The sequence below is a fragment of the Peromyscus eremicus genome, chromosome 14, assembly GCF_949786415.1.
Source record: "Peromyscus eremicus chromosome 14, PerEre_H2_v1, whole genome shotgun sequence".
NCBI lineage: Eukaryota > Metazoa > Chordata > Mammalia > Rodentia > Cricetidae > Peromyscus > Peromyscus eremicus.
In genome coordinates, this window is record NC_081430.1 from 11556169 (window position 1) to 12709601 (window position 1153433).

At 39.3% G+C, this 1153433-nt stretch overlaps 2 protein-coding genes across 7 annotated transcripts; one reads left to right on the top strand and one right to left on the bottom strand.

Annotated features, from left to right (window-relative positions):
- The first annotated feature begins 70922 nt into the window (after positions 1-70922).
- On the top strand, positions 70923-929200 carry Immp2l (inner mitochondrial membrane peptidase subunit 2). 6 transcript variants are annotated; one of them, XM_059279989.1, is made up of 7 exons: positions 70923-71024; positions 71444-71520; positions 118875-119011; positions 150776-150879; positions 638005-638070; positions 713656-713758; positions 928922-929200. In XM_059279989.1, exons 3-7 carry the CDS (start codon positions 118877-118879, stop codon positions 929039-929041), a joined length of 528 nt encoding a protein of 175 aa, XP_059135972.1. In that variant the 5' UTR covers positions 70923-71024; positions 71444-71520; positions 118875-118876; the 3' UTR covers positions 929042-929200. The 6 variants fall into 6 exon arrangements, with proteins under 6 accessions (XP_059135972.1, XP_059135967.1, XP_059135969.1 ...); XM_059279984.1 differs by having other exon boundaries at positions 70985-71024; positions 71444-71516; XM_059279988.1 differs by lacking the exon at positions 70923-71024 and adding an exon at positions 71230-71346.
- Positions 467019-469687, bottom strand: Lrrn3 (leucine rich repeat neuronal 3). Its single transcript, XM_059279983.1, has one exon. It carries the CDS (start codon positions 469580-469582, stop codon positions 467456-467458), a length of 2127 nt encoding a protein of 708 aa, XP_059135966.1. The 5' UTR covers positions 469583-469687; the 3' UTR covers positions 467019-467455.
- Positions 929201-1153433: the final 224233 nt, after the last annotated feature.

Sequence of the window (1153433 nt, forward strand, 5' to 3'; positions counted from 1 at the left end):
ACACACACACACACACACACACACACACACACACACACACACACACGATAATAATAACTTTTAAAAAATTTAAAGAAAATAGGGCTGGAAATGGTGGTGCATACCTGTAGTCCCAGCACTGTGGTGGTATTGTGTTCCCCAAAATATTGTGTACCCTAATAAATTTATCTGGGGTCAGAGAACAGACAACCACTAGATACAGAGGCTAGAAAATGGTGGCACTCACGCCTTTAATCCTAACATTCCAGAGACAGAAATCCCTCTGGATCTCTGTGAGTTCAAGGCCACATTGGAAACAGCCAGGCATGGTGACTCACGCTTTTAATCCCAGAAAGCAGCCTTTAATCCCAGGGAGTGGTGGTAGAAAGCAGAAAGGTATATAAGGCGGGAGGACCAGAAACTAGAAGCATTCGGCTGGTTAAGTAAGGATTTGGCTGGTTAAGCTTTCAGGCTTCTAGCAGCACAGTTCAGCTGAGAGCCATTGGGGTGAGGACACAGAGGCTTCCAGTCTGAGGAAACAAGACCAGCTGAGAAGTTGGCCAGGTGAGGTTAGCTGTGGCTTGTTCTGTCTCTCTGATCTTCCAGATTTTATTAATAAGAATTTTTAAGATTCATGCTACACAGCACTCAGGAGACAGAGAGAGGCAGATCTCTGAGTTCAAGGCCAGCCTGGTCTACTGGCTGAGTTCCAGGACAGCCAGGGCTAAACAGAGAAACCCTGTCTTGAAAAAAAAAATAGAAAAGAAAAGAAAAAGAAACAAAACAAAACAAATAAGCATGTGGTGCAGGCCTGGGAAGTGGAATGAAGACGATTAGGGGTTCCAAAGCAGCTGTGGCTCCTTCTCCAGCGTGAGGCCAGCCTGAGCCAGGAGGTCCGATCTCAGGATAGAGACAGATTGATAGACAGAGATAGATAGATAGATGGATGGATGGATGGATGGATGGATGGATGGATGGACGGACAGACAGACAGACAGATAGATAGATAGATAGATGATAGACAGATGGATGGACGGGTGGATGGATGGATGGACGGACGGACGGATGGATGGACAGACGGACGGATGGATGGATAGAGATAGATGGATGGATGGATGGATGAATGGATGGACGGACAGACGGACGGGTGGATGGACGGATGGATGGATGGATGGACGGACGGATAGACGGATGGACGGACGGATGGACAGACGGATGGACGGAAGGACGGACGGATGGATGGATGGATGGACGGACAGACGGACGGACGGATGGATGGATGGATGGATGGGCAGATGGACGGATGGACGGACAGACAGACAGACAAACAGGGGAAAAAGATATCAGGCTTTGCCATTACTGTAAATACTCCACATTGTATGAACAGTTGCTTTTCAGTCTATGCCTTGCCCTGAGAGATTCCATTTTGAGGATGGAGGATGGCTGCATTTGGGTGGATGCATGAAGGGCATCCTGAAAAATAAAGGGCAGGTTGATAAACAACTTAATCTCTAAAAGTAGATCTGGACTATGTAGGAGGACATGGATGTATTAAAATAAACTTAGGAAAACCTGGCCCCACAACTTACTGGACACATCAGACTGAGGAAAGAGTGCATCTCTCTCTCATCTGGACACATAAAGAGGAGGACACTCAACATTGTGACAGTGACAGTGCCACCAATTTGTCACCTGACCTTTGGTTTGTTTATCAAGGAACTGACATGCTGAGATTTTCTAACTAGCCCAGGGACTTCAGCTCGGTTTGGTCCCTGATGTTGACACAGCCTCTTTGATTTGCCAACTGTACATCTGCCTGTCTGTTCATCCGGACCTACCACGAATCCACCTGCTGTTCATTTGCCCCTGTAGCCCCCACCACACCTTGCTTCTCCGGCTCAGCTCTGGCCCTCCACCACACCTTGCTTCTCCGGCTCAGCTCTGGCCCTCCACCACACCTTGCTTCTCCGGCTCAGCTCTGGCCCTCCACCACACCTTGCTTCTCCGGCTCAGCTCTGGCCCTCCACCACACCTTGCTTCTCCGGCTCAGCTCTGGCCCTCCACCACACCTTGCTTCTCCGGCTCAGCTCTGGCCCTCCACCACACCTTGCTTCTCCGGCTCAGCTCAGGCCCTCCACCACACCTTGCTTCTCCGGCTCAGCTCTGGCCCTCCACCACACCTTGCTTTTCCGGCTCAGCTCTGGCCCTCCACCACACCTTGCTTCTCCGGCTCAGCTCTGGCCCTCCACCACACCTTGCTTCTCCAGCTCAGCTCTGGCCCTGCAGCCTAACTCCACAGCAGTAACAGCCGTCTCCATCAAACCTCCAGCTTGAGCTCATTGTCTTCTTTCTGGACCATTTTTATCCCTAGCAACTCCTGTCTTTCAGGTCTCTGAAACATCTTGCTCACTGCTGACCCTCCTGAACCCTTGGCAACCATTCTATAACCTATGTCTGTACATGTTTAGATAGATGTACTTCTGGTGTGTAATGTGTCATTTGAGTATTAATATTAGTAATGATATAGTAATGATTAGAAAAAAAAGAACCTGTGTTTTCACTGGCTAAGACTATCAAAGAAAGCGGAATTGCTTAATAAGGAAATGCTGCTAGTAAAATGATAACCCCTTGTGAATTCATTTTCAATAAGTTCTGACATTATGGAAAACCACAAAGTGTTCATCTGTGTTTCTGACACAGAATGCTCACAACACAGAGAAAAATATACACAATAAAGCAGAATGGGAAAAATATTTGTAATTCCTACATCTGATTAGAAACTTGTATCTAGAATATAGAAAATCTTACAATCCAATTATAAAGATAGAATATAGCTTTGAAAGTTATTCAAAAAAGATACAGAAACAGTCAATAGACACACTGAAAAATATTTGACATCATTAGTTAGGATGATTTATAATAAAAAAAAAACATGGAGCAATCGAAAACATCACACTCTGATGAGGAGAATACAAAAACAGTGCAGCCCCTTCGGTAAGAAGTCTGCACGGAAATGTAGAACTGCTGTGAAAATATTAAGCAGAAATTTACCACATAACCTAGATTTTGTTTCTTAGGATGTACCTAAGAGAAATGAAAAAATACTCATGAAAACTTGTTAAACAGGCTTGGCAGTGGCGGTACATCTCTTTAATCCCAGCACTCAGGAGGCAGAGGCAGGCAGAGCTCTGTGAGTTCAAGGCCAGGCTGGTCTACAAAGCGAGTTCCAAGACAGCCAGTGCTGTTACACAGAGAAACCCTGTCTCAAAAAACCAAAACAGATAGATAGATAGATAGATAGATAGATAGATAGATAGATAGATAGATCTATCAATCGATAGATAGATAGATAGATAGATAGATAGATAGATAGATAGGAAATTTGTAAATAAATTTATATCACAGCAGTATCCATAGTAGCTAAAAGGTGAAAACAAAATAAATATATATAACTGATAAAGAAATAAAATGTGTTCTTTGCACACAACTGAGTAATAATTGACAATAACAAAGAATGAAGTACTGATATGTAGTACAACATGGAAACCCCAAATGTTATGTGCTTAGGAAGAGAAGTCAATAACTAAAGATCACAAATGAAAACATTCCATTTATAGGAGATGGAATGTTGGCAAATCTGACTTAAATGATTGCTAATGGATACAGTATTTCATTATCAGATGATGAGTATGTCCCCAAATCGAAGGCAGTGATAGCTATCAGTGTGAGTGTCCTATGACCCATACTTGGGGGCCAGCAAGATGGCTCAGTGGTTAAGAACACTTGTTATTGCCGAGGTTTGTTCCCATCACCCACTTCAGTCCCAGGGGATCCCACTTCCTCTTCTCACCTCCATATGCACTAGGCATACAATCAGTACACAGACATATGCAGGCAGAACACTCATACATATAAAATAAATGAAGCTAATTTTTTAAATTAAGAAACAAGAACCACTGATTGTATACCTTAAATGGCTAAGTTTCCTGGCATGGTGTGTGAATTATATCTCAATAAATGAACATAAAATGACTGAACTCATAACTGAGGACAGGATACTACTGTCTGATATCAGCCAGAGGAGAGCTACGCTGGATCACTAGGAATGAGTCATGAGCAAGGGAGAACTTCCTGCAGAGACTTCAGTCTCTCAAACACACCCCACACAGAGAAGACTAGGCACCTCTTCTGACTTGGCAACTCCTTCTCTCCATCTCATCAACAATTGCATATCCAACAAACCCCTTTCTAGCAGCTTTCTTTTTACAAGAGGAAAGACCAGCTCTAACTTTGTAGGTGCCTCTGGGAAATCTCAATGGCAGTTTTAGTTTTTCAGGTCTCAGTAACCTTGAAGAGCACAAAGGGATTTGGAGACCAAAATTATTTCCAATTTTCCTCAAAAAACAGAAATACACAGCTGTATTTCTCTAAAACTATGGCTCCTAAATATAGTACAAGCACAGTATTCATTAGAACTTTTAAGCTAACTTGCATTTCACAGAGAAAACTGCAGTGTGCGTAACTGTGCCCTGGCACTCATCGGCATTTTGCCGTGTGCTAGAAGAACTGGTAAGTACACGTACCCAGCTTTCCTCAGCTGCCACATCACTCATCCACCCTTCTCAGAGAGGCAGAAAAGAGCATATTCATTGCAGACCCACAGTGCCTCGCAAAAATGAGGGCGTAAGAATCTGATGTAGTATGAAGATGAGTAATCAGGAAGGCTGGAAGGATGGCTCAGCGGTTAAGAGCACGGGCTACTCGTGCGGAGGACCTGGGTTTAGTTCCAAGCACCCACGTGGCAGCTCACAACCATCCGGAACTCCAGCTCCAGAGACAACATATCAGATGGTGCACATACATTCACGCAGGCAAAACACTCATATACAGAAGGCTTTTTTATTAAAATGATTAGTAATCAGTATTTCTGCACTGTTTAGCTAATAAATGCCCATTAATTAAATCAATTTAGTACCAGTTCAAGGTTTTATTTTATTTTCTAAAATGATTGCTTGATTCAGAACCTTGTTTTATTTAAATGTGTTTTCATTATGCAATACAACCCTTTAGAAACAATTATGCACAGGATATCAATAAGCTTCTTCAAAACTTTTCAACTTAAAAACCAACAGCCAAAGATTCTAAATTCCAATACTATTAAAGGTTTCTTATTTGCTAAAATTTTAACTGAATTCTATGATTTTGATCATTTTAGTTTGAGACAGATCTCACTATGCAGCCCAGGCGAGTCTTGAATTCAAAGTCCTCTCTGCTTCCTGAGTTCTGAGATCACAGACGTGTACCACCAGGACCAGCCTTGGTTCTTGCCAAGTTTTTCATTTATTTATTTTCCTATGTGTGGTGTGAGTACATGCATGTATATGGGTACATATGTGTACACATGTATGTGGAGGCAGAAGATGATGTGTGGCGTCTTCCTCAACCGTTCTCCACTCCATTTGCTGAAGAAGGGTCTCTCACTAGACCTAGGGCTTGCTGAGTCAGCTAGTCTGGCAAGCTGGCTTCTCTGGGCAGAATCTGTGTGTCTGCTTCTCAGAGCATGGGATCACAGAGAGGCCACCGTGCTTGCCTGGCTTTTATGTTGGCACCAGGGATGTGAATTCCAGTCCTCACGCTCGTGTGTGAGGACTTTATCCACTGAGCCATCTCCTGAACCTGATTCTTAAACACTTCTAAACTGGTTTTCGCAAAAGCTCAAAACGGAAAATAAGACAAATTTAAAGACTGGTGTACAAGATTCTCCACCACTTCTCACCTGGCTCTGTAAACTATTAATTCATTGACAGTGGGCATCAAATAATCAGGTTCTAAAACCAAATTACAAACCACTGTTTTCCAACAAGGAAAAATGGTTTAGCTGTAAACAAACCAGAATCCAAAACAAAACAAACATGAAATAAGAATGGTGTGTGTGTGTGTGTGTGTAGTCAGAATGAAGAAAATAAAGAAGGAGCCAAGTTTAGTGGACACTTTGGCTTTGATTCTGTGAACTAAGAAAAAATTCCCTTGCATTCAAATTGCCAATGCAATGCACTATCTGTCACTGAAGATTGCCTGGCTCTGCTGGGTGAATCTGTTGGGTATTTTCGTGGGACCTCTGGTACATCAAGTGGATAAAACACAACTCTCATAAAAAAAAAGTGGTCTTGTGTCAAAATGTTTATTTTATGCATTCATATAATTGTATTAACAGAAAAGTCAAAAAGGCACAAATTTATCCATAAAAAAGGAACTGAACTGCAAAGTTATGTTTTCCACAGTGGGTGAGAAGTCAGTTCAATCTGTTAGATAAGAGATTTTACATGTTTATTGTCAACAAATACCAGAGGCAGATAGTAGCTAAAGCACAAACAGCAATTTTTATTCAGGAGCTATTACCATAGAGGGGGAAAAGACCTCAATATGGAATTTAATTCTATCCCAAATACAAGGAAAGATGGGGAGTTATACCCAATAGTCAGAGTCGGGTTCGGAGAAGGGAAAATTAGTTAGAGAAAACAGGAAGACTAGGGCATGCTTTTAAGACCCACTAGAAGAGTTCTCTGAAGGCAGACCAGGGTGACTGGCTCTGTGGGGCCAGAGGAAAAAAATTTGAAGAGCTATTGAAGATGATCAGATATAAAGTGTTGGATTGTTGCTAAACTGACTTAGCAGAATTCTTACTAAAATGGCCTTATGGGGGCCAAGTATAGCAACTGAGAGTAGGGCCCTTTCAAAGAGCAGAATTAGGAGCCTGATTCATATCAATGTACACAAGATGTAAAGGTTATGAAAGACTAGAATCTAATAGCCCATTGCACTCAAGAAAGTGCATGCAGGCATGGTGGAACACAGCTTTAATCCCATGGGAGGAAGAAGCAGCCTCTGTGAGTCCAAACTAGCCTAGTCTATCTACATAATGAGTTCTAGGACAGCCAGGCCTGTGAAGAGAGACCCTGTATAGAAAAGCAAGACAAAAGACTCAGTGCTGCTGTAGATAAGTGCACAAGATTGGCTCAAGACTGGCCCATCAACATTTCACCACAGATTCAGGGAAGCCCGTGAGGCCCATCCCACTTCCTGGGGAACCATTGGCAATGAACAATCGTTGGGGAACGGATGCCATTTTCTTCAGTGCTGTAGTCACTGATAAGCGGCCCTTGCTCCAGTAAATAACCTCCCACCCCTGCTAAGGCAAGAAACTCTAATTAAACTCAGTGGATCACACTAAAAGGAAGAGGAAGGCTTGTCAAGAAGTAGAGTTCTATCTGGAGAGAAAGGGAATAAGGGAAGGGAATGGAGACGGAAACAGCTAAAATTCATTATATAAATGCATGCAATGGTCAAACAATAAAGTATAGTATATATGTGTGTGTGCGTGTATATTTGGTTTTTAAAATATTTGTTTTTGGTTTTTTATGTATATGAGTGTTTTGTCTACATGTATATACATGTACAATGTGTATGTCTGGTTGCCCATAGAGGATAAAAGATGATGTCAAAACGCCTGGAACTGGAACAAGACTTGGCTATAAGCTGCCATGTGGGCGCTGGGAACTGAACCTCTGCAAGAACAGCAAGTGCTCTTAGCTACTGAGCCATCTTTCTGGACCTTAGAGTATATCTTTGAGAGAGAGAGAGAGAGAGAGAGAGAGAGAGAGAGAGAGAGAGAGAGAGAGGGGAGGAAGGGAGAGAGGGAGGAAGGGGCTATAGCTAAGGGGCAACTAAAGTTACAGGAAATAGTGGAAGGGACCAAAGGCCATTTTAATTCACTCTTTCAATAACTAACTGATTCACTTAGCTTAGCAATCACACATGGAATATTTTCTCCATGTCAGGAATTATGCTTTAAGTAAATGCAGTTTCAACTTTTAAGAATTTTGTACTTATCTTGAGCAGTAACCACTCATAGATATCAGGGAGAATGCTGGTATGCAGAAAGTGCCTTAAAGCCTTGATGTGGGAGAAGAAGTCACATAAAACACCCAACTTCAGCCCTTGATTGTAGACAAATTGCTAAATGGTCTTATTAAATAAAAAACCCTGGAGCCAGATATCTGGGTTAAAACCTGAGAGATCAGAGGAATAGGAAAAGCCACAGGCCAACCTTACCTTACTGACCCTCAGCTTCTAAAGAGACCTACTTCCTGTATACCCACGCCTATATGCCTCTCTGTTCTGCTATCTCATTTGCTCTCTCTGTCCAGCTACATCACTTCCTTTTCCTGCCCAGCTCTGTCACTTCCTGTCTGTCTGTACAGACCTCCAGATCTCTATGGTTAACTAGTGTTGGAATTTAAGGCATGTGCCACCATGCCTGGCTCTGTTCCCAGTGTGGCTTTGAACTCACAGAGATCCAGACAGATCCCTGCCTCCAGAATGCTAGGATTAAAGGTGTGTGCTACCATTTCCTGACTTTCTGACTTCTATGTTTACTATAGTGGCTGGCTTTTTCCTCTGATCATCAGATAAACTTTATTAGGGGACACAGATAAAATATCACCACATTTTATTGCTAGCAAGGACAGGGATGCTTCTTGAAAGTATTTCAGGCACTGAGCAGTAAACAGATGGGTTGAAAGGTACGGGAATGAGTATTATTTTGGAAATGTCAAGTCTTCTCTGTGGTTGGGTCATACAACATGAGAAGTGATGGCAAGAGATAAGGAGGGCTGTAGCACTGATGGGAATGCTGATTAGTCTACCACTGTGGAAAACAGTATGGAAGTTCCCTGAAAACGGACCTGTCGTATGATCTAACAACGCCAGTACTACACACATACTGGGAAGGAATCAAAGTCCTTGTAGAATAGAGACACTTGCAAACCCATGTTTATCACACTCCTAGTCATAATCACCAATACACAGAATTAGTTTAAGTGCCAATCAGCAGATGAATGGATAAATAAAATGTGGTGTGTGTGTGTGTGTGTGTGTGTGTGTGTATCAGAGTACTATTTAGCCATGGTGACCATGGATATTAGCTGTAAAGGATAATCATGTTACAATCCACAGACTCAGAGAGGCTAAGTAAGAAGGAAAGCTCAGGGGGAACACATGAATCTCCCTGGCCTTCAGGGGAAATAGAATAGATATCACAAGTGGACTGGGGTCAGATGGGGATGGGAGCAGGAGGGATCAGGTGAGGGGAGGATGGAAGGAGAGAGTACTGAGAGAGATGATTGGAATTGGGGTTCATTTCAACTAACGTGGGCTCATGGAGACTCCCAAAGACTGAATCAACAACCAGGGAGTCTGAATGGGTCTGACCTATGCCCGCTGCGTATATGTTATGGTTGTGTAGCTTGGTCTTCTTGTGGAACTCCTAATAGTGGGAGCAGGGGCTGTCTCTGACTATGTTGCCTGCTGTGGGGACTGTTTTCCTCCTACTGGGTTACCTTGTCCAGCCTTAATATGATGGGAGGTGCCCACTGTCTTATTGCAGCCTGATGTGCCATGTTTGTTTGATTCCCCTGCGAGGCTTGCTCTTTTCTGAAGGGAAATGGAGGAAAAGTGAATCTGGGGAAGAGGGGAGGTCAGGGGGAGGGACTGGGAGGAAAAGGGGGGGAAGAGAAACTGAGGTTGGGATGTAATATATGAGAAAAGAATAACATAAAAAGAAAAAAATGAAATCATGTCATTGCAGGAAAAGGCTGGAAGTGGAAATTATTGTTTTTGTTTTTGTTTTTTATTTAAATGTGTGTGTGTTCTTTTTTCCATTTTACAAACCAACCACAGTTCTCCCTCCCTCCCCTCCGCCTCCTACTCACCCTCCACCTTCTCCCCTCACCATCCCCATCCCCCACCCCATCCACTCCTCAGAGAGGGTAAGGCCTCCCATCGGAAGTCAACAAAGTCTGGCATATCAAGTTGAGGCAGGACCAAGCCCTGTATCAAGGCTGAGCAAGGTATCCCTCCACAGGGAATGGGCTCCAAAAAGCCAGTTCATGCACTAGGGATAAATCCTGGTCCCACTACTAGTGGCCCCACATACTGCCCAAGCCACACAACTGTCACCCACATTCAGATGGAAATCATCATTAACTGAAATAAGCCAGATGCAAAAAAACCAAACCAAACCAACCAAACAAACCAACCAATGTGGTGGGTGGCTGTGTGAGCCGTGCCCTGAAGCACCATCCCTAGTGAGGCTGCTGCAGCTGCTTCACCTGCCTATGACCTCGAGGTACCTGGCCCTGGGGCGTGGCCACCGGGAACCCTTAAGACTTGGGATGCACTTACACCCCCCTCTTGGATACCTCGTGGTTTTGGATGCTGAGATCTTGGACCAAGCCATTCAGCGTGGGACATAGCTCAGCTTTCCCGGACCCTACAATAAATCTCCTGTGGTTGTGAGTTTACCCCAAAATAAATTCCTTTTATCATTAAATAGACTCCGTGGATTAATCCCATTATACAAACAAACAAAAAAACCCCAAATGTCATATATTTTCTCTCACATCTAAAATCTTTTTTAAAAAATGTAAGAGGGGGATCCTAGGGAAGATGCGGTGTTAGAATTCTGCCCTCACTCCTGCTACATGACTGCACAGGTGCAGTTCAGGAGTTAAGCAAAAGGGCTTGCGTCTTACATCATCAATGTGCACTGGCGACTATGTGCATGCGTGCGGCTGCGTGGTGTAGCTCCATACTGGGAGCCCTAAAAAGCCGGACACAGACCCCCCCCCTTTCTGCTCCCCCCCATCTTTCTCTCTGCCCTCCGCACGTGCTCCTTCCCAGGCCTGGTTCTCTTGTACCCCACCCCCCTCTTCCTCCTAATAACGCTCTCTGTAATGAGGCAGCTGTGGCCGTGGCTGGTAACTTTTCCACGTGGTAACCAATGCCACCACCAGCACCATTTATCTTTCGTGGGGTCCAGGGGAAATGGTGATGGCAACTGGACAACTATGATCAAAATCTGTCACATGTGTATGTGAATTGCCACAACGAAACCCATTGTTTTATACTAACAAAAATAAGGAGGATGGAGAAAGTGGGGTCAACCACAGATGAGCCCGTGATGTCTGCCACCACTTCTGTGCTTAGCAGCAGAGTCCAGAAACTTGTAAGAGGAGTTTGTGGAACATGAAGTTCAACTTACCATCTGGCTCTCATCTCCTTTAAAACATTAAAAACTTGTGTATTAGTCTGTTTTGTCTCTTTTTCTCTAATTATTTATTCTGCAAACTGTATTCATAAGAATTCATGCATATGTTTCTGGGCAGCCCAGTGCAAATTTTCAACATTGAACTAATTGTGAAGATGACTCAAGAGCGCCACCCAGACAACTGAGTAGATGGCAATTCTTAGCATCTCTCCAGGGCAGAGAGACCTCACAAGGGAATGGGACTGTTTGATTTACACAGGGAAAGCTGCTGCTAACCCCACTGGTTGAGAATAAGACCACTACCACATTTTTTTGAGCCAAATTTGAAGCAAGCTTTAATTAAATACTGGCCAAGGTGATGGACTCTGGCCAGGGCCATTCTGGGATTCCCAGAAAATGGAGAGTTATATTTTGCAGAGGGTTTTAAAGACAAATCCATAAGAATATGTATTTCCCATTAGGTCCAATCAGGAGCAAGCTTATATCCTGACATACTTCCTGCCTGTGTACCTTTCTGTCTACAGTCAATCAGGGGCAAGCATACCTCCTGATGAATTTCCTGCCTGCATACCTCCCACCTACATGTGATCAAGCATCTCTATTGCAATTTGGTCAAACAAACTTGTTTACAGGAGCAAAAACATGTGGCTTGTTACCTTACATGAACAACAGCCTTCAGCATTTTGGGAACTATCTGTCTTTGGGCAAGGAGTTTACAGTATAGAGGTATTTTTGTTTTATGGCTCTCTTAGGCACAGTAGTTAAACTTAAAACATAACTTTAGCTCTCACAATGCCAGACCTGCATAACACAAAGATCTGAATAGTCTGCATAACTTTTTAGGACCTTGAATTTGAAAAGCTCAGAGTAAGCAGAAGTTTGGGTGTTGAATTTAATGATAAGACTTTTGTTGGATTCCTGGTTTCCTATCTTTGAACACAGTGCAGTCCTTGTGGGGAAATGCACTGGGTATTTTTTATTTTTTTTTCTAACTAATATTAGCAAATTTGTTGTTGTTGTTTGTTTGGGGGTTTTTGAGACAGAGTCTCACAATACAGCCTCAGCTGGCCTGTAATTCATAGAGATCTGCCTTTTAGCAGGTTCTTAAGAGTCCCTATTCTTTTTTTTTTTTTTTGTTTTTTTTTGTTTTTCGAGACAGGGTTTCTCTGTGTAGCTTTGCGCCTTTCCTGGAACTCACTTGGTAGCCCAGGCTGGCTTCGAACTCACAGAGATCCGCCTGGCTCTGCCTCCCGAGTGCTGGGATTAAAGGTGTGCGCCACCACCGCCCGGCGAGTCCCTATTCTTAAATGAGCTTGTTTTGAATTGTAGACTACAGGATTCAGTGGAGGTCAAACACCAACCCTGTAGTAGGTATTTCCTGCACTTCTCTTCAGTCTCACAAGCTGCCAATCAGTCCCCCTTACTGTAAACACTTCCAGACACTTGAAGACTATAGCAAAGAAGCAAATCGTGTTTCTGTCCATATTTTGGGTAGCATGTCCAGACTTCCTCAGCAGACACTGACCGGAGTATAAACGTGGATAGCATTTCCATAAAAAGAATCTTCTCCGGCTCTTATTGCCAAACCTGGGTGGGGGATGGGGGTGGGGGGGTGGAGATGGCACGGCCTGAGAACATCATGTGAAAAAAAAATCAAAAGTGTATTTCAGTTCTTGATGAAATTATCCAGCATTCTGGGAAAAGTCGATTTGCATAACAGTTGGCGGCTCACCTCCCCGTGTTAAACCTGTCTTCCCTACCCTGGCTTTGTGGATCTGTTAATCAGGTTTCCTGTCTTTTCTAGAAGGCAGCCTAATTGCTGATGTCCTGCAGAAACCCCTCACCGAGAAAGGGATTTAATTTGTTACTTAATCCCATGTTTTTATGGAGTCTGGTCAAACATCATCACTCACCTCAGCATTTTGTCAGCCTCATCACTGTTCCTTTTTAGAATTCCTCCTTTGATTTGATCTGACTTCTGTTTCTCTAATGCTTCTTTTATAACTTTGGTTTTATTTGTTTACTTTTCTGACCCAGAATGCCCTTTTCTGCCAGAGAAAAAAATCTCATCATCACTATAAGAAGTATTGATTACTAGCCCGCAGGGTACATGTCACTGTTCCTGGTGCTTTGGGAGTTGGCCAGGTTCCATTAACTTTCCTCCCTGACACAGTCAAAGTGCAGCCCAGTGACAGCGAAAGCCCACTCTGTCATTCCTTGCATCTGGAGACCATGGAAACGGGTGTTCCGAAGGATAGACCACTAGAATGATTCTCCCAAACCAGGTGATTTAATCATGAGGGTATTCAAGCCTCTGTACAGCATCCTGACCTTCCACCTTGTTTCTCGCCAGCGTAGCTTTCTCTGCCATCTCTCCTTCCCCCCTTTTGCCCCCCATCAGCCCTTTCCACAGTAGCAGAATGAGTGTAAGCAATGGACTATTATTTGACATCCTTCTTTTTATGAAATCGAATTTCTTTTGATAAATGTCAGAAGGGGACACACATTCTTCAGTCAAATGAGCTGAGCCTGGAGCAGATCTGTCACTGCTCCCGCACCAGCCAGCCTTTCTGGTTCTGACAAATACAGGATGTCCTGAGCTTGTCTGTCCTTGGCGACCTTAAGGAAACAGAAAGGTGATCCCATCCTCTCTGACTGCAGCACCGTGAACTGTCGCAGATGGCACGTTAGAAATGATTAAAATGGATACATACTTTCCCTGGGATCCTGTCCTTTTTGGGCAAATATACAGAAGGATGGTAGGACAAAAGCAGGGTTGTGTGTTGTGTTTATGCTACACACAGAGGTTTTCATTTTAGTTTTGAAACTTTTCTCACAAGATTTAATTTTCATTGTGTGTATAAGTGTGGGTGCATGTGCCCAAGGAGTCCAGAAGGTATTGGACCTCTTGGAACTAGAGTTACAGGCAGTTTTGAACTGCCTGATGAGGTTCTATGAGTCAAACTCAGATCCTCGGTAACAGCAGTGCACACTTTTAAGCACTGAGCCATGTCTCCAGCCCTAGTTTGAAACGTAATGCTATGAAACTCTATAAAGCTTTGTGGTATCCCAATACAGATATTGATTTCAAATTAGTCAAGTCTTCAACATTGACTCTTCAGTGATACGAATTGTATACAAGAAAAATTCATCTGAAATAACCTTGTTCCATGATGAATGGGCCCATCTCTCCCTAAGGACATATTACTATTAGTTTTTCCCATGTCACAGTTGCCCTAAAAAGCAGGAAATCAAAGTCAGAACAGAAGGTGTGCAGTTAGAATTGCTCCCTCGATACCATAGAAACAGAAGGCCCCAGGAGCAGAGGTGTTAACTTATGCTCGAGTATTTAGCCCCAGGAATGACAGGGAGCCATTCTTCCTGGGTTTGCCTGAAAATCTATTGTTACTACGTCTTGGCTTTCTTTAACTTTGAACCAGAAATTTCAGTGGTAGGTACATGAGAAAAACTTCAGCTGAACTTTAGCAAGTAAAATAGATCACTCATCAACTTATTCCTTTAACAGATTGTTACTAGTCTCTAGTGTATACTGTAGCTGAAGTTTTCCTGTGTCCTATGCAGTCCGTAGCCACTCAAACCCAAGAAAATACACAGAGGCTTATATTGATTAAAACTGCTCAGCCATTAGCTCAGGCTTACTACTGACTAGCTCTTACAAACAGCCCATTTTGTTAATCTATATGTCACCACATTTTCTGTGGCTTTACCTGTGTGCCATCACATCACAGTGGGCTGGCATCTCCTGACTCAGCCTTCCTCTTCTAGAACTCTCCTTGTCTGCTTTTCCCCGCCTATACTTCCTGCCTGGCTACTGGCCAATCAGCGTTTTATTAAACCAACGTACAAAAGCATTATTCCACAGCAGTATACAGGTCTGTGTAAAGCACGTGGTGGAGGAGAACTCAATGGACAAGGCTCTTGCTCTAATATGATTCATTTGCCACAAACAAGTAATTTTTTTTTTTTTTTTTTTTGAGACAGAGTCTTTCTGTAGTCCTGGCTGTTTAGGAACTCATTATGAAGACCAGGAAGACCTCAAAATCACAGAAATCTACCTGCTTCTGCCTTATGAGTGCTGGGATTAAAGGTGTGTGTTTTGAGGGTAGAACCCACATGAGTGAGATTAGTGCCTTTATAACAGGAGGCACCAGAGAGACAAAAATCCCTGCATGCAAAGATATAGCAAGAGGGAGGCTGCCTCGAATAAGCTGGATAACACTGCCTCTGCTGCCATTGTGACCTTGGATACTTTACCGTCTTCAGAGCTATGAGAAATAGATGTTTGTTGTCTTAGCCACCCATATAATATTATTCTGACTTGACTAAGACAAGAGGATTATTATATTCTACATTATGATAAAGGAACAAAGTCACGGTCACAGACAGGTTCTCCAATTTACCTATGGTCACAAAGCTCATAAAAAGTATAGCTGGGATTTCTCCAGGGCATCCTAGCACTAGAGTCTGTACTCTTAATCACTATTGTTACTGCAATGCATCAGACAGCCGTCATATAAATTAATTAACCGCTGACTGTCATGCTAGATGGCTGATATGAAAATAACATTAAGGACCTCACAATTTGGAGGGGGAGACCAAAGGATAATGACAATGCAGTGGGATAAATGTGAGACCAAGATGAACAAATTATATTAGGAGCACCAAGAAAACAGCAACACTGTACTTTGGGCTTATTGTTTTCTTATTAAAACCAAACACTAATAGAGACAGTAATCCACAGTGCAGTTTAGAAAGTGTTACTAAATTTGCTACTGAGGCAAATGGGAAATCAAAGTGCTGCTAATGACTCTTTCCAAACTTAGTCTCTGGACATTCATTGGCCCTTGTAGACTAACTTCATTAGCCCTCAATGATGTTAACTTTTCTTCTATTATTTCCAAATGGGCATAGAACCTTGGTTTTGTAAAGGAAATGAATGTGTTGAATTTGTTGACTAAACCTATAATTAAACTCTGTTATTAGTTATTGATGAAATCTGCTGCCCCCTCCCTTTGATGTCTTTATTCTTCCTTCCATTTCTCAATTCTAAATTCTTTATCCACATTCCTGCTTAGCACCCCCAACCTCATGTCTCACAGTCAACACATTCAACCCATTGTGTCAATATCAAGGGAAGATGTAATACCATCAAGAGTACAGCAGCTGACATCCCCATAATAAATGACAGGTTAACAAGAAAAAAGCATAACAGGTGTATGTAACAGCACAGAAACCTTATGAAGCTATAAAGGCCCAGGGAAAGCTGGTTAATGTTTAGGTTTATTGAAGAATGGTCAGCTGTGTAGAAATGTGTTCGGACAAATGTATGGTCAAATGGAAAGAGCCATTGGAGAATCCAGAATGCCTATCTTTTTAAAGTCTGTCTGGCCTCTCTGTGTAGCTCTAACACTTCCTCCTGGATATGGGAAGAACCACAAATTAGACCAGGCACACGGGGATTGTGATAGAAATAGAGGTAGTTATTAAATAATAGACAGGCATTCCCGCCAGGCAGTGGTGGCACATGCCTTTAATCCCAGCACTTGAGAGGCAGATGGGTCTCTGTGAGTTCGAGGCCAGCCTGACAGTTCCAGGACAGGCTCCAAAGCTACACAAAAAAATTTTGTCTTGAAAAAAACAAAAAAACAAACAAAAGAAAAAGAAAAAGAAAGAAAGAAAGAAAGAAAGAAAGAAAGAAAGAAAGAAAGAAAGAAAGAAAGAAAGAAAGAAAAGAAAAGGCATTCCCAAGAATGGTAACGGGCCAGAGAACTGGGACAGGACTGCCTCTAAAGAACCATCGGGTGTTGGGGGCAGAGGTAGTGGGGCAGCATCTTGACCTTTTAAGGTCATTTATGTAGCATTGACCTTCTCAGATGAAGCATCTACCTCTGGTGGTAGGGGTTGCCAGCCTTCCTCTGGTAAGCAGCTTCTTTTGTATGTTAATTGCTCTCTTCTGCCACACCAGCATGGAAAAAGGAACAGTAAAGGAAGTCATGGGCCAGTGAGATGGCTCAGAGAGTAAATGTGCCTATGCCAAGCCTGGTGAGCTGACTTCAATCCTCCAAACCCAACTGGTAGAAGGAGAGAACTGACTCCTACAAATTGTCCTTTGACTTCCATCTGCATGACACTTGAGAGCTTGTGTGCACACATACAAACACACAGTGAATAAAAATGTAGTGAAAAAAGAAAAAGAGAAATACACCTTAGAAGAGCCATGTTCATTCCTGTTCCCACGGGAGGCTCCTTCCTTGGGTTTTTAGCTAATTCCTTGGTTTGTGGTAAAATGTCCTCAATCTCTACCTCCATGTGGACATAGCCTTTTATCCCTATGTCTGTCTCTTATAGCAAAGACACTTTCCTTACCCAAACTCCAACTGGGCTTCTCTGAGCTTTTTTCAGAGCTAGGCTTCACACTTGGTCTATAAAGACACCAGGGGACTTTCAGCACAGATGACTTTATGCCCTCTTCCCTCTCCTCCACCTTTTTTAAAAGTCTGAATGAACACCAGCTGAGTCTCAGCAACTCCATGTGTCATGATGACTTCAGTCTCTTTTCCTGTCTTGAGAGTGAACGACTGTTAAAAGAATACTCTGTTTCAGCTGACACCTGAGAACGGGGCCCTATAATCCCAGTCTGTGTTGGAGGGTAGGAGGCTACCTTTGACTAGGGCCAGTTAGAAAGCTCAGATGAACCAATCCTACCAACTCATTCTCTACTGTAGCTGGATGTTTCTTGGTCCCATCTGACCCCACGGTCCCACAGCTGCTTATAAAATAATCACTCAGAGGCTTATATTAATTACAAACTATATGGTCTATGGTTCAAGCTTTTTGTTAGCTAGCTCTTTCATTTTAAATTAACCCATTCCTATCAATCTATATGTTGCCACGTGGCCGTGGCATTATTGGTCTGCTGGCATCTTGCTCCTTTGGCAGCGGGCTTTCATCTCTCCCGACTCCTCCCTTCTTCTCTCTGTATCTCTGCTTGGATTTCCTGTCTGGCTGTAAGCTTTCTTGCTATAGCCCCAAACAGCTTTTATTATTATCCAATGGGAGCCACACATATTCACAGCATACAGAAAGACATCCCACAGAAAACTAGTTCTGGGTTTGTTCATGTTTGACACTTGTAAGGACACTCCTTGGGTTAGGATTCATCCTAATTCAATATGACTTCATCCTATAGCCTGCATGTCTGGAAAGAATGAGGCTATCAAAAGAGACACTTGCATCCCTCACTCTGACAACCTGGACTATCAAAACAAGACACCTCAAGAATTAGAATTTCCCCTAAGAATTTCATGATGGGATAACAAAAAAGCGGAAGCTTGGTACTAGCCAGAGGGGGAACTTGCCTCCCAGTAAGAAAGAGTAAATAATTTTCACACAGCACTGACAACTTGTCAGACTATCTTGCAGGAGACATTGGAGGTAGGCAATAGGAGTGGAGCCACAGCATGAAAGGGGTTGCTGAACTCTGCATCTCTCACCTTCTCTTCGACATTACGCTCAGGTTAGGGCACTGAACATGGAGTTGGAGGGATTGCTAGATCTCTTTGTTCCTCTTTCTAATCTACTGTGGTCACAGTGAATCAATCTGCTTTTCAGTATAATTGGTTTATTTAATTGGCTTATTAAGGATGGGTGGCCAAACGTAGCTTATTGAAGATGCCACAGCCCAGGCTCTGATACTTAGTAACTGATAACAATCATAATCTTAATTTATCTAGATACAGTTTTCCTTTTCTACTACATGAACTCAATCCATTTGTTCCATTTCAAAAGGGACACTACTTGCCAATGAAACAAGCTGAAACTTAATTGTGCCCCCCATCAAATCTTTCTTGTCAAAAACAGGCAGTAGGGCTAGAGAGTGTACCTCTGAGATAGAGCCTGCGTTTAGAATGCACAAGATCCTGGGTTTAACCACCAGCACTCAAAACAAAACACAAACAGGAGACACCTATTTAGGTGGAAATGTGTTTGTTTTTAGGATGTCAGCAGATATGTTTTTACCACAGCACCGTTGTCCACAACAATGCAATTGACTATCTGCATGTCAGAATATTTCCAATTTGCTGTTGACCTCAGTTCTTCCACCAAGGTACTGATGGACACTGTTATAGTGAGGGTGGGGGGGCATGTACAAGTGTGTAGGAGCACTTGCCTGTGTGTGCACATGTGAGGCCAGAGGTCAATGATGAGTGCCTACTTTTTATCATTTTTCACCATGTGCTTTTTTTTTCTTCTTTTAGACAAGGTCTCTCATTGAACCTGGAGCTCACAGTTTTATCTAAACTTGCTATCCAGCAAGTCTCTAGGATCAGCCTGGATCAGCCTTCCTTCCCCACAATGCTTTGGTTACAGATGTGCCACTGTGCCCAGCTCTTACCTGTGTGTTGGGGATCCAAACCCAAGTCTCCATTCTTATTGGATGAGCACTTTACTCATGGAGCCATTGCCCCAGCCTGGACCCTGTTTTAATATTCTGGACATCCAGTTTTAGATCACAGAGGCTGACCCTCTAGAAGGGATCAGCCACATCTTGTATCTTATATCTCCAAATGTAGATGTAACCGTCTTATTGAATAAGAAACACAGAGCCAATACAGAGATGAAAGCCAAGAGGTCAGAGCGATAGCTAAGAGCTAAAAACCTTACCCTTCACTGTCACTGTTGTCCTACCTCTCTGAAAGAGAACTACTTCCTGTGTGTTTGTGCTTTTTATTGACTTTCTATTCTGCCTTCTCATTGGTTGTAAACCCAACCACATGACCTCCTCGTCACTGCCTGTCTGTACAGACCTCCAGGTCTTCTATGGTTGGTACTGAGATTAAAGGTGTGTGTCTCCATGCTGGCTGTATCCTTGAACACACAGAGATCCACCTATCTCTGCCTCCCAAGAGCTGGGATTAAAAGGCATGCGCCACAAACACCAGGTTCTGCTATGGCTTGCTAATAGCTCTGACCCTCAGGCAACTTTATTAACATACAAATAAAATCACATTTCAGTACAAATAAAATATCACCATATTTCCTCTTTTCTATTTTAATAAAAAGAAAAAAGGAAAAAGGTTATAACTAACATGAGAAAAACTATATACAAAAGTACAATAACTATATATAATATATACAAGTAATAAATACCTAAACAATGTCTAGTCCATTTGTATTTAACAAATTCCGAAAAAATAATTCCATTATCTATCCTATTTTGGTAAGTCCAAAATGTACCTAATTCACTTTCTATCCCAATTAATCTTCAACTATAACTAACTAACCTTCAACTATAATTAAATAATCTCCAACTCCCTCAGAGACCTAAGAAGGAAATAATATTACCTAATAAAAAATAAAAACAGGAAGTGCATGCAAGCAACTTCCAAAAAATTTATGAGTTGACAGAAACAGCCAGCTGCCTGGACAGTCACCTGAGGTTTCTCTGCAGTGTTGGGGCATCATCTTCAGTCTATAGGCTTAGCGTATCTGACAGACTCATTTGTGAAGTAGGATGTACACAAGGTCAACAGTTCGACCTCCCATTGGGTGAGAGCAGTCCATGTACCAGAAACACCTGAATTCCACTAGTGTCATGTCATGATTCAGGATTTTAAATTCTGGAAATTGTTGATGGTTTTTGAATTCAGCTGTCCATTCTTCTTGGCTATGTGTGTGTGTGGCTTCATCTCAGCATCCTGTTCTTCTCCACATCCCTCTATTAAATGTCAGTCTACTATTGAGAGGTGTGAGTTTAGTTACTCTTCAAGAATAACTGTTTCAGCTGTCATTCCACTGCACATCAGAAGCCATCAGCCCACTGCCTGTTCAGCTGCCTTCGAAGAAAAGGGCACTGTACCTTTTCTGGATTGCGAAGGCCACTTTAGAGATGGTGCCATATTGTCCTGGCCTTAGAAGATGCCTTTTGATAAAGCCATAACCACACTTGTTTTGGCAAGAATCAGTAGTCCTTTGTTTTGTGTCCTGTCTGTCCATTTTGTCCTGTTGTCAGCAGTTGATTCGAGAATACTTTGTTGTCTGTCCAGTGGCTAACTTCTGCCACAATGAAAATTAACTCCATATGCAGTTTCTTCAATGCCCATATTCTCTCTGAAGTAGATTGGTACTGCCAGGAACCAACATGTCTCATAGTCATAACAAAAAGAAAAATTTTCTAAGTTATTAAAACATTTTAAATGCCATATTCTGTAGATCTCTGAAGGGTTTGAAGATGACCTGTCTATCTAAAATATATCTGCTCAATCTTGAAAACATACCTAATATGACTACAAGTTCTATTATAATGTCTAACCACTAACTTTCATTTCTTTATATCCTAATAGTTGGTAATAATAACCTTCAAGGATCAGAAAATCGCATTACATTGTTAAATGAATGGTATAAGTACAATTAGAATATACATATAGCATTTTCTAACAATATCAATTTCAATATATATAATTTGTATATAATATAAAACAATCCAATCCAATGTAAAGTATTTAAAACTAGTAATTGTCTTTTTCTTTTTCTTTCTTTTTTTTTTAAACAAGAATCTTAAATCTAATCTCATTTGCTTAGCCCTTTTCCTAACCCTTGACAACAACTTGTAACCAACCCCCCTAAACAATGAAAATTATCCCAGACCCAAAACCCATTAAAAGACCAAAAAACCACCCGCCCCACACCACCTCTTTGGGAATGTGGGCGTCGTATTCTTAAAATTGCTTCCTGCTGGGTACGGGCAAAGGTATCTTTATCCTGAAAAGAAAAATTTTAGGTTAATTGTCAAATTCTAGGAAAGGTAACTATATCCTTTGTTATCCAGTCTGTGTATAATGCCAAAGTTCAGGGTTTATCTCAAGTCCTTATTCAAATAGTCTTTGAGACTGGATCATCTCAGCTAGCCCTCTCAAAATTGCTCTGAGCACTTGTAGTCCAAAGCTGATCTGTAGATGATGTTTGTCAGCTTAGTGATATTATTATTGTCCACGTCAGTTGATGTTAGGCCTGGCCGTGATTTCCTGCAGAAAACTGATAAGAGACTCGAACACAAAGACATATATATGCAGCTAATTGAAGCCTTTTTTTTCCCTAGAATTAGTTAGTACTCTATATGACCATTCATATCTTAACAAAGTTTAAAATGTATATATATATTAATCTTGTAAATTTTGATATAAAATTCATACTTTAAGAAAAGTTTAAAGAATCAGAATAGAATCAAAAAGTTGAGATTAGTAATAGAATAGTCCCTTAATTAACTTGGTTTTTCTCCTGCCCCATAGCAGAAGATGGCTCTTTTCTTCTGGCATGATACAGGGAGTTTGCATTTTCCTTTTAACAACATGCTTGAGTTTAAAGAAGGAGAGAGCCATTCTCCAACTCCAAAGTCAGCGTAAAATTTTAATTGAACTGGGACTACAAGAAGACCAATAGTGTTAAATTTCTTTTGAGAAGAGCAGAAACAAACATTTAGGAAGACTTATGAAATTTTTAGATGATATACTCATAGGCCATTTCACTCTGTTTCCTGGGATAGATGATTTATCCCTTTTCTTCAGTTGTCCAGTGTTCTTCAGATTCCTTAGCCTTCATTCTCCTAAAGGACAAAAACAAAAACCTTTCCCCAAGACTAATTTTGGGGATGTTCCTTTTTGGCAAGGTATTATCTGATTAAATGAAAAGGCATGTGTCACTGGTATAAGTTAGTTTAAATTGGATGCTCATGCTGGTTGATGAACTATCACCTCCTCTAATTAAGAGGTCTCTCTTGTTCAAATTGAACCTTTATCATTTTTTATGGTACCCACAGCTTATCTTCTCCTGTAGAAACAAAAGCAAAACCTCGTCCCCAACGTAACACATATCCTGGTTTCCATTATGAGGTCCAGCACATCCTTAAAGTATATATGCTGATTTAATTCTGTAGTTTTTTTCTATTATCCAATGTCTCTCTGCAGCTGTTGTTCCTTTCTCATTGGCATTGAGAAAATTCAAAGTTAATAGAGCATTATGCAGTCTATTTCTGGGTTTTTTTGTTACCCCTTTCTGTTTATTTAGCATATCCTTTAGAGTTCTCTTTGATCTTTCTATAACTGCTTGATTATGTGGTATGCCTGTAATATGCTTTATATTGTAATAAGAAAAAACTGTTTCATTTTAACAGAGACATATGCTGGAGCATTGTCAGTTTTAATTTGTGCAGGTATACCCATGATGGCCATAATTTCTAGTAAATGAGTGATTACAGAATCAGCTTTTAATTTTTTATTTGGTTTATTTGGTAAAAATATCCATTTCAATATAATATCTTCCCTCTGCATTATTATTCCTGTAGGAGAATGACTAGAAGGTAAAATAACCAAAATGCAATCCAGCTTTGGATCAATACAATCCACATGCCCTTCATGTACTTTCTTTTCTACCAAGGCCAATTCTTTCTCAGCTTCAGGTGATAATTCTCTTGGACTATTTAAGTCCTTGTCACCTTCTAAGGTTTTGAACAAATTATGCAGTTCATCATTTTTTACCCCAACAATAGCTCGTAGATGAGAAATGTCTCCAAATAATCTTTGAAAGTCATTAAGAGTCTGTAGTCGCCGGGCGGTGGTGGCGCACGCCTTTAATCCCAGCACTCGGGAGGCAGAACCAGGCGGATCTCTGTGAGTTCGAGGCCAGCCTGGGCTACCAAGTGAGTCCCAGGAAAGGCGCAAAGCTACACAGAGAAACCCTGTCTCAAAAAACCAAAAAAAAAAAAAAAAAAAAAAAAAAGAGTCTGTAGTCTATCTCTCCTAATTTGCACCTTTTGGGGTCTAATTTTTTGTAGTTCTATTTTATATCCTAAATAATTAATAGACTCTCCTCTTTGTATCTTTTCAGGAGCAATTTGTAATCCCCAGTAAGGCAAAATTTTCTTTACTTCTTCAAACATTCTTTCTAAAGTATCTGCATTTGAGTCAGCTAGTAAAATATCATCCATATAATGATAAATTATAGATTTAGGAAATTTTTTACATATCACTTCCAATGGCTGTTGTACAAAATATTGGCACAGAGTTGGGCTATTCAACATTCCCTGTGGGAGGACCCTCCATTGAAATCTTTTAACCGGTTGAGAATTATTATAAGTAGGCACTGTGAAAGCAAATCTTTCTCTGTCTTTTTCTTGTAAGGGTATTGAAAAGAAACAGTCTTTTAAATCAATAACTATGAGAGGCCATCCTTTTGGTAACAGAGTAGGCAAAGGAATTCCAGATTGTAGAGAGCCCATTGGCTGAATTACTTTGTTAATTGCTCTAAGGTCTGTTACCATTCTCCAGATTTCTTTTTAATAACAAATACAGGAGAATTCCAAGGGCTGATTGATTCCTCAATATGCTGAGCATTTAACTGTTCTTCTACCAGCTCTTCTAAAGCCTGGAGTTTCTCTGTTGTTAAAGGCCATTGCTGAACCCATACAGGCTTGTCTGTTAACCATTTTAAAGGTAGAGCTGTTGGTGTCTTTGGAAGATCATCAGTTGTTGTGCCCTGTTCTGTGTAATATGGATGACTGGTGACCACTCATTAGAATAATATCTTCTAATATTTCTCTCAGCAACATGTGCTAGTTTATGATTTGTTTCTGAGATTGGAGGGATGTTTATCTGAGTATTCCATTGTTGCAACATATAGAACCTTCTCTAAGTTGCTTAACTCCTAGCATGTACCAGCACCATGGTAGGACAGGATAATAGAATTAGCTTCCTACATTAAGGCCTTATATCTTATCTATTCCTTCCCCTAATACTGTAAACTCAGCGCTCCACTCTAAACTCAGAGACCTTTCTTGTTTAAGCTCAGAGATACTTCACCTCTAACATCTATAAAAGTAAGAAACTTCCTTTCTTCTTTGAGTTGCTGTTGGATCTCCGATTCCAGCTTCCCCAGCTCTGAGTGGCCAGAATTAATAAAGAAGTGGATTACCTGAAATATATCTCAGCTCCTTTCAATAGTGAACAAACACTTCCCTTCCTCATTTAACAGACAGGAGGTTTGAAAGAACGATCTTCAATCCATTGCAATCATTATCCAATTAGTTACTGCAGCAAGCTCTATTGATTACCCACTGAATGGCCAGTGTCTACGTATTACTTGATAATAATTGTTTTCCCAGGACAATGTGAATCGCCTCCGGAGCTGTGGGTCATGGTGAGTCTAAGGTAATGGAAATGTTACTGATCGTCAGAGCTGGGGCTGGGTGTCTCTAGGTTCAGTTCCAAAGAACTGAAGGTAAGGGCTCACCCAGGTTTGCAAAGGTAACCAGGTAGCTTTAGTTGGGGACAGTGGTAGTACAAATCAGAGAGGGACACCCTGTTAAGGCTGTCAGAGGGCCACATGACTGTGAATACTCAAGGACTTCAGTAATGGTTTGGGGCTCCCTTTTATGGTGTTTGAGAGAAAGAGAAATTTGTAGTGTAGCATAGGAAAATTCTCAATTGTAATGAATAGATTATACTATGCCATTTTTTCTACTGTGCATATCCTTTCCCATAATGCATTTGATTTTGTTCATATGCATGTCCAATTATACATTATCATATAGGTAAATCTCTCTAAAAGTTTACTTGAGGATATAGTTTTGTCCTACTGTAACCCAAACCAGTTTAGGCCTGATCAACACTTCTATTCTTCATACCCAGGTACCCTTGAGTAGAAACTGTCTGCTGGGCTGGAGAGATGGCTCAGTGGTTAAGAGCTCCGACTGCTCTTCCAGAGGTCCTGAGTTCTATTCTCAGCAACCACATGGTGGCTCACAACCATCTGTAACGAGATCTGGTGCCCTCTTCTGGCCTGCAGTCATACATGCAGGCAGAATACTGTATTCATAATAAATAAATAAATCTTTAATAAAAAAAAAAGAAACTGTCTGCCTTTCATTGTTACTAAGGATGGAGAATAATCTACACTATTTCTCAGAATTGGAGTACAGTACATGTAGCAGCAGGTGGATGTTTGAGGGGGTTCTGAGGTCGCTAGGTGCATTATTTGATAAAGAGTTCATAGAACTTGCAGGTAAAGGTGTTAAGCTGCCAAATGCATATTATAAAAGGGAGGTGTGCATAACCCAATCCAAATGGATTCTCAACATTCCCTAAGCTTGCACATCTTAGAGACACTTCTTGTGCCCTCTTTATCAGCCTCTACTGCTGTAAAGGACTGCCATGTGACCCAGTTCTGGCCAATTATATCTAAAACAGGCTCTGGAGGAGGTCATTCACCTGTAAGAGAGAAAAGCCCAGAGAACTGAGAAATATTGCGGCTGATAAAGGTAAGCTTTTGAGCAAACAGGCGCCCGGAGCATCTGTATGTTAAGGTCCTTTCAGCAGAAATTCTCCTTCATACATCCAAACGCTTCTCTGATCGATCCCCTCACCAAGTTCCGTTACCTTTTCCTTCTTTGAAAAGCGTTTCCTATTTATGGCTTCTGTTCTGTTCGATCAAGTATCCATCATTTCTCACTAGACAATTAAAACATTCTAATTAGCCTCCCTGCTTCATTCTGGCCCCATCTATTCCCCGCGGGCCCACCGGAGTAATTGTTCTGAAACACAGTTCATGCCCTCTGCTCAACAGCTTTCCTCAGCTCCCAATTACTTCGAGAAGAAAGTCTAAACTTGTTAGTACTAATGAGCTGGCCTCAATCTATTTTTTCTGGTCTCATTTACTTTTACGTCCCTCATGTATTCTATACTTTGCACCACAAAATTATGAAATGGGAGAAAAGAGAGTTCTTGGGTATGGTGGAGGCTTCCTAGACGCAGGTGCGCATGCTTCTCACAGCTAAGGTGCCCGGTAAATCAAGAGCCACAGCTACCCCAAGCTAGTACCGTAGTGTCCTTTGGCTCAAAACTTGAAGAATGAGTTTCATAAACAGAAGAAGGGTAAATTTAGACTAGAGTTGGGCAAAGATAGCCATCATTGGAAGAATATGTTTACAAAGCATTTTAATTATAGAATTATATATGAGCATGCAAAAGAAAGACAAAAGACAAGGCAGATCCCAGAAAATGGGATTTTCAGTTTGCTAGACTAGGGTCATTTTTATAGGATTTATGGAAAGACTGCAGTGAGATATGGTGCAATAAGCTGGTCATCTCATTAAGCCCATCCATGAAGTGCCCAGGGGCGTCTCAGTTTTGGTAAAATCCTCAGCTGTAGCTTCCAGGCAGTGGGGCTCATTTCGGTTGAGTAAGAGGAGAAGACAGATAAGAAATCAGAGTAGGAACCAAACTAACTTCTGACATTTCTGGCCTCCAGTCAGGACAGAACCAAGGCTACATCTCGCTTCTGGACAAGAACCAAGATGCACCCCTGACCTGCGGATGCAGATCCCATCCCCCTCCCCTGTTTTCATCAACTACATCTCTGTTGCCTGTTCCTCTGTACTTTCCCATCTCAGCATCTCTGATCAGTCTGAAATTTTGTGGTAACCCTGTTTATCTCCAGGAAGCTTGACCCTGTGTGACCTCTGCCAGGAAGGCTTTTGCAAGTACCCAGGAGGCATTAATGGAATGGAAAAAAGAAACAAAAAAGAAAGGAAAGGACATGACTGCCCCCAGGTATGGCGGAGGAGAAGGTTTGTTGTGGATACATGGGGGATCATAGCCAGAGGCAGAGACTTCTGGGAGAGTCCAGGGTGGACCTAACCAGATTGAGCTGGGCCGTGTGGGGAAAAGGGGATCAGGTTCAGCGGCCAAGAGGGCAAAGGCGCAAAAAGGGCAGGTAACCAAAATGTCTGGATTACATGGGTGGAAGGGCAGCCCAGCCCCGGGCTGGAGAGTTCGGGGTAGAGGGCGGGTATGCCAGCCACAAGCTGTAACAGGTAGAGACTGTGAGATGCTGGGAGAACCTGGAGGTCAGGTCCGCTTTGATATGTTAAATAGGCTCCTAAGCCATTTGTCCTGGGTTTAAAACTTAACATTAACCTTGAACTTTCATATACAGAAAAAAAGCTGACTAAAATATATGCATATATATGTGTATAGGACATTGAAATATTCGAATGCATTTTATTCTTTTTTTAAAAATATTTATTTATTTATTTATTTATTTATTTATTTATAGAAGAGGGCAGCAGATATCATTACAGATGGTAGTGAGCCACTATGTGGTTGCTGGGAATTGAACTCAGGTACTCAGGAAGAAGCAGCCAGTGCTCTTAACCTCTGAGCCATCTCTCCAGCCCGTATTTTATTCTTACACATATGAATATTGTTTTCCTAATGAAAAAAAAAACTTATACCAATATTAAAATTGTGCTCTGGATTGTTCTTGTACTTAATTGTGAAGTTGTGCAAAAGGAGAGTGTGTAGAAAATACAGGAACATATTGTTGAAGGTCTAATACTGGAGGAAATGAGATCTATTTAAAATTACATAATAGTTCCTGGCGGTGATAGCACATGCCTTTAATCCCAGCACTTGGGAGGCAGAGGCAGGAGGATCTCTGTGAGTTCGAGGCCAGCCTGGGCTACAGAGTGAGTTCTAGGAAAGGCACAAAGCTACACAGAGAAACCAAAACAACAACAACAACAACCAAAACAAAAATTACATAATAGGATTGGGAAAACGGCTCAGCAGTTAAGAGCACTGGCTTCTCATCCAGGAGGCCACGTTGCATTCCCAGCATTCACGTGGTGGTTTAAACCGTCTGTAACTTCATTCCAGAGGATCTGACACTCTCTTCTAGCTTCCACAGTCACCAGATACACATTTAGCCAAAACACTCATATGCATTAAAAAAAAAAAAAAAAGAGAGAGAGAACAAGAACAATCAGCTTCAAGGTGCTTATGGTAGGATGTACCTGTGGCCTCAGCCTGAAGTCAGGCTAAGGGAGGCGGGTAACTTGGGTCAGGGAAATGAAAAGGGGGAAAGAAAGAAAGTCATCGGGGAGGTGGGGGGGGGCACAGTTACCTGAATGAAAATGGGCACAGTAAAGAGACCAAAATTGCCACTCTGTGGGTGAAAAGGGAAAAGGTTATTCCAAACTGCCACGGCTGTCACTGGGAAAGCAAGGAGAAATGACGGAAAAGATGTAGGAGAAGGGGGCTTGGCAGTTGGGGTGGGGCTCCTCTTGCCAGAGATAGGGAGAATGACCCCCCTCTTTTTTTTTTTTTTTTTTTTTTAAGCAAATAGGAACTTCCTTCAAGCCCCCAAGGGAGTGATAGCTTTTGTCTAAATGTCCGACCTTGGGAAAAGGAATTTCTGGAGGAACCAGACATTAACCAAAGACAAAAAAATATCATGGTCTTTAAAAGTACTGATTGGGTACAATTTGATAAGAATTCTTTTATCAAGAAAACAAGAGAGCCTGGCAGAGGCGAGGCCAGACAAGTCTCCTGAGGGAGTTCCAGGAATGCCAGGACCACACAAAGAAACCCTATCTCAAAAAACAACAACAACAACAAAAAAAGCAGAAAAAAAAAAAAAAACGAAAGAAAAAAAAAGAGGCCAGGCGGTGGTGGCACACGCCTTTAATCCCAGCACTCGGGAGGCAGAGGCAGGCGGATCTCTGTGAGTTCCAGGCCAGCCTGGGCTACAGAGTGAGTTCCAGGAAAGGAGCAAAGCTACACAGAGAAACCCTGTCTTAAAATAATAAATAAATAAATAAATAAATAAATAAATAAATAAATAAATAAATAAATAAAATTAGAAAAGAGCGTTTAGACATCGTGCATCACAAGGTCAACATCACAGTTTTCTGAATTATCTCCATTAACAAGTGTTTTGTTTCAGAATATTAAATGCTATCTAAGAAGACAAAGAAGTGAAAATTGGGGCTGGAGAGATGGCTCAGAGGTTAAGAGCACTGCTTGTTCTTCCAGAGGTCCTGAGTTCAATTCCCAGCAACCCATGATGGCTCACAACCATCTGTAATGAAGTCTGATGCCTTCTTCTGGAGTGCAGGCATGCAGAAAGAATACTGTATACATAGCAAATGACTAAATATTTAAAAAATGCCCTCACTGACTCTTCCTTATGATTTAAAAAAAACAAAACTGTAAATTGAGAGGGAAAAACAAACTACTTTCAAAATTGCTTCTTTTGTCCTTATTTGCTTAATTTACATTACTTTAAATTTTAAAAATGTTTAAGAAGTCATGTACGTATTCTAGAACAGTCTGTGATAAAATAAACCGTAATTACAGCTTACATAGTATGCTTAGCCTGTATAAAGAGAATCCCCCGCATAGCTTGTAGGTCTGAGCACAACTTCTGTGGGCACAGTACAAAGGCAGATGTTAATTAATTGGGCTCCAGGAGAACAAAGAATTCTTGATCAAATAAGCTTAGGAATGTCACTTACTAAATCCTGTTGTGGAGATCCAAAATGCACATTAGCATATTACAAACCATGAAAAGTCCCACAGTTTAAAAAAAATCCATTTATCTTTGTTCAAAGATAAAACATGCATTTCCTTGTAATGAGGAAGAATTTCTTTCCCCTGGCACACCTATTAACAACTTCTTCCCAACAAAAGAAAATAAAATCATATAAAAATTAAATGATTTTCCTTTTATCTCCCATTAGAAAGGACTAAATGAAGGATTTGGGGAAAGTTGCCTTATTATTTTGAATTTTCTGCCTTGCTTGCTTTTGAGTTCAGTAGGAAATTTTTCAAAAATGCAATTAACTAATTGATCTAATGAGAGAATTTTATTTCATTATTTATTTATTTTGGATTTTTAGACAGGGTTTCTTTGTGTAGCCCTGGCTGTCCTGGAACTAGCTCTTTAGGCTAGGCTGGCCCCAAACTCACGGAGATCCACCTGCCTCTGCCTCCCAAGTGCTGGCAGGTGAGGAGAGCATTTTAAGATGAGAGCCAACTTAAAGTCTCTATATCTGAGAAGGAACTTCACCTTCTATTGAACTCCCAACCAATTTTAAAATTGTAGTAAAATACATGTGGCATTTTAAATTGTGTAAGTGTGGGAGGTAGAGATACCCCATACATTCATATGGTTGTACAATATTCTTTTCCCACTTTTAGAGCTTTTCGTTACCAAAACAAAACCACTGGGTCCGCTCAGTATGTTGTACCCATTTTGAGAAACCCCCAGGGACCACCAAGGAGCCGGTTTCAGATGCAAGCACACAAGGGTCCTTTTATTATCAGGTTCAACCTGGACCACCACATGGCAGATGGAGGGAAATGTGGACGGCCACGAGCCCAGGTGTAGAGAGTTTTTATAGGGAAAAACTGTAAGCCAGAAATTGCATACTTTTGCAATTTGGGATTGGGTAGAAGGGATATGGGGCAAGGTGATTTTGTGAAACTATTGGTCTAGACTTTGGGCGGGAAACCGCATTTGAAACCATTGGGTTATTTTTTTGGCAAGGAACCACAACTTGCTGAACAGGATTATCTGGACAGCTCAGCAGGATTATCTGGATATCTCCAAGGGCCATAAACCACAGACAGAATGTCTGCAGGAGCATACTGCCCTGTATCTGTTCGAGTTGTCACGGCACATTCCTGAGGTCCTTCCAGGAACTGAGGAGAGCAGGTGGTCTAAGATGGTGGCCCTACCCTAAGGTGGGGTCTGTATTGCCTTCACAGTAACTCCCCTTGAAGCCTTTTCTTTTTGGGCTCTATGAACTTGGGAGTTTGATGTATCTTATATAAGTAGAAACATATGATGGTTATCATTTTTTCTGCCTTGTTCCATTTTGCATACTATTTTTAAAAGTTCTTTTCTTTGGTTAGGATATGTCAGAACTGTATGATTCTATTTTTTGAATTTACTTTTAGATGTATTCATTTTACCTTTACAAATATAAATGTCTAACTTGCCTGCATGTATGTACACAGTGTGCATGCCTGTTGGAGGCCCTGGAGCTAGGGCTATGGACGTCTGTGAGCCACCATATGTGTGCTGGTAATTGAACCTGGGTCCTCTGCAAGAGCAAGTGCTCCTAAGTGCTGAGACATCTCGCCAGCCCAGACTAAGACCTGTTTTTTATTTCATTTATTCATTTATTTATTTATTTATTTATTTATTTATTTATTTATTTATTTATTTATTTTTTGAGACAGGGTCTCACAATGTAGCCTCTGCTGGCCTGGAACTCACAGAAACCCACTTGCCTCTGCTTCCCCAGTTCTGAGATTAAAGGCGTGTGCCACCACACTCAGAAGAACTACATTATTTTCAAAGGACTAAGAATGAAGCAAGCCAATAGCAGGAGGTCCTTGAGAATCATGGAAGTTTTCTCTTCCCAGTAGCTGGGCAGTTAGGGTGCAAGATGCTCTTGGTCACACAAACCTTCTACTGAATTAGTGGTTCCAGGTTCTTGTTTCTTGTGAATCTGAAGGACAAATTTCATGAACCACAGGCTGTGTGAGCTTTTATACAAGAAATTATTCTAGGTTCATAGGTGGGACCTTAAGTGATGCTACTGAACAGCCAGAGTGGGTCCCAGAGATGTGCTATCACCAAGGATCCACATGAGTGGGTTAATAAGGTGTTTTTAAGTTGAAATATGAAGGGGTGGACCAGTCAGACTAGTTGGTCCACCCATGAGGTGCCCAGTTTCCATCACATCCTCCTGTAGGGTTGCACTCACAGGCAATGGTGCTCTTTTGAGCTACGTAAAAAGGAGAAGAAAGATAATCAGGAACCAGGGCAGGAACCTGAGCCTCTTTTCTAGCCTCCAGCCAGGGCAGGGCTAAGGACATTTCTTACTTCTAGCCAGAGGAAAGAAACAAAGTACACGTCTCCAAACTGCCTGACTAGTCTCCATTCTCATCAATAATAGTGTTTTCACTGTATACACACACACACACACACACACACACACACACACACCTGCGCGCGCGCACGCACCCACACATCACATTTTGTTTATTCCATTTTGTTTATTTTGTTGCTATACATATAAGTTGTTTCTACTTTTTGGCTGTTATGAGAAGTAATTTTTCCTTACACATACCAGTGATTAAAACAGCCTGACTCCATTTTAGGATTGAAAGCTGTTTTATAGTAAAGACAAACTAGATTAATTCCTGTCTATGATTAAATCTGTTTCTCAAGAGTTGGGCTATCCCCCACCTGTAACCGAAACTACAAATGATTCTGTTCTGCCTGTTGCAGGAAACGGCAACCATGCCTTTGTTTCTAAAGGTCATTATGAACCTTTGTTGCTATGACCATCTTGTTATACTGCCTTGCTATGTTTTGACCACCTCGAAGCCATGTTTTCATTTCAGGAGGTTATTATGACCAGCTTGTCATGCTTCTGTAACCCTGCCTTTGCCTGCCAAATCCCCCATTTTGGAACCCTCTACTCTGAGCTATAAAAACCCTTATCTTACCACGTCCCATTGAACATGATTTTTCGAACCTCATCTTTAGGGAGAGACAGCCCTTGTATATGAATAAAAATGCTTGCTCTAATTAATTGCTTGCTTTAATTAATTTGGCCCTGATGATTTGGGTCAGGGATCTTTCTCCTAGAATCTGTGGGATTAATACCAGGTTCATGGCTGAGGCTATTACAACAAATGACAGATTAACAAGATTAACAGGGTCAGTGGTATGTGCCTGTAGTTCCTGATATCTAAGTGAAACTCTCATGAATTCTGAGGTCAATTGAACTGCATAGTGAGGACCAGTCCAACCAGGGTTACATGATGAAGGAAAACAGATAAACAACAGAGTAAAGAAAGCACACACATAATACTGAAATAGCAGATAGTTCCCCTTAGGCAGTAAGGACAGCCCATGGTGGATCATGAGCTAGTCATGTAGCATGTGACCCTCACAGCTGGGGTCCCTGAACCCTGGCTGGGGGCAGGAAGGATTGAGAAAGGACAAACACAGACAATGAAGCTGAGTTCGGGTGGGGTTCTATTAGCACTACTACCAACCTGGCCCCTCGGGGTGTTCATTAAGGACAGCACAGGAGGGGTTAGCTGGTCTGGGTAGGAGGTCTCTGCAGGCAGCAGTCTCAGGCTGTGACCATCTGGGAAGAGGAAGCATGTTTGCTGGTTTCCATCAATTGTTCACAAACACTCCATTTGGACTCTGGAGGAGAGTTTTACCATTTCTCTTGAGTCTGGCTCAACTGGGTAATGGCTTTGCCAAATTCCCATGGGTCCTCAAGATGGCCATTCCCATGTGAAAATACACATTTACTAAAGACTTCACTCACTCAGGGCTGCCTCCACTTCTTAATCACTCCTAAATGGGTTAGTAACTCTCTGATTAGGACAAGGGAATGTGGATAACACATGTGGAGTCTTGACTGGCTTGTGTTTAAAGATTATTGAGAAAATAATTAGACTAAGACCATAAAAAAGGGGGACAGGGAGAGAGGAAAAATTGAACATCAGTTTCTATAGTAACGTGAATGAGTGCAATTATTATTTCTCTATTTCCTCATGTTGATGAGACTATCACAGTAAATAAAGTAGAAGAGGTAACAAGAAAGTTGATTAATTCCAATAAAGACTGCCTCTACTTCTATCCAGTTCCTGCCATGAGATCCACAAAAGCCAACCGGGTCAAGACATCATGGTGGTATTCCTCCACTGGAGCCTCTCTTACTCTAGGGAGTTCTTTTCTGACTTTTCCTTAACAAATCGGTGTTTTCTCTGCTTATTCATTTATCATGTTGCCTTTTTCTTCTTGGGCACGAGACAAAGAACTTGGAAACCATTAGCTTAGGGTGGTGTGGCTGGCTGTTGATTGTCCAAGAGGATCTTAGCACCCTGAGTTAAGCTCACCACAAATACAGAAAGACTCAGTTGCTCTCAGAAAACCCATATCAATGTCTATTTTAGGTGCAATCACAAGTAGATGAAGACTCCAAAGAAAGAGGTTAAATTTGTGGGGTTTGATGCCAGATTTGGTCAAGAAGTGGATAGTAGCAGAGCAATGGGGTTAGATAAATGGGTCTAAGGATAGTTCTGTATACACACCTCCCCCAACATTTATAATGAAATGGAAAAAAGACTTATTTGAAGTCATGTTTTCAGTTATTTCAGCTGATGGCCCTTGCTTGACTCCATTGACTCTGGGCCTGTGGTAAGGCAAAACACATGGCAACAGGAGTGTGTGGCAGAGCATTGGTGGAAGTATTAAGGCCAATCCACGTAGTTAAAAGGGAGGTTTACTTTGCGGGGTAACTTACAAGTAAAGGGATAGTTTACAGGGTCCAGGAAAGGTGCAGTGCAGTCCAGGGGTGTTCTCTGGAGAACTGTGCTCAATCTACCTCCAGCATCCAGGATCCAGGAATCAAGAGAACCAGCACATCCAGATCTCGGGTCTTAAGGGCTCCTGTCTCGGCCCCACCTTGTAGGTGTGACAGTTACTGGAAGCCTGAATGGGGGTAGTACTTCCAGGTCAGAGCTGGAACAGCTACCCACTACAGCAGAGGCCATCTCATGACGGTTACATGGACTGGAATGAGGAGAAAGAAGATGATGAGGAGGAACAAGAAGAAAGGGGGCCACCACAACTGTGAACCAAGCATAACCTTCAAAGACATAACCCCAGTGGCCCATTTCTTCCGGTTAGACCCCACCTTCATCATTACCAAAATAGCACCGCCATCTGGGGAACCAAAGAGTGAATGCATGCACTTGTGAGTAGTACTCCATAGTAAAATCATAACATGTCCTGAATTTGGTTCATAGTAGCTGTGATTATATATGCAAAACCTGCACAAGTTCAAACAGTCAAAATTCCAGTTTTGATGCAGGACAGGCTCCCAATGTTACACCCCTATCAGAGGAACTCTTGGCACTTGATGTCTGCTGAAGGAAGAAGAGTCACTCTTCTTTAGGGATACTGCTGTTGATAGGATGTCCATGCCCCTGTGGTTGGTCATACACCCATATGAATATGGGTAGCACTAATTAGACTTAGGGTTTATTGATAACAATTTTAAAATGACATAAAGAAGGGTGGAGGCACTCGAGAGACTATGAGGGAGGGAGGTAGTAGTAGATGCATATGATAAATATACATTGTATAAATGAATGAAACTTTCAAAGAATAAAAATATTTAAAAATAGAAGGTTAAAAAAAGAGTTCATGGCTCTTTCTAATTTTCACATTGTGCTTTCTCAAAGAGGTACACAGGGCATTTATGAAAGACAAAATAATGAAATCCAAAGCACAGATAAGGATTCTTTGTCAATTATAAAGCAATCAGGACTAACCTATGCAAAAACAAGGTACATGTAAAGACTGACAGGTGTCCATTACAGACAGCAACCTAATCCTAACTGGATCTTTCTGCAGTCTGAATTTGGCTGCTCTAGATATGACTTCTCGTGATTATTGCTAATGTTTTCATCCAAATCAGTTCTTCAACATTTCTCATTCATTATCTAAGCAGTCTTGAATTTTTCCAATAGTTGTTTTTCTTAACTACACCAGGGTCCTTTAAGTTTCCAATTAAGGACTTGCATTCCCGTCAGCTACAGTTGGTCAGACCCATGTAGAACTCTGGTTTTCACCCGTCCACCCCAACAAACAGGAAGAGCAAGACGTCAGATACCTCAATTACTATGTTTGCACTGATATGCAGCATCTTTCCTAAGGTAGTATAGGTTATTTATTTCAGAATTATTTGTATCTAATAATAATTAGCATAATTAATGTACTGATGTATTGTATAATAAGTATCAGAAATAGCTGTGTATTTTACCAATCATTGTTGGCTTATTATTTTGTCTCTAGAATTAATTTTAATTTGTGGATTAACAAGTTGTTTATTCATTTTTTTTTTTTTTTTTTTGAGACAAGGTCTCACTATGTAGTTCTGGCTGTCGTGGAACTCACAATGTAGATCAGGTTGGGCTTGAACTCACAGACATCCTCCTCCCTCTGCATTGCAAGTGTTGGGATGAATGGTATGCACCACCATGCCAGAATGTGGATTAATAATTCATGAAGTTAGCTTTGGTGGCTCACAACTTTAATCCCAGCACTCAGGAGGCAGAGGAAGGTGGATCTCTATGAGTTCAAGGCCAAGCTGTTCTACAGAGTTACTTCTAGTCCAGCTGTGGCTATGCAGAGAAACCCTACCTCAAAACAATCAAACAAATAAAAAACATGAAGCATCCAATAATTTATGAGGAAGCCTAAAGTTATGAATAATAAGATCCATATAAGTACATTATAATCTCAATAATTTGCTGTTCTATTAAATTTAAAAATCAATTTAGAAAAAGAGAAGGCAGAATTCAGTTAAGTATCCTGGTTCTTAGAAAATAATCAGCTACTCAACTCAATTTTACTACTTATTTAAAGTTTCTAAATATGTCCTAAACATAGGCTAGTATAACATCAGACCAAGGAATGAACTACTAATAAAACTCATAGTTAATTTAAAATTTAGGATATATTGATTAAGGATTTTCATAACATAAAAAGAAATTGAGTGATTTGAGGTTTGTCTTTTTTCATTGCTCTGTTCTATTTCTGTAGGGGAGATAATCTTTGAGATTTAAAAAAACCATAAAGCTAAAGCAAAATAATAATTTAGATCATCAACCCTAGATAAATAGGAGTTATTCAGATTTCACTTGTATATAACACAGATTAAAAAATTCAAAGTAGAGGATGGAGAGATGGTCAGCTAAGAGCACTCGCAGGTCTAGGGACCCATGTTTGGTTGTCAGCGCCATATCAGGCAGCTCACAATTATCTGTAGCTCCAGCTCCAGGGAACCCAACACCTTCTTTCCTCCATGGGCACCCCCACACATACGGCATCATCATACTGAGAAACACACACACACACACACGCACACAGACATACACACACAGACACACACAGACACACACAGACACACACACACACAGACACACAGACACACACGCACACACACAGACACACACACACACAGACACACACACACACACACACACACACACACGCACACACACACACAGAAGTTGATTGGGTATGTACCTCATCATAAAGCACAGGCTCAGCATATGATTGGCTCTCCGTTCCATCCCTAGCCGTTATCATCCCAAAAGAAACCACAAAATAAATAGCATGTGGTACACCAATATAATCCCAAAGCATGAGTAACCAAAATGAAATAAGATTTTAAATAGACCAAAAACTCCTAGACTCTTGAAGACAACTATAGTTCCACAAAGTTTTTACCCAACTTCCATTATGACAGCATGGAACAAAGCATTAGGAGTTAAGGTTTAAATTCTTAAGAATATTTGTTTCAGTGACATATAAAAACATCAAGCAGTTCTTTTTTTTTTCTTTCCGGAGCTGAGGACCAAACCCAGGGCCTTGTGCTTGCTAGGCAAGCGCTCTACCACTGAGCTAAATCCCCAGCCCCCAAGCAGTTCTTTTTAAGTTAATTGAAAACTCATTGCAGTGTAGTCTATATTGTTTTGTTTTGTTTTTTCTTTTTCTTCCTGGTAATAAGCAAGACAATATCTATCCTTCTGAAACAGCCTGTGAACTGTAAAAGAACTATAAAATAATGAGAAAGATGATCGATAATCATGCTTGACTTCTTAAGACAGCATCTGTGTGGTAAATGAACACTCAGCCAAGCAGCAGTGATGAGAATGGATATGTTTTACTTTCTATTTCACGGTCGAGAAGAACCTGTGATTCCAAACAAGAGAAGCAACAGGTTCAGTATACATCATGGAATTAAAGTGTTAAGCTTCAAACCCAGGAGCCTATTTAACATCTCAAAGCAGACCTGGCCTCCAGGTTCTCCCAGAATCTCTCAGTCTCTACCTATGACTGGGTATGGCTGGCACACCTGCCCTCTATCCCAAACTCTCCACCCCAGGGCCTGGACTGCCCTCCCCACAGAGGCTCTCCCCTGTATAATCAGAACATTTTGGTTGCCTGCCCTTTTTGTAGCTTTGCCCTCTTGGCTGGTGCACCTGGTCCTTTTCTCTCCTTTCTCCCCACCACCCCCTTCTACCCACATGACCTAGCCCAGTCTGGTCAGGTCCACTCTGGACTCTCAGATGTCTCTACCTCTGGCTATACTCCTCCACATGCCTGTGATAATCATTCTCCTCCACCATACCTGGGAACAGTTATGGTCCTTTCTTTTTTATTTCTTTTTTCATTCATCTGGTGCCTAGTGGCGTAAATAAGTTCCACCCCAAAGAACTCCATCGCTCAGGAACAAGCTGCGCATCTGATTCTCCTAAGACTGTATGGATCACTCGATTCTGCTGGCTTTTGTCACCCACCGAACTTGATCCTAGAGTCCACTTCTTCAGCCACTTCTTCCCCCCACCTGACCGAACCATCCATCTCTCCTCACCTATTCAGTAAGTGTCCTCTCTCTGTGCTATGCCCTTTTGAGGCACCCACCACGTGGGCATCTCCCTGCTACAACTTCCAGAGCCCCACCATGTGGGCAACTCTATTACTAAGACACTTGCACCCCTCTAGCTGTTTCTTGCCTCTCCCGTTCTGAGTAAGTATCACTAGGGAGCTCCCTGATTTGTTTATTTTTCTGTCCCGAATGAGATCCCTGAATCAACAATCCAGGTAGAATCATCATTGTGGCAGCTCACCATCTTTTAGCAGACTTCTGAGATCACTGTTAGGAAAGTTTATCATTCATTGTAGAAAATTTAAACATATTAAATAACATACGGTGTAAATTTTAGGGAGGTTAAAGGATCATGATCTATAGAATACAAACAGGATATCCAGGCTTAATTCCTAAATATCTATTTAAACTCAATCCTGAAATTACATAGGAAGCTACATGGAACCTAAGGTTAGAATTGGTTATTCATACTTATAATATGAATAGCAAAACAGAAAGTATAAATTTTGAGATAATATTTATACCTAATTTTTTTTCAAAGAGTCACAGTAAATTCAAGGGGAATTGTGGTGATATATTGTGTACCCTAATAAACTTATCTGGGGATCAGAGGACAGAGCCAGTCACCAAATTAGACACAGAGGTCAGGCAGTGGTAGCACATGCTTTTAATCTTAGCATTCGGGAGGCAGAGATCCATCAAAGCGACACTGGGAACAGAGCCAGGTGTGGTGGCACATGCCTTTAATTCCAGCACTTGAGATCTCATGTCTTTGCTTGGGAAGGACACACGCTTTTGATCCCAGGAAGTAACATGGCAGGGCACAGAAAGGTATATAAGGCGTGAGGAAACAGGAAGTTGCTCTCTTGAGGCTGAGGATTTCATAGGGCTAAGAACTGGTGGCTTGCTGCTCTGCCTCTCTGATCTTTGAGGTTTTACCCCCATATCTGGCTCTGGGTTTTTGTTTTTTATTAATAAGACTGTTTAGCAATTTGTGTTACAGGGAAGGAGATTAGTGACAATATAATAGTCCCTGGATTTTGGTTTTCTTCTGTCCCATACCAGGAGGCTCTTCTGATATGAGACAGAAACATTGAACTTTCTTTTAAAAACATGCTTGGGTTTAGAGAAGGAAAGAGCCACCCTCCAACGCCAAAGCTAGCTTTCGTTTTTAATTGAGTCAGGACTACATAAAAACCACTTGTTTAACATGACTGTAGAGATCAACAAAAACAAACATTTTGAAAGGTTTATGAAATTTTGTCCTGTTGAAAGTATATTATACCATTAGGCCAGTTTACTCCTTTTCTTGGTAAACTTTTTTTCTGGATAGTTCTCCCTTCTTCTTTAGATGCTTATTTGCCCAAAGGTCTTTAAATTCCTCAAGATGGATGTTTTTATTTTCCTGGAAAGACAAAAACAGACCTTAATTTGGTGGGTTCTTCCTTTTGACAGGTTGAATCACCATATCGGTTAATGAACTATCACCTCTTCTCATCAAGAGGGCTCTCCTGTTTGAATTGAAGCTTTATTAATTTTGATGATATCCATAGCTTTTCCTCTGTAGAAACAAAAGCAAAACCTCTTCTCCAACATAACATATATTCCGGTTTCCATTCTAAGGTCAACACATCTTTAAAATGTACTGGCTGATTTAATTCAGTGGATTTTTCTATTATCCAATGTCTCTCTGCAGCTGTTGTTGCCTTTTCATTAGCATTTAGAAAATCTAAAGACAATAAAGCATTGTGTAATCTATCTCTAGGGGTCATTATTACTCCTTTCAGTTTATTAAGCATTTCTCTTAAAGTGCAATTGGATCTTTGTATAACTGCTTCACCTGCGGGATTGTGTGCTATACCTGCAATATGCTTTATGTCATAATATGCAAAAAACTGGGAAATTGCTTCATTTTACTAGAGACATATGCTGGAACATTGTCCGTCTTAATTTGTACAGGTATTCCCATGACGGCCATAACTTCTAATAGATGTGTAATTACAGAATCAGCCTTTTCAGAATTCAAAGCAGTTGCCCATTCAAATCTTGAATAGGTATCTATGGTATGATGTACATATTTTAATTTTCCGAACTCTGCAAAATGAAACACATCCATTTGCCAAATTTCATTTCTTTAAATACCCTTTGGGTTAATCCCTGCAGGTAGTGGAGTTTGGTTAATCAAAGAACAAGTGGGACATTTCCTTATAATTTCCTTGGTTTGTAGCCAAGGCATAGAAAATTCCTTTTTCAAATCTTTGCTATTAATATAGTGTTTCTTATGAAATTCTGTGGATTCCAGCCCATTTCCTACTAATAACTGATCAATTTAAACATTACCTTGTACTAAAGGGCCTAGCAGACCCATATGGGATCTGATATGTGTTTTATACATATGGGATGATTCCTATTTCTGACTATTTCCTATAATTGGTTAAATAACAATGTTGATTCTGAATCATCAGGGATAAGTTCAGTGGTTTCAATATGTAAAACAGCTCTTTCTGCATATTGAGTCAGTGGTTATATTAAGAGGTTCTGTAAAGTCCATTAATATAATGCGAATAGCATATAATTCTGACTTTTGAACAGAATCATAAGGGCTTTGAGCCACTGTACTTAATTTTCCTGATTTATAACCTACTTGATTTATTTGCATCAGTATAGAATGCAGGGGCTTCAGATATTGGTGTTCCCTGTACAATGTGAGTAAGGACACAATTGGATTTATTTATTAATTGAAGTCTCTTGCTTTTGGGATATTGGTTATTAGTCTCTCCAAAAAAACTTATTTCAAGCTCTTTACCAGTGTTCACTTTCTGTCCATAACAAGAAAATTTTAGCATTAGTAAAAGGCCAATTTCTGTTGGGTCCATTCATGTCAATTGATGAAGTTTCAATTTTCCTTTTTATTTTTATTTATTTTTTTTCTTCTGGTTTTTCAAGACAGGGTTTCTCTGTGTAGCTTTGCGCCTTTCCTGGAACTAGCTTCGTAGACCAGGCTGGCCTCGAACTCACAGAGATCCACCTGGCTCTGACTCCCAAGTGCTGGGATTAAAGGCATGCGCCACTACCGCCTGGCTCAATTTTCTTTTTTAAATCAATTCTGAAACCTTTTCTACATAGGTCTTCAATTTTTTTCCCTCTCTGTGGCAAAATATCTGTTCCATAATGTTATCTTCTCTCTGCATAAGAATTCTAGTAGGAGCCAGACAGTGGTGGCGCATGCTTTTAATCCCAGTACTCAGGATGCAGAGGCAGGCAGATCTCTGTGAGTTTGAGGCCAGCCTGGTCTACAGAGTGAGATCCAGGACAGGCTTCAAAGCTACACAGAGAAGCCATGTCTCAAAAAAAAAATGGATTCCAGTAGGAGAATGGGTAGAAGGTAGAATACCTAGGATACACTCAAGCTCTGGATCTAAGCGATCCACATGTGCAACCTGTAATTTTTTTTTCTACTAGAGCCAATTTTTTTTGGCTTCAGCTATTCTTCTTGGAATATTTAAGTCCTTGTTACCTTGTAAGGGTTGAAATAAATTACTTAGTTCTTGAGTTGTTAATCCAATTGTGGGCCATAGCCAGTTAATGTCTCCCAGTAATTTTTGAAAGACATTTAGAGTCTGCAATTGATCTCTCCTGATTTGTACCTTTTGTGATTGAATTTTTTGTAAACCAATTTTATATCCTAGATAGTTAATAGAATCTCCTCTTCTTATTTTTTCAGGAGCAATTTGTAATCTCTAGTAAGGCAATATTTTCTTTACTTCCTCAAACATTTCTTCTAATTTATCTATGTTTAGATGAGGTAGTAAGATATCATTCATGTAATGATAAATTATGGATCGAGGAAATTGTTTATGAATTATTTCTAATGGCTGTTGTACAAAATACAACAGAGTGGGTGCAGAGTGGGGCTGTCTAACATCCCTTGTGGGAGACCTTTCCACTGATACCTCTTAATGGGCTGAGAATTATAAGTAGGCACCATAAAGGCAAAATTTTCTCTATCCTGTTCTTGTAAAGGTATAGTAACGAAGTAGTTCTTTAAGTCAATCACTACAATAGACCATCCTTTAGGTAATAGACAGGGCAGGGGAATTCCAGGTTATAGAAGGCCCATCAGCTGAATTTATTTATGGCTCTCAAACCTGTTAACATTCTCCATTTTCCAAATTTCTTTTTAATGAAAAATATAGGAGAATTCCAAGGACTGGTCAATTCTTCAATAGGTTGAGCATTTAGCTGCTCCTGTGCCATGTGTTCTAATACCTGTAATTTTTCTGATGTCAAAGGACATTGTTCTACCCAGACAGGATTATCAATTAGCCATTTTATAGTCAGGGCTGTTGGTGCTTTTGAGAGATTACCAGCTGTTGGATCCTGTTTATGTATAACTTGAACAGTCTGTGATTACTCTAGATAATACCTTTTGATATTTCTCCCTGAAGCATTCTCTATTTTATGGTTTGTTTCTGAGATTGGAGGAATATTGATCTGTGTTTTCCACTGTTGTAATAAATCACATTCCCATAAGATAATTGCTATATTAGACACATATGATTTTAATTTTCCTTTCTCTCTTTCAAGCTCTAAGCATTCGACCCATCTTGCACTTTGTTTCATTTGAGATAAAATTCAAATCCCTAGAAGCTGAACATTTACCTTTTGAAGAGGCCAATTTGGATGCCAAGATTTTGGCACAATTATAGTTACATCTGCCTCTGTGTCTAGGAGACCCTCAACTTTGATGCCATTTATGTGTGTTGTTAACATTGGTCTTTGTTCACTTGTTGAAGTTTGCCAAAATATTTGTTGTACAGCTTTTCCTGAAATTTTTCTTTTGGCTTCTAAAGTTGTCCTATCATCCAGAGTAGTATTGGTTTTTTACAATAGATATTAAGTTCCTTAATTGCTCTGTGGAGGAGTTCCCCTCCATGGTGACAGGGAATGATTGAATCAAATTTGACATGGGGGCCTGTGAGAAGCCACCCAAGGTGTTTCCCAATGGTAAGGGTTACCTTGTCTACCCCTTGTTGATCTGCATTCATTGGTCCAATGGCAGCCTTTGCTATATCTTCTGCATAATCCAGAAGATTGGGGCCTTGTGTTCAGATTATCTTTAGAAAACATTGTTTCTAGGAACACTCTGCCTACAATTCCTTTTTAGTTGACTTTGTTTACCACAATTAAAACTTTTGACATTTTTACTTTTTCTCAAGTCTTTGGAAATCATCTCTCCTACCCAAGCATTACCATGGTTATGAAATTCAATATTGATTACGTGTTAGATCCATTCTTCTATGGGTGCTGATCATATCTTTAAAGGCTCGATTACCATTTTGCATTATGAATTAGCATTTTCCAAAGCCAAAGACTCAATTAATATTCATCTAAATTCTGGATCTGATAGTGTTCTATTTACAGCTGAAGTCAATCTTTGCAAAATTCAGTGAAGGCTTCTTTTGGGCCTTATATAACTTTAGTAAATGGCACAGTCCTCTTTCTGATTTTTGAATCTTGTCCTAAGTGCTGCAAGTCTCAAGAATATGTAATTAAGATTCAGCTGTATGTAATAAAGTTATACCTAGGAAGATCAAGGAATCATTCTAAAGGGAAGCCACATATCAGGGAATATTTGGTGTTATTGGGCTTTTATTATTCAGCTGTTTTTTACTATGAATTTCTTGTGTTCATAATTTCCCCAAGAACAGTATATATGGACTGTTCGATGGGCATATATGCTCAAAGTATTTGGATAAGGTCACATAGGCAAGGCTTTCTGCCTCCAGGCTCCCTGCTCCCTTTTTAGCATTTGAACTAGATATCTGCATTTTGCAAATATCCCCTTTAGCTACATCCAAGGATAGGGCCAGCTCCAAAAAAAGCATCCAAGGACAAGCAACCTGGCCGGACTGCCTGGTAAGCACCTAAGGCCTCTGATTTAAGGTAAAATAGCCTTCTAGAGACACAGCCTGTCTCCTAGACCAAGCACCTGTCTCCTAGATGCATAGCTTTGCTTCTTGTGCAAATCAAGCTCAGACCTGCCTTCTTCTGACAGGTGAAATGAGATCCCAGAGTGAAAAAAGTTTTCTTGCATAACCAGGTGCAGTAAAGTCTGAGAAAGAGTTCCTGACTCTGGGTTAGCGGCAGAGTCATGTGGCCAGAGAAGAAGGAACAAGGCAGAGCTTTTGTAGATAGTAGGGATTGGGTCAGGTCAGGAGAGGAGGAAAGGAAGAAATGAGCATGGATGGAGAAATGGAGGATGAAGATGAGATTGACAGCAGAAGAGCTTAGTTAGGGCTATGAGAGGACAGAAAAAGGAAGGACAGAGAGGAACCGAGTGTCATAACAAAACTGAAGCTGGGTACATAGAATCTTGTCTTAGAGAAAACAGATGAATTAAAGAGCATGGTGTACATAGATTCTTTTCCCTCAGATACCCCCACACACCCTGGCTGTAGCATCTTCCCCAGGACTCTGGGAGGAATCTTCTCAGGGCAGGCCCCTGGGAAAATTCTGATACCCAAGCATTCAAGGATGCTGTATGGCATAGGACAAGGTGTGATAATCAAATGTAGCCTGACTTTCCACATCAGCATAATGGCCCTCACCAAGGATTTGATCTATGGAAATCTGATAACCTCTAACCCTATTTTGCTGTTTGAGGGTCTTAGCTTCTTCTCTCAACCAACTATGCCACTGTAACTGAGGACCATCTTCCAATAGTGCTGTAACTAAACCTTTCCAGTCTTTTGGAGTAATTTTTTTTCAAGGGGACCATGAATTCCACATCTGCCTCACAAAAGGTGAAAGCATACCATATGAAACTATTGCTTCCTCAAATCTTAAATCTAACATTTCCATAGAATCTTATTTAACTTCTGTATCACCTTGGAGATACCTGTCATCTGGTGGTCTTTCTTGAATGGTAATTGGATAAATTAAGTTTTTTTTTAAATAACCTTGGGCCACTCCTCTATAATTTCATAATGTAATGGTGAGGTTGGCTCTCCTCTGAATTCTTCTGCCTGTGTCTGAATGTTTTTATTATTGGTTTTAATAAAATTTTCTAAGGCTTGTAATTTATCAGTAGTGATGTTTTCTAAGGCTTGTATATTTTGAATAGTAAGACTTTCTAAGGTTTGCATATTACCAGTCACCTTTTTATTCTCTTCATCAGTAAATATTTCTAAAGCCTTTATCTTGTCAGTCAAAATTATATTATTCTTCTTAGTAATTATTTGTAAGGCTTGCATATTATCAGTAATAGCCTATTCTAAGGCTTGTATCTTTTGGATAGTAAGTTTTTCTAAATTTTATATATCATCAGTAGTAGACTTTCCTAAGGCTAGCATCTTATCAATCAAGTTCTCACATTTGGCATAGTTATCAAACCATTTTTAAGATAAAATATGAATTATCAGACTGAAAATAATTTTGACTGACATTGTATTGATCCCAGCTAAGTTGTCTATCCCCTCAGTTGTTTTTTCTGGCATCCTGTCCATAGTAGCAACGAGCAGGGTCTGAATTCCCTGCATTGTGATATTCCCAATCATTGACCAGGGAATATTGCAGAAAGTCCACAGATAACTGACAGAGGAATTATTTATTAAGGAATTATATTGAGGAGAACAACTCATTAACACAGGATAAGGCAAATCCGTTGCAGAGTCCTGGAAGGCTAAGAGCTGGTCCCATGCTCCTTCTCACAACCTGAGTCAGTCTCTACCATCCAAGAACATGAGATAGTGAAGGCGGCCCATGTACATGCTTCTCAGGTCTTAAGATAGCCAAGACGCTATGCCCTAGAGGGTGATACCCAAGGCTTTTGTCTAAATAAGAAAGTTCTAAACCTAATACAAAACTATATACAATAAGAATGATTATCAAGTATTGTCCAGGAGAAGGAAAAGTTAATAACATGAACAAAAATGGAAATACAACCAACAAGAATAATATCAAGTAAGAAACACATGTTAAATGTCCAGAAATGTCCAGACTATAGGTAAATGGCAAATTACAGAGATTACACCAATACTTGTCCTATCATGTAACCAATATATTCTTAGCTAGGATATGAGAGGATTGTAACTATAACTATCTAGTCTTCAACCCTATCAAAGACCTGAGAAGGAAAATAAGATTGCCTGAGTAAACCAGAAGTGTAAGAGAGCAACTTCCAAAAATTGCAAGAAATGACAGAGACAGCCAGCAGCCTGGACAGTCACCCAAAGTTTTTCTACAATGTTAGGGCATCTATTTTTTTGTCTATAGGCCTAGAATATCTGACAGACTATTTCCAGAAGCAGGAATTTTGAAAGACCGTCTTACCCTGTCTTGGCAAGTTTCAACAGTCACTTATCCTTAGTCCTGCTCATCCAGATTGGACAGTATGCTTACTGTCAGCAGTTCTTTGCCCAATAGGTTTTTTTTTTTTCCAAGAAGAAGACTAACTCCATACAGAGTGTCCTCAATGCCCAACATCCTCTTGGGAGTTGGTGCTAACAGGGGCAATTATGTCTCTCATCAACAGAATTCTAAGTTATTAGAAGATTTAAATGCCATATTCTCTAGGTCTATGAAGTGTTTGAAGATTACTTATCCATCCAACATATATTTCTGTATATCTAGAAAACCTAACTAACATGACCATAGATACGACAAGCATGGGAAACTATTTATCTGCAAATCTTATCAACCTAAGTACTTTAAAGACTAAGGCTTCACATTATAAGAGTAAACAATCTGTAAACAGATGTACAGTATAAGGACAATGACCTCAAATTGGTGACAATATACAAAATATCTTAATCAGAGGTAGAAATGTATAGTGCAATATGACAACAATATCCTTAATATGTATCAATATAAAAATATCCTAAACAGAGGAAGAACATACATATAGTATGACAAATATAATTTTACATTTTTCAATATACAAAATATTTCAAACAGGAGTAGGAACATATGTACAATATGACAAATACAGTTTTGTATTTGTATCAGTATACAAATTATCTTAAGCAGAAATAGGAAAATAATTTTACATTTGTCTCAATATACAAGAATTCATACCAATACAAATTATCTGAAGCTGATAGTTACTGATTTAGTTTACAAGTAGATACAATAATCTACCCTATTATCCTATCCTATCCTATCTATTTATCCTATTCCCTTTTTTCTTTTCCAAAAGAGAATCCTGAGTCTAAACTTTATTGTTCCACCTCCAACCCTATTACAATTTGAAACTCACCCCTAACAGATGACAATTATCCATAACCCTAAGAAAACAAAACCTTTTGGAAGAGGGGACATTGTTTTCTTAAAATTGTTTCCTGCTGTCTAGGGGGAGATGGTATCTCTGTGGGATCTTGTAAGAAAGCTAAAACAGTGGTTAGGTCTCATAAGGGCTAGATGTAACATTAGTAGCCAGTATCAGAGTAATGTTTATCTGAAGTTCTGTCTAGTAGTGTAATATAAGGGACTATTTCATCTTGGAACTGTCCTGAAGAGTTAGCAGTCTAAAGGTGATCATTCAGTGGTGTTTTTCAGCTCAATGGCATCATTATGGACTGGGTAGAGTTATTGTGGGGCCCCACCTTCCTTCTGGAGACTTCAGAGATTGTTATTGGAAAGATTTAATTTTTTTACTGTGGAAAACTTGAACATTATTAATACCAAAATGGAAAGTTTGTATTTTAAGATGATATGATATGTAAAGAAGGGTTCTAAGGAATCAAGAATAAGCATGGAGAATATAGAATCTTGACAAAAATAGTCCCGAGATTATTGGCTTTCTTCTGTCCCACACCAGTTGACTCTTCTTATATGAGACAGAGTCTCTAAATTTTTTCTTTTAGCAACATGCTTTGGTTTAGAGAACTAGAGCACCACATCCCAACTCTAAAGCCAGCTTGATTTACGATTGAGTTGAACCATAACTTTTCTGGAAGTAAAGAGATATTGATGTTAGGCAGTGAGATATTACCCTGTAGAGTATATTGATACCAATAGGTTCAATATTCTTTGCTTGTAAATTTTTTCTATATAGCCTTCCTTTCTGCTTTAGACATCTAGGTATCCAAGGCCTTTTGACTTCTTGATGATGGGCATTTCTATTTTCCTATAAAGACAAAAGCGGAACCCTGCTCTAACCCTTGTTTGTTGAGTTTTTCTTACACCTTGTAGAATTGTCACATCAGTAGATGAGCTATCACTTCTCCTCATCAAGGGGTTTCTCCTGTTCGAATTGAATTTTTATTAATTTTGTTGGTATCCATAGCTTTTTTTCTCCTGCAGAAACAAAAGCAAAATCCCTTCACCAACATAGCACATATCCTGGTTTCCATTCTGAGGTCAACACATCTTTGAAGTGAACAGGTTGATTTAGCTCAGGAGTTTTTTCTGTTATCCCATGTTTCTCTGTAGCTGTTGGTCCTTTCTCATCAGCATTAAGAAAGTTCAAGGTCAAAAAAGCACTATGTAATCTATATCTAGGCATCATTATTACCCCTTTCTGTTTATTTAGCATATCTTTTAAAGTTTGATTAGATTTTTCCATAACTGCCTGTCCTGTAGGATTGTGTGGTATACCTGTAATATGCTTTATATTGTAATAAGCAAAAAACTGTTTCATTTTATTTGAGATATATGCTGGAGCATTTTCAGTTTTAATTTGTATAGGTACTCCCATGATGGCCATAACTTCTAATAGATGTGTAATTACAGAATCAACCTTTTCAGAACTCAAAGCAGTTGCCCCTTGAAATCCTGAGTAGGTATCAATGGTATGATGTACATATTTTAATTTTCCAAATTCTTCAAAATGAAACACATCCATTTCCAAATTTTTTTCTTTGTATGCCCATAGGATTACTTCCTGTTGGTAATGGAGTTTGGTTATGTAAGGAACAAATAGGACATCCTTTTACAATTTCCTTGGCTTGTTGCCAAGTGATGGGAAAGTCCTTTTTCAAACCTTTGCTATTTACATGGTGCTTCCTATGAAATTCTGAGGCCTCCAGCACATTTCCTATTAATAACTGATCAATATCATCATTACTTTGTGCTAGACGACCTGGCAGACCCATATGGAATCTGATGTGTGTTATGTATATAGGATGTTCCCTATTTCTGATGATTTCCTGTAATTGTATGAAGAGCAAAGTTAATTCTGTATTGTCAGGAATAAATTCAGCAGTTTCAATATGTAAAACAACTCTTTCTGCATATTGAGAATCAGTAACTGTATTTAAAGGTAATGTGAAGTCCATTAGTACCATAAGAATGGCATACAATTCTGACTTTTGTGCAGAATTGTAAGAGCTTTGAACCACTTTACATAAATCTCCTGATTAATATCCTGCCTTTCCTGATTTATTTGCATCAGTGTAGAATGTGGGAACTCCAGAGATTTTTTTTTTTTCGTACAATGTGAGGAAGGACTCATTCAGTTCTCTTTATGAATTCGATTCTCATGCTTTTGGGATAACAGTTGTTAATCTCTCCCGAAAAATTACTGCAAGTACTTTGTTTATATTCATTATCTTTCCATAAAGAGTAAATTTTCTCATTAGTTAAAGTTACTACAATTTCTGTTGGGTCCATTCCTGTCAATTGACAAAGTCTTAATTTTCCGTTTAAAATCCAATCAGAAATCATTTCCACATATGTCTTTAATTTCTTATTCAGTTTATGTGGTAGAAATATTGATTCCAATATAATATCTTCCCTCTGCATCAAAATCCCTGTAGGAGATAGCCTAGAGGGTAATATGACCAGAATGCAATTAAGTTCCCGAGTCACATGATCCACATGTGCCTCTCATATTTTCTTTTCTACTAAAACCAATTCCTTCTAAGCTTCAGCTGATAATTCTCTTGGACTATTTAAGTCCTTGCCCCTTCTAGGGTACTGGCCAAATGTACTAGTTCATCTTTAGGATTCCTAATAGTGGTCTGTAAGTTGAAAATGTTTCAATGTAACTTTGAAATGTAACTTTGAAAATCATTAAGCAACCATTTCTCAGTCATTTGCAACCAATCTCTCCTGATTTGAATCTTTTGGGGTCTCATTTTTTGTAGAACTATCTTATATCCTAAGTAATTAATGGAATCTCCTCTTTGTATTTTTCAGGAGTAATTTGTAATCTCCAGCAAGGCCAAACTTTTTTTTACTTCTTTGAACATGCTTTCTAAAATATCTATCTTTGAATCGGCTAATAAGATATCATCCATATAATGGTAAATTATAGATTGTGGAAATTATATACAAATTATTTCCAATTGTTTTTGCTTGAAATATTGGCACAGGGTGGGGCTATTTAATATTTCATGGGAAAACCTTCCATTGATATCTCTTGACCAGCTGAGAATTACTATAAGTAGGTTTTGTGAAGGCAAATTTTTCTCTAACATTTTCTTATAGAGGTATAGTAAAGTAACAGTCTTTTAAGACAATAACTATAATAGTTCATTCTTTAGGTAATAGAGAGGGCAAGGGCATCCCATTCTGTAGAGAGCCCATAGACTGAATTACCTTTCAACCAAAATCATTTTTGGGTCCCTGAGCTTTAATTATGACTCAAAGGCATGAGTCTATTGCCTTTTTCTGCAATGTGGATTTTAGTACAGATTAAAAACAGTGGTAATGCTAAGAAATCTAAAACATTTTTGCAAACTTAAAAACAACAACAACAACAAAACCCCCAACAACTTTAGATCCATCTCTCACAGGACAAACAGACTCCAGGTAAGTACTGATAATCAACAGCCTGTTCTCCCACCTGCCTATTTCTGAGGGCGGAATATCTCTCCCCCTTTTCCTGGTCTTGGGACTCCCCTCCTCCAACTATCAGGACCATGGGCATAAAAGTTTTAAATCTATCCCTAAGAAAAAATTTTGCCTAAACTCCTTAACTTTATTTTCTGTCCCTAATATATATATATATATATATATATATATATATATATATATATATATGTTCCAGCAGATATCCAATCAATGAGAGTCTGCAACTGCTGCCTGTGTGTCCCTAGCCCAGATGGTCTTGCAGAGCCTGGACAACAAGTGAAACAGTTTGATCTTCCCACACTTGGCCAACATTCTAGGTTTTTGACTCCCCAACAACAATGTCCCAATGTCAGAAGTAGTCATAGAAGATTATGTCGTCCCTTATCATTTATTTAATATCAACAAAAGGCCTGGGATATTGATTTTAAAACCTGGGACAAATGGCTGAGGTGCCTATTTAACGTATTAAACCAGACTTGGCTGCCAGGTCCTCCCAGCACCATCTCCCAGTCCCTACTTGTTACAGGGTATGGCTGGCATGCTCTGACCTCTATCCTGAACTCTCCAGTCCAGGGCTGCCCTTCCCCCAGAGGCTCTTTCTTATATACTCCAGATGTCTTTGCCTCTGGCTATGCTCCCCCACATATCTATAATAAACTTTCTCTTCTACCATACCTGGCACCAGTCATGTTTCATTCCTTTTTATTTCTCTTTTTACTCATAAAGAGTGTTAGAACTGAGAGGAAACTTGATGTATTGGTCAGCTATTGCTATATAACAAACCACTCCAAAACTCAGTGGCTTAAAACAAGTATTTATTTTCCCTCAAATGTGTATATTAGCTGGGGATTGGCAGATATCATCTGGACTGTGCTTGAGTGATTCTGATATGTGTGATCCTCATTGTTCCTGAGCAACAAGTAAAATAATAATGGTATTTTTAAGTTGCTGAAGACTTACTATATGCCAGACTATGCTGACTACAAGGCAGATACTATCACTATCTCAGATCTACAAAGGAAGAAACCAAACTTTTCCCAGTTTATTAACTCACTGCAGTATGAGCCTGCACACATAAACACAGGTCTGCACCGCACTGTTGCCTGAGAAGTCAGGGTTTCCTGTTGTGAATGTTTTGTTTAGGGTTTGGTTTCTATGGCTGTGAAGAAACACCATGACCATGGCAACTCTTATAAAGAAAAACATTTAATTGTGGCTGGCTTATACTTCAGAGGTTTAGTCCATTGTCATCATGGCATGGTATGGTATAGCGGCACACAGGCAGACACGGAGCTGGTGAAGGAGCGGAGAGTTCTAAATCTTGACCTTGGGCAACAGGAAGTGGTCTGTCTCACTGGGCGTGGCTTGAGCAAAGGAGACCTCAAAGCCCACCTCCACAGTGACACATTTCCTCCAACAAGACCACAACTCATAATAGTTCCATTTCCTTTGTGGGCCGTTTTCTTTCAAACTGCCACACTCCTCAAAAGATATGAAAGACTTAGATTCACAATTCAGAAACGGAAGTGCTGTAGAATGATTTTGGATAACAATCTCAAGCCACTTTCCTACTGTCTCCACTTCAAAATAATTGACAGAATCTCAAAAACCAGATCAAAGCTGGACATGGTGGTTCAGGTGTATGAGCTCAGCCCTTGTGGGCCAGAGGACTAGGGAAGGAAGATCACAAGTTCTAGGCCAGCTTGGGATACATGGCAAGATTCTACCATTCTCCCAAAATAAATCAGGTCAGGATTCAAGGTTCAAATGTGGGTGAGAAAGAAGAGGGTAGGAGATTATGGGGTTATGGGGATATGCTCAGTGTACAAAATATGCTTCTATGAAAATTTCTTTGTGTAACACAATGCTATGTACAGTGACTATATACACTGAAAATTAATAATAAAAAACAAAAGCATTCAGAATTCCTAAAAGAGAAAGACCAACCATAGGATTTTTGGGGGGAGTTGGGGGACTGGAGGGAGAAATTCCCAAAACCAGACACATGCCAAATGCTCTACACTAGGCTACCATAGTCCCAGCACAAGAAATTTTATCAGAGGCCCTTTGTGCTCATGATTAGACATTATTCACACTGACTATCAAACATTAGGAAACCCCTAAAGTAAGACTCATCAAAGGGCAAGCATGGTTGCTCTACTTCACTGTCATACACATGAGTGACCTCTATCTTTGATACACGGCATGATTTAAAATACTGTAGATTGATTACAATTTTGCCTTTTGTCGTTGGTATACAGAGTCAGGAATTCTCTGTTATTTCATAAGGGTATAATAAAGTGGCAGAGAGCCAACAGTGAATGGAAGCACCCTTGGTTCACATCAACACTTCTAGAATTGAAGTAATGCCAAAGAGAGAGGGAGACAGTTGCTTCACAACATTTGGTTGCAGCAATATTGGGATGGAGTTCAGCTCTCAGCTCTCTGCTGAGCCTCCTTGGTATCAGGAGAGGGAGGTAATAGTGACTCTGGGTGCCAACTGACCTGGTTCATATCACCTCATTCTGTCTCACTGATGCTCAGTAGACATAGAGACCCAACTACCTAGTGAGTCCTGCCAACTCAGGGATGCGGGTAAGTAGAGGCTGACGAGACTTGAGTGGCGGGCCTGCAATGGTTAATCTTGATTGTCAGTTTGACACACCTGGGAAGATGGAACCTCTCCATCAGATTGGCCAGTCGGCACATCTACGGGACATGTCTGGATCAATGAATCACATGGAAGGCCCTGCCTCACCGTAGGAGATACCACCTGCGAAGGTGGGCCTGAGTTATGTAAGAAAGCAAGTTGAACAAATCATAGAGAGTGAGCCAATAAGCAGCATCCTCTGTGTGTGCTTTAGTTCCTGCCTCCAGTGACTGCCTTGATCGTTTGCCCTGACTTTCCTCAGTGATAGATTACAACCTGGAGATGGAAGATGAACCTTTTCCTCCCTGAGCTGCTTTTAGCCATGCTGTTTATCACAGCAACAGAGAAGTGAGCTATGATGGTATCCTTGTAAGCTTGTTGATGGTTGGTGGGAGTGGAGACTAAGCTCCTACTGGGTTCCCCTGACCCTGGCTCAGATAAGAAGGTAAGAGAGTAAATAAGAATGGCCCCCATAGGCTCCTATGTTCGAGTGCAATTACTTGAAAGAATTAAATGGATTAAAAGGATTGGCCTTGTGGAGGAAGTATGTCACTAAGGGTGGGCTTTGAAGTTTTAATAACCCATGCCAAGTGCAGAGTCTCTTTCTCCTAGCCTATGGATCAGGAGGAAGCTCTCAGTTACTGCTCCTGTGTCTGCCTGCCTGTCTCCATGAATCCCGCCAAGATGATAATAGACTAACTTTCTGAAAGTGTAAACAACCCTCTAATTAAATGTTTTCTTTTATAAGAATTGCTTTGGTCGTGGTGTCTCCTCATAGCAATAGAGCTGTGGCCAAGACAGAGAGGAATTAAACCACACTGGAAATGAGTACTGCAATCCACCTACTTTTCTGTCTCTTTGCAGGGAAAGCAGTGGGGGGTGATCAGAGCAAGAACTAAATCAGCTACTCCCTGGTGAGCCAATACACCTCTGCGGGAAATCAGAATGCCTTCTTCATGTGAGGCAGTAGAACATTGGCCTCCTGCCCATCCTTGTTGAAATTTGGACAGTTACATGTCATTGTATTTAGCATTGTATAAATATATTTACAGAAAGACTTCTGAAATATTTAGTGTAATTCATCAAAAAAGTGTTCACCACTTATTATTATAGTCTCTCATCATTGCTGAAAAACAAGTAACTCCCACAAAAATACCAAACTCCCAAATCAAACAAACAAACATATGATTTGATAATTCCTGTATTTTTTACCTGAAGGTATCTTATCTTATTTTTATCTTATTCTGAAGATATCTTTCAGACATTTAAATACAGTATAAAATGTGAATGCTGGAACTAATTTGTCTAGTAATGCTTTATCAATAGAGCCTTAAAAACTATTAGTAATAACTAATATTGCTAACTTGACATGACCCAGAATTACTTAGGAAACAAACATTTGGGCATTAGCTAACTGAAGTGGGAACATTGCCCTGACTATAGGGCAGGAGGGGTCTTAGACTGAATAAAAATAAGAAAATGAGTTGAACACCCAAATTCATCTGTCTCAGTTTTCTAACTCTGGACAGATTGTGACCAGCTGTCCCCATGCCTCCTCCACCATAATTCACTATAACCTCAAACTGTGAGCCAGAGTAAACCCTTCTTAAAGTTGTTGTTACCGGATGTTTTTCAGAGCAAGAACAATGCAATTAATACAATGATTAAGCCTTAGTCAAGTCCTTTCTAGCTCGTATGTCCAACTTTACTTGATCATTGGAGATTCAGTAACACAAAGGAATCATGGGTTATGCTTAAACAGAGTGCTAATGTTCCATTTAGAGGAGAGAGGGCTTGGATGTGAATTGAATAGCTGTCTTGATAAACTTTAAGAACTGCCTTGAGTAAGAGACTGTATTTTATTCTGTGTGACTCAAAAATCATCCAAGAAGGAAGAAAAATATTCAAACTATATAAGTCAGATGGAGCATACCTTTAGTCCAGTATTCAGGAGGCAACGGTGGGTGGCTCTCTGTAAGTTTGAAGCCATCCTGGTTTAAAAAAGATGGAGTTTCAGGGGTGAAAATTTTGATTATGAAGTATATGTACACACACACACACACACACACACACACACACACACACACACACACACACGCTGAATGCAAGGCTATAGATGAGTCATCTATATCAACTATATCAACTGCCCTCTATCCGTGGTTCACTTCACAGAAGAGAGAGACAGAAAGAATGTAAGAGGAAGCAGATGGGGAGGAGAGCTGTGAAATGTTGATGTGCAGGTTTTGTGTTACAGTCTTTTTGGTATGTATTTAAAAATGGCATTGCTGGATCATGTAGTTAATCCTATCTTTAATAATTTGAATGACCATTATATTGCTTTACATCATTTCACAATGGTTCCAATTCCTCTACATCCTCATCAACAGTTATTATTTTTCTTTTAAAAACATTAATAGTCCTCCTGGTGTATATGAAGTGTTAGCTGTTGTGGTTTAGGTTTACCTTTTATGTGCTTATTATCCTTGGTTATATTTTCTTTGTCGATTTTAAAATATCACCATATTAGTCAGAGTTTTCTAGAGTCACAGAACTTATGGAATATATGTATATATTCCATAATACATAAATATATTATATAGTCCCTATAGATAGAATTTATTGGAACAACTTACAGGCTGCAATCCAACCAATCCAACAATGGCTAGCTGTTGGAAGGTCCAAGAATCTAGCAGCTGCTCAGTCCACAAGGTTGAGTGACACCACTGGTCTTCAGTATGTGCTGGAATCCTAAGAAGTAGCTCCAATGACAGGGAAGGAATGGACGTGCTAGCAAGGTGAGGGCGAGCAGGCAAAGAGCAAAAGCTTCCTTCTTCCATTGTCCTTATACAGGCTTCCAGCAGAAGGTGTGGCACAGATTAAAGGTGAGCCTTCCCACCTCAAGATCTGGATTAAAGGTATGTGTCTTCCTACCTCAAAGGTCCGGACTAGAAGTGGATTCACCCACTTCAAACCAAGCAGAAAACCTCTCACAGGTGTGCCCTCCAGTTCTGGATTGTAGTTCATTACAGATATAGTTTAGTTGACAACCAAGAATAGTCAGTGCACTCGCTAACACTGATCATGTGTGTATAAGCTTAGGAAAATATTTTCTTTAGACTGTTAGCAAACATCTGAACATACAGAATGTCATTAGTTACACAATTCACTGTAGATGTAACCAACCATCTTATTAAATAAGAAACACAGAGCCGATTCAGAGAAGAAAGCCAAGAGGTCAGAACTAAGAGCCTTACCCTTCCTGCTTCAGCTATCCTGCTTCAGCCAAGAGAGCTCTCCGAAAAAGGGGCCTACTTCCTGTGTGTATGCCTTTTTATAGTCTAGCTGTTCTGCCTTCTCATTGGTTGTAAACCTAAACACGTGACTGCCTTGTCATTGCCTGTATGTACCGCCCTCCAGGTCCTTAAAGGCGTGTGCCACCACCGCCATGCACTTGCTATGGCTCTAAAACTTTACCCCCAGGCAACTTTATTTATTAACATACAATTAAAATCACATTTCAGTACAAGTAAAATACCACCACAATTCACTCTTTTTTTTTTTTTTGGTTTTTTGAGACAGGGTTTTTCAGTGTAGTTTTGGTGCCTGTCTTGGATCTCACTCTGTAGACCAGGCTGGCCTTGAACTTGCAGAGATCTGCCTGGCTCCGCCTCCCAAGTGCTGGGATTAAAGGTGTATGCCACTGCTGCCTGGCACACAATTAACTCTTACATACAATTTTTAGCAGATTAATAAAAAAAATGTGGAAAGAATTTGTGTATTCACACCTCCCTCCCTAGTTTCCATTTGGTCTTGTGTAGATTGATTAATAGCCTTTGTTGAAAAATTTGACAATGAAGAATCTAAGAAAATAATTTGATGATTTTTTTTCTGGATTTTTCTTTTTGGTAAAGATTCTCATATAATGGAATCTGAGTTCTACTTTAGGACCTGGATGGACACACACTGATCTGTCCCCCAAATTAGAACATTACATGCTATTGTCTTCTTCCTTAAGCATTAATCCAGCTGACAAACCACCCCTTGGGAAAACTGACTTGCCTGAAGGCATGCTAAGGAGATGAGAGGAACAATTATTCCCTTAATATTAAATGACATTATGTACTTCCACATCCTGGAAGCCCCTCCCTCTGAAGTGTTTTACAAATCTTTTTATTTTATTTTATTATTTATTGTTTGATTACATATACAGTATTCTGCCTGTATGTGTCCTTGCAGGCCAGAAGAGGGCAGCAGATCTCATTACAAATGGTTGGCTGGGAATTGAACTCAGAACCTTTGGAAGAGCAGTCAGCGCTCTTAACCTCTGAGCCATCTCTCCAGCCCTGTTTTACAGATCTTTTCTGCTGATCTTGTCACTTTTCTGAGTTTTAACACAAAAACTTAACATTTCCTTTTCCTTCTCTTTACTCCTTTCCACATGATTTTATGTCTTCCGTGACAAACATTTATATTCAATTTATTAGACATGTTTATTCGTGTTGGATGTTAGGACATAGCTATAGAACCTGTCTTAGTTAGGGTTTCTATTGCTGTGAAAAGACACCAGCAACTCTTATAAAGACAACATTTAATTGAGGTGGCTCGATTACAGTTCAGAGGTTCAGTCCATTATCATCACGATGGGGAGCAGGTCGGCATGCAGACAGACACAGTGCTGGTACATCTTGATCAGAAGGCAACAGGAAATGGTCTGAGACACTGGGCAATATTCTGCGCTTAGGAAACCTCAAAGCCTGCCCTCACAGTGACACACTTCCTCTAACAAGGCCACACTCACTCCAACAAAGCCACATCTCTCCTAATAGTGCCACTTCCTTTGGGGGGCATTTTCTTTCAAACCATTACAGAACCCAATCTGGTCAGTGTACCTGAATCTGGATATGGCCTTCTGCTTTGCTCTCATGCTTTCTCAGATATAGTCTATAGTTTGTGGCAGGCAATTATATCTAAACTGGTCTATCCTGAGAAAACTCTGGGAAAAGGCTGCTATGTTAATATTTAGTACGTGATTACGGACATTTATTTACATGTTTCTCTCTCTCTCTCTCTTTGTTTATTTTATTTTATTTTTGTTGTTGTTGTTGTTTCTCTGTCTAACAGTCCTGGCTGTCCTGGAACTAGCTTTGTTGACCAGGCTGGCCTCAAACTCACAGAGATCTGCCTGCCTCTGCCTCCCAAGTGCTGGGATTAAGGGTATGTACCATCATCATCTGGATTTTTGCTTCGTTTTTTGTTAGTTATTGTTGTTGTTTGTTTGTTTGTTTGTTTTGTTATTTATGTGCTTTCCTGAACTCAAACAACCTTCCTTGGATGATTGATTCCTTTGTTTCATTCATGTCTAAAAGCACACTGAAACTAAAGTAAGGTTGGTTGTCCACAGCATTAGACTATGGTCCGCCCCATTCTTTCAGGTCCTCAGATCCCAGGTCCAGCAGACAAGATCTGCATAGGTCGGTAAAAGTCAATAATTACCTGAGCTACATCCAATGCTTATTGTTTGTAATTTTTAATTAACATATTAATTGTGCATATTTATGGTATGTGGTATATTTTAATGCCTACACAGATACAGTGTAATGACTGTGCATAAATTATTCTAGAGGAAATCATGATCAAGCATAGTGATTACTCCAGTCAAAGGAGATTAAATGAATAAATTAATAGATGTATTCACTAAATCTGGAAGTCACTGACTGATTAAAATGTGATATATAACTAAGAAGTGCTGAGAGTGGGAAAAATAGTCTTCTCCAGGGAAGAGCACACCAACTACTTACCTAATAACAAATGGTCAGCCCTGAAAACATACACATACAAGAAAGAGTATAGGGTCTGAGCAGGTTGCACACACACATACACACACACACACACACACACACACACACACACACGCACGCACGCACGCACGCACGCACGCGCACGCAATTAAAGAAAAATAAGGCCATGAACTTGAAAGAAAGCGAGGATCAAGAGGGATATGTGGGAGGGCTTGGAGGGTGGACAGGGAAGAGGGAAATGGTGACTTTATATATAATCTGAAAAATAAAAAGTATATTAAAATATGACATGGTAAGAATTAATAAATCCCTTTAGCAGGGCAGTGGTTGCCCACACTTTTAATCCCATCACTCAGGAGGCAGAGGCAAGCAGATCTCTGTAAATTCAAGGTCAGCCTTGTCTACAGAGTGAGCTCCAGGACAGCCAGAGCTACACTGAGAAACCTTGTTTCGAAAAACCAAAACAAATAAATCAATAAGTCTCAGTCATTTTGTGAGACTCTCTTCCTCCCCGGCTGCTCCCTGTGTTTTTCTCCACGTTGTCTTTCATTGTGGGACGAATATTGACAAGAGGCACTCCGGAAGAAGGCAGGATCCACTCCGGCAGCATACATCGTGTTTCTCTTTTACTGATTAGTTCTTCTCTCCCTTTCCTCCACATTATTGTTTCCTGAGACTAGATGACTCTCCCGGAAATAAACATGTAGCCTGCACACCTGTCTCAGGCTCTGTTTTCTAGGAAATGGGGGCTAAAACAGACATTTGTTTGGTAATGTTCATTAAACATTTCTAACATACAAATTCAGGGGAAGGACAAAGAATTCCCACATCATAATTATCCACTGTCACAGTCTCGACACATTGTCCCTTTTCTTCTCTTTCCTTTTTCTCTTCCCCTTGAAGAATTTTCAAGAAATACTAGAGAATATGTCCTTTAACCTCAACATATTTCAGAATTTCTCTCCAAAAATGATAGTCATATATATATATATATATATATATATATATATATATATATATAAATGAAAAGCCATTTTTATAGCTAATGAAATTTCCCTAATTCTTTGGCACAGTCTAACACTGTCCATAGTCAAATATCCATGATTGTCACCTAAGTCTTTCTAAGTTGTGGTGTTTGAGCTCAGGTTTGAATTAGAAGCCTCTACTGACTCCTTCCTCCTTCTTGTCCTGGTGCTAACATTGAGCATTGAGGAGCTCAGGCCTCTGGTCGTGCCCCGTGTTCTAGCTGGACTCATTTTGTCTTTGAAAGGTTATGCTACTTGGTCCTCTAGCCTCCTTGTTTCCCGTCAGCCTGGGATGGGAAGTCAGTTTTAAGTCTTAATTAGATTCTGCTTTCATTCTCCTTTTTGTTTTGGCAAGAACACTCTATTGGTGTTTGGAATACTTCATATGGCATTAGATCAGGAAAGACAATCCTGGAATCCCACTTATCCCAATGCTTAGACTGTGACTGATGACTGTATATAAAGTCCCTCATCGACCATTTACCTGATACTTTTACACTTTCATGACAGTTTCCTAAGCCGTTATTATGTTACATGCAGATTGCTAGATGGTGGCTTCCCAGTTGTATTATTCCTTTTATATTCAGTATAGTTGGGGCCCAGCATTGGGGTCCAGCCCCAACCTATCAAAGGGTCCCTTGAAATGGGGAGTGAGGAATTGAGAAATGATAGATAGAAATATAGGCGTAGAAAAAGAGACACAGGATAGCTTCGGGAGGGCCCTGGGTCAATGCCCAGCAGCCCCAAATTTATTCATGAGGGGAATTTTATATATCAGCAAGGGGAGGAGCAAAATACCTCCCCCTTTCAAGGTTGTGTTATAAAGTACCAACAAGTGTAGACCCTTCAAATCACCTGGTAATCACACCTTTGGCCAAATCATCCTATTACACAGCCCTGCTGGGCAAAGCAAGCTCAGACTTTCTGACCTTGACTAAGGGTCTCTCTGGGGAGTCTCTCTGGCCCTCCACACTCTATAAGAACAACTTTCCCTGAACAACTAATGGTCTCCAGAAATTCAAGTCCGTTGTAAGTCCCAGCTCTTAGGCTCCAACCAAAGCTTGTAGGAGTTTGTACCCAGTAATCAATCCTTCCCCTCTCCTTCTTTTACACCTTATTCCTCTCCCTTCATCCAGTTCTGCCTTTCCTCTTTGGAGCATCATTTTTAAATGAATTTTACTATATTTGGTTTCAAATAACTGCATTCATTTTCCTTTTTTATGTTTAAATTTTTGTATCTTTGGCTGAAGGAACTAAGTTTCTGTGTTCTTTACGCTTGCTCTTGTGAACAGAGCCTGTGTTTGTGATATGATGTCCCCTGCTTACACTGTATACATCTTGTGTTAGACTTGAAATGAGATTTTCCTTTTCCCAGCCATGGCTTCTATTATTTGAAACTAGCTTTAAAAGAAAAGTCCGAATGGATGGTTTATAAGATGTTATTCATAGTATAACAAAAGTTTATAAATCTGTTTTTTCCAGAGTAATGTTAGAAACATTAGTAACATTAGAAAAAAGTTAATTTGGGTAATAAACAAAACTCTCATTTCTGATTTTAATTAATTATTTTTTTTCACTTTTTTTTACATCCTGCAGTTTCTTCTCCTTCCTCTTTCCTGTTCTCTCCCCTTTATGTATTTATTTTACATAAGTGTTCTAGCTGCATGTATGCCTTTATGCCAGAAGAGGGCACCAGATCTCATTACAGATGGCTATGAACCACCGTGTGGTTGCTGGGAATTGAACTCAGGACCTCTGGAAGAGCAGCCAGTGCTCTTAAACGCTGAGTCATCTCTCCAGCCCCTGATTTTAATTTTAAGCTCATTTTTATATATTTATGGAAATGCACACCATTGATCTTGTCTAAAGTTTGGTTAATAACTATATACCACTATTTCATTTTTTTAGATGATATAATTAAAATTAGAAAATTTCAAATTTTGAAATAAAGAATATAAATTAAAATCTTGAGTGTTTTCATATTAGTTCACACAAGCATATCAATTTCATCAGAGCTGCTACAGTAAAAGCTCTGAGAAACTTATAGAAATGTGATTGGATATGAGCCTAGAAGTTTCTGCTGTATCTTGGAGTTGGTGAAGGACTATAATCTCAGATGTTAGCAAACTATTGTGTGTTTTCACAAGACATTCAAAAAATGGAATGCAATATGGTATTTGGAAAAATTCTCAATGGAGGTCTGAGGAACTAAGAGTAACTGATAAAACCACTGATGCCTTCACCTTCTCTCCCAACAAAGATGTAGGGGTGTGTGTGTGTGTGTGTGTGTGTGTGTGTGTGTGTGTGTGTATGTCTGTCTGTGTGTGTGTATCTGTATGTGTGAGAGAGAGACAGAGACAGAGAGAGACACACACACACAGTTGGGGGTTGGCAGCAAAGGTATAGGCAACAGTGGTCTTATGGTGGCTGGCTCAGTGGCTAAGAGTATGTTCTGCTTTTGGAGAAGAGCACCCATGTCTGGTAGTCCTTAACCACTTGTAACTGGGCCCATTGGTTCAATAATGATATGGCTGTTACATTTTGCCTGTCAGATTGGCATTGTTGGACACTGTGTGTGTGAGGGTGTTTCAGTGTTCATGAGAGCGGTGCCCACGGAGGTCAGTAGAGAGAGCCAGATAACCCAGAACTAGAATTACCCAAAGACAAAGGCTACTGTCAACCTTAAACCAGGAAGAATCTCCTTGGAGCGAATGAAGGTGAATACAGAGACTCATGGCTGTACAAGAAGCAAATTAAGGACAGTTGAGGGATGAGCCCTAAACAAACACACACACTACACACTTAAGTCTGAGAGGTCATCACAGAAGAGGAGGTAGAAAGACTCTAAGAGAGAGAGAGAGAAGGGCTGCAAAACGCCGTCTTCAAAGCCCGGCCTGGACATAACAACCGTGAACTCACAGCAGCTGTGCCCGCTGTGGCCCATGGAAGTTGGACACTCCTAATAGTCTGTCTGCTATGAAAGGGGAAGGGACTCGGAGGACCCTACCACTTCTCACTGAGCTATTGTCCACTAACAGATTCTATAACATATTCCAGGAGACAGAGATGCACAGTATTCAATTTCATAGTGGCTGGTGAGCTTACCAGTCTCTGAAGGTCTGTTCCAAAATGGCCCCAGTTAAACTTGGTGAGACAGACACTACACAAAACAAACACTAGCAAGTATAAGAAGATGTAAATAAGGGGGAGGGGAGTAACCAGAGTGCATTATATACATATATGAGTGTCAAGGAATAAAATTCATTAATTAAAAAAAGATTTTGAGAACAAAACCTTTGAGAACAGTTATTCTTTATTATTTTACAGTATTTGCTTACCAATGGCCAATGTGTATAGATAAGAATGTGTATTGTGTGTGTACATACATGTGGTGATATTTTATCTGTGTCCTCCAGTAAAGTTTGAGGATCAGAGGAAAAAGCCAGACACTATAGTAAACATAGAAGTCAGGCAATGGTAGCACATGCCTTTAATCCTGTCACTTGGGAGGCAGGGATCCATCTGGATCTCTGTGAGTTCAAGGCCACACTAGGAACAGAGGCAGGCATGGTGGTACATAACTTTAATTCCAACACTAGTTAACCATAAAGGTCTAGAAGTCTGTATAGACAGACAGGAAGTGACAGAGCTGGACAGGAAGACGAAATGGCATAGCTGGGCAGAGAGAGGAAATAAGATGGCAGAACAGAAAGGCATCTAGGCATGGTATATAGGAAGTAGGTCTCTTTGGTGGAGGATCTCCAAGTGGTAAGAACATGGCTGGCTTCTTTCTGCTTTTCTGATCTCTCAGCTTTTCACTCCAATATCTGGCTCCAGTTTTTTATTAATAAGACCATTTAGCAATTCATCATCATCATCTATCTATCTATCTATATGTATATTTAGATATTCATATAAGTTTATTATTTTTTTTAAATATCTACAGAACTAAAAAGATTTTATACTAAGAATGGTTAAATAGTACAAGTTTGCATATCCAGAGAATACTAAAAAAATTTCTACTAAAAACTTAACTTGTCTTCTGAATGGCAAGTCCAACATTTGACAATTCAGGGTGAAGGAGGCTGGAGTGGTAAAAATCCAGAACAAGTTTCTCACAAAAGAAATGACTTAAAAATTTCACACTTCCTTTCCACACAGGACCCAAATTCAGAGTGTGATTCCCAATTAATCTTTTCAGCTGTGGTTTTCGTTGTTCTTTTTTTGTCTACATGTTCATTATCTTTTCATGGTGATTCATGTTCATCATTTCTTCTTCTTCTTCTTCTTTTTTTTTTTTTTTTTTTGGTTTTTTGAGACAGGATTTCTCTGTGTACCCCTGGCTGTCCTGGAACTCACTCTGTAGATCAGGATGGCCTCGAACTCACAGAGGTCCGTTTGCCTCTGCCCCCCCCCCCACGCTCTCCCCGCCTCCCCAGTGCTGGGATTAAAGGTGTGCGCCACCACTGCCTAACCCATCATTTCTTCATGGGGACTGAAGTCTTCTGCTGTGTGCTATGTCTTCAGCATCTTCTGGTTCCTCTTGCAGTTCTTCAGGCTCAGTGTTTAAATCATTCCTTCTGTTCTATCCCCATTTGCTTTGGTGTGTGAGAGAAGATAGCCTGGCTGAATGGTTGACATTTCAAACAAAACTCCAGTACGATCCAAGGCTGTTACGCCATATTCATTTTCCTTAATTTGTAGAAGCATGTCTCTGATCAGTGTGGAATTAATTTCAAATGCTTTCTCTGGCTGGCAAAATAATTGTACCGATGTCCTGGACTGTTTGGTGTATTTTGCTTTCATGTTCTGTCCATGTTGCTAGACCATCCCCCATGTTGGCCACAATAGCACAGGGACACCTCACAGCCTTTCAGTCTTGTTCTCAATTTAAGGGCCTTATCTCTCATCCACCTGAGTATTGGCTCAAATTACTTCTCAGTGTCTTCATGACTTCCCTTGGTTGTCTCACTTTCCTCACACTTCACTCCTTCTTCTGCAATACTCTAGAACCTTTCATATCAAACCCAGAAAAAGCAATGTGAATCCATGGATCTATGTGAGGCAAATAATTTCATAGCCTGTTCCAGAAGCCACTCAACAAGCAGAGATTTGGCCTCTTTTCTTCTGAACTAGGCCATGAAGTAGATATCATTTTCCTGTCATTCTTTCTCCATTTTTGTCTATATTTCTAATGCTAGCTGAACGATTTGGAATTGAAACAAGAAGTTTACAAGCTGTGAGCTCTTTATTCATACTAAACTGGATGTTGGTGCCAAATTCTTTCCAAAAATGAACATGGTATGTCTTATTGGCAATCTCCTTGATCGTGTCCAGAATTTGATGGGCAAACTTCTTCCTAGCAACCTTAAGCAGTTTATGTTGCTGAAGAGTCTTACAGAAAACATTCAAGAGGACATCATCCAAGTCCTCAGGCACATCATGGAAGCGGTCTGTGATGAATACTCAGTGATTATACAGCTTAATGCCATTGCTTTTCTTGGTTTTTTATTCCTCAAATAATCTATATAGTACAGGCATGGGTACAAGTAAAATTGATTTAAAGGTTAACTACTCCTTGGCAGTAAAGTAGATACAAGCCATGGGGTCATCACTTTCCTTTGAAAATGATTTGCATCAAGCTTTGTGTTCATTTTCTTCTACTTCTTTCCATGGTCTCTGTCATATTGCTTGATACCATTCATAAATTCCAAATCTGTAATTCATTGTCAACTTGATAGATTTTAGAATCACTAGGGAAATGCACCTTGGGGTGTGTGTATGTGGTTGTTTCCAGAAGGACTTAACTGGAAAGAACCACTTGGAATGTGGCTGGTGTCATTCCATGGGCTGGTGACACAATATGACCATCCACTTCCTGTCCTGCTTCCATGCCGTCCCCTCCATGGTGGACGATTCCCTCTAACTGTGGCTGAGAACAAACTCTCCCTTCTTCAGTAGCCTTTGAAGGTGTGTTTGATCACGGAAGGAAGGAGAGTAACTAATACACAACCCTACACAATGGTTTTCAGTTTTCTTACTTTGTTTTTTTTCTTCTGCCTCTAGTGCAGTGGTTCTCAACCTGTGGGTCAAGACCCCTTGGGGGATTGAATGACCCTTTCTCAGGGGTCATCTAAGACCATCGGAAAACACAGATTTTACATTATGACTCATAACAGTAGCAAAATTAGAGTCATGAAGTTACAATGGAAATAATTTTGTGCTCCGGGGTCACCACAACATGAGGTATTAAAGGGTCGCAGCATTAGGAAGGTTGAGAACCACTATTCTAGTGCAACTTCATCTTTATTTGAGACTTCTTTCACAGGCTTGTCAACAGGTTGAGTTTTGCTGTTGTATACATAAACACAAAGCTGATCTGCGGAGAATGCTGTCTAAAGTGATTTTTAACTGCATCCAGTTCAGGGTAACACAATGCTCCTCTTTTTTAAACCATGGCCAATTGTTCCCTGTCCTAGGGCGTTTCATCTTGGGTCGGCAATTACAGAAAACTCACTGAGTCCAGTTCTGGAAATGTGCTGGCTATTGTTCTGTTTTAGTTGTCATTTACTTTGGGTACTATTTGCCTTCTTGAAGTAGACATACACAAAGTTGGCCAATCAATTTAGAAGATGACCCATCATCTTCCTGAGTCACTGTCAATTTGTTTAAAAACTTGTGGATCTCAAATTTGAGACTGGATTTCTCTGTGTGATGTGTGTAGTTCTATCCTGGTCATACTAATGTTTTTAAACAATTCTTCTTTGGTCATTCTTATACCAGTGTCTGTAGGTTTTTCTTCTACTTTCACTTAATTTTGACTATTAGTGCTTCATTTCCAGAAAGTGAATTTTCATTATTTAATGATATTAGCCTTATCTTTGGTAAAGCGTCTTCTCTAAGCATTGGAAATCAGTTCTCTTTGGGAAAAAAATCTATTTCATACCATGATTTGATGGTAACTTTCATCATTGACTTCAGGCACACTTTAGATTTCTTTACTTTTTTTTTTTTTTTTTTTTGACAGGGTTTCTTTGTGTATTTCTGGATGTCCCAGAACTTGCTTGGTAGCATGCTGGTCTTGAATTCAGAGATCTGCCTGCCTCCACCTCTCTGGTGCTAGGATTAAAGGCATGCACCACCATGGCTCTACTTTCCAGATTTCTAAATTCTGTTACTGTGATATATTTAATCCATACAAGTAGATGTCTTCTCTCTCTACTAGTTTTTAAAAATCTGTCCTTGAGCCTTTTTTGGACTTACTTAGGTCTCCTCTGTTGTACCATCAGGACATTAACTTCATGGTCTGTTCTGACCTACAAAGATCAGCATGGTTCAGCACAAGGTGAATCCTAATCCTAACCCTAACCCTTCATGGCACATGGACAATAAGTCCAGATCTTCTGGTCTCAGGAACCATCCCTGAGTCTCCATTTCCTGGCCTCATTCCTCATATGACTACCCACCATACCCTAAGCAGGTGAAACCTCTTTACCCCTGCTTCCACCCACAGAATATATAAGCCTAATTACTTCTGGCTCACTTTGATTCAATAGCCTGTTGAATATTAAATATGATGTGTAACCATAATGTAAATTTGTATCTTAGTTAGAAATGTATGGTTCAGTTTTCTTGATGGCATTGATACCAAATATTTGAGTTTCAAATGTAATTACTTTGAAGAATAAAAGATGTTCAGAGACTTTATTTTAGCTTCTTTTCAAAAATATAATTTTATTTTTAAAAAGCAGTTTTAGGTAGAGAGCAAAACTGAACAGAATGGACAGAATCCCCACATATTGCAGAGCACCCACATATTCCCTCATGCACGTTACAGAGTACTGGTTAAAACTGATGAACGTACATTGCATATCATTATCACCCAAAGTCAGAGATTAGGGCTCACTATTTCTGTTGTACATCTGTGGGTCTAACAAATGTATAATGACATATATTATAATACAGTATCATACAGAATAGTATCAATGTCCTAAAAGTACTCTTGGCTCTGACTTCAGATTTTTGCCATTTCCAGAATGACTTACAGTTGAGAAAAATAGGGGGTATAAGCTTTTGTAGACTTATTTACCTTCCAGTACAAGCCCTCACCACCTGTCTTTGTTTATCTGTGTTAATTCCATCCCATCCCATAGGGTCCGCACTGCACCAACCTTTCGTTTAATTTGGAGTTTCTCTACTATTAGGGCCTAATCCAATTTGTAAATAGGCTCTGTCATCAGAAGTGGCCCCCAAGATATGCTCTTGAAATTAAGTCATGACTGGCTGGATCAAACTTACCTTGCAGTAATTATTTCAGCTATTGTTAAGAATAACTGCACCTACATCCTATCCAGGACAGTAACCTTGTTCTCTTTGGTAGACTTTTGTAATTCTCAGTCAGCCCATTGAAGTCCTCTCTCCTCTCTCTCTCTCTCTCCCCCCTTCCTCTCCCCCCCTCCTCTCTCTCTCTCTTTGGTTTTTCTAGAACAGCTTTCTCGGTTTAGCCCTGGCTCTCCTGGAACACGCCCTGTAAACCAGGCTGGCCTCGAACTCAGAGATCTGCCTACCTCTGCCTCCTGAGTGCTGGAATTAGAGACATGTGCCACCACCGCCTGGCTCTATTTAAGTCTCTTACATTCTCCCATCTTTAGAATTAATTTTGAATGCTGAGTGTCAGGGCACTATGCACTACCTATACTTAAGAATGATAGTTCAGCATCATCTAGAAGGATAAAGCTAGAAGATAAAGGTACAATTGGGGAGGAGTAAAAAAAGAGAACCAATTTTGTTGTCTGTTTAGTTTTCTGTTACACTGTTTTTGTAGGTTGTAATAACACAGTAAAGATTTTGTACAATTAGCGATCAAAAGCTTAAGTATAAACAAACCCCGTAGTTTCTCTAAAAAAAAAAAAAAAAGAAGAAAGAAATTGTTCTGGATTTCTCTTTTGGCTTGCTAGAGGAGGCAAAATGGAAGTTTCCGGTGGTTTGCTGCTTTTTCTTGCCCTTTTAGCCATGAACACGACGCCGGGCTTAGACTTAAAGCTCCTAACACTGTAACAGCCAGCGGGCTGGCTCAACCCTGCAGCCGATCTGTTGTAAACCAACTCCTGGCTCCGGGTCAACAGCCAGCCGCGTTCCGGGGGCGGGATTTCCGTAGGGGGCGGAGCCTCCCGCTGCCGCCTAGCTGCGGGTGGGGGTCTGGGCGAGCCGCGGGGGTGGGCGGAGCGAGCCGCGCGGGCTGGGCGGGGCGTGCCGCCGCGGAGGGCGGGGCGTGCCGCAGGGACTTCCCCTGGGCTGAGCTGCGCAGCGGGTGCGCGGGGAATGGGGTGGCGGGTCGGGGCGGCGAGGCGTGCGGGTGGGCTTGGGTAGACCCCTCGGTGTTCCGGGCGGGGTTCTCTTATCCCGGGGTCGGCCTCGGACAGGGGGCGTTGCTGGGAGGCGGGGAGCCGCTCGGCCGCTACTCGTGCGGCCGTGGCGAGCATGCGTGCGTGCGCGTGTTCCAGCGAGGCCGCGCGGCTGTCCTCTCCGGCTCCTGCCCTTCTTTCTCTCTCAGTTAGGGAACCCGAGCCCCGATCGGGGCAACTAGGCGACCTCTCCTCGCTGGTCAGGGGTGCCCGCAGAGCGGCCGGGAGGTAGCGCTGCTCCTGGAGTAGTGGGCAGCTGGTGGGAGCTGCTCAGGCTCGAGCCACGGGATTTTAAAGGACCTGTCTCTGTCGTTTTTACTTTTAGGATTTTGGCCAAATTGGGCGAGGGTACAATATTACCACTTACCCCTTCTCACCGAGGAAGAGCGGGAGAAAGGGTAAGTAAGTATCGCTTAGGGGCGGAAGGAGCCAAGACTATTCTTCGAGAGGGGAAACTCTGCCCCTGGGAACCTGGGTCCAAATTCCACTTGTTATCAGAAACTGGAGACCCACCTTCAAAGGTCACTGGCCCCAAGCCCAAGCCTTCCTTTAGGTTTCTGAAGTCTGTGTAGTCAGCTGGAAGTTTAAACAGCTTTTTAAGTCACCTGACAGAAAACTCATTTCCTTTCAGAACCTCTTTAACCTGGCACATTGATGCTCCAGTCCCTCTCTGGCCCCTTGTCTTGAGGTAGCATTCACCAGTAGGGTTTTAGGTAATCGAGTCTTTGCTTGGTAATTACCCCTCCAGGAATCTTTACATTTTAAAATCTGCCAACCGGGGGAAGAAGCACACAGGACCCCATAAAGGCAATAGCAATTTCATATACTTGAAATTCTTCTGTGATCTTTCAGAATTATAGAAGAAAGAATTCGTTCTCCAGCAGTCTATGCTTTTCTGAAAAGTTATGTTGAAGTCCTAGGAAGTTTACTGAGATTTTCAGTGTCATCTCTTTCCATTGGTTCTTCCCTGAGACCTCTATTCTTTCTCCAATACACTTCTTCCCTAGTCTCTATGTGGTGATATAGCTTCTCTCAGGTTGGGAACCCCCCAGCATTAAATATGTCACTGTTAACATTTACCTAAAATTCAGGTTAGCTGTAGTAAACCACGTGTGTGTATACTTAAGAAAGCTAGACTTACCCTTAGTGGCCATCCTGGCACAGGCCATGTATGAACCTGGCTTCCTTGTGAAGCTGTGGAGGTTCACACAATTCATGAAAAACTAGGACATGGTTGTTTATTAATGAGGGGCTCTACTTATGATGTCCTTTCACCCCGTGTTGAATGAACGCTGATCAAAATGGGGTCTGGAGAGCTGGTGGTGATGGCTCTCATCTTTGGTCCCAACGGAGACAGCCTGGTTTATATAGGGAGTTCTAGGCCAGCCAGGGACACACAGTGAGACCTGGTCTCAAAGATACAACAAACGAAATCCCATAAACAAACAAAACAGGATGTGGAGAATGAGACTGGGAGATGGCCTTTTTTGGGGGGCTGGGCCTCTCTCAGGTGTCTGTGGAAGTTTTGAATAATTATGTGTAAATGTGCAAGAACTTCCCTCTGCTGCCGACTCAGTGGCTTCCGGCTCTGCAGTGTTGTGTGACAACAGTGCTCTATCATTCCACTTTTCCAGTAGAGTCAGAAGTAAACTCTCAGGGGTGACTAGCCACGGAGATTTGTTTTCCATAATGCATAGTGTTCTAGTCATTTTCCGGTGCAGTGGATGCATTGTTGGGGCACAATGACTGGATGAGAGTAATGCTTTGAGTTGTTCTCCAAGAAGGCTTAATTTTAGAAACAGGGCGACAGCTAAGGGTGATGGACTTAGGAGAGTAGTACTGAAACACACCTGCCACGGGGTTCTGTACATTTAACCCATTTCTTTGTTGGCCTGAGAATAGGTTAAGGTCAAAATTAAGTTACTTAACGTTAACTCTTATAGGAGTATGAAAGAAAAACTGGAGTCTAATATAAATCTACCTCAGATGTTTTTTTTTAATATTTTGGTATTTACCTTTCCAAGGTTTTGTACCATGTATTAAGTTCACAGCTACATGTTAATTAGGCATACAGCTGAGGCATTTATCTGTATTCAACATATACAATGTCATGTACATATTATATGTTACCATTACTTGGTGCAACTGTAATTTTTTTTCCTTTTCTCCTATTCTTTTGGCTGTTTGCCACTAGTCCAGGCACTCCCTAAAATCCTCGTGTAGAAGAGTCATCCATTATATAGTCTTTTGTGTTTCTGAGGTGATGGAGGTCAAACCCAGGCCCCTGCCCTGCTCAGCCAGTTACTCTACCACACAGCCTCCGCCCAGCCTCCACACTTTCTCACTGTGTATCTCAGGCTGGTCTTGAACTGGAAATCTTCCTGTTTCAGGCTCCTGAGTGCTGGGATTCCAGGAGCGTGCCACCATGCCCGGCATTGTTTCTGTAATCTTCGATGCAGCCTTGAATCCGAGTCTTTGTTTTCTTTGCTCTGTCACTGGGAGTGGTTACAGCTTCCCTGCTGCTGGATTTGATGCTCTCTAAATAGAACCGTGCAGACCTAGAAATGAAGACTGGACGAAGCAGAGCCTGGCATGCATGTGCTCACTGTCCCGTGTCGCCATCCGATCGCCCAACATTTTCTTTCTTTTTTTTTTAAATTTATTTTTATTTTGTGTGCATTGGTGTTTTGCCTGCATGTGTGTCTTATGCAGGTTTTGGATCCCCTGGAATTACAGACAGACGTGAGCTGCAACCTGGGTGCTGGGAACTGAACCCAGGTCCTCTGGAAGAGCAGCCATTACTCTTAACTGCTGAGCCAACTTTCCAGCCCTACCTATCATTTGCTTATGATCTTCCTTTGCACAGTGCCAGGCAGCCTAGAACCCGTTTTCCCACAAGTGCTAAGTCTGATTTATGCATTTTCATAATGCAGATGACATGTATCTCCTGCACCCGATCCCAGAGTTTCTGAAACAAAGACCCTCATGTGGCTTGATTTTCCTTTATCAGATCATTCTACAGTCCTGCCCAAGGAGTGTCAGCTTGAGAACAAGAGAAAGGGTTTCTATCATGTGTGTAAAAGAGCTCTGACACCATTCCCAAAGTGAGACAGGCAGGCTACCACATTTATCTGAGTGCTCAAAGTTAGGATTTCTATTTCAGAAATATCTTTGGTTTATAAGCATTATAATAAAAATGCTGATGCTTCGTGTCCAAACTGTCATGATTTTGCCAAGTTGTGAGTCTGATATACAGCTAAGCTGTGCATTTAGTGTATCTAATACTGTGTTTGTAGCTGAGAAAGACAAGTCCACAGACATCTGACTTCACACCAGACATCTGGTTTCGCTTTGCTGAGGAGTACACTCTGTCAGTAGATTATAGGCATATCAGCTGTACTGCTTTATTCTGTGGTATTTCTATTATGAGCACTGGTCTCCAGGGCCCAGTGTGATGTTTTATTTAAATGACAGCACCTGGTCACAGAAGCACATTTCCCACGGGTGTTCTTACAAGGTAACAAGAGGAAGTAGTTCCTATTCTTGGCGAGTTTTTACACTAAGTTTTTGTAGAAGGAAAATTGTCTTAAAAGCAAAACCTCAGTCTAGAACCTGTTGAGCTGAGTGTCCTGGTTCATGTCTATTCAAGAACCTAAGCACTAAGGAGGCACAGACAGGCTAATTTTGAGTTCTAGGCTAGCCTTGTCTAAATAAGATCTTTTTTTTTTTTTTAATTTAAAAAAAGGAACCTGATATGTTTTTAAAAGTGATTTTCCTTTCCCCCACCCTCTCTCTCTCTCTTTCTCTTTCTTTCTTTTTTGAGATAGGCTTTCTTAAGTTTCCCTGGCTGTTCTGGAACTTGCTCTGTAGATCAAGCTGGCCTGGAACTCAGGAATCCACCTGCTTCTAGCTTCTGAGTTAAAAAGTCCATTTTCAGGTCTGTTTTCTTTCATGTTAACAAACGAACTTACAGAAAAAGAAGAACCAGTAACATTTGGTTTTCCAGGTTACATACAGTACTTTCAAAGCCTTTTAAACCATCACATGCTGTTAGAGATGTTGTGTGCTCCCAGAGGTTTTAAACTTTTCCACTTACATTCCCTTTTGTCTAACAAATTTTTAAACAACTCTTGGCATATAGGGTATGTAAAGTAGGTATATAGATCAAACATGTACTTACAATAAGTCATGAAGCAATTCATTTAAAAATAGTTGTTTGATATATGAATGCCTTCACCATTTATTACAGTAGAGAAATTTGCATGGTAATGAAATAGATGTTCTCATTTATTTGCATACAGAATTAAATCTTGCCTGGAGACTAGATACTTCAGGACTTAGAACATCTTCAGCATTTTTCACAGAGGGTATATATTCTGATGTTATAATCATCAGTTCCAAGAATGTTGATTCATATAAATATGTAGTAAAAAAAAAATGACAGAAATGTGCTTAGGACCACCTCAGAAACTGTTGGACATTCTATTCCAACCCCAAGCCAACATTTCTTTCAGTTTAATTACTTTGGATGGAATTCAAGTCAGCAACTCAAACAGTAATTTTTGAAATCAACTGTTCTAGACCTGGGCATGGAGGATATCCTGGTCTCATGGAGCTCTAAGATAGTCAGGGCTAGGGATACACAGACATACCCTGTCTTGAAAAACAACAACAACAACAACAACAAAACCCAACAACAAAAAAAAGCTGTAATGTTTCTGTAAGAGCAGACCCCTTTGCATGTAAAGGAAAACCACTGGCGTTTCTAACGTACAGTTGTTTCAGATGGAAGCTGAGGTGTTTGAGCAGCATTCTGTGTCACATGGTGTGGCAGCATGTGTGGTGTGAAGTGAAGTCTCATGGCACCGCATTGACCAGCACTTCAAGAGACTCCCTCAGCTCGTTTTGCATCAGATTCTGAATTAACCTTTGGTTATTAGGCACTCAGAAACCTTTTACTGCTGCCAAGGTTTCGTATTTGTTTTTATTTTTTTCTGTGAGCTGTCCTGTCCCATGGTGTTTTATCCCTCAACTCTCTCTCTATATATATATAACTCTGGGGTTGTAATTCCTGTTTAAAAGGCTAGTCTAACTGAAATGCATAGTAGTATTTTGCAGAAGATTGTATTCTGATAATTCAGCGTGGCTGAAACATATCCTCTTTCACATGGATGTTGAGGGTCATTGATAAATGCTGGAGGCCTGTCCTTTTGGATTTGAGAGTGGGCTGTGTGATCTTGGGGACAGTTCCTCATCTGAAAGATGGGGTGTTACAGTTGCTGTGAGATTCAGTGATTGTAGAGTGACCGCCAGAAAATAGGTTGTTGGTCAATAGTAGCTTCATTTTTCTTCCCGGTCTTGATTCCTCTCCCTGCTTACATCCAGATTAACCTGAGAGCTGGGACTTGCAGCCCCAGTAAGAGGAGCTTCCCATAGGGTCTGGATTTGGTAGTGGGAGCTGAGACAGGGTATGCAGAATATCGACAGAGGGGAGCAATGGAGAGCTGATAGAGGAAGGAACCACTCTTTTGCTCAGTCCAAGGGCACAGCTTAATGAGATGGTTTGATTTTTAGGGGGTGGGTGGGAGTCACAGAAAGAGCCATGTTTTTGCGAGCCTCTTTTGTGATTGGTTTTATTGGGACCTTTTTTGGGGGGGGTGGGGCAGGGGTGTCTCACTATGTAGTTCTAGCTATAATAGAACTCACTCTGTAGACCAGACTGGCCTTGAACTCACAGAGATCTACCTGCCTCTTCCTCTTAAGTGCTGGGATAAAAGGCATGTGCCACCATGCCCAGCTATATTGGAAATTCTTAGATCCTTATTTCCTGTTTATTTAAATAATAAGGTTTTTTTTGTTACATTGGTAATATTTGAATAACCATATTTTTCTATTTCTTTATAATTAAATGGAATTAGAAATGGCTGCATATACTTAGGCTTTTAAGTTCAATTGATTTTCTTACAGCTTTGTTGACCTATTATCATTTATGCCTTTCCCTACTTCTTTCCTTTAGTTACATGCTATACATGTCAGATTAGTGCCTGCTAATGGAAAGATGAGAAATAGACACTTTATCCAAGGAGCTTATAGGATAGTAAGACCCTGGGTATCTATGTACAGTTCAGATAGTATGCTGTTTGTTATAACAGAGCTTGGGCATGTACAGAGGGACCCAACAAGAGCTCTGTGTCCTTGACTAGAATGACAAGGAGTGGTTTCAGTAGTGGCTGTCTTAGGGCTCAGACTTGAAAACTGAAACAAGTCTGGTATGGTGGCGCACACCTTTAATCCCAGCACTCTGGAAGCAGAGGCAGGTAGATCTCTGAGTTTGAGGCCAGCCTGGTCTATAGAATGAGTTCCAGGACAGTTAGGACTATGTAGAGAGACCTTGTCTCAAACAGATAGCTACCCCTTTCTCCTCCCGCCTCAAAGGAAAGAAAGCTGAGGCAGCATGATGGGGACAAAGAGCATTCATTACCAGAAGCAACAGCATGGGTGGTTATGTGGTCATAGAATGGCCTGGGAGCTCTGTGTTGGTCAGCCATGGTAGTAAATGAAGGGCAAGGGCAGATGTGAAGACAGATGAGACTAGTTAATTTCAGGTTTTGTGTCCACATCTACTGTTGAGTCACTGAAGAATTGTGAATTCCACACAAGGTCACCATGAAAGCAGCATGCTAAGAGTTGGAGGCTGGGATTGGGAAGACTGGGCCAGTGGGAAATAGTAGTCTGGATAGAGAAGCGAGAATGTTTACAACAATACTTGGGAGGCAGGAGACTTGCCTGGCATTTGTGATTGAATGTAGAAGGAATGGGAAGGACCATGAGATATGGAATGCTCCCTAGGTTTGTGGTTAGAGAGGGGAAGAGAAGAGGGGCAGGAATGAATGAAGAGTTAGACTTTAGAGTGTGGTGGTTAAAGGGCTTGTGGGCATATCACATCACCGGGGAGCTGATGATGCTTGGAAGGTAATGTAGATAGAGGATCCTGGACTATCAGGAGACCAAGGAGGCCAGGGAAAGCTTTTTGAATTCTTACCGTGTGGAGAGTAGTTGAAGGCACAGGAAAGGATAAAAGTGTTCAGAGGAAATATACAGCTATAGAAGAAAAAAGTAGTTGAATATAATAAGCCTTAGAGAGTGCTGAAACTAAAGATAAGCCAATCAAGATGCAAGGATGCTAATAAGTGGCCAGAGAGGTCAAAAGACCTGTTCCATTTTACTCATTGAGTAAAAGCTCCCAGTACAATACAATACAATACAATACAATACAATACAATACAATACAATACAATACAATACAACAATACAATACAGTTATTGACTGCAGCTCTTAGGCTGAACATTGGATGTCTAGACTTGTTTATGTTAGTTATTTGCTGCCTTTTACTCTTTGACATCCCCTCCCCATTCATGTCCTGCTCCTCTGTTAACATTGCTTTGTTTCTCTCTGGATTTTGATGATTCCACATGCAAATGAGATCATGCATTAAGGAATAATTCTTTCCTGTTTCTGGCTTATTTCACTTAACCCAGATTCAACCATATTATGACAAATGACAGGAGTTTCATTTTCTGTTTTTGAGACAGGGTCTTGCCATGTAGCCTAAGCTTTAAAGTCGTGATCCTTTTGCCTCAGCCTCACAAGTGCTGGGGTTATAGGTGTATTCTATTTAGTATCCCTCTCTCTCCTTCTCTTTTAAAAAACACAGAGTAGTATAATATTTCATTGTATATTTATACCACACTTACTTTATCCCTTTCCATGTTAGCAAATGTTTCTGTATGTTCGCACCTGTTAGATAAGGGACAGTGTTGGCCAACGTGTGGAAAAAGGGGAGCATTGGACAGCCATTTTTGAAACAACATGAGGTTCTGAAGAGTTAAAACAGAAGGAATTTGAAACCAGCAGTCCTTCAGGGTATGCAACCAAAGAAAGGAAATCACCATCATGTAAGGATGCTGGCTGCACTACCCGAGAGTTCTCCAGGGCTTCTCAAGAATGAGACCCGATGCTTTGTTTTTAGAGAGAGAGTTAGTGTTATGCCAAGAGGAGAGAGCCCGTGGAGAGCAAGGGCTGAAGCACAGTAGCCCGCATGCATTCTGGGCATCATGCATTCTGGGCATCATGCTTTCTTGTGAATGCAGACCAGCTTGTGTCTTTGTTTGCCTTCTTCCCTGGCTTATAGAGAACACCTGATTCTTCATCTTCTTTCTCCTCTTCCTCTTCTGTCTCTTTCTCCTTCTCCTCCTCCCTTCTTCCTTCTCTTCCCTCTTCACTCTTCCTCCTCCTGTCTTCACCTTCTTTTTCCCCTTCCCTTCCTTCTCGTCCTCTGCTTGTACCTCCATGATAGGAAGTTGGGCTTCATGAGCTATGGCATATGTAAAAGTGGGATGCGCCGGGCGGTGGTGGCACACGCCTTTAATCCCAGCACTTGGGATTTCTGTGAGTTCGAGGCCAGCCTGGTCTACAAAGCTAGTTCCAGGAAAGGCACAAAGCTACACAGAGAAACCCTGTCTTGAAAAACCGAAAAAAAAAAAAAAAGTGGGATGCTTTAGTGTTCTTTTTTTGATTGAATATTATTCATTCATTATAACAAGTTAAAAGTAGTAATCAAAATTTTATGTCTTGTGTTATTTGAACTCCATAATTTGCTCATTAAGAACATTTTAAGAAATCTACCTTAAATACTGTTTTAGTTAGGGTTGCTATTGTTGTGATGAAACACCATCACAAAAGAAACCTGGGGATTAAAGGGTTTATTCAGCTTACATAGCACTGTTCATCATTGAAGGAAGTCAGGACAGGAACTCAAACGGCAGGATCATGGAGGTAGGAGCCGGTGCAGAGGCCATGGAGGGGTGCTGCTTACTGGCTTGCTCCACATGGCTTGCTTAGTCTGTTTTCTTATAGAACCCAGGACTACTAGCCAGCAGTGGTACCACCCACAATGAGCTGGACCCTCTCCCATCAATCACTAAGAAAATGCTTTATAGGCTGGTCCACAGCCTGATCTCATGAAGGCATTTTCTCAATCAGTGTTTCTTCCTCTCTGATGTCTGTATTTTGTATGGAGTTGTCATAAATTAGCCAGCACAAATACCAAACATTGTTTATCTTTCATGTAGACATTGTTGGTGAATTTATCCTTTTCATTTATGACTATTCCATACTAAGCATTCAGTACATTAAACTATTAGTTTATATTATATAAAACTATTATATATATATAAACTATTAGTTTATATTAGACTTGACCCCTCCATCTGACTCCCACTCCTGTTGTCTCCTCCTCTTCCCTACATGTCCCTTTCTCACATTCATATCTTTACTGATTTTAACACAGTCTACTGCATAGAGATGCTTCTCTGATTAAGGATGAGAGTAGCAGCTAGGTGTGGGGTATCCAAGTAGCACTTGGGAATCAAAGTCATGTAGGCGGAAGTTTCTCTCCTGCCTGTCTGTTCCCAAATACTTGGCAGCCGCTACTTAAATAATTGACTCCAGGGCTTAATATTACTTATAAATGCTCAGCCAGTAGCTCAGGTTTATTACTGACTAACTCTTACACTTAAATTAACCCATTATTCTTATCTATGTTTAATCACATGGCTTGGTACCTTTTCTCAATATGGCATTCTCATCTTGCTTCCTCTGCATCTGGCTGGTGATCTGACTCCACCCTTCTCCTTTCTAGAATTCTTAGTTTGGTCACCCCACTTACACTTCCAGCCTGGCTACTGGCTAATCAGTGTTTTATTAAACCAATTCGAGTGACAAATCTTTGCAGTGTACAAGAGAATTATTCCACAGCAGAGGTAGATGCATCTCTGAGTTTGATGCCAATCTGTTTTACAGAGTGAGTTCTAGGACAGTCAGGGCTACACAGAGAAACCATGTCTTGAAAAAGCAAACAAACAAAGTGAGAATAGAATTTGTATATGGGTATAAATATAAGTATTTAGGAAGTAGTTTGGTCCCATCTCAATTTAACTAACAACAATAGTGAGTTTCCCTCTAGGCCTGTGACCTCCCCAGCCTTGGGTTTTGGACCAGGTTTATAGTATCAGACATGTAGTCCCCCCTGTGGATTGGGCTTCAGTGTTAGTCCAAGAATGGTTGGTTACCCCCATTGCAAATTGTGCCACTACTGCACCAATCTTACCTGTAGGTTGATATTGTACTTCATAGGCTCGTAGCTGGGAAAGGCCATTGATGCGCTGTCTTTCCTAGCCGCCCACACAGCACCTTCTGGTCCTGTGAAAGCTTGCTAGTAGGGAAGAAGGTTCTAGCTTAGTTCCAGTTTGTGTTCTCTGTAGATGATGCATTTGATTTCTATTGCTTTGTAACAGTAAGAAACTAGCTGGAAACAGTAGTCATGTTTTTGTCATAGTTGTTGTAAGGCACTAATTTAGGGGTTCTCTCTCAGTGTCTCATAGAATTTCTGTGTCTCATGGAATTGCTGTCAGATACCAGCTAAAATTATTGGAGCGTGGCTGAGCCTAAAACAGTCATTTCCAGGGTGACCTGCTCATATGGGCTCATATGGCTGTCCAGTTAGTTTTGGCAAGTTCCATGGGGTTGTCCTCATGTCATGGGAGCCAGCTTCCTCCAGAGCAAGAGCCAAGATACCACTATGGAAAGGGTAGCTCTTTTTATTGCTGATTCATCATTTTTAGATACTCTGTTGGTCTCATAGACTAGCTGTGCTTCAGCATGAAAGGGAAACTACATATGGGAATGAGACAAGGCTTGTTGGAGATCATCTTGTGGGGTTCGGCTGTATGAGAGGTTAACAGCCTTAACCTGGCATAGGATTGCATTGAGGCTCAGGTAAGAGTTTATGTGAGAGTCTTTTGTAAATCATTAAAATAGCATGTGAATGCGACAGAGTGATACTGATCCCTTGGACCACTAAAGTGTAGGCTGAATGGAAGTTACAGTATTTTGCTTTGTGTCATGTTCATTTTACAACTCCTTTGCCTGGTAGGACTTTTCCTTCCTTCCTCTTCTTCTGCCTCCTCTTGCTCCTCTTCCAACCCATTTCTCCTCCTCCAATTATTTTATATCCTGTCATTATCTTCTATATTATTTTATGGTCAAGAGATTCCTCCCTTTAACGATAAATTAAGAACAAAAAGATTTTAAGCAATTTTTTCTTGTCTGTTGGGTGTGAAAATGATATATTGAATTGGAGAAAACCAGAAGTGACAGTGGTGGCAGCAGGGACCTATTGGTCACTGAGTTTTAACCTAAAATTTATCCTATATAATATGTCTCCTTGAAGACTCTTGGTGTCTTACTTTTTGTGCCTCCCATTTAGCATTTTCTCTCCCTCTCTCTCTTTTTTTAGACTATATTTTTTTTTTAGACCAACAACATTTCTCAAAAACTAAATTTACAGACAAGGTTTCTTGTAGCTCTGGTGGCCTTGAATCTACTTTCAATGCTCATGCCTCTACCTCTCCGTTGCTGGGCTTCTATGGTGCTGAGGATTCAGGCTTTGAGGCAAACATTCTTCCATCTGAGCCACATCTCCAGTTCCGTAGACTGGAGACTCTTTAAGGTGGGGAAACCTTAATCTCTTTCAATGTTTAACCCAGTGCTTTGGACTTCCTTTATTTCTAAGCAATATTCACTGAACAACTGTAGAATGCTGCTCTATGCAACTTCACTGAAATTTCAGATAAAGAGGGGTGTGTTTTGCTCAGCTGGAAGTGATGGTGGTTGTCTTAATTACAGTTTCTGTTGCCGTGAAGACACACCATGACCAAGGCAATTCTTACAAAGGAAACTATTTAATTGAGGTGGCAGCTCACAGTTCTGAAGTTTAGTGCATTATGATCATGGTGGGAAGCATGGTGTCTGGGAGAATGGCGGCTTGCAGACAGACATGGTGCCAGCTACATCTTGATAAGAAGGCAACAGGAAGTGAACTCAGACACTGGGTGGTATCTTGAGCATAGGAAACCTCAAAGCCTGCCCCTTTTGTGACACACTTCCTTCAACAAGGCCATACCTATGCCAACAAGCCACACCTCCTAATAGTTCCCTCCCTATGAGCTTATGGGGGCTGATACATTCATATTACCACAGTGGTGGTGATTACATTCATATTACCACAGTGGTGGTGGCTTCAGCCGGGTTCACTGTCAAGCTTGTCTTTCATAGGTCCCTGAATTGTCAATGGAGTCTTTACCTCTCTTGAGTAACTCAGAGGTTTAGGCTGCATAGCCTAACCTCCTCACTGATCCAATCAAGTAAACAAACAAGCAAACCCACGTACAACAACAGTCAACCAGCAAATCCATGTACCCCAACAGTGATTCTTATGTGACTTTAAGAATCTCGGCTCCTGTGCTCATATTGAAATCATGGCATAGCTTGATGTTTTCAACATAGAATACCCAGATGATAAAAATATACAACTTTCTTCCATTGAATAAATCATAAAAAAGTTAATTTTTGCAATTTTCTCCCAATTTTTTTTTTCTGAAATAGGTCTTTGCAGTGGCATTTTGACACCAATATCTTTCTTTTGAAAACTGTAACAGTTATGGTCACCTTCGGAAAAATAGTTTTATTTTGTAGCTTGAGGACACATTGTAAAGACAGTCACCCTTGAGATGCAGTTTGTCACTGTGTACAGCAAAGATGTCTTTCCAAAGATGGAAGTGTTTGTAATGCTATCACATTTATATTTTAGGATAATTTTACTCTGTGTTTTTTCTACCTTGTACAGCAACAAACAAATTCAAAGCCATTTGGGATTCTTTCTCTGTTCTACTCTGGCAGATTTTCTTGATTTCCTGCCCTAGGAATCCTTTTCTTCCTTAGCCATATCCAACCTGTCTTCAGCATCGCTATGCTCAGCCTCTTCCCTGTCTTTGGAGGGTGAGCAGGCTAGAGGTGCCACTTAGACATGAAGGAACACTGGGCGTATGCAGAGGGGTTCCTCTGAAGGGTAGAGTAGGTGGCCAGGGTTGTCCATCCTTTACCAAATGGTAGTAGAGGGCCAGAGAAGGGAAAATAAGTTAAAAGAAAAAGAGTGGCACCGTTGCTCTTTTTTAAAAAAAATATGTTATTTTCTGCGTATGGGTATTTTGCCTACATGTATGTCTTTGGACCATGTGCATGTCTGGTACCCTTGGAACTGGAGTTATGGATGGTTGTGAGCCACCATGAGGTACTGGGAACTGAACGTTGGTCTTTTATGAGAGTGAGAAATATCCTTAACTGCTGAGCCATCTTTCCAGTTCATGCTTTAGTTTTTTAAGAAACATTTTATTTTTTTCAGAGTTGTCTCAGGTTCACAGACAAATTGATAGAAGGTGAAGAATTTTCCCTCTCTTCCATATACCCAGCCTACTCCACTATTAACAAGGCCCTCTGGAGTAGTGTGGGGGACAGCTGATGAACCCAATTACACTTTAGTATCACCCAGACTACATTGTTTAAGATGCGTTCTGTGGGCTTAGACCAATATGACACCTATCTGTCGCCATAACACCCTGTGCCCTAAAACCTCTGGTCATTTGAACATCTTCATAGTTTTTCACTTTCAAGAACATCAGAGTTGGAATCCTACAATGGGCAGCCCGTCCACTTTACTTTTGAGCTTGTTTGGTGTGGCAGATTGTTTATGGAACATCTTGATGTTTTCTAAGGAGCATATTTGTTTAATAGATGCTTTAATAAGAGTTTGATTACTGTCAAACTCAAACAGTGAATGATTATTTAGTTTTTTCTTTTAAATAATTTAGCATTGTTGTTCCATTAGGGCAATTTGAAGCACCTTACAATTTAAAACTTTTAAAACATTCATTTTGTGTGTGTTTGTGAGTGCCTGTGTGCACCCACGTGTACACATGCATTACCCATCTTACCCACTCAAAGTTTTAACTGACTGAAATTTAAATACAACCTTTTGTGATCTCACTGAAGGAGGGGACCTCATCGTGTATTAACTTCTTTTCTGATTTCTAGGACACCCAGAGGTTTACATCTTTATTTTATCCAGTTTTGGTATTATTTTACACATTATATGTGTATCTCACATTGATATGTGGAAGATAAAGGATAATTTGTAGTAATCATTTTTTTCCTTCTACTGTGTGTGGGTCCTGGGGCTCAAACTGAAGTCATCAGGTGGCAGAAAGTACCTTTACTCAATGAACCATCTTGCTGGCCCAAATGTTTTCTTCTTAATAAGTCCATTCCTCCTGTGTAAGAGAAGTCCTGTATCTCAACAGTACTGTGGGTTATTTGAGGTCTCTGATATATATATACACACACATATGTATATATATATATATATATATATATATATATAAAAGTCTGATGTTAATACTGTAAACATTCTTTAAATAAAATTTTAAAATAAAACTTAAAAACAGGCATTAAATGTATTTTTGTTATATTTTTATTGTAGTGCTCAGGACCCAGAATGTGGATTGGGTAACGGAATTTCCTCAGGCTTTGCCATCCATAGTGGAAACATGAACAAGACACTGTTTCTCTCTGAACTTCCCTTTCCTTCTGGGAACGTGGAGACAGCACACACACAGGGATTATGATAAAGAGCCACTGGAACTCTGTCGGGCTTTTAATTCTTTATAAGGAAATCTGAGGAGTTGGGGCTGGAGAGATGGCTCAGTGGTTAAGAGCAGAGCAGAGGACCTGTATCCAGCATCTGCATGGTGGCTTACAACTGTCACTCCATTTCCGGGGTACTGACACCCTCGTCTGGCCTCTGTGGGCACCAGGAATGCACATGGTGCTCATCTACACATCTAGGCAGAACACATATATATAAAATGAAAATAGATCTTTAAAGAAAAATGTGATGACTTATTTGGTTAACGAGTCATAGTTGGTTATTTTAAGTTAACTTTAGAAATATTTTCTTGGGGCTGGAGAGATGGGTTAGTGTTTAAGAGCACTGGCTACTCTTCCAGAGGTCCTGGGTTAAATTCCCAGCATCCTCATGGTGGCTCAAAACCATCTATAACTGTAGTCCCATGGGATACGATGCCTTTTTCTGGTGTGTAGACATATATGTAGACAAAAGACCCATACACATAGAATAAATACATCCTTTTTTTTTAGAAAATTTTTCTTTAGTTTTATAGATTTGGTTGTATGTGAGAAGAAAAAATGAATGTATTTATTCTTGGGTATGTCTCACTGATTAAACCTGCTTGTGTCTCCTTGTGAAAGGCTTTGGGATGTTTGCCTGTGTGCTTGGCTCCTCATCAGATTTATTACCCACTTGTCAGCTTGAGATGTTAGCTTTCCTTTCAAGAACATGAAATATATTGCTGCATTCTGTATGGACTCAGAGACACATCATTTTCTGTTTATGGAAGGAAAAGGCTAGCTCCCAGAGTCCCTGTGACCAGTCTCCATGTGGTTGAAGTCAGCAGGGCAGAGTCAAGCGAGAGAGGGTCTGGGAAAGGGAGGAAAAACAGCCCTGTGAAGTTGAAATCCACAGGCAGGAAACAGTAAGTACAGTTGTAGTTTCAATCCAAATGGTCCTCTGCTTTAAGATGTTTAGGCTGGTCAGTTACAGCATGTATTAAGTTAGACAAAACTTTATTCTTTCCATCTGAGAAGGCGCGGCAGTTCCAGCTAAGTGTAAATACCGTCTCTTCTCAGTCCCATTGGCATTTTCATTATATTGACTCTCAGCTTGTGTATGTCTAGTAATTTGAAGTTTTTTTTTTTTCTATTACTTTGAAAATACAGCATAGGTTCAAAGACAGTATGACGGAACTTCCTATGGTGGAAGGTGTCATAATGCTTCATTGCTAACCCTTAGGCTAGGTATTGGCAATCCAGAAGGAAGCGTCACCAGCACATAAGAAAGAATGCAAACAACTTCTAAAGGTGTTACCTGGCATCATGCTGAGGATGGGGAGAAGTCAATTTGATGAGTGTCTAGAGAAGCGCATGGTTGAACAACTTTTCACTTTTTGGACACATTTATTTGATACATTTTCCTTTGTAGCAGCCAAAGAAAGTCACTGTAGAGGAAGGAAGTAGGAGCTGAAAGAAATAATATTCCATCCCTGCAGTTGGGCACTCTGGCTAAGTTTGAAGAAAACTAGTGATGCTAATATTTTATGAAATCTTCATGGATGTTTAATACCAGAACTTAAGATAGTATAAAAAGTGATCTGATTCTTTTACATGAAATGGGGAAGTCAGAATAAAATTGTTAGGTGAATGATACCATTTGAAAGCTTATATATCATCTTGAATTTTGTTTGTTCGTTTGTTTGTTTTTACAATCTCACTGTGTAGCTCTGGCTGGCCAAGAACTTGATGTGCAAAGCAGGCTGACCTCAGACTCATAGAGATCCATCTGCTTCTGTCTCTGTCTCATCTTGGATTTTACAAGAATAAAAAATGAGAGTCAGCTATGATTTTATATTGTTAGTAGTCTTTAGGTCGATCTGTTTGTTTAAAATTGAATGGAGGTCTTGAGAGGTGACTTGGCAGTTAAGAGCACTGGCTGCTTTCCCAGAGGATCGGGGTTCAAATCTCTGCACCCACATGGTGGTCATAACCATCTCTAACTCCAGTTCCAGGGGATCAATCCAGTGCCTTTTCCTGGCCTCTGTGGCTACCAGACATGCATGTGGTACACAGAGATACATGCAGACAAAACGCTCGTACACATAAAATGAATAAAACAATAAAAATATTAAGTTGAATGGAAACTTATTATTTCATGCCCTGAGCTAAAGAAGTAGAAAAAGACATTGCCCTCTTCTACTGGTGTGCAGCACCTTGTTCTGTAGTGGTTTAAAATGATTCATTAGATAGGCAACAACAGATCTGATCCATGATTGGGTTTGAAGCCTGGACATTTGTGGGCTGCTTAAGCTCAGGACTGTGGTCAGTGACTTTCCTGAGTCCTTCCAACCAGCTCACCCCCTGCTGGCCGTGGTTCTGCTGCTTCCATTGGGCGGACTGAGCTCTTCCTCCTCCCTGACTTCTGACCTTTTCTCCTCTCACTTTAGTGTCCACATCCTGTACTTCAGCCAGACTAACTTAAAGGCAACATACTCTTGTTTACTCTGGTCTTTGTTTCACTTTTTAATCCGGAATCAAAACGTCTCAATTTTCATATACAGTCTAGGAGTTTAGAGATGTCTATCCATTCTCCTTGCCATGTGCTCCTGTAGCATAGAATATGTTGTATGTACTTAATTTTATAACTGGAATGTTGTATGGCCTCACTAGGTGGTGTTGAATCAAGGGTGATCTTGAGTGATAGGGAAGATGGCAGAGATACCAACTTAGCTTAACTTTTGGAAAAAAGAAGAAACATTCAAAATTGTTTGAACAAAGACACAGGGGAGTGCCTGATCAGGGAGTAAGCTTTCTGTTTGTGTTGAGAAGTTTTGAGAAATGGAGATAATGTAAATGTCAGCCAGTTGCTGGTAAATAATGCAGCCTTAGGAGACTATAAGCACTAGGGAAGGAGTAACTGAAGGACTTTTGGAGAATTTTTGACTAGAGACCCATGTGGCCAATAGTATTTTAGGATGATTAATCTGAAAAGTGTAAAGCATCAGGTGGAACATAGAGGGGCTGATGAAAGTGTACCATTTTAAGAAACTACTAGCAAAATAGGGATTATTTTCACTGTGGTGATTGGGTTAGAAAGTGATAGATGTTCAGAAACCAGTAAAGGAAATTAAAACTTAACGGTATAAAGATGCTGCATTGAGAAAGTGAGAAAGCCCAATTTTATAACCATATGAAAGTAACAAATCATTAGGAGAAAAGCCCAGTGATTATATAATTATATAATTGTTCAAAGGTGGGACAAATATAACAGCTTAAAATAAGAGAGCTTCAAACCACAATGTCAGACTACTTTTGGAAAGCTAATCTGCAAAGAAACAGATGTTGAGAATATATAGTATTTTTTCAAGGGTGTAGGGATATAGGCTATGCCATCACTGCTAATGACGCACATGAATTTGTGTTATTTTCTTAGTTGAAAAGTTAAGGAAACAAAACACATGTACTGTTTGGTTCCTGTGCTAGAATATATCCTATCTTCTGCTTATGTGAAATATTATATATTTGAGGATGTTCTTATTTAATTTTATTTGATGTATGTGGGTGTTTGGCTAGCATGTTTGTCTTGCACCACATGCATGCAGTGCTGGTGTGGGCCAGAAGAGGGCAGCAAGTCCTTTGGAACTACAGTTGCACATGGTTGTAAGCCACCATGAGGGTGCTGGGAACCAGACCTGGGTTCTCCGTAAGAGCACCCAGTGCTCTTAACTGCTGAGTCATCTTTTCTGTCCTATTAGTCTTAATATCAATTGGAAACATCTCCATGTTTAGGAAAGTTGGTCAATAAGCTATAGTAGATACAGTGGCATACACAATAATTGTTAAATCAAAGATTAGATTTTTTTTAAGTAAAAAAGATAATGTATAAAATGGATACCAGGTTACTATTTTGGAGAAGACTAAATTAAGAGTATTTTCTTGTATATGTCTAAGATATTTCTTTTTCTTTCTTTCCTTGTTTCTTCCTTTTCTTCTTTTGTTTTTTTGAGACAGGATTTCTCTGTGTAGCCCTGGCTGTCCTGGAAGTTGCTCTGTAGACTAGCCTTGCCCTCAGAGATCCTCCTGCCTCAGCCTCCTGAGTACTAGGATTAAAAGCATGTGCCACTACACCTGTCATTCTTAAGGGAATTATAAGAACATGGAAAACATCCGTGGGACCAAAAACTTGGTAACCAGAGAAGAGGGATGGGGTGAAGAGTTTCTTTTCCATCGTGCATCTCGATATTCTGAAGTTATCTCTGTGTTTGTCTTTCTTCAGTGTAGCAGAATAACCAGAGAAAACTTTAAAATGATGAAAGGTCTGGGCTCAAACTTTTAGAGGTTTTGGTTCGGATTGAATTGCTTTTAGGACTGAGGTGAGGCAGAATGTTGTGTAAGTGGGAGCCACATGGTAGAGGAGGATGCTTATGTGATACTTGGTAGGAGGTAAAGCAGAGCCCAAAGTAGTGGTGCACACCTTTGATCTCAGCGCTTGGGAGGCAGAGGCAGAGGCAGGTGGATCTCTGAGTTAAAGGGTAGCCTGGTCTACATAGAGAGTTCTAGGACAATCAGGGTTACATAATGAGACCTGTTTCCAACCAATCAACCAACCAGCCAGCCAGCCAGCCAACCAACCAACCAACCAACCAACCTACCAACCAACCAACCTACCAACCCATCCACTCCACAGAGAACAATGGTCTAGGGATACATATTCCCTTTAAAAGCATACCTACAGTGACCTACTTCCTCCAGCTGAGGCCCATCCTTTAAAGGTTGCAGTTTTCCTGAATGGCACCACATTTTGTGATCATTTGTTTAAAACGTGTGGGTGTGCATTGTGTGCTTTCTGGTGTCTGTACCTCTGGAGGACAGGGTTAACTCAGGTGTCTTCCTCTGTTACTTCACCTGATTTTTTTTTTTTTTTTGAGCAGGATGTGGCTCTCATCATTGGCAGACCTGGATCACAGCTGGGGATCCCCCTGGCTCTGATCCCCAGTACTGATTACTCACTTGCATCAACTTCCTTTTCTGTGGGTTCTGATCTTAGGCTCTCATGCTTGCACAGCCACTGAACCATCTCACCAGCTTTGGTGACCATGCTTTTAGCATCACGGTCCTTGGGAGGCAATTTCAGACCCAAAGTGTAACATTATTTAAAAAAAAAAGAAAGAGACATTTAACTCCAAATGTCTATCTGTGCTACATATAGCCAACTCTGAGAAAATTGGGGTGTAGGAAAATAAATTGTAAAAGAACCCAGGCTTACATATCTGATAAGATTAGTAGCCATAACGTATAAAAATTCAGTCAGCCTGGTTTATACATTGAGTTCCAGGGCGACTTTGAGACCCTGTCTCAAAGCAAAACAAACAAACAAAACAACCCAAAATATTTCTATAGTTCAACAACAAGAAAGCGCCTAAAAAATAGGAAAGGGACTTGCATAGATGTTTTTACAAAGAACATATGCAATTGCTCAGGAACCTCATGAGATGATAATAATATTATTGTCTGGTTGGTTGTTTTGGTCAACTTGATACATGCTGCAGTCATCTGAGGAGGGAGAACCTCAGCTGAGAAAACGCCCCTATTAGATTGGTGTGTAGGCGAGCCTGTGGGGGCGTTTCATGATTGAAGATTGATGTGGAAGGGTCCAGTCCATTGTGAGCTGTGTCGTCCCTAGGCAGGAGGTCCTGGGTTGTATGACAGCCAGCTATTGAGAGCATGCTAGTAAGCACTGTTCCACCATGGCTTCTTCGGTTCCTGCCTCCAGGGTCCTGCTTTGGTTACCCTCTGTGGAATGTGGCCTGGCATACAGAAATCAAATTAACATTTTCCTTTCCGAGTTGCTTTTTGGCTTGTAGTCTTAATCACATTAATAGAAACCAAACTAGGGCAGTTACTAATTGTTAGTGATTGAGATTATCTCTCACTCATGAGGATGACGACCCTGAGAGCTTGTTAGTGTTTGTGGACAGAGTTCCCAGTACTCATAGCTGTTTGTTTGGTTTTCTCTTAATATGGTAAAATATGCTGCCTACTTAGAGAGAGAGGGAGGGAGGGAGGAGAGAGAGGGAGGGAGGATTCTGAGGTCATTTGTGTTGTTCAATTTTTGTCTCCTGCTCGGAAAGGTTGTCTTAGGGTTTCTGTTGCTGTGATGAGACTCCTTGACCACAGCAACTCTTATAAAGGAGAACGACAAATTGGGATGGCTTACAGTTCAGTTTCAGTCCATTTTCATCATGATGGGACATGGCAGCATGTAGGCAGACATGGTGCTGGAAAAGTAGCTGAGAGTTTTACATCTTGCAGGCAACAGGAAGTGGTGTGAGACACTGGGTATGGCTAGTGCGTATATGAGACCTCAAAGCCATCCTCTACAGTGACATGCTTCTTCCAACAAAGCCACACTTCCTAATAGTGCCACTCTCTCTGGGGGCATTTTCTTTCAAACCACCACAAAGGGATAGTCTGATAAATCTTGCTTTGTTTTTGGCTAATCATCAGCTATTAGAAATACCTAATGCAGTCAAATGGGAAAGAAAGATACATTCTCAAGTATTGCTATCTGCTTATACAATAGAAAACTTAGAAATGTTGGTTTATTTGAAGTGGATTCAGTCTTGGCCAAAGTTTGACATCTATTAGCACTTTCTGCATTTATGAAATGTATGATTTAGATATGAAAATAAACTACACACACACACACACACACACACACACACACACACACACATACACTTGTGCAACTAAAGTCACCTGAGACAAGGGAATCTCAATAGAGGAATTGGGTCTCTGGCATGTCTATGGAACATTTTCTTGATTAATGATTGATATTGTTGGGCCCAGCCCACTGTGTAGAATGTCACCCAAGTGGTCTGGGGCAGGTCGAGGAAGCCATTGAGAACAAGCAAGGAGCAGCATCCATCCTTGGTTTCTGCCTCTTCTGCTTGAATTCCTGCACTGCATTCCCTCAGTGTTGGAGTGATCGAGACATGTAAGCCAAATAAATTCTTCCCTCTCCAAGATGGTTTTCATCAATGTTTCATCACGGCAGTAGGAAGCAAACTAGGACACACGTTCATAAAAATTTAACTTCATGGCAACATCATTGACAACTTAACTTTTTATTATCGTTTGGAGTATTTTTAAAAACTTACATTTATTTATTTCTGTGTGCACCCTGTGTGTCATGGCATGCATGGCATGCTTACGGAGCTCAGAGAACAACTCAGTGGTTTCTCCTCCCACCATGTCAGTTTTGGGGATCCAACTTAGGTCACCAGGCTTGGTGAGAAGTGCACTTATCTGCTGAGCTTTCTCATTAGCACATGTTTGGAGTGTTTTTAACTGAAGGTCTGACTGGTTAGAAAATTTGCTGTTTAGGGCTAGTGCCTTGAGATTAGGAGTGGTCTTAATTCCAGAGAGGGCAAGTTAGCACTTGGCTCCAACATACCCCTAAATGGTTACTTTGTTTATTTGGTGTGTATGTGTGTGTGTGTTGTTTTGTTGTTGTTGTTGTTATGTTTTTAGTTTCTTGCAGCCTAGGCAATCAAGTACTCTATCACCAGGTCATATGCCTAGGCTAACAATACAGATTTTTGTTCTCAAATTAATGTGATCAAGTTGAACATCAGTTTAAGCAGGACCCGCCAGTTGCAGTAGATGACAGGGTATTTGACATTGTATTTGAAAAGTAGAGCATATTAATGTAGTTTTGAATGTTTAGTAGGTAAAGTACTGCAGAAACAGAAGTAGTTTAAACTTAATTGCAGTTTGAATTTAAAAGGAGGGTTGATTTTCAAGTGCTTTGCTCTGTATTTGCTTTTATATTTGCTGAAAATATTGTACATGAAGATTATGCTTTGAACACTGTAAAATGTTTTTCCAGTATTAACAAAATGATTGCAGGAAATGTGGTACTTGAAAGGTCATGTTGATTTTCTGGCACTTATAATTTTATGTTTTGTATATATTGTTGAGTCTTTCAGGCTCTTACTTGAGTGCTTAAAGATCCAGGTAATAAATGGAAAAGGGAAATTGCAAAAGGGCACAGTGCTTTGGAGTGCACATGTTTTTTGGCCTTCTTTTGTTTCAGACTGAAATTTCAAATTCTAGAAGGTCATTGGGAAGGTGGAAAGGAAGGACAGCATGATTAGGGCCTTCTGCACTTCCCAAGTCCACAGACAACCCGAAGTCCATTCTTCTGTTAATTGATGTTACCTTTAGATTTCTGTGTTAATGCTCTCTCCCACCTGAGCACACTAGAACATTTATGTTTACAGAGTTGACTGTCTTTTCAGTTTCATCAATGACATGGAGGCATGTGGTGGTGAGAGTGGAGACTGACAGACTGACTGACAGGGAGTGGAGGTGACCGATGGAGGTATCTAGCTTAGCAGTGCTTAAACAGGCCACAGGCTGTTCATGGGTCCTGCCTTGGGTTGGTGCAATGTTTACATGAGATGCTTAGAATGACATGTATTTTGTTTTACTATAATACAATGGTAGAATATTTTAGTTATCACTAAATATTCTTTACTAATCTTAAATTTTTGTTACGATAAAGTAACAATAAAGTCTTACAATAAAGTCGTTATTTACAACTTTCTCTTTTCTTAATTAATTCTCAGTTAACTTTCTTTAGAGTCTGGGGATTTAGCCATAACTTTTGGAAAACTGATGTTGACTGATTTTGTTCACAACGAATCACTCACTATCTTTATTAAAAATGAAAACAACCCTCACTATATCAATTGTCACAATTCATGTGACTATTTATTATTTGTACTGATAATTTTTGGCCAATGAAAAATAATATTTTAAGTATTTCCTGGAGGATTCTGTTAGCTTCATCTAACTCTTTTTGTTTGTTTGTTTGATTTTTGTTTTTTGGAGTCAGGGTTTCTCTGTGTAGCCCTGGCTATTCTGGAACTTGCCCTGTAGACCAGGTTAGCCTTGAACTCAGAGATCTCCCAGCCTCTGCCTCCCAAGTACTGGGATTAAAGGTGTGTGTCACCACCACAGGATACATTTATTTTTAGACTCATACTCACATGTGTGAGTGTTTTGTTTGCATACTGTGTGTGCATCATTTGCATGCCTGGTGCCTGCATCAGACACTCTGGGACTGGAATTAACAGAAGATTATAGACCATCATGTGAGTGCTGGGAGTTGAACCAGGGTTCAACTGCTCTTTACCACTGAGCCATCTCTCCAGCCCCTGGCTTCATCTACCTGTTCTGACTATCATCTGTGATTTTATTATGACTGTTTTTGCTTGCTATGGAGAAGCAAAATAACTATTTTGAAATTAATAACTTACTCAGCTAGGAGAGGTCATTGGATGATTTTTTTTTCCCTCAGAACAAAGCTACATTATGTTCTGAACAACTTCCTTATTCAAAGTTGATAGATATTAATTTAAAATTATTCAGATTTATATATGGCTCCCATATTTATCTAGCTCATATATTCACTAAAACCCATCAAATTATTACTGGATTTTCTTTTTCTTTTCTTTTTCTTTTCTTTTCTTTTTTTTTTTGAGACAAGGTTTCTCTGTGTAGCTTTGCACCTTTCCTGGAACTCGCTCTGTAGATCAGGCTGGCCTCGAACTCACAGAGATCCGCCTGCCTCTGCCTCCCAAATGCTGGGATTAAAGGTGAGTGCCACCACCACCGCCTGGCCCTGGGTTTTCTTTCTAAGCCATTTATTGTAAGAGCCATTGTAAAAATAATATCATTTGCTGTGGATGAGACAATAAAAATAAGGTTCATACAAAATGGGGGAAGTCAGAGAATTATTCTTAGGGCTATCAGACTGTTAAGAGGAAAATAACCTTTTTGGTGACTAGTATGAAGTAAGTTAATAAATAAGTTTTATTTATTATTGGTGCTACTTTTTTGATAAATGGGATTGTATTTATCTTTGTTACTGAAACAGGAATGTAGCAGAAGCTTTGCCAAATGTGTACCTTGCTCCCACGGTATCAGACACTCGATGTGTGTTTTTACTAAATCATTATGGGTAATAAGTAAAGATCAGACCAAAAAATGTAGCAGTATCGTCATTAGAAGTGTATGGAACTTTTGGGTATGTTGACCTTGCAGGAGACATCAGAAGTGATGATTCTGGGACATAGAAAGAGGCGACTTAGCCCTGGGGGAGGCCTCTTCTTACCTGGGGGGTTACATCTGAGCAAAATAATGTTAATTGCCTACTCCTTGGCATAGCTGAGAATTATCTAAGTCTTGTTAGTTCTAATTCTGTGCTGATTGTGTGGAGAAGGAAAAGGCACAATCTAGGAGTCCTTCTTTAGACGTGACACATGCAAGCCTTACCGTTATCAGACAGGTTGTTGGCTTGCAACGTGACGTAATCTATTCATTCACTTTCTTCCATATTCTCCGGGCTGTCATTGAAAGGAATGTCTGCCATTTACGGCACAATCATACCAAGCTGGCTTTTTATCGATACTGTAAATGGGTAGTAATAAAAACCTTATCTACAATTAAATAAGCAGTCAAGATACATTTATAATTTTATTATAGAGCTTGAAAGTGCTTAGGAAAATTCTAAGAACGTTAGGATGTAGACAGTGGAGTGAGTTGCAGGGGTATGAGGGAGTGGATAGCCCTATAAAATGATAATTGACCACGCTGTTTGTCAGACACGGGTGTAGTTAGAGAGTGCCAGAGGAGCCGGAGAAGGAAGAGGGCAGTGCCAGTGAGAAGCCTCGTGAGATTTCCCAGAAGTGATGAAAATTAGGTTGGTGGCTCCTCGGCTCAGCAGATCTCATAATTATGTGTGTTCAGCTCCAGAGGTTTCAGATCCACCTAGCTGTTCCCTTGCAGAGCTCTGGCTTACTTGCAGGTGTTTGCATGCCTTCCGTTCCCCAGCACTGCTGTGCACAGGGTGGCAAAGGCCGCTGTGGGAGGGAATTCTTTTTTTTTTCTTGGTTTTTCAAGACAGGCTTTCTCTGTGTAGCTTTGTGCCTTTCCTGGATCTCGCTGTGTAGCCCAGACTGGTCGCGAACTCACAGAGATCCGCCTGCCTCTGCTTCCCAAGGGCTGGGATTAAAGGCGTGCGCCACCACCGCTAAATTCCCTCTCTGTCATTAGTCTTCAGTGCGTCCCCAGCACACTGATTCTCCCCATGGTTTTCCGAAGGTTGAAAGATGAAGCACTCCTGGTTTCACTTGCCTGTTCCCTTGGTGTTTCTTGATTGCCAAGTAGCTGAAACTTCCCACTGGATGTGAGTTTGGTGGACCTTTTTCCATGTAAGGTGATCTTTTTACTAAGTGAGATGGGCTATTTGTCTGCAAGATATAAAACAGTTTGCAGCTGGCATTTACAGTGGGCTATTTGGTTGCTCAATTAGATTATTTTGGCATTATATATTATGACTCATTAACTTGAAGATTTGTATATAAACAATGCCATTAAGTATAGTAAGATAAGTACATTTAGAAATAGCTGCATCAGAGCATAAATATATTCCTCAGAACCTAAGTTCTTTTCCCTTTGCTGGGATATTTCCACATCCTAATGGTATTTCTCATTTTATCACAAATACAGACCCATAAACCTGACAGAGATGAATTTAGTGTAATGAAGAAATATGGAAGACATTAGGACTTGAATTACACTTACAAACCTCCATCCACCCCATCCTTTGAAGGCAGGGGCTTTAACTTCCCTTTTTCCTTTTCCTAGTCTTATATATTGAATTTCTTACAAAGAAAATCTTTCTTAGGATTCCATTCTTTAAAAATAAAGAAGCTGACAGATAAAAGCAGAGTACCTGTGTTGCAGGCAGGCAGTGGGCTCCTGTATCTGGCTGTATCTACCTTGTTGTGCCCGTTCGCTTCAGCCCTTGCATGTCAGGGACTCCTTGGATACCTCAGAGTTCAGGTTACAAATCATTACCTTTTCTTCCCAGGTGTGGTGGTGTGTTCCCTTTATCCCAGCTTGCAGGAGGCCATGGCAGGAGGATCTTTGTGAATCTGAGACCAGCTTGGATTTCATAGTGAGTTTAAGGCTAGCCTGCGCCACATAATGGAAACCCTTCTAAAAACAAAATCAACCAAGGAAGGAAAGCTCAAACCAGGGCTTGGAGAGATGCCTCAGAGGTTAAGTAAGAGAGCTTCCGGTCCTAGTAAGAGAGCTTCTGGCTCTAATGGAGGACCTGAGTCCTGTTCCCAGACCTTGTGTCGGGGGTGGAGGGAGAGGACTCAACTGCCTGTAACTCCTGCCCCTCTTCTGGCCTCTGTGGGCACCCTCATAGTTGCACATATTCACAAAGGCAGACAGACAGAAACCATGTACACACAAACATAAAAATAAACATTTTAAAAATCAAACCAAAGTAAAAGGAAACATTAAGAAAAAACTTATGGAAAACTCAAGTAAGCTACATAACATGATCTTATCTCAAAAGGATACCCAAGCCAAAGCCCAAACAAAATGAAACCCCAAATACAAAAACAAAAACCTCCATCACTAAAGAAAATTAAACAAAGTACCTACTGGGACAACGCTGTTTTCCATGATGTATGTATAAGTCTATCGCATTCAAAATATGATTTTTTATAGTTTATATTGACAAGAAATTATGAAGTCAGCATAATAAAGTAATTAAAAAAGTAGTAGTAAATTAATTATAGGAAGTGTTTCTTTTCTTTTTTTTTTCCTGAGACAGAGTTTCTCTGTGTAGCCCTGGCTGTCTAGCAACTCATTCTGTAAATCAGGCTGACCTTGAACTACTCAGAGAACCACCTGCCTCTGCCTCCCGAGTGCTGGGATTAAAGGTGTGAGCCACACTGCCTGGCCATATAGGAAGTATTTCATTCCTTCAACAGAGTGCAGTAAACATCAGACATTTAAGGACAAAGAACTGAAGTATCACAGTGAATGGAGTCTTTGCTCTCACAGAGTGTGCAGATGGAAGATGAAGATGAGAAAATAAAATGTGACAAGTACCGTGCTGGAGGACTTACAGGCATTTGCAGGAGCACAGAGGAGGACATCTAACTCAGACTTACAGAATCAGACTGGAGTGAGTGCTGGGTCCACTGTCATCTGTGCTGACTTGCAGGATGCACAAGAGCCAAGATGGAGAAAACAAAGTGTTGAGTCTACAATGTGGTACTGAAAGAGCAGACGAGATGGGACCAGATCTGATCACTGGTAGCCTGAGCAGTTGGTCTTCATTCTATAGGAATAGGGAATTGAAGGATAGCAGTCAGGAGGTAGTCTGCAAGATTTGTGTCTTTTCAGGAGGCCACTGTGGCTCACTAGCATGTTGACAGCTGTTCGGATGATGTCGTCATTCTGTGAGTGACAAAGGACATAGAAGAGCCCAGAATAGGTGGAGTTTGTTTTCTGAGGGCATTTGATTGACAGTCTCCTTTATAAATTTGTTCTTCATTTTATTTTTATGGCCCTCTTACCTTATCACGAGGCTAGAATGTTTCAGAGGCACCGTGCCTAACATTGAGTATCTGTATGGCTAGCCAGACATGCCTTCTTCCAGCATGGTGTGATGGCTGGTGTCTGTCAGGCACCCATAGATGTTTATTGATGTGAAAGGAGGGGGTGCTGAGAAATGAGAGGCAGGTTGACTCATCTTCTACAAGTTCCCCCAACTTTTCCAGTATGATAGTGTACATTTTCATACAGTCTTCAAATTTATGGGCTTTCTGTTTTATTACTGGTCTTCAGTTCATTCCAGTTGGGTATGGAGAGGTACAGAGAATTAAAAACTAACTCAGCTCTACTGCTACTCTTTAGAAATTAGTGTAGAAGCAGGTGTTTCCGTCTTTTTCTCAGGACACTCATTTTGTTGGCTGCAGACTATGATATTCAAGGCCTATATTATTCCTTCATGTCCCCATGTTACATTCAATGGCTATTGAGGATAGGTAGTAAAGCCTGGGGGCTGTGTCTGAGACACACTCATTACTCCCCCCGACCCATCATGCTTCTTTGACTTCCCCATGTCCTTTTTATTCACAGTGAGCACTCTGGCTCCCAACTAATACTGTACTCATTACTTCTACACTGCAATGTGTGTAAAAGATTTTCAGAAGGATTTTCTTCATTGTGTGCATTTCTCTGCTCTGGAATCCTATCTGGAGAAGGTACTGTATTCCAGACTCAATTGGATCAGTCTTTCACTTCCACAGTTGCTGGCTGTTTATTCTCTTACTTGTTTAGGTTTGAAGTGTGTAAAGTGGCATTTCTTATATATGCATTGTGGATACTGAACTGTGTGATGTGAACTAATGTTAGTGAGAATGTTTTGCCCTGCATTTGGTAGTTTTTACTATAATTGCTCAATGAAGCTAAATGATGTGAAAGTCTCTTTTGTCTCTGGTCTCTCTCCCTTTCCATTATCTTTACTCAGAATAGTAGAAGAATATCTACTACTAATTTCTTAGGTGAATTCCTGAAAATCCCCAGTCCTTGAAAATCATGTTGTTTAAATTATAGGTCTCATAAGGAAAGTAGAGCTTGGACAGATAATTAGAAATGGGTAGAATTTTTATAAACAGACCTAACAAAACAGCAATAGGTTAAAAAGGAAAAACTAAGCAAAAGACAGCCCTGTTCCATAGATATCTGTCCTTAACATCACCTAAGTCTTGGCTTTAAACCCTGGTTGTATTGAGTTGTAGGTTGTAAAGCCATCCACTTTTACTACAGACCAATTTCATCCAACTCAGAAATCAGCTCCAGATTGAGGTTGGAGAGATGGCTCAGTGGTTAAGGGCACTCACTGCCTTGGTAGGCTCTTGCAAAGGACCTGAATTGGGTTCCCACACCCCTAGTAGACCACTCACAACCACCTATAACTGTAGCTCCAGGGGTATTTGACTGAAGCTTGTGTGAGTTTACACACACACACACACACACACACACACACACACACACACACACACACACACTGTGTGAGACAGACAGAATTCAAAATCATGAAAAATACATCATACATCTAAAAAAAATCTATCCCAGGCTGTCGCTGTATCAGTTTTACTTTATTTTGAGGACAGGGCTGAGTCTTTGCGTTTCTTTATTTGCATTGTCAGCTGTCTCAGTAGGTGAGTAGTAGAAAATCCTGGAGTCACTAAGAGACATTCCCTGTAATGAGAGGAAGCCTGTCCTGGATGCTATTCAGACCTTCATGTGCTGGGAGATTGTATTGAAACCAACTTGATTTCCATGTTGCTCCAACATTGTTTTCTTGAATATGAGTGAGTTTGCATGAAAGTAATATCTGTTGTAACAAAAAAATGTAATGTCAATTTGCTTTAGTATGTAAAATATTTATATACCCATTATTAGAAACCTAAGTAACATAGAAAATAGAAGGTAAAATTCTTTGCCTGAAAATTAATACTGTTAATGTGAGTCATTGTCTTCATTGATTATCTTTTAAAAAGATTCTCTTGATGTGTGTGTGTGTGTGTGTGTGTGTGTGTGTGTGTGTGTGTGTGTGTGTGCATGTTTGTCACATGTGCGGGAACTCGTAGGCCAGAAGAGGATGTCTGATCTCCTAGAGCTGGAGTTGTAGGTGGTTGTGAGCTGCCCTCTGGGAATTAAACTTGATCCTCTGAATGTGTAGCAAATGTTCTTAACTACTGAGCCATCTCTCTAACCCCTCAGGAACTCTTTTGATGATGAATATGTCTAAAATTTCTCATAAATGGGTTCATAGATGTCTTAGTTAAGATTTTATTGCTGTGAAGAGACATCATGACCACGGCAATTCTTATAAAGGAAACCATTTAATTGGGGCCAGCTTACAGTTCATAGGTTTAGTTAATTATCATGCATGTCAGGAAGCCTGGTGGCACACAGGCTGGAGAAGTAGCTGAGAGCTCTACATCCATATCTGCAGGCAGCAGGAGAGAGAGATTCTGGGCTTGGAGTGTGCTTTTTGAAACCTCAAAGCCCAGTGACACACTTCCTCCAAAAAGACCACACCTACTCCAACAAGGCCACACCTTCTAATAGTGCCACTACCTAGAAGCCTATGGGAACCATTTTCATTCAAACCACCACAGTAGACATGCATAGTTCCAACTTACTTTCAAAACAGCATGTTGAACATTTTAATACAACATCTTTTGGCATGATTTACTGCATACACACCATGACTTCTTTGTCATATTGTTGGATATCTAAACTTTAAGGTTTTTAATGTTGTAAATAATAATCTTTGATCTTACTTTTGCAACTCTAAAATTTCTCAATGTGAATTCTGAGCAGAAGTTTTGTTCTTGTAAGATTTTGGTACAAATTGCCATGTTTTGTTCAGTAACGGTTGTACCCTGTTATAGTACTAGGTAGGCCTGGGAGTCTAGTCCCCTTTACTGAGTAGTGACATTCTTTTATTTTTTTTTTTTTTTGTTAGTATGATAGGCTAAAAAAGGTGAGATTTTGTTTTTATTTGTCCTTATTTTGTTATTAACACGGTTCAAAATCTTTTTATTTTTACCAACTTCATATTTTGTCTCAGTGGAATGTTTTTTATATATGCCTCTCTTTAGTTGTGGGGGTTCCCACAAATGCCACAGTTGGCAGAGTAATGATTCACAGGAGCCATGTATTTATCACAGAAGGTCAATATCTACATTGAGTCTTTTTTCTTATTGTTTAAAAGAATTGTATAATTTAAAAATACTGACCTTCTGTTATTAATGTATGCTGCAGTTTCAGGCTAGAGAGACGACTCAGTGGATAAGAGCACACACATACTATCCTTGAAGACCCCAACTCATATTTTAAAGTTTTTCTTTTTCTTTTTATGTTTTCCAGTTTTTGTAAAATGTTCAGAAAGGACTCTTTTAACCCTTAAAGGGATTGTTTAATATTTTATTTATTAATGTTTCAGCTATCTGGAATTCATGTTCATATGTAGATTGAAATACCTACTTTTGATTCCTGCCCCTCCAAACTGTCATTAATCTGTAGATGAATTTCTAAATGGTCTTATTAAGTAAAAAACATGGAGCCAAATATAGGGGTGAAACCCTTGATCAGGGGAATAGGGAAAGACACCAGCCAACCTTACCTCATCAACTCTGCAGCTTCCAAATGTGAGCTACTTCCTGTCTACCCATGCCTTTATTGCCTTGCTGTTCTGACCTCTCATTGGCTGTCTTAGCCCAGCTACCTCACTTCCTCTTCCTACACAGCTCTGTCACTTTCTGTCTGTCTGTACAGACCTCCAAGTCTCTATGGTTGGTACTGGGATTAAAGGTGTGTGTCACCACGCTTGGCTCTGTTCCCTAGTGTGGTCTTGAACACACAGAGATCCTGCCTGCTAGGAGATTAAGAGCGTGTGCTGCCTGACTTCTTGTTTACTTAAAATGGCTGGCCTTTTCCTCTTGATCTCCAGGCAAGCTTTATTTATTAACATACAAATAAAATATCACCACATTAATCATTTGCTAACTTATTTTCTTAATTCTGGATTTGTTCTATGTTAGTTAAATCTGCCAACACAAATTGCCCCGAGTTTACTGGGTGAGAGTGTTTATTACCTCCTATAGTTTCTGTGGGTCAGAAAGTTAAGAGCAGCTGGGCTCCGCAGGTCTGGGTCAGGATCTCTTTTCAGCTTGAAGCTGTGGCCAAGGTATCATAGTCATCATGCCCACCTGGGGCATGGCTGCTCCCACAACCTGCTTGCTTAGTAGGTGCTGGCTGTTGGTGGGATGGAGGGAGGTCTCCGTTCCTCTTCGAAGGAAGATGGCCTGTAATAGGGCTTGCATATGAGGAATGAGCCAAAAGCAGGAGTGCCTGGAAGAAGCTGTCTTTTTCATGACTGGTGTCAGAATGCAGATCGAATTTGCATTTTTTTTTTTTTCTAGAAGAAAGCAGCGAAGTCTAATTCACTGTTAAGGGGAGGGTTATTAGGTTTCACCTTTTGAATAAGTTACCTGTTAAAGAACTCACAGACATTCAAAAGCAACCACAGCTTCTCTCTGTTTGTCTCTCTGTCTCTCTCTCCCTCTCTCTCTCTGTCTCTCTAACATACACACACTGTATTAATCACAAGTTTTATAATAGTGACTTTAAAAAATTATTTTATGTGTATGAGTGTTTTGCCTGCATGTGCTTGCCTGGTACCCATGGAGACAAGAAGTAGACATCAGATCCCCTGGAACTGGAGTTATGATGTTTATGAGCCACCATGTGGGTGCTGGGAATCGAACCTCGGTCCTCTGAAAGAACAGCCAGTGCTCTTAGAAGCTGAGGCATCTCTCCAGCCCCTATACTCCAGCCCCTTGTATTAAAAGTCTCACGTTACACTGGTAGACTGCCTCATGCTGTTACATTCTACTGTTTTCAAAGCCATTGTATCTCAGTGGTCAAGTATCTAAAAAATGTATGGAAAATAATATTGATAATCTGGTGATATGCTGTCTCCATCTGAGACTTTTTGGTATTACATAGTTGGGATGATTATGTTTCATCGTGGATGCTCTTTAAAGCATTCTTAAAAATTGTTTTACACTGTTTGATGCTTCAACAAGTAATTCTGAGTATTTTGATGGACAGATATATAGACATAATAACTTAAGGGCATTGCATGTTTAAAATTTTACAGGTTTTGAAAATAGTTTCTCAGGTATCTTGAACAGCATCTTCTACTATATGAGCAAGTATGCAACAAATCAGAAAGCGTTCGTGTGAGGAGCATCCCAGCCCCATATGCCCGGTACCCGTCAGAGGCTCAGCAATCATGTGGGGAGCAGTCTCACTAGCGACCCAGCCCCATATGCCCGGTACCCGTCAGAGGCTCATAATCCTTGGCCTCTCTGTGCAGCAGACACTGGAGTCTGGGTAGTGCTGTGTTCCATCTGCCTGGATTTCCAGGCTTCACCACGTGAGCGTCTTTGTACTGTGGTCTCTTGGCTGTATTTGTTTACCTGTTTATTTGACTTATCTTTCCACCTTGGCCTTTGTCTGTTCAGCAGGTGCCGCCTGTGTTCACAGGTGCGAGCATCCAGCACTCACGCTTTTAAGTTCACAGCACCTCAGCCATCCCGGTCATATAACAAAGGAGGGTTTTTGTTTTCATCATTATTATTATTATTTTGCTTTTGCCTTAAATTGCATAAATCTTTTCCTCTGGCTTGCATCCTTATCCAGTACTGAGCCTGGCCGCTGCTGCCTGAGCTCCCTGCAGACCTGCAGCTGCCGTAGACGGGCTGTGGGCACCTTTCCAATCTCCCCACTATGCTTTGGACAGGTTTTGTTTTTGACAGACTAATCAGAACCCTAATGGCCTTCCCTGCTGCAGGAGTTTGTGTTTCTAACTTTCATATTTCTCATTTTATGAAAAGTCCTGTCAGGCCCTGGGCTGGCATAACTTTGCTGACTTCATGACAGTTTTTCAGTCCCTCTTTTTTGGGGAAGCACTTCTTCTCATGTGTGTCTGTGGTCTGGGATTTGAGAAACCTTCCTACTCCACTCAAAAACCCCGACCAAACCCCCATCTAATCTCTTCTAAGAACTCGGATGATACATTATATTCACTTGGGGCCGTTTTAGTCAATAAAGCAAACAGCATTTTAGAAGCATCAAGAGTAGAGGTCAGTACAGGACTATGACGAGAACCTGGAGCCATGTTTTGTGTGTGTGGTGGCCATGTGCTCACTTGTGTATGCACAGGTGGGTATGCAGTTGGACATGTGTGTACCTGGGTGTGTAGGCCCATGGTTGACAATGGATGTCTTACTCATTTTCTCTTTACCTCGTGTGGGGTATTTTGATGACCCTGGGCTCATTGTCCCTGCCAGTCTGGGGAAACAGTTTGCTCCAGAGAGCCCTGCTCTGCTTCCTGCCCTTTGAGATCATGCAAAGGCTGCCATGCCCATTGGGCTTTTACATGGGGTCTTTGGATCTCAACTCTGGTCTTGCTATTTGCATGGCAGGACTTTACTTGCCATCTCCCCAGCCCAAGAGACACGATCTTAAAAAACAAAACAAAACACAAACAAGAAAGAAAGACTGTCCTCACTGTTGAGCCCTAATGAGCCCCTCGGACTACTGAGAAGTAGTATCCTAAGTTGGACGTTGACACATGTCCAAGAGGCCTGAATGAGAAGGAGCGTCAGAGTGTGGCCTCCTGTGGCAAGCCCGGCAGGACAGGAGAAAAGGCTCCCTTCCGAGATGTCATTCCTAGCCCGTGAGTCTCCTGTTTCTGCTGCTGTGTTCCCATTGGCTCCTTCTGCCTGATCTTGTTATTCTGTGTCTAACCTCTAGGTTCGGACTATTTTAGGTTTGTCTTATTTTCCCCTCACTTCTTTCATTTTAAAAATTACATTTATCTACCCATTGATTCGTGTGTGTGGAGGGCCATGTACCATATAGCACAGGAGATGAGGTCAGAGTACAATTTGTAGTCTCTCCTTCCGTGTGTGGGCTCCTGAGGATTGAGCCCAGGTCATCAGGATTGGCAGCCAGCTCTTCTGTCCGTGGAGCCATCTTGCTAGCCTTCTTTCTTAGTGTTTTGTTTTTAAAGTGGGATGAGGGAGTTTTTCCATTATAAACTTTATTTTCATAAAGCCCATTTTACATATGACCCAAATGATAAATAACGCAATCTTTTCTTAGGTTTTTTTATAAGTATTCCTAAACATCTAAAGTGATATTCTCTACTGATTAAAAAATATAGCTTTGTGACTAAATCTGTTTATAATGAAGTTAGTTCAAAATCCTCCAGTTGCTTTTTTCGGGCTGTGGGTAAATACCTGGCTGGTCCCACTTACTGTATTTAGGTTGCCACATTGTTGGGTTAAAATCCACATTGCCTTTCGCTTCTGTTAGCGACAGTGGTTGTACTTTCTGTACGAAATTAGAAAAAGATAGCACATTGTTGAAATTCAAGTTTGTGGGTTATTGAAATTTAAAGTTTACCAAGCTTCTCTTTGCTAATGGTTATCATTTAATTGGATTTTTTCATTCTCTGAAAAGCTACCCACAGCCCTGCTAATTTTTAAGATAAATTATTTTTTTTTCAGAATCTATAGCATTTTAGCTGCTGAAATTGGAGATGGAGCTTTTGTTATAAACATGTCAAATGATGTTTATAGGGAATCACAGGATAAGACTGGTTTGAGCCAGTTCTCAGAAGACCTAGTGAAGTCTTATAGATTTTGTTTTACATGGTTTCTAAAAGACCTGCCATCCACTGTTCTCACTACCTCAATTTTTCTTTGATAAATATGTTTTCTTGTCCAAAAGATTTACCAAACGTAATTTACTTTTATGTTATTTTTAACATTTTAATGAAAGAGTTAAAGATATAGAAGAGTTATAAAACTTGTACAATGATCACTCTGACTTCTGTGTTTATGCGTGTGGTTTATGTGTGTGTTGGTGCATGTGCATGTGTGTGGAGGCCAGAGATTGACCTTGGGCATCTTCCTTGACTGCTCCACTTTATTTCCTGAGACAAGGTTTTCACTGACCCTGCATTTCATTGTTTCAGCGACGCTGGCTGGCCAGGGACTCCAGGCATCTGCCAGTCCCTGCTGCCCCAGTCCTCGGGTTAGAGATACTCGCTGCTCTGTCTGGCTATGATAGGCATTCGTAAGGCAAGCACCTGTAGTCTAACTCCCTTATTCTTGTCAGCCTGCACATTATGTTTTTTACTTGGCACAGTTCTGGCCCTTATTTTCCCTTTCTTGCCTTTCTTTATGACAGTGATCTGATTTATTCTTATCTAATCTGGCCCAGGCATGCATTTCCATTTATCTATCATCTATCTATCTATCTATCTATCTATCTATCTATCTATCTATCTATCTATTGTTTTTGAGACAAGATCTTCCTTTTTAAGCCCACACTCTTGAACTTGTCATGTAGCTTAATTAGCTTTGAACTCATGGTAATCCTTCTGCTTCAGCCTCTCAGGTGCTAGGTTTGGAGGTATGTGCATCCTTCTCAGTATCTGTTTTTTAAAAGATTCTCAAAACACAGCAGTACTAAACACATATCTGGCACTTGCTAGTTCTTATCAGCTGGCCAATAATAAGTTCTTAACCTGTCCTATTTTGGAATGGGGAAGGTTCCAAAGAGAATGAAACTATCGCTATATTTGTCTCAGGTGGCTTTGACTGTCAATTTGATACAACCTAGGTCACTTGAAAAGGAAGTCTTAATAGAAGGCCTGGCCAGATCAGATTGGTCTGTGTACATGCCTGTGGTTGATTGCTTTGCTTCGTCACTGATGTAAGAAGGCCCGGACCAGTGTGTGAAGGGCTCCATTTCCTGGGCAGGTGCTCATAGCCCGTATAAGAAGCTAGCTAAGCATGACTCTGGGAGTGAGTTAGCAAAGGGTGTTCCTCCACTGTTTGGCTTCTGTTTCAAGTTCCCGCTTGAGTTCCTGCCCTGACTTCACTCAGTGATGGGACTGTAAATCGTAAGCTCGGAAGGTTTTATTGTAGCAACAGAATGAAGCTAGAATGGTCTTTATTAGGTCTTATAGCAACTAGAAGGTTTACTTCATGGGTTTTTTTTTTTTTTTTTTGTGTGTGTGTGTGTTTACTTTTTACTTAAAAATGGATACGAATAGTTATTCCCCTTCTACCCTTCTTTGAGACAGGGTCTCTCTGTGTAACCCTGGCTGTCCCAGAACTTGCTACCTAGACCAGGCTGGCCTCAAACAGAGATCCTCTGCCTCTGGAGTACTGGGATTAAAGGTGTGCACCACCACACCTGGCATGAATGCTTTTAATCTCCCCAAATCCCATGGATTTTCATCAGTAAAGGTAGTTGGATCAGTGAGATGATTCTTCTGAAGTCATGATCTGTCTTCATTTCTGTTTCTTGCGTTGTTGAGGGAGAGATGCTGGGCCTCCTGCTTGCTAGGCAAGTGTTCTCACCATGACATGTTTCCTGTTACAAATGAGCCATGGTCTGAACACCAGCACTTCCCTGCTCTCTGTTGATGCTGCTTCCACAGACACAGGCCGGGCAGGGCCTGCACGCCTCTAGACCCACAGAGGCAGGGTGGGACTTGCATGGTCACTGGCACTGGGGGCGGTGTGGCCAAGTTTAGGCTGCCCTTAGCCCAGACTCAGGAAGCCTTTATGCATTTCTACAGTCTAGTTGCTTCCTGGCAGTATTTTCCTTCTTTGCCCGTTATTTTAAAATATGGCTTTGAAAATAGTTTGCTTTAAACACCCCTGACTCAAATTGAGTATATCACATGTCTTAGATACATGTCAGTTTAACAGTAAATACTTACAATTTCCTGTATTAAAGATGCAATGTTAAGTCAAGATAAAGGACTCTTTACTCAGCCTCCCAAGGTTTACCTTCATTGAGTCTCTTTGCTAGAATGCAGCATGTTTTATAGCTAACTTTATCATACTTCTTTTTAATTTTTGACTGTTTTTCTTAACTGCTCATTTTTTCTTGACACTTTTATGCATTTTGAGAATTTTCAAGTGAAAAATGCTATGCCAGAAAAGGAAGGTATGGAATTGATACTGGGGTTTAAGTTCTAAAGATTACCAAGTATTTGTTTTATTGACTTATGTATGTTAATAAGAACATGTTGCATGTAGTGCTGTGTAGTTAAGCCGGGGCCTTGTGTGTGCTAACACACTGTGTCAGTGAGCTCTTTCCTAGGTCACTGTACCACAGGTTACCGCGTGTTATTGTCTGAATGTGGTGTAGGCATCCAAACACATGCAGACAAACAGTGCCTGCTGTGAGTGTAAGGGGGTGCACTGTTGGTGTTTGGTGGTGAGGATAAATTTCAGTAGTGTCATCTGTCACCTGTCACCCAGGATTGAATCCTGGTGGCTTTATGAGGAGAGGAAGACAGCTTTACACTCCCGGGTAGTTCTCAGTTGATGAGGTCTGCCCCTGGCTTCTGAGGATAGGACCTTTCTCTGTGAACTTCCGTGACTGATCCGAGCCTCGTGCAGCCAGCATCACTTGGTACGTTGGTGTCCAGCCTTCTTGCTCTCCACAGTTACCTTTCTGGACCTTCCCTCAGCCGTGGCCCGGTTAAACTGAGGCCCCTTGACCCGAAATACTCCCTTATACAAGGTCCCCGGAGTAACCCAGTTTTTAACTATGGAGTCTCTATTGCTGCTCTCCCAGCCATCTGGAGTGACAGAGTGGGATTTCTTTCCACCACTGTCCCCTCTATTAGAGGACTGTTTTACCAGAACCCTCGCTGGGTTTAAGGCTTGGGGTGGGTGTAGGTTTACTCTGAGGGGAGGACTGCCTGGCTCGCACCTGGTTTACTTTCTGCTTCACTTCCCTGCCCCTGGGAACCAAGCAGCCGAGCCTGGCTTCCTTTTTGGTGTAGCCTGTCCTTTCTCTGTATCTTTTACTTCTTTTATGTGTTCCTGAAGCTCTCTAGCTCTTTGGGAGATAGTCTATTTTTTTCTTACTCTGTCTCTTTCATTGGCTTACACAAAGTGAGCCTTTAGTCATCTTTCTTATGCAAATGTGGTAACCAGTATATATGATGGGTGTGTGTGTGTGTGTGTGTGTGTGTGTGTGTGTGTGTGTGTGTGTGGAGTGATTTGGGAATTGAATGGCAGATATTTCTGTATCCCTCCTATTATATGTCTGATATTGATAGTTGGATATTTCTTCCCTCCTCTTGACTTATAACTACAATCAGATTATCAGTTAGGTTGTGTATTAAGTGCTTATTGCTCCCCTCTTTCCATCAGACTTTCCACACAACTTTTATAGTGTTTATTATAGGGATGACTTCATAGCAATTTATTACCCCTGTTGCTAGGGACAAGTGAATGGTGACTTTGTACAGGCCGAAATGTTAGTAGACTCAAGAATTGTTTTAGATGAATTTATGCATGATCCAACCATAACAAATTGGTACGGAGGAGGAATTGATAGGGTGGGTGCTTATGTGGCTGAGGTCAGCATCACCTAGAAGCCTTTACTTACAGGTGCTCTATACCAGCTGTAAATACAATTTCACCTGAATCTGAAAGCTTATTTAAAATTATTCTCAGTTTAAGTACTTCAGCAATGAACCAGGTGTGCTTACTTCTTAAGCAATAATTTTCTCAGGAGCAAAGCTTTGAATTTCCGTCACTTGCATCCATTGCTAGTGGAATGAGATAGCTGAAAAACAATTTTCCTTTTTATGTGGCGTTATTTTAGTGCCATATTGTTATTGTTTAAAGGATGTATTTTGAGAGGAAGCTGGTACTAGGTACTCATTAATTTTGTAGTTTTCAGCATTTAAAATATGAACAAAAATCTAGAGATGTTATTGGAATGATTCTCTGGCAATGCATACAGATAAGGTAATGAAGGATAAATTTTGCCTGTCAATGCTATAGAACTTTAAATTTTGATTTGGAATGTATGGGAATGGATGGAGTTCGGAGTGAATGTGTTGTTGACAGGAGCATGGCCATGCCAGTGACCCTGGTGCCTGAGTTTCCAGTTGCTGCTGATGGTGTGTCTCTATCACAGTGTATTTCCTGCTGGACCCCAGCTTTTCTAAACAGGTATCTGTCATTTCTTCATTCTCTGTGCCCCCAGTGAGGTCAGTCCCTGAGCAGTGCAGGTCATGACAAGTGGCACCAGCATAGGGAACTTGACTATTCACATCGGTCATGTGAAGGAATGCTCCTATGAGAAGTGATGAGATAAAGGTAAGGGAGCGTATTCTGTGCCTCAGTTGTGAACCATGGGGCAGGCAGAATCTAGAGCTAGGAGTGTATGTTGGTGCTTTGGGACAGATTTTGAGGAGTCTTGGAGGTGGGGTGAGAACATTGCAGCTTCACTGGGTTTTAGACTCTATTTGGGGGACATGCCCTTGGTTTCCAGAGGAAGGGGCAGTGGGTTTGGCTGCTTAGGAAGAAATGGGAGAAGGATTGCAGATAGATGAATTGGCCAAGTGACCCAAATGTCTTCCTATTTTGGTTTGCAGGATCTTACTTGTGACTCCACAGATCCAAGGCTTTTCCTCACAAAAGGGCAGGCTCTGTCAGATCAGATCCAGGGGGAGTCCAGCCTCCAAGATCTTGTCTCTTAGGTTATGGAGGGACTGGCAGCCAATTACACTATCCTTTGCAAACTTACCAGCACACTGACGTCATTTCTTATGGGAATGGAGAGAACTGCCCTCTAAAGTGGTGCGGGGAACCATTGCTGCTAATATATGCCAGGGCTCTGAAGAGTTAGACCCAGACTTCAGGGCCCAGCTCTTCCAAGCAGTCCTGAGAGAGGCACGTGGCAGACAGAGGACCTTACTACTTTCCAGTTTTCCTTGTTTTTGAGTATGATGACCTGAGTAATGCTGGCCAGAAGTCCCCGTGTTTCATTTCTTCTCTTTCTGTTGGGTTCTGTAGATTACGCAGAGCTTCCAGTGGACTAGAAGTCAAGCTGCATGGGAGCATTTAAGAAAAAAAAGGGTGGGTGGGGGTTATGGAGAGCAGATGACATGCACACTGCCATGTACAGGACCCCAGAGCTTCAGACTCTTGGGAATGACAAAGGCTTCCTGGGTCAGTCTCAAGGAAATGGCGAGGCCTTCCTTTGCTTGGTCCTTGGGCAGATGTTGACAGTGTGTGCAGGAAGTGTCAACCAGAGCTTTCTCTCCCCAGATGTTTACTGCCTGACACTGCTCCCCCATAGAGATCTCCTAACAGCAAAGGTTAACTAAACCCACCCCCCCTTTTGGCTGTAGACAATAAACCAGCCTCTTTCAGATTCAGTTGTATAAAATTATTGCTGAGTTCTGGGCGGCTGCTCATGTGTCTGCATCAGTATGCATGACCCGTCCAGACCCAGCTTTTCCGGATGTCTGTGTCTGTGGGTCTGTCCTTTCTCATCCCTTGTTGCTCCAATCGGGTCAATCCCAAAGCCGTGCAGGTAGCACCAGGCACGCCCTACCATGGAAACGCAGTGTTCTTTTCTTCATTTGTATGTGGTTCCTTCCGTAAGAGCTGTAGTCATTTATCAGTATTTTATCATCGTGAGGTATATGTAAATCAGAGACGGTAGGGCTGTACTGGGCCTTCCTTCGGAGCCTCTGAAAACACTGACCTCTCACTTTGTTCACAAGGTGGCATTTGTTTTTTTCCTTCCTCTTTGGCTTGGAGCGGCACTTGGAGGCCCTCAGGTTGTCTTGCCTGCCACATGCTCTGGATAACCCTTAGATGAACAATTCTTGCTCTGACTTTATTGTGCAGAGGATCGTGGCAGTCCTCTGAGCAGCACCGTGAGCCAAAGATAGCCCTTCTTCCTTAAAACTTCTTCGGGAGTATTCTTTCACAGCAATAGGAGACCAACTAACACACGGTGCAAGTCATGTAAATGAGCCTTTAAAACCAGTAAGATCTGAAAGCAGCTCCAGCAAGAAGTGTTTTCAGAGAGATGGAGGTAATGAAATCTAAAGTTGAGGAAAATTCATCTCTTACATCTGAAGTTACCAATTCAATAAATATGCTAAGGCTGTCTGCCCAGCACTTGGGAGACAGAGGCAGGTGGATCTCTGTGGCTAGACTAGCCTGGTCTACATAGTGAATTCCAGGCTAGCTATGTGCTACACGGTGAAGCCCTGTCTTAAAAAAAAAAAAAAGAGAAAAACCAAAAAACAACCAACAAAAATTAAAGGGGCTGGAGAGATGGCCCAGCAGTTTAGAACACTGACTGCTCTTTGAGAGGACCAGGGTTTGGTTCCCAGCACCCACATGGTGGCTTACAACCATCTATAGCTCCAATTCCTGGGGATTCAATGCTTTCTTCTGACCTCATTAGGTAGCAGGCATACAAGTGGTACATATGCATGTGGGGTCTCCCTTTTCCTTCTGGTCCATTGGCCACTGGTCCAAGAGGAAGGAGGATGCAGAAGCTGCCAGCGGGGTTCAGACAGCTGTGAATACAACGGGAATAGCCTTCTGGGAGTGAGATTCAGTGAGACAGCTCAGCTTTATTTCAGGGTGAAGGGAATACATAGGATGGGGACAGTGGCTGGGGCATCACCTAATTTGCATTTGGCAGCATGGTCCTACCATACAGCAGGAGCACGACACCTAGTTATCATATGGACAGCAGTGGAGCATCTGTAGGGAACTGTGTCAAAGCCCTGCTTAAGATAAGTCAGGCATCTAGACTTAGGGACAGCTTCCAAATAAGGTCAGACAGAGAACAGGAAGCCCTGCTGTGGAAGGGAGTCAGTCCTCCATTTGGTACCAAGCTCAAGGAGCTGTCCTGACATGTGGCTGCACCCTTAGGCAGCAGAGCTCTCCAGCATGTACATACATGCAGGCAAAAACATTTTTAACGTAAAATTGAATCTTAAAGTGAAAATGCTAAAAATTAGTCTCTTGTTAAACCATTGGTGAAAAAGTATGTTGAAAAGTATGTTACCGCCGGGCGGTGGTGGCGCACGCCTTTAATCCCAGCACTCGGGAGGCAGAGCCAGGCGGATCTCTGTGAGTTCGAGGCCAGCCTGGGCTACCAAGTGAGTTCCAGAAAAAGGCGCAAAGCTACACAGAGAAACCCTGTCTCGAAAAACCAAAAAAAAAAAAAAAAAAAAAAAAAAAAAGAAAAGTATGTTACCTATGTTGTGGATGTGTATAAGGGAATTAGTAAATGTATTTGGATTATAGATGAAATATATCACAGAAAAGAAATTAATTTAATTAAGGGCTCACACTAAATGAGTGAAATGTGCCAAATGGGCTTCCGATTTCATTGATGCAGCAGTCGAAGCTGCTCATGGAAACATTCAGCATCCTGGGACAGACACCTGCCTTGGGTACCAGATGTAGGGACTCATACATAATTTTACTTAATATTACAGTTGGTGGATAAGTTAGAATGAAAATATGTTTTTTAAATTGCTTATTTTCTAAAGTTAGTCTGCAGTTACATTTATTTCCGTTTGATATAACGGATTACAGGTTGGGGTGAGTGTTAGGATTATGCAATATATATTGAAAGCCGTAAAAACTTTACTGGTCTTCATTTTTTACCATGCACACATCCATATCTACCACTGTCATTTCCAGTTATTACACAGGAACCAGTCCATGTAAGGTAGTTTCCCCTGCGTGGTATAGTGACGGTTCTCACAGGGAGTTCATTATTAAGAAGATATCCATCTATCAGTTAGATCCTTGAGTAGATGATAGAAAACACTTTATTTATACCTAACAGTTCATTTTTGTTCTGGAGCAGGCTTGCACTCTGTGACCCTGCCTAGGCTGGAACTCACCATGTAGACCAAATTGGCCTTGAACTCAGAAATCCTGCCTCTGCCTCCCAAGTGCTGTGATTAGAGGTGTGCATTACCATGGCCAGCTAGTGTTCTTTTTCTTTCTTTCTTTTTTTAAATTAAATATAACAGACTCTGGATAATGACTGTTTTGTGGTTTTTTAGCTGCTGCTTTCTTTGGTGTGTGTATTTGTATAAATGTGCATGTGTCTGAGGAATGCTGGGTTGGAAGCAGTGTTTCTTCATGTTGTATGTGGCCAGTGTTTGAAAGCTGTTTAGGTGGATAACTGGAGAATGTTTTGTTCTGTTACATTCTGAAAAACAGTGGGCTGTCAATCCACACGTCTCTCTAGTAATCTCACAAAGGAGTAATTCCTTCAAGATGAAATGAGGCAGTCTCCTAGACTTAACAAGTAGATCCATAAGTACATCAGTTTTTGTCATTCTTTATTCACAAGCTCCTCTTTCTTGCCTCAAGGTCGTGGATAAATTACATGGTTCAGGGACTGGAGAGAGATGGCTCCCTGGAAGAGCACCCACTGCTCCTGCAGAGGACCTGAGTTCAGTTCCCAGCTCTCATAGCAGGGGGCTCGCACCCACTGTAACTCCAGCTTCAGTGGTTTGGAGGCCTCTGGTCTCACAGGCACTTACGTGTGTGTGCATACCCTCTTCTCTCAATATACAACTAATTTAAAAATTAAATTAAATCTTCAAGTTTTCCTTTATATAGTTTACCAAAGAAAGTCCTGAGAAATAAGTATCTGGAAAGAGTTTGACTGTCACTTTTCTGGTTTTTAAATGTTCTTTATAAGTATATACTAATTAATATGTGATATTGGGCTTCATCGAGACATTCTCATGCGTGTGTATAATGCATTCACCCATTATCCTTTCTCGTCCCCATTTACTTTTTTGTAATGCTAATTTCACCTTTTCCTGCTTTCCCTTCTTTTTTGTCATCAAGAGTTCCTCAGGTCCTTTTTTCTTCTCATGTTAGTGTCATGGCCGACACCTGACATTAAACAGCTCAGGGGTGAAAAGTTTGCTCTGATTCCAGCTTCAGTGTGGGTCGATGGGTGGAGCAGCTCTTGTCATGGGGCAGAGGAAGCAGAGTGGAGAGAAAGGACAGGCATGAGACTGAACCTCAGCACCTGACAGAGTGACTTCTTTCTTCCACAGCCTCCTCCAGACAGCCCCAGTCATCTAAAACATGGTCCTGTGGGGTACGGTTTATATATACACCAGGATATTCCCAGGGTCCTCACTGTGGGGTACAGTTTATATATACACCAGGACATTCCCAGGGTCCTCACTGTGGGGTACAGTTTACACATACACCAGGACATTCCCAGGGTCCTCACTGTGGGGTACAGTTTATATATACACCAGGACATTCCCAGGGTCCTCACTGTGGGGTACAGTTTACACATACACCAGGACATTCCCAGGGTCCTCACTGTGGGGTACAGTTTACACATACACCAGGACACTCCCAGGATTCTCACTGTGGGGTACAGTTTACACATACACCAGGACATTCCCAGGATTCCCACTGTGGGGTACAGTTTACACATACACCAGGACATTCCCAGGGTTCTCACTGTGGGGTACAGTTTACACATACACCAGGACACTCCCAGGATTCTCACTGTGGGATACAGTTTACACATACACCAGGACACTCCCAGGATTCCCACTGTGGGGTACGGTTTACACATACACCAGGACGTTCTCAGGGTTCTCACTGTGGGGTACAGTTTACACATACACCAGGACCCTCTCAGGATTCTCACTGTGGGGTACAGTTTATATATATACCAGGACATTCTCAGGGTTCCCACTGTGTGGTACAGTTTACACATACACCAGGACACTCCCAGGGTCCTCACTGTGGGGTACAGTTTACACATACACCAGGACACTCCCAGGAATCTCACTGTGGGATACAGTTTACACATACACCAGGACACTTCTAGGTCTCACTAGTGTTTGCTTCTTGCCATATGTATGACATGAATATTGTCATAGCATTGGTGTGTGTGTGGCTTTTGGCAGCTTAAAAAAAAGAAGAAGAAGAAAAGAAGGAAAAGCCAAAATTAAGTCTTGGTCTGGGCCTTTCTTGCAGACACTTGGTCTGACTGCATTTCTCACCCCTTCTGGACCCACTCTCAGGAGAACCAGAAACCTTAACTTTCCTGGGAAGCAAGCTGATTTGTAGGTTTAGGGCTGAAGGAGCCTCACGATTCTATTAAAAAGAAAAACAATTCAAGAGTTCTCTGTGACACTCCCATCTTCTTCCTTTGCCCGTGCCTTCTGGTGGTGAGTTGTATCTGGATCTTGTGTAAATGCGATAGTGAGCCGGTGTGATAATCTTTCTTATGCAGGGGCGTTCGTTATTTGCACGACTGGTTCCGTTGGCCCAGCAGGATGGCATCTCTAGATCCTTCACTATTCTTTTTCATTGTATGAGACAGTGAGGGGGAATCTCCTGAACCCCAGGAAATCTGTTAATCACATGATTATAGGCCAGGGGATGTATGTCTGTGTATTGAGTTCTCATGCAGTAATTTCCACCCTGATCTATCATAGACTTCCTTGTTGTATTAGGACTCGTTTTCCAGTTTTAAAATGATAGAAAGTGGTGTATTTCCTGGGTGAAAATGGTGCGGGACAGGTAAGCTGCCGTCACGGTGTTGGGGCTTAGGCCTTTTGATTTTGGTACGTGGCAGTCTGACAGTTTTCTTTTATAGCTTGAGATGGCTATTTTTGTTTCTACTACTAACCAACTTTTGCAGAGCCAAATCTTGCTTCTCCAGGTCTTAAGCTGAGCCAGGAACCGCACAGGTTAAGTGAAGAGATAGGATTTTTTTTTTCAGTGCCCAGTGAATAGCAGGATCTGGGGGTCAGGTTCTGGGATCCATTCCCCCACCTCTAAGTCGTAGCAGTGAAAGAAGTGAGGGGTTAGGTGTTCCTGAAGGGGGCAGAATGTGTATACCTTCTCCAGGAGGGTTCCACTCCGGGAGTTCTGTTCCCCTTCCACCTGACCTTTGTTTGGCGGTTCCCAGGATGTCGTGAAAAGTGTAAACTGTCATGTGCTCTGGAAATATATCATAATTAGAGCATGACCGTATGAAGGTGAAGGGACAGCTCGCTAGAAAGATAGTAGGTAGCGGAGTCAGTTTGAACCGGCCTGGCTTTGCTGGGTCTGACATCTTGTTTTTCACAGACAATCCCCACTGCAACGTAATGTGAACCAGTTATCCTTAGTACATGGACTATCACAGGGGTGTGCATGGGTAAAGGTGTAGGAAAGGGTGTAATAAGTATATCAGGGAAACATTGCCATTACAGTGTTGCCCTTGTGTTCAGAGTGTGGGGAGAGAGGAAGGTGTACTGCTTTTGAGGGTACACCCTGGGAATTTGAAATACCCGAGGACGGCATTGACCACACCTAGTCACATGGTCACATCAGTAAGAGAGGCTCAGAAATTCCTTTTAGCTGGGTAACCACGTCTCTCTGAACTTCTGTTAGGGAAATAAGATTGTGTTTCTTTACTGTTAGAGCAGCAGAAAAGGATTTACTTTTGGAATGGTTATTTTTCTAACTTTTTCACTGACATTTCCAAGTAGACAAGCTGAAAAGATATAACCTGAGTTCATGCATTTCCCTTTGGGACCCAAGGCAGACTTACCTAATAGTTCTGGGTATGGATCTGAAATATGCTAGGAAACAGGGTTGTTCTTCTCTGGCTAAGTTTTCTTGTCTTTTGCGACATTGAGGATCCAACCCAGGGCCTTGTGGATGCTAAGCACACACTCTGTCACCTAGTCCCAGTACAACCAGTTCTTATTTTTTTCTCTGGTTTTGATGACTTTATCTGTTTTCTTCGGCTAATTTTCTACCTGTTGTCTTTGTGTCCCTAGGCATGGCACAGTCACAAGGCTGGCTGAGAAGGTACTTCAAGGCCCTGTGTAAAGGCTTTTTTGTGGCCGTGCCCGTGGCAGTCACTTTCTTGGACCGGGTTGCCTGCGTGGCCCGAGTGGAAGGATCGTCGATGCAGGTGAACACGAACTCGGCTGTATTCTGTGGAGCCCGCGCCTCACTGTTTCTCACGCACTGGAAATGGGGCTCTCCCTGTGTCTCTGTGCTGGAGCCTGAGAGGGTTGCAAAGCTGTTGAAACTAAACGTTCACCTTGCCAACTTTCCTTAAAAGGCTTCTCGTATACTAACTATTATAATCATAGTCGAGGGGAATAGAGTTAACAACCAAGGAGGTCTCTGGGTCTGTGTACTTTGGTTTTTCTGTGATTTATAAATAGAGACTTAAAGAAAATTTACTAAATGGCATCATTTTCTGTGACTGTGGCCCCATTTAAACATCTCTTTAAGACTAAGTTAGCCAGGCAGTAGTGGCTCACACCTTTAATCCCAGGCAGAGGCAGGTAGATCTCTGCGAGTTTGAGGCCAGCCTGGTCTAGAATGAGAGTTTCAGGACAGCCAGTGCTACACAGAGAAATTCTGTCTTGCGAAACAAAACAAAACAAAACAAAAACCCAAAAAAACAAATTAAATTATAGTACAGTTGCAGGACTTGTTTAGGTTAGATTCAGTGACTCAGTTAACGTATAGTTTCAGTTTGTAGGAAAGTCTATCTATGTAACTGATTCCAGGCATTCTAGTATGCTCCTTAAGAGAGTTGTTGATTAAAATGACATTTAAAAATTTATATTAATTATTATTAGTGTGTGTGTGTGTGTGTGTGTTCAGGTGTGTGCATGCCATGGCTATAGAGCTGTGGTGCATATGTAGAGGTCAGAAGATAATTCTATGGAGGATGAGTTCATTTGTGTTCCAGGGATTGAATTCTTGGAGCCAGGCTAGCTCAGCAAGCTTTTTTATCTGCTGAGTTATCTTGTTAGCCCACATTGATTAAGAATATTAAATGCAGTTTATAGTGGAAGAACTTTGGAGTGGAGACTTCCAAAAATCGTGTGCAGATAATTTTGTGGAGTAACTCAGAAGGTTTGTCGAGGAACTCGTGTTTAGAAGCTCACTTCATGGGAAGTTTTATGTAGCTGAGCATTTTGTACCAGGATTTTCTTGGTTGTTATCAGCATGTGTTAAGGTCATGCATTGTGCCAAATAGCTCTGTTTAGTAAATATATAAAGTGAATATATTGACTTTCAAGAGATTATAACCATGCAGAGTAATCCAGTTAGTTTCTTCCTTTTGTTTTACTTAGAGCTAGTTAAAACTCAAGTTTTAAGGAATAAGGATGAATGTACTTTATCATAATTATGGTGTTAAAAATCAGACCCCTTCATAAGTGTGGAAGTCAGTGAGATAAGGAAAACCAGCGGACTGGTAGGCTGTGGCCTCTGTGGGAAGCTAATGTTCAAGCTAGGTTGTATTTACATTTGCCTCTGCTTCTGTTGTTTGAGGGATCCTTAGACCCTCTTCTTGGTCAGATGATCTTGACCTCAAACCATCCATTTCTGGTTCCTTCCACAGCAGGACACCAGTCCAGTGTAAACTTGGTTATTAATTTGATGAAAGAAATATTTTAATGCATACAGCAACATACAAAGAATATGATTTATAGGTGTATATCTTTGTTTATAAATACAGTTTAAAACACTTAAGAAGGCTTGGTCTTTATTTTTTTAATCTCTTCAGTTTTCAATTCCTAGCAACCATGTAGTAGAGTTAATCCTCAGGGGGAAAGGTAGACTTGCTTTGTACAGCTTTTGAGTCAGATTTATCATTTCAGATTAAAGCTGGCTTCTCCACAGCCAACCAAATCCTTTTTGGAGCCCTAGGATCTTTTAGTAACAATCAGATTAATAATGATTTTCTCCAATGTCCTTAGTAGTCTTTTGCTACACAATTACCACTGTCTACAGAAGGAATTTTTTTTTGTAGAATACAAGACCTCTTTACTTTGGATCTAATGATATCTCAGGGAATTATGTGGCAATCACAGTATCCTAATCTTTATACTTTTAGCTCAACATGTTCCTACTGAAAACATGTAGTCATGGCTATGGTGGGGGCGCCAAAGGCATGCATTACAATATATGAAGTATGATTCTTGCTTACAAGACATTGTTTTGTGGAGAACAAAGTTTATCCCTAGAGAGGAAGACAAGGGAAAAAGTGTTAAGTCATGTCATTCCAGATGCAGTTCAGCCGACTGATATTAGTCTTACATAGATACACTTGAGTCTGCAGGTCCATGAGTAATTCCTGCATTATTCCCAGCTCTACTCATAGCAAGTCAAGTTTATCCCCTTGGATACAGGTTCTAGGAAAATAGCTTGAATTTTCCTAGGTCTACAAATTCATTGGAAGGTTTAGTATGCAGCCACAATAGGAACAGCAGCCTGGCACAGCTGTCATAGAGAACCGGGACCAGTGGCAAGCAGAGCTGTGTGCTCAGCCTTCTCTCTGATGTTGTGTTCTGCTTCTGGCTACATCTTTGCTTAGCTCTTTCACAGTAACTTTTTCTACCATCCATAGCAAGACACATGGGGTGCTGGCCACTCTCAGGCTTTAAAATGCTCCGTCTGCCACCACCTGAGAAACATCACTCTTCTTTGAAATTTCAGCTAGAAAATGCTGGGGGCAAGGGGAGACTGTGATTGACTCACGTTCCAACAAATGCTCTTACATATACATAGGCCAACTTGGGCCATCAGGGTGAGCGTTATGATTGATCTAGCTTTGGATAAGTGTACAGTCTCACCTGTGGCTAGACTGAGTGATCTGTGAGAGATTAAGAATGTGTGTGTGTGTGTGTGTGTGTATGTATTTTTTTTTTTTTTTTGACAGAATCTCTGTAGCCCTGGCTGGCCTGGAACTCACTATGTAGCTCATGCCTGCCTTTGTGTCCCAGATGCTGATATTAAAGACATGTACTACCACAGCTGATCAGAGCCCCTATTTAAGTCACATTATTTGTGAGGATTGAGAGTGAAGTACAGGTGACATTTCCTAGTGGACAGGATGCTGTTTTCAGGTGAAGTTAGAATGGATGTCTGTCTTGATAGCTTCTGTATTCCGGACTAACTCCAGTTAACAGTTAATTTAATTTACAGGTACATTAGATATCACTGAGTCAAACCTAAAATTGTTTAAGAGCAGAAATTTACACTGAATAAATTTGTTGACTGTATAGAAACTCTTTACTATGTTTGAAGACGTTATTGTTAGACACAGCTGTGATGGACTGAGCAGGTCTAGACCCTGGGGTTCAGCAGATTTGTCAAGATGGGAATAAACTTTACTTTTTTTTGCCTTTACTTTTCTCTAGTGATGGGGATCTCTGGCTTCTCAGCACATCCTACAGAAAACACTCTGGATTGTTTTGGTTGAGGTCTGAAGCTCTTATGTGGTAGATGGCTTTGGTTGGATCCCTGAAGAAGGGCTCTCTGGATCAGTGGTGAGGTGTTCTTGTGCTAAGACTGGAAACTATGAAAGGAGGACAGAGAAATAAGAGGCAGGAAAGAAAAACACAGCAAAGGAAGAAGAAAGCAAATGACAAAGATGTGGAGGTCAGCTGGGTGAGAGGGAATGATGGAGGAAATTAGAGATGTAGGGCCATGAGCATGGGTCAGGGCAGAGGATCTGTGACAGAGACTCAGGACAGAAATGTGCTACCCTCGAGACGGGTGAGTCTCAATGTGACCTCCCTTGGGATTATTCCTTTGGGGCTTAGTGCATGACACATCTCTGCTGCATGTTTGTGTGCATTGGTTCTGGGGAGGCTCACCTAACCACTGATTCTGCGTCGAAATGTTCATTGACAAATCCATGCCATTTGGAATTCATATGGAGGATATCACTGGTTTTAGAATCAGGTATAAGGTGCTGTGTGGTTTGAATGAAAATGGCTCCCATAGGCCCATAGACAGGGGAACTATTGGGAGGTGTGGCCTTGTTGGAGTAGGTGTGGTCTTGTTGGAGTAGGTGTGGCCTTGGTGGAGCAGGTGTGGCCTTGTTGGAGTAGGTGTGGCCTTATTGGAGTAGGTGTGGTCTTGTTGGAGTAGGTGTGGCCTTATTGGAGCAGGTGTGGCCTTATTGGAGTAGGTGTGGTCTTGTTGGAGTAGGTGTGGCCTTGTTGGAGTAGGTGTGGTCTTGTTGGAGTAGGTGTGGCCTTGTTGGAGTAGGTGTGGTCTTGTTGGAGTAGGTGTGGCCTTGGTGGAGCAGGTGTGGCCTTGTTGGAGTAGGTGTGGCCTTATTGGAGTAGGTGTGGTCTTGTTGGAGTAGGTGTGGTCTTGTTGGAGTAGGTGTGGCCTTATTGGAGTAGGTGTGGCCTTATTGGAGTAGGTGTGGCCTTATTGGAGTAGGTGTGGCCTTGGTGGAGCAGGTGTGGCCTTGTTGGAGCAGGTGTGGCCTTATTGGAGTAGGTGTGGTCTTGTTGGAGTAGGTGTGGCCTTGTTGGAGTAGGTGTGGCCTTGTTGGAGTAGGTGTGGTCTTGTTGGAGTAGGTGTGGCCTTGTTGGAGTAGGTGTGGTCTTGTTGGAGTAGGTGTGGCCTTGTTGGAGTAGGTGTGGCCTTGTTGGAGTAGGTGTGGCCTTGTTGGAGTAGGTGTGGCCTTGTTGGAGTAGGTGTGGCCTTGTTGGAGTAGGTGTGGTCTTGTTGGAGTAGGTGTGGCCTTGTTGGAGTAGGTGTGGCCTTGTTGGAGTAGGTGTGGTCTTGTTGGAGTAGGTGTGGCCTTGTTGGAGTAGGTGTGGCCTTGTTGGAGTAGGTGTGGCCTTGTTGGAGCAGGTGTGGCCTTGTTGGAGTAGGTGTGGTCTTGTTGGAGTAGGTGTGGCCTTGGTGGAGTAGGTGTGGTCTTGTTGGAGTAGGTGTGGCCTTGTTGGAGTAGGTGTGGCCTTGTTGGAGTAGGTGTGGCCTTGTTGGAGTAGGTGTGGTCTTGTTGGAGTGGGTGTGGTCTTGTTGGAGTAGGTGTGGCCTTGGTGGAGTAGGTGTGGCCTTGTTGGAGTAGGTGTGGTCTTGTTGGAGTAGGTGTGGTCTTGTTGGAGTAGGTGTGGCCTTGTTGGAGTAGGTGTGGTCTTGTTGGAGTGGGTGTGGTCTTGTTGGAGTAGGTGTGGCCTTGGTGGAGTAGGTGTGGCCTTGTTGGAGTAGGTGTGGCCTTGTTGGAGTAGGTGTGGCCTTGTTGGAGTGGGTGTGGCCTTGTTGGAGCAGGTGTGGCCTTATTGGAGTAGGTGTGGTCTTGTTGGAGTAGGTGTGGCCTTGTTGGAGTAGGTGTGGCCTTGTTGGAGCAGGTGTGGCCTTGTTGGAGCAGGTGTGGCCTTATTGGAGTAGGTGTGGTCTTGTTGGAGTAGGTGTGGCCTTGGTGGAGTAGGTGTGGCCTTGTTGGAGCAGGTGTGGCCTTGTTGGAGCAGGTGTGGCCTTATTGGAGTAGGTGTGGTCTTGTTGGAGTAGGTGTGGCCTTGTTGGAGTAGGTGTGGTCTTGTTGGAGTAGGTGTGGCCTTGTTGGAGTAGGTGTGGCCTTGTTGGAGCAGGTGTGGCCTTGTTGGAGCAGGTGTGGCCTTATTGGAGTAGGTGTGGTCTTGTTGGAGTAGGTGTGGCCTTGTTGGAGTAGGTGTGGTCTTGTTGGAGTAGGTGTGGCCTTGTTGGAGTAGGTGTGGCCTTGTTGGAGTAGGTGTGGCCTTGTTGGAGCAGGTGTGGCCTTGTTGGAGTGGGTGTGGCCTTGTTGGAGTAGGTGTGGCCTTGTTGGAGAAAGTGTGTCACTGGGGGTGGGCTTTGAGGTCTCAGATGCTCAAGCCAGGCCCAGTGTCTCACTGTCACTTCCTGCTGCCTGGGCATCTGGATGAAGAACTCTCAGCTGTTTCTCCAGGACCATGTCTGCTGGCATGCCTCCATTCTTCCTGCCATGATGAGAATGGACTAAATTTCTGAAGTGTAAGCCAGCCCCAGTTAAATGCTTTCTTTTATAAGAGTTACCATGGTCATGTTGCCTCTTCACAGCAATAGCAACTTAAATAAGACAGGTACTTTGTTGTTTTGTTTTGAAGAGGGCTTATTAATTAATCTCCAAATTTCATCATTTTATTTTATGCTCTGAAATACTTTAAGTATGATTTAGTGATATCTAATGACATTATATATAAAAGTGAGAGAGTTATAATGTTTAATCATTTGTATATTTTCAAATATATGATTAATTTCGTCTCAGGAAGTATTTTTGGATAGAGACAATATTGAAAAGCACTGGTAATGGTATTGGAATGCAGTCATTTGTCAAATAGCTTTTAAGTACAGAGCACTGTAATAGATACTATGTGTGATAATGAATCAGACACAGACTGCCTTTGAGTTGCTTTTACTTTAATAGCGGAAGTTCAAGACTTACTACTGCAGCATGATAGATACATCCACTGTAGAAGGTGTCCATCTGACAGATAGATATTTTGTTATTATTTAATATATTCAGAAATGAAAAGTTGTTGGATTTAGCACATCAGTTTGGAAATTTTAATTTGGATCCGAGAGGTATCTGAAAATCATGCCTTAAGCCCTTTTATTTACTTACTTTTATTTATTTAAAATTAATTTATTTTCTGTATTTGTGTGTGTGTGTCTGTGTGTGCATATATGTGTGTGTAGGAGCACATGTGCTACAGTGTACTTGTAGAGGCCCAAGGACAACTTAGTAGAGTTGGCTCTCTCCTTTCACCATGTGTGTCCTTGGGCTCAAAGTTAGGCTGTGAGGCTTAGAAGCGAGTGCTTTACCCAATGAGCCATCTTGCTGCCATGCTGGTTAGCTTTTAGTCAGCTTGATGTGTGCTACAGTCATCTGGGAAGAGGCAACCACAGACTGGCCTGTAGGCAAGTCTGTGGGGGCATTTTCTTGATTAATGATTGATGCGGAAGGTCCCCAGCCTACTGTGGGTAGCACCACCCTGGACATGTGGTCCTGTGTTATATAAGAAAGCAGGTTGAGTAAGCTAGTTAGCAGTCTCCCTCTATGTTCTCTGCTTTAGTTCTTGCCCCGATTTCCCTCCATGATGGAGTATGATTAGAAAGTATAAGGTAAAATAAGCCCTTTACCACTCAAGTTACTTTTGGTCATAGGTTTTTATCACAGAAACAGAGAAGTACAATAGGACACTGGTCTAAGCCATTTTATTTTTGGCTACTATATTTTAGTGTCAAGATGTCATTGACTTACCTAACATCCTTGACTCTCACTCATGGGTCTCTGAGTTAATGGTAGTCACTGTAGGGTGTGGGTTTGGTTCTGTCTGCCCCATGGTATAGTTGCTGTCTAGGTGATCTGCTCTTCTTATGGTTGCTAGCAAGACATGAAGGGATGTAGAAGAAATAATTTAGAAACCTTAAAAGCCATAGTACTTTGGTTTGTTTATCTATATTCTACTTCATATATATATACTGTGTGCATGCCTTTGCTCACAGGAGCCAGAAGAGGGCAAGGGATGCCCTGGAACCGGAGTTACAGACAGTTGTGAGCCACCATGTGGGTGTTTGGAAGTAAAGCTGGATCTTCTGGAAGATCAGCCAGTGCTCTTAACTGTTGATCCATCTCTCTACCCACCAGATCCTATTTTTTAAAGCCAGTCTCATTGCCAAGCCCAAAGTCAACTAGTAGAAGCAAATTTCTACCTTTCAGGGAAGCTAAGGAAGAAGGGGAGATTGTGATTTATGAAGTATCTCCTGCAGCCACTGGGACTCCACGTGTGTACATGATGGGTCTTAGAAGTCACTTAACAAGTTATTTTCCTTTGTGCTTACCAAGAAATGATCCTCATGTTTTTTGTTTTTGTTTTTGTTTTTGTTTGTTTTTATAGACCAAGATTGACAAATTTTTGAAAGGATGGAAACTGAAATATCTGATCTGTTTTGGATATCTTTAGTTTTCAGATACCTCAAGACCAATTGTATTGCCACCTTAGTGTGGCATGTCTTTAAGTCACTTTGTAACTTGTAGATGTTATTTAAGAAAACCCAAAGGCTGAAACATGAAATCTAACTAAAGAGACTTGTATTCTTACTCTTTTAGCTTTCTGGGATCGTGTTCTGGCAATACCAGATATTCACCCTGAGAAGTAAATTTTGATATAAGAACTCTTTATATCTTTCACAAACATTTATTGGCTGCAGTATAGTGGGAAAACTTGTTTTTAGGATTTCATCTTTGGGAAATAATTATTTACTTTTAAAACATCCCTCAGGAGTTCTCTTCTTAACATAGGTTTTTTAGTATTAATTTGCAACTCATCAACCATCTGAATAGAAGGATAAGGATTATCAAATGGAGAGAGTCTGGTTAGATGAAAGTAAGTCATATATGAAACTAAAAAATTTTAATGAAACAATGATTAGTTCAATTGAAAACAGCGTTCAGCTTATGACATTTTTTTTTTTTTTAAATATAGCTCTGTAGATACAGTCATTTGGATGAGACGTCCCCTTTGCAATGCTCAGCACATAATGATTGTGGGCACAAATGACTGGTTAATGATTATTCATGCTGACCTGTTATTCCCTGTAGTGCACATGAATCACTTCTGCGGCTTGTCGAAAGGTTACCTATGAAAGTAGATGCATTTTTTTTTTTCCGTACAGAAGCACCATATTACACAACATTAATTTAATTCAGGAAATGAAGACTGATATTGCATACAGTTGAAACTACAGAGGGAATTTATGTAGGTGGAATGCAACTATTCAAATTAGAATTTCAATGACTTACCAAGGCTTTTAGAGCCAAAGGGTGCCCTAGGAATAGTTTAATGACCTCACACCAAAGTTTGAGGTTTTATTTGAGTAAGAATGCCTGCAGCAGGGTCACCGGCTCTGGTAGAAGGTGCGTGCTTTCCACATTTAAAATGAAGATGTAAGGCTTGGTAAAGCAAGGGAGAGGAGTCATTTTGAGTAGTGTCATCTTGTGTGTGCTGCAATTGCCACATCATTTTTAAGTAGCAACCATTCCCTTTTCCTGTTTTGCATTGCCAGAGGCGAAAACACTTGGAATTATCATTGCATTCTGCCATTTTTCCAACTCCGACTTCAGAGAGATATATCTGCAAACCAGATTTCAGAATTAGGCGGTGTGAGGGAAAATAGAGTTTACTCAGCACCTAGGTCTTTAATCATCAATAATACCTGTTCATTGGTTTGAAATTGTCTTGACTTTTAGCTACCTGTGTACAAGCCTGAAGAAACCGGCTTGTAGTAAACCCTCCGGCTCCCACCTAGCTCTGTAGTCATTATCTTCTTTCCTGCTGAGTTGAAAATTGAAAATTCTGTCAGAAAAGCAAGCAAGGAGGACCTTCCTTTCTCTCAAATCCCTACTTAAAAAATTTTAAACATACAGAGGACTTGCTAAGACTCAGTAATCATTGTGGTTGTATTAATAACCGTGAATATGATATTCGGAGAGGCTGGATACAGACTCTGAAGGAATGAGATACACTGTGATTTACACGCCAGCGTTTCTGGTGGAATTTGGGCTTTAGACTTCCTGCTGAATTCGCACTTCTGAGCTGCTGGGAAACACCTGGCACAGTTCCTTCTGTGCAAACTCCACTCCTCTGTGCTCTGACATCCCCTCCCCCATGGCTCCTCTGTGCTCTGACATCCCCTTCCCCATGACTCCTCTGTGCTCTGACATCCCCACCCCCATGGCTCCTCTGTGCTCTGACATCCCCTTCCCCATGACTCCTCTGTGCTCTGACATCCCTTCCCCATGACTCCTCTGTGCTCTGACATCCCCTTCCCCATGACTCTGGGCTCTGACATCCCCACCCCATGACTCCTCTGGGCTCTGACATCCCCTTCCCTAGGTCAGCTGAAGCTGATAGCCAAGGAAGCCAGGATTTAATGTTCGAATATTTTATGGAGTTGGCTTGTGTGCTTTCTTCCCAAATTACTTTTAGCACAGAAATCTCACCTGAAGGTTTTCTCTTAGGATGTTACAGGGTTCTTTTTTTGTAGTTCTGTAACCTGTCATTAACAGAGAATTCAAATAGTTTGTATTGATAGCAACAGACATGTGATCCTGGAGAAGTTGGCTAACGATAACTCTGTAATGTTCCTTTGTGGATTTTCCCCCTCACTTTTTCCACGAGACAATAACAATGCTCCTGTGTTGTGCAGCTGGGGTTATGGCTTCTTAACACAAAGGTTATTACGCCTTTAGAAAACTTAACTAAACTGAGTATGACCGTACAAGGTTATAGTCCCAATACTAGGGAGGATAAGGCAGGAGGATTGAAACCCCTCCTATCTTGAAAAATGTATTAGAGTAATTAAAGATGTCCACACAATTGTAGTGGAGAAACTGCCATGCGCTCTACTCAGACACACAGTCTTTACTCTTTTGTTATTTGTATGTGTATATGTGTTTGTGTGCATATGTATACATATATATATATATATATATATATATATATATATATATGCACAACCATTGCTATTGCTCACGTTATTGAACCTTTTGACAGGTTGCATAAGTAATGTCCCTTTCACACTTAGTTCTTCTGTGCTAGAATGCTCACTCTTTAAGAAACTGACAAGTACCAAGTGTGCCCTGGTGGACAGTCTCTCCCCCTTAGAAAGTGATCTGCTGACTAGTTGTCTCATCTCCTTATCCTGCCTCACTGCTACATAGGGCTTCCTGAAGGACCAGCTTGGCCTACCTCATTGCTGAGCTCCGTGGATCCTCTAGAGCTGGAATGGGCTTAGTTTCACTTGATTAAGTGATGACTATCCAAATGACATCAGTTCTGCTTGTCATTCTTTTTCTGGGCCTTTAATAGAGCATAGACTCTGGACACAGGCTTCTCCACTGCCTCATCTTATATATGTGTAAACAACAACAATAACAACACCCGGGGATGTCACCGTGGTTTTATTTCCCAGGTCCTCAGAATCCAAGTCTCGAAGTCTGTCTGCTTCCCACCTGCATTCTTCCTGTATTTCTTTATTATGTGATTTATTCTAGAGAGAGCACTGGTTGAGTATCAATACTCTGTTTTGGCCTAAGGCTATAAATACTTCTACCTTCCCTAGCAGTCCTATGTGACTGTCTCATATCAGACATAATAAAAATGGATGTGCCTTGGTAGAGAACCCAGAGCCGTCATATGACTGAACTCTGGCCAATGAAAATTGACCGGGAATCAGGCTATGGCCTGTGAAAAATTTTGTGACATTGTGCTCTCTGGCGCTCTTTCAGTTTTCTGGCTGGCTACAGATGTTTATGTTCTGTTAGGAACTAAATGGTTAGTTGTGACCAAAAAAGGTTGTGCTTACATATCTGGACAAGAGGCAAGGCCCACACCCAGGGCCTCAGTGGAAGGACACCAGAGTGGTCAGAAGGCTGAAGACAGGAGCAAGGGGAAGGCATCCAAGCATGTGCTCCTGTGGAAAGACCAGCAAGAGCAGGTGAACAGGTTTGCACCAGCTAATCTGCAGTTTCGGAGAAGCGGTCTCTAGTTGCCTGCAAGGCCTGGTAGCGGGCCTCAGAGTGATTAAGGCACAGGGAACTGTCTTAAGCTCTACTGGCCTGGCCAGAAGAGGGGATAGCTTGGCTGAGCCTGCAGATCAAAGGCATGCTTTGGGCTTAGCTTTTGCTATCTGTAGTGCAGTAGTCCTGATGGGGCAGTCTTTCCTGCATGCGAAAACCTGCAGATACCTTCTCCCCGCCCTTCTGATCCATTTGGTGACTGGAGCTGCAGCTCCCAGCGACCTCCCAGTTTGTAGAAAGTTTCATACCACGGATCACACCAGTTCAGGAACGGATCACACCAGTTCAGGAATGGATCAACATTCGGGATCCAAAACAGAGTTCCTACGGAATGCTTAGAGCGTTCGTACTGTCACGGGCTAGAGAAATTTCGTGTGGGGTGGTTTTAGTCTAAATATCTGTTTGAATATACAGTGCAGCAGGCAAGCACATGCAGACTGTGGCCATAGGTGCTCCTGGATACATATGTTTCTGCAGGACTAGGGAATAAACTCACTGAGATTTGGGGGTTCTCTCCAAAAGTAGTTAGCCGAATTTGACTATATAACAGGACCAAATACCTTTTTTGCTTTTTGTCACAGTCCTTTTAAAACTAACCCCAACTTCCAGTTATCTGTCTTTCCCCCATGATTAGAAATTCTTTTCTGTTATCCTCTAGTTATTTCGTAGATTATTACTAACCGTACTTTGTAAGCTTCTCAAAGAAAGAGACTATTTTCTTCTCATCTACCCATTCACAGGGATACTGAATACATGCATATTAAATGTGTTCTTTGAAGCATTAAAGCGCTTGAATAATTAAACTACAGAAATATGCTAAATATTCATTAATCATTTTTTCTTAGACTTTGAGGGTGTTTCTTCACTATTCTGAAAACTTCTTTGCTCCACGATGAACTTGTCATGTTTTTTATGGCAGAAGTGTTCAGCCCTTTTTGCCCATGACTCATACTGAGTTCCATCTTCTTGTACTGTGCACACCTATGCATAACTGAAACAAAAGCTTCATGTAACAATGCTTAGAAGATAATTATCGTCATTATTGTGCAGTGCCCTCTGATATTTTCAGTTACGTGTGCAACCTCCTGAACTGATTCTATGACTCACTCATTGGGCATGACCTGTAGTTGAAAAATGCTGCTTTATGGCTGGAGGGAGGCCTGACAGGAGGAAGCAGCTCCAATTGAGCTGTAACTACGGGAGCGGATTATGTTTGCCTTTGATTATAGTATTTTAAGTGTGGACTTGTCACAGGGATTTAGGCAATGTGAAGGATCTGGAGGCCCATCATCTGTTCTTGGTTTAAACAATTCCTTTTGTAGTCAATGTTATCCTTGGGCCTTTTTCTGTTAACGTTACCTGACATATTTATTAACTATGACTCATGAGCCCCATCCCAGACCTGTGAAATTAGAATCATTTTCTGAGTGCTTTGGGATATGTATTGTGATTATTTTTGTAAATCTTAACATTTGAGAATTGGTTCCAAGTTTGGATGAATGCAGATTGTTAGAATTTTGCTAGACTCACCTTTATATGACGGGTTCTAAGTATTGTTGTTAACATTTGACTTCTTACTCTTGGACCTTCAAGGATATGTCTATTTTGACTTTCTTTCTCTTTAAAACAGTATTTTTAGATTTGTTTATTTTATTTTCTGTGTATGTATTTGCAGCAGAAGAGGGCACTGAATCACCTGGAACTGGACTGATGGTTACGAGCCACTGTGTGGATGCTGGGAACCGAACTTGAGTACTCTGCATGAGCTCTGAATCAATGAGCTCTTTCTCCAGCCCCCACACTATCTCTTGTTTATTACATATTTATGCCAATTTTTAGTGTGTTTTTATCTTTCATATACTTATGTCAGTTTATAAATATGTCCTCTGAAATTTTTCTCACTAGTTTAAGAACTTCATTTTTTTTCTTCTGTTTTATTTTTCACTTTATTTCTGTTTTTTATTTCACTGTTATTTATTTCACTGTTTTGTTTGTTCTTTCACTTTATTTCTTCAGTCCTGCTTTTCATTTTCTATTCACTTTCTTTCAAAAGTGAACATTTTATACTTTATATCATAGTTTTTTAACAGATATCTTTTATTTTTGACAGCAAATATTCTTTTCTTTGTTTAGAAAATAGATCATCTTTTCTGTAACGCCCTTCCTTTTTTGGTGGTGCTAGGATTGACCCTAGAGCTTCCCATATGCTAGACAAATGCTCCACCACTGAGCTGTATTCTCAGCTGTTTCTATAATAGTTGATGATGAGCAAGAAGCATGACCACAAGTGTCGTTGAGCGCTTGGCCCATTCCCTTAGCATGGGAGACATGTTGATTTTTACAGCAGTGGCTGATCCCATTTGATTAGAATAGTGCTTCTCCCTTCAACCCCACTAATTTTTACTGATGAGTGACTTGCTTTGACCAATGAGACATCAGCAGAGATTACTAAATGGAAGCCTGGTTACTGAGTATTCTGAACTGGAAACATGTAAGAACTCAGGCTGCCTTGCTGAAGGAGCATTGTTGAGATGCTGGCCAGCAAGCCTCAGGTGGAGCCTGATGTTTCCATGAGGCCAGTTTGGGCTGTCCACCTGTATTTGCCCTCAGATGGTCACATCCAAATGGGTGAGCTCAAGAGATGCCTGTAGAGGATCTCCCCACTAAGTGGGGCCCCAAATGCAGAATTGCCGACAGTGACTTTAACTATCCTTTTAGGACAGTTTTGCAGTGATCTGCTATAAAGCAATAGATCACTGAGCAAAATCCAGCTCTTACTAGTGAGATGCTGTTATAAGTAAATCCTCAGACAAGCAGCATTAGTTCTGGGACTCTGTGGCTTTTGGGGGTTGGAAAATGAAAGAATTTTGGGAAGAGTTTATCAAATGGCAGGCAACTGTTAATGGAACCCAGGAAGGTGTGGAAGGAGCTCTTATTAGAGACTGGAAGGCAGGTTCCCCTTGTTAGTGTTACGGAAACAACTTACATTGTCATCTTCAGGGACTTTGAAAAAGAAGACGTGTACACCTAACAAATTTACATATCGGGCCAAGAGGGCTTCTGGGAGGAGAGTTGAAACTGTCAGCTATTTTTCTGCATTTTTACCTAAGGTATGCAAAGGGAGAAATGGAATGAAAGGAAACGCAGGTGCCCAAGACTTTATGGGTTAGGAGATTAAACTCGGGTTCATTTCTAGTTTCTAAGCAGGCAAAAGTGTCTCAGAGTAAGAAAAGTTTTGGGGTAGATAGAACATCCAGACTAGAAAATGCTTCAAGATCTCCAAAGGAGTCGAGTGTTGCTTCGTAAACTCTTTTTATTTGATATGAGAGAGTCTAAGGCTCCTAAGACATTTGGGCCACTGATTCCTAGCCCTTCCAAAAGAGAGGTAAGTCTATTTTGAAAAATTATTAATATAGTTTTGGGGTGATTGATACAAAACTCAGTTAAGTTAATAGGAAATCAATGAAAGTTTTAAGGGATTTAAATTAACTTGTATTAAAAGGAACAATCAGTTTAAAAAGGGGCCTATGGATGTCCAACATAGTGTGACAGAAGCATTTCTTTTTAAAAAGGATCTGGTCTCCTAGCCAAAAGCCCAGGCATAGGCCAGGAGCTGTATACCATGGAGAGTTATCCAGGCAAGAGGAAAAGGCCCTAATGGAACATTCTTTGGATAGAGGCGTATGTTTGTATAGTGCTGGATTTTTGTGAACAAATGACTTCTCTGATTCTTGCATTGCCTTTGAAACCATTTGTGTTTTTATGTCTCAGTCTCAATTTCTAGATTAATGGAACCCAAGCCATACCCTGGAATCCTCACCTTTACTTTACTTTGTCCTGGTGCCTATTGCAGATGAACGGACTTTGCTTTTCTGTCAAAGACTGAGACTTGGGGATTCCTTGGGACTGTTGCATGCGAGGGCTACGATTCATCAGGGACAGAGAGCAGAGTGTTGTAGATTGTTAGGTTTCCATCCATCCCTTTTCCTTGGTACCCAAGCTCTGTGTAGTCTCTGCCACACTTTTTCTTGGCTTGGCCCGTTGATCTCCTTTATCAGGTAGATTAGCCAACGGGGCTTGTTGGCTGCCTGCACAGAGAAGCAGGTCCACCTGCAGCCATCTGAGTCACCCAGCCAGGCCAGCACAGATGAGATCGTGCAGTCGTGGGCCAATGATTTTCCTTTTGTGTTTTGGAGTGCTTTGTTTTGTAGCCATTAGATGAGTAATGCAAGGCCTGCAGTTCTTTTGTCCTTTTTCATCTGACGCAGTGCTTAACAATTTATTTTAATAAGCAGTTTGTTCCAGCACAGTTGAACCCCTTAGTTCTGATAGGTTGGCTCCATGTCGTTAGGGAACCACAACCCAAAATTTCTGTTGAAGGCTGGATTTAAAAAGGTTACTTTTATATAATGCAGCTTCAAATTCCACAAAAGGAAGTAAAGGGTTTAAAATCTGTTGTCTTCTCTTACATATTTCTTTCTTTTGACCCATACTTTCATTTTCTTTATTTTTCCATTGGTGCCTAGAGACACAAAGTTTCTAGAAAGCTATGAAATGTCTACCACTTTGCAGGTAGCCTTATGAATAGATTGTCACACCATTGTACACATTGGGGAACTGGCCGTTTTGGAGTGGTTGACTTCTGGCAGAGTCATCCACAGAGCCTTTCCAGGGGCTGGCGAGATAGATGACTCAGTGGGTAAGAGCACCAGTTGCTCTTCCAGAAGGCCGAGGTTTGATTCCCAGTATCCACATGTCACCTCTCAACATCTATAACTCTACTTCCAGGCAGTTCGACTCATGGCTTCCACAATAAGTACCGGGCATGCACATGGTGCACAGATAACACATGCAGGCAAAACACCCATGCACGTAAAAAAAAAAAAAAAGCCTTTCCAAAACTTTGTTATTTGAAATCATTCTTTTTTTTTGTTACTGCACACCTTACTGTGGACACTTATATTTTATGTCAAGGAGTATGAATGATAGAGAAAGTAGTTTCTTCTTGGCAAGAAGAATTGTCCATGGAAGAAAAAGCCTTTCGTTGTGTTTGGATTTTATTACACACAAAATATATCTTGTATGTGTAAAATATTTATTTATATAAATTTTACATTTCACTAATTTCACATAGTCTATTACTTGTCACAAGTTGAACTATAAACCAGAATATTTACCTTGAATTCTGTGATATTAGCTATGAAATAACACACACATATTTTAAAAACTAATGGATTATTATTATTATTTTTAAATTATATATACTTGTATGTTGGGGTTATGTGCACATGAGTGCAATTGCCCGAGGAGACTAGAGGCATTAGCTCTCCTTGGAACTGGAGTTACAGGCAGTTTTGAGCTGCCTGACCTGGGTGCTGGGTAACTTTCATCCTCAACAAGAACACTGACTTCTCTTAACCACTGAGCCATTTCTCCAGCCCCATTAGTAGAGTTTTATAGTTATTAAATCATGTACCAAGCCATAGTTGAATGCTTGCAGTCAAGTTGCAGGGATGAGTATCAAAGAGATATCTAAACAGTAAAAGATTTTTAAAAAGGAAAGCCACTCCCAAATAACCACTCAGAGACTTATTAATTATAAATGCTTGTCCGATAGATTAGGCTTGTCTCCAGCCAGCTCTTACAACTTAAATTAACCCATTTCTATTCATCTATGTGCTGTTCTGAGTCTTGTTTACCTTATCTATGAACTTCCCGTGTCTGGCTTGCAACTCCCCAGACTCTGCCCTTCTTCCCAGCATTCTCTCTGTCTTGAAAATCCTGGTTAGGTATCAGCCAATCAGCTTTTTAGTAACAATGAGAGCAACTCATTTTCACAGTGTACAGAAGGATTATTCCACAGTACATAAACTTTAGAAGTATATAACAAAAGAATACAAAATCCATTGGTTCACCCCTTAAAAACAATTCATTGTTGTTCTTCATAAAACATTGTGTATTGATTTGTGAAAACTCAGAAATGTAGGAAAACCACACACACCAAAAGTCTACCCTCCAGAAGTAGTTCTTTTGATTTGTTATTCTACCTAGTAACAGTTAAAAGCACTGATTGGTGATAATTTATATATGTTAGCTTACTATCTTCAGCTCTATGATGAGGGTATCATTTTACAGATGGAGACACAGGAACAGGTTGAGGCTGACGCTTCAGATTTCGAAACTTGCCTTTCCGAACTGTTGTCAAGTTTCCACTTGTCCGCACAGTCCTCTCTCCATCCCTTTGCTCTCTCTCTTCCACTGCCATCTCTACCTTTCCTTTCTCTTCTCTTCTACCCTCCCCTCAGGTCCCTATCCTTCTTTTTTCTAAGGTGGATCATACCAATTTGCTTTTTCAATCACAGTTTTACTTTTTATCTGCTGAATACTCCACTTTTCTGCAATGTGATTGCTAATTAGTTTTTTTGTATCCATATGCCACATAATTTAATCACTGTTAAATTATAGTTTAATCAGCTGGCAGGCAGCAGCATGTCTGTCTCCATGCTCCTTCTTCTGATCTATTGCTACAATATTAACAGAGGCCTAATGCTACGGTGTAATGCTTCCTCTTGCTACTTACCTCATTCCTTGTCACATAGGCTTGTTCCATTTCATATCATCATGGCAAAAACAGGAAGTGTAGTCATTGACACATTTTGAGATACAGCCTTCATATAACTTTTATTACATTCTGTTATTATAATTGTCCTGTTTTATTATGGTTAACCTTCATTGCCTGGTTTATAAATCAGGCTGTCATAAAGATGAATGTGTAGGGAAGATCTTATTGTGTGTGTAGAGAGAGGTAGTTTGGTATTATCCAGAGTTCCAGTGTCTCTGAGAGTCTTGGGATGAATTCCTTGTGGATAATGTGTACTACAATACTGAAGTTGGTATAGACTTTTACTCTAATAAATAATATATGATGAACACCTTTGATGCTTTTCTGGGGACAACTTGTTAAATATGATATTCCTAGGTCTAAGTATAAGATTAGGCTTTACACACATTTTCATATACTTTGCAAAAATTTTTATTCTTCTCTCTGTAGTAGAATATACAATTAAGATCAGGAGAAGGAAAAATTAGCAACTCAATATTTTTCTAAATTAAAATAATGCAAAGTAGGTCTACCTTTACTATGCATGTTTACTAGATTCTAATATTTTCTTTTAAAATAAATTTTTTACATTTATTTATTGGTGTGTGTGCATGTGCGTGTGCGTGCGTGTTTGTTTGTGTGTGTGTGTGTGTGTGTGTGTGTGTGTGTGTGTACTTACACCATGCAGGCATGTGGAGGTCAGAGGAGAACTTGCCAGCATTGGTTCCCTCCTTCCACCATGTGGATGCCAGTGATCACGCTCCGCTTGTCAGGCTTGGCAACAGGCGCCATTATGCATTGAGCCATCCTGATGTCCCTCCAATCCTATTAAAAGAAAAATTAAGAAATAACGATTAAAAATGAGTTATTTTAATGTGAATGAGAATTCATGTACTTTTGAAAGGAGGAAAATCATCTGTCTTTGTCAGCGTTCTCTTGCTGTTAAGAGACACCATGACCACGCCAACTCTTATAAAGGACTCTTACAATTGGGGCTTGCTTATGGTTTCTGAGGTTTAGTCCATCGTCATTATGATGTCAGGGAGCGTGACAGTACACAGAGAGGTCTATATCCATATCCACAGGCAGCAGGAAGAGAGAGAGAGACTCTGGACTTGGAATGGCTTTTTGAAACCTCAAAGCCCACCCCCAGTGGCACACTTCCTCCAACAAGCCCATGCCTCCTAATCCTTTCAAATGGTGCCATTCCATGGTGGCTAAGTATTCAAATCTATGAGAGCCTAATAAGGGCCAATCTTACTGATACCACCACATCAACACTCTGGTTTTTAGTGGAGAATGTTGAAGAGCCACAGGTGAATAAGTTAATAAGTGAAAGTGATTATAACAAAGTTCTCCCACCCTCCACCTGGGATGGAATATCATTATGTAGCCCTAACTGGCCTAGAACTCACCATGTAGACCAGACTGGACTTGAAACCACAGAGATCTGCTTGCCTCCTCCTTCTGAGTGTTGGGCTTAAAGACAAGTATCATTAAACCTAGCAGACAACAAATGTATTTTTATAAGACTCATAGGCCTCTTTCTGATCAAAATGATATTAGATATACATTTGAATCATTTCCTGAGCACAGTACCTGGAAACGCCCGCAATGGCTTGTTTTCTCAGGTGACGGAGTGAGTGAAAGACCGCCTGAATTGATTCCTGTTGTTTCCCAGACTCCGCAAAGGCAGCAGTTTTTCTGTAGCCCGTTCACCTTGTGTGGGAGCAGGGAGAGGTCGGGAGGCCTGTCTGCTCAGTGGGGAGTGACGAGTCAGGCATGAAGGACTTGGGCAGGAGCTTGTCTTCCCACCAGATGCTTCATTGGTGGTGGCTTTCAGAAGCTGGAGGATGTGTGAAGAGCCAGGACTTAATAAGTATACATTCCTTGTGATTGTTATTTGGATTTCTTCCTTTTTGTATTTCAGTGGAATGTATGTGTGACTTGAAGTTTATTTTTATTTTTTTATTTATTTATTTTTATCATTTTGCTGGGCTAAGAGCCATACCATAAAATGTTTGAATGTATTTGAAAAATATTTCTTTTAAGCATATGAATGTTTTACTTGCTGTCTGTGTGGATGTACCACCTGAGTGCAAGGCCCACAGAGGCTGGAAAGGGTGCCAGGTCTTCGGGAACTGGAGTTACAGGTAGTTGTGAGCTACCTCATGTGGACGCTGGGAACCGAACCCACATCCTTTGCAAGAGCAGTAAGTTCTCCTGACTACTGAGTCATCTCTCCAACCCTGAATCTACTTTTGAATTAGATGGCTAGTCACAGTAGGTGGTCAAGTGTTAAGGGGTATTAGTCATAAGTGTGTTTTATGTGAGAAGAATGCTTCATTTCTTTAGGTTTTGTTAAGATCTGGGTAAATTTATTGCTCATTTTCTTATATATACCCAGTCAGATGGATCTGAGAACTCTAAGAGCCATACGAATGATAGAGACCTCTGAGGAACAAGGGAATTTTTTCCAAAGGCTGCATCCAAACAAAATGATCCTATAAACAGAACATACATGTAAACGTTTTTATTACCACACATTACTTTTAAAGACAGTAGATTGTTTTGTGACATTCTATGTATATACCATGTACTTTGACCGTGCTAACCCCCTTCTTACCTGTATTTGTTACTGTTCTGTTGCTGTGATAGAACACCCTGACCAAGGAAACTTACAGAAGGAAGAGTTTATTTGGGCCTAGGGTTCCAGAGGGGAGAGTCCATCATGGTGGGGAGGCATGGCGGCAAGTGGCAGGCATGATGGCGGGAACAGGAAGCTAAACACGCACATCTGTAAATGTCAACACGAAGAGAGAGCGAATGAGCTACAAGTTGTGTGAGGCATTTCATCTGAAAGACCTACCCAGTGATAACTTCTGCTAGTAAGTCTGCACCGCCTACACCTCCCAAAACATCGCCTACAGCTGGCAGCCGAGTGTTCAAATGTGTGAGCCTGTGATACATTCTCATTCAAACCACTATATTGCCTTCCTTGCAGTCTCCTGCCTCCAACAGCTTCCTCTTTCTAAATACCAAATAGTATCTCTTCTAGAAGTTGGTCTTTTTAAAATTGTAGACCACCTAAGAGAAAGCTTGTGATATTTTCCTGAATTCTTTTACCAAACATGATACTCTCCATTCTCATCCATTTCCCTGCAAACAATTTCAGTCTTTCTTATTGTTATATAATGCTCAATTTTCTTCATCTGCTCATCTATTAATGGCCATTAGAAGATTACATATTTTGACTGTCTTCTTGATTAGTGCTATGACTAATGAGAATATGTAGGCATCTCTGTATGATGACTATGATTCTCTCAGGTATATAGCCAGGATTGATAGGGCTGGGTCATATAGGTGTGTGTGTGTGTGTGTGTGTGTGTGTGTGTGTGTGTGTGTGTGTATGTGTGTGTGTGTGTGTGTGTGTTACTTCCTTGCTACTTTTCATAGTAGCTGGACCAATTTACATTCCAACTAAGTATATAAAGTTTCCTTTTTCCTTTCATCCTCACCATTGCTATTTGAAAATAACAGTTTGACTGGAAGAAGATAAATCCAATTACAGTTTTGATAAGCATTTCTGTGATGGAGGAAGATGTCATTATTTACTTATTTATATGTTTGTTTATTTATTGGCCATTGTTCTTCATTTGAAGAACATTCAGTTCGTTTGCCCATTTATTGAATAGATTATTTATTACTTTTGTGTTTACTTTTTAGAATCATTTTTGTGTTCTGAATATTAATCTGCTGTTGTAAAAGAGCTGGCAAAATTTTTTTGTAAGCCATTTCTTTATACTGGTAATTATTTCACTTGCTGTACAGAGCTTTTTAATTTTTTGCAGTCTCCTTTGTCAATTCTTGCTATTATTTCCTGAGCTGCAAGAGTCCCATTTGGAACGTCAATTGCCTATCACTGAATCTTGGAGTGTATGTTACATGTAGCAGCTAACGTTACAGGTTTTACACTAAGATTTTGACCAGTTTGCACTCATTTTTGCCCAGAGTGAGAGGTAGGGTTCTAGTTTCTGTCTTCCACTTGTGGCTGTCACTTCCCTCAACATTACTCATTAAAAAATCCCTTTATTTTAAAAACAGTTATTTTGTTTAAATTCTATGTGTGTCTCTCTGTATGTGGGTGTATGTGCATGTGGGTGCACAGTGGGAGGCTTCAGATCCCCTGGAGCTGTAGTTAGACAGTGGGATCTGAGGAAGGACCTCTCGTTCTCTGCAAGAAAGGCTGAGCCATCCTTTCAGTCTCTCAAAGTTCCGTTTCCTTAACCTGTGTTAACTTCTGTTAACCTGTGTTCACAGAACCTTTGCCCAAAGTGAGTTTGTTTCTGTGTCCTCTGTGCTGTTTTATTGATGTGTGTGTGTGTGTGTGTGTGTGTGTGTGTGTGTGTGTGTGTGTGTGTCAGGGCCACACTGCTTGTTACTGCGGATGGATAGTTCACATTGAAATGAGGCATGATTCCGAGATCACTGCTTTCTGACGAGGATTACTTTGGCTGTTTGAGGTTCTTTGTTTGTTTGCTTGCTTGCTTCTTTCCATTTTGGGGGAGAATATCATTGGACTTTTGGTGGGAATTGTGTTGAATTTGTGGGTTACTTTTGGTAATGGGGACATTTTCACAGTGTTAATCCTGCCAGTCTGTGAGCACAGGAGACATTTCTATCTAGTGTCATTTTAAATTTCTCTCTTTTGTGTTTTACAGTTTTCATTCTTGAAGTTTTTCAGTTCCTTGCTTATGTTATTCTTTTGCTTTTTTTGTTTTGTTTTGCTTTTGTTTTTGTTTATTTGTTTTGGGTTTTTAATGGTTTCTCTGTGTAGCCCTGGAAGTCCTGAAACCTCTTCTGTAGACCAGGCCTGGAACTCACAGAGATCCGCCTGACTCTGCCTCCCAAATGCTGGGATTAAAGGTGTGTTCCATCACCACCTGGCATGGCTATGTTATTTTTTTGGTATTTATTTTAAATTTTACTTATTATGGTTGTGTGTACATATGTATGTGTGCATGTACTTATTGGTGTGCGTGTGCCATAGCTTTCATGTAGAGGTCAGAGGACAACGTTGGGAGTTAATCACTTCTTTCACTGTGGCTTTCTGGGTCTGACTTAGGTCACTAGGCCTCAAAGCAAGTGGCTTCACCTACAGAGCTCTTTCACCAGTCATACATGTACATGTGTGCTCACTTACCCTGGAGCTGCCTATACATTAATTTTAGCTGCATTTCTTACTTCCTGGTTAAAATTGCAGCCTTAAAAGTTTTAAGCAAATAGTAGTGTTTTAGTTCCTTCATTGCTGTATTTTTTACCTGATAGTTTTCCCTAATAATCTCCTTAAAATCATGATTCTCCAAGAATGTCTGAGGACTGCTGTTGGTTCCATACATGCTATTAGAAACTGTCTCCTTTAAATGTACAAAACCTAATATTTAAGCCTTGTGGACTGTAGACAGTTGGTGTGGGGGTAAGTTAATAGCTTCAATGTCAAGGAAGTTGCAGCCAGACTTTGTTGGTAGACAGTGGATTATAGCCTGGAATTTTTTTTTAAATATCAAAATATTATAAAAAAAAGTAGACTAGAATCAGTTACTGATGAATAGCTATTACAAGGCAGGAAATCTATCATGACTTAAATTCCATAGGGGAATTTTATTTTCATAAAATAAAACATATTTATACAAAGTAGTTACGACTTAAGCCTAGACATAAGCTGAGAGTTTAAGTTACTCTACTAATAATATTCATTTGTTGGAGGAATAAATGTCCTTCAACATAGTTTTTTTTTATCAGAAATAAGCATGAAATTCTAATTATTGTATTGTACTTCCTTAAAAAAATAGGTTCTGTGTATGCTAGCCTCAGCCTTCCTGATGGTAAGTGTGTACCACCATAACCACAGCCAACCAAATGTTAGATTTTTGGTGTATATACTTTTATGTATGTAAAATTAAAAAATGAAAACTTAAAAACTTAATGATTAGAATACTTTTTGACTAAGGAGTTATGAGCTATCCATACTTCTTAATTTTCATGTGTGTGTGTGTGTGTGTGTATGTGTGTTTGTAAGTGTACTTGTATGTGTGTGCCTGTGTTTGTGTAGGACCAACCTTGATGTTGGGAATCTTCTTTAATCACTCTTCTGACTGATTTCTTGAGGCAGGATCTCTCAGGTGAACCCAGAGTTCTGGGATAAGGCTGGTCTTCCTAGCTATCTTGCCCCAACTCTTCCCTGCCCCTCCCTCCAGGGGTTGGAATTACAGGGGCTCAGCACCATTCAACCTATGCATGGGTTCCGAGCATCACTCTGCTCCTCTTGTTCGTGCTGCCAACCCTTTAGCTGCTGGTCCTTCTTCCTGAGCCTGTGGATATTTTCATTCATATTTATCACTTAGTGCATCCTAAACATGTTTGGATTAATTTCAAATTGAACAAATAAGGCCCCAAATAAAAGGATGCTGACATTTTTCTGCTTAAACATAGTGAAGAGACATCCACCAACAATTTAGAGATGAGTTTTAAAATTATCTGCCATGAGACTTTGAATTTAGTCTTTAACATAAAAATGTGCAAAGTGATATGTAAGGCTTAGTTTTGTCTTGACTCTTGTGGAATGTGGTACTCGATTTTGCTTTATTCTGTTGTCAGCCCCATTATCATGTGATCTGTTGGCTACTACACTGTATCATGTGCTGTGTTAAGAAGGTTTTGTGGATTGCCTCTTTGTCATGCATCCCTCATTTTATATATGAAGAAATGAGGCTGAAAACAGTTGAATGATTTACTGGATATGGCTAGTATGGAAATGGAGCCAACAGTTCAAAAACAGCTTTCTCTGTTTAGTGCAAGGCCTACTCAGAAGACTGCTCCTGGTTATTCATTTCCTGGTGATATTAGACACTGACCTCAGGGTCTGGAATGTGTCAGGCATGTGCTCTTTGACTGGGCTATATGGTCCTTGCCACACCAAGTGTGGTCTTTAACCTTAGTGTTCAGGGTAGGACAGTGGGATGAAGTGAAAGTGAGGATGCAGGTTTATGAAGAGAAGATAGACAGACCAGGTCCTGGGGTCCTTCTGTAGTAATCCTAGTGATTACGTTACCTTTGCCCTGACTCCCGGGACTCTCCAGTGCTGGCAGGAATGTCGTAGACATACATATGAGATATGGATAGACACACCCATAATCTTGGAAGTTTTTTGCTGTTCTGTTTTGCTTTAAAAACTTTATTTGAAATTGTTAATAATTTTGAGATAGTTTCTAGAAATGTAGGATTTAAAATGTTATCAATATGACAAGAAAATGTAGATTGCCTTGTCAAATCAAATAATCAAAGTTTATGACTTCATTTAGATTTTCTTTTTATAACTTTTTTGATTAGGAATGATTGCTTGTTCTGTCTGAAGCACACAGCGCCATTCCCATGAGGAAAGCAAATGTAAAATTTCTAAGTAATAACATGGTTTACTAATTTTTGTAAAATAGTGTGAACCAATTTAGATATTCTTAACTTCCCATGTAAAATCGTCATTTTGAAGTTAGTGAATTACTATTTTTAAAAGTAGTTATTGAGAAGTCAGAAAGTCTTTCCTGGGTAATTTTTTTTTTTTCATTTGAGTATAAAAAACTTTATGGTTTTTTTTTTTTTTTATTAACACAATAGGAACAACTTTTCAATTCAGGAAAGGTATTCTTTTTTTTGTTTTGTTTTGTTTTGTTTTTTTTCGAGACAGGGTTTCTCTGTGTAGCTTTGCGCCTTTCTTAATGGTATCCTCTCCATCTGTGTTTATAAGTATTACTTCAGTTCCTAAGTGAACAGTATGGTTACTTTATTCTGTTATGGTTGCCATTATTCTACTGTGAGTAATAGCAAAGTGTGTTGAACTTTATTCCCAACGATGATATTGTCCAGCTTGATAAGACACAGAAATTTCTTACTCAGGCATCTAAAATGCTTTCGGTGAAGGAGATCTATACAATGTTGTGTACATAATGGGCATTGTTTGGGAACCATCTTGCTTAGCTATGTTTGAAGTTTTTTAATCTTTCTATTATAGTTATAACATTTCTTCATTACTCTTTTAAGGTTAAGTATATGAGGTTGCTAAGACATGAGAAACTTGTACCTGAGTCACACAATCATATCTGCATGAAGATAACTGTTAAATGCTATCATTGAAGTTTACCTAAATTGCTATGGGAGTACAGATGGGAGAATAATTAATTTAACCTTGAGGAGGAGAGGAATAGTGGGAAAGAGTTCCGTTGCTTCCTTTATAAGCTCAGGCAACATTGTCCTGGTGGTAGCCGCAGAGTCCACTGTTACACTGTGAGAGATTGAGTCGTCACTGTCTTCTGGGATTTTCTTTGTCCTCTACGTGTATGTGTTGTTTACACTGCCCTACTTTTTGTTTCTAACAATTAAGTTCAGAGAAATTGGGAAGGTGAGTGATTATGGAAGGGAAAGGAGGATTTAAATGTCCCCAAGCCTTAGGACATCAGGTTGTAATTTCTTAGGTTTTACAGGGAATTGTAGATATTTATTTTGTTGTTATCTTTTTTCCCCATTATACAGGAATGACTGACCCCAAGTTAGCCTTTCAAAGACATGTAGAATTTTACAAACGAGAAGAGGGATTCTGTGCAGAATGAACGTCCAATAATGGGTTCTCAAAGAGAGAGTTAGAAGGATCTTGCAATGTGTGGAAATAACATCAATGGATTACTGTTAACCAGAGAGAGGAAAGAGAAGTATATTTGGGGGCTGGAGCTGGTGGCGTAAGGTCTTGCTTTGGGCATATTAATTTAGGGAGACTATGAGAATTTCACTAATTATTAGTTCTTTTTACTAAAATTATTAATCATGCTCAAACTCCCCAAGAATAGAGAAGGAAAAAAAATCTGTTCCAGGATGTTTGTAGACTCTTTGGAAAAAAGATAAGGGAACACTTGTGCTGTATGTTTAAGTATCCTGTGATAGAGATCCTCAAAGGGTGTCCAGGACAGCTTGGGATATTTGGTTACTTGTTAATGAGGATGGGAATAAGGACAGCGGTTGGAAAGAAGGCCTGGGAAATGGTTTTGTGGCATCCAAGTTCTTTACCATTAGCCATATGTGAATCATCTAGAGTGGCAGGATAGTTGGAGAGGGCAAAACATTTCAAGCAGCAATAGATGTTTATACAACCCCTTCTAGTTTTGAAAAGTGGCCTCTTGTATGGTATTGTGTGAGAACTATTAAGGGTATGAGAGACTATAGAAATCAGTAGACCTTGAATTTTGTGCTGGAGTAAAGGAAGAGGGAGGCTGATAAAGATTTTCAGTAGAAGAGGACATGGTGGGGGAGATGTTCAGCTGCTAGTTGGAAATAAGCATTTTTTTTTCTTGGTGTTCTATTGCTGTGAAGAGACCCATGACCACCACAACTGGTTTAAAGGAAATCATTTATTTGGGGCTGACTTACAGTTTAGAGGTTTAGTCCATTGTCATGATGGTGGGAAGCATGGTGGCACACAGCAGACATGGTGCTAGAGAAGGAGCAGGAAGAGAGAGAGGGCCATTTAGCCTGGCTTGGGCATCTGAAACATCAAAGCCCACCCCCAGTGACATGCTTCCTCCAACAAGGCCACACCTTCTAATCCTTTCATAATCCTTTCAAATAGTGCCGTTGCCTGGTGACCAAGCATTCAAATCTGTGAACATATGGAGGTCATCCTTATTCAAACTACCATATGCTTAGAGCTCAAAAAAATGGTGCTGGTTTCGTGGTTTAAATTTAATTAGGGGCTTATAAATGCTGTTTGTTTGCAAAGACCAACAAGGAAAACAAAAATTATGTTATAGTTAGTGTGCTGAATGCTGTAGTATGATGCACTTTGGATTCAGCACGGAGGAGGAGAAAGTGACTTGAGTCTGCATTCAGCTCTCACAGCACATAGGTGGTATCTGTTGCTGAACATATCAGTGATGTTCCTGGCAAAGTCTCTCCCTGAACCCAGAGCTCACTGATTCTTGCTCTTCTAGCTAGGCTGTTTGCCTCAGAGCTCCCCTTCCTCTGGTTTGAAATGCAGAATTGTGGGTGGGTGCCACACCCACCCTGCTTTACCATCCATTGTGGAGCTCTGAACTCTTGTTTACAGAGCCAGTGCTTTATTCCCTGAGGCTTTTTCCTAGCTCTGAACTCTTAACCTATTGTAAGGACAAGTGCTCTTTTCCTTATCTCAGTGGCTCAGTGGAGCTCTTGAGATTTTTCCTACTGTGTAGACTCTGTTCTTGTTTAGGGGTTAGAGCAAAGAGGCAATTGGGAAAAGCATACATACAAACCCATAATTAAGATTGTCATGGAGAATATCAATAATAGAGGTTATTGAAATGATAACTATGGGCCAGGATCTGATACAAACACTTTATAGAATCACCTCAGCATGGTGATGCACACTTTTAATTCCTTCACACCCAGGAGGCAGAGGCAGGCAGATTCCAGGCCAGCCAGAGTTGCATAGTGAGAATGAAGGAAAGAAGAGAGTGATCTCACTAGATAAGAGTCTTTTAAAGCTCATCAGAATGACTGGCTGTCTTAGAGAACAATGCATGGTGAATGCTTAGCAGGTACTGATCACCACCATTGCTTATTAATTAGGGACTAGTTATTAATCACCATCATTTTACTAGCTTAGGAAGGCATGATGAAGTTTAGTAACTTGCTCACTATCTCATGGCTCGAAAGCAATGGCATCCTTTGGGGTTGGAGGTGAGATACTGGTTGGTGTAGTTGTATTGTGAGTTAAATGGTGACTGTGCTTGAAATGTGAAGATGTATTATATGTGAAAACTGTATGAGGAGACGAAAGAGAAGCACCATATAGCTTGGTGATTAGAAATAAAGAAATCACCAAACTCACAAGCTGATTGACTGCAGAAGCAGTAAATAGTTCAGAAGAACATAAGAAGAACATTGTGTTTGGTAGAGATGACAAGCTCTATTTTAGTCACCTTGTGATTTGATGTCATATAGTCAAGTGAGGTGACTAGCAAAGAATTCAAACCTAAGGAGGGTGGTTAGGAGTTACTCAAATGCAAATGATTGGTAGAGTCTCTGCTTGGAAGTGTTTGAAGTTTCCAGTGGTACTAAAGTGTGGTTTCTTCCCTCTACACAAACCTGGAGAGTTAAAAATAAAGTCATGCTAAAATCTCTGCATAAAATTACTACATCTTTGCCCACACATGCTTTAAAGGAAACCTAGTAGCAATTTTAGGAATCTGTTTTATATCTTTTTTGCATCTGTGTGGTATTTGTATATGCATACACATATGCTTATGGCATACGTGTATGTTTGTGTGTGTGTGTGTGTGGAGACCAGAGATGGACACTGCTATCTTCCTCAATTATTCTCCACCACTTTTTCTTTTTGAAAGCAGGTCTCACTGTATAGACCTGGCTGGCCTGACCTCATTATATAGATCAGCTTTAAATACAGAGATCCATCCGTGGTTGCCTTTCAAATGCTGGGATTAAAGTTCTATGGCACTGCACCTGGCCATTTATTTAAAGTGCCATTTTATTTTATTTCTAAACTTCCCCTCTGACTTCTAAAATTAGGTTTTTGAAAATGTTGTGTCATGGGGCCCTGCAAGCCTCAAGGCTGACAGGGAAACACTTGGCATGAGGTGAAGGATGAAACTTGGGTCAGCACCACTTTAGCAGGTGCTGGGTCGAAAACTTTCCGAGTCTGACCTTGCGGTTTATTTTTCTTACAGAGTAAACACAGTAAAACTTTGTAAAAAATGTCTCCATGCCACTGTTACCACAACAAAGCTTTAGGGATGGCTACATCTTAAACTCCCTTGCAAAACACACTTCTAGAGCAAAGCACCTGTGCCCTTCAGCCTTAAGGATGAGTTCTGTTGACTGCTAAACAGTCCTCAGGGCAAAAGCCTCAGGAGGAAGGATTTGTAATCAGTGTAAGAATAGATTCTATTGATGGAGGATGCAATCTGCCTGGGCCCTCTTTCATAAGGATGAGTCCTATTCACTGAGAGACAAAGCTCAGGATTAGGGCCTAAACAATACTCAGGGTTTAGGGGGATTCAGTTGAGTGGTAGCTCCATAGAATGGCAAAAAGATCACCAGGTTGTTAGACAACGCGCACTCCAGTCTTCCCGGTGAAAAGGCATCCTCTCCTTCCCTTGAAGGAGATAGGTCTGCATGTTTAACAGTTCTGGTTCCTCTCATGCTTTCTTGAAGCTATGCCTCCTACAGTTTTAGACAATGTATTTTTATTATAGTGACCCCTACCACGACGTCTTCTAGATCCTTCCCTTCCTCTCCACCCTCTCAACTTTGTGTCCTTTAAAAAAAATTATCTATCTATCAAGTCTAGTTTGGGCTGTTCACATACCTGCTCAAAGTAAAGCCAGACAATATTCCGTGGAGAGGGCAGATGGGCATTCAGCCTCATCCCCAGCTGAGGAACCATTGGCAGTCGATACCTGTTAAAGAGGGAGAGTTTTCTTTCAGAATGTGGCCCCTGGTAGGTCAACCACACTCCATGGATGGCTCTATATCTACCTCAGTTTTCTGAGGCTGGATCTCTCAGTAAACCTGGAGCTCACTGAATTGGCGGAGGTGGCTGGCCAGTGAGTCCCAGGGGTCTACTCCTTTACCTCCCAGGAGCTGGGGTTACAGCTGATGTAGCTGTGTCTTTTATGTGCGTGTTGGGGTTCTGAATTCTGGTCCTTTGGCATATGCAGCAAGCACTTTACTCAGGAGCCGTCTCCACAGCCCTCGATTCCAAGGAGCCTTAAAGAGTTTGTCACTGTTGTTTCTGGGCACGGCCACCTGGCCCTTCCTCTGTCCCCTTGCCCATGTCTCGGGTGTGTTTCCTCCGGCTGGCATCATCAGCCTTGCAGAGAAACCAACAGCCTCAGCTCCTGGGAAGCCGTTCTGTCATCACAGCCGTGCCGTGTCTCCTGTCAGTTTGCATCTCTAGTCAGAAACACTCTCTTTATCACCTTCATTCTTTGTTCCCCCATTCCATCTTGGACTTGTTATCCTTTGACTGTATTGTTGCCCCATCCAAATAGCATAGCTCATGGATGAGACTTTTGTGGCTAGGTGAACTCAGTGCTTCTCACTTATTGCTTCATCCATCCTCTGGCACAGCCAGTATTGTCTGAATTCTAGGAGGAAGGCCATTTACTCACCTCAGATTCAGACCAGGACCTTTGGTACATGCTCTTGGATAAAGAGGGATGGGAAGGGTGGAAATGTGTATTCTAGTGATTTTTCCATCTTTGTCCCTTCTACTCTTGGTGGTTCTTCATATGGGTGTCTTGCTGGTTGACATTAGATTATTTCCTCCTTTTCCACAGGGAATGATGATGTGGGTGTAGGTACCACCAGAATATTATCCTGGGAAACTTGAGTCCCTCTTTGCATGTGTTTTTATTCGTCATAAAACTTTTTTGTACCTCTTAGAGGTAGAAATAAGTATTGGTAATTTATTATTTATGTATTTACTCTGTTTCTTTTCAGAAAAAAATCCTAGTTAGCCTGTCTGAAAACTCATTTGTTCTTACTTCAGGATTGCAATTGCTTTGAAAGGTACAATAGTAGGATTTTTTTAAAAATTGAATTCTGCTCGAGCTATGAAGTACACTGCAGCATAAAGACTGCAAAAAATTCAGGTGATAGATGTATCTCTTTTTATTTTGTAGCCTTCCTTGAATCCCGGGGGAAGCCAGTCTTCAGATGTGGTGCTTTTGAACCACTGGAAAGTGAGGAACTTTGAAGTACAGCGTGGTGACATCGTGTCGTTGGTGTAAGTGATTCAGAAACTCACTGCATTTGTATTTGTGTTTATCTGGATTCAACTGATAGTCACTGCTGATGACATTCGGGCAATTATGAAATGAATGAGTGTGTCTTAAATATAATCCATATTGGCATATAGCAATGCTAGAAAGTTTTTTTATTTGATATATATCAGTTGAATGACATAACTAGTAAATTTTGTGTAATGAAATACTGAGTAGAAATTATACTTTTGATATTATTTTGCAATATTTTACAATTTTGCATCTTGGTAAGCAAAGTTCTGCGCTTTGTTTTACTACTTTCGGAAAGAAAACATTCTTAGCAAATGATAGTTATGTTGTGAAATTCAATGGCATTTGTGTATGTTGTGAAATTACCTGGAAAAAAAAAGTTTGAAAAACTAGTATTATTGGCTTTTGTCTGCATCAAAAGATGGCGCTGTTTCTCTGTAAAATATTGCAACTGGGTGGGAATGAAAATTGTATCCCAAGTGTTGGTTGTAAAGAAGGAATGTCGAAGTGTACATCACCGACTCAGTGACAGAGTGAACACCCTGCACGTGCTTGAGTGCTTCAGATTCTACATTTTTGTTTGTTTTACAAAATAAATCCACACCTAACAGACTGCAGCAGACCTTGCTTAATTTATTCTGGCTGCAGCTGTTTATAAAAACTGTTCTAGTATGATGCCCTGTTATGGAAGTCAGTGCATGGAGCAGCAATTGGTGTAGGAAAATTATTCTTGCTTATTTTCGTGACAGCAAAACCTATTGAGTGAGAAGCTTTCTGTTTCCCAGTTACTCCTTTTCCATGAGCTAGAATGTGATTTTTCATGTTGCATGATAATGTTAATAGGTAGAATAATCTAGTATCAACTTGCTCATCTTTACCTGTAGATGATTTTGCTGCTGGGCATAGATATTCTGTAAATGTGTCTCCTTCAAGGCTGCTCTTCCCAGGGTTCATTTGAAAACACATTCCCTACGTCTGGTAAATGGGTAACAAAGTACATTTGAGTGGAAGTTGATGGCAGGCAGCCAGGGATGGGATTGAAATGCATCTGAGGTTTCGAGTATTTTCTTTAATGTTAGTCTACACTTTGGAGTGTACTTTTGCTCTGTCATTCAGTACACTGTTTTTGCTGCCTCCTGATAAGCCTCTCCACGTGGAATAAGCCTATCATGTACACATTGTTCTTTTGCCTTTGGTCTGACAAGTTTACATCCTCACTTAGTTCTTGATGAAGAGGATACCCACCCCAAGAGAAAGAAGTCATGTAACAAGTGGACAGCTGTGTGTTTTTCTCCCCCTAGGAAAACATACTGACTATCTCTAAGCAGGCAAATTTGAATTCGTAATTGAAAACCGTGAGATGGCTCCTTGAAATTCAGGGTTGTGAGTCCATAAAAATACTTTGACATATTATGATTTATTTCTAAATGTAAACACAGCTCTTTTAGGTAATTGCTATAGTGATTGATAATTATTATACAAATTAATTTAAATGAACATTTATATTCAAATTGGGATTGTTAAATTAGCTACTGCAAGTGAAGTACTTTTTTTTGAGACAAGCCCTGGCTGCACTGGAACTCGCTTGTGGACCAGGCTGGCCTCGAACTCACAGAGATCCGCCTGCCTCTGCCTCCCAAGTGCTGGGATTAAAGGTGTGCGCCAACACGCCCAGCTGGTGAAGTGCATTTTTAATGAGTCAGTTATGTGCTGTATCTTTGTCATGTAGAAATGACATAACTTCATTTCATACGCTTCGTCACTAGCAGGCCTCATTTACGTAAAAGAATGCTTAGTGTTGGAATTATGTTATTGAACAACAAATAATTATTAAGCAATGCTGTTGTCTGTGTTTGAGAAAGAAACTGAGTTTGATAGTCAGTTCTTCAGCTTGAGGTTGTACTGTAAAAGCTATATTATATTATGGCATTTTCTGTCTGGTTTTATGAGCAAAGTGCTTTCTAGACATATGTCCTTATATTTTTGTACAATTTATAGACTGCGTCGTTTGAAAAGGTTGGTGTTGGTGTAATAAACTTTCACCTATATGTTTAATCCATGCCAAGCACATTGAATATTTGCTTCCTTACAAAAAGCACCACTATGGTTTTTAACATAGGCAGTAATTTTCACTGCTACATCAGAACTTGCTCTCTTTTCAAGAAATGTGTAATAAATATGGTAATGAATATTTACCTGTTTATTTTAAAAGGAATATAAAATGTACTTTGTCATTTTACTTATAAATTGTTGTTAACAGATTTCACTGATACAGAAATAATCTCTGGAGATAAAGAAGTTTATTTTATTTTAAAAAATCCTGAGACAGTCTTTCATGTATTCAGAATGTGTGGTGTATAACATTGGAACGCTACTACATTTGCATTTCTGGAGATTTGTTTTGTCTGTATGGATATGTGTGTGCATGTTCATTTGTGTGTGGATGTGATTGTATGCATGTGTGTGCCCATGTATGTGGAGGCCAGAGGTCAATGTTGGGTGTCTTCCTTAATTTTTCTGTTTCATTACCAAATATTTTAAAAATTATTATTGTTTTATATGTATAAGTGTTCTACTTGTATGTATGTGTGTTTACTGTGTGCAGTTTGTCAGAACTCCTGGAACTGGAATTACAGATAGTTATAAACCAGCATGTGAGTGCTGGCAACAACACTCAGGGCCTTTGCAAGAGCAGTAAGTGTTCTTAATCCTGAGCCATCTTTCTTCATTCGCCTTAGTTTTGAGACACTGACTTTCACTGAATCTCGGGATCTGTGATTCAGTGGCTAGGGACTGCCTAGCAAGCCTCGGTGATCCTTGCGCCTCCATGTCTGCAGTCCTGGGATCATGTGCATTCATCCCCATGCTCAGCTTTTATGTCTGCACTGGCAATTGAACTCAGACCTTCATGCTTGTGTGATGGGCACTCTACCAACTGCACCCTCTCTGAGGCCCCGGAAAATAGTTAGCTGCCAACTCAAGCTTAAACTGGCAGTGTTTATATAGCTTGAAAACTAGTGAGAACAATAACAATTCCTATAGTATAACTTAAAAGATGTAGAATTTCTAATAAATATAGTACAGTGAATGTGGGTTTATGTTTAAAGGCCAAAAGGTAAAGGTGTAGACTGCTGGTAGATAATAAGGAAAGGACACAGTATGAAAGATGTTAACTATTAGAAGTTGCATGTAGAGAAAGTTTGTAAATTTTGTACAAAATGTACTAATAGTATTCTTGTGTGTGTGTGTGTGTGTGTGTGTGTGTGTGTGTGTGTGAACAAAGAACAAGGTTAACTCTGTGATAACTGCTTCTCAGAGAAGGGTTGACTGTGTGACCTTGACTCCTGAGCTTGCTTGTACTTGGCCTTCTGTTGCTGTTATTAATGAGGAAAACGTTAATGATGTGGGGACACAAATCACATGTGAATAAATGTACCGTCTGCATCAGAATGAAATACTTTCTCCATTTTCCATGTCTGAGAGCCAATTCACATCACAGAGATAAATGATTTAGTAGAACAGACTGCCTTCTATTGCGTGAGGTTTTATTGAGAACTTGTTGACCAATGCTGTTTCTTAAAGCTTCAAAGGCAGGTCTAAGGAGGGAGCAAGTATGCACTGGAGTATGTCTCCTTACATCTCTTTGTCTTTTGCTTTCTTTTTCTTTTTGAATAGTTGGTCCTAGTGGAGTTATTGTTTAAGCATATTATTCAGTTATGCTAATTCAAGAGGAATATTTACTCAGTCACATGAAAGGCTAGGCACAGTATCATTTGCTGTCATTAAGTCCTTAGTATTACTGAATGTGTGTAGGTGGCACTGTACTCTCTTAATGGATTTGCAGACTAATAGTAGTGCTTAAGGTGGATTTTCTATACCTTGGAATTGACTTTTTATTAACCTGTGTGATGGCCTTACTGCAATAGGCTTAACATAAGAATCACAGTTTCTCAGAAAGAATATAGTACCTAGCAAGTCCAATGGGATAGAGATGCTTTACAATAAATCTTGAATAATCACATTTATGTTTAAATGTTTTATTCTGAAGTAACATTAGACCTAAAGAAAGCTTGTAAAATAGTATAGAGAGTTCTCTTCCACCTCTTCCACTTCATATAAAATCTTACAGTAGGGAATAACATTGATATTAATATTTTTATCTGTATACCTTAGTCATTACCAGCCTTTTAACTAATAATCTTTTAGATTTCCCTGGGCCAAAGTATCTTATATTTCATTTTATTTTTCATTTCTCTTTGGTCTTCTCTAGTCTGTGACAGTTCTTTGGTGACTTTTGTCTTTTATGAACTTAACACCTTTGACTAGTTATTTTTTTGGAATACTGCTCTACTATTAGAATTTTCAAGGCCGTTCTGCTTTTGAAAAGGGATGGGAGTTGCTGAGGAAGCCACAGCAGTGGTGACAGCTGAATGACATGGAGATTCAGGCAGAAGAGGCAGCATGGTCAGTGGGAAGAGGGTAAGAGGAGGGGAACTGATTAGAGGATCAGTTTTCTTAACAAGTCCTTTTGATATTTTTGGTCCTACAAGCTTGGATAGTGACTAAAAAGGGTCCATGGCTTCTAGAAATAAGCTAGATCTACAGCTGCTAGGGAACAAGGTGTGGGAGCTATGTAGTTTGGGAAAACGGCTGGAGGGTGTAGCAGAGGTGGACAGGAAGGAAGAAGGGCTGGGTTTCAGATTGTCTTAGTTGGGGTTTCTATTATTGTGAAGAGACATCATGACCATGGCAACTCTTATAAAGAAAAAAAAAATAGGGGAGTGGCTTATATTTTCAGAGGTTTAGTCCATTATCATTATGGAGCAACATGATGGCATGCAGGCAGATATGGTGTTGCAGAAGGAGCTGAGAGTCCTACATCTTGACCTGCAGTTAATAGGAAGTGGTCTGAGACACTGGGTGTAGCTTGAGCATAGGAAACCTCAAAGTCTACCTCGACAGTGACATACTTCCTCCAACAATGCCACACCTTCTAATAGTGCCACTCCCTATGAGCTTATGGGGGCCAATGACATTCCAACTACCACACAGATGTTGGTATAAAGTACTGTAGTAGAAGGTTGGTGTGAGGGACTTCTCAAATGCTACCGCACAGATGTTGGTGTAAAGTACTGTAGTAGAAGGTTGGTGTGAGGGACTTCTCACATGCTACCGCACAGATGTTGGTGTAAAGTACTGTAGTAGAAGGTTGGTGTGAGGGACTTCTCACATGCTACCGCACAGATGTTGGTGTAAAGTACTGTAGTAGAAGGTTGGTGTGAGGGACTTCTCACATGCTACCGCACAGATGTTGGTGTAAAGTACTGTAGTAGAAGGTTGGTGTGAGGGACTTCTCACATGCTACCGCACAGATGTTGGTGTAAAGTACTGTAGTAGAAGGATGGTGTGAGGGACTTCTCACATGCTACCGCACAGATGTTGGTGTAAAGTACTGTAGTAGAAGGTTGGTGTGAGGGACTTCTCACATGCTACCGCACAGATGTTGGTGTAAAGTACTGTAGTAGAAGGATGGTGTGAGGGACTTCTCACATGCTACCGCACAGATGTTGGTGTAAAGTACTGTAGTAGAAGGTTGGTGTGAGGGACTTCTCACATGCTACCATTAGTCTTCTCATCACTCTAGACATTGTGCTAAGTGCTTTGACTTTCATTTGGTTCTCATACCACTGTCGATAGGTAGTTGCTTTTAGCATTATGGAATTCAGAGCAAGCACATGGAAAGTGAAGAACAAAGTGAGATTTGACTCTGGTTTCACATGATATAGACATGTACTGTTTGATGTCTAGGTCCTTGTAGCATGGAATGTTCAGTGGCACTGCTGTCATTTGTGTAAATGATAACAGTTTGGGTACTTCTTGCCAAGTCAATGCATTTTTTATCCCATTTGTTTATTTTTCTTTTTAAATGTTGAGAATTTTAAATTTCCTCTGATATTCATTCTATTTCTATCTGGACAAAGCCAGGTTTAAACCTTTGCCATACAAGGTGTTTTCCCTGGAGTATATCTCAGGTGACTTCATATGGCACCTCAAAGTCTGAGGTGGAAGCCAGGAAGGTTAATGCTATATAGCAAAGGCTGGCTCCGCAATAGGTAAACCTCAGGCATTGGGGAGAATGTGGGGGTGATCAGGCCCAAAGATAAGCCATACAGTTTTAGTATTATCTGCTTATTATTTTCAGTCACTGAATTAAGCATTCTGTATTCATTTTATTGCATTAGTTTTGTTTCTCATTGCTGTGATAAAGGCCTGAAAAGGCAGCCTCAGGGAGGAAGGATTTAATGTGGCTCCAGATTTGTGAAGATTCCTTATGGAAGGGAAAATTGGCAGCTAGAACTTGGGATCAGGCAGTATGAGCGTTCTCATCTCTGATTTGAGTGGATCAGGAAGCAGAAAACAGACTAGAAATCAGGCTGGTCTGTACACCTCAAGGTCTGTCCCCTCCTTCTCAGGTCTTTGATGGGATCAAAGACTCAACAGTTACAGTTTACAATCTTCTATCTTATCTAGAACATATTAAGTATTAGATTCAGGTTCTTCAGGATAGGGCATCTTTTGGAATGATCTCTGTAACATGCCATCTACCCATACTCCAAACTCCTCTGGATTTTAGTATGTGTCTCTTGTTTGATATTGTTTGTGTTGGTAATAGTTCCATCTTGTCTAGGTCATTATCCCTACTACTCATGGACAATATTTGATAATCATTACTATTGTATATACTTTTGTATTAGGTTGGAACTTTATTATTTAGACAAAAGGGGGTGGTGTAGTGGGTAGCTGTGCCAGCTTTGACCTGGAAGTACTACCCCCATTGAGGCTTCCGGTAACTGTCACACCTATGAGACAGGGCCAAGACAGGAGCCCTGAAGACCTGAGACCCGGATGTGCTGGCTCTCTTGGTTCCTGGATCCTAGATGCTGGATGTAGACAGAGCAGAGTTCTCCAGAGAACACCACTGGACTGCACTACACCTTTCCCAGACCCTGTAACCTATCCCTTTACTTGTAAGTTACCCCACAAAATAAACCTCCCTTTTAACTACTTAGAGTTGCCTTAATACTTCCCCCAGTCACACTTCCCTTCTAGGTGTCACTTTCTGAAGTTTCCCCCAACAGCAGCCGCAGCCGAGGACCAGGTGTTCCAAAACAAGCTTGAGAGGAGCTGTTTCCCATTCAAACTATAACAGTCCTTGTTTGAAAAAACCACAAGAGGGTAATATTATTATGTTCAGTTTATAGACAAGAACACCGAGGTCTACAGGGCATAAGTTGTTTGCTTAAGGACAGAGTAAGTAAGTAGCAGGCCAACGGCTGGCGGTATGCTACACCAAAGCCATCCACTTAAGTATCATATTTAAGCATCATGAGGCCTCTGTGTGTGTGTTGTAATGGTGTAGCTGAGCAACTTACCAATTCTTGGCAAGGTCAGTAACACTGGTGTGCATACATATCTTTCTTCATTCCTATTTCTGAAGCAAAATTCCTATATGAGGATTCTTAAAATGTAGTCTCTTTATTAATAGGCCTGGGACTTTATTATGAGCTTAGAGTGTGGAAATAACCGCAGCAGCTGACGTGTGACGTGTTAAACATTGCCACTTTCTGACAGATGGCCAAGGTGGTGACGACATCTCCTGCAGTACGTATGAGCAATGTTACAGAGATTTGAGCCGGAGAAACAAATGAAATAGAGTAGAGCCTGTGGGGGAAGGAAAAAAAAGAGATAGGTTCTCATATTCTTATGTCTTAAGTTCTTGTAAATCTTTAAAGGTCCCTTGACCTACCAAGGGAAATTAATTGGAGCTTGCTAAAAAAGGAAAGTCGTACTTTTAAACAAATGCCCAGAGCAATGATAGGCCTGACTAATGACCTATAATTGTATTAAAAGCCAGTTGTTGGTTGAGCTTGGAAAATATAACTGCATACACTTATTGGTCTACCTGTTGGTGCTTGTTCTGAATTTATTCTTGTCGAAAACAAATATTTTTTTCTGAGTCTGAAGGTAATTTTGTCCACGCTGAAAGGCTACAGCTTGTAGAGCAGGACTATTAGGGTAAAGGGCCTAAGTTTCTAGCTTTTTATTGGTAATTGACAGTAAAATGCTGTGGAATGGAATCCAGTATCTCACTTGATTTTGAAGAGATTCAGTTCACGGCACTTTACATTACCCATAGTCATTTATTTTCATTACTAAGTGTATTTGCAAATGATAATTTTCTGGAAAAATAAAGTGAGGTGCAGCATTGTTGCTGTTATTTGGCATAGATTTAACTGATTTTTAAAAAAACTGTTCATGTGCATACAGAATTGCTGTCTGTAAAGTAAGCTTTAATAGCAATTTGTTTCCTTGAGCAGGATAAACTGCCTACACAATGCTTGTACAGTTAATTATGCAATAAAACACTTTCATAGTTCAGAGACAAATTATAGCTTCAAAATGTTTCAATGATCATAAATTTCAATTTTGAATTATAGAGATTTTATGGTAATATAACTATAGGAGCTATCCATAGCCTTTGTTCATCCCATTCTTTTAAATACTACATCTTAGGAGAGATGAATAGAAGTTGTCACAAAAGAAAGTTGTATAGGCAGCGTTCTAGGAGATACTGCATACTTACAACTGTTTCTGTTTGCATGGCAGAGTAGTACAGTTTGCAAGAATACTGTTACTTGATTTAAAAAGGAAAACAAGGGCTATGTGCAAGACAGCATTATGGAGGGTCTTCAAGTACACATGCAATGTTACATGTAAGGGGATGTTGAGGAATATTCTAAGAGAGAGAGAGAGAGAGAGAGAGAGAGAGAGAGAGAGAGAGAGAGAGAGAGAGAGAAAGAGAGCGCTCAAGAGAGAGTTGAGGCCAGAAGAGGGTGTTGGGTTTTTTGGAACTAGAGTTACAGGAGATTGTGAGCTGCCTGGTTTTGGTGCTGGGGACTGAATTCGGGCCTTCTTTAGGGTAGCAAGTGTTCTTAACTGCTCATCCATCTTTCCTGAATCTGGGGAGTAGTATTTTGAATTGGTTTAAGTAATAATGGGAACAGAATTAATTATGGTTTTCAAACAGTAAGTAGTGTAGATATCAAGCAGAAAATATAGCAGAATCGGAATAAACTGTGGTATAGGTATGCAAACTTATCCTGTGTACTTTGGAAGGCACTAGCAGGATATGTAGCCATAGCTAAAGGTAGGCCACTAAGATCAGGAAAGAACTGATTCCCACTTCTGGCTATATGATACTAGTATATTTCAAACTAAGTCCGTTTTTAGAAAAATGAGAAACCGCCTTGTAGGGTTGTTTAAAGGCATTTGAATATTCACAAAGCCCAGGTAAAGATCCAAGAGTGAAGGAAACACACGTCCAGGTGAGCCCCGTATTTGGTATCATTTCCCTTTGGTTCCCTCAGTTGGTAAGTATCATAGGCTATCAAGCTAGGAAGCTAAGAGTGATAGCCGAAGTAGTTAGATGCTGGCAACACTTTTTAAAAAATTTATTTATTCATTTTACATCCCATCCGCAGTTTCTCCTCCCTCCTCTCCTCCCAGTTCCTCCTCCCTATCCCCCCTCTGTTCTCACCCCCCAATCCGCTCCTCCTCCGTTTCTGTTCAGGAAAGGGCAGGTCTCCCGTGAATATCAACAAAACATGGGATATCAAGTTACAGTAAGACTAAGCACCTCCCCATGTATTAAGACTGGGCAAGAGGACCCATTAGGAGGAGTTGGGTCCCAAAAGCCAGTGAAAGAGTCCGAGACAACCCTTTCCCACTGTTAGGATTCCCACAAGAGGACCAAGCCACACAACTGTAACATATATGAGAGGGCCAAGGTCAGTCCCATGCAGGCTCCCTGGTTGTTGGTTCAGTCTCCATGAGCCCCTGTGAACTCAGGTTAGTTGATTCTTATGGTGATATTTTATTTGTACTGAAATGTGATTTTATTTGTATGTTAATAAATAAAGTTGCCTGGGGTCAGAGCTAATAGCAAGCCATAGCAGAAGCTGGGTGGTGGTGGTACACACCTTTAATCCCAGCACTTGGGAGGCAGAGCTAGGCGGATCTCTGTGTGTTCAAGGATACAGCCAGCATGGAGACACACGCCTTTAATCTCAATACCAACCATAGAAGACCTGGAGGTCTGTATAGACAGGCAGTGACGAGATCATGTGGTTGGGTTTACAACCAATGAGAAGGCAGAACAGAAAGTCTATAAAAAAGACAGACAGGAAGTAGCTCCCTTGCTGAAGAGGACAGCAGCAGCAGTGAAGGGTAAGGTTTTTAGCTCTTAGCTCTGATCTCTTGGGCTTTCATCTCTGCATTGGCTCTGTGTTTCTTATTTAACAAGACCGTTCAACTACAGATTCTGTGTGTTTTCTTGTGGTGTCCTTGACCCCTCTGGCTCCTACAATACTTTCTCTCCCTCTTCTGCTGGATTCCCCAAGTTCCACCTGATGTTTGGCTGTGGGTTTGCATCTGTTTCCATCAGTTGCTGGGTGAAGCCTCTCTGAAGACAACTGGGCTAGGCACCAATCTATGAGTATAGCAGAATATCATTAGGGATCATTACATTGACATTTTCCCCCCTCTGGCCTTTTTTGGTTCTCTCCTAGGTCTCTAGGTCATCCATCCTGTGGGACCCGGCACTCCAGGCAGTGTCAGGGGTGGACTTACTCTCCTGGTATGGGTTTTAGGCTAGACCAATCATTGGTTGGCCATTCCTTAATCTCTAGGCCACCCTTACCCAAGTACATCCCATAGGCAGGACAGATTGTAGGCTGAAGGTTATGTGACTGGGATGGTTTCTGGGAACAAGTTTTTGACAGTTTTATTATGCCAACAAATCATAAATTAGAGTTCAGAAAGGAAGTTGGAGGGGGCAGACAAAATAAGCCAAATTTTTGGTTGAATTTTAGCAGTTAGGGAAAACTAAGGAGACTTTTAAGTTATAAAAATTAAAATATAATCTCTGATGAATTTTAAGGTGATATGCCTTTATTTTAATTGTCATTGCCAGAAAAAGCAAATATTATGCAGTGTTTTTATATAGTTTTTTTTTTCAGTGCAATACCTGGCATTTAATATATTGTATATCAGAGCAGGACCCAGAACAAAAAAACAAAAACAAACCTGAACCAAAGAATAAGTGATGTAGATAACTGTGTAGCAGTCCATATAATTGTGATCAATACATTTAAAATGATGAAAGAATGAATTATTTTATAAGAAAATGCAAGGATTCTACAAATGGAAACGATTGCAAAGGCTTTTAGAATAATGGTTTGGTAGAAAGTTAGAGCCACGTGAGGCGAGACCTGGTGGAATGTGTACTAGGAGGTGTGTGTGTCGTGTGTGGAGTGGTGAAGGAAAGGACGCACAGTGAGTGCGTTAGCTACCGTGATAGTCAAGAAGCTGACCTCTTGCTGGTTGGAGTCCCAGAGGAAGAAGAGAGGAGGGTGGAAACAGCAATACGTGAATAGAGTAAAAAACTAAAGACAGACCCAATGCACAGATTACAGAAATTTTCATCAGGATACAGTAATTAACACCACATTTTTATGGTATATGTGAGTCACATGACTGAATAAAAAAAATCTCAAAAGGTAAAAGTGGCATATATGACTGAAACAAGCAAACAAAATAGCAGGTGGTTTACCTCATAGAAGGCAGGAAAGAATTTATGGCTGCTTGAAAGTAATAAAATAAAAAAGTCTTTCAAACAAAGTTTGAATATATTAGAAATATCCTTCACAGTGACAGAGAAGCACAAGTGTTAGGAATTTCAAGATGATAGCCTCAGAGCATTAAGACTCAGGGATGGTGGGGAGGATTTTTCTAGCCCCCCAGCCCTTTCCAACTCTGTCCCTTTTTAAAAAACCAAACCAAACCATAGAATCCGTTTTGTGCTGCCTTGTATACAGTCCTGGGTATGGGGCCATCCATTAGTGTGGGGTTGGCCCATTAGGGACCACACCATCAGTTTTTACAGTTTTTCTGTCTTGTAGTTATTACTATCTTTCTTGTCAACTTGAGATGCATTTCCCACCAGCAAATGCACTGTCCACTTGTTCTTACAAAAGAGTGGTGCTCCCCTACGTACTCTGTTCCAGGGGTCACACCTTGCGAATGTGGAGGGAATCTTAAATCTACATTTACACGTAGACTCATGTGATCCAAGGTCGGTAGTTACCCTCCTGTTTGCTTGTTCTAGGAAAAGGCTTTGTGTTTGCTGTGTGGAAGTGACAGTTGCTAGAAAATGTGCCTGTGGCTGATAAGAAACAGGGAGGGTTTAGAGCAAGAGACACCAAAGTTACAGAAAGCTTTGGAGCTCAGGAGAAAATATCTCTTTCCAAAAGTGGAGGAATATACCTTTAAGAAATGTTTATTTCCATTAATGAGAGGCTTCAGTGACCCGCATTATGGACTGTTCTCTTTTGCATAATGTAGTGACAGATTTACTCAAATTCAGAGGCTGCATTAGTATTTACGGATGGCACAGCTGTAGATTTCACTTTATTAAAACACATATGGATGTTAAAATTGCTGATGGAGAAGCTGGCTCAGTTTGGTTTGGCTATGGATATGCTAATTATAATTCAGCTTTCTGTGCTTTTAGAGGTCGTAAGTTGCATGGCAAAGATTTGTGTACTTGGCAGGCTGAAAAGTCACAACCATTCAGTAGGAAACAATTTAGTGTGACTCGTCTGTCTCCCATACATCTCACCATATAGTTAAATAAGAATCATTGAAACATTCCAGGTTTATTAAAAATTCATTATTCTATGAGAGGATCTTTAAAGAGCAGTCAGAACGTGAAGTGATAGGGAAGCTGTGGTCACAGAGGCAGCATGCTAACTGAGTTAAGGAAGGAAAGGACTCTTATTCACAGAATGGATCCAAATTTGGCCAAAAAGATTTGTAATAAATCAAGGAGAGAAATCAGTTAATAAAGAAAGAGGCCAATTATCAGCAAAGGAGGAGGGTGTTTTTAATGCTTCTAAATGGAAGGTTAAACTGCTTGGGTGAACTTCAGTTTAACAAAAAGGAGAAAAGCAATATGGATAATTAGGAAATAATAAGACCGTACTGGAACAAAGTCAGAAAACTTGCCTTAGGTGTTAGTGGAACATTGGCTAATGAACTCACCCTCCTGAAATTCTCTCTGAATATTCACTTTTGCTCTAGAAATGTGAAAGGTGATATTTCTTGCTTTTGAGGTCTCATTCTCTGGCATAATTTATCATATTGTAGTTTAAACTGGCAACTAATACTGAAATGGAGGAAAAGAATTGCCTGTGCCTGGGATTTCTTTGCTGCCAATCAGCTCTTAAATGGGAGTTCATTTTCCTGGCCTGTTTGGGTGTAGCGTCACTGCTCAGGGCTGTCAGCTTGATGGGTCCAGGAGACTGGAGCTCATCTACATGTATCAGTCATAATTAAAAACACTTAGGTTAAAAAAGTACGGCCAAAGAAAGATTTCATTCTTCCTTGTAGTTATTTGAATAATCCACATGTATATGGTTATTCCAGTACTAAAATCATGCCAATAGATTTTTGGCCATTTTTGCAGTTTGAACCTTATGTTCCTGTGAACTTTGAATTATGAGAGGGTTTTGGAAATTGTTTCCAGAATCAATATCAGATACTATTTTATATGACCTCTGTCCTAATGATGAGTTAGAAAGAAAATTGAATCCAGTAATTGAATCCAGAGATGATTCCAGATTTAAAGATGGTATGAGTAAGAATTTAGGCTTAGCTTATGCTATGTTAAGGAAAAGGTCATCTGATATATAAAGAAATATTTCCTCTAATTGTAACCTTTCCTCTGTCACTGATATTCTTATAATTAGCTTTACTTGTCTTTTGTTAGACATTATATCAAACGCAGTTCAGTGTTGTACATTAACATTTAAGGAAACATGAAAGTCTTTTTCAGAATGTTATCTGCTTTGCCACAGATTGACAAATAGGTAATAACTCAAGGGGTGGTCATCACTGTGCAGTCAGAAAGATTGGACCAGGTACCAAGAGATTAGGTTCTAGGCTCACTTGATTATGTGCTAATTAACTTGTCAATTAACATTGGCAGATCGATTTTCTTTTTATGGTACTGGGAGTTGAACCCAGGGCCTTACTCATACTATATAAGCACCGTAGGGCTGAACTATATCCCCAGCCCCAATGTTCACTGTTAGTGAGATAAAAGGATTGTGTCTGCTCACTTCCATAATATCTTTTAACTTGAAAGTATTTTTTCTCTACATTGATCATTTTTAGTTGTCACAGACACAAGTTAAATTTATTTTATGTTCTATCCCAGTTTATATATTATACTATATATAATACAGTATAATGGTTTATTGTGTTTAAAAATACTGACAGTTCTTCTAGCAAATATTTTCCATGTGCTTGTTTTATACACAGAGTTGGCCACTGTCGAAACAACAGTAAAGAAAATGGACATAGTGCATCTGTTCCTGGAACTTACTATTCTGCTGGAGTATGTTGAATAAGATAAAATTTAAAATAGACATTTTTTTGAACCTTGTCACAGATGTGTCCTGTAGGCATGTGAGTAGGGAAGTCTGATGTTCACTAGGTGAGATGTAGCACGAATTGTTAGAAGGGCTTATTAAATAAAAACAAACCCAGAGCCAGGTATTGGGGTGAACGCTGAAAGATCAGAGAAACAGAACAAGCCACAGCCAACCTCACCTTGCCAATTCCTCAGCTGATCTTGTTTCCTCAGACTGAAAGCCTCTGAGTCCTCACCCGAATGGATCTCAGCTGAACTGCTGCTAAAAGATAAAAGCTTAAAAAGTCTCTAGTTCCTGGTCCTCATGCCTTATATACCTTTCTGCTTCCTACTATCACTTCCTGGGATTAAAGGAGTGTGTCTTTCCCAAGCAAGACATGAGATCTCAAGTGCTGGGATTAAAGGCCTGTGCCACCACACCTCGCTCTGTTCTCAGTGTGGCCTTGACTTAACAGAGATCCAGATGGATCTCTGCCTCCTGAATGCTAGGATTAAAGGCGTGTGCTACCACTGCCTAACCCTATGTTTAATATAGTGGCTGTTCTGTTCTCTGACCCCCAGATAAGTTTATTGGGGTGCACAATATATCAACCACATGCTGCAGTGCCGTGCTGCAGTGTCTAGGGCTGGCTCCCAAGAGTGTGTCGTGCACCATTTCCCAATTCCACAGACAGTTGGATCACGGTTAATTTAAAATCAGCTGTGAAGGTAATAGTTATATGATGCAGATTAATAATGTGCAATCACTACAGACAACTTTCCCCCAATGCTAGTCAAGCCCTTTGTCTCAGAACTATGCTCCAGCTTCCCACCTCTTCAAGCTAACCTGGTTAATGGTGTAAAGTGCCTAATGTCAGGTGTCAGCTGAGTACCTGGCCTTGTCTCTAATCATGTGTGTTACGTAGTCAAGGCGCAGCAGAGCCTCACATATGAACTTAGCTGAAAAACTAGTGATGTAATACTGCAGTAAGTGAGTTACTGGAAGTAGAGGAGCTGAAAGGAAAGCAGGTGTGAGTTGAAACTGGATTTGAATGAGGGATAGTCCTTACTTCACCAGAGAAGAAGCAAGACAGACAGAGAAATGGCAAGTGTCCGAACTTGTGGCAAGAGTGAATAGTCGCATAGATAAAGTGGTGAATCGTTTTGTAGGTCTTGGACAGATATCAAAGCTTCTTGTCCTAAGCTTGTACCAGAGAAATCCAAACACAGTCAGAATCTTCACTGGGTGTAAAAATGAAATACTGTGATTGAATTCCTCAATTTCATCCCTTTGTGATGCAGAATTAATAATAACCCTTTCTAACAAATTATAGGCTTTATACCAAGTTAAAGGCCCATCAACTGTTACTTTTGGTAACTATGTCCTAGAACATTGGTATTGAATCTGCCATTCATGTGTGTGTATTTAATCACCGTTAACTGTCAGTTACCCTTAGCGTGAAATAGGCTGATGTGTCAACACCATGTCTCCCTCAGCCAGCACAGCAGGAACAATGGTTGTCTTTAGCTTCCTGCCACACTATTCTGTATGGACACAGTGCTGAGCATCTGCTCTGTGGTAAGCTGTGAAGGACAAATCCAAGTAGGGAAAGAGAAAACCCACCCCAAGCCCCAAGTGAAACTCAGCTCTAAGACTTACCTGACTCTATATTTCAGGAAAGTACCAACTGGGTAGGGGATAGGCTGCCCAGAGTCCCAGAGTGCAATGATTTTGGAATAGGTAAACACATTCCCTCAAATGATATGAAGGACCACAGAAAGCAAGGCAAAGGAAAAGGTACATCAAACCCTTTCAAAAGTGGTCACCCTGCACGTATCTGACTCCATTCCCTACTTGCTCAACCTCTTATCCATGTGAAGATGTAGGTATGGTGATAGACAGCTCAGAAGTGGAAAGCAGCATTACTATTTTTGCTATCAATACTGCCATTTTGGAATACCAATAATAGTTTTATTTATTAGAGAAAATAAAAGATATATATGCAGAGAGAAACGAAGATATCTGATCAGAAAACCTTTGTTCATTTTATCAGCACTGTACTTGGGAACAGTAGCTCTAGAAAAGAAATAACTCTCATGATTAGCTTATTAATCCACCTCACAGACTTTGGTTTGTACAAGCTAAGATAGTGTTTGTTGTTCAACTTAATAGGGGAAATTAGCAAGAAAAGAATTTAGTTCCTCATTTATTATTAATGGATCGATTAATTTATTTTTGAGACAGTGTCTCTCTCTAGCCCAGAATGGCCATGAACTGAAATCCCGGATACTTTTGTCGCAGCCTCCTGAAAGTTGCACCATCATACCTGACTTCCTTATTTACTTATTTGTGTTTTAGATAGCTATGCTTTTTTTTTTTTGGCTTTATTGTTGTTGTTGTTGTTGTTTTTTGAGATAGGGTTTCTCTGTGTAGCCTTGACTCTCCTGGAATTTAATCTGTAGATCAGGCTGGCCTTGAACTCATAAAGATCTGCCTGCCTCTGCCTCTGCCTTCCAAGTGCTGGAATTAAAGGCATACATCACCACCACCCAACTAGTTGTACTCTTTTAAGTGGAAAGAATAAGTAGATTTTTAGTAAGTTACAGTAGGTAGAAATTTTGGTTGCTTATTGTTATGGGTGGTCCTGATCTGTGGTTGATGTACATCATAATATTCCAGTGAGACTTTCAAAGCTTCTTTGGGTAGGGGAGGACTTTAAATCTTGCCAGACTTAGAAATACAGCATTTTATATATTGTAGCTTTACTTTCAACTTTGTAAATTTTATCTTTTCATAAATATCAATCTAATGAGCATTATTAGGTATTAGTTGTTACTGTCACATGGCAGATGGTAACAGAAGATGAGTAAATCATTTGAAGTTTTCCAGATAAAGTAGTCAAAATTTTTTTGTGTGTGCAATGGTTTAATGTATAGACTAATTCAAAATGGGCATTGTTTGACCGTGCCATGTAGGAGATGAATATATGGGATTTCATTGGCCCATTCTCTTAAGTTTATAAAATAAAATAAAATAAAATAAAATAAAATAAAATAAAATAAAATAAAATAAAATAAAATAAGATAGTAGGTTTCCTTAGCCACTTGCGTACATGTATACTGTGTACTTTGATCATTATATTCATCAGTACTACTTGAGTTTTGTTGCTATCTGCATCCCAGTTGTCTTGGAGGGTTTGGCTACAACATGTCTTTTCACTTTATTGTGGCACTGTAGTTTGGGTACCACAGTGATAATTCTTTCATTTGGCCTCATTCCTTATCCAAATCCTGCTTGGGGTTTCTGTTGGCTTCTGTCATCTTCTTGTATTTAATTGAAATCCTAGAATAGTGTCACATTTTTAACTCTAAACACCCCTTTAGTATTTTTCTCTTCTGTAAAAACCCACAAGACCTAAAATATTTGCAATGGTGTGATTTTAGGCTCCTTGATGGATACCGGAGGGAACTAGGTATCAAGTGTAGTTAGTACGGCCTGCAGAATTCCTTCTACATAGTAGTAAATGGAGCGTTCATATGACACCTGTAACTAGGTTAGCAAGCATGTGCCTTGTTTTTCTGCAAGTATTCCTTGTATGGATGTTTTAGTTCCTGGAAAGTCAGAATTGATAACCTCCTACTAACAATGAATGGTGTACTTGGTACTTTTTATACTTTGCTTTCTATACTTGGAAGCTAAGATAGAGAACGATCTCGGTTAAACTGTGCAGCTCAACTGACTTTAATGGGAAAACAGTAGATCCCTGATGGAAGCAAAGAGTCATCCCCGTAGCAGCTCTAGTTGAGGTGAGAAAGACTTACTTTGTTACCTGTTTCTTAATATTTTAACTTTCTCCTCTCTTGGTTTCTCTGGACCTGTATTATATTTCAACTGGAGAAGATGTCCTTTTTCAAAAATACTTTATTTAATATACGGAGAAATGGGGTTTACCATGTCATTTTCATCCATATGCATCACTGTACATTGTTCTTATTCTTCCCCAAACAAGCCCCCATTTTTTCCTCCCCCATGCTTCCTGTTTCCCCTTCTGCTCATGACCCATGTATACCATCAACCTGTCTCGTTTCCCCATTTCTGTCCTTTATGTCACCTTTTTTTCTCTTTCATCCTTCCCTCTTTATTTTCATTATATATTTATAATTTATTATATATTATTGCACTTATGTATTTAAATCTAAATTTTACATATAAGAGAAAAACATGCACTTTCGTCTTTCTGAATCTGGCTAGCTCTCTCTCTGTTTCTCTGTTTCATGTAGTCCCAGCTGGCCTCAAACCTAGAATTTATGTAGGTGAGGTAGGGATGACCTTGAACTCCTGGTTTTCCTGCCTCCTCCAAGGAGATGATGCTGGGCATGTAGCGCCACTTTGCCTGGTGCAAGCCTACATAGTTCTTTACAGTGCAGTGCTTTTCTCCAGCCATATCCTGCTGGTCATTTCATATACTTTAACTGGAAGCAGGCTTCCAGTTGACATCATCAAAGCAGAGGAGGATAAGTATTATTTGGAGTTTGTTACTTCTTGGAGACTTCTAAAAAGTACTAACTATGCTGAGAAGATGATTCTTGCTTATACTTCTTCAGTGTTTAAAATATAATTGCTTAGTTTGAATGAGAACAGTAGGTCATAGCAATGAGTAAACTATTCACAGAAATAATTTTGCATAAGTAATATTTGACCTAATCTCTGAAAGAAAACAAGGTAGCGACCGATCATCATTGTTAGTAGACTTACTGTCTCTGTGATTCCATTGTGAACTCTCATATACTTTTCTGTGTAGGCATCAGATATCATGGAACATTTATTGTGCTTAAATATGAGCAACAAATCAGTAAAGTCGCAGAAAAAGTAAAAACAAAACAAAACAAAACAAAAAAACCAAACCGTTCAACCACAGCAAAATATCCCTTTTAAAATGAATGTCCTTTATTGTAGAGCTGTATAGGTTTCTGAGACGTGTATACATCTTAGAATGGAAAGTTTGGAGGCCTAGTGTGTGTCTGGGATTGTTCCAACCACTTTACATATATTACCTAGGTTAATCTTCCCAATTACCCTGTGAGGTAAGGCTTATTATACAGGGAGGAAATGGAAGGACCTAGAGATTTTCCCAGCGGTAACTCCAAAGAGCAAGGGTGGGAAGGGCACAAACACCTCCTCCTCTGGGCTCCTGTACTCCACAGTTTAATCTGCCTGTCAGTCTGTCTTGTCCGGTTTCATGCTAATAAAATCCAAAGGCTTCTACTGCTTTTGTTGTTGTTTTATCTCACTATGTAACCCAGTCTGGGCTTGAACTTGCCACCCTCCTGACTCCAATACCCAAGTTCCACGTTTACAACCACCTTGTTTAGCTAGGACCTTCTATTGTTGTTCTACCCCTCTTACATTTTTAAACATTTATTTGTTTATTGTGTGTGTGTGCGCGCATGTGTGTGTGTGTGTGTGTGTGTGTGTGTGTGCATGAGAGAGAGAGAGAGAGCTTGTGTCATATCATACATGTAGAGTTCTGAAGACAATGTATGGAAGCCTATTCTCTTCTCCCATGTGAGTTCTGGGGCTTGAATTCATGTCATTAGGCTTGGTAGCAAGTGCCCTTACCTGGTGAGCTGTCTTGCTGTTCTTTACACAGAGATAAAAAGTCTCATCTCTAAGTCCTGTACTTTGTGGGATCCAGCATTTCTGATTTGTTAATTAATATTTGCTTATAGAATTATGTACATATAGTAAATACAGCTGTATCAGCAGTATGAACATTTAGTAAATACAGCTCCCCTCAGCTCTTTTCTTCTGCTATAAATCTTCTAAAGCTGAGGAGAGGTGAAGTAACTCTGTTGGGTTTATGCAGTCTAAGAAGGTGGCGTTGGAAGCGGGGCCAGCACTGTCCCAAGGCCACACACTGTCCTTCTGGGACTTTTCTAAATGGGTTTACAAATGTGGAGGAGCGTGAGACAGCCGGGGAGAGGGGAGGACGGGGCCTTGACCAGTGTCATTGCCAGCCTCAGTCTGAAGTGCCAGGCCTGAGAGTAAACTGCTTAATGTCATGATCAGCAAATCAAATAACATGCATTTTATTTTGAGATTTATCTTTGCATAAAATTTATGCATTTGGATGTTTATTTGAAAACTAGATTGTGTAAAATACATGTGTTTTAAAACATACATAAATGTGAAGATACCTTTAAAACTCACTTCTGTCAGTATCAGACCTTACTCTGTGGTGTGCATGCTCCCCCGCCTCAGCTTGCTTTCTTGCTCCCCCTCTACCCCTCACTCCCTCTTCTCTCCCTTTTCTGTGTATGTATTTATATGTGTGGTTTACATGAGTTATGGTGTGGTTTTCTTCCCCCTTTATCATTTTTATATATTTTGTATTTTCTATGTTAGCTAGCCATTAATTAGTTTTATAATGGAAAAAAGCACAATAAGATTGAATTTTGATAAATAATATAATATTTAGTATAATATTGTGCTACCTGACTCTGACATTTATGATAAAGCATGGCGATTATGGACAAGGAGAAATGATATCAAAGAAAGGTTTTGAAAGATATTTCCTCATTGAAAATTTTCAAATGATCACAATTTTTCTTCTCTTGCCATTTAAAGAGAGGGAAAATACTTATTTTTAAATATCCCACAATTACTTTTATTTTTAATAGAAACATAACAATAATTAAAAAATACTGCTTTTCCCCCTTAGTTTTTAAAGTGTTACTTAATTGGCTTTAAACTTGCTTCTTGTTTCTTTATTGAATTAAAAAATTACTTTAAAATTGGTTTGTGTGTGTGTATATGTGTGTGTGTTTTCTTTTAAAAAATCTTTTTTTCGGGCTGGAGAGATGGCTCAGTGGTTAAGAGCACCGACTGCTCTTTCAGAGATCCTGAGTTCAATTCCCAGCAACCACATGGTGGCTCACAACCACTTGTAATGAGATCTGGTGCCCTCTTCTGGCCTGCAGGGACACATGCAGGCAGAATACTGTATACCTAATAAATAAATCTTAAAAAAAAAAAAATCTTTTTTTCAAATCTTTTTAAAGTAATTTTTTTATTGTTTGAAATTAAATTATATCATTCCCCCTTCCTTTTCCTCTCTTATCCCCTTCCTTGCTCTCAAATTAATAACCATATCTATTTTATTATCCTAAATATATAAACATGACCTGCTCAGTTCATATAATGTTACTTTTTTTTCTTTTTCCAGACAGGGTTTCTCTGTGTAGCCCTGGTTGTCCTGGAAATAATGTTACTTATGTATTCGAATGTATGAGACTTCAGGGCTGACCACTTGTTTTGGATACCCAATTGGAAGGGCTCTTCTCTAGAGAAGTAGCCTTCTTTAGTTGCCTGTAATTTTTTATATTTGTTTATTCTTAGAGCCTCAGATAAGTGAGGCTTTTACCCCTCATCAAAGAAACTTGTCTTTGCAAGAGATGGAGATCATATAGAAAACCACAAGCAATCAAACTCCAGCGAACAGGAGACTGTGGTGCCTAGTCCCAACTGATGATACACCTGAACACGACTCCTGACGTAACGCTCAAGAGACATCACTGAAGAGGAGGCCGGAATGAGAGCCAGGGGACAAGGAAGTCTGTGTAGACTGTGCTTCCTAGAAATGACAGGGACGCTATACCCATGAAATCTCAGCACGTGGTTGCCCAAACAAGACCTGAACATGTCCTGTGTTCCTTTTACAGGATATCCTGGTGATCTTTTTCTACTCAGTTGAAAAGGACATATTAAACAAAAGAGACATTTTAGTATACGAAGTTGATGAACATACATAACAACATTAGCAATGCTTGTTGCTCGTTTTGGATGCTGTAACAGGGAAAGGGACGTGATACAAGAATTTCGACGTTGGCTAAGCCTCCTGGTTCACATTGCAGCAGCGCGTTCCTGTGGAAGGAGAGTCACGCCAAGCAATAACAAGCTGGGTAAAGGAACATTTCACAGCTTCAGCGGGTTGATTGGGTCAGCTGCTTGATGAAGTAAGCACTCAGTGGCTCACCAGCATCTACAACAGGCATGAAACAAGATCCTGTGCCACGGAGCCAACATTATGACGGCGCTGTTTGGGGAACTACCTTGTCAGCTGTAATCGGGACCCTTAGCAATGCAGACCTCTAGTTCATAATTCCACTTATGGACTGATAGCCTCAGGACACATTAGTTAACTATGAAAAAAGTGTATGTAATGAGTGCTGTTTTCATATGGTAAAAATCAGAAACCACTGTCCAGTAGAGAAATAGTATTTACTGTAGTTACTTGTAGAATAACACAAACTCATCTGTTAAATGGTGTAAAATAGGAAGCATAATTCTGGCCTAATGGCTGTAAAATGATAAAGGTTCCAGATAAGTTAGAATAATGTGGGGGAATTAGATGTTCCCAAAAATATACATTTATGTACAAGGAGATTAGGAAGAAATTGAAGATTTCAAGTTCTGAAAGGCTGTGTCATGAAAGTAGACATCTGCAGGCAGCTGGAAATGTAGGAGTGACCAGAGAGGAACGAGATAGAGGAAGCGTGTCCCAGAGGTGGCCGTGAGGGGAAGGAGGAGTGGATCTTGAAGACACTGGTGTGAACATTAGAGGTGGAAGAGCCAGGAATAGTTGCTGTTTGGGAAAATTGCTGAGCAAATTGTTTCTTTGAGGGGAAATAGAGCAGAGAAGCAAAGAATAAGAGAGTGGAGGATAGTTTTATTGCTAATTTAGGATATTTTCCTTTATGATTTAGGATACCTTAGTATCGAGTGGAAAATAGAAAGTTTGGCATGGATATTACTGAAGGAATAATAATAATCTTAAAAACTGGTTCTGTGCGATGACTCTGCAGGCACTTGCCACCAAGTCTGATATCCTGAGTTTGATCCCTGGAACCCTGGAACACGGTGGAAGGAGAGAATGGGCTTCTGCAAGCTGTTCTCCGGCCTCACATGTGCGCCATGGCACATGCATGTGTTCAAATACACACACAATACTTACATGTGAAAGTGGGCAGATCTTGATTATTGAAAAGCACTTTTAGTTAAAGATTTAAATTAAGTGGAAATAATTTGTGTATTTAATAGAAATGTATACAAACATTTGTTTTTATAAAGAAAGGATGTATACTAAAGAGTCAAAAGACCAATTTTATTTATTTACTTATTGACTAATTCATATCTTGGAGATTGAAAAATGATAAGCAATCTAAATGCTTTACAGGGTAAAGTGGCAAATTCATGTTTAAATCTTTTAGAAAAAAATATGCAGGCTGTATCGTTCCTTTTAGAAACTCAGTGATGTATACTCTGTGTCTCGAAGCAAGTGAAGGACCTGGTGACCATTTCTTATGTCTCACACAGTAGTTTGTATGTTTGCTTTAAGGGACAGATTAGTGCCATTGGGAGATTTCACGGGAACTCTGTGGAGAGAAGTAGGGCATCTGTAACGAGAACAGTGTGGTGCGGCTGTCTACAAAAGAAGTGTGTCACTGGCCAGCGCAACGTTCCAGTGCCTGCCTGCGTTCCCTCCAGGGGCTGTGGAGGAAGTGTGTCTGCACAGATCCTGTGGTCCTCACAGCCTTGTAGCTTGAAACTGGTAGAGCCAGTGTCCCTCATGAGACGCCACTGGGGTGCACTTGTACTTCTCTGATGTACTGATGCTCCTGGTTGACTCTAGTGTGAAGGCTTAGGTTTCTATCCACAGTTCCTTCTTTTTATTTCAATACATTATGAAAATAATTAAGCCGCAAAATTTAGTGGGCGATCTGACTGATGACCCTGCTAATTATTGAGAACAATAATGCGGAACAACAACAACGAAACCCCCAAACCTTAGAGATAAGGTACACTTACGTTGCTTTTTACAAGTGAGGGGTCTGTGAGAGAGGGAGATGAAGTTTCTTGCTCCCGCTAGAAGCTGGCTCACCCACTTTTTTCAGGCATTTCTGCTGTGCTGAATCTTACAGAACTACTGGCTCAAATGTGAATGTTACCTTCCTTTCAACAACTCACTCACTGTTGATATGATTTCAGCAACTCAGCAAGCACAGTGTCCAGGAAAAATACCACTTGGTAGGTTAGGAAGAGACGGGGATAGAGGAGCGTGGTCATGGGTGTCCCCTGTAAGGATTGTTATGACTCAGACTCATAGGTGTGGGATTCAGTTTTGACAATGTAACGTATTAATGATGTGACTTTTGACAAAGCTCTAAATACTGCAGGTTCAGTTTCTTCATGTATATTATAAAAATAATGATTGTTGCTTTACTTTTACCTCTTAGGCCACTTGTGAGAGTCCAGGCCAGTATGAGAGTCAAGTTCTAGTTCACCAGCATTTGCTGATAACACTGTATGCTTGCTAGTATTGAAGAGATCAGTGCTAAACAATGAAAACTTATGCAGCATATTATGAAAGGCCCCCGAATTAAGAATTACTATTTAGCCGGGCGGTGGTGGCGCACGCCTTTAATCCCAGCACTCGGGAGGCAGAGCCAGGCGGATCTCTGTGAGTTCGAGGCCAGCCTGGGCTACCGAGTGAGTTCCAGGAGAGGCGCAAAGCTACACAGAGAAACCCTGTCTCGAAAAACCAAAAAAAAAAAAAGAATTACTATTTAGCATTAAGTGTAATTTCTGTACTGATAAGATTTTTAGAATATTAGTTGTTTAATTTGAAAGGTCTCTAGTCCCCAAAGAGAGACTTCTGTGTCCTTTGAATTCTGAAGGCAAAAGGCCCTGTGGGAGCCTGGCTGAGATTGTTGTTCTAAAGAATCTAGGGTTGAGAAGAGGAAAGGAGTGCCAGCACCCCAGGAGCTGTGACCCCGCATGACCTTTGAGGTGCTGGATTCTCAGGTTCATTATTGTCCTTTAAGCTAGCACTGTTTTACTGGGTAGTCTTTCTTGTCTGAGAGACTAAGTTACCATTACTACTCTTGTAGAGGACAGATCAGATAGCCTGGGTTCAGTTGTCGTTTGCTGTCTTGAAGGATTATTTAGCTTTAAATTTTAGTGTTCTCTTTTAAGATTGATCACTTCCTATCAGTCTACAGTGTTAATTTTAGCTCCAGTGTGTACGGAAATGATGATGGCCAGTGATCAGTTTCCGATTATAAGCAAATTGACATTGTAGTCATGTGTATTTTTGTCATTTATAACAGTGTCGCCTTGTTAAGATTACAGATTGTTCTTTTTCAACAAGTCTCTAATTAGAAATAGAATACCTCTTCAATTTCTAAATTATTTGGCTCTGAGGATTGTATCCTGGGCTTTACATGGCCTAAAGTACTTGCTGAGCTGCTGAAATGGACCTCCAGGCCTCATGCGCTGGGTGTGCTGTAGTTTGTTACTGTTTTGCATGAATACATATAATTATATGTTGTGGAATATTATTTTAAGGTGTGTTACTTTTGTTTACATTGCATTTGTTTGACTCTGTGAAGCTGTGTTACTGTGCCTGTCTAAAACACCTGATGGTCTAATAAAGAGCTGAATGGCCAATAGCAAGGCAGGAGAAAGGATAGGCAGGGCTGGCAGGCAGAGAGAATAAATAGAAGGAGAAATCTGGGAGGAGAAAAAGGAAAGAGCGAGAGGAGGAGGAGGAGGACTCCAGGGGCTAGCCACCCAGCCACCCAGCCACCCAGCCACCCAGCCACCCAGCCACCCAGCCACCTAGCAGGCCATGGAGTGAGAGTAAGAGTAAGATTTACAGAAGTAAGAAAACTGGAAAAGCCCAGAGGTGAAAGGTAGATGAGATAAGTTAAGGAAAGCTGACCAGCAACAAGCCAAAATAAGGCTGGGCGTTCATAATTAAGAATAAGCCTCCATGTGTGATTTATTTGGGAGCTGGGTAGCGGGGGGCCCCCAAAGAAGAGCCAAAAAACAAAAATCAACCAACAGCAGTTATAAAGTCAACATTTTGAGTTATATGTGCATTTTAGGAACAACAGTAACTGCTAAGTCCTGTGGTTTAACAACTGGTATAAGTTGCATATAAGCCGGGCAGTGGTGGTGCACACCTTTAATCCCAGCACTCGGGAGGCAGAGGCAGGCAGATCTTTGTGAGTTCGAGGCCAGCCTGGGCTACAGCCTGGGCTACAGAGTGAGTTTCAGGAAAGGCACAAAGCTATACAGAGAAACCCTGTCTCGAAAAAAACCAAAAAAAAGAAGAAGTTGCATATACCTAAAAGATATGTTTATACCAGTGTATATACGGGTATAAGAGACCAGTGGGATATGTGATGATGATACACAAAAGGCTCAAGAAATATAAGTGATAAGGAAACATGGTGTTACTGTTTGATTGGCTGTTTTTTTTTTTTTGTTGTTGTTGTTTGTTTGTTTTCTTTTTGGTTTTCTGGTGGAATATAAACACCAGAAGTCTAGCACAGTGACAACCCTTTGGATTTGTTGAAGCATGCAACATATCTTACTTTGAGTAATTGAAATGGGATGACATAACATAGTGGGAGTGTTAGAAAATGTGTTCATGAAAGATGGCCATTATCTCAGAAGTCATTTTAAATTAGTTTTTGTGAAGGGGAAGTTACAAAGAGAGGTTAATCTTTGCCTTTATTCAAATGTAAAATGAACTAGTTTCAAAGCCAGTAGTTAGTTCATTAGTTAGCAAGGGATGGCTAAGGCAGCATGATCTCTTCAGAGTGGAATTGTGAGCACACAGAGATGAATACAGTCGTGCATGTTGTAATGCACTTGCAACAGATGCAGGGCCAATTAATAACACAATATCTACTCCATTCCACTTGGTAGAATTCTTTTGTATTTCTATAGGTATGCCTATTTGGTGTTTTTATATGTCTTAGAAATGAAGAATTGTAAAGATGGTGAGAGGTTCAGGCCCCGGTGGAGTCCCATAATCTGCCAGGTTGAAGCAATTAGGGCAAGATGTTCAAATCCTCTTTAAGTAACTATATGCAAGCGTTCTTATAGATTTTATTTTTTCATATTTTTCCTGAGAAATCTTAGAGTTTAGATTTGTCAACAGATTTTGAACAAACTCTATTTTCATTTTATCGGAAGAATTGCATTCGGAGATTCGGAGAGCCCCTCTGCCTCCTTCCTTATCATTCCAACTAGCTGTGTGTGTGTGGGTGTGTGTGTGTGTGTGTGTGTGTGTGTGTGTGTGTGTGTGTGTGTCTGGATTGTGTGCCATGTACCCTTGTGGATGTCAGAGGACAACTTTGCAGAGTGGCTTCTCCTTGCACTTTTATGTGGGTTCAGGGAACAAGCTCAGCTTGCCAGACTTTCACAGCAAGCACCCTGTACCCCCTAAGCTGTCTCACCTGCCCCCACTTAGCTGTTCTAGAGGGTTATTTGTTATGAGCCACACGTGGCTAGTAAATTACATTAAACCCAGATTATGGTTTTTGTAGGAAATGAAAAATCAAGAGCCCAGAAACATTTATTGATCACATAGAAAATTGAAGCTAACTAACAGATTTATCTCAAGAGTTGCCCTTAAAGCCAAGCCCGGTGGCACGTTCCTTTAACCCCAGCACTGAGGAGGCAGAGGCAGGTAGGTGTATGAGTCCAGCCTGATCTACAGAGTGAGTTTTAGGATGGCCAGGGAAGAACTAATTCTTAGCCTAATAGTACAAATTGAAAAAATATCCTTCCTTCCCTTCCTTTCTTCCTTCGTTTCTTCGTTCCTTCCTTCCTTCGTTCCTTCCTTCCTTCCTTCCTTCGTTCCTTCCTTCCTTCGTTCCTTCCTTCCTTCTTTCCTTCCTGTCTATCAATCATCTTATCTACCTACCTACCTACCTACCCATCATCTATGTGATCTATTTGGGCATAGCATGTGTGTAGAGGTCAGAGATGAATCTGTGGTAGTCAGTTCTCACCTTCTGTGATAGAGGTCCCAGGATTGAATTCAGGTCTTGAGGCTTGGAGTCAAGTGTCTTTACCCACTTAGCCTTCTCAGCTGGTCCCTGAAGTGTAAAGCAACATAAGTAACAGACCTCCTTGTGGTGTTAAGTATATTTGAATACAGGTCCTTGAATTTAGCACCTTTTATGCTTCCTTTAATTAGCTGGGAATGAAACATGTTCCTTTTAATATGGTTATGGGAAAGTGGAAAATAAACTGAATTTGAAGCATTTTCCCTAGTTTTATTTTTTATTTATTTATTTTTTTAACTAGGACTTTAGTGCTTTGAGGCCTTTCATTGAAATCTTTGGTTTGTTTTGATTTTGGACAGTGAGAGGGAAGGATGTGTTTCCTTCTTTTTTCTGCATGTAGACATAGTTTTCCCAGGGTCATTTATTAGAGACTTGTCATTTTTGCAGTGTGGCCTTGGCACCTTTGTGGAAATCAATTGTATAAATTGTATTTGGGCTCCATATTCTTCCATTAGTCAGTTTGTACCAGCACCATACAGTTTTGGTTATGGTAGCTTTGTGATTCATTTGAGGTAGTTTGATGTTTCCAGTTTTGTTCACTTTGCTCTAAATTGCTTTGAGTATTTGATAATACTTGCAATTCCATATGAATTTAGGTCAGTGGGAATGGGAATTTAGAATGCCATTATTGAAGAGAGTGTGGAGCCTATTGAAATGCTATAAATAGAACTGCCATCTGATTTACTAGTCTCATTGTTAGGTTTGTATAAAAACATAAAGTCAGTAGTTTGAAGAGACGTCTGTACCATTTCCAGTAGTCATGGTGGAGTTGGGTGAAGTGTTTGTTCTCAGATGAGTAGATGAAGTGTGGTGTTTATGATTCAATGTAGAGAGGACTATTCATTCTTAAAACAGTCCTGTCATTTGAACCAATGTGGGTGATTCTGGAGAGCATAAATGAAACAAATGGGGCACAGAGGTAAATGTCCTGCATCTCTTTCATATGAGTACTGAATAAATTCATCTCAAGGTGTGCAAGGTAGGATGCAGGTCACCAGAGGGAAGAGGGGTGAATGGGGAGATGGCAGTCAAGGAAGTTGTCATTATTGTTAGGGAATAAATATTAAAAAGGCAGAGGGACAGAGAGGAGGGAAGTGACTGTCACAGGTAAGAAATGGGGGAGGCAGGAGAGGAGTGAGGAAAGACTAGTAATGACTCTGGAGCTTGTGTTTCATGTGATGATATCTAAAATCGGCTGTGGTCACAGCCTTGTGATCATAGTAGTAGCTAATTACTGGAAGAGCTATTGGATTACACATGTCCAGTGTGTGCTTTGTATATGAGGATTGTTCTTCCATAAAGGGGTACAGAAAAGTAGAAAGCATACAGCCCTTGTCTTAGTCAGGGTTATTGTTGCTGTGATGAAACACCATGACTAAAGCAACTTGGTGGGAAAGGGTTTATATGGCTCACACTTCCACATCACTGTTCATCACTGAAGGAAGTCAGGACAGGACTTCAAACACAGCAGGAACCTGGAGGCAGGAGCTGATGCAGAGGTTACAAAGGGGTGCTGCATACTGGTTTGCTCCTCATGGCTATCTCAGCTTGCTTTCTTATAGAACCCAGGACTGCTCAGAGATGACACCACCCACAATGGGCTGGGCCCTCTCAAATCAGTCATTGATTAAGAAAGTGCCCTCCAGGGTTGCCTACAGCTCTATCTTATGGAGGCATTTTCTTAATTGAGGTTTCCTCCTCTCAGATGACTTTAGCTTGTGTCAAGTTGACGTAAAGCTAAGCCATCACGACTCTAGAAATGGTACTATAATAAGATATCTACCAGTTAAAATATATTCCATAATTAACTGTAAAATCTAGTGTCAAGCTGCACAGCTTCTGATCCAAATGTCTATTAAACTATGTAGAAGTACATTTAGTTGTATAGGTTTTGGGTCTGATTAATTTTGGTGTGGGTTGGTTTCATTTGTTTATAAGTTTTTAGTGATGAAATTATGAAATTATTAAAAACAAAACATTAAAATTGAGATTAAATGAATATTAATTTTCTTATTTCTGTGCTTTACCTATTTGAAAACAGAAACTTAGTTTTTCTTTAGATAGCTGAGAATAAAATGTCACTTGAGAATTTTATGATTCAAATCACCAGTGTTTATGCAGTTTCAATTCACTGTTATGAAACTGTCTCACAAGGTTTGGTGATGTGTGAAATACACAAATGTATGAAGTTCTTGCTATGCACTTAAATACATGGCTAGCACACTTCAGTAGATTCATAAATGTTTATGTGTTCTGTTTCTAGCATGCATTGTTGGAGGTGGCAGGGGAATCTTGTTGATCAGGAAAATCAGACATGATAATCTGTAGAAAATGAGAGACAGCCTCAGATGAACTCATGCACTAAACTGATAGGACTGGTGTTCATGTCAGGAGACTGTGTAGATGTGGTACAGTGGGAGAAGAAACACACTATACAAAGGGTTGTGTTGAGATTTTTGTGGCCATAAAAGAAGATTAACGTATAGATGCATAAAGCCATGCATGTATATATGACATACAGACAAAGTGAAACTGTTTAAGGAATAAAGGGGACTAATGGTAGGAGGAGGGATGAAAAGAGGGGGAGCATGGTAGAGGAGGAGAGATGAGAGTGAGATGGGGAGCATGGTAGAGGAGGAGGGATGAGAGTGAGGTGGGGGACATGGAGGAAGAGGAGGGATGAGAGTGAAGTGGGGAGCATGGAAGAGGAGGAGGGATGAGAGAGATGAGGAGCATGGTAGAGGAGGAGGGATGAGAGTGAGGTGGGGGACATGGAGGAGGAGGAGGGATGAGAGTGAGATGAGGACCATGGAGGAGGAGGAGGGATGAGAGTGAAGTGGGGAGCATGGTAGAGGAGGAGGGATGAGAGTGAGATGGGGGCATGGTAGAGGAGGAGGGATGAGAGTGAGATGGGGGCATGGTAGAGGAGGAGGGATGAGAGTGAGATGGAGGCATGGTAGAGGAGGAGGGATGAGAGTGAGATGGGGGCATGGTAGACATAGTTGATGTACAACATAAATCTTTTATGAAAACTTTAAAAATTTCAATTCAATTAAAAGAAATCTAGCTAAGAGTAATACACCATTAATACTTTAGTAAATGCTAGATGGATGGTGCATATGGTGGGCCCCACTATCCATGAGGATATGTTTGAAGACACCCAGTAGTGTTGAAACCCAGGATAGAACGGAACTCTGAGTGGATGCTTTTCCCATTGTAGCTAATTGTTTGCCACGTGCTGCACCTGGACGGTTTATGTGCTGAGGCGCATCAGCACAGCTAGTGTGCACCCTTCCTTTTATTACTCCACAAAGAGAAGCTTCATTAAAAAGAGCACTGCATGGCTTCCTTTTGGCAAATATGAAATGCCAGTGTCAACATCTTGTGTAGTGTGGTACTGTGACACTTGACCTGATAGACCAGGTGGCTTCCAAGTGTGTGACAGGTATACAGCACGGGTGCCCTGGACAGGAAGGTAGCATATGCAGTGTGGCTACACCAGCCACTGCAGCTACCCAGGACAAGATGATTCCCAAGAACGGTACATGATTTCAGTTTTTGTGGAATTTGAATGAGTAGTTTTCTGTGTGCTCCTCAGTTGACTGTAGGTAAGTGAAACCTTGGAAATGAAACTCAGATGGGGGAGGGGAATTGTAGCAGGGTCCTGTGCTGTTGTTCCCTTTGGGGGAAGGGGCCAAGTAGGCACAGAATCAATGACACAGACTCTGGGAGAATGTTGAAACAACAAGCTCAGTTTATTCAGGAAGAGGCAAGCCTTATTTACCCTCCACCCCCACCCTTGGGGAAGGTCTGATGAATATACATCTGCTGGTGTGACATGGCTGCCTCTCATTGGTCCAGGTCATCTCCAGATCATGTTTCAGCTATGTTGCTATGGCCTCTAGACAGACCCAGGTTGGCTTTCAGAAAGTGTCCTTTTACTGGTTTGGGTGGCTGGCCCTCAAACCTGTTAGGGATGAGTCATCCCACAGGGAACTGCTTTATGTCGTCTCTGATGTTATAGCAATGGACTCTTATTCATATTGATAACACAGAGCGGAGAAGAGTCTCATGCAAATGAAGTAAGAGACAGGAGAAGTTATTCAGATAGTGCTGCCTTGGTAGGGGAAATTGGGACAGGAAAGTGGGAGCTGATCATCCAGTGGGCTTCTGAGCATCTACTGTGTGTTCTAGTTCTTGTGATAGCCCATGAAGCTTACTTCTAGCAAGAAGAAGCAGATACTAGTCAGATATGCAAGTTCCATAATATGAGGAGGAGGTAAGTGCTGGTATGTGCGTGTGAGGGGTCAGGATATTGCTCAGGACTTGGTGAGGGATTGCTGTGTAAAATGGGGCAAAGATGGGGTGTTGAGTTGGAGCATCACAGCATCTTCCTGTGTAGGTTTCTTTCCTTTCTCTTAAAGTTTTGGAGAGCCTGAAGTTGGTTTTGCTGAGAGAGATCCTGGCAGAGGAATAGGAAGTGCGCAGACATGCTTTTTCAAGATTGAAATAAAATTCAGACATTTTTCCTGTGATGTTCCTTTCTTGTCCTTTTCTGTTCAGCAATGGAAAACAATAAAGCATGTTGTCGGAAACTAGGCAGCAAGTTATCAGTGTTCCAAGCCAGAGAAGATAGATTAGAAATAAATTCTACTTACCAACGAGTTGGGCTGCATTTGAGTCATATTCTCCTGAGGAATTTTATGGCAATTTTACATAACCCTGTCTTGCTTTGGGAATTCTATATTTTATCTATTTTTCAAAAGACTATATAAACAAAGCTACTTTGGCAAAAGTGTGCACATCTTGACAGCTTGTAAAATAATAGCTCCTGACTTTCAATTTCAAATATTCAGACTGTAATATAGATTACCTCACTAAACCTGATCTGTCTTATAGTTAGGTACATTTTACGGGTGGGTGCTGATAGGAACTTTAAAGACCTAAATCTTGATTTATGTATAAAGGTTGCCATTAACAGGTAAGATGAAAATGTTCCAGGTGTCGCTGAGTGCTAACAGGGTCCTCTGGAAGTAGTTCTCCCAGTAACCCTGCCCATTCGCAGCTAGAGCTACTTAAATCTGTGTGAAGACACCATTAGCTTCTGTTATCTAGACTTGTGTATCTTGTTTTGCAATCTGCTTATGCCTGCTTTATAATCATTCATTGTATTCATTTCTCTGCTTATGCTACTAATGCCATGTGCATACAAAATGTTTCTGTATTGACTGATACATATTTGGACATTTATTTTTATAGCATCTCAGTGATGGATTATGTAATGTCAGTTTGTGGTCCTTATTGGATAATGATTGAAAGGATTTCTTTTATTTTTAAGATTTATTTTTATTTATGTGTACATGTGTGTCAATGTGAGTGTATGCTGTGTGTGTGAGTACCAATGGAGACCCAAAGAGAGCATCAGATCCCTTGGAGCTGGAGTTATAGGCAATTTAACAAAGAAGGGCAAATTAAAACTGATTTAAAGCTGGGTATGGTGGTGCATGCTTTTAATCCCAGGACTCCTGGAGGCAGACGCAGGTGGATCTCTGTGAGTTCCAGGCAAGTGTGGTCTACATACTACATAGCAAGTTTCAGGATAGCCAGAGCTACATAAAAGAGAGATCCTGTCTCAAAACAAAACAAAACAGAAAAAAAAACCTTTAAAAAAAGATTTTAAAAATTAGCACTACTTAGAACAGCAATGCCAGACACTATCCTAATGACTTCCTAAGTGTTCAGTGTCTGTTTTGTGATAGTTAGACCCTTAGAGGTGGAAACTGTTGTCATCTCATTGAAAACAACAGACAGATTAAGTAATATCCCATCTTCCATTATAATAGTATGTAATAGGATATTTTATAGGACTAGCAAGGTAACTTGCTACTTTTAAGATAATCCAGGTAGATGATCTGCTGTCCCATCTTTCTGATCATGTGCATTTGTGTATGTACAAACACATAACCACGGGCTGGGCGGTCGTGGTACACGCCTTTAATCCCAGCACTTGGGAGGCAGAGGCAGGTGGATCTCTGTGAGTTTGAGGCCAGCCTGGTCTCCAAAGCGAGTTCCAGGAAAGGCGCAAAGCTACACAGAGAAACCCTGTCTTGAAAAACCAAAAAAAAAAAAACAAAACAAAACAAAAAAACCCCCACATAACCACACACATGTACATACTTACAGTGCATTAGCTGAGCTTCTACATAATGTATATCAACAGAATATTTTAAAACATAAGGGAATGTATGCTATAATTAGTAAGCAAAAACATAAATTTGAAATATTAATGACAGTAATAGCAATTATATTTCTCTGAAGCGATGAAGAGTATCAATTAAACATCCATTGAAACTTCTTTGTCTTTTAAAAAGCGATACTACAAAATGTGCACACACTGCATTCTTACAGTTCAGCTTTCCTATCTACAACGCAGTGGAGTTTTCTTCTCTTTATACTACAGAGAAACCAGATACCAGCCCCTCCACCCCCCACCTTCCCATCCCCCCTCCCCTCCCAACTCCCCCTCACCACACACACACCTCATTCCATTGTGGCTGAATAGAGACAATTGAACACACTCTCAGAATATTTACATTGATACTCACATTTAAAAATAGAAGGCAGAGCAGACAGTGGCGGTGCACACCTTTAATTCCAGCACTTGGGCGGCAGAGACAGGTGAATCTCAGTGAGTTCGAGGCCAGCCTGGTCTGCAAAGCAAGTTCCAGGACAGCCAGGACTATTTCACGGAGAAACCCTGTCTTGAAAAACAAAAAACCAAAAAACAAAACAAAACAAAACAAAAACAACAACAACAACAAAAAAAAAAACCCCCAAACAACAACAACAAAAGGCATAAGAAAGGGAGTAGCCATATGCAGTTTAGTGGAGCATCAGAACTTGACATTTTAGTAATTTTAACCTTTTCTAGGTTGTGTCAGAACATGTGTAAACCTGCCTGTATTTCCCTGGGATATTTTGAGCGGCATTCTGTTCCATGCAGCTTGGACTGGGAGAGAATATAAAACAGAACACTAATGTGTTCTCTGTCAAGATCTGTTCAAGAAGACTTGAGACATGTTTGTGCTCTGTGTGCCTGGCCATACTCAGCACTGCATGCTTGCCAGGTGTCTTAGGAACTCAGTTCCTTCTGAATCAGAGCGAGGTCATGGTTTGACCTCACCTACTGAGGGTCTTCCCCTCCCTGGATTGTCCTAAAAGTATGCTCCAAGCCATGGTAGTCTGAAAGCATTTTAATCTTAGCTGAAAAGGTGGGTCATCCAATGCTGGACAGTTTCCAGACATTGTGTTTCCAGTCCATTGCTAGGGCCCACAAGAATCTCCTCTCTGGGCTTCAATTTTCTTTTCTTTAAAATCAAGCAAGTGGATAAGAACACTTAAACCTTGTCTTTAAAGAAATAAAGCCAAACTGTCTCTTATGTATACTTCACTAACTGATTTAAGAGGTTTGTGCTATATGTGAAAAGTGAATGTATGTATGTATGTACATATGTATGACTCCTCAGTATAGCTAAAGCACACACGAAACCCAGGGTTTCTGGAAGGTTCTGAGGCCTCCAATCCCCCCCCCCATCCCTTTCAAACAGGGGATTTTGTTCTGTTCTGTTTATGTGATAATTATTCTGATGTCTGAGCCAGATTGCTCTGCTTTTTAGTTCACCAGATTTAACTTGTACAGCATCAGCTGACTGTATGGGAAATTTGAAGTTACAATCCTATCTATCTGTAATCTCAAGGACCTGATATAGGACCTTGGGAACTTATGTTAGTATTTATGTTTGTTACAGAAAGCACATGCTTTTTAAGCTGCCACCAGCCTTAGTTTCTACCAGATTGAATTTGTGTTGGTAGCTGGTGAGCATTTGAGATAGCACCACACAGATTTTTCAGGGAACATGTCCTCTCATTAGCAGGGACCATTACTGAAGGTTAGAGATACACCTTGTAGCTACTCTTGATCTGATGGGTGGTTTCAGGGTTATTTTCTGCAATATCCCAGCACTGATGAAAGTTTATATTGGGAGCAGAGGGTCACAGAAGAAGTAAATCCAATAGTAGAAAGTCCAGAGAATCAGTCAACTGCAAATGATGAAGTGGCTGGAATCCTATCTCTAAGCTACCCTCAGTGACTGAAACCGGTTTTGAAAAGGCGGACATCTGATAATAATGTTGGCTATGATTGTCTGTAGAGAAATACACCACGATTGTGGTTGCAGATGTGTGGAACATGGTCAGGGGGCTCCTAGGAAGGAATCCCCTTGCTGGGCCTGGTACACTTAATAGGCATTGATTTTGATGGTTCTGTGAAAAATAGTTGAGAGCCCATTACCTGCAGGGCGCCAGGATTTCACACAGCATTATCACCGTCGGTTTCCAGTATTCCTGAGCTTCCTTCAATGAGCTGTCAGGAGCGGGTGGGCATTTTTGAGATGTGAGAACCCTCATGGGGGAGAGAGTGCCTGGAAACAAGTCATTTGTGAGCTGCAGTAGAAGAAGAGGAAGGTAAAGCAGAAGGGAGGGATTAGTGATCCAGTACAGGGCGGACAATTAGCAAGGCATTAGGATTCGGGGTGGGGGTACACTGCTCGCTGATGCAGCGATACTGAGATACGGTGTGGGAACTTTGAACGTCTCTGTTCCTGGTCTAGGAACAGGAGGGCTGATTGCACTGCCTGGTGCCTCTTTGTATCCCTTCTCTTCCTTTGGCAAGTGATAGACTCCTGAGCCAGCAGTTCCTCTGGGAGCAGGGAGTACTTCTGACTTCTGTTTGTTGTCTTAGTGTCTGGCACAGAGTAGAGAATTAATGTTTGTTGAATTCAGTACATATCTCTGGAGGCCGGTATGTTTAAATTGCAGATACCTAGGGAGATAGAGGGACTGCCATTTCTATTCTAAGGGTGTAGGGTTGGAAGGGAAAGGGGGACTGCTGTTCAGCAGCTGACAGGTTGTTTTTTTTTTTTGACCAGACTTCCTAGAAGGAGAATGATTCATCTGAAGTTCCGTGCTTTGACCTCAGTACCCCCTGCCTGACTTTCAGCTTTGTTGGATAGGAAATAACAGTCTAAGAGAGAGGCTTTGCCTTCCCTTAGCGTGTCTTGTAACAGTACGGCTTTCTGTGAATAGAACAGTCACATGCAGAGGAGATTATTTATGTTGAATTCATTTCCAAGGGAACACTTGTAGCTTTAACTGCTGTTAAAGCTGGACCTTTTGTTCTCTGGAGGACTGCCAGACCTGCTAGAGACAGGTCACGTTTGCAAATGATGGAAGGGACTGCTCACGGCTGTGGCTGTTTCACCTCAGACCCCTTGGGTCTCCTCAGTCAGGGTTTCTGTTGCTGTGAAGAGACACCATGACCGCAGAAACCCTTATACAGGGAAACATTTAACTGGGGCTAGCTTACAATTTCAGAGGTTTTTAGTTCATTGTCATCATGGTGGGAAGCATGGCAGCATGCAGGCAGACATGGTGCTGGAGAAGGAGCTGAGGGTTCTCCATCTTGATCTGCAGGCAACAGGAAGTGAACTGCCAACAGGAAGTGTAGCTTGAGCATATATGAGACGACAAAGCCTGTCTCCACAGTGACACATTTCTTCCAACAGGGCCACACCTACTCTAACAAGGCCGCACCTCCTCATAGTGCCATTTCCTATGGGCCAAGCATGAGACTATGGAGGCCATACCTGTTCAAACCACCATACCTTGTTTGTGCAAAAAGGAAATAGCAAGTTATTTAAAAAGTAACTATAATTTTTAATGTGTAGGAAACCCTTTTTCTATGGTGTAAGCTTGGCTGAAGAGTGAAGTGTGTGGCAAAGTGAGGAAGTTTTGTGTAGAGAATAATTTTACAAGCAATTAGTTTACTTCTTTTTAAGTTAGTAACAAAACGTAGCCTGAGAATTACAGATTTGTATAAACCCAGACTTTGAAAAGAGAGGTGGGGGTGGGGGGAGAAGGCATGTTGGATGATATAGTATATTTTCATAAAAGTTTATAAATTAGGACTGTAGAGATAGCTCAGTGGTGAAGAGCATTTGGCAGTTCTTCCAGAGGATCCGGGTTTGATATCCAGTACCCACATCAAGGCTCACAGTCCAATTCCTTCTTCTGGCCCCCCTCGGCACCAGGCACACATGTGGTATACTGATGTACATGCAAATGAGACACCCATACATATGAATAAATAAATATTAAGAAAAGTTTATAAATTGCACTTTTATTTGTTCTAATACAGAGGAAAGAAAGAATAATGCTGTAGTCTTTGTTATTTTAAATTTCATCCCTGTGAATTGTGAATGTAAACCATTTAGCTTATCCATGGAACATATTGCAGCAGTAGAAGAAATATTAAGTGCTTTTCCTTACCTTATTGTTAATTCCCAATATTCTTATTTTTCCTATTACTCAATTTTTTTGCTGCCCCCAAATTAAAAATTAGGGCTTTAAATAAGACTTTATAATTTATAATAAGGTGAAGTTAGATGGGCAAGAAATGCAGTGTCTCCCCCGACAGTTCGTGGAGGTGGCCCCTGAGCAGCAAGGACACTGTCACCACTGTTGCCCAGGTGTGCCCAGCTTTGTGCATTGTTTCAGCTTCAACCTAAGCCTTTTTGATTCTGGTCTAATGTATTCCTTCTGGTCCTATGTTCACCCTTCTGCTCTGTATTGGTTTTTTTTTTTTTTTTGAATCTGCATTCCTCAAAGCGCAAGCTGATGTGTACAATAAAGAAGCTCATGAAGTTATTTTGCCACCATGATAAATGCTTGTGAAGAGCTCTGAGGGATCCCCAGGAAGGCATCATCTCTGAAATTCCATCACCTTTTGAAAGCAACATTTAGCTGTTGGAGTCTCAATTTAAGAAACACCGACAGTTACAGCTGGGTTGGAGTTCAATTAAGTGTGAATCTTTAAATCCTTCACTTAATTCTTCTTGTATTGCGGAGGGATGCACTTTCATTCTTTCATAAATATGAAATCAGGGATGACGCTGTTTTTTTCATTGCTTTTATTTCGTGGTGGGCAGGTATGATCCCGCTGCTCACATCAGGTGCCTTGACTGGCCTGCTGCTTGTTTGCAAGTGCTGGGCCGTTCCCTGCCTTTAAGTGGGAAGCTTGCAGGGTCAGTTTGCTGCCAATCAACAGCCGGCCTCCCGCCCTTCTCCCAGGCCTTGCTTTTCTGATGACAGGTGACAGACTGGTGATGGAGTTCATCAGAAGGAGTCAGTTCATCCTCTCAGGCTCCCAGAGAAGAGAATCACGTTGTGTGTGCTCTTTAGTAGAGAGGTCATTCTAGGTTTCTGCATCTTATTTTAAGATTTCTTGTGTTAATTAAGTCGGGCTATGCTATGAAGAAATACATGCAGATAAAACACCCATAAATAAATACATAAGTAAATAAATATTAAGAAAAGTTTATAAATTGTACTTTTATGTCCCCTAATCAGAAAGAAAGGAAGAATAACATTGTAGTCTTCGTTATTTTAAATTTCATCCCCGTGATTTGTAGACGTCAATCCAGGGGACATATTGCAGAAGTAGTGGAAATAATAAGTGCTTTTTCTTACCATATTATAATTCCCAATATTCTTATTTTCTGTATTACTCAATTTTTGCCCCCCCCCCCCCCCCCGCTAATTAAAATCAGGGTCTCTAACAAGATTTTATGATTTATAAGGTAAAATCAAAAGGTAAAACCACAGTTACTTGAGAACTTTTTTATATCTCTAATTATAGTGTTATTAAAAGTAAACTTTGAGGCCTGGCAGTGCCCACTTAGGTTATTAATTTCATCTCAAGTTTACATGAGTCTAGTCACACAGTGGGATTGTGAACCTGTTTAGGGCGGAGCTAAAAGCTTTGTGGTGAATCCAGTATCCAGAGTTCAGGTTGATTGTCTACCTTCTTGATATTATTAGCGTGGCTCTCCTGCTTTGAGAAGGCTATTATTCCTCCACCATGGGAATTAAGCATGGAAAACACTTCATAAACACTTTACAGTCGGTGCCTCCCTTATCCCTAGTTAGATGATAGCTAGAAGGTGTTTATCACCTCTTCGGAAATGAGTACATGAATGAATGTCTGCCTGCTCACATGTACAGCCTCTCCTCAGCCCATACAACATGTTTCTACTTGTGTTAACATGCATTCATTTCCCCGGAGTCCTCTGGGAGTCATGTATTCTTCCCATAAAGCTCAAGGAGGAAATAAAAAAGATTGTATGCTTCCTGAAAATATTGTATTCATCCATTAGTTTTAAGCATGTATTCATTCACCTGCTATGTATACATGAAGGCATGCATTTATCCATCTATCCATCTATGCTTAAAATTGTGTGTGTGTGCACGTGTGTATGTTTGTGTGTGGATGTATAATAATATATTTTAAAACATTTACAGATTTGACAGTGGATAGTCATGTTGCTTGGTTTACAGCTTGCAATGTCTTTCTTTGTACTTTTTATACTATTCTACTTCTAAACCAATACTGATTCTCAGGAAGGCAGAATGAGATTTTCTGGGGTGAATATAAAATTGTTAGGTAAATGGCCATCTCTTTAGAAAGGTACTCTATCAAAATACTTAAAAAAAAATTAAATGCAAATTGTATTCCTTTTACCAAAAGTTTTTCATTTCTTTTCATAGTGACAGATTTATTTTACATAATAAACATCTTATAAAGGTGTTTTAGGACTGTAGATATTCACCCAGGTATTTTTAGTCATTCATATTTTTTATATCAAATTGTTTTTTCTTTGTTTTTTAGTATTTTTAAAAATTACTCTAGAAACCTCTATTTCTTTTGACATTTTCAGTATTCATTTTCTATGGCCTCTGTCTTTATCAGATATGAAACAGAAAACCTACTTTGTTTCTGACAAGTAAGGCAGAATGACTCACTTGTGAAATAAGGTTCTAATTGCCCTACCATTTTCTCCATGATTGAAATACGAGATAAGGGAATGATAAAGAAAATTACTCTCATAGAATATTGCCAACAAATAAACAAAGGTGTCGTGAAGGGTCAGATATGCACAGTATGCTACAGGACTGAGCCTGTGGGGTATGTAGGTGTGCCTTGCTGCTTTACAGACTACATTTGATGGAAGAGCATGCCATGAAGACCAAAAGGCTAACGTCAGTATTAACAACACTCAGATTTTTAAATAGATTCCATTAGTATCTCTTTAAAACAAGGTGTGTCTATATCTAACATGTAACATGTTTCCTGGCAAGAAATGCCAGTGCTATGCTAGGTAATTATGAAACTGAGCCCAATGCTTCATATTTGCTCTTAGTGCACGCGAGAAGAGTTCCTTGTTTTTACTTCTTTTGAGATGTGGGGCTCCATTTATACTTAACAACAATGGTTAACGTTTTGTGTGATGCCAGCACAGCACGGGGATTCATAAGGTGGTAACAGTGAGTAACGTGTATCAGATATCCCGAATTTACAGACCTTGCTAGCACTCGGCGGCAGTGTTCCCTCCTGCTTGTGATTTATTCAGTTGAATGACTTAAACTACATGTCAAAATCAACTTCGAATTCTCACTTCTTTGTATCTTGATACAGCAATAAAGCTTTCTGCGGAGCAGTATCAGTCATGTGCGCTGAGAAATGAAATCAGGTGGTCTCTATCTTTTAAACAAGTTTTTATTTATGTGTATGTATGAGGGTCTGTGTGCCTGTATGCTGTGTGTGTGCATGCCTGTGGAGGCCAGTCCAGTAAAAAGTGTCAGGAATTGGAGTTACAGGAGAGTGTCAGCTGCTGGGTATGGGGACTGAGGCCAGATCTGGGGTCCCCAGAGATTACTCTTCCGTTGAGCCCTCTCTCCAACCCCAGTGTTGTGCTGTTTACCACTCTTGGTGGCGGTGTGAACCTGGGAGAACGGGGCCTAAGAATGAGGTGGACTGAAGGAAAGTCTCATGCTGTAGCCAACTTTATTCGGAGTGTCAACTTTATTCGGAGTGACAGGTTATACCCTGAAGGTTAAGGAAGGTCACCTGAGTAAAATTCTCGTGAGTTCAAGCTGTCTACAGTCAATCGCAAGGACAAACTGCACGTGGAAAAAGCCTGGTTTCCGTAGAGGCACATGAGTAACGACAGCTGAAGTCAACTCACTCCTGTCCACACACCTGGGAGAAGCACAAAAACACATTCCCAGAACAATTGTCTTTTCTGAGGAAACTGAGGTCACAAGAGTTGTGCCTTGTTTTCTCATAAGCACTTAGAAATCTTCTTGCATGACTCCATTCTTGGACTGTGTTCTGACATCGTGTCTTAGTGAGGGTGTCTATTGCTGTGAAGAGACACCATGGCCACGGCATCTTATAAAGAAAACATTTAATTGGATAGCTCGCTTATAGTTCAGAGATTCAATTCATTATCATCTTGGTGGGACATGATGGCATGAAGGCAGATGTTGTGATGGAGAAGGAGCTGAGAGTCTTACATCTTGCAGGCAATAGGAAGTGGTCTCATGGAATAGGAAGGTGTCACATGGAGGGAAGCTTGAGCAAAAGAGACCTCAAAGCTTACCCTCACAGTGACACACTTCCTCCAACAAGGCCACACCTACTTCAACAAGGCCACACCTCCTAATAGTGCCACTCCCTTTGAGGGCCATTTTCTTTCAAACCACCACACAGTTGTATGGCATTTTCCCCCCTGCTGGAAATCTTCAGTTACTTTTTGGTCAGATATTTGAGTACTATTTATGTTTTTAATATATTGCCAGTCTTGAGAAGTATCTGAATATTACTTTTCCTACCTCTCTGCCATCCCCATGTCTCTAAGAACAAAATATCTCATTCAATTTAGGGATTATGTGAAATTACCAGCAGAAATGGTTTGAAACAAATTTAAAACCTTTTTGAGTCTGAACCTCTGACTCAACACAATCACTGGGTATTTTTTTTAAGGATTATTTGAGGTGAAGGTCCAGCGATATTCCTATTCTTAGCTCCTAATAGAGAAATGATGGAAGGATTCTGAGGTCTTTGCTAGTGAACTTGGTGAAGAGTGGCATTCTAGATGAACAGTGAAGTAGGATACTTGGATTTGAAAAGAAGGTCATGGAAAACTATCTGGTCACCCAAGTGATCCGTAATACAATGGGACTGAGAAATAGGACTTCACAAATACTTTTAAACGCTGAGATGAGTTCTCTCACCTCTGCTCCCAGCCCAGACCAAAAGCACCTCTATGTGATTACATGGATACGCAATCCATGTAATCACGTGGGTACCTATTCATATCATCATTACAGTTTTTATAAAATGCCAAACACAGAGCACTGTTTATCTTTGTTTCATCTCATTTAGTCTATACAGTAAGAGGAAGGAATATGTAGCAATACCCACTGTACCCCTACTGTTCTATAGTTGTGAGAAAACAGCCCAGCCAGGGCAGCTTAGAGAAGGAGGAGCTTGTTTGGGCTGTGCTTCCAGATCATTAGGAGGATCGTAGTGGAGAAGTGTTGCATTGAGCAGCAGGCACGGAGGCTGGAACAGGAAGCTGAGGGCTCACCTTTTGAACTGTGGACACTGTTAGCAGAGAGAGCTAACACAAAATGGCACAAGTCTTTACACTCTCCAAGTCTGCCTCCAGTAACATACCTGTAACAAGACCACACCTCCTACACCTCACAAACAGTACTGTCAGTTGGGAACCAAGTGTTCATATGCCTGATAATTACGTTCCATTTAAACCAACACACCATGTTTTGCACATAAAAAGAAAGTTATGTTTCCATGAATTCACACACACTAGAAGTTTAAGAAGTTTAAGTTGTTTAGAAAGAAAAACTATTCCAAGGCAAAGGACCACCCACACTCTGAAAAGAGATATAAAACATTTGAAAGGTCTAAGAACTCAGTCAAGTAATTCTGACAATTCTTTGATGTATTTTCTATTGAGCTAAGGTGCCATGTAAACCCCTCCATTTTAGTTTACTGGCTAGCCTAGGTGACCTTCTAGTGCCTGAGGATTTACTCTTAGGTTGTTAAGACTTTGCAGTAAAGTTTCTCAAAGTACATTGGGCAAAACATATTAGAAAATGAAAACAAACCCCAAGAAGTAATAAAATCAAGCACAGATATATTTTTATTTATTTGCATGTACCCATGGTTCTGCAGCTAGTAGGAGATGTTTCTATTATAGTAGTGATAAAATTATAGCAGAATCTTCTAGCGGTATGTAATGTAACAAAAAGAGAGTTCTGATGAGCCTGAATTTATATCCATAAAGTAACCACCATAGAAACATGATACTTTGCCATAAATTCAGTTTTATACACCACAGACTTACTTACAGGATGCCCATAATTTACAATTCCCTTTCTGTTCCCTTTATCTCAGTTGGCCAAGTCTTACCCACTCTTTATCGTCCAGAAAGCACTCTGTGCTGTGGGATGTCTTTCTGTATGCTGTGAATATATGCTGTTCCAGTTGGTTGGTAAATAAAGCTGTTTTGGCCTATGGCAAGAAAGCTTACAGCCAGGCGGGAAATCCAAGTAGAGAGACTGAGAGCAGGGCAGAATGAGGGAGACACACAGCCGCTGCCCAGGGAGCAGCAAGATGCCAGCAGACTGGTAACACCACCGCTACGTGGCAAAACAGATTAATAGAAATGGGTTGTGGCAAAACATAGATTAATAGAAATGGGTTAATTTAAGATGGGAGAGCTAGCTAGCTAGCAAGAAGCCTGCCATAGGCCATACAGTTTGTAAATAATATTTAGCCTCTGAATTATTATTTTATAAGTGGCTGCAGGACCACAGGGCTTGATTGTACCAGAGAAACTTATCACTGCAGCTTTGCCTGGCAGTTTTCTCTGGCACTTAATGTATATAGCACAGTGCTACAGGGTTTCTCTGTGTAGCTTTAGAACCTGTCCTGGAACTCACTTTGTAGACCAGGCTGGCTTCGAACACACAGAGATCTGCCTGCCTCTGCCTCCTGAGTGCTGGGATTAAAGATGTGCACCACTACCACCTGGCTTTTTTTTTTTTAATAGCAGTTACAGACATGTGTTACATAGAAAGGTTTTGACAAGTTTTCCTGAAATGAAAGGGTAGATAAGTAAATTATATACATAATTAATTTTATAAGATTTTAACCAGTTTTAACTACTTGGATCAATATTTCTAAATACTTGCAATATTCAAGTAAGGAGTAGCCACAGTTATGATAAAAAGTCTTAGGGTTCCTTCAGTGGATGACTTCAAAGTTAAGGCGTTTCTTATAACTCCTTTTGGGAGATGTCTTTGACAAATTGAAAATATAATTTATTATCAAAATATAGTAAGTGCAGAATTGAAAGAATTTCACAGTAAATATCAGTTATACTTGACCAAACATTTTTCAATTTTATGTGTGACCATTCCATCTGAGCCTGTTATTTCCTTATATTATATGATAAAGTAGGCATCGGGCACTTCACCCTGAATGCCTGAATTGTGTATATTATTAACTAGAGTCCAGTAATGGCTCACAGGTGTTTTCTAGACATTTTTATACCGTGGTATGCAGAAACCTTAATGTAGCATTCTCCAGACTTGGTAGATGTGCCTGCACACTCTGAACTCTGTCTTCTCATGGAACAGTCCTGTTACCTCGGGAGTATTGTCCCATCCCTTCCTGATTGGCCTCTGCCTCCACGGCCCGTGTGAAATCACTGTTTTGATTTTTTCTTCTCTAGCTGTGCTTTGCCATGTCATTTTAAAGGAATCAGTGTGGAAATGTTTAAGTGAAAAACCAAAAGGCAGAGGATTAGTGTAGTTGTTTGTTTTCGTGGTGGTAGGGCTTGAACCAAGGGCATCATGCACGGGAGGCAGTTCTCTGCCACCGTGTTATCGCCTGCCCAGGGTTAGTGCATCAGATAAACAGCTGAAGTGACAGTCGGGAGACCCAAGAGTGCAACTGCTGAACAAAAGTCAAAGGGACTTCATGAAATAACCCCTGACATGGGTTTGGAGGGATGTCACATTTGGAGGGATGTCACATGTCGCTAGTGTTCCATTAAGCCCAGTAATTGCCTGTAATGGCATTAGATATATAAACCTGGAAGACACTTGATAAAAATTTCTGCCTAGTTGTTAGCAAAAGTCACTAAATTCTGTCATCCAAATAAATACAAGATTTTCAGAGGTCATAAACTCAAAATAGGGTGATTGTTTCTGATGTTTTACTTTATTGCTAGAATTGTCAAATATTTATTTTTAAATGACTTAGTATGAAATACTTATAGTGTGTAAGTAATTTTAACCAATGCAAATGAAGAAAAATGTTTTGGAATGTATGAAATTATCATGTATTCAGAGATTTTAATGCTGTGGGTAAATGGCATGAATACATGGTTATTGGACACAGGTATGCAGATACAGTGAATCCCACATGTCACTCAGGTCTTGTGATGCGTCATGTAAGATTTATGTTTTATATTTTGCATGATAGAGAAATAGATCCTCCTCATCTGAAATCTTGCCTGGGGTATAGTAGACACTGTCCCTTGCAACTTATTATATTAACTCCTCTAGTCTCTGGCCTGTTTTCTCTGTACACTGTAGTGGAGTGCTAGGAGATGGGTGTAATAGTCTCCAGTACCCACCGGCCATTGTTTTCCAAGTACTGTTCTCTCCTTGTTCCTCTCTTCCCTGCCAGGTAGAACAGGCATATCTTCTTTGTAACGTGTGCTAAAGCCTAGGAATCCTGTGATGCGTGGTAATTCAGCTTCTGCTGATGCTGTGTGGTGTCTGAACATTAGCTTCTACTGAGTCAGTACTTGCTTTTACATGTGAGCATCTTAGAGCTGGCAAGATGGCTCAGCAGGCAGAGGTGCTTGGTGCCCAGTATGATGACCTGAGTTCCATCCCTGCAACCCACATTGTGCAAGGCAAAGATCCTACACGTTGTCTCTGACTTCTACAGCATGCTGTGGCATGGACATCATGTGTTTGAACACACACACACACACACACACACACACACACACAAAGTGAATCTATGTAGTAGAAAAAATTTAAATGTGCACCATAGAATATGAAAAGGAGTTGTATAAATCAGGACACACTGGTGTATCTCATATACCAGATTATTCAATGTTAACTAAATATTAATCTATTGATTAATAACTAAACTGAAGTGCCTGAACTCATTGTTGTTCACTGCCCTAACCTATTAGAGGTCATTTCCTGTGTAGTTATGAGTACAGTTAACTATCCTTCAGTCTGAAGAATCTTTCACTTGTTCTGGATGTAGTAGCTCATGCCTGTATTCCCAAAACTCAGGAAGGTGAGGTAGGAGGATTGCTATAATTTCAAGACTAGCCTATATACATGGTGAGTTCATGGCCAGCCAAGCCTACTGAGTCAGACCCTGTATGGTAGTTTGAACATAATTGGCCCTCATAAGGTCATAGGGAGTGGATTTGTTGGAGTAGGTATGGCCTTGGTGGAGGAAGTGTGTCATTGTGTGGAGGTGGGCTTTGAGGTCTTATATATGCTCAGGCTATGCCCAGTGCCCCAGACCATTTCCTGTTTCCTGCTGGTGAAAACGTACAACTCTCAGCTCCGTCTCCAACATGATTTCTGCCCATGTCACACCAAAATGATAATGGACTAAACCTCTGAAAATGTAAGCTACCCCAATTAAGTGTTTTTCTCTTGTAAGAATTTCTATGGTCATGATGTCTTTTCACAGCAAGTGAAACCCTAACTAAGATACCCTGTCCTGGCCACACACCCCCCAAAAAAAATTCACTTGTCATTCAAATCCTGTAGGCCATTTTAAATTTGTTCCGTAAGAGCTGTTCCTGGCCCATGAGTTTTGGGAAATTTTATGTTTTCTCTCAATTTGCAAAGTAGTAGAGAAAAGTATACATGAGCCATGGATCTGGAAAGATTGTTTCTTCTCTGCATTTCATTAGCTGTGATTTTTGAAGGGCTATAAGTATTAGGTTTCCATTATTTATGAAGGCAGCCAAATTCCAGAAAGAATAAATGTAAATATACAAATGTGGTTATTCTAGGACAGCTTGCTTGGTGTGAATAGCACCTGAGTTCAGTCATCAGTACCACCGCCACCACCACCACCAAAACAATCCACCCCAGCCGCAAACCATGGTACCATTCAGACCATCTCTAACTGTGCAGTTAGTTACATTATGTACATTCTTGTTGTGCAGCCATAATTGCTGTTTACAAAACCTTTCATTTTCCTAAATGGAAATTTAGTGCCTGTTGAACAGTGACCATCAGCTGCCACTATTGCATTTTCTTTCCCTGTGAATTCTACAGTGGTTTTTGGATGAAGGTGGTAAGATAGCTTAGCTCCAATAGAACACAGGACTATTTTTCCTTTTGTCTTTGTCTTTAGTAACTATATTAGGACATAATCAAAGAAATGGAATATGCATATCCTAGGTCTAAAATTTGGTTCTTTAATTCATTCAGCATAATTTAATTTTGCATTAGTTGACTTTTTCCTTGACTGCCAGTGTATTGTTCATATATTGGGATAACATTCTTCTACGTTTGCAGGAGGCAGCAAGGGAAAGCATTTCAGAAGTGTGCCTAGGCAATTAAATAAATGTAATCCATTTGAAGTTTCAGCCATTTATGTGAAATTAGGCACTTCATTTGATTTCTACCTATGGCTTTCATAAATTTGATTTACAATTTATTTGACGTAATTTCAGGCTGAGAATATTCTTGCAATACAATAATGAGAAATTACGTTATTGAAGTGTGGTTTAATGAAGTGTAAAGGGTATGAAATGAAATATAAATAACAGGTAACTCGGAGAATATTTATATAAGTGACATTTAGCTACTGTATTTTTTTACATTTATGTTGTCTGTGAATTTTTATAACCCAGAAAGGTGGTTTTACAAAGGTTGATATCATTTAGAACATTCTCTACAATGTAACTAGATGACAGAATGTTTGGTTTATTTTCTCAAATAAACTGGTATTGTCAAGCCAGCCCTTTGCTCAATATTTTTATTGAAGGGAAAGCCTTCACAGTCTGAATAACCATCACTGTAACTCTATTAAGAGCTTCACTGATGTCAGTGGTACAAAGCGGAAAAGGCTCTTGGTGTAATCCAGTTACCAGAGCGACATTTGTGTTACTGTTGGTGAGACAGGGCTGCCGGGTGCTGAAGGAAGCAGAAGGCTTGTGTCTCACATCAGCCCTTCTGATGCTCCAACATTCAGTGCACATATAGTGCGAAGAAATGAAAATGCCAAGGTGACTAATTAATACATGCATATTTTAACCAAGGCACAATTTGCCAACCTGAGAAAAAAGATCACAGACTTGGAGCCTTGAAACTTAGACCATTTTAGGAGGAGTCTTGTGTAAGAAAACATTGCAAGGTCAAATTTAAGCATTAATTGTATTTAGAGTGAAGAGTGGGCTCACAACTGCTTTTAAACTTGAGTGTGTGATTACAAGATCATCACAATATTTAGAAATTGTATATTAAAGCTGCTGATGACAGTTTTAAGCTACTGTCTCCATCTATGGGATGTCTAGTGCTTGATTACTTCTACACGGATCAGTGCTTTTGTAAGAAAATTTCTACACACAGACTTACTTGAACGGTAGTCTTTCTTGTAGGTAAGTTGATAAAGTTTTGTTTTAATTGTTGATGACTGAAGGATGTGAAAGACACACCTTCACACAGGCATCCTCAGCACTGGTGAAACTGATTCAGATTTATGATCTATAAACACTGGGTTCTGAGAAGTTCTACATAAAAAAAAAAGAAAAGGAAAAACTGAAACAATATTATGGTGCACCTGTAATTGAATGTACATTTCCAACTATGGTCCTAATAAGTGAGGACTTGTGATTCAAAAGGCATCATCTGCTTGTACTAGTTCACGTTCCTCGGCTGGATTCCAAGATTAGCTTTCAGCAGCGTATAGTTCAAACTTTGTTTCTCAGAACTCACTGGATACTTAGCTCTAGTTGTCCTTGGGAGGTATTCATACGTCTGCAGGTGAGTTAGCCCAACGGAAAGACAGTGATTCCAGAGGGCATTTCAGTGCTGGGGCTGACTGCAGTTATTGACTATACTTGCAATGACCACCAACCTGTACTTACATCTAGGAAACTCAGATTCAGCATACCATCATTACCTGTCCTCTTCGATCGCTGACTCTCACCACCTCATGTGGCTTTGCTCTGTCGCCCAGAAGGGTCTGGACCTTCACCAGCTGGGTGAGGGAATGTAGGTGTGCTCAACCATACTTGGCTCCGGATTAACTTTTAAAAATCAAGTTACTGGCACTCTCCAATTTTTTCTGCCTTCTCCATTTCACGTTATCTCTTGTGCAGAGATGACTCACTCTCTAGAGTGTCCACCCTCAGGTTCTTGCTTAGATATCACCATGTTCTCCATTCAGGACACTTAGGGAAAAAAATCTCTTTCCTGTAAGAAGGAAAAATAACTTAATTAGCCAAGAGTAATTTCAGTTATAACAAACTCAAAGTCTGGAACCTTAGAACCCTAATTAGGCCTGTAAAATCCTTTCACCCTTGTCAAATGCTGTAACTTGATTCTGTGAGTGAAGTCTACTTTATCACCCTATGTCCTTTAAACTCTCCCAGAATATGTGCAATAGCTAATATCATGTAAGGACTTGCTATGCTCTGTTATTTATGTGATAATCACAAGGGAAATAGTCCAAATGTATTCAGTTGAAATATTTAAAAACATTTTCAGTTTATGGGGTTTGAATTTATGGATTTAGAACCTATAGGTATGAGGAACCAACTGTAATTGAATATATTTAATATCCGTTACTGGGTGTACTTCCTTTTTTTGGTATGTTGTTCCAGGGTTTGCAATATATAACAATAACCCATCATAATGTGCTTCTAAATGATACTGGGACATTTCACATATCATAATTTTCTTGTAATAATATATTTCCATTGTGTCACAACCATCCTTTGTACTCTACGGCCATACATTTTTTGTTTCTTAGCTTATTTGGTCCATGAACTTCCTTCCTTCCTTCCTTCCTTCCTTCCTTCCTTCCTTCCTTCCTTCCTTCCTTCCTCTCTCCCTCCCTCCCTTCCTTCCTTTATTTCTTTTCATATCCCTTTCCTTATAAAAACTCAGGATGTAATACAGGCAGTCATGAGGATCGATAGATTTGTTACCTTCTCCTAACCACCAGGCTTCCCTGCCTTTTGTCTTTGATTTGAAAAGCCTGTGTATATTTTGCTCGATTTTCTAGTATGGTATAGGATGGAAATGGCAATCCTTCAGAAGTTCAACATATTTATTTTTTTTCTGATTAAATTCATTGTAATGAATGTAATCACTCTAATACTCTAATTCTGAATGTTGAATTTTCATAAACGCCTTGAAGCAGGTATACTGTATGTTTTTATTTTCAGAGATTTCAAAAATTCTTTATATAGAGGCAGTGAGAGTATTTATTGTTATACAAACTCTTAAAAAATACCAATAAAAGCAGCTGAAGTTTTTTGAAGAGTTAAGATACCATTTAGATAATTTAATCTTTTTGTCTGTATGTTGGTACAACACGCAGTGTTGGAGAATGCAAACACACCATACATGCTGAAGTATGAGGATTATTTATAATTATATGCTACCTAGGGGGACCTAGTTAGTGTGCTTAGTGTATAGATCAGCAGTTTTAGCTATGGGCTGACGTTCCTATTGAGCCATAAGTTTCAATGCATTGCTCTCTAGGTTGGTCTGCCATACTCTAAGAGAGCTAAGAGCAGGGATCCAGTGTGTAACCAGGAATGGTTCTTCCGCTCTGCATGAATGTCTTAAATATACACATTATTAACTCATTTAACCAACACACAAAGATGTTGTTTAATTATAATGTGGAACAAAAATGAATTACAGACTTTCCTGAGTGCTAGAGGAAATACTTAGGGAAAATGTTCCATACAAAAGCAATTTAACTGGCAGAAGTTCGTCAGCACTTAGAAACATTTATTCTCAGTTATAAATGGCATATTCTCTGCACCATTTTTATTCTAGCTTTGCATCGATATATCATTTAGACAGAAGGTGCTGATGCAGGCTTTTCAGTCCTGGGCTGCAAAGGTATTGAAGGTGAATGTGATTTCAGTTACACATCCTCTTTCTGTACTGTCTGTGCCTTGTGTTTTATTAGATGTGTTAAAATACACTGTTGTGAAAGAGCACAGACTTGCCAATCACTTATACCTTTCAAAAATATCAGCTACATTGTAGCTGGTTCATTTATCCATTCTCTTGTCTAGACTTACCTCTAATTTGAGTGTTTTACTGGGAGATCCACAGAAGTTAGTGTCACCAAATTCCCTATTCATATCGGTTTATTGCCACATGAAATTTATTACTGAAACACCACATGAAAAAGATGAAATATACTGTCACCTCACCCCGATCCATTTTGCTCTTCAGTTACTGGAAGATGCAGGAACAATGATGTGCCTGCAGTTTGGTGACATGATGCTCTGGAAAAGCCTTCCTTATAGACAACATGTGGCTCAGTGTTTGTGTGTTATATGTTGATGTCTGCCTCTTGTAGAACACATAAAGTTGCAGATGCTGGAGTGATTGTCTCGTGTCTCCATGAACATCATCATTGGGTAGATCAGATCATGACCATTCTTTGCCTTTTTAAAGTAATCAACACAGGGTAGTTCCTGAATAGGACTTTTGTAGCAAACATTGTATTTATTGCTGTTTCAGTGGCCGATAGGTAAGCTCAGTGGTGTTGCAGGTTGGAGACTCATTGGCCAATGTTTATGTGCAACTTAGGGTGAACTTACTGTACTTGTACATATTTAACATAACCTCCTAATTTCTGGTAATGAAGGATAGATGGTATCTCTACCCATCTGGCAGTAGGATGATTTACTTTGAGTAGAAGGTAAAGGTACGACAATTAGGGTGTTCGTGCCAGAAACCCCATCCAACTACTGAGGGATCTGGATGCAGAGATCCATGGCTAGGCCCCGGGGGGAATCTCTGGGAGTCCAATTAGCGAGAATGAGGAGGGTTTATATGAGCGAGAATTGTTGAGACCAAGGTTGGATGAAGCACAGACAAATAGCCAAACAAATGGAAACACATGAACTATGAACCAATGGCTGAGGGGTCACCAACTGGATCAGGCCCTCTGAATGGGTGAGACAGTTGATTGGCTTGATCTGTTTGGGAGGTATCCAGGCAGTGGGACCGGGTCCTGTGCTCATTGCATGAGTCGGCTGTTTGAAACCTGGGGCCTATGCAGGATCGCTTGGTTCGGCCTGGGAGGAGGGGACTGGACCTACCTGGACTGAGTCTACCAGGTTGATCTCAGTCCGCGGGGGAGGCTTTGCCCTGGAGGAGATGGGAATGGGGGGTGGGCTGGGAGGAAGGTGAGGGGGGCGGGAGGGGGGAGAACAAGGGAATCCATGGCTGATATGTAGAACTGAATTGTATTGCAAAATAAAAATAATAATTAAAAAAAAAAGAAGGTAAAGGTACATGGTATATTTAGCTATGTGACTTGTGGGCATGCTATCTAACTTCCTATGCTTCCCTTCTTCTAGATCTGACACAGGCGTAAAATAGCTTTTGTTCCATCAGATTAGGGTGAAGATTAAATATGAATGCATATAAACACAATAATTCTTGACCCTCATTGAACCCTTCATGGCTGCTGGCTATCATCACATCACATCACATCACATCACATCACATCACATCACATCACATCACATCACAATGATTATTATGTGATAGCAAAGAGACACTTAGCTGATTACTTTTTCTTATTGGTGTGTTTTGTTTGTTTGTTTTTGTTTTTTGAGACAGGGTCTCTGTGTAGCTCAAGCTGTCTTGGAATTCGCTCTGTAGACCAGGATGGCCTAGAACTCAGAGATATACCTGCCTCTGCCTCACAAATGCCAGGATTAAAGGCATGTACCCCCTACCCCCATGCTCTCCATTTTTATTAATGTATAATTTACATTATAAAATACTCCAGCTGCCCCGATAATCCAGTCTTAGAGTACTTCCATGATCTCCATGGCTACCTAGACTTTCCTCTTGGTTGACCTCAGTCCCAGGCAACGACTAACCTACTGCTTCAATACATTTGTCCTTTCTAGATATTTTATTTAGAGCATTGTTCTCAACCTGTGGGTTGTGACCCTTTGAGGGGGGTCACATATCGGGGTCCCACATATCAGATAATTATACTAAGATTTATAACAGTAGCAAATTACAGTTATAAAGTAGCAGTTCAAATAATTTTATTTTAGGGGGTCACTCCAACACTAGGAACTGTATTAAAGGGTGCAGCATTAGGAAGGTTGAGAACCAGTGGTATAGAGAAATAGTAAATAAATCTATAAGCATATAGTAAATAGTTTTTTTGTGTTAGAATCATTTATTGAGACTTTTTTGAGGTTTAGCCAGTTTGTGTCTATGATTTGTTCCTTTTTATGGCTAGATAGTATTCCATCTTATAAAAGTACCTGCTTTTATTAATGCACATATTATTTGATACTTTTGTGTTTCAATTTCCATGTATTATGAATAGTAGTGATACCAATACTCTTACAAATTTTCCCTCAAGCATATATTTTTACTTCTCTTGGGTAGATGTGCAAATGCTGAGTTTTGTGATAAATTTATGTTTAACTTATGAGAAAACTGCCAAACTCTTTTCCAAGGCATTTTACATTCCTCCCTCAGTGTCTGATGGTTCTATTTTCCTGCATAAGGCATTTTTCCTTTCATTCTAACTATTCTCCTGTGTGTATGAGGTGGGCTGGTATGTGTGCTCCGTCCCCCTCCAATTTTCCCCCAAGCACACAATCTTACCCAAAGACTTACTGTTCTCTGGTGATACGCTGAGTCTAATATTTATTCACACTTGGGCTCAGAGTCTTGGCCCCCTTTCCTCAGTGGAACATTTTTGAATGTTATTCCCCTCTGCAGTTTCTTGTGTCTAATTCTCTTTCGTGTGCACTTGTTCTGGCTTCTTCTTCTCTTGGTCCCCTTCCCTCCTCCCCTTGGAGGTATTCTGAGAGCTCACCTCACGATGAATGCAACTCCATATCTCAGAGTCTGTTTCCCTGGATCGTACAGTAGCAGGATGTAGATTGGACATGAGTCGTCAATGTGGAAAGAGTGAGTGAGGAAGACTTCTAATTTGAAGTGATGCTTGGATAACATGAGCAAATAGACCAACTAGATACCTGAGGGAAGAGTCTTTCAGACATGAAGGTGAATGAAGAGGTGGGTTTGTGAAGGACTGTTTTAGAGGACAGGGAGGCACATGTGGAGACAGCAGAGTTGGTAATCTGGAGACAGGAGCAGGGTGATATGGCAGAGAGCCAGCCCTGCCAATCTCCGCCCTCATGCTAGTCAGGCTGCAGCAAAGACAGCATGGACACAGAGCAGACAGAGGGGTCCATAGGAAGCTTCCACAGTGGTGTGAGTGAGAAGTGGTGGAGCTTGAGTTTGGGAGCAGCAACCAGGCAGTGGCCGGGCCTCAATATAGATTTTGAAGATACTGATGTTTTTTTAATTGGTATAGAAACTGTGAATAAGTGATAAGTTGAGGAAGATTCTCAAGTTTTTGGCCAATGCAAATGAACAAAGGGAACTGTGTGTATTGAAACTCCAGTGGCATAATGGTGGGAGGGTGGGAGAAATTTAGATTTTTGTGTCTATTAGATCTTCAAGATTGGCTGTGGCTTGACAGGCTGGAACACAGTTAAGGGAGGGACTCAAGGAAAAAATTGGGGCATTGTTAGGCTGTGACTTGTCCTTGAAACCTTTGTTCTGAGAGAGCTCACCTAGGAGGTGGCATGCCCTTTCTGTGAAGGATCCGAAACACAATAGCCTTAAAATTGAGACTATGGTTTTGACCACCTGTTATGAATGGAGCTCTAGACAGTAATTAAGGGAACTGTATTCCAGGAGAAGATTGTTTACAAAAGCGTCTAGATTCTGGGCTGGCTTCGACCTGCATGAATAGTCTTTTGGCTTAGTGACTTTGGCAGTGCCTACAGAGAGAGGAGACTCAAATCCTAGCTAGGTCATAAGGTACATTCATACCTGGAGGTCAGGAATAGTGGGAGAATCCAGCCAGGACTCTGAGAAGAAGCTGTCAAGGTTTAATGTTTCTTTTCTGATAGCACTGTGACTAACAGATGCATAGCTGGGAGCTCAGGAGTGTGGACTGCTCCTCATTTGTCTTCTTCCTCACGTCGCCTGTGGTTTTTAGGGGCCTAATACTTAGTGTAAGGCTCCAGATGGGTAATATTCTAATCTTTTCCACACATAGAAATTCTCTGAAATGTAGTAACCACTCTCTATACTAAGTGACACTGTGTAAAATGCCCCCAACTCATTGGACATTTGAATGTGAAGTCATGATCTTTAGGTGGTGTTTCGAATGTGCTTTGCTGAGGAGTAGTCTGATTTGTGTCCTTCTGCTCAAATGATACACTTGGAGCTTTCTGTGTCTGAATATTTACATCTTCTTTCTGTTGCTGGTGTCTACATTCTTGGCACAATATAAAGGAAAGAGTTCAGAGAAAGCTTGATAGTGTCCATCTGTTAAGGCCTTTGAAATCCTCATGAAGGAATAGCATTGCACATTTTCTCAGTCATCTGTGCAGACACCACACATGAAACCAACTCAACCACTGTTGGTGAGAGGAATTGTACAGATTTCTACTGTCTTAGTGCAAACAGATGTCTGGTTAGATATTCCCACGGATCTTGATTATGTGTATTTCATTTGTGGAGTTGTTCTGGCAACCTATGGCTGGTTTAATGTTTATTTTCTTATATCATCATACCTAACATATGTGAGGTGAAGTAGGAATTAAGAAACTCATACACACACACATATATGTATGTATGTATGTATGTATATGTGTGTATATGTATATGTGTATGTGGTTGCTCTTTGGAGTTCAGACATCAGATTTGGTTCTGAAATTTTTGCATTGCCTACTGACAGACATTATGTATCAAGAACTCACATTATCATAGGTCACTGAATTAATTTAAGAAATACCAATTGACATCATTCCTTTAGGGAATTGTGGGCTGCTGTTTGAAATACCATCTTTGTCAAATGTGAAAATTTAGAATACATTTTATTTTTAGAGTATGGGGCTCTTCTGAATGAAGTGTTGTTCTTTTCCCAATTCCAGAGTTTTCAAATGGACCAAGGGTGGACTCTTTCCATCTCCTCAAAACAGCTAAGTGCTGTGCCTCCATTTACTATTGAGTGTGATTTCTAAATGGGAAGGGAGAGTTCAAAAAAGCATTTCAAACTTTGAAGAGGTGTGTTCAAAAGTCATTTGTTGTTTGTGAAAGAAGGTAGCCATAATTAGTATTCCTTATGTGCTATTGTATTTGAATGCATTTATAGTCTGTCAAATCTAATGTGTTTTAAATGAGATCATTAGGCAATAAAATTTTTCATTGTCACTACGGTAGTGGCTGTGCAAATCCTTTCTGCTACCAGGCTCTCAGTAATTCACCTGAACAGCCTTGACATCCCACTTCTCAATGGTGGCCAGTCAATGGGCTGCACTGAACTTGGCTCCTTGGTATCTTAGTTATCTTCACAGAACATTATACCTTTGTTCTCTAAAGTACTACAGCAAACACACTGAATCTAGAAGGCCATTGATTTTCTAACCAAGCAGATAAAGTGCTGTGAGCTAGGGCCGTGTAAGCATGTGGGTGTAGGTCTTTGAGATCAACTCCTTATGTTAGGCTCTTAGGAAACTAATTAGCAGATGTATTTGGTGTTCTTTCAAGTTTGCATTATAATAGCATGTAGGGTGAAAGCTGTAAGCCCTTCAAAAAATTTCAAACTGCCCTAGCTGATTTTACACAAATACTTTACATTTAAATGTAATGGCAATTCTCAATGCAAAATTCAAGCTAAGTCTTTTCCTAAATAGTCTAATTATTATAGGATGTCCCAAATAAACAGGCAAACCATCTGGCTTTAAAATTTGTAATCTGGTATGAAAACAGCTTATATGCCTTAAATAGTGGTGGATATGTTAGAAGTATAGTATTATATACATGTACGAATTTTACAAAGGAGAGAAGAAGGTTGACAGTCAAGTGATGGCTCAGTAAGGAAGGTAGTAGTGTGGACTTGGATGACCTGGAAGGACTTCTCAGAGGTCATGGTGCTTGGGTTAAGATGGAGAGTTTGGGATAGGAGCAGGAGGATTTGCTATTGGAGAACGGACATAAAAAGCACAGGTATACTTGTGGAACTGTGTGGTCATTGAGACTGAACTGGCTGTTCCTTCTGGGAAGGTAACAGGAAGTAAGTTGGGTGTGTAGATGCAGAATGTTGTAACGGAAGCCATCTTGTGCACTTTAAATTTGACTCTAAGTGGGAACTTAAGGTTTCTAAGGGAAGGGGTGCTTCCTTGTAGTCATGTGGATAAGCCTGAAGAGAGGAATAAGGGAACTTGGCCTCAGGGGCCACGTTGGTGTCTGAAGAGTTTCAGCACACCTTTCTTAATCTCATTTTGAACATGTGTGGTATGGAAAGGTGAACGAATGCATTGCTTTCTGAACTTGCTATTCTTGTTAAACCCTGAATGTGTGATGTGGAAAAGCTCCCAGAGAACCTTTTTTCACTAAGCTATTATTTGACATAATGGAATGATAGGGCCTCTATGTTGCTTCAGCTGTGACCTGTGATTTTCCTAATTCTACTGCTTGACATTGATTTGACCTTGTGACGAGCATCTAGTCCATGGTGTACCATGTGAGCAGCTTAACATGATGCCTTTTTCTCAGCTGTTTTGACCAGTACTTGCTGAATTTGGTGAAGAGCAAGCATTGACTCAACAACACACACATACAGCCTGTGTTTCCGGGAGCATGATGTGGGTAATGTCTAATATATTACTGGGACAGGATTCGGTCATTTTTCACTAATTAGTATAAGAAGTATAGTGAAATTTAGAAGATTATTTGTTGTAGCTTTAACCATTCTACTTATTTATATTTGAGTACAATAGTTTAATTCCTTTGTATAACAATAGAATTTGTTTTTTAAAAAACATTTTATTCAGTTTTGTATTTTTAGTTGAGCACAGATCTCTTTCTCACTAAGGTGTATGCTCATTAGAGGTAGAAAAGAAAATTAGTTTTAATTGCTTTTGCTTCCCCCAGAACACTTATTATAGGTTGACAGTCAGAAAATATTTGTTGAATAAAAATACCATCCTTAGCATTCATGCATAAACATTCACCAGCAAATAATTGTATTTTATTTTACAGACTTAATTTTCACTCATAACAAGAGATTATATTTAGAATAGGCTAAGTCTTTTAAGATTTCTCAACAAGATAATCTTTCTATGACATTAAATCCTGAGAAAAATAAAGGAAATGTTCACTCCAAAATGTTTTTAAAAATCATGTAAATATTTTGGACTCAGAATGTAGCTCAGTTTGTGATGTATGCATGAAGCCCTATGTTCAAAATAATCCTGCACCCCATAAATCCAGTGTGGTGTGAATTCATGAACTCCTAGCACTGAGGAGCTAGAGGCAGGAAGATCAGAAGTTCAAGGTCATTGGATGCATATAGTGAAAGGCCAGTCTCAGGAAAAAAGAGAAAGAAAGAAAAAAAAAATTATGCAAGCATTAAAAAAATAAGCTAAAAGAAAACGGGCAAAATAAATAAAAATGAACCATTCTCTCCAGAATGTCTGTGAGGAGGGTTTATCTATGTAACCTCACCTCCCTTCTCTCCTTCAAATGTGATGGAGAAACTACATTGTCTTTGTTGTTAATTATGGAAACTATGTAAGTAAAATTTAAAAGTAACGCTAAGAAACGTTATTAAAGAGACCTTGCGTTGTGGAGAAGAACTGCCGTCGTATCTAATGGTGTGTGTGGGGGAGCAGGGCAGGCTGGCAGTCCTCCTCAGCCTTGTCTCCACAGCCTGCTCTACCCACGTCACTGCCGTCTTCCGGCTGACCCTGCAGGCCGTCTCAATGCAGGTTTACCACTGTCTTAAGGATATTGTCGTTCAGACCAAAAAGACAGATGATTGGACACCTAGAAAGGCCCTAAGGAGAACAGCCAAGGACGTTTTTAAGGGACAGTGGGTTGTGTTAGAAGTTCCAAGGATCTGAGAGAGCCACAATGGTGGGAAGAGGATTATTATCAGGTAGAGGTACGGTGGCAAGGCTTGCTAGCTTGGTTTAGGGACAAAGGTTCTATCATATTAGAAGTCTGAGATTAAATGCTTTTAATAACTCATCCCCCTAAGAAACTACTCATTCTTAATTGGACACTGGGCCTAAAAAGATGAAGTAGCTTGTTCACTATTGAAATCATTACTGATTGGCAAACTTGAAAGAGATTAGAAGTTTTTAGTTATAGTTTTGGGCACATGCATGCAGGTGGAAGTTATACACAAATTCTCTGTCAGCCACGTGATGGGGACAAAATGGTATTTCCCATAGAGAGTTTACTCTTGAGACTTGTGATTCAGCAGGGAGGTGTAGCCTGTGTTTTTGTTGGCAACTGGAAACATGTTGGAGCAGTGGTTCTCAACCTTCCTAGTGCTACGACTCTTAATGCAGTTCCTCATGCTGTGGTGACCCCCAACCATAAAATTATTTTTGTTGCTACTTCATAACTGTAATTTTGCTATCATTATGAATTGTAATGTAAATATCTGTGTTTTCCAATGGTCTCAGGCAAGCCCTGTGGAAGGGTTATTTGACCCCCAAAGGGGTCGTGACCAACAGGTTGAGAACCATTGAATTAGAGTCATCTAGGAAGAGGAATATCAATTGAGAAAATGCCTAAATTATATTGCCTGTAGACAAATCTCGGGGGCATTTTCTTGATTATTATAAATGATGTGGTGGGGGTAGGGGGGACTCAGCCCACTGGGGCTGTGCCACCCTGCGCAGTTAGTCCTGGATATTACAAGAAAGCAGGATGGACAAGCCATAGGGAGCAAGTCAGCGAACAACACTCCTACATGGTCTCAGCTTCAGTTTGTGCCTCAAGGTTCCTGCCTTGGCACCCTTCATGATGGACTGTAACCTTTAAGCCAAATAAACCCCTTCTCCCCATGTTGCTTTTGGTCATGGTGTTTATCACAGCCATAGAAATAAATCCCAGATAAGGGGACTTACTGTCAAGTCAGAAAGTGAAATATAAGATGATAAGGTTAGTGACCACATATGTGAAGATGGCTTGGAAAGTACATGGGTGTCTATTCAGCTAACTGGGAGCCAGAGCCTTTGAGAGACTCCTGGGGTGAACTGACTTTAATGCTCAGCCTATGCTGTGTTGGCAAACAGGACACAGCACAGATATTTTAATGATAGTTTAAAATAGAACTTAGGCAACTTCAGCTTATGCTTTTAATTTGGAATGCCTTTCAAAAGGTAGAGGAATTGAGTCTATTCTTAGGCCAAACTTTATGATGTAGGATAGTCTATTGTTTCTATTTTCTTTAACATTTTAAAATTTTTATGTGTATTAGAGTTTGCCCCTATGCATGTATGTATATAACATGTGTGGCCAGTACCCACAGAGGCCAAAAAAAAAAAAAGTGTTGGATGCCTTGGAACTGGGGTTGCTGATGGCTGTGAGCCACCATGTGGGTGTTGGGCCTTGAATCTAGGTCCTTTCCAAGAGTACACAGTGCTCTTAACTGTTGGGCCATATCTCTAGTTCCTACTATTTTATGGTGCAAGAATGGAGGAGAATACTGATTCTGTATTCTGAAAGGCAGGTTAAAGGAGCTGATGTTAGATGCTCATGTGCTAGTACTTGATAATACTCTAGATTTAAAAATATAAACATGCTAAAATCATTAATAATATATTTAATCTGAATGTTTTTATTGTTTGAATTCAATGGATTAGAATCTTCTATTTGAAAAACATGAGCTTTCTCTATGTTTACTCCCATATATTTATGATATCCACCATGGATTTATATGCTGTCCATCTTGGATTTAGTAAACATTAAATACAAAACATGGAATCCATAAATATGTAGAAGAAAATGTAGATTTAAGTTGGTAGAAAAAGTACTTAGTGTCCATCTCTGCTAAGCTAACCAGATAAATGATGGTATAAGAAAATTATGAAATACTGGAGACAGGTGTGGTGGTGCATGCCTTTACTCTCAGCACTCCAGAGGCAGGGTTAGGCAGATCTCTGAGTTCAAGGCCAGCCTGGTCTATAGAGTGAGTTCCAAGACTGCCAGGGATACACAGACAAACACTGTCTCAAAACAAACAAACCAAAAAAAGGGAATACTTATATAGTCATTCAAAAACCCATTTCTTTGATGCCAACTTAAGGATATTAACAATTCTGTTATTAAATAAGCAATAATATCAGTAACTGAGGTAGAAAAAGCATTCAGAACAAAAGCAGAATAAGACCCTACCTTGAGTTACATTTATTTTTGAAAATTTGTTAGAGACATAATGATGGTAGTATTGACAAGGGCACCAATGAAAAAGCATTGCGTAGTCACCGTATGATACATTGGGCGCTAAATGTCAGCAGGGACAGCATTTTATCTGGGCACAGACTAACTTCCGATGGCCTTCTATAGGAAGTTACACAGTTACACTCTTGGCAATGGGAATGGTGAAACTGAGGATGTTAAAATTACAAGTAAGGCAAATATGAGTAAATCTCAGCGGTGTCCAGAGGAGGGGAACCGGAGAGAGGCGAATCTGTGTTCCTCAGGGAGGTGCTTCCCTGAGTTGTTGAAGGTACATTTCTCTTCCCAGCCTCATTTTGCAGATGAAGCAGAGCAGAAGGAGGAAATACAACTGAAAATTCATAATGATTTAAATCCTGCCTGTTGCATCGGGTAAACTAGAGGAGGGAGGAGTAAAGGGAAGGAGGAATGGGAGACGTCATTCACAAGAAGCAGTAGGAGGAGAGCCATTTCCGAGGCCGGGTCTCCAGTAACCAGTGATTACAGACAGATAAAGAAGCCATCGGAAAGGCAGAAAATAGGACAGAGATGGTAAAGCATTGGGTGTCACAGAAAGCCATTTAAGTCTTTGTGTTCAGAAAGTTCTTTGTATTCCTGGTGCAGAACTCATAAGGCTCTTGGAATTTTCAGATACTGGACCTAGTATCTTTTGTCCTGAGGCCACTCCCAGTGGGTGTTTAGAAAAGCTTCTGGAGGCCAGGCGGTGGTGGCGCACGCCTTTAATCCCAGCACTCGGGAGGCAGAGGCAGGCGGATCTCTGTGAGTTCAAGGCCAGCCTGGGCTACCACGTGAGTCCCAGGAAAGTCACAAAGCTACACAAAGAAACCCTGTCTCGAAAAACCAAAAAAAAGAAAGAAAGAAAAGCTTCTGGATAGGGCTGATTGCCAGGACACTTCCTCTTGACTGACAGTTTGGAACTTTGAGCTCCATCCTTCAACCCCTGGGGAAGGGTGAGGTGTAGGAAGGAGACTTGCCAATGATTTAATTAATTGTGTCTGTGTAAATGAAACCGCCACCAAACAGCCATAGGATTTGTGGAGTGTCACAGTTGGGAGGACACACATGTGCTATTGTTCCTGGAATCTGGGGGAGATCCTCTCCTGGGATCTTAATCTCATTAATAAAATAATTTAAGAATGGACTCAAACGAATGATCAAGGATAATTTGTAACAGTTTAAAGAAAAAAAAAAACCCTCTAAGGCAGGCAACCCCCAAATCTCACAGGTGCCCAGAGGAGGAGAATGGAAGAGAGAAGGGAAAAAGCCATGCCATTTGAGTTTCCCACATGGCCTTTAGATGGGACCCTTTGACAAAGAGCATGAAAGACCAGAGTACCAGAAAAGCAGATTTAGGTTTTGGCCATCCTAGGGATGGTCTCATTTTCTTTAGGGTTGATCCCTTAGCCTTGTCATTGACCCTGTCCAACTGGAATGTTAGGACTCCACTCAGGCTAGAGATTCTATTTTCTTTACTGGAAAGAGTTTCCCTTAATGGCCATTTACTGAAAGCATCAGTTTCAGGATGGTGTGGTTAAAGCATACAGTTACAGTAACAGAGACATGGTGCTCTCTGTGGGCACAAAACACTGTAGGTGACCATGGAGCTTAGGGAGGTAGGGAAAAGAACATATGTAGTAGAGACTGGCCTTTACAGGGTGATGCCCAGGGCCATCACCCTGAATCCTTCATTGTGTGGGAGACATTGTCAGAGTGGTACCCAGTGAGAGATCTTCCAGTGTCTACAACACCTTCAGTTCTTCCATTAATTTGCTTCCTAGAGATTCTTTATACCATTAAAATCTTTAATTTTTTGATGATTATATTGCTAACAAGAAAACAATGGGATAAATTGATAATTAAAAAAGATTCTATAATAGATAATAGGTTCCAAATAAAAAGTGCAGGATTGGCAAGTTTATGAGGTCAGCTTGTTATGTTCGTTGAATATATTTTAGTAGCAAGAGTATGACAAGCTGGGTGTTATTCTCTTTCTTTTAATTTGAGGCCAAAGTTAGTTTTACTCTTTATAGTTTTTTTCTGTGTGTCTGCATTTGTTTTTTTCCCTCATTTTAAAATGTTGTGCCAAAAACTATATACATAGAAATGGAAATCTAGCCCCGCTGTAGCCCTACAATCTCCTCTTGTTCTGTTGCTGAAGTCAGAAATGCACATTTACCAGATTATTATCTATTGCCATGGAGATTGTTTTGTTATATTTCAATTTCACTACAGGGACAAGCAGCAGGAACTAATGGACCATAAGAGGGAAATTTGTTGTTTAAATAATGATTATTCTTTATATTTGGCTACCATGCAAAGGGAAGAGTACAATCCCTCTGTCACACAGCATGAGAAGGTAAATGGATCAGAGTTAGATGTAGACCTCACCTGACAAAAACATGTGAGCATCCTGTGAGTCAGAAATAAAGTTACCTACTCAGGAGGGAAAACTGTGAACTATGTTTGTATTGGGCTCCAGTTGCTGTGTGCCAGGTTGAGTTTCCAAGAAGCAGATGCTGAGTTGTAAATTTGAGCCACACGTCACATGATCATGGGGAAAGGAAGGTCAGCGACAAGAGGCTGAGCAGAGGAGAAAGTTAAACTACAATGGGTGTCTGACAGAAGCCGAGCCCAGCAGGAGCCCTGGCTCTGGGGACAATGTGGCCTCCAGCGTTGTCTCAGATCAGCCTGCTCTGTCACGGGAGGCAGGATGTACCATGCCTGGCAAGTGTGGCAGACATTGGGGACTCCTGATTTCATGAGACTGGGCACCATCACACTCTGCATGTGGGCAGTGAGATGCCATTCCTTTCACAGGGATCTGGGTGCCATGTTGCTTCGTTTATATAGTGTCCTGGTTTGCTTTCCATTGATATGATAAAACACCGACCAAAAACAATTTGGGGAAGAAAAGGTTTCTTTCCTCTTAAAGTCACTATCTATCATCAGGGGACGCCAGCACAGTAGTTTAAGGCAGGAACCAGGGTGAGGAATTGAAGCAGAGACCATGGAGGGATGCTGCTCAGTGCCTTGCTGCCATGGCCTGCTCAGCCATCTTTCTTACCCTTCCTAGCCTGGGATGGGTTGGGCCCTCCTGCATCCATTAGCAATCAAGAAAATGCTCCATATATATGTCCACAGGCTAATCTGATGATATAATTCCTTAATTGATTTTTCCTCTTCCCAGATGTGTCAAGTTGACTACCAGATGTTTTCTGCAGCATCATCCTTATGTATTTTTTGTTCCCACTATATCTCACCATTAATTAGCCAACTATTTTAAGTATTAATAGTTTAAATTTTCAGACATACTGATACCCTTCAATATCCTTATTTTTGCAATTAAATAGGCTGTATTTTGGAATTAAACAGGCTGTATTTTGCTTTGAGCCACAAATGTGTTTCAGTTTTTTCCCCCCAAATCATATCAGACTATGGTTTTTCACAGGAAGTTAAGGATTTGCCAACTGTGGTGGATCATGCCTATAATCTTAGCACATGTGAGGCTGAGGCAGGATTTCTGTGAGCTTACCGTACTTCATGGACTGTATAGTGAATCCCAAGCCATCCTGGGCTGTAAAGTGAGAGACTTTGTCTTGAAGTCCAAAAAAAGGAAAGAGAAAAGATGCTGTGGGATGTTTTGCATGTTAAATGTGTTGCTCTGATTGGTTAATAAATAAAACACTGATTGGCCAGTAGCCAGGTAGGAAGTATAGGCGGGACAAGGAGAGAGGAGAATTCTGGGAAGTGGAAGGCTGATTCAGAGAGACGCTGCCAGCTGCCACCATGAGAAGATGTTAAGATACTGTTAAGCCATGAGCCACATGGCAACTTATAGATCAATAGAAATGTGTTAATTTAAGATATATGAACAGCTAGCTAGAAGCCTGCCACGGCCATACAGTTTGTAAGCAATATAAGTCTCTGTGTTTACTTGGTTGAGTCTGAGCGGCTGTGGGCCTGGCGGATGACAGAGATTTGTCCTGACTGTGGGCCAGGCAGGAAAACTCTAGCTACAAAAAGAGAAAAAGAAAAAGAAATTAAGGTTCTACTTAATAGTATATGACCACTTATGGCCAAACATTTCCTTCCTTATAGAACTTTACTTTGCAATTATTTTAATTTGTTAAACACATTGCGTGAATAATAAAAAACGGTCACTTCTTCAACTCAGCTTTCTATTATTATTTTATTATAGTTGCCTTATCATAGTCTCTCTTGATCCCCCTTCCTTGTTCTCTTTCCACAGTTTGCTTGCTCCCGAAAGGATTGCTTTAAAGACTTTTTTCTCCAGAGTAAGTGGCAGACACAATACCCTTAGATTTTCACTGTTTCCTAAAAACAAGGACCTTGTCTCATATCACTTCAATATAACGACAGAACAGGAAGCCCGTATGGATGCAGTACCCTCAGCTCCTCCTCAGATCCGATTCTTCACCCCACCGCTTTCACAGTGCTGTTCTTGGAAGGTCTAGAATCCAGACATTGGATTCAGTTGCCCAGGCGCTTCAGTCTGCTTCAGTCCAGAGCATTCTGGTCTCACCTTTAATGACGTAACAGTTATGAAGAGTACACCCCAGTTACTTCTCTAGTTTAGTTGATATGCTTTCCTCAAAAAAACACTTTTCTGTCATATGTTTTTGGCAGGATGGTCAAGGCAGTGGTGTCATGTTGTCAGTTTGCTAGGGAAGAGGGTATCTGGACGTATCTTTTTCTTGCTCTGGTCCTGGAACCACCAACCTGCATGGTCCTTTCTATGGAGAATGATGCTTAGAAACTGTATCTGGGCTCCAGGGATGCTCTGCTCTTGTTATCTTTACTTAGAGATGTTTTTGGTCAACAAACCTGGGCAATACAAAAATCCACATTTTCATTTACCTACTGAAAATATGTTTCCACTGATATATCTAATTCTATTCAGAAACAACAGGGCTACACACACACACACACACACACACACACACACACACACACACACACACCGCCACTTTTCTGACACAGTGTCTCACTATGTATCCCTGGCTGGCATGGAACTCTCTACATTATGTAGTGTGGACTGGATTGGCCTTGAACTCACAGAGATCAGCTTGCCTCTGCTAGGATTAAAGGTGTGTGCCACCCTGTCCTGGCTCCTGTCCTTTTACTTCTCCAGCACGGAAATCTCTGGCTCGGTCACCCTCGGTTCATGTTTGTTGTTGTTTTGTTGCTGTTGCTGTGTAGCTATGGGTGACCTGGAACTTCCAATCCTCCTGCCTCTACCTCCTGACTGGGAATATGGAGGCAGTTATGCAGTGCTGGGAAGTGAATCCAAGGCTTTGTACACCCTGCAAGTACTCTACCAACTGAGTTACAGTCCTAACCTTTTCCTTTAAAAAAAAGAATTGGAAGTATATTTTTTTCTCATATCATACATTCTGATTATGGTTTCCCCTCCCCCAAATCTTCCTAGGTCCTCTCCACTTCCCCACCCACACAAATCTACACCCTTTATTTCTTTCTCTCTCTCATTAGAAAACAAACAGGCATCTAAAACTACTACTACTAATAATAAAATAAAATAAAGCAAATCAGGATAGGTCAAAGCAAACAAATGGGGAAAAAACAAACAAACAAGAAAGAAAGAGAAGAGACAGAAAAAGCACAAGAAACACGTTCAGACGCCGAGACATGCACACTTGCACACACAGAAGTCCTATAAAAACAAAATCAGAAAGCGTAACGTACAAGCAAAATATCTATAAGGAAAAAAAATCCCAGACAAAGCGTTTTGAGACAAAAACAAACAAACAAAAAAGCAAACAAACCAAAAACTAAAACAGCAACAAAAACCTAAAACAAAACACAAAACCCTCCAAAAATACCATCACCTCCTAGGCAAGTAACATCATGCACAATATGGGCTGACTTAAGAAAAAAATCTTAGCCGGGCGGTGGTGGCGCATGCCTTTAATCCCAGCACTCAGGAGGCAGAGGCAGGCAGATCTGAGTTTGAGGCCAACCTGGTCTACAGTGCAAGTTACAGGACAGCCAGGGCTACACAGAGGAACCCTGTCTTAAAAAATCAGAAAACAAACAGAAAGAAAAAAAAAAACTTCCTGTGTGTATATGTGTATATTTATGCTGCTGTGTATGTGTGTGCGTGGGTGCACACTTGCCACAGTGAGCTTGTGATGGTCGGTGACAACCTTGCTGTTGGTCTTTGCTTCCTGCCTTGAGACAGGGTCTCGTGTTTATTGGCGAGCTGGCCCATGCCCTTCTGTGGATTCTCCTGTTTTTACTTCCCATCCTGCCATAGTAGCACCTTGGTGGCAGAAGTGAGCTGCCGAGCCCAACTTTTATGCGGGGTCTAGGAATGCAGGTCTTCACATAAGCATTTTATCCTCGGTGCCATCATCTCCCACCACCTGCTCTGCTAACCCTAGTCAACAGGCTGAATATTTGTCTTGCTCTTCCTGGAAACTCCAAATAACCCGTTAGTGCCAACCAATGAGAAGGACTGCAGGTATGCAATTAGTAAGGTTTCACCTCCTTCATTATTTTCCTTTCAATGTTAAGTATATATGAACCACTGAAGTGACTTGGCATATCAGCTAATGTCTGGTATGGGATTTTTCAATAAAGAAAATCTCAAGTTAAAATTGGGATTGTTTGATTGTTAGTTTTTAAAAAAATATTCCATATGCAAAAGGCAGAATTTTATTGTTTAGCATAAGATTCCTTTTGAAATATGATTACAACATCACAGTATGTCCTAGCAATTTCTGCCCTTAGCGATAGTAGCTGAATAATCATGTATATCATTAAAGCAATTTTTTTCCTTGCTTTCTTTTGTGTTTATTTCTTTGCAGCTTGCTAAGCAAGAGCTATTAGGATAAAACAATTTCTTTGCGGAGCCTTCTTTATTGGTTTGCAATAATGAGAACAGTTATTGTGTCCAATGGTTCTGTGCTTTGATTTTTGAGTAACAAAGTGTTCCTATTTTGTGATGATACCATGGGAAGCAGGTTTAAAAGCTGGCTTTAAAGGATCTGTGGCTCTGAGAGGTTATAATTTAGAATGGAGGCATGGTGGTCAGAGGAAATGAGCCGGAGTTAAAAGCCTTTCGATGCCGTTGCATCTGTAACCACCCTCAAAGCACTCTGCACTTTATGTCACAGGGAAGCCTCAAATCCCATGAGTAAATGCTATCTGCAGGAGCCTCGTCATTTCTGAAAACAGTTCTTTTATTCTCTGAGTGTTTGAACAAGAAATATAAATACTAGTATTTTCTCTCTTTGCAGGACGACCTGTAGGTATAGGGATTCGTTGGCTATATTAGAATAAATTCTGTAACATTAAAGCCAAATCAAATTGACAGTTAATGGGGTTGAGACAGAAACTTCTTGTGTTATTATGGTTAAACCTTTCTCTTTTTGTCTTCTTTTTTTGTGAAAATGGTTGGTTGTCAATACTTCTCTTTTTTTGTGGGGGACACGTTGTTTTATACCTAAGTTTCTTCTTGTCAGCTACAAGTCTGTGGTGTGCAGTGTTTGTCAATGGCTTTAAGGTAGAGGTTGGTTACACACACCCTCCAAAGGACTCGAGGAGCACACAGCATGTGGACAGAGTGATGCTGGCCTGGGCTGTGGTTAGTCAAGGGCAGGAAGTACCGTTCATGGTGTTCTTTTTACTCAAGTGTTTACATTTCTCCTGAATCTTTTTTGATTCTTTTTCATCTAATGCAATTTCATTTTTCCCTCCTGCCATCTCCTTGCCTTTCTGTTTGCCCTTTTCTTTCTTTCTTTTTTTAATTAATTAAAATTTTCATTTATTTTATATCCAAACCACCGTTCCCTCTCCCTCCTCTCCTCCTGCCTCCCATGGATGTCAACAAAGCATGGCATATCAAGTTGAGGGAGGACTAAACTCCTCCCTTTGTATTAAGGCTGAGCCCAAGGCAACCCAGTATGGGGAACAGGTTCCCAAAAGCCAGCTCAAATGTTAGGGACAGGCCCTGATCCCACTGCTAGGAGTCCCACACAGACGAAGCTACAGCTTTTTCTTATATACACATTCACTTGGAACACAAATACAAGAAATAAAATATTTAACAAACTTAGATCTAGCCCCTAAAGAGGATTGCAATGTATATAATTGATGTATTTACATGTGTATATATGTACGTATACACTGATGCATACCTACTCTATTTCAAATGGAAAATAACATAAATGAGGTGGTTGTCTTAATGCTCAGATGAATGAATGAATAAATACTGACTACAAGAAGAATTACATCAAGGCTTATGGTACAGTGTGTACAGTATTACTCAGAGAAGTCATTTATCCAGACAAAATATACCTGTTGTCTACATGTCTTACATCTTACGATGATGTAATCATATGGCGTGATTGATCAGTCATCTGTTTTTGTTTTGTTTTGTTTTGTTGTTTTGTTTCATGTGACCCTTCTGAACCTAGTCTTGCCTCTCACTGGTTTGGTAATTAATTGAAATGTGCAGGTATTTCACTAGAAAAGTCATGTTTTAGATGAAAGTGATTTTGTTATGGAACCAGGAATTTCGGTTTTCCCTCCTCTTAATCAGCTCTCACTATGGATCATTTTCTTCCTTGTGATAGCGTAGGCTCAGTAGAGTGAAATACATTTGATATGATAGAAACCATAATGAGTCACTAGGACATTTTCCTTTAGAAACAAGAATGAAGACTCTGGGGAGCTGGCTTAGTTCCTAGTGTATTTGATTGCAAAGGGGGGAGGCACTGGGCTCCATCCTCAGCACCAGGGATGTGGCCACAGGAGGGTCCTGGGGGATTGCTGGTCTGCCAGCCTGGCTTAATCAGCATGCTGTAGGTTCCAGTGACCTTGTCTAAAAAGACAAGGCGGATGTTTGTCTAAAGCTACAATGCCTGAGTTTGACCTCTGGGCTTAATAACTCCATTTGACATTTGACATTTTACTTACTATATTATTTATCTTACCTGAAAAAAAAGACTAAAAGCTCCAGGAGTGATAGAAAGCCCCCTGTACTGCTGGTGAGTTTCACACAGTAGGCATTTGTTCAGTGCTTGTTGATAAATGAAGGCTTTCAGAATTCACCTGACTTTCTGTGACTGTATTTCTTCCAGTGTGCAGTGGCAATATCCAGAAGTGCATTTTATCCTGTAAAGTACTTTATAATGTACTTTATCATCATTAATGTAGTTATGCATTCGTTAGCTATAATTCATATATTTTGTTTTTAAAAATTTATTTTTATTTTTTATTTTAAAAACTATAGGTAAATGTATGTGTCTGTGTGGATATGTACACCTACATGCCAGTACCTACAGAGGTCAGAGGTGATTAATCCCCCTGGCACTGGATTTCTAGGCACTTGTGATCCATCTGATATGGGTGTTGGGAATCAAACTTGGTTTATCTATAGGAACAGTGTGTGCTCTTAGCCGCTGAACCATCCTTCTAGCCCCACTGTCTGTATTTTTAAAGTTTATCCAGTTTTAAAGTACATGTGAAGTCATCTCTTTAGTATGAAGGGTACCCTCACCTGTTCAGCTGTCTCTAGCCTCAGTACCATATGTGCTTGATGGCTGCTTCTTACCTGCCCAGCATCTTCTCTGTTATGTGCTTAGAAGAGATTCCCAGTTTCTGGCCACTTGCTACATTCAGGAAGTTGTTTCCTGGGTTCTGGTCTGGACAGTCAAGTCAGTTCCAATTGTTTATCCATTACACAAAGGCCACTTGACTCATCTTCCTTTCTATTGAAAAAGGAGCAGTTCTGGTGAGTGCTACTTGGCTCCCTTGCTGTCCCAGAGAGGATCATGGGAGTTTTGGAGAAGTAAAATTGTGACAAGGAGCAGGGAGCAACCTTGGCAGGACACTGAAGCCTGGAAGTGCAACCTTATCTGATTTGCTAGAGGAGTCACAATTAAACAAATAATTATAATGGAGTAGTTAATAGAGGTGTAAATACTTCATGAAAGCATAGATGAGGCAGTGGCATGGAAATGTAATTGTCAGGAAAGACTTCTGTGAGAAGGTGACATAGAAACCCAGTCTTCACAGACTGGAGCATGTGAAAGTGGATGGAGGGAGGACTTAGGAACCTTAGGTGGAGAAAAGTAAAAATGAAGAAAGGCTGAAAACAGAGCATGTTGGTGTATGCTTGTAATCTTAGCACTCAGGAGACAGAAGGAGGAGCCTGGGTTCTAGGATAGCCTAGACTATACAGCATGACCCTGCGTCACCACACACACACACACACACACACACACACAGAGAGAGAGGGAGAAGGCTGATCTCCAAAACCTGTTAATTTCAGTTTGTTGTTATAGTTCTTTTTTTCTTTTTTGGTTTTTCGAGATAGGGTTTCTCTGTGTAGTTTTGTTGCCTGTCCTGGATCTTGCTCTGTAGACCATGCTGGCCTCGAACTCACAGAGATCTGCCTGCCTCTGCATTGAAGGTGCATCCTACCTCTACTTCCCAAGTGCCAGGATTACAGGTGTGCAGCACCACACATAGCTGGGATATCTTAAAATAGGGTTTGGTGTTTGAGTTTCCCACTTATTCTTCCTGCCTCATAGGTATATGGTTCTGGACTGCAGCTACTTATGAAAAGGTGGGAATGCCAGCATAGCAGTGCGTTGGCCCTTCATGGCTGGGGAGGTGCTCCATGGTGCTCAGCATCTGGCGTTTACTGTGGGGGACATTGCTGGGGGACATTGCACTAGCTGGTTGAGTTTAGTGACTTCACTGGGCTTCGAAGTTCAACAAGGCTCAGTGCTGCTCACTCCTGTAGGTTGTAGGGAGATAGTAGGATGACAGGGAACAGAGGAGGTGCTGATGGCCATTCTTCTGTGTGGTTGTTTTACCTTTAGTGGTGCTATTGGATCTTCCTCATACATGCTGGCGTGAGCCTTGGTGTGACTATAAATCTAGCCTCTCATTGACTCAAGTCTTTATAAGGATCTTCCCCCCATCACCCCCCCCCCCAGAGGTCCAGGTCTTGCCTATGTGTGCTAAACTCTTTAGTAACAGAAGTAGGAACTTCTTGGCTCCATGACAGCAGGGGCTCTTGCCAAGGCATGGGGCAATGTAGTGGTTGTGGAGCATGCAAGTGACTCTCATGTGCCCTCTGCTCCACTGTGCATAGGCAGACACTGTAGAGGATACAGGTGATCCCTTCACCACACTGAATCTATGATCTTAGCTTTTAGAACCTTTGGTATAAGAATCAATGAGATCATTGGAACTATGTATCCACAGTGATCTGGGTCTTCACCCCCTTCAGATCGTAGATGATCAGCCCCAGTCTTGACACTGTAGTTACAAATGTGAACCTAAGCTAATTCCTAGAATTAGGGAGAACAGCAGTGAGAACACCATCCCTGTGCACACTGATCCTGAGTTGGGAGATGTCTATTCTTTACTGGGCAAATCTCTTATAGCCCCAGCCTGAATGCCATCCCCAGAGACTTCCCTGACTTACTCAGCACATTTTCTCTGCTCCTGACTATAAGTGAGGGCACAGTTGGGACCACCGGACTGGACCATTCCCCCAGACTCAGCTGCTCCACTGGACTGGACCACTCCCTTGGACTATACAGCTTCATGGTTGTTTAACAAACAGTTCTGTATTTCTTTAGTAAATTTTAGTGTTCTATCTTATATACTAAATTTACATTAAAATGCTGACATGAGCTGTGCTGATTCTATGGATTACACAATTAGCCAACCACAGTTTGAGAAACACAGATGTGGACGGGCAGCAGTCTGACACATAAGTCTGTTACTGCACTGGTAAGGGAGCTCTAATTCTTTTTCTGTACATACACGTTTAGTGCACAGCCCATCGTGGATGATCGGCATAACGTCTGTTGAATGACTGTGTCTAGAATAGCTAAGAGTTGAGCTCAGTGTTTTAATCCTCCCAGTTAACCAACTACAACAGTTTGTGCAGTGTTACTACACTGTTTACTGCCTAAATACGAGCCCCTCGATAAAAACATGGCTTTCTTTCATCTCAGATCCATTTACATCCGAACAAGGAGTTCAGATTTATTCTTTCATTCTGACAACATGGCAGACAAACAGCCATGCGAAATATCTGTTATTTTCCACATAAAATCTAGTAGTTGGAGAAATAGATTCTGTTACTTTTGTGAAGGGAGCTGAAATTAAGTTTATACTATGAGGTTAGCAGTTTATGGTGATATGTTTGTTATTTTTTCATAACATGGTGGATTCACAGTGTATGTCAGAGATAAGCCAGATGGCTCATTTCTAGTCTACTTTATTGCTAATTAAAGAACTGATTTTTTTCTCTCTCAAACTCGAGTGTTTATATATTTATTGTCAAAATATTCAATAGCTGGACAAGCTAAGTTGGTTCAGGAAAGCCTAATTGGGCATTTTCCATCTTGCATAACTCTGATGCTTCTATTTAATCGAGCCTGGGGAATAGCCATTAGTAAAGGTATTGATTAGCAGTCTGCTGATTTTTAATAGCTATGTATTAACTCAAGAAGTTAAATTTTCAAGACAGTACAAATGTAAAAAGACTAACTCCGAGCTGTGACTCTAGCCTGTCCTTGGCACAGGGGTGTAGAGTTTTGCATTGCTCTCCTCTGATTCTGCCGTCAGCCTGGCTGAGGACGACTTCAAAACTACATTGCTCCTAGGTTGACAATTTGTTGTTATTTGGCTGGCTGGAGCATGCTGTAGGAGTCAACAGACACATATCTATTGTTGCAGATTAAAGATATTTAATATAATTTGATTCTCAGTATAGAAAGTGCTGCATACTGAGTGTTTAAAACTCTTGTGGCAGGGCATTAATACAACAAATAATAAATATACTTTTGGGTCAGTGTTAACAAAAGACAGTACTTTAAAGTACCTTCAAATTAGTTAGATGCTATAGTAAGTTAGTAGTTTAATAACTATTAATTTATACTGAAAAATACATTTTTTTCTTATTTTTATAACATATTAAGTTTAATCTTTAAGAATTTCATTTGAGTGTGCAATACATTTATTCTACTCTCAGTCCGCACCTCCTCTTGTCAACCTCCCTCACACTGATGACTTTGGAGACCCACTTAGTTTAGCCATGGCCATCCTTGTGACCCTGGGTTTGAAACTATCCTGTGGAGCCTGGTGGGTTCACCAATAGGTAGACGCCTGAAGAATGTGATTGTCTCTCCCTCAGAATCTAGCAGCAGCCAGTAGTTCAGTGGGAGAGGTAGGGCCCTGTAAACCTTTCCCTGACTCATAACTGGCTTTTGACAGGCCCAGTGCAGGTAGCAGCAGCTCTTAAAAGATCACAGTCACAAGGGCTGTGTCATACTCTGTAGACAGCATTTTGCAGCCGTTCAAAGAAGAACATTTGATCGTTCTGTTTTTTATCTTCTTGATTTTATTTAGATAATTTATAATGCTAAATGGCTGTAGAGGAGTGTTGCCTTTTGCATTACATGCATTTTATCATCCTTAAAATATTTTAATACATGATTATGATTAGTGTGTGAGGTGTGTGTGTGTAATCTGTGTGGGTGTGCATGCAACACACAGCGTGAATGGAGTTCAGAGAACAGCTTTTTGGGGTCAGTTTTCTCCTTACACCTTTACATCTAGCTCTTTACCTTTAAGTGGGTTGCAGTAATGGAACTAAGTTGCTTGGGTTTGAGGCAAGCACTTTATGTTATTAGCCATCTTGTCAGCCTCTGTGTGTGTGTGTGTGTGTGTGTGTGTGTGTGTGTGTGTGTGTGTGTGTGTGTGTGCGCGCGCGCGCGCGCGCACGCACAGGTATGCACCTGTGTATGCCTACAAATTGACACTGAGTATTCCTAGTGGATGGCTCTCTTTCTGTATTAAGGTAGGGTTCTTCCTGAAGTTCAGGCTGGTCTGGCCATCCAGCTTGAGTTGGGAATCCCTTATCTCTGGTTCTGAGTGCTGGGATCACTGGCATGCCACCATGCATGCCTGGCTTCCAAGTCTTTACACTTGGGCATCAAGAGCTTTACACACCAAGCCATCATCTCCCCTGCCTCACGGCATGTACATTTCCTAAATATTCATTTGTACCTAAATTTATGCTAATGTCATTCATATTAGGAAACATCTAAGTGAAGTCTCTGATTGATAAAGTTGCTTACAAAAGCTATTTCATTTAAAAACTCTATACTTGAACTGACTGGCTAGTTTTGTTAATCTAAAAACAAGTTCTTGTGTATTTGCTAAGCAAATGATTGGCATATATATTGAACTTTTTTTAAAATATAGAATTTGGCCGGGCGGTGGTGGCGCACGCCTTTAGTCCCAGCACTCGGGAGGCAGAGCCAGGCGGATCTCTGTGAGTTCGAGGCCAGCCTGGGCTACCAAGTGAGTTCCAGGAAAGGCGCAAAGCTACACAGAGAAACCCTATCTCGAAAAACCAAAATAAATAAATAAATAAATAAGTAAATAAAAAATAAAATAAAATATAGAATTTGGAATTGTGTACCATTTGATATATTTGTAATTTTCTGATCTTGAGGTTGGCAATGTTGCAATTTTTAATATTGTCATCATGAGTTGTGAAAATGACTTATATTTCCTCTTTCTTTTCTACATGAGTCCTTTCTCTTTTATTCATGTGATAAGGAATTTTTTGTTTTGTCTCAGTGAAATACCACAAATGGTTTTCTGAGGTGTAGCAATCAAATATAAGATATAATGTTACAAAATGTTATTTTATGATGTAAACAGCCTGACCTAGTTTGCAATTTAAAACTGGCTTGCATTTAAATACATCCCACATAACTATAATGTTTCATAATGGATATATAATCTGTGCACTCAAGGAAATTTCTTGAGTAGAGTATACTTTCTCACTGTCATTTGAAGCTCATATTCTCCATAGAAGTGGAGAATGGTGCTGGGTGTGGCTGCTGGTCTTTCTCATCTGCAACAGGAACTTTTACTGTAGGAGGATTCGGAGGAGCTTGTGGTGATATTTTCTAGGCACTGATGGTCTTCTCTTACTGTGTACAGATGTTGCATATCTTGTTCAGCTAATAAACAGATTGCATTCTACTGTCTCATTAGCATTTCAGTAAATGGATTTCAAAATGGTCTCATTAGCTTTCTGATAAATATCATTTTAATTAAATATCCATAAGTCTGGAAAGATCTATTGTAACAATGTAGTAATTATGACATAATTTATATTATTGTGGAACTGTGTACCTGTGTCTCACGCTGAATAACTGCAAATGAGAGTGTTCACTAACTTGCATTTGTAGAGATCACAGTCAATTGCTGCCTTGAATAAATTTGCATTCACTTTTATCACAGGGCTGAAACTGTTGATATTATACCATTTCATGTGGCAAAAACTTAATAAACACTGGCTTGATAGTTTTTTGTGCTAATGAACAAAAATTTGATTTGTTACTTACAGGACTTTTGTAGATTTCAATTTGTTAATGTGCTTGAATATTACTCAGTTTAGCTCTTCAATAAGGCATTAAAATAGGTATGAAATATAGAAACATTATTTAGGAGAGATACTTTAGAAACAGAAAGGGCTGATTTAAGAGGTCAGATTTACTGGTTATACCCATAACAGTGTGTTAGGTGACCATAATAAAAATACCTCATAGAATGTTTTTGAAGGTAAGTGTACTAATTAAGACTAAGTATTATTACTAATAAAATTCATTTTCTAAATAATATACACTTTTGGTTGAAGTCTTGTTATTAACTTAATATTGTGACCACCATAAAATGTTTACTGAGTAGACTGAAAATCTACCAAGTTGTAAACTTTTTCATTGGCATGCCTTGAATGACAGTATATAATTAGCAAACTGAAAAACATTATAATTGATATTTAATAAAATTAAATCTGCATGGATTCAAATGGTATACTTGTCATATATTTCTTCTTAGCTCTTGACATAAAATTATTTTATAATTGTTATCTGTTTTCTGATAAACTATATTATAAAGAAAAATTGATCACAGATATTTTCAGTTTCTTTACATCTGAAGCCATGTTAAAAAAAATTCAGCTACCAATTCCCTTCATTAATTGCCCACTTTATTTTAATGTTTTGTTGCTGTTTTTGAGACAGTGTCTTGATTTGTGGCCTAGACTAGTCTTACAGCACCATTTCTCTTGTTTTAGTCTGTGGAGTGCTAGAATTACAAGTTTCTGCCAACATGCCCGTATTTAACCCGATACATTTTTAGTGTATACTCCCTACTCCTCTCCTTTACATTTCAAAGAAAAATGGGTAAATGAAGCTTGGTTAAGTATTGGCGTTATTAAGGGAAGATGGTAAGGTAAGTTATGGTATATTAGTATTGTGGATAGACTTATAAAACACATGTGTAAGAGCATGACGTCATGTGTTGGAACCAACTGCTGGCTTTGCAGCTTCTGGAGAAAGGGTAGAACACCTTTCTAGAACAAATAGCAAATAGAGACTAAACAGACGTAGGGGAGTGCAGATTATTTGATTATGTCACAGAGGCAGAGACAGAGCTGAGAAAGTGGAATTCAGAATATGAAAATACAAACATTCATCAGAACAACTTTACAAGGTTTTAATTACCCCAAAAGGAACAACAGGTTCTTTAGCAGTGGCAACCAAACTATTATCACTCCTTGTTCCTAGCAACCTTTAATCTGTCTTCTAGACCTTTCCTTATAGGGCATTTCACACGAACGGAGTTATATCACATACACTCCTGTGCCTGGCTTATTTGGTCTAGCATAATGTTTTCAAGAGTCATCATGTTGTGCTATGTATCAGTGCTTTGTTCATTTCTATGCCTTAATAATCCATTGTATAAATATTCCATATTTTATAGACATTTAGTTTGTTTCTGTCTTTTGAATAAAATGGGTAAATGTTGCTAAACAATCATATACAAGTTTTCTTTGAGTGCCTGTTTCTGAGATGGGGAGGTGGCTCACTGGGCAGGAGCACTTGCGTACACATGAGCACCTGAGTTCACACCTCCACAGATGGAAACTGTTGGGCATAGCTGCATGTGCCCATGGCATTGTGAGGTAGAAACGAGTGGATCCTAAGAGCTCACTGGCCATCCAGCCAACCATAAACAGTGAACTTCCAGCTCAGGGAGCAACCTTGTCTTAAAGGCCTAAGTCAGAGAGCAATACAGGAAGGCACCCAATCTTGCACCTTTGGCCTCTACATGCATGTGTCTGTGTGTATGTACTACACATACATGCACGCACCAATACATTTATGCACACACTCATTTAGAGAACTGCCAATTTGATTTTCAAAGTGGCTGACGACTCTCCATGCTTGACAGTAGTGGGTAGAGTTTCCATTTCTCCACATTCTCATCAACACTATATTATCTAATTGTAGGCATCCTGATAGATGTGAAGTGGTGTCTCATATGTCATGTAAGATTGGGAGGCTGTTTTACCTTCATAATCAGTCATAAAAAGTCATGCCAAATTTGTCCACATATTCTTGCTGTTACTCTTCTTTTTTGAGTGTGTGTTCTCTAACAACAAGTTAGTTATTACTCATAGTTTCTCTGGGAGCTTATTATATTTACTGGAAAATTGAGACTTAGAGATAAGTGATTTGCTGATGGTCATTGAGTTTGTAAATGTTATGGGATTTGCATCCCAGTCGATTTGAGTCTACCCCTGGGGCTGTGTGCATGCCAGGCAAGTGCTCTATTACTGAGCTCTGTCCCCAGTTCTCTTTGAAGTTTTTGAGTCAGGGTCTCCATAAGCTGCTTAGGCTGGTCTTGAACCCACTCTGTGGCTTTGAATGTCTGATTCTCTGCTTCAGGCTCCTGAGCAGGCAGGATACTGATGAGCCACACTGTAATGCATCCCAAGTCATACATGTTGTTTCCAGTGTGCTTATTAGCCTTATTGCCTCTGTGGCTCTTTTCTTTTTACCTGTTAGTATAAGCTCATAGAAACAGGATGTTCACATTTCAAAGGGCCCTCATAATTCATTTGCATATCAGTGTGCACTCATTTATATATTACCGAGTGTAGGAAATCTGTTTACAAAGCTGTGCTTATGTTGCTGGGATTGTGTGTCATTTTCTACCTATAGGAGAACTGACTGGACTGTTTGAGAGAATGTATACTTTTAGGTTCATTCTAGATTTTCTGAAGAAACTTGCCAAGTACCTACCAGGCCTGGGAATCACAAGTTCCTGGATGCAGACATCTCCCTGTCTCAAAGGACTGCTATTACTATTTTTGGGTGTATTTCTTTAATCTGTTCCTCACACTGATGTCAAAATCACAGCTCTCATCATAAATGGAATAAGAAATATTTTATTCTTGGAACCATTTTGAGTTACATGGCCAAGGAACACAGATTTAGGTTGCCCCAAATTCTATGTTCCAGTGTGCTTCAGAAAATTCTAATAGTTTTGCAGAACAAAGAAAGTCATAAATCAAGGCAAATTTAAAATACTTTGATCAGTCATCAGAGAGATACAGCAAGATAGGGGGAGCTTTTCTATAGGCCTGACATGCTATCAGATGACGTTCTTAGCTTTGGATTGGTGGAAGCTAGTAGTTGCTAAATTAATAGATTCCAAACGTTTTAATCTATACTTACAAGATGTTGGCACCATGAAACTGGGAGAATGGGGCCTAAAAACAAGGCCAACTAAAGTCTCATTAAATAGCCAACTTTATTTAAAGTATCAGGCAGTTTATACTCAGAGGGTTAAGAAAAGTCACCTGAGTAAAGTATACAATCACAAGGACAAGCCACATGTGGCAAAAACATGTTTTTCTATAGAGGCCTATGAATAACAACAGCTGAAGTAAACTCTCTCCTATCCGCTTAAAACTGGGAGGAGCATGAAAACACATTCCAATAACAATTCTATGTTTTGAAGACACTGAGGTCACAAGATTCATTTCTTATTTTCTTAGAGATTTCTCATAAGTACTCAGAATTCTCAACACAGCTCCGTTTTTGGACTCTGTTCCAACACTGACACAAAGGTGGGCAAAGAATGGCTGTTCCAGAGCACTAGAATTAACCCAAGCTCAGGTAATTAGCTTCTAGGCCTGCAACATTAGTCTCTCCACAGTACTGAAATTCTAATAAGTTTCTGCAGACACAGCTTCTTTTCAGGAGTTTTTGTTCACACTCAGTACCCTGTATTGTTTGATGTGACTCGTTGATCTGTACAACGCTCAACAAGTCTATTTATTATGCTTGGCAAATATGGAACCAGTGTACCAATGGAGAAGACCTCAGTCACCGTTTCTGTCTTGGGGGTTCTTTTGAGTTAGTTATCCAGTATGGTTCTCTTTCTGAGAAGCTCCTAAATAGATGGGAACCAGCGGTCTCAAAGTGCATGATCTCTGCTTAGCAGTAGCCTGTATGCTGCTAGAAATTTTAAACATTCATTAGAAAGTGCTCAAGTCTTCTCGTTAGGTCAATATATCTGATGTGAAAGTGTCACCTAGTCTTAGTGGTAGTAGTTTTATCTGATTTCACTTAGGAAGCTTGTTGAGGTTTGTGAGGACTGTGACTCATACTGGGTGAACAGTGAGTGTCTCTCTACAAGCAGTCACCCCAACACTTACTTTTCTCACTTGGGTACCAAGCTGGCAAGGAAGAGTACTGTTCTGGTGAGCTTCATGCATTCAGGGCCTATTACCTTTGATACATGACCAAAGCTACTGTCCTTATGTCTCTACTTGTTTAACTTCCAAGAGCTGACTGTCTTTTGGCCCTAACTTGATAAGATTCATATAGATGTTTTTCTTACTTGAAAACTTGTGAACTATGCAAAGAGATGGTGGTAATGCTTCGCCAATGTGCTTGTCATAGGTAAGGGTCATAGCAGACAAGACTGGAAAAACTCCCTGGAGAACCCTTGAGTCCTGCCATTTCTTCTGATTTTGGATGTTTATGGCCCATAGTTTTTGGTCTTTCTAGAGTTATTTTTTTTTCTCCTCCTTTTGTCGGTCTCCAGGGATATCACTTTTTCCTTTCAAAGTGTTTTCTGTCATGGGCTTAGCCCCTGACCTTAACAGCTACAGAATGATCAATACTAGGAAAGGTAAATGGGTCAGATGTGAATTTATTACTGGAGTATTCACTTCATTTATGTAAATGCATTGTCAACAGGTTGCCTATTTGCATTGCTCAGTATTCATTCCTAGACACTTAGGACACTAAGTTGAGCATGTGAGCATTTTTAAAGCTCTGCCTTGTGCTTCCATAGGTCAGAGCAGCTTCTCATAAATAATTTGAAGTCTCTATGATGAAGATATGGCCTTTTTCATGACCCAATGGAGTCCTTACTGAAAACGAACATTGGAAGGGCCAGAGTAAGTCTAGTAATGAAAGAATTTAGCATTTCCTTATCTGGCCCCAACCCATTTTTACCATTTTTTTTCCATAAAGCAGAATTTGCTTATATTGATCAACTCCTAGAAGAGATTGACAATGTTAGTAACCACTGCAAAGCTCACAGCTAGTCTATGTCTTAATTTCTAACGAATAGTCCCCATTTTTAGAGCAGTTTTAGAGAAATTGGTGTCGAAAACACTGTACATTCCCATAAATGTCTCTCCTAGTTTTTATTGGAAATCAAGGGGAAAAGTGCTTTGTAACTTTGATTGGATCCAAAAGACTCTCTTCTAAAGCACAGCTATTCTTGTCATAAGTGAACTTCTTAACTTAAAAATGCATTTATTTAAATCCCTGCTCCACTTCTGAGTATTTGCCATTCATGCTCAGGGGGGCAGAGCAACTGGAATTTGTGAGCTGCTCCACTCAACAGAGGAAGAATTAATTTGGCATAAACTCTGGAAGCAAATCTTCATGCTTGCCTGTGTAATATTAGAATTCCTCTACCTCTAGCACTCTGCCCTTGAAGGCATTTTTCTATAGGTTTTGATCCCCTAAAACAAGCGTGTGTATGTCTCCGATCAGAATTTATAACCATCAGCAAAGCTTATAGCCACAACTGCTAAGATGAAGAGGCAGATTAAAATCTCACCTCTGGCAGCCTTATGAGCAGTAGCTCTGAGGGCTTGGAGTCACCAAGATGTAGGTGCCCTTTGCGTGGCCTCTACTCCACTTGCCTTAGTGGCAGTGATGGTTTGCTCTCTCTTACTAGTTGGACTCCCCATCTTACTGCTTGACATTTGCTGAGTGTGTTTAGGAACATTGCACCCAGTTCTCAAGACAACCAGAAATGACACCCGCTCTCCTTCCAGTGTGCCAGTCCAGCTGTCCACTGCCTTAACCTTCCCGACACTCTCCAAGTCCTTTTTGTTCAGTGGTCTTCTAAGAACTCCTGTGATCAGCACGTGATCTTTCTCTTGCTCTACTGTTCTCTGCACTTTTGCCACTTTTAAGTGTTTGGGGAAATTGCTTAACAGAAAGAAACCACAACAGAATCAATCAGTGCTTCTCACCTTCATCTAGGCGTACTATTCATCTTAGGTATGTAGATTTATGGATATTTGAAAAGCTATGATCCATGATCTATAGCATCTGAAATAGGAAAATGAAGTTGATTAGGGATTTATTGCTCACATTTTTTCCATCTTGTTTTGGTTGTGATAAATTTAATGTTTGTAACCATCCTTCCGATACTGTGATCTTCACACCCTGAGCAGACCAGGAGGGCATCAGATAGCTTTACAGCTTAAATTTCCTTCTGTGACCTCAGCCTGACTCTTAACCACTTCATTTTCTACATAGTAGAATTTGGTTAGTCTTTGATTCTTCGCTCATTTGGTAAGTTCTGACAAATGCACGCTGACATGTCCCACTGTAGTATCATGCAGCGCAGAGCCTTCTGTTAGTGATTGCTCATTTTCGCTATCTCTGTAGCCTTGCCCTTTCAAGAATATCACGTCACTGAGATCATGCAGAATATAGTCTTTTACTTAACATTTAAGATTCTTCCATGTCGTCTGTGGTTTGGTTGATATTTATTTTTATTACTGGACAATATTCCATTATATAGATGTACCACAGTTTATTTACTTACTGAAGAATATCTTAATTTCCAAGTTTTGGCAGTTATCAATAAATTGTTATAAACTTTACTATTCATTATTATCATTTTTTTGGATACAGGTTCTCATGTAGCCCAGGCTGGCTTCAAGCTTGCTTATGTAGCCAAGGATGACGGTCCTCCTGTCCCTGTCTCCTGAAAGCCAGGACTGCTGGGAAAAATCACCATGCCTGACTTTGTGTTCATGCTGCTGTATAGAAACAGTCTTTCAACTCCTGTTATTAGAAGGGGAATTCACAAGTTTTTAACACTTCAGGAAATTAGAATGCATGAATGTTTTGGAGCTTAAAGATAGTCTATATTATAGAGAGAAAACATATGCTCATTAAGATGAGTGTGGGGTGTGTGTGATTCTAAAAAATGCATTGTGAACTATTAAAAGCATTTTGTTAGTAATTAGTAGGCAATTATATTTAGAGATTTATTGACTTGAGAATACATGTTTATATTTTATATGAAAAATTTTTGTCATGTGTACAGAGGCCAAAATTGCTGTATTTAGAGCATGGTTCCAGAACTGATACACATATTTTTTGGTGATATCTGTATTTTTGAATAATTAATTTCACATGAGTCCAATGTGGGGTTACTGCCTCATCACAGAAGATGAGCACAAATCAGCCAATCAAGTACAGGAAAATTGTCTGCTCCCCTTCCCGCCCACCCCACCAACTAGATCTTGGATACGTTTCCATTGAAGAAATACATCCTGGGTGCCCTTCCTGTACAGGAGCACTTAAACACGTTCAATCACATTTAAACAAGACAGGAGTCTCTGCCCTTCGGAAGCATACATTTTAATGGAGGAAACAAATAAGTAGAATTATAGTATATTAGATATTTTAAGCAGTCATGGACAGAATACAGTTTTCAAGGTTCGGGATTCCTGGTATGTACGCCACTCAGTCTGGGTTCCTAGGTCTCTCTGAGGCTGATGAAAAGGGCATGGTGTTGTATGATAATATCATTGTGTCAGTCTGATGGTCTCACAGAAGGTAAACACAGTAAGAGTGTGAGTGTTGCTGTGTGTGTTGGGGTAGGCTCTGTGTGTGTGTGTATGTAGGCTCTCAATGATGTATATGTGGGGGTAGGCTCTCAGTGATGTGTGGGTGTGTGTAATTAGGCTCTCAGTGCTGTGTATGTAGGGGATGGGTAGGTTCTCAGTGGTGTATATGTGGGGGTGGGTGGGTAGACTCTCAGTGATGTGGGTGTGTGTGTGTGTGTGTGGGTAGGCTCCCAGTGGTGTGTGTGTGTGTGTGTGTGTGTGTGTGTGTGTGTGTGTGTGTGGTGGGATTAAGCTCTCAGTGGTCGCTCTTGTCACTGGTTATGTAGATCCTGGAAAGATTTGGTTCTCTCTGGAGCTCACTCCTTGATTTGTTTTGATAAAGACCTAGAAGTTACAGGATGTGCTGTCTCACTGAAAATTAGAAAGGAACAAGATCTTTGCTAGCAGATGTACGGAAAAGACCAGAATCAGGCCAGGGGAGGGGCAGCTTGCAGTACCTCCACCATGTCACTAGGTCACCACTTTCCTATCTCTCCTTATGCCTTCCCTGATGCATCTTCCTCCTATGGGCACTTGCTTTGTGGTTATGCAAGGACAGTGAGCAGCGTCCGCAGGGTGAGGAGTAGAGGATCGTGTGCTCTGTACCCACAGGATGACAGGAAAAGAGAAGCCCTTTCAGGGGATTCCAGTGTTTCTGCTTTAAAGGTAGACCTACTTAACACAAAACAGTTTTATTTCAAGGGTGTTGTTGTTGTGTCTTCTTTCTTGCTTAGTAGGTTGCCTGTAGTTTTCACTGTGTAGCTTGGACAGAAAACTGCAGTACTGACTATGTTTCCGTAGCCAAACTGGAATGCTGGAACTTTGGGAACCATTGACTAGGGTGATTACTCTCTTGCCCTAAATTGTGGCCCTTTGTGCCTATATTATGTGTTTCACAGCTTGTAGAGTACCAGTTATGGCTGACTAGGGGAATTTAAGGATGCTGCTTGCTGTTTATACATGCCAGTTTAAAAACAACGTTTGTGCCACAGGTCAAACGGCTCAGCATGTAAGGGCATTTCCCCCACAGGCCTGATGATTGAGTTTGGTCCTTGGAACCCAAGTAAAAATACAAGGAGAGTACCGACTCCACAGAGTTGACTTCTGGCCTCCACGCATGTCATTGGAACTCAAGTGTCCTCAAACACTGATGCACATGCACAATAAATAAATTTAAAAGGAAAGATGTTTGTGCAGTGTGGTTTGTTCTGTTTCTAAGCTGAAGTGACACATTCTACGACAGGAAACACCTTTACACCCTTCAGAATGGTAAATTTCTGGTATATGCCATATGAATTCACCAGTTATCACTTGGCTTAACTTTTGAATTCAGTCTTTGCTTGTGTTATTTCTATGGTGGTGCATGTCATAACATTCTATCCACTTCACTGAATGTACCTGCAGTTACCTAGGGCTTTTTTTTTCCATACCTTCACGATACATATCATGTTCAGTACTCTTTTGAATGATGCATTATGCAGCTGTTCGTAAGGTTTTGTTTTTGTTTTGAACATTGCACTTAAAAAGTAGCTTGAAAGAGATGATGTTTCATAATGCCAATTGAATAAAAAACCCACAGAGATCATAATTCTTAAATAGAGACTACTGTAAAATAGTCTAGCAAGATTGAAAGTGACCAGATATGGAAGTAGGCTATCTGAAAAAAATATGAGATTATAGGTTTTTATGTTAATATTTTATGATCAGGTGTTTTATTCATCATTAAATAAAACTTACCTGGTTATGTCTAAGTTCTCAAGAAAGTTTGGGATTTTAAATTAGGAGGCAAAGATGACTATCTTCTAATTGATTTTGAGGGAACCTCATTAATGTGTTGCCTTTTTATTAAGCTGCCAAGGCTCACTGATGAGTGTGGAGTTAGGGATCGGGATATTGAAAACAGCATTACCAATTCTGCGTCATCGTCTAGATTTCTCCCCATATGTCAGTAATCGTTTGGAAATTTACTAGTGTTACCCTAAAAGGAAAATGGTGTTTAAGCAAGCAGACAATAGAATATTGGAAAGTTTTTAACATAATATTCATTTTGTACTCTCCACACCGACAAGCCCTTTTTTTCTTTTTAAAATCTATTTTGTTCACTGATGTACGCCACATGCTTAGAGCAGCTCCTGAGCCTTGGCCTTTGCTTTATAAATACTGGCTAAACTAAATATAAACAGCCAACAAATGCATGGACATTTATAATTGAGTGTCAAATAGAGACACACATGAGAACCAGAGGGCGACTTAAGGAGCATACAGCATAACTCCATAACTCCCTTCAAAGACTGGGAAGCTAAGAGCCAGAAAGTCCGACTGTTGCTTAAGGTTATGACTAGTAGTGCCAGAAGTAAGACTAGATTCCAGGTTTCCCAGCAACTTACCCAGTTCCATGTGGCCACCAGGGCATTTGCCTGGAACTCGCATCTGGCTAACTATGAAGTCTATTAGCTATATGAACATTAGTCTTCATATTTAGATGCCATTATAAAGGTTTAATGTATCATCTTTTCTCTGTAGCATCTCCTCTGCTTCTAAACAAAACCAATTGCTTCCTTACCAGCCAGAATTTTCACACAATTCTTTTGAAGCATGTATCACATTATATTGAGTCAGTTTTCATGGCTGTGAGTGCTTAAGACCAGGGACCAATTCATATTATTCTTTGCTGTCTAAGAATTTAGCATAATGACTTTTGTGATAGATGGAGTTGACTGTGAATTTGAATTGGTTTGAGGGGGTAGTAACAAATAGTATATTCAAGCTTGGGTTTAGGAGATAGATAAAACTTTCATAAAAGGAGCAAAATCTCAGAGCCTTAAAATGTGATTAGTGCTTGATAAATGCTAATATTAAATAATCACCATTCTTGGAGATGTATTTAATGATGTTAGTCTTCCTGCTTTAAGTCACTTTTTGAGAATGGCTCTACTTTTTAATTTTTGAGGAGGTAATAGTAACACTTTTCTCTAGATGTCTTAGTTTCCATACTGAAATTCCTTTTGACCTATGCTGTGACCTCCTACTGCTTTTTCACTCTTACCAGTCCATGGCTAATGCTAATTTAATATCCTCTGGCAGACTCCGATACTAGTAATTTTAGATCTTGTAGGAAAGCTGAAACTCCAGTACTGTTATGAATGTATTTCTTAGTAAGTACACTAATCAATTTTATGCACATATAGCAAAACATGTCTATCAAATCACCAATAAATTTTTAGAAGGGATATTTTAACTCTTTTTAACTTGAAACTTTTACATAAAGCTAGCATTTTATGCATTTGAAAATGAGGGAAAACACATTTTGAAAGAATTTTGGGGTATTATAAAACATTAAAGCCTTTAGCAGGTGCATTGCTTTGCCTGTGGATCTTATAAATGAAATGATACTTACTGAGCAATAATATTTCAAACCAGTTTATCTCTTATGGCTAAATCTTGTGAGATATACAGTGTCTGCTTTAGGGAAACAGAGGCTTTATTTCTGTTCACTTGTTCATATTAGAATCTGTATTTGTATGTAAACCAGTGTGCTTAAAAATAAAGAACAGTGCTATTCCAACAGTCAGACATGTAATGAAGACTTGGGAAAGGTCTATATTATTGGTATTGTTCATTAAGGATCAATAGTGTCTCCTATAAAGCATAACATTGAATAAATTAAAAAAAAACACTTTGCCGTTAAAATGATTTCATCTTTTATTATGGAGAGAGATGGGGAGGGAGAGGGGAGAAGGAAAGGAAAGAGGGAGGGAGACAGAGACAGAGACAGAGAGAGACAGAGACAGAGACAGAGAGACAGAGAGACACCAGAGTAAATCCATGCTTTAGATTTTGAAGCCAGATGATAGGAAGGTTGGACAGGGCAAGATTCTAGGTCTTCACAATATTTCAGTTAGTATTTTTTCTAATATACCAAACCAAGTTAAAGAGTAGAAGGCACCACAATTGTGTAATCTTACTATCTTGCATCATTTTGTTTCTTTGAAAGACATGTTTCTCTGTTAAGCCCTGACTGATCTGGAACTCGCTATGTAGAGCAGGCTGGCTTTGAATCCACAGAGATCCACTGGCCTCTGCCTTCTTGAGGGCCAGGGTTAAAGGTGCACACAACCTCATCCAGCCCATATCTTTATCTTTCACTCCATACACTTATTGTTGTTGCTGCTGTTTTCAGCAAAGCAAAGATCAATTTAGAAGCAGGAAAGGGGTTTCTTGCACATACGTGGGATGAGAAATGTTTATAGGTTTGGAGAGAAACTACAGAGCTGTGCATAGTACAGGTGAGAACCAGCTAGCAGGAAGGTCTGGGTAGGCTGAACATGGTTTTGTGTGTGTGTGTGTGTGTGTGTGTGTGTGTGTGTGTGTGTGCGCGCGCGCACGCACAGTCCCAGACTGATCATATCTCTGCCATGTGCAGACCCTCCCAGATACCGTGTCCTAAGGAAATGTGTCTGCTGTATCGAGCTTTGGTCACATGCTCACTTTTTCACAACTATCAGAGAGTCAGCTCAGTGCTGTGGGATGATCTGTATGTCAAGTGTGTTGCTGATTGGTCAATAAATAAATAAATCACTGATTGGTCAATAAATAAATAAATCACTGATTGGCCAGTGGCCAGGCAGGAAGTATAGGTGGGACAAGGAGGAGAATAAAGCTGGGAAGTGGAAGGCTGAGTCAGACACTGCCAGCCACCATGATGACTAGCAGCATGTAAAGATTCCGGTAAGCCACGAGCCATGTGGCAAGATATAGATTTATAGAAATGGATTAGTTTAAGATATAAGAACAGTTAGCAAGAAGCCTGCCATGGCCATACAGTTTGTAAGCAATATAAGTCTCTGTGTTTACTTGGTTGGGTCTGAGTGGCTGTGGGACTGGCGGATGACAGAGATTTGTCCTGACTGTGGGCCAGGCAGGAAAACTCTAGCTACAGCTCAGGGCTTTCTGGAGTTCTGGAGGCAGCCTTCAAACTTCCTTGGTTCCCATAGTTGGAAACACGCGGTAGGTTCGTATTTCCGCCTAGAGGATGTAGTGAGAAAAACAATGAGAGTGGAACACTTGTGCAGTATGAGCTAGACAGTAAGGTGATATGGTTATCGGTCCACTTAGTCCAGCCAGCCAGGATCTTATCCTGGGGAAGTCCATTTTTATATGAAAATGGTCTTGTTTTCTACAGAGTTGTCCTGGTTAGTTTTTATTGTCAGGTGACACAACTCAGGATCACCTGGGCAGAGGAAACCTCAGCTGAGGAATTGCCTAGATCAGATTGGCCAGTGAGCATGTCTGTGGGGCATTGTCTTGATTATTAATTGACATAGCAAGGATGAGTCCACTGTGGACAGTATCATTCCTCAGCCAGTGGTCCTGGGCTGTGTAAAAAATGAAGCAAAACAAAAGCTATGTATGAGCTGTGCAGCAAGCCAGAGAGTGATCCAGTGAACGATGTTCATCCATGGTTGATGGACTGTGACCTGGAAGTATTACCTGAAATAAACCCTTTCCTTCCTGAGGCTGCCTTTGCTCAGAATGGTTCATCCCAGCAACAGGCTGGAACTAGGCAACAGTAAACCTGAGTTTTTAAAGTATGCATTATTTTGTATGTCTATCAGCTAGAAGACATTTTAACCTTTTTTCTCTTTTCCCTTGTCTCTGGTAGCATTTTAATAACTCGACAATACTCCATTCTTCATGAATGATCCAAGGAAAAAGGAACAGAGGCACAGGTGACTTCCCCTTTTGGATGGCTCTTTCCCCTTGCGTTTTTACAGCGAATGGGAACCATGGCTGTACTTGTTCCTCATCTAGTGCTCTAGAGGACTGGATTTCAAGCAGTGCCTGGGTTCAAACTCCTTTTCACTGAAAGAAGCGTTTTTGGTCAGATCTTCGGTTTAGAGGGCTATGGAAGCACAACAAAATATGGTGTTGACAAGCACAGAGTTGAGTAAGGTCTGGTGGTGTGAGCCCAGGGACAAGTTCTTTAACCTGTGGGTAGTTTTTTCCCCATCTGAGAAGAGGGGTAATAGTGGGATCAATGTCACAAGAGTGACTCTGAAGATTAAGACTGTTCGAATGATGCCTGAACTCTCACTGCATGCTTTTGTATTTCAAATAGAAGACTCTTCAGTTGAGAAAAATTAATATCAAATTGAGGAAAAAAGATGACAGATAAATGCTGAACAACCTGCTCTGAAAACAATATTGTGCATTTAGCTAACAGAATCGGAGTACATTGACAATTATCATTCCAAAAATTCTTCCTGGGCTATGTTCTGTTGTGCTTGCATTGTGAGAGCTTTTAAAATTGTTATAGTTTTGACACAGTTATGATAGCAATTTACAGAGCATTGCTTTGTTATTCTCTTTCCTAATGTAGTGTTTTTATACACTTTCCATAATATGCTCAACATATATGTCGTCACAGTGAAAACTGAAGGAGGAATGGCCATGAAGCAGAGAACCCTGTCAACAGCTCCCATCGTCTGGGTGTGCTTCCCTATCTGGTCCTCTGCTTCCCTCACAGGAGAGAGATTCCGTGCTTATCATCCTATTTTTTTTTTCTCGTAAATTTTCTACTTGGAAATAGTTTCAAATTGAGAGTTGTAAGGAATAGTACCCTGAAAACCAGGATTTATTTATTTATTTGGTGCTAACAGTTTGTTCCATTTATCATGTGAGCTTTCTCTTGCTTTTCTTCCCCTCTCCATATATATATATATATATATATATATATATATATATATATATATATATATATATGTAAACTGAGAGAATGGATATCTGATGAATAGACAGAATGGAGCTATGTAGGGAAACTATGCATACACACTTATGCTTTTCTCAGAATCTTTTGAGAGTAAGTTATAGATAATATTGCTTTCATGTTACTCTAAATATTCCAATGTAACTTCCTAAAAATGAGGAATATTTTTACATAACCAAAGTACAGTTTCCAACATCCGTAAATTCAGTGGTAATAAAATGCTGTTATCTAACTTAGCATTCTTGCTTGAATATTTTCAGTGCACTACTCACTATGTACTTTAGAAAGTTTGTTTTCTTTGTAGTGTGAGACCCTGTACAGCATGACGTGTTGTGTTTGGTCATGCTCTTTCCTTAGGCTCTCGTAGTCTTTAACCTCTAACAATTCTTAGTCCTTCTTTTTGATCTTCTGCAATGTCAGTATGTCTGAAAAATACAGTTTTTGCACACGCTTTCTCCCCCTCCCTTTAAGTTAGCCCCCTGCCATTACTGATCAATCTTGAGGAGACACTTGGAGATCACATGTTGCTCTAAGGAGAAGTCTCTCTGTTTTGTATTTATTAGGGATGCTGACCTGATGAGGCCTTTTTGTGAAGATGGTTGCACAAAGGTGAAGAGCTGCCAATGCCTCCCTCCTCCACACTCACCAGTTTGCCCTCAGTGTTCCACGCCCTTGGATATTTTCTTCTTATTTCTGTCTTTGAAATTGTTTGTTGATCCCCCCTTCCCACTGGTTTATAATTTTAAATGCTTCGGACAAGTATTAGTCTTTGAAATTTTCCTTATTTTTTGGAATAATAAACTATGTCGGTGCAGGCTGCTTGTGCACTTTATCTGCATAGGGATAGAATGAACCACTTTTCCAGAAGTCATGGTTCATTTTCAGAAAGGAATGGCTTTGAGAGCTGTATTGTGGGCTCTAAGTACTCTGTCCCTCAAAGTTGGTGATATTTTTCTTCTTTAAGCAAGTTTTTTAAGCTTACTTTACACACAATGATCGTTTCATTATAACATATAAATGTGTTTCGGTCATATTCACTTCCCCACTTCCTCTTCTGTCCCCTCTTCCTGTTACCCTCCTTCTTCATAAGTAGTCCATACTCCACTTCCGTCTCTTCTTTTGTTTGTGACCCTCTGAGTTTCCTTAGGGTTGTTTACAGGAACACGTGGAGTTTGTTTACTGGACCATGCGTCTGTTACCAAAGGCTATACCACTGAAGAAAATATCTCCCCGCCCCATACCAACCTTTATCTGCTTACATATCCTCAGGGAGGGATGCGGCCACATGAGCCCCTCCTACTGCTATGACAGGCCCAATCTTGTGGACATCTGAGGCAAGTAAATCACAGCTGCTGTGAGTTCAAGACTAAGTAGCCATATCTTGACTAAGAGTCAGCATTCTATACCATTAATGGTCACCCCCCACCCTAATCTCTCCTGTTCCCTAGTTCTTCAATTCCTTCTGCCTCTTCTTCCATATTGTTCCTGAGCCCTGGAGTAGGTGATATAGATAACTATCCCTTCTTTTCTTAGTGAGGATGCTGCCTTCATAACCTGTGATGCCACAGTTCTCTTCGCTTTGCTTAGAGCCTTTTGTACAATGATCACAGTACTCCTTGTATGAATGGCGGGCTGGGGACTGTGTGGTAGAAAGGGCCACAACTGCTCTAGTGCAGCATGAAATGAGCAGTTGCAAAGGATGGGTAGCCATGTCTGTCACAGGAAGATGAAGTCACATTACAACATGGCATTGTTGAGACATGGAAGAGTAAAAATATTTTTCTAAAGATGAAATAGTCAAGGTGGCAGATTGTGTGGCCGACCCTGGGCAGGTTCAGGTTGTCACTTATGTGTTCTGCATCCTTCATGCAGTCCTTGGAAGTAAGAAAACAAAGGGCTGTGCAAAGGCCACTGGGACATCAATTTTATACTGGGTTAAGTTTCAAAAGCTTAGCAGTGGAAAGGCCAAGACATTCTCACTTAAAATTTGTCTTACGTCTTAAGATTGCTTACTGATGTTTTAGAGTTCTAGTACAAGAAATTTTGTTATAGCAGATATGATTTTGATAAAAAACTAATTACAACAAAAAGCGGTGCTGCTATTCTTGTATGTCACTACATGCCTAATTCAGTACCACTTACTGGCACAATCCAGTAATTATTATTATTCTATTAATAAAAAAAATATGACTGAGGCAAATTATGTAGCTTGACCAAAACTACAAAAACATGCACTACATATACATACATACATACATATACTGTCTAGTTGAAAAATAAATTGAAGGGACTCTTACAAAGGAAAACATTTAATTGTGGCTGGCTTCCAGTTTCAGAGGTTTAGTCCATTATTGTCATGGAGGGAAGCATGGCGGCGTGCAGGTAGACATGGTGTTTGGAGAAGCAGCTGAGAGTTCCGCATCTTGATCCACAGGAAGAGACTGTGAGCTGCTTGGCCGACTTGATCTTCTGAGACCTCAAAGCCTGCCCCCAGCCTGCCTCCTCAAACAAGGCCACACCTCCCAATAGTGCCAGTGCCTATGAGCCTAGGTGGCCATTTTTATTCAACTACCACAGGATTTAATAACTTTTTTAGGAGTTTGTGAGCAAGAAAAGGGCCATTGCTCCATGACACTTTTCCTCAAGCCTAACTGTCATGTACTGCTTTGTAAAGTTGAGAAATGAAATGGAGCTGAGATTGTGCTTGTTGAGAGCTTGTTAGTGATGAATGTGGACCTCTAGGCTTCGGATGCCTGATCAGCTATACCTAAGTGACTCTGCTTTTATCAAAGATGAGTGGTCTAGACTATTGTCCCAGATGGACATGTCTCATTGAAGGCAACTCTAGCATTCCATGACAAAGAAAGGCATTTTTGGATCAACACAGGCATTTGAATAAGGAATGTTTTCTTTTTTAGGAGGTGGTAATTTCTACATAGCTGGGCAGCTATGATCTGAGTTAGGAAATTTTCTTAAGGAATTCTGTGCTTGATTCAGCAATGTGCAGTTACATGGCAAGCACAGCGAGAGAATGTGGTGTTCAGACTTCGCTGTACAATATCCTTCCCGATGATTGAATTAGCAAGTGTATATAATTACATAGAAATTACCCCACATAGTCCCAAGTAATTAAGTGGTGGAGAATGCTTGCAAAATACAACAGTTTCAGTTTGGATATGCTTGCTGTTGAGCGTGTCCCATTGGTAGTAGGGAGGATAATAGGGACCAGATGCCCACACAGTTAATAAGTTGTGAAAGTAGTATTTAAATCCATTTATTCAATACATTGTTCTTTCTACTACGGCAATTAGAAAGGCTGCCTAGTATTTTATGTGTATAGAAAACTGGTTCTGTTTAACTATAATTTATTATTTATTAAAGGAATTCTGGCACTGTTATAAGACTTTGCTATTATATATGTTTTAAAAATTTTAGTGTATGTGTGTGTGTGTGTGCACACACACACACGTCTGTGCCCATCTGTGAGTATGCATACAATAGTATGGAAATGGAGGTCAGAGGACAATGTGCTGAATTTTCATACAAATCAAAGACCTGGAAGAGCTTTTAGTGACTTTGCTTACCAATATTTACCAGGAGAAACATAAATTTAGTACATTTAAAATACTTCTATCATTTCAAATAACACTAATAGGTCATCTTATGTTAAGATTTTTTTAATGGAAAATGTTTCCCAAATAACTGTGTTAGTAATAAGGGAAGCACGGTTTTACATCTTTCTAAACTCTTTAAAGTCTGATGTAATAGGAACACCTGGATTCCCATGTCTGCCTTTGCCCTGTCAGTTGTTGTGTGGTGTTCTGCTTGGAGGATATGAAGACAATCTGTTCCTAAGGAGATGTGTGCCTGGGCCCTGGAGACGTCCCTGGAGCGCACCGTGGCCTTACCGCTACACTGTGAAGCCGATGCTCTGAAAGACTCACTGTCATTTTATCCATTTTTAGTCGGCTGAGGACACAAGAAGATGGGAGGGGAGCTTGTGGATGTGTTTTGTTTGACTATTTTGTACAGTTGGTATTAGAATCGTGTACTCTACTTTCTGGCTTTTGGGTATGTCATTACATTTCTTGAGAAGTTATAATTTGATTCTGAAAATATTAAAAGATGTTAATGGAGTATGTCAAAAGTTTCAACAGGAATGTGAACAAATACATTATTTATATTTAAAATCAGTAGAACAGAAATTAAAATATTTTATTAATCTAGTAGGTTTAACAGCACCAAATAATGCTAAGCCTCAAGGAAAGAACAGTTATTTCATAAGTCCTTAAAACCGTCAACATCTCTATCTTTGTTTCTTCCCCTCTCTACTTCCTTCCATTTATGTTTTATTTGCTTGCTCTTCTTTAACAGTTACCCCAAAAGTATCTGTTGGGCTCTTTAAAGACATATTTCTTTTAAATTTTTGTTGAAGTGTATAGATGTCTGCCAGTGCTCATGGAGGTCAAAAGAGGGTTTCGGATCTCCAGGAGCTTGGCTTACAGGTGGCTGCATGCTACCCAATGTGGGTGCTGAGTCCAGTAATCCTCCATAAGGACAGAAAGTGCTCTTTACCTCTGAGCCATGGCTGTAGCCCCTGGACCCGTATCAACTAAGGCAAGAACTAGCTTATGAAATGTAGCACAAATCTTAACAGGTCTTATTAATAAAAACAAACCCGGAGCCAGGTATTGGGGTGAATCCTGGAAGAGCAGAGAAGCAGAACAAGCCACAGCCACCTCACCTCGCCAATTCCTCAGCTGATCCTGTTTCCTCAGACTGGATGCCTCTCAGCTGAACTGTGCTGCTCAAAAGCCTAAAAGCTTAACCAGCCTCTAGTTCCTCATCCTTTCTGCCTCCTGCCATCACTTCCTGGGATTAAAGGCGTGATTCGCCATGCCTGGCTGTTTCCAGTGTGGCTTTAAACTCACAGAGATCCGGATGGATCTCTGCCTCCCAAGTGATAGGATGAAAGGTATGAGTGCCACCATTTTCTTGCCTCTATGTCTATCTAGTGGCTGTTCTGTTCTCTGACCCCAGATAAGTTTATTAGGGTGCACAATATTTTGGGGAACACAATATCACCAAAATGAAACAAAGATTTCAAAATGCACAAGCATTCAAGTGTAATATTTATTTTTTACTATATCCAAAGGACACATTTCTGTTGGGGGAGGAGGCCAGCTTATTGCAGAGGATGCCAGCCAAGAAATCTGCAACATTTAAGGAAGGCAGAGACTCCTTTCCTAGCTACCGGATCTAGGACCACCAGTCTACCATGGGTTACAATGATCTTGTGGATCCTGTGGTTCTAGCTGTTGACACCCATGAGTGTAGGAATTGGCTGTTGGGACCTGTGCAACAGAAAATCAAAATCCTCTTTGTTGGAAAGTTAGAGCAGTCAGGGAAACTGCAGCTGACCTCTGCCCCATTGTGTTAACTCTGCTCCCAAAGTTCTGTTGGTGTATCTGCCCGGTAAGAGCAAGTTCTTGTGCTAAGCCTTGCTGTCAAGGAGGCCAGGAAATGAATTTCCCAGCGTAGATGTTTCTAGCTATCTATGTGAGTATTCATTGAGAAATGCAGCTGACATGGACATGAGGAAGCCAGTCTGCACACAGGATAAAAGGACCAAAATGAAATCTAATAAATTGCTGGCAGCCATTATCTTTCGGTAATTATATCATAGCGCTGTCTTCTTTTACTCTCTTGATTTTTGATTTTGCCCTTATCAATCTTTCTCATTATAGAAATCACTTTATCTTTTCATCAATTCTATATACCTCTTTTGGTTTTTGTAAGAACATAAACTTGATAGAACTGGTCATATTTCTGCAGCCACTAGAAGACTCTATTTTTAGTGTACACACTATAGAAGTTTCATCTCTGTAGAGTTTTCTTGGGGATAAAGGTATCTAGTGACTTAGGTTAACTTTTCAGTATTAATACTGTGGGTGTGTTGAAGTATGTTCTCATTTCTGCTTTGCTGACAAGTGTGAGTGGTTTTGAGTTTCCAGCTTGTGATGAAGCTTGGTAGTTATAGAAACTAAAAGGTGCTTGTGTTATGAAGGAGACCAAAATAATTGGATGCTTCATGAGTGTTTCCCTGGGCAGATCAGAACTGGTTTCTTCTGTTCTATATATTGCTGCCTTTTGAAGATTGTATGTAGTATGGGATGCAAAAAGATCTTTTCATTAGCTCTTGGGGGTGACTTAGTAACTAGTGAAGTAAATAATTTATCTGCATCTGGTGGTTTCTGGGTTTTCAGGAGCAGGGATACAGGGCAGTAGGACACACAGCTGAAGCTGGTGTAGGTCATGAAACATGAGAGTTCAGGAAGGAAGCTGTATACAAACGTACTGGAAGTCCACAAGTGACAGTCTGCAGAGAGTGAGGACCCCAGAAGTATGGCAGCAGCAAGCTGTGTTTATGCACTCTGAAGCTAGAAGAGGAATAGTTGACAGCTAGTAAACACTGTATTCCACATCTGATGTAGCATGTTCAGAAATTTTAGGAGAGCCTGTTGTGAAAAGTGTGGGGTATTGTGGATTGCCGAAATCAATATATATGGAGTTGTTGAAGTGAGCATAGGGTAACAAGTGGTTACAGCAGTAATTCCAGAAGCTAGCTATTGCCTTTTGTTTTCTGTAGATGCTCTGTTTTGGGGAAGACAAGTGTGCTCCACAGGGCAAAATGTACCAGGAAGGGATGGACAATAGCATTTATATGTATGTATATTCATATGTATTAAGTATATGTATTTACATTCATCTTGATGACTTATGTTGCTTAAGGCTAAATATTTAGGCATTGCTTCTTATCTCATGAAATTGGTTTGATGGATTTAATTACATTGTTTAATAAAAATATTTAGGCATAATTCCTAGAGCTTGTGAATGCTCCAGGAAATGAATGAAGGATATCCAAGAGCAACATTTGGGAAGAACAAGTTAATTCAGTTGACACTATTCTGCTTGTAAAAGGACAGACCAGCCATGAAAAGGAATGCATTTAGGACTTTTAATGTGGCAATTAAACATGGTTAGGGGACTGTGTAAATTAGCATGTTTTTAACTGCATTTATGGTCATCTTAATCTGATATGGCTGACTTAATTTCATAGTCATTTGAGGATAGTTAATTCTACTTTATAGTTGCTTACCAGGAAATTATGCCTCATGCTGTGTGGTGAGGTTTTGTAAATGAATTTAAGGAAAATTGTTATTGTTGGAAAAAAATATCATTGTTTAAGCACCATCTAAAGTTGTTGCCTCTAAGGGATCATTGCTGTGTGGTATTTAAAAAAAGGTTTTAAAATGTCTTTTATATCTTGACAGTGTGGCTAAGGAGACACAGTTGTGTATATTTAACCAACCAACCAACAAACAAAAATCCAAACCATTCCTTGAAGTGTTTAGTGATTAATCCCTTGTCTAGAAGGCTTCATAGTTATGAAGTTAAGTTCTGTACCAGCTGATAATCTTCTTCTTGTACCTAAATAATACTTTTAAAACCTTATCCATAAAATACCTACAGGAATGTCTCTTTTCCTCCTTTTCATGTTTTCACCATATTTTATTCCAGCAAATCTAGAAAGTTTAATTTTTCTAATAAACAGCAGTGCTTTTTATTAGATATACGAGATAGATTTTTATTAGTTATATTTGATAACTTTTGAAAATTTCAACTCTATTCTAAAGAGGAGACATTCAGGGTTTGATATCAAATAAGGTATTATTTGAACAGGTTGCATGAATCAAGTTTACTGCACTGAAAAGAATCTGAATATTAGATACACTTTTTTTCTTCATTAAGATATTTTTGATCATTTTACATACCAACCACAGATCCCCCTCCCTTCCTTCCTCCTGCTCCCCCCAGCATTCCCCCCCAACCCACCTCCTGCCCCCTCCCTCCTCCAAAAAGGTAAGGCCTCCCATGGGGAGTCAGCAAAGCCTGGTACATTCAGTTGAGGCAGGTCCAAGCCCCTCCCCCTGCATCAAGGCTGTGTAAGGTGTCCCACCATAGGTAATGGGCTCCAAAAAAGCCAGGTCATGCACCAGGGATACATCCTGATCTTACTGCTAGGGGGCCCTTTGAGCAGACCAAGCTCCACAACTGTAGAGACACTTTTTTTGTGTTATAGTTCTCTAAGTGTTGTGTATGGGTACATGTTTAATTTCTTTAGCATATCTGATGAAGAACCTCATGAGCGTAATTGTTTTCTTTTGGAATTTGATTTCTGGTGATCATTATATACTCATGAAACCAAATATTTTCATACTATTTTCTAACAAAATTGACTTTTCATTCTCATATATATAATATATCATATATAATTATATACATAATTTATATGCATATAATTTAAAAATACCTGGGGAGAAAGTAAATTAAAGGCATCTAGTAGTAAAACTTAACTATTAATCTTTGAAATATGAAGCAAAATTAAAACAGACAATTTTTGTATATTCTTTTAAATTAAAAATGCCTTTGCGTAGGTTCAGCTTATTCTTCAGAAGAAAAATGAAAATGGATTATATTTAATATGTAGGTACAAGTTCAAACAAACCTATTGTGTGACTCTTCCTCATTCAGAACTGTCAACTGCCAGTAACTAACTCCCTCCCCTCCATTCTGGAATTGATTTTGTTCAGATTTCATGTAGGCAACCACAGCTACTGTGAGTTTGTGAATACAGTGGCCCTGTCACATCCAGAAGACATTGATTCATGACAGCCTTCCAAGCCTCTGACTTTTCAAATCTGACCCTTTTACAGGTGTTGGGTGGAGGGTGGAGGAGCATGATACAGACATCATGATAGCACATTTAGGGCCAGGTACTCCACCAGCCCTTACTCTCTGTATTCTGACCAGTTGTGAGTCTCTGCATTTGCCACCGTCCACAGCATCTTTCTTGGGAAGAAGGGAGATGGGGTGAGGGCCTGGGGGGAGATGGAGGAAGGGGAAATGGCAGTTTGGATGTACTATATGAGGGAAGAATAAATGAAAAAGAGAAAAAGTTTTTTTGTTTGTTTAAAGAAGCTTTGATAAAGGCTTGGTGTTGCCCTGAAGATAAGTATTTAGAAACTAGTTTGATACAATGACCATTTAGCAAAATTAGATTCTCCACTGGGGCCTATCACCTCTCCAGCTGCAGGTTCTTAGCCAGGTTGACAGTATAAGATGTTAGTTCCATCCTATGATGCAGGCCATAGGTCTCACCAGAAAGCAGTTTTTACCCCCATAACACTCGTACCACTATTACACCTATGGGTGTATCTTCCCAGAGCGATCATTTTGTAGACTACAATATTTCCTGGTGGTGATGATGGGCTATAAAGTGTAAGATGAGATGAGCCCTTTCCCCCAAGCTTGTTTTGGCCAAGACTGTATCACAGCAACTGTGGGAAAACAGTTGTTGCTGATCGTGATTGTGAGCACATTTCCAAATGTTCTTCATCCTTTCCAGGTCACTGTCTTCCTTCAGCAACATTTCTTTTCTTTGTAACCTTCCTCTTCTATTCTTTGTCCCTCAGCGAGTACAACCTATTGAATTACATGGGAATATTATTTATCATTAAATACTCAAATAGAATTAAAGTTTTCTTTTCTTTTCTTTTTTTTTTTTCTTTTTTTTTTTTTTTTGGTTTTTTGAGACAGGGTTTCTCTGTGTAGCTTTGCGCCTTTCCTGGGACTCACTTGGTAGCCCAGGCTGGCCTCGAACTCACAGAGATCCGCCTGGCTCTGCCTCCCGAGTGCTGGGACTAAAGGCGTGCGCCACCACCGCCCGGCCGGAATTAAAGTTTTCTGATTTCAGAGTTAAGAGGTATGTTGCTATTTGTTGTTGCTATTTATCTTAGGTGGAAATTATTTTTTAACTATTTTGGCCTTGGATAATAAATATTATTCAAGATAGTAATAGATTTGTTATATTTTATCAAATAAGGCAACTCTGTTATTTTGATATGTGTTTTCATATTTACCCTTTCATTCTGGAATACATTATTTTATCAGTAGGGACTATTTTAATTATTTGGCTTAGTGTATGTAGATTTTCTTTGAGATTCTCATGTACATCGTTATAAATGATACATTAATTTTGGGTATGAGGTAGTCTGCATTCTGTCTACACTAGCAGCTCTCAACACTGCAAGTCAGTGACTTCACCTGCACCGTCTTAACGTCTGATACACTGCCCCAGGAACCATGTCAGGAGCAGTATCTGCTATTCAGATGTTTTCAGAAGGAGTAGAAATGAGGGAGAAATATTCATATTTATAGGTGAAATCATTCTTCAAGGATAAATTCTGTAATTATATATGTTATATATCATGTATAAATTATGTAATACATTTAACTTTATAGATATGTATAGAATTGCAGGTGTTAAAATAATAGCATTTTTATATGTTAAATTGTATCTTTTAAGGCCTCTTTTGATTTTGCTTATTTTTTTTATGTTTGTGTGTGACTTTAATACCCAAGCCCCCTTTTCCAAGACACAAGGTTGAAGATTATAGGCGTTATAATATCCCTGAGGAGAAAGATAACACAATAAGGAAGAGTCATAGTCTTGTTTGGTGAGTTTCACACAGGCTGCTGCAGTCCTTTACTGAAGCGAGAGTTTGAGTCAAGGCTGGGTGAGATAAAAAAGGATTCCAGATGTTAACGTGAAGTTTGGAGGATAACAGTGTACGAATTTATTTATTTATTTTAAACAATAGATTGGAAAGAAATTAGATACCAAATGAGTTGATATTTTCCTAACTGTAAGTATTGCTTTGACTGGAGGCAATTAGAAGCAAGATTCAGTAGACATGATGGCCCCTTATCTGGTCTCCTTTTCCTCTGCAGACTGAGACCTGGTGGGTATGATGATAATCATTGTTTTAAGGTATAGATTTGAGCAGAGACATGTGCTTCACCAGTGAAAGCCAAACAGTCTTAGAACCATTGACTTCATTTGGGGCCTGCACCTGCATCAGAGGATGGAGGGTGACTGGTAGAGACTGGAATGTAGTTGGCAGCTGAAGGATATTGTGTGTAGTTTTCAAATTTTATGAGTGTCGTTTTCTTCACTGATAAAATTAGGATATTGTTGAATTTGTCACAGTAGACATAATGTGCACATGTCTGTTGTGGTTGACTTTCCATATGAAGTGCTTGGTAGAGGTGGATGACTGCATAGAAGAACAAGGAAGTTTTCGTTCTGTTACAGATGACACAAGGACATCTGTGGGAAATGGCATGCAGCTTGTTTATTTTTCCACCCTGTCTGAGGAAGCTCATGCAAGAATTATAAAACTGTTAAAAAGATCATTAGTTTTCTTTGTAGAGATAAAAAAAAATGGAATTTCTGTGTGTGCTAGTTACTTTTTGTCCTGTGACAAAAGACTGGAAGAAGGCAGTGTAAGGAAGGAAGTGTTCATTTGGCTCACAGTGTAACAGTACAGTCCGTCATGGGCAGTGTGGGGCCTGAGATCCCGCACCTGCACTGGCGTGAGTGGGAGGTAGCTGTGATACTGCACCTTCAGGCAGGGCCAGAGAGATGGAAGCTGCTGGTCCATTAGCTTTCTTCTTTTGGTCCAGGACTCTCGCTCTTGGGATGGTGCAGCCCACATTCAGGTTGGGTCTTCCATACCAGATAAGCATCTCTGGAAACACAGATTTTTCCATGGGTTTGTTTCTTAGGTGATTTTAAATGTAACACTTTGACAAGATTAACTATCACAGATAGAAAACATAATAAGCCTGCCTTTCCCCACAAGCTTTGAGCTAATCTAGTATTGTGTGTTTCCTGTGTGTCATGGCTTCTGAATTCTCTGTTTTACATACTTCTTTGTTAGTATGCTTGCCTACATCATTGCCATCTTTGTACTTTCTGCATAAGATTTTTAAAATAACAATTTGCATCCCTATCCTGGCAAGCATTACTGTTCTTGTTCATTTTCTGCTTCTGGTGTTTGTACCATGAGTCTAAAGTATGACTGATGGCCTGAATTCATGCTTTCACTGATGTATCTCAGCATTAAGGATATTCTTGTGGCCTTAATGGGACATAGGTTGATATCAAATGCTATTTTTAAAAAATGGTGCAGAAAAAGGAAATATAATATTCCCTGTCAAGTGCCATTGCGTTGAAGTAAAACTGATGTTTAAGTCAACAAATATTATTTCAATGAGAAGTTGTAATCCAATCAGATCCCATTTTATATTAATAAATCAACAAAGAAGTATTGAGGTTCTGTCTAGCAGCTGTCCTGACACATACAGGCAAAATATCTGAAGTGATAGACATTCAATACATAGTACAGCACATACGAAATTGAGATGGATGACGTGTCCGCTGTACTCATTTGGAATGCACGGCTTGAAGTTTAATGCAATAATGAGATAATTAGATCCAGTAGAAGGGGGGGGGGTGGCTTTTCTCTTTGCAGTCTGTGCTACTCTAGCCACAGCGTGCAGTTTTTCTCCTAACGCTCATTTGAATTATGCATGGGTCAATACGGCAAAGGTTTTTACCAAGATAAAAGTGGAACTTGGTGATTAACGGTTCTAGTTTCCACTTCTCTTCTTTAATCTGGAGTTGTCTACAGTGCAGTAAAGCCAGGGTGAGTGGCCACCTGTACTTGGCTTGGAACAGACCACAGATACCATTTCCCTGGTGTATCGCAGCAGCCGCGGTGAATTGAGGAAACATGTATTAATTTCTTGTTTTACATCAGAATCAATGGCAGCTTGTGGCTAAAAGTTCTAGGATTGTGATTTCCTCATCAATTCTGGTTATACCTTCCTCCCTTACAATGGCATAGTTGGCAGTCTAACCTAATATTAAATGTAATGATACACAATGCACAGTCCATTTTTCACATTATCCCAACAATTACAGTGTTCATTGTCCTCATCTAAGTTAATGGAAACTGTGTGAGGATACTAGGGTAGAGTGGACTCGGGCACAATTAAAAATAGATCAAAAGGATGACAACCCAAAGTCCTTGTGGTGACTGTGATTTCAGTATTTTGAATTATTTTGAGAAAAAAATGTATTAGAGCCTGCTTTTGTATAATGAAAATACTCCATTGAAAGGAAATAAAACTGTAAAATTTCAAACTGAGATTCAGCTAAAGCCTCTTTTTAATCAATAAGACTCTTCTGATAAAATCTACTATTGTTACTGTGATTAGTTTATGGAGGGTAATTGTGCAAGATTCACACAATTAGGAAACTTCTTTCACTCACTGTTACCCTATTGTTATACACTGAATGCCTCCCGTGTACCACTTGCCTCTTAGTGCAGGAGGATGACCCTCGCCTTGAAGACATTCATAGCCTTGAAATTGTTAACATAATAAATGAATAATTACAAAAGACCAGTTAGATTAATATGGATATACATGCACATTTAATGATCTGTAGTTTATTATAACACTATAGTAATTGTATTGGCTTGCCTATTAAGTAGATTATGGCATGGGATAAATGCTGTCTTGAGCTCACATGGTGGAGATGGGACTTGTGGTTTTGATGGGTAAAACACAGGGATTCTGACTTTTCTGTGTTAGAAAAGAGATATTCTTTTTGGTTTACATATCAAGGAGGCTGTGGGAAAAGAGGAGAGAGGAGGTTGAGGCAGAAGGCTGCCTTCAGGATAGTAGAGAGCCAGTAGGCCTGTGTTTTCCTCCATTGGTTGCAGTAGCTATATGGAGTTGGCTCTCTTTCCTCAAGCCTATCACTCCATCCTGCTTTCCTTACAGACCACCCTTCTTCTACAGTTAAATCCTGTTGCAGATGATAATATCTGATGTTTCAGCATCTACATAATTAGGGCTCTTAGGGTTCCATGAAAATCAAGAAATACTTGTGTACATGACTCAAGCTTAGAGGAACCCCTCCCTCAACATTAGCAGTTGAACTTTAAAGAGAAAGTCGTCTGAGTCTATTAATTAATAGCATTTGCAGATGTCTAGCTTGACACTCTAAACTGCTGGGACATTCATGAAAAATCTATGAAGGGTGGAAATTACATTTCATTCATTTTGATTACCCTCTCAATACCTAAGAGCAGCTGCCTAACACCAGTGCTCATTTATGTCAGGCGATTTATTGTTATTCATATTAGCGATGCATTTTATTTAATTTGTTGTTTCACCATCAATTGGGAGGAAAGTGGAACTGGAACCCTAATCCCGTGTTCTGATGCAGTGAATGCTCTGGAGGCACTTCTGCCCCCGTCACAGGCTGTCAGCTCACATATCCTTGTTTCCTCACGGAAAATGACTAAAATCTTCAGGAAACTGTGTGGAAGGAAACAGTCTCTGATATGTTGGACATGTATGCCTTAGTTTATAAAGTATTAAGCAGTACACATGGACTCAGTCTACTAAGGAAAAAAAAATAAATGCTCGAAAGAAGTTTTGATGAAGAAAATACTTTTTTGAAGTTCATTCTAGAAACTTCCTTAGGAGTTTGTGATATGCACACAGAAAGACAATAGAATACATTCTTTGCTTTTAGTTAACAAGATCCTTCAATGTCAATGTCAAGGAGGATGTAAATAGCAAAGATTCATTTTCTGTAAGTAGAACAGGGTAAGGCCTATAAGAAGTAGTTAGGTGTGTTACCTTGCCAGTTTCAGAAGACCGTCATGTCTTATATATTATATATATATATATATGTATATATATATATATATATATATATATATATATATATATATATATATATATATATGGGATACCACTATTGTTACTGAGGATTATTTATCTTTCAAAACTCATGGAAGAAAAAGATCTTAACTCATGGATAGAGTCATATTATCATTTGCTATTAGACATTTTTGTCATTTTCCTCTATTTAATATTAAAATGGAGATAGAAGAGCACTAGAGTACAGTTTAGCTGGATTAATAACTGGTTCATTCCTTTTAAGGAAGAAAAAAAAAAAAGAATCCTAACTCTGTTTAGTGAAAGGCTGAGAATTTAACATCGAGCAAAATGTGATCTAGTGGGAGAGGTTAATATATACATAATTTATGAGAAATAGTTCGATGAAATCATTTAACTACGTGTTGCCTGAGAGTTAAAATTTTACATAACAGAGGAAAGCAGGAAGGGGTAATATGGGTGGTGACATGCCTGTGGGGCCTTGGATTGATTAGAACCTTACTGTAGAAACAGCTTTGCTCTTTCTTCCCCCACAATGGTACCCAATCGTTTGCCCTCATCTTAAGCCCTGCTTCTTACTCACCTCTCTCTGCTGGCATCTTAACTTCGGATTCACAGGAGGAGAGACTTGGCAGAGGGTTCACAGGAGGAGAGACTTGGCAGAGGATTCACAGGAGTGGAGACTTGGGAGAGCATCTGCTTGGTTTCCTAATGTCCCCACCTTTGCGTCCATCCTCTCTTCTTTCCTGCCTCTGTAGGCCTGAGTGGTTCACTTCCTTGTGTCTGCTTGCAGAATTTTCTCCTTGTGCTGTTTGCTGTGGCCTCAGTCTCCCCCCGTTTCTCATCTGCTCTAGCTAGCTGTCCCCTACATGTATCCTAGGCAGAGGTTAGGGCAGAAACTTTGAAATCAAACAAACATAGGTTCAGTTTCTGATCCTGCAATGTGGAGATTGATTTTACCCAGGTAACACTTTAATCATTTTGACTCTTAACCCCTCACTGTTACCACATTTTCTTCTTCTCCCAGCCTGTCAAATAAGTCCATTTGGCCCCCATTCTGCCTAATTTCCTTCATCGCTATTCTTCTTTTCAAAGGCTAGACTAGTGGGGCGGTGGTGGCGCACGCCTTTAATCTCAGCACTTGGGAGACAGAGGCAGTGGATCTCTGAGTTCAAGGCCAGCCGGGTCTATGAGCAAGTTCCAAGATGGCCAGGGAAGAGAAGATGAGAGAGAGGGAGGGAGAGAAGATGAGAGAGAGGGAGGGAGAGAAGATGAGAGAGAGAGGGAGGGAGGGAAGATGAGTATCTTAAAGCAAATTAGCCAGCACTGGAGAGTGAGCACCAGGAAGTCCTGTCAGAAACCCACTCTGAGATAACCTGCTCCCATGATCACAGTGTGAGTGCATACGGACGACAGAGCCCAAGTGAACATTTCTTAAGGTTCCATTTCCCAACAGCTATGTCTTAGGACTCCACTTTCCGACACAGGGCCTTCCAGCTCATCACATTGAAAACCACTCATATCTCTTCCTTTTGGGTGGGGATTATTTTCATTGCTAATATTAGTGAGTATTTTGTATTTAGACCTTCTCTAATCCTGCATCTACACTTGACTTTGTCTACATCTCCATGGACTAGGTACTTTTGTGCCAATGTGATGGTTGGAGGAACTAAATTACGGTTTCACACACACATATTAAACTGGTGAAGCTGGAACACGAATCCTGGAATATGACCACAGCCACACTATGTTGTGGAGCCTGTTTTCCAGTGTCCTGTGACTGCCACTGTTTCAAATCCCGAGTGTCTGTGATTTTGAACACTCAGCAGATCCCCATGTGAAATTCCAGCGTTTGGCTTCCTCCTGTCAGACCACACCTCCTCCCAGCTGCATGTAGTTCTTGGAGATACTAGCGTATCCCTGAAGTTGAAGGTTTGAAGGCAGGTTCTTAAGAAGTGGTCATTTACGCCAAGGTGGAATGTTGGTGATGCAGTTGTTGGAGGTCATTCAGTAAGTAAACCCTTACAGAGGCAGGCTCCCGTGAATGAGCCAGTAAACTCACTGACCCGCCCGGCCGAGCTTGGAAGGAATCCTTAACTTTGGTCTGTTGTTTGTGCCGTATCTAGGATGAGCAGACATTTGTTCATGTCTCCTTAGGAAAAGTAACAAGCCTGCTACTGTCCTGCTGCTTGCACACCTGGACTGCACCACACCTCACAGCTCTGGATTTTAAACATTCCCTGTATCTGTACCCTCTTCTGTCCCTCACCGTTAACCTGAGAAGACCCATTGCTCATTTTGCTGTGGTGAGCTATATCACGCTATCAGGCTTCAGCATGGCTTTCTGAATATTCACATCTATTTTTTTCCATTTTCTTTTTTTTTTTTTTTTTGGTTTTTCTTTTTTTTTTATTTATTTATTTATTTATTTATTTATTTATTTATTTATTTATTTATTTATTTATTTTTCTATTATCAGTTTGATACAGTATAAATTCTTATCCTAATAGTGAAATGTTTCATTGAGGCTTGCCCAGTAATTGAGTAAAACCAAAACTTATTATAAGCCACAGTCATCCTAGGGTCCCCCCTGCTGTGTAGCCTCCCTGGTTCTGTGGGTTGCAGTCTGATTGTTCTTTGCTTTATATCTGGTATCCACTTATGAGTGAGTACATACCATGTTTGTCTTTCTGGATTTGGGTTACCTCACTCAGCATAATATTTTCTAGTTCCATCCATTTGTCTGCAAATTTCATGCTGTCATTGTTTTTCTCTGTTGAGTAGTACTCCATTGTGTATATGTACCACATTTTCGTTATCCATTCTTCAGTTGACAGGCATCTAGGTTGTTTCCAGGTTCTGGCTATTACAAACAGTGCTGCTATGAACATAATTGAGCATGTATCTTTGTGGTATGATTGAGCATTCCTTGGGTATATGCCCAAGAGTGGTATGGCTGGGTCTTGAGGTAGATTGATTCCCAATTTTCTGAGAATATTCACATCTATTTATAGAGGGATCTTTAAAAAATTTGCCTTGGCTTAAGTATAATTCTACTATTTGATAAAGCATTGTCCTCAAAAATCTAAGTTATACTTTCTATAGCTTTGGAAGGAAGGCTTTATTCTCAATCTTGTCTTCCTTAGTCTGCTTTTTCAGTTAAAAATTGTAGTTTATATGTTGATCATATAGATAGAATATACAGGTTCAGTTTATGTATTAAATACAGAGGTATGTAACAGCTGTTCAGTATCAATGCTGGGATTCTATCTCACTGTGGGCAGGTTGCCCCTGAAATCCTCCAGGACAGAGGTTAGACCACAGGCTTCTGAGTCAACATGGCTTTAGTTCCTCACCTTATTAGTACCAGTACAGCCTTCTGGTGATGATGTCTGCTCCATCATCCTCAGGTCTGATTTAGCAGGTGGTGCTAGGCATTGTTCCTCCATAGGAAGACATGCAGCTGTCTTGTGCATACATCCTTGTGTTTGGCTTTGTCCAAGTTAGTGAAGTGCAGCTATGTCTTTAGCAAAAGAAGAGCCATAATTGAAATGACAGAAAATGCCTTAGGGTACATAGTACAGGCAAATATGTTACAGGTATTTAATCTGGACAAGAAAACTGAGGCAGATATCTGTGAAGATCCAGTAAATGAATTTGATGTATTCTGCTAGTTTGAGAGAATGCTGTTTAATTTGGTCTAATGAAAAGAGGTAAAATTGCCCTCAATTTGGAGAATCCTTCAAATGTGCTGTTTTGCTGTAGGAGGCATTCTAGTGGAGACCTGCTGTGTACAGTCATGGTTTTCTGTTGGCATGTTAGTGCTTTTAATAGTTAGACCTGTGAACCACTAGCCCGAGCTACATCAGCTCATTTCCGCGGTGCCACCTCTGATGTTCTACAAGTCAACTTAATTTTTGCACGTTATTTTCTGTCACATTCCACCTGGGCCATTTACAGATCACAGTTTCTGTGGTAACTGATTCTGTGAATATGTTGCCATCCTGAAATAATCAGATACCATGCATTATTTCTCCCTCTGTAGTGCTTGCTGGCCTTTAGGAATCAACGTCCTGTAAACCCCGGGGGACGCTGTAATGTGCCTGCAACATGGGGCTTGTTGCAAACAGCTGCTGTTGCAGAGTGCCGCCCCGGAGCAGGTTGTGCCTCAGGTGACCAACATAAAAGGAGCCCGAGTGCACTGTGCTTCCTAAGGAAGCACATCTGGAACGCCTTGCCCGCAGAGCCCATCCACCGGGCCGTTTCCCTGACCTTAAATTAGTAACACTGCGCACCTCGAAATCTGAACCATTGTTAACAGCTGATTGGATCCTTAAACTGTGAGAACTAACTGTGTGATTAATTGTGAACGTTCCAATTTTTATGCTTGATGTTTTCCTTCAGGAAAATACTAGGGAAAAACCTATATGAAATATGAAATAAAAAGGATTAGCATTTACAGCTGTCTCCTGTACTCGCCAGTTTTACTTCCGTTCCACCCCTGAGGTCATTTCCAAAGTCCCCATACCCCCCTTTTTTTCTCGTGCTTTTGGATGGTGCTTTATTTTCACAACTTTGCAGATGTGTTCTCAGTTTTCAACATATTCAAGGACTTCATTTTCTCTTCCTCTATGCTCTTTTTTCTTTCCCCAGATAATTGGCTGTTTATGAACAGTTGTATCAATTTCTGATTAGCCTTTGATGTCTTTACCTATGAACAACTCTGTTGATGTTTCAGTTTGGTGAAGATAAACTGTAAGGAAATAAAGACCCTGTTAGTGTCCAATTAGTGCACACCTGTCACACCTCGGTTCCCCTTCCTTGCTCTGCCTCTTTCCAGCGCTGGTGACTTTAGTCTGTTCACTGTATTGCAACTTTGGAAAACACTGAAGAGCAAGAAGTAATGATCCGTGTGATACAGAGTTACAGGATGCAGACTGAGGGGTCATTTTAGGGATCGCATTCAGGGGATGCCACTTGGAAACTGAAGGAAGCTGCCCTACCAAAAGCCCAGGCAGGAACTGGCTGGGCAGCGATGAGCCAGAGGGGAAGTCTTGAGACAGGCTGGGGGACCTGGGAGCTTCACTAGGGCAAAGCGGAAGCGGGGAGCTGGCAGAGATTGGCAAGTCAGTGCTCATTAACAGGGTGGGTCTAAATAGAAGGACAGCCGAGTGGAACCTGTTGTCTGAGTCCTCGATGGAAAAAGGAATCGGATGAAGGCAGACATAGAAATTACAGACTCCAGAAGCAGAGAGGAAGTGAGTTACTGTGCACGGAGAGAAGGACAATCTGGAGAAGTAGTGGATTCCAATGTCTCTTTGGAGGGACCTGTGCAGACTTTTTAGCTGTGTTGGAGGTGGCGGGTGGGGGTGGGGGTGGGGGTAAAGGCCATGCCTGGTGGTTTGATTTGATCACCAAGGGTATATAGTTGTCCCACCTGATGAGGTGGTGAGGATTCACTCCTGTATAGAGGGGGAAGATGCACCTTAGAAAAGTTAAGTAACTTCTTCTAGGCCTGGTTCTCCTTTACTCTGCCCATTCAAGTAGCACGGATTGCATCAGACTCTAGTTGGATGTAGTTTGTTCCCAAGGATTCATGCCTTGGAAGCTTGGTCCTCACTGTGTCAGTGCACTGGAAGGTGAGACCTTCAAAGGGTAAAGCCTTGCAGGAGGTGCCATGGGTTGTTGGGACTACAGATTAGTTCTTGAGAGAGGAAGTTGTTCTAAGATTGACTCCAAGCAGCCAGGCGGTGGTGGCGCACGCCTTTAATCCCAGCACTCGGGAGGCAGAGCCAGGCGGATCTCTGTGAGTTCGAGGCCAGCCTGGTCTCCAAAGCGAGTTCCAGGAAAGGCGCAAAACTACACAGAGAAACCCTGTCTCGAAAAACCTAAAAAAAAAAAAAAAAAAAAAAAAAAAAAAGATTGACTCCAAGCTGGGCAGTGGTGGCGCACGCCTTTAATCCCAGCGTGCAGGAGGCAAAGGCAGGTGGATCTTGTGAGTTCGAGGGCAGCCTGGGCTACAGAATGAGTTCCAGGAAAGACTCCAAAGCTACACAGAGAAACCTTGTCTCAAACAACAACAACAACAACACCACAAACAAACAAACAAACAAGAGTGACTCCAGCCACTGCATTATTGCTGTCATGCTTCCAGGCTTGTGTTGTGATGTGTTTCTTCCATGCTCTCCCACCATTGCAATGACATCACCGTAATGTGCTGCAGTCAGGTGGTGCTGGTCCCATGCTGCTCAGACTGTGAGCTAAATAAGCCCCATTAGATGTAGTTATTTTGGATGCTAGAGATAGAAGTATTTCTTTATGGTGGTGAATAATTTCCACGGCAACTGACTATTGAAATACCCATGTTGCAAATGCACCTTTATTCATTGTTATGTCTTAGGGGATTTAGCAGTAATCAGGCTTGGATATCATTCACTCATTTATCTGACCGTATTGGGTTCACTAGATGTCACTTATTACAGAACACTGAGAATGAGCTCCATTGCTGATGTGAAGCAGAAAGGCCATTGCACAGTCCAGCCCAGCATGTGGTTGTAGCAGGGAAGGTACTGAGTGTTAGGGAGGTAGCAAGTGTTCTGAGCCAAGGTCCTGTGTTACCTGGATATGTAGGCCAAGAGGACTGAGAAGGGGCAGAAATGGTGCTTCAGGAAGAGCTGTTTGTTTTTCAGTGGGTTTCTGGGGTTCAGGCAGTTTTTATTCTAGAAGAGTGATAAAATACACTAATAATAAATCATGTCATTCTGGAGGTTTTGCCGTATTTTTCTATTTGAGAAAGTGAATATTTACTTACATAAAAATTCCAACATGCTTAAAAACACTGCAAAAATTGAAATAACTAAAGTGCAGACAGAATGCTTACTGGGGAGAAATCTAAAATTTTATCTGCTGTAAACTTATGTGTTTTGTCCTAGCACTGCAAAGCACTAGAAGATGGCATCGGAATTCAAAATTCAAATTTGTTACCAGAATAAGATTTCTATGACCTTTATCGTCTTTCTGTATGTGTGAAACAACAAATACTTTAAAATACATATTTTTAAAATATATTTCAAAACCCTCAGTTTCTAATCCCTATTCATAAAATAAATTTCTAGAAGGATCTTGTAAATCAAAGTTAGCCTGTTTTCACGATTATTTTCCACTTTACAGTCCAACCTCAAATCTCTCTTCTAAGACTTCAAAAATGGTTCTGGTTACCTAAAGCTCTTTCTTAAATACCAGGCTAATCCTTTTCTTCAAGGAGTCTGCCTTTTTGGTTCCAGCTCTATCCTTTGTGGTTTCAGGATATGCTTAAATATTTTATATGTTATCAAGATTTACTTATGAAGATTTATGTAGAAGTGTTAATCTTGGAAATAGTTCTACTTCTGAGCATAATGAAATAGCTATTTCAAATTATTTCCCCTTCTGTATTTATGTGTGTTCAGGTGGGCATGTTCAGACTGGTTGAACGTCTCATTTGTGGTGTGTGTGTGTGTGTGTGTGTGTGTGTGTGTGTTTGTATGCACTACACACTAAAGTTACATTTTCCATTCATCCTTCCCTCCAGGATGTTTACTGTATATTATTTATCCTCCTCCATAACTACAACAGTGTTCCTTACTTAGTAGACTCACAGTAAATACTTGTTATTTGAGTAAAAATGAATTAATATCTTCTTCTGGTGCTGGTCTTCAGGTGATAGCCTCCACTAGTAGGGTCTTTTAAAAGATGTCCTTAGAACATCTGAGACTTGTTGGCCACTACAGCTATCACTGGGACATGAGGTTATATAAGAGATCACATAACTAGCTGGAAGAGTCATCATCGGAAAGCAAGATGTTCGGAACTGTAATGTAGAATTTTCTTAGCAACACTTCATGTTTTAGGTGAAATTTTAAAATTTAAATTAACTTTGCAGGTAAAAACATATACAATCCCTGAGCTTACATCCAGCTTGATAAACTTTTCCAGAACTGTGTACCTATAGCCATCTCATTGATCAGGATGAAGGACATGGCTCCTGTATGTTCTCTTCCTGTTACTATATCATCCAGACGCTCCATCTCTCCATAGATTAGTTTTGCCTGCTTTTAGAATGTGTATAAATTGAATTATATAGTAAGTACTCTGTTGTGTCTGGTTTCTTTCATTCTCTATTATGTACTTGAGATTTATTCCTGCTGTGTATAGCTAATGTTACTATAATTGCTATGTATTGTTCTTTTCTATAGCTATTGCAGAGTTTTTATTTCTCATTGTTGATAGACATTTGGATTGTTGCTAGTTTTCACCACTACAAACAACACCCGAAGTTCCCTGTGCTTGTATGAACATTTTTCCTGTACAGGGCATTATAGGATCCAGGGCCTCTGTGTGTTTCTCTGTGGGAGATTCAGCTTGAGAGGTTTTTATGGGGTTGTGTCACACTGTATACTTTAGAATGTGCTTATTGTTGGGGATGTGATTTGGAGCAATTCATATGGGCCGAAATATACATTTAAAAACTAGAACCTAAACAACATACTTTTAAAACAAACTGGAACATCTTTTATGTCATTCTTTTCTTCCAGTTTTTTTCTTTTTGATATAAAAAGATTGATGGAAATTATATGATCTTGCAGCTGTTATACCATGGAGGAAAAGCTCTGTAACAGAGGGAAAAAATTTCAAGTGTTCATGCAAATTTAAATTACTCTAGTCCACTCTCTGTCTTGTGTATTTTACAAAACAGCTCCTCTTTTTCTTTTTCTTTTATTTATTTTTATTTTTTGAGACATGTTTTTATGTAACCAAGGATGACTTTAGAGTTCTGATCCTCCTGCCTCCCCGCCTGAGTTTTGGGACTGCAGTCCTTTTATGTGCTGTTGGGGATTGAAGCAAAACTTCTTTAGTGCATGCCAGGTAAGCATGTGACTAACTCAGCTACACTCCAGTCTAAAACATGTTACTCTTGAGTTCGGACAAAGAAAACTTTCAAATTTAAATTCGTTTGACATCCAGTATCTTTCTTTCTCTTGTCTTCCATTTCAAGAGTCTTTTGATTATGTCTAATACGTTACAGGCAGTAGACCTGTATCTATGGGATTCTGTGTACAGAATGGTAATTATTAATAATCTGGTAATATATCAGTAATCTGTACAGGATTGATACATCTTTGACAATCATAGTTGCCTGATAATCTCAATTGATCTTTTGAGGGTATATTCTGTCCTCCTCATGATATTGTGGTTTTTTTTAAAAAACCAGTTTTTTAGACAGGGTCTCACTCTGTAGCTCTGCTTGGTCTTAAACTCTCTATGTAGACAGGTTGGCCTCTGAGCCATAGAGAGGCACCTGCCACTTTCTCCCCAGTGCTTGGTTTAAGGGTGAATGCTACCATGATTTTTTTAATTTAAAATTTTTGTCTTTCATTTTACATACTAACCCCTATTCCACCTCCCTCCCCTTCTCCTGCTCTCCCCTACCTCCCCCCATCTCACCCCCATTCTCTCCTCATACAGGGGAAGGCCTCCATTGGGGAGTCATCACAGGTTGGCATACCAAGTTAGGGCAGGACCAAGCCCCTCCCCGCTGCATCAAGGCTGAGTAAGGCATCACCCCATAGGGAATGGGCTCTAAAAAGCCAGTTTGTGTACCCAGGATAAGTCCTGGTCCCATTGCCAGGGGACCCACAAACACATCAAGCCACGCAACTGTCACCCACATTCATAGGGCCTAGTATGGTCCCATGCTGGCTCCCCAGCTGTCAGTCCAGACAGAGTCCATGAGCTCCCACTAGCTTGGGTCAGCTGTCTCTGTGGTTTTTCCCATCACGATCCTGACCTCCCTTGCTCTTATTATCCTCTTCCTTCTCTTCAGCTGAACTCCAGGATCTTGGCCAAGTACTTGGCTGTGGGTCTCTTCATCTGCTTCCATCAGTCACTGGATGTAAGTTCTATGATGACAATTAGGGTAGTCATCAATCTGAGTGTAGGGGAAGGCCAGTTCAAGCACCCTCTCCACCTTTGCTATGAGTCTTAGCTGGGGACATCCTTGTGAGTTCCTGGGGTTTTCCCTAGCTGCAGATTTCTCCCCATCCCCTTAATGGCACACTCTGATTACCATGACTTTTTAAAAACAACAAGTATGCTGATTTATTGATATATTTTGAATGTTTTGTATATTTTGGAAAGTATTTTAGTGTATTGCAGAAGACCAATAATTCAGGTGTTTCCCTCAAACTTGTTGACTCTGCTTGTAAAGTAAGAGATTAGCTGAAGTGTGTGTCTGAGTGAGACTGAAGAATGACAGCCATTGTTTTCCATTTCCTTGTTCTATGCACAGTTCCTCTGAAGAGCTTCTGTCTGACTGAGAACAGGTCATAGTTGGTTCTCATCACTGTTTCTGCAGTGGTGATTGGGAAGGCCCTTCACTTGGGTTGTTTCTTAGTTTCTATGTCTCTTAGATGAGGTTGTGAGTCTAAGCTGCCCCCTGCAGCTAACATCTGGGTGTATTTCTCTATACTAATGGAGAGCTTGAATGAAGGCTTCATTTGCTAATAAGGGGAGACTCAGGTGGTCCTCTTTGTTTTTTTCTTATTCTGTGCAAGAGGAAGGAGGTACCACAGAAAGAGAATCCCCCCCCACCCCCGTTTTGAACTGCATTATTGGAGCCGAATGAACCAAGGGAGAGGGAGACTTGCTGAGTCATGGTGTTGACTTGGTGTTCTAAGCACTGTAATTCTGATGAATAGTGTCTCAGACACTTTTGTAAAATGATGCATTCTGACATCCAGTGACCCTTTAAACTAATATTTCTATTATATAATTCAGTTGCTTCTGTTTCCTGAAAGTAATCACATTAGTTTGTACTGAGGTAGATAATGATTTTGTTAGCAATTTCCTTTGTGGTAAGTGTTTTACAGTAATTTAGTTTGAAGGAAGAATCGTTTATACAAATAAAGCCCAGAGGAACTCACCTGTACTATGCTGGGATCAAAAATAAAAATGTAGCCATGACCTCTGGGATAATATTCTTGAGATTGAGAGCAAATAGCCACATTGGCTGAATTTATTTTGGGGAAAGCTTGTTGCCAACTGAAAATCTTTAAAGCACGCACCCACCGACCCTCACACCCCAACGCTGGTCCTTTCTTTTCCATTAATAGATGCACAACAACATATCAAGCCTGAATTTCTTTGTTCATAAAATAAGAACAGCAATCCTTCATAGAATATATAGTATTGATGAAACTATAACAAAAAAAATAGCTGTCGTGTTTAAGAGAATGATGCTAAATACAGATGAGTAGTTTTCCTCTTTTCCCATGTGGGCTGTGAGACCCTAAGATGATTTTTTAATTATTAAAGTAAATATAATTGATGAACTTTTACTGTTAAGTGCTTGTATCACAGATGATTGTTTGATTCATGATATATCCATTAATTCTTTTTACCCAAGTAATTGATGACTCATAATACCCAGCTCCGATTTATCTGTGGAACCAATTTACTGGACCCAGGAGGCTGATGGTGTAGATGGATGGTTAAACTGTAGTCTTCTGTAAATTTTTATCTAAAAGTGCTGACAGTCATGAAAAAAGGAGGGAGTAGATTTGACAAAAACTGCAGCATTTCTTCGTGCACCTTGCTTCTGGTCCTCTAGCAGACACAATGTGCGGCCATCACCACTTTTGCCCTAGCCCCAGCCGCTGAGCTCATCCTGGCCCCGTGGCACTCATCTTTGCCTCTGTCACCTGGTCACAGGACTTTCTCTTCTGTGTCACAGCTTGGGACTTGCCTGCTCTGTGAAGGGCTTCTGATGGCTTCTTCCTTTTTTCACCTTTTCTGTTCCACCTACTTCACACAGCACAAGCTGCCCTATAGTCTAATGCATCTTTCATAGGTCTTGAATCTCCAACTAGATTATGTAGCCATTATGATCTTTGCTAGCCCTGCATGTCTCCTGTGACTCCCATAGTGCCCTTTCCATGGCAGGATTGTAGTGAGGGAGCGCTGCACAATTTCTGAAGAGACCCTTTACAGAAGGCCCAACTGTTACTATTTAATGAGTGGGATGACCAGCCTTGAGAGCAGATTGTGCTGGCGATCTGCATTTGTCAACACCTTCACTTATTTGCTTGCTTTTGCGCAGTCAAGACTTGCTTTGTTAGTCTACTGAAACTTAACACACTGTGAGAGGATGTTTATCCAGAATTCTGAGAAAAAAAATTGAAGAACTCAGTTTCTGAGAAATTCACTAACTTGACTGATAAATAATGTGAACATAAATTCACTTTTGGTAACATTAATTGAATGGAATGGTATAATGATTAAAACAGGTGTGTTTGGTTTCATGGTGATGAAATAACTTTCCTTACCCAAGATAAGAGGACAAACAAGGTCTGTCATGTATGTGCTGGTATGAAAAAGGCATATCAGGAGTGCAGAAATTTGAAAATGTTGTTGAAATTGAATTGCCACTGTAGATAACTTCAGAAGATTCACTGTAAAAAGAATATTTGAATTGGGAGGTAATATTGAAGGATTCTCCTCAAAATCTGAAAAATACAGATGAGACTGATAAATGGATCTTATGTCCTTCTAAAAGTACCTAAAAGATTTCAATAACTTTTTATTGTCACTTACTTTAGAAATAAGTGGAAATTATACAAATATGTATGAATCCACTTATGATTGTACAAATATATGAATGTATTTATGATGTTAAAATTAAAACAAGAATTGTACATTTATTTTAAAACTGTATTGATCTTGGTTTTCTTTAAAACAATTACAGATCTTACTTTATAATCATTTGGCATGTATCATTTTAATTATTAATTTGTATCTAGCATTTTTCATTTACCTATTTATTATGTATCTGTCATCTGTCTACTACCTATCAATCATCTATATCTATATTCCATTACTGATATATGTATATATGGATATATCCAACTATTTCTGACAGCTATGTGTTAATAGCAATATATAATTTCTGATTTATTAGGAGGGATCAAATTGTTCTTCCTTTTTATACCTTTAATAAATTAACAGTACAGGTCACTATATCACAGGATATATTGGAGGACTCCTCATGTTGTTGATGTAGCTCTCCATTCTTTTCAGTCTCATTTAATCTCTTAAACCATTTTCTTTGTGATGCAAATTTATATTCTTTCCAGTTATTACTGATATAAGCAACATTTTAGTAAATATTCTTGAATGTATTTCTTTATAATCATGTATGAATAATCTTTAGATGTATGATATATAGGAAATTTTAATAGATAATGGTAATGTTCCTCTTTAATAAAGTATTAATTTATACTGATCAATATTATATGAGAATAGCACTGAGTATTATGAAGCTACTTAAATTTTGTGGGCTGGGGATATACAGCTCAGTAGTAGAGCACTTGACTAGCATGTAAATCCATAGGCTTGGTCATCAATAACATATACACCAACACACACACACACACACACACACACACACACACACACACACATACACACAAACAAAGGGGCGAGGAGAGAAGAAGTGAATAGATTTTGAAAATTACTAGTAACAATATATTGATTTTTTTTTTAATCTGTATTTAAAGGGTTTTTTGTGATGTTGGACATCCCCTTCTGATTTTGTTTTTTGTTTCATCTATGACTTGCATATTGATCACTGTACTTCGTGTGTGTGTGTGTGTGTGTGTGTGTGTGTGTGTGTGTGTGTGTGTGCGTGCGTGTGTGCGCACGTGCGCTCTGTTTTCATCTTTTGAGATAGGGTCTGGTTGTGCATCTATGGCCAAACTTGACCTTGCTTTGTGGACCAGGCTGGCCTTACCCGTGTAGTGATGTGTCTGCTCATACCTCCAGAGTGCTGGGATTGTAGGTTCGTGCCACCTGCTCAGCTCCACTTTTCCTACTCCTACTGTGAAATGTCTGTGGATTATTAGCCTTTCATCTGGTATTTGTGTTGTAAATATTTCTCTTGAGTTAATTACTGTAGGTTACTTTCCATAGTTCTTAGTGGGATCTTTTATTTTGTACTCTGGGTCCTCTCTCTTTTTGAATAGATTCTTAGGTCAGGGTTACAAGTCTTGATGTCACTCCATTTAATGTGTTTCCTGTGGGAAGTGTTTTTGTTTACTTTTAAAAACATCAGTTGTACATCTTTGCCTCTCTGTCATTTGAACCATTCTTTTCCTGGCCCTTTTTCTCTATTTCATTTTATTCACTTGGCTGATGGCTGTTGTTTTTCTAGTGTCATTTTCTATATTTCCTTTAATGTCTATTTTTTTTCTTAGAAATCATGTCCTCCAGTTTCTGTTTTTAATGTGATTTTGTACTTCTGTTACTTTTTAAAATCAAGTCTTGTCTTATTTATTCCTTTTCAATTTTTTTTTGTCATTTGGTTTATGGATATTTAGTTTAGTTTGGAATATTAATGTTTTGTTATAACTTCTATTTTTGGTGATTTAAAAATATTTATCAGCTCAATTTCTGGGCTTTCATTCTCATTTTACTGTTTACATTACTTTTTAATTTTAGTCATTTTTTTTCTCTAGCCAGGGTGGTTGTGACATTCCTAGTTCAAGGTGACCATATTCTTCTCATTGTATAAGCACAAGATGACGTTGGCCTCCTTATAGGGTAGCATAACTTTGCTCTTCCCTTACTGGATGACACAGCTTTTGAATAGTCATGTTCTTGTCACTTTTAAAGTTCTTTTTCTCCTACATGTTCTTAATGTCTTTCTTTCTTTATGTTTCTAATGTATGGTTTCTAAAGAAATTTCTCCTCCCATCCAAGTACTAACCAGGCATAATACAGCCCAGCTTTGGAAGTGGGGGTGGGTAAAAAGGAGGGGTTAGAGGGAAGAAAAGGAAGAAGGAAAATGAGGAAATTATATTTTAATTAAAAAAAATAAAAAAATTAAAGAATTTCTCCTCTTATTCTAAATTGTTTCCTTCCAAAGTGATGCTTTCTGTCTAGGCCTTTCCAGGTCCCTTCTCCGCTGCCAGTCTTAAGATTTGACTTCTTAATGTGTAGGGTCATGTATAGGGTCAAGCTACTCTTTCCGGACTCTGTTGTGGCATACTGTTACCTTCTTTCTTCAGAACTGTTTCTCTTCAGCTGCTCTTGGTCTCCTTGAAGGTGCTGATCGGTGTTTGTAAGGCGAGCGCTGGTTTGGATGTTGGTTGGAGTTTGGAAGCTCCTGTCTTGTAGTCATGTTGAGTCATTCTCTTCTGTTTTTATCTCCCAGATATTGGAAAGGTTTTGGATCTATATGTCAGCCATCAATTCGGAAGCCACAAGTCCACTCTATCAATGTGTACTTGTCAAATAACATGCTGCAGGAATGTAAATGTCTCCTATTTTGCTTATTAATGAAATTCAAATTCTAATAAATGTGACTGTACAGGGCAGCATCACAAAGAAGTTAGATGAGAAGATACCTCTCCATAGACTCGATAAGACACATTCTGAGCAGCTTGGAGAAGAAGGGCTTCTGAAATCTTACCAAGGCCTTAGTAATAGAAAATTCAAATAACTTTTGTTTCTCTGTTATTAATGGTTAGTGCCCTTGTGTGTGTTTTGGAGCTAAACAATAAAACAGTGTCTTCCTTTTAAGGATGGCGCATCCTTGGCCACTCTTATGTCTGGGACAGCTATGGATGACTAGGAAGTCAAAGGGCATGGTGAAGTTTCTTGTGGAGCTGTTATATTCGGGTGTGCTGTGGCAGTTACTCTGCTGTTTAATGTCAAGTAATTATCCACATCACTTCCCAAGATATACAGATGCAAGCTAACCTCTCTCTCTTGCCCTTCTGCATTATGAACTTCCCAGCCCTGGGCATGCACATTTACTGTGCGCGGTATCCAGTGGTTACCTTAAGATGCCCCACACCTGTCCTTTACAGAACTCAATCTGAGTCCTGCTTCCTAGGGGATTATTAATACAAAGCATCTACAATTCTTTTAGAAACTGTGGTCCCTAAAATAATTTCTGTACCAGTAAGGAGCCAAGAGGGACAGGTCCTGTCCTACTAGGGAAAACTACATAATCACATACTTGCATTTCTAATTATTATTCTGAGAGTCCCACTCTAGCTGTTGTGGATTTCACAATAGCATGTCATAATTGCACTAATATTGTTTAAATTATGTTTCCTGAATTATATCCATTTTGAAGCATCTTTAATATTCCTTTGTAACCTGCAGCTGAGTTGAAAGAACTCCAGTTGCATTTACGGTTTTCAAAATAACTTGTAAGAGCGTGTGGAGGGCTCCCTGAGAGATGGGTTTCAATGGCACTCCTAAATGAGCTACACAGATCCTGAGGAAAATTAGATTGTGGCACTTTCGTTTGTCTTTTATGACCTAGTGGCCGAGAGTGGCCTCTGGAGTTACCTTTTCCCTTTTGCAGCCTAATGACCAAAAGTCTGGAGAAATGTGGTTTATTAACCTGTGCCATATATTTGTTGTTTTATCACCCTCCCAAACCAGGTGATGAGCTGTGTAGATAAACCTCTTTTTGACAATGACACCAAAAATTCTTTGAAAAATTATGAACAACTTTTTCAAAGTCCAAAATTTCTAATGTTCTCCGTGTTTGGAATTCTCATTTGTTACCTCAAGCAAATAGTGGCTCTCTCTCCTCCTCTGCTCTCATTTGGCTGAACCATGCTGTGAGGATCCCATAAACATTCAAATTAATATGACACAGTGAGTTTGCTGTCTTGATTCTAACTTACCTCTGAGATCTGTTTAAAATATTTTTCATCTTCATTCAGAAGCCGCATGTGTGGGGGTTAGATTTTCCTGTGTTTATCTTGTTTGTTTACTCTTACGTTATATATTTGTGAAGTGCCAAATGCTGCAGAGATGTCCTAGTTTTCTAGAGTGTAATGAAGTAGAGGGATGGCTAGCCAGTCAGCCACTGTACCATTCAGGTGCAGCTGTACTGGAGATGTGCAGCAAGTGCGTGAGGTATCTTAGTGAAGGCATGGAAGTGATTTCCTCACAATGACACATTCTCACGCATCTTGAACATCTGTGTTGAGTGAAGACCCTTCCAAAGCCCTCAATTGGGGTAATATTGTATTTTTCATAAATTTTAAGAATTAATATTAGTCAGATTTCTTCTTTATATTAGTTGTGCTTGGATGATGACTCCTTAAAAACCATTCTCTATAAAATATTGAATGTACCAGCTCAGAATATGTTACACTGTATTTCATTGCACTGATGTCCATTTGTGCTGCATGCAGCAGATTGACCATATCTGTGACCAGTACTACAACTGAAGTGTCTGTGTGACAGCTCTAATTTTGCTAAATAATGAAGTGATACTTGGTGTATTACTGTGTAACTGTGGAGTGTTGAAAAAGAGCAAGTTTGCTGCTGATTTTCTCTTAAGACCCAGTCTCTTAATTCCTATGCATCACAGTGTAACTTAATATTGTTAAATACTACTTTATGGTGTTTTTCCTGAGCTATATAGTATAGATGTCTTCTGAATATTCATATTATTCCCTTTTATTTTCCAATAAGGAATTAAAGGAACTTTGGTAGCTGATGCAACACTGCTTGTCTACCTCTGTTTCACTGTATTTGGTGAATCATTGTTAGATGTTAGTTTACAGACATGGACCATTATTTTAAAATGTTGTGCAGCTGGTCATTGAATTCAGAGCCTATTGCTTCTTAGCTAGACACTTTCACACTGAGCCACTTCCTCAGCCCCATATGTGTCTGTCAACCTGCAGCCCACCACAAGCCCACATGTACCTGTGAATAGATATGAATGTAGCCCAATGCAGAATCATCAATGTACACAAAACATTTTTGTGTTTTGGATTTTTTTTTTTTTTTTGTATCTCTGTGTAGCCGTTAAGCATGAACTTTGTAGATGACTGCATTAAATCACAATGTCAAAAGGTTGGTCATGCCTGCCAGCAGGGAGGCACAGCATCCCCAATATTTTCAAAATGAATAAATTATTAAGAATAATGTTTTGAATGCTTGAAACAAGTTAAATTAGTATGTAATAGTTGAATACTCTAGGCATTATTTGTCTTTCTCATGTAAATATGAGTTGCATTTATGGGAAAAGAATACTTTAAAAGAAAGCAGAGGAATGCGTTCTAAAGAACAAAATAAAAATAGAAAATGGTGCTTTCAGCATTCACGGATCCCATGACCCTTTCTGAAGTCTTCCTCAGGGCTAGTCAATGGTCTATGAACCTGTGATTCCTCTTGTGCATTGCTACACTTACTCAGAAATGGCAACTATTCAAAAACCCAGAATGCCACGGGAGACAGTAGGTTTGGGAGACGTCATTTTCACAACATCCATAATAAGAACCCAAAAATTCCTTGTGTGGGGGACACATCAGTATAAAAAGGTCGAGTTTCAAGTAACTAAAATCATTGTGAATTCACCATCAGTGATGACCGTTTCGCCCATGAGAAAAGATGAAAAATTATAAATTTAAAAATTAAATATTATAAAATATAAATTATATCACTCACAATTCAGTTACAGGCTAAACTATATTATAATTTAAATTAAAATTCCAGTAGATTATTGCTGTAGTAAAGTTTCATGAGGGTTGAACCTGTCCAGTATAGAAATGCAGATGAATCAACTGTGAGATGCCATTTTGATCTACTGCATGGACAGTGCTAAGAAATAATATGTAATATGATCCCAAGCTCAATGAATAGCAGTCAGACTCATGCAGGCATATAAAATGCTTCAACATTTGATGAAGGTACGTAGTTAATATTAAGGTATATATCCTTTGATTTAGTATTTCTCCTGTAAGAAAATTTTAAAGGAGATATCAGACATCTATTTACATGAAATGTTATATTAGAGAATTGCTTAAAATGATAATCATTCAGTAAAATTCTGAACTGTAAGACACAATGGAATCACTAATGTATGTTGGCAGGTACATCTGGTTATCCAGTGTACAGTCAAATTTTCATGTGAAAAGCACATTCTGACATGGTAAAAAAAATCTGTGGTATAACACATACAGTAAATAGATTGGGTAATTATGTTTGGTCTTTCATTTTTTTCAGATCTTTATGTAAGAAAATTGAATTAAAATATACTAAAATGTTAACAATTAATACTCATAACTGTCAGATACCAGATTTTCCAGAAGTTTCCTCAATATATGGTTTTTTTTTTACATATTTTGAGATCTTCACTGTTAACCAACATAATTTTAAAAGTAAAAATTGAAAATTGTTTAAACACGCTATCATAGTTGGCTAACAAATACAAGTCTATGGAAACTATTATAACCTTAGGTAAGTTCCTTTTTGTTGACTCGCCTCTCATGGGTTTTGTGCTAGTAAAACAATATACTGTAACCACTGTATTTGCTATGGTATGGCTTGTGCAAAATCCATAAGCATAGCACAGTCATTTCAATGAACTAAAATTAATGAAATAACTCCCACACAGGCATGATTTGTATATTAATCTTAGCTAATGTTTTTATGGATGTGACAGACTTATTCTAGTCATGTAGGATTTAAACAAATAACAGACCAAAACCAACCTAATGCCAAGCAGTTGCTGCAGCCCATTCTGGGTGTGGAAAACCACAGAATGAGAAGTGACTGGTCTTTGGAGTTTTATTTCATCTTTTGTTGATAACACACACACACATAAATTGAAGATAGTTGGAAAGTTTATTTTTTGGCTTCTGAAAACGATTGTTTCTTCTTTTTAAACAAATGCATAATTACTGTTACATTTACGGAAATCACATATAAATAAGAATACACCTAGCATCAGATGAGTTCCATTATCGTGCTCTGCACATGGTTTCACAAGTGCTTAGAGGCTTTTCTCACATGTGTCTGCAGGGTTTACCTCTCTGTCTCTCTAGGGGACTTGTTTTATTTTAAGGGAACACTTAGGAAAAATTGCCTGTCATTGTTGAATTGGTTATTTGTTTTTAAAGGCATTTCCTCACTAGCTTTCTGGTTCACACAGCTCAGTTTTGTTACATGAACTTGTATTTCATCTATATGTTGAATTTGTTTACAAACAGTTTAAGTTCTCCTTCTTCCTATGTTTTGTTTTCTCTTTTCCTCCTTTCTCACTGTTTGGTTCCTTACTATTTTCCCTTGTAACTTCTCATCTGCTTTTGAGATTCATTTCCTTACATTGACATCGGTTAGTACTTTGTTTTGCTGAATGTTTTGCAGAACTGGGTTATTCATTTACTCTATTTTTTTTCCATTGATTTCTTTCTGTTTTTGTAGCCCCACTCCCTCTTTTTTTAAAAAAAAATTGGATGTTTAAGGCCTATTATTTCTTTTTTTATTTTTATTTTATTTCATTTTTGCAGTGTTTTTTTTTTTTTTTTTTTTTTTTGATACCTGTGTCTGTCCTGGAACATGAAGAGGTTTGTGGGACTGCCTTTTATTTATTAATATTTACAAAGATGTCAAGTGTGTACACTCCTAGTGGCTAATCATGTAGGACTAAACATATAGGAAACTATTATTTTACATTAATTTCTATATGCTGTGGAAATTATGAAAATACAAAATTGAAGGAATGTGCTTTAATTACTGTGATGACAAAGATCACATTATAGTTCAGATTAAGATGCATTGGTCATTTAGGTTATAAGATTTATAACTTGGGTTTTTTTTTTTTTTTTTTGGTTTTTCGAGACAGGGTTTCTCTGTGTAGCTATGTGCCTTTCCTGGGACTCACTTGGTAGCCCAGGCTGGCCTCGAACTCACAGAGATCCGCCTGGCTCTGCCTCCCGAGTGCTGGGATTAAAGGCGTGCGCCACCACCACCTGGCTAACTTGGGTTATTTTAATGTACATGACTTAGTCACAAAAGCAAGGATCAAAGTAAGCCAGCATTTCACACCGTTAAAAGGGCATGTTGAATGTTTCTGTACTAATCACTCTATAGTTCTGCACCTTTTAATTAAATTAAGAAGTAATTACATAGTTTATCCTCATTTTAAGCTCTGGAAAGTGAGCCTGTTAAGGAAGTACTGAAATTGAATCCCCATTTCAATGTCTACATTCAAGGATCTAGGGATATTGAGACTATGGACATGTTACAGTGTAACTCCAAAGCTTTGTATTAATGAATACAATTTTAATTTTCCATTTTAAGGGCTCCTTTTAAAAAAATTCACTCCTTGATATATTATAGACATCCAAGAATCTCAGCTTCAATGATCACTAATGCAGAAAGAAGGGTTTTTGTAATTTTTTTTTTGAGAATATCTGCATTTTACTTAGGAAAACAAATGCAGTATCTCACACGAAATTTCCCTTAGTATGCGTCCACTTCTTAGAAAACCAAGTGGATTGAAGATATTCCTTAAATTGTTGTCCTTTATTTAGTGAGCACAGCAGTGGCACTGTTGTGTTTGATGGCAGGGTTTGCATAAATCTTTTTCTGTTTCATGGAGGTGGTAATCTGCTGACACCTCACAATTGGGTGTTAGTGTAAACTCTCCTATGGTGATACTTTATTTGTGCTGAAATGTGATTTTATTTGTATGTTAATAAGGTTGCCTGGAGATCAGAGGTCATAGCCATTAAGTAGAAGTCTGGCAGTGATAGCATACACCCTTAATCCGATCACATGGCAGGCAGAGTCTCTGTGTGGTCAAAGACATACCCAAGCAAGGTGACCTGAACTTTTAATCCCAGTACCAACCATAGAGACCTGCAGGTCTGTATAGACAGGCAATGACGAGGAAGTCATGGGATTTGGTTTAGAGCCAATGAGAAGGCAGAACAGAAAGGCAATAAAAAGACAGGTCACATAGGACTCTTTCAGGGAAGGACGGCAGTGAGTGGTAAGCTGAAGGCTATTCGGTAGTGCTCTGATCTCTTTGGCTTTTAACTCTGTATTTGGCTCTGTGTTTCTTATTTACTAAGACCATTTAGAATTCCGTCTACACTCTTCCAGCTCAATCTGTGACTCTTTTGCATCAGGTAGAAAGGCCAGTGTGATTCTGCAGTAGATGTTGCTGCCGTCCAGAAGGTCCACAGACTTTCTGTACAAGTTTGTCTTAGTTACTGCTTCCTTGGGCTGACTTGGAAGGTACTTAGTTCATAGCTCATACACATTCTGTTGGCTTTTGTTGTCATCATGGAGCGTGGGTTTCTATACCCTTACACCTCCCTCTCTGCTCATCATTTGTTTATTCAGCAGACATTTGCTGGAGGTTGTATTTATTCAAACATCTGTGTTAAAAGATAAAAATATAAAAGGGATTGTTTCTAGATGTAAAGATTTTGTGGTCAGGGGGAGGGACAAAACCCCTCAACAACATGTTGTGGTATAGTATCCATTAGCATAGAATGCCTTAGAGATCAGAGATGGGCCACTGGCCACACTGGACGTCTGACAGTGTTCCTTTGAGATGACACCTGAATTCACCTCTGTAGGAGAAACAGTGATGGACCTGCTGCTGAGACTGTGGAAGGGAATAATTTCAAGTAAAAAAGGAAGGATACATTTTAGGACAATTGCTGTGTTCCAGAGCCTGACTATATGACTCCTGGGATCATAGGATGATGGAAATAACTTAGGGCTTAGCAAATGCTCAGGTCATTAGTTGTAGAAAAATGAAGAATCTGCTGATGTGGCAAGAGTTTGGACTGACTGTGACTGTGAGGAAGCATGGCTGACTCTTTAGGTTCTGAGCCAGGAGACAAGGGCATGCTGATGATACTTTGAAGGGAGAAGGAGCCATCACTCAGGTTCACTTTACAGAACCAGTTTTTGTCCTGAAGGACAGCTTGGCCCGTTGTTCTTTGTCACTCATCAGGGAGAGTCCTGATGTGATTCCTCACGTGATCTGTGGCTGATGATCTGTGATTTGTCTTCTTCCTTTAAATAATTGGCTTTCTAGGGTGGGTGGTCTGAAGATAAAGTCATGTGTTAGAATCCACTTTGCATTGACAAGTACAATGGATAGTTAACAGTGAGGGAAGGAGTTCCAGTGAGTTGTAGTGACGTTAAAAATACAAGAGAAAAATAGAAATAACTTTGCATTATCAGCTCCTATAGAATATAGCACCTGAAATCCTAGCCATTAATTACCCTTTAATAAGCTTTGGGTATTGCATTAAAATACACTCTGGAGTCTATTTTAGAGAGCATCCTGGTCTTCCTTTGATCTATTTATTTTTTTCCTTATATGCTGTCTTAGCATTCTAAGAAAATAAAATTTTTAAATTGCCAAATTGGAAATGAAACTTTCTCTTTCCTAGAATAGCACACATCCTTGTAGAGTATATTCTTTCTTACTGAAATAGATTTTTCTGCTTTTTTTTGTGGGATGAACATTTAAGTCTATGGGTTGATGAGTGAAGAGATTTTGGGGCTCCACATTTAATACCATTCTTTTCTGACTCAGCTTCTTTCACCTCCTACTCCAACCTGAGCCTTCGCACCAGAACGTGTGTTGCTTGGGTCTGCTCTGCTCTGAATTTCCCACTGCTCTGGAGTGAGCATTGCATCACATTTGGAGTAAATCACACAAGTCTGCAGTGTGCAGCACGTTAGTACCTGTCAGGGGTGAGAGTGCTTTTGAAGACTTTAGAGTCTTTAAGCTATAAAACATCAGTACTGCCCGATAGTCCTTTGGATGCTATGAGAGTGAGAAAAGAATGCATTCAGTGCTTTCTTGAGTATGACATGAATACGAAGGAGTCTTCAGAAAGTCTCCAAGTGTAAACAACCCTTTATTTTGTCTCACCACAGACACTGTTAACCCTTGCTTAGATTATCATAGTCTAAAACAGTCTGCTATTAAGCCGAATTGTGAGTTTCTGATTATCACGATGATGGGAGATACTTACTTTCTTCTTTGGTTATCTGTGGAAACAGACTGTAAGGTAATTGCAGTGAAAAGCCAGTCTGGGAATGGATGGCTTCTGGCTACTTACTGGGATGATCTTCAGGTTCCTAAAGACTGCTTTCTGTATGAATATGTAATCCAAATGCTACCAGAGTAGACAACTTACCCCAGAGTCAAGTTGAACTGTCAGTGTGCTCAAGCCTTGTGGTAACCTTTGCAAATGGTCTGGGCGTCCTTTTAGTCCCCACAGCAAGATGTCACTAGGCATTTTGGGGAACGGATGCCCTTTGTCTTGTAGATGGAATCAGGTATTTCAGGTACTTTGACATTTTAGCCTCCTTAAGAGGCTCTCTCCTGGAGTTTATGCTCTCTCTATACTCTAGCTCTTTGGATTTTGCCTGTTATGGAAAATATAATTGATATATGATTTCTACTTTTCTAATCCCCATGACTTGGATGAGTATAAGATTGCATTATGAGTGAATGCTTTGTTCTCTTAATACTTATTTAACATAATTTGTGTTTATTTAAAAAAAAAAGAAAAGTGAAGATTTCAAAAATATAACTGCCCACTTAACTATTTTCCTTGAAAGTAAGAGCAAAATTTGGGAATATGTAGAATTTATAATGATTCATTCAACTTTTTCTGGCATTTTTCCATGCTTGATTAGATTTACATTGATTTGAGGGAGGTAATAAAATATTAAATTTGCAAACTTCAAAAATATGATTACTCATGTGTAGAGTTTATTTAAGCATTTAAAGTTTTTCTTATGCAATTGAAGAACAAAACAAACACTCTAACCTAGTGAAATCAGTGACTGATAGGCTGTCCCCAGCATCTTTTTATCTATCTCCATACATTTTGATCATAATACAGAATTTTATTTTTTGAATGTGGATCCAGTGAAATATATTCCTGCCTTTAGAACATCTCTCTCAGAACTTGTTCATCCTATCATCCCTTTGTTGAGGAGTCTTTGATCAACCATCTAGAGATGACAGTGTGTGTTGGAACACATCCAACACTTTCTCTGTGTGTGTCCTGTGACTGTTAGTGTCACCCACCCACTTGAAATTCTGTTCCAACTTTCAGATGCTTTCCCATTCTTAAAGGATAGTATGTGCCTCACTCTTCCACTGTTTCCTGGGTACTGCTGATCATTGTACATTCCTGTGTTGTTATTACCTGTGATCTTCTTCCTTTTACTGGTTGAGAAAGAGATCTTTGTTCTAGAGCCTTGCAGGCTAATGGAGAATTCAGATAACTGCAAGTGATAGCATGAAAGTGTCAGTGAGAAGCTAAGGAACACCACCGACCCCACTACCTGTTGAGATCGTTATTTTATTTCTTGCCCTGTTCTTTCGACCTCTCTCTAGTTGCCCTATATTCTCGATCTCAATGCAAGAGTTTTCCTTTTTCAAACAGAATACTGATTATAGTTGAGGAGGGCCTCTTTCCTGTTTGGCTGTGCACTGTGGTAGTGTCACAAGTGATTGGCTTTATCATAACAAGGTCAGTGCGTTTCTAGGGAAGTCCACCTTAAAGGCAGTCCATTGATTCTTCATTTTGTACACGTGGTATTTGCCTTACACATTTAAGATATTTCTCTTAGTACATTTTAAGCAACTTTGCTGTGGGATGGTCTGTATGTCAAATTGCTCTGACTGGTCAATAAATAAAACCTGATTGGCCAGTGGCCAGGCAAGAAGTATAGGCGGAACAAGGAGGAGAGTAAAGCTGGGAAGTGGAAGGCTGAGTCAGAGACACTGCCAGCCGCCATGATGCCATGATGACAAACAGCATGTGAAGATGCCGGTAAGCCACGAGCCACGTGGCAAGGTATAGATTAATGGAAATGGATTAATTTAAGCTGTAAGAACAGTAAGCAAGAAGCCTGCCATGGCCATACAGTTTGTAACCAATATAAGTCTCTGTGTTTACTTGGTCGGGTCTGAGCGGCTGTGGGACTGGCAGGTGAGAGAGATTTGTCATGACTATGGGCCAGGCAGGAAAACTTTAGCTACACAACTTCTAGCTTTTCTAGTCAGTATGTGTTAATTTGATGTATTATGTGCAGAACTGAAATGATGAAGTCAATAGAATGTTAATAAGAAGGTAGACTTTTTGTGAAAAACATATTATGACAGAATAGGCAAATAGACACAAAAGGTATTCCAGATCATAATTAAAAGTATTTTTATTAGCTACCTTTTTCATTTATGGTTCATAGATCTCTATATTTTCTTTAGAGTCTGTAGAATAATTTTATTTCTTTAATCTTGGTAGATGTATGGCTGTTAAAGTGGACACTAGGAATATTAGTCCCAAACTGGGCTTACTCAACACACTGGTCACAGTCTGAGTGCCTCACATGGGGAAGTAGAAAAGAAGCCTTTCCTTAGACTGTGACTTTGGGACATGTGGAGATTGCTTAAGTGACTTTGCCTGGGGGTTGGGAGAGAAGACTTAGAGGTAGAAAGCACATAAAATCTTTTGTTTGTTTGTTTGTTTGTTTTTTTGCTTTAAAATAATTTTTAAAGTTAACTTACAAAGTAGTGGACTTCATTGTTGCATTTTAGTACATATTTGTCATTTTTTTTTTTTGTTTATTTGTTGTTACCAATCACCTTGTGATGGTTCCCTTCCTCCCTCAAATTAGTTTTTTTCTGCTTTCAGGTCACATTTATTCCATAACTCTCCCCAACATCTATTTTTTTTTTTTTTTTTTTTTTGCTTTCAAGCACATAAAATCTTGCAGAGGACCTTAGTTTGGTTCCCAGGATCCATATCAGGTGGCTCACAACCACCTGTAACTCTAGCTGTGGGGAATCCAAGCCCTTCTTTAGACCTCTGTGGGCCACTGCACTCATGTACACACACACACACACACACACACACACACACACACACACACAATTGAAAATAAAAAACAAAAAAAAAATCTCTTAAGAAGTTGCTGCATTCACACTGACCTTCCTCTCCTCAGGAAGATTCACTCTTTGTAAGCCTTCCTTCCTGTCAGTTATCTTCCTAAAAGACGGAGGCATTCCCATATGCAGCGTTTTATAGAAGCATTGCAGAATTGTGGTTATTACCTCCTACCTGATTATTAACCCACTGACTGTAGTCCAGCTGTATAAACATATTGTCACTGTCAAGCACCTCGCACGCTTTGTCATGTCTGATCCCTCTCTACATGCTCTTTTCTCACTGGCAGTACCTTTTCTTCCTATACCCTGGACAGTCCTTAATATCCCTGTAAGAGCCACCTTTTCCTGGCATCATCCCTGGTTCTTCAGTCACTGTGTTGTCTGTGCATGGAATGATTGTTCTTATATTGTAGTTTGTTTTTTCCCCCTGGAATTTATTTTCAACTAGAGTAAATTGATTTTGTGTATGTGACTCCAGCATATGACTCAATACCTTCTACATGGGCACAATATTCAAAGAATATTAACAATGCTATGATTAGGCAGACAATAGCATTTTTAGAGTTTCTGTGGTATTTGGTTTCCTTTACAACTCTTATTACACAATAGAATAAGAATTGTACTGCTTTAATAAGTGGTTAAGGATAAGTTACTATTCATCTTAGTATAAGCACTCCATTCTGTGCCCACTTGTGCCATCACTCAGTTCACTGCCTGTTCTTCTGTGTCCCCCATGGAGCTATAAACCATGATTCACTTAGGTCAGATGCCAGGGCTAGTCAGTTCTGTAAGTAATGAGGAAAACGTGGCAGAATGAAGGGTTAAAGGTAAAGAAGCATTAATTTCCCGTTATTGGATGGCATGCACGCCCGAGTAGAAGATAGATAAAGGTGACCATATGCAACCACATTCCAAGAGTATTGGTGATAGTTTCATGAAAGTCAGAAGCATTACTTCAGAGATTGGGCAGTGTTGGCTCTGTGACCAACAGTGATTGGCTGTGTGCCAGAGTAACATGGTAGTGCTCGGTCTTTGGTTGATTATCCAGTGTTTGTTCTCCTCCTAACTTCCTTCATAAATGTATAACCAGTTCCCTATATTTAATTGTCTGTTAGAAATATCTAGAGTCATTTTTAGTTTCCTGAGTAGCAGTGCCCAAGTTCTGTGGAACAGAACGTCAAACCTGAGAACTTTGGATTGTTCATCTGATTTGATTGGAATTGAACACTGTAGGATCCCACTGCCAGTGGGAAATGTCAAGGTGTGAGGGTGCAGCAGAGTGACTTTAATATATCTGACTGGAAAACCAGACTATGGTGTCTTAGTTAAGGTTCCTATTGCTGTGAAGAGACACCATGACCACATGGCAACTCTAATAAAGAAAACATTTAATTGGGGTGGCTCACTTACAGTTCAGAGATTTAGTCCATTGTCATCATGATGGGGAGCAGCAGTGTGCAGGCAGACATGATACTGAAGTAGTAGCTTGTAGCCACAAGTTTCTCCAGTCCTGCCCAGCCTGCAGTTGGGATGAATCTCCCCCACCTGCGTCCTGCAGCCGCTTGGTCCCAAGTAAACACACAGAGGCTTATATTACTTATAAACTGTATGGCCTATGGGTCAAGCTTCTTGCTAACTAGCTCTTATAACTTAACTCAACCCATTTCTATTAATCTATATATTGCCACCTGGCCATGTTGTTACTGGTCTGCGGGCATTTTGTTGCAGTGAGCTGGTGTCTCTTAACTCCTCCTTTCTCTTTCCTGTATCTCTCCTTGGACTTCCTGCCTGTCTCTAAGCTGCCTTGCCATAGGCCAAAACAGCTTATTTATCAACCAATGGGAACAACATATATTCACAGCATACAGAAAGATATCCCACAGCAGTAGCTGAGAGTCCTACATCTTGCAGGCAACAGGAAGTCAACTGAGTGTCACACTGAGCGAAGCTTAAGCAAAGGGGATCCCAAAGTCCACCCCCACAGGAACACACTTCCTCCAACAAGGCCATACCCACTCCAAAAAAGCCACACTTCCTAATAGTGCCATTCCCTATTGGGAGTCAATTACATTCAAACTACTACATATGGAAATCAAATGGAAGTTGTAATTGACTGCTGTGGTGAATGGTGTAGGAGTCTGGGATGTTTCGGCTGCTTTGGAGTTTATAAAGAAGAACAAGGAAGTAAGGGCTTTACTCTTGGTTCAAGGATGGTCTGAGAAACACAAAGCTTCCTGATGTCTGTGAAAGCTTGATGTGTTAGTGTTGTAGCATTGGCAGTGATGAACACAAGACCCAAAAGGAAAGTCTGAAAGTTACAGACTCAGAGTACAAGTTGAATTGACAGACCTATGACGGTCTTATATGAAAGTCAATAATTGAAGACTTATGACCACAAGAAAGGAAATGATTATGATAACATTCTGTGAGGTTCCAGCCCTGCTTTTCTCATTTGCAATTCACCAAATTCATTATTACACAACTAGCCCTCCTCCTCTCTTTTTACCATCTTGAAGACTCTGTTATGGCTTACAATTTTTTAAACTTACAAAGAAAATATCTTAAGTCTTTGTGAGCTAGGAGTTATATAGTGGCCTCTCCTGTGTTGCCTCAAAATATTTCCCTCTGCACTGGTGAAGGAGCAACTATATTCTTAAAAAATTCTGGGCTAGCTTATTCTGATTACCCTGGGTCTGGTGTTAGGTGTCAGTGCTGTATGATACTCGGATTCCACAGGAATGATGTAATCCTGGCAGTTGAATTGGCTTCATGTCCTCATATAACTATTGCAGACTTGGTGAGGAGTTACTGTGGAGGAGAGAAGAGCTGAGGAACAATTGGAGTGCTGTGATGTAGTATTGTAATCAGCCTAGTAGCTAGACAATCAATGAAGTGCAGCCCATGTAAGATTCAAAAACATTCTGTAAACAGAAGCTCGGTCACCACCCACCCCCTGACTCTAACAGAATGCTCTAGCCTTGCACTCAGTTTCAAGATCTCAGACCGTTTACAAACCTAGAACTCTTAGAAGAAGTGGGCGGGCTAAGAGCAGTTGGATCCATTTGAGGATAAACCACCACTGTTTCTCCAAATACATATCCAATACTGTCCTTCAGGTTGTCTCCCTGGGAACTCTGCTTACTATGTACATTGGAGAAAGAAGTTCTCTGTGTCCGAGAGGATGATGAGGCATGATCCTCAGTTGATACTAACGCCTGTAAGGATCCAAAACATTATTCTTTTTTTTTTTTTTTTAATTTTGCAATACAGTTCACTTCTACATATCAGCCACGGATTCTCTTGTTCTCCCCCCTCACGCCCCCCTCACCTTCCCCCCAGCCCACCCCCCATTCCCACCTCCTCCAGGGCAAAGTCTCCCCCGAGGACTGAGATCAACCTGGTAGATTCAGTCCAGGCAGGTCCAGTCCCCTCCTCCTAGGCCGAGCCAAGCGACCCTGCATAGGCCCCAGGTTTCAAACAGCCAACTCATGCCATGAGCACAGGACCCGGTCCCACTGCCTGGATGCCTCCCAAACAGATCAAGCCAATCAACTGTCTCACCCATTCAGAGGGCCTGATCCATTTGGGGACCCCTCAGCCATTGGTTCACAGTTCATGTGCCAAAACATTATTTTTGGTCAGAGGAAAACTTATGGTAACCAAATCTCTCCCCCCACTCCCACCTTCCTCTTAGGCTCTCTTCTCTGCCTTCTCTTCAGCCTTGCCTTTTAACTTGTTAGTCTTAATGTAGTTGTAGGGAGTCTGTGCATCCGATTTATTGCCATTGCTTCAGCTCTTGAATGCTTTTTGTTTTTTAAATTGTGACTAGACATCTGTTGGCAGGATTATGTAGGCTTTTTGAGCCACGTAATGAGAAGTATTATGATAGCAAATATCCAGTGGAAAGTTTTGGAACTGTTACAGGAGTTTAGAGATCCTTCTCTGAATCTTTGAGAAATTTGCCAGCAGATTTCTATCATTCATCTACTTGGATTATTGCAATAGATAAACAAACAAACCAACAAACAAATAAAGGACCTTGAAGGCAATTAAAAACCAATCAGATTGTGATTGTAGGTGCAGCTCTTCATGCAAATGCAGTCTTTATTGGAGCCTGTTATCCTGCCTCTGCTGTTAACTACTCAGCTACTGATCTCATAAATCCCTTTCACCTCTGTATCAGTGAGCCAAGATTGGAGGAGATGATTACATTCATTGTCCAAGAGAGCAGGATTCTCTTAGTGCTGTGAAATCTACTCCCTATCATATCCACTCTGCACCACTAGAATTTAATTAAAATAGTGAAGGATAAGGCAGTTCTTGTTTTTTCCACTGTCCCTAATAGGCTCTAGACCAAAGAAAGTTCCTAGAACTCTAATACCAGGTGGGCAAGGGAGGTCTTTAAAGCAATGCTTATTGATAGGTTCATTGTATCAGTTACTTTCCCGGTTGTTATGGAAAATAACCTGGCAGAGGCATATTGAGGGAGAAAAGACTCAATTTGGCCCACAGTTCAAGGTATAGTCCATCAAGGCAAGAAAGTCCTGGTGATGGGCAGGCTACATTGTGTCTGCAGTGCAGAAGAGAAAATGAGGGACACTTAGGCTCAACCTGCTTCCTCCTTTTTATGGGATCCGGGACCCAAGCGTAGACAATTGGGCTGCCATATTCAGGGGAGCCCACCCATGTAAGTTACCTCAGCAAGATAATCACTCACAGGTATGGCCAGAGGCTAACCTATCAAATAATCTCTCATTGGGATCCCTGGAGTCTTGTTTCCCAGGTGATTCCTGATCCTGTCAAGTTGACAGTCAATAAGAACCATCCCATTCATAATTTTCTTCCAAAGTTAAGAATAAAAGTCAAACAAACCCAAAACTGACACAAAAATTGTTTTATGTGCCAGTTTCTTATTTCCCAACTCTTTCTTTTACCTTATTTACTAGTTTAAAACTAGAGCTTTTCATTTTTTTCTGTGCACTGTACCCCTTTTGCAACCCAGTAAAAGCCTTTGATATAGTCTCATATTGTTTTTATTCTTTTTTTTCTTATAGGTTTTTTTAATTTAAATTTTTTTCATTTTACATACTGTCCCAAGTTCCCCCTCTCTCCCCTTCTTGTGCCCCTCCACCTCCTCCCATTCCACCCCCATCTACTCCTCAGAAAGGGTAAGGCCTCCCTTGGTTGGTCAACAAAGACGGGCATGCCAAGTTGAGGTAGGGCCTAGTTCTTCCCCTCTGCATCAAGGATGAGCAAGGTCTCATATTGTTTTTAGATGCACAGAATAAATACACAAGGTTATAAAGGTGTTTAAATAGAAATGGAGCTGAATATAGCATATACATGCAATAAGATATAGGATTTTGTGTAACAGGTACTGTAATTATGGAGATAGTGATAAATGTGTTAGTATTCATAACATTCACCATATCATTTGGTTATAGATCCTAATATTACTGTAATTTGCTACCTACCTTCTTATTAGAGGGAAATATAAAGTTTTATTTAATGTTAATGAAAATATACACGTGGTCTTTTCCAGATCCAAATATGCAGTCCAAGTCTCTAAAAATCTTTTTGTTGAACTTTATGATATAGAAAGAATTCATGAACCCCATTATAGAACCTGTACTCTCCATGAATTTCTATAATAAAATGACTTAATAAATGAGTATTTGTCTTCTTTTGAATATACTTGCTTAGCTATATTTTAACCATAAGCTTTTATTTACTGTGTGAAAAAAATGAAAACCTCTTACATAGTGAAAAAAGAGCCTGAGTCTACACAAAGAAGCATTAAGTCTTTGGTCAGTGAGATACTACATTGTAAATGAACTCTTCTACTCAGTACGTGCCATGTGGATCTTTTTGAGCAAAAAATATTTTGCACATAAAATTTTCTTCCATTTTATCAATTGGCCCAACCTCATTTACTCAGAATGCTTAACTAGACAGGACAAATAATTTGAAATTTTGATTACTTCTGGAAGACTGAGTTTTTGTAGTAATCCTCATTAGCTGGTGGGTGTAAATTCTTACCGTGGTATTTACAAATGTATTATTTGTTGTACATTTTCCAGCTGACTCAGAACTACAAACAATGCAAATAATTGTTATTTGACCATGACAGCTGTGTAATAATTTCTGTAGGTTTTCCCTTTTTATCTACAATCTCAAACCCAAATTATGGCAGTATTCTGAGCATTTGAACAATTACTGTGTTTACTGGATCATTTGCAGGTGGAGCTCTGTGCTTTAATCTACTAATCAGTAGTTAATTTAATGATGTTCTAGTTTATATTTAGCAGAATGAAACATAAGAAGTTCAGCTGAAAAATGATTCTTGTTCTAACCGCTATCTTCACACAGCTGTTTAAATACCATATTGTACTTGTCTTTCCCCCTTTCCCTGTTTAGGATGACACATGGTACTTGCGTAATCTCTGCTTATTTTAAGCTGGCATAGAAGAATGCTTCTCAGCAAATGGGAGACAGTTTGCAGAGCTGAAGGATATTCTCATGAGTTAGGCCAAGTGAAATCATCATTAAAGAAGACATCTTTGCTCTGCAATCTTCTTCTGAGAATTTTCCTATCATAATGATGCATTTCAAAGTTTCTGAAGTGGTGTTTACTCCATGTGATTTATTCTGTACGGTGACATCATTAAAGTAAGATTGGTTACGAAAGGTCTAGTATTTTATAGCCACTTTCAAGGGGCTCACTCTCTGTTTGTCTTAGTATTTGTCTTCCTAGAGCTTTGTTTTTTTACTTCTATTTCTCCTACTGATGCAGAGGCAGCTTCAAAACATGCTACCGAAAGACGAAGATTAAGTCATTTCTGGTAGCTCCTTTGCTTCTCTCCTGCCTACCACACTGACTGCTTTCGATGACTCTCAGCTTCTTCTAGCCAATATGGCTCTCTTCTTCTCTCTTTTTTTTTTGTATGAAATAGCATGCTGTCTTTATTTTAAGATTTTTTATTTGCCTTTATACATTGATTTAACTTTTATACGTTCATGAAATGTGGTTATCAGAGAGTAACATTGGTCATGGTTGATCCGTGACGTAGGGCACTATCATGTCTAGATAGTCACAGCTACTTTTCAGTGTGAGTCTCCTTTTCTATTGGCTGATTCAACAAAACCACCCATGGAGAATGAATAAAAAGGAGTCTGGGAAGGTGAGTGTGGACACTCAGGAAGCGCAAGAGACTGGAGGCTCCAGGGTTCTACTCTTCTGAAACAACAGCTTGGGTTGTTTCTTCCAATGTCCAATTATACTCTGTGTTTATTCTGGGTGTCTTAGTCTCAGACCTGATTTGTACTGTGCAGGCAGGAATATTGAAGGACCATCTTACGCTGCCTTGGCAGAATTCAATAGTCCAGAAAGGACAACATTCGTACTGTCAGCAGTCGAGGCAAGAGCAGTTCTTTGCCCAGTAGTATTGTTTATATTTGTCAGTAACTTAAGGTTAACAACATGAAATAATGTCTCACAAACCAGTAACAGTTATACTGATGGGTCTGTTTCCAAGGAAGTTACAGATGCAAATATCCATTTGTAAGAAGCAGTGACAAGTAAGGAAAGAAGGAAGACAGGTTGTATGAGGTTAGCAATCTAGTCATCTCAAGGAGCTAGCAACCACAAAGTAATTGTCATGAATTAATAAATAATATTGTATATGGGATTACTTTCCAATGATTGATTTAATTTTCATAGAAAGTTCAACTTGTTTATTGTTTCAAAACATATGTTAAAAGTTAACATTCTTGAGTTGTGAAATGTATTGATAATGTACTGCGTCCATTTTCTGTATATATGTATTCTATGCAATCCCAATAAAAGTCCCTATTTCATTTTTCACAGAAATAGAAAAAAAACTATCCTAAAATTCATATGGAAACACAAAAGACCCCAGATACTCAAAACAATCTGAACAAGAAAGACAGTGCTGGAGGGATTTCCATTCCAGACCACAAGATATATTACAGAGCCATAGTAATAAAAACAATATGGTGCTGGCAGAAAAACAGGCATGTGGACCAATGGAATAAAATAGAAGGCTCAAGCATGAGTACTCATAACTTGAGCCATTTAATATTTGACAAAGATAGGCCTTAGTCCTGAACAAAGAATTCTCAAAAGGAAAAAAAAATAGCTAAGAGATATAAAAAAAATTTGTTAGTCTTCCCCGGGAAATAGGGAAATGTAATGAAAAACAACTTCAAGATTTAATCTTACCCCAGTGAGAATGGCAAAGATCAACAGAACAACCAACAGCAAATGCTGTAGGGGATGCAGGGAAAAGGGAACCCTCATTCATTGTAAACTGGTACAGCCACTATGGGAACCAATTAGAGAATCTTCAAAAAGGTAAAAATAAATCTACCACGTGACCCAGCTATACTATCCCTTGGTTGAACAATCCTACTTCACAGATGCTTGTTCAGCCAATAGCTATGAAGTGGAAACAACCTAATTGTCCTTCAAATGATGAATGGATAATGAATATATGGTACACATACACCGTGGAATTATATGTGGCTATAAAGAAAAATGAAATCATTACATTTATGTAAATGAATGGACCTAGAAAAGATCATACTGAGTGAGGTAACCCAGACCCAAAGACAGATGTCATGTGTTCTTTCTCATCTGGGGCGCCTGGCTCCACATCCTTAGATGTGAATAGATAACCTGGAGTGACTGCAGCACCCAGGAAGTTGAAAATGAACTGTTGTGGGTGGAGAGTGGGGAAACAGTGGAGGGCGTAGCAGGTTACAGTTGATCTGAAGGGGAAATGGGGAAAAAAGGGACAGGGCTCTAATTAGGGAGGATACAAGGAAATAAATGTAGAAATTTTTGACTTAGTAAACACAAACACACACACACATCACACACACACACACACAGAGTCAAATCTGTCCTAGATTTAAAAAAAAAATTTCTTTGTTTTGAGTAATTTTAGGTTTACCAAAAAATATAGTAGAGGATGCAGAGATTTTGTACATTACCCCTATCCCTTAGAATCATACGCTGTGTCCCCTCAAAAGCATCACCTTCCACAGTGAAATACCAGAACTGATGAATCATACTGACATATCTTATTACACTGTGTCCATTGTTCATATCAGGGCTGACTCCTGGCCTTGTACATTCTGTAGGTTTGGACAAGTTAAGAATGACAGGAATCAATGCTATCACAGATTATCTACCATACAAACAATTTCTTTGTTCTTAAAACCTTTGACTTTGAAACAAAATTTTGGTTAAAAATTGTGTGCATATGGAAAATTTAGAAATATAGATGAGAATGAAAAAAGATGAAAGGATAATCCTTACATGTTTTCCATTTAAGTTTTTTATAATTAAAAAAAGATATCAAATTATCCCTACAAATTTGGGGTATCTTACTTGGTAGGTAAAGATGTATCATATGTTTGAAATTTATAATGACTCTGGTAGGTGTCTACTAGTATTTATCTTGCCACTTTTTTTCTGCCTCTTTTCTTATAATGTTGTTTCACCTCGTTCTCTGTCAATTTTTGGATAAAACACATGCATGGAGAGGACATCACTAATCCCTTGTCCAGGACAGTGACTGGGTATTTTTTTTTTTTTAATGAAGGACCCATTGGCTGGAGAACCAACCACTGACACCTGCCTCTTGACTTTGTTCTTGACTTTGGTTCTGAAAGCTGATGCTGGGACATTGTAACTTTTGTTGAGTCTTTCTTGCATGGACTAGCTAAAGAAACCATAACAGTAGACCATATCCCTGATGCATACATCTGACTTCTAATTTCCTGATTTGACATTGCAGCACACTAATCAGCCCACTGTGTGCCCTGTTGCACGCATGCTCTTCTATGCTTCCTTTCTCTGTCTCCCTCTCATTCTCTAACCTTCATAACCCCCGAGACTCTTTCAGAGCAAACCCAGTGTCTTCCATTTACATGGGGAATAATCTCTTTATGTTTGTCTGCGTGTTCTTTGAACTGAAATAGGCATCAGGATGTACTTTTCCCATGAAGTAGCTTTCAGACAGTCATGCTTTTAGAGTCTTAGTTTTTGAGTTTCCTTTGGAGGATATCAAGCAGACCATTCTTAAAGTCTATTTTTGCAAAAAACAAAAAGATATATTTAAACATTTTTGGTTCACACTTCTCCTCTAATTATACTTATAAAATTAATATAGAAATTTTCTTGATTTTGGACATTTATGGACAGATAATTCCTTTTCTGAAGATTTTTATCATTGTCCAGGTGTTACTTGCTTGTCATTTGAGACACAATATTTACATTTATTCTCTTGCTCCACTCCACCACCTTTAGCATAATTGTGCTTTGGAAGGAATCACTGCAAATACCATGGAGTTTACTCTCAGGAAAAGCCCTAGCTGCGTGCTGTGTTTGGACATTGATTTTTCCCTGCGTGGCATGAGAGGCAAGGCTAGTATTTTGGGAGAGCTTCACTTTCTTCCTAATATCTTCATCCTCTCATTAGTTTAATTCATGATAATAATCTGCACGCGCTTTGACTATTAAATCCTTTTAAGCAACCATGTTTCCCAAAGGCCATTCTCTGTTTTTGAATAATTAGTTTCTTCAATTCATTTTAGTGTATGAAGTTAATGGTATGTGGGAATTCATGTTCTTCCCAGTGCAATAACCTTTCCCTTAATGTATGAGATAAACTTTCATGTTTTTTTCTTTGCCTATAGAACTGGCTGTGAGAGTATCTAGTATATTCTCCTCTGTTCAGGCTCCAGCTCATTTGGGACTCGTGGTTTTAAATAATTGTTCCCTCAACTCTGGTTCTTTCATCGTGCTTTTTCTTTACTTCACAGAACATGGTGAAGTCTCCCCAGAAAGCGTGATGAAATCCCTAGTGTTCCCAGGAAAGGTGCTGAAGGAGGTCTTCGTGTGTCCTTTTTAAGAAGGTGCACAAAGAAGTTTATGAAGTTTGGTATTCATACACTTTCAAAACTAGGTTTGAAAAGTTACCTTTCTGTATTACCATTATTCCTGACCAATTGATCAGAATTTTGCTCAGAGATCATTGGACTCTGCTTTATGAGACAGCCTCACAAATATGAAGGGTGTCTCGGGGAATACAGCACAGGCTATCTTCATTCTGCATCAACATGGTCTTAGAAATCAAACTGAAGTCACTTTATAGAGATAGTAGAATAAATTTGAAATTAAATACTTGCGATCAGAGGCTTCCAGATTATTGATTGTATGTGAGTCATGAATTGTTTTCTGAGGTTGAGCTTCTTCATTGAAAACAGTGCACTCAAGAATGGGTTCTATGCTATCTATCAAGATATGAAGAGGCATTGCTCACATTATTTGGTTTCCTCCTTAAAGGGAGGTTGAGAAGACAACCTACTTTGTGTTTTGCTAATAGTTATTAGTTTATATGGATGAAACTACTTTTAGATGGCAAATACTGTTCTTTGAGGATTTACAGATCAAAACAAAAAAGTTGGAGAGGGGAAATGTACACTTAGAACTGGCCTTCGAGTTTGAAACATTTATGATCTGGATATCTGTGAATCTTCAAAGCCCCACATAAGTTTTATGTAAAGTTACTGCTTGCTTTTTAGTTTCAGTGATGGTGTAAATTAGACAGTGTAATGGTCTAGCTTGAGGCTAGTAAGGTATGCTTATGTTTGACCATTTATCATTTCTTGAATATTCTATTATGGAACTCAGGCCTTTGGAGACTAGTCTGAAGCTAGGGATGTTATAACCCCAGTAATTATCTTAGAAATGATTTGTATAAGAACACATCTTACGTGCTGTGTTGTGCCCTTCTGTCCTAGTAATATTTCCTTTTGAACAAGAACTTGAAGTAACCACATTGCATGCCATAAGAAATAAGATTTCTGCATAACTTCCGTAACTAGAGATACAAAAACAGAATGAGAGAGGAAAGGGAAGACGAAGGGAGGGAGGAGGGAGGGAAGGAGAAGGGAAGAAGAAGAGAGGAAGTGGGGGGGAGAGAGAAAATAAATATTTAATCTAGATTAGTAGTTTTATGTTATTTAATGTTTATGTGCCTTAATTTCTTCACTTTAAAATGGGGATATAATAGCTCATTTTAGAGTTGTTGCAAAGATTGACTTTCTCTCTTTCTCTCTCTCACTCTCTCTCTCTCTCTCTCTCTCTCTCTCTCTCTCTCTCTCTCTCACACACACACACACACACACACACACACACACACACAGTCACATTTGGTGGGTGTATCTTAGAGGAGTTGTATATTTATGTTGTAGATATTGATTATTTTTATTGTTGGCACAGTAGTTGCTACTCACAATAGACTTCATAAATAGGCCTTTAAAATTTATTTTGTGAATGTTGGTTCCACTTTGTGATGAGTACAGTTTTTGGTACTGAGTCTCTAGCAATAAACAAAATGGACAAGGAGCTTCTTCATATGGAACTTACATTTTTTTATTCTAGAGTTCCACGATACAACCCAAGAACAAGTAAATAGATGAGAACATGCATCTGTGACATACCCATGTGCCCTCTGCCATCCAGAACGCTGATATGGGCTGATATGATAAATTGGGTAGTCAAGGCCTTTTTTAAGGAGGTAAATTTGAGTTGAGAGCTAATGACTAGGGTTGAAGCTTGTCAGAATCCTGAACAACAAATTCCAGTGACGTTTCTGACGTGCTGAGAGAGTAAAAGGACTGATGTTGCTGTAAGGAGCAGACAGGCAAGAACTGGTTAAGGTACAGCCCGAGAGCCTGGCACAGGTCAGGTTCTTTGCGCTTTATGGGTCTCCACAAGGATTTGTGAAATATAATTAAAATAAAGTTATACTTATTTTATTTTATTTTATTTCATTCAACACAATATTTTTCTTTTTGGGGGAATTTCATACAATGAAGCCTGACCACACTTGTTGCTCATTCCTCCCGTCCATCCACCTACTCTGTGCCCTCCCCGCCACCAACGAAAACAAAAAAGAAAGGAAAAAAACAAGCCACCAAGTCTAATTTGTGTTGCCCGTATACTCACTGGAGCATGGTCAAATGTCCAATGGCCAGCCCCTTAAAGAAAACAAACCCCCCCAGATTACCCCCCCACCCCCACCACCCAGAAGCCATTAACTGTGAAGAGCTATACTTCAACATCTTTATCACAATTTTTAAGGACTCTATTCAATAACTTCATGTCTAGACTCTGTCTTTTTTGGTCGTGGTGGTGGGAGTTGGGAAAGGTTATCACAGAAGCCTTCAAAGTCTCTCATTCTAAATTATGAGTCTGCAGTCATCAATACCACTGCAGAAGAAGCTTCCCTGCCCATAGCAGCTGTTGGTAGAATGAATCATGAAGATCGACATGGTTTTTGGTGGTAGCATGGATCACAGACATCAACATGGTTTCCTGTGGCAGCACAGTTCGTGGACATGAACTCAGTTTATGGTGACAGCAGGGATCCAGAAGGCTTTCTAGGAAACTTAACCCAGAAAACAAACCATTGTTCACCTTGGTTGTCTTGGTGTTGTCTCCCAGCAGCCTGAGAGACTTGCTCCTTTGTCTGCCGAGGCCATGCGCCTATCTATACCTGTCACCGCCTCAGCATCTAGTTCTGCTTCTCTCTTCTGCTTGTGCTGCCTTCTGCAGCTCTTTCACCCTATGATATCATTTCCATGTGCCAGGGAGATCCTGGAGTGGTTTTAAATGGACTGGTGTGAGCTACACAAACAAACGAAACAAAACAAAAAACCCTCGTAAATTAAGGTCTGTATTATAACTGCAACAATCTTAAAAAATGGTAGACAGAAAGATATATTGATCAGTGACAGATACCCAGAACTAGTCCTCATATTTATAGTCAACTTAATTTCTAACAAAGGTAGAAAAACAGTTCAGCACAGGATGCATAGCCATTTCAACAGATGGAGCTATTAGACTTTATGGGCTAAATAATAACTTTGACCAAAGCCCCATAGCTTCTACAAATATCAGTTCAAATATACCATTGATTTAATTGCAACACCCACACACACCCACACCCCCACACCCCCCACACACACACACAAATATTCCAGAAAACAGCAGGATAAAGTCCGCAGGATGTAAACCTAGCAATGAGTTCTTAGGTTGGGACAAGTACTTGATCCACAGAAGGAATTCCTAACAATCTGGCTTAACTTGTGTGAGATAATCTTGTTTGGAGTTTGGAAAGAAAGCCTATGGATTGTGAGAGTGTCTTCAAAACACATGCAACAGCAAACTTACATCTAGAATATACAAACAACCTTCAAAACTGGAAAAATTGAAAAACCCAAACAACCCAGTTAAAGATGGGAAAAACTAAACTTTTCGTGTAACGAGGATGCACAGCTGGCATCATCACATGAAAACATGTTCAGCCTCATGAGTCCTCACAAGAAACCCAACATGCAGCAAGTTGTTAGTGGAGACCAGCAGAATGACTATGAAAATGACAATAAGCGCTGGTGACTTGTGAAGGAACTGGATTGCTCATACTACGCTGATGGGGTTGTACAGCTGCTTCTTACAAGTGTGAACATGCACCATATAACCCAGCAGCTGGACTCTTCATTAGTTATGCAGAGATACGAAAACTTATTCTCACAGGTGAACTTGTTCATGAGTTACTTTTCTCATTCTTGTGCTAAATGCCCTCCAGGAGAAACTGAAAAGGAATGGTTTATTTTGGTTCCCAGTTCAGAGGTCAATTCATCATGGCAGGGGAGACATGATGGCAGCAAGGTCACAACCCTGCCCGGAAGATCAGGAAGCAGAACCCTTGGGTCTTGAAGATACATTGTATGTCTTCAAGGATCACTTCTAGCAACCCGTTTATGTTTACAGTAGTGTGGCCTTATATCTTAAAGATTTCACAACTCCAAAATTGTATCACCCTCTAGGGACCAAGTGTTCCAACCTCTGAGCCATGGGGGACAGTTCCCATGGAAACCATAGCAAAGGCAAACTAGCGGTATTTGTGATGTTATTCAGTGGTGGAAAGACAAACTGACAGGTGGGCACTTTGTGGTTATCTAAGCAATGGAAGGAATAACACAAAATAAGTTGGCTGAGTCTCCAGGGAATGATCAAAATTGAAGAAAACCCCTCTATAAGGTCACATACTGAATGATTGCATCCACATACCATTTTTGAAATGACTGAATTCTGAAATGAGCAACGGTGATTGACAGGCAAGTTGATCAAGAAGAATGCATTGGGATGGGACAAGAAGGAGATGGTTGTCTACAAAAGGACACCAGTAGAAGCCTTTAACTATGTCTGCTTGTTTAAGTTGTGAGTTCACATTATAGTTTTATAAGATATCACCACAGTGAGAATTTGGATAGATGGAAGGCTCATAGAAGTCTATTATTTTCTACACTTCCATAGGAGAACTACAGTTATATCAAATTTTAAAACCTGAAAGGGAAACCCCTTTATGTTTTAGCTGATCCATGGAGACTGTGTGACCTTGAGCCCTAGCAATTGAATTTAACTGGTGGGCTCTCCGACTTGTTTTTAGAAATATAACACAATTGAGGATCTCTGCGAAGCTGCAAGTACATGCCTGTTGTTGTTCAGCTCAGGCTTTACTTACTCGTTTCAGGTTGTGATACTTGTCTGGCATTCTAGTCTGCACACTTCTGTAACCTGATCCTCAACTGAGAACCACTCAAGTGAGGGTGCCCTGAATCACTAGATGTCCTTAGGTTGGTTAGATTTTTTTCCTTTAAAAGTCAACTTTAGTTCTTAACCTGAGTGGATCCATTCAGGTTTCATATCAGACACCTGTTGAATGTTTTTACTGTCCTTATTTGTAGTGCCTACAGTTTTATCAGCAAGCCTCCAGTTTGCCTGAGTTCACACACTGTTGTTAGTCCTTCTGTTCCCTTTTATTTGGTGTGAGCTGTAGCACAGCAATAAAAGACTGTGTGTAATCAGAACATATGGCTTTAGAAAAAAATTGGGGGTCCTGGCAGCTGCTGGATTCTCTTAAACACACACACCCCAATATCTGATTTATTTGTGAAATTCCTCTTTTAATGCATGTTGCTTATCATCAGAAGTCACAGTGAACTGTGATTTTGTAAGTAAGTTTAATACTTTCATTTCTACAAGACGTAATTTCTTTAGGTGCAGAAGGTTACATGTCTTTTGCCTCTTGTTCAACTCTTTTGAGAAAACATTTTATGTCTATGTAATGTGTGCATGTGTGTATGTAGATGTACTCACCCCTGGATGTGTGTGTGAAGGTCCAAGGTCACTGTCAGGTGCCTCCACCTTTTTTTTTTTTTTTTTTTTTTGGAGACAGGGTCATTTACTGAACCTGGGGCTCCTCATTTGGGTTAGAATGGCCAGCCCACTTGTCTTTTGAGCCAGCACAGGGCTTATAGATGTATGCTGCCGAGTTTGGCTTTGTACATGGGTGCTTTGGTCTGGACTCCAGGCTTTATGCTTGCACAGAAACACTGTATCCACGGATCTATCCCCTCAGCACCCAGAGTTTTGGCTCTACTCTTAAAAGATTTCTTGTCCTTTTTATTTTATTTTTAATCATATGTATGTGTCTGTCTGTGGAAATGTTTGTATATGTGTGTCCACGTATGGTAATATGCATGTGAGTGTCAAGGCCCGTGGAGGCCAGAAGAAGCCGTTAGATCAGATCCCTAGGGACTGGAGTTATGGATGGCTACAAGCTACCTGATGTGGGGACTAGAAATCAAACTTAGGTCCTCTTCCAGAGCAGTGGTGTTCTTAACCATGTAGCAATCTCTCTAGTCCCCAGGCATGCTGATTTATTTATTTTTTAAAGAATTAAGTGGGTGTGCATGTGAGTGAGTATGTGTGTACATGTGTGTGTCTGAGTGTATGTATATCACTATGTGTGTACAGGCATGTGTGTGTGTGTGTGTGTGTGTGTGTGTGTATGAGTGTGAGTACATGTTTATTGCTGTGTGTGTGTGCAGGCGCCTTCGGATGTCAGAAGAGGGGTTAGAACCCCTGATACAGGAGTTGTGAGTGGTTGGGAGCTGCCTTTGGGTGCTGGAAACTGAACCCAAACCATCTGCAAGAGCAACACTTTTTCTTAACTGCTGAGCCACCTCTCTAGCCCTCCTCCCATACTCTAAAAGGTAATAATTTTTTGGCATATTTTTACTAATAAGTTTGTATTTGACTATGGAAATTTGGAATTCTTGCTTGACTTCCTACTGGCCATTTTAACTGGGTGTTTTCATTTTGAAGAATGTTTATTTTGTTTGCAGCCCACTAGCATCTCAGCATTCTGTGACAGTACAATTAGTAGCTTTTGAATGATCACTGCTTTGTAGCAGCCATTTGCCTGGCATATATTCTTGTAGCCTTTACTTTTGTGATGAGATATCTACAAAATAACATCTTATTAATGAACATAATGGAAACTCTAATATGTATTTGGTGTGCTTACATGTAGGTATGCATTCGATAAGCAGTGGCCTGATAGCTTCCATCCCTGTTTCTCATTATTCCTTACAGCCAGCGCTCTGCACCTATGTTTAAGACTTTCGTAATTCAAGACGAACAGTATGTGTGTGTGCTGCTTCTTAAAGAGTGTGACCCAGATGGTTTTGCTTTGTGACTAATGTACCTAGAAGTCTTTTGCTTATGGGAGATGCTCATCATTGTTCATGATCATCCTTGTGCGTTCACTCCTCATCCTCATCCTGCCATGATTCTCTCCTGTGTTCTATACAAAGTACTTCATTCGTGTTTCCACGGTATGGATCTTAGAAAAGGCATTCTCTTTGCTTGTTTTATTATATTTGCTTTCAAAACTTACAGGTATAATACTTTCCATTCTAGACACTATAAACAGCTTTTACCTTTTTGTGTGTGCTGGGAACTGATCTCATGGCCTTACCCACATTCAATGTATGACTACTGAGTTATGGTCTCTACTCTAATTATGCCTTTTTGATAATGTTACACCAGTGGGAGCTTATAGAATATAGCCATGCGATATCCATGAATGGCATTGTTTGGTAACAGTTGTTATTTTCTTTCTCATTGCTGAGTAGTATAGATGGAGAACACTTTAATAATAATAGTTTAATAATTCACCCATTGGAACACATTTTACTTATCGTTGATTATTAAACAAAGAGCCCAGTCGATGAATATCTATGTGAAGGATTTTGTCTGGAAGTAGGTTTCCATTTTTTTATTAGGATAAATAACCACCTGTGAGTGCTGAGTCACAATTATGCATTACATTTTCTATTAAGAAATTTTAAACTATTTTTTACAGTACTGCTGTGTTTTATATTACGTACTGAAGATGTATAAGTTATGTTATTTTTCCATGGTTACCACATTTGATATTGCCATTAGTTCTTATATCAGCTATTCTAATAATTGTTTTAAATTATCGAGGTTTGGCTTTAATTTACATTTTCTTAATGATGTTGAACATCTTTTAATGTGTTTATTTGACATATGTTTTCACTTTGGGTAAATGTATTTTGATGCCCAATATTCTGCATTCTCAGTCTTAGCGATGCTAGTGATACATACTCATATCTTACTGTGGCTTTACTGTGTGTTTCCCTGGTGAATTAGGATGTTGACCATCTTTTCAAGTGTTTATTGATTTTCTTTTGTGAAGTGTCTGTTCAGATGTTTTTAAATATCCATTATTAAGTTGATTTATTGGTGTTCTTATAGAGTTCTGTGGCTTATTATTTTGCATGCTGTTCTTTTGTGAGAGATATATATTGCAGATATTTTCTCCCATCTTATGGTTGATCCTTTTCTTTTTAAATAGGTATTTTAAAAGAGTAAAATTTTACATCTGAAATTTCAATTTGAATAGTTTTTCCTAGTATTGATAGTGTTTTTTGCTGTTTTTTTAAAAAATTAAATCCTTTCTAATAGATTCTTGCTTATTCATTGGTCCTGAGATCATCTTTCACTGGGTTTCATTGATGGAGGGTTTACACGTTTCTAAGATTGTTGGAGTTATTTTTTGCTCATATGGTCATATTTGACCATATGAGGTAATCACATGGACCTGGTGATTAGGAGGTCATTGCCTTGACAACGCTGATGAGATACTGCCTGAGCAAGAGTCTCTGGACGGCATGTGTGCATTAATCTCACAGCTTGCTCTCCATAATGATCATGCACATTACATTCTTAGTCCTGCTGGCAGAAAAATTCTATTTCATTTAGTCTGTCTTCATATCTTAAGACTAACGATATGGTTTTTTCTTCTATCTAAATGGCTGTTTCCTCTTATGTTGTTTTTAGCATTCATACTCATGGAAGTGTTATGACACTTTTTGAATCATTTTAATCTTTCATAGGACAGGAAGCCCTTATTTTTAACCTGTTTAAATTGTGTTCATTATGTGAGTACATGGGCTGAGCATGAAGGGCTTAGGGCTACACCAATATGTGATATGTGTTTCTATCTTGTTTAACTTTTTATTCTCTTCTTGATTCTTTTAGGCTTATTTTTCATGATCCTGAATTGATGATCTCTGAAAAGTGAGATATTAATACATGTGATTAAGTGCCTAATTGTGTGAAAATTATTATCTAATTTGGTTACAAATCTTGTGTAATACTCGGTGAAAATAAATTGGAAGAGATGATAGAGTTAAGTGGTAACTTCAGTATCTCATTACAGGTCACACCTTAAATGTTTCCTGTAAAGGACAAAGCTATCACATTATACATGTCCTATAAAATGCTGTAATATGCAGTTTGTAACCACATATTATTAAAAAAAAAGTGCATTGGACAGATGTTTCAAGTCATAAGGGCTTTGGAATATGCCTGTGAAATTTACATGAAGGATTCATAAGCAAAAATATTAGTCATTTACTCACTGGTTGAAAAGTCCATTGTGGGGTGTAACACTCATTTGGACTTACAAATACTAATCTAATCAGTGAGATACTGATCTGTAAAACAAAAGTTTTCTGGCTTTAGTTTCTTACTAAAGTCTTTGACTATCGATATTAGTTATTCTATTTATAGAAACCATGCAGAATATCTCACTGCCATGCTACCTGAAGAGCACTGTTTTGTGGTATCAGCAATTTAGTTTGCATCTGTCCTTAACTAGTTGGGTACAGGAAATACTGGGTAATCTTTGTGAACCATTAACAGGATCCTTCTGGTTTCTTTGCTGTGTTCCCTCCTGTTTCTCTGGTAGCTTAGCATTTAGAAGACATTATTATTTGTAAAGAAACAATTAGAGCGTAGATTTAAATGCTTATTTCAGCTTTATATTTAAGGGCAGATTGTTGTGCCTTACCTAAAAAATGTTCTGTTTAACAAAGTAAATTCCCACAGTGTTTATTTGATAGACAGTACTTTGTCATTAAAAAAAAAAAAAAAGGGCTGCTCATCTTGGCTTGCCCAGCACAGTTCACATATGTGTCTACAGTTCTGCTAATAGTTAATGATACAATCCCCTTTCATACCCAGAATGAACTAAACAGTATAGTAAGTCTCCTAAATGAGTACACTTTCAATAGTCCTGAGCTTTTGATCTGGCCCCGCCATGAGTTCAGCTGTATGGCCATGGGGAAGGGAAGCCACAGGCCTTGCTTAGAGTTACTTCATGTAGAAAGGGAAATACACAGGTAAGGGAAAGCTATGCCATCTCTGACTATTCTTGAAGGCGTTAATGTCTTGTTCCTCAGTACTTAGTTACTTTAGTGTAGCAGTGGCTTAGAACAACGGCTTTAGAAGAGTTTATTCTCTTACACTGTTTATGGTCTTATTCTGCTCTGTCAGGTCCTAGATAAGGAGTCACTGGTTGTGACCTATTGATTGCAGGACCACAGTTGGGTTAGTTGGAGATTTCTCTCACAGTCTAAACATTCCAGGATATCTGTTTTAGTTTGTCACTCAGAGCAGAACGTCCCTTCCCCCCTAAGCTTCAGTCTCTCCATCTTCTTCTAGTGAGCCTGTGTGAGGGTTTCAGGAACTCTTCCTGTGGCAAATGATGTGGGACAACTCAGCACTGCTCAGGGTTATGTACTCACACTGTAAACACAGCTCCTCTCCGCGGTGTTACCTAGACTATACCGAATGGAAAGTTGCTGTGGTTTGAAAATCAAATCCTTTAAAATCGGGGATAGAATTATGCTATTGTCAATCAGCAATTTTGAAGCATATTTATTGGTTTCTGTTGAATAGAGATGTTTCTATAGTTCTTTGAATGGTTAGTTTTTTCATTTTGTAGGAGAATTGATTTGCTCAACAAGAAGTCAAATGTTAAAGATGTCATTAGAGAAAATACACTTTTAATTTACTGCCTTGTTCAGCTTAGAATTCACTTAAATGCCTAAAAGAGAAAAAAACCATTTTACTATCACTGAAGTGTGTGGTCTCTTTTGAGTCTTTTATACTTTTCTTTGAAATACTCGAATAAAATTATTTTCACAGGAAATGAAAAGCGTTTCTATTTTGATTGTATTTGAGTAAACACGCTATTCTTTGTGAACTGAAATGTTAACTCTGTGCTAAATAATAGTCTCTTTTGGTGCAGTACTCAATCAATACCCGTGGGGAAGCACTGGCCTCTAGCTTCCTTGGCTTCTAGCATGCTTGTCGTGCTGTGGCTTCATAGATGTCCCCGCTCCTCCCTCAAGTGCAGCATCACGTGTCTTCTGTGTGTTGCCGTTGTCCTGTCAGAAAAGCTGCAGCTCTAAAGGTGTATGCTACACGTTCAGTCTTGTGCTATATTGTTATTCCGGGCAGTCTGTCCCCAGTCTTGAATTTATTCTATAGAGAATGTGCCTTCTCGGCCTTGTACCATACTGTGAAAGGCATTAAAAAATGACCAGAATGATTCTTTCATGAGCACACATCAAATTACGACAGAGCATGCATGTGTCACTTTGCCTCAGTCTTTCTAATGTTAACTGATTTAGATTCCCATGAGCACCCTGAGAAATAGGTATTATTTCCTCTGAATGTTCAGTATTTGCTAGAGTCCTGAAACTAGTCCATGGATGAATTAAAGTTAAACCCTCCAGTGTCTGACAGTATTTTTGACTCATCCTGAGAAGTTTGTGGAAGTGAGTTCTGAATACTGCTCTCGGGTTACAGTCCTTAGCCTGGTGTTTTACTTTTAAGTGTAACACCAAGTGTCCATGTCTTCAAGCTAAGATATGGAGCTTTAACTCTGCTAATCATAAAAAGATTACAAATCAAAAGTGACCATGGACGAACCCTTTGATGTAAACCGAACATAATTCAGTGGTGACATGCACAGGGTAATACACAGAAGGAAAAACAAATGGCAAAAATGTAAGAGCACAATATTAAGAAACTGCTGGGCAATGCCTTTTTTCCCCTCAAGCCCAAGTCACGGCTTTATTGTATAGAGTTTGGAGAGGATCCAGATGAATCCAGTAGAAATTATTAAAAGGTTTGAGAACTCTGTTCTGTGCTGGAAGTCTAAAGGACTGGGTTTATGTAGCCCAGAAAAGTGAAGTCTGAATAGGGACTTAATTACAGTTTTCAAATTCACTGAGCTCAGAGAGACAGGCCTATGTGTAGTGCCCAAGAGAACATCTTTTGACAGCATTGAGGAATATGGCTGTTTTCCTGGTGGTTGGCGAAATTTTTGTGAGTGATGATGGACAGCTGTTCTTTCTTCACGGCATAGAAGCAAGCAGGAAAGGCTTGCCCAGCCACAGGGGTGGTGGTGGGAGAGCTTTTCAGATAACATCGGAAGCTAGCAGGGGATTCCTTCGGTAGAGCTTTCTGTCAGCATTTCATTTTCCATTGACAAGTCATAAATGCGTGTGTGTGTGGGATTCAGTCTGATGTTTTGATATACGTTTGCAGTGTGGATTGATTAAACCTGGGCAACTAACAAATCCATTATGCTTGCATACGTGTGTGTGTGTGTGTGTGTGTGTGTGTGTGTGTGTGTGTGTGATAAGATTTTAAAAATCTAGTCTTTTAGTTGTTTTGACATACATAGTGCATTGTTTTCATGGTAACCATTGTGTACAATAGCTCACTCAGGCTTCTTCCTCTAATCTATGTTTTTTCACCCTTTGATTAGTTCTTTTTCCCTCCCCTACCTTCTTCTAGTCTCTGGTATCTATTATTCTGTTTTGTGTATGGACTTTCAAGCTTCAGACTGCATGCAGAATAGATATTAGACTGAACACAAGAAAACCATTTTTTTTTTATTTTTCAGATTAAAGATAAACACCTTGTAGATACCTTCATTCTAAACTGAAAACACCTGTTAAAAGTGAGGCTGGAAGGCTGGGTGGTGGTGACGCACACCTTTAATCCCAGCACTAGGGAGGCTAGAGGCAGGCGGATCTTTGTGAGTTCGAGGCTGGCCTGGTCTACAGAGCGAGATCCAGGAAAGGTGCAAAGCTACACAGAGAAACCCTGTCTCAAAAAAAAAAAAAAAAAAAAAAAAAAAAAGTGAGGCTGGATTGTAAGAGGCAGAGGATCTGGGGGTCTGCCGTGAGGCTGTGTCTCTGGTAACATCAAATCTCTACCCATGAAGTATCACCGACTGCCTGAACATAAACTGAACAAGGACAACACCAATAGATGAGTCAAAGTAGATGAGGGAAGACCATGAGGCCTCACCCCTACACAAAGAACTAAAGCAACAATGGAATTCTGAGAGTGAGAGAAATAATCTTCCCCAGGAGGAGCATAGCACACTTTATCCTGTATCAAATAGCCAGCCCTGAAAGCATACATACAATTATCTTATGCAGACTGAGCAGAACCTTCTATTTTTAGGAATATATATATATATATATATGTATATGTATACATATATATATATATCTCCATGTGTTTATATGTATGTATCCATATGTTTATATATATGTGCATGTAATATCAGTTAATTAAAAGAGAGTCCACAAATTTGAAAGAGAGCAAGGGTATATGGGAGGGTTTGGAGGGGAGAAAGGGATATAACTATATTGATCAAATTTTCCCAAAAGTAAGATGTAATTACCTCTCCCTTTGCCTCTTTTGAATCTACAGATAATATCCCTTTCTGCACTTGCAGGTCCTCTCTGTGTTTTGAGGGAGGGGTGCCTTCAAATTAAAGTGGCATTGATATGAATGCAGATAAGCCACTCCTGGAGATGCTGATGGGGGCTGAGTTTCATCTTTCTTTCCACCAATGTTTGATGAAATTCTGAGAGATGCCAGGAAAGATTTCTTTCCCTTTAAAGCTTATATTCTCATAGGTGAGATGGTTAAGAAATTACTTAATAGTAATAACTACAGTTGGGAAAAAGAAGCATAAAAAGCCGATTACATGGAGTTGCCAGTTCAACCAAAATAGATTTGCCAGAAAAGCCCCACATATCTGTGCCTCCTAGATATTTCTGAGTTGACCATTTGGGGATTCTACATCCTTGCTCCTTTGCTTGTCAGAATCTGGGGTGAGCAGCTTGGCACACACCATTTCCATAAGGTTGCTGATCTCTTATGTCAACAGAGCATGGGAGATTCAATTATTCTATTCAGTCATGTTCTCATAATCAGGAATTGTGGCTAGCATCACCACTGAAGACATTTAAGACATGCCTATACCCTAGAAGTTTGACTAGAATTTAACAAGTACATAAGGTGGTCTACTAACTGCCCTCTGTATATTCAGAGGAATCTTTGTCATTATTTTTCATCAGGCTATATATTGAGTGTTGCATAATGAGTGAGATTTGCAAAGGGCACTAGGCAATGGGGTGTAAATGATCAGCAGCCTCATTCTCAGAAAGACCACTTAATACACTTGATCCCTGATGGCAGGTCAATAGCATGACCTTTGTAAAGAAAAGCTCATTTTAAACAAAATTAAGAATGATGGGGAACTACTTGTCTGAGCATGAGTAGTGGTTGAACTGAGCCTTTGTTTCATTGTAGTGGCAGAGGAAGGGAAGAAAGACATTTGAGTGTATAATATAGCTGAGCGGTTCATGTGACTTGAGTGGAGTGGGACTTTGGGGCATTATTCCTGAGTACAGGGGTATTTAAAGAGATTTAACCGCACTGACAGGTATTATGTTCATTAATTAAATTCTAATACAAAGACCCTTTACATTTGTATAAATCCTGTAGCTTTACTAATATCAAGATTCTCTTAAGAATTTAGAACAATTAAATGCTAGGATGATGACAACCAAGGATAAGAGAAAGGTTTACTTTGAATTTTACGTGAAACCACTGGAAATTCCTTAGGTTCTTCCTGGGCCAACATAATATCTTGTAATTATTTCCTGAAATTTCCAGAATCAGTCTTGGAATTCCCATGTGCTTGAAACTATTGAAAGAATTTCTTGTACCTATCACTCTTGCCTTAAAGATTAATCTCTGCAGCAGGGCAGATGGCTCATCAGTAAAGAAAGCTACATGTTATGCAAGCATGCGTAATCGAATTTGAATTCCAGCATCTACATAAAAGCTAGACATGTCGCTTGTACCTGTAATCCCAGCATGGGAGGGCAAAGACTGGCAGATCCTGGACACTTGCTGACTAGCCAGCCTAGCTAGAATGACAAATGTCTGGCTCAGTGAGATGCCCCATCTCAAGGCAATAAAGCAGAGTGGCAGAAGATACCTGATATCTTCATGTGGCCTCTGTATGTGCAGGTACGGGTGCAGTGTACTGCCACTTGTGCACATGCATCGTGCATGCATGCTTGCACACACACACAAGCTCCATCATCATCACCATCAACGTCTCATCATAATGTCAACAGTAATAAGCTTTGTACTTTACTCCATCATTGGAGACCTTTTAAGATTTGCTATCTACTTGCAATTCCTGACTTATCCTTACTCTTAACAAATACTCATTCTCCCTTTTCCTCTTTGTTAATTTTTTTCCTGCTTAAAGTAGTATGTCTTTATTTCTACTTCCTGGGATAGAGCTATTGTGGTTGTTTGAATGAAAACGACTTACGTAGGCTCAGATGTTTGAATCGTTGGTCCCCAGTTGGTGGAACTGTTCAGGAAGGATTAGGAGCTGTGGCCTTGTTGGAGGAGGGATGTCACTGGGGGTGGGCTTTGAGGTTTCTGAAGCCCAAGGCATTCCTAGTTAGCACTCCCTGCCTCCTGTTTGTGGATGAGATATGAGGTTCATGCTTGTTTGCCTGCTGCCATGCTTCCTGCCATGATGATCTGGACTTACTCTCTGTAAGCAATTCCCCAATAAACTTTTCTCTTTAAGTTGCCATAGTAACTAAGTAACTAAGACAGCTGTAGTTGCATGGCTTCCTACCTGTAGCCCTTTATTAGTCACACCTCAGTGTCTTAGAAACAACAGGAACAGTCACCACAAAATCTATGGTAAATCATTACAAGAGAATTTTCATTGGACGCATAGAAATGTGAGGTAAGTGCTTTGTAACATTTGCTCTGAAATTTAATTTATTCTTAATGTCATTAAAATGAAGATTCTATTTGGTCAGAATTTGGATACATTTCACTGTCCATCTTTGAGGAGCAAGATAAATGCTGTGGACATTGTAGGCCCCAAGTTTTGTTTTGTTCACGAGCTTCTAGTAAGTGCTGTCCTTCATGCAGACACCAGCTTCCTGAGGTTGTACTGTCTACAGAGCTAGCTACATGGTGGCCTTTTGAAGGGAGGTTCTGCAGCCTTCTTTTGGGCTATTTATTGCTCGTTCTTTGTGATTAAGCTTACAGTCTGTACACTTGTAATAGTATGATCATCTAGTCCTACACCTGTACCTGCAAAGAAAAATATGTAGTTACTTTTTAAGTATGCACAAACAAAGTATATATAACACGTGAAAGCATACTTTTTTTTTTTTTATTTTTGGTTTTTCGAGACAGAGTTTCTCTGTGTAGCTTTGTGCCTTTCCTGGATCTTGCTCTGTAGACCAGGCTGGACTGGAACTCACAGAGATCTGCCTGTCTCTGCCTCCCAAGTGCTGGGATTAAAGGCGTGTGCCACCACCTCCTGGCCTAGAAAGCATTCTTTTGCAGTTTCCATGTAACAACACGAACAGCGTTCTTGTTCAGTTAGCTTTCAAAGTATGGTGTCCTCAATTAACAACAGAACATCTGCACTAGTGTTTTATCTGAAGACTACAATATCAAACTTTTAACCCTTTGTCCATAAAACATTTGACTATGATAATTGATGTTTGCTCGTTCTTATTGCTAAAAGATACACAATCTAATTATCCTTCCTTTTCGAAGTCAGGCATCTCATATAGCATGAATTGTTAGAAGGTCTTATTAATGAAAACCAACCCGGGGCCAGGTATTGGGGTGAATGCTGAAAGATCAGAGAAACAGAACAAGCCACAGTTTTCTCACCTTGCCGACTTCTCAGCTGATCCTGATTCCTCAAACTGGAAGCCTCTGAGTCCTCATCTGAATGGATCTCAGCTGAACTGCTGCTAAAAGATAAAAGCTTAAAAAACCTCTAATTTTTGGTCTTCACACCTTATATATCTTTCTGCTTCCAGCCATCATTTTCTGGGATTAAAGGTGTGTGTCTTTTCCAAGCAAAGACATGAGATCTCAAGTGCTGGGATTAAAGGTGTGTGTCACCACACCTGGCTCTGTTCCTGGAGTGGCCTTGAACTCACAGAGATCCAGATGGACCTCTGCCTCCCAAGTGATAGGATTAAAGGCGTGTGTGCCACCATTTTCTGGCCTCTATATCTAGGGGCTGTCCAGTTCTCTGACCCCAGATAAGTTTATTAGGGTGCACAATATATTGGGGAACACAATATCACCACAATCTCACTGGGATTTTTTGGTTTCCTTGAGAACTGCTTTTCCTGAGTTGGACTGTGAGGCTGTGTCGTTGTCTAAATTCAGACACTGTTAGTCAGTAGCCACTTTATTACTGCCCTCATCATAGTTGTGAAGGTAAGTGGACCATCCACGAATTATACAGTTTTTATGAGTACCCACAGCATAAAATTTCTAAAAGCCCCATAGTCTGGAAAAGTTGAAGAACTCCCAGTAATGTACACTGAGATTCTTTGGCTAATCTTACTCCCTATTTCTAAATTCACTTATATCTTAAGTTTTATGTGTTATCTTTGTCACATCTTTTTCTTCTTTTAAAATCAGTTTTTCCTCATGGGTGTCTCTTCACCTGTGTCTCTTCAATAGTTAGGTTTTTCAGTTATGCTGTATTTCTGTCAGCTATCAAAGCCCTTTGGGGATAACAGAAGGAATGCACACTAGCAACAATCCTGAATGTATGCTTTGCTGGAACCTTTTTCTTTGATTTTATCTTGTGGTGTTTGTTTCCTTACTCTACAGGTGCAAAGTCTTTCAGGTAGAGGTTGTGTCTTTTGTTTCTTTAAATTTTTTTAAATTCATTTTTATTTATGTGTATGTGTGTATGCCTGCTTGTTTGGATGCATGTCATGTGCATACATGCCTATTGAGGCCAGTAGAGGGACTGGGTCTCCTGAAATTGCCGTTACAGGTGGTTGTGCATGCTAAGAACCAGCATATGCTTTTATCTGCTTAGTCACTTCTGTAGCCTCATGTCCCCTGGTTTTCATTGTGCTGAACTACTAGACAGAGCATTTAATCCTCTTCATGAATATTTTGTGCTAAGTAAATTTGCATTTATAGAACCTTGATGTTCTGGATATGAAATGTGAGGAAAGTTAGTTCCCATTTTAGGAACTGGTTTTCAGTTTGGAGGGATGCAGCCCTGATATGCTAAGTTTACCAGTTAGTGTGGAAATCTTGGGCGGGAAAAGATGAACACTGGTTGGTGAGGTCTAGAGATGACACAGGAGAATCTTCTCCAGAGGATGAATGGAGTTTTATCAGGAGGACCCTGCTTTGCTGAGATTGAGTCTTTAAATGGAAAGTTGAACTGCATAAACAATTAGATAATTCTTGGCTGACCCCAAGTAATACTTCCCATTAATATTCAAGACTTCCCCTTTAAGCTAGTGCTTTTTAAATTTTTTTTAGATTATAAAACAGTAATAATAGTTACATTTCTTCTTTCTTCCCTCCAAGTCCTCCTCCTTTATATGTCTCCTTGCTCTGATTGCTACTATAAGGGAAGTTTTATTCCCCACTCCAAATTTTAGATAAGTCTTCGTAGTTCATGTTGATGTATTAATCTCTTCTCTTTATCTTCTGATCATTAAAAACTTTTCTCTGGACTGTCTCAAGTGTAGTTCCTGTTCTACCAAGGAAATTCTCCTAATAGTTTTGTGAATAATCATTTCCAGTTGTATGGTTTTTATTTTTATTTTCTTCACAGTTGCTCTATTTAGATGACCATATGACCTGAGATCAATCATTTTGTGTCATTGTACTCCATCCTATATCGTGATGACTTTCCCACCCCGTCTCTTTAGTTTCTCCTTACAATCCACATTTCCTGTCATAGGCTAAGTTTTCTTTCCCTGAAAGTACCTTATTGCCTGACACTGATTATGCAAATTCCTTCTCAGCGGCTCCCCAACTCCCCTACTGTGACAGCTCAGCAGAATCCCTGTAGTTTGTGACTAGAAACTCAAGGCCTCATTTCATGATGATTGCATGCATCAGTTTACATTTCTCTCTTTCCATTAAAACGGACTTCTAGAAGTCAAGGGACTGTAATTTATTAGACCCTTTCAGAGCCTGGTAGCCTTTATGTCTACATTTGTTTGTCCCACCATAAAGATGTATAGTTTTGCAATATATGAAAAGCCCCTTGGACTTTGAAAGTCTATCTACTGGTCACCTTAAATAATGTTAAGCAGAGACCTAATGGCTGTTTTTAAACACTTCCAGTCTTATATTGTTCTAATAAATCCTGTGTGAAACTTGAGCGGATTTTTCTCCACCCGTTCAAATGGGTTAGTCACATGATTTGTTCCTACAGAACCTATAGGTCTTTTTCTCTACTGCTTATGTCTATTTGACTTCAGTGGTTACAGAGTAAAAATAGAGTTTTGATTACTTTTGCATTTTGTTTATTTAGAACTTTGTCACATAAAATTGGGTATAAAATCACTTAATATCGTATCCCTTTCTTTTGTTACCCTATTATTTTGCAGGTCAGAAGAAATCCTCAGTACACCTGTGAGAATTTCCAGCAATCAAAAAAAAAAAAAAACAAAAAACCAAAAAACAAACAAACAAACAAAAAACAAAAACCAGGGAGTCTTTGAAAATTCTTGCATTGCTTTGATTCATTTTTAAAAATGGTTCCTTGATTCATTGCTATTAGACTTTTAGTATTCTACTGATTTTCACAAAAATAGGCAATGCCTAGGAATCCCATCTTGAGATTATTTTATGGAAATGGTTTCCCAATGTACTTTATAATTAGGCAAAAAAATTACTTTTGTTATTATGTTCTTTGGAAAGTATTGTTTGCATTTTGAAAAAATGTAAGGAGAACCTCTTGAGTCTGTATTTCTTTATCTTGTTGATTTTTGACTGTGGGAAACATGTTCAGGCAGTATGAACTGTGATAGCCTAGCCTTGGCTTAACTGCCTCAGTGATTGTGCTATACCTATCCAAACTGGTCTTGACTACTGCTTAACAGTCACATTGGTGGAGACAGCTCTGTTCTTACTCATTCTCATGGAACAGGGTAAGATTTTTCCTCTTTGTGTCTCCTCACCCCCAGCTCTGCAATTTCTAGAGGATTTTGTTTTGCATATTGTTTAACCTTTTCTCCATTAGTACTTCTCCATCCGTGCATGGCCATCCTTCCCGGCTTCGTGATTGCTGTTTGCGGTCCTTGTGGCCACTCAATGGCTCTGTATCTGCTGCCCTTGCTGTTGCCCTCAGTGCTCAACACCTTTCTTGTCTCTGGACATTTTCATCTCCCAGGGTGTTAGCCTGAACTCTATGGACCTTTCATCTCTCATCATGCTTGCTGTTCTTAAAGTCATCCTTCTTGCTCCGAGTTTCTTCAAATTGTTACATTTCCAAGACTCTTGAATTTTCATTTCTGTAGCAGGAGTCTTAAAAAGTTCTTATTAATAAAATCAAACCTGAGCCAGGTATTGGGGTGAACTGGAAGATCAGAGAACCAGAACAAGCCACAGCTACCTCACCTCACCGGATCCTCAGCTGATCTTGTTTCCTCAGACTGGAGGCCTCTGAGTCCTCATCCAGAATGGGTCTTAGCTGAACTGCTGCTCCAAAGCCTGAAAGCTTAACCAGCCAAATGCCTAACCAGCCAAATGCTTAACCAGCCAAAAGCTTCTAGTTTCTGGTCCTCACACCTTATATACCTTTCTGCCTTCTGCAATCACTCCCTGGGATTAAAGGCGTGAGTCACCATGTTTGGCTGTATCCTTGAACAGATGGATTTCTGCCTCTGGAGTGCTAGGATTAAAGGCGTGTGCTACCACTGCCTATCCTCTGTTTGATATTGTGGCTGTTCTCTTCTCTGACCCCAGATAAGTTTATTAGCGTGCACAATATTTTGGGGAACACAATACCACCACACGTTTCCTTTGCAGTCATCTTTTCACAGTACAGAGGGAGAACTTCACACTCCTATTCTCTCCCTCTCTTTATGCCTTTGATTCCTCAGCCTGTCCAGCACAGCACAGCTCCTGTAATAGTGCCTTCCTAGGAATCCCAGGCTTCTTCCTGTTGGATTGCCCTGGATTTGACTTTCCTGACTATATCCTTGATCTTTTTTTGTTTGCACCCTATCCAACCTTGCTTCAGAAAATTATGAAGGCAGGATATTTTCATATAGGAATTATATTTTAAAGACTTAATTGTGTGATCCTCTGCTTTACTGTGGTTTTATGGGTTTTTGGTTTTGTTTTTACTACTCTGTCTCACAATAGTTGTTATAGCTATTATGGACTGTTTATTATTGCAGAATAGACTTGATACCATCCTACTTTAGGAGGCTTCCTGTTTTTCATATAAGCAGGAAACACACAAAAGGACATGTGCCATTTAGTGTTTCAGAATACATGGTCTATGGTTTTCCCATAAGCAGTAGTAAGGTTTTCTGTTTCAGGTTAAATGTTCTTGTAGATGTCTACATAACTGTGTTTTTGAGTTATTGCAATGTTTCCTAGTACAGCTAAGATCAACTTTAATGTTCAGCACATTGTTTGTAGATTTGTAATGGTCTTAACATGAGGATGTGTTTTATTTTCCTGTACACAACAAAGATTCTGGTGTCTTCTTTGGGCTTCTGTGCTTTTGGCCTTCATTGCCCAAAACAACTACTACAGTTGTAGAAAATGCTTGATGGAGGCAGAGAAGATGTTATTGTCTCCTTTGGTGGCATTTAAGGACAAGGGAACAAGACTCCATTATACTTTGTTCAATTATGTTGACCATCTAGCAAGACTAACTGAATTTAAAGAATAAAAGAATAATTCTTTAGTTTATGGGCAAAATATGTCTAGAGGTTCTGCACTGCTTGTGTAAAACAGGAGTCAATTTCTGAGAGTGTGCACTATTGCCAGTGTTTGTACCAATAACTGAGGCTGGACTGTGAGAATTAAAGGCTAGTTTAGCTGATTGCAAGGCTCTAGTTAAGTACTTTAAGGAAAAAAATGATAAAATACTTGGCTATTGCTAAGATAGAATGTGATATAACAGTGTAAGGCTTATTTCTTGTCTTTGTATAACTTTAATAGTGCATGTGTCCTAGATAATATTCTTCCCATCATAACTGATATCCTAGCCCTAACATCTCTTTCTGGTGTCACATTCCTCTGCCACCATCCTACTACTGTGTGACGTTTGCTGTATCCATGAGAACTTGTTTGTTGTTCCAGAATGTGACATTCAGCTTAACAGTATCCAGGATCAGTGGGCTTCATCTTTATGTACTTCAATCTCCTTTTTCCTGACCATGATGTATAAATGCATATTAGTATTTTTGTGTGTATGCATGTCTGTTTGTATGCCCTGTGTTTGTGTGCACAAAGATGCCATAGGTCGATCTTTTGTCTTTCTCTATCACTTTCCACCTTTTTGTTGTTGTTTTTTGAGACAGGGTTTCTCTGGCTGTCCTGGAACTAGCTCTGTAGACCAGCTGGCCTTGAACTCACAGAGATCATCCTGTCTCTGCCTTCCAAGTGCTGGGATTAAAAGTGTATGCCACCACCACTGGCCTTCCACCTTATTTTTTTTGAGCTAGAGTCTCAAACTGAATTTGGAGCTAACTAATTCAGCATGACTAAGCTGGTCAATGAGTCTGGGGTACAGACATGAACCACTACACCTTGGTTTTACAGAGGTTCAAGGAATATGAACTTAGGTCCTCATGGCAAGTACTTTATTAACTGAGCCATCTTACCAATATATATTTATAGAGTAGAGTCATTAAGTCTCACTGTATGTGGCGCTTTCACTGCTCTAGAGAGTATTCTTGTGTTTCTAGATTTGGTGATTGTCTCTGTGCTCATTCAACTGCTGGATGCTTATGTTCTCACACTAATCACAATGTTTTAATCACAGTATTCTATAATGTCTTTCTAACCCATTGGTTATTTGGAAATGTGTTCATTTCTGCTATTTGTGAATTTCCCAAATCTTTCCTGTTATTGATGTTTAATTTCATTCCATTGTGGCAAGAGAACACGAGTTATATTACCTTTGTCTTGAATTTATTGAGGTTTGTTTTATAGCCCTGCATATGGTCTTTCCTGGAGGATGTTCATCATGTGCTGGGAAAATCCTTGTGTTTAGTTATTGCTGGATCAGTGTTTTCCAGGCATCTTTAGGTTAGTTGTTGGGTAGACTTGATCAAACCTGTTTCCCTGCTGGTCCCCTGTCCAGCTGTTTCCTCTTTCATGGGAAATGAAGGATTGAAATCACCGGTTTTTATTGCTGAATTTTAGCTATTTCTCCCTTTTACAGTGTTTGTTTAATATTTTTAGTGCTTCATTATTGACTTCACTATTGTGAAGTCACTATTATGACTTCATTATTGTGCTTCTGATTGTTATATTTTCTTGATGCTTTGGTCCTTGTATTTTTAAAGAAGTCTCTGTTTACCTTTGGGAGGTGGAAGTGGAGAGGAAAGACTTTGTTAAAATCCTGCAGACTGTTGCCTTTCATACAGGTTTTTATTGATTCTTTTGAATAGGTATGTCTACATTTTATTTTTGCCCACAGGAGTATTTCTTATATATATTCTTCTTAATAATATTTTCCATGGAGACCATAGCAGTTGGGGGGAGTGGGGGTCCCTCATGACGTCACTGCAGAAGTTAACCTGCCATGTTCTTTCTGTATAGTCTTTGTGAGTAAGTTCCTTTTCCCTGCTAGCCAATGACTCATAAATGTTCTGTGGCTGTGCTTTATTCATGGTGGTTTGCCCAATGTGTAACACGATGCTTGAATTACTGAAGGTCAGCAACTGTCACAGTTTCTATTTCAGACACAACTCTGAATACAATAATTCTTGGTGGTACACTTGAGGTACCTGGAAGTTCAAAACAACATTAAATACTGTATTACAGCTCATGGGCCTGGGAGATGTCTCAGGGGGTAAAGTGCTTGTTGTGTAAGCATGGGGACCTGATTTGCGACCCTCTCCTACTCCCACATGAAAGTCAGATGTGGTGGTGGATGTTTGTGACCCCAGCACTGGGTTGGAAGAGATGACAGCTTGTGAAGGTTTTCTGCCCTGCCCCCCAGCCTAGCCACTTGGCCAGCTCTAAGTTCAGTGAGACATCTGTGAAAGGTGTCTACATCTGGCCTCGATATGTGAAGACAAAGCTGAGTATACCTGTACACACAGGCATAATACACACACACACACACACACACACACACACACACACACACACACACAAACGAGAGAGAGAGAGAGAGAGAGAGAGAGAGAGAGAGAGAGAGAGAGAAGCAGACAGACACAGACACACACACAGAGAAACACAGTACTATAAAACATATATTGTTCGAGTTTAATTCATTACATGGCCACCTGTAAAACAACCAGTTGTCCTCTTGTCCCTACGGTCTCTTTGCAAGTCCTTGTTATTTTTAGAGGAGAGCTATTGACTGCTGTTTAGAAAACCACATGTGATTGAGTTTGGTTTGCTCCCCAATCGATGGGATTTTCTTTCGGTGCCTTGAAGCACAGTGCCACCATTTCTGTAATTAATTTTGATATACAGTCTGCCTGTGCACCTACTGAGTCCAGATTTCTTTTGGATGAACATGGCCACAATAACATATTTGCTTAGTTTTGGAAGAGCTAGCACTGGCTGTCATTTGGGTTCCATTGAGTATCACTTCTGTGAGGTTTACCAGCCTCCTGAGTGTCTGTGCTGCTTACCTAAGGAGTGTTTCTTCATGAATGGTTGCAACAAGAACTGTGCTATGAGAAGTATGATGTCTGAGCACCAAGTGCCATGGCATTTCTTCATGTAGCCAGAACTGTAAGGCTCTTTTGTCTTTATGTATTTAAAAATAGTTTTGTGACGTGGTTGTTTTATCTTCTTCAGGTTTTGAAACTTCCTTCCTTCTCTACTGTTCTTCCTCTGTCCGTTCTCCTCCAGCCACAGACACTCATGGCTAGTTTGTATTCACAGCCTCCTAATTTGCCTTTTGCCTTTTTAAAATAAAACTGTTTCTCAAATTTCTCAAAACACAATTCATCATGCTGTTTCCTTCATGGCTAGGCCTCACACTTCCTGAGTGTCTGCTGTGGGCCAATCCCTGTGTTAAGTGCTATGGTTCAGTGGAGGTTAGATTAGACAACGCCTTTGTCCTCTTGGACTGTGCGTTCTGTGTTGGACAGGTAGGTGAGAGGTCCATAAAGGAGAGCGCTGTGAAGATGGTGAGCATAAATGAGAAAGCATTGTGGAAAGTGCTATGGCAGGAATAAATGGTTGACACCTGAGGTAGGTGATGAGTGGAATCCTGTCTACGCAGATGTGCTTTGAGCAGAGATCTCAAAGATCGCTATAAGCTAAACATGGAGTCTGTGCAACATGAGGAACACATGCAGAGGTAACACCAATGAAAAGGCCCAGAGGCACAAGGCAGAGCTCAGAATGAGAAACAGAAGATAGGTCAGCAGATCAAGGGGGCAGTGAAGGATGAGTCTATAATAAGAGAGGACGTTGGAAAGGAAGCCAGATAGAAAACGTTTTGATAACTATAACAACAAGTTTCATTCTATCCCAAGATCATGGGATGTCATTAAACATGTGAAGGAGTGTGAAATGATTCGTTGTTAAGGTAACTCTTGACAAGTCTGTGTATAGAGATGTCAGTTTGAATAAGCGAGAGTAGATGTAGCAGGCTGCTAGGAATGGGGAATATATTGTCTGGCAGCTTTTTATAAGGATAGGGACACTAAAAGTGGACAAAAGTGGGTAGATTTGAGACATAATGTAGGTAGAGGCAACCAATTTGGTAAAATACTAAAATTGGAAATATTTGTTGATTTGATGCTTTATTATGGACACTGTCCTTTTTATTATATATATTGCCTGTCCCCTTTATATACATAATTATTTCCCCATGCAGTCCATAGGATACTTTGCTCTTAGGCAAGAGACAGTGTAATGTAGGAACTAATGGCCAGTTGCATCAGCTTTTCCTGAGATCAGATCCTGGGTCGGTTTTTACTATGTGATCTTAGTTCAGGTCCTTCTTGTGCCAGTTCCTTCAACTGCAAATGGAGATGGTATTTCTAACTCCGAGGTTTGTTAGTTATGACCTAGGATTAAGTGAACAAGTCAGGTAAAATGACAGGAGAATGAGCACCCCATCCCGACTGTTCAGTAGCTGATGGGCTTCTTCGTTTCTGCTGGTTACTGATGCAGAGGACCTCAGACGAGGTGTCCTCAAGTGATAGAAACTGAGTTCTTCCAAGTGTTGGATGCTGGACGCACAGCATCAGAGCATGCAATGGCGGTTGGCAGCTGGTGCCATTTGGCTTTCTGCTTTAGCTTTTCATGTCAACTCCATCTTTGTAGGTCCGTGTTCTTTGTCTTTGTGATAATTTCTCTTCTTCCTGTAAGGGTTTGTCTTTGGATTTAGGGGCTATCTTGATTCAGAGGCTCTGATTTCAATATCTTAACTTAATAACAAATGAAGTCATACATAAATTTCCAGGAGTTGGGAGCTGGCTCAATCTTTGTATGTGGATCTGGGACCAGAACTGGGCACTTAACTATAATGCCTACTATGTTTTCATGTGTCTAAGATGATGTTAACTAGTTCTAATTTTGTTTCCATTCTGAGGTTTTAAATTCTACCCAGTTTCAAAGTCTGGTTTACACATTAACATCTCTGGCCTCTGCTGTAATACAATTTATCGTCTATAAGTAAAATCAGATTCCACCCTCGTTTTGAGTGGCTGTGATTCTAAAAGCAGCACGGGGCCTTGCCCCCGACAGACTGCTTCTTGGCTTCAACTTCCATTGATTACTCAGGTAGTTCAAGTGCTTTTTCCCGTGTTTGATTTCTTAAGGATTAGGAAAAATATTTCATCCTCATAGAAATTTGTTTCAATGACTTGGAAACTGTTAGCAATGACTTTCTAAATCTCATAAGAACAGAAGTTATCTTGAAAGTTGGATGGGAGATAGACTTTTAGATCTGACTTCTGGGTTCAATTTAGACTTAGGTTTCGAGGAAATAGTTGTGACCACAAAAATAGGTTATTGGTATACCAAATAAGGAACAATGCATATGTATTGGAAAATGATAAGATGTTATGAATAAAAGATGACTTTATTAGGTTTTCTTTTTTCGTCTTCAGATTTCCACCTTAAAGATTACAGAGGCTTCTGTTGGAGATTTAATGCAAACATATAAATTGTGTGTTATTAGCAAACACCTACCTGAGGTGCATATATGTGAGCCTAGGGAGGTAGCTGGAACAATGTTTCCTGAAGCATTTACAAGTGGCATTCTCTGAATGGTGGCATTTCAAGTAGGTTTTTATTTGTAAAATAAGTTTCGGTTGAAACTTTTGTGATACAAATGTGTTAATTATAAAAACCAATGTCTGGGGCTGAGGAGAAATGACTTGTTAAGTGTGGCTAGAGCCTCCAGACTCACGGCAGCTGGCTGCACGGGCCATCTTATCTGTTCATCTATAGTTTCTCTGTGCCAAAAAGTATGAATGGAGAGAAGCACTGTATAATGTGTGTGCAATTGTGTGTTTGCATGTTTACTCATGTTCCATATTTGGTACACGGTGTGAGTAGGTAGGTGCAATGTGTGCTATATATGTTAACCATGTTACTTTGTGTATAATTCATGATATCATATAAACATAATCCACACACATACTCCTAATGAAGGAAGATCTCTCTGTTTTATTAAAATCAGAAGTTTATTCCATTTTTAAATATAATTACTTGTTTCCATTTATCAATCTCTCACAGCTGTTTTTGGAGTATAAAGTAATTAAAGAAAGTAACGTCATGATAAAAATGCCAGTAGGAACCAACAGTTGTAGCCCAAGCCCACCAGGAATCCTGTATAGGACAGAAACATCCTTGTAAAAAAATTTATTCCTGTTGGGAATGTTTGTGTTTGTTGGTAGAACTGTTTGCGTGAGTGCTTTTAGTGCTGCCATCCGCAGAGAAAGGAGCAGTTGGGCCAAGTCCTGTGTCATCGTCCCCTCCCCCTCCATTAGTGCCTAGCATTGTTACTCTTGGGCCCTGTGTCTCGGAGCCTCCATGGGACTCCCATGAACATGCGAAGTGCAACTGTATATTTTGTAAACAAGAACAGCTTTAGATAGGTTTGAAACTTACCAGCTTCATTTTGAGGCATCTCAAGATTAGAGTGTTAGTGGAAGTGGAGAGGCAGTTGGTCCTCCTCTTTGGGAATGCCAAGCAGAGCTGTAAATGATCAAGTGTGAATGCTTTATATCCTGATGGAATGCTGGTATCTTTTCATGTGGCACTCTGTTAATTCTCAGAATGCTTAGAGCAGTGGTCTCAACCTTCCTAATGCTGCGACCCTTTAATACAGTTCCTCATAGTATGATGGCCCCCAACATAAAATTATTTTCATTTTGCTACTTCACAACTGTAAGTTTGCTACTGTTATGAATTGTGTTGTAAATATCTGTGTTTTCTGATGGTCTTAGGTGACCCTGTGAAAGGATTGTTCAAATCCCCAAAGGGATTGTGACCCCCAGGTTGAGAGCTGCTGACTTAGCATATTACTCTTTCTGTTGGGAGTAACAAGGAAAGCCTTTCTATGTTCCCTACTCTTGGGACATGCACCTGTTTGCTTAAAGACTTGGTGTTGACTTCAGGGTTGCGACAGTTGTGCAGAAAACAACCATAGCAGAATACTTGAGAAACCTTCTCTCTTTTGAGAAATAACTGGTTTGGTGATTCCTGTCTGTTTGTTAATTGCAATAAAGTTGCTGTTGTAATTTAGAATGCTTGTTAAGAACAATCCACCAGTCCTCTGAGGGACAATAGATAACCTGCTATGTGTCTTGCTTAGGGAGCTGGTAATTATTTTACTGTAAATGAATCTAACAATAGCCTATTGGAAAAACCACAAGAGGGACAAGGCATTGAGGGAGGAGTGTTAAAGTCGAGGCTGTTCTTTATTGACTACATTCATCAGCCTAAATTACTGGCAATAAGGTTTTTAGAGAGGTTCAAGCAAAGTAAGATAATTAAAATTCTCTTCAGTTACTGTAAAAAATTCTTAGTATGAGTGCATCTTATTTAAGACTCATTTTAACCTTCCTTCTAATGAAAGTTTTAATGTTTTCTATTATGCAATGATGACTTTTTATTTTAAAAAAGCATGCTTATTAGAACAGAGGCTTGTGTATTTCTCCTGTAGGAATTGCTGAATATTGTCACTGATTTTACATTTAAAGATAGCTACTATATTGCGTTTTGACTTGCACTGAGTTTTTTTTTTTATTTCTGAGGAAAACAGATGTAAGTATGTCCCAGGTGTGAATAATAATTTGGGAGTGGTATTGACAGAGTAAATAAAGGAAAAGGTAAGGAAATACATTTTCTTGCTGGGAAGAATCTTTCAAGATTAGGTGTTGGTTGGGGAAACTAACTCTAAGCGTGTTGCTATTTTTCCAAAAAAATTTAGCACACCGGATAGCTCACTGGAAAATATACTTTGTTATAAACCAACCTACACCTCGCCCCTTGTCATCCTCCTGGCACACTGTCCCTTTAAGCCACTTCAGCTTAAGCCACACATGTTCACCAGTGCTGAGAGCGTGCCACACAGCTTTGTGGGTTTGCTAATGTCGTACCATCAGTACCAAATGCTCTTAACCCCAGCCTGTGCTGTCTGAAGCTCACCACCCTTTCACATCCGCTTCCTCACAAAGTACCCCGTCTTCAGCCTCTGAGCCCCCACAGCAGCGGACCTGCCCCTCCCAGTAGCTTCCAGATAAAACTTACAATGCTCTGTTAATGATGATCTGGCCCACATAGCGTAATGGGATTTTTCTGACCCTCTATCACTTCCTTTAGGCTTGTCTATCTGTATTACATGTAATTTTCTATATCTTCTCCCTGAAGCTGTGAGCTCATATTTAGACCCTTAGTATATAAAATAATGTTTCTCTTATTTTGACTTGTGTCTCTCTCCCTTAGCCCAAATTTCTACTACATGGATCATCATAGCTTGTGTTCTAACATTGCTGAGATATTTTTTCTTCACTGCAAAGCCTCTGCTATTCTGTGGTTATAGGTTTTATTCAAGGTGTTCCTTTTGCTTGTTCTTTCTATTCCAATTTAAGATATAATCTCTCAAGATCCCATTAGTGCCTCATCCAGCATCTCTATCAGTTAAATTATCTCCTATAGCATCTCAGGATCTACTTCTGTATTAACTTTTGAGGTGCTCCTTTAGAAGGACAATAGCAATTCTTATTTATTAGTGCATTCTCAAAATCTAGCATTTTGTTGTCACACAGTAGATTTTCTTGAATGAATGGATAGAAGAACAGAAACTAAGAATATTGATAAGCTCTATGAAGAGCAATAGGAAGACTCTTGAAGCACAATCAACACATACATTTTAGAGATTAGACATTTCACCTTCTTACCAGAGGAGTCTTTATGAGTGAGGGATGGTACAACAAGTCCTGTTGGAGGATATAATATGTAATATGACATATCACAGTATATTATACGAGCTATATCCTGTGTAAGTAACATTTCGGGATAGGACAGATGCTTGAGTAGAGTACGGCTACTTGCTGAGATTCAGATAGGAAGTTATTATTAGGAATGATATTAAAGGGCTTTTATCTTTGTTCAACTTTCATTCTTATTTTGTTGGAATTCAGAAATCTTGGGTTTTGTGGTAGGGTAGCACTGGGAATAAGTCTTCCTCTCCATCTCCTCCTCCACTCCCCTCTTCTCACCTTTCCTTGTCTCTTCTTTCTTTCTTCCTCTCTCTTCCCCCCTCCCTCATGTAAAAATTGATTAACACAGAAATTCTGGCTTTAAGAGATTTTTAAAAACTAAAATGGCATGCAGACACTTCAGCTGAGGTGCCTGGCAGATGTCATGGGGGGATTATAAAGCTGGAATATAAGTGAAATTGTCACAAAGCAACTGCACAGAAACATGACTACTACAAACAGTTAGTGCCTGACAATTGCCGAGTGAATTACAAGCTCACTTATTTAATTTTTTCTGCCAGGGGGCAGTATTGGTTGTGGTATGCGTGTTGTGGGTCCAAAGAGAAGGGCTATGTGACCTTATCAGAAGAAGTTCTTGCTGTCCTGTAGGACAAACCCAAGATGGACAATATGCTGATCTTGGCCAGTCTGTTTTCACTTTTATTCATTTCCAATCTCCAGTAATGCCCTGCATTTAAAAATTATTATTACTCAGTAGTATATATGTCAGCCAATCAGTGTTAGCTTGGTCTAACTGTATGTTCAGCACTGTGTAAAATGTTGCTGTTGAAATATGGTGAGCAAAACATATTGATTCTGTGAAGCTGAACTGATAAGGTAGATTCATAATAATCAGATAATTCTAAATGCTTTTCACTTTATTCATGGGGGCCATGGAGATCATCTTATGAAAATATAGAATCAGAGATTGAATTTATTCTGGGAAATTGCCACAACTTGCATGGGGTTAGGATTAATCTGACTGCCCGTGGGGGAATTAAGAAAGGACATACAGCAGAGCTGAGATCAGATGAGCCATGTTCTCTGACTGTGACATGGCAGCAGCAAACCCAGAAGTCACCAGGAACAAGGAGGAAGCAGGTTAGCTAATCTGAGTAGCAGATCTCAGGAGGAGGGTCTCAGGTGGTAGTCATTTGGGAGGAGGAAGAGGCAGCTGATAGTTTTCCCCTGCAATGGCCAGTCCTTCTTGACTCCCATACATGGGCCAGAGGAACGCTCTGCCATTTCCATGGATCTGAGCCACTGTGGTCATGCCAATAACACATATTCCCTCAGGACTTCATCTGCTTCCCAGAGAGAATACAGAAAATTTTGCTTTACTCATAATATCAAAGCTGTGAACCAAGGAATGGAGTTTATAGTGTAGGCAGAGAGTATATCAATATACCAACAGGAAAAATACTTGAATTGAGATTCCGTGAGATGTTGTGGAAAGCTAATATGGCCAGGTAGCAGAGAATACATACCCAAGATGACCCTACAAAGATTTTGTAGTAGCTTTACCTTGGAAGGAGTGAGAAGCAATGTTTAGGATTTTAGATCTTGTTCTCAAAGATACAGGAAGCAATTAGAAAGTTTAACATCACCATTTAAAAAAGCAGTTGATTGGTTTGCATTGTGAAAAATGGAGTCAGCAATGTCAGAATTAGAAATGGGATATTAATCTGGAAGGAGGCTATTGCTCTGGGCTCATCCTGAAGTAACTGCCTGCAACAATATGTGTTGGGGAGGAAGTGATTTTGATAGATTGGGAACATTTATAGGATAAAATAGACAAGTTTCGGCCAATTAGCTAGATATAGCCATAGAGAAGAGTCTTTTGTTGAAACTCCCATTTTTTCCCAGTCTGTGCCGTGACATAATGAAATCATGATTGAGCACGTGATCTCAAAGTTTTGAATGTAGGAGTGGCATAGTCGGAGCCTGAGGTCCTCGCTTATTGTATGGTCCCTCTCTTTGTCCCCCTTGAAGTCACTGGGCCTTGCTCTATCTGCTTTAGAAGCAATAAGAAGATGAGCAGGTGAGCAGATGCCTCCAAGGCACCAGGTCCAGAAAAAGGTAATAGTGTGTGGAAATGGGAAGTTTCCTCTTATCTTTTCCCTGGAGGTACAGTTTTCATTTCTGTTTTTTGTTGAAGTTGAAAATTTGAAAGCAGTAAGTTTTCCATTTTTCTTTTGTGCCTTCCCATTACTCCCGTCCTACCACGGAAACTTGGTACTGGAGGCCTGCCCCTGGCAAAGCGGCGGAACAGGGGTTTTTCTTAGACATCTGCTCCCTTGGTTTTGCAATTCCTCAGCACCCAAACACCCGATGCTCTTGAGTTCTTCTGGTTATTGACTCACTGTATCCTAACACCTTGCTTCTTTCAGAGATAATAGCTTTGTAAAAGAGAATGTCTGTGGGGGTGGGGGTGAAAGATTGGGTAGAATTTGACACATCATGGTGACAGGGAGTTGATGATTCTGAAAAAAAAAAAAAAAAACAACCCAGAGTTCTTGTCTAAATCAAAATTCAATACCAGAAAGCCCTGAAAACATGTACATACAAGTAATATTATACAGATTGAGCAGATTGTACTTATGTGTTTAAAAATATGTGTGTGCGCACGCACACACACACACACACACACACCAATTAAGGAAAAAGAGGCCATGAATTTGAGGACGAGTGGGAGATACATGGAGGATTTAGAGTGAGGAAAAGGAAAGAGGAAATGATGGAATATTATAATTTCAAAAAAGTTAAAAAGAGCAAATGTTTAAATGACCATTTCCTGCTCTTTTTATAATGATGGGTTATTGCTAATTTATGCCAACCCATATTCTTACATAAAGGCCCTTAAATACATAGGAATGAATGGGCCAATATTTACTTAACTCTTCTTTGAGAAAGATTCTTAATGTTTTAAAGAATGCACTGACACTTTTTATAGAATGGCTCATGAACTCATAGACATGTGGAAATGATCATGTTTTAGTGTTTTCAATTTGTGGTCTATCTTGGAATCATATTTTAATTAACGTAGTTACCAGCTTTGTGGATGATAAGGAATATTATCCCTGGAGAACAGACTATAGAAAAAATGTAATCTAAAAGCTTAAGAGAGAAAAAAATGCAGCTGATATGAAATCTGTTAAAGATTGGGTTAAAAAGGCAGACAAGGTTCAGAGTCTCCTGCTAAGAAGACGCCTAGTAAATCAGTGAGGGAATTGGAGCTTCTGGCCTCACAGGGCACAGAGTCACTGTTTCCTTTGAGGCCATGTTTATAATCACAGTAAGTGACCTCTGGAGACCAGTGCTTCTAGCGATGTAGCAGATGGCCAGATTCCTCCATGGCCCTGCAGTTCAGAAGCCATAATGCTGCCCAACTGTAGTGTGCATGTTAAATAATAACAAACTAGTCTTTGTTCAAATAATGACATTGAATATATCTCAGTAATTTTGTGTTTTATTTTATACTTGATAATTGTTTTTCTGTTGCCCTTTCAAAGTATCTAAATTTTCGCAGTTCAAAATCACTGTTTTTTTTTCCTTTCTTTCTTTTGTTCAGTACTTACAGAGCATTTAGTGAAACCTTCCATATTCTGATGGAGAATTTTTACTTAGAAGGATGACAGATTATCAGCTGAATATAGGCCCAATTTATATAGGTCCAACTGGAGTAAAGGCCTACCTATATAAATGTAGCATATTAACACTAACATGAGTCTTGGAGATAGGCAGAAAATGAATCTGTAATTGAGACCCTTAGACCAAACTCATTATCAAAAGCATCCAGATAACATGGTATTAAATCAGTTAAGGGTGGCTGGTGGGGAAATCGGCTCCTTGGATCATTGCCAAGCTAGGGCAGAGATTGATCAAGGACGTCTGAGCCTTGCTTCATCCTTTTCTTGATGAGGCTGTAACCTTGCTCATGCTGTTTGATTCCACAAATAAGAGAGCTGATGTTTGCAAATATTGCAACAAATGGTAGTTGTTCTTTCTAGGTACATGTTTCTGTTGCGTGGATATGAAGGGCAGAGTGTCATGATAGAAACTTGCTCAGTTTATAGACCTGAAAGAAAAACTCTATATTCTTGGCTAATTAAATTGAGGATTTAGTCTAATCCTGCAGTGATCATATGTAAGTTCAATTAAATGATGGCTTTTCAGATGAGCAGAATGCAGTCTATAGAAGAAAAATGGCTTGCCTCCACCGATAAAAGTCATTAAGGACAGACCTGGAGAGAGTGCTTTGACCTGCTAACCCTGCCTGTTGCTCATTTATAATAAATCTCCCTCTTCATGACTCCGAAAATGGATCCTTAACATTGTGATTTCTGATACCTCGCTTAGATTTCGATCATTTTGCTCACATTGGTGTATTGATGTACTTAAGAGATATTTAATGGCTAGCAATTAAAGAGGAAAACAAAACAGACTCAATTCTCTATCCTCAAGAACCTTGTTACAGTGAAGGAAGACTTTAAAAACAAGTCCAATTTTATGTATGTACGCATGTGTTTAATAAGAGGGTGTGATGGTAGCCAGTGCCGAGGAAACGAAAGAAAAAAAAAAAAGCACCGTGAAAAGAAGCATAGCTTTGCGTTCGTGAGAGAGCTGTTACAGTTTTTAAGGAAAGGTCTCCTGCACTGGTTCATGAACTGCTTGCCTGCTGAGAAAGGGTTTACCTTGTAATGCCACAAAACCTGTATGTCCGTTTCTGTTTCTTAGGTTAGCTATCGAGGCTGCACTGTCTCTCATTCCGACCACAGATACTCATGTCACACCAGTGTCCCCATGTTTTCACAGTTGGAGGGCATCTACTGGTTTAACATTCATCTGCCTGCCTCATCCCATACCGCTATGGACTCCTCAGTGCGGGCAGAGGTAGCCATCTCTGGGCCATTAACATTGTTCCTTTCTTTTTCCTCTTGGCCTTCACTCACTGTTTCCTGCTTTGGGGACTTTGTCTTAGGTCACATTCCTTCCATGACGTTTCTTTGGATTCATCTTTTCCCACCACTCCAACTAATCCTGTTAGCTCTTTCAAGATAGGAAGTGGCCTTTTAATTCCATTTTCTTTACAGAAGATTTCTTTTAGATTTTTAAAAAATGTGTATAAATGTTTTTCTTCCGTGTACATATGTGTACCAGATGCCTTTCTGGTCCCCCTGGAAGTCAGAAGAGGGCATTGGACAAACTGGAACTGGAGTTTCAGATGGTTGTGAGCTGCCCTGTGGGTGCTGGGAATGGAACCCAGGACCTGTGCAAGAGCAACCACCATCAAGGCATCTCAGCAAGCCCTTATTCCTCTTTTCACTGGACAGCTTCAGGCACAGTGCAGCTGTTCCAGAAGAGTTTGCTGAATCAAACTGAAGGACATTTATCAGATTCCACTGAGAGTCAAAGGTCTGAACCAAGAGTTGGGGTTTCAATTTGGGTTCAATAAACTACTCAGTGAAATGCAGCCAAGGCATAGGGAGAAAAGTACTTAACAGAGCGTATTTCAACCAGGAAGAGGCTTTCAGTAATACAGCCTACTCTGTGTTCAGAGACAGATGGAGAGGGAATACACTTGTTTAAATTTATATGTGGAGCCAGCTTCAGCTGAGCCATGTGGAAATGAATCTGCTTTAGAACTTTCCTGCTTAATATAAGCAGCGTTTACGAGCCTTGTCTGTCTCTTTAGGTTAGTTCAAAATTAGCCCAGCTCTCTGAACCTCACCCGCTTGATAATTGTTTCTAGTGATCTGTAAACAAGCTCGCCTTTAAACACTTAACCCTTCTGATTACATAGAAGGTTTGGATAAAAGGGATTTGAGAGTACTACCATCACTCTTTGGCTAATGCCTAACCATTCCACAATGCTGCCAATACCAAATCTCTGGGGGCCGTGGCCTTTTCTTGACCACATAGCCACATTTACCAACCTCATGAGCTGCTTCATTAAGAGTGCCCATGGTCTAGAGTCCAGCTGCTTCCACACCAGAGACCCCTATAGTAGGGTGGTGAGTAGCCTCCTCGCTTACCAGTTGAATTTTCCTGTGGTAAGTTCATCATCTGCACATCTCTGCAGCAGCCAGCACCCTGCTCCGGGGCTGTCTGATTAAGAATTCCATAATCAGCCGGGCGGTGGTGGCGCAGGCCTTTAATCCCAGCACTCAGGAGGCAGAGCCAGGCGGATCTCTGTGAGTTCAAGGCCAGCCTGGGCTACAGAGTGAGTTCCAGGAAAGGCACAAAGCTACACAGAGAAACCCTGTCTCGAAAAAAAAAAAAAAAAAAAAAAAAAAAAAAAGAATTCCATAATCAATTTAGAGCTACTGTTCGAACCAGCCTTGACTTCCTGGACTTCAGGTTGGCTCCTAGTGGCCAGAAAGCTTCCTGACCAGAAGGTGTTTTCTCCTGGGCAAGGTTTCTGAGGCACGTGTCCGTTCATCCCTGGCACAGCTGCTGTGGAGGAGCCTCTGGCTGTGAGGACCCTTTTCACACCAAAGCCGATACTTAGCTCCTTGCACGAGTCCTCCATTTTCTCCTGTTCCCTTCCTTTGATGCTCTGTGGCTCCCTGTTGTTTCGGCCCCTGACTTGCCTGCAGCATCCCTAGCCTAGCAGGCTGTCCAGACACTGACACCCTAAACGACTGGACCTGGAAGGAAAACTTTCCCCGTCGTTGTTTTCCCTTGAGTATGCTACAGCCCTTGGCTTCATACACTGCTGCCCCTACCTCACCCGTCAGGGTGCTCTTCCACGTTTAACTTTTCAAACTGAAGTATCTTTTAACTTTCCCCTTCTTCCCTTACCTGATCCTTCTATGGACTCCACTCTTCCCCCTCGCCCTCGGCCTTCTGGGAAAATCTCTCAGTTTCACGGTGTAGCCACATCATCCCTTTTCAGTCTTCTAACAATTGTTTTTCAAAAGTTTCTCCAGGAGTGCGTGACAGCGAACACAATCTACAACAGCCATCAAGTTAAAATCTCCTGCTGTATGAAGTCAGCCTAACCAGGCCCCCTTAGATCCTGAGGACAGCACTTAGCACCCCCTCCACCATCCCCCTAGCTAGAGAACATCACCAGAGAGACACTCTGAATCCTCCTATTTTGTTGTCTTCAGGGTTTGGAATAAAGAGTGAAAATATCAAATCCTTGCCTGAAAACTACCCCCATGCTCAAGAAAAACTTCCAATACAGACAGTCCATATATGAAACCGCAGAGGCAGGACTGAGGCCAGGAAATTATCCTCTGAACCCCAAATGCCCTTTCCCCTTCAAGCCCCACAAAACCTCAAACCCACTTCCTCAAAGAGACCATGGCCCTTCAGTTCTAATTAAAGGAACCATTCTGCTTCTGGATATACCTGTCTTTTATCTTCTATATCCATGTTGACTCAACCAATCTGGATCTAACCACTGACTCCTTTTTCCATACTCAATATGAATGTTCATTTTTATCAGCAATTACTACCTGTTTGGTATTAAATGTATCTGTAGACTGTAGTTATTTATCATTGCCTCCAGTCTTCAAACCTCTCATTATCATATGTCACTTATTGTTATTATTAGTAACCTGTTAACTAGTTTTTCTGCTTCAGTTCTTGGTACCCTGCAATATTTACTCAAGATTGTAGTGACAGTAACCAAGGCCCTCAGTGCCAAACCCTTCAGTAGTTCCCGGTTCTTTCAGAATGGAAATCAGTCCCTTGATGATAGCTTGATTGGTAGTGCCTTATTTGGCCCACACTTGCTTCTCTGAACTCATTTTACAGTGCTCCACCCACAGTGGGCTCTCCCTCTCTGAGCAAACACAGAGAACCAGACTGTCAAGTGGGAACCATAGGAAATCGAGATCTTATTCAGTATCAAGCTTTATTCAATAATGTCAAGGACACAATCAAAAAGCTTAAAGAAACGAGAGATTCAGGATTTCAAGGGTATCTCCCAAGTATTTTCCACACTGGGCAGGATCCTTTTGTCTCCGAATAAATGAAGTCTCGGAGAATCTTGTGATTATGTCACATCCCAGGAAGATTTCAGTTATGGGAGTCCTCCATTTTACCTGTGTGTGATATTCTCTAGGAAGGTATACCTCATAAATCTAGTGTTCAGTTTATTATGGGTAGTCTTGAGTTAAGGGCATCTGTCTCGGATATTTGAGAGATGGTTTGTTCTTCTTGGGTGAATATCATTAGTGTTCTTATTGAGAAGCTCTGAGGACAAGGGCTGTAGTTAGAGTTCACTGCTGTCTTTTCTGACCTCCCGCCTGCAGCTTCTTCTCCGTCATGCAGACGGTCTTGCTAGAGGACTTTTGTATTCATTCTTGCCTATTCCAGAAATGCTGAGGACTCAGGTCTTCTCCTCCCACTCCCTTCAGTGTTTATTTTAGATTTATTTATATATTTTATGGATGATTACTCTATCTACGTGTACACCTTTATTTCAGAAGAGGGCATCAGATCCCACTCTAGATGGTTGTGAGCCACCATGTGGTTGCTGGGAGTTGAACTCAGGACCTCTGGAAGAGCAGCCAGTGCTCTTAACCTCTGAGCCATCTCTCCAGCCCCACCTTCAGTCTTTATTAGCCTCGGCCTCCTGCCTTTCTTTGTAAACTTCCTTCTGTATGTAACTTTTAGCGTACTTATTTATCTTGTGAATAGTTTATGCTATTACATCGTGAATTCCATATTGGTGGAGATTTTTTTGTGCAGTGCTTAAAGCCTATTGCCTACAGTGGAAATTGGCTAGACTAGATTCTACTTTGAATTTGTTGAATGAATTCCTTTTTCTTCCTCCATACACAACCGCAATGATTGAGAGTCACAACAGTTAGTAGATACTGTCGTTATTTCCTAGCAGACTGTCTCTAATGCTCTTCCTAAAGGTCCTACCTAGTCATGTTTCTCTCTGCTTGAACATGTTCAGAGACTTTCCAGAGCCTTCAGAATCAAGTCCATATTTCTTTGTCAGACACTCAGAGCCCTCCCTCCCTGTCTCTCCTCTTTGCATTTTCTTTCTCACTTGGAGTTGTTTTTTTTTCCTTCCCATTCAAAATCTTAATGGATTTTCTTCTTGAATATTTGTGACTGAATTGACCTGTCTGAATCATCTAGGTAAGAAGTTTCTTAGTGATTTAGCCTAAAGCTAACAGATGATGTCTTACTCCTCCCCACCCCTTAGTCTAGATTAATGTTTGCCCATAGCAACCAGAAAATACCTCTGCTACATCATTTACATGTTATATAATAATTATACCTGAGTAAGTATGGTTTATTCGGCACACTCAAAGGTTCTGTTTTTTGAATTTTTCCCATTATTTTTTATTTTAACTGTGTGGGTATTTTGCTTGCATGTCTGTGCCTTGTCTGGGGAGACTACAGATCCCAGGTTTTGGATCACCTGGGAATGGAGTTACAGGTAGTATTGAGCCACCATTTAGATTCTGGGAATCAAGCCTAGGTTTTCTGCAAGAGCAGCTAATGCTCTTAACCACTGAGCCATCTATCTAGTCCTGGCTCTTTTTGGAGTTCTGGGGACGGGGTCTCACTAAGTAGCCTTTCTGGCTTGGAGCTTACTATGTAGAACTGGCAGCTGTCAAACTCCTAGAGATCTACTTGCTCTGCCTCTTCAGTTCTGGGATGAAATGTGTGTACTTCACTTCTGGCACTACAACTCCAAGCTTCTTGAGACTTACTCATTTTGTTTCTCTAATACAGTTGCTAATTAGTTCATTGTTATTCTCAAAATGTCTGAATGACTCCCTAAACTGATGAATACATATAGATGGGTGGTAGCTTTAAGTCAATTAGCTTGAATTCAGTTTTACAGGGCAAGGGTATCTCCTTAATCAGGTCTTATATTACTATAGAAAAAGTGGAACAATTAGGTCAGTGTTCCCATGGGATCCAGTCTAGAAGGAGGCCGTGTGAAGGATATGGGTAAATACTAGGGGATGTTCTTAAGTACATGGCCCTTGAAGGGCTAAACTTGGAGGAGGGGAAACTTGTTAGTCTCTGGCCCATCCTTAAAGGCTCTGGAGAAATGGGCCATAGTTACATCCTTGCTATGGCATTAACTAGGTCAACTTTAAGAAATGAATGGAAATATTTGTTACATTATACCAAGAGTTGCATGTTAACTGGGGGAGAAAGCATTTGCCACTGAGATTCACTACTTTTACCTTCCTGGAATTTTTATTATTGAGTCCAAATATCATGGTTTATAACTTTAAATGCCATAGTTCTTACTCTTTTGTATGTTTAATTGATGATCAGAATTAGATTAACATGAGTAACGTTTAAAACGATCTACTGATATATTAATTTAAATAATATGTTCCTTTGTTAAACCTGAGACCCTTGACATGGCAAAATAAAAAACCATTGTGTTCTCATACAATTTTCCCTTTGTGACTACAACATTATATTCAGTTACATGTTCCTTACATGTTTCATTTCTGTAATTTATTACATCTGTTTCAGTTGCATATTCTTTTAGAGAGAATAATCCTTTCTTTGTGTATTTATTTTATAGTGAAATAGCTAATTCTTTTACATTTTTAAAGTCACATTGTCTTTTATGTTTAAATATTTTGGGATGTACTTTTCAAAAATATTTCTTCACAATGCCTTATAGGTGCTACACAAGAATTTCAATTGTTTGTGTTATTCAGTTAATGTGATATCTGTAGATCAGATTCATAAATAAATGATTTACATTCTACCTGATTTTTCATTGGTCTAGCAAAGGGCCAGGATAGCTTTTTTCCAGTATTATAGAATTCAGATTACAGTTCAGCTAATTATTTTTCTAATTTAATTACCTGTTAATGACCACAAACCAAACATTGAAAATTAAATTTTAACATACTAAATTTTAAAATATAGACTTTGGCTAATTATCTTTCTAATTTAATTATCTGTTAGTGATCATAAACATTGAAAAAATGAACTTTATGTATTGAATTTTAAAATAGAGATTTTGAAACATGCTTTTCTTGCTGAAGTCCATTTGGAGTGAAAACTAACAAACACAAACTGTCGTATATGCCTGTGTGAACATAACTGAACAGAATGGGAGGTAACTAATGACTAGAGGCCTTCCTCCTGCCCTGTTAACATGTTATGCTACACCACGGATCTACTCATTTGTGCTATATCATCTCTGTCTTCTTAAATATGTCTGTTGGACTGTGTGGCCAGCCACCTTTGAAGGATGGCATGTTGGTTGATTTGTAATGTACTTCTATTATCTCTTCATTCAGAGTTGTGATGGAAACATAGAGGTACAACTCTTATTATTATTTTATTCATGTTTGAAGGATTTTTTTACTACCTTGCGTAGTTGTGAGCTTCAGTAATTACATGCCATCGTGCTAGGAAAACATGCGCTGCTTAATTATCAAACCACTCATTCTTGGGAAAAATGATTTTAAAGATGTATAGGCCACATATTCTGTGCCAGTGTAATCATTCACTGCATTGTTTAAGCAAATAAGCTAGTTTAAATAAGCTCCTAATGAGTTTTTAATTTATTGTGAAATGAATCAGTAGGGCAAAGAGAGGTTCAAAATATTAGAAGAATTTTCCTTGTATAATAATTGAAGAATCACTCGAGTAAAATCCCCACAGACTGGCTGTTGTTGGACGAAAGAATGCAATTATATTAAAAATTAATACTTCGTTGTAATATGAAACTAATGCTGCCTGCATTATTATGTGCCAAATTAGGTTGCTGTAAACAACAACAAAATGGGTGAGTGTGCAAGGGAAAGCAGTGAGTTATTCAAACTTGCAGCAGCGTGTTTAATGAGATGCAGCGACAGCAGAAAATGTTTAATTTAGTAACGGGCGACCTGAATCAATCTGTCCTGTGGAGTGATGGCTTTGGGCTGAGTTTCAGTTAATATGAAGTAACTGAGGAATCACACATGTTCACATGTGATATGGGCTGTTCATCATTTTCTCTTTTAGTAAGACAGCTTCTCCCTCTCTCTGGCATGACTGCTTTCAGCGAGAGTCTTTGTGAGTACTCTATGGAACGCTGCCAACCAAATTAAATCTTGGTTGGCCTTTTCCCTTACAGAAACAAGGATGTGCGCTCTGTTTGCTTCTAGGTGGGTTGTGCTGAGATCTTACTGTAACAAACAAACATTTTAATTGATCTCACGTTGGTATGTATCTGGGATACAATCGCAGGTTGTGTTTATCGTAGTAGCAGCTGATGATTCTCACCTGCAAGCTGCTGGGTTCACCTCATCTGCAGAATGAATCCTGCACTGAAGATCTACTAGGACAATTTTACCCAAGATTTAGGAACTGCTGTTTGCTATTGTGTTTGTGCTTCCTAGAGAGGGCACACAGACTGCCTTGAGAGTTCACATATTTTGAAAATTTCTTTCTCAGGCTGTGAATTTATGTACATGATATTGTGATGTGACAATTCCAGATAAAGAGTTGAATTATTGAAGAGACACCTGGAATTCCTTTAGGGACACTCTGTTGTATGTTTACTGGATGTTTAAAAGCAAAGCAAAACAACACAACACAAAACTCCTGAACTCTATTTTAAATAAGTTTTTACTCTAAGGAGCATGGTGCTATGGGAACAGTGGACATGTTGCAAATATCTCTGGTGAAAATGAGAAGTTACAGATATCTTTTTCAAAATGATATTGGTTATCTATACTGGTGGAATACAGTTCACTGCTTAATCTTCCTTCAATGGGATGTTTCCTTGATATAATCATTTGAAATTGGTTTCCAGGCTAAAATAGGGAAAGATAGCATGGTATATACTACAGTGCAGTGAAAATATGTTTTTAGAGTCCCACTGAATGTTAGGGTGTTCTTTTTTCACATAAGAATTTTACATATTATGAAAAATATGTGGTTTTTGAATATTAGACTCAGACATTTTCACATTGAGACTGGGGAGTTCACATATGCATCACTTACCAATATGGATGCTTACTCTGCTTGGAATAAAAGCAAATTGGAGTTTTCATCTACATATGTCATTTTATAACTGTGTATAGCCTGTTAAGTAAATATTTCTATATGAATAAACTTAATTAACATAGTACTTTAAAAGGAGAAAGAATAGATGGTTTTTAATGGGCCTGTTAGAGTAGTGTCTAAATAAAGCCATTAATTCTTCTGTTTCAGAAGAATTAAAAATAACCTCACATACCAGAGAGACCACATGCAGTGCTTGGTAGAAATCTCTCTGCTCCATTCTCATTCTGGACAGGTAAATTTTTCATAATAATTGTTTGAAGTGGGAGGCTGTAGAAGTGCTGTTTGTTGGAGATTTCTAAAATGTTGAAGAAAGCATAGACAGTGTTTCCAGAGGTACCCCTGGATAACTGTGACTTCAAGCGGTAGGGTGCAGATCAAGCCACTTTACAGGAGTTGTCACGTGGTGAGGAGCACCCTGCTTTGAAGGGTGTTCCCGTGGTTCCTTAAGGCCTTTGGTTTGAGTAGTAATTCTGAAGGACACCCTGTACTCCAGCCACTCCAGAAGTGGCCGTGTTCCCCACAGCTCACGGAAAGGTTTGCAGCATCTGGTTCCAATCCTTCCACACCTGTATCTGCATTCTGTATCTTCTAGGTCCTGGGTAGATCGCTATTTTCCTGGCCTTTATTTTCCTCACTTGAAAATTTTTACATAAAACTATTCACATGATTTTATTAGGGCAAAATGGCATGTATTTATCAATTCTGTGGATTATATACAATAATAAATTTGAATATGTAATATAATAGTGATTATATAATCAACAGAACTTTCATGTGTTATTATTATCATTGATGTTGTTGTTGGATGCTTCTCTGGAAAGAACCTTTTTTGTGAATCATTTGAGGTTGTGAAGTGTGGAGTCACAACCCCTCTTTATCTCCTGGGCTCTCTCTGCCTCCATCTTCTTTGTATTATGAGGTTTTCAAGTACCCTGTGTCAAGTTGAGCCTCAGTGGTGCCTGTGGCACATTTCAGAATGCATTGTGGCTTCATGTAAATTGTGGCATTTAATTTGTGGTTGTGTTTTATTATTTTGGTTTAGTTGTGGTATTTTCAGAGCTTTTTACAGAAGAGACATTAGTCCTCAGGCTTGGTGCCTCCTTTGAATGCTATGGAAAGGGACCCTGTAAAGCATGTGTTGCCGAAGGCAGTTCTTTGGGTTGTCAAAGTGCTGGAATTGCTGGGAGAGTTGATGCTTCACTAGTCTAGAAGAACTTGATATGTTAAACATAGACTGCTGATTTAGAATGGAGATTGGCGATCTGATGATCTGATGAAAAATGTATAAATTTCTGTATTCTAGTATTTTGTCTCAGTTTTCATGTATATTTGCTTTGCAAAATTTAGCTTTGATAAATTTTTTTGTTCAGAAGAAATATGTATATACACACATATAAATGTATTTATATATTATACATGTTTATAAATATATAGATAATTATATGTATTTTGTATATATAATTATATGTATAATTATCAATTATATGTAATTGATAGGCAGTTTTTTATTTGTTTGTTTGTTTTGGTTTTTTGAGACAGGGTTTCTCTTTGTAGTGTTGGTGCCTGTCCTGGATCTCACTCTGTAGACCAGGCTGACCTCGAACTCATAGAGATCCACTTGCCTCTGCCTCCCACATGCTAGGATTAAAGGCGTGTGCCACCACCGCCTGGCGATAGGCAGTTTTATGTAGCTTGTTTTTTTTTTACATTTTGCCTTTAGAATTTTAATATATAGAGAATGAACTGGGTCTTAGAAATTGTAACAGTCTACTGTAATTTTGAAAATGATTATTTTACACATTATTAATTAGTGAAATGTTCTATTTCAGAGGCATATCTCACCTATGTAACAACTTTCTGTTGTCCTTTCCTATGTACCACAGGGGAAGTTGATGGCTGAAAGTAAACATAATTTATTTTGTTAGCATACAGATTTGCAAAGTTTTTCCTGTGCAGAATTGCATACATTAAGAGTGCTAGGGTTGTTTTAGAACACTTAGCACCATCCATTTAAAAGAAACAAAAACAGAAACAGAGTACTGCGTAGCAGAACTGGTTCAACATACTGCCCAGGTAAGATTCATGAGGCTTTGTCATTTCTGAACCCCTTAGATGATAAGATTCGGTGGCATTGGGGTGGTGAGGGTGTGGGAGAAGATGGGTGTGTGGGTGTTGAGTAGCTCAAATCCGAGGCAATGTGTTACAATTTAAATGTCTTAATTAACTGTCGCTGCTCCTGCTGTGTGGGGTTAGATACTGTCAGCAGTTATTTGGTGAAACACTGAAGTGATTGCTTTCACTATAAAACATCCATGGATTTCACCCAAGACTTGTGAACTGTGCTGTTTTACAATGTTAGCTCAGGCTTGCTGCACAGATACCTTTGCTATGGCGCCATGCTAACGGGCTGAGCGATCATCCATGGCCTGCTCAGCTCATGACCACCCCACTGGGTCTTCACTTCATTACGTGGACAGCCTGGCTTTTGTAAGCATTTCTCTTCATGAAATTCTCTCACTACAAAGTTGTTTGTAACAGGTTTTTAGCGCCTTGGCACACACTTAGAAGTATTTTGTAATCCTTTGAGAACAAACTTTGACCCCAATTAGTTTCTAAAGTCTTTCTGAAACATAATTTAGAATCCCATGCCTAAAGCTCTTCTAAGGGATTCCTTACTCAGATGTTGGCTGTCTTCATGACCTTGGCCTGTCTGTCTCTCTTCATGGCAGTCTTTGTAGCCAACCGGAGTCACACCCAGCTTCTATTTTAGCCCATTTTCCCATGTTCTCTTGCCTGGAGAGCCCACCTTGTTCATTTGAGTTATAGGAACAATAGTTCTTTTTATCTTCATAAAAACTCTGAAACCTTTGTTAATATTCTTTATTATAACATGCCTCTTCTTTTCCCTGAAAATTTTGTACCTGTGATAAATTTGGGAACATTTATAGAAACAATTTTAGTAAAAACCATGAAAATTTAAAGAAAAATCTCATTACACCCTTTGACTTTCAGATCAGCCATTGCATACACACAGTAACAGAGTATTACTGTTATGAATATTGACGTTGTCAATCTTGGAGCCTAGTAGTCTCTAAAATGCAGTTTCCAACAAAACTTGTACATTTGTGGTAGGATAAGAACCCCATTTTCTAATGCTTGGATCCTAAAGGAAAAAAAAAATAAGTGCAAGCCTCTAAAACGACAGCAAAAGATATCTCTGAATAATTATCTGCATATTGTGCCAGTTTTACTAATCATAAATAGACTTTTCTTTTCACAGGTTCTCAAAAATAGAAATGAAATTTAAATCCTTGAAGCCCCACTTTAGTGCTGGCTTTGAGCCTAATAGGAGATGGGAGTTGCATGTTCACTGGAGACTTCTGGTCCTTTCCTCCCTTGTCTTCATTCCTACTTATTCCTAGTTCCTTTTCCCTCTCTGTAGCCATGTCCAGTAAAATTTCCCTTCTGAAATCATGAGTTACTTCAAATATGTGCCTGATGCTGCTCAGGGTGTTGATTATCTTCCATTATCATTTATGTTTGTGAAAATTATACTGCCTAGTTTCATTTCTTTTCATTGGTACATTTCTAATAACTAGCCTTAACCTACACAGAGTCATTTGCTTGGATGTGCACAGTATACGCTCATACCCACTGACGTATATATGGCCTGGTTTCCACTTGGAGGTTGCTGATGCCTTCCTTTCAAATATAACACTGGTCTGCACTTGCATAGTCCATATGGACAGTTTTTTAAAAGTATTTATTTATTTATTTGTTTATGAGTGCTCTGTCTGCATGTATGCCTGCATTACAGAAGATCCCTTTAGAGATGGTTGTGAGCCACCATGTGGTTGCTGAGAATTGAACTCAGGACCTCAGGAAGAACAGCTAGTGCTCTTAACCGCTGAGCCATCTGATTGGTTTTAAGAAGTAATGATTTGGAAGATTCTGGGAAACCTTTTCTTCCCCCTGGGTTTTCACAAATACACGAATATTTTAAGAGAGAGTTTACTAGGTAACCCTTCAGACAAGTTCTCTCTATTTGGGAATAAAATTCGCGGAGGAAGAGCTGATATAACAGTGTTGCATTTTTAGATGTAAGAAAGGAATATAGTAGAAATATGTCTTCTCGCCATTGGGTAGCTTTACATTCATACAAGCATTTTGTAAATACTCCGTGAAAGCAATAAGAAATCGGAACATGGAATCAAATCTTTCATTTCTTGAATGTGTGTTAGCTTTCCTGTCATGGAGATATGTAGCCCAGTACATAATGACTGTAAGGGTGTTGCTCAGATACCTAATCCAGGCAAAACTACAACTCCAGCAGCCTATGCATTTACAGGGCAGTGCATTCCTTACAGAATGGGCAATTATACTCATGGCTTTTCATTCCACAGGCATTGTAGAGAAGTAATTGCTAGTGATATAGAACATTTTTAGCCCAATAAATAATTCATAATTTAAAATATGATAAGTGCATGCTTAACGTTCAGATCAGTAACTGGTCATGGATGATCAAATGACCAATATACAGAGCACAGTTCTACATTTTAAAAAGTTTAGTGGTATCTTCAAACGACAATCATTGTTTTCTGGTTGAAAAGAATAAAGCATGTATTTGGGCCCCAAGAAAGTGTAGAAAAGGGATCTTTCTGTGACAGACAAATATGTTAAGGTCTACTTTTTGTTGCTAGAGACTACTTAGGAAATGTAACAAGTCAAGACATACTATTAACAGAGCACCAGGCAGTAACAATACTGTCAGGAGTTCTTGAAGTAGTAGAGGAATATTTATCAATTTACTCTAGTATTTTCTGGCTGTTAGAACATGTTCCCAGTTTTGGCTTCCCAAATTTTGTTCCATTTAGTAACGACATGGTGTGCAATTCATGTGGGCTTTGGTTGAGTTGGAGGACAACTTAGAGTAGCCATACAGGTTCCCAGAACTCTGTGGTGCAGGAGAAAAGCTCTCGGCAGGCTCATTTGTGTGGTGTGAATGACTCACTGGGAGAAATACAGCTGGTGACAGAAGTCCAGGGGTGTCTCAGGTTAATGAATTGTGCTTTGTTATCCTGGGGGGGATTTCCCCCTAGGGAAAGCTGCCTCCCCACTGTTCCCCTAACTGCAGCCCTGGCTGCTTGAAATATTGTTCCTTTTGTTTTCTCTCATGCTCTGGAGTTGGAGTGAGGAAAAGCAGATTCATTTATTGTTTAGTTGAATCAGAACGACTGCAATTCCACAAACAAATTGGACTTCAGTTAGGAGTGCTTTGTCATAAATAAACTTGGAAGGGATCGCTTCCTGCTCCCAGCTGATGTGCTTCACTGTGTTCAAATCAGCATCTAAAGGGGCTGATTTATTGCTGCACTCACTGATGACTGAGCACACACACACCTGGCCTTGCTCTGCTCTCTTGTTTCTGTCTCTGTTCCCCTAAAGCACGTTCAGCAAAAGTTTATGGCACAGGAAGCCAATATTCTATTTTCTGAATTATTCTTTTCATTTTCTCCTCCATTTAAAAAAATCAGCTCTATGATAGAAGCCTCTCAGTGAATAATTCTTCATGATCTGGAAAGAAAACCTATTTCATAGATTGGTTAAGGGCATTTTCCATGGTGGGGTCAGGTGAATCATCTTTTTCACATATAATGTTTGGGACGTTTTAAAATTTAACAACATGTTTTTGCTAGCGGCTGCAACTGTCTTAGCAATACCTGCAAATACTGCTTTTCAGTGACTGTAAAATGCGTTTTTCCTTTAAAGTGTGTTTACTTCATTTTGTTTCATATGGTTCAGTTTCATAAATCATCTAAAGACATAGAAAATCTGGTGTTTCCCTCCGTAGTAGGAAAGTATGTGCTTTTTACTTTATGAGTATTAACTACATAGTTGACACTCATGGTGCAGAAATAAAAATTAAACCACAAAGTACCTCTGGGTTGACCCTTGCCGCATAAGTGCAGGTTTCATAAGGAAGAACACTTTGTGTGGTGGGTTATTTAGTATCAATAAAAATATTTTGAGGCTTAACTTGTTTCTTGCCAAGTAGGTTAGATTGGTTTTATTTTTATTTTTATTTAAACAAGACAAAACAAAACAACAACAATAGTCATTCTCTCTCCGTAGCCCTGGCTGTCCTGGAACTTGCTCCACAGAACAGGCTCTCTGCAAACTCACAGAGATCCGCCTGCTTCTGCTTCCCGAGTGCTGGGAGCAAAGGTGTGCGCCACCACACCCAGCCTTGGTTTTCTTTTTTAAAGATTTTAATTTCTTTTTGGCAGAAATTTTGGCCATGATATGTATATTTAAATTGAGATAAATTTGTACCCCATTTTAGCTGTGAGATCTTAAAACTTTGAACTGTTAAAGGTACCCTCGACACACACAGCTTTACACGTGTAGCTATGTGTAGTGGCAAAGCAAAGTATGAAAAAAAAAATTAGTGCAACCCAGATGTAAAAACATGATTCCTGAGAGTGTGTCAAGGAACAGCGGTCCTGGCACTCTGTCTGTGTCCAACATGATCATTTACTTTTACTGCGTCACATTTTGAAGGCTTGCGGTATTTGTAATATCTGTCTTTTTTAAGAAATGTAGCCTGATTAGGTCTGTTGTCAAAGGTAATGCTAATAAACAGGGTATTGTGGCAGAGACTCAAGGGTTTGGAATGAGAATGATATTGTTTAATTTTTCTAACATTAGACCGTTATGCTTCAGGGAGAAATTTAGCAAAGGTAATTGGACAGATTACCAGTAAAAATTAGGTCAATAGCCCAGACCCATGAATACTTGCCTTTATAATAGACTTGACAGCAATACAAATCTGCTCAGAGAAAATGGAACTATCCCTGACATGAAATAATGGGTTGTCATATATAAAACACATGCTCCACGCTTTCCTTTTAATTACCATATGAGGACAAAATCAGTTCTTGCAGCTGGTCCGCTTTCAGTTTATTTGCCTTGACTAAATCTCACACCTAGGGGCTTTGAAGCATTACAGACAGCAGGTGTGAATATGTCACTAATAATTGACGGGTGTGTTTGTCCCCTAAAACCTAGCTGTGCTGTGTTCATCCGTAACCCTAGTAGCTACCTTCTTTTTCTTACGTGCAAATGCTTTCCGATCCATACTTAGAGTACACATTCGCACCCATTCACAAACTTAGCAAGTCCAGTTATTTAATTACTTTTCTAGAGTAGGTTTGGAAGGAATGATGAGGTTCAGTCACTTTAAGTGTAGTTGGCAAGCAGCGGTTCATTAAAGCCCAGCGTGACATTGATTTTTGACAGGAGGAAATGGAAACATGGCAGTAACTCTGTATCCTGAAGGAAACATTCTATAGTATCGATGAGCTGTGTTTCCCTAAAGCCTCTACCAAAACTTTATTTGAATTGCATTTTTTTGTATTAATCTCTGTATAGTATATACTCCTTGCTAAAACATGGATTATTGTTTAAAAAAAAAAGGTGGTAATTACAAATTATTACTTAGTAACTATCTCTCCCACTCATCCTTAGGACAAAGGTGTAATTTATTTCAGACATGGCCCTTCCTTTTAAAAAAAAAGCAGAAATGACAAACCATTACTTAATTACATTTTGTAGGAACACTTATGCTTACTCACTATGCAGATTAAATAGACTATCAAGACAAAATCAGTGGACTTGGCTCATTTCCCTCCCCCATTTTCTCTAGTGATTAAAGCTCTCATCTAACTTGCCAGATTGATAGGACTTGGCAGTAAACATGAGCTGTTAAGAAAATCTGGGGGAAGACTACATTTTCTGGACTTCAGAGATAACCATCAGAGATAGAGAAATGACAGAAAGAGCTGGCCTTGTTGACACTGTGCACTCTTCCTTTCTCTGTTCTACCATCAGCAAGTGGACCACACCCCAAGCCTGCTCTAACAGAGTATTAGCTTTGCATTCTATGTTTTTGTAAATATGACAAATTTGATTGAGGAAGTGTTTATAAATTTAGCATGCTTTATCTTGTCATTAAGAGTGAAAGGATTAGATTAAAAGGTATTGACTGTGGAAATCACGCTGAAAAGTGGTCTGGTTTTTAATTAACTCATCATACTTTGTTGAAATGAGTGTCTAGTTGGTTGAATTCCAGCTTTTAGAGTTGATCATTTTTACTCTTGCATGTAACATTTATGTAATGAAAATGAGCGAGAGATGTGAGTTCAGGCAGAATGTGTAGAATTTACTGACAGCTGTAGCTTGGAGAACAAATTGACCTGTCGATAATGTTGACCACAGTTGTAATTTGAACCAGTCATTAAGCAGTCTCATGGTACTAACTGGAAATTAGTCCACATTTATGCACAAGGAAGGTGATGTTACAATAGAAATAGCAGCACCATCAGACCGGGACAGAAACATTGGCAGGGCTGGTACTTCGAGTATAACAACAGCAGTGTGATTCATCATCTCCAGGTAGCTTGACCTCCTTTGCAATTTGACACCCTAGGAATGAAGTCTACAGTGATGGCAATCATGGGTAGCAAAATTGTTGTATTCTCTTTAATTTTCAGAATAACATTGAAATATAATTTGTCATTTTTGGTGTTGTTGTTGTTTTGTTTTGTTTTTGTTTTTGTTTGTTTTTTCCCTAGCTGTGAAAAATTACTATTCAGGACCTTTTTAAGGCCATGGGTGATTTCAACACTTGGCCTTCCCTTACCCTATTAGAATTATTTAAAATATTAAAAGTGCTTTACCTTTCTAAATTGGGTCGACCTTGAGTTTGGTTCATGCTTTAGAAGCCATTTCCACACATGGATATTTGACCTTCTCAGAGATCTTTGTCACTCTAAAGCCTTTCTCTGATGTCATTTGGGCAGGAGGAGTAATAAAATAGATTCTTATAATTCCTTCCCTTGACTCACCTGAAATCTGTCCCTCTTGTTTGATTTCTGTAGCCTCTCCTTCATGCTTTCTCTGTTTTCAGTCTGTTCCCTGCACTGTCTTGGCAGTTACTGAGCGCACGCCACAGGGAAGGCTTTGATATTTAACATTAAATCAGTGAGTCTTAACAACATATGTAGTGATTATTGCCTTCATTTACAGGTGGAATTAAACAATTGGCCTAATGCCAACAGAAGGAAACTAGTGGGGGCTAGACATGGTAACACTCACCTGAGGTCCCATGTAGCACTTGGGAGACTAGACATGGTAACACTCACCTGAGGTCCCATGTAGCACTTGGGAGACTAGACATGGTAACACTCACCTGAGGTCCCATCTAGCACTTGGGAGACTAGACAAGAGAATGGTGCTTTCGCTGCTGTCTTGAGTTACACAGTGAGTCACCATCTCAAAATGAAAAGAGAGAGGGGGGGTGAGAAAGCAAAAAGGAATAACGTAACGGGATAAGAAGAGCAACGGAGATAAAACTGGTGGAGTAGGGGTGCCAGCCCTATTGGTTTTGTAGCCTGAAGCCTCCTGGGCTCCGCCAGCTGGGACTGGTTCTGCTTCTACGGTATCTCTATGGAAAGGCTGTTTTCTGATTCCTCGGAAAGCCAGCCACCCTCTCACTCAGCCATATCACCCCATTAGTGACGTTAGGGCAACCTGGAGGTTGTGGCCTGGCATTGTTGAAGACAGGACTTCATGTTAGATAATAGAGACTAGTCCGACTTGGGAGTCTGTCATCTCCACAAGAGTTCTCTCTCTAGATGAATAATATCAACCTTAATAAGGTGCAAACCTCAGTGCCAGGTACTATGCTAGCTGCCTTGCATGTATTCTCTCATTAATCTTTACTACACCTCCTTTGATAGGTATGGTTATCACTATGTGAGGATTAGGAAGCAGAAGTTTGGGCAGATGAATAATGGCTAGAGCTGTGATATAATTTCAAGGTTATTTTAGTTCAGAATTCATGAGGCAAGATGACTGCTTATATTTTACTATTGTCAGAGTAAGGCCTGTGAATCTTAACTAGAAAATTGGAGTAAGTGAACCTGCTGAATCATGAGGGAAATAATTCTGAATAGAAAGAAACGTTAGTTCAAGCATGTTAGTATATACCTACGTTCTTGGCACTTTCCAAGTTAGGCAAGAGGGAGCAACCTGGGCTATGGATTAAAACCTCATCTCAAAACAATTAAAGACATAAAAGCCTTATGACTTTATAATTTATAATTTCTGACCAAAATTTTAAAATAAGACACGCCGGGCGGTGGTGGCGCACGCCTTTAATCCCAGCACTCGGGAGGCAGAGCCAGGCGGATCTCTGTGAGTTTGAGGCCAGCCTGGGCTACTAAGTGAGTTCCAGGAAAGGCGCAAAGCTACACAGAGAAACCCTGTCTCGAAAAACCAAAAAAAAAAAAATAAAAAATAAAAAATAAAAAAAAATAAAATAAGACACAATTCATGAAATATAAGATCTTGTTAATGGTTTATATATTTTACATTTTGAAAAATTATCTAATTTTGTAACTTTTTCAGCTTCCCTAAGTAGCTATTAAACCTATGAAAACAAGGTGGTTACAAAAAAGAGCTTTTTAAAGGAAACCAGTTATATAACAGTCACATGTCTCATTTAGTGGAAGTTAAGATCCGGAGTAAAGGTGCTGTGTCAGTGAGTCATGGCATGCAGCAGGGGCAAAGTCTTCTTGGGAGCTGGAATGAGAAATGAGAAACATATGTGCTGTTATGAAATAGTTCTATAGTATACCAAATGGAATTAATTATTCAGCTTAGAAGGTTCATGGTTGCAGTATTTCCTAGTTCTGTTGATAAAGTATCCTTTCCAATTTCATTACCAACAAGATAAGAAATTGTGAGCTACCTGTAAGGTTTATTTACTCATCATTTAGCATTTATTATGTGGGTACTACGTGGCTGACATTTATTCTTACAGGCAAAAAATATTCATTCCGTAAGTTGGATATTTAGTTTCATTTGGTGAATTATCTCCTCTTCCCCTTGGTCTGTTTTAAATTATTATTTGTTCTCAGCTGCAGTTACTCAGTTCTTGTTTCTGTGCCTTAAGAGGGGCATTTAATAGTATTAGAATAATTCTTCTCTTCCTGGTTGAGTCAACTGGAAATTAAGTAATGTGATACATTGATGAAGGGTGACTGTTAGACCCTGGGTGCCAGGTGGTACACAAAAGTGACCCGTTAAGAGTAGAAACACATGATCAGCTTGATCATCATGCTATCTCATTTCCCTGAAAGATTTTACAGATTTCAGACAGGTAAGAGAATGCAGGTAAATCTGCCGGTCCCCCAAGATCAACAGGAATGAATTGGGAATCTCAGGATTCTGGATAGTTAGGGTTGTAGGGCAGAATGCAGGAGGGACAGATGTAAAGATCTACAGAGATCTGAAGATGGTCCCGAAAAGCCTTCAACTGAGTACTAATTTACGTGTAAGAAAAATGCAGGAGGCTGGGGGACAAATCATGCAAAACTACCACAGAGAAAACCCCTCAGTTTTCACAGACTCAGCTGTGCTCCACGTGAAGCCCGAGTGTGCTCAGAGCAGCACAAGAATATCCAGGTCCCAAGGAGGTGAGCAACGTAAGGTTGAGAATCCAATGAAAATGACTTGGCATAAAAAGACACAGCTAGCTGGGTGGTGGTGACGCATGCCTTTAATCCCGGCACTCGGGAGACAGAGCCAGGCAGATCTCTGTGAGTTCGAGGCCAGTCTGGGCTACAGAGTGAGTTCCAGGAAAGGAGCAAAGCTACACAGAGAAACTCTGTCTCGAAAAACAAAACAAAACAAAACAACAACAACAAAAAGACACAGCAAAGCACTTCTCAAAACAAGGAGAAAATAATCAACAAAATACTTAAAAATGAAATATTAAATGATATCTCATCTGTGAGTCCATTTCAAGTGCCTCAAAAGATGTGTCATTAGAGTCTCTGAAGAGAGGAGGTGAAAGGGAGGAGTGAAGATAAAAATATTTTGATTAGGAGCAGGCAGAGGTTTGTTTGTTTGTTTTGTTTTTTGTCATGGTACTACTGTATAATGCTCCTATAATGCCATCAATTCCACATTATTTATTATTACTTGTGGTGTGGACAGTTAAATAATATGATGGCTAATCTTGATTGCCAGCTTTATGGGCTGGAGAAGTACCCAGCAGAGTAGTGTAGTAAACGTCTGGGTATGTCTGCAAGAATGTTCTCAGAGAGAATTCAATTGAAGGGTAACAAATGCTCTGACTGTGGGTATACCAGCCTGTGGGATAGGAGCCTGGATGGGATAAAGAGGGGAAAAATTTTTAATTTATACTCAATAAATACAAAGTGGCCAAAGCCCAGGAAGGTTGTATTATTTGTTAAAGATAAAGCATATTCAGAATTTTAGTAGCTATTATTTGAGAAATTTCATCTAATACTGATTTCAGGAGAATTGTCTCCTGTTACCAAGCTCATGATATAAATGCTGATACTCAGAAAGATTAAAATGCTATTCTGACATTAATCAAAGAAATATAACCTGTAAATCTCAAGTTTTCAATCTCATGTTTCATAATGCAGTGCTTTCTAATCTCCAAATAAAATTTTTGGTGATTTTTTTCTCTCTTTTTTTTTTTATCTGGATAAGCTGTTTAGGTTATGGTTATCTTTTAAATTTTATATAACTCTCAAGATTGCCTCTGTAAAGGGATTTCTATAGAACTGGTCAAATACCATTGACTGAACAGAACTACTTCCTCAAGTTAAGATTTTAAGTATCAGACACTGTTTTGAATCTAATGTTGCCTGAAAGGATTTTGTAGGTTATCTGATTCATAAAACAAAACAAAACAAAAAATGGTGTTTTAAGAAGAAAAATATCAGACTAACAAACTAACTTTGTAAAGGTTATATTGTCATTATATGTCATGTTATTCTGTCAAGGAATTATCTTAAAAGGTGTAGTCTACATTTGTTGGATAAATGTCTGTTCATCTGGGGTCAATGTTTTCAAAGGAAACAGAGAAATGAAAGGAGAAATATTGTTGTCAGGCAGTCTGCTGTGTGATGCAGCCATCGGGCAGTCTGAAAAGGCAGGATTGCAGTGTGTCCTGTGACGGTATCTGAGCATCAAGACGTTAGCCTGAGAAACTGTGGTTGTCAGGAATTCCAGGCACAGCCCACACTGAGTACTCAACTGTGAGCACACTTATAGAGTATATGAATTAGAACCAGCAGGCAGGTGAGTACATCCTAGTAGAGCTATTGTGTGGAGTTTTTAATTTTTTTTTTTCTGTAAGAAATGTACTTTTTCATTTTTGAGTGTCATTCTGAAATCTTGTTCAGAACGGAAGAGGCTTTGAAGACAATGAGTAGGAGAAGTAGCTAATAGAGTCTCTTACTATTTACTATTTTTTTTTTCTTTTTGTTCCAAAGTTTGAAACTTACAGCTCGAAAAGGGGTCACAAACGAAAGAACTGTGTTGTTTTGGGCTGGTGTATACTTCAGAGTCAGAACTGCTGGGTTCAGGACCAGCCTTTCCAGTCCTTCTCTGTGTCACACTACTTCCACATGTGGGCTGTAGTGGGTAGCTGTTCACGCTTTGACCTGGACGAAGTACCCCCAGTGAGGCTTCCGGTGACTTTTTTTCCCTCTCCTCCTTCAGCAAATCTCGGGCGAGCCCCCCTCCCCAAATAAAGAGAGAGAGAGAGAGAGAGAGAGAGAGAGAGAGAGAGAGAGAGAGAGAGAGAGAGAAAGAGAGAGAGATCCACCTGGCTCTGTCTACCGAGTGCTGGGATTAAAGGCATGTGCCACCTCTGATCCCAGGACTGCAGTAGAATTTACTGAAGGAGGCAGAGGCAGTTAGTTACTGGAAGCCTCACTGGGGTTAGTACTTCAAGGTCAAAGTTGGAACAACTACCCAGTACAGTGGGCTCATTGTGGACTTTAACTCCTGAGGTCATAAATAACCAGTTTTCTTTTTATAATTCCTCTCCTAAATAATCAATGCAGTGAACTATTCCTTAACAACATGTAAGTTTCTGTGGAATTCAATGGCTGTTTTATTGGTTCTTGCTAAGAATTACTTATAATGATAAGTTTTGATTGCACACATTTTTCATTTCTCCTAGGTATGTGCTGGTAAAAATTTTATATGCAGACTTTTCTCTAAAGTTCCTTAGAACATAATTTATGTTAAATTGTCATTTGTTATTTGTGTTGCCTGTACTTAAAATAGTGAACAAAATACTTGAAGTATTGAATGTCTTCATCCATTCTGTATTTATTGATATTCTTTCCATTACATGTGATATTGAGTCTTTGTATGTATGAAAGTAATTTTGTTTAGTATGGTTTTTATTTTTGAGGCTCTTGCTTTGCGTTTTTCGTTTGGAATTGTCCTGAGATTTAGATTGACTTTCCTGGGTAGATTTAGACTAACTTCTCAGCACACCGAAATTTGGCCATATTCCTTATTGAAAAAAGCATTGTGCTTGGCTGTTGTGTGGTATCCCTTTAGAAACCTCAAAAAGGGTCTTTGGTTATTTTTGAAGGACCGACACTTACAGACCATTTTTATGATGAACGCAGTGCATGTTTATTCCTGCTCTCCATTTCACCTTATTTTACAATAGCTACTGTGCAACCATTCATTCATTCATTCATTCATTCATTCAACTAGTCAATGAACATTTACTAAGTTTGGCATCTGTGTGTTGCTCTGGGCAGTTAAATGGGCATGGAAGTTTCCTCATGGGACCTACCCTGTGTTGAGAGAGGCGGATTAGACACATAAACACAGTGAATTGACTAGTGGAATGAGAGTAAGGAGCAATGTGTGACCAGGGAGGCTGTTGCCTACTTTCAAATGAATAAGCAGAGCCCTTGCTGGGGAAGAAACATTCAGCCAGCTCAGGAGGAAAATTAGGTTGCATTTTTCTTCATAGATGTTTGCTAGACAACCTGTATAAATACTCACATGAGGGAAAGATCTGAGATTTTTACAAAGACTCAAAAAAGACCAATAATTAAGAGTAAAGGCTACCTTTGAGCACGTGCCCCACCTGGTAACTTCTGTGCCACAGAAAGAATGAATTGGTGTTCAGTGATGACTCTGAATTAATGATAGTAGTAGGAAAAAACATATGTAGAGTGTTAAAATAGTGTACCTTAGCCATTTGGGAAGTAGAGACAGACAGACAGACCAAGAAATTTTACTGGCAATGGGACATTGGAACAGTTCTTGATTTCAGTATTAGGAATATCCTCCTTTATACATACATACATATGCACACATAATTAGCTGTTGTTCTTTAAATAAAGCTCATCCTGTTGATTAAAGTGTTTGAGAAAATCACTATCAAAGCCAATATTTCTTTACCAAAGTCTCTGAAGCAGAGCAGGGTAGAAGGTCATTGTCCACTGTTCCTTTATTGACCCATCTTGGGCAATAGGAAACCCAGTCAATTTGATATTAGACTTGCTAAAGTGAAAGTAAATTTTTTGCATATTGATTGTTATTTGTGCACAAATATTATTGCCTCAGGTGGTGGGAATATGGTGATCCTTGAACTAATATGACCTAAACATTTAATCTAATTTATCTTCTGGGATCACACATGCATTAACACACTTGTGATTTGCTCAAGTCCTATTGTATGTCAACATCTCAAACTTTAGCCTATGTTACTATAACAAATTCTAACCATATTTCTTTCTTAATCTAACTTCTATGAAATTCTGCATTGTGGCCTGACCATTGACTTGAGAATGTTTTAGCTCCCAAGTGTCTTTCTTTCCTCATTTTTGTGATAACATACTCCAACAAAAGTAACTCAAGGAAGAAAGCACCTGTTTGAGAAGACATGGCACACAAGAAAGGCATCATGCCAGGAACCAGAAGCTGGGTGGTCCCACTTTGTATACATTCCAAGTCCACGATGGACAGAGGTGTGGTCACAAGAAAGGCATCATTCCAGGAACCAGAAGCTGGGTGGTCCCACTTTGTATACACTCTAAGTCCACGATGGACAGAGGTGTGGTCACAAGAAAGGCATCATGCCAGGAACCAGAAGCTGGGTGGTCCCACTTTGTATACACTCTAAGTTCATGATGGACAGAGGTGTGGTCATGTTATAAAGCTTCAAAGTCGCCCCCTGGTGTCTCACATCTGCCAGTCTGCCCCCCTCCCCCCACTAAGGTTGTATAAACTCCCCAAACAGTGCTGCCAGAAACATATCAAGTGTTCTGGTACAGGGGCCGGTGGGAGACATTTCATATTCAAATTACAGCATCAAGACATCTTGAGGTTTGCACCAGCATGCTATCTTTCCGCCAGTTTTATCCACTTGTTTGTTAAATAACGTGGCCAGGGAGCCTCCTTCTGTCATATTTATTTTGTGTGTCCCACGGCCCGATGACAGCAAGTGGACCCTCGGGAGTGTTACTGTTACTCTTGGTTCTCAGTGTGTGATTTGACATAGCTGAAGGCCTAATTGTGCCCCTCTCTCTCTAGTCACCTTCCTCAAAAACATATCTTCTTTATTTACACGCAAGTTTCTCTTCAACAGTAAGGCTGTGTTAATGCTGCATCTATCAGAGGACCTCATATTCTTCCCTGTGCAGAGTCCTCTGGAACTATTGCCCACTTACTGTTGACAGTTTGGTTTATTTTCCTTTTCCTGTATGTTGATCATTTCTTCTCTCTCCTCCTGTCCTTCTGCTGCCTTACCTTTGTTTTAGCTTCTTGTCATCCTGGCAGACTCTCTGAATAATTAGGATACATGGAAGCAATGTTTACTTTGGCTCATGGTTGTTGCTTGTTTCTGTTGGGCCTGGGACAACATGCTACATAATGATGGGAACATGTGGTAAAGGAAGCTGCTAATCTCATGATGAACAGGAATCAAGAGAGGAGAGTGCTGGGGTGTCAATAATCCCTTCATGGACAAGCCCCCAACATCCTAACATCCTTTCTCTAGACCTCACTTTATAATGGATTGTAATTCCAATGGTGGCATAGGCTGAGGACTAATCCTTGAGCATGTGAGCCTTCCAGGGACTTGAAAGATCTAAACTACAGTACTAATCTCCCTCTGTCCTGGGGCTTAGCTATTTCATTATCTTCAATAAAGCAGGTCTTATGCCCTCTGCTTACTTTACATGTACTCCATAGTTCTTAGCCCAAGTATTTAATTTTCACAGATTTTTTTTTCTTGATCTTCCTTTTTTAGTTACCTTAGTCAGACAGTTTCCTTTGCTAGTGCTGCCTTTATTTAGATGGTATCTTAGTTTGTCACGGCACATTTGTTAGTTTTAGTGTTTAATTATGGTTTCTTAGTCTTATGCCAATTCGATGACACCGGAAGTTCTAAGATACCAGCTATCAGAGCATCGCATTGTCTACAGAGCAGGGCGCAAGGCCTGGCCCCTGCATGGCACGCAGTCAACACGTGCCGAAACACCCTGTTGAGTGGGTGTGATGCCACTGCAGCCTAAATTTCCTGTAAGACACAGCTTGCCTTTTCCTCTATTTGTTTTCAAGATACAATCTATACTCTGTACAATATATACTATGTACAGTCTGTAAGTATTAAAGCATGCTGGGTTTATGCAACTCCTTCATGATTATGTTAGCACAGTTATCAGAAGTTCGATAAAATAAAGGTAAAAAGGTATTTAATGTTACTGCTTGTCCTTCTTTGTTTCTTCCTACTTAGCTCTCCTTAGTCCTTACATTCCTATGTGGTGTGGCTATGGAAGACCCGACAGCAGTAGATCTGATACCAGATCTCAACAGGTACTTGAGAAGTGAAGACGTGAATTATTCAAAGGACAGGGCGTTGTCCTTCATGTTAATGAAGTAGGCTGAGGAGACGGTCCAGTGATAAAGGATGCTGAGCACCAGTGGCCCCTTTTCATGATGATCATAAAATCCCTAGGCAGACATTTTCTGTTCTATGTTATCATAACAAATAAAGACTCTGTCACCTCAGCAGCTCATTATTGTTTGTTTCCTATTTGGTGAGTTCCAAAGAGATCTTGTGGGTATACCTGGAAATTTATTAAAGCTTACAAATCCCCATTGTTCCATAAATCTGAAAACAAACCATATATAAGTCTATACTGCACTATGCAGGGCCTGTTTGGGGTTATAGCAAAAGCTGAGAGAATGTAGCACAGAGAGTTTTACCAAAGCTTATACAGCTTTCAGTTCTTTACACTGGAGCTTTTACCAAGTAGGGATCCAAGGTAATTTTTCCCACCTATGTAGGAAAAGTTTAAACTGTTTTTCATGAGTAAAAAAATACTTTGAATTGAATTTCATCACAATTTACATTTCTCATAACTTCTATTTTACTCAGAAAACAAAAAAACTTTACTATATTCATTTTGGGGGGTCAACTCCCAATAAAATGGGCAGATGAACCACCCATTGACTGGAAGGTGGGAGATGATGATGATGATGATGTGTGTAGGGGGTGGAGAGAGGCACGGAGTGAGTTATTGTGGTACCTTTTGGAACTGATGAAGCAATCCAGTATTTATTTCTCTGTCTGAAGCCATGGCAGATGTTGACCAAAAGAAAAACGGCTACCTTGACAATTAGATTGTGATTTTCATCCACAGATCTAATAAAATTATAACTCCTTTGTATTATTACTTATTATTGTATACGTCTGTCTTGTGGTGTAGAAGATTTTTCTTTTCACTAACCACAATAGGAGCTGGAGAGATGGCTGAGCAACTAAGAGTACTTATTGTTCCTGCAGGGGACCTAGGCTGGATTCCAATAGGAGTCAACTAGGTCACAACTGCCTCTAACCCCAGTTCCAGGGGAGCACCCTCCTCTGACCAGGCACTGTACACATGTGGTGCATAGACAAGCAGGCAGGCACCTACACACATGCACATATAATAAATATAAATCATAATAGTTCCTTTCAAAAGGAAATTTAGTGTTTTTTTTCAGTCATTGCATTTCCCCTTAATTATTTTAACTTGATTATTAAAATACTTGAAAATAAATAAAACATCACACACCAAACTTAATCAAATCCAGTCTATATAACTCAGTGAACATCTATACTGTTAGAATGGGAATTCAGAATAAAAGCTTTGACGATTCACATTGAATATTGCATTTTCAGGATCAAATGTTTCATCTACTTATCCACCACCCAACAAACAGAATTCCATGAAGAATTAGAACTAGAAAAGCAGGTAGCCTTATATTCCCTCATAACTCATGTTCATTACCACGTCTGACCTTCCTCATCCCATTGCATTAGACTTCCTTGTTCTCTTTATTAGTGTTGTACTGTACCCACATGTGCATTTGTTTACATGTATGCATGTGTTATTGTCTAGATTCTACATGTGAGAGAGAACTTGCCATTATTTCTTTCTGCTTGCCCGGATTTCCTTTTGTATTATACATCCTAGGTTCATCCTGCTAATTTTAATCTTACTTTTCTTTACCCATTGTGGAAATTAGTTTGTAGCTTTCTCAAAAAATTGAAGGTAGAACTACCACAAGACCCAGCTGTTTCATTCCTGCTCATGGACTCAGAGGACTCCATACCCCGTCATAGATAGATACATCTGCAGCCACATATTCATTTCTGCTTTATTCACTATAGCAAGGAATTGGAATCAATGTAGTTGTCCATGAGCAGATAAATCAAAAATAACAATTTGATATACGTATAAAATGGAATACTACTCGCTCTAAGGGAAATTTAGTATTTTTCATCAATAGATATAGGAAAATATGATAGGAAATGCTTAAGAATTACTAGTACAATTAAAGTATGTTTGCTATCAATATTAAGAAAAATTGCCGGGGCTGGAGAGATGGCTCAGAGGTTAAGAGCACTGACTGCTCTTCCAGAGGTCCTGAGTTCAATTCCCAGCAACCACATGGTGGCTCACAACCATCTGTAATGAGATCAGGCGCCCTCTTCTGTGTACATAATAAATAAATAAATCTTTAAAAAAAAAAAAAAGAAAAATTGCCTTGTAATAAAATTTACTGAATGGAACTAAAATTTTTTAGTGTTTGTGTGTTTCCAGCAAGTCAGATATATTTTATAAAACTGAATACTGTTAGCATTTGGTGATTTCTGTTTATGTGTGTTTTTGTGTATATGAGTTCATGGGTGTGAAAGTGTGAACGTGTGTGTGTGCATGCATGTGCACAGGCACTGAGGCCATGGGTCAACCTCAGTTGTTGCTCCTTAGGACCATCAATCATGTGTTTTGAGATCTCTCACTGGGATCTTGAACTTGCCATTTGAGCTGTTGCACCTGGGCCCGGGCACTGGTTGCTGCCTTTCTCTGCTCCACACCATTAATGGGATCACAGATAATGAGCACTTGCCACAATGCCTTCTTTCTTTACCGGGATGCTGGGGATCACATTCAGGTCCTCATTACTGCATGGAAACATGCAATTGACTGGCAATATATCCATCCCTGGCTTGCTTTTTCTGCAGTATGATTTTTTAGTTCATTTTGAAAGACATAAATTATCTTATTATTTACTTTTACATATACTCATTTTTTTTTTATAACATTGTCATTTACTGAGCTGGCTGATGTTTGTTCTCTCAGAAGAACAGATAGTATATTTAATTGCTATACTTCTTTTGTAAGTAATTATAAAACACTTAAGAATTTTAGGTAATTTCGGGGGTATAAATGTCTTTTTTAACAAAGGAAAAAACCCCAAATGCAACCAATTCCTCCAGTATGGGCTCAGATGTTAGGGATAGATAACTATGAACTTCAGATTGCTCCACATCCTCTTACCGTATGCATGCGAAGGATCTGACATGAGGGACTCTGGGTTTTGGCCACCTGAGCCCAAGGACTACTATGTCCTTATCTGGGTTCTTGCTGAGATCCAAGTATTTTCTACCTTGCAAGAGTAATTTCAAATTTGAATAACTTCTGAGTTTTAGCACTTTTGGGAGTAATAAACAAAACCGTTTTTTTTTGTGTGTGTGTGTGTGTGTTTGGCTTGTTTTCATAACCTACCTTTTTCCCAGAATAAATGGCTATAAGTGGCCTTGTCACATTAGCCACTCCTGCTATGTATGTGTATCCAAGTACACATGCTAAGTACATTCAACTGCACATAAACAGCCTGTCATGTCTGTGGCTTTTATTTTTAGGTTGGTGTTGTGGAAGATAGGAATTTCTTATGAATTTAAAGGAGGAGAATTATTGTGTGTTCCAGAAAGTTTTTTCCCCAACGTAAAGATAAAAATATTTCAACAGCAGACACTCTTAATGAGGGGATTCCTGCCTTGTCTTACTGAAGGTTGTCCTGACATCATTTTTGATAGATTTCTTTGGCCTTGGGCTAAGTTTGAGTGGAAATAGTTCAGAAATCTCTGTATCTTGTTGAAATCAAAGCATGTCATGTTAGCTCTCCAAAAAAATACAACTAATGAGGCAACATATTAATAATAGAAAATGTTCAGCTACCATCCCAATGTGTTGATTTATTTGAGATGTTATAAATACCACATTTGATTAAAGTTAAATGTGTAACATTTTTGGTAGATGGTAGAATTCTCTTTTCAAAAATATTTTATTGACACATCTTTAAATACAGAAAGAATGTTGTATTTGGTAAGCATGCCTTTGACATGTGTGATGCACATTAACTTCTTATTGCTTGCGTGAGCTGTTGGAAGTGGTGTGTCCCTGACTTATAGAGAATACAAGAGCAGCTTTATTAAGTGTTTCTACTTCAGTTTTCTTTATAGGCAAGGACTTTTTGTAGACACATGTGTGCCTTGAGATTCTGTTTTAGCATCACCCTCTGGGACTGGCAGAGGCAGTTTTAGGGGGATATGGTTTCCTACAGAACTGGTTTCTGTGACTACTGTTTTCCTCTTGGGTTCTATAAAAGTAACTGGCACTTACAATCTCAGCCTAATGGGAAACAGGAACACTGTAATGTACTCTTGCTTCTTTGCTTAGTGAGGTTTTTTGTGGGGGTAGGGGGGAGGATCATCTATTGACTGGAGAAAGAAGTTTGTTGTCTCTTTACTTTAAGAGTGATTTGGGGGAGCCAAAGAAACAAAAAGTGAAAGGAGATGAAATATGTAGTGGGTGATTGGAATGGCTGCTGCTGAAACAAGCAGCAGTATGTGGCCTTACCTATGCTTGGGATGGAGTCTGCGGCCTTACCTATGCTTGGGATGGGGTCTGCGGCCTTACCTATGCTAGGGATGGGGTCTGCGGCCTTACCTATGCTAGGGATGGGGTCTGCGGCCTTACCTATGCTAGGGATGGGGTCTGCGGCCTTACCTATGCTAGGGATGGGGTCTGCGGCCTTACCTATGCTAGGGATGGGGTCTGCGGCCTTACCTATGTTAGGGATGGGGTCTGCGGCCTTACCTATGCTAGGGATGGGGTCTGCGGCCTTACCTATGCTAGGGATGGGGTCTGCGGACTTACCTATGCTAGGGATGGGGTCTGCGGCCTTACCTATGCTTGGGATGGGGTCTGCGGCCACTGAGTGACAGTTGTTCATCTCTTTCCATTCCTTTCTCTCCCACCTTAGTGTATTCTTTGTGTTTATTCTTCCTCTCTCACAGATCTTTTCCTCTATCTAATTCCCTTGTGTTTCTACCAGGCATAGCAATCCATCCAACACCACCATTCTCTACCAACATTCTAGTCTTTTCTTCTCTGCTGATTCTTTTCTTGAACCGTGCATTCTCTACATTGCTCTCTTTATTCTGTCTCATCATGCTGTTCCTCTATTATTTCCATTTCCTTCTAGCTTGTTTTCCAGAAGAATGTTATAGTTGTTGAGAACTGAACTATGTACTCCTGGATAATGACTTCCTTGAAAAATGAACCAAAGTTCAAAATTCACAACCCAAATTTTGCTGTTTATGTTGATACTGACACAGTTAAAATTTCTTGCCTAATAACTTCCTAATTAGTTCTAACTATGTTATTAGAAGATAAAATTGTCTATCATGCTCCCCTTATGATGGTCAAATAGATCCTCCTTTACTAGTCAAAGAGCATAGTGAGGACACAGTTGAGTGATCTTTCGTGAGCTGTTGTGCTTAGACGAGGATCTCTTTACAAATTAACTTCTTAAGCAGGGGAGATTGCTGTCAGGTTCCCATAGAGCAAGAAAGCACTGGGAAAGAGGAGAGTGTATGTTTATGCAAAATCCTTTCATGGATAGCCCTTGTCGAAATGGGAACTGGGGAGTGTGAAGAATATATAGTTACCAGAATTAACTGAGTTATTAATTGATGTGAAGTTTATATTTTCCTTTCTCTGCCTCCACTCTGTTCTCTGTTTTGATTGTCAAACTACATTGGTCCAAAAGTGAAAAAATATTTGAATAATGAATATATTAATTTTTGTTATCGTAAGTTAAAATAGTGCTTGTTAAAGATCGCATGCCACGTAGGTCTGAAATCACACTGATGGCCTTTTTAAAAAAAAAAATCAATTTTGTTGCTTTAAAATTCTTTGGTATGTCATGGACTTTGAATTTTTCCTAATATATAATATAATATAATATAATATAATATAATATAATATAATATAATATAATATCAGCTACAGGTCATTTAGAAAATATTGATCTATTGAGTTATATGGATTGTGAAAACCTTAACACCATTACCATTTGTGTATGTATGCACATGATGGGTCCAGTTAAAAGTACATATGCTGAAGGCTTAGTTCTCATCTTTTGGCACTAAGGAGAGGTGACCATATCATGAGCACAGTACTGTCATCAGTGGATTAGTAACTAAATGTACTGTTATGGGGGTCATTAGCTATGTGACATTGAAGGTTATATTGTTCCGGATCATCCCTCCCCCTTCCTGCATGACCATCATGGGCTATGCAATACTGCTCCGCCACATGCTTTCTGCCATGATATTTTGCAGACGTGGGGCCCTAAAACTATAGAGTTAATCCAGCCACACGTAGGCTGAAACCTCAGAAACCGTATGTCAAATCATAACTTGTTTATCACAGGTGATTTGTAATAGTGATGCAAAGCTCAGTTTCCCCCTTGATCTCTTCATCAGCAAGCATTAGCAAGTCCCATTTTCAACATGCTCATTGACCTGGTGAGGAGTCATTGCGTTAGGAAGCTTTTATAGTGTTGTACATAAGTTTTCCTTACGGTTGTCCTGGTGACAGATGCTTGTCAAATTTCTAATTTTTGTGACAAACATTAGTGCCATTGTGATGAGGAATGGCTTCCTTTAAGCAATAGTCGCATTTTGTTCATTTTTGCAGAAGTATCTGTCTCAAACCCAGTTGGAACCAATCATTTGCTGGTGTCCCTTCAACAGAACGATGTTTTCTGAGAAATGTATCTGCTTATCATGAAAGTAGGCACACAGTTGCCTTTCCCTAAAACAAGGAGGCTTCCTGAGCATCTGCTGCTCTAGGTAAGAGCTCCACTTGTCCTGTAGCGAGACCCTGAGGAGGTGAAAGCAGTGTTTTTGTTCCTGTGTATTCCCCTGCTTTAATGAAGTCCATAGCATGAAGAGCACGGTGACTTCCATTCGGTGCAGAGGTCTTAGGTGCTGAGACCCTAGCGCTCTTCGTTACAGCAGGTCTTCAGCACCTGTGCAAATACTAACACACAGAAAAAGCAGACAGTGGATGTCTCGGTGTCACTGTGAAGGTAACCTGCCCTCACGGGTTCCTCCAAGTCCTCAGGTGCCCTAGGGTCCACTGAGCATGCTGTTAGCCCCAAAGGAAAGCAGTAACCCCCTACTTGGCCCCACCTTGCCCCCCTTTCAGCTAGTGCCATGGTAATTTTTCTGCATAAAACTGCAGTCACCCTTCTCTTTAGTTCATGAGCAATTTTGGAAGAGAATACTCCAAATACCTTGCTTCAACTTTCTCAGCTCCCATGTTTAGCAGAATTCCCTTCTGAAATGTCCTTATCTGTTTTTAGTTTTCCATGGAAAGCCTTCCATGATAGATACACACAGTCTTCCAAGCCTACTAAATTAATTTTCCCTAATCAAACTTTTTTTTTTTAGAGAATTTTGAGTTCCTCATTTTACTAGTATGTTTTTCAGTTTACAAGATCAGAATCTTGCCTGCTAGTTATCTGTGCATGCCCACGTGTGCCCTCTGAGGCCATACCAGTCCTCTGAGGTGGCAGTCCAATGCCATTATCTCTACATGAGTAAATGCAGGTTGAGAGGGGAAGCTGGTTACAGGCCATAGCGGGTGAGTGAGTGACAGATGGAGCCGACATGCTCTGTTATCCCTTCCAGGATCCTCCACCAGCGGCACTCTTCCTTTCTACCAACTTAAAAGGAAGCCCATACTTTTCTCCACCTTCTATGGAGCAGGTTTCTGTTATGATTACCCTACACAGCTGTACTGAGCAGCGATGAGGAAGCAGCCACTCAGTAGAGGTGGGGCCTCGGCAAAGGTCTGACATTGCCCGGGATCCCGTTATGATCATGAAGGTTAATACATTTTTTTTTTTTTTACCTAAGTTAATGTCAGCCAACCCAGGTATGAAATTTTAGCTGCAAGGAGAATTGCAGGAAACAATTTAAATAAGCCTTACAGCCAATATAAGGCAAAACAGTGCAGGGAAGGCAGATTTGCTGGGTAATTAAGCATGTGAGGATGGAGAGTTGACTGACTAATCTATAATCATATGCTGGGATTAATAACACAAGAGGCCGAAACACATGGAGTCAGTTAATGGAAAGGGGGTTTAGAGGGTTGACAATATCAAGGAATGTTTGCATATTGTGAAAATTAATTAAACATTGATGTTTTCTGTCATCATAGTCCTTTATGCTCAAGAGGGTTAAGCTGAGTTTCCCAGTGTTCATTTAATTAGACTTTAAAAAATATTTTCTTTGAATTTTAGAAATATTTTAAACTCTGAAAGCTATATTGAAAAATCACAAATATGCATGCAGCCATTTAGCTTCGTCATATTTGAACATCTTGCTGTCTGCTTCTTTTTGTAAAGTAATGAAATAAGACAAAGATAATTAAAGTTCCCTGCAAACCCTTTCCTAAGGCTGTGCCTGTCATGTGAGGAGTTAATTATTACTCTTAATTTACTGTCCAGTAGTGCACAATGCGTGCTTTTATATTTTGAACATCAACTTGTATTGATATATAGCACACTTATATTTTATTACATTATAAAATTCAGTATTATTTTATGAGTGATTTCAGCATTGCGTTTTCAGTTTTCCATGTTAACACAACTCTGATCTTGATGTACTGTGTATATTGTGCATTGATAAGTGCGCTATGATTCATGTATGCATCTTACTACTGATGGCTGTGAGGTTTCTTCCAGTTATTGCTGTAAGGAATGATGTCACCCCGGTCCATGTGCCTGTACTTTCTAGTCCACATGAGCAGCAGTTTCTCTGGGATGTGCACAACAGGTGGCTTCCTTTACTAAGTAGCACCAACATGTTTTTGAAAATGCTTTCACTGTTTGATGCACATTCCAAAGTATGTGTCAGCTTCATGCCACCTCAGCAAACTTGGTGGTGTTGGGTTGTCAGTTTTCATCCACCCAAGTATCTTATCCAGGATCTGTCTTGGTTTTCTTAGCTCTCTGATACTATAGAGGCAGAAGAGCTTTTTACGTACTTAGTACTGTTTTTACTCTGTGAAATTTCTGTCTTGTGTTTTTCTTTTTGGTTGTTAAGCTTAAAAACTTTTTGACTTGTATGTGACATTTGGGTAATGATCATCTGATAGCTGTTGTTTGGAAACTAACTTATCTGTGACTTATCTTACTTTTGCTCATGTGTTTTATCCTAAGAAAGTCATTTCAGTATAGCAGTGTCTTGCTTGTTTAGGCTCGTTAGATATGCAATAGTTTTTATTGATACAAAGATTTTTCAATTGGAGAAAGCTATATTTTTCTACTTTTAGCTTTGATATTTAAGTCTAGTGCATCTGATTTACATGGCACAAAGGGAAAAGTTGGAGGTGCTAAGCTGTAGAGCAGTGTGAAGAGCACGCTTTCCACGAATGTTAAATAGGAATTTAGTTCCACTCCCGTTTACCTACCTCTGTTTCTTTTGTGTCCATGTTAATGCAGATCATTTTCTCTTGGGTCTGACTTGTTAGTCTAGCTGTCAGCCTCTGCTCTACCGCCATATTGCTTTAATAATGATAGTTTCGATGATGAATAGGACAAGATTTCATGTGCTGCACGTTGTGCTATAAAAACTAGCTGGGCCATTCTACGGTTCTTACCCTTCATATCAGTTTCAGAGTTAGATTTTCAACTTAGTGAAAACCTCCTTTTTTTTCACAGTTTTTTTATGTTGCGGGAATTTTGATTGCACTGTGACACTCCGAGACTGTGAAGTAAAGTTTACCTGGAATCAGAGGGTGGAGCTAGTGACTAGCTGACTGGAATTGGCATAGAGAAGCCAGCAATTTGGATCAAGAAGACCCACGGGAAGGAAAGGGTGGGGAGTTGAGTTTGAAGCTTTTGCTTTTGGGATGAGTTAAGAGGCATGTCTCTTGCTGGGTCCTGCACCAAAAAGCAAGGTCAGCTGGTTGTTTCTTGGCCTCTCTGATCTAGCAGGTTTCTACCCCACATCTGACTTCTGAGTATTTCTTGGTAAGTAGAATATTAGAGACTTAGTTTAAACTGACATATTGTTGCCACTGGGGCCACGGTGGCCAGAAGAGGCACTGACCTCAGGCCATTAATAATCAGATGATAATTAAAATATCAGTAGATTCATGTACAGCCACTAAGCTTACAGGAAAACATCAATTTTATATTGATGTAGTCCCTCAAATTTGCTATCTCTATAATCTGTTTTTCTATTTGTGAACATAGCATAACTATATAGCTGATGTTTTATAATTTTTCTCATAATGTGATTACGTACATATTCTTCAGCACCATATTTTTTGTTGTATCTGTTGTGTATAGATTCTTTAAAAAAATTGAATTGTTACTTGCAAAAATTATTTGTGATTGTCATTGACTGATCTTGAAACCTGTTACCTTTCGAAGTCTTTCCCCTAACATTTTGCTATAGATTAGAATTTTCCTGTTGGTCTGTCGTAACATCTGCAGATAAGAGTAATTCTTTCAAAATCATACCTTTGATATTATTTAATAGCCTTATGGTATTTGACCATAATCTTCAGTGTAATGTGGCTTGAAGCAGTGGAATAGATTTATTTCTTTATCTCCAGGGGCACCATGACTAAAGTTTTAGTCTCTTTTGTTATTTGCTTCGGTTCTGGACAAATATTCTATGATGTATTGGTGTTGGTTAAACTTTGGGTCCACTTGATTGGCCCAGATACCTGATCAAACATTCTTTTTATGTGTGTCAATGATGCTGTTCCTGGATGAGGTGCACATTCAGGATGATAAGTTTAGTAATGAAATGGCCCATCCCAATGTGAGTAGACATGAACCAGTCTGTGAAGGCCTGAAAACAGGCAAAAGTAGAGGAAGACTCATGTCCTACGCCATGGAACTAGAGTAGAACCATCAGCCTTCTCCTCTCAGGACCCTCCTAGACCTCAGGCTTCAGAGTCAGGCTGGCATCCCCACCACAGCCTCATTCCCTCTTCTTCAGCTGGCTTATACACATTGTGGAATTTACCCTCAAATTTGTTCTAAATCCCTACTCCAGTGTTTTTAATCGAAACAATAACCAAAGCAAGATTTTATTTTCATTTTGTATAAGTTGTAATACATATAAAATAAATTATAAATAGAAGCTTACTTACTTAAAACATTAAAAGGAATTTCCTTTGTAGGTCTGTTTTGTTTTAGCATGATAGATAGACATGTGGTGATAGGACTAATTGGGAAGCCATCATAGATAAGTACAAAGAATCTTTAGTAGAAGCCAAAGACCCATCATATTCTGGACACCATAGTCTAGTAGTTGGATTTCAGATTTACTTTATGGAACAACTTCTTTTAGGCATTTATTGGCTTGTGAGAAGATACTTGAAAGTGGTATTTCCACCAGTTATCAGCCTCTCATTCCTGTAGGATAACTTAGCTACTTAATATTTACACTTCGTTTAGCTCCATGAAAGATTTGATAGAGCTTTTCAAATTACATGCACATCATATAAATAGGTTAAAATGTTAAAATATAATTAAGTTTTTGTTATAAGCAGCAAAATTATTGGTGATACTTAATTATTACAGTTGAGCATAATTCAAGTGAACACTGGCTGGTTTTTAATCATAGAATATTGATAGCTAAGCTAAATTATAAACATGTTATATTACAACTGATTTCATTATTTTATAAGAGAAGACAGCTTATTAAATCTTAATAGAATATATAAGACTAGAGTGACTTCCATAATTTACAGTCTATAATAATTCATGATAACACCTTGGTTAATTTTAGTGTTGACTCTATCTAAAATCCATGGAGTGGCAAAAATAATAGTTCAAACAACTTATGATATGTAGGGCATTTATATGAAATTTAGAGAGGGTCCTGGGCCCTGCTTCCAGGCATTGTAGTTTATTAGCCATTAGATACCGTAGGTGGTCTTGGGAATGGACCCTTAAGAAAGAACTTGTGATTTTACTGTGTTTGGGACAGTATTTCAGGTTAAAGTTTTTCATTTGTCTGACATTTCAAAGTAGAGGAAATTAGAAAATTTCATATAAAATAGTTTGTGATGATTCATAGCTGAACAACTTAGTTCCGTCATAATATATATCAGTAGTTGATTTAGGAAGTCAGCAACGTGACCTTTTCCTCTCTTGCCGAATACCCCTTATTTCCTTAAGTATCCTCATGCTCTCCCCCCCACCCCCACCTCTAGTTTTAGTAGCTCAAAATCAATGTCGTTAATTTGTATAGATAGTTTAGGTTGTAGAAGCATTCTTGTTTAATTTTTTTAACCAGAACTCTGGGATTTAAAACATTATCATTATTTTTTATTAGTTGAGACAGAGTTTCAGTTTCCAAGATATATTATACTTTAACAATAATTGAGTTTAGCTGGTGCCCAGATTTCAGAATCATTCACAGCAAAGCAATTTTCATTGTGGTCGTTGCTACCTCAGTGAGCAACTTTGACATACATCACATTGACTTAGCAACTAGTCAGTCTGAAATAGTTCATCAGAAACAACTGTTATTCAAATCTCCTAAGTCTTGCCCGAGGTTAATAGAAGATCTTCAGGAAGTAGAGATCATGTTGGGTTAATGAAAATATCATGGCTCTAGCTTGAGTTGATCATTTAGTACATTACTATGATTTCTTTTTTTTTTTTTTTTGGTTTTTCGAGACAGGGTTTCTTTGTGCAGCTTTGCGCCTTTTCCTGGAACTCACTTGGTAGCCCAGGCTGGCCTCGAACTCACAGAGATCCACCTGGCTCTGCCTCCCGAGTGCTGGGATTAAAGGCGTGCGCCACCACCGCCCGGCTTACTATGATTTCTTTTATGATCATACAGTGAACATTAAAAAAATTCTCTGTAGTCTGTTGGTTTAGTTCTTTCTAACATTGTAGTGAAAGAACTGATGAAACATAAAAACATGTTGCAAGTTTGTACCTCCATCTTAATTAAGTACAGTAAATCAATAATCTGGTCACACAGGTGCAGGCGTTTTTGATTTGCACCCCATTCTGGAGGGAGATGTTTATTTTCGTAAGAAAAGTGGCATTCATAAGGACTGAAAAGCTTGTAAACATGTGCACAGAAGCTGGCCGGACCTGTAAAGCACTGTGTTCCCAGCCTGGCTGCTCTCTCTTCAGGAAAACTGAAGGGGAACAATGTCGAGTGCTCAGCTTGGAACAGGTGTTGCTATTGTGACGCTGTTTATGAGGATCATAGTCACTGGATTCAGCATTACACATGGAGAGCAAGGCATAAAGAGAAAAATTTCTTAAAATTACACTTAGGATTCAAATTCAATGCCCCATAAAGTTCTTTGAGGTATGTTATGTGTTAAAGCACACAGATAACATTCTGTAGCTCATTATTTCAAACAGAAAGTGAAGAACCACTAACTCCTGCTGCTGTTAAACATTCTAAGGCCCTCTGCCAGAAAGATACTGACGACCTCCATTCAGTTCAAAGCAGACCTAACTTTGCAAAACCATTATATTCAATTTTCCATTAAAACTACAATGTCAAAGACATATAGGGAAGGCCATCGCTAATAGCTTTTCTTCCCTATGTTAGACTTTCATTTGTAAAGATTATTCTTTAGCTTTGCAGTGTGCGTATACTGAGATCCATTTTTTGTTGCTGTTGTTAATAACAGGAGAAACCACTAACGGGATAGGCTGATGTGGTGGTGACTGATGGCAGGGTCCTGAAGATGGCTAGTTGTAGGCCCCACTGTTTCCTCTCCACCCCTCTCCTCACTCTGCACTCGCTCTCTAGAGTTGTGTGGCTGGTGCCTGTTGGATGGAAGGTCTTGCTGTGTTCTACCTGGAGAGCTTCCTGAGTTGATCTCTTTCTTTAGTTAGGCTGCCCTTCTAACATCCAAGGTTTAGAATAAAGGCTTACTGTAGGCTACAGAAAATAACATTCCTGACTGTGATGAGTATGACCTCCCCACCCCCCTGCCCCGCCCCGGCCCCGACCATCTGGGTACCCACACAGGAGTGTGTGTGTGTGTGTGTGTGTGTGTGTGTGTGTGTGTGTGTGTGCATACCTATGTGGGGGGGAGGAGAAAAAAGAAAGGAAAGAAAGAGAGGGAAGAGGGAGGAAGGAGAGAGAAGGAGAGAGAAGGGGAAGGAATAGAGAAAGAAGAGAGAGGGAGGAGAGAGAAGAGAAGAAAAGAAGAGAGATAGAGAGAGCACTAGAATATGAGAGAATGTTCTGGATAGTGTATATTATGTTTTTCAGAAATTTACAAGGAAAAATTATTGAAACAGGGTCTCATTCTATAGTACTCGCTGACCTGAGCCCACAGAGATCCACCTGCCTCTGCCTCCCAACTGCTGGGATTAAAAGTGTGCGCCACCACGCCCGGCCTACAAAGAGGAAACCAGACTGCCACTTGAGGTTTTATTTTAAATAGTTTTACAAAATGTATCATCTGCGTATATGGGACAAAATGGCTTTTCATCTGTTCTGCACTGGTCAGACATGCTTGCTTTTCCTGTGAAAAGTTTTCGGAATGGTGATGTGAAGTCAGAAAAGCAAGCCTTCTAAGTTGAAGGGTTTATTGCTTGAAAGGGTCCTCCTTTGCTTACATAGTTTCTAAAATTTGCCTTTTTTTATTGCCTTAGATGTTAGAATTGAACATCTCATTGTTTGCCCAAAGTTGTTAGATTCTGAGAAACCATTTTCTTACAAATTTCAGTTTATTAGAAATTATGTCCCAAAGATTAAAATTCAAAGCAAGTATGGACTGTAGGCTGGTCAGGGAGAGGAGAGAATGTATGCGTACAGGGTCCCTGTTATTCCACCTCTACAGGAAGAATCTGAAACGGCATCCTCAGTGAGAGAGCATCTCCAGGGATATGCCCGGGACTCCTGGGAGGAAGGTGAGGCGACAGAATTGGTAGTGTGTGTCTCCATAGTGTCACTACAGAGAACATAATTACAACACAGCACCCGCAGTGCTATGACGGTGACTGGGAATTTTTTCAGACTGACTCCAAATGCGTTTGTGAGAGTAAGGGACTTTTGGAAGGACATGTGATTTTAGCTACATACTCTGTCCACTTCTGACTTAACTGGTATGAATTCCAAGAGGACAATAAAAGAGAAATTACAGTAATCAAGATAGGAAATAATTAAGGGATGAGAGAAAATTTGAGCTGAGAGGGAATGTGAAGATGAAGTAGAGACTGTAACAAGCTGCGTGACAAGCTGATGAGCACATTTACAGAAGAGAAATGCAGAGGAACAAAAGCCCGGTGCAACGGTTCCGTGTCAGAGCCGGCATAGGCTTCTATCAGGAAGGGTGAAAGCAGAATTGGAGCAGAGAAGTTCCGAAGGAAGGTGAAAGGTAGTGTTTTGCCACTGTTTCCCTCTGAGGCGTCACTGAATACTGACAGACGTTTCTCCTTTGGGTATCTACTGGGAAGGGCCCGATGCTTTGTGTGTGTAATCCTTCAGTATTGTTGAAGGAAATTAGAAGGAAATGCATGGAGGGGAGAATGCATGTTATTTGGAAGTTACACTACATTAGTGGTTTCAGTGTTTGGTCTACTGTGTGCAATAAATGTGTTCTGTAAGGAAAGAAATGGGCTATGTTTGAATAGGCTAGACTGCTTCATAATTTATATGTGAGAGAAGTAAGAATTACCTCTTTGGTGGGCATGCTGGCTATTTGCCAAAGCAGCAGAAACATTAGAGTTTGGATTTGAAGACTGAGACCCGAGTCTAGCTCGGTGATGTAGCATCTTGCTGATATTGAATAAGACACTGAGCTTTGGATAGAGGGATGTAGCTATAAGAACACACATGAGTCACTCCAGGAAGTGTGACAGTGTTGTAGAATAGTAAGATGTGTTACATTTGTTTATGCTGTGCAGCATTTGTTTAATGATGCAAAGATGTGTTGCATTCTTTTATGTTGCATTTGTTTAACTCTGTGAAGCTGTGTTACTGTGCCTGCCTAAAACACGTGATTGGTCTAATACAGAACTGAACGGCCAATAGCAAGGCAGGAGAAAGGATAAGTAGGGCTGGCAGGCAGAAAGAATATATAGAAGGATAAACCTGGGAGGAGAAGAAGAAAGATCAAGGAGCCAGAGAAGGAGGAGGACTCCAGGGGCCAGCCACCCAGCTACATAGCAAGCCATGGAGTAAGAGTGAAAATAAGATTACAGAAGTAAGAAAAGGAAAAAGTCCAGAGGCAAAAGATAGACGGGCTAATTTAAGAAAAGCTGTCTAGAAATAAGCCAAGCTAAGGCTGGGCATTTATAAGTAAGAATAAGCCTCTCTCTGTGTATTTATTTGGTAGTGGGTGGTGGGTCCCCCAAAGAATCAGAGTTAAAAAAAAAAAAACAGCAACTAACAATAACACAGGAAATGTACTTTTTTTTTCCCCTGATAGATACACATGTTCTGAGTGGAGATAACTACGGCTATTTTCTACTAGTAGTGAGCATAGACCACAGAGGTTGGCCAGGACTGCAGCAAAGTGGTCCCCAAATGTCCAAGCAAGTAGTTAGTACTCAGCTCCCAGGTGCTTGGCATGAGGGGATGCAAGAAGAAAACAGGTTTAACAAAACTTCTCTTTGCTTCTCCTTTTGTTTCTGCTTCCAAGGAGAAGAATGAAATCTGTATTTTTCAGTGATGTCTCCCATTTACACATATTCAACAAACAATTCATCATCCCCTCACCCCCATGCTGGTGTGACCCCAAAGTGTGTTTCTGAGCCTGTGGACATGAGTAGGAAGCGTTGCTCCAGTTACCCCCCCTTAGATGTGTCCTGAGCAAATGACGGTACTTATTTTAGTGAGATTCAAAACCTTACTATAGATTTGGGGAAATTGCCCTCATCGGCTAAGTCACCATTCTAACCCTGTAAGTAAAGCACAGGAAGTGTGAAAAGGGAAGTACTACTGATTTCATTTTAGTTTTAGTGAGTTCTTACACAATGCGCCGATTTCCATGTTTCCTACAGAGTTTTCTCAATAAGCAACCAAAGCAAACACCTTGGGAGTAGACTGTGGATATTCAATAGAGAAAGGTGATGGCATTGTACAAAATCATTTCTTCAAAATTATTCCTCGCCACATGAGACATAAGATGTGCTTAATAAGCAGTATTGTCATGGGCCGTGAAGCTGATCAGCACTGTCCTGTGATCAGAGCTTCTGTATAAAGAGGGAGGAAAATGTGGGCAGAAAGGACTCCAGCAGCCATGGTATATTTAACCAAGGAAAGTCTCAGAGACTTAGTAAAGCAAGGAGTTCTACCTTGTTCATCCTAGGTATTAAGTCAATCCAGACAGAATGACTTTCAGTTCATGCTCACTAGTTTTCACTAGGGTTTTAGTGGATCCTTGAAAAAATGTCTGTAAGAGCAGAGCTGTTTTGCCTGAGCACTGAATTTTTCAGGCTGCTGGAAGTAAAGGTAAGGTCTGTATTTATTTTTATTTGTCTTTGGGTTAGAGCACTGGCCTATGGGGTAGGTGTCCTTCTTGCAGAGGACTCATGGATTCCCCGCATCCACGTCCTGCAGCTCACAAAGTTGCCTTTATCTCTAGCTGCAGGGGATATGATGGCCTTTTCTCACACACACTTACACATGATAACAACCTTAAAATTTATGTATAAAAACCTTTTGATGTCTTTTCTCCTATCATGACAATGGTCCCTGTCCCCCTTCGATGCTAGGACTTGTCCCCCAGAACCCCACACCTGCTAAACACCCCCCCACCACTGACTGCCACCCCAGTCCCTTGACAATGCCTTTCCCGTTTGGACTTAGTCTGTGTGTCTGCGTTTCTTAGTATGTTCTATTTTAATCGTGCTTGCCTGAAAGCCCAGGTGAAAAGTCTGAAGATGAGAACAAGTTGAAAATGTGGTTTCTAGTTTCCCTTCAGAAATGTGTCCATAAGGTGTTTGGCGAGTCGGAAGTCATTTTTAGTTTTAGTTCGTGAGTTGGCTGTTAATGGAATGTCTGTGGTGAGTTCTTCTGATGCAGTCATGGCAGACACCAGAGCACACCCTTGGTTTCTCTTTCTTCCTCTGGTCTGTTCCTTTCCATCCCCTTCGCTGAGGGACCCAGCAGCTGGGAGTACATCAAGTTACCCAAGGCTGTACAGGCCAGTTTAGAATTTATCTGTAGATCAGAAGCCGACATCGAACTAGTTTGGCTAAACATCTTAAAGGACAGAATGGGAGGGATTTGGGGGACTTGGGGAGGGGTCCAGGTACCTCAGTTGCAGCACCAATGTCGCTTTGCCCTGAAACCCTCTTTGTCTCTCAGCTGTACTTCCCTATGTATTTCTCCCCCGCCTACATGTGGCAAGCGCATTTCTGAATAAAGACAATGACCTTTCCCAGTGAATATTTATAAAATCTCCAAGGGGATAAATTTCATTGACTTTCACCCTCTGGCCCACATTTGGAGCAGCCACTGTGGACAGAGGCTCACGGATCTTTATTTGACTCTGTCCTTGGCAGATTTGAGTATAGAGGCAGAAAATCCTTCAGTACACATGGAGTTGGAGGGTAGTGCCCCCAAGAATACTGCAGGAGGGATGAAGGACACTGGGCAGTGACTGAGGCCCAAGGGATGAAGGATGGCGGGTGACTGTGGGACCATCCTGCTCAGCCTCGCCTGGGGTCACCCTGCCTGGGGTCACCCTTCGCCTTTAGCCTGGCTCTTGTCTTTTAAACTAGTCTCCACAGGGAGTACTAGTTCTGCTTCCTTAGAGCTGAGCCATTAGCATGGTTTTGTTCACCAGTGTGTCTATTGAAGCCTTTGTACTTTGGAGATGGTAGAAACAACACATGATATAGACTGAGTGAGAACAACGTTCACCAGGATTGCAGTTTTCTTAATCTAGTGTCTGGAACATTCCTCTTCTTTGTTTGCTTGTTTGTTTTTTGTTGTTTGAACATTCCACATCTATTTGTACAAATATTTATAACATTTTTATGCCTTCTACTAATGAAACATGACTTTAAGGCCCTCTCTTTATAGGGCTGATCATTCATATGAAGTTCTGGGGTTTTCTGTTTGTGTTAAAAGTTACCATTTTTAGTCATTTTTTTTCCCTTGGCTGCCTGAGATCTGCCACCATCATGGATGATGTAATAACCGTGTGGACCAGAAAATCATGGCTAACTACTTCAGAGGCAACAAGTGTTCAATGATGGTCTTCACTTTTCCAGGTGACAACAGTACCTGAAACATAAATTTGGTAAACAAACAAACAAACAAACAAACAAAAACAAAAACAAAAAACCCCCAAAAAACTAGCTAAGGTATACCAGATCACTCTGAACGCCACCTTTCAATCTGGACACAGCTTTGGTTTTATTATTGGAATGACAACTGTTCTTTTGAAGGATCGGTAATCTTGTGTTTGGTAAAGGTGAATGCCCCCCTCTCCCATACAAACTTGTAAGACATGGCCTGCGTCAGAAGGAAAGACCTCGAGCAGACAGAGAAAGGAGAGCAAAGGACAGGGTTAAGGGACTGCAGAGACTGGTGTGGTGGACACTGGCAAAATGAAAGGGAGCAGCCTCCAGCAAGCTGCAGAGTGTGTGCCCACGGGAGAAAAGATCTGCAGTGAGTTGATAGTGGGTATTTTGCAAGGTTTTCAGAAGACTATTAAACTATAAACAAACAAACACACAAAAATAACCCAGATCTCTGGTACTCCTCTGAATAACTTGAAGAAAATCTATGAAATAATCTGAAGACAAGCAACTTCCAAAACCACAAGTTTGTTTCTGCCTTTCTTAATTTTACAAGTTATGTGTCTTTCTGTGCTATACAGCAAAATTTCTTGACATCTGTACAGACTGTGAAGTGATTAGTAAGTCAAGCTTGTGAATGTATCAAATCATGTATTTTTGTTTTAATTGAATTTTGTGCTATAAACTTTTTAGACCTACTGTCTTGGCAAATATCGAATATTCTAACTGTAGTCACTATGGTGGATGTTAGAACTCTAGAAGTAGGTTATCTCCATAACAGTAAGCTTATATGCTTTGGCCATTATCTCCCAATTTCCTCCTCTCTGTAGCCCTCTGTGGCACCATTCACAATGCTCCCTAGACTTTATACCTTTTTTATTTCACACCCTTCCTTTTAATTATCTTAAGAAGTGATTTAAGCTTTTTCCTATATCTTCCATTATTTTATATTCCAGACTAAACCACATGCAGAGTTCCTCCTCCTCTTTGTCATATGTCCTCTTCAAGCTCCCATAGCCTAACCTTGACATTTACCGTCAGCATTTTTGCAAAGTCAGGGAGGGACCTCTTAGTGTTGGGGGTTATTATTTTAAAGTGTTGCATTTTTTCCTACTGCTTTTGTTAACAATACGAAGATGTCTTTGATTAAATAAAATTAACCTGCAAGCAGGAGGCTGAATCAGCAAGTAGTTGACAGGAAGTGGTAAGGAGAAACCACATGTAGCAAGGGTTTTTAAGTGGGGACTGAGAGAAGGACTCTGTTTTTTTTTTTTTTTTTTTTTTTTTTTTAAGATGCCAGCAAAGGGAGAAGGTTAGCTACTTGCTATTCAGCCTCTCTGAGGGAGCAAAATTCCACCTCAACCTTGAATCGTGAGTTCTTTCAATTTAGATGGCCTTCCTTGGTCGCTTTGAAAGAGTCGGTGCCTGAGGGAACAGAATCCCCTCAGGCTGCAGCCCTCTGGGCTGAACCACTGCTGGTTGCCGCAGAGATGCCATCTCTGAAGGGGCAGCCACTGGAGATAATAGAAAACAGGTAACAACCTATTAGAGCCCTGGCTTTCTACGCTCAACTTCTGTGTTGCTTGGCCTCTGTGCTGCCAGTCTACTGAAGCGGCTGCTTCTGCAGGTCATCAGTATTGTGTTCATTTGCTTTACCTCCTCCTCGCCCATCAGTCTTATATAATATTTACACTATTGACTAGCACTGTCTTCATAAGCCCTCTGACTTCGGCTCCCCCCGCGCGCGCGATCCTCTTTCTCTCTACCACTCTGTTTTTACTTCTGTTCTCCTGTGCTCTATTTCTGTTTTTTCTTTCAAGCTTCTTTTTCTCTGCTTTTCATCTCATTTTCTCCATTCACTGCACCATCGATTGTCCTACTAACAGTCCCCACTAAAAAATTTTCAATCTGTATTTGCATCCTTACTCCTTGTTCTGATCTCATTATCTTTAATTTCAGCTGTCTATTTCTAGTGTCTTCTGTGGTTTCATTTTGGTTTTGCTGTGAATGCTTTAGACTGCACTTACTCTATTTCATGAATGCCTCATGTAACTTCTGTCTGATCTCACTTGATGTGATTTGATCACATAGACCCAGGAGTAAAGCTTCTCAGTCATCATCCTTCCATTTCTGTTCCTCTTTTATAATCTTGTGTACACCTGGATGGCAGGATGGGGCCTAGAGATTCAGAGCCTTGAGCCCTTGGATTTTCCTGATCCAAACCCTCAGGTTCATCTGCACATACCCTTCTCACTTGCTAATTGGTCAGCTTTTGATGTTGAACCAGGTCACACCATAAAATGTACCGAAGAGATTATTTATCGTTAAAATACTGCTGCCTGTTGTTCATCAGGTAGATATACTCTTTAGAGAGTCATTTAGCCAACCATGTGTTTGAAGAAGACATTTACTCATGCAGGATGATTTAACCATCTTCTAACAGGGGAGGGGAGTATCTTCTCTTGAGAAAAATGGTAATTATTTACCTAGCTAAGCAATCTTGTTGATGGAATATATCTAAATGATTGGCATTAAGACTAAGAAATAGTTTAGGCTTTGTTTGTAGGTGAATAAATTGAAAATTATTATGAGTTTTGGCACTTTTATTAGCTGAAACCACCCATTCAATTTTGAATATAAATTTAATTAATGAAAATTACTTTCAGATTTCTGAAGAGATAAATAAATTGTACTTTTTTGGTTTCATTGCTATATTGTCATAAATGGTCTTAAACTATAAACCTGGAGCCAGCCCCCACGGAAGTAATGTAGTGAATGTTTCAAGCATTTGGGCATGAGCTGCCTCCAAGGATAATTAGATGATTATAATGGTGCTTGCTTTGAGATAGCTAATTAAAAAAATCTATTGCCTCTAATTATTTGAGTAATGATAACATATTAGCAACTGTGAAGCTTCAGTTATAGCCAGCCTCATTGAAGAAAAAGGAGTAAATATGTTAATGACATTTTCTGCAAAGACCCAAAGGATAGCATTAGACCATCTTTCTATTTTTTCTGTGTTCTGTGCTCACTCCCCTGTTGTGTGAACTGTGAACCCCTCACTTATGTATCATTCATCCAATTCCACTCTTTCTTGTTTTCAGACCTCTCCCTTTGGTAGGAGGGAGCTAATTTTCTAGCTCTTCTCCACCCTTTGTGAGCCTCTGAAAGAAGGCTGATGTAATTAGACTTCATAGCTTTAACAAACATTTCATAACCTGCCAGTAAAATGTCAGTTCTCTGGGCCAGGGCACAATCAACTGAGTCAGTATCAGCGTGCTTATTAATTAAGGGCTAGCTTTGATTTTGGAATTCTCACCAATAACAAGCTCTACTTGCTAGAGACAAAAATCTTTCTTACTTTCATCATTTCCATTACTTATCCTATTAAAATATCAACTAAGATGGTATCAGTGAAATTTTTACCTTATCTCTCCTTTTCCGAGAGATTCTTGTTGTGGTCCCAGCACATTCAATGAGGCTACAGTAGTTGTTTGCAGTGAGTCTTTGGGTAATACAAATGATGTGAAACCTTACAATGGGTTCTAAAGCCATTGCTTTTTCATAAAGAAGGGGAAATGCAAGGATTGAGTCTTAGAGGCTAGTACTGGTAGTTTGTTAAGGAGTCTTCTGACTTGGGAGCAATAGGTAGAAGATAAAGGGTTGTTTTTATATCTTACAAGACATATTTGAATTATGGGAGTGACAGTGGCGACTTAGAAGTCAGTATTACAATGTCAAGCATTAACTGAGCTCTTACTTTGTTATGGAAACAGCACTGAGTGCCTTGTATCTGTTGCTTCAATTCTTATGAGCCCATGAAATTCGTTGTAAACTGAGTCACATAGACTACCTTGTTATAGGCTGGGCTGAGCTGTTTAACTGTGGCAGACCAGCACCACAGTCCATGTTGCTTTGCTCACAGTCAACATCCCCTCTAAGTATTGGTAATGATTCTTAAAGTTCACTTCAACCCAGGGCAGGGATGCATCCTAATGGTGATTTTCAGTGGGCTCATCCTAAGTAAGGAGACTGAATGGGAGGGGCAAGGGGGTGCTCTGTAGAGATAGTCACATTATGTAACATCTCCCAAAGAAGACAGAGGTAGCCCCAATGTTAAATCATTGGATCTTAAAAACAATTACAGTTTTTTTTTTTTGTTTTTTTTTTAAATGACTCTTTATTCAGCCACAACTAAGAGTGGTTGAGTGGTAATTGCTGGTATTCTTTTATATACTCATTTACAGCGTTTGCTTGGTGTGTTCATCAGGAGCCTGAGGGTAACAACACCTAAGGAAAAATCATCTCTCTCAGCGAGTCTCATTGTTTGTCATGCTTTTATTCTGTTCAGTGTTATTGTTCTCTTGCTTAGGAGATGAGAGAGAGCTCTATTCTCACTCTCAAAACATCAGATCAGAGTCAACTTACTGGGTCAGCATACCCCAAAAGGGGCATAAATGCACTTTGGATGTGGATTTTGTGGAACTAATAGCAAGGCTATAAAATTGCCTAGCAAGCCTGGACTTCGGTGGCTTTGATCTGGAAAGCTAAGGGAGATATTAAAAGAAGCATTCTTTGTTTTCCCTGGGTGGATGAGGATGAGACAGGCTTAATTTAAAGCAAGCAGCGTCTGGTGTTCTAAGATGGATACACCAAGAAAACTAAGATGGAAGAATGTGTGGACTTATGTTTCCCCAACCCCACCATTGTCTAAGAATAAGATGGTATTTGATGTAGATTTTCAGCAAGTGGATGTATCTTTGGGAAGGTGTATTTACTGTGGCTGGGCTGTCTTTGGAGCTTGAAATACTGTATACTGTAGCAAATTGGGCTGTACATGCAGCCCTGACACAGAATGATTAGACTAACAGGGGAGCTGAGGCCCCCTGCCACTTTGACTGTGTTGCTTAAGTAATAGTACTTAATGCAAGTAAGGAACAAATGACCTTGTTCCCAGCCAGTCTCCTTCCCAGTGTGAATCAAATAAGGCCCCCTCAGTTCACAACTTCAGCTAGTTTCTGAGGCTCCTCTCCTACACTCAGCCCCAGAGCAACTGTAGCAGAGACCAGAAATGAAATTGCCTACAGTCTCCGATTTGATTTTCTGTTGTGTGTTACTTACTATTTAATGGTGTGTGCGTGTGCATGTGCGTGTGCGTGTGCGTGTGGGTGTGTGTATACTGAAATGGCTAGCTTGTGAGTTTTGTTGTAAGTTAAATGAAAAATGGTAAAGATGAAAGAGACAAAATAATAGGCTGTCAGGTTAGATCTTTGCCTATAATATCCCATAGTATTCAGTGGGCCTCGTTTCCCCAGCAGCTGTAACAGCCTCATAGAGAAATTGTGACTATGGCTATGGCAAACACAGCACTCTTGCAAGAAGTAGTAGCCACACAAGTGAACACTTTTGGAAGTCTGCACTCATGTGACCGTGCCATGGTCTGCATGCTGAAACCTGAGTGCTGGTGAATACCGTCAAGAGGAGGCTAACATGTCAGGCTGGTCTACATGAATGCAATTAGTGACCTTCAAAGCACAGCTGCCTGGGCGTTGTTGAGACTTTATTCCTTTTGCCATGTGAGGATACAGGTTTTTCCTTTTCTTGTTTTTCCTTTTCTCCTATCTCTTCTCCTAAGTCAGGACTGAGCAGGATGGTTCTTGCCAGGTGTCAAGTGATGGCGCCTCAGTGTTAGACCTACAGCCTCTACAACTGTGAGATACTTTTGTAGTTAATTTCCCAGCTACTGGTATTTTTAATTGTAGAAGTAGGAATAAGATAAGACAATGTATAAGATCTGATTTACTTATAAAAATATTCCATTCTTCCTACAATAGTCATACCTTAACCAGGTCTCCAAATCTGCCTGCAACAAGGTGAAAATTATAACCAAGACAATGAAAGGATTTTTTTTTAGCAAGGGTGGAGACACTTGGTTATTTTAGTTTGGAAGGTTTGAATTTGCCATTATCTCTCTCTTTTTTTCTCTGTGTGTGTGTTGTATGTTGAGGGTGTATATATGTATGTCGGTGTATGTGTGCATGTGTGTACATGTAGTAGGAGGCCAGAGCACAGGCGGAGGTCGCTGCCATTCTTCAGGTACTGTCCTTACACATTTTTCTCTTTTAACTTTATTTTATGCATATGGGAGCTTTGTCTATGCACCATGTGTGCGAAGTGTCTACTGAGGCAAGAAGAAGGCATAGTATAACCTGAGTTACAGATATTTTGCAGGGTAAGTGGGTGCTGGGAATTGGACATGTACCCTCTGGAAGAACAGCCACATGGGCTCTTTTCCATGTAGGTTTTGAGGTCAAACTCAGGTCCTCATGTTTCAAGGCAAATACTTTACCGACTGAGTGATGTTCCTAGCCTCAGACATTACCATTTTTAATTTTTTCTCTCCTTCCTTCCTTCCTTCCTTCCTTCCTTCCTTCCTTCCTTCCTTCCTTCCTTCCTTCCTTCCTTCCCTCCCTCCCTCCCTCCCTCCCTCCCCCCTCCCTCCCTCCCTCCCCCCTCCCTCCCTCCCTCCCCCCTCCCTCCCTTTCTCCCTCCCTCCCTTTCTATCTTCTTTCCTTCCGTGGTAAGGATGTGAAGATATTATATAATGAGTGAACACCATGCACCAAAAATGTGATGCTATAGTTCATGCTTACAGTTTTGCATGTCAGCAAACCGCCAGTGTAAATGTGGGCAATGCTCACACAGCCATGCTAAGATTTGGAGGACCCTTGGTATTCATCCACAGAGACTCAGAGAAAACTAGAGTGGTCTAACAAGCTTTTTAAAAATTAAAACTGTTTTCTCAACAAGCCATTAGGGCTTTTACTCAGAAGCTCCACTGAAGACTTCTGTCCTTATGTACTCATATTTTATAGGTACCACTTAATAGCTTGCTATGGCTATTTGTTTTTATGGCCCCTCTCCCATGTCTCTAGGACTTCCTCAAAGATAAGAACTTTGCTTTAATCTTTTTGCTTTTCCTCCTTGCCTGTTCCTGGCTTACAGAGGTGCTCAGAATTTTTCTGTTTAATAAATATCCGACCTAAAAATCTCCTGTCATATACCCTTCCCTTTCTTCTTAGGGGCTTTTTTTGCTTGGTTTCTTTTTTATTTTTTCTTTATGTTTCATTCTTTCTCTTTTCAGAACTAAGTCAGTTGTCTTTTTGGAAGGCTGTGGTAGTCACATAGTTATTTAGAATGAAAAAAGAATAGAAGGCTTTTCACATCCATTTTTAGTTTATACTTTTTAATTACATTTTTATTGTACCAAAATATGCAACATGTAGATTTTTATTATTTGTTCAATTAAATTACAAATGTCACTGAATTTTCTGATACATACTCCATAAAACAGTTAAACATGATGTGCTATTTTTCCAGATTATTTTAGCTATCAGGTCTATGGAAGGAATTAAAATCATACAATGTAATTTTATTTTTATTGAAAAGGACATGACTTTCTATGATTCTGACCAGTTTTTCTCCTGAAGTAGTTCTCAGTAATCCTGGGGTTATGGAGATCTAAATGTGGCCTCTTCTGCTGAGATCTTGTTAGTTAAATTTTCCCCATGCTGTAGTCTTATCCTTAAGACGAGGAGAGTGAAACATGCAGTCCATGCTGAGGACTAAGTGACTTCTGTGAAAGGATCAACATTAGGTTAACTGGGAGAATCTCTCAGCTGTGGAGCTGTTTGCTAAAATTCACTACTTATATTCTAAACACGAAAAATGGTGCAGTTGTTTGCAATAATTAGATGCGTAGAATGTTCATCATTCAAATATTAGTTTGTAATATATCATATAAAGTATTTTAGATATTAATAGACACTACATCAGTAAGTAAGGATAATTGAATATATGGCACACATAAAACTTGTACAGAATTCCTGTCTCACTCAGAGATGGTTTTTTGGGTGTGTTGTAGTGCAGAGGTGACTATATGCTCTGGGGTTTATTATAAACTAAAAAAATGGGATAATTGTTTTATGCCTTACAGTTCATATTATAATTTATTTTTATCAGAAGAGAATTGCAAATTGCATTTTAAAGGTAGATGCCTCTCATGAGACATTTGCATCAGTGAGCACTGTGGGCTTTGAAATTATTTTCAAAGCTACTCACAGCAGGATTTGTCTCAAGTCATTGAAAAATTCTTGGACAGGACATGATAATTTCTCATCCACTAGAGAAATGGTATTATTTTAGAACAATATTTTAAAATGCAGATCCTGTAAAAGGTGACAGATGATCTTTCTCAAGTGAGAGTTATTCTCTTTCTGAATGTAGTTTGTGCTGCTGTGACTTCAAGAGCATGGCTGGTCTGAGTTGGGTCTGCTCAGAGTTCCAGTGAGTTCTTTTGTACTGTGAAAGCTGCCATTTTAACTTCCTCCTGATGAAGGTCTTCTGAGGGTCCCCATCATGATGGTCTCAAGACATGGAGACCGTTCCCACGAGTGTACTTGGTTTCAGTGTTTTTTCTTAAATATTTTGAGCTATCTTTTCTTATGTTTCCCTACAGTTTATACTGCATACTAATTTTAAAATTGTTTTTCATATCACACTTATATCCCTCATTCCAGAGAATGTAAGAGAGGGAACTGGAGTAAAATGTTTTACCAAATATCTGGCTGAGACAGGCAGGATAAAATGGCATTATGAGTTTAATTCCATGAGTTTATTTGTTCCACTAGATTTCATTAAAATGATTTTTAAAAATATAATCCAATGTACTCTTTCCCAAACACTTAAAAAAAATAAAAGCAAAGCATTTACCTTGTATTTTGTAGCTCTTATTTAAAAACCATTTCCCCAATAGTTGTATCCTTCTTGCCGTTTTTATTTTCTTCAAAGCACCTCTGGCCTTTTTTATGCATTGTGTACTTTTCTTGTTTATTTCTTCTCATCTTTTCTATTATAATGAAGCCCCCACCAGAGCAGTGTTCACATCTGTTTTGTTTATGGTTGGTTCCCAGTGCCCCAAACAGTGGCTGGGACATAGTTTGTGTTTTGTAAATATTCATTGGATAAATATGGTGAAGTAAAACAAAATGCTTTGTTTAGTAATATGATTCTTTCTGTGCAATCATTTCTTTCAAGAACCGAATTAGTCTCAGATGAAATACCATTCTCTTTTGCACTCCAGTTCTTTCCTATTTTCTGATATTAGCATTTGGATGGCTAGTCCTAACTCAGAAGGTTTTAACTTTTACTTTTGCTTTCCCAGGTGGCAAATGGCCTGCTTGTAGAGGCTGGATTCCATCTGTATTTAGAGTTGAGCTGAGAGACCAGTGCTCTGCACTGCCCTTGCCTTTCCAATATGGCGGACACCTGTGGATTTCTTTCTTTTCTTGCTTGGTTTTATCCTCCATGTTCCAAAATGGATTTCAGGAAGCTGTCTTTCTACAGATTCACAACATCCCATGCGTACTTACTTATCTCAGTGTCTACTCTACTAACCAATCAGTATTGGGTCAACCCGAGTTCATAGAGTAAAATCGCTTATTATCCCTTTATCCCATTCCTAATGAGAAGTAGTCCATTTCCCCAAACTCCCTTCTTGCTCAGGTAATGTTTCCTTTTGATGTTATATTTTAGCACTGTTTCAGCTGGTCTCTGTGAAGAGTCAATTCTACATATCCTCTTTACTGTAGATCATTAGAGGACAGCAACCTAGAACAAAGTGGAGGCACTTGAATCGCTGGCTGGGTACCCGAGTGAAGCTGACAGTGAGGACACTCATCTTTGCCCCGTTGGGCTTGTGTGGAGTAGATCAGCTTAAATGATAGGCCTCCATGGGGGAAAGGAAGACACTTCTGTAGTGGGGAGTTCTACCGAATGGAAAGCTGTGAGTGCAGGGCAAGGGCAGTTATTTTTGATTCTTGAAACTTGCCGTAGACTTTGTTAAGGTGGACTCTGGGTCCAGCACTTCAGTTAAAGTCCCCTTCAGTACACGGTGGATATCTATCGATGGGCTTTACATACACCTACTTTTTCTGCCAAGAGTGGGGAATCACAGGAATTAATAACTGAATATCAAAGGAAATGTAAGTACTTCCTTTGGCTCATAATTGCTTCTTGATTGTGAATCTTATTTTAGACTAGAAACTGTGTGTTTACCACAACTCTAGTAACATGTAATTGAAATGAAAATTTTTCTTCTTGAGATTTGAATCTGCTTGTCTTTGTGCTACCATAACAAAATTCCTTAGGGTGGGCTTCTTCAAAAACAACAGAAATGTTTTTTCACAGTGAGAAAGCAGTGAAATCCAAGACCAAGACACTAGCAGAGTGGATGCCTGGTGAAGGCCCTTTCCTGACTCTTGACTTCTCACTGTGTCTCCACTTAGTGGAAGGGGCACCACGCTCCCTGAGGTACACTTTGAAATACAGCAATCCCATTTCAGAAATGGAACCTCTCAGTGTCCCAACGTATCCTGAAAGTCCTACTTCTGAGTAATATTGGATTGAGGGGTTTCAACATAGAAAGTTTAGAGGGACGTGTTTGAGCCATGTCAAGTATATAATAATTCTCCCAAAATGAAATAAGTTGTTTTCTTTAAATTGAAGCAATTGCATGAGGTTCTGATATGGAATATCAGTTGGTGATAATACAATGATTTTTACTATAGTTACAGGATGTATGAAAGCTTTGAATATCTATGTGAAGCATTGTGTGTGGTTTGCCTTCTTAGCATATGATTATAACACTAGAGTTTCCTTCTGTGTTTTTAGGAGAGTAGATAAGATGTGTTCCTCAAATCATGGGTTGTGTGAATGTGCTTGTCTCTGTGTGTTTGTGTTTCTTGTGCTTTTTCTTTGGCTCTTCTTCTTCTTTTTGTCTTATTCTGCTTGTTTGCTTTTGTTTTATCTTATTGTTATTTATTAGGTGTTTGTTTTCTGCTGTGGATGTCTTTCTGTGTGTGGTGAATGTGTGTTGTTCTGATTTGGTTGATAAATAAAACACTGATTGGCAGTAGCCAGGCAGGAAGTATAGTATAGGCAGGATAAGCAGAGAGGAGAATTCTGGGAACAGGAAGGCTGAGTCAGGAGTCGCCAGCCAGACACAGAGGAAGCAAGATGTGAAGGCAGAACTGAGAAAAGATACCAAGCCATGTGGCTAAACATAAATAAGAATTATGGGTTAATTTAAGTGTAAGAACTAGTCAATAGTTAGCCTGAGCTAATGGTTGAACAATTTTAATTAATATAAGCTTCTGAGTGATTATTTTATAAGTGGGCTGTGGGACTGTAGGGGCTTGGCAGGACTCGGAGAGAACCATTTCAGCTACAGTTTTCTAAGGAGACAGAAAGGATGTGGATTGAGATGGGAGGGGAGGTGGAGGGGATCTTAGAGCAGCTGGGGGAGGGGAAGCCGTAATCAGAATATATTATTATTTTTTAAATCTACTTTTAATGAAAGAAAAAAGGGCCAGGTTGTGGTGCCCCAGCACTCAGGAGGCAGGAACAGGCAGACCTCTGTGAGTTTGAGGCCAGCCTGGTCTATAGAGCAAGTTCCAGGACAGCCAGAGCTACACAAAGAAACCCTGTCTTGAAGAACAAAACAAAACAAACAAATAATGAAAATAAAATAAAAAAGAGGTAATAAAAAATCTTAAAGAAAAGAAAAAGAGTTGTTCGGAAACCTGGGAAGAACAGGATCTGATTTGTCTTATTGGAAGATGATACACAGACACCAGACACATACGCTTTCACTGTAACACGTTTATCAATATGGAGAACCCTGGTTCGCTTTGACTTCTAGATGAAATGTCTTCTTTCTTCTAATAAGAACAATTTGTTGTTCTTCTTCCCTGGCTCCTATATAAAGACAGAGACTGGCTAAACATCCAGTTAAATAACAATATCACTTCTTTATCATGCCAATAAGATATTTAAAATATTTTATTCCACAAAAACACAATATTATGGATCCCACTTTATAAATACCTAAACATGTATATATCTTGATATCACCATTGATTAGCTTTGTATGATGGAAAGATATAGAAATGACCACCCTAGGAAGAGATTTTAATCATCTTTACTTTCCCCTATAATTTGTAAATTCATATCCCACACATGTCAGTAAAAATAACTCTATAGCTTTATTAAAACTTCAGTATCTCCATTTATATTTAGAGTGGTAGCAATGTAAAATTGAAACCTGAGAGTTGTGGAGGATATAAAGTCATGTTTTAATAGAGAAACTAAATTGCTCCTTCAAAGAGCCTATAAAACTGAAAAGCATTCATTATAAATGTAATAAAAACTTATGAGTCCCATTTTATTAAAACTACACCCAGTTTCCTGAAGGGACTGGCTCACTTAGAGGTAAACCAGTGCTACTTTATGTCAGATAAGACACCTACCAAAATGAAGTTGATGGTTTGAATGTGATTCCTAAAGGACATCTATTCATGTTATAAGATAAGAGTTTTTACTTTAGCAGACTTTGCAACTTCTGAAAATGATACAGCCCAGTCAGGTTAATGACAGTAGTAAATTATTCACTAGTCTCAGTTCCTTTATAATGGTGAAAGATACAGCCTGTGCTGCTTGTAATTGCTGGGGTGCGTCCTGGATCCCTCTGTAAACTTACCCCAAGTCAGTTTTACAGCTTAGCAGCGTTACTGGTGGTCGCCGTAGGCTCTCTCCTTCAGCTCTAGTTTTGAGTTTTCCATAGCAGCATGTTTGGCACTGTTTTACATCTTAGTTGTCCATATTTCCACATTATGCATGACATCTGTGTGAGGTGGAATGAGGACTGAATGAGAATCCTGCCACTGTCATAAGCATTAGGTACTTTGAATTCATTTTCTCAGTTACTGTTCACATTTGCTACTATGAGGTTAAAAAATCAAGATGGGGAGAGGAAGGGAGGGAGGGGAGAGAGAGAGAGAGAGAGAGAGAGAGAGAGAGAGAGAGAGAGAGAGAGAGACACTACTAAAATTGTTCATTAATGAGTGCTTGTAGCCAGGAACGTGAAACAAGGTGGCTGACCAGCCGTCAGACTTACATGTTACCTTTGTGTGTAGTACTTTGATGGTGAGTCTGGAACAAGATTTAGGGGAAACCTGCCAAGTCTGACCTCCAGCTATGTTATGTACACTAGAAGGGATGTTTTCTTCTTAAATTGGATAGAAGAAAAGCCTTCTTCATTTTCCCATAGTAATTACCTTCTCATGTCAACATGTCATGGAAACATCATCCTTGGAATGCTTGGGGAAAGGTGATAATTAAAATCTAAGTATCCTCACTTTTAGTTTGTTCACGTAATCTGCATTCCTTCAGGCAATGTCGTCTGTCTGCTAGTTTCTAAGTCATATTCAATTGGTGCTTTCTCCTTGCTAGACCCTTGCTGTAAGGTAGAACTTTGCTTTTGAATCCTTATTAATATGTAATAATTTCAAAGTATGAAAAACTTATTTATTTGAAAACATTTGCTTGGCATCAAGATGAATTTTTAGAGAAATGAAATTATTTGAAACATTTTAAATTGATATTTAGCCTTTAGAAATCAACTAATTTGACATTTGAAAGAGTAACAGCACAGAGTAAACATTGTGTTTTGCTGGATTTCAAAAGCATGATTATTTTTCAAATTCTTGTAGTTAATACCACTTTTATGGTTTCCTGGAATTGCTGTTCACATTTAATAATTTTTATTTTCATTTTAAACTAGTGGCAGGTTTTGTTCTTGTTTGCTAAAGTTGATTTATGTTATTTTCTCTTTGATTACCCCTTAAAATATATAGAAACATTTTTATAACATAATTAGCTCTCTATTTCTTGGAAAATTTTTACCTATGAATACCTGATTCTTTTCTAAGCAAGTGGTTGGTTTATGTGACAGTTGTCTCAAAGCCTCAGCATTTTCTTCAGTAACTTCTGGGAAACCAGTCATGTCAAATAATATGTCACTACTTCAAGATGTCATCATGAATTCCAGAGAACTTAAGAACATTTATAGAAATTATTACTGTTGTATTTATTTATAGTTGACATAGTAATTGAATATAGTTATGGGGTATAGTGACATTATTAGATATAGGTTGAAAAATGTATAATGGTCTCAAATAGATCAGTAGCCTCTTATATACAAATGACAAATGGACTGAGAAGGAAATCATAGAAACAACTCCCTTCACAATAACTTCAAATAACATAAAATATCTTGGGGTAACTCTAACCTAGCAAGTGAAAGACCTGAATGATAAAAACTTTATGTATTTGAAGTAAGAAATTGAAGAAGATATCAGAATATGGAATGATCTCCCTTGCTCAGTGATCAGTAGGATTAACAGTAAAAATTCCCATTCTACCAAAAGCAATCTAGAGACTCAGCACGATCCCCATCAAAATTTCAACACAATTCTTTACAGGCCTTGAAAGGGCAATTCTCAACTTCAAATGGAAACACAAAAAACCTGTGAAAGCTAAAACAATCTTGAACAGTAAAAGAACTTCTGGAAGTATCACTGTCCCCGATTTCAAGTTGTACTACAAAGCTGTAATAATAAAACTCATATGTTTTGGCATAAAAATAGACATGTTGATCAATGGAATAAAATTGAAGACACAGTCATAAATCCATGCACATATGGACAACTGATTTTTAATAAAGAAGTCAAATATACATACTGGAAAAAAGGAAACATCTTCAAAAAATGGTGCTGGTCAAACATCATGTCGACATGTAGGAGAATGGAATGCAAGTAGATCCCTATTTATCACTCTGCCCAAAACTCAAGTCCAAATAAGTCAAAGACCTCAACATAAATTCAGAACACTGTACCTAGTAGGAGAGAATGTAAGGAATAGCCTTGAACACCTTGTCACAGGAGATAACTTTCTGAACAGAACATCCATAGCACAGACACTAAAATCAACAATGAATAAATGGGACATCATGAAACTGAAAAGCTTCTGTAAACAAAGGACACCATCAATAGGACAAAATGGCAGCCTACATAATAAGAAAAAAATCTTCACCAAACCCACATCCAGTAGAGGTGTAATATCTATACTATATAACAAACTCAAGAAACTAGATATTAACCAAATAATTCAGTTGAAAAATGGTGTACAGATCTAAACAGAGAAATCTCAACAGAACAATGTCAAATGGCTGAGAAATACTTAAGGAGATGTTCAACATCCTTAGCCCTGAGGGAAATGCAAATCAAAACAACTCTGAGATTCCATCTTACACCTGTCAGAATGGCAAAGATCAAAACTACAAGTGACAGCTCATGCTAGAGAGGTTGTGGAGCAAGGGGAACACTCCTTCGTTCCTGGTGGGAGTGCAAACTTGTTCAGCCTTTGGAAATCAGTGAGGCAGTTTCACAGAAAACTGGGAATCAATCTTCCACAAGACCCAGCTATACTGCTCTTGGACATATACCCAAGGGATGATCAGTCATGCTACAAGGACACTTAGTCAACTGTATTCATAGCAGCTTTATTTGTAATACCTAGTATCTGGAAACAACCAAGATGGTCCTCAAAAGAAAATATAGTATATTTACATAATGGAGTATTACTTAATCTGTTAAAAACAAGGACACCAGGAAATTTGAAGGTAAATGGAACTAGAAAAAAATCATCCTGAGAGAAGTAACCCAGACTGAGAAAGACAAACATGGTATGTACTTACTTATAGCTGGATATTAGCTGTGAAATAAAAGATAACAATGCTACAATCCACAGACCAGAGAGACTAGGTAACAAGGAGGCTTTATGGCAGGACACCCTCATATCCTTGGGAAGGGGAAATAGAAGGGATTTTGTGAGTGGATTGAGGGTAGGTGAAGATGGGAACATGAGTCATCAAGTTGGGAGTAGGGGACAGAGGTAGAGAGTACTGAAAGAGACTATTGAAAAAGGGAGGGGGCATTTCGTGGTCAGGTAAAAACCTGGGCCAAGGGAATCTCTCAAGAATCTACAAGGAAGACTTTAGGTTAGATTCCTAGCAATAGCATATATGTAGGCTGAACTGGCCATCTCCTGTGACCAGACTGGTGCCTGGCCCAATTGTCATCAGAGAGGCTTCACCCAGCAATTGGTGGAAACAGATGCAGACTCCACAGCCAAACATTAGGCAGAGCTCAGGGAATCCTGCAGAAGAAGGGAAGAAAGGATTGTAGGAGCCAGAGGGGTCAAGGACACCACAAGAAAACTAACAGAATCAACTAACCTGGGCTCACAGAGACTGGACTGACAACTAGGGAGCCTGCATGGGACTGACCGAGGCACAGTGCATATATGTTACAGTTATGAGGCTTGGTCCTCTTATGGGACTCCTGATGGTGGGAACAGGGGCTGTCTCCAACTCTTTTATAGGCTTTTGGGACCCTACTCTTCATGCTGGTTTGTCTTGCTCAGCCTTGGTGCATGAGGAAGTGATTGATCTCCATGCAACATATTATGCCATGTTTTGTGGATACTTATAGGAGACCTGCTCTTTCCTGGGCAGAGGAAGATGTGGAGTTGATTGGGGGTGGGAACAGAGGGGGACATGGGGGAAGGAGGACTGGGAGGCGGGGAGTCTGTCGTTTAGATGTAAAGTAAATACATTTACTTTATAAAATAGTAAGAACGTCAAAAAGGCAACAGTAAACCACTCTGAGCTGGGTTGTGCAGTTGTGCTGTTGACACGAGAACTCCTTCACCCCATTCTCCAGCCCCGTCTGTAGCCTCCTCTCCTTTACCCTCTCGTGGCCCCCATTCCATGCAAATCTTTCTCGGGAAAACAAAGTAGTTTAAACCAAATAAGTCACAAAATACCACAGAATGATGAAAACTAATGGGTGAATTCTGTTTTTACTGTGAGATACGTCCAAAATATATTTTAAGTCAGAAAATTATTGTGTAAAACAGCTATTTACATATAAAACGACATAGTACAGAAAAATTTAAAAATATTCCCGGGGAATTAGCAATGGTTCTTCCCCAGAGGAACAAAGTATGGAAAATGAGGCAGGTTTCCATTTCATGTTTTCATTTTCTGTTTCTCTGGACCACCTAATTTTTGTTCTTTTTCCTTTATTTCATTTCTTTTGCAAAAGCATATATTACTTTTGTAGCTAAAAAAGCTTTGTAAATATATTCCTTGTACTTAGGAAGCAAAGGGAAGGAGACCTGTTGGGATATCACTATAGCCTCTTTTGAGTGAAAATTCACAATCTCATTTACAATGATTGTGAGAGATCTCTAGAGAAAACATCACTTAGCTTTAGCTTAAACCTTGTGGTTCTTCATGGACCGCCTTCTTGACTCTCTTCTCCCCAGCTGACTTTACAGTTTTACTGTGGTCTGATGGCTGTGCCTGTGCGTGCTTCTGTGGAGCAAAAGCCATCCCAATGCAGCTTGTTCCTCTGTGGGAACTATACAGCCTTGGACTTCTTTTAAATGATTATCTTCACCTTTCAGTTGTTGGGAGTCTAGTAATCAACTTGGTTTAAACCATCAGATTATACATTATATAACTTTATCCAGAGTAATTTACAGGTTTGGGGAGACCCAGGAAACCGTTTTATGTTTGTTTTAATGAATTTCTAATTTCCATGATAATTTCTTTACATTATTTCCATAATACTGTTCAAATAACATAGATTTTGTAATAATTATCCATACTTGTGAAAACATTCTCATAGAATAGTTACAAAGAAAACCAGAATGAGAACATGCATAGACTTCCCTGAAGAAGAATTTAGCCCATAATAACTTCATAAAAATGTTTATTTTTTAAAAATAAAAATCATATGGCAAAAAGATGTGATAAAAATTTTTACTGAATTTTGACTGTGTTTTGCATGTGCTGACTCCGCCTGGAAGAATCTCTTCATATTTTCAACCTGTCTTGTTTTCATTCCTTGCAACATTATGCTTTTATAAAATTAGTCTTCAGAAGAAATGGATAATGTCAGTCCAGTGTGTACTGAGATCATAGAAGCTGACATCAGTTGAAACAGAACTGATAAGCTTTGGGAGATAAATTATTTCTTGCATCTCATCTATCTTCCAAAGATGGAATTGAGCATCCCACTATCTTTATTATTTTAAATTTAGATTACTCTAAATTTAAATGGCATTAATCCAACAGATGCAGTAAAATGTCATAATTCTTTGTAAGTATAAATGCAAGTAAAAAAAATCCATGGCCTTATACCTCTATAATATGTTTGTCATGTAAGTTTTATGGAATATTACTGCTTTAAAAACTTGTATGTTAAATAATATACCAAGTATGACAGTTTTAGTTGTTATTTTGAAATAATTGAGCTTTTTCCAATAATTTACTAGGACACATCATTTTAAGTTTGTTATACTTAAACAGATAATTGATATATTTCTGCACATGGAAAATAATCCATGAAAATGATAATAAGTAAAATTTGTTTTGCTTCAAGGTATTTGCATATTTAAGTATATGGAAAAGCAAGCTGGCAATTTAGTGTCTGCATGTTAAATATAATTAAGACTGTGATTCTGGGTAGAGGTAGGTAGATATGTTCTTTGTAATTGATTTTTTAAAGGTCTGTAAGCTTGAATATTGTAGTAAATCTGCTCTTTTCACAGTTGGTATTTATTAAAAATTTATTAAAGAAACATAGCATTTTGATTGCTGTACTTTCATTTAGAAACAAATACTGATTAACATTTCTATCAGCTGAATGTGTACTTGTGTGATTGTGGCAAGGTAAATACTATGCATTGACTAACATGCATTGAGTACTTGTATAGTAGACCTTGTGCCAGGCAGGGGCTACATTGATAAGTAACATGAGATTCTTACCTTGATGGCGATTATAGTTACTGAAAGGACGGAAACGTTAAAACAAATAAGTACGGCCCATGTTGTCAGAAACAGATGTAGTGGTATAAAGCAAGGGCTGACTCTGCTACGGCTCTGTGGAGTCCTTTCCAGAGGCTGCCCTTGAAGCAGAATAAAAAAGTGTCCTGATACTGATGGCTACAATTGGCGAACAGAATGTTAGATAAACATTTATTATAACATTAAAAAATTACAAAATATGCAAAGAGAATAAAACTTTATAGTGTTCATTAAAGAGTCACAGTGGAAACAATTGTGCCAACCCCTCTATTGAGCACTTGGTGTTTGAACAGTGTAGCAACTGATACCCAATCTTAATAAAAACTAGTTCTATTTGGTGGCAGGTACAAGTTAACAGCAGTTTGGAACCTACCAGCTTGGTCACCCCCATGGTAATAGTGTCTCTACAGCACCATTGGTGGTATCTGGTCATTGTTGGGGCTCACAGGCTTCCCAGTTGGGGAGGACTACAGATTGCTTTCTCCCGTGGCGGCTTGTGCAACAGCTCCTGATTCTGTAGAAGTCCAGGTCAGTTACAGCTTGACTGTACTAAGTCCTGTGTCCGACCTGAAGTGTGTGGTGTCTTCAGCAATCGAGTCTTGCTTTCAAGTTCTGGGAGGCAGCCAAGGGCAACAGCAAAATGGCCTGCGTTATTCTTGAGAGTCTCCAGGACTGCATGAGCAACAGCTTGAGTGGAGGGGAGAATCCTATGACCTTGTCTGCTCGTCATGGGCCTCTGCATGCATGTGCACGCATGCAGAGAGAGACACACGTGCATATACATTAATTAAAAAGTCAAAACTGTGGTCATTCCCCTGAATTCTACCCCTGGTCTTAGCTGTGTACACTCTGCATGCTCTTGATGTCTGTATGCTCTCCTTGATTAAATGCCCAACCTGGAGCTCCTGTCACAGTTTCCCAGGACCTCTGGACTAACAACAACTCTTGATAGATGGACCAGGCACTCTGAACTTAGAACTTGGTAGATTCCAAATCTCCTGCTAATTTATACCTACTACCAAATAGAATTAGCTTTATTAAGATTAGATGTCATATATTAGGTTTTGTTGGGAAAAGTAAAAGGACTGGTGGTACCTAATCACTTAGGGATTTTAAAATTACGTTTATTTTTATGTGTATATATTGTGTGCACACACATATATGGCAGTCAGAAGACAACTTGTGGGAGTAACTTCTCTCCTACCATGCGGGACTCAGACTGAACTCAAATTGTCGTTCTCGGCAGTATATACCTTCTCCCACTGAACTCCCTTGCCAGCTCTGAGATTCTTAGTTGGCAGACTAAAATATACTCAGGGAACTAGTAACCTGAAATAATACTAAAAAATTGAAAGACATTAACATATGTTTTTAAAAGTGAGCAGAGGAAGCAACTTTATTGAAGTGCCTGGTGCATAATATTTTTATCTTAAAATAATATTTTAAAGTATTTTAAAATAATTTGGCTTTGTTGTTGAACAGTATAAGGATGCATGGAACTTCATAGTCTTAATAGGTCAGAGTTGATTGTAGTTGATGAAAGTTAGAAAAATTCTTTATTTTATCCTGTCTTGGTTGACGTCTGCGGAAGTCTAAGGAAAGTTACTTTGTCACTTGTACACATAATTGATCAGCCAAACTGAGGTGGTATCAACCACAAGGTTACTATAAATCCTATTTGCTCCAGTGACCTGTGGCCAGTTTCCTCTTCTGCTTCTGTGAACGGCCTCGCTCACCTGCCTGTGCTGCCTGGTTACTGATTGTAGAGACAGAAGCAAATAGCCTTCCTTTGCAGAAATGGATTATGATTAAGGTGGGGTGGTTTCTATATAGAATATGAAATCCCTTTCAAGAGCATTTTCTGACTTTGCTTCACAGATGGACTTTTTTTTTGTCACTGCCTAATTTTTATAGGCACTAACTATTCCTGAGACACACTCAAGTGTAAGAAATACTAGAATCACCTTATCTCTCAAGTGGATCATATTACTGACCTAACTTCTTCCAAGTCAGCAGGAAGGAATATACAAGTGCTTGCCTTTGGGGTTTTGCTTTTAAGAGTGCATTAAATGTCAGTCCCAGACACAGCAGAAGTAGAAGCACGCTGGCAGTGACTCTGTGTGTGTGTGTGTGTGTGCATGCACACACATCTGGAAAGCAGCACTTCACCTTCCCACAGACGTTCCTTATGCTCAGGAAGCCCTCTGTTAGCAAATGTGACTGGTGTAACGAATGCATTTTGCATGCTGTAATGGAATTGAAATTGTGCTGTGAGGCAAGCAAAACAATTCATCTATATTTGCCTTAGCTTTCTTATCTGTCATCTGAAGGAGAAATACTGTACAGAGTAGCTTTTTAAAAAGAACGTCATTCAAAATACAAAATAATGTACTGTAAGTTGTGTGAGCCTTACAACCATGTTGGACTGAACACTGTTGGTTTGTCCCTCAGTCACACTGAGAGCTGGGCAGTATGCTTCTGGGCCTCTCACTGTTTGTTGCCTTTGTGATGCTTCCATATCTGTCATTTTAAATATGCAGCGACAGGTTCATTTCTCCTTTTAGACTTTGTTCAAAGGGACAGGAAATGGCATGTAGCAGTAGGTCTCTCCCATATGTTCTCATTTAAGTGAAAAAACATGTGAGGCCAGCTCTCCTTCCCTAGGTCCAAGCATTGTTGAGTCAAACTGTTGATCATGGTGGTTATGGAATTTTTGGACATGACATGATAATATGTAGTTACCTTTTAACGCCTGCATTTTCATGCACTCTTATTGATCTTGTTTAATATAGAAAAGCAGGAAGCTCATTCTGATGAAGACTGGATTTTGAAGTCAGGCTTCTTGAGAAAACTAAGGCTCTAGAAACCGTTAGTTGTACAAGGTTACTCAGTATTAGTAACGTGCAGAAGATGTCATTAGAAAGTAGAATGAGGATGTTTAGGAAGTAGGAAGAAACTGGCCACTGGAGGGCAGGGTACACAGGGGAGGAGACAATTGAAAACAAAACAGAATGACACACATGTATGAAAATGCTGTAACAAAACTCATTATTTTGTGTGGTACCCTAAAAATTAATGAAACTCAAACAAGCTTAATAGGAACTATTTGAACCTAAGTGTGACAGACATAGCCCCCCACTTAAGCCCTTTTAATCATTTTCTACTGTATTTTTCTATTTGTTCTACCATCACAGAGAGGGAGAGATTTAACCAAATCATCATAAATCTGCTGTATTTTAGGCAAAATAAAATTTTCACCATTGAAAACCATTAGAAGCATATTTGTGATAGATGAAGAAGCTATGTAATACAATTTTTGTGTTTTGGTTACACTAGGTTTAATTTTAAATTGAAGCCTAGAGAATTGTAGAATCAGAAAGACAAAAAAAAAAAGGTTGCTTTTGCTAAGATGCCATTGTTTATCATCGAGTATAAGGACTAGAGGAAGCAGCTAGAAAGCTTAGAGGAACAAAAATCATAACTGTTCCGCTGCCCTGGAAATAGAAGGGAATGATGAAGTGCACACCTGCCAGCTCAGCCATCAGGGGTTTCAGTGATTGACCAGACGTTTAATTCAATGGAAAAAAAAAAAAGGAATGAGACACTGCTTTGTGTGTATCTGCGGACAGCTTCCACCATTGACTTGATGCAATGACAACTGGCCATGCTAATTTCCACTGATAATTGATCTGAAATTATTTCATTAGCATACACATCATCACTCCACCTGAATACACTTAAGACTGTTCTCCAAATGCAAGCCTACCGTCCCCACACAGAATTTCATTTGTTGGCTTAGGAAAACAGTTTGTATGTACACATATTTAAACCAGGAGAGATAAAGGTTATTGATATATAAATCCATGGGATAGTGTTTGCCCTGCATCTGTGAGGCCTTGGGTTTAAACGCTCAAAATATTAAAAAGCACATAAATTATTAGAGACAAGCTTTTCACTCAAAAGAACAAAGTCAGTATTCTTTCCACCTCGAAGCCCTCCAATTCCTCATCTCAGGGTAGGCTGGAGATAGAAATACTGGTAAGTGAAGTCAGCACAAGCTCCTAAGCTGTGAAGAACAGCAGTTCCCCGAGACTCTTCTGTATTGTAAACACACCTTGTTCTTTTAGCTTTATCTTGTCCAAGTTCTTTGTAGAATGATGCCATAATTCCTCAATATCTGTCACGTTTTGGACCAATTGTCAGGACTGTAGACCAATGTCTTTATTCCTTTGATGACTTTCTGTGATGGGTTCTCCTGACAGGGAAGTCAGATTCAAGTCTATGAGCAGAGTCTAAAAGCATTAGAGGAAAACTTGAGAAAACAACTCTGTCGTATTTCTTCAGTATTAGTGCGGTTTTTCTGCTCATTAGTGTGGAGCTGATTTCATTTCTGGCCAACCCCACAGGTACTGTTCCTCACTCTCTTTCTTTCTCTTTTTAAGGTGGCTTACACAGAAGCACTGGTGTCTTCCCCATGGTTGTAATTGCCAGCAAGGCCTCTCAGGCCTCAAAGAGTGCAGAAGCAAATGTTCTTGTTACTTTAGCTGAAACCTCTGGCTGTAAGAACCAGGGTTCTGCAGAGCCTTGATGAAGAATGGCCACAATAACAAGAGCACACGAGCCTTCCCATTGCTTCTGAGTAGCACACTTCAGTGGTTGGGGCATCTAGACCATTCTCTTTTGCTTGCTTCTATTTGCTACTTGAGAGAAGCTTGGACTCAGCAGGGCTCCTGGTCAGCATGATTAATGGAGCTGGCTGATGCCCTGGGAATGGAGCTTAACTCTCAGTGGCTTTACTATAAGCTGTTTTTATAGGTCTGGCCGGCTCTTTTCATGAAGACAGCTACTTGGAACAAGGTCCCTTGCCTCAAAGTATCTTACTAAGTAGGTAATCTTACTGTAGATGAAGGAGAGATTATTTCGCAGGGTTTATAGTGAAATCACAAGTTAATGTGTTTTAATGATGTCAGTTTCTCCCTTTGGGGAGTATCAATCACCAGGTGTGTCAAGTGGTTACTCTCCCAGTCCCTTTCCATGGTACATTGGTACCGGAAAATCAGTTTCACACAGACACACTCAGCTTCTTCAAGAAAAAATAGTTCCCTCTATGAATTGCAGGATTTAACTAGTAGAGGCAGAGTCCTCTTGCAAACTATTATCGACTACACATTTGTGTTTTTTCTAAACTCATGTACTGACATACTTACCATGTATATGAAGGTTCAGAGTTTGCATCTTTGAGGGGAAATTAAGTCATGAGTGTTGGGTCTTCAGAGATGGAATTAATGCCCTTATGAAAGGTCTCTAGAGAAACATCTCACTATCTTTTGTCTCTGAGCACACAAGGAGAGGAGAGGCCTCACCAGAGTGCCACCACACTAGCACTATCTCAGACTTCCAGTCCCAGGACCATGAAAAATAAATTACCCTTGTACATAAGCTTCCCAGTGTGTGGTGGTTTTTAAATAGTAACCTGAGCTAAGATCATAACATTAGGAATTGCCCTGAAATATATGGACTGCAACCTTATTTTAAGTCCTTATTAAAACAGTGAAAGAGAAGTATGGACACTTTGGTGAGTTACCAGAAGCCATGGAGAGCCCTGAAGGCTGGCAACGGGAAGGAGATAAACCCTGAGGCACCTTTAATCCTTCTGAGTGAGAGCGAGCGAGCGTCTGCTGGCAGACCCTCTCTGCTGTAGCTTCTTTTTTGACAGGTGTTTAATTAACTTGGCCTCTGCTTTCATCCTCCTCCTTAAAAAAATAAGTTCACTTTCCCATTTAGAGGCTGTAGCATCAATATAATGGCAAACCTTTGTCCTGGTGTACAGGAAGTGGTTACAGCTCCAGCCAGATTGCCTGGATCTGATTCTGAGATTGCCAGTTGTTGCCTAAGTAATTTGGGGACCGTTGATTCAAGATTTGTGTGCTCCAGGAGCTAACTCTGATGATAGCCCATGTGGGTCTTGTGGAGAGAACGATTTGATGTGTGTAAAGCACTTAAAATAACACCTGGTACATAATAAACTCTTCTAACAGTGCTTGCTATGGTGATGATTAAAAAATACAAAACTATATAATCTTGTCTGAAGCATTCATCTATTCATCCAACAGATTTTTAGTGAGAGCACACAGTGTTCTAAGCATAGAGTATGTCTCACTCCCAACAGGCTACTTATGTGGAGTGAGACCATAACTTTGCAATGAGAAGGAGGTTAAATTCCTGCTCTAATACTATTTAAAATACAGGATTTGAATATATGTTTAAACTTGGACTTGGGTGATACTGTCTTGAATATGTGGACACTTTTGCTAAGAGTCAGGATTAGATTTCACTATTCCAAATAGGGCTGGCCTGGTGGTCATGTTCCCAGGTCTTAGGACTTACCAGTTGTCTGAGTCCCCTTGCTTCCTGAGATGGGATGTTAAGTTCCTTGGCCATTAAAGGAAGGAAGCCACTTCCTAGGGACTCCGGTTGCTAGAAGACCACCACCTGTGTATTTCATCTTCTATGTGTCACACTGGGTGTGGATTGCAGTTACATCAATGCTAATGTCTGTGTGTGTTAAACTCTTGATGTCTCTTTTTCTCTATACTAAGATGTATTCACTTAAGCAGCAAAAACTGAGTCCAATGCTAATTTTCTCCAAGCCAAATAGAGTACTTTGTATGGTACTGGGAAGATAAGGAGGTATAAAGCTGGAAAAAGGGAAATTTTTATATTTGGCGAGGCCAAAATTTTAAAAATATGAGTTGGGTCTCGTTTCAGTGCTTCTTGTGTCTGAGCCTCAGCCTGACACATGGATGCCACATGTTCTTAAAGAGCTGAGTCATGAATCATCCTGAATGATCAGAGTTGAGCTATGGTCCTAGGCACTTCCAGAGACTGTCAGGAGTGAGGGAGTCTGCTTTATTGGGCAACAGAGAGAAGTCAAGACCAAAGTAGGTGGGAGGACATGGCCAGTCCCATGGCGGCAGCTGTGCTGGCTGAGAAGACGGCATGTGGGAAGCATGTGCGTGCTCCCTTTTCTGCTTTACTCACAAAAGCCAAGTGCATTCTTTCTTTGCCACATGGACTCACCTGGAAGAATCAGCTACAGACTGTAGACCTGTCCTCAGAATATTTTTTAATACACCACATAAAAGTGTATAAGGTTAAAAATTATGCCAGTTAAAGAGAATGTTTAGCAAAATATTTAAAAGCTTGTACATGTATATATTTCCTAATAATGCATTTAAATACATTAATTAACCTAAAAAAACATTCTTTTGATGCAGTTTTGAAAGTAAACATATCTCATAGAAAATAATGGGACTATATATGGAAGTTAGGCTGGTATTGGTTCCTAATCATAGGATTTAGAATGAAGTCTGTCCCTATATCTCAAAAAACACAACAAGTTGCTCATTCATTTCTGTTAGTATTTCACATGTTATTTAATTTTGGAATGATTAGATACATTGTAATGAAGATTGGAACACATAATGGATGTGGCCAGTGGCCTGCTTTACCTAGCTAGTCTATTCTGTGTTTTAGGGAATTTTCTGTTATTGCTCTAATTTCTTAAGAATATACTTAAAGTAAGTTTTAAGTTTTGGTAATTTCTGTTTACATATCTATGCTGATATTAAATGTATCTTTTCGCTCAATTCTCGGCTCGTTTATAAGTCACCTGTTGGAGGTAATAGTCCTCAAACCTGTAGTGGTTTGTTTTTCTTTCTTCCTCATGGCTCTTGATATCCAGCCTCATTTCTCTTGGTTTATTTTATTTCTAGTTGCTAAATGCCATGATCCCTGTCAGACACAGAAGGAGAAGGCCTGTGGGTTAAGGGTGATTGCTTTTATGTATTAAGGTGCTTATGGAGGGTCTCATTAGCACACACAGCATGGGGAACTTTTGCAGTTATCACACAAAGTTCAAAAAGACCCACTGCAAAGCTGACTTGACTATTTATGTCTCAGTATTTTTATTTGGAGTTTTAAAGGATGTTAACAAAAATTCTTGGGACAGGTTAAGTGCCTTATAGCACATGGACTGGGTCACCACCCCAGCCTTTGAGATTTACTCAAGCTTCTTCTTCTACTGGGAATGATACCAGTGTCTTGGACTATTTCCATTCTGTGGCATTCATACACTGACCAGCAATAATGCTATTTAAAAAGCAAAGCAATGCTCTAGTCATTTGGAAGAGACTTATTGCTTTAATATATATTTGTTGTAAGGCGTTTTTATTAACACTGTCTTTATTGGGTTCAAACCTTATTATATTTACTGGCTACAAATTTCATACAAATACTCTTGTGGGTAAACTAAGGGTGTGTGGGGATTTGAAATTAGGAGCTTCTTTATACTGAATAATACTCCTCAGTTCAGGTTTCCTGTACTCCACATGAACATGCATTTTTCTTACCTGCATGAATAGTTCTGAGTAGTCTTTAAGTGGCAGTGTCTCGGGTGTGGCTCAGGTTAAGACCAGATGCCAGGCCTTGTTAGCACAGCAGCCTCCTTGTTGATGTGTTGGTGCCGCAGGAGGCATGAGGAAGTGCCTCCGTGATCCTGCTTGTGAGGATCTCCAGCAGGCATGAGACCAGGAGCTCCAGACAGGAAGAGGCAACTGTAGTTCTCAGGGACAGAGAATAAATGGATCAGGTCCTTGTTTAATAGAATATGGAGAAATAGAGCATTTGTAATCATGCTATTAATTTCACATTGTCAATATATGTGGAATTTGGAAGCCTGGACACATTCCACCATGTACAATATAACTATTGTAAACAATGGCATCTACTAAGGTTCATCTTATATAAAAACAGACACTTCAAGTATATTTGGGGCATTCTAAAGAACAGAGATTATCATTAACTCTCTGATTCACTTCCATTACCTTCTTCTCTATTTTCCTTTGATTCCTAACACAAATTTTAATCTGCCTCTGGAAGACCCTAATGTGAGCTTTCATTTTTCATGGCTATCTCTAAAGCCAGAATATGAAAAAGATTATCTTTCACTGAATGTAAGGCATATTTTTGGGTACTTTCTATTTCCACAAATAAGTAGACATCTGCATTTTTCCTGTTATTGTGGCAACATGCAAACTAGGTGCTGTTTCTACTTTATACATGCTAAAAATGAGATCAAGAGAACTGGAGTAACTTCCAAGTTCTTTCAGCAGACTTACATAGTGAACGGCCGGTCTATCTCCTAAGAATCCACTATGAGTTAAACTCTGAAGTCAATGTTCTTTTTTCGATGATTGAACTTTTGTCTTTTATTTTATGGCAAATATTTCACAGGCACTTACAGTTTCTTAAGTGAGGATTGTGTGCCCTTGAGTTAAAGGCCCAGGAAAAGCTGTAAATAGACCTTGTGAAAGGAATTGCTCTTTTAGCAACAACAACAAAAATCTTAGGAGAGAAGTCGTGCTAATGAGAAACAGTGTACAGTGTCGCTGCCTAGGAAATGCCAACCCAACTTCTGGCCACAAGTCTGAGAGTATGGCTTCTGCTTGTCCCACTTAAGCTCTGGATGCATATGTAGTCATTTCTCTCTGTAACTCTCCATGGACAAAGCTTGCAGTATCAGTTCTGAAACGAGACAGTGGCTCCCAGTGAAATGGAGCTGAGGAAGCTACTGCCTAAAATACAAACTCTTCTTAAAAAGCCTGTTTCCTTGCTGAGCCTGCCAATTTCCATAATTAGTCAGAGGCAATTAAGTATCTTAATTAGTTTGATCTTTATGGAATTTCCAGCATATTTCTATTTTGTAATCAGCACTGAATTTGAATATATGACTAATATCTCTTATAAGAGCCTACATTAGCATATATCAAAATAGTTTCCTGGAGCTGTTTTAGGGACATAATCTCCACATACATTTCAAGGAATCTCTGTGTTATACATTATTACTTACTTGCAATAAATGTCTTTTGTCTGCATACAGCATGGAATTAAGCAAAATATAATGGTTTTTCTGTACTTTTTGGTTCATACTCAGTCATAAGCATCTAGGATAGATACAGTTAGAAACACTTCATGCCATGAGCATTTATGTAAGTGATACTTTATATTTTTATATAGAATAATTGCTAACATAAATGTATGTGTAATATAGCAAGACACCAATTTAAGTGAACATTGCCAATCTATGTATGATTCAGTAGTCAAGCCCCAGTTCAGATTAAGGTTGATTTGTTTAGTGAATTTCTGGCTTGCAGATTTCCATTTATATAAGTACTTGCAGGAATCCAAACTGTTTGAACAGCCCAAGATTTCCTGGTTTCTTTCGCATTTCTCTCTCTGCTTCTAAATTCTTTGGCTATGTCTGTAATACCAGCTTTTTTATTTTCTTATTTGTAAGTCCTTTCTTGAAATCTTACCTGTACTAGATTCAAATGAGACCTCCCACTCCCAGAGATGCCTTCTCTGAGGAACATCCACCCCAGAGATGCCTTCTCTGAGGAACATGCTTGATTTTATTTATTTTCTTAACCCAATTTTGTTTGTCTCATGTTCTCCTTTCTAATTCTCTCTCACTTCCCCCACAAAACTGTTGCCTCCCACACTCCTTTTCAATTGATAAGCAAATGGGTGTTTTCTTGATTCCAAACTGTCTGCATCAGACGTGTTTCCCAACTTCCTTGAATTTGAGGCATGTCAGAGGGTTGGGGATCTGGCTTAGCGGCAGCCTGGCTTCTCAAATTGAATCCTGTTCCAGACTTTGGAGCAGAATCTGACTTCCTTTATTCTAACAGGACAAAGAAAATAGTGATGGGGGATGTGTACATGAGAGAATTTGGAGGGAGCAGGTGATGTAAGTATATTATAACCTCAAAAAACAAACAAACAAACAAACAAACAAAAAACAGTGATAAATGCCTGCCTGGTAGTAGCAGAAACCAAAACCAAGCACTGGTTTCAGTTCTTTGGTGATAGTACTGTTTTTATTATGTCAGGGTTTGTTCCGGGGGTCCACTGCACACACAGAATTGATATGACTGAGGATGGGGGAGGAAGGAAGATTTTTAAGTTTTATGTATGAATTCCAAACTCATCCCATTTTCTGGAAAGGGAGAGAAATTTTAAGATTTTCTTTTTTTATGCTCTTTTAAAAATATTCTATGCCTATTTCTTTTTATTGAAGTAAGATATGACTGTATGCCGAAATGTTTATTCTTAAGGTTTTTTTCAAGCCCAAATTTTTGTTCAATACTTGTTTTATATGTAAGCAACATTTGAGCATATCTAAAGTGACAGATTAACTAGCTACAAAATTTATAGCTATTGGTTTTAGCTATCAGAGGTCATCAGAAGTATGAAAGCAATGATAAGAAGCCCTTAGGGTACTTTTTCTTCTGTTAGCTTTTATGGTGCTGTTGAAAAGAGTTAAGTGCAGATATTTTGTTATCGTTTGTGGCATAAAACTAGTTTAAGTAACGAGGGTATTGGTTTAGGATTATATAAAACACCTCATTTGTTTCAGTGTCTACTTCCAAAACTGGAAAGTTCAGTTGGATGTTTCCGGGCAGCCCAGTGTTCTGTTATGTCTATTGATCGTCTGCCTTTGGACTCGATGCTGTGCTTGCGGAGCCTGTGCATCAAGCCATAACCAAATGTAACAGTGGAGCGTTAGCTTCTCCACATCTTCTTTGTAAGCCATCCCATAGTTGGATATTTACCCATTTATAAAATGTTTACTGAGAAGTTATGATGTGTCAGCCATTAGAGCCATGAGAAACGTAATAATGAGTAAGACGGATGAAATGTCCATTCACAGATCTTGTATCCTATTAAACAAACTTAAATAAAAAAGGAGAGTAGTGAAAAATGTAGCATACACATGAAATCTGGTTCAGAGAATGCATGGGAAAAAGATGCCTTTACACTCTGGAAATCCTCATCAAGATGATGTTTTATCTATGTTCGGTTGTGAACCTAGCCTTTAACGCCTGAGCCGTCTCTCCAGCCTGGTGGTGCTCTATCTAAATCTAACTGTTAAGGGGAAATTGGGCTTAGTGATCTTAAGACATCATATTATGAGGATTTAAATGTATATGCAAATTGTCTACTAGCAGCAAGTATAGTATGATAATAAGGACATCAGGTAATGTATACTTCCAATTATGCATAAATAGGTCTATATATAGTGATAATACACAAGATAATATGGCAAAATGGAATAACAGCATCACAACACAGAATAATGGTATAATATGTGGTGTTTATAGAAACTACCCCTTTTCCTTTTTACTGTAGCATCAATTAAGCATCATAGTACTCCCTATTTTAACATAATCAATTTATTTTGTAGAATCCCATTTTTGCAATGATGGAAAATTCTACAAACTTTAATATACATTAGCCTAAAACCTTAATGTTGTAGAATATTATTTTAAATTGTTTTGTTTTGTTTATGCTCTGGAACATTTGTTTAATGATGCAAAGATGTGTTTGATTAAATAAAATTCACCTGTGGTTGGGAGGCTATGTCGGCAACTGGCTGACAGGAAGTGGTAGGGAGGAGCCAGGTGGAGAAGGGTTTTTAAGTAGGGTTAAGGAGAAGCATGAGGGCTTTTTGGAGGACTCAAGCAAGGAGAGGAGGTCAGCTACTTGCTATTCAGCCTCTCTGAGGAGTAGAATTCCACCTTAACCTTTGGATCTTGAGTTCTTTAGAGGGACAGAGATTTTGTTAAGTTCCCTTTGTAGCTTTAAAAGAATCAGTGCCTGAGGGAAAAGAATTGCCTCAGGCTTTGGCTCTTGCAGCCTAGTGGTAGTTGCAGTTGCTGATTCGGATAGCCATGGCTTAAAAGGAGGTAACAATTAAAAAAAAAAAAGGACAACACCCTAATTAATAAATGAAGCATGTATTCCACATCTAGCTCTGGGGTGTTCTTCCTGGTGAGCCTTTTCACTTCCGGGTTTGTATAAGTTATTGTGGTTATATTGTAAGTTAAAGGTTGCATGACGTTAGCAGTTTATGCACTTTTTATTGGTTTCCCACACTTTGGGGATGTAAGTTTTCAAAATCTCCTCAGGGATCCTCTGGATTTCATTGGAATCTGCTGGAAGAACTTAACTATCAGCTCTCACTTTATTAACTGGGTCTTCATTGTCGTTTATTTTGGCCTGGGTCTCTCTCAAGTCCCAAGCCTCTGACTTGAATCCGCGCAGGCAGTTTTCTCTTAATGAGCTGATTCCACCCCGTCTTGATTAGTTCTCATCGTGTATGGCTTTGAGAAGCTGTTGCTTCTCTGAAGCCCTGTGGTGCATCCATGCCACTTCGCAGGTATCTCGCCCATGTTTCAACGTGAGCTTTGGATCCAGCCTCTCCTCTCAGGACCGCCTTGCCTGTGGCCCTGAAGTTCCGGGAAGTTGTGCTCTCATTGGCAGTTGATTGAAGAAGTTTCCGTTTTCTCCCCTGCCCCCCTGTTCATGCACGCCTTTCTCTTCACCTCTCCTGACTATGAGAGCTGTGGTGCCAAGCTCTGCAAAGCTGCTCTTTGCAGGACAGTTTGATTTTCAACCTTGGCCCTTCAGTTTTTAGATGGCGTTACTACCTTAGTGTGTTTCTTGAAAACAACCGATAGTTGGATCTTGTCTTTTCTTTTTTCTTCAATCATCTAGTCATTTCATCCATGACTTTTAAGTGATGAGTTACTGGCATTTCATCTAGAGTTATTAGTGAGAAGGCTTTGGTGTTTCTTAGGATTTTATTTGTTGTTGCTGTAGTTGATTACAATTTGGATACATTTTTTCCTCCTCTCCTCTTAGTACTGGGGGTTGCTGGCTTGCTGCGACATGTGACTGAGAGCTTCCTAGTTCTCCTCTGTTTAGTCCCCTCATGAAATCACCTTTGGTCATGATGTACGTTTACATGGACATTTAAAACACACTTTGCTCCTTATTACATGACACTTTTTGGGGAGTTTTGCTTGTACATTTCTTGGTCTGTTTTCTATGTTTATGGCACAATACCTCAAATTTGGTAGTTATAATGAAAAGACGCTCATACGGACTACGGCTCTGATGTCTGGAAAGTCTACGGCCTGATACTAGTGTCTGATTGAGGCTTCTTGCCATGTCATTTAACAGTGGGAGGTTTGAGTGCAGGAGAGTGCAGGTGTGGGCAGTGAGCAAGCGGGGTCTACCATGCTCTAAGCTCACCCTTACTGTACCTAATCCATGCTTCTGACAAGACTTTGTCTACTCAGGTGGACCCAGTGTCACGATCTACTCTTACTGTCTTAGTTACCAGTCCTCCATCTTCCTGTGTACTTTAATACAACATGCACACTTCGGACTGACCGGCCTAAGATGTGTTCCTTGCTCTTCTACTTTGCAAGATTTTGGAAAGACTTAGTGCTTATTCTTACTGTGTTTGGGTAAAATTCAGGGGGAAAGCCGTTTGGATCTAGGCTTTTCTTTGTGGGGAGGTTTAATTGCTGTTCCAGTCTCTTTATTATAGATTTTATTCAAATTGTTGGATTTTTTTTCTTTTGATGGTTTCAATAATCCATGTATTTTTATGGGTTTTCTATTTTATCCAAGTAATCTACTATAGTTTAACTTTTTGTTTGTTTGTTTGTTTGTTTCCATGGCCAGACTTTCCTGGACCATGTACCTTCTACAATAGTTATTTTATTAGAGTTAACAGGGTTTGGTTAGTAGCCCTGCATATGTTAATCTCATGTAATCTTAAAACCTCAAAGTCTCACTGTGTATTCCAGGCTGGACTAAAACTCAGTGTGTAGGCCAGGTTGACACTGAATTAGTGCAATCTTCCTGTCTTGACTTCTCAAGTGCTGGGATTATAAGCATGATATATCAGAGCTGGTTTAGTATATTTTTTTAATTCTAAATTAAGGAAGTTTTCTTCCTACTGCTTAATAAAATAAGATGTTAAATATGGTAGCATTTTCAAACAAGTTCTATGTTGGGTCTCAGTCATGTCTGTGTTATTCAGTTTACCCTGAACTGACACATAGCTGTTCAGGACAGGTGGAGTAGGTAACTACTTCATAAGGGGATAGAGGGGTCTTTACTTCCTTTGTTTACAACAGTCCTGGGAGATAGAACCTAAGCCATCATCATGCCCATTAAGTACTCAGCCTACCGTGGACGTAGATCACAGGACAAGATCTTTGGTTGACTGTAGCCCAGGCAGGTTGAGGAGTGCTGGCTTCGGTTAGAGTTCAACCTTTTTCTTGACTGTGTTGATCCACATGCTGGAGGAGTCAGAAGGTAAAGTATGACAGAGGCGGTGTACTCTGTAGTCACTCCTAAACCCGCTGAACAGGGCTTGACATGCATGTCCTGAGGACTCTCAGATCAGCGTTGCCTTCTTCTGATTTTCCACTTCATGTCTCATACATATGAAACTACTTTTAATTTAGTAGCATTCCGTATTTACTTTACTATAATGTAAAGGTTCTTTATGATAAAAAATTATTAAGTACCTAGTATATGCTTCATATTCCAGCAAGAACTCATTTATGGCTGGTTTGTTAGCTTTTTCTTCTTTATTACAATGTCTATGGCTCTGTAAGAAACTCCTTTAATGGATGTGTACCTTCCCAGCCTTTAATATTTCTCTGTGACCATTTATTGCACAAGTATCGATTTCAAAATATCTTTCTGATTCTCCCTTGGCAATTTGAGTTTGTGTACCTGTGCCAAGAAAGGATTTTATTTGTTTCCATGCACATACTTTATGGGGCTGTGTGCTTTTTCCAATAATTGTTTTACTAGAGTCAATAGGAGGCTGGTTAATAGTTTTTCATACAGTAATAGAATTTTTTGAAGCAGGAAGAATGTAATCATGAAATTTAAAAATAAGCAAACAAGGGCCAAAAGACTTAGGCTGTGTATTTCCTGTAAGTACTCTGAATTTTGAAATTCAGAGGTACATTTCTGCATCTGGTGAAGGAGTAGTTGCAAAGATAAAACAAACAATAATGACTGTAGGTTTTGGTTCTAAGTGATAGACCTGTGTGTGTGTGTGTTTGTGTGTGTGTGCGCACACATGCGTGCGTGTGTCTGTCTGTCTGTGTGTAGTGGGAGTGACATACATTGAAATGGGAGCCAGAAGATTAGCTTGACCACACCAGCTAAAGGAAGTCATTAACCATTTGTCTGCCTTGGCTTTTTGATTTGTAATGCCTTCATTACTTCTCTTGTTTTGAAGCATGCAGTGAGATTAACTGGAATGATTCAATCTTTCTTCATTTGTGAATATTATCCACCTGTATGGTTTTAACCAGTCAACCTTGATTATAATATCACTTTCATGAAGCTGAGGACAAAGCTCATGCTTTGTTTAAACATCTCTGTTATTACACACACACACACACACACACACACACACACACACACACACACTGAAGGATGTGCTTCCATATACATTTGTGCCTTTAGGGAGTTCATATTTATCAGAAGTTTACATTTAAAGATCAGTTTTCAGAGGGCTTACATGGTTTCAAGAGAGTTTTAATATACTTAACCCACTTTAAGGTTAAATTATACTTGGAAATCCTTCATTTCTTTCTTTGGTGGCAGTAAGATTATGAAATGATAGAGGGTGAGATTCTTGTTATAAATGTAGTAGCAACACTACCTCTTTATTCAAATATTTTATGGACATTTTCTAGATACCCCCCATTACTGATTATTCTTGAAGTAATTTTCTTCCCATTTAATCCCGCAGATGGATTACATCTCACTCATGCCTTGATCAGATAATGTGCTAAACATTTTAGGAAGAAGATTGGTTTGAGAGGTCAAACTATAGCTCAGCCCTTAGCAAACACGAGGAAAAGGATTTTCTCATGAGCTCTCAAAGCAACACCATCATCACCACTAACCCCAGCCATATGTACATGTCACATATGTTCTCAACAGCGACCTTTGCCCTCGGAGTTCACATTCTCACTGCTGTTGCTCATATGTGGTTTGTAACACAATGGAAAGAGGAACCAACGAGATTAATTCATTTGTAGATATGTGTGATCTGTTTTTCAATTCATTGCTCTATGAAATTATTCTGAGTATTAATATGTAAATGGTTAAAATAGTGAGGCTAAGTTGTCACAGATGTGCATGTCATAGAATTCAATTAACAAGTACATTTCATGTTTGTGTCATGCAAACATTAATCCACTTAGTCTCATAATAGCCATGTGATTCATATACCATCAATTTATAGATGAGAATACTAAGGTAAGGAGTTTAGACAACTTGTTTATAGGTAGCACATTATAAAGCTGTGAGTTGAACCCTGAGGTCACACACTTTTTGCTGTGACATTTAATCAAGCTTCTGGTTAAGTTAAATGATGCTTCCCCTGGAAAATCATGTGTATAACTAATGGGAACTTATACAGGGGTTAATAAGTTCATTTTCTAGACCACTATAGTTGTTTTAGAAAATAGTGTGTTAAGTAATTTGGGAGTGGGGACAAGCACACCTTACAGATTTTTGTTTAAATTTCAGTTTACATTTAAAAAAAAAATCTGGACTATGGTCAGATTATTTTGTATGAGCTGACAGAAAAGATCACCCTGTCAATATTTTTATGGCTAAAATGACTTTCAGAATGGCATATTTTGGCCAGATTATTCACTGATTTTATTAGTTACTAGGCACTATTTGGAATGTTGGATATTTGGAGAAGAGGAAGCTAATGCCAGTGTCTCTGGGCACTTTCAACCCTGCTGAATGTGCCTCTGGGCCTTTGGTGAGTTAATTACTTGTGTAGGTATGAAAATCTCCTATTGAGAAATGGAGGGATTATTTGTCTGTGGCATTTTGGAATGTCTGATGTGTCTTAATTTTACTGAAGTATAGCATGAATAAATACAATTGGGAAAAAGCAAACTAAAAAACGAAGCAGTCATCCTCTAGCCTCATGTAATCCTGATGCTTCTCAGTTAAGTAACAGTCTTTTTCCTGTTTTGCATCAGTGATTAATTTGGGATGTCTGAATAAGCATGTTTTTAATGCCCGTTGTCTAGTTGTTTTAGGTCTGTGTGTTTTAAAGATCACTTTCTAAAAATTGATCAGGAAAATGCAACATCTGGCAAATGGTCTCATGTTGTCTGGAGACTCCGTTCTGATCATGTGACGGCAGGAGAGAGAACTGAAGTTTTTTAAGACCTTTATAGGACTGTAGCTCGGTGGTAGTGATGTTAATACTCTGAGGTAAAGTCCTATTTCTAGGCAGCTGGGAGCTGCTAGCCCATTTATAGCGGAAACTCTATTTGCTAGGATTCTTGACTTCACTTCATTTGTCTGGAACAGCTGTGACAATAAAAGTCCCCAGCCAGGGTCCAGCACCTCTTTGCTGCATAGATTATTAACACAGTGGATTTTCTAATGCTTTTTTATGTTCTCTGCCAGTTTGTCAATTTCCAGTTGATTTTCATTAATTTAATAGTATGTCCTTCCCTCTGGAACTCACAGCAAATAGAGTTGCCTACACAGGGCCGGCTCAAAATCAAGGTCGTCAGTTTTCCAGCGTGAATGGGGGAGAGGAGCTCACCAGCAGCTATTGACCTTGGTGGCTTCTGTGTGAGGGAGAGTAAGTTTTCCCCAGGGGTATTGCTCCTCACAGGTTACCTATGCTTTGGTCCTAACCCATGCGCAAAGGGACAGTGCTGGTTGCACTCCGTGAGTTATTTAAACAGAAGTAGATGAAGATGTAAAATGAGAGCAGGATCCGGAGGAGGAACTGGAGAGAGCGGAGTAGGGGTGGATATGATAATAGTGTGCTTTGAATGCGTATGAAATTCTCAAAGAATAAATAAAAACATATAAAATTGTATGCCTCTTTCAATGCTTTTATAGCATGATGTATACAATTCAACACTGAAGAAACAGCAACAGATAAATTCTATCACAGCGGTTCAACTACCAGAGCAAATTCACTGTTACATGCAATATGTAATTTGACAATGTAATAAGTTGATAGATTTCCTTCTATCTACAAAGAACTTGAAAGTGAGGGCATCTGCTTAGGAGGCAGCACCATACCACATAATTTTATTATGAAACGCCCCTTCTATTTCAGAGTATTTTCCAAACCGGATTGAGATTAATAACGTTTTCTGCTAAAACAGAGAAGAAACGGCCAGTGTCCGTGCCTTAGTTTGCACAAGTCTGCAACATCCCCTCTCCTTCATCTGCTGTTTTTTTAAATTGTGGTGGTGTTTCTTTTTCCAGCCTGCCTTTGCCTAATTACTTAAGCATTGTATTTGAATTGTTCTTTTACATCTGTGTTAGCATCTGTCATTGTAACAAAATACTCGAGAAAATCTCCTTAAAGGAATCACGATTTATTTTTATTTAGGGTTTCAGTGCTTTTAATCCATTCTCAGCTGATTCTCCTGCTCCTGAGCCTGTAGTGGCAGAGAGCATTCTGGGGCAGTGAGGCATGGTAGAGCAAAGCTGCTTACCTCAGGGAAGCTGGAAGGAGAAAGAGGAAGGAGAGGGCTGCTTCCCAAGAAGGTGCAGCAGTGACTTAACTTCCCCTAGGCCCTGACCCCTTGCTTCCCTATAATGCTCTCAGCTGGGGTCCAAGTTTTCATACTATGTCTTGGGGATATAGTCTCCTTTCAGATTTTACTAATGTTCAGTTACATATTTGCTTGCCTTCAGTGTTTGATATCTGAATGTTCTTCTCCCATTGGGATCGGAAGGATTATACTTTAAAGGAAATAATCACTTTTCCTCTGGAGCATTCTGAAGACTGTCCTGAGCACATCCCAGTCTGACTAGGAAGTTAGTAAATTTCTGTCAGGACTTTAGGTTCCCTTTCTCTTCAGATACTTTTACTTTCAACAATATGTCTTTAAATATCCAACTTTATAAAATATAGTTTCATCAATATTTAATTGACCATGTTCTCTTTTGAGTTTATGTCTTCCTGCTTCTGCCTATCTCTCTACCCTGTAAAAGCAAATATTTAAAATGGTTGTTGTAGTATTTATAAAATTAGGAGGCTCAAATATAATTTCCCTCAAGAAAAGTGGTTAAAAACATTGGTTTTCTGCCACCCTTGTGAGTTCCTAATAGTCTAAGGTAGTAGAATATTTAGAAGTCCACATGAGACAGTTTAATTCATGGTAATTTTAAGAATAAATGTATACCATATAGTGTGTCTGCATGTGTTTGTATGCCTGTGTGCCCTGCATGCATACTTTTCTCCTTAGGATAGTAGTGTAGAGGTGCTTGTGAATAAAATCAAATTGGATTAATTGTTTCATACTTAGAAAAATTTTGTATTTTTTTACACTGATTCCTCAGAGATGACAAAAATGGATTCATTAAATATAGTTAAATAATTGAGAACATTTAACTTGTTTTCTGAGCAATCAGAAGTGTCTACTATCACCTGAGTATAAAGTCAAAATCACTGGCCTGATGTCTTGGTGCACACCTATAACTCCTGTGCTAGGGAAGCTGAGGCAGAAAGATTTATAAATTTGAGGTTATCTCTGTCAGGTTGCATGTTGAGATGTATCACACTGTGGTGGTTTGAATAGGAATGGCTCCCATAGACGCATATATTTGAATGCTTGGTCATTAGGAAGTGGTGCTACTTGACAGGGATTAGGAGGTGTGGCTTTGTTTGGAATAGGTGTTGCCTTGTTGATGGAGGAAGTATGTCATAGCAGGGGGGATGGGTTTGAGGTTTCAAAGGCCCAAGCTAGCCCCATTGTCTTTCTCTTTGTGTTGCATGTGGATCTGGATGTAGAATTCCTAGCTCCTTCTCCAGCACCATGTCTGCCTGTGTGCTGCCATGCTTCTCTGCCTTGTGGATAATGGACTAAATCTCTGCCATGTAAGCAAGCCCTAATTAAATGCTTTCCTTTATAAGAATTGCCATGGTCATGGTGTCTCTTCACTGCAATAGAACATTGACTCAAACAGAAGTTGGTACCAGGAGTGGGGTATTGCTGTGATAGGCCTAACCCATGTTGCTTGTGGGCAGTATGTGAACTTTGGGAGTTTGGATTAGGAAAGAAGGGAAATGCTTTAAGCAGGGCTTAATGAGCCATACTAGTAGCAGCATGGAAGACAATTGTGCAGAGAGCAACCTAGATTATGATGGCTCACCTCAAGAGGTTTCAGAGGAGAAGAATGTTAATCAATGGCCTAGAGACTGTTTTTGTGATATTTTGGTGAAGAATGTGACTGCTTTTTGCCCTTGTCTAAGGAGTCTGCCTGAGGCTAAATTAAAGAATTTCGATTAATGGCCTTGGCAGAGGAAATTTTAAACCAGTATAGTATTGGCTGTGTCATGTAAGTATTAGTGAATACTCTTGAGCCGATCTATAATGACAAGGGGAAAGCTGATAAAGAGGTGTGCAAAAGGTACAGTTTGAGGAGAAAAGGAGTACCAGGATGTGTCATGGAGCTAAGTCCAGTGCTCAAGTAAAAGACTTAAAAATCCTGATGCTATAAGGAACAAAGAGAATAGTGACTTTAGGGCAAGACTCCACTCAGCTGAGCTTCCAACATGTGAAAAGAAATTAAAGAAAAGCTTAAGCAGTGAAGTCAACCATCGAATACAGAAAGGTGACACAGATGTAATTGAATGAGGAGATCAAGTTCCAGCCCCAGAAAGCAGAAGAACTTGGCAGCTGTGGCCATAGGCTTTTGGCGTTAGAATCCCTCTGTGGCTGAGGAAAACCACCGAGGCCAGGCCTGTGTCAGTTGTGTCTCTACATGGAGGCCTAGAAGCCTTTGTTTGAAGCTGTGAAGGTGACGCGTGGATTGTGTTGGAGACCCGAAGATGTTGGAGATGCCAGAGTCATGGGATAAAACATCTCAAGCTTTTTTGTTTCTCTATTAAGACTTCTGAGTACAGGAAAACAGGACAAACATCAGGGGAAGAACACAGGGAACTTTAGACCTTCTTTATATACACCAATGTATGTTGGGTTGATTGCCTCATAGAGATGGCATATCCATTCATCACTGTTCTACCTCTCTGTGTGTCCATGTTTTGTGCTAGTCATTCCTTCTGGAAATAAGTACCATGTACCTTACTTCTTAAGGGTCTTGACCTGAACTGTTTCCACTGTGGCCTTGAGTTTTGATCCAAGCCTTTTTTCAACTTCTTGTTTGGGCCCTCCATGTTCCTACTCATTGTCCAGTCATTCTGTTCTTGCCATCATGCTCTGGAGTAACTGGAGAAGCAGAGTTCTCTTTCTAGATTAGCCTTAGCTTCTTGCTAATCTGTCTGCTGCACATCCATGTTTTCTGATTCAAAGTATTCCTTGATTTCTTGGATTAGTTATTGGGTCTTCTGATGGAGTAAAACTTACATAGACTAACATAGACTAACAAGCAAAGAAACCTATTTTCTTTTTTTAAAGACTTTTTTTTTGCTTCCAACTACTAATCTGTAATATGTTACAGAATACAAAATAGCTTATAACTATGTTTTATCAACAATATTTGAGCCACTATAAGTCATTTTAAAACATATGTATTTACATTTCTTTTATGAACCTAGACAAACTAAGTTGTTTTTCAAGGCTAATATATAGAATAACAGCAGGAGAAACTATCACAAATATAATGAGGTCACAGAAGAGTAGAGCCACTAGACCTGATGATCATAGGGAAGTGTCACTGTGCCCATGTAACCTTGGCAGTGCTCTGAGGGAGTGTTTTCTTATAGTTGAATTATATTGTTGAAAAGTACGCTGGTGTATGAACCCTTAGTACCTTGAATGAGCCTTTGTTTGGGAAGTTATCAAGGTGGGACCTAATCCAGTATGACTCTATCCTTATAAAAATGGAAATCTAAACATTGGGATATGGACACAGGGAGAATGTCAACTTGAAGATTAGGGTTATGCTACTTCAATCACAAGAATATCAAAAATTGCCAAAAAGCTGCAAGATGAAGAAAAGTGAGTGCCAGATTCCCCTTTACCATCCTCAGAAGAAAGCAGCCTCAGAGGCACCTTGGTTTCAGATTCCTAGCTGCCAGAGAGAGACAACGATCTGTTTATCTGCTTTTAAGCCCCCTTGTTTGTAAGTGAATGTTGGGTTAGTCCTAATAAATCAGTGCAGATTTAATTCAGTAGCTGATGATTTAGTACTCAGTTAAAAAGCCATAGTAACTTTGCTTTGACTGCCAGTTTTAGAGACCATGCTATTCAGTCATGACAAATTCCTTCCCTGTAGTAAGAAGGCACGGAAAGGCTAGAAAACACTTGACGGCCATGCTTGAGCAGTCTGCACATAGATCTTAAGATCATCTTTAGGGTTGGCTTTCAAGTTAAGGAAGTGCTTAAATAGAATCTATGTAGCAACGTGGAAGATGCATCAGAGGCAAGGGAAAACAAGCAAAATAAATTTGGCATAGGTCAATACACGAGTATGTTTGCCCAAAAAGAAATGTGAACTGGCATGGCAGCAGACACCTTTCCTCTTAATGACTTGCTGGTTTAGCATGCACTGACCTCCTCCCAGTTTAGAAGACTGGATCACAGCCAAAGCTCCTATTTATAGATACTACTAGACGGTTTGCTTAGCAACATACTTAATAGGACCACGGGGAGTTTGGTTTTCCAGCTAAATGAGTTGAGAATGCTCAAATAGAACTAAGGTACAGGCTTTTCAAGAACTCAATGTCCACGACTATAAACCAATCATATAATCATTAAACCATTTTTGTAAATCATCCTTTCTGCATTCAAATAGTTCACCAAAATCAAGTCCATTTTTACCAAAATAATACTCAACATAAAATTGGGTGTTAAATTTCTCTAGAAACATCTATACTTCCAAGGTTATTTAAATATACCTATGGGAACTTTCAAGAATGAAAAATTTCAGTGCAGAAGCAAGTAGAAATTTATCTTCTTTCCACTGCAAAGAGAACATCAAACATTAAGTAACCTGAACTGTAAGCACAGGTTGTCAAAATACTAAGAAAACAGCTGGCTGTGGTAACTCATGCCTGTGTTCCAAGCACTTGGGAGGTTGAGTCAGGAGGATTACCATGAGTTCCTGACCAGCATACACCAAAAAGTGAGACCCCTTACCACAAAAAAAAATGATATAGTTTAGTTGGTGAAGAAATCATTCCAATTTATAAAAGAATTTTTTTTTTTTTGGCATGTACCCTGTGGCTCAGGAGGCAGATCTTGGATATTAACTCAAATATTCATGGCCAGTTCCAATGGGTACTTGATGGGTACTGTGAGTAAGAGATAAATACCTTTGTGTGCATTATGTTGTTATATTATTTGAGGAACATTACAGAATGAAGCCTAAGTCAGGCATTGGAGATATACATTCCTTGATAAGATAAGGTGAGGTGCAAGATCCTTCTTGGTGATGGTTTTGGAGTTACATGATTCCAGTTACTGGTCTTCTGATACTGTAGGTTGATCCAAGGTTCACTAGTGTTCATATGTTCATGTAATTTTCAGTATGAAGACTTAGCAATATTAGGTTGAAACATCAGCAAGCCACCGAGGTCTTGGGAACAGTGTGATATTTGATCATCTTTATTAGCACAGACCAATAATTTGTCCTGAAAACAGTTACATTTGGATATGTGGTTCATGAGCCAATAAGATATGTCTGAGGCACAGAAGGCTGGCAATAATGAAGAGAGCTTGAGTTGCTGACTTAGTCTATGTAAAAAAAGACAAGAAGACATGCTGTGCGGAGTATAGATATGGTTTATGATGTGACTGGATTGAGCCCCGGCAATGGGAAACAGTAAAGTAGTAAGTTAGAGGTAAGACTGAATGGTAAGGTATTATCTACTGACATTCAGCTTTGAATGGGCCTGCTGCAATCATCTGTCTATCTATCTATCTATCTATCTATCTATCTATCTATCTATCTATCTATCTATCTATCTCCCTCCCTCCCTCCCTCCCTACCTACCTACCTACCTATCTGGTTTTTCCCATAGTAGAATGAGTTGAATGGTGGTCCATCACAAAACATGCCTTCCTCTCAACCAGCAACTGTAGTCTTATTTGAAAAAAGACAGCATGCAGAAATATTTAAAATGTCTCATTAGAAAAATAGTTACCTGCTAGGAAATGCCTGGGGCCACCCTAAGCTGGAAGAGAGAAGGAATGATTTTTCGTAAGGGTCTTTGGAAGCAGTACAGCCATGTTTCTACACTAGGTTTTTGTTTCTAGCTGAGGCTGAGAATGAATTTCTTTGGATATTGACCCTGGTTGTTACAGCAACCTTAGGGAATTAACATACATGGAACATGACAGAAACAGCTCGAATGTTGCAGCACCTCAGGGTTGTGGAATCACTTCTGGGCAGGGGCCTATGAACCCCTAGCTGTTTAAAAACAATGCCTCATGAGGTTGGAGAGATGGCTCAGGAGTTAAGAGCAGGCATTGCTCTTGGAGAGGAATGGAGTTTGATTCCTAGCACCTGGGACAGGTGGTTGCGAGTCCCTCAGGAATCTGTGCTCATATGCCCTTATGTACACATACATAATAATTATAAGCAAATATAAATTTCCAAGATAATTGTCTTTTTTCCTCTGTAATTTAGTAGTGTGTAATTTACTGTATTTGCAGGTAGTAAAAATAATGTAATAAAGTTTATTTTCAAGCAGACCAGGGTGGAAAGAATTCTAGTCCCTTAGAAAAATTTCATAAGAAATTCAATGATTGTTTAAGGACTGGATTTTATTCTAAAGAAATCAATATCCCCCCCCCTTTTTTTTCTCGTAAGTGTACCCTGGCCATCTTGTGCCCTCTGTCACCATGTATCAGTCCAAAGGCCTCACCAGATATGGTCCTCTGAATTTAAATTTCCACTGTTCTAGAGCCTAAGAGCTAAATAAACCTAAATTAAAATTTATCCACTTTGTGGTGCTCTGTTATGATAGCATGAAATGAGCTAAGACACTGTGTAGCCTTCAGTTTCTTAATCTATAAAATGGAGACAATTATTCTTCCATTTTTAATCACCTTACTCATAGGGCTTAAGTGAGATAATAAAAGATATTAATTGCTATTTTTCTTGTCATTTTGAAATTATAACCAAGAGACCAAGTACTCTTAGATATGATTAATAATTGTCACCGCTAAGATTGTGTGATCTCTTTGGGGATGAATATATTATCATCTTATGAGCGAAGATTTTCCTTCATATCATATATCGACTGATTGGATGAGAGCAATTATTTTTATAATGACAATGTGCTGGGACTTTAGTCCTGAACCTTTCTATGGGCTTTCCTTTTAATGGTAGAACATTAAAAAAATAAAACAGCCGTTTGACCTGAGGATGCTGCTGTTCTTCTTTTAGACAGTGAAGAAGATGGCGTTAGTCTGGGGAGGAATGGATGGTCAGTTTGGTTGCTAAAAAACTATTTATAGAATTAGTCAGGAGAAAAACACACCTTCCTCAGCAGAGTCCAAGAGTTTGTCCTAACTTTGTTGATGATTCTTCCTTGCTAAGAGTTGAAACCGTTAAATCTATATTAATTAGTCAAAAACACTAATACAATTTCTAGAATAACTTGAGTGCACTGATAGATAAACAGGGTCTGTGAACAACGGATGTCAGTTTCTCAAGAACCCCCAAATAAACTTATAGGACGGAGCTATTGAGAATGTGCCAGAAAGGACTGCAAGCAGGCTCTGCTGTATTTATAGCATCACTAATTACAATGTTCAAATGAAATTATGCGAGTGTCCGCTGACAGATGAGAGGACACAGTGTGGCATGTATATATGTCAAGTTTCCTTCAGTGTTTGAGAAGGAAAGAAATTCGGACACACGATACAATGAAGTTGAGCTGTGAAGATGTAAGTCCTAAATTGACAGTTGATTTAATAACAATACAGAGTAGGATTATACAGTTCTGCTGTATGAGGTACATAGAGCCAAGATAGTAAACACAAGAAGTGGAATGTTGGTGGTTGCTGGGCTTGGCGGGAATGGAGAATGAGGAGTTAATGTTAAGGATACAATTTCTTGGTTTTGTAAGTAAAACGTGTTCAAGAGATGGATGGTGGTGTCATGTTGCACAGGAATATGAATGTCATTGGTTAGGAGCACTGGCTCCTCTTCCACAGGGCCAAGGTTTGATCCCCAGCACCCACATGGAGGCTCAGAGCCATCTGTAACCCCAGTCCTAGGGGGTCTGTCTGTCTCTCTTTTGGCCTCTGGGGCACTGCATGTACATGATGCACATTCATTCACTCATACACACAAAATGAAAAATTCAAAGAAAAGAATATGAATACCCTTGATATGAGTTAACTGTATATATAAAATGCCTTATGATAGTAATTATTATGTGATACATATTTTATCTCAATAAAAGTAGAAAAAATGAAGACTATAAAACCACACAAATATAAATTGCCTTTGTAAAAAATATTTTGAGCACATGCTAAATGAACAAAAGTGCTTTTCTTTCTCAAATCTATTTGAATTATATCTGCTTTAAAACTGAACAGGTGCTGTTCCTGTGAGCTCCTAGATTGTGCCTTTTCTTCACCCCCCGTCCTGTCTGACAGTGAAGTTTATCAATTTGAACTGGCCCTCAGCATAGATGGCTGGTCCTGCTACAGCAGAACCGTAGTAACTGGCTTTGTGATGGATGCTGAAGAGGCCCACAGCTTTCGTCCCAATTCTTAGAACTCCATCTGACCTCCGTTTCTGATCCATCGCTTCACCAGGTGAAGTAGTGCCCAGCACTGAGCACCTCTCTGTGCTGTGGACTTGGCTTTCTGAGTATTTATATCACTTTCAGAGTTCTTGGAGCTCAGCCATTCCTGGCTTCTATAACGGAAGTCTCCCTTCTTCCCACCCCTGCCTTATCTGCTGTCAAAGCGGTGGTGTCTGTTTCTAAGCCTTCCCATGTTGGGCTCTGTTTGCAACACAGTTCCTCACTCTCCCAGCCTTCTCAGATTCTCTATCCTGCAGTTTCCCAGTCTGGTAGGTAGGTAGTTACTTCCTGCTCTCCTCCCTGCCATCCCCCATTCATCTGTGTTTAAGGCCATTATATTTTAATCTCTTCTGTGGAATGGCAGATCTGTCTTCCTCTGAGCTAAGAACATGTGTAGGAGGAAGGATCAGATTACTGGATTAGGAGTGGTTCTCTTATAGGATGATCCTTAGGTGAGAACCTGCATCTCATGTTAACTTAGAGCTGAGTCCCAGGCCTGCCTGGTTGTCCATCACACAAAGCCTAGAGAAAACGTACTTCCTCTCTCATGGCCGACAGCACGACTCAAACAAAGAAACAAGCAGATCTCATCAATACTAGCTGTCTTTCCCACTGATACCGATTTATACAGGCCACTTAGGTATTCTTGTTCTAGGATCAGGCATTGCCATAGAGATGACAAGATCAAAACTAGATTTTAAAATATTGAAAGTTAGAAAGTTGCCAGTCTTTTCTAGAGTGCCAAAGTATAAGCCAGATACTTGCTGAAGTAGTTGAGATTTTATTCAGTAATGAACTGTTGCAATAAGTATAAGCCAGACACTTGCTGAAGTATTAGAGATTTTATTCAGTAATGAACTGTTGCAATAGGAAAATGAGCCCAGGTCCAGTCCCACGTGAATCAAACTCAATTTTCCTGTCACGAAAGTCAGTTCTTTTTAGAGGCTGATGTATACTAAGGAAAAGGCCTCTGCTTCTGTTGATGGCCCATGTGGCCAGGATGATCTGGCTTGTTAAGTGGTATTTATCATGGGAGACATGCTTCTCCTGTCCTCTTAACAGAGGCATTGGTACACCTTAGAGCAAGGTGCCCACTGGAAGTTAGGCCCACCCTTCTTGCAGGGCCTGGGATAGAGAAGGAGCGGTGATTTCACTGAAGGTCAGTGCTCATGAATAACTAGCTCTCAGAAGCTTGAGCAAATGGTTTGTAGTGGTGGATTTGCATCTCAAAAAGGCAAAGTGGGGTTTTATAAAGGCAAACTGTGTAAAGTAACTCTAAGGTTTAGCATCTAGCTGCCTGTCTTAAGTTCTGAGCTAGAGCAAAGAATTGGGCGATTTCAGACTGGCACATTAAGTGAGAGGAGGTGTGCATGTAGTGGAGGGTGTGTCATGTTGGGAATGTGTCTTTAGGGTGACAGAAAGAATGTTGGTATTTGCTGTAGTCTCCGTGCATTTGCAGGGTGAGGGTGTGAGAGAGAAATAGTGTGTGCTGAGGGCTTTTCCATTTTTTAAAGGCCAAAATGAAGATTAGTCATGAAGAGAGCTCAGAGGAGCCTGAATAGGCATGGGAATACCAGCCTAGCTGGGGTTTTTTTATAACCCTGAGCTCAGAGAGTATATAGTCAGTGAGAAACACTGAGCTCAAGAGCTGGCATTATCTGTGATCTTCAGAAGTGGTAAAATCAACTTAACAAGACAGATAACAAGGCAAGTCCCCATTATGTGATACTCTCTCTCAGCTAAACAGGTGACATTTGGTGACTCCAGTGCACACATGTATCCACATGCACACACACAAGTATCAGCTTATTTATTTGTACTGACTGCATTTTAAGAGGCCACTTTTCCCTCCTTTAATTACGCCAGACCTCTTTAATGCATGGGTCTGAGAGACTGTTCATTTGAACTCACTGTTTCCTGAGATGATCTTATAAACAGAGTTGAATGCAGTTCTAGGAAAATCCTGGAAAGATGTGCATGTATTCATTTAGGAAAATCCAAACTTGTATACTGATAAACATAATAGCTCCTGAGTCTCCTTTACTTTGAGTTTAAAGTCAACTGATTTTATTGGTTTGATACAAGTAATTTTGCTAGCCTAACCAGGGCACTAGACGAATCTTTAAACTTGTTTGGAATTTAGCATTGTTGAACATTTATATTATCCGCTCACCCTCACTCTTTCATGGCTTTACACATGCCAGCCAGGTGTTCTACCACTGAACTATACCACCAGGCTCTCTCTCTGTACGTATTTGTTTATACATTGTTTTCCCCCATGGAACTCCATTTTTCTTTTAATTTGTCCACACACTCTGGACATTTATCTGAATTATTAATTTTATTACATTGTTAACTTCATTCTTTGCAATTCTCCTTTAACCTTTGCTATTTAATTTTGTTGTTTTTATTTTGTTTCTTTTTCTTTATCTGTCCTTATTGTCTTATCAGTAGTGTATTAAACTCTTAAAGTCCTGGGCACTCAGGATATCAGAGATAGTAAAGACCTAGCTGGGGTGTATATGTTAAAGAGTTCATTTATCTCTCTTCAGAACAGTTCAGTCATCGTGACAGTCCAAAACACACGAGTCAAACCTAAGTGTCAGCACAAAATGCTTAGAAACTATAACCCAGGACTACAGACACTGCAGTAGAAAAAAATCCACAGAAAATACCACTTTTAGATTTTTTTAGTGTGATTTGTCGTTTTCGTATATGTGGCAATACTACTGAACACGTTGATTGATAATACTTTTTTAAAAAAATTATCCAATGTGTAATGTAAAAATAATTATGGCGTGACTTCAAAATTGTAAATGAGATTTTCCCTTAGTGTGCTGTTCTATTCAATTGGAGATACTTAGCCCTGATTTATTCTAGTCACTCGTATTTGTGAGATGAGGAAGTATTTAGCATCATAGCATCACTGATTAGTTTTAATCACAATTAAAGTTTTGCTAACAGAGCCCTAAAATGCCCTTTACAAATCCTGTTATTTATCAGCAAAGAGACAGAGGTCCAAGCTGCACTCTGTGTCACACTCAAAATAAAGCTGGTGTAAATTGAGATGTGCTGAGTATGAAAAAATTATAAAACATAAAATACCTCATTAATTGTTTGTATATTGATTTCTTCCTAAAGTCATAGTATTTAACTTGTTGTCAAAATGACATTTTACAAAACATTAACGTTGCTACTAGACAACTTGAAATTACATGTGTGACTCTCCTTTTATTTCTGTTTGAAAGCACTAGCTTAAAACTCTGTTTTTTCATATGCATTCATAACAGAGCAATGAAAATGCAGTCATGTAACAGAACTTCTGATTGCCTACCTCTGGTGCGCTGCCTCTTTCAGAAGTGATTTTTTTCTTTTGTTTAACATGTTTATTTTTGCTGGCTGTGCCTTTTCTTAATTTGGAGAAGTTAAAAAAGGAAGCCTAGAAAGGGCTTTTGCTTCTTCTGGGGGAGCATATGAGCAGATAAAGTTTTAACTTGCTCCCTTTCTTTCCACAGTGCGGCCCGTGCCACTAGAAGCTTGAAACCCTGCTCATTTTCTGCCACCGTGCAGTTACTTTTTATTGCTGTGATAAAATACCCTGGCAGAAGCAGTTTAAGAGAGGAAGGGTTTATTTAGGTTCATGGTTTCAGAAAGATAACAGTCTGTCATAGCAGGGTGGACATGGTGGCGGGAGGCAGAGGCCAGCTGGTCACTTTGTACACTGAGGAAGCACAGAAAGAACCAGAAGTGGACTAGTCTACACAGCCTCAAGGCTTGCCTCTCGTGACTCACTTCCTGAAGATTTGTCAGCCTTTCCAGACAGCCAACTAGGGGCTACGTGTTTAAGTATGTGAGCCAAATGTGTACATTTCACATTCAAAACTCAACCGTCTGCTTTAGAAGTTCTAGGGAGGAGATGGCATTCCATATAATAAGTATTTAAATACTAAAAATCTGCTTACAAAAGGTGACTTTCCATTTCATTTTGACAATGCTTATTTCAGTGATGGTCTAACTTTAGATGGACCCACCAATTCACTGTTAGAAAAAAGTTGGGCCTGCCCCTCACTTTCCAATTTGACTTTGTCTTGTGAATGAACTGCATAGTCTGGAATAGGGCCTAGAATGTTACGGGAAAGAACGATTTCTTTGTTCTTCTCTTTGCTAATTCAAGAAAGTTGGAATGAGTAACTCTGCTCTCCATCCAGATGGTCACCAGGGAGCTTGTGGATTTGGGGGAAATGTGAGCACAGTGCAACTTCTCACCTGGTTAGAAACTGTCTGTCACAGAATTGTGTGGCACCCATGGATATGATGGCAATGTCCTGAAATAACTGAGAAGATGTGTGATTTGAAAAACTAGAATTTCGAGTGGTTGTTAAATTTGCATTTCATAGCAGTTTTGCATTCTAAAATTACTCAGTAATTGTAAAAGCACATAATTAGCTGGAGACTTAATTGCTGTTACTTTCTATGCACAGTGTTAAGCTTCAAGTGTTACGATGGATTATGTTGTACAGTTTTAAAGCCACCTTTATGTATTTTGGTTGATTGTCTTTGGGGTTAGATTTGTCGTGTATGCAGTGTCATTTGGAAATTATTTATATGTATATCTCTGTTTACTTGGGGCTATCAACAGAAATCTTTGAAAAGTTAGAAATGCTGGAATAAATTTACTATTAATAATATTCTGATTCTACACAGCATAATTTTACCTCACATGTAGTAAAGAGATGTTACAGGATATTCATCTTATAAATACACTATGTGAGGTAAAGAGATGTTACAGGATATTCATCTTATAAATACACTATAAGAACAGAGTTCAGTTTTTTGTTTTGTTTTGTTTTGTTTTTGTTTTTGTTTTTGTTTTTCGAGACAGGGTTTCTCTGTAGCTTTGCGCCTTTCCTGGAACTCACTTTGGAGACCAGGCTGGCCTCGAACTCACAGAGATCCGCCTGCCTCTGCCTCCCGAGTGCTGGGATTAAAGGCGTGCGCCACCACCGCCCGGCTCAGAGTTCAGTTTTATGTTAGAAAACGGAAATAAAAATTTGACAAGTAGTGCTGACAGTAATGATATCATCATTAAGGCTGTATCTGTCCCTGCCTGTGTTTCCACAAGCAGAATAAGTTTATAATATTATATGTAATATATATATGTTACAATTTCATAATATAGCACTATTTTGAAACTGGAATGTTATAAGCATACCCACCTCATCTTTGAAACTAGAATGTTATAAGCATACCCATCCTATCTACAGGATGTTCTGCCATTTGACAAACTATCTCTTAATAAGTTCTTAAAGTGTCTGATAATACACTTGAAGTTTTCAACAGGATAGTTATAGAAAATTTTAGATTCACACAGCAGAATTTAGTGACACGGTGCTTTGAATTAATTGTTTTCTAGGCACAGTCTGCTCTTCCCTCCAGGGCAGACATTTCACATTGAAGACAGACAGTGATCTCTCCATGACTAATATGTGTAGAAATAGCATTGGTGTAGTTCTTACCAGGAAGTGTGAATGTTCAAAACCCCTAGGAATTTTCTGCAGGATCATTTTGAATGGAAGGTTTGGCCAAGGTAGAAATTCTGATCTTAAGAATGGTGTTTAGTGATGCATGAAGAGAAGAGAGTGTTTGTTTCATTGCTTATAATGAAAAACAAATGGTGTTTATACTTTTGTGATAGACTGTTATATAAGTACTTATGAAATATTAATTTTATGCGGGATTTTCTTATGTTTTTAGTACTTTTGGGCTATGTCAGTTTTGATAGTTTGTTTGTAATATATTTAGGATCCGTGAAATCAGACTCTTCCAAGAGGAAGACTGTATTTTGTGATTAGATTATCCTGCATGTGAAGTAATATATGATATTTTTATATTATCTTCTGTATTTAAAACAAATCTGTTTGATTTTACATATAGTTCTCTTTGTATGTGGGATGTATCTAGCTTGGAGTAATGAAGTGGTTTAGTTGTTCTGAATCGGACTTCAGCGATACATATGGAGAATAGCCATCAATTTTAGAAACTTGTTGTATGCAATAATCAAAGATATATGCTAATATTACTGTGTAAATAATAGTTTCTAGTGATAAAATTTGGGAAACAGTGTAATTTTTTAAAAATTACAAAACACCTAATATAATTACATGTAACTGTTAAATATTTGCTCTAGTTTAATGACTTTTTTTAAAGTTAAAATATAATGTTAACTATATAAGCTATAACCATAAGTAGATTTATAGTGTCATTTTTTTTGTAACAAGGTTTTATTTTTATTTTCATTTACTTATTTATTTTTACTAAGAGAATTTCTATTTGTTTTACATATCAACTGTGGATTCCCCTGTCCTCCCTCCTCCCACCCCCCAGCCTTCTCCCCCAACACACCCCCCATTCCCACCTCTACCAGCCTGGTAGATTCAGTTGAGGCAGGTCCAGTCCCCTCCTCCCTACACCAAGGCTGAGCAAGATGTCTCAGCATAGGCCCTAGGTTCCAAAAAGCCAGCTCATGCACCAAAGGCAGGTCCCGGTCCCACTGCCTGGGGGCCTCCTAAACAGTTCAAGCTAATCAACTGTCTCACTTATCCAGAGGACCTGGTCCAGTTCCATGGGGCTCCTCAGCTATTGGTCCACAATTCATGCATTTCCACTAGTTTGGCTAGTTGTCTCTGTACTTTTTCCAATCATGGTCTCGATATCTCTTGGTCATATAATCCCTCCTCTCTCTCATCGATTGGACTGCTGGAGCTCTGCCTGGGACTTGGCTATGGATCTCTGCATCTGCTTCCATCAGTCACTGGATGAAGGTTCTATCATGACAGTTAGGGTGTTCGGCCATCTGATCACCAGAGTAGGTCAGCTCAGGCACCCTCTCGACCATTGCCAGTAGTCTATGCTGGAGTCATCTTTGTGGATTCTTGGGGACCTCTCTAGAACTCTGCTTCTTCCTATTCCCATGGTGTCTTCATTTATCATGGTATTTCTTTCCTTGTTCTCTCACTCTGTTCCTGATCCAGCTAGGACTTCCACTCCCCTAAGCTCTCTTTCCCCTAACCCTTGCCCTCCATTACCCCCACCCCCACCCCCAGTTTGCTCATGTAGATCTCATCCATTTCTCCATCCATAACCACAAATAGATTTATAGTGTCATTTTGTATGGGAAAGATTGCATCAAAACACTAATCTTAATATTGGATGAATTATCTTTAGATAAAAGGAATATGTTTAATAGCTTTATTGTTTGGACACAAGTATTTTCCAAATTTTGCTTGAAATGATTATGAATTAATCCCATGGTTGGAATAAATCACAGTCAATCTGTCTGAAAAGCCTAAGCCTGGATTAGAGTGCATTTCTTCTGCAGTTGAGCATTCGTCAGGAGACAGCGAAAAGGCCTTACTGTTGGTGCTATGGGTGTGGGTCCTGTCCATGCTGATGTGTTATGAATTTCTTAGAGGTCAGAGTCGTGAATTGTAAATTTCTGCTTCCTCTTCATTTTTCATATAGCATATTCTGTCTTTTGTGACTTTAGAAATTATTATTTTCTTACTACCTATCATGCCCTGGAAGGCACAAAGATGGATAAAGTAGATCCCTTAGGCCACAGACTTTCTTTTGATTCTGAGGGAGAAATAAACCTTCAAAAAAGTCCAGTGAAGAACATGCAATTTCATATGACCAATATTAATTATAACTGTACCACAGCATTACTATTGCAACATTTTATTTTTGTATTTATTTTTGCTTGGAGACAATGAAGAAGAAAACCCATCACGTGTATGTTGTATGTTTTGATATGCAGTGAATAGATATAGCTAAGTTTAATCATTAATAGAGGGTTGTAAAGGAGAGGATCTGGGCTAATCATTTTCTTGCCTAAGTTTACAAAACACATGAAGAAATATGCAACTAACCTACTTTATGGGCAAGTAGCCTCCCCTCCAAAGGTGGAAAGCATCTTGAGTAAAATCACACAGTAAATCCTGGTTGTGCTGGACATTGAGACACAGACCACCTGATATTCTCCTGAGCTTATATCACTAAACATTTCTGGGTACAAAAGAAAGAGAAGCTGTGGAGGAATTGATTGCTTATGCTCACAGTTTGGGGAGTTTTAGGCTCTCGTGGCAGGAAGGGCCACAATCAGAAATATGCTTAAATAATCTCTCCAGGTACTTCTCAATCAAAGTGACAGTCAGCATTACTCATTCCAGAAGATCATGTGACACAAATAGGCACCAGTTTCTTTGTGTCTAAAATACACTGGAAACATTCTGTTCATGCTCAGAAATGCCCAAATAATTGTAAAGCAAAAGCAAAAGACTTTCTAGATATTGGCAATGCCAAACACATACTTTCAAGTAATGATGATTTATACCCTCAAGAAAAGAGATTAAAATATTGGCTTATCAATAAAAATCAAACATCTATAAAGAGTCTTTACTGGAAATCCCCATGCCAAAATGATACGATGGTGATGGTGATCAAGTACACCAAACTGCATGCAAAAAAATTAGATGGGAGGAAATAATGAAGAACTCAAAAGAATCAGATAAGGGCTGAATAGAGGCCTCAGGGGTTAAAAGTGTATATTGCTTTTCCAGAAGACCTGAGTTCAATTTCCAGCACCTACTTCATGTGGCTTACAATCACTTCTCTCCAACTCCAGAGGACCTGACACTTCTGGCCTCTGCAAACATCCCCATGACATGTGACATATACTCATATAAACATACCCACATGTAATTAAAAATAAAATAAATATTAAAAAAACCAAATTTACATATTAATAAATACTGAGAAAGCGAAATAAAAAGATTTTAAGACAAAATTGATGAACTCTTAGCATGATAGATTAGGAAGGTCAGAGGTACATAGTACCAGCACAAGATGTTTTCTGAAAGGATAATACTCAGGATCATATGAAGGAAAATACAATTTTTAAATTTCAGATTTATTGAAAAACTCCATCTCTGACACTTGACACAAGGAGAAGCAGTAAATCTGAATATTCACATATGTTGAATAAAATTCATTAGTAAAATCTTCCTTACCGAGATAAATCTCAAAATGCAGAAGACATCCCTGTGTTCGTTCTTCCAGATACATAAGAAATATTATTAATGGACGCAAGGGTAGCATCCAAAGCTACAAAAATAAATTTTGATTTCATTGTAATATCTTGAGGAATTAGAAAAGTTAGGAAGACAGCAACAGTACCATCAAAACCATCACAAAGCCAGGAAAAATAGCAACCAAAGAGTTGGCCAAAGTGTGAAACTACAGGAACAAATGATGTAACATCCCCTGAAATACTGGTTGTCTTTGTGTTAAAGGTATAAATTATAGATTGAGTATAGGCTCAAAATAAAATGAAGAGGAATTTGTGGGGCCATTTGACCTGGTGAATCTAGCCTCCACAGGGAGATGCAAAGGCTGGAGACTGACCAGGTCAATCTATGAAGAGTAAAACTGGACCACTGATACTATCATATATAACTGTCTACAGTGCAACATTAATAGTGCATGGTTGTTTATGCAAATGTGTTCCATGGACCAGAATACAATCTATAGAAATAGACTCTTCAATTGACTGACATTTGGAAACATGTGCTGCAGTAAGCAGAGCCTGAGAAGAGTTCAAGTTTTGAATGAGGAACTACTAATCCAGGGCTGCTGATGTAATTAAGTTGTGGGGTGCTGTCTCACATACACTGATTCCTGGACTTGACCTTTAGCACTTCATAAACTGTGCATGATGGCCCATACCTGTAATCCCAGCACCTTGCAGAGGGAGGCAGAGTATATCTAAAGTTGAAAGTCATCTTTGGCTCCACCAGGGAACATGAGATTCTGTGTCAGAAAACAACTAAAAGAATTGCTAACCCATAAGGACAAGATAATGTGTTAGGCAGTTAGCATGGAATAGACACAAGCAGTTGACTCTTCTGGGAAGGATAAATGACCGCTTTGCTACTCATGGCAAAGTTGAATGCAAGCTCAGAAGGTTCCATATTCCCCACCACACCATGTGGTTAAAGTAATACTACTAATAAAGTCATTTAAAATACTTTGAGAAGAACACATGGAGTAGAGTAGCTGGACTTTGTAGATGCTGGTGTATCCACTTTGGAAAACTTGTCTAAAGTTTTAAAACAGTTCTAAAGTCAGCCTTAAGTATCTCTTCTGATCCAGGATCCCAGTTGAAGGTATGTACACAGCAAAACAGTGTGTGCAGGTGTATCACCAAGAACATGGTTTTCAATAATGTCAAATGAGGAACTCTTGTAATGTTGGTCAAGTGCAGAATTAATAAACTAGTGCTATAAATTAAAATCTGCAGAGCATGACAAAATTAAACAAACATAAACTCATGACTCAAACAGTTGAATAAATCTCAGAAGCATATTTTGGAGCACAGGAGTCAGATACAAGAGTATGGCTTGTATATATTTCCACTGCCATAAGTTAGTTCAGAGACAGGCGAAGTTCATCTGGAGTGCGCTTTTGGTTAACCATGTTAACCCAGAAGAGGAGCAATGACTTGGGATGGTGCTTGAGGGAGCAGTATCCTGTATTGATGTTTGTGTGTTCTCCGTGGTTAAACTTTACATACATTTTAGGTTATGCCAAATAATATTGGAAAGTCTAAAACCGTATAGACTGTCTTAGTTCAACATCCAGCATGTATGGATAGTGATATGTGCAAATTTTTCAGAGGAGGAAGAGGTAAATATATGGGTTGGAGACAGGATAGCTTATCAGGCTATCTATTATTTCTAGTGAAGGAATCCTTCCTGACCAGGATGGTGTTTCAGGTGGGTTAGAAGAAGGCTGGAAAACACCATAGTTTTTAACCTACTGTGAGGTTCCATTTTCCTTGGCCAAACTTATGGAACCATATAGAAGAAAAAGATCAACCAATAACAGGGTAAATTAACTTCTTTTTACAGTGTATATGCCTTAGCTCCTTGGTCTCCTACTGATCTACCAGTGATGCCTTCCCCATGATGGCATCCAAGCAGAACAAAGGTTGAGCTGATATTGGACTGCACTGTCATGCTCAGGGCTTATATCCCCATCTCACTGAAAGGCCACACAGTAATGATACCTGCATTCTGCTCAGGGAAGTACTACAAACTTAGAAACAGAAAAAAGCACATTCACCCAGATTGTGGCGAAGAAGACAGATTACTGCCTCCATTTCTCCAAGTCTCTCTCTTTCAAGGTAGAATGTTAGTAATAACAAATCCCTGGCGACTCTCATGTTACTGTAGTCTCCAGTGTGTAACGATAAATCTCCAGTGATTTCCTTTAGTCTCCAGTGTGTAAAATAACCTCAAAGTGCTGCTAAGGATATCTTTGCCTCTCACTAGTACAAAGCAAGTAAGATTCCAGCACAAAGGTTCTATATTCTGGTTAAAATTCTTCCTTAGAGGTAACAAAACTGATGCCTGTATTGATCTATCATCACCATTTTATTTGCTTTCTGAAATTAATATTCAAATATAACAATCTTAATGATAAATGATTTTTCATGCAGAAATTTGTGCTTTCTGCTTTTACCTTTGTTGTTATTTTAAAAATAAAGTTCTATTTTTCAAGTGATGCTTGCATTTCTCATTGGTGAAAGTGCAAAATGTCTGTAGAACATAATAAATTTAATTCTTGGGTGTTTGCCCCCATTTGTGTTTCTAGTGGAACCTTTAAAAAATGAGCTGCCAGTCAGCCAACCGGTGCAAGATGAGTCAAAAGATAAGGGAGCAGGGCTTGAGAAATACCTATTACGGGTATTTTGGAATAGTTTTATTTTCATTTTAAACATTTTTGAGCCAACAATTAAATATAATAGCATGGTACAACAGGGCATATGCATCTTTGATTTTAATAGACTGGGAAACAAGATTGAGTCATGAATGAATCACCGTACTGTGAAATTAGTGGGGATTCTTTCCTTTCTTCATAAGAAGAAAAAGCAGTGATACATGAGGCCCTGTTAGCATGAACCTGACTGCGAGGATAATTTGATGAAATGGGAAGATGCTCTGCAGTGCAGTTTCTAGTCCAAAGCATTCGAATAAGTGTTAGGAAATATGAATTTGTTAATGCTTCATCTAACCAGGTTTGGTACAATGGAGTGTACAGTTAGGGAGAAAACTCTCCAGAACCTAATGAGGTAATCATTCATGCTGAATGCCTGTGAGCAGTCATTCAATGAAAAATTGATTTTTATAGTGTCCTAGACTTGGTAACTTGCACAGATTTGTGTGGTTATTGTGTAAGTACCATAAAGAAAATATATAGTTCTCATGAAAAGGTAAGCACAGTCTTACATTTACTTGACAAATACTTTTTAGGAGTTCAGTCCTTTTTCATTTGCAATTTTAAATGTTCTAGGTTTCACAGATAAGCATTAGTAAAGTGAAATCTCATGGCTCCAGAGAACACTGATGTTTGCTAGTCCGGAGTGAGTTTGTATATAAATTGACTTAATTCCATTCTTAGGAAGAACACTTAGGCATAGTTAGTATATATTGTAGATCAAAACGTCATTTAGCAGTTCAGAAGGTTAGCAAGTCAAGATTGCTTTTGAAAAATATTGAGCTGTTCATTGACTGTCGTAAATCAGACCACAATGCTGTATTAATTCTGTCTGTAGCAGTGTCGATTATTAGAGTGTGCACCACACGTGTAAAATAAAACACCACCTGGAGAAGAGGCTAGCCTTCCATTATTTTTATGGCAGAGAAGTTGGAGAATCTGTAAATTCATCTGCTTCAAAACTCCCAAAGTCATGATGACTTTTTCACATTGCTTTGTTAAGAACATTCCTTACAAGTCGGACAATGAGCTAAATGCTACAAGTCATAATTTCCAAACATACATTATGCTGTTTTAAAGAGAGGTACTTTCTTTGTGCAAATAGTATTATTTTCTTTTGCTACCCAAAGACCTCAGGAAAAACTGTCACTTTGGAGCTTCATATCCAGCGTCCTCCTGTCTGTCCACCTAGCTACCCATGCAAACTAATTTTTTCTGCTCTGATTTTGCTGTCCGCGATCTTCCTGGCGATGTGATAAGTCCTAGAATACTAAGAATAATCTTTCCTCACTTGTTGATTCACTACCCAGAACTGATAGCTAATAATTTAAGGAAAGGGTTTGCGGACAGGGATTACAGGAAAGTAAATTAGGGATAGGCATCTTTCCTAGCTCTGGAGTTGGAGATGAACTAATAGCTTCTGTATATTAATAAGAATGTGCCAACTTGTGCGCACAGCGAGCAGAATGTCTGCTGGGATCTGTGCTTTTTGTGAGGAGCTTTATGGGCTGAGATGAAGTAATTTTATTTATTAATCTTGTTTATTAGGGAGCATGACAAAGAAATTATCCGGGTTCTTTGTAGCTATTGTTTTTGTTTTATTGTACTGGCAAAGTAAATAAGGATTTACTGCTCCCACATACTTTCTCTGAAGAAGTTGCCATTATAAGAAACAAACACAGCACTAAATTATAATGTGTGCAGTAATGGAGATGCCCAGAGGAGCAGGAGGAGTGAGCATCAGGCTCCACTGAACTGGGAGAACCCGAGGAGAGGTTAGTCCTAAAAGACAAGGTGGTAAAAATGGAGAAAACAGGTTGGTAAGGGTAAGAGCTCAACCAGAAGGGAACGGGTAGACTTCAACATTCTGAAAATGTTTTTAATTTGCTAACGTATCTCCCACATATCATGGAGGACTTCTGTAATTCATACCAGATACTATTGCATATTACATATTTGTTTCTGTTATCCCAATAGATTTAAAATCTATAGGCCAGTTCCTGTTTCTGTCTCTATCTTTTTTCCTAGGTCTCTTTACAGTTTCTTATTAAGGGAATCTGGTTAGTTAGGCAGAAGAGTTTCTCAGGTGTTGTATTTTTGTTGATTAAACCCCTGTATTGTCACTGAGCCTATTTCTCTGTCTTGTATTTCAGATAAGCTGTTTGATGGATTTTTCTAGCCATTGTAAAGACTTGGAATGAAAAACAAAATGGATTACCCCAAATGGGTGTCAGTAAAACTGAGGCCCTCCTTCAGTAAATGTTCATTTAAGCTCAGAAAATGTTCACTGGCCGTTTTGTGCATATAGATACTCTGGCAGGAGGCCTAGGTGTTATACAGACTGATAAAATTCAATTCTATTTTCAGCAGTTTATAATTGTTCTGTGTTTTTGAGGAACCACACTGCAGCTTGCTCAAGAATCTGGGCAACGGTTTTTTTCTCTAGCATCCGGGCCCTAACATAGACAGGCACAGAGGCACTCTGGTGGGTAACAGCTTTTCCTGAAGAGTAGAAGTCATTAGTACTGACAGTCTCTCCAGGAGTCTGGAATGGACTGCATCTAATGAAATGGCACAGTTGGTCATATGTGCATGCCATGCAGAAGAGCAGGTAGCCAGAAGTAATCTGCCCCGAGACCAGAGGGAAGAAGATTAACAGGGTGACATTAAAAAGTATGCTCCCTTTTCTGAGGGAAAAAACAACGAGCTTATATTTTCTTCCATAAAATAGATCTATAGACATGCATGTCTGTAGATAACTATACATATTTAGGTAGGTATTGTTTTTACTTTAAGAATGCAAAATGATGTAGCAGTGAGGTCTGTGAATGTTTGGTGGTCAAACAAAGCACAGAGAATACCCAAATCTGGCCTTTTCTCAGCTGGCTTTGCTGCATGTTTAAAATGCAAACATGCATTTTAAACATGCAGCGCAGTTACTGCATGAATCAGATGGAGGCATGCCAGACTTAGTCCCAGGACTAACTTGGAGACTTGATTCAGATTTGTACTAATAAGGTGAGTGGTTTGTTACATGGTTGCAGTACCCGTTCTAGCACTGAGCAGATGCTGTCCTGTGACAGAGCAGGAGCCTTTCCAGGGAGGCCAAAGGAGGGCCCTGGACTGACTGATACAGTGAGAATATATATATATATATATATATATCATGGGTCTTGGAGACGGTTGGGAAAATACCCAATTATTTGGATGTGTGCTAAGAGGGTGATTTGGGATCACAAAACAGTTTGTATCTCCATTGGATTTCTTTCAACTTTGTATCCTACTGTGGTCACTATGGAAAGTTTACACTGTATTCTGTTTTAATGCTGTGAATGAAATTCTGAATTTTTCTGAGAGTAACTATATAGTAAGGTTAGGCATTGCAGAATGAAATGAAACAAAGTTGGTACTGAAAATCAAATGAAAATAAAAGATAAATGAAATTTTGTCTATATTTGGTATCTGGACATTGACATTTACTGTATTTCTTTATGACATGAGAATAGCTAGAAGTTTTATGGTTATTTTTAATTGAAAATTGACCAGTTGTGTGTGCAATGTATCTTGCCCAAAAACTTGTCTCGTGTTCAAGACGATTGTAAAGAAATCTCCAACATTTCATTTTATTAGCTTTAATATACAAATATATGTATTATAAATCTCATGTGTTTATATTTAAATAAATTAACTTTTTCTGTCCTTATGTTTCAAGAAAAAGTTTAATTTATGGATTTTTCAGAGTTGAGGATCAAACAAATCAAGACCTTCTGCATGTTAGACACACACTCTTCCATTGAGCTCTAAGGCCTAACTCTGGCCTTGTGCATGTTAGACACCGACTCTTCCATGGAGCTCTGAGGCCTAACTCTGACACTTTCAAGTTTTTCTGTATGTCTCCAACAGTGACTCTTTGCATCCCCTGGCAGCATTTCAAAGCACATCTTTTCTGTGTATGCTGACATCTGGCAAAAGGTAGTGACTAGAAACTGTATTCTAAGCTGGAAGATGTCTTTAGAATGTGAAGGACTTGGTGTTGGTGATATATTTGTGATATCTTCAACATAGCCACTTCTTGAATTTCTCATGCTCTTTTAATAATTTCATTATTGTAAATGTGTAGTAGGTAGTTAAAAGCATGGGCTCTGGAGATAGCCTGTCTAGATCCAAATTGCATCTCCATGGCTTTTCACCGTCAGTGACCTTGGCCTAGATAAGTTACCTTTAGTTTTCCTCTGGGGTTAGCAAAGTGCTAATCTGATAGGGCTAGTTTTGGGAATTCAGTGAGTTATCCATATTAAGCATCTAGAACACCTATGCCTTTGCTAAGTAAAATATTTGATTATAAGTTAACATAAGCATTTGGCAATAAACACCACATTACATGCCCTCCTTAGAAGTAATTTCTAGAATTAGCAAATATGAAAGGAAATAAGTATGCAAAGTGGCTTCTATAAAGTTTAAAAACACATTATTACAATTGTTTCAGGTTGATATGTCTTCAGCATTTTGTCTCAGATAAAAAACGTCATCAGGTATTTTAAAATCAACTTTATTGAGATATAATTCATAAATTATGTCTTTAATAAAGTCTACAATTCATTCATAAAGAAACCCCATACCTTTAGCCTTCAACACATTTTAATGCCCTTTATTGAGTTTCTATGTCCTGCCTGTTTTCACTATTTAACTATAAATAAAGAATTATGCAGTATTTATTTAACCACTGGTGAGTTGCCTCTTCCATTTAGCATGATGTTTTCAGAGTCTTGAATATTAAAGTATGTCAGAACTTCATTTATTATGTTCAGAAAAAATGGTGAGACTAGGAGAAAGAAACCGGGCACACAGGGCAGGAACCCCGGGGCAGTAGTTTGAGCGAGTCCTCGCAGGAGGCAGGGACACCAGAGCTCTAGTCAGTTCTGGCTCCTGGTTCCAGGGACACCAGAGGTCAGTTCTGGTCACACTCCTTGTCATGTCTTCCTCCTGCCTGGAAAGTGTACATGAGGATGTTACTGAGGCCGATGGGGGCCCTGAGCACCTCAACCTTCTCTTCCTGTCTCTCTCCAGTTTCGGCCAGAAGTCCTTTAGAAAGCCCCGAGGCGAGCAGCTTGATGGTATTCCAGTTCCCCTTGTCTGTCTTACTGTCTTTCACCTATAAAGCTAAAATAATCTTCTCTCTGAAATTTCCCCTTTGTGGTCCTTCAATTTCATTCTGTAAATTCGGGAGACAAACCCCAAAGTTAATGATTGGGCCCAGCTTTGGTGCCTTTGAGTTTTCTAGAACCCTAGCCCCCCCCCAACCCCCACCCCCACCCCCCCACCCCCGTGTGATGCTAAGCCTGTGTGATGCAAAAAAGGCTCCCTGGAACTCGAGGACAGCTGAGAATTTTCCATGTCAAAAATAAAATTTCAAAAAAAAATAATAAAAATAAAAAAAAATAAAATTTCATACCCAACTTTTCTTGTTCCCCTTCACACAAAAAGTTTTAACAATGCAGAACTACCTGTTTGAATTGCTAATACCTAGTTACTTAAAAATGCTTTTGTTATTATACTTACCTATGGGTATAACATATAACTTTCCCACTAATTTTCAGTATTTCTCTGAATTTTTTCTTCATAAAAATATTAGTTTTGCTGGCATTCATTTGCAATCTCCTAAATCAAGCTATTTGGAGCTTACATGTTTAAATTATCTACTCAAAGTGGACTTTGAATGGTGAATGAGGCCATATGTCCCCTAAACACCTTTCATTTGCCTTGAAACCACACTTTTCCAAGTGATCCTTTAGAATAGTATCTTTTACTTATTAATATTAATGTATCTTTGATTGCCCTTGTGTTTTATAGATCGGTTTTCCACCTCCTCCAGATTTTGCTTTGTAGTATTGTGCTCTTTAATGAGAAGTGGCTCGTGATTCTAACACCCTCTTTAATATTGCTTAAGTGTTTGTTATTACCAGACTCAGCCTCCAGACCATGCTCACTTTATACCCCGAGAGCAAGCATGAGAATTCACCTAATGATTCATGTACAGGACACACCATTCCTATAGTACCTTACTTGGTAATCACTAGTTTTAATGGTTCAAACGATCCATAGATGCATCCAGTGGGACTTCTTTATTGCTCAGACAATGGGTATTTGCCATCTGTGACATGTTTATAATTAGAATCAGTCATACAGGGCTTGTACCAAGCTAACACAGTTCAGCGTTCCGTTTTATGTTCCTCAGGAACTATGCCAGACCTGTTTTTCTTTTCCCTGTTGCTTTTGATGAGACTTTTCCAATGTGAATGTTATTAGAATTAAATTATTTGAGCAAAGAAATGATCATTTCAATGTAATGCTAGTACATAAAAACAAACTGTAGTAAAGGTTGCTTTCGATGATCCCATCTATATCCATGGCTTAATTGTACTTTCATGTTGTTGCATCTCACAGATACTCATTTTGTCCCCGACTCTCCTCTGAGCTCGTGGCATCATACTAGACATCTTTCAGATGCCTCGAAGGCATCACAAATGCAACCACGTGAAAGGCGATTTTCAGACTATTCTCCTCTTTCAGTATTTCTTCCCAGTAAATGAAATAACTAGTTATAAGTCAAAGATCTAGGATCCATTTCTGGCCCATTCTCTTTCTGTTATGAGGTACAAAAAGAAAGAAAAGTATTGATTTTACAGTTTAGCAGTCACCATTCTAAATGCCCTTCTCTCTCACTTGCTCCTTGGGGCTACCTAGACTTCAACAGCTGCCTTCTACACTTGGCATCCTCTCCCTGCCAACAAGGTCTTCCTGCTGGAGTCAGTGATCACAATACTGCTTTCTCTTATAGGCATAATCCTCCGGCGTACACTGCCAAAGGCACACCAGCTTTAGTGTGGGAAGTGTGCTACCTCTTTTCATCAGTTCCTCAGTTGCTTGCCTCAAGGTCGCTTGTATGCTCAAGTAGGTGAAGTGTGCCTGTCCTTCTCACTGAGTGAAGAAACAAGTTCTTAGGTTGGCCCGAGTATGTCGTCTGTCCTGTTTCTCAGTATTTTCTCATCTTCCAGCACACTGTGCCTTAATTCCTTCTTTCTGTTTTTGACTTTTTTTTTTTGCACCTTTCTGTGCTGAAGCCTCTCTTATTCTTTTCTGTTAGAGACAGCTTCTTTCTGTCTTTTTTTTTTCAGAGAAATCCTCAGTGAACACACAGTTCAAATCAGGTCCACTGTGATTGGTTGTCATCATGGCTGCATTGGTGTTAACGCAGACATACTGTAGGAAGAAGAATGAGTACTTATTTGGGGAGATTGTGGGACATCCTGGTACTGCTGGCAAAAGTACAAAAGCACACAGAGTGTGACCTGTGCTCAGAGTCTTGGTTCTTCGTCACTCCAGCAAATGTAGATGTCCTCGTCTGTGTGAGGGTGTGCATCTTACTTGACAGCATTGCGGTATGTTACTTGTGCCACTAGAGTCAAAAAGCATATGGTGAGGAATGGATTTAGAAAGGTCTTCTAGAGCTTTACCGGGACAACAGTTTGTGCTCCCGAGCAGCTTTGATACACTGTGTCCGAGCAGCTTTGATACACTGTGTCTGGGGAGGTTGCATTCGGGGGCAGACACATTGCTTCGGTCACTGTGTGAAATGAGAGTGTGCTTCTTCACCGTGGACTGCACTGTTTGGTGGCTGGCCACATAGTGGTCCAGACAGAAGCCTCGGTCGCTGGCAGAGGATTAACTTCACTTCCTGTGCACTTCCAGTGTGAGAGCCATTTTCATACCTTCATTTGAGATCAGCATAACAGAAAATTATACTGGAAGCAAAGGAAAAATAAATTGCTAAAAAAAAAAAATAACAATTTGTCTTTTCTCTTTTTCATGTGAAGTAGGTAGGGCATTATTTCAATTTTTTAAAATTAAAATGATCTAGGGACTTTTACCATTTTAGAGGGAACATCTCCATAGTACATAGATCTCTCACAAAATATATAATGTAACACTTTGGCTGCTTTGTAAAAGTAAATATTAGGTATCTGAAACTTGAAAAAAAAAACACAGTTTTTCAGTGTAGGTAATAGTGCATGATAAGTTATGTTCATAAGCTCCCTGTGCAGGGAAACACAGACATCAGAATGTAAAAATACAATCTCAGTGATGAATTTCAGAGGCAGCAATAACAGTTCGGGGCCAGGAGTGTTGTTCATCTAATTGAGGGCACTGCCGCCTTCTTCTGTCCTCAGGTAGAGAACATTGTCCCATTTTAAACCACTGAGAGAGAAGGGCTTTAGATTTTAAATTGAAAGCTAATAAATGCTCTTTTTCTCATTAACACACATGACCTCTATGGTTTACGTCCTCATGAACACCGGCCCAGTTTCTCAGTCTCTGTTAATGATGTTGAGAACCTCTGTGTACCATGAATTATTTTCTAGCTGAATCCTTGTAAATTCACAATAGATGCTAATTGCTGTGGTCTGCTCGGGAAAGAAAAATATGAAAATTAACTCAGCTTCTTGCACTTTTTCTATTTTTTCCAAGACATGTATATCAGTTGATTGAATTTGTGGCGTTTATGCAGGCGTTTGCTAGGACTCTGCTGGTATGAAATGGCCAGAAACTTTTTTCTTTTCCCTTTTTTTTTCCTCTTTCAAATAAGCTGTTTGCTGTTAAGCAACAATCGCTAGACCTGTAAGGAGAAAGGCAGGCGAAGGGCAACTGAAAATTAGGTTTATAGAACTCTCTTATAGTTTATATTCTTTGGAACGCGTGGTAGATTTGATTTCTTTTTCATATTTTGATTTCTTTGAGACAGTTTAATAGGAAATTTAAGTCTGAATTCTAATTTGGGTTTAACTTGAAACTCATATCCAAGTCCTAGGAGATAGTAACAAACGTGCTCAGAGGTCTGTATTTTCAGTGCCTGAGCTGGTACTTCCTTGTTAAAATTTATGAAGAAAAGAATTTAGGCAAAAGCAAGTAACAAAGTATAAATTTTAGAACCAAGTGATGGTAGAGGTATAAAAAATATCACTTGACATGAGTAATGAGTATTAGATTTTAACATAAATGTAGTAAACACAAGAATCTTTGTCCTTGCCTTTATTTTTAACTTATAAAGTAGCAATAACTTAAATTTGTATTAAATGTAATAAATTTATTACATTTTATACACATACACATATATATCTATATATACAGAGTATATGTATATTTGTATACATAATATGTATATATAATATAAATATATCACATTTTATACACATACACATTATATCTATATATGCTTTCTCTATATGTATGTGTATGGAGTGCCTATGTCATGGTGCACAAAGGTGTCAGAGAACAACTTTGGGCAGTTGATTATCTTATTTTACATCGTTGGTCCCAGGAGTTGAATTTTGGATTTCAAGCTTGGCAGCAATTACCTATGGATCCATCTTGCTGAAGTAATAATAATTTTAGCAACTAGCCAGATGACTTTGATAAATGAATAAGGTAAACTCATATAATTCTATACTATTAGAATCAATCAATAGATCACCTCCTTCAGTTCTTTACTAATAGAGTGAACTAGCCCAGGCTAGACACTGGGATTTGTTGTTTGTCTTTGCCAGTTTTCTTAAGAACAAGACCACATTTCATGGTCTTTGATGGCCTCATTTTTCTTTCTTGATTATTCCTAATAAGATACCTTTTCCTCCATCTTGGGTACAAGGCAAAGCTTTGAATTCACCAAACAGTAAATGCAAATTTTGGGGTAATAATTTGTTTGGTCTTTGTCTTGTCCATTTTTCCCCCCCTGGAGCTGAGGACCGAACCCAGGACTAAATCCCCACCCCCTGGTCTTTGTCTTGTCTTGTCTTTTTTATTTTTTGGGGGGCTGAGGACCAAACCCAGGGCTAAATCCCCACCCCCTGGTCTTTGTCTTGTCTTCCAGGCAGAAATGGGAGTGTTGATAATGAGCGCTCAGTCCCTCCTGAGGTTTTACTGACTAGGTTCCTCGATATGGTGGAATGAGGACTGATCGTGGTGGAAAATGCCAGCCAAGTGACTAGAGACTTTTCGTTTTAGCCATTATGATATCTGTCCAACTTTCAGACCTCCAGTCTTTATTTTTTACAATAAAAGTCCAGTCCCAAGTAAAGGACATTTCTGTGTTTAGTGTCACTCTAGTGAAATATCTAAACAGAGATTGATCACTAGAAGGTGGTCAGAAGTGAGAGTTGCCTGAGATGCCACTGGAGGCCATCTTTCAAATAGAGGGCAGTTTGTGGAAGACTGGATACTTGGCTTGTGCAGATTACACGGTGAGGAGCTGGTTTGGGCACGGAAATGTGTCACAGATGAGAAGCACTGAAACAGACATGAAGGCACTCAGTGCGAGCTTATCTGACGGATAAAACCAGTCAAGTATGTGTCCAGGCAGCAGTGAGTTGTTTCGAGAGACTTATCTTGAAATGCCTGTTTCCCTTGTGAGTGACATTTTACTTTTCTCTTAAGGAACATGTGTTCCAAAACATGTGCTAGAAGAACACTTTCCATGTTTGAGGAGGGCCCCTCTACATTCTGCACTTTTAATAACAAGGGTGAGTGATACAGTCTAAAGCTTTGGTGATCAAACTGTGTTTTTTTTTTTGTTTTTGTTTTTTTTTTTTAGACCAAATCACTCATGTCACCTGGGGGCTTGTTAAAATACAGACCTACTTAAAAATTGTAGTTTCACAGCAGATCCCACGTGCTTCTGAAACTGAAAAACTTTTCCCTAAATTTTGGAGATAATAAATATGTTTATATTAAACTAAGTCCATATCCTTCACGTGGAAAACGGAAGAGAAAATACTGGCTTATTTCTGTTCTGTCATTTTCCATGACAGTCAGGACTTATCTAATATTCATAAATATTTACATTTACTCCCTGTGATGGTCTTCTGTGTGCTGTGGCTTTTGATATTTGCTTCTATCTGATATTTCAATAGTGTGCACAGGTGTTGAAAATTATATGTGGGTCCTGGTCCACTTTCCTCAGTTGAGTACATGTATCAGTTGATCTTTTGGAAGTGTCATTAAAGTGTTTTAGAGCCTCATGGGCCTGTAATAATAAAGAGAGAGGGTTGGAGATTGTAGTAGACTTAGAGAGATGTTTTGTGACTTGTTCTGTAGAGTTGGGGCATGAATTATAAGGAAGTGAATCAGAGAAACAGCAGTGACCTATTGGGAATAAAAAAATGACATCAAAAATAAATGTACTTATAAAATGTGAATCAATTCTAATAATTTTGTACAAATACTTATTTAACAAAAATATGATAGCATTATCTATTGAATGATTAGAAGAAAAATTTATATATGCAGTTATATAATGAACAAAATTCTTTATTTCTGAGAAGTACGAATTCCTAGTATATAGTATTTCTGAGCAGATAAATTATATCTTTAAAGTCAATTATTTGAAGTTCAGGTATCAAATGTGATGATGATATTAGGGGAGAGGGAGCGTTAATTCGTCTCTTTTACTCTCCTATATCCCATATATACCATGACTGTGGATAGTAATGTGTAGGTAAAGATCATTGCACTTAGAAGTGACAGTTCTGATACAGCCACTGACTAGCAATGAAGTTCCCAGCTAGCAAAGGTATTTGAGTGTGTTTGGTATACTAGCAGTACCTAAGTTCTGTAGTATGACTCATAGGTACTTTTAAGCAGAGTATGCGTGGGGAGACTGTTTCCAGCATCTCTCTCAGAGGTAAACATTTTTTATTTGATTTGCACCCAAGTGGTTATATAATTGCCATTTTAGGAGATAAGATTTTCCTTCTTAAGAGGCCAAACAATCATAGTTATCTTATCTGAGAGAACAGTATGGACTCATTGTCAGCACGAATGCAGAACAATCGCTTTGTTGTTAGCCAGATGGAAATGTTCTGAGTTCTTACACCCTGTGACATTTATGAGTTTTGATATTTCCAAAATTGCAAAAAGCCATCTGGCCAAAATGGCTTGGCCTTGCAAATTTATTTAATTTTAACCAGTTATCTTTCTTAGGTTTCTTATAGTTTGCATTCCACATTTTTATTGTTTGTGGAATAGCAGCTATAATAGTAAGTGAAATCTAGTGTTTTGAAAGATATGTATCTAATTTGAATTTCATTTAGATTTCAGAACCTGGAGGTGGAATGTGTAAGCAGGAAATACCTAGCATTCTCTCACCTGGGCACTGAACTCTATGATTCTCGCCAAAAGGCTCCTATTAGCCAGGAGGCCATTGCTATTTCATGCCTCAGCTGTTTGCCAGCCTCTCTTCCTGCCTTCCTCCCGTTGTCAGTCCCTGTCTTTCTCCCTCTTCCCTCCCTCTTTTTCTCTTGTGTTCTTTCACCTTGAGGAGTAGTCCGTCCCTTCAAATGACAGAAAGCCGTCTCCTCCTGTATCCACCTGAGTCTCCTGTTTCTTCCCCTGTTGTGACAGCAGCATCTTTTCTCTGGCTCCTCTTTCTTATCTGTCATTTTCAGGCTCTTGACTCACTGTTGGGGTTGGGCTTCTCTTCTCTTTTCTCCTCTCCCCTCTGGTTCTTTCCGCTCCCTTTACTTCTTCTTCCCTTTCCTCCACTTCCTCTTCTGTGGTCAGAAGTTTTCTCAGGGCCCACCTAGCCCCCCACCCATGGTCCCGCAGCCTGATTATATAATAATCACTCAGAAGCTTATATTAATTATAACTGCTCTGCCATTAGCTCAGGCTTATTACTGACTAGCTCTTACACTTAAATTAACCCATAATTCTTATCTATGTTTAGCCAGGTGGCTTGGTACCTTTTCTCAGTTCTGCCTTGTCATCTTGCTTCCTCTGTGTCTGGCTGGCGACTCCTGACTCTGCCTTTCCTCTTCCCAGAATTCTCCTTGTCTGCTCACCTCCCTATATTTCCTGCCTGGCTAATGGCCAATCAGCATTTTATTAAACCAGTGTACAAGAGCATTATCCCACAGCACACTTCCCGTCCTCTCCCCTCCACTTCTTCTTCAATACTTTTTTTTTTTTTATTTTCTTTAATTCCTATTTATTAGCTCAAAGAAGCAGCACAAGCAGGATACTGAACTGTAATTGTACCTGGCTTGGTAGAGGAGACAATAAAAAGCTCTTGGGAAACTGTAGGCATAAATTTTGAGTTTTCATTTTTGTTGATGCTCAGAGCTTAGACCATATTATCAAAGAAAGAATAATCTTTATTTTACCTTTTGTTAGGGAATTACAAGGTGAACCAAATTTCCAATAGGCAAAATACTTCTTCATAAATTGTTTTGTTTTCTTAGGTCAAAATAGGATCTTTAATTCAGAATATGATATATTGTTCTACTTGAGAACATGAAGATTTATTGATTTTTTTTTTTATAAAGTTGGTAGGTACTGTGTGTGTTATCTTTTAGAAAAACAAACAAACAAACAAACAAACAAACACAACTTTCTGAAGGAAGTAAGCATTGAACTTGCAAATCAAGCTTAGGTTAGTTACCACTAGCTGGGCTTTTCTCAAAAAACAATCTGGACACTGACTCATTGCTATTCTTATGTCTTCTTAACAGTCCCTACAACACACCCATAGAGAAATCTCTGAATTCATTCAGGCAAAGTGCATACTCTGTCTTTTTTGCATCTTCCCAAATGTCCAGCATTTGATTCCTTAATAAATTCCTGTAGAACAAAGAAATACCAACCTTCTCCACTCTTTGGCCATTGTTGTAGCTTACTCTCCATTCATAGAAAGAATGATTTTTCATCTCTGAGGGACAAAATTGCCATTTGGGTTCTCAAGACAGTCAAATTGCACTTTAATTCAGTTTTGTTTTTAAAAATTTTATTAGCTCTGTTCAGACTTTTTTTCTTAGTTGTAAAATATGAATAAGACAAAGATAAAAGTTTTATTCTTATCCTTTGTAATTGATGACATATTGGTTATCAAGTGTACAATATTGTAATTAATTAATTCTCAAAGTAGCCAGAAGGGTTTTAAGTGTAGAGGTAAATTGAGACTATTTGAAAAGTCTTATGAACTAGATAACATTCAGTAGTGTAGTACCTTTTCTGTAACTGTGGTCTTTTTTTGTTGTTATTTTTCCTTTCAGGAATAAAAATGCAGGCAGTTTCCATTGCCTTAAACATTTTTTTGCAAATAAGTTGCATTTCACAAGGCTTACAAATCGTACACTATTTATTTCAGGCTAGCAACCAAATAATTTGAGGTATTTTTCTCTGCCAAAACAACCAGCTATACTTTTAGGTTCACAAAAAACAAATATTATTTAGGCAGAATGGAAATGTAAAAAGTGAGAGCATATATTTATAAAAACGTTATCTCTAATCTTCTATGTGCTTGCTTTTCCTGAAAACCTGCTTTAATTCAGTTGCCATTTTATAGGATTTTGCATGTAAGTTACACGTCCTTTACAACAAGTGATATGTTGCTTCTTGGTAGACGGCTATTAAAATTTAGAATGGATTGAGAAGCAGAGAATTATACTACCGTGTAATAAAACGCAGCTGCTCCATCTACACAGACCACTGTCCCCTCCCTTCTCACTCTGATCCTGTGGCCCTAAGTTCATACCCTGCAGAGACTGTCAGCACTGGAGGGTTGCCAAACCCCTGGGAGGGAGCACTTGCTTATTTCTTTATGAGACTTTAGAAGGGCTCTTGTTTCTTCCAGTGGAACAAAAGCATCCGGATTACCCTAGACAATGTGACAGTATCCAAGTTCTCTAAGTACATGGACAGGAATGAAATGAATGATAGTGTTTTATATTTTAAAGGAAGATTACACAAAAGTGTAGTGAGTCCATCCGTATTCCAGCAGAGTTTTGGGGATTCCTTTTCAGAAGTGAAATTCCTCAACTCATTCATATTCAAGTCTCACAAAAATAAAACACGTTTCTGTTGCTCCTTGGTAAAGCCGCTGGAACCTGCCCCCCCATGGTTTTCAGAAACCAAATTGCTTTCAAGTGTGTGCCCTCATCGTTCAGAGGCCTGAAGTTATGATTGACTTTCTTTACCTCTCAAGCCAAATTATTTTTTCGTATCATTTGTGCAACTTCTTGGCTTATCAGGCTTGATTACATTTGCCTTTTCTTACTTTGAGCAATATAGTCTGAAAGTGTGAAATAGAAAAATTATTGATCTAAGTACATAAAACAGGATGCAAGTGTTGTGTGTAAGCTTTGTTCTGTGTGATGGAGAATCACGATGCTGGTTGGCTGTGATTGGGCAGTTGGTGGCGAATAGTCAACTAGTAAAGAACTTCTTCGGTTCATGTAGATGAGGTCTGTCTATATGACATCTTAATGGAATTTCCAGCATGCTAATTAGCATAACTTGTATATGGAGTATGTCCTTCTTAAAATTATATGACTTTATTTTGTTTTAATAGTATAAATAATAGCAAAGAACCTAGGTGGAGATTTGCTATTGTTACAACAAGTCCTTTGCCACTTGAAGTTTATCTGACCCACTGCACCATTGTGACATTTATTAATTTGACTAGGTTTGTTTATCACTAATTGAGATTTCATGTTTTTAAATTTATAGTTGCATATAGTGAGTTGAATTATGTCCTCTAGGAAGACATACACCAATTCCCCTTCGTTCCTCCTTTAACTTTCCATGGTTTTGGTAAAATTTCTAGAAATTAAGTGGTCATGTCTTTTAAACAATACTTATTTCAATATATTGTTGTGAGGCCAAAATGAGCCATCTTAGAAATAAGACCAGAATGCTTTCACCCTAAAACTAAGGCCTGAGATTTCTCCTTTTAGGAATAGGCCATTAGTTACTGAAACCAGTCAGTCCAGATTCCAGAAACCAGGAAGTGTAAAAGTACTGAGTCACAAGGTAGTCATGAGGTAATGACTGCCGGACTATGGAATGTCCTTTCCCTGGTTTCCAGGGTAACTGACCACAGAAATGTCCCCACCTGAGGGCAGCCAATGAGAAATGGTGGCTGGCAACCACCCACTTAGAAGTAAGATTAAGCCATGATTTCTAGAAAGCCCCTAAAAACGAGCCAATTAGAATTGTACCCGTACTAGCACCCCTAAATGATGTAACCTTGTGGTTTCTACCTTTAAAAACTGAGCTTGCAAGAGCTGGGCACTTCCTCCAGCCTCCACTGTGTTGGATGTATTGGACGAAGTCCCTGCCTAAGCTTGTATTGCTTTTGGATACCCAGAATTAAACTTTGCTTTTGCATTCTGACATGCTCGTCTTTGGTGGTCTCTCTTGGGGTTGCGATCTGAGCACAACAATTGTTTTTATTATTATTGATTATTATTAATGTTTTAGTGTTCCTAATGTATAAGCTAAACTTCGGTATAGGTGTGTATGTACACGAATCCCTTCTCATCCATGGGTTTACTTAACAAGTAAACTTCATTCGTTCATGGTTAGCTGTTTTCTAAAAGTATTCAAGTCCAGAAAAATCATAATTTCTAAGTTGCAGATTATGTGCTGTTCCCAGGAGTACAGTGAAACCTAGCCATACTGCTTCCTGTCAGCAGGGATGTGAATCAGCCCTTTGTCTAGTGTAGCTATGCTATGTATTACACTGACTGTGTAAGCACTGGACTTACATCCAGTTAATTCACCTGGAATGGCCCAGCATTAAATCACAGAGCCCATGTCTTTCATCTCATTTTTTCTCAGACATTGTATCTTTTTGTGAATTTCAAGAACAGAACTAGTGTATAGTATCTGTGACAGACTGAGAGAGGACATTTACATGTAGTTAGTACTGTACACTTAAAAATCATTTTGTTGTGTATTATTGTTAATCTCATAGTGTATCTGTGTATCAACTAACTTTGTCATCAGTATGAAGTAAACATAGAATGTACAAATAGGGATTGGTATGTCTGAGGTGCAGGTGTCATTGGTGAATCACCCTTGATTTTCATTTACTGCAAGAAGAAACTTCTCTGATGAGTGTTGAGCAATACAATGGTCTATGGAATAGCAATATGTCATCGGGGTCATTTTGTTGCTATATTCTTTTAGTGAAATAAGAATAGTAAGTTTTCCCCTACAGCCCATGACCTATCTAATCTCGGGTTCTTGACTTCATTAACAGTTTCTGGTATGGATTCCATTTCATGGAGTCGGCCTAAAAGCCAAAAGGTGGTTGTTTATTCCTATGACATCTGTGCCACTAATGTACCAGTATATCTTACATGCGGGCTGCTATCATAGTTTACAGTGTTCATATTGGGGTGAGAATGATGATTACTTTTCTCCTCCAGTACATGTATAGTACCTTTCAACACTATGAACATTTATCAGTAGGGTGAAACTTCTAGTTGGGCACCATCTTAATTTGTCCATATTCTGTGACGTAAGTATGTGGTGTCTTCAGCAATAGAGTCTTATTGTCAGGTTGTAGAGTGTAACCAGTAACATTGGTTACAGCTTGTAATGTTTCAGAGGACCTATGGGAACTAATTGGCCAATGACTTAAAAAGATGTAACCCATTCCTAGTACTGGAGGTTTTCCTTGGTGACATAAGATGTCTGGTTAGAACATTGTCTCCCCCATTATAAGGTAACTCCATTTATATTCCTTTTATATATGACTATATTTTAGAAAGCTTCTGTAGTAGTTGATTACCATATGACTTTAAAAGGCCTTTAGTGTTATCATTTAGTGAGGTTAGGATAACCAAGCTCCAGGGATAACTTTGTTTCTGCCTCCCAGACATTCCTTTTTCACTTTTTACATGTGCAACAGGCCCAAAGACCTTAGTAAGCTCTCAGACCTTAGCACAATTGACACCATGATGGAAATATCATACTGGCCTTGGAACCTAGTACATAGGCAGCACAACCTTCAAAAACAAGAACAAAGACCTAATCCATCAAAGTCCATAGTTCTAGGAAAGTCTCTGAATGTACTAACCTTGCTTTTTGACTTCTATAGTTCCCCTTCTCATTAACTGTTGTTACTAACTGAGGTGTGTCAACTCAGGATGTGATTTTTCTGCTTAGATGCTCACCCTAAGAAAGGCTTGCAACTGTACTTGGGTCCTAAAGTCACTGACTGGCTAATAATGACATCCTATTGGCTTAAACCTGTGCCTGATTGTCTTCTTTAGTGGACACGTCACGAAAATGAATGCTAGATTAAACTCAAGTCCTCATGCTGGTGCATCAAGTGTATCGTTGACTGAGCCATTTCCCTAGCTCATGAGGTCTTTATGTAACTAGCTCACTTTTCCCTTTCCTTTCCTACAATACCTCTTCACACTGCTGTACCATGGTTTCTTTTATTTTCCCTGCAGTTAATAGAAACAATATTAACCTTTGAATTAACTGCCATAAAAATAGCTAAATGACAGTTCCACCATTGATTTCTGGCTTTGGGTCTATTTCTTACCATAATTGTAACAGTAGATGCTCACTGTGTTCTATTTGCTGCTATGACTTCTTAAGGGTTAATGAAACCTATTGTTCTGGCATGATGGTTGGGGAGAGAGAGAGAGAGAGAGAGAGAGAGAGAGAGAGAGAGAGAGAGAGAGACAGATAGAGAGAGACACACACAGAGAGAAACAGAGACAGAGAGAGACAGAGAGAACCATAGTTGGGGAGAATAAGAGTATGAATCATTAGCATTCCTTGTGTAGAATAAGGATAAATTATTTTCATGAAATGTATGTGGGTTGCAATGTGCTATGTTTATTTAATGTGAGATATAGATTAAAAACATTTGCAAGTCAAATGTCAAAACAAATTCAAGCTTTAATTATTCTAATTTATATTCTCCTTCCCAGAAGGCCTCATATGTCATTGTGGATTTGGCTGGTCAGCAGGTTGAATAATAAAATACCCAGGATGTGTGGTGACCAGGCCTGCTTTTGACTAGTTTGCTTCTCTAGTGGCAATGGCATGCACGAGGCGGAATTGTCCGCAGCTGTTTGCAGGTGTTAGATGGTGCCAGGCTCCACTTGGGGAAGTATGTCATCAATCAAAGAGGTTTCTAGCTGGAATTGTGCACCTTCTACTAATAAGTTCAGCATTAGAATATAATATTCTCAGTGCCATGTCTTAATCCTCAGCAAAGCCCCAAACCAAACAGAGTACTAGTTGATTGGTAGTGCTGGTTGAGTCACCACACTGCCATTCCCTGTTCTCTCCTGAGTGGCTTTGTCTAGGCAAATCTGTATTAATTTGTCATTACTACACATGAGAAAACTTCTCACATTTATTTTATTTTTAATTAAAATATAATGACCTCATTTCCTCCTCTTTTTCTTCCCTCCATCCTCTCCTGTGCCTCACCCCTGCCTCCATACAGGTTTTATGAAGGGAAGAATGGGAAAGGGGAGCCTTTAATTAGGTGAAGGGAGCTGTAAGTGACAGATTTTAAGGATTTCAGTAGGTGTTAAAAAGTCAACACCTGTTAATTTGCTTCTGTGTGAAGAACAAACCCTCTCATTGTTGTGAATAAGAACTTGTTTCTACTTTTCTGATAAGCTATTTTAACTTCCTTCACCGAGTTACTCACCTATAATATAAGACTTGGTCCTTGAGAACATCTTCCTCATAGCGTTTAAATGCATTTTCCTCATACCAAGGTTTATCCTGATTCTTAGCATTTACTGGATTCTAGTGCTAGTGAAGCTGATTAGTCTTGTGGCAAGCCACAAGAATATATCTTAGAGATTCAGCTGTGTATTTTTTTTTAAATTTATTTATTTATTATGTATACAGTATTTTGTCTACATGTATACCTACAGGCCAGAAGAGGGTACCAGATCTCATTACAGATGGTTGTGAGCCACCATGTGGTTGCTGGGATTGAACTCAGGACCTCTGGAAGAACAGTCAGTGCTCTTAACCGCTGAGCCATCTCTCCAGCCCCCGATTCAGCTGTGTATTAAAGCTATACTTTGACCTGCCAAGGGTCTGTCAAAAGGCAAGCCATTTATTATGAATATTTGGTGCTATCCAGCCTTTAATATTCCAGCTGTCTTCTGCTATGAAATTCTTGCTTGCCCAAATATTCCCAGACCATTTGGCTAACAGTTCAGCACCTCAGACCTGCCTAACTTTTAGATAACTAACTCCCTGCTGAGCCTAGGAGACAAGCTGACTGGAGACACATAACTTTGTTTCTTGTGCTAATGAAGCTCCTACTCTTCTCTTGCCTTGAGGCCTAGTGACTCTCCAGAGCAACTGACTGAGAACAAAAGAGGTTTTACATATCAAGGTGGAAGGTAGGGTGGAGCAACATTCCTGAGGAGGCAGAGAACCACATGGCCAGGGGAAGAAAAAACAGGGGATTTCTGTAGAGATCAGACAGAAAGGCATGGCCAGGGAGAAGAGAAGAACACAGAGGTCTAGTAGATGGTAAGGCAGTACTCTTGTAGAGTTCATCAGAGCCAGGAGTAGAGAGCAAGTAGAGATGGAGGGTAAAGAAACAGAAGACGAAGATGAGGCGGGAAGCATAAGAGCTTAGTTGTTAGCAGGACTATGAGAGAGCATTAAAAGAGGGGACAAAGAAGAACTGATTGTCGGGATGGAACTGAAGCTATGTAGACAGGATTTCATCCCACAGAAATAAAGTAGACAGACAAAGAGCTTGGTGTATCTAGATTTATTCCTTCCCTGAATGCCTGAAGGTGCTAATTTTGTCTTAGAGAAATAAAGTTAACAGACATAAGAGCATAGTGTTAAGATAACCTATGCTGGACGTAGCATCTTCCCCGGACTCTGGGCAATCCTTAAGTCTCCTTATGTGGCATCAGGTAGAATTAAATATCCTTGACTGTCCAGAGTTGTCCTGCTTCCCTTTCACAATAGTGCAGGACTGTAGTTCAGGGGACTGCCTTCAGTTTCTGACTCATTTTAAGACAGGCTTGTGTCTTGGATCACATCCACAAATCATGAGTTGTTTTAAGGCTGTGGAGTAAAGAGAAGTTAGGGACAGGACAGCATAGTCAGCACTTTGTAGGGCTGCCCCGTGGGTAGAGGTTAGATTTGTTCTCTGTTTGCTCTAGAAAGAACAAATTCAGATTAGAGAAAACAGATAGCTCGGAATGAGAGGGCAAAACCCGTTTTTTCGTAGAATTCCGTCCTAGACTGATGTCGGCAGCCTGACCAGCTAGGGAGGGTGAGAGCTGCTGCTCACACCACCAGGGCATTGGGGGCTAAACTGGAGCACTCGGGTCTCCATTCATTTGGAAGTTGGATGCTTTTATGCCTCTTGGAAAGTGTGGGAAGCTTTAATTTGTGTTGAATGAAAATAGTGGAGAGAGAGTAGTATAAATTTTGACAGAGGCAGAGTAGCAGACTTTTAAAAACTGTAATTGCTGCATTTTGATTGCACCTGCCAGTGGGCTTCTCGTGGATATTTCCACACATACATATATCATACTTGGATCCTTTCCACCATCCCAACTACCTCGTCTTACCCTCTCGTACCCCTCCTCTGGCCACCTGAACCTTTCTTAGTAGTCCCTCTGCTACTATTTTTATAACACCTCTAAAAAAAAATCCTACTTTCCATATCTGAAAGAAAGCACATGAAACTGGTGTGTCTCCCTCATTTCACATAACTTTGTAACTTCTAGTTCTGTCCATTTTTCTGCAAAGGACACAATCCCATTTTTCTTTGTAGGAGAACAATTCTGTGTGTGTGTGTGTGTGTGTGTGTGTGTGTGTGTGTGTGTGTGTGTGTGTGTGTGTGTATCATGTTTTCCTGATCCATCTGTTGTGGTGATAAGCACCTCAATTGACTGGCTTGTCTCTGGTGGATGGTGCTGCAGTTAAGCATAGGTATGTCTGCATCTTCTTAAAGATTTTCTTGGTTTCCTTTCAGTAGGAACCAGGCACAGCTGGATCCTATGGTGGTTGCAGAAGTGACTATTTCTGGACACTCCATACTATTTTCTATAAATGTACTGATTTATATTTCCACCAGCGATCTTCTTCTGACAAATTATTGCCAGTTTAAAAAAAAAAAAAGAATAGCTAGAATGACAGGCTTTTATAAGCTGACATTGGGCTTCAGTGTTCCTTTTTGTAGTTAATTTGTGTATTAATCATCTATTTCTTTTGCAGTAACATATTAAGGTACAGTAATGCCGAACTTGTTTTGTATTTTAAAATTTTTTTTTGAGATAGAGTCTTATTGTATATCTATGGCTTATCTGGAATTTGCTATTATAGTTCAGCTGGCCTAGAACTCAAAGAGATCTTCCTGCCTCTGCCTCCTAAGTACTGGGCTTAAAGAACTATTTTATCATGCCTGGTCCTTAAGTAATATATTTGAAAAGAATAATGTAACATTATGTTAATAGACTTGGGACTCTAAGTTCAAGAGAGCCCACTGCAGCCCAGGTGTTTAAGTGGCATATAACTGTAGTTCCAAAACATTAGTGGCGGAGGCAGGAGGTTGACACATTCTAGTACAGCCTGGATCTCAGAAGCTTCTCCCCACCCCACTCATAGACTACTGGTATCACAAGTATTTTATATGGTCTGATTTCAGTGTAGCTAAAACTAGACTTTTTAAAAAAATTTTTTATAATGAGATGACATTTTCTGACAAGTGACGTGCACACATTTTGGTTGGTGTCCTGAGTAGTGCGATGAGAAACTGTCGGCTTGAGCAATACGGCCTCATGTTGGGTAGGTTTTCTCTTATAAATAAAACAGCCTGGTCTTTTGTTGCATTGAGATGTTGTTGATGCTGTGTGACTCTTTTCTGTCACCTCTGCCTTAGTGAGTGGAACAGCTCCACGAGCCATGGCAACTTAACGTATTCTTCAGTAAACTCGGGATCTGGCTCCAGGTACCAGATACTAAGCTGCCAGGATTCAAATATGGAGGAAAATGTATCTGATTTGCCAAATTTATTTTTCTGTTGGGAATTTTGTCCTTCACTTCAGGTGAAAATTCTCAGAAAAGTTTCCAAAAGAAATATTATTAACGAACTGAAATTACTATGTTAATATATTAATATCACAGTTTCCTAAAACACTTTTGAGAAAAATGAACAGCAAAATTATCTTCAGTATTTTGCTTTCCAGAATAGAAGAAATAACCCAATAGTTTAAATTGTATCTTTAGCACTAAGAATTAAATTGCTATGATGTAATAAACTTCTTTAACAATCTCCTTATATTTTAGACCCCAGATTCTTTTTAAAAATTTTTCCTTTTTATATTTATTTGCTTTTGTTTCATGTATATAGGTGTTTTGCCTGCGTATATGTCCTGTACACCATGTCCATGTAGAGAACCTCTGGAAGCCAGAGTGGAGGTTGGATCTTCTGAAACGAGTTAGAGATGGTGCTAGGGCATTGAACCCAGGTCCTCTGGAAGAGAAGCCAGTGCTCTTAACTTCTAAGCCAACTTTCCAGCCCCAACCTGCAGCTTCTTGAACTCTTGGTCAGAACCTCATGTGGAAATTGGATAAATGAATGTGGGGGGTCACAAAACTTTGTGAGGAGTACAACTTTTATGAATGAGCAATGATCACAAATGAATTCAAAACCACATTCCAAGTGAGTTCAGGGTGCTCTGGCAGTCATCACCTTTGGTGCTTCTTTTAGCTTTATTACCAGTACACAGAATGCACTCTGTGGAATCCAGTTCACATTGCCTGAAGCACCTTAGCTCAGATTAAAACTATTGTATGCTATACACTGTATAAAAGCAAAATGGTTTCATTATAAAAACAAATAATTTCAGTATCACTTTACCATCATCCTTCAGTATATAAATATATCTTTGGACTATATTGCATTGGAATGCTTGATTATAAAAATTGCCATCTGAGTTGTTGACTTAAGTTACATAAAATGTCATTAAATGAATTTTATTTTAAGATTAGGGCTGAATTTGCACAATCTCTAACTTGGCCATAGACATACTTCTGCCTTTTTGTGCTATGTGTTTATGTGAAGTAGAATTCTCAGTATTGACAATTACAAAATCAAAATATTGATGACTGCTGAAAAATGTTGAAGATGCTGTGTCTTACAGTATTAGTCATTTTAAAATATGTGTTGTGTAAGTTATATAAAAGTGAGCAATCATACCCACCTCATTAGTATGCAAATATTTTATCTTTCCTAAATGGAAAAGATGTATACATACCAAGGAATTGTTTAAGATAAATTCCTTATGCTTATCAGGAAATGTTTTATTTGTATGTCTTTTTTTTATAGACCCATGTTCTCTGGGTTAGGCAAAAATATCTCGGGTGGAAGGGGCTGCAAGATGAGAGTTTAGGAAACTCTGCATTCAGTATCTGAATATTAGATGAGCTGCTTCTTAACCAAGAACGTGTCCAACAAGCCTAGAAGATGTGGGTGTCCAGTTACATGTCTAGCTACATACATTCTGTGCATGTTAAGATAGTGTGAGTTAAGTGCACTAACTAGACACAGTAGAATCTGAAGAGAATGATACCTATTGTTACTCCGGTAGTTATAACTGATACATCACAAAATATAGTGCAAAGAATTGAAATGCTGCATGAATCTTTGCCTGTGTCTGTTTTTAGACTCACATACTTACTAAGCCCCATGTAACATATTTGTGAAAATTTAAAAGAGAAATCCAATTGGTAGTGGAAATAGAATTATGTCAGGCTTACATTCAAAGCCATATGCCACAAATTTACATTATATTTGAATTTTTATGTACAAAATTACCCAGAATTTCTGGGTCCTATTTCACCTATTTGCCTTTGTAGAGGCAATGGAAAGCCACAGGGACATTTGGCGCTTGTATAATTTTAAGGAGGATGTACTTTGAAAACAAATTGAAATCAGTTTATACTGAAATTCTGGTCTGTCCTAACACAGAAGATTGCAGCTAGCACCTGAGGATGTGCATGTGGGCATGTTTTTATGTGGTATCAGATTAGGAAAAACCTAAGGAGGTTTTGTGTCTTTATAAAGTAGTCATGATGTTCTTAACTTGGCATCCTTTCCCCCTGGGATGACAGTTTCACTCTGGCTACTTGTGTCTCTGTGACTTGCCTCCATTGGTTCTTGCTATTTCTTCCTTTAGAACTTTGTCCCAATCACTCAATATTCTGATGCTTTTTAAATATTTTGGCCTGTTACTACTTCCAAGCCATGTCTAATCTACTTGTTTCTCTAGGTGGGTTATTATATAAAGCAATATATATTTGAAGCCTTTGAGACTCCTTTAGGATGCTTTGTGCTCCTAAATATGTATTAGCTGTTCCTATGACTTTAGTAATTATTATGATACTATTTTTTATGTATGGAACCTTACAGATTAATTTGTTAGTATTTTTTTTTTATTAGAAGTTTTTCTATGCCAAAGGATTTGCCATGGCATTACTCTGAATGCCTAGTAGTTGATGTTATTTCTAGTACATATATCCCAGTAAATAGTGAATGGATATGCAGGTGACATGGACCGTGATTTGTGTTTCGGCCTAAAATATTTGCTTAGTAGGTGTGGGGGAGATCAAGCAAAGCTAAGCATGTATGAAAATCCCATCATGAAACGCATGTTTTTATATGATACTTTACAAATGAAGTTTTACAATACACTGCTGCTACCAGTTTCCAAATCAGCTTCTTAGGAGGAGCTCCACAATATCCACAGGTCACGGGAAAGACAAGGACAGTGACATAAACCCAGGGGGAAAGAAGTCATTGAGAGTTAGAAAAGTTCTGAGCATAGTCACTTTCAAGCATTTGTAGTGAATAATTACTGAATACTGAGAACCTTTGTAGAAGTAAAATTATCCTCCCATTCCAGCTTAATGTAATGGGATGTCTTTATTTAGGAAAATATTTGTTTGACTGGCAAATTTGGATGACTAACTTCCTATTAAATGGTCACCTGCAGGTTGTAATCACATGGATACGTTTGTTTTTATTTAAGTTTGTGCTGTTCCATTTATCACTAAACAATCTGTGTCATCTGAAGTGCATTAAATAATAGTGTTCTCTCGAACTACAGCGTGGAGTTCATCAATGTGCTCTCCTGAGAGCCGGGAGGTTACTGTGGACTAGTAAGTCGCTAGCAATACCAGAGGCCTGAGCAGTGCTTTCCAGCCCTAAGCTGTCGGTGTTGCCGTGTTCCTTGACTCGTAGTCAAAGATCTGCCTGCAGGTAGAAAACTGGAAGGACTTTCTTTTTCTTTTCTCAGCATTTTTTGGTTGATTGTTTGTTTTTTCAAGATAGGATTTCTTTGTGTAGCCTTGGCTGTCCTAGACCTAGCTCTGTAGCCTAGGCCGATCTCAAGCTCCCAGAGATCCCCCTGCTTCTGCCTCAGAAGTGTTGGGATTAAAGGCGTGCGCACCACCACCACATTTTTTTTATTTAAATTTTTTTTTTTTTACTCATTTTAAGTACCAACCACAGATCCCCTCTCTTCCCTCCTCCCACTCCCCCCCTAGCCACCCCCATTCCCTAGCCCATTCCACATCCCCTCATCCAAAAATGTAAGGGCTCCCATGAGGAGTCAGCAAAGCCTGGTACATTCAGTTGGGGCAGGACCATCAGGATCCATCCCTGGTGCATGAGCTGGCTTTCTGGAGCCCATTGCCTATGTTTAGGTGTGTTGCTCACCCTTGATGCAGGGGGAAGGGGCTTGGTCCTGACACCATTTTTTTTTTAACCAAGAAGCTGCCTTCCAAGAGAGATTGTTTTGGAGGTGATTGTAATCTGAGAATTGGAAAGCACATTTAGCTGGTGACTTATCATCCTGCACTCACAGCTAGTAGAATTGTATTTGAGAGATGAGTACTATTAGGTGGACATGGGAATAATTACAGAAAGAAAAGTATTCTAATAGGCCCTGACTGTGTACCTACTGAGTACTTGGCAAATAATCCTATTTAAATTTAACAGTGTGCATAGAATTTTTTTTTTCACTAGTGTTTGTCTTTGGGAAGTAGTAAAGAAATCCAGTGAACTTTGTCCCTAAGTTCTGATGCAAAACTGAGATTGGAATATTTTAAAGAACCTATTGATTGAGTTAGTTAGATGTTAATAATAATTAAAAGTTCTAATTATTCCAGTTTTTATGGTACTGATTGGGACCTACTTCATGCTAGGCAAGTGCTGTGCCATTGAGCTACATCTCCATGTCTCTTGATGTTGATATGTCTCCATCCACCACATCACCCATTTTCTGGACGATAGCATGCTTAGGTGGACCTTTTTGTTTTTATGTTTCCCATTCTATTTAGGAGGACAAAAAACTACATAACTTCTTTGACACTATAGTCATAGTTATATGGTAACCTGGAATACAAAGTGGGAATACAAATGCTGCTTTTCTGGGCATTCCATGAGTGTATTAGTTACCTGCACAAATATACAAAAGATTGATTTTATATAAATGAATTCAAATGGTTTCTTGAGAGTGGGCAAGTGAGAGAAAAAGGGAGAAGTAGAAAGAAGTGTCTATCATATTCTTGGCTCCTACTTATGTTCATTTTTCTCATGTTCTTTTTTTAAGCCTGGTGAAACTTCCTAAAAGCCATTGTCCATTTTGAGCCTGACATTCAGTGTTGATAAATGTTTCCTTGTTTTTTTCCTTCTTCCCACATTGATATGAATGTGTATTTTTGCAAGTGCTAGTAACATTTTTGAAATGATGTTTTATCAATTACAGGAAAATATCTGAACTATTAACTAGTTACTCAGGAACAATTCTGGGTTGAGGCTTATATGATCCATTGGAAGGAATTCTAATCTCGTCTGCCCCAAATAGTTTTTTTAATATAGCTCATTTTATGCTCTAATTACTTAATTTTTATTGGTTATCCAGATAAATGTTACTATCAGAAAGAAGTGAGGCTTTTGTTTCTTACGGTTTATGCTTTTTGAGAGATTGGGAGGCTGTGCTGTATTGTACACACTAACCTCAATTGTTTTGCTGATACTATGGAATTAAAACAGGTTTTGGAATCCTCATAAAATAAGTGTTCTTCTTTCAAACATTAGGTACTAAAGTGCTAGTTCATTGATCAACTGAGTAGCAAACAAGAGTGAGAAGGCTAGTGTCTCTGTGCTCTATAGATAGGAACTTTTGCTTATTGCCTGTATTTTGTTCTTTATAGCTATTAAGGATACATTTATTGTAAGTTTCTGACCTTAATTCAGTCCTGATAATAAATGTTAATATCGTATCATATACTTTTGAAGAATTGTTTTGGTATTTTTAGTTGCACTATTTTAACAATGTTACTTCTGATAGTTTACGAACCAATTTTGTATCTCCCAGCTTGGAGACGGATAACCCAAATACCATGGAGGTATTTATACTACACTCTGATTCTCTCAATGTGAGGATTATGAAGGTCAAGTTATGCCCCAAGCTTACTCCATTATTTGTATCAGAGATTATTAAATGCTATACATGAGCAGTTTGACTGGATTTTTTAATTGATAATCTCAGAACTTTACTGTATGTTTTAATGAGAAATTGATTGTTCTTTACCATGGTCACATAATGCTATGATACATCAGTGAGAAAAGACAAACACATAAGGTATTGTGACATCTACAAATACCATTATCTTAGGAAATGAAAAATATGTTGTTATGTCAGGGAAATTCTAGTACAGAAATTAGTTCCTATTAATTATTCTATATTTTCTAGAAAATTCAGCATTGGAATGAAGAGCAAGATGTCTCTAACAGTGATAAATACAATTAGAGGTTTTTGCTGCTTTTTATAACAGGTGTAGGGAAGTTTTATTGGAATCTCTCCCTTGTATAGCAAACTTACACCTTTAAACTTTGGTGTTTTATTGTTAATTTTGTAATTTCCAGAAATTAAAGTTCTGAATATTTTATCTGACATGTTAATAGAAGGAATTCAATTTTTTTCTCTGGATCATTCATTGAAAGATCTTTTAAGAACCAGATGTCTCTCCTTGTAAGAGATATAAGCATTTGGTCAGTGCTAAATTACTTTCTTGAGTTTAATTTCTCATTTGCCAGGATGAACAAACTCTTCCTGTTTATATAAAAAAAAAATCCATGTTTCTGTAGTTAGAAAGAATCTACGGTAAATAGATAGGATTTTCTATTTAATCACTCTAAAGATAGTATTAGAATAGTTTTAATAATAAAGAGAATAAAATGAGTAATATATTTTTAAAAGTTTCTGTGTTAACATATTTCTATAAGTAAGATATTTTGAGCTTAAAAGTTTGATGATTTCTGAGTAGTGTGGGTATGTAAAGTTACAAACCAATGTGTGATGCCACTAAGTATCACAGTTGATAAATATTTGTGAAAACTTGATAGACAAAATGTAGAATATAAATCTCTCTGTTCAGGGGAATTATTCCTGTTCAGTGGTTTTCCTGAGATTAATAGCCATGCAGTAAGTATTTCCTGAGAATACACAAAATGTAGATAAATGAATATTCTGAACAATTATCATTTTAAGTTTATTCTGATTCATTGTTTGAATAAAATTTTGCTGTGTGAATAGAATAAAATCTCAATTTATATAGTTATAATACATATATATCTCTATATATCCATCCATCTGTCTGTCTGTCTGACTACCTCAAAACTCCATTTCATTCTTTCTGGGAACTCGTAACATATCAAAACTTCAATATGCATTATAGGTTCTTGACTTTGTTAGTAGTGTTTATCTTTATATTGCTTTTCCATACAGTCATGTGTCTCTTGATGATAGTTTACATTGTGAAACTGCATGCTGAGTTGATGTCATCACGGTGTGGGCATCATAGAGTGCCCTTCCATAAACCAACAGTGCACATCAATTGCTTATAGTTAGGAGACACAATAAATGGGGTGTAAGTGGCTGTCACCATCATAACATGCCATACCATTTATAGTTAACTTTTTAATAGGTAGAGGATTGCACTCTGAGATAATGATAAAAAGCATAGTGTAATAGTCCACTAGTAATATTTATTATCCCTTCAAAATCATAGACTATCTGGAGTTGTATGTGTCACACATAGATTCAGCTGAGAGCACATGGAGTTCATTTGCATCAGCATCTTGGCATACATGAGGCATGGTACTCTGATATCAGGACAGCTAGAATATTGTTAGTTCCTGGGAAATCTTCATCTTTATGTCAGCTCCAGTTTTGTATATGCAGTGTAATCAAAACTTCCTTACACAATCATGACTGTGGTTTTTTATTGTTCTAGCATGCTTCTTTTTAAAAAAATCTTGAGTTTGGTTTGTACTAAAAAATGGGAGATTATGTCATTCTTTTCAAATAATGTTTGTGAGAGATTGCTTTTCTCCATATAGGTAGGTACGTCAAGTGGTATTTGTGGAGGTATGAGCTTCAGAATTTCCTTTTTCTTAGGTAAACTTCATTACAACAGGTGATTGTATATGGTGCAGTTCACCTGTAAATTATATGTGAGTCATTTGACTAATGCTCATATGATTTTGTGATTGTTTGGGAAGTTGTATAGGGAATATTAAATACTGTTCTCATTACTGAAGGAAAATTATTTTCTTCCTTGCTGATACATTGGATTAAGACTTAAATAAAATCATAGCACGCTTTAAGTACCTTCCTTGATTTGTTGGTGACAAAAAGTTCGTTTTTTTTTTTTTTTGCCTATACTATTTATTAATTGGGTTTATTTCATAATAAATTTAAAAGAAAACATGTAGATTGAAATGCATTGTAAGCTTTAGATATGGCTGTGATGGTTCCTCATGAAGGTAAATATAAAAGAAACAGAAAATACATGCTTAATTTCTTGCTGACCTATATAGTAACTGCATCCTAATAGGTCATATCTCAGCTCCTAAGTTTTTGATAAATAGCTGAGCCTCACGGAGCTCTATCCGTGGTGCTGAAGCCTCTCATGATCTATGAGCATGTCTTACTGATGAATTCTAATGTCAGCTTCTGTGTGATAGCGATTCATCAGGTTGTAAAATTTGTACTTGGGAAACACATTGAATTAACAAGTTCCATATTTTCGTTTTGTTGAAATTAACACAACTTGTCCTTTCATTTCAAAGAGTTCATAGCAATTACCTTCCACATTGTCAAAACCAGCTAGGATTTAATTAGAAACTGTCAATGCTAACACAAAGGAAATGTCTAATATCAACAAATAAATTGATATGGCTGCCATGCTGGGAATGCTTACAGGCTGGTGACGTGCTGATAATATGCACTCAGTTACTGCAAAATGTTAAATATTTGATTAAGAACAGCAGAACAGTTATTAATACAGGAACTCCTAATTGGAGAGAAAAGCAATTTTCCTTTTAAAACTATGACTTTTTATTTAAGATCAGTGTTTATATTTTAGAATATTTTCTTTGCCCAAAAATGCACTTGTTTTTGCAGGAACTGTTTTTACTTGTAAAATGACTAAAACTCTCAATCTCACTAATTTTCTGTTAATTTTTCAAGTAAAATTCTTTCACTTCATATGAAGGATTTTAAAATAGTATTTTCATTTTGTAATCTGAAATCATTTTAACCTGTGTTTTTAGACATGTTATATACAGTCTTAGTGGATTATACTTTATTGTTGTATTTTACCCTAAGTCACTTTCAGAAACAGTTTCCTGATCTTTTTTTATTGCTATTATACACCTGTAATCTCCGCCTTTGGGGTTTCTGGCAAGGGAACCATGAGTTCAGTGCCACCCTGTGCTACATAGCAAGTTTGAAGTTAGTTTGGTTTGCATAGTTAGATGCTGTTTCTAAACCTAGACTGCATTTTATTTTAGTGAATCATTTGGATTATATTGTTTTTAAACTGAAATAGAGTTTCCAAAAGTTGAGCCTTACAAAGTTTTGTTACCTACTTATATTTTATAGTGAAATTCTACAACCCTGCTCTTAAAATGGAACATGTGATTTCCTTACTGTGTCTGGGGTGTAGGAGGTTATTAAATTATCTGTTACATCACTGAAGCTCGTTATTTAAAATCTCAAAGAGATGTGAAAATACACTTAGATAAATAAGTCCTACTGAAATGGGGCAAACGTTTTTGCAAAGCAGCAAATTCCAGCTGATCCATTCATTATTGAAATTAGGCCTTGACTTACTCCAGTATTGGATTTACATCATTTGAACCTAATAATTAAATGCTTTTCCAAAAGCTCCTTGTTTGAAAAAAAAAAATCCTTAAATGAATTCATAATTTCCTGGAGGATTTATTTTAATTAATAATTCAAGTTTAAGTATAATGTTATAACCTTTTAATATTGGTAAAATGCTGTCTACAATCCATTTTGCATATCAGAAAAATGTAGATACGAAACCCAAGAAAAGTCTCACTCCTAACATTCCAAATGTGACTGTAGAAGACACCATCAAAAACACTGGCATTTAAATGACTTGTAATCAAATGACAGTTCCCAGAAATTATTCTTTATTTAGAAACAAAAACAAGACAAAAGCAATTGATTTGAATCCAAAATGTATTTTTCCTTATAAAAGAGGTCCACATACTCACTGTGTCTACTCTCTAGAATTTGTCCTTTTCCTTACACCACGTGTCAATTCAAGTTTATCTGGTCACTGCAAAAACTCGTGGCTAACGTGTAATACAACACAGGAGGAGGTATTGCTCAGTTCAACTACTCTTCTACACTTAAAAAAAATACAGAAATGTTTTTGTTCACATTAACTGTAGTCCTGACATAAAAGTTACATGAAAGTTCTAGAAAATGGAATTGTTTTATTTGGTTGCCACAGTACCCTTTGAAGCCAGTCAATTAAAATGCTGAACTTTCACGTTTTCATTGGCCGGGAGCAGCATTGGTGAAGCTGAGTCTTCCTTCCAGAAAGTAACATTCCTCTGCCTGTTTTTGTTGTTGTTTGTTTTTCTGTGCCTTTTTTTTTCCTTCAGCACTACTGCAGTCTTGAGCTTTTCTTTGAAGTAGGTTTGGTTGGTTGTTTTTAGGACATGTTTGTTGGCACACCTATAATGGTCGTTTTTACTTCCAAGGGTGCACTTTTTTCTTTGCCTGATTCCCAGAGGTTGATCAGAGGGGGGTAAAGCTCACTCAGTGCCAAAGTTGGTTTGTGAAAGTAATTCCTCGGATAACTGTGTTGTTCACCCTTACAGTTCATTTCTTGTGAGATGCAGCTGAGTAGACACATGATGCCAATAATCCCCAAAAGCCCTCCAAGGCAGGCCATAAACGCTGTGTGACTCTTTCCATATTCTTTTCCATCACGGTCCAAACTTTTTGTGGTGACATTCACACATTGTTTTCTGCTTTTCTGGTAGATGGTGGGAATATCAATACAAATTCTATACTCAGTAGATGGTTTCAGATGAGTAAGATTGTATACCTTGACATCAGATGGTATTCGAGCACTTTGGGCAGCATGAGAATCTTCAGTCTTGACAAAGGCTGTCCACTTAACACTGGATTTGAGAATTTTAGAGCTTGCTTTCCAAGATAACAGAATGGAATTGGCCTGAATATCTCTTATTTTAATATTCAGTGAACCATTATTATCCTGAGGAACAGAACCTCCCACTTTGATCATAATAGACTTCAAGTCAGCACCAACTAGGTTAGTTGCTATACAAGTGTATAACCCCCCTTCCTTTGGGGTTATGCCACTTATGTCTAGTGTGCCTTCAGAATGAACATAGAACTTCTCTCTCAGAGTATTTGGCAATAGTTTTTTACCAGAAGGTGTGATCCAGTAGATTTCAGGCTGGGGTTCTGCAGTAGCTCTGCAGTGAAGGGACACATAGCTGTCAGCCTCTACATCCAAGCTAGAAGGAAAGCTCTCGGGAGCTATAAGAGGGAGACAAATTTCCATCATATCCCGGAAATGCACTTGCCGAACATTCTGGCCTTGGAATTCAGGTGGGTCCACACAGAACAGAGAATCCGGTTCCATAAATCGAATGTTGGTTTTGTTCATGTTAATCCAGCGGATGACACAGTCGCACCGGATGGGATTGCTGTGTATGCTGATTTCCTTGAGGTTTGGCAAAGATTCTACGGTACCATGGTAGAGGGCACTGAGGGCGTTGCTGTTCAGCATGAGGGATTCGAGCTTGGGGAGTCTGAAAAATGCATTGGGGTGAATGTAAGACAATCTGGGGTTGTTAGTAGCTTCTATTTTTCTTAAATCTGGCAAGTTATCCACAGCTAGACTGTCAATGGAGACAAGTTCAGGCATGTTGTTTATCCCCAGCTCCTTCAAATGTAGCATATTGCTAAAATCACCCCTTCGTATTCTGTTAATAGGATTTTTATTTAGATCCAAAAATTTGAGGTTTACAGCTTTTTGAAGAGCAACTTGGGGTACCTTAATAAGCCTGTTATCGTAAAAAGAGATGCTTTCCAAGTTTTCCAGCCCAACCAAGGCATTATCCGGTATGTCCGTGAGGTTTATGCCAGCTATAACCAGGCTGCGAAGATTGAGAAGTGGCTGGAAGTTCATGTCTTTGATTCTGATGATGGGGTTGTCCCCGATCATCAGAATCTCTAGATTGGGAAGAGCATCAAACCACTTACTGTTGATCATCTGCAGTCTGTTTGAATTGAGATGAAGTCGAAGAAGGTTATGTAGGCCAATAAAGGCTCCGGGTGAAATGGTAGAAAGCAAATTGTGGTTAATGTAGAGTTCTTGTAAGTTGCCCAGCCCATAGAGACTTTTTTCAGGCAGCTCAGTTAGTTTGTTTTCCTCTAGGTACACAGAAAGAAGCTGAGGCATCTTTTGTATGTTAATATTTGTGACTGAAGACAGATTGTTTTGAGATAAGTCCAGGCCAGTAAGGTTCACTGGAAAGTCTATGGAATGTTCAATTCTTGCAATGTTGTTAGTCTGTAGGAGCAGAATCTGTGTGTCCGCAGGCAATCTGGCTGGGAAGTTTAAAAGCCCTAAATCATTGCAGTCTACTGTGGATGCTTCCATATAGATGGATCTGGGCGTAAACCAAGGCCTGATTTCACATGTGCATAATTGTGGGCAATCCACTTTTTTATCTACAGCTTGTACTAGAGTAGTGATAGCTAGGCCAAGCAGCACATGAATTTGGAGTGGCATGTCCTTCATCTTAGCTTTTGTCTCCAGAAATTTAATAGGCCCTTAAGGATTCCAGTCACCGCCAATAAGTTCAGCACAGGCTGACAGATGAGGGAGGTCCTTGCATTTGTCAAATGATGAATGCTGTAGAACTATAGGTGTTTTCTTCGTAGAAATAATTATGAGTGCCACAGATGTAGTTTCCGAAAATGGCATGCATAGTGGAGAAAAGATGGTTGCTGTCTCCTCAGTGATAGAGTACTGATGGACGATTTGAAGATGATGTATGTATAGATGGTCATAGGATATGGAGCAATTCATTTATTTTGAAATATGGAATTCAAATCCCATGCTGTCCAGTACTTGCAGTTGTAGAGGCATTATTCTAAATGCAATCAAAGGGAAAGAAAAAATTAGTTCAAGAGGGAAGTCCATAATTAATGTTTGAATAACTATAATTATTTCACATATGTAATATTATTAGAGTTTTAATTATTTCAGTACATTTTGAAGACTTTGTCCTTATTGTTGGCCCCAACATGAGGTGAATTAAGAAATTTGATCTTCAGAAGACTGAAGTTTCATTAAGTATAATAGATATGCTTCCAGAATTTTTCACTTGTTTCAATTCTATGTATATACATCCAATTTTAGTAATATTTTGCTTTGTCTTTAAGAATTAACTAGAGGGAAAAAATAAAATAGCCTTCCAGGGCTAATGGGTTGTGTTGTGTGATGTATAGAGACGATACTGTTCTATTGTAATCAAATAGTAAGCCTGTGGTTCCTCCACCCCTCAGAGTTAGCACTTGGGAGCAACATTGTTCCTGATTGTCTAATGAGCTCAGCAGTGATATTTAGCACTTTCTTTCCTACCTCTCTATAGAGGCTGCTTTGCATAAAGTGACTTGAGAGTTGCAGGATTTGGAAGCAATCTGATTTACCTCACTGTAGATATATTTGTATAAAATTAACTTCAGATTAAAATTTGATTGTTTATCATTGAGAATAATTTACACCCCATCAGCCACTAACATTAAAAAGCAACTGTTTTACATCAGTAAAGTGGGTGTTCCTCTTTTAAATGAACACTGGTATTATTGTCACAGAAAAATAAGGAGTTCCAAAAGCAGGTTACAGTTTGATGTACAGTTTACTTAACAAGACACAATAGTTAGGTCTACACTCCATCCCGGTGGATTGCTGGTGAGCTCCCTCTGCTCTCTTCATATATTTTAGATAGTCAGGCATGTCTAGACTCTTCATTTTGGGTTTGCTGCCTCCCAGTGTTGATGGTTACAGTGGAATAACTGGGTGAGAATAAGGTTGATGTTTCATTGACACACATAAACGTCCAAAGACGTGTTCTCTATGGAGACTTAGAAATATTCCTATTTTACATAAAGAAGTCCTTGTTTCAAAAACTATAAATCACTTACAGTTCAAATTCACAGATAATTTGTCTTTCCCCCTTAACACTCAGAGATGTGATTTTATCAAAATTGAATTGTGATTTTTCTAAGTTAACTACTAGCTTGCCTTGAGTCAAAGGTAGCGGACTTGTTTTCTTCACACTTGAAGCCCGTGTCCTCTGGGAAGCCTGTCTTTCTTATAACTTGCCTGACTTGCCTCTCAGCATTTCATGGTTCCAGTCATACCTTCTCAAGAACATGAAATTTGCTTGGCTTTTTGTCTTCAGTTCCTGACCATAGTAATTGGAATGTAGCACATGCTCAAGAAATATTTTGGATTCCAGTGAATGGATTCTATGAACAAATGTACATTTCCATCATTTTACATATAATTTAAGCAATCCTATTTGTTCATTTTTAAACTTCAGTAAATTTAACTGCTCTTATTTGTATTCATTTTAATACTTGCACAAACTGTAAATTAACTATTTTTACATAAGATTGAAGTATTAATTTTGAGGATAACACAAAGGAACGTTAGACTTTAAAAGTCAATCTACTGCAGTGGTTCTCAACTTTCCCAATGTTGTGACCCTTTAATACAGTTCCTAATGTTGTGGGGACCCTCAACCATAAAATTATTTCATTGCTACTCCATAACTGTAATATTGCTACTGTTATGGATCGTAATGTAATATCTGATATATGACACCAAGGGGTCATCATCCACAGGTTTATATACTGTATCTGTGTTCTATTCATTGATAATTTCGTGGCATTTATTGGTTAATAGCCAGTAGAGAAAAACATGGGTAAACTATAGAGTATATGCAGGGGTGAGGCCAGGGATCTGAGAGTCTACAGGAACGGCAGCTGAACAGTATAGAAGTATAGAACTGAACAGTATAGAAGCCCAGTACCTTCTGTGTCCAAGATGAAGGAAAAGCCTAAATGGAGACTACAAAATACATTTCTGTGTCTTTTCATAAATCACTCAACTGAGAACGAAGGAGCCGTGACTTCTGCCAGTTAATTGGTTGGATCTGATTCCTCCTGTGAGAAGGGGATCCTGTATCCTGCAAGTTAACCGGAAGGTGAATTATTAAATAATGTAAGAATGTAACTTTCTGTTTTGAAATGATTTTAGTAGGTATTTTTGGACTTTTTTTAATATATGTTTAATTGGAATATTTTTTTTTTTTTTATTCTGTTCTGTCAATTGCTTAGCTGTAATGTAGAGACAGCAGAGTTGAACTAGGTTTTTCCAGAAGACTTTTAAAAATAAGTGTTCCGCCGGGCGGTGGTGGCGCACGCCTTTAATCCCAGCACTCGGGAGGCAGAGCCAGGCGGATCTCTGTGAGTTCGAGGCCAGCCTGGACTACCAAGTGAGTTCCAGGAAAGGCGCAAAGCTACACAGAGAAACCCTGTCTTGAAAAAACCAAAAAAAAAAAAAAAAAAAAAAAAAAAAAATAAGTGTTCCTATAGTGGTGCACAAACTCAAAATTTGTTTGAGCTGGTCTATGGGAAGAATCTGTCTGGTGGGAAGCACTATAGACTATAGATATTTAACCTTTATTAGAATATTGACTTTTCCTTATGTCTGCAGAAATTACTGTGATGCTTATACTAGCAGCTAGTGGCATGGGTTATCTGCAGAGTCCTGAGGCAGAAGCAGTATTATCTTAGTTCTTAGCGCTTCATGGCTTTCAGATCTCTTTATTTGCCGTCGCTGATGTTAACAGTGACCTTGAGAGATACATTAGTGCGATGCTTGTAGAGCCATGTGCTTTGGATGAACAGACACTGAAACCTTACATATGATCATCTCTCCTGCTTGAGGTCTCACATGCCTCAGACCATTTGGCTGATAAACAATTTGTTATGTTTAGACACAGTTTCCTCCCTTACGTGCTCAGCTCTTTCTAGAAGGTCACACTGCCCACATGAGTAGAAATGAGGTAATTTTAACAAACATTTACTACAGTGGGTTTTTTTCCTTAGATTTGTTAAAACCCTCTTATTCAGATTTTCAAGTTTAGAAAATTCACTTTGCCAAACTCATCATGATGAAGGTGTGACTCATGCAAATTAAACTAATATACAAAACAGAAGTGTCATTTTATTATGAGAAATGTGACTGAAGGATGGCAATTCCTGGGTCTTCTGGACAGCACCGTTTCTTCATTAGAAAAATAGGTGTGGGAGTTTTCAGTGCTCCAGGGAATGGATTCCATGAGTAAATGTACACTTGTACATGTCCATCATTATACATACAATTTAAACAATCTAACTTGTTCATTTTTAAAAATTTCAGTCAGTTTAACTGCTCTTACTTGTATATATTTCACAGCTTACGAAAGCTGCAAATTAGCTAAATTTTACATAAGATTGAAGTTATACCTAGGATATCCATCTTATGAATAGATAAGTCATACATGTGCAGCTTCATTGGGAATACAGGCTCAGAGGCAGCAAAGTCAGACGAAAGCTCTTGATTATCAAAGTCATGAGAATCACAGCTTCCTGTTCTGCTACAGGAAACAGTACTCACACAGAGACGGGACCCGAGTAACCTGGTCCTTGATTGGTCCTGAACCCAGGCCCCCTGGCTGGAACCTTTTTCTTTGTTACTTTTCATTTATTTTCTTAATATTTGTTTACATTTTTAAAGAATCTACTCAAAATGAGATTATTAGTAGTAGATAGTATATAGTTAGGTTATTAGATTATGACTAGCTGTGTACTGACTGATTATTCTTTTGCTAGACATTGAATGATTTGATTATTATTCTTCCCAGAGCATAAGATTATTATGATTAATGTTATTGTTCAACTCAATTTATTTGATTATATTAATATATTTAATTGGCTGATCAAAACTTAGTTAATACTTTGCTGATTAGTAACTTACAAGTGTGTCTTTCCACAGTTTGTATTGAATAATAGCAAATCAACCAATAATTATCATAATTTAAAAATGATTCAAGTATCTAACAATAACCAGCAATCAGGAAGGAACAGAGAAAAGTTATCATCAGACTTCTACAGCAATTTTTCTCTCTTGTATTGATATTTTAAAAGTAGAAATTTCACCTTTGTTTATGAGGAGTTTTTAGAGAACGAGAAAATGATGACTTACAGCCATTTGAAAATGTAGCTTCGATTTCACTACTGAAAATGTTTCCACTAGCGGTCATTTGAGGATTTCGGCTATATAGTTGATTTTAAAAGAATTTTCTTCATTTTCCTGTACATTGCTGTAAACAGTTTAAAAATTACCAGTTAAGCAATTAGAAATAAGTTGAGCAGCTTAACTGCACTGTACATACATTTCTCAGAATTTCTAAGAACATTTTCATTCTTCTCTTCCAGGCCCTCCTTCCTAGCTGCTGGTCATTGGTTTTGATTACATAAAGACTGTTTGAAAAGCATTTCAAATTTTGGGAAATGTGAACTAGATCACAACTGATATAGTTAAATTATTTCCTACATACCATCATTTATCAAGGATTTTATGCTTCAGAGTAAAATCTGTATTCTGACTTAAGTCTTAAAGATTTTAGGAGTAGTTATTATAAATGACTGATTAATGCATAAAAAGTACTTAATGTGCAGACAAAATTTCTTGCTCTTTTCCCTAAAATGTGGTAATTAGGCACTATGCAAATACATGTTACAAAGAGCAGAGTACATTTTTCAAAGTGATTGAGTTTTTTGTATGATTGGGCATTAGGAGCGCAAATGAGTTCTCTTTGTTCTTTTCAGCTGCTTCTGTTTGCTTGTTTGCTTGCATAGAGAAGTGTTTTAAAACACCATTGTTATCTTTTAGTCCTAAGGACAGTATACTCCTATGTTAAAGCAACGTAAATTAAAATGGAATGTTTTAAAAGTTTAAATGATACTGAAGTGTCATTAGAAATGGAAAAGTTGATCTTAACACATTGAGCTTTTACATGATTAGAATGACTCCTACAAGTTCAAAGTCAGCCTTTTAGTAGAGCTTATCATGTATTCTCCCTTTCATTTATTTATCTACTCAGTCCTTCAGTAAATGTTTTTGGGTGCATATTGTACCAGTTAATGTGTTTGTATTTCCCTCTATAATTACTTTATTTTTAAAACTGCAATTAAAAAAGATGTTTATTCGAGTTTTCCAGCTACACTAAGTCTTTTCTGTGGCCTGATTCAAATCCACCCCTCCTTTTTTGTTTAATTTGAGAAGCACTTGGAAATGTGGGTATTTTTCCCCTAATGTGTGCTTCCTGAACTTTTCTCACAGCTTATTTAGTTTCTCCTGTTGCCTTCTCATGAAGATTTTTCCTGCAGAAGAGCAACAGGCTTAAACTATTTTATAGGAACACTGATAGCATGAAGCCTCCCGATTTAATTCACTAAAATAAATTATCTTAAAAATAAATTTTAAGAATTCTCATATCTTATTTTTTTTTAATGCCTGTGGACACGCACCATAGCTGAGATTTCTTATTAGTGTAGTTTTAGATCTGAACCTAAAAAAATTAAAATTATTTCTAGATAGGATTCCGTAAGGAATCTTTTTGTGGAGAACAGGCTTGTGATCTCCTTACTGAAGAGAATCTTGTCCTGTTCCTTGTTTGTCTGTGTCTCGTCAGTGGCTAGTTACTGAGTGATCACACATTTGGGGCAGACAGTCCTGTAGACATGAAAAGTTGGCCATAAGTAAAATAAAGCATCCGCTTGCAAAGTTCTCAGTGGATTGAGTCAATAAGGAGGATGCTGCACAGGAAATGTTATTTACAATAAAGGCATGCGTGGTGGTCTGTGGGTGTACCTAAGAAAGAATGCCTAATTCTCTCTGTCCAACAGGAGTAACTGAAATGTTATCTGGTCTTTGGTGAGGTTTATAATAAAATGCTCCCTTAGTATAGTGGAGAAACAGGTGGACAAGAAAAATTCTAACCTACTGTCTTTCCAGGGAAGTTTTGTAATTCAAAAGCTTAGGAAGAAAGTGGGCCTTTTCTTGTACCTCATTATGTGCATTGTAAAGGCTGCACCATGTGGAAGAGAAACATTTCGATACTTGATTCAAGGGGAAAAATTGGTGAAGATAGAAAGTTGCCATGGAGACATTAAAACCCAGCTTCCCTCTTTCTTCTATAGCAAATTGCTAGCTAAGTTCATTTGTATAAAGATCTTTAAATCTGCCCTCTTATCTGACTTTAGAGTCCCTTTCTCTAGTTCTAATGGAAGGTTTCGTAACCCCCAAAAGACTGTTGAGTTTTACTAAACACACCCCTACAAAAACAACGGTTCTTTTTTACTTGGAAAACATTTATTTTCTAGTCTCTCAAACCCAGTTATCTGAACTTGTCACCTTTTCAAGAAGCGGATATTTAAAATATTAAACTGTTCATTAAATCAGGTAAATAACTCCTGTAGATAAAGAAGCATTTCACTGGTTTACAAGACACTTTTGTAACTATGGACAGAATGGTCACCCTTTCTCCTATAGAATTGGGATTGCATAAATATTTGAGATCTCTTCACATTCTAAGTTTGTAATGACACATGATACTATTCTGTGAATAAAAATGTTTTTAAGGTGTTTGATAATTGTCTAGGTGCTAACTCATTTATCTAAGTTTAACCTTTGAATGCTCTATTTGGTGATGTTTGTATTCAGTACTCTTCTCCTGCACCATTAACAAATTAGGATCAGTGAATTTTACTCATAATGGGCTTTAGAGGCTATCAGATTAGTTGTCTGTCATTATTCCAAATTAATTGTCTACCATTATTAGTACTTCATTCATGCTTTTATCTAAACAGTAGCAAATGAAAGTGAGTGTCATTTAAGTCATCAAATGAGGGCTGACTAGCCTCAGAGGAGGCAAGCAGCCAGAGTTCAGCGGCCTTGATCTGAACACAGTCATGGATTCAAGTCTCGTCATTTTGCTTCCACATGTTTCTGAACCACTGAGATCCACTCCATTGCAAACTGTTACTGAAAGAGCACAATTCACCTGCCTGTTTTCTCAGAAGGATGTGTGGTCCAGCTCAACAGACCCATTGACTGGGTGGTTGTTGCGGTTTTGGGCTGTTTTTCCTCTGCTTATAACACTATTCCAGTGAAAGCAGGTAGACTTTCTGGCTAGAGAGACAGCAGTAAGAAATCTGGCTGCTCCCTAGGGCTGGTTTTACTGTGCATTTCTGACAAATCAGATTGCCCTCTGAGCCTCAGCTTTATGAAAAACAAAAAAAGTGTATTTCCGGCTATACTTCCATCTTTCCGCAGCCATTGCTAATGTTGTGTAGGCTCCAGGACCTTCTTGAATGAAGAGTTGCCACTCTGAAGAAGACTGCTTGTTCGAGCTAGCTCTGGAGAGTGAGGGATGCAGTCCAAATCCCAGGAGTATTTTTACTGGTCACAAATGATCAAGTGTTCTCATTCTGAAAAGAATTCAGTGTATATTTATTTTTAATTATAGTATTTGCTCAACCAAGCACTTAATGTATATTATATGTGAAAATGATTTTTCAACATAATTAGCAGAACACATGACATTCTTTTTCTGCTTGGCTTTCTTCTCTGGGCATCTCTCCATGCACTGGGAAAATGATTTACATCAGAACTATACTTTGTTAGGTGCTATTTGAGAATCTGTGAATATTGGTTTCTTCATATCCCTTTTTAACTTCTCCTTTATCCTCCCTGTGTTTAGCATTTTTATAGTCCCAAGTGTGCTCCTCTTTAGGGGAAAATGCTCACTTATGGGTTCACCTTGACACTGACTAATCATAGACTGAAGTGCTGTGATCCTACCTTTTAAACTGGGAGACAGAGATAAAATCTTGCTTGAGGTTTTAATTGAACTATAGATACCTGTGTGGAAGGTGTTCTTTAGTACAAGATACTAGTCACAGAATATTATGAAAATATACAAATTTAGGAAGGAAGAGACCTTGTGACCTTTAGTGATTTCATTTGCATAATGAATTTACCTTCAGGCTCTATAATTATGTGGTTTTTCTAATAACCTTAAATCCATTCAAAGCCATTTCAGAACTATTCAAAATCATTGTGAAGACATAATATAAGGTGTTTGAAAAGATTCTGAAGGGGTGCATGCTGAAATTTCATGACCCTTATAGATTCTCATCACATTTACTTACATGTTTAATATGGTTATCAAGCTGTACCATAGAAATAGTTTCACTGGACTCACAAGTAATCTTTAAAATGATTCTTAGGAACTAACCAAATACAGATTTGTGCAAATTTTGAGATTTGTGTGTGTGTGTGTGGGGGGGCATATGAGGATTGAACTTCTGCCCCTGTATGTAATAGGCAAGTGCTCTTTTAATTGCATGCTCAACCCTGGAGATTATTTTTAACGATGACAAGAATAAGTTACATAATACATATACATGTATACACACACACATCAAATGTTTTCTTGTGAAAATGCGCGTATATGCATATGTGCTGGGATACTTTGTTTCTGCTCAGAAAATCCTAAAAGTTGTTTATTAAAGTTATGCACTAGTTTCTAACTTTTTCCAGTTTTACTCTTTTTTTTTTTTTTTTTTTTTTTTGGTTTTTCGAGACAGGGTTTCTCTGTGTAGCTTTGCGCCTTTCCTGGAACTCACTTGGTAGCCCAGGCTGGCCTCGAACTCACAGAGATCCACCTGCCTCTGCCTCCCGAGTGCTGGGATTAAAGGCGTGCGCCCGGCTCAGTTTTTATTCTTATCTAAAGATGTTTTGGTTAGATAGATACCAATTTATATTTTAATACTCGAGTCACAAAAAGATCTCCCCAAATATACTTCCTTGACATTTAACTTTTAGATCTCCTCTTTCATTCACTCCAAGTTTATTTGAGAAATCATAGTATAGGTTGATCTGTGAAGGATGCCACATATCTTTCCTATCTCATCTGACGTTCCAAGGATTGGATGTGACTTTTTTGGCACACTCTGTTGATTAACAGGAAGAATGCTCATATCCTACCTTGTAGCATCATGATTTGGAAATGCATGGCTGATGTAAATCTACTTTCAATCACCTTTCATTTATGGTTTTGAAAGAATTGGGGGTAATTATCTCAATCATACAAGCCATTTTAAAATCTTTTTTTTTTCTTCATTGGAAGACAGTCAAAATGTCCCATCTTTGTAGTTACTAGCCTAGGAATTATTTGAAGACTGGGCATTTGTCAGGTAAGGTTAAAATAATAATAATAAAATAGAAAAATTCTACCTTTATTTTATTCTATAGCCACATGCACAGGCATTGCCTTATACAAGGATGGATGTGACAGGCATGTGTACATTTCCCCCAAAGTTCTAGTTTATGTTGATTTCCATGTGAAAGGCCTCTGTTTTATCAGCTATGCCATACTAGGGGACAGCTAAAAGATGTCCTCAGATTGTTTTTTTCTCTTTGACAAATTCAGTTGGAAAAAATAGAAAGGCACTAGCCTGTGAAGCTGGATAGGAAGGCTCTGGATAAGAGGCCAATCACATACCATGGTCAGAGGTGGTGGCATGGTTTAGTTCTGATGCTATCACAGAGGTCACAAGATCAGTTTTTAGAGGAACCATAACAGTGGCTCAGAGTTTATGGGCCCTGGGGCATTTCAGATTTTGTCCCAAATATAATAAAATTTTGATGTTTTTAATTGGTCCTTCTCTAAAGCATGGCCTCTCTGTCTTTAGTAGTTATTGTTCACACAAGCATGCAGAAAATGTGCGTGTGTGCATGCACACATAGACACACACAGCCTGCTTAGGTCATTTAGTGTTGCTTATGAACACGATGACATGAAAGGGGGAAGTTTCATGGGAGCCCCATCCATGCACAAAGAATTACAGGCAACTAAAGAATGTGAGAGCAGGAGAAATGGCTTCTTTCTTTAGGGATGAGCCCTCTAATGGTTATCCAAAGCCAAGTGATCATCCCTGAAATCAATACTCATTGCTTTAAAAAAAAAAAAAAGAAAGAAAGAAAAACAGTGTTATTACTGAAACTTGAGTCAATAAAATATGTTTTAAAAGGAAGTTAAATAATAATCATATCCCATGGTCAAATCCTTTCCTCAAATGCTATAAGAAAATTGCAGGACAACATTTTCAGTTGGGATCAGGGTTAGCCCTTGGCTGATGTGAGATCAGTGATGGATGGTGCTTTTCTATTTCTCTAGTTAAGGGAGTAGGCCACACAGATGTGGTCTGTGTTCTTTATAATGAGCACGGAACAGTTTGTATTTTAATTTCAAAATTGTGCCAGATTTCCCTCCTCATGCTCTGTGCCTTTCCCATTATACTCTTGACAATTTGCTTAAAGCAGCTTTGCTATATTTTTGTCCAGGGACTACAAGAAGGATTTAAAATAGAATAACAAAAATGGAATTGAAGGCCTGAGAAAAGCTTCCTGAATTACAGCTTTGAGTTTCAAAAGTAATCTTTTCAGCAAGGTATGGATGAAATACTCATGTCTGTCACATGTTAGCACATCTTACAGTGACTAGACATTCCTTTCTGCACCCAAATATAAATACATAAAAAAATTAAAATTTTTCATCATTTCTGATGTTTGGATTTTCTTGGGGGGTATAATATTGTTTTGGCCCAAACTGCCTCATCTTCTGTGATGGAGAGATTATAAATGTAATGCCGTTTTCTGCAGTGTAGATTAATTCCAGTGTCCATGGACAGATAGGATTTTGAGAGTCTACTCATCCTTTTAGCTTTTACTGTAGCTTTAGTCTTAAGGTTCTTTTAAAGGCCCTTATCATTCCCACTTACAACAACAAACAGCAAAAATAACAGCAGTGGTCAAACTAATAACGAGCTACTTCATAGCCCTTCAGTTCAACTTCCATCCAGGGCTTTGTCCTGTCATGATCCCAACAGCAGGTCTAGTTATGCCCATTTCTCAGGTGACAGAGGAGGTTTAGAAGGATTTAATGAGTTGGTCCAAGTAGAAGGGACTGTTAAATAATGCTATCTTAGTTTTATTCCCGATCCTGTCTCCATTATTAGCCATTTTTAGCTTAGCTCATGTTCCACAAAGCTGTGTTAGCCACACATAGGTCCTTAGTTGACCAACCTAGTGAGTTGAGTCTGTTACCTCACCTGCCACTAAAATACTTTCATGCTAGCCCAGTGTCTTTTTCTGTTCATGAGCATGAATGATGCTTTTCTGGTTTACACAATGACATTAAACATTACTCCTTTTTAAACTTACATGTGAAAAAAAAAAATAATGGTTTATCACACTGTAGTGGACACATTAAATGTTGTTGAATATCATTTATAAAATTTTGATTTAATTCTTCTATTCATTAATGTTTTGTTTATGTTTTTCTTCATTGAGATCTCCATTTATGACTGTTGCCATTGTTTCCATAGAAGTCAAACTTTGAGAAACAACATGCTTGCTCTTGTTTTCTTGCTTTCTTCCCAATATTACCTCTGCAGTAGCTTCCTTGTTTATCTATGTTTCATTTTATAAATACCATTAAATATTTATTTATTTACTGTGGGGTATGTACGTGTGTGTGTGTGTGTGTGTGTGTGTGTGTGTGCGCGCGCGTGCACGCGCGCACATGTGGAAGTGAGAGGAAAACTTCTGGGAATTAGCTCCCCTTTTCCATTATGTAGGTCCCAGGGATTGAACTCAGTCTTGGCAAAAATTGCCTTTACCAACAGAGCCATCTTGCTTCTTGCTGACCTTTGTTCTGTGTGTCTAATGCTTAACTAAAATAGCATCTGGCATTGTGGCTCAATAAATACCTGCTAAGTGAGTAAATGAAAAGATGAATGGATACCATTTTCCTCTTAGTTATAAATTATGATGATACCCATTTTTTAAAACTGCTTTGCAAGGCAGTCGTTTTACCTTGCTGATCTCACTCACATAGCGTGGATGAGTGGGCTGCCAAGTGCGGATACAAAGTTAGCAGATGAGATATCAGTATGCATGCATTTTATTTCTGGACACTACAAAACTAGAACAAAGCCCACATGAAAATACTATCACACAAGGATATATAGTCAAATTCAAACTGTTGAAAAACCCTGTCTGTCCTGTGTAAGATCTTTGATGAGATACGCTGTGTGGAAACCAAAGGAAATATTTATATTTATATCTTTTCCAATGAAGGTGTGACTTTCGGTTGACTCTAAGCTATATGTATGGTAATAGCATAGTGATGGAGACATAAGGCATACAGTTTCATAATTTTTGGCCTTTGTAAAACACAGGGAACCATGTAAATTGGGGCATAATATGCTCTTAATGTCTGGAAGTGCTAAAAGATTTTAAAAGAATAATGGAAAGTGTTGTAGTAACAACAAAAGTAATAACAAATATTGAGCTAATGGAGTGTAAGTGGTAAGAAAGGCACTGTAGAAGACTGGCGTGGTGTGGCTGGAGGCCAGACCCTGCTTGTTCCAGCTGATAGTAATCAAATGGGAAATAATGGCTACCCTGACAACCTGTGAAGTTGCATCTTTAGTGAAGCGTGGGTTAGAGTAGAGAATAATTGCCAGAAAGTGACACTTAAGACAGTGAACTTCAGAGAAGGAAAACGCTCTGGCAATGAAATGTGTGTATATATACTCTGAAGGAAGAGCTTCGATGCAAATTCAAACGCTATCTCCTGTGAGTAGGACTGGGCAATGTTGGTGTTAAATTTCAGCAGACACTGCACATAGGAAATGCATAAAGCGTGCTTCGAAGTGTAAGCATTGTATCCTAGATGCTGTAATACTACCAGCAGAGTTGAAATGTTTGTAATGAATCAGAGCTTTGTAACGGGCAGCTGAGTGTTTCAAATAAATCTTTAGGAGTTCATTATTATTCAATGAAATTATTGCTCACCAGATCTGAAATAACAAATCTGTGGCCTTGACATTTAATCAAAGCATGAAAACACATTTATTGAATCTCGTATTTGAGATTATTACTGTAGCAGTGCCCCAATTAATGCATGTGGATTTAAAAAATTCCATTCAGACATTAAAATTAAAAATGCTTGTTATCCACACACAGATTCTTTTATTCATAGCTTTGTTTAGTTGCCTTTTTTGAATATGCTTATTTTGAGTTTTTAATGAAATGGGTTTAATGTAAATTTATATACATATATAAAACAACTGCCCAATTTCTCTTCAAGAGCTAAAGGAGCAAAAATGTTGAAGGGATGCCAGACGGTGGTGGTGCACCCCTTAAATCCCAGCACTTGGAAGGTAGAGAAAGGTGGATCTCTGTGAGTTCAAGGCCAGCCTGGGCTACAGAGCGAGATCCAGGACAGGCTCCAAAGCTACATGGAGAAACCCTGTCTCGAAAAACCAAAAAAAAAAAAAAAAAGCTGAAAGGCTAATATTCCCCTAACTGACCAGAACCTAAATTCTTTGTACTTGTTACAGGACTGATATATAGCTTTAAGAAGTTTTACATAGTTGCATAATTTGGTTATTAGACATCAGATAAAAACACACCTCCAAACTCTGGCCTATAGATAGATAGAACAAGGCGAGGAAGGAAAAAAGGAAGAGAGGAGGAAGGAAAGGCATTTGTGTTTGTAGTTACCCTTTTTTCACATCCTAGAGAGAAATTCCAAGGATTGTCTATTCATGAGCATCTGCAAATCACATTGCAGCTTAACTGTCTCTTCTCTGATTTAATAGAAACTTGATTGTTTTCTAGGATTTACATCCAGAGTAATTGTTTTTTCATTTTAATATTGAAGGAAGTAGATTGGATAAATGCATAACATATTAGAAATGCTATTAAGCAAACGATTCTGTGTGGTACTGTTGAATGAATGTTTCCTTTTACTCGTCTGAGCAAAACACAAATTTCTCCAATTATTGTTAAATTGATTGTTCTTTATTGTTGCCGAAGGAAAAGTGGGAGAATTCTATTTATGTGTTGAGTCCATTTCTTTTGTCTTACATAATGACCTAGCCCACAACAGTTATCACACAGTCCAGGTATCCATCTCTGCAGGTCTGTAAGGGCTATTTACAACGGCACCCAGCATGCCAATTATTTTCTCACACCCACTTTAATTCCTGTTATTATAGTGTTATTTATAATACTCTAGTCTCGTCTAGCAGATGTATTTTCTAATCTTTGCCCTGTTGCATCTGTAACTGAAAATGTGATCTCTAACCGCTAGGGAGTCACTGACAAACTCCCATGAAGCTGTGCTGGGGGAGGGAGACGACACAGCTGTGCCTGTCAGAGGAGCATCTAAAGAGGTCAAAAAAGTTGTCATACTTGTCACTGAGTTGGAAGAACAGGGCCACATGTGGTGGTGGAGGCCTGCAAACCCAGCATTTGGAGGCCAAGTCAAGAGGATCTTCCTGGGGCATTATAACAAGATCTTGCATCAGACAGACAGACAGACAGACAGACAGGATAATGGAAAACAAAACAAACAGAAACAAGCAGGAAAAATAATACTGATGTCTGAATTGATTCTCGATACTTTGCCTCCTAGTTGGGGGGGGGGGGGTTCTGTGTGAGAAGTGGGTCAGGAATGAGTATTCTGTTTTACTTAGCATGAGATAGTAAGCTGCTTGCTTTGGGAGGTGCTGACACTGGTGTGACATGTCTGAAGGTCCCTTGTAGTGTGCTTATGAAAAAAGTGTGTTATTATGAGATTAAAGATGTTTCCCGGAATGTTGATGGTGTCCGTTCTGACCTAGGATAATACACTTGCCTTTGCTGGTATGTTAAGAATTGGGACATAGTCTCTTGTTGGGAGTATTGTACAGGGATTCAGTACATGTATTAGTGTAATTAATGTAGCTAACAGAGCTGTGTTGGTAAAAGTAGGGAAACTGTAGGCAGCATCTCTACCATGTTCCAGACACACAGACAAGTAGTATTTTCATAGACTTTTCTTTTCCTCTTTTTCCATAAATATGTGTTACAGATAATATAAATGGCAAAGACAGGAAGCAGCCCCATTCTTAAAGTTATGAAAAAAAATAGGCCTCCTTCTGGGAGGTTTGTTTCCCTAGGGTGGGAGGAACAGTAAAAAGCACGCTGTATTTGTTTCTTAAAAGGTACTCCAAGAGACGTTTCCCAACAGCAAGCTAAATAGCATGTGGCAGTTGCCACAGCAACCCATTTCTGTGATTTGCAGAAAAAGCAAGCAAACTTGATGCAAATTGTCAGTCAATGAATTTTGTTCTCCTGGAAGCTGGTAGCATATGTAGCCTTGTTTGGTCAATGTATGTACATTTGTGATGCTTCATTCTCATCCGCTTTCAATGTGCTGTCAGGTATTAATATTTCATTCTCCGGCTGTATAATTTCTGAGTTGTATATATGATGTTAACCAGAATAACTAGATGTCAGATTTGTAGGAAGGTTGTTATTGCAAAATGAAGGTTATTTGGCATCTGTTTGGCAATTCTTCAGCATATTGATATATCAATTCTTAAGTCTATGAAGAAGATTCAAGTTAGTTTTCAAGGGCATTTTAAGTGAATGTTTCTTTTATAATCTACGTGGATAGAAACCTACTTTTCTCTCAGTGAGACCTATGCTGCAGAAATGGGCTTAGCTCTGGACTGGAAATTCCTAAAATGTCATAGGTTCTCCTTGGCACTATGCATTTTAGCAAGTGGGCGTCCATATTGGACACAACTCTGCATTCAGATTTTCCTTCTGTTCTCCTCCCTTCATTTCACATGTACAAGGCCACTCCTCTTTCTTCCTTGTTTTCCTAGTCACTGGAATATTTAAGAAGTTATGATCTTCACAGGTTGAATCAAGTTTGTTCATGCTCTATGGAGTAAGAACCTGGTTGTTTCTATACATACTGAAAGTTGGGATAAATGGAGCACAGCTTACCAGGAATCCACAAACGTCTCATCTCTCATGGTCCCTTAGCAGGTCTCCTCATTTGCCATCACTTCCTACAACCCTGCCCTTCCCTTCAAGTCTGCCTTTAGCACTTTCTCCTCAAGCCAACAGCAGAATAGACTCAGTAAAGGAGTAGTGGTGAGTCTTGTGTTGTTGATCATGATTTCTCATGACTGTTGACAACTGTACTTGGTAATTTCATTTGAACTCTCCTATCCTTTCTTATAATTCATAGGATGATAGCATAAGCACAGAAATAGAAAATGTGTAGACTGGAATCAAGCAACAGAAGTGAGGACATTGTTTAACAAAAAAAAAAATCAAAATATAATTGGTTAGTCTCTAAGATAATATTAATTTATGGATTACTTAGCTATGGTAATAGAAACAGGACATAAAGGGAACTGGAGAAATAAAATTATATAACTTTTGTCTCTTCTTGGCTTGAGGTTTCATAATTGCCAATTCTGGGAAAAAAAAATAAAGGCTCAAAATGTGAATCTTCAGGACATATATATCCATGCACGTAGGAAGGAGGTGATCGTTCAAGAGAGGGTGGTTTCTCTAGCACACTGGGCCTTAAGATCTCATGGATAGAAATCTGACCCGAGATAGAAATGGTGTACACTGAGGGGAGGGGGGTTGAGAAGGAAGTGTAGCTTTTGTCTCAAACTTGTCTGCTGTGGGTATTGATTTTCTGTGCCCCACTTTGCTCTATACTCACTCCTGAAATTTCTTAAGTAGTAAATGCAGATCTTTTCTTTTTCTGTTTTGCTTTCCTGTGCTCTCAGAACAGTATTCGATAGAAGTAGCCTAGTAGTTCAGGAGTCAAACCCAGACTCTGGTTCTCCTGCCATCACATGTCCCTGTCTCCTTAACTGATACAGGATGAGTAACAATGATACTCTTCTCACAGGGATATTGCAGAAATTAAATATCTAAGGTTTTCAGTACAAATTCATTCCAAAGGGGTGGGGAAAAAAATTCATTCCAAAGCATGAAGTCATCATGAATGCCAATCATTATCCAATTAACAAACATCATTTCGCTACTTCATTGGAATCGGTTGTACCTTACATTTAGTTTAGTGGTAGAGACATAGTAACAGAGTTGACAGAGCAAAGAGAGTGCTTGGATGGCATTTGCCTCTGATTTCCAGAAAAGGTTGCATAATTTACTTGCCTAGTAGACTTTTTTCCTCATTATTTCTATGTAAGTAACTCTTACAGTCTGGTGCAGTCTGATGACACATGTTAAAAGAAGATAGTGATTGGATACCAGTTACAATTCAGCATGGCAAGATTTTATAACCCTTAATGGCCAACAGATGTTTTTTTTTAAAAATCCAGTGTTTAGATACATTGGAAAGTATACATGTGTGCATGCATGCTCACTTGTACAGCGGTAGGCCTATAAAATTCAGTTGTTAACTATAAATAACCAAAAATTTATTTCAGGGCTTTTTGAGATGTTGGATATGGGCAGATATTGTCTTTTGAGCTGGAGAAAACCAGCTCTTATAGAAGTTGTTAATATTGATGTGAATGTTGTTCTTTAGTATTTGCAGGAATTGCCAATGAGAGGACATATGGGAGAGAAGTGAAACCCATCTCTGTGAAGTTCCGGTGATGAATGGATCCTGTGTGGTCTTACAGACCATGTTAGCATCAGCAATTTAGAAAACGTTTTAGCCACCTAGGGTCTTAAATGCTCAATATTCCAAAGTGTGCTTTCTTTTGAGAGGAAACTTAACAAGAATGTTTTTACAAAAGTTTGACAATTGCTATGATAGTTATCATCCCAAACACTGTCATTACAGGGCATGTGCTTCAAAGCCTTCTATCACACAAAGAGGTACTTTTATTCTAGTTCTTCTTTATATAAATAGGAGATCTGTTGTTTCTATGGTTGCAGTCTTTACTTGTGAACTTTCATTTTGTAATTTTTTACTCATTTTTTTTTCTTTTCCTGGTTTAAAAAAATGAAACTTCTGGAAGTCAAAGACACTCACATAGCTCTTTCCCCACCACTTCTGTTACCACATCTCTACCCCTAAAATCATGTTGAGAACACCCAACTCAGTACTTTGACATCCTTGATGGAGAGTAATATGTCACTGTCAAGAAAATGCCAATCTGAAGAGGTGTTGGAGAAAGTGCCTGTGTGCCGGCGAATAAGCTTCTGCCAGACTACAGCTCAGAGTGTGTGTATGGGATCTTCATGGAGAACATCCTGCTGAGTTTTTCTGTAGGGTTGAGTAAAGAAAGAATATAGTCTATATTTCGTGAAATTTTTATCTGCACATCGGGTGAAATATGTGCTAGGCAAAGGTTGAATCACCTTGTTTTGGTTCCAGTTGTTTTTTGTAAATACTGGGGTTACTTTCAGCAAGTAGTATAATGCCTATCTAGCCCTCCCAGTTTGAGGAATCTGCTATACTAATTCTGACTCTGTATTCAAATGACATTGAAAATCAAATCTCCAGACAATGTAGAAGTCACTCGTTGGTTTGGTGGCCCTTCCTTGGTAGCCCTCAGTAGAATCTCAGCTGGAATGTGATAGGATGAATGAAATGAGGGATGCATAAACACACAGGCCAACTTGATTTTTTTCCCATTTTCACGTTCCTTTTAAGGACATGAAATCCTGCAGACCTCATCTGAAAGCCAAGAGAGATAAGTGGCGTCTTCCCTAGACTGGGGAGAGTAGAGCTGACCGTGGCTACCACAGTCTTGTCTTGTTCCCAGTTGACTCAGTTCACCTGCTGGAATGGCTAGGCCAGGTCTCTGAGAACCAAACCTGTAATTATTTAGTCACACTCTCTTCTCAGTCTGTATTTGGGAGAGAAATACAATATGGTACGCCTATTATATGCATAATTTGTATAAATTCAAGTAGTTCTCACAGATTAAATCTTTACTTGACAGACAATATACCAGAAAAGTCCTTCAATCTCAATCTTCTACCATTTACTACTTATACCTTTTTATATTTTTTTATTTTTATTTTTGCACAGATTCCCTAGAGCATCTGAAGTGTTTCTCTCAGAGTTTCTGAAATTCTGCATTTAAATAAAACTATCAAGGGAGTTTGATAGAGATAAGCATGGATAAAAATATTTGAGTCTATTTGCTGTGACACATGTACCACTTATTATCAACCTTCACCAACTGTGAATATATCCCTGCTTGTTAACTGAAATGAAATGTCACTTTGGAATGAATGACCAAGTAGTGTATTGTCTTAGACTATTTCTGCCTTCCAAGATACATAGAAGTCACTCCCAAGGAAAACACATGGCAGCATATTGCTATATAATTAGGTGTGGCTGTGTTTTGAAATGGAGAGCCCCATGCTTCAGTGAAGTTTGTAGCTGAGTGCCTTACTACCTCTAGTGTAGTGTGGGATCAGATGGAGGAAATTTGTGCTGACCCAGGAGAGGGGTTACTATTCTTGATGGGGAAAATTATTTGTGGGACATATTTAAACTTAGAAATGCTCCTCATCTCTTCCAGATATTCAAAGTACAGAAAATAATAGGAAATTGGCAGTGTTTTCCAAACCGATTCTTTTTTTTTAGGAGCAAAATGATAAATTCAGAACACTGTTCTCTTAGATTGTAAGATAACTTTAAGAAAACTTTAGTTATTTTAAACTCAGCTCCTGTCCTCAAAAATGTGATAGAAATCTTGGAAGTTCATTAAGTCCCTCTGCATTTCAACCATGGTCATTTTAGTATATATTACACTGTCTGATTATACAGATTAATAAATTAATGGATATTATTAGTTGAATCATACTGTGTTCATCATTTATGAAATAAGATTGTGCCGATCAAGTTATACCATGTGGAAAAATGATAAAGAGTGTCTGACTGGTATGTCAGATCTTTGCTGAGGAAGTGAAAACTGTGAGCCTGTTGTTGGAAATGTTGATGAGAAGGTGCTTCCCAAAGGATAAACATTAGCCTGTTCTAAAATTATGTCACTGGCATGGGACAATAGCATTCTTCTGGATAGTGTGGGTTTTGCAGTCAGATAGAAAACATTGAAATCAGGCCCTTGCCACTGAATAAATTTGGAAAATTGTTTATCCATGTGGAGCCTCAGCTCCCTCATGGAGAGGTGAGGTCTATATAGAGCTTAACCAGGGTTCAGAATATGCTGTGTGTTGAATTAGTGCTGGCCAGCATCGCTCTTCCTTAGCCCCGCTTCATCCATTGTTATAAATAAAGAAGTAGCAGGGAATACTCCATTAAAAGTTTTGAATTAAACATTACTCATGTTGAGTAAGCAAGATGGCTCGGGGTGGGGGTAAGGAAGCTTGCTGCCAAACCTGGACCCATATGATGGAAGGAGAGAATTGACTCCAACAAGTTTCCCTTGACGACCATGTGTGTACATTTACGCTGCCTCCCCCAACATGTACACACAGACAGAAAGAAAAGAATAAGGATAATAATTTTAATATATACATGTCCTTTATGTATTCTTAGTTAGGTGATAATGGTACGTTAGACTGGTTGTTATTGCTTCACAATTGAACGTTTTTGATTTTTGAATTTCTTTTTTCATTTGTCTAACTAGTTATGATTTAAAATACATTTCTGTCTTCATATGACATCGTGTGTGGATACACATTCTCTTCCTAGTCACTGGAGGAAGCCTCAGTTTAAAAAAAAATTTGAGACTCAGTTTTCTTCCTTCTACCAAGTGGTTTCTAGGGATTGAATTCCGGTTGTCGGGCTTGGTGGCAGGTGCCTTCGCTTACTGGACAAACTCCTGAGAAACATTTTTACATTGGTTTCTTATTTAACTTTTTCTGTGTAGGATGGAGAAGTTGAAGGACTCCCCGGCTAGCCTCCTTTGGGGGTTGGGGAGTCACCGTGAGAAACTCAGAAGTTTCACCAAGAGCCAGTGGAGATGATTTCTGATGAAGCTTTAGGTTTGGCTTGGAGTTCACTTTGAACACTGAATGACCGCTTCCATCAATTAACTCCACAGAGCTAGGCAGTTATTGATACTGGGAAGGATCAATGAGTTTCATTGAAAATTGGTGCTCGGTGCCAGCACTGATGTAGTATTCTGACTTTTCTCACCTTGCTTTGTTTAAAAAAGAACACACCAGGACAAGTGTCAACAGCCTGAGATGAGTTCCGTGGTGGGATTATTATCAATCTGTATTGAAATCTGAGACACATGAGCTAAGATTTGCATTTTTCCTTTGTGCCATTGTTATACTGTGTGACCTGAGTTTATGAAGCATTTTGAATTCTACTTAAAAATGTGTAAGCAGATAGTGTGTAAGCTGAAGTTCACCTGTCCCTGTGAACTGAATTATAAAACCCAGGCCAGTCTATCTAATGTATATCAACAGTTAACTCTAAGTAAGTAAAACAACCCTCTTCTCTGGAAAACAGAAAGAGAGCATCTGAATGAGCACAGCCAAGAGCTTTCTCGCCTGAGTGTGGTATGAACTGATAATAATGGTGGTGTCGTTGGGTGAGGAACCTGAATCCAGGGGGGCAGTTTAGACAAGTGGAATCACTGGGAGACAGGGTTGACCTGGATGACACAGATGAATGTTTTGTAGAGGCAAGTTGACTTAGGCTTTTTTTCCTGTTCTGTCTTTAAGTGGTTGTTAGATTACTTTTCTTTCCTCAGCCTGTTTTACCCCTCTATAAATGGAATTAATAATAATTCTCCATGTGGCTCTCGTGAGCATTGAGTAAGGACTTGGCTGTGAAGTTGTTCACACGGAGGCTGGTGTCACCACCACTGCCTGAGTCAGTGGAGTGTTGTCTAAGAGAACTAATGTGGTTTTGAACTTACAGGTTTTCTGCTGATGTAATTTATGCCACAATGTTTAATTCTTCATTTCTTCGACCATTTTGTTCAATAACATCAGAGTGTAAATGAAAAATGGGACTCTGAAAGGAAAGTGGAATTTGCTTGCTCCTTAAAAACAAAGCAACCCATTATGGAATGTTATTTTGGCAACAGGCTGATTTTAAAGAGGTGGCTGAACATTACCTGTGAAAGTCTTTGAGCAACTGTAGTGTGAATAAAAAAAAAATGTATGGACAATAAAGTACAGTCAGAGGAACAAATACAAATGATATATTTGGAAAGAGAATACATGCAGCTCTTCACAGCAAACTGACTTGTTGCATGAAGAAAGTCTAAGCTCCTATCTTATAAAGACATTTTATGTATTTTTCATGCGCGGTTTGTGTGTGCTTTGAATGTATCTCTGTTCCGTGTGTGTGGTGCTCACATGGCTTTGCTCTTCCATCCCACCTCTTTCTCTTTGGTGATGGAGCGCTGCCAGCTGGACCCTTCCCTTACTCTGGGCCTTAAGCACCTGCAGTGTGATGCCGTCAACCCCTTACCCTTTGTAAGAATTAGAATGCCATCTTCCTAGCTACATACTGAAGTGATTCCCTGCAACTACTGAAATTTTAGCAAAGGTCACTGTGCTCCCCTGTGTCCTGCAGGTGTTGAATACTCTGAAGAACATTTTTAGTACTCAGTGTTTCTGAGACTGACTTTTGGTAAAAATAGAATGAAGCTGAGCCCATAAACACTACTAGCAAGCTCTGGTAAACTGGGATTTCTTAGGCATATAAATATGATGATAAGGAGAATATTCTAAAAGTACAAAGACAAATATGAGTCATATGGTGACAAGATATGTCTGGTTTTATTATCTATTTTTGATATTTTCCCTTTTTTTCTTTCTTTTTTTCCTTTCTTTCTTTCTTTCTTTTTTTTTTTTTTTTTTTTTAAACAGGGCTTCTCAGTGTAGCTTTGGAGCTGGAACTCACTCAGTAGACCAGGCTTTCCTTGAACTCACAGAGATCCACCTGCCTCTGCCTCCTGAGTGCTGGGATTAAAGGTGTGCGCCACCGCTACCTGGTCCTTTTTTATTTTCTTAACCAAAGTGAACTTACAAGTTTGTTGACAGGGTGATTTAAATGCCCCATTTTTTGTCATGAGACTGTAGTGTATTATAAAAAAAAAAAAATTATTCCAGGAAATGAATCTACTAAGACAATTTGGCTTTCTTTATAATCTTTGTATTAATTTAGTAGTTTTAGAAAAAAAACATATAAGCCTAAATTCATCTTACTACCATAGTGAAAATGAAGCTCCTACATTTTCTGTGGTCAGAACAGCCTGCAGCTTCACGCTGTTCACAGCTGCCGTAAAGCTGAGCCTTTCTGACGGATCTCGCCCAGCTCTGGCGCACTTATGAGCATGCTTTGAGGAGCATTTCTGTGCCTGGTCCTGAGGCCCCTGCTTTGTACAAGCAGAAAGCTCTGTTTCCTTTCCCGGTTCTGCAGGGGTATAGGTCCCAATGGTTTCTGCCTCTGGAAAAAGAGAACTGTTACTGACTCAAAAGTCATTGCCTCGGTCTGCCTGTGAGGGCAGGAAGGCAGAAGCCCATGAAGACTGACCCTGCCTGAGTGCACTGCTGGGAGCCAAGGGTGCTCTGCTTCTTAGCAGTCCATCCTGACAGCACACACATCAGGTCTTTGCTGATTTGTTTTTGTTGTTTTCTTTTTTGCTTTTGAAAATTTAGGATATTTTCATTCATTTCAAAGACTATATTAAAAGTAAAATGTATTTTTCACTTAGGTTCTCAGACTAAGAAATATTTTGTCAGTGAAGTTTGTTGGCGTTTTTACATTATTACTTTGCAAATTTAGCAGTTAACATCTTTAAGTTAGTGACTTCTGTGGATGGTTGAATAACCAGGAAGGAGATGCTGAAGGAGGGCTTCTCAGTTTACCTTCACTGGTGTGCTCATGGGCGGGCGGATCCTCTAGTCACCCAAGACCTTGCATCATAATTTTTGGTAACCTAGAAAAGCTCCTGAGGAACTTACTATATCCTGTTACATTCAGTTTCTGAGACCTGTGCCCCTCATCTGACTATCAGAATGCTGATGTTGTCAGACAGACATGTGGAAGAGTAGGCAGAGCACCTTAGATCTAAAGATTGATGGCTTTTTTTTTTAAATTATGTAAGACATGTAATGTGTTTTGATCAAGTCCTCCTCACTACCTCCCTCCTGATCCACTTCCTACCATATGGGGGAAGTGACAGTTTTCTTGAAGCGATGTGACCCTTAATAGGCTGTCGGAGCCCCACTGGGTTGTCCTCCATCCATGCATACATTGTCAGTCCTCAGTGGTTATTTTTCTCATTTAGCATAGGCATGGCATTTTTAAACTGTAATTTAAATTAAGAAATGTAGGTCTTTAGTTTGCGGAAATCCGTGGAGATCTATTTTGATGCCATGTAGAAAACAAAAGACTAGGAAGGTCAGTCTTGAAAGCGAGTTAGTGAAGGAGAAAGGTGGCTTCTGTTGCTTCAGATGTGGCAAAAAGTACTGCTCTGCTACCTGCTACTCATCCAAGACCATGGCTCTTCTCCTGTCAGCATGTCCCTAATGTAACAGGACCTCACTGTCCTGTCTTAGAAGAATGACCATTGTCGTTCCCATCCTGGCCTTCTAGGTTGGGCAGAGGGACAGATGGGAAAAAGTGCTCTGTGAACAATAGAGCTTTAAACAAATATCCATGTTCTTATCCACTTTTAATATCCTTCTTTATTTCCCCAAAGTTCTGGGTTATTAATTATTATTATATTCATCAAATTGGGAGAATACTTTAGAAACAGAGAGAAATTTTACAAAAAGAATAGAAATTGAGCTGTAAAAGTAATAGTATAAGCATTGCTTATAAAGGCTGCCAGTCTGAACATGAAAAGCAGCGAGGGATTAGAAAGGAGGGTTAGATTGTTTTCTTTTGTCTCGTACAGGCAAGGCATGGGTATGGAGAAGGAATAGAGAGAAATATTAAGTACCTTGAAATATTTGAAACAAACATAATGTGGATTCGCAGGGAAATGTACAACTTATAATTAACAACTGCATCTCTAGGCAAAGGGTAGCAGTATTCTTACTAAGATTTTGAACAGCAGGGTAACACTAAACTGTATGACTCACCTTAGAGTATAATGGACTGTGTATAAATGGGAACCGGGGGTTTGAAATGTCTATGTGCTGTGCACTTGAAATATAACTGTTAATGGATGGTAACTTCTGTTTCTACAATACTTTATGTGGATAAACATTTTTTAAATGATGTATACTCTGCATCTTTCTATGAGGCAGAGAAGGCCAACTTTAAATAATGGGATGAACATTAAAAGGGTTTCTGCTCTAGAACTCTCCAGGAAATAGCTGAGCAAATTCAAAATCTAATGATGCTTTATTTCATTATAATTATAGCAATGTTAAACTCTCTGGGTCTTTTCACCTGTCAAATGAACATATTGAATGAATTGCTTTCCGTTCAAATATGCTATTAGTCTATGAAGATACCATGTTTCATTATCCCGTGTTGAAGCTGTGTGATTCTGTAAAATACTTAGTGGTGTTTTAGAAAAATTAGGCCTTCCTTATGGTCTAAAGATGGATGAATGTGATAGCAAACAGGTGTGTACAAACTTCACACTTATGCAAATATAGTAAGTGACCAGGTAGTTACTGTACTTGACAAAGGTTTGAGATGAATGTTAAGTTTTCCTCACTAATCTTGGACTGGTTGACTTCCAAACAGTAGCTTTGGTGATCTGCTTCTCCCATCAGGTAAAGGGAAACATTTTTATTCTCCACGTCACTTTGTCTCATCTGTTGGTAACATCTACTTTTGCATGCTGGAATTTGATTTCCTTTGCCATTGTGACCAAAGGATGAGATGCCATTAGGGCCCCCTTCCTGGACATCACTGTGTGACAAGGGATGGGCTGCTGTGCTCTCCTATGCACAGATGTCACTCAGGGAAGTTTTCCTAAGTGTTCCTTGTAGAGCCAGGGTGAGAGCTCTGTGTTGACAATGTGGACACGTTACACTGATGTGTTTCATGGCCATTGGTGTATCTACTTTCATATATCAAAGAAGCAGTTCATAAATGGCTCAGCACTCAAAACCAGAGCTATGTAGACTATTTCAGTGGTCTGCAGCCATTGTTTCTTAAGATTGGTTAGAGCCATGTACTTTTATATAAATTACTCTTTTGGGGCACCCTTACTTAGCCTGGAAGGAAGAGCACATTTTTGACAAAGCTTCCTTTTAAAGACCTTCAGATCCACCAGCTTAGCAATAATATTTACCTTTAAAAATTCCTTAAGTTGCAAACCCTTCTGATCAACTGTGTCTTCTTGCACTGAGCACCGATGTCATGTTAAACAGCAATTTTACACCAGAGCCAGAGAACCAAAAGAGTTAGGGAAAATTGCAACTTCCAACTGCTCTGGGGGCAGAAGCAGGAAGTGTAATAAATAGGAACAAAGACTGAGTGAGTACACCAGTGATCCGTAAACCGGTCACCTCTCCTCAATCCGAAACTGCTGCCTGAGAAAGCAGCTAGTACACTTTATTAAACCATTAACAGCAGCAACAACTACAGCCACCAAAGAAAAAAATTCCACCTACTCACCAGCATCCTAGCTTAGCACTTTGCCAGTGACAAGCAGCACCCTGAAAAGGTGGCCCTCTTCGGCTTGCCTGGTCACAAAGCTGTCATTTCCAATACTGCTACATGACTGGGGAGAATAGGAGTGGTTAAGTCTTCCAGATATGCCTGTGTGCCCATCACCTCGCATGGGTTACCATATCACCAAACTCACATACATAGTGACACCACCCAGGGCCTGGAGGGCCAGTATTTCTCAGATCCAAGTGGAGACATTGCTGACATACAAAATAAATGCAAGAGCTTTGCTAAGGTTAAAGAGTGAATCTGCTGTTCTTAGCTGTTACTGGTTGTGATCTAAAATTAGACCGGGTAGGATTTAAGGATGGATATGTTTGCTATGAAAGTTTCCCTGGAAAGGGTCTGGGCGAAAGCGGAAATCCATACTGCAGTGCTACATTCTAAAGGCTTTTGAGATGGGAGGCTGTACATCTGCTCCCAGCCTTCGCTCTTGCTCGGGAAGTTAGGTGCTACCTCACAATAACAGGGTCAGTCTGTCTCAACAGCAGCACTTCCAATGAACAGAAGAGAAGCAAAGGCAACAGCTTTCCTCCCAGTAATACATCATTGTGTTTTTTGTATAGATTGCATGTGGCGTCGGAGGCAGCGCAAGCCAGGCTGCCAATATTGCTAGCTAATGCTTCAGCTCCTTTCATTTTTCACTTGGAGCAAGAACCCTTTCCTGAAACTTGTTCCTTTCACAGAGGGGAAATCGAAGGCACCAGCAGACCGTCAAGCCACTTTTTTTTGTCACCGTTCACAAAGGTCGCTGGAATTAATTGACTTCTTACGTTACATATTGTAAACGGACTCATTTTTTGACACATTTATGGGAGGGTGGCAGGATCTAAGTGGCTGCTTACTGTCTTTCAGCTCTGGCATCTGTTATAAGCTAGGAAGCCAATGGCTTTGAAATCCCAGTTTGGGAAAAGACCAGCACCCAGTTTCAAAGCAGCAGACTCCATTAACTGTGAGTTGAACTAAGAAGAAACGAAAGGGCTCCAGCAGAAGAGATAGAAATGCTGGGTTTGTTTTAATGTCTCCCCAGCACCCTTTAGCAGGGGCAGCGAAGCTTTCCATAGCCATCCTCACTGCTGGTGTCTCTCTGAAAGCATATTCTAAGTAGCTGGCTGCTGCTTACAAGATTGGAAGTGAAAATCAGTCCACAGAGTATTCCATGAATCATCACTACATGGATGCTCAGAGAGTTGACTGACAGCGATTCTGTCTCAAAGGCGTCGCTTTTGGAGCTGGAGATGAGGAGCTCAGGGCACAAGTAATATTTGTTGTACCGGGGCACACTGTTTTCCTGATAGGCATGCATTTGCAGTTTTTACTTCTCTCTTTATTTCTCACACTGTCTCCTTTTCCCTAAACTAGGAAGATTCTCACTCATGTTCGTAGCCTGCTTTCACTAAAATTAGCGGCGCTGAAACAAGGACATATTGTTAAAAATGAATAAATTAGAGCTGAAGTAAGCCATCCAGCTCAGTGAGAGCAAAGGGAATATTACAGTTAGTCTGAACAAACCATCTTCGTAAATAGGAGATGGACTCTGAAGCCATCCTTCCGTGGTCCTGTTAATTACCAAGGAAGATGAGAACTCTTCTGGCTCCTAGGATCCCTTTACCTAGCATGGTCGCTCCTTCTGCTGCATTAGCAGTCAGACATTTGCACTGTCCCTTCAGACCGGCGACGAGATGGGATGTTATTAAAGGGAAGTCATTTACCACAATCGGTAAGATGTAGCCTGGCAGAAATTCAATAACTGTTTGTGATATACTCAGTCTGCTACTCTGCCTGGTGCCTTTCACTCCTGACACACAACAGCATTCACCTTAATATCCATACACTGGGGCAGGGGGTAAAAATGCCTCCTCATTGGCTTCCCAACAGAGAACATGAGTGATCCGCGTTTCATTACAAGAACTGTGAAGAAAAGGACCCGGTCTTACCATCTCCCTCTCACACATCTGTTTCTCTCTCCTTCTCCCCTCTCTTTCTTGGCCTCTTCTCCCCCCAGCCTCTCTGTCTCCCTCTCTCCCCGCTCGCTCTCTCTCTTTCTCTCTGCTCCCCCTGGGTCCCCTTCTCTTCTCTCTCCCTCCTCTTTCTCCTCCCCCGGCACTGCTTTTTTCTCTCCCACTCACATCCTCTGATGGGCATTCGAGCTAGTAAAATGCCTGGTTGAGAATCCCACGAACACAGCTAGGCACACACAGAGCCGCAGGGGTTTGCATGTTCACTCAAAAGTGAAATGCAAAGGAAAATGCCCTTAGAATTCGAGCAGGGAGGAAACATCAAAGGAGAACTGAGGTGTAAAAACACAAGCCTCAACAGAAGACGAAATAGAGAACATTGAAATAGATAGGTATATTTTAAACTTACCTTGCATTAGCAGATGCAGGGATAGCCCTCCTCCGGTGTCCCTGCTTGCTCGGTCCCTTGACTGAGATAATCACATGGCTGTCTTCTTACCCAGTATAAATAGGTGCATATGAATGTGTAACAAAGTATACACAATTATATACTGTAGATATGCACGCATGCAAGCAATGGTATCTCTTTTTTCCTAAAATGTAGAGGAAGGCAGGAGCCCGCCCGCAGCTGGGATCCCTTCCTTCTTTTGACTGGAACTCTCTCCGGCAGCAGGCTGAGGCTCTGGATCCGGTCAGGAGCGATCCTGCTAGCTGGCTTTATTTCTCCTCGTTTCCATGGTGGTTAGTGGTGCATCGTTCACCAGATCAGTTGTCACACTGACATGGTGCTGCCTGCTCAGCGGTCATTAATAACTGAACACCCTCCACTCCCCAGAGAGGAGCCAATCGCTTCAGACTGCCAAGATGTAGCACTCGCAGCTGCTCCAGCCTGGTTGGCTGGAGCAGCCTGTCTGTCCTATGACAGCGTTTGCTGCTGCTTAGGGTACAAATAAATGAAGCAGGCTTGCATATTTCTCCTTGGGATCGCTGTCTTTCCTCCTTTTTTCTTTTTTTCCTTTTGGAGGAATGTGCAGGGATTTTCAACAAGTTTTCCCATTTGGGCTGTTATCAGTCATTTGGAGAAACTGTAGGTCTTTTTTTTTTTTTTTTCCTCCTCTCTCTTTCTCTCTGAGAACAGAGAGGAAACACTATGAATAAGGATTTCCTGAATATTAACACTCGGTAGCGACTGCACTCCGGGTCTGTGAAGTTTAGCTGTGGCTTTACATTGAAGGAGGGCAGCCTGCAGCTCTTGTGACTGCCTTGGCTTCCCTGCAGTCCTGCTTTAGCCTGTGTGCTGGCAGTGAATAGCCTTCTTTCTCTTTCTCTTCCTTGCTTCCTTCCTTCCTTTTTTGTTGTTGTTGTTTGTTCAGGTTTTACAATGAAATTTCTTATCTGCACTGACTGGATTTTTAAATTACAACAAGTATTTGCTTCTCCCAACCTCATAACATTGGTACATAAGGGGGAACGTTTAAAAAATAAACTTTTTCAATTATAACTACTTCTGTATATGTGATACAGTAAATCTGATACCACACAACGAATATGGATGTTGCATTGTTTGTGTGTGTACTCATGTGTGTTTCCCATGTATGATTTTTTTACTCAAGGATGCTTTCCAATACCATAAATTGAGCACTTAAAATGATTCTTTTCATTCTTAAGGTTATCAACTCCATTGGCTATTTAACCAGGACAATATTCTAGAGAAGCATTCTATGTGAAAACATTTTGAATATTTAGGCTAGAAACTGCAGCAGCATAGTAAAGTGTTCAGCTCAAGAACACCTATGACGAGGAGAAGAATGTAAAAGGTATGTTTTTCAAACAGTGTGCTGGAAAACCCTCTTGAGAGAAGTGCAGCGTGGGGATCAATTTTCAACAGGTTAAAGCTGCCTTAGCTGAGACTCTAGCCCTTGCTTTGAAAGACTGCCCTCTAGTGGAAGGAAAGGAAATGGCATTTATTAGATTTACTGGGCGGTGGAGGGGGAAGGGGGGCAACAAAAAGCGTTAGCGTCAAATTGTTCCTTAAGATGTTTATTGAAGTGATATAGACCAGTGTTCTACATCATAGCCACATGCCAGGAGCTTAACCTCACCAGCATAGTCTTTGACTACCAAATGTTTTCAACTTGTGTTCTCTTTACCAAAAACTAAAACTAAAAAATAAAATAAATGCTTTGGTTATTTGTTTTATTGATTAATTGGTCAATGGAGACAGGGCCTTGAACTTCTGCCTAGGCACTTTGAATGCTGGTATTGCAGGTGTTCCTCAGAATTATTTTTATTTTAGTAAATAATTCATAACCCTAACCTTTTTGATAAGAATGAGTTCGAAACAAAAGTAACTTCTTCATTGGCCAAATGACACCTACTTCTGAATGTTATCCTCTTACCAGACACTCACCAGGGACTTGAGTGTCCACTCTGGAGGCACATATGGATGAGGCGGGTGAGGGAGGACAGTGGATGTTAGTGGAGTGCATCTCATAGAACTTAGTAGCCCCTAATTTTACTTTCCCATTGGAAGCATAGCACATTTTTGTAGTCATTTCAATATTTGTAGGGTTTACTTACACACATAGAAGACTTGTACTATAATTGTAACAACTATTTGAAACAAAATCCTTTCATATTATCCTGATTCTTTAACCATTTTATATTGATTGATTGGTACTGATTATATAATTGATAAAACCAGTAATCTGTTGATTGTTATAATCCGTTGATTGTAATATGCTCCTCATAATGAAGGTAAGTTGTGAGGCCTAAGCAGACATGTGATAAAATAACTTTTTTAAATGAAACTAATAATCACATGTAAACTTAAATTCAAACTTATGAGTTAATGAAAATGTTTTTATAATTCAGTTAGAATTGAATACTATTTTGAAACCTGTCTAATATATAATAATTTCCTAGAAAATTGTTTTTACTAAATGACTACTGTATTTTCAAATATAAGGAATGAGATTACTCTTTTAATGTAGGTACATGATAAATCAAAAGTATATTGTACTTGTCTTTAAGTGTAATATCTTAGGGCATTACAAATGAGATTTCATTGGGTGGGGGATAACTCTGGCCATGAATGAAGACAATTAGAGCTCCTTGGCTGGAGTTTTCCTCCTGCTAGAAATATCAGCAGTTTGGAATTGAAGTATGTTTGGGGATGCCATGGAAGTCACTCATTCAATGAAATATCATTAGGTATCCCCTCTATGATGAAGCACCGTATGAGGATATCCAGGTGTGGATGGTTAAGGGTTTTAGGGCATTAATTATCCTAAAATGGCTTGTGGTCATCAGAAAAGAACTATAGTATCATGGAACCCCAATATGATTCTTTTCTTTTCTTTTCTTTTTTTTTTTTTTTTTTTTTTTTTGGTTTTTCGAGACAAGGTTTCTCTGTGTAGCTTTGCACCTTTCCTGGGACTCACTTGGTAGCCCAGGCTGGCCTCAAACTCACAGAGATCCACCTGGCTCTGCCTCCCGAGTGCTGGAATTAAAGGCGTGCGCCACCACCGCCCGGCCCAATATGATTCTTAACCTATAGGTTATGGCCCTTTTAAGGGTCAAACAACCCTTTCACAGCGGTCTCATATCAGATATCCTGCATATCAGATATTTGCATTATGATTTACAACAGTAGCAAAATTACAGTTATGAAGGAGCAGCGAAAATAATCTTATTGTCAGGACTCCCCCCAACATGGGGAGCTGTATTAAAGTGTCGCAGCATTAGGAAGGTTGAAAACCTTCCTAATGTTCTAGAAGCTTTAAATATTACACATAGCTGCTATAAGAGAGCCAGAGATAGAATGCCTCAACTCCCAAGCATTTCTCAGCTCCACCACCCTGTCATCTAGAGGATGATTGACAAATCTGCTGTTTCCGTTCACTGCTTCTTCCTTTCTCTCTCTCTGCTTTCTTCTTTTTCTCTCCTTCTTTCTTTCTGCATTTCTTTAGTTACAGAATGTTCCTAGTAATTAATAGAAATTGTACACTACAAACTCCCTATATAATGAGTATACATTTTATCTATATTGTATATCTGTATTAGAGCAGTTATCAAATGAATATTCAATATAATTAAAATGACCTGCCAGAAACTTAAATGTGTGAATGAATAATTAATCCTTAAATTGTGCTGAAAGGTTTCTGCTTTCATCATCAAATAAAAATATCTTAGGATGTACTTTTGATGGACTCAGTGGCTGGAATTATTAATTTGAGACGTGTTTGCAGGCATTCCACCCTAGGATTCATTCTCTGTGTATCTTCCTTTGAGAAGCAGTCAGGGCAGTGAGCAGCCTGTAGGGTCAGGGTCGAGTGGTCGGCTATGAGTCCTTACCTGCTTCCTGATCTGTGACCAGAGCTTTGGGTTAAGTGTTGTCTCTGTGAAGTGTCATCCATGGAGCGAAGCTTAAGTAGCATCTTGGCATATCATTTTCCTCCTAGGACTCTTCTGAGGATTAAAGTAGCTGATACCTACACAGAGCCTAGAAAAAGTCATAAACTGGGGGTTGGGGATTAGCTCAGTGGTAGAGTGCTTGCCTAGCAAGCACAAGGCCCTGGGTTCGGTCCTCCGCTCCAGAAAAAAAAAGAAAAAAGGAAAAAGTCATAAACTGTAGTAAAACTGAAGGCTAAGCTTCCTATTGGGTTCATCTAACATTGTGGCCATGGCCAGGCATCTTAAATGCTCTTTCATTCTTCTCATCATCCTCATTCCCCATCAGCACCACTGTTAATTTTGTTGCAGATTCTCCCTTGTTCAGAATGCCCTTTCTGCTGTCTGCTCCATTCCTTGACTTTTTTTCCCTGCCTATCCTTCAGCAAGTTACTTTAGCTGTGATTTACTAGTAGACAAGACCTCTTCTTGGTCCACAGGAGCATACTTATTTCTTAACAACTTAGCATGCATAATTATTTCTATAATTTTGCCTTCTTCCCGTTTTAGTTTCTAAAGGAGGGGTGGCATATGCCTTATTATGTCTATAAGTCCCCCTCCATAAGACAGTAAAACAGAGAAAACCTTTGTTGAATGCTGGTATACACCTGGGTTTTTTTTTACAAGTTGTTAAACCTTATAACATCTTCATAACAGACAGATATTTTCGTCCCTATCAGACAATATGGAAACATGGCTTATTTGTCCAACGTCCCCAAACTATTAAGTAAGGGGGCCAAAATGTAAACTAAGTTCTGTCTGCTTACACAGCCAGTGCTCTGGCCACTGCACAGGGCACTCAATATTCATTTTTAAAATAAATGAATATTTGATTGATAGCTTTGCCAACCAATTCAACGTAGTCAGCAACAAGGGATGCCAAAAATAAATGACTATTTTAAAAAAGGAATGAATTTTATACACAAGATAGTAGATGCTTTTGTATTTATGTTGTTCAGTGTTGGTGACAGAATTTTATTGCTGTCATGATTTGAGAAATAAAGCTAAAAGAAATACTGGTGCTCGTCAGAAATATGTACTGATATATCCAGAGGGCTAAATACTCATGAATAAGCTGCTGATGATAGTGGACAGCCACTATGAAGATCTCCAGTGATTATAACAAGTAAGTTCTCAACTCAGAAACATGACTCAAGGTGAGCAACATGGGTTGATTGTTTCAGTGTTGAACTAAATCACATTGGATCACAGTTTCCATTTTCCTTCTCAAAGGAGATTTAGCTTGTAGAACTGCACGTAAAACCTGAGGTCTTTTTTCCCCTCCCCATGTGACCATTTCTGATTTGTTCAAAAAACAGCAAAACCTTTTGTTAGGGACACAGCCACAGGGAGAGACAACACTCGAGAGCATTCAGCAGGAAAGATTCAGATTCATCCAACAGACAGATAGGAGACAGACAAAAACATGAGGTCTTTACTTGGCTATGATTTTCAGTGAAGGTTTTGAGATCATTTGAAGAAAAGAAGTAAATTTATAACTCAGATTTATAACCAAGACCAGGAAAGTTGTGAGATGTCAGAGGGACAAATCCTGGATTCTTGTTTTATTCTCAAATTCTTCTATTGTCTTTCTTCTTCTATCTCTGCTTATCTTAGTTATTTTCTTTCAGAAGATTGACTTTTTCATTATCTATGCTTAAAACATTATTATAAACAACAAAAGACTGAGCTGCTGTCGTTTGGAGGGCAGGAAGCATGTACCTTCTGCATATAGGCTTTAATCCAGAGTTGTATAAAAGCATTTAAGGACAACAGGTAGTTGTGCATCATGACATACAGCTAAAATGTCAGCTTTCTGGAAATTGACACAGGAGATTTGCTGAAACCCAGGAGTTTGTCCCAGCCTGTGCAATATGCTAGGACCTTTGTCTTAAAATTAAATAAAATAATAAAATAAAATAAAAATATGATAGGTAGATAATGTGAATAATATAGACCCATAGTTTATAAGTTGTACAGAAATAACTGAAAATATGCATACTAAACAACTCAAATGGGATAAATGAGTGGTATTTTTTATCTTTTTAAAAATGTCTTCAGCTTTTGTGTAGTAAATAAATATTGTTCTTCTATGTATAAATAATAGCTATTACTAAAAACAATATGTGACTTCTCTGGAGCTGTCTTGTTTCATACATCTAACTTTCGTAACAGTATTCAATTGTATCCACATGTAATTAAATCACATTAACAGCAAAAAACAATAATAAAGGCAACTTTTGAACATATGTACCTTGGTAAAGGTAACCTGTTTTTCATGAACTTGTACCATTCATTCTTCCCTGTTAGAACATGAGATAGCTGGGAGATGGCTGGCCTGATTAAGTGCTGTGGTACATGAATGAGGATCTGTCTCATTCCTCCAAGTCCATATTAAACAATAACAACATCAACAAAAACCTGACATGCTTTTATAATTCTAGTACAGGGGAGGCAGAAAGAGACCGATTTGTGCAGTTTCTGAGTTTTAAGCCAATAAAAGGCCCTATCACACATTTTTAAAAAAAATATATAAATAGTACCTAATGACTAAATATGACACTGAAGGTTGTCTTTTGACCTCCACATATATGTGCATTATACATACACATACCTACTCACCTCACACACACATATGTACACATGATCATACATGTGCTTGTATACACACAGTAGAATACTAGATAGTTAACCTCATTTACAGATCAAGCAACTGCAAACTTGGTTGAATATGTGTAATGTCTCATAGCTGCTCATAGGTGCAATCGGCAATCCAGCAGTAGTAGGTGTGACCCGAGGCTGACACTCAGCCTCTGTGTCACCTCAGCTGAGTTCTTCTCTTTACTGCTGCTGCTCTCTGATCCTGGTCTTTGTCCCTAACACATCCATCTCTCAGAGAAGTCAAACATCTTATTCTTCATCACTTCTTGAACTTTGCATTCTTTAGTTTTTAATTTTTTAATTAGATTTATCTATTTTATTTTATGTGTGATTGTTTTACCTGCATGTATGTTATTCACATGCATGCTTGGTTATGGATGGATATGAACCACCATGTGAGTGCTGGGAATAGCACCCAGATCCTCGGTAAGAGTAACAAGTGCTTTTAAACCTGTGAGCCATCTCTTCAGCACTACTTTGGCATTCTTAGGGGTTTATTTCTGTAATGAAACAAACAAAATTTTTGTTCTTCAAAATTTCTGCTAAAAATGTTCATACTGGAAGTTATCCTGGGTGGTGGTCACAGTAATGCATGCCTTTAATTCTAGCCTCTGGGAGGCAGTCAGGCAGATCTCTGTGTTCGAGGCCAGCCTGATCTACAGAACAAGTTCCAGAACAGCCAGGACTACACAGAGAAACCCTGTATTGAGAAAAAAAAAAGGTTTTATTTTATCACACTCAAGAATTTTAATTGCTGTTTGTCTTGCTTCAGCATGTATTTCAACTCATATATGATCTGTGCTCAGACAGTGAGCAACTTGAGGGGAAAAGTAGATTCCATGCACTGTTTATGTTCAATAGCACAGTTTATATATTAAAGATTGTTGGCTACAATAGTAGCAGCCATTGTGTAATCATTGTCTTCCATTCATGTGAATGAACATCTAAATCAAGAGTCCCTGGGAGACACATCTTGTCACCTTGGTGGCATAAGCACATGAGATTATTCACAGCAGAGCATCCTATGATAAGAGAGCAGTGTGTATTTCCTGGACTTGGCCTTTTTCTTTGCTGACCACTTCCTCTTTTCTATCCTTTTATTTAGGACTCTGTAAATACAATTGGGTTCATTTAACTCTATTGATTCATGTAATTTCTAGACAAAAATTACAAACCTAATCATCAAGATGACATGTAAGTTCATATAAGTTCTAGGCAAAAACCAAGGTAACCTAAGATAATTTTTTTCATAATTTCATTTTCTTATGCAATTTTGTTGAGATTTTCTTTGTTTCCATATGGATTATTTTGTAAAGGTAGAGTATTAAAAATTAGTATTATTATCCAAGTAAGAGATCAGTGCAGTGATTTCTAGAAAATGTAAGCCAACATTTTTGTGCATAAGATACTTAGGCATGTAGTCATACTTCACCACCTAGAAATTAAAAGTTTGTTTGAATTTTCGTTAATATTTCGTTAATATTTTATGCCAACCTTACTTGAATTCTACTAGGCAAGAGATAGAAGGTGACTGTAGCTGGAGTTTTCTCCATTCTGCCCAGGCTTGCAGCCACTCAGACCCAAATAAACACACAGATGCTTATATTAATTAAAACTGTTTGGCCTAATGGCTCAGGCTTCTTGCTAGCTAGATCTTACACTTAAATTAACCCATAATTCTTATTTATATTTAGCCATGTGGCTTGGTACCTTTTCTCAGTTCTGCCTTCACATCTTGCTTCCTCTGTGTCTGGCTTCCTCTTCCCAGAATTCTCTTCTCTGCTTGTCCTTCCTATACTTCCTGCCTGGCTACTGGCCAATCAGTATTTTATTTATTAACCAATCAGAGCAACAGAGTGATATCCACAGCAGGTGACTCTTGTCATTGTCACCTGCTTCTCTCTCCTCTACAATGGAGAGCAGGAACTCTAGAGTTAAAGCTCTATGTGTACTTTGTTGTCCTTGTGCAGAACAAGTCCTTTTATGGAGGGCATGTGTTTTCCAAGGAGACGGCCATCCACTCAAGGTAGATACATGAGACATCCCTGCTATACTGATGCCATTGTTGAACTTAGCCTTCATTTATAAAATTATATACATCTTAAATTCATAATATATTCTGCTAAAACTGCGGGGAGACTCCTAATTATTTTCATCTTTTCCATTACTCAATTACAAATTTCACCTATTTTCTATACACATTCTTGTGTCTATGCCTTAACCCAAATGTAGTCTTCTAAGAGTGGTTGGTTTTGGAGACTCCTCATTCTCTTAAGGCTGGCATGCCTTGTGTTTGCTAGTACACACATGTGGTAGTGCCTGCCATGTTCTGGCATTTCCTCTGGCTTTCCTGTCCTAGTAGTTTTTCCTTAAATATTTCACTGCTCTGTATGGCACAATCACTCACTATCTTTCCACCTTGCCACTTTGTTGCTGGTTCCCAGTTGACTTCACTCGAGTTCTGATAAACAAGATATTTTGCGCCTAAGTTATTACTGAAAGTTTGAGAGATGGCAATATTTAAGTTTGAAGCCCAGCAATTACTAATCTCCTTAAATGAAAGGAAGCCCCCTTCATTTTTTTCCTTTCCCCTTGTCTTCTGTGAACACCTGACTTCCTGGACATGGCTTTTGTCCTACAGGTAAATGGGATATTTGAGCTCAGAAGTGTTCTTTTAACCATAACTCCCATCCAGCTGGCTGATTTAGAACTCTTCCTCTGTGCCTACTTTTTGGACAGTGCAAATACTCACATCTTCTAAAGCCAGTTCTTCAGCTGCACCTGGATGTCCTCTGCTCCATCTTTCCTGCCCACCGGAGTTGATCTTCTAAGCTCACTAGTCACTTTGATTCTCCTGGCTGAGTCCTCTGCTGTGTGTGTCTACAGAGAACTTCTGAGTAGCAGCACTGTGATCTTCGGTCTCTGTTCCTGGGGCTGTGAGGTGGTGCTCATGGAGAAAAATCACACAGTGGTGCCTGCGCTGTCTACTGCAGAGTGGACCTGAGTCAGCGCTGTTGTGGTCTTGTGTTTTCCTCAGTCATCACTGTCCTCTTTTCCTTGACGATTCTTGACTTTAGCGTCCCTTCTCAGTCACTGACAGTCATAACTAACACTGTCAGAGTTAGACCACTGTAGATGAAGTCACTTTATTTCACCATCCCAACTCACTAGTACACGTTTACGCAGACTCACCACTAACTCTTCTTTTTAGTATCAAAGCATGAGTTTCTCACTTTAAGTCTCTGGATTCTTCAAAACCATCCACTTTGGTGTTGTCAGGAATTTGTATCTGTCAGTTTTGTTTTCCACACCACCCTACGATTTACATATTTCCATAAAATCCACACACATGCTTAATTTTCACTCACAGTAAAATGATAATAGTTCTCACTTAAGTCTTTAATCCTGCCCTGTCTTTCCAGCTCAATCTTCCTTAAATAAGTTTCTCAAAAGAGCTGTCATTTGCTGCCATCCCATCATCATTTGTTATTTATGTTTTCAGGATTTTGTTTGTTTGTTTTAAATCTGGTTTCTGCACTACTGATTGATCCTGAACTTCTACTCTGGAATATCACAGTGCCCCAGGATTTGGTCCTTGTACTCTGTGTCCTCATTATTACACTCACCTGGGTAGTTTTGCTCCTCTGTTTGCCTTTTATAAACACATCCTAAATTGTTCCTTTGCTACCGCTCTTTACTTACTGACTGAGACACTATGATCTTTCCTTCTTATGTCCTTGTCACTTTCACATCACTGACACTGCAGACAGAATTCTACCTGTCTGACTACCCATACTTCTATCTATCCTGTATCATTTTTCTAACTCTCTGATAAATATCTCCGTTTACATGACCTCCAGGTACCGTGTATTCAGTGAGTATAAGGCTGACCTTTTAGCTTTCTTTTGAATTGTCTTTTCTTCCTTTGTTTAGTGATTCTCTTGTCATATCTTGGCCCAGTTACCTAAAGAAGTCCAGATTGCTTGGCCCTCCTCCTCAGTCCTGCATTCAGTCTGTTGGCGAATCGTGTTCCTTTTGCTCCCAAGTGCTCCTGATTCATGCAGGTCCTCTGCTGGACCGTTACCTGCTGCCATACTCATCCTTCTCACTGTCCTTCCGGTGGAGCATGCTCAGGCATGCATCATCACTGTAGCCTGGCTGTCTCTCACAGGTTTTAGTCTCCAGTTGATTTCTTCTTCTGGGAATTCCGTGAGAGACTGAGTTTGGTGCTTTGCCTCTGGCCTTGTATCAGAGAGTAATTATCTCAATGTACTGCTTAATAAACAGGTGCAAAAATATTAAGTAGAAGTTTGATGGAGAAGAAAGGAATTATTCTTAAGCATAGCAGAATTAGTCCTTAAACCCTTAATTGCAAAGTGTTGATGACCATACATGTGAGTAGGGGTGTATTTCCATACATGTGCGAGACAGCCATAATCCATGGGCTACTGGGTTTGGAGATTAATTACAGAAAGAACTGATGTGGTGAACCTGAGCCATGAGGAAAATCATTATAGTTTTTTTTTTTTTTAGAAGAAAACTTTATAGCTTCAAGAATGGTAATGTACAATTGTGTGTGATGGCAAATATGGTATTGTTATTCTTTTTATTACATTTATTATTTCTATTGTTCAGGGAAATATAAATGAGTTTTCTTCAGCTATCCACAAAACACAGTGGGATAGATCATAATTTGAAACATGTATTGGTATGCAAATGCAGAAATTACACATGCTGAAATAATAAAAATACCTAGAATAATAATACATAGTGATTGCTGAGTTCAATTGTGTGCCAGACACTGACACATGGCCAGCGATGCGCATGTTCAGTTTTGTTCAGTGATGCTGCAGGCATTCAGGAACCTGCTTTTTCACAAAGAGGAAACTGAGGTGTTTGCCTTTTGCCATCAGGGAGCTAGTGTGGTGCAGAGGCTGGACTATCAGCCAAACTCCAAATCAGTGCCCTGACCAGTGGCATCTCAGCCCCGAGTCTACTCTTCTTCACGTGCTCTTTGGCTTTCTTTTCTCTTGTTCTTATTTGTAACCAGGTGAAGCCACAAATTCATAGTACAATGCTAACATAATTTGGCTATACCACACATTTCTTACCTCAAAATATTGTCCATATTCCTAGCTTCCAAATTAGAAGATTGACATCATGATATCTATAAACTATTATCCTCAAAGGCAAGCATTATTTTAAATCAGATATTTTTTAAGTTATTTTCATAATTTTTAAATTCAAAACAGTTGTCTGTGTTTGACCGCCTTTGATGACCAGTATTTATTTCATTTTTCATTACTTGTTGTGTGTGGTGTATGCATATGTACTTGTTCATGTGTATGTACCTGTGTGGGTGGGTGCATACATACTTGTGAAAGCTGGAAGGGACATCAAATGTCTTTCTTTATTACTTTCCACATGGTGTGTGTGTGTGTGTGTGTGTGTGTGTGTGTGTGTGTGGCAGGAGGTCCCCCACTTGGCTAGACTGGCTAGCCAGTGAGCTCTGGGCATCTTCCTGTGTCTACGTCACCCCTACTTCGTCACTACGATTACTGACACACCACCATCATGTCCAGCTTTTCCATGGCTTCTAAAGATCCAAATTCAGGTCATCATGCTTACCAGGCCAGCGCTTTACCCAATGAGCCACCTCTCCAGCCTCATTATTTAAGACAAAGGTTAGTTATTTTATTTATGAGAGAAAACGTCTCTTTTTGTAAGTCTTACATTGTCCTGAAACAAATGTATAAATACAAATGTATACATACATAAATAAAACTTTAGTATTGGTGTACATTTGCTGTACATAAATCTACTTCACATATATATTTACATGAATGAGACTATACACAGGCAAAATGTGTACCCTGTTTAACAACAGAATTCAAGGCTTTCTTCCATAAGACAGTTGTTATGCAGAAAACTACAAAATCAGAAGCAGCCTTTAAGCATAGACAGAAAAAGAATAAAACAAGCTTTACTTCTTGAGGTAAGGAAATGTTTAAAATATAATCAAACAAAAGGACAACATATGTCTCTTGAGAAATCACTTAGCTTTCTTTCCATTCCATAGACATGATGTGGAAAATGAGCAGATTAACCCTCACAGTTAAGAGTACTTCTTACATCCTTAACCTTTCATAAAGGTTATTTTTATCCACATTTCAGTAAAGATGTCTTGGATGTTTGGTGCTTTGGATGAGTGAGACTTTGGGGTGCTGTCCAGCTGTATTGTGACCACCAGGAGCTTCTGTATGATTCCTGAGCTCAGGCAGAAGCCTGGCTGGCTGAGGTTTTCACATAGTTCCCATTACTAAGGAAACCAGTCGTTTTGTCTGAACATGCTCTGAATGGGTGTCTCATTTGAAGTCTGGTGCTCAAACCATGAGGATTGCATTATGGAGCCAAGAAAGAAATGAGGGGAACAAAAACTATTTGGAAATGCCAGCAAGCATTTACAAAACGTGGCACTGTAATAACGTTCCACGAGACAGAAGGTGCATTTATTTTTTGCTGCATTCCAGGTTATTTGAGTGTTATAAAAGCACATTCCTTTGCCTGCCCACGTAATCAAAACAAGCAAAGCAGATTCTCTCCTGACTTGTTCTTAATTCCCACCCTTGTTAGGGTCTCACTGAGAACTGTGCCATATAGCATGGGACGGTCAGAATATGGATTCTCATATTAGTGGAGATTTGTTCTGTTGTCTTTGTAAGTAAATGGTGTGGTACTATCTCTGCCAGTAAACAAACACATGTTCAAAGTCAGACTGCAGCGTGCAGTCTCCAAATTGTCACTGTTAAATTCAGAATGGCCTCTGCAAACCAATGCCTGGTGCTTGATAATGCGCAGTGATTGGATGTGGAGTGAGAGAACAATGCTCCCGGGAGGGTCTTCTGTCCTGGAGCTCCCACCAACACACAGATGCTAACTGATTTTGTGTGTGTGTGTGTGTGTGTGTGTGTGTGTGTGTGTGTGTATTCAGCCTCAAAGGAGGGATTTATGGAACTCTGCATTCAGCCTTCTCTTTATAGCTTTTCCCTACCGGTGTTTTGACTTGGCCATTTAACATCCCATTAAAGGTGTTTCAAGTGCTGTAGTGAAACCCATTCCAAGGAGAAATAGGACTATGGACTCGGAGAAGAGGCCTCAGTATGTTGAGCTACTTCCCTGCTTTCAGATTCATCCAGATTGAGAAATTAATAAGCTTTGTACATGATTTGCTGCTTTGCTACTTAATCAACAGCCATGGCAGTTGGGTGACCTCTTGGCACTGGAGTTTATGATTGAATGAGATCTTTGAACCTGAGCGTTAGCCCTGTGCTGCAGACAGTCGCCATGTGCCTACATTGCTCTAGTCTCTGGAGCATCCCTGTCATACAAAGGTGCTAAGGGAGCGAAAACCTGGAAACATTGGAGTGCAAGCAGTTTCTTCCTTTCATGGATCCTTCCAGATCAATAGAAGAAGCTTAATAAATGTGAAAAGCCAACGGCTGTGTTGGAGAGCCTTATTTTTTAATCCCCATGTGTGGCACTTATCTGTAATCCCAGAGCTCTGAAGCAGAAGAAAGAGAAACGTGAGTTCGAGGCAGCCTGAGGTGAAAATGAAAGTTGGGGGATTTTCTTGTTTGTTTTCAGATTCTTTTTTCTTCTAGTCATTTAAAATACATTGCCATTTACACACTTTTACTAAATATATATTTTAAATATATACCTTTTTAAAATCTGGATTTTTTTATTACACTCAATTTATGTATTTGTGTGTGTGTGTGTGTGTGTGTGTGTGTGTGTGTGTGCGCACACCATTTCTCAAAGCATGTTTGAAAGTCAGAGGAGACCTTGAATGAATGAGTTTTCTCTTTCTACCATGCAGGCCCTGGGAATTGAACTCACGACTGTCAAGGTTATCCATAGACTCCTTTACCTGCTGAGCTCTATACTTTTTTCATATTTCTATCAGATCAATTTAAAAATCCCAAATAGTAGGACTGACTAGGTGTGCCAGTTAGTGTCTGTTGACTTAAACTAGAGTCACCTAGGAGGAGGGGCCTTCAACTGAGGGATCGCCTCCGTCAGATTGGCCTGTAGGCATTTCTGTGGGAGTATTTTCTTGATTAATGATGAATGTAGGGGTGCCAGTCCAAATGCTGGTGGTGACGCCCTGGGCAGCTGGTCTTAGGTTAGATAAAAAAGAAACAAACAAACAAACAAACACACAAAAAAAAACAAGTGGAGCAAGTCATGAAGAGTAAGCCAGTAAGCAGTGTCCTTCTGTGGTTTTTCCTTCAGTTCCTTCCTCCTTTTTCCTGCCTTGAGTTCCTGCTTTGGCTTCATTTGATGGGAGACTATAACCTGTAAAATAAATCCTGTTCTCCCCACGTTGCTTTTGTCAGTGTTTTATCACAATCACAAGTAAACTAAGGCAGTAAGGGTAAATTAAGTTCTTTTCTAGGCAGTAAATGAGGAATGCCTAACATCACTCAAAGCCGCTCGATTTGAATCCATGAACAAAAGGAAGTTTATTCGCAGGAAAGTACACAAATACTTATCCTATCACTAATACCCTCAGTAGTTCTGATTACGAGTCTTCAATTCATTTAGCAGTGAACAGCCTGGGGCTGCCAGCTGTTTCTCATCTGCTCTGCCTACAGAGTGTTTACTCAGACTGTGTGTTTAGCAGTTTAGATACCATGGTTGCTGACAAAATTTTTCTAATGCTGAGACTTCTTGTGAAGTTTCTATTCTCAAAATGAATATGCATTGGATTCCTTGTGGGTAAAACTGTCAAGCTTTGACAGGGACCAGAATGTCTTCATTTTTTTTTATATTTGGTACTTAATACCCTATACCTGGGACATCTATTTTCATTGAGAAAGAAGAAATTAAACTGAATTAATTTGAAAAATATATAGACAACTCACAGTTCATAGATGACCGACCATCATGATGGTTATGATAAACAGCGCTGGTGGCAGTGGCGGAAAACTCATGGGCCACAGCCATGACTATCAGAGTTACAAAAAGCTTTATTAGAAAGAAGAAAGGGATAGAAGGGAGGAGAGCCAGGCCTGGAGAGAAATAAATATGGTGGGAGCAGAGCAAAGAGCAGAGAGGAAACAGAGAACACAGAGAGCAGAGAGAGAGAGAGAGGGTGGGGGTCCGCGTCCAGCTTTTTAGGTAGGTATGTAGTCGCCCATGCCCACTGATAATGTAAGACGCAAGACACAAGACCCCAAGCTGCACATATGCCAGAGTGAGGGCAGGATCCTAACACTTTAACCTGTCTTAATTGAGTGTTAAATAATGGAAACAGCAAATGCTTTATGTTTTTTAAAACATTCAATTAGCAAATTCTTAGTTTCCATTGTCATTTAAATCATCTGCAACTCCTTTGGAAATTGTGTGTGTGTGTGTGTGTGTGTGTTGTGCATATGTGAAAAATTGTTTTTAACATACTGAGTCAGATCTGATTCTCCATCTTGGCTTTGTTTGAAACTTACCACAGTTAAATTTGTGTTTCACTGTCATAATGGGAGAGCTCTCAAAATGTGTCGGAGTGCCAGAAACCATCAGATATTCTCTATTTAATTCTATTTCTGCTAGAAGCAATAAGGTCTCTAGTCCATTGCAATAATCACACATTCTGGGTAATATTAGGCTTGCTATTATTTGCAGGAATAAATATTAAGAACTTAAATGTGTTAGTAAACCAAAATGATAATTAAAATAAGAACAGAAATTAGGTATTAAAAAATTGGTTCTACATAGCTATATTTGTGAAGTTAGATGCTTAGTTAGAATTGTTGGAAATAGTTATATTAGTTAGTAAGCATGTGCTTTTGATACACTGTCACATGTGATTTGCAGCATTACATTAAGGCCCCAAGTCAAAATTTACTTTCCCAGGGTAGATAAAATTATGAGAACAATTAAAACATGCTCAATTTAAGTAAGAATAAATGTCCATTTTGAAGTGTTAGATTTTTTTCTTTATAAAGAAGTCATATTTAACTAAATGAAAATTGGTTTTGCTTCTATTTATTTTAAGTAAATAAAGGTAACTTCTAAGGCATCATAGGGATGGAACTCAGGGCATCAGGTAGGGTGGCAGGTGCTTTTACAGGCCAGGCCATCTCATGAGCCCTAGTGTTAACATTCTTGGTTCACATTCAAAATTGCTTTCTTGAAAGTTATTCCAAGTTTACATGTGTCTGTTTTCTTTCATGTTCTTTCCAGCATTCATTCATTCACACATCCATTCTTGGATTAATTCATTCATATAAGAAATGCATTTAAGCTGGGCATGGTGGCACACACCTTTAATCCAAGCACTTGGGATGCAGTGGCAGGTGGATCTCTGAGTTGAGACCAGGCAGGTCTATAATCTAGTTCTAGGACAGCCAGGGCTACATAGGGAAACCCTGCCCTGAAAAACAAATATAAATAAATAAATAAATAATTCAAATACCTGTCCAATTTTTGCTCTAGGTGTTTTAAATATACAGGCTGACAGAAAACATGTTGACTGATCTGCAATTTGCTGGGGGAGATGTAGTGGGAAGTGGACAAATTAGTCAATTATAAACTTGCAGATAAATGAGTCCAACACCAGTATGCATTGTTTTAGAAATTATAACAGTGTAATATCAAGTGAATCATAAAGAGACAAATAGTGATCAGAACAATGTTAAAGAGTTCACTCTTAGCAAATGAAGTTTTAATTCAGATCTGAATACTGAAAGAGGACGTGTGATGTCAAGACACCATTGAGAGCATTCCAGGGAAAGGAAAAGTGTGTGCAAAAGTCAGAGGCAAGAGTGAGCTTGGCATATGCTGAGGATAGCAAAGGCTGCTGGGGATGACAGTCAACACACAGGAAGTGAGAAAACCTGAGAGATGACTAATACAGAGCTCTCCTTTGGTCCTGCAGATCATGGGAAAGAAACAGTTTTTTAATTATAAATGGGCAGCCAGTAAATATTCTTAAGTAGGGCGCAGATACTTTCCTTTGTTGTGTGTGTGTGTTTTTTTTTTTTTAATTATGTATGTGACTATGTGTCTCTCTGTGTGTTTTTTTTCCATGTGAATGAAGGTTCCTGAGGAAACCTTAAGAGGGTATCACATGAAGCCCTTGGGATTGGGAGTTATAGGAGGTTGTGACCATGGGTCACAACGTGGGTACTGGGCACTGAACTCGGGTCCTTAAGAAGGACAGACCTACTTTTAACCTATGAGCCAAGTTCTCAGCCCTATATTTATCATTTTGTTGTTATTTTGATTCATGATTTCAAACACTGGTAGTGTACCATGAGGAGAATTGGTAGACAGTGGGTAGGAGTTGGGGAGAAGTACACGATAATGATGAGTGACCGTTATAGCTGAAGAAATGGTAAGAAACGCTGCTGTGGGATGTTCTGTATGGCAAATGTGTTGCTGATTAGTCAATAAATAAAACACTGATTGGCCATTGGCTAGGCAGGAAGTGTAGGCGGGACAAGGAGGAGAATAAAGCTGGGAAGTGGAAGGCTGAGTCAGAGAGACACTGCCAGCCGCCACGATGACAAACAGCATGTGAAGATGCCGGTAAGCCACGAGCCATGTGGCAAAGTATAGATTAATGGAAATGGATTAATTTAAGCTGTAAGAACAGTTAGCAAGAAGCTTGCCACGGTCATACAGTTTGTAAGCAATATAAGTCTCTGTGTTTACTTGGTCGAGTCTGAGCGGCTGTGGGACTGGCAGGTGAGAGAGATTTGTCCTGACTGTGGGCCAGGCAGGAAAACTCGAGCTATAAAACGCTAGGATTTCAAAGACATATTTGTTTATTTGTCTATCTATCATCTATCTATCTATCTATCTATCTATCTATCTATCTATCTATCTATCATCTATCTATCTATTTGTAATGGAGGTGGTGCTTATATACCACAGAGGATGTGTTGAGGTCAGTAGAAAACTTCATTGAATCAGTTTTCTGTCCACTTTTATCTGAGTTCTGGAGATCAAATTTAGGTTATCAGGTCTGAGCAGCAAGTACTTTTATCCACTGAGCCATCTTGTCAACCTTCTAAAGTTACTTCACATTCAGACCTGAAAGGACTACTGATGAATTTTAAGGAATATACAAAACAGATGGTTTAGACAAGAAGCCCACCTTGTGGTGCATGGTGTGGGTACCTAGCTGGTGAGGCTGTGCAGGTGGGTGGGTAGGGGTATTGTTCAGAGAGAGAGAGAGAGAGAGAGAGAAATGTTTAAATACTTGGATGTTTTCCTCAACTGTGATATATGTGATATGAGCATATCTTTGTCCTCATTAGATCTGTTCATCTATTTCCCTAAAGGCACACTCAAATTTGCAACAAAAGGGATTTCAAGAAGTAGATAGTATAATTTTGAGCTTTTTTTTTTAATTCAGCTGTTTTTCAGACATAAAATTATACAGCATGCAGAGGAAACACATAGTAAAAAAGCCCTATGTTGTGAGTTCCTGGACCAAATACAGTAAGCTAGGCATTTGTCTTGAGATAAGATTTTCTAGATTCTGTCTGAGCCACAGTGACTTAGCTCATGCAGTTTTCCCTAGCTGGAGGAGAGACCCATTCAAGTGTTAAGGCCTAGCTGGATAAGAAAGAAAAACAGGACATGGTGGAAAGCAAAGAAAAGCCTTTGCCTTTTGTATTTTGTGGGAGAGGAAAGAGAGGAGCTGAGCCTGAAGCATCTGGAGAGGCTTCCTGTAAAGTCACCTTACAGGACTTTGTAGCAGCTGAGCAGGTGCAATGAACAGTACCGTTCTTTAGGTCTCATGAAGCATCTCTTTGCTCTTCTGTTGGTTTTATGCCACAGTGGAGCAATCTGAGCACAGCACAGAGTCAGCCCAACTACTGCAAAGGTAATGTCAGGATTTAGCTTTCCTGAGCCATGAAAGGCGAGTAGCAGTGACAGGGAGAAGAGTCCCCGACCAAGAGGTTGGACTGGTTTCTGAGCTCCAGGCTGAGAAGACACGTTCTTCTTTCCGGAGAGTGTTGTCGGTGGAAGCCGAGCTGAGGCTAGCAGTGCTGAAAAAGAATGAGCAGGCTCTGAGCAAACCAACGGAGGTCAAAATTCCAAGTGCAATCAGACAAAACAAACCCCTACAAAAGCGGTTTCACTACAGACTATAGCTGCTGCGAATGTCAGCAGGGCAAGCAGTACCCAAGTACCCGCTCAGTAGATGGCAGCTCTCCAGTGCTCTTCAGAGGTGTGAAGAGCATGCAGGTTATAGTTCAGTAGAGCTGGAGGTCAACTTGACACTCTGGATCTCTAACAGCATATCCAGGAGATGTTGACACTACTCACCCACACTTTGAATTTTGAGGAGCTGGCCCATACAAAAAAATTCTTCACATCAGTGGACCCCTTTTCTCCAGTACTGAAGCAGGTGGTATTTGAAGAATTAACCTCTTCTATCTAAGAGACAGTTAAATATTATTGGAATGATCCCTTAAACTATCAGATTAGACCAAAGTGCAATTGCATAAGACTGTTTGTTCCTTTTACTAATTTTCCTGACAGTTACCCTGTAAGATGAGAACAATGAACTTATAAACAAAAGTGAGACTTTCTTTTTCACCTTTATCTATTTTTAAAAAGCATGTTAAGTTCTAGGTTACCTTCAGCTCAAATCCATACATTCCACATTTTAGATCTAGAACCATGGAGCCCAGAGTTGGCATAAGTTTAGAAGTCATTTATACATCTTTAGATGAATAATCTGAAGAAAGAATATACATATTAACATGGCCACAGTGGAAAGATAGCCCAGGAGAGGAGAATAAAAGCACCACCAGCAAAAAACAGCAAAAACAAAGCCCCAGAGGTGCTTAGTGTTAGGGAAGTCTAGTCAAATATTGTTTTCAAAAGGAGAGGAGCAACTGAATATTTTAAATATTCCTACAATTTTGAGCATTAAATCAGTGTGTTGGCCATCAAATTCGGCAAGTACTAATGTAGTTTATGGCACACATGAATAGAACTTTGAAGAGTCTGGAAACAAACTATATCTTAGGTGACCCTGGAATTTCTCTGCTCTGTGATCCTGACACTTACTGAGCTCCACGGCTGGGTTTCAAGATGGTCAGTCTGCTCCCGCTCCTCTTTGCTCTCTGTATTTCTGTGGTTCTCATTAGTCACCTCTATATGGCCAAATTGCCCCAGATTTCTTTATTCTTAAATATTCTATAGAAACAGACTTTGTCTGGTGATTTTTGGCATTTCTGTTTTTGATCATAGCCCAAATCTTTGCAAATCTACCCTTATTGCTAAAATCTGATATATGATTACAGTCTTGGCTAGAACCAGGAGTGAAGGGAAAAAAAAATAGTGTTCAAATGTTTCCAGAAGTTAAAAACACACTTTAAGAAAAATCGGGATTCTGTCCCCCTCTTTGCTGAATCTAGCCCCATTAACAAGAACATTAGAACAGCGCCCGGCAGGTCTATCAGCGCCCAGCTGATGAGAGAGCTCTGCGAGCCAACTTCCGCTTCCCAAAGAAATCTAAATATTGTTCAGAGAATTCTTAGTTGGCAGAGGAACAAACATCTAAGCAGAAACATGTGCAAAAATGAGAAGGCTAAAGTTAGTCCTCGTGTGCCCATCTATTTTATACTTTACATGGGCCAAGATTAACTGGAGTTTCTTCTGAATCTCAAGAAATAGTCATTCCAGCATGTCTGGAAATATATCTTGCTTTGAAATATATTGTGAATATAATGCTTATGAGAAGCAAATTAGTGGTCTGTATGTTCTTTCAAGTATTTGAAAATGATACTCAGCCAAGGAGAAACTCAGGTATTTGATGCAGTGTTCTGCTGGGTGGAAAGTTTATAGTTCATGAGATAAATAACTGAGTGATTCTATTTCTACTCTCAAGTCATGCATTTGTTTGGGTGGACCATTAACCTTTCTGGGCCTTCCTTATTTACAAAATAAGGGAATGAATGCTGGGTATCTCTCAGATTCTTTCTAGCTCTTGTTTTATGAGTCTGTGGCCCAACAATTAAGATCACTGAATAAAGATAGGGCATCCAGAAAGTGTTTCTTACAGAAATGTAATTACCATTTGAATAGTTGACTATACAAGCTTGAACAATTAACAGAGGGCTCATTAAATATACAACACACACGCACACACACAAACACAAACACAAACACTGACACACTTATCCCAAATAGACCATTTCTCACATTTCACTTAGAGAAGCCAGAGGTTAATTGCTCCAGGAGGTTAGTGTACAGACCATTAGAAATAAGCGTTATCTTGCTGAGTGGCAGAGTTCTGCTTAATTGGTAACACAGCTAAGAAAACATGGAAAAGTCACCTCTATTTTAACAAATGACAAATGATGGAAGATAGCTCTCAAGTGGCATGGTAGACTCCCACACAACGTAGATTCCTAAAAGAAATGGTCTCAGAATAGCACTAATGATGCTGCTGTACGGAACACTCTTGTATGGAAGGCAGAGCAACTTCCAAAGAGGACACGATGGTTCCTTTCATTTGTTAGAAGAAATACGGTCATTGATGGATGAAAGCACATCATAGATGTGTATAATAATGGAGGCTGAATGGGAAAAAAACTCATCTCAGATAATCTTTTAATTAGTGTTTAGTTTTGAAAGATTTCAACCACGTAGAAAAGTCCGGAGACAGGAAAAAGAATTTCAATTAGAGTACTCTCAGCAGGTGGTGTAACACTGTAATACATCTGTGTCCCCCCATCCTCTATATTTGTGTATTTGCTTAAAAATGTATTTGCCCATGTGTTTACCCTATTGCTATTTTAATACCTGTCATTGCTGATTTATCTAAAAGTCAGTTACAGATATGACGCCTCCTAATGCTAATTCATTTCTAAGACATTCTTTTAAACAGTCTAGGTACAATGATCAAACTCAATGTTTAACATTGGTATAATACTATCATCTAAAATGTATTTTATATTCAAATTTTACCAGCTGTTTTCATATTGTTCCTTATAGCTATCCCTTTGTCCCAGTGGAGCACAGGGCTATGTTCTCAAGGCTCTTGAAAATCCTTTAAACTAAAATATTTATCCTTTAGCCAGGAAGATGGCATTGACTTTAAAAATTTTTTAGAATGTGTCATTGTAGGTTTCTCTAGTGAATGATTTTTCTCTTTTCATTTTTTTCTTCATTTATTTGTTTATTTAGTGGAGAGTGGGGGGCACATGCCACGTGGGCATGAAGAGATCCAAAGACAACTTGGGACAGTCAGTCTGTCTTCCACCAGGAGAGTTCTGGAATCAAACTCAGTTTGTTGAGTTGGGCAGCACCTTTACCTGCGATCTGTCCCCTGTGTCCAACTGAATGGGTTTTGTTTTGTTTTTTTCTGATGAATGTGTTTCCTCTGAATTGAACATGTATATCTTCATATCAACACAAATGTATCAGCGAGGCACCATTACTGCTCCAAAGACAATTATATAAGTAATAGTGTTGTCTTCCAGGTTTCTCCAGGGTACAGCTAATGGTTTTTTTTAATGTTATCTTTGTATAAATATTCTACTAATCAACTTTTGTTATTCAATTTTGATCAGCATACAGTAATGTTAACCCATGCGGTAATTTTATATCTGCTCACGATTCTTCCCTGAATCATCTCTATTATAGTTGTAAAAACAGTTGTGTAATTCCTTTTGTTACTGACATCTTACACTCAGGAATAGCTTTTTCTGTCTCTTTTTGTTTATTATAAGTAAAGACTCGTGGATTATTTACCTCCCACAATGAGTGGAAGTTATTGACATTGTTTATTGTTGTTCTTACATTGGCCCAGATTTGGCCAGTGCAAAGGATTTCCTTTTAAGATTCTCTTCCACTTACACTTGACCTTACATGGTTTTTGTTATAAATAGTTATCTGCCATAACAGAGTCTTCAGAAGTCTGTTATAAATTTTAAATCTTACTATAATTTTTTTTAACAAACAGTTGTTTTAAAGTGTACTTTGTGCAAATTCAGTAGCATTTAGTACTGTCATGGTTTTATGTACTCACCACATACAATAAGTCTCAAAATAATTTTTGCCATACCAAAATGAAAAGCTGGACTTATTAGCTGCCATTCCCCAGTGTCCTTTCCTTTTGGCTGTTGGCTCCCACTGATTGACCTCTATTCCTATGAATTTACCTGTTCTGGAAATTACATATAGATAAAATCATACGATAAGTACTCCTTTGTATCTGGGTCTTTTTGCTAAGGATCGTGTTAGCCTCATTCAGATGGCTGCATAGATCAGTATTTCACGCGTTTGGTACCTGAATTGATTTCTCTTGTTTCATATTTTATTTATCATTCATCGCTGATAGAATCTGGGCTTGCTTTCATCTTCTGGCTTCTGTGAACAATGCTACTTATCATATTATACAAGCTGCTTACGTGACTAGTTTTTGTTTTGTTAGGGGTATGCTTAGGGATGGAATTAATGGTGAAAAGGTGTTTAACTTCATTTACTATTTCCTGTGACAGATAGCTGAGAAAAACTTCTGGAGGAAAGAGTTACTTTTGCTCAGCTTACAGACATTTTCTTTCCTGGTTAGCTGACTCTGTGTTTCTGTACTGTGTTGAGAAAAAAGCTTGTGGCAGGGCTGGCTGTAGAGGAAAAGCTTCTCAACTCAGGGCCGCAGGAGACAGAGACAAGAGAAGCTGAGGAACAAGTGTGTTCTGGAAAGACATTCTCCAATGACCTAGTTCTTCCAATGACACCGTATCTCCTAAGTTTCTGCTACCACCCAGTAATGTTGTCACATTACTACTGTATCAGTGGATTATACATTGATGAAACAGAGCCCCCATGAGCCAGTTATTTCCTAAAAGTCATTTGCTATTAGCTGGCAATCAAACCTTTAACACTCTAGCGTTTGGGGGACATGTTAGACGTAAGCCATAGCATATAGTAATTCTATAGTTAACTTGTTGATAAACTACCAAACTGTTCTCCACGCTGCCTCCAACACTCTGCATCAACACCCCTCCCCAACTATATATGAGTGTGGCATCCTTTTATTGTTGTTGTTTTTAAAATTCTAATTATTCTAGTGGATGTGAAGTGGCATCTCATCATTTTCATTTGCATTTCTCTAATGACTAATTATGTTGAGAATCTTTTCATGTGCTTATTGGCTATTTATCTTTGGAGAAATGTTTGTTCAATTCCGTTGCCCATTTTTCAAAGTGGCTTGTTTTCTGTTCAGTTGGAAGAGGCTTTATATACTAAAAACTCTGAGTAATATGAAGCTTAATTTTCTTTAAAAGTAAATATATATATTTAAAGTTATATTTTGCTTTTGTGATTTAAAGAAGAAATTTGATTTAACAATAGTGTCAAAATATCAAAAAGGTAGCCGGGGCGGTGGTGGCGCACGCCTTTAATCCCAGCACTCGGGAGGCAGAGCCAGGTGGATCTCTGTGAGTTCGAGGCCAGCCTGGACTACCAAGTGAGTTCCAGGAAAGGCGCAAAGCTACACAGAGAAACCCTGTCTCAGAAAAAAAAAAAAAAAAAAAAAAATCAAAAAGGTAATACTTTCAAATTATCTAACTGCAATGTGAATATATATCTGCTTTTACATACAACAAATAGCAATAGGGCTAGATGTCCACATGCCTACAAGGCAATGCAAATATCATACTACATACTTGGTATCAAAGACACTGCTAACACAGCCCGCATGCTGTAGTACAACATTTTGGGGTTCCCCAGTGTTTAGCAATCAACGCTCACCAGGAAAAATCATTTTAAGGCATTAGCTTTTACTTGTGAAGGCACATTTGCAGTTTTTCTTGTATAGCCTAGTTTGCAAAAACAACTTCTTTAGTTCTTATTAATCATTCTTGGTTTCTTTTTTTTTTCTTTCTTTTTTTTGGGGGGGGGTTTCGAGACAGGGTTTCTCTGTGTAGCTTTGCGCCTTTCCTGGAATTCACTTGGTAGTCCAGGCTGGCCTCGAACTCACAGAGATCCGCCTGGCTCTGCCTCCCAAGTGCTGGGATTAAAGGCGTGCACCACCACCGCCCAGCGTGCGCCACCACCGCCCTGCCATTCTTGGTTTTTCTTAATCGAACATTTACAACTATGCATCCCTTTCTTGATAGACTGAACTGAATGGATAGCTTTCTTTCGTTAATGAAAGCTTCTTTGGACTTTACACAGTAATAGACATTTCCCACTATTATTTTATACCTAGCTCTATATTTCTGACAAAAATGTGAACTACTCTAAGAGCTGTGTTGTGGCCAATGTCTAGATCTGAGTTGTGAGGTTCTGGGTGATATGCATGACACCTGTGGACTGTCTTTGAAGAAGGGCATCCTGGATGAGCAGCTTGGGGGTGATTGTCGCCAAGTCTGAAATTTCGTTTGTTTTGTGAGGTACTGGCAGAGAGAAGAGGAGCTTTTTAGTGAGATGTTGTTCTGCCTTTGTGTCTAGCAAGTGATTCCATAGTACAGTCTGGAACAAGCTGAAGAGAACCCATCCTCTGTAATTCGAAAACTGGTCCTTCCATTTTACAAGTCTTTCTTGGTAGGAGACCAGTTTCTCATCTCCCCTCTGCAACTATCCCCTAAGTAATAATTGGCTGGGATCATTGCTGGAGAGTCCCAGGGCATCGTGGCTTTGTGGATATACACGAGTACATATGTTTTGGCCTCCAAACGCTATTTAACGTTTGTCTACATACTCATATGTTTTCTCCACTGTAGCTGGAGTTTTCTCCAGTCCTCCCCAGCACCATGGACCCTGCAACCACTTATAAAATAATCACTCAGAAACTTATATTAATTAAACTGCTGGGGCATTAGCTCAGGCCTACCACTGACTAGCTCTTACACTTAACTCAGCCCATTTCTGTTAGTCTATATGTTGCCACGTGTTCCGTGGCTTTACCTGTTGCCTTTACATGTTGCTCCCTGGACGGCAGGCTGGCGTCTCTCCCTAGACTTCCACCTTCCAGCCTCTCTTCTCTGTTTGTCCTGCCTATCCCATACTTCCTGTCTGGCTACTGGCCAATCAGCGTTTTATTTATTCACAACATACAGGACAACCCACAGCACACCACAATCATCAATCTCTAAGTAGCAATGGTCAACATATGAAACCAGATTCTGCTTTTAACCATAGAGTATTGTAGTTCTAAGACACATTAGATATTATATACTGTAACTTTTAAATTTTGCATATACAGAAATCTCATTGCTCTGTATTGCATACTGTTTTGTATTATTTCATTATTCCCCATTTTGCCAAATTTTAAAGGACACCCAGCAATCATCTGATGACAATACACTGAAAAAGCAGCACTTCTAGGGCAGATTGTCCAGAGCAGACATTGCTAATTGATCAAAGCCCTTCATCCAACTGAACACAAAACAAGCACACTTCTTCATGCCCAGCAGCTATCTCCAGTAACAAGGAGTTGGTGCAAAGGAAGGAATCTTTTTGATTAATCAGAGCTACCTGAGTTACCTCAACTAAGGATGACAAAATTTAAAAACAAAATGATGAACTCCTTTAGATTGCAAAAGGAATAAAAATAAAGGAGAACACTTAACTGGTGCTGCAGCCCCTCCACCTTTCCCACGGCATGTTCATGTACCCAGCCTTTCCTCATGGCTGAGAACCAGACCCAGGCTTGAATAAAAGGCTGTTCTCTCAAGGAATTGCTCTTTTGTTATTACTGGCATCGAGTTCAATGACTTCACCTCCTCATTGGACCATTAGTTTGATGGACAAGATGACTAAGGGGACTTGAATTGGAGACCAGAAATACCTTTTCCAAAACTAGAATGACCTCATGGCTTCTCCTGGGAAGTTTAAAGTTCACATAATGGACAGGCTCTTTCGCCATTATTATTTCAAGTATTTAAATTGTACTTAGAAGTGAGAGGGAGCTTTCCAAGTACGGAGTGGTGGCTTACACCTGCAATCCCTGCTCTGGGGAACTGAGACAGGAGGATTGCCATGAGTTTGATCACAGCCTGGGCTCTGTAGTAAGTTCTAGACAAGCCAGAATTATAGAATAAATCCATATCTCAAAAATCAAAACAAAACAAAAAATCCAAAAAAGGGGAGCCTTCAGATTTGTGTGTACTGATCCTAAGAGGTTTGCTTAATTTGCTTAATTTTACATATGTGATCTTACAGTTATTTTTAAAGTGAATTGAGGTTATCATAATTTATTGGTTGATGTCTTTTGCTGAAAGACATATTTTCACTTGATTAAAGAATCTTTGCCAACTTTTAAACCATTGTTGTGCATTTTATTATTTTAGTCGTATAACTGGGAAGTAGTGCTCTCTTGAAAAATACACAGAAATTTGACAAACTTAAGTGACATACAGATTTCATGGAAATACTAAAATCAATAATTTTTTCCTTCATAGTTTTTACATATTAATTTACATCATCTTGAAAATGTGAGAAATTATTTCATACAGAATCCATTTTTTTCTGCCAGAGTTTATTGTGAAATATTCATTTTCAACAATGAAAAATGCTGCCCACCAGTCACAAGGTTTTTTTGTGTGAAATTATTTGTGATACATGAAATAAATTTAGCCACGTTTCCTCATATGTTTTCCTCTCTCATTCTTTATTGTCCGTGGTCTCTGTATATAATGATGCTTATACTTAGGTTAGCATATATGCAAGAGATGATGATGCATACATACTTTCCTTCAGTGATGTTAATTAACTTTTAGTGCATAGTTTGTATTTTTATGTATTAATTCTTTTATGTATTTGATGCTTTGTATTTCAAATATCCTGATATCACATGGATATAATTCAAGGATTTCCAAGTATCAGAACAGCATTTTCATATCTTTGATATTCCCACATTTTTCTTTTAAAAGATCATTTTATGTTTATTTTATGTGGATTAGTGTTTTGACTGTATATATGTCTGCATGAGGGTGTCAGATCCCCTGGAACTAGAGTTACAGAAAGTTGTGAGCTTCCATGTTGGTTCTTGGAATTGGACCCAAATCTGGAAGGGCAGCGAGTGCTCTTAACTGCTGAGCTATCTCTTCAACCAGGGCCCATTTTTTTAAATTTAATTCTCTTATCTATTAGAACATAGCCATGCTTTTTTATGTGTTTGTTTGTTTTGGTTTTTCAAGACAGGGTTTCTCTGTGTATCCCTGGCTGTCCTGGAACTCACTCTGTAGAGCAGGCTGGCCTTGAACTCAGAGATCTGTCTACCTCTGCCTCCCAAGTACTGGAATTAAAGGTATGTGCCACTGCATCTGGCACCATGCATTTTTAAATATTCTTTACCTATTTCTTTGTTTTTCTTTACTCCTTTCACTGACTTTTTCCTACCTATTATAACAGAAAGAACATGTGCTCTGCTATTTGACAAACAGATTCAAATATCACTTTAATTATTTAATATATAATGTTAGACAACTTTTATCCTTCTTGGTTTTTTACATGTCTTTTCACTGTTCTGGAACTCACTCTATAGACCAGGCTGTCCTCAGACTCTGAGATTCCTCCTACTCTTTTCTCCTGACTACAGGGATTAAAGATATGGGCCACCACTGCCTGGCCTTCTAGTTTTTTAAATGATGAAATATTATTCTCCTCTATCAGAAAGACTTCCAACATAAAGAAAATAGGCCATTCAAAGTAGGAGTAATTAAAACATTTATTTATGCAGATACTGATCTAATTACAAAGTTAACTACCCGAGGACAGAAGGCAGTGGGCAGTGGCCTGCCTGTAGAGAAGGATAGTGCCTCTGAGTGGACATCCTGCTGTGACCACTAGAAGAAGCACTCAGAACAGGTCTGGAGTGAGCCTTGTGTGAAGCTTGCATTGGCCTTTTCTGCTGAGGACAGGACAGCTTGGTCCCCTAGCCTAAATGCTGAACATGTAAACATGAAGTTTGTCAGCCAGAGGAGCTCCCTCAGCCTTTGTGTTTGTAGCTTGTTTTGGGCTTTCATACACAAGCACAGATGCGATTGGTTGATTGTCCATGCACTTGATCTTGGTCACTAGATTGACTGATACTATATGGCACAAGGCCCCAGTCTAAGTCAAACTGAGTCTGATGTGGTGTACACTAACCCTACATTGTATTGTTAGACTCTCCAGTAAGACTTTAGGACTCCAGATGATCAGCAGCATTTCAGGAGCCCAGGCATCTCTCAGAAGCCAAAGGCAAAGGGTCATACTTAATGGTGACGAGCTTAAATTCTTTAATGCATCATAGAGAATAATCAGGCTGGAGAGATTCAAAGTGCTTGCTATATAATCATGAGAACTTGAGTTTGGATCCCTGTATGCGAGTAAAAAATCCTACCTGTAGGTAGGCTTGGCTACCTACCTGTAATATCTGCACGAGGAAGCAGAAAGAGGAGACTCCATCCGATGGACCCACTGGCTGGCTGCTCTGTCTAATCAATGATCTCCATGTTCAGTAGAGACTCTGTTTCTAAAAATAAGATGTAAAGCAATAAATGATGACATTTGACACCAACTTCGGGCCTCCATGCATACACAAACACAATTTCACATGTGTATGTGTCCTACATAAACATATTTATTAAGAGAAAAGAAAAAGGAGAGTGGATATGAAGGGATATAAATTTGCTACCCGATCCATTACTTTTAAGAATCACTCCTGGGTCAGCAAGATGTCTTAATGGTTAAGGGCACTTGTCTCCAAGACTGATGACATGAACTCCATCCCCAGGACCCACATGATGGAAGAAGAGAACTGACCACTACAATTTGTCTTTTGATTTTCATATGTATGCTGTGACACATGTGTACCCATATATGCACACACACACACACACACACACACACACACACACACACACACACATGTTGTTGGGGGTTTTTGGTCTTTTGCTCTTTTGGGGGCCTGCCACACAGCTCCCAAATAAACTCACATGTGGAGGCTTATTATTACTTGTGAATGCCCAGCCTTAGCTTGTCTTAGATTCTTGCCAGCTTTTCTTAACTTTAAATTATCCCATCTGTCTGTTGTCTCTGGGCTTTTCCTTTTCTATTCCTTTATACCTTTCTTTGTTTCTTATTCCATGGCTTGCTGTGTAGCTGGGTGCCTGGCCCCGGAGTCCTCCTCCTTCTTCTGGCTCCTTCTTTGGCTACTTCTTTTTTCCCCAGATTTCTCCTTGTGTATAGTCTTTCCACCTGCCAGCGCTGCCTATTCTTTTTCCTGTCTTGCTATTGGCCCTTCATTTCTTATTTAGACCATCAGATGTTTTAAACAGGCAGAGTAACTCAGCTTCACAGAGTTAAACAAATGCAACATAAACAGAAGTAACACACCTTAAAATATAGCATTTTACAACACACACACACACACACACACACACACACACACACATACACAATACTCCACATATACATCCACACTAGAATGGTTCCAGGCTGTAGAAAATAGTTCCAGAGAAAGAAAGGAGGTTGAGTTGGAGAGTAACATAGGGACCTATTGAATCCAGAAGAGATAACTTTAAAACTGAGATGTTAAGTGGAAAAGGACACAGCTGGAAATGATTCTGTAGCAGCAGGAGAGCATTCCATAAAGAGGGAATAGTGTTTCCTGAGTCAGGAAGGAGCTTGGTGTGAAGACTCAGCTCAAGAATATTCCTGTAGCTAGAGCACTGCAAGTGAAAGGAACTTTAGAAGAAAATAGATTTTAATGGGAGTGTCGGTAAAGTAGTAAAAATGAGTTCATGCAACTAAGTGAAAATTTCAGTTTATACTTTTAAATAGTACTTTGTGGTGGAAACATGGAGTACTTTGGGAACTAGGTAGGAACCAGTTAGCGTGGCACCCAGAACACCTCTGAGAAGTCTGTCAGAGCATGCTCGCCTAGATAATGCAATGGTTTTGCATACACAGAAGAGCCTGAGGATGTGCAGTACCTCTGGAGGCAGATTTGATAGGAGATGCTGATGAGGAAAGTGAGGGACCGAGAGGAATGGAGCATCACCCTTAGCTCTCCCTACAGCCCTCTGCTCTGAGAAGCTGCTGACATCTCTGATCTCGTGACTCTGTTGCCTTCTAGCTTTACCATTTCTGGCCCTCCCTCCTATCCTGGTTTTCTGCATACTATCTGCTTAGATAGTGAAGACTCCATTATTCACTCTGTGGTTTGTTCAAAGGTTGTACCTTTGCTGACTCATTGACCATCTTTTCAGTAGCCCACATGGCTCACTAGCCAGTCACCTTAGTTTTTATGCTCTGAATTGGATCTCTCCTCTTCAGACTCTGAAGAGGATTTAACTTGATTTAACCCAGGGTGTATGCCATGTTCTCCACTGAAATCATATTTGGTTTTAGAAGCTATCCAACAGGCCAGTTATTACACAAAACTCCCTCCCACCTGGGAGATTACAGGGCTAGGCTTAATACCTATCGTTGTGCATTTTAGGAATACAGCCAGAACCATGAGAGCAGATTCCAGGTCTCCTTTTTCTTCTAACATTTATTAAATATCACTAAGTGCTGGCATGTTTTGATTATGAAGTGGGCCCTCGCTTGGTCAATATCAAGTGGAGAGAGTAAGTCTGTAGCTAGAGTTTTCCTGCCTTGCCCACAGTCAGGACACAGTCCCACAGCCGCTCAGACCTAACCAAGTAAACACAGAGACTTATATTGCTTACAAACTGTATGGCCGTGGCAGGCTTCTTGCTAACTGTTCTTACAGCTTAAATTAATCCATTTCTATTAATCTATACCTTGCCACATGGCTCGTGGCTTACCGTCTTACTTGTGGCATCTTCACATGCTGCTTGTCATGGCATGGCTGGCAGTGTCTCTCTCCGCCTTCCTGTTTTCTCTATTCTCCTCTGTTAGTCCCACCTATACTTCCTGCCTGGCCACTGGCCAATCAGTGTTTTATTTATTGACCAATCAGAGCAATTTGACATACAGACCATCCCACAGTATAAGTCTGCCTCAGTGGGGTACCTAAACTTTTAAGACAGTATCTGCAAAATGATACAAACAAGAAGAGAAAGCTTGAAAAAATAGAACCACTTTCCCAAACAACACTGTTTAAATAAGTATCCATACACATGCATAATAATAGCTTTTATTAATTTCTATTGAGTTCTCAGTTTCTCTAGTACTGTATGTGAATTTATTTAGTTGTCTTTAAAGAATCATGAGTAAATACTGTTACTTCCCCATACAGGTTTGACACAGAGGTTTGGAAAGTCAAGACAACTTAGCCAGATTCCTACAAGTAGTAAGTGTTGGAGTTAGGGCTCAAAGAAACGCCCAGTGAGGATCCCCACAAGGCTGCTTCAGCATTCAACACTATAAAAAAGAGCGAACTTCAAACTGAAGGTTATGTTCAGGCACTCTGAGGAAGAAAAGTGGAATTCTTGAGTATTACTTTTGTCTCATAGATTTATATTATCAGACTTCCCTAAAAGGTCAGAGAATAATAAGTTACATGGGTAAGATGATGTGACTTGTGTGAAAGCCACATAATCAACATTGAGGGGGTTTTAAAGCTTGAATCGTGGTACTGACTGTAAATGCAGTCACAGTAAATGAATGACTAGTTCACATCGTCTTTCTGAATTGTCAGTGAGAGGCTTGGGTAAGGAGGTCGTATCCATCTTGATAGCAAATGAATATTTATTTTTTTTTTTAAATTTGCTTTCTTGGCTTTCTTGGGTTTATTACATTGCTGTTTACAGAAATAACTCAGTGAAGTCTTGGCACATTGCAGGCTCTGTTTTCTAGACACTGAAAGAAGCACTGGCAGCATTTCCATTAGCTCACTGACTAAGGAGACGACGTTGGCCACTTTCACAGGATTGGATGAAATTTGCCCCCTCTCCCTATTTCCCACTCTCCTCCTCTTCCTCCTGCCCCTCATCTCATCTTAAAGAACTAATACTTGAGCCATGTGGAATAGCATCATGGAGGAACACTTAATTGTGGTGACATTGTGTACCCTAATAAGCTTTGCCTGAAGATCTAAGAAGCAGAGCAAGCCACAGCCACCACCTCTTACCTCACCAACTCTCCAGATGAAAGGGACGCTTCTGTCAAAAAGCCTTTAGTTCCTGTCTCCTCACGCCTTATAGACCTTTCTCCGCCCTGGCATATTACTTCCTGGGATTAAAGGCATGAGTGCTTCCCGAGCAAAGACATGAGATCTCAAGTGCTGGGATTAAAGGTGTGTGCCACCACTGCCTGGCTCTGTTTCTCTCCTAGACTGAGTCAATCTCATGTAGTCCAGGGTGGCTTTGAACTCACACAGATCCAGATGGATCTCTGCCTCATGAGTGCTAAGATTAAAGGTGTGTGCCACCACTGCCTGACCTCTATGTTTAATCTAGTGGCTTGTTCTGTTCTCTGATCTTCAGGCAAGTTTTATTAGGGTACACAACATATCACCACACATTTCACCATGGGTAATCCTCTGAGACTGCAGAGAAAGTTGCAACACCCCAGATAACTGTTCTTAGGTTTCTATGTGCTGAAATGATTGTGGCTTCTTAAGGCTTCATAGTTGAGAAAGGTGGGCTAGAACATTGTGTGACAAACTGAATCATACACGTTTAATTTTTTTCTTACTTTTCCCATTTTCATAACTTTAGAGTCTATTTTTTAAAAGCTTATACTATGAAGATCTCTCATCTTTTTAAATTGTAATTTCATCTCCTATTTACATTTAAGAACACCTTGTCCTGGTCCATCTTCTTTTGCCGTAGCCTAATTTTGCTGTAGCCTAATAGCTCGAGGTTTATTTTAGTGGCTTTGTTTGGAGGTCATCAAGTTCAAGAGTGTGTTATTCATGTCCTTGTGTCTTCTGGTGAGGGCTCCATGTTGCCTCAGAGCAGGGTGGAAAGCAGGCAACAAAGGCAGGAACACCAGAACTAAATGCATGTGCTAGGTAAATCATTTCTTCAGGAATAACAATGCATTCCTGAGGTGTTGCTCTCGGGGCTCACACACCTCCCACTGTGCCCCACAGCGTCACACCACCACATGAAAAATTGAGATTCCACTCCACACACATTTGGGGACATACTCAACTATAGCCGCCTGTGTCCTCTAAATACCAAGGGCTCTTCTTACTTGAATCTGCTTTATTCCCCCATAAATATTATTGGATCTTTTAAATGTGAACTCTGAATTATTTCAGAAAGACTGCCCATGACATTTCAGAAATAAGCTTAAACATATCTTATAATTTTATTATAAAAATATATCATCATCATCTTATAACGGCTTTAGTATAGTCCTGGTGTGAAGTTTTAGAAGATGTAGTTTACTGTCCTTCATTTGAACTCATGATAGTGAGGTGGTCTGACTGGAGTGGCAATCTGATTTAGGAGGGACTTAGCTTCGTCCTTTCATTGAGCCTGTGTCTTTATTAACTCTGCATTGGAACAGAAAAGAAGACAAAGTCAAGTGTTTTGAAAATTGAGGGCAGACCATGTTTTACTTGAGATTAGACTCTGCCTCTTGTCAAACAGAAATGCTAGTTACCTTGGATTTTGTAATTTTGAGAAATCTGCTGAAGAGCTTATACAGCAAAATTTGAGTTATCTTTCATTTTGAATTCGTACTATAGTGACTTATACATATGGAAATAGCTATATATATATATATATATATGTATGTATATGTATACATACCTACACATAAAATTGAAAACATTCAAAAAAATTGAAAACATTCTTCATGGATAAGAACACTTTATAATATCTATGTGTCCATGTGATGGCAGGAAATTTTCAGCAGTTTATTAGTTTCTGTCTCTTGGTGGGTAGAGATGACGTTTCATCAGATCCAAAGGAGCAAATGGGCATTTCATTGGGTAGTCTTTGACCTTAAGTTTCAGCCTGAAATCCAGGATTACAAAGGTTACATTCACTAAATGTAGTAACGCTGGCAGTAGCTATTTTATGGAAAATTGTGATCCAAGTCCTTATTTATTCAGTTTCATTCATATGTATACTAGCTTCCTATGAATATTAAAAGCTAAAACTTTTTACAAGACATTTCCATGTTACACTAACCAAGAAACAACTTTCATCCGATTATTCACTTTTGTTTGTTTACATTTTGAGACACAGTCTCATGTAGCCCCAGTTGACACCAAACTTACTAGCATAGTTGATGCTGGCATTGGACTCCTGATCCTCCCAAGTGCTGGACTTACAGACACACACCACCACACCTGGCTTTGTGTATTAGCTATTTTTTATTTCTGTTCTGGGTGTCAAGTAAGAGAGTTTTGCTCTGGTGTTAGATTCCAATGAATTAGAATCATAATTCAGAAAACTGTTACTTTGCTCAGTGTCAACTTCCAGAGAATGAGGAGCTTAAAGACACTCCTGTCTTCTGCAGAAACAGAAAGGTTAGATGGCTGTGTCCACGTCAGGGAAGGTGTGACCTTCAGTGAGGGGAAAGTACTATGTTACTGGGTCACATGTCAGGAAAAGGAGGAAACATGGGGAGAAGGTAACAGAGATTCAGGAGAGTATTTTAATTAGTCACCACTGAGAGCCAAGTGCTGTGGCCTTTACAAACACAAAAACCAATGTTACTAAAAGGCAGGGACTTATCTCTTAAAGCACAGACTAAAGAATTCCAGGTAATTAATCTGGAGTTGATGTCTATCTTACCATCTATTGAGTAGATTTAGGGGTTCAGTAGATTTGGGGGTTCAGAGACTATGAAATGGCTCCAATCAGGTGTTTTAAGTATCTGAATTTTATATCTACTGGGAACTATGGCAATGACGCTGATACGTTAGTATTTTAGAAGGATGTAACCCTATACGTTTCCTTTCAGTAAACACAGAAAACAACTTTCCTCTGCTTAGATGTCTCTGGCTTCATCTCAGCCCCAGGCCTCAGGCCAGAAGGAGAGATCACTGAGCAAACTTACTGATACCAGTGCCCAGCTTTACGTGACATTACAGAATGTCACGTGTGCAGCACTTCATCTAATTTTGTATGGGTAACATATTTGCTTTATTTTTATTTGAGCATTTTCATTAATAATATTCTGTCAAATGATATGCCATGCTAAACAGGTATAACTGGAATATATGTTAGTTGTTTAAATAAAGTGGCTTACTGTAGCTGGAGATTTCTCCAGTCCTGCCTGGCCCACGGTCAGGACAAATTTCTCTCACCCACCAGTCCCACAGCCGCTTAGACCCAACCAAGTAAACACACAGAGACTTATATTGCTTACAAACTGTATGGCCACAGCAGGCTTCTTGTTATCTAGTTCTTATATCTTAAATTAACCCATTTCTATTAGTCTATAAGTTGCCATGTGGCTTGTGGCTTACTGGTACCTTACATCTCGCTTGTCATGGTGGTGGCTGGCAGTGTCTCTCTCAGCCTTCCACTTCCCAGAATTCTCTTCTCTGCTTGTCCCGCCTGTACTTCCTGCCTGGCTACTGGCCAATCAGCATTTTATTTATACAGAGAGATATCCACAGCAGCTTACTGTAAAATACAGTGCTTCTTTCTTTTTTAAGATAGGAATTCACTAAGAAGCTCTCGCTGGCCTGGAACTCGTTATGTAGTCCAGGCTCCTTTTGACTCACAGAGATGCACCTGACTCTGCCCCACCCCCACCCCTGATAAACAGATTAAAGGTGTACACCATTATGCTATGCTGATTTAAAAATATATTAAGTATAAAGTATGCATTTGCAATGACATATATTATTGATGATTCTCTTCAATAAAATGGTATACAAGTAGTCAAACGATTCAGTTTCTGAAGTTTTTATTAAATATGCTCAAGTATGCTTATTCTAACATTAGTAGCCTGAATTCATTATTGCTACATAGTCATCAGTACAATGAATTTCTGGTATTAGCATATGCTAGCCACTAGAATTTACTCTATCATTGTCACAGTTACAGAAGATGTGTTTAAATACACTGATTTTTAGGCTCCTGTTTATATTCTTCTCCATTCCCTTGATTCCCTCATCCCTCTGCCCACTCTGTCTTTTGAAGACTAAAACAGCCATCCTTTGTATTTTTTTAGTCATCCCTTATGCACATTTTAAACCATGAGCTGCATTAATTTCATACAGTGTGACAAAGAAATACAGTGGAAGGGGCCAGTCTAAGAAAGCAGGTGATGGGGCTGGAGAGATGGCTCAGCAGTTAAAGGTACTGACTGCTCTTCCGGAGGAGCTGGGTTCAATTCCCAGCACCCACATTGCAGCTAACAACCGTCTGTAACTCTAAGATCTGACACCTCACACAGACATACATGAATATAAAACACCGATGCACATAAAATAAAAATAAACAAATTATTTTTTAAAAAAGAAGAAGAAAGAAAACAGGCAAGACATTTGTAAAATCAGGCAATGGTCAAAACCAACTTGAAATTATTAGCCGCCGGGTGGTGGTGGCGCACGCCTTTAATCCCAGCACCTGGGAGGCAGAGCCAGGTGGATCTCTGTGAGTTCGAGGCCAGCCTGGACTACCAAGTGAGTTCCAGGTAAGGCGCAAAGCTACACAGAGAAACCCTGTCTCGAAAAAAACCCAAAAAAAAAAAAAAAGAAAAAAGAAATTACTAGCCAACACAGAGGGACCCCAAAACAACCCAGGCAAGGGAAGGTCTGGTGAACAAGTCAGGGAAGGGATCCTTGACAGGTATCTTAGCAACAGGGACAACTTCCAAAGATAAGGGCATCCACAGCTGGGGAGATCATGCCTTCTCGCCTTAGGAGGTACAGTCATCTTGCACATAAGTAATCAAGCCCTAACACCCCTTTCCAGGACATGCTGAGTCCATGACTAAAGAGACAGAGCTGGGATGGGACCTTTGCTGATTGTCTCACTTTTGAGCTTCCATAAGTTGGCTGCCCATTGATTTTTTTGCCAAATTTATTCTTGTGGGGAGGCTATAGCTTGCTGAATCTGTTACATTACTAACAATTCAATCTCAAACCATGTTGTCCTTCAGATTTCTCACAGTGAGAAGGCTTCCTATGAACTGTGCTTTGGCAGGAGGAAAAGCTCGGAGGTTTCCTCCTGTGGTTCATTCTAGAGGCTGGTGTGGGCAATCACATTCCACACTTGGGATTGGGGGTAGAGGGTCAGAGTCACTCTCCTTACATTTTCCCGGAGATGCCGCTGTGTGTGAGTTCAGCTAGCCAAGGCGCTCCACTTCTGAGGTTGAGTATAAGCCTCCAGTGTGTGTCTGACACAAATGGGATTTCTACAGGGATTTATGTGCTCAGTTCCTAAGGCATAGCTCATTGGGAAAGATAATTTTGCATGAGAAGCCAGTTGACATTTCTCGGGTACATTTAAATTGTGTCTTGCAAAGACTGCAAATGGTTTAATTGGGCCATTTGGTGTGCCCTGATGCCAAGCATATGTGCCAGTTGATGTCCCTTTGATAGTTTCTTCAAAATGAAGTATTTTTAAATGTCTTCAAGACAAGAAAGCTCTTATCCTGGTTAAAAAATAGCTGAAAGAGAGAAAAGGACATTCAAAAAGTCAAAACAACAGAAATGATTCAAAAATCTTCATCTCTAAGGCATGCTCTTTGAAGAGTGATGTATAGATGAATTTTTAAATTCTTCCATAATAACCTCTATCCAATAGGATTCGTTTTAAATTCAGTCTTTAAAGATGTGCGTTCACAAGATGATGGTGGTTTAAAAGAATTTAGTATACCGAGTGGCCATGCTCCCTGGTGACCATTCCCCCTACTTTATTGCAAATTACCACATCATTGATTCTTCTCTTACAGATGATTCATGTAAATCTAATTTCTCCCTAAAAATGGGTTACTTTTTCTAGATTGCTATACCTTACTAGCATAAGGGCCTTGATTAATATTCATTAATAATGATTAATTTGTTTGGCAATTTAAGAGTCTTATTATTCTGTAATCTGATATTGTTCCCTCTTGTTGAGACTTACAGAATTAATACTGTACAGCTAAACTTATTTATTAAAATGCTATTGCTACTGAATTGAGTTTCTGCCTGTGATTTGGTTCTTGCCATGCTTTCTGATTGTGTTTGATGGTCTATGCTGTGATAGAGGTGGATCTGAGGTTCTGTGATGTTCGTGTTGGTAGAAGAAAACAGAGCCTGTTAGGAGATGAAAAGTGTGGAATGAGCCAACACAGAAGCTGATTGTCTTTAGGTTCTAGAACTGGAGACACACCTCAATGGTACAGAGGGAAGGGGAGAGACTAGACAATCCCTGGGGCCCTCCTCTGCAGGCCGTGATGATGATGCTGATACTCATGCTGCTCTTGGCGGTTCTCCTAAAACATAGGCAAATATGATGCAATCAATCATGATTTCCCTCTAAATAGTACAGCCTAATACTTTAAATAAGATGCGGCAGTACCTAAACGCTTGGGAAGGTTTTTATTGTGTCTACCTACTGCTAAAGTGAATCCACTCGTCCCGTTTCAGCCAACTTACATCCTAAAAGACAGACATGGCCAAATCTTTTTCCCCAGGAGATTTTCAAGTTTGAAAGTTATAGCTACACTGATTCTCTGAGGATTTTTATTCTGATATAAACAGCCTGGTATTTATAAAGCATTTTTATTAGAGAACTTCAGAACCCTTTGGAAGCATTTTCTGATGGTAAAAAGAATAGATGTGGTCAGCTCGGCGTCTTTGTCCTGTGTTCTATTCACTAGCCGCATTGACTGGATTCCCTGGAGACTTTCCCAGGCTCTCAAGGGTAAATACCCTGTGGCTTCAGAAATAAAACAAGTTTTTGGTTTTTTTTTTTTTTTTTTTTTTTTTACATAAAAGGAAAACAAAGTGTAGTTTTAGGGGAAACGCTGACAATGTAGAACTAAACAGTCCCATGTGAGCCTGTTTTGTAAGCAGGGGGATGTATAAAAGACTGTTTTAAAGGCCTGTTCCATGCCCTTCCGTGGTAGGATGTGGTGGGGTGGATGTTTCTTTCCTCTTCAGTTACTCTGAGGTCAGCTTTTCATTTATTAATCTCTTCAGGTCATCAGCTCACTCAGTTTGCACCAAAGTTGTTCTCTGACAAGAGCCTGGTGATCAAAATGACTGCAGTGTTTCTTGTGTTCTCCAAATGGCCCAGTTATAACTTCTTTTAGACTTAGCCCCTGGAAAACATAGATATATCTTGTGGACATAAAAAAATACTTTTGAAAAGATAGCATACGTCTCCAACACAAAATGGGGCTGAACCCAAAAGGGACTGTTTTCTAGGCTGGCATCAGTAGTTAGTAATTAGGACCAGCACTGAGTCACCCACAAAACTTAAACTTAAGTTACTAAAATAGTCTGGAGGTCTGTACAAAATAGATAATTCACATCTCTTTTAAAGTTTCTTTAAAAAGACTGGCAACCTGCCAGGTAAGGCTGAAAAAGGTTCCTGCTCTCAACTAGACTGTATAAAATCACTGTGTCGGGGCAAGCTGTATGGATCTGTGCATCTATGTGGCTCTGGCTCTCTCTTTCTCTCTCTCTCTCTCTCTCTCTCTCTCTCTCTCTCTCTCTCTCTCTCTCTCTCTCTGTGTGTGTGTGTGTGTGTGAGAGTGTGTGTGTGTGTGTGTGTGTGTGTGTGTGTGTGTGTGGTGTGTTTTTCTCCTTCAGTGTTACTCAGACTCTTTATCTTGGTGGTTTTCTTCACTCTTCAAAGCCCTAGGAATATGTTTATTCACCCCATTTTAGAGTTAGAATTGAGCTCAGAGGTTTAACACTGTTCCCCTAAAGTTTCAAGCAGGGTAGAGTTACAACTTGAGAACTAGTGAATTAGCTATCAAGTTCTTTCTCTGAGCGCATTGTAGTGCTATTGAGTGATAACATGGGGAGGAAACAGGAGAGGTTTTGTAGGGCAGGTGAGGAGGCTCAGGCATTAAAGTGCTTGCTGAGTAGGCGTGAGGGCCTGAGTTCAGTCCCCCAGAACCCTCATGAAGAAACAGTTGTATAGCCAAGAGCTCCTGTAATCCCAGTGTCGGGACAGGAGGATCCCGGGGACATGCTGGCTAGCTAATCCAGCTGAATCAGTGAGCAGCATGTGAGTTTCAGGCTTGGTGAGACAGAACCTGTCTCGAAAAATAAAACAGAGATGCCAGGCAGTGGTGGCGCACACCTTTAGTCCAGGCACTCTGGAGGCAGAGGCAGCTGGATCTCTGCGTTTGAGGATAGCCTTGTCTACAGAGTGAGTTCCAGGATAGCCAGGACTGCATAGAGAAACCCTATCTCAAAAAAATCTAAAATAATAAAAATAATTAATAATAATAATTAATAAAATATAGATGCAGATGTCACATTTAGGCCTGAGAATCCTGCAGTCACTTAGTCTCTGCACTTTGGCCAGTTGTGGGTATCTGTATTTACCGGTATCCATTACAAAATGAAACCTCTCGAGGGCTGGGATCTGCAATACTTTATGAGTACATAGAGAAGAATGTTTAAGATGTAGGAAGACTGTAAGAGTCCTAGAGGTTGGAGGGAATTGCTGCTCACTAGTGTCTTCTGTACTTGTCAGAGCTGTCACACTCACGAGCTCACAGCACCCACACAGTCAGCATTTTTGTGGATGGGAAGAGGAGTTCACCAAGCCCCAGTCCAGTCTGAGGAGCTGTGGTGGTGGAGGAAGGCAGCTGGGCCAGGAAGAATCAGTTTTCTTCAGGATGTCAGCAAGCCATATGTCAGTGGATGGCCTTATACTCCCATGCATATGGGCAGCATTGTTTAGACTCAGTGGGCTATTCATTTTTAAAAAGTAAGGACATACAATTTAGAAGGATATAGGGGGCACTGGAGGAGTTGGAGTGTGGAGCTGCAGGTGGATATGATCAAAATAAATTGTACTCACGTGTGGAATTTTCAAAGAATAAATTTGAAATATATTTTTAAAAACTAAAAAATAGAAAACAAATTAGAGAATGATTGAAGATGATGCACAGTGTCACTTTCTGGCCTACACATGCATGTATACACACACGCACACACGCACACACACACACACACACACACACACACACACAGATTGTGTGTATGTGGGGGGGGGGTTCTGAGGAAGCCATCTAGAGTTATCCAATATGCACTATTCGAATGCTTATTATATGCTTCATTCCAAGAAAGGAAACTGTTGAAGAACAGTGGCCTTACTTCAGTAGTTCTGCTGGAATTACATGAAGATTAGAAGTTTTTATTTTGTGTTCTCTTCTTTCTGCCATCCCTACCCACACATGTGTGCAGTTAAGTGATCTTCTTCACACTAGTCCAGAGAGAAGGAAGTTCCTTGGAAATCGTCTTCAGGTCACCTCACTTGTATTTCTCGAACAAACTGTTTGCTTGCTGGGCTGTCCTCAGCCGTGTTTCTTGGTCCCATCCTTCCCGTGGAAGGGGCACTTCCACCAGGACAGCGTCCCTAAGTGCCCGGCTCTCCAGCCTCTGTTTCAGTCCCTTTATGTGCTCAGACTGTGCACCGAACTACAACACTGCTTCTTGACTACTTCCTTTAAGGTCCTACAACAGTGCTTCAACCTTGAGCTTTTCCCTTCTGTTTTTCTTTTAGTTCTTGACAAACGGTTTGTTGCTGTTGTTCACAGACTTGGGGACTTTAGATGACCCGGACAAATGAGACCTTAATGATCCGTTGTCACATTCTTTTTCATAAAGAGAGAAAAATCACTAAGTAATAACTGGTTTATCTAAGAGAATAAATGTTTCAAAGGGATGAACACCCTTCTTAAAAAGAGTGATTAGTTATCAAGACTTTTAAAGGGATCAAAATGTCACTTAACTATGGGCTGAAGTCTTAATATCCATTCAAACTTTAAAATAATCATGTAATTCAGTATCCTAAGCTTAAACGGAGTTGACTCTTTAGTTTGATAGTTGTGAAACATGCCTTGGAGGATTTGGCTGCCAGGCACAACAGTGTGTATTTAAAGTCAGAACATGATAGTTTAACACCTCTGGAGCCACATAAAAGACATATTTCTTGAATTTCATCCTGGAAGTAGTATTTTTATATGTCAGCCTTTCTTCTGGGGACACTACTTTGTAGAGGAGAGATGTTTGGGAAATATGGGTTGTTTTACTTTATCTGTTGGTACATAACCTCTTCCTGCTGTCTCTATTACTGTCTTCATGGATCAGACTTTTCTGCTCCTTAGATGTTTTTCGTTGGTGATCACACACATCTAGACCATGTGTAGCATTATAGCATAGGCTTTAAAATGTTACTTTGTTGTCAACACTAATTCACCGTTGTAATTGAAATCAGCAGACAACCTGTAAAGTCAATTAAACTTGTGTTTCGGTCTCTTTCCTTCTGTTAACCTCTCTGCTATTGGCTAGCTTATCCTTGGTTCCTTTATCTTTCCTTGCGTGAACACTGACTTTGAAATAGCAGAAAAAAAAACAAAACAACAACAAAATAATACCACATAGAAACAATGTTACTTATATGTAAGATATCTTATAATAAAATGCTAAATGTATCTATCTTACCCAAACTATGACTTCTCCTCTTAATAACTCTTCATACAAAGGCTATTTTCCATCCCTTTTTTTGAAAGTTCATAAAGATACTTCTCAGTTCCATTGTGCTCCAATTGTTAGCATTATCATTTCTCAGGTTGGAGGGATCAGAAAGGCAGTGGTCTTTGATAAGTGAATACTTTGGTAGTTAGATATCTGGAAAGTTCACTGGGACTTAAGTTCTTAATGGAGAAGCTTCCAAATTTGTCTACACACAGGAATCTCTCATGAAGGTTCAAGAAATGCTGATTCCTGAGCTTCAGTCCCAGAGAAGTGGTTTGGTTGTCTGGAGGCTAAAGCCTGGAATTTTTCAGAGGATTCATGGTAATTCAGTATATAGAGCTGGAAGAATCAATACTTTAAAATCAACTGGGAATCTCTTGAAAATACCTGTGTCCCAGCACATACCAGTCAAATTCGAGCTGTTAGGATGGTCTCAGGTACCATTCCTAGATAATATTACTATACATGTAAGATTGCTAAACAGTGGCTCAGAGAGATTCAAATGCTGGGACTATTCTTTTAAAATAAGTGCTTTAATAAAACTGGCCATACCCTTAGTTTGCCATTGGTCAATTACCGAGTAGTTTCAAAACATGTGGGTTTCTGACTCAGTTTACTTAGCAACTGCTTAAACATGCCATTAAACAAGTATTATATCTTATCTCAGTAGATTGAAGAAAATGAGTGTGTGTTGGCTTGTCAGTATTTCTTCTTGTGGCCAGTTAGCAGGAGACAGTTGACTGGAGTCATCTTCACAGTCTCTCTTATATCTATACCATTTCTTCGAGTACCACCGTTTTGTGTCTATAGACATTCCAAGCATTTATAGGTCCTCCATAGAATTAGCCTAGGAAACATCTGCTTGATGTAGATGCAGTCATCAGTTGGATATACTGTAATCAGCAATCATCCCCTTTACCGTCCTATGCGAAGATTCCTAACCTTTATTATTTCCACATGTCGCTAACACTGTGCTGTGATATGTTTGGGGAATATAATTTATGAGTAAGACATCATCTCTGGCCTCAAGGAACTCACAGGCTGTTCCAGTTTATTATGACAAATGCTAAGGTGGTAGTAGAGGCATGGTGCCTGATATCTATTTTATTTTTCATTTGATGACGATACTTGGAAAAGTAACTCACTCAGCAGTGAACACTTGCTCTCTTGCTATCCCATTTGAAATTGCACTCAGTGGGTTTCTTTCTTGTCCGGGGGCTGAGCTGTGTACTACCTTTATAACCCTGCCCCAATCTCCGCAGCACTCATATGAGGAGAGAGAATTAGAGTCACAACACTTGTAACATATAGCTATTTTTTTCTTGGTTCGTATATGTGTTCTGGATATTCTTTAAGTGCCAAATGAAATAAGTTCCCTGAAGAATTAGGCTGACTTCAGTGTGGCTTCCATTCGCAGAGTGGGCTCCTGTGCAGTAATGTCATACTCTATAGTTCCTGTTGTCTAGCTAGTCCAAGCACTGAAGCGTCATGCCTTGCTTTGTGCAGCGCACTCCCAGCATCGGATGCTGAGTCTGGCTCCAAAGCTCTCTGTCACTAAGTCTAAGAGGGAGTGTGCAGAGCCAAGAATCTTAGTATAAAAGGAATGGTTCTCTGTTACTGTTGAATTACAAAAGATTCAATTAATAGCCCATCTAAGTATGGATCAGGATTTTGCCAGAACTATTAACAGGTTTTTCAGTGATTTTTCTACATCTGATATCTTCTTGCTGATGAAACTGTTAGTGTTCCTTAAGACTTTGTGTTAATATCAACACACATTCACACAATATTTGGTTATTTTTATACTCTTTATACTCAGATAAGCTTCGCCTAACATTTGCCAGTTTCTATAGTTAATATTATATCTTCCCACTCCCTTTACTGGATTCACTTGTCTTTTTACTAAAGTGAAAACTAACCAAACTCCAAAGCCTGCAGCTTAAACAATTTTAATAACTTCTTTTAGGAAAGGGTTGGAGTTGTGTATTACTCTAGAATTGGAGAAAAGATCTGATCCTTATGGGAGCCTTAGAGATGTGGGTTCTTTCATTTTGAGATCTCTGTAGGCAGATAACTAGAAATGTCTGTTGGCTGTGCCTGGACTAAGGTGGCCTTTAGCTACTCCTAGCATTGTGAGAATGAAAGGCCTGCTGACTAAGCTTCATTATGTTACAGTGATTGTATTTATCCTTTATCTGCCTCACTCTTCTGTCATAGTTTAAATACTGCAGAATTTTGTACTTTACAGTTTGAAGAAAATATTTAACAACATTCTTCCATAATCTGTTGCTGGTGAGAAATCTACATCCAGTCCACTTGTCCTTCTACTACACTTTGTGGTCGTTCACACTGAGCTAACTTTCCCTCCCTCCCTCCCTCCCTCCCTCCCTCCCTCCCTCCCTCCCTCCCTCCCTCCCTCCTTCCCTTCCTTCCTCCCTCTTTTCCTTCCTTTCTTCCCTTTCCTTAATATATTTCTATTGCCTTGTGATGACTCTACAGAGGCATTTGCTGTTTTACTACCTGGTCCTCAAGTGTATATTTTCCCACAGATCTTTTCTCAGTTCAAGAATTATGTTGGAGCCTCTTAGTTTCTCTTTTGTGTTCCTTGGCCACGCCTCCATACTTTTTCTTGAATTTATCTTTCTGGTATCATACTACTTGCAATTTTCTAGAGAGATAGAATCAGTAGGTATAGATATTTGTTTACATGATATATATGAAGATATGGTCAGGCATATGAAAGAGAATCGTTTGGGATAATTGACCCCATGATTTATAGAGAATAAGAACTCTTGTGATAGGTATCTGAAAGCTGAAGGCCGAGGATGCTGATTCGCCCGGTTCAGTCCATTGAAATCCTCACAGTCAAAGAAGCCAGTGGTATAATTTTCGTTATGATACCTCAGGCTTGAAAATTTTGCTAATGCAAGTCTGTGTTGAATGCTTGAGCAGCCTGAGCTTCTGATGTCTGAGGATAAGAGAGAAGGAAGCAAGCAGCCGAGGAAGAGGAGGAACAACAACCACCACGGCAGTAGCAGCAACAACAACATCTTGCCCCATTTTTCAACCTATTTGTTCCTTCTGGGATTCCAGCTCTTTGAACAGCACCTGTCACATTGAGTGTGACCTTTCCCATATTGTCCACGTATTCCCGTGCTGGTCTGCTTTCCAAACACTCAGGCATACCCCAAAGCAATCTTCACTTGATCTCTGCTGTCTAGGAATTCCTTAGTTCAGTCAAGTGGACAAATTAACCATCACAGAATAATTCTAATTCATATTCTATCCTTCCCTCCCTCCTTCCCCCATCTCTGACTCCCCCCCCCACCCTCTCCCTCCCTCCCTCCCTCTCTCTCTCTCTCTCTCTCTCTCTCTCTCTCTCTCTCTCTCTCTCTCTCTCTCACACACACACACACACACACACACACATTTTTAAATTTTTGACAGAGTCTTGATATATACACTGTCTCGATAGGGAATTAACTTAATTGTCTTGTCTTTACCTCTTGTGCACTAGATGGTAGATAGATACCTGTCTTGAGTCTCCTTTTAATGGAAATTGGTCAGTTCTTTCTTCTAGTAAAGTAAGTTTGACATTTATTCATTCAACCCATTAGATTTTACTTCATTGACAATTTATATTTGATTTCCATAATTCAAATTGACTCTTTGTGATTAGCACGTGATGTCATTTACTCTCTACCTGTTTTGCCTTGTGGTGGTGGCGGCGGCGGCGGCGGCGGCGGCGGCGGCGGCGCACGCCTTTAACTCCAGCACTCAGGAGGCAGAGCCAGGCGGATCTCTGTGAGTTCAAGGCCAGCCTGGTCTACAGCATGAGATCCAGGACAGGTACCAAAACTACACAGAGAAACCCTGTCTCGAAAAATCAGAAAAAAACAAAATTTCTTATCTTTTAGTCCATGTACTTATTTCTTTAATCTTTTTAAGTTTTCCAAATATCTTTATTTTAAAATCATATGTAATCATATAAATCTTCTATGGTTTTTCTCTAGTACTTCCCCCAATTTTTATTTTATTGATCTTCCTACTTATCATTAGTCTGTAAAAATGTATCTTGAGACTTCAATTTATGTTCCTATCTATGTGAGAGGTTTTTATTCCAATTAATATTGTTTCTCATTGCTATTATAACCTCCTGTCACAGACTTAGTAGTCACCAGAGTTTTACCACAAGTTTCTGAGAGCTACAGAGGCGTGGGCTCTGGAAGCTCTTGCCCCCTAGGACCCTCATTGGCTACCTGTGTCCCTGTCCCAGGGCTCCCTTCCACCCTAGGTCCTCATGCATTTCTGACTCATCATTGCTCTGGCCTTGAACCATGGTCTCCCTTTCTTTTGAGTACTCTAGAGAGAGTTCAGGGAGATGAAGTGCAGATCATAAATAGCAGGAGAAAGGTCTGGAAAAAAGATTTGCCTTGCTTTACCACAAGTGATCTTTTGTACTTGAAATCTTACAGTGAACTCATGAGGTTGTTTGAGCATTTTTTTTTTCTCCTGGTAGAACTCTATTGACTGATTTATATATAAATCTTATTATGATCTCATTGATTTCCACCTTTACCTCCTTTCTACTTCACCTTTCTCACTTTTTTTTTTTTTTTGGTTTTTCGAGACAGGGTTTCTCTATGTAGCTTTGCGCCTCTCCTGGAACTCACTTGGTAGCCCAGGCTGGCCTCAAACTCACAGAAATCCGCCTGGCTCTGCCTCCCGAGTGCTGGGATTAAAGGCGTGCGCCACCACCGCCCGGCACCTTTCTCACTTTTAACATATTTGTATTTTCTTTTTCATACCTCTGTAAGTTGACTTATATATATATGGCTGTATATAAAAAAGCATAAATTAATTATAATCAAGTACTGTCCTAAGTTACCAATTACCCTCCAGTTATATATGTAACCTTTAAAATGATTTCCGTTTAGTATTTCACTTAGCACAAATACATGCTCTTAGCTTGTTGATAGAAAGAGAAATCATCAAATTTGATCCATTGAGTCATACCTTTTTGATTACCTTTTTCAGAGACCGTTTTCTACGGTTGTTCCATCACTCAATCAGTTGTTAAAAGCTGATTTGTTCAGAAAGATTATCCACAATTATAGAGTGTGCTCGATCTTAGGTTTTATGTCTGTAGAGATTAAATGGCAATGCTACCTTCATTCTCTGGCTACAATTCTGTGTGAAGATGAAGCCCCACTGTTGTCCAACAATGATGCTGGAGAGACGCCCTTTAGCTTGGAAAATACCTAGGGCAACCGTAAGATCACTCGAGTAAAATTAGTCCAAAGAATGCAATTGCTTGGCAAAATAGCTGCTGATTGATGCTGAGGTGACAAGGATTAAGTTAGATAATAAGTAATAAAAAATGGCTGTTTTATTGTGAAAAATCAAAACCACTTGGAATATAGACAGCCTGTCTTTCTTTCTTTCTTTTTTTTTAATGATGCTCAAGCCCATGGCCATGCACAAGTAGGCAAACGCTACTATACCACTCAGTTTCATCCCAGCCCAGGAGTATGAATGTGCCCAGTTTCCTTCTATCCAGCCATTTCCCTGACAATGAGTGTGGCAGAATTATTACTTATTCTCTCATGTTTCAAGTTCAACTGATGACTCCTGTTTAACATCTCTGTCCCCTCTGAGATTTATCTCATATTTAGTAATTAAAAGCATTGTCTTCTGTGGTTCCTTCTTGACTTATTCAAATCAACTCAGACTTCTTCATTATGTCTTTGTAGAAATGGCAGATGGAAAACCACAGAGGATTTCTGCTTCTAGACTCCAAACAAACAATAACAAAAAGGACCTACTTATACACAAGCACTCTAAACAAGACAAAATAAAAACACATATCTGGGTTCAACACAGTAACACTGGCTTTTCTCGGTATCCAAACACACCTTTTTACAATTCTGTTTATGCTTTTTCAAAAAAGTTAAGTTTTAAGCTCCCAGTATTTAGCAGGGAATGAATTCACAACTGAAGAAAAGTCTCAAATTCAACCTAGATATAGAAGATAAAACTGTGAGCTTGAACTGACAGATATGTCATGTTTACATCTCATTTAATGTATATGTGTTTTCCTATAGGCATTTTAGGGCACTGTATAAATAAACTGTTAAGAAGTCAATGTTGGGAGGAGGGGGCAAGAAGGTAAGATATTAAAAATCCTGTAATTCTTGCTAAAAGCTGTTCATTCTAAAAACCATGGGCTACTTAATTATACTGTTTTAGCATCCCATTATATTAATGGCTTTTCATTATTTTCATGTCAATATTAAAAATCAAATTGCAGGGTGTGTATAATTTCAAAGAGACCTTAAATAGTGTTCTTATATGATTGGTTTATTGGATTTTTGTTTTTTAAAAATTTAAGTACAGTATAATAGATTGTTCTTGACACTCCTGGCTGTTGAGAAATCAGCAAGTAGTGGTAGGAATTTCAGGAATGTGTGACTGGGTTGGGGTATGGTAAAGCCATCCCTTAGTAGCTTTCTTGGTTAAGGTTTCTATTGTCCTGATAAAGACCTTGATCAAAGCAACTTGAGGAAAAGAGGCTTCATTTTCATCTTATAGTTTGTAGTCCATCATCCAGGGAAGTCAGGGAAGGAACCCAGAAGCACTCTGATGCAGAGGCCATGGAAGAGTGCTGCTAACTTGCTTGCTCCCTTTTGCTTGTTCAGCCTGCTTTTCTGTAGCACCCAAGATGACCAGCCCAGGGGTGGCACCACTCACAATTGGCTGGGATTCCCCACATCAGTCATCAGTCAAGAAAATGCACAACAGGTTTGCATCAGGACAATCTGATGGGGGCATTTATTTCAATTGAGATTCCATATTCCAAAATGACTGTACCCAGTGTCAGGTTGACATAAAACAAGCCAGCACAGTAACCATGGGGATTGCTTCCATCACTAGTGGTGAATATTAAAAGCCATGGTTGTTCAGACCTGTTATGTAACAGGGGACAGTATTGTGGCAAAATCTGTACAAGCCGTCTCACATACTTTACCACGTTTACATTACTTATAATATGTAATACAGTACAAATATAGTTGTAGTTACGTTATGTGGGGAGTACTGTATTTTTTAGAGAATAGTGACAAAAAAGTCTATATGTGTTCATTTATAGGGGTTTCTTTTTGAATAGCTAAACATCTGACTACAAAGGGTTATTTCTAATGCAAATAAAGTCAAAAGAATCTGCAATAGAAACATGAGTTTGAACTCTTTTATTCCATTAACTTTCACATGTATTTTTTCATTTGGGAAATGGCTATTGAGTTCAGAAACACTGGAGGTGTGGGGTCATAATGAATGAAGCATGATCTTTGCCCTTTCAAGTCAACTAACCATCTTCACAGCTTCATTATTTTTCCTAGTCTTGGAACACTAGAGGATAGGTCACGAAAAGATCACCATGGATTGGGAGGAATAGAGGACTTGATAGACTTGTTTCTTTGAAATCCTGAAATCCCAATTGAGTTGTCAGCCATCCATGTGCCAGGATAGACTATTATTTGCAGGGAATGGGCATTATGGAGGCCCTAGTGATCACCATTCAAATCTTCCACAGAGTGGGAAATGGATCGACCTCTCACCTGAGTTACCCTTACTCCTTTCTCCTTGCCTGACTGGAGCCTGCCAACATCTCCTTTCATCTGGATTAATTCTCTCCACAAGTTGCCTTATAGATCACTTGTAGGTTAACCCTTAGAGAGGAGGAATCATTGAATGCTATATTTGATTTTCACTTTAACACCACAATATATGACATTACAAATCCATGTATCCATAGATGATCAATAGCAGAAGTTTTGTTTAATTTTCTTGATGTTAGGGCTTGAACCAGGACACAGAGCATGCTTAGTGTGTGTGCTACCACTGAGGGACATCTCCAAGTTAGAAAGATGTTTTAACAATCTTTCGTTCTATCACTTACTTCATTGAATCATACTTTATATGATTTTTTTATATGATTTTTATCACACTTGCTATATGTCAGCACCCAATCTAAGTTCATTGCCCTCAGAGCAGCCTGAAAATCAATATTTTACTATGTCCCTCTATTCTAGGGAAAAGGAAAATGAAGCATAGAGGGCTTAAAGGGATGGCTTGCTCAGTGTCACATGGCTAGTGGACTTGAGGTTCAAATCTTAGTCATCCTGGTTCCAGACAGTTCTTTTAACACTGACTATACAGGAGTACTTTTTTCTCTGGAACGCTGTATGTGGAGAACCTGGGGTCTTTGCCCTTGTTTCCTAAGCAGCCTGCAATATACAGGCAAATCCTGTGCTGTAAGTGGATCAGAGCTGATGTACATATAGGTATCTGTGTGAGCCTTCATTGTTCAAATACAATGGGGATGGGAGATTCTCAGGGTTGGACCCTGGGCTCTTAGAGCACTTGAATGACTGTTGAGAGGAACACAGTCCAAACTATAGACTGAAAGTGAGCGATCACAGAGGATGAGCACCGGGAATCTAAGGGAGAGGAAAAGTGTCAACAAGAGCTCTGTGTTGTCAAGTGACGCTGGCCACATTCTTGTCACTGCAGTGTGTCAAGAGCATGGATTAGAAAAAGCCACTGTGCCTGGCATTTATGAGATCATCACTACCTAATACTATAATTGGAGAAGATAGAGTGGGATCTCATGAGATATCGTTTAAGGAGGCATGAGTACATGCTTAGTCTTTTTCTTTGCACATACTTCTTATATACTCTGTGAACAAATCCAGTGGATTTTAGTGCTACCTTTTCCCTGTAAGCTTACTCTTTGGCCACAACTCAGCTAATTTTAGTTTAGTATGTTTTACCTTGCAGGCACTTAGAGATATTTTTCAATAGAGGGAAGTCAAAAAATTATAAGCCCTAGGAAAACAATAATTTAAATTTCCTTAGGAGGTACGTGGACATAAGAATTAGACACTAATCCCTGAGCAGGATTGTCTTCTAGGCTTATCATGCCAAATTCCAGCTGTGAATCATAATTCCCAGCAGCTACACATACATAGTGACAGGGTACATTTGTAGTTGAAAGCCTCTGAAGAAATGGACTTGAATATTTTCCTTCAGGGCAGGATCAAGGGAATTAATGACATCAACATTACTTTTTGCTAATTAAAACCTGATATAATATATATACTCTATTCTTGTGAATCTTTCTCATATGGTTGTTTTGAAGAATGTATCCTAAGAGTGAGATCCCACAAAGATACTTTAATTATAGAATTTTAATGTAAGAAGTATTTTAGGATAATAATCAAATATTAGGTAGATTTTATTGACTATTCCCTTTGCAATAATTGTTTGATAAAATGCATTTTATTAGTCTCAGAGGAAAACATAATTCAAACTGAATGTTTCATTAAGAATAAAATCTCAGATTGGAATGGGGGGGCGGGCTAGGGGGAAGGTGAGGGGGGCGGGAGGGGGGAGAACAAGGGAATCTGTGGCTGATATATAGAACTTAATTGTATTGCAAAATAAAAATTAAAAAAAAAAAGAATAAAATCTCTAATTGTGTGGACTAAATTTTCATTTTCATGGGTTTTTGGGTTTTTTTGCTATTCTATGTATTTTTACAGTTCTCAATCTTTAAATCATATTCTGTTAACTCACAACTATTTAAGAAATGCAGTCATTTAATAGCAATGTCAGATGCTTTTCAAATAAATAATTTTAAGTAGCATGGTTTATTTTCTCATTAATGGGAAATGACCCTCTATTTTGATAACTCTACCCTTTCATTAAGGTCTACACATGTAGAATTGGGCAGATATACTGTGTGGATGCCATTGTAACCAACAATGTATGTACAGAGATGGGAAAATATTCCATAGATAAAATCTGCACATAAGTCAAGAATAAGGTGTTCAATGTACTTCATAAATTCTGTAAGGTAGTGGCGCACACCTTTAATACCAGCACTTGGGAGGCAGAGGCAAGCAGATCTCTGTGAGTTTGAGGCCAGCCTGGTCTACAGAGCTAGTTCCAAGACAGTCAGGGCTACACAGAGAAAAACCTGTCTTGAAAAGCAAAAACAAACAAACAAACACAAATAGTTTATTTTAGTATCTTTTAATCATTACCATGTATCTTGTTATATGGCCTAATGTATTAAGAGGTATGTTACCCTCTAGTGGGTGGTGTGAGCCTAGGGGTGGAGCCTGAAATTGAGACATGTCAGGGCATCAGACAATTTATATTCTGAGGGTGTTCTGAGGGTTAAGCAAGGTCATGAACAAAGTTCACATGAGTTTAAGCTGTATACAGTCACAAAAGCAACCTGTGCTTGGAAACATTTTTGAGGAATAAAAATAAGCTGCAATGTATAATCTGAAGTAAATCTACTTCTATTTCCCACACCTGGGTGGGGCACAAAAGCACATCCCAGAACAAACCATATTATGGAGGAACACGTTACAGAGTCTTGCCTTATTTACTTGGAATTTTCTTACAAGCTCTCAGAAATCTCACACAGCTCTTCATGGACTGTGTTCTGCCAAAGGTGTATAAACGAGAGAGCTTGCTGACCTCATTAATGTGATCTTATTTGATTTAGGCTATCTATATTTTATTTACAAATAGTACTCATCTATTAAAGCATCATCAAACTGTATCAGAACATTTTTTAAGGTTGCATAGGTAATATATTTAGAAAAATGTTTCCTATTTTATTTTTTTAATTAATGATTTTTTTATCCCAATTGTTACTAGATTAAGTGAATCCTAAGTAAATTCTGAAACTTAACTTTTACAATTCAAGATTTCCTATTTTTCACAACTGAAATGGAATTCATGATCTGCTTTGGTGGCTGGAACAAATGTGGTGACCTCACATAAGAAAGTTATGATGAATCTGTAAAACTGCTCTTGCACCTATGTATGGCTCAGAGAACATTGTGGAATAATCAGGCAGAAAATCGGTAAGAGCCAGAGGACTGGGAAGTCTGCTGTGAGACTGTATCCTAGGAATGTCAGAAGCTTCACCCATCAAGTCTCACCAATGTGACAGCCTAAACATGAGCTGAGCAAGCATGATGATGGACATGCCAAAGTGGATGGGGGAGAGATCACAAGGCCTCGGTCCTACAAAAAGAACTACAGGCAACTACAGAATGCTACAGTATGAGCAATAGTCTTCCCCAGGGAAGAGCCCCCCAATTGGCTGTCCAACACCAAATGGTCAGCCCTGAAAACGTACATATGAGTGACACTATACAGACTGAGCAGGCTGTATTTAGGAATAATACATGCATATACATATATGTAAGAGCACTTAATGAAAAAAAGAGGCCATGAATTTGAAAGACAGCCAGGAGTATATAGGAGGGTTTAGAGGACAGAAAGGGAAAGTCGAAATGATAGTATTATAATCTCAAAAATCAAAGAAATAATAAAAAGAAAAACTAAGGAGAGATTCAAGGTCAAGGCTGTCTTCATGATGGGAAAGCAAAGTATCAGTGTGAGAAACAAATCATATCCAGAAGGAAAGGGAACCTTGTGAGATATAAAATGGAATGAAAACATTCTGTATTTGAATTCCAGAGCTCTGAGCTCTTTGCTTTCTAGTTTGTGATAGGTCACAAGTAAAAAGCTTCATTTTGGTTAAAGAACTACCCCAGCTGGGCGTGGTGGGGAAGCAAGGAAAGTAGAACCACCATGACCCTTTTACTTCTTCACAAAACAGTATCTTCAAAGTGCCACCGGAAATAGGTATGTAAACCCCTCTGTCCCATCATCTACATTTTCTTCATCTGATTTGCTTCAAGCTTTTTATTATCCCTTTATTAGATGATTTAAAATTCCATTTAATTAATTACCTTAAATTGTTTTAGTTTAGATGGCCTTCTTGTCTGATATTTGAAAAGGCCAATATTCTATTATGTAAATCTCAATAGAGGAACAAACCCAGAAAGTAAATACTTGAATAATAACTCCAGGCCCTGAAGCAAAGACAACTGGGTTTGTTTGTATTGTAAATGTTATTTCCCTGTTCAATCAGTTACCTCGCTAGCTAATAAAAGTCCCAGATGTTAAAATGGTCTCTTTTCACAAGATAAGCTGTGGTTAGGATTTAGGGACTACAGAGCAGCCTTGGCTTGGTATTGTTTGACCCAATACAGAAAATGGTATCTTATAATGTTGCAGAAATGGGCTTTAAAGCCTTCCATGCCCTTCTCATGAAATCGGGGACTTCCACTTTGGGCCTCACTTACATCTTGTGAGTCTCTTGTGCTGGCCTCCTCTTCCTCTTTCTTCTCTAACTTTTTCATCAGTCTTGGCTGCATTTTAGATTTTTTGAAACCTCCACTTCAGAAAGAGTACGTCTTTACAGCTGCCTTGAAAACCATTAGACCTCTGTAAACTTGAAAACGTGAATCTCCAGATTAATGTTCCCTACTGTGTATGGTAGTTTAAGGACATGTTAAGCATTTAAATATTGAAGCACCTAACAGCTTGATGAAGAAAGCCAGCTTATAGCAGAACAGGGTAATGATGACAAAATGTTAATTAAGTTTTCCTTGTAAAATTTTTATTTTCAATTTGAATGATCCAATACAGCGGTGTTGCTAGCTATAAGCAAGATATCTGTTCAGCTATGATGGCTTCTCATTATTGATCCTTGACATTTAGTTCATGTGCATACTTACGCTGTTGCAAAACAAATCACTTGAAAACATTCATAAATAAAAATCATTCCTGTTAATTGCAAAGCTCTCTCATGGTGATATCTACTGATGTCATGGTTAGGTTTAGAATCTGAATGAGTTCATTAGGAACACAAGTAATACCAATTCTAAGTCTGTAAAGCCTCTTATTCACTCATCTGAAGCTATAGAAATTAAAGTCATTGGGTTTGTAAAAATACCCCTTTACAAGGAGACATAATGAAATTGGATAGCTTTTTATTCAAGTAGCAGTATTTTAAAAATGTTGACATCAATAAAATCTCTGATTTCTTCTGGGAACTGTATGACTTTATTAATGCTTTACGATTAACTTCCTGAATTTTTACCCCAATCATGAACTTTCTGATGAGCAAAGGAGAGAGGGAAGAGCCTGCCCTTGTGGATCCTAGTGCCTATTATTTAGCTTAGTGTCTAGAGATGAAGTTTAAAAGATTGTTTAAACATTTTATTTACTGTGTGCGTGTGTTTGTGCATGTGCCTAATGGCACATAGGTGGACCTCAGAGAACAACGTGTGGGAGTTAGTTCTCTCCTCTACCACGTGGGGCCTGGAGATAGAATTTAGGTTGTCAGGCTTAGAGGCAAGTCTCTTCCCCACTAAGGAGTCTCTTAAGCCTGAGACAAAGTTAGTTTAATGTAAAAAACTCCAAATGCATCATGTCTATAAATACATTAAATATCAGAAAAACGTTTGTTAAGTTAGCATATTAGAAGTTTTAAAAAGTGTTTGTAGTCCTGAAATGCAAACTCATTAGATTAGGGGTAAGTATTCTGAAGCCCCAGAAGAGAGGAGCTCATCTAGACTCATTGATTGTCTGTTTGTAGAGCTGGACCAGAAGGCAGCTCATGGCAGGTCCCAGGTCAGTCAGCCTATTTCATTCTGAGGAAGGACTCTGGGAAAAAAAAAATTAACTTTGACCCTAAAGAAATCGCATTACAAAGAGCAATCAGCTGTGTCTAGAAATTTGTGTTTCTTGTGTTTGTTCTAGGATTTTCTTTCTTCTGAAATTCCTTATTTCTTGATTTAGATTGATAGAATGGAGGGAGTGGTTAAAATGAAACACAGTCATAATAATGAATTGAAAGTTCCCAAAATTCTATATGCTAAGCTTTTTTAAAAGCACTTTGTGATTATTAACTCATTGACCTTCACAATAATCTTAAATGGTGAACTGTTATCATTCTCCTTTCCTTGTTGGGAAACTGAGGCCCGAAGAGCTTGCTGGAATGAGCAGCTCCTTGCAAATCAAATGATTGCGTATAGGAGTGGGGCTAAGAGCTATGTTGATGGATGCAAATAGTTACAGGCTTTTCTGATGAAAATGTATTATGTATTTATGTGTATATATATTTTATGTATATGTAATATGTAGTGTTTATATATAATAGATACAATATTTATGTATTAAATAAAAAATTCTGTGACTTCCCTTTTGCTGGTAGGAGAGAAAAATAGTAATTTTCAAGTGCCTGGTCATAATGTACACCCAATATTCTCAGAATTCTTACTGCTATCAGTGGTGATCTCACCATGTATACATGAGGCAAGAACTTTGGTTGTATGGTCACCTGTGTGTTTGCCTACTTTCACATCATAAAAGCAGTCACTGTTTATTGTTTTATTCTGTCCTCCAAGGCCTCATTCTAACTATATAGCCTCACCTGTGAAGCTATGTATGATTAGCCACTAGCTCATATTTATATACTTTTAGAGTTATGTGTTGTGTCTGTTTCTTGCTAGCTTTAGAAATGTGTATTTACCTTTTCACATTAGTTTCCTGAATGTAAATTTGTGTAGAAGGACATGTCTAGGTTAATTGGTAGCATATTTTCCCTGTCCCTTGTCTGTATGTTGGGGAATCCACATTGCACCTTTAACTGGTCAAAGTCATGTACAAGATATAGTATGAAGAATTTATAGTAGTTATAAGTAAAACTTAACATTTTTCTAGACTTGAGGAAATTGACCTTTTCGAATGGAGTTTCCTTTGATCCTTTATCAATGTCCTCTGACTATTTTTAATATCTTTTTATTGACATTGCTAATAAAATGGTTGTAGAATCACTCCAAGTGCACAGGATCTGCAGTGAAGTATATATTGCATACATGAATAGCTTTTCTTTGTGTTACTCAATAAACTTGAATTAATAATCTGTCACCTTTGTTTTCCTAATACATTATTTACTGGTCCCCTATTAAAAGTATGAGGTTTTAGGTACTGGAATGTGGTTTGATACTGTAGTTTTAGCTTGTTATTCTAGAAGTAGCTAAGTTTCTCAGAGGATCAGATATAATTTGCTACTACTCAGATAAAATAAATGTCCAGTACTGCACAGCCCATGTTCATTCTAACTGTTGCATAGAAATTACTGTGCTTAAACCTCAGAACAGTAAATTCTTGTGGCACAGATTTAAATCTTGAACATTGCTGGTTCACAGTACAGTGCTTTCTCTGCAATTGGTTTCTTCCTCGCCTGTCTCGCTCTGTCTCCCTCCTTCTCTTTGTGTTCTTTCCCCTTTTGTTTCCTTCTTCTTGTTTGGTTACAGAATAGAGAAATGAATGAAGCTTGTGATAGTTTGATCCAATACTATTTCTATCTAGAGAATATATGGAAGGATTGCTAGTGCCTGCTACAATGAAAGTAAGTGTTTGCTGATATCAATAAAATAGCTAAACACCCAGTTTGTAGTTGATGTGCTTATAAGATCACATCTACCCTTATACTTACTGTCTTGACATGTTGTTCCTGGAGTGACTTGCTTTTCTTCATTTTCCTGAACTTACATGTTTTTAGCACTGAAAGTCTCATATTAAGAACCCATTAGTCCTGGGTAACAGGATGAATGATGAGTTATATCTAAATCAGAAGGTGGGGTTGTATCAAATTCATAGATGGAGTAAGTAATGAACTAATGTTGTACTTAAGCATATTTAGCTGTTGAGTTCAAACAATGTTAGATCAAAAGCTGGTCTAGGTATGTGGGTGAATGGATGCATAGATGTACGTATAAGAAGAGGGTTATGAAATATACCTTCAGCTCAGCTAGGAAGCATCACTTGCTTGAGTGCTAATCACCTTTAGGCTTCAATACATCATTGTACTTTAGATACCATATATTATGTGTGCTGCACAAAACTGAATATGAAATAGCTAACTTAAACATTAGTTCCCCAGACACCATTTTCACCCTATGTATTTTTATTCATGAAATACAATATACTCATGCCAAAATTTGACTATTTGAAATGTGCAGTCTGCAAATTGTTACAAAGTCACCATGAAAAGCCCATTCTTACCCCTACACCCTCACTGTTTAAGACAGAGTTATTCACCATTACCCCTTCTCATTTCTGCCACCACAGATATGCTTGCTGTCACTGTGTTCTGCACTTTGTAGCAATACATATCAACTCCATGTGCCTCCCTTCTTTGACCTGCTCTGTTTCTGGTTTGGGCTGCCTGACCCCTCCTGAGGCAATCTGTTCATCCATAGTCCAGGAGATGATGCTGAATTTAGTGTGGATATCTAATAGGGATACACTGCACCCCAGAACTCCTGGACCCAAGCCATTCTCCTGCCTCAGCATCCTGAGGAGCTGGGATTACAGTTACATACCACTGTGCCAGGCTGCCTACCTTCTTTGAATCAATGCCTTTTGGGATTATCCATTTTATTGCATTAACTATAATTTTCTTTATTTTATTTCTAGTAGTAGTCTATAATAGAGATATGCAGCCTTTTTATTTCTTAAGCTATCAATGGACCTTTGATTGTTTCTAGTTTGGGGCTATTATAAATAATATTGCTATATAAATATTAGCATATGGTTTCTATATTCCCAATGTATAGTATTTAGGAATACAACTGCTAAGTCTTATATGAATTGACAAAGAATTGCAAGTCCTAAGTAGTTGTATTGTTTTCCAACTTCATCAATTATGCACAAGAATTCAAGTTGTTATTCAAACCTTCCAAGTGTAAGCACTGGTCTGTCTCAGTTATTTTAGTGCTTGTATGTGTGTAGTGACATTTTAATGTGACTTAATTTTGCCTTTCCTTAAGAAATTTTTCTTTTGCTGTGCTTACTGTCTCTTGTGTAGATTCTTTGCAAAATTTCTATCTAAAAGCTTTGCTCATTTAATACATATTTCTCTTTTTAGTCTTGTTATAGAGTTGTTCCTTTGTATGTTCTAATTACAGATCTTTATCAGCTATGTGTCTCATAATTATTTTCAACTTCTTAACTTTTAATTTTCTTAACTAGTTTTCAAAGAAACCAGTTTTTACATTTGGATGAAGTATAGTGCACCAATTGCTTATTTTCCAGGTAGTTAGACTTTTGATGTCCTATCTAAGAAATATTTAGCTAACATGGACTAACAAAAATTTTTCTCCAATAATTCTTCTATTTTTTATTTTTTTTTATTTTACATAATAACCACTGCTCCTCCTCCCTTCCCTTCTGCCATTCCCCTCACCTCCCCACATCCCAGCTCCCATTCACTCCTCAAGGGGGTAAGGCCTCCCTTGGGTAGTCAACACAGGCTGGCATACAAAGTTGGGGCAAGAATAAGCCCCTCACCCCTGCATCAAGGCTAAGTAAGGCATCACACCCTAGGGAATGGGCTCCAAAAAGCCAGTTCATGTACCCAGGGTAGGTCCTGGTCTCATTGCCAGGGATCCCACAAACAGATCAAGCCGCACAACTGTCACCCACATGCAGAGGGCCTAGTGCGGTCCCATGCAGGCTCCCCAGCTGTCAGTCCAGAGTCTGTGGGCTCCCCATAGCTTGGATCAGTGGTCTGTGGTTTTTCTTATGATCTTGACCGCTTGATCCTACGCTTGATCCTATAGTTCCTCCTCCTTCTCTTCAACTGAACTCCAGGAGCTTGGCCAAGTGCTTGGCTGTGGGCCTCTGCATCTTCTTCCATCAGTCACTGGATGTAGGTTCTATGATGACAATTAGGGTAATCACCAATCTGAGTACAGGAGAGAGACTAGTTCAGACACCCTCTCCACTATTGCTAGGAGTCTTAGCTGGGGACATCCTTGTGGGTTCCTGGGGATTTCTCTAGCACCAGGTTTTTCCCCAACACCCCAGTGAAATGATGGAGTCTTCCACTGGTAGTATGTGGGGTTTGATATGTGATTTAAGCTTTAGTAATGTTTCTTTTACAAATGTAGGTGTCCTTGTATTTGGGGCATGAATGTTCAGAATTGATACTTCATCTTGATGGATTTTTCCTGTGATGAATATGTAATGTCCTTCTCCATCTCTTTTGATTAATTTTAGTTTGAAGTCTATTTTGTTGGATATTAGGATAGCAGCACCAGCTTGTTTCTTAGGTCCATTTGATTGGAAAGTCTTTTCCCAAGCCTTTACTCTGTGGTAATGTCTGTCCTTGAGGTTGAGGTGTGTTTCTTGTATGCAGCAGAAGGATGGATCCTGTTTTTGTATACATTCTGTTAGTCTGTGTCTTTTTTATAGGAGAATTGAGTCCATAGATATTAATGGATATTAATGACCAGTGATTGTTAATTCTTGTTATTTTTGATTTTATTGTTGGTGGTTGTAGTGTGTGTGTGTGTGTTTCCCTTTTTTGGGATTTGCTGGTGTGAGGTTATGTATGGCCTGTGTTTTGGTAGGTGTAGCTAACTTTCTTGGGTTGGAGTTTTCCTGCTAGTTCTTCCTGTAGGGCTGGATTTGTGGATCTGTATTGTTTAAATATGCTTTTGTCATGGAATATCTTGTTTTCTCTGTTTATTGATTGAGAGCTTTGCTGGGTTTAATAGTCTGGGCTGGCATCGTGGTCTCTTGGTGTCTGCAGAATGTCTGTTCGGGACCTTCTGGCTTTTAGAGTTTCCATTGAGAAGTTGGGTATAATTATGATAGGTCTGCCTTTGTGTGTTACTTGGCCTTTTTCCTTTGCTACTCTTAATATTCTTTCTTTATTCTGTATGTTTAGTGTTTTGATTATTATGTGGCAAGGGGATTTTTTTTTGAGCAGTCTATTTGGTGTTCTGTATGCTTCTTATCCCTTCATAGACATGGCTTTGTTTAGGTTGGAAACATTGTCTTCTGTGATTCTGTTGAATGTATTTTCTGTGCTTTTGAGCTGGAATTCTTCTCCTCTATCCCAGTTATTCTTAAATTTGGTCTTTTAATGGTGTCCTAGATTTTCTGGATGTTTTGTTTTTATAAAACAAAATTTATAAAATTTGCTGAATTTAACACTTACTTTGACCAATGAATTGATTTCCTGTATAGTATCCTCAATGCCTGATATTCTCTCTTCCATCTCTTGTATTCTTTCAGTTATGTTTGCTTTGGGGAGTTCCTGTTAATTTACTCAGATTTTCCTTTTCCAGAGTTCCCTCAGTTTGTGTTTTCTTTATTGCCTCTATTTCAATTTTCAAGTCTCAAACTGTTTCCTTCACCTGTTTTTTTCTTAGCCTTTTTGGCATTCTTTAAGGAATTTCTTGATTTATTCCAATATTTTGGTTGTCTTTTCCTCCATTTCTTTAAGGGAATTTTTCATTTCCTTTTTAAGGACCTCTATCATCTTCATAAAGTTATTTTTAAAGTCATTTTCTTTTGATTCATCTGCATTGGGATGTTCAGGTCTTGCTGTTGTAAAACTACTAGTTTCTGGTGATGCCATATTGCTTTTCATATTGTTGAATGTGTTTATACACTGCTCTCTACTCATTCCTTCTTCCAGTCTGTACAGGTGGAGCCTGTGTCTCCGTGAGTCCCTCTTTCTCCAATGGCTACTGGTGGGTCCTGTGGCTCTGGTGGTTGTTCTTCTTCCCAATGGCTACAGGAAAGGCATTTGGGTTCATTTGATTTGCTGGTGCTGCAGGGGATGGTTGGCGAGTGGGTAGGAGAGAGTGCTGCTGGAGAGAATCTGGGGCTGCAATGGGTGGGGGGAGGGGCATGGTATGTGCCCCCACCCTCTGGGCCTAGGGGCTAGAGATCTGGGCTGTCCAGCTGGGAGCTCAGGGCCTCACCTCTTCTTTCTAATTGGTGCAGGAGGAGTGTATTGGTTCTGATGGACGCTGGTGCCTCAGAGGATCCAATTCTATTTCATAGTTGTAGATTTTACATTTACATCTGTGATCATTTTAAGTTAAATTTTATACCATTTAAAAAAGTATCAAGGTTCTTTTTCTGCACATATAATCATTTTTCTAGCCTTCAATACTATGAAGATTATCATTTCTTTAGACAGCTTGAAAACTTTATAAAGTGTAAAGTAATGCATATGTGTATTTATATCTGGGTTATATTTTGTTTCATTAATCTTTATGTTACTCTCACATTACCCCTTTTAATTTATTTTTAAATTTCATAGATGTGTACTGTACTTAAGTCAATTCCTCCTCCTCCTCCTTCCAACCTACCTCTTCCATGGTATACACATCCTGCTCCCTTCATATCCATGGCCTCTTTTTAATATATAATATTTTATTATATAATATACATAAAATATATTTGAATATAACTTGCTAAGTCCATATTGTGTTAGGCATATGCATGTGTATGTTTTAGGGCTGACCACTTAGCATTAGATAATCAATTAGGAGGTTTATCCCTTGGGAAGACTAATTCCCCATCTCTCATTAATTGTTAATTGCCTTCTCCTAGGGGTGTGGACCATGAGATTGCCCCAATCCACATTAGTATGCCAGCTGATATTACCCTTGTTCAGGTCTCCTTTAGACATCTATATTTTGAGATTTCATGGGTTTAGTTTCACTATCATATACAGAAGACGCACTTATCACAGCAGACGTCCTGTTCCTCTGGCTTTTAAAATCTTTCCACTCTCCTTCTTCCTCGAGTTCCCAGTCTCATGTATAAGGGTGTGTTGTGAATGTACCGGCTGTGGCTGGGCATCCTTAACAGTTGCTTTAAAGCACCTTTTGAACTCTGATAGTGCAAATTGGTCAGCTGTGTGTTTTCCAATTTTTTTTGAGTATTCTACACCCTTCTTCACCAGTGTCAGTGTGAAATACAACCTGTAAATTTAAGTAGAATTTTACTTGTAGTCTCGTTTTCTTTCTTTTCTTATTGATCCAGATTTACATATATTGCCAATTTTTTTCTATGTCCATGGGACTTTCAGGGGGAAAAACCTTCATTATAGTGTTGATCTTTTGAGTAAAAAGTTGAAACAAGAGTAAAAAAAAGATCAGTTTTACCCTTCTCCATAAACATAGATGGAAAATTCTTAATTAAATATTAGCAAGTCAATCCACATAAAAAGAATTATTTATCTTGACTGAATATAGTTTACTTCAAGACTGTACAATTGGTTAAGTGTCAAAATACTCAAAAGTTTACTAAAGTTAGTGAATGGCAGCTCAAGAAGCATGACCATCTTATCGAGTTTAGAACCAGCACTTAACCAAAGTTAACACCCTTCCTGATTAAAATGCATCAGCAAACTGAAAATAGAAGGGATTTTTCATAAGGAGAATCTCAGAAAAATAAGCAGTCAACATGATATTCAGTGTCAACAAGCTGAACACTTTCCTTTTTAAAATTTGGATAAAGAAGAATAACTTTCTTCAACATTATTCTGTGTAATTTCTGCTAGCTACTGCTCAACATTATACTGGAGGTCCTGCCCAATGCCCAGTTATCAAAATTCTAGGGTATGTGTGCCTTACATTTTTATTCACACATTTATAAGGAATATTATTTCTGGTGTACATGGCCAAGCTGTGTGGCAGGTCATGCTCCACTGATGAATATCCTCCTTATTTTCCACTGCTGTCTTTTCCTTGGAAATTTGACTGGTCAGATATCAACATGTCTTATGATCCTTGACAGATATTCCATAAGTAATGTAATGAAATAGGACATATTATTTAGAACATATAAAATAGACAAATTACTTCATGTAGATTGTATGGTTTTTATATAATACAGAAAAACATAGCTGCTCCCAAACTAAATGTGTACATCTGCATAGTCTTATGCTTAATAACATGAGTGACTTTATGAAAACTGACCTTTTTATTAAAAATGATTGTGGTACAGTGCCATAAAATGAGTCATAGCTATCAAAATAACATCCCATGTATTGAAGTCATATTGAAAGGAAAGTGGGGTGGTAGTTTAATACCGTGGTGGGGCATTCCCTTGTATGTGCAAGGCCCTGGGATCAGCCTCCAGCAACACAAAGAAAGAAAAGTAGTTTAATTTTGTTTCAAGCAGATTTCATATTATTGTTAGTGATTCTTTTTTTCCTTCTAAATACCACATCCCAAGATCCCACTCAAATTTTTACTCTTTGAAGTTCTTTCAAAATAACCCCATTAGAAATAATCTCTATGTCTTGAGATATTTTCCTAACATTTCTTATTTGTATCATTCAATCAAACAGATTTTGCATTTTATTGTCCTTTATATTTAGCACAGATGCAAGAACTTTTGAAATGTATAGGCTTATTTTTAGAGCAGTATTATATTTAAAGAAAAATTGAGTGGAACTTACATTCATATGATACTTATCTTCTCCACCCATTCAATATTTCCCTTATTATTAAGTTATATTAGCATAGTACATTCCTTAAGTTGATATACATTTGTCTGAATTGGTGATTCAACAATAACCATTATTATTAGCTATAATTCATAATTTTCTCTAGATTTTTATGTGTTATAAATTCTCTGCGTTTTCAAAAATCTATGTGCACATCTCCCATTACAATGTCATAAAGAACTGGCTCCCTGTACTACAAACACCCTGTGTTCTATCAGCATATAGACTGATACTGACTGGTCCTTCTTTCTCATCTTCTAACCATTGATAACTAATATAATATTTTTCCTTCCTCATTGTTTTGCCTTTTTTCACAATATCGTATCATTAGAATCATGTGGTATGGCCTTTTCTGGCTGCCACGCTTCACCTGGCAATGCATTAATGGCCCCTCTCTATCTTTTCATAACTCAATAGTTCACTTGTAATTATTCGTTTATGTTTGTATTTGTTTCTGAGTAGTTGTTCTTAGGAATGTGCCACAATTTGTCTGTTACCTATTGAGAGGAAGCCATCTGAAGAAAGCTGCTATAAATCTTCCCGTGCAGGTCTTGATCTGGCTGTACACTGAGTAAATGCCAAGGATCATGGCTGGTGGTAAGCATGTGCCTGGTTTTGTAATTGACTGTGGAAGTGTTTCAGAGTGCCTGTGCCACACTGCAGTGCCACTAACGAGGATGGACAATTCCCAGTGCTCCCTGTCTTCATCATTTGCTGTTGACATTTGGATTTTAGTCACTCTGAGAGGGGTGTGTGTGTGTGTGTGTGTGTGTGTGTGTGTGTGTGTGTGATAGAGATAGAGAGACAGTTCATTGCTTAAATCTACAATTATATAATGACATATGATGTTGATTATTTTATGTGTTTTTACCCATCTGTGCATTTTCTTTGATGTGGAGGCTATTCGAATTTTCTTATTCATCTGTTCACAATTTTTTCTTATTGTTGAGTTTTAACAATTTTTCCTATTTGTAGATAGGTATTACATAAATATTTTATCCCAAACCATGATTTGTCTTTTCTTGTCCTTAAAGTGTTTTTTATAAAGCAGATTTTTAAAATTATAATCAAGTCCGTCTCACTGGGGCGGGTGGTGGTGGTTAGAAATTGGTCTTGCTATGAGTGTTTTATCTAAAACCTTACCATGACCTAACCTGACCCACCCTCACCTAGCTGTTCTTCTTTATTATCTTCTTGGAGTTTTATAGTTTTTGTTTTAGTTAGTGTTTCTATTGCTGCAAGGAAGAAACACCATGACCAAAGCAACTGGGGGAAGAAAGGGTTTATTTGGCTTACACTTCCACAGCACTGTTTACCATCACGGGATGACCAGACAGGAACTCAAACAGGGCAGAACCTGTAGGCAGGAGCTGAGGGAGAGGACACCGAGGGGTGTTGCTTATTTACTGGCTTGCTCCTCATGTCTTGCTCAGCCTGCTTTCTTATAGAACCCAGAACTACCAGCCCAGGTATGGCACCATCTACAATGGGCCCTATACCATCAATCATTAATTAAGAAAATACCATGCAGGATCACCTATAGACAAATGTTATGGAGGCATTTTCAATTTTCTTAATTGAGGTTTCCTCATCTCAGATGACTTTAGCTTGTGTCAAGTTGACATAAAACTAGCCAAGACCGTATGTAAACTTTCTTTTACTAGAATTGTTTTAAATTAAGTGGACATCTACCAGCTCATGTGTTGTTGAAAAGACTTTGTTGAAAAGACTACTCTTTCTCCATTGAGTTGCCCTTGCTGTCTTGCCATTGAGTAGTGATTTATTATCCATGTGTATTTCTGGACTCTTCATTCTGTTTTTCTAGGTATTTGTCCCTCTGTAAGTACCAAAGTTTCTCTAGCTTCACAGTAACAGCTGAATTGAGGTAGTGATGGTTTGTGGACTCTGTTCTCCTTCAACATTATGTTGCCTGTGTTTGATCCTCTCTTCTTGCCATGTGAACTTTAGAATCAGCCTGTTGCTATCTATAGAACAGGTTTCTGTGTTAAAGACTGCACTTAGTCAACAGATCAAATTTAAAAACAAAACTTACTCCTTGGCAGTCTTGAGTCTGTCTATCTATGAACAAGGAATATATTCCAACCCATGTAGATCTTCAGTTTCTTTCATCTGAACTTTTCAGTTATTCTCTTATATCTGTATAGACCTTACAGATATTTTGAAGCTTTATGTATCCTTCCTGTTGTTGGTTGTTTTTACTCTTTTGGGGGGCCTGCCACGCAGCTCCCAAATAAAGACACACAGAGGCTTATTCTTACTTTTGAATGCCCAGCTTTAGCTTGGCTTGTTTCTTGATAGCTTTCTTAACTTAAATTAACCCATCTACCTTTTGCCTCTGGACTTTTTCCTTTTTTTACTACTGTATATCTTACTTTCACTCTTACTCTGTGGCTGGCCCCTAGCATCCTTCTCTCCTCTTGCTATTTCTTGTTTTTTTTTTTTGCTTTTTGGACCTCCTTCTTCCCAGATTTCTCCTCCCATTTATTCTCTCTGCCTACCAGCCCCATCTATCCTTTCTCTGCCCAGCTGTTGGCATTCAACTCTTTATTAGACCAACCAGGTATTTTAGATAGGCACAGTAACACAGCTCCAAAGAGTTAAACAAATGCAACATAAAAGAATGCAACACATCTTTGCATCATTAAGCAAATATTCCACAGCATAAACAGATGTAACACATCTTAAAATAATATTCTACAACACCTTCCCCCCCATCCCTTCCTTTCTTCCTACCTCTCTTCCACATTTTTGTTTTTGTTTCATGGTTTCCTGTTGTTTTTTTTTCCCCTTTTGCTCTCCAGAAAAACAGAGTCAGTAAGATGTGTCTGCTTGTGTACATGGACTCTGTAGAATGATAGTGTGTTGAATTTTTTATGGTTAGAGTGGAGTTAGAGAGTATTTTTTGTCTGTTTTGTTTTGTATTTAGTTTGAGGAAGTCCATAGAGGTTGTCTTTTTACAAGTGCTGAGTATCAGCAGGGTTTCTCACTGTTAGTGCTAATGTGGGTCACCTGGCTGAGGTAACGTTTGCCAGACTTTGGGTGGTCACTGTACTGTTCTCCCCTTTCTGTGCCATGTTCCTTGGTGCTACTCATAATGGACAGTTCTCCTGCTTTCAGAGGGCAGAATATCAACATAACTTAATTTAAATTCTGCTTGGGAAGTTTGCATGTTCTTTCCCATTACTTTATATGCTACATTAATGTTTAGACATGTCAGTACTTATTTTATGGTCCAATAGTGATTAATTTTGCTGCTCACAATCTTTTCAATTTAGTGGCTAAGAGCACTTTCAGGTTGATTTGATGTTCTTTTGACATTCACATTACTGTAGGATTTCTTCCCCACACCTGCTACTTCCTTGGCATAGCATTTTCATAGCATTTGATACTCAAAAAATGTTCCTTTGTTGTCCTTCCTGTGTCCTTACTTTGGCCTCACATCAACCAATTTTGCAGACACTGGGCTCTTTTCACAAAATGGTTTTAGTATTTAATACCTGGTACTGGGTACTGTTACTGCTACTGATACATGACTTCTTAAGAACCTCTCCATTTAATAAGAAAGAAAAATATGTATTGATTACTATTTGAGTGTGTATGTTTGTGAATGTTATGCCATCTCGTACTCAATCCTGTCACCATGTGAATGGTTCTGGTCATCTTTCCTTGGTTACTTCTAACCTCTCCAGCAATGTTAAACCTGGCTCCCTCCACATCACCCATGCACCTGATGATATAGTGTGTGTGTGTGTGTGTGTGTGTGTGTGTGTGTGTGTGTGTGTGTGTGTGATAAAGAGAGACAGAGACAGAGACAGAGAGAAGCTTTATTTTTTCTCACCATATACATTTTTTGTCTGACAAGGTAGTAAATAAAGTTAAAATAAGTGGCAGCAAACACTTTTTACTAATACTAGAAATCCAATGCATTTCTGTCATCCTGCAGTCTTTCAGTAGGTCAGCTCCACTCCCTGGGATTCTGGGCTGGAGCATCAGCAACAGCAACTCAATGAGATTTCCTTAGAAACTGCAAAAGCTGTTTCAGTAGATTCAGAATTGGTATTGCCTGTAATTTCTTCAGAGAAATCCTTTCACTGTACCATTTTCTCATGAAGGAAGGAAAACTTTAAAAAGATTTTTAATACAGTAAGTGTTATGGGAAAAATATAAAAAATGTAATGAAAGAAAAAACAATAGTAGTTCAATTTTGAGCACATTTTGTGTCTCCTTCCCAGTTTTTATTTTTTTTCTTTCTTTAGAAGGTTGAGAGAGCATAAAAAGAGACTGATAAAAGCTAATTACCTCCATGATTTAATTTTCTCTTGGTGATTAGATGCAGTAAATCCAGTCCTGAACCCTGCTCTGAGCCATTTGGCTCCTGAGGTTGAGTCTCCCCATGGCGCAGGATCCTGGCTTCCTTCTGAGTAATTAGCTGGAGTCTAGCTTTGTGGGAGGAGTGTGGATTGGCTGAAGAAGGTGTGGTTCTAGCAGCCTGGGTGTTGGGACTTCTGTGGCTTGTGATTCTGTCACAGTGTCCTTGGAGAACTCCTTCTTCCCTCTTTACAGTGTCTGTGTGACACAGCCTGGAATCTGGCCAGAAACGGCGTATGCTGTCAATCATTTTTAAAGTTCTTTCTCTTTGACTAACGGTGAGGTTTTCTTTCTTTCCTTTTTCTTTTTTAAAATCAAGAATATCATGTTCTTTCCTTCAGTTGCTTCAGAAATGTGACACTAATTGGTAGTGGCTAAAATTATAATTATAACTGGAGTGGAAAACGATGGGCTGGAAGTTGAAAGATCCCGAATATGCATTTTCTGAGTGTAACTGACATTTGATCTTCTTCCAGTGTTGTAGACTACAATTTACATGTGGTTTTTGTTTCCTGGGAAAAAAAGTAAAAATGGTTTTTGGTCACTAGTATGGGACTAGGAATCGATGATAGAGCCACTATTTGCTGAGTTTAGATAACTTCAGATACATCTGCGGTTCCTAAGATGAAACACATCTCAGAAAGGAATTCATCTCTGCCTGGCAAAGTCACCTGGAACGGGGAGAGGTGTCTGTAGTCTGTCTGTGGCCCACTATTAGCCTGAGGTAAATGTGTCCCCTGAACTTTTCCTTTTTCGTGGGAGAGACTGGCTCCTTCAGGACTCTACTGCTCTTGAGAGCAGGGTGGAGATTGTAGACATCCTCCTCTCATCTCCCAGTAAGCAGGGAGCAGGTGCCAGATTCTTCCCGGCTGTTACACTCTGCCTGACCTTCCTGGCACCTCATCTCCTGAAGACTGTGATGTTGCTTCCTTCCTAGGTAATACTACCGGCCTAAATCGACATCATGGGTATAAGTCTCCTGAGAAATCAGGAAATGTATGGTTATCAGATCACAGTAGCTGGGCAACTTCAACAATGGAGGAAAAGCATGTTTGTGTACTTTAAAATACTTGGACCTGAATATATTTCCCTGTATCTTTTAAATAGTGATTTCCCCCAGTGGCTGGGTGGTATTGAATGTAGGGATTGTATCATTTTAATCAAGGTATTATATCACAATTAACTAGGCCCATTGCAGGTTTCTGTAAGATGAATCTTTAGTTTCCAGTGACATCTAAAAAAAAAATGTTTTACAGCTTTGTTTTTATAGCTGTGCTCATGTTTTCCCTATCCTAAACTCGATCATTTAAAATTTGGATACATGCCATTTATTCCTTTTTAATATATAAGCTTCCTTAACAAAACGAATCATAGACTACCAAATAGAAGCTTAGTATTTTTGGCAACATCCAGTGCTTATTAGGGAGTCTGCTTCTCAAGTAAGGAAGCCCATACTGAGATACAACATAGGTGGTGGTGTTTCCTCAGTCTTTTTTTGCGCTTTTATTTAATAAGTGGTTTCACAGACAATCATATCACTCCATTGCAGTCAAAGGTTGTTTTTAATACTGCATAAAAATCTCGTCAGGGAGTGGAGAAATGGCTCCCTGGGTAAGAATACTTGCTTTGGAAACATGAAGACCTCAGTTCAGATCTTCAGCGGCCGTGGCTGGATGTGTCTATGACCTAGCATTTTGGGCCAGAGACAGGCAAACCCCAAGAGCTAATTTAGCCAAAACAGCAAGCTTCTTCTGGTTCAGTAGGACCCTGGTCAAGACTGTAAGACGGAGATGAGAGAGGAAGACACCAGTGTCCGGGTTTGCCCTTCATGCACTGCACACATAAGCATTATCATGCACACACACCACGTACATGCACAAAAACAGAACTCATTGTCGGCTTTGCAGTTCTTTTTTCTTAGAACGGAAGTTAATTGCCAACATGGAGACTTTTCTTTGTTGCCTGTAAAATCTGATCTTTTTAGTTTATAGACCAATGAGAAAGAGAGAGAGAGAGAGAGAGAGAGAGAGAGAGAGAGAGAGAGAGAGAGAGAGAGAGAGAGCGCAATGTGGTAGAGTTCAAAGAAAGAGGCACAGGATAAGTAAATATTTGAAGTTTATTGCTGACACTGTGTTTGGCATAAATGTTCTTAATCTACTTAAAATAGGACGATGTGAGCTCGCTTCATAAATAAACCTTTGACTAAGGCTCAAGATTCAAATACCCATGGCTGAATTTGTGGCTCCATTTCAAATATTAATAAAAATTAATTATACTATAATTCTTTTTTCCCCAGAAAATTGTCTGCCATTTGTTTTCAAATGTCTTAAACTTTATACTAAAAGAAAATATATCATATAAACTATCTGATGTACTTTTACCCAGTGTATTTGGACCTCATTACTGAATATTTTATGTTGTTTTTGTCTTTTGTTTTTAGGACATCATTTCCCCCAGTCTGTTTTCTAAATTATTAAGCTTGTTTGTTGAAAATAATATGTCTTTGCTCTGTGGCTTAAGATCATTTCCTACTTGGAGACTGTTCTGCAGCATAAAGCACAAACTTAGGGTTCTTTCGCCCTCTGAGGTCATCATGGCTTGTATGTGAACACCACACGACACAGGGAAGGAGTGTGAGACTCCCTCTCATCGCAGAGTTTAAGAACTGGATATCAGCCTTGGCCTGGTCACCGCTTTTGCTGGTCCTTCTGGGATGTCTGTGGCTCAGGTAGGTTTCTACAGAGGACTGATCTAGAATCTCCCCCAGGCCTGAGGACTTCCTACTAGATTCTTCACTGTGCCAGCCACAGAAGCTTCATTCACAGAATAGCTTCCATCCATTTCTTATCTCCCGCTTCCCTCTCCTCCTTCCTCCTCTTTCTCACTCTCCCCTTCTTTCCTCTTTTCTTCTTCTTTCCCTTTCCCCCCACTCCATAAAACTCCAGTTTTTAAGAATCTTAACTGTGGGGTTTTGTTTTAATCTGGGAAATACCGCCAATGTTATTTTCATGTACTAGCAGGGAACAAAATTAGCCCTCTTGCTCTGTGTTTGGATTGCTAGCTTCAGGTGAAGTGGAAGTCACAGTCCCTGGTAGTGGCCACCAGTGTTGTTTTCCTTTGTAGACGTGTGTATGTGTGTGTGTGTGTGTGTGTGTGTGTGTGTGTAGGGGGTGCAGGAGCAGGAGGTGAGTGGGATCAGGATGCATGCTGTGAAATCCACAAAGAATCAATGAAAAGTTTTTAAAAACTGGAGCATATCAGAAACCATTGAATTATGTACTTTTAATGGGTGAGTTATGTGGTATGTCAATTATATATTAACAACGCTGCTTTAGGAAAATGTATATGAAACCTTAGAAACTAGCCCCAAGCACCGTTTTAGAGCTGAGGAAATCAAGACCCAGATAGGATGGGACTCTACAAGGTTGTATATATTTTTCCTGTCAAAAAAATACTTCATTGTGATTTGATGTCATGCATATATTTTGCCACAAGAAGAAAAAATATTTCACTTTGTATTTTGCCACAGAGACTGGTAGAAACTCATTGCATCTTTATAAATCTGAATGAATAAAATTATGAAATGTGTGTGTGTGAGAGGGGAGAGCCATAGAACAGCAGAGGAAGTGGTTAACCTGTGGTGACTTCAGCTGTTAGAGATTGCTAATGATACACTCACCGCAAAATGACCTTGAGTGGGAGACAAAGTAAGACAGGATTTCAAGTGTATTATAGTGAAAGGTAAGAGTCAGTGATGCTTCAAGACTATTTCTTGTTTTATTTACAGCTTTAGAGAGTCCTAGCTAGGTCAAAAGTCATTTCACTCACACACACACACACACACACACACACACACACACACACACACACACAGTATATCTACATATAGTATATACATATATATACATATATATATGTGTGTGTATTCCAAACATCATACCACAACTCTATGTAAAGCTTTTCTTTTCTTTTTTTTTTTTAACAAAAAAGCTTTTCTGACAAAAGACTAGTAGAATGTTAAAAGAAACCATGACTGAATCTTTAGGAGCAGAATGGGGACAATTTCAGTAATTTAAATAGGTGTTGCTTTCTATAATAAAAATTGACTCCTTTTCTTTTATTTACTTGAATAAAATGGTTGTTGCAAAAACCTTAAAATTAAATTGAAATGCATCTAATCCATGTTTTTCTGAAGGACTTGATTACCTGTTTTCCAGCACATTTCTGTTGGAATTCTGAGCTATTTCTATGTAAATGAAAGTCTCTTGTAATTGGCAGAGTGAGGGCCTGTGAGAAGGCCCAGCGACTCATCTGAACTGCAGGCATTTTGCTCTGTTATACATTCATGGTGGCAAGTGAGGGCAAACAGCTTGATCCTCATGTCAACATCGCTCTCCTGGTAATAAAAGGAAGAGAAGGGAAACTTTGTGTTCAGGATTAAATGGTGAACTTTTCTGTGTGACATATCATCTTAGACAGAGCTGCCAGCTTTGATAGGAAGCAAAAAGCAATCATTAATTTCTAACTACTTGCGATAGGAACTTTAGTTATTTGCTTCAGGTGGTTGAGTTAAGGTAAAATTGTGCAATGGTTTTGGTTGTAATAGACTAAGTTTTGTTAAATTTTACTTAAGGAAAAAAAAAAAAAAACAACCATATGCTCCTTGAGACCTTGGTGACAATTGTAGCAAAGGAGTTTTTCTGCTTTTCCAACTTTCCTAATTTTTATAGGTAGAAGGGGAGAATATTACTGAATGACCTTCTAGGGAAATAAGAACATCTAACTGTGTTCAGTACCTAGGGAATTTGTTCCATGCTGATCAGCACTTAGGGAATGTTTCAACTTTAAGGAGAAAAAGGAATTTGCATAATAAAGTCAGTTCTGGTGCAAAGAATGTTTTAAAAAAGAAAGAAAGAAAGGAATAAAACAGACAAGAAAAACTCCAGACCCCAAGATGGCTCAGGCTCAGGTTGGCACTTGCAACCAAGCCTCATGACCCAAGTTCAATCCCAGGGACCCACACAGTGAGAGGAAAGAACTGATTGCTGCAAGTTGTCCCCTGATCTCCAAACGTGTGCCATGACCTATACAAACCCCTGGCCCCACAAGCACACTAGATAGATGTTTTGAATATACTGTGAGTACCAAATTAGTTACAATGGAATAGTTTTAAATTCATAAAGCTGTCTAGCCATTTATTCACATAGATGTCTGTTTACTGACCTTTCTAGTAAATTCTTTGCTGGTCTTGGAGTGGCCTGGCTGTGGTGGCACAGCAGAAAACAGGGCCCTCAGGTGGCCCCGTGGATGTTGCTGTCAATCTATAAGCCAGAGTGGACCGTAGGATGACAGCTGCACCCTGATTTCGGCTTGTTTGTTATCTGCAGCAACTTCATGACTTTTCCTTCTCTAGATCATGGTTTCTTAAAATTTTCTACTTGCCAGTAACTCCAGGTAAGAGAAGCATACAAGTGAGACGTTCATTGATAGTAAGTCACAAAGATACTTATTTTAAAACAGTCCTTCAGAATGCATGTTATTTTACCGTTTATTAAAGATGAAAGCAAACTTGCATCACAATGAGATGGATAAGCCTATTTAATTTTACACAGAAATTGAAAACTTGGCTGACAAGTGCCGCCTCACATACCCACACAGCAGAAACGGGAGCAGTGTGTCCACTGCTATTGCAGCAATGGCTGGAATCCCGTCTTAAACTTAACCCAGATTTCATTTCATGATGTTTTGTGAACCTCAAGTCACCAACTCAAATGGCTGTTTATAAAATCAAACATCTTAATATAATCCTAACGTATTCTAATTTGATATTTAAATGGTGAATAATGGTGGTATGAAATATTGTTTCTGTTTTTTTACAATTTAACCATTATATTTCTGTAAGAAGAAAATTGCTTGTATGTACAGTAAAATATTGTAGTTCATAGCAGCTGGCCCTGAGTATGTGACAGCATTCAGTGGGTGAAGTAAACACTCGTGTTCAATATCAAGGCTGTAGTCATGTAAGATAATAGAGCATGTCCCGAGGGACACCCCAGGTTCATTATAACAGTTGGGTTTTGCATTCATTTTTAAAACCAGCAACATTGCTGCTAGGAATGAAAAACAGTTTGGAAGTTCCTTAGCTAAACACGACCCTACTTTATGAGTCAGCCATTTTACAGCTAGGTATCTACACAGGGAAATGCAAGCATGTTGTAGTCATAACTACCTGATTTGTAAAGTCTCAACTAGCATGAATTCAAATGTTCATCAACAGTAGGTGAAGAGAGAAACAGACTCTAATGTAGCTACCTATTGAAATACTACTACTCACCAGGAATACCTGAAGAGACCCTGTCTTACCCCCACCCCCTGAAAAGAAAAGAAATACTGCTAGTCAGCAATAAACAGGATATAAACCTCAGGTAGGATGAATCTCAAGATAAATGTGCTGAGGTAAAATACTGTGCTGGTGTTGGAGAAAATATCAGCAGAAATGAATGACACACAATTGAATGTCATGGAGTTTCTTCTGTTTTTTTCAGGGAAAAAAACCTGATGATATATTAGTTTTCTGTGGTTGCCTTAAAAAAACAAACAAATAAACTACAAACTACAAACTTAGTGTCTTGTCTAGAAACATTAGCTTGTAGTTCCTGCGCAGTTCCGGAGGTGTGGTTATGCTGTCTATGTGCAGAAGCTCTGGGCTGCATTGGTTCTGTCCCTCGGCCAGCCTCTGGTGGCCATTGCTGTTCTGTGAATAGTTTCAGCACTGTTCTCTGCTCTGAATTCACCGTGGCCTGGCCCCACCTCTGATATGGACACTCTTTAGGTCCTCTTGCATGGACACGGGGTTTAGGGTACATCTAGCTCTTCGGTGATGGCAAGCTTGTCTTAACAGCCTCTATCGTTTTCTAAATAAGGTGGTGTACCCAGGTTCCAAAAATTAGGGTTTAGACGTATCTTTTTGGTGGACACCATTCAGTCACCTACAGTGTATTATTCTATTTCTAGAAAACCCTAGAAAATGCAAACTTTTACATAGTAAGATAGGGGATTGATATAGGTGGGCCTTTAAGGATTGATCACCAAAGGGTTTTTAGGACATCTGGGGAATAATGCACATGCTTTGCTTTGGTAATCTTCACAGTAGAGCTTCCACAAGGGTATATGTCTGTTAGAACTGAACCAGGGCTGGGGAGATGACTCTCTGGGTAAAGTGCTTGCCCTTCAAGCCTGAGGACCTGAGTTCAGATTCCCAGCACCTAAGTAAAGCCTGGCATGGTAATATGTATCTATAATCTTAGCACTAGGAAGGGAAAGGGTGGAGATACACTGCCGGCCAGTCTACTCAATTGATGAGCACTGAATTCAGTGTGAGACCCCATCTCGAAAGTTAAGGTGAAGAGGGAATTTGGAGAGACGGAACACCATTTAAGAGCACTGGCCGATTTTCTGGAAGGCCTTCCCAGCACCCACATGGTGAATAACAACTGTTAGTAACTCCAGTTCCCTGGGATTAGCACTCTCTTCTGGCTTCTTCAGGTACTGGACATGTACATGGTGCACAGACATACACGCAAGCAAAATACCCATACACATAAAAATAAAATAATAAAAGCTAAGGTGGAGAGTGACTGAGAAAGATACTAGATGAACATCTCTGGTTTCCACATGCACATGTATGCACACAATCCTTTATACACATGTACTACACACACACACACACACACACACACACACACACACACACACACACGCAGCCAGCTTTACACTTTACATATCTAGTATTTGTCAGATATCAAGACTAGTTAATAAAATATTTTTAACAGGGTATGGAGTGACCTAGTAAAATTTTGACCTAGAATTTTACTTTGTTTTGGTATAACCTGCCCCCCCCCCACACACATGATAAAAGATTGGCTCATAAGCTAGAGGTAAAACTGATGTGGCTAGTATTTTTCTATCTGTCAATTTATGGAGTACCTGTTACAGATTGTTCACTCTACTTTCTCTTGTTTCATGAGATTGTAATTGTCTATCTATATCCTCACCCATCTCTTGAAATTATTCTTAGCCCTTCTGGAATCATTTGCCCTCTTTGAACTTTGGTGAGAGCAATGGGCCCTAGAGGCATGCAGATGCACGCGTGAGTCCACATAGTCTCATAGTCCTCCAGACATTTCTTTTCCAACATCTGTGGCTTGTAAGAACTCAGCATAGAATAAAATTTAAATTTATATTTTCAAATGAAGGGGCATTTTTAGAAGCAATACTTTAGATAGTGTGCTGATATCTTATTACACACAACCACTTGAATATTGAAATATCACTTTGACAAGGAAATGATGCCATTGCTGAGACGGAAAATGTGAAATCAAAACTTACTTTCAGTAAGCCTTTATGATATTGCAATGCTAAAGCAAGCAACAGAGCTTGCCTTCATGGCGCTGTGGAGGGAGATGTTGTGGGTAGTGGGGGTGTGATGGGAGGTGTAGAAGGAAGTGTACAGGGAGATGTGGAAACGCCCCAGACCCTCCTTTACACATCAAATCCCCATGCCCACAGTGGCATCCTCACAGGCTCTTTTGTGCCAACCTGGCCCCATCGGTAGTGTGTGTGGCTCTGCTGTGGAGGGCATGAGCAGTTGGTACAGAGCTTCGAGGATGACTTTGTGTAGTGCCTAGCTCACAGTTCAGAGGAGAGTTCATTTAGCTTTCTGTATTTGCTGTCTTCTTCGATTTTGTAACATCATTCCATTAATGGAAAGAAAGGTCAGCATTAAAAATGAATGAAGTTTATTTCTGATCAGAGATCTAGAATTGTTGCTGGAGAGCTTCTCTCCAGGTCCCACCAAGCCCCACAGTCCCACAACCCACGTATAAAATAATCACTCAGACGCTTATATTGCTTACAAACTGTATGGCCATGGCAGGCTTCTAGGTAGCTGTTCTTATATCTTAAATTAACCCATTTTTATAAATCTATACCTTGCCACGTGGCTCGTGGCTTACCGGCATCTTTACATGCTGCTTGTCCTGGCGGTGGCTAGCAGTGTCTCTCCCTCCTTCTTCCTGTTCCTTCAATTCTCCTTTCTCCTTGTCCAGCCTATACTTCCTGCCTGGTCACCGGCCAATCAGTGTTTTGTTTATATAGAGCGATATCCACAGCATAGAATTTTTTTTTTAAAATAGGATGTGTAAGGTCTGTTGTCTGGTAGTTAGGGAAAGCATCTACAGTGACTTGGGCAGTGGGTGTTACAGCATGTTACAGTGCCCCTGTAAAGTAGAGAGAATCTTTGAAGAAGGCTAGGACTGTTAGCGAGGCCAGGTCCGGGTATCTTCAGTACTTTTTATTCCAGTCCAGTGCTTGCAGTGGGTGTTCCATGTTACCTTCAGTAACAACATCTCTTCACAGAGGTTCTTGCAGGGGCCCAGTGTCTTACAGTGCCTGAGGAGTAAAGTCTAAGAAGCCCTGCCCCTTCCCAGTATTTCTGGAGAAACTCCTACTCTATTTCTTGCTCCCAGATTGAAAAAATAAAAAAGAAGACATTTGTCCGGCTTGCTTCACTGGACCAGTGAGGACTCTCCTGATGTTTTGAGTCTAGAGAGCTGCATTCTGTTGTTCCGTCTTGTCTTGTCTCTAAGCACACCACCCTTGTCGGCTTAGGGATTCTCATGTCTAAGCTCATGACCCAAACTAGAGAGACATGAAACGAGGGGGTTAGAAATGGCCCCAGCTTCAGGCTGGATTGATGGCTGATCCTAGCCAGTTTTGGATTTCTTGGAAAGGACACCAGAATGATGCTCACCACAGGACCGCTCTACATAAGAAATGTTGTCAGTTGATTATGGTGACTATGGAATCAAATTATAAAGAGTATTTATTATTTATATCTTGCCTCCTTTCAGATGCAATTTTCTGAGGCTTATAAAAAATAAATATTTGTTGAATAAAAGGGGAAATAAAAAGCAGGAAAAGAGAAAAGAGTGGTAGGCAGGCTCACAGAAATGACTTCATCTCTTCTGAGGAAGTTGCTGACCTATAATTGAAATAGTTTTGTGATTGTTTCCTGATTTCAATGATAGTACATTATTGGTACACTGGAATGAGCATTGGCGTTCAGAATTGTACGGTTACAGATAAACTGATTAATGATGGCAGCCTGGTTTTCGTCGAGATACTTGAGCATTTGTGAAGTTAAAGCCACACTAGGAATTATTTCATCAATTGATGTTATTACAAATTGATATTTGATTTAAAAATGAGCAGAAGCTTAGGAATCACTTTGTGTCACTTCCTTAGTTTTCCCAAGAAAAAATTTGAACTATTCCAGTTACTGATTTCAGAATGCTCTCTACCTCTTCCCTCCCTAGACTTCTTTTATAAACTTCTCTATGTAAAATGGAAGATTCATAATATTTACCATTCTTATTGTGTCGTGTTTGCCACATTAAAAACAGATACTGAATTCTCTCCTGTGCCCCAGTTATATATGTTCCCACATCCTCATGCCTAGAATATATTATTTAAATATGAGGCCAAATACAAAGGTGAAATAATTTTCTGAAACTCTTGAAAAGAAGGCAGTATATTTTAGTTCTCTATGGAACTATAGATCTCTCTCTCTCTCTCTCTCTCTCTCTCTCTCTCTCTCTCTCTCTCTCTCTCTCTCTGTGTATGTGTTTTAAAAATAATATTCACTGTGCAAAATGCACTGCTTAAGCAAGATGGGAATTCAAGGATGCAAGCAACATGATGCCTATTTATTACAAAGTTCATAGTCCAATAAGAGGCTTATAAAATATGCATATGCAGTATAGCAATTATAATTTGATATGTAATATGCTATAATAGAATGGAAGCTTCATTCCTACAGAAACTTGTATTTATATTTTCATCACCGTATTCCAGTCTGGCCCATGATGAGCGTGTAATAAATGTCTGTTGAGTGCGTGTGCAGAGTGTGCAGAGTGTTATCTGAGGGCACAGCATTCCAGTGCTCAGGAAATGCTGGACGCGAAGGCTGGCGTTGTGGTGGAGATGGGACAGATGGCAGTATTCCAGAAAGAAAGTGCAAGTATGAATCAGGCATGCAGGAAGAAGAAGGATCATTAAATTTCCTTTCAGTGCTGTCCTGGGGACAATTAGCAGTGTCAGCAGGCCAGCTTCCAGAAGCCCCTTAGGAGTCGGCCTTCCACATGCACTGACTGATTCACACCACTTCTGCCAACATGCTTTAACTCTCTAGGCATGCCTCTGACTTTCTTTTGTGTTCCCTTTCAACCTTGCCTTTTCTTTTCTAAAGTCATGTTCAAAGGAAGACAGAAGACCCGTGGAAGCGAAGGCTAAATCCTTTCTTCTTTCCGTTTGACTTCTGGGTTCTTTGAAAAGTAGGTAGAGACCCCCTTGCTGCCTGTCTCCTCCTCTATGCCCTTCCTGGATGCCTCACTCCTGCCTGAGCTCCCCTGAGGATAGGGGTGTGACTTAGCCACTGCAGCTTCCCTGCTGAGGCCAGCCCTGGTTCTGACTTCTTTCTAGTCTTTCTGCTCCTTGCCCCACTGACTGAACTCAGTTCCAGCAAGGAGAGGAACCCTGTGCCTGCAGCTTTGCAGATCAGGATGCACTGGAGCCAACACAAGGGAGAGCTAGCAGCTTGTCCCCGCTCTCCTCCCTTCTCAGCAGTATCCTGCTCTCATCCACTTAATGTTGATGTATTTACCTTCTATCTTCACTTAGCACTTTTACTGAGTGTTTATATTAGGCTAGGACCTAGATGCTAGGTGCTCAGAATGCCAAGACATTGGTCTCAGCTTCCAAAAAGCAGAAATGTCTACCCAGTGCCAAGCACTGTGTGAACATGTTCATCACATAAAGCTAGCGAACCCAGATCACAATTTGTCATAATTAACTGGCAAATTTGTTAGAAAGACTAAACCATTACATATGTAAGTAGGCATAACATCAAACAAAATGTCATTGTGAGATGGTATTGATTTAAAATTTTTGATGCATTAAAAAAAACCATAATGTTTATTTGCAAGAGGCTATAGACTACTTACAGTAGCCGAATGTGTGGTTTAAATTTTGGTTTTTGCCTTTACTAGCTGTGTGCTATGAGACAGATTATTATACTTGAACATTAGGTTGTTTATATACAAACTTGGAACCATCATATTAACCATCTTTGGGGCCTGTTCAGGTTTGAGGAATAAATGAATACAGATGTTCATCAACACATGATGGTTTGAATGAAGACCTGGACTTTATGATGCTTTGAATATGATACACATTCAATAGCAACTGTTCTGAGTTTTTATCTTACCCAGGCTCAACTATACATGGTGCTCAGTGTTCTGAGCAGCAGCGACAGTCATGGTTCACGTCAGCCACAGTCAAGGGTGGGGACACAATACCCTGGTGCTTCTAAACTGTGAGCTTAGGTTGGTTCCATGTGCTAGATGCAGTTTTAGCTTGTAAGATTAACTTAGAATGGGTTTATTGGGAGATGACTTCATGCTAAAGAGAGGAATATCTGTATATATACAGTACCCACAACCATGGCACATACACAAAGTGTTATTCAATAATTGCTTGAAAGTTTTCAGTAATATTTTCAGATGTATTGAATTTTATGTGTACGAGTATACTGTTTGCTTATCCTGTACCCTCACAGGTCAGAAAAGGGCTTCAGATGCTCTAGGACTGGAGTTATAGGTGGTTGTGAGCTGTGAAGCCTCTGTGTGAATGCTGGGACTTGAACCCAGGTCTTCTGGAAGAGCAACCCATGCTTAGACTTAACAGCTGAGTCATCGTCTCTATAGTTCCCAAGGTTTTAACCTTATATTTAGTGTGTGTGTGTGTGTGTGTGTGTGTGTGTGTGTGTGTGTGTGTGAGATGTGTGATGTGTGTGTAATGTGTGGTGTGTCAGCACATGGAAATCAGAAGACAACTTGCAATAGTTGGTCTTCTTTGACCATGTGGGTGTTGGAGTTGAACACGGGTCATCAGGCTTGGCAGTAAGCTCTTGTGCCCACTGTGTCATCTCACTGACCCTTAGCAGTTCCTTTTGGCAGAGTTTCTACTTCTTGAGTTTTGAACACTGAATATCCTAGCATTGAATTTCCAGTTCAAACAAGAGAAGTTTCTTTCCTTTGGAACCTATACTGTGTTTCAGGAGCTCTCTTTTACAAACCATTTCCTGCTACATCAGTGAAGTGTCCAGAATTTTCTATGTGTTTTATCATGCACAATTTGCAATCAGTATCAACACTTGCTTTATAGAGCTGCTGACACCGAGTCCCATTAATATCAGGACACACCATGCTGCCTGATGACTTTAATGAACACCCAGGGTGGCTCGGCTGCACTGAAAATTGTCTCGCTACCTTTCAGGATAATGTAATACTTGTAGGAAATTATTAGATTTTTCCTATTGCTGAGAAACATCCAGACTCCAATAATAGTAGAATAACGATGCTGCTTTGGAATTGAAAAGAGACAAGCAAACAAAGGCAGTTTAAGAAGAGCTGTGACTTGCATGTGACTGATACTTTGTATTAGAGCCCAAGTGCACTAAACATACCCATCACTTTCATTTTCCATGATGACTAACATTTTTTTTTTTCTCCAAAAGTATGGTTAAATAGGCGTGTTGCTTTGAAAAAAAAAAAAAAAAAAAAAAACCAAAAAACCAAAAAAACCTAAGCCATTATATAATTCAGAACGGCACCTTTTGTGTCTTTCTTTCTGCTCAATGAATGTTTCCTCTGAGGCTCTGTCTGTTGGTTCTTTGCCTGGATGGTCCCACTATGTTTACCCTCCCTCACCACTCTTACTTAGCTAGAGGGTTGGAGCCACATGGCTCTAGTTTCCTAGGGGAGAGAACGCCACTGACCATAGCATAAAGGGTTAAAGGCAGGGGAAACCTCTTCCTGTGTGGCCAGTGAAGGAGGGAATGTAATAAAGATAAAGGCAAGTGGAAAACAAACTGGATAAGAGGTGCTAACGAGGCGATAAAGGGACAAGGATCTAAGCTAAGTTCTGCACCTGGAATGCCGTGTGTAAGGTCAGGTTCTCCCTTCATTGATCCTATGACGACTGTACACAGGGAAGTATGATATAGTATGCAGAAATCCCTTCTGTGCTGACACTCACAAACACCTTCAGACAATAAGAAGCCTACAACATTGACTTCTCATATTAATAGAAAATACATGTTGTGAATAGACTCATACATCAGACAATAGATTCAGAAACTACAATTTGATAATGTCTCAAGTGTGATCATTATAAAATATCTGTTGAACGGTAATGCTTGCCACCATCCTATTGAAGTTTCTAGTTTCCTTTTTCTGATCAAAATATCATTAAAGTGTATCTATACCTTGAAAATGGTTATCATTTTCCTGGAATATATATACAAATTATTCAACTTTTTTTTCAAGTTTGAGGAGGGAGGAATCAACCGTGAAATAAGTGTTCTTGTAGCTAATTGCCTTCCTACTGCCTTCTTATCTGAGTTTAACCTGGATGAAACACTAAGTTTTTAATGCAAATTGAAAATGTAGTTTTAATTTTAGATGTTGAGATAAGGTGTCAAAACATCTTTTTCTTGCCGAAAGATCCACAGAGTTGTTTTGTAATGCATACGAAGTCTCCAGGAAGGGAATTTCATATTTTTATCATTGAAATTTTCTGGCATTATGCCAGTGTTCTCAGCATAACATTATTAATGCTGCATCTGTTGTCTGTGGCTTCCTAGGGAGTCAAATGAAGTTACTTGAAGAAAATAATTAAGATATCTTTAGGAGAGACTTTGTAATGTTTCCCGTTGTTTGAAGGGTTTGGAATCGCTTTGGACTCTGACGTGCATTAGAGGGTGTGTAAATGGCAGCATTATGCCAATCATTAGGTATCTAAAGCCCCTTAAAGAAATTGCTATAGATTTCTGAGGTTCTTAATATATTCACTATACCTATAAGTTGCAAAACTGTTTTCAATATGTATCTCTGGAATTGCTCCTTCCCCCAAAAACTCTGTTACCCTTAACCATTCTCCAAACACGTACACTCTCCTTTCTCCAGAAATACCTAGTCTTCTTTCATCACTATAGCTTTCCTTAGTCTGGAATTTTATATAAGTAGATTTATACAGTACTTGATCCACTTTTCTGCTTTGTTAAATACCATGAAACATGAAATTTGCTCTCTTAATCACACTAAGTGTGATTTTCAGTGGCATTGCCGGTATTTACGTTACTATGAAACCAATCCCAAGAGCTTCATTTGTACATCTGAGGCTCTGTAACCTTCAAGTAAAAAGCCCCTTCACCCCACACCTCATCCCTTCCTGACCTCTCTGATGCTTGCTGTTTGTGTGATTTTGACTAATTTTAGGTGCCGTGTTTGTAGGGAAGTACAGAGTGTTTCTTGTGTGATTTACTTCTCATATTTATGTCCTCATGGTTCATTTATACTATAGCATGTGGTGGAATATACTTTTTCTAAGCCTGTCATGTACTGTACGCACCTGTCAGCTCTCCAGTCTGCTGCTGATGGAAACTTGGATTGGTTCTACCTTTGACTACTATGAATAAAGCACTAAGAATATCTCCTCGAGACCCTGTTGACAGTGTTTTAAAGTGTTGCTGAATCAACTGATAATTCTATTTTAAACATTTGAATAGCCTCCATCCTGCTTTATAGTCCTAACAGTGTTCCAGGGTTCCACTCTCTGAAAATTCTTCCAACACAATATTTTCATTTTGTTTGATAGGAGCCATCACAATGATGTGTGGGTGACATCTCCCTGAGGTTTTGATCCTCACATCTCAGATGTTTAATGGCATTGAGTATCTTTATAAATGCTTCTTGGACTTTTGTTTATCATTTCTGAAGAAATGACCCCTTAAGTCTTTTATCTGCTCTTTTATTTTATTTTTTAAATTTTCAATCATTTTTGTTTTGTTTTATTTTTGAGACAGGGTCTCATTTTATAGCTATGGCTGGTCTCAGACTTTCTGTATAGACCAGAATAGCCTTGAACTCAAAGACCTCCTCCTCCCTCTGCCTCCTTGCTGATGGGGTTAAGGTTGTGCAGACATACCTGGCCAGGATAGTTGAATTTTTGTATTTGTGTTGTAGGGTATGCAGTATACATATCTATATTTATATATTGATGCTATAACCACCTCTCTCTATATACACATACATATCTGTATTTGCACATAGTATCTATAACTCTCCCTTTCTTCACACACACACAAACACTTTCTGAATACAATTATCTTATTAAATATAGATTTGTAATTATTTTCTACTATCCTGAAGTATGTCTCTCATTCTCTTGATTGTTTTCTTTTGGTTTTCTGAGACAAGGTAGCCCTGGTGGTCCTGGAACTAGCTCTGTAGACCTGGCTAGCCTCAAACTCACAGATATCCACCTGCCTCTACCTTCTGAGTGCTGAGATTAAAGGTGCGCACTACCACGCCCAGTTTCCATTGTATCTTTTAATGCATAAAAATCTTAAATTTTGATACAGTCCTGTCTGCTCTATTTTTACTTTGTGCTTTTGGCATCATATCAGAGAAATCATTCAAAAGCCTGTTACACACACACACACACACACACACACACACACACACACACACACATATATAGTCAACTTTTGATGACAAACACAGAGGTTAGTAATTAGAGCAAGGATTAATTCAAGAGTCATGGGTATTTGCATTTAATATGCAGTTTGTGCTTATGACTATTCTATTGTTGTCAAAGATAATTTTCAGCAAAATAAAGAAGTGTTCTCATAAAATGATGACAGGAGAAAAACTGGAAATGCCTTTCAGGAGTTTTCCTGGCTTACCCATCCTGTGTTCAGAACCTCCTTGATGTGAGTGAGCGAATTTTTACCACTCTACATTTTAAAGAATACTCTGGTGGGATGCAGGCTGTAGAAAGAAGTTTAGTTTGTAAAAAAAAAAATGACCAAAAAATATAATGAAGTGAGTTTATGTTTACTATGTTGAGATATGTCACAGATAACCTAAATGTATACATGGTTATAATACAAACCTGTAAAATTACAGGTGTCACAAGTGACAGGGACTGATAGTATGTCAGTATGAACTGGGTTTTCCTGTGGGTTCATGCATTTGCACAAGGGAGGGGTTTGCATTGAAATGGAAGACTTACCCACATGGAGCCATAGTCTCCATTTCCCCTATATCCCTTTCCCTGTGTGAATGGCTTCCTGCTCACCTAGGAATGACAACTCTTTAAGTCTTCTGTCCCCAACACATCCCATTCATGCAGTCACTTAATTCTCTCCATTTTCCCTCTCTCCTTGTTAGGACTTACTTTCCCACCCAGGTTAACCTGCTTTTCATTGACGCATTTGTTTTGACTCGCCCTCTTCCATTGGAAGTCAGCTTTCTAACACACAGTTCACTCTTGTCTTAGGTAAAACTTTACAAGATTCTCATTTGTTCTTAGGACTAACCCAGTATTGACCATCTTATCCCACAGAGCCCTTTTCTGTCACATGCTTACTGCATCAAGCCCATCTGTCCTCTGCTGGCATCCTTTTAGCCTTTCTCTGGGGTCTTCCTGATGTAGTCTGAGAAACAGAGTATGCAATACAGTACTTATAAAATCAGACTGTGTTGAGTGATTGAAAACTGAATTTCACTTAGCTGTATGAAATCCCCTTTTCTTTATAATTCCAAGTTTCTTATAACAACCTAGCACACTCACTATTTTAGCTTCTGAGGGAAGCTTGAATGAGTTCTGAAGCCTTGCGATGCGGTGAGTCTGTGGATTTCTGTTGCCTCATCTGCAAGATAAAGCTAAAGTCTTAACAAATAAGTTTATAAGTTTAGGAAATGATACTAGGACATCTCTGAAGGCACACTAACTCATCTGAAACTCCAGAGTAGCCACCACGTAGGAAATACATGCCATTGTTGGCTTTAAATCTAAATTTCCTTGCCTTCTAAAATTTTATCTCTAGTAAAATTTCTTTGAACTTTTAAAAATCAAGAATGGATCTTTTTCAGTTTACGGTTGATTTTCCTGTATGTTAGAATCATATAAGCATTTTATGTATGTAAACCGTTCACTGTGAGCATGAACACCATGAAAGTAGAGAGAATGAATGCATTTGTGTTTATTTGCCTACATGAAATTTCTATTGCTTTTTATTTTATTGTCCACATTATGAAATACTGTTAGCACTGTAGTGAGGTTTTTTCGATGATAATTGTCATTTGATGTGAAAGGATGAAGCATCTTAAAGAAATAACTTAATAGAAATTTAAACTCATAATGGAAGTAAACTGCACTCTTTGCTCTAAAAAACTTGTGCTTGGACATCTCATCATAAATGGTACATGTGGCAATTAGCAAGGTCAAATTTTGTTGTATTTTTTAGACATATTTTAATTTGCCTACCTTTGATATATATTACATTTCAGCATCTTGACTAATATAGTTCTCATTCCCTGAACCTCTTTTTGCTTCAACATATTCATTATCTCTGTTACTTACCATAGACAGGGCTGAAAATGCACATATTTGTCTTTTCTAGATACCTATACAATTGTAAAAATAGCTTTGGAAAAGTGAGCTCAGGTCAGAAGCTTCTCACTGTGGAGTCTTGGAGAGAAACACAGCATGGCAGAGAGTGGAGAGATCATGCGAATTTTGAACTAATTCTTCCACCAGGGACAAAGCATTTCCAAGCTTATATGTCATATTCCCCCACTCAACATATTGCTTCCCCCTAGAGAGAACTGATCTATCACTATCAAAAACCACACTAGTAAGTGAAACTGGGTTTTGTTTGTTTGTTAACTATTTCTTCTTTTGTGGAGAAATAATCACTTTGTTCTCTCTCAGTTGTGGAAGTCTTCAGTACCACATGATGCCAAGAATTCCTTGCCTGGTGGCAACATTGCATACTGTCACATATTACTAAAGGATGTCTTGATTGTGAGTCTAATTACTCAGCTATAGGGAGTATTCCTGAGCTAGTAAAGGCTTTGGTATCCTACAAGTTCCCCACATACCTTTCTCTTCCCTAAGGCCTTACTTCAGAGGAAAAACACAGTAAGGGGCTTTTTTCGTTCAGCAACCAGTTTTTCAAATGTATTACATCACTGAGAAAAAATATCTTGTATGCATGCATTTTTATGAATGATTCATTCTTTAATCATAGCACGAGTCCCTGTCCATTTCAGATAGCCAGAGGAAAAATAGGAAGAGCAGTGTTTCCCCAGGTAAACAGTCACCAACATTTAGTTCTACAGTTACTGAATCACATATTAATGAACACTGAAATTTAGCCTCAATAGCTCAACATAATTAAGGTAACACATTCTTTTTTCTCTTTCTACTGACACCCAAACTGTGTCTTTGAAGATACTATTGGGTGAACACTTTTGTCTGTTTGTGGTGTTTTGAATGAGAATGGCCCCCATGGACTCATATATCTGAATACTTGTTTCCCAGTTGGTGGAACTATTTGAGAAAGATTAGGAGGCAAGGTCTTGTTGGAGGTTTGTCACTGGTTGTGAGCTTTGAGGTTGCAAAAGCCCATGCTGGGCTCAGTCTTCCTCCCTCTCTCTCTCTCTCTGCCTGTAACTTGTGGATCAGATGTAAGCTCTCAGCTACTGCTCCAGCACCATACCTGCCTACCTGATACCACATTCCCTGCCATGATGGTCATGGACTAACCCTTTGAAACTGTAAGCAAGTCCCCAGTTAAATGCTTCCTTTTATAAGGTGCTTTTGTCATGGTGTTTCCTCATAGCAATAGAACAGTAACGAAGCCACTCTCTCTGTACCCATTGTAAACACATCTACCTACACATAGCACCGCTCACCTCTGCAGCCCTTTCCTGATTAGCACTCTCACCTCCTGACATGTGGAACATACCTTTCTGCTGTGATGTCATATCTGACTCAACTCATGCTAGGGAATCTTTCAGTGCCTGCTGGGTCTGTATCTTGACTCTTCTGGTTCAGGTGGTCGCCTTAAACAGTAAACTTTGGGACCTAAGTCAAGCATACATTCAACTGAAACTGCTGATTATAACCATGAGGCCTCAACTCTAATTCTCTGGATAAAATGGAGCAATGTCTGCTGCTCTTTTATATGCGCTGACTGAACGTAATGTTCTACACTAGCCTGAGCTTTCGTTGTCAAATTTCTGACAGTATACCTGAGTTGAAGACCCAGCCTATTTGGAGACCTTCCTAAATTCTTGCAGTATCCACAAACCTATTTCCATGTATGTAAAGTATTTTCCTGATTGGATCTGAATGTTCCCTTTACTTCTAAAATTTTATAATGTAGAATCAGTAGTAATGCATGCTGATCAGTCAGATGATACAATCTCTATAATTTTAATATAAGCTATCCATTTTCACTATTGTGAGGGTGTGTTCTTTGGTTATTGTTTTGACTCAGTCTGAAGGAATCCAAATATATACTACCATATGAAGGAACTCATTAAAATGATCAACATTATACTAAGACCTATCTCCATATAAGTAATTTTAAACTAAAATCTTAGTCACAGTACCAAAGACATGTGGCTATATGTCTGTCCTACAACCTCTTAGTGGCAATGAAAATTTTTATTTTTCATAGCCAGTTACTGAAAATGTATATCAGAAGTGAAATAAGTCTAAGAAAAATAAGCAGAAAAATATGGCATAGTCTGTCTGTAGAATTCTGTCTTTCCTGAGCCTACCTTTACCCTTTACGTCATTGGTAAAATCTTTAGAGAATCCCTGGTCTATTTCTCTAAGGAGCCAGCAGATACGCTGGTGTGTTAAAACCATAACTATTCAATTAGGACTCAGTTGTAAATCAGCCGAAGGCTAAGTTGTTTCAGCAGGGACACCGCCACGGAGAGTTCATTTCTTAATTTCCAAAGTAAATGAGAGCACACATTTGAAAATAAAAACATTGCCCTGAAGCGGCGGTAAGGAGCAGAAGTAAGGCTCAGAGCCTTTGTTTCATCTCTCCTCAGTGCTTTTTGGTCCTCTTCAAACTGCAGCTTTTAATTTTCTGCTTCTACACAAGAACCTCAAAACACTCCAGATCTGTGTTCCAGGGTGGGATGTGTCCATCAGTCGGAGCAGCTTTGGAGCCTTTGGACTATGCTTATAGTGTTGTCCAGGGTCGTCTTTCATTCAGAGACAGACTGAAAGCAGACATTGAAAATGACTATGATTAAAGTCACATAAAGTATGTAAATAAGTCAAAAATTGGAAGGATGCTCTAATATATCTGAGCCTCATCCCATGGTTTATAATTGTTTTTGTTGAATATGTCTGCTGTCCAACTGGAGCAATATATGTGTCTACCCTCGTGTTATTTGTAGTCCCAGGAAGCTTGTTACAATCATGGCTAAAATGAAAATTAACTGGGTTGAGATTTATACTTATATACATTACATAAATATATTATACATTAAATTTGTAATTAATTTGAATTGCAAATATCATGTTAATAAAATCATTGCAATTTTAGCTCATTATACATAGGACACAGTTTGCCTAAACTAAAGAAATAGCTAGATACAGTGAAGCCATCCGTGAGTATAATCTTCTTATCTAGAACACTATAATACAGCCAGATGCTAAGTTTTTAAGTTGTTTATAGAGAAGATTGCTATGGTAAGCACATAGTAGATAAATTTAAAATTGTCTATCAATTATATTAAAAGAACATCTAGAAAATGTTAAATATAATTGAAACAAATGCTAGAATTTTACTATGGATTATATACCAAAGAAATTTAGATGTTCGGTCAACCACTGCTGGTTGGGGCCTGTTAGGGAATGTCTAATGAGCATCTGTCCACTGGGATAACCTGAAGTGAGAGATACCAGTGTGTATTCCTACTTTCCCTAAATATGTCCTGCTCAATTTTTCAGAAACTTAGACTCATCTCATATAACTCAAGACTGGCCTATCTTGTACCTTTCCATTTTAACTTTGCCAAACCTTCTCAGAGAATCATTTTCCCTTCATTACTCACATAGCACATAGTTTTGAGTGCTGTGTACCCACGCCATTCTGTACTCTGAGAATACAGAAATAAACCCATTTGACAAATACCTCTCTCAATATAACCCTAATACAATGTTCTGGGAGTAGTAGACAAAACAAAATAAGAAAGCAAACAAACAAACAAAGTGTGTGTGTGTGTGTGTGTGTGTGTGTGTGTGTGTGTGTGTGTGTGTGTGTGTGTTGATGGAGACAGATAAGGTATACAAGGGTTAAGAAGTGTCAGTTTAAAGCCTAGCAGGTGTTCTTATTATTTGATAGTGAAATACAATTTTATTCAACTAGAGACTTGGAAAAAATGAAGAGAGGAAGCCATGCAGATATTTGGGGGGAGTGCAATATTAGATAGAGATACATAAAGCATAGAGTCCTTGAAAAAACAGTATTCTTAGTATAAGTTAGATAGAAAAAAAAATGACCTCAGAGGACATGGGACATCCATGGTGCTTCATAGGAGCCAGTGAGTAGTCCAGTCCAGCATGGTAAAAGGCTCGCACTGATCTCTTGCAGAATGAGGAAGAAAAGGGAAAGAGATAAAATGGGGAAACAGCTTACAAGGCCATGCAGTGGTGCAAAAGGGATGCACTTGTAGTTCCAATCAGTGATGGCGGCCATGGTGACAAGTAGTCAGATTGTGTATATACTCAGAAGGAAGAGCTAACAGTGTTTGTCAATGAATTTTATGTGACTCAGTAGTAAAGAGGAGTCGATATTGCTTTACTGCTCTCAGCCTGGAAAGGTTAATGTAATACAAACTGCAGTATGAGAACCCATACAGAACACTAAAAAAGATGGCATAATGGGTAGAAAGTAGAGAATCAGATCTTTGCTCTGTGTGTGTAGTGACTATGCTGTGGTGAAACAAGTATGGACTGGGTGTAGGTGCTTGACATTCAGAAGTTTGGAAAACACAAATCACACAGACATGCAAGCTTACATACATACATACATATATATGCATATACATTTATGAGCATATAGATACTCATGAACATTAATGAAATTTATATACATGAAAATGGAGGAAAAGGCTAAGGAGTGAGTCTGGATTAAGAGAAGTGTGAGGTTTGGGTTCAACATTTAGAGATCAAGGATGAGGAAATCTCTGCAAGAGAAACTGAGCACAGTCAACAGAAAACTCAGGAAAGAATGAATGTGTTCTATTTCATAAACCAGGAACATGCACACTTTTCAAGGAGAGACTGATCAGCTGTGCTATATGTGCTGACTCTATCTAACAGGGTCAGTTCTGACTGGGAAAACAGCAAGCAAATGGAGTGCATGCAAGGGGAAAATTAACAGGAGAAGAACAAAAGACAGTAAAAAGTATGGCAGAAGTATGGGGTCAAACTTGTGCAGGTTTTATTGATATGACTGAGCCAGCAAAGGGAGAGAAGCGGGCAGTGCTTCCCCAGGAATCCCTAGAGTGCTTCCCTGACCATGGAGGGTTTAGAAAGAGAAAAGTCAGACTCACAAGGGGAGGGTGTGAGGGCTCCAGTGCAGGGGCAGCTGAAGCAGCCAGATGCTGAGGATCTGGAAGCCGCTGGCAAGTTGCTTAATGATCGCAATAGTCTGGGGACACGGGATGTTAGATGAAATGTGTCTTCCAATTGGAAAAAACCAGGGAGCTATGCATCTCTCGGAACAGCGTCTGCCACATACCTGTACTTAATAGATACTGAGTGAGTGGATGAGAATTAAGATGAATAGCTGTTGTGGGAATGTGCCTGTTTCAGGCGACTAAAGTAGATATTTGTTAGAATCATTTTTAGTGTTGGGAGTCTATGAATTAATAAAAAAGTCCAATAACTCAAAAATATAATGCTGAAATATTATGATAAAATGTCATTAATTTTCCTCATCTGTACCTTTACTCGTCACTGTACTATTTTTTGCACTGATTTCTCATCACAATCTCCCTTAAATTGATCAGCCATTGCCTTTTAATTGGTTTTGGCACTGAAAATCTTTTTTTTTTTTTTTTTTTTTTTTGAGACAGGGTTTCTCTGTGTAGCTTTGCGCCTTTCCTGGAGCTCACTTGGTAGCCCAGGCTGGCCTCGAACTCACAGAGATCCGCCTGGCTCTGCCTCCCGAGTGCTGGGATTAAAGGCGTGCGCCACCACCGCCCGGCGGCACTGAAAATCTTACTTGTGAGTTATTACTAATATATATTATTTACAATATATCAATGATAATTGAGTCCTGAGAGGTATAGACAGAACTGGTCCTAACACTTGAGAATTCTTTCTAGGCTTTAAATCAACTAAACCTCTTACCACCTATGCCGTGGGAGGAGGTCTCTACAAAGACAGGCCCAGCTTGACTCTTCATCTGTTGTTTTTGACCAGAGGGCCTTTGGTTTAAACCAAAACCAAATGAAAACCAACCAGAATAAAGCAAAGACAAAGGAAAACAAATTCCTCGTTTTGCTGAGCTTAGTTTCTCTTAAATGCTTCATATTGCTCTGTTGACCCTTAGCACAGCCACTAACACCGTTCAGTGTTCCAGGATCCTGAAGCTCCGATGATGCCTGGCGGAAAGTAGTACTCTTCAACGTTTATTGACTAGCTCCTTTTTCAAAGCATGGATTTGCATTTCTTCATTCTCCTAGATGGGGATCTGTAGCTAGAGTTTTCCTGCCTGGCCCACAGTCAGGACAAATCTCTCTCACCTGCCAGTCCCACAGCCACTCAGACCCAACCAAGTAAACACAGAGACTTATATTGCTTACAAACTGTATGGCCATGGCAGGCTTCTTGCTAACTGTTCTTATATCTTAAGTTAATCCATTTCTATAAATCTATACCTTGCCACGTGGCTCGTGGCTCACCGGATACTTCACATGCGGCTTGTCATGGTGGTGGCTGGCAGTGTCTCCCTCACCCAGCTTCCTGTTCTCTCAATTTTCCTCTCTGTTAGTCCCGCCTATACTTCCTGCCTGGCCACTGGCCAATCAGTGATTTATTTATTGACCAATCAGCAACACATTTGACATACAGACCATCCCACAGCAGGGATCTGTCCTCAGAATCAAAATCAAATGATGGAATCAGAGTCCTTCTATAAGGAGACAATTGCAGGAGACTAGACTTATCCAGAACACAGTCAAACCTGTTCATACACAGATATGACTCCCTGCATAGGGACAATGCTAAGTGACAAACTGTATAGATTAATTATCTTCCTAACTGAAGCAGTGAGTCAGCACCTTGATGTTATGTGAGCAACAGATGCTGGAGAGATCATTAAAAAGAATAGCAATGCAATGACCAGAGTTAAGTGGCTTCTGCAAACTGTATTGTTATAAAGTATGAATGCATTTGTTCTGGGTAATTTTGACCTTAGCTTTATAGATAGGCCAGAACAAGCTCCTTATTAGTATCCAAGACCTGCTTTTTGTAACCCTAGTAGAGGTATTATACTAATAAGAAGCATCCTTTTCTTTGTTCTTCCTTAGTCTCTGTAAGGGTGAGTATAATGATGAAACAGTTTTAACTGATATGTGCCAGGGAGCTTCTCTGGGTAGACGATTTACAGACCTGTAATTAAGACAGCTGGGATTCTAAATGTAACAAACATCTTGGAGAGCAGCAGAATGATAGCCATGCAAACAGAAACACTGGAACAAAGTCTCTGAATGTGGAATATTAAATTTGCTTATTCTAACACCTCTGATGATAAAGTAGTTGCCTGATGGCTAGAGTCCACGTTGTTCTTGACCTATTAACTGAGCCTGGTGTGGACCTAGTTGTCACCTGGGACAGTTTAAATTAGCTTTAGCTACATATCTATATATCTATATATCTATGTGTGTGTGTGTGTGTGTGTGTGTGTGTGTGTGTGTGTGTGTGTTTGCTCTGTATGTCTACCTGAAAATTTCAAAATCAACTTTGTATTTGCATTCCTAAATTCTTAGTTCTTTTGCTGATGGATTGATTTCTAGGCATTAAGGAAATAAATCAGCTATGTAGCTTACTCTGAGGGAAGAGCTTTGCCTCGCTATAGTAGGTCACTATGTACACATCAGAAATGCATGCCTGACACAGGACCCTCCTCCTCCTCCACTTCCTCCTCCTCCACTTCCTCCACCTCCATCTCTTCCTTCTCCCTTCTCCCATCCTTCTCCTTCTCCTCCTTCTTCTTCTCCTTCTCCTCCTTCTCTTTCTCTCTCCTCCTCTTCTGCGGGAGTTAAGGTAATTTGAACAAGGTCACTTAGATGATGTGATAAAACCAACCTTTTATGTGGACTGTCCTCTCCCCTGGGCCCTATTGGGGTTTACCTTTCTCCTTAATTACTGCCTTTCATTCAGAATTTATGATTGTTACATTGATTTATTATTTTCCTAATAATATTTATCAGTACATCTACTACTTGAAGATATACAAAATGACATTTCAAAATTTGTTCAATGCTTATCATATTCTTTTAGGTGAAATTTCACATTTCAAATGAGACATTCAGTGAAGAATGGCCCCTGGATTAGAACTAATAATATGAAATCACTCAGTTCTTTCTCCTATTTTAATATGTATTGTCCCTTTTAATAATTTGTACTCAACTATAATATAGTTAAAGTTTATAAAATTAAAAATCAACAATTTAAGGCTGGGCAGTGGTGGCACATGCCTTTAATCCCAGCACTTGGGAGGAAGAGCCAGGTGGATCTCTGTGAGTTTGAGGCCAGCCTGGTCTACAAATGGAGATCCAGGACAGGCACCAAAACTACACAGAGAAACCCTGTCTTGAAAAAACAACAACAACAAAAAAATCAACAATTTAATGGCAGTAGCAGTTTTTGCTTATATAATACTTTGAGTACTTTGTAATTTATGAAATCCACAGATTTTTGTGTGACTTCTGGTTTTATTTAATAGGTAAGCTTTAATTGCATGGAAAAGTGAATATGTAAATCACAAGTAAGTAATTTTGTCTCCATGTACAATTTGATTAAAAAGCCCCACAGTATTGGCAAGTGTATAATACATGTTTATAAAGTGAGTGCATATGTGTCTGTTACCTTTGCTCACAGTTAATAACAGGCAATACAGATTATAAGTAATCAAAACTTTGAGATTTAAAATCATGCTGTTTTGATCTAGTATACAATAAAGTATGTAAATTGTGAGTATTGACATTAGTAGCAATCATCACCTGCTCCTGGGAAATAAATCTCCCAGAGGTGCTGATGTTTGGGGATTTCAGCAGTGGTTTCTCCTCATGTATGCTTTGCACACCATACTCCATGTCAAGAGAATGTTCTCCATTGTGAGAAAAGAACATGGAATGAGGCATTGCCTGCGTGGTATTGTTATCATGGTCCAGGGATGAGCAGCTTGGGTAACAGTTTTGTTCAGGTCTCTCAGGATGACCCCCTACTGTCTGTCCACTCATTGCTTGTCATCCCCAGACTTTCAAGAGCCCATGAGACCAAGTAATAATGGGGCATTTTCGGAAGACATCTTCCTCTTTAGTGATTTCAGAGCTTAAGACAGCTCCTCAGGATCATATGCGAATCAAATTTCTGGACAGTGAAATAGTGTCTAGAACACTGTGGGATAAAGTAGCAATCAGAATTGTGGACACAATTACAACTAAGCCAGATGACTTTCCCTTCTGTGAGACAAGGCCTTCTGTGTCAAGCATGGAGCAGATGCAGTCAGACCAGCCCCATCTCATACCCACCCTCCCTGTTCCCCTTCCCACTGCTGCCTCTGAAGGCCCTAGATACCCAGGAATTAAGATGAGATTTACTCTTCTAAGCCATAAGTCATTCTAAAGAAATCTTTTGCCTTAAGACAGACATCATAGTTTCTGAAAGGTGACAGGTGGCCTAACTCTTCCAAATGCACTGTCTGTTTATTTTGCTTGATAAAACTGGCAGATTTGCTCCATTTTTTTCTGGCCATCCTCATCAGGGAGCACATTTATTCTATTTGAATGTTCATACCTTTTGCTGAGTTAAATTGACAGGCTTCATCTTCCTTCTTTGGGCCTCTGAGTCTTCTGTCATCCTAAGGTGACTTTTGCTTGTGACTTTTGCCTGCTACTCTGTGTTCATTTTGTTGAAATTATTTTCGGAGTGCTATGGGTACATCACAGAGTCAGCCTCTTCCTTCCTTTGTTTTCTTTCTCTTGACTCTGTTCTAGAAACTCCTGATAGCTGGGAGTTCAGTTGATTTTATACCACAAAGAAAATGCTGTGATTATTATAATATTTTTTGTTATAATATGTGATGTTCCATATGTCACTTATAGGGCATGGGCACTCTCTTTTATATTGTTAGCTCTCATAATTCCTTGTCTGTATAGACTAACTTGCATAGTGGAGGGATTTGAATAAGATCCATGTTGTAGACTTTGTCTGCTTGGCTGTGGAGACCTTTCCATATCTAAATGTGTCTTCATCTCACACACATCATGATGAATTGCATCTTCTCAGTGCCTGGGTTGCTGAAGGTGCTACCTACAGAAATGCTTTGGTAGAAAGAAGTCCTCGTCCATTGCAAACAGGGAGCTGCAGCTTGAACTTTGTGTGTCACTAAATGCTCTCTGTTAACTGTTTGCATTTAAACTTTGACATTAAAATTTACCAGCAAGGAAGGACTTTTGAAAGATTACTGTAGTGAGATCCTAGTAACTATTTCTTTAATGGATTCAAGTGGGGTAGAATGAATTGCCTTGGAAATTTTCACAATAATTGTTTTCAATAGAATAAAATCAAATCTCTTTCAATATGAATAAAATAGGTGATGCCTGATGACACTACCAGGTTTTCTTTAGTATCTCTAAAGAATTTAAGAATATTGTATTAATTTATTAATTTTTTTATTTTTCTTTCTTTCATACATGGTTAAACATAATAATATACAGTATTAAAATGTCAGAGTTACACTTCCATAGATTTTAATTATATTGAAATCTTCATAAAAAGTTTACTTTTCAAAAGAAATTTGAAATAATTAAGTATTATATTTTTCATAGTAGCAAAAATATTTTAAGTAATAATAGGTTTTTGACACCTCTATGGAAAAGTAAAATTGATTTTTTTAATTTCACTATAACTAGTCCTTACACTGGGACTGCAGAAGACAGGTTACTAGATTCTAGTCATAATGCTATGTCTACCCATTACCTTCAAATGGTGATGTACTGATAAATTCCTCACCGATAAAATTGCCTATGTGTAATATCTGTAAGAATTTTCTGTTGATCTAGTGCTCTGATGACCAACTTTGAACTGTCTGGCTTTTTTATTGTTATTTTGGTCCATTTTCAAATATGAAGAAGAGGATGAGAAAGTATTGGTCAGAATTCCTGTGTCTACAGTCTACTTTAGGGAAATCACCTGTCTTCTTTTAATTATTACTATTCCTTTTTTAAAAAGATTTATCTTATTTTATGTTTATGGGTGTGTTTTTGCCTATATATATATATATATATATATATATATATATATATATATATACATATACACACCATATTTGTGTCTGATGCCCATGGAGGCCAGAAGGATTATCTGATCCACTGGAACTGCACTTGTGAGCTACCATGTAGGTGCTGGGAAGCAAACTTGGATACTGTTGGAGAACATAAAGTGTTTGTGGTGATATTGTGTCCCCAATATATTGTGCACCCTAATAAACTTATCTGGGGTCAGAGAACAGAACAGCCACTGTATTAAATATAAGTTTAGGCAGTGGTAGCACACACCTTTAATCCTAGCATTCCGGAGGCAGAGATCCATATGGATCTCTGTGAGTTCAAAGCCACACTGGAAACAACCAGGCATGGTGACACACGCCTTTAATCCCAGGAAGTGATGGCCGGAAGCAGAAGTATATAAGGCGTGAGGACCAGGAACTAGAGCCTTTTTAAGCTTTTAGCTTTTAGCAGCAGTTCAGCTGAGATCCATTCAGATGAGGACTCAGAGGCTTCCAGTTTGAGGAAACAAGATCGGCTGAGAAATTGGCAAGACATTTTAAGATTCATGCTATAATTATTTTTAACCACTGAGCCACCTCTCTAACCCCAAAATACCTGACAAATACTATTGTCAATAGTAAAAGGAAAAATTGGAAATGTTATATAATAAAATGTGGGATTTTTTCCCCAAAATGAAGCCCCATCATCCAAATATATGAACAGCTTGCTTTATTTCTTTTATAGTATATCACTTTCTCAGGATCTGTTGAAATTTATGAAATTAATAACATTGTTGAGAATTAATATAAAAGGTTATTATAAGCTGTACTTAGAGAATGGACCAGGAGGATGTCTCTCATGAGGCATTTTAAAGGCATAAACAGGAGAGAAATTCTGGGCTGAGAGTCAGCAGTGCCCATAGGGGATTAAGTAAGATGTACAGCTATGAACAAGGATTGATTGAGTACTTCTATCCCTTTTCTAGGTTTCTGTTCCCAGAACAGTATTATCTGTCAGGTGTTACCAAACAAAAACAAAACCAAAACAGATGGCTCCTCAGCACAAAAACTGACTGGACCAAGAAGGGCGCGCTCAGGCCTCCAGTGTGTGTACTAACACCCTGCAGAGAGGGCAGCAGCCACTGCGGAGTTTCTGGAAACAGCAGCTCTCTCCCCACACTTTCGCCTAACTCTTCAAAGTGGCTAGTTTTATCTGTAATTTACCTTTGACTCCTTCCTCGTAGCTGCATTATGCTTCCTAGATGTCATCTGAGGAATAATTTGGCAAGGAAAATATTTCCGTTGCACCAGTACAAAATCCACATCAGCAGTGCCCTCTTCCTTTGGTAACTGAATGGACTGCCCATGATTACTAGACCAGTGAGAACACCCGAGAACATGAAAGCCCAGAAGGGGAGTGACAATTCATAGAATATCAGTAACTGTTTTAGGATAATCTAATACATCCAGAAATATTTGAGAACATATTGTAGCAATAAAACAAGACACAGAGATACTCAAATAAAGGAGCCATTAGACCATCCTCTAAGGAATACAGATATGATTGTTGAAACTAAATCAATGATACCTGAGAGAAACATTGAGAGATCCTTGCAAAAAAAAAAATGGAGCCCAAAGAGAAAAAGAAACTATATATGTGGGAAAAATATATAGAGATGCCATTGATCAAGATAAAATCTAGGAATATCATAAAAAAATAAAGACAAATAATCAAAGACCATAAGTAAAATAACAAGACTTGAAGAAGACACATCTTTTCATTTTCTCCTATAGTCATTTTCACCTCGATACATGCTGAGGTGTGTGAGTACCAAGGATAAACACAAGCTCACAAATACCCTGGGAGAAGAGAAAACAGTTTGACTTTCAACCCCATAATAAATGAAGACACAAACTAGCAAACAAAACCTCAAAATAAAACAGTCAAAAGATTATCTAACTGCTCAAGAACACAAATCATTATTTTCAAAGTTATAAGGAGAAAACTTTCCCCTTGAAATGGTGGGTGCCTTAGTTTTGCAAAGGCAGATTGAGACATGTTCAGATGCTGAGGAATTCAGAGCATGTCATTCCTAAAATGCACAGTGGTTAAATAGTGCTGTAAATTTTTAACATATGTTGGGATATGATCCTGAGTCCTCCTAGAACAGTCCAATACAGTTGTCCTGTCTGGTTTTTATGTCAGTGTGACACAAGCTAGCGTCATCTGAGAGGAGGGAACTTCGATTGAGAAAATGCCTCTATAAGAGCTGGCTGTCGGAAAGCCTAGAGGGCATTTTCTTAATTAGTGACTGATGGGTGAGGGCCCAGCCCACTGTGGGTGGTGCCATCCCTAGACTGGTGGTCTTGGGTGCTATAACAAAGCTGACTGAGCAAGCCTTAGGGAGCAAGCCAGCAAGGAGCCCTAATCAGTGGCCTCTGCATCAGCTTCTGCTTCTAGATTTTTCCTTGTTTGAATTCCTGCCCTGGCTGCTTTCAGTGTTGAACTGCCATATGAAAGTGTGAGTGAAATAAACCCTTTGTTCCCCAATTTCTTTTAGTCCTGGTGCTTCATCACAGCAATAGACACCCTAACCCACATGACAGTGGAGCGACATGGTGCCACTTCCTCCACAGGCTTTGAGAAAGTGTGCGTCAGTCATTCCTCTCCCTGAGAACACTCTTTCTTTGGATGCCTCCACGTGTCACACAGGTGGACAGTCCCAGTGAACTCAGATTTCCAGTTATGTATCCACCAAGATGTGGATAATATGAATTAATGAAATTTTTATAAAAACGGCATAACCATATGGAATGTAAGTAGCAGGGTACATATTGCCTACCTTAGCCCTTCTATTATTTATACAAAATGTTTACTTGTTTGCAGCAAGTAGCTGATAGAGACTAGAAAAATGTAGATATAGAGGAATCATTCCTTCTCATGCTAAGAATGTCGCATGGCAGATCTATAGATCTCCACATACTCTTCATTACGACAGTTGCCCTAACCTAAGGAAGCAACCATCACATCTTTAAAGGGTGTTTTGTTTGTGTGCATGTGTGTTTTTTGGAGACAGGATGAAGGGCTGAATGGCTATGCTGGAACTTTACAACAGAAGAGGAGAGAATAAACAAGTTCCTGGGTTATACTTTCATTATCCTTTCTTACTATATTGTAATATTCATATTTTTTTTGAAGGAAGTAAGAAAAACTAACCAATTGTGGGCTGGAAAGAAGGAAGATGGCCTCTTCCAGGCCGTGTTTGGAATGTGAGAAAGTGTGATGATCTGAGATCGTCAGACAAACTAGCCTGAGAAAGTGAAGTTGTTGGCAAGAAGATGTGCAGCCACCTGTACTGACTCCCTGCAGGGAGAGGGTGTGCGCTCTAGATGAGAAGAGCCTTCATGAACAGTGGACAGGTGCAAGAGTGAGGCCAAGGGTGAAGGACAGGAGAGTCCTCAGGCGTGTCAGAGCTAGTTTTATCAAAGAGCTCAATATTAAAAGGACTTCCTGAGTTTATTCCCACAAATCTACAACTGCCTGAATTCCTTGCCCCTTTGTATATGTTATTATTTCTAATTCTTAATAAGAAAAACTACAGACTGTGGTAAAGTATTTGCAAATCACATATGTGATGAAGAATTTGTGTCTAGAAAGTAAAGAATTTTCAACTCCAACTAGAAAATGTGTGAAGACACCAGCAACAGCAGTAAAAAATTATTGAAAGGAACATACAGACAGCAAGTAAACACGTGAACAGATCCTAAACACCATCAATCATCGGAAAACACTAATTAAACCCATAATACGATGTCACTACATGACTGTTAGAATAGCTAAAACAAATTGACAACAGCAAGTGCTGGCAAGCATATAGACATTCTGCATCCTTCAGATGCTGCTGCTATGGCTGTAAATAGTGTTGCCACTCTGGAAAAGAGTATAGCATACTCTTAAAATACTAAACTTTTAACTAAAATATCACACTGTACTTGTCACTTAGGTATTCATTAAAACTTATATTCACATAAACAACCAGACATGTATGTCTATAATAGCTTTATCTGCAAAAAGCTCCAAATTGGAAACTATCCAAAGATGCTTCTATGGGTGAATTTTTACATTCTGGTATGTCCTTACCAAGGAACACTACTCAGAAATAAGAAAGAATGAAATCCTGCTACACGAAACTACTTGGATGACTCTTAAGAGGATGATCCAGTAGAATGTACATTGTAGGTGATTGCACTATATCCCATTCTTCTTTCCTCCTCCTCTTCTTGCTCCTCCCCCTGCTCTTCTCTCTTTCGTACAGGGTCTCATTATGTAGCTTTGACTGGCCTGAAACCTCCTATGTAGATCAAGGTGGCCTTGACCAAACAAACAAGCCTATAAGGCATTTTCTTAATTAGTGATTCGTGAGGGAGGGTCCAGCCCATTGTGGGTCCACCCTGGGCAGATGGTCCTGGGTTCTATAAGAAACCAGACTGAGCAAGCCATGTGGAGCAAGCCAGCAAGCAGCACCCCTCCATAGCCTCTGCATCAGCTTATGCCTCAAAGTTCCTGCCCTACTTGAGTTTCTGTCCTGACTTCCTTCAGTGATGGACTATGATCTGAAAGTGTAAGCCAAATCATCTCTATCTTCTCCAACTTGGCTAAATCAGCCCTTTCCTCCTTAACTTGTTTAGGTCATGGTGTTTCATCACAGTCCTAAGACAAGGCCTATGTGGTTTCTCATGCCTGCTGAGCACAAAGAGGCTTTTAAATAGAACACTCCATGAAGGACTGCTTAACTGGTTCTCTTATCTTCTGATGCCTACATCACTGGTCACAGCAGAATTTGCCTACTTTTCACAATAGTGATGCTAATGCTAACATTTCTGGACTTGTTCGTTGGTCTCTTGCAACTTTGATGAATGATGGCTTTGCAGTCTTCTATCATCTGACACGCATCCACCTACAGCTACATTTTACACCAAGCTGTTCCTATGTATTCAGGCTCTACACTTCCTCTTTCAGCTTCCTCAAAGAGTTTCCCATGGTGTTTGTTGTGCCTTGGACATTGTTGACCCTCAGGCATAATACCACTTCCTCAGATAAAGCTTCCTTGATTTTCTGAGTTCTATTAGTTGTCAGCTAAGAAATTTCTGTAGTATTTTGACTTAGCAAAGCATTTATAGATGCAATTATGTGATTATCTGGATTGTTATTTGGTCTTCATTTTGAAGGATAATCAACAAAAGCATGAATGTACTTACTAAGCTGGCCTAAGTTTATATATATATATATATATATATATATATATATAAAATTTATAGTGAAAATTGATTTGACCTCAGGTCTGCCTGGCACTAAATCACATGTATTTACCTGTATTTGTGTTTACTTTATATTAATTACATCTTTAAAAGAAAAACCATGTCAGCATACTTTGAGTTCCATCAAATGAGTTCTTGAAGATAGCCTCACCTGTAGAATTGTGAATAGGTAGCAAGTACCCACACCCAGTTTGTTATTGATTTGGCAAAGGTTAAAGAGCTTAGAAGAGACTCAGAGCTATGTGACATGTCTTAGCCTGGTTTCCTTTTTTCTAGGGTCTTGAATGGGGTTGTGATTACTAATGATACTATTTGCATATGTAGGCTTCTTTGAGATCAGGGAAAAACATAATTAGAAGTTCAAACCAGAAAGAACTAAAACACAAAATTTATATACCAAATATTTCATGGACTGTTTCTATATCTTGAAATGTCCTTGTCACTGAACAAGCTCAGAAAAACACATTTCTTTCTCCCAAAGGAGGAGGAGATAATTCTCTAGTGCTCTGATCACTCTCTTAGCCTTTTAGCTGACCCACATCTGGAGGAAAGTTTTTAAACAACCAAATAATTGCAGTGTGTTCTAGCAAGTTTCTTGTGTTGACCCAAAGCTTTCCTTACTGAAGAAACCATCGTAACTTCATTTTAGGTTCCGTGTCTTTCCATGTCATTTATGTTTTCCTTAGTGTGATCGTCCAATTCTGTTTGTCCTCTTCACTGGGCCCCAGTGTTTTCTTCCTCCACTGGGGCACTGCTGATACAGCTGCTGATTTTCCTGGCCCTTATTTCTAAGTCCTTCATACTGTGTGAGCAGATGACTGACTTTTGTGTTAGTTCTGACCCCTCTTGATTTCTCCCTTTCTTTCTAATAGTTCTAGTAGAAATGGGATGGCTGCAGGTCTCCGATTTTCTATTTTTCTTGAATGTTTTGTAGCTGTGGGCTTTCTTCTTTTTCTGGGGAGACTTTTTTTTGTCCATTAGGGCCTAAACAAAGTTTTTTCTTTGTTTTCTTACCGTTATGATTTTTCTGTGTAGTACTAATTAAACCTTTTCCTAGGCTAAGTCTCAGAAGCATTGCTGCTTAACTCCTTTGCCATACAATATATTATGAGCCCTGTGTTGTCCCTCTTGACAAGCAGAGGGGTGCTGCAGAGATTGTCTGTTTACTAGATTGTTGTGCAGGTTATTTTAACTGAAACCAAAATAACAAAGAAATAGACAGGAGAGGTGTTTATTCCCCACTCCAGCATCCAGATTATAGATCATAGCAGGAGGGATGATAGGAATGAGTTCACGAGGTTGCTCAAGAACCATGCCCCTTCTGTTTTACTATCCTCTAGGAGGCTTTCACATCATACGTGTCAAAGATGAAAAGCAGGAAAGGAAGGCATCCTTGATCCTTTTAGAGGCATCCTCTAAAAGCAATACATGCACTATATCCCATTGGCCAAATGTAGACATGTAGTCACGTTTAGCAGTGATGGAGCCTAGAGAATGTGGTGTTTATCTGGATGCCTTTTTTTCTTTTCCGTTGCTAAAAAGAACATGAGGGTGGACTCTCAGGAACAATTTATCTCACTTTGTATCCAGGCATAGAGAAGAAAAAATACAAACTAAAAATATAGTTATAAGTGGGCTGAGTTCCTATGACTTATGGAAAATGAAGAGAACATGGGAAATTGACTTGAGAACATAGTCATCGACAAAGATAGACTGTGGTTGTCAGTAGAAAGTCAGATATGTGCTTTTTCTACAAGAAAATGACACATTATTGGGGGGTCAACAATGAATATTAGGAATGATTGATTAATCAGGGTGATATCCTAGCATGTGACTTGGGAGAGGCAGAGTTCTCTCATATAGTATAGAGGGACCGAAGTCATTCCTGGCCTGAAGATTATGCACAGGATAAATCAGAGGAATAATATGAGTGTGTTTTCCCCTAGGCCCATGACCTACCTAGTCTCTAGTTCTTGGCTTCATTAACAGTGTCAAGTATGGATTCCAGCTTATGGAGTGGGCGTTAAATCCAGTCATGTAGTGGTTGGCTACTCCCATAACATTTGTCTCACTCTTGCACCAATATGTCTTGCAATTGGGTTTTATTAGTTTAGCGCTCAGGATTCATAGATGGTTGACATTGATACTTTCCTTCTTCAGTGGCCTGTGTAGTGCCTTCCAGCACTATGAACACTAGTTAGTGGGTTAAAACTTTCAGTTCAGCACCAACTCTATTTCTCCATACTGGAAACGAAAGAATGTGGTGTGTTCAACAGTAGGGTTTTGCTATCAGGTTGTGCAGGGTAACCAATCGCAGTGGCAATAGCCTATTTAGGGACCTTTTGGCTAATGACTCAAAACATTGTAACTCATTTATGGTCCTGGGGATTTTACATGGTAGCATGAGGTATCTGCTCTCATTATTTGGATACTCCATTTAAATTCATTTTATATAAGCATATATTTCATGAACATTTTTGCAGTAGCTGCTTTACATATTATTTATCAAAAGCTCCTTACTATCAGTTATCCCTCTGCAAATTCCCTCCTTTACCCTGCTTGGCTATTCCTCTCCCCATTTAGTCCTACTATTCTGATTTCCCCTTTATCCCTTTATAACACTATAATCTAAGTTTATAACACTACACTCTATTTTCCCTTCCTTAGAAGATCCCATTTTCCTCCTGGTTCCTTCTTTACTAGCTTCCTAACCTGAATAAAACACATGTACCTAAAATTTAAATTCTAACATCCATATAAAAGAGAAGACATTCAATGTTTGTCTTTATGGGTCTGCATTATGTCACTCAGGATGATTGTTTTTAGCTCTGTCCACTTACCTGCATATTTCATTTTTCTTAACAGCTGAATAATATTCCATTGTGTAAATGTACAACATTTTCATTTTTGATAGATCAGTTGATAGATATCTAATCTGTTTCTGATTTCTGCATGTTATGAATAGAGCAACAATGAACGTGGATGAACATGAATCTCTACAGTGAGATGTAGATTTCTTTGGGTATATGCACAAGAGTGCTATAGCTGTGTCCTCTGGTAGAACTATTTTCAGCTTTGGAGGAACCTCCACACCGATTTCCATACTGGCTGTATCAGTTTGTACTCCCAATATTAATGAATAAGTCTTCCCCCTTCTTACATTTTTTTTTTGTTTTTTGTTTTTTGGTTTTTTTTGTTTGTTTTTATTTGTTTTTTGGTTTTTCGAGACAGGGTTTCTCTGTGTAGCTTTGCGCCTTTCCTGGGACTCACTTGGTAGCCCAGGCTGGCCTCGAACTCACAGAGATCCGCCTGGCTCTGCCTCCTGAGTGCTGGGATTAAAGGCGTGCGCCACCACTGCCCGGCCTTACATTTTTTTTTTTTTTTTTTTTTTTTTTTTTGCCAGCATCTGCTGTCACTTTTTAAAATATTAATCTTGGCCATTCATACTGGGGTAAGATGAAATCTCAAGTAGTTTTAATTTGCATTTCTTGGAATAGTTTTTAAGGATGCAGAAACTATCCATGTCCCAGCTTCTTGAACTAAATGTCAGAGCTGTTTGAAGATTGGCAATAGCAGAAAGTCTCTGTGCAAAGACCAAAAATTAGGTTAGAATAAAAGGCATCATGAAGCTGAAGTGTGGCTTGCAGTACGTGCTCAGGTTGCAGTCATGACTTCACCATAGCCTTGGTTCTGAACTGAGGGCACGTGGGTTTGGCAGCCTTGGTTCTGAACTGAGGGCACATGGGTTTGGCACTGGGCGTGCCATCATGCTAAGAAATTCCAAGTAACGCTGCCTGACAAACCTCTGCCCAGACAATATGTTATGAATGTCAGTGTCTCTCTTAAAGGAATAAAATGTTGTGTTCTTACAGATATGTAATAGTTAAATTATAAAAACAAAGGCTTTTACAATTTTCCTATCATTCTCCAACATGTATGAAACTAGTATATTCTTGGATTGTATCGTGTTAGAATGTTTAATTTTGTAAATTGCCCCTTGAATTTCTAATTTGAGTTTCCTAAGAAATTATTAAAGACTTTGGCTTGTAATTGGAACAGAATTTACAGCAACTTAAAAAATCTCCTTAAATATACTTCTACCAATTTGTACTAGATTTGATGAGATATAACATTCTCAGTATTGACAATTATAAAATGAAATATTCAAGTGTGATAAATATTGAATTGTGTGCTATGCACCAAATAGTCAATCAAGATTTAATTCTTTACATCAAAATAAATAAGTATATGCATCTAGTTAATATACAGATTTCCTTTTTCTTTAATAAATAATAAAATTCAGTGCAGACCACATACCATTTTAATATAAGTCACTTAATAATTTATTATCAGCAAGTGTTTAATTTGTACTATTATTTTATATTCCTATATACCTGCGGTCAAGTGAAAAATTTTCAAGTGATAAGAGATCGTGAGTGGAAAATGTCTAAGAGACCCTGGTCTAGGTAAGAGTAAAGAGAGGAAGAGCATGGCTTACATTTGTAATTAAGTTGGTGGGTTAGCACCAGATGGCAAGCCTGGGGTAATGTGGAGAACGGGATGATTGAGGACCGTCCCCTAGCTGGAAAAGGTGATGACAAGGTTTTGGTAGCTACTGGGAAGCCGCTGTAGTGACAGAAGTTATGAGAACTGTTGTTGGAGCACGTATTTCCTATGCAGTTAGGAGAGTCTAATGATATGTCTGTAAAAAGTTAGGCGGAGACTCTTCAGTTAGTGAATGTTTGCATGGGCCATAACTATCAAAAGGAGGGCTAGTGTGGCCCTGTGGATGCGGTGCTCATCCAGAAAAGGCTTGAGCGAAGGTGTTGATGGAAGCCTCACTGACAAAGACACAACAGTGAATGACTCCACTTTCTATCCTCACTCTAAGGCTTCTGTGCTGGCCCACCGGCTTGACTCCAAAATTAGCAATGATAGGAGTAATAAAAAAAAAAGTGGTCATTAAAAATAAACTTGTAAACTTTTCTTAGGTTCCTGAATCACACGATCAGACTTCTAGTAAATCATGAAATGCAGTTACAACAGTCAATTCTGATGGTTCTGTGAATGGCATGCTTGTATTGCACTGCTTTTTAAAATGCTGAACATGTTAATCTCTTCAGTGTAAACATGAGAACAAGCTACCCTTGATCTAGTCATGTTTAAACCTCTCATGTTTTTAATATTTTGGGGTGATCATAAAGTGGAAGTGGCCTGGGCTTTTCTTGACCTCCAGGAGTCTTTGTCAGGGATATAATATTTTCTTATATGTACAGAATATTATCATTTATTAATCTTCTGTGGACTTTACACTGATCATCCTAAGTGATGTAGTTTGAAATATCAGCACTATGTAAACAGCTCATAGGATTTGTGTTAATCCAGTGTAACTCGTGGAATTTACTTTTAATTATGAAACAGACATTTTCACCTTATTGCATGAAAATTAGAAAATTTTCGTTTTCAAGGGAAGATAAAGAAGATTAATATGTGTTATTAATGAAAGGTTCCACATATCAATTTGAGTTTGCTATGACCAGCAGCACGTCACAATTTACCCCAATTAGGAGTGGAACCCAGGACAGTAGGATCAGGTATGTTGGTTTATTTTTCTATATATAATACAATTGGAAAATCAACACAGTTTTTTTAAAGGAAAAATCATATCCCCAGGCTTGTGTTTTCAAAGGCAATCCTGGTGTAAAGTAGTGTAAAGCAGAGTTAGAGCAGTGTTGGCCTCAGGGAGGCTGGCTAGGAGGTTAGGCAGCCCAGGTACAAGATAATAAAAGCCTAGATTTCAAAGAGGTACAGCAAAGGAGAACTTGAATAGGGAAAAAAAAATATCAAAACCAGTTAGTCTGATTCCAGTGCCTGAGATTTTTTTGTCTGTTCTAGATTCCTTTCATAGAAGGAATAAGGCTGCCCTCTTCATATTTATCAATTAGGATACAACAAAATTAATCAAATCTGAAAATGTAGAAGAATGGTGCTAACAGGAGATGGAGCAGATGTAATTAATGTAGATACAAAGTTAGTTCTGTTATTTTAAACATAGCCTATTAAAGTTCTTACAAACGTATTGTAGCTGAATATTTAAATTTGAATTTTTGGCTATGATTATTTATGGAGTCTATGAGCACACATTTCATTCAACTCCTTTTATAATTGCATTTATCTTAAGTACTACAATATGACATTTGTATGGAGCAAATTTCTTTTAATATATTATTCATTTGTGTGTATGTTTGTGTCTATGTGAGGAGAGTATGTACATGTGCACTTGGGTGCCCATGGGGGCCAAAAGAGGGTGTCTGATTCCCTGGAACTAGAATTCCAGGCAATTGTAAGCCATCTGACATGAATGCTGGGAATTGAGTTTCAGTTCCCTGAAAAAATAGCAGGCACTCTTAACCACTGAGCCATCCTCAACTATATTCTTGATTTTTGATTTTGTGACATGAATCTTTTTTTTTTTTTTTTTTTTGGTTTTTCGAGACAAGGTTTCTCTGTGTAGCTTTGAGCCTTTTCTGGAACTCCCTTTGTAGACCAGGCTAGCCTTGAACTCACAGAGATCTGCCTGGCTGTGCCTCCTGAGTGCTGGGATTAAAGGCATGTGCCACCACCGCCTGGTGTAACATGAATCTTAAAAGGTCTAATTTTAAAAAAAGAAAAAAACAACCCAGAGCCAGATATTGGGGTGAAAGCTGAAAGATCGGAGAAGCAAAACAGCCAGCCACTAGTTTACCTCTATGAAATCCTCATCCTCAGCTGGGCGGTGGTGGCGCACGCCTTTAATCCCAGCACTCGGGAGGCAGAGCCAGGCGGATCGAAATCCTCATCCTCAAGGGAGCGAGCTCCTGTTTCCTCACACCTTATATACCTTTCTGTGTCCTGCAATATTACTTCCTGGGATTAAAGGTGTGTGTCACCACTGCCTGGTTCTGTTTCTCTTATGTAGCCCAGTGTGGCCTTGAACTCAGAGAGATCCAGATGGATCTCTGCCTCCCAAGTGATAGGATTAAAGGTGTGTGCCACCAGTGCCTGACCTCTATGTCTAATTTAGTGGCTGGCTCTGTCCTCTGATCCCCAGGTAAGCTGTATGGGGGTACACAATATATCATCACATGATATCCAGTTGTACCTCATGAATTTTCCCTTACTTATGGCATGACCGTTCTTGGTACCCCCTTTTCCTCAGTGCATAGAACAGAACTTGATATCCAGTCACTGAAGTCTTCCCTGTCCTCTTCTCCATGGGAACCGGCTGTACCCACATCTCATATTCTCCTTTAGAGTTTCTGTGGTCACATGAACTAAGGGAATGTTAGTAGAAGTCATGAGTGCTCATTATATACCTGGTCCCCCAATGTCTCCCATGACTGCATCTTTATTGTGTTCCTTTGTCACCGATGGGGAAGAGGGTGGCCTCTCCTCTGCCCTTGGAATCCGTGTGTCGATGACAGAAGACATTATTTCCGTTCACTTAGCAGTTAGATTACACTTCCCTGTGGATCCTCCCAAACTTACTGGGTGCGGTTACACAGTTTTGTGCCTGCTGCCTGTGCACTGTTACACAGACTTGAGCTCAAGCTGTTAAGACAGAAACTGAGATGATATGCATTTTATTTCTAGTTTACCAGAGGGAGGTTCGGGGCACTGAACTGACAGGAATAAATACAATGTTTAATTAATATATTTAAATAAGTATTTTGCTTCTTAACTAAATCAAAACATTGTCCATACCATCTGTGAGATGCTAAGTTTGAGACAAAGAAGGGATTGTATTCTAGAGACACAGGGACACATGCACATCTGTTGGCTGTGCATGGTTTGTATGAGCATGTAAAAGGCTCCTTTTAAGCCCATGTTTTGCTTTGGTTTTTTTTTTGTTTGTTTGTTTGTTTTTTTTTTTGTTTTGTTTTGTTTTTGTTTTTTATCTAGTTAGGGTTCCAAAGTTTCATTTTCCATAGACCCTTCATTTTGAGGCTTTACTGCCAATATCGGAGAAATTAGCATTACTAGAATGAGTGTTCCATGGAACAGTTTGGGTGATGTTACCTGGGACACTACTGTTAGATGAAGGTTAAACAGTTGGCTTTGAAAAGAGAATGGGAGAGGATTGTTTTCACCTTTTCATGCAGTTTTTTTTTTTTTTAATAGTTGTCTGAATCAAACAGGGATGATGTATGGTTTCATAGCCAGGTTTCCTGAGTGAAATGCAGCGTGTTGTGAGTACTTGTTCACTCTGATTATCTTTTCCTCTGTCAAGAGTTTTAAAATAATGCAACCACATGTGTCTGTGAAAATTCACCTATTATTTCCTTATTTGACATCTCTACAAATACTATAGATTATTTAATCCAGTTAAATAACTTGTGCAAGCTTTTTCTTGAATTTTAACTTGTTACCCATGAATACCTACACATAAATATTGAGTGATGAAATAATTTAGAAAAGTAACATTTATGTCATCTTAAATTTTCGTCTTCCCCACTCACTATTTCTACAGATAGCTTTATATGTGTGTAGTTATAGGCATATGTATAGTTCTGTGTTTAAGTTTATATGCAAACTCTACTGTTTTAACTTAAAGTTTTTTTAAATCTTTCAGTGAGAATTAATTGGGATTACTAACCATGACAAAACATATTTTAATCTCTCTTTGGACAAATAGGTGGTCTGAGAAGAGAGGAATGAAAAAGATAAAGATGGAGCACTCTAATAACCATTGGAATCTCTTCTTGGAGGGGAAAATGCCACATGCAGTGTTGACCAACTATGACAATGTATTTCAACTCACTTGGCCATGAGTGTCACAGCACTTGAAGGGTATTGAGGATGGTGTATTATATATTAATCAGCTGAGGCTCACAGAGAGGATGGAATTTGGCTGGAATAAAAGCTCCATATTCCATTTCTGAAGCTAATGTTCTCTTCTCTGTTGTTTCTCATTTATCCTCTAAAACTCCTGTTGGCTGGGCCAGGCTTCTCACCTGAGGATAGTAGTTACAGTCTCTTGTGCAAGATCAGCAGGGTACCCAGGAAGCCTGGAAACAGACTCTTTTCCCACACAACCTGCTCTGACATGGTAGAGATAGATGCCTTCCTGTCTTAAAGGTTTTTCAGTCTTATAAAAATGCCTGGAGGAATCTCTCCTAAACTCATACTGGGCTAACATTTATCCCAGAGATTAGCTAATCCCCATGATTTCTGAGAGCAGTACCTTGGTGTGAAGGAGGGGCTCCCAGACAGGATGAGGGCTGATGTAAGAAAGCTGTTGAACCTGGCCTACTTTACAAGTCCAGAAGAGCTTCGCTCTTTTGCTTCCCTTTGTTTCCTTTTCTTTCATTTTTGTATCTTTTCAAAAACGTAATTAATTTTAACTAAAATAAATAGCTAGTAAAATCGATTCTGGGTGAATATTTGTAATCAACTGATATTGTAAAACAGAAGTTTGGACCAGGTGGGAGCAACTTGTATTTGTCAACTTCCCTCCTCTGGGAAAACAAGTTTCCCTCAAATAATTTGCAGATCATTTTAGATGATATTTGAAGATTTTTATAAAGTTCTGTCTTCCATCAAGTATGATAGCTAGTTATACTTATAATAATTTGCTTTTGTTATTAAGTGAATTATATGTAGTGTATCCTTGCCCTTCATCCAAGTTTATAAGCTGGCTGTTAATGATTCACAGTCTAGTAATATGACTAATTGTTGTATGTTCTTCATGTAAAAAAAAAACCCCTGAATTCTAAAACTCCTTATCTTTTAGTGATAGTGTAATTTCCAGTTTCATTCATTGATGATACTCAATTTTTGACTGTGGACATCCAATAAAATGCAGATTTGATGGCTTTGAGAGAATCTGCTAATTTTAGATTATTATGTTCTACCTCGTGTAAAAGGAGGGAAAAACCTTTTAACATCTGTGATGTTATGAATATTTTTTTTATTTCCTAAGAAGTATGAAATTTACATTCTAAAAAGTAAAACATTAAAAACAATCTAGAAATATTTTTTAACATGTATAACTTTTTAAAGTCATCTAAACTTGCCTAACTTCAAGGTGCCATGATGAAAATTTCCTTCTTTCTGTATTTGATTTGTAACATAAAAACATTATCCTATTTATTAGTCACTTTAAGGAATGGTGTTTAAATAATCTCCACATTCTGCCATAATACAGTCTCTTGAGCCTTAAAGATCTTGCAAAGGTCCAAATCTATATATTTTTAAACACGTGAGCCCCAGGAGATGTGATTAGCTGGGTATAACTGTTGCTGTTGCTTGTTTTCTTTTCTTTGGTCGTATATATATGTGTTTGTGTGTATGTGTGTGTCTTTGTGTATGCGTGTTTGTCTTTGTGTATGTGTACATGTGTGTGTTTGTCTTTGTATGTGTGCCTGTGTATGTGTTTGTTTGTGTGTGTGAACATGTTTTTGTGTGGACATGTTTGTGTGTGTGGACGTGTGTGTGGACATGTTTGTGTGTGTGTGCAGGCAGGTGGACATGTTTGTGTGTGTGAACATGTTTTTGTGTAGACGTGTGTGTGGACATATTTGTGTGTGTGAACATGTTTGTGTGTGTGCAGACGGGTGGACATGTTTGTGTGTGTGAACATGTTTTTGTGTGGACATGTTTGTGTGTGTGCACGTGTGTGTGGACATGTTTGTGTGTGGGGGCGTGTGTGTGAACATGTTTGTGTGTGTGCAGACGGGTGGAAGGCAAACACTGTCTCCCTCCATTGCTCTCCACCTTACTTTCTTGAGATCAGGTCTCTCTGAACATGGAACTCACTGATTCAACTAGGCTGGCTCAGCAGCGAGCCTTCGGAGTCCTCCTTTGCCTCTTCTTCCTCAGTGCTGGGATGGCAGGCATAAACGTCCCGCCATGCTTCCCTTTCATGTCACATGGGGATCCAAACTCGGACCCTCACACCTGCGCAACAGCATTTTATTGAGTCACTTTTCTACTACTGTAAATGTAAATGGCCATAGCGTTAATGACCCAAAATAACAACAAAAATGACTATTTTATGTTATTGCGGTTCAGAAGTCATAACCAGATTTCACAGGGTTAAATACGGATGTCAGCAGAGCCTGGCTTCCTGGAATTATCCTCTGGAAGATGTGTTGGCCTCGCTTTGCAGCTTCCGGAGGCTGTTGGTTGCTTACTTGCTTCGTTCCTCATCCCTTGCCCCATCTTCACAACAGGCCACGTGTTGTCTCCCCAGCTCGGCTTTTGCCAACATTTCCTTCCCCTCACATATTTTTTCCACCCTCCTTCTTTCCCATTTATAAACTCTTGGGATGCCATATAGGTCCATACATCTCAGCCAGAGTAGTCTGTACAATAAATTAGGGGCCTTCTGCTCAGGCAACAGTTTAGAAGCCTTAAGTCCACTTGAAATATAAAAATCCAAGTAAAACTACTGCTAAATTTTTCAAATTCATTCATTCTCACAACTCAGATTTTCAAAGGGCACAAAGTATTCATTTTACTTCTTATGCAACCAAAATAGATATATTTTTTGATGAAGAAGAGCTAAAACTTAAAAACAAAAATTTAGTGTTTTGATAGTGATTTAAAAGTGCTGTGTTGAAGTAATCATTCAACTAATTTATAATCTTAAAACTTTTCTTGAATTTAATAAAAGAACTTTTACTGGTTTTTTTCTTTTTAAAGAATTTGGACTATTTTGGTAGCAAATAGTGTAACCTCCCTAGAGTATGGTCTTAGTTAGGGTTTTTATTGCTGGGAAGAGACCATGACAATGGCAGTTCTTATAAAGGAAAACATTTGATTAGGACTGGCTTACAGTTCAGAGGTTTAGTCCACTATCATCATGGTGGGAAGCATGGCAGCAGCTTACAGGCAGACAAGGTGCTGGAGAAGGAGCTGAGAGTTCTACATCGTGATCTGCAGGCAGCAAAGGAGATTCTATACTACACTGGGCGTAGCTGGAACCTCTGAGACCTCAAAGCCTACTCCCACAGTGACACACTTCCTCCAAAAGGCCATACCTATTCCAACAAGGCCACCCCTATTCTAACAAGGCCACACTTATTCCAACAAGGCTACACCTCCTAATAGTGTGGACCAAGCATTCAAACACATGAGTCTATGGGGCCATTTCTATTCAAACCTCCACAAGTACCATGAGTACCATGAATGTTTGAAATTACTCCGGTATTTCATCTTACTCCTTTCTCCTTTTTTCCTCAAACACTTGGTTCATTATGACCATAGATGTTGAACCTGTGAATCTCTCTATGTGTACCTGTTAAATAATCTAAAAGATGGCGTTCTTTGGGGAGAGAATCTACTTGTCTGGGTGTTATATCAGTTTTGAAACTTTACTCTGTCATAAGTAATTTGCAAAGATGAGATAACATATAAACATGACCTTTGAAGCTCATCCTGTACTGATTCCTAAATTAGAAAGTTGAGCCGAGCAGCGGCGGTGGCATGGGCCTTATTCCCAGCACTCGGGAGGCAGAGGCAGGTGGATCTTTGTGAGTTCGAGGCCAGCCTGGTCTACAGAGTGAGTTCCAGGACAGCCAGGGCTATACAGAGAAACCCTGTCTCAAAAAAACTAAAAAAGGAAGAAAGGAAGGAGGAAGAAAGGAAGGAAAAAAAAAGAAATAAATTAGAAAATTGATGTCTGCAGCTCAAATTCTGAAATTTTAGTAATGAAGTAACCAGCAGCTGAGGAGCAGCCTTTTCCATGTTTTTCTTCCTTTGGTACTGCCAAGATGTGAGAAGACAGATGGTCCTTACAAGGCCTGGCATTCAACCAAAGTGCACTAGTGAGACCTGAGTACTCGTTTTCAGCCTGCTCTTCTTCTAATAGGTTAGTGCCTATCATGACATACGTTAAAGTTGATCTCTAGTCCATAGTATGGTCTTAGAGAAAGAGGTGGAATTCAATAAGCATTTAAGTATAAGACAAGAACTAAGTAGTTCTTGCAGTAGTACATATTAGAAGCATTTATGTGACTTAACGGTAGTGTAGCACTTCTGGATTCTGGTAACTGAATTTCTAAATAATGAGTAGAACAGGAATGTTTAGATGCAGTGATTTCTTAAATGGACTCCAAGAAAAGATCTCAATCTAAAAGAAATTACAGTATAGAAACAGCCTGTCAGATGATCTGAAGATAGTCATGAGTTACAGTTTTCTGTGCAAGCATGAGGACCTGAATTCAGACCCCTTGTATCCACAGAGAAAGGCTAGGTTGGCTGTGCATCCCCATAAACCCAACACCATGGGAGGTGGAAAAACACAGGTAGATCCCAGAGGTTCTTTCTGGTCATTGTAGCTGACCTGGTGAGCTCTATATTCATTGAGACCCTGTCACAAAAAAATGACTCCCAAAGCTGGGTGTGGTAATACATGCCTTTAATCCCAGTGCTTGGGAGACGGAAGCAGGCAGATCTGTGTGTTAGAGGACAGCCTAGTTCACACAGTGAGTTCCAGGCCAGTCAGGGCAACATAGTGGGACCCTAACTGATAGACAGACAGACAGACAGACAGACAGATGATAGACAGACAGATGATAGATAGATAGATAGATAGATAGATAGATAGATAGATAGATAGATAAGGAAGAGTGACAGAGAGAGATGCCTGAGAGTAATCTCTGACATCTGTATGTGCACACATGGACATATACACATACTTGTGCACACACACAAATACACAAAAAAAGACTGCATCAAAATTTATTTCGAGGAAAATAGATAGTTTTTGTTTGATTTCAATCTACATTGCTCAACGGACTTTTAGACTAACTTGAATCATGGGCTCAGATAATCTGCATTTTCTGCTTCTGAGTACTTAGGGTTTCGTAGTTTGTTTCGTATATGAAATAACTACCAACAGCTGCTGTTTAGTTACAAAACTCACCATTACATTTTTTTAACCAAGTATTTATATGTGCTTCATCAGATTTTTCTGAGATTGTTGGTATGACTATAGACATAATCAAATTATGCAGGCTTGTGTGATATTTAATAATTATAAGAATTATTTTTAAAATATGTTCCTATATTGCTACTAGGAGACCTAAGAGAGAATTACTGATTTTTAGCTATAGTTTTATACTTAGGGAAATTAAGAGCTCCTTGTTAATGGTTCTATTATTTGAATTTTCATCTGAATGATTATATGAGAAAAGGAAGTTTTTCGACTCATTTCTACAAAAAGTTTCATCTGCATAGACTTTCTAAAAAGCACTTTTATCCATGTCATGTGATTGATGTTGACTTTGTGATGTTTGCTGTTAAGTGAGCCTTGGATTGTAAGACAGCTGGTTGTTTTCCCAGAACGTTCGTGTCTTTCGGATATGTATTTCTGACTTCCTTGCACTACATTGGGCAACTGGTGGAACCTTTGTTTTCAGTGCATTTGTACCATCCCAGTTGCTCAGTTCCTCTCTCTCTAGCGAGTTCATGCAGCCTGTTGTGTCAGCTCCTTCGTGACATCTACTCATTCGCTTCCTCTTTGATACAGTGGTACCACCTCCAGGGATCAGAGAGTTGGTAGGTCTTCATACCCATTCAGTGGAGCATTTTCTACAGAGACCAATGACAAAGGCGCAAATTTTGATGTTCTGTGTATCTTTTTCCTCCTAATATGAGTGCTCATACTATAAGGACTCAACTAAAACTACTTGACTCTGAGTCATCAGTGAGCTAGCTAGGGTCATGGTACTGTTCTGAATAGGGAGTTCTGGCTTCTTCATGGAGATGTGGATGTGGATATGTGACCTGATTCAACTTTATGCCTCTGGTTCAATGACACAGCAGGGTCTAGCTTTGGAAGACCGTAGCTCAAACGTATCTTTATTATTTTTGAAAAACGTGAGAATTGCACAGGGAAAATCAGTCAGGTTTTCTAATGGAATCTGAAATCTGATGCTGGTAGATATAAATTTGCTGTTAATATATAATTACCCATCCTTGGGAAAAAATATATGTATAGTCTCCCTCCCTGGAATATATACATGTATTTATGTACACACACGCACACACACACACACACACACACATATATACAGTCTTTGGAAAGAACTTCTAATGACTGTTTCTCTACAAAAGTCCTTCTAGAGGCTTCTTCTCCCTTTATATTGAGTCCTTATTCCCTTTTCTGAGGAAAGGAAGCACTAAGGTTAGTATAAGTACAGATGTTCAGTTCAGTTGTTTTGACCGTCAAAATTGAGAAAATGGTGGTTGTAGCTTTTGGGGTACTGTCTTCTCATGAAACCAAAATAAACAAGGCTGAAGTGTAAAGGACCAAGGTCAGGGAAAGAGGGTTTGTTTTCATTGCAAAACATGTGTAACTTAAAAAAATAGGCTCCTACTTGAGGGGACAGAAGAAACACTTCCCTTGGCCCTGCAAATGAATTTTTTTAGTATTCTAATAAATATTTTTTTCATCATTTTATAAAAGTACATTCATCTCTCAAATACTACTTGTCATTTAATTGTTGTATCCAAAATACTAGTGTATTTTTAATGCAAAGTTAGTGATAGCCACTAAACACCTATATTTTATTTTAAATATTTTATTCTGTTCTAAAGTACAGGTGTTGTTGATTTTCTTGTAAGGCCTGGTCTTACTTCAACTTAGCAAAGTTTTCTTAAATGCTGTGTAAGGCATGACCCATGAGTTTGATTTGCTAAATATAGACTTAACTGTAGGCAAGAATTGTTAATTACCCACATAATTTTAACAGAGTGGCTTTGCCAAGCCCAATAATTCAATTCTTTCCAAGCTTTAATGTTTGTTAGTAACTCAATGACCATGAGGATTGATAGAACTCATTAGTTGTTTATATTTCTCACTTTTAACTTGTCTTTGTCCCACTTTGAAGTTTCTATTCTGTTGAACCTTAAGAATCGAAAAAAAGAAAAAACTTGTATTGACCGACTATTAATTATTTAAAAGGCAGATAATAAAAAAGTCATGCATACTTCCCCAAAGAAAGAACATATTAAGACAGGAAGAAGTAAAAACGGTAAACAATGAAATCTTATCAGTAGTTATTTTGGATAATGGTTTCAAGGATGATTGGGAGGATGAGATAAAGGAATAAATCAAAACTAAACGTGCTAGAATGTCCTTGGGCTAATGTTCAACAGGAGAAGAATACCATGGTACACGTACACTTCCTTATAGGCTCCAGCGTCAATTCCTGTGGGTGATCCTGTTACGTACAAACTGAAGCCATCTGACTTCTCTGACCTCATCAGTCCAGGCATTAGCCAATACAAGACAATCTCTAATGTAAAACAAGTTACACCATAACCCCAAACCCCTTAATAATGTTATGTATCTTCCCATTAATTAGTATGCATATATTATAAAAACTGTCACTTAAAGTTATTCACATAGTTCAAATTATATTAAGCCAAGCATTTTAAAGCAAAATGTTTGAAATTCAATGTAATGGATTTTTATAGGACATTGGCATTTGTGCTTTGATCATATAACTCATGAGGTACTACAAAAGATGTTTAGAGACCCAAGAGTCTAAAACATATACTGCTTATCATTTGTATGAGTCAGTAACATATTCAAAGTGGGATTAAGCATTTTTTTTCTGTCTCACTGGAAAACAGGACATTTTGGATAGATGATAATCTGATTTAAAAAGAATTTGTTCCTTTGAATATGTTTCTCATATCAAAAGGTTTGTACTTATATGGCATTTTAGAAAAGATGATAACAATGTAATCTGTTGCCACCAATGTCTCCACTGTAACTTAAACATTTCTCCATCCTGACTTTTGTTTCCACTTTGAAACCAGATTTTGGTTAGCAGTGGCCTCTGTGTGAAATGATAGTGCAGTGTCCTGATTGACAGATGGACGGACTCACACCCCTTACCCTGGCATGGAGCTACCACTGTGATTGGCACCTTTTGGAAAAATACTCATTTTCCTATTGCATGTATTTGTTACTGTAAAACAGAGGTGATATTCTTTCACTGTTTTCAAACATTACCACAGTTAAGTCTGTTAGAGGAAATTAAAATACAGCTAAAGTTTAAATATGCTCAAAAACGGCACAATTCCTTGTCCTTTAGCGAAAACACTAAAGTAGGAAGAGACTAAAATGCACAGCACTGTCTATGGTTTGCAGGCTCTCTAGTAGCTTATTCTGTATACCTTTGGCCTAGGACTTTTCCAACTGTCCATATTTGCAAGGATGTCCGATTAACTCTTTGCTGTGTTCCCTAGACTATTAAACACAAAACAAAATGCCATTGTTTTCTTTTGTTACTGAGATTAATTAAAATATACAATAGATTAAAGCAGTGAGATTATCCTCACTTTTCACACAATCCGTTGAAGTTTTATATTTCTCAGAGACAGTAAATTAACCAATAAGAATAAATTTATCAACATGAATTAATGTTTAAAAGAATACTAACAAATTACTAGTTCCAAAAAAGGCTTATTAAGCCGGGTCTTCTTTAGTTATTACAAATAACATATGCCAAATATTCTAAGGAGAAAAGTAGAAAGGAGAGAAAGAAGAATGAAAGCCAGAGAGAAACTGCCAGGGGAGGGGTTGGGGGAGGGAGAGTGGGGAGAGGGAGAGAGGGAGACCAAGGGAGAGGGAGAGAGACCAAGACACCATCTGGCACTTTCTGGAAGTATAGTGAGTGTGGTGTGCTGGCAAAGTCACTATCTGTGTTTAATAGACACTGCAGAATGTTCCGAAGTGATTGTTCTAGACGTTCATTCTCTAGTCTTACCTTCAGAGATTGCAGGTTTTCCTATGTTAAGAACAAAATGAACCCATGAAGCTGTCCATTCTAACGTTTGTCATTCTGAGACTGGTTCTTCACAAAGCAGATGCTCAGCAGTTGAAGTTTAGTAGTTTCTATGACGTCTTTGGCAGCACACGTTGTTAGTATAGTGCTCATCCATTTTTATTCATGAAAAATAGGATGCTAAGACATGTAAATGAATTTCTCAAAATGATGTAACTGGCCATCGGACCTGAGCCCTGAAAGGACACGCTTACCATGGGTATAGTAGTATACCATATATTACATAGTAGTATGCCATAGATTTCAGTAGTATAGATTATTATAATCTAGTGACCCAGAGGACCCAGCACCTGGATAGCCAGCAAACATCTATGGGATGAATAAACACTATAAGAAAAATATTCCGTATCAACCAGAGTCCTCCTGTTAAAGCAGAATTTATCATTTTTTTGTCATCCAAGAGTGACTTTTTAGTGTGTGTGTGTATGTGTGTGTGTGTGTGTGTGTGTGTGTGTGTGTATCTGAAAATAGGGTGCCTTTTTTTTTTCTTACTTGAATTATACTACTCTGGGCTAGTTATTCATACAATCCAGTTTGTAGCTCAATATGAAATTGGTAGAATGTTTTTCTCTAGTATGAAAGTTTGTTTTCCTACTTGCTTAGAATTTTGTATATGGCTTAAAATTGGTATTATGTGCCAGGTTCATTTTGAAAGTCTGTTATGATTTACATATTCATTGAACGTATGAGGAACCAGTATGCTGCATGCATAGAGTAGTCACGTGATGGTTCGCAAGCGTGTTCATCAGGATTGACTAAGACCACCCACTCCAACCTAGGTGCTTGTTAAAATGTAGCCTCTTTTTTGCCAGGGTTCTTCCACCTAGCCTTTAACATTTCAGAACCGCTGATCTACATACTATCTACAAAGTCTGGAGTTGTTGATTTTCATGTCAGTATAAATTCTCTTGGAAAGAGTAGAGGAGTTATAATTTTGTTTCAAAATCTCAGTAGCTATTTTTTATTAGATTGGGAAAGTATACTGGGAAATTGCTCCAAGGTTAATAAATCAGTAACCTGTATTAGTCATGAGACGAGAAATTGCAGAGTGACATGGTGATACATGCTACACCATAAATGTGCCCTAAAGACATAGTCAATGAAATAAGCCAGATACAAAATGACAGATGTCCTCAGATTTCACTTACCTGGCATAGGTAGTGGCAATATCTGATTTTATTGATTGCAATCTAGCCACCTTGGCAAGTGCTATTTACTTCTGTTCTCATATATAACTTTTAAATTATTTCTTTCTTTTGAGATTATAATATACTTACATCATTCCATCCTTCCCTTTCCACCCTCCAAATTCTCATATGTGCCTTTCTTTGCTCTTTCAAATTCATAGCCTCTTTTTTGTTATATGTATATTTATGTGCATAAAAATTCCTAAATATAGAAGTGCAATCTGTTCAGTCTGTACAACGTTTCTTGTATGTATGTTTTTAGAGCTGACCATTTGATATTGGATAACCAACGGGTATGCTCTTTCCCAGGGGGACTAGTTCTCATACTCTCACATTCGTTTGCCTGTAGTATGAAATTTTCGGAGACTGTGTCTCCTAGGAATGCCAGAAGATACTCCTATGAAGTCTCAGCAACGGGACCTCCTAAGCATGAGCTGAACAAGGGCAACACAATGGATGTGCTAAACTATTCTTCTTTTAAATGCACGTGGCTAACTTAGTGTTGGATATAAAGAGGTTAAAACTTTGTTGCTATAATTGTATGGTCTACTTATGCAAACAAGGATCATAGGTAGGTAGGTAGCTAGATGGATAACCAATAAAATAGATAGATGGGAGGGGGAGAGATGGTTCCAGAAGCAAATAGTGGGTAGAAATTGTGAAGTTGTAGCATCAGGGCTGATGAAATATAGACACAAGGGTCTCCATGAATTCTGTGCTCTCCTCTGGCTTTCTACTTAGTGTTCCAGATTTAAATCATCAGGGACCAGTGCTGTTGCACCCATACATTGCACAATTGGTTTTCCCACTTACTTTAAAGCTGTTTCTTTGCTCTTATTTGGTTTTCTTGAGGGTTGGAATGGGCGATTACATTACTGAGCTTAGTGTGGTCAAAAACATAGGGAAAACTAAAAGATTATTAGAAAAACTGTTGCAATGTTAATTTCCAGATGTTCAGTGTTCACAGTATAAACATCCTATGTTTTGCATGTGTGAAGGTTTCCAAACAAAACCTATGTGTTCAGCTGTGACTCTTACAATAAAGCTGGCGGAGATGCTATTGTGTCCTTTTCTCACCAAGTACTAGCTTAAAAACCATTGCTGCTATCAAAATGAAGAGAATCTTTTACAAGTTGGTGGCACCAGGTCGCTATCTTCCTTGAGCTGACTGACTCTGGCACAGGACATCTAGGAGCTATGGTCTTGAAAATTAGCTTTCTGGATCAAGGTAGTTTATTAGTTGGCAGTGGAGAAATTCGGTGTGCATTTTCCAAAGCTAAGGTTAAGGTGATAAAACAATTGAGCCTTTTAACACTTACACAAAGGTGGAGGTGAAATGAAATAGCCATTCAAAACAGCAAATAATTAATTGAGTCTCTTTGTTAACAGGCAGGAGGTCAAATCCACACAGCCACAACAGTAACACGGTCTGCATTGTAAACAGCTGAGTCTTTGACTTGAAAGTGATTAGATTGGGTTGTTGGAAACTAATTAAAATAAGACTTTAACTTAGAAAGGTAGTGACGCAGTGTGAAAAATAGAATAAAATATTTAAATGTGGTCACTTTATTTTTGATCTTCTCCTGAGTTCTATAGAGTTATAACTTGGAATTTCACTTTTACTTTTTTTTTAAACTAAATCATGTTATATACTTGTTGAAAAGCTGTAACTAAATAATTCTACAGTAAGATATTGACGATATGAGTGCATCAACATGAAAAGGAAGTAGGTTTCTAAGTAGTAAAAGCTAATAATAATAGAATATACGATTTCCTACAGAAACATTTGACTTAGCTGCTGTTTCTGCATAGACTTGTTGAAATATTGTCTTTGAATCATTATAGCTTGCCACTCTCATGTCTTAGGGGATTGTAATTGTAAATTAAGTTCTAAAAGAAAATTCTGCCTATATATAGCTCAAAACACTATCATAAAATAATTTTGTTTAAAATAGAGGGCAAAAATCAAATTTGTGTATTATCTGACATACAATAATGGAGAAGGAAACATATCTGAAATGTGTGGTGAGGTGAGGCTGAGGGAAATCTCTGGGAAGAATTGGAAAAGACCTGGACCATGCATGTCTCTAGTTGTCCCATAAAGAACTGGAGGGAGGCATCTCAGTGCCAGTGAACAGCCTGGGGGGTGAGCACTGTGCTGGAAAAAGCTGAGCAGACAGATGGCAGCCGTGAGAAGAGGCTGATACAGGGTGGGAGAGACACAGTAAGCGTCAGCAGACTTTGGGGCACTAGGTTTTCAAATGAAGCCGAATCGAAGAATTTTTGTGAGAAACGTTTATTTGACTTCATGACGTCTTTCCCAGACAGCCATTGCATTTCAGGAATAAGGTTACATTTTCAAGTGTTAAGTGGAGTTTAATCATCCTAAATCTTTTAATGAATCAAAACATCTGTCTATATGGTCATTCCAAAACATACCTAGAAACTCACATTACTGCAGCTTAGACTGCCATATATATATATATATATATATATATATATATATATATATATATATATATATATTATACTGGAGATTATTCTTAATCACTTATGTGTGTGCTAGTGTCTCTTGGCAAAGCTCCCATGTTACAGCAAATGGAAACTCCTAAGTTTCAACCATTCTGATGCAGAATGGTGGGAGTTGAGCATATGTTTCCGAGAATCTGCTTTTATTTAAATTAAGGCCTCCTTCCTATATTTAATCCACAGACATGTAAAAACAGTTGGAAATTATTTCCCTTAATTCTATTTTGCCTTGGTTTGCTCTGTTGTAGAGGCATTTGAGTATTAGAATGGTTCTTATCCCTATGTCTGAGAGATACTCATTAAGCTTCAGCTGTGAGAGCCATATGGAAATCAGGCCCCTATGAATATCTCCACACATGGAGTAGAAGTTTTCCTCCCATCTGAACTTAATAATTTCCTGCTGTTGTTCCCCTTTGGAGACGCCGTTGTTGGTCATGTTTGAGTGGTAGAGTGGTCTCCGAGCCCGTAAAGTGTACAATGGGAAGGGAGCATCAACATGACAGCTGCCCAGATTAGAGTCTGTTCTCCGTGTGCACAGAATCCGAAGACTGGAGCTCAGGACAGCAGGCAAGCCTCACACATTAATCAGTGTCTCCCAACACTGTATCAGAACAGCTTTCCGTAAGGGACAGCTTGTGGTGGCAAAATTCTATGTTCACCTTTAAGAAGATAAGCAAATATGAGGAATAAAATTTCATAAATGACAGCAAAAGTAGCCACAGTATGGGAGAAAGAAAAATCTTTTGACCAATTGCAGTCTCAATATACTGGATCTTTAACATAAATAAAAGACATACCTGAGCACATTTTATAATTGTTACCGACTGTCTACTCTAGTTGACTAAATAGCATGACAGATCTAGCCCATGAAAGAATTTCTCCCAAGTTGAAGTATGGTCATGAATTGGGGAAAAGGGTTTCTTTTGTAGTTATATAAAATACAAGCAACTAGGCATATTCCAAGCTCTATTTAAGTATAATTGGACTGAGCATATATAAGCTTCTGGTGTAGAATATAATGATTTTCATGTATGTAGTAGAATGATTAAATCAACCTGATTAACATATCAGTCCATCACGTGCATAATTTTAGTTGTAAAAGCATTTAAGCTATCTTGTAGCAATTTTCAAGTACTCTTTATTATTTACTGGTGTTGCTATGCCAAAGAAAACATTTACAGAAACTTCTGTATTGATGAAACTATGTGCCCTTCACCAACATCTGCCCATTTCTACCTCCAGGACAAGTGCCATTCTACAATCCATAACTAAGAATAGGTTGCCCTACTAATTTTCTGTTAAAGAATAAAACTTTCCCAAGCTAGCCTAGCAGGGGAAAACATGCTTGTGAGATAGTGAACAACTGTGTCATAAGCAAACTTTCTCTGGTTCTGAGGCTCTGTTTAATGCTGAGAACCCAAATGTGGCCACTCACAGCTGCATGTGCCTTCCAGTGGGGAATCAGAGCTGTTGCTCCATTTCCCATGAACACATGGGCACCAGGCTCCTCCTTACTCACCTGACTCTTTCTCCCTCAGCACTGCATTATCTCTCTTGGTTTACCAAAATGAGTCAACTTAGAAATTATTGTGCCAAATTTCCCCTAAATTGTCCCAGAATTCCTTTAGTCTGTTAAAATTATATGTAATGCTTCACTTAAAATGTTGCCATTCTCTACATGTCTCGTTTACAAAATGGTTCTTAGAATTATTTGGCTTGAAATATCAATAAGTAAATTATCATAGTAGCTTTTATCATAGTAAGAGCAGGAGAAATCACTGTAAGTTTCTGATAACTTAGCAACTAGAGCTATATCTATGGCTGTCAAGCTGAGCAAGTAAATGATAATGCTGTTTTCAGAGGTGACCAGTTGAAATTGATTTTGTAAAACCCCAAACCCCATGCATTTTTTTCTTAATACAGCTGCTGATGCTATTCAGTTTGATATTGGGGGCATAAAGTTGACATTTTTTTTTAGGTAGCAAATTGTGTGTAGTTATTGGACTCTGAGAATTTGTCTGCAAAACAATAGTACTATATTTTAAAAATAAATAAGTTCAAAAGGGTTAGAATGGGAATGAGCCAAAATATCTGATATTTTACTTAAAATCCGATCTCCACAGAGTTAGTGTTCTTCCTGAGAGTGAGCATTTAGAGAGATTAGTATCAGTGATTTTGCAGTCCCATGTCTTCCCATATGTATACCTAATGTGATTTTAGGAAATTCTGAATCTATTAGCGCAGTTGAAACATTAATAATACACGTGACAAAAGTCACTAGAGAGTATATTAGTCCATAAGTATACACTGGAAAAAATAAAATGGGATCAGTATAAATTATCACATCAAAAAATATATAAAAATGTATGATTTTATTATCACTACTGAATTTAAGTTTCCTGCTGAAAAACAAAATCTTATTCTTTTTAATTCAGAATAAAGTTAAAAGATGTATAAGGCAATTTGAGTCATATTAAGCCTGTGTAGTGGTTTGAATGAGGATGGCCCCATAGGCTCACATGTTTGAATGCTTGGTTCCCAGTTAGAAGAACTGTTTGCTAAGCATTAGAGGTGTGGCCTGGCTGGAGTGGATGTGTCACTGGGAGTGGGCTTTGAGGTTTCAAAAGTCCACTCCAGACCCAGTCTCTCTCTCTTTCACTCTGCATATTGCAGATCAGATGTGAGCACTCAGCTTCTTTTCTATTACCGTGCCTGCCTACCTGACGCCATGCTCCCACCATGATGATAATGAGCTAACCCTCCAAAACTATAAGCCAGCCCCCAACTAAATGCTTTCTTTTAAATGTTGCCTTGGTAGTGGTGTTTTGTCACAGCAACAGACCAGTCACTAAGACAGCCTACTTAAAGTTCTTCATCTTGTCAACACAGTCTCTAAGCTCAATTGGAGTTATATTCCTCGGTCAACAGTCTTTATTGGCATATTCAGTGGAGGCACACTGGCCTGTCTGGTTCTCAGCCTTGGCTGGCAACCCTTGAAATGTCCCCCATCTGACATTTGCTTTCTACACCTAATCCTGAAAGGTTTCATTTTGTTAATCCCAGTCATGGGGCATAATGGTAGGGGGTGGGATCATCAGTATATACTTCCTGTTTCCCATGACCATAGAGAATTATACTGAAGACCCATGACCATGTTGTTTTTAATGCCATGCACAGCTCTGATGGACACAATTACCACAACAGCCTCTGTCTCTTTCAAGCACTTGCTGGACACAGTTAGGCATTCTTCAGGCACGTTGTTTATCATGTACAAGTTGTTGTCTCTACATTCTTAAAGCTAAAAATTGTGGTTCTTTTTCTGGTTTATTACTGGTTAGAAAATAGATATGACTGAAGAGGTAGGTGAAGATCAAATACTGTCTTTGAGTAAAAAGGTCCTCTATCACTTCGCTCTTGCTCTCCTGAGTTTATCATGTGCTTCCTGCCTTGAGTTTGGCATCTCACACCCCATAGTATAATCACCATCATGGAAAATTGGCATGTGAGCAGTGTTCGTGACTTGCTGGCCCTTATTCCAGTAGCATTTTTCAGGTGACCCCCACCCCCATAGTTCTAACCTCTTGTGTGTATATCAGCTTAAAGGTACAGAGTTAGCGCTTACATACTGGAATCTACTTTACACTTTAATTGAGCTACCCTTTATGTGCTATTTTATATAGATGTGGTGTGATGTTGAAAACAGATACATTACCTTTCTAGGTGATTCGTGGCATGAATATTCTTCAATCTTAACAAAAATGTATGGCAGAATTTTCCAGCCTGACTGAATGTAGAAGTCAAATAGTTTAGTCAAAGTATTAGATAGACTGATGGTTTACTCCTTCAAAGATATTACTTTATCCCACAGTCGTAAATGATGCTTTATTGTATAGTCAATTAGGCATAGTATAGGTATAGACAATTAGATAGTGTAGCCAAAGGCCTAAAAGCTAGATGAAAAATACTCCAAAGTACATGTCCAGTGGTGTAAAAGGTCTCCACTTTGAGTATAGTATAGTTGATTTTTAATTTGAGAATTCTTCCTTTCCACATGTATGCTCTATGGAAAGCATATTCCATGTATAAAAGCAACAGATTTGCAAAGTAAGTCAACCAAGGAATCTCATTTTCTTGAGCAGATGTTTCTTTATGGCTGGAAGTACATTTCTTCAAATATGATTACATATTGTACAGTAGAACAAAGCACATAATATGCATGTGATATATGTATTTATGTTCATACACTCATTCTAGATGTTGATATACAGCTATAATTGTATTTAACAGCTGAACATTGTATTGCCCTATACTTTTAAATTCTTCAGTTAATAAACATCTGTGGGTTGATCTCATTGTTATTATTATACTAAATTCCTGAGATATTTTTAGAGATATGAATACACTTGTTCTTAAGTATCAAAAGAGTCAACTACAAACTATTGTAGCTCTTTATAATTAAAGCAATTATAGTCATAATACATGTTAATTGATTTTACACAATCAAGGGTGATTTACTAATAAGGACAGTTGTCACTACTTGCTTATTAAATTTCTTCTAATTGTAAAATTAGTAAAAGTGAAATATTTTACATTGTAGCAGGAGCCTTTGTAAGCCACAGTACACACTTATATGCTTTGTCAGTGCTATTATTATACATTTACTTGATTAAGATCTGAAACACAAAATTGCTCCTGCCACTGGGAACCTCCCTGGAATTTCTCTGTTATCATGTAAAGTATTGTGTTTTTACTCCAGCCTGATTCAGGTAGGGCATGCATTGTAAAAATGGCCAAAGTAGATGATTCAGTCCTTCCGTGCTCCCACACCCTACAAAATGACAGGACATGTGCCCCAGTGCTAAGATCTCTACTTCTCAGTAAAGTTTTCTGTCCATATGACAACCCCCTGTTGCTGTCTGAGTGCTTTTCACAGGACCACCCCTTCCCCTTCTAGAACATAAACATAGAAGACATGGTTGGACCATTAACATGGATTCTAGTCACCTTATGCATGTCACATTGTAAATGCTGCAGCCTTTTGACTGATGCGTTTTCTGAGATGTGATGGTGCTAGTGGTTGGTAGGGATTGGATATCTTACAGTAGCAGCAAGAACATCTGAACTATACTTGTGAGGTTATGAATGTACCCAGAGCACAGGAAGAGTCTGCGATTTCATTCATACCATTCAGATGACACAAAGAGAAGTTAACAAGCGGCAAGGTAGCTCAAATGCTGTTCTGAGTAAAAGTTGTAAGTGTACTCATACAAATGTGCTAAGTACTACCAGTGGACTTTAAAAATGTGTGTGTGTGTACACAACCATACCCATGAATCCATGGCCATGCAGAAAGTGCACACAACCAATAATGAAGCAAGTATATAGAATTGGATGCTGAAAAGTACCATTTTGATTCTTGTTGTCACAGATAGTAAAGCTAAACTGACTTTTCAATATGAGTACTATTATTATTTAGTTTGTGTATCTCTTTGGTTAATTGTGTAATAAAAGGGAACTAAGTTTTTAAGATGTTTGGCTTTGCCCTTTATTATAACAGAATATGACAAGTTCTTTTTGTTAGAGAATTTGCAAAAGAACTTATCTATGTCTAAGAGAAGTGGACTGTAATAATGACCTTAGGCTCTGTGGATTCTGCTCTTTTTTAAAGTTATTTTAGAATAAGTTCTCAAGCTATAGCATTTATACATGTTCTCTTGTGGTTATGTGATGTCACAATCGGAAGTCAAGCTAGGATTTATAGAAATCCCCCAAGCTCAACCTCAGCCACTGAACATTTGTGGGTCAGGCTTGTGGGACTCTGGCAAATTTGTAGTATTGACGTCTCAGCTCCACTGGAATTTTTCATGCAAGAATAAGGGCTCAGAGTTTGTGGCTGTCTTTATATTTTGAAGAGGAAAAAGAAGTTAGAATTTATATGTAAAGTCTCCTATGTGCTTGTCTGTCTTACTATTTATTTGGAAAAGTTCAATGCCAGTGTTGAAACGTTGCTACAATTCCAATTTAGTGTCATGTGGCTTCTGACCTGGTCTGACCTTCTGTCCACGATAACTAGAGCCCACTCAGCATTAGCTTCCTCCACTCAGAATCCTCCTCACAAATGAGGTTGAACAGGAACAGCAGACACGACCCTCTTGGCTGCAGGCACTACCTTTGCAGGAGATGGGTGCTCTGCTGCAGTCAGCAAGCTGTAGAAATTAGTAAGGTTGAAAGGAGTAAAGAAGAATCAAGAATTAGAAACCTGGAATTGAGGTAGAAAAAGGCTTAGTTTAGACAAGACTCTGGATTGGATCCCAAGCACCACAACCAAGCAAGCAAGCAAAATGTTTAAAAAAAAAATGTGAGATCTCACTCTGATATATGTATCATAATAACCCTTAATGTACATTGACTATGACCAATGTGATTTCCTGCCTGCCTGCCTCCCTCCCTCCCTCCTTCCTTCCCTCCCTCCCTCCTACCTTCCTTCCTTCCTTCTTTATTCCTCCCCACACACTTTTTTTCTTTTTTTTCTTTTCTTTTTTTTTTTTTTTGAGACAGGGTTTCACTGTATGCCTCTGGCTGTCCTGAAACTCGCTCTGTAGACCAGGCTGGTGTTGAACTCACTGAGATCCACCTGCTTCTGCTTCCCAAGTGCTGGCATTAAAGGCACGTGTCACTATACCTGGACCCAATGTGATTTCTAATCCAGAGGCTAAATCTATAATAATCTTGGTTAATCCAAACCCCCAATCCACCCAACTCACTAAAATGAGGTTTTATAATTTCAACACAAATCAAAGACTAGGTATGCCTAGTTCCAGGATGAAGGTACTCTGTCACATCAAGAAGCAGTAGGGCCAGGAAGTGAGAGATTGAGACACATACTCCTTACTCAGTTTCCATAAAACATGGCTTTCCAGTAGCCCAGCCAGGGGAAAATGAAAGAACCTAAACCAGTTACACAGAATTTTGTGACCAAAGACATACATGTGTTTGGCCTGCCACCACTTAAAATGGTAACACTTTAATCACAATAGAAAGTGAAATTCCACAGAAGCTCATGGGGCATCCTGTAATGGCTATGTTAGACCTTGTTTCTTCTGATTGGAGCTTCATTATGTCACACCAAACACAACCACTGAGACCCAGGAAGTTCAGGAAAAATGCTACTCTACTCATCCAGACCTCATGCCTGATTAAATCATGAGCATAAGATGGAATGTTTATAACTCAGGTCCCAGAAATTAAAACTATAAAATATTGCATATTGTGAAAAAATTAAAATTGCAAATTTAAATGCAAATTTGAGTATTTATTGGGCAGCATGCATTGTACTCCTGAAATAAGAACCAATCCTTCACTTGTTATTTCTCACATTGTCTAGGAGACAGGCAAGTGGCCAAGAAAATTCAGACAAAGGGAAGTTTAATAACTTTTATGATGCAAATCTGTAATAACTCTCTTACCACCTCTACTTACTTCCAAGTAATGCATTCAACAGCCTAATGATTAAAATATAGGTATAGATTTTAAGCAGTAATGAAATTGATGTTAGTAATAGCTTGTTTCATTTTGAATTATTTGATTAGATTCATGAGTTTAATATTACATTAAAATTTATAGGTATGTTTAAAGTAGTAATTCATAAGACTTTAATTATATAGATAGCTCACTTTATATATTCTCTTTTGCATCATGATCTTAAAATACAAATTATTGTAAAATATACAATACTTCTTGAGTATGTCAGAAGCCTAGAGATTGTTGGCACAACTTTTTTTAAAAAACAAATAGGGGTTCTTTTTATATTTCTTCATTAGCATTGGTTATACCTTAATTTAGGTGAGAAATTTTATAATTAGTTCAGGTGTTACTTCAGCATTGGAGCATTTCTTCTTTGGTAACATCATATGGTGCAAAAAAAAATTGCCATTTACTAAATCAAATTTCCAATAAGGTAAAAATCTGGCCATTAAAAGTTTTAATAATACAACTTGCTGCTGTTGGTTTAGATTCTTCCTGATCCTCCCCATTAAAATCGGATACACATTTTTTTTCTTTCTGAAATTAGAGACTAATGCTATAGTCCAGGTAATAACAGCCATACTTTCTGGTTTCCATTTCTAAATCACACATTCAGTTGAAATTTTAGCTGAGATGGTGTTTCTTTTATGAGCTTGGGCTTCCTGTGTTTGGTGCATAAATGTTTACAATTGTAGTATCTTCTTGCTGAATCTTTCCTTTAATGAGTATGTAGTACCTTTCCCTGCCTTTTCTGATTCATTTTAGTTTTGAGTTTATTTTGTCAGGTAGCTATACCTGCTTGCCTCGTGGGTCCATTCACTTGGAGTGTCTTTTTCCATTCTTTCCCGTGGAGGTGATGTCTTATCCTTGATGGTGAGCTGTATTTCTTAGATGCAGCAGAAAAGTGGATCCTATTTTCTAATCCAGGGTTAGTCTGTGTCTTTTTATTGGGGAATTGATACCACTAATGTTGAGTTACTAATTGGCAGTGTGTATTTACTCCTGTTATATTGTGGGTATAGTGTGGGTGGTTTTTTAATTATTCTTTTGATCTTTTTATTTACTTTTCTGGGATTATGTATTCCTTGTGTGTTCTTGGGTGTAGATAACCTTTTCACACAGAAGTTTTTCTTCTGGTGCCGTCTGTAGGGCTAGAATGGTAGAGAGAAATTTCTCAAATTTGGTTTATCATGGAATATTTTTTCTTTCTCCTTTGACTGTGATTGATGATTTGCTTGCTATAGTAGTCTGGGCTGGTATTTATGGTCTTTCAGAGTCTGCAGCACATTTGTCCAGGCCCTTCTGGCTTTAGAGTCTCCATGAGAAGCCGGGTGCAATTCTAATAAGATCTTCATTTCTATGTTACTCAGTCTTTTTCTCTGACAGCTTTATATATCCTTTTCCCCTGTAGTTTAGTATTTTGATTATTATGTGTCACTGTGCAATTTCTTCTCTGGTCCTGTATCTTTCGTGTTCTGTACGCTTTCAAACCTTTATGAGAACCTCCTTCTTTTGATTGGGGAAATTTACTTCTATGATTTCGTTAAAAATGTTTTATTTATCTTTAATCTGGGTTTCTTCTTCTTCCTCTATACCTATTATTTGTAGGTTTAGTCTTTTCATAGTGTCCTAGATTTCCTGGATGTTTTGATCTTAGATTTTTAGATCTAACATTTTCTTAGATTGAGTTACCCATTTCTTCTACCTTATCTTCAAAACTTAGATTCTCTCTTCTGTGCCTTTTAATCTGTTGGTAAGGTTTAATCACTGAAGTTTTTGTTTATATCCTAAGTAGGTTAATTTCCATTTTTATTTCAGTTTGGGTTTTCTTTGTTTGTTTCTTTTGTTTTGTTTTTCGAGACAGGGTTTCTCTGTGTAGTTTGGTGCCTGTCCTGAATCTCGCTCTGTAGACCAGGCTGGCCTTGAACTCCCAGAGATCCTCCTGGCTCTGCCTCCCGAGTGCTGGGATTAAAGGCGTGCGCCACCACCGCCAGGCTCAGTTTGGGTTTTCTTTAGTGATTTTATTTCTTTGTTAAATTTTACTTTTATGTCTTGAAATGTTTTTATTATTCCATTCAACTGTTAGTGTTTTCACAGTCTGCATTAAGGCATTTATTCATATTCTTTTGAAGGTCCTTGAACATAGTCATAATTGTTATTTTGAAGTCCTTGTCTTGTACATCAGCTACACTGCTTTTCCCAGAGATTATTGGGTAGGGTTGCTGGCTTCTTGAATAGGCATATTGTCTTGATTGTACATGTTTGTGGTGTTTTTCCCCAGAGATCCAGGTATCTAGAGTTGTAATATGTATGTGTTATGTAGTATAACAGAATATTATATAATAGTATATTAATATGTATGTAGCTACCTAGTCCTGTCTTTGTTTGATGTATGGATGTTCTTTGGTTGCTCTTGACTACTCTTGATGCTAGGCAAGTGTGGTGGCTCTAGGGTCCCTGGCAGAGTGTTGTGAGTCAGGGGTTACACAAAGGATTAGAGGTTGGTAGAAGGAGAAGCAGAGATTGATAGGAGGAAAGAGTTAGGGGGATCCTGGGTCATCACCAAGAGATGGGGTCCCTAGGGAATGGAGGTGGGAAGGAGGAGGGGCTTCTTCAGGCAAGCTGCAACAAGACTAAGAGAAGGTCTCGAAAGACTGGAATGTAAGAGCTGGAAAAGCATTTTCTAGTAGTCTTAAGGTGCCTTATACAGAAAACTCAGTTTCCATAGCTTGAAGGTAACAGAACCCCTCAAGTCAGATTTAGAATTGTCTGTTAATGACACTAAACTTATTAAATAATAGTTACTCAATTTGTAGAAAGAGGCCAGTCAAAACTCTGATCTAATTTCCCTTCAAAATAAAGAATATTCATAATCATATAAAAGTAATTTCAGTTATTTTACGTAATTTTATTTTCTATGTAAGATGTATTGTGAGATATAAGTTGTATTATAATTCTTTTAATTCAGAACACACTTAGAGTTTCTCTTACTTTATTTCTGTTTTTATACCTTCACATTCCTTTTAAAAAGCATTTTAATTCAAAATGTGAATTGGCATGAAAATATTTTATCTCTAGTTGATTTTCAAGTACACATTAAATGATCATTTATATGACATATGATCTAGTCCTTGAAACAAGTCTGTTAAATTGGAGGTTTAAAATTTTGCCAGCAGGAAATTGTCCATATTAAGATGGAGTTATCTGTCCATTGCTGCAGAACAAATTCCTCCAATACCTAGCAGCTGAAGTCAACAGATATTGATGATGCACATCTCCTAAGGGCGCCGAGGTGGGGACATTGCTCAGGGTTTCTCTAGGATGCAGTGAAGCTGATGCTCAGGGCTACAGCTTCTCCAGCTTTGGCTGGCACTGAGGGACATGCCTCTCAGCTCACTGCTGGGACCTTAGCAGATGGAGTTCTTCCCCATGTGAGTGTTTCTATAGGGTTGTTCAGGACAGATGTGGCTTGCTGCAGAGGAGGAATAGAAAAGCTCAAAGTGAATGAGAGACTCTTCTATAACGAAAGCTGAGAAGTGCTATCCCCATTCCTTTCCCATTACTCTCTTGACCTCACAGATCAATCTAGTCTAATGTAGGAAAGAATCACTTGAGGTGTAAATTCCAGGAGGGGGGGATTTATTTAAGTAGTGTGTCTTTGAATAAAAATTTCTCACCACAATGGAGATTAAAATAGAAAATATCTTTTTAACTATTTCAAAATCTGTCAATTTCTTTTAACTGTTAGGAGCACTGTTTATCTCTCTGAAGTCTATAATTATCAGATCGCTGAACTTCAATATGATGTAAAGGAATTCTCTACTTTCTTCTTAAAAAAATATTTAATTTTTTTTCTGGAAGATCCTTTTTTAATTTTAAAGTGTCATAAACTTTACAGAATGTTATTAGTTAAAAGAAATGTCTGCTTTCTTACATATAAATCCTTTTCTTATAAGTACTTGTCTTTAATAGCAACATACTAATAATCTTCATCCCTTAATATCTAAGTTATATATCCCTCTTGGTTTCTGTTACACTTTATACAGGGTCTTATGTAGCCCAGGCTGGCCTGGACCTTGCTGTATATGGAAGACTCCTGTTCCTGCTGCCTCCACCTCTATGTACTGGGATTGCCAGACTGGACCAATTTTATCTGTATTTCCTCTGTGTTTTCAGTTTTGTTAAGTTTTACTATGGCTTCTTTATTCTCAGAGATTTAAAAAAAACATAATTATCTCAATAGTATCTCAGGTCACTTGAAACCCAAGTAAGGTTGATGTCATAACATGGGGGTAAAGAATTCTGCAATGATTTTATTATAGCCAATTTTGTTGAACAATTTATTTTTTTTCCTAAAATAACAGCAACAGCATTGATTATATAACCTTTTTTTTTTTAATCCCAGGTCTCCTAAAAACCCAGAACAGAAGATCATTAAGAGAGTGATTGCTCTTGAAGGGGATATCATAAGGTAGGTCCCCAGGCTACTGGTTTTCACCTACAATCTACGGTTTTTGGTTTATTTGTTTGTTTGTTTGTTTATTGTTTTTTATTTATTAGAGACAGGGTTTCTCTGTGTAACAGTTCTGGCTGTCCTGGAACCCATTTGTAGACCAGGCTGCCTTCAAACTCACAGCAATCCTCTGGAAGAATCAAAGGCATGTACCACCACCTCGTGGCTCACAATCTAGTGTTTTAACTTGATTTTGAGTCATCATTTGAAATTAAAGCAGAAAGTGGCTTGGGGTCTAGAACTCTGGACAAACTTCACTTACGCATCTACTTCAGTGCATATCACTGTTTCCATAACCATTTCAGGATGGAAGGTGTATATGAAGTTACTGAGCATACCATTGTCCTTAAATTATAAAACAGGATAATTATTAAGGCAAGATCAACCACATACTCTGACCATTAAATCACTGCTTTCAGGTATCAACACTAGCACAATTATTTTAATATTATGACACTAATATCCATTTTAGAAAATGTCACAAACATTTCAGTATTTTAAAATCTGAACACAGAGTCATAGGACTCTTTTATCATCATAGAGACAGAGACCAAGTTGGATAGAAAGTGAAACTTGCATTTCTGGGTTCATAATGAGTGTTGAAACTGCATACAGCACTAGAGTAATCAAGAATTTGATTAACAGATAGCAAAATCTTATATATTGCACTTGATGATATAAATAATATTTGAGAATAGACAAGAAAAACATTAGTGTGTGATGCATCTCATTTTGATCGCCTGCTTTCAAAATATAGCCAAGTGTAAACAATATAGTAAACAAATGCTTGAAAACTATATTCAAGAAGTTTTCTGATCTTGTTTCCACCCAAAAGTCCCTCCTAAAAATACCTGTGTTGATGATTATATAAGCAAAACAAGCTAACTGAAAAAAAGCCCCTGTCAGTTTTAGAGCAGAATTGAGATCAGCAGTTGTGAAAAGCTGGCCTGAGGATCCCTAGGGTCCCCAAGACCCATTTTAGGGTTCTGTGAGATCAAAACTACTTTTTTCATAGCAAAAGAGGTCTTTTATCTCCTTTTTTAAAAACTGTTAGCCTATTGTCTATATAGGATGGAAATTTCCAGATGTGTTAAATGTGATAGATGGAATAATGAAGCAGAGAGAGCAGCCCAGCTGTCCTCTAGTACACCAGACATTAACAACATTTACAAAACATTTACCATGGCCTGTCCTTACTCTTTTACCAGTTAAAAACACTGTGATTTTTATCATTGATAGTATACGGTTTACTACTTATTGAATTCAACAATACTTTTAAAAGCTATTCGGTATTTATGCATGTATACAATGTGTCTTAATCAAATCCACCTCTGTTCCCTGTCCTATCTCTTGAACCATTTTTCCCTCCCAAAGCCATATCATATGTTCTCTCTTTTTTTTCTATACTTTTCTTTTTAGTAAAATAAGGTAGGAAAACCATAGTGGGTTAGTAGAAAAGTGTTTTGTTTTCACTTCCTATAGAAATGTATCACTTCCTATAGAAAATGGATTACTTTCAAAGAACCTGGTGGCTTTCTTTTCCTTTTATCAACAGTCATTCCAGGATTTTTATTTCTTAAAGAAACAAAGACAGGTATATACTCCAAAAACCATGGACTTCGCAGGTAGAAATATCCAAACACACCTTTAGTGTCTGGAAAACTGTGTGAGTATGATGTAGTCTCACTACAGAAGGAACTGGCAACCCTGAAAACATCATTGAGTGAGTGAAATGAGTCACAGAAGACTACAAATTATGTGACTCTGTTTCTGTGAATCGTCCAGAATAGCTAAATGTGCAAAAACCGAAACACATTAGTGACTTCCCACAGGCGTGGAAGAGGGGAACAGAGGGACTACTAATGGGTACAGGGAACGTTTGCTTGTTTTTAAGGGGTATAGAAATGTCCAAATGTATTGTGGTGACAGTTGTATAGTTGGATGTAGCTAAAGTTTTCCTGCCTGGCCCACAGTCAGGACAAATCTCTTTCACCTGCCAGTCCCACAGCCTCTCAGACCCGACCAAGTAAACACAGAGACTTATATTGGTTACAAACTGTATGGCCGTGGCAGGCTTCTTGCTAACTGTTCTTACAGCTTAAATTAATCCATTTCCATTAATCTATACCTTGCCACATGGCTCGTGGCTTACCGGCATCTTCACATGCTGTTTCTCATCATGGCGGCTGGCAGTGTCTCTCTGACTCAGCCTTCCACTTCCCAGCTTTATTCTCCTCCTTGTCCCGCCTACACTTCCTGCCTAGCCAATGGCCAATCAGTGTTTTATTTATTGACTAATCAGCAACACATTTGCCATACAGAACATCCCACAGCAGTTGGATATGCAAAATTTACTGATCTGTACATCTTAAGTGGGTAGTTTGTATGTTATATGAACTGCATCTCATGAAGCCAGTCTTACACAACAAAAACAGTCACCAAAACAAATGCCCATTTTATTCATGTACTCTAACACAATTAAGAATGTCAGTGAATCAGTATTTTTTATTTCATTATAATCCAAAGTGAACTTGGCCATTTCTCATCATTGATCACTAGCTGAACAGTCAGCACTGTGAGATTACAGAAGTCTGCACAAGATGAAACTCCACAGCAGACCTCTGAGAAGACATTATGCATTGTTCCCCTCACTCAGTACGCTTACATTGGGTTCAAACAGCAGAGGCAGACCCACAGCCAGAAGCAAGCTGATGAGCCAGGCTTGGACTCACCTTCTTGGTGGATACTGTTGAGGCCCATGCAGACGAAGCCCACAAATGGATGCCAGGGTCCGTGTCCCTGTTATCGCCTTCTCTGGACCTCAGTCATGGGGAATGAGTGACAGAAAGAACGGACTTACAGTCAGGATTTATTTCCAGTATAAAGTCTTTTTGAGAAATGTTTTTGTTAATTAATTAGAAAAGTAAATCATTCGATATTGCTTCATGTCTCTAAGGGGAAAAACAGCGTTTCTTTTCTTTGAAACCATGGCACCTGATTATCCTAGGCTTCCGAGTTAGTAGGTGAGGGTACCCTCAATGGTTTCTCACACTACTGAAAAGTGTTAAGGGGACAGACAATTATATAATAAAACATTTACTGATAAATTTATTTTAGTTTGTGATCCCTTTCTTGCAATTACATGTTAGAAAAATTTTAGGAAGATGATCCCTATCAGCCACAGGGATCATTAGCCTAACGGTGCCCTCCCTTGTGACAAGCAAGGAGTTCTATTGGGATGTGGCTTTTCCAGTCTATTTTCTCTTCGGTATTACTGAATTTCCTAGGAGGCGTGCTTAAACCAAATGTGAATTTTCAATATCTGCTTTCTTGGAAAAAATTTGGTATTTCTTAGAGAGAGAAAAAAAAGACCTCACTAGATCTGAGGTACAGATCTAGGATGTGTCCATTAGATGGACTGCTGGTCAACCAGCTGATCAGTGGAGTTTGGGGTAGATGGCCTTCCCTGGTGTGGCTCCCATGGATAGAGAGACCAAGTGGCCTGGAAAGCACCCTGTAGTTAAAAGGAACCTGTTGTAAGGAGTTCATAGGAAGGACAGGTACCAAAAAGGCTCCCAGGGCACAGCATTGCAGTTAGCAGTCATTTAGCTTAGCATTACCTTTTCAAGTCTCAGTTCAATGAAACTGTAATCTGTTCTCTTCAGTAGTGGCTTTCACTCTACTCCTTAAGGAAGATTAACTTTTTAAAGTTTTGTTTTTAATTACAGGAAGTTTGGCTTTCTTTAATTGAACATGCTATGAAGAACATCCTTGCTCACAAATACTGCTTAATTTTATAGACTAAATAGCCTAAAATGGAAATACTAGTTATAAAAGTTTGGGATTGGGGTTATTATTGCTTTTAGTTATGGTTTCCCTCCCAGAAAGCTTTTTGAATTTTTATTTTAAAAGATGTTACAAATATAAATAAATTATACACCAAAATTAATTAGTCCCAAAGACTATACAGAAAGTTTTTATATTTGTATTTGTCAACACTACCCAAAATATATTTCTCAGAGGGAATTTATTTAAAAGTCAAAGAAATGTGGACTTTAGTTTTAGAAGTTTAGACACTTCAATACAAATTTTTGAAGCTAGTGTTTATATAGGCTATATTAAATAATGCAGCTCAAAACAACATTCTGTACTTAAAACATGAGTTTTTGTGTGTGATTTGAAGCATGAATTTTGTCAATGTGTTGGAGCTCACAAAGGTTTCCCAGTGGGTTTATCCAGCAGGTCTGCATAAAAAGATGATTGGATCATGGGCTTAAGTACCAGGTGTTTGTAAGAGTCTACACTTGGCTGTATCTAGCAAGGGGGAGGTCTTTTGCCCCTTCCCTTGGCACTGTTATAAAAAGCCCTTTGGAATAAAGTTCTGGGCTGGTGGATAAGGATCCAGGACCACCCAAGGCTATCCTGCATTTCTATCTGTTTCTCTCCCTCTTTATTTCTACCTAAGTCTCTTATCTCTCATTCCTCAAGAGTCCCTGGGGTAAATACATGTGGGAGCTGGTCTCCCTCATCAGTGAGAACATAGTACCTCAATTATGAAAGGTTGGACATCCCTGATAGACCTTAATTCCATCCATTTAATGATCACTGGCCTGAGTACTAGAGAGAAAAGGTGAACAAAAGAGACATGTAACCTTCATTTGCATACATCCCTGTTGTTGGGAATGGAGAGTGAGTCTACATATGCATGCATGAACATACATGGGTAGGAAGGGGTGAGAAGTGGGAGTGAAGAGAGGTGAGTTTAGGTGAGGCGTTCACTGAAAACTTCTCTAAGCTTTGGAAATGAAGGGAAGGAAACAGTGAACCATACTATGTGGAAGAAAGAAAATCAAACCAAAGAAATAGCCAACGCAAACCTCAGATACAGACTAGAAAAGAGTTCAAGCTCTTGTAAGGAGCTAGCACACAAAGAAGAAAATTGAAGATGACAGATAAGTTCTTAGAGGTTTGCAGAGCTTTGTGGGTCCAGGCAAGGACTTCAGATTCATTTTAGTAGATGGCCAGCCAAGTATTTTTAAAGGATTGTTGTCTGCTCTATGCAAAAAGAGTAAACACCAACAGTGTGACTCTGAAAACTCTAAGAATATTCTCTCCTGACAAAGTGCAGTCATGCTTCTCATGAGAATAGTTTAGTGACTCTGTTCATGGCATGCATGATGACTACTTTGATTTATTTCCAGTGACCCAGAAAAAAGCAGTCACATTATTTATAATCCACTGATTATGATTTATATTGACAAAGTAAAATACAGAGTTCGAAGTATTTGTTCAGTGAGTTCGGCCAATACTTGAGATTGGAAATGAGGAGACCTTGACGGGTCTGGATTTTGTAACTTAATGCCACTACTGGTTAAAATCATAAAGTCTTTTATTTTGATTCTCTGATACTCTTAGGAAAGAACTTAATTTCTTAATGTTGACCCCACTGTGTATGCTTATATAGTAACAGTAACAATGAGAAGCTGATGAAAGTAATATTTAGTCATATGCATTAGTTCTACCATAGCTATTTGCTTTTTCATGTTAATTTGTTATGACTCTCACAGAAACACTGTTTTAGAAAGCATAAAATGAGGAAAAATACCCCCACTGAACTATAGGACATTAACATGAGTCAGCCACAGTTGAAATGTCTGAAGCATCAACTCTGTGTATAGGGACAAGTATTTCTGTTTCACAGATCTCAGGCCAGTCAGCAGTGAGGCCTTGTATCATGTCCTCTCTTTTAGAATCTGGGGCTCCATATAGTTAACAATGCCAATGAAGTAAGCATATGGAGTCTTCTTGGTCCCCATGGACAGGATAACCATATAATTTATCACCTAAACCATGACACTCTGCAGAGGGAAAGAGATTAGTATTAGTTATGAATTGGGATAATCAACAGAATCCAGAACTGCCAAGATAAACTATAACAAACATACGTCTGATAAGTGAAATGTAATCTACTTTATCATCTACTTCATATGCTTTGATTTTAAGTTGTTCCTGGCCTTCCTTGTTCAGATGAATCCTGTTGTTGTTTCTTAGTTCTTTTTTTGGGGGGGTCTGCCACCCAGATCCCAAATATATCACACATAGAGGCTTATTCTTACTTATGAATGCCTGGCCTTAGCTTGGCTTAGTTTCTTGCCAGCTTTTCTTAACTTATTCCGACTACCTTTTGTCTCTGGGCTTTTCTCCTTCTCTAACTTCTGTAAATCTTGCTCTTACTCCGTGGCTTGCTGTGTAGCTGGGTGGCTGACGCCTGGAGTCCTCCTCCTCCTCTGGCTCCTACCTCTCCTCCCAGATTTCTCCTTCTATACATTCTCTCTGCCTGCCAGCCCCACCCATCCTTTCTCCTGCCTTGCTGTTGGCCATTCAGTTCTTTATTAGACCATCAGGTGTTTTAGACAGGCACAGTAACACAGCTTCACAGAGTTAAATGTTCCACAACAGAATCCTAAAAAGTGTCGCCAGAAGCAAAGTAACTTCTAGGCTCCAAGAAGGAACCAGGTGAAGTGGGCTGGGTCCTGCCCATACCACAGTCACTTTCTGCCGGAGGACCCAGTGCTAGACTGTCTGAAAACTGAATTGCCAATGCAGAGCAGTTGGAGGCAGGCAATCATGGGCTTTTTTTCACTGAAAAACATTTACATAATAATTGCTTTCCAAGTTGAAAGACTATATTAGAAAACATCAAAACACCCTCATTTATTAAAAATAACTCTGGTATTAGCAAAATAAAAATCCATTGAATCACTCAAAATTAAACATTTTAAAGCTGTTGATTTTAAATGGACTGTTGAAGATCTGGAAATCAATGTTGGCCTAGCACAGACTGTTGAGTCACACTGTATTCCAGCAAATGGTTAAGCAGTATTAGAAGAAAACAGAACTGAATTGAATTTTCCTCAGTAAAACTACATGAGGCTGTTTAAATAACATCTTTGTAGTTGGTGTACCAGCTCATACTTATAGAACCCTTATATGTCTGTATGGCTGTCCATGAGGAGCAAACATTCTGTCCTGAAAAGAAGGATATATGAAAAAAATAAAGCCTATGTTCAGGATTCTGATAAAGACTGATGGATGAAATACTTTGGAGTATGCAAGCTAATAGATTTATAGTTCTCAAATGGGATCAGGGTGGGTGGTTCCTGAAAGAACAGAGGATATTTATACCCTGGCTTTAGTTGTTGGTAACCTGAGCAGGTTTTCAGAAAACGCCAAGGTCCTTTCGCTTAGTTGACTTTAATCCACAGTTATTCTGCAATTGCAATGGCATTGTACTTCTAATTTCATACTGGGTGCTGACCAGTGATGCTACTTAATAGATAAGGTCTTGAGCACTTACATTAAGTATCTTGGCATTAGTTAACCGAGTGCTGAAATGATCCCTGCGGTGCAGAAGTCTTTATGTTTCCTCACTAAAGAATTACAAGTTTGTTGACAGTCCTTGCCTTTGTGGAGTGATAGATGTAGGGGATTATTTATTTGATATTGTTGATCCAGAACATAAAAATGAAGTTACTAATAAAAAGATAAATGCTTTAGCAATTGACACTTCTTTCTAATCATGAAAGAGAGAGATAGAGAAAGGGTGCTTTTACAATGTTGGTCTTAATTTTTAATCAAGATAAATAACTGCTATTTATGCCTATTTTTTAATTTCAAAATCATTCCTGCAATCAATTTAGCAATATAAAGGTTGTTTTAGATATTTGAATGTTGATCTGAGAGGATGTGACCCTTGCTGAAAATCCACTAATGGTAGCACTTATTACTGTGGTGGTACTCTACCAGCCCTGACGGTGTTTCCCTAAAAGGTTTTGTATTCTAACATCTTCTGTCTCTTGAGCAGAGTTCTTCCTTAGGTACAAAAATCCTCATTTTTATTCATTCTTGCAGAGCTGCCCGCTTATTCATTCAGTGTGGCAGAGAGGTTGTGGGCATATACAATGGATTCCGACTGTCTTGATTTAAATTCCAAAAGTGCTTCTTCCTATGTATCCTTGACAAATTACCTAGTTCTACAAAACTAATTTTTCTCATCTGTAAACTTGACATTATCATAGCACATACTCCATAGAGCCTTCTTGAAAAATCACATGAACTAACTGATATAAAGTGATTAGTGCAAAGCCCAGGACATAGTGTGTGTTTTCACATGCTAGATTGTAGTTGTGGTTCATTTGTTCTTTAATGAATGCCTTGTATTTACTGTATTCCAGATGCTATTGAGTTCCAGGGTTAGAAATGCTAAAGGTCATAGGTAATTCTTTCCCTTTATTAAGTTCATAGCAAGACAACAACAGCAACGAAAGAGATACAGTATAACGAGATAATTGTTACTGGGAAGATGTGCTAAAGCTTCTGGAGATTGTTTGTGGGGGGGGGAGGGTATATGGTGGGACTGAGGAAATGGGCTATGTTGATGAAAACTGGTGGAAGTAGGAGGTGAGGAAAGGTCTCAGTTTCCTTCTTAATTAAAGAGTATTGCTTGCTTGTTATGGACGTTCAGATACTCCTGTATCATATGAGACAAAGAGAACTTCCTCATTTTGTCTATCCCTAGCCATACTCCTAAACATATATATGTTATCTGTCTTTCTAATCCACATCTCATAGAAGGAACTGGAAATGATGAGGAAGGTAGTTGCAATGTAGCTTCTTCTTCTCAAACATTCTCCAGACACTTGGGATTCTTTAAGGACTTACATTTTCTATGTGTCTGTCACACTAGCACATCTGTGTTGCTGTAATACACTAGTGTATCTCACATGATAAATTCGGTAATAATTTATTATAATAAATAATGATCCTAGCAGTAACATACATAAAGTATCTATGGATATACTATGGGGCCACAGTGGTATGAAATCTAGATAAACTACTCATAGAAACCAAGGTGAAAATGAATATTGAATAGCCTCCTCATACTCTCCATTGCTCCCATTAGGCTCACAGTCTTGCCTTTCAGGCATTGTGTCCTTCTTAGGCTGTCCATGAGAGAATGTGTCTGAAGTGTTTCAGAGAGGAACCACGGTGGCGCAGCTTACTTAAGAAACAACTCTCCGAAATGGAGCCTGAATCCATCTGATCTGGTGGGGCCCTCAGTCACATCTCCATGGTGCACTTTAAGACCTAGTGATCAGCTTCTGACTTTGATGCTTTTCCTGGGCATTCTTTTACATCTCTCACGCTGGTTCTGGGGTATCACTCCTCATCCGCAAATACGGACAGATAATGTCAAGGGCTTTTTGGAGTGCGGTGTTCACTAGCAGACAGCACATCACACCCAGGGATGGTTACTGTTAATATTTGAGCTCCTTTACTGTTGACTCAATTACACTTCTTAGTAGTAGACCTTTCTAAAGATGTGAACTCCAAGTCAAATAGAAATACTGTCTTGAAACAGAGAATACTAACTTTTTGTGTGCTCCTTTGAACTAAATATTGATTTTTATTTTTCTTCTACCCACAGTAATGCAAGCTGTCAAATATTTTGAAAAGACATATAAGTGTAATTATCACCGAAGGATGCTCAAAAGATTGGCTTTTAAAACACTTTCTTGAAGCAGAACTTAAGAAAAATATTTCAGCCTGAATAACACTTAAGGAACAGCCAGCACTTCTGACCTGAGCAACTCCTGTTAATCTTATTTAAGTTTACCATTGACTTGTTCTTCTTTTGAAATGTTTAGAGGGAAAATTGAGAAGAGGGAACTGACACCATTCAAGATATTGATTGCATTAATTATGAATGCTTTTAAATTTTTACAATTTTATTTTTTGGAAAAAAGCACTTTTTAGTGACCCAGGACAATGAAAAGTAGTATGAGATGGTGTATGAGTGTTACATGTGGAGTAAGGACGTGAAGAGGTCATTCCAACTCTTTGTTTTTGCAAGCCATGTGACATCAGCAGCTACTGACCTCTAAAGTCTGACTTATTTATCTGTCCATTTTCAGGGCTGTTTTGAAGACCAAATAAGATAATGTACCTACATCTTGTTAACTTGAACACATTATCATGAACTAAATTCTAGTTGGCTTCTTCAGAGCTTAGTAGAATGCATTGCTTGCCCACTTTAGAATATCAAATATTTTGCTGTTACTGTTGAAATAATTCTATAGTACTACCATGTTAATATATAGCTGCCACACATGTTATAAACCCTAGCACTGTTCTGAAAAATTAAAGATAAATTGATGTTTTATTGTGGTGAGACTTTTTGTATGATCTCCCCTCTTAAGTTACTGAGGATGCAAGGTAGTAATGTTGACTGAGTGCACTCATCTCTCCCAGCTGAAATTTTAGAGTTGTCAGTTAGCAGCTCATTTCTCCCTCCCCCAGCTCTGGGTAATCACCATCCTACTCTCTGCTTCTGAGAGTATGATAATTTTAGATGACTTATGTAGGTGCAGTCATTCAATATTCATGTTTCTGTGATGAGCTTAATGTACTTGGCATGAAATCCTCAAGGTTTTTCCATGATTTTGCCAATGTTGGATTCTCATCTCCTCTAAAGCTGAACAAAAACCACATTTTTTTTATCTGCTCATCTGTTGATGGATATTTAGATTTGTTTACATTTCAGAATATTACATGGTCATGTTATATAACCCTGACTGGCCTGGAACTTCCTACATTGTGATGGTTCCTCTAGGTTGTCAAGCTGACTGCATCTTGAATTAAAGAAAACCCAATTGGCTGGGCACATCTGTGAGGGATTTTTCTTAACTAAATCATTTGAAGAGGGAAGACCCATCTTTATTTTTTTAATGCTTTCTTTTAATTACATACCTTCATTGCTTTGTCAATAAATATAAATAAATAATTTTGGCAAGTACAGCAATCTTAATGGAGAAATACTTACCCTTTTTTTTTTTTTTTGAGGTGGGAAGATCTGCCTTTAATCTGGGCCACACCTCCTAGTGGCAGCCTATATAAAGGGCATGGAAGAAGGAAGCTTCGGCTCTTTGTCTGCTTGCCCTTCCTCTTGATTCCCTGATATTAGAGCCTACATCTTGGGGATTCAGATTCCAATGTATATTGAAGACCAGCTGAGACATCCAGGCTCATAGACTGAACTACTAGTGGATTTATCACCACTAGATCATAAGTGTAATTATCACCAAAGGATGCTCAAAAGATTGGCTTTTAAAATACTTTCTTGAAACACTTTCCATTGGGGGACAGCCATTGTCGGACTAGCTAGACCATAGTCTGTAAGCCACTCTAATAAATCCTGTATGTGTATTTACTCTGTCAGTTCTTTTCCTCTAGAGAACCCTGAGTAACACAACTTATACATATGTAGACCAGGCTGGACTTAAATTCACAGAGATTTCAATGCCTCTACCTTCCAATGCTACATTTGAAGGTTTAGCCATCATGCCCAGCATGGAGGCTATTTAATGAACATAAATAAATACTTTATCTCTAAGTTCTTACTGTGAATTCTTTTAGAAAAATAATGAAAAGTTCCACTCACTGCTAGATCATAGAGAACAGTAGTTCCTCCCCTCCCCCTCCCCCCCACTAAGCTTTAGTTAGACTCCCAATGGTTTCAGTTAGAGTCATCATCAATCTGAAAATATTACATAGGCAAGTCTGGACATAGTTCTGCCCTGTTCCAGCATGATAGACTATCATAGCACCCTGCTCCCTCATACATAAGCCATCAGCCATCCCTTAGTCAACATCCTTACTCTGTATACACGACACGACCACCTGTCAGCTATTGAACTGCCTTGCCAGTTATCAGATCAACTATTTCAGCATCAACTGTGTTCAGATAATCCATATTTTCCCTTAAAAGATCACAAAATACAGCAGTAATGGTAGCAGAGGTTTAGATATGTCAAAGAGAAACCATAAAGTGTTTCCTGAAGGAAAAATGTAAAACACACACACACACACACACACACACACACACACACACACACACACACATATTCTAGAAGACCAAACACCCATGTAATTAATATTCATAATATTCATTATAAAATTTGTAATATTGACCAAACACCAAGGGACAGGCATTAGGTAGGAGGATAAACCTAGCTTGCAGCCTAGAGGGAGAGGTACCACAACACTGTAACATAGTGTGGCTTTTTTTACTGTCTCAGAGACAGCTGCATGCGGACAAGATGGGCTGACTTCTGAAACAGGGAGGGAGTACTTTAAGGGCCTGTGCTGTAACAGCTCAGAGTAATGGACGAAAGTAGAAGGTCTACGCATAAACCCATACCTAGACACAGAGTCAACTGATCTCTGTGGACACTGCCAAGAAGACCCAGTAGGAAAGGACAGTGTCATTAACAAGTGATAAATCTGCATAGCCACCTGAAGAACACTGAAACTGGGTCTTTATCTCACACTACGCACGAAGGTCGACTGATGATGGTTTAGAATCAGCACTACAGCTTGCAGACGTGAAAGCACAGTGGGAAAGCTTTATGACAGTAGTGTTGGCAGTGATGTCATGAGCATGATGACGAGAATCCTGAAAAAGAAATAGAAAATCCCTGAAAACTTTCTCTATGAGTGCTCTAATGCAGCCTGTGCCTAAGTGTGGCTCTTGCCTCTTGTCTTCCTGCATATAGTTTCTCTTTGTGAAGAACTGCACTTCCTGTTCTTTTTTATCTATGCAACAGTGATCAGCATTCTTCCTATGAAAGGCCTGTTATTAAGTATTCTTAGCTCCATAAGCCATGCTATCTAGAAAACATATTGAACTCTGGTACTATAACAAGAAAGGTTATATGAAAAGAAATTTCCCATAAAATACTATTTCTGGAAACAGATGTAGGACTACATTTTGCCTATGAGCTACAGTTTGCTGGCCCTTAGTCTATATTTTTGATTTTTGTTTCTTTAACTAAATTAATAGGAAGTACAAAACATGGATCTAATTTTGCCCAATAGTTTAGAGGGAAAATCATGCATCTATTGGTGTTACATTGGCTGAGGCAGAGGGGGTGCGTTGATTGTTGAAGTGTTAGCAGCCATGTGAGCACACCTGGACAAAATAGTTCTTTGATTTGAGTTGGGCAAGAAGAGTCATGCTTCAAGAACTCCACAAGGGTGCTTCAAGTGGGAAGTAGTCACATGCTCAAAAAAAGAGACTACTGAACTTCACTGCCCAGCAAGCTTGTGTTTAATACAAAAGCAGTAGACCTGCAGCTGGGCAGCCTATGTTATCACTAGTGTCTGTCCCCTAAACTCAGCACCATTAGAATGACAGATACCTTTTGGCTATTGTTTTAGTTCAGTCTGTCTGCGCTGGGCCACGCCAGCAGTACACAAAGAGTTGTTTCTTTAAAGTAACATAACTCCTCAGGTTATCTGCTGTTATGGAAAACATCCTGATGTTGTCTGCCTTCCTGGGAGAGAATGCCTACATACATAGCAATGTCTTAATCTTGGGTATTAGTGATCCCTGTGTTCTAACTTCATTCTGAAACCAAGAATATATTTGCTGTTTTGAAAGCAGAAAGTATCTGTTGATGGAACTATTAATTATAAAATATCCATTAAGCCAAGAGTGCCCCTAGTTTTCTCCTCCAGAGTGATGCTGTATCAGAGTCTCAGTATTTCTTACTGGAAAATCTAATGTCAGATTTTGATATTGAGCATCCTGGTGCTTGTGATTCAAATGAGAATTTGAGTGAAAAGGATTGGTTTTTTTTTTCTTCATTATTAGGAGACTGACAGTTGTTAGTATTTTATTTCAGAAGAGTAAATTGTATATTTGAGGTTTGCTAACCAGCAAGCCATTAACTTTGTGCTCCACTGCAGGACACCTGGGAACCAGGGAGCTTTTCTACTCTGTTTATTACACAAATAAATTCTCCTCCCTGAACCCGCTGCAATACCCTGATTTTAATATGCAGCTGGGGCTGCCAGTAGTAAATGCTCAGACCTAGACTGCTTCACCTCTAGGCGCTCGGAGACTTCCAAAGAGCATTTCTGGAGTCTCGATTTCAATTTTACACACATCAAAAAGTAAATGACTATTTAATCTTTTACTATAACATGAAGAGAAGTAATACATACTGGAATGGAGTTTAGTAGGACGGAAAGCCAAAACTGAAAGATTTTCTATTTGAGATGAAAGTATAATGAGCAGCAAGCTTTACCAAAGCATGGGGTATGACAATAGGAGAGGAAGAATGAGCAGATTAGAAGCTGGGATATGCATGGGGAAGTAAGGTGACCTTTAATGGAATTCTGGGGCTGTCTTTGGGGGATTATGTAAATTAAGCTTCCATTCCGAATCGGATAGAATGCAACTATCATTAAAATCAAGAGAATGCGTGCTACATGATGGAAATTGAAATGAACCCTAAATTGATGTTTCAGCCCCAGTATCCTCTCACGGCTTTCAAAAAATAATGCTTTTCTTTCTTATTAGAACCTGCAATGTTTTTTAGCAATAAAGTAGGACGAATCAAGAAGGAAGTTGGTGAAACTTCTACCCACAGTGTGTAAAGTGTCACTGTGCACTGCTTCTAAGTCTGCTAATAGAAAGCTTACCACTCTCTTACTGCTGTTTTCATTGGGATGTTCTCATTACTAGTAAGAATGAATAGTACATGTGCTTACTAACCTTGTATTTCCTTTTCTGAGACCTGCTGTAGAATTGTGCATCTTCAAAGATCCTATTTTAATGTTTTCTTGTCAGTCTTAACATTATTTTAATTCTTTGTCATATTTAGAGCAAATATATTTCTAGTTTGTGATTTGCTTGTGGTTTTATTAATTCTTAGGATTATTTAAAGGAGTGAGGATATAAACATCTTTAAAGTTATCCAATCTCACTTCCCCCTGTTTTAGATCCATAGAGTTTTTGATCATAGAGAGATTTTATAAATTTTGAAAAATTTGGTATAAATTTTGTGAGTTGATGCTGATCTGTTGACCTTTATAATCATAGAGAAGTGGGAGTACCCTATAAGTTTTGTACCGTTGTTTCCTCAATATTTTACATTTAGAAAAGTACTAGAAAAAATATTGGAGAAGATCGGACATCTTCTATTGTATGTGCTGGTTCTCAGATAGAGGCTGCTGTTCTTGTAAACTGTTTCTCAAAGTGTGCTCCTGGCCTAAGTGCCAGTGTGCCCTGGAGACTTGTTGGAAATGTAAATATGTGATTCTCACTGCCTCCATATGCAATGAGACATTCTGGGCAGGCAGTCCAGCAAGCCCTCTCTGTTTTTAGACACAGTGGAATCTGCTAAGTTACGTTGGTGTTGCCTCTCATTGACTGACTGAATTTGAACTGGGTATGCAGCCTCTCTTGACCCTGGTGTGGTCAGCTGAGATGGTGATATCTTCTAAAGGGTAAATGTGATGAATGTCTTAGGTCACAAGTCTCAGGTTGTCTCCAGATTCACTGCCACATTGTCTGCCTTTCTCAACCTTAAAGTCCCAGTGCTGGGTTTGGGGTGAGAGGTCTGGTGGGAAATACACACTTAATGGAGAGTGTTAGATCTTAACCACGGCTCCCACCTCCACTCCTTAGGGTTTTTGGTGATGGCTCTAGGTCACTTTGTAATTTCTGCATTCTCTGGGATCTCAGCATTCTAGAAGACGGAAAGAGTTCACAAACATTTGATGATTTGGGGACTGAAGGATTGTAAATGTACCTCTCAGCTCTTTACGCTCAGTTAACTATTGTGCCGACAAAGGGGAGCTGGCCCATACCCACATCAGGTGGGACTGACACTAGCCACGGTGTTTCTGCGCTCCAGAGTGGAGGAGTGGGATGTCCCCTGTTGCAGAGTCTTTGCTATGAGGCTTCTTAGAGATGTCTGGGAGCGCTCCCTCAGAGCACAGTGCAGCAGGTAGCTGAGGAGAATCGGCAGCGTGGTGGGTTACTAGCCTACTTCTTCCCCAACTACCGTGGCTGCATCCTAAATGTTCCCCTCTCACCCTTGCCAAGGCGTCACTCATTCTCCCACAAGAACGGCCGTTTCAGTATGAGTCTTATTATGGCATCGAAATTCTTTAGCATAACTGAATGCAGTTTAGCACAGATGAATGCCTTTTCATCCATGTTCTCAACGTGCCTACAGCCATTCCAGTAGTTTGTGGCTTCCTGGCAGCTGCCTGCCTGTTTTTGGGTACCACTGTTTTTTGCAGGAAACAACCTTCCTTTTGTCTTGCTCTTTTTGTTTTTGTTTTGTCTGGCCAGCTCCTACTCAGCAATTCTATTTCTAGGAATATATCCAGCAGATGTACCAGCACGTGACTTCAAAGAAGTGTGTGAGGGAGCTGATCACTGCATGATTTATAACAGCAGAAGACTGAGAGCCTTCTAAATGGATGGTGCCACAACTAAGGACATTGGTTAAGGGAGATAGAATGCTCTGGAATAATTAAGAAAAAAAAGAGTGTTCTATATGCACATGTGTATAGGTGAACTCTCTCTAGATCAGTTACCACAGTGTATCAGACCCTGACCATTGCTTCTTCCCCAGTCATTTTTCCAGGACTTCATTCCAACAATCTGTGCTGCTAAAACTTGTAAGTAAATATTAGTAATTGGGTAACTTTTGCCTTTAGAGGACATTGGAAGGTCTGAAGTGAGAGGGACATTTTTCACTGTGTACCCTTTCCTCTGTGTGTTTTAGTTTGTCATTGTCTTATACATGCATTCACACTCATGTACAGGGACACACACGTATGTGTGTAAGTGTATAAAGAAATGCATAGATGAGGTATGCCTATATGTCTATAAACTAAATATGTATATGTACACTATGCTCAATTCATCTACTGCTTTATTAAAATCCTTGTATGTGTGTATGATATATATGTGGTGGGGGGCACATGTGTGCCACAGTGAACATATAAAGGTGAAAAGTCTGGCCTCAGTCTTTTGTATATTTTTAAAGAACCAGCCTTAGTAATATACTTCCCAGGGACTCAAAAGAGAAACTACGAACAGTGAGATTTGTTTTGGGGAAAAGAATCTCAGCACACCGAGCTCTTTAGTCCATTTCTTTAATCCTCTCTCAGTCTCTAGCTTTACAGTTATATATCCAAACAATCGCAATCCTCCCCTCCAAGCAGGTCACCAGGCCTGAATTCCTGCAAGGTCCTAAAGGCAGGTAAGAGTTTCCCTCAGACAGTGATGTCAGGCTTTCTTTTACAACCCAAAAGGGGAGTGTGTAAAAGAGGAGGTCAGCTGAGTGCTAATGACCAGTTAGTATATCAAAAGGAGATCTATGTACTCAGTCTACATTCCTAGAAGTGGTTAGGCAAGAAGTTAGGGGTCTATTAGTAAGGTTGTATAACAAAAGAGAGTCTCACCCTAAATAACACAAGAAATAAAGCTATCCGTCTGACCTAGGAGACAGATCATTTGGCCTTGGATGCTTGATAGGTATTTTAGAGAAATACACACTGTTTGGAATTCTTGGAAGCATGCATAGCATTACAAGAAAATCACTGTAGGAACCAGCTAATATACATACAAAAGCTAAAATATCACCAAGACTTCTTAAGCCATGGCTTGACCTGTGGAGAAGTCCTGGACTTCTTTTGTGATAGTAGCTGAATTCCATACGTTTTCCTGCGGCTTGCTGCAGGGCTCTTCTCCAGTCTTGGCTGAGGAAGTCGGTCTTGTTTTCTGCTAGGTTAGCTGGCCCTTGAGCTGTGCATGGTTCTCTTGTCTTTACCTACCATCTCACCAGAAGAGTGTTGGGGTGACAGGTACCTCTGTGTAGGTTTGGGGGATGCACAGCGCCTTACCCACAGAGCCAGCTCCTCATCCCCGGCATCGCTGCTCAAAACCGTCTGCAGTTAGATTTTGGTCCTTCTGTGAACTATAGCGTACTGTGTTTGCCCTGTCATGGCCTCTACCACTGAGAGTAAGCAGCTTTCTATTTTACACACATTAAAAAAGTTTTACTATTGTTTAATTTGAAATATTTCCATGGCTAATAAGAGTAAGTTCTGTATATATTCATTAACTTTTTTTCTTCCTGTGAATTGTCTGTTCCATAATTACTCATTTTTGAAAATTGTATTCAATGTTTTCTTGTTAGTTTTTTTTATAGTATGTTTGTTGACTCTTTATAATTTGGATAACGTTCAATTATTGTGTGCTACAGCTCTATTGTTAAAGGTTATTCATATTTCATGGGCTAGAAAAATGGCTCATGGTTAATAGCTTGTAAGGCTCTTACAGAAGACCTGAGTGATTCCCAACACGCATAAAGTGGCTAACAACCACTTGTAACTCCTGCCCCAGGAGAATCTGATGCCTCTGTCCTCTGTACTTGCACTTATATGCACATACTAACACACACACACACACACACACACACACACACACACACACACAAATAACAGTTATAAATAAGTCTTAAAATAGACTTTCACACTTTCTATTTATGCCCATGTTTTAGTTGTGTATAGCAGATCCTTTTCCATCCCTTCCATCTAACAAGATAGTGAGTGTATCTTCACCCTTACTGAAGTAACCCTCATCTACACTGTTTCCAGAGTAATTTATTGAACATATTGTATGCGATGCATGTAATTGGATCAAAGCCAGCTCTACAACCCTCTTGCTACCTGTGAGCTCTCTGGAGTGAGGGAGTACAATGCAGTTTTTGAGCCAAATATAATCCTGCCGAAGAAATCTAGCATGTTGAGAAATTTAGCATATTTGTCCAATTTAATGACTGCAGATAGCTCTGTGCAATATTTATAAAACTTTAATCCTGAATATCACTCTGTGAAACGACTCTACTTATTTTGGAAATATTTCAACTTAGTCCAATTAGTATCAATCCCAAGTCCTTATCTTTAAAAATGTAAACTCTCTAATTTGCTGAGCATTAGTTCTTCCCGTAGCTGAAGGTTAAGGAAACGAAGTGGTAGAGAACAGAGTCTCCGCCATCTGTTTCCCTTCTCTCCAGCAGTTCAAATGCTGCAGGGATTGTCCCTGTGTGACAAAGGGAAGCGGATACGCTTGTTTAGTGTTGAAGCGGCCCCTGTCAGCCAGTTTTGGCTCACTTTCACTATGATAGCACACGGCCAGTGCCCATGGCTTGCAGTGCATTGGGGCTGTTTCCCACTGCATATGATAGCACACAGCCAATGCCAGTGGCTTTACAGTGCATAGGGGCTGTTTCCCACTGCATTATGCTAGCACACAGCCAGTACCAGTGGCTTGCAGTGCATTGGGGCTGTTTCCCACTGCATATGATAGCACACAGCCGGTGCCAGTGGCTTGCCGTGCATGGGGCTTGTTTCCCACTGCGTTATGATAGCACACAGCCAGTGCCCGTGGCTTGCAGTGCATGGGGGCTGTTTCCCACTGCATTATGATAGCACACAGCCAATGCCAGTGGCTTTACAGTGCATAGGGGCTGTTTCCCACTGCATTTGTTGTACACCATGAGTTACTTGGGCTGTGTTTTTTTTCCCTCAGGGTCTCAGCTGTCAGAGTTTAATCATCTCCAGGGAGATGGAATAAAAGCATAATGAAACTATGGAATATATCTTAAGACCGACCTTTCAGGGTGACATGTATTATTTCCCAGTCATATGTTCTTGTCCTAAACAAATCACATGGTTGAGCTTGCTGTCAGTTTGGATGGCATGTGCAGCCTTCCCCCTAAGATGGAAGGCAAACATGTGAATAGCGTGCTCTAGCTTTCCCTTAAAGCTGTCTTGAGAAGGAATTGGTTTTACTCCCTCGTAAATGTGCACACACAATAGATAACAAATGAGCATCTGCCACGCCAGCATAGGAATGCCTTGCTTTTCAACTGTGAGACCCTTAGGGGTCGCTGAGTGTGGACACTGCAAATGTTTAATTACAAAAGGTTTCTGAACACACAAAACCAGAAATTAAGTCATAACCAAACACAAAATGAATCTGAGATGTTCTGGCAGAGTACACCATGCCATGTATCGTTCAGCTTTGCTGCAGCCTTGTTCTGAACACACATGTGCATTGTGCACTATGCATGCTGTTCTGCTGTGCAACAACAAAGAACGCCATCTTGAACACCTCGCTTTTCCTTCCATACTCCTGTGTTGATGTGGGTTTTTTGAGTGGGGTGGAGCATTTCTTAGCTTTTGGTAGTCTTAACTTGGGGAGGTGAGGTCAGAGCACCCCCTGCCCAGCCAATGGCTTGTCTCATATCTTAGAAGAATAAGGAGACATGAACAAGGAAGGAGCAGAGTGAAGAACTCTTGAGAATGGGATGGGCTCCAGATGAGGAATACCACCACTCTTCCTGCTTAAGATGCTTTCTTTTCTTTAATTATTGACCTAGTTGTTGACTTAAATTTAATAAAAAGAAGATCATTAAGTGAAGTTTGGCTTTAGATTAGGAAAATTTCTAACAATTTCTGAAATGCCTTAAAATAATGCTTCTGCCAATTTATACTATGTATATATGTGAAGCTGTGTCCACAGAATTTATGGTTATAAAACCAAAATACTGATGCACCTGGAAAACATCAAGGCAGTTCTGTCTCCTGCAGTATCAAATGTTCAGTTGAGATTTAATTTCTTATGCAGAAATACTTGTGTAAAAAATACAAAAGCACATAAGTAGCAAACATATATGTGTACTAAAAATTGTTTTAAAATAAATTTTCTTGTGATTTGTTGTCAATAAATATTTGAACTGTATACCTCTTTTATACTCCTATATACCCAGTGTGGAATGAAAGAGGTCTCATGGGGTAAAGTTCTAGAAGCTCCTAAGTAAGGAAAGTAAGCCTAGGTCAAAGAACTCACTGTTACAAGTTCCTAAAGAGTACTGTTTCCCGCCGGGTGGTGGTGGCACACGCCTAAAATCCCAGTACTCAGGCGGCAGAGGCAGGTGGATCTCTGTGAGTTCAAGACCAGCCTGGTCTACAGAAAGAGTTCCAGGAAAGGCGCAAAGCTACACAGCGAAACCCTGTCTCGAAAAACCAAAAAAAAAAAAAAAAGTACTGTTTCCTGTGGTATTGTACTCCCCCAAATATTGTGCATGCTAATAAACTTATCTGGGGTCAGAGACAGAGCAGCCACAATATTAAACATAAAGGATAGGCAGTGGTAGCACACGCCTTTAATCCTAGCATTCCAGAGGCAGAAATCCATGTGTTCAAGGATACAGCCAGGCATGGTGACTCACGCCTTTAATCCCAGAAAGCAAGCCTTTAATCCCAGGGAGTGGTGGTAGAAAGCAGAAAGGTTTATAAGGCGTGAGGTCCAGAAACTAAAAGCATTTGGATGGCTAAGCGTTTGGCTGGTTAAGTTTCAGGCTTTGGAGCAACACAGTTCAGCTGAGATTCATTCTGGATGAGGACTCAGAGGCTTCCAGTCTGAGGAAATAGGGCCAGCCGAGGAATTGGCAAGATGAGATAGCTGTGGCTTGTTCTGTCTCTCTGATCTACCAGCATTGACCCCAATAACTGGCCTTAGGTTTGATTTTATTAATAAGACCTTCTAAGATTCCTGCTACAGTTTCCCATTACAATGGTCAAGTTGACAGCTGCAGAGAGACCCTAAAAGAGAGACTCTTAGAATTGGGACAGTGTGAAACTGAACAGGTTAGCTGCTGAGCCTATATTTATTTTGTTGTATTTTTAACCTCCAGGGTATATTGTTTTGAGTATTTATCATATCCATCTGCTTTTGATTGTTGTCATGATTTCAGATTTTTTAGCACAGATACATATCATTGTTCCGTCAGTATATGTTTGCATGTGTAATAATAGAGGGGTAAGGGTGGCTTTATAGATGCTGATCATCGTGGGCACCTAAGTTACCATATTTGTCACAGTCCTTGGATGCCGACTCTATGTTAGTATCCAGAAAGCTCTGGCAAACATTACTGTTGTATTCCATAGCCTTCTGTCTATGTAGTTTCTGTTTACTATTTTTTTCTGTCTATGGGATTATTTGTTTTTGAAGAACAAAGACTGCTCATGCCCCATGTGGGCCTTGACTTTCCTGGTGGCTTGGGAATCAATCAACTGTCTACCCTCTGAATACATAGTACTGATGTTTGAAGCTCTCAGTGTTTCTCTGTTAGAAGATTTTCTTTGTCCAATGCTTTTTAAATATATATATGTAGCAAGATTGGACCACCAACCAGCTCCCAAATCCAGACATGGAGACTTATTATCAATTATGAATGCTCAACCTTATCTTATGCTTGCCCCACTCGCTCTTATAACTTTATTTAACCTGTTTCTTTTCATCTACGTTTTGCCTCAGAGCTTTTTACCCTTCTTTCATTCTGTCTGTCCTTCTCCATGTCTGGCTGTGGCTGCCTGACTGGTTGGCTGGCCCTGGGCGTCTCCCTCTCTTTCTCCCTTGTTCTTCCTCCCTTTGTTCTCCCCTCTCTTGAGCCTAGATTCCTCCTCCTACTTATTCCTATCTACTCCACCTATCCTTCTACTGCCTAGTTCTTGGCTGTTCAGCTTTTTATTAGACCAATCAGGTGCCTTAGGCAGACAAAGCAATGCAAATTTACATCATTAAACAAACGCAGCATAAACAAATGTAACACACCTTTACACAGTTAAAGTAATATTCTACAGCATAAACAAATGTAACACAGCTTTACCTCGTTAAAGTAATGTCCAACAATGTATATATTCAAAAGGATCACATTTTAAGGAAAGATAAGTATTTGAAGGGAGAAAAATCTTTCTGGTTCAGAAGTGTACACAGCTGTTAACTAGTCAGGTTGAAGCCCAAGTTCATGAAAACCTGACAGATAGGCTTTGTAAATAAAGAAGAGGGTTAGCATAGTAGCTTCATATTAATTTTCACAACACTTTCAGTGTATTTGTTGAAAATCTTGTTGTAAATGCTATTATGTATTTTCTACTGAGTTATTCTACAACATAAGGATAACTTTTGGTTGTCAAGGGTTGCTAGTATTTTGTAAAATTATAAAATCTTGCCACATTATGTTAATGTTTACTGTAAGAATCTTAACTCTTGCCGGACGGTGGTGGCGCACGCCTTTAATCCCAGCACTCGGGAGGCAGAGCCAGGCAGATCTCTGTGAGTTCGAGGCCAGCCTGGGCTACCAAGTGAGTCCTAGGAAAGGCACAAAGCTACACAGAGAAACCCTGTCTCGAAAAACCAAAAAAAAAAAAAAAAAGAATCTTAACTCTTGAATGAAATACAATTTGTAGATGAAAACAGTAAAGTTATACTTTGAAAATAGAATTTGTTAGTTAAGCCACAAATATAAGCCACAACAACCAAACAAGTTAAAAAGGAAAGGGAGATTAACAGCAGACTCTATATCAAATCAAGGCCAATAAATCAGTTTTCATATGCATTTGTAGCATTTACCTTAGCTTTAAGTCTTTTTAATCAATTCTTTACATTTTATTTTAACTGACTAAAGAACAGCGATGCCATTTTAACAGAAATTGAGCTCAACAATATACCCATAATTCAGTGAACGAGGAAGAGCCAGAAAGCCTAATGAATTAGAATTTGTTGTGTCACTGTCAGAACCTGATTCTGTCTTTGAATTGAATTCATGATTTTCCTTTGTGCCTCTTGTGTGTGGATTCTGAAGGAACATTATTAAGCATTAGATTTCGCCTTCTCAGTAGGAAAAGCGCACACGGAAAACCGTGAAAAGCATAAAGGTGTTTAAATTAGGCCTGCTGGGATTGAATGCAATAAATAACACCAAATTGTGACTTATTTAAATTACTCACAATTTCAAACCCTTTGTCTCTCATTCAACAACAAATGCCAGCTTTTGTTCTATAGGTAGAATTATGAGGCAGTAAGTAAGCATTGACTGCATGCTTAAATACAGTAATGGAATTAGAAGAATTTCAAACCACAACTTAACAATCCCTGAAAAGATGTCTTTTGTGTGCATGTTGAGGAAAAGGATCACAGTAGGATTCCTTCAAAACCCACTGGAGAATAAGAACACATCTGAGCTCATCAGTAGTTTTCTCAGTCACAATAGCTGCAAATAATTGAAGATTTAGAAACAAATTATACTGAGCTGCATAAATGCTATGGCATGTTGGCTTGTAGCACTTCAATTGATATATTGTGTAGCCAAAATCCTGTCATCAACAGAATATCCCTGAAAATGGGATGCTGGTCCCAGTAGGTTCTTGGGAGAAATGCTGTGTTTTACACATGCTGGAACAGAGACAGGCACGAAGCATTCTTCTGATACACTAAACCTGGAAGGGTATTGTTTCTCTAGACTCTTTCCATTCAAAAACTGTGTTATCATTGATTATGTTGAACATAACAACAGTGGCTTGCTCTGTTCCTCTGGAGAGCCAACAGCAGTGAGGATCGGTCCCCTAAGTACATCACCAGGCTAGCTTTCTTGTCAGCCACCAATGTGGTCATGATTAAAAGACCCCTTGTAATCATATTCATCCTGAAGACTTCCTAAATTAGTTCACTTTTGTCTCAAGGCAGATAGTATCCAATCTAAAGATTTAGGATTTTTCTTTCTCATAACAATTAGGTAGTCTCTGATTGTCCCAAGTTTACATTTATGTATTTTAGTATCTATTTCCTTAAAAAGGGACAGATCTTTGTTAAACTCGATTGATAGAACATTAAAGTTGGATTCAGTTGACTTGTGTTTGAGGTGATTGAGGTCTGAAGAGTTAGTTATGTGCCTTGCTGTAGTTATCTGATTAGGTGTGAACTAGCACTCAACTTCCTTAAACTTCAGGCTAGTGGACCAGCTCATATGCTGTGGGACTCTATTAACTTAAAGGGCAGCTATCTTTTATTCTGCTAGATAGCTAAACGGTTGAGTGGGATTTCTAGAGACCCTTTGTTCTCAATGTTTAATAAGATTGCCATTTCTAGTGGATAACTACCAAATTTTTCAAGTTATCTACGTGTTTATGCAAATAGTTAGCCACTTTAACTTTTTAAATTGTTACTCCACTGTAATCTCTCTGAATTCAGATCTTTCTTACTTCCAAAGAAGTGGGCTCGTGCTACTGGTAGTGTCATTTGTAGTACTATTTTGTGATTGAATTTATAATGTCAAGATCTATTTTCCTTGTACCAATATATACATAGATCTTTCTACTGCATGTGTGTGTCAAAGCTTTTGGGCATCTTATGTGAAATCTCCTTTGTGGTTCTTAACTCTGAGGATCATGTGGAAGTCTTTCAATGACCTTCTATTGAGTTTTAGTTTCATTTTGTGTTTTTATTTTGTGTATGTGTGCATATGTATGAAGACCAGAGGCCAACATCAGATGTGAATCCTCAGATGCTGTAACCCAGTTTTGGGGTCTCTCATTAGCCTGGAGCTCACCTAGCCGAGGCTGGCCAGCCAATGAGCCCCAGAAATCTCTCTCTGTTTTCCCAGCACTAGATGTGTTCTACCAGGGGAATGCTTTTTACCCGCTGAACTATCTCTATATAAAAATAGTTTTATTTAATTTTGAATTAAAAAGTAATTGTATGTATTTATAAGGTACAAATTGACATTTTCATACATGCTCAAAAAATTAGAATATACATCACCTCAAATAGTAATAGTTTCTTTGTGGATAGAACATTTAGAATCCTTCTAACTATTTGAAACATAGAACATACTATTATTAATTATAATCACTTTGCTGTTCTGCAGTACAGAAGAACTTATCCATCCTATCTAGTTATCACCTTGGACTTGAGGGCTGATGTTCTCCCCCCATCTCCTAACCCTGTGGTAATTACCATTCCATGTTGTACTTCCATGAATTAAGTTTTCTAGATTCCACATATAAGTTAGATGAACCTAGAGGACATTGTTATGTGAAGGAGATCTTTCCAATGCTGGTAGAATGAGGGCAGGGGGATTCCTACATTTTATTTAAAATGAACCACAGAGCTCTAGCCTAGTGTTTTCTTACCTGGCTCCTTAGTCATGGATATGCTTCTAGGGGAAATGTAGTTGTCATCTTCCCTTATATGAGGACAGAAGGGAAATCATTTGGCTTACCTTTCTGGAAATGAGACTTCAAAGGATGCTTCATTCACTATTTTATAGTGTGGCCAACAGGCACTTTTCAGGAGGCCTGGGGAATTATATTTTAGAGTCACTGGACAGTCTTAGACCTGCAACACAAGATATTGCATTATGTTTTGAACTTCTATGCTCTATGATTATGAAACCAAATGAGCATGTGTTTTTACAATTTTGTAATAGATTAGTAATATTATTTTATTTATTTATTCATTCATTCACTCATTCATTCATTCATTCATTTATTGGTTTTTGAGACAGGGTTTCTCTGTGCAGCTTTGTGCCTTTCCTGGAACTCACTCTGTAGCTCAGGCTGGCCTTGAACTCACAGAGATCTATCTGCCTCTGCCTCCCGAGTGCTGGAATTAAAGGCGTGAGCCACCACTGCCCGGCAATTAGTAATTTTAAAATTCTGGCTAAATATGGAAATTCTTAAGATACTTTTAAAAACATATTTTCTTAGAAGTCACTTCAGTTTAAAAAAATGCTTTTATTTATTTATCTGTGCAGAGCTCAGGACAAATGTGTATGCTGTGATGCTTGTATAGAGGTCAGGGGACAACTCACAAGAATCTGTTCTCTCCTTTCACCATGTGGACCGTATGAATCGGACTTAGATTGTCAGGCTTGGCAGCAAATGCCTTTATAGACTGAGCCATCTCACTAACCCTGGAAGTCACTTTATATCCACTAAATTTGAAGCACACAGGAATGGGGCCCCTGAATCTGTAATCTGTAGAGGCTTACCTGAGCCATCTAGAGAAAAAGCCATTATTGTCTCCCATTAAATCAGAAAGATTGCATATGATGCCCAACCATTTAAGACTCCCCAGGTGACTCTCGTGTTCAGCCCTTATTGAAAGATCACTTCTTTAAACTTTCCTCCATCTCCAGGAGACCCTGGTAAGAACCTCACAGTTCTGTGCTGAGAGAATTTGTCTATGTACACTGAGCTTTCCAGAAACAAATAAAGGAATCCATGCCTGTCATTACATGTCCCTGAGTGAAGTGGTCTGGAGATCTGTTATTTGCGAAATCCATACTATCAGAAACTTGAGTATGTGAAGTTCTCAGACAATGCTAGATTCCAGAAAGTGATTTGCATATAAAATGATCTCATATTCAGATTTTCATTTTCTCTCTCTGTTTTCAACACATCTCTGGGTAATAATTGCATATTAGATTTAAGAATATTCTTCCTTTTAGATAACCATTAAGAAAAAAATCAATTTTATTTTTAATCAAAAATGTCATCAATGATTACCATATTCAAATCTACAAGTAGTTATTGCCATACATAGATGAATTAATTTCGATTTTGTGGGGTTTTCATTTCATCTAAAGAAAAGTGTTTGAAACACATTTTTAAGAATGTAATGTGCGGGCTGGAGAGATGGCTCAGAGGTTAAGAGCAGTGACTGCTCTGCCAAAGGTCCTGAGTTCAATTCCCAGCAACCACATGGTGGCTCACAACCATCTGTAATGAGATCTGGTGCCCTCTTCTGGCCTGCAGACAGACATACATGTAGGCAGAACATTGTATACTAAATAAATAAATCTTAAAAAAAAAATGTAATGTGCTCCATTCTGTTTCAGAATCCACTGTGACACAACACTCACCCTCGCCCCCACCCCATCCCTCACCTCAGCTGCCTTAGCTGTCTTCTCTAGCATCATGGCTGTTACTCGAATACCTGCCTCCTCAACTATACTGAGTTCCACAGCCGAGAGACATTTGAGGTCATCGTTTGACACTCTTCCCCAGTTTTGGCAGCTGGCGTAATGTTTCGAACTGATATTGTTTCATACATGTGTGTTCCGTCACACAGTGATGGCTTGCACTGCTTTTCAAGGCTGGTTGATCCAATAAGGGTTTTGCGATGTATGGGAAATGGATATCATGAAATCAGTAGATCTTAAACCAAGAAGATGTGAACTCGTGTATGGTGGGAGAAGATGGTGAAGCCCAGAAGGGGCAGAATGAGCAGCAGGAATCAGAGAGGAAAAGGGTCGGCACAGGGAGCAGGATAAAGTGACAGAGGGCCACTCCATATCGCTCTTCAGTGTTCCAGACCTTTGTCATATGTGATTTACTGTAGGAGTTCTGTGTGCATCCTTGGGGCATGATTGAAACTAAACCAAGACTCACCAGAGTGGGTGGGGATGGGGCTCCATCAGGGAACAAAGAACCAGGAGAATGCAAAGGTCTCTTCTGTAAGACAGAGTGTAGAGTACACCATGGTATTTCATTTCCACAACTGGGAACCTAGTGGTGTGAGCCAAGCTGAGCATGTGCAGCAGTCTGAAAGAGAACTCCTTCCCACCCTGTTCTTAGCACCGGTTGTATGACATTGAACCATATAACATCACCATCATGTAATAGAAAGATGGTGAGCTACCAGCAATTCCACAGTATCTGCTTTAGAATGAGTGCAGACATTCAGCTGAGACTTGGACTTTAAATGTTGAGCTATGAATCCTTCCCAGAGTTCAGAATACTCTGACTGTCTTAAAACATGGAAATGGTTTGAGCTGAAGTCCCCTAGTCTGTAAGCCTCTTCACTCATTAGTGAGGCCGTCTGGGGGCCCATGAGCCCAGGATATCCCTCTTACCACATTCTCAGTCTCAGAAAACCTCAGTCTTTCATGCTCTACTTTGATGTGTTCACACATCATGGATGAGATACTTTAACTGTCTTGGACTTTTATGTTTGTTTCTAGTATTCATTAGGAAAAATCCAAAAGGGAAAAAAATTATAGTTTCCATTAATTGAAAAAGAGTTTCTATGATCAAGACTTTTAAGAAGTCAGGCCCCATGGGCCTTAATATGGGGTAGGATTTCAGGGAAGATTGAGGTCTCCTGAGCCAATGGCTTGAAATTATAATATAAAATTATATAAAAGATGAAAAGCAAAGACTTTGAGATCCTTTTCTTTTTTCAAGTCTTCATGATTCCTGTTTTAAGAGCACATGCTTTTTCTAAAAGGCCATGTTCTCTGTTCAAGTACTTATGTGGCTCTAATTCAGCAAGTTCTTTAACTGTGTACCTGTGGTGCTCTGACAAGTGCCTAGGAGTAGAGAGGAGAAGAGATGGAAGGCGGGTAGTTTCCTTAAAGGAGACAGGCGCTCTGGAAAGTCAACCCTCACAGTTCTTACCATCCTTCCCGTGTTGTCTGTCTGGGCTCCTTCCAGATCATCATCGCTGGTCTACACGGTATGAGCTCCTGAACCCGGTGTTCAATCAGTGCCTCATCACCTCCAATCCGTGAGCATGTGGTTATGCTGTTTAAGGTCACTGGAGCTTGGTCCCCACTGACTTCTTCCTCTGGGTCTAAGGCTGTGCAGAGCACTGTGGAAATGAAGGAATGGTGCTTTCAACGGTGCTGAACACTTAAACTGTACACAGTAAAGCTAATGTAGCTGCCGTTTCCACACGTTTCTCATTTGTGATTATGTTTCAAGCAAGCACTGTAACAGCAATCTAGACAACCCTGTGGCAAAACTGAAGAGTGAGAGCTCTTTACTGAAGTGATATTCTGAAATAACCTCTTTGCAGGGTTGCCTTCTTACTGAGGGCATTTGTAGTTATCCATTGTCCTAGAAAGCCCCATTGCATTCTCCAGAAAGGCAACACGGACTCTTCTACACCAGTCTTTCAATTATCGCTCTCACCGTCACATTATAATTCTGAGGTTAGAGTCCCATATGGGAGACCACAGGTTTAAAACCATGTGCATGAGAATAGCGTAGGTGGCATGTCTTCCTTTTCTGCTAAGGTAAAAATGTCAAATATTTTCTCAAATATCATCTGAACATTTGAAGCTATTCAACATACTCAGAAGGGATATTCTAAGCAGCAAGTTCAGAAAAGACTTAGACACAGAAAAGTTCTTCTGTAGCTCATTTGTATGTTTATTTGCTTTAGAAATAGTTATTTTTTACTGTGGAGCTGGCAGTGTTCTAGTCAATGTGAATAAAATGATAAGAGACCATCTCTTATGAGCTTGTGTGCAGTGGTGATATAAGCAGCTGGGGGCCAGAAAGGAGGCATAAAGACAGACCCTACACAAGCAGCAAGTGACAGTGGTCCATTCCATGAAGAATATAGAGCATGTAGTTATAGCCATTGACTCAGCATAAAGGTTTCAGTAGCCAGGAAGAGAGCATAGATCTGGTTAAGAGGAAGGAGTTTTGCTGTGACTGTGTTGTATCTTTGTATTTAAGTCAGAGGGAACAAGATTTTATGGCACAAATGAAGTTGGTATGTAGGAGGAAGGGAAAGAAGGCTATGAGGTGGAAGGTAGTTAGAGATGAGGCCCCCGGCTGAGGTAAGGTCAGACCGTGGAAGGCTACTGAGCGGTCAGAGCTTAGAGGTTGGTGAGATGGCTCAGTCCACACAGGAGTTGAGTTTAGTACCCAGAACCAGTGTCAAAAGCCAAGTGTGTCACGTGCTTAGAATTCTAGCACTGGAGTGATAAAGGCAAGAGGATTCCCGTGACTCAATAGCTGCCAGCCACACTAGCCTAATTGGTGAGTTCCAGGCCAGTCTGAATCTCTGTCTCAAAAATAAAATAAAATGGAATAAATGAAAAGGTGGACAGTACCTGAGGAGTAACACCCGAGGTTGTCCTCTGACCCCCATGTGTACACACATACAAGTGCATGTGTACCCACAGAAAAAAAAGTGTACTTGCAAAAATAGTCTCTCCCCTCCCTCCCTCCCTCCCTCTCTCCCTCCCTCCCTCTCTCTCCCTCCCTCCCTCTCTCCCTCCCTCCCTCTCTCTCCCTCCCTCCCTCTCTCTCCCTCCCTCCCTCTCTCTCCCTCCCTCCCTCTCTCTCCCTCCCTCCCTCTCTCTCTCCCTCCCTCTCTCCCTCCCTCCCTCCCTCCATCCCTCCATCCCTCCATCCCTCCTCCTCCTCCTCCTCCTCTTCCTCCTCCTCCTCCTCCTCCTCCTCCTCCTCCTCCTCCTCTTCTTCTTCTTCTTCTTCTTCTTCTTCTTCTTCTTCTTCTTCTTCTTCTTCTCCTTCTCTCTCTCTCTCTCTCTCTCTCTCTCTCTCTCTCTCTCTCTCTCTGTCACACACACAGAGGTTATATTTTACTTCACGTAAGATACTAGAGGATTTGCAGCAAGTGACATTGTTTGATTAATATGTTAACTAGTATTGAGGATGGCATGTATCAATACATAAAGGGCAGGAACCAGAATGCAAGCAGGATGCTGAGCAGCTGTAATAATCAGGGTGATGGTGGCAACTCAGACCAGAGTTAGAGAGCAGATGTGGAAAGAAGCTTTAGCAGATGGAAGGGAGATGTATTTTGAAGAACAAATTAAAAATAAAAAAATAAAAACTTGCCAAGGATCAAATATCGGGGTTGAGGGGAAAGGAAGGTAAAGTGACTGTGAGTTTGGGTCTGAACAATAAGGGCATGTTGAGGTGAGAACATTTAGAGGTGGGGAATGATGCGTGTAGTGAGGCACACAGGATTGGTAGGAATGACCTCAGTGAGGACGGAGTAACATTAAGGACTGCTTTGGATGCTTTCAGTAGCATCCCTTCCTTTCTCAGGCATTGGGGATATCCCTTTATTTCCAGGACAGATTGCTTTTAACCCCACATTTATCTGTTTTCTCCTGAAGACCCTCACCATTTCATCCCCCACCTCAGTATTTGCCTGGAACGCTGCAATGCTCATTCCTCTCTCCATTCCCTACAGAAACTGTGTTTTACATTTGATTGATTTGAAAGGCTTATGAAGGTTCTGCGAGGTTGCTTTAAGCTCATACAATGTGTAAGTGATTTAACAATTTTGTATTAATAACTTTCTGTGAATAGCACTGCATTTAGTACAAAGATATTTTAAGTTTGTATAAACAAAGCTGTTGGTCTTCATGCGCTTAGAGCATAATTGAAGCTATAAAACATATTCACGTGAAAAAATACAAGTAATCATAGTAGATAATTAAGGTTTGTGGAAACTACAAGACTAAGTTTATCTTGAAGCATGGTATGAAGGTCTCCATATGATTACAGTGAGCTGATGGTACTTTTATTTGTTATTTTTATTTAAAATATGATGCATGCATGTAATGTGTTTTGATCAAATCCACTCTATTTCTGTCCTCCAGCTCACTATTTTCCTCACCACTTTTCCTCTCAACTTCATGTAGTATGTCTTTTTTTTTTTTAAAGATCCACATACCACTAACTGTATATACATGGTGATAGGAGAAGCATGAGTAGCCTTTCAGGGGCTTCATCTATCAAGAAAACTGAATCTCCCTTCCCCAGAAGCCAGCAATTGCCAATAGCTTCTCTGCTACGGGTGGAATTTCATGATACCATCCCTTGTCCATGGTGGGCTTTTTGGCTGGCTTGAACTTGCACAGTCTTGTGCATGCAGTCCACAGGTACTCTGAGTCCTGTCCAACAAGTAATATTTCAGTGCAGATTTCCACTACTTCTTGCTCATGGTCGCTAATGTACATTCCCATAACTGCTCAATATGCTGAGACTAAGAGACTGTGTAGTACTCATTTCTAATGTGGCATGTATATCATATCCCCACTTCCCAAGGCTCAGGGGTCACTGTGTAAGAGGAAGCTGAAAGATCACAAGAACTAGAAGTAATAGGCGTATTCAGGGAGACATTATTTGTGATGATAATTTAATCTTGTTTTGTGATTTCAAAGTTCAGTAGGAATGTGTATTGTTAGTGTGATGATTAAATATTTTATATCATATTTTCATATTTTCAAGGTTTAACAGTGACAGTTCTTAATTCTGGGCTAATTCTTAACTATGCCCAACCTTGCTGACCTGAGTACAATGGGAATACTGCCATGTGGAGGCCCCCAGATGCTATCTAGTGAGAAATTACTCAGGGTCAGAGAGTCTGAGCTTGCTTTACCCAGCAGGGCCACATAATGGGATGATTTGACCATGGGCATGTTTACTATGTGTGGAAGGGTCTACACTTGGCTGTATGGTGTGCTTTGATCTTGCAAGGGGAAGGTCTTTTGCCTCTCCCTTTGGCATATTATAAAAAGCCCTTTTGAATAAATGAAGGGGCTGATGGGTATTGACTCAGGCCCTCCCAAAGCTATCCTGTGTCTCTGTCTTTCTCCTCATCATCTAGGTCTGTCTATCTTTCTACCTAATATTTCCTAATTCCTCTCTCTTCCACCTAGGAACCTTTTGATAGGTGGGAGCAGGTTGGAGCTGGTCCCCCCCCCCCAGACTCCCACACTGCCGTATCTTACCTGCATGGCTGTTGTGAAAAATGCACATGCTAGTTGTCTTTTGCTCAGTAAGAACTCAGTGAGATAGCCTTTCTCTCTCCTTTACCTGCCTGCTATTATTTTCATTGCTGGTATGAATGACATGGTGAGTTTCAGGTATAGGATGCCTGCTCCTTGGAGCTGTTCATGTCAGGGGAAAAGGTGTTAACAAAAGGTTTGCTGCTGCTCATAACCATCATGCATGGGGGATGGGAGAAGATGATTTGCATAGAATAAGTAGAAGAACCAGGAGACAATGAAGACACCTATTGATGGAGGAACTGGTCACTCCTCACCCTGCCCCACCGCCCCAAAAAAATCCCACAAATGAAAAGAAGGTTGCAGTGAAGTGAAGTAATTTTGCTGCTGCACCATTTTGAGGCATCTTGTCCATGTGGGTCGACTTCTATATGATGGAAATGATTTGGGGCACTATGCCCGTAACTGTAGGGATGATTACTTCTGAGCTAAGATGAATTCTCCAACTGAGAGGCTGATAACTCTGGCTTTTGATAGACTAGTATTTAACAGAAGTTATCTTTACACCCCTCCTTCTATGGTCATCTTCTCATCACTGAGAACTAAAAGAAATTCACATCTCAATCATTTCATGACATTTCTCTTTGTTAATGGCACCTTTGCTGTCACTTCTTGATCAGAGAAGAATCAGACAGTAAGTGACTCATTCCTGATTTGTTAATGCAAGCCCTTTTTGTTATTTCATCATTTTGAGACATCCATGGGTAGTTATTTAGCTTTGCACATTCTTATAAGCCTTGAGCCTGCTTAGGCAGAAGAAGTTGAGTAGCGGGTTGAATTATGCAAAGTGAAGTTCAAAAAGTCAATCTTGATTTACAGCTGTTGTGTGAAGAATTCAGTGCAGGCTCAGTGAAGCACATTATCTGCAAATAATACTCTGTACTTGCACGGAAAGAACCAGAGCAGAAGGAGGCTTCCTTCTCTGTGATTAATGCCCGAGTGCTTTATAAACTCTGAGGGTTCTACAGAGGTCAGTTGCGATCCACACCCAGCATTCTTGTGTCCATGGGTGACTCTGTCCCAAGGGTCATCAGGAGCTCCTATGGCTAGCCAGTAGGGGACCTTCCTTCCTCTAGAGGAGCCATCAATAGTTGTTGTAATCAGCCACTCAGTTTTACACATTCTGTTGATTGTGGTGGTGAAAGCAGCTTCAGTGACCATTAAATTCCACATGCACTAAGTTGCAAGCATTTTAGAGGAACAGAAAGTGTTTCAGAAGTTTTTAAGATGCATTTCCACTTTTACATTCCTCCCCAGCAGACAAATAGATTTGCTGTGTCAAGGCACTGTGAACAGGTGGGGGGCTGTATACACATTTACACCCCAGTTTCCTTCCTCTATCTATAGCTTATGATCCACAGATAGAAGAGCTTTATTTCTGCCCCTATTTTGGGATAATCCTCTGCCTCACCCCCGAACAAAATGATAATGAGCAAAATAAAGCTGAGCTCTTTCTCCTTAAAAGGTGTCCATAACAACAGTCCACCATGTCAAACGGGAGCAGAAGGCTGTGGCTAGGTGCAGAATGACAGAAACATTTTCGTTTTTCAGGTCATCGTATATCGTGGCTTTCCTTTATAAATAAATAGGTTGGAAAACAGTGTGCAGCCAGTGTCATTTATTATGGAGAAGAAACTGATGGGAACACTTGAAGGGTTGTGCATCCGACAAGTTGGTTAGAGGTTTAGGGCTCCTTCCTGTGCTCACTCGGGAATCGAGGCAGGAGGTTGGCTCCAAAGATGTGGTCCACACAGACATGGATGCACCTGAGTAGCAGTTAGAGTTGCATGCAAGTTCAGAAGTCACCTGAAACTGCAGGCAGGTTTCCAGGTGCCAGGTAATTGCCTCTCCGTCTGTACCACAGTGGCTGCTTCTGTATCAGGAATTTGAGAGGCTGAGCTGACTTTCCGGAGGTCTTGGGTCTAGATGCTGACAATGCCTCAGTAAGATAGGCTTCGCCATGTTGAGAAAGCAGCTGCTGAGAGATGGGCAGTATCATTGCTGATGACTAGAATATTAATCAAATGTCATTTGAGAAATCCTCGCTCAAAATGGCACCAACCCCTTCTCTCCTGTGTCTGTGTGTTTTCCTGCCAATTGCTGGTTTTTGTTTATTCTCTTACAGTTCTCTATTTGTTAACTCTAGCGTACATAGTACAAAATTGAAAGAGAAAGGGTATATTAACACATACCCACATGCTTGCATGTGCACACTCACATGCAATTTATTATACTTGTGCACTTAAATTGGACACGAAGAGATACATTATTCATGACTTTAAGAAAATATTAAATGGATTTTGTTTCTTTCTAGTTGGTGTCTTTCATACCTCTAGCTCTGCATTTTAAGTTTGTTTTGTTTTCAGTAGAGACCAGAGAAAGAAACTCATGATTCTTTCTACATCATTTCTGGTCCTTCATGGCACAGTCAATGAAATATTGCTTAATAGACCTGAATTCTGAGAAAAGCACCATTTGTTGATCATGTTGTTGAATATACGCTTTAAGACTGCACCACTACAAGCCTAGATAGTATAATGCACCGCACATCTTGCTCTATCACAAATGCTCCTGTGTGTGGTCCCTCATTGATTAATAGTCATTAGGCAGTTCATAACTATATATTGTTTTCACCAATTTTATTTAGGTACTTCTGGCATAAAAGGATTTGTGGTAGCATACAAAAATACACACAATTTAGGAAGAGCAATATCAAGAAAATGGGATGACCAGGGTGGAGATCAGAGAACTCAAGAGCGGCCAGAGGATGGTCACTAGTTTGCTGTGAGTGTCCCATAGACCCAAACTGAGAATTAGGCCAGCTCATTGTTCCAGATAAAGAACACATTGACAGCCTTCTTAAACTTAGAGATTTAAAATAGGGTAAAATATTTTCTATTGACACTATAAGCAACACAGTTTTTTCTCTTAATGTTCTCTAGGTTAGACAATATCACACTAGATCCAGGTTTTTCTAAGATCTGGAGATAGTCTGGTCCCTTGCCTTTTCCAGTGTCTAGAGGCCGCCTGCATTTCTGGATAGTGGTTTCTTTCCTCTGTCTTCAACTCCAGTGCTGCTGCATTTCTCTGTCCTTTCTTCTGTACTCATATAGCTGTCACTCTCATGGTACTTCAGTTGTCCCTTTTAAAAAGTATCCACTGATTATATCGGCCCTACCTGGATACCTCTCTTTTTCTAAGGTCAGTTAATTAGGAAACTTACTCAGCATGGAACCCAATACATTCACGGACTCTGTTGGGTGGTGTCTGTGGAGTGTCTGGGGAGGTGGGGCATTATTAAATCTTTCACAAAATAGTAATCAGTCACCTGACTATCTGAAGGCATCTCTCTATGAACACACATTGTTTCAGGCAGGAACACTGTGTATGTGTTAGACTCCAAGGCACAGTGAGAGAAATTATAGGACACAAGAGGAGGCGGAGAAGGAAAGAGACCGGCAGGCAGAAAGGACACAAGTTTTGTTGTTTTTATGTTGTAGGTTCCAAATTGTGTATTATTTTCTTTTTTTAAAGTTAATTAACTTTATTTGTATATTATTATTCTTATGTTCTGTTCACTAGAACTGAATTACTATAGTAGACCATACTTAGAGGGAGGGTTGATTGAAGAGGTATCAAAGAATTGTTTTTAAATTACCATAGTCACTAAAAATATTTACAGTATCCCTTAAACATCTTTTCTTGAGGATAAAAAATAAAGTTTTTTCCATGGGTCTCATAAAAAGACACTGTATGTAATGTAAAAAATGATGGTCTCACTAATATCTGTACAAAAAAAATTAATGATAAAATTTACAAAAGTGTTTATTACAGCATTTCTGGGTGTTAGCAACAAAGTACACTTCAGGAAGAAAATGACTTCACAAACTGCTGAAGGTTTTACTCCAAGAATACAGACTTAAGAGAACTCCAGGGAAAATCCTAAAGATTATAGGAAAATTAATGTGCCGCTTATACCATCATCTGGTCTCATGAGTGTTTTATGAAGAAGATGTAAAGTTTTAAGCCTCAAGGATATGGAGTGTATATTTCTTGACAAAATAAAACTATGAATAATAATAATTTGCATGGCTAGTTAGGGCCAGATCTTTGGGCTTTTGAACTATGTCAGTGTCTAGTCCTTTCATGAAATGGATAAACTGAGTTCTCCTCTGCACAGTTACCACTTCTGACACAAATAAACACAGAACATTATATAAATGGAGCCTTGAAACACATTAACTCAAAAATTGTTATTTTCCATTTTTACTGTCAGAGTGAGTACTTAGAAAATGTATAGTTGCTACTCTGTGGTCCCCATCCTTGCTGGTAAAATTATTATGGAAATTGGCTTTTCATCATTAATATTTTTGTCAATTTTTAAATCTGGTGTGATAGGTTTTCTAAAAATTTGAAATGAGAATGAAGTGAATAAGACCCAGTGTGGGAGTTATCTAAACTAGTGTCTGCCCGGTCTTTTCTGAACTGGTGTTATACTAAGTGACTAGCAATTTTTTTTGTTGATTATATCCTCCTATTTCTGCTTTCTTTGTATTGTCTGCAATAACATTTTTTTTTGTTCTCTGTCTTAAGAACCAGGATATTTAATCACATATATTGGCAATTAGTGCACACATGAGCAGTCTACTCTTGCTTTGCAATTAAGTAGTGCATTACACAGACTGTGAAACTAAAAGATAATTACACGGCATATTTAATAGAAAGCCAAGTTCACTAGCTTTTTAATGTTCTTTTATTTAACTATCCATATTTGATTATTGTATTGTTTGTCAACTGCTACCTAATAAGATGAGAGGTTGCAAAGGACTTTTGAATTCTCTGCCAGATTACCTTTATCTTTTTGCCTCACACATGTCAATGGAATACATGCCAAATGAATGTGATGTGTGTCTGAAAATGTATAGCTTAGTGAAGACATGAGAACACAGGGTTGGAGGGAGACCCTTTGAAAGGGCTGTTCATCACTGATTTGTGATGGACATTGAAACTAGGGCTTTGGACGTGCTAGGTGCCAGTTCTATACTGAGCCTCATCCACAGCCTCTCATCTTTAAAGTTAGCTGCTCCTCCTACTTTATGTCTAGGTGAGAATTGAGGGAACCTCAATTGAGAAACTGGGCTGTAGTTAACTCCATAAAACTGGGCTGTAGTTAAGCTGCTGAGGCATTTTCTTAATTAGTGATTGATGGGGGAGAGTCTATCCTATTGTAGGTGGGGTCATCCCTGGGCTAGTTGTTCTATAAGAAAGCAGGTTGATCAAGCCATGGGGACAAGCCAGTAAGCAGTTCCCCTCCATGGCCTCTGCATCAGCTCCTGTCTTCCGATTCCTACTCTGCTTGAGTTCCTGTCCTGACTTCCTTCTATGATGAACAGCCATATGGAAGTGTAAGCTGAATAAACCCTTTCCTCCACAAGTGGCTTTGAGTCATGGTGTTTCTTCACAGCAATGGTAACCTTAACTAAGATACTCTATGACTATTGATTTTATTCTTAAGAAAAATACTTGGGGCTGGAAAGATGGCTTGGTGGTTAAGAACATTCTCTGCTTTTGCAGAAGATCTACATTCAGTTCCCAGCACTCTAATGGTGACTTACAACTGTGTGTAACTCAAGTTCCAGAGATTCCCACAGCCTTTTCTGGCCTTCACAGGCACTGCACACAGGATTTCCTTACATACAAGCCAATAAGAATAAGTAATTCTTGTAATTTAGAGACAATATTGTTTAACCATAAAAATGGGGAAAACATCAAATTTGCTGTTAAAAACAAAAAATTAACTTTCTATAAGAAGACAAAGTACACCTTTGTTTGGTGCCATTGATATCTAAAAAGAACAACAACAAAAGGCAATGAGTTCTTAAAAGAATAAAAGCCAAACTGTTGAATATAGCACATTTTCCCTGAAAATGTCCTATTAATAGACACATACTCATTTTACTTTTAATGGAGACTATTATTTTATTATTATGACATTATAAAAGAACTCACTAATTCTGCACTCCAGCATTCTTTCCCCCCCCTTTGGTTTTTCAAGACAGGATTTCTCTGTGTAAAAGCTCTGGCTGTCCTGGAACTTGCTTTGTAGACCAGGCTGGCTTCAAACTTACAGAGATCTGCCTGCCTCTGCCTCCCAAGTGCTGGGATTAAAGGCATGTGCCACCACACTGGGCCACTTCAGCATTCTTGGTAAAGAAAAGAAAATATAAAAGATCTTTATAAATATTTATATATACTTTATAAATATTTTGTTCTCTATCATGATTGGTTAGTACCTAAATATACCATCTACACATTATTAATTTGATATAAATTGTGACTAAAATTCCAATATCTAAAGGCTGGGCATGTCTTTAATCTCAGTACTTAGAAGGCAAAGGCAGGCTGATTTCTATGAGTTCAAAGCCAGCCTGTTCTACATAATGAATGACAAGCTAGCCAGGGCTACACTGTGTGATGACACTTGGTCTAAAAAAACAAAAACGAAATCATCTGATTTCCAAAATCAGAACATCATTTCCTCCTCACTGAATCTTTATGTAACCCTAGATTGGAAGTGTTTTCTTGGAACTTGAAAGAAAGTGCTGTAGTCCCATAACTTTATCACATGTTTTCATAAACTGGCTATACTTTTAATTAACAATTGACTCTCAGACTCAGCACTTGCCGAGGAGCAGTCCTCAAGTCTGTACACAGAAATAAAGTCTTCTCCTCTTCAATGACTTTGAAAATAGTACTCAACTCCCCTCATCTTTAGGTTACAAGTTTATCTAATAGAGCCAAATATGAAAAAACCAGAACAGATAATGAGAGTTATCTAGATGTCTGTTGTCTCTTGAAATCATTTCCATCCCCGCTCTGTAATTCCACAGGCAGCCATTGCTGTATCTGAATGGCCCGCCTTCATCTGCATAAAACTGGAGTTCAGCTAATAAACATCACGACATCGCTGTTTCTCTCCCCAGGGTTTCTTCAGCTCCCTTTTAAGCAAACACTAGACAATTTCTGATGAAAATATGTTGCTGGGAGAAGGCAAAATGATGTGAGCAGAGATCAGGTTTTATTTATTTTAATTTCTCCATAAGCAGGTCTTTGGAGGATCCTATTTAGAAGGCCCCATGTCAAAGAAATGTTAGAAATGACACACAGGTCCTTCCAGGGTATTCTAGTGTCCTCTGGACTGCAGGTTTCCGCCCATGCTCCTACTAGTACAGAGAGGTTCACTCTAAATATTTAATATTGTAATAATCTAAATAAATAATAGACAATAATTTCCTCACTTGGAGAACAGGACTGTCACATTAGAGAATATGTAAATGCCCAATGAATTTTTACTTTTCATCTCCTCATATGCTATAATTATCTAAGTGTAACAGGATGCAGCTGATTAATTGGGATGAATTTTTCTGATTGCACCTCCTCTGCCTTTTGTACATATAACTCAAGAAAAGGTAACAGACACGTTGTAATAAAAGCTAACAAAAAGCTATTGAACATTTTCAATAGTGTTTAATTATTTATAGTTACACATGATCATAAAAGGGGGAAGGGGATCATGAAGGAGAAAGGTGATCTTTCAAAATTTGTATTGCTAGGAGATAAAAAAAAAATCAAAAGAGTGTGCAAGAGCTGTAGAATAGAAGGTTGTAAGGAAGAGGGCTGGCCAAATGGCTCAGTGGGTAAAGGTTTACTTTCAGTCCTGACAACCTGAGTTTGACCCAGGGGCCCCACATGGTAGAAGAGAATGGATTTTTCTAAGTTGTCCTATGATTTCGTTATGTGCACCATGGCAGACACACACTCAAATACAAACAAATAAGTGAAAATGTAATTTTAAAATGTTAAAGAAACAAAGACGTGAGAACAGAGGAGAAAACACAGGAAGACCAACTTCATTTTTCATATGGAGGGCTACGATATGCTCAAGTGTTGAAACACCGGCCTAGCATTTGTGAGGCTCTGGATTCAATTCTTGGCATAGCAAACAAATAACAGAAGGTATTTTCTATACAAAGATATCCAGATGACGCTAGCCTGTGTCAAGTTGAAATAAAACTAGCCAGCACTTATATACTATTTCTTTATCACTAAAAATTGGCCCAGAATTTATAAATAACATATTGTTTATGTTCTTTTTCACTGCAGCCAAGAAACTGAAATTAAAGAGATAGTTACTGGTGGGAAGTAAAGGATGTGATACGATGTTACATGCTTGGAGGCCTAACCTATGGCCAATATCACCATAGCAACTGCCCCAAGCATGTCTCTTTATGGTAGAAATTTGTAATGGTGAAATCCCTAGAAACAGCTAATCTAATTGTTGACTGTGCCATGCAGTAAGACAAACAAGAAAATCAATCAGATGCCTCCAGTTTCTAACTTTCGTCTTGTTACACATAAAATAAAAGTCTTGACAGCTAGCTTGATTGTCTGAAAAGCAGTGTACTTAGAACTGAGGCAGAAACCCAACAGCTTTTTCCCACTAAACCTCCTAAGCAACAGGGAAGTTCCATTTTCCTAAAAGGAGTGATGGAAGGATTTTCCATACTCTGACTCTTATGTAGAATAGCACCATAGCACTGGAATAGTCTTTCTTGTTGATTGTTTCTGTGGTGTCCCCAAGTTAACAACAACAACAACAAAACACAAACAAGTAGTATTTTAAATATTTAAACATTGACCATTGGTTTTCTATAATTTATATTTTAAAGTTTCTTCCTGGGGAAGTAGTTATGCCAAGTAGATTTCGATGTTAAAAAACAAACAAAACAAAAACAACTCATCTACAGTGTTATTCAAAAGTATATATATCAAGGTCCAAATTATTTGAGATTTTATATCTTTTATATGTGGTTCTACTGGGACTATGCAAATATAATTAATAATAATTTGGTCACCTACTTTTATTACCAAGGTCCTTCAAGCTAAATATGTCAGACAGTTGGCAACCATTTTAGGGTTTTCATGTACAAGAACTGAAGATACAGAGACATATATATTTAAGCCTGGGTAGCACACTTGCTTACAATTGACAAGATTTTCTCTTTGCATCCTCTCTTCAGCTCTAGGCTTTATATCAACATCTTGAGTAGAATTACAATTATTTCTACAGTTACATAAATGCTTCTATTTTAAGGCAAGGTGCAATTATTTTTTCCCAGTATCTAGACCCCAAATGCTGTATGGGCATGATGGAAAACATTCATGGACTGAGGCTTATTCTTATTTAACTGAAAGAAACTGTAGCTGTAGCTGTTGATGTTTTTTTTTTTTTTTTTTTTTTTTTTTTTGTAGCTAATGAACCAAATCTACAGCAAGGCTACAAATTCCTGCAGCCACACAAGTGCTTCTCAAAATTACATTGACATTAGACATGGCACAACAGGAAAAGATAATTTTTCACTAATGCCAAGGACCTGGGGTCAATGTTAAAAGCATTTTCCTAGCTGGTTATGTTGGAATGCTCTACTGTTAACTTCTAGGAGAGATGTAGTATCCGCCTCGTGCCAGAGTAATCTATGCTTCCAGTTCTCACATATATGTCAAAATAATGGTCCTTGTGGTGTGCCACGGGTAGTTAAGCACATTTGTTATTCCAAGAGCCACGATTTTACTTTACTGAGTAGATAACTATAATGTGATCCCAGTCTGTGTTACTAATCAGAATAAGGCAGAGGACAAAATAAGCAAGGGAGCATCCATTCATGTACTACTCCCCATTCCCTAGTTTGGCTTTCAAGCATTCTTACATGTAATTTTCAATGAAAGCTTTCAAAAGGAGAGTGAGTTGAAGTAAAGTGCTTTCACATCTAATGGCTAGTTAGATACTAAATGCATCAGGGGAATCCTGAAGGACATGCTTAGCTCTTGATAACACCTGGCTTTGATATTGAGTGGCAGAAGAATCCAAGTCTCCAGATGCAGGTACTACGCTGCCACAAGAGCAAGGCACTTGGAGATGCTGCTGCCTTAGTTTCCCATCACCAAAGTAAAGAACCACCTCCAATTCTGAGTAACAGTGAAGTGTAGACAAGGGAATTATAAAACTCATGGTTTTGTGCTTCTACAAGACTGCATGTCAAAGTTCACATGAGGCTCATGTTCACAGAGTGTAAAACAGCATTAAACTAAGGCTGTCTCCTGTGGAGACTTCAAAATTCAGGGTAAAAATTATTAAACATTCATTAAGTTGTCAAGAACTTAAAAAAATGCTACAATGTCCTTAAAAATATTCATGATTGTCTTATTTACGAAGCTGCCAGTTCTAATTCCCATTGCATTTCCTTTTTCAAATAACTAGCTACCTAGTTTGTTATTTCAAAGCAGAGTCAAGAGCTAAGAAGAAAACAAAAGAACAATCCATGGGAAACTGGTAAAATATGAATGCAATCTACAGTTTAGTTAATAAAGTTAAGCCAATGTTAATTTCACAGTTTTGATAATACTAAAGTTCCATAAGTTGTAAACATTAGGGAAAGATGTATGGGAGCTTTATTATTTTTATAACTCCTCAGTAAACATAAAATTATCTCATAATAATTTGTTTTTAAAATTCCACACCAGTTAGTGAGGGAAAGAGGAATAATATAAGATCTACAGCACTGAGTAGGACACATCCCATAATGATCTTTACTTTTGTAAAACCTTTAAGCATAATAAGAGTCAGAAGCTGAAGGAAGAATATTACATATAAACATGTTATTTAAAAATATAGAGCCCTTAAGATCAATTCCCAGCGTCAAGACATGCATAATTACCTCGGGCCTCATACTTATCTTGTAATATCAAACATGTTAAAGGGTACACTGAAGGAAAGAAAACATTCATTCCTTCAAACTGTAAGTGTTCAACTTTTCAGTTACCTTTTTGTCTCACAGACATCCATACTATTCATCTCTGAAAGTAACCCAGTGGCCCTGTCCTTCCCAGACATCTGGTGGTCATGGTCACCCATGCCAAAACCAAGCACATTCTGGTGTCCCTAACTAGGCAACACAGAGTTTGAGTGTCAAAACTCACCTCTTTCTCTTCTCTAATGCCTAGAATTGGGTGAGGGAATGTGTGGGAACCCTTGGAATTTAATTTTTGAGGAATCAGTGAACTGATTGTAGAAGATCGTTTGTGCATTGTGAAGTGTTTCCTGTAGAAGATCACCTTTGACTTATCTTTCAATCTGGAATGCAAGTGAAGGAAAACCATGAGGAACGCACTTCCATGCATTTCTAGGACACCTGAAACTATATCCTCTGTGCTCCCAAGAATGAGATATAAATGATCCAGATCACAAGTAGTATCTCTTTGACCAAGGCCTCTAATGGAGTAGGCCTAGCATACTTACTGATTTTTCTATTTCTGACCTCTAGCAATGAATGGTATCAATACTAAATCCTGGTTATCTGAAGGACTGAGTTACTTAGATGTATCTTAATTGCAATTTTATACATGATAGTATATGTATATTTATGGTTTTTTTTACTTAAAAAAGTATTCATTTTACATATCAACCACAGATTAACTCTCTCATCCCTCCTTCCACTCCCCTGCTCTGCCTCCCCTTCTCCCTGCCCACCCCCCATTCCCTCCTCCAAAATGGTAGTTTTTCATAACTTCCAGCTCATTTTAGTACCTCATAACAAGACAAATCACTTAAAAATTAATTATCAGTAATCAATTTGCCTTTACAAACACTATTTAAAGTAGTTAAAATAAATTATGCTTAAAAGTAGCCATGCTGCTAAAGGAGACTCATGCAGCAGTCACCACACGGAAATGGGCATCCCATGAAAGGCCCTGAATTGGTTTGGACTACATCAAAGCATCTTGTTGGGGTTAGTGTGTTTAGTATGCACTGTGGCTGCTGCTGTTTGGGGGTTATTGAATTTGACCTAGATTTTGTTGCTGTTCACGCTAATCTACTCATTTACCTTTAGAGCTTTCTGTGTGTCTCTGCGAAGAATGAACCACCAACTTCTCTTGGCATCTTGAGTAGTTGTAAAGATTTGATAACATGTTAATTAATAATAATAAAATCAATCACTGTTCTATCAATACATTGAAACTATAGGGGAATTTTTTTTTGATGAAAAGAAGGGTGGTTTATAGGAAAAGCTATCTATCCATGGATAACCTGCTTGGGATTTTTGTAGCTCATGCAAGTTATGAGTGGAAGGCACTAAAATTTGGATTTATAGGTTCAGAAATAACTATCAGATGTCCTGAGTATTTTCTTCCTTTAGCTGTATGTCTGAGTCCAAGTTCCCACGAAAGATAATCTGCATGTCATTAAGAAGCAGCAGAAGAAGCACGTTAACTCCCTTGGTGGTAATTTTATAATCTATGCTTTGAGGCGTATGTCATCTATACAGCCCGAATCTGCATTATCAAGCCCGAGCCCTCTGTGACTTCACCAAAGGAAAACGTGCTAATGCTGGGCGCCTTGGCTTCGTGTGGTCCCTGGTCTATCAGGAAAATATCTTGTGGGGGGGGGGGCAGAGCCAGAGCATCTTGGAGCAATGTGCTGACTTATTGGATCACACATTAATATTCTCCTAATAATTTCTTGACATGTTTTCTTATATAATTTTAGATTTATACTCAAAATTATTGCTTCTGCCATAAATTTTCATTAATTTATTATTTTTAGGGGAGTTTTAGACTTTTTAACCTGGCAGGTGATGCTTCATTTTTCATATCTATTTTTGAACAGACAATACATGAGCATGGTTTAGAAATTTGGAAGATTCTTATGTAAAAGAAGACAACATTATCCCTTGAGTGCTTCTCAGAGTTTGTCTCCTTCCATAGACTTAGATGAACATTCAGGCAAGGAAAGGTTTACTTCATTCCTGCTTTCCATTCTTCTCTGTTTTTCATGGAGGATCCTAAAGCAGCTTCAGATCGATTGCAATTTGATCCTGGTTTTCAGTTTCTTCATTAGTGATACAAGTTCACAATACAGTCATTTTCACAGCATCATTAGAAAGGTTAAAAAGGAAACTACTGAGACATGGTAACACTCTCTCTAGCGGGCGTATGGTTCCTGCTATCAGTTACAACCTTTGAATGAAAGGAAGGGAGCTTTTCCCTAGGGCTGCCATGACACGTTAGACGATTTTGGCAGTTCCGGGTAACAGAAATGTGTTCCCTCTAGTTTTGTGGGCTGGAAGTCTGAATTCCCATGAGCAAAGATCCACGCTCCTCCTCAGGTTCTTTTCCTGCCTCCTGCAGGTTTGGTAGCTTTCTGCACGCACAGCCTGAGGAGACACAGGTCACTTTGCCTCCACCTTCCTCTTGCCTCCTCCTCTTTCCTATTGCCATCTCTTCCATGTGTCTCTTGTCACATTGGTACTTAGAATTAAGGTCACCCCACATAACCCAGGGCAATCAGCTTTGGCTATTTCTATAAATACCCCCTTTCTGAGTCACATCAATTCCACACACTCTGGAGTGTAAAGTATTGGCTAATCTTTTAGTAGGTCTCTATTCAACTTAGTATAATTATTTTGTGGGATATATTTTATGAAAATTGATCCGACAGGAAATTTATTTTCTGAGAATTATTAGTGTATTAGCAAGTATATGTTATAAATGCAAAAGCATTGATTAGCATTTTGTTTATGGCAACCTCGCATGTAGTAAATTTCAGTGGTGGTCTACAAGACACAAAATTATCAGTTTGATAGTAGCAAGGTGGGTATGCTTTTACTCATATGGTAATCTGGCTTTCCTGCAATCCTCTGAACATGTATTGTGGGGTCTGGGTCAGGGATTTCGGCCTTAATCCCATTTGATAACAGACTTTTTGATTTCTCGCTGTATCATCAAGGATAAATTTGAACTCTGTTGTAAATTTCCATTCCTGTGATGTCCCATTTCCTTTCTTTAATAGTAGCATGGCTTAGCCATTCTGTCACAGCACAAAAGACTTGGAAGATAGAGATGCACCAGATGCATTTTCTATATATCTTTTGGAAGAGAAAAAGTAGAGAAAATGTTAACTTTTTGTTGAATGCCATATGATCCTTCAAAGAATCATCATCTCAAGACTGGAAATTCCTTAATCACACTACAGGCATTTAAATAGACACCGTATGCCATTAAAATTAAAGTTCATCTGTCAGCCCCCTGACAGGGTCCCACAATTTGAGTATGAGTAAATCATACAACTAAATAAATGATTTTAAATCTACTTTTGGTATTTTTTCTACAAAGTAGCCTACGGCAACTGTATAACCCCTTCAGGGTAGCAGAATACTATAGCTATTCAGATATGGCATTAGATTTTTTAATAAACTTTTTTTTAGTTTGCAAATTTAAGTGTTAAATATGTTAAACAATTAATCTACATCAGCTAAAAACTTCCTTATTCTTCCTATTTCTCTCTTTACATATTCTCGTAGGATGGTTTTTGATCAGCATGATTTTCATAAATAATATAGCCTCCAATGTATTATTAAATTTTCATCCTTAAAGCATTTATTTCTAAATCCTGTTCAAAACTGTGCTTTTCTCTCCTCCCTGCTCTTTTGTAGAACAACTTTTCATCTTACTTAAAAAATATTTATGACAAATAAAAATGTATGTTTTCAAAATATTGCTATATGTACACTCTGGATACTGATTCCACAGTCAGCCTAATCAACATCTATTGCCCTTTGCAGTCACTGTAAGTAGAGGAGGTTTGGAATTTAAAATCTAACTTGTAAAACTTTTTTAAAAAGATTTATTTATTTATTTATTATGTATACAGCATGTATGACTGCAGGCCAGAAGAGAACACCAGATCTCATCACAGATGGTTGTGAGCCACCATGTGGTTGCTGGGAATTGAACTCAGGACCTCTGGAAGAGCAGTCAGTGCTCTTAACCTCTGAGCCATCTCTTCAGCCCAACTTTTTGTTTCTAAGAAAAGCACGTGCTCTTTTCTTACTAAACAAGTGATCACAGTCACCATGTTGTACATTAGGTCTGCAGAATTGTATATATAGATATCTATAGCTATATATAATCATTTATATATGCATACATATGATATATATTGTACACATGTATATATATATATATATATATATATATATATATATATATATATATGGTCTTTACCATTTCTTTCACACCCTCAGCAATGATGCAATGATTATTTTACCCTTTTCTTATTTGTTTATTACTTTTGGGACAAGTCTCATGTATCCCTTGCTAGCCTAGAACTGACAATGTAACTGAGGATGTCTTTCCAGAGTCCCAAGATTCCACACATGCTCCAGTGCACCTCATATATGCAGTGCTGGAGAATTTCTATAATTTTATTTTTTTTGCTGTTGTTGCTTTGTTTTTTGCTTTTTGAGACACAGTTTCTCGGTGTAGCCCTGGCTATCCTGGAACCAACTCTATAGACCAGGCTGGCCCCAAACTCACAGAGATCTGCTTGTCTCTGCCTCCCCCATGCTAGGTTAAAGGCGTGCTCCACCACTGCCAGGAAAAGCTCTATAATTTTTTCTTGTGAAAATTTTCTGCTCGATGAAACACATATATACTTATATAATTGGTTAAAATGAAAGGCTTAGATTGTCTTCGGCTTATTTTCAGCCTGAGAACCATCTCAAGCACTACATACTCACAAATATAACTCATCATTTGCAGCCTCTTTTCAGCATTTTGAATGCATTCTAATTTTGAAGTCATTTACTTATTGTTGAACACATGTTGGAATGCTTTTTGTTGTCACAAATAATGCTGCAGGTATCACTCTCATCCACATACTGAGAAGTAGCTTTGTGGTGGTTTCTGTTGGATAATAGTCTCCTCGATTGGCTAGACTTTCAGATTCATGTGGGTATAGACAAATTGCCGCTTGACAAACAGTAGGAGGGAGATAGATGACTCACCCTTCTTTCAATTTCAGTGTGCTGAGAAGTTTTTGTCTTTGGTTTGTTTGTTGATTTTCTTTGGCATTTTCACTATGTTCCAGAAGGAATGTGTCAGTGAAGGCTAGATAGATGCCTTTGGAAGGTGGGTGATGACCCATATTTTTAGCAGTGTGTGTACTATAGAAAGTCATCTTCTAGGAACTCCTTTTATGCTCCCAGAAAAGAAATTTTGTAATGCATTTACTGTGATTTCCATGGAGGAAATTATTTTGATATGTATTTACTATCCTATCAAATGCCTGAGAGGTACACACATTTCCAGGAATTGTTAAATAGAAAGTGAAGGACTAGATAGTACATACCTAGATGTTTTTTTTGGGTTTTTTTTTTCTGTCTTTTTTTTTTTTTTTTTTTTTTTTCGAGACAGGGTTTCTCTGTGTAGCTTTGCGCCTTTCCTGGAACTCACTTGGTAGCCCAGGCTGGCCTCGAACTCACAGAGATCCACCTGGCTCTGCCTCCCGAGTGCTGGGATTAAAGGTGTGCGCCACCACCGCCCGGCCTTTTTTCTGTCTTGTTAAGTACTAGAACAGCTAGGAAAACTTGTTTATTTGTATTGCCAGAAAAAGAGAACAGGGATGCTGTTAGGATGCAGAAGTCAAACTCTGCAGTTCTGTGTGGTGGTATCAGTCTAGCACCTGACCTTTGGAGGACTTGTGAAAAGTCCCTTTCAAACACTGTGGGCCAACTCTATTAGAACCCTTAGCATTTATACATATGAATTTGAATTCCTGTATTTGCACAGTATCTGTTGTACTGTTTAAACAGGAACGTGTCATTTATTCTTTGTTCTCTTTCTATGTCCTTGAAGTCTGAATAATTTTCACGTAATTGAAATTAAAGCATGACTGCTAAAATAAAGTTTACTGAGTGCTTAAAAAACCTGGGAGGGAAAGTCAATTTTAACATAAATTAATGCTTTTTGATTTACATTTTGTAATGTATTTTTAATTCCATGTTTACAGCTGAATTTGAATTTGTGCATTTTTTATAACTTTGTTCAGATTAAAATTCTTTACCCTGCAAGACAGCTTAGGGTAAATGGTTGTAGGAAAGCATATCATTCCTGACTGAGTGATTTACTTGTGTAGGGATGTCTATATGGCCACATTTTAATGTCTAATTGTTAATAAACATCTGTGCTTATGGATTGTCTTATATAAGATTAAAGTAATTAAAATTACCTTTAAATTTATATATGGAATTATTAATGGTTTGTTTAGACAGTTTCTTAAAATTTTTTCATCTGTTTTCTACTCTGGGATTCTGAAAAAGTTAATCAATAGCTCTATAGGGGGAAATTCTACATACATGTTGTGTATATATCCATATATGCCTTTGCGTGTACATATAGAATATATATGTATGTGATTATATATATTCATAAACATGTGCATACACTTAAATATATTTAAGAATAAATTAAAATGGTTTACTCCTGAATATTTTTGGTTTTTACATATTTTATAATCTTCCCATAAAGCACTTTTTATGTTAAATCTCATTAATATGAACCTGAAGATAGATTATTGATACAAAGTTTTCTCTAGAAACATATTTTTTCCAAGGAGTAGGCCTGCTATTATGTGCCCCAGTGACCAAGGTTTCAGAACTATGCATTGGCAACTAAGGAGATTGAGTGAAAAGAAAGTTATGAACGCTCTTTTAATGAACTCTGTCAGTGATTTACATCTGCTTCACAAAATCACTTTTGAAACCAAACTCAAAATTTCCAAGACATGTCATCTTTTTCTCAAATATGACCCACTTCTCCTTGGCACCAATAGTAAGCTCCATGAAGGTTTTAAACTGTGGTCAGCTTTGATGCCTCTCTTTTAACTCCATGATTAATCAGTGGTCAAATTTTCACTTCTCTCTCTGTCTCTGTCTCTGTCTCTCTCTTTTTTTGTGTGTATGTGTGTGTGTGTGTGTGTTTATCTATCATCAGACTTCAACAAATACATAATGACTATTCCCTTACATCCCTCACATTTGGTGCTATGTTTATGGGGCATTGTAGAAATCAAATGAGTTTTTGTTGACTTAGTGGATAATCATTTCAGGAATCATTTATGTAATGTTGTTGAAATGGAATTCTCATTAAGTTACTTTGCTGTATCCCAATTCCCAGTTAATCTCAGATATTGAGAGTGGAACAGGAAACACTTCCCCCTGTTGTTTCTGGTTCTTGAATATCTTGCTCTCCTAACGGTATCACTGTTCACTAAAAACACTCAGGAGACGATGTTTCCTCCTGGAAAACTGGCCTTACATAACCTGGTGTTTCCTGAGCAATGGAAGCAGGAGGATTTGAGGGTACTGCTCTCTATCTTCCGTGCATTTGGAGTTTTCTCAGGTTCCTTTTGGTGAATATCATATAGCTTCATTTCTCTGTACCAGGCACACAGCCTTGCTCATAAGGAACTTCCTTTAGGGCTCTCAGTAACTGAATTTCTATGTGCAGTCAGTGTGTGTCTCTTGTGACTAACAAAAGAATTACTCCATCTGTCTTGACTAAACTTTCTTCAAGCACCATCGGCTTAATAAATAAAGTTGTGGGACCACGTCAGCCCTTGGGTCTCCTGTCCCACCCCACCCCTGCCCCCGCTTATTGCTTCCACTCTCGGTCCTTGCTGCTACGTGACCACCTTTCACGTTCTCATAAGCCCTGAGTTTACTCTAGACATTGGACTTTGGCCTGTGCCTCCAAAGTTACTGAAATTCTCCTTCATTCTCTATTTTTCTCACACTCCATGACTACATCATATCCTCTTTATTTGAATAATTTGTGAGCCAGAGTGGTGGTGTACACCTGTAACGGCTACACTCATGAGGTACTAGTGAGACATTACAAGTATCAGGCTAGCCTGGGTTACATGGTAGAACCTTGTCTCAAAATAAATAAATAAATAAATAAATAAATAAATAAATAAATAAATAAATAAATAAATAAATAAACAAAGCTGGAGGAAGAAGCAGGAAAGAGGAGAACACTGACAAGGAGGAGGAAATAAATAAATTTCTTGTTTGTGTGAAGTTAGGGAGAAGGCTTAGTGGGTAATGTGGGTAATGGCTTACTGCACAGGCAGGAGGACCAATGTTTGGATCTCCAGAACTGCCCCATAAAATCCCAGTTAGTAATGATGTCTATATCCCCAGACTGGCCAGCTGCTGCCACCCAAATGGCAGATCTCAGGTTCCGTAAGAAACGGTCTCCAAAAATGAGGTTGTAAGTAATAGAGAACATTTGATGTTGATCCTTGGTGACCATTGGTTTATACACACACACACACACACACACACACACACACACACACATACAGAGAGATAGAGATAGAGAGACAGAGAGACAGAGAGACAGAGAGACAGAGGGAGAGAATTATGATTTGTGGCTGCAGGCACTCCTTTTTCACAGTCCTTAGCATCAGTATAGTATATTTTACATTGATTTATTGGTCAGTGCACACCTTCCCCACTAAGCTGGAAGTTTCTGAAGAGGATTAACCTTCTGTTTTCTCTCATTCTGTGTCCTGTGTATCCCTGGAACCTACAGGGACGTCAATGAATGTTTATTCTCCTAAGTGAACTGAAGCATACCTTTGGATTCGCTCCCTGCCTTATTCTATAACATTGTTATCTTTGCCCTAAAAGGAGCCAAACCTGCATTATGGCTCTGGCGACTAAGTGGTCATATATTGGTGAAATTATTATGGCCACTCCACGTAGTTAAAAGGGAGGTTTATTTTTGTGGGGTAACTTACAAGTGAAGGGATAGTTTACAGGGTTTGGGAAAGGTGCAGCGCAGTCTGGCAGTGTTCTCTGGAGAACTCTGCTCAGTCTACCTCCAGTGTCCAGGGTCCAGGAACCAAGAGCGCCCGTGCATCCGGATCTCGGGTCTTCAGCGTCCTCTCTCAGCCCTGCCTTGTAGGCGTGATCTTTACTGAAGCCTCAATGGGGGTTGGAACTTCCAGATCAAAGCTGGAATGGCTACCCACTACAGTCATATGAATATCTATCTAGTAAAAACTTAACTTTAGTTTTTCATCAGGGAATGAGGCTGTTCTCTAGTAGCTTACTACCTTTCTCACTTTGTGTGGTTTCTGAAAATGTTAAGTACATTTTTAGTATCAGTATATACCCACTTCCAGAAAAGATTATACACAGGAAAAAAATCTGAAATAGCCTCAAAGTCTTTCCCGTTTCAATAGCAGGAACATAATGACTTTACTAGCTGACTTTGTTGTAGAGTTTTCTCGGTAGAGTGAACACTAAATCAGTTATCAGGCAAGTTCATAGTAGAGGAAAGATGTTCAAAGAATTATTCCATGTGGTTTCTCATGCCTGGATCTTCAAAGAACACTTGTAGGGTCTAGTGATACCAAACTATAAATAAGTTTGAAGGAGAAAGAAGTTTGATGGCTTCACAAGAAAGGGGTCAGTTTATTCTGGACATTGAGCTTGCTGGGTACAGGGGTATAGATAACAAAGATAAGCTTTTTTTCTCTTCTTGTAGCTAATTTTGTGAATTTCTTAGAAATGTGAGCTTTGACTTTATCACTACTTTCCTGAGTTTACCCACAGCCCAACAGCTACGTGATATCTGAGGGGCAGCCATAGAGATGAAACAATCCACAGGAACATGTCTTCAGCTCCCCCCTCTTACTGCTGAGACCCAGCAGATCAAGAAGCATATGCTATCACCTCTACCCACTACCTGGTCTTTCCCTACCCTGCCTGGGATGTTCCAGATCAGCAGCAATAACTTTGTTAGGCATCTTCACCACCACCCCTGCCTTGGCTCCTGCTCCCTTGTCCAATGCCATGTGAGAGGATCTCTCCCCCTGCCTTTGAGCTTCTGCAGTCACCATAGAAGAGTGGCCCTGTCCTGATTTCTCAACCTAGTTAGGCTGAAATATCACTGAAAGCTGCCTTAAGTTGAGTTTCTGTCAGGTACTTGTGGTACAGATGCAAAGCTAACTAACACAGGTGACATGCCAGGCAGCCTCACTGCAGCTTCCATATTTTTAAAAATTTATTCTCTCATACAGTACATTCTGACTGTAGCCTCCCCCTCCTATCTTCCCCCCAGACCCCCTTCATTTCCCCTTCCCCCAGATCTACTGCTTTTCCATCTCACCACAGAAAAGAGCATGCCTCCCAGGGATATCAACCAAATATGGCATAACAAGATGTAATGAGAGTAGGCTGGTTGAGGCAACCCAGTAGGAGAAAAGGGCCCCAAGAGCAGGCAAAAGAGTCAGAGACAGCCCCCTTCCCAACAAAAACCCTAAGCTAAACAACTGTAGCACATATGCAGAGGGCCTAGTGCAGACCCATGCAGGCTCCATGGTTGCTGCTTCTGTCTCTTTGAGCCCCTATGAGCCCTGCTTAGTTGATTCTATGGACCATGTTATCTGGTATCTTCAACCCTCTGGTTCCCACAATCCTTCCTCTCCATCTTCTAAGGGGTTTCTAAGCTCTACCTAATGTTTGGCTGTGGGTGTCTGCATCTGCTCCCATTAGCCTCTTTGATAATGATTGGGCATTGATAGTGATAATGAGTATAGCAGAATATCATTAGAATCATTTTGTTGACTTTTTTCCTTTTTTTTTTTTTTTTTTTTTTTTTTTTTTGTCAGTTGTGTTTGGTTTTACCCTAGGTCTTTGAGCCATCCAGCTTTTGGATCCTGGCCATTTAGGGAGTGCCTGGCATGGGCTCCCTCTTGTCTGGGCCTCAAGTTAGACCAGTCATTGGGTGGCCAGTCCCATAAGCTCTGAGCCACCATTGCCCCAAGTGTAGGCAGGCAGACAGGTTGTAGGCCGAAGGTTTGTAACTGTGTTGGTGTGCCAGTCCCACCACTGGGAGCCTAGCCTGGTTACAGAAGATGGCTGGTTCAGGCTCCATATCCTTCATTACTAGGAGTCCTCATTATGGTCAGTCTCATAGATTCCAGGAAGTTTCCAATGTACTAGGTTCCATACTGACCCCTAAATGCCCTCCAATGACAGTCATCTCTCCCCATATTCTCTCTCTTTCTCTCCCTCCCTGGCCTGATCCCTCCTGTTCCCATCTCCACCAGTCAACCCACAAAATCTGTTCTATTTCCTTTACCCAGGGAGATCCATGTGTCTACCCTAGGTCTCTCCTCTATCTAAATTCCCTGGGTCTGTGGATTGTAGTGTGATTATCCTTTACTTAACAGCTAACATCACTTATTAGTATACATCATGTTTGTTTTTCTGGATCTGAATTGCCTCACTTAATTGGATGTCTGCATCTAGAAGAATGTAAATAGTTCCAAATTTATCATACTGCACAAAACTCAAGTCCACATGGATCACAGGCCATGCAGACTGAACCTGATAGAAGAGAAAGTAGTGAATATCTTTGCACTCATTGGCACAGGAGACAATTTCCTAACACCAATTGCACAAGCACCAAGATTGACAATTAGTAAATGGGATCTCATGAAACTGAAAAGCTTCTGTAAGGCAAAGGACACTGTCAATAGGACAAAATGGCAGCCTACAAAACATCTGATAGAGGGCTAATATACAAAATATATAAAGAACTCAAGAAACTAAAACATCAACAAGTCAAATAATCCAATTAAAAAATGGGGTACAAACCTAAACAGAGAATTCTCAATAGAGGAATGTCAAATGGCTGAGAAACACTTAAAGAAATGTTTAACATCCTTAGCCATGAAAACCACCTTGAGATTCCATCTTATACCTGTCATAATGGCTAAGATCAATAATACAAGTGACAGCTTGTGCTAGTTAGGATGTAGTGCAAGGGGAACACTCCTGCATTGCTGATCAAAGTGCAAACTCATACAGCCACTATGGAAACCAATGCGGTGGTTCCTCAGAAAATTGGGAATTGATCTACTTCAAGATCTAGCTATACTACCCTTAGGCATGTACCTAAAAGATGCCCCATCCTACTTCCAGGACACCTGGTCAACTATGTTTATAGTGGCTTTATTTATAATAGTGAAAACCTGGAAAAAAAGACCTAGATGTCCCTCAACTGAAGAATGGATAAAGAAAATGTGGTATATTTATACAGGTGTGTATTACTCAGATGTTAGAAAAAAAAATGATACCGTGAAATTTGCAGGCAAATGAATGGAACCAGCTTCCATTTTATGAAGCTGCACGTCTAGGAACTTTTCATTTAGCTTCCTAATGGTGTAGCCTAGTTCAGCGTGCACTTTCAGTTCTCCTTCCAATCTTACCTTAGATTGAATATGAAGGTTGAGTATGACCATCATGCATTTTAGTCTGCCACACTGAATTAAACAAATGTAAGATGGGCCCTTCACATGAACTGCTTTCATATAACTCAAGTTTAGTACTCCTCTAAAGCATTGTTTGAGGTTTGAGGTTTATGACCTAGAATGCTCAGGATAAGAGGTCACTTCCTCATAATACTTTGGTTCTTAACAGTTAAAATTCATGCTTCAAAAAATCAGTTGTGATTATTTCCAGACATGTTTATACTAGCTGTGCTTTTATCATACCATCTAATTTAATTACACATTACATACCTTGATGGAATTCAATTAAGCGAAAAACAAATCAAATATTTAGAAAGACTAAATTAGAATGAGTTTCCTTTCTTAAATGGCTGTTAAATGGGCTAAGACAACTGAAAAAGCCTGAGAAAAATATGTAAAAATCATGAAGGATTTTGTATCCAGATTTTGGTTCAAATATCTTTAAGTTTTGCTCCAATATAAGGAAATTAAAAGTAGGAATTGTAGCAAGAATAGTACAGATATGCTTTGTAAAATAAAGACTTGCCAGGACTTCAGCTCAAGGCTTTTATACCTAAAGAAAATGACTTCTTAAAGATGGAAATGAATTATGCATTGCACGTTTTGTGATATATGATGATGCATTGTGTGAATGCATTTTTGTGTAATCCTTTGCCAACTTAAAAAAAAAAACCCTGACAATTATCGGTCTGAGTTGTATTAAATAAGGTAATTTCTTTCCTATTCATTTGTCTTTGAATATGCTTTCCCTTCCACTTGAAACATCGTAATCCTCTTTCCTTCAAGTTATGTTTATCCTTTTTTTCAATATCAACAAAGGCACCTCAAGACTGTTTACCTGCTCCCACAAATACTTATTAGAAAGAACTACCCATAAAAGGCTTATTGCAGTTTAAAATGGGGGCATATATCCATCCTTTTTCACTAATAGAGTATGAACAAATCTTATTTTAATTATAAGGACCACATTAAACCCTTCTAATCTGGATGTCTTAACCTGTTGGTCTCTAGGGTAATTTCAAGTTGACAATGATGTAGACATTGATAACATTATGTGGATAGAACACATATCACAATGGAGTCATGTGTTAATTTGAGACCTGGCAGGTCCAAAAATTTGTTACCTTTTTATGCATAAAAGCCAAGCTGATCATTTGTAGCAGAGAAAGCCTATTAGTATAGACACATGACTACAAGGCATGTCTCTAAATGAGTAACACAGAGGAGTGAGATAGTAATTGGCAACATAGGGTTTTAGTGAATATAGAGGTTTCCATGGCAAGCCTGTTTCATCTCATCAACATGGTATTTTGCAATCATGGAGAGAATATAATTATAAGCATTTATTATCTAAGTGGAATGCTTTTTGATAAGGGTGAAAGAGAACTGCTTTTGTTAGAATGGGATAGGTTTCAAATCAGAAGAGTCAGAGATTATGGTAATTATGTGTTTCTGGTGCTTCAGAAGGAATAGAGGCCTCTCTTGATCTTGCTTTTCTATGACCAATAGCTGTTTTAACCAAAGATGTTCTGGAGATTTAGAGATAAATACTTACATGCCCTTCATTGCTGACTGGTATATAGCCCACTGCTAACTGGGGGATAACTTGATTTGTACCCATGTAATGTTAAACTGCAGTAATAAAAGGAGCATGGCAGGGATATAATGATAGACGTAGAGGGACTGAACCAAAAAGAACATCCCCTGGAAACAAACCCAAGCATGGAACTGTCCTTTGACTCTTTGGGGTCTTGGCGCCAAGATGACCAAGAAGAAACCGTGGTCACACCAAAAGGACCTCATCATGTTCACTTAATTTGCTGTATGAACTGTGCCCCATGTATGCCCAAAGACAAGGCCATTAAGAATTTCATCACACAGAACATCATAGAGGCCAATGTCATCAGGGACTTTTCTGAAGCAAGTGTCTTCCACACTTAGTGTTCCCCAGCTCTATGTCAAGCTGCATTACTGTGGGATCTGTGCCCTTCATAGCCAGGTGGTAAGGAATCTATCCTGGGAAGCCTGGGAAGACCGAACACCCTCCTTGTGATTTAGAGCTGCTGGTGCCACCCTACAACCTCCACCAAAGCCCACATAAAGAACTGACTTCCCAACGACAAAAGAAGGACCATCTGGGGAAAAACGGAAATTACACTTTAAGAAAAGAAAGGAAGCAAAACCAAACCAAACCAAACAAAAACCCGACATTTGAAAAGATGGCTCAGAACAGTCAGTTAGGAAAGGACAATTTCTTCAGAGCATGGTTATTAGGAAAATCGGGATATGTACATGTCTAGAATAAAAGAATGAGTCCAGATCCTTGTACCATACATAAGAATTAACTCAAAGAATATTAAAGTCTTCTGCGTAAAGTCCCCATGGTCCTAAAAGAGAAGAAAACCAAGGGGAAGTAAGGAGGAAGTCTTTTGACACTGCTTTGCTAGTGATGTGAACATGATATTAAAATCTCAGTCTTGAAAACCAAAAACATACAACTGGAGCCACGTTAGACTCATGATTTCTTCACAACGAAGGAAACAATCATAGAGAAAAGACAGTCTGTGGAAGGGGAGTAAATGCATGCCAACTGTGTGTGTGGCCTACACACACACACACACACACACACACACACACAAGTGCACTCACAAAGGTACACACTCACATAAACATGCACAGATGTCACATACACACACACACACACACACACACGTGCATGCACTCACGAAGGTGCACACTCACATAAACATGCACAGATGTCACATACACACACACACACGTGCGCACACTCACGAAGGTGCACACTCACATAAACATGCACAGATGTCTCTCACACACACACACACACAAGCGCACTCACAAAAGTGCACACTCACATAAACATGCACAGATGTCACACACACACAAACACATTTTCTGCTTTAGCACTTCTGCTCTTAGTTTCCCCTCCTGTTGCTGACGAAAAATACTCTGTCAAAAGCAAAAAGGGCTTTTATGGGACTCCTTCGACCAAAAACTCAAAGAGATATGACCCATTCCTGATATTTGGGTTTCATTTGGTAGCATATGATGCCTAGTTGGAATATTTTCTTCCCTGTTATATTATGACTCCACTTAAATTCCTTCCGTGTATGGATATATTTTAGGGAGCTTCAGAGAAGGGGACGTGGACACCGAGTCCCACCCCTAGTTAAGAAGGTATTCACAGATTACAGCCGCTGGGAGAGGAAGACTCACTGTCCTTCAGTGGAGTGACGCTGGGTATATCGCCAACACTCCAGGGAGGGCCCTGTGCTCAGAAGTAGTTAGCCAGCACAAGCTGGGCCCTAGGCTTTCTAGTGTCATCTTTCTTCTCTTTTGTTTGTTGTTGTTTTGCCTTTTTTTATTTTTAAGAAAGAGAAGGAACATGAAGTTGGGTGGATAGGGTGAGAGGAAGGATCTGGAAGGAGTTGGGGCATAGGAAAGAATATGATAAAAATATACTGTGTGAAATTCTTAAAAGAATGAACTAAAAATAAATTAAAATAAGAAAGAGAACAGTTTCAATTTAGCTCAAGTTCAAGGTACAGCATGCCATGGCATGGCAGCAAAGTCAAGGCCTAAGGAGCTTACAGTAGATGGCCACCTCAGGCCTGCAGTTAGGAGACGGCAATGACTGTACGCATGCATGTGCTCTTTATCCACCTTACAAACAACCCAGAATTCCCTGCATGGGGAATCATTCCACCAACAGTTAAGATGAATCTTCCCACTTCAGTTAAAGTAACCATGATAATTCCTCACAGGCATAGGCATGGGCATGCGCAGAAGCCCATCTCTCAGGTGATTCTAGATTCTGTCAACTATCACACTGCCTGACACTTCCTACCCCAAAATTAAGACACCATCTTAGTTTTCTTCAATAATTTTCGTACTTATACCCAATGCATGAACCTAAGTCCACCTCAAAATTTGCTGAACTTTAATTGCAAATAAAGATTGCATTGCTATGCTAAAACACCTACAAAAAAGAGTTTGTGTCTCATCATTTCAGCTTTAAAAGCTCGATTTTCACAGACTAAGACTATCACTGTTGGCGGTCTGCTTAGCTTCACCAATTCTCACATTTCTTATCTGCAAAATGATTGTGTTATCTGAAGATTTCTTAAATCCTTTTCAATTTAAGATATTGTGCTATAATAAAATGAGAGAAATAGCAAGCTCAAATTGCTTATCGTATTTTAAAGAGAACTACTATGAGAATCCATACTCATTCATCCTCAATATGTATTTATTGAGTGTCCACAGATAATACCAACAGGCACAGCTTTAGAAATTAGGAAGACAGTGCTGCACAAAATGTTTAAATGTATGCCCTGGTGGAATTTGTATTTAGACAAGGGAAACAGAAATAAAATAAATCAAGAGATTATAGAGCTAACTAAGAGTAGTTTAGAGCTATGGAGGAAAGCATGTGAAGCGATCGAGTGTGAACAGAGTAGCTGTTTGAAATAGACAAGAGACATGTAAACAGAAACCCAGAACACAGATCAGGTCACAAGATGATCCTACTGGAGGCTCATTGCAGGGAGAAAATGTGCTGAGAGTCAGAGTGGCCTTTGGAGGCCAGTGAGATTGAAAGGAATGGGGGTGTGTGAGGCTGACTGAGTAACTGGTACCCAGGTCTTATGGGACAGAGATGTCCAAATGGGATGGTTTGACACACCAGAGTGTTATTGGGGACACCGAGCTCCCCTTTTGGGGTTCTTAGTCTTATTAATTAAAGGACTTAGAAATGGATTTAGAAGGAAGTGCCTGTTAGATAGGATTGATCCAGGCGATAGGAAAATGAATGAAGGCAGACCAGCCTCCCCAGTATCAGAGTTGCTCTTTTATCAGAACAGTTGAAGGACACTAGTTTCACCAAGCGAGTAGAGACTGTTTCCACATGACACATGCGGTTTAGGGGTTTTATAGGGTGGAAAGGGGGAACCTTTGGGACAGAAGATCCCATCTACACTTCGGTTCCTCTGCAGCTTCGAAGTGGTGGCTGCCCGTGGGGTTGGTGTGTTGATCTGATCGGAATTTTCCACAGTGTTTTCAGTGGAGTCCACTTGCCTGTCTGGAGGCGTCTTGGTCCATCTGAGGCTTTAATCCTTCTGTGCTGGACCGATTTTTGTTAAAGTTTAAGAGAAAAACAAATGGCAGGCAAGGTGCAAATCTCATCCACTGGGACAAGGTGTGCAGTAAAGTTTGCATTGCAAGTTGACAAGCGGCCACACGGAAAAGGGAGTTTCAGAGAACGAGCGCAAAAGTACAGCGTTGCAGGAAACCTGTGTGCCTTTGGCACTGGCCAGAGTACCTGAAAGGGATAAAGAAGAGTAAATGTTACATTTTTCTGATTGCTAATGTAGAAAAAGCAGGCAGGCCACATGGCAGAGGTTCCACAGTGATACCTGCTGGAAGCCATGGCAGCTGCCGCCGCCAATGTCTGCACTGAGAAGCATTGTCTGAGTAAAAGCACATTGTCTAGTTAAATGAATAATAATCCCTCCCATCTACTTTTGAGTAACTTGGAATGCCATGTCCCTACCCAGGGCTAGAGATGGAATTTAGAAAAAAGTCCTAAAACCTTCAACGTTTTAAATGATCATTTAACTTTCAAGGAATGATTAAGCTGACATTTATAATCTAACGTTATCAGTAAAAGAAACAGGGGGTGGGGTGCAGAGTAGCCTGAGCTTACTGTAGCAAGGGGACATGTCACAGTATGTAGAGACCATTTTGTTGAGAACTGCAGTATGGATGCTCCTGACATTGATTCACAAAAGCCAAAGGTACTGCTCAGTCTGTACCCCCTCCCACATACACACACACAAATCCACATCTACATATTATTTGGCCAACAATTTCCATAGTGTCTGAAAGGGTTTTGCAGCGAAAGAGTATCTCAGCAATCAGGGACCAAGGAATGCCACAAAATCACAACCACACAACAGACCTCACTTGAGATTTATTGAGGGGTGGGGGAACTGGACACAAAATGGCTGCCTCTGAGTCGGGATGCATGCCAGATCATGATGGTGGGCTTTATGGGGGGTGGGGGGTGGAGCATGCACACAGGGAAAGTAAGGCCATAGTGCTGATGGTGGAAGCATGTCACACTGGCTGTTAGTGATGCAGAGGTTGGTGCTTAGTCACTGAAGGCAGGGAGGAACTTGGTTCCAGGATATGGGTGGTTCTTGGTTGACTAACAGCGTCAAAGCCAGCCTCAAGCCCAGTCTTGTAGACCAAAGTAAGAGTTTTATGCCGTAATCCCAGCACTCAGGAAACTAAGACAGGAAGGCTGCCATGAGTTTGAGTCCAGCATGGGGTCCAAAGTGTGTTTCAAGCTAGTATGGGGCTCAGTATGAAGTCCTGACTCAAAAGTTAAGAAAAAGAAAAAAGAAAGAGAAGAAAAAAAATAAGTTGTGAATGTGTATGCCAGGTACACACATTTGTACCTTTCCATGGTGCTGGAATTTACTTAATAGTAGTAAATTCACCAAGTTTAGCTGTTTCGATGACAACAGTATGTCATACAATCTACTACTTATACCTTGCTAGCTTGACTATAGCAAATGCTGGTTTTTCATTCCAATCTCAACATCACGTAGTTGTTTATGCCTATATGCATATGTACTCAAGAACACCTTTTTTGACAGTGGAGAAAATTGCTCAGCAATTACTGTGGCTTAGATAATTGGTAGGAGTATTTGAAGATATGCAAGGCATAAAATATAAAATCTGCTGGGAAGCTTTAAGGAAACTCGGTTTCTAGCAAACCACTTGGTATGCAGATGCTCTGATCTTTAATCCCATTCATGTTTGATGGTCCAGAGAATTCATAGGGAGCACCACCACCATGGAATAGTGTTATCCTCAGAAAAGGAAGAAAGTCTTCAGACTGACAATGTACTCTTGTCCTTACATAGGGACACGTTACCTGTACACTAGAATATGGCATTACAATGTAGATCCCTATTGGCTGAAACAATCTAGGCTGGAATTAACACTATTCTCTATTTGTTTCTTCATAAAATAATTTTGTATTTTATTTGTGTTTGTATTTTATAAAGAACAAGCTATGTGTGTCAAATATAAAATTGAGTGTGGTCATTTTTCTAAGATGTCATTAAGTTTTGTCCCTCCAAATTGTTTGAATCTATTGTTTGAGTGAATGTGTTAAATAAATTCCCATTAAGGAATACTTTGTTGGAAAAATGCTTGATAACTGATAAATAAGTCTCTCCTGACTCATTAAGTAGTTCTGCTCTTCTTGGATATTGCTCAAGTGAAAGAAAGATCTGAATTCAAACATGACCAAGTTGCAGTTGTTTCTTGGAATATAGTCCTGCATAGAAATGGGAACTGATAGGCGTCATTAAAGAACCCAATAAAAAAATATATTTCCAAAAATACTGCATCACCTTAAATTTCAAAGTTCAGATAGTTTTATAGCCCTTACAGGCAATAATTATGGAGTCATGCCAACTGAGCACATTATCAACAAAATGCAACTGTATACTGCCAAAGGACAGATAAGAAAGTCAGTCACTTTTTGAACCTTGATTGGAGAGTCATCTTAAGCCATAGGAGAATTCACCACATTGCATCATTAACACAAGAATTCAAGTGCAAAAGCTTCCTGAGTGTCCCCCTCCAGAAGAGAAGCACTTTGTCCATGTGACTAGGAAGAGTGGTGCTTAAATTCCTTACCTGGGAACAAAGTGTTAATTTTGGAGCTGGAGTGTGACCTCTGATTCTTTGTGAATTGTGGGACAAGAAAAGCCGAGTGAGAAATGTCCCATCAGCAAGTAATCTTGATCTCTCGCACAAGTGTGTGTTTGTGTGTGTGTGTACTATTGCCATATGTGTACTATTGCCATGGCTACAGAGGCCAGAGGAGGGCAATGGATCCCATGGAACTGGAGTTAGGCGTGATTATGTTACCTGATGTAGGTGTTGAGAATTCAGGTCCTCTGAGAGAGCACCATGTGCTCTTACCCATTAAGCTGTCTCTCTAGTCCCTGTGTTCTTATATTGCTATGTTTGTGGCACTTGATTCCAGGAGTAGAATTACTAAATTGTAAGGCAAATGATTTTTTTTAATTGTATATTTACTGCCAGATTGCTTTCAAAAAAGATTATTAGTTTCTGTGTATACTCATCAACAATATGAGATGATGCACTTTTCCTCCAACCCATTGCCGCAATAGAGCCAATTACGCACCATAAAGGATTACCTATATTGGCTGTAATTCCTGTCTCCCTGACTACTGGTAAATTTGAGTACCACTTTACATATATATATATATATATATATATATATATATATATATATATATATATATATATAATGTAAATTTATCTATTTGTTTCTGCCCATAGCTATTGTTAACCTATTACTTCTAATTTTTAAATACTTGGATATCTCTGTATTTTTTTCAAACAAAATGCCTTTTCTTCTCTCTTAAAAGGATTTCTTCTACCCTAGTTGATATTGCAGCCCCTAGCTACTTTATTATTTTTTAAAAACACTGACTTCTTAAAGTGATTGCAAAATTGTATGTATTTTTTTTGATGATTTGTGGATATTGGTATTTTATACTATTGCATAGTGCATTGGAGCTTCAGACTTTCAGAAATATGAATACAGTGTACTGAATGTTTTCCTTTTCTTTCAAGCCATCTTTGTAGTGGTGAGTGGGTATCTCTTGTTGATCCTCTACCTTTCCTATCTGCACCTCTATGACTGTTCTTACTATTGCCAATGACATCTGTTTAATTGTCTCCTTAATCTATGAATTGTGCCTGGACCAGGCTTTTGTCATGTTTACATTTGCATCTTTGGAACCTAACCGTTCTTGTTACTAGTGGTCACTTAATATATATTTGTTAAATTCATTTAATTTAGAGAATAATTTCCCAGTTCTAATTAGTATGTGATAAAATACACCTGGACTTATTCCCTAATTGATAATAAGATAATAACTATTATCTTTCGTGTATTGGCATATCCTCGGACCAGCACTAGTTTAAAAGGGTTGTGTGCATTATCTCATTATCTGTGGAGCAGGCACTGATTCGCCCTATTATTCTTCTTCACAAATGAGGAAGCTGAAGGCCTGAGATCCCTGGTCCTTCACTAAGAAGGTGCCAGAACTGTCCTTCAGTTGTGGTCTGCCTGGCTTGGAGACTTCCTTTTTCTTTCCTGTCTGACATTCTTTTCCTGATTCAAAGTTAGAATTCCTGAAGAGAGCTTTTGAATCTCTGTGCAATGAGATCTAAAGCTGTGAGGGATTCCTTTTTCCCAATTAATTAAGTAACCCAAAGCTTGTTAAATTTATAGGAAATAAAACAGCATGCATTCCTTTTACTATAAAAAAAAAACCTTACAGTTGTTTAATATAGATGAAGCAAAAGATGGAATACTGTTCATAGTTCCTCAAATATTTAAACATTGTTGAGTCTTACAACAAAAGCTTTGAAATGTGTCTTTCCCACATTTATAACTAGCATGTTGAAATGATTAACAAATGGAGTAATAAACAGCATGACCTCTGGGAAATGACTTCTAGAGAGGATGCTGGGAACAAATGCAACAATCCAGTTTTTAACAAATGTTAATTTTATTTTGAAAAATAAAACTGTGTGTTACATGCTCACTGTTTTATTTAAGTTTGCTTTCTGGGAAGCTGTGTGTGGAATAGTAGAATAATAAGATGAGTCACTGTTTCTGTTTCCCATTAAGTTCAGTTGACCAGTAAGTAAACTGACTGTGCTATTTGCACCTATGACATTTCAGAGCTCCAGTCATCATTTAGCAGAAACAAAATTTGAATATATAAAAGTTAGATGCAGTTTTGAATATGTAGGATGATCTTTTCTATATTTTGCCAGCTTATGTGATGCCTGAAATTTTAATCATAATACTTTGACCTCTGTAAAAATTTAACTCAGTACACTTCTAGATAAGTTAATATTGGACATAATAACATGTAAAATATTTAAGAGAAAAAAATCAATAATGATATCTTCAAAACTGGCCTTTAAATTTATTTAAGCTTTTCTACATTAAGTGTTTCCACTGGAAAGTGATTTATAAAACACTTTAATATTTTGTGTCATTCCTTGAAATACTTCCTAATAAAAAAACTTTTCACAAAAAGGATTTGAATTTATACTACCTTTTTTTGTTCACATGAATCAGCTATTCATATATTGATTCAAATATCCATAATGTATTTCCTCTTTATGATAGCCTGAAACAATATCATTCTTTAAACATTTGTTCAGTTACCATTATTTAATCATCACTTATTGATTTATTCCTCTATAAATCGATTTTGTAAACATTTCCAATTTATTGAATTTTGCTATGGTTCTTTAGTCTGTCTCTGCGCATATTTCACTGATCATTTTCTATCTTTTGCTTTATTCTTTTAAGATGTATTTATTTTATACTATGTGTACATATGTGTACCACTTACATATAGTGCTTACAAGAGGCCAGAGAGAGCACTGGATCCACTGGAACTTGAGCTACAGATGGTTGTGAACTCCGTGTGGGTACTGGGAATCAGACCCTGACACTGCTTTTGACCACTGAGCCATCTCTCCAGCCCTTTGCTCAAATTTTTTGATGTGGTTTATAGTCAGTAAGAAGGACTAGGTTATAGTCTTTCTTCTATCATTACTTTCATTGTCTATGTAATTTCACATAGTAAATTTTGACTCATACCTTTAAAAAAATGAACACACCCGAGTATTTTAGTAAAGCCCAAGTTCAGGTTTTATCAGTGACCTAATAGGACTGTATGGAATCTGGTACTAATAATTTGCAATCATTTTCATGGACAGCCACAGATACCTCTTAAATGTGTGATTAACATGAGAAAACATTTCCTATATTAAAGAAAATTATCATGTTTGTTCTTTAATTGTCCTATTTATGTTTCAATAATCTAAGTTTAGAAAAAAATGTATAAGGGTCTTCATTATTAAAGTATTTTTTAGCTACACTAAAGCATCCCTGTTACATTTGAAAAATTAATTCTGCAACTTTATGGTAATGATATATGAGTTCACTCTAATCACCTAGCAACAGCTTAGAGTCTGTGAAGAAATAATGTTTCTCTTTTCTTCTAGTGAATAGATGTTAAGACCTCTTCTTTAAATCTTAATAGTCATGAGCCACACTGCAGTGGATGGGAAATCATGTAATATACTTTCTGTAGTCTGTGCCTGGCTACTAACGATCTAGATGATACCACCTAAAGTCTCTGACCTCCACATCTTTATCTGTATAAAAGGGAATTGTTAGATCATTTCTAAGGTATTTAGAGTTGTGATCCAAAGAAATAATATCACCTTTAGCCATAGGCAATCAAGCTTCCTAGGACTGTCATTGCCATATTTACCTAAATTCACAATCTATTCATTTGTGTGTCACTTCTAATTTGATGCATGTGGCAAGGGAAGGCATGTGCATCTTACGCATCAGCATTTTTTTTTTTTTTTTTTTTTTTTTTTTACAAAATAGACAATAGGCAGAATTTAGGGTTAGGGTTGAGAATGAGTATTCAGAGTGTTAAAATAGTTTCCCTTGTTGTGATAGCCAACATGTTCTTGGGAATTTTAGAACCCTCTGATCATGTATCTTAAGAATCAAAATTAAACCAGATCCATCAAAGGCTTTTAGGCTCCTTTCCCTCCTTCAGACTCCTTTGTAGGATAAAAATCGACACTCATACAATTTTGTGCTTATAGCCAATTGAAACTAAGGTCCCATCTTGGAGATGTGATCTCATTTGGTCTGATATTAATATAGCTACTATTTCTTGACTTAATGTTATACTATTGTTATTATTATCATCATCACAATTTCTCTCCTTTTTAGTTATTTCTCTCATAAGCAACATGTACATAAAACAACATGCAATTGTTTATCATTTTTGTAAATTTTTATTTATTATTCCGTCACACAATGCATCCTGACCACAGCTTCTCCTCACTCCACTCCTCCCAGTCTCCTTTCTCTCCTAGATCCACTTCCCCACCCCCACATCCCTCTTCCATCTCCCCTAGAAAAGAGCAGGCCTCCCAGGGATATCAACCAAACATGGGCACAACAAGATACAATAAGACTGGGCACAAACCCTCACATGTAGGCTGGACAAGGCAACCCAGTAGGAGGAAAAGGGTCCCAAGAGCAGGGAAGAGAGTCAGAGACACCCCTCTCCCACTGTCAGGAATTTCCCCAAAACACCTAGCCAACAACCATAACATCTATGCAAAGGACCTAGTACTGACCCATGCAGGTCTCTATGAGCCCCTATGAGCCCTGCTTAGTTGATTCCCTGGACCATGCTCTTCAGGTGTCTTCATCCCCTCTGGCTCCCACAATTCCTACTCTCCCTCTTCTGCAGGGTTCCAGAGCTTGGAGGGGAGGTACCCGATGGGGGCCTCCAACCTGGGCAATCTTTCTCTGCCAAATGTTTGGCTGTGGGTCTCTGTATCTGCTCTCATCAGCTGCCAGAGGAAGCATCTCTCGTGACGACTGAACTAGGCATCTATCAATGAGCATAGCAGAACATCATTAGGAATCATTTCATTGATTTTTTCTTTTCTTTTCCTTTCTTTTTTTTCTTTTCTTTTTTTTTTCTTTTTTGCTAGTTGTATTTGGTTCTACCTTAGGTCTCTGGGCTATCCAGCCTATGGTTTTTGGTCATCCAGGCAGTGTCAGGCATGAGATCCCTCTCTTGGCATGGGCCTCAAATTAGAGCAGTCATTGGTTGGCCACTCCAAAAATTCTGTGCATCATTGCCCCAGCACATCTTACAGGCAGGACAAATTATAGGTTGAAGGTTTTATGGCTGGGTTGGTATCCCAGTTCCACTACTGGAAGTTACCTGATTACAGAAGATGGCTGGTTCAGGCTCCATATCCTTTATTACTAGGAGTCCTCGGTAGGGTCACTCTCATAAAATCCTGGGAGTTTCTACTGCACTAGGTTTCCACATCACCCCCAAAGGCCCTCCGATTCCAGCTGTTTCTCCCTATACTCTCTCCCTACACCCCTCCCTTCACACCTGATTCCCTCTATTCCCATCCCCACCCACCCCAATCCACTCACAAAATCTATTCTATTTCCCCTTCCCAAGGAGATCTATGTTTTCCCCTAGTGCCTTCCTTGTTATTTATCCTCCCTGGGTCTGTAGGTTGTAGCATGATTATTATTTATTTAACAGCTAATATCCTCTTTAAGTACGTACCATGTTTGTCTTTCTAGATCAGGGTTACCTCAATCAGGATGATTTTTTTTTTACTAGTTCTATTCATTTGTCGACAAATTTCATGATGTCATTTTTTTAAATTGCTGAGTAATACTCCACTGTATAAATGTACCACATTTTCTTCATCTGTTCTTCAGTTGAGGGACATCTAGGTTGTTTCCAGTTTCTGGCTTTTATGAATAAAGCCATTATGAATATAGTTGAGTAAATGTCCTTGTGGTAGGATGGAGCATTCTTTGGGTATATACCCAAGAATGGGATAGGTGGGTCTTGTGGTAGATCAATTACCAATTTTCTAAGGAATCACCATATTGATTTCCATGGTGGTTGTACAAGTTATACAAATTCTATATTCTATAAGTTAGATTTTTTTCAATAAAATATTTCTCTTTCAATTATATCATCTCACTTTATTATGACTACTGATAATAGCTAGATTGTGTCCTATTTTTGTTAATTCCTAAATGCTTTTTAATTAGATAAATATATAATTAAATAAAGATAAATATCTCTATTTTCCATTTAGTAAATAAAAAAAAAATCTTACCAAAATTTTATGGAAACCACTCATTTCCTTTTACATGTCAGTAGTATAAACTAACATAATTCTTTTTTTGAAATCAAACATTATTTTTTGTTTATGCAAAGTTCACTCCTAGATTCTTTACCTAGAAAAGTCAAAACAGGAATGTATATGAATACATTCCTGTTCCTACTTGCTCTATTAGTCTGCTTTTCTGTTGCTGTTATACCAGTGATGAAAAACAACCTGGGTAGGAAAGGATTATCTCCTGTTACACCTCCAACTGACAGTCCATAATTGAGGAAAGCTGGGGTGGGGAGAGAATGGGGGACAGGAGTAGAGGCAGAGTTGGTAGTGGGGTTCAAGGAAGGAACTGCAGCAGAGGCCATGGGGGATTGCTGATTACTGGCTTCCCTTAAGAAAACAGAAACTCACGGGTCTGGGATTCAGTGAGCAGTCAGCCTCACAGATCATCACTGCTTTGTACATGTAGAAAATTCAATAGAATGGCTTTAAAATGATATCCCTAATGAATCATGAATTATTAATACAAATTACTGAGAGATGGAGAGAGAGCACATATGTATGAGAGAAAGACAGAAACATTTAATAAGCACTTATCTTCTTACAGTTCTAAGAATTACATGGACAGTACTTTTGTATTCAACTGATGATACTTAAAAGATCTAGAGACTTAAACACATTGTTTCCAAGGTCAAATCCAATGGCAGGCCATCATTCTTTATTCCATTTATAAGGCCTAGGTAACTTGTCTTGGTAAAGCTAGTACTAAAAATGTCTGCTTTTAGACAGGTAGTTAAAGTACCATACAGAACTCATTTTTGACTGTCAAAACCAGAATTATTTGCAAGCTATAGATACATGCAACCTTGTGGGCTGACACCTCACTTACCTGCTAAATCAGCTAAAGGATTATCTTGTCTTTTATATGAGTTCAGGAGCAAAAAGCTATTTAAAATTCCTTCTCTAGAGAAATTCTATTAGCAGTATTGTATTTCCTTGGCAGCCCTAAAAGGAGGAAGGCTAGTAATTTACCATCATATTTTTAAGCCACTTTGGGTTACTATTTTAAAAGTTGGATGCCCTCTAAGAGATTAAGATACAGAATACATCCCATCCATACAGCAGGGTGTTTACCAGAGTTCTCTACTTACAATATTTCCCCCAACCCTGAGCGTTATCAGCATAAGCTACTATGGTAATAGAAACATTGAAATATGCAAGAGACTGGTAGATGAAGCCACAAATAGATAGATCGTCCCTTTATCTGTTACTCTTTGCATATTTGAATATGTACAAACAGATAGATTATCCCTTCCCATATGAGTTTTAATGTGTTCCAGAAGGGAAAAGGAAGAAAGAAAAAAAAAAAAGAGTCACTGTACCATTAAAAATAGTCACAGGCACAGCACAACAGCAAGAAAAAAATTATTGAGGCACATCCCCGGTAATTTGAAGACTGATATTAACTGATAGTGAGCCTCAACACATTCTGAATTATAAAAGAGAAGGTAAATAAAGGGCAAAGGAAGACTGGCAGTAGTCACTACCACTTACTGGATTCTAAATTTACATCAGAACCATATCCAGTGCTTTACTTAAGAAGAGCCTCAAGTCTAAGATGATGTGTTTATATAGTGTTCAGTATATGCTACACTTATCTGTTGAGTAACCTTAGAGTTAGGTTCTCTCTCTCTTTCTCTCCACTTTTGCCTAGTGTTGTCAATGAGAGACTGCCCCTTTGAGTTTTATCAAGTTCTTCAAAATCATATGCACTTGATAGCGACAAATAAATAAACCAAACCAAGATAAGCTAACTCCAGAGATTAAACTGGAGAGCAAATTCCCCTCCCAGTGTTTACAGTTCATTTCTAATCTTCAGCTGAACCTAGTTAAGGTGGATGCTACTCATCCTGTTGTAAAGGTGACAACTAGCTGTAATTTACAAGCTTACTTGTGCATCATAGAATTAAGGTTGAAATTTCTTTAGCCTATGCTAGAATCAGTGTGCTTTCCATAGTATTATTCTGCCTTCATGGCATCATTTTTCATCAGTTCTAAATTCATTTGTCATGTATTTAACAAATATTTGTTGACTATTTTGTGCTCTAGGGACATTCTACAGTAGAGGCATATTTCCATAAGTTACATTCTAACAGGGATAGATAGACAGTAAATAAATGACTCCGTGAACCCAAGTCCAATGTTAGTGTGCATAAAAAAGAAAAATAAAGCATTGTAAATGGCTAGGAAATAAGGGAGTAAAGCAAGTGCTTAAGTTCCGTATATAAGATGGTCGCCACAAGGAAGCCTGTTGCCTTCACCGGTACTTTGATGGTACTGTAATTTTCTGTCCCTAGTATCTTGATTCTTATAGCATCTAAACTTCAATCTGACTTTTATATCATTCTAGCTTCTAGAAGAATATATTTGCCCTACTATTTCATTGTTGATATAATTTTGTGTTGGACTTACTATATATATATTTAACACAACTAATAGTCTATGTATTCAGGTCTCAAAGCCCCTTCACACCCATGGCTCTTCTTTATATGATGAATGTCAGAAGGCTTTATGATAATTACTGTGATAAGACCATTCCCTTCCAAAACTTGACAAATTGTGTCCTAGCTTACCAAGCCTCTGGGTATCCTTGGAATCCTTTTCTACCCAATAGGTAGTCACAACCAAGCAACTGAAGGTCCTGCAAGACTTGAGACTCATTTTGGTTCCTTCCCTAGGAACTTTCCTAACACCAAAAAAAGTGAGTTAGGATGTGTAGATGGAACAAGAAGGTGTAATCTAGGCCATTCATACATCAGTTATAAGGTTATTTAATTCAGAGGATCCTTCAATTCTTTGCTCCAGTGAGATAACTCAGAATGTTGTGAGTATATACACATACCACTCATACTTGGGTAATACACCCCAAGACCTATAGTGAATGTCAGAAACCTTGGGTAATTATTAACCCAATGTACTATATAGTATGTTTTCTTATGTACATACACTCTTGTGATTGTTAAATGATTATTTGAAGAAAAAGCAAATTTTAGCTGTTATTTATTCAAATGCTCAGCTTAATAAGGTAAACAAATGCTTGCATATATTAGGAGATAATACCTTTATAGCAGTTAACTATAAGTTCTTCTCATCATTACTAACATTCAACGTGGGTATTGGTTATTATATTAGCTCATGCAGTAGAGATGTCAAGAACTAATGGAATGACTTTAATTGAAGAACACTTCTATTGCAAAGTGTATGAGGGTAAGATGTGTTAAATTTGTTTTTGCTTTTCTCCAAAAAGCTGAAAACCTCCTTCCCTATAGTAATTAAAAACAAACAGCAACCATTAACTTACTGTGGGGTTCTAATGGCCATACTACTGCTTCCTTGCATGGATGACTTACTGATCTAAAGAAAGCAATTCACCACTGAAATTATCTTGAAAATTAAAAACCATCCAAGATAATGAATAGTTTCAATTTCTAGAGCACCAATTTGCGTGGACTTTCCCTTTTTTAACGCATTCTTCTGTGTACACACAGCTTGCTAACTAACAGTCTAGCCACAGAGAGACTCCATGTCAAAGAGCAGTCGGCCGACCTTGGTTTCTGAATGCTTTGGCTTTCAAGGTGGTCTTCATTCACTGATTTACTCATTCATTCAGCAAACCTTTATTGAAAAGCTTGTTTAAGTTAGTGTTTTCCAGGGTGCTTTAGGAAGTAAAGGAAATATAAAGTTATCTGCTCCCCAAAGAATTGTTTTTATGAGGTTTGAATCAAATTTTATTTTAATTTTGTCTTTTATTTAGTTAGTTGTTTCATAATTTATTTACCAACACTGTGTTACTAGTTATTTGGATAATTTACATTTTGGGAGTGGGAGCTATAAAAAAGTATGGGTTTAGCATCCCTTATAACAAACATTTGCCCATATTTCTAATGTTTCTTTGCAATTGAGTTTTACAAGCAGAAGGCCAACAGGCATGAACATAAAACATTGTCAAAGTAGATCCAAAGGAGAAATGGAAACAAAGTTTGAATCATTTCCCACAGCCACTGACAATGTGAGAGAGCATGTCACAGCCTCCTTCCTTTTCTGTCTTAAGAATGTGAATATCTGCTGTATGTCATCTATCACTGACACTTCCTCTTCAGAATTGTTCAAAGTTTCTTTTTAAGAAAAAGTGTAGTTCAGATCAAAAGTTTTCCACTAATACTGAGTCTAATGATGCCAAGAAATCATCAAGATTCCTTCCTTTCCTGCTAATGCTGAGTTTCTGAGTCTTTAATTTTCTTTATGTGTACACATGTTTTGTCTTCATGTATGCCTGTACACCAAAATGTGTGCCTGGTGCACCTGGAGGCCAGAGGAAGTGTCAGATCCTCTGGAACTGAAGTTAGAGTTTTGTGCCACCATGTGGGTGTTGGGAATCGAACTTCTGTCATCTGGAAGAGCAGCCAGTGCTCCTAAGACTCTGAGCCATCCCTCCAGCCCCTAGTTTTGAATCTTAGTTTCCATGAGTAAATGGAAGCAGTGAAACATGAGCATAAATGCAAGTGTAAGAAGACAAATACATCTTAATTTCATTGAGGTATGTTAAAATTAAGTATGTGTGATAGGTATTGTGAATTAAATTAAGTAATATAATAAACTATATTTGGTGTTTGTGCTTTTTCTTTTAGCAGGATTTTTTCTTATACAAAAGAAGAACTATACTTATCTATAGTATATGTGACTATAGTTATTTTATTGATCTTCTTCACTTTGAGTACATATGGAATTATCTATTTGTGAATCTATACAGTAACTCATTATTTAAGTGAAGATTACCGTAGTTAATGGATTGAATCTACAGCTGATTTCTCGATTGTCTGCTCTGTTTAAAACCTTACCTTTGCCCATGTTGTTTTCCCAAAGCTATACTTGTTATGCATGGTTCCCATGGACTGTTTAGAGACTGAACCAAAGCTTACTTTAGGGGAACCTGTGGTGTAATTCCGGGTTAGCCACTCTCATTATTCTAAGGTGTTCTGTCCTTCCTGATTCTGTATCTAAGTTGTAAAGTCCTCTTCCTACTCTTATGTCATTGGTCTCACTGTTTGTTTTCAGAACCATTGGACACAAAAACCGGTTGGTCAAAGTCCCCCGTGGTCACATATGGGTTGAAGGCGATCATCACGGACACAGTTTTGATAGTAATTCTTTTGGACCGGTGAGTCAACTTGTACCTTGTTTCTGAGAAAGTTGTATTTCAAAGGTGGAAAGCAAGTGTAACCTGATAGTTTGCTCTGTTCTTTCGGCCAAGTGTGATGGGAGACTTTGTAATGGAACACTTTATGTTGGGAAAATTCCTTTAGGCTATCAACAACGTGTGTGTGTGTGTGTGTGTGTGTGTGTGTGTGTGTGTGTGTGTGTGTGTGTTTCACAACTGTCTGACTTTCCAATTGGAAGATCTTCATTCCCTCACAAAAATAACTTCTGCCTATGTTTTCAGTTAATGTTTAACCAATAAAATATGTAAGAAGACATACAGGCAACAATATTTCTAAATCTTTTATTCAGTCCAACAATGGTAGAAATCATAATAGTCAATGTGGGAGCAGTGGTGGGTTTCCTTGCTTCTCTCTTGTGGCCCCATCTCAGTCTCACAATGAAACTGATGTAAAACAGTTTATCAGGAGAATGGTATGTACAAATTTAATATGTTTTAGATGTCACAATCAGCCTCATAAAGAATCAAAGGCCTTTAAAATGGTGAAACTCACCTACCTTTGTATTAGGTTGAACAAAGACAGGTAATTTTCAACAAGTAACTAAATTGTGTGGAGAGGCTAAAGGAAGATAGAATGTATTTGAACAAGTCAAGCTTTCTCAGCTATGACTCTTCATTGAAGAATGTTTCTTGTCTTCAACGAGAGGGAGGACAGCTTTCGCCTGCGAGTTTTAATCTCCTGCTTTCAAGAAGAAAGGAAGAGATTCATGTGCCCACCTCATGTCTGTTGTTTTTCAAGTACCCTTAGCTCAAAGTAATCCTTGTGTCAGAGTGGCATGTTTGGGGGTGGCACATTCTGGTACTGTTCATAAGTGACATTTTGTTAGCATTTAACTTATAGCAGAACACAGACATACTCTCTTCCATGCTTATCCATAGAATGTGACTACACTGATATTTTATGGATTTTTCTTTACTTTGAGTGCATATAGAAACTCTCTCTTTATGAGTCTTGACAGTAACTCATTATGAACATGGAGAATTTCTTGCTCAATGGAAACTGCAGCTGATTTCTCCATTGTCTGGTCTGTTTCAAAGCTTAACTTTGCCCATTTTGTTTTCCCAAAGCTATATTTGTTATGCATGTATAGGACAAAGCAATTATTTAGGATCCTTACACATGCTTGGATAAAAAAATATATCTTCATATTTTGTCAAAAATTTAAAGGTTGAGCTGGGATAAAAAATATATCTTCATATTTTGTCAAAAATTTAAAGGTTGAGCTGGGCGGCAGTGGCACATGCCTTTAATCTCAGCACTCAGGAGGCAGAGCCAGGCAGATCTCTATAAGTTTGAGGCCAGCCTGGTTACAGAGCAAGATCCAGGACAGGCACCAAAAGTATGCAGAGAAACCCTATCTTAAAAAAGTAAAAATAAAAATAAAAATTGAAGGTTGTGGTCTCTAATAAAAAAGTTTCCTCCATATATTGTGAGGATTGGTGTTATTGCCACTAAATACGCTGCCACAAGGACTTAACTTTGGTGAAAAGTGTAAGAGCTGGATTTAATAAATATGTGGAATTATGGGAGAAATTTTAACATTTATTTTTTCTCTAGTCATACAAGATGATTTAAAAAAAAATCCTAAGGCCTATACTTGCCTTTGAAAAGTAGTTATATAAAAATATTATTTAATAAAAGTTCTATCAAAGATGAAAGAAAAATGAGAAATGTTGGGATGTTTTGTGCTGCTTGCAGTGCAGGGCAATTGTCTATAGTGAAGAACTCAAGTAGCAACTTGAAAGAAAATAAATCACTTGAATATAGCTCTATTTCTTTGGCCAATAAGAGTACATGTTCCATGTGATTGGCCAAGTCCATAATAAATGTTATTTAACTTTAGTGAGTTTTAGTTCATTCTTGTAGTGATTTTGAAATGAAGCATTACTTGTGTTGTTTTCTATCAACTGTATGTATGTTAAGGTACTGATAGTAAAATCCTAAAGTTTGAGGAGTTTGGTATTTTGTTCATTATTAGACTGAAGCTGGTGAAATGCTGTTCATGTAATTTTTATGACTGCCAATCAGTTGATTTATCTTTGCTTTCTTACTGGAGAAAGAGGAGAGGGCCTGGAAGGATGGCTCGTGAGCAAAGGCTTGTTTTGTATGCACAAGGACCTGACTTTGATCCCCAGAACTCATGAAAAGCAAGGCATGGCGGAATGTGCCTGTAGTCCCAGCACTGAGGAGGAGGACTCAAGAGGATGAGACTCATTGGCCAGCCAGTCTATGCTAACTGCTGAGCTCCAAGTTCAGTAAGGGACTCTGGCTCAAAAATATAAGTTGTACAGGGCTTGAAGAAGACAATAGACACATATACACACGCACAGACCAAGGCATACATATATTAACAGGTATGCACACATGACTACGCACGTACACACAAATTTTTGAAATGGAAAAGACAATAATAAAATTGTGAGTTGGGTGCTGGAAATTCCGTAGTGTCTGCGGTGTGTCCTGTAGATTGTGCAGCTCTTGTGGCTCCTTTTTCTGCCTTACACTTAATAATGGTGCTTTGAATCATTGAACTGTGACTAGAGAGACACCCACAAAAGAATATCGGATGTAGATGTGTCCTCTTTTTACAATGGAAGAGAATAAGAACTCACTGGGTTTATTACAATAAAAAAAACCACATCACATAAAACTGACAAACATGTATGTATCTCTCAATGCCGTTTGGTTTACACCAATATTTTAGGTCAAATCTATTTGTTAATTATAATAGAATTAATAATTTGAGTAAAAACAAAATTATTTTGAAATCTAGTTATTCCACCCTATTTATGGATAGAACATATTTATGCAAACCTACTTTTGATTTATGGGTTTAAAAAAGCTGTTAATTTTCATTCAGGGAACTAATACTATTTCTGTTTTCCAAAATTAAGTGAAATACCTCTTCTAGAATTAAAAAAAATTCCTCACATCATACACTAATCTATTTGTGGTTTCATGAGTTTTAATATCTGCATTTTTACTTTTAGAATGTGCTCTTTGATTCTGCTCCAATAGCATCCTCCATTGGGAAAACTTCTTCTTAGTGAGTTCCCAAAACAAAGCAAAACAAGAAAGCACAAAACAGTTAAATAAATTCCATATAATCCTTATATGTGTAAGCTATGATGCTTGAGTATAGGAATTTATTTTATTTGATTATTTGCTGGTCTGTTCAGACTGAGTATTTCTATGTATCCCAGGCTGGCCGTGACCCCGCAATACTCCTGCTTTGTCTTCCAAAGGGCTGGAATTCCAGGTGCACACACCACATCTAGCCTGAGTGTAGAGATTTCTGAATGCCTTTTCTACTAACCATTGACTATATGATTCATCTGTTAATCATTTTAACTTTATTTATTCTAAACATTAAATGCTGATCTTAAATCATAACACTGTACTTTTAAAAAGATAGTCTTGAGAATTACATTTTCTGTTAAAATTCTCACTGGAGAGGTTTGCTTACCTATCAGTGTATTTAAAGATTATACAGAGAGGGTGAGTGAACTTCATGTTTCCATATGCATTCTTTATTCATTTCTCCCATTGAATTAGGTAATGTACTTTCCTTGACATTGACAGCTTACCTGCCAGAGTCAGGGTTGCCTGGGATGCATCCCTTGTGTGTAGAATGAATCATAACTTTCCATCTGTATTTGGCTCCCACTCAACTTCACAGTACCTGTCGCTGCTTCTCACATACTTCATGTCTTTGGATAGTAATCAGCCTTGTTATAGATTGTGCTTGGGTTGATTCCTTGGTAGCCAATGGGTAATCAGTTACAGGAGGTACAGTTAGCTGACTATAACTAGATTCTGGTTATACCAGTTTAAAGTTCCCCCTGTGTTCCTATGCTCAAGGAAACATTCAGCTATAATCTGCCAAAGAAGACTCAAGAAAACAAAAGTCTCATCCTGATATTTTTGGGTTTTGCTGTTTTAATACTTCCTGTGTACTTCTTATCACTGTCATTTGCCTCTTTGATTGGTTTTGCTGAAACTGTGTAGGATAGAAGTAGAACTGACTGATATTATGAATGAAAGGTTAATAGTAGCTTATTAATAAAAATATATTAACAATAAGCTGCAGCAATAAAGAAAGTCACAACAGGAAGAGAAATCATAATAACTTCTGGTCCAACATCCTCCTTCAGTTTCTTGAGGAAGACGTCATTGAAAGAAACTGGGGCACTCTTGTACCAACACAGGTCACAAAATCAAACAAGAGGAGGCGGTGTGGGTTATGAACTCTCAGTTCCCCAACTGGACAAATTTCTATTTCCACATGATTAAAAAGAAGAGACTTCTTCTCTAAACAACTTGTAAATAAGTGATTGATAAAATGAGCATATTCACACAAAATTAAAATGTTAATAAGCAACCTGAGCAAATTAACATAGAACTTTAATTAAATGACATGATTTAGCCACAGGGTAAATTTTATGTTCATGAAAGTATGCTTATAAATTATTTCAATGATATAATCAGTATTGATAACATTGAGTGGATATATAAACACAAGGAAGTAATTATACAGCATTATATTGTCTCCAGTGTTAGGCCAATGTCTGTTTCTTTTCGTACCATTGTAATTGCCCACATTTTAATGTTGTTGAAAAAAATTTTATGACTTCTATAATTATAAACATATATTTGTTTCAAAGCTCATTTAAAGATGATTGAATGTAAATGACATGTAAAATGTAATCTATCTCTTTGTTCTATAAAAATTCTTTACAATGCTGTGACCAGATGGAAAAATATCAGATGTGCTTGGGTGTGAAAACTTTTGATTATGGTTAACAGACCACTATGAAGTACCTTTATGCTAAACCTCTGGGATAATTTACTCAATAATAGAAAGTATCTTCTTACATATGGACTCCAATTTATTGCTGCAGCTTGGATTCCTAGTGTGAGACATAACTTTCATAAGTTTCTCTTAAAATTATAATTGGAAAAATTCAGAGTATATGACTACTTGATTTTATTGAATTGTATAAAAAAGATATCAGATGTAGGTTCATGATTACTTGGAATATTTTCTAAGCATTTCTCATAGTATCTCTAGCAGTGAAATTAGGATCTTCCCTTGGCCACCCCTACTGTTAGATGGCATTAATATATTTTCTAAAACAGATGCTGATGTCCTTCTATCAGCACCCAGAAGTAACTGTTCACTACAAGTGTTGATTTGTGCTCTGCTGACTAATAGTGGGGCATGAAAGGCAATGTGCCATTACAATGTGGATGTGTGCTTCACAGCTGTGAACTTTCAAGGAGTAATTTTTAACTACTTCAGGATAGCAAACTCTTCCATCAATTAAGATACATGCTGGACTTCTCTCTTCCATTTATTATAAATGTGCATTTCAGTGCTCGTGTTTGAACGGTTCTCATTAGTATTCATTCCTTTTGGTGAAAACATAACTCTGACTCTTCTGATGGTCTCCATTTAGCTTATGCTTTTTCTATCTTTGAAGTTTTTCTAACATTTTTATCTTGCTGTAAGTCATGAGCCTCTGAGATAGTTTCATTTTGTGCTGCATGGTGATTTTTCATAAGGAAATATGTCATAATAGAAATTCCAACATCTACAGAGAAATCAAAACTGAGTAGTTTAGTATCTAAAATAAATAATTTGTTTGGACTATATTGATCAAAAGACGTTAGGAAAAAACTTTGAACATTGAATTTAAACATTTGAATTTAAACATTTCAAAGCCAAGGCATTCTTTCTAAAATGTATAAATGCAGTTTAATTTTTAGGTTTGTGATCACAGTGTCACCTTGTGAACAATTTCTGTGTAGAGACCATGAAGTAGAATGGAACAATTTCAATACAGAAATTATTATGATAGAGTGTCTCTACCTGAGAAAGGAAACTACAGCTTACGTGGAATATGAATTCTTTTCTGTTCCAAGTCATTTGGAAAAGAGCCAATCAAAACTCTTATTTCATTGATACATAATTAAACAAAGCACTGATTCCCCTAGAACATTTTTGAAGAAACTATGCCTATTAGGTGACAATAATTTTAGCAGTAAGTGAACACTAGAAATACTAATGATTAAAAAAATTCCTGATAGTACAAGAGAGATGATATATAATAAAGTAAGGCAAACCACAATTGAAATTCCATAGGATTCCTTGTAAAGTCAATGAAATTCAAAGAAGTTTTTCACTTTAGAAAGTAGAAGAAAAATAAAGTTTATGTTCCCGTATTATGTAAAGCCCTTCCCTTAAGCTATGGGGACACATTGTTTAGCATCTTCTGCTTGTAACTGTTCTTTTTAACCTGTGGATTCTCTCAGTAGAATAGATGAAGAGAAGCAAGTTTTATATAGTAGGGAGAGGCTGTAGGTAACATGTGGGAAGTGGACATTCTTGCAAGTTAGCAGATTATACCTGTTTTAAAATTTCCCCATATTATGTAATTTTTATTTCTAAAAAGTAGACTCTGTGAGCAAAGCAGCTGGAACAACATCTAGGAGTTGGAATAAGGATAGAGGGAAGGCAGTTTTGTTATTGTGGAGACAGTATGTCAAAGAAGGAATTGGGATGCAGTTTGGAAAAATGTTTAAAACATTCAGAGATTTTTAAGAGCAGAGATTCAAATCATGGCCAACAGGGAACATGCTGAGTTTGTCTTTGGTCACTGTCACCAAGTGTAAGTAGAACTCAGATGCAAAGGAGCAGGGAAAAGGGCGGCAGATACCTCAGTTGCCAAGACATGGCCTGCCTTTGAGGAAAGATGGGACCACAGGCACAATCAGACAGTAACCGTTGTGACAAGTAGTCCAAGTTGGGGGCAGGACATGTATCTCAGGAAAGCAGTGCATTTAATTACAATAACCCCGTGACAACCTGTGAAATCTCCTACAAGAATTTGATTGGATACAATATTCTGAAATCTGTACAAATGTTAACTCTTTGGTAGAATCTTGCATTACATAAGGCACTGAGGGTGTTCTATGTTTTGTGAATAAGGTGGTTTATGCCTAGAGTGGTTAATATTTTGTTTATACAATACAGAATAATTTTGTGGACTTACTTAGAAGAATGATTCGACATTTTATTATCACTGATGTGTCACGTTTTCCTTATGTAACTTCTCTGAAGCTCTTAGATAGCTTTTATTTACAATCAGCCATTTTTAAATAAAGAAAAGATCATTAGAATGTGTTGACAGGATCCATGTAAAGTGTTCTGTTCACACATCTGAAGAATGTTGCTTACGCTTTAGTTGGCTGTAGTTTGTTCTTGTTTTATAATACAAGCTTGTTTAGTAAAAACTTTTTGTTCGCAATAAAAATACATTCTGCATTTGTAGAATAAATAGTGATAATTTGACATCATAGGGCCCCACCCTGGTGATTTCCATGTCATTCTTCCCATAATCCCCTTTCAAGGATTGGAAGCTAGCAACCCCATGTATTTTTTTAGAGGTATTTTTTTACTGGACTGATGTACTCACAGGCATGCATTTCATAAAAACATAAAAATCAATTAAAGGAGATGTCATTATAATGGAAATATCTGTATGAACAGATAGCTAAGTCTCAGAAGATAGGCCACCTCTGGGGTTGTGTTAAAAATCAAGTAATCCCAATGTCGCAACAAGAAACAGAGCATCCCTCAGGATTTGCTTCAGTATTGGTTAGATATTTTTGTCTATATAATTACACATTAAAAAATGGCTTTTAATGAGAGCATAAATGCACAATATAGAACTGAAATATTATCCCTCCCCCAAGAATAAGAGCAATCTAGGCTTCTGTTTCTAATGAATCAAATTTTATGATTTATCTTAATTATCCTGCTATCATAGAAATAATTTTCCACATGATTTCATTTTCAGACAGGAGAATATCTGCAGAATTGTTATTAGACTTCACCACTCTGGCAGACAGTGCTCCTTCGGACTGTTTTGTTACGGGATTAAGCATGTTTTTTTTTTTTTTTTTTAATGAGGACTGTCTATTTAAAGACAGTGGGTCAAAGGTCAAGATTTGGTGAAAAAGATGCAGAGTTATTAATTTAGTAATTTTATAAGTGCCTAGAATTTTGTGAAAATGTGGGGTTTGTGCCTTTGTCAGATTTCTAAGATATAATTGGTGTCTGTATAACTGAGTCGACATAGAGAACGGAGAATGAAAAGGCCCTAAGAGGAGAGGCAGCTGCTGAATGTCCTGGGACTTAAGATTTGAAACTGAAGAGTCTCATTTAATGGGGTATTTAGTTAGTTTCTGCTAAACTGTGTCACTGCTTTCATAAAGACCAAACTATGTAAATATTTCTCTTTTGATTCAGATTCTGAGAGATAGTTGTACTACATGGAGAATGAGTTGTGGTAGTCATGTATTAAACATGAAATTAAGCCATTTATTAAGCAAGCAAAAAAGAACAAATTGCAAGTAGCAGTTAAACAGTAAAACATCACCAAATCTGAAGCTCACAACATCCCGTAGAAACTGACCAGGGAAACCTTGCATGAGACTTTTGGGCGGAATGGAGAAGAGCTATTCTCTCCAAGGTGAGCTTCTGGCTTCTCATTCCCACTGTAAGTATTTTTATGCCTTAGGATAGAGAACTAGTAGTAACACATAAAGGAAATAGTTTACATTTTATTGTTATGTTTTTAATACCCTTGGCTGTTTATTATTTTTGTTTTTCCTTGTCCCAGTATGAGGGGTCCAGCCTGCCACCAGACAGGGAGTTTTGGAAGAGACTTGAAATAAACATGCTCAAGTCTGGCCCATCTTTTTTCTCAGAGTCACTCTGAACACGCACAAACAACACATGACAATTTTCTCATACAATTTATATTAAAATACCTTTCTCTAGACATTTTTAGTTTTTCCAAACTTATTAGGTACTCTTTTAGAAAGAGCATTCTGTGTCCCAATCTCAGTGATTATATGTGCAAAGATGACTTAAAAGAGAAATACAGGGTCAAGTCTGACTTTAAGTAATTTTGGTGATTCTCTTCTGTACAATGGAGACTTGTGTGCAGCCTACCATGGATCAAAGTAACCATCCTTTTAGACATTACTCATAAGCAGACCCATGGGAATTTGTAGCTTAATAAAGATTGTCTGGCTTAGTGAGTCAACACGTGAAATGCAGCTTATTACTATGGTGGTCAGTCAGCACTGTGAGGTGCCTTTCATGATGGAGCAGCACAAGCCCATGTCTTCTTCACCAAACACATGTGATTCTTGTAATGTGACCCTTATATGATTTTGTTCTCATTCACCATCCTATCTCTACAGTACTCCTGTCTGAAAAATACTCTGCTTATATCATTTGATTTCTTAAGACAGTGTCATCAACATATATCTTTATTGTTGGAAGTGTCCCCTTTTAAGTCAAAACAAGGTAGGAAAGCCTGTGCCAGCCTCTCCTGCTTGACTTTATGCTAAATGTCATTGCTGGTACAAACAAGATAAGAAAGAAGACAAGATGTAGGGATAGAAAAGAGGATTCCAAACTGTTATTTTTCATTAATACTTAAAGCGAAAAAGAAATTTGCAAAACTCTTGACAGTTACATGAGTTTATTACTATAATAGCTATTATATATGATCAAGCTTGTCCAGAAACCATTAACAAGTAGGAGCATATTTTAAGGTGTTCTCATTTAAAATGGCAATCAAAAGAGGACATTCAGCTGAGGGCTAAGGGCAGAACAAACGGTTCAAAGGAACTAGCCTGAACTATTTAGTATTGTGTTAAAAATAGTTTTAAGTTCATCTTTCTTCTTATCTATGCTTGTCTGGGCCAGTTCGCCATTAGGTTTTGACTCTCTGTATTCTAGCTTATGCTGCCATTGCCTCTTCTGGCATTGACTTCTTCCTGTTCCCTCTCCCTAGAAAATCATTTCCCAACTCCTCCTACATGAACTTTGCTTGTGCCAAGATCTGCTACCTTTCATGGAATATGTGATGTAATCAGAGAGTGATTTCATGTGTGTAGAGAAGACTGTGAGCTTTGTCAAAGTAGGGACAGAGATCCTGTATCCCTCCTGGGAAGCACCACTGAACAGCTGTTTTAGCACCCAATGAATGACCAGTATGTAAGAAATAAATGTTCTTCTACAGCGGATTTCGGCTAACCGTGACCCTTTGGTAAGATCTAGCCCATGCCTATGTCTGTAAAAGTCGTGGTGATAATAATTGTGAATAAATAAAGTCCTAGTGAAAGGCAGTTCCACTCTGCTCTCCATTAGAAATGCCGAGTCAAACACATGTATCAAAGACATATGGCCCACAACTATGAGAAAAACTTCGTCAGTCCCCAGTTGTGCAAAGAGAGAACTTTAGAAAGATGAGTTAAAGACTGGTTGATTATGTTTGCCCCAGAATTTGAGGGTTAGAAATTTGAGCATGTGTAGAAGGCTTTGAGAAGCCATTTACATTTTTGAACAGGGCAATAATGAGTTAGAAGAGGCATCCTTAGCAAGACTGATTTGGGAAAATTATGAATGAAAGATTAGATTGGAAGTAGGCTCTAGGTAGAGAGTGCAATTACTTGATGATAGTATTAGTTCAAGTGGGAGATGATTAGGCCCTAGACGAAGGTGGCAGTCATATGAAAAAGTACATTGATGTACTTTTGATTGACTGTGTGTTAGATTCTGCTGCCTGGAATTAAACTCACTGCCTCTGTTAGAGAAGTCCACCAGCTTCAACAATGGATTCCCATACCTCATGGGCCAAATGTTAAAGTTCAACACAATAAGAAATCATTATATTTCTGTTGTCATTTTTGTGGAAAAGACCAAAAGTCAAATTGACAAGAGTAAGGTGTCCAGGGCTTTGTAGTTTGCTGATTGATTCAACTCCTATTTTCTTTCCTCCTTACACTGGTGTCCATGTCAGTAGGTGATGACCCACATTATACAGTCTCCTTACACTGGTGTCCATGTCAGTAGATGAAGACCCACATTTTACAGTCTCCTTACACTGGTGTCCATGTCAGTAGGTGATGACCCTCCCATTTTACAGTCTCCTTACACTGTGTCCATGTCGGTAGTTGATGACCCACATTTTACAGTCTCCTTACACTGTGTCCATGTCAGTAGATGATGGTCCTCCCATTTTACAGTCTCCTTACACTGGTGTCCATGTCAGTAGATGATGACCCACATTTTACAGTCTGCTTTCACTGGTGTCCATGTCAGTAGATGATGACCCACATTGTGCAGTCTCCTTACACTGGTGTCCATGTCAGTAGGTGATGACCCTCCCATTTTATAGTCTCCTTACACTGGTGTCCATGTCAGTAGGTGATGACCCTCCCATTTTATAGTCTCCTTACACTGGTGTCCATGTCAGTAGGTGATGACCCTCCCATTTTATAGTCTCCTTACACTGTGTCCATGTCAGTAGGTGATGACCCTCCCATTTTACAGTCTCCTTACACTGTGTCCATGTCAGTAGATGATGACCCACATTGTACAGTCTCCTTACACTGGTGTCCATGTCAGTAGGTGATGACCCACATGTTACAGTCTCCTTACACTGGTGTCCATGTCAGTAGATGATGACCCACATTTTACAGTCTCCTTACACTGTGTCCATGTCAGTAGATGATGACCCACATTTTACAGTCTCCTTACACTGTGTCCATGTCAGTAGATGATGACCCACATTTTACAGTCTCCTTACACTGTGTCCATGTCAGTAGGTGATGACCTTGCCATTTTACAGTCTCCTTACACTGGTGTCCATGTCAGTAGATGATGACCCACATTTTACAGTCTCCTTACACTGGTGTCCATGTCAGTAGGTGATGACCCACATTTTACAGTCTGCTTCTGCTCTTTCTCTCAAACTCTTGAGTTTTTGAAAAGAGGTACGTGCTCTCTAGAATGTAAGGGATCATGACAAGGAAAATATTACAGAAAAGTAAGTATTTCAATAGTTTAAACTGGCCAATCAAAAACTTGCTTCTAAATTGTCTTTCCTATTATTGTTCTTTTAAAATTAATATTTAAAATTCTTGTGCCAGATATGGTGGCAGCTTTAGGGAGGCTGAGGCAGGAGGATCAGACTTAGAAGGCTGTTCTGTATGATCTACATGAGACCCTAACTTACAGAAAAGCAAGTAACCAAATATATAAGAAAATAAATTTCTTACATGTATTTTATAATTAAAATATTTTTTAAAAAGAAATAAATTAGTCTTGCTGAAGGAATAATGTGAAATGTTTATATTAATCTCAGTTAACTCAAGTCTTCTTTTTATATACAATTACTATATGAAAGTAAGTATATCATTGATTGAAATTAACATGTAATCAGTGAGGAAAGGGGGACTTTTTAAGGCTTTATCAAGTTATGGCATATTGGAGTTAGTTTTGATAACTAGATCTGATTTGCATAAGACTAATATTGATTTACTAGAATCTACCTTATACTAACACCTCTATTAGGCTAAAGTATTCCTTTTGCCTCCAGTGATTTTATTTATAGAGAACAGTTTTGACCAAAGCATCTTTAAGGCCACTAACATCCTCTCATGGTGAAGTGTACCTGTCTGTCCATCTGCCTAATGTTTGCTGGGACTTGCAGGCAAATGAAACATTCCTCTCCAATTAGACAGGATCATATTTAGGTTGTTCATACAAATTACATTTCACTTAACAAATGACTAATGAGATCCTAAATTATGTCATCTTTCACGTCATTGTGGAATTATGGAGACATAGGTTAAATAGAACTTCTAATTATAAAATATTTTCTTCCAGAGACTTTGAAAACAAACTTGAATATTTTTGTTTGGACATTAAAACAAGATAAAAACAAAACCCCAAACCAGGTATTTTCTCAGTTTTTCAAACAAAGAAAACTTATTTACAAAATAGGGGATGGGAGTTAATAACAAGTTAATAATGTATAACTAAAGGCTGGTTTCATTGATATTATGTGTCTAGATTTAATGCATTACCCAGCCCTGACTAGCAACTAATAGAGCACAATGAGCAAGGCCCGAAGAGAGGTTGCTTGTTAGTCGAGAGGTTGCTTGTTAGTGTAGGTGATACGTAACGAGCTTTTGTCCATATGAACTATGCTGTTCACTTGTCGGTTTTCTTCATGTACTCTACGTTAAGCGCTGTGTATTTTATGAAGAACTTTAGGCACGTTTTTAAAAATAAGTTCTGATTGATTTTATTGTTGTCACATAGCACTTCTCTGCGTTTTGGTTAATAAGATATACCTTGCTTTTAATGGAAGTAATTTTCTCTTGGATGAAAGAACATTATGCTGTTAATTATTTGATTGCAGGAAGGCCTTCCTACATATTTTATGCATTTTATATTGGAACTTTGTATTAGTGTGTTATGCTTCTCCCCCATTAGAACCCTATCAACTCCTCAATCTTTTGTGGTCCATTATGCATAGTATTTGTTGTTCCTTTCCTTAAATTTAGCACTTGGCCTTGTATAAGACTCTGAACAAGATGTTCCTGACTTCTGATGAGAATTTAAATAGGACATTGCTGTTTGTGAGAACATTACCCAAAATTTATAGGTCATTGCTTATGTTTAGGGTGACCAACCTCTTTAGAATGTTACTTTCTAAATTCTCTGTTTTAAATCCTAGAAGCCTCACAAATAGTCACAGTGATGAGTAGCATGATGGCTTGTATTACTGTATCTGCTCAAACATGGCAACCCCACTTAAAAGTAAATCAACTAAAAACATCACGAATTCTGCAAAAAAGAACCATTTGCAGATGCACAATAAATATTCTATGTGTGCGTATATATATATATGTATATATTATCCTATACATTTTTCATAGTCAATAGTATGTAAAAAGAGCCTAGAGTAAATTACAGTGCCTTCAAAGATAATCATATGTTCTATGTCTCTAGTCCTTGATTTATTTTACCTCACAGCATTAGCCATTATCCACCATTCAAAATTGGGGGCATGGGTGGAAGAAAGGGAGCTTCTGTCTTGTAAGTGTTAGGGTACTGTGGCCTCTATCTCCTGCTCAGCATCACCACACATGTGAAGGTAACAAGGCATGAACATAATAAGCAGGTAAGGAGACCACTGTGTCCTGTCAGCTCCTCTAGGTGACTCTCAGAGACATTAAACAGTGCTCTAAATGTGTTTTTGGGTTGCTGGAGAGATGATGGCTCAGCAGTTCAGAGCACTTGTTGCTCTTGGAGAGGAGCTGGGTTTGGTTGCTAGCACCCACATGGTGGCTCACAATCATCCACAACTCCAGTTCCAGGGGACCCTATGCTCCCTTCCGGCCTCCTCAGGCACTAGACATACATGTGTACATACATACATATAGGAAAAATACCCAAACAACTAAAATAAATCTTTTAAAAAGGTGTATTGAACTCTGAGAGCTATTGCAGTAACACCAAAATTCACCTCTACCAGATGCCCATCTCTTCAGTCACAGGTCTGCTCAAGCTTCAAAGTGGCACAGTCTAATCCTGTTTTCAAGGCCATGGACAACTTCTCAGTGTTATGTGCCACAGACTGAGTCACAGAAAAAAGAGAATGATCAGAACAATCCAGAAAGTTTGTCTAAGTCAGTGGATAGTCCTAGACTGATTAACTGTGACCAATGGGACAGGGTCTGATTGGCAATTGATTAAAATTGACCTAGTTCGAGTCAGTTGTCTCTGCTTGAGTAAGCAATTATCAAAGGATTGTGTCCCATGTTTACCATGGGTTGAACAGCTAGCTTCCTTTAAAACGTCCAAGTATGTCCTGAGGAAAATGTCGTATAAAAGTTGTTGCAGCTCCCTTGAAACTTGCTGGTAGCCATTGTTCACAACTACCATTAATTCCTGTGTGAGAAAATGAATATATAACACTATGATGTAGTCAAAGATTAAAAAGTATACATGACAATGACATGAGTAGCTGGAACACTGACGTTCATAGTAGTGGTCACCTTCAGAAAAAGCATTAGGCTTCAGTGACTAAAAAAAAGATAAGATTGAGAACGTTGACAAGTGGAAAAGTAGAGATAAGGCAGGAGAGGAAGACAGAGACAATTTTGGGGGGGCATGAATCTGGTTGTCAGCAGAGAAGTAGAAATTCCAACACAAGTAACAATTACGAAGGCTTCTCCCTCTCCCCCTCCTCCCTATAAACCTTCAGTTTTCTAGGAATCACACCAGAAACCTCATCTATTGGCAAAGAAATGCACTAAACACCTTGTACAAACCTAGAGGCCATGGTTTCACCTTTCAGATTATAGTTCCACCCACAGCATTTCCAGATGTGCCTCACTTGTCTTTCTCATCAAAAGAGATAAAAAAGGGGAACAAGGCTTCTTAGCAACAGTTTCAGATGGAACTTGAGAGCCACTAAAATGGTATATATGGCTTGTGCTATGACAATTGCAACTTTCTTTTGAACTTGTACCCACACTTCAGTCTGTCTAACTTTCTGTGTGACTGACTCCTTCTTGGAAAAGCCCATACTCATGCTCTTTAGTGAGTCTTTCTTTTCCTGAGAGTCTCTCTTTCCCCTAACTCTTATGCTATAAGTCTAAAATATCTTTAACAAAATCTCCACCTCTGCTGTATCATACCAACTAGGCCTGAAATCCTGTTTAGCATCAAAGGTATGAGTTCAGGTTTAGCCTGAGTTGAGGTTCTTAGAAGCCCCTAGAACCCCTCAGGGTATTGAGGGTGGCAGTGTGGATCTGTGGCTCTGTCCCTTCATCACTGACAGAAGTATAAGTCTATCAGATGTGGAGGCCTGGGAGTATTTAATGTAGGATGACATAGGGATGCTGGGTACGTCTCCATGGGGCGTGTCAGAATACTAACACCCAGCCCCCTTGCTCTCTCTCAAATTAGTGACCTATTTTCCTTTCATTGTAAATATGTATAACTCTCTGTGTCTGAATGTGAGTGAGTGTGTGTGTGTATCCCGTTCAGTCCATATACTTGTATGTATATGATTTAAGGACTAACTACTTGCGATAACTAATTAAAGGGCTTTTCCCTGGGGGAGACTATTTCTTCCTCTCCCAGCATTCCTTAGTTACCGGTAGTTCTTTGTCTAGGATAGCGGCCTCATGAGTTTTGCCCCTTCCACATTAGCATGTCTGTTGGTGTTGTCCTTGTTCAGGTCATCTTTAGGCAGCCATGTTGGTGAGACTTCTGGGCTTATCTTCTCTGACATTTTTCGGAGATGGAATCTCACAGAAAGCATCCTGTTCTTCTGCCTCCCTTACTCTTATCTTATGCCTTCATCCTTGAAGGGGATTGGGATAGGTTAAGTGTCCTGGGTTTTTAGGAAGACACTCTCTCGATAATTAACATGCCTAGGTACAGGGTTAAGCAGGTGACATACACAGTAAAGAGGGCAGATGTGAAATGAAGGTGAAGATGTCAGCTTTATCCTGGGTCTGTTGTCTGCTGGCCCTGAGTAGGGATCCAAGGCTTTTCAGCAAACCAGAGCAGTTTCTAAGTGCCTGCTGGAGTAGCAGAGGAGATCCTAGCCTTTGTGTGTGTAAAGGAACCTACTCTCTTCTGGGGCTTTAAGAGCTGCTTTTTTTTTTTTTTTTTTTTTTTTTTTTTTTTTTTTTTTAATCACCAATAACCAGGTAGATGTGTCTGAGGGCCTGCGTTGGTGAAAAGCTGATCTTGTGAAGTAATTTAAAGAGCCAGTTAAGAATTATGGAGTGTGAAAGAGTCCCTGTTCACCCTTATGAATTGCTGAGCTTTCAGAGCCCTGGAAGTTGGCCTTGGTCTTGGTGTAATATATCTAAAGTCAAAGCCAAGCATAAGGTTGAAAGCATGAGACCTCACCTCCCTCCAGAGTTTATGTGGGCCTTGTTTCACGTGGTGCCATCTCTGTGGAGAAATCGGCTGGAAATCTCATGGTGTGACTCACCCAAAGAACAGCACTGAGTTGTGTGGTTTCAGTTGGGAGCAGCGCCAGCAAAGATTAATGTATTCTGTTTTAAGACCAAGTGTGCCTTCCAGATTCTGCTCTCCACTTGCAACCTATGCACATTCAAATCCAGGGCAATTTAAATGACAAAGGGCGATTTGCGCTGTTTAACAAATGGGCGACGGGTATTAATCATCAGACTTTTGGCAGTTTTGCTGCAAGACTGATAGGTTCCTCCGGGAGCTGCCTGTAAAAGCGTGGTTTTGTAGACTTGGCTTGGGCTAGTCTTTGTTGAATAATTAATTATAACTCTTTACAGAAATTCCCTTTTGTCTCCAGAGTCCGTAATAAAATGGCTATCATGTAATGACACATTCTAAGATCTATGTACAGATAGATGCAATGTGAGTGCCAGACGGTATTTCCTGTATCTTTACCATTCTCTTGTGTGTTTTGTACCTGTGCATATGTCCCTCACTGAGGGCCCTCTCAGAGTAAGACCTGTGACTCTTCTGAAGCTGTAGTGAGGTGTTCTTCACATCCTCTTCTTTTTTTTTTTTTTTTTTTTTCCTTTTCATGTTTCTCAGGAGATAGCAGTTATTTGGTTCAGGCTTTGTCAGGGTTATGTTCATGTCACCCAAGATGGTGATGTTTTCTGAGTGTTTGCCTTACTCTGCCTCGTAGCAATGTGTGATGCTTGCGGTTGACCACTTCCTTTTAAAAATAATTTGAGAACTTTCATTTCTCAGCTTCCTGGAACCCATATAACCACTCATTTCTCCTAAGCTTGTTCCACATTTCCATCCACCCCTGAAAATACAAACCTCTCAATGCTGTCATGCCCCCCAGATCTGTCCTGGCCTTCCATTGAAAGCCCTCATTGAGAAAATTGACTCTGTTTCTCTCAGTGCTATTTTTGTGCATTTAGTGTTCAGATGTACAGCTTCAAAACTGATCAGAGCTAGATGTTTACTAGGTACCTCCTATTTAATGCTCTGTCTCTGTTCCTTCAGACACCTATTGTCTTGCCTCAAATTTCCTCATTTTAGTAAATGAGGCTAGTCACCCAGTTACTAAGACAGAGTTTAGTAGGTCTCTTGAGGTCTCAGTTTGCATCACTACCAAATGGAGCCCACTACAAAGGCTAAAAAGAACTTCTACCATGAGTACTCTAACCTCTCTGTCTGTCTACTCATCCCAAATTCAATTCACCTTGTATCAGTATTGTAATTGCCTGTAACCTCTCTGTCCATAGACCCAACTTGAGCAGCTTCTGTTGGGTCTCTTTCTTGCAAGAAATAGTTCTGTGGTTCCTGTTACTATCAGAATTCAAAACACCCTCAGCATTTTCTCAGATTCACCTGATCTTGGCCTTCAGTCTTCAGAGCCCTCCCACCTTGGGACCCCTGAAGTGTTCTACTTCTCTGCCTGTACCCCTTTGGTACTGTTGCTGACTGAATATAGCACAAGGTCTTTCATCTAGTGCTTCCTCCTGCTGGATTTCTCATCCTCAGATTCTCCCCTTATTAGAAATTATTGCTTTTTAATTTTGTTGTATATGTATGGGTGCTTTCCCTGCATGCACATCTGTGTACCACTGTGTGTCTGATGCTCCATGGAGACCAGAAGGGGAGACTATATCTCCTGGAGCTGGATTTACAGATGGTTGTTAGTCACAAGTGAGTGCTGGGAATTGAACCTGTTGTGCCCAGCTCACAAGACCCCCAAGCAAGACCACCATAGAGCTGATATCTGATACAAGAACACAGAGGTTTTTTAATAAAGCAAGTCCGGGGTTTGGTCCATATTCCAAACACTCGACATAGTGGGTGGAGGAAGATGGCCCCTAGCATTCACTTTAAGGGGTTTATATAGGAAAGGTTTACATCCAGACAGTTACATATCTTGGGATTGGATGAGGGGGCTAGAGGTGAGGTAGTTCTTTGAAGTTACTGGCTGAACTATAAGCATGAAGTTATTGATGGCTAACAGGATTCAGGGTATCTACAGAGACATAATTTTTTTACTCCCTATATCCTGCTTTTGCTGAGCCCAGGATATATACATTCAGATTTATTGTTCCAGTCCTATTTTCCCATAAGTTCAATTTCTGGTCAGTTGAGTCCATTACTCCCCATATCCTGTTTTACCAAGTCCAGGATATATAGATTTATTGTTTCAGTCTTATCTTCCCATGAGTTCAACTTCTGGTCAGTTCTAAAACTACTGGTCAGCAAATACCTTTGAGGGCCGTGGAGGAAGGGAGCATCTCTCAAGATGGCTACTGATGTTTCCCTTTGAAACCTTGGTCACCTGGCAGAGCATCCAATACTCTTAACCACAGAGCCATCTCTCCAGCCTCATCTTCCTCACATCTTTGCACATCTCTCCTTATTTACTTCAAAGTTTTTTTCTTTGCTTTCAGTCTAAAAAAAAAAAAAACATACACACCACTAATGTATCCACCAACACTACCATTACCATTTTGTTCTCTTCATTGGTGTTACCACTATATTATTTCATTTTAAAGTTTCTTATTTTCCAGCAGAAAATTAATTAATCATCATTGTATAAACTAACAACATGACTATTGAATAGCATGGGAAGGTTTTATTGTAGACATGAGAGAACAGCCAGAGGCGTCTGGAAGAGTCCAGAGCAGAGAGAGAAAGAAGTAGACTGACCATGGCCAGCAAACTGGACATGGTCAGTGCTGTCTGCAAAAAAGGGAAGAGCAGCAGGGAATGGAGACTAGAGAGAGCACGCTGAGATGAGCAGGAGCTGGAGCAGGGGCACAGAGAAAGCATAGAGATAGTGGCCAGGTTATAAGAAGGGTAAGTACCTGGGTGGAGGGAAGGGCCTGGAGGCTGGTGTGGGGACATTGAAATGCATAACAGCTCCTGGTGAGTAGGGACTCAGTGAGCCTGGAGGCTATCCTGGACCTTGACTATGTGGAAAGGTGCCACAGTTGTATGTTAATTGTAGAGCTATGTGTCCTTTTTGCTGGAGGTAAGGGAAATGACTCACTTTGGTAGCTGCAGAACTGGCTTCACAAGTTCCTGAGGAATGCTGGCTTTTATCTAACTGCTAGAAATCCTCCTAGGGTCCAGGTTGAGCTCATTGCTGGATATTTGGACTGCCTTTTGGAGTCTGGGGAATTGGAGATACCTTTGGACCCGGCAATCGTGAGATCAGGGGCCTTGTCCTTTTGATTCACTGCTATAGAACACAGCTCCTGGTTCACAATAGACATTTAATACATCTTTGTTAAATTCTTCATCTGTGAGTTAGCTTAATACCACTAATTTTTCTTGTTTCAGAAATAAGAAGTCAGTAGCAAATGAAAAAAAAAGTGAAATTTGTTTACCATGGATATTATATTTTCCAGGAAGAAGTGGAGATGGATCCCACTCTAAAAACAACTGGGGATTCAAATAGGACAAAAAGAAACAGGGAGGGCTTTTAGATGGAAGACAGGGCTTTGCCAATGGTCAGTAGAACAGGGCAGGCTAAAACCTGACAGAGAGGCAGAATGGAGATAAAAGTGGTAGGGTTTTGGGGGGTCACTCAGAGTAATGGCTTTTTCATGTAGGTAACAATTGGACATAGGGACTGTCAGGATATCCACGGGATAGAAAAAGGCAGGGTCTCATCTCACAAAGGCTAACATGGAATCCAAGGGTTAAAACAGTGACAGGAGAAGAGCAAAGCTCTGGGTAAATAGGAGGAAAGCTCCTTCTTCTGTTCTCAAGCTCTCAACAGAATCCCTGTGATCCACAGCCGAAATGGCATGGCTGCCTCACAAGCTGCTGTTAGGACCACCCTGGGTGCTGGCTGAGACTTCCGGGCTCCCTTGGAACACTGGGTTAGTGGAACCCTGTAGCTTGCGTACCTCAGTAAGTCTTCCCCAAAGAAAAACAATACGGTTCTCAGACAGAGGCAAGTCATGACTTGGGGAACACAGACTCATGGGACACCGTAATTTTATAAACCCATGGTACTTACACAGAGTTCAGTTATGCTAACTGCTTGAAAATGGGCTGGGGTGTGTGTGAGCACATGAACATGCATGATTTTTTTTTTAGACAGGGTAGAATTTCAAAGACATTTTTTTCTATAATTTAGATACTCTCAATTTGGTTGACTTTGTTTGTAAGTCATGCACTTATGAGTGTTATGATTTTCTTTTTTAGGTGTGTGAGGATGTATCAACCTAAAATATATATATTTATGTGATTTCCAGTGGTAGGAATCTACAGAACAAGTTTTTTTATTAGTTAAATTTGTTCTTTGAAAATTTCATGCATATACATAATGTATTCTGATTGATCTCATCCTCACCTCCATTATTTCTCTCCCTCCTCTGTCCACTCTTCCTATTTACTGCTATTATCCTTCTCACATTCACTTCCTTTCGTGTGTGTGTGTGTGTGTGTGTGTGTGTGTGTGTATGCATGTCCTTCTGGATTTAACCAAGACCGTCTGTGTGGCTTGGGGATTGAAACTATCCATTGGCTCATGATGGGTACACACAACTGGAAGACAATGGCTCCCCTTCTCTCAAAGTCCATCAGTAGACCCAAAGCTCAGCCTTAAGTGGTGGGGTTCTGTGCTCCCATCCCCATCCATCTTCTGTTGAGAGGAACTTCTTGTACAGACCCAGTGTGAATAATCATAGCTACTGTGCAGTGGTGATCGTGTTAGCTGTGCCATGCCTGCAGGATGAACTTCCACCTCCCTTCTCTCTGTCTTCATTCCCTCTTCCAAAATGCTTCCAGAGCTTTAGAGAGGTAGTTTAAATGACTGTTTAGGGCTGAGAGCCCTCTTCCCTCACTTTTTCTGAACATCTTGGGCAACCATGAATCTGACATTGTTGTTCACTGTGAAGAGAAGCTTCTCTGACTGAGGTTGAGAGTAGCCTTTGTCCAAATATATAAACATAGATATTTAGATGGCAGTCTGACAGTATATCTGTTTGGCTAAACAGAAGTATTAATTTCGCTCATATGGCCTATAACCACCCAGTGTGTATGTTTCTGACCTGACTTGTAGCAGCAGAAAGGGAATCCTTCTGTGGAATGGTTCAAAGCCATTAGCGGGTTGGCTACTGTCCTGGCGGTCATGCTGATACTGCACATGTAAGTAAGTATATCCTGCCTGGCAGCTTGGTGGTGTAGGTCTTAGAGTTCACTGCTAGGTAAGTTTCTTGATGCCTTTTCTCCCTCAGCAGCCTGCATAGCACCTTCTAACACTTCGAAAGATAGCCAGCAGGGAAGTTTTTAGCTCAACTTCAGCTGGAAAATCCAATGCTTTTCTTTTCTTCATGCCTGTGTGTGTGGCGTCCATGCAGACATGTTAGTATATATGTTGGCACACATGAGTGTTTTTGTGGATGCATGTGAATATGAATGTGTAGAGGCATAGACTTGATGTCTTCTTCCATCATTTCCATCAATGTGTTCTTCCATCACTCTCCACTGTGTTTTTTGAGGCGGGGATTCTCACTGATCCCAGAACTTACCCATTCAGCAGGTCCCTATAGCCACCTTGTTTGCTTCAGGAGTTCTGGAATCACCTGAGGTCTCCAACCTGCCCTGCCTTTACATGGGTTTTGAGAATCTAAACTCTTGTCCTCATTCTGTGTGGCAAACATTTTATCCACTGAGCTTTCTTCTCAGCCCTAGAATCCGATTTTTAATTAGGATAATGGAAGGGAGAAAAAAAAGATTTTGGTAGTTGTGTATTACTCTCAGTAGAAAATTTCAGTAGCTTTATCTACTGCCATTTCTGACCATATGCTTTTCCTGAAACCTGAGAACAGAAATTCTGCTCTATGTCACTTTTAGATATGACCAAGTCAAAGCTGAAGGACTATTTAGAAAGATGGCCACTATAGTGAAAATGATAGCATCCCTAGAGGGAAACATTCTTGCCTTAGGAAAGTTTATAGCTTTGTTTTCTAACAGAATATTGAAGTAACTGAAGTCTTCCCTCTTTTCTTTTTTTTCTTTCTTTTTTTTTTCTTGCCATTTTTATTTCAGAAAAGTTCTCCTCCTTTTCCAGAGCCGTATCTTTGCATTCAGTTCAGGAGCTGCTAAACTTGGCTATTTTCCAGAACAAGAAATTGATTAGAAGGTAGAAAGAATAATGGAGACAAGCTAGGTGATTCAAGGGAAATTCTGTGTATAAAGGCACCAAATACAATGGTTAGTGGAGTGTTCTGCACATTGCAATTACTCATTTAAGCACAGTGCCCGGAGGACGCTGTGTAAACAGAGCAGGCTGGCCAGATGCTGGTCTTTTTTTTTTTTTTTTTTCTGTATTTAGGGTTTTCTGAAGATGGAAATTGTCTTCGAATCTTTGCATCTGTTTCTTTTGCCTAGCCAGAGGGTTGATGGCCGTCAAAGGTTTAATGAATATCTAGATGAAATTGGAACAGTTTGAAATATTTATGTATTGGACGTCCTGTGAATTTAACTCATGCCAGGTTATAGTGATTCACATGTAGACTGCTCTGTGGTTTATTTGACATGGTAAATGTTGACTGTTTTGGCTAAACTCCCTCATAACTGCCATTACTATAATTAATGAATCTTTAAATTTCATGGCTCTCTTGTTGCAAACAGAAAAATGGGATAAGAGAGTAAGAAAAGTGAACAAAAAAAGTTAGCCACAATAATATCCTTTAGGTGATCGTTTTCTCAGCTTGATTTGGTTAATCTTCCACATCCAATGCCTCAAGCTTGTCTCTTCCTGTCACGGACTTCAAAGTCAGTGTCACATTCAAACAAACAAACAAACAAACAAAAACTTGCAAGAGGTTGACATTCAAAATAAAACAAATTCCAAATAGAAACTTTCTGAAGTTTTACTTTGCGCCTCTTTGATTCCTATGCTGTCAGTTAATTATCCTGTTTGACTGCTCTTGAGTTCCATAGATCCCTAGGGAGCTCCTGGGGTGACAGTGCCTGTGATGGAGCAGCTCATGTGTGGGGCCAGCAACACCAGTGTGGGATCCTGACGTGGTGGTAATGAGTGCTGGCATCTCAGGACCAGCACGCTTCAGAGAATGGCACTTGAATGTCATTAGGCTTAGTTTTGAAATGGAAGAGGGCTTGAGGCTCACCGACTGAAATAGCCAGTTTCCCCTCGTGGCCCGGAGGGGCCTTTGTGAATGGCTGTTCGCCCGCGGGAGCCAGCAGCAATATCATTCAGCTTGATCCGGAGTGAAACCTAGAGATGAGGGCAGAGAAGAGAGATGCTCAGAGAGTGGCTGAAAATGCCGAAACTTCTTAGGGAGAAAATACATGAGTCTGTTCTGAATCATCTTTTCATTCTACCAAAATAAAGATATTCTTTTATGGCTGATACACTGAGCATCTTAAGTTCTTACGTATTTGTCTCAAACATTTATTTCACTGTGGAAATGCTTTCGGAATTGGCCCAGCATTTCTGGTTGCTGTGGACTGTGTTGTGTCCTTCCCAAACTCACGTGTGGAAACCGTGAAACCCGGTGATATGATACTTATAAACAGAATGATTGGGGGAGTAACTGGGTTTGGGTGCGATTATGGGGTGGCACTCTTTGTGAGAGGTAGAAGAGTAACAGACACTAGCTGTCTTGCTGCTGTCTCATACAGCAGCTATCTTCAAGGGGAAGAGAGCCGTCATCTGAACCAGTCATGCTGGCACTCACTTCCGCTTTTCAGAAGTAAGGGGGAAATCTCATTGTTTAAACCTGCCAAGATCCTGGCATCTTACTATGGCAGTGTGTACTAGTTAGCTATCCTTTACTACAAGAAAGCACCAAAGGCAATTAACCTGTTTTGGCTCATGGTCTTAGATATTCCACTACAAGTTCCATTGTCTCCATTATAGTGGACCTTTGATGAGGACCATACATAATGGCAGGAGTGCCCAATAGAGCAAACCATTCATATCCATAATAGGAAACAGAGAAAGAGAAAGGAATGAGGATCATACAGTCCCCGATGAGGGCATACCCACAGGGATTTCCCATTAGGCCCATCCTCCTGAAGGTTCCATCACCTCTTAGTCATGTCCCCCAAAGGACTCAGCCTTTGACACATTTACTTTTGGGGGACATTTATCCACACCTTAGCACAGCTAAAGCCAACTTACATACTTCCACAATAATAATAAGGTAGTAAGTGAGGATTGAATGAATAAATGTGATATTCCCTTTGATCATAACTGTACAAAAAATATAAAGAAGTATCAATTTTTTTCTGCTACTATGTTCATAATTGATAATTATAGCTCCAGGTTCATTTTTTGGGGTTTTTTTTTGGACATGTCAAACATTCCCAAGACTGATGTAGAGCATAGCGAGCAGCTAAGTACCTGTTGTTTTAGAGAACACTCAAATCTCCTACACTAGTTATGACGTATTCCTGTCAGCAGGTCCAAAGCTTTGTGTCTCTGGAAGCAGTTGTGCAAATGTAAGTCCCCTAAGAGAGTAACACATCGAAACATTACCATTATTCACCTCGCAAAGACTGATTTGGAAATTTGCAAATTACAATCTTAGGAAAAAGTTAAGCTTCGGAGCCACAAGAGCCTCACCAGGGCAGTTTATGGTGAAGTGCATACTCCCTAACAGGCACCTGAGCCCCAGGAAGCTCCTGTAGCTGAAAGATGCCAACTAGTCCTGGGTACCTGACGTAGGCCAGCAGAAGATTCTCTTTCCTTCCCTCATCTCTACATCCTAAAGTCTCCATTCTCCCGCCTTTCTCTCTGTTCTGAATGTTCTCAAACCACTGCCTTCCTGCTATTTTAAAACTTGCTCCATCTGTATAATGAACTAGTTGCCAGGTAGTTACAGTACATTTTACCTTGTTCCTTTCCCAGTTCTTAGCTGCACCTTACCACACCTAGATGATTTTTTTTTCAAATTAATTCTGCTTTATATCACTTTCTTGCCAATTCTCAAGTACACCAAAGTTCATGATCTCCTTGAAAATAAAAATAGTTTGGAGAACAAATGGAGAGTTCTCACTTGATTCCCCTCATTAAAAATGGAGCTAAAATCATGTAAAATACTATAAATGGAAAATTGCTTTAATCCTGGTTACTTAATGACTAGGAAAAAAAAAAGAAATGCCAAGTTTAAGATGACTCTTTTCCTTGGGTTCATCAGTGCAGCCTTGCTGACTGGTTTTGAGAGAGGGTGTCTTTTGTGATGTAGTCCCTTGTCAGAGCTGCATTGATATGCAGAGAAGCCCCACCATCTGTTGTTCACATCTTCCAGTAGGAAGTACAAGAGAATAGCATTTGTAGGTAAAAATACATCAGCATAGACAGAGCTTCAGACAACTGCTCATCATTAAGAAGCAGGACTGAGGGCAATGGCTGACTGTGTGGAGCTGAGGAGAATGCAGTAAAAGATAACCTGGAGGCTAGAGGGTAGATGAGAAAAGATGAAGGACTGAGAGAATATTGCAATTTCCTCAGGAACATAATATTGATTTTAAGAGTAGGGTTAAGTCTGGCCTGGCGGCAGAGACCTGTAATTCCAAGTACTCAGAGACAAAAGGATAGCTAACAGGAGAAAATCCTATACACCGAGAGTGCTACATATGAGTTCAAGATCAACCTGGGCAACACAGGAAGACCCACTTTCAAAATATAGTGAAAACAGCCTGGGGTATAGCTGACTGGTGGCGTGCACACCTCGTGCTTCCCTCCCCTGTGCAACATCCTGCATTCAGTTGCCCATCGTGAAAGAGTAAAAAGAGGATGATTCAAATTTAGTGTTTTTCTGAACTCACTTTTTCATCTACTCATACTTACTGAACCCAACAGTGAATGAACAGGAGTAACGTGTGTGTGTGTGTGTGTGTGTGTGTGTGTGTGTGTGTGTGTGAAAATGTGTGCACTGCTTCTCCCTCCTAACCTTCATAACACAGAGAATATTCACAAGTTACTATTTTGAAATATGCAAATTTAAAAATAAATGTAAGGAATTTATGTTAAAATAGGTAAGAATAAATATTGGAATGTCCTAAATAGTATCTGGTACATATCCTGACAATAGAGGAGTACTTAGATAACTCTGTGAAACAGCCAATTAGAAAGAAAGGGTGAGGTGGGCAAGAACAGATCAGAGCACGTGGGAATTGTTAAAATGAAGAGAAAAGGGAATCAAAGACTTTTGGAATGAAGTTGATTGCCATAATTCCTATAATCTGAAAATTATGATTTCTGATTTGAAATTAGGTTTTAAGAGTAAGTAGCATTTTAGCTGTCTCATTGGTTTCAAAGTAAAGCATGCTTCTTTCACACTGTGCCAAAGGCTGCTATGTGTCATGCACAGCTAACAGTTCAAAGAGATTCCTGTTGAAAAGACTGCTTAGAGGATGATTATCTCTGCAACAATGCAGAGGCAAAGTCATGAAAAACCCTGTACGCACCCCTGTTTCTCATGATGATTTTGAAAAACGCAACAGAAAAATTCAAGGATCAAAGAAATGGTAGATAATGTTGCTTATTAGAGGCTTCTAAGAAACTGAGTTGTGATTAGAAAATGAAGGTTTTTCACAACTTTGCATTAATTGTACATTAATTGCTACTAAGCAGCAATGTCATGTCTCTTTATTCATCTTTAAAGATACTCTTTTCAAGTTTGTGATCCTTTGTACGGTGGTTTGAATGAGAATGGCCTCTGTAGGCTCATATGTTTGAATGCTTGCTCCCTGATGTTGGAACTATTTGGGAAGGATTAGGAGGTACGGCTTTGTTGGAGGAGGTGTGTCCCTAAGGGTGGGCTTTGAGGTTTCAAAAGCTCAAGCCAACCCAATCATGCTCTCTCTGCCTTCTGCTTGTTGGTTCAAATGTGTACTTTCAGTTACTAATCCAGGGCCATGCCTACCACTGACACGCTCCTCACCCTGATGGTCACAAACTTACCCTCTGAAACTGTAAGCAAGGCCCCAATTAAAGTCTTTATTTTACAAATTGCCTTGGTCATGATGCCTCTGCACAGCAATATAAAGTAATTAAAAAAATTTTTATACTTACATGTATCCATACATAGCAACAGGATACAACTTATGTTACAACTTTACAACTTTAATGAGCCTGCTTCTGTTGAAGTTTTGAATGAAAACTGTTGAAGTAAGTATATCTTCTTCACAACCAGAACAGGAAAATAATGTAGAAAGCATTATGTAACGTGGAGAGAGTATTTTATTGTTTTTTTAAATATGTTTTTAATTGAAATAGGCTTACATCATGTTCCCCCCACATACCCATATTCCCTCTAGCCTCTCCTAGCTACCCTCCCTCAACCCTCTCCCACGTCCCCTCTCTCAAGTTGGTAACAGCCTCTTTTTCTTTGATTATTATTACTACATATATATGTCTATGTATGTATATGTCTATATACACATGTATAATATGTATTTGCTGAGTCTGTTTTTATTATTTTTGTGCATATGGCTTCAGGGCTCACTACTCTGCACTGGACAACCTAGATGGGCTCATCCCTGGAAGAGATTAATTCTCCTCTCAGCAGTCTTTAGTTGCCTGTGGTTCTTTGTCTACGTGTGGGACCCTACAAAATTTCTCTTCTTCCATCTTAACAAATCCATTGATATTATCATTTTCTGGCCTTGTTTATACAGCTGTTTCTAGGAGAGACTGACTCACAGAAAACTTCCTGATACTTTAGCTCTTACAGTCTTTCTACCTTCTCTTCCAAGATGTTCCCTTAGCCGTAGATGCAGGAGCTGTGATATGGATGTGTCCACTGGGGCTGGACTCCCTATGATCAGCTGATCTCTGCATTGTTCTTTAGTTGTGGTTCTCTGCGATGGTCTCCATTTGCTGTAGAGAGCGCCTTCTTTGACGAGGGGTGTTAGCTACACTTGTCTGTGGGTTTAAGATTTAGAATATAGTAAGGAATTATTTCAGTCTAGCAAAGTGGTGGCAGTAGAGTATTTTCTCAGGTCCATGTCCTCACTAGCCCCAGGAAACTGGCTAGGTTTCCAGTACCAGGCATGATTTCCCTCTTGTTCAGTGGGCCTTGAGTCCAATTAGACAGCTGTTGGTTGCAATGACATGAGAATGCCACTGATTGCACCTTCATGCAGATTTTTGCCATGCTGGTAATTGGTACTTCACAGGTTTCGCAGCTGGATAGGACTATTTAATTGCTTCCTTCCCTTCGGTCTTACAATTTTTTTCTATTTTATCCTGATATAACTAGTTATGTTATGCCATACCTAACATAACTAGTCTTAACAAAACTTTTATTTACTAAGTATATGCAATATAGTAGGATGTGTGTGTGTGAGTATGTGTGTATGTATTCATTTCCCTTTTAAGTAGGTTATACTTTTCTCTACCTTTCCATTTGGTGTAATTGCACTTTGGTTCTCCCTTGGAGGAGATCCTTCTTCTCATCCATTGATACCTTGTAAATGCAAGTGCTGGATGCCGAGTGGCTTTTTCTTTTTTCCTTTTTCTTTCTTTCTTTCTTTTTTGTTTTGTTTTGTTTTTGTTTTTGTTGTTTTTTTTGTTTTGTTTTTGTTTTTTGAGACAGAGTTTATCTGTGTAGTTTTGGTGCCTGTCTTGGATCTCACTCTGTAGACCAGGCTGGCCTTGAACTCACAGAGATCCTCCTGGCTCTGCCTCCCAAGTGCTGGGATTAAAGGCATGCGCCACCACCACCCAGCTGCCCAGTGGCTTTTTCATTCTTCCTTTTCCTGTGCTATGACAACATCCATGGGTTAGATGGAATCTGCTTTTTAAAGCTGGATCCCAGAAAGGAGAAAATTTGTGGAGCCAAGCCAAATTCACCCCTAAAACCCACGGCCAATGTGGGAGAAACATCCACACTGGAATGTGTGGATAGAATGGAATGTGAATGAAACATCCTAGAGAACCTAAGGAAAACTGAGAAAATAGTGAAGTGGACATGGTGTTATATAAACTTCTGAGATCCATAGATTGTTCAGTTCAGGGAGCATTTGAAATGTTACCGTATCTACCAGCTAATTAGTAAAGTATGCCCTAAGATCACAGATAACATAGAGCTCAAGACTACTAAAAAAAAAAAGAAAGAGAACACATTATTGTTCCCTTCAATATGAATAGCAAGAGTAGAAAATCTGTGCTGCTTCCATGGCAATATGGATGGCCAGGTAAAATCTAGACATGCAGCAGATACCCCAAGCTGTCAGGAATCTGAGTCCTCTCTAAGGCCATAAAAGTGTGGCAGCCTTACATTCTGAGAGACACCTCTATCTTCTAAGGCTGAAAGTGAGCCAAGCTTTTGCTCTAGAGAGAGAGATACATCTTTGTTGTCCCAGAGTTCTCACTGTATAAATGTCTTTGAAAGAGAACCCAGAAGAAAGATGGTGTGTCCGGGGCTTGAGGAGTTAATTGGCAGTTGAAGGCTGCTAGGGGAGGGAGAGTCATTTGGGGATACTGATGCTGATAGGGTGCTCAGAGCCCAGTAGACAGCCACGTACTTATGTGCATATGAAGAACACTAATTGAATTCAGGGTTATTAATAACAAAGAGAACAGTAAAAAGGAGGGTGTGAAATTGCGGGGGATGAGATGAGGGACCCTAGAATGACTTAGAGGGAGGTAGCAGTGGATGGATAGGGTCAGTATACATTGTTTAGATGTATAGCACTTTAAAAATTGTTTCAAATACATAAAATAAAGCTATATGCAAAAATACACAACAGTATGAGGAAACCTGTGGAGAAGCATTTCTGCATTTTTTTTTTTCACATCAAGAGCTTAGGAAAACACCAATGAATCATTCACCACACTGGAAACTTACCTTTTACTATTTCTTATCTGTCAAGATTTATGGTTATTGTAAGAGTAACAGTAATTATTCAATTACTGTAAAAGTAACAGTAATTTATTAAGCCATTTTATGAATGCACTAAATGGTTCTATGAATTTATCCCTTCTCAAACATGCAACTTTGGCATTCCAAGTCATAATTATATTTGTATATTATATAAAAGAAGACTAAATTTCAAAGGGACTAATCAAAAAAATTTGTATAGGGCCACGATAGTATTAATCTTAAGAGCTATGATTTTAATTCAGGTCTCTAGGACTTCAGAGCGTGGGTCTCTTAAGCATCTCCTTCCCAGTGTTGTTTAAAGTTAGACAAGTTTATTGCTAAGTCTTTAATGATGATCCCATCAAGGCATGGATACTGTCATAGCTGGTAACTTTCTTTATTCATCAATAAATACTCTCTAGGTGTTGAGGTTTAATCACATAGGAATCAGATAAACTGGATTTTTCCATCCCTCACATTTAGATTTGCTCTATAGGCTACTGTCAGGGGTTTTAACCATCTTACCTAACCTTGCCATAGAGAGACGCCACCATACAGTAGGATGTCTGTTCAATGGCAGACCTTTTGTAATTAAGCATAAACTGACTCTACTGTCTTCTTTCTGAATGGCTGCAATTGCTCTCACAGTTTCTGGGGTCTGTTCTTTCACACCTGTTACATGCTTTGTTGAGTTAAAGGTGGAACTTGAAAATTGTTTATGGTTTAAATCTGTTTGAGGAAGTATCAGTGATCAGTATTGAGTGCAGAGCAGACAAAGTGAAGGCATAGGTGTTTATCACAGCACTGTAGCAATCTTGAATCTATTTTGAGAAGAAAATAAACTTCTAGGTCTATAAAACAAACATAAGGACAGAACAAACCCTACATATATATACATGGAGATGGTACATAAATTATAAAAGACACTGGGAGTATATGGTCAAAATTAGTGATAGGGAGTAGTCTCTCCTGGCCTTTCTAAGGGGAGCACCATGACTGTTTCTTTGCTCTCCAGGGGTCTTTCTATCCTTAACATTTTTCTTTTATGGCCTGAAATGTGTTTTGCCTTCATTCTGACTTCTTGCTGAATTCAGATGAACATTGATGCAGAACAGACTTTGCTGTTAGACACTTTAGGAAGAACATGTTCAAGAGCGCCACACTCTTATGAAAACAATGGGTGAACACTTGTGTTCACTGTGTCTGTAAAACTGAATCTCTGCCCTTTCCGGAAAACCAGACTATTTATCTAAAGTAAATTAATGTGTTCAGAAAGCAGGGCTTTTTTTTTTTTAATAGGCTTTTGAATAATGGGAAAGGTTTTGTTACTTTGAGAATCCAAAAGTCAAGTGTTTTGTTTTCTATTGAATTTCACTTCAAACAGTGAGCCTCCTAAAAGAAATTTCTGATCCCCCAGAGGAAGTACAGTGGTGCAGCAGGGCACATGTAGGCACATCAGTGTGAGCATTACATTCTCTTTATATGTATTGTGTGCAGTTGCAGTTTGTTTTAAGAAGACACATATCACACTAGGTATGCCAAAATTGTCTGTTATGAAAATTAATGTACATTCATAACTTAAATGTATGCTTTAGATATAGGTCATGCTGGTCATGTGAACTTAATTTATATTTAATGTAGGATAAGCAGTGTCACCTGAAGTTCAGTTTTCTGTAGCTTCTGAATTGTCTAGATATTAAGATGCTATAAATACTTATATTTGCACATTTATTCAACCTTATGTAGCTAGAGTTTTCATGCCTGGCCCACAGTCAGGACAAATCTCTGTCACCGGCCAGTCCCACAGCCGCTCAGACCCAACCAAGTAAACACAGAGACTTATATTGCTTACAAACTGTATGGCCGTGGCAGGCTTCTTGCTAACTTTTCTTATATCTTAAATTAATCCATTTCTATAAATCTATACCTTGCCACGTGGCTCGTGGCTTACCGGCATCTTCACATGCTGCTTGTCATGGTGGCAGTTGGCAGTGTCTCCCTCCATCTTTCTGTTCTCCTCTCTGTTAGTCCTGCCTATACTTCCTGCCTGGCTACTGGCCAATCAGTGTTTTATTTATTGACCAATCAGAGCAACACATCTGACATACAGACCATCCCACAGCAACCTTATATTCATTATATTTGCTAAACATATCAGATTAATTGTATACCATCTGATTTATCATTAAAATATTTTAAATATTTTAAAACTAGAAATATATAAGTGAATGTATTTCTACATTCATAGTTAGGATTCTGTACTTTTAGAATGATTTGAAAATTTTATATTGATCATTGTCTTTTCTTGTGTATGTTAATAAACATGGTTTGGGTAACTTTGTATATTGTGTTTCCAAAAGAAATATAAAAATGAAAGTCTTAATAATTAGAAAAAAGAACCAGAGATAAAATACTGTTGCAGTCTGTTTTATCTTGTAAATACTGGAGACAAAGCAATTTATGCAATGTGAATTCTTTTTCATAGTTTAGGAATCAAGAGTCCATTAGCATGGTATTAGCATATGGTGAGGGACTCCTTGCCATGTCTCACCATGATGGATAGGCATCTTTTGACAAGACACAGCAATCACATTAACATGGTCTTTTTCTTCTTAAAAAGCTACTAATACTACCATGGAGTTGTGTCTTCGTGACTTCATTTATTCCTAATCACCTCCCAAAGGCCCTTTTCCAAACACCGTTAACATACATAGGGATCGTATTTCCAGTACATGGTTTGGAGGGATGTTTTCAAACCACAACAGTTTTCTGTGCACTTGCCAAAGTCCAAAGTTTTGATTTCCAAACCCTCTCTTAAATTTTTAAACAAGTGATTTACTAATGAAAATATGTGTCATATTCTTATGTTGATAAAAATTAATTAGCAATAGTGATTTTAGCTCATTTTTCCTCTATACATCAGATCCGACAATGACATACTCTGCATTAGGGTCTGACGATAGTAATGCCTTTTTACCTTTGCTGTGAGCGAAACAAATCTCTTCAAATAATTACAATCTTTTTGTTACCAGAATCTACTGACATCTGTAGTTTTGCATATTTGGATTCACTCCACCCTTATCCATTGGTATCAGTTGACCAATTCTTTTTGTGATTATTCATGCATTCAAAATTTAAAACATTTCTCTGAGTTTAGTGAACAAAATATTGATCAAATTTCTATTTTAGTTTTGTTTTGTTTTCAAAATGTTTTGGAGAAATACAGAGAGAGGAGGTGAGTTCACTTACAAACCATGTTGGAAGGGAGCTGCTGATAACAAATGCAGAGTCCCTGTAAATGTAATCTCCACAGTGGTGAGCTGTCTGCACAGTTATAGCGTTAATGGAAGATATATTATTTTACTTCGGTCTTATGTAAAATGACACCAACACTAATCTAGTTCAGTGAATTTCCAAGGCAAGCTTTTGGTAACACCTTAATTTTACTAACTCAGTAGTGACAGATATGCTTTCAGGGAATAAGAAAAATTTCCCTTCAGCTTCCAGAAAGTACATTTTTAAAATTCTATAAATGTATCTGTCATCGTTCAATTTGCCAATAAAAAGTATTATCTTCAAGTTGGCATTGCTTTTTACCTAGTCTCGGGGACTCAAAAAGCATGGTATGAACACACATACCTCTTTGTGAGAGGTAATATTTTCTATGAAATTTCTAGTTCTAGTCTTATTGTATTTAAATGACTTTTAAAAGTAAGGGTAAATGAAGAATTCTGTCTGCAAGTGAGATGCTTGAGCTTTACTGCATTCCCCTCTCCCTCCCCTCAGTCCAATTCGATGATTTGCGCACTCATTAAAACAGAATGCAGTTCTTTCTTTTAACTCTGACCATCCAGACTCTCATGTCCATCTGGACTTAATCAATTCAGAATGAACCTGTTGATTTTAACAATGGCAAAACTGAGTAGTAAGCGTGGTGCAGATTGATTCTTGAATTCCTGCTGTTAATGTTTCTAGGCTAAACATAAAACATGATTTCAGTTCATAGCAAATAACCTCAAGTTCTAAATATACAGCTCATAATTTTGATTAGTTTGATTATAAATTAATGACTTTAATTGGTTAGATACTTTTCCTATTCTAAATTTTGAGTTAAAGATCTGCACTTTGGAATTGGAGAGATGGCTCAGCAGTGAACAGATCATGTTGTTCTTCTAAAGGATCCAAATGTGGTTCCCAGCACCCAAGTTGAGTGACTCACAACCATCTCTGACTCTAACTCTGGGGATCTGATCCCCTCACTCAGCCTCTACAGGCCCTAGCACACATGTGCCATGAACAAAATATAAAAATAAGTGTTTTTTTAAACCTTGTACTTTATCCCTGACAAAATAAACAGCTTTAAAAATTATATTTATATGGCTTTACTCCTAAAAGGCCTAATGAGTTTTATTTGATAAAAGTTAGTATTTGAACCAAACTTTTTAATCCCCAAATTTTCTCTGAGATATTACCTAAAAATTGTCTATCGGAATTTCAAACACGTTTTGCATTCAGGTTTTCCTACACTGCCAAAGATACCAGTTTGCCACAGTCAGAGTCAAGGAATGTTCTAAGAGCTCTAGTAATACCATTTTTGAGTAAAATGCATTCAGAGAATGAAGGAATCCTCAGATTTTCAGATGTGAACTCTGTTTTACTCAGTGATTGCCACTTGAACCTACAGGATTCATACACTCGATCTTAGCCCTACAGGATTCTGTAGCTCCCTTATTATATATGAATCAAAACAGGTAACTGTCCTAGTTAGCCTTGGATGCTATGATAAACTCCATAACCAAAAGCTACCCTGGAGCAAAGGGTTTCTTTCATCTTACTTCTTAGAGCCAATCATGAGGGGAAATCAGGGCAGGAACTTTAGGGCAGGAACGGAAGCCGAGACCGTAGAGGAACAAAGCTTACTGGCTTGGGCAGCTTGTTTTCTTAAACCACTCAGGATCACACGTCCCAGGTGTGACACATTCCATAGTGGGCTGGGCCCTTCCACGTCAACCATTAATCAAGAAAATGCCCCCACAGACCTGCCTGCACACTGTCTAATGGACACAATCCCTGAATTAATGTCCCCTCTTCCCAGATAACTGTAGTTGTGAGGTTGGCGAAAAACTGACCAGCACACTGATCAGTCTGTTATTTGCACCGAGAGGAAGAAGAAATAATAAAGTCTTCCACTGGCTGATCTGCTTAGTTACAAACTAGATGGCTGAATTTAGGACGATGTGAGCAGTTAACAGAAAGGGTGTGCAAGAGTTCTTTCACCTCCGAGTCGGCTTCCAGCATAGCTGCTCCAGCCGGAGCTGGAGCTTCTAGATACTTTGACCTGTAATGTAGACATCTGTGTCATTACTCAGATTGGCAGTGGACTATAGGTGTCTTGCTGATCCATGGTTGATTTTAATCACCCTCATCTCTCTATATGAGGAATTTAATCAATGTTCTAGATATTTCAGTCTTGAACTAAAGTCTCTGATGTTCTTGGGGCTTCACTATGTCTCATAGAAGCTTTGGGACACTTCTGTCTGGACAAGTGTATGTAGGAACACAACCTCATCACCAGACGAGTATGCATTACTATCTAAATACAGGCACCTGGATATTATAAAACTCTTAGGATTTTTCGAGATGTTTTCCTATCTTGCTTTTTCCTGAGAGAACTTTGATAATTTATTTTCTCTTTTAATTTACAAAAAGTGGAAAGAACGGCAGAAAGAAATATGCTTACTGTGAGGATTAAAGTAATTGCTGCATTTAGGTACCAGTTTGGTTTTGATTTTCCTGACAGCTTAACGGAAAGTGAAGAAATGATGAACACCAGATTTCACAATAAGAAAACATTGGGCTCTTTCTTGAAAGGAGATAAAGTTAATGTGAAGAGTATCTTAGCCGTATCCTTCCTAATAACTCCATGGCAAAGACTGACGCAGTCATCAAAATAAAAGCTGATGTTTTAACATTGAAGCACACGTGTTAATGAAGTTGATCCTTCAAGTGGTGACCTTGTACTGAATATCTGCCAGGCTAAATGCATCACAAAGTCAGAAGTGCCTCCAGCACCACAGGACTACGTGGATTCTTTCTTAGTCCCTTAGTCTGGGGCTTCCAATTTGAGTCCTCATAAAAAGCTAGATAGAGTCCTCATTAAAAATACCAACTGTTGGGCTCTATTCTTGGAATTTTCAATGTAGGTAGTTTGAGATGAGAGCTTGGAGTCTCTGTTTTAACCAGCACCTGATATGATATTAATGCAACTAATCACAGCAGCATTTGACCACTCTCTCGAGTTCTGTTGGGCAAATTTCTTTTATGTTAGTCATATTTGTGATAGGAATCAGTCAAGTTCAGTTCTGAAGACATACTGGAAAGCAGACATTCCATGGTGCTAATTAGGTCTCCATACATACAGGAAAGCTTTTTTTTTTTTTTTTTTTGGTCCGGTTTTATGAAAATTTTAAAGCCCAGACCCCAGTATTCTAGGATAGATGAAGAGCTCCCACGGACATCCTCTCATCAAGTCAGATATTCTTCAAAATGTAGTTTGGAGTTTGCCTCAGTATTTAGGTCACTGATGATTTCAAACATCAAGTTAGAGCAAGTCAGAGGTAGTTTTGAGTTTGAAATCTTTAGAGAAATGTTCTTTATGGCACAAAAATGCTCTCTGGAAAGCCTTAATGATGACCTTGTACAGGTCTCCAGATGTCTGCTGGGTAAGTGAATGGCTAAATGTTACTCCAGACAATTGAACATGGTGACCTGTTACATGGTGCTATTTAATATCGATCAGAGGAATGTCAGGGATTGTCTGCCAGAGGTAGTGTTTTGTTTTGTTTTGTTTTTTTGTTTTTCCATCTGTGTTACTGATGACTCATTCTTCCAAGCAGCTGGATGATCCCAGGACTCCTTGTCCCTTTAGACCACTCCTGAGTAATGAACATCAAGCTATTTCATCCACATTTAAGAGTCCTGAAGTTTTTATTTCTTATTAAAGTAGGTCACTGATCCCAGCCTTGGCTGGTTAATTGGCAACATCCCAAAGTCTATCTTGATGTTCATTCACCATAACTACAGGTATTTTTGTAGCAGGAAAAAAGACAAAGTGGATATCATTCCTTTTCCAAGTCAGTTTCTCTAAAGAGGCAGATTGATTTGACATGTCAGATCTTCTCAGCTTCTCAAGACACTTCTCTAATTTTTGAGCTTTTGTAAGATAAGAGTTTGGTTTTTCTCTTTCATGAATTTGTATCTAATAAAGTAATGCCACCTCCTTTCTACATCACCAGGCACAGCTAAGGCTGCTTTTGTCTTGCTTCAGTTTCTAGGTGGTATGGTTGGCTTACCTGCAAGAAATTAAAACCATTTCTTTCAACAGATCTTGAAATAATTCTTCCTTTAACTAAGTACGCTTGTAACAACTCAAAATCTTAACATGCATTGTAAATGGATATTTTAACTCTGATACAAAAATGACTTCTTGCCTCAACAGAAGTAAGACTTTGGAACTACATTTTCCCACAATCTCATTTTAACAGATTGAGGATGGGTCTACTTACCTGTTAGTTTTGATATAGTTGCTGCTGGTTTTTATTTTACTTTCTTTTTTTCTGAAAGGTCTGCAATTTGGGTTGTTTTAGAAGACTCAGGGGAGGGTGCTTTTGTGAGGGAACAGTTCAAATCTTATAGTAGATATTAGTAAATTGAGACTGTATGTATTTTCAAAAGTTGCCATTAAATGTTTTTATACAAGTGTACAGTTTTTTTATTGTTGACCCATCACATTATTTTACGAGGTGTGGATTGATTAGTATTGTTCCTATAGTAAGTATATTTTATACAGAGATTACCAGATAGGTACACAAATATAAATGAAGTTATAGACTTGAAAAGTACATATCTAATTTTTACTTTAAGAAGTGACCTAGCTAGTTGAAGTATTGTGGGACTTATTATAGTGATCAGATAATGGTGAGATATGTTTAGCAAGGAATCTTGGAGAAGATAAATCTTGTCAGGGCTTTGCAAGAAAGAGGAGTGATGAGTTTGGATTAGGAGAATAGGTGTGTCATTCCTATTAAATAAACTGTTAAATATCCCTTGGAGAATTGGCTCCATTCTTATGTTGGGTATGCTTCTCCTAGAATGGTTCTGTCTTTTTTTTAGGGTTTCTATTCCTGTGATGAAACACCATGACCAAAGCAACTTGCAAGGAAATTATTTATTTCATCTTACAACTTGTAGTTCATCATCCAAGAAAGTAAGCCAGGAACCTGGAGGCAGCTGACTCCCAGTGTTGCTTGCTCAGCCTACTTTCTTATACAATTTAGGACTACCTGCCCAGGGCTAGCGCCATCCACAATGAGCAGGACCCTGCCACATCAATCATCAATCAAGAAAGTGACCCCATACACTTTCTCCCACAGGCTAGTCTGGTGGGGGCACCTTCTCAATTATGACTTCCTCTTCCCAAATAATTTTTAACTAGTGTCAAATTGACAAAAAACACTAGCCAGCACAGGTTTGTAACTGAAACAGGAAAAAAAATGCAACATTTTTCCATTCTTCCTGGCTATTACACTATATGAGAAGTAAGCTTACTTCTGTTGGGTCAAGCAATTGACATTGGAGAGGAGGCCAAAATGCCCAGTTTCCAATACAGAGTTCATGCCATATCACACCACCGTACAGTACTGTCTAAGTTAGGTTTATGTTGCTATGATAAATACTGTGACCAAAAGCAGCTTGAGGAGGAAAGGGTTTAGTTCAGCTTACAGTCCTTCATCAAGGGAAGTCAGGGCAAGAACTCAACGCAGGAACAGAGGCCATGGAGGAATGCTACTTACTACCATGCTCCCCAAAGGCTTGCTTAGCCTGCTTACTTATTCAGCCCAAGACCCTCCTGCACAGGGGTGGCACTGTCCTCAGTGAGCTGAGCCCTCCACATCAATGGCTAATCAAGAAAGTGCCCTATAGACTTGCCTACAAGCACTCTGATGGGGGCGTTTTCTCAAATGAGACTCCTTTCTAGGCCTGAGCAAGTTAAAAAACAACAACCAGCACAATTACTGTATCACTCCTTAGGCACATGATCTCTAATATCCTAAACACTTTAGTCCTACAGAGCAGAAGATCATTTAATGTACAGGACTTTAGGTCATATAACTTGGATTAGCCATTACCTCTTTATTTTCTAGTAGAAGCTGTTTTGTCCCCCTTGGGTTGAAATTTTAGTAATCATTTAAGGTAAGATTTATTTTTACATTTTGTGAAAAGGTTCTTGATTCTCTGCTACACACTGGGTCTGTTATCATTTTAGTACATATTTTCTTAGTTGACTTAATATTTTTGTTTCAGCTTCTTAAGTTGTATTGATGGAACTGGCCATTAGTCATGTGTATAATAACTATAGCGGCATGGCCTTCACTGCTAACATGAGTTTAGGAAAATAGCCTGTGTGTTTCTTAGAAGCAAAAAGCTCTAGAAACCTCCTTCTTTCTCCCTAACTAGGGCAGTACTTATTCTACACTGGCTCTATCTTTAGGTACATTCTAGTAGGCAGTAGGGCTACAAAGCAGCCTGTAGTTAGTCACTGACTTCCAGAGAGGTGAGCGAGCAGAAGCACGCAGGACAACAGCCCAACCATCTGATTTCAAGGTGCTGAAATGTGATGCATCCTGATCATGATGAACACTTTTTGCTGACTTCTGTATTTGTTTTCTAATGGTGTGAATTGGATATGTTTTTAAATGTTTATTAATTTTGAAATCTTAGCATACTTGCTTATCAATCATCACTTATAAAATTATTTTAATGTTATTTAAATCAGGTAGAATATCTGGATTTTTTTAACCATCAACTATCATTGATTGACATGTTTAGATAGCTTTCAGAGTCTGCAGTTCAAACTGCACAATTCAAAGTTATATTGATGGTGAAATCATAATAAGTATTATTTATTATTTAGCCTTTTTCTTTTCTAAGCATATGTATTCATTGTACAGTTGTGTGGTTCATAAAGCCATTTTCATTTGAGGATGTCTTGTACTTTGATCGTATCCATCTTCCAAAGTTGGCTTTTCTTGGCCTTCCTACTGCATGCCCCCAGATTCCATTTTGAATTTTTTTTGTTTAGTTTTTAAGATTTTAATTTGATTACACCATTTCTCCCTCCTTACCCTCCAGTATGCACTCTCCTTCAAATTCATGATGTCTGTTTTTATCACTTGTTATTGAATACATACATGCATTTCTAAACACATATGTGTTCCTAAATATAAACTGTTGAGTCCCTATAGTGTTACTTGTATGTACATTTTCAGGTCTTACTGTTTGGTAGCTGGCAAGCAATTGGTGCTCTCCAGCCTGGAGGGGACACATCTCCCACTTACCCCCCACGTTACTCATCCGCCTGTAATTCTTTGTGGAAGGTTGGCTCTTTTTTTTTTTTTTAGATATGAGGTTCAGTAATCCCAAATTATTCAGTAAAGCCTTAAGTATATGTTTAAAGTTACAACATTATGAAGGTATAAAGGCAAAACTACATTTATATCCACATTTTTTTTCACAGACTTATTCTTAGTGAAGAAAACTTTAATAGACAAGTATTTAAACTGAAAACATTATTCAATGGCATAACTTTCTCCTGTGGGTTTTCCAGTATTATTCATAGAATGTTCACGGCACTATTCCACAGGCTTCTTTACAGAAGGATTGGTAAAAAAACTAGCATACATAATATTCAGATTTATTCCTTATGTTGGTTTCCAACTGACACATAACAGTAGTTACTTTTTATTACATTTTATTTACTTTGTATACATGTTTGGGTGGGGTTATGCATGTCAAGGTGTACATGAAGAGGTCAGAGGACAACTTGAAGATGTAAGTTTTGTCCTCCTTCCATGTGGAGTCTAGAAACACAACTCAGTTAATCAGGCCTGGAAGCAGGTGCCTCTAACCACTGAGAAATCTTGCTGGCCCTAGTCAAAAAAGTTTAAAGGAAAACATCAGCAAGCCAAGTGGACAAGTAGGCAGTATTTTTCCTTAAAATGCCTATATTTAATGCATATAGGGAGCTGACAATGTAGTTCAATGCTAGATTATGTGCCAATCATGTATCCTGAACTCAATGCCAAATATCACAAAACATACTAAAGTACGTATGCATCCAGATGAGTATCACTGATTAGTTTTAAGAATTTGGGACTGTTTATTTGAGATTATAAGAATTATTTCTCCCATGTGGTTCATAATAGACAATATTTTAAAGGATAAAAACAGTTCTGCCTATTATAACATGTATAATATGTTATATTCCATAGTTTATGGTTATTTAATATAGAAACTATAGTTTCTTTGGGTATTAAACATTAAAATAATGAACTACAGGTTTACCAGATGCTCTCTGTAAGTGGACATTATTGATTATGAAATTTTTTTATTCAATTATTTGATTTCATGAAGAATCCTCAGTAAATTTTGTGTGCTATTTAATTTTTAATAGTAATTTATGCATTTTAAGAATTTCCTTAAATCAGTTTTTACCAGCAACTTTTAGAAAGCATAATCACCACACACACACACACACATACACACACACACACACACACACTCACACACACACTAAATCTTCATAAGTCACTGTCAAGTTTCCAATGAACTATAACCGCAGTTGGTATAGGACAGTACTTCTCCAGTGCTCTGAAGGCCCCAGCATCTCACATAGTAGCAAGGGAGTTGGTTGATACTTGTAAGATGAATTGCTAAACAGTCTTATTAATAAAAAACTTGGAGCCAAATATTAGGGTGAAAACTGAGAGATCAGAGGAATAGGACAAGCCACAGCCAATCTTCCCATACCAACTCCTCAGCCTCCAGAGAGAGCTGCTTCCTGTATACTCACAACTATATCTTTTCTGTGCCCTGCTATCTCACTTCCTCTCTCTGCCCAGCTACATCACTTCCTCTTTCTGCCCGGCTCTATCACTTCCTGTCTGTCTGTACAGACCTCCAGACCTCTATGGTTAACTAGTGCTGGCTGGCTCTGTTCCCAGTGTGGCCTTGAACTCACAGAGATGTGGATGAATCTCTGCCTCCAGAATGCTAGGATTAAAGGTGTGTACTATCATTGTCTGACTCCTATGTTTAATATAGTGGCTGGATTTTCCCTCTGATCTCCAGATAAGTTTTATTGGGGTGCACAAATAGAATATCACCACAGACACTTCTACTGTAAAGGAAACCACATTCCAATACCTGAAAGCATCCTCACTCTTACCTGTATCACCCCCACATCACCACATATCCGCTCAGTACTTACTCTAGAGAATACTGGTTGGAACAGAAACGTAGAAGAAAAAAACACACTATATACTCCAGAGATTAAGGTTTTCAAAATTCTGCAAGAGAAACACCGGTTTTATTTCCAGATTAAAGAAATAGTGATGTTTTAAGAAATATATCTGTATATACAAATATAAAGAAGAAATTTGAAATCCTACCAGAACAAACATATTTGTATAATGTAATCTGTGTGTATGTGTGTGTGTGTGTGTGTATGTGCGTACTATCTCTGAAAACTGAATGAAATTAAACATTTCAGTCTTAAACTGCTTGTTTAATATATCAAAGACATTTTCTCACATTGTTTTAATGATCTATTGATCATAAATTATACTGATTGAGGATCTCAGCTTCTTCAATCTTAGGCAAGGATCTCCAAGGATTGAGCATTAAATGTTTCACTTTAGCATCAGCTCTGTGGCTCAAAATCTAGGGCTTGGAATCCTGCAGACTTGTTCACTCATGTATCTGATGATTGATGCTGGATTTGGCTTAGATCTTAGCTTGGCTTGTTAGTTGGACAGTCTCCATTTGGGCTCTCTGTATGGCTGGGGTTTCTGTTGGGAGATAATTCCCCATGAATATTTCATGCTTCTGTATGGTCCAGGATCTCTGAACAAAGGAATTTACAGCCAGTTTAAGAACAGTTTTACAAGCAGACATTCCAGGACAGTCAAGCTCAGGGACTATCTTTTTCTAGATATGATCTAGAATACCAAAAGATAAAAATCAGGTCCTTTTCTTCTCCATATTTGCATACATTCCAAAGAAAGATGTTTCTCTGTTTCCTGAGGGGAGGACTGGCTTATTGTTGAGAGCCCCAAACGTGGTCAGAATTTCCTAATATTAGGGTTCCTCACCTCTAATGTGCCTCAGCGTATGTTCAGGTACCATTAGGATATTGGCCTGCAGACACTGGTACTGGATAAACAATGAGATATATGGTTCTGATGTTGCTGTAACAGCCCATCTCGTGTCTGACCCTGAGGCCTCATCTTTTCAGGCAATATTCACATCATACATGGATGTGTATGTGTATGTGTTTGCCTATCCATCGTCTATCCATCCGCCATCTGTTTATTGGCCATATAACGGTTTTCTTGCAAATGAGACAACATTTCAGAGTCTTCAGAGTTTCTGATACAAGAGTTTGCTCACGAAATGGTGGCTGTATTTATAGGCAAGTATCTTGAAAGAGAGAGAACCACCTGGAAGCCTCATCTCCTTTTACATCATCCTCTGAAGTCCTGTTGACAGTCTTTCTAGATTTCATGAACCCATCACTTTCAAAGCCCTGCCCATGTTCAAGGGTAGAAGAGGTAAACTGTAACTTGATTAGAGGGGTAACAAGAGTCTGGAAAAGAATGTGAGGTCAGAATTATTTTAGACAATTAAAACAAATCCAAATTGCTAAGCAAAGCAATGTAAATAATTCTATCTCAACCTTTTTGCCTTCTCCATTGTTTAGCTCCCCCCAATAGACACAGCATTCTCCCCTTTGTTTTAGGCTGACATAGAAGCAAATGCTAAGGTGAAGAAATGCCTCTGTGTCATAACTTTATGTGTTAGTCCAGTCACATGGAGCTAATGCCAGTGAACAGCAAAGAGAGGATGAGAGGAAGGCTCAAAAGAGAGTGATTTAGACCTGACCGACTCTGCTGCTCAATAGTCATCGGGATTGATTGCTCTGTCTTGCAGAGGAGTGTTCTAAATGGCAACATAAACATTGTCTCAGAACAACAAAGGAAGGGAGGGAGAGTCATTTATCTGCTGACGCCTGTCACACATTGGCTAAAGTGTGCTCATGGGGTATTAATTCCTCTATGTCTAGCGCTGCCTGGATGCGGCCGCCTCTGCTGAATGCAGTAAATGTGAAGTCGCATATTAGATGTGTCTAATACATTTTTTTCGCTATCATGAATTTTGATGTAAAGATCATCTCACTACATAAATCATGTGCACTTGCCAAATTATATTCTTTAAGTTATTGAATTGAAACCTCAAGAATTTGAACATGCTCATTCAAAATCTGTAGTCTACTACAAATATTTCTGGGTTGTTTTGTGTGTGTGTGTGTGTGTGTGTGTGTGTGTGTGTGTGTAGAAACACATTTTCCCATATTTATCATAATTTTCAGTTTTCCTTTAATAAACCTTTAGTAAAGTATTTTTCTGTCTTGGTTTCTCTACTGGTGAATTTTCCCTTTTTTATTAATTTTAAACTTGCCGTATATTTTATGGATAGCAAGTGTTTGTTTGCCAATATGCTTTCTCAGTGCTATTTATCATTTATGTTAATTTTGTTAGCTCTTTTGTCAAGTAAATATTCATCAGTCTTCTGTCTTATACTTTCTGACTATTGATCATAAATGCTTGTGTTTTATATTTCTTATAATTTCCAATTTGCTATAGCAGATACATATTTTTCCTGAATCTGTTTATAAGCATTGTAATACCCTACTCCATGAGTTTCCCTACTTACTCTCCTTTCATTTCTAGATAGATCAGTATTTAGTCTTTGCATATCCCTATATTTTGTTGGCCTGTCTCTATGTTTCCCAGACCAAGTATTATATTTTCACTTATACTTTGAGTTTTCTTTACCATAAAATATTCTTGTGAATATTGTCCTTTGACCATTTTAAGACTGGCTATTAGAGACTATTAAACTGTTTGTGCCTGTATTATAACTATGTTTTGCTAATATTGATAAATACTGATGTCATGTACTTATAAGTCTTGTGTGTATATAAGTATTTAATTCTAACATGGACCAGATTTCTAGAGATAGAAATGGTGGGTTAACTATGAGAACACTTCTAAGACTCATCATACATCTTGTTCAGTCATGAAATGTCTTTTCTGCAAATGTTTATTGCTGTATAATCCCAAAGGCAGTGTGTGGGGCCACCCATCTCACTCATTTCTATCCCTTATTTCATTTATTTATTAATAAGTGACATTATTTCAATTTACATTTATGTTTGACTACAATTAGAGCATGTCCTCACATATTTATTATCTTTCATCTATCACTTTTTCTTTCCTGAATTTTTAAAAATGGAAACTCATTTCTTTTCAGTTATATAGAGTATTTTTTAACAGATTGTAAGAGACATTTGTAGAAAATTTTTTTCTGTATTGTAGTTTGATTTTTAATATCAGCTACATATATTTTTAGCATAGTCAAATCCCTTGGTAGTTTTACTATTGAGATTTCTTTTTCATTGATGACTAAATTAATTCCCACCAAGAGGTCAGATAGACATTAAGATATTCTTCAGTTACTAACCTTCATTAAACTCACAGCGTTAAACAGTTAAGTTCAGAGTTTTCATATACTGCCTGTCCCCATGTGTTTGTAGCCTCCCACTCTTCACATCCTATACCAGAATGAGACTGACGGACATGCAGCCATACATCATCTAGTCAAAGTCACAGTTCACATTAGGATTTACTCTCAGTGCTGTGCATTCTACGGGTCTGAAAAGTGCCTGCCATGTATCCCCCACTGAACTATCACACAGAGTAGCTTCACTGACCTAAAAATCCTCTGGGCTTTTCTTATTTAACCCTCTGCCTCCCCTAATACCTGGAATCTGCCAGTCTTTTATGCATCTCAATATATTTTCCTTTTCCAGAAGGTCATATAGCTATAATCATATGCTATACAGCCTTATCAGATGGATACTTGATAGAACACATTTGATGTTTCTATATGCGTTTTCATGGCTTGGTAGCTCATTTCTTTGAATGATGAATAGTATTCATCATCTGGATATCCCATGATTTATCTACTCCTATTGATGGACATCTTGGGTACTCCCAAATTTTAATAATTGTGAACAAAGCCTCAAAATGTTGCATGCAGGCTTGGTGTGGACTTACGTTTTTTATTCAGTTAGTAAATACCAGGGAACACATCTTTGAGTTGATATAATGTAAGCGGTGTGTTTAGTGTTGTAGGAAAATGACAAGCTTGCTTTTGAAATGGATATGCTGTGTTAGGTTCCCAGATACATGTTAGGCGCCCCCACCAGAGTTTGACACCACCAGTATTTTGAACTGTGGCCATTCTAATAGGCGTGCAGTGGGAGCTCATTGGTTATATTTGACACTTCCTTAATGACATGCAATGTTGAGTACTGTCTTGGTATTACAATTGCTGTGATGGAACACTGGGCTTATTTTGCTTATACTTATATAATTAATTCATCATTGAAGGAAGTCAGGGCAGGAACTCAAAAAGAACAGGAACCTGGGGGCAGGAGCTGATGCAGAGTCCATGAAGGAGTGTGCTTACTGGCTTTCTCAGCCAAGCCTCAGCTACTTTCCATGATGCCTTCAAAACCAGTACCACCTGGGAGACTCTTACACATTACTATATTCAGCTGCTAGCATGAGGTTCAACCCTGGCAACCTCTAGAACAGCTTCTACGTGTCCCTGGAGGAAACAATTCCAAAAAGATTGTGCCTCAGTGATCCTGGCTTCTTCTTAACCGTAACTAATTTCTGATCTCCAGCTAACCAGCATCACTTGTCCCAGTAAAGCAAAGGTTTCACTTCAGTGATGCTATTTTCTTATTAATCACAGATGGTTCTTCAGCCCCAGCTGACCAGACCCTCCAATTCTTCATTCAAAAACAACAAATGGCCCCCAAAGAGTCTTCAAACTTTCCTCTAAAATTCACAAGATAGACTTCTACCATCTGTCTGTTCTCAGTATTGTTTTCCAAGTTCCTACAAAACAGGCCACTTGAGCTCACAAACCTCAGTGACTTTTCTAGCCCAAAGTTCCGAAGTCCTTCCGCAGTCCTCCCCAAAACAACAGTCAACTCCATCAAGTAAATACCCCAAGATCCTGGTACCACTTTCTATACTAGTTAAAGTTACTGTGACTGAGACGAAACCAAGAGGAAAGGGTTTATTTTCCTTATACTTTCATAGTTCCTCATCAGAGGAAGTCGGGGCAAGAACTCAAGCAGGGCAGGAACTTGGAGGCAGGAGCTGATGCAGAGGCCATGGAGGAGTGCTGCTTACTAGCTTGCACTTCATGGCTTGCTCAACCTGTTTTCTTATAGAACTCAGGACCACCAGCCTAGGGTTGGCACTACACACCATAGGCTGCCCCCACCCCCAGCAGTCACTCATTAAGAAAATGCCCTCTAGGCTTGCTTACAACCTGATCTTGTGGAGGCGATTTCTCAATTGAGGCTCCTCTTGTCAGATGACACTAGCTTGTGTTGACATAAGACTTGTCTGCAGAGACACCATTGCATATGCTGGCTCATCATTTAGTTTTCTTTATCAATGAGGTTTCTGTTCACTTTTTTTTTTTTTTTTTTTTTTTTTGCTTATTTTTAAGCAGGTGATTTGTTTTCTATATAGAATTTTAGTAGTTTCTTTGTATTTTCTGGAAAATAATATTTATTAGAGATTTATTTTGCAAATACTTTTTCCCAGTGTGTGATTCATGTTTTCATTCCCTTCACATTAACTTGCAAAGCAGTAGTTTTAAATTTTAATGAAGTCCAAGTTATCGATTATTTCTTTCAGTAGAAATTTTGATTTCTTTTTTCTAAAAGCCGTCACCATTTCCAAGGTCATTTACATTTTCTTCGGTTACCTTTTAGGGTTCTATAACATTGAGTTACTTTTTGAGAAGGGCTTATCAAATGGGTCTCAATTCATTGTTTTCAAGAGGGTGCCTCATTGTTCTAGAACCATCTTTATTTATTGTCTTTGTCCTCCACTATGCACTGCCATTTTAAAGAAAATTTTCCTTTCACCACTGAATTAATTTCTTCTGTCAAAGATCAGTTGACTATTTATGTGTGGACCTATTTATGGTTTGGTCTGTCTGTCCTGCTCTGTTAGATTTGTCTGGTTGTTTTTTTTTTTTTTTGTTTTGGTTTGGTTTTGGTTGTTGTTGTTTTTGTTTTTCCCCCAATATCATGGCATTTTGATTGTTGTCATCCTGTAATGAGTCTGGAAGTAAGGAAGTACTTGACTTTCTTCTCCTTCATTGTTGAGTAGTTCTGGTTGTTTTGCTTCCCCAGAACAACTTCAGAATCACTTTGTCAGGGGCCACCAAACAGCTCACTGTGTTTTGTCTGGGAGTGTGTGGAATTGTCACATCAGATTATAACCAGTGATTAGCTAGAGAAAGGTATGGCATTTCATCTTTCTTTTCATGCCTTTTATATTATCGTTTTTGTTTTTTTTTTTTTCAAATAAGTACATATATTGCACTCAGGCTAAGATAAATGTATTTAAAACAGAACATAAAATGGAAGTATAAAAATAAAAGAGAAAACTGGTTGCTCTGTATGAATAATCCCACAGCTTTTCTCTATTCATTTTGTGTATTTTAAGGAGGTTTTTTTTTTTTTTAAATAAATCTTTCTATTATGTGAGTCTAAGATTTCCTAAATTTTAATGAAACTGCCCTGAAAAAAATGTAGTTTATCAGACTGGGTCTAGTTTATTTAAAAATAATTATAATTCGACAAACATTTCTTGAATATTGATGACACATGGACTGTTTGGGTACCCACGTTGTAAATGATCGAGTAATGCCATGTTTGAGGATATGATGCATATGAGTCTTTTAGCTGTGATAAAGATGAATGATTGAATAAAGGGGACATCAGAAAGATACTGAATGAACTTTAGTTCTAGACATTAGGCTGAAAGACCTTCAGCTCCAATAGTAACAATGGTGCCACCGAAGACATCAATGTCAAAGACCAGCAGGATTGGTGACTCAGCAATTTCAATTGTCTGATTTGGTTATTTCAGATGGTAACTAGAGATACTGGGTCAGTAACAGAAATGGTAATTTTGGTCACAGGGATTTGAACAACAGCTGATGTATTACAAACATCTGTGTGCTTGCTTACTTCCAAGTAAAAAGAAGATATGAGTAAAATTTTCTAACAATAGAAGGAAATATTCCTACCAAAGGGATAAAATCAGAGTTTGAGAGAAGCTGTGAACCAAAGCAGGAAGGATCCTGGTGTTAGTTTCAGACACATAATGTTTAAGAAATAGCTACCTACATTATCTAGGACAAATCCCTTTGCTATTTGGGTGCTCAGATTTCTTGAAGTTAAATGATTAGGATGGAAGATTGTATATTTTTTATCATCAGGACTATATTACTAGCAGGTGAAGCTATGATCACAAATCTCTTTGTTATGGTATTAATTTATAGAAAGTTTACCCAGGACAATGTGTACCTGTTCTGGCCACAATGATAGAATACTATAATCTGGGTGGTTTATAAACAACAAAAGGTATTCCTCTCAGTTACAGAGGCAGGGGAGTCATAAATTAAGCTGCCAGCAGACACAGTTAGTGGTTTCTGATTGCTGTTCCTAGGTAGTACTGCTTCCCATGGCGGAAAGAGGATAAGGCAGATCACTGAGCTCTCTGTTATGAAGATCATGACCCTTATGTGATAGTAGAGCCTGTCCCAGCCACCTCCTAAGTGTTCCAGGTGCTAACATTACTATATTGGTGATTCTGTTTCAACATAAGAATTTTAGAGGGACATCTCCACAGAATCAAAAAGGGAGACAGCAGTTTGGAATGAAGTATTTGACAATTGTGTCAAGCTCCGCATAGAGACAGGGCCTGTGAGGAAGAAATTATATGAAACTAAAAGAAAAACCTCATCATCATCATCAAAAACAACAACAACAAAATGCACATGGACAGAGAAAAACAAGTAGAAATTATCTAATAAAATATGGTAATTTGAAAGAGTTAAAAAGTTATATTTTGACAGATCCCTAAGGCATTAACAGTCGGGTAGTAGTTCCCTGCAATAGAACCACCCAGGGATTTTTAGAAATACCTGTGATTATACCAGCCTAAATTTAAGTCAGAAACTGAAAAGTGGGGGATGCTGCTGGTACTTTTCAAAATTCTCTCCAAAGGTAACAAAAACAAATAACTGCCATGTATTTTCAGTTACCCATTATCTTTCTCAGGATTGAATATTATGTTAATTCAGCATGGACTTTATTCTAAGCACTGTGCTAGGTGCTGAGGGGACAGGGAATGAAGGAGAGCAGGGAGGAGAAAGGGTGGGCCGGATGATAGCCTCCTGCATCAAGCTCCTGGCTCTAGGATCGAGGGACTGTAGTTAAGGTGCACGTTTCCAGTCGTTTCCAGATGATGGGGGCTGAGACAGAAGGGCGTCTACTCCCCAGACAAAATGAGGAAATAGAAAAAATAGTACCTGTGGCTCCATGGCTTCTTTTTCTGGGGCTCTTGTTCCAATTGTCTAAGCACAGGGACTCATATTTTCCTAGGTCAGTATATAATGGAGCTCTGTGACTTCGCAGTAAACTTCTTGCCTGTATGACTAAGTTTAAGGACTTGGCACGTAGCGTGTTCCCAGCCATTTGTCACAACCTACCTCCTTCCACTCTGGTGTTAGAATCCCCAGGCTTCCTTTGTTTCTCTCCCATTCTGTATTCTTTTGGTCCTGCAATATTTTTTAATTGCTGCTGCCTGGATTATTTTTCTTTTTATGTCTTTGCAAGGCCAATTTTAGTGTTTAACTTGTGACATTTCCCCCTCATCTCCTTTAGCATGTTGCACACACCTATAAACAAACATTTGTCTCTGATAAATCATATTTATTTACTAATGTGTTACATTTCTTGAAAGCAAACTCTAAGCCTTATTGATCTTTGCATTTCTTTCTTGCTCAGTGAAAATGGCAAACAAGAGATGCTGAAAAAATGTTTCCCAATAGGAATACTCAATGAGTACAGGACCCAGCAAGCACTGGGAATCCAAAGGCTTCTCTTTCCGCAGCTGTCTCCATAGTGAGAGTGATCTTTTGTAAAATGTCAGTCTAGGGCTGGCGAGATGGCTTCACAGGCAACCATGTTTGCTCTGCAAGCCTGACCACCACACGTGACCCCTGGAGACCCAGTGGATGGACAGAACTGACCTCTGACAGTTTTCCACTCACCTCCCCGAGCATGCCATGGCATATATTTGCTTTTCTCTTCTCTTCTCCTCCCTCCATCTCTTCTCCTCACGCACATACATGCAAACATTTGAATCCAATGCCAGTCTGCTCATGTCACCTTTCTTTTTAATTCCCCCCAAGGACTCCACACAAGACTAGAGTCCTACGTCTTAGTGTGGAACCAACAGTCTTTGCTGGTCCACATGAACTAGTCCCTCTCTCTTACTCTAGGCATCTCTCTTCACCTCCTCCTGTCCCCTGACTGACTGCATCTTTGACTGCTTCCTCAGCCTGGGCTATTCTTTCCTTGGCACGGATTGGCTGCTCCTCCTTCCAGCTTCAGATCTCATTTTAGATACCACTTCCTCAGTGACCGCCCCACCCCACCCCCCATCCCATGTCCCTGCAGTCATCTCTAGTGGCTCTAGACTTTTTACAGTGCTTGTCGCAATGTACAATTTACCTTTTGAGCCTTTGTTTTTGTTTCCTATTCACTTATCTTGATGCTATTAGACAATTTACGGAGAGCTTATGCGTGGTATTCTAAAATACCCCCTCAGCACTGTGGCAGAGCCATCATGCCCAATACTTGTGACTGACAGGAGGCGGGCTTTAGGATTGTACTTCCCTACAGCGCTGGATGCTGTCTTTCCTCTGCTTCCCCCCTTCATTCTTAGCTCTAATCCTCACACTTATCTTGTAAACACAACAGTGTGCTGACTGCTTGGCTGGCTTGCTCCTTAACAGTGTCATCATCGCTTGGAACACATCACAACCATCTCATGTAAATTTCTAACTCTCAGATGAAAAATAAATGGGAGTCTTTGTTTTCTTCTTTCCAACAAAACTGAAATGAATCTTCTCTTCGCTTATCTCTTTTTGCATTTCTTTAAGACACTTGGCAGGAGAGCAGCCGTTAAAACGTTTTTACTGTAAGGATAGGAATAAAAGCCATGCTGTTAAAAGGTCACGCTAACTACCTCCTTTGTTGTTTTGCTGGAACTCCTCACAAAGGCCGGGTTTAGAACCATCAGGATGAAACCATTCTGACTACCTTGAGTAATCCAATAATAACTATGCATTTTATCTAAGATTTTTTCTTAATCTGATTCGATAGAGCTAATTTAGTTTCTCTAAGCTCTGGTTTTAAATCTAATTAAGACAACTTAAATGGCTCAATTTCCATTTGGGTAGCCTGCTTTGCCTATAATTTTTGGGTTTCAAGCCTTCTCTAATGAATTTCTTCCTTTGCTTTTTTGCAATTAAGCTTTTCTTCCATTAAGCTCCGTCAGGCATAGTCATAAGGCAGATTGTGAACCAATCACTCTCATTAATTAAGAGCAAAAGAAGATTTTCTGTGAAGAGTCCTTGGTATACAAGGTATTTTAGGGGACAGGCCTATCTTCTTGCACAGCCAAATACAGATCCTTTGGAGACAGCTTTCTACCCTTCTTCACGTGTTTTGTCTTCCTGACCTCTTATAGTCACTTCTCTTCAGGTCCTCATAGGTAAAAAGCAGAGTCAGCAGCCGTATACTTAGCTAGAGCCTCAGGCTTCAGGAAGATGGCTTTGGCTTGCCCCTTGGCAGAGAGTAGCGCATCCTTTGCCAGCCCTGGCCTTAGAGTTGAATGTATCACTTTCTCTGTGCATTCTGCCCTGGCGTCCTGTGGCCTCAGACCTGAACTCCAGCCTCTATTTAGATGCATTATGATACACTGCACCATCTGGTCAATGGGTCCTGAATCCAAGAGATTTGCAATCCTAGTGTAGAGGAGCTAATTAGGTTCAGTGAAGGTTTCACGATTTGCTATTCTAGCCAAACAAACAAAAGTAAATTATTGAAATATTTTCTTTCTCATTTCTCCCCATTTAACATATTCAAAAATATAAGGATAAACTATTCCCCAAAGAGTTCGAAATTATTGGAGAAATTGTTGTGTCCATTTTGCATAACTGATTGTGCATATGTTCTAAATTGTAATCCATTTGGACTTGAGGTTGATAAGAATGTTTAATGTGTTTCTGCCCCATTTTACACTGGGCAGTTTTCATGCTAAGTGCTTTACTGTATGTCTGTATTGTTAATCTATCACTTGAGGCCATACAGTTCAAAGCTTTGTGTGTACTTTATGAATTCAGATTTATCGACACAATGCATATTTTTTTACTGAGACTTATTTATATTTGTTCCCTTTTGAAAGTCATGCCACTGAGACAGGCAAAATTCAGATCTTACATCTGTTCTTAGACAATTAGACAATCTACTTACTGATTTTTCAGAACAACTAATGCAAATGATAAGCCCCCGTTCTTTGCCAAGTTCACATACCGTCCAGCTTGGTCTGAGGAAGCCTTGCCTAAGACTGAGCTTTCCCCTAAAGCCTCAATCCTGAAAACAAAGAAGGCTTCTAGTAATACAATTTAAATATTTGATAATTCACAATATATCTTTACTAATCACATCAGTTTAACTGAAATGTAGTGGGAATTACAAATCTGTTATGATAAAAGAAAGCTAGGATGTTCTGAAGCAAGCATGAAGATATTTATGTAGAAATATCTGTTAAATTTGAATTAAACTAAACAGTTCTAGATAGCCTCACTAGTTATCTAAAAATATATATCTATAACCTGTCTATAATTTCCACACATAGATTTCCTAAAGGGTAAGTGCTATCTCCTTTTATTATCTTGCGTGTTGTTTATATATTCACAAGATTCATTTGTGTTTATTTCATATGTACCTGTGTGCTTCTGTGCACTACATGCATGCATTGCCTGAGGGGCCAGAAAAAGGCATTAGAACCCCTAGAACTGGAGTTACAATGGCTGTTACCTGCTGTATAGCTTCTGGGAACTGAACTTGGGTCCTCTGCAGGGACGTAAAGTGTTCTTAAATACAGAGCCATTTGTCTTAACAAGATCTAAGTGTTGATTTGCATTTTTAACATTTTGAAAGTCTCCATCAAGAACAGGTGCCCCTGAGATGATGGGCATGTTGAGTCATTTACTCATAATATTTTTTCTTCTTTCTAAATGGGCATAAAATTTGTATTCTACACTGTTTGTAAATAAAAAGAAAGAAAAAGATAAAAGTGTGCTTTGTACACTTGCTAATACATCTGACGTTTGAAAATCAAAATAAACTCTTTGTGTGAAAGTATTACCATATCCAGTTTATTGAACAGAACTTGAAATTAAATAAGCAACGTTATGTAGTATCCATCTTACATTAAGGCCTACTGCTAAAACCTAGCTATTGTTATAATTAAGTTGTTGCTCAAATCTGATTTATCCCCATCAAATAATTAAAAATGTGTGTTTAATGGTTCCATTAACACTAGCTTTAAATTCCATGGGAGAATGTTTTAGTCTTTGTAGGATTTATATGTAGAAATTTAACAAATAAATATAGAAGAAAATCAAGAATTTTTCCTACAACCTGCATGTCTGTGAAATAATTATTATGTTTATGGGTACATAATTTTTAATTATTATTTCAGATAATCACACTTTATATACATAAATTGCAGCAAGGTAGATGTTTTAGAAATTGTGTTAAAATGTTTCTGAATACAGTTTTATTTCACCATATGCTGTGGGATGTTCTGTATGGCAAATGTTTTGCTCTGATTGGTTAGTAAATAAAACACTGATTGGCCAGTAGTCAGGCAGTATAGGTGGGACAAGGAGGAGAAGAATTCTGGGAAGTGGAAGGCTGAGTCAGGGAGACACTGCCAGCTGCTGCCATGACAAGGAGCATGTGAAGATGCCGGTAAGCCACAAGCCACATGGCAAGGTATAGATTTATGGAAATGGATTAATTTAAGCTATGAGAACAGTTAGCAAGAAGCCTGCCACGGCCATACATTTTGTAAGCAATATAAGTCTCTGTGTTTACTTGGTTGGGTCTGAGCAGTTGTGGGACTGGCGGGTGACAGAGATTTGTCCTGACTGTGAGCAAGGCAGGAAAACTCTAGCTACAACCATATATAAACAAATTACTTCAAAGCAGTATATAGAAAACAAGTCATCTATTGGAATTTTCTACCTCTGCTTAATGAAGCCTTTGTGTGACAATATAACTCCTTCTCAATTATATCTAAGTAGACATTAGTCAACCAATGATGTCTGATGAGCCACAGTTATCGCCTTCACCAGATTGTAAGTTGTTTTGAGAACACAATCAATTTCTAATTTATTTTTACATGTTCTCTGGCCCTTAATAGATCCTCTGAAAATGAATGTGTAGGTCAGGATTCCAGAAAGAAATTGATGATACCCAACTGGCATACTTGTAAAGAGTGTAACAAAGGAATGGTTTCTAATAGTGTGAGCAAGGATAAGGAGAGCAGAAAGAGTGACGTTGTCTTGGCTGGCAACAGCAAGGGCTTTCACCACCCAGAGGTCTGAGGGGTAAATGTGCCAAGAAAGGGGCTCTAACTAAGGCTTTTGCTATAGAGAACTGGGTGCTAGCAGGAGAGAGGATTTGTTTTCTGGTATTCTTCCAGTGCCTTGACAAACTCAAATAAAAGCCAAAGAAAGAAGACTCCCAGTATGCTCTTCCAAGGACGATTTCAGATTACAAGGAGGAAAGATGGAAAGTCTAGACAGACCACAGGAAGAACTATGCATGTGTGTAGCAGATTCTCCAGCTTGAGGGGTTCCACTGAGTGAGTGAGAACGAGAAACTCTCCTAATGCTTTACCTCACTAAAACATGGTTGCCTAATTATAGCTGGCAATGCATGGATGTGCTGTGTTACTTTTCCCAGGAAGACATGAACCAATGTTGATTCACTGAAGATAGGACACCAACCGTAGACTAAAGGAACAATGCCATCCAAGTTCAGCTTGGTGAACCAATAGGTTTACTTACTAGACTATGGTTGAGGGTTACTTATGTGAGTTTGAGTGGTCCTGAAACATCTGCATCATCCAAAAGTTCTGAGCCATCATTAGTGATACCCTTCCCAAAGTGCATCCATCTATGGATGGAGTCCTCCCCTTCACTTAGCCTCTTTCTCTTATCCACTCTAGCTCTTCTTCAGGTCGTGTACAACTGAGGCAGAACTTCGTATCACTGTGGGGAGGAGGAGCACACAAAAGGCTTTGGCGAGCCTGTGTGTGTGTGTGTGTGTGTGTGTGTGTGTGTGTGTGTGTATGTGTGTGTGTACAAGTGGGAGGGAGGCATTGTGTTTTACAAGGGATTTGTAACAGCACTGAGGTGAGTGCCAGGTGACTGCTGTGGCAAGAGGCAGTTCTCCAGGGACAACATGAACATTGGCTTCTAGGACAATATAGTATTCTCTGATAGGAACTCTTTGTTCTGAACATGACTTCCTGTAAGTCTGTACTCAGATAACAAAAATGCCATTTGTATTGATCTAAGTTGAAAATGAATTAGCCTATCACTATAGCTTAAGTGAGTCTAGTAAGCCTCTCTTCCTTTATTTTTCTGATTTTAATTACTTATTTATTTGAATTTTTGTGATTTTAATTGATATTTAATGACTATACATGTTTATGGGGTACAGTGTTGCTGTTTATTTTTTGGTCTTTTGGGGGGGTCTGCCTCCCAGCTCCCAAATAAATCAGACATGGAGGCTTATTCTTACTTATAAATGCCCGGCCTTAGCTTGGTTTAGTTTCTAGGCAGCTTTTCTTAACTTAAATTAACCTGTCTACCTTTTGCCTCTGGGCTTTAACTTTTTTCTGTTTCTGTATATCTTTCTTTCTTACTCTGTTGCTGGTTGTGTAGCTGGGTGGCTGGCCCCTGGAGTCCTCTTCCTTCTCTGGCTTGTCCCTTCTTCTCTCTGCCTGCCAGCCCCGCCTATCCTTTCTCCTGCCTCACTATTGGCCATTCAGTTCTTTATTAGACCATCAGGTGTTTTAGACAGGCACAGTAACACAGCTTCACAGAGTTAAACAAAAGTAACACACCTTAAAATAATATTCTACAACAGGACAGTGTGATATTTTAAGATTTGTATATATTATATCATAATCATAGTATTTAGCTTATTCATCCTCTTATGCATTTCTCATTTATTTGGAATGAAAATATTCAAAATCCTTTTTTTCAAGCTATTTTATGTGGCTTTTTTTTTTTTTGGTGTGTGTGTGTGTGTGTGTGTGTGTGTGTGTGTGTGTGTGTGTAGCACTGTGGGTATAATCCAGGGCCTCCTACATGCTAAGTACATGCTCTACCATGGAGCTGTACCACAGCCTTTTACTATTTTTCTTTATCTTTAGTATTCTAAGCACCATATATATTTATAGTATATATCATTTCTCCATTTGATTTTTCTGCTGATGTCTATGCAGAAGTACTATATACAGGTATACCACTATATACTTATATATAGAATAATATTATAGATAACTTGTTAGCTAACTATTTAAAATTGTCCTAATGTGTCCTCTATTTAACCAAAGAATCTTATCATTCTATGAATCATCTTGTCTTACTTTATTTTTCATTTGAGTCTGGATGGCTTTTTTTTTTTTTTTTTTTTTTTTTTTTTTTGGTTTTTCGAGACAGGGTTTCTCTGTGTAGCTTTGCGCCTTTCCTGGAACTCACTTGGTAGTCCAGGCCGGCCTCGAACTCACAGAGATCCGCCTGGCTCTGCCTCCCGAGTGCTGGGATTAAAGGTGTGCGCCACCACCGCCCGGCAAGTCTGGATGGCTTTAACAAATAGATTTAAGTTCTCAAGGGGGCAGCAAAATGGGGTTGGACCTAAAGATGCTAAGCCTCTGAAAAATGCAGAACACTCATTAGAAGTGAGGTGTTCAACATTCACAAGAAACAGAAGACATCAAGTCTAAAATCATTCAAGACCAAAAAGTTTCAATTGCGTAACAGTCATCTGAATGTTAAATTTTATTTGGGTTCTTCAGAAAAAGAAAATTAGACACCTATAATCTAAGTCCAGCAATGGTATGTTATTTCTTTGTCTTCTGACCTCTTAGTACAAGTCCGACTCAAGTATAAATTTCATTTTGTAGATGGAAATTGTACAGTCCATGCTCAGGCATTCTGGACCTCCTGATATACATACAATTCTGCATTTCTGCAAGGCAAGGAAGGACCTCTTCATGTCCACCACACCCAGGAATATACTCTCAGCATAAATGACTCCCTAATGTCACCTCCAGGTCACATCTTAAGAAACTAAGATCATTTTTTCTCAAGTAGTGAGGGGTAGTGAGGGGGTTGTCATCTTCAGATTGGGTTATTGGTTCTTAAGCAAAAGTGGGCAATAATAGCAATCCATTCTCTGCATATTAAATCCTAAAAAATATGACAGTATAAAGCCAGGAATGGAGGTGCATGCTTGTAATTTGAGCACTTGGGAAACTGAAGCAGGAGGATCATTGCAAGCTTAAAGCTAGCCTGGGCTACATGGTGAGTTCCAGGCCAGCCTGGATGCAGAATGAGATCCAGTCTCAGAAAACTGTACTATAAATCAAATTTAAACAAAAGCTTACTTTCCCTTTTTCTGTTTTGTGTCCCTCTGTAACTACTTTGCAAATAAACGTCTTCAATATCATGATTCTCCTTATTTCTAAAAATCTCAGTGCATACATAGGTCTGTATGGTTTTTCATGTTCTTACTCCCCCACTCTCTTTTTCTTTCTTATTACACTCTCCTTTCACTCCCTCCTTTTCTTTTTCTTCTGTTTTCTTCTCCCTCCCTCCTTCTCTTTCTTCTTCTCTAAACTAGGTGTCTACACATAGTCTATAACTTGCTTTGCAGGAATTCAGACAAGTATGGATAACACTTTTTGTCCTTTTCTATTCTTCTCTCATATGATACATCCAGACCACAGTATCCCTTCCATCCACTCTTCTTAGTCCTCCACCTTCCCTCTCCTCCAGATCCACTTCTCCTCTGTTTCCCTTCAGAAAAGAGCAGACCTCCCAGGGATGTGAACTTAACAGAGCATAATAAGATGCAAAAAGACCAAACACAAACCTTCATATCAAGGCTGGAGGCAGGCCAGAAGGAGGATGCAGACTCCGTGAGCCCCTATGAGCCCTGCTTAGTTGATTCTGTGTGCCATGTTTTTCTGGTGTCCTTGACCCCACTGGCTCCTACAATTCTTCCTCCCTATCATCTGAGGGGTTCCCCGAGCTCCTTAACATTTGACTGTGGGTCTCTGTGTCTGCTTCCATCAGCTGTCAGAGGAAGCCTCTTTGTTGATGGTTGGGCTAGGCACTGATCTATGAGTGTAGCAGAATAGCATTAGGAATCATTTCCTTGACTTTTTTTTTTTTTTTAACCAGTTGTGTTTGGTTTTACCCTAAGACTCTAGGCCATGCAGCTTCTGGTTCCTGGCCATTCATCCAGATGGTGACGGGCATGAGCTCTTTCTGTTGATGTGGGTCTCAGGTTAGACCAGTCATTGGTTGGGCAGTCCCACAAGCTCTGAGCCACCATTGCCCCAGTATGTCTTGCAGGCAAGATAAGTTGTAGGTCAAAGGTTTTGGCTGGGTTTGTGTCCCAGTCCCACCAGTGGAAGCTTTACCTGGTTACAGAAGATGGCCCGTTCAGGCTTCGTATCTTCCATTACTAGGAGTCCTCTCTAGGGTCACCTGCATAGGTTCCAGGAAGCTTCCACTACATTAGGTCATTCTCTCTCTCTCTCTCTCTCTCTCTCTCTCTCTCTCTCTCTCTCTCTCTCTCTCTCTCCTTTTTTTGAGCATGAATACCTTTTTATATGATACATTGCTGGTATTCCCCTGATATTAGTATCCATAGACCAAATTCATTTATTTGAGTAGCTGCCTGAAATTCCATGTACTATATTTTATTTAACCATTATTCTATTAATGAATAGTGAAGTCATTCTCAGTTTTGTGCCACTGCTGTCAGTAACAACTTTGTACATATAACCTTAGTATTTATATTAAATTTCTATGAAAAATCTCGAAACCTGTGTTTGTTGCTATCACTTTATGATGAAGTGAACATTGCCACATTCCTTTTTAGAAAGGTAACGACAGCAATGGTTTTCCTGTACTTTGAGCATCTCTCTAGTGCTGGGTGATCAATGACTTACGTTTTTTTTCCAGGAAATGGGAACTATAATAGAATTACTGCTTTATGTTCCATTATTCCATGCCAGTCACCTGAAGTACAAGGGCAGTAAACGGAAAGTCTTGCACTGAGGTTTTGAGGGAATTCTTCAATAATTTACAGTGCATGAGAGGATTTGCCTTGTGTGTTCCTGAATATATCCTTTTTCCCTGAATTACAGTGGTTGTAAATCTAGGTTTTACTCTCAGAAGTTTTGGAAAACCACCCTCAGAAATGTGTGAATTGAGTAGGATGAGAAAACAATGAGAATACAGGGGCCAATGAACTCGTTCTTACTCTTTCTAAACAGCTTTTGCAGAAATTCCCTCTCACTAGATCACATGTTTACGAAGAGCTCAACTTCACTCCTCCTTCAGTGTATTAATACTGCCCAAGATTTGTTATCCTATTAACTCCCCATGGCAAGTATAAATCATTAATATGTGTCATTTTTGGATGCTTCCAGACACAAATGAGTGTGAGTGATTGGGTGTCACCCTGGGTCTCCACGTAATTACAATGATCAGTGTATGCCATGCTCTACCAAGCCAAGGACTCATTCGGGTAAAAAGTAGCTCCCCAAGTGAGATGCATTCCAAGAAAAATATGTTAAATGTGAAGGATGCAAAAAAAGGAAACATTTTAAACATGGTTATTACAAGTTTTCTAACCCTCTGTTATTTCCCATTTATTGAAGACAGTCTCATGTGTACAGCAGTAATAGATCTCATTTCTACTCAGTGAATTTACAAAAAAAAAAAGGCAAATGATTTAGGGGGAAATGCAGCTACTTGGCTTACAGGAATCCCTTAAGGGAATAATTTCAGGTATGTCAGTTTGAGGAAATAATCCAAAATTTACAGTCAAGCTGTCATTCCCCTTGCTTTGCTGTTCATGAGTGTTTCCTCTGCTATGTGGTTGACCTTGGTCTGTGGCTCTCAGCTTGTTGAGAAGACCAAGTGATGATCCAGACACTTCTGAACATCTTTCTGTGAATCTCCAGTACCCTGAGATTTAAGGACCAGGGTTTCAGAGCTTAGAAAAAGTGTCATCATACCTCATGTGAGACAGGTGGATCCAACCTTCAGTCTTAGGTCAGAAATCTTTATTCTCCAGCATATAAGAACAGAGTCAAACTACCCCTGTCCAACTGATCACTCATGTCTACTGAAATCCACTTTTCTAAATGCTTCTTTGAAAATTTGTCTTAGACCTTTCATACAGAACCCTGAAATGAACCCCTAGCCAGATCTCACTTGAGGCTATACAGCAAGGTTTGCTGTTGTTTTGACTCTCATGGTTTTGACAAATCACATCTTTTCCTGCTGCGGGTGATGACATCCTTTGGAGCTACCTCTTTTACATGTGAGGAGTGTTCAGCATTGACATTGTGACCCAGATGACATAATTGGCATGCCCATCTTCTAGAACTGACATTGTGACCCAGATGGCACAGTTAACATGCCCATCTCCTGGAACAAAGTTTTGGGAGAGTTCTACCTGACACTGTTCCTGCTAATGGTTCTTTACGGCCTTCTGACATGTGTTCAAGGCACTTATGTCATAGGAACCCACATTTGCTTTGCTTAATCAGGCTCAGCCTCCATAGATCGTAGCTGTTAGCAGTGATCCATTCTACTGGTGTTTTCTTTAAGACCTTTTCATTTTTCTTTGCATCAGAGGACAACTGTCAGTCTTGGTCCACTTTCATATTCTGTACTTTAAAGAACCTTTAAAAAATTATGAACAGCCAGGCGGTGGTGGCGCACGCCTTTAATCCCAGCACTTGGGAGGCAGAGCCAGGCGGATCTCTGTGAGTTCAAGGCCAGCCTGGACTACCAAGTGAGTTCCAGGAAAGGCGCAAAGCTACACAGAGAAACCCTGTCTCGAAAAAACCAAAAAAAAAAAAAAAAAATTATGAACAGATGTTTATTGCTTTCCTGTTTTGGTACATAAACACACACACACACACACACACACACACACACACACACACACACACAAATGCATATACATGCACACATATACACACACATGCACACACATTGAAATTTTTAGCTTACAAAGAATTAGGTTTTGCTATGGACAGTTTTCAGACAAAATCTGTTTTTGTTTCTCTCTCTACCTTCCCTCTACACCCTCCCGTTGTGCCCTTCCACCCTGAGTGGTCTCCTTTCTACCTCATGTCACTACTTTTCTCATAACCTCATATTCCCCTCTCATGATTTTTTAAATCTGGTTTTATATTCTGTGCCCACTCTCACAACCTTAAAAAGTCTCTGATATTAAATTTGTGGAAAGGCTGAAGGGTTAAAATTATTATTTTACTTTGGTGAATATGCAGGTTCTACATCTTCACATTCAACCAACTGTGGAGTGAAAACTTGGGAGAAAGTATGATCTGCACCACACATGTGTAGATTTCTTGTTACTACTACACAAATGCAGTCTAATTTGTGAAACATTTACATTGTACTTGGTATTGCGAATGGTCTAGGGATGATTTAAATGAGTTAAAGTGTTCAGAAGGTTATGTGTTGATTATATGCAACTATTATAGCATTTTATATAAAGGAGTTGCCTATCCATGGATTTTTCTAGTCAAGGGAGGTCCTAGAATCAGTCACTCACTAATACAGATAGATGTATGAAGCCTCTAGATATCTGCTGTGCCCCAAATGTTTTAGCAATACTCCTATGTGGCAGAACACAAGAACCATTCACTTTAGTGGCTGACTGGAGCCCTTCTACAAGCCTCCTTTATTCTGGAGTACCCATCTGCTGTGATTGCTAGTGAGCGTTGTGGTGCATTTCCTGTGGTCCTTCCGTGATAGGTGGTACCATTGAGGGTGTGGTGATACCTTCAGTGGAAGGCAGGAACAGCAGAGCATCATCAGTCACCTGCTCAGTTCCCCAAGGAAACAAGCCTGGAGACCTACTGCAAGGAACAGTGTAGCCTCCCCTGATCCTTTGCCTACCTTAGGTCAGTTCTCAGTCATTCAGGGTCATCATCCCTGCTTCTGAAACTTTGTCATGGATATATAATTTGAAAGGTCCAAGATAGCCTTCCTCCTGTGCTCTCACCCTGGAATAATCTCTGGAGTCTGTAAGATTCTGAATTTTCTTGGTGATTTTTGGGATACAAGCAAACTTCTCATGATCATGAATGTCAAGTATCTGCTAAATACTTGTCTGGAGTTGAGTGCCCCTCCCTATAATCAAAAATCAGTTCTTAGGAGGCATCGTGGTGGTATATAGTGTAGTCCTGGGGCTTCACAATGTTCTTAGTTGACCAGAGACCACCACACCAAATAAAGCTACAAGAAAATCAAGGAAGCTCATCCTGTGCAAGCCTCTTTTGGACTGTGAACAGTTGAGACAGGTGGGCTTACCAACTGAAGAGGAAGGCCTCTGATCACAGGCTAGAAAGGAAGAAACATGTCACCTACTGGTGATTCCTCAACTGTCGCCTGACTTCCCTTGCTCAGATGTTAGTTAGCAGAGCCGTGACTATTCCAGTATAAAGACCGTCCATTGCAAATGCTGGCGCAAAGCAGAAAGACAGAGCAGTTTTGAAGTCAAATCAGTTCCGAAGTCTGTTTCTTCGAGCCCAGCAGGGATCTTTAGATTCAATTAGGGACTTTCACCTGGGCCTTGGACGTTTCTCAGAGCAGTTTGTTTCTAAGCACTTCAGACTTTGCCAGGCAAAAAGTAACTCATGGCACTTCTAAATAAACCAGTGATGCCAAATGTCCGGAGAACAAAACAAAGCAAAACAAAACAAAACAAAAACAAAAACAAAAACAAAAAACAAAAAAAACAACGTGGGCGGGCTCTTTCCCTTGCGTGTGGAGGCGGGCCAGGGCATTCTTGGCTTGCACACTTATTCTGTGTGTGCTCCCCCTCCTCTCCGTGGTTTTACTCAAACATTTGTACTCCCTCCTCACGGTCTTCCTTGATCAGCTTCCATGTGGTTCTTTGTTTTACAGATAAGACCCTGTTGGCCAATTTGACTGCTTGTCTCTTTTGACTATATATGCAAGATCTTTTAGGATCTGTAAGAAACATGCTTGGTACTTCAAGAATTTATTACCATAGGTAGGAAGAATGTTAAGACATGTGATGGGGTTGAAAAGATGGCTCAGGGGTTAAAATCTTGTGCCACTTTTCCAGTGGACCCAGGCTAACAACCACCTGTAACTCCAACTCTGGGGCATCCAAAGCCCTCTGTGGCCTCTACACTCACTTGTACATACCCATACACAGACTCACATGTGTGCATATAATTATAAAAATAAACAAAAATAAAGGTGTGGTCTTTCCAAAGATAATCTAACTTCAAACTCCTCTGTCTAACAGGGGTCTAGAAACTGCTGCAAAAGGACTTGGTTAATAAAATTAAGGTTAATAATCAGATGGCTTGAGAATATGGTAAGGGACTTGAGTTCTTCTGGGTGGGTTCAGTATAATCACAAGATCCCTTAAAGGCAAAAAGAAGACAGAAGTGTTATGGAGACAGCTGAATAAGGAGGGAGAAGGAAGATGAGACACAGAGGGAGGTGGAGAACTATGAAATATGAAAATCAAAACCGTCAAACAGGACCTGTAGGAGAGTTTATAAATGCTTGACATGGTTGAAATAGCAAGTATAAAAATAAGCATGAAAGAAAAGAATGCCCTGTTCTGGCCAAAATGCTCTTGGAAAAGAGCCTGCAGGAGCATCACCCCACCGTCATCAAACCACTGGGAATGCACTGTAAAAGGGGTCAGGAACTGAAGCCGGTGGGTGCCTGTAGCACCTGAGGACAACTCCTGGCAGCGGAGAAAGAGGACCTTACTCTCTGCGGGACCCGGAACAGAATCTGATGAAACTGAGTAAGTTAGGAAGTCAGTTCTCGTGCTGAGTTCAGTCAGCTAGCACTAATTCTGGCCTTGGAAAAGCCAGCGTGGCAAATCTCGACTTCTGCCCTCTGCAGTGGTGATGTAATCCTCTGCTGTTTGAAGCCTGTTGTGTTTCATTAAAGTTGCTTAAGTTTGCGATACTTCGCTATGGCGGCCGTAGAAAACTAGTCCATATGATTAGGCTGAGAATAGTGTGTCTGCACGACCAGGATTAATTGACATTTTTGTGGTTTTGTGATAATTTCTTGCCGTGGAACCCGGGTTTGTCTTACCTCCTGCCTCAGCCCTCCCTCCCCCGAGTCCTACGATGACAGACGTGTGTTACGCAGCTTGGGTGGCGTTTTACTGTATCTGGTCAGGAAGAGAGATGGGTGAAGGGAGGGGGCATAATGAGCAGCAAATAAAGAGAAAGGATCTGTCATCAAAGACAGTGGGGCAAGGAGGGCTGGAGAGATGCTTCAGTAGTTAAAGCACTTGTCGCTTTAGCAGAAGACTCGAGTTTTATTCCCAACACCACAGATGATTCAGAACCATCCATAACTCCAGGTCCAGGGGATCTGACATTCTCCTCTGACCTATGACGTCATCAGGGATGCATATCAGACACATTTATACACGTGGACAAAACACAGAGAGAAAAATATAAATAACTAATAAAAACAATATGGACATATTAAGCTCCATTTCTCTTAAGAATGTAGTGTCTAGAAATGTTACTTACGTATGTTTTAGTACAAGCATCTCATTGTGCCATTTCAATAGCTGGTGGCCCATTTTTGTTATGAATTGTGTGCTATTGTTATGAATATATTGTGCTTCTGTGGAGTGTTGGGTTGTTGTATATGGAAAACCATACCTGCTGTACTGTTGGAAAAACACAAGTAGTCTTTAAATGTTTTAAATTTGAGGTCACTTTCACCTTTCAGACTGTGTTTATAGAAACTCACCTCCATGTTCATCAGTACCCGTGTGTGGTAGACAGCTTCTCCCAGTGAGCCTATAAGGAACTTGAATTTCTAGAAGGAAGGAGTCTGTGGAGAGGAAGGAGCCTCACTTGCTGCTGAAAAGGCACAAGATGCACCAGTGTTCTCAGGGCCCAGAAATGCCCTCAGCTTCTCCACAGGAAAACGGAGTGTTCCTTTCTCCTTTCCAAGGACACCACAGTTGCTACCCACTGCCTTCTTTTATACAAGGAAACTTGTAAGGGATTAATGTGATTCAATCAATGAAAATTTGGAGGATGGGGGAAGGGAAGACCACTACTTGCCTATTGGAATCAGGAGTCCATTAGGAGGATCTCCCTCAAGAAGTGGAAAGATTATAAGAGCCAGAGGTCATGAATGACTCCAAGGAAGCAGCATCCTTGGACACATCCGGACCTGCACAGCTTCAAGTCAGATGATGTCCCAACACTAAGAAGGGGAAATGGACAGAGGTTCCCCCCTAAGCAAGAAATTATTTGCGATTGATACTTTCTGGCAAAGGGGGAATCGGTTTTCTCTAATGGGCGTATCACTGAGTATATCAACCACTCTCCCAGGCAGGCCTCATGCCCAGGAGTAGTTGGCCAACTACTATTTTTGTGTTTTTTTTTTATTTGTTTGTTTATTCATTTGGTGTGTGTGTGTGTGTGTGTGTGTGTGTGTGTGTGTGTGTGTTTTAAAGAGAGATTGAGATCATGAAGTTGGGTGGGTAGGAAATAGGGAAAATCTGGGAATTGTTGGGGGAGGGGAAGCATGATCAAAATAAATTCTATGAAAAAAAATGAAAACACAAAAGAGGACTTTGCCATCTGTAGTAGTAATCTGACTTAGGTATTGATGATTGCTGAAATCTCTGTGAAGTATTTTGTAAAGGCAATAGTGAAGGCTTCTCACAGATTCAGCCATTTCAATAGAATGCATATCCTCTGTCCTCTACAACCTTCAGGAGCCTTCAAAGATTAAGTTAATTACACACATTAAAAATATGAAAACCTCTGAATCTTGAGGACTTCCATCCTGAGCCACATTTATTATGTTCAAAGTTCTGTCTGGATAAAAGGCATGTATAACATTAAAATATTAATCTATTTGTGCCATTTAGTGATTTAAATTATTCACAAATACTTGGGGATTTTTAAGTTTTCTGATTTTGATTTTTTTCCTTAGTAAGAAAAGGTGTTTATAATGAGAAGAATCAAGTTGGAAAAAGTATCTTAAGCTCTCTAAATCCTTCCCAGTTGGGCTTGTCTTTACTGTAGAACACCCTGCCCTTAGGACACTGTATGATCTATATTTATAAAGCATTCACATTTGACTGGAGCACTCAACAGAACAACCACATAAATATGTACTAGCAACTAATGGAAAATGCTAAGCAACTGTTTTCCAAATGGAAAGTACTTTAAACTGTCAGTCCTGCTCCCTAGGTCTTCCTTCCTCTTAGAATTAGGAAGGAGACACTGTTGTAGAAAATAATTGTGGGGATGGTTGGTCAGTGTTCAGTCTACATTCTTGGCTGATTTGAGAGTTTAGCTTCGGCCCCACCCATATTAAATTATTTAGTCAAGAATATTGTAGGTACAGAAGAATTGCTTTTAATTTCTTCTCCTGGATAGATAGAAAGGCAACAGTAACTCATCTTTGCCAATCTCATAGGGCTAAGGAAATTGGCCAATACAATGCTAATAATCATAGCTAGAATTATAAAAACATAACGTATCAGCAATGGTGGTGTTTCTGGCAATTGTTACTAGTCTCAACTTTATAGATGCAAAATACTGCGAAGACCAAAAGGACACAGAACTTACACTCTATTAGGGTCTAAAACTTAAAAATATACCTTAAGCCCCAGAATATTTTATTTAAGTTCAGCGTGTGTTTCATTCCTTTTCATTGGCCAAAATCTCTCTCTCTCTCTTTTTTTAGGTTTTTGACAGTATTATTCTTCAAAGTTTATTAATATCTTCCTTAGAATTGAGTGTTATTTGTTTTATAACCTATGAAGGATAGACCAAGACTACACTATCTATATGAAATGCAATTTTCTTTTAGTATCACTAACAGTTAACATTTATTCTTTTTCTGTCTCTCATACTATTTTCTCTGTGATGGAATAATTTAAGAACATTAATGAAGACAGTTATTTTTCACTGTTTTTTTAAGAGTTGTTATTGATATTAATTTAAATGTCCTTGGTTTGACAGAACTAGAGTGATAGAGTAGTGGAGCTATTTGCCTAAAATCCTGTAGCTGTGCTTAGCAAAGGGAGAACTGAGAGACAGGAATGGTGTTGGGGAGATTGTTTTCTGGTTAAGATGCAAATATGAGCATCAGAATTCGGGGTTCAGGACCCCCTTAAAGACCTGGTGAGAGTGGCAGCCAAGTGTAATTCTAGCATCAGAAGGCAGCAACAGGCAACTCTCCAAGCAAGCTAACTAGCAGAAGTAGCCATATTGATGAGCTCTGGGTTTGACAGAGAAGCCCTCACTCAAAGAATAAGGTAAGAGTATAACTGATGATAATTCCAGGCCTCAATGTCAGACTTCCACATGTGTGTACACACACACACACACACACACACACACACACACACACACACGTATGTATGCCCATACCTACACTTATAGATGCAAATACATGTACATGCATACACACCACAATCGGAATATGTTGCAGGAGGTTGAGGACAGTCATGCTGATTGCAGATCTAATGCTCCTTCCATTTTGTGCCGGAAGTGGGGAAGACTCGAGATAGGTAACTTAGGACCTAAAGACCTAAACCGTCTTTAGGCTGTGAGCCCTATCAGCCTGCTGCCTGCTTTTGTAAGTAAAGTTGTTGGGTCATTTTTAATACTCCTGTTAATTTACATATTGTATTTAACTATTTGCATGATACAGAGGCCAGATTGGAGTAGTTGTTAGAGGCCAACTGGCCTCTAAAGTTTGAAATATTTAGTCTTTGCTCCTGTACAGAAAAACATTGCTGACCTCTGGCTTAGAGGAAAGATGAAAGAAAAATATGGAGGAGGCACTTCTAAAGTTTCATTGGTTTTATGTTTCTTTCTGGTCATTTGGAATAAGCAGTTTGAATATTAAGCAAAGCTTTTCAGCACACTGAAGATTAATTGCAGGTTGTTGGTAACAAATGTGCATATATATTTGGAGACGATCAATACTTATTTTCTGAAAGCATTTTCTATAATGTGGGATTTGTTTTCTAGATTCATCTTCATAACATATTCTTGAGGGCACAGGGATAGTTAATTCAAAGTCATAGGAATGTATGCAATATAAGATACACACTACCTATCTCCAGGAATATAAAGGATGAACCTGTAAAGAAAGGAATTAGACGTGTGTGTCCTTAAAATCCAACTAATGTGCACTTCTGCTGTTAAGACCTTTCTTCCTCTCTTCTATATGTACAGTTAGTCACTCTCTACTATGCTGCTGAAAGACTTGGTGCAAAATGCTGTTACAGCATTTATCGCAGGGCGTTGAAGTAGTGGTTTACACGTTTGTCTCCCACATCAACTGCGACAACCTTGAACATGAGGACAATGCCTTCTTCCTGGCATCCCCAACCTGGGGCTCAGACCCTGGCTCACTGTAGAAGCAATCTAAATGCTTGATGAATGGATATATATTGCTGTCCTAGAGGGCAAAGCAAGGGCCCCTGTGAAATCTAAGTAACAAGAGCATTGTGAAAGTATTAGTAGTCGATAGAGAGGTCTTGTAAGCATTGTGCATGCTCATAAAACACAGAAAGTTATTATTAAGATGCCTGGGCTATTTGATCACCTCCTTTGGGGAAGTTACCTAAATCTTGATTTCCTTAGCTTTGAAATGGAAATAATAAAGGGCAGCAGCTTCTATGTGTGATTTTCCCTAAAATACCTTCAAGGAGTTTATGAGGTCAAAGTGCTTTCTGAGAATTCTAAGACACCATTTGCCTTTATCATTGTTGATTTGGGCAGTGCTGGTGCAAAAATAGCTGGAAGGGAAGACTGCTGGTGCCCTAGTGCAAACCTGGTGCACAAGCCAAAGCAGTCACAACAAGCACCAGGTTGAACTTGTTCTCAGAGTCTTCACCCTTTCTTTCTTTCTTTCTTTTCTTTTTTTTTTTTTTGTATTTATTTATGCTTATCTATTTGTGCATCAAGTGTGTGCCCATGGAGGCCAGAAGAGGGCTTTAGATCCTCTGGTACTGGGTCTGCAGTTGTGAGCTCTCCTCTGTGAGTGCTGCGAATTGAACACTGGTCCTCTACTTAAATGCCCCAAATGAGAATATGAAGCAATGAACTGTATTAAATCTTTATCTTTGAGTACGATGTCCTTTTCAGTATTTTGTGTGAAGAAATCAGAAGTTTTCATAAATTGCTTTTGATACATTTTGAAGGACAGTGGCTATCTTCAAGTACTTATGCGGTTGAGTTACCTGGTGGATCTTCTAGCCACATTTTTCACAAACCACCGCCTTCATTAGAAATACAAACCCAACAAAACAATTATAATGGCTCAGACTTTGATTATGTAGAAAATGTCTTATTGGCATTAAAGAACAGAGCCTGTGGGGTGAGGAGATAGTGTATTCTATAAAGTACTTTCCAGGAGAACATGAAGATCATGTTTGACACTCAGAACCCATGTAAAACAACCTAGGAATGGTAGTACACATGGAGTCCCAGCACTGTGCAGGCAGACAGGACAGTCCCAGGAATTCAGTGGCCCACCAGCCAACCCTAATTGGAAACTCCCAGGTCCGAGTAAGAGACCTTGTCTCTCAAAACAAGGTGGACAGCTGTCCTGAGGAACACCTGAGAGTAAGCTCTGACCTTCATATACACATTAAGTCTCATCTACCCTCACACAAGACAGTGCCCACACAAGTACACATAAACACTGTACTGGTTTGAATAAGAATGGCCCCCATAGGCTCATATATTTGGATGCTTAGTTATCAGAGTATGGTGATATTTAAGAAGAGGAAGACTGATTAGGAAGTGTGGCCTTGTTGGAAGGATTGTGTCATTGAAGGTGGGTGGGTTTTGAGGTTCTAAAGCCTATGACAGGTCTAGTTGCCCTCCCACACCCTTACAGATTTATAGATCAGGATGTAGCTCTCAGCTACTGTTCAAAATCATGCTTGCCACCGTGCTCCCTGGTGTGATGGTAATGGACTGACTCTGACACTCTAAGCAAGCCCCCAATTAAATGCCTTCTTTCATAAGAGTTGCTGTAGTTACATTTTTTTTTCTTCACAGCAATAGAACAGTGACTAAGACACAGAGAAAGACCAAAAATGGTGTGTGTGTGTCGGCAGTGGAGTGGGGTGGGGTGGTGGTATGCAGGCAAGCCTTCAGTAAAATCGGCGCTAAGATGGAATTGAGCTTAAAGCAATATTTTAAGTTTGGGAAAAATTGTGTGCCCCATAATTTGCTTGAGGGCTCTCACCTGAAGGCTTGTGAGGGGATTAGTAGTGATTGAAATGTAACCTTTAAATATCTTAAGTAGTGAATTGCTAATTTCACAGTGAACAATGCATGCATGATATTACAAAATTCTTCATAGGCAGAAGTACATCAGAGTACAATGTGGATTTGCCTCAGGATAGAAAGACTTTACTGTAATAGTAATAATGATAATTCCATCAATAAAGCTTAAAACCCATCATTTGTAACTATTTTTTAAAGAAACTATCACTGTCAAATATTGGTGTGATATCAAAGAATATCTGTGTTTTGGGGAAAGGACTACTAAAATGTATCTCTTTTTTCCAACTACCTGCTGTTAAGTTATAGTTTTTCATACACATCAACATGGCACAGCAAATACAGAAATCCACTGTCCTCTCTTAATGCAGACATGAAAACAATAGACAAAAATTATAAATTTAACCATCTGTAAAAATTGTAAGACAAAGCTGCCATCTCTACCCATTTTTTAAATTTGAAAACCGAGGTTATAAAAAAATCTTCGAGCAACTTCAAATTTTTTAGAATTTCTTTCCCATCCCCTAGTTTTTATGGGACTTCATATCTACACTTCTGTTTTTTGGTGAAGGTGCTGCTGAAACAAATAGAAAAATACTAAGTTTTCTCCTGTGCCATGGTAAGAATCAATGTGTGTTTTTAAAATGTTGATATGATATGAAGTTAGCATTTATTTATTTGTGTGTATGTGTATATGTGTGTGTGTGTGTGTGTGTGTGTGTGTGTGTGTGTGTATACATTCATGTACATTTGTGCCATGGAGTGAGTTTCAAGGGCAGAAGACAGCTTCCAGAATTCAGTTCTCTCCACCATATGTGTCTCAGGTATTGAACTTAGGTGATCAGGACAAAATAAACATTTTCAATTTGGGCCATCTTGCCATCTCCAGTACACTTTTTGAGGAACCAAGAAATGCAATTGTGTGAACTTACACAAACACATGTCAACTGTATACACAAATGTATTTTTATAAAATAGACTTAGGTCACTGTGTGAAAAATAGATGGGCCTTCCTGGAAGAAAAGAAATTAGTAATTTACTCCAAGAATCGTATTGAAAGGAAAAAGCCAATTCAATTTGAATAATGTTGGGAGATAAAGTATGCCAGTATTATTTCTTTTATTAATGAGTAAGGATACAAAAAACTCAATAAAAATTACATTAAAAACTCATAAACATGGTTCAAATCTTCTTTTCCAATCAGTCATATTCATAGAGCTGACATTTCTATTTAAATGGTAGTTAATAAAATAGAATTTTATTTAGTAAGTCAAACAATACAGGGGCTGGTTCCCTTTCTAAGCATTTGTTGTAGGCTTGGGCAGGGCTAGACTGGGTGCCAGGCCCTGGGGCTGAATTAAACATTGAATTAAACATTCTCCTTGCATTCCCAAGTTTGAATAGTAACAGAACAGGCTGTTATGTAAGTTAAGCACCATGAAAGGACAATCATGTGAAGAGTTTAGGTTAGAAAATTATTAATTCCAGTTTCTTCTCTTCTGAGGTATGTATTCTAATCTTTATAGGCATCAGGGACTTCTGTTGAATAAGGATATATTTATCAGGAGGCCTTTTTAAGGATTAGAGAAACTGTTAAAAGCACAAAGACCAGAACTAAACGTCATCAGATAAAATGTATTCATTACCATTAAACTATACAAATGCAGGAGAAAGGGTGGGCCTTGAAGACTGGTAAATCAACATTCCTTAGAGAAGGAAGTGCTTATGGGGGAATACCTCAGCAGAAGGGAGAGCCCTCCTTGGAGACTCCAAGGACATGAACTGTAGGCAGAGAAATCCTCACACCAAGAGGCTCTATGTGTAGTTTGTTTATTAGTTAATTTTCTCATTGCTATGACAATATGTGACAAAAACAACCCAAAGAAGGGTTTCTGTGGCTCATGCTTTGAGAATGCTGTGTCATGCCAAGAAGGTGGTGTGACAAGATCATGATGCTTCAGGACACATGGAATCTTCACTCAGGAAGCAGAGACCTGTACATGCTGGTCTCAGCTGGATTTCTCTCTTTTTAGAGTCTGGGATTCTATTTGGGGGTAGATCTTCCCACTGCAATCCGCACAAGCTAGAAACTCCACCACGGCCCATGGGATCTAGATCATGTCAAGTTTACAGTCAATATTTATCATCACATTTGGCAAGACTGTGGCCTCAGGTTAAAAAAAAAAGTTGGAGATAATTAATAGTCCTCAATCATGTAAGACTTTCTGTATACTTCAAATGTTTGAAAACCTGAAGCATCAATTATATGAGTGAAAATAAATAGATCTGAGCTTGGTTTTGGAGGTAGAACATAGGAGTCATGTGAACATCTGGAATTGAGGGAAGAGAGAGGAAGAGCTGTCCAGATTTCTGATTCAGAGGAGTGATTTATGCATATTGTCAGTGAGGGAAGTTAGGAAAAACATTTCATAGACTAGTGATGAATTTCATTTGGATATTTCAAATCTGATGTACCACAACCTGAGAAAGGAAGGAGATGTGGCCTTGAGGAAAGATTTGAGGGTGCTAAACTTTCAGACAAGAGTAGGAATTTCGTGTCCTATGCTTCTGTTCCGGCAGCATTAACTGCCCTTGTGTCTCTGACTTCAGCCTCGATTGTTCTGGTAGGCACTTAAGGCAGCGCACCTTTGTAGTGAGGAATGTCTGGATCATAGTCTAAGTTGTTCATAGAAGAAACACAAACATAAATATGAAATGTCCTTCACAGTTGTTTTAAGGGTCATAGGTTTTTATATGTGTGAATTCCCTTTAGTATGTTGTATATATGAACAGAGAAGTATAGATTGGGGAATTCAATATTTAAATTAGATAAATGCCAGCAAACACAGTGCTATGAGTAAATTCATTGGCAAGGATTTTGCTTATAGTTATATCCAAGTACACTATCATCTATTCTGATTTAGCATGAAGCTTAGGAGTATGTGGTCTGAATAAAACTGCCTGAGTCTAGATATCAGCCCCTTACTGTTGCTTTGACTTTTGAAAGTTCTTTGTAAAACGGAACTAGCGTCTTCCTTACAGGTGGTTGTGAAAATGAAATGCACACAGGATGCGTTGCTGACACATAATTAAGGTCTCAGTGTCTACCAGGTCATTTTACTCTCACTGGCAGCCGTAGCAGCATCATAATCATTTATGATCATCAAATGGCAAAATTTTAGTACAGAATGGATGCTGGAGATAATCATATTGGTTTTATAGATGGGCAAGGGGAGCCAAGGAAGGCTGGAAATAAAATGATGAAGGCTACACAGTTGGTGGAAGAGAGCAGTGAGGGCCCAGCACCTGTCAGTTCGGGCTGCCTCCTGCTGTTCTGTGGTAAAGTAGCTCTGTGATTCCCTGAGTACATTAAATAAAACAGTTTTCAGTTGACAATCACCATGTCTTAGAGACAAATGATAATGGTAAATCTGCCCTTCATGAATTTGACAATGGTCATAAGACCCCTCTTTAGAGATTTTAGTTTAAGTGTAGCATGAGCTGTTTTACACATGTATCATAACATTTCTAATTTGTATGTATATTCAGATAACAGCCATTCAGTAGTCACTCAGTAATAGATTGCAGATGGCCCAGTATTCATGGAAACAAAACAGTAAGATGCTACAATTTTCTCTGTTCCTTCAACTTAATAATTTTTATTAAGTAGATTAAACTCATATCTTAGTAGATTTTCTTATTTTGCAATTTTAGAGTAAGTGTTTTACCTTAGGCTAAAATTATTGAATTTTAGCACATATCCCCAAACATTGTGATAACATCACAGAATATTTAATAATACTGGAGCTTCATATAAAATATCCTCACCTGAAAAGCCCATACCAGTTCATAAATACAGACACTATTAATCAAGGACTTGAATAAACAAATGGATCTTATATTCTGCCCTTAAGTAGATTTGAATTCCTGCTGCATTTGTGTGGTCTGCGGTGGGAGTTAGGGTGGAGGTGAGAGACCTGGGCACAGGTTTTTATTATCTGCTCATAATAAGGCATATCAAATATAACGTTTGCAAATATGACCAGAAAGCAACAACTGGTGGGTTTTCAGGCCCTAAATATGAAAAGCCAGGGAGAGAGGATGGATTAAATAAACAAAGAAGAGAGAAATGAATAGCAGCTCCTCTGGAGGACAGCCTGGAGCAGTCTGTGTGGCACACACACATTGTCTTAATGTCCATTTGGCATCATTTGTGAGGGTAATTCGGCCAGTTCTGTCACCCTGTTCTTCCTTTCACCTTGCATTATCACCCACTGTCTCCAGGCTGGGCTTCTTTCCCTCAAAATATTTATTTATTTTCTGCAATGAGACATTTTGTTTAGGAAAACCACTGGGACCTTTTTTTTATTTTGGTTTTTCTCTATGTAGTTTTGGTGCCTGTCCTGGATCTCGCTCTGTAGACCAGGCTGGCCTCGAACTTACAGAGATCCGCCTGCCTCTTCCTCCCCAGTGCTGGAATTAAAAGTGTGTGCCACCAACACCCAGCTCAGGGCCCTTTTTTAAAAATTCATGCATTGTATGTGATTTCTGTGGCCATTGGTGTCCTATGACTGCCGTGGCTTGCCTGTGGGCAGATACTTCAACCACACTCATACGTTCCATACGTTCTCCCTGCCGACTTCCTTCCTAAGCGGTCCTCACCACTGTCAAATGGAGACATGTCTGCCAAATCTGCATCTCTACTCAGTGTCTGTGCACAAAATCTGCATGTAAGCTAATGACCACACCACACACTATCAGAGTGTGTCCTGTCTCAACCTCCTTTCCTACCTGTAGGGTAAGTGTCCCTGAAGACTAAGCCGCTTCTTCTGCTCTCACAAACTGTACCATAGATCCAGTCAAGGTCCCACCAAAGTCCCTTCAAAGCACTTCTTTGAATCTCTCTCTCTCTCTCTCTCTCTCTCTCTCTCTCTCTCTCTCTCCATATATATATATATATACATACATACACACACACACACACACACATATAAACTTGACATCTTTAGTTCCAAAATCTAAATTATGAATTTTCACCTTCTGGAAATATAAACCTGGAATAATGATGCTAAATAGTAATGATTTTCCTTATGGAAGAACAAAAGCAAAAAATAAAATACGCTTGATTTTATTTTTTGCTCAAATGAATTCGATGAATGGAGTTTCAGTTTAAATGAAAATTAGTTATTGAACAAAGTGTAACAATAATGTTATTTACAAACTTAGAAAAAAATTCTTTTTGTATGTTGTCCACTCAGTGTCCTCTGATTCCATAACACCCTTTGCACTACGCACTTCGTTTTTTCAAGGGGGATGTGCTGAAACGCAGGCCCACACTCCTACTGTGGTGATTTCATATTGCTCATGGTCTTGGAGAGGTATCTGTGAAGCAAGTTGCTGTGTAAGAAACATGCAGTAGCATCTGAAAATGCCAGTTATATGAGTATGTATACATTTTGATAAAAGTAGATTTGGCATTTGCTTAACTTGCTTTTTTTTTTTAAGGGAAATGAGCAAAGTATAAGAAAGTATAATCTATATATAGAATTTTAGGTAAGGAGAGAAGAAAAACAAAACAATGCTATTTTAATCCCATTTCTTTCAGGGTGGGCTCTAGTCTTAGAAACTTTGCAAAAAGTCAAATCTCATCTTCATGAACTGTTATTACGAGTTAATATAAACAATCTGAAACATTTTCTTCTCTTTACTGAGCTTTCTCTCCACCACTTCTTTCATTTCTTTACCCAGACTTCCCCCTCCCTCCCCCACCCCCCGTAGCTCGTAACTGATCATAGATACTTAGATACACGAAATCAATTTGCTTATCCAGCCACATGGTACAGGTGTTACATGTGTGCTACAGATCTAGGCAGCCATGATCCTCATTCTTGAGAAACTTAAAATTCAGTAACCCAGAGATTTTAATCACACAGCCACATGGCTAATTAGAATTTCAACAAATATCAACTATTAAGGGAAGAGTTAAGGGTGAGAAATATCAGTCTCCTACATTTCAATTTGGAGTGTGTGTGTGTGTGTGTGTCTGTGTGTGTGTGTGTACCTCCCCACATCTGCTCTGTGTGTATTGTGTGTGCCCCCCGTGTGTGTGTGTGTGTGTGTGTGTGTGTGTGTGTGTGCACGTGTGTCTGTGTGTAATACTGATATATGTAATATACTGTGCGTGTATAGCTTGGGCTTAGAAAAGGCTAGTTCTTGTACATGTGTACATATTTTTATATGTGAACATTGGGCAAGGGTGGCCCCCAGCAGTCAGCCTTCACCAAGATCTACTTGGATGCTGCCTTCATTCACCCCAGCCTCCATCTCCTTTGAGTCACTTGAGAGCTCAGTCTCAGATTCCCACTCTACCTCAACACTTGAGTGTTAACAAAAGCTGTCCTGAGACTAGGTTCACTATATTGAACTTACTTATTAACTGAAGAAAACCTGGTTCTAGAACCTAGAAGATAACTATGAAATGTGGTTCAGGTCAAGTTCCAGTGTGTGTGTGTGTGTGTGTGTGTGTGTGTGTGTGTGTGTGTGTGTAGTGTATGCACATGTTTGTGTGAGTGCATGTGTACATGTGGGTGCATGTCCATGTGTGAGCCCCTGTGTGTGGAGACTGGAAGTCACCATTGGATGGCTTCCTCTGTTGCTCACCACCTTAGTTCTTGAGACAGGGCCTCCCACTGGACCTGGAGCTAATGGATTCAGCTATGGCCAGCACACCAAGGCTGCTGCCACAGACTTCCTGCTGTGCTCAGCATTCTCTGTGGGTGCTGGAGATCAAACACGGGTCCTCAGGCTCGCTGGGCAAGCACTTTACTGACTGAGCCGTCTATTCCATGCTGTTCCCCTCTCCTGAGTTACCGTGCATTTCTCTTCCCAGTTTTCTTCCATTTCACTCCTGTGTGTCTTTAGGAGTGTCCTCCACCCCACAGGATGTTCCTGAGAGGTGCACGGTAATTATGAAGGGATATGCTACCCCATATGAAGGGATAAGCTACCCCAATAAGGCTGTAGCTTCTAGCTAGTGTTTTTCTCCCGCTATGCTGCAGCCTCCGCTAATTCAGAATGTACTGTTTGATGTGTGACCTATTATTTTCTCTATTGGAGAGAATACTACACAGCGATTAATCAAAAGGTACAGAAATTGCTCTGAAGTAGAAAGATGTAAAAAAAAAAAACCTGAGTAAAAGTGAAAATAGGTTTAACATGTGTCACTGTTTAGAAAATTTTATGTATAAGTGCACACTTGTATATCAGTACATATAAGTGCAGATGCAGACTTATTTTGTCACTAAACATGTATGATGCTGAAGTCTGGAAGGATATGTATCAATCAGGGTATCAGATATTACCCCAGGTGAATGAGAACAGAAGTATCAACAAATTTCTACATGAATCATAGTGGAGCACTGATGTCATTAGCTTAGTATGTGAACTATGCACTATCACCAAAGCAGGATGCTGTTACATGGGCCTCCCCTCAAGCCAAGGCATAGAGTCAGCTCTGCCTAAACCACAGGGGACTCCCCCAAACTGGGTACAGGTGATTGCCTAAGGGAAGATGGGAGGAACCAGTGCTGGGCAGCCGATACGACAGTGCCAGTGGTCAGTACTGTCCTCAGGTTCTTCATGTTCACTGTGTTTGTGTATTACTGTATTCATCATCAAAATGCTATGTATAGTAAAGCTCAAAAATTAAATATAAGAACTGTCTAGAATTTTATTCTTAATTAACTTGCTATGCACTGAAACAAGGTATGCCAAAAAATGTGAGTAGAAATAAACAACAAGAACAAAACACCAGAAAGGTGTTTGCCACCACCCTTCACCTGTACAGATACTTACATGAGTAAGGCCAGTTGCTGCTTACAATCAATTGCTAACCCTTATATTTGTTTATGAATATATTACCCTTTATCACATTTCTCACCAGACTAATGCTTGGCATTAAGGTGTAGTAGATTTGACCTTTAGGATCATCTGTGACATCTTCTTTATTAGTTGTTAAGGTCATTTTAGAATTGGCAAATTGAAAATTTTTGTTCATTAAACCTTATGGTGGTTTTGGAATTCTTGAGAAAAATTAAAGCATTTTACAGTGCTGTAGAAGCAGAGAAAATTGCTACAATGTAATAATGTTTGTTCCTTTCCTTAAGAAAAATGACTATCAAGTCAACGAATGACCAATAAATTTTATTGGACTCATTACCCAACGATAATTACTTGGGAAACAAATAAAAAGCAGCTGAGGGTGTAAGGTCTGGCTGGCGTCATCAGAAACTGCAGTCTGGGGACCTTCCAGTCATCTTGATTCTTTTCCTGCCACCTCAGGGAAGGTGTGGGTGTGTCACATTGCATTGTGGGTGTGTTTCTGTGATGGCAGTGGGGGTGGCTACAGCCCCCAACCAATCAGATTCCCATGGATGTTGAGTCATGGCTCTCGTAGTTGGCGTTTTAGAGATGGTCTCACATTTTTCAGAAAAGCACACATTTGAGGCTCACACAATGTCTGATTACCTGCTTCTTCATAAATCAAGTAGTCTCTCAATCAGCTCTGGGCTATCAGCTCTTCTCTCAGAGCTCCAAACTCCTGCCACTGTTGAGCAGTGACATGCAAAGACCATTGGAAGCCCATTAAAGTCATTATCCCGGCCAGAGTACTAACAGACATCTTACACATCCATTCCCATGGTCAATTCTGCTCTCTTCACAGGCTATGCAATAGCTGACATAATGAGAAAGAGGTCCTGTGCTTCCTGGTGTATTAAGATTTCCTAATGGGTTAAAGCAAGTTCCATTAGAAACACATGCTACCAAAATTTAACCAATCATCCTCTCATTATGTTGCAGCTGAATTTTCTGACTGAGAAATTTCAAATGTTAAGAAGTTTTACTCATTGGGCCAAATACCTTGTCAGGAACCATATGTGAATCTTCTTGTAGTTTCTTTTAGCAGAACAGTGATACATAAATTAAATGCAACCACGGCAGTGTTTAATCAAGTAAAGTAAGAGGCAAGTGAGGAGAAATGGAGTAAGAGAATCTTGATGCAGTGGAGCATACCTGTAATTCCAGCACATCTAGGAGGCTGAGACTGCAAGGCCACAAGTTCAGGACCAGCCTGCACTACACATAGAGACCCTGTCTCAAAAGAGAGAGATCTAGACTAAGGACAGCAAACAGTTTTCAGCTCGGAGCAGGAATGCAAGAGACACTGCTGAGTGAGGCAGGCTGTGCAGTCACACCCTAGGTAGCAGGCATCGAGAAGAACCAACTCCTGAGAGCTGGTGGTCTGTCTCTTCATTTCTTCAAAATGCAAAGCTGTTCATGTTTTTTTGAAGTACACAGAAACAGAAGGTGGACCGCGGTGTGCAGTGTAAAGAGAAAGAGAGTTTATACCATTTGCATTAGTTTGAGCTTCTCACCTGATAAAAGGGCTTCAGAATATATTTTACCTGGTGAATCATTTTGTTTCTTGAAACTCATGAACTATCCAGCTGATGAAACATAAATTCACCTCTTGGGAGAAACACAGTGATTGTTCATTTCTATTTTGAAGATCTTCATTTTAGCACTTAAGTATTTAGAAAGTTTAGAATATAGAAGTAAATTGTTGTGTTTACCTAAATGATCACTTACAAATATTGCCTTTCAGTTGGACCTACCTGTATTAATACCATCTGCAATCTTGTCTTTTGAAGGGATTGTTTGTGTTTGTTAAATTTTATTTAATATCAAGGGATAGGGAAAGAGGCTTTGAGTGTCATGGCACACATGTGGAGGTCAGAAGACAACTTTGTAGGATCAATTCTTGCCTTCTACTTTTATGTGGGTTCCCAATATTGAACTCCAGTTGCCAAGCTTTTTCAGCAAGTAGCTTTACCCACTGAACCATCCCACAGACCTTTGTTTTGTGTTTTGAGGGTCTCATGTAGCCCAGGCTGCCCTCCAACTCCCTGTGTAACTCAGGCTGGCTAATCCCCCGACCTCTATCTCCTAACTGCTGAGATTACAGGCATGCACCACCACACTGAGTTATAATTCAGTCTTTTCGATAATTTCTCATTATAAAAGTATTTCAGAAAATCCAGATTAACACTTGATCAGAAATAGCTAAGAAAACAATATTGATCCTATTTACTGCCTTACCTATAATGAGAAACAACAAAGTACTTGGCATTTGGTCTTCTATCTGGCTGTATGTTAGATGGGCATATGACTATGTATTTGTAGTCACAACAGGCATCTTACTGTTTTTCTGTAATCTAGTGTCTAGAAGAGTGCTGAATACACATTCATAGAACCTGATGGAGTTTTAGAATTAAAATCCTGTCTTCTTCCGTGAAGTGAGTACGGTGTTGTGACCTGCCGGATATTAACGAGTCAAGCCCACTCACTGGTGGATATGACTTTGCTCTTTCTCTGCTATCCTGTTTCCTTTCTACTAAGGCAAGAATAAATGATGTGAGGCTGAAGTAGTAACTGAGCTTCACTGTGCCTTTTTATTGGACTAGATGACAGTATGTTAAGTTGCCACATGAAAGAGGGAGAACCGAGGTTAACAGTGATTTCCAAGAACTCCTTTGGGCGAGGGCGGCCTCTGCTTTATCCATCTCACTGTAGTTTTCAGAGACACTGTAACTTTTGATGATCTCGAGGAGGATTATGAATCATGACACCCATAATTGAAGTTTCGGGGAGATTTAATTATATTGTTGCTTTGGAGAAATCCACACAGAACCATATTTAGGCACAATTTCCTGAAACATTTCATTCGGTTTTCACGTCTCTGTGTTTCTTTTAAACTCTCTGGTAAACATCCAGAGCTTCTGAATGTTTCTTCCTGATAGCTTCAGAGAGCATTTAAGCTAACACTCAGCTGTTTGTTTCTCGTGTTTTCAAACTTTTTCCAGTTTCTGTTTAGTATTCAGTGAGATGGTGTGAAGGCACCATCTGCACTCCAGCTGCAAAGGGATTACCTTCCCTTCTCCTTTTCAGAAGGCGCCAAATGCCCCCTGTGCACAGCCTCGGCCAGTTGCTTGGGTCTTACACCATATGTTTTCGAGGGTATCCTGGAGCTAAGGCAATTAATGGCTCAGAAGATGCAGTTAGCCTTTTAGTGAGTGGCTGCGTTCATTCATACAGGGCTGCTCAAAACAAAGACACTCCTAGTTCCTTCTTCATATTGTCATTGCAGGCTGAGGACTTGAAATGTGGGGTGGCAGCAGGTATGCTGGGGTCCACCCTTGTGCTGCACTGGTTTACATGGCCTTATGTAACCACACATTCTTAAGTGTGGAAGAGAGTACCAACACATACATGTACACATTACTGTCCAAGAAATTTATTTAGTTAAATTTCATAGTCTGTAGCAGACAGAGAGTGGAATCATGAAGCAAATTTGACTATTAAAGTGAAAAATTCATTGTGTACCTTGCTGGGCTTACCTTGGCTGTCTCTTTTTGTTTTGTTTTGTTTGTTGTTGTTTTTTAAGGTAAAATTAAAACCCTTTTTGAAAAGCCTCCAGGAAAGTCACAACTCTTTCTTATACACAACACCCCAGGCCTTGTGTGCTTCAAGAAATCATGGTAACTGTAACAGAGACATTAAGCCAGCTCTTGTCACCAACTAGAGCAGCAGTTACACTGATTTTCTCTGACTCTGATCTGGCTTGAGGGAAGGTTTTGAATGAGTCAGTGGCTTAGCTTTGGTTTGATTTTTGTGAGGATGACAGAAACTGCACACAGAACTAAAAATCTGCTGGGCCTGGTAGAGTAGGTGAGGGAGAGCTGACCCTGAGAGTGTGAAAGCAGGAGAACTGGGCCCACTCCTTGCTCATCTCTGCAAGGGGTGAACTAGCCAGGGCAGTGCTGGAGAGCTCACCCTGGTGGTGAAGACAGGGGAGAGCTGGTATACTGACCAATCCTGCAACTACCCAGGCCCAGAACCAGGGCTATGAGTTGATCCATCCCCAACATCCATCCCATCAATGATCTGCTAGAGCATGTGAAGGGACTACAGACCCAAAACTGCATGATCTTCAAGACATAGAGCAATAACAGGATATCCAAGAGAAGATCCAGAGAAAGCCCCTTATCCGGTAGTGTAGCAGAAGCCAAAGACCTCAAACCAGACCAATGACTCATAGCAATGAACACTTACAAGTAAAAATGAATAGTCTAAGGGGTGCATTATGACTCAGTGGGCTATACCACAGCTTCCACAAGGAGACTGTTCTCCTCTTTCTTTTTTCTTCCATGTTGCTGCTGTTGTTTGGTTAATTGGTTTGTTTGGTTTTTTGGCTTCTCTTTTAAATTTTGTTTTGATTTGGGGGGCTTGCATGGGTAGACAGCTTAAACAGAGGGATGGAGAGATAAGTGGCATTGGAATGCATGATGTGAAATCTACAAAGAATCAATACAAGTTAAAAAAAATCTCGTTATGGAAGCTGTAGTTTGACTTAGGGAATCACACAGTATATTCTTTAGTCCATTCATCTTTACTTGCAAGTGTTCATTGCAAAGAGTCATTGGTCTGGCTTGAGACCTCTGGCTTCTGCTACACCTTCAATACTGGGCCCTTGAGATTTTTCTTTTTTTTAATTTTCTCTTAAATTTTATTTTTTTTGGGGGGTGGCAAAGGGCAGAGGGCAGACACAAAGGAATCGGCAGATGAATGGGATCAAGATGCATGATGTGAAAGACACAAAGAATAAATAAAAAGAAAATTAAAAAAAAATACAAAACTAAACTAATGACCCACAACAATCTTCCTAAAACTGACCAAATGATGGGTAGGTGGCATCTGACCTCTTGATCATAGGAAATAATTAACTTTCCCTGAGTGCTTTTCTATGATTCCTTTGTACTTTCTGGCCTGTAGAGATTTTCTCATCTTTCACATCACCAATTTCTAAAGATGTTGAAAAATTTCAGAAGGGGGTAAAAAAAGAAAGCACTTGAATTGGGTCATATTTTTATATTGGGAAGCTAACTAGGAATTCAGCAGTTGTAGATGTGAGCCCAGAAATATTTCATTATCTTAATTGCTATTTTAGAGTTCAGTTTCCCTTTAATTGGATACTTTTTTTTTGAGGCCAGCCACTTCTTAGAATTTTGTTTTAAGATTGTTAAATATTCTACATGCTTAACATAGAATGAAGAGGATTGTATAACCATCAGGATCTAGACATGGACTACTTCTAAAAGCATGGATAAACCCTCTCAAGTGATCATCTTAATGCTGTCTTGGATCTATACCATACCACCCTTCTCTAACCTTTACTCTATTTGAATGGATTTTGTCATGTTAATTTGTAGAAATTTCTTTCTGTAAGTTAAATAGATGAAAATCATCTCTGCCTTGGACATAGTAAAAGAGTACAGTATATTGAAGCCTCAAGTGAATCACTCAGACTGGTTATTAATGAATTTGGAGCCAGAAATAAACCACCTCCTCTTGACTTCAACTCACGTGTTGGCCTATTGCCTTAAACACAGTATAGGCCTTACAGTGCTTTCTATGGTGGTTTTATGGGCTTGTATCACTCACCCGGTAACTCCTGTGGTCCATCATAAGCATTCCTAATTAAGGATATAGTCTTTTTTACCTTAAAGTGAAACAAGGTGACTGGTCCAGTCAGCTTACTGACTTATTGAGTTGATGGCTTTTGCCATACTGGCGAGGGCTAAGTTAAGGAGAAGAGTTGACTGGCCGTTGACAGTAGTCTAGATATTGCCAAATACAGAACCCTTTGGGTCCTTTTTTTAAAAAAAATCTGGTATAGTGTTTAACTGGATTTAACTATGTGCCACTTAATAGATTTTGGAAAAGTTTTGAAAACCATGTAAAATAAAACTAATAAAGCGAGGCTGGAACTATAACTCAGTGTATAGACAGTTTCTCTGATATGTGCAAGGTCCCGAGTTCAGTCTTCACAACTGGAGAAAGAGAGCAAAGTTGAGCAAGAGGAGGGGGTGCTAACTGTTGACTGAAGTGGGAAGCTCCAGCCCACTATGGATCTCACTCTTCTCTAGGTGTATAGATGGTCCTGGGCTATGTAAATGAGGAACCATAGCCTAGCTTACATAAAGTAGCAAGCAGGCAACGTGGGAGCACTTATTTTTCAATTCTCTCAGCTGTGGGTATGGTATAACCAGCCCTCTCACTCTCCCTCCCTGTGGCTTCCCTGAAGTTCTAAACTATAATCTGGAATTGTAAACTAAAGAAAATCTTCTTCTCCTAAGTTGCTTTGGTCAGGATCTTTTATCACAGCAACAGAAATTCAAGAGAACAACCTGCATCCTTTCCATCTATGTATGTAGAACAGATCACAGGACACAGCCATTCATCTACGAAAGTGAATATGCTGCACACTGGGTTAGAAATGCACTTTGGACCAGGCGGAGGTGGCACACATCTTTAATCCCAGCACTAGGGAGGCAGAGCCAAGCGGATCTTTGTGAGTTCGAGGCCAGCCTGGTCTATGGAGCGAGATCCAGGACAGGTACCAAAACTACACAGAGAAAACCTGTCTTGAAAAACCAAAAAAAAAAAAGAAGAAGAAGAAGAAGAAGAAGAAGAAGAAGAAGAAGAAGAAGAAGAAGAAGAAGAAGAAGAAAGAAAGAAAGAAAGAAAGAAAGAAAGAAAGAAAGAAAGAAAGAAAGAAAGAAAGAAAGAAAGAAAGAAAGAAAGAAAGAAATACGCTTTGGTATGTTGGATTTCATTAGGACTTTGTGGTTTTAATGCTTGATTCTGTTCCTGAAGAAAGTACCAGTTATGACCAGCAAGCCCCACTGACAGTTGTGTATAACCGGAGCAGAAGAGCCTCATCTCACAAGGCACAGAGCTTCTGTCACTGGCAGTCTGTCCAGCCAACTGCACTGTGTCAAAACAGGTGGAGTGTCATGATGCTACCCTGTAATTGTTTCCAAAAATATGTGTACTATTCATTGCTAAAATGAGTAAAAAGGCTGTGTTATCTTTTCAAAGTCACTACCATAGGGAAAACTTAGCACAGGGAAATACTAATTACCTGAGTAAATAAACATTTTCATTAAGCTCAGCACATAAACTTTCTGCGAAGAAACCTTGCTCTTTCAAAAAAAAAATTTTTCCCCAGAGTTGGCAATTGGTAACTACAGGTTACACATTGTAACTTTCTATTGGTTTGCTTTTCTTTCTTTTTTTTTTTTTTTTCATTTTCCACGTTATAATTTTATTTGAATTTCATATTGTAATTGTTGTCAAAGTATAGCCTTATTTTGTTGTTGTTGTTGTTGTTTTGCTTTTCTTATTGCTTAATATATACCTGCACATTTTCCAATTTTGGTCTCATCCCCTTTTAACTAAAGGTGGCACACGCCTTTAATCCCAGCACTCGGGAGGCAGAGCCAAGCAGATCTCTGTGAGTTCGAGGCCAGCCTGGGCTACCAAGTGAGTTCCAGGAAAGGCGCAAAACTACACAGAGAAACCCTGTCTCGAAAAACCGGAAAAAAAAAAAAATAAATAAATAAAAATAAAAATAAAAAGATTTCTCATGATCCATTGAAAACTACAAATTATCTTACACAAGAGACACATGTCATTTGATGAGATGGAACCCACTGAGCACCGGGAGGGGGCCTTGATTACTTGCTCTGTGAAATGTTCTATTCACTCAAAAAAAAAAAAAAAAAAAAAAAAAAACCCTTTTATTCCAGCTCCCTCTGCTTTCCCTCTTTCTCTCTGACACTTTGTGTTTCCTAACAATATTCTCCACTGGTTACATGGACTGTTCATGGAAAGTGCCTGGCACACTGAACTGTGAGCTTATACATGACAGGAAGATAAGGATGATACAAAAACAATCAGCTTCCTCTTCCGGGTGCTAACATGCCACTTCCAAGTACGGAAGGAAATATCAATAAATACTTTCTTAAAGCATTTATTATTTTAGCAACCTTTAAGGTCAGTTCAGGGAACTCTTAGGAAAGGATGGAAATGAATTTCCCACCCATCGTCACTGTCGCAGGGTGATGTGCAGTAGAGCTGGACCCGCCTCCATCGCTGCGTATTGGCTGTGGTTGAGACCCTTGAGTGAGCTGAAGCAGAACCTCAGTGGGTGGAATTAGTGATTTAGATGAAACCTCCAGTTACCAGTTAACAACCCAGCCTTTGGCCTCAGGTGTCTTTGACTTTTCTTAAAGATGCTGCACCCGAACAGCTTCTGCCTTTAGTTTGGAGAAATAAAATGAGTGATGGCAAATTATCTCCTTTGACCTTTCTTCCCAGAAATTATGTACCCTTGTACCACAGGTAAGTCCAGCTTGAGTGCATTATCCTTTACTAAAGTATTTGAGCAATTAGTGTATTAGTGCCCAAGAAGTGATATGCTTCCTAAATTTAACTAAACAAGTTAAATGATAAAAGTAAGTTATTTTATCCTCTCTATTTTAAAAATAATTTTGCAGTATAAAAAGATTTTAAGGAATGCTAATAAATTAGTTTTAAGAATAAGTCCTGGCTTCAATCTCAGAACAAAAAGCAAGTTATTCATGGAATTTTTCTTGAATAGTATTTCTTTTCATTTTTTAGTAGTTGAGAATTCCATACAGTATGTTTTGATAATACTCCCCCACTCCTTTTATATTGAATAGCCATTGAAATTCCCTTGTACTTGCTTTTCTGTAGTGATTACTGTTATTTTTAATAATGTTTTTACTTATTCTTTGATAATTTCATACACTATATTTTGAGCATATTCATCTCCATTTCCTAAATCTTTCCAGATCCTCCCCCATCTCTCGACCTACCCAATTTTATGTTCTCTCTCCATAATAACAATGATGATGAGGACGATGTTGATAAACCACTTTGGGTTGTCTGATGATTCCTGTTCATTTAGGGGTCTGTCCTAGAATGTGCTCAGTATTCTAATTGTCACACCACTGAAGACAACTGACTTTCCCTTACCCGACAGCAATGAAATACCAATAGCTCCTTGACTATGGGTGGGACTTCTTGACCACCTCCTTTCTCCCATACTGGGTTTTTTTTTTTGGATTTAGTTTGCAAAGGTCTTGTGCATGCCATCAGAGTCTGTGTGAGTTCTTATGTGCCTCTTCATGGTTGTATCTATAAAACATTGTTTCCTTGAAGACATCCACCAGCTCTGGCTGTTAATATCTTTCTGTCCCCTCAACCACATAGATCCTTGATCCTTAAGAGGAGGGGAGTGATATAGGCACCCCATTTAAGACTGAGTATTCCAAAGTCTCTTATTCTCTGCATGTTCATCAATTGCAGGTTTTTGTATTAATGCAAGAAGCAGCTTCTCTGATGAGTTTCAGTGATGTCCTGATCTATGAGTATGACAATATATGATTATGATCATTTAGCAGAATAATAGTATTAGGTTTTCTTCTAGGGCCTATGATCTATCTTATATATAACTCTGTGTGTGTGTGTGTGTGTGTGTGTGTGTGTGTGTGTGTGTGTGTGTGTAATATATAGTCTTACATTTTTGACTCATTGATAGTATCAGATACGGGTTCTGTTTCATGGAACCAGACTGAAATCCAATCAAAACATGGTTGGTTGCTCCTATAACATTTGTGTCACTATTTTACTAGAGAGCATGCCTTGGCCAGGCAGGGTATTTATGTATCTGTCAGGATTCAAAGCTGGGTGGTATTGATGATTTCTTTGCTCCTCCTATTCAGAGAGTACTTTCCTGTGCCAATGAGTTTAAGCATGAATTCCGTTTTCTCTTCTATTAGTTTTAGGGTATTAGGTCTTACATTGAGACCTTGGATCCATTTGGAAGTGAGTTTTATACAGGGTGGGTGATATGTAGATAGTTTCATTCTTCTATATGTAGCCATCCAGTTTTACCCATGCCATTTGTTGAAGATGGCATCTTTTCTCCAGTGTGTACTTTTTAGTTTCTTTGTCAAAAACCAGGTGTCCATAGGGAAATTGTAACAGGAAAGTTTACATGGGGTGGGTGGGTGGTCTGGCAGGGTAGAGGAAATATAAGGAAAAATAACTAACACCAACAGACTTTTGAAAAAGCTATATAGAAACCCAATACTGTAGAAACTCCCTAAAATATAAACATAAATAAAAAGAGTTTAAATGGATTTACTGTACAGAGGTGGGGAGAGGTGGGGGTGTGTGTGAAAAATAGCCCAACTAAACATCATACACTACAAAATAAAATCTCCACTACCAGGAATGGGTTATTTCTTTTTGAGTTGTTTGTTAGTAAGGTCCCCAGACTCTCCCCAAGCATTGCAGGCTATTTCCAATACTATTGGTTACTCTTCAAAATTTGATGGTAAGACCCTGTTGCTGAAGACACCACATACTTATGCCATAGAACATGGATAAATCTAGTTTGTATTCAACTATACATGATATCTCTACTGGTTAGCACTCATAGTAATGGAAGATGCTGTTCAATTGGTTTTAATATGGGTGATCTCTTCTAAAAAGATTCTATTCTAGCACAGTGGCTCATACCTATAATCTCAGCCTCTTCCAGTCAGGAAGACAGGAAGATCAGATGTTGGAAGCCAGCCTGAAACAGTGAGACCTTACTTCAAAAACTAAAACAAAATAAATCAAAACAAAAAAATAAGCCAAGCAACAACTCCTTTTAACATCTTCAAATTCAAACTTATTTCCTGATTATGAGCTTCAAAATGTGTGTATACTTAAGTGCCAACTAACCAACACAGCAGTCTGTACTCTGAGCATTCTTGGCAGATACTTCAACCTTGAATTGAGTAGTATCCAACTTCTGCTGATAACATCCAAAGAAAACAACTGATGTCTGAAATTAACAGTATTCACCACTTACATTTCTCCCAATCTTCTTTTTATAATTCAATGAATCCTCAGAAAGCTACAAACTTAATTTCCAATGAAATGATTTATTTAAGTTAGTCTATTCACTGTTCTTTTAATTCTTACAGAAAGTTAGTGAAACAGGGACCCATAGAAAGCCTGTTTTTATCATCTGCCAGAGATTACTGATGCATTGTCTGTTGATCTACTCAGAGGTCCTTATATTCAAACCCCTGAGATGGATGTTTATTCATGAAAAGGTTTTCTTATGATAAAGTTCTATGAAAATATCTTTTTTTTTTCCAAAGTGTGTTTTCTTTTAGTTGTTCTGAAGAATAAAATAAGTATTTGTTTTTCTTGACTGCTGGCACACTAAGAAATAAGTATGGTGTCCAGTTGAAATTTCTATTTTTCTACAACTTTGTCTCCCTCCTTTTTATATGATTTTGAGTCTCTTATAGCATTAATCCTAGCTCTATTCTGTTATAAATTGTCATCCTTCTTTTACTAAAAATAGAACGTATGTGGTTTACTAATATGTGAATGCTGGAAGTTCATTTATTCATTCCTTTTTCTACATTCTTTTCATTACATTGTGTGATCTCCTCTGGGCTAGGCTACAGGAGAGCTCTATGCAAATGAAGTACATTCTCAGCATTACTGGAGCTTCTTCCTGTTTGATTCTTTTTTTTGTTCTTTCTCTTGGCAGCTACAGAAAGTGTTCAGAGAAATAGGCTATCAACTAACTGCCTCTTGTTTTCATTATTATTCAGGTATCATTTATTTGCATATTTCAAAAGTAAGATGAATCTTACCTATCTGACCTAGTTAATTACAGCACCAAAGTTTTTAAATGTCCATCTTGCTCCCCTCATCATTTTGTCCTGGTATGGTCACAATGATAAATTCTACATTATTTTGACTGATATGAATTTGGCACAAACTCTATAAATTCTGACCTCCAGTCCAGAAAAGGAGAAAGGTCTTGAGAGACTGAAGAGAGTGCAAGGCGTCCAGGGCAGATGTGGCATACTTTATTTAACAGCACACAGCCACTATTCAGGCAGACCCTAGCAGACACCCAGGCACACACAGGTGCATACACAGGCAGGCTGGCGTGGGCACAGGTGGAGGCACTGGCCTCTGACTCGATGGACATGTCCACAAAGAATCACACAAAAGTGACATCTTGCCACAAATGATTATATAACATGTTGAGTCACTGATTACGCCTGACTCATGAAGATCTAGTCAGCCACCTTTAGCTTATTCATCAGCCCCTGGGTGTCCATTGTCAGCTATGTTTTTAGCTGACTCACACAGGAGATCCTCAAGTGGCCCCAACAACTCTCTGTTCTCGTCAAATGCTGGAACTTTCAAAGGTGTCTTTCTTAGGTCTTTGACTAAACTGCAAAGCACATACTTTTTCTTTCACTGAGCTTGCTTTCCTGTTAATAACTATTATCATTCAAATTTGCCCTCTGCCGTCCTGGGCATGGTGTTTTTTCTTTAACTTCTTCTCCTCATTCTTTAATTTTTCATAGGTAAATGTAGTGAGTCACTTCAAAAAGATTTGAAGTGCTTTGGTACTTCGTGCTGACATGACGTTTTTATACATGCTGACCCGACAGACACTTAGACTGTCATGACTGAAACCATCCATGTGTTTTACTTCGGTCACTAGACTTTAGCTCCTACTAGATCATGGCTCATTTTACAACATCTTGATGAACAGAATGTTTTCCATAGTAGAGAACCAATAAATATCACCCAAATGAAGGAGCTAGCTTGCTCATACCTATGAGTGTGAGCTTGCGGCTCCACAGAGATGTTTTGTCTAGTTTATTACTTAATCTCTTAACTATTTTTCAGGTTTCATTTATTTGAATTTTTGAAAAGAAGATGAATCTTATCTGTTTGAATTGGTTAATTACATCCAGAAGAAGGGAAAGATCATATTAATAGCATACTTTCATTCACCCTAAAAATTATTTTTTCATTAATGTTTTATCATTAGAAAAAGGCAGTTTCTCAAAAACCAATATCATTTTCCCCCCAAGCTGTCTCCGGCATTTAACATTAAAACCTACCATGTGGCTTTAGTGAGATTTAAAATTTGGTAGAATGTTTTATTCAGGAATTTTTTTCTCAGTTTTTTTTTCTTTTTTCTTCCTTCCTTTCTTTTTTTTTCAGTTTGTTGAAATAAGGTAGTAATAAGGTCATGATAATTTAAGAGGCACTGCAGACATTTGATATGTGCTGAAATGGTATCCCTTGAGTGAAAGGGCTGTGCAAGCTAACCTTGCTCTTACTCTTTAGGTTGAGAAGCAAGCCTCTCCAGAACCCTGCACTTTAGTACTTACACAAGAATTGTTTGTTCACTGGGAGCAAGGAAATGAACCTAGCATGTACTGCTTCGGAGAGGAGGAAGAGCCGAGTCCTTTTTGTGGCCTTTCCCTTTTCCTGCTTCAGTTCTGACACTTATAATGCTTCTATAGAGTAACAAGAAGCTGACTAATATGGGTTAAAGTATTTCAGCACAGGATGTCTGCACCGCAAATGTGATGTTTTCTGGTAACACTTTGTACATAGTCTTGGTTAATTAACTACATTTTAAAAATGGGAAGCCTGTCTTTTCACGTCCAATCTTGTAATATTAGCTTCTGGGGTGACTAGAGCTGTGAGTTATAGAAACGTAGTTCCTGTTGGCATGCAGCATCTGCTCATATGCTTTGTTACCTAAGCTTAAACTGCTTCCTCTTCCTGTTTAATACAGTCTGTGATATAATATAATGTATATTTTTAGTGTTGGGGGAAATCAAAATAGGATAAGAACTTAGTCTAATTGTGTTTCATGAAAAGTTTTGGCTAGAGGTCATAGAAGTGGATGCAGAGACCCACAGACAAACATTAGGCTGAGAGAGAACCCAAGCTGGAAGTCTCCACTGGGTCCCTCTCCTCAGAGCCCAGAGAGCTCAGCAGAAGAGGGGGAAGAGGAACTGAGCAAGCCAGAGGGGTCAAAGTCACGGAGAGCATGGTTCCAGTGATCAACTAAGCTGGGTTCATGAGGACTCATACAGACTTGCATGGGTCTGTGCTAGGTCCTCTGCATATATGTTGTGGTTGTTGGCTAGGTGGTTTGGGGGGACTCCTGACAGTGGGAAAGGAGTCTCTGACTGTTAGAATTCCTAGCCACTCCCCCAGCTACATGATGGCACATGTGCTGTCCAGTAGCCAGGCAAAATGCTTAGTCATCCCAGGGCGTTATGTCCTATGTAATCCATGTGCTACGTGATCACGTAATCTATGCACATTTGTGGTGTAGCTACGTAAGCCCATATGCACATGTATGGGGGGAGGGAATCTATAAAAGCGGGTCCCACTTATCCTGATGCCCTTTTTTCTGTACCATCTTTCCCTAGGCCTAAGAACCTCTTTCTATTTCCTCTCCTTAATAAACTCTTCGAGTGGGCTTTGTTGTACCTCGTGGCTTTTCGTGCACAGTAAACACTGCCATTTTTTAATGAGCTACTTAATAAATAACACTGATTCTTTTGCTTGCTCTTTTCCACCTACTAGGTTGCCTTACCCAAACATGATGTGAGGGTTTGTGCCTGCCCTTTTGTGGGTGTAAGAGGCATGGATCTGGGAGAGAGGGTGTTATGGAATGTTATTTTCACGGTGTAAAGGTGTGTTACATTGGTTTCTGCTGCCTTTGTTAACGATGCAAAGATGTGTTATATTTGTTTGATTCAATAGTATTAACCTGGGGTCAGGGGGCTGCATCAGCAACTAGCTGACAGGAAGTGGTGGGGAGGAATTAAGTGTAGTGAGTGTTCTTTAGTGGGGGCTGAGCAGAAGGACGCCCCTTTTTTCGGGAGAGTGAGCAAGGAGAGACTGTTAGCTACTTGCTATGCAGCCTCTCTGTGGTAGCAGGATTTCACCTTAACCTTTGAATCCTGAGTTCTAGAGAAGGATAGAGATTTAGATAAAGTTTCCTTTAGGGGCTGTGATAGACCTGTGCCTGAGGGAACAGAATTCCCGCCTGGCTGTGGCCTGTGCCGTGGAACTGCTGCTGGTAGCTGTGGAGTTGCAATGCTGGTTGGGACGGCAGTTGCTTAAGGGGCAGCCACTTTACTGAGTACAAAACAAGAGGAAAGGTGGTTGGGTGGGGGACGGGGAGGAGCAGAGGAGGGGAAGCGGCAGTTCGGGGTGTACTGTATAAGAGAAGAGTAAATAAAAATTAAAAATAAAATTGCTGGCTAGAAATCACTTCTGAAAAGCGGGAGTGAAGGTTTTCAAAATGAAGAGATAAGGAAGTGGTGAAGAGTGTTTTACCAGTTTGAACCGATAACTGGAAAGAGCGCCAGAACAGGAGTCAGGGAGCAGGCCCTGTTCCTGCCTCTACCTTGAACGCACTACTCCATCTCTCTGCCTTTGGGCATGCCAGGCAGGGAAGCCTAGGTGAGCTCCAAGTCTGCTCCCTGTTGCTGTCTCCTAAGAGTCAGCTGCCTGTGCTGCTCTCTTCCAGGGCTAAGAAAAACTCTGCTCTTGTGTACCACAGACCTTGTTTGGATTTATAGCTACTTTTTAATTGTTGATTGATTCCTTTTCAATCCCCAGATACATGAGCAAAGTCGTAATTCCCAGATTCACTGTTCAGGGCATCAACGCCAGTGTGAAAAGAGCACGCCGTGGACCTGAATTCCCGGAGTGCCTCACATCAAGTGCCATCTTGTCTCTGGGTCACGGATTTCACGTGCCTCCAAATTTCTGGTTCAGCAGATGTTTCTGTATGGCTGCTATGCTTATGCTTGAGTTGGTTGTCAGGGCTGTTAAGTGAAAAGCGCTGTCAGCACACTGTCGTGCCCTCCAGAGAGAATGTCATTTGAATTTTATGGCAGTGTTCGTCATTACTGATATAGGCAAGAGAGTCCCTTGCCTGTTTCTGGCCAACTTGTTCCACGCCTCATATTTAAACCATGATGGGTTGCCAACTCTTAATGGTATGCTCGCTTTATTTAGGTTTTTAATCAGTAACTAAGTGTAAAATGCGCCACATGCTGAATCAACATCCAGGTACTGAACATGTTTGCTTCTGTGATCCTTGGAACGGGGGTCAGAAGAGCGCTGGGGTATAAATAGCAAACTCAAGAACCAAAGACAACCACAAAGCGTATTCCATCAGAGGCCCATTAGAAAGTTAGCAGCATTGTTTTTCAGAGGGTTGCAATTACTTTCTCCATTCATTCTTTTCCTCCTTTTCCATTTGGAATGTACCTGTTATCTAATTGCTGTGGGTTCAGGATATCCAGGGCATCCCAGGAGCTATCTGGGTTTCCCTCCATATATCTAACCCAGAGAGAGGGAGAGCTTTGAGCCAGGGCTGCTTCCAGTGTTCATAGCTACAGAATTAACCAGTTCATTAGGTAGCATCTCTTCACGGTGAGCTTTTGACTATACCACTAGCACCGGAAGTGTATTCCCTAAGCAAACTCCAAGCACATCCAGACAGAACCATAGTCATCCTGCTGTCCATTAGACCTTTGAACTAAGTCAATATGCAAACGTGAACAAGTCATTTAAAGTGTATCTTGTCCACATGAGTGTTTTACTATGAGGTGGAACTGTAATGAAGTGACTTATCACTCCTTAGGATCACGTAGTAAACAAAGCATTCTTGTGCTTTCTTCAGTCACCGTTGACTACATCTGGAATGGACTTTCTGTAGATCATGGCAATAACTGGACGGACTTTCTGTAGATCATGGCAATAACTGGAACGGACTTTCTGTAGATCATGGCAATAACTGGAACGGACTTTCTGTAGATCATGGCAATAACTGGTATATATGGAGTGCAGTCGCAGAGTCAGGGCTGCTAGTTGTTTACTGATGGCGTTTGGTTTTGTTGGTTTATTTACAGCTTCTCATCTTAAATGAAACAGAAATATCTGATGATAGAATTGAAACATTAGAGAAAATGATTGGAGATACAGGTATTTTTTAAAAGGAGTCTTTCACTAGCACCAAAAGTCAGGCCATGTGCTGTGTCTACTCTTTGCATAGTTTCCCTTTCCTTGTGTTAGATAATTAGAATAATACTACCTGGGGCCTTGTAACATTGGTGTCTTTCATTTAGTAATTCCCACATAACATTATTACGTGTCTTTTCATTGCCTAATAACCCATTTCTTTTTTTTCCTGCTAATATTCCATTGTATAACATTACCAGTTTATTAATCCTAGGGTGTCTTGGGTGCTTCCTTAGTCAGTTATGATAAAGCTGCCATAAATATTACTGAGCAGGTTTTGTGTGTCTGTGAGCTTTGGATTCATTTGAATATTAACTAAGGAGAGCAGTTTCTAAATAACGTAGAAAGAATGTACATGTTTCCTTTTGTGAGAGCCCACAAGACTATCCCTAAGATGCCGTCACCACTGTTTCCTCACCAGCAATGAGTGTGGCCTCACTTTGCTGCACACCCTTTCTGGCATTTGTAATGTCACTGTTTTGTTTGGTTTGACCTCATAACAGATGTTCAGTAGTATCTTACAGGTGTTTCACTTTGCAATTTTTTTTTTTTTTACTTTTTTTGTTTATTCTTTGTGTCTTTCACATCACACGTCTTGATCCCATTCATTTCCCTATCCCTTCGTATCTGCCCTCTGCCCTTGCAACACCCCACCACCCAGATAAAATTTAAGAGAAAAAAGGAAAAAGAAAAGAAAAAAAGGGGGAATCTCATCATGGAAGGTATAGTGTGATATAGCGAGCCATGCAGTAACCCCTTTTCTACATATATCCTTACTTGCAAATGTTCGCTGCAGAGAATTGTTGATCTAGTTCAAGGCCCCTGGTTTCTGCTACACTATCTATGCTGGGTCCTCACTGGAACTCCTCTTGGTTATCCTGCTGTTGCCCTGTGTTGTGGAAATCCTACAGCTTTGGGTCTGCAGGACCAGTCCCTTCTTGTGCTGCAGCAGATGACAGATGGGGTGGATACTGGGGTGGGCCAAACCATAACCCTGGTTCTGGGCCTGAGTAGTTGAAGGGTTGGTCAGCCCACCAGCTTTCACTTGTCTTCACCACCAGGGTGAGCTCCCCTGCATTGCCTTGGCAAGTTCACCCTTTGCAGTGATGAGCAAGGGGTGGGGCCAGTTCTCCTGCTTGTATGTCCTCAGGGTCTGATGTCCCATCTAAATCTGCAGGGACAGCTAGCTCTACTCTGTTACCCAGACGTGGAATAGGGGCCACTCTCCCCAGTGCAGCAGCAGATGAGGGGCAGGGCTAGCTCTCCTGCTCCTGTTTTTTGTTTGTTTGTTTGGTTGGTTGGTTGTTGTTGTTGTTGTTTTGTTTGTTTTTGTTTTTGTTTTGTTTTTAATCAAGAGCTCTCCTGCTCTTATTTATTTATTTATTTATTTATTTATTTATTTATTTATTTATTTTAAGAGCTCTCCTGCTCTTACGACATCCGGGCCAGCTCTCTAACCTGTCTCAGGCATTGATGGAGGTGAGGTGGAGGAGGGCATCTTTCTCTTGCCCATGCTGCCACATGACAGACGAGTAATGGGGACAGTTCTCCCATGCTCACAACGGCAGGGCTGGTTCATCCACACCCCTCCACCAACAGGACTGGCTCTATTGTGCTGCCCAGGCAAGTGCAGGGCCTGCTTTACAAATTTTGCAGCTGGTGGCAGGCGAAGGCCTGTTCTCCTGCCCTTATGTCCTCAGGGCCAGTTCTTCCACCTGCCTAAGGCATTGAGAGGCAGAGATGGGGGGTATCCTTTCCCCCCACCCATGCTGCCACATGCCAGATGGGTAACAGAGACAGTTCTCCCATGCTTACAACTCAGGGCCTGCTCACCCACACCTCTGACAGTGGAGTTGACTCTGCTGTGCTGCCCTCATGAGGTGCAGGGCCTGCTCTCCTGAGTGTCAATTTGCAATTCTTTGATGACATTTTATGTGAAGCATCTTTTCTTATACTTATTTATATAAGCTATATGATATTTTGATTAATATATTCATAGTGATAGGATTGCCACTAGTAAGTTCATTCATGTAACTATCTACTCAGTGGATTTTTAACTGTCGTGGGAGTCCCTGTAATAATTTTTAAAAGCAAATTCCAAGTCTCTTACTTCGACATAACCATGGCCATCATAGGCACATTAGGTCTCTGTACTTTCTAACTACAAGTTAGTACCCTCTGAGCAGCATCTCTCCATTTCACCTGCCCAGCCTGGTAGCTCCCTTTCTCTCATCTCTCTGCCTCTATATATTCATCTTTCTTAGATTCCACACATGTATCAGACTGTGTTTCTGGCTTATTTTGCTTGCCTTAAAGTCCTCCAGATACATCTATGTTATTGCAAATGGCGGAACATTTTTCTCCTGAGGCTGAATAATATTCTGTTGTGTGGTTTCCAGGAATTAAGAGAGAAGAGATAAGTTGATGATGTATAGATAACTTTTTTTTCTCTTTTAAGGCAACAGAGCTATTATATGTGGTAGTATATTAGTTTTTAATAAGTCATTATGTCCTTATAGACAAATTTCTAAACAGTCTTATTAAATAAGAAACACAGAGCCAAATACAGAGATGCAAACCATAGAGATCAGAGCAATAGCCGCCAACTAACCGTAGCTTACCACCTCGCCATAGCTTCCCGAGAGAGCTTCTTCCTGTCTATCCTGTGCCTTTATTGCCTTCCTGTTCTGCCTTCTCATTGGCTCTAAGCCCAGACACATCACTTCCTCGTCACTGTCTGTCTATACAGACCTCCAGGTCTCTATGGTTGGTACTGGGATTAAAGGCATGTGTCACCATGCTTGGCTGTGTCCTTGACCACACAGAGACTCTGCCTGCCATGTGATGGGATTAAGGGTGTGTGCTACCACCACCTGACTTCTATTTATGGCTATGACCTCTGATCTCCAGGCAAACTTTATTTATTAACATACAAATAAAATATCACATTTCAGCACAAATAAAGTATCACCGCATGTCCTTTACCCTGTGCAACAGCAAGAATCAACCCTAATGTCAGATGTGGACACTGAGAAATGTCACTAAATTCGTCAGTTGTAAGGTGGGCCAGCCCTGTGTGGGATGTGGACAGTGGGAGAAGCTCTAGTGTGCAAGACATGGGGGAATACTGGCTTCTTCATACCTTCTGCTCAAGTTTGCTATAAACCTGAAGCTGTTAAAAAGTATCATAAAAACTATAAAAGAATAGAATAAAATAATGTAACATACCAATGACTGTCAAGAAATCAAACAATTGGAAGGGACTAGCATAAAATTATAGATCTGTGTTCAACACATATATTTTAATCTATCAATGAGTTTTGAGTTCGAGAAGGGAAGAAAATGGTATTAATTTGGCATTAAATATCAGCTCTTTACTATTCATCCTATTATTTGTAACAAAATCTTAGCAAGTAAGGACAATCCTGTCAGAGGTCTGAAAATGAAGTTCTGAGAAGGAGGGATATTTGCTGTAGTCCACAAGCTAGAAACAGAGGGGAAGGCTGCAGAACTGTTTGCCTCTCACTGTGCCCAGTGGCCACAAGCAATCTCAATTATGAGTGTGAGAAACAATGAGAAAATGGTACTATGTGCAAATGGTTGGTGAAAATCCAGGTGTGTGATAGGTGAAATTCGGTTCCTGTTTCCAACTTTGAAGGACAAATGGAGAAGCAGCCATTCCTAGCTTTTCACAGAACGAGGCTATTTCTCATCCCCTCTCCAAAAGGGCAGCACATGCAGGGAAAGTATCTGTATCTCTCCGTCTCCTCCTTCGCTCCTTCCAGCTCAGGAGGCTCCACTTCTCTGATAGTTGAGCTTGGAGAAAGAAAGGCCTGTTCCCTAGTCGGCTTTGTGGCTTATGTTTGGAATACAAGCTGTTTGTCTGCTCAGTGAGCTTTCAAGCTAATGTCTCCTCTGAGACAGTGGCTGGTAGCTACCTGGCTCAGGGCTGCCAGATGCCATCAGAAGGCTCATTGTGTTCATACTTATAAGCCTAATTCTCCAGTCAGTTTTATTAGTAGTCAGCCTGACATTTTGATCTTCAGTTTTCTCCATATCTCAGTTGGTATCAGACCAGAAGAATGTAATCTTATTTTCTGGACTCTGCAAACCTTAGAAGCTGGTAGGATAAAGTCTGGGGGCATCAATATGGTAAAATATGTATACCAGGATAATTATCATTAAAGACAATATGATAATAGCCCACCCCCAACCCCAATGGCAAAGTCACTGGGAAAATATTTTAGGGAAAGTGAATGGGGAATATTTTTGAAGGGTTATTAGCTTATAAAAAAAAAGGAAGATATTCAGGTATGGTTGCTTTTTCTGCTTGGATAGCACCAAGCCCATGAAGCCAGTCTTAATGTCTGCTCCCTACAGAGCTGTACTTAGGAAGTTCCATTACTTTCTATTCCTTTTTGGTCCAGGTCAGCAGCTGTCTTACAGGTTTGTTTTCTGTTATGTGCAAGTTGGGAAAAAGGCGTGTAACTACTTAATTCTTTACGTGACTTGTAGCATTTGGCCTTTCACTGGGGGTTTTAGTGTTTTGATTTTTTCCCCCCACTAATAATATATAAGTGTTGTGATGAGCTGTATCTCCCTGAGCAGAACACTGTGGCTGTTCCGTTTTCTTGTTGGCACATCTGCCAGATACCGTGTCTGCCAGCCTCCGAGGTGCCCAAGTAGGCTGCCTTCCTGTTCAGCATCAGGAGTCCTGGGAGCTCCCAGGTGGACTGCTGCAGTTCATCTTTGTGTATTCTTATTCAAGTTCAGGTGTCATGCCCATTTCCTGGGCATAATCAACGCCAAAGCATTTAGCATTTCTTCATTGGGTTTGTTGTTGTTGTTTGTTTATTTGTCTGTTTTGCTTCACTTCAAGTAAACAATCATACAGTTGAACAATGCTTTAGGACTTGCTTGTCAGCTCTGAATGTACTGTATGAAAATAGAACCCTTAATTAAAGTAAAGCAACTACTAAATATAATACCGCCGTGCTGTGAAAATTATTTAACCATTTGCCAAGACCAAACATTTAGAAGCCATTCTAGATTGCTCGCATTATCTTTTATCAGAACTATACGTCTGTGCCACTGTCCCTTCAAAAGGCATGCTGCATCTGACCCCCTTGGACATTTCTGTCAGTATACTGCTTAAACCTGAATTACTGCAAATTACAAGTACTTCACTGATCTCCCTACCATTTCTTCTCTTGTGTTCTATTCAAACTGCTCTCTGTAGATGGAGAAGGATCTTTTAAAATGTCAATTTGATCACATTTGAATCACATCAGTGTTCTTCAACTTTCTCTTGTTGGGATTTGTCATGTCCCTTAACAACTCACTGGCCCTGCCTTTCGCTACCTCTGTGACCTTGGGTCCTGCCTGCTCCCCTCCCCATCCCCACTCTATTTTAGCTACATTTCTTCTCAAGCAAGTGAGGGTAATCCATATTTCATGGCCTTTGAACTTGCTCTTCCTTCTGCTTGGAGTAATCTTTAACAACAAATGTTTACTGAGTCTCTGCTATGCACCAGGGACTTGAGCTTTCAACAAGACAAAGTTTCTGTCCTCAGGAAACTTTCATGTACAGGAAGGACTCAAAAAGCAAAGCAGTGTCTGTCTTGTTGAGCCAGGACAAGAACAGAGAATAATGAGTATCAAGTGTGCTGTTTCAAGGAAACTATTCACAGAAGGCCTGACAAAGGAACTGTCAAAGAAGCTTCTAGAAAAAGTTTCCAGGGCCGTGCGAGGGAAACATATTCCAAGGCTGTAGGAACGGCAAGTACAACAGCAGAGAGGCCTTAGCACATAGGGGTTTTTAAGGGGAAACAAGAGCAATGTGTCTGGAATGTGTAAGGAAGGTGAGGAGGCGGGACACAGTGGTGCAGGGCCAGCCTATGAGGATGCTGTAGAACATTAATGGTTTCAGCTTTTAAGCTCACAACGAAAACCCCTGGAGGCTTGAGGCCTGAGGTGGCATGTTCTGACTTCTACTTATAGAGAAGATTCCTTGCTCTTGCTTTGAGATAGCCTCTACTGGAGAGAAGGTGGAAGCAGGGAAGCAAAGATGTATCTTCATGACACAGACAAGAGAGAGGATGGTGCGAAGCTGTAAAGCCCCGGACCCGTTTCAAAAGGAAAGCTGGACTGTATAGGGCTTGCTGATGGGCTAATGTGGTTGTGAGAGAAAGGAAGCCATTGGTGATGGCTCTAAGCAGTTTCACCCCGAGTGACAGGTAACTCTGTTACGGTCATTATTACAGGCACAAACTTTTTTGGTGTGAAGCATACATACTATTTTTTATATTCACAGAATTTTCCAAGATAGAAATTTAAATCTGATGCAGAAGGGATGACTTGTCTCTGTGGCATAGTTTTCATAGCTTCAGTTGGGAAGGCTTGAAGCCTGGGCTTGACTCAGTGCTGAGAGACTGGAATAACCCAGTGCTCTAGAATTCATCCACAAGACGAGCAGCTGAGTTTTACATGGCTCCTTGGCTGTCACTCTTCCACAGGGGTTTTCCAGGAGATCATTCTGTATAGGCAAATTTGGGATCTCACACAGCACTACAGATAATAGATTCCCAGCGTGACTCAAAAGAGGCTTGAGGTGCAGCATCATGATCTAACGTTATACATTGCATAACACCATTTCCATAATAATCTTTTGTTGAATGAATTAGTCATAGAATTCCATCCAGGTTCAAGTGAGAGAAGACAGCCATACTATCACTTGATGAGAGACGTGTCAAGTTCATACAGTAAGAAGAGCACACAGAATGGGAAATATTGTGGCATTCCTCCTTGGAATCTGTAATAGAAGGGAAGGCTGTGGGAGTAGCAGGTGTGTATGTGTGTGTGTGGGGGGGTGAAATTAAGGATTCAATTATGGAGATGTTTCTTTTCTGAAAGCTGTTATACCACTGAGTGGAGATGTCAGATTTGTAGTTGGACATGTGAGTTTTAGGAGAAATGTGTGATATAGATATATGTTTTTTGTCAGGCATTGGTCAACTTAAGTGTTTGGCCCTGGATGAGACAGTGAGTTGAGGGAGAGAAGGGAAGGTCCAAAGGAGGAGCTCTGGGACACTTTGCTCATATTGAGGAAGAGAGGAAGGAACTAGCCATTAAGACTGAGATAAATTGGAAAAGTCAGAGAATGAGTCTAGAAGCCACGAGGAGAAAGGCCTTGCTATGGGAACACTATCGTGGATAAAACGCTGTTGAATGGTGTACTGAAAATTAAATCTGGTGTTGTGGAGGTTGTTAATGAACTTCACTAGATATTTCCTTGAGTGGTGATGTCAAAACCAGCTTTTTGTGAGTTCAAAAACAAATGGGAGAAAAAGAATACTTTCAGAGTAGACACGTGAGATGACTTTTAGAAGATACATTTATTTGTTTGTTTGTTTATATACTAAGAGTTTAGGTCAAGTTTATCTACCAGGCAAGGAAAAACAGAGTAAAATTAGTGATAGTGGGGACTTTTCCAGGAATAAAGCCACAAGCAATCAAAAAGAGAAGGCAGGACTGAGGCTATAAACTGGTAAAGTACATGCTATGCAAACATAAGAACCCAGATTGGATCCCCAGAACCCACATAAAAGGGCCAGTTGTCATGCCCTGTGCTTGTCATCCTGCTGTTTGGAAGGAGAAAACATGCCAATCCATGGGGCTTGCTGGTCAGCCAGTGTAGCCTACGCATTGAATTGCAGGTTCAAAACAAGGGTGGGTGATACTTGGGGAGTGTCACCTCAGGTTGAGCAAATAAAAACCTGCACCCACACACATGAGCATATAAATACATGCTCAACACACACACACACACACACACACACACACACACACACACACACACGTAACTGAAAAGTTTCTCTCTGGGTCCTGCCAAGTCCCCGCAGTTCCGAAGCCCACTTATAAAATAATCACTCAGAATCTTATATTACTTATAAACTGTATGGCCATGGCAGGCTTCTTGCTGTCTAATTCTTATATCTTAAATTAACCCATTTCTATAAATCTATACCTTGCCACATGGCTTGTGGCTTACTGGTGCCTTACTTCTTGCTACTCATGGCAGCAGAGGCTGGCAGTGTCTCCTGACTCAGCCTTCCACCTTCCAGAATTCTCCTCTCTCCTTATCACGCCTACACTATACTTCCTGCCTGGCTACTGGCCAATCAGTGTTTTATTTATCAATCAATCAGAGCAACACATTCACAGCATCCCCAGCATACACACACACACACACACACACACACACACACACACACACACACACACACACAAAACCACGCATGCCTGCACAAAGGCATATGTTACTATGTTATAACATTTATTTGCCTGGTTGTCTTCCTTCTCTTATCCAAATTTGTATTCACATATCTATTATTTAAAAAACCTTCCCTAATTACTCATGGGAAAGCTCCTAACCTCTTAATCAGTTACTGTTCTTCCTGCCAGTCCACCATTATTACATATTCATTTATTGGTTTTCTCTCATCCCATCAGAATGTGAGTAGAATGAAAGCAGAAATTTTTTGTCTTCTGTCTTGGCACCTGGAACTTGGTGTATGCATGATAAGCAGAGACTCCCCTCTAGTAAATAAATAGGAGAATGTATAGTTGAGTAGGAATCTTTCTGTTTTGCTTTAGCTCTTGTTCTGGTTTGAATACAAAAATGTTCCTAAATGGTCATGTATAAAAGGTATGGTCTCCAGCCTATGACACTATTTGGAGGTGGTGGTGGTACCTTTGAAGAACTGGGGCCTAAAAGAATTAAGTTAGGAATCTACCAGGCTGAGCTGAATCCCCAGGAGAGTCCTTGCTTTAGAGGAGGTGGGAATGGGGGGTGGATTGGGGGGAGGGCTGGGTGTGGTGGTGGGAAGAAGGAGGACAGCTGAATCCATGGCTGATATGTAAAATTAAATTAATTATAAAATTTAAAAAAATATTCTGAAGAAAAAAAAAAGAATTAAGTTAGAACATTGGAGACAATCTCTTGAATGAGATGTTGGGACCCTGGTCCCTTGCTGTCTCTGCTTGCTTCCTGGCCACCGTGGAGGAAGCAGGCCTACCTCCCCCACCTGTCTTGACTACCATGCTGCATCGCTGTGCCACAGGCCCCAGGTAATAACAGGAAGTGACGGTGGACTGAAGGTCCTGAAGCAGGGAGTCAAAACAACTGTCTGTCCTTCTTGCTGCTTACGTTACATACCTTTCCTTCACTTTGGAAAGCTGACTAAGGTCGCACATTTTAAATTGTTTTCGAAGCCCAAGCCAAACAAATGTGACTTTGACATCACATTTAAATCAAGGCATCACCCTAAAAATTCTGGAGATTAGATGAGAGCTCAGTGGGAAAATAATTGGGGTAATGGTCCACTCTTTATTACTAACTTCATTGTTGATAACTTGGTGATTTATGAAAACGGGTCCTCATCTGACTTCCCAGATAAAGCATTGGTATAAACCAGCTGTGTGTGCTCTTGTCCATACTCCACTGTTCACAGTGGATAGCAGTCTAGTTTTGCTCAGGAAAGAAAGCTGACAATCAAAACATGAAAGCTATAAAAGAAAAATGTGAGGTTCTTATGAAAGTACCTCTCCATACACTATCTCATCTTATTAAGAGAATGTTCCTAATGCCATGTTGACACTTCACTGGGAGCATCTTGAAGCATGAATTAAGGTCTGCAAAGCACCGTGGAGTCCTCAGATGAAAGGCACACGGTCGTTATGCATGCTAACTATGACAGATGGAAACATTCACTCCACTTCCCACTTATTGATTTGTCATGACAGAGAATTTCATCTCGTCTTATGAATCTATTGTTTTCTTTTTTCTTGTCTTAGGGTAAGAACATAGTTTAACAGCAGAAAAATATCATTGTGTACTTATACTCTGTATCCTAGGATCTTTTATTTGATGGGCATGCCAGGTTCAACTATTGACTTACAAAAGGCTGCATTATTTTTCATTATGTTATGATTTGGGCTCTCGGGGTTATAGAGAAATGCCTGATTAAAAGGCAGGCTGCAAGTTAATTCCCAGCATGCCCTTTGGCAGCTTTTTCATTTCACTTAGAGGTGGGAGCAGGTGGTGTCATTTAGAATTAAATACATCATGTCTCAGTTGGCAGGAAAACAGCGTTCGGTGGTGAAATATCCCTGCAATGAATCTCATTAATTGTTCACCAATTTGTGGTGACTTTATTGATATTTGCATACTATTATACAATACAACAAGGCATCATGTATGTAGATTGTGCTTAGTATTAAGTTCGGCTGTATGAAGCGAAAGTCCTTTAGTATAACACTCCAAAGGGCTGCTTTGTGAGTGCCAATCCATCTTCTCCATCGGCCCCCAAACAGTCATTTTATTCCTTCCATTTCCCGGTGAAGTGATAGCAATTTCACAAAACCGTGGCCTAGCTTAAGCCCACACTATTTTTAGCATCTTTACTCTGTGAAAAGATAGAACAGATCCTGTTTGAACTCTCATGTGTATTCAGAGGATTAATACCCCTGCAAATTATAGTGTTTTGCTACCATTTAAATGTCTTTAAATGTCAAAGAGCAACTGAAAAAAAAATCCATCTGATGTTTTCTATGGAAAGATATATATTTAGATTCAAGCAATCATGTATTATATTTGACACCATTTATTAAAACATAATTCTAAGAATGTTAGACTAAAGTTACTTTCCTTTTATGAAGCGATTTTATGGCATGTTTGAGAAAATAAATTGTTAGTTAAAAACAGTTATATTTAATGTAAGATATGGTGATGAGGTAAGTATCCTTTTCTTAAATTCATCTTTTTTATTTATTAAAGGACTTGCCTTCATCTATTAGAGTCCATGTTCTAATTGGCTTATGGAAACTGTGAAAATATAATACTAATCCATTTTTGGGCTGTGAATAAATGAATGCCAGAGACTGCGTAGCTGTATAAAAGAGGACATTGCTTTGGCTCGAAGTTCTGGAGGGTCAAGAGCCATATCTGGTGGTGATGGTCTTCCTGTTGACAGAGTCCCTGGACAGAAAAGGACATCACATGACAAGAGTTGTGGAGCATGCATCTATATGCTCTATGCCTCTTCAACTCTCTGTGTCTCCTAGGATAAAGATACCAGGATGCAGTCATCCTGCTAAATCCCATCTACTTCACTTAACATTAGTGGCTTCCCAGAAACCCTCCCTCCAAACACAGTCTGATTAAATTTCCAACCTCCTAATAATTAAAAATGGGGATTAAATTTCAAACACTTTAACGAAGCTTTGAATCCTTGGGAAATACATAAGCCACATCCAAGCACAGAGCACAGTGTAGGCAGTAGCCTTTCTCCTTCAGAGAAGCCGATGTCTCTTCAAAGCACCGAATTCAAACACAAGAAGAAAGGAAAAACAAATATCAAAGAACAGGGACAAATTATATGAACAGGAAATAAATGTTATGGATTTGAGTTCCTCAGAAGTTTTATTGCAGTATTTTCATATTTTCCAGTACTTTTTACTTACAGTCTGTACACAGCCTACAAAGCATTCAATATCCCCATAATATGATAAAGCCTCTATTTGATATCTGTTATACGGGCATATACATTGTAGATGTTGCAAGGTGATGTCTTTAAGAAGACTCCTAAAATAGAAGATGGAAAAATAGTGATGCTTTCTTACAGTCCTTCCTTACTGTGTAATCTTAAATAAGTCACTTACCTTGACTAGTTAATATTAAAATGATAAGCTATATGGAAAAATCTAATGCCTTAGAGCCCATTTCCATGTCTAATGCTAATACTTCAATAGATCCCTGGGACTCAGCCACACTGAAGGCAAAACTAATGTTACAAGTTTACTGGAATCGTTTGTAATATCAGCCCCGTGGATGCTAAATCACTACCAACAGAGTTGTAAATATTTACTAAGAAGATACATTATTTAGAAGAAGAAGTAGCAGATAAGTGTGGTGGTTCCTGCCTGTGATCCCAACACTTGAGCAACTGAAGCAGAACTCTTATGAGTTCAAGGCCACTTAGGACTACTTAGTGAATTCTGGGCTAAAGTGGGAGACAGAGTGAGACCCTGCCTAAAAATATAAAATCAATCAAGTAATTAAAAACAAATTAGTGCTATATGAAAGATTATATGCATTCAAACTATTAACCAGGCAATTTGCCTAGTTCCCATGTTGGTTTTCAGTCAGAACTCATCCTCATGACTCCTACCACCGTTTACAATAATTTAAACATCAAACTTACGTGAATCTGTTTCCTAAAAAGAATGTCACAAAACTAATAATAAGTTACCTTATTTTTACTTAAAAGTAATCTTTAATATCATGTTTTAGAAAACATTTTATAAACGTGTTTAGCATTTTTTTAAACTAGGTAAAGTTATCTTCTTAGTCCTCTTTAATAAAAAGAAAAAAAAAATCAATGTAGCTTGGAGACAAACACAGTTAAATAGAAGTTAGTTAGCAAAGCAAAGCATACATTCCAGAGAGAGATTGTTGTGGGTCTGACTATACAACCCATTGGGTTTTGAATTGTGGAGTCTTAAGAGATTTTAATGAATATTTATGAGATGAGTAGAATATTCAAGAGGCAAGGTGCTCATTTTCTCCACCTAAATCATGGTAGACCCAATCAGTCTTTTAGGCTATTCCTTCCTATGGTCCTCTTCAAAAGCCCACAAAGAGGAAGCCAGAAACCACAATGGAAAGACTGTAATGAACTATATTCTTTTGAATGTACAAGTATGGCAATATGCCCTATCACTCTAGTTTTTACTATAGTGTGGCCTAACTGCAACTTCATGAATGTTTAACCACAAAGGGATAATTAGTCATGCAAATAGCCACCAAGACACAGCTTTAGTTTCCCTTATACCTAATTTCTCATGTACATAATCCAAATTTTAAAGTGTTGTTACTGATACACTTTGAATGTATTCTTAAAATCGTGTGTTAGAAACCTAATTACTGGCTGAAGAAGTGGTTAAGAGCACAAACTGCTCTTTCAGAGGAACAGAGTTCAGTTCTCAGCCCGCTCATTGGAAAAAGAGCTCACAACTGCCTGTAATCCACATCCAGGGGATATGATGCCCTCCTGTGGCGTCAGTGTGCACCTGCACTCACATGCAATGCATATACCCACGCATAGACACACAGACATGAATAATTTAAAAATAAATACAATCTTTATGAGAGAGAGAGCGAGTCAGATGGTGGTGGTGCATGACTTTAATCCCAGCACTTGGGAGGCAGAGGCAGGCAGATAGAGCTCTGAGTTCAATTCTATAGAGTGAGTTCCAGGATAGCCAGAGCTATACAGAGAAACCCTATGAACCCCCCCACTACCACCAACAAAAAAAGTTTAATTTTCAGTATAGCTGTGTTAAGAGGGAGCTCCGAACAAAGTGAACTGTTGCTTAGTAAAGAGGGCTGCACAGCTGACAGAAAGATGGATATCTGTGGGAAGACCATCACCCTCAAATGGAGCCCAATGACACCATTAACCCAAAGCCAAACTCCAAGACAAGGAAGGCATCCCACCTGACTAGCAGCAACTGCTGTTGGAAGGCAGACATCTAGAGGATTGCTATACTCTTCAATATCCAGAGTGCATCTTCTGAATTTGGAGCCTTGCCTATGAGGTGGCATCATAGAACCTTCTCCCCACCAGTTCACCCGAATTACAGTGTGGTCAGATGATCTGCTACAAGCGTACTGGGTGCTATCAATTGTACCACGAATTACAGTAACGGCAATAACCTATAACCTCAAGAAGGTAAAATAAGGTCTATTCACAACTGAGAGGAAAGGGACACATAGACGTGGAACTCTTCGAGGTGATCAGACCCTAAGTGTGTTGTCTTCTTGAACAAATCAATGTCATTATTGTTGGAATAGGCTCATTATCTTGAGATAATGGATTCATCATAAAAGAGTGAGTTTGATTCCTGCTTTTGCTCATCTACAGTGGGATGCCACACCAACAAAGCCTTTGAGAGATATCAACTCTGTGGCCTCTGTCTTGCTAATCTTGATCAATAAATGTATGTTCATTACAAATTATCTCATCCGTGATATTGATATGGCATCATAGAAGGGACTAAGTCAGTGACTCTATTTAACATGAAATTTACTTTTGAAAGTTACATCCGCAGTAAGCTCTGGAGCTGCCGTGTTCAACAGTGCCACTCTGGAGCCCCAGTTCTCAGTGCCAGGGACACCAGAGAGCTCTAAGCACAGTATTTCAAAGTCTGGTTGCTCAGCTCTATGAGTGGACCCAGCCATCGCTATGTCTAGAAAAGTTTCCAAATGATTTCATTTAAGACCACGGTGACTGGAGACTTTATGGAAGGATTTTCTTATATTCTAGAACAATAATAAACTTTTAAAGAGTTTCAAACTAGGATAAGAAGTGATCAGATTTCCATTTTGAAAAGATCATTCCGGTGAAAGCCCCGGAAACAGATTAGAGAGAGAGAAAGTCGATGTGAATGCTGGCAGACCTTTTAAGTGCCTTGGGCTGCAGCCCAGTTCAGAGCTGATGGCTCCATGCAGATGGAGGTGGAATCAAGAGTTATTTAGAATATGAAGGGGTTTGATTACAGATTGAATGTGGAGAGGAGGAGAAAGGAAGTGCTTGCTGTTCAGTGTGATGGAGGATAATGCCAGAGGAGGCAAGGATTAAAAAAACGTTCAAAAAGTTGAACACAGGCAAGAAGGCATTCCATGCTATGTGTTTGAGGCCAAAGCATCCAGAATTCCCATTTTGACAGAACCCATAGGTTTAACTGTCAAGTACGTTACTCTTTAACAGTACCTCTGAAGCGGCTCAAGAACTGCACACTGAAAGGGAATGTGACTTGAATTCTAGTTTCCCAGAAGATAAGTCTCTCAAAGGCAAGGCAAATTGGAGAGTCATTCTTTCATTGTTGCATTTGTGACTCACTGTAATCTTTCTGAAGAACATATTTGCTATGTCAGCAAAAGCTTACAGAATGAGTAGTGCGTCTGAGTGGTGAGTAGTGTGTCTGAGTGGTGAGTAGTGTGTCTGAGTGGTGAGTAGTATGTCTGAGTGATGAGTAGTGTATCTGAGTGGCAAGTAGTGTTTCTGAATGGTGAGAAGTGTGTCTGCATGGTGAGTAGTGTTTCTGAATGGTGAGTAGTGTGTCTGAGTGGTGAGTAGTGTTTCTGAGTGGTGAGTAGGGTTTCTGAATGGTGAGAAGTGTGTCTGAGTGGTGAGTAGTGTTTCTGAGTGGTGAGAAGTGTTTCTGAGTGGTGAGAAGTGTTTCTGAATGTAAATAGCATAAGGAACTTAGTGGCATGCTAGGCCAATACCTCTTTTCTGTGGTGACAGTGGAAGTCCAGGGGAGTGGAGGACTAGTCTCAGTGTGACTCTGTAAGCTTGTGTGAGTGTATGGAGACCCCAGCTCACCAAAGAGCTTACTTCTCCCTGTTTGTACCCAGTTGTGTCATTACTTAAACTTCTATGTTTTCATCCTCTTGTTCAGTTGAAAATACAAGTTCACATGGTCTCATGCCTCTTTTAATTATTTGATTTTTCCCATTTCATAGCACACTAATATAGTAAAATGTTGTGAAAACCCTTCCCTGTAGCTGGAGAATTTCTCTCCAGCTCCCACCAAGTCCCGCCAGTCCCAGAGCCCACTTATAAAATAAACACAGAGACTCTTACATTATTTAAACTGCTTGGCCATTAGCTCAGGCCTATCATTGTCTAGCTCTTACTCTTATATTTAGCCCATTTCTATTAATCTATACTTTGCCACGTGGCTTGTGGCTTACTGGTACCTTACATCTTGCTTGTCCTGGCGGTGGCTCCAGCCCATCTCTCCCTCTGCCTTCCTGTTCCCTCAATTCTCCTTTCTGTTAGTCCCACCTATACTTCCTGTCTGGCTACCGGCCAATCAGTGTTTATTTGTACAGAGCGATATCCACAGCACTTCCCTCAAATGCCATGCGTTCTGTGGAAGAGGAATGTCTATATACAACAGTACTAATTCTTTTACAAATTTGTTCCATTTATCTTACTCTTGAACTTGCAACATGTGGCCATTCACTGCCATTTACTGACATGATATGTTCGTATTGTAATAGAGGAAACATCTGACCAAGCTGCTAAGAAATGATTGCTGAAGTTGTGATTTAAGCACCAGGCTGGTAACTTCAGGCAAGACAATTATTTTGCTGACCTCTGTTTCTCCCTGTAATTGAGGGCAATGGTATGTCTCTGACAAAGCTACTATAAATTGAAGAGAGGCATTGTTGTTACTGGACTTTAATCTCTAGCAGAAGGGTAGAGGACTCTAAAACCATAAAACTTAGCTTATTAGCATGTTATATCTTTCCCTGTTTGGTGGCTCCTGATAGCAGAGTTTAAACTAGTTAGATTCAAAGAAATCACAAAGCGCCTTATCATAGACCCCTCTGGATTTATTGTTCCAGCTTCCAAACTCAGTGTACTCAAGACCTCTTATGTGTGGCCCATATCATTTCAGAAAAAAAAATCACAATTATCCTTTATTTCTTCTGCTTCTTTTATCTCAGCCTACACACTGAAATGTTTCACTGAACTATTTCTTATGGCTTTAGGTTTGGTGCCCTTTCTAAACCTACATTTTTAGATCTCTCCTTATCTTCCTGTGATTCTTTTCCTTTGTACCTCTTCATTGTTATTTCAAGGAGTCAGAGACTCTCCATCCTCCTGAATATGTTGCCTATCCATGTCTTCTATTCAAGACAAGCTACAGTTTTATTCATAGCAGTAGATGCCATTAAACTCCAAGCAAAGCTTAGCCAAAGGACCTATGGTGTAAGGTGACTTCTGTGGTGACCCCTAGCTGAACAGTGTATAGTGTGTATGTATTAAGTGTTGACCTAAACTTTTAGTTAGTGTTGGTGTAAACATAACTATCATAGTTCCAGGCACTGATGTATGCAAGTAAACAAGCCCCAAAGAGAATCTGTGTTCAATGATCTTATAGACCATCCAGAACATTTTTTTAAGGTTTGAAAAGGACGAGTGTGTTCATGCAGGTAGCTGCCTCCCCATCCTCCCCTGCCCTCCACCACCAATGATGTAACAGTATTACATTTGAGGATAGTCCATATTGTCAGGAAAAAGGCTATCAAACCGGCACCGCTAAGGTAAGGCCTCCTAAAGCTTTCAGAATTGTGTAGCGATAACTCATGGCCAGTTTGTCAACACTCTAGAACAAACCTGTGTTTTTTCCCTTTGACAGTCTTCCTGAGGTTTGGACTCACCTACTAATTTCTTTTTAAAGTTGTAAGTGAAATGAATATTTCAGAATCTTATGGCATACGGAAGGGAGAAGTCAGGTTAAAACAAGGTAGAAAGAAACACAGAGTTCCTACTCTGGCTGGCAAACCCAAGCCAAGCATGCGCTCTGCTGACTCAGCTACTGGCTAAATTAATTCCTGGGTCTCATCCCTTACTCCCACCATTGGGTTGGGAAAGATTTAGGATAACAAGCTAATCTCCTGTTTCATATTCAAGAGAAGACTTTAAGGTAACTGAATGAAGTGATCATTTTTATCTACTGGAAAGGAGAATTTGATGTCTGTTGCCTATTAATTTTTCAAAGAATTTTAAGGACTATATAGCATATCACCTTAGGTACATAATTATAATGAAACTTTATATGTACTTTTTGTTATTAAAATAGGTATAATTAGGTAGGCTGACTTCCCTTATAATTATATCTTTAAATTTTTATTTCCAGCACAGACTATTGTTAATATTTTATGTGAATCTGTTTTATTTTGAATGAAGATTTTTGACAATTCATAACATGTTGTCAGATACGTTCCATTTATAGCTTGCCTAAATTATATTTGAATGTAGGAAAATGAATATTTTAGTCCATTTTGGGAATGTATTCTGTGCCATTGTCTTGGATGAAATATAAAATATCTGTATTTTAGAAATACTATAGTAGATCCATATTAAGTAGATATTGATATTATTGACAACCAAATAATTCTATGATATAAAATATGAATATTAAAATAAATTTTTAGCCATTTTGAAAACAAAGTATGTTTGCATGTCTAAAAGATAAACAGCATATTTTATTCCCTTTAAAATTATATGAAAAATCTAAAACTGCAGAATTTATATTTTTAATGTGTAGAATGAAGCATATCTTGCTATGTTAAAGGTTTTTGTTCAATATGTAAAGTATAGATATTTTCTACATTATTAGAGAAAATGTAGGAGCAGGCTCCACTGCCAACTTAATATAATTAGATGAAGCTTAAAAGGCCAGAGAAATAAATGTCCATTGAAAGTATATCTATATTTTTCTTTGGTTGTATTAAAGTCAAGCATGTAATATAACCTACCTACTCAGGGATCTGTGAGTTCTTATAAAATCACTATTACTAATTACTTATGAGTAAGTTTTTCAGGATTAACAAAGGCTGCACCGATTTAAATCTTAACTTCCATCAAGTTGCCCACTTCTTGAAGGATTCTAGACAAATCCGATTATTCCTTAATGAAAACCTCTATTACCAGCTACCTAGCCCACAGCAGAGGAGAACCTACTCTCCTGTGGCCTATGCCCCAGGACAGAGAGAAAATAGATGGTGGGGGAGGCAGGGGGCTCTGAGGGAGAGGCCCTGTGCTGTAAGGAAACAGGATTAGTGAAGGGCTGGCCTTCACTAGAGGTGATGTGCAATTTGGAAGTGAGGTAACAGCTCTTTTAATACAGATTAGTTTGGACGGTAATACTATTAGTTGTTGTTGTTGTTGTTGTTGTTGTTGTTGTTGTTGTTGTTTATTTAACGACCCGGTATTTTCTCAGGAAGTGATTCCTTGTTGAGGACAAGCCAGAGCTGGCGTCTGGAAAATGAGAGAAGGCAATGGGGAGAGGTAGAGTAGATGGGGCAGGCAGGGTTGTATGCACGAAGGCTTCTGAAATTAACGGGAGGGAACAAAAAAAATAGAGTTAATAAGGATCTAAAAATGTATCTCTGAATATACTCTTGCTTTTTTTTTTTTTTTTTTTCCTGTTTGAAAAGGCTTTAGTTTTACTTGGTCCAAGACTTGAGGGACTCCAGAGTGGTTACAAAGCTCCCTAGTGGTTTGAGAGGTTTAGGTAGAGGTCCTGAGGCTGGCTGGGGTAGAGCAGCCCCCCTGGAAGGTGAGGAGACCTAGTCGTGCTTGAGAGTGAGCTGCTCAAAGAGACGCTCGCCCAGAGATGGCTGGGGCCCTTCGATCGGCCTTGGCTGCTGCCCAGCCAGCCTATGGAGGTTGGTCAGGTGGAGTCCGTGTTCTTGATGAGCTTTACCTCCTCATCCAGGACGTGGTTTTCACAGACATGAGGGGCTGTGCGAGCAGAACCCAGGGAATGAAGACCCGAGAGCCTGGTGCGGGTTCTCCTCCATGGCCAAGGCAGCTTCCGTGGCCGCCCGGGTTTTGCCCCACTCATCCTGAGATGGCCACTGCACATTCTGGAAGAGTGCGCCGCCCAGAACGGTTCTGCAACTTGAGGAGGCACTTGCCACCCTCGCCCTTCTCCTGGACCAATTACTAGAAGAATTACTGGCCAGCCTACACTCCCCAGAGCCAGGTCGTCCTGATCAAAATAGTAACCCAGAAAGAGGTAGGTGTAGGAGGCCTGTGGGTGCAAGATGACCAGACAGTTCACAGCAGCTTCTCCTTCAGTGGAATAATTCTGAGGAACCTGAGAGGACATGAGAACCTGAGAGGGCATGGCTGATATGCAGTATGGAGCTAACTGAAAAGAGATGGTACTGGCTGGCCCGAGGAGCTAAAGTGCAGGCAGATTTTTCTTTCCCATCCGCCACTCCCCAAACAACCGCAGAGAGACTTAATATTAATTATAAATGCCCAGCTGTTCAGGCTCGGTTTTTTTAGCTAGCTCTTATAATTTAAATTAACCCATCTATGTGCTGCCTGGAGGCTTATTTTACCTCATGTAGGTACTTCCCAAGCTTCTATGCTTCTTCTTCTTCTTCTTCTTCTTCTTTTTTTTTTTTTTGTTTTGTTTTGTTTTGTTTTGTTTTTCAAGACAGGGTTTCTTTCTCTGTGTAGCTTTGCACCTTTCCTGGAACTCACTTGGTAGCCCAGGCTGGCCTTGAACTCACAGAGATCTGCCTGGCTCTGCCTCCCGAGTGCTGGGATTAAAGGCGTCTGCCACCACCGCTGGGCTGTTTCTATGCTTCTCATGGTATCTCCTAGCAACTCCTCCAACTCCACCCTCCTTCTTCCCAGCAAGCATTCTCTCTGTCCCCAAAATCCTGCCTAGCCATTGTCCAGTCAGTTTTTTTTTTTTTTTTTTTTTTTTTTTTTTATTAACAATGACAGCAACACTGTTTACAGTGTACAAAGATTGTTCCACAGCACTAAAGGCCACACAAGGAGATGGTCCCGGAGGCTGGGACTAGAGAGAGACTGAAAGGTGGCTAGAAGCTAACAAGAGCAAGTCCTAGCTAGGTCTGTTCCTTCCAACCACTGTTGAAGCAAGACAGATCCATGGGGCCTCCAAGACACTGCTCTATACTCTTGCCTTTTAATAAGGAATTTATTCTTGAACATTAGCAGAGATGTGGAGACACTGGGAAGCTGTTTTTCTTAAGTGGCTCTTAGCACTTGCCGGTGGTGAATTCTCAACCCTTTTTAACACTAGTGTAAACCTGAGTGTTTGATTGAAAATAAAATACAAACAAAATGTCCTTTCTTTCTGGTATATAGAGAAATAATCCAGAGAGTAAGCTTCTAATTCAATTAAAGAAATTGAACAGTACACTTAATTTCCTGACTACCAATTTGCATTGACCTTGTTTTTGAAGCTTTGGTGCAAGGCCCTCAAATTACAATGATCTAGAGAAAAAGGAACAAGGAGATCTCATCACTTCCTCAAAGGGTCCTTATGCAGGCAGCAACATTGATAACCCATGGGTTAAAGACAAATTTGACAAGAGCATACAAGATCAAAAACTAAAATTAATTACCTGTCTTTGTGAAGCACAATTGGAGTTTTGAGGAGTATTAAGAGTTTATTAAGGCAAGGTCTTAACAGATTTAAACCCGTGAATTGAGAGAGAAAGACAGGACAGTAGTATGTGCCTTGAAACAGGCACAGGCTTCTCAAAGAAAGCAGCTATCATTAGGACTAGAAGATGTGTTAAACAGCTTGTAAGAAACGGTCACTTCGTGGATTTTTTCTTTTCTTTCTTTTCTTCCTTTCTTTCTTTTTTTTTGATAGCTAATCTATGTCTTTTTTAAAAAATCAACTTTAAGGTCTAAATCTGTATCTAATTTCTGGGTTAGACAGTTCCCTGGAACTTTTCCGCCCAATTTCCCTGACCATGGGCAGAGCGGTGGTTACTATCACCTTGCCTAATGAGTAGGATCCCTGTAAGAAAGAAATTCTGACACTTTTGACCACTCAATTAATATTTAGTCTCCAGTAGAATATTCTGTGGTATCCCAAGCTCTGTAATGTGATAATACATCTCCTGAACAGTTTTCCCTTTGTTCTTTGGGGGAAGTGGAAAGTACTAACTAGGAAAGCTATCTCATTATTCCTGAAATTAACGATATGGATATGCTGTGGACTGTTTTGTGGCAGATACCACTTAGAGTTTAAGAATTAGCTATTACTACCTTTGGCTTATCACCATAAAGGCTCATGAGTCAAAGATACCATGCTTCCTTTGAAACCGTGCTCTTCTCAGTCACTAATCCTCACTGTCCATCTAAGAACAATCTGCATTAACACAAAATTTCTTTCCCTCTACCATGGTGTATTTGTGATGGCTACTGCATCTTTGAGGAAGAGAAGAAATTGGAGTACAAGATAATCCCTCAGAATCACTGCATCAAAAAGTAACTTTCCGTTTCATTTACTTAAAAAAGACAAACAAAAAACAGTGTGTGGATTCAGCACATCTCTGATGAACTCTGAGTCACCCATAATGCATCAGTTTTGAATTAAGGAAAGAAATAAAAGCACTTACCCTTGGAAGAACAAGACTAGATTTGAATTCTCTGCTTCATGCTGCCTGTCTTCTCTGTTCCATCCATCTGTTGTGTGAGTCTGAATCAGCGTTTAACTAAGAACTGTCTTCTGAATCTATCTCTCTGTATGTATATCTGTCTCTCTGTGTGTCTATCCCTAACAAAGGGCTCTGTTTTGTCTTTATTAAATACCACATTAACTAAAGGCTGTCTTCTGAATCTATCTCTCTGTATGTATATCTGTCTCTCTGTGTGTCTATCCCTAACAAAGGGCTCTGTTTTGTCTTTATTAAATACCACATTAACTAAAGACTATCTTCTGAATCTATCTCTCTGTATGTATCTGTCTCTCTGTGTGTCTATCCCTAACAAAGGGCTCTGTTTTGTCTTTATTAAATAGCACAGAAAACACCACATGGGATGGAAAGAAGGGGACTACAAATCTTTAACAGTTTTACAAGAGGTTAAGTCACTGACTTCAATTGACCCCAACTAACCCAGATCTACAAGCATCACTGTTTGTCAACCAACATCCAAATATGTGTTTAGCATTTATGGTGGATATTTATTTTAAAATATTGCTTTGAACCTCTGTATCTGCTGCTTTCAGCAAATGATACACATGCATTATCTGGGTCAAGTGCATAGAAGAATATGTAACTTAAGATTCCAGCTATGCATTAGCTTAGGTGGTCACAGTTGATTTAATGAGAAATCAAGGCAAGTAAGGTTGATTGCTACATTGTTCTCTTCAAAGTAGGCTAAACAAATGGGCTGAGTACACAGTAAGATAGCAGTCTAAAGTGACCCCAAAGATGTGTTATTAACTCTGGCTGTGAGGTCCAGCAAAAGTTCCAGTCTCTTAGAATATAAGGGATATTTTTACAATATCGAACTACCATACAACAGTGATAAGACTATCCAGTAAGAGTTGCTCCTTTGTTACTTCTGTATCAAATTGATGCAAATTAGGCAACTTGAAATGAATGTTGTGGCTAGTGTATGTGAGAGCTGGCAGGTCCTGGCTTGTGGGTGGAGATTGTTAGATTTTCAGAGATTGTTTTGAGTCGTTGTTAAGCAGAGCTGTTATTACATGATAACATGTTAAATTTCATAAATATACAAATAAAGTGTAATTAAAATGTAAGTGATAAGCCCTTAAGACACCTTCCTAATTATTTGGCTTCATATCACTCTTATACAGGGTTGGCTTTACTGGTACACTATGGGGTGCCTCCTCCACAATCTGATTTCATACTGTGGCTTCAAATTGTCCATGGTAGGAGACTGGATACCCCAGAAATAGGTAGACACAACAGATTACCACACCTCTACCCTGCCCAGAGCCACTTGCCAGACATCAACTTGTACCTAAGCTTAGAGATTGATGGATACTACCACAGCATATTTTGGCCAATATATCTCAGATGATGGTTCTCATAGGTCTGAGTAACTTTCTGAGCTTTGCTGGATGAGCTGTACTATCTGTGGTCCTACCTATGGCCCTCTCAGGTTCTTTTACAAAATAATTGTTTCATATGCAAAAATTCCAGATCCAGTTCCCTAGTTCACTATAAAGTATGGAAGAAATAAACACATTTTTTCTTTGCTATTGTAGTTTATTTTCACATTGAAAAAAAAGGTGAACACTTATAATATTAATGCCAAAGCAGCAAAAATAAAGTCCTTCACTGATATAAGAAAAAAATGAATGGTGATTAAAAAAAAAAATGTACTCTGAGAGGCCATGTTCCTTCTCATATTCCCAACACCACTTCTAATATAGGCTATAGATATGTAATGGATGATTCTGAGGCAATATTCTAAATTGCACGATGGCTCCTATTCCCTATAACTTCTTTAAAGCACTGTTTTCTGTAAGGCTCATATTATTTACTCCCACACATAAAAACACCCACCAATTTTCAACTCTGCTTTTCTTATTAAATAGAATCATTTAAATATCTTAACATGTCTAGTCTCTATTAGAGTTCCCCACTGAGAAACTTTGAGATGTCACATTATTTTGAACGCCTCCATTTTCCTTCCTTGGGTAGCTCTAGAAGCCAGGTGTTCTTTTTCATAAAGTCATCATATTTTCATTGTCCCCCTGACCCAGCTCTGCCTCCAAAACCACCAAGAGGCTTTGAGAGTGGGAATTCACTGCTGTCCATCAGGTAGAAATGTTAGCTTTCCTTTTGCAGACTAGTAGAAAAATAACTGAAAAACAGGTCAATGTCTTTCACCAGGAAACCTTTCAGCATCTTAAAATTAAAATAGTTTATTAGTTTTTAAATAAGGCAGCATATGTAACTGTCAAAGCACGTGGAGTCTTTTTTGACAGTGTGCTTGGTATTAAGATTGTTTTCTCTTGTAACTGTTAATTTGTAAGTTTTAAAATAGTGAACCTGCAGGCCATACTATAATAGATCCTCAGAATAACACACATTATAGCAAAATAATGCAGAATGACATTCCTGCCAAGCATATTTATAGAATGGAGTTTATATAATACAAGACATCTTATTCCGGAAGTAGTGTTCCTTCTGTAGCTCTGCAGCTTTCTCGGCAGTATTCCTTAATAATATTTAGGAGAAAATGGTCATAACAAGTTAATAGGCCTAAGAAACTACTCAATTTGGGGAGGGGAGTCTTATTGGAGCAGTAAATTTAAAAATTAGGTTCTAGGGAAGTGTAGCATAGGAAATGTGTGTGAATGACAGGTGTGAGTACTTCCAAGTTATCCCAAATAATTGAATTTCACTTGTTAATATTGCTGCCAGCCTGTTTCTTCCCATGGTGAAAATGGCTTGTGGGGTTGCAGCTCAGAAGAGTTGGACTGACATACTTAGTTATGTGTCTTCCTGCCGTACTGACCAAGGGATTGTCAGGCATATCTACAAGTGGACAGGGATGCAAGGTTCGACCTAAGCAGTCCATAGCACTGACGAGATGACAGCCCATAGGAGACACTCAGACCTTACCACCTTTATGCTTTTCACTCTTCAATTTACCGTGAAACAAAAGTCAAAGCCATTGCTGCACAGTGACAAGCAGAGTCCTGTGAAGTTACAAAGATGAAGCTAAAGAAACGCACGACCAGTGAGGAAAACACACAATCAAAAGAACCAACTCTTTGTAGTGTGGTGCAGTCTGTATCATACCAGTTATGGTGGGAAACAGAAAGAAAGAAACAACTTGTTTTTCAACCTGAGGCAAAAAAGAGAATGCTCCACTGAGAAAGTAATTCTTGAGCTGAGTTTTATAGTTGTCAAGCTTTCTTGTGAAATATCAGAAGCTTCCAGAAATAAAGGTCTTTTCCCCTATCCCACAGTTCCCCCACTCCTGTTCCCAGCCCATTTAGGAGCTCTGATAATAATCTGTAATGAAGCCTTACTCAAGATCACAGTAGTAATGTAGAGGCCAGGCCTGGAGACATCCTTCTAGATGCAGGGGCTCTTAGGCTGCTGGGCTCCTGGGTTCTTGTTCATGGGAGGCAGACAGATGTGAATTGTCTTCCTGGAAATCTATCCCTTATAAACACTATTCATTTTATTGAAGGAAAATTGACTAGTTGGCTAGTTGACTGACGCCATGGTGGAGATAGTGTGGTAATATTTTAAATTTCCTTTTTTTTAAAATTTATTTATTTTATTTCATGTGCATTGATGTTTTGCCTGCACTGGAGTTACAGACAATTGTGAGCTGCCATGGGGGTGCTGGGAATTGAACCCAGGTCCCCTGGAAGAACAATCAGTGTTCTTAACCACTGAGCCATCTCTCCAGCCTCCTAATTTCCTTTTTATAATATAATTAATTGTATCATTTCCCCCTTCCCTTTCTTATCTTCAAACCATTCCATATACCCCTCACTGCACTCTTTCAAATTCAAGGCCTCTATTTTTCATTAATTGTTATATATATATATATATATATATATAGATAGATAGATAGATAGATAGATAGATATAGATAGATAGATAGATATAGATATAGATATATAGATATATGTTCATAAATAGATAAATACAACTTCTCAGTCTGTGTGAGGTTGCAATTATGTATGTATTGTATGTATGTATGTTTTGGGGGCTAACCATTTGATACTGGATAACCAATTGGTGTCTTATTCCCTGGGGAAAACTTATCTTGAAGGATATGACCTGATCATGTGTGGATTATTGACTCCTGACTGATTGTTGATTCTGGCTACAGTTGGAGAATGGGCTACTGATGCCTGTGGTACCCATTTTAGTATGCACAGGGAAGAGATTTAAGATAACTTACCCAGAGATGTCATCATTCATTATGTAGTGTTTCATATCAACACAGATGATTAGTTATTGGCCAGACAATGGTGCTGTGACTGTTTTGAGCTTTATGCATTTATTATTAGATAAGTTTTATTTCCCTGAGTGTTTTTGTTGTCTGTGTCTTGTTTTGTTACAGTTTTGTTAGCCTGGAGTTCTGAGAGTATACTAACAAAGAGAAGTTGTGTTCTAGTTCATCATCAGCTCTGGTATCTTCCGGGAAGCTCTGGGAATCTCTGTCTCCATGGAGGCATAGCTTTAATGCTACACTCTGCATTTGGTACTTTCTGTTCCAAGTAAAGAAGAGAAACAGAAGGGTAAAGAAAGCATTGTATTTTTATTCTTCAGAGCTTCCAGTTAGGAAAGAACAGTGTTTGAGCAAGCATTGAACAATATTTTATATAATGGTTCTTTTAACAGCAGCCTTGAACTAAAACCAAATACCCATGTTTAAAGTTTAAAACATTCAAGGTTTAGTTACTCTTTCAGCAAAACTGCTTTTGGTAACTGGGGCTTTGCCAGTCAGTGGTCCCAAAGTCCTAGCCCTTGTAAAATACTCGTTTCCTATTATGTGCACTAGTGGGTTTTAGGCCAGGAGAAATTATAGAACATCATGAAGTAAGTATTTTCCTATGGCACACATAACACTTTCTAGCCTGAAATCCCCCCACCATTAGGTGCAAACAAGCTTAAGCATCAACACACACACACATACACACACACACACACACACACACACACACACACACACACAGCAGAAGTAATTCAGATTCTAAAGGCACAGAAGAAAATAACCTATTTCCTGCATGACCCTCATTCTAAGTAGCTATTTATACATGTTTGGGGTCATTTTTCATAATGTCATGTTTTAAGGACTCAAAGAAGAATAGTGTAGAAATTAAAAAAGAGAAAAAACCAGAAAGGTAGGATAAATGCTACTGAGTGCTTGCATCATGTCCCCTTGGTGGCTAACCTCCTTTGTCCTGTGTGACTCACCTAGGAGGGCCATGTTTCCAGGCCTATTCTAAAGCACAGGTCAGGTGGTGTGGTGATGCTCAGAGTGGCTTTAATATTCTTGTCTTATTTTGTTTATAGCTCTTGGGAAGATCCTAAGGAAGGTTGTCCTTAACAGCTTTCGGTAGCCAAGTGGTGTCAGGCCAGAGTTCCTCATTTAACCTGTGTCTGAAGCTGGCACTTCTGTGTGACGCACTCCCTGACATCAGGCTGTGGTGCTGTGTAGAGTTGGGACAGGACCTTCCATGTGGCACACTCCCTGACATCAGGCTGTGGTGCTGCTTCAGGTGATTTCAGGTTCAGAGCGCTCTGAGGGATCCTTGCCATCATTTTCTGGAAACCTGAATTCCTCTGGTTGTTTTGCAGCCAATTACAGGGTCAACTTAATGCTTTTTACTTACAGGAGTTGTAAAATTATATTGCCAGGCAGGTGGGGACATTTTTTTCAGTACACAGTCCTTACAACAGTGAAAGGTTCAACATGTCATTTGTTCATGCAGAACCCTTGCTTCTCTAGCATACGTCCACCAAACTAGTCCTATCACTTTTTTTTCTTGGCAGTCTCCAAGAAACCTTGCCCTAAGATGACCAGAAACCTTTTTAGGTCTTGTTAAATGGAAAATATATATTGCCTTGGGAATACATAAATCAATAAACTTCTAGATCTAACTATTCATACTTTTTTGAGGTTAAATTTGAGGAGCTTTAAGAAGCTCTGTGTTTGTACTTAAGAGTGGTGCACATTTGAATGGAAAAAGGAAATGAATATGGCACACTCAGCTCCTAGGTTTAGTTGGGGTGTTGTCTGCACACTTGTGAGCACCATAAGTCTGCGTTTGGTCCCCACGATATAGAGCCTGGTGCTTCTTTGAGGAGTACTAACCACCCTGAGCTTGGTATTTTCCACCCAGTGCTCTATGCTCAGGGAGTCTGAGGTACCTCCAGAGAACTTGACTGGGGAAGACTTACTCACTCACCACGTTGCAATCAGGGGGTCTGGACAGAGAAGAGAAACTACAGTAGTGAGCCTTCACAAAGACAAGAAGGCTGAAAAAGAAGAGCCACCTCACACCCCACCCACCTAGTGATTTTGTCATTTGTTAGCTGTAGCAATCTTCTCAAGACGCAATTAACCCACACCCAGAATCCCATTCACTGTAGGTGCTCCAGCAGAACTGGCCATGGTCATGTAGGGATGGAGTAGGGGTTTGTGGATTGGAACACTATTCTTGAAGCCACTGTGGCTGCAGGATGGCTGACTATGTTAGGTGTTATTCTCAATGGGTCAGCACACAGAAACTGAATCTTTCAACCAGACACCAGAGCAAAGCCTTAAGGACAATTAGGCTATTGTTGCAAGATTCTTGCTGTTGAGACATAAAGAAATATGTTTACCTCAGATATGGAGAGCACCAACCAAGCAGAGAAAAGATTCCACGAATGTAGCTGGGTGCAACAGTGAGTTTATTGGGCCCACTTACCAGAGCATGGGCAACCAAAGGCAGCTATATCATCCACAAGTCTCTGGACAACTTAGGGGATCTGCACCACCTAAGAAGCACGGATGACTCATTAAAAATTGCACCAGTGAAGAGTCCATTGGGAGGACTACTGACAGGCACACTGCTGGGCTTTGTCAAGACCACTCTTGTGGGACTGTCAGCCTGGAGAATCTCACCTAGCTGAGGCAGACTTTTGCAAAGAGTCCCACACTGACAACTATTTCCCTCATATATAAACTTAGAGAAGGGAAGTGAAACCTTACAAGGATGGTTTTCAGGCTCTTGATCATATGAGCCTGTGAATGCCCCTACACTCTGCATGAGGGAGTATTACAGATCTCCTAGGGATCACCAGGCGATGACCACAGCCACTCTGATGAATGACAATGGTCACATCCAACCAAGAGGTTAACTACTCTACAGCAGCTATGTACTACTGTAATATAACATCTCACACACTTGTAGTGTTTAATACCCTATAGACACTGCCCAAGCTGCTGCAGCTAGATGCGGGGAGGGGACACTCCTAATTATAGGCACATGAGTCTGAAGGCAGAGGGATGCCTTGGGACCACTGGAAAGCTTTGTCCCATCATCAGCCCCTTGGCGATCCAGAGCCACTCTGTCCCTCCTTTGGCATTCCTCTGAGGGGAATCAGGCAGCCAGGAAAGGGTTTCCTTACTGACAAATGTGCTGATGGGTTAAAAGTTAGAGCCCATGGACTCCCACCCCCAATTTACAGAAAGATCGTGAATGAGAGTTCTCCTGTGTTTAAAGGCTCCGGTTGGCATTGTAAACCTGGGAGAGTGGGGCCTAGAAATGAGGCAGACTAAAGTCTCTTGTGATAGACAACTTTATTCAGAGCATCAGGCAGTTGATATTCTGAGGGTTAAGAAGAATCACACGAATAAAGTGTACGATCACAAGGACAAGCCATACGTGGCAAAAGTCATGTTTTTTCCATAGAGGTGAAGTTGCATCCGAATCCACTGGGAGAAATCAGAGACTTAGACTCAATTCAAATTTAGATTAAATGAACTTATTCTTACTGCTCGTAGAAGGACAGCAAGCCTTAGAGCCTATACAGCATGCCACATGGAAGAGGAATTAAGGTGACGGTTTTGAAGGCATACATCAGAGAGGTGTGTATTCCAACCATCCATGGAATCCACAGTTGGGCAGGAAACTTGTTTTACTTCCCTCAGATTCTTACTTTCCTACTATGTAGTAATAAAAAGACCATTTCATTGTTTGCCCATAGTGGTAGTGAGCTTTACAGAAGCAGTGGCAGCTGTTAATACCTCACAGCCCATTATGTCACCTGCAGGCCACCAGGATCTCCCAGGCATGCCAGAGTAAAAGGTCAATGGCCCTTAAGGGATGCCAGGCTCCATTAAGTTCCTTTGGTCATCACAGGGGACTTGTGCAAACTATTACTCGGGTCTGAGCACTCTAACGACTGGGATAGAGTAGTTCATTTCTCTGGGTAGGCAGAAACAATGCCACCAGGTTAGGGCTGGCTGTCATGTTCTCACAGAGGCACGTGAATAACAGCAGCTAAAGTAAACTCACTCCTATCCACTCCACCTGGGAGGAGCATGAAAATGTTGTTCCCGGTTCACTAAATCCCCAGAGACCACCAAGGAGCCAGTTTCCGATGCAAGCACATAAGGGTCCTTTATTGTCGAGTTCAAACCTGGTCTACCACCAAGCAGATGGAGGGAAATGGAGCAGTGGTGGCGGGCCCAAGGGTAGAGAGTTTTTATAGGGCACAACCACAAGCTGGGAATTACATGCTTTGGCAACTTGGGATTGGGTAGAAGGGATATGGGGCAAGGTGATTTTTTTTTTGAAACTATTGGTCTAGATTTTCAGCACGAAACCACATTTGAAACTATTGGGTTGGACTTTTTGGCAGGGACCCACAACTTGCTGGGCAGGATTATCTGGGCTGCTCAGCAGAATTATCTAGATATCTTCAAGGGCCATCAGACAGATGGCCATCACCTCAGACAGAATGTCTGCAGGGGCATACTGCCCTGTATGTTTGAGTTGTCATGGCACATTCCTGAGGTCCTTCCTGGAACTGAATATAGCAGGTGGTCTAAGATGGTCTAAGGCCCTACCTTAAGATGAAGTCTGTATTGCCTTCACAAAAACACATTCCAAGAACAGTTCTATGTTTTGAAGAACCTGAGGTCACCAGACCCTTGTCCTGTTTTGAGTTTTCTCACAAGCACTCAGAATTCCTCTTGCACGACTTCATTTTTGGAGTATGTTTCGACACTCCTGCATACAAGAGAGCAAGTCTAGGCTAGTTGTTGAGAACACAGAGTTTGCAGGTCCTGGCTGGTAAGATGGCTGTGTCAAAGGCTCCATGTGTAAAATGGTGGCAACAAAAGCAGCTGCCTCAGAGCGTTGTAAGATTGCATTTGGTGGGATATGGGGAGCTATTAGGATAACTGCTAACTTACGGTACCCACCCTAGTGATCCTGGAATTTGATTTTACAGACCAGGCTGGCCTCAAACTCACAGAGATCCACCTGCCTCTGCCTCCCAAGTGCTGGGATTGAAGGCATGCGCCACCACCGCCTGGCCCTGTTATACTTTTTAATAAGTCCTTTGGACTACATCTATTCTCATGTTTTTGTAGTGCTAAATAAATATGAAACACTTTCCTAAGTGAGGAAACATTTAAAGTTCATGACAAAGCTGATAGGTACTTTTAATATTCATGTTTTCTGATGAAAAAACAAACAAACAAAACAAATGCACAACAACCATAGCAACAAAAACCCAGGACTGAGTTAAGTCACTTTCCCCAAGGTCACACAACTGAAGGTGGCAGAGCCGGGTGTCCCAGGATTGTACACCTGTTCTGAGCTAAACTGCTGGGTGGTGGTGGTGGTGGTTGTTGTTTTCCATTTCTGAGTTCTTTCCACTTACCCATCACCCCTGCTTTGCCCCGTGAGGCTTAAATCTTCATTGTCTCTCATCACCCCTCAAAGGCCTGACCTTCTTGGTGGGAAGCACTGCCCTGTAGCAAGAAGGGCCTGGATCCCTCCCACACCCATTCTTCTGAAGGGCTGAGCCTAAGTCTGCTGAGGAGGAGAGGTTCCTTGGGGGCGGGGGTACTCCAGGGCATGTCTTCTGAGAATTCTACAAAAACCACCAGGGTAGCAGAAGCTGACTGCTTACCATTAGCATCTCTAAAAGATTCACTTCCCCACCTTATTGTTACAGTTTTCTTCCCCTTCTCTCCATCAGCATTTCAGTCTCCTGCCTGGGAGTGTTAACAAGTAAATGCCTGATAGACCTTTGGTGTATAAGACCGCATGCAGTAAGTGCCCTCTGAATCCTAAAAGGGACAAAGAGGCCCTGGGCAAACCTTAGTGATGTTAAATATGCAGTGATTTTTGCCAGACGGTCATTCTTTCTGCCATAAAGTAGCATATGCTTCACAGGGAACCAGAGCTTTCTTAGAATGTCTTTCTAAGGCTCAGTTATTCCAGAAATGCTATTATCCACCCAGTAACCTGGTGCATTCAGGAAGACCCCTTTCATGGACCAGTTACCTTTGTCTGTCTGTATGCCCCTAGTGTAATAATTACCCATTAAAATACTAATACAGACTCCAGTGCCTTCCTGTGTTGCTCAAAGAGAACATTTGCCATATTGTATGTATAAAAATAACTCTAGAAACATATACTGCCACAAAATACATCAAAGGGATTTTGACAAGGACAAGACAGTGCATGAAATATAAAGATTTTGAACTTTTATGAGGCAGTTTAACTCGGAGTGGGGGAAGTACTTTATTTTTAATTTTCATGTATTCAGAAAAGCAAATGAAATAAAATACATTTTCAATGGTATCTTCTAATTATAAACAAAGGCTAATTTCTCTTGAACCTTTTAATATATTCACAGAAGTGTTTGTACATTTGCTAATGAGTGCTATTGTATTGAGGGGCACATTGCACATGAAGGATTGTGTCTATGCAGAAATGACCCTGCATAAATGAAGATGGCTTCATATTAGCTACAAGGGAATTAAGGATGAAATTCACTGCCCCGGAGTTCTTCACTGGAAACAGCTAGCTATTGCTTTACTTAAGTGCCTGAGAGTTTATAGCACCATTAGGTCTATCCTGTAGATTTCCTTAAGAAACAATTCGGCTCTCCATGTCCCTCTGGGAACAGGGAAACACTCACTGTATGCCCTACACTGTGTGTGTGTGGAAGTGGGTCTTTGAATGAGTGTATAGAGACTGGAAATTCTTCAGAGATTTCTAGCTATTTGAACAAGCAGCTATTACAGAACCAAGCAGTTTGGCTGATCTATCTGTTGTGTTTTGTCCACAGCATGCTAGATAACAAGTTGGAAAGAGGGGAGTTTCTTTGTCCCAGGTCTGTTTTCCCATCAAGAGGCTGTCAATAGAAACTGCTCGGAGTCCAGGGCAGACTCCACTTCCTCATTGGTTCTTCTGCCTTGTCTAACCTTGTTTTGCTTTCAGCTCTCTCTCTCTCTCTCTCTCTCTCTCTCTCTCTCTCTCTCTCTCTCTCTCTCTCTCTCTCTCTCTCATGACTACCTTTTGGTTTTTCATCTTTGTACCCAATTTCTCTTCAATTAATCTAAGTTAAATTTTGACTAGAAATAGCATGAATAAATGTCACACATGGACAATTTATAATTCTCGTTTGAGCCAATAATTTTAACCTTGCCTTCCATCCATTCTTTTTATGACAGATGCTCACTGTGATCACAATTGATTAATTTACATTTCACTTCCTCTCTTTGCTTTGGTGTATCATTCAGTGAAACTACAGGGGGAAAACACGGCCAAAAGATAGACAGTAGGCAAATGAAGGAGGAGACTGGAGTCACCTATCAATTGGATGTCCATTCATTTATAAAGGCAGATGTCCTTCGGTGGTGGGATGGGGCAGCATGTGCATTCTTTGTTAAGAAGTCATTGTTCCTATGCTTGGTGAATGCAGATTAGCATAAAGGTGAATATTCACTGGATAGTTATAGGGGCAGGACCCGGAATGGAAACAGCACCAGAAATAAGCACATACTGGCCCAGGCAGGCAAAGAATATAATGAGCAAAGGGCACCTACCATCAAGAGAATAATTTAGAAAACTGGAGGAATAGAACAGGAGAATAGTCACACCCTAGAAATCTGATACCCATGGGATAATGCACTCAGAAGATGGGAATAAAAAGATAGAGGTGTTTGTACAGTTGTGTTATCAGAGAGATACCAGACCAGCACAAAGGTTTTAGAAACACACAGTGTTTATTTTCTTTAAAAAAAAAAATAATAATCAGCACATCTTCATCTGTGCTTGCCTGCCTGCTGGTCCACATGTATTTGGCACTTATATTATTCAACATTCGGCCTATCCCTTCATAGGCCTCCGACCACTCAAGTTAAAACATTATTTTATGTCTTTATCTTTAGCAGTTTCATGGGGCTATTTATAAATAATCTCCTAGTTTATTCATACCCCCCATCGTCCTGAAATTCTCTTTTGTTCTATTTTCTTAAATTTAAATTAATTTTAGCCAATATCTAAAGACATAAAAATATATACATTTGGGAGCTACCATGTGATAGATATCTCTATGCATGCATGTAGTCCATAATGTTTAAATCAGGAAAAACATATCTCTTTCTCCAATGTTTATCATTTCTTTTTGGTGGAAAGATTTACTTGCTTTCATCAGGCTTTGTAGAAATCTATAGAACATTTTTGGTACCTACAAGCATCTGACTGCAGTAATGCACCAAACTTCCATTCCTATCAAACTGTAGCTAGCCATTGATATAATCTTTCCCTATCTCTTCCATCCTGGGCTTCTGAACACCCCACCTACTGAATGTAGGAATGGGATTGTTGGACATAAAATGTTTTCTTTAAGACATTTTGAGAAACTTCAGTACTGTTTTGCATAATGACTATACTAATTTACCTTCCCAGCAACAGCCTGCAAAGGGTTCCATTCCCAATGCCCTCACAAACATATGTTTTCTTTTGTCTTTCCAGTAGCTGTTCCCACTGGAGTGAGGTGGTCTCATTGTCGCTTTGCTTTGAGGTTAAGCACATTTTACAGACCTGTTGACCTTTTTATGTCTTCTATTGTGAAATGCTTATTTGGGTTAAGTATACATGTTCATCTTTCCATTTTATTTCTCAGTACTGGGGATTGGACTTGGGACCTTACATATGTCCCCTGCCATTGACAATATCCCCAACCTTCTATCTGGCCTTGTTTCTTCAATTTGGAAATAGGATCTTGCTTAGTTGCACAGGTAGGCCTTGAACTTGACACCCTTCTGCCTCCCTGCTGAGTAACTGGGGATAAAGGCCTACACCAGCAGACTGAGGTTCATTGGTTGTTTTCTACCTTCTTCTACTAACAGTAAAATCTTGTAGGCCAGGACTCTGCATCCTAGTTCACTGCTACAGTTCCAGCATCTGGAATAAGCTTGACACATAATATGTAATCAATTACGTTTTCCTCCAGCACTGATAGAAAAATAAGCACAAACTAATTTGATTAAATGACTTCAAGTCTGTGCTGGTAGCTTTATGCTGTTGACAGCAGTAGATTTTACAGTCAGGTCATTTCCCGGAATCTGTACTTTCGAAAAGCCATCCTGCCTGTAGAATGAAGCTAGCTATGGAAGCAAAGAGGCTAAGAGATAATTGAGGCTGTCCTTCCTGCGTTCCCCGCAATCCACATGCTGACCTCAGCCAGGGAAACAGCTGAGAGAATGGCACTGGAAATTGCATGAGACAGAGAGAAAGAGCACAAGGTACTTGACTAAGGGAATGATTAATTGATGGAGAAAGAGCATTAGATGATACCCAGCTGTCTTTCCTGTAGAACTCTGAAGAGAGGGGTGTGCAAGATCTGCATGGGCAAATCTTCTGTGATAGATAGTAAAGGGCCTTGTCCAAACAGATAAACTCAGTGTAGGGAGAGTGGCGAAAAATGAAACCAGAAGAGGCGTAGCATCTTAGGGTAGACAGATAAATGCGTAGTCAGTTTTATAAAACTGAGCCAGTTTAATCTAATACTGAAATTGAAAGAATTAACAAAGTTAGGTTTTAGAATATAAATTTTCCTATGTGTGAATTTATTTTTTTCCTGTTTCTCGCTGCTTTTATTAACACTGGGCGTCTTAGTTTGGTTTCTCTTGCTGGGATAAAGACCATGACCAAAAGTAACTTGGGGATTTGTTTGGCATACATGTCCTGGTCACAGTCCTCCACACTTCCTAAAGGGAAGTCAGGGCAGGAACTCGAGGCAGGAACCTGGAGGCGGGAACTGATGCAGAGGCCGTGGAGGAGTGCTGCTTACTGGCTTGCTCCTCAAAGCTTGCTCAGCTTGCTCTTACTATATAACTCGTGACAACCTGCCCAGAGGTGGCACTACCCCTGTAAGCTAGGCCCTCTCACGTCAGTCATTAATCAAAATAGTGCCTACAGACTTGCCTGTAGAAAATCTGCTGGAAACATTTTCTCAATGGAGATTCTTCTTCCCAGATAACTCTTCATTTGTATCAAGTTGACTAAAGAACCAATAAGAACAATAGGTCTATAGTAAGAATGTTTATATTTAAGCAATTCTGTCTTGCTGACAAGCAACAAAAATATGTCTTCATAGAATAAATAAGTTATCTTGCAAATCCAAGGGTCAGTTTTGTGTCTTGCAAAATAAATATAATAGAAAATATTGACAGCATTATAATGACTTTTAATGCTTCCAGGTATCATTAATGAAGTTATTTTAAAGATCAACCACACAAACAGAACCTCATTTTTCTCCCCTGTCACTGACAGGATCCTGTAGCCCAATTAAGCATGAAAATTGCCACAAGTTTCATCAAAAATTCCAGAAACTCAAACACCAGGTCATACCCCCTGAATTCATATTGCCTGAAGTTTCTGCTTCCAACTGCTCTGAGTTCACGAGAACCTCTAATTAGTGATGATTCTGTCCTCTTGATAGAGACATGGCAAAGCAAGATAGTAAGTGTATTCTTTTGAAGAAATAAAAAGTTAAGATTGTAAATTCTCAGTTTTCTAAAAGAAAACATAGTTCACAAAAGGGATTAAAAATGATGTATTAATGTGATTCCATTTTCTGCCCCTATTCCCACTGTGAAACTCTCCTATTCCCAATAAGAGATGTAAAACCATTCTTTCTAGGTCACATACATTTATACTGTTTTCCTCATGTTTGACAAGGTAAAGCCATTCAGGGTTAGACTCAAATACAAGTTTTTTTAAAGAGACAAAGAGAGAGAGAGAGAGAGAGAGAGAGAGAGAGAGAGAGAGAGAGAGAGAGAGAGAAGCAGCCCTTGTCCGGGCTCTGTTTCAGCATTTAAGCTGTCTCAATGATGTCTCCTATGTGACTTGGAAATGTGTAATATGTAGATAACTCAATAACCAATAGTCACAACAAATTCTGTTAAGTGAAGTCATTAAGACCAAGAATTACATGACAAATCACATGTGCTACAGTTTTTTTTTTCTTCCTATAACGTGTTACATGTGGTCCTGAAGGTCCCCAGATCTAGAAAACAGCACACTAAAAATAACTGAGTTCATGTAGGAAAGCAGGCTTCAGGCACTCAAACTCATACTGCCTTGCCAACAGATGTCTAACAAAAACAAACAAACAACTAGTTTTAAAAAACCTAGTAAAAGTACCAATCCATTTTTTAAAGCCGACTTTCTATTAGATCTGTAACAAGTGTGACATGGAAGGAAAGCTTAATGGTCACAGGAAGGAAGAGTTGACGCTGCTCCCTTATGTCCTGACCGGAAGTGTGGACAGATGTCCACAAATGAAGTGACTGACCACCATGGACGGTACTGTGATTACACAGTTTTAGGTGTGTGACTGTGTACTGTATGCAGCTACTACTTCTTTCTGGGGAAAGAATTGGCAAGTGGAACGCCAAAGGATATGGCGTGTGTTTTCTGGCATCATTCTTCTGATTGCTAATTGTAGGCCAATTCATGCTATGAAAGCACAGGGTAGCAAGAGGCCATAGTACATATATAACTGCCTTCAGTAACTTATTTTAACTTTGTGTGTGAATGTCAGGGAAATGCCTTGAGCCCTTCTGCTGGTTTATTCTGGATCTGGCAGCTAGGTCTCTAAGTTTTGTCTACCTTTGCCTACCCCCCTTCTCTATACAATTTTTGGTCTTGATATCATATATCATCTTTATTAAATTGGATCTCCTCTTACCCAGTTGAATACATCACATAAGCCTGAAATTTACAGTGTATTTGCCCTGATGATCCGAGGTCTGTGATTTCTGACTTCTTGTCAATGAATAACACTTCCATTGTAAACAAATGCCTGACTTGAAGTATGGGCTCTTCTGTTTGTAAAGTTGGGTTTTTGGGGTAAATTATTTGGCTTCAGTAAGCCTCTGATGCTTGTTCATAAAGTGAGCCTAATAGTATGAGATGCCCCAGAGTTTAAGAGGTTAGAGGAGAGAGTGTAGAAATGCTTACCCTGGAGATGACTTACGACATGCTCTGTGATAACGTTGACAGCCAACCGCCCTCGTGTATACAGGTACAGGAGGTCTTTCTTCATAGAAATCCCTTCTTCTCCCCAGAAAACGTTATCCTGGCCAAACCTGTATTCAAATACCTTCCCAAAGGAGCAGGTTAGAGCTATGAAGACCTCCAGATGGGTCCCAGTTCATCGTCAAATGATGGATCCTCTCTGAGGCATTTCTTCATAGTGAGTTAGAGCCATGAGGATACAAACTCAGGACTTAATTGATTAATTCTCCATTTAGTTGTTTTGAGATCAGTATAAAAGAAACCCCAAATAAATGATTGGGAGTCTCTTCTTCTTCTTCTAAACCCCAAATAATTGATTGGGAGCCAGATATCTTTATTTTAATTTATACTTTTAACCAAATAATCATCATAGACCTTACTTTTATCTCATGATCTTTTTTTCTTTGTTTCTCTCAGTACAGAAGATCGAACCCAGAGCTTCATGCTTGCTGTGTAAGAGCTACTACTGCTGTAACTCTTTAGCCCCTTCCCTTGTAGTCTTAACTTGGCTATACTTGTTTATCATAATAAAAATTACTATAATTGTTTATAGTAGGAGCAGAGGAAACATAAAAACTCTAACACCTTTTGTCCTTGGAAATGTAGGTAAATGCATGTACTGAGGAGTATCTTACATTTCTATTTATCACTAAAATGAAAAGATATAGCCAGAGATGGTGTACGGGGATTCACCATTCTCCGAGTCCTACCCAGCATTTGTTATCTTTCATTTTCTTAATACTAGCCACTCTGACTACAGTGAGATGAAATTTCTAGGTAGTTGTAATATAAGCTTTCTTCCTACTGGCTGGTTTTCATAGTACCTGAAAGTACTGTGTCGGTAGACTGGAGGAGGGGAAGTCATGAATAGTCTTACCCAGCTGTGAACACTGTAAGATATAATAATTATCAACATGGCAAGATATGCCCACAGGTGCAGTAGAGGCATTTAAAAAAAGAAACTGCTGTGGATATCACTCTGTATAAATAAAATACTGATTGGCCAGTAGCCAGACAGGAAGTATAGGCAGTATATAACAGAGAGGAGAATTGAGGAAACAGGAAGGCAGGGGGAGAGACCTGCGAGCCGCCACCATAACAAGCAAGATGTAAGGTACTGGTAAGCCACAAGCCACATGGCAACTTACAGATTAATAGAAATGGGTTAATTTAAGATATAAGAACAGTTAACAAGAAGCCTGCTGTGGCCATACAGTTTGTAAGCAATATAAGCGTCTGTGTGTTTATTTTATAAGTGGGCTGTCGGTCTGCTGGGGCTTGGCGGAACCCGGAGAGAAAACTCCAACTACAAACAACCACTTTCTAGTTGGAGTTAAGGCCCATATCGTAGAAGGAAACTCTAGTTTCCTAGTACTGTAAATCTATTTAAGATCCCATGGTTGTGGAGCTCATAGGCCCCAGGTGTGAACCTACTAATATTATTTTTCTAAATGAATTATCTCAGAAGAGGAGGGAGAATGATTCTAAGAGCCACAGTTCAGGGAGGACCAGACTAAAACTGTCTTCTCTAAGTGAAAGGAACACCGCACTCATGCACTCACAGTAGCCATAGTTGCCTGCACATAAAACCTGCACAGATCAATCTAGTCAACATCCCATCACCGAACAGGGAGGAACTCATGAGCCCCCATCCCTAGATGAGGGCCTGTTGACTCTTGATGACTTCTGCCAGAGGGAGTCAGTTTTCTTTAAGGGTAGGACCCTTGTCAACCATCCCCCAGCAGACGGTCCCACACTCATGATTAGATAAGCAGCACAGATTGGGTTCAGTGGGCTATTAGGAAGAAAAAGAAGGAAGAAGGAAGGAAGGAAGGAAGGAGGAGGAGGAGAAACAGGAGGAGGAGGAGGAGAAGAAAACACAAAGTTGGGAAGGGTGGGGTGGGAGGTAGATCTGGGAGGCATTAAGTGGTGGAGTGGGGGTTTATATGATAAAAATATGCTTTATGCATATATGAATATTTCAAAATTTAATAAAATATTAAGAAACACTGGAAAGGAGAAAATGTGAAAATTGTTGAGGAAGGTTAATACTTAAAATCATAACAGCTTAAAATTCTCAATAATGAATTGATTAATAGATTAGGAGAAAATGATGCTATCATCCCATTACATGATGAAAATATGTTTGAGAATATTTAATCTGTACTTGATATTTTAATTTTCCAAACCCACTAAGAATAGGATGGTTCTGTTCCAATTAAATGAATCATCTAGCAAAAGCCTATATTAAATATCATTTTAAGGTTTAAAAATCAGGAATATTTCCTCTAAAATAAGGAAGAAAACAAAGTTATTTTATGTTACCACATTGATTCATCACCCAGCATTAAATATTTTAGTTGAGGAAAATAAATAAAATATGATAATTAGAAAAGAAGAAAATTTAAAAATATACATATTCTCCAGAAATATAACTAGAGTATATGTATGCAATATATAAAATACACACTTTATTACAAAATACAGTAGTATTTTAAGCTATCAAAAAAGCCTTCAAGTGTGAACTAAGCCCATGCTTTTATGTAAATTTAATAATTTCAGCTGTGCCAGAATTTTGTGGATAAAATAGAAAGTACTTAAAAGAAATTACAGCCTGAACTTATTTTTCATGTCTTGATTGAGAGAAATCAAGTGTAGAAAGGGCCATATAAGCAACATACCAAGTGTTGACTTTATAATATTAAATATAAAGTGATGCTAGTAGCATTCTATTGAGAAAAAATTAAAGATGATAAAAATGGTTTTAAAAATAAATGCTGATCATTTCTTTGACCCATACCTTTATCACACTATCATTTTTACTGGACACGTATTGAGAAGCATAACAGTTACTGCCCCCACCACCCCTTTTCTCATACACACCTTTTGCAAATTTAGAACTGCATTAGTAATCTTGTTTGCTTTTCTGTTCCTTTCCACTGTATTTAGTTTCCCATGATAATGCTTCTGATTAGAAACCTGTATTCACCATTAACTTTAGCTACTTGAATCATTATAGGCATATAATATTTTATTCAAGGAAATAACTGCTAACTTTTATACAGTAGTTTTTCTCTTCGAATATATAAAATATTATGTACTATACTGTTACACTGTATTCTCCATAGAAGGCCTTTCAGATTGCTGAGAATGTGGTGCCCAGATCAACAGAATTTGCTCACGTTTTCGATTGAAAACTGGAGGCACAGTGTGAGAACTCAGGCTTCAAGTGGTGCTGTTTTCTGTATCTCTTCTTTTGTCATCCTGGATCAATACAAGAAACCCCAATGACATTAAGTGGTTCTTAATATTTTTAATGACATTTTGGTTGGCTGGGAGATTAGGAGTAAAAGGAGAGTTTATTTTGAGCTTGATGGATTCATGAGGAGTGCCTTCAAGAGTAATGATGTTACATTCAGATATAGCATTGTCTCCCTAATTAATTTAGTAAAACAAAGATAAAGTAGATGCTCCTGACCTCCCTTTGAAGTCGTGTCTTTCATTGACGTACTCATGTCTCCTACACTTGACTTTGCTATTATTGTATTTAAGAGCTGCTTTGTCAGTAATCATTCCAAAATAAATGTTTGTTGATCTGGAAGGTTCCCAGGATATTTGTGTGTGTGTGTGTGTGTGTGTGTGTGTGTGTGTGTGTGTGTGTGTGTGTTTTGTTTGTTTGTTTTTCGAGACAGGGTTTCTCTGGGTAACTTTGGAGCCTGTCCTGGAACTCACTTTGTAGACCAGGCTGGCCTTGAACTCATAGAGATTAATCTGTCTGTGCCTTCCGAGTGCTGGGATTAAAGGCATGTGCCACCACACCTGGCTTTTTTAAAAATACAGTTTTGTAGAGATGAAATTAATTGTTTCTTATACAGAACATTCCAGCACCAATTTACATGCTCAAACATCATGTCCTGATGTGGAAAATACTTTATGTAATTATAATACCTCATTTATGTATTTTTGATGAAAGAATCCACATAGACATTTGTAACATTTGGAGGAGAATTATACATTTACAATTTGCAATCAGTTATTAGTCATATGTTTCAACTGTAATTGTATACAGTTACATTTCTTCTGCTGTAAGGAGACACCATTACCAATGTAGCTTAGAAAAGAGTTTATTTTTGGCTTGAGTTTTAGAGTCCACGATGGCAGAGCAAAGGCATGGCAGCAGGAATAACAGAGGTGCAAGCAGAAGGAAGCACAAAGGGCGTGGCCAGCGGTTCTGAAACCTCAAAGCTTACCGTAGTGACACACCTCCTCCAGCAAGGCCACACCTCTTAATTCCTCCCAAACATTTCCACCTACTGGGAACTAAGTATTCAAACATATGGGTCTGTGGGGGCCGTTCTTATTCAAACCACCACAAGGATCTTATGTTCTTAGACTGTCATGAATGAATGAAAAATCTGAAAGTGAGAAGCCCTCTTTATCAATTGTTAATGTAAAGTAAGAGTGTATTTATGTAATACTATAAGACTTGGTGTAGCTAAGAAGGGGATGTAAGTTAGATGACTTCTTGATCTTCCGTAAGTAGTTGCAAATCATATTGTCAGTGGGGGAGGATGGGTCTCATGTGCATATCTTCTCATATGCAGAGAGATGCACTTGGAAAATGATTTCAGTGTTTCTAGGTATGGATGCAGTTCTATTGTCCTGCTTTAAAGTCCAATTTACATTTCATGATTGTTATTTTCATTAAATGGAAACAAGGATGTATCACCTCATTTAAAGCCCCGTGACACCAGAGCTCTGAGTAAAACCTCATTAATCTGCACCCCATTTGTTCAGAAGATGTAATAATTTAGAAAAGTGCTAGGCTGAAGTTTACTTTTCTGCTATCTATAAAGAAAGGATTACTAACCCATTAACCAAATTAATAGTGCAAACAAGATTGGAAGAACAAATGGCATTAAGCATCCTTCAGCACTTTAGAAGCACCCATATTCCTAAAGGCTGTCTAAACTTGAAATGCACTGTATTTTTAAAGTTTTGTTGCAGCAAGACCTCTCTCTTTCTAGTAGAAATGATGAGAGTTTAAAATAGTACTTCAAACAAACACTTCTGTGAGTCACTACTGAATTGTTTTCTGTCCAGTTAGCATCTAGTCCATGAGATTTGGCTGAATTTGTCAGGAAAGAAATAGGAGGTTGTTTTTATTTTTAAAGACTAGGGGATTTGTCTGCATTAACAGTGATGGCTAGAAAGTAGTGAGAGGACCGGTCTGATTAGTAGTCTTCAGACGGAACTTTGGTGCCCAGCATCTATATGACACAGGCCATTATTAAAGATAGGAACACTTACTTCATTTTATCCATAATGTACTTCCACCAAAATGTATCGTATAAAACCATGTGTACGTGGACTGTGGCACTGTGCCCACCACAGGACTGTTTGCATAGAGTGAGTCTCAATGACTGTTGAGTAGGCACATAAGTGGCTCTATTTCCATATATTCTAGAAAGTGTGGCATCAGAAAAGAGACCTCTTTTCAGCTCTATTGAATTAAAAAAAATGTATTTTCCATCTCTTTAGGGAACTAAAATTAAGGATTTATTTTAGGCCTTGAAATTCCATAACTATTTATTAACATCTTAAGATTGTTCTGTCACTTGACTCCATTTTCGCTCCCTGTTCTCAGTAACCTCATGAGGTTGCCGATTCCTTTTTCTCAGGATGTTATCCCAAGGAAGGAAAGAAACCCTACATGGGTTTCATCGTTTTCCTCCTCCTCCTTCCCTGAGCTGTGATCACACACTGAAAGCTCCATCCTGTGCTGATGTTTGAGAATCTGTTACCATGGAGCTATTCCCCAGCTCAAAGGATGGTTCTATTACATACAGTGCTACAGGAAAAGAGAATGGTTAAAATTAAACTTAAAAACCCTTGATTAATAATAGAAAATGAGAAAAATGTTTTCAAAATCGAACACAGGGTTGAGTGCAGTGCATTGTTATGGTTACCCTTGTTCTCCAAGGAGCTCCTTTTAGTTTATGCTTTCTGTTTGGGGGGGAATTGTAGCACATATAAAAGATTCTGTTGTCTCCTAGCTTCTGGGCATATGTCCAAAATCCAAGTGGACATTAACTCAATTCAGCAGATAAGATTTCCTTAGAGACTTCTGGAGGACTTTACTAGTCCATTTCTACCGGCCTGCCTCTGACCTGCGTGTGTCCTCTCAGACAAAGCTACTTAAAGAAAAATTAATAAGATTTGGAGTGTGTGTGTGTGTGTGTGTGTGTGTGTGTGTGTGCGCGCACACGAGCATCAAGAAAGATTAAAAAAGAATGAAAGATAAACACAGAATTTGAGGCACTGGTGACTTTGGGAATGTAGATAACCTTCTTGCATCAAGGGAGGTCTGAGAGAAGATGATGTTAAGGAAATATAATAATCTCTATGATGAAAGTCTGCATCACACACAAAATCTGCTACTTTTCAGCCAGTGGCAAAGCCCACTTTTTTTTTTTTTGGTTTGTTTTTTGAGACAGGGTTTCTCTGTGTAGCTTTGCGCCTTTCCTGGAACTCACTTGGTAGCCCAGGCTGGCCTCGAACTCACAGAGATTCGCCTGGCTCTGCCTCCCAAGTGCTGGGATTAAAGGCGTGCGCCACCACCGCCCGGCGGCAAAGCCCACTTTAAAGGTTATCTTCATGATTCCTTACCTAGAGTGAGTGATCAGGGTTTGTAGTTGCACATTTTTAGAAAATTACAATTCTTCAATTGTATCACAGCTTAAGCACTTTGCATATTTTAGAGCATTTTCAAGTGCATTAATGATCTAAAAAAGTATGTTTCCTAAACAATAAGTATTTCCTCTGGGTGAAAACTCTTAAAAGTTATTTTTTAATACCATTTAAGAGAAATAAAATTTAGAAGTATATTAAGGTGCAAATATAATGAGTGACAAACATTTTAAGTGTCTTTAAATAACCTTTAAAGACTATGTAAATGTTCCCTCACTCTTTGGGAGGTTCATGACCATAACTGCTAGCAAAGATCTCAAAGCATCCTCTGCTGTAAGCCTCTGCCTAGACAGATTCACAGAAGTTACCTGGTAAGCCCTAGTGTCCAAGGCAGTTCTGTTGACAATGCTTGGCTTTGGCACCAACACAGCTTTGGAGATGTGTTGTACACACCTGACAATTGTCATAACAGCAGGGTCTGGAAATGAGAGAAATGAGTTAGTTGTGACTTATTGTCAGTATGGCACAGTGGTTAAGAACTTGGGATTCCAATTAACAGCTGGGTGTTTGTTTAAGCTCTTATGCCTCAGGTTTCTCATCTGTGAAATTGGATCCATAATCATATTTACCTCATAAGATAGCTATAAGGATTAAATTAGACAATATATGTAAATTAGGTTAGACATCTGTACACAGTAAGTTCCCAACTTTTAATAACCATCCAATATGTATGACTACTGCTGTAATAATTTACAATCTCCTAAGAGGTACTTAATTGATACATATCTACATTAGTCTTTTGGCTTTGTGGAGCCTTCTTGTAGAATATATTAAAGTATATCACTAAGAAGTCCTCTAGTGATTCATTCTTGGTTCCTTATAGTCAGTCTAGGTGGGAATGTGTCTAATTCGGTCCCAGCGTGTATCTCCATCTAGATGAAGAATTCATAGTGCTGCCATTGAAGTGAAATCATTGCTCATTTGACAGCTCCAGTCTCCTGATTGTCAGGGGCTTGTATGAAGTGCACAAAGAGGAGAGGCTATTCTTTCTAGCTTCCCTGTAACCATCTCCTCCTCAAGAAGTCATCATGTCTATCAAGCTGCCCCTTGTTTCCCTGGTGGAGTACTCATTCTCAACTCACCAAGAAGCCACTTCGTTTTCCTAGGTAGAGTTTGGCAGTGTTAAATGGTTGCAGACACCAAATATTTAACATTTGATGGGATGCATTCTGTACTAGCTTACAATCTCGCCTGTCCGTAGGAGAACTGAGCAGATGACCCCTCCTCTGCCAGCAAGCCCGGCATGTGGCAGCTAATGATCTTCATTCACCCGTTTTCCTGAGCATGATTGCGCTGCAGGACTTGCTTGACTTTTCTCTCCCCACCCAGTGGCCATATTAACGTAACTTACAAATCCAGTTTGAGTTTTACGAGCGGCTTTTGTTAGGCCCTGTGTTCCTGTTGGGTCTGCATGGTCCTAGTAATGGCCTGCTGGGATTAGCTGACTGGTGTTCTAGCATCTTCTAAGAAGTGGGTGTTAGGCAGAGCTGTGGCCATAGCCAGCGGTGTCTGAAATGTCCTGGGTATTGTTCTCAAACTTAGTGCGGAACCAAAAAAGCCCAGACAAACCCCACCCACCAGTTATGTGTATTGTTTAGAGGAAAACAAAGTCAGCCTGTCTTTTCTCCATTTCAATGTGGCCTGGTGGTTTTTGTTTTGTTTTTCTTCAGTATTTCATTTCTCCCTAGTAGTTACCCTTCTGGGAATCGACACAACAGGACTCTTGCTTTCTACGTGGAAAGCTTCGAGAAATATGAGAAGCTCTGTTGTGTTTGTTGGTGGTGTGGCATTTGTTATCTGAACTTTAACGTTTACTTACACAAGCAACTGATAATGGGAAAGGGGGCTTCAAAGCGCTTCACAGTCCAACACATTTCCATCTACTGCTGAATTATTATAGTTTCTCCTACAGAAGTGGAGTCCAGATTATCTTCATTTGAAAAGAGGCTTCCAATTTAAAGTTAATGTGAAGGGTGGTCCAACATTGAACGTAAGCAACTTCTCAGAGGCAGATGTAGATAAAAACCTAATGGAGAGTGATTCTATCTTGGGCCTGCATCTGGGGAATTAAGACAGAATTCTCAAGGTGACACAAAGACAAGTGTGTTCTCAACCCACGGCGACACAGAGATAATAATTACAAAAATTCCACGGTTTCCTTTTTGATGACAAAGCACAGATGTCCCCACTTGATTTCATATTAAATGGAAGGTTTAACTGCCATTGCTAGAGAAAGGAAGTACTTTTTCTTTTCTCTCTGAAAGTGCTGAAGCAGATTGTCTATTAAAAAGCTTAACAGAAAATTCAAAGATGAGACCTCACAGCAGGGAAAAAGAATAACTGGGCTGGGATCGAGTGAATCTGATAGTAAGAAGCGACTCACCTCTGCCAGGAAGTACAAGCCCCAAAATTCACTTAGGGAAAGCTCAACTCACTTATGGCTGTTCTTACATTAGAGTCTAAAAGCTGTGATCTCATTGATGGCAACGTTCTCCTCGAGCTGAGGGTTGGGCTAGATCATTTGTATGCTTTCTCAAGGAAGCATGGAAGGCACGAATTCTGTTTGTGGAACAGACATATGTGTAAGAAGAGCTCTGTATTCTGTTTTATGTTAAAGCTGCATGAAAAACATTTTTGTCATTTTCTTTATCTAATCAGTCCTTGGAAACGAGGGTCTCTTTATAAAGTAGTCAGAAATGGTGAGTATATGGAATGTGGGCCTCCCTTCCTTGTGCACATGTACACCGTCTCAGTTCCTAGTTACTCCACTGCTTTCCTGTGTATCGTGCCATTTGATTCGACCAGCCTCGACTTCGAAATTTATATTTAAATTTGGCAAATATTTAGCTGATATCTACTCTGTGCATGTCACTGAGGAGGATAGATAAGGTGCTCACAATCTGTGGAGGAGGCAGAAATGCAAACAGATCATCACAAGGTAGGCTGCTCAGTGTTTTAACACGGGTATCAATATCACTCAGTAGAGACAGGGAGAGAGTATTCCCAGGGGGATCCAATGATATCTCCAAGTGGCAGTGACATTTGAGCAATGTCTCTAAGGATAAGGACTAGGCAGCCAAGCTTTGCATGTACAGTTCTTATGGAAACAATGGCAGCTAAGATACCAAACTTAAACTGTTTATATGAACGTCTCCTCAGCAATGAAATTTAATTTATACAGAATGTTCAGGCATAGTGACTGGATGTCTTTTATTTGAAAGTTTAGAAGATAGGCTATGGAAAGGTCTCTGCATGGCTAGGTGGATATTTGATCTATAAGACTTTTTTTGTATTTTTTCCCCTCTATAATGTTCTGTAGCCATACACATCAAAGAGATGCAGTGCCCAGGAAAGTTGCCTTTTATCACTCATTTATTTTCCAGGCACTGTGATGACTAGGAAGTGGTCCATTTCATAATCAGAAACAAACCAAATCTTAGAAAGATTGGGTGTTTTGTGTGGGGTTTGGGAGAACATCAGTGACAAAATAGATAATTGATCTTCAAGACTGTGATGAGATTCAAATACCCTAACTATTCACAGTGTATTAGGAGGTTTTATTGTAGGAAGACTGGAAGTCGATATTGATTGATTATTATTTACTGAGCAGCTCAGTGTCACATGCCCTGAGAACTCTGCTTGTCCATAGCAAAGGCTGGCACTCCATTGCTTAACGAAGTCCATCGCTTTCACAAAGAAGGATGTAGAGCTTGCAGTTCTTACCCTGTCTCCTGCATCATCAATATTTTTCTATCTTTAAAATCTCCCAAGGAGCATGGTACCATGCTGGGAGGTTTTATTGCATCTTAAGAGAGACTCTCTCCTCTCTGCTTATGCCTTTAGCAGTTTCCTATTACTCTTTGTTGATAAATTCCTCTGAAAGTACTTGACTGTACTCACTGTCTGCCGTGCCTTTCCTCCTAAAACCTCACTTCCACATCAGACAGGCCTTCACACTGTCCCCTCCACAGACAACATAAAGGTTGTCAGAAAACTCCACGGGAACCGTTCTTCTTCATCCTCTTCATTGACCGCTTCCTTGACTTGCTGGATCCATCTTTCCTTTCTCCTTGAACATCTTCCCTAATCCAACTGGCAAAGTGTCTTCTTTATTTTTCCCCAACCTGTGTCTACTTAGATGTCTAATAAAGCCAGTAGTGTCTGAAACTGAAGCCACATGCTCCATCCCTCCTGTTCAGGCAACCCTGGTCTCACTTTCTTTCACATCATACTGAACTCACTGAGTGGCAACTCCACATTGCAGGTCTTAGAAAGCTTTGCCTCGGTTTGTCATTGTGTCACACAGTTCAGGCAAAGCAAACAGTCATTGTGGGGCATGCCGTCACCATCTATGTGAACACTTTTCACTCTTTCCACTACTGCCACCATGCTGCAAATTATATCTGGAACACTCCTTACAATGGCACGGGCATCGCATGTAACAATTACATAAATAAACCATCCCTGGGAGCAGGAAGAAGAAAGGCTACAGGAAGGGATCAGCTCCTCTGAGAGCTTATATTGTCAACAGAGAAGCTCTGAGCTCGGAGTTATATCTCTGTGGATATCTGGGAGGGTTTCCAGATTACATTAATTGGAGTGAGAGGACACACCCTAGCTATCTGACTGAATAAAAAAGGACAAAGTAACCTACTAGCAGAGACTTAGACTCTCTGCTTCCTGACTATAGACAGTAAGTCTCACGCTTTTGTCACATGACTCCCCAGCTCTGATGGACTGCACCCTTTAACTATGAGCCAAAAAGGCCTTTCTTTCCTGTCATTGTCAAAAGACAGGTAACTAATGCAGCCTCTTATTGAGTTAACTTGGTTCCCTTTCTACATTCCTGACCATTCCTTTCATAGCTAAGTGCAATCCGGTGTGTCCCATCGAAAAGCAGATTTAAAATTATCTGTCTTAACAATTTTCTCTATAAAAGGCAGTGATCAAAACAAGGCCTTTAAATTTAAATTAAGAGTTGGCATGTAGAATAAAGATATGAGCATGAGCATAATTTTTAGAGTTTCCCAAGGTTTAATTCCCTGATAGAAACTTAGATAATGTTCTTTGTAGATGATTGATGGAGAATCATACTTCCTTCATGTTTGGTCCTTGGTGTGGTTCCCTCCTGACTATATAAGCTCTATAGGATACTCTACAGCCATGGCTTCAGAATAATGCACGTAGTGAGTGAGGCATAAACATAGTGTCCAGCCTGTATCTTCCATCTTGCTTTCAAAATATATCTGATACACCAAGTACTTAATACATATCATTGCTTGAAAGCCTCACAGGGATCCAGAGCTCACCCAGATGCAGCCGCATCTGCCTACTTCCTACTCTAAACACCAGCCATTCCTACCTTGTCTGTAGAGACAGTATCCTCATCCTCTCTGATCTACTGAAGCTTCGTATGTAAAATGGCTTCCCTTGTAGCCATTTTTAAATCTTCCTTCCTCAAGTACTGTAGTGTAGTTAATGTTTCCCATGCCTGCACCTTCTTTCTTATGTCTACATTTATTGCTTTGACTCATGTGTTCCTCATTTTCAGTCTAAATATTAACAGTGGCCCCTAGGCAGTCTTCTTGACTTTAATAGGACTGTCTGATCTGCCACCACAGTGGCTCTACTGTAGACTTTGCACATGTGTATTTTATCCTGTTTCTTTTATGTAAAGCTTGTTCAATGGGCCCTCTTCACTTATATAGCACAAAACCTAACATCCTTTCAACTTCTTATAAATCCTCCAACGTAATACTTCCCCTTAAGTCCATTCAATACCAAACTACCAGTATTTGTTCAATCACATCTTTTTCATGATCTCTTACACCCTCTGCTTAACACTTAACATGGGTTCTCTCTCCTGCAGGGAACATTTTCCCCAGGCTTATCAACATAGCAAACTTGCTCCTCTGAGATTCACCTTCATTACCTCTGTTACCACTACACTTGGTGATAACTCCCCTTATCTTCATGTGGAACATGCCAATGGTCTGTTTAGAAGTCCTTCCCATTAGCAGATTCGAAGCTTCTTTGGAGAAGAGATCTACTTATCTGTCTATCTCTCTGCCTAACACAGTGTCCAACAAACAAGATGCTGAGTATTTATGCAATAAGCAAATTTGTCTAAAACAGTTTTGACTATCATACAATATGCATATTTAGGTATCAATTTAAACTACACATTTAGAACCTCACAATCAAGATTTTTTATTTTATGTGTATGGATATTTTGCCTATATATGTCCACCATATATATATATATATATATATATATATATATATATATATATATATATGTGCCCCACCTGTGTACTTGATACCCAAAGAGACCAAAATGCTTTTGAGCCCCCATGTGTGTGCTTGGTGAAGAGCAAGTGTTCTTCATCAATGAGCTATCTCTCCAGTGCTGACAATCAAGTTTTTTTTTTTGTTTGTTTGTTTTTGTTTTGTTTTGAGACACAGTTTCTCTGTGTAGCCTTAGCTGTCCTGAAACTAGCCTTGTAGACCAGGCTGACCTCGAACTCACAGAGGTCCCCCTGCCTCAGCTTCCCCAGTGCTGGGATTAAAGGCGTGCACCACCACCACCTGGCTAACAATCAAGATTTTAAACAAGTATTTCAGTGTCTTAACATTTACCACTATTTATAGCACAGAAAATACTAAAGTATTCTTGTTTAGGAAGAATATTTTATTTTTTCCTAGTGATTTTGTAAAAGGTTATTCTCTAGAGTTAAAGGGAGTAGCTTATAGTTTATTTTAAAGCCTTGCAAATAAAACTACAGCTGTAGTTTTCAACCTTTCAGTGGTCTCAACCTTCCTGATGCTGCCACCCTTTAATACAGTTTCTCATGCTGTGGTGACCCCCAACCATAAAATTATTTTGTTGCTCCTTGATAACTGTAATTTTGCTACTGTTATGAATCTTACTGTAAATATTTTTGGAGATAGAGATTTTGTTATGAATCTTACTGTAAATGTTTTTGGAGATAGAGGTTTTGCAGAAGGGATCAGGACCCACAGGTTGAGAATTGATGCTATAACTAATTGTACACCAATAAGAACACTTTCTAGTGAAATTATTATTATTATTATTATTATTATTATTATTATTACATCCTGACTGTAGTTTCCCCTCCCAATTCTCCTCCCAGTTTCTCTCCCCCACACACACCTCCCCTCTGCTCCTCCCATCCACTCCTCCTCCATTTCTGTTCAGAAAGGGGCCAGTCTTCCATGCATATCAACCAAACACAGCATATCAAGTTGCACTAAAACTAGGTACCTCCCCTTGTGTTAAGGCTGGAGCAACTGATGGGAGTAGATGCAGAGACCCATACCCCAACATTAAGTGGACCTTGAGAAATTCTGTAGAAGAGGAGGAGGAAGGATTGTAGGAGCCAGAGTGGTCAAGGACACCACAAGAAAACCCACAGAATCAACTAATATGGGTTCACAGGGGCTCACAGGGACTGAAACAACAACCAGGGAGCCTGAATGGGACTGCCTTAGGCCCTCTACATATATGTGACAGTTGTGTAGCTTGGTCTTCTTGTGGGACTCCTAACAGTGAGATCGGGGGCTGTCTCTGACTCTTTTGTCAACTTTTGGGACCCTATTCCTCAATAAGAACATTTAAACATAACAAATGTTTCAAGAGCTTCCTTAAAAAATTCAACTTATGTAGTCTAAATTGAGAAACATATTTTAAAAAGTCAACATTTTTAATGGATAGTTTATGTTACAAATATTATTGGTGTCTAAATCCCTTGACTTGGGTCATTCTACTTTGAATAATAAGCCTATTCAATAAAGTATGATAGCTGTTAGTACATATTTCCAGAGCCTGATGGTCAGTTTAAAATTTGGCAATGTTATTTGAAAGAATGGAATGTATCATTAGCACACCATGTTGCCTGGTTTTCCAAGGGGCACATTAAAAGGATGATGTTCTTGTTGGAGGAATATATAGACCAATAAGCAGTTTTGTTGGTGATTAAACAGAGAAGTGAGACTGAATCTTTCAATTAACACCAGAATACTCTTATTGCAAATATGTTACAGTACCATGAAAAATTCCCTTTGTATATTAGTTTTTATAACATTGTTTTATGAGTTTAATTATAGTTCACTTTGTACTAAGCAGTAAACAGATGTGTATCTATTAACTTAAAAACCAAAATTAAATTTCCAGAATCCATAATATTCTAGGTTAATACCAGCAAATCCAAAAATAACTTTTCACTTTCTATGAACTATTTCTGTACTCGTAGGAAATCAGGGAGAGGAGAAGCAATGGCTGACATTTAATCCACAACAGATATGCCTTTGGGTAGAGAGAGCTGCTGGGTAAAGTTGACAGAGTTCTACCAAAAAAAAAAAAAAAAAGGAATTCATGGGTAGAAAATCTACATCTATCAGCTGTTAAGTCTGGATTTTCTGAACAATGACTATTAACTAACCTGTTATCTGTAAATAAGAATTATTCATCTTGTGAGAGCATCAATATTCACTGATTGTGCTAACTAGAACATCATTATTGTTATAGTAGCAGAAAACATAAAAAAATTCTGGTGATGTATGATGTGAGATTTTCCTCCTCTAACAAAACTTCTTACCTTTTATCTCATTTTTATTTTTTAATTTTTAAAAATTTTTTTTAATTTTTATTTTGCAATACAATTCAGTTCTACATATCAGCCATGGATTCCCTTGTTCTCCCCCCTCCGGCCCCCTCACCTTCACCCCAGCCTGCCCCCCATTCCCACCTCCTCCAGGGCAAAGCCTTCCCCAAGGAGCAGCCTTTTAAAAGAGGTAGAATCATGGAGGGAAATATATAAGCTTGAAGAAAGGAATGAAAAAAGACAAACCAGATGAAATTGTGAGATACTAAAATCATCAGTAGTGCCTTCATACCCTATTCCAGAAGTTATAGACTCTCATGACATGTTTACCAGGAAGCTTGGATGACAACCCCAAATCCTTACGGTAAAGAGATAAAGACAGTCAGCTGCCATTCCTTTTTCTGTATCATTGTTACATAATTCAAGATTTCCTAAATAAGGAATCAGTGAGTTACAATGATAGATACAGTACAATTTCTCTCCATTGCTTATATTCATATTTCATCATTCCCATTTCTACACACACACACACACACACACACACACACACACACACACACACTTTCAAATGAGTAACTATTTGGTCATTTCCTATTTGGCTGTTTTCCTTTGAACAATCATTACAAGATACCATTACATGCTCATGATATAAACCAGTATGAATGTCCATTCAAGGGCCATGTGTAGTGAATAAATTTGTAATTCCTATGTCTTATTGTTTAAAAAATTATGATATTTTGGTATTGCTCTAAAAATTTAGAACTAGCATCCCACTGGAAAGTGAGCTACTGTATATATAGGTCTACTATAACACTGCATGTCATTTGTCTTGAGAGTTAAGTGTCAGATGGTGTGTGCCAATTTGTAGGATCTCAGCTTTTAGAATTCTCAAATGGAAAGAAATGCACTGTTTAAGGGAAGCCTCTACGGGGAATTCATCATCTTATTTATTCCCCTTTCTAGTATCTAAGATCTTTTGAGTAGATATTTTGAAAACAAACTCTTTAACTAGACTACATGAGTTCGAAAGATTCCGAAGTTTAAACATCATTGATTTACAAAAAAATGCCAGAGGTAGTGAATGTTCATGGTTTTCCTTCCAGTTTCCCGAATTCTCCCTAACATCAGTTAAGCATTTAGCATAGTGCATGCCTACTATTGGATAAAAGGCTTCACATATTCTGTTCTAGACTAAAGCAATGTTGTTGAAATAACAATTAACAAGGGTGTTGCTGTTATGATCATGAGCTCTGTTCTTTTGAAGAACCTAGCAATTTAGTAAGCTTCTTAGTGCATTTATCTCATCAATAAAATGAAGGTCCTTATTTCTTATTTATTAGTTCCCTTAAATCCTTTCTGGCCTTACTATGCAATAACGTCTGATATTTGATTTGCTGCATTCTTCTTCTGTTTTCCCCTAACGTGGAAGGTTGTGTTATCAGCTCAGCCTCTTATTCCAGACAAGCTGTTTTCTCTTTCCTACACCCCTTCCTAATGTAGACTTTTGTTTGTTTGGTTTTTTTTTTTTATTATTACCTGAATGTGGGCATGCTTAGCTTCTCTACTTCCTCTTTGAAGTGGTGGGGAAATGTACAGCAGAAGATTTTCAAGATCTCAGAACTCCCATGCTGCCGTGTTGATATAAAGCCAGAGACCCTGGAATACGAGCCTTGAAAATAAGAGTGTGGGCCTCCTAGGAACTTTATTTTGTTTAACAGAATTGAAAGCAAGACTTTAAAATACAGTAGGTGAAACCAATAGATACATAAATGCATACTTACAGAGAAGTTGGTAATCATGGAGTCTTGTAATCTTGTATACTCACATCAAAAAGACAAAAAAGATATTGTGCAACAGTTATCTCTCCAAATACAATCTACAGGTTCAGTGTAATCACATCAATATTCCCAATGTCATTCTTTACAGAAATAGGAAAACACAAAGCAAAACAAAACATCTTAACATTATTTGGAAGTACAAAAGGCCTTGGATAGACAAAGCAATCTTGAGCAGAAAAAATAATACTGTAGATATTATCATACCCAATTTCAGCTAATATTACAAAGCCCCGGTGACTAAAACTACGTATGGATCAATGGGATAGAATAGGTGATACAGCTGTAAACATATACAATCTGATGTTTGACAAAGAGAAAACACACACACATTGGGGAAAGGGAGAAGACACCCTATTTAACACATGGTGATGGAAAGACTGGATTCATATGCAAAAGAATGACATTAAATCCCTACCTCTCACACTGCACAAACATCAACTCCAAATGGCTCAAAGACATTAATATAACCCTGAAATTTTTAGAGAAAAAGCGGGGAATAGACTTCAAGATATTTTCATAGATAGGGACTTTTTGAATAGTATCATTATTATTATTAAGGAAATAAGGCCATTAATTAACACATGGAGCCTCATGAAATTATAAAGCTTCTGTGCAGCAACTAAAGCAATTAATCAGATGAAGAGAAAGCCTTCAGAATCAGAGAAAATCCTCTACATAAGACATAGGATGAATAACTAGTATACACAAAGAATTTTAAAAAGCTAAGAAAAAACCCACTCAGTAAAAGGGGTAATGAAATGGACAGTCTCAAAAGAAGAAATACAAAAGCCCATTAAATATGAAAATATGTCCAGCCACACTAACCACCTGATAAATGCAAATCAAAACTACATTAAAATTCTGTTTTACTCTAGCTAGAATGTCAGTCATTAAAAAACAAAGAGCAACAGATGCTGACATGGATTGGACAAAAGGGTACACTCTTCTTGAAATGTAAACTAGTCTAATATCTATGGAAATCATTGTGGAAATTATTTAAAAAATAACATTATTAAAAATTAAAATTATTAAATTATTTTTATAATATATTATATAAATATATATAATATATTATATAAATTATTATTAAAAATTTAAAAAATAACATTATTAAAAATTATTTAAAAAATAACATTAAAAATAGATCTACCTCCGGGTGGTGGTGGCGCATGCCTTTAATCCCAACACTCGGGAGGCAGAGGCAGGCGGATCTCTGTGGGTTCGAGGCCAGCCTGGTCTACAGAGCGAGATCCAGGACAGACATCAAAATTACACAGAGAAACCCTGTCTTGAAAAAACAAACAAACAAACAAACAAAATACATCTACCATATGACTGACTTATACCATTCCTAGGTATTTACTGAATGGTTAGTCAGCATATCAAAGAGATCCATGCATTTTTTGCATCTACAGTGTTTCCTGCAGCACTGTTTTACAGTACTTAACCTCTATATCCAACCTAGCTGCCTAGATGAATGGATATGGAAAGTACTGTACATATATACATATATGTGGAATATTTTTAGTAATAAAGAAGAATGGCTGAACATCATTTGTGGGGGAAATGGGTAAAACTGGAGAGAGCTGATCACATGAAACAGTTTCAGCCAGTCTCAGAAAAACAGATATTATGTTTTCTTTCCTTCCGGACTCCTAGATTTCATGTAGTTATATAAAGTCATGTGAGCATATATTAAATGAAATTTTCTAGATGAACAAAGGGGTTAGGGTTAGGGTTAGGGAAAATGGAGTGAAGGGCTGAGTATGCTCAAGACACAATATATGCCTGTAGAAAGAATTTTAGATGAAAAAAGAAAGGACAAAAAGACACTTAAGTACTTTGGTTTTGCCTTATAAAGCCAAAATACTGAGATAATTATACATATGCCCCTCCTCATGGCCAATCATTGATTCACCCTACAGAACTATTATAATTACTATCAGATCACCATGCTTAGACTAAGAAGATCAAAGCGAGGTTACTTGTGGATAGAAGGGTTTATTTGGGCTTACTGTTCCAGAGGTGAACAGTCTGTCGTCATTATGGGGAAGCCTGGTAGCTAGAGCTGCAAACTAAGGTTTCATATCTTAAAACAGAATGCAGGGAGCAGGGAGAACAAGCAAGGAATGGTAAGAGACTCTGAAGCCTCGAAGCCACTGCTCTCAAGTACTTCCTCCAGCAAGATCACACCTCCTAAGCCTCCCCAAACAGGGCTACCTCCTGGGGATCAAGAGTTTAAATACCAGAGCCTGCGGAGGACATCACATTCCACTACACCTTTACACTTACACTTGAACACATGGGCGTCATTGGAATCCCGAGGAGTCTATTTCTGGCATCTTAACCATGGAGATACAGATTTAGGAATCGTAATATAGAATTTAGAAATGAGCAATTTCAATAATTATCTCCCCATTCCACCCACAAAGTAGGAGGAGAATTTTTAAGGAGAAAGTCTAGAGTGAAATAGAATCAATCACTTAGGTTAATGGAAGGTTTGGGATGCATTTAATTATCTAACATTACAGTCCATATATCCTTTCATTTTATTTAAAAACAGTACTAATTTATTTTATAACTCAAAACATTTCACATGAATACACACAAAATGTTTTAATGTGATAGATAATCATCAAATTATTAATTTGGAAATAACTATTTTCTTTCACAGTATGCAGTCTTGGTTTAAGCCAAGCAGTGTCTAGTCCATTAACTATCAGTGCTTGCTAGTTATTAATTTGCTGTATAACAGCGATAAGGCTGCTGTCTTTTCCGCCGCCACCTTTATTATGTTATGCTCAGAGTCTGTTAGAAGAAGACTTCCGGGAGCTGTGGCTGGTCATCAGGCCATCCTTTCTCTCTTGGGTGCTTTTGCTTTTGTTTCTTGGAGTGTTTCATCCTATCTCCACAAGGTCTCTTAGAGTTGGCAGTATGAAAGACTGTTTGCTAAGGTTTGAGGAAATCATTTGAGATGTTTAGACAATGAAAAACGGGAGGTTATCTAAATATTAAATATGTTTCTAAAGGAGTAGTGTAATGATATTTTTCTCCTTTTGAATTTTCTGTCCAAGTCATCCATCATCCACAATGAGATTTGCCTTGTAAATAGTAATGTGTTGTTTCTATAATGGCTTTTGTCTAAGGATGTCTGTGCCTTATACCTAATTTCCTTTTAGTCTCTCAGTAAAGAATGAATGTGGAAATATTCAGGGTGATGTTTTGTCATCATAATCTCAAGACAGAATTGGTTAAAAGAGATGTTAAAGAATGGGTAAGACATTCTACTAAAAGGATTATGTTCTGTTTGCTCAAAAACATGTTAATATGATTCTTTTAAAATTATTTCCACTTAATCAAAACAAATTTTGTATATGCCTCCTGATATATCTGTATTAAATGTTTATTTGTTCATCACGGATTATTTGAATTAATTTTTATTTAAAACATGTTCCTTTAAAATATTATTGATTTCAATTACTAAGGGCTGTTTTGTATGCATGCCTCTTCAGTTTAATTCCCCAAGTACATGCCTCACACATCACTGTCTCTATTCCTTGTTATTAACCTGATGTGTGAAAGGAAGTATAGTATTCAATAAGCATTAACAAAAGCTCTTAGCAGCCAACACAGTGTCCAACATAGGGCAGACCCTCATTAAGGCAGATTAAAAGGTGTTAGCATTTGGTTGTTCAAAGTTTTTCTTGAGGGAAGCACTGCAGTTCCTGTCAACTTATTTTCTTGTAATGTGTATTCCATTTTATTGTTTTAAAAGTTGGAGAAAAGATATTCAAAAAACAGCACACCAAGACAAATGCAAACAACTTTTACAAATAGACTTTTTTGCTTCTGTTTACTACATTATCCAGAAGTATCCCATTAGTTATTCAGAATTTTCCTCAAAGTTGTCTATTTTTCAAGGGTTTCAAAGATTCTTAGAGTCATTCCCTGAGAATTTGCCCTTGAACAATCCCCTTTAAGGAAGTGAAGTAAACAAGCATCTTCCTGTAATGCAGTGACCTTGCTTTGTATCGACAAAAACAATCTCTTGCAGCAGGTTCTTCTGTGCTCGTGTATTGATGTGTTTGTAGAGGCTCACATCAGTCAGGGGAAGCTAACTGTATACTCTCTTTGTAGATGTTTAAACAAAACCCTTTAGACCAGAGATTTTTGGCAATATCATTTCATATTGAATTTACACTTGGAAACTGAAACCAGGTAATCCTTTTAGTGCTTATTGGAAAGTTATTATTTTAGTGACATATTTTTGTTATTAGAGTTGAGTCCTGGTAGCTTTTCTAAGTGAAATCATTACTTTCTGAGAATTGAATGTTAGTTACCAAAGGTTTGCTATAATCTGAAGTTTAACCTAGTCCAGTTGTTTGACTAACAACTTGAATAAATAGCACACTGTATTTTATTAAACCAACTTAACATTCTGAAATTTATCTTTAAGTAATACAGATATGTACTTTTAAATTCAAGTGCATAACTTAATATTTGTTGTTCTAATGGGAATATGAAGATATGTTATAATTTGGGTGTTTTCTGTCACATAAAGATTAGTTAGCCATCTGAATGTCCTTCAAAGTGCCTTTATCAAGCCTATAGTTATATTTTTCTATTGCACAAAATTAGCTTTATATGGTTTCAGTTGTATTTATTAATATAAAACCTGTATAATCATATTTTCTAAGGACTTTATACATCTTTGTAAGATGGATACTCAATAACCTTGAGGTCTGACTGTATTAATGTAGTATTCACATTAGGAAATTTGGAGAATAAAGAAAGTTGCCAGTAGGATTGGTAAAGGCGTCACTAATGGAACCTCAGACAAGAAATTGCAGTGTGCTTCCTATTGGTCAGCAGGAAGCACAGATGAGGACCTACATATGTAGAAGAGGAAGAAAGTAGTCATGTGCAATCTCACTGGCTACCCTGCTTCCCACACCAGTGTAGTGTCAGGGAATTTTTCCATATCATCAAGTAGGCCTTTGAAATTAAACATGTTAGCTAAATGTGATAGCATATGTCCACAATCCCAGCATTCAGGAAGGTGAGGCAAGAGGATTGCCAAAAATCTGTGGGAGACCTGTAGTAGACAATGAGTTCCAGGCTAGCCTAGACTACAGAATGAGATTCAGTTTCAAAAAAAAAAAAAGCTCCAAATAAATATTCTAGTATTTATATAGCATGGCAGTGTTATAATTCATTATCTAATCATTTTGTTCAATTTTAATATTTTTTTCTGATTATTAATTTGTATTTTTGTAACATTCATAATTAGCATTTGGGTTCATATTTTTATCCCATCTCAGATTCTTTTTTTAGGATTAATTCTGACAAATTTACTCATAAATTATTTATAGACTTCATAAGGCTTTTGTGTAGATCCTCCCATTGTTCTTCCTAGAAACATTGCTATAAGTACATTTTTATACAAAAGTCTTGATATTACCAAAGAACCAAAGAAGCAAAACAGAGCCAAACAGGTTTCCCCAGCTCCTTTCCCAAGAGCACGAGTCCCATTCATGGTGATGGCATCCTCACAACCTAATCATCACTCTGGGTGCTATCTCCTAGCACAGTGCCATTGGGGGCTGCATCTCAGTATGAGTTTGGGAGACCCACAGGCGTTCAGTCAGAAGCACATGCTCACAGTTTTAAGTTCAGATGAGCGTGCACCTCTGGCGTATATTGGGGGTTGCCTCCTACGATCTTTCCCTCAGTCCTTGTCTTAGAAACACACACTTTCCAACCTGACACTTTACTGCCTGTCGAAAACATTGTACTCCATAGAGCTTTGCCACCAAATTTTGACCCATAAAATGTAAGCAGATTTATGTGCTATTCTCAGAGGAGAGGACGTCCTTCCCTTGTGTCCCCTTCCATCCCTCTGCATAAGCCCCAGGTGTGAGAAGTGATATCTAGACAGCCAGCTTGGGTGTAGCAGACATGGGCGTGGAAAGCAGAGTTCTCAGGTATCCTGCAGCCTGTTTAACCCAGTTACTCCTCTTGTTTCTTGAAGCCCAATCAACTGTTAACCGAGGCTCCAAAGTCATCGAAGTTCATTTCCGGTGCTTGCGTTTCATCTTTGCCATTTGGCAATCTGAACAGGTGCCCAGGTAGAGGCATTTCCTAGCGTGTACCCAACATAAGGAATCCTTCTCCATAAAGTGAAATTGTCGACGTTTTCCTAAAAGTCAGTTACTTAGTTCAAGGAACATTAATGTTCCCTCAAGTTTCTGATGCTCATGGGCAGAGCAGAAAATGCCTATGAAAGCAAAGTGCTATGTGCCCAAATGAAAATCCTTGTTATCTGCGTGCATTCTTTCTCAGCGCAAGCGAGTTCAGTGTCATAGTCCATGTCCTCTAGTCATAATGCATGGTGCCGGAACTTGGAAGAAGCAGCTCAAGAAATCTCTTTATTTTGTACTTAGAAAAAAATTTTTAGTGGTTTATTTTAGGTATTTGCACTTTTCATTTTTTATTAGATTTAGAAACTTCTTCAAAAGCAGGTAGCTATTAATAACAGTCACGGGAAGAAATGCATATATTGAAGGCATAGGGAACTATTTTATTGAGTGTTATTTGAGGAGCTTGATTTCATAAGCCCTTTATGAACTTTCTGTGTTTCTGCCCAACTCTCACCCCCACAGGATGTTGCATGCCCCCCATCTCTCTGGCTGCAGCTGTCATATATATTCCCTCAGTGCCACTCTTCCCTCCCCATCTCAGCTGTGACATCACTGTGAAACCACCCTCTGTGGGGACCTCTTAGGCCTTTAGTACTTCCCTGTCCTAGCAAGTTCCAGGCCACTTCCTACTGCTAGCCTTTTGTGTCTCGAGCTAGTCCAAAAGTTCCAACAAAATGAAATGTGTGTTTTTTTGTTTTTTTTTTTTTTAAACCCAGTACCTGGTTTAGCACAGAGCAAAGCACTAAGTATCTAGTAGCTGTAGGATGATAAACGTAGATGGTTGGGAGATTTTTGCTGGCTGGTAGAGGTCGCAGCCTCCCCATGAACTGGAGGCTTGGCAAAGCGGAGCTCCCTCCCTCCAGCAGAACTTTCTGCTCCTATTGGATCTTATCTGGAGAGTGTCCCTGGGCCTGGAGGACTAACCTTAACTAAAAGTTGTCTCTAAACCAGATGCCTTATTCATCTTTAGCTTGACCCTTGGCACAGATCTCTCTCGGCTGAGAAGACTAACGCTAGGAGCTCCCCTATAGGACTCTACTGCCACCTTCTAAGCTTTGTGATAGGAGTGTGCCACTTAATGCAAATTAGGGTTTGTCCCCAGGCTCCTCAATCCTATATATTCCTTGTACTCTGGAATAAAGTTGAGCTGGTTCACTGAGGTCTGTCTCCCAGAGGCCTCTCTCTGTCTTTGGTCGTGGGCCATGTACAAAGCTTTCTGTCGCCCGTTCTGCCTCTTTCCCCTCTCTGACTGATGGCCGGCAAGCAGAGAGGGAAAAAAGACCCCCCCACAGATCTGTGTACACATATGTGCATGCATGTACATTAATGTATGAGTTGTCACTTTTTTATTCTGAAGTCAACAGAGAAAGGAGATTCCATGACTTCTACTCCTAAATACCAAAGTATTGAGCATGTCAAGAATTCTTCACCTAATCATTACAAGGTATTATTAGCTTAGTGTCCCCTTCCATGCTCATATTCGTATATCTGTCTATGCACCTAGTGAAGAAATAATGTACAAGCAGTGACATGGGCTTGGATTCAAGTCTGGGGACTGTTTCATATGTAGTACATGTTTGCAGTCTCCTCTTCTGGATGGCAAAGGCTGCTGGCCGAGGTCAGTTTTGCATTGACATACATAGGAGATGACTGTTCCCTCATTTCTAAATGCTAGATACATGACTTGCTGTTAGGAAAAAGCTTAGGGCACTTGTATTTAACATTGTGCATCTTTTGTAAGTCAGGGGCTGTCACCCTCTTGGCAGCTAACTGTGTAAGTTTTGTTACTCTTGTATATTAAAATACACAGTAAGACCTGGTATAGCAAATATAACACATGGTAACTAACATTTTATGGCTTTTCATAGATGAAAAGTGATACTTTCCTGTGTATACATAATTCTCATTTAAATATGTCAACAAATTCCCATTTTAGACGTTAAGTACTGAAGGCTAAGGGAAAAGTTGAATGAAGATAGGAGATGAAAGTCAACTGTTTATAAGCACTCACCTGATTGGCTATTGTACTTTAAAGTTATTTAAATCGCAGCCTCTTTCTTCACAGCCATTAAGTCATGAACCTGACAGCTACATTATGCGTTTAATTAGGTTCTTGTTTAGTATGTGCTGTAACACGAAGATCTTTCACTTGAAGTTAAAAAGCAGAACTATTTGATTTTACTCATTATATTCAAATATAACCTTGAAACATCTATGAGACATGCTGAATGTAGGACTGTTTCATTAGAAAAGATACAGGCTTTAATCTAGGTTTCGAGTATCCTTTAATTAATTCCCCACGGCACGTACCATATTAGGTATTTGACCTCAAAATGAATAACTTTGGTAATCATGAGATGACAAAAATATTGGTAACATTGGTCTGTGCATTCTGGTTCTGCAGTATGGTGCTTGTATAGTACCTGTTACCATGGGCAAAGACCTTCCCCTTCATCTGTCCTAGTCTCTTACCAGTAAACTGAGAATAGTGGTAGTAACCACATCATAGGTGAGGGGAAAGTGAACTAACATGCTCAGGATTCAGAGGGGAGGGTAGAACCATGGACTTTTTGCCCCCAGCGCTGTTTGCAGCTAAGATAGGTTAAAAAACAAGACAGTTCGATATAAATATTTGATAACTGTGGTGCCAGGCTTATGAGGTGTCGTTTTCTAGGTCCTTTTCAACTTGATGCTCTCACATGTTAAAGTTATTCCGTATTCACAGTACCACAAAACACCTTCCCTCTGTTCCCCTGCTTTCCAGATGTAGCTGCTGAGGAGCTCAGGCAATTTCACTTTCAAGTCCATGTTCTGAGGTCCCTGTGTGGCCTTTTCTAGGCAGAAGAGCCATGAGCAGGATTCTGTGTGTGCGTGTCCTCAGTACAGAGTCCTTTACGCCACTGTTACCTTGACCAGACGCAGCTTGTTAGGTGAAATCACAAATTTACTGTAAATCTTTGTAAGTACACACTCTGTGAAGCACCTTCTAGTCTTTCCTCGCTCCTTTCTGTGTGCTAATGCAGCTTTTCCAACATTTTGGGCTCTCTTGTAAAGTACTTCTAGAGCACTTTCTAAAGGCACATGGCCCCAGCAAGTTATCGGGGTTGATTTTTGGGGGGTGGTTCAGAATAATCCTGGGGATTGAACCACATCTAAATAAAAGATTTATTTATGTTCCAGGTACTCCTAATCTCCTATAACCTTGTTTTAGTTTTACACTACATTGTTAATGTGTCTGCATATTGATTGAGATCTGTCACATGAGGGCAAATGTGGAATTTTCCATGTGTGTTACTTTGACACCTAAGGAATTTAGAATTTTGTATCATTTTAAAAGTTTGTGCAGTCTTCGTAGATACACTGAATATATTTAGTCTACAATAACCTTTTGTATGACTACTGACTCAATCTAATAATTTCAACATGTTTACCCTTTGTATTATTTAACAGTTTGAAGTTTCTTCCCTCAAACACAGGCCTTCTGGAGACAAGTGAACTTCACTGGGGTAGGGAGTAGTTAGTTGGTCTCCTCGTCCTTTCTGCAGGCAGGCTTCTGAGTTAGCAAGCATCACCTTCTCACTGGGTTCGGAGCACAGGAAGGAGAAGAGAGAGGGGACAGGAAAGCTCTTTCTAGGCAAGAACTGTGGTGTTGGGCTGGTGCTGCTGTTCTCGGATAAGCTTGATGGTACGGCTGACTTTCTTGTGTTTTATTGCTCTGGTTCATTTGGGGTTTGGACACTTTGTTGTGGTGGTAGTGGTTAGTCCAGTGTAAACTCACCCCCAACCCTACAGTTGTTTTAATGGGCTCGACCATCTGTATTATAAAAAAGAGCTAGTGGTCTCTTCAAGGTACTCTGTTGAGATCTCTTTATCCTTTCCAAGCAGGATTCTTGGGTATGACCACAGGTGATACCATTCTGATTCCTACTTATGAAATACCTGTATCTGGTCCATAGAAAACCTTTTCTATGAATTCCGTCATATTCAGGCCCCCAGCTCAGGAATCCTGCTTCCACTCTACTGTTGGTGGTACTAACCAGATACTTGGCCTTTATACCTGAGATGACCATCAATCCATGTATACATCAAACTGCAAGGGGTCCTTACTAGAGTTTTCAGCAGGTCCCACTGAAGTTTCCCCAGGCTGAGATGAGGGCAAGAATTCCCATTATTCACAGTGGAATTCAGCAGTTATCAGTAACTTCTCCCAGCTAAGTTCTGCTCCTTAATTTCTAATGCTAGAACTTTGATGCGGTGTGGCATTTTAAAAATGAGTAACTGGTTCTCAGAATCCTCCTTTGGGAATCCAACATATGGTCTAACACCTCCCTTGCAATGTGCTAATTATTGTCTTGGTGCTTCAGCCAAAACTTCCATTTTAATATTCCATTATGTCTGCAGTATTTGCTTATAAGTAAAATGGATTTTCATGCTTTTGTATGCTTTCATTTCTTCATCCATTTTCTTGATTTCCTCTCTGGAAAGCTGAGTTACAGGCACACAGTGAGAAGAGCAAGGAACTACTCTGCCCCTCATATGTATTCAGATTAAAGGAGCCGCTCAACAGGCCCAGCAATTAGAGGAAACTTCTAACCTGCAACTCCTGATATGTTTACTTCCCTCTGCTGGAGTTGGCCTGTAAACATTCCTCCTTGGTTGATTTCTCTGTGCAGCAGTTTCATATGGTGGTTGTACACACAGTATCTGAAGCTAGACAAGCTGGATCAAATCATATTGCCACAGAGAGCAGCTGGGGAACCTTTGTTTTCTTATCTGTAGAATGGGGTAATAACTCTCACAGAATTATGAGATAGATATGCAGATAGGTAGGTAGGTATGTAGGTAGATAGATAGAGAGATGTATATATGTATATATGTATCAATGGATGCATGCGTGCATGGATGGATGGACGGACAGACAGAGTGAGCTGCAGCATAGCAAATGTATATATAAATGGTGGTTCAGTAGCCAGAGTTGTAATGATCACAACTACTGCCATTATTCTTTTTGCAAGGTCTAATTATATACTGGCTACTTAGTGAAATATTTTAGTAATGTGACAATCCACAGAGGTCTATTATTAATTTATTAAGGGGGTGCAATGGGGATACAGACTCACTAACACAGAACAAGGAAGACGCCACTGCTGAGCACACTGCTCCAGCTACCACTGTCCTGTCCTTCTGCCCCAGGGGTAATGGGGACCAACTTCAAGCTGCTCCATGCCACTTGAACAGGTCCTGGCCACCAGGAGAGCAAATGACTCCTCTCTCTCAGCTCTTAAGGGGTCATGTATGCAGACAAAGCCACGCCCTAGGGCTTATACTCCAAAGCCATTGGCTGAACAGAACAAATTCTCACAACATTTTAGGGTCATCATAATCATGATAAGATATCATCCAAATGATAGTCTTCAAAACAGATGAATGCTCTACCACCACCCGTGTAACAGGATAGCCTGGTTAGTGAAACCATATCTATTAATATTTCTACCAGCCAATTGTTTCAGAGTTATTTCTTGTTAGGCACAGGGCCAGAACCATAGTACACATGTTCAGAGATATGGGTGTTTTGCCCTCATTTTTGTTTAATGGCCAGATAAATTTTTAAACCTAAGACTGAATTTATAATATTTAAGTAATATCATAAATGAATATTTTTAAATACTTGGATATAGAAGCAAGTACCATGTAAATTAAAGGAGGTTTATAGTTATTAGCAATGTCTGCTTTATATTTGCCATGAATATGAGACCAAAAAAGCATATTCTATCTTGTATTGTTAATCACAGAAGCCAAATTTTACCAAAATACAAACCAGCAATGGAAAAGCAGAATATAGAAACTTTCTTTTGGAACTGAATGGACAGGGGTGAAAGTTTGAACTTGAACTCAGTTTTTCTTGTACGACCGCATTTCTGGTTTCCCCTGTGTACACTGAAGCTTGGCAAGCCTGACTCATGTGTGAAATGCCTCTGTAGCATCCAAAGAAGGTGAACACTGGTACAATCAGTACAGTTTCCAGAGTAAAGCCTCAGAAAGCACCATGACTAGTTAGAACAAATGTGCTGTTTAGACAGGCTCTGCCTCATTTTATCTGTCTACCCCAAGGGACATAGAACTTGACTATTTTCGGGCTCCCTCAGGATCTGTCCTGTCATGCAGCAGAATCATGCAGTTAAAGGCACTGGGCTTGGAATTGGTTTTACATCAGTCAAGGTCATGGAGGTTTTAATGTCTCATAGCCAGTTCGGTAGAAGCCGTGCACAGATATAGTGGTATTGATGCTTGGGTGAAGAGGAAGAGGCAGCTGATTATCGATGGGGCAAGGCTTAGTTTAGTGCTTGTGAACATTGTCATTGAAAAGAGAACCTAAAGGCTGAGAATGCTGTTTTTGAAATCATAAAACAATTCAAAATGCACACCTATGAAAACACTTATAAAACAGTGACGTCTAGAATGATTGGACCACAATTTTAAAAGTTTCTGAATCTGATTTTTAAACTATGGTTTACCTTCACACAAAAATGGCAGAGGACATTTCCCTTATCCCTATGTAGTGTTGCAAAGTCTTCTTTGAACACTCATTTGCAAACCTATGAAATTATTTCCGTGAAAGTCGTAGAGGACAGACAGACGTTGCTTTCCACAGTACAATAAACAGGAGCTTTGGTTCCAGAACAGTCCTTAGTGCAACACATTTGGACTTCTTAAGAAGAATGCCATGCAAAATACGTTGTTAAAGGAATCCAGCTTGGAAGTGAGACATCGATCCTGACATCCATTAATTTTCTGCATCTAACCTTAGTTTGGAAAAGTTGTGTATGGGGCAGATCCAGTTAGTCATTCTCCCTCACTTAAAACATCATTTCACTATTTGAAGTGAAAAAAAAAAAAAACACCACAGTTTAATCTCACAAACCAAGTAGATGCTGGTCACCTGCAATCTTCTGCACAAACTGTAAAATTTACTTAAAATATGAAATGAGAGCCGGGCAGTGGTGGCGCACACCTTTAATCCCAGCACTTGGGAGGCAGAGTCAGGCGGATCTCTGTGAGTGCGAGGCCAGCCTGGACTACCAAGTGAGTTCCAGGAGAGGCACAAAGCTACACAGAGAAACCCTGTCTCGAAAAACCAAAAAAAAAAAAAAAAAAAAAAATGAAATGAGACTTTGACATGTAGTTGTAACTGAGTTCTACTGTTGCGAGTAGTATGAAGGATTGTTGGTAAGAATTCCATAAGGACAGAGAAGAACTGGAAATGATCTTATTAGAAAAAGTATCAAAATTTAGTATAAACACTTCAGATACTACTATGATTCATATATATATATATATATATATATATATATATATATATATATATGATTTATAAGTTTTTTCAACTGAGCATTTGCTGGTGTTTCTGCTAGGTATTTCCTGAGCAGCGTTTCCTTCCTAAATCCCTTATAGTAACTGTTCTAAAATGTCCATTCTTAAGGAGGGAATCACTTCAGATTATAGCTGGGTGCTACACGGCATAGCTACATAATTATCTGTTTTATAATTCACTCATTTCCAGGACTGTAACTAGAGGGTATAAAATAAAGCCTCAAAAATGTCTCTTAACACTTGCTGTTATTATTTTCAATTTTTTTTTACAAAAAGCATTTAATTTAGACATATTGCCACACATGTGGACTGTGTATTTTTCTCCATCAGAAAAACAATTGCTAATCAGTGAAGATTTATTAAGATGACAAAATATGTACAAATTGTAAAAGAATAAAAAGGAACTGGATCAAGCTAACTACTTTTTATATTTCTTTTGGTCAGTGGAAATTGTATTGACCTTAAAAAATGAAAACCAAACATTCACTTGGGCTTAAGTTGGCTTGTGAGCAATATTGCCTTGAGGTAGCTGTGTCCCAACAGCAGGACCCACAGCTTTGGGCAGGATTTTGCATTAGGCTGGTGGTAGTTTATTCCATTAGTTGGAGTGACAGTGACTTGCAGCCATCTTCCTTGCTGGGAGGGGAATGATTACACACAGATATGACTTCTGTCCCAGAGGGAGAATACCTCAAAACCCTCAACATAATTCAACCTGGCATCCCTAACCATGCTCCAAAGACCAGAGTTTTAGGTGGTATAGCTTATTTGCCATCTCTTACTAGTTATGAAACAGGATTTTTCAATTTGTGGTTGGTATGCTTTTGTTGTAGAGAGTGCACTGGCATATACTACTTATAGCAGGCTGGAGTGATTACTCAGTGGTTAAGAGTATTGCTGGTCTTGCAGGAGACCTGAGTTTAGTCTTCAGCATCCACATTTGTAACTCACAACAATTTGTAAATCCAGCTCCAGGGGATGGGATACACTCTTCTGACCAACACACACATCGTGCACACAGATAGACACATGCATGCATGAACACACATATATACATACTCATAAATAAATATAAATTAAAAACATATTCTAGATGTGCCAATCTAGACATATTCCAATCAAGGTAGACTTGATGTTTGAGACACAACTCTCAAAGGAGTTTTGGTCAGTTTACATGGTTGCCTTCTCTCTAGTTCACGGTTTTTCCTTTCTAAGTTGTACCAAGTTCTCCATTCCTGTGATTTAAGAAGCATGCCAGTAAACAATGACCCCAAACTTAACTTGTTTTCCTGGATGTTCTTCTGGCCCATTCTTTTTACCCTAGTAGCATCCATGCCTTCTAAGTATCTTAGATGGTAGTTATGGGGAAATGGAGCTGAGCCATAATCTATTTCCCCTTCATTGTAGGAAGGGCCTAGTAAATAGGCCTGTGCTTCCTCACCAGAAATTATAACATATATTGTATTTTAGGTATACCTTTTAGTGCTTAGTTGCATGTACTATATAAACTAAAATTGGAATATATTATAGTATCTATCTGCCCAAAATGATGGGAAAAAGAAAATAATGGGTCAAACATTTGTGGAAAAGATGAATTATATGATTTCATAGTAGTTTTCATATAAATGGGAACATACCCATACAGACTAAGCATGGGGAATCTTTGGAGTTAAATCCATTGAAATTCTAATTTTGTACTTTATTTAACAATGTGAGCACTGGCGATTTTCCTAACGTCTCTAAAAAAACAGACGACACTTATTTTGAAGAGTGTTTTTTTTACATCAAATACTGAAGAGTGCAGGACGTGCATGGTGGGTGCCTGGCTCTTGGTGGGTCAGTGTTAGTCCTGTCGTTTATGTGTAGTATAACTCCCAGTAGCTCACTGTTGTTATTCTACGTACTACTCAGAACCCTTCAGGCTTTCAGCCCTCCTTTGCCATGCTACTCAGTCTCCTTGACTGTTGCCCACACCTGCTTCCCGGTTATTCCAAAGAATCTTTATCCTGTCCTTCCTTCTGGCATCTTTCACACCTCCTGAAATCCTATTTATTTTGTAAGTGCCCGTAGAAGTGAGCTGTCTTACTAAATCCTCATCCCTCTGCCCAGTTAAGAAGACCAGCCCTTCACGGTCGGCCTCACCCTGTTGACCTCCGTTTTTGTTCCAGCACTTGAATCCCTGCTAACCTCCCACTTGTTCAGACATCCTTACCCCTGACTGTGAGGAGCGCTGCTTGTTGTGCTTCCCTCCCTATCTTTGTCCTCTCTCCCGACTTCCAGTCGCCACCATTGAGCCCAAAGCTTTCCCACGTGGTCCCAGGCCAATCAATACTGTTGGAATTAAATTGTTACTCGGGCGTCTTTAACAGCAGGGCTTCCATTCTTTGCTAGTAAAATGAAAATGGATGGTCATCCTGATAACTCCAGGCACAATAAAAGACTCCAGTGCTCTCTGTGTAATCAGGTCACAGTCAACATGTTCAAGTTTCACGTCTGGATAATTACATCTTTCTAAAAATAGAAGTTGGTGTTCTGTGATTCCTCAGATCAAATCTCCATAGTTAATGACAGAATGTATACAACATGTAGGGTTTGCTCAGAGGAGAGAAAAGGCTAGTTCTTATCTTTCTTTCTTTTTTTTCTTCTTTACTTTTTGTGGTTGTTATTGATGATTTTCATTAACCTCTGCTCTCTGCTCAAAGAAAAATCTTTTCGGTTTTTCTATTAATTACAAAAAAAATCTAACAGTTTCAGGAGGTAAGGTGATTATGAATGCATCTAGATGGACTTGTAGGTGCTTTAGAGCAATGTAAATTTTCATATCATTTAATCACGGGTTCATGACTCCTTATTTATGGGCGTCTGCCTTGTAATCAAGTGATATCTAATATTTGATATTTATATTTTTTAATTTCATGATGCTAACTTCCTTTTTCATTTTTTGAATTTTTAAAAATTAAAACACAATTACATTATTTCCCTTTTTCTTTTCTTCTCTCCATTCCCTGGTACCCACCGCCCTTTGCTTTTCTCTCAAAATCATTGCCTCTTTTTATTTTATTGTTATTGTTGCACATACACACATGTGTGCGCAAACACACAAACACACACACACACACACACACACACACACGGCTAAATATATAAATACAATCTGTTCAGTCCATTTAGTGCTACTTGGATGCATATAATTTCATGGCTAACCACTTAGTATTGGGTAACCAATTAAAGAGTTCATCCCCAGGGAAGAATATTTTCTCTTGTCCTCAACATTACCTACTTGTCTGTAGTTCTTTCTCTAGGGTTTAGATCCTGTGAGATATCCCCGTCCCCTATTAGCAGTCTATTGGTGGTGTACTTCTTCAGGTCTTGCTGCCTCATATTGTTAAGGTATCATAGGTGAAGCTACCCTGTCATGTCTAGAAGACAGTTCTCACAGTAGATGTCCTGGTCTGCTGTCTCTTACAGTCTTTCTACGCCATCTTCTGAGATGGTCCCTAAATTTTAGGCACAAGAGCTATGTTGTGGATTTATCAATCAGGACTGTGCACCCTACAACACTTGTTCTCTGCATTTTGACCAGTTATGGTGTTCTGTGATGGTCTCCATCCAATGGGCCCTGGCTCCAATATTTCATCATGTTTTAAAAATAAAATTCTATGGTTATAAGTTTATACTGTTTCATTGAATAAGCTATTTGCATAGAGAAAATGTGATACTAAAATGACCAACTTTAACTGAGTACTTAGATTTGCCTAGAGATTACCAAGCACTGTTTCATTTATTCACTGAGAAGTACTCTGAGCCATCTGGAGGCTTAAAAGTGTTTAGAAATTTCCTATGTGTCTGTCTGCGGCCAAGTCCATACATTTCATCAGTACCCTTAGCTAGTCCTTAGTGATGACATAAGATACAGGGAAGGTAAAGGATAGTGACTCCATTGGACAAAAAGCAAGAGAGCACATCATGTGGCTGATTTTGTGAAAAACGAAAAAAAAAAAATACATTTTGTGTGTTAACATTGGTAGAGACCAGGTAGAGCTGAGAGGAAGAGGAAGGGCCACGCTGTAGATGTAACCAACCTTCTTATTAAATAAGAAACACAGAACCAATGCAAAGAAGAAAGCCAAGAGGTCAGAGCTAAGAGCTAAAACCTTACCCTTCCTCCTGCAGTGGTCCTACCTCTCTGAACCAGAGCTACCCCTGTGTTAAAGTCTTTATATAACGTTCCTGTTCTGCCTTCTCATTGGTTGTAAACCCAACCACATGACTGCATCGTCACGGCCTGTCTGTATAGGCCTCCAGGTTTTCCATGATTGGTATGGAGATTAAAGGCATGTGTATCCAATAATGGCTGTATCCTTGAACACACAGAGACTTACCCAGCTCTGCCTACCAAGTGCTGGGATGACAAGCGTATGCCACCACTGCCCTGCTTTCCTATGGCTTGCTAATAGCTCTGACCCCCGGGCAACTTTATTTATTAACATACAAATAACATTTTAATACAAATAAAATATCACCATACCACGCCTTCCAAAGCACTCTCGTGTTAGAATAGTAGCTGTCACTCCAGAGTCATGAAGGACAAAGGTACATTGTCAGTATCCGTGAATGAACGGTCACATTTGAATTCCATCTATTCTGGAAGAACAGTTTGGCAAGAGTTAAGATGGTTTCTTTCTGATTTCTTTCCTGTTTTCAGGCGTATCCATAACTGCTAAGAGAAATTCTCTTAAGCCTGCAGCAATAGTTAGCTTGAATACGGCCTGTCCATATGTTACAGTCCATGGATGCAGCTGATGCCAGCACAGAGGAGACACCCTCAGTATCACATTCTGGGCAATAACAGTGGAGCAAAGACTAGACTGTGTCTTATTCTCCAAGTGTTAAATTGTTTCATTGTATGTTTATGAACTATCCTGTGGCTGAATTAAATTATTTCCTGATAAGACTGAAGTAGCTATTTTTACTTATGAATCTCAGACAATTATGACATTTATTCCCCCGTGGGGGTGAACAGTTCCGTTATTGTTTCCATCCGTGTTTTAGCTCATCCCCTTAGTCTTCCTCTGTCTCCCTCTGTTTTCCTTAGTAATTGTTACAACAGCCTTGAAGAAAAGCAATTGCTTTCTACATGAGTGTTTTGTTAGGATAATTACCAGGCTCAACTGGGGGCTCGACTCTTTATCCTTTAACTGACTTTGTGCAGTACAGCACAATGCATCTTTATATTTCAACTCGTGTTAGCAGTCAGGCTCAGACACCACTTTGAGAATCTTTTATACATTTTCACCATTCACGATCTCTTGCTTTGGCTTCTAGTTAATGTACCTTACAGTGATTCTCCTGCCGTTTTACCCAGGAACAGTAGCTGCTCCCCTCTGCCTCACCCCCACTTCCGCTAATTTCCCAACCATCCTGAGATTTCCAGGATTCTAGTTGTAGTGCACAGGGTCATCCAAAATTGTGATTTTTTTGGATTTCAGACATGGAGATGTAAAATAACTCTTGAGTTTTCCAGCTGCCAGGAGCAAGAACATATTGGATTGGTTTAAGCCAAAAATATTTCATCTCCAATTTGATTTACTTGATATTTTGGCTAGAAGCTCCGAAATGCCATAAATAGTGGGTGGTGATTTACAGCGTAACTACATAAAAGAGTGCTATAATTCAGATCTGCAGGATAGTGTGGGATGAGTTCTCAATTGTTTGTGACATGGCCAGATTAGCTGCTGCTTCTCACTTAAAGCTGTTTGTTCTACAAAGATCACAGACCAAGGTCATCTGATGATGCAAGTGACATTCTCCTCTGATTGTCCCTTTAATGGTATGCAAGCTGAAGAACGCATCTTCTACTCTACTAAAACACAGAACTGTTATTATATTAGCATCCTAGATTCAAAGGACTTTTGTCTTATGCTGTGCAATTAGCAAATAGGAAAACACCAGTATGTATATTGAAGCATAAGTTTTTGCATTTCAAGAATAAGGTATTTAGAATCAGAGCCCAGTTACTTCATTGGTAAAAATATTAGCAACTTTTAAAATGCACATTTTAAAAGCATTCCCTATCAATTATCTGTAGTGCAGTTGGTTGTATATTATGTAAGTAACTACATTTCAAATTAATAAAAGAAACCCTTCCTTTTTATCATCCTGAAATGCTTTCTGCTGAAGCTGTAGACTTGAGATTTTGCCTTCCTTTCTGCTTTTGTGGGGACTCATCCTCATATCTTGAGGCACATAAGGTGATTCCCAATGCCACATGAGACCAGTCTATAAGAAATCATGGACCCTCTTTATCACCTTTGCTGTGCTACCCAGATCTAGTCCAGTATTGCTTGTATTCTGTTTTGAACCTTTCATTTTAACTTCTGAGCTACATCTTGAATCATTCAATTTCCCCTAGTTTGACCTTCAGTAATTCCTAAATGTGTCCTTGGTACAGCAGGAAGTGGTTCTTTAGAAGAAGTGGTAGATATGTCTGAGATATGGCCTCACACAGTCAGTTCCCTTGATTCAATCACCTACAGCTTTAGGCTGTCCTGTTTGTGTTAGGACTCAAACTCAGAAAAAAAAAGAGCTCAGAAGGCGGCTATTTAACATATCAAAGCTGGTCTCCCTCAATCACTACCTTTTACAGATCTTCTGGCTGCAGTACCCCACACCCTACCCTAAACTTTCTGACCTAGGCTGGGCCCCTCCCCCCAGCTTCACTTCCCTATATAACCCGGCCATTTGGGCTGTGCCAGTCTCTTTGTCTGTTGGTCTCCTGGCCTCTTGGCTCCTGTTCCCTCTCTCTTTCTTTCTTCCCCTCCCCCTTATCTCATGGCCTGGTTCAGTCTGGACACTTCCAGAAGCCTCTGGCTCTGCTGGCCCTCTCACCTCTGGTAATTCTTCTTCTCCACCATATCTAAGAGTATTAAGTTTCAAACTCAGGACAAGTGGTGCCTATTTAACATATCAAAGTGGACCTGACCTCCAGGTTCTCCCAGCATCCCTCAGTCTCTACCTGTTACAGAGTGTGGCTGGCATACCCTGCCCTCTACCCTGAACTCTCCAGCCCAGAGGCTGGGCTACCCTTCCCAGAGGCTCTTCCCTATATAATCCAGACATTTTGGTTACCTGCCCCTTCCCTTTTTTTTCTTTTGGCCTCTTGGCTGCTGCACCTGGTTCCCTCTCTCTTCTCTCCCTTTCCCTCCCCGCTCTCCACTTAGACCAGCTCCTCCTGGTCATATGCATTCTGGACTCTCCCAGATGTCTCTACCTCTACCTATGCTCTCCCTTTTATCTACAATAAAATTTCTCCTCCACCATACCTAGGAGCAGTTGTGCCCTTTCCTTTCCTTTTTATTTCTTTTTTTAAAAATTAAGTTCTTGAGGCTCTCATATTCCTTAACTATTGCTGCCCCCACTCTCTCTCTCTCCACAGCCTCACTCCCAAGTGTGTGGATTCCAGCACTCTCAACTCCTTGGTTCTGGTCTACGCTATCTGCCAACTTCTTGTCTTGATTTAAGCCCATCATTCACCCTCTGGTTTCTATATTAAGATCTCTGAATGCCACTGGAGAAAACCCAACCACTGAGCAGATGCTATAATCAACTGAAATTTATCACCTCCCCTTCAGCAAAAGTCCTTTCCACATATCCATGTTAAACTCCTGAATCTGGTTGCACAGTTTTCTCCAAATCCCTGAGTGTCCTGAGAACTCCTGTCTTGTCTGGAACCTTCTAAGAAGAGGCATCATGCCTTCTTCGCTACAGAATTTGAATCAGAGTACCCTTAAAGCTTCCTCTCTATGCCAAAAGTGGAAGCAGTTTTGTACTTTCCTTACTTTCCACATTTAATTGCTCTACAGGAAGAGGGTTGCTTCCTGGTCTTCGACTGTTTTTCCTCTGTCTTCGCTTTCAATCCCATCTTCTCTGTGTTCCAGAGATCAAACTATGTCACCTAAGGTTTTTTCTCTCCAGTTCTTCTTCCCTTTGACTTCTGTCCCAACATATAAATCTGACATCTCTCCCAACTTACCAAAAAAAAAAAAAAAAAAAAAAAGCTTTTCATAATGTTTCCTCCCCTATTTTAACTACTGACAATTTCTGCTCTTGTCTGGCAGACTTTTTAATTAGAAATCAGTTTCGTTAGTATCTGTGCTGCTTCATTATCTATTTCCTTTCAATGTATTCCAATCTCGATTCTGCTACCACCGGAAAACAAACAACAACAACAACAACAAACCCTCTTTCTTCCTAGGGCCTCAACGACGTTATAGTAGCCCAATCCAGTAACCAGACCTTGAGTTGCCCATGGATCTTTTACTTGAAGCCATCTATGTCTTGGGTTTTCACATGACTGTTTTGGATTTGTTTGTTCATTTATTGAACAAATAGCTAGCTTCTGTGTCCCTAGAGTGTGCCAGATGCTGTGGATGTGCACAGTGGCCGGCCCAGCAAGTGTTCCCTTGGGAGACTCTGCTCTTGGGTTCCCTGTGTTTTTCATTGTCTTTATAGTTCACTTCAGTGCCTCCCAGTAGGATTGCATCTCTGCTTACTTTCTTATTCTAAACAGTCGGAGAGATTGGCTTACCCCAGTCTTACAATTCTTTTATTCCTTATGTTCTTATAACTGCCAAATATTTCTGCATTGCAAACATTTACCTTTACTGTGAGCTTTAATTCTGTATTTCTAAACACTTCATCTCCTAGGTTTCTGGTTTCACTGGGAAGCACCAACATGCTAAAAACTTAGGCATTATCTTTGATTCTCCTCTCCTCTCTTTTATTCACATGTATCAGTTCATATTTAATTAGTCAAATGAATTCTGTATATATTCTATTATTTTTGTCCTTCACATTTCCAACAGCCATTTATTTACTCTTTCTAGAGTGGATCCACTTCCTTTTCATTCCTTGGCAATAAAAATGTCTGCATTAATATACAAGTGAAACCTTACAAAAAAATACTTAGACTTTTGCATCCTTTTTGTATTTGTTTTAAAGTGTTTTGTAACTTGTGGTCAGGTGGGTAATTTTAATTACCCAAGGAATGCTCCATCAAGACTTGGACAAGTCAGTTAATGACAAGTAGATATGTGGTTTCTTAGTAGGTAACAAAAGCACTATGGAATGAATTTAAGATTTTACCTATTTTTGAGTCTGAGATATAATCGTGATTACTTTTTGTTTACCAAAACATTCTTCCAGTAACCACTTATCCATTTTTGTCTTCTAATGTGACTAGTAGGGTGTTGAGGTGTTACAGGATCGCAAGCCAACTCATCATTATCTTTGCTAATGGAGTTATATGAATAAAAGACATTTAGATCATTTTAAACTGTCCTTTTGGCTATTATCTATAAATCCTTCCACCACTAAATGTCTTATGATTTTTGCCTATAAAGAGCTATATTTCTACATTGATCTCTTAGTTCTCTATGGTTATTTCTGGTAGAAATAATAATGAATGGATCATATGTAAAAATAATTACTAATTTCTATTCCTCAATTATAAAATATTAGCTGACATTTTGCCAAACAGAAGTGATTTTTGTCTGGGCTAAGGAACTTATCTTGGATTTGGTTTATGCTCTGGCATCAGAATGAACAGTAAGAAGTGCCCAAGTATAAAGTGAGGGGCGTGTTAGAACAAAGGATGAACAGTCTCACCTCCTCCCATGCTGGTTAATTACTTTAAAGGTGACTCATCCTAGTATTTCATCCCCCCTCCCCTGGGAGATTCTGAGTTTTCTTTTCTAGATTGTCTTAGTTTCTTTCTTTGAAAAAGGCAATTTCTTCTCAATTCACCAAAACTAAGTGAAAAGAAGCCATGTGGATAGAAATTGACACTTGGAACACAGAATCTTTTCAGACTGGGACAGACGAGTTAATAGTCTAATGAACAGCTCACTCTGCAGCATGATGTTTTATGTTGTTGCCTCACTTTCATAGGGACAATTTGAGGTGGTCCTGCCAAAGTCCAGTTCTCCCTGATACTGAACTTACCACATACCAGCGTAGTTAGGATAGTCACTTAACCATTCGGATGAGAGAGCTGTGACTATTAGAGGATAGTTTACAGTTATACTTTGCAATGAAAACTTATACTGGCTAATAGGTGTGGTAATAGTGAGAGAAAAATTTGGAACTGTTAGGAAGGTGTGAGAATTCTACGTGAAATTCTCCAACCTGAGGTAACTTTGGCTTGTTTTTTTCTTATTCAGCAACCTGCAGGTTGTTATTAACACATTAAATTGCTGATTTTCCCAGTACACGTATTTAACAAATGTAGTTACACTGAAATATTCTTTAGAAATGATAAAATCAATTGAGAGCATTAGTAATTTGGGTGGTAGTTTTTAAAGCAGTGAATTACTCCCTCCTAAGAGTGATTACAGCACTATCTTTTTTACATTATTACAATTCAATATGATTTTGAACATATTCCTCATTTTATTTTGAAACCTGGTCATTATATAACCAGCATTCATCATTTTACAGAGATCTCTTTGAAAACATCAGTTTCAATTTCTGATTATAATATTCTGTTTCTGATTATAATCTGAATTTATTTCTTCTCTATTGCCTTTCATAACTCCCATTTCTACAAGGCAACTGACTCTGTATCTTGACCTAACTTAAAATATGAATGAGCTACTCACTGAGATTTGGGGACTATTAAGTATAATGTTAATCTCCAGGTGATGGATATGTGAGCAACTAAAAGTTATGAAATATTTTCTAATTTATTTGATAAGGTAAATACTTAGTATCAAAACTGTCCACAGATACTATGAGTAATGAAAACCATAGTCTAGTGAACATAGACACGAATGCTTATCAAGATAGTAATGGATTGAAACCAAATGCACACACACATTTATACATATTGATAATGTATCATTATTAACTGGGGAATTATCAAAGACATGCAAAGATATTTAATTTCAAAAGTTAATGTCTGTTGGTTTTTTGCGGTGCCCTTGCCCTAAAGGAAAAGTCACAACACACAACAGAATCCACTAACAAGAGTTTTATCAAGACAAAGAGAAAGGGATAGATGTGATCAGACCTGTGGAAAGACACGTGAGAAAGGGGGGGGGAGAGGAACATGGTGCTGCCTTATAAAGGCCAGGATGCACCTGCACACCTGCGCACACAGGCCCACGCTCAGAGATCACACGGACGTGACCACTTAACCATGGGGAATGGGGCATGCAGGACGTATGACCCAGAAATGACTAGGCGGAGATGACTAAGTGTCCTGCTGGGCATGCGCAACCATGCCCGACCATGGGAGCGTGGTGGGAATTTCTATCAATGTCAGCCTTGAAAACATGTATACAGGTAGCATTATAGGACTGAATAGGTTATATTTAGGAAAGTGATTATTTATGTAGGAATGTATATATGTATTTAGGAGTATATACATGTACTTATATGAATGCATTAAAAATTCATGTATAAAGAATTCATGAATTTGAAAGAAGGCCTAGAGGGGCATATGGTAGGGATTGGAGGGAGGAAACGGAAGGAAGAAATGTTGTAATTAAATTGTAATCTAAAAAATTAAAATGAATTCAACTTTTAAAAAGAAAAATGAATACATTGATTGGGCAGAAGAATAAAGTCTGCTGTAAAGAAGAATAAAGTGACATCTGTAAGAAAATTGATAAAACTGGAGATCATTTTGTAAAGTGAAATAAATAGGACTCAGGATGACAAATATGGAATCTTTTCTCATATGCATAACCTAGGTTTAAATTTATCTATAAATATGTATGTAGAGCATGGAAGTATACCAGAGACTATGCAAGGTTGGAAGAGGTCTCCCGGAAGGAGGGTGGGGAAATAGAGGTTAATAGAACACACATGACATAAACACAGACGGAAGCATTATTTTGGGGGATGGAAAGAAAAAGAAGACCAGGACATGGAAGGAGAACCAGAGAGAGTAATTGATGGAAGAGGGGGCAAGCAACAATAAAATGTAATGATCTATGTGTATGAAAATGTCATAGTGAAACCCAATACTAACTTTAAAAACCAGTTAAATATCTATGCAATTATCGTAATAACACGGTAAAGAGCCAAACCAAATGCTATTATTATTTCAACTGATAGGCAAAAACAACTCAGCAAACTCAACATGCATTTCTAATAAAAAAATTCTCAGAAAACTAGGAATTTAAGGTAATTTCTTCATCTTGGTAAAATGGAATGATAAAAATTTACAACAATATTACATGTAATCATAATGCTTTCATAAATCATAAAATACTTCAGGCTTTTAGGACATTGTTAATACCTTCCGAGATAGGCGATAAACAAGGTTATCTAATTTCAGTATTATTCAGTGAGGAGGTGGATGTCCTGGATGTTGTATTGCAACAAGAAAATAAAATGAGAGGAGTAAAAATTAAGAAGTGAACAAACAAACTACAGTATATATATTAGGTTCATTATGGGGGCTAATCATTTTTCTGTATGTGTTTTGTAAAAATGATCATTGCAGGCGTCTTCAAATGGTTTCTAATGCAAAATAGTATCAAAATAAAAAGCAAATCCTTTAGCTACAATCCTCTCTTATTTAGGTCTATTCAATAGTTTTTTTTTGTTTGTTTTTTCACAAAGCAGATAAACAGATGTAAATATATACACAAAGTCTATAAAATGGCTATGCAAATATCCTAAAGGTTTTTGTTTGATGTCACCCTTATCCTAGTTTTCCAAGTGCTAGACTTATAAACAATTAAGTCATTCACAGTATAATAGTATACAGGGACCATAATAAGGTGACCAGAGCAAGTAAATATTTAATACTGAATTTGCTTTGCTTTCTTAGAAATAATGGATAGGCTTTAATTTTGTTTTGAGATATATAGACAGAGGAAAAATTTAAATAATAAGCCAGGCTGGAAAATCTAATATCCAAAAGATAATCTTAAATTCAGGTTCATGTAACCCATAAACTCTGGAGAATTGATGGTTATATCAAAGGTATCTTAAGAAATAGTGGTGTAGGGCACAGATGCCAGGGTGTTGGCACAATATTTCTAGAAACCCAGGCTTGAGGCTAGAATGATGGCTTAGTGGTTAAGATTTTCAGCACCAACATGCTGGCTCACAACTTTCTTTAACTCCAGTCCTAGGGAATCTGACAACTTCTTCTGGCCTCTATTGGCACTGCATGCATGTGGTGCATGGACATACACATGAGCAAAACACACACGTATATAAAAGTAATGAAAGAAAGAAAGGAGAAATTTTCTGTGGCAAATGATGTTGGCTAGGAAACATACACAGAGGTGGTGTCTGAATAAGCCAGTCTTGAGTGAATCTTCATGAGTACTACGGAATTGCAATAGTTAAGGACTTTGTTAGCTACTTTTCTTGTTGCTATGAAAAAAGCAATTTCAGAAAAGAAGGATTGATTTGGCTCACAGTTTGAGAGCACAGTCAGGTGGGGAAGCTGTAGCTGAAGAGCAGCTCTAGCTGTACCAACAGGAACATGTCGTGAGAAGAATGCTGATGGTGCTCGGTTAGCCTTCTTTTCCTCTGATTCAGTCCCACCATAGGACAGAGTGGCTCCTCACATTCAGAGTGGTTCTTGTAGGTGGATTGTTCTGTCTCTCTTGCAAGATCTCAAATCACGACACAGAGACTTCTTATTAGTTATAAAAGTTCAGCCAAAGTTTGGGCTTGTTACTAACTTGTTCTTACAACTTAAATTAACCTGTATCTTTTAATCTACATTTTTTTGTGTGTGTGTGGCTCAGTTACCTTTACTCTGTACTCCCCGTGTTGCTTCCTCTCCACCTGGCTGTTGACTCCGCCTTTCTCCTTTCCAGCCTCCTCTGTGTCTAGCTGTCTTGCCTATACCTCCTGCCTAGCTAATGGCCATGTAGCTTTTTATTAAACCAATAAGAAGGTGCCTTGGCAAAGACACATCTTCACAGTGTACAAAAAGATTATTCCACAACAGGCCTTCCTTCCTCAGTTTAATCTCTCAGGAGACGTTTTCATAGACACGCCCAGGGACTTGCTTTGAAATCCCATCAATTTGACCCTAAAGGTTAACTATCATAAGAACCAATGCCTAGATCCAAGCAAAGCAAGATATAGTCTACTAGAAAGTATGTGAGGTGCAGAATGTTGTATGGGAAGCAGATGTGCTTAGAACAAGGAGTGACCTGTGCCAGTGCTTCAGTGCAGTGGACTAGAGCTCCTCGGATTCAGTGGAGCATTGATGGAGAGGTCGGTGAGAAAAAAAAAAAAAAAAAAAAAAAAACATTGCTGAGCAATGGCTCCCAGATTATTTGGAAGCCACAGCAGTGCATTAAATCCCATGAGGAATAACACATTTCCTTAGAGAAACTGACTAGCCTAAAACAAGTACATTCATTAGCTGACAATACTATGGGTTAGGAATCTTAGCTGCTTAAGGTCTCACAAGGTTATCATCACTATTTAGCTGCACAGGGGTGTTATCAGGAAGTTTGTAAGAAAATGAGATTTAGAAGCTCATTAGCATTGTTAGAGAAAACTTCTTTTTTTTTTTTTTTTTTTTTTCCAACAACTAAGGATCCTAGCTTTTCACAAGCATCTACTGGAAGCCACCATCAGGTCCCATAGCCTGTCCTCAGGTTCTCAACGTGCAACCCTTTTGATAGGCAGTTTATAATATGGCTCTTTTCATTCTCAAGACCAGAAATAGCAATCTTTACATACATCCGAGTCTACAAAGACATGCAGATACAGTAGAGCAAGCTGCCATCGTGGGAGTACAGTTCTCTATTGTATTAGAATCAAGTCACAGGTGCTACCTCAAAGGATGGGTGTCTGTATTTGGTGGGTAGATTTCATGAACACATCTCACAATTCCTGCTGCCACAGAGAACAAGCCCAATATAACAGTCAGTGTTCTTTAAGGAGCAGAACTCATAGAATGAATATAGATAGGTAGATGATAGACAGACAGATAGATAGATAATTAGATATAGGATATACAGGATGTATTAAGTTGCCTTGCATAGTGTGGTCCCAATGGTCAAACAAAGACTGTCTTGCACTAGAGAGGCCAAGAATCAGGAGTTACTTAATCTATGAGGCAAGATAGCTCAGCAGTTCCAATTTGACACTGAAGGCTTGTAGAATTCCTAGAGAGCTGATGGTCTTTAGTCTATGTTGGAAGCCCAAAGAAGCTGGTACTACTATTAGTGAAGGAAGGTGATAGCCGTAGGATAGATGGACTTGTCAGCAAAGGTGAAGGCAGATAGGCAAAAAGCAAAGGTTCCTTCTTCTGTTTCCTTTTACATTGAATGCCACCAGAGGTGGGCAGGTTCTTTTTGACAAATAACTTAGGGTGGATCTTCTTCATTAAAATAATCTGATCAAGAAAATCTCTCACAAAAGTACCCATCAGCATGTATTTTTAGTTGATTCCAGATCCACTAACGTTGACAACCATAATTAGTTATCTTCCAAAAGTACGAAGTCAGTGTCATCCTACATGACAATAACTGGACCCACTAAGCAGGATATTGAAAAGGATGGATAAATTAAACTGAGATTGACACAGTGTCCAGGGCAGAACTATTTTTGAAAGGGGAACCATTTCTTGATACCACTGAAAGAAGCTTGAGTCGACTGTGACAAGAAGTACTAGGCTTCAGAGATGTTATAAGAAAGCGTAGACACTACCTCCTCATTTGATGCTTATTTTTAGCAACTGTGTATATCAATAGGCCAAATTAAGCCTCCTGACTTAATAAGAGCTTTTAAATCCCCTCACCTTTCGTTGCCACAGTGTATTTGACACTTTGCCGACAGCTGTCAAAGCACCTCACTCTTCATTGGAAATCTATGGAAACAATTACCATGCCATTAGCATTTACTAAAAAAAATAGGAACTAAAAATATTTGTGAAGTATAGCAGATGGTCATAGGCCATAGACTACGAAAGGACATTCTGGTACCCTTCTCTGCTCTCTCAGATGGTCACAAGGCCGTAGACTCTGAAAGGACATGCTAATCCCCTTCTCTGCTCCCTCAGATGGTCACAAGGCCATAGACTATGAGAGGACCTGCTGGTACCCTGCTGTGCCCTGGTGTCTGTGAAGAGTTTTGAAGAAATTATCAACGTTAGAATTATCAACATATTGCGCTAACATAATCAACATTTTAGGATTAGAATAACATAGTGGGATGACAAGGAAGCAAAACAGGACATGAAATGTATTTTGTTGCGTAAATTTTACTGTGCATGGCAGGAAATCCATCTTGACTCCTGCTGAGTAGACCCAGAACTGCCTGCCTTCCAACCTTACTATCCTTAGAGCAGGCTTTTGGTCCAAAGGGAATCTAAGGTTTCTCTGCTGGTTTATAAGGCCACTGAGGTCCACCAATCACTCTTGAGTTTGATGAAGTCAGAAGGAGGAAGTAGGGGGTTGGGTAATGAAGTAAGTATCTTATCAGTCCCCAAAGATCCATTCATGCTTGATTTCATCACATTAGCCACCTCTGGTAGCAAGGTCATCTAGGAAAACAATTTTTGCAGATAGATTGACACCAGAAACCAGGATTATCTTAAGAAAGAAAATAAGAAAGTGTTTACTGTCTGAGGAACAATCTCTGTCATATATTACATACTCTAGATAATAGTAGTATCTAAACTAAGGAAAGGATTTCTTAGCTTTCCATCCATGCATCCCTCTATCCATGCATTCATCCATCCATCCATGTAACCATCTATGCATCCATCCACCATCCATGCATCCATCTATCTGTCCATGTAACCATCCACCCATGCATCCATTCATCCATGTGTTTATTCATCCATGCATCTACTTTTCTTTCTTCACATCCAATTTGCAGTTCTTCATTCTGAATGCTAGTACATGAAACTGTAAAATACACATATTCATAGGTAACTATTTTTAAATATTAGAATGAGATAATACTGAGACACTATTAATATCCAGATGTGACTACCCATCATTACATAGTCATTTTAAAGGGAGAATTTTTTTTTGTTCTTGTTTTGTTTTTTGTTTTTTTGCTTGAGAGAACATACCATTTTCAGGTACTTTAAAACACTTTATTTTCAGTGTCTTCTACAGTCACACATTATTGGCTTCTTATTCCTATGTTGTTATTAAGTTTAGTGAAGCATTTGGGTCAGAACCTAGATTCTGACATTTGCCCATGTTTGATGGTCCAGACCTGATGCTTCCCCCTGGAATTGTGATGATAAATTCTTCAAATGAAAATTGCTGATGATTTAAAACATTAAAAGGCATTTTCTTTAATAATAAATTCTCTGACAAAGATTAGAATACAGTGACGTGTGGTCAGCCATGGGTTTGTTTTCAGTAAAAGACTTCAATCTCCCGTTTACCATACAGGAAGCCTTACTTATAGATATACAGACTCATCTGCCATGATTATCAATTTTGTAACAAATAGTATCTATGAGCAGTTCTTTCTTATTCTGGCTACAATTTCTTAAGAATTCACCTGCCAGCTTTAGTTAAAATTCTAAGATAGCACTTTGGATAGCACTTTAAACAAACAAAATATTTTTTTGTAGTTGTATCGAAGGTTCTTTCCAATGGCTCAGTGGGGTAAATAAGCTGTTCCTTCCAGGCACTGGATATTTTATGTACAAAGTTAGCATTTCTTCACCATGATTCAGGGATGATCACTCAATAAACAATAAATCATGCATGCCTTCATAGTCAGCATGTTTCCTTTTTAGTTAAAGACATGGAATACTTTCAATTGTATAGCAGAAAACAAGATATGCCCTATCTAAAACAGGTTGGTTTGACTTATATCTAGATACCTTGCACAAGGGAATTGAGGTTAATTTGGCACAGCTAGTGGGCAGGCAGTTCTGTGTTCGCCTCTGCTTGGCTTCTTTTGCTCTGAGCCTATCTGCCTAACAAGCTTCAGTTGCATTTCGTCCCTCACAGAGTTTGGGAGGTCTCCTGAACTTTAAATGCCTCCCTGAGCTTCAGTTCTATCTCTGAGCATCTCCGCTGGCCATTCCTCCAGCATTTCAAATGTAATGCTTGTAAAATGGAATTCACATCTGTGCCATGTCCATCTCCTCCATAATCTCTTCTGGTACACTCTTTTAAATACTGACACACTTGCTTTCTGGTTCCCAATCACAGTTTTCTGATATTCTCTTTGTCTACTGTACTTATTTTTCTAATCATCTGTATGATCTGTCCTTTCTCCTGGACCTAACAGTCATTATTTGTTCTGGCACTAATATCCTCTTGTCTAGACATTAGAATCAGGTTCCAATTGCTCTCTCTGGCCCATGATCCTACCTAACTTCTAGTTAATCATCTTACATGTATCTGCCAGATAAATTCCCCTGTAGCAAAGCTCATGTTGCTCAGTACTTAAAAACATCTATGCTTATCCGTTAGAGGTTAGATAAAACTGAGACTCTCTGGCCCAGCACTGGGCTATACAATCATTGAGGCCAACCTCCCACTTACCCGTTCCCCTCCAATTTCTTACAGTGCCTCTTGGGGCATGTCGCATGTCTCCCATCTGCTTGTGCACCCCCGCACACACATATTTGTCCTCAATTTCTGATCATTCACAAAGGGAGAGTTGAAATGTATGTAAAGCTTGTGTAATTTTTAGTTTTAAAAATGGCTTCCTCTTTCTGCTGGGAGCTTCTGACACTAACACGTACCTCTGCTGTGGCCTAGGCCTTCCTCAGAAAGCCATGGCTCTATCAGCAGAAGCTTTAAGAGACAAAGATCTGGCCTTTCAATCCTTTATGTCCCCACTGTTAGGGCATCTGTGGAATTCATCTTTATCTCTATGTTTTATACCTACAATTAGAACTGTGGTTCATAATGTTCTGTCTTGTGGTTTGTTTCTATCTTCTTTGGTAATTCTGTTTTTCCATGTTACTTCATATTTGTTTCCATGGTTGATATCATGTTATCCCTTACATGGAGATCTGGGATGTTCAGATAAGCATTGCCCTTTCCGTTATGGATCACAGCTCCTTCATCTCCTTTCCCTTCCTCTTCTCCATTCTCTCTACCTTTTAAAAATTTATGACATTGTTTTCAGCCTATATTTGTTTTTACTATTGAGGTGGACTTCATGGAACAAAAATAATCACTTTACGGTGAACAGTTTCTTTGTCATTTAATACTTTAGAATGTTGTGCAACCACTATTATTACTCAACCTCAAAATGTTTTCATCAGCCCCAAAGAAAAAACAATGCCTAATAGGAAATTATTTTCCATCTCTCCCTTACCAGTCCTGGAAAACGAGTCATCTTTCTTTCAGTATAGAATTCCCAATTCTGAGTATTTCGTATAACTGAGATGATGTAATGTATGGCTTTTATGACTGACTTCTTTCACTTAGGAGATCTGTGTCTGTTGGTATGTTAGTACTTTATCACTCTTTCCAGGTAAATGATATTTCATTCCACGTCTGTGTCATGAATGGAACCATCTATTGTGGACATTGTGGCTTGTTTGCACTTTTAATTGTTGGGAGTGGTTCTGCTTTTTCATGCATCTTCCAGGGCTTAAGTTTCTGTTTATCCCAGTTCTTTGGGATAAATAATTTTTAAGAGTAGAACTGGTAGGTCATGTGGTAATTCCATTTAGTGTTTTGAAAAATAGCTAAACTCTCTTCTTTCCTTCTCTCTCTCCTTCCCTCTCCCTCCCTCCCTTACTTCTTTCTTTCCCACAGTTAAGTATATGATCAGTCCCAAGTAACATCTTACAAAGCCCTAATAATAACCAAGAATTCACATTTATTCCTCTATGCCAGAACGTATTCTACCATGGGTAATTTTGCGACCTAAATTCCAGACTTAATTGTTCTTCCTTTGAATTCTCCCTGAGATTGACTGGACTCTTCTCTATTGTGATTTTTTTTCCCAAATAATGTCTATTGTTCTCTTTTGTATCTTATTTTATCTGACTTTACAGTTCCACTCAATGGGCAAGGCCGCCAAGCACTTTCTTTCTCATTTCCTTGAGATTGTGCTGTTTCTGCCAAATACTGATCATTCCCAGGGTATTAGTTACCACCTAGGAAGGGAATCCTAGTCCATTTTTAGACATCTACTCACTCGTTAATGATCTTGCCTTTTTACCTAGCAGCAAAAAACGTATTGACAAAACTAAAGTCTTAATATTTATATATTCTACAGCTTCACAAGTCTGTCAGGAAATAGCTTTATTTTATATGACTATCGTTCTTCAGAAGAAGTATACAGAAATGGTAGATCTTCAGGTCTTTATGAAGGTCGACAACATAGCACCCAATTGAGACGACCGTCCTTCTGAGGGGTCCTTCTGATGGGAAGCAGCCGTCGCCATCGCCCCCCTTCCCCTGCTGGGGTGTCTGTAACCTCATGGGCATGTGTGTCACTGCAACAGCAAGAAGACTGGCACACTTGCTGTCACAAGAAACTGCCAACAGTTCCAGTGTTTTTCATTTTGCAGTGAAGTTCTTTTCTACATCAAACTCCCAACACCAGTTACTCATAAAGCTTCATCTCTTCTGATCCCTCAGGTTCTCCTACCTACTCCTTGTAGAATTCCTCCATAACCTGTAGTAAGCCTGAGGGAAGAGAGGCTTTTAGTTATCATTCAGTGATTGCTGAGCCTTACTGGATGTCACACAGTCTTCTAGGACCCTGGGATACAGAAATCGATGAAGTCCTTGACCTCATGGTTCCCAACCATGTAAATCAACAATAAATCAATAAATAGGAACAAACCTTGAGATTTGACAGGATGCCATAAATAGAAAAAATTCACACCATGAAACTACTTCTTTTCATGTACAAGTTATTAAAAATTTTATATCAAATTGCCTTTAAGCTATATGTGTTAGGTGCATATGAAACATAAATAAATTTCATGTTTTGACTGAGGATTCCTCCCTCACATCTCTCCCCACCCCCTGCTATGTACATCCGAAATTTTTAAAATTCAGAACAATTCTGGTCAGCTAAAGGATTCTCAACTCTACATCAGTTACACACAAGAAAGTAGTACAGAGTGACCAGATGGGACAGTAGGAAATCTTAAAGATGTACATAGGACGTAGTTCTTCTAAGGTGACCTTGAAGCCAGTAGTTGAAAACTGATGATAAATAATCTTGATGAAATGTGATAGTGTCTCAGATGAAAGTGGATGGGACATAATGTGATTTTTCTGTGTATGTATTCATTGCTGGGAAGTCACTTAGCATCAGTATGCAGTAAGTCTCTCCCCCCTCTTTTTAGTTTTTTTTTTTCTTGGTTTTTGGAGACAGGGTTTCTCTGTGTAGCTTTGTGCCTTCCCTGGAACTCACTCTGTAGCCCAGGCTGGCATCGAACTCACAGAGATCCGCCTGCACAGAGATCCACCTGCCTCTGCCTCCTGAGTGCTGGAATTAAAGGCGTACGCCACCACCACCTGGTTCCCTCCCCCCTCCTTTATTTATTTTTAAACATATTCTTTAAGAATTTCATACATGGATACAATGCAATATGGTAATATCCATCCCCCATCTGCCCCACAATTCTCACCAATCACCCCAATACACCCCACTCCCAATTTCATGTCTTTTTTTTTTTTAATGACCCGGTAAGTCAAATTAGTGCTGCCCATGTGTGCATGGATGGCAAGCCACATCTACTGGAGCACTGGCAACCTTCAGTGGCCACATCATCAAAGAAAGATGAGTCTCCCTCCCTTTGCAGCGATCTCCTCAGGAAAGGGTGGGGCCTCCACAGCTTCTTCGTCATCTGTGATGGAATTTTGATTAGCTTGATCTTGTGCACGTAACCACAGCTTCAGAGACATCACAAGTGCAGTAGCAACATCATGTGGAGGGTTGCTAACGCTTCCCATTTAGGGCTGAGCACTCGTAGGCTCTTATTCTTAGCACTTTGGCCCATTATGAGACTTTGAATTGAATAATGCCCACTGCAGATAAAGCTTCCCTGACAAAAGTTGATAGAAGCCCCGGGATGTGGGTGTGAACAAATATTTAGAAGGCAGTATGACTTTATGACCACCTAGACAGATTAAAAACAGCATATTCTACCCTAGGGTCTACGACCTTCGCAGCCACTGGCTTTGACCAGGTTTCAAGTGTCAGGAATGAAATTTCTCCCTGTGGAACAGGCCTTAAATTTAGTCATAATTAGTCTTGCCACTGTTGCAGCAGAGGGAGCAGCATGCCTGCAGGTTGGTATCATGGCATGTTCTGGATACGAGCATTTGTTCCTTTCCTCCTCCAGAAAGCCTTCAGAGCAACTTTGAACACTACTAAATGCCAGCAAGGAAGATGTTCTGAGCCATTTTGAGATTGATTTCTCTATGTCTTACAGCTGAAGTGCTTGGTGTCTTCAGCAATTGGGTCTGACCATGTACTTAGGGTGGGTAACCAAGGGCAACTATAGTAGCCTATGTTGTTTTAGAGATGCCTGAGATCTCCCTGACCAATAAATACCTTGAAGGGTGGTATCCCATGCCTGGCACTGAGATTTTCATTTAATAACCCACGGCTTCTGGGAGTAGCACTGTCCACCTACACGGGCTCCCTCAGTTCAAACTCTTTATTTTTTAAAATTACATTTTAAAATTATTTTCCTAAGCATTTGGTTTCTAAGTCTTTTACATCCATCCTTTAGTTTTGCTTAATCCACCTATTAGCCCCTTTCTCTCCCCTATCTCCTGCTCCATCCCTGTTTAATCCTTTAACTCCCAACATTCCCGTTTTCTTTCATATCATATGTATTCTATCCCTCAAATTATGTTTCCAATTGGGTTTAGAGACTGTAGGTTTCTATATATATATATATATACCCTTCCTTAGGTTCCCCCCCTCAACCTCCTGGACTCCCCATCCTCCTGCACCCCTCCCTAACCATGCCTTCTCTACTTTGATTTTGCCTATAGTCCAGTATACCCTTCCATGAATGCATTCCCTGCAATGGCCCCTTTCTAGCCCCTGCCCCTCTTAAGAAGCAGAGAACTCAATGGCTATCCTCTGGTTTGTATAAGGTGTTTTTGGTTTTCATTCTGCCTTGTCTCCACTGGAACTTCAGTTCCTTTTGGTATGACATGTTTGTTTTTCCACGCCTGTCCACTTAATCTCAAACTTGAATGTGAAGAAGCATCATCAATAGAAACTATTTAAAGTAGAGCTTCAAGTAAGCCCCTTAGGAGGTTCAGATGCAGATGAGTGGAGCTGCGGACTGAAAACACTGGTCTGAGGACTGTACTTAAGCTGTGCTGGTTCCTATGCACCAGACTGCTAAACTTTTAAAGATTATTAGCAACTAATGAAGTGGTCACTAATGCCCTTCTTGTTAGCAGTCACACTGGCATTGACTATATCTTCTAGAATCCCCTGCCTTTCATGGGAATAAACAATACTTGGATTTCTTACTTCAGGATGCTTTACTGTTTCAAAGTCAAACTTTACTGTTCTGAGTTGTTTCTTCCCCTACAAAGATCTGCTTATATTCCTACATACACAAAAATTAATTATTTATCCTAAATTATCAGCCAGATTTGAGACATTTTTCTTTAATTAGCCCTTTCTTCCATTTCAGCTTCTAAAATAACACGCAGTTATTCAGTTTAACAATCCATGGACTTGAAGCTGACATTCTCAATTTAACAGAGCCCATTTTTAATAAGTGAAGTTGTTCCATTAGTTGCAAAAGCAATATAATAAAAGCACTAATGAAAACATAAAGGTTCCATCAATACAGTAGACTGAGTTAATATGAAAATCCCCCTTCTACAAACAATTAAAAATAATCAATAAAATACAAAGATGAACTTGAGAAAAACATATAAATAGAGAAAAGATATGCAGATAAGAACTGAGCTCAGAGTGATGTTGTCCCAGTCTGAGCCATTATCACGGTGGTTGTAGGCTCCTAAACCTAGGGCAGATGCTATGGGCTTGTATGAGTTTGGGGTGGGTGCTGGATCGAAACCAGGCCTAGATCCAAAAGGCCTGGTCTTTAGCGTAAAGTCAGCCAGCAAGTCTGACCCATGTTATAGGAAAACTATTGAATAACCACTAACTAGTTTACTTTGTCCTGGGGCACAATGACAGTCATAATAAGTCTTATCATAAGGAAAAGGTGAAGAGTGTGAGTTTATATCCCATGTGTATGTACTCCATGGCTTACTCCAGAGAAAATCCTCAGGTACCTGGAAAGAGGCTGGCTAGGGGAACACCTAAAACAATGATCCTGCTAACAGGAAATAGTAGAAAACTGCCCCTAAATTCTATATCTATACTCATGGATTAGCCATCTCTCAGCTCTCAGCAGAGAAGCATCTTCTTACAGTAGACAGCAGTTAACACAGACCCACAGCTGTCAATGTGGAGACAATAAGAGACTGTGGAATGCTCAGCTCATATTTGTCTTCCACACATCCCCCCAGGTTTAGGGAATATTGTGAAAGAGGGAACAGAAAGGTGATCAGAGCCAGAGTTAGAGGATGTCTGAGAAAACAAAACCCAGGAATTATAGGACATGACAAGGTCATTGCACACATGAACCCAGAAGCTGTGACTGCATGCACAGGACCTGCACAAGATCAAGCCAGCCAAAGTACCAGCAGCATGGACAGGAAGGAGTTAATGAAGTCACTGCCGTAGCTGAGGAGCTATGGGCAGTTGATGGCTATATGGGGAGAAAGAATTTGTTTTCTTCAGTGATGTGGCCCCTGAGAGGCTACCTGGTAGATAGTCCTACACCCATGCTTCTGTAGACGGTCCTACACCTGTGCCCTAATAGATAGTCCTACACCTGTGCTCCTGTAGACAGTCCTACACCTGTGCTCCTGTAGACAGTCCTACACCTGTGCTCCTGTAGACGGTCCTACACCTGTGCTCCTGTAGATAGTCCTACACCTGTGCTCCTGTAGACAGTCCTACACCTGTTCTCCTGTAGACAGTCCTACACCTGTTCTCCTGTAGACGGTCCTACACCTGTGCTCTTGTAGACAGTCCTACACCTGTGCTCCTGTAGACGGTCCTACACCTGTGCTCCTGTAGACAGTCCTACACCTGTGCCCCTGTAGACGGTCCTACACCTGTTCTCCTGTAGACAGTCCTACACCTGTTCTCCTGTAGACAGTCCTACACCTGTGCTCCTGTAGACAGTCCTACACCTATGCCCCTGTAGACGGTCCTACACCTGTGCTCCTGTAGACAGTCCTACACCTGTGCCCCTGTAGACGGTCCTACACCTGTGCTCCTGTAGACAGTCCTACACCTATGCTCCTGTAGACGGTCCTACACCTGTGCTCCTGTAGACGGTCCTACACCTGTGCCCCAGTAAGATCGTCTTACACCTCTGCATATACTGATAACACTAAGAGGACGTAGTGGATTTAAATAAAAGTTCAGGACTGGAGAGATGGATCAGCAGTTAAATATCACTTGTTACTCTTGCAAAGGACTTGGTTTTGGTTCCCAGGACCCACATAATGGTTCACAACCATTTCTAACTCCAGTTCCAGAGGATCCAAGGCTTTTTTCTGACCTCCAGAGGCACCAAGCACACCGGATGGACGTACATCTGTGCAGGCAAATCACTCCTATACATAAAATAAACAGAAATAGTGAAAAACAGACAGTAAGTTGGGAAGGAAAAGTAGGAGAGATAAGGAAAAGAATTAGAGGGGGAGGGAATGAAGGAAGGATTTGATCAAAACATATTACATGCACACATAAATTATCAAATAAAAATGTCAGTGCTGAAAAATAAAAGCAGGTAAGCACCTTCTCAAAATAATTTTACAATCTCTCTCTCTCTCTCTCTCTCTCTCTCTCTCTCTCTCTCTCTCTCTCTCCTTCCCTTCCTTCTTCCCTCCTTCCCTCCCTTCTCTCCTCCCTCCCTCTCCCCCCCTCTCTCTGGGACTATGTGTAGGTTAGAAAGTGTGGTGATATTTTATTTGTGCTGAAATGTGATATTTTTTTGTGTGTTAATAAATAAAGTTTGCCTGGAGATCAGAGGTCATAGCGAGCCATAAACAGAAGTCAGGTGGTCGTGGCACACACCCTTAATCCGATCACATGGCAGGCAGAGTCTTTGTGCGTTTAAGGACACAGCCAAGTGTGGTGACACACGCCTTTAATCCCAGTACCAACCATAGAGACTTGGAGGTCTGTATAGACAGGCAGTGATGAGGAAGTCATGTGGCTGGGCTTAGAGCCAATGAGAAGTCAGAACAGGAAGGCAATAAAGGTGCAGGTTAGACAGGAAGAAGCTCTCTTGGTAAGCTATGGCGAGGTGGTGAGCTAAGGTTAGTTGGTGGCTATTGTTCTGATCTCTAAGGCTTACACCTCTGTATTTGGCTCTGTGTTTCTTATTTAATAAGACTGTTTAGAAATTCATCTACAATAAAGTTCTCTGATGATAATCTTGAAATGAAAAATACAAACACTGTGTTGAAAACACCCAGCACAAAAATGTATCCATATGCAAAACACACACAGTGACTAGCATAGACAAAAGCTTGAGACACAAGTATGAAATACAGACGGTATGTTTATTATGACTGAAGCAATGAGAGAAGGGCTATATCCAACGAGGAAGAATGAATAACTATGAAAAATATAGAGTTGAAATGAAAATGTAGATTTGACAAAGAACAAGCTGGAATCCTTAGAAAGGAAAAATGCAGCCATTTGAAAATAGAGCTCAGTGGATGGGTTAAACCAGCAATTAAAATGGAGCTAAAAAGAGAATCAGTGAACTTGGAACTAAATACAGAAAGTTAAAAGATGTCCAAAAAAAAAAGTTAAAATGTTTGGGGAATGGAAAAAAAGAAATAGAAAACAGAGGAAAAAAGATAGTTTGTGTGTGAACTTCCCTAAAGAAGGAAGTATAACCATTGTTGAATTATATTCTGTATATGCTCTGAATAAAGGAACTTAAAGGGTCTAATCACATACACAGAGAAGACAAATATATGTTTTAATAATGCAAAAGGAGCTTATGCTATTCACAGTTTTATAATTGATCTTTTACATTAATTGTAGACATTCTGGCTAGTATAACTGTATCATCATTTCAAATGGTTATGTAGAACTTTAGTACTAGGCAATATCATAATTTAAGTAAACTAATAACAAACATTGCCAGAATCCATTTTTGAAAACTTATTTTTTTTAAACTATGGGTTTTTGCTTGTTTGTTTCCATAATTTTTAGCTTATTTTGTAATTTTCTCTTTTTAAAAAGTAATTTCCATTTTTTTTATTTATTTATTTATTTATTTATTTATTTATTTATTTAGAGTGTGTGTTTGTGTGTATGTGTGTGTGCGTGTGTGTCAGGAGTTGGTTCTCTCTGTCTATCATGTTGGGGCCGAGGTCGTAAACTCAGGTCATAGGGTGTGATGGACTTAGTGCCTTTACCTACTGAACCATTTTGCTGTACTTTGTTTTGTAACTTACCGTTCAATGTACTTTTGGTAACAGAAGTTTGATTTTGACCAAGAAAATATTAAAGACACTTAATCCATTTTATGTTAGTTATCATTTTAATAAGGAGAGAATTAAAAGGGAGATAGTAAACTAGTCACTGTTGAGTTTTCTTCAAGGCATTTAGATTGCAAGCATAGAGTTTATCATGTGTAAAATCAGTCGACTGTTTCGTAATCATACCATTTTCTTTGTTTTCATTTGTGTACAGTGCTGCATATTCAAGATGGTAAGAAGCAGTGTTTCTGTGTTCTATTTCTGCTTAGAAGATTATTTTAAAACTTAGTAGTATGTCTATTTCATATTGGCGAATTTGGGCGTGGCTCAGCTTGGTAGCTTGTGTGTGGTTTGCACAGCATAGACCAGAGTGGCTGAGGTTGGAGGACCCACCTCTACGTGGATTCTTCATTCAGAAGTTGGGGGCCTCTGTAGCTTTGTGCCTTTTCCTTTCTTTTCCCATGTGGTATATCTCATGCACAGGCTCATTGTGGTTTAGGCTTTTCACAGTATATGATCTCACAACTTTTTATATGAGGGCTCATTTCCAAGTGGGAAAAAGCAAAAGCTTCTAGACCGTTAAGTGCTATGACCAGAGTCATTGGTCAAACCAGTCTCTGTACCATCCCCCACCAGACTCAGGAATACAGTAAATCACCTCCATTTCCTCTTAGGGGGAAAGGTGATTACAGTGTAGAGGACCCTGTGGGTCAGGGGTGCTTACTGCTGCCATCTTTGAGAAATAGAGTCTACTACAAGTCGTTCATTTACAAAAAGAAGTAGAATTGTTTATGCATACTTTGAATATTTCATCAGAAAATGTATTTTTATTTAACTTTTTAAATTTATTGAGAATTTCATACATTAGTACTGTAATTACATGACTTCCATCCTTCCTTCTCCCCACTCCAACTTTTTCCATGCCTCTCCACTCCCTTCCAAATCCATGATGTCTTCTTAATTATTATTATTACATATAGAAAATACAATTTTTAAAAAACTTATTTTATTTATTCTTTGTGTCTTTCACATTATGTATCTCAATCCTATTCATTTCCCTGTACCATCATATCTGTCCTCTACCCTTGCAACAACCCTACCATAATAAAATAAAATTTAAGAGAAAAAAAAGAAAAGAAAAAAAGGAAAAAGGAAAACTCTTGTCATGGAAGCTGTAGTGTGACACAGTGAGTCACACAGTACACACTTTTGTCCACACACCTTTTCTTGTAAGTGTTCATTGCAGAGTCATTGGTCTGGTTTTAGGCCTCTGGTTTCTGCTACTCTATCAATGCTGGTCCATCACTGGGACTCCTCTTGGATATCCTGCTGTTACCCTGTGTCGTGAAGATCCTGCAGCTTTGGATCTTCATGATCTGACCCTTCACGTGCTCCCACACATCACGGATGGTGTGTATGTTGGGGTGGGCCAACTCATAATTGGTTCTGGGCCTGGGTAGTTGCAGGGTTGGTCAGTCTGCCAGCTTTCCCTGTCCTCACCACCAGAGTGAGCTCTCCAGCATTAGCATTGCTTCAGCTTGTTCACCACTTGCATCAGTGAGCAAGGAGTGAGGCCAGTTCCCCTGCTTTCACACCCGCAGGGCCAGCTCACCCACACCTACACCACCAGGGCCAGCTCTACTGTGTTGCCCAGGCAAGGTGCAGGGGCCACTCTCCCAAGTGCTGCAGCTGGTGAGGGGCTGGGACAGCTCTCACACTCTTAGGACTTCAGGGCCAGTTCTCCTACCCACCACAGGTGGTGAGGGGGAGGGTCGGCTCCTTCACAAACCAACTAACTAATTAATTTGTTTTTATGTGTATAGGTGTTTTGCCTGCATGTATGTCAGTGTGCCGTGTGTGTGTGTGTGTGTGTGTGTGTGTGTGTGTGTGTGAAGTGCCTACAGAAGCTGGAAGAAACAAAAAGAAGCTGGAAGAAGGCAGCAGAGTCCCTGAAACTAGAGTTATAGACACCTATAAGCCACCATGTAGGTGCTGGGTATTGAACCCAATACTCAAAACTTAAAAGAGTAATTAAAAAAAATCTTTAAAATATATTCCTATGATCATTAATAGCTAAATTTTAATTTGTGTTATGAAGTATTCCAAAATGAATGTATAATCCATTTTGTTGGCCATGCACATTTTATTGATTCCTTCAGAAATCCATCTGATATAAGGGAATGTCATGACAATTCATTAATGAAAGAAAAGAAATTGTTGGTTGCCTATATGCTGGGTAGAGTGTTATATTGAGTATCTTGTGTAAGGTATAAAAACATTAATGGGTAGCTATCTAGCAAAGAAGTCATACCTGGATATGCAGAGAGACAATAAGGAGACATTGAATTGTGGATAGAAAAAGGCAGGAATACAGAATAAAGAAACAAGAAGTGACTTCGAGCCCTTTAGGTTTTGAGTTTGGTTGTGGTTTAGGACAGTATTTGTCTAGCTTACGTGGGCACTGAAATGACCATAGAGAAACTTGTGAAGCTTCTGTGGGTGTGTGGTAGAAGAGTAGTGAGGAGAGAAGGAAAAGGTGGACACAGTGGTTCGGTGGTTCTTGAGTGTAGACTGTGTATCTTTCATTATGAGCAAGTAAAGAACTGTTCAAATGTGTTAGTCGCTGATGGAAGCCGCGTTTTAGAAAATCAACCTAATGCCAATCCCAACAGCATTTGGAGAAAGATGAGATTAAACCTGAAAAACTGTGTCTAACGTTCTCTTTGAAAGTGGAGGAACCAGATCCTGACCTTCTATGAGAATGGTGAGGATGGGAATGTGCTGAGGGATTCACACAAAGAAGTATCTGCCAGCTAATAACATCGGGGGGGGGGGGGGCGAAGTCTAATTACTATTCAGAGGCTACTATTAAAGCTAGGCAATGGAAAAATCACAAATCAAAAGCCAAGGCATGATGATCAGCTGGTGTGTTGGATGCATCAAGATTATATGATGAGGGTCCACCTTGCTGTATGAGACATCCTGCTGACCACTGATAATCAGGCCTGGATTTCAGGAGAAAGGCCAGGGGTAGAAATTAGGAGTTTAGGATTACAGATATGATATTGGAAGTCTCTGACAGATGATGACTTCACCAAGAGAGAGCGCATGAAGACAGCAGAAAATGGAGGCTAGAAGCACAGGAAATAGCTGTATCCAGGATACAGAAGCATGATGATATGTTAGCATAAATACGAGAGTGTGTTCAAGTACTAAGAAGAACATTAAAGAGAGGCCTCTACCAGGAAGTAATCAACAAGATCGACTCTTTCAGAGAAAGATTGAGACTGATGAGGAACTGTTGGTGATTTTTAAGAATACAATTTTGTAGAGTAGTGGCTACTGAAGCCAGCAGGGGCTAAGGAATGAGCCAGTGGTCAGGAACTGACACCATTTATAATGCAGTATTACTTCGCTAAGAAAATTCATACATCCAGTGGACCTTTTAGCTGGTATTGACAGGCTGGGAGAAAATGAAGAAAACATTGCTCATTTAACCAGAAGCCATTTCTTTGTACTGTCATGTGTGTAACATAACGTAATAGTAGAGCTCCCCATCCGTCTCTTCTCCATTGCTGTAAATGCATGTGCCACAGGCAAAGGCCTTCTAGGGATGTTTCCTTAATCCTGTGGATTTCATTTTTATTGAGCTCATCTCAGTACACAGAAAAACCCCTTTAATGTCCAGTTCTGTTTCAACAAATGAAGCATAGTGGCTAGATTTTTCTATGGTCATTTATTGGGACAAGGCTTCTTGTAAACATTTCCTATATTTATTATAGAATAGTATCAGAAGGTAATAAACTGCCATTTTTCTCAAAGGCATATCTCTTTCTTCAATAAATATCATTAACAGTTAACAGTGAATGCAATACAACTTAGCTTTTTTCAATGTCTTATTTTTTTGTTATTGTTCTTATTGGGTAGTACCTCAGGCTCAGACCTGGCCTTCCATGGGACTGTTGTATGACAGTTAATGCATGGCAGAGCACTGTGATTCGGTCCTACAAACTCCACTAATTTAACTTTTGTATCAACTTTGAAGACTTGATAGTATTATTCCCAATTGAAAGAGATAAAAATAAGACCAAGGAAGTACAGCTACCAGAGAGACAGCTATACATTTTCAAACTCAAGATCCCAACATGATCAACTTGATTTTCTCACCCCAAATTTGCGCCCTCTGACCTTGGAAACTGATATTCACTGTATTCGTCTTCCCCAGACTATCTCTCCATCACAGTATCCCAGGAATAAGCGCTGAAAGAACAGGGTCTTTGGTCATTAGAAAGGATGCTGCACCTTTGACTCATGAATTAGACATAGCCTAGCCCCAAGTTAAAATTTCTTTAAAATAATGAAGCAGCTGCCTTTTTGAGTTTCAGAAGACACATAAGAACTAACCAGAAAGTGATTAGATTACTTGAAGGAAAAGGCAACCCATTGGAACTGTAGCTTCAATAGCAATCAGTAGTGGACGCTGCAGTGAGCTAGACACAGCCAGGAATTTTCATGGAAAGACTTCACTCAGAGACAGTATTTCATCCTGGAATCTGTGAGTGCCTCGTCCCTGTCCACTTTGTAAGGAAAATGAATGATGCCCGTGTCTTAACACCAGGAAGATGGCACAGACCTTGAATGGAGATGATAGTACCAGATATGGTAGGACATATCACCTGGCCAAGTCTGCTCCCACCAGGCTGTGTAGTGGAGAGAGAGACACATACATAGATGATAGATAGATAGATAGATAGATAGATAGATAGATAGATAGATAGATAGATAGAATAGATAGATTTATTGATAACCAGCTGGAGGATCAAGCAGGTCAGTCACCCCTCATTCTTCAGGCTAACATATCCAAGGGCTTCATCAAGTACCAAAAGCTGTTATTGTCAGTCTCAACCTTCTTTGCCGATCAATCTAAATATATCATACAGAATAATTGTTTTGTAAACATGAGAGAATCCATATGTCAGAGCTAATACAAATTATGTAAGCCATAGAAGCACAGTCATGCATCAGTGGTTATCTCTAGGGAATTTTAAACTTTTCTGGAAAATTTAATTTTCCCTTATCATATCTTCCTTAGGCTATGATTAAAATGATCAGCCATTTCTACAACATATATAAATGACCAATATAGAGAAAAAGTATATGATTTTAAATTATTCAGTCTACTATCAACATGTAATGTAATATCTATCTATACATAAACCCCATAGACAGTCCATAGCTGGAGGATTTGTTCTGATTCACCAATATTAATCGTTTTACTAGGATGCTATCTTTACAGGGATTACCCATCAGTATATGAATTTCAACTTTATTCTGGAATCATTAATTTTTACATGATAACTATGCATGCTGAGAACCAGAAAGCTAATTATCATTTATCCTCAGCAACTTCAGTATATTGAAATTTGTCTGTCTCACACAGACAAGCAGTCCATGGCTTTGTGCCAACATGCTTACTGACTGAATGTTGAAATAACCCCTGGTAGATTTCTCTGAATTAACTTCTGTAATCAAAGCACAGAAGCCAGATAACTAAAATTGTGAGAACTAAAAATTCCAAAACCAAAAACATCCTGGAAGCAAAAGAAAGCATGCAACACTTAAATTAACCTCATCTTCCCTAACACATCAGCATTGGGGTCTGTCTGGTCAGTACCAGCGTGCCTTTAGCTGGGTCATAGTCACATTTCCTTATTGGTCATTCAAATTGTGCATTATGATGGTGGCTCTCAATGGCTCATCTAGATTCCCAACAAATAATAGAATTCTCACACACACACACACACACACACACACACACACACACACACACACACTTGAATTTCTCCTTTGACCTTAAGTCAGTAGTTAAATAGAGAAAAGATGAAAAGAATTACCCTAACATGTAAGCTGATCTCTTCTCTAGAATGCTTGTTTCATTACTCAAACACCTTTCTGAACACAGTGACACATAAAGCTCATGAAATTCATTTAAAATTCAGCTAAAGATGACAAGGAACTTTTCATTTCCCTTTCTGAAAGAAAACCATTTCTGTGGAGGTTTGTTTTACAGTCTGCATTAATCCAAGTCACACGAACCAATGAATGAAGCTCCCCAAGCTTTCAGAGCTTTCACAACGGTCCTTGTGCTTTCCCTAAACTCACTTAAATGAATGAGTGGCAACAGTGATAGAGGTGACTGATAGCCATCTTCAGGCACCATTCTGTTGTGCCTTATCTCAGTGTTCTCAGTTAAACAAGGTGAGAAGCAGAGCTCTCCTTACGCTTAGATCTCCTAAGCCCTAGCCTAGGGTGCATGTATTACAGTCCGTTCAAGACTGTTGATTCCTGCCCATGGTTCCATAAACCTCACCAGCTAGCTTTACTTCCAAACTTCTACTTTCTAGGCCTTCATTATGTGAGCCTTTATAATTCTCACAGCTGCAAAGCCAACTCCTTAACTTCTGAGTAGGACTTCACTGGCTCAACTGTGAAATTTGTGCTCTTCCCGTGACCTGCAATAGGAATCTGACTGAATAACCTACAGCTTAATTCATTGTTTCCCAAATCTGCTGCTTGTTCTGTGATCCCTCTATCATTAAAGGCTACTGCTGACTTTGCAGGCAGGTGAGAAATAACATTCATATCCACTCATTGTTCATATCCACTCTCTGTCCCCGTGTCCGGTAGTTGCCTGATGACATTTATCTGCATCCATGTAGTCTCTGGTGTCATTCATGTAGTCAGAAATCACTTGAGTTTCTTTCTATTCTTGTACCATGTGTTCAGAACACGAAAAGGTATCCACTTCAGACATTCATACCTAATAAGAGAGAAAAGGCCTAAATAAACTGTCATTTCGCCATGATAAGTGTTAACTGTATATATGTGGCACTGTATATACGTGTATAATTAACTGATTATACTCTTGTTTTGCCACGTATATATAACTGTGTGGGCTGTTGAGGAGTGGGCAAGGCCGTGGAAGCCTTCTAGGAGAAGGAGGCAAATAAACTCTCTGTGAGGATGAAGATGAGTTATCCTGGAACAAGCAGGAGACACCTTTCCTTCAGGCAGAAGTAGAACATGCCAATGCCCAGAGGTGTTACCAAGCAATTCCTTTTCAAGGAGCGTACAACAAACTGAGGAGGGCTGAGAAAAGAACAAAACGGACACACTCATGGCGGGCCTTTGATAGCATGCCAGGACTGTTGCACATCATTGGCAGAGCACTGTCTTTACTTTTCTTCCATACGCAGCTGTGCTCTTGCTGATACTACTGTGAGGAATCTCGTGACTATACTCTTGCTTTGCCACGTCTCTGTCTTTGCTTTGCTTGCCTTGGGTTGTGGTCAGTGGAAGCTTCCCCAGCCGGTTTTGAACTTGTCTTTCTCGTCCTAATTCTTCCTGTGCAGAGGACTCATTTTCTACAGGCTTCTCTTCTCCACTTCTGTCATACAGAGGGTGTCGCCTATGAATTATAAACCCGTCAATGAAGCCCGCCGATGGACCATACACCTGAGGAGATTACACACTTGCCCTTCTCAGCAAGCCCTTGCATAGCTGCTGTGTGGAGTCCAAGGGGGCACAGTTTTGAGTCTTACCACATTTCCTCACTGCTTTTATGTACATTGACATAACCATACTGCTGTAATAGGCACTGGCTTTCCTGTCACTACCAGCGAATGTTCCTTACAGCCCAGTGGCTTGTAACATCCTCTGCTGCTACAAATCAGCAGTGGCTCCCAAACAGAATAGCATAGCTGTGTACAAACCTTAATGTGCAATGTTGGTGTTTTCTGTAGAAAATGAAAGGCCTCACTCTTCCCTGGGGAGAGAGCAAGCCTAGCAAGTGCTGGCACAGGGCCCCTTGCCAACCATTCCGATTTCCAGGGTTCTGCACCTCATTTCACTGGCAGGTATAGCAAGCAGGGATTGAAACTAAGAAACAGTGCTAGGTTTTGAGTCCCAATTCCACTACCTGGTGATTATGAGCAGCATTTCTGAGCTTGTTTTGGCTTTTGTAGAGCTGGTAATAATCTGAGGTGTGAGATCCTTAAGGATGCTCTTGTCTCACTGGAGTTTGCAGTCAGCCTAATAGTCAGGTAGCTCAGTGGCACATGGCACAAATTCATTCTGATATATTTTTTCCTCCTAATAGGCAAATAAGGTGTCATAGGAAGCATATTTCATAGCGCTCAGAATGGGTGGGATGAAAGTTATGCCTAGGAAGTAGAATCTTGGCCACACAGGACATTTCTACCATTCCAAAGCTGTAGCACAAAGGTTATTGGTAGCTTTGCCAGTAAATCTTGATGCACTCAAATCTCTGCCAGTAAGTTTGTGGCTTTGTCTTGCTCCCTCCACATTCATAATCACACACATGGCAGTCAAATGGTTGAGCCCAAGTCAGGGACTATTCTGTGCCGGATGTATTCAGTGGAAGAGGGCATGGACTCTCATGGAGACTTGGTCAGAAATGCAGACATTGTTGTGGGTAGTGATGCCTGTCTTGATCTCAGTGAGTTGCACCTTGCCACACTGAATGCATATTTAAAGCCTGCAAGGCCTAGATCTTCCTTTCAGAGAAAATGATGTTGCTGGGGTTAAAACCAGGCTTTCAATTATGCTTTATTTTATTTTATCTTTCTATATATGTACTTCTTTGGATTGGTAGCCTTCTGTTGCAAGCTAAGAGCTGCAGATTTAGTTCTGCTCACTCAGGGCATCATTCTGGATGAGCAGAAAAGCAGCATGAATGGGTTCTAGTTCTGACTCACTCTGCTCTTATAGATGTAACAAACAAAAAGATGAAAGGCTCTGTACCCAAGCCTGATGGAAGCTAAATTCTTATTACTGGAACAAGTGAGATATCCAGAAAGTCCTATACATAACCATGTCACATTAGCCTCCTGCAGAACGGTATGCATCAGACTGTCAGCAACTGAACCGACTCTACTTCTGTCTTTTTTGGGGGACACTTGCTAGTATGTGATGTTGTCCCTCATGATCCATAAAGTATCCCACATAAGACCTTATCTCAGAATATTTCTTTTTCAAGTTTAACTTTTAATTGATTCTTTGTGGGTTTCACATCATACATCTTGATCTCATTTATCTCCCTGTCCCTTCCCATCCACCCTCTACCCTTGCAACTCCCTCCCCAGATAAAACAAGATAAAATTTAAAGGAAAAGAAAAAAAAAGAAAAACCTCACTATGGAAGCTGTAGTGTGACACAGTGAGTCACACAGTCCTTTAGACCATATGTTGTTACTTGCAAGTGTTCATTGTTGAGTCCTTGGTCTGGTTTGAGGTCTCTGGTTTTGCTCCATCATCTACAGTAGGCCCTCACTGGGGCTTCTCTTGGACAACCTGTTGTCCTGTGTCATTGTCAGAAATATTTTATAGAAAACCCACATCATAGAAAAACTTCCCTTCCCTTATGGGTTGAAAGTTTTTCCAAAAGTAAAAAGAAAGTTCTCTGATCCCAAAGGGAGCTATGTTAAGTTCCCATGTTTCCCTCTTCACTTGGTTCTCGGGTAGCTGAGTTTTGGGCATGGTGCTATTCACAGGAACTCTCTTGGGCTCTGTAGCTGTCACTTTTATTTATCTTCTTTTGTTCCTGGTTATTTATTTTTGTAAGCCTCCTCCGTTTCATTTGGAGAGAAAAGATAAGAGGGAGTGGAAGCCGAGAGATATGTTAGATAAAGGTGGGTACCACCAGAATGAATAGTGGTACACCCTCAGCAGAGGAACAGCTGCATCTACCATCACAGCAGGACGAGCTGTGGGTAGGCTCTTACTAATGGCTAGCTCGTTTCTCTCAGTGGCTGCCGGCCCAATGCTTCTAAATATGGCTTAAGACAATTTCAAGAAGAATAAAGACTTCTATACATCTCTCCTCGTGTGTTTATGTGGACTTTTATTTCATACATAAAAATGGCATGCGGGACATCAGCTACTAGAGGCACACAGGCAAGCAATAAGGCATCAGCCAGTACCGTCATCATCCAGTGGATTAATGTGGGTGCTGTGAGTTGCTCACTATCCAAATTATACTCAAGTATTTCATCACCTGCTTAATCAAGCTTCAAAATGAGGAGTTAGACCACTTCACCTCCAGTGATTTGATTTGTGGTAAGGAGACTGGTACATAAACATTAATCCGGGGAAATTAATTCATGAAAATTAGCTGAAGACATCTCTAGAGGCCCGTTTTGTATCTATTTTTTTGCATAAAATGTTGAACTAACTACTTACGGAAGGTGTCTTGGGGGCCTAGGATGATTATGCATGATTCTGTTGTTGTCTAGTGAGAATCCTGAAGAGGCCATGAAGTGACCTGGAAATGTATTCTGATTAAAGTGAAGTCTTGAGCAGGAAAATTGCTTTGAAATGATTAAAGTTAAAATTGGTGGTAATGAAGGAAAACGCTTGTCCTGTAGTGAGAGGCCTTTGAAAGAGTCTCATTTGGAGTGTTCCATGAAGCAGGTGGCTCTTCCTTTTCAGTGTCAAAATATTAAATTGTATCAACCTGTCACATTACCCGAACTGGAGTTCACTGGAATAAGAGAGTGTTCTAGATGTGAAAGTTTGGCAGAGGAAGTGCTGAGTGAAGGTCTGCCCTGAAGAGAAGGAAGTCATCCAGTGCTCACATGAGCTATCTTAGATGAATCTAACCAGTGGACCAGGGTAAGCAGTAGTCCCTGTGACAGTGTGGCAGGTTTGCGTTTCACTGCGTTAATTAAACATCGGTCTTTCCTCCCAGATTATGATGTCCTAGAGAACTTGGATTATGTTTGGCATTTTCTCTGTGGTTCTAGCTCTAGCCTGCGGTCGTTCTACCTAGGATGAAGCCCCTCACCCTGAAGACATTAGTTCTCTATGGTGAAATATTCACTTTTGCATATAATTTAAATGTAAATACTATATTTAAAACCTTGGAAATATGTATTTCAGAACCCACACTTCTCAGTGGTGGTGTCAACATCTGTCTATAACAATGCCTATACCATGTGTAAGTGATAACCCTGCCAGGGTCTAATACAGCACCTATAATCAAACACATTAATGTTTATGCAGTAAAATTATGAATTGGCACACTGCATGAGATGAATAAACACTTTCATTACATATTATAATACCTCATAGCTCACATCTGGTCAGGTGTTGCTACCAGAGGGTTATAAAAATAAAATGGATGGGGGTTTGATAAAGCTGGGAGGGAGCTGAGAGGGCCAGAGTAGAGAGTAATTAGAATACATTATATATATGTATGAAATTATTGAAGAACAAATAAAGCAATAACATTTTTTAAATTACATAAGTTTCTCATACTTTCCTGCCCTGTAATCATACATACACTATATTTTTCATGATTTAAACAAAGTGTTCCATGACACATATAAATAGACATTGTACCTACATTATCTTTTCATTATTAAAATGCATTGCTCAGAAATTAATGAATTATTTCCTTACCCACTGAACCTTGCTTTTCCTTCTCACCCCTGTTCCATTTTTTCTCCAGTTTCCCCCCTTCTCTCCTCCATTCCTGCACAGCTGTATGGTTTTGTTCTTATCAAAACCAAAATCTCAGTGCAGGAGGAGGTTGCTGCATTTCTCCTTTACCTTCTGTAAAATTCACTATACTAAGGAAGGAAGCTGTGATCATGTCGGTGTCCTTGTGTAGATGGGAGTCAGTTTACTGAGGAAGGCGGCCCTCTTCGTGTGTCTGTTTATCACGAACTGGGTTCATCTGCTCAGTTTTGTGGACAACCACCTTGGGACCATGGAAATGGGTAGTAGTCTAATTCTGTACTCTCTAGGAACCTTGTCTGCTATACCAAAAATAATGATGAGAAACTTGAACGCTTGGGTTAATCCATGTTTGAAATGAAGTGGGTGCTATTGTTTCTATTCTCCAGTCTATTGTCAAAATGTCTCTTGGAGAACACTTTTGGTCAGTTCAATTGCTCATTTTATGATGTGACATTTATTTGTTATCTTTATTTCTAATTCCAGTTGATTTACATATGCTGTGCTTCTGGTTCTGCCTGTATCTTCAAGAAAGCTCCCCTTTATGCAAGCTGTTAAAAGAATTCCCTTCTCTCTTTCTTAGTCTCATAGGATGCTTTGAAAGATAACCCTCAGCATTGTTGGTGGTGTAAAGTGATGAAACAAACAAAGAGAAATGATAAAAAAAAAAAATACAGAGAAGAGAGGTGAGCTGAGGGAGGCAGGATCAGCACTACCCGGGCCTCCTCCCTCACACTCACTGAATACGTATGACCAAAGCAGAGGCTACAGTGGCATCTCTGATTTCTCTGCACCACCCTCAGCAATGGTTATAAGGAGGACAACACCCCCCTTTGGCGTTCCCCAATCTAGAACAAGTTGGAGCACATTGTCAGTATAGCACCCAGAAATGCTCCCTAGCTAACACTGAACAAATTGATGTTGATGTTGTATTCTGGAAATTTTTAGATAAGCAGAGTATAGATAGCCAGACCAGTGACCAAATAACCACCAGGACCCATTGAGGCATAAGCTGTTCTTCTCTTATTATTGATTATTTGTCAATAATCAATGGTAGCCATTGGAGTCAAGGAACATCAACTTTCCTTCCATTTATAACTTTCTTAGATGAATTTTTAGGAAAGAATAAAAATAGATGTGTAACATGGGTAAAAACCTTTGTGTATCTTCTCCTAATTCTTTTGAGACGGTAGTGTAGTTATTGTAGGAACCCTGCCCCTCCCTTTGTTGCAGCATATTATAATTACAGAAGCATCCTGGCTCCAGATAATGTCTTCTAAATAATAGTGAATGTTTTTCTTAAAAGAGATTGCAGAATCAAGATGTTTCAAGGGCCCATGGGATGGCTTCATGGGTAAGGGCACTTATCATTGAGGCTGATGACTTGAGTTCAGTTCCCAGACACACATGGTAAAATGAGAAGACAGAGCCCTGAAATTTGTCCCCTGGCCTTCATATGTGTGGAATGTGACCTTTGTACACATAGAAACACAAAAGGAGTAAATAAATAACCAAAAAATAATTGTTTGGAAAGATGTATCTATAAAGGACCTTGGTTGTCAAATTACAACGTTGACATTGTATAAAGGCTTGATAAATCAGTTCTTGTTTTAAACAAGTGTCCTTCAAAGTCTGTGTATTTCTTCAGTTTGATTTGACTTCAAAACATAGTTATGAGTGATTTAATATTGTAGAATAAATATCATTGGACCTTGTTCATGTGGAAACCTCCATCTTCTTGTGCTACTAAGTAGACTCAGCAAAGACAGATTTTATTTGTTAATACTATGGATATAACTGTGTTTATTTTTTCTATTTTAAAAACATTTAAATCAAACGAGCCTCCAGTTTTGTGCTTTGTCACATTTCTCACATCAATCCTCTCTTGTCCTCATCTCAGGTCTGAGCATTTTCTTAAAAGAACCTTTGGTCCCACTAACAGCCTCCTTTATTTCCCGTGTTTTCTCCTCTATCCAACCTCAGAAGTCTCTCTTTTACCTCCTTACTTTGCCCTTGTGAGGCCTTCCTTCAAGACAAGGCTCCCGAAGCCGAGAAAGAGAGGCGTGTTCTGTACACTGCAGGCCCACGGAGAGGGAGGAGGGAGCGTGACTACACACACCTGTGCCCCTGGCACCTGGAGGGAAGCTGGGCTGGTGATGCGTATGTCTGCCTACCAGAAGCCAAAATAACTTCTCAGTGGAGCCAATTCGATCAAAGACAAGCAATTCGGTGGGAATTTAGCTCATGCAGTTCCTTGGCATTTTGTAGACACAATAAACTAGGTGACTGATAGCGAGAACCACTTTCCAGCTGGTACTAATGGTGTTTCCTAAAGCTGTGCTCTCTAAGGTCAGGAGCATCAACCTTCAGGCTGATGTGTACAGTGCTATGCTAGGTAAAAGAACAACCCTACACTTGTGTATAGCTAAAAAAAAAAAATGAGAATTTGGACTTTGCTAATATTCAGTTTTATGGATTTTTGGTGAATTCTAAAACTGTTTGCTGATCAAACAGTACACAATCACAACAAGGTAGTGACTATTATTCTAGATGAATGATTCCTAATCCATGTGCTCAGTGCTCCCTAAGGATAAGGGATTAATTGTAAAGTGCTCATTATTACATGCAGATGAACCTATTTTCCTCATTCAGTACACACTAAAAATACAGAGACCTGTTAGGATTTTTCAATCGCCCATTAATGTGCTTTCTTAAATGTGCTGTAAATGTTCATTTTCAATATCTAAACAATGTTGTAAACTCATTAAAGGAAGCATAGTCCTATGTGGGACACACATTAGTAAAGGAGCAAGGATGATCAACTCCTCCTGTGACACTGCATGGCTGGTACTTTAATCAGCTTTGTTATTATAACATATATGCACGACAAGCCAGACATCACAGCCAACGTCTTTAATCCCTGCGCTGGGGAGGCTGAAGTAGGCGGATCTCTGTGAGTTCCAGACTAGCCAGGGATACGTAGTGATACTCTGTCTGACAACAGTGATTAAAAACCAACACAAAGTACAAGATGATAAGCTTCTAAAAAGGGGAGGGATTTATCTTGGCCCCAGTTTGATAGGTTTTAGCCCATGATTGATTGGCCTGTTCCTTTGGGGCTAGAGGCACAGCAGTTCACCATAGCAGCAGCATGCAGAAAAGCTGTGCTTCTGACTGGGATGCCAAGGAGTGGGGTGGGGGTGGGGGATGGAGGTGGGGAGTGGGGAGGAGGGAGAGAGTGAGAGAGCACCCAGGGTGAGTAGAAGACCTCCAACTAGTCCCTATCCTTCAAAGGACCAAAAGAGCTAGGGGAAAAGCCTATAACAGAGAGAGGCCTTTAAGGGACATTAAGGCCAAGCTGTAACAGTTGGTCAAGTACTTAACCTAATGGAAACCTGTTTTATAGACTAAATATATCCTCTTCCCCTCTTTAATAATATTTTTCCCTTTTCCCCTCAATATGTTCTTTGTTCTGTGTTTTGAGTACTTGGATACATCATGGACCTGACTTCCATATTTCTTGTTACTTGCATGCATAGTCATCTTCTGGGGCTGTGATAACAAAATACAACAGTGGTTGCTGAAGCAAGAGGCATTTAGTTTCTCATAGTTCTAGAGAAAATAGTACAAGATCAAGGGGCCAGCAGGCTTGGTGTGTTGTAAGCCCTCTTTTCATGGATCGGAGACAGAGCCCTCATTCAGCGTTCTTACCTTGTTCTTTCCACTGTGTGTGTGTATGCATGCCTGGGCTTCATCTGTGTTTTGATCTCCTCCTATGAGAACACAAATGAGTTTGCATCTGGGTCTCATTTTAACTTCATGACTTCCTTAAAGGCAGACCTGGGCAAATTCTGAAACATACTGGGTACTTAGATCTCATCATGCAAATTTGGAGGGATACAGTTCAGCCCACTTGCTTTTGATGAGTCTGGTATTCTCAGCAATATACATGGCCTGACAGAGTCAGGAGTGTGGTGAGTAGGGTGGCCATGCTCTGCTTTGTCTGGGACACTACCATTTTACTCTGATTGTCCTGACTTAAGTCTGTGCCTCTTTGTCTATCAGAAATATCATATTGGGATATTGGGATAATAACTATGATGTAGAAATTCACTTATTTTAGTGTTAACTGGAAAATATTTTGCTTTTACTGGTTTCCTTGCTTATAAAGGAGACGGCGTCTACCTCATGAGTCATTGTGAGAACTGAGTCATATGTGTACGTCATTCAAAACCCTGCCTTCTGGTGTCAAACAGTGAGTGGGACATGGAACAAAGCAAAGGGTGAGGGGGATGATTATGTTTGTCAGGTGCTGATTTTATGTGTCACTGTGGCTGGGTCACAGTGCCCAGATACTTTGGCAAATACTATTTTATTTTTCAATGAGACAATCTGTCTTCCATAAGGAGGGTGGGCCTCCTCAAGTCAGCTGAAGGCCTGAGTACTGAGACTGAGGTATGCAGTGCAAGAAGAGAATGAGCAGGCAAATTGCCCTGTGCCTTCTCTACCACATCAGCTGTCCCACCCTCCCGCTGACCACCTTCGGGCTGAACTGCAGCCTTTCCCTGGTTCTCTGTTCTGCTAGCCTCTCTGGTCAGATTTTAGACTTGCCAAACCTCTCTAATCACATGTGCTACTTATTAAGATAAATTTCCTTATATGTCTGAATCCCGTTCCATTTATCTAAAGACTATCTCTAATATAGCAGGTGGGGAGGCCAAAGCTGTGTCCAACACCTAACTTTTAATTTTAAAAAGTTCATATGATTTTTAATTTCAGGCATTTCTATAGTCACTGTATTTTCCCCTTGTCTGTAGACAGACACATCAATAAAAAAAATTAAAAAACCATTGCAAGATAGTTCAGTAAGTGATTTTCTGTACATATTAATCTCAGTATTTTTTAAAGCTTGAATTTCACATTCCTGTATCACCATTTTAAATAATATTGATATTATCCTGCAGAATGTTCACCATTGGTATTCATAATTTTTAAGATTAACTCTTTTAGGAAGTGAGACTGGTACTTTTAATATATTTTCAGAATAAAAAAAAAGATTAGTTTCAGTAAAATGAGTATGGAGTATAAAATCGAATTAAATCACTGTGTCTAAAACTGAGCTCCAAACTAAGCAAGCAAGCAAATGTACTGGCAGCAGCTCTGCCAAGTTAAAACATTGGCAAATCACCCCTATGATCAAAGTTAAACAGCTTGGAAAAGCAGCTCAGTGTTTGAGATACAAGCGAGTCGCTTCTATCAAATCTAAAATGGGTTCTGATGGAGGAAGCGGAGACCACTGTTCTCTAACTCAGCTGAACGTAGACTTGAGCAAAGCTAGACAGAAATTGTAATCTGATGTGAGATCATCCACATCCAGTGAAGTATTTCCTAGCTGGTAACACTGTTGACACGGTTGTGTGTGTGTGTGTGTGTGTGTGTGTGTGTGTGTGTGTGTGTGTGTGCATGGGGTTGTGCATCACATGAGTGAGCCTGTTTATAGGAGGTAAATATTGATACTAATTGTCTTTCTCAGTTGCTTTCTACCTTATTTTTTGGGGACGGGGTCTCTCAGTGTTCCTAGAGCTTGTGCCTTGTACATTCAGCTACATTCACTCACCTAGCCTGGCTGGCCAGTGAGCTCCAGGGATCCTCCTGTCTCTATACCCCAGAGCAGGTATTACAGGTGCATGCTATCACACCTCGATTTTTTCTTATGTGGATGCTGGGAATCATATTTAGGTCCTCGTGCTGATGTGGCAAGCACTTACCTAATTGAGCCATTTTCTCACTCCTATATTGCTGTGACTTTTTAGGGTGTTCTAGAATGTTTCTGCCTACCCACTTTTCACACTTAAGTAAGTGTGGTGACATCTCAACCTATGAGAGAATTTATCTTACTCCCATGCTTCTGAGGCCAACTGATTAGCAGCCTAAATTCTGTTGCCTCTGTGCTGTAACAGATTATAAACTTCTAGCTAGTGATTAGGATGTGAGCATCATTAAGAAGGAGGACACATTTTCCTCATTTAAAAAGTAATTTTGACTTTTGGACATTCTAAAATTGAATAAAAATGAATTAAAAACAAACATTAATTACTGAATGTAAGTAGAAACAAATGAGCCTGCTTATAAATTGAAAACATAACTCACTTGGGAGGAAGGGAAGATTTAAACCAACTGTGAACACAGCCAACATCCTTCCAGTAAGATGTACTGGAGCTACTATGGATAGAAATGGTCTTCCCCAAGAATTTAGTTTCCTTCCATTGTAAAGTATTAGAAGGATGGGAGCCTAGGTGTTGGAAGCTGGGGAGTTCGGGAGGTGATCAACATTACATAAAGGCTTTAGAGTGGAACCTCTAGGACAAAATCCTAGTAGATTTATCAGAGGAAAGAGGGAACCAGATAGACATGTGTACACATGCATGCTCCCTGCTTTACATCTGGGGACACCAGGATAAAGGCTATCGCCATCTGTGAATCCTCAACCTCACACTTTAAGAAACACGAGCCACTGTGAACCTTCTTGCTGTATAACTCACCCAAACCGTAGGAGGCAAACATTGGCAACAGAAAATGTACTAATTCAGGAACCAAAATGATTGCCAGGAAAACTCGGTTTTTACTAAGAAAATTCATTGTAGGTAGAAATTATGATATAATTATGTTCAAAATATTTTTATCTATTTTAGAATCACGTAAATGAGCATTTAAATGTAAACCACCCAGTCACTATGGAAGAAGTGAAATAAAATATAAAGGTGAGAAGTGAAGGGCACCTTTTGGCTACTGGTCATCCTGAATTGACACCCAAGACCATCGGCACGACAATACCAGATGTTGCTTATCAATGACCCTCCTTGCTAAAAGGAACCCAAGCACCTGAGGGAAATATCTGATTACACATGAAACAGGCATGAGGTCCAGGCTGAGCCTGAAATACTCTGTGGTAACCTAAAACTAAGTAAGTGCTTAAAGACTGAAGCTGACATGTCTAAAGGACACACAGAATCTCACTGACCAAACCTGAGATATCCAAGCATCCTACAAACAAGCAGAAGATAAGTTTTAACTTAAAACACAAACAAACAAACAAACAAACAAAAAAAAACAAAAATAAGGAAGCCTTGCCAGCACCCAGGAGGTTGTGGCAGGAGGATTTCTCTGAGTACCAGTGCAGTCTGAGTCTGAGCCAGACAGTGAGTTACAGGCTAACCTGGACTGCAAAGTCAGACCTTATCTCAAAAATCACACACGTATACATACTATGATATAACATAACTTATGTGTATAACAAATAAACAAAAGAAATACAAGCAGTTGGTGCTAAGAGAGAAGGAGATATTGTTATAAAGAAATTGCCAACTAAAATTATAAAAGAATTAGTAGATAAATAAGGCACAATAGTGAAGTGCACTAAAACAATTAGATAAATTGTACTCGACATTCACGGTATTTATACTGTTTTAAAATATCCTCATATATATATATAAGTATATATATATATATGTATATTATCTGAAAATGAAAATGTGTGTTAACTGATAGAAATATTGGGTCACCCTCACCTTGAGCTATTGAACTTCGCATTTCAGTAGTTGGGGCAACTGATATTTCATGTTTCCTGATCAAACAGAACTGGAAAAATAAAGTATCAACTGCATTTTTTTCCTTGGCAAAACTTTTGTCTTCATGAGTGAAAAACTCAGGCAAGTTGAGCTATAAGACATGGTACAAGTCAGTGTCCTGGACCCTGGGTAAAGTAAATTAGCTGGGGATGGAAGCAATCTCACACAGCAGGTGTATTCTGAGATCCTTGATGAGACACTATATTTTGAAAATAAGTGACACTAAAAGACTTTCACTAGGGCAATTGGAATATGTTGAATATGGGCTGTATCTGACCTGTATTACTGTATTAATATGAGGTAGTTGGCATGTGGCAATATGCTCATGTGGGAAAGGGTTCTAGTTCTTATATACATTTTGAAGTATTTAGGTATAAATTCCACAGGATATTACTAACTTTCAAAAGGCTCAGAAAATAAGTATAATGTGTATGTTGATGTGTGTACAGAGAAGTATAATGTATAAGCTGATGTGTGTGCAGACAAGTACAATATATACATCAATGTGTGTGCAGACAAGGATAATGTATATATTTTGATGGTGTATAGACAGTTGTATATGCTGATTTGTGTGCAGAAAATTATAATGTATATGCTGAGTGTGTGCAGGCAAGTATAATGTATACATTAATTCTGTGCAGACAAATACAATGCATATGTTGATGTGTGTACAGACAAGTATAATGTATATATTATTGTGTGTGCAGACAAGTATAATGTATATGTTGATGTGTGTGCAGACAATTTGTATATGTTGATATGTGTGCAGACAAGTATAATGTATTTGTTGATGTGTGTGCAGACAAGGATAATGTATATGTTAATGCGTGTGCAGACAAGTATAATGTATATGTTGATGTGTGTGCAGATAAGTATAATGTATATGTTGATATGTGTGCAGACATGTACTGAGAGGGAGTTACTGCAGCAAAGCATGAGTGACTGGTGATGTTTGCTGGGTAGAGTCAATTTTGTGCTTATTTTTAAGTTTTATTTTCAGAATGATTAGAAGGAAAGAAACCATTCCCAAGTCCCCAGGGCTTCTTGCTCTCCTTTGAGCTGATCCCATTTATATTTAAGTGACAGCATGTTTCTGGTTTCTTCTCTCCCAGCAGAGCACTGCTCAGCTTCACAAATGCTGTTTTCAATCTGCCATGATCTTGGTGCTTTCTCTCTATTGGTCTTCCACTTCCTTTGCGTGAGCTCTCCTCCTTTCTCTGGGTACTTGTTAATGTTACTCAGTGACTCTCCCTGGAAGCAGTCTCCACCCGGAATCACACCAGAAGTCTGATTGCTCATCCAGTAAATGGAACAATGTTTTTGAGACATAAATATGTATTTGGGTCTCTATGACTATTTTATGAAAGTCTCTCTCGGGCAATAGCTCTAGAGGACATCTGAGACTGTAGACTGGATTTGTGTGTCCCAAGTCTGTGCAAACAGACTATTGAGGGTGGAGGTTAATGTTGGAGGCAGTATGGTACTAAATCCAGGTTCCAATGCATTTTATGTATATGACTTTCTAAACTCAGTTTACTGTTCTAGAAAATTAAAACTATAATTCCCTCAAATGACTGTTATGAAGGTTCAGGTTCTGACACCTGTCAAGCCCTTGGGAAAATGCCCCTAAGTATTTTCTGTTTTTAATCATGGTCTTTCCATGGCACGTCAGATCTGAATCAAATGTGGTTTTCAAGCTATTTATAATGGTCAATATGAAGTGATTTATTTGTCGCTATCTCTCTGTCCCCCTGGATTCAGGTTTCTCTGGGACTTCTGCATGCCCATGCCACACATATCTTGTGGCCTCCAGAGCGCTGGCAGAGACTGGAATCTGTGCTTCCTCCAGAGCGCTTCCCAATCCATAGTCGTGAGGAGTGACCGCATGAGAGGCTCATCATAGGAGGAGCTGTAGACACCAGACGCCTCCTACCAAAGAGAGATGCTCCAGTGATGCTGGGCAAGAGACTTCTGTATGTCTTTAAGGTGGTCTGGAATTTCAAAGAAAGACTTTCAATATTAAACAGTATTCAATGACAACTGATTGTGTGTTGTATTTAATTCTATATTGTTTATCATCAAAAATATGCAGGCCTTGGAGAACATGAAAGCATTCTACCTGTACATATTAAAGGTAGTAAATTGGAGAATATTGTGCATAGTTATTGATGAGATTTTTCCTTGAAGTCTACTGCTGAAAGATTTTTAAAATTAATGTGCAGTGAAGATGATTTGTCTTTCAATGTTCAGACAGAACAGGGAAAACTACATATTCTGCATATAAGGATAGTGATTGCATTGTAATTGATGGTATCCACAGAACAGTGACCCCCAGTTAGGAAGGACCAGGAACTGTGTGTGATGTCAAATAAAACAGTGATTTGTACAGATCTTGTTTGGGGCGTTTAATTATCAGTTAACCAAACATCCACTAATGAAAAACATTTTATCTCTTATCCAAGGCAGAAATTAAAGTAATGGCAAAAAAGTTCTGTCAATACTTGATATAACCGAATGTTTTTTATTGGCCCTTTTAAATATAAAACTTCTGAGCAATCCCATGCCTGTTCACAATGATGAATAAGTTCATTGGTCAGCATTTTATCACATTTGGTGAAAAGTTCTAAGTGAGATGGAAAATAATCAAATCCAGATCAACAAAGTTTGATTTTTTTTCCCCCAAGTGATTTCTCAGCACGTAACTCTCTAATTCTGAAATCAGGTTTAATAGTGGAAAGATGGTGTCTGTGACTCAGTAACTTGTCTCTGCAAAGGAGGCAATAGCCTTAATAAAACACCTTGTCTTGCCATTGGTGAAGGGTTTGCTGTGATAAGAACAAGACTTAAGGTCACTTCTTTCTGTTCATCAGGTCTCTTTTTCTTCTATTGCATCTTGCAAATGTAGGTTCTAGTTCACTATGACAGGCAGGTGTAGAATGATAACAAAACACACATAGACGAATATGAGTTTCTACTAATAATTTATTTAGCGATCTGAGAACTGATTCAGCAAACACCAAGCACTTATATACTCAAGTTGGTCAGAATTATTTTTTACCTTTTACATTTAAATGTATTTTAGGAATTGTTGTTCTTCGATAGTTTCATACATGTTTGTTACATATTCTGATTACTTTTTCTCCCACACCCTTTCTTGTCTCCCTCATTGCTACGAGTTGCTTTGTGGATTCAAGACTTTTGTCTTTGATGACCATTCGGTTGAACAGAGCCATCTGTGTGAGCGTTGAGTCAGAACTACCCATTGGCTGCAGGTGGGCCAAATAGTGGGTCTACAACTTAAGGCAATGGCTCCCCTCTTTCTGACATTTCCAGCAGTGAGGGGTACCACAAGCCCCTCCTCCATCCATACCTGACTATCAACAGACCCATGGCATTGTTCTTATCTGCAGAACTGCCAAACATCTTTCAGTGAATCACCACTAATCCCTCAATGACACTGATTCTCTTCCCCAGTCTGAATTTCTTCCTCTCACTTTGATTTGCAGTTTATCAAATATTGCTCTTATGAATTTTAAGCCCCACTCCCTTGACAAAATAGATCTCTTGGGATTAAATGTAAAATATTTAATATCTATTGTATTGAAACTTCAGTTCCTAGCAAATAGGAAATCTGAAGACTGAAGATTATAGAACTGACATTTGAAGAGTACTGAGGTGAGGGGTAGGATAAAAAGTAAGTGGAGAGGGCACTGTAGAAGCTGCTGCTTATCACTGGTATGGAAGAAATCAACATTTTAACAGTTTAAACAGTTGGGGATCAGCCTTGTTACCTGTACCATGGGGATCAGCCTTGTTACCTGTACCAATGATCTGTGCTATTCTTCAACCTATTAACTCAAGGTTGCAAATCATCAGAGAAGAGGTAAAGGCTCTTTGTGTTTAGTTTTGCGTTCTCCAGCTGCAAGGCACATCACCAGTGGTTAATACCTAGTGCTCATCAAACAACTTGGCTCAAGGCTGACTTTTTCTGGAAGGTAGAGTTAATTGAGCTTACCACTCTCTTGGTATGCTAATACTAATGAAGCAAATACCCGTTTCCTCTCCTTCTGCCTGGGAAGCAATATAGTTTAAAGAAGGCTGTATCTTGCCCATTTTGGTGATGTGGTTATTTAAAATAAACAGTAAAATTCTGTCTGATCAATATGTCTGTGTTCAATAAGGCAACTCAAGATGGATAAAACAGAAGTCCTCTGAGTCTACTGGTGGGAGGAAGAGGAATTTATAATAAACAAATAAGTGCCGTGCAGCTTAGCAAAGGTGTGGAACACTGAATAGGCGTAGTGGTGGGGTGGGGATAGGGCTGGTAGCAAGGACTCCCAAGCAAGTGTTTCTGCTTGAGCATAGGTGGGCAGATGGGTGACCTTCACACGCATGGTACCTTGGATTTAGCCTTTCTGAGATGAAGAGCTGCCCTCCTAGGAATTATAAATCCAACTGATAGAACATTATTTCAGCGGCTCAAATTGTTTCCAGCAATGTATAATTAACTGTCTGGGGGACGTACATTGAGTTTTACAAATTTAATTTCCAACGTAGAAGATTGTGGTTGTGCTACAAGAAAAATTGAGACCAGCGATTGTTCTTTCCAGTTTGTTTCAAGTCATGGCAGAATTTTACCAAATATTCTCTAAAAATGTACTGGAGATAATTTTAAATTTTGACCTATATTAAATTATCAGATTAGTATGTTCCCATTTACCTTACATATACTTTTAAACTTATATGTTTATCAAAAATAGTAAGTAGAGAAAAATTTTAAATGAAACTAAAGAGTTAGAACTTCACTGGTATACTGTTTTAGTAGGGCAAGGTAAAAGGAGATTGGCCTTTTCAAGAGGAACCTGAACATATTTTAATATCACCATTAATTATATGACAGTGTCTAATCCCTAGATCTTTCATCATCTGCTCTACTATAATCACAAATAGAATCACCCTGGTGCACAGGTGGCAGTTCCCTCTTGGCATCAATCAGGTCTCTTTCTGAAGGAACGACCACCTCTTCATGGTGGTCTTTCTATCCAGGAAGCACTTACATGGCCATGGTGACCACCATTCCTTCCTTGTCAGTTAGTGTTCTTTTCTTCTCACTCACATGGGGATTAATCCTAGGGCCGTGCTCATGTTAGGCAAGCACTCTATTAGTTAACAGCCCCCCTTACTGTTTATAAATATGTATTATATATCAAAATACAGGGTCTCAATTTGCCCAGGTAGGCCTTGACCTTTCCATTCTCCTGCCTCAGCATTTCCAGTAGTTACGATTAAAACCTCAGTATTTGTTTTTCAAACATGTTTTAGGGCTGCTTGCTGGTTTGTTGAGCAAAGATATTTTCTGCCAAGCCTGGGGACCTGAGCAATCCCTGGATCTTCATGGTAGACGAGAACCAGCCCTTCTAAGCTGTCCTTTGGTTTTTTGGTAATGCACGATGGCAGGAGCATGCCAACACACCACACACACAATAAATAGATAAATTTGTTTTTTTTAAAAACTTAAGATATTTTCAACTAAAGTCAGAATTCTAACCTAGCAGTTATTTTTCAGAAGACAGTGGTCTTGCCTTCTGGGTTTGTTTCTTTGAAAATCACTCTTCTTCCTTCACTGATGATGACAATTATATTCTAGGTATGATTTCTTTTCTATCCTATTAGTTTTTTTTTTATTTTCTTGAGCTTCTAAATTGATGTTTTATACAAACTTTGTGAATTTTTTCAGCAATCTTTTTTTTTTTTTTCAAAATTTCCTTATCCTTTTTTTCCTCTCAGAGTTTTCTAGGCATTTGTTAACTGCCTGATTTATTCCACAGGTTGCAGAGGGTCAATTTGTTTTTTGTTTTTGTTTTTTTTTTAATATTTTGGTACTTTGGGTCAGATGATTAATATTGTTATTTCAAGTTAATTGATCACTGATTCGCCATTTCTTATATCTCTATCCAGTGAATTTATCATTTCAGATCTAGAATTTTGGTTTGGTTTTGTTTTTAGCCATTTTCATGTCTAACTTCAGGTATTTGTTTATCTATTTATTTTTAGAAAGGGTTTCATTATATAGCCCTGGCTAGCCTGGCTGTTACTACAGAGATAAGCTGGTCTTAAACTCACAGAGATCTACATGCCTCCGCCACCTGAGTGTTGGAGCTCTCTCTTCATTTTGAATAACCATCATTCTCCGAAAGTCTTTGGTCACATAGATAATAGTTACTTTAAAATCTACTCTGTTAATTATAATATCTAAGCCTTTTCAAGATAAATAATTCTATTTAACTATTTATTTATCTATTTTCTATTGAAAATTATTTCTCTCGCTTGTGGTCATAATGTGTGTATTCCCTTTCAGATATGTTGGTTTAAAGCAATGCTGTTACCATGAGAGAAAAGTCATGAGGCACCACAAAACCTATTATCAGAGCAGAGTTTTATTAGAAGGGAGGGGGGAACAGAAGAGAGTGTGGCCAGGCCTGTTGAAAAGACGTGAGGAGAGGGGAGAGAAGGGGGAGGAAGAGAGAGCAGAAGATGTGGGAGGAGTCTGTGACTGGATTTTTAATGATTCCCTTGCCCATGCACATGTGGGCTTCTGGAGCTACACCACGCATGTGAAGATTGCGTGACCATGGCATTGCACAATCACACAGCGCACGGATTTTACACAGGACTTAAGACCCCTTACTTGGCTACTGAACTGCGCATGTGCGGTCATATAGCTGGAGGAGTGGCTGGAATCCTAATAATATACAGTGATTTTTAAAAATTATACATACCAGAAATTTGGAGTGGCTTCAAGATTTTTAGAGGCTACTTATTGTTTTCATGTGAGGAGCATTAGATTTTCTTCCCTTAGACAAATAAATAACTAAAAACAGAACAAAATGTTACTCTGAACTTGTAGAATTACAGTTTGACACTCCTTAGTTTTGGGACAAAGCCTCTTTCTGGAGTATAACCTGGGAGTTTCCATGGAAAACTCATGGTTGTAAACAAGCCTTTCTACCATGGCAGGCTTCCAACTCTAAAGTCTTCCTCTACACTGTGTACAGCAACTGAAATTCCTCTTGGACATTCACCACTCAGCAAGCTCTTGCTTTCTACTGGTCTTCTGGTCTATCTCGTGAAGAGCATCCAGGAGATCATTAGTCTTGAAACTCGAGGGGAAATTGTGCACAGGTTTGAGAGGTCTCCTTTTGGGAGTCCTTTCCCCTCAGTTTCTGTCACTCTGGCAGTCTAACTGTACCTTATGACCCCTCGCACAATATGACTGCCTTTCTTCTGAACCTATCTTATGACCCGGAGAGGGCTTCCATGGGAAAAGCCTATCAGTAGAGCACTCACCAGGGATAGGTGTCTTCCAAGAGCAGCCCATTGCAGACACAACCCATTTTAAGTCATTTCTCAATGATTTAAAATACTTTGAAACTAGGTTGGCCAGTGTTTATAACTGTACCCAAAAAAGGGTGGGGACAATAAACACTTAGATGCTGTTAATGAAAGGGAGCTGGACGCCAGGAGTGGTTTCCTTTTAACTTGCCTACTTGGAATACTCAGTGATCTTTAAAGTAGAAACCACTCCTTAATCTTGGAAAGATTTTCAGTTATTATCTCTTCAGATTGTTTTTGTTTTTTCAGTTTTCTCTCTGCTTCAATCTGTGTATTTTTTCCTGGTATATTTTCTAATTCATTAATTATCTGTTACTTGTGTTTAAATTTCTATTAAATCATTCATTAAGTTTCTAATTTCAATCATTGTTATCTGCCTGTCTTAGAATTTTCAAATGATTTTTATAACTATTTGCATGATAATAGCAATATTTTAAATTCGCATGTCTGTTTTAATGTCCTGTTTTTAAATTTGGGGATTTGTGCATTTCTTACATTTTTATATACTCATGTATTTTAATTCAAATTTTCAAAATACCTATTTAACATTTTCAGACACAATTTGAGGGTACTTGAAATAAAATTAGAAATAATTCTGTGTCTATTTTGATCACTCTTGGAATGTAACTTGTTGAGGGTCTTGAGCTATACTATTTACTACGGGTCCTTTCATTTTAAAGATTTATTTTATGCTATGTGAATGAGTGTTTTCCTACATTTATGTCATGCATTCTTAGTACCCACAGAGGCCGGAAGATGGTGTTGGATCCTCAGGAACTAGAGATACAGATTATTGTGAGCCACCACATGGGTTCTGGGAACTGAAACCAGGTCCTCAGGAAGGACATCAAGCGCCCTTCACTGCTGAGCCTCAGACCTTCCTTTTTGTTTGATTTAAATTACTTATTTATTTTATTTTTTGAGACTGCCAGGTTTCTCCTCAGCTTTGTGACCATTCACCTCATGTACTCACATTGGCAAATATTTGAAGGATGAAGCATGCCAAATACTATGTAAATATTTTGATTTCTCCTGTTTCTAGAATCTTGATTTTACAAGTGCTCACCTTAAGAAATTGTCCACATTCTAGTTCTAGCTTATAGGAAAGTTATTCTAAAGAAAGTTCTTTGCTGTTGTAAGATCTAGAATATTCATGTGAGCAGTTAAGGCAAATATGTTGGCACGACATCTTAGCAACTCCTTTTAGAATTTTTAAATTCAGAACAATATTTTAGAATCTTATCTTTATCATATATTATTTACATTTATTAGATTATGAGAACAAGTTTAGATATAATTTAATGTCAAAGTACTAGACATTCCCATATATTAAATCTTGTCATATAACAAAAAATATTATGATTTTGTTTTACGTAAAGTCAGCTCAAATAGTCATTCACCTAATACACATGCGATTGCCACTTAAGCATCAGAAATGTAGTAGGAGAGAGTTAGAATCACTGGTGCAAATATCAAGAAACATAAAAGGAGGCTAAAGCTGAAATGTAACCATCTGAATGTATGTGGTAAATAGTAATTCATACATGATACTCCTTCTATGAGAACTCCTTCTGTAGTTACTAAATATGGAGTGGACATGAAGATACAGTTCAGAGAATGGAGTGGAATTTACTTTGCGCCTATTCATTTCCATGTTCTGACTATGATGTTCCTTTTCCTAATCCACTGGTTGTTTTCTATAGGTGAGGATGGGAATGAAACAGTCATACGCTGGAAACTTAAGCCCCAGACTCCCATGTTCACAGTAACTGGAGGTAATAAATCCAGCAGTGAATGACTAGCTAGTGGACTGATGGGTTGAGGAGTTACTGTAGCAGTGGCTGTCTCTAAAAGGTGAGCACTCTGCCAGGCTTGCTCTGCCTCACCATGATGTATTCTCTCCCATGTCACATGCAGCAAAAAGGCCCCTAGCACAGCCTGTGCCATATGCTCAGACTCCTGGGATGTTAAGGAAAAGAAATATTTTTATAGATTACCTAGTCCCAGGTATGCATTAATAACAGTACAAAATGTACTCAAACAAATGCCATTTACTAGTAACAGTTTCACCATAGAATTTCCTGGTTCATTCTTTTGTCTTTCTTTCTTTCAAGAAAAAGAAATTTATGCTTTTATATTATATCCAAATGAAAAGTATTATTATGAAACAATAGTTTGTACATGTTAATATCTATTAACAGATGTCAACAAAGTCTTTTGTTGTTTTTATATATATTCAATATCAACATCTAACAATTTAGATAAGGGAATGTATATAAATTGAGAGAAGTCACAATCTATTAATGGATTGTACAATCTATTGATTTTTTGAAAATAAATGCTAACTTTAAGAGGTGTTGGATTACATTCCTGGCACTTTTACGACAGTATCTTCCCAGAAGTCCTTGCAAATGTAATTTATCTCAATGCATATATATTCATGGGGACTTTCAAAGAGAAGCAGGTTTCTCTTCCTGTTGGCTTTACAAAATGAGCCATTGTACTTGTCTTGTCCTGCCTCCTCCCTCTCTCTCACTTCTTCCTGGTTATTCCCCTAGTCAGAGTCTATTTCTTTTCAGAGATCGCAAGTTATCAGCTCCATTTTCACCACGCTGTGCTGACTTCATGCCACTAGATAGCCTTGTCTTCCTTCCTGTTCACTTTTTTTTTTCAAACAACTCTCAATGTCTATAGGTTGAAACCTGAAGAGGAAATGATTTTTTTTTTTTTTTTGTAAAGCTTTTGTAGATCTGAGTGGTGGTGGCACATGCCTTTAATTCCAGTACTTGGGAGGCAGAGGCAGGCAGATCTCCGAAGTCAGGGTCAGCATGGTCTACAGAGTGAGTTCCTGGACAGCCAGGACTACTCAGAGAAACTCTGTCTCAAGGGGGGAAAAGGTAAAGTTTTAATATTAATAAAATATTAAAATCAGTTTTCATAATAGCATCTATCCTAACACTTGTATTATAGTCTAATATGTATATAATTGTATATAGTCTTAGTATTTCTGAGAATATTATTTTGACTAAATCATGAAAGAAAGCTTTAAAAAAGTTTTTCAAGTTGCTAGGCGGTGGTGGTGCACGCCTTTAATCCCAGCACTTGGGAGGCAGAAGCAGGTGGATCATTGTGAGTTCGAGGCCAGCCTCATCTACAGAGCGAGATCCAGGAAAGGCGCAAAGCTACACAGAGAAACCCTGTCTCGAAAAACCAAAAAAAAAAAAAAAAAAAAAAAAAAAGTTTTTCAAGTTTAGAGAAACATTTGTTTCTCTCTCTCTCTCTCTCTGTTTCTGCCTAGTAAGTTTATCTTCCTTAAAGGTATATTTGAAAAATAACTGAAATGCTCAGGGGTATGAACTACGGGCATAAACTCCCACGACTCTACATCGTCACATGTGTCCACCATCACATTGCTTCAGGAAATTCCCTTCAAATCTCAAGTGTAAGCTCTGGACATACTGTGCTGTGGATATGACCTCTTCTGAAGACACCGGTATTGTGTTACTTTGAGGTTTCATTTTAAGCCTCTGGCTGCCTAGTTTTAGATGGGGTGATAGTTCAGCATTTCTGAACAAATTGAAATTTGCATTCTAGTGAATTGGTTTTCCATTATCGTAGAGATATTCAATAATTTCTATTAATAATAGATGAAACAAATGACAGACGGATTTTACTTTTAGCTACTGTATGGTCACAAGTGGTATCATCTTCCCATAAATTGTTACTGAACAATCTTGTGGTCCTACACACTAGCCCTTTGTTTGTTTGTTTTTATTTATTTAGTATGCATTTTAAGTTCTAAAATCTTTCATGAACTAAAATCCATGAAGAAACTTTTGGTGGGGTTATAATTAAAAGAACAGATTTCTCTTCAGACTCACTGAGTTTCTAAATTTCAATATCTCCTTCCAAAGATCAGAGATATTTTTACATCTTCTCTATTTTCATGTGGGAGTCACTCATACTTCAAATAATATTTGGAGACCTGTAGTTAAACCCATTTCTTATCATTGTGTTATGTAGATGAGAGTGTGCATCAATTTTTACTGAATTTAATAATTTTCATATGATTTTTTTAAAGTAAGATCATTTAGATCTCACTTTAAAATCTTCTAAATGAGACCAAATTGCTGAAATTATATGCTGACTTTGCATATGTTTAATGAGCAAAATAATTTCAATATTTTGGCCTTCTTAATTTGAAGTTTTTACTTGTCAATATATTTTTTCCCTTTGAGAGAACAGTGCTGGAATATGCAGGAGTGCTGCTTTCTCTAACATAGAATTCTCTTCTGCTCATCCAATCACTGTAATTTCCCTCAAAATTATCTTTGTAGTGGAAAACAGTGGGGATTGGGTCCCTAATGCCTGCTTATTCTCCAGGACAGAATGTTGCTGGGTAGTGGCATTGGCCGTGGAGCAGCTCTGGTCAATATAGTTCTGAAGATGATAAGGATAATATAATGACCACAGACAATATAGATTATTTATCACATATCAAACATTGTGCTTTGGCACACACACACACACACACACACACACACACACACACACACACGACAAGGCTGAAGCTCTGAGGTAAATTATTTGACCAGAATCACACAGTAAGTGTGATAGTGTGAATCAGTAGATAGGAATCAGGTGTCTAGTTCTAGATGCTCCAACTAGCACCACTCATAATCTTCTGGGAGTCATTTCTTAATAACCTCAGTTGTTATTTAACTCAAAGGATGCTTGACACAGAAACAAGAGTCCTGTCTCTCCTGAGGATTTTAGGAACTGCATTCTTCATTCTTTGGAATGAGTCCTCCTAGGACACAAGATTTTTCTAGAAAATATTTGACATATGCAGTTTTAGGGAATCATTTTTTAAAAATTCTATATCTATGTCTAAAAATCATTTTTCCTATTAATTCCCTCAAGAAAAACGTGGTTTACCAGTCTCCAACACTGATATGATACATTTCCCCACACTATAAAATTCATGGGCTACATAAATTGTAAATGGAAATTGTTGTGTTAAGAAAGGAAATGACACTAATAACTAGGTGCAAATCTTTTGCAAGCGTAGGTATTTCTAATTTTGTGCCTTCAACAGAATTGAAAGAACCTAATTGGGTTGTCAGTTGTTTCTAATGATAAATCATAATATAATATTTTACCTATAACTTGGATATTCAAAGACTTGAACTTCTTTCTCTTTAAAAATCAATCCAGTTTTTTTATTTACATGAAGTTTCTTAGTCCTTACACAGATGAAAATTAATAAAATAAAAATAAAAATGTTTCATTTGACAACAAATACTATTTGGCTATAAATCTATGAAATAAAACCATCCATAGCTCATTAAAAGATGCATTTCCAACAGCAATTTACTTCTGAAATGTAATGTTTATTTATTAAAATTTATAAGCCATTGTTTGGTTCGAACATTTTCTTAGAGTAAATAAGCTGATTAAGATAAATAGTTGGTTACTATCCTGAGTCCATGGTTATGGAAACACACACACACATTCACACACACACACACACACACACACACACACACACACACACACACACTTTTCTATGTAAACAATTATTAAGTGTATTTATTAAAACTTACTGACAGGGAAATAATTCCATGGACTCTTCAGAATCTAGATGCTTATGTACTTTAATTAGAAGAAAGGTCAATTGAAGAGCGTTTCAGAAGCTTAGTGAAAAGAAGATGTGGGATTTGGTTACCATTTAGACATTGCTGCATTTTTACCATGTTAGCCCCATAGCTGCCAGGAGATCACTAACACTGTCTTGGTCAGTCACCATCATTTCCACATGGATGTTATTGAAAAGTCAAGTATAATAATGAGAATAGTGTGTGTGTTCTTTTATCTGTCCATGACCTAACACCTTTGTGGGTTCAGCCTGAAACTCCTAAATTATTCTTGACATTGCCAGTATCATTAATGAACAGATATTACAAATTGTACCATTGGAAAATTTCACATATCAGGTTCCTCTCCAAAACTGACATCACTCTTGTTAGAATCACCTCAAAAGCATATCACTGACACTGTGACATTAAGGGGTGGAGAGATTCCACAAAAAGATTTGGAAACTAAAATTAAAAGGCTTGAGATCAAATTAACTTTTCCAAAATTAGCTACTGTGCTTCAGAAATAGCTATTACTTAAAGGCATTTTCTCTTTTATTATTGAAGATTCTATCTGAATCTCAGTACACTGAAAATATGTCCTTAGTAAGACTAAGAATAAAGCATTTCCTTAAAAATAAAATTCAGAAGAATAATATTTTATTTTACATCACAAATGTGTTTCTAGAAATCTCATGCTTATTGTTTATGGTTAAACTCATGTTGTTGTTTAGTGAGATTGTCCAGACAGAGCAAAATTGTACCAGATGGCATTAATCAGACATGAGAAAATTATTCAAGGTTATTCGGTGTTAGTCAAGTCTGCTACATTAAGGAAAAGCTGAACTCTGCTCTGCTCTGTTAATATGAGGGAAAGGGGTGCTGTGGAGGTCTGTGGCCTTGATTAAGCCATCTGTGTTTGCTAACTGGTGCTTAGGGATGCTAGATCTCACCATCCCAAAGAAGATGGGAGATGGGGGCTTTACCTTTATTGAGGATTACATTTCAAAGGAATGGTTACTAGAAAGATATTCCTGGGTTCTAAAGTTGGCCAGAGGCTAGGGAAAGATTAACAGCCCAAAGGGGCAGAGAAAACATTGATGACTGCAAGTTTTCCACAATAAATAACCCAAGAAAAGGGAGGTCAGGGTCCTCACTTTATAACCAAAATGAAACCTGTCTGAAGTTTATTCCAGCTAAAGTTTAAGACTGCCAGTCATAATGTCATAATGAAGGTATGCTGAAAAAAATCTGATGTGTGTGTGTGTGTGTGTGTGTGTGCGCGCGCGCGCGCGCGCGCTTTTTATTGAGAATTAAAGTTGAAATTACATTAATGTTACATGGCCTTTAATAATCTCAGCTGTATATGTCCTTATATTGAGTACTGTAGAACATAAGGGTACCCTTTGGCCCAAGCTGCATATACTTTTAATTTAAAGATGTTTTGTAACCATAAGTCTTTGAATTGTTAGGAAACATGTCACCTAGATATTTGGCACCAGGTTTCAGCAGTACCTGGAGCCCTTATAAATTAAGAATGGTCATGAAGCTGGAAAGGACTTATGTGACCAGCTCACTATAAGATATGCCCATGAAAAAATACTTTGAGCTTCCTGATAGATACATGCTTCACATGCTGTCATACGATTCCACACCAGAGGTAAAATGGTGCTTGCTCAGTGAGTCAGAGATGAGATGCTGAGTCCAAGCCTGAGATTGCCAGGGCCCACATAGTGCCCTTATTTTTTGTTAGTACCACCTTGAAATTTTGCACGCAATAAAGCTGGTCTATGATTTTAAATTTTTCAATCTTGTGATTCCTCTAATAGGTAAATATTTTTTTAGTTAAGTTTCATGTAATCAACATGTAATATACCCTTCCATTTTGATTTACTTCTGATAACTACCTCATGCCAGTCAAACAAGGATTATTCATTTGGGTTACTAAAATTTATCTTTCAATGGAAAACCCAGGTAGGTGCCTACAGACCTTTTCTCTCTGTTCCCCCCAGATCTAATCCCTTGATCTCCTCCCCCATCCTCCCACCCCCACCCCTGGCTCTGCAGCAGGACACCCATTGGCAAGCCCTCCCTGCCTCTCTGCTCCCATCCCCTGTGGATCCCACAAATCTTCCCCTTCTAAGCTCCCTCCGCCAACTCCTTGCTTTTTCCTAGTTCCCAACTCCAGCAGGCAGGCCCTGCTAACCCCGGGCCACACCTGCAAGCAAACCAGGTAGGATGCCTGCAGACCCCAGTCTTATCCTCAGTTCTGAAGCAGAACGCCCTTGGCAGCCCTTTCCTGAACCACCACCATCCCCACCCCCCCTCAACCTCATTGGCAATGAATCCAACGGATCTTCTCCTTGTAATGAGCCCATTCATTACTTTGTCCCAGACCCAAACCTAGCAGGCACCCCCTGCTAATCCAAAGACCACTACTCCCAAGGTAACACATTAGCTGAATGAAGACTTCTTCACTTTCCAGTTCTATTCCCCCAGTCTCATCCCCAGCTCTGTAGCAGGAGACCTGCTGTCCTGTCCCTTTCTTCTTTGATCCCATCCCAAATGGATCACAAAGACCTTCTCCTCCACCCTTCCTTCCCCCAACTCATCTCAGTATCCAAGTATCTCATACCAGCAGTCATTCCTTGCTCAGTCCAGGAAACCAGGTGACACAGAGACATCACACTTTCTGAAAATCAAGAGAGGAAAAAGAAACCAATGAACAAAACACACACCCAACAAAGATAAATCCAGAAATCAGCACCTACATCTATAATTATCCCAATCCCAGATGTCTAGATGCATCTAGATGCAATCAATAACAGCTAGAGCAATATGTCTCCACTAGAGCCCAGCCATCCTACCATAACAGGCTTTGAATATTCCACCATAGCTGAAGCACAAGAAAAAGACATTAAAATACCTGTATGAAGATGATAGAGGTCCTTAAAGAGGAAATTAATAAATCCCTCAAAAAATGCAGGAAGTACAAGCAGTTAGAGGGAATGAATAAATTCCTTAAAGGAATTCCAGAAAACACAAATAGATGAAGGAAATGAATAAAACTGCTCAAGACATGAAAATGGAAATAGAATCAATAAAGAAAACACAAACTGAGGAAATTCTGGAAATGAAAAATTTAGAAAAGCGAAGAGGAAGAACAGAGGCAAGCTTCACCAACAGAATACAAAAGATGAAAGAGAATCTCAGGCATTGAAGATACAGTAGAAGAAATGGATACATCACTCAAAGAAAATGTTAAATCTAAAAATTTCTAACACAAAACATCCAGAAACTCTGGGACACTATGAAAAAAACCAAACCTAAGAATAATAGGAATAGAGGAAGGAGAAGAATCAAGCCCAGCTCAAAGGCCCAGAAAATATTTTCAACAAAACTATAGAAGAAAATGTTCCTAACCTAAAGAAAGACATGCCTGTAAAGGCCCAAAAGCTTACAGAACACCAAATAGGTGGGACCAGAAAAGAAAGTCCCCTCACCACATAATAATCAAAACATTAAGTATATAGAATAAAGAAATAATAATAAAAGCTGCAAGGAAAAAAGACCAAATATAAGGCAGACATGTTAGAATTACACCTGACTTCTCAACAAAGACTCTAAGAGCCAGAAGGGCTTGGACAGATGCCCTGCAGACTCTAAGAGATCACAGATGCCAGCCCAGATTACTATACCCAGCAAAACTTTCAATAACCATACATGGAAAAAATAAAATATTCCATAATAAAGTCCAATTTAAAAAATATCTATCTACAAAGCCAACTCTAAAAGGAAAACTTCACCTGAGAAGGTTAACTATACCTATGAAAACAGGAAAAAAATAATCACACACCAGCAAAAGCAAAAGAAGGGAAACCCATACATGCACACATACACACATACACATACACACCACCACCACCAACAACAACAACAATCATTTGTCATTGATATCTCTTTATATCAATGATCTCAATCCCCCTAAAAAAAGACACAGACTAACAGAATGGATGTGAAAACAGGATCCATCCTTCTGCTGTATCTAAGATACACATCTCAGCATCAAGGACAGACACTACCTCAGGGTAAAGGCTTGGGAAGATATCCCAAGCAAATGGACCTAACAAGCAAACTTGTGTAGCAATTTTAATGTCTAATGAAATATTACTATTAGCATAGTATTTTTATGGGACTCCTGACTGTGAGAACAAATGGGTCTCTGACTCTTGTACCTGCTTTTTGGGTGCTTTTCATCCTGGTGGCTTGCCGTTTTCCACTTTGATATGATCATCTTTGCTTCACCTTATATTTTATCTTGTTATGGGTTGTTGTCTCCTAGAAGCCTGTTCTTTACTAAAAAGAGACAGAAAGGCAGTGGATCTGGAGGGGAGGGGAGTTGGGGGGGAACTGGGAGGAGGATAATCAGGATATATTGTACAAGAAAAGAACCTGTTTGTTTTCACTTTGAAAAGAAATTATCTTTCAATGAACTTGATTATGTTCTCAGTTGGAAAACCATTTAAAAAAATCTTCTAAGCTACTTGTGTTTATTCATCAAGTCTCTGTAATATTATGTATCAAGGTCAAATAAAAAAAAAACCTAAGACAGGTTTGATAACCAGAGGTCTCCATTTGAATGAGAAAACATAAATTATCAAATGGGTGAAGAGAAGCCCACAGAATGTGAGAGCCTTTGCCAGGTATACATCTGACACAGTATTAAAACACAGAATATATAAATATCTTAAGAAATAATGAGTAAGCCAAAGCAAACAACCCATTCTTAATGAAATTGTCTAGGTACTGGAACAGAGTGTTCAAAAAACAAAACAAAACAAAACAAAAAAACAAAACTAAGAAATATCTCAAAAAATGTTCATGGTCCATAGCAATAAGAGAAATAAAGATCAAAACAACTTTTGAGATTTCATCTTGCTCTAGTCAGAATGGCAAAAATGAACAAAACGACCACCAGCAAACACTGGAGGAAATAGGGGTGGGATAGGGATTGTTGGTATGATTAAAATCTGGTGGGACCATTCTGGAAATCAGTGTGAAGAATCCTCAAAAAGCTAAAAGTAAATCTACCATATGATCTAGCCCTACCACTCCTTGGCATATGCCCAAAGGGCTAGAAATCCTACTCTGCTGATACTGCTCAGCCATGTTCATTGCTGCTCTATTCACAACAGCTATGATATGGAAACAACTAAATGCCCTTCAATTGACTAATGGATAATGAGAATGTGGTACATATATGGAACACTATTCAGCTGCAAAGAAAAAACAAAATCATGAACTTTGTAGGTAAACTAGAAACGATCATACTGAATGAGGTATCCCAACCCCCAAAAGACAAAGATCATATGTTCTCTTATTGGAGTCTCTTAACTCCAAATCTTCAGATGTGAGGGCATATCCTGGAGAAACCACAGAAAGTAAAACAGGACTATGGCTGCAGTAGGGGGGTGAGGGAGCAATAGGACTGGAAAAATAGGGTAAAAATGATCTGACTGGGAAAATGGGAAAAACGGGGTCTCTAGGAAGGGAAGGGAGATAAATACAGAAGAAATAAGAAGGAAGGTAAAATAACAATAAAGATGTCTTTAAAAGTCATAAGGAATCTTCCTATTGTCCACTTTAAAAACTATAATGCACCTTATAAGTCTGTGTATAAATATACATACATAGTTTAATTTTAATGCAATGTTCTAATCTGGGCTGACAATGCTCCCTATAAGAGCCAAAACCAAACAAACAAAACCACCAGCACCAAGCATAAGAAACTCTTTTCATTTGTTTGTCAGGGTTGTCTAAAAGATCCCCAAAGCATCACAGGCCATTGCTATTGTCCTTGTTTGCCACAGAGATGGAAGGTCATTCCCTATTGCTGAAGACACTGTGCACTTCAGACACAGGCTCCTGAGGGCCCAGAGCTGGAAGTGACTTGAATGCCTCCTCCCTGAAGACTAGCTTTCATAGAGGGAAGCAACTAGCAGTCCTGCCCACCTATGATGCCTAAATGTAGAAGTAACTGTCTTATTCAATAAGAAACACAGAGCCAATACAGAGATGAAAGCCAAAAGGTCAGAGCAATAGCTAAGAGCTAAAAACCTTACCCTTCACTGTCGCTGTTGCACTACCTCTCCGAAAGAGACCTACTTCCTGTGTCTGTCTTTTTTTTTTATAGAGTTTCTGTTCTGCCTTCTCATTGATTGTAAACCCAACCACATGACCTCCTCATCACTGCCTGTCTGTACAGACCTCCAGGTCTTCTATGGTTGGTATTGAGATTAAAGGCATGTGTCTCCAATGCTGGCTGTATCCTTGAACACACAGAGATCTACCTGGCTCTGCCTCCCAAGAGCTGGGATTAAGGCGTGCATCACCACCAACGCCTGGCTTTCGCTATGGCTTGCTAATAGTTCTGACCCCCGGGCAACTATATTTATTAACATACAAATCACATTTCAGTACAAATAAAGTATCACTATACCTATAGAACACAGCAATGACACCATAAGCATAGGGGTACAAAAGTGACGCCCATACCTTGGTGTTAACCAACAGCTCTCTAATGGAACTTAAAACCTGCTCAGCAAGAAGAAACCATGTCTGGTATTGGAAACCTAGTCAACTACCCTGGGATAATGAAGTCATGAGTCTTGGAAGAGAACCAAAAACTACTACTTTACTAAACCAACAATCCTTAACTGTAGTCTAAATATTTGTTCTTATACCCACAGATAAGTGTAGTCTTCATCCCTCATCACAGAAACTTCTCTTTGCAACAGATAGAGACCACTACAAAATGTACAACCAATGAAAATGCAGAGTTGGGGAGTCCAGTTCCAGTGGATTCATCCACAAAACAACTCCCATACATAAGGTTCAGGGAATATTGCAGGAGAGGGGGTGGAAAGAGTGTGAGAGCCAGAGAATCACAAAGTTTGCTGTGAGACTGTTTTTCCTAGGGATCTCAGGAGCTACGCCTATAAAGTCTCACCAATATGATGTCTTCAACATGATCTGAATAAGGATGACACCAGTGGGCATGCCAAAGTGGACAGGACAAAGATCATGAGGCCTCCACCCTACACAAAACACTGCAGGCAACTGTGGAATGTTGAAAGTGGGAGAAAGAGTCTTCCTCAGAGAAGAGCACACCAGTTGGTTATCTGTTACCAAATGCTTGTCTCTGAAAACATACATACAAGTAACATTATATGTATACATTTTATATATAAAGTAACGTATTATAGGAATATACATGTATATACATATGTGCATGTGGTAACAACTAATGAAAAAAGAGGCCATGAATTTGAAAAAGAGCAAGGAGAGGTATATGCAAGGATGTGGAGGGAGGAAAGGGAAGGAGATAAAAAATGTAATTCTATTATAATGTCAAAAATAAAAGAAATAATTTAAAAGGCTGGTAAAACTTTGTAACTAAACCTTGGTTCCTTCCTTCATTTAAAAAATTTGAAGATATTCAATCCTAAAACTATTTTCAATAATATGCTTCAGATATTTACAAACTATAGGATGGCCAAAGTGAAATATCTACTTCATTTACTCTAAAAAATGTATGATATTCTACACAGATTAAAATAAATTACACTCATCCCTCATGCTTTCCACACAGTGAATAACTCACTCATCTAGCCAAGGAAAACAGTGCTGAGAACCACTAAATTAACTTTAGTTATTCTTACAGATACACCTCTAAATATTAACCTCCAAACACAATAGAGTTTTTTTTCTCTTTCATATAAAATCTAGAATGGGACTCTGAATGGTGATGGCCTTACATTATCAGTGATTCAGAGACTCAGAAACCATCTCTTTGTGAATTCCCATCATCAATGAGAGTCCAAACGGTGTCTGGTGACCGTCCCCTTTCCTACCAACAAAAGGTGAAAGCAACAAAATACTACCCAGAGAGTTCTCAGGCTACCTCTGAAAACAGTGTTCAGCATTCCTGCCTATACCCCACTGTAGCTGGAGTTTTCCTGCCTGGCCCACAGTCAGGGCAAATCTCTTTCACCTGCCAGTCCCACAGCCTCTCAGACCCGACCAAGTAAACACAGAGACTTATGTTGCTTTCAAACTGTATGGCCGTGGCAGGCTTCTTGCTAACTGTTCTTATAGCTTAAATTAATCCATTTCCTTTAATCTATACCTTGCCACATGGCTCGTGGCTTACCGGCATCTTCACAAGCTGTTTCTCATCGTGGCGGCTGGCAGTGTCTCTCTGACTCAGCCTTCCACTTCCCAGCTTTATTCTCTTCCTTGCCCCGCCTATACTTCCTGCCTAGCCAACGGCCAATCAGTGTTTTATTGATTAATTAGCAACACATTTGCCATACATCCCACAGCACCCCACTGGTCAGGAACCCAACTACATAACCCCCCTAAAAGCAGGAGGGTGGCTTCTGTGGTCCAACTGTTTACACCGGGGGAGGAAGAAACTCAGCAACTACTTCATCAGTGTTCAGGTTTATTTTAGGAAAGGCCTGGATTAGTAACCTATGAAAACCTACAATCAGAATAGCTCACTTTCTTATAACATTGTATGTGCTTGTCAACATGAATTTGTTATTTAATTTTGTAGATAATCCTCTCAATCATCCTTTGTGAGAACTGGTTTCCTGCTCTTTTCTGGGTTCTGATGTCAATTTGAAATTGAGATATCTATAATCAGAAATACTTGGATCTGGATGCAGGTCAATTGCTAGCAACATAATCATGAGCATATTATACCACACCACTAAAGCTATTATTTCATCTATAAAATGATTATAATAGAAAAACTAGATGATATCAAACACTTAAGTGTCAGATAATTATGTTAATGCCATCAACAAATCAATCAGGAGTTTATTTCACTGTCCAAGTCTACAGATGAGAAATCCAAGTGACCTTAACAGTGTAGCAGAATCTTGATTTTGACCCAGACCTCTATGATTTTACTTTCTGAGAGCCCATGCTTTAATCTCTTGACTATTCTATTTCTAGGATAGCACATACTTATTAGGCTTATTATGAAAATCAAATGAAAGCTAAATGAAGATGTTAGTGAATAAATTCTGATGTGTCTTCTAATGTAAAGAAATAAGTCTATATAGATTAGTATATCTAAGCCCTGCCTCTAGGCTCGATTCTTCACCATCCCCAAAGGTAAACTGACCCACTGGAATAGAAACATTCACAAGTATTTAAAACATATACAAGACTATTTTACTGTTAAAAGTGATCAAGGTTGTGGTTGCCCCATCTCTCTCTCATTCTTACTATTCCATCTCCAAGGTACATGGTGACAGTTTTTCACAGCACTTAAAACATATGCACTAGCATTAAATATGCTTTAAAGAAATCACTCAGCTACATTCCAATTTGTTTCCGGAACACCCGTGCAGAGCAAAATGTGGCAGACGGAGCTGCGGCAGGAGTGATTAGAAATGATTCGTCTATAAAAGGTGACTCTGCAACCTTGAAATGGTGCCACTGGGGGTATTGTGCATGTGGCACTCATGCCAATGCAAAGATTTGTAATTACTAAGCACATGCTATAGAGTATAATTTCTTGCTATGGGAGAAATCAAAACTTTTGTGTCTCTTAGCTCAAGCATGGCTCACATCACTTTAATGTGCAACAGAGGTACCATATACTCAATTTTACATGTTACCTTTGAATATCAAACAATGCCCTGGAAATGTCCAACAGAATCTGTGTGCCAGCCACAAACAGAAGGTATATCACCCAGGACAAATGTGTCTAGGTTTCATTCCCAGAGAAAAAGCCATTGCATTTCCTTAGGGAATGAACAAAACTTTTTAGTGGCAAGAAGCAAAGCTAAAAATAAAAATCCTCCTGGAGAATACATCAGGAACAGGCAGCACTTAAGGGCTTTGGGTTTGGTTAAAGATGGAGGCCTGTTTCAAGAGATAATGAGATTTCCTTATCCTTGGTAGTGTAAGGGCAAATGGAAAAGACAAGCAGAGATCTTGATAATCTGGGGCTCTAGAACCAGTATCTGAAAAGAATCTGTCATTGTCCTCTGATACCCATTGAATATGTGGCTCTCGTTCCTTAGCACCTGCCACATGAAAGTGCCCTGACGGGCTGAAAATGTTAAGCCTTTTAAATGCCTCCTCTCCCTTTTTAGAAGCAGAGGCTGTAGTTAAGCCTCCCAATTAAAGCGAGGCTAACTTCTATCTTCAAACAGATCATTATGCACAAATAATCTTCTCTTTTAGCCTGGAAATTTCTTCTTCAATCCATTTCTACATACTCCTAGGTACAGAAGGTCAACCAGAGTTCTCATCAACTTGAATTAAACAGATCAAAGACAGAACTACACGCTTCTCTTCCATTTGCCAACCTCCCCCTTCAGTTTTCCTTTCTCAGTTGTCATTTTAAAATGCACGAAGAGAAAGAGAAAATGTCAACCTTAAAACATAAAATGGGGAAATTAATATGATAAGAAATTAATTACCCGCTTTCACAAATTTATGCCATAAATATCTGGTATGTGCTTGCCACAGACTGAATATTGATCTTCTTGTTTGCAGTAACATTGGCCCAAGGCTAGACCCTGCCATCTGCAGCTCACATCCCCAGATAAGACAGAACAGCACATAAAAGCAGGGTGTGTTAAAGGCTTTGGAGGGAAACAGCTCAGGCACACGAGACTGCCACAGTGAGAAGATCTCCCTGAAGGTGTGAGCTTTCACAAGGAAAACAAAAGGAGAAAGCACTTCAGGGTGAAGGAGAACCATTTTTGAAGACTGAGTGGAAGGAACTTGGCATGCCCAGTAAGCAGCCAGGTCGATGTGGCTAAGGCCAAATGAGGGATGTGGGTGGGAGGAGGTGCAGGCGACAAGAGACGCCTGAAAGGGAGGCTGGAGGATGTTTAGATCTGCAGTTTTGTTATTTACAAGAGAATGAACTGTAGTATATTTAAAGGATAAATAGGAGACTGGGATGAGTTAGAAGAGTAGTAAATAAGTTCTTTCCTGCAAAACTAAGTTCTAGTGCTGAGATGACCCAGTACTTAGGAGCATTGGCTGCTCTTTCAGAGGATCTGGATTAAATCCCCAACACCCACAATGAGGCTCACAACTGTCTGTAACTCCAGTTCCAGGGGATCCAGCAGCACCCTCTCTGATAGGGCTTAACATCAGTGACACCATTTTATCAACAAGGTCTTTCCAAGATGGTGATGGTTCTTGATTCTTCTGAAAGACACACTTTGCAGCAGGTTGCATCAGGCAGCATGCTTCTGTGTCCTCATTTCCATCTGCAGCCAATGAGAGCCTGACCAACCAGCTAACCTCAAGCGTCTCCCCATCCTACACCCTAAAACAGCTCACTTCTGCAGCTCTCCCCGGAGCTGCAGTCTGTTCCCACCCTGAATGCTGCCCAGCAGACTTAAGAAAAGCCTAGTTAGCACTTGCTGAGATTTTCCTGGCATGTTTTCTGTCACTCTTCTGACTCCTGTGGACACCAGGCATGTACTTGTACAGGCGTACAGGCAGGTGGAACACACATATACATAGAATAAATAAATAATTAGAAAAAAAGTTTTATAGCAGGTAAGTTTCTCCAGAGAAACAGTATACACACGCATTTTGCACACACACACACACACACACACACACACACACACACATATGCACACACACACACACGATATATAGAAAGCTGATATATAGTCTATATGGTACTGGTTCACTTTTATTATTCAGTGATTACGAAAGGTAAGACACCTCACCATCTGCCACCTCCAAGCTGAAGACGCAGGAATACCAGCAGTGCAGGTGAAGGTCAGAGAGGCAGAGAGCTAAACATACACATTCCAGACTGGGTCTAAAGGTATGAGAACCAGAACTGCTGATGTCCTGGCCTGCACAGTCAGGCAGAGTTAGGTAAGACTTCCTCTTCATTTTTATTCAACTTAGGTCCTCAATATGTTGGACTCATTGAGTACATCTGTAGGCATGTAGACCTGAAACATCTAATTAGCCACCCTGGTTCTGGAGCTCATGTGGGATGGTATTTACCTAGTCATGGAGAGAACTTACCTATGTATTTCACATAACCTGTCTGTTCTCTATTAAATTTGTGTCAGGATATTGGTTGTGTGTGGCCGTGATGATAACTGGTAAGGCTTCTGAGTGATGGGACACAGATTCTCTTGCTTAACTGGGTTGTCACATGACAACTGACTGGGACACAGGAAGGGGACTGGCTTGATTCAAATGTAGGCAAGGTAGCCATGCTTTTACTTTGTAACTAGTGGAAGAGAAGAGCGTTAGAAGGATGTAGGCAGACAATGAAAGAGAAAATGAGGTCCCTGAAGTGGTAGCATCTTGTTTTAGGAAGACACCATGAGGAAACATGATTAAAGGCATGGGGTGGGTATCTAAACAGGACCAGTAGTAAAAAGGGGAGGACTTGGGGCCCCTAAAAAAAAAAAAAAAAAACCAAGCCAGGGCAGATTCCCACACTTAGAATGCTCCTATTCCAAAGAGATAAAGTTATTACTTATGCTTTTTTCAAAAGTCAATCTGTCTTTCCTGGATATTCAATTCTTTGTTTTTCACTAGGAAAAAGCTTGGCAATTCTCTAGGTGATCACCAGCGCCCAGTTACAGAAGAGCTTTGAGTCTATCTGTAAACAGTCTATGCCAAGGAATGAACCCACGTGTCACAGCGTGGAGGTGGCTTTCTTTAGAGTAGGAGCTGCTGGCTTTTGATGGCAGAGACTCCATCTTCGTACTCTGCGATCCCCGGTTCTCTATGTCTATATTGCAGAAAAGCTGATGGCTGCATATTCTCACTTCTATTACCTTATGTTCTAGTTACTTTTTTTCTGTTGCTGTGCTAAGTACCACAACAAAAAGAGATTCAAAGAAGGAAGGTTTATTTAAGCTTATAGGTTACGGTCCATCCCATAAAGAAGGAACTCAAGGCAGGAGAATGAAGTCTGCTTCATAATTGAATTTCATGTTCTAAATAAACATCTACCTTGTACTAAATTTTATTTGGAAATGTGTATGTATGTCTGGATGTGTGCTTCCCACCTTGCTCTACACAAGCTTCAAGTTCCACAAAACTGCCATTGTCAATGCTCTTGCTGAATACTCAGCCTTAGCATTAATGGGTCTTGTCTGGAATAAATAGCTTAGGAAGTAGGCTGTTGCAGATGGGGAAATGGCTTGTTTAATGAACTTGATGCACAGGCATGAGGACCTGAGTTTGAGCCTCAGCATCGCCATAGAATTTGGATGTGCTGATGCAGACTTGTAATCCTAGTGCTGGGGAGCTGGAGATACAAAGACCTCTGGGGTTTACTAAGCAGTGAGTCTAGCCTAGTTGACGAGTGCTAGGTCCCACTGAGAGACCCTGTCTCAAAATAATAGGGTGGATGGCTATTGTGGAATGACACCTGACATCACCTCTGTCTCCACACATGCATATATGCTCACACAAGAACACACACACACACACACACACACACACACACACCCCAAAAATAAATAACTACTGAGTAAAACAAGTAAGTTAAAAACATAGAAGTTGGCTTCTTCCCCAAAGTTTAGCCAAAGTAGACAAAATGGTTTGTCCTTAGGGATTTGACAAAATGATCCGTTATATCAATTATTTTCTGTGCTGCCTTTTGGTTGCTTGTTTTAAGGTCCTGTTCTTGCTTCTTGTCAGCCTGATTGATAGCACATATTTAGTAAGGGTGGTGGTTATATTGATCGTCAGCTTGACAGGATCTAGAAGCATGTGGGAGACAAGCCTCCAGGCATGCCTGTGAGAGATTGTCTAAATTAGATTAGTCTCCGGGCACGCCTATGAGAGATTATCTAGATTAGATTGATTGAAGTGGTGAGATCTGATTAAACTCTGGGCTGGGATTCTGGACTGCAGAACAAGGAGACCTGAGCTGAGCGCTGTCACACATCCCACTCTGCTTCTTGACTGGACAAAATATGACAAGCTGCCTCAAGGGCCTGCAGTTGTGACTTCCCCATGCTGGCCTGTCCCCAGGAGCTGCGAGGAAAAAGAACTCTTTCTTAAGCTGCATTTGTCAAAGCATCTTATCAGAGCAACAGGGAAAGTAACCAATATAGTAGGCATAAGGAATCTTCTCTCCGATTAACCCTGTGAAGGATCTTAAAGAGGGTTGCATTTTCTATCTTTAAGGAGTTAATAGATGACTTGGAAAAACAAGACAAATGGACATGGAAAAAAATAGAGAAGTCTAGTGTACTTATTTTACTGACTAGGACCATATATCATACTCCCATTGACTCCTTCTTTAACACATACCCCACCCAGTTATCCTCTTCCAGCCTCAGCGGCTGACATAGCCTTCCGATTCTACAAGATCAGCTCTGCAGCTCAATTTTTCTCCTAATCCTGCAGTGTCTGTCAAGCAATCCACAAATATGGTAGTCAGAGCAAAAAAATCTTTTTATTAATCTTCTTTTAGTAAGGGTTATCTTTGCTGTAGCGAAACCCCATGACCAAATGCAACTTGGAAAGGAAAGGATTTATTTGGTTTATACTTCTACACCACAGTTCATCATGGAAAGAAGTCAGCACAGAAACTGAAGCAGGGCAGGAACCTAAAGGCAGGAGCTGATGCAAAGGCTTTGGAGGATGTTGCTTACTGGCTTGCTCTCGTGGCTTGCTCAACATGCTTTCTTATAAAACCCAGGACCACTGGACTGTGGTGGCCCCACCTACAATGGGCTGGCCATTACCACATCAATCACTAATTAAGAAAATTTCCTGCAAGTTTCCCTACAGCCTGATCTTATGGAAGCATTTTCTCAAATGAGGATCCCTCCTCTCTGATGATTCTAGCTTGTGTCAAGTTGACAAAAAACTAACCAGTACAACTAACCTCTGGTCAACTTGACACACAAATACTTCACTGTTAAGCGACAAACTTCCCTTTCTTGTTTATCTCCTAGATCACACATTAATATTAACATTACCATATAAAATACTATACAAACTTAAAAAGTCCCACAGTCCTCAGAAATTGAAACACTTAAAAAAACGTAGTCTCTTTAAAATACCCAGCCTCTGAAAATCCAATGTTTCTCAACTGTAGGCTCCTATAAAATAAAAAATAAGTTAAATACTTTTATCCTCTAAGAGAGAAAAACCAAGGCACAGTCACATTCTGAACAAAGCAAAAACAGACTCTGGTTGTAAATAACTCAGTACTCAATGTCTTTTGTGTTTTATTCTATCTCAGTATTTCTCACATACTGCAGTATCCAGGACTACTTCACCCTATGATCCAAAACTTAGAAATATACTTCTCTACAACAATAGAATGTTTCTATATCGTCATTCAAACTGAATACATGTGTTTTAATGATCATTAAAATAATAATAAAAACAACAACAACAAAAAGCATCTTTGAAACAAATTATATATTGCAGCTTTTTGACTCCTTGGACCTGATGCTTACATGACTGGCCAACATAGTCAGTCCTCCTTCTATTTTTGCCTTTGCATCCTGAGAGTTACTTGAATGTAGAAAGGATGGGAAGAAGAAGAACATAATTACACATGCTAAAAGAATCCTCACTCCAAACATGAATGACGCTGGCACTCACACTGGTAAATGTTAATTATCCCCCTGTCTTCCATTGACCAGAGATTTTTGTTTTCTCTTTCTCGTCTTTGTAAAGATCTATGGTTTTTTGGTGAAGTCAATTCTAAAGTGAATGTTTTCTACTGTGTACCTGAAGCAGGGAAATATCTCAGCCTTAAGGGACAAGATAAAGCATGGGGGGAAAAGACACCCTGAAGCTGTAACGAGAAGTGCTACAGAGTGCTCACTGGAAAACCAACTGAAGAATCTGTTACGGGGAACAAAGTCATTGTGGGTTTGCACCACAGTGCCAGGTATTTGGATAATGAAGCCTTATTTTGCTTCTTTACTTTGTCTTCAAACATTTAATGTTTTAAAATTACTTTAACCTTTAAGATAGAAATAGTCCAATGCCCTTCAGAAAAAATTATATTACCACAAATATGCATTTCCAAAGTCTGTTTTCTTCTCACATTTTCTATCAGATTAAGTAGAGACATGAAATGGCAGCATCATCAGGAGCCTTATAAAAATGTACATGGTGATGTCCTTTATGACTAGAAGGGCAAGGCAGCAAGCCATGTGATGAGCAGGGCATTGTCTCCAAATGATGATACTTCTAAATCTGTTCCCACTTCTCTATGAGGACTGAAAAGAAAGAGCATACAGTAAGCCTTCTAGGTTCTTATTTTGGAACATTTGCAGTACTAGTCCATCACTATCCCTTATTTTCTAGCTGTGTTGTCTATAGAAGTATCACAAATACTTTTGGAAATGATATTTTTCCTTAAACATTTAGAATTCATGGAAAATTTAGATTAGAACATAATCACTTACCGTATGCCTTCAAATGATACCCTAATTAAAACTTTCTCGATGAAAAAGTAGTCTATCAAGCTCATGTTTTCCTAAATTATCTCTAATGTTCTTTTGAGAACTTTGAGCTGATTGGCAAAACCGAAAACTTCTAGTTACAAAAATGCAGCATACATAGTAGACGTGATACTGTGCTTGCTAGTTTCTTGTCAAATTTGACCGAAGGTAGAGTCATCTGAGAGGAAGGGATTTCAACTGAGAAAATGCCTCCATAAGTTTGGGCTATAGACAAGCCTGTAGGACATTTTCTTAAAATTATTGATTGATGGCGGAGGGCATAGCCCATTTTGAGTGGTGCCATCCCTAGGATGGTGGTCCTGGGTTCTATTTAAAAAAAAAAAAAAGCAGGCTGAGCAAACCATGGGGAGTAAGCCAGTAAGCCATGGCCTCTATATCAGCTCCTGCTTCCAGGTTCCTGTCCTGTTAGTTCCTGCCCTGACTTCCTTCATTAATGAACCATGATGTAGAAGTATAAGCCAAATAAATCCTTTCCTCCCTCAATTGCTTTTGGTCATGATATTTTATCATAATGTTAGAAACCCTAAGGGTACTCCAATCAAAACACTACTGTAATCCTGGCACAACCATTGCTGACTGGGAAGACACTGGCTCTATCCTATAACACTGTAAGATATTTCTCGGGCCTCCTCACTGAGATTGTTGTGGAAATATAAATAGATAACTGAATACTTTAATATTTTGAGATATCTCCAAGAAACATGGCACAAAGGTTGAAGTTCATTCTCCCTGATATTTTGCTTGTGGCTGAAATGATCTAAACCTCATTGTTCATACACATGACTTATTGACAACCAGTTCTTCATGTCATCTATCCTGATAAAAAAAAAGCAAAGCACTTGACAGCATTCATCCTATGACATGCAACAGCTATTTAATAAAAAATTGAATCTAAACACATGAACAATTCTAGAATTTCACCTTGGAGTATAGCATTCACTAATCAGAACAAAGGTGGTACATTGCTACAAATTAGTAACTTAACTGTCCTGATCACCATTGTTTTCCATAGTCAGTGCATATCCAGAGAACTCTCTGCAGTGGTGAAATTCTTCTATAGTTGAGTTGTCTAACCCAGCAATCACTGTAGTCATAACCTCATACAGTTACTATGCATTTAGCCTTTGTCTGGTACAACTGAGAAACTCAACTTTTCATTTTATGTCATCTCAAATAATTAAATTTTAAGTGGCTGTATAAGTAGTTGTTCTTATATAGTGTAGATTGGTACCCAAGACACAGATACTGTCTATGAGCAAGAGAAGTGCTCACGGCTACTTGAATTCTTAGAATAGTTAACAAAGAGAATCTGTTGGGCTATATATGTTATGATATTGCCTTCAGGTTAAACTCTGTATTCATAGCCATCAATTGCCTTTAAATAGTTTACTCAGAGCAGAGTAGCACACCTGCTTATTGGTTCTATCTGCTTTCCCATCAGGGGTTAGCAAAGGCAATGTCCCAGAAATGGGTTATCCTTGTATGATTCAAGCATCCACTTTCAGGGGAGACATTTTGAGCATCTTAAGTAATTCCCAGACATGATTTCAAAGAATACTTTGAGATGATTTCTTAGATAGACCCAAAGAAAAGTTAAATGATTTTGATACTCAGAGGTCAATGTTCTTACAGGAACTGAGGGATAACTATTTGAGCCCAGGAGTCAAACCATGTTTTCAAGAAAAATTCCATTTTTATCTGTCTTGGGAGAAAGTCACATGGAAGACATTTAGGTATAGATCTTTATGAAGTAACTCTGTCAAAAAAGAGTCAAAAGCTGTAGTCCTTTAGCTAAGTCTGCTTCAGAATACAAAACAAAAATCCATGGTTAAAAACAAGTAAACAAAGGCAGATGAAATACCGGGAGGCCCAGCAAGGAACTGCAAAGCAGACAAAGATAAAAGGGTTTGGTCTGACAAGAGCAAACACAATAACTTCAGGATTAGCTGTATAAAGTGTGGTGATAAAATAGATTCTCCAGGTCAGGACATTTTGATATGAAAAGAAACTCTTAACGAATTATCCGGAAAATTGCAACTATTTTGTGTAAACAGATGTATCCTCCCCTTAACTTTGGGAGGAGCATGTTCTGGGCCAACAGAAGTGGTTTGTAAACAGTAAATAGGTCAATAATGGTAGGAACCACACGTGCTGGCTTCTTTCAAAGACATGTTTAGAATTACCAAGTGCTATTAAACATCAGCAATCATTAAAAGTCTGTGCAGCTGTCTTTTGAGAAATGCTCCTCTTGATCTCAAACCTCCATCTGCACATTTAGGGCAGTCTTCCATTGCTACAAATCATACTTCCTTTAGGACACATCAGAGCTATAGAGAAGATTTAGCCAAGAGTTTGACAAGTGTACGTATAGGGCAATAGATGATGAGTGTTTGTAAATTGGTTTAACATGTGCATGATCTCTGTGGTGATTAATATTGTTAATGTGACAGGTTCTAGAGTCACTTAGGAGATAAGTCTATGGGCGGGGCTGTAAGAGATGATCTAGACGGGGTGACTTCATTATTCTCTGTTTTTAGACTACGGGGCAGTGTGACTGTCTGCCTCAAGCTCCTCCTCCCAGGAGTTCCCTGCCATTGTAACCGTACCCTGTGAGAGAAACCAAACCTGCCCTCATCAGGCATTTTGTCCCAAAGAAGAGGAGAGCAGCCAATACCATCTCTTTTGCAGATAAACAACTAGAATTCTGGACAATATGTAATGTGTATACATTTAAGAAACACAATTCCCTAAGATATGCTGTTCATTCAGATAGAGCCTGAGATTACAGACATAGGAGTTAAATCAACCTAAAGCCTTCCTATAGCCTCAAAGGAAGTTTCTTCACACAGATACAGTCTTCCTTTCCTTCCTCTTCTCCTTCCTCACTCTTTCTTTTTCTTCCCCCACCCCCACTTTCCTGACCATTAATCAAATACATTTCAGGATTCTTTACAACTGAGGTTCGAAAGATTAATACGTTATGATTACTCCTAACTTTTCTCTGGATAACTACTACTGTGTGAGCCATCATGTGGTAGGATTAGAACAATAGAAACCGAGGCCCTGGTCATAGCATGGTTGAAGGAGAGACCACACTGACCCTTCCTGGCTTGACAGTCCATTGCATTCTCCCTCATGACTACAGCCTGGTGAATTTATGTAAATCAGCACCAATGCAGCATTAAAAGCCTCTTTTATAACTTACTTTCTGTGTATAGTAGTATTTAGTTAATCTCCCAAAGCAGACTTTTATTTTTAATAACTGAAACATAAAATGAATAATAAATATGTTTTTCCACATCACATTGTGTTTTCATCAGAAACCACTGGAAATATGTAAAACAATGTAATGACAAAGCAATTAGCACCTCTGATATTTTTATTAGACTCAATTGAGTATTCTACTATGTGATAAATGTACACTAACTGGTAAGAATGTCAATGGGGATGTGCTTTGTCTTTCTGCCTTTCTGTATTATTTTATTCCTATATATTTATCTTAGAGTTGCATATTCTGTTAGATCTAATTACTACAAGTAAAACATACTGTATTTAAATATATGATCAGGATTCATCTTAACTGAAAAAGACACAATTTCTTACTTTTCAGCAGTATAAAGCACGTCAGGCCCCTGTGATTTACCTAATATAGTAATGAAGTATAATCATGGCAGCATCCATCTATTAGGGATGAGATATCTTTAATTCAATTTCTTTCATGAAATTATTTGTAAGTTCTTAAGGAAACAGTGTGTAGCACCTAGGGAGGGTACCATTGTCTGTGTTTTCAAGCTAACCTTCAAAATGTTCCACCATTTTCCTGGCATTCCTAGGGACATCCATTATGAAACACAGAAAATATTTATTCAACTCATCCTCACCACAAGAAAATTAGGATATAAGGTAGAACAAAATGCACCTGACTTTTTGTTAATGCTTTCCACGGTTCTCATTTACTGCTCATTAAAACCATGCTAGTAAGTGTGTACATCTCCAGCTTCTCTAAGCTTCTTATGTCCTGCTACAAAGCCTTTGCTTCCCGAGCCTTTTTTGCCTTTATGAAAGAGAAAAAGCCTTTGTCCTTCACCTATGCATGCCTAAGGATTTGTTGGGTGATTAACCTCATTGCAGGACTCCAGGGAACGATGCTAAGACAAAAGGGGTGACGCCCTTATCATTACTCTCAGGTAATAAGGATTCCGTACTGGACCCAGAGTACCTGGGGTGCATTTGGGATAAGCTTACTAAAGATGAATAAAGAGGAGTCTGATCATGAGGTAAATCCTTCCGACTGATAAGAAGACGGAGTTTACCAGCATACAAGAAAGCGTAAGTGCACAGATCAGTACAGAAGCAGTTCTTCAACCACCACGTTCTGTTTTTTTAAACATCCCTTTCTCTGCTTGTTGGGATGGTGGGAGCTTCTAGCCCAGCTACCTTAGGTTCTGTGGCCTGTCGTTGAGACTTGAGTCCACCAACCCACCCCAAACTTCTTTCCTTTCTCCTCCTGTCCTTTGTTGCCTCTACTGCTCTTCAGTTCATCCTTCTGCATCCTTGCGGAGTTTCTGGCACACATATGTTCTTAGGGGTGTGATACAGTCCCACTGCACGTGCTCTCTTCTCTTCCCATCGTCACAGGCCTCTGCTGTCACTCATTGCTCATATAACACTCCTGTGTGCTAGTCTGATTCTGGCCTGCGTCCCTTTCTCTTTAAAGAGCCTCTACCTGCCTCTCTCCCTATTAACCCCTTTATGGCTCCGACCCTAAAGACTTACAATTCTGAAATCCAGAAAAGTCTCCCAAACTGAGGTTCTCATAAGTCAATTTTGAACTACCTGCCAGCGACACTCTTCTGTCCTAATATGACTAGGAGCAAAAACCTGGCCCGAGTTGGCAGAGGGTTTTCCAAAAATCGGTTCCTCCTATGAGGCCTGGTTTCTTGGTAACACCTGGAGTACTGGCTACCTGAATGCTACCAGCGAGGTGGGAGGGCACTCTAATCTATGCTGTAACTTCATATTTATATCCTAAATTCTAAGACAGAGTTTCGATTGCTGAACATGCCCGGCAGCAGAGTTCAGGAGGTAGTCCTTCCTGATCCTCTGGAGCTAACAGCATGTCTGGTGATGAGCTATCTCAAAACCATTTCCTATATGTCCTGCCACTCACCCATGCAGGCATTGATGGGCATTAGGTTTTCTTACCCTTCTGTGAGTTCGAGGCCAGCCTGAGCTACCAAGTTAGTTCCAGGAAAGGAGCAAAGCTACGCAGAGAAACCCTGTCTTGAAACAAAACAAAACAAAACAAAACAAAACAAAAAAAAAATTAAAAGGTTCGTTTTTCTGCTCATCTTATGAGAGGTTTTGAAGTAAGAACAACTTCTAAACACTTGACACAGCACTCTCCATCACAGGTGGGCAATGGAGCACTTTCCAAATCTGGACACAGGTGACAGCTGAGGCTTCAGATTTGGGGTGTGGGTGTGGCTCCTGATGCATTTGGTGGTTGTGTCCTGGTGGATCTGGGGGCAGGGGGAGGTGCTGAACTCTGGGCAGTTTGAAAGAGAAACCCAGCAATAAGAATTTCAGGCACTAGCTTCACATAGGGCAGGGTCTCAGATTAGGCCTTGTTTTCCCCATGGGGTTGGGGCTGGAAGAGTCGGACTGAGGACAGGTACCTGTGGTGATATTGTATATGCCAATATATTGTGTATCCTAATAAACTTATTTGGGGTCAGAGAACAGAACAGCCACTATATTAAACATAGGTTTAGGCAGCGGTAGCACACACCTTTAATCCTAGCATTCAGGAAGTAGAGATCCATCTGGATCTCTGTGAGTCCAAAGCCACAGTATGAGTCCAAAGCCACATTGGAAACAGCCAGGCATGGTGACACACGCCTCTAATCCCAGGAAGTTATGCCAGGAAGCAGAAAGGTATATAAGGCATGAAAATCAGGAACTAGAAGCTTTATAAGCTTTTAGGCTTTTAGCAGCAGTTCAGCTGAGATCCATTCAGGTGAGGGGACTCAGAGGCTTCCATTCTGAGGATTTGTGGAAACAGGATCGGCTGAGAAGTTGACGAGGTTAGCTCTGGCTTGTTCTGCTTCTCTGATCTTTCAGCATTCACCCCAATACCTGGCTCCCATGTTTTTTATTTAATAAGACCTCTTAAGATTTGTGCTACAGGTATCTGTAGAGAAAGTGGAGATTGCCATCAGCAGAGCACAGTCTTGGGAGAAGGACTTCATTGGAAGGGAAACCTGAGCGAAGCTAACTTAACAAAACATACAGAGTGGGGATTCTAGGCTTGAGTCATGGCAGGAGGAGCCGCAAGGAGGTGGAACAGCTAATGTGTGTGGGGGGGCGCAGGGGGGGGGCCCGCATTGCCCTCTCAGGGGAACCAGAGAATCAACCAGATGCTCTACAGAATGGAGAAATCCAACTAACACCTTGAATGTCTGACATTGATAGGCTTCCAAGAAACCGGGGAGAAATGCTACCCATAAAGACATGCAAACCCAGTGAAAATCCCAAGGCCATTAGAATGCCAAATTGGTCACCTGAGCCATTGCTCTCTGAGCCTGCTTACCTGGATTCCAGGTGGAGGCAGAGAATCATAAGAATCATCTTTTATTTCCCTTTCACGTCACATCCAGATGTTGAGCTCATGTTTTCATGGTAGCTATCCTTTCTTTCATTGAGTCAGTGGTCATGTGTTCTTAGATGTGCAATCGATTCTTTCTATTGCCGGCCACAGACTGAACTGAACAAATACAAAACCTTTGCATGGTTGATATTCTTTAATATATATTAAATATAATATTATAGCACCTCCCAGAAATGGGCCTTTGTGCATGCCTGGGGGATTATCTTGATTACACTAATTAAAGTGGAAATACCCACACACTGGGTAGCATCGTTTTCTTGGCCTGTGATGCTGGAATACATTGAGAGAGACAGAGACACAGAAAGAGAGACAGAGAGAGAGGAGAGAGGGAGCACTTATTATAAGCATTCATTGCTCTCTTCTCCCTGAGGGTGTAATGTCATCTGCTGCTTCAAGCTCCTGCTGCCTTGATTTCCCTGTCATTATAGACTGTACCATGAACTAAGAGCTAAAACAAATCATTTCTCCTTTAAGTTGCCTTGGGACTGGGTATCATATGTTAATCCAACCAGTCTAGAATAAGTCAACTACCACAGTTTAAAGTCAAATTTGAAGCAAGCTTCAATTAAATACTTACCAGGTTGACGGCCAGGTCCATCTCAGAAAATAGAGCCAAGACATGTTTTGCTGGAACTTAAGAAGACAAAACCCATAATTCACCACATATCCCATGAGGTCCCATCAGGGGCAAGCATCCTGAAGTATTTCCTGCCTGTATACCTCTGGCCTATATCCAATCAGGGACAAGGGTACATTGTTATGATTTTGCCACTTCAGCTATAGGACCGCACGTGCGCAGTTCAGTAACTAAGTAAGGGGTCTTACTTCTTACGTCATCAGTGCACTGCATTGCGCAAATGCATGCAGCATGGTCGTGCAATCAGCACATGTGTGGTGTAGCTCCATAAGCCCATCTGCCTACGTGCAGGGGAATCCTTAAAAAGCCGGACACAGAGTCCTCCCCTCTCTCTTCCGCTCTCTCCGCCCCCCTCCTCCACATGTGTTTCTGCCCCAGGCCTGGCCACACTCTTTTCTGTCCCCCGACTTCCTCCTAATAAAGCTCTGATACTGGGTTTGTCCTGCCTCTGACCTTTCTTGCACGGTAACCAGCACCACTTTTTATTTAAAACCAACATTGGTGCTGTGACGAGACAGGTTCTCCCAGCACTCTGCATCCGGGGCTCTGCGTCCAGGACCCTGCACCGAGGTTTATCGGACCTATGACTGTCAGCTCCGTTTTTTTCACTCCCAACCCTTGCTCTTCCTCTGACGATGAGTGGAGTAACATGCTGATGCCAGTCTACAGATTACCTGCCCTCAGGGATGCCTGAGATGAAAGTGTGGGGTCCCATTTGTTATTTTATTTTTTTATTTTTTTATCTCTCTGCTGCAGTCATGGGACATGGAGGATTCCTCCTCTTGGTCCCACTCCTCCTCTGAAAATTGCCTTAAATATCTCCAGGTACCAGTAAATTTGGCCACATAATGGCTGCTTGAACCCTGATATTTCATGGGAATTATCTAACTTCTGCCAGCACTTGGGCAAATGAAAAAAGTTACCTTATCCCCATGCTTTTACCTAAGCTCTGAACCCTCCCTTTCTGAGCCTTTCCTGCCCACTTGCATTCCTAACTGAGGAATCTCTGACTCTAAAGAACCTTCACCTACTGACCTCAGCTCTGTTCTCCAGTACTGGGTGGGCCACTAAGCACGGACATGTCTGTAAGCAGGCTAGGACGCATACAAATAACTTTATGATCAGGACCCACATTGGGATCATAATAATCCAGATGGCACTCTAGCCAGAGATCAGTTTACAACCTGCCTCCTGGCAGGTCTTCCTAAAGCTGTCCTCACACCAGCAAACTATCAAAAAAAAAAAAAAAATTCAAGATACAGAATAAAATCTGTCTCTTGTTTCCTAACATCAGGTTTAAGCTTAAGCATCTGGAGAGAAAGGCTCCTGACCCCACAGGTGGAAGTTTCAGCTGTGGCATTTAAGGTATCATGGGAGAGATGAGAAAGCCCATGAAAAGAATTGCCAAATGTTGACATACTCTATCCAAGCTGCTGCATAAGGGCTTCCAGGTTCCTGTTTGAGAAGGCCATGTGGACTAGTGCATGCCCTGCTGGGCCATCATTTGAGCCTTGTTCAAAGTGCCACCTAGAGAGATGCTGGTCAGCTGACTGCCCTGGTGTACCTCATGGCATGGGGACATCAAACAAAGACCTCCAGCAGACCACCTAGGCCTGGCCATGGGCTTACAGGGAACCCATGATGCAGCATGAGGTGATCTGTTTCCTTCCTGTTGGACACTGAGCCACTTAGTCCTGAGGGAGTTTTGGGGTACCACCTCTCCTTCTTGTTTCCCTATTGTTGGGGTAGGGGGATAGCCTTACCCACCTCTCCAGACTTAATTGTACTTTCAGGGTTACTTAATAGGAAGAGATTTTCCAGCTAAGGTAGGAGCTTTCATTTCATTTGCTCCCTCCATGTGCCTCACTCCAGACCAGTCAGCAGTGCTTCACATACACAGTGACACAGACAGGGCCCTGCTCTCTCTCAAGTTCCAAAGGACATCAGGATCCACTGCCTTGTCCCGAATTCCAGAAGAATGAGGTCTTACCCCACAAGCTTCCTCTTCTAATTAACTACTCAGCTAATTGTTACAGGATCACCATAGAGCTAGAGTCCAAGGACCATCAAGTATATACCCAGGTGGTAAGGAAATGTAACAATCAAAAGGTATTTACACCCCCCAACCAAAAAGGGTCTGGGCTCTGCAAAAACAGATTTTAATATCACAGTCTATTACTGTTAAATGCTCCCAGCAATTGATCACCTGTGTCTCCTGGATGCTAAACTAATAAAGGAAACAGGTACCTTAAAATAATCTGTCTCTGATAAAGCTTATCTCAGGTAAAAATTAAAAACATGTTCCAATCTCTCTGTCTCTCTCTGTCTCTGTCTCTCTGTCTGTCTCTGTCTCTCTCTGTCTCTCTGTCTTTCTCTGTCTCTCTATCTCTGTCTCTGTCTCTCTGTCACTAACACTAACCAATATAAGCAGAGTACTAAACACTACAATGGTCACCAGCCCAAGACTTTAATTTTCTCATGGATGCTTCTTAATATGTTCAAAATGTTTCCAAGCTCCAGAGAATCCACCTGGAATAGCACCTTGTCAGATGATTTCCAAGGCAGCAGGTGACAGCCCACCATCCCAGGATGCCTGCTTACCTCAGAAACCCTCTTCCTTATCCCCCCCCCAAGAGTCAACCGACACCCACAAAGTCAGCTGGAAGCAGTTTTTCTGGGTGAAAGAACACCCCTATTCCTGTTCACCCACTTTTTTTATAATAAGCAAAAAGTCTGGAATGTTAGGATTCTGCCACTCCAGCAATATGACCGCACATGCACAGTTCAGTAATTAAGCAAGGGATCTTCTTACGTCATCAGTGCACTTCATGACTGCGCAAATGCACGCAGCATGGTCATGTAATCAGTGCAGGTGTGGTGTAGCTCCATAAGCCCACTTGCGCACGTGCAGGGGAATCCTTAAATAGATGGACACAGACTCCTCCCCTCTCCGGCTCTCTCCTCCTCCCCCCTTCTCTCTCTCCTCCACACATGTCTCTGCTCCAAGCCTGGCCACACTCTTTTCTGTCCCCCACTTCCTCCTAATAAAGCTGTGATACTGGGTTTTGTCATGCCTCTGACCTTTCTTGCATGGTAACCAGTGCTGCTTTTTATTTAAATCCAACATGCATCATGTCATATTTCCAGGCCAGAACCTCCTACTCACATGTGATCAAGCACATTCAGTGTAGTTGGGTCAAACAAACTTGTTTAGGGGAGTGAAACACTTGGCTTGTTATCTCCCATAATCAATAGCCTCCAGCATTTCAGGAACTATCTGTCCTTGGGAAAAGGGCTTGGAGATCAGAGGCATTTTTATTTCAGGGATCTCTTAGGCATAGTGATTAAATCTTAAAATGTAACTCTGGTTCTCACACACAAGCAATCTAAAGAGTATTTGACATATACAGGAAGATTTCTTTAAATTACATGCAAATATTTACTCTTTTATATAAAAGACTTGATGCCCATAGACTTTGGTATGTACAGGGTTTTCAGGCATTATTTCCCCATAGATTCTGTGCTAGTTCATTGTTGTCAACTTGATATAAACTAAAGAAAGAACTTAAATTACTACCATCAGATTGGCCTGTGGCCATGTGGGAGGGCCCAGTCCACTGTGGGTGGTACCATCCATGGTCAGATGGTCTTTGATGGTATAAGTAAGCAAGCTGAGAAAGCAGTGGAAAGCAAGCCAGTGTTCCTCTGTGATCTTGGCTTCAGTTACTGCCTCCAAGTTTTTCCTTGAGTTCCTGTCTTGGCTTCCCTAGCTGAGGGACAGTAACCAATTGCTAAATACCTGCTTTGGTGGGGGTGGGGCAGTGGGCCGGTGGGGGTGTGGGTTCAAGTCCCAAAGAGGATGTGTGGAGTTGGGGGTAGGGAGGAGGAAGAACTGAGGTTGAATCAGGATGGCTGCCAACAACCTTTAATTGAAAAAAGACTACACCTTTTATACTCTACAGTTGCACATAGGATTAAACTGGAGACAAGGGGCACAAAGCATGTGAGCTTGGGTGTGGTTTGAGATCAGGGGCTGAGGAATGTAGCATTGACTTTGACAATAGACACAAGTCATATGTTAGTGAAAGGGCCATTCTTGCTAGACATAAGAATGTCTCCCTTTTTCCAAGCAGGGATTTTCCTCAAGCCCCCAAGGGAATAGACACCTTTATCCAAATGCCTGACCTTGGGAAAAAGACTTTTTCTGGGGACCAGACAATATACTACAATTTCTTAGTCTTATTATATGGACCTGTTTCCCTCATAATGCTCCCAAAAGGGAGGGTTGTAGCTAGAGTTTTCTTGCCTGGCCCACAGTCAGGACAAATCTCTCTCACCCACCAGTCCCACAGCCACTCAGACCGAACCAAGTAAACACAGAGACTTATATTGGTTACAAACTGTATGGCCATGGCAGGCTTCTTGCTAACTGTTCTTACAGATTAAATTAATCCATTTCTATAAATCTATACCTTGCCACATGGCTCGTGGCTTACCAGCATCTTCACAAGCTGTTTGTCATCGTGGTGGCTGGCAGTGTCTCTCTGCCTCAGCCTTCCACTTCCCAGCTTTATTATCCTCCTTGTCCCGCCTATATTTCCTACCTGGCCACTGGCCAATCAGTGATTTATTTATTGACCAATCAGCAACACACTTGACATACAGACCATCCCACAGCAGAGGGTCCTGATGTCTTACTCTTTTCCCATTATACTGTACCATTCTGACTTCTCTACATTTATTAACTGAACTGCTGCCCTTAATGGCCTTAGAGTCTGTATCTGAATTGTAGGTGTTTCATCTTTGGAATCAGGTGTGTCTACTAAATCGCTAACTTTCCTATTCTTGGTATAATTAGGAGGGCACAATGGAATTCCTGATTCCATGGTGGTGGGGATTTTTTTTTTCTAAAGAATTATTTTGTTTAGAGAGGCTACCATTATACACATTTTCATTGTTTATGAAAGCCCACACAAAATTTCCCAAAGGGAAAGGCATTAATATTGAGAATCATTAAAAATGAAAGTAGAAAGGTGCTGGAGAAGTGTGGTCTGCAATGTCAAAATGCTGGGACTTTGTCAAGCATCAGCAGTCACCATGCCATCCATGTCAATCAGAAAGAAAGATTAAGCCTTTCTGTCCAAGTTTTGTTTTGGTAAGTGTTTAATCACAACAACAGAAAGTAAGTGTCTTAGGGTTTCTGTTGCTATGAAGAGACACCATGACCATGGCAACTCTCATGAAGGAAAATATTTAATTGAGGTGGCAGCTTACAGTTACAGAGGTTTAATTCATTATCATCATGGTGGGGAGTATGGTGGCATGCTGGAGAAGAAGCTGCTACATGTTGATATACAGGCAACAGGAAGTAGTCTGAGACAATGGGTGGTATCTTGAGCATATATGAGACCGCAAAGCCTGCCTCCACAGTGACACACTTCCTCCAACAAGACCACACCTACTCCAGCAAGGCCACACCTCCTAATAGTGCCACTCCCTTTGGGGACCATTTTCTTTCAAACCACCACAGCAAGCTTAGCCAGACACTAAGGGACAATTATATACCATTTCTTCTTTCACAATGCTGCTTCTTCATTCCTTTGTTCTCTTTATTCTTGCAGAATTCTCCTACCTGGCATACTTCCCTTTGTACTTTGTGTCTCCCTTTCTTTCCCTAGCTGTTTGTACATCCTTACACTGGAAATAATAAATGCACTTCATTTATTGGAAAATAATATCGCACCAGTACATTCTGAATGTACTGTTTATAATGAAACGTGAATTCAAGGATTTCTTTTCCTAAAAGCCCGCCCTCCTTTACCCTTCTACCTGCATTTCAGGGGAGCTTTGAACTTGGCATGTCTCCTGCACATGTGTGTTTTACTCTTCTGAATCAATATATAGAAATAACTTCTAACTAATACTAACGCTTCTTAAATAAGGAGTGACTTTACTCTTTAATAATATGCAGTGAGGGTCTAAAAAAAGACACGTAATAAATAAGGCCCATAATTGGAACATGCCTCTTTTGGGAAAGTATGTATATGGGTTTTTTTTTTCCTACCATGAATTTCCCTGAAGTACATAATTCTATAAAAGTCAGATTCACTTTTCTATGTTTATTCAGTAATCTAGAGAGTTTTATTCAGAGAACAAGCAAATATTGATTGCCCACCATGCTATATAATTAGAGAAAGGGGGTATTGGGATTTGGAAGAAGAAAGAAAGTGGGAATTAAATCTGTGGCCACGCAGGAGTAGAAGCTTCATATAGTAATTTACAGAGAAGAACTGGGTCTCAGACTAGGCTTTCTGCTTGGAGAAAGCAAAAATCAGGAGTCCTACTTTACTGGAGATGCTGGTAGTGCTGTGCTCAAGAATTCTACATTATTCTGGAAATTATTAAAAGCCCTGTGATCAGGGGTTTGACAAAACACTTTCACTTAATGACAGAGCCAGTGTTCAAAATGAGTAACCCAAAAAATGTTGTTTGAAACGATAAAGTTATTCTGTAGCCCGAAGCCGAGTGGGACTTGGGGGATGAAGCTAATAACTCTGACTTCTACAATCAGAAGGGCATTGGCCTCTTGGAGGAAGGAGACTGCAGGAGAGGAGCTTGTGGACGAAAAACTCACAATATGATGTTTTTCTTGAGCAAAGCCCATAGAGTTCAAGCATTTCTCTGACAACGAATAAAAGGGAAAACCCTGAGCTAAAGACAGTCTGAAAATTTTAAATCAGAGCCAACTGGATTTCTTTTAGTTATGCAAAAATAATTTTAAAAGATTTTCAGAAATTTGATTTTTATTTCTGACAGTTTCACATGTGTATATTAGTTTGAGTTCCTCTCCACTCCCTTTACCCTGTTTCATCTCTTTTTCTCCCACTAAACCCATTATTCTTCCCCAAAAGCCTCCTTCCTCCTTTCATATGTTTTTTGCATGCATGATGCATTGTGTTTTAGTATGGCTGCTGCATGGGCATGTGTGGGAGGTTATTTGCTAGAGTATGGGCAACATATCAGTACTTGCACCATTGAAGAAAGTGACACCTCTTCCCCCAGCTACCATTAACTGTCAGTCTTCCTCAGGGAGGAGCAGGTCTTCATGTGCCCTCTCCCATGATGAAAAGTTGACAGGTGATTCTTGAGTGGGTCTTGTGCAGGTAGCCACAGCTACAGTAAGTTCATGATTGCATTATGAACATCAGTTCTAATAGTCATAAAATGTCCAGAAGAGACTGCGTTGTTAATAATCCTTCCCGACCACCTTTAGAATCTTGCTGCCCCTCTTCTGCTGAGTTCCCTGAGTCTGGGGCAAAGGGGGGTTGGATGATAAAGGTGTCCTTGAGCAGTCTGTCTGTAGTCACATATGCACCACACTTTGACTGCCTGTGAATCTCTGTATTAACCGGCATCCACTGCAAGAAGAAGCTTCTCTGATGAGGGCTGACAGCTTCACTACTATATTGATATAAAGATAATTATTTTGAAGACAATTTGATAGTATGCCAACTTAGCAAAATAACAATTTGTTCTCTCCTTGAACCTCGCTCGAACCTCCCCAGCCACCAGTTCTTTGCTAGGCTTAAAATGCCAGACAAGAGCTCCCTCTTGTGGAACAGATCTGAAATCCAATCAAAAAGTGGCTGGTTACCCCCATAACAGCTGTGCCGTGGTTGCACCATTAGACCTGTCTTATTGGTCCAGTTATTAATGCAGTGCACAGGGTTCACTGCTGATGACTTTCCTTCCCCATCAGCCTGCATAACACCTGATAGCTGGCCAGCAGGGAGGAAGCTTCTAGGTCAGTATAGCTTCATTTCTACATGTCATGTTACCATAATTAGTATGATGCCTTCAGCAACAAGATGCTACCATTAAATTCTGGTGGGCAAACAAGAGCAATGGCAACAGACCCTATTGATTGGGGGTAGTCTCTCAGACCCCTCTGCCCGACAACTTAAAGGAAAACATCCTACAACTGGCACTGGGATTTTTAATAGCCCATGGCTTCTGGTAGAAGCATTAAAGATAGAGTGTTTACTTGTTGTGTGTGGGTTTTCATTGTTATAGTTTTTGTGAATGTGCATAATCTTTTAAGATTCTTTTTCATGAATTAATGTTTTTGAACATTATTTATCTCACAAAGGTTTTTTTCATTTTCAACTCAAAATTATCTTCCTGTAGGGCATTTCAGAAACGTAATCTTTATAGTTGTTGAAGTTATAGAAGGTGGGCTGTTTAATCTGAAGGACTTAGGGGACATTTGTCAGGACTCCCTGACAGCCTGTCAACTTTCAGACAGTGATATTTGGGGAAAAAAAAGTCTTATATTGCTCTAAAGTTTTCCTTTGTCTTATGAGATAACAAAATAAAATCTATTTCTCTTTTAAAAAGGTGATGGGAATATTTGCATGTATAGACCAAATTCTCCCTTTTTATCAAACATTTTTTATATTACATGTACACATAATACATGTTATTTTTCATTACCAGTGCTTACAGTATTGCTCTCATGTAGTGGGTAGCCATTCCAGCTTTGATCTGGAATTCCCAACCCCCACTGAGACTTCGGCAACTGTCATGCCTACAAGGTGGGGCCAAGGGAGGCGCCTGGAGACCTGAGATCTGGATGGGCTGTGTTCTGGCTCAGTTCCAGGACCTTGGACGGTGAAGGTGGGCCAAGCAGAGCTCCAGAGAACACCGCTGGACTGCGATACACCTTCCCCAGACCCCACGACCTACCTATCTCTTAACTTGTAAGTTACACCATTAAATAAATCTCCTTTTAACTACGTGGAGTGGCCTTAATAATTTCACCAATATCTGGCGCCCAATGTGGGGCACGAACCCACAACCCTGAGATTAAGAGTCTCATGCTCTACCGATGGAATGGATAGGTATAAGATATTATGGTAGATTATTGTATATACTAGTAAACAAATTTAGTAAAATAACAGCCTTAAATAATTTGCACTGTAATTTGCACTGTTATGGATTTTTATATGTTGATACAAATGTAAACTATTTTTATATTCCTGTTTAAGATAATTTGTATATTGATACAAATACAGAACTATATTTGTTATAATGTACATATATTTCTACTCTTATTTGAAATATTTGTATATTGATACAAATGTAAATTTATATCTGTCATACTTTATGTATGTTCTACTTCTGTTTAGGATATTCGGTATATTGATATATATTTAAGATTATTGTCATATTGCATATTGCACTATATACTCCTACCTCTGTTATAAACATCTTGTGTATTGTCACAATTTTGAAGTCATCGTTCTTTACCATACATTTTCTTATAGACTGTTTACCTTGTTTACGTGAAGCCTTAGTCCTTAGGTTATTTCAGTAGATAAGACTTATAGATTTATAGTCATCTATGCTTGTCATCTCTATGGTTACGTTAGTTAGGTTATCCAGATTTACAGATGCATAGATCAGATGGACAGGTAATCTTCAAACACTTCATAGACCTAGAGAATATGGCATTTAAATAACTTAGAATTCTGTTGATGTGAGACACAATTGCTCCTGGCTGCACCAATTTGATCCCGAGAGAATGTTGGGCTTCTAAGACATTTCCATTTGGAAGTTTGTCTTCTTGGCACAAAATGGCCTACTGGCCAAAGAACTGCCCTTGCCTCAATGGCTGACAGTACGAATGCAATGCTGTCCTTTCTGGACAAGCGGGACACAAGGAAAGCGACCACTGCACTCTACCAAGACAGGGTAAGATGGTCTTTCAGAATTCCTGCTTCTAAAAATGGTGTGTCAGATACTTTAGGCCTGTAGCCAATTTGAATGCACCAACAATGCTGAAAAACATTAGGTGACTGTCCAGGCTGCCAGCTGTCTCGGTCTACTCTTGCAAGATTCCCGAAAGTTGCTTGCATCTATCTACCATTTCTCAGGTACCATTATATTCCTTCTCAGGTCTTTGATGGGATTGAAGACTAGCAGTTATAGTTACAACTTAGTAGATAGAACATATTAAGTATTAGATTTAGGTTCTTTAAGATAGGACACCTTTTGGAATGATCTTTGTAACATGCCATTTACCTATGCTTTATACTTCTCTGGATTTTAGTATGTGTTTCTTGCTTGATATTGTTTGCATTGGTTGTAGTGTCATCTTATCTAGGTCATTATCTCTCATTATTCCTGGACAATATTTGATAACCATTCCTTTGTATATAGTCTTGTATTAGGTTAGAACCTTCTTATTTAGACAAAAAGGGGGAGACGTAGTGGGTAGCCATTCCAGCTTTGATCTGGAAGTTCCAACCCCCATTGAGACTTCGGCAACTGTCACGCCTACAAGATGGGGCCAAGGGAGGCGCCTGGAGACCTGAGATCTGGATGGGCTGTGCTCTGGCTCGGTTCTGGGACCTTGGACGGTGAAGGTGGGCCAAGCAGAGCTCCAGAGAACACCGCTGGACTGCGATACACCTTCCCCAGACCCCACGACCTACCTATCTCTTAACTTGTAAGTTACACCATTAAATAAATCTCCTTTTAACTGTGTGGAGTGGCCTTAATAATTTCACCAATACTCTCATTCCACTAAACTTGACCAAGATCACTAGCTTTGTTTAATCTTGTATAGCTCTTCCTCATGTTCGGGCTCATGTTCTCACCATCCACCTTCCCACCACTCCTACCTTCTCTGGTGAGAGTCAGGGGTGGGATGCCATCTCCAGGTGAGGGACAGAAAGTAAACTACTGTGATACAGTGACTAGCTGTGGCCTGAGACAGGAGCTTTCAGGGCAGTCCCCAGAGAGGTTTCTTTTGGGAGAGTTGAGTAGTGTAGAAGGTACTAGACTCCCACAGGATAGGCCTTATTGGAACCTATGGGTCTATAGCCCTCAGGACTTCAGTATGGAATCCAGAGCAGCAGTGGAGGCCAGAGGGATGTCCGACAACATCTCCACACTGCATGTTAGAAATGCTGACTTTTTCAAAACCAAATTTTGACACTTAAAAATAACACAACGTCAGTGGTGATGTTTGTAGGTCAGTCTGAAGGGAAATCATACTGAAGCACAGTAATGTTATTTCATTGGATATTGAGCCACTGTACTGTCTAGTAGCCTTGCTGCCTGTGAGAGTCCCTCATCCATCACTTCCTTCCTCTATAACCAAGTGAAAGGGTTCCAGCCCCATTTCTGAATGCTTTCTTATTTTGATGCATGATAGGTTTATGTGTCTTACGTGGGCCTTCATCTGATAAAAACAGCCACCAGGTCCTTATTCAACAAAGTCTTAGGGAAAATTGACTGTCAGACACCGACTAAGGACTTGGGGGTCAGCCGTAAGTAAAGAATAAAGTGGAGCTCTGGGGCCACTAGCTTCCCCCTGCTTCAGCCCCGATACTCCAAGCAACTCTAACTAGCATTTACTACACTTCAGTGTCCACATCTATCAAGTTTGTATGCTGCTACTAATTATTAATTAATAAATTACTACTGGAATTTTACTCCATTTCTAGTAAGATTAAATGCTTCTACGTGAATAGAGCTCTTAAAATGGCATAAAGTAGTTACTGAACATTGAAAAATTTGCATATATTATTGTATACTATGCATTTCTCAGATTTTAGCAAACAGTAAGGGAGAGTATCAGTGAGGATGGATATGTTCAAAGCAACACACACACACACACACACACACACACACACACACACGCATTTGTGCATGAAAAGTTGCAGTGATGCCCACTATCATTCAGACCCTGCCAGGAAGAATTTTAATCAACCTTAGCTACAGTTTGTTTGTTTTAAGATTTTGTTTAATTTTATGTGGATGCTAGGAGCCAAATCTTGATCCTCTGCAAGAGCAGCAAATGATCCTAACCTCAGAGCAATCTACTCAGATTTTATTTTTTTTTAATTTTAGGAAATACTTAGTTCTAAAACATTTAGATAGACTTCTTGTGTCTATTAGGAGTCAGGAAAATATTCTCAGACCATTGGACTTGTCTTATGGCTTCTACATGGAATCTAGAATTTCCACAGCTTTGGAGGAAAGTCTTTATAGAGGCAGACGACTTGTCCGTATAAGGTGAAGTCTTAGTTATGGGGCTGACATCCATGCAGCACTCCTGCCTTTACTTGTTGAGAACAGGAAAAGGTTGGCTATGAACTGTTGGCAGAGAATGAACAACATTCAGATGCATGGCATGCCTCGAATGAACATGTGTTTGGCCTTTGTTGAAATATTGGCCTGTGAAAAACAAGCTTGCTTTAACATTCTGGCCTTTATACGTCCATCATGAAGACATTTATCTGGATGAAAATTGGCATATGAGAGAATGTCAGCCTCGAGTCAGCAGCCTTGTGTTTTCAGCTTCTTGGCAACCAAGAGGTGTCATTTTGAGAAGTTCCTCAGTTTCCTGGTATATTAAATAGAGCTTGGAGGGCAACTGGGAAAATAGGAAGTGAGCATATACCTGGGAGTCTGGACCACTGCAGGTGTTCTAAAAATGTCCCTTTAACTCACACTGCAAGGATGGACACACCACTATTTCTGTTCTGTTGAAATTTAATTTGTCATTTTTGAAAGTGAAAGCCTTTTTATATATTAGGGAGCTTTAGGCTGCAAGCAATGGAAACCCTAACTAAAAGTGTTTTAAATAATAAGCAGTATATTATTTTACTTAATAAATACAGAGGCGTTTCAAGGATCATTCTGCCAATGCAATGATGTCAAAGGCTTGCTTCCTTTCAATTTTTTCTGCTCTGACCACTAGCATGTCACATTTGAAGCATTTCCCCTCACATAATTGCACCAAAGGCAAAAGGACAGGTTTAATATCTGAATCCCCTGTAGTTAACCTACCATGAAAATCTAGCCCAGCATTCCCACTGAAAAACACCTTTTTATGTTTCATTAGTGAGACCTGTGTCATGCCATATCCACACGAGCCATTAGCAAGGGACCTAGAAGATCCATGATGGCCACTATAGTGAGCATTCATCTTTTGCAGCTGAGGACCAGTCTAGTGGATTCATAAACAGTTGTGTAACATTGGTAACAAAAGAGGTCAATTGCCTTGGAGTAAGCAGTAAACCATGGTTGGATAGGCAGCCAATAGTGTATGGAAGGCTTGATTTACATTTCAGAATTTGAGTTAAAATAGTTGATGAGAAAGGAGGCATACTCTTTCTGAGAGCTTTTGCAGAGAAAGGCCTTAAGAAAAACCAGCCTCTACTGGCCATGAACATGATGGATGTGTGCATTGGTAACAGCCATAAAGACCAGAGAGTTAGTTGATGGACCATTTGGAAAGCACTTCATTTCTCTCTCCTTTAGAAAAAAGTATTCTTCTGGCTGTGAAAAATAAAATTACCTATAGTGCACGTCTACCTCCCTGAAAATATTCTGTGTGCTCTTTCCTATACATTTCAGCTCCAATTCTGTGAGATGAGGTGCAAGAAAGTTGAAGAAGGAGACTATCATCTCCATGCCCTTCTCAAATGCCTTCACAAGGAGACACAAAGGATCACCAGACATCAGTGAGGTGAGAAGTAATCTGTAGCAACCATGTCCAACCTGCAGCCTATGAGTCACATGGAGCTATGAATGTGGCCCAACACAAAATTATAACTTTACTTAAAGTATTATCAAGTGGGGATTTTTTGATGATTTTTTCCCCTTCAGCTTATTTGAGTAGTTCTTGAGTGTGAACTTTGTAGATGGCAGCATTGTGTCACAATGTCAAAGGGTTGGAACCACCCGCAGGGAGTTTTAACTCCAAGAAAATCCCAACAATTGGGAAGAAAGATCCAGTGTCAAGTTTTGACAGATATGAGCTTTTGTGCCAAAGCTTCTGGTATTTTTAGCACTGCCTGGGAAATGAAAATCTTTTTCTCCACCTCAGAACTAAAAGGAACCATTTACTATTTACAGGTGAAAAATCATTGGACAATAAAAATCATTGGCCAAAAAAGTCATTGGCATAAACTCTGTTAGTATTCGGGATGTAGATGAGAGGGTGAGGTTGAATTAATTATTATCTTCAAATACTATTAAGTGCTGTTTTGCAAAAGAAGGAAACACCAGATTTTTGTTCTATACTTTGAAAGACATAAAAAGAATTTGAGTTTATATTAATGTATAGGGTTTTCAAAAAAAAGTCAACATTTGTGGTATTACAAATAAGAATTAGTTGCAGGTACACCCCATGTCCTATTTCCTTGGCAGTTTTTCCTCAAATCAGCACTTCCTGCTGCACTGAAGCATGATTTACTGAGGTCTCGTGGTCCTTCGAGCTTTCTGTCAGGCCTTTAGAACAATTCTTAGCTATTTAAGAATTGGGGGAACTCAAGGTTTCAAGGGTTGGTTTTCAAGTTTTTCTTAGTGAAAAATATTGGTATTCAAATAGTGGTCCTGGCAAAAAATTTGAACCAAATCCACTTTTAACAATCTACTCAACTCTGAAATCAATAGAAGAGTGCGTATAAATATACATTTACACAATATACACAAACATATACACACATGCATGCATGTATGTGTAAACATGTATATATATATATATATATATATATATATATATATATATATATATATATAGTCTAGATACCCATATATATTATTATTATTTTGAAAGAAAGATAAATTAATGCTTGGTATAAAAGACCAGCAGAAGGGAAGATTCAATGATATTCCACATTGGAAAGAACACAAGAGATACTAAAAATGATATTCTTAAAAATTGAGAATATAAATTTATGAATAAAAATAGAGTGGAAGTCAGATAATCTATTTCATGTCAGATTTTATATTCAAAATATTTGTAACAAGCTGTAGGAAATATACTTTCAGTGGGATTTATTTCTAATACTTCATCTAATATTCCATTAAAAGAGCCAAGAAAAGAATGTATTTACAGGAAGCTCTCTCCCTGCCCTTACCTGTGTTCAAACACATTTCTTTTCTTTTTTAAGTTTCGTGGACTAAAGGTGGCTATATGAATAACACTAATTAGCTACCAGGGGGAAACCACAGCCTCTCATTAGAATCAGGGTTGATGGGGGCTCATCCGAAAGTTTAATATACTGCATGCCTTGTCAATGCTTTAAAAAGGAATTGGATAATTCCTGTAATTAATATAGAAACTAGAGTTGATTTTCTGCTTTGAAATTACATATTTAAATTTAAAAAGTGAGACTGGCACAGTAATGAAAAATTAGACACATCCAAGAGATAAACAAATTCTCACGAACATTCAGGAGAACGCTGCTTAACTATTACAGTCTAGCAAGTCATGATGTGGAGGGATGGTATATAAATGAGAGTGTCATCATTTCCAATAACTCATTGTTTAAATCTGAAAATCAAATGATCCAATAATCTCAGTTTCTCTGGCCTCTGAACTTCATTATTACAATGATTCTAATTATAATTCTGACTCTTCTCTCAGTCGTTAATCTAGTCCTGACACCATTGATTCACTATGTGCACTAGGATGCTTTCCTGAATAGTATATTCTAAAAAATTAATTTTGCTAGGAGAAGATTATCATGCTTCAAAACAGTAGGCCAACTTTAGATCTTTAATACTGAATCACTTGTGTTTTATTATTTTCATCAAGTTGAGTCAGCTTTTAGATTCCCCAAAAACCACAGATGAAGTCCTCTGTAATCTGAATATAGGAAACCTATATGATTCTGTCCCCACAAACCTAGTTTATTCAACAGTTGTTCAGAGGACTCCACATCTTTTTTTAAAGTATTTTTTTATTAAATTTTTAAAATTTATTTTACATACCAACTATAGTTTCCCCTCCCTCCTCTCCTCCTATTCCCTTCCCCCACCTCCTTCCTACCTCCCCCATCTACCATCCACTCCTCAGAAAGGGGCAGGCCTCCCATGGGAGTCAACAAAGCATGACATATCTAGTTGAGGCAGTACTAAGCTCCTCCCCCCTGCATCAAGGCTGAGCAAGGCATCCCACCATAAGGAGTAGGTTCCAAAAAGCCAGCTCCTGTGCCAGGCAGAGATCCTATCCCCACTGCTAGGGTCCTCACAAACAGACCAAACCACTCAACTCTCACCCACATGCAGAGGGCCTAGATCGGTCCCATGCAGGCTCCCTAGCTGGTCATCTAGAATCCGTGAGCTCCCTCAAGCTTGAGTCAGCTGTCTCTGTGGGTTCCCCATCATGATCTTGACCACCCCCCCACCCCACCTCCCCACCCCCTATCCCTGCTTGCTCATATAATCCCTCCTCCCTCTCTTCAGCTGGACTCCTGGAGCTTGGCCCAGCGCTTGGCTGTGGAGGGACTCCACATTTTACCTCAGAGAATTTTGCGCATTTGTTTTCTGTTCACAGTAGCAGGGCAATACAAACAGCCTAGACGTCCATTGACAAGTGAATAAATCATGAAAATATGGTACATATGCACAATGATATATTACTCGGCTGTAAATAAGTGAAATTATAAAATTTCACAGGAAAATGGATGCAACTGGAAAATAGATTACCCAGCTTAGGGAAACAATATCATTTCCCATATATGGATGTTAGCTTCTAGTTTTTACATATGTGTTTTTATGTGGGAGTGAGTGTGGGTACAGTTCAGGAAACAGGAAAGGGACTCATAAGGGAAAAGATACTTGAAAGAACAGAGGTGGGAATAGTAATAGAATACATGTGTTATGAAAGGGAATGCTGAGAGATACAGGTACAAGCAGGAAGAGGGTAGGCAGATGGTGGAGAAAGCACACACGTGTGTGTGTGTGTGTGTGTGTGTGTGTGTGTGTGTGTGTGTGTGTGTGTGTGTATGTGAGTGAAGGGATATGGCTCAGTGGTAGAATGCTTGCCTAGAATGCATAAGGCCCTAGATTTGATTCTCAGCAATGAAACAACAATCAAAACAAACAAAACAATCTCCAAAACATAATGATATCTGTTATATTGAATGCTAATAAAACAATAAATTAAATGTTTAAGATTGAAGTATTTCTATTTTAACATCCTCTTTCTTTTAGAGATAAATTAGCTCATGATACAAAATAACTGTTCAGATTTATATGTACAATCTTTCAGATATATTTTCCTTTAAATATGTTCTTGTCACCTGTGGATATCAGAAAGATGAGAAAGGAAGGGAGAAGAGAGGAAGGGGGGGGGGAGAGGAGTCAAGATTGCCTTTGTATGTACCTCCTCGTTATCAGGCCACACCTTCCGTAACCCATTCTTGCTGGTGTCATTGATGACATCATCTGAAGCTGCTGCCTCAAATGGAAGCTGCAGGTGGATTTGGTAGCTTCCCTTCTTGATAGCAAACACATGTGATAGGCCTATGGTCTTCCCTTATTGCCTGACCAGCTCTGAAGTTCACTGGTTCTTTCTTCTTTTGGACTTTCATATATACTATTGGCCTTGTCAGAAGCTGTCTATGTTCATTCTGCCAGCCCCGTAGTCAGCCATTCTTCACAGTTCACCAAAGTGTGACTTTCTAATCAAGGGCTACCTCATATCTCTACTTTACATTATTGTTTTTTTCCCTCACCTTTGTACTCTCTGGCCTGGATCCCTTAAAACAGTATAGGTTTGAATATTATCCAGTGTGATAGCCTCTAGCCACAGGAGACCTTGAGACAAGCCTAGTCTGAACTGATATATGCTAGAGGGGTAAAAACACATAAAATATTATAGTAATTTTAATATTGATTATATGTCAAAATGATATTATTTTGGATATACTAGATTAAACAACATACATTACTAAATTGATTTCCATGCATTTTATTATGGTTATGTAAGATAATTAAATTCCATGTGTTATTTTTAAAAATTAATTAATTAATTACTCCCCAGCCCAATCATAGTCCCCCCCTTCCTATCCTCATAGTCTCCTCCCAACCTCTACTACCCCCCATCCACTCTTCCTCCTTTCTCTTCAGAAAAGGGAGGGCCTCCCATGTATATCAGCCAGCCATAGCATATCAAGGTCCAGAAGGACTATGCACTTCCTCTTCTATTAAGGCTGGAATAGGCAAACCAGTAGGAGGAAATGGTCCCAAAAGCAGGTAACAGAGTCAGAGACAGCCCTTCCTCCCACTATTAGAAGCCCACAAGAAGACCAAGCTGCAAAACTGTAACCTATGTGCAGAGGGCCTAGGTCAGTCCCATGCAAGCTTTCTCGTTGGCAGTTCAGTCTCTGGAAGTCCCCTATAAACCCTAGTTAGTTGGATCTCTGGGTTTTCTTGTGGAGTACTTGGCTCCTCTGACTTCCATAATCCTTCCTCCCCCTTTTTCACAGAATTTCCTGAGGTCCGCCTAATGCTTGCCTGTGGGTCTCGGCATCTGTTTCCATCAGTTGCTGGATGAAGCCTCTCTGATGACAACTGGGATGGTCACCAATCTATAAGTATAGCAGGATGTCTTTAGGAATCATTTCATTTACTTTTTTTTATTTGCCAGTCATGTTTGGTTCTTTCCTAGGTCTCTGGGCTGTCCAGTCTCTGGATCATGGCCCTCCATGCGTTGTCAGTGTTGGGGTCCCTCTCATGGTATGGGTCTCATAGACCAGTCATTGGTTGGCCACTCCCATAATTTCTGTGCCACCTTTACCTCCAGAAGATCTGGTAGGCAGGGCAAATTGTAGGTCAAAGGATTTGTGGCTGGGTTAGGGTCCCAATCCCACCACTGGAAGTCTTTTCTGGTTACAGGAGATGGCCATTTCAGGTTCCATATCTCCCATTGCTAGGAGTCTTAGGGCCACCCTCATAGATTCCTTGGAATTTCCATTGCACTAGGTTTCTAGTGCATCCCAGAGATGTCCCTGATTTTATTTTATCTTTCCCAGTACTCTCTTGCTCTATTCTCCCCACACCTGATCCCTCCTATTCCCATGCCTAACCCTCCAGGACCCCACCCACCCACCTATAATGTCTATTTTACTTCTCCTTTAGTAGGATTTATGTGTTCCCCCTCTAGCCTTCCTTGTTACTTAGCTTCTTTGGGTCGGTGGACTGTAGCCTGGTTATCCTTTTATGTTATTACTAATATCTACCTATAAGTGAGTACATACCATGTTTGTCTTTCTGGGTCTGGGTTACCTCACACAGGATAATCTTTCTTAGTTCCATCCATTTACTTCCATTTCATTGTTTTTAACAGCTGAGTAATACTCTATTGTGTACCACATTTTCTTTATCCATTCTTTGGTTGATGGACATCTAGGTTGTTTCCAGGTTCTGGCTATTACAAATAAAGCTGCTATGAACATAGATGACCAGGTATCCTTGTGGTATGGTAGAGCATCCTTTGGGTATATGCCCAGGAGTGGTATAGTGGTACAGCTGGATGTTGAGGTAAATCAACTCCCAATTTTCTGATAAACTACCATTTTGATTTCCAAAGTGGCTATACAAATTTTCACTCCCACCAGCAGTGGAGCAGTGGTCCCCTTGCTCCACATCCTTGCCAATGTGAACTTGTGTTATTGATCTTAGCCATTCTGGTAGGTATAAGATGGAATCTCAGAGTCATTTTGATTTGTATTTTGTAGACGGAAGTTTCTGTTCCACCAACAACTCCCAAATACCCAGCAGCTGCTTCAAAATTACCACACAGAAGCTTATATTAATTGTAACTGCTCAGCCATTAGTTCAGGCTTATTACTAACTAGCTTTTACACTTAAATTAACGCCTAATTCTTATCTATGTTTAGCCACATGGCTTGGTACCTTTTCTCACTTTGGCATTCTTATCTTGCTTCCTCTGCATCTGGCTGGCAACTCCTGACTCCACCCTTACTCTTCCCAGCATTCTCTTAGTCTTCTTGTACTACCTATACTTCCTGCCTGGCTACTAGCCAATCAGCATTTTATTAAACCAATTGAGTGACAAATCTTTACTGTGTGCAAGAGTAACATTTCCCCCTTTTTGTTTAATTAAAAAGGAAGGTTTTAACCTTAATATAGTAAAACAAAAAGTTATTGAGTAAGAATTACAGCAACAATATCCAATCCATTTGCACTTGTCTTAGAACTGGGGAGAAATTGCTGTTTTCTTATGTTAGCCTGAGCTAATAATATAAAACAGATTTCTAAGTTTCTCACAGTTTTTGTGGAATAAAGGCCTGGCTATGAAAGTATATTTTATTCACCAAAATTGCACAGTATGAGAAGAAATTATCTTCCTGTCAATCCACAGAATTAAATGTACCCAATAAGTGAAAAACACTACCAATAGGCTGTGGGAAGAACCTCATAGCTGCTTTTAGGGAAGAATTGTAGTAGGGCATGCTAAAATTACAGACATAAGCAAACAGGATTCATTGTCTGTGAACCCATTGTTCATGCCTAGTGGAGGTTCCCATCAGAGAATTATTTATTTGGTAGGTTGATCTGTTGAATATTAGTCATCTGCCACATATTGCCATTGCTTCTAGCAATTTTCATTGAATTCTAGGAATTCTTTAATTTCTTTCTTTCTTTATTCAATGGTGATTCAGTAGAGAGTTGTTCAGTTCCATGAATTTGTAGGCTTTCTGATATTTCTGTAGTTGAAATACAGCTTTAATCCACAGATTCCCTTGTTCTCCCCCCATCCCCCACCACCTTCCCCCCAGCTCACTCCCCATTCCCATCTCCTCCATGGCAAAGACTCCCCTGAGGATTGAGTTCAACTTGGTAGATTCAGTCCAGGTAGGTCCAGTCCCCGAGGTGTGTTTCTTGCATGCAGCAGAATGATGGATCCTATTTTCATATCCATTCTGTTAGCCTGTATCTTTTTTTTTAATTTTTATTTTGCAATACAATTCAGTTCTACATATCAGCCACAGATTCCCTTTTTCTCCCCCCTCCTGCCCCCCTCACCTTCCCCCCAGCCCGCCCCCCATTCCCATCTCCTCCAGGGCAAAGCCTTCCCCACAGACTGAGATCAACCTGGTAGACTCAGTCCAGGTAGGTCCAGTCCCCTCCTCCCAGGCCGAGCCAAGGGACCCTGCATAGGCCCCAGATTTCAAACAGCCGACTCATGCAATGAGCACAGGACCCGGTCCCACTGCCTGGCTGCCTCTCAAACAGATCAGGCCAATCAACTGTCTCACCCACTCAGAGGGCCTGATCCAGTTGGTGACCCCTCAGCCATTGGTTCATAGTTCATGTGTTTCCATTCGTTTGGCTGTTTGTCTCTGTGCTTTATCCAACCTTGATCTCAACAATTCTCGCTCATATAAACCCTTCTCATTCTCACTAATTGGACTCCCAGAGATCCACTCGGGGCCTAGTCATGGATCTCTGCATCCAGATCCCTCAGTAGTTGGATGAGGTTTCTAGCATGACAATTAGGGTGTTGGGCCATCCCATCACCAGAGTAGGTCAGTTCGGACTGTCTCTCGACCATTGCCAGCAGTCTGTTGTGGAGGTATCTTTGTGGATTTCTGTGGGCCTCTCTAGCACTTTGCTTCTTCCTATTCTCATGTGGTCTTCATTTACCATGGTCTCCTATTCCTTGTTCTCCCTCTCTGTTGTTGATCCAGCTGGGATCTCCCTCTCACCCAAGCTCTCTTTCCCTCAACCCTCGCCCTTCACTACCCCCATTGATGTCCAGGCTGTTCATGTAGATCTCATTCCATTTCTCTGTCATTGGGCGATCCCCGTGTCTTTCTTGGGGTCCTGTTTTCCAGGTAGCCTCCCTGGTGATGTGAGTAGCAGTCCAGTCATCCTTGTTCCACATCTAGTATCCTGCTATGAGTGAGTACATACCATGTTTGTCTTTCTGAGTCTGGGATACCTCACTCAGGATGATTTTTTCTAGATCCATCCATTTGTCTGCAAACCTCATGATGTCATTGTTTTTCTCTGCTGAGTAGTATTCCATTGTGTATATGTACCACATTTTTGTTTATCCATTCTTCAGTTAAATGGCATCTAGGTTGTTTCCATGTTCTGGATATTACAAACAATGCTGATATGAACATAGCTGAACAAGTGCTCTTGTAGTGTGGTTGAGCATTCCTTGGGTATATGCCCAAGAATGGTATAGCTGGATCTTGGGGGAGATGGATTCTCAATTTTCTAAGAAAGCACCATATTGATTTCCAAAGTGGTTGTAGAAGCTTGCATTCCCACCAGCAGTGGAGGAGAGTTCCCCTAGCTCCACATCCTCTCCAGCATAAGGTGTCTTCAGTGTTTTTGATCTTAGCCATTCTGACAGGCGTAAGGTGGTATCTCAGAGTTGTTTTGATTTGCATTTCCCTGATGATTAGGGATGTTGAGCAATTCCTTAAATGTCTTTCAGCCATTTGAATTTCCTCTGTTGAGAATTCTCTGTTTAGTTCTATAGCCCATTTCTTAATTGGACTGTTGGGCATTTTGATGTCTAATTTCTTGAGTTCCTTATATATTCTGGATATCAGTCTTCTGTCAGATGTGGGGTTGGTGAAGATCTTTTCCCATTCTGTAGGCTGTCGCTTTGCCTTGTTGAGTGTATCCTTTGCCCTACAAAAGCTTCTCAGTTTCAAGAGGTCCCATTGATTGATTGTTTTTCTCAGTGTCTGTGCTACTGGTGTTCTATTTAGGAAGTGGTCTCCTATGCCAATGCGTTCAAGACTACTTCCTACTTTCTCTTCTAGCAGGTTCAGAGTAGCTGGATTTATGTTGAGGTCCTTGATCCACTTGGACTTAAGTTTTGTGCACGGTGATAGATATGGATCTATTTGCAGCCTTCTACATGTTGATATCCAGTTTTGCCAGCACCATTTGTTGAAGATGCTTTCTTTTTTCCATTGTGCACGTTTGGCTTCTTTGTCAAAAATTATTTGTTCATAGGTGTGCGGATTAATGTCAGGGTCTTCAATTCGATTCCATTGGTCCACATGTCGGTTTTTATGCCAGTACCAAGCTGTTTTTATTACTGTAGCTCTATAGTACAGCTTGAAGTCAGGGATGGTGATGCCTCCAGAGGTTGTGTTATTGTACAGGATTCTTTTGGCTATCCTGGGTTTTTTGTTTTTCCATATGAAGTTGAGTATTATTCTTTCCAGGTCTGTGAAGAATTGTGTTGGTATTTTGATGGGGATTGCATTGAATCTGTAGATTGCTTTTGGTAAGATTGCCATTTTTACTATGTTAGTCCTGCCTATCCATGAGCATGGAGATCTTTCCATTTTCTGACATCTTCTTCAATTTCTATTTTCAGGGACTTAAAGTTCTTGTCATATAGGTCCTTCACTTGCTTGGTTAGTGTTACCCCAAGGTATTTTATGTCATTTGTGGCTATAGTAAAGGGTGATGTATCTCTGATTTCCTTCTCCGCTTCTTTGTCCATTGTATATAGGAGGGCTACTGATTTTTTTTGAGTTGATCTTGTATCCTGCTATGTTGCTGAAGGTGTTTATAAGCTGTATCAGTTCCTTGGTGGAATCTTTGGGGTTGCTCAAGTATACTATCATGTCATCTGCAAATAGGGAAAGCTTGACTTCTTCCTTTCCAATTTGTATCCCCTTAATCTCCTTATGTTGTCTTATTGCTCTGGCTAGAACTTCAAGTACTATATTGAATAAGTATGGGGAGAGCGGACAGCCTTGCCTCGTTCCTGATTTCAGTGGAATTGCTTTGAGTTTCTCTCCATTTAATTTGATGTTGGCTGTTGGCTTGCTTTAAATTGCCTTTATTATATTTAGGTGTGTTCCCTGTATTCCTGATCGCTCCAAGACCTTTATCATGAAGGGGTGTTGGATTTTGTCAAATGCCTTTTCAGCATCTAGTGAGATGATCATGTGGTTTTTTTCTTTGAGTTTGTTTATATGGTGTATCACATTGACAGACTTTCGTATGTTGAACCATCCTTGCATCCCTGGAATGAATCCTACTTGATCATGGTGGATAATTGTTTTGATGTGGTCTTGGAGTCTGTTTGCCAGTATTTTATTGAGTATTTTTGCATCAATGTTCATAAGGGAGATCGGTCTGTAGTTCTCTTTCTTTGTTGTATCTTTGTTTGGTTTGGGAATCAGGGTAATTGTAGCCTCATAGAAGGAGTTTGGTAATGTTCCTTCTGTTTCTATTGTATGGAACAATTTAGAGAGTATTGGTATTAACTCTTCTTTGAAGATCTGGTAGAATTCTGCACTGAAACCATCTGGTCCTGGGCTTTTTTTGGTTGGGAGACTTTTAATGACTGTTTCTATTTCGTTAGGGGTTGTTGGACTATTTAAATAGTTTATCTGGTCTTGATTTAATTTAGGTATGTGGTACCTATCCAGAAAATTATCCATTTCTTTTAGGTTTTCCAGTTTTGTGGAATAGAGGTTTTTGAAGTATGACCTGATGATTCTCTGGATTTCCTCAATGTCTGTTGTTATGTCCCCCTTTTCATTTCTGATTTTGTTGATTTGGATGCTCTCTCTCTGTCTTTTGGTTAGTTTGGATAAGGGCTTGTCTATCTTGTTGATTTTCTCAAAGAACCAACTCTTTGTTTCATTAATTTTTTGTATTGTTCTCTTTGTTTCTATTTTATTGATTTCAGCTCTCACTTTGATAATTTCCTGGCATCTATTTTTCCTGGGAGACTTTGCTTCTTCCTGTTCTAGAACTTTCAGGTGTGCTGTTAAGTCACTAGTGTGAGATTTCTCCATCTTATTTATGTGGGCATTTAGTGCTATGAATTTCCCTCTTAGTACTGCTTTCATAGTGTCCCATAGGTTTGGATATGTGGTGTCTTCATTTTTGTTGATCTCTAGGAAGTCTTTAATTTCTTTCTTTATTTCTTCCTTAACCCATTGGTGATTCAGTTGGGTATTATTCAGTTTCTATGAGATTGTAGGTTTTCTGTAGTTTTTGTTGTTGTTGAAATCCAACTTTAGACCATGGTGGTCTGATAGAACACAGGAGGTTATTCCAATTGTTTTGTATCTGTTTAGATTTGTTTTGTGGCCAAGTATGTGGTTGATTTTAGAGAAAGTTCCATGGGGTGCTGAGAAGAAGGTATATTCTTTTTTGTTAGGATGGAATGTTCTGTAGATGTCGATTAAGTCCATTTGAGTCATGACATCAGTTAAGTCCTTTATTTCTCTGTTAAGTTTCAATTTGGGAGATCTGTCCAGTGGTGAAAGTGGGGTGTTGAGGTCTCCCACTATTAATGTGTGGGGTTTTATATGTGGTTTAAGCTTTAATAATGTTTCTTTTACATATGTGGGTGCCCTTGTGTTTGGGGCATAAATGTTCAGAATTGAGACTTCATCTTGGTGGATCTTTCCTGTGATGAGTATGTAATGCCCTTCTTGATCTCTTTTGATTGATTTTAGTTTGAAGTCTAGTTTGCTGGATATCAGGATGGCTACACCCGCTTGTTTCTTAAGACCGTTTGATTGGAAAGTCTTTTCCCAGCCTTTTATTTTTAGGTAGTGTCTATCTTTGAATTTGAGATGTGTTTCTTGTATGCAGCAGAAAGATGGGTCCTGCTTTCGTATCCATTCTGTAAGCCTATGTCTTTTTATAGGTGAATTAAGTCCATTGATATTGAGGGATATTAATGTGCAGTGATTGTTCATTCCTGTTATTTTTTGGTGGTGATGTGTGTGTACTTTTCTTCGTTGGGGTTTACTGCTGTGGCTTTATCTATTGCCTGTGTTTTCGAGGGTGTATCTGACTTCCTTAGGTTGGAATTTTCCTTCTAGTGCTTTCTGTAGGGCTGGGTTTGTGGATAAATATTGTTTAAACCTGGCTTTGTCATGGAATGTCTTGTTCACTCCATCTATGATGATTGAAAGTTTTGCTGGGTATATTAGTCTAGGCTGACATCCATGGTCTCTTAGTGTCTGCATTACATCTGTCCAGGTCCTTCTGGCTTTCAAAGTCTCCATTGAGAAATCGGGTGTTATTCTGATAGGTTTGCCTTTATATGTCACTTGGCCTTTTTCTTTTGCTGCTCTTAATATTCTTTCTTTATTCTGTACATTTAATTGTTTAATTATTATGTGGCGAGGGGACTTTTTTGGGGGGTCTAGTCTGTTTGGTGTTCTATAGGCTTCTTGTATCTTCATAGGCATTTCCTTCTTTAAGTTGGGAAAGTTTTTTTTCTATGATCTTGTTGAATATATTTTCTGTGCCCTTGAGTTGGTATTCTTCTCCTTCTTCTACCCCTATTATTCGTAGGTTTGGTCTTTTCATGGTGTCCCAAATTTCTTGGACATTTTGGTTCATGACTTTGTTGGCTTTAGTGTTTTCTTTGACGGATGAATCTATTTCTTCTACTGTATCTTCAACGCTAGACATCCTCTCTTCCATCTCTTGCATTCTGTTGATTATACTTGCATCTGAAGTTCCCAATCGTTTTCTCAGATTTTCTATTTCCAGCATTCCCTCTGTTTGTGTCTTCTTCATTTTTTCTATTTCCCTTTTCAGGTCTTGGACTGTTTCCTTCATTTGTTTCATTGATTTTTCTTGATTTTCTTTCAGTACTTTATTGTTCTCTTCCAGGACTTTATTGATTTCTTCTAATTTGTTTGCCCTTTCCTCTAGTTGTTTACAGCGTTCTTCACATTTTTTTGTCTTTTCCTCTACACGAGCCTCTAGCTTCTTCATGATGTCATTCATAAGGCTATTTTCTTCTGCTTCTTCCAATTTCTGATGTTCAGGTCTAGGTGTTGGAGGAGGGCTAGGACCTGGTGATGCTGTATTGCTATTCATTTTGTTGTATGTGTTTCTGCCTTGATGTCTGCCCATCTCCTTGTGGTTCGTTCTTGGCCTTATCTGCACACTTGGTTCAGACAGAGCTGACAGATTCAGGAAGTCTCTCTCTCTTGTCTAGATAGGAGCTCTCTTGTCCAAGTTGGAAGTCTGTGTTCCAGGAGGGAAATCCAGGGCAAGATGCCTATATCTTTTTATTGGGGAGTTGAGTCCATTGATACTGAGAGATATTAATGACCAATGATTGTTAATTTTTGTTATTTTTTGGTGGTTGTGGTGATGGTAGTGTGTGTGTGTGTGTGTGTGTGTGTGTGTGTGTGTGTGTGTGTTTCCCTTCTTTGGATTTTGCTGGTGTGATATTATTTATTACCTGTGTTTTCATGGATGTAGTTAACCTTCCTGGATTGGAGTTCTCTCTCTAGTTCATTTTGTAGGGCTGGATTTGTGGATAGATATTGTTTAAATTTGACTTTGTCATGAAATATCTTGTTATCTCCATCTATGGTAAATGAAAGTTTTGCTGGGTATAGTAGTCTGGGCTGGTATCCATGGTCTCTTAGAGTCTGCAAGACATCTGTCCAGGCCCTCCTTGATTTTAAAGTCTCCACTGAGAAGTCAGGTGTGATTCTAATAAGTCTGCCTTTATGTCATTTTGTCTTTTTCCTTTGTAGATTTTAATGTTCTTTCTTTGTTCTGTATATTTGGTCGTTTTTTTCTGGTCTAATCTACTTGGTGTTCTGCAAGCTTCTTGTACCTTTATAGGAATGTGCATCTTTAGGTTAGGAAAAATTTCTTTCATGAGTTTTCTTTTTTTAATATGTTTTCTGGGCCTTTGAGCCCAGGGATTCTTCTCTTTCTTCTATTCCTATTATTCGTAGGTTTGCTCTTTTCATAGTGTTACAGATTTCCTGGATGTTTTGTGTTAGAATTTTTTTATATTTAACATTTTCTTTGATCAATGAATCTATTTCTTCTATCATATCATCATTCTTCTATCTCTTGTATTCTGTTGGTGATACATCTGTAGTTCCTGTCCACTTACCCAGATTTTCCATTTCCAGAGCACTCTCCATTTGTGTTTTCTGTGCTGTTTCTATTTCCATTTTCAGATCTTGAACAGTTTCCTTCACCTGTTTGATTTTTCTTGGCTTTCTTGGCATTCTTTAAGGGATTTATTGATTTCCTCCAATTTTTGTTAGTCTTTTCCTCAATTTCTTTAAGGGGTTTTGTTTTATTTCCTCTTTAAGCATCCCTATATTCTTCATGAAATTGATTTTAAGGTCATTTTCTTGTAGTTCAGCTGTACTGGAATATTCATTTCTTGCTCTTGAAGGATAACTGGGCTCTGGTGGTGCCATATTGCCATTTGTGTTGCTGATTTTGTTCTTACATTGGCATTTAGGCATCCAGGTTTGTGATGATTATAGGTCTAGGTATTTATTCCTAAGTTTGTCTTTGTTGGATGAATGTTTTGTTCCTTGGTTTCTGTTTCCTCCCTGATCCTCTTGCCTAAGTGGACAGGCATTTTGGTGACTAGTGAGTCTTCAGTCCCAGTCTCCATTGGGGTTTTTGCAGCCTGCAAGACCTCTGGGGCTTTGGGTACCAAAGTTGTCTCTGAGGTTCCAAGTACCTGTGTGACCTCTGGGGTTCTGGGTACCTGCTTGGTCTCTGGGATTCCTATGACATTGTGGCCTCCAGGACAGAAGAAGTTTTCTATTGAGGTTGTGGGATAATATATATAGATCTTAGGGGAATGTGTGCAGTTGGTGGCTGTTGGGCCAGCTTTTTGGGGTCCCTAGAATTGGCCTGGCCTCAGGTAAAAGAGGAGTGTTCTGCCAAAGTTGTGAACTGGAACATGGAGCCCAGGGAAAGGTGTATAGTCTGGAGTTGTTAGGCAGGCTTTAGGAAATGTTAGTGGGTGCTTGGTGATGTCTTATCTGGGGTGCCTAGGACCAGCCTGGTCTCCCATAAGGCAGCTGGAGTTGTGGGCTGGGATATGGAGCCCAGGAGAGGGGTGCTCCCATGTGTGATTTTTATTTATGCTTCACAAAGCATTTTTGATATAGCACTCTGATCTAGATTTTATGTGAGAGGAGAAGCTAGTCTACTCTGAGCACAGTATAGTCACTCCCCACACATGAAACACTAACTGCTGGCTCTATAAGTGGCTACATAACTTGAATGGAGTCATGAAGTCCACACAGCAGATAGTGAAGTGAGGGTGTGATAGGCTTTCCATATGTGCATGAGGTTGGGGCACAGGCACACATAACTATAACTATTGAAATCAATGACTGCCCTGTCCTTGGGTTAGATGTGTCAGAAGGTAGAAAAACAAGTGAGTGACACTAAGAAAGAGCATGAGGTTTTAAAGGAACTGGTATATCTCAGGAGAGTAAACACAGAGGATCCCCATGGAGAAGTACTGTAAGGATTTTGCACTCTGCTGAAAGCAATGAGAAACTTGACCCAATCTGTATAATGAATCATCAGTGCTGTCAGGAGAGATGGAATGAAGGGCAGAATGTGGTTTGGAGACAAGAAGTAATGAGGGGTTCAGTGGATGTGGACAGCAGTGGACTGATATTTAGTGATGTAGACACATTAAAGATCTTGGATTCCATTCCTCACACTGTTTTTGTTGCTGTAACTGACTATCCCAGACTTTGTAATTTATAAATAATAAAGACCCATTCAACTCCTGGCTATGGAGACTAAGAAGTCCAAGGCTTAGGTGTTGTGAACAGGCAAAAGCACCTTGTCCTAAGTACTGCCATTTTGACTTCAGACTCCATTGTACTTGTAGGGTAAAACAAAGTTCAGGTTCTCAATCCGTAGGGAAGCTGAGAACTTTCCAATAGCGGACCAACTCATGCCTAAACCATAGAAATAGCCATTATGCATCCTCCGTTCTCTAGCAACATTATGACTGTTCCTAACAACAAAAAGAACGAATGGGGAAAAAAGAACAAATGAATCTGACTGGTTGGACTGAAAATCTTGCATTGTAAGTCAGTTGACAATGATGGAACACTTAAGGAAAGTCCCTAATCTTTGATTTCTGATTGGTGAAAATTGTAATTGTAACTTGGCAAAAAAAGTTTGTGATTTTTGTGTTTAAATACTTGCTTCAACTGAAATTTGTGGTCACAGTTCAGCTCTCGAATCTGTTCTATGGTCCTGGTTGATCAGGCACCCCCCTACCCGTCTTCTCCTTACCTTGTGCTTCCCTGTATAAAATATTGCTTTGTGGGAACCTCTTGTGTCTGCTTGGGTTGATTTGGAGCCTCAGACTATAACATTTTGGTGCATTGGCCAGGAATTCAAATACCTACCCACTATGGCCCCCAAAACAGATTTGACCATACCTGGGACTGATTTTCAGTCTTCTAGACCTCCAGAGGTAAGCCAAGTTTTTGGTTTCTGGTTCACACCAATCTGGGACCCAAAGTATAAACTTCCTAGGGTCAGAGGGTGAGGGACATCCCAATTCCTCTCTGATTCCTCTTGGGGTAACATCCGGTTCTGGTTTTGTTTCTCCCCTAAGAGTTTCTGTGTTGTCTTGTCGATCTGTCTCTTTCTGTCAGCTTTGTTTTTTGGTTTTGCTTTTGTATGTCAGTTTCTGTCTTATTTCATACGTTGAGATCATGGGACAAACTTCTTCAGCTTTCCCTACACCCCTAGACCTTGTATTGGAACATTTCAAGGATATCTAAGAGAAGGCCAACATTTCAGGAGATACAGTCTTCCCAGACATCTGGTTCTCTCCCATCTACTCTCCCACTCTATTGGTTGTCCTGGGCATTCCATTCTGTCCATTCCATGTCTGTAAGTTTGTGTCTGTAGTTTTGTTTAGTTGCTTGCTTATTGCTCTGTTTTTTTTTTTGTTTGTTTGTTTTTGTTTTTTTTTTTTAAGAAAGCAGCTTCTTTACAAAAACTGATAAGTGCTGCATGGAAGCTCCTTTAAGCCAAGCACCACCACCCAGAGCCACAACCTGAAATAATTCAATGGCAGTGTATGGTTGCAGAATTGGTATTTCGGCTTGTGGGCAGATTTCTCTGGTGCCCGTGAGAAACGGATCCAATAGGTAGCAAGGCGCCACTCCTTGAAATTATGGTGAGGGGAAATAAGAACAGTTTTGTCTTGTTTGTTTTAATACTTGAGTGCATGAATGTGGCCACTGCATGTTTGTGTCTGACTAGTCTTGAATGTATGAGTTTACTGGGTTCTATGTATTTTGGTTACAGCTCAGCTGTTATTGTTGCAGCTAGTCACTTGGGCGCAGATTTTATCTCTGGACATTCTGGCCATTGGATCTAATGTAATAGGGATTCAAATGTCAATTGGGTATGGATACTATTAAAGTTGTTTTGTTTCATTGAAGGGCCGGCTGTGGAATTGGGTTATGGCCCACCCTTTTTTAGACCCAGACTTGCTTTTAAAGTCTCTGTGTCTGGGGTCAAAAAAAATTGATTGGCAGAAGGAGCAAGGGTGCAACAGCTAAGGAATTATTGGCTTATAAATTTATTGGGCACAGTTAAAAATCTATAATATTTGTAACAAAAAGGTTAACTCAAAACTTTAACACAGGGTTAATAATCACAAGGTTACATAGGTAGTCTTAAGAACAAAGACCTAATCCATCAATGACTATAGTTCTGGGCAAATGTTCAAATGTGTTGACTTTGCTTTTTAACCCCTTGAGTTCTGCTTCTGACTGTTTTTCCTACCTGAAATATGCCAACCCAAAATATGATTTTTATGCTTAAAGTCTCACTCCAAGAAAGGCTCAAGACTGCACTGGAATATAAAAAAAATGTAGTCACTGGCCAACTAAATGAAGTTAGGGCTGCAACTGCTAAGCAACAGAAACTGGGGTATTTCTATTTTATGATACAGTTATACAGTGACCTAAGCAGTCTGGCAAAGAACTTAAAACCACTGGTTTAAAGACTGTCTCTTCTACTTAAGGTTTATTCAATTCTATAAAATCTAGTTTAATGATATGTGTATAACCTCCTTGTTTTTACTAGCATTGTTAAGTTATAGCTAATTTGGTAAACTGAGTCATAGAAGAAACTATTATGTTCTATAATGGTACACTATATAAGGGTCAGGAAAATCCCAGTCTTCTTGTAGACTATGTTTATGTGTTAAAAGCCTTAGCCTGATATTTGAAAGAATTTCAATTCAGAAATTATGAGTTGTTTTAAAGCTAACATTGTAACCTGTTAAAGGAGATTAAGCCTTGACATGTTAAGCAAGTACTAATGTAATCAAGTACAGGAAAAATTGATCTAGCCTCCTATATGTTTTCAAGGTATATTCTAAAACAAATAACTAACTAAACAAATAACAACCAAAGGTTGTTTAGTTCAAGTCCTCAAACTGTCAGAGATTTGCTGAATATGGCATTTAAGGTATTTAAACTTATATGATAGACAGAGACTCTCAGATCTTTGCAGTGACTCTTAAGGTTTCCAAGAAGATAATGGGCCCTCATCACCATGGAGACCAGAGGAGACTGGGATACCTGTATAGGTATGGACCACAGACTAGTCTCTGTCATTTTGGTTAGTTCTTCTCAAGTCTCTGATCACATTGATGGGTAGACTAACTGTAGCTTTGTCAGATGGGCAACAGCAGACAATCAGCTCCTTCCTTCGAGGCTGCCACCATCTTGTTAGTTCAGTAGTCAGTTCATTAGTTGGTTAAAGCTATGAGGTCTCTTGTTAAGAAAAGTCAAACAGGTTTGCCTTGCTCACAAGCTTCACATTAAAGAATAAACAGGTTTCAGCTGTAACTTTTCACTAAAGGAACATAATAACTACTTCTGTCTCTGATAAATGATTAGACAGAAAGAAAAGAGTTCAAAAACATTTGTTCTTTGGCACAAGAGTTTTGTTTTTTCTCATAAATATTACTTCCTAATGATATTGGAAGAGAAGATAATAATAATCAAATTGGTTCACATATAAAATGTCAAATGCTGATAAGTATAATACAGAAAAAATAAGAAATAGAAAATAAATTTTAGAGAACCATGGAATTGGCTTGGTCTAGCTGCCTTGAGAGGCATGCATCATAGATTTTTCTGGTTATGTTTTCAGTATGTTCCCTTAGTAGTCAGAGAAACATAAAAACTTGACAGGACAAGTGGTCTTAGACATTAATCTTATACACCTTGTATGACTTGAAAACTTCACTGAAAGTATATTGTTAAACTGAGATTTCAGAAGTTCAGAGTTTTAACATTAATAAATGGAGTTCAGATAAACTGATAGAGCACTGACTACTCACTATTCAGTCTTCCTTTGGTTGTCTTTTAAGTATAGATTTAAAGGTATTTTTTTCTTTTCTTTCTCCCTTCCTTCCTTTCTTTTTTGAGACAGGGTTTCTCTGTGTAACTACTCTGGCTGTCCTGGAACTAGAGTTGTAGCCTAGGCTGGCCTTGAACTCTCAGAGATCCACCTGCCTCTGCCTCCTGAGTGCTGGGATTGAAGGTGTGTGCCACCACCACTCAGCTTTAAAGGTAATTTTTTCATCAAGCTAACCCAAAACCACAGCTTTTGCTATGTTCCCAAGGTGTAAATCTGTTCCATATGTTTTTACAGACACCTGTTAACTGCTTTTTCTACAATACGGATTTCAGTATACTGAAAATGCTAACATATCTAGAATTATTACCTCCTTTGGTAAACTAAAAATTCATGTGAGCTTCAGGAAATCAAAGAAGTTATAAGACTTGGATCCACCTGCCACAGGTCAAACAGACTTCAGATAAGTAAAAGTTTAAAACGTAAGGTTTTCTTTAAGCTCCTAAATCTTAACTTCTGCTCCTAGTCTATATTTGTCTCAGCAGATTTAACAGATACCACCCAGGGAGCACCTGTGGACTACAAACTGCTGAGCTCTGGACTTGCTGAAAGCTGATGTGAACCAGTCTAGCTGATGTGATTGCTCCCTGTCCCTTCACCTGGATCAGCTCATCAGATGCTTCTGATAAATGCCCTATTGCCCACCCAGCCTTTTGACTAGCCTTTCAGCTTCCCTGGGCCCTGACAATCAATGCCCCAATTTCAGCTGGAAGTAGTTACAGAAAAAATTACATTGTCCCTGGCCCCTTAACAGGCTAAAAAATGTTAGGTCAAAGGCAAATTCCCTTTGGTGGAAATCTGTTGCTTATATGTCAATCATTCTGGTATAGTCCAGGAAAAGAAAAACAAAACTTGTTGGATAGGAAAAGACAAAGGAGATCTTAACTAATTAACCCTAGAAACTGGTGAGGACTGGACAGCACTCCTTCCCTTTGCTTCCTTCTGGTCAGAAATCCCCCTTACATGGAGGATCTAACTCCCATAAGATGGTGTTTGGGAGGCCCCTTCCATTATTTCCAAAACTCAGGTCTGATTAAATTGGTAAAGAAAATCTCCTCAATAGCGGGGAGGAAAGAAGGTAGAGTTCCAACTGGTATGAATCATTTTTTCAACTGGTCCCCCTGGTTGACAACCCTTGTCATAAGTCTAATAGGTCTCCTAACTCCCCTGTTCCTTGTTCGGTTGTTTGCCCCCCATGTTATCAATGCCATTTCATGCTTGCTCAAGATCAAGTAGGTACTGTCAAGCTCATGATTGTATGGGCACAGTACAACCTCTTATTATACAAACCCATAGACAACGAATCATCTCATGAGTCACAAGACAAGGTGGGAAATGTTGGGAACAGGCAAAAAGCACCTTGTCCTAAGCACTGCCATTTTGACTTCAGACTCCATTGTACTTGTAGGGTAAAACAAAGTTCAGGTTCCCTAGCTCTAGGGGAGCTGGGAACCTTCCAATTGCTGATCCTCCTCATCCCTAAACCATAGAAATAGTCATTATGTATCCTCAGTTTCCATGGAGTTCTTGTGGTTAGTTACTAGAAGAAGGAAAACTGAGATATAGTTTGATGCTTTTGTGGTCACTTTATGTGCTGGCAAGTTTTATGTCAACTTGACACAGCTAGAGTCATCACAGAGGAGGTAGCCTCAATTGAGAAAATGTCTTCATAAGATAAGGCTGCAGGCAAGATTTTTTGAGGGGGGCATTTTCTTAGTTAGTGACTAACATGGGACCCAACCCATTGTGGATGATATCATCCCTGGGCTGGGGGTCTTGGGTTCTAAAAGAAAGCAGGATAAGCAAGCCATGGGGAGCAAGCCAGTAAGAAAGACTCCTTCACGGCCTCTAAATCAGCTAGCGCCTCCAGGTTCCTGATCTGTTTGCGTTCTTGCCCTCACTGCTTTTGATGAGGAACTCTTGTATGGAATGGTGAATGAAATAAACCCTTTCCTCCCCCAAACTGTTTTTGGTCATAGTGTTTCATTATAGCAAGAAAAACCCTAACTAAGACAAATTGGTAGCAAGATTGTGCAGTATTTCTGTTACAGACCTGACCGTGTTGTTTGTTTTGGGGAGGATTATTGAAGGATTTAGAAACTTTGGGCTAGAAAAGCCACTGAATGTTCAAAGCTTGGTGAGCTCTTCTGTGGGAAGATAAAAATGCTGAAACAACGCAGACAATGGAGGCCTGGCTTGTGAAGCTCCAGAGGGAAATTTGAGAGTTACTTACAGACTCTATCATGGCTGTTTGTTATTTTGAGTTGAGAGTCTGTGATTCTGTTAGCTGGGGCAGAAGAATCAGCTGTAATTAACATGAGACCAGAACAATTGAAGCAAAGTCTTTGCTTTACTGGGACAATTGATGATGGTTAGTTAGAGCTGAGAAATTAGTGGTGATTAAGAAGAGACCAACATCACTGAGATGAAATCTAGAAAGTGTTTTCTCAGAGTCAGCATAGGAACTATGTTCCACGGGCTGCCAAGGTTTGTTCCTTATACTGGCAGCCAAACATAGTAACATGTAATTGTCACATAGATGGTACTGGTTTTGAAGGCATGAAGGGTTTGTGAAAAGCAGCTGAGGCTTGACCCTACGAGAAGCAAGGAGAGGCCATTGGAGATGGTGCAGTCTCAGTAGCAGTTGAAGCCCCAATACCGAAGCGGTCATGCAGAGAAGTTGAAGCTTGGCATCATGAAGAGGGCCCAGGAGAGACTATTTGTGAAAATGCATCCCAGTTGCAACAGAGATCCCCGGATTTTGGAGATGCTGGTATCATGGGACCACCACCAAGAACAGCAGCAGCAGGGAAGTGGAGCCTCCCAGAGCCTGAAGAAAAGCTGCATGGGCTGCATGGCATGCATAGGTAGAGGCAGAAAGGAGACCAAGCCCTTTGGAGGAGCCCAGAAGATTGTGAGTGAATCCCAGACATGGGACATTAAGCTATTTAAACTATGAATGTGGTTTTGCTTTATTCAGACTGTGATTGTGCCCTCATCCTTCCCTCTTGAAGTAAGAAAGAATTTCATTTGATTTTGCTTTTCATATGAGCCCACAGTCAAGAGACTTTGACTATTTTTTCTTTCATTGTAAATAGATTTTTTTTTATATAATATATCCTGCTTACATTTCCCCTCCCACTACTCCTCCCAGTTCCTCCCCCTCTCCCCTCTCATCCCCTTTCTGTCTCTCATTGGAAATCAAACATGCTTCAAAGTGATAATAGCAAAACAAAACAAAACAAAAACACACACTTCAGAATAGGAAAAAATGAACAGAAGGAAAAGAGCCCCCAAAGGCACAAGAAACAGATATAAATGCAGAGACCCACTCATCTGCATGCTCAGGATGAAGGCTCTATGTAAGCATCAGTTGGACTTCTCCACATTCAGTGAGTTGTGTAGGTGTTATCTTCAGCGAAAGGGACTTTTCATTAGCTTATCAAGAGCCACCTATAACAACAGCCTGGGCTGCTCAAGATGGAAGGCCTTTGGCCAACAACCCATTCCCACAACTGGAAACTTCCTTTGGTGACAAAAGATGCCAGTTGGGGCTATCTCTTCCCTGTTATTCAGTGATGTAATTTATAAGCCCTTAATATATGTCTATATTTTATGAAGTTTCTACTGTATTAAGTTTCCATACTACCTCTCAAGTGGACCTTAAGCTTTGCTGTCTCCCCCTGTATTTTCTCCCTCCTTCTCCTCTTCACTTCCCCTCCCCACTTGATCCTCCAGTTTCAGAATCTGCCCACCCATTGATAACTGTTCTTCTTGGAATGTGGTCCAGGAATGGAGTCATGTGAGGAGAAATCTGAGTGCTTGTGAGAATATGCCAAAAAACGATGAGAGTCTTGTGACCTCAATTTCCTCAAAAACGTGGATTTGTTCTTGGAATGTGTTTTCATGCTCCTTCCAGGTGTAGCAGAGAGGAGTTAGTGTACTTCAGATTACTCATTATTGCTTTGCTGATGTTGTTTAATTAAATGTTTAAACTATCCTTTATATGCCTTGATAGAACTCATGAGAACTTTACTCACTTTTTAACCCTCAGAGTATAAATTATCCAAGGCTCTGAATAAAGTTGGCTATTGCATGAGACTTCAGTCTGCTTTGTTTATTGACTCCATTCTCCAAGGTCACACAGCCTCTAGAGCAGTGACATATTCGATTTCCCTTTCACAGGGAGTTCTATCTGTCCCCACTCCCTCCTAGTCCATTACTCTATACCTGACCTAGATGGTTCTCCATAAGTCTGTGGTTATCATTGACTTAACAGCTAATATCTACATACAAGTGAATATATGACATATGTGGCTTTCTCCGTTACCTCATTTAGGATGATTTTTTCTAGTTCCATGCATTTACCTGTGAATTTCATGATTCCATTTTTCAATGGCTGAGTAATATTCCATTATGTAAATGTACATTTTCCTTATCTATTTATCTGTTGAGGGACATTTAGATTGTTTCCAATTTATGAGTATATGAATGGAGCAGCAATGACCATGGTTGAGCTAGTGTCTATATGATAGAATAAAGTGTCCTTTGGGTCCAAGAGTGGTATAGTTGGATCTTGAGGTAGATTGATACTCATCTTCCTGAGGAACTGTCACACTGATTTCCATAGTGGCTGTACAAGTTTGCATTCCCACCAGAAATGGATGAATGTTCCCTTTACTCCATATCCTTGCCAGCATGATCTTAGTCATTCTGACAGGTGTAATATGGAATCTCAAAGTAGTTTCGATATGCATTTCCCTGATGAATAAAGATGTTGAATATTTTTTAGAGTATTTCTCAGCCATTTGAGTTTCCTCTTTCAAGAGTTCGTTGTTTAGATCTGTACTCCATTTTTAAATTAGGTCATTTATTTTCTTGGTATCTAGTTTTATTTTTTTGAGTTTGTTATATATTTTAGATATTAGTTCTCTATCAGATGTGAAGTTGGTAAAAAATTTTTCCCATTCTGTAGGGTGCTGCTTTGTCAGAATGATGGTGTCCTCGGTTTCCCAAAAGCTTTTCAGTTTCATGAGGTCCTAGTTATTAATTGTTGAACTTATTACCTGGGTGTCTTAGAGTTTCTATTGCTGTGAAAAGACACCATAACCATGGCAATTCTTGTAAAGGAAAAACATTTCATTGGAGTGATTTACATTTTTGGAGGTTTATTCCATTATTATCGTGGTGTGACACGGTGGTGTGCAGCAGACTTTGTGCTTGAGAAGTAGCTGAGAGTCCCACATCATGACTTGCAGACAACAGGAAGTGGTCTAAGACACTGGGTGTATTTTGAACATAGGGGACCTTAAAGCCCAACACCACAGTGACACACTTTTTCCTACAATGCCACAATTACTTCAACAAGGCCACACCTCCTAATAGTGTCACTCTTTATGAGATTATGGTGCTCAATTACATTCAAACCACACTGTGCTAATGGTGTTTTGTTCAGACAGGTTTTGTTTGTTGTTGTTGTTGTTGTTGTTGGTGGTGGTGGTATGTGTGTGTATGTGTGCCAATGACTTCAAGGCTATTCTCCACTTTCTCTTCTATTAGGTTTGGTGTATCTCATTTTATGTTGAGGTCTTTGATGGACTTATGGAAGGTGGAAGTAGAGGTCTATTTGCCTTCTTTCTACATGCAGTTATCCCAGTTTGACCAGCTAAATTTGCTGAGGATGTTGTCTTTTTTTCCAGTGTGTATTTCTGGCTTCTTTATAAAAAATCAGGTGTTCATGCATGTATGTTTTTTTTTTGTTTGAGTCTTCAATTTGATTCTGTTAATTAACATATTTGTTTTTGTGTCAATAGCATGCTGTTTTTATTAATTTAGCTCTGAGTACAATTTGAGGTCAGGGATGGTGATAACTCAAGCAATTCTTTTACTGTTAAGGATTGTTTTGTATATATTGTGTTTTTTGTGTTTCCATATGATGCTGAAAATTGTCCTTACAAGATCTGTGAAGAATTATGTTGGGATTTTGATGGGGATTGCATTGGATATGTAGATTGCTTTTGATAGGATGGCCATTTTTACTATATTAATCTTAATGGTCCATGAGCATGGATGATCTTTGCATCTTCTGTTATCTTCTTCAATTACATATTTTTATACAAGTCTTTCATTTGCTTGGCCTGTGGAATTTTTAGGGTCACTTTATGTATTCACATATCATCTTATGTAATCACATATCATCTGCAAATATATTTTGAATTCTTCCTTTCTAATTTGTGTCTCCTTTATCTCCTTCAGTTATCTTACAACTCTAGCTAAGACTTTATATGCTACATAGACTAGTTATGGAGAAAGTGGAAAATCTTGTCTTGTTCCTGATTTTAGTGGAATTGCTTTGACTTTCTATCATTTAAGTTGATATTGGCTATGGGCTTGCTGTAAACTGCCTTTATTATGTTGTGTTAAGGCAGGTCCCTTTTATCTCTAATCTCTCCAGGACTTTTTATCATGAAGAGGTATTGGATTTTGTTAAAGACATTTTCTGGATCTAATGGGATGATCATATAGTATCTTAGTTAGGGTTTCTATTGCTATGAAGAGACACCAAGATCATAGCCACTCTTTAAAGGAAAAACATTTAATTGGAGTAGCTTATATTTTCACAGGTTTAGTCCATTATCATCATGGTGTGACAAGGTGGTCTATAGGCAGACATGGTGCTAGAGAAGTACCTAAATGTCCTACATCTTTCAGGCACTGAGATACTGGGTGATATCTTGAGCAAAAATGAGACCTCAAAGCCTGCCTCCACAGTGACACACTTTCTCCAACAAAACTACACTTAATAGTGCCACTCACTATGGGGGCATTTTCTTTCAAACTAATATGTGGTTTTTTGTCTTTCAGTTTGTTTATATGGTGGATTAAATTTGAACCATCCCTGCATCTGTGAGATAAAACCTGCTTGCTCATGGGAGATGATCTTTTTGATGTGTTCTTGGATTCAGTTTCCAAGTATTTTATTGGAAATTTTTGCATCTATCTTCATATGGGATATCGGTCTATAATTGTTTTTGATGTTGTTGGGTCTTTAAGTGGTTTGGGCATCAGGGTAAATGTGGCCTTGTAAAACAGGTTGAAAATTTTCCTTCTGTTTGTATTTTATATTTTGTGGAGTAATTTGAGGATTATTGGCCCTGGGCATTTTTTTTTTTTTTTGGAAGACTTAATGACTACTATTTCGCTAGGGGTTATATAGGTCTATTTAAATTGTTTATCTGATATTGATTTAACTTTGGTACCTATCAAGAAAAAAATCCATTTCTTTTATATTTTCCAATTTGGTAGAGTACAGGTTTTTATTCTTTTTTTTCCTCAAAACTTTTTATTAATTCTTTGTGGGTTTCACATTATGCATCCCAATCCCACTCATCTCCCTGTCTTCTTGCATCTGCCCTCTGCCCTTGCAATGTCCTCCTGAAACAAAACAAAAATTAAAAGAACAACTGAAAACAAAAAAAAAGAAAAAAAAACCAAAACAAAAAACACATACCAAACCAAACCAAACCAAACTAAACAAACAAAACCCAAACCAAATCAAAGAAACAAACAAAATTCTTGGTGTGGAAGCTGTAATGTATCCCATTGAGTCACACAGTTTACCCCTTAGTCCATTCATCTTTACTTGTAAGTGTTCAGTGCTATGAGTCATCAGTCTGACTTGAGGCATCTGGCTTCTGCTGTGCTGTTAATAATGGGCCCTAACTGGTGCTCCTCCTGGATATATTCTTGTTGTCCTGTGTCATGGAGATCTTGTAGTTTTGGATTTGTAGGTCTGGACCCTTCACATGCTCCTGCAGTTCATAGATTAGGTAGATTTTGGGTGGGCTAACTCATAGCTCTGGTTCTTGGCCTGTGGTGGTAGCTGGGCTGGTCAGCTTGCTAGCTTTCCCTCATTGTCACCACCCAGGCAAGCTCTCCAGCACTGCCACAGCTAGCTCACCCAATGCATCAGGCAGCAAGGAGTGGGGCCAGTTCTCCTGCTCTCATGACCTTGGGTTTGGCTCACCTGAACTAGAGGTTTTTAGAGTATGTCCTTATGATTCTGTGGATTTCCTAGGTGTCTGTTGTTACATCCCCCTTTTTGTTTCTGATTACATTTTGTTAATTTGGATATTCTCTCTCTACCTTTTAGTTAGTTTGGATAAGAGTTTGCTAATCTTATTAGTTTTATCAAGGAATCAGTTCTTTGTTTCATTAATTCTTTGTATTTTTTGTTGTTGTTATTTCTATTTATTGATGTCAGTCCTGAGTTTGATTGATTATTACTTGCCATCTATTCCTTTTGGGTGTGTTTTATTTTTGCTTAGAACTTTCAGTTGTGCAGTGATATTACTAGTATGAGATCACTCCAATTTATGTAGGCACTTAGTGCTATGAACTTGTCTCTTAGAACTGCTTTCACTATATTTAGACAAATTGCTAAATGGTCTTATTAAATAAAACCCCAGAGCTATATATCGGGGTTAAAACCTGAGAGATCAGAGGAATAGGAAAAGCCATAAGCCAACCTTACCTTACTGACCCTCAGCTTCCAAAGAGACCTACTTCCTGTATACCCACACCTATCTCATTTCCTCTCTCTGTCAAGCTACATCACTTCCTCTTCCTGTCCAGCTCTGTCACTTCCTGTCTGTCTCTACAGACCTCCAGACCTTTATGGTTAACTAGTGATGGAATTTAAGGCGTGTGCCACCACAACTGGCTCTGTTCTCAGTGTGGCCTTGAACTCACAGATATCCAGATGGATCCCTGTCTCCCAAGTGATAGGATTAAAGGTCTGTGCTACCATTGACTGACTTCTATGTTTACTATAGTGGCTGGCTTTTTCCTCTGATCTCTAGGCAAGCTTTATTTATTAGAGCACAAATAAAATATCACCACAACTATGTTCCATATTTTTTTAAAAATTTCAATCAATTCTAGGGAGTGTTTAATTTTTTTCTTAATTTCTGTCTGGACCCATTTTTCATTGAACAGAGAATTGTTCAGTTTTCATGAGTTTTTAAGCTTTCTGTTGCTTCTGCTGTTGTTGATATCCAGCTTTAATCCATGGTGGTTAAGTAGGATGCAGGGAGTTATTTCAATTTTTTTATATCTGTTGAGACATGCTTCTGTTGGATTATGTTTTCAGTTTTGGAGAAAGTCCCATGAGGTGCTGAGAAGAAGGTATATTCTTTTTTGTTTGTCCTGTAAATATCTATTTGCTTTATAAAGTCTGTTAGCTCCAGCACTTCTGTTTAGTTTTTGTCTGGATGACCTGTCTATTAGTAAGAATTGGGTACTGAAGTCTTCCATTCTCAGGGTGTGAGGGTCAATATGTGATTTAAGCTGTAGTAGTATTTCTTTTACAAACTCAGGTGCCCTTGTACTTGGTGCATAAATGTTAAGAAATGCAGTGTCCTCTTTGTGGATTTCTTCTTTGAGTATGTAGTGTCCATCCCTTTTCTTCTGTTTAGTTTTGATTTGGAGTCTACTTTGCCAGATATTAAAATGGCAATACCAGCTTGCTTCTTAAGTCCATTACTTGGAATATCTTTTTCATCCTTTTACCCTGAGGTGATGTTTACCTTAATGTTAAGGCATATTTCTTGTATACAGCAGAAGGATGGGTCCTGTTTTTGCATACATTCTGTTAGTCTGTGTCTTTTTATTGGGGAATTGATACCACTGATGTTAAGAGTTATCAATGAGCAGTGTTTGTTGATTCATGTTATTTTGTAGTTGTGTTTCCTGCTCTTTTGATTTGCTGTTCTTGGATTATTTCTTCCTTGCATTTTCCTTATATTGGGATTTTCCTTCTAGTGCCTTCTGTAGGGATGGATTTGAAGATAGATACTGCTTTAATTTGGTTTTTATCATGAAATGTCTTTCTTTCTCCTATTGTGATTGGAAATTTTGCTGGTATAGTAGTCTTGGCTGGCACCTGTGGTCTCTTAGAGTTTATGGAACATCTATTAATGCCTTCCTGGCTTTAAGAGTCTTCATTGAGGAGTCAGGTGTCTTTCTAATTGGCTTGCCTTTATGTATTATTTGGTCTTTTGTCTCTTGCAGATTTTAATACTATTTCTTTGTTCTGTACATTTAGTGTCTTGATTATCACATGTTGAGGGGAATTTATTTTCTGGTCCAGTCTATTTGATGTTCTGTATTCTTTGTGTACATTGATAGACATATCTTTCTTTAGGTTAGGGACATTTTCTTCAATGATTTTTTTAAAAAAATATTTTCTGTGTCTTTTATCTGGATTTCTTTTCCTTCCTCTATTCCTTTTATTCTTAGTTTTGTTTTTTTCTATAATGTTCCAATTTTCCTGAATGTTTCATGTCAGATTTTTTTTAGATTTAACATTTTCTTTCCCTAAGGTATCCATTTCTTCTATCTTGTCTTCAGTACCTGGGATTTTGTCTTCCATCTCTTGGTGAGGCATGCCTCTGAGGTTCCTGTTCAAATTCCTAAATTTCCTGATTTCCCCCAGTTTGGGTTTATTGATTCTATTTCCAATTTTAGGTCTTGAACTGTTTTCTTCATTTGATACCTTGTTTGTTTGTGTTTTCATAGATTTCTTTAAGAGGTTTATTCATTTCCTCCTTCATGACCTCTGTCATATTCATAAAGGCTATATATTCATAGGGCTTCAGCTATGTTGGAACATTCAGAGACTGCTGTAGTAGGATAGTGGGACTCTAGTGGAGACCTATTGTTCTGGCTGTTATTGTGTTTTTATGCTGGCATCTTGACATCTGGGTTTGGGAAGACTATAATTCTAGGTGCTAATATGGTCTTAGTTAGGTGGGTGTTTTCTTCCTTGGTTTCTGTTGCCCTCTTTGGTTCATAGGAGAGTGGAATGGTTTGTTTTGCATGATAGAAAATTCTTCTGGGATCATTACAGTTATGATCCCTGGTGATTCTGAATAGAGAATGCTTCCAAGTATTGGCAACTGATACTTAAGAATGGGGATGGGCCAGGAGGGTATATCTGAGAGGTTACAGAAGGGAGGAAAGCAAGATTTTCCACCAGGATCTGCTTCGTCCCCTGGGGATGGGGGCGGAGATTGAAGAGAGGTCACAACAGATAATCTGCTACAAAATCTGAGGATGGGACTCGGGGATTGGATATGGAGGAGAGTAGCAAGAGTGAAGATCTCAAGCTCACCTACCTGCTTTGCTGGCCTACTTGCTTCTTTGGCAGACTTGGCTGGAAGGTTCCCAGGGAATGCCTACTAGAGTATCAGGCTGGGATAACAGTATGTGTCTGGAGGAAGATTGGAGGAAAAGTTCTAAGTCATTTGGAAATGGGATCAGTGACTAGTGAGAGTCCGCAGCAGGTGGGTGTGCTATAGAGTTGGGGATGAGACTGGGGGATTGGATTTAGAGGAGAGGAAGGAGAGGTTAATATTTGCAGTTAGCCTATCTGCTTCTCTGTGACTTTGAACTTCTAAAAGATATTTTAAAGACACTGAACTTTTAATGTGTTTGAATTTGTGAAGGCAAGGGCTGTATATTTTTACTTTTATGTACCCTTTTATGGAAGTATAATACACATTTACAAAGAACACATTGAACATATTGTACAATCCAATACTTCCCACAGTAATTATCTAGTAGGTCACAAGGCTGTCTAACCACAGCTGATAGATATCACACAAACATGAGCTTCTTCACAGTCATTACTAATCTTTCTCTACTCTTTTCCTACCTCTTCCATTTCTTAATACCTGACAGTCACTTCCCTACTCTTTGACTCTATTACCTGTTCTGGATGTCTTTTTAATATTTATCTCCTAACAGCAATGATAAGTTCCTTGACTGTCATCTTCCTATTCACTCTCCCTCTTTCCTTTGATAACCAGCATTCTACTTCCCATAGCTGCTGTAGACAAGCCTGTAGGGCATTTTCATAATTAGTGATTGATGTGGGAGGGCCCAGCATACTACAGGTGGGGTTACCTCTGGGCTGGTGGATCTAGGTTCTATAAGAAAGCAGCTGAGCGCTGGGCAGTGGTGGCGCACGCCTTTAATCCCAGCACTCGGGAGGCAGAGCCAGGTGGATTTCTGTGAGTTCGAGGCCAGCCTGGGCTACCAAGTGAGTTTCAGGAGAGGCACAAAGCTACACAGAGAAACCCTGTCTCGAAAAACCAAAAAAAAAAAAAGAAAAAGAAAAAAAAAAAAAAGAAAGCAGCTGAGCAAGCTTTGATGAGCAAACCAGTAAGCAGCACCCCCTCCGTGGCCTCTGCATCAGCTCCTGCCTCCAAGTTCTTGCCTTGCTTGAGCTTCTGCCCTCACTGATTTTCATGACGAATTGTTATGTGGAAGAAACCCTTTCTTCCCCAGGTTGCTTTTGAGCATGGTGTTTTATCAAAGCAATAGTAACCCTAAGACACACGGTGAAGTGTGATAGAAAACCAGATCTGCAATTTGATGGGTGACAAGACTTTTCATCCAAAAGATAATTTAAAAATGTGCAATTCTTTATGGGATGTGAGGAAGAGGAGTTAGCGTCACAGCAGAAGAAAGTGAGAGAAGTTGATGAGGATGAACACAATGCTACTCTCTTTGTGGCTGAGGTAGCAAGTACAAAACCAGCGATTTCAAGTATATGTAAACAGAGTCAGTTCCAGCTCACCCTCACAAGAATAGGGAATGTTGCACTCAATCAAGCTAATACCACTTCATTCAAGCCCATAAGTCAATGCTACCTCAACCCGTTGTCAAAGTGTCTTGCCAGTAAATTTTTCTCTTGAATTTTAGCTCTGTTCTTGTTCAGCCATTTTCTAAATCTGTATTTTGGAAGCCAATAGTTAGCAGAAAGTATTCATCAACCCTTAATTAAAATTCTAGATTGTCAACAGGTAGTCATCTGGTAGCAGCATGTTGGGCATCAGAAAAGGTTACCATTTCAGGACAGCTTCACTAGTACCCAAAGTAGTAATTGTAGGATATTAATATCCAGCCTTGTAGTAAGTCAAGAAATACTCTTAAATTGATCAAGTATAGTTTTGAAAACTAGAATACTGTATTAGTCAGGGTTCTCTAGAGTAACAGAATTTATAGAATGAATTTCTCTCTCTCTCTCTCCATATATATATGTGTGTGTGTGTGTGTGTGTGTGTGTGTGTGTGTGAAATTGTAAAGGCCACTCCATGTAGTTATAAGGGAGGTTTATTTAGTGGCGTAACTTACAAATGAAGGGATAGGTAGGTTGCAGGATCTAGGAAAGGCGTGGTGCAGTCTGGTGGTGTTCTCTGGAGAACTCTGCTCAGTCTACCTCCAGCATCTAGGGTCCAGGAACCAAGTGAGCCCCTGTATCCGGAACTTGGGTCTTCAGTGTCCTCTCTCAGTCCCGCCTTGTAGGCATGACCATTACCGAAGCCTCAATGGGGGTTGGAACTTGCAGGTCGAAGCTGGAATGGCTACCTACTACATCTCCCCCTTTTGTCTAAATAGGAAGGTTCTACTCAAATACAAGACTATATACAAAGGAATGGTTATCAAATATTGTCCAGGAGTAATGAGGAATAATGACCTAGATAAGATGGAACTACAACCGATGCAAACAATATCAAGCAAGAAACACATAATAAAATCCAGAGAAGTCTAGAGCGTAGGTAAAAGGCATGTTACAAAGATCATTCCAAAAGGTGTCCTATCCTAAAGAACCTAATACTTAATATGTTCTATCTAAGATTTTATATATTTATATATATATACACACACACACACACACACACACACACACACACACACATATATATATATATATATATATATATATATATATATATATATATATAAAGTTGTAACTATAACTGCTAGTCTTCAATCCCATCAAAGACCTGAGAAGGAATATAATGGTACCTGAGAAATGGAAGATGGATGCGAGCAACTTTCAGGAATCTTGCAAGAGTAGACAGAGACAGCTGGTAGCCTGGACACTCACCTAATGTTTCTCAGCATTGTTGGTGCATTCAAATTGGCTACAGGCCTAGAGTATCTGACAGACCATTTTCAGAAGCAGGAATTCTGAAAGACCATCTTATCCTGTCTTGGCAGAGTTCAGAAGTCACTTTTCTTTGCCTCCTGCTTGTCCAGAAGGACAGCACTCATATTGTCAGCAGTTGACAAGGGCAGTTCTTTGCCCAATCGGCCATTTTGTGCCAAAAAGACAATCTTTCAAATGGAAATGTCTTAGAAGCCCAACATTCTCTCGGGATCAAATTGGTGCTGCCAGGAACAGTTGTGTCTCACATCAACAGAATTCTAAGTTATTTAAATGCCATATTCTCTAGGTCTATGAAGTGTTTGAAGATTACCTGTCCATCCAACCTATGTATCTGTAAGTCTGGATAACCTAACTAATGAAACTATAGAGATGACAAGCATAGGTGACTATAAATCTATAAGTCTTATCTACCAAAATAACCTAAGGACCAAGGTAAACAGTCTATAAGCAAATATACGGTAAAGGACAATGACTTTAAAATTGTGACAATACACAAGATATTTATAACAGAGGTAGGAATGTATACTGCAATATGCAATGTGACAATAATCTTAAATATATATCAATATACAGAATATTCTAAACAGAAGTAGAGCATACATATAGTATGACAGATATAAATTTACATTTGTATCAATATACAAATATTTCAAATAAGAGTAGAAATATATGTACATTATAACAAATATAGTTCTGTATTTGTATCAATATACAAATTATCTTAAACAGGAATATAAAAATAGTTTACATTTGTATCAACATATAAGAATCCATAACAGTGCAAATTACAGTGCAAATTATCTAAGGCTGCTATTTTACTAAATTTGTTTACTAGTATATACAATAATCTACCATAATATTTTATACCTATCCATTCCATTTCTTCTTTTCCCTATATTTTATTATTTTTTGAGACACTTTTTCTTTTCTTAAGGAGAATACTGAGTTTAATGTTTTCTTCAACCCCCAACCCTATAACCATCATCCATAACCCTGAGGAATATGAAACCTTAGGGAGAAGGGGCGTCATTTTCTTAGAATTGCTTCCTGCTGTTTACGGGCCGATGGTATCTCTGTTGGGTACTGTGAGAAAGCTCAGATAGTTAAATCTCAGTTAGACTCACTGTAGATTCTGCAGCAAGTCTCAGAGTAATGGGTAAGATTGTCTGAAATTCTGGCAAGAAGTGTAGTATGATGATGATTACCATGGCATCATTCTGGATTGGGTAGAGTTTTTGTTATTGGGGCCCCATCTTACTTCTGGAGACTTCAGAGATTGCTATTGGAAAAACTTATTTTTTATCAAAATGGAAAGTTTGGATTTAAAGAGGACATAACATGTAAGAAAGGATTCCAATAGATCAAGAGTAAGCATGGAGAGAATTAGAATCTTGAAGACAATGGTTCCCTTTTATTGGTTTCCTTCTGTCCCACACCAGAGGGCTCTTCTGATATGGGAATGAATAATCTCTCAACCTTTTCTTCTTTCAATATGCTTGGGTTTAGAGAAGGAGTGAGCCAATTCCATCTCCAAAGCCAGCTTGGTTTGTAATTGAATTGGAACCACAACTATTCTAGATCGATAGAGAAATAGATGTTAGACAGTGAGATTTTACCCTGTGTAGATTGGTACTAATAGATTCTTTCTTTCTGCTGTAAATATCCAGATATCCAAGGCCTTATGATTTCTGGAAGATGGGTATTTCCATTATCCTGGAAAGACAAAAACAGAACCCTACCCCAAACTTTGATTGTTAAATTTTTCTTACAACTTGAAGAGATGTTACATGGATGGATAATCTTTTACTTCTCCTCATCAAGGGGTTTCTCCTGTTCGAATCGAATTTTTATTAATTTTGTTGGTATCCATAGCTTTTCTTCTCCTGCAGAAACAAAAGCAAAACCCCTTCCCCAATGTAGGACATATCCAGGTTTCCATTCTGAGGTCAACACATCTTTGAAATAAACCAGTTTGTTTAGCTCAGGAGTCTTGCCTATCATCCAATGTCTCTCCGCAGCTGTTGTTCCTTTCTCATCAGCATTGAGAAAATTCAAGGTTAATAAAGCACTATGCAATATATTTCTAGGAGTCATTGTTACCTGTTGCTGTTTATTTAGCATATCCTTTAAAGTTTGATTGGATCTTTCTATGACTGCTTGGCCTGTGGGATTGCATGGTATACCTGTAACATGCTTTATATTGTAATAAGCAAAGAACTGTCTCATTTTATTGGAGACATATGCTGGGGCATTGTCTGTCTTAATTTGTACAGGTATTCCCATGATGGCCATAACTTCTAAAAGGTGTGTAATCACAGAATCAACCTTTTCAGAACTCATAGGAGTTGCCCATTGAAATCCTGAATAGGTGTCAATGGTATGATGTACATACTTTAATCTTTCAAATTCTGAAAAATGAAACACATCCATTTGCCAAATTTCATTTCTTTGTATACCTTTTGGATTGCTCCCTGCAGGTAATGGAGTTTGGTTATAGAAGGAACAAGTAGGACATTTTTTTCACAATATCCTTAGCTGGTTGCCAAGTGATGGAGAAATCCTTCTTCAAACCTTTTGCTATTTACATGCTGTTTCTTATAATATTCTGAGGCTTCTAGCATATTACATATTAGTAACTAATCAATCTTATCATTACCTTGTGCTAGAGGTCTTGGCAGACCTGTATGGGATCTGATATGTGTTATATATATAGGATATTCCCTTTTTCTGATGATTTCCTGCAATTGTATGAATAATGAAGTTAATTCTGTATTATCAGGAATAAATTCAGCAGTTTCAATATGTAAAACAACTCTCTCTGCATATTGAGAGTCAGTGACTATATTGGGGGGTTCTGTGAAGTCCATCAGTACCATAAGGATGGCATACAGTTCTGCCTTTTGTACAGAGTTGTATGGACTTTGTACTACTTTACTTAAGTCTCCTGATTTGTATCCTGCTTTCCCTGATTTATTTGCATCAGTATAGAATGTGAGGACTCTAGAAATTGGCTTTTGTCGTACAATATGAGGAAAAACCCATTCAGTCTTCTTTATGAATTCTATTCTCTTGCTTTGGGATAATGGTTATTAATCTCTCCCCAAAAGTTACTGCAGGCTCTCTGCCAGTATTCATTATCTTTCCATAGTGATGAAATTTCCTCATTAGTTAAAGGTACTACAATTTCTGCTGGGTCCATTCCTGTCAACTGGCAAAGTCTTAATTGACCTTTTTGAATCAAATCAGAGATCTTTTCTATATAAGTCTTTAATTCCTTATTTGGTTTATGTTATAGGAATATCCATTCCAATATAATATCTTCCCTCTGCATCAAAATACCTGTGGGAGAATGTCTGGAGGGGAAGGTGCCAGATATTGGTGAAATTATTAAGGCCACTCCATGCAGTTAAAAGAGAGGTTTATTTAGTGGCAGAACTTACAAATGAAGGGATAGGTAGGTTGCAGGGTCTAAGAAAGGTGTGGTACAGTCCGGCAGTGTTCTCTGGAGAACTCTGCTGGGTCTACCTCCAGTGTCCAGGGTCCAAGAACCAAGTGAGCCCCTGCATCCGGAACTTGGGTCTTCAGCATCCTCTCTCAGCCCTGCCTTGTAGGCCTGACCATTACTGAAGCCTCAAAGGGGGTTGGAACTTGCAGGTCGAAGCTGGAATGGCTACCCACTACATATATATGTATATTTGTATGTATGTATGTATGTATATATGTATGTATATATGTATGTGTGATTTATTAGAATGACTTACAGGATGTGGTCCTTCTAATCAAACTATAGCTGGTTGTAAACAGAAAGTCCAAGAATCCAGTAGTTGCTCAGTCCACAGGCTGGATGTATCTGTAGGTATTCAGTATATGTTGGAATTCTGAAGAAGCAAGCTCTAATGTCCATGAAGGAATGAACTTGCCAGTAAATTAAAGACAAGCAGAGCAGGCAAAGAGCAAAAGCTTCCTCTTTCCTTGTTCTTATATAGGGTTCTAGCAGAAGGTGTGTCCCAGATTAAAGATGTGTGTCTTCTAGAAATGGATCTATCTACCTCAAATTAAAAAAAAAAAAAAAAAAGAAAATCCTTCCCAGATGTGTCCTCCACTTTTAGATTATTGTTAATTACAGATGTGGTCAAGTTGACAACAAAGAATAGCCATCATGGATGCCAAAACACAAATCATAGTATTATAATGAATATTGCATAATAGAAAAATATTTAAGATTGCCTGGGCAAGATATTCTTGATTTGAAATTATTGAGAAAACTTCATAGCTTATTATTCTCAGAAACGTACCTTCATGCTTTAGTTTAAAATCTTTAGTAAAAACTAATAGATAATGGTAATAATTGTCATTTGTAGCACTAGTAATAGATATCTGGACACTAAATCCTATACATGAATCAATCTCATTTAATTTTTAAATATATGAAAGTAGACATTGTTTGTATGCCTACTTTATGGTTCAGGGAGCTCTAGGGCTTACAGCAGTTATACGATTCACCAAGGATCCCATGGATAGATCTTGAGTCTCAATCTAAGCTAATCCATGCAGTTTATATGTATATTCACATATATCTGTATATATGTTATATATGAGTGTATACTATTAAAGATGAATGTTTTGCCTTAGTTCAGCAGTCCTCAGAGGATGGTATATAATTCCCAAGGGCTGTGTTTGGGCCTCCAGCTGTTGTGATGATAACTGAAGATACTTCCCTCTTCACTGTGTCGAAATTTGCCTTGATGACACAGAAGTGATGCTTAGAAGGCTGCTGAGGACTTAGTGTGAGTCAAGCCAGAGCACCGATAGTTATTGCAGTTTTCATGTTATCCACCCACCGTGTGCACTCCCAATAAACACTCCAGTTACAGTCAGCTCCTTGATGAAACGTTACAATGTCTCAATTTAAGTATTAAAATCCCATTGTTATTTTGTTGAAAAAAATATAAAGAGGTGATGTAACAGGTTTGGCAAAGAACGAAATGGTATTTGGGCACCTTTCCATTTTGCAGGCTTTTGCTTTTCATTTTCACCTAATTCCACAAACTGATGTCAGTAAATTAAAGAATCAATGTAAAATCCAACCCAACTCAGGAAGTTCCCATCAGGAGAAAATGGTCACTGGGAAGGCTGGAATATGGAAATAGAGTAAAGGTAGACTCCTTTTAAAATCATGGATAGCTTATGCAGTTTTACTAAGTATTCAGGGAAGTCTAACTCTTCAAGCTGACTCTTAGATGAGCATATTATTTCATTTCAAGCTCCCTAGTGTTTATTTTGGTTAACTTGGTCCTTAAGTATTAAGCAGTTGGTTTTGAAAGCTGAATGTAACACTCAGCAACAGACTGAAGAGGGGACTGCTGTTTGCTATGCATAAGGCATCTCACTCAACTATATATCTTGCTTTAAATTTTAATGTGACACTTCATAAATAAATACGGAAACCAGTATAATTATCTCAAACATGCATACTTGCCTGAGCAATAGTTTAACACATGCAACCTGGCTGGAATCTATATAAAGACTATGTTTAAAATATTAATGTGGCACCCCATAAGTGGAAAAGTAACCATTATCAAGTTAAGTCTGTAGTCCTTCTTCCATTGGATAGAAAATAATTCAAAATTAAGCCAGTGGGAATCTTTTATACATACTCTTAAAATAAAAAAAAGAATCCAAATGATCACATCTATATTCTGTTAGCTTACTCTTCCAGCAAGGTGGGCAAAAGTGAACTAACAGATCATCCAGCTCAGTCCATTATGGCACATTTGTTCAAATAAAAACCTATCGACATTATGTTGTAAGTAATTAAAAACCAAGATGGTAAACTTTTTGGTTTGTTTTTTTGCACACTACCCAAATCATCTTTCTTCTCTTGCTCCTTGTTTTCCTCTATGTTGATGTGCCCTCTGACAACTGAAACAAATTGCTTAGCAATTGCAGTGGGAACTGATGGAGAGAGAGTTGTGTATCCTGTTTGTCCTTGACTGTGTTAAATGGCCTAGGGGATGGGCAGGTGAACCAAGTTGTGACTGAACAACTCCTATGTGGAGTTTTCAGATTCAAGTTGTGAAAAGAGACCATTTTTCTTCTTTAGGAGTGTGAGTGGAGATAAGCCCAGAGCTGTGCCGTTTGCCATACAGAGATGAGGCTGGAGGGTTGGAAGCCAATGAAAGGGCTGAATTCAGACTATGCACACAAAAGGCTTTGAGGCTTGGGTTCAGCCCCAGAGGTCAGGTCCACTTCTGCCTTTTCAGAAGATAGATTATATGAGTCAATAAAATTTCCAGTGTCCACTTTTGTTGATTCTATTCAGTCACTTGAAACAGGAAATGATGACTGATACATTCCATTCCTAAGGCAACAGTTAAAAATGAATAAGAAGCAACCACCTACTTATATCCATATATGCACTACATATGTCTTACTCTTTCTCTACTTCTTTTAAGGAAGTTTACTTTTCTTGGGGTGGGGGGAACATAAGAAATTTTCCATCAGACTTAGATGTTCAGTTAACTGTTGTCATTCCTGATTGTGAATTTTTCAATGTAAAAGGCAGCATTTTTTTCAACTTAATCTCTGAAAAGGACCTCCCTAGTAGGCAATCAGGGCTGTCAAAGATAAATATTGCTCTGCTGATGTAAAAGGGAATTTACATCTGAATATTCTGCTTCTAGCGGCCAGAAGCATTTGTCAGGATGTTTTTAAAATCCTATCGCCCTAAAGCAGCAATATCATCTGTCTTTGCTTGTAGCCATGCCTGTGCTGCGACATTAAGAACAAACTTAATTGACAGTCAGTAGGAACCCAAGGGTGGCGCACATGATCAATTATCTAAATATGCTGGCGGTTACCAAAGAGAATGCAGTTCATGAATCTCGAATAACAAGATTCTAATGTAAAAAAAGATTTTTGTTCTGGGGTGGCATCGTGCTACCACCTGAACCAGAGTTATTTTTATCTCCAATATATATTAAATGAAAGTTCAATAAGCTTTCCGTGTTGAAGTCTTGAGAACTTTATGGTGCAAACTAATCCTAAATAGAATTGCTAATATTGAGTGATAGTTCTTATCTGGCAGCTCTTTTCCGAGTATCACTTTTCTGATAGAAGAGTCTCAAAGGCCCCATCCTTCAACCTTTTTCGTAGGCTGGGTTTCTACTGTCACAGTTATATTTTTGGAAAGGGAATAGACTTGATTGTGGAGATCTGGATTTCAGCATTTTTTCCCCCAGACTTCAAAGATGAGTGAATATCAAGTCTGCTTAATGAAGTAATTTATACTACAGATAATTAATTTGGTTTATCTTATGAAATCATTTTCAGAAAAAATTGACTACATTTTCTGAGCAGAGCTTGTATTTTACATGAAGAATGTAAATTTTACATGAAGAATGGTGAATAGTCAGGGACATACTCTGCTCTCCCCCCAGTACGAGACTGAATCAAGGGCCTCTTATAAACTGAGCAAATACTCTACACTGAGATATCCCAGCCCTTCGTTACTAAAGAGACAGGATCTCTGTAAGTTAGCAAGGCTGGCCTTAACTTTGTGATCTTCCTGCGTCAGCCACTCCAGCAGCACACTGGTTCAGAAGACAGGCTTTGGGGTGTACACCCAGTCAGCTGGGATTGAATCATGACCCTGCTCTTTGCCAGTTGTGTTACTCTTAGGAAGTTGCTTGTCAACATGGGTCTGGAAGATTCCCCAAAGGTTTAGTCTTCAGCTTGACACTGATGATCAATAATTTACAAGGTAGGGAACAGTTGAAAGCTTCTGCCATTGGGGCTCTACCCTTGAAAGGGGTTGTGGGACAGTCTTCTCATCCTGTCCTAATTTGCATTCCATTGCTATGATAAGCACTATGTGCAAAGGTAAGTTGGAGAGGAAATGATTGATTTAATCTTACAGTTTATAGTCCATCACTGAAGGACGGAACTTATGGCAGACTCTTGAAGCAGAAACCACAGAGGAATGCTCCTTACTGGGTTGCTTCCTCTGGCTTTCTTAGCTCCCTTTTTCCTATGGCCCAGGTCCATGTGCTTAGGGATGGTGTGTCCAGTTGACAATGAAGATTAGTTGCCACACACCTTCTTCTTTTTCTTCCAGACTCACAGTCATCATGAGACTGGCTTTGCTCTACCATGCACTACCTTGCTACAGATCTCAAACCAAGGGATCAGAGACTGGAGCCTCAAAACCAGGAGTCAAATTAACCCTTTTCTCTTTATAAGCTGATTATCACAGGCATTTACCATTCTAACAGAAAGCTGATTAGCAACCCCTTCATAGGCTTGTTCTCAGAATGATATGAGATAAAGTTTCAGAAGGACTTGGAGTAAACATTTACCGCTTCGTGTTAAAGAACACTTTCAATTATAAACATTAAGTCTAGATTGATGTATATATACTGATGAGACTTCATTCTTATGATTTGAAATTAAAATGGTTTGAGACCTACAAACTCTATAAAATATGATAACAGTTTAACAACGCTTATTTGAAAAAAAAAAGCAAAGCTCTCTCCATCATTATCTTTATTTCTGGGTCTCAGAGGTGCTGATAAACTAGAATTTTGGATAGTTTAATGAAACTATTACTTGGTGCAAAAGGTATGTATTTATTTTTTGAAAAATACTTTATACCAAACCATTTTTTATCACTTTGTACTCATATTATCTTTTGTCAATATTTATATTGTGTGTGTGTGTGTGTGTGTGTGTGTGTGTGTGTGTGTGTGTGTGTACAGGTGTCTACAGAGGCGAGGAGGCTTCCAGTGTTGCTGGAGCTGGAGTTAGAGGAAGTTGTGAGCAGCTCAACATGGGTGCTCAGAAACAAACTCAGGTTTGCTGCAAGAACAGTGTATGTTCTTAACAGCTGAGCCATCTCTGCGGCCCCTGTACTTAGAGTCTCATGAACTAATTGTCATCACCTGTCATATGCTAGGCCTGTCATAGGTAGTGTGGACCAAGATGGCATGGGCCTTGTCCTTAAGGAATTCACAGTTTTGAGGAGCTGTTAAGTCAAGAATACATAAAACTATACAAGTCAGTGAGAGAATGAAGTGTGCCAAGTTTCAGAACAGGACAGTCATCTCCACTCCTTGTTCCAAAGAACAGTTCTTTCCCTCTGGTGCAGAAGTCCTCAGTTCTTGCTAACATTTGAATCACCTAGAGAAGTTAAAAAAAAAATAATCAGAACTTACCCCTCCCCAAATTAAGATGACCACAAAACCAAACCACAGCTCTGTGACTTCCTGTAGATCGATTAAGTCAGAAGCTCTCAATCCAGGCATGAGTGATTTATGAATCCCCATCCCAGTCCAGCTGTACTGTCTTACCCCTATAAAGAACCACTGTCCTAGGAGTATAAATGCTAGTTTTGCTGATAAACATGGAACTGAGTGGCAATTCCAGGTGGAAAGGGTAGTATATGCAAAGGCAAGGCCTACAATGTCAAGAACACGAGAACAGAGCACACCTGTACAGACACTGACTGCTAACGACTATGTCTGAAACTACATCCAGCCTTGTCTTTTTTTTTTTTTTTTTTTTTTTGAGAGAAATATAACTGTGTCTTGGTCTCCAGGACCCATAGCTTGGGGGAATATGACTCCTCTGCTTTTTCTTCCTGGTACAAGACTTATTAATTTAAATAAGAAAATATATAGTGGAATGTATATTGAATGTACGTGGAATTTTACAAGCAAAAAATTACCCGGTTGTGTATAAGTAAAGACCTTATAATCCATGTTAAACAAGTAACATTACATGGACTCAACAGCTGATCCTTAGTGATATATATATATATATATATATATATATATATATTCACGCAATAACAATAAAAAATGAGGTGATGAATTTGAATATATGGGAGGGTTTACAGAGAGTAACATGGTAATTAAATTTTAATCTAAAAAAACAAATAAAAACAAAAAAAGAACAGAGAAGAAAACAGAATAAAGAATTTATAACCTGCTGGGTGGTGGTGGTGGTGGTGGTGGTGGTGGTGGTGGTGGTGGTGGTGGTGGTGGCACACGCCTTTAATCCCAGCCCTCAGGAGGCAGAGCCAAGCAGATCTCTGTAAGTTCGAGGCCAGCGTAGTCTACAGAGCGAGATTCAGGACAGGCACAAAACCACATGGAGAAACCCTGTCTCGAAAGAAAAAAAAAACAAAAAAAAAAAACGAATTCATAACCTAATGGATTAAGGTTTCATTCCTCTGCTAGGACAAAGTGTATCATCCTTAATGCCACGTTTCAGCATCCTGTGCCAATGAAAAGAACTGGTTTGAAAAGGAGAGCGCAAAGTCTGAAGGTATCTGAGTTTTTGTTTATGATGCTGAACCACTGCTTCGATTCTCCTCTACTTTCTTCTGCTCCATTGCTTCTGAATATGCAGTTAGGTAAGGATTTCTTGTGCTTTAAGTCAATTTGAGACAATTTCTCTTCCTAACATAACAGGATCATTCTCACTGAGACAAAGTTGGAACAGAAAGGTAGTAATAATAGGCTAAGTTTAAAATTGTCTAATAGAATGATAGTTCCATTAAGAATCATAGAAATGTGAAGATGAACAAATACTGATTCTAGTAATGTGTTTGAGGGATCCCAGAGCAGTAGACATAAATGCATAATAGGACTTTTACTATAATGTTCTCTGAGTGAAATGAAAGATACATACTGGTTAGTCTTCACTATGGACATATTATCTTGCTTTAAATGAAAACAAGAACCTCAAGACAGAAATTAGAATTCCAAAATAGATACTGGGATCCTGATCTCACTTACCCAAGTCTTCAAAATTGGCTCACCTTTGCCCCTATGTTTTTGTTCCAGTGACCAATCTCTTCTTCTGCCTAAGCAGCAACATCATTGAAATGTCTGTAGTGGGATTTTTTAGTCCCTAAAGGGAAAATCATACAGAGTGCTGAGTGTTTGAAGGCATTGGGATTACAGCTGTCCTGATCTCACAGACATGACTGAGGCATTTCTCCAACCCTTATACACTTTGACTTCTGCACAGCTTCTCAAAGATGCTAGGAGTTCTTTAGCTTGCAGCCTTCACCTTTATGCAAAATTGCACAAAAAATTTTTTCTTAAAAATGTATCATTTTTGTTGTTGTTGTTTATCATGTGCCCACTCACAGTAGTGATATATACTCAGTCTAGACATCTAGATCAACGAGAGAGGTCAAACAATTTCTCCAGGATTTTCTACTCCCCCTTTGGCCACTGCTCCATCATAATCTACCACTTTCTGTTACAGAACAAAGGTCTATTCAGTTTATGCACATGAAATCTGAGTCAGGGATGAGGTATATGGTAAAAAACGGTCCTAAGTTACCAGACTACCATTCCAGAAGAGCGGTTCTGCAGAATCAGTTCCCAGTCATTAGAGCCAATGTGTATGTCTAACAGCAAAAGGTAAAAGTGTTGGCGTGAAGCCAAGTACAGTGCCTCACATCTGTAATCCCAGCACAGGGGAGGCTGAGACTGCTGGATAATTGCTCCGAGTCTGAGCCATCTCTGATCCAGAGAACAAAACAAAACTAACATCAGCAAGAAAAAGAAGTGAAGGGGTGATACCCCTAAATTTAGATGGGAAAACACTGTGGCTTCAGTTTTGAGTTCTAGGAGTCAACACATGATTTGGGAACAAAGACATCTGCAATTTGTCTGAATAGTTTGTCGGAATTTGGAAGAGAAGTGAGGAGGAAAGCATATGCTAGGGTAGAATAAAAGCATATGCCTAACATTGTTTTCATTTTTAAATACATTTTATTTCTGATGAATTGGCTTGAACAACATGTGATACTTTATTTTGGTTCTGAAACTAAAAGCAATGAAGTTTTACCGGTGGTGATTTCAATGAGCTGTCCACTATAGGCTGGAGGCTTAGGAGTTGAGTGTTGCTGGAGGAAGCATGTTACTGGGGGCAGAGTTTGAGGTTTCAAAGCCTCCTGCCATTCTTTTTTAAATTTATTCTTCTCTCATATATTACATCCTGACTAAAGTTTCCTACCCCATCCTCTCCTCCCAGTCCTTCCCCACCTCTCTCCCCCAGATCCACTCTTCCTCTATTTCCTTCAAAAAAGGGCAGGGCTCCTGGAGATATTAACGAAGCATGACCTATCAAATTGCAGTGAGACTAGGCACCTCCCCCCTATTAAAGCTGGACAAGGCAACCCAGTAGGAGGAAAGGGGTCCCAAAAGCTGGCAAAAAAGTTAGAGACAGCCACCCCTCCCACTGTTAGGAGTCCCACAAGAAGACCAAGCTACCCAACCATATCATATATGCAGAGGGCCTAGGTCAAAACCTGCAGGGCTCCCTGATCGTCAGTTCAGTCTCTGTGAGCCCCTATGAACCCAGTTAGTTGATTCTGTGGGTTTTCTTGTGGTGTCCTTGACCCCTTTGGCTCCTACAATCCTTCCTCCCCTTCTTCTACAGGGTTCCCCGAGCTCAGTCTGATGTTTGGCTGTGGGTCTCTGCATCTGTTCCCATCAGTTGCTTGATGAAGCTCTCTGATGATGATTACGCTAGGCTCCTGTCTAAGGGCACAGCAGAGTATTATTAGAAATCATTTTACTGACTTTTTTTCTTTTTTGCTACTGCTGAGCTTGTTTGGGTCTATCCTAGGTCTCTGGGCTATACAGCCTCTGGTTCCTGGTCCTCCAAGCAGTGTCAGGGATGGGCTCCTTCTCGTGGCATGGTTCTCAAGTTGGAACAGTCTTGGCCACTCCCACAAGTTCTGTGCCACCTTTACTCCAACACATCTTGCAGGCAGGACAGATTGTAGGATGAAGGTTTGGGGGCTGGATGCTTCTTGCCTGCCGTTTATGATGTGGATTCTCAGACCTGGCTGTGAGGTTCCACACTGCCATTAGTGAGGCTCACAGCTGGAAAACAGACCTTCTAAGGCATGGTGGACAGAAAGGACTGGAGTTCACTTGGCTTCTGACCCTGGCGGCACCGCCCAGCTGCAGGATCACCCTAACCCTGGGCAACAACATGATATCTGAGATGAGTCTCAGTGATAGTCCGGGATTTATCAGAAACCTTGAACCAGACCAATGACTCATTGCAATAACAAAGGAGTATGTCATTGCTGTCTAGGGCCAGCAGGGTGGTATGCAAACACCTGGAGCTCATGGAGGCTCTGTTACTGAACATGGAGCCCAGCTGCAAGTTCATCCTGACTCTAAGCAGCAAGAAAATATCTGAGATGAAGAGCTGTGTTCTGGATTAAGCCTCCTCAAAACACCTTCTTGGTCCATGCTGCCACGGCAGGCCATGTTAATGCCCGTGGTCTGTGTCGCTGCTGGAGACCATGTGGATGTCTGTGATCCATGCTACCACCGGAAGCCATGTGGAAATCCATGAGCCATGCTGCAGCTGGCTTTTATGGTCAAAGAAGCTTCTATTGCAGTGGTATCTATGACTGCAGACTCATAATTGAGCATGAGAAACACTGAAGGCTTCTGTGACAGGCCTCCCCCTCTTTTATTTCCGCCCTCCCCCCGCCCCCCAGGCCGCCCAAAAAAACAGTTCAGACTGGAAGACAGCCATTGAAAAGAGTCCTTTGGTGTTGGGGATTTAGCTTAATGGTAGAGCACTTGGCTAGTCAAGCTCAAGGCCCTGGGTTCGGTCCTCAGCTCCAGAAAAACAACAACAACAACAACAACAACAACAACAACAAACTAGTAAATCTTTTGACAGTCGGTGGTGGCACACTCGGGAGGCAGAGGCAGGCGGATCTCTGTGAGTTCGAGGCCAGCCTGGTCTACAAATCGAGTTCCAGGAAAGGCGCAAAGCTACACAGAGAAACCCTGTCTCGAACCCCCCCCCCCCCAAAAAAAAGAAAGAGTCCTTTAAAATTGTGGCAGAGGTGCTGCAGTATAGCTCTTGACAGTTGATGGCTTCTGCTGGGGTTGGGCGGGGAGAAGGACTCAGTTATCTCTGAGGGGCTGGCCACTGGGAGTCTGACCATAATCCAGGGGTATGTACAGCACAAACAGGACTTGGTGTGTTTTTATTTTTTTTCTACTTTGGGGGGAGGGCACAAGGGTGGGAAGGTGGACCTGAGAGGAATGGGAGGCAAATGTGATCGTGGTCCATTGTATAAAATTCCCAAATAATCAATAAGGATATTATATTGGGGAAAAAATAAAATAAAGAAAAAAAATAAAGGATGTGCACGCTCAGCTTGGTGGTGTAGTCATCATAATTACCTGCTGCCATACTTCCCCGACATGATGGTGGTAGATTCTTATCTCTCTGGAAGTATAAGCTCCAAATAAACCCTTCCTTCTATAAGTTGCCCTGGTCATGGTATTTTCTCACAACAATAGAAAAGTAACCAATACATACCCCAACACAAACACATACAATGTTATATGTAGTAAGAGTTAAGGTTACTTTATGAATATATGAGCTAGTGAAATCTCAGTAAATGACTTAGAAGTATTAACTGCAGTATACTTAAACTAACCTTCAGTGTTTATTATAACTCAATCTTTATAAGAGAGTCCAATTATTTTAAGGGATAATATAGTTATTATTTCAAACTAGCTGGTAGAGATACTTTGATTTTCTTAAAAGTACTGCTTAGATGTATTGTAGAATACCTGCCACTTGGAATTTGTATGATATTTAGCTCATGAACTTGAAAATTTAGTTGATCAATTCATGAGAGCAAAGTGCACTTTCAACATACTATATCAGGAGAAGATGCCATTAGAACACCATAGCTAATGATGATATCTATAAGCATTCATATTTAAGAGATTTCTGTTGGTTTGAACTTCAGAGCCATTTACTTATTTTATCAGTGTGGAATCTGGGGTAATTTAGAAGGCTACACTCATTGATGAGGGCTGTGTGGAAGGTGCTGAATTATGCAGGAAGGAAGAAGCCCTTAATAATGCTAAGGATGAAATTCAGCTGTGTGGTGGGACTGATCACCTCCCCAAGACAGGCTCATGGAGCAAGGGGAACCCTGGCCTGCCCCTCCTCCTGTTATCTAGCCAATCACCAGTGTCTCTCACTGCTTAAGCCCACTTTGAAGCCAGATTGCAAGAGAGTATAAAAGATATAGTGGCCTGCCAAACAGGACAAAGCAAAGGATAGAAAGATTGCAAGTCTGCTATTCAAAGAGGCTAAATCTGGTACAGCTCATAAAGGAATATTGCAGTTGAAGACAGAAGTGGCTGGAATGGGTCAGAAGTCATTGTGACCCTTGGCATAACTAATATCATTCTCTGCTCCTATGCCTTTCACATCCTTCTGTATGCATGAGTTCTTAGTAAGTCATTCTGAAATTAATCAAAATATTAAAAGTTATGTTATGTATATTATGCTATTGTATATTAAGTATATTATATTATATGGAGATGACCTTTTATTTAAAAATCAGTTCACATGATACAGTGAGCTTGAAGTGTCACAGAAATCCAATATTATTGTCATTTGCAAATGAGGCAAATTCCAAAGAGGCCAAGTAGTCACTCCTAATAAGACAGTTTAGCAAAGGTTGAAGTTGGTTTCTTTTAAGCAGCTTTACAGAATGACTGACATACAGTGAACTGAAGATATTAAAGCATATGATTTGATAACATTTGACATGCGTATAGATTAGTGGAACAATCACCTTGATAAAGATGAAACATCCCTGTCATCCCCTGAACTTCCCTTCTTTTCATTATCTCTTCCACTTGAGCCCTACCCTGGCCCCTGATACCTTGTTGTTATGGTATTGTAAATTTTTTTGTATATTCTTACATATGAATCTTTTGAACAAATGTTTTAAAAATATTCTCTCCAGTCTTTGGCCTCTACATTCTCTTTCTTAATAGAAATTTTTAATACATAAATTTTGCTGTTAAGTCCAATTAACCAGTATAATTCTTTATGGCTCATGCTTTTCATATTGTACATAGGAAAGAATTACCCACAGCAACAATATACTTCCTTATGGGAAGTCATTTTACATATTATATCTTGTTTTGTTTATTTTTATTATTTGTTTATCTACTTGGTGTGCTTACAGTGTGTGTAAATGCCACAGCAAGTAGGTGGGAGTCAGAGGATGACTTGTGAAAATTGGTTTTGCCCATGACAAGTGGTTTCTGGGGATTTATCTTCTGAGCCATCTCAAGGACCCAACTGCTTTATTTTTTAGTTAATTTTTAGATGGCTTGAGGTATAAAGTGATTTATTGTTTTTCATTTTTTGCATACGGATGGCCAGTAGTACATATCACTTCTTGAAAAACTATTATTTCTCTGCTAAACTGACTTTGCTGTTCCTTGATGGTTTAATGGCTCTCAAGCTCAGGGTGAGAAATAGAAGCTTCAAAATCTATGATTTATGATGTTGTGATTGAAGGACATGTGACTTCTAAATGATTTACCCATTTCGAATAAGAGCCCCAGAAGCTCCAAGAGTCTTTTTAGACAAAGACCAGAAATCTCTTGTCAACATGTGTTATAGTCATCAACTCTGGGTCACAGTGTCTAAGACACTCATAAGTAACTGTGTTAATTAAAGTGTCTTTTTCCTCTTAAGCACATGGTAGACTTTCATCTGTCAGTCAGAGAGATGCAGGAAGTACTGTGCCCTCAGCTGAAGAGGCCCCATTATTATATATGGCAAGGAGTCACTGAGCTCATCACTGTCAAAGAAGGCAAAGAAGAAACTAGAAATGTGAGTCTGATGCTTGATCTGATCCAAAGTAATTAATGTAATTTTCTATTTAAGTTAAATTTGCTGCTACGACAGTGGGCAGCATTTGGTGCATAAGGCATTGGTCTCAAACTTAAGAGAAAAAGAAAATTAATTCAGTGAAGAGTAATATTAGAAAATATCTAGCAATGTGCCATGATCATTATTACTTTGGAGTTAACCTATGTAATATGGTGATTATTAATATGCTGAGGATCTTTGGCTCTATCATATTAACTTTTTATTAGAATTGAGTCATTAGCTGAGTCCTTAGTTATTGGTAATTTATTATATCTCTCTTCTAGTCTATCTACTTGGTTTATTTGTCTGCTTACTTGGTTGAATTTCCGAGACAGGGTCCAGGATACTCTCAAGCTTGAAGTTTGGGTGAGATGGGCTTACATCTCATTCCTCCTCCCTTTATCTGTCAAGCACTGGATGTGATTACAGGCATGCACTGCCATTTGAAATCAAGGAAAGGGCCATTTTAATCTAACCCATATAACCAGAAAATCTTGTTTTAGTGCTTTCAATATGAACAAGGAGTGATGCGTTCTCAGTGTTCTACCTCGCTGCTGTTCCTCTGTTTCTAAGACTATTCTCTTTTTAAAACCAGAGATATATCCTGTCTGGATTGCCTAGGAAACTTCTTCATTGTGAAGTCTACAGGGAGCATGAAGAGTCAAAGCTATCAATTACATAGATGTGTCTTCTCCTTTACTCCATGAAGCATCTGTAGCTGTATTTTCTACAGGGAATAACAATTTTATAATCAGAGATGAGGGTTGATTGAAATTTTTATTGAAAAATACCTAACTATTCTTCATTTGGGGAGTAGTTACATCTCCCTTACGGTCAGAAGCCAAGTCTAATTTATCTTTATGTCTCCAGTGCTGAATCTGCTGCCTGACAGATGAGGTTCTTACTCAACATTTATTGGGAAAACAGCACAGGAGTGTTTACATCTCAGCAGATCTGTGAGTTTGGTTCTCTTGATGTCTTAGCCTCCACCGCCTTCTCTCTTTCCCTTCTTTGAATTTTGGTTCATTTTTTGGTGATACTGTCAGTTTGGTGTTACTAAAATTGCCATCCTCTTCCTCCTGTCCTACATGTCTTCCCAACCTCTGAGATTATTAGTAAGTGTTCTCAAAAATGTTATCACTTCAAAATTAATACATAAGTACGGCCACAGAGGGTAGACCTTCCTGGTTTCTACTTTTCATTCAGGGAATATAATTATGTGGAGTGCCTCCCGGGTAGCTGCAGATATTACTGCTCCATTCGCTTTTATTGTTTAGTAAAATGCCATCATCCACAGAATGGAGCTCAAGTCACTTGTTGGTTCTTAGTTTTCTTGGGTCTTGCACATCACTGATTCTCTGTCTCCATGCTTTCCAGTACCCAGAATGCTGTTCTTCATATTTCTCCTCTTCTACTTTATGTCTTTGTAGCACCATTTATATAAAAAGCCTTTTTACTACAATTTAATACTTTAAGAAAATAGTACAACAAATATGTGTTTTCAATCTATCACGGCTATTTTTTTTTTAAACTGGAAATGCCTATAGATTCAGTATCATTATGCAATATTGGAACTTCTTTCAATCTGATTAAATTATTATATATAATTTTAACATCTGTATCATGTTTTATTCTAGAGCTATATGATCATTTAATAATTTAAAATAGTTTCTAGGGTTTTAGACTTAAAACAATGCTGTGATGAACACTCCTGTAGGATATTTATGTTTCTATAAGCATTTCCCCAGAATAAATCCCTAGAACTGGTCCTGTTTAATCAAATTGTGCATACCTACATCAACACTATTGAAGTTCCTGAAGTATAGCCTCCTGATAGCATATCTACTAGCTGTTCCAGAAAGTGTTCTTTACCTCATATCCTCAACAAGTATTGGGTATTATGGATTTGAAAAGGTAAATTGGGGACTGGAGCTGTGGCTGCTCTTCCAGCAGACCTGGATTCAATTCCTAGCACCTCCATGGCAGCTCTCAACTGTTTATAACATCTGTCTCAGGGGATCTGATGTCCTTTTCTGACCCCTTCTGGCATCAGGTACACAGACATACATGCCAGCAAAACACCTGTACATATTAAACATAAATAAATAAATAAATAAATAAATAAATAAATAAATAAATAAATAAAGTTGTAAATAAGTAAATCGAATAAATGTATACTTTCATTTACTTTTTAAAGCCAAAATTAGTTCAACACAATTAGTTTCACTATAACATAATTTTAAGGAAGAACTGCCAAAGATGCATTACTCTAAACAGGGTACATTGCATTTGAGAAAAGTCTCTACATTTTAATTATTTTTAAGATATGTTAGGTGACAGATAATATTCTTCGGTTGTATACATGCACTCTTATTAATTCATTCTAATATTTTGATACAGAATTTGTTTTCTCAAGTAGATATTTACTGATTTCCAGGACCAGCCAACAATTCATAATTCTGATTGGATCCTTTTCCTGGCCCATTCATTGTAGAGCATAATTTTGAAGTTGTTCAGTTGTTCTTTGTAGGAGGTCATCTGACTGAATTCTCTTGATCAGATCAGTGGAACAATCAGAAAACTGTGTTCAAGGAGGAGGCTGTTAGCTGTCCTTGTTTTCATCTAGCAACATCATCAGAGTTAGTTACTATTCCTTTGATGTTAAAAAGTATGGTAATATCCTTCTTAGTGTCTGAAAAATGCTTATACACAGAGTCAGCTTTTTCCTGCTTCTTACATATTAGAATCCTAAAGACAGCTACTAACTGTGAAAGATTATTGACTAACAGGCAGTACGTCCATCATGAGTTATCAACTTTGAGCCTTTGCTCTCCATGAAATTTTAAGTCTTGTTTGCTTCACTTCCTCTTTTTCCCGATAAAGTGAACAATTTCCATCATATAAAGATGTTAGGAGCACTCTGCTGGCTCAGTGGAAGTCTGTCGTGTAGTTGATTGCTTCCTGTTTATGATTGCTGAAATACTTGGAGCCAAATGCCCTAATTATGTGTCCTGTTCCTAAATTTTCTTTTAGTTTAATTAATTTATTTTATTTTTCTGTAGTGATGATTAATTTATATTCTTATTTTTTTCTTTCATTAAATATATTTATTACCATCTAATTTATTGTAAAAAGGTGAAAAAGCAAACTTTAAAGTGCCAGTGCAGTAGAGAATCATTTGAAGATTACCAAGAAGAATGATAAATTGTATTTTAGAAAAAATAGTACAGGTAGCTCTTTGAGAATGACGACAAGGGGGTCAGATCAAGTGCAGAACGGCAGACCAAGGACACTAGTAAAGCCTTGCCTGACTGAGTTCACAGTCATGAAGTTGAAATAACACAGCATCTAAAAGAGAACAGAGGAAAACAGAAGCCATTCTAGGTTTCTTAAACAAGGAATTTAATGTAGAATATTGTTTACTTGCATGTTAGAAGGCATGACAAAGCAAACCAGAAAATGTTAAGTAATAAGAGGAAGCATGGACGCTAGGAAGGGAGAGAGCTGAAGGGAGGAGTGAGGGGCAGAATTCACAAGTTGCAGCCGCTAGCTGGGTGTAGACCCTTGGTAGGTAAGGGCTGTCTGGAGGGGATTAAACATGAAGGGCAATAGGAGCTGTCTGAATGACTGATGATGCCATCACAGAGAAGATGCAGGTGATACCATGAAGCCACTACCCTCCCACCATCACAGCCCAGGGGAAAGAGGCACTGGAGTTTCTTCACTCTTCCCACCCATCGGTTATGCCCTAGTGTTTCCCACACCGTAAACCCACCTGGAAGCTAGTTGATGAGAGAGTGTAGGCAGTGTGGTGGGACAGCTGGCCAGGCTAGGGCAGAACAGGATGTAACCCAGTAACACACACACACACACACACACACACACACACACACACACACACACACCACACAACGTACTCCTGGAACTAGATGTAAAAATGTTGCACAAAAAAATTAAGACAGACAATTCACAGTGGAGTTAGAGGGAAAACTTGTTTTTGGAAGGCAGTAAAAAACCCATTGAGGGCAACCTCAGCTGACTAAGAAGGGCTGATTTGGGTACAAAGAGAGAGAAGTTGATTATAAATATAACTGTCATGAAATGGTGAGGAAGTTTGATTTCAGAATTTTAAAGGGGACAGGGAATTTAAATTCTTAGGTTTTGAGAGAGATTTTAAGTCTGTAATTAATTTATGCATGAAGATACTAGAAAATGATTTTTTAAGAAACATTAAAAATGCATAAATATGCAAAACAAAATTACACACACTCACACTCACACACTCACACATCATGTAACCTAGGAAGGTTTCAAACTTGGAATTTGGCTGAGGATGACCTTGAACTCTGGCTCTCCTTCCTTCTACTTCCCCAGGGCAGGGCTTAAAGGCGTGTACATCTTGCCCGACTTGCAAGTGATTTTCAAGTGATCTGTATGAGGTCCTTTGTCTAGAGAACTGCCAAGAACACCTCTATTTCAGTACTGAGCCCTTCTGGTTTCCACACTGCTGTGCAGCCATTGCATGATTAGGGGTTCATTTTTAATATCTGCATCACTGGAAAAATGCAAACTCACACAGACAATTCCAGCTGTCAAATTTCAGAACATGATTCCGACTCCCAACCTGTCATGTTGTCAGTAGAACAACACCTGAGGTTGCCCTATGGCCTGCACATGCATGCACATACACACTTGTGCATCTCCTCACATAAACACAACACAAAAGAGATTTATGACTCCCTAGCAAGTTCCAAGTCTATAGTTGAAGGGAGAGAGAGAGTGGAGGTGGGGGGCTCGGGGTGGGGCAATACACTATGAATACACTATCTCTCATGTAACCATCTTGATCTCTCCTGTCTACCCTACTCCGTCTCTTGCTATGCTTGCCATCGTCGCTAACTTGTTAACAAGAACTGTGGCCAGTAGATGGTCTTTCTCATTCTTTAGGACTCCAAAAGATTCACATTTCTCAACATTTCTGCTTTCTCATTGTCTTCTAGCACAGTGTGATGGGAGGAGTCCTTTCATACTAAGTTTGTTTTGATTTTCCACCTTTCTTTCCCACATTTTCTGTGGTTTAAACTCTTCCCATGAGTACCTTCTTGCGATTTTAACATCTCACTAGAGAGAAGAGTGTACATGATTCTTGGATGAAGATGAATGCTCATTCATTCATAAGTGAGTGTCTTTCTTTCTTTACTTTAGTGGAGGGAGGCTGTGTGGCATCTCCTCAAAATTTTATCGCATTTACAAAATGAAAAAAAGAGTGTCATAGCAGTAGGCATGCAAGATTTAAGATCAACAGTGTTCTGTTTCTGACACTGCTGAACAGAGGAAGAGTATGGGACTAAGAAACCCAGACAGGCATTGTTTATGCAGGGTCTGTCTTTCTCTCAGGTCCCCAGCTGTCTTACTTACATCAGCATATTTTTTGTTTTTCTAACCCTTTGACTTTTCTTAAGAGTAGCGGTGTCTTGGTTTTAAAATCCAGAGTACTCAAGGGTCACGGTAAAAGTGATCCGTCTCTCACACCATTTCAGCCCCCTCACCTTCAGCTTTTTCCTGGTGGTTACGGCTATGTCTCCACATGCTGCCGTTTCTTGATTAGTAAGTTTGAAGTCCGTTGACATCATCCTGCTGTAATAATCGTGCCCACAATAAAATTAGAGTAAGTTGGAAATTGTTTGAAAAGTTGTTGTCATGTAGAAAGAGAAAGTACTGCTCACAACATAGAAGATTTCAGGTCCCCAAAAAGAAGGTCTCCTTAAAGAAGCTGCAGTGCCCAGATTAAAAAGCACAAAGAAGCATTTGGGGATCTCTGTGATTGGCTACTATTCACCATTTCTTTTTAAAGGAAGCAGAACTGTTAGTGCTGACTTTTCTATAACTGATTGGCTTCATTTCACCAAATCATGCTGACAAGGAATAAAGCTTAAGTTTTGTTTTTCATTCATGATTAGAGCTAGAGTTTTAGAGGAAATCAGGAAACAAGTCTTGGTTTAATGGCTGGGGGCGGTTACTCTTGGGGGTAGGTCTAAACTGTGGCTTCCATTTTTATTTTCCTTTAACAATAGAGAAAATTCAGATTTCTTACATCATGTTCTATCTTTGCAATAATAAAGTCATCTGTAGTTACGTCAGCTATATTTACAATAGCGGAAAGATGCATATTCATTAAACAGCCCAATCCTCGACATGAGAACATTTCCCTATTGAGAGAACACTCTACTCTTTCAGGGGCTTGCTCTATTTTGCACTCTCTCATCTTTAGAATGTTTTAGTCCTTAAGCACTTGGTGGCCTCAGGTTTTTATAGGCTAACTTTCTTAATGCCTCTGGTCATTATCCTTTACCACCTCAGTGCCCTGCCTGTTTCCATTGCTTACAAAACTCAAACATTCCTCATCTGCCTGACCTCTCTTATTGTTTTTATTTGTTTATAATATTTTGTTGACTGGTCTGCAAAATAAATAGAAGAAGTTCATTTCAGGTTAGAATGAGAGGAATAAAATTTTCAGAGTTGGCCATAAGTCAGAACTCTGCTGTGCAGCAAGGATCTTAGAGAGATGAACCTGGATAGGGAGGGAAGAAAGACTGAGTTTGGTGACTGACTGTCATGGCATGATGGCGTGGATTGGCCAACAGTAAGCTGCTCAGAAGGAGCAGCTTCCTCCTAGTTTCTTCATCTATAATGGTATAGTTCCATAATTCACTTTATGATATATATAAAATTAGAGAACTCATGCTTAAAACATGAGCCTAAGGGCAGAAAAGAGTCAAAGTTTATTTTTTCCAGTTTTTATTCATTGACAGTTTCATAGTTGTATGTGATGAATTTCCATTGTTTAAATTCCTTCTTTCCCTTTCATTATTCTCTTTCTCTCTCCTTAAAATATTTCTTACTTCCAGCAAATTTTCCTGGTGTGTGTGTGTGTGTGTGTGTGTGTGTGTGTGTGTGTGTGTGTGTGAGAATACATGTGACTTAGTTTAATTACAGTTGTTTACATGATTGTGAATAGAAGGTTATTTACTGGAACATTGGCAGATTATGGTTGGCTACACCTCTGGAGAAAATGATGACCTTCCTTGAGCGACCATTAGTTTCATGTGTGATGAATTGTTGGCAGGCCCAATCCTGTGCTGATAACCACAGTTGCAGTACATGCATGAATGTAACATCTATGTCATTTCTAGATGATGTCTCTTTTCAACACACTTCCCCACTCTCTGAGTCTTACCCCTCTTTCACGATGTTCCCTGAGCCTAGGAGGGCTGATGTAGACATCCATTTAGGGCAGATCACTCCGCCATCACTTAGTCTTGGTCAGATGTGGATTTCCACTTTAATCACCATCTGCTGTATTCGTGATGCTTTCTTGATGAAATCCTAGGACAGCATTAATCTTTGAGTATAAACTTGAATATTTGGAAGGCAATTTGATAACATAGCCTTTCAGTGAAAGTATATTGATAGGTTTCGCTGCCCCTCTAGGGCCTATGACCTCTTCAGCCAAGGTCACTTGGCAAGGTTTACAGAAACAGGCAGGACTTCCTTCTCATGGAGCTGTTACTGGAGAAACCAAGGCAAAAGATTGCACCAGGGACACACAGTTAGTGACAGAAACAGAGACAGCTTATAAAGAAAGTAAATACATCCCTAAAACTGGAGTAAATAGTGAGCTGAGGAAAGAGTCCAGAAATCTTTAGGTCATGATGCCTGTGAACCTTTATAGAACACTGATATAACACCTACTCCTCTCATTTGTAGTGAAGGGTTTTCCTGGTACGTACTGTATTCTTCAGATGAAACTAACACAGGGAAGGGCTTCCAGTCTTCCTCTGAAAATGTCTTCTTTCATGTGTTTTTTGATGCTATTTTAAAGTTTTATTTTTTATTTTATATGTATGAGTATTTTGTCTACATGTATGTATATGTGCCATGTATGTGTACTATGCCTGTGGAGGCCAGAAGAGAGCATCAAATTATTCTGGAACTGGAATTACAGATGGTTGTGAACAACCATGTGGGTGCTGGGAACTGAACCTGGGCCCTCTGCAAGAGAAACAAGTCCTGGTAATCATTGAGCAATCTCTCAAGTCCCAAAAATGTTAATCTTGGTGTTTCTGTCTCCAATCCTGTCTTAGTTAGGGTTTCTACTGCTATGAAAAGATACTATGACCAAGGCAACTCTTGCAAAGGAAAACATTTAATTGGGCTAGCCTATAGTTCAGAGGTTTAGTTGATTATCTTTATGGCATGTGGCACACAGACAGGCATGGTGTTGGAGAAGGAACTGAGAGCTCTACATCTTGATCCAGAGGCAAGAAGAAGTGTATCTCAAAGCCCACCCTATAGTGACACACTTCCTCTAACAAGGCCATACCTATTCCAACGAAGCCACCCCTCCTAATAATACCATTCCCTATGAACTTGTGGGGGCCAATTACATTCAAACTACCACACATCCATATTATCTTGCCAAAGAATGGGCTTCAGGTCCAATCATGGTTGGTTACCCCTATAATTGTCATGCCACTGTTGTACCAGGGGCACATCTTGTCTGGTATGCTGTTATAGTTCTCAGGATTCACAGCTGGCTAAGACTGTTGATGATCCTTTTCTTACCTAGCAGCCTTATAGCACCTTCTGTCACTATGAAAGATATCCAGTAAGGAGAAAGCTTACAGCTTAGTTCCAGCTTGATTTTTCTGTTGTCTAATAAAATGTGTTTTGTCTTCAGCAATAGGATCTTCAAGTTCTAGTGGGCGATAAAGACTAGCTGTTTTTTTTTGTTGTTGTTGTTGTTGTTTATTTTATTTTTCTAGCCATTTCAAGAATATTTTCTTCGAGTAACAGTATAACCTTTCTTAAGTACCTCTCTTTCACTCAGAATACCCATAGAATCTGTCTTCCAAAACTGAACTTTTGGTATTGTGTGGTGATGTTTTATTTGTGTAGAAATGTGATATTTTATTTGTATGTTAATAAATAAAGTTTGCCTGGAGATCAGAGGTCATAGTTAGCCGTAAACAGAAGTCAGGCAGGGGTAGCACACATCCTTAATCCCGATCTCATGACAGGCAGAGTCTCTCAAGGACACAGCCAAGCATGGTGACACATGCCTTTAATCCCGGTACCAACTATAGAGACCTGGAGGTCTGTGTAGATAGGTAGTGACAAGGATGTGATGTGGCTGGGCATAGAGCCAATGAGAAGGCAGAACAGCAAGGCAATAAAGGCACAGGCTAGACAGGAAGAAGCTGGTTCTCTTGGGAAGCTACAGCAGCATGGTAAGCTAAGGTTAGTTGGTGGCTATCGCTATTGGTCTGATCTCTATGGTTTGCACCCCTGTATTTAGTTCTGTGTTTCTTATTTAATAAGACTGTTTAGAAATTTGTCTACAATATTGTTCTTTAAGTATGGTGATTGCTCTGGCAGTTAAGACTTGTATTAGACAATTTTCTAAAATTTCTGAAAATGCTCCCTTCCAAGAGTTGTGCTCCCTTCCCTAGGGTTGGGATGTTCATTAGGAGTATAAACTTCCAATACTACCACTAATTTTTGCCTTTAAAGGGCATTGCAGTATTGTATCCCAAGGGTAGGAAAAGTAAGGCAGAAGACTCTGAAAATAATGTCCAAATTAAACTTTAGAATGCATTCTATGACTAAGAAGCACTTTAATCTTGGACATAATATGAACTTTCAAAATTTAAGCTCAGTGAGCCATAATAGGACTAATCATAAAAGTCTTAACTGTAGCAGCCTTTAATTATTGCAAGCTGTGGCAACACTTAGCAATGCTAACAGAGATATGATGTTACAACATATCTTTTGAAATGCTAAAACCATTTCAAGTACCTTACAAAATAATTGCACTTGAGTGCTCCCTAGACTTGGAACCAAAACTGGAGTAGTGGTGGGGGGGGGAAGCAAAATCCCACCTCAGTAGAATTTTATCCCTATTTACTGACATGATATGGCAATTGTAGTTGAAATTGTAACTGAATTGCATTACTTTGTATCTGAGGAACAGAAACTCACAGACTTGTTCATGTTAAAACTGAGAGTAATTTGTTCAAAATATCCTGGTGAGAGGAAAATTGCCTTGTGTCTTTGAGGGGTCATAATAGTTTTCAGAGTGTCTACAACAAACCCATTGCAGGACATAACAGATAATTGAAAACAAAAGCAGAATACATTAAATCTGCTGATATAGAGGTTAAAGTGCTGGTATAAAAATATTCGGGTAAGTGGCTCCATCAACATAGGGTCATCACGTGTGGTCCACCTGACACATTAATACTTAATAAGGCATTTTCTTGTACTTTTCACATAAAGTGTCTACTCTCATAATTTGTTTGTTTTTTTTTTTTTCGAGACAGGGTTTCTCTGTGTAGCTTTGCGCCTTTCCTGGAACTCGCTTTGGAGACCAGGCTGGCCTCGAACTCACAGAGATCCGCCTGGCTCTGCCTCCCGAGTGCTGGGATTAAAGGCGTGCGCCACCACCGCCCGGCTTACTCTCATAATTTGAATGTATCTTTAGTAAATAGATTTTTTCTACAATAACCAGTTTTCTGTTAAAGCCATAACTGTTGGTTAAATAAGCAATTGTATTATGAACAAAGTATACCCAAACTAACCTGAGGAATAAATCATTATCACTGTGTGACCTATGTACGTATGTCTTCTCCTATAAAATTAAAATAGCCTATGGCAGCAATTACATAGGCTAATGAAACAACTATCAAATTCATGAATGGTATTAACATTTTATTTTTCCAAAATCTTAAGAGAAACAAATTTATTTTTCAGCCATTTAAAAAAATTCCCCATTTCCATTATTTTTCCTTTTTCTCATTTGTGATCCCTGTTTGGCCACTGGGCTTCCTTCATTTTCCACCCTCCTGTTGTTTTTCTGTGTATTTGCTCCTTCCCTTTTTACTTCAGAAGCTTTTAACCAGCAACAGAAAGGAGAAAACACTTCTAGGGTTATTCCAAGTGGTTCAATCTTAGGACATTCAGTACTAAATAAAAAACCAGTGGGAAGATGCCCCTCCTACTCAAGTAGACTCACCCATACTTCGAATTTCCCTTCCTTGCTGTCCATAAGGATTCACGTGTCAGTTAGTGTCATTTGAGAAAGAAAATTTGACTTCCCAAGTAGAGTCCCTCACCCTGTTTTTTTTTTTGATTATTTATTTTTGCTGTTTGTTTATCATTCTTGTTGATACAAATTGAATGTCATCATTGTGATGTTGTGAGAAGACAGACAAGACACTTTCTGTCCAGAAATCTCCGTGATGTCCATCTTATCACAGGAATTTTGCCCCCTTGGCATGGTAGACCCATCGTTCCATGGCACCTGCCTATGGTTCCTGTTTCCCATTAGTCCTTCCCACATCCTAGAATTTTCCTCCCAGATGTCACTATTACTTTTTTTCTTGATAGTTTCATTCTTTATATCCTTAAATAGGGGGAGTAAATCATCATCATTGGGAGACCTATATATTTATTGCTTTATCAGATAAAATAGAAATATTTATAATATTAATATTAGTAATACAGGGACTCATAAGAACAACTGTATCAAATTATTATACTAGTATTGAGGCTTCCCCCTGTCCACATATACAATTTCTTAGTAATATCCAAATTTCAATCCAAGTTCTGTCTTATGATATTAAGTTCCTCACCTCTCCTCAGCCGACTAAAGGATAGTTTTTCCTGAATTTCTGCTTTTTCATAAATACCTTCTTATTATGACTTACTGTAATTCCATGCATGCTTGCTTCTGCTTTACACACACACACACACAAACACACGCACGGGACTGGATTTCAAACACCTTGAGGGCAAGTCTATATTCAAATTCAGACCTTTTTCACTTCAAGGCTGCTGTGTTTGGTGTCATATTAATGATGGAAAAAGTGCTACCAAATAGGAGAATTCAAATATAAGGGCAGATATGTTGTTCGAATGTTAAATGGTCTTTAAATAAAAAACCTTGGAGGCAGATATTGCGGTAAATGCTGAAAGATCAGAGAGACAAAAGAACAAGCCAGTCACCACCTCTTACCTCAGCAACTCCTCAGCCTAAAAACCCTCAGCTGATAGGTCTTTACCAGAATGAGCTTCCTCAGCTGAAAAGGCTTTATTTCCTGTCTCCTTATGCTTATATACCTTTCTCTCACTCTGATAAGTGTGTGCTTCCCAAGTGCTGAGATTAAAGGCATGATGACTCCCAAGTATTAGGATTAAAGGTGTGTTCCACCACTGCCTGGCTCTTTTTCTCTCCTAAACTGAATCAATCTTGCATAGTCCATGATGGCTTTGAACTCACAGAGATCCAGACAGATTTCTGCCTCCCAAGTGCTAGGATTAAAGGTGTGTGCCACCACTGCACCCTTTGGGTTATCTTGCAAGTTGGTCATTGATGAGGTAGGCCTGAAAACACATACAAGTAACACTCTATTGACTCAGCACATTATATTTGGGGACATATGTATATACAAATATATATGCATACATACACACACACACACACACACACACACACACACACACGAATGCATGCAATAACAATTAATGAAAAAAGAGTTTGTGTATTTGGAGGAGAGCAGGGAGGGGCATATGCGAGGATTTGGAAGGAGACAAGTGAAGGAAGAAATATAATTAATATGCAGTCTCAAAAATAAACAAACTAAAAGAAGTAGGTAGAAAGAAGGGGAAAGACAAAGACAGAACCAAGTTAGGCAACTTTTTAAAGGAGGAAAAAATAATATTGTAAAAATTTTAAAATAAAGTTTCTGATTTCACCATTGACTTTTATGAGGAAGAGATCATTTTTTAAAATTTCATGTCTGAGCTGGGGTAAACATTTTTTATTTATTTTATTTTTCTGAGATTAAAGTAATTTCTTCCTTCTCTTTTTTCCTCCAAGCCCTTCCATATACCACTCCTTACTCTTTTTCAAAATCATGACCTTAAAAAGCACCTAATTGTTGTTATATATGTATATATACTCCTTAATAACATTTTAATAAAGCTGAGAGTAACATGAACTTGAGAAAGTATAAACATGTAGTTTACCAACTTAGACTTGAAAGTAGATCAAGACTACTGGGTGATGTAGGCCCTGTGGGATCTTACCTTGAAGTGAAAAATAAACATATGGGCAAGTATATTTAATATACTAATTAAATTGAGGACCAGAAGCTGGTAGAGATGAACATTTTGAATATATAGAAGAAAAAAAGTCTATGGGATGGAGCTAGTAAATAGTGGGATGAAGAGATAGAATACAGAGCTCAGATGGACTTCTAGATTGGGGCTGGGAAGACTTTTCTCAGGGTCTGGGCTGAGGGAAGAGATACTGGCTGATGTTGTGTGAAGGGTAGACAGACAGAGTGACTTTACAACTCACACCTGTAATTTTTCTTCTGTTAACTGGTTGCAAACCCTTGGAAACAAAAAGCTGCAGGTGATTGCTGTCTGTCCCATTTGCCTTTTGGACTTTGAGATGTCAGGGCTGCGCACCATCCTTCCTGAGTACAACGTATGAATCTATCAATTGAGATTCCTATCAGTGTCAGGCAAGCAATTATGTTTTGCAGCTCATTATACAAAAGCAATTAAGGAGTACTAATGGACTGTGCAGACATTATCCTTTAATTTTGATAGCTCGTGGTTTTCTAAAATTTCTTATCTAGAAAATGAAAATTTCTCTTCTTGGCTAGAATGTTTGGTTTGAGTAGGGAAAGCACTTAAAAGCAAGCAAGCTTTGTATTTGGTGGCTTTTCTTAGCGGGAAACAGCTATACAGAATGAAGTTGGAGATACACATATAACGTCAGGGTCTTAAAAGATCAGCTTTAGTTAGTAGAAATCACATGGTGCACAGATTAGAAACAACATCTTCCATTCCGTGTAGGGCCATTCAGGAGAGAGGGAATCAGTACCTTCACATCCTCATGGCAGCTCAAATCTGCTTAGGTACTATATAACTCTGGGACAGTTATATTTCAGTTTATCCATATTTGAAGAATATAATTCTGTGTGATTACATGAGCTGTATCCCTCCCTAGTCTTTACTATGTTTAATTCATGAAATCCTTGTCTTCACAATCTCAAATGTCTTTAACTATTAAATATACCCTACTTTAAATATTTGAAAGCTGAATGAAAACACTTGAGATATTTAATTTTTAAACCCGTGATTGATGTGTGTGAGTGTGTTTGTGTGTACATGACACGCTTGATAGTGCTTGCATGTGATCCTGTGTACTTGGGAGCTACTTTAGGGGGGAATCACAAGATCAAGATCTGCCTGGACTACAGAGTGAGTTCAAGGCCAGCCAGGGCTACAGAGTGAGTTTCAGACCAGCCTGGGAAAATTAGCAAAACTCTGTCTCAAAATATTTTATTTGAAAGGACTGTGGATTTTGAGCAGGCACAAGTCTCCAGTTTCAATGCTAGCACTGAAAAATAAGTAATAAATAAAAATTAACAAAGCAAATTCTTTTCCCAACATGTGCTATGTAACACTCACCAGAAGTATGCCTTTGAGATCTTAGTTTTAGCAAAATATAAATAGCTACTGATTTCATCATTTCTACTACACATTGAATGTCTTTTATACATCATCTTGTTTGTTTGAACAGGCGCCATCTAATCCCACTATTTTGTCAGTTTAGACTTCTGTGTGTTGACTCTTCTATCCTTTTTTAATGAGGGAATTAGCATAGTTTCTTTTTTTTAAATCACAACCTATCACATGGTTGAGCCAAACTGAGAAACTAAATAATTGCTATCTAAATAAAGCATCGATTGAAATGGAACAATAATATTTTTCTTCATAGGAACTAGTTTAGAATGTGATTAATTCAATGTTGTTTAAAAGTGCTAAATGGTCATTAATAAAATGTCTGTTGAATAAATTAACTCAATGTTGTGAATGCTACACTTACGAGTTTTGAATGTTGCACATAGCTCAGAATTATTTACCTAATTTTTCATCATGTTTTTGGTTTTGGGATCCTGGGGTTAGACGAGAGTATAGATTCATGGATTTGGGTTCCTTTTTCTTCCTGGGCAGGATGCTTTTGCATTTGCAAGGTTCTCTGCTAGGCCCACTGCGAGGAAAAGGGTGGCAGCAGGAGCAGGGAACTATTAAGATCAATCTACGTGAGTCTATTTAATGGGTAATAGGGATTTATTAAGATATCAATTGAGGACGTACACTCACAAATATAGAAAGGAATAGACAGCTGAAGTCATCCTTTGATCTGACCAGGAGCGAATACGCCACAAAGGCAGGAGCAGGGAGAAGGGACATGCGACCCATCTCCAACTCCTTTTAAGAGGTCACATACAATGGCAGGAAGCACTACCTCCTTCAGTCCCTATAGCCCAAGGTCATGGGTTGAGCAAATACTACTACAGGAAATAGCGAGATCACATCTTCAACAGCAAGCACAAAGCAGAGCAAAAACTAGAACACTAAGGTTAAGTGTTCGGATGCTTGATTGAGCGTATAAATGGCATTTCTCATTCAAATCACCACAAGCAAAAAAGAAGAGTCATTAGTGTGTAACTGCTAATTGGATCACTGTTTGGTTTGTGAAATACTTTGCAAATTGCAGGTGTAATGGAAAATGACAAAATATGTTTGGACAGGATTCCTTCCTTTCTTTTTTTCCCCACAAAAACACTAAACTGAAAGCTATAACATATACCTAGAGAGGACCTGATGTAGATCCATGCAAGGTCCTGTGCAAGTTGCTACTGTTTTCTTTTGCTAATTTCCAGGCCCAATTCCCATGGGGTAATGTGATGAGGACCATCTGCACACTTGATGGATGGTGTGCAAGAATACTCTGTGCTTAGGAAACCCAAATATTTAAAACAAAACAAAACAAAACAAAAACCCAAAAAACAAAAACCAAACCAAACCAAACCAAACCAAAACAAAAAAACCTCCAGAAAAGCTGCTGGAACTTTCTCCTGAGGGAGACATTCTCTTTGTGACACAGTGTGGTAAACACCCCCATTCTCATACTGGAGAGCATAAACCATCTAAGTTTTCCAAGTTAGTCACATATAAACACTCTTGCCAACAGTCCCTGTCAGAAAGGCGGTTTTGGAGTATCTATGGAAGACATGCAGCTATGCACCACTCACGTGGAAAACTGTCCCTAGCATTCTGTACTAAGAGTGCTCCTCAACAAGTATTTTTTGCTAAGAATCTTTATAATATTGCAATATTTTGTGAGCTTTAGAGCAGAGTCTTAAAAAGGTTTTCCAATTACAGCCCCTTTTTGCCTGAGAAATTTTCAAACAACTTTGTATATTTCAGTATATAAAAAACATTAATCATTCACTGAAAGTCAATTGTAAATTTATTTTGAAACAATGATTTGGCATGCATATTATTTTATTATTTGTTAAAGATAAAAGAACATGAGAATTAATGATATCTGCTTGTTAATTTTTATGTAAGGTATCATATCTTGGCTGATATTAATACTAAAGGATGTGGAGCATCCTCAAGGTGGTTCAGAGTTCACAGACATTTTGATTTTATAATTATCAGTACTAACAATACCACCTTGCGTAAATATATAGTATAAAATGCCAGAATTTCGTTTAAGGCCATTTAAGAAATTGTAGGAAAATTGACCTCATTCAAGAGCCCAATTTCATGTAATAATTTCTTAGGAACCTTCAGGCAGCATCTCCAACATTGACATTTACAATCAGATACCCTAATGCGTTACAACCTAGTGGAACACTAGGTGGATGTCTGCGTGCTGAGGGATGATGGTAGGAAAATGTCTGTGTTTTCTGTAACCACCGTGTTCTGTTTCCTTCTGAACAGAAAACATTGCGTGTGGGGTAAAGCCACTGCAGTCCGAAGCAGGCAATAGTGTGGACTCCAGGCTGAGGCATTTCAGGCAGGGCTCATTGCGACTGAGCCATGACAGGCTCTGCAGAGTACAAAGTGAGCACGTGGCATGCTCAGAAGCAAGGCTGCACTGAAGTTACAGGCAGCCAGAGCGAGTGCTAGCAGCAACACCTCAGATTCATTTTGTGTTTGATTTTGAATTAATTTTTGTCATTGCTCTTTCAGAAACTTTTTACTGTTGCCCCATTTCTCAGGCCCCTCCATGCAGTTGCTAATGGGGTCACCACACACATTTAAGAAGCTGGCTTGGGAGCATATTTATCAACTTTCTCACTTATACCTTAGCTGACCCCACAAAGGAGGTCTTTCTTTTCCTGTTTTACAGATGAGAGGCTTGCGACAGCAAAGTAAGGTCACCTGCACAGACACAAACAATGTGCACTGTTCTGGGGACATCACCCCCACTCTCGTAATTCTAATCCCTGTGCATTTCGTTACGGGACTCCTCTACACCACACGTTAACACATTTGACTATTGTTTGTCAGGCTGACTTGATGACAACTAAGACCCCATGAAAGCATAAATCTAACTTAAAGATTGGCATGCAGAAGCTGAGTACACATAGTAATTCATTCACCTAGTAAATCACACATATACATCCACTCCATTGATTAAATTTATCTTAATGTGTATTAGTAAGTGATAAACAAAGGAAAAAGACCTCATGTTAAGAACTCAAGCCTCCAGTATCTTTCAGGGTTTTATCAGTTTCATTGCTAGATATGTTATGTGAATGAATTTGATAATTTTTCAGACCAAAACTTGAGTAGAATTTAATACTAAGATGACATAAGAATGCTGATCCCCGGCAGAATTCTTGGAAAGAGAGGCAGCTCTTCTACAAATATTTTTGCTTAGTTCGGAGTCATTACTTTGTCTCCTAGAGACATTCAATACAGTGACAAAGTTGGTAGTGTGAATGATTCTGACTTACCTGTTATTAAAATATGATCTCTATCCTGACCATCCTGTCTCTAGTTCCACTTTTTATCCCTCTGTCAGTGTATATATCTTTTTGTATGCTGTTCCCTGGGCCTGTGAAGTGCTTCTTCACCTCCTGAGTGCCTAGGCTGCACCCCCTGCTTCCAGCATCTTCCTTTCACAGTAGTTCATGGTCTTCAGGTTTGTGTCCATGAATATGTACCTGTTTCCATACAGAAACTGTTATCATTTCCTCAGGGAAGGTGCATTCACCTGTACTTTTCCTTTTCAGGGAGTTGTCTTGTTTGCCTATCTGATTCATCCCCATAGATAGAATGTAAACATCTCTTGATGGTTATGGTGTCTTATTTTTGCATATTGCATAAGGGAACCCAAGAATGCTGTAGAAGAAAGTGGTGATGGGACATAAGGGACTAGATATGAGGAGGCAATGCCAAACACATTTCTCCTTAATCCTAAAGTCCTTCTTCGACATGCTAAAACATGCGTGTCTTTCTCCCAGCCTCGGCAGTCCAAGGTGATCTCTGCATGAGGGATTTACTCTCTTGTGTCCTGCATGAGGGATTTACTGCTTGTTCCTTATGTAAGCAGCTTCTGATGTTTGACTTATCTAAGTCATTCTAGCCGTGCCCTGGCATTGTTTATTCTGAAGACTCAAACTAGCAGAGTTTTGAGTGTGCAGGGGGCGGGAAACAAAACAGAACAAAAACAATGATATTCTCTTGGTAGTAGCTAGTAGTAATTAGAGCTGTGAGCAGGTAACTTTCCATTTGTTTTCTACTCAAAGTATAGTTCAGGTTAAATCTGTTCCCAGATGGCATGGTACATATATTCTATCAAAAGTGTGAAAAATAACTAGAATATGTATGTGTTCATTGGCGTATTTGCAGTTTCCCATGACCATTCCTTTACCTTCTGTGGGCTTTACATGAATATGTGTGTGTGTGTGTGTGTGTGTGTGTGTGTGTGTGTGTACACATACATGTATGGCATAAATATAAGCTTGTAGATTGTGACACTATATACATATATACATACACAAATGTAGATAGATAACATATAGACATATAAAATATTCTTAAATTCAAAAACACTTTTTGTGCAAATTTCTAAGTTTATTTTCAAGTGTGTGTATGTGTGCATATCTGTGTGGGGGTAGGTACACCTGAGTACAGGTGCCCACAGAGGCTAGAGCCATTGGCTCCCCTGGAGCTGGCATTACTGATGGTTGTGAGCTGTCTGATGTAGGTGCAGGGAATTGAACTGGGGTCCTCTGCAAAAGCAGTGCTTGTGTTTGAATGTTGAGCCATCCCTCCAGCCCCTGTTTGTTTTTTTGGAGAACAGGTCTCACTCTAGTCCTGGCTGGCTGGGTCCTTACTATGTGGCTTAGGCTGACCTCAAACCCAAAGCAAGTCTCCTGACTCAGCCTGCCAAAGCCTGTGATTATAGATATAGTCAACCATGCCCAGATTTAGGATGCATTTTTTTGTACGTTAAAGTATATTCTGGTACTAGCACGGTTCTAACAATGACTCATATATTTATATTTGCATAGTGTTTCTTTCTCTGAAAATCAGATTACATTTAAAAAGCTGATGGCACATTTTTCTGTTGATGGTGCCTGAGGAACAACTGAACACTTGGAGGAGGGAGAGGCCAGTTGAAAAGAAACTTCCCTAGTTTATCGTGGGAACCCAGCATTAAGCGCACAAACATTGCCGCACCCCTTTTCTTAGCGGAATGCGGAAGCTCCAGTGTTCGACTTCAGTCTGGCGTTAACGTTAGATGGCAAGTGTTCCTGGGGCTGCTGTAATTCCAATAACACAATCTTCTCCAGTCGAACATCACAGTAATCTTTGCTGGCATTAGAGCTATTTCATCTCTGGCAGAGTAACATTCAGTGGATGGATTAGGAGTCTTATCTTGCTAAAACCAGCAACATCAGGAATCGATAGATGAGTGACTTCTGCAGATAGACCCGAGAGAGGAGCACACTGTTTCTTTCTTTTTTTAACATGGAATTTTCAGGTATGATCCTCCCATAGCAGATAGCACCAATCATGAGGTAGAGGAATCCCCTCCCTTCATATTGTTTTTTAAGCTCTGATGATAACCTAGCAGTTGAACAATCTAGTTTAGGTTCAACAATGTTGGTAGTGGGGATGTTTGCTTTTTTGTTTGTTTGTTTGTTTCTTTCTTTCTTAAAACAAAAAGCAAACAATACAAGGATTTTGTTCCTTTTCTTGACAACAGAAATTGATGCAACATGTACACTTTGCTAGAAATATTTGCGAAGACTCTGCCGAGCTGCTTAGAATCGCCAACTTTTTTTTTTTTTTTTAAAGTATCACTCCTCTGAAGCCTTGCCTATATTTCATTCATTTAAACGGGAATGGGGATGTTTTCTTCCAGAATTATATTCTTTCTTTAAAAAAAAAAAAAAAAAAAGATTACTTGGCATGGAAGGACTTCCTCATTCTGACCGCAATCCCCAGATCAACTTGTCCCCACCGAGAAATTTGGAAAATAATGGTTCCTACTGCAAAGTGCTGTTTGAGTGAATTACATAATGCAAATAAACCTTGCTTGGAGCCTGATCTTACTGGGATTTCAGTAAGTAATAAATAATAAGTAGATAAGGACTGATTAGAAGTAAATAATACATGGAAAGTAATAACTAAGATAAGATTGGTTACAGAGTCAAGCACTGTGACCTGTACTCCAGGTTGTATGCCAGTCAGTAGACTGTTCACTCTGTATTTCTAGTCCGTGTACCCCATTCTTGGCAGAAATCTTCGCTGTTGATAGAGATCTTATTTTCTAGTTTGCAGAGATCACATCATGTCCATGTCAGGTTCTGTGGAGGGCGGAGTTCCATCTGCACTCTCAGAGCAAGCCAATCTCCCTGCTCAGAGCCTGGCTCACAAAGGCCACTTTGACTTCATCAGCCTGCTGTTCCCCACCTCGTGACGGGTGTCACCTGCCATGGCTGCCTTCTCTGCCAGTTATTCTCCATCTCCAAACCCAGTGAGGCTTTTCTCTTCTCTGATCTTCCTACATTAAAGAAAATTACTCGTACTCTTGCTGCCGGTGAAACGTGAACTAAATTGATGTCTGGAGTCCAGCTGCCTGACTCAGTTTTGTGGGTGGTTGTTATTATTATTATTATTATTATTATTATTATTATTATTATTACTATTACTATTACCATTACAATTATTTTGCTAATGATGTCATCTCCCTGCAGCTAAGATTTTTCTTCTTGGCTTGGTTTATTTGTAAGTTGCCTATACATGGCATTAAAGAAGCCTCCATAGGGGGTGGTCTGGAGGAGTCATGCAGAAGCTGACAATACAAAATAATACAAACTTTTTGCATAACTCTATGTGTCTGTAAATGGAGTATGAGCTCAGTTGGACACTAGCACATCGTTCATACTTGGCCAAGTATTGTTTGTTGAGAAGCCAGCCTCCAGACAGCCATGTAAGGTATGCACAGGGGTTTCTGCAAAATGCAGAGTGTTTGTAGGATCCGTGTTTCTCTTCACTCATAGATGAGATTGGTATGGATGGAGCATAGGAGCCTTGGACATGAGATGTCCTGTGATGTATGTTTCAGGAGCTTCCCTAAAGCATTGCATTCTTTAAAGTAACAAAGGGTAAGGGAACTGATTAGGAACAGTGATCTCACACTTTCAGAACAGCCCTGGTGTCAGGCAAAGGAGAGACATTGCCCTGAAAATTAGAAGCCTGTCACTAATGCTGGTGCAAGCCAGTAAGGACCTTAAGATGTTGCAGAGTGTCCCTTTCCACAGTGCTTTTGGTTTGTACAATGAAAGGGATGAGTATGTCCACTCTATACTGAAGACCACAGAGCAAACAGGTAAGACCTGAGTGTGCTCTTCAGTAACTATCATGTTCTTCTTCTTGGTGATTTAGGTTTTGATCAGCCAGTTGCCAGGTCTGAGGCTCTGAGCCTTCCTAGCACTCACTGATATTCAAATCCAAGGCTGGCAAATAATCAGTGCAGGAACCGAAGTCCGCCGAGCTCCTCATTCACAATTCAGACCAAGAGACTGCTGGGAAGAAGGCTGGAACACGTTGTTTACACAGGAATTTGGGAATTTAGTTGAGGTTTGATGAGTTTGTGGATTTAGTTTTCATTTATTTTGTATGCCTTATTGCAACCAGTGGACAGATAATGGCTATTGTGTTTTAAACAAATACAAGGAAACCAAGTAGTTGGAATTCTAGGATGTATGATTCTTCCATATTCATCAGCTTGCCATATGTAACCCTGACTTCCATATGTATTTGATGCAGGACTCAAAAGCAGTGAACACTTACGAGATTCCAGTCTGATGCAGTGTAGTAGGTGGAGTATTCTATGAACTTACAAAGTGTGGGTTTTCCTTCTGGTCAGGCTAAGCTTTTCCAGTAATTAAAGAACCATTGTCATTGAGTAATCCTAATTGGCTGTGCTGTATACTTATAGAGAACACACAAACATCCCTTTGGGAAAGGCAAAGGTCCACTCATTGGTACTATGTCCCTGGCACTCTGCCAAAGCCATGGTGTACTTCATTTCATTTACTTCTCAAAAAAAAAAAATAAATAAATAAAAAGAAGAAAAGCAGTAAGGTCTCCAGTGCCCAAACTGTGAATGCCTGGGGGACCACCATTGTTTCCCACCATATTTACTTATTTTTTTCTTCCATTCATTTACTCTTACGTCTCTCTCTCTCTCTGTGTCTGTGTCCCTTTCTTCACTCTCATTTACTGGATTTACTGGCCCAGTGGTTTTCTTCTCTCACCGTCTCTGGGCTTACTGCTCTGTAGTCTCGGGTCTGCCAAAGGCTCCTCGGGGTGTCCTTTTATGCCGCTGGCAACTTTTACTGTTTAAACTGTTGCGGACGGCTGGCGTAATTCAAATTACATTTGGCAAAATGTGTGTTATGTATCTGGAAACTGGGTTATACTCATTTTAGAACAATTAACTAGATAATTACTCTGGCATAAGGACAGCCCTGTGCTATTCTTGTAACAAAACAGATAATTTTAACTGTAGCTCTACCTAATACTTCCAGGGAGTGCTAAAAAAACCTGGCCCATTCTTATTTTCCATCAATTAAATGTCTCTGAAGATTCCTTGTGTTCTCTTTTTATGGAGATTCTGCTGGTCATAATTGCTATGTTGTTTTGGAAATGGGAGTTCTTGATCTCTTATGGAGTAAAAAATAAGTGCTCTCTAAATTAAGCAAAGTGTCCATGCAAAGAGCAAAGAGTCCATCACTGGCTCTCTTGATGACGTTCCTTGGATAGGACATTTCTCCTGGACTATACAGAATTTCAAATCAGTGAACAGGAAAAGGGTGAGATTTTTTTTTTTTCATTTTCCAACTCTTTTATATTTTTCAGAACAATGTCAGTATGAATCTCAGTCTGGAGCCAGAGATGGATTTAAAAATATTATGGGATGCCCATGTCACCCACTATTGCCAGTCCTTGCGCAGCTCTGGCTGTTTTGAAAGTTCTCCTTACAGTTCTCTTCTGGGCTCTCTGGTCAACTTCTTGGAACTCAACCTGTGCATTCCAATTCTCCTCTAAGTACTCTTGCTTCCAACTGGTTCTAATTGACGCTTAACAGACCGATGACTCTAATACTACTTCAGGGCCTCTCAGCAGGCAGTTGTTTCCTGCTCTTAGGGGTAGACCTCAGCACTGTAGGATATGATTCCCCAACGCCCTCCCCAGTCTACATTTTAGAGGACCTCGTAAATATGGGTAGCATATTTCTTTCTTCTGATAAGTAAGTGCCTATTAGTTAGGCACTTAATTTGTTACCAGCACACTTTTGAGTTAGAGGAGGAAATCATGGCTTTATGTTAAAAGAATTTAGACCAAATTTGTCTGCTCTATATCACAGGGTATCAGGACATCAAATTAACTTTGCTGGAATACTTGTTCATTGCAATTGGTTAGCCATTCACTATTAAATAAATATTCTGTCTTCTTTTTCCTTAAGTTTGAAGGGGATACGAAGAGAAAATACTCAAGAATATGTAGAATGTAGTTATGACAAGTATACAAAATACCATAATGTAAAACAAAGGCATTTGGTTCATGGACTGGAGTAAAATGCAGTTACTGTTCTTACTACTCAGTAAGATACTCACTATCTTCTCCTTCAAACTCATACTGAACATGATTGTCCAACTCATTTCTAGGAAATATGCCATGTTCTCATTTAAAAAATTTCAATGTTTAATATTTCTTTTCATTCAATGCTTACTTTTTGTCTTCATTTCTTATCATCTTTTAAATAAATATTGTACATTAACATTAATTTTATTTTAGTTGATTTGTAAAAACTTAATTGTATATGATAATGAGGTACCATATGATGTTCCTATTAGTATATACATTGTGAAATGTGGTCAAGCTAGACATCTGAATTTCCTCAAACACACATCATCTCCTTACAGTTAAAGAGTATTCAAACCCCCTTTCTCTAGCTTTTTTCATAAGGATTATTTTATATTTATGTGGATGTGTCTGGGCATACAGGTGCCCACATAAGCCAGAAGACAATGTCAGATTCTATGGATCCAGAGTTGCAGGCAGTTCTCAGCCACCTTATGTGGGCACTGGGGATTGAACTCCCATCCTCTGAAGTAGGAATATTTGCTCTTAACTGTTGAGCCATCATCTCAGACCCTCCTCTAGCTTTTTGTTGTTGTTGTTGTTCATCAAAATACTGTCATTTTACTAACTAGGGGCTAATACGGGCATTCAGTATATGCAGTGAATTGCCTTAGCAAAATAGGAAAGCAATGACAAGAGCAAAAGAAATAACAGAAAATTGAAACAATCTCAAACAAAAACAAAGAAAACCAAAACTGCAAAGCTTTTTAAAGTGTACCCGTACATGAGTGTTATATATGGTCACCCAACTCTGTGACAACACATCTGAACTTCCTGCCTATTTATAATGATAACTTTGTACTCATTGGTCAGGCTTCCCCCATCCATTCCTGCTCTCAAGTCTGTGGCTTCTGGTACCTACCATTCTACTGTTAGCTTCTGTGAGAGCAATTTTCTTTGAGTTTGTATACAAGTGACATCACACCATGCTCAACTTTCTATAAGTGGCTTGGTTTCACGGATCAGAATGAATACCCCTTCTATCCATGTTGTCTTGCACAACAGGATTTCATTCTTTTTCATCAATGGAAAGTATTCTGTTACCTACAGTTTCTTTATCTATTCATTCACTGGGCAACAGGCAGTTGGGTGTTAGTGCTTTTGGCTATCCTGTATAGTACTACCTTAAATATTGGAATCATTGGTAGACCACTCCTACGAACTGTGCCACCATTACTCCAGCACATTTTGGAGGCAGGGCAGATTGGTTGGAGGTTTTGTGGCTGGATTAGTGTCCTAGTCCCACTGTAGAAGCCTTGCCTGATTAGAGAAGATGGCCGGTTCAGGCTCTGTATCCCTCATTACTAGGAGTCTTTGCTAGGGTCACTCTTGAAGATTCCAGATAGTTTCCACTGTACTAGGGAGGCTCACACCACAAGAAGGAGGTCACACCTGACATAATCTGGATGGACAGGAACCAGAGGCTGGACAGTCTAGAGACCCAGGATAGAATCAAACACGATTGGCAGAAAAACCAATAAAATGATTACTAATGATATTCGGCTATTCTCATAGATCTGAGACTAACTCAATTGTCATCAGAGACACCATGACCATGGCAACTCTTATAAAGAAAACATTTAATTGAGGGTGATTTGCTTACAGTTTCACAGATTCAGTCCGTTATCATCATGATGGGGATCAGGGCAGTGTGCAGGCAGATGTGGTGCTGGAGCTGAGAGTGCTACATCTTTCAGGCAACAGGAAGTCAACTGATTGTCACACTGAGGGAAACTTGAGAAAAAGAGACCTCAAAGCATGTCCTCACAGTGACACACTTCCTCCAAGAAGGCTACATCTCCTAATAGTACCGCTCCCTTTGGGGGCTATTTTCTTTCAAACCACCCCAGATGATATCTCACTAGTTTTGATATTTATTTCCCTAGCGGTTAGTGATGGGCAGTGTTTTTTCAACATGCCTATTGGCCATTTGTCTTTTGAGAAATGCCTACTTAGCTCTATTGCCCATTTCAACTTGAATTCTCCCCTCCCCTTTTTAAAAAAATTCTTCTTCCATATATTACATCCTGGCCGCAGTTTTCCCTCCCTTCCCTCCCCTGAGTCTCTCCCACCTGACCACCCACCTGACCATGCCTCTTCCTCAAGTCCCTCTCCCTCCTCTGTCTCCCTTCAGAAATAACAGGCCTCCCAGGGATCTCCACCAAGTATGACATAATACGCTACAAGAAGACCAGGTGCATACCCTCATATCAAGGCTGAATGAGGCCACCCAGTAGGAGGAAAAGGGTTCCATAAGCAGGTAAGACAGGGGCAGACAGTCCCTGCTCCCATTGATGGGAATCTCACAAGAACATCAAGCTTCTAAGTCATAACTTATATGCTGAGGACCTAGGTCAGACCCCTCCAGGCTCCCTGATTTCTGCAAGCCCCATTGAGTCCTGGTCAGTTGGTTATGTGGGTCATGCTATCATGGTGTCCCTGATGCTGCTGATTGCTCCAATCCTTCCTGCCCCTCCTCTGCAGGACACTCTGGGCTCCACCTAATGTTTACCTGTGGGACTCTGCTTCTACTCTTATCAGTTGCTGGATGAAGTCTCTCTGGTCTTTTTGGTGACAATTCTGCTAGGCTCTGGTCCCAGAATGTTCTGCAGGCAGGACACACTGTAGTTTGAAGGTTTTGTGGCTGAGCTGGTGTCCCAATCCCTCTGCTTGAGGCCTTGCCTGGTTACAGAAGATGGCTGACCAGACTCTGTGTTTCCTATTACTAGAAGCTTTTCCTAGAATTATTCTTGTAGATTCTATGGAGTTTCCATTGCATTAGGTTTCTACCTCATCCTCAAAATGCCCCCACCCCCCAATTTCAGTCATTTCTCCCAGTATTTTCTCCCCTCCCCACTTGATCCCTCCTGTTCCCAACTCCACTTGCCCTGAGTCCACTGATGAATTCTATTCTATTTCCCCTTCGCAGGAAGATCCTTGCATCACCCCACCCATAAGCCCTCCTCAGTACTTACCTTCTTCTCTGTGTCTGTGGATTGTAGCATGATTATTCTTTACTTAATAACTCATGTCCAATTATAAGTTAATACATACCTTGTTTGTCTTTCTGGGTCTGGTTTACCTCACTCAGGATGATTTTTTTCAAGTTTCATTCATTTGCCTGCAAATTTCATGATGTCTTTGTTTTTAACAGCTGAGTAGTACTCCATTGTGTAAATGTACCACGTTTTCTTTATCCATTCTTTGGTTGATGGACATCTAGATTGTTTCCAGTTTCTGGCTATTATGAGAACGTAGGTGAGCAAATATCCTTGTGATAGGATGGGGCATCCTTTGGATCTCAGGAGTGGTGTAGCTGGGTGTTGAGGTAGGTCAATTCCCAATTTTCTAAGAAACTATCATATTGATTTCCAAAGTGGCTGTACAAGTTTACACTCCCACCAGACATGAAGGAGTGTTCCCTTTGCTCCACATCCTCACCAGCATGAGCTGTCACTTGTGTTATTGATCTTAGCCATTCTGACAGATGTTAGATGGAATCTCAAAGTAGTTTTGCTTTGTATTTCTCTAATGACTAAGAATCTTGAAAATTTCTGTACATGTTTCTTAACCATTTTGAATTCCTCTGTTGAGATCTGTACCACATTTTTAAATGGGGTTATTAAGTTTGCTGATATCTAGTTTCTTGAGTTCTTTATATATTTTGGATATTAGCCCTCTGTCAGATATGGAATTGGTGAAAAATCTTTTCCCATTCTGTGGGCTGCTGTTTTGTCCTATTGATGGTGTCCTTTGCATTACAGAAACTTTTCACTTTCGTGAGGTCCCATGTATTAGTTGTCAATTGTAGTGCCTGCACCATTGGTGTTTGGTTCAGGAAGTTGTCTCCTGTGCCCTCAAATTCAAGGCTTTTCCCCACTTTGTTTTCTGTCAAGTTCAATGTATCTGGTTTTATGTTTAGGTCTTTGATCTACTTGGACTCGAGTTTTATTCAGGTTAATAGAAATGGATCTATTTGCCAGGCGGTGGTGGTGCATGCATGCCTTTAATCCCAGCACTCGGGAGGCAGAGCCAGGCGGATCTCTGTGAGTTCGAGGTCAGCTTGGTCTACAGAACGAGATCCAGGACAGGCACCAAAACTACACAGAGAAATCCTATCTCGAAATAAAACCAAAAAAGAAAAAAAAAAAAAGAAAAAGAAATGGGTCTGTTTGCCTTCTTCTCATGCTGCCATCCAGTTAGACCAGTATCATTTGTTGAAGATGCCTTCTTCCTATTGTATATTTCTGGCTTCTTTATCAAAAATTAGCTGTCCGTAGGTGAGTGGATTTACAGCTGGGTCTTCAATTTGATTCCATTGATCAATGTGTCTGTTTTCATGCCAATGACATGTGAGGTTTTTTTTTTTTTTTTTTTTTTTTTTTTTTATCTCTACAGATCTGCAGTACAGCTTCAAATCAGGGGTGGTAACTTCTGGAAATTCTTTTATTGTTCAGGATTGTTTTAGCTGTCCTGGGTTTTTTGTTTTCCCATATGAAGTTGAATATTGTTCTTTCAAGGTCTATAAAGAACTGTGTTGGAATTTTGATGGGGCTTGAGTTGAATATGTAGATTGCTTTTGGTAGGATGGCCGTTCTTACTATGTTAATTCTACCAATCCATGAGCATGGGGGATTTTTCCATCTTCTGATACCTTCTTTAATTTCCTTCTTGAAAGATTTGAAGTTTTTATTATTCAGGTCTTTCACTTGCTTGGTTAGAGTTATCCTAGGACAGTTTAGATTATTGGTGGCTGTTGTGAAGCATGTTGTTTCTATGGTTTACTTTCCAGCCTATTTGTCACTTGCATATAGCAGTGCTACTGATATTTTTGAGTTAATCTTGTATCAAGCCATTCTACTGAAGGTGTCAGCTATAGGAGCAGAATTTTTGGGGTCACTAATGTATACTATCATATCATCTGCAAATAGAGATACTTTGACTTCTTCCTTTTTAATTTGTATCCCCTTGATCTCCTTTAGTTGTCTTATTGCTCTTGCTAGAACTTCAAGTACTATATTGAGTAGATATGGAGAGGACAGCTTGTCTTGGTCCTGATTTTAGTGGAATTACTTTGAATTTCTCTCTTTTTAATTTGATATTGTCTATAGGCATTCTGTAAATTGCCTTTATTATGCTTAGGCAAGTCCCTTGTATCCCTACTCTCTCCAAGACTTTTATCATAAAGGGTGTTGAATTTATCAAAGTCATCTTTAGCATCTAATGAGATGACCTAGTAATTATTTTCTTTAAGTTTGTTTAAATGATGGATAGTTTTTCCTATGTTGAACCATCCTTGTATCTCTGGGATGAAGCCTACTTGATCATGGTGGATGATCTTTTTGATGTATTCTTGGATTCAGTTTGCGAGTATTTTATTGAGTTTTTTTTCCAGCAATATTCATGAGAAAAACTGGTCTGTAATTCTCTTAATTTGTAAAGTCTTAGTGTGGTTTGTGTATCAGGCTAACTGTAGCCTCATAAAATGAATTTGGCAATGTTCCTTCTGTTTCTATTTTGTGGAAAAATTTGAGGAATATTTCAAAGAAGAGTTAATATTCTGCTGGTAGAATTCTGAAACAAAACTATCTGGCCATGGGCTGTTTTTTTTGGGGGGGGGGATTGTTGGTGGTGGGAGACTTTTAATGACTGCTTCTATTTCCTTGGGGTTTATAGGTATAACTATTTAAATTGTTTATCTGATCTTGATTTGATTATAGTAAGTTGTATGTATCAAGAAAAGTTTCCATTTCTTTTAGATTTTCCAATTTTGTGGAGTACAGGTTTTTGAAGTGTGACTTAATGATTCTTTGGATTTCCTTGGTGTTTGTTATTATGTCCCCCTTTCCACTGCTGATTTTGTTAATTCGGATATACTCTCTGTGTCTTTTAATTAGTTTCAATAAAGGTTTGTTGTCTTGTTAATTTTCTCAAAGAACCAACTCTTTGTTTTCATTGATTCTTTGTATTGTTCTCTTTGTTTTTATTTTATTGGCTTCAGCCCTCAGTTTGAGTCTTTCCTGCCATTACTCCTCTTGGGAGTGTTTGCTTCTTTTTGTTCTAGAGCTTTCAGGTGTGCTGTTAAGTTGCTACTATGAGATCTCAGCAATTTCATTATATAGACACTTAGTGTGAAAGACCCCACTTATAGCAGGCTTTTACTTAGCATAAGAAACGCCATTCTGCGAGGCAAGTACCAGAAAAACAGGGCGTCCTTGGCCTAACTGCAAAATGTACGTTTAGATAAATCACTTGGCATAAACCGTAATCAGCCAGCTGCCCTGGGAAAGTAACCATTGAGTCAAAATAAGATATCTCTGGTTGGCCACTTGGCCTTGGGGAATAAACAGTTGGGCTGGGAAAGCACCCCCAAGGCCAAGTCAGCCACACACATCAAATTTCTGAAAATTAAAAATATGTCCCTAAGTTCACCCTGGCCTTCTTTGAATCAACCAATGGGAACCCTATAACCATGCTTCTCGCTTCTGTAACCGTGCCTCTGCCCCTGGGATCCTATAAAAAGTCCCCTTTACCCAAGGAGGGCGCGCAAGTCCTCCGAGAGACTTGATCGCCCCAGGTACCTGTGTATCTGAATAAACCCTCTTGCTGTTTGCATCTGATCCGTGGTTTCGGTGTGTTCCTTGGTATTGGGGTCTCTCCTGAGGGAAGATCTCCTCTGGGGGTCTTTCAAGTGCTATGAGATTTCCTCTTAGAACTGCTTTCACTGGGCCCCATAAGTTTGGGGATGTTGTACATTCATCTTCATTAAATTCTAGGAAGTCTTTAATTTCCTTTTTTATTTCTGCCTTGAAAAAGTCATCATTCAGTATGGAGTTGTTCAGACTCCATGAATTTGTAGGCGTTCTGTTGTTTCTTTTATTGTTATATCCATTTTTAATCTGTGATATTCTGATAGGATACAGGGGGTTGTTTCTGTTTTCTTGTATCTGTTGAGACTTGTTTTGTAACCTAATATGTGGTCAATTTTGGTGAATGTTGTGTGAGTTGCTGTGAAGAAGATATATTCTTTGGTGGTTGGGTGAAATATTTTATAGATATCTGTTAGGTCTTTGATTCATAATGTCTATTAGCTCCATTATTTATCTGTTTAGTTTTTGCCTGGACAACCTGTCCATTGGTGAGAGTGGGGTATTATAGTCTCTCACTATTAATGTGTGATGTTCAATGTGTAGTTTAAGCTTCAGTAATATTTCTTTTACAAATATGGTTGCCCTTGCATTTGGGGCACAGATGTTAAGAATTGAAAAGTCATCTTGGTGGACTTTTCCTTTGATGAGTATGAAATGTCTATCTCATCTCTTTTGATTAATTTTGGTTTGAAGTTTATTTTGTTAAATATTAGAATAGCTATATAAGCTTGCTTCTTGGGTCCATTTGCTTGGAAAAATCTTTTCTCAAACCTTTTACTCTGAGGTATTGTCTATCTTTGATGTTGGGGGTGTATTTATTTTATGAAGCAGAAGGATGGAATCTGTGTAAGAATATAATCAACCATAGCTAGGTAATACGGCACTACCAGATCACAGCTGTCTTACAACAGCAAGAAATGAATATTTAAACACAGCTGAACCACAAGAAAACAACCTCACTAAGATGACAGAGGATTTTAAAAAGGAATTGGAAAAACTCCCTTAAAGAAATCAAGGAAATGACAAATAAAAATTAGAGAAAATCAATAAATCCCTTAAAGAATGCCAATAAAGCTGAGAAAAGACAAACAAACAGGTGAAGGAAATTGTTCGAGATCTGAAAATTGAAATAAAAACAAGAAACAAAACACAAACTGGGGGGATTCTGGAAATGGAAAATCTGGGTAAATGAACAGGAACTACAGATGCAAACATTATCAACAGAATACAAGAGATGGAAGAGAGAATCTCAGGCATTAAAGATACCATAGAAAAAATAGATTCATCAGTCAAAGAAAATGTTAAATCTATAAAATTCCTAATATAAAATATCCAGGAAAACTGGGACACCATGAAAAGACCAAACCTAAGAATAATAGGAATAGAAGAAGCAGAAGAATCCCAGCTCAAAACCCCAGCAAATATGTTTAACAAAATCATAGAAGAAAATTTTCCCAACCTAAAGAAGAATGTGCCTATAATGGTACAATGAGCTTACAGATCACCAAATAGATTGGAAAAGAAAAGCAAGTCCCCTGTTGCATAATATCAAAACACTAAATGTATAGAACAAAGGAAGAATATTAAGAACTAAAAGGGGAAAAGGTCAAGTAACCTATAAAGGTAGACTAATATAATTACACCTGACTTCTCAATAAAGACTCTAAAAGTAGAAGGGCCTGGACAGATGTCTTGCACACACTGAGGGACCGTGGATGCCAACCCAAACTGTTATACCTAATAAAACTTTCAGTCACCATAGATAGGGAAAACAATATATTTCATGACAAAGTCAAAATTAAAAAGTATCTGTCCAGAAACCCAACCCTACAGAAGGTACTAGAAGGAAAACTCCAGCCCAAGGAAGTTAAGTACATCCACGAAAATTGTCAAATCAGCCAATGAGTCAACTGGGGTACCTGAATAGGGCTGTGAGGATTGAGAAAAAAACAAAGACAGAAGAATAGATAAGACAGAAGAATAGAGTCAGGAGGGCTCTTGGTCAATACTAAACAGCCCTGAGTTTATTTTCCAACCTGCTTATATACAAACAACAAAAATGCTTACAGTCACACAGCATAAGCAAACACTGTCTCAAGAAAACCATATCCCCATTCTGTCCTTGAGTCAAGGAACAGACAGTTTCATTATCTTCCACAATATACCTCCCGCATGCGTTAGTGACCCTGAATTGTGCGTCTGGCCAGATAATATGTTCTTTCTCACAGGCTAATCAGAACATTCTTACAAGTCCCAAAGAGACTGGAGCAAACAAGCTTGAACTCTCTTGACGTGGAAGTCAGGATGGGTTCCAGATTCAAAATGGAATCACTTGTGGGCTCCCACAGAAAACACAGGCCATAAATAATCTCATACCAACAAAACCCAAAGAAGTAAAGAAGGGAAACACACACACACACACACACACACACACACGGCCACCACCACCACCAACAAAGTAATAGGAATTAACAATCATTGGTCATTGATGTTTCTCAATATCAATGGAATCAATTCTCCAAGAAAAAAAACCCCACAGGCTAACAAAATGGATACAAAAACAGGTTCCATCTGTCTGCTACATACAAGAAATACACCTCAACATCAAATGATAAAATTGTCCTGGATATTTCTTCTGAGTTCATTTTAAAATTCTTTTACTATTAAGACCAAGAACCCTGACAGGGAACCCCAGCATTTCCGGTAACATGTAGCACCTCAGGTGGGTCTCTCCTAAATTTAATGTCACAGAATCCTGAGAAGCAGAACTGAATTTGGAGACTGGAATAGAGGAAATGTGTTAGTTATTGGGGATCATAGCCCCCAGTGAAGAAAAAGATAGAATATGGCAAGGTGTGAAGATGTCAGACTGGTAATAGTCCTCCCTGGAGTTCTCAGCCCATAGATAGTTCTGAAGGACCATTGTTTGTCCAAGGCTCTAGACTGTGGCCCTAGACCTATATGTCTCTGGACTGCTCAAAAGCTAGAGAAGGCCATCCCAGAGACAGGTCATAATCTTGAGTGAGGTATTTCTCTTCAGTGAGGGAGATTAACTGTGAAGGCTGGCAGCAGAGAGAGCAATGTCAGCAGCTGAGACAAGTCTGTTAATCTTGAGAAGGGATCTATCTGCTCCTTCTGTGTAACATCTGTTCCTTACACTCTTCTTCAGAAGTTAGTTTAGGGTAGAGCACAAAGTAGTCTGTTTAAAGCTGACATATGCTACCACATAGGCACATATGCCTACATATATGATTTTGAAACTGGTATTCAGTGCTTTTAGGCTCTCTGAAAACTTCCATAACAGGAGAAACTCCACCAGGCAGTGTGACTTACATTGCTCATGCTCTATAATACTTTGGATTAGAGACTGGTCATAACACATAAGGTTCTCCTTTCACTACAAACACTCCTTTTCTCTCACATTTAGTTGCATGTAATATGACTGAAAACTTTTTTTCTCTTGTGGGCTGTTCCTTATTTTTTCTCTCATGTGTGCATTACATGTATGTGTTTGAGCGTGTGTTTGTGTGTGCATGTAAAGGCAGACATCAACATTCAATGTCTTTTTTTTTTAAATCACTCTACACCTTATTTTTTTCAGACAGGGTCTCTCACTGAACCCAGAGCTCACTGATAGACTAGGAAGGCTGGGTAGTGGCTCCAGGTAGCCTCTCTCTCTACTCCTCTCCCCACTGGTGCTAGACTTCAGTTTTTAATGGGTGCTAGGGATCTGAACTCAAGTTCTCATGCTTATGTAGAGAACTGCATCCACTGAGCCATTATCCCAGACTCCATCTTACGTGTTGTTTACTGGGCGTCTAGTCAGTGTTATATCATGAAAATGCCATAGTTAAAATTATGTAGTTTCCTGTCTTCATCGCTTTCCCTGTTACATGTGTATTCTCCTTAATCTTGTTTCCATTACAGTACTAAATAGCTCCTGGAGAGCATAATGATACTTTTATTTCCACTGAGCCCTGCTTTCTGCTCCAGTCATCTCCTAACACATTGCTGTGCAGTGCTAACGTAATGCCTCCTCAAAGCAGTGAAATAAACTCACAAACGAGTGTTTATTCAATCTGGAGTAATTGTGGAGTAAATCTCCCGGGAAGGAATAAGAAAAAGCTCTATCAGTGTATGATTTCTTTTCTTGCCTTTAAGTTAATTCAATTTGTTGTTATATACACCCAATATATTTTAATCCCAGTTCAAAATGGCTGAAATTTTGAACTGTTTACAAACTTATTCTTTAATGTTTTTATGGTTTTTAAAAGTAAAAGAACTACAAAGCAATATGATGAGGAGGTAAAAATAAATTACACATAAAATTCACTTACATGTTAATGAAGTATGTAATATGAACCTATACCTTCAGAAAGAAATAGATGATTCTTGAGAAATGTATTATCTTGGATAAAAGTATTTATTAAGATTACAAACCGGGGGCTTTCTAGTTAGCTGTGTTTCTCTATTAGTGTCTTAAGAAAGTGGTTTGTTTTCCCGAAGCCTGAAAAATTATCCTGAATAAATAATACAGGCTGACAAATGTTGTCATAGATCTAATAATCTCTTTTTCTTACGTGCTGTAGTTAAATTTAGAGCTGCTGCCCTTTAGCTTTTTAAAGATCTAACTGTTTTTACTCTAATACTATATAATACCTATCGAAAAATTTAAAAAAGTTTTATTTTAATTTGATTTAATTTAATCCTAGCCTTCTTCAAGGGAGTTGGTTATCATAAAAAACTGACAAATACATCAACATGTACATGATATTGTGTAAACCCATGCATTTTCATTTATACCTCCATTAACTATCATCTCACATCCAGTCCTGGTTTAGGTTAGCCCTACTCACTGCCTAGCCCCACACAAACTGTTTGACTGAATAGCACTCACCTTCACATATCTCAACAAGGATTATTTAAAGTAGAGATCGTAGACCTATAATTATAATTAATAATTTCCTAAGAGCACAAGTTGCCCGGTAGTGTCGAATATCATTGAGTATGTCAAGATTTGAAACAAGTACTTTTTTTTTCTACTGAAGCATGTACGTTGGCACCCATTGCTAGAATTCCAGTAGTATTTCCCCCCTCTTCTTCTCAGGCTTCACTTTAGAGCATGCTCTCCTGGCAGCTGGTATTAATTGATTTGGCTATACTGTTCACACACTTTTCCACTTTTAACCTTTTTTGGTAACTATTATGAAATACAGCTATGACATTATGTTTTCTCTCTCATATCATGTAGCTATAATCAGAAGCTCATTTTTAGTAAATTCCTGAGAAACTTTATGGTCCCAGCATTTCCCAAATTCCTGAATCTTTATAGCATTTTATCATGACTTTTCTACTTGATGACATTTATGTTAAATATAAAATCACTGACTCAAGCTTCTCAGCTGATTTTCTTAGATACATTTCCCATTGTATTTATTTTGAGACAGGATCTCACTATGATGGCCAGCCTGACCTTGAACTTGCTATGCATCGAGATTTGTTCTCAAACTTTTGATCTTCTTGCATCTGCCTTGAGTGCTGACTTTATAGACACACACTTTCCTGTCCGTCACTATGTGGTCTCCAGCCATGAAGTGTTACTGTAGAACTGTTAGCAGCCAATGTTTCTTTTTTAGTGGCTTGTTTGTTTTGTTTTGTTTTTGCCTGGCTGCTCAGTGGAATTTTTCTTCTTTCATTGCATCATTAGTTTGAGTCTCTGTGCTGTGTATACTGGTCATAATTTCAAGGCATGTACTCTAAAGTTTTTTCTGTTTCAAAATGTGTGGAATAAAATTTAAAACTGTTCAAGTTTCCTTTTGTATACTTGCGTACATTGAATCGTTTTTTAAAATTTTGCTTTTTTTAGGGTATTATCTTTTAAATTTTTGTCTTTTTTTGTTGTCATACAAAATAATGGGATCCCTTATGACATTTTCACATCTGTATATCCTTGAACTTTGCCATCTGCTCCTCAAACTTTATTTCTTATATCACTATTGCTTAAATTTTATGTATATCTTCATTATTTTAATTTTAAAAATTTTATTCCTTTCTATATCTTATTAACTGATGTAATATGCTTAGGTTTTCTTCCAGTTCATCCCTTATATCTTAAATATTTTTAAAATATTTTATTATATTTATTTATTTAGAGTGTGTGTATATACATGCAGGTGCATGCATGGTATGTATCCACAGGTGCATGAATGGTGTGTCACAGACCGGGTGTGGAGGTCAGAGGTCAACTTGTTAGAGTCTGTAATCTTCCTCCACCATGTGAGACCTATGGTGATTGGCTGGGCAGCAAGTAGTTTACCTTCTGGGATATCTTGCTGTCCCCTGAAATATTTTTATTTATGAATATTTCATATATTTTCGTGTGTCTTTGCAGGTCTATTTTACTCCAGTAATTGAAATATTAATATTTTCTCCATCACATTTATGGTATTTTTTTCATGATTTTTAAATTTTTGTTAGTGTAATGTGGAATATTAGATTGTTATTATTATCTCTTCTGTAAATGTCCTAAAGTTTATTTGTTTATAAAGTCATTATCTATAGCTTATTCAATATTTAAATGGTAATTTTGAGTGTCACATCACAACCTTTTTCCTGTACCCATGGTGAAGTCTAACACTTTCTCTCACATAATGGCATGTACTTAGGATTTCTTACCTCACAACGTCAGGTTTCCTTTCTCTTCAGTGTGTTTAGAAACATCACCTTGTACTCTCTGACATGTGGAGGACTGATACATCCTCTCCACTTTCATTTGGATCTTTCTTTTGTCTCTGTTGTCCTTTACCCACTGTGGTTTCTCCACAGTGCAGAACTCTGTCCTATCAGAAGCCAGTGGATCAGGTTCCAGAGTTCCTAGAAAGCTCTCCAATCACCCCACATGTCCTGTCCTGTACACCGGAGTCCACAGAGTCTTGTTCTGTGTTTGGCTGCTTTTCATGTTTTGGTCTCTTGAATGTTCTGATTTGTGTGAGAGTCTCCCAGATCCTTTTGTTTTTTCCCTTATAAATTCTAATTCCACTTGGGTTTTGTTGCCAGTGGTGGTTTTTGTTTCCCACTTAACATTTTCTGGTTTTAGGGACACCTTGCAGCTACATTTTTGTAGGGTGTGTGTGTGTGTGTGTGTGTGTGTGTGTGTGTGTGTGTGTGTGTATGATTCTATTTTTATGATTCCAGTTATTCTGTAATTTCCCTTGGAAATTGGTAAGATTCAGATGTATACTCAGGAACTTTGCCATCATCATTATTTTTCCAAGCTTGTTTCTTACCTATGTGATTTATTTAAAATTTCTAATGTGGAAAAATCACAAGAAAAATTTCCTCTGACAAAATTTCCAGTTAAGTTTTATTATATTACATCTTATTTGAATTGGTAGTCAAAGTTCCTGTGAGAATAATTTTCTAGGAGAAAAATAACATAAATTAATAAGTCTTACATTTTAGACTGAGTAGTAGATGATGCTTGTTAGGCTTTCTATTGCTGTGAAGAGTCACCATGATGACCACAACTCTTATTAAAAAAAAAAACAAAAAACAAAAAACATTTAATTGTGGCTGGCTTACAGTTTCAGAGGTTTAGTCCATCATCATCATGGCAGAGAGCATGGAGACATGCAGGCAGCCATGGTGCTGGAGAAGGAGTTGAGAGTTCTACATCTGGATCAGCAAGCAGCCAGTTCACACTGGCCAGCCTTGAACATTTGAGACCTCAAAGGCTGCTCTCAGTGATGCATTTCTTCTAACAATGCCACACCTACTCTAACAAGGCCATATCTCCTCACAGTGCCACTTCCTATGGGGACCATTTTTATTCAACCATCACAGGCTTGAATTTGACACTAATCAGTATCACAAGTAATATATTATTCAGAATGTGAAGTTCAGGCCTTGGCACATAGTATGTGGATAACTAATCTCATTTTCACTTTGATACCTTCCTTGCTAAATTATTCTGAAGATGACAGTGAACATGTATTAAGTGCCTAACTTAGCATTCTTCTGACCACAAATACCTATTTGATGTCAACAACACCAGCAACACAGCAAGGACACTTACCTGAAGCTTCTGGTGCAGGCTTAGCTGAGGCAATGGTAAGACTGGTGGTTAAGGACAAGCAGAGGAATAAAATGCCAAATTTTAGAAAAGATCAACAGTCAGAACATTGCCCAGAATGAGGGCCGACAAGCTATAGATTGCTTCTTTGCTCTTTCCCTAACCATACTGGCAATGGAACCACAGAGAAAAACAATGGATGGGTGCCCAGGCTTTGCCTGATGAAGAGAGCAATCCCTCACTTCTTGGCTGCCAAGGATAGACGTTCTTTACTCTCATTATCAGCTTCTAGATTCATAGGCTGGGCTAACATCAAAAAAAGAACTGGACAAACTGCTGTTTATGGCAGAGATGCTGTTTTTTTAAAGATAACTAGGACACTTTTCTCCATTGAATAAATGCATATACCATACGTCCACTTGGAAATTAGCTTCAGTAAGTGACCAGGATGAAAAGAGAGAAGAGTAATACCTTAAGCCTACGGCCGCTGTTAAACATCTCAAATAGCTGCAGATGCTGAAATAATGAGAGTTTTTGCTGTCCTGTGTGCTAGAGATGCAACTTTTAATGTACTATATGAGGTTCATCAGGATTTTAGTATTGTTTGTTTTTTACTCTTGCCACTCAGCTCCCAAATAAATCACCCGTGGAAGCTTATTCTTACTTATAAGTGTCTGGCCTTAGCTTGGCTTGTTGTTAGTTAGCTTTATTTAACTTTAACCATCTGCATTTTGCCTCCGGGCTTTTCCCATTTTCTTACTTCTGTAAATCTTACTCTTACTCCATGGCTTGCTGTATATCTGTGTGGCTGTGTGGCTGTGTGGCTTGATGGCTGGCCCCTGGAGTACTTCTCCTTCTCTCATTCCTCTTCCTCTCCTCCCAGATTTTTCCTTCTATTTATTCTCTCTGCCTGCCAGCCCTGCCTATCCTTTCTTCTGCCTTGTACTGGCCATTCAGCTTTTTATTAGACCATCAGGTGTTTTAGACAGGCACTATAACACAGCTTCACATACTTAACAAATGCAACATAAAGTAACACACCTTAAAATAATAGTCTCCAACATTTCCCCCTTTTTTTTCTAAACAAAAAATGAAAGTTTTTAAATTTAACATAGTAAGACTGCATACAATAAGAACAATTATCGCCGGGCAGTGGTGGCGCACGCCTTTAATCCCAGCACTCGGGAGGCAGAGCCAGTCGGATCTCTGTGAGTTTGAGGCCACCCTGGGCTACCAAGTGAGTTCCAGGAAAGGCGCAAAGCTACACAGAGAAACCCTGTCTCAAAAAACCAAAAAAAAAAAAAAAAAAAAAAAAAAAGAACAATTATCAAGTAAATGTTACCTTCACAATGTACTGAATTCCGTTTCATTTGTATCTGGTAAATTTAAAGAAAACACTCCATAATCTATCCTATCTTAGTAAATCCAAAATTTTGTATCTAATTTACTTTATATCATATCTAAGGAAAACTGAAACTGTTACTATCTAGTCTTCAACTCCATCAAACGCCCCAGAAGGTTATAATATTTAAGTAAATAAAAAGTGCATTGCAAACAAATTGCAAAAACTCTAGAAATGACAGAGACATCTGACTGCCTGGACAGTCACCCAAAGTTCCTTCTGCAACATTGGGGCACCCATCTTCAGCCTACAGGCCTACAGTATTAGGCAGACTTCTTAGTGAAACAGGAAATTTGAAGGACTGTCCTGCCCTGTATTGGCAAAGTTCATCAGCCATTTTTCTCTGTGTCCTGCAGAATATCTGGCACTTTCTTCTGTGAAACAAGAACCCTGAAGGACCATCCTACCTTATTGTGGCAAAATTCAGAGTAGTCACTTTTCTGTGGGTCCTGAATGTCCAGTTTATACAATATACCATCAAGTAGCCCAGGCAAGAGCAGATTCTTGTCTGAATGGCTAGCCTTGCCACATTGAAAGCAAATTCCATAAGGAATTTCTTCGATGCCCATCATCTCTGAAGTAAATTGGTGCTGCCAGGAACAGATGTGTCTCATTGTTGTGAAAATCCCTAAGTTAACAGAACATTTAAAATGCCATATTCTGTAGGTCTTTGAAAGGTTTGAAGACCATCTATCTAACTAAAATATACCTCTATATTGTCTGGAACACATGTCTAACGTATCTACAGTTTTGATTGTTATAAATGACTAACCACTAAGATATGTTTCCTGATTATCTTATATAGTTTATAATAATAGCTTTCAAAAACTAGAACTTCACTCTACATTTCCAAATGAACTGTATAGGCACAATACCTTAAACAAAAATAGCAACATACATATAATATATTGTAACAAAAATTACATTAAATTTAATCAATATACAAAAGTTCTTACAGATACAAAATATCTGAAATTGATAGTTATCTTTTTATCCTATATTCTTATATTCCTATATTCCCCTAAATGATAGCAAACATCCATAACCTACCAAACAACCAAAAACCACCCACACTCCCCAATGTGGGCACAGTTTTCTCTAGACTGCTTTCTGCTGTGTGTGGGCAAATGCATTTTTTAGGGGTCCCTGAGAAAATTTTGAGATAATGGTCAAGACCTGGGAAGACCAACAGTAACCTTTAATGACAGATATCACCTGTCAACATTCAAGAGGTCTCCCTTGTTCACACGTGATCCATATTATTCTTGAAGAAATCTCAACCTCTCATCTCCTGTGGGAATAAAACTCCAAAGTGTTTTGATTTGCATTTGAAAAATACATAGTTTACTTCTTTTTAAAAATTAAGATAGCCCTAAAGTATCTGGTTGGTTCAATTTTGCAGTCCTGTTCAAAAGCTCATGTCTCCTAGCAGCTGTCTTTTGCTTCTCAACAATCAAAAAATTGAAAATTAACACAATAACACTGTATCCAGACACCCTATGTATTTCTCATCTCTACGTGGCTTATTCTTTTTTATTATTTTACTTCTGTCTTTAAAGACTTTATTAATTAACTATTCATTTTTTCTATGCTTATACCCTTTTTTTTCTTTCTTTCTTTCTTTCTTTCTTTCTTTCTTTCTTTCTTTCTTTCTTTCTTTTTGTTGTTTTTTTGGTGTTTTTTTGATGCCTGTCCTGGATCTTGCTCTGTAGGCTGTCCTCAAACTCACAGAGATCCGCCTGGCTCTGCCTCCTGAGTGTTAGGATTAAAGGTGAACACCACTGCTGCCTGGCTTTTCTTTCTTTCTTGAGCTATGTACATTGTAAAACACACTGGAACCTGTTAAGAGATATGGATTTTGAACTGGACTGCAAAATTGAACCAACCTAGATACTCTAGGGCTATCTTAACTTAAAAAAAAAAAGAAACAAAAAATGTATTTTTCAAATGGAAATCAAAAGCTCCAATCTCATAAATTTCATAACTGGCTGGTTTTAAAAGAATTGGTATAAAGGATATGAAGGGAAGAGGTAAGGGATGGTCTACTTTAGTTACTTAAATTCCAAGGGTAGAGCAGGGCCTTTGTGTTAAAAACGTTTTACAAAGTTGAAGGTGGGGTTGAAACATTTTCATAAGAGTCTTACAAGGTAGGGGAGACTGAAGATTTGAATCCTTTGTTACAAACACATATTTTACAATATTTGACAGGAAAGACAAATATTTAATGTTTATAATAGGTCTAAGAGTTTTCTGGTGGAGTCTGAACTTTCAAGCATAGAATCATGTCATCTACAGTGATACTTTTTTCTAGCTTAATTTTATATCCTTTTAATTTCTTTATGCTGTTTTATTTTTCTAGCATATACTTGAGCACTTTTCTGAATAGCAGTAGTGGGGGTGGTCATGCCTACTTTAGTTTTCCCATTCAATATAGTATTTACTATAGGTTTGTTGTATTTTGTTTTTGTCATGTTGAGGTATATTCCTTTTGTTCTTAGTTTCTTCAAGACTTTTGTTATGGAGAAAGACTGAACTTTATCAAAGGCCTCTTCTGTGAGCTGGTCATGCAATTTCTGTTCTTTAATCTATGTTGCACTACAATTTGATTTGCATATGCTAATCCAATCTTGTATCCCTGTGCTGAATACAACTTGGTCATGGTATATAAACTTCGTAATGTATTCTTGTTTTTAATTTGAATATATATATATATATATATATATATATATATATATATATATATATATATATATTGGTTTTTCCAGACATAGTTTTTCTGTGTAGTCTTGGCAGTTTTGGAACTCACTCTATAGACCAGGCTGGCCTCAAACTCACAGAGATCCACCTGTCTCTGCCTCCCAAGTGCTTAGATTAAAGGCATGAGCCACCACTGCCAACTTAATAATTAAGAATTTATTTATTTTTCTCCTTTTAATTGAAAAAAGTTTTCAAACTATATTTTGATTATGTTTTTGCCTCCCCTAATTCCTCTCAGATTTTCCCCACCCAACTTTGTCTTCTTTTTTCTCTCTCTAGGACAAAAAAAATTAAGCAAATACACAAACAAAAACAACACTTGAAACACACACACAAACCCACAAAAACCAAAACAGAAATCAAAATAAATGAGCAAAAGGCCAGTAAAACAAACAAAAATGCCAACACAAAGCAAAGTGAGACAAAAAGTCTACAAAAATATCATTAAGTTGATTTTGTATTGGCCAGCTACTCCTAGGCATAGGGCCGACCCTAAAATGTGGCTAATATACCCAGTGAGAGTCTGTTAGAGAAAACTAATTTTTCCTTTTCAAAGGGTATCAATTGCATATAGCTTCTTGTTAGGAGTGGGAACACATGTCCACTTCTCATTTTAGTGCTATGACCCCATCTGGTTTGAACCTGTTGTGTCTGGAAGACACTGGTTCCTTGGAGTCATCTACCACCTCTAGCTCTTAAAAATCTTTCTTCCACTCTTCTGCATAGATCTCTGAGTCTTAAGGGGACAGCTTTTTTTTTTTTAATTTTTATTTTGCAATACAATTCAGTTCTGCATATCAGCCACGGATTCCCTTGTTCTCCCCCCTCCCGCCCCCCTCACCTTCCCCCCAAGCCCGCCCCCCATTCCCATCTCCTCCAGGGCAAAGCCTTCCCCACAGACTGAGATTAACCTGGTAGACTCAGTCCAGGTAGGTCCAGACCCCTCCTCCCAGGCCGAGCCAAGGGACCCTGCATAGACCCCAGGTTTCAAACAGCCGACTCATGCAATGAGCACAGGACCCGGTCCCACTGCCTGGATGCCTCCCAAACAGATCAGACCAATCAACTGTCTCACCCACTCAGAGGGCCTGATCCAGCTGGTGACCCCTTGGCCATTGGTTCATATTTCATATGTTTCCGTTCGTTTGGCTATTTGTCCCTGTGCTTTATCCAACCTTTGTCTCAACAATTCTCACTCATATAAACCCTCCTCATTCTCGATAGTTGGACTCCCAGAGATCCACCTGGGGCCTAGTCATGGATCTCTGCATCCAGATCCCTTAGTAGTTGGATGAGGTTTCTAGCACGACAATTAGGGTGTTTGGCCATCCCATCACCGGAGTAGGTCAGTTTGGGCTGTCTCTCGACCATTGCCAGCAGTCTGTTGTGGGGGTATCTTTGTGGATTTCTGTGGGCCTCTCTAGCACTTTGCTTCTTCCTATTCTCATGTGGTCTTCATTTACCATGGTCTCCTATTCCTTGTTCTCCCTCTCTGTTGTTGATCCAGCTGGGATCTCCCTCTCACCCAAGCTCTCTTTCCCTCGATCCTTGCCCTTCACTACCCCCACTCATGTCCAGGCTGTTCATGTAGATCTCATTCCATTTCTCTGTCATTGGGCAATCCCCATGTCTTTCTTGGGGTCCTGTTTTCCAGGTAGCCTCCCTGGTGATGTGAGTAGCAGTCCAGTCATCCTTGATCCACATCTAGTATCCTGCTATGAGTGAGTACATACCATGTTTGTCTTTCTGAGTCTGGGTTACCTCACTCAGAATGATTTTTTCTAGATCCATCCATTTGTCTGCAAACCTCATGATGTCATTGCTTTTCTCTGCTGAGTAGTATTCCATTGTGTATATGTACCACATTTTGTTTATCCATTCTTCAGTTGAAGGGCATCTAGGTTGTTTCCATGTTCTGGCTATTACAAACAATGCTGATATGAACATAGCTGAACAAGTGCTCTTGTAGTGTGGTTGAGCATTCCTTGGGTATATGCCCAAGAGTGGTATAGCTGGATCTTGGGGGAGATGGATTTCCAATTTTCTAAGAAAGCGCCATATTGATTTCCAAAGTGGTTGTACAAGCTTGCATTCCCACCAGCAGTGGAGGAGAGTTCCCCTAGCTCTACATCCTCTCCAGCATAAGGTGTCTTCAGTGTTTTTTATCTTAGCCATTCTGATAGGCGTAAGGTGGTATCTCAGAGTTGTTTTGATTTGCATTTCCCTGATGATTAGGGATGTTGAGCAATTCTTTAAATGTCTTTCAGCCATTTGAGTTTCCTCTGTTGAGAATTCTCTGTTTAGTTCTATAGCCCATTTCTTAATTGGACTGTTGGGCATTTTGATGTCTAATTTCTTGAGTTCCTTATATATTCTGGATATCAGTCCTCTGTCAGATGTGGGCTTGGTGAAGATCTTTTCCCATTCTATAGGCTGTCGCTTTGCCTTGTTGACCGTATCCTTTGCTCTACAAAAGCTTCTCAGTTTCAAGAGGTCCCATTGATTGATTGCACAGACACTGAGAGAAGGGGACAGCTTTAATGAAGACGTTCATTTAAGACTGAATGTTCCAAAGTCTCTCATTCTCTGCCCATTGTCCACTTGTGGGTCTCTGCATTAGTTTCCATGTACTGCAAGAAAAAATTTATTGGAAAAGGGCATAGCAAGACACTGATCTATGGCTATAACAGTATGCCATTAGAAGTAATTTTATTACTATGTTCCTTTAGTAGAATTTTACTGATAAATTTTGAGTATATGCTTATCAAGATAATTGGTCTATTCTCCCCCCCCCCCGTGTGTGTGTGTGTGTGTGTGTGTGTGTGTGTGTGTGTGTGAATGAGTTTGATAGTGTGCCTTTCCTTTTAGTTTTCTGGAATACTTTGAAAATTATTACTGTTAGGACTTCCTTAAAGATTTGATAGAACTCAGCCTTGAATCTGTTTCTGAACTTTTTCTTTTTGTTGGGAGAAGACTTTTTACTATTGTTTCAATCTTGCTGTTGCTATAGATCTATTTAAGTTAGGAATATATCCTTTTGACTTATATTTGGCAAGAAGAATGTGGCTAAGAATTTATCCATTTCTTCTAGATTGTTTTAGGCTTTTCTTGGGGGGAGGGTATAGGTTTTCAAAGCTGTCTCTAAGGATCCTCTAGATCTCACTGTAGTCTGTCATCACATCCTTTTTAATTGGACTGTGCTCTCTTCTTTCAGTCATTTTGGCTAGGGTCTTGTCAATTTTCTTTATCTTTTCAGAGAACCACTTCTGTGTTTGATCTTACAGATTGCTCTTATACTTTCTTTCTTGAGCTCTGTTGTTTCTTACTGCCTTCTGCTACGCCGTATGGCTTCTTCTTATTTTCTAAGTCTGGAAAGTATATCATTAGGTCATTTAGTTGAAATGTCTCTGTTTTTGCTTTTAAACACTTGTAGTAAAAACTTCCCTCTTAGGCCCGATTGAAACCTAATGTTTCAGTTTGTTTGGGTCAATGTCCTACACTACAGGCTTGTTCATATGCCAATAAAATGGGGGCAGGCATTTTTTCAGTTGAGGTTTCTTCTTCCAAAACAATTCTAGCCTGTGTCAAGCTGCCATACAACTAGGCAGCACAGATCCTACTATCCTACTGCTTCGTTCAAAATGGTATAGGTTCCACAAACTTAATAAGCTTCACTGAATGTTGAGTATACTGTGCATGGATGAAGATAACTTTCCATTAGAATACCATTCACCTTGGGTAGAAGAAAACTTTCTTTAAAAAAAAGATGTTTCCACTTGACATTTTATGCAACTTGACTCTGCATAATATGTTTAACAGTTGGTAGGCAATGTATAGTGTAGTTAAATGTAGGCTTTAGATTTAGACAACTGTTAACTTTGTGAACATTTCCTAAATTCTCTGAATCTAATTGCTTGAATGTTCTAAAAGGTTGCTAATAATGACCATATTTTTAGGTTAAATGTCATGAAGTAGAAATTATGTGGCATAGTCCCTTGCTCAGAACCACTTTGGAAACAAAATGCATGATAAATAGCTAATGTTACTATTCCTACTACTACATTTGAATGATAAAAGTCACTATGTTGAATACATTACTTATACATGCTTTTGTGTAGATCCAACTATCCAATTAGCAAGTCAAATATGTGTGAAATGTTACAAACTGATATTATGTGAAGATTCTTTCATGCTTCCAAAATTTGTAAATATTCTCTATGAACTTTGTTTTGCAGGAGGCATTTACACATTTCAGTTCGTTAAAAACACAACTGATCCTCTTTGAAGTTATGGCATAATTCTTTTTTAAAAGTCTTTCTAGAGGGAGGAAGTAGCTCAGTGCTAGAATGCTTGACTAGATGTAGGTGATCCTAGGTTCAATTCTCAATGCCAGAAGAAAATCAAACCACACCAAGCAACAAGAACCCTGTAGAGAAACACACACTCAGGCTGTTTGGGGCTTCTTTCCCAAACATGCTGTATGCTTTTTCCGACTTCACATCTCATGGCAGTCTTTTCTGTTTTTTGACAGTCCCTACAAGGTCTCCTCCTCTGACCTGTCTATTTATCTCTTTCCTTTCGACTTAGAAGTACAGATTTCCTTTGTTTCTTTCTTCCACAACTCAGTGCTCATGATTTTCTCTAGCTCTTCTTTTTTTAATCTACAGAAATTTCCTCTTGCCAGGCTGTGTATACTGCCTTCTGAGGAGTTAACAAAGAAGCCATCTGGTAGCTCAAGGAAGCTTGCCTTTTGGTCCATTTCATCTTTACCACAAATTATCCTATCCTACTGCACAGAGTTCTTGGACTATTTGATCTAGCTGAAATGGCCATTGCTTTCTGAAGCTCTTTCCTATGTTGCTATTCTTACAGCTTTTTCCTTACTTTGAACTGGGGCAGTATATTTTATAACAAATTGTATATGAAGCCACAGAATTTTTAATGATACCTGTTATGGGAGGGTTTGCTGTGAAAGACCTGAGAGGTAGTAGTTATAAAAAACCCTTTTGAAATTAAGCTTCAAGATATAAATATTTCAAAAAAAATCTTTGCCACCTCTTTGCTATGAAGTAGTTATGGACATAGAAAAATCTTCAGACTATGATATCAGTGGAAAATCAGCACCACATAATCGTCCTTCAAATCAATAAATAGTGATAAGTAAGAAGAGGGTCCTGAGAAAAGTTAGCACGCATTTTGCCTCATTTTTCTTTTCTCTTTATGTAGATTATCTTCTGTGGAACTATGACTCCTTGAGTAGAATGTAGAAAAAAAGGAAAACATTCTGGTTGTTTGCACTGATGTCAGGGAAACATCTCCTTACTCCATTAAATTTGCTCTCACAGTTTTGGTTGAAGGGCTGGGGCTCAGCATTAAGGGTACTTGCTGCTTTTGCAGAGGACCCATTCTGGCACCTACATGGTAGCTTATGGCTGTCTGAAACTAGAGTTCCAGGGAATCAAATACCTTTTACTGGCATGCACATGTTGCACATATATACATGTAAACAAACGCTCATATAAAACAAAAATTTTAAAAATCCTAGTTTGCAAAATATTTTTAACTCTGTTATGAAAACCATTATAACTTCTTTTCCCTTTATCCTCTCTCTCATGTACATATATATGAACTAGCCTCTATAAACTTCAGAACTTATAGTCCGTACACTCTTTAAAATTCATATTTGTTGAGAGTAAACAAGGTCAGATTGGCCTCACCTTGTGCCATCTGCTCTATAGACCTCAGGTAAGGCTGCCTGTGGATGGATAGGCATGAATAAAATATAGGTTATACAGAGAATGATTTTAAATTTGTCTCAGTGTAAGGAAACAAGTTATACTAAAATAAACAATGTGGTTTGTATATGTGGAAACTTTTCTATTCATTTGTCCTTATGGTATTAAGGTTTATTTACTTTTCCTTTCTGTAATAGTTCTCAAAAAGTCACCTACATGGCTTTTCACTTATTTCCAGTAGAGGTCTATCTGGCTTTCTTCAGGCCATGATTTTGTTTCAGGTTTTCATGGTGAAAATGGTTCAAAAGGCACACCAGGCATGGAACACAGGGAGCACGCTCATGGTCAGAAGTGGGTAATAAATCTTTCTTAGACTTTTCAACTTCCTCAATTTGAGCTCTAGCAAAAGTGGAAGAGGAAGGAGGAATAGATGAGTGTAATGGTGACTCTGTTACCAGGGAGCAGGTGGGTGCTCAGACAGGCATTAGCTTGGTGGTGGTGTTTATCCCGGCCTGCATATACTGGATCCTGTAGTATTCTAGCAGATCCTGTAGCTTGGGAGTCTGATGAAAGTCTAGGATATGGTAAATGCCTTCCTCCCATCTAGTCTCTGTGCTCAGCTATTTGATTTGATCATTGCCTCCTCCCTCCTGAATTAGCAGCTCCCCCCGTTTTGCTACTCTTTTAGCCAGTTTTCCAGCATGATTTACTTGTTTCTATGGTTTCAAGATTTCCTTCTCTTGTCATCCATTCTGTGGATCCCAGATCAATTTAATGCTTATGGCAATAGTTGGGACAGAAACATATTCACTTAAGGCTTTTTCCTGGCTGTTCACATTGAAAAGGAGACTGGGGGCATTTGTAATGCTTTCTCTAGGAGGCTTAGATACTGAAAGAGAGATAAAGAGGGAAAGGAAAGAGAGGAGGAGGAGAGAAGGAAAGTGTCCAAGAATATAAAAGACAGCCCTACTGTTTCTCATGCTGAAATAAATGCAGTCCAAATATAGTTGGGGATGCTTGTGTGAGAGTTGATTGTTTACCTCAGTGGTGTTTCAATGTACTTCATGTGTTTTTCCCTGGCCACAGAAATGAAACATTATGTTTTTGGTCCATCCAGAAACAGGACCAGTTTTCATGCACTGTCTCCAGATACATCACTATTCAGCTTGGAGAAAATGATCAGCATTAATGGGAAGTTAGCAAGTCAATCTGTAAGAAAACCAAGACAGACACACGTCTAGTCCAGTTTACCTACAAATTCCAGATTCAAAGGAATAATTTTGTTGTGAATTTATGACAAGCTCTTTTGTAACAAATCCGCACTCAAACTTATAAAAAAAAAAAAACATTTCAAGTCTTCATAGCACTAAAAGTACATATGTTTTCCTAGAAAAATGTTTACAGTTTTAGCCAACAGAAGAAGGCTTCTCTAGCTTCTGGCCCAAGCTCCACACTCTAGAGTGCTTTGAAGGGTTGAAAAGGATGGCTTCTTGCATTCTAGGCTGGGTTTGAAGAGTTGGGTGTTAGCCCAGAGTTCGGTTATGTTACTAAACTCGAAATATGTCCCACTTTTTATTTCTTTTATTATTTATTATACAAGTAACATGTGTTAAGGTGAGAGAAAAATGTTTCCTTTTCAGGAAATAAAAACATCTAAGTTTCTCCCTCTAGTCTGTGTGAAGCAAGTGATTTTTTTAGTCAGTGACAGACAGGGCTATGGAAGAGATTGTAATGGCTAAGAGGGAAGTGTAGAGCATGACATGAGCAAATGTAGGCAGTAATAGAGAGGCTCGTACATCTTAATGGTTTTCCAAATGATTGACAAGTGGTGACAAGTTTTGTGGGCTGATCCACGTTGAACTGGCTGCTGCTAATTACCAGGTACTTTTTTGTTGTGCCCGGCTGGCATTCATACAACTCTGCTTGCTAATATGCCTGTATTTGGTCAACTACATACTCCCACTTAACATTCACCAGTCGAGGCAAATGTTCATTACCTCTGACTATCATTTCATGGCAGTTGAATTCTTATTTATCTGGAGGGGCTACATGAGCTTTGTTCCAGTCTCCACTGAGGGATATTTATGTCCTAAGGCGCTGCCACTGCAGTTGGTCAATCCCATATTTATGATTCTTGCTTTTGAGGGTTCAGGATTGATTGCTTGATGGCTGGTAGATTGTTTGACATCTGGTACTATTAAAAGCAGTGTTAGTTTCAAGCCAAAAGCAATATGTTGTTGGGGCTTCTTATTTTCTTTCCTATACCTGGTTCTTTATTTACTTTTTTTTCCCTGCTGTTCTGTAATTTGTCTCTAATGGACCTGCGTGAACTTACAAAATAAAAGTTAAAAATAGAAGCTTTCAAGGACAAAGGAAAAGAACTCTAGCTTGGTAAATATTACCTGTCCTAAGGAAGTCAGAGTAAAGTGCTTGATGTATCACTTGTAAATAGAATCTATACATTCTTAGGGTATTCAAGATGACCGTGTCCTAAGTGGAAAATAAAAAATGCTTCCTGAATGAAACTGCAAAAACAACTGACCGCTTCCTTCTTCCTACTATCAGATCATTTACAAGGACAAAAAGGATTTCTGTAACTAATTATTACCAGTGTTTTTCGTATAAACTCTCTATATAATGAAATGCACACATCTGAAACCAGCCCTTTTCTGAGCTTTAGTAAATATCTGTAATCCATATGACTCACACCCTTATCAAGATGCAGAACACAGGGTCTGGAAGATAGCCTAGTGGCAAGAGGTGCTTGCACACAGACCTGAAGACTGGGTTTGATCCCGTAAGGTGTGATAGGAGAGAACCAACTCCTCCTGGGAGTTATCCTTTGATCTCTGTCTCCATGTCATGGTGTAGCCCATACACCCACATATCTTACCCCGTTTGCCACTGGAAAAGAAAGGTGTAGACTATGTACATCAACGCAAAATGACCCCGCCTTTCTAATGAATCTCCTATCTTCAAATACTTCTCAGATTTCTATTATCACAGATTTATTTTTCTAGGTTTGGACTTTGTGTGACTGGAGTCCCTAGATATACGATGCTTTGGTCTCGATTTCTTTTCTCAATGTATGTTATTGAGATTCATTTGTTTTGTGTACTTATATTGTGTTTGTTTTTATTGCTATGGGAATTTATTGTTAGAATATATACAGATTATTTTATTTTGGATCTATTTTTCTGTTCATGTACTTGGGAGATATTTGGGATTAAAAAAAATGTATGGATCTCCAACTTTCCTGATTCATTGGCTATGGGGCCAGATCTGGGATTGTAAGATTTAAATCAAGCAGCACAGATAATTATGGGGAAGATGAGTTGCAGAACACACTGTATGAAAAGTCATCATTGATAATGAAGACTTTGCTCTCTGGTTTTCTCACATTAATTTTTCCTGTACTGATAATGTGAAAGCAGGTCTTGGAGGATTTCATATTGTTCTCCTGTTTGTGCACAATTCTGAGTTTGAACCATTCGTCTTTCCTCTAATGTTATACTCCTATGGTTTTCAACCTGTGAGTTGTAACCCCTTTTGGCATGGACCAACCCTTTCACAGGGGATGCAATTAGATATCCTGCATAACAGATATTTGTATTATGATTCATAACAGTCTCAAAATTAACAGTTATGAAGTAGCAACAAAATTATTTTATCGTTGGGGGTCACCACAATGTGAGGAGCTGTATTAAAGGGCCCCTGGAAGGTTGAGAACCACTGTTACCTTTAGTAATAAGATAAATGCACAGGCATCCCTCTATTATCGGGATCATCTGAAAGCACTCTATTTGAGCCTAGGAAACCAGTTTCATTTTTTGAGTGTTTGTCATCTAGGCTGCCATTCTGTGGCTTGGCAAAGGGCTCGGTTCCTTTTGAGCTGTACACAGGTTTTCAGGTAAGATGTATCCAGGATATTCTCCCTTCTATAGACTCAAAGTCAATCGCTTTGTAATTATAATAATGTCTTCAAAATTCTACCCTTGTCATGTATCCTGATGACAGGACTGAAAGTCATTATAATCACACGGCCATACACTCTTAAGAAATCCTACCATGTGCCATAACAAGAGGCAGTAATCCTGGGAGTCCTTTACAGTTCTCCCTAGCAAGTAGTCCTGATGCCTGGCTGACAGCCTTTCCTTTTTTAATGGTTACAGCTTGTTGATTGTTGCTAGGTAACAAGTGTTCAATAGCTAGGTGAGTAACTCTTAGAATTTATTCCGTAGTATAGATACACTATATTTCTCAACAAATAAAAACATGACTTGAATCTACTTTTTCATTTTGAAGAAACATCGATTGCTTTTACCTTCTCCCATATAAACCCAACAGCCTACAAATTATTTGTTTCAAAGCAATGGAAACTTAATACTAGGAAAATGAAGAGGCATTTGGTGTGTCTTATGTTCCTATTTGTAGGAAACTGTTTTTTATGTAACCAATTCCTTCTGTAATTCTTGCCATCAGCTAGATAAGGTCTACATTCCTTCTCACTGAGAAAACATCCTTCTTTAGAAATAGGGAACAACCCTCACCGTAGATACAAATTAAACATGTTAAAGAAGACTATATGCATACATTGTTGGTCTAGGAGAAAATAATTTTAGTATTTTTTATAGGAGACAAATTGTTAGATTCTTGCTATTTGCTTTTCAAACGTTCAAGCATTTTACAAATTGCTTATAAGTAATTATACAGAAGTGACTGTATCTTAAATCAAAGAGCAACCCAGAAACAAAAGAAACAAACAAATATTTTATCCTTTCCACTAAATAATTACATCATGCTGGTTATGTATCTTTCAAATCTGACCTTTCTCATAAGCAATTGAGCAGACTGATGCAAATATTAACATTTGTAAGAACAGTAACTTTTAGGACTTTTACAGCTTTACAGGCTTTGTGCATAGAGGCAGCCCTCATGCAATTCACCATTTGAGGCAAAAATCCTCGTTAGAAGAAAGCAACAAAGATCACTAATAAACATAAAATCAGCAGATCATACAATTGTAAAAGTCTCGTATCTAAAAGTCCAGGAGGTGCAGGGAAGGAAATAAAGGCATCTGAAGCTGCATCTTTTTTCTCTTTAGTAACACAAAGTATCTGTAGAGATTGATTGGTCCATACTGTGCCATTTGGGGCCGGGGAAAGATGATTAAAAGGTTGAAGTAAAAAACACCACCAGGGAGTGTGTCATGGTGTTTGCTGGTGGTTTCCATTAATAATAGAAGTTGCCTTATTTGTAATGTCTTTTCCTGGGGTGGGGGGAGTGGGGGAGGACAACCTGGAAACACTGAATTTCTGAAATGTAATACCACCTTCCTTTACTAAATGGCAGATGCTTTGTGGAATTCAGTTCCTGGAGGACAGTAATCTATAGTAGGCACCTAGTTACTAGAGGATAGTAGCCTATAGTTGGCTCTAACAAGTGTGGTCTTGGGACTGGAAGCTAGTCATGAAAACAAAAAGCCAGGAAATGCTTGGAGAGGCAGAGCCAGGGTAGGACCACATATCCAGGCTTTGCAAAGTGCCCAGAGCAACTTTCTCCCCTTGCTCTGAATGTGGATAGTGAAGTAAGGGTTTATAGCTTTTGAATTTAATATTTTCATGACGGATACAGTTATATATGTATAGTGAGTCAGCAATTTTCTTAGAGTGCAGAAGAAGAAATGATGAGAATAGGGAGGGTCTGAGATTCCTAACTGTCATGAATAGGCTAAGAGACTTGGCTTTTTCTTGGCATATGGCAGCATGGTGATTCTCCTAAGCTGGTTTTGAAGTCTTTGTAACAAATTAATATTTTATTAATAAAGCAGAAATATGGAGTTGGAATTCTTTCATTGTTTTAGTTATTGGAGAATTAAAATATACTTGTAATAAATGTAATTCAATAATTTCTCCTGTAGAAAATTCACCATCTAGTAAAAACTTACACTGGTGTGTTCTTTCTGAATAATTAAAAGTTATGACTTCTGTGTCCCCATGGAGTCTGTGGAATAAAGAACTACAAAGACAGAAACATAGAGCACAGTAATTCTTAATACTGTATAGAGATTCCACACTCCAGTCACAGTCTAGATAATTCAACGGGTGCTGTCCTTAGTGTTGCTCTGCAATGCACTATGGCAGGATCTCTTGGGATCTGAAACACAAGCATTATTACCTCATATATCTCAGGATCAGGTGCAATTAGGTCATCAGACCTGAGCTACCTAGGCTGCTCTGCCTGTGAGTCACTCATCTTTTGGGGAAGCAGCACTCTGTTGTTCTTTGCATGCTGGAGAGTGCATACTAACTGTCATACTGTTTCTTGTTCTGTTGGCTAAAATAGGTTGCATGGTCCAACCTGAGCATGGGAGTAATTTACTCTTTTAGAAAAGGTAATTGAAAATTGAACTTGGAGACAGGGAAGGGTGAATAACTTGTCTCTAGTCATGTGACTTAGCACTTACCCTTTGGTGTCTTAAGTTTCCTCAGATGAAAAGTAGAGCTAGTAATTGCACTTCCTCTACAGAGTGTCATGAGAAATTAGCGTATTTGTAAATGCTTAGTACAACATTAAACATATAATACATGTGCACTAAATTTTACCTGATTCTCCAAGTTGATAGCTAATATTTCTGGAAAATTAAACTGCTCTCTTAGAGCTATAGAACTCAGTTACCAACCAGTATAGTAGCGAGGTGAACAGCTCATGTGAAATCATGCACTGTTTCTTATATTAAAATCTTTTGTGTGGCTCTCCATCTGCTCATCACAGGTGGCTATTTTAATTAAACCTTATTTTAAAAATATTCCTATTGGTACATTTGCATTGTACTATAAAATGATATAATACCCTGGTTAGTGAAGGCTATATATGAGTTTAATAATAATTCTTAGAGACAAATCTCAATTACTATCAGAAACAACTTTAGGGTTATGTCATTTTCTTTGAAAATTTTTGTTATAAAAGTATTTCTTCATCCATTTTTTAGATTTTTTTTTTTTTTTTTTTTTTTTTTTTGGTTTTTCGAGACAGGGTTTCTCTATGTAGCTTTGCGCCTTTCCTGGAACTCACTTTGTAGACCAGGCTGGCCTTGAACTCACAGAGATCCGCCTACCTCTGCCTCCCGAGTGCTGGGATTAAAGGCGTGCGCTACCACCGCCCGGCTAGATTTTTGTTTTATTTTATCTCTCTAACTTGATTTCATTATTCATATCCAAAAATTTTGGAATTTTCAAAATCAAAAAACAATAATGGTTTAAATTTAAGCATTCCAGAAGTTTGCATTAAGGATTTAGTATTTGAGGAGGGTTTGATCTCATGCAAAATCATGAAGTAATTATTCAGTCAGAAAATGTAATTTATAGATCAAATATAGATAAAACTTGAAGTAGGCACAGGGAACATGGATACCCAAGATGTTGGTTTTGTCTTTAAAGATGGAGAAAACTTTAAGCCACTGGCTACAGGAAAGGATCTGCTAGTCATCTGCATGGTGTCTGGGGGTCTCATCTAAATAAACAGCAAATGGGAAATTAAGGAAAACAAGGACTAAGCCAAGTAGAATATGCCGAATGGAAATGGCAGGGACCTCTAGGCAAGCAAAGCACTGAGTACAAATTTCAGGGCAACTGGCAATATGGAGTGGTAGAGAATTGGCTCATGGAAGCAGGAATCACTCTGAAGAAATAAGCATCCATCCACCTTAATGATACTGGATTTCACTTGATGGATTTTGATTTCATTTGGAAGAATGCAGCCACTGGAGGAGTTTAACATAGCGTTATTTGCATATGCTTATGAGCCTTTTGGTAGCTTCATGCATATGGTTTACCAGAGGACAGGAGGAGGGCAAGCCTAAGGTACCAGGTAAGACACAGGCAGGAGGAACTGGGAATAGGCCTGTGTTTCGGAGATACTAAGTGTCTGGACATGGAACATTCAGCATCCATGTACATGACATGTCATTGTATGGCTGTTTATAAACACAAAGGAAATGACGCTTTCACTTTTCCCACATCCGCACCTTGTAGCATGAATGAGTATGTCCATTTATCAAATTGCAGCTGCTGCTCACATCTCCACTTGATTTTCTATCTACATAGGGATTTAGCAATTAGCTGTGCTACCAACAGCCAAGATGCTACAAAGACCATTTGAATTGATGACTGAAGAGTCACCTCAAGCAATAAACACGAGCAAAAGTGTTTCACAGTCCATTAGAATCTTAGAATTTAATGATAACCCATTGTACAGCATGGAGGTAAAAAAAAATATGAATGCATGTTTGAATCAAAAGTGGTATTAAAATCCAGGTGACCAAATTGAAATTGGAATAAATTAAATTTATTAGAATTAGAAGAAATCTAGGCAATCTAACATAATCTGTGACACTTTTGTCATAGTACTGCTGTTACTCTAACTTGCTGAAAACTTTTTTTGCTTGGGTTATAATCCTCGAATGGGTGTTTAATGAGCTGTTTTTATTTAGTCTCAACACTTTATCTGTACTCACTTTTTTTTTTAACTTTGTATTTTTAGTTCCATTTGATGACTTTAGTTTTACCTCATTCTACAAAAAAAGAATAAAAATTAAAGTTCTTAAAAGAATAATTTAAGATTCAAATGAACCCACAGTAATTTGATATTAAAGTGCTTTTAAATACATTACAGTTAATTAAGCATGCAAATACACTAACTACTTTAAGTACTCAATTACCTACCTTAACTGAAATAATTGTCCCAAACAGCATATTTTAAAAGGTATTTTTCAAGGTGCTACATAAATCTTTGTCTCAGGTGTGAAAATGTAATTAGTCTTGGAGAAAAGAATATGGTAGCAGTTGCCTGTTGCAGAACAATCAACTAAGGTCGGGCATGAATTAGTATCCTCTCTAGACCCTGTGTGTTCATCTGGTGGATACAGACTGAATGAAGTCCTGAGAGCACTCATCAGTGAACTCTACTCTGTAACTCACGCTGTATCCAGGTGCTTCCACGTTCTCCTAATTCTGACTTCTTTTGCAGCAGAATTTTCAGCCCATGCCCTTGTTCCAGCCATTTCTAACAATTGTGCAAATTCCATGGCAGCATGATTCCCTTGGCGATTCTACCTCATTGTCTTTAAAAAAAAAAAAAAAAATCTCTCTTATGCTGACCTATACACTTAGCTTCAAGTGGTTACATAACATGTATTTTAATTCATTTAAGTGACTTTTAATAAAACTATCTGGATCATCTATGTGACACCTCCCCCCCCCCCAACCCTTGGCCAGACATTGCTGCATGATTTCTGTTCTTATGTTCTAAAGTCATGCCAAAAGGGAACGATGAAGGACACACCTTTCCCTTATGTCCCCGAGGATTATACTGTATCCCTTCTCCTTATACTATCTTTAAATGCGCAGTGTCTTTGTTCTTCCGTACTATCTGAGATCAGTGATAGTTCTTACCCTTTGCCCCATAATATAAATATTTGGGAGCACCTTAAAGGAATCAGAGCCTTTTATCTAACTTGTTATTACACAGCATTTAAGTTCTGATTGCTTTTAAAAATCAACTTGTATGCTATATTTTACATAAAATGAAATACACATGGCTAAATGTATAGTTGCATGACATTTTACCAAGGTATGTGCCCAGGACTTTTGCCTCTAATGCCTGTAGTTGGTCATGATAGCCAGATCAAATCACATACTGACCAACAGGTTCACACACCCTGGGTTTTAACACACCCAGGTTTCCTTGCATGCCCCCATTTCCTTTGTGCCTTGCCCCCGTTTTCAGCCTGCTCTTCTGTTTTTTGCTTACTGGCATCCTTCCTGGGGAGAAATCTTTCTGCTTTTAAGAGTAGAACAGGAGTTGACAGGTGATCAGTTTTGCAGCACATAACGTGAGCTTTTCTCCATTGTCCCTCCACTGCTGGTACTGTCAGCCAACCGTTATCTGTTATCACTTTTCAAGTCATTTCTCTTTCTCTTTCCATGCTTTCATATTTCCTGCAGCTTTGACGTAATTATGCTGCTATGAGTTTACCTTTATTCACTCTATCTGGGATCTGTTGTTGTTTAGTGAACTCCAGGACAGGCATTTTCTCTCAAATCCAAGAAAGGCTTGTTTATTTTTGCTTCAAATACTGTGCTTCATTTTCCATATTTCTCTAAGATCTCTTGTTTGGCTAGGAGTTGATACACAATTTTAAAGTTTGAGATCTTTGTGTCTCTTAGTCTTTGTTTCAAATTTTAATCATTTATTTAACTGCGCTACAACCATTTGACACACTGTTTAGAGACATTTACTTGGTGATGTCTATTTTTTCCCCATAGAACTTCAATTATTTCATGTCTTTATTTCTTCTTATATTTTATTTACCTCCTCTCATCTCTACTGATTTTAAGTATATATTTTGGTCTTTTAGTTTTTGAGGGTACTTACCATATCACAGTTTGGGGAGCTGAAGCATGAGATGAAGCTATCAACAGGTTTGCTTTCTGGGGCCAGTGGAGGGAAAAATCTGTTTGAGGTTTTTTTTTTTGTTTTTGTTTTGGTTTTCCTAGGCTGGTTGTAGCTTCTAGAATCGCTGGAATTCCTTCTTTTGTAGCAGCATTGCCTGGCTCTCTGCCTCCATTTTATCAGGTGATTTCCCTGCGCATGTCCATCCTCACCTATGTTTTCCCTTCTTAACAAAACACACTCTATTGGATTAGTAACCCACCCTTCCCAGTGTGAACATCGTTTTACCTAACTGTTAGACCCATGTTAATAGTCCTAGTTCCACACAAAGTGACATTCTGAGATCCTGGAGTCAGGATTGCAATGTGTGAGTTTTGAAGGGGACACATCATATTCATGATATTTTCTTTTACAAATTACATAGCTAAGATTTGAGATCTTAGTATTGATTGTCTGTTTCCATATCTTCTAAGCACTTCTGTTTCCATATCTTCTAAGCACTTTGTTGAAGATGAATTCCTTTGACATTTTAAAATATGAATTTAGCTTTTTCAAGGAGGAAAAAGTTTTCCATGTGTGGGTGCTCCAGGGCTTAAGAAGTGAAGGCCCTCCCACAGCAGATTTCCAAATTTTCTTGCTATAGAAAGGCAGAGATAACTCCACTTCAGGGATAGATTATTTAAATTTTTTTTATTAATCTTAAGAAAATTATTGATATTATAATTGCACATTTCTCCCCAGTTTCCTTTATGACTTCTTTTCATTAACTGTTACTGCATTTATATATGTATAGACATATATATACATATTCGTAATTATGTAAATAAATATACATGGGCATGCTCAGTCTATATAATGTTACTTGTATATAGGTTTTCAGGGCTGACTATTTGGCACTGGGCAGCCAGTTCGTGTGCTCTTCTCTGGGGAAGATGATCTTTTCTGTTCACATCATTCCTCAGTTGCCTGTAGCCCTTTGTATAGAATTGAGGCTTCACAGTCTTTTCCTTCTCCATGCTGGCATGCCCTTGTCAGCTCATTATTCATTGCCAGGCTTGGAATTCCCTGCACTAGATGTCTAAAGAAATTTGTACCACAACCTATAAGAAACAGAGATAGAATTTAAAATTTTCTTTTAAGTCCTTTTTTTTTCCCCTTTCCTTATAGATTCAGGACAGAGAGCCTCCTTTCCTGGGGCTGTGGTACAGGGCATGCTGTAGTCCCCTCCTTAATAAGATGGTGACCCGGAGAGGGGCATGGACTTATGTAAGTCTCATGTGTCCACGCCCCCTCAAATGTCCAAGGTCTCACAGTGTATCCCCTCAGAGCAGAAGTCAGCTTCCAGAACTCCCAGTCAGCTCTGCCTTCCTGTCTCTGCTGCCTCCATCTGGGGACTCTCCTTTTTCAATCCTATTGTTTTAAAAAACCTGATACAAAATTTGTAAGTTATAGATATGAAAGGTAACTGTGTCTCCACCCACCAGCAGGCATAGGCTCTTTTCAAAAGCTGCTCTACTTGTCTGGAACTCCCAGTCCAGTTTTCTTCTTTGAAGCATTCAAGGTCAATGTTCCCCATACCTTCATTTAGAATTTTAACTGTTGACTTCCCATTTGACAACCCTTTTACCTTCTATATGTCGGGTGATTTTCTTTTTTATTTTATTTTGGGGACAGAGTCTTTCTGTATAGTTTAGGTTGGTCTCAAACTCACAGTCTTCTTGCCTGTCTCTCTCCATTGCTGGGATTACAGGCCCGGCTTTCTTAGTAACAGCAATTCCCAAGCCTTTTTTGTATGTTGCCATTTTTCTTCAGATTCTAGGCACTTCTCAAGTCTTTTTCATCTCCAAACTTCAGCACTATTGACTATTCTAGCAATCTAAAGAAAAAAAAGAGTATCTTTTATTTCCTAGTTGCCCAAATGCCAAGTGACATTGTGATTTGGCATTATCTAACTTTGGTAAGGACCTTTAAAGCTTTCAATATTAAATATTCCCATCCTATTTTAGGGTATGTATTTGATGTTTCCTTGACTGCAAGTGAATGTTATTTGATCTCATGGCTAGTTTAAGTGGTTCCATAATCAGAAGCACACTTAACTGTCCTTTGGAATATCACTAGGAATGGCTTCTCCCATGAGCCAGGAGGAGTAGAATTTTGTAGAGAAAAACATTTATGGAGACGAATGTATAGCTGGAGAGTTTCTCTCCAGCTCCCACCAAGCCCCAGCAGTCCTGCAGCCCACTTATAAAATAAACACAGACACTTATATTATTTAAACTGTTTGGCCTAATGGCTCAGGCTTCTTGCTATCTAGTTCCTATATCTCAAATTAATGCATATCTATTAGTCTATAAGTTGCCATGTGGCTCATGGCTTACTGGTTTACATCTTGCTTTTCATAGTGGTGGCTGGCAGCGTCTCTCTCTGCCTCAGCCTTCCACCTCCCAGAATTCTCCTCTTTGTCCCGCCTACACTACCCTTCCTGCCTGGCTACTGGCCAATCAGCATTTTATTTTTCAATCAATCATAGCAACATATATTTACAGCATACAGGACATCCCACAGCAAGGATGTGATTGAGAGTTAAATATATTGGAGATTGTGCTTTATTCTATATTCTCTGTGTAAAGTAATATGTGCTTAACTTCTATTTCCCCTTAGGCAAGCTGACACTCATTATATACCAAGTTTGCTGTAAGTCTTCCAGAAATGTTTCACATGTAAGATTCTTAGACCAAAGTTCATGCAGTTCACATGTTAACCAATGAAAAATTAGAATTGATATGTAAGTTTAATATTTGTATACTTTGTAATAGATACTTTGCTGTGGAATGTCGTTCTGTATGCTGGGAATGTATGTTGCTCTGATTGGTTGATAAATAAAATGCTGATTGACCAGTAGCCAGGCAGGAAGTATAGGTGGGATAAGCAGACAAGAAGAATTCTGGGAAGAGGAGGGGCTGATGCAGGAGTCGCCAGCCAGACACAGAGGAAGCAAGATGACAAGGCAGAACTGAGATAAGGTACCAAGCCATGTGGCTAAACATAAATAAGAATTATGGGTTAATTTAAGTGTAAGAGCTAGTCAGTAATAAGCCTGAGCCAATGGCCAATCAGTTATAATTAATATAAGCTTCTGTATATTGACTTGGGGTACACGAGTGGGGAAGATTCGTCCTGACCACAGGGCCCAGGCAGGACTGGAGAAACCTCTGCCTACAACCCTTTCCTTTTCTTCATTTATTTCCAGATATATTCTTAATAGGAGATTTTAGTGCTGTGTGTGTGTGTGTGTGTGTGTGTGTGTGTGTGTGTAAGAGCTAAATTTTACTCTGTGAGCATAGAGTTTTGAAATACTGCAAGTGGGATGAATAATTTCACACCACATAGAAGGTCACTATTCATTAACTTTTAGAACCATTACAATGTGTGTCATTTCGGTCTGTATGTACTTATGAATTCCCTTGTCATTTGTAATCACTAATGCTCTTTTGACACAGTGAACAGGAGACAAGTCTTCTTTAGAAAGATCTGAAAGTCCTTATATTTCCCAGCCAATCAAGAATCATGAGATTTTTTTTTATTTTTAGCTTCAAATATTAGTGCACTGAAATAAGAGTCATAGGAATTCATATTTATACCATTTGTTACAAAGGCAATGTTATTCTATACTTAGGTAAAGAAAAGGTAACACAAGACATAATAAAATGAGGCTCACATCAGACAGGAAAAAAAAAATATCTACTTAAACATGAAATCTCACCAGATTTTACACTGCATAAACTAAGTGGGGATCAAGGAATACCTAGAAATTGCTCCCTTTTCAAAAAGAAAATTAAAAGATTTATTTTATTTTATGTGTATGAGTATTTTGCGTGTATGCATGTGTGTGCACCAACATATATATATAGCACTCATAGAAGCCAGAAAAGTGCATCAGATCTCATGGATCTGCAGTTCCAGGTGGCTGTGAGCTGCCATGTGGGTGCTGGACTCAAACTAGGGTCTCAAAGTCTCTGTACCATCTCTCCAGTCCTTCACGTTTTACTTTTTCTATTTTAATTAGTTATGAGATGCATACATGAGTGCGTGCACACACACACACACACACACACACACACATACACACACACACACACACACACACACACACACACCTGACTTTGAAGTGTCAACTCTTCTGATCAGCAAGCACTTTAATCTACATTCTTACTAGATGTAAAAAGAATCTTGCTGTGCTGTGAAGGCAGGCACTGATTCAAATGATGTGGTAGGTAGACTAAGCTCCCAGAGTTTTATTCTTGTTTGTAAACAATTTTTTCTTTTCAGTAAAGTACCAGACATTTCACTTCCTTTTAAGGTTTGTTATTCCTTACAAATCTTCCAGATAAACAAAAGTAGTATCTAAAACAAGCTACCTTCCATTACGCTGTGAAATAATAATTTTAAAAAGGTGAGAAAATTTACTCTTATGTTGTAATACTAAGTATAGAATAACATTGCCTTTGTAACAAATAGTATAAATATGGAATATATGTATATATATATATTTCTATTCCTGTTTAAGGCATTATGTTTATGCAACTCATTTAAAATTGTAATATATAATTAAAATGCCCAATAATTCATCATTTATGATAATCAAATTTATAGTCATGTTAGTTAAGTTATTTAAGTATACAAAAATATATTTCAATTAGGTAGGTAATCTTTAAACACTAAGAAGACCTACAGAATATGGCATTTAAAATGTCTTAAAACTTAGACTTTTCTGGGCAATGAGACATGTCTGCTCCTGGCAGCACCTATTACTTCAAAGAGTATTATGGTCATTTAAGAAACTCCATATGGAGTTTGCTTTCTTTATTGCAAAAATAGCCATTTGGGCAAGAAACTGCTCTTGCCTGGACTGTTTGATAACATGTTGTATAAACTGGACATACAGGACTCATAGGATTTGGCCACTGAATTTTGCCAAAACAAGGTGAAATGGTCCTTTAGGTTCCTGCTTTGCAGAGGAGACTGCCAGACATTCCACAGGACACAGAGAGAAGTGACTGAGAGATTCTAGGCCTATAGGCTGAAGATGGATGCACCAATGTTGCAGAGGAACTTTGGATAACTGTCCAGGCAGCCAGCTGTCTCTGTATTTCTAGAATATGGCAGTTGCTTGCAAGGCACTTCCTGTTTACTCAGATAACATTATATTCATCTGGGGTCTTTGATGTAGTTGAAGACTAGATAGTAATAATTTTCATTGGTTATGATAAAAGATAAATTAGATATGAAACTTTCACAAATATAGGATAGATGATAGAATATTTTCTTTAAATTTGACAAATACAAATAGACTAGATATTATAACTGTAATTCTTGCTTGATAACTGTTCTATTATGTGTAAGTTTATTATGTTAAAGTTAAAACTTTTCTTTATGATTAGACAGAAAAGGGGAAGTGCTGTGGGATGTCTTTCTGTACATTGTGAATATGTGTTGCTCTGATTGGTTGATAAATAAAGCTCTATTGGCCTATGGCAGGGCAGGATAAGGTTAGGAGGTACATGCAAACTGAAGATGAGAGAAAGAAGGGTGGAGTCATATTAAGCCTCTGAGTGATTATTTTTATAAGTGACTGCAGGATCGTGATGCCAGGTATGACTGGAGAAACTTATGGCTACAGTTGTTGGTTGTTTTTGCTCTTTGTATCTTTTGGAGGGCCTACCACCAAGCTCCCAAATAAATTCCACATGGAGGCTTATTCTTAATTATAAATGCCTGGCCTTAGCTTGGTTTGTTTCTAGCCAGCTTTTCTTAACTTTAAATTATCTCTTCTGTAGCACCAATCTTAAAAGGTCTTATTAATAAAAACAAACCTGGAGCCAAGTATTGGGGTGGATGCAGAAAGATCAGAGAAGCAGAACAGGCCACAGCTACCTCACCTCACCAACTTCTCAGCTGATCCTGTTTCCTCAGACTGGAAGCCTCTGAGTCCTTATCCAAAATGGATCTCAGCTGAACTGAGCTGCTCAAAAGCCTAAAAGCTTAACCAGGCTCTAGTTCCTAGTTTTCAAGCCTTATATACCTTTCTGCTTTCTGCCATCACTTCCTGGGATTAAAGGCATGAGTCACCATGCCTGGCTGTTTCCAGTGTGACTTTGAACTGACAGAGATCCAGATGGATCTCTGCCTTTGGAATGCTAGGATTAAAGGTGTGTGTGCCACCATTTTCTAGCCTCTGTATCTAGTGGCTGTTCTGTTCTCTGATCCCAGATAAGTTTATTAGGGTGCACAATATTTTGGGGAACACAATATCACAACACCCTGCCTGTCTCTCATATTTCTCTGTCCTGTCTTGCTATTGGCCATTCAGCTTTTTATTAGACCATCAGGTGTTTTAGACAGGCAAAGAATTACAGATTCAGAGTTAAACAAATGCAACATAAACAAAAGTAACACACCTTAAAATAGTATTCTACAACATTTCCCCCATTTTGTCTAAATAAAAAGAAAAATTTTAACTTTAACATAGTAAAACTATACACAACAAAACCAGTTATCAAATAAGAATTACATTTACAATATTCTGTCCATTTGTAGTTAGCATATTCAGAGAAAGTAATACATCATCTATCCTATCTTAGTGAATCCAAAGTTTTACCCCTAGTTTACTTTCTATCATAACTAAGGAAAACTGCAATTATAACTATTTAGCCTTCAACTCCATCAAAGACTCTAGAAGAATATAATATTATTTAACAACAGAGACATTTGGCTGCCTGGAAAATCACCCAAAGTTCCTCTGCAATGCTGGGGCTTCCATCTTCAGCCTACAGGCCCACAGTATCTGGCAAACTTTTCAATGAAGCAGAAAATTCTAAAGGCTGTCCTGCTTATATTGGCAAAATTAATCAGTCACTTTCCTCTGTGCCCTGCAGAATGTCTTGCATTCTTTTCTATGAAGCAGGAATCCTGAAGGACCATCTCACCTTGTTTTGGCAAGTTCAGCAGTCACTTTCCTGTGGATAATGTTTGTCCAGTCTGTATATCACATTGTAAACAATCAAGACAAAAGCAGTTTCTTTGCCCAGTAACTAACCTTGCCACAATGGAAACAAGCTCTATAAGGAGTATCTTCAATGCCCATCATCTCTGAAGTAAATTGGTGCTGCCAGGAGCAGTTGTGCCTCATGGTCATGAAAAACCTTAGGCTAACAAAACATTTTAAATACAATATTCTATAGGTCTTTGGAGTGTTTGAAGACCATTTATCTATCTAAAATATACCTATTTAACCGAGAGACCATGTATAATATGACTATAAGTTTGAATATTAAACATTAACTACTAACTTCATTTCTTATTTATCATTGAATTTTGACCTGCATAAGCACAATAACCCAAACAAGAGTAGAAACATAAATACAGTATAACAAAATTAACTTTAAATTTGTATCAATGTACCAAAATCCATGCCAATGCAAAAATATCTGAGACTAATAGTTGTATTTTTAGCCTATATTCCTATATTCCCCTAAATGATAACAAGCATCCATAACCCACCATATAACCAAAAGCTTCCCACATCCATCTTGGGAATGTGGACATAGTATTCTCCAGACTGCTTCCTGTTGTCTATGAATGAAGTATCTTTTCAGTCCTAGAGAGAAAATTTGAGAAAATGGCCAAGTCCTGGGAAGACCAGCAGTAACCTTTGTTGATAGATATCACCGGTCAAGGTTCAGAAGGTCTCCCTTGATCACAACTGATGAATATCTTTCCTGAAGGAATCCACAACCTTTCATCTCCTGTGGCAACAAAACTCTAAAGCATTTTTTATTTCCATTTGAAAAATACATATTTTGACTTCTTTTTAAAGTTACAATAGCCCTAAAGTATCTAAGTCAGTTCAATTTTTCACTCCTGTTCACAGTTCCATGTCTCCCAGCAGCTGTCTCTTGTCCTTTAACCATCAAACAATTCAAATCAAGACAATACTATATAGTATCCAGACTCCCTGTGTATTTCCCATTGTAAATGGCTTTTTTCTTTCATACTATTTTTACGTTCTCTTGGAAGACTTTACTATTATTTTTAAACTATTTGTTTTTTCATAACTGTCCATACCCTTTTTCTTTCCTTCTTAAGCCTACATGCATTGTAAAACACACTGTAACCTGTTTTGAGGTTTTTCTGTCTTGACCTCTTTTATTGTGTATCTTTTAGCCTTTTTGTCTGCATGAGCAAAAAACTGCTAAGTGATGAGGCTAGGACCTCCTCACAGCTTTGTTAGCTGGCCTCACTTGCTTCTTAGGTTGAGAAACCCAGGCTTAAAGCTCATGGCCTGGCCAGGAGTTCATGACCAAGAACTACATTCAACCTTCCTAGATCTCTAGAATGCCAACCCTTGCACTATGGTAGGCATTTTAGTTTTTTTGTTTCTAGTTAATGTGCTAGCAGATCGAGGGCTTACCACCTGGCAGAAACTCTTAAAGGAGCCATATATATCCTTTTTTTTTTTTTAAAGCTTTCTCAGGCATTATGGAAATTTGAATGCTATGTTAGTATGCCAAAATGTGGTTAGTTGTTTTTGCTCTTTTGAGGGACCCACCACCCAGCTCCCAAATAAATCACATATGGAGGCTTATTCTTAATTACAAATGTTTAGCCTTAGCTTGGCTTATTTCTAGCCAGCTTTTCTTAACTTAAAATAACCTGTCTACCTTTTGCCTCTGGACTTTTACCTTTTTCTATTTTGGTATATCTTTCTTTCTTACTCCATTGCTGGTTGTATAGCTGGGTGGCTGGCCCCTGGAGTCCTCCTCTTTCTCTGGCTACTTCTTCCTTCTGCTTCTCAGATTTCTTTTTCTATTTATTCTCTCTGCCTGCTAGCCCTGCCTATTTCTCTCTCCTGCCTTGCTATTGACCATCTGTATACTGTGAATATGTGTTGCTCTGACTGGTTGATAAATAAAGCTGTTTGTCCAATGGTGAGGTAGAATAAGGTTAGGTTATTTCTCTAGAGAGAGATAAAAGAGGAAGATAGAGTAGAGGAGACACTGCTAGCTGCCACCAGGAGAAGCAAGATGTAAAAGTACTGGTAAGCCACAAGCCATGTGGCAAAGTATAGACTTATAGAAATGGGTTAATTTAAGATGTAAGAACTAGCTAGTGAGAAGCATGACATGGCCATAGTTTAAAAATAATATAAGCCTCTGTATGTCTTCCAGGTGATCAGTTTTTCTTTTTCCTTTATAAGAATGATGTCTTCCTTCCCAGAGACTGAAGCTTTAAACTATAGTCGCTGTTTAGCCAAAGAGCAACATGATTTTATTGATCAGAAATGATGAGTCACATTCATAAATTCAGCAGCATTAGGAGATGAAAACATAGGGCACAATACTTTAAGGATAAAGTCACTTTCATAGAAGGAAAAAATTCTTCAAAGAAGGTGATACATGAACAGAAAGAAAAAAGTAAGTGAAGTATTTATGGTTTAATCATCTTATTTACAGTTCAGTGCCCTCCTACTAACTCATTTACTAGTAGATACTAGCAATAGGAAAGACTAACCAAATGCTCCATCCATCCCTCCATCCCTCCATTCATCCATCCACTCATCCAAGTAGTTAGATCCTGAAAGTGGGGTTAGATTTTTAACCCTTGGTCTGGTTTCAATTACAGTAGGCTTCCAAACAATTCTACTAGTGATGCTATGTTACTGCTTATACAAATACCAAGTCATTCTGAAGATTTCACATAGGAGAATCTTTTGACTCCTTGTTTATATTTAGGCAAAACATTGTTGTAGGGAAAAATTCATCACACTTGCTTAGAAAACCTTTTCACATTATGTAAGAGAAAGAAGTGTTTTTAGTGTACTTTGCAAACTTAATTCAGAAAATTTGATAGAGATTGTAAATGATGTCAGGTGGCAAAGAGATGTAACAATTGTGTTCAGGAGGATTCAGCAGGAACTCTGGATTACAATGAAAATATGATGGGTAGGAGAAGAGTCCATGGTGTCTTATCATCATCAAAGGGAGGACAACTTAAAAGGTATTGCATGTTAAAAGTGATCTCTCTTTGATTCCCTAATTGTGTTGGAAGGAAGCTTGACATGAAATGGAAGATTGAGAGTTTAAGGCTATTTGGGGCTTTATACAGGGAGACATCAATGCTTTGGGATAAAAGTGACTGTCTTTTATCTGTGACTAGAATGATATTGAGGTAGGGTCTTGATGGAATAAAGGAAGTGCTGGAAATTATAATATTAGAATTGATATTTTAAGGTGATCAGAGAATTGATTTATGAAAAAAATATAACAAAATCAGGGGCAGTTCCATTGCATATTGCTTCATAATCCTGGTACCACATGACTTAATTAAGTTGAAAAGAACTCACATTTGTTGTCTAGTGTTAAATTCTGGAGGCCCTAAGACAGGGGCACAGGGACACCAGGTAGGTCAGGTTCAATTCATGACTCATGGAAGTTATTTTCTGAGTGAAGAACAAAAATGAAGATAGCATAAACCTGAAAACAAAAATGTGTTGAGTTGTAAGCATATTATACACAAGAAAGAGAGGAAGATTTCACTTACGCTGCCGAGACAGGAAGGGCTTACAGAAGAGGGGTTTCAGAGGTTGTTCTCCAGGGAGAATTAAAATCTGGAGGGAAGAATAGGACTACAAGAGGCTCAATAGAGCTTATAGATAGTAAGGAATTAGAAGAACCAGAAATCTTAGCTAGAAGTGACTTGACTGAATAATGAAAGACCAGACTGGGAACATCTACTGGAACAATGAAGTACCAGGGGAGGAAAGCAAGCAGGGGACCCCATGGTGACTTTTGACAGGCACCTGGTTCAGAAACCAGACAAAGGTGTCTGACAGAACTTGGTGGAAATCTGTAATCGGTTCTTTATGTATTGCACTTCTTGATCTTTGTCACAACAAACACACACAAAAAAGCACTTAGTACAAAACTCCAAGAGTTATAGAAACTTGATAAGATAATGATATTCACTCTTCCAAATAGTAGATGATTAAATGTTGATAATTGTTGTTGTTGCTGAATGATTAAAAAAAAAGTTATCTAAGCACAGTTTGTCTGCAGATGGAAAGACCAGCATGGAAGTTATAAAGACAAAAATGATGACAAAATATAAACGAAAGAATTTAGGAAACAGGTTTTCATAGGAAATTGTGAACTAAGAAGAGCGAAGGGTGGTTCAAGATTTGAGAAAAATAGAAGACCATGCTACCTTTTTCTAATGAAGAAAAGAAATCCCACTTATGCAGTGTTGAATTTGCAGTATGGAAAAATCATTTTGATATGTTCAACAGGCAGATATGCTTTAACCAATGTCATAATTTTAGTATTAATGCCTATTATATTTTTTTTCCTGGTCATTAAGTTAGTTAATCACTCACTGAAGTAAATGTCAATCTGAGGCTTAGAAGATATTGAGATTAGGAACAAGCCATTTGCTGCTGGGTTCTAGTTAATGATCTGGTAGAAGATAATGTTGCCATTGGTGACTATTTAGGCTCAGAGGAAGGGTGAGGAAATAATCCTGGGTATTATCTATGTGCAGGGTCTAGGAGGAAGGAGAATGTAGCAGGGCATCTTACTAACACAATCTCATCAGAATCAATGGACCTAGATGACTAGGGGGCCATAGATGATAAAGAAATTCCAAAAACAGGATTCTGAGAAATTTTCTTTAAATTTGTTGAAAAAGCAATATTTAAAACGACAGTGTGAAAAATTAGTAGAAGGGAAGTTAAATTATAAATGATAATCTAAAATGGATGTAAGTAAAATGGAATTTAAGAAACAAAGCTTGGGATTGAGATGCTTACAAGAAAGTGGATATGGGGTGGGTGGTACTGGCACATGTAGGATTTGTATATCTTAGTAAGTAGAGAGATCAGAGAGGATGAAGCCCAAAGAGGAAAGAACCATTTTGTTTATGGAATTCTTGGAATGAAATTATAAGTAAAGGTAGGAGGTTCTGTAGACGATCTTAAGGAACATCTTATCCCTTTTGTAGGACATTTGGGGGGTGGGCAGTCAGGGGCTTATGTACTTACAGAACCCAAGTATACCATGGCCAAGTGACCTCAGCTGAAGAGTGTGATGCTAACATTCTGTTGTCACATCAGGGATCAGATTCAGATAGGCTGGGCTGACCTCTGCTTCTACTTGTACCATCTTTATGAGCTTCAACAAAGTGTCTTCATCTTTAAAGCTTTGAATTTCCTCATCTATTAAAACAATGTACAAGGCCCTTTCCAAGTATGTTTGGACACATAGAAGGTGTTCAATTTAGTATAGTTACAATTAGAATAATTACACAGGCTGTTTATATTTTAGTACATGTTTAATTTCATCATTAATAATCAATTCTTAGATTTTGTCCTGTCTACTAAGTTATTCTATCATCCCCTGAAGTGATAGTAAATGTAGTTAACTAGTGACAGGAGAAAAACCTCTGTGTGTTCATAAAACAGGTAGTTGGTTAATTGTGGTCCTTACTATAATCAGGAACTAATCTACCACATGACTCGGCACTTTTATATTATGAACAAAACATCATATAATGACCTCAGAGGGAACAACACCTCCCTTCTTTTTAGTGAAGTCCCATGTACAATGGCTTGTTCTATCATCTTAATTCATTCATGTGTACTAACAGTGACCCTGGTAGAACCAAGATGGTCCTCATGTGAGCCTGATGACAGAGGTGGTTTCCCCTGCCCTACATTCTTTTCTGAGGGGCCTAGGGGGCTTTGAGGATGGCCATTTAATGACCATATGTCATGTCCAGAGGTAGTGTTATGTAAATCTCCGTCTTGATTAGTAAAATGCACCCAAGAGCCTTTTTCAGATATCCAGGTCATCAATTTCCTAGCCCTGCCTCCTTCCTCATTGCACCTCTAAATGCAGAATTTCAAACAAACACCCCCATAGTAAAGTAGGTCATAATTTTACAGAGGGATGTGAACTAGAGACATCTAAAAATAATTGATTCCTAAGAATGAGGGCAACCAACAAGTTCTACCTGGGGCCAGTGAAAAGCTACATTGGGCTGATGAAAATAGATTTTATTTTCTGATAATTCTAAGCATCTTTATGGCTCCAATCTTTGACTCATTCAAGGATTCCACATAGAGTCCCATGGTGGGCATTAACAAGCTTTTCTATCATGGCCAAATTTAGAGAAAATATTCACTTAGGTGATTTTTAAAAGATTTTTGTGAGACTTGAAAATCCTCATAATATTATAAAGCACTTTTTCTCCTCTAAGTTTTTAAATGGGCAGACTCTGTACTGTAAATGAAAGCTTAACCCAGAAATGTAAGGTATAAATCCGATTAAAGTGGTAGTGCTCTAAGTTTGGGGTCGCTGTGCCTGCCTTTTGGACTTTCAATTCTTTGAAGTTAAGGATTGTGTTTGGGAAGCCATTAAAGCCATTTACTCTGTGTTCTTTTTACTATAAAAAGATCACTCACTAGCATTGAAGTAATCGGTGTTTTCATAGGTTATGAATCAAGTGGAAGCTTTGGAATCTGAAGGTTTATGTGATAAACAGGAAAGTGACAGGAGGTGAATCTTTGGGTAGAAAACCCTGAGCACCAGAGGCCAGTAGGAAGGGCTCTGGTACTTGAGGGTTAGGTAGGATCAGAGAGCAAGGAAGGACCTATCAATGCATTCCCTACTATCCTACAGGATGCCAAATACACTAGTAACATCAGTGCTCACATTGCTCTGACATAGCTAATATCCATTTTATAGATTGAGAAATTGAAGTTCAGTGAGTTAAACAACAGATTCATTTTTGTAAAGTGGCAGAGCTTGGATTTAAACCCAAGTCTATTTAACTACCAGCCTAAGATGCTTCTAATATATTGTACTATGGGGAGAAATAAGAGAGAAACGTTGGCATAGAAAGTAGTTTTGTTTGGGAGATATCTCTAAATGTTGTGTTTTCTGGTCAAAGAAAGAAGTTGTTTGCTACCTAGCTGGAACCAGGCTAGTTCCCAGTGGTTGCCTTCTTATTTCATCTGACAATACTGGGCCTCAACTAACTCACTTTTTGTCTGGCTCTGTGGAGGCAGCAGAACATAATAGAGAAGGTCTTCCCTGTTATTCTCAGTGATCAACAATGCTTTCAGTTCTGTGACAATACAGTACAACCCCTGACTGTCAGATGAGTTTCTTTTCTTTCTTTTCTTTCCCCTTCTTTTTTCCATAGAAAAATCTGAGTATAAGAATATTCAGGATTCCAGAGTGAGCTCTCAGAGATGGAGGTCCCTTCACAGGTCTCCTGGCACCTTGATGAGAGCTTCCAGAGTCATCTGCTGTGTTACTGGGACATCTGGAGGTAGAGAAGGCTGCACAACATTCTTTACTCCTGGGAGGTACACACAGCAACAAACACACAGAACTCCCTTCAATGTCCACAAACATGATGCTGAGGTTTGAAATTAGTCATGGGAGAATCCAGCCTGAAGAAGGTAAGGCCTGGGGTGTAGACTTTAGAGAAAATATAGACATATGAGAAAATTTATCAAAGGACTCAAGCCTGAAGATGAGCAGAGATCTGGGTACCTGTTCTAAATTATGAAAGAGGCTAAAGTATGCTGATATTTGATTTGTGCACCCCAGTAAAGCTTATCTGGGGATCAGAGAAAAAAGCCAGCCACTATATTAAACATAGAGGTCAGGCAATGGTAGCACATGCTTTTAATCCTAGCATTAGGGAGGCCGAGATCCATTCGGATTTCTGTGAATTCAAGGCTACACTGGGAACAGAACCAGGCTTGGTGGCACTTGTCTTACACTAAAGGTTCTAGAAAGACAGTGTTCTAGCCGAGAATTTCACGACCAAGTGAACCCAGGCTGTAACTCCATGGTAGAGAACTTGACTTACAGGTGAGTATTGCAAACCAAAGCTTAACATCCAGTGTGGCTCAGGGCTGAGTGTAGGGTTTGTTCCCCAAATCCATGGTCACAGTTTTTCCGTAAAGTGGGACAAGAGGTTGTTTAGCTTGGTTTTATATCTGTTTCTCTCTTGAACCTGGAAGCCAGGAAGGATAGTCTTTGTGTGCTATTGGGCATGGCTTTGTTTCTAGGAAGACTGATGTCCAATTTGCACATCACATTCTATTCCTTTTAGTACTCACTTTGGGAGTTAGTCAACATTTCTATTCCCCAGTTTCCTCTGTGCACAGAAGAGGGACATCTTAGTTACTGTTCTATTGCTGTTATAAGACATCATGACCAATGAAAACATTTAATTAGGGGCTTGCTTGCCATTTCAGGGGATGAGTCCATGACCATCATGACAGGAAGAATGACAGGAGGCAGGACAGTCGTGGTGCCAGAGCAGTCGTGGAGAGCTCACTTTTGATCTACATGTAGGTGGTGCAGAAAGAGAGAAGGGGACTGGGCCTGGCATGAGCTTTTGAAACTTCAGAGCTTACCCAGTGAGATGCCTCTTTCAACAAGGCCACACCTCCTCCAACAAGCCCACCCCTCTTAATCCTTCCTAAACAGTACACCAACTGGGAACCAAACATTCAAGCATAGGAGCCTATGGGTGCATTCTCATTCAAGTCACCACAGTGGGTCACATTTCAGAAGGCTGCTTAGATTAATCAGGTTAGTACACTTAAACTTCTATGTGTTTAGTTATGTGCGTTTTTTGGCCATGGCATTTTTGAGTGTTCGTTATTGTTACTTAGATCACCTACTAAACAGGAGTGGTGAAAAAATGATCATGATCTCTTTCCCTGTGACTTGGGCATACTTTGCTAAGAGAACATGGTGTTCTTCTCCAGTAAGCCTAGATACAACTTTAGAATTAGTTCTCCCTAAAGAGCTGTAGGCAGTCCCTATTATTTAAGTAGAGCTGGGAATCTATTTGCTATTTCCCTTCCAATCTAACACATGAAGTCTCCTCACAGTCCTACACCAGAGAAGCATCCAGGCTTTTGCAAGCATTTCATTCTCAGTGAACTTACTAGTCAAACTCATCAATTTTGTTTTAGCCACACATAATTATTATATAGCTTGAACAAAAAATTAAAGGTCCATAGTTTCCCTCAGAATCCAAAAATAGTATTTGCTTTTATTATCTTATTATATAAGCAAATATGTATTAGGTATATGAAAATCTGTCAACCTTTAAAGTTATTTTCAAAGAAATTGTCAATTATTCTTTGTAGGTGTTAATTCTCACCTGTTAAGGTCTCTTTATTGACCTTCAATAAGAAGTTCAATGTTCTTATAACTGTGATTTTGACTTCTTATTAAAATAAATGCTTTATGCTTAATTATTTTATAATATCACGTACATACAAAATCAGTAACAGCAGGCAAAGGAATGACCTGAATTTTCCATGAAATATTCTTGAATTGGTATACTCTCTTACGGATCTAAATATAAGATTCTAAGGTAATTGCGAGTTTAAATTAAATGTAAAAGAAGAAAAGAAAAGGTGCAGATCAAAACTCAAAGCATTAATAATAATTATAGACAAGTCTGTGCATTTTAACAGGAAACTTCAGGGGGAATATTTTTATTTTCAATTTTCAGTTTCATTAAGTAACATTATTATTTTAGAATAATGAAAAACAATAGACCCCCTACAGACTTCTATTTTGCTACTGGTAGACCTTTGATCTGATATTCATTTTTTTAAAAAAAATGTGTATGAGTGTTGTGTGTTGGTTGCAGGTATTTCTATGTACCATGTGTGTACCTAGTTCCTGTGAAGCTAAAAGCAGTCATTGGATCTCCTGGTCCTGGAATTATAAACAGTTGTAACCTGTTATGTGGGTGCTGGGAATCAAACCCAGGTCCTCTGGAAGAACAGCCAGTGCTCTTAACTGGTGATCCATCTCTCTAGCTGTTTGTCTTCTTTCTTTTAAAAAGAGAATATAGATAAAAGACCCTTTGCCTCCATTTTATTTATATATATTTTTGTTATCTCTCATGCTCAGTGTGGTGGTTTGAACAAAAATGGCTCCCACAGGCTCATATATTCTAGCACTTGGTTCCTAAACAGTGGAACTGTTTGGGAGGGATTAGGAGGTGTTTTTACTGTGGGTGGCCTTTGAGAATTCAAAAGTTAGTCCTCAACTTGTAGATTGAGATTTAAGCTTTCAGTAGTGCTCCATTGCCATGCTGGCCTGTAGTGGGTAGCTGTTCCAGCTTTGACCTGGAAGTACTACCCCCAGTGAGGCTTCTGGTAATTGTCACGCCCATCTATGGCCTGCCCCTGAGGCTGGGCCGAGAAGGGAGCCATTAAGACGTGAAATTCGGATGTTCTGGCTCTCTTGGTTCCTGGTAATCCTGGATGTTGGATGGTAGACCAAGCAGAGTTCTCCGGAGAACACTGCTGGACTGCACTTCACCTCTCCCGGATCCTGTAACCAGTCCCTTTACTTGTAAGCAAAACCCCTAAGTAAACCTCCTTTTTAACTACGTGGAGTTGCCTTAATATTTCCACCAATACTTACCATCATAATGGTCATGGACTCATCCTCAGAAACACTGAGCTCTTCTATAAGTTGCCTTTGTCATGATGTCTCTTCACAGCAACAGAAAAGGTAAGTCTTTACTATTAACATTTTCAACATTCTGAGCTGAAACCTTGTCTTGTTTTTCCTTTGACTGTTCTTCAGGCTATCTGCAAATACATGATGATAAATGTACCTGCTGATTTGATATTTTCAACAGAAAGAGAATTAAATTGGTTAAATTGACATGTAGGTGTAATAATTTTGAGATATGGTAGAGACATCTTTTGAAACAAATAGATGAAATGATCAACAAAAATTAAAAACCTCTCATCATTCATCACCTCTATGAGGTATATTCACAGAAAGGGAAATGGAAATTCAAGGAGTTTCACTTTTTATAGAACAATTGAGGTGGGATTTAAACACAGGGTCTGTGTAGTATGGCCAGACTTTTCCACTTTCCATTGAACCGTCTTGACTACTACCAAGGCTTGAAAGACTGGTTCTTGATAAACTCAAGGGAGGGAAAGGTGGATCAGGTCCTCAGAGTTCATTTTATCAGGGAATTGAAGCTGCTACACATCTGTTTGCATATATCTTAGACTCCAGGGAAGCAAACTGAAAAGAATGGAAATGTGGCTTTGCCTCCATATCCATGGGGAATTGATTCAGGATCCTTACTAGATACCAAAATTCATGGATGCTTAAGCCCTTTCCATACAATAGTCAGGATATGGTATAGAGTGCAATGATAATGAACAAGTCAATGCATAGTATAGACACAGCTTTCCTTTTGAATATTTTTCATTTGCAATTGACTGAAATCGGAAGTGTAGAACCCATTTAGCACTAAGGGTCAATTGTACTCTAAAGTGTAAGAAATCTATCTGAAATCACGGAAGCTTTAGGATTCAATATGTTCCAAAATGTAAGTTCTAAGACAAAGAGCCACAAGCAAACTTTAGTTTCCAGGAGTGCTGTTGCTTTTTGTCTACTCATTTTATAGCTAGCTGTCTGTGCTTTGTTACAGCTTTAATTGGCTAAAGCCTTTAATTATGGTTAGGTGAATCCATTTGCATGAAATGACAAGAATAAACTTTTTTCCCATTTTCTAAAGTGAGCATTTGTGTAAATGAAAGACTTTTTTCCTGTTGTAGATCCTTCACTCTAGTCTCCTTTTCTACATAATTTGTGTCTTTCAGACTTTACAGTAATAGCTGTGGGAGGTGACAGGTAGAGAGAAGGCACAAGGTCATTTCATTATTCTTTGAAACTGTTTCAGGCACATCGCTTTCTTGGTTAAAAAAAAATCCATCTAACTTGGAATTGATTCTTCTGTTTTAAATGTCTTCTTTCCTGATGACATTCTTTCAGTTGCTTGATTCTGGATAAATGCTAACACAGATATCAAGTATCTCATTGATTGTTCTACCTTTTGCTTCAAAAATGTATGTTTGAAACAATAAAATTATAACTTAACTTATTAGGGAAGGGGAGATCAATGTCAGAATATGTTTTTGGGTATGCTTGAACACCAGGACCCAAACAGAGAGGTGAGAGAGAAAAAAGAAGCCATGTTCAGCATCCTCTCCAGTTCTAGAAGGCACTGCAGTCACTAAGGCCCAGTTACAGGCAGGTGAGCACTCACTTTCAGAAGCCACAGAAGGTGAGAAATCAGCATCTGGGAAGGGGAAGTGGGGAGTAGCCATGGGGACCAACAAAGAGAACTGTCCCTGAGCCTCCATAAGGAGGACTTCTTGTCAGGATGGAGGCATGTAGATTATACTGCCAGCAACTAACTTTCTTCAGCTAACATTGCAAGTTAAGCCTTCTTGAAAGGCTGTAGTTATATTGGAGTGTGATGAAGAGCCTATTTACATTAATGAAGACAGACAGAGAGACAAAGAAAGAAAGAAAAAAGAAAGAAAGGAAGGAAGAAAGAAAGAAAGGAAGGAAGGAAGGAAGGAAGAAAGAAAAAAAGAAAGAAAGGAAGGAAGGAAGGAAGGAAGGAAGGAAGGAAGGAAGGAAGAAATCAGACTACACACCTATGATGTGATTTAGTGGCTCTTTTTGTCCAATTTGACTCCCTTCCCCTTCCCTTCCCTTCCCTTCCCTTCCCTTCCCTTCCCTTCCCTTCCCTTCCCTTCCCTTCCCTTCCCTTCCCTTCCCTCCCTTCCCCTCCCCTCCCCTCCCCTCCCCTCCCCTCCCCTCCCCTCCCCTTCCCTCCCCTTCCCTTCCCTTCCCTTCTCTTCCCTCCTCTCCCCTTCCCTCCCCTTCCCTTCCCTTCCCTCCCCTTCCCTTCCCTCCCCTTCCCTTCCCTTCCCCTTCCCTTTCTCTTTCCCATCCCTTTCTCTTCCCCTTCCCTTCCCTTCCCCTTCCTTTCCCTTCCCTTCCCTTCCATCCACTTCCCTTCCCTCCCCTTCCCTTCCCCTTCCCATCTCCTTCCCCTTCCCATCTCCTTCCTTCTCTCCCCTCCCCTCTCCTCTCCTCTCCTCTCCTCTCCTTCCCTTCCCTCCCCTTCCCATCTCCTTCCCCTTCCCATCTCCTTCCTTCTCTCCCCTCTCCTCTCCTCTCCTTCCCTTCCCTTCCCCATTTCTTCCCTTAACCCTTTCCTTCCCTTCCACTTCCCCTTTCCTTCTAAATATATGAATGCTCAATGAACCGTTGTGACTATGACCCCAGAAGGTGGTGCAAAGTCATTTTTAGTTTGGCTAACTTGGAAACTTTGAGATTTGCAATAGAAATATCTGAATTGCTGCAGTAAAAGGGGACAAGAGGTTTAAAATGTTCATGGATATCCTGAAGTAGTCAAACCAGATGAAGCCAGAAAATCCTGGAAGACATATTCCTCACCAAGGTCATCAGGAATGTGATATCAAGAAGGGAGCCAGCATTACTGAGCAACTTTGTGGTAGCTCTCCTCTGGGAAGCATTGTCAATGGCAGGACATTCTGTTAGAGAGGTTGGCTTGTTAATAGCAATGGGAATCATAAGGTCCCAAAGTCATAGAGACCAGGTGGTGGAATTTAATGTCCAGATGTTGTAAAGGGGCAGCCAAATGACCTGCAGAGAATTTAAGAAATGGTAATAGAAATAGCATTCTCAGGGCAAAATAAGATAGCCTCAAAGGGTACTGACGAATATGGATAATGGCAAGGAAATATATGGTAAGAATAGATGGGCAGGAAACAGAGAAAATTCTCCAGGAAAAATATTGACATCTGTATTCAGTTTCTAGACCTGAATCTTTTTTTTAAATAAAAAACTTTAACTTAAAATTTTTTATGTATATGGATGTTTTGCCTACATGTATTTCTGTGTACCAGGAACATACAAGCTGTCTGTGAGGCCAAGAGGAGGCATCAAATTCCTTGGAACTAGAGTTATAAATGGTTGTGAACTGCCATGTAGATTCTAGGAATAGAACCCTGATCCTTTGGAAGAGCATCAAATGCTCTTAACTACTGAGCCATCTCCCCCATCCAAATCTCAATCCTTTTTCAGACAGAATTTAATGAATGGAGTGGTTGCTTAGTCACTGATGGGGCACCTTGGCAGACCACGATAAGGGTGTGCTGTAATGAATCTCCCAGGCTTTCACCACAGCACCTATACACCAGTCATTTCAGAAACTACAGAAAGAATTCTGAGGCTAAAAATACAGCCAACTCACCATTGTTTCTAAAGCCATATGCCCAACATATGTGAGATCCAAACCTCACGCATATTTTTTCATTTTGGTGTCAAAGCAGTTGGATTTTTGACAAAAATTATCAGGTTCATCAGATTGAATGGACTGCCATATGACTTAGGTCTCTACTATTTAAAAAAAGTCACTTTTAGTGTACTACCTTTTTAAACTAGATATAATTCTTCACGGGTGGCAGTTTCCATTTCAGATGCTGTTGCTTTGTCTCAGCCTTTACCTTTATATTGATTCTACAGACAGCTCCAGCAGCAGATCCAGCCCTGCTCGTTTGCTCAGACAGGCCAGGATGGGTATGGGAAGCTTTAATCTGGAGCCAGTGCCTGCTGTACCCCTGATGGACCTGAGGTCTATGCACCTGAGTTGACAATCTCATGACTCCATATGTGTCTTCCACAATGCAACTCCAATTCTTACTCCACTGTCTAACCAATTTTCTGTGTTTTCCAGTCTCTTTCATATGCTAGAATCTTAGCTTAAATTTTTTGCTCTAACATTATATGGTTTTTGCTAGTACCTGTCCATCTTCTATTCATCTTGTGAGTGAGAGACTGAATCACGCATCTTGAACCCAAACCTGTACCATATGGTGACACACTTATTGCCTTCCCAGGAAACACCTTGTCTTCTACTCTTCTGATCGCATAGATCCTTCCAGCTCTTTTAACTCTGTGCCAAACACAGCTCACCAACGTACTGCCTCAGTTTCCCATTTCTTCAATTATAAGAACTGGCTTTTCTGGAGACCAGTCCAGTCATTCTTTTTTTCTTTTTTCTTTCTTTTTTTTTTTTTTTTTTTGGTTTTTCAAGACAGGGTTTCTCTATATAGCTTTGCACCTTTTCTGGAACTCACTCTGTAGTCTAGGCTGGCCTTGAACTCACAGAGATCTGCCTGGTTCTGCTTCCCAAGTGCTGGGATTAAAGGCATGCACCACCACAGCCTGACCATTCATTTTCTCTTTACATTTTAGCCTGGGTCTAGCATGTCTTACTCAGTAGTCTGGTATTTTTGTGACATAGTACTAGAAAAAAAGATCATTATTTGTCTATGTTAATGTTGTTTGCTAGTATTTTCACAAAAGGGTAACTCACAATTGTATTATGAATTTGATAGTTGCTCCAGTACCAGATGCTGTGCAGGTTTTGAGATTTTTATCTCACCTGTAAGGCAGCATGCTTGTGGCTATAGTTCCACTGCCAATGGCAGGGCGCCTGGGTCAGAGACAGGGGACTCTGGAAGGACAAGCATGCCCATGTCAGTTCCCTCCCTCCCCGTCTCCAGTTCCCGTAGGTGATGTGGAGCAACCTGGATTAACGCATTGCACAGAAGAGCCAGCACCACAGCTAAGGAGTTAAAAAGTTGATATTTTTATATCATAAGGCTATCATTATCTTTAAAGTTCTTTCTACAAAAACCCTTCAAATGACGCGAAGGGAGTCAGTGTTTTCCATAATACTAGCTATCTGTGGGGAACTGTCTCCCAAAAGTCCATACTTCTGAATTAGACACACTGTACCAAGTCAAATCTGCCAACCCATTCGGCTTATATAAAGACTTCATTTTGAGATTCCTCTTCTTTAATTTATTAGTTAATCCATTTTCATTTTTATTATTCCCTATAATATTCTAAGCTATTTCTGATTTTTGATATTTCTTAAAGATAACAAAAGTATAACACCATAGACTCAGTCCTGAAGCAGTCATTTCTCTTGGTATTGTGATGTTTATTTCTCTCTAACTAAATGCCTTTGCTACCTCGCTTCCATCCCTACATCTCTTGACATGATACAGTTTTCTGCAGTGGACCTAAATTCACTGCTTCCAATAACTTCAGGTCAACTATGGAAGTCTGTGAGGTAAAATCTCCCAGGATAGAGCCGATGTAATATTTGTTGTTGATGAGTTGTTTCTAATTATAACTGCTTCTCTGTGGCTGGTATTTTTGTGACATAGTGCTAGAAAAAAAAAGAACATTACTTGTCCATGTAGCATTGTTTGTATTTTCACAAAAAGGTAACTTGTCATTGTGTCATGAATTTGATACTTTCTCTGATGTCAGATATTACCAAGGTGTCGAGATTTTACTTGGCTTTTAAAGCAGTGGTGTCTGCATTCACTACAGCAATGGATCTGAGAGTTTGTGAATAGTAGTTACCTAATCTCACTGCTTTGCTTATATCTAGTTTACATTAAAAGGAGGAATAGTCTATCATGATAAAGATAGTATGGTGGTGGGACCAGCTCTTGACCATGAAAAGAGGAGTGTGGGGCTGATTGCTTATATCTCAGTGAATCAGGAAGCAGAGACTTTAGATAATGAACAGGGCTAAAACTGTTTTCTTTTCTACTAAGCCCTATGTGATAAAGGTTTTGTGACCTCTCAAAAAATTGGCAACAAATAGGGATCAAGTCTTTAAACACATGAGCCTATGGGGGGACATGTCACATTTGAATTATCGCATAAGGATATGGAGATTTGTCTTAAAAAGAAAAGAATTCCTGCACAAATTGGATATGCAAGCAAGCTTTGTTTGGGTGTACATAACAACTGTGTTCCCAGCACTTGGGAGGCTGAGAAAAGAGGATTATGAATTTGAAGCCAGCCTGGGGTACAGAGAAAACTTTTTTTAATATATCCAAACTTTAAGTACTTTTATGCCCAAACCAAGTGATTATGAGCACCTTACTCCAAGCCACAGGCAGGCATGGCATGATAACAGCACTTATTTGCCCAACCTCCTTGTGATCTTTGAATCCCTCTAAAGACTAATTCTTGGCAATACTGTCGATTGCCCAATTACAAATAATTGCTATTTGTGGTATGGTGAGGAAAGCGTGGGAGGAGAAAGGTGAAGAAAGTGTTCTCACCTTGGATAGGCTCACCCCTCTCAGTAGGCTTCTTGTTTCATGTATGAGGAGAGAAGGTGGCTTTCTCTTTCATTGGCTCATTGCTAACATGTGGCTGTTTTTCCCAATGATATGGCTGTTGCCCAGCACTTTTTAAAAACACAAGCCAACTCATTTCATACCTGCTTTTACTTTTTTTGTGTTAACAAGAAATGTTTTCTAATCTAAGATCTACTTCAAGTTTTAAAGGATTAAAATCGATGACCTCATATATTGAATGTTATTGCGATTTTATAGCTTATTATCTCTTGTGGAAAATAAACTTGATGACTAGAAATCAACTTATATGAAAGCCAGAACTGGTTATTTGAAACAGATACTTCTTGAAAGAATAAATTATTACACCCTAATCTCCCTGGAGACCATTTCAGTGGTCCCAAATCTAGAATACTAAAGGTCTTGCATTTTGACTCATTACATTCAGCCATTAAAATGTTGCCCAATTTCCAAAGAGAAGCTTCCAAACTTGAGAGCTGACAAGTGAATAGGAGGTCAACCTTGGTCATCACCTCATCTAGAAACTCCTACCATTGCCTTGACCCCAGAACTCTTCACTCTGCAGTGGTACAGGCTGCTCCCAGAGCTTTGAATGATGCACTCTGCTGAGAGCCTCTGTGCAGGGAGTTCATTCCTGTGGGGATGATTCATGGGCTGTAGATCTGTTTGGGGAATTTAGAGTAGATGTAAAGTATTTACAGGCAGAGCAATACCTTTTCCTCCTCTTTTCCTGAAATGATCAGTTTGACAGCAAACCCCAACCCGTCTGTAGTAAAGCTCAGGTCTCACCTTCCACTGTGGGTGAGGACACTGAGCTCAAACACCAAAACTTTCAAGTTCTCACTTTAAATGGAAAGGAGTATGAATAATCTTTTTTTTTTTTTTTTTTTTTTTTTTTTTTGAGTGAGAGATGTAGTGCTTGAATAAGGTGCTGTGCTCTTTGAGGGTGTTATTCAAAATACAAAAGGTGTTATTCACAATGCCTCTTTTACTGTAGAAAATGCATGCTTGCTAACTTGGGCTTTAGCGCTTGTTAAAAGAAAATCTGCAGATAGAGCAAAAGGGCAAAGGGGTGACATCTGGCACAACAGACGTTCTAAGATGGTTTTGGCATAAAGCCTGCATTAAACAGCAGAGGCAGAAAAAACTCTATTGAAATAAAAAAAGAAAAAAAAATGAGGGCAATACAACTCTGACTTCCAATCTTCAGAAAGCATGCTTAAAATCAGCCTACTGAGTTTGATGTTGTTATGACCTAAAATGGGCCATCACCTCGAATACGGCTCTGAAAGACGGGAGACGATGTCTCTGTGATATTTCCTCAAGTGGAGGAGTTTTAATGTTTTCATAAATTCCCATCCACTGTACACTTGACTTCACCTTTTCACCTGAGTGAGCAGTGCACAGAAATGTCTACGTTATAACCGGAGGTCCTCCACTTGACTTGTGTGAACAGTGGCTGAATGTGATGCATCAAGTGCTGTTTGAGATAATAAAGACCATATTTCACCTTCAAAACAGCAGTGGCATGGAAATTATGAACCCTGTAGCTTGAGAAGAAAATAATATACTGCTGGATACAAACAAGGGACAAACTGGGATAAAGTTTCTAAATTGTGTAATTATTCAACGCCCTGAAAGATAAGAGTTACTGTACAGAATTACCTTTGCAGGAGGCAGGTTTAAAGCTAGCAATTTTAAGGACACCAATTTTTCTTAAAGTATATTATTTTGACTGCAGCAGCTCTGCTTGAAGCTGAGTGGGTAAGTGAGGGGGAGGGAGGAGGACAGCACCTGATTCTGGATGACCAATAGCTTGTGGTTTGAGAGCTTCAAGGCAGTGACTGTAGGATTCTGACGGAGAGCTCTCGGGATCTGAGCAGTCTCAGGCAGTTGGTGCCTGTTGCTTTGATATACACATGCACATCTGTGAGGTGGCCAAGCCATGGCAAGAGCTCTTTAAAAAATAAGCCTTTGTATTTGACCTTGGACCCTAATAAGTTACATAGGAGCTTGGACTTTACTAACGTAAGACTTATACCTTTGCCCCAGTTTCTCACATGAAGATGAAAGTGAAAATATTAGCTATGGCATGACCTTGGTCTGCACATGACTCCGTCTCAGTGGGACTTTGGCAAGTGAACTGGGGACACAATATGGCCTTTGAAAGTTGTTTATAAATAGAATCTGTGTTGCCTTACATGATTGATGAAGCCAGGATTCCAGAGATTGAATAATATTTGTTGCTGGAGAGTAAACTGCTATGACAAATAACTGAGTGTCCCCCTTTTCTAAACCAACTGAACAAAAGCCTTCACAGGGTTGAGTTCTGTTCGCTCAGACATTGAATTATGTGCTTCTTTTGTTCCTAATTTCTCATTAATTCTAGCAACAACAAAAAATGCAGTGCTTGCTATTTGTCTACTTTAAGAAGAATTATAAATATAAGGCAAAAGTTTGATGTATAAAGGAAATGAGATGTGAGACTTCATTTATAGATCTATCTTGAGCAAGAATGAGAACTAAAGTCTATTCTGGTGGAAGATCTACCTCAACTCCTCTCCCCCATCTCTTTCCCCAAGCCCGTCCCTTCAAAGCCCACCAAACACAGCTCCTCACCCAGAGGCTCAAGACCACTCCCACAGGGTATTTAAGCTGCACCCCAGAAAATAGACACATGGTTTTCCAGTCTCTTATGCCCGTCTCCTCTCTGGGGCCCGGAGAATCACCCAGGAATGCTTTACCAATTAAACCGGTGCATTTTTCTAATTTGGAAAATTAGATTTGGATTGTGGTGGCTGCAGAGAGGTCTATCGGGGTGTAAAAAACTTATCATCTCGAGGTCCCACCCAGGGCTGCATGGTGGGAAAACACCCCTTTCCCCCACACCTGCTCTCCACCAAACTAAGATGGGCTTTTGGCTGGGTCAGCTGCCCTTTCCAAGTCATTGCCTAAGAGAACCAGGGCCTCTTTGATTTTTGAGGTGTCCTGCCAAAGATTCGGCTACACCAGGCCCTTGACCCATTCCAGAGCAAAGGGCTGCCTTTGTTCTGTGGGACCCCTTCTCCAGAAGACATTCTGTTGAATGGAATTTCCCACACACTCCTGTTTTTTTTACTTAAGACCTACCACAGTGGATACATTGCCCTAGGCTTTGGGTCCCCAGCATAGACTTGTGAAATGGGCACTTGCAATTTGAAGCTGGATCCCCAAACATCCCTGGTCTGTCTTTTACAAAATCTATCCAAATTGGGGTTATCTGATACCATCTGTCCTGAACGCTTGATTTCTCTAAGCACTAAGGTCTGGCCACAGTAAGCCCTTGGTAACCAAACAAGATGGCTTCTGGAGGGAACCTTAGAATTTTCCATCCTCTGAGATCTTAAAAATTTTTGTCAATGTGGAGATAAATGGACAGAACCACCCTATGTCCATGATTTTTGGGTTCTGCATTCCCGCCCCCTCCCTACAGCAACCAAGGTCTCACAGCACTGGTCTTGTTGGCTAGGGTCATGGCTCCTACAGATTCCCACCTATCTGGGAACTGGGACCCTGAAAATTCCACCCTGACCATGCTGCTGGGGACACTGGCCCCTCCCCCACTTCCCTGATCTCTATTTACCCAACCCCCTCCTACAGGGCCACATGTTCCATTCACTGGCCAAATTCCTCCTCCTTACTTACCTTCCTGTCCACCCTTTCCCCACCCTTTCCCCTCTGGAACAAAGGTCAAGAACCAAATTCCTCCTCCTTACCTGCCTTCCATCCCTCTCCTCCCTGCCACTGCTCCTCCCTATCCCCCAATGCCTCAACCTACATCCTGGTTCCCTTCTACACACTGACCTAACGCCTCCAAAATTTCCCCAGTTTCTTCTCATACTCTGTCTTGCCAGACTCCTGCCCTCCTTTGCCCTCTCTGAGAGGTAGCTGGAGCTGATGGAATTTTCTGAGTCCATGCATGCTTCTCCCTTCAAGACTTCTCACAAATAGAAAAGTGATTGGGTTTCTTCTCTTCTGATCCTTCTGTTTATATCAGGGAGTCCCTGTTATCTGTCCCAGGCCTACGATCCGACCTGGCCTAACCTTTATGTGATCCAGGCCTCCACCCTCACTCCTGAGGCAGCAGCTAGGCAGTATGCAGACCAAATCCACCTAGTGGACAGTACAGTCCCTGTGGGTGACCTGTTGGTGCCAGCTACAGAGCCCTACTGGGGTTACCAACCAGGTCAAAACAGTTACCAGAAAAGAGACCTCATGATTCATTGTCTCCTCCAAGGTATGGAAATGGTCTTGGACAAAGTTGTTAATTTTGATAAGCTCTGAGAGATTACACAGCTAGATGACAAAAAGTAGGCCATTTTTCTGAACTGGTTGTAAGAGACCATGGTTCAACATACTTGCCTTGATCCAGCCTCCCAAGCGGGAGCCACAGTTCTGGCCACCCATTTCATTTCTCAGTCAGTGCCAGATATTAGAAAAAAAATTTAAAAAGGCTGAAGAGGGTCCCCAAACTCCCCTACAGAAATTGGTGAAAATGGCTTTTAAAAATTTTAATGCTCAAGAAGAGACAGCAGAGTCTTCCCGACAGACAAGTTTCCAACAGAATGTGCTTCAAGCCCAAGCCTAAGCAGCTGCTCTGAGGCCACCAGGGCCCCCATAAGGGGGACAAGGGAAGCCGGCCATGAGGCTCCATCTCAATGGAGCCTGGCCCAAGTCAACTCCGCCAGAAGCTTGCTTCAAATGTGGCAAGCAGGGCCACTGGTCACGATATTGTCCTAACCTCTAGCCACCCAGGAGGCCATGCCCTGTCTGCCAACAGCCTGGACACTAGAGATTGGAATGCCCCAATGTGGCTCATCCTCTATGCCATGCCATGGAGGTCTCACCAACTCTGGCAACTGAAACCTTTCCAGCTTTTGAACTCCTAAGCCTGGAGGAGAACTGACACAGCCTAGACTTGGTAACTCCCATTCCCCTCTCTGAGCCTAGGGTGATGCTTCGAGTAGCAGGTAAGTCCATTGACTTTCTTTGGACATAGGAGCTACCTATTCTGTTTTGACATCTCATTCAGGTCCCAACAGTTCCCTCACCAATTTCTGTCATGGGGGTGGACGGGATCCCTTCCTTCCCACTTAAGACCCTGAGACTTCCCTGTATTCTTGCAGGGAGATTTTCCTCACACTCTTTTCTGGTCACACCTGCTTGCCCAGCACCTCTGCTAGGTCATGACATTCTCAACTGCTTTGGGGCTACACTCATCTTGGCCACCACACTCTCTTGAGTATTTCACAGGTCTATTCACAGGCGCCCTCCAGATACATTGGCCTCTACAGCAGCTTTGAGGACACCAACCCGGTGAGGATTGGCAATGTCATGAAGCTCCTATTGGAAGCTCTCAACATCTCTTGGAAACTCCACCTTCCCTATCGCCCACGTTCCTCAGGAAAGGTTGAAAAGGCCTTTTACAACTCATCAAACAACAGCTCACAAAGCTCCCCATTGAACTCAGGTTATCTAGGCCCTCCCTTCTCCCCAAGGCCCTTACCCACCTCTGGGCCACCCCACGCTCCCCTACAGGCCTGAGCCCTTTTGAGCTCCTTTACAGAAGGCCCTTCCTCCTCAATCACCACCTCCTGGCGCAAACTCTCCCACTGGCTGGGAACCTCCCCTATCTCTCCCTTCTGAGGTTGCTTCTTCCTTCTTTGTTTACATGCTGACAGCTATCTCCCTTCCCCCCCCCCCCCCCACCAATGGGCCCAACTGCCTCTGAGCCTGCCCCACTCTCCCTAGGAGACTGAGTACTCAAACAGCTAGCTCCCAAGTCTCTCAAGCCCTGATGGACAGGACCTTATACTGTGATCCTCACCACCCCCTCAGCTGCCAAGCTCTTGGGACCTCCAGAGTGGTACCATCTCTCCAGGCTCAAGCAGGCACCTATTCAGGATACATGGTCTGTCAAGAAACTGGGATCCCCCACCCTCCAGTTTTCCAAAATGTCCTAATTAGGGGCCTATCTGCTCTTCTGCCCTATGCATTCATCTTTTCAGTACAACTAAGCTAGATGTTAATGTAACATTTTCCTCTAGCAACTTGCCTTCTTCAAGGAACAGATGCCTGAGGTATCCAGGATGACAATTAACTGGGTGCTCATCCACTCACACCTCCTGCTGAATGTGAGCCCACCAACTACCGATTTCTCCCTTCCCCACATCACTCCATGTCTACAAGAGGTAGCCAGACTTGAAACAGTGTCTCTATACCCAAAGAGTCTGGAATGTTCTGGTAGAAGATCCACCTGAACTCCCCTCCGCCATCTCTTTCCCCAGACCCACCCCTTCAAAGCCTGCCAAACACAGATCCTCTTCCAGAGAGGCTCAAGATCATTCCCACAGGATATTTAAGCTGCATTCCAGAAAACAAGACATGTGGTTTTCCGGTCTCTCATCCCAGTCTCCTCTATGGAGGGCCAGAGAATCACCCAGGAATGCTTTACAAATTAAACCAGTGCTTTTTCTAATTTGGTCTGATTGGTTTGATTTGGATTGCTGCATTGGCAGAGAGGCTTATGGGGTGCAAAAAACTTATCACAGTCAAATTCTCAGACTGACCTGAAGGTAAATGTCCATAGATTCAGTTTTTTTAATTCTTGTTTTTCTGTCACAATGGTGACTTTTTTATGCAATGTTTAGTATCCTAGGGTCTTCTCTCTGTCTGGTTTGGTTGGTAGGGTTTGAATATACTAATATGCTAATGGTAAATCCAAAGTAGATGAGAGTCAGACAAGGGTAGGCATGAGCGCTTGATTATTAAGAGGAAGTAGAGAAGAGGAGCCAGCTGTAGAGGCTTGTGTTTTTAATTTTAATTCTACCACTTACTATCTCTCTGCTATTTTCCCAAGTATTCTTCTTTGAAGCAACAGCTAATGTAGTCAGATATGGTGGGTTAGCACTGAAAAGTTATTCTATCTTCCTCTGCTTAATGCAATGTTGAAAATGAAAATGGTACTTCCGGCTTTCTCCACTTCAGCCCATGAGCTCTTAACATTTGTAAGTATTGCTCTTTTGACATATCCTCAACAACAAGGATAGACAGCATTGGGACAACAAGCTCTGTTAGAGCATGATGCCCGAGAGAAGGGAAATAAGCTCCCCAGTTACTGCCAGAGGCACATGTCCTTACACTGTAGCCTGAGAGAACCAGCAATGGCCTAGTGGTCTTGCTGAATTGAGACTGGAGTGCAGGGAGGTCAAAATAACTGTAATTTGAATGGTCAAATCTAGAAATAAGAAAACTTTAAGTTTGCAAAGACAGCAGCAGAGAGAATCCTCTGAATCAGGGTACTAGTTTATACAAACATGAATGAAATTTCTTAAAGCATCACAAAAAGGCAGTGGGAGCCAGTAGACCAACTTTCTCTAGGAAGACATTAGGCTAGAAGTACGTCATATTCCTTCCAGCAAGAGTGCAATGCTTCCTAACACAGGTGTCCTTCTACAGAATCATCAGGAATGTTGGGCTTTCTTGGTGAAAGAAATTATCCTCAGAGGAAGACTGCCCTGTCCATGCCAAACCAACAAAAAACACAGTGAAACAGAAAGACTGGACACAACCATCATTCAAAGAGGTTGAACCCATGACAGGCCGAAACTGAACTGAAATTCATTTTACCACAGGCCAGAAAATATTTGGACACTTATGGAAAGAATGTAACAAAATCTAGCACTTATTATCTTTAAACTAACAATGTCTATCATCCAGTGGAAAATATGCCTGGCATACAAAGTGGTAGGGAAATGTTACTCCTGACAAAGACAAGAAACAGATTTGAAGTTATAGAAATAACAGACTTGACAACAAAGCCCCCAAAGCAGCTGTTTTAAATACTATACATTTACAGAAGATTAAAAAATACTATGGATAGAGAAATGGAAAATGTGAAAATGATTCAGAGTAAGCTTAATATAATAAAAAAACAGAATTAAAATTTAAAACACCTTAGAGAAGAAGAAATGAACAGCAGCTTTGAAGACATAACTCAAAATTACAAGCACAGCTGGGACTAAGCATGGGGAACTAAACAACTGGACAAAATATCGAATGATATTAGCACCCATGGGACAATATCAAGTTGAACATATATTTGAATCCAAGAAAGAAAGGCTGGTGGTGGCTGAGTGTGAACAGAGGACATTAATAATATTTAAAGAGAAAGTTGGCCCAATTTTGTCCAAATTGATGAAAACTTGAAGCCATTGATCCCCAAACTCAATTCACGTCAGATCAAATGAAAACACACAGTCTATATTGGAGAAACAACACAGTTAAATTGTTGAGAAGTATGGTCAGAAAAATCTTAAAATCAAAACAAAGAGTAAAATCTTAAAACATGAAATAAAAACAAAAGTATTTTTTAACAGCTGGAGGCTCAGCGTCCTGTAACTCCGCAGACCTTTTGCTGTTACAAAAGTTACAAGAAGCTTTCAGGTAGAAAAAAGTGAAACTAATTGAAACTTGAATACATCAAAATGAATGAAGAGAGGCTGAGGGGGTGGTTCAGTGGGTTAAATGCTTGGCGCATAAGTGAGAACCGAGTGTGATCCCTAGTATACACATATAAATGCTGGATGTTGTGGCAAAGGCCTAGAATCCCAGAGCTAGGGAGGCAGAGACAAGAGGAACTCTGGGGCTAGCTGGCCACACAGTCTATCTGAATCAGTGAGCTTCACATTCAGTGAGAGGACTTGTCTCAAAAAATGTGACAAGGAACAACTGAGGATGGCCCCTGATGCCAACTCATGACCCCCATATCCACAGGCACTCATGTGCAAGTGACTCTTCTCCACAAAGCCGTGCATGCATGATCATATGCACACACATACATATGCACACACAATAAATAATGATTTCTAGGAATAGTAAATACATGCATAAATATAAAACACTTTGAAACATCACTTGAACAATTTTTTAAAGAAGAAAAGAAAATTTAAAAGCAGGAGCACTCATTGTATGGATTAAAACTCATGTGAAAAAAGGTGTAAAAGAAGTCGCACAAAGTGTGTGAGGAGGCAATAGTTTGCTACCATGGTGATATCATCTTCAAGAAGCCTATATTTTGTAAATCAATGAGATATAGTTCTATATTTTACATGGCAAAGAAACTCTTGAAAAAATAAGTAATATAGGTAGAAATTAATGGAAATGGACAGAATCATAAGTATTCTAAAGGAAGCAGGATGTGGTATTAAGATGCATCAGTGAAATTATCCCATTGCTGAAATAAGAGGTCTCAGGGATCAGTTACCAGCTGGGAACTCAGAATTCAAACCATGAGCCTTTCAGGGATATTTCATACTTAATACATAACACAGGAAAAGAGAGAAAAGAGAGCAGAGGGATGGAAGGAAAAACAAATGAAAAAGGAGTATGTGAACTGTCTAATTCATATTCAGAGTAAAAGCAAATGGTGTAGTGGGTAGCCATTCCAGCTTTGATCTAGAAGTTCCAACCCCCATTGAGACTTGGTAACTGTCATGCCTACAAAACGGGGCCAAGAGAGGGCCCTGAAGACCCGAGATCTGGATGCACCACCTTCTCTTGGTTCCTGGACCCTGGATGCTAGAGGTAGACTGAGCAGAGTTCTCCAGAGAACACCGCTGGACTGCGCTACGTCTTCCCCAGACCCTGTAACCTACCTATCCCTTCATTTGTAAGTTACGCCACTAAATAAATCTCCCTTTTAACTATGCAATCTAAGTACAGGAAGACAGATTATTCAAGGAGAAGATAAAAAACACCACACAGCATTCTGTCTAAATAAATCCACTTTAAATTCTAAAGAGAAAAGTGGATAAAAAGAAAAATAATACAGAAGGATAGACCACATTTGCCAAACAAAACCCAAAGAAACCTGGAAGGCTATGTGAAAACAAAACTGACCTAGTAACCAGGGATTTTCCCACAGGGCAAATGGAGGACGATAACAATTCTGAGTCTGAAATAAACCGAGCTTCAAAGTAAATGACTCACAGACTGATAAAATGGAAAGGTTACAGAGACCTGTCCACAGAGTTGAAGATGTCAATCCTTCCCTCTCAGAAATTTATATATGATGGTAGCAAAAATAAATGATGAGGTAGAGCTTTAAAACAAGGGGAGCACCCTTGTCACAGCTGACCCCTTCACGGCACAGCAAGCATGGTAATAGAGCACATGAAGAACATTTCCTAAGGTGTGCCACATACTGAACCACGAAAGAGTCATGAAAACTGAAAACATTTTAATTAATTAAAGTTAATTTTTAACTTTAATTAATTAAAGTTAAAGTTAAATTAATTGAATTTTTAACTAATTAATTTTTATGTATATGGGTGCTTTGCCTGCATGTATGTCTGTGGACCACACAAGTGCCTCTTGTCCACAGAGGCCAGAAGAGGGCATGAGATTTTCTGGAACTGGAGTTGTAAATAGTCATGAACCATCTTGTGAGTGCTGGGCATCAAACTTGGATCCTCTAGAAGAGTATCCAGTACTCTTCACTGATGTGTTATTTCTCCAGGCCTGTAAAAACTTTTTTTTTTTTTAAATTGAAATCAGGGGCTAGAAATATGGATCAGCATTTAAGAACACTTGTTGCTCTTTTAGAGAACCCAAGTTTGCTTCTCAGCACCTGCGTGGTGGCTTACAACCATACACAGTTCCAGTCCTAGGCAATAGGATGCTCTCTTTTGGCCTTTTTGAATACCAAGCATGTATGTAGTAAAATCAAAACATTCATACATGAGAAAATAAGATAAATAAGTCTAAAAAAATGAAATCAAACAAAATATATTCTGAATACATGTGAATTAAATTGAAAAGTATAAAATTGTTTGGAAATTATACTTATAAAATAAACTTCAAAGATGTATATAATCTATATGTCAGCAAATGAATTAAAAATAAGTTGGTATTTTATGCTGAATGAAAATTAAAACAATTCTTCAAATTTTATAATGAACAGCTAAAATGATATTTAACAAAATATAGGATTATATGCTTATGTGTGATGAGAAAAAAAGCCTAAACTAATGATTTCAGCTATGATCTAGAGGAAGTAGAAACTGAAGAGCAAATGAACAACACATATAAAATAAAATAGGAAGAAAAAAATAAGAAAGGGAAGGAGTCAATAGTGTGGAAAACAAAAAAGATAGAGAAAGGCAAGGGAGTTGGTTTCCTGAGAAAAAAATCAATAAAATGATAAGCATATAATAAAGTTTCCAAACTAAAGGAAAGAAGATAAATTGTTGGTATCCATAATAAAAGGATATCATTAAAGGCACAATAAACAGTAAGAGATTTTTTAGGAGCTGTTATCAGTATTTTGTGTCAACGAAGTTTATGTCTTCACTGGAACAAATTCACCAGATGATACTTTACTGAATAGTCATGAATTTATTTCACAATCCTAAATGTGTACCTAAAGCATGTGAGAAAAAAAAAGCTTCAAGTGATCTTTTTAAAATATTTAAGAAAAACAAACAAAGCAATTCTATACAAAGTCTTACAAAAATGATGTAGTAATGCTTCACAAATAACTTCAATGGATTATCAATAAATTGAATCCAGTGGCTTGTAAATGTGACCATAAAGATGGTACATGTCCTCTCTGGGTTGATCTGAACAATATGATTAGTTTGAATAAATCAAAGTAAACCACCACAGTCCCTGACGGAAAAAGAAAATGAATGTGCACACATGCAGGAGTAGAAAAACATTTTACAAATTCAACATTTATTCATGATAAGAAACTTAGAAAACTAGGATCTAAGCATAGTTTTCACCCTGGTAATAAAAGTTAAGAAAAGCCTATTTTTGACACCATTTCATGGTGAAACTGGATGGTTTCCACCCACAGTGCTAAGTTATGCTGTAAGGCACAATGCCACCTTGATCATTTCTCTTCAGCACTTCACCGGAGTGGGGAAAGGCAGAGAGCCAAGAAGAAGCTAGAAAGGAAGAAATAGAGTGGGTGACGACAGAAGATGAGCCATTAACTAAAACCCAATGAACAAACAAACTGCCAGTACTAATAACTGAGTTAGTAAAAACCACAGGTTGAATGTACAAAAATAAAAGGTATTTCTATGGACAACTTAGCAGTGAATAATTTAGAATAACACTTGTAATATCCAAGTATTAAATACTTTGAGAAGATTTGACAGAATTTGTGCAAACCTGCATATATTTTACACTGGAAACAATAAACCACTGATAGAGAAGGAAGACTTTAAAAGGAGGCTCTGCTCTGTTCATAGAGAGGGACCCCACGGTGTTGTAAGTTAATTCATCCCAGGTTGATCTGTAAATTCAGCATAGTCACAATAAAGAAGCCAAGCAGCTTTACAAAACTCCTTTTATTTTTGAGGCTTACAAACTAATGGGTTTCATCCTAACATTTTCACACATAACTGCTTTTCCCTTTGCCTACTATCCTTTTCCTTGCCCCCTGACCCCTTCATACTGGCTTCCACCCTCCACCTTCTTTCTGCTTTAATGTCATATGTATTCCACCATAGAGACTTAAAAAGCTGATTCTAAATTTCACGTTGAAACACAAAGGATTTAGAATACAAAATCAATCATGGTAGTCTGTGTCAATCATGCTTCACTCACTATTTTAGACAAAATTCCATTCCTAATCCTTTGAAACTGTGAATACATTATCTTACAAGAGCAAAATGACTATCCAAAAATAATTAAAAATTGAGCCCTGAGATGGTGAGAATATCTTTGATGGTCCAGGTGAGCCCTATCTAATCTCATGAGATTTTGACCATTTGCATTTCCTCTGTAGGGCATATGGATGAAACAGAATAGGGAGGAGAGATTTGGAGTAGATGATGAACTCTTGCTGTTTTTGAAGATGGAGGTAGGGGTGACAGGTCAACAGTGAGGCGGAGAGCAGCTGCCCCTGAATGCCTGCTAGGAAATGGGTCTTCAGTTTTGCAGCCTTAAGAAATTGAGTTCTGCCAACAGCTTGTGCGTAGGAATGATTTCTCACCTAGAGCTTCCACACAAGAATACAATGCAGCTATAAGAGCAACTTAATTTTCATCCAGGAAAACCCAGTCAGACTTAGGACCAACAGAATTGTAACTTACTAAGTTTGCATAGTTTTAAGCTATTCAAAAGGTACAATAGGCCGGGTAGCAGTGGCTCATGCCTTTAATCCCAGCAATTGGGAGGCAGAGCCAGGCAGATCTCTGAGAGTTCGAGGCCAGCTTGGTCTACAGAGCGAGATCCACGACAGGCACCAAAACAACACAGAGAAACCCTGTCTCAAAAAAACAAACAAACAAAAAAAGGTACAATAGATATATAATATGATGTTATAAGAGAAACCACATTGGAAAGATTAACAATATCTGATTTTAAGATTTACTTTTAGTCTCTGTTTTAACCACCACCCTTTGCATAAATGAACCTCTCTGCCCCAGGCTGAGCCATACTAGTCTATGGGTATAAATGTAAACATTTAGAGGGCTACTCGGTAACATTCATTTAGGGAAAAAAAAATAGTGTGTTCTGCCTCTTAGGTTCATGGCCTCCATAACCATTAGCTTTTGACCATGTTTATAGTATCAGATGTGTATTCCTTCTAGTGGAGAGGGCCTAAGACCCAATCACAAAGTAGTTGGTTGTCCTCCAAGCTGAGACTCCCATCTGCTTGAAGTGCTGAGAATAAGTGACTGATAATTATTCAGCCATAGAAGAGATAACCATGTCACTGTTCCCTATCTCCAGGCCCAGGAACATCAGAGGGAAGAGAGTAGAAAGAATTGAAGAGCCAGAGGATGGGGAAGAGTGTCATAAAATGCTGCTATCCAGGTATGCCCTTCAACTTTACATCATGGATAAAGGTGTTCATGATGCCTCAATCTGTCCTGAAGAGCTAATGACTGTTAATGGTTCTTATAAGAGAGAAAGCCATTTTGACTAAAAGATGAAGCCACTAGGAGAAGAGGTGGGAACAAGAGGCTCAGTGGGAAAGGAAGAGGACACCAGGGGGTGATATAGGATGGTGAGTATAATAATAGTACATTATATCTATGTATGTGTATATGACTATATATGGATATATGTATATGTATGTAACTGTCAAAAATATATAAACTAATAAAAGGGGTTAACTCTTAAAATAGATGAATTGATATACAATAATGTTGGTCACAGGATTCTATTATATTCATTAAATAATTGAATATCCTGGCATCTACAGGATGGCTCACAGGTCAAAGTGCCAGCTGCCAAGCATGGTGAGCAGAGTTTGATGCCCAGGTCCTACCTGAGAGAGGGAGAAAACTGACTCCTGAAAGTTGTCTTTTGATCTCCACATGCGTGTGTACATGCTTGGTGTGCAAACACATGTACACATACAAAATTTACTTTAAAAGTGAAAAAGTGAAAGATCCTAAAGTGCTGCTTATGTGAGCTGTATGGATAGCTACATCTTTAATTATCTTAATTGTTACAGTTTGGCTAAGATAAAAATTGAAGAATTTTACTAGTATTTGACCTATTTATTTTACATAATCAAATAATTACAATGGTTTCATTTTTGAACAGTTCATTTTTGATGAAAAATAATAATTTTCTCATATCCAGCATTTCAAAAAATTAGTGGGAAAAGTGGTATTATCATTGTACATTTTTCAAATATTCTTGTATTTGGTGTATTAACAGATTTTTTTATTTCTGTTTCAATTTGTTGCACTGTTACATCTATCCTCTAAAAATACCACCAAGTGTGTATGAGAAAATGATAATTAAAATCTTGAATGATATCTTAATATTATGACAAAGTGATTTTGATCTCAGAGGCCCCTAGGCGTACTTCAGGGATTCAGCTCACACTAACACATAAGTAGGACAGAGTGTAGAAATACATTAATCCATTAATACATAGTCAACTGATTTTGGATAGAAGCACAAAGCCCATTAAGTGGAAAATGGATGATCTTTTCAACAAATGATGCACAATAATTAGGTAGCCTATTTTGGAAAAATGAACCTTCAGGCACTTATACCAACCTTGAAATCTTATGCAAAACATGAGACAAAACTGGAAACGTAGATAAAAACACAGACTAAACTTTGTGCTCTTAGATTTGATTAATATAATTTAGTCAGGAATTGGATAAAACATGAATCATAAAAGGAAATAAAAACAAGCCAGGAATCATTAAAATGTTTATGTGTGATGATATACTGTATGCTCCAATAAAGCTTACCTGGGGATCAGAGGACAGAGCCAGCCATTAAATTAGACAAAGAGGTCAGGCAATGGGGGCACACACCTTTAAATCCTATCACTCAGGAGGCAGAGATCCATCTGGATCTCTGTGAGTTCAAGGCCACACTGGGCTACATGAGAGAAACAGAAGCAGGCAGTGGTGACACACACCTTTAATCCCAGGAAGTAATATAGCAGGACACAGAAAGGTATATAAGGTGTGAGGAAACAGAAACTGATTCTCTTGAGGCTGAGGATTTCCTAGAGGTAAGCTAGTGGCTGTCTCTTCTGCTTCTCTCTGATCTTTCAGCTTTCACTCCAATATCTGGCTCTGGGTTTTTTATTATAAGACCTTTTAAGATTTGTGTTACAGTTATGTTTTATTCGTGTTTGGCAGTTCATGCCTGTAATTACAGAGGTCAAGAGGCTGAGGCAGAAGGATGGCCACGAGTTTGAGACCAGCTTGGACCATGTAGGGAGTTCTAGGCCAGTGTGACAGACAGAGATTGTCTTAAAACAACATGTCCATGCCCCCAAAAACATTACACAAAATAATGCCTTTTACTCTTTGAAGAATACAAGGGCTGGAGAGATGTCTCACTGGGTACAGTGCTGGCTATGCACCTATGAGAGACCTGAGTTTGGATTACCAAAACCCATGTGAAAACAGGATCCACTAGCTTCCTACTCTACTTCCATTTTTGTTGCTATGATAAAACATTATGACCAAAAGCATTTTAGGGGAGAAAAGGATTTATTCAGCTTGTAATCTCAGGTCATAGTTTACCACTGAGGGAAATCAAGGTAGGAATATGAAGGCAGGCCTATTTGCTATTTGATACAGCATTGTCTCTGATCAAGGGACTTTCTAGTCAAAGAAATACAGCAAGGACAATGGAGGATTCTGCTAGCTAGCTAGCTCATGGCTGTTATAAACAACTGGCTTTCTTAGACAGTGCAGAACCTCTAGACTGTGGATGATAACTCTTGTAATAGTGGGGCCCTCCTACATCAATTAACAAACAAAACAGTCTCCTACAGAGATGTATGAACTAGGTAATTTCTCAGTTGAGGCTCTTGGATGACTATAGGCTGTGTATAGTTTCTAGTGAAGGCTCACCAGGATATGCCCCCATCCAGGTGCTGAAGCTCATGTATCTGTAATCCCTGCATTCCCATGGGAATAATGGAGTAAAAATCAAGAAGATGTATATATATATATATATATATATATATATATATATATATATATATATATATATATATGCCAGCCTGGCTTACACAGTACTAAAGAGTGAGACACCCCCCCCTTTGGTATTTTGAGACAAGGTTTCTCTGTGTAGCTGATCTGAGCTTACTTCATAGACCAGGTTGGCCATGAACTCACAGAGATCTAACTGCTTCTGCCTCCTGAGGGCTGGGATTAAAGGCATATGCCACCATGGCCCAGCTAAGAGACATTGTCTTAAAGAAGGTGGAATCTGAGGACTCATACCAGAGGTGGCCCCCTGACATCCATATGCATTGCTTTGACATGAGTGTGCTTACACTCTTACACACCTCACACATATACAGCACAGCATAGACGTACACACATATTCATAAACACTTTCAAAAATGAACTGAGAACTAGGCATTGTTAGTGCATACCTATAACTCAATATTGGAGAAGCTGGGGCTGGAGGATAGCAAGTTCAAGGCCACCATGGCCTAGAAAATGAGTCATAAGCCAACCTCAGCTAGAAAGTACAACTGTTTAAAAAAATGAACAGAACATTTGAACAGACACTTCACATAGAAAGTTATGCAAATGGCATGAAATATGTTCATCATGAGTGAGCAGGAAATGAGTCTTGGAGAGATCAGGGATACAAGGAACATACCTAAACATAATAAATGCAATATACAGCAAGCCAACAGCCAACAGCCAACATCTAATTAAATGGAGAGAATCTCGAAGCGATTCCACTAAAATCAGGAACAAGACAAGGCTACCCACTATCTCCATATCTATTCAACATAGTACTCAAAGTTCTAGCTAGAGCAATAAGACAATAAAAGGAGATAAAGGGGATACAATTTGGAAAGGAAGAGGTCAAAGTTTTGCTATTTGAAGATGATATGATCGTATATATAACTGACCCCAAAAATTTTACCAGGGAACTCCTACAGCTGGTAAACATTTTCAGTAATGTGGTAAGATACAAGACTAACTAAAGAAAATCAGTAGCCCTCCTATATACAAATGATAAATGGGCTGAGAAAGAAATCAGAGAAATATCACCTTTTACAATAGCCATAAACAACATAGAATATCTTGGGATAACTCTAACTGAACAAGTGAAAGACCTGTATGACAAGAACTTTAAGTCTTTAAAGAGAGAAATTGAAGAAGATATCAGAAATCAGAAAGATCTCCCATGCCCTTGAATAGGTAGGATCAACATAGTAAAAATGGCAATCTTACTAAAAGCAATCTACAGATTCAATGCAATCCCCATCAAAATCCCAACACAATTCTTCACAGATCTCAAAAGAAAAAATACTCAACTTCATATGGAAAAAAAAAAACAGGATAGCCAAAACAATCCTGTATAATAAAGGCATCACCATCCCTGACCCCAAACTCTACTATAGAGCTATAGTAATAAAAACAGCTTGGTATTGGCATAAAACCAGACACATAGATCATTGGAATCAAATTGAAGACCCTGGCATTAATCTGAATACCCATGAATACCTAATTTTTGACAAAGAAGCTAAAATTATACAATGGAAAAAAGAAAGCATCTTCAACAAATATAGTGCTGGCATCAACTGGATGTTGACATGTAGAAGAATGCAAATAAATACATATCTATCCCCATGTACAAAGCTCAAGTCCAAATGGATCAAAGACCTCTACATAAATCCAGCTACCCTGAATGTGATAGAAGAGAAAGTGGGAAATAGCCTTGAACACATTGGCACAAGAGACCACTTCTTAAACATAATACTAGTAGCATAGATGCTGAGAGAAACAATTAATAAATGGGACCTCCTGAAACTGAGAAGCTTCTGTACGGCAAAGGACATGGCCAACAAGACAAAACAGCAGCCTGTAGAATGGTTAAAGATCTTCACCAACCCCACGTCTCACAGAAGGCTGATCTCCAAAAATATATAAAGAACTCAAGAAACTAGACATCAATAACCAAATAATCCAATTAAAAAATGGGATACAGAGCTAAACAGAGAATTCTCAACAGAAGAATCTCAAATGGCCAAAAGACATTTAAGGAATTGCTCAACATCCTTAGCCATCAGGGAAATGCAAATCAAAACAACTCTGAGATACCATCTTACACCCATCAAAATGGCTAAGATCAAAAATGTTAACAGCCTATGTTGGAGAGGATATGGAGTAAGGGGAACACTCCTTCACTGCTGGTGGGAGTGCAAACTTGTACAGCCACTTTGGAAATCAGTATGGTGGTTTATCAGAAAATTGGGACACAACCTACCTCAAGATCCAGCAATACCACTATTGGGCATATACCCAAAAGATACTCAATCATACCACAAGGTCACTTGCTCAACCATGTTCATAGCAGCATTATTCGTAATAGACAGAACCTGGAAATAACCTAGATGGCTCTCAGCTGAAGAATGGATAATGAAAATGTGGTACATTTGTACAATGGAGTATTACTCAGAGGTGTAAAAAACAATGACATCATGAAATTTTTAGGCAAATGATTGGAACTAGAAAGAATCATCCTGATTGAGGTAACCCAGACTCAGACATACAAACATGGTATGTACTCACATTTAAAATGGTATTATATGCAAAGCAAAAGATAACCAGGCTGCAATCCACAAGCACAGATAAACTAGGTAAAAAGGATGACCCTATGAGGGACACATATGGATGGCCCCAGGAAGGGAAAATGGTTAAGATCTCCTGGGTAAACTGGGGGTGGGAGGTGTAGAAGTGAAGGGATAGGGGATGGGAACAGGAGGGACTGAGATGGCCAAGTGGAGGGAGGCAGAGAAGAAGAGCAATGAAAGAAATCTCTTGGTAGAGGGAACCATTAATGGGTTAGGGAGAAACCTGATGCTAGGGAAATCCCCAGGAATCTACAAGGAGACACCAACAAAGACTCTTAGCAATAATGGGGAGGGTGCCTGAACTTACCTTCCCCTATAATCATATTAGTGACTACCCTAATTGTCATCATAGAACCTACTTCCAGTAACTGATGAAAGCAGATGCAGTGATCCACAACCAAGAACTGGGCTGAGCTCCTCGACTTCAATTAAAGAGAGGGAGGAGGGATCACAGCAGCAAGTGAGGTCAAGATCGTGATGGGGAAAACCACAGAGACAGCTGACCCAAGCAGGTGGAAGCTCATGAACTCTGGCCTGTCAGGTGGGGTACATGCATGGGACTAAACTAGGCCCTCTGAATATGGATGACAATTATGTTGCTAGATCAGTTGGGGGAGCCCGTGGCAGTAGGACCAGGACTTATCCTGGGTACATGAAGCAACTTTTTGGAACGCATTCCCTGGGTTGGAATACCTTGCTCAGCCTTGACACAGGGGAGAGGGGCTTGGTCCTGCCTTAACTCAGTATGGCAGGCTTTGTTGATTCCCCAAGGGAGGCATTACCCTTTCTGAGGAGTGGTTAGGGGGTGAGATTGGGAGAGGTGGGGGAAGATAGGAGAAGAGAAGGGAGGGGAAACTGGGATTGGTATGTAAAATTAAAAAAAAAACTTTTTAAAAAACAAACAAACAAACAAAAACCCCTGAAACATAACCCCATGCACTCATTGGAATGGATAGAATGATAGCAAGTATGAGTAAGGATGCAGAGTTGTCATGATTATATATTATATTATAGCTGGTAGGAATGCAAATTGTTATACCACCTTGAAATGGCTGATAGATTCTCACAAAGTTAAGCAGGCAAACACATATTCTTTGTGACCTGGTGATTTCATTTTTAGCATTGATTCCAGAAAAATAAAAGTATATGCTCACAGGCTTGTAAGTAAATGTTCATTACACTAATCATAGTAGCTTAAACTAGGCACCACCTGACTGTTCATTTAGATTAATAGGTATTTAATTATGTAACACCCATGTGGTTAAATGTTACTCACAATTATAAAAGAAACAAGCTCCTATGAATGTATATAGTATCATGTAAAGTAAAATACCTCATGAGAGGTGAAGAGCTAGATGCAAGGAGCTAGAGAGATGGCTAAGCAGTTAAGAACACTTCTGCTTGGTTCTCAGCATCCATGTTGGCTGTTCACAATGACTATAACTCTAGCTCTAGGAGAATCTCATGTTCTCTTTGGACCTCTGAAGGTACTTGCACCCGTATGCACATTCTTACACACATACATGCATACAGACACAAACACATAAATGAAAACTTAAAAGAATTAAAAACACCAACCTTTGAAGACTTTATAAGGTATGATTTCATTTATATGAAATGGTTGAAAGGCATAATTACAATGAGAGGAAGCTGACCATAGTGGTCTAGCGCCTGCAGCAGCTGCAAGGGTAACTGGGGAGGGAATATTTTGGAATGGTGAGAAGGTTCTATAGTCTGATTTTAATAACAGTAACTTACATAACTAAGTCCTAAAAACTCTTTGAACTCCACATTTATAATTGAAGAATTTTATTTTCAGTAGTTACCTACCAATAAATCGAGTGAGAAATAAACCTCCCAGCCTTGTAGCTATGACTTGGGGTAAATTACCATGAACTGTGAGATTTGAATGACTGGAGTGAGACAGATGATGTGCTTATTATGCAACTTTATTATTTTTTTTCTTGGCGCAGAGGTAGTAGAGGCATCCAGTTTGTTCTGTGGCAGCACTGAGCAGCATTCAGTATGTCCAGTCATTTACTCTGTTGGTGCCAAGGGGAAGATATGGAGCATCCATTTTGCTCTGGCAGACTGAGCTGGTATGGAACTGTTCCTAAGCTGGCAGCTGCCGTGGCTTCTGATTTATAGAAGTTTTGTATCTGTGGCAGCCACTTGGCTGGGTAACTTCCCAGTCAGCACTAGTTTGGGGGCCAGTGGCTTCCCATCTTTTAAGAGCAGCTCTGGTTCTGAGGTACCTTTGGAATGATTCCCACTAAACTCAGCCCAGAATTTGTTTCTTCAGGTCTTTCAATGATTCTTTAAGATAAATGGCACCCTGTAGTACAACAAATTCTGCACTTGCGCCAGATATAATAGAAGTGATTATATAACTGGATGCTAGTAGACTGACTTTTAGGCACAGTATGAAAAATAAGCAATGCAAATAATTTAGCATCTAAGACTTAGTAAAGAATTAACCATTTATTATTGTTACCATTGTTATTATCTCATGCTAAGTACAAACTTAATGAACAGAACAGAATGGGAATAGAAAGTAGAGAGTTGACTTAATTTGCTCAGTTTGGAGAAAATTGTAATCATGTAATGATGTGATGGTTCCCAAGATATTCCTGGATTTTCAGTTTATGCTAATTTGCCTACATGATCTGGCCTTTCTTTACCTTCTTAATCTCATCATTGACTGCTCTCCAGCTTGCCTATTGGACTGAACACAAGCTAGCCTTTTAATGGCCTGTTTTTAATAAGTTAAATTTCTATCTGCCTCCAGGAGTGAGAGTGGAATATTAAGAGTCCTGGGGACCTCGCTTTTGCATTCTAAGTATATTCAAGATGCAGATGCCTCACATCCAGTAATCCTCTAAAATCCTGGAGTCATTGCTGGTACTTGATAAATCACAAGAATAAGAAATGTTCCAGAAGGTGGAAGATGGGCAAGTGCTGGTCTAAATTTTAAAATGAGAGCTGGGAAAAATTAGATTTAGAAAATGTGGAGTAAGAACTTAATATGATCATCTACCAGTACTGTTTAATAGATGTGTTAAATGTGCTTTGAATGTTTGAGAAGAAAGGCTGCATTAATAAGAGGCAGCACTAGTGTAAGGCAAACAAATTCAGCCAAGTAAGACATGCCATTCCTTTTGACAAAGGGTTATGTGGCTGCCAGATAAGAGGGCGTCTAGACACATGCTAGCAAGGAGTTTGCCCAAGTTCTATTATCTTTAGGAATAAAATGGCAAGGTGTAAGCTGTTCATAACATGATTCAATGATCTGTTTGATTCAGCACATCTATGTGGGACCAGTTAGGGAGTTCCCACTGGCAGTATACATTCTGCCTATGGCTCTGAGGTGGTTTTAGATGCAGGGCAAGATTTGGGTCAGAAGCTCACTGTCTTAGCATGAGTCAGTTGGTACCCCATTTTTTCAGACATATAACCAGAAATCTTGTTTTGGGGTTTTAGAGTCTTCCTTAGCATCACTTTCATTTCTTATATTGAGTTATCTATTGATTATTGTTCAGCTTGTCTTGGGCTAACATCCTTATTGTCACGTCTTCCAGTGCCCATCCTCACGTTCTTTCAACTGATGTGACAACCTTCTAACTAGTTTCTGCTGCAGCTGCCCCGTTTCTGTAAGCTCATTCTCCACATCATCATCAGACATTGTCCTCAAGTCAAAACTGATTGTGTCACCCTGTTGATCACACATCTCAAGGTAAAGTTAAAATTCCCTCATGAGCTGACCCAGATCTACACTGATAGATTGTTTCCAGTGGCTGCATGCCTGTATCCAACACTCACATTCAAAGAGACTTCATGTTCTCTCATAATCTATTTTGGATCTAATAAAATTATGCCACCTGTTGGCTTTTATGTACAAGCTGTCAAATAAAACTTCTTTTTAAAAATCCAGTGAAATTTACTAGAGCAAATTTTTAAGCTAACCATAGCAAAGTTTCAGAATTCTCATTATGCTAAGTATGCTGAGAGTTATGTGAAAGACCACATTGTTCACTCAGAACAAAACTCACTCACCTTTTTTACTCATGACTCCCTTTTTCCTGAGAAACTAAAAAAAAAAAAAGGAAAGAAAAATGTATTTATGTGCATGTGTTTCTGACTCTCTCTCTCTCTCTCTCTCTCTCTCTCTCTCTCTCTCTCTCTCTCTCTCTCTCTCTCTGTGTATGTATGCTTAAGGAGTAAGTTATTCTATGTATGTGTTTGACTGCATGTGTGTATGTGTGCCACATGTGTGCCTGGTGCTCAGGAAGGACAGAACATGGTGCTGGATACTCTGGAACTGGAATTACAGGTTGTGAGTTGCCACCTGGGTGCTAGATAATCTGCAAAAGTATCAAGTGTACTTAACCACTGAGCCATCTCTCTAGCCCCTCTGTTTGGCTTTTGTGTACTGTGTGTGTACAAGAGCTACAGAGACTTGAGGAGGGTGTCTACTACCTTGTGGTTACAGGTGGTTATGAACTACCCAAAGTGGGTACTGAGCTATCTCTCCAGCCACCAATTGAGAACTGTTTTATGTAACCTGGGTATAAAGGTGTACAAAGTAGATGTACAAGTCATATATTTATTGATAATAAATCATAAAGGGATTTATTATAAAACAATTCTTTGGCATAATATAATTGTACCATTGATTTAATACAAATAAATTTGCATCTCAAAGAGGTAGATGTGCTTGTTTGTTTTTATATAAAGAATTAAATCTTGGCTGAGTACTTGGTACTACAGGATGTAGCGCATCTTCACAGTTGACTGATATTTTAATTTTATAATCGTCAATGCTGAGAATTCCATTTGCATAATTACATAGTAGAAAATGGCCAAAGTATATTTAAAACCATTTCAGAAATTGTAAATTCTATCTCAATCACAAGCCAAAATTCATTTAAAAATTTCTTGTGAAACTCAAGTCAGCAACGTAAACAGCAATTTTTAAAAGGAAGCATTTTTATATAACACAATCCAAAGGTTTGCTAATTTGATACTTACCTACTGAGGAATGACAGCAGAAAATATTGAATTGTTGTTTTATGTCATTAAACTATTATCTTTCTTTAAGAAGAGAAACCTTTGTATGTTCAGCCAAACACTGCAATCTGTAACATATAATCATCGTGAATCTGAGCTGAGGTAGTTTAGTCAGCATTGATTGGCATTGCCTGACATGAGAACTTAAACAGCATACAGTAAGGGTGTTCCGTGTTCAGACCAATGGTGTGGTGAAGGGGTTCATTGCATCACAGGCAAGTACTGCCAGACACACCCCATTTATTACAGGTTTGATTTTGAATGAATTGTTTTTGTTTCACTTCACATGTAGAAATCTCTGACTGTTGCCAAAATTTTATAACCCTTACATTCAGTTACATGTTCCCACTTAGGGTTCAACCTAAAGTTTAAGAAGCTGGGTGAGCACCATGCAGTTATCTTCCTACTCACTGCAGTGCAAATGATAATCCCTGGAATTATAATGCTCAGTGAGCATAAGCTAGAGGGTGAAGATACATGATGCAAAAAATCCATACTTTGTGAATACAGGAATCTAGAAATATCTTTCATTATTCTCCCTGTTCCTCCTTTTTTTAGAGAATAAACTACTATTGTATTTGGGCATGTTATCTTAGATCATGAGATTTATATAAATCTATAGGTATGTATAGAGTGTGGTGTTTTTCTTATATAACTGAGATACTAATGAAGATTTTGCTTGGCAACTTGATATTCTTTCTTTTTCAGTGTGACTTGGAAAGTGGTGCTGGCCAATATATCTAGATCCACCTCGTTTCTTCTTGAGTAGGACTCAGTTATTAGTTCCTAGCTCAAATAAAAAATCTCTGTTTTTGTCAAATGTCTCTTAGCAAAACTGTTACCACTTTTGTGTGATTTTTTTTTAGCTGTGAGTATTCCTATGTGTCATATTATAATAAAATATGTTTTGTAAGCCTTTCCATTCTATTGCTAAATAAACTCTAGGATCCTTAGACAGAGACTGGATCTTGGGATATTTTAGTGGCTCAATAATATTTTCAATTAATTGATTCAATTTTATTGACAGTTTCCTCATAAACTCACTAAATAGATAAGTAATAAAAGCAGAAACACTTAGACATGTCTTTGTATTGAAATAAATATCTTCTTGTCTCTGAACTGTCTAAGGAGTGGTGTTTGTGTTTGGCTTGGGGCAGTTTTCAGGCCCTCTATGGCAATATTAGTGGAGCATTCTGTAATTTGTTAATGTAAAATTCACAGTAAAATATAGAAATTGAGAGAAGTTCATACAGGCTTAAACTTGTACTGTAAACCTCAGTGGAGCAACCGTCTTTTCCTAGCTCTTCTTCTGTTGCAAATGGTAACTTAAACTCATTTCCAGACCTTGCTTCTCTATTACTTACTTTTCTTTCTCTGGACTTCTGGGATTTCTTCTATTTATTCAATTCCCAGTCAGTTCTGAATAGAAAGTTTAATAAAGAAATGCTTCAAAAACTGCCTTTGTTCACCAAAACCCTTTAGAGTTCCAGCCTACCTTTTCTGATTCAAATTCATTTTCTCTCCGTCTCTCTGTCTCTCTCTCTTTCTGTTTCTGTCTCTGTCTTTTTGTCTTTTTCTCTTTCTCTATCACCTTTTTGTCTTTATTTTCATTTTTTCTCCAATTATTTTAATAATTATTGTAAAGATTCAAAGGGATGATGACCCTCAAAATATACAGGACATTCTGTCTTATATCAATCTTTAGAAAGAAACCAATACATAATGTACTTAATAAATGTAAAGCATAGAGCAGACGATGTAGAGCCCTGATAGAACACTTGCCTAGCATATACTAAGGCCTGAGTTTGATATACATCATTTCAAAGCACAGGAACACAGATACACAGACATACATGTACACGCACACACACATACACACACACACACACACACACACACACACACACACACACCTTTTTGCTATCTAGTGGGTATATTCAAAGCCATACTGACATTGGTATCAGTTTTATGGTTTGTTTTCTCCACCTCTAGCAAAAGATCTTCCCCCAGTGTCATGTATATAGTTTTCTAGAATATATAACCACCGCATTTTACATATCCCTGGAAATTAGTATGTCCTTGGTGTCACTTCTATGGATGTCAACAATACCAAAGTTACAGGGAAATTCATGGTAACAGATGCAATATCATAGTGTAGACCATTAGGAATGTCTGTATTTTATAGAATAGTTGTTTTATTTAGGATGTAAAACTGGAGTCATTAGTCAGGGTGGACTATTGGCCAGAGAATCTGTACATAAAACTACTTGTTCCATTTTAAATGCCATATAAATACATGTTTTGATTATGGAATGCCTAATTTCTTCTTTTCTTGTCATGGCAAACTTGTATTTACCATAAATGACCACAATAATATATCCAGTTGCATGGAACTTACAGACCTTTGCTATTTTTCATTACTGGGTAAAATCTGTGCTTCTTGCTCTTAAAGCTGGGAAAACTGACCCAGCCAGTAGTGGAATCAATGTTATAGACTTGGATTTTGGAGTATCAGTCATAAAAAGATGATAGAACCTTCACTGGACTAGAACTTGACCCTTACAATGTGATAAATCCAAGCCATGTGGAAAGACCACATTCTTAACAGTAACCACACCAAGAACTCAGATGACAACTGGTGGTACTTGCTAGACAATTGAGCTAGTAAGTCTCTGAGATGACTCCAGATCCAAGAAGTGATGGACTGCAATTACGTGACAGATCCTGGACATGATTCTCCTAGTTAAACCCTTCCAATGGCCAGAAACAGGAGACAATGAAAATGAGTAATTGCTGTCATTTCATACAAGTGAGTTTGAGTTCATTTTATGCAGCAAGAGATAAGAGGCTTTTGTGCCCAAGAGATGGATGTCATTATAAGAAAACAAAATATGCCGGGCGGTGGTGGCGCACGCCTTTAATCCCAGCACTCGGGAGGCAGAGCCAGGTGGATCTCTGTGAGTTCGAGGCCAGCCCGGGCTACCAAGTGAGTTCCAGGAAAAGGCGCAAAGCTACACAGAGAAACCCTGTCTCGAAAAACCAAAAAAAAAAAAAAAAAAAAAAAAAAAGAAAACAAAATATGTGACACTGTCAGTGGGACCAGTTGGTGGGTAGAATTTGTGAGGGACTTGAAAATGCTTTTGGCAGAGGAAATTTTAGAGGCTGCTGGTGAATAACAGGTTATTGAAAGCCAAAGGCACAGGCACCCTTGTTATGTTGTACTTCTATTTGGTACCTGCTGTTACATGGCAAATATAAAATTTATCTAATAAGTTGATATATTTGGCCAGGGAGATTTCAGGCAGAATGCTGAAAGGACCAGATGGCTTAAGTTTAAAAAGGGCCTCTTTGACTTTCAAGCAAAAATTAAAGGAAGTAAAAGAAGTAGGTCTTGGTGGGAAACTGAATGGTAGTTCACATCTACGTGAAGAAATAAAGGTAATAGCAGTGGTAACTACACAGATAAATATAGTTAGTGAGAGTATAAATTTTCTTCTGTGTAAATCAAAGGACGATCCCATAAAGCAGTGATTGTAAAATATTTTAATGGACTTACAATGCACTTAGATGTAATATGTATGTTAATAATATAAAATGAGAGTATAGATAATAAAGATGTATTGAAAAGCTATTTGTATACAGCTTTATCTAGGCCTTTATGGGAAACTGATGCTAGTACTCTCCAAGGAGAGCAAAACATTTGTAAAAAAATCCATAAATACCCAAGAACCTTATGTAACATGCCATAGCATTTACATATAATATATGTATATCTTCTCATATGCTTTATGTTATCTATTGATTATTTACAATAATGAATACAATGTAAATGGTGTCAAATCATATTGTTTGGAGCATAGTGACAAAGGGAAAAACCATGCATATTCAATTCAGTACAAATATAATTTTCTTTTTCCAGAATATTTGATTCAAATCTGGTTGAAATCTTGAATGTGGAACTTGTATATGGAGGATTGACTTATTTTTTTTAATTAAAATTACTGTCAGCTTCAATTAGGTTAAATTAACATGCTAATTATAGATTTTAATAAAACTACCAACCAAATAACTAATGAAGCAACAAAAGAAACAAGAGAATAAAAATAGAAAGTAAAAAATTATCAGTGGAATGTTGGTTAAAAACACTGAGAAACTTTTAACTCAACAGACTAAGCAAAAATAGAAGCAATTTATACACTAAAATACAAAATAAAAGTGAGGTGTCAGCAAGTTTGAGTTTGATCCCTGGGACCTATACCAGGTGGAAGGAGAGAGTCATTTTTATGAATTTTTCATTGACAGTAGATGTGTACACACACTCACACAAATAAAAGTAAAATAAATAAATCAACAAATAAAAGTGAGGTCATTACTAATGAGTCTACAAAATGAAAACATAAGTACTGTGAACAGTTTCATGCCAACCATTTACAGAACCTCATTCCTAGAACCTCAAACTAATTAAACTATGACTATATCCCTAAGAAATGAAGACTTTAAATAGTCTTAACTAGTATGGACTTTGAATTAATAACCAAAAATCTCTTAAGAGAATAACTGGGCCTGGTGGCTTTAGTCATGAACTGTACAAAACATTTAAAGAGAAACTCGTGACTTTCTCAAAAATTTCCAAATTATTAAAGGACAGTTAACAACTTGTTATCCCATTTTATAGAACTGGGCTTACCCTAACCTAACTGAATTCACCAGTTTATTAAAATGACTGTATACCATAGCCATGTGATATTTGTTCCTAAAATAAATTATTTTATCATGTGCATATTGATCAATATAACATACAACGTTAAAGGAATAGTGTTTTTTTGGCTTGGATATAAAGTATACACCAAAAGGCCCATATGTTGAATGAAGGCTTATTCCCTATCCTATGAATATAATCACTGAATAATGATTGGACAGGAGGTCTCTGACATACTTAATGGATGAATAGATGAATTTGGCACTGAATGGTCTAGTAAGAGGTGGGATCTGTTTATCAAGTGAGAAGGAGAAAGAAATCACTGAAGTAGTGTAATGTGCCACTGGCCTCTTCTCTGTCTCTCCTTGTTCCCTGGACACCCTGAGCTGAGCTCTTCTGCTACATCATATGTCTCTGCCATGTGTTCTACAATAATTCAGACCATGCCTGACCATGGATTGAAATCTCTGAAATTATGAAACCAAAAAATAGGCCATGTATCTCAGGTATTTGACACAGAAATGACAATATGACCAACACTAAAGGGTGATGATTGTCTCATAAAGTTTGACAGAATGTAGAACACTTCACAATAAAACCACTAAACAAACTAGGATGAAGAAAACCATCTAATAAATTAAAACCACATGGCAAACACCCCTATAGCAAGCATTACATCAATGTTGACTAATATTTTTTTTTCTAAAATCATGAACAAAGCAAAGATCTCCTTGTTTACATCTACTATTTAACACAGTATCCAAATACTAACAAAGAATGATTTTGAAAGGGAAATTATGAAGACTTTTCTATTTGAAAGAGCATCAAAAGTAACCAAATACCAAGGAAACAACTTGGATAATAAAAACTACAAAAGACCGTTGAAAGAGATTAAAAAGACATAAATACATATACCATATATGTATACTGAAAAACTTCCAACTATTAAGGTGTCAATATAATCTAAATGATCTTCACAATCCATGTAGGCTATATCAAAATCTTACCTAGAAAAAAACATTTCTGAAAATTCAGATAACACCTCAAGAAATCCAAACAGGAAATAAAAATTATTTAAACAGTAATTCAATCTAGATGACTTATGAGATCTTATTTCAAAACATAGCACATTGTCTCCTTAATCAAAAGTGTTTTAGTGGAATAAGGACAGCCATATAGATAAATAGAATAGAAATATCAGGAATAAATCTTCAGGCCAACTGATTTTTTGATGAAGGTACTGTTCAGTGTAGGAAAGGACAATGTTTTGAAAAGTGGTTCTGGAAGAACTGACTATCCACAAAGAAGAATAACTTGTGCTTGTTAGTTTTTGTTAATTTGACACAAACTATAGTCACTTGGGAAGAAGGAATCTCAACTGAGCGTTTATCTCATGTGGATTAGATTATGGGAATATCTGTAGGGCATTATCTTCATTTTTGTTAAGGATTATTGATTTTAGAGGGCCCAGTCTACTGTTGGCTATACCATACCTGGGCAGGTGGTACTGGGCTGTAGAAGAAAACAAGCTGAGCAAGCCAGGGAAGCAAGCCAATAAGCAGCATTCTTCTATGATCTCTGCTTCAGTTCATGCCTCCAGATCTGAGGTCTTGCTTTGACTTATATTGATGTAAACCAAATAAAACATTTCTCCTGAAGTTGCTTTTGGTCATGATATTTTATCATAGCAAATGAAGCAAACTAGAATATACATTATATGAAAAATAGATCATAATAGACCAAAGATGTAAATTTAACTCTTAAAACTAACTCTGATAAAATGCAGCATACAATTTTTACAGAATTGGATATGACAGTCAAATTGAAAACGGGCATGTTGGAACAGGAAACCAAGGAAAATTATGTTCCCTGACTCCCTAAAGAATAAATATTTCACAAAATTAAAAATCTTTGTGCATCAATATCTACCAAAGTATAACCCACAGAATGGGAGTGAGTGTATATTTGTAAATGGCATAAATAATAAAAGATTAATAACAAGACTATCCACATAATTCATAAAATTCAACAAAAACATCACAATTCAAAAAATAACAAAAGACTTGAATTGGTCAATTCTTTTCTTCCTAAAGAATATGTACATGTGGTAAAGAAACAAGTGAACATTGCCCACTGTCATTTATCTTTAGAAGAATTCAAATCAAAACTGCTATAACATAGCACATCACACTCATTAAAATGACTGTTGTTAACAAAGGAGAAAGTATCAGTTATTGTCACAGATGTGGAAAAATCAAAACCCTGAGGTAATGTTGGAGAAATGGAAAATACTTCAGCCACTATACTAATCAGTGTGACAGTTCCTCAGAAATTAAGAATAGAATTACTTTATAATTCAGTGATTTTAAATCTCAGTATATACCCAAAAGAGTTGAAAGCAGTGGCACAAAAAATTATTTGTAAGTTGAGTGTGGTGGCATCTGCTTATAGTCTGGGGTAGGAAGATTTCAAATTTGAGGCAAGACTGGGAAGTATAGCTAGTTCCTGTCTTTAAAATGTATATTCATATATTCATATTCATAATGACATTATTTACAATAAGTAAAACATAGAAAGAACTCAAGTATCCATGGATACATGAGTGTGAAAGACAAATGTAACATACTCTCTGAGCCATTATCTAACATTTAAAAAAAATGAAATTCTGACATGCGCTACACACAGATGAACTCTGAGGATAATGTGCTAAGTGAAACAAGTTGGTCAATGAGAGACTCTTCTGCTCTGGAACAATCCTTTTGTACACTATGAATGTGTATTATTCTCATTGGTTAATAAAAAGCTGACAGGCCAGTAGCTGGGCAGGAAGTTAGTCAGGAAAGCCAAACTGAGACTGCTGGGAATAAGGAAGGAGGAGTCAAGAGTCATCAGACAAACGCAAAGGAAGCAGGAGATGAACGCGCCCTGCTAATAAAGGTACCATTGCATGGTAGAGCAAAAATAAGGAGTACGGGTTAATTTAAAATGTAAAAGGTAGTTAGTAATAAGCCTGACTTACAGGCTGAGCATTTATAAATAATATTAAATCTCTGTGTGGTAATTTAGAAGCAGCTACCAGGATGGGGAGTGGGTGGTTGGGACAGGGAACATCCATTTACATACAGCACCCAAACGTTTGGCAAGAATTTCCACATAAAGCCTGAAAAGGCTTTAAAAAGTATTCTAAAAACACAAAAATTGAGTCAAACTGGGCTTCTTGGTAACCACTTTTTCTTGCGTAGGCTCTGTTTGCTAGCAGTAAGCAGAGGCATGGCTCCTTTAAGAGATGGCTTCCTAACTCAGTCCTAGTGGCAAAGAATACACAGTTCTTTTAAGAGGCCCTGCTAGAAACACTTAAATGAGGTTTATGAGCAGTGGGTGATGCACCACTCAGTGGCAGTGTGTACTCAGAAACTTCCCAGAGTTGGGGTGGGAAACATGGTTCCAGCCTGTACCTCCACCATGAAGCTAGGCACTCAGAACAAAGGAGTGGGGCAGAGCAAGCTGCTAAAGCCACTGCTTTGGTCATAGTCAAAGCACTTAGAGATTTAAAGACACATGTGGTCAGCAAAAGAGAGAAGTATGCAGTAAGAACAGATTCAGACCAGAAAAACAAAACCTCTGAATGGGTTACAATGTGTTTAAAATGTATGTAAACTTGGGAGAGAAGAAAAAGAATATATACAGCCTTAGATTAAAAATATAGTTTTAAAATAATAAAGTCCTTAAAAAAGAAATAGAGTAATAAAAATATAATAAGCCATGTAAAGATAGAAAATATACAGAGAGTCTGAATATTGTAGGTTATTGTGTTGTCTTTGAATTGTTTGCTGAGGAAGGAGCAACAGCTGCTAAGTGATATTTGATTATAAATGTTGCTGGATTAATCCAATTTAAATATTTAAAAAATGTCTTGACTTAAAAATTTAAGTGAAAAGAGATGTTAATTTGTAAGAGAAGTTCTGCTTTTATTTCCACAGGGAACAAGAGTTTCTGGATTCCTTCTGGGTTAAGAAAAATCAGGTTTGATCAAGGAAGACCCCCTGAAATTCTAACTACAGACATGGGAAAATAAACCTAAAGTAACTGTAAGACATATAACGTATATTTTACCTGCCCAAACATAAAACAAAAAAAAATTGTCTTTGGTTGTCTTGTATACAATGCATAGTTTATATTTGTATTAACACAGATATGTATGTTATCTTTAAAAGTTCATGTATTTTCAGAACAAGGAGATGAGACACCAATAAGAACAGCCCAGATGATCCAACATCCAAAACAGCTTCAAGGATGTTGGCTGAGAATATTTAACCTCACAGAATACTCCAGTCAGGACTTGACCATAATGCTAAATTTTTTCAGTGTTCCCCAAAGATTACCAGTGCCCCCAATCAACAGGAAGTCATCTAGAGAACTACACCCACATTCCCAAAAATAAATTCTGAATGTTTGTTATCATCTAGGGGGGTTGGTTACAAGTTGTTATTGGTAATAGTCAGGAAAAAAGCTGAACAAAAGAGATTAGATTCAGGGATCTCTTTCTAAAAAGAAAAAGAGGGAATATAGAAAGAGGATAAAATGGTAGATTATTAAATCTACTTTTCAACAAAAAAAGTAACTACTAGTCTCAATATTTTACAGGTATGGATTTTGGTTTATTGATACAAATTTAAAGTTAAGTTTGTTATACTGTATATATATTTCTACTCTTGTTTGGGATATTGTGCTTGCGCAGCTCATTTAAAATGTAATGTATAATTAAGAAACACAGATTAATAGTCATCTATAATAGTTAAACTTATAGTCATGTTAGGTGTGTTTTCAAGATCAGACGTAGATATATTTAAGTAGATAGGTGGTCCTCAAACACTTCAAAGACCCACAGAATATGACATTTAAATATTTTAATAGCAGGCTTTTTATGATAGTGAGACACATCTGCTCTTGGCAGCACCAATCTACTTGTAAAGAGAATGATGAGCACTGAAGAAACTCCTTATGGAGTTTGCTTCATTTGTGGCAGAAGCTATCCATTAGGGCAAGAAACTGCCCTTGCCTCTACTGTTGACAGCATGCTGTCCAAACAGGGCAAACAGGACACAAGAAAAGCAACTGCCAAACTTTGCCAAGACATGGTAGGACAAGACTTTTCCTGCCACAGGAAAGTCTGCCAGATATTCTAGGCCTGTAGGCCAAAGATGGGTGCCCTAATGCTGCAGAGGAACTTTGGGTGACTGTCCAAGCAGCCTGATATCCCTGTCCTTTGGTAACATTTCAACTTTCTGGGATCTTTGCTGAAGCTGAAGTCTAAATAGTTGTAATTGTAGTTTCCCTTACTTATAATTAAAAGTAAATTAGATACAAAACTTTAGACTCACTAAGATAAGATAGATAATTAAGTATTTTCCCTAATTTTGCCAAGTGCAAATGGTTTGGATGTTGTTACTGTAGTTCTTACTTAACTATTTTTGTTGTATAGTTTTGCTATATTAAGATTAAGACCTTCTTTTTTAACTAGACAGAAAGGAAGAAATGCTGTGGAACAATCCTTTTCTACACTATGAATATGTATTATTCTCATTTGCTAATAAGAAGCTGATTGGTCAATAGCTGGGCAGGAAGAGATTGAGCACGAGAGCCAGACTAGGAGAATTCTGAGAAGAGGAAGGACAGAGTTGAAGAGTCACTGGCAAACAGAGAGAAGCAAGATGAGAATGTCATACTAAGAAAAGGCAACAAGCCACATGGCTAAACATAGATTAGGTTAATTATGGGTTAATTTAAGTGTTAGTTATTAATAACTAACTAGTTAGTAATAAGCCTGAGCTATTGACTGAGAATTTATAATTAAGCCTCTGTGTGGGAATTTGGGAAGTGGCTGGCAGGAATTTGGGAGCAGGCAGTTGGGACAAGAAAGGTCTGACTACACTCTTCATCATTCTACTTGTGTATTTAAGAGAAGTCAAAATTGGAGAGACAGAAAGGAGAATGCTTACTTCCAAGAGATTAGGTGCATGGAGATATGTAGATGAATTTCTAAGCAGTCTTATTAAATAAAGAAAAAGGAGCAAATTATAGGGATGAAAGCCTTAGAGATCAGGGAAATAGTGATAGCCACCAACCATACCTCTCCAGCCCTGCAGCTACCAAAAGGTGAGTTACTTCCTGTCTACCCACATCTTTATTGTCTTGCTGTTCTGCCCTCTCATTGGCTCTTAGCCCAGCTACCTCACTTCCTTGTCACTGCCTGTCTGTATAGACCTCCAGGTCTCTATGGTATGTACTTGGATTAAAGGCATGTGTCACCATGCTTGGCTGTTCCTGGTGTGTCCTTGAACACACAGAGACCCTGGCTTCAAAGTGATCAGATTAAGGGCATGTGCTAAGTACTGCCTGACTTTTGTGTTAATGGCTTGCTATTTCCTCTGATCTCCAGGCAAACTTTATTTATTAACATACAAATAAAATATCACCACAGAGATACATTGGTGCGATAGAATGAAAATCAGTAAGATTCTCATTCAAGGTAAAATATTGATGATTAATGAAAGCTAGGTAAAAATGTCAGTCACAATTGGCCATGTGTTGGGGGGAAGCTGGTGATGTAGTTCAATTGATAGAGTGCTTGTCTAGAATGTACCAAATTGTAGATCCAATCTCAGCACTTCATGAATGGTACATGATGATGCATGCTGGTAATCTCAGCACTTGGGAGGTGATAGTATGAAGATCAGAAGTCTGAGGTCATCTACAGCTACATAGAAAGTTCAAGGCCAACCTGAAATACACGAGGCTCTGATCTCAAAACAATGGCCACATACTGTTTGACTCATCTATATTTGATGTCCAGAATAGGTAATGCTGCAAAGACTATAAGGTTGATAATCATCTGGGCATTTGTGGGAAGGAGAGTGATAGTGAGAAGAGGGTTCCTTTGTGAAGTTACAAAAATATTCTAAAATTGCGTTAAGTTCATATAACTGTGAATATAATAAAATACAATAGATAATGATTTTATTGATGAATTTTTTGGTATAGTATATTTTATAAAGCTATTAAAATTTTTTCTAAAGTGGTTAACAATTTGGAGGAAAAAGCAGAGGAAGGAAAAAAATCTTTAAATAGTGTTCTTACTATGTGTGTTAGGATGAGGAAATACAAGGGGCCATTTAAACATAGTTTAATAAGCTCATGGTAGTCATCGTTACACTAATTATTCACACATCTCTTTGAGGTAGAGATGTAAGCTATCTTTAGTAATGAATAAGGGAGAAAGAACAAAAAAACTTTAGCAAATTACCTAATTTCCTGCAGAAACACACTGTTCCCTGTGTTGTCATAGTAAACTCCATGGCTCAGAGACTCTCCACCGGGCAACTTTATACATTCTAATTCTCAAAATTTACTGAGTTCTTTAGATTTTTCTAGTTAGATGTTATTTGAGAAATTCAAACTAAGATTCTCTTGCTGTCTATTTAATGTCATTCACTGCATCACTGTTTGCTAAAGCAGAAACAACCCAAATATTCATCAGCAGAGGACTGGTTGAATGAACTGGCCACATACACACAGTGTTCTATTAAGATCTCTAAAATAGAAAGAGAAATGCCCACATACAGAGGTATCACTGGGGTGTATTTTTTTATATGAGTGTGTGTGTGTGTGTGTGTGTGTGTGTGTGTGTGTGTGTGTGTGTGCATTTGTGTAGTGTTTTGTGTGTATTTGTGATATGTGTGTGTTTGTGTGGATATGAGTGTGCTGGTGGATGTACACATGTTTGCATATGTATGTGAAGGTCAGAGGTTGACATCAAGCCCCCTCCTTCATTACTGTCCATCTGAATTTTTAACACAGGGTCTCTCACTGAACCTGGAATTTACCAATTTAGCCTGGCTGATAGGCAATGAAGTGTGGGTACTCAGCTATCACTGGCTCCTCAGTGCTGGGATTAAAAGTACTTAGTGTCACACTAGATTTTTAGAGATGGGTACTAGAGACCCAAACTAAGGATTTCCATACTTGTGTAGCAAGCACATTACAGCCATTTCTCTCTATATATCTGCCCCCCCTTATCAAAGTGGTGTGTGTGTGTGTGTGTGTGTGTGTGTGTGTGTGTGTGTGTTTGTGTGTGTAATACATATAGTACTGGGGATAGAGCATAGAACCTCATATGTGATAGGCAAGAGCTCTACCACTGAGCTATAGCCACAATCCTACAGGGTATATTTTTAAGAAGGTATATTTTTAAGAGGATATATTTTCCCCAAGGTGTCCTGATGTAAGCTGATTGTTTTTGCATTGCTTTTAGCCCTGTGGAATCAACTGTTGCTGCTTGGATCTGACAAGGTGCTGGTGAGGCAGAAGAAGAAATTTAGAAAAAAATTTATTTTGAGAGGAAAGGGAAGATGAGATGAGGGGGAGCCACTGAGGGGTCCCAGGATGAGGGAGGTGAGTCCTGGGACCAAGAAAGTTTGAATGATACTTATCTGAAGTGGATCTGACCTTTCTGCATGGGTCCAAGTGGACTCTGGAGCTCAGAAAAAGTTTTAAGTTTACAAAAGAGATAAATTTTAAACATATTAAGAAGCAACCAAAGAGAATTTAAAATCCTGAGCTGGTAGCCATGATATTATAGTGTTTAGTACTCTGTTATCACAGTTTTGTTGGTTGGTGTTAAAAGTTATAGAGTCATACAGCAAAAGAAAGAGAGAGAGAGAGAGAGAGAGAGAGAGAGAGAGAGAGAGAGAGAGAGAGAGGGGGATCTGGAACATGCTTTATTTTTTTTATTATTACCAATTAAACTTTTTATCTTCACCCAAGAGAAAACTTAAGGCACATGTTTCCTTTCATTATCTTAGTATAATTTCAGCATCCAGGAGACACAGGTGATTGATTGCTGAGGGCATTTAACAGTAATAAGTTGTTATATTAAAGTCTATTTTTTCAGAGTCCAGACCCTTTTGAGTGAGTGTGAATACCTCTGGAGTGTTACTGTTTTTACCACCTGAATATATTTGTTGGTCCTTGCGCCTCCAGCTCTAGGCTGATGGTGGTCCTGTAATGGTCAGCTGAGCAGTTAATTAGAAATTTGAATATGTTATTAGAGACAGGAAGGGGAAATGGTGAAGCAGAATGTGGTTGGTAAGGACAGGAGAATGTGAAGGGAGAATTAGGAAGAAAAAAAAATATGGGGTTCCTGGTCCAGTGGGATTGAGTGCAGTTGTGGGATGAAACTTCATTCTTCTGGAATTGGGTCCTGGTGTCCTCTGGAACTTAAGAGAGCTGGACCCTATTTGCATCACTGTGTATGAGGAGGAATTGCCCTGGGGTTGGGGTAGGGTAAAAGGCTTTAGGTAAGATAGATGAATCCAATGAGGGAAGCCCTTGAACTTAGCATCTGTGGGGGTTACAAGAATTACCTTGAAAGGTCCCTGCCATTTAGGTGAAAGGGGTAAGGGGCACTGGCCTGGAGGGGAAAGAAGGACCTGATTCCCAATGTGGTTTGGGGGTAGGCAGGGGTTGTCATATGGCTGGGGTAAGGAATTGTCAGCAAAATTCCGTAGAAGAGAACAGAGATGATAGAGCAAGGGGGTGAGCAGGTGGTCAGGGATAGGAGGCCAGGGGTTAGAACTGGCCTCCCATACATGAGTTTGAATTGCAGGATTGAAAGGGGTTGCTTAGGAAGAGTCTAGAGCCTGAAAAGAGCCAGAGACAATAATTTTACCCAGACAAGGTGAAGTTCCTGTGACATCTTAATAAGAATATTTTTAAAGAGCGTTTGATACATTCCACCTTCCCTGAGGACTGAGGACGGTAAGGGATATGGAAATGCCAAGGGATGTTAAGAGCTTTAGATAGGGTCTGGGAAATCTGGAAGGTGAACTCTGGGCCATTATCAGACTGAAGAGAGGCAGGGATCCCAAATTGGGGGGATGATCTCTAGGAGAAGGAGGTCAGCAGTTTTCTAAGCCCATTTATTAGAAACTGGAAATGCCTCCACCCAGTTCAAGAACGAATCCACAAGTACAAGGTGATATTTAATTTATCTGACAGTGGGCATATGGGTAAAAACAAGCTGCCAGTCAGTCCTTGGAAAGGAGCCTCCAGCCTGGTGGGTGGGAAAAGGTTGTCTCTGATATTGGAATTGGCATCTGACTTTTGACAAATTTTACAAGAGTCAGTAATAGTTCTTAAGAACTGTAAGTCTTCAGAGGTAGGCTATAGGTAAGCTTTGACAAAATTGAGACAGGGCCTGACCATTAGGGTGAAAGAGCTGATGTAGATAGGATAGAATTTGCTGAGTGTCAGGGGGTGACTGTGAGGATGTGAGTTGTACTGTATGGATTCCTTGCAGTGAGTGGGGTGAGTCTGAGCCCTGGAGGGCCACTGACCCAGCTGTCTGGCCCACTGGGTTATTTCCCTTAGAGATAATGGGTCATAAGGAGCTGTTTGCCCTCTGGAATCTCAGGATCTAGATCTAGTATATTGTAAGAGAGCCTTTATAAGTCATTCTAGAAATTGAGATGGATTCTCTTTTTTGTCCTGAACTATCTCTTGAAGCTTTTCATAGTTTACTGGTTTGAGGGCAGCCTTATGAAGACCTGCTAGGAGACAGGTCATAAACTGATCCCCAGCTAGAGTGCCACCTGGGGTATTATAATCCCATCATGGGTCCCGTTCGGTCCCATGCTTCTGCTCTGGGAGGACATGAGGCATTAGTCTGATGGACCTCGTCTGCATGTATCCTAGCCTGTTCCCAAACTCATCTGCACTTCTCAAGAAGCAGGTTGTTAGTAAGGATCTTGTATATAGCATGAAAGGTGAGACTATAGGATTGGGTAATATATTGGAATTGTTTAATAAAGGAGCTAGAGTTGGATGTATAAGAACTCAGTGTCTTTTCTAGCAGAGAAAGTTCAGCCAGTGAGAAAGGGATATGTACCTTAACTAGTCCACACACCCTGCTACCTCTTGCAAAGGGAGGATGGCCGCTAGGTTGGTTTGGCTGGGGTCGGGGTTCCTTTGCAGCTCAAGAACTCGTGACAGGAGGGGTAAAGGTGGGAGCTAGAGTCGAATGGTTGGAACAGACTGATACTAGAGAGGAGGAAGGGGCTGGAGGAGCTGAAGGAGTAGTTCCTGGAGGAGAAGGAGTGGGAGGTTGGAAAGATAGGGGTTCATTAGCAGGGTCTAGAGTAGTAGTGTGGGGTTCCTCTGGGTCAGGGTGCATAGCTAGGAGCATGTGGGTGGGTGAGTAGGAATCAAGGAGAGCAGGTTTGGAGCTGAGATGGAAAAAGGCCTGGATATAAGGTAACTCTTTTCATTTGCCTGTTCTCTGACAGAAGTTAGATAACTCCTGTAAAATATTGGGGTCCAACGAGCCATTAGGTGGCCATTTTTTAGTGCAGAGTCAGATAAGCTTAGAAGTCTTTAAGTAAGGCAATAAGCTGAGAGGTTGGAGGGATTCCAAAAGGCATCCCAGAGGAGATGTGTGGCTTATGGGATTGGAAGTCTTGTTTCCCATGACTGCAGCATAGAGAAAAAAAAAAGATACAATGGCTAAAATATCTCAGGCATCATAGAGATCAAGCAAGGATTGATTAATGGCACAAGTTGCTCAGTGTTTGGTCGATCAAAAAGCAAGAGCTGGGGCAGCAGCCCGAGGACGAGGGTCCGAGAGTCGAATGAGAATGGTACTTCAGACCACAGTTGTGGGGAACAGCTAAGGGTGACATTCAGCGATGGGGGCCGACTGCAGCCGATAAAGACCGTGGACGGGAGTACCCCCGGTTCCAAGGACGCCAGAAGGATGCTGGATGATCAACATTCCCATGGGTCCAGGGACCTGTTTACACTGACTAGTTAAGGGAAAACTCACCAACTAAAGTAGCTAGTGTTGTGCAGAACAACTCAGTGGCTGGGCAGATGGAAGGTGGACAGTTGTGGATGAATCAACCTTGGTTCAGGATCCCAGGGCAGGGCACCAGGAGGGCCTACTTGGTCATAGCACCAATGCTATTTATTTGGTGGTGCTATATACCAGGCATGAGAAAACACAAGGTACAACGGAACCATTATAAGAGTTTTATTAGGAGAAGGAAAGGGGGAATGTACAAGTAGGTCTATTGGAAAGAGAGGTACAGAAGAGAGGACGGGGGAGTGGGTGGAGCCTGCTTTTATAGGTCACTTCGGGCATACATATGTGGGCTTTAATCCCAGCACTTGGGAGGCAGAGGCAGGCAGATCGCTGTGAGTTTGAGGCCAGCCTGGTCTATAGAGTGAATTCCAGGACAGTCAGAGCTGTTACACAAAGAAACCTTGCCTCGAAAAAGAAAGAGGTAGGGGAGGGAGAAGAATGAGATAAAGGGTGACATTGTGGGTTGCAGCTGGCATGCAACACCATTGCTGGAGGTTTGGAGACATTTTTCTGAGAGATGCTGGTGCTCTGGCTTCTTGGAGCCAGTCACTGGGCTCTATATTTACTATGTCTTTAGGCCCCCTGGTGTCACAGGAAAGTAAAAGTCCCAGCCTCCCTCTGAGCTGTGGAGCTGCCCAGACAACTTCCACAGAACCAGTGAGGTCATCCCACAAAGAGGAAATAGGGATTTCTCTCACCTCCCTCACTGAACTAGAACAAGGCTATTCCATGACTCGCCCTAAGTGATGAGAGCTCCCCCTCCTTTCCCTGGGCACAGACAATGGCTGGGTTGTTCTTGTTGATAGTCCACCCTTCTGACCTAGTGCAATGGCAAGTATAAAGGGTGAACCTGGATGAGACATTTAGGGAAGTGGAAATGGCAGAGCCACTGTAGGGGCCACAGCACATCAAGGATGTTTGGAGGGTTGAGGCAAGGGGCGAGGTGGGTCGAACTATGCTTCCCATTAGCCCTCCAATTCTACGTCTGCTTCTTTTGGTCCCACCAGTAGAACTTATAGTTATAAGAAATTTTATGTCAGGAGTTTCCTGAGCTCACACTCATCTCCAGTGCACTCAGGTGTTTTGGGTTAGGAGTCAAGTTTGTAGTAGGGCCCTCCATGTCACAGACACAGATCCATTGATGCCTCTCAAGTGGTCCCAACACAGAGTGTAGGTAGGTTCATGATGGAGTCTTTGGCACTAGAGACAGATCGACACTGACACCCCTGTGCTTTTCCCACTACATGGCTAAATCTTCCACTAGAAAGTAGAGAAGTATGAAATTTCAACATGACTGTAAGATTCATATGCACGTTAATTTATATCAGCATGTTACTTATTGAATAAAAATAAATATAACACTTAAAACCAACAAATGTTTTAGTCTTAATAAAGTAACAGAAATGTGACTACGCTGAGTAATATTTTAATTA

Bases quoted from the DNA above. Each gene is read 5' to 3' on its own strand.
- Lrrn3 (XM_059279983.1), bottom strand. From the start codon at position 469,582: ATGAAGGACATGCCACTCCAAATTCATGTGCTGCTTGGCCTAGCTATC.
- Immp2l (XM_059279989.1), top strand. From the start codon at position 118,877: ATGGCACAGTCACAAGGCTGGCTGAGAAGGTACTTCAAGGCCCTGTGT. The intron at 150,880-638,004 runs GTAAGTGATTCA...TTTTAATCCCAG, and splicing joins GGTGACATCGTGTCGTTGGT to GTCTCCTAAAAACCCAGAAC. The intron at 713,759-928,921 runs GTGAGTCAACTT...CCCTGGATTCAG, and splicing joins ATAGTAATTCTTTTGGACCG to GTTTCTCTGGGACTTCTGCA.